At 40.6% G+C, this 1,108,897-nt stretch overlaps 4 protein-coding genes and 3 long non-coding RNA genes across 9 annotated transcripts; 3 read left to right on the top strand and 4 right to left on the bottom strand.

The window, feature by feature from the left end:
• The first annotated feature begins 139,431 nt into the window (after positions 1-139,431).
• Positions 139,432-139,879, top strand: LOC138765318 (mediator of RNA polymerase II transcription subunit 10-like). Its single transcript, XM_069942363.1, has 2 exons — positions 139,432-139,563; positions 139,643-139,879. The coding sequence occupies exons 1-2, from the start codon at positions 139,432-139,434 to the stop codon at positions 139,877-139,879; spliced, it is 369 nt and encodes a 122-aa protein (XP_069798464.1).
• Positions 139,880-144,394: 4,515 nt separating this feature from the next.
• LOC138763752 (prostaglandin E2 receptor EP3 subtype-like) lies at positions 144,395-150,190 on the bottom strand. Its single transcript, XM_069938453.1, is given in 3 exon segments — positions 144,395-145,785; positions 145,787-145,990; positions 149,004-150,190. Coding segments are annotated over 3 exon segments (1,083 nt in total). The 5' UTR covers positions 149,793-150,190; the 3' UTR covers positions 144,395-145,695.
• Positions 150,191-172,974: 22,784 nt separating this feature from the next.
• Positions 172,975-191,438, top strand: LOC138763754 (uncharacterized). The gene is made up of 4 exons (XR_011357767.1): positions 172,975-173,169; positions 182,160-182,292; positions 189,281-189,356; positions 189,571-191,438. It is a non-coding gene; the product is annotated as an uncharacterized lncRNA (long non-coding RNA).
• On the bottom strand, positions 187,058-223,680 carry zranb2 (zinc finger, RAN-binding domain containing 2). Its single transcript, XM_069938454.1, has 10 exons — positions 223,380-223,680; positions 217,888-217,940; positions 209,986-210,094; positions 209,161-209,243; positions 207,877-207,953; positions 204,738-204,869; positions 203,524-203,678; positions 201,751-201,837; positions 189,581-189,748; positions 187,058-189,330 (listed from the first exon to the last, which is right to left on the bottom strand). The coding sequence occupies exons 1-10, from the start codon at positions 223,448-223,450 to the stop codon at positions 189,267-189,269; spliced, it is 999 nt and encodes a 332-aa protein (XP_069794555.1). The 5' UTR covers positions 223,451-223,680; the 3' UTR covers positions 187,058-189,266.
• Positions 223,681-350,119: 126,439 nt separating this feature from the next.
• Positions 350,120-880,583, bottom strand: negr1 (neuronal growth regulator 1). Of its 3 annotated transcripts, XM_069938455.1 has the most exons (9): positions 880,148-880,570; positions 534,826-535,058; positions 493,266-493,391; positions 459,851-459,985; positions 435,472-435,527; positions 431,920-431,935; positions 379,688-379,808; positions 374,641-374,792; positions 350,120-351,648 (listed from the first exon to the last, which is right to left on the bottom strand). In XM_069938455.1, exons 1-9 carry the CDS (start codon positions 880,351-880,353, stop codon positions 351,548-351,550), a joined length of 1,146 nt encoding a protein of 381 aa, XP_069794556.1. In that variant the 5' UTR covers positions 880,354-880,570; the 3' UTR covers positions 350,120-351,547. The 3 variants fall into 3 exon arrangements, with proteins under 3 accessions (XP_069794556.1, XP_069794557.1, XP_069794558.1); XM_069938456.1 differs by lacking the exons at positions 431,920-431,935; positions 435,472-435,527 and having other exon boundaries at positions 880,148-880,569; XM_069938457.1 differs by lacking the exons at positions 350,120-351,648; positions 374,641-374,792; positions 379,688-379,808; positions 431,920-431,935; positions 435,472-435,527 and adding exons at positions 451,203-451,530; positions 451,958-452,095 and having other exon boundaries at positions 880,148-880,583.
• Positions 880,584-902,510: 21,927 nt separating this feature from the next.
• On the bottom strand, positions 902,511-914,436 carry LOC138762751 (uncharacterized). Its single transcript, XR_011357116.1, has 3 exons — positions 914,163-914,436; positions 904,585-904,683; positions 902,511-903,148 (listed from the first exon to the last, which is right to left on the bottom strand). It is a non-coding gene; the product is annotated as an uncharacterized lncRNA (long non-coding RNA).
• A 125,509-nt stretch (positions 914,437-1,039,945) lies between these two features.
• Positions 1,039,946-1,047,982, top strand: LOC138762752 (uncharacterized). The gene is made up of 3 exons (XR_011357117.1): positions 1,039,946-1,040,024; positions 1,046,055-1,046,200; positions 1,047,843-1,047,982. It is a non-coding gene; the product is annotated as an uncharacterized lncRNA (long non-coding RNA).
• The last annotated feature ends 60,915 nt before the right edge of the window (positions 1,047,983-1,108,897 follow it).

Consider the following 1,108,897-nt stretch of genomic DNA (forward strand, 5'->3'; position numbering starts at 1 on the left):
ATTTCCAAATTTGGAAAATGATGTTGCCCATTTAAAAAAAAAAAAATTGCACAATATCACTTAAAACTAGTCTTGGTTTTGGAAAGCAATAGCCCTTTATATCATACAATGGAACACCCTTGGGAAAACATCACTGAGCTTCATCTAACAATGCAGCAAACTGGCATTACCTGAGGATTGCTGGTGTTAAAGTGCCAAAATCCTATCACAAATGTGACTCACTCTCGAGAGTGAATTCTTAGAATAAGCCAGAACAATCAGAAAATTATGTTATAGTGTATCATTCCAGGAAAATTTGATTTTCATTTGTGTAACAGTGGAAGAAAATAACAGCAATGTGTCTCCAAACTGGACTATAATTGTACATTATATTCCTTGCTACGCAAATCAAAATGTATATGGTTTATTTGTTTTCTCTTAGATTGTGTCTGTAGAGACTCTGAAAGGCAATCTGATGCAAGTATATTTAAACATTAGAAGTATAGATAGGGTAGTTAGTCTTCTTACCAGGATGAAAATCTTAAAAGTAGAGAACAAAAGTTTATGGTGAGATGGAGAAGATGTTGGAGGCAAGTTAAAAACAAGAGTGTCTGCAATACTCTGCCAGGGAGATGGTAGAAGCAGATATGAGAGCAATGTTTAAGAATTTAGACACATTAGCAGGCAGGGATAGAGTGATGCAGACTGCATGTAGGTAGATGGGATTGGCATCATGGTTAATGCTGATGTGGGCCAAAGAGTTGTAAGGCCTGGTTCTCACTTCCCTACTACTGATGCTGGGCTTTTCCTTACTACCCTTCTTGAACAAGGGACCTGCATTTACTGGCCTCCATCTCTCTAACACCTCACTTATACCAGCAAAGAATTAAAAATCTTTGCCAGACATAGTCACCTATTGGTTCCCTGTAGTAGCTAGAGACAAATCCCATCATACCCTGAGGATGTCTCCACATTTAAATTAGCTAAGACATCAAGTATTTCTTCTTTGATCAAAGCACGTAACAACTTTGATTTCAAATTGGCAAGATCAGAACTGCAGGCATTGATGTCAGAGTCCCCACTGCAGTAAAAAAAAAACTAGAGAACTGATAATTTTTGTTTTTGCTGGGACTGATTATTTAAATTTTATATTATGATGAGCAAGAATTCAAACTCAATTCCCAAATTTCCTCAGGCATACAGGTGTCATCAAATAATGGGAGCCAGAGCAAGTGCTTAATTAATTTTATAAAGTACAAGGGGTGTTTGCTAACTTGCCACAAGGATTAATGACCCTACACAAGAGTTAGAAGGTTAAGTCAACACTACTTTTTGTGACATATTCCAGGGATTGGCTGAAAAAGAGCATGCCTCTTTCCATCATGCCTTGAGCAATCAGAGCACAAGCTCAGGGTCCAGTCTGTGAGGTGCAAGGTACAGAACAGCTGGTTAACAGTAAGGATGCTACAAGTGTAGCAAAATGACAAACAGGGTGTCTGAACATGCAAAGATTGAGGTAGCACAGTATAATAAAAGAGCTATCTCATGATTAACTTTAGCCCTAAAAACCTTTAGACATATTGACATGGAGGAGTTGGCATCTACAAAGGCATGGTTTTAACTTGTATTCTGCTGTTGAATCAAGAACACATCTTTCAAGCCTGCCTTAGTTCCTCCTGCACTGGGATTGTCTGATCTCTGAAGCTAAGCAGGCACAGGACTGGTCAGTACTTGGAGGGGAGGCCACCTAGGAATACCAGGAGCTGTAGGTTTCTGTGAGGGGTGCTGAACAAAGTGGCAACTCTGTCTGCCTATGGTAGACAAAAGTGAAATTTCATGTAATACTACATTTAGAATGTAACATACATGACAATGGAACCTTCGCTTTTTAAAAAAATCTTTACCATCTCTCCATTCCTCTCGATTTTTCAACCAGTAAAATATTTGTACACCTCTTCTTTAAATCTTCTAATGATCCAGCTTCCACCACCTGCCCCCCCCCCCACCTCCCCCAGGACTGAGAATTCCAACGATTCACCACCCTCTCTGAGAAATGTCAACATGTCTCACCTTTATATGAGTGGCCCCCACATCTCTTATCTGGGAAGATTTTATTTCTTCACCCAAAATATGTTACTGTAAATATTGAAATTGTATTTGAATACAATTTAAAATCATCTTTCAAAATTGAATCAAACAGCTAACACAGACACCAGGTAGCGAACAAAGCTCATGTATTGTTGAAGACCAAGAGGGAAGAAGAAAATGTGAAAAAAGCCAAAGGAAAAACTGCTGCTATTTCCACAGTTTCTGAGCTTTTGCCTCAAAAGTGGCCTCTCTTCAGCCATCTACTGCAATCAAGAGCAAACTAGCCACTCCCCAAAGACAACTTCATGTGCACCATCCAGGGGCTGCTGAATTTCCAAATGGCGTGTCAAGTACAAACTTGCCACAAAAAAAGTGGTTATTTGGAAATGTTTCCCCGTCCCCTTTCACTAACATTCCTTTGGCGTTGTTAGTGGGACACCCTGAGGCAGATTGGTGGAAGTCAGAAACAAGTTATAAACAAGACTACAACGTCTTCAATGCTTTGGCCATGGATTCTATGGACTTGAGAGAAATATCTGGAGCTCCAAATATGAAGTTTCACAATTCCCTGCAAATGATTTGACTGGTTTCCTTTACCCTCTCTTCTACTATAGAGAGGGTACTTAACTTATCAGAACTGAATTGACCTGATAATGTGCTTCATTCATCCTGCAGTTCATGTGGATAGATTTGGGAGAGGATTGTGCCCTACACCCTTGCAAACTCACCACCACTGCCATTGTCAACTGTGCTGGAGCTCAGTCATGAAGAATGATTCACCAGGTTGAAGCCCAACTGCAAACATGGAAGAAGAAATACATTGTCAGTCTTTGGAAGATACCAGGAATTGTCTTTATGGATAGCTTGAAACATTTCCTCAATATCTAAAAACAAGAAATAAAATTTAGTTGTAGCTCTGAATTAGTCTTGACAGTTACTACATATCAGTCCCCCTGACATTCAATCATTGATGAAATGAAGGTATCACAAGACTAGGAAAATTAAACCAATGCAGATTTTATAAATGAAAACAAAAAAAAAAGCTGGTCATGGAGCTGTGTAAAGAGAAACAGTCAATGCTCTGTGTCTGCGGTTTTCAGTCATGTGTAAGAATTTTGCCATCACCAACCAATTCCATCTGTACCCAGCAAAGAAGCTAGATGGATCATTTATCTTCAGGGCATCCTCTCCATCAATAAAGTAGACTACTTTGGTGGGCAACCTTCAATGCTTTTGCTCTTTTACTGTTACTTCACCTTTAAGAGTGACAAATCAGATTTGTGAATTGATGAGTGAAGAAGATAGTCAAAATGTTGCATTTGAACCAGAGGTGATGGATGGGGAGTGATGAAATGCAAAGAAATTAAGGCCTGGCACTGATGAATCATGAATGGATCTGCAAAGTTACAAAATGGGTAACACCAAAAGCTCTGAACAGAGTGTGTGATCATACCATCTTCTAAATTTCATCCATGACCCATGATATATGGCTCAAGAGTGTTTGATGCTCAGATCCTCTTGAATGAGGTGCATGCAAATGTATAAATTAAATATACAAAACAATTAATTTAATATTTTACTATATTTACTTCATATAAAACATCTTTATTCTCCTAACTACTTACTGTAGTTCCTGAACGATGCATTGTCCCTTCTGGTTTGGGGTTATGTTTTCTTTGACAACGTTGTATTGAGACAGAATCCAATTTCGTACAAATTATAAGTATTCATGGTTTCAACCTCTCAAAAGGTGAGAAAGACAACTGGGCAATAATCAGGTGGCTCACGGATCACATTACCATATTTCCACCTCTAATCCTGGAGCATTGCTGGCTGACGGACTCCATATCATAGATATTTGCTCCTTGCAGCCTACATGGCTCTCCTCAGCATAATCTAAGAGGAATTGGGCTCAAATGGATCAGGGTGTGAGCAGGAGTGGAAAAGGAAGCTTGCCACTGCACCTGCAGAAGAGAGATTTTCAAATGATGTATATTTGCTCCCACAGGAGGGCAATTTCCTTGCATGTAACATCACCTGCTCTGTTGATGCTGAACAGCAAGAACTGCACATACAACATCTTTGTGCTTCTTCAGAACAGAGCTGATTTGTAGCCATCCTGTCTCCATTGCGATCAGCAATCTGCTTGCAATAACAGTTCACCCCTTCCCGCTGTCAGATCAGTTTCTTTAACCATTTAAACTGCTGCCGACTGGCAATGACCAAGCATCTATCTCATTTATATTCAGACTGCACAGGTATAGCCACACACTGGGAAGGAGGGTGGTGGTGGTGGGTGAGTAAGTGGGGAGATCTCTGTTTACTTCCACAGCAGCTTTCACTCGTCCAGTTGCTGCTTTGTAACTGATTGTCACAGAATGCCAGCAAAGAAATGTACTTGACATTCAGAGTGGAAGTCGTGGCCTCCTGGCCTTACACAAGCTCCTTTGAGAGCATGTCTCATTAGTTGCAGGAGAAACTTGTGTAGCTCCGTCAGCAATGTCATGAAACATCCCAATAATGCCCTCTATCCCAGTATTCTTGGCAGTACATATATGCAAATCATTCCTTTGGAGACCTCACACACCTGATTCCCAAGTTTGATGTCTGCTAGTGCCTGGCATATTCCACTGTGACACATGTTACTTAAATCTCATCTGCTCATTTCGGTGCAAGTTGTCAGGTGAAAGGATGCAATCCTCTTTATCACCACCTTCTACACTTAAGAGTTCCCTCCTGCTGCTTCTGCTCAGTGTCCATCTCTCCTGGGGACAGAGAAATACTCAGCCAATTCCAACACCCTGCAAAGATAAAACAGAAGATGGCCACAACTTACATGCATCTAAACACCTTTATGGCGCTGCAACATAAATAATAATGAGGGTATATCTACTGGTGAGCAAGTCAAAGGGGATATACAAATCATAACTAAACATTGTTGATTAGTGTACCTTGCAAAATTGAATTCACTTTTGATAATTTGGAGCTTTATGGCATCTGTCTACAGGATACTGCACCCGAGTCCCCTCACATGTGGATGCCTCCCTTCCATTCCTTACTACCTTTGCATCAGTGGCAATTATAAAATGCATCAGTATCCTTGTCATTGAAATTGCTTTGTAGATTCTAGGGGTAGACAATCAGTAATTTCTACTGTTTCACCAGTTTCTGCACCAGTAGAAAGACGTGGAATCAAACTCTCTTCCTCCATTCGATACCTCACCCCCACCCCTCACATCCCTCCTGCAGTATGGTGGCCATTGAGGAGAGAGCCTGAGGACCACCACACTTCAGCAGTTGCAACAAGCTGAATGTGCTCCCTCCATATTCAGTCCTCACTTCCCTGCTTTCATTCTGGCTGTAAGCCATTATATCCTTTGACTTTTTAAAGCCAAGTTCACAGTTACTTGCATCTGACACAAAGCCTCCATCTGCACAAGGGCTAAGGACTTGCTGGTGAAAATTCTGAAGAACAAAAGCCTGACGAACAAGATCCGTGAGCAAAAGAAAACATACTATTAATGGATATAGAATTGGCTACTGAAGCAACATGTGCAAACATCAAGCAGCACAGGTTGAGGTTCCATAAATACGCTTCAGATACTGAAGACCATATAGATGGAGAAAGTGTTATTTGACTTGGCAACCATTGAAAACATCTCAAAGCTACTAAATTGGAATATGTGATCAGAACATGGTTTGAATTTGGAGGATTTGGTGAAACATGGTCCCTCTATAAATTGCCTAAAAATGTTGCAAAATTACAGACCAGCAAATTAAAAGGTTTAGATACTTCTGAGCTTGTCTTTGCCTCAAATGTGGAGCATTCCTGTTGAAATGGAGATGGCAGAGTCAATGGCAGAGTCAGAAGACTGAGTCAATGTTCAAAACTCAAGGATAGAAGATACAGAAATGCTATCATCCTCATTAGAACCTAGTTATGTATGTGCAAAGGACAATCATGACAGGAAACCCATAAATCACATTGACTTGCAAATTTGTTCTTTATCACTGAACATCATATTCTTCTCAAGACAGACCATTAGCAAAGAGGAGGACTTAATTCAATTCAGGTGTTGTTCATTCTGAAGTAGGCAATGAGACCAACATGGAAACCATGGACTTCCACAGATGTGGCAGACAGAGTAGACGTGTAGGTGGTTTTAAGATGGCTGCTCATTCTACTTATACAGGAGTTTGATCTGCTCCTTTTGCATGCCCTCAAGCGCCTCCAACATGAAGCTGAATGTTCCTTCTCCACTTTAAACAGTCATGGACCCAGGGATTCCCAGTGTTCAAAGGGGACAAAGCATTTCTTCAAAGAGGCTTTGAGGACATCTTTCATTTTCTTTGTCTGCCTGGCAATCTTTTGCTGTGGCCTAGCTTATAAAGTAGTGTGCGTTTCCTGAGTCTAGAATCAAGGACATGAACAAAGTTGCATACCTCACACAGCTGACTAACTCGGGCCTCAACACTAGGGTATTAGCATGGGAGAGGTCCCTGAAATTGGTTTGCTTATCCTTTGTATGAATTTTTACTTATCAGAATCTGTAATGTGTGTTTGGAAAGCAAATCATATCCCTGTCCTTTTGGGCTAAAATGTTTTGCAACTTCATGTTAACTTGCGCACACAAGGCTGGGTTAACATCCACATAAATAAATATTAACAAGTCAAAAACTTCAGATGAAGAGGGTCAAAATAAAAAAAATTTCAAAGCAGGAAGGCATGTTTAGGATACAAACAAGAATGTTGACTTGCAATTGGGAGAAGGATCACATTTTTGGTCAATTGAAAAAAAAAGTCAATATTCTGATACCACGGCAAACGTTTCTGACTCAAAGGAACTGGATGCCAAGGATATTTCCAGAAAAAAAACATGCTGTTATTGTTCAGAGGAAAGAATAACAAATTAATCTGTAAAGATATTCAAAGAAGAAAAAGCCAAATAATCAACATCTTGAAGTCAGTAATCCAATTTATGTTAAAGGTCACCATCATATGAAAAGACATTTACAAAAAACAGTAAGCCACATGTAATGCATTTATTGGCCTGATCTCATGTTTCAAGACAAATATCACATTGAAAATGTGAAGCATTTTGGTTTATACTTGATTCTCTGTTGATTTCTATTTTTTTCTTTCCCGGAAAGTAGCTGCCATTTACTAGCAATGGTGCGTGCATTCACTCAGTTCCTCACTCCTGTGATTTCAAAACAACTCGAGAAGATGTGACCTTTTAGAGCTGCATATTAATTTGTTGGATTTAATCGAATGTGTAATACAAGCTTATGTTGCAAAGAGAGCACAGAGTGAAGTTACTAAAGGCAAGTAATAGAGAAAAATAAAGGCAGGGAGGGGAAAAAAAAAACAAACGAAGAAGCCATCTAGTCCTTGGCCATGAAAATCCTGCCAATCAGGATGCTCTTTATCAACTACAGTGCAGCATTCAACAGCATCATCCCTTCAAAACTGATCAATAAACTCCAAGACCTGGAACTCAACACCACCATGTAATTGGATCTTGGATTTCCTCACCTCCAGACCACAATCTGAGGAACAGTCGGAACATCTCTTCACAATCTCCATCAGTACCCGAGCACCCCACCCCCTTGCTCTTATTCGCTTTACACCTATGACTGTTTGGCTTGCTATGACAATAACACTATCTACAAATTTGCTAATTTGCCATGGGTTGTACAAAAAGGAGCAATGAGTCTGCATACAGGAAGGAGGAAGATAGAAAACTTGGATGAATGGTGCACCGACAACAACCTCACACTCAATGTCACCAAAAACAAGGAGCTTATTGTGGACCTCAGAAAGGGAAAAAAGACTTCAGAGGTATACGATCCAGTGATCAGTGGAGGATCAGAGGTGGAGCGGGTGAGCAAATTCACATTCTTGGGAGACACTAACTTGGAGGATATTTCCTGGAACCAACACATTAAATGGCATTGTGAAGAAAGCATGTCAGAACTACTTCTTCAGGAATGTGCAGAGAGAGGTTTGGTATGACATCAGAAATCCTGCAAATATCGACAGATGTGTGGTGGAAAGTGTACTGACTCGTTGCTTCATAGTCTGGTATGGAGACCCTGCAAAAGATAGTGGACACAACCCAAGATATCACAGGCAAAACATCGATAGGGAACGCTGCCGTTAGAGAGCAGCAGCAATCATTTAAGGATCCACACCACCTAGCACATGCTCTGTTCTCAGGGCTACCATCAGAAGACTCACACCACCAGGTTCAGGAACAGCTGCTACTCCTCCACAATAAACTCAATCAGGGACTCATTTAGGACTCAAACTGTATTGATTTTTTTTTCTCTGTATTGCAGTTTGTTGAGAACAGTTTTTTTTGCACTACCAATAAGTGGTAATTCTGCCTCACCCGCAGGAAAAAGTATCTCAAGGTTGTATGTGATGTCATGTATGTATTCGGACAATAAATCTGAAATGTATTATACCATTTTAATCTCCCCCACCCATTCCAAAACATCCTGTCTGTTCTTTGCTTCATCCATTGTCAGGCTGAGGCCAAATGTATACCTGAGGAACCACATCATATTCCATCTGGACAGCCTTAAACCTAATGCCATGAACATTGATTTTTCACATTTTGTGTAACCCATACTCTCTTCTGATTCTACTCTTTCCATCACCTCCTCTTGTTCTTGCAATTTTCCCATCTCTCCAAACTCTTCCCACACCTCCACTTCTGAATGGTTTTTCCCTTTACTTCTCTCTCCTCCAGTCACAGCTTCTGTTGTATAACCTCTGGGCCACTTCCCTTCCTTCTCTCCCCCGTAATATCATCCTCTTCCCTCTCGATTTGATCAAGGGTCCAAATTTGAAAAGTTTCTACTCATGGATGCTGCAAGACCTGCTGCTTTTCTCCAACAATTCTTTGCCCGCTTAAAGGAAAAATGTTTAGTTTCTGGAAAAGGCAAACCACAGATTTACCATGAAATTACCTGACAAGATGAAACAGTTATCCTGAGTTTGACAATAAGACTGTTTTCTGCAGTTCAGAACCTTCTAAAGAAAATGCGAAAGATCTGAACAGAGTTGAGAGTTAGAAATTGTGTCAACATTAAAAAAATTTGGAATCCTTAAAGGAATGAAAGTAAATAGAAGCAGGATAAATGTGCTTAGACATTAAATTTAGATATACAGCACAGAAATAGGCCATTTTTGGCCCACGAGTCCATGCCGCCCAATTTACACCCATATGTGGTCAGATGAAATGGCTGCTTCCCAGTTGTAATCTCCATTTTTTGGGCCTTTTTTGAGACAGCTCTGCTGACAACGACAAGTTGGTTTGACTGAACTGAAATAGAGTCTGCAAAGATCTGACAATCAATCATACAACCATGACACAATTTGAGTATACCAGGTACTACATACTTGCACAATCCTGGCTAAAATCAGGCAAGGTTAGCAGCAAAAATGAACAAGATCGGTTGTTTTTTAAAAATGTCTTTCTCCTTGCAAAAGAAAGTTCAAATAAAAGTGAAGGAGAAGGCAGATCCTCAATTCTAAAATGAAAAACAAACTGCTGGTCAAACTCAGCAGGCTGAGCATCATCTATGGGGTGAAGTTCTGTGAGGGAAGGGGAGGGCAGGGGGAAGAGGCAAAATGCTTTTGGTCAGACCCTGCATCATAACTGGATGGAGATAATGGAGGGAGAGGAGAGACAGGGGCCAGAAGTAAGGTGGACTGAGGGGTAAAAGATAACAGGCCAGAATGTGGAGGAGGAAGGGATGGAGTTAGGAGACAGAGGCAGGTGAGAGGTGGGTGGAAGCAGGGCTGGTTTTAAGCCTATTTGACCAATTTGATCAAATTGGGCCCCGCGCCTCAAGGAGGCCCCGCACACATGTTTGAGCCCAGGCTTTGAGCAGAGAACACTGTGACAGAATTCGTTTAAACTGGTAAGAAAATAATAATACTATAGGCCTTATAAACTGAGGGATTTGTCAGTGAACTCGTGAAGTTATTGCCCTTAATTGATCGTATTATCTCAGTGAAATATTTTTAGGAAATACGTCTTTGATTAAACTACTGGCTATAGGCCTCCTTTTTCTCCCTAGCCAAAAATTTCATGTTTTGTATTCATTTGACCCAGTAAGATAGATGTATTCTGATGGGCAATGATCCACTAACACCAGCATTGTATAGACCAATATCTCTACTTAACTCAGATTACAAGATAATAGCAAAACTATTAGCAAACAGATTGGCCGACTGTGTACCAAAAATAGTAAAACTAGATCAAACTGGATTTATTAAGAAAAGACGAACAACGGACAATATCTGTAAGTTCATTAACTTAATCCATGCAGTACAAGGAAATAAGACGGCAACAGTGGCAGATGCTTTAGACGCAGAGAAAGTCTTTGACAGGGTAGAATGGAATTATTTATTCAAAGTTCTACAGAGGTTCAACCTACCAGAGAAATATATTAATTGGATTAAAGCATTATATAAGGGACCATTGGCGAAGGTGACAGTAAATGGATATATATCGAACCAATTTAGATTAAGCAGGTCAGCTAGGCAGGGATGTCCACTATCTCCCTCACTGTTCGTGTTAGCCATAGAACTCTTGGCAGAACTGATAAGAACAGAAAATAAAATAAAAGGGATAAAAATAAAAGAGAAGGAATATAAAATCAGTCTATTTGCAGATGACATCATAGTATACTTAACAGAACCAGAATTATCAATAAAAGAATTACACAAGAAATTGAAGGAATATGGAGAAGTATCGGGGTACAAGATCAACGCAAATAAAAGTGAAGTGATGCCAATGAATAATGCGGATTTCACAAAGTTTAAGAAAGAATCACCATTTAAATGACAAACACAAGCAATCCGATACCTAGGTATTCGACTAGATAATAATCTAGGCCATCTATACAAATTAAATTATCAGCCATTAATGAAGAAATTACAAAATGACTTAGAACATTGGAAAGATTTACCACTAACACTGATAGGAAGGGTAAATTGCATTAAAATGAATATCTTCCCAAGGATACAATAGCTATTTCAATCATTACCAATTCCTTTAACAGAGAATTTCTTCAATGAGCTAAATAATAAGGGAATTCTTATGGAAAGGGGGGAAACTGAGGATAGCGCTAGATAAATTAACAGAATAGTATAAACAAAGGGGCTTACAGCTACCAAACTTTAAGAATTATTATAGAGCAGCAGAATTAAGATATCTATCAGATTTTTAATCAAACAAGGGAAAAACCAGATTGGACCAGATTAGAGCTAGATAAAATAGGGGAGAAGGTACCAGAATATATACTATATAAGTGGGATGAAAAGCTGGTGCAACATAGAAGTTCACCAGTACTGCACCATCTGCTCAACATTTGGAAGAAGATTCACATAGAAAGGAAAAAAAACAAATTACCAACTACCAAAATTATTATTGATGCAAAATCAACTAATCCCTTTCACAATAGATACCCTTTCCTTAAGAGAATGGGAGAGAAAAGGGATCAAAAGAATAGAAAATTGTTTTTTGGGAAATAATTTGTTATCTTTTGTACAAATATGGTATAACTCACGGTACAATGTTTGCATACCACCAACTGAAAACCTACTTGAAAGACAAATTGAGAAGCAGGCTGAGGTTACCAGAAGGAAGCAGCTTTGAATATGTGATTACAGACACAATGATAATTAAAAGATTTATAACAAACATTTACATCAAGCTGCAAGAGAAGAGAATGATGAACTGGCCAAGGCTAAGGTAGCTGAAAATGAAAAACATAGAGGTGCTATCACAAAAGTGGGAACAAGATCTAAACATAAAGATGAAAAATGAAAAATGGGAAAAGCTATGCTCCGGAACTATGAGAAATACAATAAACACGAGGTTACGCATGATACAATATAGTTGGTTACACAGGCTATACACCACACCCCAAAAGTTAAATAAATGGGACCCAACAGTATCAGATAGGTGTTTTCGCTGTAAGAAGGAAACGGGAACAACAGTACATGCAATTTGGGCATGTGAGAAAGTGGAAAAGTTTTGGGAAGATCTAAATCAAATATTAAATAAAATCACAAAAAGCAACATACCAAAAAATCCAGAGATCTTTCTTCTAAGTAATACAAGAAGTAAAGAACTAGGCCTTGATTTGGATGAAGCACAAAAAAAGATTTATTATGATAGCCTTAGCTGTAGCAAAAAAATGTATGTCAACCTGGAAATCAGAAGAGAGCCTGAGAGTACAGCAATGATACATAGAAATGAAGAAATGTATTCCACTGGAAAAAATAACATTTAAGAAATAACATCACAGTACTCGAACAAATTTTGGAACCGTACATGGAACACAACAGAGAGGGGCTGCCACGGACCTCCACCCCTTAAAATGACAGAATGAGAAGACGACGAAATGAACTGACCCAGTGTGTAAAAATAGATGTCACAAATTTCTTGTTTATTTTCATTGTGTGATGAAATTGTTTAATGGGTTTAATATATTGTATATGTTGAATGTTTAGTGGGTGGGAAGGGGGGTGGGATGGAAGGGAAGGGGAAAAAAGGGGAGAAAATGACACTGTGTATATTCAAGAGGGAAATGTTTGTGTGTATTTTGGTTAATATGGTTCACAGTGTGAAAAAAAGATAGATGTATTCTGGAGCTGATGATGCATCAAAACAGGATATAGGCTAATCAATAAGAGAACATACTTTAATATGAGATTGAGATAGCGTCATGCTAGCCTAGGGCCTAGCCTATAGCCTAGGCTTAAGCAGTTAGCCTGAACGCAAATAGCTTAGGCCTAAGCGTAGAATTTCTGACAACGTTAGCAATCATAGATGGAATTGGTTAGGATATTCGGATCTTGTAAAGATGAATAACCCCGAAGTTAGGTTAGTTTAAGTTGATCTTTACTAGGCTAGGTCGCTGTGGGGGTTATAGCCTACATCTTTACGAGCTGGTTTACAAGATTATTCTGCTATAGGGGTATGTACTGTACATCTCGGGGTTATTCATCTTTACAAGATCCAGATATTCTTAGCAAGGCTGCCTCTGTCGTTGTTTCATAATTTTGCAGTGGTTTGATTTAGTATCAAAATAGTACTAGGCTACTGTTACTAAATATGCTATTGCACTGCCAGGGCTTAATATAGCCTATTTCATGTTTTTGGTGATTTGGAACAGGTGCAGTTTAACTTGACCATGCTGAAATTGTTTTCTTCGGGGGCGAATTTCATCTGTTACATGCATCAGTTTTTCTGCTGAATTTCTAGCAACAAACTAGTGCTAGACATTTGACTAGAAAATCAGATTTAAAACAAAATGGCAAAATTAAAGTGCATTCCCCCCCACCATTCTGGAATGTAACCTTAACTATCTTAACCTAACTATTGCTAAAGAAAGACGATTCTTACCTTATTTGAAGTTGTCATCATTCAACAAATCCAGAATCGGTCACTTGTTTTGCTGTTCGGTGGCATTCACAAGTTGAGAGTTGGGTGCATTGTTCCAATGTCAGCAGCTGACATTGGAATAACGTAAAGCTAATGAGCAAAATGACGTGGGATTGACATTGGTTTCTCTGTTGTACCAATGACGATGACAACATTGCTCCACTGTTGGAACGTAGACATGTTATCAGGGATGTTGAGCCCAATTTTATAACAAATTGCTAACGTCAAATTTTTTGTGTAATTTTAAGTCTAAACATTTTAAAATATACTTATTTTACCTTTTTTACCTTAAAAATATAGCCCAGAGAATTAGCAGCTTAAAATTTATGAAAAACATAGAGGTGTTACCACAAAATTCCTTGTCACTCCATCTTTGAAACACCCATGTACTGAGGATGAAGAAAACAAAACAATTCAGAAAATGACAATACAGCCTTGAGTGCAATTACAGTTGATTAATACAATGATGAAATTGATAACAAGTTAGAAAAGGATGACACAGCTGTGAATCAAATTGAAGACGATCTCATTACACTCCAAGACAGTGCCAAAGCGGAAAGTCCACTTATAGCTGAAAAAGACCAAGCCCAAACATCACGCAATGATGGATCATCCATGAGTACAGTTGTAATTAACATTTATAATGATCCAGTCAACTGCCCAGCATACATAAGTCAAAATGTAAGAGATTGTTTAACAATGAAAGGTCCTCCTATTCCAGTGAACAACTTTCCACAAAATGAAAAGGGATTGTGTTTTTCAAAGTTTCACTGTAAGAGAAAACTTTCAAATGAGGAGTGTGTTGAAAGTCCTTGGATTATATACTCTCAATCTGCTGATAGAATTATTGCTTTTATAGTAAACTTTTTAGTAAGAACACAACCAGTGCATTATCAACAAGTGGATTCAACAACTGGTCTAATCTTCACACAAGGTTGTGAGAGCATGAAAATTCTAAAAAAAACCATTTGGAAGCCACATGGAGTTTTTGGGACTTATACCAAATACTTTGTAGTGGACAAACAATTGACAAAGAACTTGAAATAATTGTCAATGAACATGCAAAGCACTGGCAACAAGTATTCAAAAGGCTAGTAGCAATAGCACAGTTTCTTGCTGAGAGAAATCTAGCATTTATGGGAACAGAGGAAAAAGTTGGTAATGAGAGAGTACACAATGGAAACTTTTTAGGTCTTGTTGAGCTGTTTGGAAAGTTTGACCCTGTTCTTTAAAAACATCTGCGAAAAGTCAAAACCTACGAAATTCATAATCACTATTTAGGAAAAGATACTCAGAATGAACTACTAGACATTATGGCTACAGCTGTTTTGAATGAGATACTGAAATGTGTAAAAGCTGCTAAGTACTATGCCATAATTTTAGACTGCACACCTGAATTGAGTCACCAAGAGCAAATGTCTCTAACGATCAGGTATGTGTCTGATGGTAACTTGGCTCCTTCAGGTGTTCATGAACATTTCATAAAGTTTATGCAGGTTGAAAGTAGCACAGGAGAAGATTTATACAAAACATTATTAAACACGCTGAAGGAATTAAATTTAGAGGTGAAAGACATTCGAGGCCAAGGCTATGACAATGGTAGCAACATGAAAGGTCACACATCTGGAGTACAAGCACGACTGTTGAAGAGCTTTCTTTGTACCCTGTGCATGTCATAATTATAACCTTTTACTCAGAGATGTAGCAAAGTGTTGTCCAGATGCTATAACATTTTTTGGGATCTTGCAAAGGATCTACATATTGTTCTCTGCATCAACTAAGAGGTGGACAGTTTTTAAACAAACATGTACCCTGGTTATCAGTAAAACCCTTGAGCAACACAAGGTGGGAGTGTCGGCTTGATAGTGTTAAAGCTATTCGTTATCAGGTTGGAGAAATATATGATGCACTTGTGGAAATATCACAGATAACAGATGAGCCCAAGGTAAAAGCAGAAGCTGAATCTTTAGCAAACCAGCCAGAAGACTACAAATTTTTAGTTTCTTTGATATTTTGCCATGAAGTACTTTTTAAAGTTAACTATGTAAGCAAGGAGCTACAAGGTGAAACAAAGGTCATTGATGAAGGCATGGAGTCATTTGAAAAACTATTATCATGGCTAAGAATTTATAGAGAGGGCAGTTATTATGATGTCCTAATAGGCACAATTGGCTGAAGCTGTTGAATTAACATAACATAACATAATTACCATTGGAGTTTAGACAATTTCAAGAAAAAAAACTAAGTAGAAGGAAGAGAATGTTTTCTTGTGAGGCAAAAGACCAAGCTTTCGATGATCCAAAAGAAGCATACAGAGTTCAGTGATTCAGCTTAGTGCTAGACAAAGCTATTCAATCTTTAGAGTCTAGATTTAAGCAGCTTAAAAGCCATGTAAAATTATTTGGATTTTTAAATAACTTTCAGAGCTTACAAAAGGCAGAAGTAAGGAAACACACAACAGACCTTGAAGCAGCTTTAACTGACACCATGCTAAAACAAAGCACTGATGGAGGGGTAGTTACTGAAACAACTAAAGACGTGGATGGTTATCTGTTGGCCGAAGAACTTGAAGCTCTGAAAACTTTTCTTCCCTTCAATGTCGTTAAGCCTCAAGCTCTGTTTGAATACCTGGTAGTAAACAATCAATTCATAGCATTTCCTAATGTTTTTATTGCTTTGTGGATTTACTTAACAATACCCTTAACAGTCGCATTGAGCGAAAAAAGTTTTTCAAAACTAAAACTGATTAAAACATATTTATGGTCAACAATTTCACAAGAGAGACTAAACAATTTGGAGATGCTATCTATAGAAAATGACATTACTAAATTCATTGACTTTGAAATTATTTTGAAAGATTTTGCAAATAAAGAGTGTTTCTAAAAGACCTGCATAAACAGTAGGTCTGTAATTGTCTTAACTTGTATTAAAAATTAAAACTTTCATATTGTCTTTCAATATTTAGTATATCAAGCATTTAATGTTTTTTGGCTAAGACTGGCATACTACACCAAATATAAAACATCTGTTTTGATTTTTGTAGAGGCCCCACTATCAATTTTCTAATTGGACCCCACAATTCCTAGCACCGGCCCTGGGTGGAAGGATACAAAGAAAATGCTGTACATGTCGGTCTTTGAATCTTAAGAAGGTCACCCCAAAACCAGGGGTGATTTTATACATCAAGTATAAAATCTGAATCTTAACAGCGAAGTCTCAGCATTCCTCTGTGCCAAGTATTAAATCCGAATCGTAACAGTGAATCTCAGTGTCCTCTCCCGCAGGGAGCATCTGCCCAGTCCGACTGTTGTTGGTTCTGTTCAGGCATTAAATGGCCTGTTAAAGGAGCTGATGGTGGTTTATTTTAAAATATGCTAATAAAATGTAAACCTTCCTGGGTAAATTGTGACAGAATCACTCCACTGATCAGAGGGATGGTTGGTAAAGACTATTGGGGCAGTAAGACGTGGGGGTAACCTTATACAGTAAGTATAGCTCAAAACCTACATTTTAAGTGGAAAATCTGGGGGTCATCTTACACAGCAGTCATCTAATATGCCGACCTATGTGATTCAAAGGGCAGATAGAGCAAGTGGGAGTGGATGGATGGGGGAGACAATTGCTGAAGGGAGATCAATGGGAACACGAACACTACTGGAACGTAGTAAGGAAGGTGTTTATGGTAACCATTAGGAGAGAGGTGAAGGATAAACAGCATGCATCTTTGTGGGTAATGGATAGAATGGACTAGAGGTGGATCAAAAGTAGAGACTGAAGAATATTAGAAAGTAGGACACAAACCCCACGGGTCCAGAGTCCATAGTGAATACTGGTTGAATACGCCTGGGCATTCTAGAGAATAACTCGTGATTATGCAAAGGGTAATTTTGTCATCATCAGTGTAAAAGCTGAATAATTACACTGCAAGAGATTTTGGAAATTAGAATTCTTTCAAATACCACAATGATTAATTTGGAAAGACTAAACTCAAATAATAGGTATGGCCTGGAGAACAATAAAGACACAAAATTAGTCTGACCACTCGGGATCCAGCTTGCATTCTGGACTTTTATTCTTCTTTCCACCCCCCCCCCCCCCAACTATCTCCTGATATTTGTGTGGATGGAAAGGCCCAAACAAGCTGACCCCTCCTGTGAGATATCTGGCAAGGAGAAACTGGGTCCCAGTTCTGAGGTGATCCCAGGCATCTTTCCAATTTAATAGAAAAAAATATCATGGATAGCCAAAGATATTGAAAGCTACTTATATATGTCAAAATAAATATTTGAAGGCACTTTAAAAAAATATTAACACAAATTATAGATTGTCATGGAGTCAGCTGAAAAGGATTTTCTTCGCTAACATCGTCATCACTGACCATCAAGCACTAATTCACAACTAAACCCATTTTAATATCCCGACAATCTCATCAACTGCCCTCAACTCCAACTGTTCTCCTGAATTGTGAACATGTTACAGTGGCTAACTAATCTTTGACTTTGCAGTTTTAATTTAGAGGTACAACACAGTAACAGGCCTTTCCAGCCCACAAGCCCTTGCTGCCCAAATACACCCATGTGACCAATTAACCAACTAGCCCCATATGTGGAATGTGGGATGAAACCAGAGCAGCTGGAGGAAACTCACAGGAACATGGAAATGATGTACAAACTCCTTACAAAGAGCAATGGGTTCTAAGCCACTGTAATTGTGTTGTGCTCACTGTGACACTACAATCTTGGAGAAGTGGGAGGAAAGCAGAGCAGCAGAAGGTATTCACATGGTCACAAGAAGAGCATGCAAACTTCAGTAGTGGAGAACAAGATTCAACCTGGTCACTGGAGCAGTGAAACAATAACATCATGATGGTGCCCAAAATCAAAATAAAGCAAAGGAGAAATAATGTGATCTTCAAAATTCACAAAGCAAGCATTTCAATGGCAGTAACTAAAGTCAAGTGGACCTCGAGCAATGATGTGGTACAAGAATTATTACAAGAACAAATATCCTCAGCCAGCATCAGACAACCCACTTCCTAACATAACTGACTCTTTAAAAACTTAAATCCATTATTTTGGACTTAACACATCTGTCTTAAATGTGAAAGATTATGGTAACCATTAGGAGAGAGGTGAAGGATAAACAGCATGCATCTTTGTGGGTAATGGATAGAATGGACTAGAGGTGGATCAAAAGTAGAGACTGAAGAATATTAGAAAGTAGGACACAAACCCCATGGGTCCAGAGTCCATAGTGAATACTGGTTGAATACGCCTGGGCATTCTAGAGAATAACGTGATTATGCAAAGGGTAAACATCTGTCTTAAATGTGAAAGATTATCAGATTAACCCCAATTAACTACATAATAATATTCTAATACAATCCTTTCCCAATTACTTCCTTGATTAAAACAGTCAGGCTGCATTTGCAGGATAAACATTTTGAGCCAGACCTTTCAATAGAACTTAGGAAGACAGATGTTTTGTGTTTCATGTGGCAGAGAGGGATGGTTAACAGAAAGCTATTACAGTACCAGCAACCCACATTCTAATCTGGAGCTGTCTGCAAGGACTTTGTACACTCTCCCCATGTCTACACAAGTTCCTTCCAGGTGCACCGGTATTGTCCCATGTTCCAAATATGTATAGGATAGTCAATTAATTGGTCCCATTTTGGTATTTGGTGACATGGGCTGGAACAGCCTGTTATTATGCTGTATTTCTAAAAAACAACTGAGTGGAGCTAGGAATTGTCATAGCGATAAGTAGGTAATGAAGTTAGAGATAGAGAAAGGATGTGTAAAGTCTGTGAAATGCAAGTCATACTTTTATGAACTAGTGCAGTATCAGTTAAAATCATTAAATAATATAAGCAAAAAAATTTCTGTTTGCAATCAGAAAGTGAAATATTAGAAGGGACAGTACAAGTATGCAGGAGGTGGAATGAGTGAAATTAGAGGAAATAGAGAGGAGGGTGGGTATGTGGGGGAAAGGCAAGAATTAGTGTTGACGTTTGTACTCCTTCCCCATCAGAATTTTCATTTAGTTCCTTGATGTATTTGTGGTGAATGTCTGCCAAGCTGCCTGTCTCCCCTCTGGCGAGCCTTGCTGTACTAACATTGGCTGTACATTATCTCTACTATTAAGGACACTCCCCTTGGGTATAACTGTGTATGCATCTATTGTCTTTCATTATTGTACCATGAGTTTCTGCTAATAAAAACCATGATTATTGTTCGACCACATCGTCTTTGTCTACTTCATCAATTGGCACTTCAGTATTGTTCTAGAAAACTTTTCAAAATGATTCTTAAAAACTTATAATTTGAGATACATTTGCAAATTTCGTTAGTCTTGTCTACAAGATTAAAGCCCCATGCAGTTACTGCATTAACCTTGTTATTTAATCCTTTATCAATCTAATGTTGGAGAAAATAGAAAACAGGGCATTAGAGTGCCCATAAATTACATCCACTAATGATTTCTGTCCTTTGTCATTTCATAATGCCATCAACAATGATCCAACATCTCAATATTCCAAGGTCCTAATTTCATAATATGCCATATTTTCCATTTTCTAAATATCAAGCACCTAGAAACATTTGATTCCTAAAAGTGATTATCCTGTAACCAGAGCTTAGTAATGGGAATTTAATCAAGCATATTTCTGCTCTCAGTGCCATTCTTGATATGTACTTTCCATTTACTCCACCTTCCCCCCCCCCCTACTCCACCACCACTATTTGAAGGGTATTTATACCTTTGTGCCTTGATTTTAAAAAATTATTTTTCACACTGTGAACGATATCAACCAAAATATATACAAACTTTGCTCATTAAATATACACAGTGGCATTTTCTCCCTTTTTTCACCCCCTACCCTTCCCACCCCCCTCCAAAACCAATAAATATTCAACATATACAATACAATAAAACCATTAAACAATGTCATCACACAATGAAAAATAAACAAGAAAATGTGTCATCTACTTTTACACACTGGATCAAGTTGTTTTGTCTTCTTATCATTTTAGGCGGTGGCGGTCTGAGGCAATGTTATGTTCCACGTATGGCTCCCAAATTTGTTCAAATAATGTGACTTTATTTTTTTAAATGATTTGTTATTTTTTTCCAATGGAATACATACATTTATTCATGTCCATGTACTGTATTCTCAGGGTCTCTTCCATTTTCCAAGTTGACATTATACATTTTTTTGCTACTGCTAAGGCTATCATAATAAATCTTTTTTGCGTTTTATCCAATTTGAGGCCTAATTCCTTACTTCTTATATTACTTAGAAGAAAGATCTCTGGATTTTTCGGTATGTTATTTTTTGTGATTTTATCTAATATCTGATTTAGATCTTCCCAAAACATTTTCATTTTCTTACATGCCCAAATTGCATATACTGTTGTTCCTCATTTCCTTCTTACAGCGAAAACATCTATCTGATACTGTTGGATCCCATTCTTTTAAACTTTTGAGACATGATATATAACCTGTACAACAAATTATACTGTATCATGCATAACCTTGTGTTTATTGTATTCTTCATAGTTCCAGAACATAACTTTTCCCATGTTTCATTTTTTATTTTTATGTTTAAATCCTTTTCCCACTTTTGTTTAGGTTTATAGCTTATTTCATCATATTCAAAGCTGCTTCCTTCTGGTAATCTCAGTCTGTTTCCCAATTTATCCTTTAAATAAGCTTTCAGTTGATGGTATGCAAACATTGTACCATGGGTTATTCTACACTTGTACTTCATTTGTTCAAATGTTAATAAATTATTTCCCAAAAAACAATTTACTATTCTTTTAATTCCTTTTCTCTCCCATTCTCTAAAGGAAAGGTTATCTATTGTAAAAGGGATTAGCTGATTTTGCGTCAATAATAATTTTGGTATTTGGTCATTTGTTTTGTTCCTTTCTAAGTGGATCTTCTTCCATATATTAAGTAAATGATGCAATACTGGTGAGCTTTTATATTGCACCAGCTTTTCATCCCATTTATAAAGTATACGTTCCGGTACCTTCTCCCCTATTTTATCTAGTTCTATCTTAGACCAGTCTGGTTTTTCCCTTGTCTGGTAAAAATCTGATAAATACCTTAATTGTGTGGCTCTATAATAATTTCTAAAGTCTCTAAACCAGACGGGTTGAACTCAGTGAGCAGACTAGTTTATTAAAGGCTGCACATGTACTCCCAGCCTGGCCCTGGCTGAGAACCATGCTGGAGGGCGCTGACGTCATCCAGGCATCACGTGGTCCCCAAGCGCGGGTTTCTGAGCCCTGAGCTGGAAGGAAGGGAAACCCCCGAGGGCGCCATTTTGGCAGGCTGCCCCGCCGCGTGGCTTACAAGTGGGGCTAGTTCGCCTGCCTTGTGGTGAGCTGCCACACAGCCACCCGCCAGAACTGGCACCAATATCCTTTTTTTGCCGGGCGGCCTCGCTTCTTGGGCTGGACAACGACCATGGGCTTAGCGGTATCGAGGTGGGCTGGCTTCAGCCTGTCCATGGTAAACAGCTCATGCCCGCTGCCCAAGTCCAGCGGAACGTCGAGCCGGAACACCGTATACCCCCGTACGGCCCCTCGTATGGTTGCTGCAGAGGTGTCTCGGTCAGGCCCCGCTGAACGAAAACTTACTCCGCAGAAAGTAGCTCACCAGGAATGTGAGTCGGGTGGGTGCCGTGACTGGGTGGCGGTGGGGATTTGAAGGAGTCCAAGCATGCCGAGGTGAGGAAGTAGTTCATGCGGCGACTGCTGGGGATTGTGAGGTGCATTGATAAACTCACCCGGTAGTGCCAGCAGCACACTGTAGACCAGCTCAGCTGATGACGCCTTCAGATCTTCCTTGGGAGTAGACCGGATATCCAGGAGCATCCAAGGCAGTTCGTCCACCCAGGTGGCACCGGTGAGGCGGTCCATAAGTACCGACTTAAGGTGGTGGTGCAATCACTCGACTAGCCCATTGGCCTATGGGTGATAGGCTGTGGTGTGATGTAGCTCGATCCCCAACCTGTTGGCAAGCTGTGTCCAGAGTGCAGATGTGAACTGGGCGCCCCGATCGCTAGTGAAGTGAGCCGGGACGTCAAACCAGGCGACCCAACCATACAACAGGGCTCAGAATCAGGAATCGATGAAGGTGTCTGGCATCGGGATCGCCTCGGCCCAGTGAGTGGTGTGGTCCACCACTGTAAACAGGTAACGGTTGCTCCGGGAAACGGGTATGGGCCCGATGATGTCCACGTGAATGTGGCTGAACCGTTCCCGGGCGTGGTCAAACTCCTGTATGGGTGTCCTGGTGTGCCTGTGCACCTTGGACGTCTGGCAATGGGTTCATGTTCCGGCCCAGCCCACAATCTGCTTCCGCAGCCCATGCCATACAAACCGTTCTGCCACCATCTGGACCGTGGACCTTATGGATGGATGTGAAAGGTCATGGATGTGACAGAAGACCTGCCTGTGCCACTGCTGCAGAACCACTGGCCGCCGGGTGCCCAAGGAGATATTGCACAGGATGATACCTTCGCCGCTTAGAGTCGGGAGGTCTCGGAACCGCAGGCCGGTCATGGCAGTCTTGAAGGCCCTCGTCTCCTCATCAGCTTCCTGGTCCCGGGGGAGCTGGTCGAAGTCGAGGCCGGGTGTCAGCACGCAGATGGCCAGTCGCGAGAGTGTATCGGCAACCACATTGTCCTTCCCCGCCTTGTGCCAAATGTCCGTGGTAAACTCCGACATGAAGGAGCGGTGTTGCTGCTGGCGGGCTGACCAGAGTTCCTTTGCCATCGCGAGCGCCTGGGTGAGGGGTTTCTGGTCGGTGAAGATGGTAAAAGTCCTCCCCTCCAAAAAAGTGGAAATGCCGTACTGCCAGGTACATGCCCAGTAACTCATGGTCGAAGGCACTATACATGTGTTCCGGCGGGCGGAGCAGGCGGCTGAAGAATGCCAGCGGCTTCCTATGTCCATTCACCCGCTGCTCCAAGACGGTACCGATGGCTATGGCAGAGTCATCGACAGAGAGTGCCATATGCAGGTAGGTGTGCGGGTGGGCGAGCATGGCGGCCTTCGTGAAGGCATCCTTGGTGACCTCGAGTGCGGTGCAGGCTTCTGGGTTCCAAGTGAGCGTCTTGTGCTTGGCTGCATAATGCATGCAGCTCCCGGGATGAAGCAGTTGTAAAAGTTGACCATACCTGCGAACTCCTGCAGCCCCTTGAGGCTGTTCGGGCATGGGAACTCCCTGATTGTGGCAACCTTCGCAGCGGCAGGCATGGCTCCTTCGGCCGTGATGTTATGGCCCAGGAACTGAATGGACTCTTTCCGAACTGGCACTTGGCGGGTTTGATGGTAAGGCCGAAGTTGGCCAGCCAGAAGAAAAGGGCACGTAGGTGGGCCTTGTGTTGTGCCTGGTCCTTGCTGGTGACAATGATGTCGTCCAAATAAATAAAGATGAAATCCAAGTCCCTGCCCACAGAGTCCATGAGGTGCTGGAAGGTCTGAGCAGCGTTCTTGAGCACGAACGGCATGCGTAGGAATTCGAACAGGCCAAAGTAGGTGATGATGGCCGTCTTGGGTATGTCCTCAGGGTGCACCGGGATCTGGTGATATCCACGCACCAGGTCAACCTTGGAGAAGACCCTCGCGCCGTGCAGGTTGGCCGTAAAGTTCTGGATGTTAGGGATGGGGTAACGGTCAGGAATGGTTGCCTCGTTGAGTCGTCGATACTCTCTGCAGGGATGCCAGCCACCTGAGGCTTTCGGGTCCAGGTGGGGCAACAAGGCCCATGGGCTGTCGGACCACCGAATGATCCCCAGCTCTAACATGTGCGAAAATTCCTCCTTTGCTACCTGGAGCTTGTCAGGCAGGAACTGGCGTGCCTTGGCGTGAACTGGCAGGCCCTGGGTAGGGATGTGGTGGAACACCCCGTGGCGAGGCGAGGCTGCAGAGAACTGTGGCTTGATGAGTGTCAGGAACCTGTCCAGGATCTGCTGGAACTCATCTCTAGGCGTGCTGAACGTGGCCATCTGCAATTGCTCCGAGTGAGAGGCGTCGAGGCAAATGGTCTGGAAGGTACAGGTGTTCACCAGGTGCCTACCTCGAATGTCCACCAGAAGCCCATGTGTGAGGAGGAAGTCTGCACCCAGGATGGCAAATTCTGTTGGCCGATCTGGAAATGAACCGTCTTGTCTCCAAACGTCCAGATTGCCATCACGTTTTTTCGCACAGAGGGGAGGTCCACAAGGTCAGTTCCTAGATTCGATGGCCGTGGCCAGTATGATGCTGATTTGGGCTCCAGTGTTAATGAGGAACCACCAGCCGCTGACTGAGTCCCACAGGTAGAGAAGGCTGTGTCCTTGGCCAGCCGCCGCAGCCATTAACAGCAGGCAGCCTGGTCATTTCCCTGGAACGAGCAGGGCTGATGACACTTCCGAGCCTTGGCTCCCCAGTGTTGGTGGTAGAAGCAGAGGCCTGAAGTGGATGCTGTGGCATTGGTTATGCTCTTGGGGCCCCTGCAGGGGCCGTGTGCTCTACCGCAGCACTAGGGGTGTGCTTGGCATAGTCGTGCCCATGCCTCATGATCTGCTGGACCACTGAGTCATCTGAGAATCGTGCGAGCCATAGCTGTTGGGTCTTCTGGGCGACCTTCCTCGGGTCAGTGAAGCTCACCTGAACCAGCAGTGGGTGGATGTCCCTGGGCATATGTTTGAGAAAGATGCGTTTGAAAAGTGGGCAGCTGGTGTGCTCACCCATGAGCGTGAGCATCCCGTCCATCAGTGCCATTGGACACCTGTCCCCCAGGGCGTTGAGGTGCAGCACCCGATTGGCACGCTGGTGATAGTCCAAGGGACCCGGTAAGCATTCGCTTGATGGTCTCGTACTTGTCCTTGGAGGGTGGGTGCTGAACAAGGCGCAACACGCGTCTGGCAGAGGCCTGGTCCAGGGCAGCGACCACATGGTAGAATTTGGTTACGTTGGACGAAATCTGGCGGAGGTGAAAATGGGCCTCCACGTGGACGAACCAGGTCTCTGGTTCCAGAACCCTGAATTTAGGCAGTTTCACAGCTATAGCGCTGATCCCAGGCTTGCTCATGATGGGTTCAAAGATGTTTGAACCAGTTGGGGTCACCAATTGTAGCGACGGATACACTGCTCCTGCAATAACACATGCAACCAGACATGTTGAGTTCAGTGAGCAGACTAGTTTATTGCAGGCTGCTGGGCTGCATTTATACTCCCAGCCTGGAACTAGCTGAGAACCGCGCTGGAGGGCTCTGACGTCATCCAGGTGTCACGTGGTCCCCAAACGCGGGTTTCTGAGTCCCGAGCTGGAAGGAAGGTAAACCCCCGAGGGTGCCATTTTGGCCAGCTGCCCCACCGAGTGGCTTACAAGTGGGGCCGGTTCGCCTGCCTTGTGGTGAGCCGCCACACCTTCTCCTTTACTTTTATGCCTTTTATTTTATTTTCTGTTCTTATCAGTTCTGCGAATGGTTCTATTGCTAAAGTGAACAATGAGGGGGATAATGGACATCCCTGTCTAACTGACCTACTTAATTTAAATTTGTTCAATACATATCCATTTACTGTTACCTTCGCCAATGGTCCATTATATAAAGCTTTAATCCAATTAATATATTTTTCTGGTAGATTGAACCTCTGTAGTACTTTAAATAAATAATTCCATTCTACTCTGTCAAAGGGTTTTTCTGCGTCTAAAACAACAGCCACTGTTGGCTTCCTATTTCCTTGAACTGCATGAATTAGATTAATAAGTTTACAGACATTATCCGCTGTTCATCTTATTTTAATAAATCCAGTTTGATCTTGTTTTACTATTTTTGGTACACACTTGGCCAATCTGTATGCTAATAATTTCGCTATTATCTTATAATCTGAATTAAGTAGAAATATTAGTTTATATGATGCTGGTGTTAATGGATCCTTCCCCGTCTTTGGTATTACTTTAATTATTGCTGTCTTACACACTTCAACGCTCGCGTCGGCAAAGACTCAGAAACCTGGCCAGGAACCCTGGGCAAGCATGGTGTCGGCAAGTGCAATGACAACGGGCGTCTCCTATTGGAACTCTGCGCAGAACAGCAGCTTGTCATTACTAACACCTTTTTCCAGCAGAGACAGCCTGAAGACTACCTGGATGCATCCCCGATCCAAACACTGGCACCTTCCAGACTACGTTCTGGTGCAAGGAAGAGACAAACGAGATGTGCTCCACACCAGGGTCGTGCCCAGCGCGGAATGCCATACTGACCACTGGCTTGTTCGTTGCAAGCTCAACCTTCACTTCAAGCCAAAGTTCAAGAACAGTGGAACCCCCAGAAAGAGGTTCAATGTTGGAAACTTGCAGTCAGACGTAGTGAGAGGAAACTTCCAAGCAAAGCTCGAGGATGCAAACTGCCTCACGGACAAGTCTCCTGAAACCCTCTGGGATCAGCTGAAAACAGCCATACTGCAATCCACTGAAGAGGTACTGGGCTTCTCCTCCAGGAAAAACAAGGACTGGTTTGACGAAAACAACCAGGAAATCCAGGAGCTGCTGGCAAAGAAGCGATCTGCCCACCAAACTCACCTTGCAAAGCCTTCCTGGCCAGAGAAAAAATGAGCCTTCCGTCTCGCATGCAGCTATCTTCAGCGCAAATTCCGGGAGATCCAAAATGAGTGGTGGACTAGCCTCGCCAAACAAACCCAGCCTAGCGCCGACATTGGCGACTTCAGGGGTTTTTAATGAGACACTAAAGGCGGTGTACGGCCCCTCACCCCAAGTTCAAAGCCATCTGCGCAGCTCAGACGGTGAAGTCCTCCTTAGCGACAAGATCTCCATCTCAATCGATGGTCAGAACACTTCCAATCCCTTTTCAGTGTCAACCGCTCAGACCAAGAATCCACCCTGCTCCAGCTCCCTCAATAACCCTTGAGTCTAGAGCTGGATGAGGTCCTTACCTGGGAAGAGACATACAAGGCAATTGAACAACTGAAAAATGGCAAAGCAGCAGGTATGGATGGAATCCCCCTAGAGATCTGGAAGGCTGGCAGCAAAACTCTGAATACCAAACTGCATGAGTTTTTCATGCTCTGCTGGGACCAAGGAAAGCTGCCTCAGGACCTTCGTGATGCCATCATCATCACCCTGTACAAAAACAAAGGCGAGAAATCAGACTGCTCAAACTACAGGGGAATCACGCTGCTCTCCATTGCAGGCAAAGTCTTCACTAAGATTCTCCTTAATAGACTAATACCTAGTGTCGCCGAAAATGTCCTCCCAGAATCACAGTGTGGCTTTCGCGCAAACAGAGGAACTACTGACATGGTCTTTGCCCTCAGACAGCTCCAAGAAAAGTGCAGAGAACTAAACAAAGGACTCTACATCACCTTTGTTGGCCTCACCAAAGCCTTCGACACCGTGAGCAGGAAAGGGCTTTGGCAAATACTAGAGCGCCTCGGATGCCCCCCAAGTTCCTCAACATTGTTATCCAACTGCACAAAAACCAACAAGGTTGGGTCAGATACAGAAATGAGCTCTCTGAACCGTTCTCTGTTGACAACAGCGTGAAGCAAGGCTGCGTCCTTGCACCAACCCTCTTTACTATCTTCTTCAGCATGATGCTGAAACAAGCCACGAAAGACCTCAACAATGAAGACGCTGTTTACATCCGGTACCGCACGGATGGCAGTGTCTTCAATCTGAGGCGCCTGCAAGCTCACACCAAGACACAAGAGCAACTTGTCCGTGAACTACTCTTTGCAGACGATGCCGCTTTAGTTGCCCATTCAGAGCCAGCTCTCCAGCGCATGACGTCTTGTTTTGCGGAAACTGTCAAAATGTTTGGCCTGGAAGTCACCCTGAAGAAAACTGAGGTCCTCCATCAGCCAGCTCCCCACCATGACTACCAGCCCTCCCACATCTCCATCGGGCACACAGAACTCAAAACAGTCAACCAGTTTACCTACCTCGGCTGCACCATTTCATCTGATGCAAGGATCGACAAAGAGTTAGACAACAGACTCGCCAAGACAAATAGCGCCTTTGGAAGACTACACAAAAGAGTCTGGAAAAACAACCACCTGAAGAAATACACAAAGATCAGTGTGTACAGAGCTGTTGTCATACCCATGCTCCTGTTCGGCTCCGAATCATGGGTCCTCTACCGGCATCACCTACGGCTCCTAGAACGCTTCCATCAGCACTGTCTCTGCTCCATCCTCAACATTCATTGGAATGACTTCATCAACAACATTGAAGTATTCGAGATGGCAGAACAGAGTCCGCAAGCATCGAATCCATGCTGCTGAACACCCAACTGCGCTGGGTGGGTCACATCTCCAGAATGGAGGACCATCGCCTTCCCAAGATCGTGTTATATGGCGAGCTCTCCACTGGCCACTGAGACAGAGGTACACCAAAGATGAGGTACAAGGACTGCTTAAAGAAATCTCTTGGTGCCTGCCACATTGACCACCACCAGTGGGCTGATATCGCCTCCAACCGTGCATCTTGGGGCCTCACAGTTCGGCGAGCAGCAACCTCCTTTGAAGAAGACCACAGAGTCCACCTCACTGACAAAAGAGGAAAAACCCAACACCCAACCCCAACCAACCAATTATCCCTTGCAACCACTGCAACCGTGCCTGTCTGTCCCTCATCGGACTTGTCAGTCACCAACGAGCCTGCAGCAGACGTGGACATACCCCTCCATAAATCTTCATCTGCGAAGCCAAGCCAAAGAAGAACATGAATCTAGCAAGTTTTGTGTTTCTTCTATCTGGTTCATTACTTCCAGGAGAAGAGGAATTAACAACTCTTTAAAAGTTTTATAGAATTCTATTGGGAATCCACCCTCTCCAGGCATTTTATTGTTCGGCAGCTTTTTTTAATATATCCTGTACTTCCTCTATTTCAAATGGTTTTATCAATTTGTTTTGCTCCTCTTCTTGCAATTTCGGCAGTTCAATTTTAGCTAAAAATTCTTCTATTTGTCATCTTTCCCCTCGTTCCCAGTTTGGTATAATTGTTCATAAAATTTCTTAAAGTTCTCATTATTCTCCATTGGGTTACATGTAATTTGTTTGTCCTTTTTCCTTGATGCCAATACAGTTCTTTTAGCTTGTTCTGTTCTAAGTTCCCAGGCTAATATTTTACGTGTTTTTTTCTCCCAGTTCGTAATACTTTTGTTTTATTTTTGTTATGTTCTTCTCCACCTTGTACGTTTGTAATGTTTTGTATTTTATTTTTTTTGTCTGCCAATTCTCTCCTTTTCATTATATCATCCTTTTTACTAGTTCCTTTTCTATACTTGCTATCTCCTTTTCCAACTGATCGATTTCCCGATTGTAGTCCTTTTTGATATTAGTTACATAACATTATCTGCCCTCTAATGAAGGCTTTCATTGCGTCCCAGAATATAAATCAGTCTTTCACTGATTCCATATTTATTTCAAAATATGTTTTGATTTGGTATTCAATAAACTCTCTAAATTCCTGCCTTTTAAGTAGCATGGAGTTTAACCTCCATCTATATGTTCTTGGTGGGATGTCCTCCAGTTGTATTGCTAATAACAGGGGTGGAATGATCAGATAGTAATCTAGCTTTATATTCAGTTTTCCTAACTCTCCCTTGAATATGGGCCGACAACAAAAACATATCAATCCTTGAGTATGTTTTAAGCCTACTCGAATAATATGAGTATTTCTTCTCTCTTGGGTGCTGTCTCCTCCATATATCCATAAGTTTCATTTCCTGAATTGATTTAACCATAAATTTGGCCACTTTATTCTTTTTACTTGTCTTTTGTCCAGTTTTATCCAACATTGGATCCAAATTAAGGTTAACATCCCCTCCTATCAATATATTTCCTTGTGTATCTACAATATTCAAAAAAATTTATTGTATAAACCTTTGATCCTCCTCATTAGGTGCATATATATTGAGCAAATTCCAAAATTCTGAATATATCTGAGACTTTATCATTACATACCTCCCTGCTGGATCTATTATTTCCTCCTCTATTTTGATTGGTACATTTTTGTTAGTTAATATGGCTACACCTCTAGCTTTTGAATTATATGATGCTGCCACTACGTGCACTACCCAGTCTCTCTTTAATTTGTTATGTTCCACTTCAGTTAGATGTGTTTCCAGTACAAATGTTATATCTATTTTTACTTTTTTCAATACATTTAGTAGCCTCTTTCTTTTAATTTGGTTATGTATTCCATTAATGTGTATAGTCATATAGTTCAATGTGGCAATCTCGTATCCTGTTTACACCTCATTTCCGCTTCCTCACCACCACATTTTCCCCATTTTCATCTCTAAGTTTTCCCTTTTTAAACTCAATGTATGACAACACATTTAAAACATAAAATACTCCAACAACTCCCACATCCAATATTACCTTAACCACAAATACCACCCCCCCCCCACCGAAGTTGCCCCTTATCCTTTACCGGGCAACCACAACTCCCCTTTCTATTTGGATTGCCATCCTTCTCACAAGCGTCAACTGATTTCGCAGTGACAGTTTTTCTCTCCCCCCCCAAAGAAAACTTAAAAAAAAACACATTATAACTAGGTTCTCCCTTTTTTCCCCCTTACTTCCTTCCTTCCCTTCTCTTTTCCTTCTTTAGTTCTTTACATATACATTATTTTTACATCTTTATATATATTTTGACATCGTTCTTCATTCTTATTACATCTCTTCATCTCTCCTCTGTCCTGCAAGCGTTCTGGAAATTCTTGTGCTTCCTCCGGATCCGAGAACAATCTGTTTTGCTTTCCGGGATAAATATTTTAAGCACAGCTGGATGTCTTAACATGAATTTATAACCTTTTTTTCGAAGGGATTGATTTTGCTCTATTAAACTCCTTCCTCTTCTTTAAGAGTTCAAAACTTATGTCTGGGTAAAAAAAATATTTTTTGACCCTTGTATTCCAATGGTTTATTGTCTTCTCTAATTGTATTCCTTGCCCCCAGTATATTTTCTCTTATTGTATATCTCAAAAATTTTACTAAAATGGATCTTGGTTTTTGATGTATCTGTGGTTTTGGGGCCCTTTCTATTTCCATTTCTTCCCGCATTTCTGCCATTCCCAGGACCTTCGGGATCCATTCTTTTATAAATTCCTTCATATCTGTGCCTTCTTCATCTTCCTTCAGGCCCACTATTTTTATGTTGTTTCGCCTACTATAATTTTCCAACATATCAATTTTCTGAGCTAACAACTCTTGTGTCTCTAATTTTTTAAAATCACTTTCTTCCTCTTAAGTCGTTTACTTCCATTTCTACAGCTTTTTCTCATTCTTCCACATTTTCTACTCTTTTCCCTATTTCTGTCATGACCAGTTCTAATCTTTGCATTTCATCTTCTGTTCTTTTCATTTTTCTTTTAATTGCACTAAATTCTAATGACAACCATTCTTTTAATGCTCTCATTTGTTCTTCAAAAAAAAAAGCTTTATCTATATTCTGTCCATCTGTTTTATCTTCTTTTATCTTCTATCTCTATGTAAAGATCTTGGTCTTCTTCTTCCTCTTCTTCCATGTCTGTACCTGTGTTTGTGTCTTTTTCTTCTCTTCTTTGTATCTGTGTCTCTTCTGATTTTTCTGATGAGTTGCTTGTCTCACTTTATCGAGTTTCTTCTTGCTTGGCCTCTTGCTGTTGGTCCTCTCCTTCTGAGCTGCTCATCTGTTGAGCCTCCTGCTGCTGCTCCTCTTGCCGTTTACCCTGTCGACTTTCTTTCTCACCTGCTACTTCACTCCCTCTTCTGCCGCTTTCCTAATCTTCCAGCTGAGAGCCCTGGTGTCGGGCGTCCCTCAGCTGGTCGTGCTGTGGTTGCCCACTCCTCGGCAGAGACCCCCTCCCATCGGTGTTTTCCTTTACCTTAGGTTGTGCACTGCTCATGTGCGACTCCTCGCACATGCACAGTTGCGCACTTTTGTTTGGCTCAGAGAGCCATTTTTGCAGTCCACCATTCAGGGGGGTCATGACTCCGTATGGCCGACACCAGCCTCTGAGATCGGGCGCTCTTCGCCACCACGGCTCCCTGTTCCTTCATGCAGGTAAGGCCTGCTCCTTTCATTTCCGGTGTCTTTTCTTTTTTTCCTCATTGTTTTTACTTTTTCCTTCTTAGGTGCCATCTTCTTTCTCTTCTCTGCAACTTTATCTTTTATATTTTATATTTGTTGAACTTTGTCTTTTCTTGACTTGTTTTCTTCTTTTCTGGAGAGGGCTGGTTTTACCCTACCGACCACTACTCCATCATGTGACTCCTCCTCTTTGTGCCTTGATTGAACTACCAATTTCCTCTGTAGTTTTTGTTCTAGGTGGCTAGGGTTTCTATCCAGTTTGATAAAGGCCAAGGCTCCTCCAAACGTGGTTAAAACTGCAACTTACTGAAATGCTGGATTCAATTAGATCTGCTTTGATGCAGCCTTCTTATATAACCATATAGCAATTACAGTACAGAAACAGGACATCACGGCCCCTCTAGTCCGCACCAATTTAAGTGAAGTCCACTAGTCCCACCTACCTGCTCCCTAACCTGCTCCATAACCCTCCAATCCCTTCACATCCATGTACGCATCCAACCTTCTCTTAAATGACAAAATTAACCCTGCTGCAACCACCTCTTCCGGAAGGTCATTCCATTCAGCCACCGCTCTCTGAGTGAAGAAGCTACCTCTTATGTCACTTCTAATGTTTTGCCCCCTAACCCTTAACTTATCACTCCTCGTTCCAATCTCACCTACCTTCAAGGGGAAGACCCTATTCACATCTACTCTATCTATCCCCCTCAATTTTATATACCTCTATCAAATCCCCCCTCAACCTTCTATGCTCCAATAAAGACGCAGTCTACTCAATCTTTCTTTGTATTCTAGATACTGCAATCCAGGCAATAATTTAGTAAATCTTCTCTGCACCCTCTCTACCTTATTGATATCCTTTGGGGATCAGAACTGCTCACAATATCCCAAATATGGCCTCACCAATGCCTTGAACAGTCTCAACATCACCTCCCAGCTCCAATATTCTATGCTATGATTTATAAAGGCCAGCACACCAAAAGCCTTCTTCACCATCCTATCTATAAGAGAATCCAATTAAAAAAAATTGGGTATGCATCTCTCACTGGTTTTATATATAAAAAGCTACTTAATGATTTCCATCAAAAGCAATTAGAAGTAGAATGTGGTCAGATTCACAATAAATAACATTAGTAATGGCCAAATCTAGAGCTTAAAGTTAGCAGTACACAAACGTTCTGGAGAAACTTGGCATGTTACACAACATCCCTAGGAAGTAAAGAGTAACTCTTTGTCATGCGAGGATATAAATAGTGACAACCTTGGAAGAAAGAGGCACTGCCAGATCTTTTATAATTAAACTTATGGTTACTAGTTAAATTTGGCAACAACCCATAGATTCACAACATGACATTTGTATTATTGGGTCATTACACCCAGTATCTGCTTGGAACATATTGCAGATTGATTTGTGTAAAGTTAGGCAAGGGCACCTTTTCTAGATGGTCAACTTAGGAGAGCTATTTTTTGGCTAATATTAAGCATATGGTAAAATTCCAAAATGTTTCAATAGTTCAGATTTATCAAACATAACATAGGAACATAGGAAGTAGGAACAGGAGTAGGCCAAAAATGGCCCATCGAGCCTGCTCCGCCATTCAATACGATCATGGCTGATCTATCTGCAAGGGAAAGAGATACACAGTTCACTGGTTTACTGCAAGGGCCTTCATGGTTGGATTTCATTCACTCTTCAGCATACAGCTAAAGAATGGAATTCTAGTTAAGAATATGCCAACTATTACCTTTGAGCACATCACAAGAGTTTTCTTAAAAGAATATATGACTGCTACTCCTGCACGTCTTGTCTTGATTAATTTTACAACCAACAATGAGATATTTGGCTAAGAGCTTTTTCCACTTTCTCTGGTAGAAATCAGTTAATGATAAACCAAGCAAGGGGGAGAAACTTACTAAAGTATTACTTTATAAATTTTAAATAAATATTTTAATTATTCTTATCTGTTTAGTTCTTTCAACTCAGCACTGATTGTCCAATCAACTTAAAGCTCTACTGAATGTTATTTTAGGTTGTTTTTGCAAAATAGACTGCATATAAAAATAACTAGGCATGTCTTTCACCATTCTCCACTTTTCTCAACCACACGAATTAGAAGCATGTCATAGAGCGGGATTTTAGCTGATGTCATCTGAGGGCAGGCAGTATCAGGTGACTCACTGAGATTGCTTATCTCCCCTATGAGTACTCAAAAGTAGTTTTATTTTTGACTTAATCTGCTATTGTAAATGTGTTTAATCACATCTTTACCTACGTTTTGCCAAGTCATTTATGACATTGTCTAAAATTCAAACTTAATCACATCTCCACTGGAGTTAATCCGAGGAGCTTCATTCCATTGGCAAGTACAGCAGAGATTCCTTTGAAGAGTAGAAGCCTTGCCATTGCTACTTCTGGTGAGCTTCCCTTAATATGCAGAGTTCTGTGAGCTATGGAAGCAAGATGACTCAACATTATCAGGTAGTTAACTAGATGTCTGGGTTGAAGATCTTCTGAAACTTGACTGCTCTCTTACTGCTGTTCTTAACTTATTCTTTAACAACTTGCATTCAGGTGATGCCCATCATGAAAATATTCAAAGAACTTCACAACAGCATTAGGAAATTAATCATGTTGCATGTGGAGATGTCAGACAGGGTGAGTGAACAAGGGATAGATTTCAAATAACATCTTAAACGAAGAAGGATAGGTGAAATGTTTGTAGCCATGCACTGCTTGAAAGGACACACACACACACACACACACACACACACACACACACACACACACACACACACACACACACACACACACACACACAGAGTGTAGTCAGGTTAAGCTCAGTTTTATTAGGGCTCAGGCCCAACTTTTATACTTCCACTATTCCCCGCTGTGGCCCCCTTGCATAATAAAGTTCGGTTTCCCACGCGCGGGTACTTCCTGCATAACAATGCCTTTCTTCCCCATGCGCTGTCCCTGTCTGTTGGCTGCGCAGCAAGGCCAGTGCCATTTTGGGGTTGCTGGCTGTGATAGTACAGATTCTATCACCAATGTGTAGATGTACATATGTACAAATTGTAGTGTAGGATGACTGTGATTGGCTGAGAGTGTAGCCACACCTACTGGCAGGTCTTAAAGGATTGCTCCTAGCCAGACCAGGTCATTCTGGACTGATCAACCTACTTGTGATATGCTCCAGTCTTTTAGTTAAAAAAAGCCTTGGTTTGGATCAACAAGTCTTTGGTTCTTTCGACGTGCACTACACTGACCTTTAAGTTGCCCTTGCCATTCACCTGCTGGTTCTCTTGCGCAGGTTGCTGGCCTTTGGATGTGCTCACCACCTGAAGCGCCGGATCAATCGCTGCAGCGGTGGGCCGCCACATGTTCATTAAAGGAATGGCAGAATTTTTTTTCCAGATAACTGAACACACGCCAATGATAGCGTGTAAAAAAAATTCAGACATAATTGAAGGGACGAGAAGATTTCAGGCAAGAGGAACTTGTAGTAACAAGCAAAGATTTAAATACAATTCAGTGATCATGACAAGTACAGATAATAGGACTTGAGTTGGTATATGGGTGACAGGGTTTTGAATAAGCTGGTTTATTGAGAGTAGCAATAATTATAGAACCATAGAACATTACTGTACAAAAAAACGGGCCCTTCTATTCTGTGCCAGACTATTTATCTGCCTAGTCCCAGTGACCTGCATCCAGTCCATAACCCACCACAATCCTTCCAATCCATGCACCTATCCAATTTTTAAAATATATGTTAAAATGGAGCCTGCATTCACCAGCTGGCAGCTCGTTTCATGCTCCCACCACTCTGTGTGAAGTTCCCCCCAAATTATTCCCCTTTCACACTTAATCCATAGAACATTATAGCATAGAAACAGGCCCTTCATCTCTTCTAGTCTGTGCCAAACTTGCCCCACTGACATGCACCCAGTCCATACCCTTCCCAGATGCAGCTGTCCAAATTTTTCTTAAATGTTAAAATTGAGCCCACATTCACCACTTCAGCTGGCAGCTCATTCCACACTCCAATCAATCTCTGAAGAAGTTCCCCGAATGTTCCCTAAACTTTTCCCCTTAGCCTATGTCATCTGGTTTGTATTTCACCAAACTTCAGTGGAAAAAGCTTACTTGCCTTTACTCTGTCTATACCCCTCATGATTTTGTATACCTTTGTCAAATCTCCCCCTCCTTAAATTGTTAAATATAAATTTGCTATTTAAATTTAGACATACAGCACTATAACAGGCCATTTTGGCCCTCGAGTCTATGCCACTCAATTAACCTACACCCCCAAACGGTGGGAGGAAACCGGAGTCCCCAGGGAAAATCCACACAGACACGGCGAGAACATACAAACTCCTTACAGACAGCGAGGGATTGGAACCCTAGTCTCGATCGCTGGTGCTATAAAGGTGTGGCGCTAACCGCACCACCCCACATTCATCTATGCTCCAGGAAATAAAGTCCTAATCTGTTTAATCATGCCCTGTAACTCAGTTCCTGATGTCCCGGCAACATCCTAGAAAATCTGTGCATTCTCTCAAACTTATTGATATCTTTCCTATAGTTAAGTGACCAAAACTGCACAATACTCCAAATGTGACCTCACTAATTTCTTATACAACTTTATCCAACTCCTAAACAATAATTTCATTTATGAAGGTTAATAAGCCATCAGCTCTCTTTTCAACCCTATCTACCTGTGGTGCCACTTTCAGGGAATTATGTATCTGTATTCCCAGTTACCTTTGTTCTACTGTACTCCTCAGTGCCCAACTATTTACCGGGTATGTCCTACATTGGATTGTCCTTCCAAAATGTAATACCTAACACTTGTCTGCATTGAATTCCATCTGCCATTTTTCAGCCCATTTTACAGTTGGTCTAGATCCCTCTGCAAGCTTTGAAAGCCTTCCTCACTGCCCACAGCACCTCAAATCTTTGTCTCATCTGCAAACTTGTTGATCTAGTTTCCCACATCATCATCCAGATCATTGATATAGATGACAAACAACAATGGTTCCATCACTGATCCACAAGGCACACCACTAGTCACGGGCCTCCAGTCTGAGAATCAATCACCCACTACTTCTCTAGCTTCTCTTGTGTAGTCAATATAAAATCTAGTTTACTACCTCACCATGAATACTGAGAGTCTGAACTTTCCTGAGTAACCTCCCATGTGGGACCTTATCAAAGGCCTTACTAAAGTCCATGTAGACAACATTCACAGCCTTTCCTTCATTAACTTTGCTGGTAACATCCCTTGAAAATGTCTTATTAGATTGGTTAAGCATGACCTACCACACAAAGCCATGTTGACTATCCCTAATCAGTCCCTGGCTATCCAAATACTTGTATATCCAATCTTTTAGGACACCTTCTAATAATGTACCTACTACTGATGTTAGGCTCATGAGCTTTTAATTTCCAGGGTTACTTTTGGAGCCTTTTTAAACAGGACATGAGCTACTCTCCAATCCTCCAGCATCACACCCGTGGCTAAGGACATTTTAAATATTTGTCAGGGCCCCTGCAATTTCTGTGCTAGCCTTCCTCAAGGTCCAAGAAAATAACTTGTCAGGCTCTATGGATTTATCCACCCTTATTTGCTTTAAGACAGCAAGCGCTTACTCATCTTTAATCTGTATAGGTTCCATGACCTCACTGCTTGTTTTCCTTACTTCCTACAACTGTGCCCATTTCCTAAGTGAATACTGATGGAAGAAATACATTTAAAATCTCCCTCTTTTGGCTCCACAGAAAACCGACCACTCTGATCTTCAAGGGACCAAGTTAGCCCCTTATTATCCTTTTGCTCTTAATATACTTGTATAAACCCTTAGGATTATCCTTCACCTTGTCTGCCAAAGCAATTTCATGTTTTCTTTTAGCCTTCCTGATTTCCTTAAGCTTTTTCTTACATTTTTATACTCCACAAGAACCTCATTTGTACCATGTTACCTAAACCTGCTATTGACTTCTCTTTTCTTCCAAACCAGATCCCCAATATCATTCAAAAATCAAGGTTAACTTTGCCTTTAATCCTGACAGGAATATACAAGCTTTTTATCTCAAACTTTCTCCTTTGAACCACTTACTTCACACATCCTTGCCTATCCATGTAGTCTAGATCATTTCTCATTTTAAAAATTAGCCTTTTCTCCAATTTAGAATCTCAACACGAGGCCAAAACCTATCTTTATTCCACAATTAACAAAGCTAATGGCATTATGATCACCGGATCTAAAATGTTCCCCTACACGAATGTCTGTCACCTGTCCTGCCTTGCTCTGTAATAGGAGATCTGGTATTGCACTCTCTCCAGTTGGTACCTCTATATGTTGATTTAGAAAACTTTCCTGAACACATCTGACAAATTCCAAGCCATCCAACTATTTTGCATATGGGAGTCCCAATCTCCTACTTTTGCAACTTTGTTTCCTGCAGTTGTCTGCTATCTCTTTACAGATTTGCTCCTCCAATTCTCACTGATTATTGAGCAGTCTGTAATACAATCCCATCAGAATGGTCATAACTTTCCTGTTCCTCAGCTCCACCCATATAGCCTCAGTAACGAGCCCTCTGGTCTGTCCTGTCTGAGCTCAGCTGTGATACTTTCCCTGATGAACAATGCCACTGCTCCTGCTCTATTGCGTCTGAAACAATGGAAGCTCGGAACATCAAGTGCCACTCCAGCCCCTGTGTAACTAAGATTCACTAATGGCGACAATGTCACATGCAAATCCACGCTCTAAGCTTGTCTGCCTTTCCTAATACTCCTTGCATTGAAATAGCTGCACCTGAGAACATTTCGACCACATAACAACCCTTTGATTTCTGACTTTACACGTTTTCCCTTTTCCACTCGCCAATTGTTCTGGTACTCTGGTTCTCATCCACCTGCAAATCTAGTTTAAACACCTCCTACCCCCACCCCACCCTGGAGCAGAACTAGTAAATCTTCCCGCAGGGATATTAGCTCCCCTCCAGTTCAGATGCAAACAGACTTTTTGGAGTAGGTCCCACCTTCCCTGAAAGGGATCCCATTGATCTAGAAACCTGGAAATTTCTCTTCTGCACCATGACTTTAGCCACATGCTAAACTGCATTATTATCTAATTTCTAACTGGTAGCTGGCACTGGTAGCAATCCTGAGATTACAACCCTGGAAATCCTATCCTTCAACATAGCTCCTAACTCCCTGATCTCTCCTTGCAGGACCTCAATACCCTTCCTACCCACATCATTGGCCTCTATGTGGACCATGACATCTGTTGCTCACCCTCCCTCCCGAGAATGCAGTGAACTCGATCCGAGATATCTCAGACGCTGGGACAAGGAAAACAACATACCATCCAGGATACTAGGTCTCTTCCACAGAACCTCTTATCTGTTCCTGCATGCTAAGTGTGATAGCGTCGCTGAACCTTTTTTCTCTCACCACCTCTGCCTCCTGAATGATCCAGGGTTCATCCAACTCCAGCTCCAATTCTCTCTCTCAGTTTGTAAAGAGCTGCAGCTGGATGCATTTCTTGCAGATGAAGTCGTCAAGGATATTGTCGACTACCTACATTCTACAAGAGGAGCATTTCCCCGCCCTGGCTGCCATTCCCAATATCCATGAAATAATACAAAAAGTTAGAAAAACCTGTCCTTACCTTGCTTCTTTTTAGCCTTTGCTCAACAAAGCTTCACAAACCAAAACCTCAAATTCCCACACCTACACTGGCCACTCCCACAATGGCCTCTCCGCTCAGTCCCTTCTTTGTCTTAATTTACTACTGCTCCCGTGTAACTTTCTCGCTCTACAACCTGATTGGTCCACTGCTAATCATAAACATCACAGAAAATGATCCCTTTCAACCCACTTTGTCCATTACCAAGAACATACCCCCTGCTAATCCTATCTGGGCCATCTGTACTGAACAAACATTGTAAATATATCACTACCACCCCTTCAGATCCAATTTAAATTTCTCCTTCTCACTTCAAACCTTTGCCTTCTAGTTCTAGATTCTCCTTGATCCCATTTATTCACCAACTTTGCTGTTTTTCTCTTTGGATTTCCTTTTTTTTAAAAAAAAATGTAAGCATAGCATAATTCAACATCCTGCTCCTTTTGTTTGCATTGCATGTTCCAGATATATTCTGTTTGAATATTGTGGCCTCAAGTGAATATGTATGCTCTATTTCTCCCAATGTGCATGATTGCTTCTTTCTGAAGCTGGGATTTTGAGTAATCTTCTTTAATACCACAATCTTGCTGAACCTGGGATTTTGAGTAATCTTCTTTAACACCAAAATGTGCATGTGACCATTTCTTCCAATAGTTCTTTCATAAAATCTAATCTTTATTACCATGAAAATAAAATATTCTTAATATTGTTGTTACAGTAAAATCTTCACATTTCATTAATCAGGTTAAGCCTGACATTGACATCTGCCTTTTGCTTTGGTGTATTTCTCATTTCCATATATTCTAATCTCAAGGACAATGAAGCTTTCTTTCTGCAAACTTCACCCCGACATTATTGACTTCAAGTTCTTCTAACATTCAAAATGAGACGACATTTACATCCTTGTTTAAAGTACAGACCATCACTCACAACATCTCCTTTTCCATTTGCAATAGATTTTCAATTGTAAAAAATTACTGGTCCAGTCCATGGTCTCAAAGCAGTCTTGCAGTGCTGCTGTTGTCCTCACCACCAACCCACCCTCCCATCCCCCGCCACATCTTCATCTCTCTGCAAACTGACTTGGTCTGTATGCTGGGGGTTAGCAGGACGGATATGTGATCCAAGTAACCAAGATGGGTGCTCCAGGGACATTGGTGTAGCCCGATCCAGGGTGTTCTCTCCTCTGGTGGCAAAGTTCACCTGTGGTTGAAACTGTGGTAAGACCATTTTCAGGTTAACTTGATTGAAATTACCAGCAACAATCATGGTACTGTCAGAATGGGAGCCTGCATTTTGCTGATAGCACCGTAAAGCTCCTTCACGACTTCATCCTCATTAGCCGAAGGCAGGATGTAGATTATGGCAATAAGTTTAACTTAGAATTCCCTGGGCAAGGAGAAGGGTCTGCATTTCACCAGGAGGTTCTCCATCTCTGCTGAGTAGAAGGTCATCACAATAGAGACATTGGTTCTCCAGTTCTCATTGGTGTAAATGCACAAAATCCCTCAGAATCTTGGCAGATGCAGCAGGGTCTCTATCGGCCCTGAAGGAGATAAGAGCCATGTTTCTGTAATCACCAGAGCACAGCAGCCCTGCAGTTCTCTCTGGTTCAGATGCAGCCTCAGGTAATCAATTTTCTTCTCCTGCAATATTACATTTAACAGCAAGGTCGTTGGGATCTGCCATTTTGATAGTCCGGTTCATGTTTTGCATTTGGATGAGTGTATCCCAATTATGGACACAACTTAATGGGCTGGGGATTGCACCGTTGTGAGGAACCAAAGTGGCCGCTGCAAACTCATGCACCACCATCTTGGAAGAGCTTTTCACTTTATCAATATCTCTCCAGCCTCCCCTTCACCTACTTTACTCCAGACAAATCCACCAACTTGAAACATCTAACCTCATAAATCATTCCCTGTAAACCAGGGGGCAAAAGGGGTTAGAGGGATATCTATGAAGTGCGAGTAGATGAGTTTTAGTTTGATTTGCCATCATGTCAGCACAGACACCTGGGACAATGGGCCTGTCTACTGTCCCCTGTTCTAAGGTCTTGAAATGCCAAGATATCTTTTTCCATTTTGATAGATAATAGAGGCTCTTTGTCTCCAATCTTAGAATGAGATCAGGAATTTAGATCAGATCACCATTTCACCTCTTAACACATAAAACATGGTCGTTGTCACAAAGAACTACCTTTTATAATATGGTGGTAATACAGAGATATTTTGGATGTCTGGGATTTGTTCTCAGAAGATTGTAGAATATTGATGCTGGAATAAAAGGTGTTTTCTGGTACTGTTACATAATCTGTGGTCTAACTGTTAATGTATAATTTGTTCACAGCCAAAATATTGATCTAAACTATGCACCTGTAACTATTGAGATTGTACTGTACCTATACTTGAAAAGTTTCTTTTTCATTAAAAAAGGGGAAAAAACCAAATGCATTTTGCAAGATTCTTTCACCTGGTCTACCATGTATTGTTGAAACTGAATAAAGAACTTATGTTACAACTACAGCTCCAGACATTTTGACCTATGGCTGTTGGAATATAGTATCTAAGCCTCAGTGCTGCTAACTAATTGAGGAAAAAATAAATATATAATGCAGGAGAACCTCCTTAATGTACCAAATATAAAATATATAACCGATATTTCTGGCTTGAGCCCTTCATCAAGGAATGGGAAAATGTTGGCAGGCATCCAAATAAAAAAAGGTAAGGGGAGGAATAGGGGAGAAGCATGGTAGCAAAGGCAGGATGTAATAGGTGGAGAAGGGAGGGAGGGCACTGCAGTAAGCAAAGGGAGAAGGGATGTCTAGGTGAATAGAGAGGGCAAGAAGACAGGGGGAAGTGAAGGAAGGGGTGAAAAGGAGAGCAGGTTAACAGAAACTGGAAAAGTTGAAGTTAACGCTATCCAGTTGAGAGCACCCTGACAGAAAATCAGTTATTATATCTCCAATAGATATAGAAGATAGCACATGAGGTCATGGTCAGACATGCGAGTATGGGAGTGTGTCCCTATCACTGTTGCGGACAGAGTGAAGGTGCTCAGCAAAGTGATCTCCCAGACTGCACCCAGTGTCTCTGATGTAGAGAAGGCCACAAGGGAGTACCAGATGCAGCAAATCAATCCTTTGGACACACAAGTGAAGTTGTGGTGCGCTATCAAACAAAGCAAACACACAAAACATAGTCTGTTCAATAAACTTTATTCGACTTAAACTTCCACCAAGCTAGCTGTGAGGAATGCTTTTGCAAGCTCTGAGACCGTCTTCGAAGGGCCAGCTTTAGCTTATATCCCGGTGGGTAATTGACAGCCGACCAGATGGTGCTTGGTCCATTCTGGTCAGCTGATTGACAGCTGGCCAGGTGTTGCCTTGTCCCTTGTTCTCGTGCTCTTCCGCAGGTACAGAGGTCACCCCTGCAGTAGGCCGGTGGTGTACCACCACATTCACCCCTTCTTTAAAATTGTCCCGGGGGTGGGGGGGTTGGGGGGGGGGGAAAGACTGCAGTCCGTGGTCTACCCAGAGCCTCAAAACATATACACATTATTCACAGACCGAGATGGTCCGGCAGCCGTTGGAGTCTCTGCGACCGTTGCAAGACTGGCTCCTGGTCAGTGAGAGTATGCGAGGGCTGGGGGTGGAGGCCAGAGGAGCTGACATGGTGCAGCACGGAGGGGTGGCTGGAGGAGCTGGGATTGAGGTGTGTGTGTGTCACATTGGATGGGTGGGGGTGGGCCAGGTTCATCCCCCATGGTTGTAGTGAGTCCTCGGTGCCTAAGGGGCTCATGAGTGTCCCATAGCTGTCCGGGGTCGGGGGGTTGTGTCAGGCCGACGTGGTCCTGGGCTGGAGGGTTCTGTGCTGTGGTGGGTGCTCCTGCTGGTGCCAGGTCCCTGGTTAAGACGGTGTCCTCCCTGCCGCTGCTGAACCTAACATAGGTGTAGTTGTGGTTTGCGTGTAGGAGGAACACCTGCTCGACCAGGGGTTCGGTCTTGTGTGCCCGCATGTATCTACAAAGGAGCACCGGTCCCGGGGATGCAAACCATACTGGGAGAGATGTTCCTGTCGCCGATTTCCTGGGAAACGAAAACAGGTGATCGTGAGGGGTCTCATTGGTAGCATAGGAGTGACTAATGGCATGGAGTGTCTTGGGAAGGGTGTCCTGCCAATATTGTACAGACCATCCCTTTGATTTAAGGGCCAGGAGAACTGCCTTCCAGAACACCCTATTTTAGTTTTCAGCTTGTCCATTACCTCTCGGGTTGTAACTAGTTGTGCGACTAGTCACGATGCCCCTTGCTGTCAGGTATTGGCATAGTTCCTCACTCATTTATCACTGTGGATAAATGCAGGGTAGCCGAACATGGTGAAAATTTGTGTCAGTACCCTGATGACGGTGGCCGTGGAAGTGTCTGGGCAAGAGATAGTGAAAGGGAAATAGGGGTATTCGTCTATGACCATGAGGAAATAGGCATTCTGATTTGTGGAAGGCAAGGGGCCCCTTGAAGTCCATGCTGAGGTGTTCGAAGGGTCAAATGGCCTTTATGACATGAGCCTGGGGTGGGCGGAAGAAGCGAGGTTTACATTCAGTGCAGACCCGGCACACCTCTGTCACGGTCCTGGGGATTGACAGCTGACCAGGTGGGGCTTGGTACATTCAGGTTGGTTGATTGACAACCGGCCAGGTGTTGTCTCATCCCCATACTCTTCTATAGGTACAGAGGTCTCCCCTTGCAGTAGGCCAGTGGTGTATCACCGCAGAAGTGTTGCTTCAATTGAAAGGCCTGGACTGCAGTGAGGGAAGAGGTGTGGGGGCAAATGTGGATCCTCCTGTGGCCACAGGGGAAGGCTCTGGGGGGGGGGGGGGGGGGAGGATTGGTGGGAAGGGGTGAGTGCATGAGAGAGTGGTTCCTACAGAAGGCAGAGAGGGGAGGAGAAGATGTGTCTGGTAGTGCGATCCTAATGTAAGTGCCAGAAATTCTGGAGGATAACATGCTGGATTCGGAGGATGGTGGGGTGGTAGGTGTTTGATGTGTCTTGGGCAAGAGGGGGCCAGGGCAGATGAGAAGGAAATGGAGGAGATGCAGGAGAGGGCTGAGTTGATGGTGGTGGAGGGGAAGCAATGTTTGTGAAAGAAGGCAGACATTTCAGAAGATCTGGATTGGAAGACAGATGACCAGGCAGGAGAAAGAGCTGTTCAACAGGAGTACAGTACAAATGACATTGCATAACAGGCTTACGGGCACTATAATTAAATGCACGTCGCATCAGAAACAAAGTAGATGGCCTGGTTGCTCAGATTCAACTAAAAAGGTATGACATTGTGGCCATTACTGAAACATGGCTCAATGAGGTGTGCGATTGGGAGCTCAATATCCGAGGATACACAGTCTATAGGAAAGATAGGCAGGAGGGTAGAGGTGGAAGGGTGGCTCTAATAATAATTAATGACATTCAATTAATAGAAAGAAGGGACCTAGGGTCTAAAGTGGTAGAATCAGTATAGATTGAATTAAGAAATGCCAAGGGTAAAATGATTATATTAGCAGTTATATACAGGCCTCCTAAACAATAGCCAGGAAGTGGACTATAAGATACAGTCAGAAATACAAAGGGCATGTCGCAAAGATAATATCAAAATAATTATGGGAGATTTTAACATGGCAGGGAATTGGGAAAGACAGGAATTTATTGGATCACAGGAAAGCGAGTTTGTAGAAAACCTAAGTGATGGATTTTTTTTTTTTTAAACAGCTTGTTGAGAAGCCATCAGGGGATCAGCAGTTCTCGATGGGGTCATATGCAATGAACCTGTGATCGTTAGAGAGTTAAAGGTCTTAGAACCTCTCGGAAGCAGTAATCATAACATGGTCAAATTCAATTTCAAATATGAAAAGGTAAAAATGTTATCAGATGTATCAATTTTTCAGTGGAATCAAGGAAATTATGGTGGCATCAGAAAGGAACTGGCTCAGGTGGACTGGAAAAGCAAAGTAGTCGGGGGAACAGAACAGGATTGGAGGATATTTTTGCAAATAATAAAAGCCATGCAGGACAGATATATTCCAAGGAAAAGGAAATTAGTCAAAGGAAAGAAGATACCAATGTGGCTTACAAAAGAAGTTCTCTTTTCTTTGGCTTGGCTTCGCGGACGAAGATTTATGGAGGGGGTAAAAAGTCCACGTCAGCTGCAGGCTCGTTTGTGGCTGACAAGTCCGATGCGGGACAGGCAGACACGATTGCAGCGGTTGCAAGGGAAAATTGGTTGGTTGGTGTTGGGCCAAGATAAAAGCAAAAGGGAAGGGCTAAAACTAGTAGGAATCAGAGGTCTGGGATTCCTTTAGAAACTTACAGAAATAAATAAAGAAAATCATAAGGAAAGAAATAATGAATTATGAAAGGAGGTTGGCAAACAATAAAAAAACTAAGAGGTTTTAAAAAAATATATAATAATAAAAGAGACACTTGTTGACATAGGACTGATAGAAAACAATGCTGGAGAAATTATAATGGGTTACAAAGATATGGCAGAAGAATTAAATCAATATTTTACATCTGTATTCACTGTGGAAGACAATAGTAATATCCCTGATAGACAGAGGCTTCAGGGAGTAGAGTTGGATACTGTTAAGATTACTAGAGAAATTGTGGTAAGTAAATTGAATGGATTAAAGATAAATTTCCCAGACCGGATGAGGTACATCCATGGGTTTTGAAAGAGGTGGATTTGAAGATTATAGATCTATTGGTGACAATATTCCAGAAATCAATAGTCTCTGGTGTGGTTCCAGGGGTTTGGAAGGTTGCAAATGTGGTTCCTCTGTTCAAGAAAAGTGGGTAACAGGAAAAAGGAAACTATAGAGCTGCAAGTCTGACATTGGGGATTGGGAAGATATTAGAGTCATTCCTCAAGGATGAAATTAAGAAATACCTGGAAATGCATGGCAGGATAGATGCTAGTCAGCATTGTTTTTTTTTTTAAAAAGGGTAGATCATGCCTCGTCTCACTAACCTATTAGTTTTTTGAAGAAATTTCAGGTAGGATGGACAAAGGGGAGGCTGTGGATATTATATATTTGGATTTTCAAAAGGATTTCGATAAGGTACTACATGTTAGGCTGCTAAATAAGATGAGGGCCCATGGGATTACAGGGACACTATTATAATGGATAGAAAATTAGCTGATAGGTAGAAAGCAAAGTGTTGAAATTACAGGATCCCATTCAGGATGGCTGCCTGTAACAAGTGGTGTTCTGTAGGGGTCGGTCTTGGGGCCTATGCTGCTTACAATTTATATTAATGATTGGATTTGAGGCCAAATTTGCAGACGACACCAAGATAGGTGGCGGAGCAGGAACTGTTGAAGAAACTGTAAAATTGCAGAGGGATACAGACAGATTGGGAGGATGGACAAAAATATGGCAGGTGAAGTACAATGTTGAGAAGTCTTCGGTTCTATATTTTGGCAGTGGAAATAAACAGGCAGAGAACTAGCTGGATGGGGAGAAAATTCAATCCTCGGAGGTTCAAAGAGACCTGGGCGTCCTCATGCAGATAAATCTAAATGTTAATGCCCAGGTGGAATTGGTAATGAAGAAGGAGAATGCTGTGCTAGCATTCATTTCAAGAGGAATAGTGTAAAAGAGTAGAGAGGTGTTAATGAGACTCTATGGGGCACTGATGAGACCCCATTTAAAGTAATGTGTACAGATTTGGGACCCCTATCTTAGAAAAGATGTGATGTTGTTGGAGAGGGTGCAGAGGAGATTTACTAGAGTGATTCCTAGAATGCAGGGGCTGACATTTGGAAAGTGTTTGACAACTCTTGGGTTGTATTTGTAGGAGTATAGGAGAATGAAGGGGGAATCTCAGACATTTCAAAAATTAAAAGGTTTTGACAGAGTGAATCCAGATAAGATGTTTCCCTTGATGGGTGAATTGCAGACAAGGGGTCATAGTCTTAAAATTAGAAGTTATCCAATTAAAACAGAGAGGAAGAAGAACTTCTTTAGTCAGAGGGTCATGGATCTGTGGAACTCACTGCCACGCAAAGTAGTGGAGGCCAGATCACTGGGAGTATTTAAACAGGAAATGAATAAGCATCTCATTAGTAAGGTTATCAAGGGATATGGGAAAAGGCTGGAAATTGGAACTAGGTGTGAGCATAGTTTAGCTTAGTGCAGAGACATGCAACAGAATTGATGGGCCTAATGGCCTGCTTCTGTTCCTTTATCTTGTGATCTTGGGAACAGAGGCAGCTGAGACTGAGAAATTGCAAGAATGGAATAGAATCCTCGCAGGCGACAGGGTGTGAGCAAGTGTAGTTGAGGTAGTTGTGGGAGTTGGTGGGTTTGTAATACACGTCGATGGAAAGCTCATCTCCAGAGATGAAGACAGAAAGATCCAGGAAGGGGAGAGTGTTGTTAGAAATGGACAAAGTGAGTTTGAGATCAGGATGGAATTTGGCTGCGAAGTAAATGAAGTTGACGAACTGATCGCAGGTGCATGAGGCAGCCCTGATGTAGTCATCAATATAATGAAAGAAGAGTTGAGGGGTCTTGCCTGTGAGGCTTGCAGTATGGATTGTTTCACAAAGCCCACAAACAGGCAGGCACAGCTGGGACCCATGCAGGTACCCATGGCTACTCTTTTGATTTGGAGTAAGTGGAATGAGTTAAAGGAGAAGTTGTTTAAAGTGAGGACAAGTTCTGCCAGATGGAGGTTGTCGAGTGTGTTGGTCAGGTCTCTGGTCTAGAATGATGCAAAGTGCTTTAAGGCCTTCTGTATGGGGAATGGAGGTATAAAGGAATTGGACATCCATTGTGAAAATTAGATGGTCCAATTCAGGGAATCTGAAGTAATTGAAGAGATGGAGGGAATACAAGGTATCGCAAATGTAGTTGGGGAGCAATTGGGCCATGGAGAAAAGATAGAGCCAAGGCAGGATAACACTAGTTCAATGGGGCAGGAGCAGGCAGAAACAATGAGTCTACCCAGATGGTTGGGTCTGTACATCTTGGGTAAAAGTAGAAACGGGCAGTGTAGGGATGGGAGACAATGATGTTGGAGGTGACCAGAGGTGATGAAGTTGGAGATGGTGTTGGAGTCGGTGGCTTGATGAGCAGTGGAGGAGACCTGTGCAAGGGATAATTAGGAGGAGGTGTCTGAGAGCTGTTGTCTGGCCTCAGCAAGGTAGAGGTCAGTGTGCTAGACCACAGCAGCACCATCCTTGTCTGCGGGTATGATGATGAGGTTGAGATTGATGCGGTAAGAGTGGAGGGCAGAGAGTTCGGAGGAGGTAAGATTAGAGTAAGAGTGAAGTTGAGACAGTTGATTTCTCAGCAACAATTGGAGAGAAGAAATCCTTAATTCTAACTGAGAATTTCTGCAACATTTGTTCCATCTTTAATCTGTCAGCATAATTATTGACACCAAGTGTGCAGAGTGGACAGTATTTGCGTGATCACACCTTTGTTCAATGTTAACTTTGAGAACCCAGAATATTCATCCAACAGAGTTCAGAGAATGGACACTACCATGGCAACAAGGTTCAGAGCATGCACGCTTTTCACATTACCGCAGCATCTGCAGACTAAGCAAATACAGAGGTAGATCTACATACAGAACATCAGAGCCTGACATGACGTTTCACACACATTACAGTTACTCCCACTACCCTCGTTCCCCTTAAGTTGTACAAATCACTACTAACGTAAATAATTAACTATATGGTTAATTATTTATACCAATATACTGTTCCAAGTTTAACCAGCTACAAATTCACTCAATCATTCACTGAAGTACATTGAATTCCTCAGTACAAATTACACTTCAAAGATTCTACTCTGAGCACTGATAATTTAATGGTTTACTTCTTCAGAAAGGCCCAAGACATATTTGGTACCACATTTTACTGCAGTTGTTTCACATGCTTGTACATGCTTTTGTCAGTGTAGTGTCAGTACACAAACTATCAACATCAAATGTGACAGTGGTAATCCAGTAATGATCTACCACCACCATGGATAAAATGATATACTCTATTGTATTTGCTCGTTATTGAAAATCATCAATTTCATAGGAACAATCTATTCTTTGGTTGCTTCTAAGGGGTCGGTACCTGAACGCCACAGTCTGGAAGGCTGTCAAACTGGCCCTGAGGTCAAAAATCCTCCCAGACTCACGTTGGCAGGGCATCTTCCCCATCCTGCTTCAGTCCATCCAGTCGCTACTATGTACCGTGACCAACGCTACTCCTCACAAGCTCCTATTCAATTTCAAAAGAAGGTCGGCATCGAGAACTACACTGCTCCTGGTCCAGTCCTTCTCTGGAAGCACACAAGGAGAAGCAAGACTGACCCACCCCCTGAAACTGCTCCATGCCAATCCAACGAAAGCCTATGTGGAGTACCCGGATGGCAGGGAGGACACCGTCTCCATCATGGACCTGGTGCCTGCCAGAACAGAGGGCCCGTTGTCTCAAGTGTCCTGTGAGACACAGAGTTCATTCTCACCACCTTCAGCCAGGGCCTCAGGGGATCTGGTTCAGGAAGAAAGTACATCCCCCTCCACCTTTGAGCTGGAGACCCAGCCTGCCTCTTCTCCCTCACAAGGGGATCAGGAGACCCCAGTGCTAAAGCGCTCCACCAGGATCTCCAGATCCCCAAACCGCTTAAATCTGTAAATAACTGTATATTTTACAACTTTTTTTCTGAACTCATGTTCAGTGTCTTCATTCACAGACCCTAAATTCTACAGGAAGGGGTGAATGCAGTGAACTGGATGTGTTGTGGTGATGGCTGGCCCTTCTGCTTACCTATAACCCTGGTTTCCCACCTAAATCCAGAACCTTTCTGAAGACTACTGTGAGACCCCACCCATGGTTATAAGCCAATAAAGGCGTTTGTTCTCCCTCCAGTTGTGAGAGCTTTTATTTGCACTATAACATTTTACTGTAATCCCTCTCATAAATACTCCTATTTTCTTCTGGATCACCTATAAGGTTATCAACTGTTTCTAGATGTCATGGCATGGCAGCAGCCACAGACAGCATTGTGTATGTAAACCTTCAAGAGTCTGTATAACCATGCCATCAGCAGAATTCACAATTGTGAGTAATTCATGCTCATCTGCATCATCGTGGGCAGTAACTCTTCCATTCCAATTATTTCAAGATCAGCACCCATGGTTCTAGAAATGTGAGTAGGTCTAAATGCAAATTAAGTACACATTCAATAGATTTGCACCAATTTTTGTTGAGTTGTAACATTGAACAAGGAGCATAATATTGGGTCCTCTGTTTAGGATCACAGCTTTGGAACCCTTTTAAGTTTTTGAAAATTTTACTGCACCAAACAGGACATTGAAATGCAGATCTGTGTGAAATGGAACAAAATGATCTTATTTTAAAAATTGTGAGAAATATTAGAAACAAACAATGCCAGTGGAAGGTCACTCTGGAATGTGAAGTTGAGACTACAATCTGCCACAACCATTGAATGGTGGGGAAGGCTCAAGAGGTAAATGGCTCAAATTTAAACCATATTCAAAGATTTACATATTTATCTTCTGTGTTAGAGCTGAACTAGAGTCTGTGTGGCTGCAGAAGCAAATCCATGGACACTTGGGGTCTCTGAAGAGACACTCTTCTGCTTTTCCTATTGTCAGGGCCATCAGACAATGCTCTTATGGCAGACCAAAGCTGAAGTACATCATATATATTACATTTTTAATGTATAGGAAGTCCCTGGGTTAAAAACATCTGATTTACTAACAATTCATACTTAAGAGCCAACAAGCCGGCTGGAAGTAGAATACTGCCAACTAATGGTTTGAGCGTGGTTGAGTCAGTATTGCTAGAGAGTATGCTGTACAATACACTTTGACCCGCAGTTTTAAATTTGCAGCTTTAAAGTTTTATTGTTGTTGCTATTTAAGCTATCTCATAATACTCGGCAAGACTAGTTTAAAATATTTGAAATATAGCAACTGAGCTGTGGAATAGAGAGTTAAGTGACTATGTTGAAAGTTATTGCTGTCCTCATTGTGATCGGGCTCCATGCACTATCCCACAGCACGCTGTCTCTGCTCTGATGTGGCAGACCAATGAGTTTCCAAACCACTGAACAAAGCCAGTTTGTATGGGTGGGGGGAACCCCAGGGTTAGGGTTAGACCAGCAACCAATGCATTAAGGTTAGGGGTAAACTACATTAGACAAATGTTTTCCTAAATAAACGATATTCACTTATTGCCACTAAAGATCTATTGCCGAGTTTTATATATCCCATTTATAGGACTGGAACGAATTTTGTTGAAGTATACTGTAATAATGCTTTGAACATTGCTGTTTTCCAGAGCACTGAACTTGCTTGGAACACATTAACCGCATTGTACTCTTATTTCATCTGGTTTACAAGTGACCCTTCTTGGGTAAAAGGCAGCTGGAAATGAACAGATGCTTCTTTGCAGCTGATTCCACCTCCAGGTTTCATGTAGCAAAAATCAAACCTGGACTCTCCAGGACCAGGTCCATCCTCTCCAACAGTAACCATCTCTCCATCAAATTCTCCTACATCATCCAATTATGTACTGTATTATTATGTTTAAGAAGTTGTAGTGTATTTGGAAGTGTTTCTTAAATGTTTTACATGCATAGAAAAATATCTTTTGGCTTGGCTTCGCGGACGAAGATTTATGGAGGGGGTAAAAAAGTCCACGTCAGCTGCAGGCTCGTTTGTGGCTGACCAGTCCGATGCGGGACAGGCAGACACGATTGCAGCGGTTGCAAGGGAAAATTGGTTGGTTGGGGTTGGGTGTTGGGTTTTTCCTCCTTTGCCTTTTGTCAGTGAGGTGGGCTCTGCGGTCTTCTTCAAAGGAGGCTGCTGCCCGCCAAACTGTGAGGCGCCAAGATGCACGGTTTGAGGCGTTATCAGCCCACTGGCGGTGGTCAATGTGGCAGGCACCAAGAGATTTCTTTAGGCAGTCCTTGTACCTTTTCTTTGGTGCACCTCTGTCACGGTGGCCAGTGGAGAGCTCGCCATATAATACGATCTTGGGAAGGCGATGGTCCTCCATTCTGGAGACGTGACCCATCCAGCGCAGCTGGATCTTCAGCAGCGTGGACTCGATGCTGTCGACCTCTGCCATCTCGAGTACCTCGACGTTAGGGGTGTGAGCGCTCCAATGGATGTTGAGGATGGAGCGGAGACAACGCTGGTGGAAGCGTTCTAGGAGCTGTAGGTGGTGCCGGTAGAGGACCCATGATTCGGAGCCGAACAGGAGTGTGGGTATGACAACGGCTCTGTATACGCTTATCTTTGTGAGGTTTTTCAGTTGGTTGTTTTTCCAGACTCTTTTGTGTAGTCTTCCAAAGGCGCTATTTGCCTTGGCGAGTCTGTTGTCTATCTCATTGTCGATCCTTGCATCTGATGAAATGGTGCAGCCGAGATAGGTAAACTGGTTGACCGTTTTGAGTTTTGTGTGCCCGATGGAGATGTGGGGGGGCTGGTAGTCATGGTGGGGAGCTGGCTGATGGAGGACCTCAGTTTTCTTCAGGCTGACTTCCAGGCCAAACATTTTGGCAGTTTCCGCAAAGCAGGACGTCAACTGCACGAAAACCAACAAGGTCGGGTCAGATACAGCAATGAGCTCTCTGAACCCTTCTCCATTAACAATGGCGTGAAGCAAGGCTGTGTTCTCGCACCAACCCTCTTTTCAATCTTCTTCAGCATGATGCTGAACCAAGCCATGAAAGACCCCAACAATGAAGACGCTGTTTACATCCGGTACCGCACGGATGGCAGTCTCTTCAATCTGAGGCGCCTGCAAGCTCACACCAAGACACAAGAGAAACTTGTCCGTGAACTACTCTTTGCAGATGATGCCGCTTTAGTTGCCCATTCAGAGCCAGCTCTTCAGCGCTTGACGTCCTGATAGAAAAATATATACTAATGCTATGTAATGAAGATAAACATTTGACTAACTGACACTAAATAAGGACTTATTCCAACTTAAACACAAATTTGAGTTAAAGCCAGACCTAGGTAATAGAACTAGTTTTTAACTCCAGACTGCCTGTATTATTAAGTGACAATAAAAGAAACTTTGAACCTTTAAATATTTCAGTACGTTTTAAGTGAAATTAGCAATACATGCATTATTCCTTCAGGTGGCGCTTCTGATCAGCAAGGAACAGAAACAAGAGTATACTGTTAGCCCCTTTCACACTTGCAAGTGATCCCAGGAATCAAATGCCAATCAGCTTTTAAGGTGGCAAGTGTGAAAGTAAAATCAGCTGAACGCCAGCATCAGATGAAGCCATCTCACACTGGGGATTGACAGCCTTGACCCAAAGGCGTCTGCAGATCCCGGCGTTGCAATCAGGTAAGTGTGAAACTTGTAAATGCATTGTGGGATTGGAATGACCCAAGTGTTTGTGTGAGTGCAGATACATAAAGGAAGATTAAAATGAAGGTATAAACTTTGCTTTGGGAAAGTCGCAGAGGGAGAGGAAATAAATAGCAATAGCAGACAATTTTTAAACAGCGTGGGAAAGTTGGTAGTGCTACAGCACACAATTTATAAAAGACCATGGGGAAAAAAAAAGGAATGGCAGACTTGACTTCCAAGAATGCCGTGCGGTAGAAAAACCCATCTATGAGTGCTCCATGTATGCAGCCGGGCATACAGCCCTTTCTCTGCTGCATGGAATTCTGGGAGGGCAGGTCCGCCATCACTTTTTCCCACCGTATTTATAAATTATACACAATAGTGCTACCAACTTTCCCAGCCGGTTTAAAAATTGTCCACTATTGCTATTTATTGCTTGGACTTTCCCTTATAAAGGTTTATATAGGTCAGCATAACAACAGGTGCTGAAGGGCTCATACTGTACATAAAGCTTAATTATGTTATAATTAGGTATGATTAATTTTGTTAATTAAGAATTTAAAAAGGTAAGGACAGCTTACCCTAACCCCAACCCAATTTAGTGGGACACGTGTGAAAGGGGGTAATGACTGATCTATTAAGGGTACTTACAAGAGATATAATTTAGGATTAATGGCATTCTAACCTATTAATCTGTAAAAATACTCTTCCTTGTCATTTGTTCCAATAGAATCTAATTCCAAAACTTTGACATTAAAGATTGAAAATTTGAGAAGAAATGTCAACAATGAGGCAGCAGGGGTAAAGTAGTAGAAGGAAACACAAAAGTCTGCAGACCCTATGATTGTAGTAAAAGCATAGAAATGCTGGAGGAACTCAGCAGGTCTCACAACGTCCATCGGAGGCCAAGATATATTACTGACCTTATGGCCCTGAGTGCTTCTTCAAGGTAGTGGAAGGAACACTTGTATTGTCCCTTTCAGAAAGGGTTTTCTAACCAATCTGATATTGTCGGTTTAGTACAGGTAATTAGCAGTGAAAAGGATCAAACCAAGCACCCTCAAGTAACTACAATAATCGCAAGATCAGTTTGAATGATAGTAAATATTGCTCAGGATACCAATGACATCATGTGTATGAAGCAGTAAAATGGATTCCATTCCAAAGTCCTGGTAGTACAAACCACCTTGGCTACAAATGTGAGACTGCATCGAATATGTGCACGTGGCTCCAAAGTGGAACGAGCAAGCCATTCAATTCAAGTAAGGCAGTTATCAGGGATTAATAAAGGCAGTGTTTCAGGTTATATAGGCAGTCCCCCTGCCAGTCAGCATACTTCCCACCACACATCTGTGGAAATTTGCCAGGGCTCCTGGTGTCATATCAAACCTTCACAAACTCCTGAGGAAGTAGAGGTGCTAACATGCTTTCTTCATGAAGCTTTTTGTGTTGGAGCCAGGAAAGATCCTCTGAGATAGTGACTTACCCTCTCCCCCTCTGATCTCCCAATGATCACTGGATTGTACATGTCTGGTTTTCCCTTCCTGAAGGCAACCATCAGCTCCTTAGTTTTGGTGACGTTGAGTGCAAGGTTGTTGTTATTGCACTACTCAGCCAAATTTTCAATCTGCCTCCTGTATGCAGACTCATCACCCCTATTTATATAACCCACTACAGTGGCATTTGTCAGCAAAACTGTAAATGGTGTTGTTGCCATACCAGATTTTAAAGTCGTAGGTGTATAGCAAGTAGAGCAAGGAAAAAGTGTGGGGTGGGAGGGTGGGTCCCTTTGATTTTACGTATTTATCTTTTCTTTTTATATTTCTGCTTCAGTGGCAGAAACTTCTATTGGATCATTGAGCACTTTTCTAAAACATTCTCAAAGTTAACACAATTTCTCAGAAGAGTTTTGCTTCATTTACAATTTTTGTAGAAAGTGAATGAACATTTGGGAGTTCAACTTTTCTGGGGTGGGGCTCTCGTAACATATTTGTATCAGATACTCAAGAGGTTTTGAGGAGTAGTCCTGTATACACAAGTTCAAATTACACCCAATCTCTCTGGTTATACCACCATCTTGCGCTGGCCATCTGAAAGGGACAGCTACACGGGAGGCACTTCAGAGAACACTCCGGCTCCTGACCCTTCTGGCTGTCAGGGTTGGGGTGGCCAACACAGGCTGTCAGCACTGGGGCGGGATGCAGGGGTGGTCAGCACAGGCCTTCAGCCAAGCACAGAGGAACTCAGTGAGACAAACAGGGCAGATGGAAAAAAAATGTTTGATATTTTGGGCCAAAGCCCTTAATCGTGACTGATAAAGTATTTCAGCCCAAAATATCATCCATTATTTTTCTCCCTCTGAAGTTGATTTACCCACTACCGTTCCTCCAGCAGGCTGTGTTTGTCTTCAGATTCCAGTATCATTAGTCACCTGGATGTCACTTTTGGCTTAGCCTTAATTATTCTCTAGCTCTTTCATGACCAACACTCCTCAACACTTTTACCAAATCCCTTAATATATTCTCATTTTTGTAGTCTTTACACATACCAGTATTCTCCACTGGAAAGCTTCAAAATTCATCCACAGTCTTTCCTTATAGCTTTTTTTCATTTCACACTTCTTTTCTTCTCTGTTAATCTGGGCAAAAAGTTAATTAAACTCTGAAAACACCTGGAAACAGTGATCACTGATTCAGCCACTCACTGTGCAATGCTTCTTCTCTTTAACTTTAATCCAAGACCATTAAGCTAACTGCCACAAAAAGGAAAAACTATACATAGATAATTAAGTTTAATTCTAAGCAATTAACTCAATGCAGCTTTGCACAAGTTTTGCTTCTTACATCCATGTACCTAGCTTGGTTGATACAACACATGATTTCTTAATGCTTAAAAAAGTAAATATAGAATCAGAATTTGTCATGAACATATGTCACAAAATTTGTTTTGTAGTAGCATTATTACATTCCATTGTTACAAACCATGCATAACAAGCTGCAATAGACAATGAACCAGACATCGTTTAATTTTAAAACACTAATTTTATTTCCAACTTTTAAACTATAGTCTTAACTTTTAAACAATCCTTAACACTAGATCTATCTCCAGCTATGCACAGCTGTCTAGAATCTAGTAAGTTTCTTCATAGATGAGTATTTTAAATTCAGTGTTGAAGCTCAGGCCTTTGAAATTTGATGCCCAGAATTAATGATGAACTGATGGAAAGACTTGAGTTGAAGCTACTACAGACTCACGATTTCTTTTTGCGTTGCCTTTGAAGAAATATCCATCCACATGAGCTGTGGTCTCTTCAAGTGACCTCTACTGTTAGGCGCAATCAAAATGAAGCACTTTGCTTCCCAAAAAGACCCTCCTGGCTCACACTGAAAAGGGCCAGTCATTCACAGAGCATGCTTTGCTCTGAATGCCACATAAATGGCTGCTTTCAAAAGTTCTGTTCTCTTTAGTAGTCAGAATGGTTCTCCCCTTGCAAAATTACAATGGCTTTGTAAATGTATCGAATTCTAGAACAGACTGTGACAAACCCAATGTATCAATTTATCGCTGAGCTGTGAATTGTGTTTGTGTGAATGTTAAATGTTAACTGTGACCATTCATTCCATACTATCCCTTAAAGTGATAATCCAATTTTACTAAAACAGGAGCTCATAATACCATAAATACATTATTTTAAAAAAAAAATTAGTGCAAATGAAGTAGTTTCTGTGCTTCACTATCCATTCAGAAAGTGTTGACCATTTTGTTCTCTCATTGATAATGCTCAGCCTGCTGAGTTCCTCCAGCAGATGGGCAGTTCCTGATTCTTACAGGGGTGCTGAATTTGATTGCCATTCTCAACAGGGGCTTCATGGCTCTACACACCTCCCCCACCCCCACCCCCTTCCCAGGGGCCACAGCACGGACTGATATTATAAAATACTTTTAATGGAATCGGTGGGAGAGAATTATAGAAGAAACAACTAAATGACTGCTTCACAGGGAAGGAGCCCATAAACTTTGAACAGAGTCCTAAAGGGGCCCAAGCCAAAAAAAAAGTTGAGAATGGCTATTTTAAAATCAGGCATTTCACAGGATCATATTCAAAGATATTCAAATACGATGATGCTTGGATTAAATTTCATACTTGCTTCATTTTTTTTACCCTTTTGCTCTCTGGATTAAATTCTCTTTTTAATTTTTTAAAAAATTTGCTACTGTTGGTTATTCAGTGATTGGAATCAATATTGACCTTGTTATGCCAATTAGTAGGCCAAAATGTAACCCCTATTACTGAATCAATAATCTTATCTGAATAAATTTCCTGTCTTTTTCATCTCAGTCAAATGAAAGGGAGATTAGAATTAATAAAGAAAGATTTTCCCACAGATATTCTAAGTACAGTTTGTTTATTCATGCCTAATGCAAGTAGCAAATTTCCCTTTATCTCTTTGCATTGTCTCTGATGGTGTTATTTCAGGTCTAAAGAGCAGGGATAGTGGTATTTTTATTCCATCCCCATATATCACGAGCTTTCCAAATACTTATAATCCTCTTGGCACGGAATCACAAAAAAGCTACTGAGTTTTTCTTCTTATATGAATGATTATATAAGCAAACCTTCTACACAGAAAGTAAATACAGAATAAGTTCATTAATCTGAATGTAGTTTTAAATTAGTTAATACAAATACAGTAACTATGACAAACGAAGGCTGTAGGGAAAATTGATAACTTTCTGATCAATCACAATTATCTTAAGTATATTTTGCTTTGATGATGGCAACTACTTTATCCGATAGAAAATATTCAGTCTATGCAGAGAAAAGGTTCAATCTGCTCAATCATTCTATAAGACAAATTTGCCATGACCTGCTGTGTTTCTCCCACGCATTTGTTTATTACCCCAGCACCTGCAGATTTGTTAAACTCCATTTGATGAATATATTTGGTGAACTTACATTGTGCTCCCTTTTTCACATATGTATCCTTTATGTAGGGAGGCCAGACTTGTCCACTATATTCCCAACCTAGACTAACCTTGGATGCATATAATTGGAGTAATGTTCCTCCATTCTTGTATTCTAATCCTCTAACACTCATTACAAATTTATGGTTCAAAGTACTGTATATTTTTCATAGTCCCATCAAGTGAAGCACTATTTATGTGATCAAACCTTCCATGTCCTTTCTTGCTGATGAGCACCGCATAAATGTAAATAATTTAATATTTTAACAATTGGCTGCCTGGCTTCCTTCAAGAAATGTTATGTAGGTAGTTGGTAAGTGTTTGGTTTGGTTTTTCAGTGGAGGTTGTGTAGTGCATAGAAAATGAGTAAAAATAAATGGGTCATTTTTTGATAGGAAGCTATGAGATACCAAGAGATGTTTTCTGTACAGCTTTCCACTTGTTATAGTTACTGTATTTAATATTTAACTAATTTAAAACTACATTCAGATCAATTTCTTGATTGTCTTTGTAATTGCTTGATAAACTTTTAATGATTTGTATGCAATGATAACAGGTTTCTCTGAATGCTAACACCTTTTAAGTAAAACTATTATTGCCTATATTTCTTGTTGTGCGTGGCTCTTAATGTTTACGATGTTATACCTCCTCTGCAATTTCATTTAGCCTGTTGATGTCTGGCTTAAACCTTGCCATCCAGTTTCATATCATAGGCAAACCTGGATATATTACATGTGATCCTTCATCCAGATTGCTGATATAGATTGTGAACATCCAGAGCTTCAGCACAGATCTCTGTGGCATCTCACAGGCTATCCTAACCCTCTTTTCTCTGCATTATATAATCTCCAAGATATATCAGAATATTACTGTCAATGCCATGTATTCTAAGTTAAAGAACTGCTTGTCTGACACCTTATTGATGCACTTCTGAAAGTCTAAATAAACAACGCTTATTGCCTCACCTTGACCTTCTCTTGAATCATACCAGCACTTGGTCCAAGTGTTCTCTCACATCAGATGCTACAACTTGGCTTATTGGGATGAGAAAACAACTTCTAACAAAAGTAATGGCTAAAGGTGTCTGCAAAAGGTCTAATTCCTTAATAATGGATCAAAGATGACCGGTGAGCTCACCCCAGGCCCTTTAACATTTACTTCATCATGGGTCCTGTAATATTGTAAAGCACTGGATAGATTAGAGATTTGTTTAATATTGCAAAGTATAAGGACATGAGGAAGAAGGTGGTCATCATTGAGAAAGCACTGTTTTCACATAATCCCACCTTTGTAACCCAGTGTTGACATTCTACAACACCTTTGTTACCAAGTCTTACCCACATGAAATCTTTGGACAAGTGAGCATCATTGACCAAGGCTCCTCAACACCATCTCCAGATGGTTCTTGTTGGCTCTACTGTTGCCACCAATGCTGATCATGTTGCTGAGTTCATGAGAAGCAGCAAGTCATCCATTGATCACACTCCACCAACCTCCCTCTCCATTCAGAGAGCTATCCCCTCCCCCAATCACTACTCGGCTTTTTTTCTTCTGTGCCCTTCCACACATATCCACCTCTTGCATGTGGGCCTGAGCTCCTCCCACTGCTCCTGGCTCCACTATTTTATTCAAGCACCTGTCTGCTTTTTGCTCATGCCTTGTCAAAGGGCTCAGGCTGAAAATCTTGCTTTATGTGGCTTTATCTTTGCTACATAAAGGACGCTGCATTTTTCGAGCATTTTTGTGTAAATTACAATCACAATGTCTGCAGACTTTCTAGTTTAAACCCATGACTTTGGTGTTTTACAAAATTGGGCTGGAGGACACAAACTATTACATAAAGAGGATTCCTTTTAGTTCATTTGAAACTCTATTACACACTTTTGAAACAGGACTGACCTCCACCAAATGTACTAGAGACATCATTTTCTTTCCAGTGTCGTGCATAAAGTTGTTTGAATATATTGAAAAGGAAGGCTGCCAGATGTGGAAGTATTAAACCGTGTTTATTTGCCATTCATCAGGTTTAATGACATAAATAAATTAGCATTTGTTTAATGACATAAATAGGCTTTGGCTTGATGAGATCCTGAAGGCCCTGCTGTATTTTGAATCACAGATCTCTGAGGATTGAAGATATCAAGGAAAGAATCTGCTGCTTAGATTCGGAGAAATGTCATTGTGTGGATGAACACTGCCAGATCTCAAAGAACCCAGTGGTGTATAAACCATGCTGTGTAATAAACATCTATGCCATGCGTAATGCCAGCTTTTATTATTACCTGAAAGGAGTTCAAATAACACGTCTATGATTCACTTAATTTCCTCCTAAGGCCTCCATAGATACTAACCAATTCAGATGGTATATATATATATATATATATATATATATATATATATAAATCTAGTCACAGAATCAATTTCAAAGTAAAATAAGCATAAGAAAACAGGAACAGGAGTAGATCATTCGATCTCTCAAGTCTGCTCTGCTATTCAACATAATGGTTGAAGTGCCGAGGGGCATCAACGTCTCTTCTATGGCAGTTCCCCAATCAGTTCTAGTCAATCATCTTTTAAAAACCGTGGAGCCTTAGATTTAAAACAGAGCTCGAGAGGTTATTCATTAATAGGTGCTTCACAGATTATGGTAGAAGGAAACAAAACGGGGTTTAAGGGAAAAGTCAGGCATGATTCAAATGGCCAAGCAATTGCGAAGGGGTTGAATGGCCTACTTCTCCTCCCACCTCTTATGGTCTCAAAAGTTGATCTGGCTCCTCTGTCACCTTTAGTGATCTGGAATCCACAACCTCCAGGGTAGAGAATTCCAGAAATTCAGCAGAGAAGGTATTTAAATAACAATGTCTTCTTCTTTCTTTGGCTTGGCTTCGCGGACGAAGATTTATGGAGGGGGTAAAAGTCCACGTCAGCTGCAGGCTCGTTTGTGGCTGACAAGTCCGATGCGGGACAGGCAGACACGGTTGCAGCGGCTGCAGGGGAAAATTGGTTGGTTGGGGTTGGGTGTTGGGTTTTTCCTCCTTTGCCTTTTGTCAGTGAGGTGGGCTCTGCGGTCTTCTTCAAAGGAGGTTGCTGCCCGCCAAACTGTGAGGCGCCAAGATGCACGGTTTGAGGCGATATCAGCCCACTGGCGGTGGTCAATGTGGCAGGCACCAAGAGATTTCTTTAGGCAGTCCTTGTACCTTTTCTTTGGTGCACCTCTGTCACGGTGGCCAGTGGAGAGCTCGCCATATAACACGATCTTGGGAAGGCGATGGTCCTCCATTCTGGAGATGTGACCCACCCAGCGCAGCTGGATCTTCAGCAGCGTGGACTCGATGCTGTCGACCTCTGCCATCTCGAGTACTTCGACGTTAGGGATGAAAGCGCTCCAATGGATGTTGAGGATGGAGCGGAGACAACGCTGGTGGAAGCGTTCTAGGAGCCGTAGGTGATGCCGGTAGAGGACCCATGATTCGGAGCCGAACAGGAGTGTGGGTATGACAACGGCTCTGTATACGCTCATCTTTGTGAGGTTTTTCAGTTGGTTGTTTTTCCAGACTCTTTTGTGTAGTCTTCCAAAGGCGCTATTTGCCTTGGCGAGTCTGTTGTCTATCTCATTGTCGATCCTTGCATGTACACTGTACACTGGCACTAGTGGGCAAACAAGAAATCTGCAAATCCTGGAATCTAGTGCAGTACACAAAAGTGTTGGAGAAACTCGGCAGATCACGCAGTGTCCATGGAAGTAAAAGGCAATTGACGGTTTGGGTCTGAGCCATCTTCAGATGCCCGAATACAAAGGCTGGGGGGAGGGGGGGGGGAAGAAGGGGAAGGAACACAAGCTACATCTCTTTATTTGTGACTCTTCCACATATTGAAAGCATTTCAACATCTATCTTGTTAGTCATGATCTTTAAATCTTATGTTTTGATAAAATTATCTTTTATCTTTTAAATTCCAAAGAATACAGATCTAACATTTTTAACCATTTGAGATGGACCCATTTTGTCATCCCAGGAGTGAACTTTAATGAATTTCTTCCAAATTACCCCCTCTACTTGCTTCTGCTTTCTTACAAATTGGGACCGAAACTGCATGCAGTATTTGAGATGTGGCTTCACCTCACACACTCTACAATTGTAAAAATAGTTCCCTATTTTTAAACACCACCCCACTGCTCAGAGCAGTGAAATTGGCTGCCACCACTGGATTAGGACGTTTCCCTAGTGCTTTAGTGCAGCCATTCTCAACATTTTCTTGGCTTTGGCCTCTTTGGGACTTTGATCAAAGTATATGGACCCCCTTCCCTGTGAAGCAGTCGTTTAAATTTTTACATTTAAATTTGGACGTACAGCATAGTAACAGGTCATTTCGGCCCACGAGTCCATGATACCCAATTAGCCTACAATACGTTTTGAACAGTGGGAGGAAACCAGAGCCCCCAGGGAAAACTTTGGTTTCTTCTGGTTAGTTGGTTTCTTCTGTACTTCTCTCCTACCAACCACATAAAAAAACACACAAAGCAAGGCTTTTACTCTGAGCCTAACAACTGTAGCGTGTGGTTCCAGAACAAACAGACAAATAGGAAATCATTCTTATTGAACATGCAGGAGAGAGGAAAACATGAACATACATATTACAAAAAGATTGAGGCTTCTTTGCCAGACAATGTGAAGGAAAATCCTAAGGATTTCTACAAGTATATTGAGTACTTAAGGATAGTAAAGGTCAGAGTGGTCGGCTTTGTGTGGAGCCAAAAGAGAAGGGGGAGATTTTAAAATGATTTTTTTCATCAGTATTCTCTCAGGAAACAGACACAAAGTCGTGGGAAGTAAGGAAAACAGGCAATGAGGTCATGTGACCTATGCAGATTAAAGAGGAGGAGATGCTTGCTGTCTTACAGCAAATAAGGGTGGATAAATCCCCAGAGTCTGACAAGATATTCCCTCGGACCTTGAGGGAGGCTAGTGTAGAAATTGCAGCAGCTCTGACAGAAATATTAAAAATGTCCTTGGCTGTGGGTGTGGTGCTGATGGATTGGAGGGTAGTTCACATTTTTCTGTTGTTTAAAAAAAGCTCCAATAGTAACCCAAGTAATTATAGGCCAGTGAGCCTGACGTCAGTAGTAGGTAGATTATTGGAAGGTGTTCTAATAGATCAGATATACAATTATTTGGATAGCCAAGAACTGGTTAGGGATAGTCAAGATGGCTTTGTGCGTGGTAGGTCATGCTTAATCAATCTTATACATTTTTCAAGAAGTTTACCAGGAAGAAAATGCTGTGGAGGTTAATCAGGAAGGTTCAGACAGTCTGTATTCATGGTAAACTGGATTCAACAATGGCTGGATGGGTGAAGCCAGAGAGTAGTGGTGGATGATTGCTTCTCAGATTGCTTCTATGATTAGTGTGTGCCTCAGGGATCGGTGCTGGGACCATTGTTATTTGTAGTTTATGTCAATGATCTGGATGATAATGTGGGAAATTGGATCAGCAAGTTTGCTGAGAACACTAAGATTGGAGGTGTTGTGGACAGTGAGGAAGGCTTTCAAAGCTTGCAGAGGGATGTGGAAAAATGGGACAGAAGATGGCAGATGGAATTTAATGCAGATAAGTGTCAGATATTGCATTTTGGAAGGACAAACCAAGATAGGACACACACGGTGAATGGTAGAACACAGAGTAGTGTGGTAGAACAGAGGGATCTGGGGATAGAGATATATAATTCCCTGAAAGTGTCATCAAAGGTGGATAGGGTTGTAAAGAGAGCTTTTGGTATATTGGCCTTCATAAGTATTGAGTATAGCAGTTGGGATGTTATAGTAAAGTTGTACCAGACATTGGTGAGGCCAAATTTGGAGTATTGTGTGCAGTTTTGGTCACCTAACTACAGGAAAGAAGGAAAGATATCAATAAGATAGAAAGAATGCAGAAAATATTTAATAGGATGTTGCCCAGGCTTCAGGAACTGAGTTACAAGGAAAGGTTAAACAGTTTATGACTTTATTTCCTGGAACCTAGAAGAATGAGGGAGATTTAAAATTATAAAGGGTCTAGACAGGTATACAGGTAGGCATTTTCTACTAAGGATAGATAAGATACACACCAGAGGAAATGGGTTAAGAGTGAAAGGGGAAAAGTATAGAGGGAACATGAGGGGGAAACCTCTTCACTCAGAGAGTGGTGGAAGTGTGAAATGAGTTAGCAGCTGAAGTGGTGACTGCAGACTCAGTTTTAACATTTAAGTTGAATTTGGACAGGTACAAGAATGGGAGAGGTATGGAGGGCTATGGACTGGGGTCTGGTCAGTGGGACTAGGCAGAAAAATGGTTTGACGCAGACTAGAAAAGCCAAAGGCTCTATTTCTTTGCTGTTCTATGTTCTATGAATGAAATGGTTTGTACATAATGAGTTATTAGGGAACTTGAGGATGTGAAAAAAACAATAAAAATTTTAAAACTTTTTTTATAAAATGAAAATGTTAGTGAGATCCTTGAGCTTGATGCTCCTGTGCAAGTTTTTTGATATCAAGTTCCAAAGTGGATAGTGGATAGTGATCACCTCTTGTGATTTCAAGTCTGTTCCTGGATTTTGTTAAGGAAACTACCTTGTTGAAGGGAAGGCAATAAGAAATAATTTGGCCTCCTCCCATAGTTTTGGAAATCTATTTGGCAGATCACTCTTAGCCCAGAAATCTTTTTAAATTGATTGAACTTACAAGAGGGGAATTATTAATGTATTAACATGGGTGGGTTGTTCCTCAAATGCATCTAATATCCAATGTGGAATATTGAGGTTTAGCTGGTTATTAATGTTTTTTTTCTGAAGATCTGTGTGTTCTTGCTTTAGGTGTCATCGCCCTTCAGTGCCTCTGCATTCGTGTTTGGATTTGGAAGTTGTAAAAATGCTCGGTCTGATATTGCTCCAATAGACTTCAAGGTTTTTAAGGAAAGAAACAATGGGTTCCAACTGAGTTTGTCGAAGATACCTACCAGATAAAATATGTCTACCCTTGCATTAACGTGTTCTTCTACGTGCTTGTTATGAGAAAGAAAGGAAACAATTGTGTTCCAAAGTGCAACAAAATAATGAAGAAAATCTTTCTTTGGAAAGCTACCTCACAGTGGTATCCAACAACAGCATTTGGAAATGTTGGGCATTTTCTTCACACAGCTGCCAGAATAAATAGTTTTGAAGAGGACTTGATTTTAGAAATTTTACAGTCTATGAAAATTGAATAACTTAAAAATCCTCCAAAAGTTTATAGCCACTATGTACTCCCTATGAATAATGCAACGAACAGAAAAGACAGAAGCTATAGCATTTTTCAGGGGTGTGATGAACTCTCTGGATCATTCAACCATTGAAATGGCACCATCAGTTGCACAGGGAACGATGTTCTTGAATGGAATACTGTTTTCATTTTTGCAATTCTTAACTTCTTCGAAAATAGACAGTTGCTTAGTATATGCTTTAATCCTTCTGGCAAACACATCGTGACCATCGGCTCATTTCCATTCCAGAATCTGGCATAAGCCATGAGAAGAGCATTGTTCTCTTGCAGAGTGAATTTGTAAAGAGAATTTCTTTGATTGTAATGAAATGACTAATTGTTTTTTTATTTCCCTTGCCATCCCATCAATTCTTCTAGAAATAGTGGAATTACTCAAAGGAATTGCCTAAATAGTTTCTTTGGCATTTAAATTCATGATGTCATGGACTCTGACAGCAAAATAAGTGATTCAGTGACTTTATGAGCATTTCCACATTTAGCATTCAATCCATTTATCTTGCATAATACAAGAAAATTTTTTTTCTATTTTTTTTGTGATGTTTCAGTAATCATCTTTTGAACATTAACCTCTTGAAATTATCTTGAAGTGTTCTGAAGTAATCCAAGGTTTATCTTTCTTTTTCTTATGTTCAGTTTCTAAATGTTGTTTCAATTTGGTTTACTTCATGCTTTCATTTAAAATGTGTTCAAACAAATCAAACACATGGGCAGAGAGTGGTTTCACGGAGATGTAATGAAACCGCACAATAGGTTCTCTGAATACTGTCAACACTTCTTCTTTGCTGAGGAACTCGTAGGTAAAACTATTTCTGAATGTAAGAAAAATTAACTATTACAAAACAATAGCAGATATTCCAAGGGTTAGCTCAAATGTTGGCTTTTTTTAAAAATGGAAAATAGTGATCAATAAATGCATTCTTCAATTAAAACTTGTAGAAGGAATGCTCAAAATATCGAGCAAAACTCTTCAATCTGCACATTTATTTCCTGGAAGTGAAGGCAATAGAACAAAGAGGAAAACTACATAGAAAGAAATTTATAACCAAAGCTAGTTCCATGTAACTCAAACAAAACCATGTCGAAGCAAGGAACTCCCTGAAAACATTGTTAATTTTCCACATTCATTTAGGCCATTCTAGGCTGTCTTCAAATGGCTTCAGCCTTGAAAAAGATCTCATGTTCCTTTGGAAATATACAGCAAAACTAAGCAGAAAAGTCTTTTCCTTTCTCCATAAATATTTAATCCATTTAGTTTCCATGCTTCCTTTATACATCTATACCCGCCCCCCCATTAAGGATTTCAGTCAGTGCCCCCCCCTTAAATATGACATGGCTCCTGGACCAGGGTGGTGGTGGGGGGGGGGGGGTAGTGCATATAGCTCCTGTTGAGAATGGCTGCTTTAGTGCACAATGTAGACACAGCTGTAGATAAACCTCAGCAGCTCAGGAAGGATACAGTGTTTTCATCTCCTGAGATCACCATGACAGGAGAATGAGAACAGTCATGTTCTGAGCACGTTAATCAAATGAGAATTATCATTACAATAAGAAATTTCATTTTACTTTCATTGATAATTTATCAGAATCCCAAATTCCTTAAACAAGGCTAAATATCATGGACAAGCAGACAGCACTGATTCAAAAAAGAGGTGGACCAATTTACAGGAAAATTATAGCACACTATTGAAGAAAAAAGTGCAAAAATATTGAAAAAATTTCAATTGGGTTGGTTAATTATTCCTTGATTATTCTTTTGTTAGTGGTGATCAAGGCAAACTGAAAATTGTCAATGGCTTGGTCTCATGTTCTATGGAGAGTGTAATGTATCCTCTCCCAACTTCTGGGGAAAAGAAAGGTTTTTTTTGAGATCCCACCCTTAGCTTCTTTTTTTAAAAAACTTTATTTTTTAATAATACATACAAAAAATTTACAAAAAATACACTAAAATACTACTGATATGTTTTAACCCTCGTTTCCCCCCCCCCCCCCCGACTCGCACCCCCCCATTACCTCCCATAATTCCCAAATACAGATCTTTATATATCTAATGAGCCAGAAAAAATATACAAAGTTGTGGCAGATGTAAATTGTGGACAAATGCCATCAAGTTGAAATAAGATGAATAACGAGACCACTGTGGTGGTACGTTATTACACCACTAGGTTGCCAGGGGCCACCACCTGGAGACCTTGTATATATAAACCAGTTGCTGCTCATTCTCCTTCATTCTGGCCTAGGCTTGCACAGAGCCAAGGCCTAGCTGCATATATTAGCCTATTAAAACTAGTGTTTTACTTGCACTCAGTCTCGTGTGGTTGATGGTAGTCGCCATCAATTTAATAGGCTAATATATATCCAGAATGGATGTTGCTTCTGCCCTCGCCCATGCTCCCAACTCTGCTGAGGCCCGGCTCAGGGACCTAGAAACGTGGATGGATCCAGCACATGTGCTGCTGAGTACGGACTGGACAAAAAGGACGGAGAGCTGCGGGATTGAAATTGCGGGAGAGAGAGGGTCTCACCCACTGGTCGTAGTGGACTACGAGAGGGACAAAAGTATCACGGAGCAGGTAAAGAGAGGCCAAGGGCTCCGCCTGTTAGCTAATTCACCGGGTCCGGGACTGGCCATGCAACCCAATGGGTTCCTGGTTTATAACCAAGGATCACATCAAGCGCGAGTGGAGGGCGTACAGCAAGTCGCCCTCCTGATCACGATTTATCATCAGGAATGCAGGGACAGATTACTACCCCCGAGACTCCCCCAACTATCCCCGATTCCCCAGAGGGGGCCCACGTTTCCGCAGGATCAGGCCCGGTACGCGCCCCACCCCACCCCCAGCCACTGAATCAGAGGCTCAGGTTTAGCCAAGTGCTGGGGCCCGGCAGACTGGAGCTGGATCTCAGAACCTCCAGGACAAGCACGCACTTCAGCCGATGGCAGAGATGTTTTTTAAATTACGCGGGGGTTGAAGGGTTGAAGGACCGTCAGAAGAGGAGATGCTAATGCTACTGTTAGCTCAGCTAGGGGATCGCCCATACTCACTTATACAAGATGCTAAATCATACCAAGAGGCGATGAACAGCCTACAGAGGCACTATAACAGAGGGCACAGTGAGCTATACTCTAGGCACCAGCTTATGAACAGGACCCAGCAAGCAGGGGAGTCTGTTAGAGATTTTATACTGACGCTAAAAGACTTAGTAAGGGTCTGTACTTTTAAAACAGTTTCAACCCACGAGTAAGGGACAGGATCGTGGCCAGCGTCAGATCATCAGAAATCAGACAAAGGCTGCTGGAAAAGGGGATGGTTAAACTGGAAGAGGCAGAGACTATTGCAGAGGCTCTGGAGGACTCTAGGAGAGAACTAGAAGAGTACTCTGTGCTGCACTTGGTAGCCCCTCACAGGGAGAGGAATATGAGTGATTAAGGGAAGCATATAGCAGCTGCAGCCCCACTAGAGCGCTCCAAGTGCCCTTTTTGCAAACAGCCCAAGCACCCCAGATCTCACTCTGGCGAGGGAAAAGGACTGTTCAAAATGTGGAAAGAGAGGACATTGTGCGAAAGTCGGTAGAAGCCTCAAGGCTCCCGCCAAAGCCCTTTCTCATGCAAATGAGAGGTGAGAAAGCTCTTCTTCTTCCTCCTCAGGCAGACAGAAGCAGAGTGCCATGTGCTGTTGGCCATCTTGGGCAAAGGATGCTGGACAGAGGACATCATTATTAGGGGATGACTACGATACAGAGTACTACTACGACCAGGATGCCGAGTACTACCAGAACGGAGGATGTGCCATGCTGGCCTCTCTGCGTTTGAATCAGGCGAGTCCACACAATTTATCAGACGCTACTTTTAGTATTAAAGTTAATGGGTCGACAGTAAATTGCTTGATGGATAGTGGGAGTATGGAAAGTTTCATAGACCAGGGGCTGGTAGAACGGCTTGCTCAAAACACATACCCGAGTGACCACCAGATTTTATTAGCGACTAACAGACACGTAGCTAAGGTAAAACATTTCTGCAGGGTCACACTGGAAATACAAGGGCACAGAGTATAAATAGTTTAAGTTGCTAGTTCTACCACGTCTCTGTGCTCCCGTCCTACTGGGGCTGGACTTCCAGTGCCAGTTGAAAAGCATCATGATAGTATATAATGGGCCGCTTCCCCCACTGCTCCTTGAGAATAGGCAAAACTGTAGCCTGAGGGCCCTGAATATAGAACCACCCCCCCCCACTATTCATGCACCTCACTCCCAACTGCACCCCAGTAGCCACCAAGAGCAGAAGGTATAGCCTGAGGGACAGAGAGTTCATTAGAGCAGAAGTCTGTAGACTCCTACATGAGGGCATTATAGAGAAGAGCTCCAGCCCCTGGAGAGCACAGGTCGTTGTAGTGAAATCAGGGGAGAAGCGGCGCATGGTGGTGGATTACAGTCAGACGATCAACAAATTTGTACCGCTGGATGTCTACCCACTACCATGTATCGCAGACATAGTAAATAGCATTGGTCAGTATAAAGTGTTCTCTACCATAGACCTCAAGACAGCGTACCACCAGTTGCCCATTAGAGAGAGCGACCGCATATAAATGGCGTTTGAGGAAGATGGCAGGCTGTATCAGTTCCTCCGCCTCCCCTTTGGCATCACCAATGGGGTATCCCTGTTCCAGAGGGAGATAGACCGCATAGTAGACGAGTACCAACTTCAGGCGGTGTTCCTATACTTGGACAATGTTACGATTTGCAGCCACTCGCAAGCTGACCATGACACTAACCTTCAACGTTTTTTCAGGCAACAAAGGAACACAATCTAACATATAATAGGGATAAATGTGTCAGCACTAGGAAACTGGCCATCCTGGACTATGTGGTGTAGAACGGGGAAATCAGTCCAGACCCCGCCCGCATGCACCCGCTGTGATAGTACAGATCTATCACCAATGTATATAGTGTATATAGTTACTGTATCTAGACTGTGCTTACAGCGATTGGCTGAGAGCTAAGCCACGCCTACTGTCTGGGCCTTAAAGGGTTGTGTCCCTAGCCAGGTCAGATCATTCCGGACTGGTCGGCCACCTGTGAAGAGCTCCTGTCTTTTGCTAATAAAAGCCTTGGTTTGGATCAACAAGTCTTTGGTTCTTTCGAGGAGCTCTACAATTTTATTAGCAAAATAATTTTTTTTGAAAGGGATGGAGCGTTTAACTCGGCCAGAAAAACTTGATATCGACCCACAGTCAGCTACAGCCTTCAAAGCCTTTAAGTTCTGGCTGCTGAACTTTGAAAACTTCCTGAGATTCATTGAGGTGGAGGAGGATAACTAGCGTCTAACAGCATTGCTGTATATGGTGTCCTTGAGAGTCTACGAGAACATCCAGGATGAGACCACTTACACCGCAGCCATAAAGGTACTGAAAGAACTATATGATCAACCGGTGAACAGAGTTCATGCCTGGCTCGTGCTTGCATCGAGGAAGCAACAGCCCGGCGAGTCCAGCAGGGCATATTTACAAGTATTAAAGGCGTTGGGCAAGGACTGTAACTGTGTGGACAAAACTGCTGTCGAGATTACAAACGATCTCGTCCGGGATGCCTATGTGGCCAGGCTCCAATCGAATGAAGTGAGGCTGCGCTTGCTCGAGCAAGGGGTAGAAAAACTAGAGGACGTGGCCTGGATTGCAATCACAATGGAGGATGCAGCCTTAGAGTCCACCGAGTTCTCTAGGGACTGGTCCCCATGTTCTGATGTGAGTAGAGTGCCCTTCTACCCTACCACTCCCCGAGATACTGACGGCCTGTCGGCTGCTGCTACCCTGCTCCGTGCGAACCCAAAAAGTTATTTCTGCGGGAGGGACAAGAACAGCAGGTCCCAGTGCCCAGCAAGAAAAGCCAGGTGCCAGAAGTGCCTTAAAAAGGGTCACTTTGCTGCAGTCTGTAGGTCTAAAATGGCCGCCGGTGAACACAGTGCCTCGTGTGAAGCCCAATCTACACTATCCTATTCAAACTCTTCTTCCCCAGAGCTCTCGTCCAATGAGAGCGAGAGCTCCCCTGCATGGCAACGCCTGACGTCACGGAGACGCCGAACCCGGTAGGGGCAGCCCACCCTCGCCACCATGGTGTTGGCCCGCCTCTTGCCCCCATGCGGAACACTCGACGCTACCGCTGCTGCTGCCGCCCCCACAGACATCGCCGGGGCCGACGCTGCCTCCGCCACAGCCACCCCCGCGGCAAACGCTACTACTGCTGCTGCCCGCTCCCCGTCGGCCGCTGCCTACGGCGCCACCAATGTGGCCACCACGACCGACTGGGGACCCGCCGTGGCCAACCAGGTACTCACCCTAGCGTCCATCGCTGACAACCGCTGGGGCCCGACCGCTGCGACCGACGACCTACCAACCGCCAACCACGAGCAACTACAAACTCCACTACTTACCTTTCATCCGCCGACGCCGCCACAACAGCACTTCCAGGAGGTTCTCCAACCTGCTCCAGCGTTGACTACGTCTATTACGTCATCCCGTTGCGTGACGTCATCCCATTGCGTGACATCATCACGCGAAACTCCCCTGTCAACTGCTTCAATAACACTAAACCAGCAATGCTCTCATCCCTTCACCAGAGCAATGGAACTGATTAAAGTGCATGGACACTACACCAATTGCTTATTTGACTCTGGGTTAACTGACAGTTTTATCCAGCCTGATCTGGCCCTCCATTGGGGACTTGACATTGTCCCCACTACCCAGAGGATCTCATTAGCGACGAGGTCGCATTCGACCGGGATAAAGGGGTATTGCATCGCCACGCTGGAAGTAGAGGGCGAAACGGTCACCCACTTCAAATTATTCGTCCTTCCCCAACTGTGCGCCCCAGTGTTGCTGGGATTAGACTTTCAGTGTCAGTTCCGAACGATGTCCCTACACTTTGGGGGACCCCACGCCACCCTCTCAGTCTACCATCGCCCCACCCCTGAAGCACCCGAGCAACCTGCCCCCGTGACCCGGGGCCAATCCTGCGGCCTTTCCACACTCCGGATTGCCCCGCCAGCACTCTTTGCAAACCTCACCCCTGGCTGGAAGCCTGTGGCCACCAAAAGTCGGCAATATAGTTACAAAAACAGACAATTCATTAGGAGTGAGGTGCATAGATTGCTGGATGAGGGCATCATCGAACCCAGTTCAAGTCCCTGGAGAGCCCAGGTGGTGGTTGTCAAGAACGGGGAAAAACTACGGATGGTGGTCGACTATAGCCAGACCATTAACCGCTTCACGCTCCTAGATGCGTACCCCCTGCCATGCATCACGGATGTGGTGAACCAGATCGCCCAATACCGCATATTCTCCACCACTGACCTACGTCCGGCCTACCACCAGCTCCCGATCCGCTGTGAGGACCGACCATTTACGGCCTTTGAAGCGAATGGGCGGCTATATCAATTTCTCAGGGTACCATTCGGGGTCACGAATGGTGTTGCGGTCTTCCAGCGGGAAATGGACCGGATGGTGGACCAGAACGGGCTAACCGCTACCTTCCCGTATCTGGACAATATCACCATCTGCGGCCACGACACGCAGGACCACGACGCCAACCTAGACAAATTTCTTCAAACTGCCTGTCGGCTGAACCTGAGTTACAATTTGGACAAGTGTGTCTTCCGGACCACACGACTCGCTATTCTAGGTTGCGTGGTGGAGAATGGGATAGTCATGCCAGATCTTGACTGCATGCGTCCCCTAATGGACTTACACCCCCCACCATACCCAGAAAGCGCTCAAACGCTGCCTGGGCCTTTTCTCGTATTACGTCCAATGGGTTCCACACTACGCCGACAAGGCGCGTCCTCTTATCAAGACCACCTCCTTTCCCCTCTCGACCGAAGCCAGAGCGGCTTTCGATCGAATCAAATCCGACATCGTCGCTGCGACACTGCACGTGATCGATGAGTCTGTCCCGTTTCAAGTTGAGTGCGATGCATCCGACTTCGCCTTGGCAGCCACCTTGAACCAGGCCGGTCAGCCTGTAGCCTTCTTCTCCAGAACCCTCCAGGGTCCAGAGAGTAGACACTCCTCGATCGAGAAGGAGGCCCAGGCCATAGTTGAAGCGGTGCGTCGTTGGAGACATTACCTCGCTGGAAGGCGCTTTACACTGTTGACTGATCAACGCGCAGTCTCCTTCATGTTCAGCAACACCCAGCGTGGTAAGATAAAAAAAACGACAAAATCGCCAGATGGAGAATCGAACTCTCCACCTTTAACTATGACATCCTGTACCGGCCTGGTAAGCTCAATGACCCGCCTGACGCGCTCTCCAGGGGGACGTGCGCCAGCATACAGATGGACAGACTACAGAAACTCCATGAGGTGCTCTGTCATCCAGGGGTCACTAGGTTTGCCCACTTTGTGAAGGCACACAACCTACCTTACACAGTCGAGGAGATCCGCTCCATGACCCGAGCCTGTTCGGTGTGCGCTGAATGCAAGCCTCACTTCTTCCGTCCGGATAACTCCCACGTTATCAAAGCCACCCGCCCCTTCGAGCGTCTTAGCGTAGACTTTAAGGGGCCCCTACCGTCAACCAACCATAATAACTACATCCTTACGGCCATCGACGAGTACTCCCGCTTCCCGTTCGCTGTGCCCTGCCCAGACACCACTGCCACCTCAGTGATACAGGCCCTTCACAGTATTTTCGCCATTTTTGGGTACCTCAATTCCATCCACAGTGATAGGGGGTCCTCATTCATGAGCGCAGAGCTGCAACAGTACCTTCTGGAGTGTGGTATCGCTTCAAGCAGGACCACGAGCTATAACCCACACGGTAACGGCCAGGTCGAGAGGGAGAATGCCACCATATGGAGAGCGGTTACACTGGCTCTCCGGTCTAAAGGTTTCCCCACCTCTCACTGGCAGGAGGTTCTCACTAGTGCCTTACACTCCAGCCGCTTCCTCCTATGTACCGCAACAAATGCCACCCCCCACGAAAGGATGTTCCTTTTCCCGAGGAAATCTGAATCAGGAACTATTGTACCGGCATGGATCACCATCCCTGGCCCTGTCCTTTTGCAACGCCACATCCGACACTCAAAGAACGACCCCTTGGTCGACTGAGTGACTCTACTCCATGCGAACCCACATTACGCCTATGTTGAGTTCCCAGACGGGCGGGAGGACACTGTTTCAGTGCGGGACCTAGCTCAGGACGCGGTAGACCCAGCAAACCCCCCAACCCAACCTTCCCCAACTCTTTATTCCCCAGGCCCCGTGCCGCAACAGAAGGACCAACAGCACCCCAACGACCCGGGCTACCCTGCCGACAACACGACTGGGGAATTGAGCGAAGGAGCGGTCACACCTGACGAGCCCACTGGCGACACCACTCCAGCGACCCCAATCCCAGCACCACGGCGGTCACACTGGATGGTCAGACCCCCTGACCGCTACAGTCCTTAACCTACCCCTTCCTTTCATTCTCTCCCTCATTTTTTTTTCCCCAGGGTCAGTTCTCCAAGAAGGGGTGAATGTGATAGTACAGATCTATCACCAATGTATATAGTGTATATAGTTACAGTATCTAGATTGTGCTTAAAGCGATTGGCTGAGAGCTAAGCCACACCTACTGTCTGGGCCTTAAAGGGTTGTGTCCCTAGCCAGGTCGGATCATTCCGGACTGGTCGGCCACCTGTGAAGAGCTCCTGTCTTTTGCTAATAAAAGCCTTGGTTTGGATCAACAAGTCTGGTTCTTTCGACGAGCTCTACACCCGCTTCTAGACCTCGTGGTCCCACAGTCACAGAAAACCTTAAAAAAATGTTTGGGACTTTTTGGATATTATACACAGTGGGTCCCCAACTACGCTGATAGGGCCCGCCCACTCATAAAAGCCGCAGCTTTTCCTCTCAGCCCAGCAGCTATCAAAGCCTTTACGGAGATTAGGGATCTGATTGCAAAAGCAACCCTACGGTCCATAGATGAGATGATTCCTTTTCAGATAGAGACCAATGCCTCAGACGTAGCATTGGCTGCCACTCTGAACCAGGAGGGGCGACCAGTAGCCTTTTTCTCACGGACCTAACAGGGGTCCGAGGTAAGACACTCAGCAGTGGAGAAGGAGACTCAACCCATTGTGGAAGCGGTAAGGCACTGAAGACATTATCTGCCCTGTAAATGCTTCACCCTTGTCACGGACCAATGATCCGTGGCTTTTATGTTCAATAACATAACAGGGGGAAGATAAAAAATGATAAAATCCTGTGCTGGAGGATAGAACTGACTATGTATAGTTATGACATTCTATACCGTCCAGAGAGGCTCAACAAGCCCCCAGATGTACTGTCCAGGGGCACCTGTGCGGCACTTAATCACATGTCCCAGCTGCAGAGTTTGCACAATGAGCTGGGCCACCCGGGAGTCGCTAGACTGTTCCACTTCATAAGGACCCAAAATCTTCCATTCTTGGTAGAGGAGGTACGGATGGTAAGCAGGGGCTGCCCCATTTGTGCGGATTGCAAAATGCAGTTTCACTGACCAGATAAAGTCACGCTAATAAAAGCTTCAAGACCTTTTGAGTGCCTCAGCCTCGACTTTAAAGGCCTGCTCCCTTCCTACGACAGGAACATCTATTTCCTTAATCCCATAGACGAATATTCACGTTTCCCTTTTGCTATTCTGTGTCCTGATGTATCCACAGCTACGGTTTAAAGTGCCTGCAATCCATTTTCAGCATGTGTGGGTACCCCAGCTATATACACACAGATAGGGGTGCTGCCTTTATGAGTGGTGAGGTCCAGCGGTACCTGAGAGATAGAGGCATAGCCACCAGTCACACCACAAGCTATAACCCCAGAGGTAATGGGCAGGTAGAGAGGGAAAATGCCACTATCTGGAAAATGGTCCTACTGACCTTAAAGGCAAAAGGCCTACCAGTGACAAGGTGACAAGATGCGTTCCCGGAGGCCTTGCACTCCATATGCTTGCTGTGTTTACCGCCACTAACACGACACTTCATGACCGTATGTTTTCTTTCTCGAGGAAAGCCACAACAGGCATGGTGCTGCCTAGATGGTTAATGACACCGGGACCGGCGCACCTCCGGAAACACTACAGGCCCCACAAAACGGACCCTCTCGTGGAGCCAGTGGAAGTGAGGCATGTGAACACCCACTACGCATCCGTCGCATTCAGGGATGGACGGAAAGACTCGGTGGCCAACAGGGACCTCGCACTGGCTGGATATGTGGACGACGCAGGAGAGCCGTCCCCTACAGATCAGCAGGAAGGGACAGTGGATGACGCAGGAGAGCGGCGAACCCCTACAGATCAGTGGGAAGGAATTGTGGAAGACGCGGGAGGGTCATGGGCCCCTAAGGACCAGTGCGAAGAACGACGGACACCAGGATGGACGATTGTCACGCTACCCCATGTGGCCCTGCCAAACAACACACCCCCAACAACCAGTACCCTGAGGGGAAGCCCTACACCCCTCAGCATATTCCCACCCAATGTCAGGACCCTCGACCCTTAATACCCTCCATCCCCCCACCCCAGTACCCCAAAGGTCCAGGAGGAAAAAAAAACCTCACCAGATACTGGACTTATGAACGCATGAAAAAGAGAAGGGGGGGGGAGGGAGGCCAAAAATATTTTAGGGGGGTGGTGAATGTGGTGGTATGTTATTACACCACTAGGTCACCAGGGGCCACCACCTGGTGATCTTGTATAAATAAACCGGTTGCAACTTATTCTCATTCATTCTGGCCTAGGCATGCACAGTGGGAAGGCCTAGCTGTATATATTCGCCTATTAAAACTAGCATTTTATTTGCATTCTGTCTTGTGTGGTTGATGCTAGTCGCCATCAACCACACCTCAGGTTTCAGCCAGAAAAGGGTAAAAGAGTAATTTATTGACGTGCTGTCAGGCAAACAATAGGTGACCTGGCGTCATGACATTTGGAGTATGTACTACCTCATGACATTCACATTGAATAGGCCAGGGCTTCTCAGCAGACCTACAGGTGATGTTGAGTCACGATGCTGTAGTGGCAAGTTGCCAGCCTGTTGTGTCTCGCTATCCTGAGTTTGGAGCTGGTTCTGTCCATTCCACCTTCCCCTCCCCTCCCCCCCACCAGCGTACTGCTACAAAGTTTATAAATACTGCTGTGGTGAGTATTACATCTTTAACAGCGATAATTTAAAAAATCATAAAAGAAAATCATTTAAGAAAACTATTTTTGAGCTATGTTTAACCCCATACATTTCAGATAGGGAGTCCACATTTTAATTTTAAAAATAATAATTATTATGTAAATTATGGTTTTTTTTCTAAATGAATACAAGATCTTAATTCAGAATGCCATCTTTGAATATTCAATTCCACTTATTCTTCCAGGTAATTGCAATGCATTTCCAGGGTTCTGCCAAGGCTAACCGAATAAATGCCAATTGAGATTTCTCAAGTCTTAAACCAGTTGTTAAGGTTGTAAAATACCCCAATAAAAAGAGTAATGGATCCAGAGTCAATTTAAGTTTAAATAAACCTTCCAAAAACTCCATAATTCTCTGCCAAAAAGGTTTAACTTTTTGACATGACCAAACTGAATGTAAAAATGTACCAACTTGCTTTCCACAATGAAAACACAAATCTGATGAACTAAATCCATATCTTTTTAATTTTTCAGGAGTAAAATATAACTGGTGTAAAAAGTTATAATTTACTAAACTACATCTCACATTAATTAATTTAGTTACACTATCTTCACACATAGTCATCCATTCTTCCGAAGATAACAATATAGATAAATCCTCTTCCCACTTATTTTTCATTTTATATAAATCTGATTTAATCATTTTTTCTTCTAATAAAGCATACATTTCCAAAATAAAACCTTTTCTCGGTCTATGGAGAGTAATGAATCCACTCCTAACTCCTGGGAAAAAGAAAGTTTGATTACTTTCAGAAGTTTATTCCTAGTGTTTCTGACACTTGAGAGAATGTGCAAGTAGACTCAATGTTTTCATTCAATGGCCCCTTTGAACTAAATATAACATAAAAGTAACAATATAATATAGGGGAAGTGTTCTGGTGAGGGGAATTTAGAGTTACATAGGAAGTATAAAGTGATACTGCCAGGTTGTAAAAAGGATCTAAAAAGCATGGATATATCTGTTAATTTGAATTTTTTTTGGATAAGAGCAGGTTATTTTAGATTTTGTTTAAAAGGTTCATTGAGAGGGATTTTAGGGAACAACTATCATAAAATTATAGAATTTTATTTAAAAAATCAAAGTGATTTGGTTCATGCTAAAATATTTAAATCTAAATAAGGGCTACAAGGGCATGAGGTTTGATTGTTAAGATATATTGTGCTACAGTAGGGGAGTATGACCAACATTTAAAGAACTAATTTACTGTGGTCGGTGTGCTGTGCAGTGAATGAAAGAAAAAAAAGACACACAGAAGCTGTGAGTGAGTTGAACTAACCAACTGACTTTACTGGAACTCTGAGAGTGTATCAGCATGACTCTCACGATCCTTTTTGGCTCTTCCCACTGGGACCATTGTGATATCAGCCCAGTGCGAGCCTACACCTCCGTGACCCGATTCACGTGTGGATCAGTGCAGCCCACTACATTACTGCCAAAAACAAATATATTTCTCTTTAAGGCACTAAAGCCTGACAGAGAAAATGTCTGACCAAGGCTAACAAGAGAAGTTGGAGATAATATTACATTTAAAAAATGGATGCTGATGTCAATAACAGTAGTAATCTGGGGATAGAGAAATTTTCAGGGAGACTCTCAGCTGGCGACTGCCATGAGATAAGTAGCAGAGCTCTTGATCATTGCTCTTGATCATTTTTAAAATATCCCTCATTCAATCATTTTTAATTTTTAACCAATGTGGTTTAACTTTGCTTCCTTAACATTTAGTATCATTACTTTTCGAAATAATGGCGACTGGAGCTGCATTGAAAGGGGTAAATGGAAATGAAGAAACAGCTCCTTTGTCTGTAGAAAACATGGTAGAAATGCTTAAAAAAAACCACAGGAATCAATCTGCAAAATCACTTCCACAGTGAAGGAGTGTCAACGAGAACGCAAATTATCCTGGAAAAAGTTCTACAATCAATTTCAGCTGTCAAAGATTGGATGTTGCTGAAGGAAGTTTGCTGACTGTTAATGATCTTATTGATAAGTTGGAAAGTCATTTTGATACAATGGCTGTCAGTAACTCCAAGTTAGCTTCTAAGGTGCTTGAATTGGAGAGCAAGAGCAAATGTCAGAATATCCGGATTTAAACGAAAATACAGAAAATGGCAAGTTAACTGATTTGTACTGAGGCTTGCTGATGGAGGTGTTTTGAAGAGGCTTCTTTACTACTAAACCTGAGCTCGACAGAGCACATTGGTCATTAGCTGTTAAACCAATCTTGGATCATTGCTCTTGTTCAGTAATTCTTTGTTTTCATCATTACAAAGAAAAGGATTGGGTTATTCTTGAAGCTTGTTGGAAGAGAAATTTGATCTATCAGGGTCAAAAAATAAGATTCACTGAAGATTTTTGCCCTGAAGTCATGACCATATGAATAGGATATAGAGGAGTGATGTCTGAACTTTACAAGAAGGGTCTGAAATCTGCTTTGTTGTATCCTGCTCATCTGCGATCATTTTTGCAAGTGGCCAAAAGACATTATTGAATTTGATGAATTCAATAATGCCACCTTTGAATATTCAAAGATGAATATTGGAGGATTCTTCAACTTCAAGCTTGATATGAACTAATTTCTCGGAGTCAGAAATCGATTTCTTTTTATTCTGAAGGGTGTTTTTTTTTCCAATTGAGGGAAGTTTGGTTGTTTTTTCCTTTTACTGTTGGAGGGGTTAATTGATTTAATCAAGTGGTTTTATTTTAATTTACTTTTTTTCAGTTCACTTTGGTTTTCTTTTTCATATTATAGAATTAACTAGATTGTATTCATTTTATTTTATTAATATAGACAGCATTAGGCCTATTTTGATTATTCATTTATTAAAACCACTAATGATATAATGCAGATAAGGCATATTAATCGACCATGGGAAAGTGGGTTTGTGCAGATAATTTATTATATAATCATATGAAAATGTGCTCAGCATTGAAACAATGTACATGTGCTTAATCTATTTTAGGTTTGGGAATAATTGCATTTTATTCATATAAGTCATAGCGTTTGTCATAGAACTTGAATAGTTAAAAAAGTGGATTTTTTTTATAGTTCAAAGAGCCCCCTTATTTAAAATTTACTCAGGATTTATTGACTGTTTTAAATTCTTCGGACTCAATGGTTTTGACGATGTTGACACAGCTGTGCATATTTTCTTTAATCTGTTAGATGGCAGGAATGAATTATTTGTCTTAATCAAGAGATTTTATTTTAATTTAGTTCATTCAGTTTATTTTGGGTTTTTTATGTTAAAGATTTATATAGTTTGCATTAATTTGATTTGATTAAGGTAGTCAGTTGTTGCCTAATTTTGATCAATCATTTATTAATACTGCTAGCAATATAATGCATGTATTTTATTAACTGACTGTGGGAAAATTGGCTTGTGCAGTTGGGTTTTTTTATACAACCGTAGGAAAACGCAGTCAGCATTGAAATAATGACTATGTGCTTTGGATCATGAAGTTACTGTACACGTGTTAATATTGTTTATCCTTAATGTACCATTGTATTTTTCACTTTGGCTAAATTTACTTTCTTTTTGTTGGGGGGATGAAATTTATTGATATATTATGGCGGTGTGGCACGCTATGTAGGCACGACACTACAATATATATTATTTTAATATTTGGAGCTATATTAACATTTACAGTAAAAATGTGTAGGGTTACAATTTTTTATCAGATTTCCAATTGCCTAGGAAATCTTCAGAGTTGGGAGGTTTTTGGGGGAGGGGGAAGGTTTTTGTTTGGCTTTTTAGTAGGTTGCAAGGTTACTTTGATTTCATGGCCTATATAGTGTGGTGTCAAAGTGCCAGCTCTTGGAAGGATGACTGATGCAGCTGGATTATTTTTACAATATTAATTAAGTTGAGGCGGGATCATTGGTTACATTTAAGGATAGACTGGATAGTTACATGGAGAGGAGAGGACTGGAGGGGTATGGACCGGGTGCTGGTCAGTGGGACTAGGAGGGTGGGAATTTGTTACGGCATGGACTAGTAGGGCCGAACTGGCCTGTTCTGTGCTGTAAGTGGTTATATGGTTATAAGAATTATGATTAGCACAGTTAGATTTATTTTGTGGAATATTAAAGGGATGAATAGTCTAGTTAAATGTTCTATGATATTTTCCAATGTTAGACACATGAAGGTTGAGATTGTCTTTCTTCAAGAAACCCATATTAGAAATTTTGATAAGGATAGAAACATGATAAAATGGAAAGGACAACATTTTTATTCCTGTTCTGATGCTAAGATTACGGGAGTGTCCATTTTAATTAATCAGAATATCTCATTTGTTCTTCATAACACTTTATCTGATAAACAGGGCTGTTATATTATTTAAATGGTGAAAAACTGCAGCATGTTGTAGTGCAGAAGGACTAGGGAATGCTTGTGCATGAATCATAAAAAGTTGGGTTGCAGGTACAGCAGGTTATTAAGAAGGCAAATGGAATGTTGGCTTTCATCGCTAGAGGAATTGAATTCAAGAGCAGGGAGGTCATGCTGCCATTGTACAAGATACTTGTGAGGCTGCACCTGGAATACTGTATGCAGTTCTGGTCTCCATACTTGAGGAAGCTTATACTGGCCTTGGAGACAGTCCAGCAGTGGTTCACCAAATTGATCCCAGAGATGAGGGGGTTGACCTACAAGGAGAGACTAAATCATCTGGGATTATACTCATTCAAATTCAGAAGAATGAAAGGAGATCTTTTAGAAACATAAAACTAAAAATGGGATAGATAAGATAGAGTAAGGAAATTGTTTTCACTGATAGTCCAAAACTGTGAGTCCAAAACTATGGGACACAGCCTCAAGATTCAGGGGAGTAGATTTAAGATGGATATGAGGTAAACCTGTGGAATTCTCTGCCCAGGGAAGCAGTTGAGGCTACTTCTTTAAACATATTTAAGGTTCAGTTAGATAATTTTTTACATAAAAAAAGGAAATAAAGGATATGGGGAAAAGGCAAGTAGGTGGAGTTGAGTCAATGATCAGATCAGCCATGATCTTTTTGAATGGCGGAGCAGGCTCGACAGGCTGGATGGTCTACTCCTGCACCTAGGTCTTATGTATATTATTCTTACTGGTAAATTATATAACAAAAGAATTGTTCTTGCCAATGTTTATGTCCCAAAATCGGAATTTTTAAAAAGATTTTTTTCAGCCCTACCTGATATAAGTCATTACTCATTAGCATTGAAGGGACTTTAATTGTTGGACAAATACTGTCCTAGAGCATTCTTCTTCAGGGAAATGACCAGACCGGCCGTTGTTAATAGCTGTGGCGGCTGGCCAAGGACACAACCTCCTCTACTTGTGGAACTCAGTCAGCAGCCGGCAGTTCCTCGTTGACACTGGAGTCCACATCAGCTTCATCCCGCCATGGCCGTCGAGTCCAGGAACTGCTCATGGTGACTTTGTTTCCCTTCAGAGATATTGAGCTCCATGGATTTGCCTGCATTCTCTTGCACAGACTCCAGTTCAAACCATCAGCAAACCAAGCTCCAGATGCAAACCTCTGATACAATCAGGAAGCCTTCAGCATCCAAGGCCCTTCTTGCCCTTAGCACCCACTCGAATCTCAGTTCTAATACCTTATTCCCATGAGCCAATCTCCAGCAGCCCGCACACAGCCTATTGCAAGTTGCTCACAGTCCGCAGCCTGTGCAAAGCCTTCAGCTGCTGAGCCCTTTGCTGGTCTGCTGCCATAATCACCGTGCTGTAGGTTATCTCACATGCTTCTCCTTCTCAACAGGGGGTATTTTCCCTGTTTCTGTTGCCCTGGAGTTTACAAGCCTAGCTCAGGCACTGCCATCTTGGGCACAGACACCAAGTTTGCAGTATTTTAAAATAAAAACACCATCAGCTCCTTTAACTGGCCATTAAAAGCTTGTATGGAGCCATCAGCTAGGACCAAGTGGTAGGACCTTGCAGAGCAGTGCTGTGCCTCTGATCCCTGCTCTCCAGGACCACAACAGCAGCAGTACAATATGATAGGATACTTTTAATGTCATTTAAGACCAGACTGTAAAACAGTACACAGTAATAAACAAAATAGCATTCCTCCAAATCATAATGCTACCTACACATCAAGAGATTACATAAAAATGATGTAGACAAAGCAAGACTATATCCTTCCTTCACCAGACAAAACAAAAGAAAAAAATCTACGTGACTAGAACACACCAACACAGTGAATAACAAAAAAACAGTGCAAACAATACAACAAAAGATGAAAAAAAACTAGGCTATAGTCACAATGGAGACAAGTTACATTTTCATAGAATTAGATTCTATGAAGGGAAGAACTGCCACACAGTTCAGATATCTATATGGACTCGCAAGCTTCGGCACCATAGCGATACAGAGACCAAACTACCTCCTCACCGACCCCGCCATCCACTGCCGGACCCCGCTCCCAAGACGGCACAGCCTCCAGAACATCTGGGCCAGACACTCGACATGGCCACTCTGGGCTCCCTGACACTTCCCCCACAGAACACACAGACCTCCAGGTCCTTCCAGCCATGCACATGACACAGCCCGCTCCAGCACACCTCCGCAAAACCTGCCACATCGTCTTCTCCTCGGCCACTGGCGATCACCATAGCAGACCAGGCTGCGCAATCCCGCAACTTTCTTCTGAAGATCTGTACCTTACTTCACAGTTCACACATTTCCATTGCTCCACATCTCCACAGCGCTCTACTGTCCGATGTTCATCAATTAGGAACTGTTGCATGGCACCTTACTTCACCATTGCGGTTAAGTAAGCAATACAGCAGTTCCAGATGCACTGCCATTTTCTGAGCAGGGCTCAGATGGGTCCAGGCCCAGAATGTCAACTACCTTTTGCTTTCCATGGATAAATTTATATTTTATTAGTTTAGACAATCAACACAGTAACAGGTCCCTTCAGCCCACAAGCAATTACACCCAATTGACCTATATTTCAAGCACATTTTTGAATGGTTCGAGAAAGCAGAGCACCCAGAGAAAACCAGCACAGACATGGGGTCAACGTACAAACTCCTTATAGACACCGCCGGATTCGAACCCTGGTCACTGGCACTGTAGCAGTGTTGAACTCACCATTCTGCCTCTATGAAAACCACGCCTTCATCTGAGCAGTCACAGAAATTTTTAAGAAGCTATAGCTCACGTTGATGTGTCAAGGCAGAATAAATTATTCACCTTTGCTTCCAAAAAAAACACCTTTGATTAATTATTTCTGAGGAAACTTATTGAGGTACCCAACTAAATAAGATGAGCAAATTCTTTAGTAGCAAAGTTGAGGAGGTTGGAGTGGATGATAGGTGCCCCTGTTGGGGAGTCAGTGAATAGGGAAAGCTCGGTTAAAAAAAAATTATATGAAATTGTTAGAGCAGGGCAGTTGCATGATCGTAACTAAGCTGATGAATGACAAAGTACATTCAACATTGATGTTGGATATTTGGAAACAAAATTAGGACATGGATAATGAAGAATTCAACAATATGAAGGTGGAAAGACTTCAAGACATGCTTATTGCAAAAATCCATATCAAAATTAATGCAGTTAAATACTAATTTCTAAGATATTAAAAGTTTCCTCATAGAATATATTCAGGTTTAAATAAGCTTTAAGCCAAAAAGAGATATTAAGAAAATGCAAGTGATACATCAAGATGCTGCTATGGTGAGAAATCACTTGATTTACAATTGTCAGAAGACAGGTTATGCTCTAAAAAGCACAGATCAGGCTATATCGAGAGCACTGAATGTATTGCTCTTGTAGGCTTGTTAAAAGGAGCCTTCCAGGTCCTGGAGGCAGCTTAAGCTGGAGCAATGAAGTTGATTCTTGAGGTTCAAAGAGAAGAGCTATAATATCCTGGAATCTCCTTGTAGTCATGAACCATACATGGTCCCTGTTAATCTCCTTGTTCAATCAACTCTTGTGGGATTCCTGCACCAAGTATTTCCTTGCAATATATATTTAAGGAATCCTGCAGAGGACAACTGGTTAAACCCTGACAAGCACTAATTAGGAAATGCAAGATTTCAACATTTGCACATGCTCACATGAAAATCCCAAGTCCTGCCAACTGAAGAGGAAATGCTAGCAATTTTCTCCATCCTAAACCTCAGGAGAATGCTTTCATAACCAAGAATTTTTACCCAGAGCTATGATGTAGGAGTTCTTATTAATGATACAAAAGGTTAAAGACCGAAGGCTTCAAAAGAAAATATAGGATGTTCAGAACATCGTATATTTTTATTACCTGCTTGTAATGCGTGTCGAAAGAACCAAAGACTTGTTGATCCAAACCAAGGCTTTTATTAACTAAAAGACTGGAGCATATCACAAGTAAGTCGACCAGTCCAGAATGACCTGGTCTGGCTAGGAGCAATCCTTTAAGACCTGCCAGTAGGTGTGGCTACACTCTCAGCCAATCACAGTCATCCTACACTACCATCTGTACATATGTACAGATACACATTGGTGATAGATTCTGTACTATCACATTCACCCCTTCTTTGAGAACCAATCCCAGGGTAAATGGAGGTTAAGGGTTGTACCAGTCAGGGGGTCTGACCATCTGACGTGACCGCCGTGGCGCCGGGATTGGGGTCGCCAGAGTCGTGTCGCCGGCAGGCCCGTAGGGTGGGGCCACTGCTTCACTCAATTCTCCAACGGCGTTGTCGACAGTCTGGCCTGAGCTGGCGGGGTGGTGCTGGTACCTCTGTTCATGCACATGACCTGGGGGAGAAGGAGTAGGGGGAGGTTGGGTTAAAGGCACTGCTGCGCCTGATCCGGCTTGGGCTAGGTCCCTTACCGAGTCTGTGTCCTCCTGCCCGTCCGGGTACTCAACATAGGCATAATGCGGGTTCGCATGGAGCAGGTCAACCAAGGGGTCATTCTTAGAGTACCGGACATGGCATCTTAAAAGGACTGGACCGGGAACCATGATCCATTCCCGTATGGTCGTACCCGACTCGGATTTCCTCGGGAAAGAGAACATCCTTTCATGGGGGGTGGCAATGGTCGCGGTGCATTGGATGGAGCGGATGGAGTGTAGGGCACTCGTGAGCACATCCTGCCAGCGAGAGGTGGGGAGACCTTTGGACCGGTGGGATTCTCTCTTTCGACTTGCCCATTACCTCTGTTCATGCACATGACCTGGGGGAGAAGGAGTAGGGGGAGGTTGGGTCCTGCTTGAAGCACTACCATGCTCCAGAAGGTACTGCTGCAGCTCCGCGCTCATAAATGAGGACCCCCTGTCACTGTGGATGTAACTGAGGTACCCGAAGATGCTGTGCAGGGCCTCTATAACTGAGAAGGCAGTCATGTCCAAGCAGGACACAGCGAACGGAAAGTGGGAGTACTCGTCAATGGCCGTAAGGATGTGGGTGTTACGGTTGGTCGATGGTAGGGGCCCCTTGAAGTCTACGTTGAGGCGCTCAAAGGGGCGGGTGGCTTTGATGATGTGCATGTTCTCTGGATGGAAGAAGTGGGGCTTGCACTCAGCGCACACCGGGCAGACTCGGGTCATAGAGCGAATCTTCTCGACTATGTAGGGCAGGTTGTGAAATTTGACAAAGAGCACAAACCTAGTGACCCCTGGATGACAGAGCTCCTCGTGGAGTTTCTGCAGCCTGTCCAGTTGCATGTTGGCCCAAGTCCCCCTGGACAGCGCATCTGGTGTGTTGTTGAGTTTACCAGGCCGATACAGTATGTCATAATTAAAGGTGGAGAGTTCGATTCTCCACCTGGTGATTTTGTCATTCTTGATCTTACCTTGTTGGGTATTGCTAAACATGAAGGAGACCATGCGTTAGTCGGTCAGCAGTGTAAAGCACTTGCCAGTGAGGTAGTGTTTCCAATGACATACTGCTTCGACTATGGCCTGGGCCTCCTTCTCGACAGAGGAGTGTCGAATCTCAGGAACCTGGAGGGTTCTGGAGAAGAATGCTACCGGCCGGCCGGCCTGGTTCAAAGTGGCTGCCAGTGCAAAGTCAGATACATCGCTTTCGACTTGGAACGGAAGGGACTCATTGATGGTGTGCAGCGTTGCAGCAGTGATGTCTGATTTGATGCGGTTGAAGGCTGCTCTGGTTTCAGTTGACAGGGGGAAGGAGGTGGTCTTGATGACTTGTCGGCATAGCGTGGAATCCATTGGGCATAGTAAGAGAAAAAACGCAGGCAGTGTTTGAGTGCCTTCTGGGTGTTGGGGGGGGGGCAAGTCCATGAGGGGACGCATGCAGTCAGGGTCCGGCATGACCACCCCTTTCTCCACCACGCAACCTAGAATTGCGAGCCGAGTGGTCCGGAAGACACACTTGTCGAAATTGTAGGACAAGTTCAGCCGAATCGCAGTCTGAAAAAATTTCTCAAGGTTGGCATCATGATCCTCCGTGTCATGGCCACAGATGGTGACATTGTCCAGATACGGGAAAGTAGCTGTTAGCCTGTTCTGGTCCACCATCCGGTCCATTTCCCACTGGAAGACCGCAACGCCATTTGTGACCCCAAAGAGTACCCTGAGGAATTGATACAGCCACCCATTCACTTCGAAAGCCATGAAAGGTCGGTCTTCTCGGCAGATCGGGAGCTGATGATAGGCCGAATGTAAGTCAATGGTGGAAAATATACGGTATTGGGTGATCTGATTCACCACATCCATGATCCGTGGAAGGGGGTACGCATCCAGGAGTGTGAAGTGGTTGATTGTCTGGCTGTAGTCAACCACCATCCGTGGCTTCTCCCCGTTTTTAACAACCACTACCTGGGCCCTCCATGGACTCGAGCTAGGTTCGATAATGCCCTCATCCAGCAGTCTGCGCACCTCGTTTGTGATAAATTTTCTGTGTTCAGAACTATATTGCCGGCTTTTGGTGGCCACAGGCTTCCAGCCAGGGGTGAGATTTGCGAAAAGTGCTGGAGGAGCAACTCAGAGGGTTGAGGCCCCGGGGCGCGGGGGCGGGTGGCTCGGGCTGCTGCTGGCAGGAGGTTCCCGGGGTGGAGTGGTTACAGACAGAGAGCGGAGCGTGAGGCCCCCCAAAGTGCAGGGAAATGGTTTGAAATCAGCACTGAGAATCCAGTCCCAACAGAGCAGGGGCGCACAATTGGGGAAGGACTAATAGTTTGAAGTCTGTGAACGTGATGCCCTGGACTTTCAGGGTTGCCACGCAGTACGCCTTTACCCCAGTTGAGAGCGATCTGGTCGCCAGTGAAATTCTCTGTGCAGTGGGGAGAATAGCTAGTCCGCAATGGTGGGCCAGGTCTGGGTGGATAAAACTGTCAGTTGACCCAGAGTCAAATAAGCAAGTGGTATAGTGTCCATGCACTTTAATCAGTTCCATTGCTTTTGTGAGGGGTTGAGGGAAGTCCTGGTCAAGGGAAGTCCTGGTCGAGGGTTACTGATGCAGAGATTTGTAATGGGGACAGTGGAGTCCTGCGTGATAACATCACGCAAACAGTGGGGCCTGAAAAAACAGTGTCGGGGAGGTGGTGTTGCTGCCTGCAGCCAAAGGTAAGTGTTGGGGGTTGCTGCTTGCTGTCAGCGGCAGGGCGGTCAGCGGGGAAGGTGGTCAGCGGTGGCAAGTCCCTGGACAGCAGCGTTGGCTCCCCGGTCTGCAGCGTCAGCGGATACTGGGTCGGCAGCGTCGGCGTGTCCATGGTCGGCAGTGGCAGCGGGTCACCGGTTGGCTGCGGGTCCCTGGTCGGCGGCAGCGGCAGCAGGTCCCTGGTCGGCGGCAGTGGCGGCAGCGGGTCCCTGGTCAGCGGTGACGGTGGGCGTTGAGGTCGTGGCTGGAGCCTGGTCGAAAGTTAGGGTGAATGTCATTGTGGCGAGGGTGGGTTGTACCTTCCCCACTTGGCGTCTTCCCCGTGACGTCAGGTGCTGCCGTGCGGTGGAGTCCTCGCTCTCATTGGACGAGAGCTCTGAGGAAGAAGTGTTTGAAATGGAGAATGGCGATTTGGCTTCACACGAGGCACTGTGTTTGACGTCAGCCATTTTGGGGTGATAGATTGCAGCAAAGTGGTCGTTTTTAAGGCACTTCTGGCACCTGGCTTTTCTTGCCGGGCACTGGGACCTGCTGTGCTTGTTCTTCCCGGAAAAATAACACTTTGGTGTTGCATCGGGCAGCATAGCGGCAGTAGAAGAGTAGAGGGAGGGCATCCTACTCACATCAAAGTCTGGGTCCAGCCCCGAGAGTACAGCATCTCTGCGATCCGGATCACATCCTCTAGGTTTTCTCTCCCATGCTCTCACAAGCGCTGCCTCACCTCATTCGATCGAACCCCGGCCACATAGACATCCCGAATGAGATCGTCTGTGGTCTCCACAGCAGTTCTGTCTGTGCAAGCACAGTCCCAGCCCATTGCCCTTTGTGCCTGAATATAAGCTTTACAGGACTCACCGGGCTGTTGCCTCCTTGTAGTAAGTCTGTACCGAGCATAGACCCTGTTCACTGGTCACTCGTAGAGCCCTTCCAGCACCTTCATGGCTGCGGCATAAGTGGTCGCGTCCTGGACACTCTGGTAGACTCTTGGGGACACCATAGTCATCAATATTAGTAGTCGATGGCTGTCCTCTATCACGGCAGGATCAGAGAGCTGTAAGTATGTTTTGAATCATCTCACCCAGTGCTTAAAGTCATTCGAAGCTGTAGCTGACTGTGGGTCGATGTTGAGGTGTTCCAGTTGTAGCATATGCTCCATCCCTTCAAAATTTATTTTAGTTAATAAAATTGTAATGCGCATCGTAAGAACCAAAGACTTGTTGATCCAAACCAAGGCTTTGATTAACTAAAAGACTGGAGCATATCACAAGTAGGTCGACCAGTCCAGAATGACCTGGTCTGGCTAGGAGCAATCCTTTAAGACCTGCCAGTAGGTGTGGCTACGCTCTCAGTCAATCACAGTCATCCTACACGACAATCTGTACATATACACATTGGTGATAGAATCTGTACTATCACACTACTGTACCGAAAATGTGTTACTGATATATTTGGATCCCTTCTCACTATCATAATCCCTGAGAATTTTCCAATTTTACAGTCTCTGGTAATTTATTTAGAATAAGATTTTATGATTGCAGCAATTTTATGCAGTGTAATACTTATTGATGTCTTTTATTGGATATAACAAAAAATAATCCTATTTGATATTTGTTACATGCAATTTTCAAAACCATGAACATAGAACATATCAGCTTAGTACAGGCATTTCAGCCCTCCATTTTGGGCTGACCTATATATTCATACCAAAAAAATAGCTCGTAACCCTCTGCTTTTTTTCATCCATAAGAGTCTCTTAAATGCCTGTGAAGATTCAGCCTCTATCACCTCTATCACCACCAAGGCATTCCAGGCACCCACATTTTTCTGTGTAAAAAAAATACCCCGATATCTCCTCTAAACTCCCCTCCCTTCAGCTTATACTGATAACCTCTGGTGTTTGCCATGCCTGCTCTGGGAAAAAGGCGCTGGCTGACCACCCTATCTATGCCTCTCAGAACCTTGTAGATCTCTATTAAGTCACCTCACACCCTTCTTTGCTGCAAAGAGAAAAGCCCCAGCTCTCCTAACCTTGCTTCATAAAACTTGCTTTGGGACCAGAGAAGGAGTCACCCAGTACTAAGGAGTAACAGGATGCAGGTGTGACCTTGTATGCTCAAGATAAGCTTGGCACTAACAAGCTGATGAGCAGCAGACTAACAGTGAAGGGTAGCAACAGCTTATTCATTGGACAAAGTAACGGTATGATAATTTACTAAGTACGTGTCCTGAGGTATAAAAAAACACCACTTGCTGATATCAGAGGAATGCGCCTTCTCCAACTAACACAGTTAGTTGTAAGTGTTACAATCCGGTAATAAGGAACTTTGATTTCGACTCAGACTGGTGTCTGACTCACTCATTCTCGAACAAAGCAGACCTAACAATTTGGTGACCCCGACGTGATGGGTGAGTGGACACTAGACGACGGTTTCTGTTTTTCTTGATAATCATCTCAGCCGGCTGACAAAAAGGTCCAGAGAAGCCTGTTTTAACAAAATTCTCTCTCTTAAAATCTTTATGATTGTCAGTAAGAACTGGAGATCGGACAAATTAGACGATCATAATTGAAGGTCGTCACCTGCCAGGATTGTAACACGTAAGTGTTTACAGACAAAACTATAAAAGTCCTTAAGGTGTTTTAGTGACATTTGATAAGTGCTTCGCCGACAAACTACTAGAGTTTAAAAAGTCTTTATTATGACGTTGCAAAGTCAAATAGAGTGAGAAGGTGGTCTAAGAACAATTGGGGACCTGAGTTTTCTGCCCTAAACCGGTTATTAAGAGGAGAAATCTCCCACGTGAAGGTTGGGCTTTGAAAGAAAACGAAGGTTCAGGCTTATTGGTCTCAATTGTATAAGACTCGCTTATAAATGTCCGGTAGGTATGATAATGTCTGTACACTTGAAAACTTAAGAATTTATTTCCCAAATTCGCCGTGGAGGAATACCACAGCGGACATTAGAGTCCTTGAGACGACAAAAAGAGTACTCAGAGATGCCTGCCTGGTGAACAAGGGCGATGACCAAAGACTGCAAAAGCTGTGCCCGGATCAGGTAGGAGATATCAATGAAAAAGTTGACAGAATCTTAAGAGACACACGGTTTATTCGAAATATTTTTGACAAGTTAAATGAAGGTATTCCCAGCATCACCAAGGAGATAAAGTTACGTAAATTCATAGATTGGTACAGGGAAACTGGGCAAAAATATAGCCCAAAAACTTGGTTTCCTAGTTGTAACCTAACTTTCAGACCTCTTTGGGAAAACAGAGAGTGGAAGACGAGCAATCAGAGTATACAGGACAGTCTGAGGTCCACCGGAGGATCAGACTTGGAGACTGTTTCACTAAAAAACTTTTGTCATCCGGCCTGCAAGGAGACATTTTTAAAGGCGATTTTTGTTAACATAGATCCTCTAAACGGACAAGAACATAAATTAAGAGAGGCATTAGGAAGCGACCCCGCAGTAATGGCTGCACAGTTGCCTGCTAAGACCTTTGACCAAGTTATTAGGGAAATTAATCAGGAATTAGAGAAGCGAAATACCAGTAAAGAGGCATTGGAGAAACAAAGAATTCTCTGAAAATGTGTAGATCGCTGGAGGAAGATGGGGTGGTTACCCGGGAGCGCCGAGATGTTCCTGACAGGTGAGGGAAACAAAATTCTAAAGGGTCTTAGACAAGCTGGAAGAAACAAAACACAGAAGGGAAAGGAAAAGTGCCTGTTTCCGGTTTCCAGCCACGAAGTGTCCGGGTTTGCTCTCTCCCTCCCTCCTTTCCCCCTCCCCCCTCTCTCTTCTCTCCCCCTCTCTTTCTTCTTCCCCCCCTCCTCTCTCACCCACTCCCCCTCCCAATCCCAATCTGTGGCGGTGCTGCCCTGAAATCCCCAGGTGGGGCAGGGCAGAGAAATACAATTTGGTTTTAATTTTGTGCCCACAATTCCAGCTCCGCATCAAATGGGATCCTGTTTTATCCTCTCTCCCTCCCTCTTTCCCGCACCCCCACCATTGTGGGATCAGTGCAGACGTTGTGGGCTGACGTGTAGCTCACTCGAGGTGGGAGGGAAGGAAGGAGTGGTGGTTCCCAGTGGTGGGAGACCCAATCTGATCCAGACCAGTGATCACAGGATGAGAACCTTTTAAAGATGTAACCATGAAACGGAAGTGTTAATCTAAAGACTTTTCTCCCAGTGGGGCCAGTGCAAGGCATTTTCTCTCTCTATCTCTCGTGCTCTGTGTATCTGCCTCTCTATCTCTTTCTTTCGCTATGCTCTCTCTCTCTCTCTCTCTCGCTCTCTCTCTCTCGCTCTCTCTCTCTCTCTCTCTCTCTCTCTCTCTCTTGCTCTCTCTCAGTCTCTGGATGTATGTGATGTCATGTATGTACTCTGACAATAAATCTCTCTGACATGATCTGGTTTTACGGAGACTTGTCAGGGCAGTCATGCTTCCCCGGGCTCTAAGCCTAATTAAGGTGGCAGGCCATTCCCTACAAAACACAAAGGAAGGGAAAGGAAACATGGCGGCTGACAGAGCAGCCAAACAGGTTACTGGATATCAAGAACCTATACAGGGGATGATTCTGAGGTCCCATGGCAAAAAAGAGGAATTAGAGACAAGAGAAAATAGTAGTAAGTTGAGTGACCAAAAGGAGAAGGAGGGAGAGGGACCCCCACCAAATATTGAACACCTGATAGAAATACAGGAAAAAGCTAGCCCAAGTGAGAAAGAGGAATGGATGAGACGCGGTGCTACATGACAAGAGATCATCTATGACAATCGGACAGTACATGTCTGGCGCTCCCCGATAGATACGATAGTTGCCCCCCGCCAATTACTTCCGCTATTATTTGAAGAAGCACATGGGCCGACTCACATTAGCGCCACCAAAACTTATAATACGCTTAAAGAACATTGGTGGAATCCCCACTTACGCGAGCACATTGACAATTTTAGAGCTGAATGTACTATCTGCAATGGGCATAACCAAAGGATCACCTTACCCCACCCGCTTTTACGATTTCCAGTACCGACAGCCCCATGGAAAGAGATCTATATTGACTATACAGATATAGGTACTGACCTTAGGACAAAGGAAGGATACCGACATCTCTTAGTGGCGGTAGATAGGTTCTCACGGTGGGTGGAGGCTATCCCAACGAAGAGGGAGGATGCGGATAGTGTAATAGGCTAGCTGACGCGAGAGTTGATACCCTACTACGGAGTCCCCAGCAGAATATGCTCTGATAATGGGTCCCACTTTAAGAATGAGCTGATCCGACAGGTTGAAGAATACTTAGGGATCAAACACCGTTTCGGTAGTGTCTGTAGGCCTGAGAGCCAGGGGCTAGTAGAAAGGGCAAACAGGACGATAAAAAATCCAAATTAGGAAAGGTTTTGGGTGTGACCAGGTTGAATTGGGTCGAGGCATTGCCATTAGTACTGATGTCTATGTGACAAGAGAAGGCCAAAGATACCTTCCTGTCACCACACGAGATTCTAACGGGTCGACGCATGCCCGGTCCAAAGACTGATCCAGCCTGGGTAAAGAATTGGGAAGAAAGGGAAGTGGAACTGGACCATTATATGCAGATGCTGGGTAATATGGTTGCTTTAGTTTCACAACAGGTGGTGAATGCAAATGAGGAGAACCCGGACACTGAAGGAGTTCCAGTGAAGGAGGGAGACCTGGTGTATATCCGTAAACCAGGGAAGGTACATTGGACTGAAATTAGATGGACTGGACCATACACTGTTACCGCCGTGACAGATAGGTCGGTAAGAATTGACAAACCAGGGGATAATAATTGGCATCATTTTGCCTTTTGCTCCAAGGCAAAACAACAAGTAGCGAGTATTGGAAAATATGATGAGACTCATGTGGACAATGCCGAGGGCCCTATGGGCATTCCTGCTGATGAGTTGCCAAACAAGCCAACAGAGTAGTTCGGATCCATGCGGGGCCAAAGTTATTCTGAAGATAAATAAAGACAAGGATAGCACCTTCCAGTTTGATCTATGCTGCACTTCTATCTCTAATAACACAGGGCCAGATGGGTCACTCACTAAGGGGCTGACAAAACTTAAGGCATTGGCGAAGGAATTGAAAGCCCAATCTGGAGTCTCTAACCCTGTTTTGTCCTGGTTACATGGAGTGTTTGGGAAATGGGGCACAATGTTGGGGCAACTTTTCCTAGGATTGTTCATTTCTGTATCCATTTTTATCACTTGTGGCTGTTGTTGTATTCCATGCATTCGAACGCTGGTCACGAGGACCATTGAGAGAGCCTTTGCCAACCGCGATGAGCTGCCTCCAAAATATCAAGCTCTACAAGCTACGGAGCGGGACTATCTCACGTCACAGGAGGCATCAAAAAATGCTGAGATCGATCCGGAGTCTGATGGAGAATGTGCCGGGGAGGAGGGATTATAAAATAGATTGTAGAACAAATATTATAAAATAGATTGTAGCACAAATGTTAACTTTTATCTTAACTAATTACAAATGCTTAGAAGGGATAGCCAGTTATTTGCTTGGGGGCAAACGGGAAGGAAACTTGTAAATGGGCAATGGGATCGGGGAAATGGATGGGGGGTATACGCTAAAGAGGGTTGGGGGGGCCCTCGCCCACCAGCCGAAAAACCCTGTGAACAGAACCCGTATAGAGCTTGGCAATAATAGGCAAACTAATGTAACGCAGTGGTAGCATAGTCAGGGCAAGATTGTCCTCTAAAGAGGACAAAGGAGGGATTGTAAGGTAAAAACATCATGAGTTGGGACCAGAGAAGGAGTCACCCAGTACTAAGGAGTAACAGGATGCAGGTGTGACCTTGTACGCTCAAGATAAGTTTGGCACTAACAAGCTGATGAGCAGCAGACTAACAGTGAAGGGTAGCAACAGCTTATTCATTGGACAAAGTAATGGTATGATAATTTACTAAGTACGTGTCCTGAGATATAAAAAAACACCACTTGCTGATATCAGAGGAATGCGCCTTCTCCAACTAACACAGTTAGTTGTAAGTGTTACAATCCGGTAATAAAGAACCTTGATTTTGACTCAGTCTGGTGTCTGACTCACTCATTCTCGAACAAAGCAGACCTAACACCAGGCAACATCCTTGTAAATCTCCCTGCACACTCTCCATAGCTTCCACATTCTTCCTATAATGAGGTGACTAGAAATAAACACAATTCTCAAAGTGTGGTCTCACCAGAGATTTGTAGAGTTGCAACATGACCTCTTGGCTCATGAACTCAAACCCCAATGAATGAATCCCAGCATTCCTTAGGCCTTCTTAACTATCCAAGCAACCTGTGTGGCAACCTTGAGAGATGTAAGGATTTGGACCCCAAGGTCTCTCTGTTTTTCCACACCGTTAAAAATCGGATCATTAACCCTGAACTCAGCTTTCTGGTTTGACTTTCCAAAGTGCATCACCTTACACTTACACAGACTGAACTCCATTTGCCACTCTGCTACCCAACTCTGAATCCTGTCTATATTGTTTTGTAAGCTACGACAACCTTCTTCGAGAACCTCGTGCTTCTGTTTCCAGAGGCTAAACCAGCTAAAGAGTGAACTGAAGTGGTGCCAGCATAATTCTGACCCTGTAATTAGTTTCTATTTTTGCACCAGCCTGAAAAATACTTTGAGAGCTGGCAACAGAAGGCAGGTCAAATGTGGGATGATTGCTGAAATTGATAGTTGTATCAATATGGTTTCATAGTTAAATGAAATTCTCACAGAGAATCCAGCCAAAAGAGGATTGTCCAGCTTTCCTCTTTCCTCTTCTTCTCCTTCTGCCCCACAACTCCTTACCAAATGTCTGGAGGCATTGCTGACCCTTAGATTGAGCAGCAGCATATGTTAGACCACCACAAATCTTGACACCCATTCTATCACCTTGACTCTTCCAAGGTGGTCAAGACACAGAAACCAATATTTAGGCATACACACAACCTGCTTCTACCATCTTTTGTGGTAGCATGGCCATTATCCAATATATTTTTCTCAAATCTATAGGTTTGGTACCAAAGTCAAGAGCCATGCTCAAAATGGATTTCTTTTCTCATGCACTAATTATTCTTCACTGTGTCATCATTCAGATCCAAAAAGGACAGTGGACTGCACAGAATGAAGACATTATAACTTCTGTCAAGGTATTAAATATTGAGAATGTGAAATTCATTTCATTTATCACATGCCAGTGGTTTGTAACATGGCATGAGAAAAGCTGTGTGTGTGCTGTCCATACATCCTGAATCACCTGCCTTCTCTGAATGACCTGCTCCTCATGAAGCCATATGTTCACTCTACCTGCTTCTCTTTGGCAGAAAGGATTGAAATGTAGTAAACTGGGTTGGTGTCTGAGATGTCCTTTTATACTGCATTGGCAAGAACAGCAGATAGCTCCAATTTTATCTTGCAAAGAACCTGTTAAAGTAAACTTACTAATGGTCCAAGGTAATGGAGTTCTCATTCTTCTCTGATTTAAATCAATTGTTTGGAACCGTTGGACATCTGGCACTGTCAGAAGCTGATAACTGCTAAGATTCAGGATAGACAATTTGTGTGTTGGGATCATTGGGGAGGCGTGGTACAAAGAAATTAAGGACTTGAACAGCAGAGGGTTAGAGGATTGGGGAAGTCAACACTATTCTGAGTTTGAAGGTCAATGTTTTATTTGTAAGAGGGTTATGACTGTAAGAGGGTTTGTCAATAAAATGAAGAGGTTGGGATCAAAGAGTTTAACTCATGGAAATCTCAGTATATCAGTGCAATTAGGAAACTCAATTTTCTGGGCATGTCCAATAATGGTTGCCTCTGGATTTCTGACAAAGTTTTGAGGACAGCAAAATGGGGAGAATTTTGTCACCTTTAGCTTGACTGATACAGAATAATGTCAGGTGCACAAAATGTTTCTTGAATGAAGTGAAATGATCCAGAAATAGTCATATCATAACTGTTTTTTATTCTGGCTAAAATCATTTTTCTCTCACTTCTTACTGAAAAAGCAGTATTAGGTAGTTTCATTTCCAAGATGTTCTCTGAGCTTACATTGAGCTTTTGTTGAGTTGTGTGGCGGATCAAGTTCAGAGACTTCACATCGGAGAGGAATGGGAAATTAAAATGACATTAAATTTCCTTTTAGCTGAATCAATATGAGCAAATGTGGAAACAGTCTAAGATTCAATGCTTCCTGCTAAGTCATGGGAAATTGCTGGAAATGTTACTTCCACTCTGTAAAATTTGTAATCACAATAAATTTAATAAGTTCACTGTAATCTCACACTATTATAATCATATTACAATGTCACATTTTTTTCCACATTTTTTGGTCTCATATTTGCATGATTTATTACTCTTTAGATGGCCTTAACTTCATCTAGTTCTCTCTCTCTCTCCAAGTTTCTTCACTTAGTCAATTTCTCTTGCAGCTTTCATCACTCAAAATTTTAATTTACATCAAAGAAATTTAATTTTTTGAGTTTTCTTTATTAAGTTAAATTTATTTTTGTAAAAACCAGATTTACAGGGAAAGGTTAAACAAGTTAGGACTTTATTCCCAGGAGTGAAGAAGAATGAGGGAAGATTTGACAGAGGTATTTAAAATGAGTGGTCTCGACGGAGTAAAGGTAGGTAGATTTTTTCCACTGAAGGTGGGTGAGATAAAAAAAGAGAAAGGACATGGTTTAAGAGTGAAAGAGGAAAAGTTTAGGGGAACATTGGGGGGGAACTTCCTCACACAGCGAGTGATGGGAGTGTGGCATGAAGTGCCAGATGAAGTTTTGAATGCGGGCTCAATTTTAACATTTAAGAAGAATTTGGACAAGTACATGGATGGAAGAGGTATGGAGGGCTTGGGACAGGGTGATGGTCAGTGTGACTAGGAAGAAAAATAGTTCAGCACAGACTAGAAAGGATAAAGAGCCTGTTTCTGTTCTGTAATGATCTATGGATCTATCGTTTTAAAATGTTGGTTTTTAATTAACTGGCATCATTGCATTTCCTAATTTTAAGCCATCGGTTTTAAATCTGAAGTTTTGTCATTATATTGTTGAGCCATGAAAATTGTTAATAAGTTACAAAATGAGACATGTGAATGGCATGGAATTATTTTGGTCCCTTAGAAGTGTGATTTTGATTTTAACTGAGTTTGGACGTGTGAGTATTCATTCATCATCAATATTCAATTTTATGAGCTTTTAGAACTATCTTATGAATCAGGAGTAGACAACAGAAACCATAGTTTTAGAAATTCAATATGTGCAGTAGATAATATGACAATCTGTGAAGATTTGTTAATGAATAAAAAATGAATGCATTTTATACTCTAATAATTGACATGATAGTATTCTCAAATTTGATTAGGCTGTGACTAAGCATTTTGTGCATGTTAAGTTATCCTTCTTGGAGAGAATACATGTTATTAGCTTGTGACGATGCACATTCTTGTAGTGGCGAATCGGCCCCGCTTGTCATGCACGGTTGGCGGGGCAGCCGCGGCCAGGATAGCGTCGTGGGGCTGTCTCTTCCGGTCCAGGCCAGAAGATCGTGTATGTGCTTCCGTCATTGGAACGCAGGGGGCAGAGCGAGATGGGGCTGAAAGGTTGCAGCGCGAGATTCAAATTGGAGCAGTTGTGATACCAGAGCTCACAGCCTGTTGTCTCAGTCTCCTCGCTGCGCTCGCTCACAACATTGGTGACCCTGATGAGTCTCCATGTCCTGAAGACTCGACACAATGGTACAAGCAGCTGTAGTTGCCATTGCATTGAAGCTGCCGAATTTCTGGATGAACAGGTTTGGCCAAGCAGAGGCCCAGTTCCAGATCAAACAGATAACTTCCGATTCGACAAGACAGCGCGGGATTCGATCCCTGGTGCTGATTGCTGGTGCTGTAAATGCATTGCGCTAAACACTATGTCAACCATGCCATCCATCTCTTTAAACTCACCCAATTCACAGGAACGTTTGTCATACTTTTGTGTAAAAGTTCAAAAAAATGATATTAATAGAAGTTAAAGTTAGTTGTCTAGAAAATTTGCCAGTTAATGGCAAAAGTCCTGAGGTGCTGGATTTTTGGAGTGTTCACAGGTAAAACAAAATCTCTGTAGGGAGAAAGTTTCATGTCCGTGACCTATGATCAGAAATATTATGGGTGCAACAGGCCGTAAGATGGACCAAGGAGATGATTGTAGAGTTCAGGAGGATGTCAGGGGAATACAACCCAATCCTCATCAAGGGCTCAGTAATGGAGAGTGTCAAGCACTTCCAATTCCAGGGTGTCAACATCTCCAAGGATCTGTCCTGGAGTCTCTATGTTGTTGCGATCACAAAGAAGGCTTACCAGCGACTATACTTTGGGAGGTGTCTGAGGAGATTTGGTATGTCACCGAAGCCTCTTCTAAACTTCTACAGGTGCACCGTGGAAAGCATTCTGGCTGGTTGCATCACTGCTTGATATGGAGGCGCCAACTCTCAGGACAAGAATAAGCTTCAGAGGGTCGTTAACGTGGCCTGCAACATCACAGGCACCGGACTTCACGACATCAAAGACACCTACATGAGGCAGTATCTGAAAAAAAGTAGCCTCTATCCTCAAAGGCCCACACCACCCAGGCCATGCCTTCTTCACTCTGCCACCATCACGGAAAAGGAACAGGAGCCTAAAGACAAGCACTCAATGGCACAAGGACAGCTTCTTCCCGCTGTCCTCAGATCCCTGAATAATCAATGAACCAACAACACCGTAAGATGGTGATAATGTGAACGTTTGCTCTATGACGCTGCTGGAAACACCGAACGTCATGACTTGTTCATAACAATAAATCCTGATTCTGATTCAGGTAAGTGAGCACCTGGGAAATAAAGAAGAGGGAAGAACAGGAGATAAGGTCTATGTTGAGGTCATCAAATGAACAGAAGAATCAGTGACACAGTCGCAAATTTTTGCTTACTGTGTGAAGTCAGACAACACTCATTTTACCCGACTGACCAAAAAAGATAATTTGCATTCTACCTATGGTTGCTGTTGCAGTGAAGACATGATCGATGGAACAGACAAAATTCTAATAGCCATTTCCTGCATATATCCAATCCCCTATATCTAGGCCATGTTAGACAAACAAATGCCGAATCACATAGGCTGAGCGGTACAATTCAAAACCAAAATACCGTGGATGTCTAAAACAAAAACAGAATTTAAAAAAAATAATCAATCAATTAAGTAGTATCCATGAAGACAGAAAAAAAGCTAAAGTTTCAGAACTTTTTTAACAGAATTAAATAGAAATCAAATCAGTGGCATCCAATTACATAGAAATTGTTCGTTTTGAGTACTTCTGCAAGAGGTATTTGTGTCCCTGTTAGGATGAATAGTTATCGGCTTGACATGTTATCTGTCATGAATCAGTCACCAAGGATGGTGCCTGGCATACTGAGTGCTTCCAGGATTTTTGTTTATTATAGTAGTTATGATCTTTCAATTAAGAATGCTTATGCATTTTTGGGTGATTGGAAACATGTACGTTTTTTCTAATTAAATGCATTTGTTTTTTTTTACCTTTCTTTATCTTTAAATTAGTAACCTTTCTGTTTTCAAAATATACCTCATATCAATTATCTTCAATGTAATTCAAAGGCTTGCACAAAGGAACTGCATAAAAACATTATATGTAACTCCAGAAGCTCAAAATTGATTGACATGACTGTCCTCAGTAGTAGTTTGCTTTCTCCACATCCCATGATTAAATTTAAAAATATCAATCCATCATCACAGATCCAATAACTCTGTTCAAAAAAATCTCTCTTAATTCAGACTTGTATTTTCTTGGAGCTGAGATAGAGCTGTCCCCAATAAACTCAGTATTTATTACCCAAAAGCAATTTTATTCAGCAGTGAGAACATTAGCTGATACAATGCAATTTACTAAATGCATCTTTGAATAGCTTTCTATTGAACTCTGTGTTGTAAGCATTGTGCAAAGAGAAACGTGATGTATCAACTATACTGCTTTTATAATTAGCATGACATGATTTAACCTCATTATTTTCAGGTAGCACTTTGACCTGGGTATGTTATAAGCCAAAAACCTGTTGAAATACATGATGCTCTGTGAGGACAGATGTTAACTAATTAATTTGCATGCATTGCCAATATCAAGGGACCTTTCACACCAACTTGCATAAGGAAACCTTCGACCTTCTGAAAATCCCATCAGTGAATCCACAACGGTTAAAAAACTTTTAACATTCTATCAAGCACTTAAATACTATTTCCTTAATGCATAAATGTTATTCATGTGTTAATTGATTTTAATCTCTGCCTCAATTTGATATTAAAAATATGTAAAACTTGAAGAGATGTGAAATTAGCCTGTAGCTTCAGAATTTACTTTTATATCAGCAACTTTTTTCTGTTTTCCTTTTTGTGAGGAATGCATATAACCATATAACCATTTACAGAGTGGAAACAGGCCATGTCGGCCTTTCGAGTCCACACCGGTTCACTAGAACAACTCCACTAGCTCAAACCTTCCGCTCTCCGCCAATAACCCGGAGGCAGACCTTTCTGGCCAATAAGCCAGTGCTGCCCAATACCCCAATTAACTTACAGCCCCTGTATGTTTTGAAGGGTGGGAGGAAACCCACGCAGACACAGGGAGAACGACAAACTCTTTTCAGAGAGCGAGGGCTTCAAATCTGGATTGTGGAGCTGTAATCGCCTCTCATTTAGAGAGCCTGTGCTGGGTGCTGGGCGATATATGTAAAAGTTAGATGAGGACCTCATTCTCCCCTGGAATCAATCAGACTGTTTGATCCTTATCATACATGATGTTCATGTTAAGGATTGCTTCCTCCAGGGAATCCTGACAGTCATCCATACTTTCATAAAGAATTGAGAAGAAAATGGAAAATAAAACAACTTTTTAACCTGGTGACTTTTTTTTTGTTTTGGTTGAGACAATGACCTTTTATGCTCTTCTGTTTTGATAATCAAACTCAAAATATCACCTAGACCTAGGATTTCTGCAAACAAATGATTGCTTTACCAAACTGCAAACTTCAAAATAAGATGAGTTTTCTGACCAGATAAGATCATTGAACTAACATTTACCTTGAAAGAGCATTGATCTAATGAGTTGTACACTGAACGCAGGTCATGCAACAAGAAAAATTCAAATCGGAGACTTCAAGCACAAATAAGAGCACGCATTGAGGAGCTCAGAACCTTCAATGACATGTGAAGCCAACAATTTAAGGAAAAGATAGATGTGCACAGTTTGACCTTTAGGTCCTTATAGGAGCAGATTAGACAGAACCTATTGCAAATGTTAAAGAAAATGGAATAATATGAAACAAAAGGACACAAGGCAAGAACAAACTGCAGGATTAGTTTCTGTACCCTGTACAGAAAATAGATCATACAATTTTTTTTGCTGCTGTTAACTTCTTGATTTCCAATCATATTTTTAAACTTTTTGTCCTGATTGTCTAATTTGGGATTTGGAGAGATAATCAGTATGATTATCATCTCATTTTTCTTGGGGACATGGGAGAAATCAAATCCTTCACAATTTTCAAAAAAGTTGAAGGCATTAAATAGTTTACCTGGTCTTTTATCCATTCCTTAAGAATGAGTTCAGTAGGTCAGAGCTAATTTCCTCACAGTGGAAGACTATGTCACAACCTTGCATGAGCTGCATATTTTCTAGCAAAGTTTATTGTACTGTGACCTAGAGCAGGAGCTGTAGTTCTTGGCCTCATGATATTGAGACTAATTAACATGCTCTCACTCTCTCCAACCAAGATATAGGAGCATCAAATAGAGGCATGGAGTCATACAGCACAGAAACGGGCCCTCTGGCTTTGTCAAGTTCACCATCTAACTAAATGTGTAATTTGATTGGAACAGTAGTTTATTCCTGCATATTTTAGTTCATGGAGGAGACTTATGATCTAAATAGATGATAATTATTAAGAAATAAGAGAAAAGCAGAACTATAAGATACAGAATTAGGTCATTCAGGCCATCAGGTCTACTTGGCCATTCGATCATGATTGATATATATTCCCTCTCAAATCCATTCTCCTTCCTTCTGTCATACCTTTGACAACCATACTAATCAATAACCTATCAACCACCTCTTTAAATACTGTATCCCTGTTATGTACTAGATCAGCAGCAATAGAAATACGCCAAGACAATGGTATCCTCAAAACAATCATTTTTATTAATAACATAACACTTCCTGCTTCACTCTGAACTTAGCCCCACTATGTGCGCACGTGTGCGTGTGTGTATAAACCAAAACCATTATAGTTCAGGCCTAACTCTGAAGCGATGATTTTAAAGTTCAGTCAGTTTTGTTTGAAACTCAGATTCTTTAAATTGTTGCTCAAAAGCAATTATGGAGTAGGGATCAGACTTCTCAAAATTCACAAATTTCATGTAGAGTAGTTTTCAGAGAATTCTTTCTTCATACGAATGATTTCACCTTCTTGTGTGAAGGTTTTAATACTTGTTTTCTTTCCACAATGATTTCACAAACCCAGGCAGGGGTTAAATGAAGTAACCATTTAAAAAAGATTAATTTTGCTTTCTTAATCAAAAATGACTATTTCAATGGACACAATGAGACTGTCCTCTCTCTTTTAAAGAGACAGTCGGAAGTGACTATTTTCTTCCAAACCATTTTTGGTGTTCCTCCTTTTCATAAGGAGAACACAAGCAGACTTTTGTTACTGCATTTCAATACTGTATGACTTACAGGATGGTCAAGCACCTTCTTCAATCCTGTGTTATCTATAGGATAGCCAAGTGTCTTCTGGTATCAGTTTGAAATTAGTTCCTTAATATTCAAAAATGCTTTCTGTCTTGAAGTGTCTTTGCCACATGACATGACATCATTCCTTTCTTTGAAATTTAAATTCCAAAAGTTTATGAATGTATTGTGACTTTGGATTGTTTTCTGACCAGCCAGCAGAATGGCTTCCTTGTATTACACAGTTGCCATCTGAATTTTCATTCTAACAACATAGGTAAACAAACAAAGAGTCTTTTGTTTAATTAGATGTCCTCCTTGAGCAACCCCATTGTTCTAGATATTCTGTATACTGTGCTTGTGAGTGATGGGTGCTGAAGAAGTTTAACCCTCATTTCTGGATATACTATGCCTGTGGATGGTGGCTGCTGAACAACTTACCCTCGTTTTTTGATATACCGTGCCTGTGAGATGTGTATATTAGTCTGTCAGTGTGTGTCCTTTTGTGAATTCCCGCATCGGACTTGTCAGCCACAAACGAGCCTGCAGCTGACGTGGACTTTTTACCCCCTCCATAAATCTTCGTCCGCGAAGCCAAGCCAAAGAAGAAGAAATAACACATGTTCAACCTTGATTCTTTTTGAACCTGTTGAGCCTGTTCTTGAACTCAACACAAGGTTATCATCTTGTAATGTTCATCATATTTCCTCTACCTGCAGATTTGGGCTGACCTATTAGCTATTTCCAGTATTTCCTTCAATTTCATGCTTCCAGCAGATGATGTGCACCTCACCTCATAGTTCTAGCATTGGCTTCTCACTATCTCAGCTTACGGTTCCTCCCCCTTCATTTTTACCTGCTCCAAACAGAAAAGCTGCTATTAACAAACCTCTCTCAGCCAGCTACAAGCATGTAATTTGGTCTTTCTTGATCACCCCATATCACAGACATTATCTCTCCATTTCACCCCTCCCTTTGTCAATTAACACATCTATTTTCTAATATTGTCTCATTCTCTTGAAAAGTTATTGACCTCTTCATTTTCTTGCTATCTTCACAGAAGCTGCCAGATCTGATCAGTATTTCCAGAATATTCCATTCTAATAATGACATCAGAGCTATACTTTGGGAAAATCTCAGGGAAAAGTCTAGTGAGGATATATGGGTGGAACTTAAGAATAGGTGATCACTTTGATTTGATTGTGCTGACTGATCACATATTGACTGGTCAGTGACAGGCTTTTAAGAAATGATTGATGGGATACACAAATATCCAATATCCTTTACCTTAGCACAGGGGTGTCAAACTCAAATTCACGGAGGGCCAAAATTAAAAACTTGGACTAAGTCGAGGGCCGAACTAAATATTTATTGAAAATTTTCAACATCTGCATGTTTTCTCTTCTTTCAACATATGTAATGTTAAACTTTAGGATATAACTTTAGGAGGATAATGTTACAGGTCAGAAGTAGGTAGCTCAAGTTCACCCTTTGCTTGACCTGAGGGAAACCTATTTGGTCCCTGTGGAGATGTAGTCAGCATTCACAGGCTGTGTCCATTTTGGCCTGCATCAGGACTCAGCATTTCCTGCTCACTCCTCAGGCGCTAGGCCTCTATTCACCCTTGACCCACCATCCCTCTACCTGACCAGTCCTTTACCCAACCTCTACTCACCCCTCATTCCACTCACTCTGCCTCTACCCACCCCATCCTATACACACCCCTCTACTGCCTCTCCCCTCAACCTGTTCCTCCCTCTACCCGTCTCTCACCCTCTAATCACCCCTCCCCTACTTGCCCTGCCCCTCCCCTTTTACCTCTTCCCTATCCACCCCTCCTTCTACTCATCCCTCCCTCTAACTGCCCCTCGCACCACCATAACTTCCCCTGCCCATTACTCCTCACCTACACCCTCTGCCCACCCCTGCTTACCCACCCACTCAGGCCCAGCGCGCTGCCGATCAGCCTTTGCGGACAGCCACCATCTCTCTCTTCATGTGCAGGGCCGAACCAGCCGTCCCTGGGGTCTGCGCGGGTGCAAGCGCTGAAGGCCGTGGCGACCGGGAGAAGTGCGCTCGCACTGTGGAAGGGCCATCCGGTGCCAGTTGCGTGGGGCTCGCGCTGCCCGGGGGCCATGTGCAGCCTGCCATGCCTGTCGCGCCGACAGGAAATCACAGGCGCTCGCCAATCCGCCGCACAGCTCGACAGGTGGGAGAAGTGACTGGTTGTGCGGGGAGCCTTCCAACCGGCTTGCCGGCTGATGACATCGACAGACTTCTCATGTTACAATTTCTCGTGTTACAATGAGGAAGGATGTGCAATGAAGGGGGAAGATGGTGGGGGTGACATTACCAAAAAACAGCATCGGCGGGCCACCTCTAATACATTTTTGAAATGATCTTGCGGGCCAAATATAATTGGCCCGCGGGCCAGAGTTTGACATGTGTGCCTTAGCACAACAGAAGATAGGGAACAAAGCACTTCCCCAATTGCCCCATTGTTATGTTAATAATTGCATTTGTCTGTGTCTGAGACTACCATTGTGTTCAAGGATTAGTGTGTCTAGGACAGTTTTCTTATGTAGCATGTAAATAGTCCTGCTGGAGAAAGGGCAACACTCAACCTCCTCCTGAAAAATGTCAATGGAGGAGCGTTTTACAGATCAGCCATGATCTGTAAAATGGCGGTGCTGGCTCGACGGGCCGAAGGGCCTACTCCAGCTCCTATTGTCTATTGTCCATTGTCTATTGTCACTTTGGGACAAGTGACCATAACTTCATTAATTTAAAAATAATTATAGAAAGAGTTAGGACTGGACCTCAAGTTAATGTCGTAAAATAAGGCAAGGATCATTTTGATGTCAATAAACAGGTAGACAGGGACTTGCAGAGGTTGATTGGGAGAGGACATTTGCAGAAAGGGAAGCTTGGTTTCTTCCTTTATTTTTAAGCAAGGAGCTTTAAAAGAGAGATAGGGTGAGTTCAGACTAGTGTTCCTTTCAGAGTGAAGGGCAAGTCTGTCAGGATTTTAAATTAGACTGACAGAGAAGGCCCGGATAGCATACCTGGCAGGGTTACTGAAAGCCTGTGCCAAATAACTAGCCAATGTTCACAGACATTTTCAACCTCTCATTACAACATTCGGAGGTCCTAACCTGCTTAAAAAGGGCATCAATCATCTCGGTGCTGAAGATGAGCAGTATGACCTGTCTCAATGACGACCACCCAGTAGCATTAACTTCTACAGTGATTAAATGCTTTGAGAGGCTGGTCATGGCCAGAATTAACACATACCTAAGCAAAGATCTTGACCCATTGCAGTTCGCCCATCATCACCATCACTCCACAGCAGATGCAATATCATTGACTCTCTACTCAGCTCTGGACCACCTCAAAAACAATATGTACGGATGCTCTTTATCAACTACAGCTTGGCCTTCAGTATCATTACTCCCTCAGTGCTGGTCAAGAAGCTACAAACTCTTGGCCTCTGTACCCCACTCTGCAACTGGATCCTTGACTTTCTCATCAAAAGACCACAGTCAGTACGAATTGGAAACAACATCTCCTCTTCACTGATTATTAACACAGGCGTACCCCAAGGATGCATGCTCAGCCCACTTCTCTACTCATTATATGCCCATGACTGTGTGGCCAGGCACAATTCCAATATCATCTACAAGTTTGCTGACAAACACTACAGTTGTTGGCAGAATCACAAACGGCAATGAGGAAGAATACAGGAGGGAGATAAATCAGCTCGTTGAATGGTGCAATGGTAACAACCTTGCACTCAACGACAGCAAAACCAAGGAATTGCTTGTGGACTTCAGAAGGAAGGCAGGGGAAAATGATCCAGTCCTCATTGAGGGCTTAGTAGTTGAGAGGGTCAAGCGCTTCAAATTTCTGGGTGTCAACATCTCCAACGATCTGTCCTAGAGTCATCAAGTTGAAGCAATCACAAAGAAGGCTCACCAGCGGCTATATTTTGTTAGATGTCTGATGAGATATGGTATGTCACCGGAAACTCTTGTACACTTCAACAAGTGTTTCATGGAGAGTATTCTGACCGGTTGCATCACAGCTTGGTATGGAGGCGCCAACTCTCAAGATAAGAATAAACTGCAGAGGGTTGTTAACTCGGCATGTGACATCTCAGGCACCAGACATTACTCCATCGAGGACACCTACATGAAGAGGCGTCCTTCTATCCTTAAAGACCCTCCCCACCCAGGCCATGCCCTCTTCACTCTGCTACCATCAGGCAAAAGGTACAGGAGCCTAAAGGTGAGGACTCAGTGGCACAAGGACAACTTCTTCTCCACTGCTATCGGATTTCTAACTAATCAATAGTTTTATGAACCCAAAGACACCATCTTACTTCTCATGCACTATTATTACAATAATAATTATTTATTTTTTTCCTTAGAGTGATGTAGTAAGATGGTATAAAATGAATGTACAACTGTGGGGCTGAGAATAAATTCTGATTCAGATTCTAAAGCCTAAAGTGAACAAGGAGCTCTACAATTTTGAAGCAATGATTAAATGCAGGAGCAAGAAAAAGTAAATTATTTTCTCAGGATTGTTTCACAGGTACTCATATGCTTTCTGAAGAGTATTTACTTAATTTTGCAGCCTACCATCTCCCACAAACAAGAAGACAATTATGTCCAGGTAATCAGATTTTTGTACTGTTGTTGAGGGATAAATATTAACCAAGACACATACATAATTGTTTGGAATTGGTTCCATGACTCATTGGGCTTAACTTAAGATTTTGTTCAATAAAAATTCATGTCTCTGCACGAAGAACAAAAAAGTGCTTCAAAAACTCACAATGTCATGCAGCATTCTCTGGAACTGAACTTGAATTGCCAGCCTTCTTGCTCAGATGAATATGCAGCATCGAAGATGGTTCAGTGAATGCTGCAGCGGCAAAGGGGAAGGATGAAAGCTGCAATGAAAAAAGTCTCAGAGCTACAAATCTAAATGATCTACCTGCCCTTCGTAATGAGCTTAATTCAATTTATAAAACATGTAACAAAGATTAAGAAACATTTAGAACGCTCTCCATAATGGACTCTCCCATTAATTACGCAAGGATCAATCAGGCCATTAATCACTTCTCGAAGTATTGGTGCATTAATTAGGATCGCACTATCTAAACCAAATGGAAGTTAAGTAATAAGAAGACATTGTTTAATATGACATGAAATAGAAGCAGTTATTGATGGGCATCAGTTCGAAAGTAATCAGTTATGTTGTATTATCTCTAACATCTCATTCTTCTCCACTTATACTCTGATCTCATTTAAAGGAGTCTTTTCGTTTATGTTGTGGAATGATTCTTTTGAGAGCTAATTGTTTTTTTCTCACTCTAATAAATGGGTCAGTTCCTATAGAGATAAATCAGGTTATTGGACAAATTGTACGTCAATCTGATGTATTCCTGGCTGACAAAGGAACTTTTTCTCTGAAGTTGGAAGCTGCATTTGATTAATGAGTATCCAGTTTCTATAGCAACCTGTTCCTTACTGTTGGCACTGGATTTTAAAAGCTGACGTATCACTGATTAATTCCAGAAACGTAAATTAAATTTACTAAATGCAGTGCCTCTGTACAGTTAAATTATGGTGCTTCTGTGCAGTTAAATAATGAGCAAGATGGAATAGCCTTTCCTTGGCTGAACGCTAATATGATAAAGTTTGGCACAGCAAGTCAATTACTCATCAGAGATAGGCTGGCCCTGTCTGCTGGGATTTTCTGGGATCAATCCCATTAATCTGCACAGTTAATGATCTTCAGACTGGGACTTGTGAAATGTGGGCGATAGCAACAGCTGCACTTACTTTTAAAATTAATAGCCAGCAGTTCAACAAAATTCAGAGAAAAGTTAACTTCATTGTTAGGAAACATACAAGATACTGTTACGAGGCCAAAGGATCCCAAAACCCAGCAGCAATAGATATTCACTATGATAAACGGTTACTTAAAAGTTGTTTTCAATTATCTTTAAACATGAAAACAGAATCAAACTTTAACTTATCACTATTAACTTAACTAACCTAACTTAACTCCCTTCTAATTCTAAGCACACGTGTATGTAATGTGTGTGTAAATTTAAGAGAGTTCTTTGGTTTACTGTCCAATCTCACTTCTCATTCTTCTAAGTTTTCTGGTTGTAGGCAATTCTTATACTGTGCACAGAATTTAACATTTATAAAGTTCACCAGGCTTTGCTGCTCAAAATGTAAATGGTTACCACTCAGGAAGGTTCTTGTAGGTTTGCAGAGAGAGATGTGTGGTTCCAGGATTTTCACAACTGAGATACTACCATTAGTCACCTCAATGTCTTGCCGATGAAACTTGCCCCATCAGGGTTCTCCAGATGATAACCCTCTTTCTTTCAGGCTACCACAGAGTTCCTTTCTGTTCCGCTTATTCCAAGAGAAACATCAGACAGATAGCACTTCCAGCCATCCACCACTCTGGAGCTTCTCTTTCAGTCCCAACAAGCTTCTCCTGGCTGACACTGTTCAGGCTCTCTCTCTCTCTCTCTCTCTCTCTCTCCATCTGAGATTCCAACTCCAGCCACATGTCCTTCTCTCTCTCACTTGCAAAACCCCTGACCTTCTCCAGCAAACAATAGGAGTTCGTCTTTTGGTTGTTTTAAGTAAACATAACCTCTCAATGATCTTTCTGTAAAGAGGTATTAGGAGACAGCCTGTTTCTTGCTGTGGCTTTAAAGACAATAGTCCATTCATTCACTTCAATTAACAGCCACTTGTGAAATCTCAATAGCAACCTCCATAGTTTCTGTAAAGTCACTGAATATGAATTCTTCAGTATTTCAAATAAGATTTGTTTTAAAGTTTGTGTATGTATGTAATCTACTCTAATTTTCCCAATTTTTCTCCCAAAAACATTCCCAAATATCCATCACAATACACACATTCAATTGTGATTCATAATTGGTTTATTCTCATAGAATTGTTAGTTTTATTTTCTTTTAATTTGTAAATAACTTGTGTATATTGTATGGCAAATCAAAATAATAAAGTTCAAAGTTTAGATTTATTATCATGACACAACCACTGGACTGTTGGTGACTGCCTGTACCTGTCCACACTCCTGCACTGCCTACTGCAGGGGACAACCTATTGCAGGGAGGTAACTTCGGAAACTGGCTCCACCTACTCCCTGCCAATCACCGGTCCCACATAAAAGCTCACACTGCCCCCTGGGCAGGAGTAGAGCATACGGAGCAAGGAAGGATATTGAACCTGGTGTGCAGGTTTTAAACTAATTAAAGCCTGTAATACAGCCTTTTATTGTTTGTGCCTGTTTGTTCGCACTGCAGCGCACCACACACATACAAGTCTGAGCTACTTTTTCTTGCAAGCAAGGCAGAATTATTGGTAGTGCAGAAACCTGTACTCAAAAAGATACATAAACAGAGCAAACATCAGAGGATATATGTACAAAGTTAAAGGAGGGAAATTTAGGGGGGACGTCAGGGGCAAGTTTTATTTACACAGAGAATTGTGGGTGCCTGGAATGCCTTGCCAGGGATGGTGGTGGAGGCTAAAACATTGGGCGCATTTAAGAGACTCTTAGACACATGGTTGAAAGAAAAATAGAAGGTTATGGGGTCAGAAGGGTTTAGTACTTTGTTTTTAAGAAGGAATATGTAGATTAGCACAACATCAAGGGCCAAAGGGCCTGTACTGTGCTGTATTGTTCTAAGTTCTACATAAATAAATAAAGAAATGAAAATAAACTGACTGCAATGCAGAAATAAAAAAACCAATAAAATGCAAAAGCGAGAGTCCTTAAATAAGTCCCTGATTGAGCTTGTTGTTGACGAGACTGATGGTGGAGGGGTAGCAGCTGTTCCTGAACCTGGTGGTATGCGCCTTCGTTTCTAGAATACTGCAGAGTATGAATGACATTGAAGGATGGGTGATATGTTGTTGGCAAGGAATAAAGGCTTCAAGGGCAAGAGAAAGGCCTGAATCACAAATAAATCGACGAGGAAAGATCTATCAGGGAACTTATAAATATTCTTTAGTGAATGGCTGTAAGTGACTAGAGTCATATAAAGATCTTAATCCTTTGAAATTTCTGTGAGACAGAGAAGGAGAGGGAGAGTAAAGGAGTCTTGTTATGAAATTCATTCCCAGTCAATAGTGCAAAACATTTTACAAAGAACTCTCAGCTTTGTTCTCTATCTCTGAAATCATTCCATTTATCTTAATGGAATGAAGTCCAGAGAATGAATTTTATACCCTAATGCTGCTATACTTTCCAGTGAGTTCTATCAATCAGGAAAGGTTTCTTGAGTATGTTCATAAACCCAGCATGAAACTGAACAATAGCAATACTTTCGCTATACAAAAAGTTTCCTGATGAATTATTTGTGGTCAATGACTGATGTTTAGAAAGATCCCATACTCTGATTACATCTGATCAACTGAGTTAATGCAGGAACTGAACTGAATGATAGTAGCTGTGTTTAATAATGTTAAAATCTTTTCATAAGAATATTTCATCTGAAAGCTTTTCATATCTTTTATGATATATCAATTTCATCAAAGTATTATACAAATTATCCATTTAGATCATAATGTATTTTTGATGTCTGCATTGCAAGTATGGAAAAAAAAGTCTTCTTAAGGTTTGCATTAAGCCCATACTGCAGCAGATTATTTTATCTATTGACATTTGGGCATTCACTTGCACTTTTTTACACCCATACATATTAGTGCAACAGTTCTGGAGCCTGACTGAATTGTTAGTAGGATCTTATAATACCACATGAATGCTATTAATGATGTGTTAGATTTTGCATGGCCTTGCTATCCAATGTTAAATGTTACTAATAATATTATTTATCCTGAAATATGATTCACCTGTCTTTCTCTGCAGGATCAATGATGGCTCTTGAAATGGGTTAGAACTTTAGCAGGAAAATTAAATTTCTAATCACATTTCTTGAGTTAACATTGCCTCACGTAATATCAGGCTAAACTGGATATCACTAATAATCCCATCACTGATGAGTTTTCCAAATTTGCAAAGCTGGTTGTGAGCAAAGCACCAGTAGTGGTGGTTAAGAGTTTTATTTTTAAATAGGTTGTGATGTGGTTATAATACATCTAATACATTTTGTAATATATGATTGGAAGGTTTTATGGTATGGAATAATTTTCTCTCCTTGTGACCTTCAGTCTGCAAAGTTGGTTTATTTGACACGGCTATTCGTCACACTGTTTCCATCCTTCAGGTAAATAATGTGTCCAGGAGAGTATCTTAATTTGTTCCACTGTGTTTGCTCTCAAATCAATATTGAGGTGGTCAGTTCTCAGTGCATGTCTGTGGATTATAATAATAGGGAGGGATGATACCTGCCATTCAGTATTCTAAATCAGGCATTATTTTATGCCTTCAAATTTGTATCACTCAGGACATCTGGCACTATATTTCATTATCTCTCTGTAAGATGATGGAAAATAGTTGCCAATTCAAATTAACATCACAGGTATTTTATTAAATAAAGGAAAAGCTTACTGTACTCAAAATAGCATTTCTTACTACAGTATTTCCAGAGAATTACTCAGAGCTTTTGTGTATTACTACACCATGTAATATTGCAACAATATTCAGAGCAATTAGTTGTGTGATATAATTTCTTTAAATAATGCCAGTCAAAATGACTGACTCATTTATGGCATTAAATTTCATTATTTCAAACCATATGAAAGAATTAGAGCTAAACAACTGAATTTCTGGCCTGTTAATTAGGAATGAGTGCATGTCTCGGAGAATGAGAGAGATTAAAAATATTTTGTGAAGATAATCTAGAACGAGGGGACGTGGCTTCAAGGTTCAATGGAGTAAGTTGATGGTGGAAGTGAGGCAGAACTGGTTTTCCCAAAGCGTGGTAAATCTGTGGAATTTTCTAACCAGGGAAGCAGTGGAGGCTATAATCATTGAATATATTTAAAATGCAGATAGATTTGCAAAATGGAGGAATTAAGTAGCATGGTGAAAAGACAGGTTGATGAAGCTGAGTCCACAAAATCAACCATCATCTTATTAAATTGTGGACCAAGCTTGACAGATCAAATAGCCAACTCCTACTCCTATTTCTTATGTTCGTATCTCATGGATAAAATATGAAGTACACAAGGACCATTTGATTTAGCGGATCAATCAATTCGTGAGGAGAGAGGGTTACGCACAGGTTGGGGAGAAGTGCTTAAAAAGAAGCATCCATTCATTCATGCCATTCGGTGTGGGTGATCATGACTTTCCATCCGTCATGATCTCTGACACTCTGAATTATAGTTGTTGCCTCCCCTATTTTTCTTCAGTGAAGGCTCGATCTTTGAACTGAGACCGTTGTCGATGTTGAGTTCATGATTATACAAGGGAAAATACTGAAGTGGCTACCTGTTCCTGTAATGATCGCGATCATGTTTGCATAGCCATTAGCAAGGCCTTGATTATAGTTACTGTTTGATTAGACTTGACTGCCAGCAGGGGGCTGAACACACAGAGCAGGAGTCTGCAGCATGTAAGATCTGCAATGGAGGCTTGCAGCCTCATGGCATGCCTCATGTGCTGTTTACAACAACTTTACAACAAAACAGAAGCAAAACATGTGAATTTCCTTCATCTATGTGTTGTCCAAGAACTCACACATATGAATACAAGATGAAACATGGTGTCAAAATTGGGATGAAGGAAATTAGAAAGAAATACTTTAAAAGGAAAATCTAAAGTCAGCAACTGATCAGTGAAGAAAAGCTAACAAAGTGAAAAATGGAAGGATTACATCCAGCAGCTAAACTTCAGCTGACAGCTAATGTGGCTTAAAATTGGAACAGATTTAAATAGCATTTTGGATTCTATTTAGTGGCAGTCGGAGCTGATGATAAAAGTGATAAAGTGAAAGCATCAAATTTCTTACAATAGGTGATGAAGCCCTCGAGGGGTATACTAACTTCACATTTGCTACTGAAGGAGACAAAATGAAATTGGAAAAAATAATGGAACAGTTTGAGGCATACTGCATACCTAAACATAACGTGACATTTGAGAGGCATAGATTTTTCACGTGTACAGAAAATGGAAGGAAGTATTGATCAGTATGTGACTGAATTGCAAAACAGAAGCAAAACATGTGAATTTGGTGGACTGATCGACTCGCTGATAAAAGACAGACTTGTGTGTGGTATTCCAGATAATAATCTAAGGGAAAGACTGCTACGAGAGCAAAATCTAGACCTGGAAAAAGCAATAGCACTCTGTAGAGCTATAGAAACTGTAAAAACACAGGGAAAAGAGCTGTTCAGTGAAACTAACTGCAACGTGATGTTGTGAGCAAGAACGGATATAAACCATTTAACAAAAAGCATGCCAAAGTGGAAAGAGAGGCGTGGAGAGCGAACAAAAATGAAAGGGTCAATCAAAAGGTGTGTTGTCGATGTGGTGCACAACACCTACCAAAAAAGTGTCCAGCATATGGTAAAATGTGCTATATGTGCAACAAAAGCAATCATTATGCCCATTGCTGTAGGAGCCAAGTGCAACATGCAGTAAATGAAAGGGAGATAGAGGAATTCTATGTAGATGTGACTGAAAACAAGAAAGAAAATGGAGACTGGATGTTGAGATTAAAAGAGAATGACATATACATTTCAGTTAAATTGTATACTGGAGCACAAATAAATGTAATATCAGAAACTGATTTTAAAAAGATTAGACCCAGACAAAGATGTATGAAACAAAAGTGAAGTTGACAGGATATTCAGAAACTGATATACCAGTGCAAGGAGAATGCATAGTCAAAGTGAAACACAAGGACAAAGAGCATATGCTAGCATTCATCATGATACCAAAGGATGTACAGGCCATACTAGGTTTAACAGCCTGTGAGAAAATGAACCTGGTAAAAAGAGTCCTCATGGTGGAAAACGAAGGAGAGACAGTCTATGACGAACTCATCAAAGACCTATTTCAGGGTCCAGGCTGCCTTCCAGGAAAACACATGATCAGAGTGGAGAAACTTGTGCCACCGATAATACAACCATGCAGAAAAGTTGCATTTACACTTCAAAAGCAACTAAAGAAGAGTTGGACAGGATGAAAAGCCTGAACGTGATTCAGAAGATAGATGAGCCAATGAAATGGGTGAGTTCACTCATCGTGTGAACAAAAAGAGTGGAAAGCTTAGAATTTGCTTGGATCCGAGATATCTAAACAGAGCAATAAAGAGAGAACACTTTAAGCTTCTGATGCACGAAGAAATCATGTCGCAGTTTGCAAATGCAAAGTGTTTCAGCAAGTTAGATGCATCTTCAGGATTTTGGCAGTTGAAATTGGATGAAGCAAGTTCAAGACTGTGAGCGTTCAATAGTCCATTTGGCAGATACAGATTCCTAAGATTACCATTCGGAATTGCCTCAGCTCCTGAAGTGTATCACAAAACTAATCATATGGTCTATGAGCACCTGGACAGAGTTGATACCTCAGTGGATGACATCATAGTATGGGGAACCATGAGAATGAAGAGAGCATGAAGCGAGACTAAGGAAAGTCCTGGAAGCAACAAGGAAACCAAACCTGAAGCTGAATAGAGAGAAATGTCAGCTCAGGGTGACAGAACTAACATTTGTAGGAGATATTATTGGCAGTGAGGGCACCAGACCAGATCCCAGAAAGGTGTCCGCCATTGGGAACATCCCAAGGCCACAATGGAAAAAGGATGTACAGAGGTTTAATGGAATGGTCAACTATATGGGTAAATTCATATCCAACCTCCCAGAAAAGATGGCTCAATTGAGAAGACTAACAGAAAAGAACATTGAATGGGAGTGGGATCATGAGCATGAAAAGTCATGGAGTGAACTAAAGAAACTGCTCAAAGAGGAACCAATTCTGAGGTTTTACAACCCAGCGAGACCCATCAAGATATCATCAGACGCATCACATAATGGGCTCGGCGCAGTTCTTCGGCAAAAATATGATGACTGGCAACACAATGTGTATGCATCATGCCTAATGACAGATGTGGAGACGCGATACGCTCAAATTGAAAAGGAGCTGCTCAGCATCACATACACCTGTGAAAGTGTGTCAGGACAAGCAATCAGTGTAGAGACTGACCATAAGCCCTTGATTGCATTGTTCCAAAAGCCATCAAAAGAATGTCCACTTAGAAAACAAAGTATGATGATTAGGCTGCAATGCTATACACTGAATGTAGCGTATACTCCGGGTAAGCTAATGTGCACAGCAGACACACTGTCTAGAGCTGTTGCCATGAGAAAGCCCACAAACACCAAAATGGATGAAGACATGAACGCTTTCATGGACATGATCACAAGTGCACTGCCCAAATCAGATGCAAAAATGTAGCTCATAAAGTCAGACAAACAAAGATGAAACACTGAGACAATTGAGAAAAAACATCTTGGATGGATGGCCCCACTTGAAGCAGGATTGGTCACCTGACGTTGCAGAGTACTGGAACTGTAAGGCAGAACTATCAGTGGTTGAAGACATCATCTACAAAGGAAGTAAAATCCTATGCCAAAGAGTCTGAGAAAAGAGATGCTAAAAAGGATCCGTGGATGACATCTCGGAATTGAAAAGTGTAAGAAAAGAGCACGAGAGGTGATGTACTGGTCAAGAATCATCAATGATATAACAAATGAAGTGTCAAACTGTACAATATGCTGGAAATATCAAGCAAGTAGTCCTGCAGAACCACTAAAGCCACACCCAGCCCCACACAGACCTTACCAGAAGGTAAGCGCTGACCTATTCAAATGTCAAGGGAAGGACTATCTTATAGACACAGACTATTATTTCATGCATCCAGAGGTGTGTAAATTGAACACCACCACTGCAGATGCTGTAATAACAGTAAGGCTAAAAGACAAAATGAAATTATGGACTCAGAAGTGAACTGTTCTTAGTGAAGTTCTACCAAGATCATACACCATTCAGACAGATGAAGGTGCTGTTCTGCGAAGAAATCATCAAGATCTTCAAATGGGACCAGCCACAGTTGATAGAAGATGGATATTGTTGAACAACCTGAAGACATTGTCTGAGGCAATAACTCAGGTTCAAGGACAATCGATCAGGAGATCATCAAGACACATGAATCCTCCCAAGAGACTCATTGAGCAAATTTAAAGACTCCTGTTATAAAATGAAGTAGTGCTATCTTATTCGCTCTTCAAGTTTTAGTGTATGAAAATATGAACACACAAAACAAGTTTAAAAAATGTTAACAATGTTGATAATAATAAAAATGTAAGTTCTTGGTGTTAAAGTTAAAATTGCAGAGTTATACAAAGAAAACATATTAGTTAAAGGAAAGCTACTTTTGTTTTAAGAAAGGGAGATGTAATGATAGTGATCATGTTTGCATGGCCACTAGCAAGGCCTTGATTATAGTTACTGTTTGATTAGTCTTGGCTGCCAGCAGGGGACTGAGCAGGAGACAGCATGCAAGATTTATAATGGAGGCTTGCAGCCTCATACCATGCCTCATGTGCTGCTCTTCACAACAACTTTAAATAACCTTTTCCTTCATCCATGTGTTGTCTAATAACTTACACATACGAATAGAAGATGATACAATTGCTTCTTCAGTTGCAGTGTCCATACTGGATGAGTAACCCTGGCCATTGATCAGCAGATTCATCTGCCCAGCGTTTTTATTGTTATGACCATAAATTCCATTTTAGCAGACCAATTGAATTATGATTTATTAGCAGGAACAAGTAAAAGTAAAGCAGGCACAAGCAGAGTGGCCATTGTGTGATTGGGCCAATGTAGGAGTGGGAGTTCTGGGCTTTGGTTTAAGGGGCTTCAGCGAGCAGAGGCTGAGGATGTACTACAAATAAGGTCAGATGAGATATTTTTATAATAACTGGAAAGTAAGTAGTGGAGATGGCAGCCAGGACAGTTGCTCCAATTGCAGCATGTGGGAAATATGGGACAGCACACCTGCAAGAAGCGCATTGGTTCTTACAGACCGTGTTAGGAAACTGGAGCTAGAGCTGGATGAAGAGGGGGAGGGAGAGGGGGGTGATAGACAGAAGCTATAAGGAGACAGTCACACCTAAGAGTCAAGAGGAAGGAAACTGTGTGACTGTCAGGAGAGGGTAGGCGAATAGACAGTCACTGCAGAGCATCCCGCTGGCCATTCTGCTCAACAATGTACACTGTTTTGAACAATATACCAGGCACAAGTTGTAATGGTCAAGTCACTGGCACAGAGTATGTCCCTTCAGCTCAGATAGGAAGTGGGGAGAAGAGGAGAGCTGCAGTGATGGGGGAATTAAATCATTAGGGAAACAGACTGGAGGTTTGTGTGAATAAAATTGGGGTCCCAGATGGTATGTTATCTCCCAGGTGCCAGGGTCAGGGATGTCTCAGATTGAATCCACAGCATTCTCAAGCGGGAGGCTGAGGACCCAAATGTTGGGGTCCACAATGGTACAAATGACATACAGTAGATATGAAAAAGGATGAGGTCCTGAAGGTGGAATATAGGGAGTTAGGAAAGAAGCTCAAAATCCCCAAGAGTGATAATCTCTGGATTGCTGCCTCTGCTATGTGCTGGTGAAGGCAGAAATAAGAAGTTATGGCAGATGAATGTGTGGCTGAAGTGTTGGTGCAGGAGCTGGGGTTCAGATTCATGAATCATTGGGATGTCTTATGGGGAAAAGGAATCACCTGTACAAAAAAGGACACTTTGCATGAGAACAGGAGGAGGACAAATATCCTAGTGGGAGGTTTGGTAGCACTGTTGTGAAAGGTTTAAACAAGTTGGGCAAGTGGATGGAGGCTAGATTGAGAGATGGTGAACAGGGCAGAAGATGCACAAGTAGATGCTCTGTGTATCGAGATTGTGAGGAAGGGTGGGCAGTCAATAGGGGAAAATTACAAGCATAAGATTAAGAATTTAACTTGGTGCACTTTGGAAACAAAATGGAAAAGGGTGATGAATACAGCACTGAATGTCTTGTATTTAAATGCCCGCAGTATAAGAAATAAGGTTTATGATTAGTAGTGCAACTGGAAGTTGGCATATATAATATTGTGGCCATCACTGAGTCATATTTGAAAGATCACAGCTGGGAACAAAATATCCATGGTTACACAGTGTATTAAAAGGTCAGGAAGATAGGCAGAGAGAGTGGGATGGTTCTGCTGGTTAAAAATGGAATGAAATTTTTTGAGAGAGGAGACATTGGATCAGAAGATATAGAATTACTGTGGGTAGAATTAAGAAATGGGAATTGTGTACAAGCCCCCAAGTAGTAGGAAGTGATGTGCTAACTACAAAGGCTACAAAGGGAGGGAGGGGAGTGAGAGAGAGAGAGAGAGAGAGGGAGGGAGGGAGGGAGGGAGGGAGGGAGGGAGGGAGGGAGGGAGGGAGGGAGGGAGGGAGAGAGAGAGAGAGAGAGAGAGAGAGAGAGAGAGAGGGGAGGGCATGCAAAAAGGGCAATGTTACAATAGCTCTGGGGGATTTCAATTTATTGGTTGTTTGGCAAACCAGGTTGATGCTGGATACCAAGATAAGGAATTTATAGAATGCCTTCAGAGTGGCTTCTTCGAGCAGCTTGTTGCTGAGCTGACCAGGGAAATGGCAATTCTGGAATGGGTATTGTTAAATGAATCATGAATTGATAAGGGAGCTGAAAGTAAGGAACCTTTGGGAGGCAGTGATCATAAAATGATTGTGGTGGTGCACCACTGGCCTACTGCAGGGGACAACCTCTGTATCTGCAGAAGAGCATAGGGACAAGACAACACCTGGCCGGCTGTTAATCAGCCAACCTGAATGGACTAAGCCCCACCTATTTGGGTGTCAATCATCCTCCGGGATATAAGCCTGCGCTGGCCCTTCGAGGTCACACTCTCAGAGCTCACAGCAAACAGCAGCACATTCTCGCAGCTGGCTCTGTGGAGTTTTACATTGAATAAAGCCTGTTGCACAGTCTTTTGGTTTTGTGTGTTTGCTTCCGACCGACAGCTCACCAAAATGATAGAATTTTCTCTGCAGTTTGAGAGAGGAATTGGCAAAAGTTGTGTGGAAAGGCATACTAGTGTGGACAACAGCAGAATGGGAAAATGACACAAGTGTGGATGACAAAATAAGTCAAACCAAAGTAAAAGCATAGTAAGGGCATACGAGGAAGCCAAAAATAATGGGAAGCTTTTAAAAGTGAATAGAGGAAACTAAGAAGGCTATTAGGAAGAAAAATATGAACTTTGAAAGGAAGCAACCAAATAATATCAAAAGGGATAATATAAGCTTTTTTAAATATTAGGAGTAAAAAAAGAGGCAAGAGTAGATATAGGACTGATAGAAAATGACACTGGAGAAATTGTCATGGGAGACAAGTAGATGATGGAGAACTACATGAATATTTTGCATCAGTCCTCATACATTAGCAGTATCCCAGAAGGATGTGAGGGAAGAGAGGTGAGTGCAGACACGATCACCAGAGAGTGTGTTTGGAAAAGTTGAAAGATCTAAGAGTAGATGCCTCCCATACCTGGAAGTTCGTGACAAGATAAGCCAAAGGGAAAATCTTGCCTGACAAACCTGCTGCAATCTTTCGAGGAAACCATAAGGAGGCTGGACAAAGGAGATGCAATTGATGTTGTACATTTGGATTTTCAAAAGGACTTCGAAAAGGTGCTGCACATGAGGCTGATTAACAAGATGAGAGCCCATGGAATTACACAAAATATACCAGCAGGGTTAGAGCTTTGGCTGATCAGCAGCGAACAGAGAGTGGGAATAAAGTTATCCTATTCTGGCTGGCTACCAGGATCCAATGGGTCAGCTTTGGGGCCTTTTCTTTTTACAGTGTATGTTAATGATTTAGATTTCAGAATAAATGGCTTTGTGGCTATGTTTACAGATGATACTAAGATTGGTGGAGGGACAGGTAGTGATGAGGAAATGGAGGGGCTGCAATAAAGCTTAAATAGGTTAGGAAAATGGGAAAAGAAGTGGAAATGTTGGAAAGTATATAGTCATGCATTTTAGTAGAAGGAATAAAAGGGGAGCCTATTATCCTGATGGGGAGAAAATTCAAATTTGGAGGTGCAAAGGGATGGGAGCCCTCATCCAGGATAGCCTACAGGTAACCGTATATACGTGTAATTGTTGAACCCATGTAATAGTCAACCTCCCCAATTTTTGGCACAAAAATTGCGCGTTTTCTGTGACTCATGTAAAAGTCGCACTCCCTATTTTTGGCCCTGACTGCTAGCCCATCCGAACTCCTGACACCCCAACCATGGATCCTCACTCTGGCTGTCCACCCACTGGAGCTCTTGACACCCTGACCACAGATCCTCAGCCTGGCCATCTGCCAAATTTGAGCTCCTATTGTCCCAACTACAAAACCTGCGCCTTGGACACCCACCCCCTCCAAAACTCCCTACATCCCAACCATGGTTCCTCATCCTGGCTGCACGCCAACCAGAGCTCCCGAATGTGGATTTACCACCTGGTCCCAGCGGGTGGTAAATCCGAGCTCCCATTGCCTTGAATGATGCAGCTACTTACTGCAGTCAAAAGGATGACCCATGTAAAAGTTGACTGCCCCCCCCAAATTTAACCCCAAAAATTAGTCCAATAAACTTGACTATTACATGAGTATATACGGTAATCTCTAGGTTGAGATGGTGGTGATGAAGGCAAATGCAATGTTGGCATTCATATCTAGAGGAATAAGATATAAGAGTAGGGATGTGATGTTCAGGGTTTATAAGGCACTGGTGAGGCCACACCAGTATGGAGAACAGTTTTGGACTCCTTATTTAAGAACAGATGTGCTGGCATTGGAGAAATTTCAGAGAAGATTCACAGAAATGTTACCTGGAATAAAGGGATTAGCATATGAGAAACATTTGACAGTTCTTGGATAGTATGCTTTGGAGTTCAGAAGGATGATGGAGCATTTCAAATGTTGAATGGCCTGGACAGAACAAATGTGGCAAAGATTTTTTTTTCCACAGTAGGGGAATCTAGGACAAGAGGGCACATTTCAGGATTGAAGGGTCACCATTTAAGACATATGTGGAGGAGAGGTTGAGGCCAAATTGTTGGTGCATTTAAGGCAGATATTAACATCTAAATCATCCTGGCATAAAGGGTGATGTGGAAAAGGCAGAGGAGTGGTGCTCAGTGGGAGAATGGTTCAGGTCATGATAGAATGGTGGAGCAGACTCAATGGGCCAAATGGCCTACTTCTGCTCCTATATCTTATGGTCTATGATTTAAGAACACTGAGAACCTTGTATTTTTAACTCAAGAGTGCTGAGCAAGGAAATTCATACAAGGCCACATCTTTTGGATTAAAGAGGAATTCAAATATGACAAAATTATAATGGGCACCGTTCTTCAGTTAAATTAAATAAACAAAAAAATTGAGAAAGAAACAATCTTGTGAGGGAACAAAAAAAATCTATATACTGGCTTTTTTTTTGTATAGTATCTGACTTGGAAGAGCAAAAGAAGTTGTGTAAAATGAGTAGGTTTATTTTTCAGCCCTATAATCATGTCTTCCCATCCAACAGTAGGGTCAAATATGCAGTCAACTGAATTTATTTAAAAAAAACCTTTCAGTTTTGCAATGCAATAAGTAAACATGTATCCATAAAAGAGAGAATAAAAAGATAGCAATCTCACATGATACAAATTCAGCAAACGAATAAGTTGATTGATAAGGTTCTTACATGGAAAATAATTGGTGAATCTATTGCATCCAGAATAAAAAATTATCTAGGGATATTTTTTAACACTGTAATCTACTCTGTTTTGATGAAGTTATACATCATCCATATGCTTCTATATGTCAGCTGAATCACAAGGTGTATTATATTTTTGAAAGTACAGACACAACTGCTATTCCTTATGTAACAATAAATATGATTATAAATGTGACCCTTCTTTCAAATGTACCAGATGGCACTTTTTTGACTGTACCTTTCTTCCATCTGCAGTATATCAGCATCACTAAACCAGATGGTTATTTCAATTCGGCGGCTAATTTTAGCTCTGGGTATCTATCGTATATTTTGGTGGATAAGACAACACTTGAAGCACCCAAAAAACACCCCAAAAAACAGGTTGTCTTATAGGCCGGATACAAAAACAATGACCTTAAAATTCTACTCAAAATACCACTTGATTGGTTCCATAACGCACCTAAACCCCACCCTACAACAAATTTTTAAGCTACCGGTGTAGCGGCTGCTACACACAGAAAACACCACTGAACTCAATGGGGTTTCCAGTAGATCTGTTTATTTGAATTTCGCACATTGGTGACGTTATCATGTGGCCCGGGGTGAGAGCTGTGGCCCAAGCCATGAGGCAATGAGCAAATCCTGATGCCGCCATCTTCTGCAGCTGTCCCACCAGTGCGGCAGTACAAACGGGGCTGGTTTGCTCACAGAGATGTGCACCACCACACAACACCCCCCCCCCCCCCCCACAGCACCAGCTTACAAGTCCCGCCTCTTGGGCGGCCAGCCCCTCCGTCTAGGTTTTTCCATCTGCATGGGCTGGTTTAATGCCGGCTTTAGCTGGTCAACTATGAAAAGTTATTCCCTGCCCCCAATATCCAGAGTAAAGGCTTTTCCTGATCACTGGAGGACTTTGTACGGGTTCTCATATGGGTGCTGCAGGGGGGCCAGGTGTGGGCCACACTGGACAAGCACGGACTCTGCTGAGTCCAGCTCTTTGTGGATGTTCATCGGGTGCTTGCCGTGGTGGGTAGGTGGTGGGGGTGTTAACGAGGTGAGCTTGCTGTCGGGGTCTCACTTCCAGGCTCAGTGTCTGCTCCGAGAAACTCCCCTGATAGCGACAGCGGTGCACCATAGACGAGTTCCGTGGACGAAACTTGGAGGTCTTCTTTTGGAGCCGTTCAAATGCCAAGCAGGACCCATGGCAGCTTGTGACCAGTTGGGTCCTTTCAGCCGCGCCATGAGAGCCAGCTTGAGGTGCCAGAGGAAACGTTCTACGAGTCCATTCGCTTGGGGATGATAGGCCATGGTGTGATGGAGCTTGATCCCCAAGCAGTTCGCCGGATGTCCCCAAAGGGTGGAGGTGAATTGGGTGCCCCTGTCACTGGTCATATGGGCTAGTCACCGAAACATGTGACCCAGCTTGCAAGCAGGGCTCAGGCGCAGGACTCAACAGAAGTGTCCCTGAGGGGGATGGCTTTTGGCCAGATCATCGTACAGTCAACCACGGTCAGGAGGTAGTAAGCATCCCTGGACACCAGTAGGGAGCCCACTACGTTGACATGGATATGGTCAAACCTCCTGGCTGGCAGATCGAAGTACCATATCGGGGTTCTAACATGGCCCTTAACTTTGGATGCTTGGGAATGTGTGCAGTTCCTCACCATCTGGCCCACTTGTTTCTTTAACTCATGCTAGATGAAACTTTTCGCCACCATGCTCACTGTTGTCTTGACTGAAGAGTGAGCCAGGTTGTAGATCGCCTGGAATGCTTCCTGCCTCAACTGTGAGGGGACTATCGGTCACGGCGAGCCTGTCGAGACATCCCACAGGACTGTGTCATGACTGCCTGACAGCTTCAGGTCCTCTAGGCGCAGCTGGTGATGGCAGTTCAGAAGGCCTGCATCTCTTCAATGTCCCTCTGGGCCTGAGCTAATTGGGTGTAATTCAGGCCAGGGGACAAGTTGCGGATGGTCGGTCTGGAAAGTGCGTCGGCAACGACATTGTCCTTATTTGTCTGGTGTCAGTTGTTGGTGGTGAACTCCAAGATGTAGGAAAGATGTCGTTGCTGGTGAGCCGACCAGGGGTCTTTAGTCATGACGAGGGCCTGAGCGAGCAGCTTCTGGTCTGTGAAGGCGGTGAATGGTCTGCCCTCCAGGAAGAAGTGCAAGTGCCTGATCGCAAGGTACAAGGCCAGGAGTTCTTGGTCGAATGCACTGTACTTCAACTCGGGTGGTCAGAAGTGCCGGCTGAAGAACACCACTGCCCATTGACCTCTTGCTCCAGGATGCCCCCAATGGCCGTTTGTGGATGCATCCACAGAGAGTGCTGTGTGGGTGTCAGGTTAGGGGTTGGCCAGTAGGGTGTTCACTCATGGCTTTGGTTTGGGTAAAGGCTGTCTCGGTCTCTTTTGACTGACCAAGTGTCTTTTGTTTAGAGGAGATCAGGGTGAACAGTGGACGCATTATGCATGCGGCCCCCAGGATGGAATGGTGGTATAAGTTGACCATCCCGTGAACTCTTGCAGGCCTTTGAGGGTGTCCGGCCTGGGGAACTGTTATATGGCCCTGATTTTGTCTTGCGACAGTGCTGCCCCATCTGTAGTGATGATATGGCCCAAAAACTGTAGCGACTCCTTCCTGAACTGACATTTGGCCACATTGACGGTGAGGCTGAATTCAGCCAGGCAGGCAAACAGTGTGCGGAGGTGGGTCTTGTGCTCATTGTGATCTCGACTGGCAATGAGGATGTCATCGAGATAGATGAACACGAATCCAAGTCTCTGCCCACTGCATCCATGAGCCGCTGGAAGGTTTGGGCTGCATTCTTCAGGCCAAAAGGCATCTGAAGGAATTTGAAAAGGCCGAACGGGGTGATAATGGCGGTCTTGCTAATGCTATTGGGGTGTACGGGGATCTGGTGATAGCCCCTGACTAAGTTGACCTTGGGGAAAACCTTGGCGCTGTGCAAGTTGGCCGTGAAGTCCTGGATGTGGGGGATGGGGTATCGATCAGGCGCTATCCCTGGGCATGTCCCTGGGCATGCAGGCAGTTGCTATCTCCGGCCTGTGCCCATTGGACGGCTCAAGACAGAGGGTCTGGAAAGTACGGGCGTACACGAGCCCCTTGTCCTTCAAGTCTACCAGCTGGCTGTGCGCACGAAGGAAGTTGGCTCCTAACAGTGCAGTGCACCGTGGCCAGTAGGAATTCCAACAGTATTTATCCTGCCCGAGGTGTACCTGAACAGTCCATGCACTGAAGGACTTTATATCGGTGCCATTCACTGCCCGCAGGGTCAGGCCTCATGCTTTTGAGCGTGTCTCAAGGGCAGTCGGGAGCAGCATGCTCAACTCTGCTCTGTGTCCACCAGGAAATGCCGTATATTGGTCTTGTCCATCATGTGTAAGAGGCTGTTCATGTGGCCAGATGTTGCAGCGATCAGTGGTGGCTGGCCTGGTTGTTTCCCTGGTATGAGCAGGGTTGGCGGCATATGCAGGCTTGTTCTCCCCAGCCTTGGTGACAGAAGAACCAGGACAACTGATACTCCTCTGTCTTCTGTCTGGGAGCGGGCTGTGGTCGGGTGGGCGTAGGGCAGGTGATCTGATTCATGGTGGCCTCATTCTCTCGCTTCATCCACCACAACACGTCGGCGTGGGCTGCGACCTTCCTGGGGTCTGAGAAGACATCGTCTGCTAGCAGGAGTTGGATGTCCTCCAGTGTTTATTCCAGGAAGTCTTGCTCAAACATCAGGTAGGGTTTGTGACCTTCTGCCAGTGCGAGCATCTCATCCATCAAGGCGGATGTGGCTCTATCCCCCAGGCCATCAAGATGCATCAGCCTGGCTGCGCACTGCCGACAGGAGAGTCCAAAGATGCTGAGGAGGAGGGTGAATCCTCAGGAGGATCATGGATCAGGTCGCCCACTCTGGCCGCTGTTTCTTCATCAAGGTCACTCACCACATGGTAGAACATGGTGGAGTCCAAGGTGATCTGCCGGAGTCGAAACTGCGCCTCCGCCTGCCCGAACCACATGCAGGTCCGATGGGTCCAAAAGTGGGGGGGGGGGGGGAATGTTTCACAGAGACAACACTGATTGCCGATGGATCCATGTTTTGAGACCAGATATCGTCGGCACTCTGCGGGGTCACCAATGTAGCGGCCGCCACACACATAAAACACACCATTGAACTCGGTGGAGTTTCCAGTAGAACTGTTTATTTGAATCTCGTGTGCACCCCTTTAAGGCCAACGGGAATTCCGACCCGTGCAGGGGTGACATCATCACATGGCCCAGGGCGTGAGCTGTGGCCCAAGCCACGAGGCAATGAGTAAGCCCTGACGGTGCCATCTTCTGCAGCTGCCCCGCCAGCACGACGGTACAAATGGAGCCAGTTCACTCACAGAGATGTGCACCGCCACACCAGTATTTTTTAAAAAAATGCTGTAGTGTACATAATTTTTATTTTGCATTAAAATCCATTACCAATGTGGTGTTAAACCAATAAAAGTACTGTAAATTTAAAAAAAAAAATCACACACATTTAAAATCCTTGACAATCACTAGTTTCATTGTCTGAGGCAAAGAACTCGGCAAGCACATTCGGAGTCTCAGTGTTTACACTGTCATTATATGGGTCCCATTCTGAATCTGTTGAGTCGGCTTCGTCATCAGTGTCCCACAATACATCATCCTCTGTACCATCCATTACACTAGAGATACCACACTTTTTGAAAGATTTTATAACAGTCTCTACTTTCACTTTATCCCATGCTTTGATCACAAAATTACACAGCACATCAAGTGATGCAGCATCATTTAACCAGATAACAATTACAGTATGGAAACAGATCATATCGGCCCTTCTAGTCCCCACTGATTTACGTGAAACTCCAACTAATTCCACCTACCTACTCCCTACCCATAACCCTCCAACCCTCTCACATCTTTGTACTCATCTAACCTCTTCTTAAATGACAGAATTGACCCTGCTGCAACTAACCCCACCTTTTGTAAAGTATTTTTCAGCATTCATCATCTTTCTAAATACTTGCTTCATTTTGCTGGTGGGTCCATGATAACAATTTGATAACAAATTTTAAACTGGTTTAGAAAGAAGCTAGCGACAGACTGAACGACAAATCACTTTGTAACAGTGCTTCACCCACCTACTGCCCACACCCACCAACTCAGTCAACACGACACTAGCTCAGTCAACACATGTATGGTCAAATTATACCATTGATAGGAGATAAAACCATGAAATTCATCTGAAATCAGGGTCCCATCTTATCTGAAGGTCACCTTATCTACCGAAATATACAGAATTTGAATTTGGTTGGTGTGCTGGCTTGCACTCTGCTCATTCAGTGGGGTGGAAAACTAACCTTCGATTGTCTCATGTTTGGGGATCTACTACAGAGGTCAATAACATCCCACGAAGACCACCTGTAAATTGAATGAACAACACCTGATTTTCTGTCTGGGCACTTCTCAGCCGGATGCTAACCTACTTTCCTTTCTCCCTCACTTTCCTTCCCCCGTCTTCTTTCCATTAGCTCTTCACCCCCTTACCTCTCATTTCACCTATCCATCCCTCCTCTTCCTGTTTGCTGCTGTGCCTCCCTCCCGCCCTTACCTTTTTGTTTGGACACCCAGTGACATTTTTCCATTCCTTAATGAGGGGCTCAAGCCAAAAACATCAGTTATGTATCTTTACCTCTGCTAGAGGTCGGCAGCATCGAGTCCACGCTGCTGAAGATCCAGCTGCGCTGGGTGGGTCACGTCTCCAGAATGGAGGACCATCGCCTTCCCAAGATCGTGTTATATGGCGAGCTCTCCACTGGCCACCGTGACAGAGGTGCACCAAAGAAAATGTACAAGGACTGCCTAAAGAAATCTCTTGGTGCCTGCCACATTGACCACCGCCAGTGGGCTGATATCGCCTCAAACCGTGCATCTTGGTGCCTCACAGTTCGGCGGGCAGCAACCTCCTTTGAAGAAGACTGCAGAGCCCACCTCACTGACAAAAGGCAAAGGAGGAAAAACCCAACACCCAACCCCAACCAACCAATTTTCCCCTGCAACCGCTGCAACCGTGTCTGCCTGTCCCGCATCGGACTTGTCAGCCACAAACGAGCCTGCAGCTGACGTGGACATTTACCCCCTCCATAAATCTTCGTTCGCGAAGCCAAGCCAAAGAAGATATTAAGTACACAATTTGATCTGCTGAGTTTCTCCAGCATTGTTTTTTTTTTACTATTGGTATTAACTGCAGTACAAATAACCTTTTCTTTACTTTTGGAAACTTGATGCTTCATTTCCTACATTGACACCTTCTAGATCCCTCTGTGCCAGTGTCCCAGTTTCTTACTGCCCTGCTACAGTCCCTTATGTCTCCCCCCACCCTTTCCCCAGCCCAACCATCTTTGGCGAATGCCTACAAATACCCTCTCTTCTTATTGCTTTTACTAAATGGCTGATAAGTGGCAAGGGATAGGTGCAACACCCATATGCCAGCGAATGATCATCTCAAAATCTTCAATAAAAAAGTGCCCGATCATCTGTCACTTAATGGAGTCATTGATGTAGAGTCACCTATCATCAATATTCCAAGATCAATATTTAATCAGAAAATTTAAGTGGACGGGGCAGTAAATTTCTATAGCATAAGATCAGGTCCAAAGCTGAGTATCCTGCAATGAATCAGTCATCCCTAATTTTCAAAGCATATATATAACTCCTTCATGGGTGCCAAATATACCTTGTCATTGAGAGTGGTGATGTCATCAAACGCCTGGGCCAGATGATCTTGTCCGGATGGATGCTGCTCAGCAGGAAGCTCACTACAACCTTGGAACAAAATCTTCACTGCACTTACTCGCTTACTGCATGAACAGTGACTGTAGTGCATGTCCAATCTTACAAAACACCACAATTCAATTCCATGATATTTACTACCCAAACAAAAGGCACGGTTTCATGGAAGTTCATATCCAAGGCACACACTATGCTGACTGGGAAATACTTTATATCACAGTTCTATCTTCGCTGCTGCATTAAAATCCTGGAATTCCATCCCTAAATGTACCTGGGAGTAACCTTCGCCAACCCCACCTTCCTTCGCACAACATGTGACTCACCTTGCAGGTATCTTTTAGCTTTGATGTCCACTGCCTTTAGTTTCACCAGGACGGACTGATGCCACATTGGCTCAAATGCTATCAAGGGTATTCACTCTTAGTGTGCCTCTAGAAGTCACCAAATGCCTAGAATTCATCTGTTGGTCTAAGATTGAACTTCCAGTCATTACCTTTTCAATTCCCCTCAACACTCCCGTACAGACATGTCTGTCCCCAGCCTCATCCATTGCAAGGGGGAGGCCAAATGTAAACTCAAGGAGCAACACATCTGTCCCTACGCTGACCTTCTGATGGAAGGAAGGCCATTGATGAAGCAGTTTAAGATAATCGAGCTCAAGAAAGTCCTGCAGTGAGATGGTGTGCAATTGGATCCATCATCCTTGTCTTACTAACTTAGTCTTACTTACCTAGTACAATAACTAACTCTATCTGCTAGCATCTTTTTGTCCTTGCTTGTATATTATTAGTAACTTGATAGCACGTTTTATTTCAATCTTTTTATTAACATTTCATAGTGTACACAGCATAAGGAGAATAGAAATAACGCAATTAAAATAGTATGTCCAAGTCTACATAGAATAAGTATCATATATAAATTCCGAAGGGTGAAAAAGTGACACATTAGAAATAATTCTCTGAACAAAGAAAACAGAGATAAATAAATAATAATATTTAAATTTAAAAAAATCTACTAAAATAATAAAATTTTTAAAAACTGAGCGGCCTGTTGAGGATCCACACCTACGGATTACAAAATTGGCAAGAATTATATTACGTTGAACGTTTTAATGTCTTAAGTGCTTTTTTTCTTTTCTTCTTTTCCTTTGGTTATCTAAGTGTTAAGTATTTGAGGTCAAGGGAATGGGGTGGGGGGGAGGGAGAAAGGGGAAGCTCTTGGACTCGACAGAGAATTTGCATAGACAGGATTAAAATAATTTGTAATTGACACAGATTTGAAAAAAAACTTGAGTTCAATTTTGAAAACTATAAATAAAATATTTTTAAAAAGACATATTACATTTAGAAAGGAAGAGTATAATGTAGGAGAATCAGTCTTTCCATTTAAGTAAAATGGCTCTTCTAGCTAATTGTGCAGAAAAAGTTATACTCAGGTAAACAACCTACATCTGTAATTCCAAAAAGAGCAATTATACAAATATCTTTCCAAAATTTTTCTAACACAGGACATGACTAAAACATATGAGTCAATGAAGCCACATCAGAATTGCATCTATCACAAGTAGAGCTCGTAGTAGGAAAGATGCGAGCTAATTTATCTTTATACATATATATAAGCTCTATGAACTATTTTAAACTGTATTAAAGAATGAAGTGCACAAAGTGAAGAAGTCCTGTAATTCTTCCCCATGTTTCAGGAGATAAATTTAGTTGAAGTTCCGATTTCCATGTTTGTTGAATCTTATCCATGGAGACTGATCTCAAATTTAATGCAAGATTATAAATAGTACCAATTAAACCAAAAGATCAAACTGGATTCATGAAACAGCGATACTTGCACTTTAATGTTTGAAGGCTAATGAATATCATTTATTCTGCTTCATCTAAGATTTCAGAATGTGTAGTATCATTAGATGCAGAAAAAGCTTTTGATAGAGTTGAATAGAGATACTTGTTTGAAATTTTGGAAAGGTTCAGTTTTGGTTGTGGATTTAATACCTGGATTAACTTACTTTAAACCAACTGCAGTAATTATTACTAATAATCAAAAATCTTCCCCACTCAAATTGTTTTGAGGTACTAGACAAGGTTGTCCCCTCAGCCCTTTAGGTTTTAATCTGGTGTTAGAACCCCTTGCAATTACACTCCGTAATTCAAATGAGATTCAAGGTATTAATAGAGGAGATGAAGTACCTAAAGTCTTTCTATAGGCAGATGACATTTTAGTCTATATTTCAGATTCTGCTCATTCTATTCCTGCAATGCTCTATTTACTGTTCGATTCTGTGTGTTTTTCTGGATATAAACTAAATTTTCATAAAAGTGAATTATTCCCAATAAACTCACATGATCCTATTTTAGATAATATGTCATTTAAGATTGTTAAAGAGTATTTTACTTATTTATGTTTTAAAAATCACTGGGAAATTTAAAGATTTGTTTAAATTTTAAAAATTCTCTGTTATTAGATTTTGTTAAACAATCTTTCACTAGATGGTCCCCATTGACTGTCTTTGGTTAGTTGTATTAATGCTGTTAAGATGAAACTATTACCTAAATTTTTATACTTATTTCAAGCTGTCCAAATCCAAATTTTTATTCCAAATTCTTATTCTGATTCTAAGATTTCATCTTATATTTATGGGGGGGGGGGGGGCAGACTGAATAAGCATCCCTTACAGAAACCCAAGAAGGATGGTGGTATGGCCTTCCCAAATTTGAGATGTTACTATGGGGAAGTTAATATTCATTCTATTTTTTGGGGGATTTATTACTTTGATAAATTTCTTTGTCCATTCTGGGTGGATTTGGAATTGAAGTCTGTCCAGAATTATTCCTTAGCTTCTTTTTTTAGGACCAGCATGACCTTTTAGACTATCCAAGATCAGTAAGTATATTTCCAATCCATTTATTAAATATTAATTATGTATTTGTTTCAATTTCAAAGGTTTTTTGACTACATTTTTTTGTCTTGGCTAATATATTTCTTAATTATTATTTTTTTTTAAACACACCATCTACTCTTGATGGAACCTTCCTTATTTGGAAGATTAAAGGAATTATCTCTTTTGTAGATTTATTTGCTGATGGTGGTTTAGTGTCTTTTGAACAAGTTTCTACCAAATATAATTTACCATACACATTTTTTAAGGATATCTACAGTTTAGAAATTTCCTGAACATGGTAATATATAAATATCTAACATTACAACAACCAGCTGTTCCAGTTAAACCCCTTTCAGAAGGGTTTAATTGATAGCACCTTCTAATACTTTGTTAATTATTGAGAGTAGACTGACTGGGTGGCAATTAGCTGCATTTGTCCTGTTTCTCTTTGGTGTACAGAACAAAATCGGTCCATTTTCCATGTGTTTGGACAAATGCCATGTTAGCTAGAGATGCCTTTGCTACAGGAATATTTAACATTAATAATCAATTAAAAGTCAAGACCATCATTTGAAAGTTAAAAAGCTTTTATGTGCAAGACACACTGTTTATTTTTCCTATGGCATAAATTCAGTCTGACTAACATTTTTTTCATATCGAATTCCATTAACAGAATATGTGACTTTGGAGCTGAGTTAAGGTCAATGGCCTTACAATTATATTATTAAATATAGCTCAATGGCTTTATTGAAGCAGTTATTTTATCACAAAGAACACACAGAATTTTTTCTACAGTAAATAACAAATTGATAATCTTGCAAAAAAAATTCTCCAGAAGAACCCTTATAATAAATGTGGAAGGGTTAATTTAATGGACGCAGCTCAATAAAAGCAAATACATACCAAATACTGAAATAGAATATTCATCAACCAAGGGAAACAACAGACATGGCAGTATTCCTTCACTATGCAATAATTCGTTGTTCTGCTTGAAATAAGACAAACTAATCATTGCTCTGGATGTGTCCTGTTGTGAATGGATGTTTGCTGACAGAATGGCATATGATTTAGCCTTCTGCCCAAACTCAGCCCCTGCCCTCTTCTCCACCTCTGTTAATCAATGTATAATGATTTGATGTTCTTTGATCCTAGACTGGGTCTTAAATGGTGATTAAACCTTAAACCTCTGAGGAACTACTGAGGCTTTCCACTATGAATGCCCTGACATCCCTGCATAGTAGGGCATTTAACAACTCTTCCTTTTTAATAAAAAGATGAAGGAGATTGATCCGTGCTGTAAATTGTTATGTTATGTTTATTAATTAAAATTTTTTAAAGTAGGCAAAAAAAACATTTCATCCTAATCTCCAGACCAGCCATGCTATTCTGACCCAACACCAGGTTTGGTTAGAGTCCTGTCAGGGAGCTGAGTGGCAAAATGTACTGGCACCTTCCTGCGAACGGCTGAACATCACCACATCTCTTCAAAACCGCTGGCTACACCAGCTCCTTGTGGCCCCCAAAGTTATCAAGCATTTTCTTCATGCAATTTGAAAGAAATTAATGGTTACAGATGATAGTATAACAATCGAATAATTTTATGAACTCCATGGCTAAGACTGGCTTTTAACTCAAGGTTGATTGAATTACTTGAATTTGCATTTCCCAGCTGACATGATGGAATTTGAACTTATGCCTCTAGATCAGTTTTCAAACTGCCCCCCTAAACACATTCCACCTTGAGCAATCCCTATGCCATAGGTGCTCTGTGATTAGTAAATGATTTTTAAACTAGTTCATCAACTGGTTTAGAAGATGAAATTTGGTGATTTTTCTCCTTGACCTTACAAATGAATCAAGTAAACCTACTGCTACACTGCTGTCTACATAATGCAATATTAATCAGCTACATACCACATCCATACATCCAACATATCCTTTTGTCTGGTGCCAAAATGCTCTCCAAATTATTTCATCAGCCTGAAGTTTTCAAAGTTCAAATCTATTTAAAAATTTTCATTCATATGGCTTTAATCTGCTTGGAAAAAAATAGACTCCTTTCAAAATCAGATCAATAAGCTTGTCGTTTCATCCATGAGTTATGAACTGATATACTGATTTTGCCATTCCTGGTCCAATGGCAGTTCTGGAGCCAGTAAGTGTGAAAACTATTTGCACTAAGCCAGCTTTAGTTGGGACAACTAGTAAAAATAATAGGTAGACAATACATTGCATAACATTTACTGTAATTTCATTTTTTAATTTTCAAACACTTATCTGACTATAAATGCAAAAGGAAAATATTTTTAGTAGGTAGAGTTAAGCACTAACAACCCTTTTAATTATGTTTGGGACTAAAGGGTTTTTGTTAGCACTAACACAGGAATAGCAAAGGAAAATTCACCAATGGCAAATTCAAAACGAGTCTTTATTAAACCATTAATAACATAACATTTCTTACTTAATTCTAAACTTAACCCCTGTGTGTGTGTGTGAGAGAGAGAGAGAGAGAGAGAGAGAGAGAGAGATTCAAAGTCTGCTTCTTTCTGCTGCTGTATCTCAGAAGCTTTTAAAACACTTTGTCCAGTATTTTCATTCACTAGCAAGATTTTTAAACTTTAAATCAGTTTGTTCAACAATCTCGCTGGCAACAGTATCCCTTTCAGCTTCAACCTTAATTTGATACTTTATTGCAGAGACAACCTTATCTCCTGATACAGAAGATTCAAATTCCTTCCTAACTTTACCAGCAATTCCTTTTCCACTTCCCTGTATCTCACCTCTTTTAATACCAGCATCTGGTACTATTTCTTGTTCTCTCTTTCTCTTCAAGAAAAAAAAAACAATCAGCTACCACATGTCCAGGTTTCTGACAATAATTACAAATGAACCAAAAGGTTTACCCCATTTATTTTCTACCTTACTTTCTACTTCATGTTACCATGTATTTTAGGAAAATTGTGATAATTGTCTGCAAATATAGCAGAATTTTGTTCCTTTTGAAAAATTTCACTTGTCTTTAATTTAAGATCTGCATTTAACACCAGCTGTAACTTTAACTGAATTTTTTTTTTCAAAATCTCAGTCTCTCTCAAATTCCTTTTTATTTCCCCTGGATTCCTCAGCTCTAGGTTTCTCTAACTTTACCTCAAGCTGCCTCTGCCTTTCAGCTTCCTCTTATCTAAGTTTTTCCATCTCTCTCTCTGTTTCTCTCTCTCTCCCCCTCCAACTTCCGTTTATCTCTCTCTTCATACAACCTCCATTTCTCTCTCTATAGCTCAAGCTCCATCGGCTGTAACTGCCGTTCAAGAGATCTACTCTCAAAAAATTGTTTTAACTCTCTCTTCAAAAACACCCTCTTTGGCGCTCGGGCGGAAGTGTCCAAATGGTGGCCTGAATGTTAGGTACTGTGGCTCTGTGAGGCTGGTGCCATGGCGGAAAAGTTCGGCAGCCTGGAGGAGCATCTGGAAAAATTTATCGAGAATATTCGGCAGCTCGGCATCATCGTCAGCGACTTCCAGCCCAGCAGCCAGGCGGGCCTGAATCAGAAACTACAGGGACTGGTGAAAGGGAATCATGAAAAGGGGGAAAGTAAACTCAATGATTTAGGGATAACAAAATGTTGACAAATGCCACCAACAGCTGCATGATATTAATGTACCACTGGAAGTATTTGAGTACATTGATCAAGGTCGAAATCCTCAACTTTATACCAAAGAATGCCTGGAGAGAGCTTTGGCTAAAAATGAGCAAGTTAAAGGGAAAATTGATACCTTGAAGAAATTCAAGGGTCTTCTGATTCACAAACTGAGCAAGGTTTTTCCTGAAGAAATGTCCAAGTACCGAGCTATCCGATGTGAAGATCATCTACCCACGTAGCTAGATCCAAAATGTTTTATTTTGTGGAACTATACTGTTTCCTTTATCCTGGGAACCAACCTAATTGTGGCTAGCTTTTTGTAGCCTGAGAGATTATTCTTGACTGCTTTAAAGGAATACATCGTTTGTTTCCAAAATATGAAATACACCAGAATATCACTGAGAAAGAAGCAAATGCCTTTTTACATTCTGGATGCATTTGTCCTTGTATTGAATGGAGTTAGTTGATATATGTGATATAAGGATAACAAATGTATGGGTAGATGAATTTAGTTAAAACTGATTTTGAGATACTTTTGTACCAGTACACATGATGAATTCATTTTCTATATTGCTGATCTATGCAGCAAGTTTTGTAACAAAAAAGTTATTTGCTACCAGAAAAAAACCCCTCTTTTACATAGTTAGTCAGCCATAATTTTCGGAGTCATTAATTTTCATCAACACTTTTATCTCTGTAAGTTGCAGCTTCTTTAGCAATAAAGCAACAACTCATCCTTTTTCACCTTTTCCATACTGAAAACGTTTGGTGATTCTAAAAACTTTTAAATATCCAATTTGACAATTTCACTTAGCCCACACTTAAGTTTTGATTCAAAAACACACTCATCTGTACTTTTTTTTTTACAGAATCTGACCAATTCTTAGTTTTGGGGTTTAAAGTCAAAAGTTGCGTTTATTTGTCATTTATACCATAAACCTTGCAGTGTACCGTGAAATCGAAATAGCATTTCTCCGGACCATGGAGCTGGTTATTTACGTGGATAAATTACCTCAGAAACATTTTTATAAATAATATATCCCATTCTGAAAAGTCAATCTTTAAAATATCAACATCATTTTAGTCTTGCTTGAACGTCTTAAGTTCTTAGTTCAAAATAATTATAAAGCACTTTTAAACATGTATCTTCAGGCCTCTTTTACTCATAATGTGGTTTTCCACACAGAGAATCTGTGCTATTTTCTTCCACAATGAATTCACAAACCCAGACAAGGGTTAAACAAAGTGACAAAACACAAAAATAGACCCAGTAGAAATCTGTCCGCTTTTCCAAAGAGACAGTGAAGTAGTCTTCATTAATTCAGTAGCCATTGATTCTGTGTTCCCCTTCTTCCAGGAGTAACACACAACAAACAGTACCAAATCTGATTACCGTAACTCAAACCTGTCTTTCACAAGGTTTCAACCCCTGCATGTCACAGGCTGAACTGTTTCAAAACTGAACCAAAATGTCTGAATTTGGTAATATATTTCTCCAAGTCTTGTGACCATTACATCATGGATGAGGTGAGTCCAAATTCTTGGAAACCACATGACCAAATTTCTACCAAAATTCTGTTCCTTTTTCAAAACTATTTCATATCCATAACAACCTCTGTTCTCATCTCTGTTCAAGAGACTTAAGTGGTTTTGATTAAAAACAGATGGTTTCCTCAGCAGTTCTTGAATAATTAAGACCCACTTGAAATGCATTAGCTCTGTCTGTCCAAGGTGCTGTGACCCAAGAATGGACACTCTTCTCAGAAAACAATAGTTCCCTATAAATGTGCTGTGACCTGTGTGTGACCCTGTACCAACCCACAGCTAACCTACTAAGAATACAGATACAATATTTGAACTCTATAATTTAGTTTACTATGGTATTTTTATAAATGAAATATAGTTTAACATTAAAGATTCACATTTATTAATCTGTTGCAGATTAATCTGTTTCATCTGTCTTAACAGATGTAGCTATATTGATAAGAGACTAAATCTGTGAAATGGGAATTATTCTATCATTTCTATAGTACATATATGAAAAACTGTTAAGATCATCAAGCAAAATATAGATCTTTATCATGCAAGTAAATGTTTCACAATTTGTGGCAAACGTGATATCGTCACTGAAATGACACTTAAGCATTCCTCAAATAAATTATAACTTCCGGCAGCAAATCTCATATGTTTTCCAAATTTGTTTTTTTTCTTCACTATTTACTCATTGGGGTTTACCAGGGCTCCTCTTTGTTAAATGGGGAAACCCAAGTGATAGATCCAAGGGCAACAATTAAACTGCAGCCGTCAAGCCTGAACAGGATGCAAAGAAGTTACACAAAACAGCAGTGACTGCATCAGAAAACATGGGTTAACACAGACAACCTCCAGAGCTAAAGCATCCTACACTTTGAAGTACTGGAAGAGGGTCGGTGATTGGCATAATTTGATTTTGATATCTAGGAGTCATAACAAGGGGTGAAAGATGATTGGCTGCTCAAATGAATAACAATCAAAGCCAAGAAGAAACAATACAGTAAAAAGGCAGATCAGTATATTTAAAAATATACTGTACATAATACAAATCAGCCTATCTGAAAACGTGCAACAATGTCAATATTGACCAAATAGCACAACATCTCACAAATGTGAGAGATTATATTTGTTTGCATTGTATATAGATATGTTTTTGGGAGATAAATTGGGACAGGTTTTTTTTTAAGTGTAGGCCACATACAAACACTTCAAAATAGATCTCATTTAAAATATTGGAGCAGACAGGGCGGCTCCTGCAGGCCTTTGCAAAAAATTTGGGGAGTGCCCAAGAGAGTTCAATAATGGATTGTTGTTTTGAAAAGCAACAGATGAAAGAGATCAGAGGAGTAGTTCGGAGAGTGCTGCTTGCTGTTCTAAGAGGGTCATGTGGTTTTGCAAGCAGAGGGAATCAAACAGGCTGTTTCTCAGAGAGAGAGCTGGGACTGGAACAGAACAAGCTAGAAAGCTTGTAGAAAAACCCCATTTGGAAGATGGGTTGTGAGTGCTTAATTCAGCCTGGTCAAAGCCCTTGTGGTTCATGCAAGAGGAGAGGACTGGCTGTCTAATGTTTCACTTGAAAGAAGAGAAATAAAAGGAACTCTGTGGTGACCTGAAAGAAAGAGGTTATCATCTGGAAAACCCTGATGGGGCATGTTTCTTCGGCAAGACACTGACGTGGCTGATTAAAAGGGATCAGTCTGTGTCCAGGAACAACAAATCTCTCTCTCTGAAAACCAACAAGAACCTTCCTGAGCAGTAACCATTTACCTTTCAAGCACCAAAGCCTGGTGAACTTCATAGATGTTAAATTCTGTTCACAGTATAGGAATTGCCTGCAACCAGTAAACTTGGAGGAATGAGAAATGAGATTGGACTGTGAATCAAAGAACTTTTCTGAACTTACACACACACATTACACACACGTACACTTAGAATTAGAAGGAGGTTAAGTTAGGTTAGTTATATTAATAGTGATAAGTTAAAGTGTGATTCTGTTTTCATGTTTAAAGATAATTAAAAGCAACTTTTGTTTAAGTAACCGTTTGTCTTGGTGAATATCTATTGCTGCTGGGTTTTGGGGTCCTCTGGGCTCATAACACAGAATTATTTTATGCTGAATCTTTAGTTTTCTATTTAATCTAATTCCCCCATCATTTCCTCCAAAACTGGGTAAATCAATTACAATACTCACTATATATTTTGGCATACAAGCCGACCGACAGATAGGTTGACCCCATTTTTTTTAAAGTACAAAATAATTAATACTCATTCAAAGCAGTCCACAGTACTTGTGTGAGGAATTTATGTAGGAAGACCCTATACAACTCCACAGGACCAATTTAGCACATTTCACTTCAAGGCACAATACCAATGACACTTGTATGGAATGCTGCATTTCCAAATATATATGCAATGCAATTGATTCTCTAAAGATTACAGTGACAATAACAATTCTTCATATTTAAAATTTTCCTTTTATGATCACCATATGACCCTTTCCAAATTTATTTTCAGATGTGCATTATATAAATCCTTGCTAAATTTGCAATTAATGAAAGGTCACTAATTTCTGAATTGCATCAGAGGAAATTAATTGTTACACTAGTTATATCATCATATGTACAAACAGGTAATATTGTCTTTAACTTGTACAGTGTCATATTGCTAGATATGGGCATTTTATGAAGAGAATATTCTTTAAATAATTATGAATCAGTTACTTTGTATTAATGTATTAGATGCAAAGCATTTCACCATTCTTTTTCTATGTTTATATCACTGCCTTGTCATCCATGTACCATATTCCTATTTCACATTTGCTGGTTTCACAGAAGACAGGGGTTCTCTGCTACATCCCTGGGTGCCAACTGAACTTGCTGTCACATAGGAAATGATTTGGAAGACTATTTAATAACACAGAAATGGGAAAAGGAAAAATATCTTCACTGGTTGAATCAGGACTAGATTGCCAGGCTCATTGCCCAGTATACTTGAGCTAAATATAAAGTTCCTACCTCGTGTACGTATAATTCAGTATATTCAGCACAAACTGGTGATCAGAACCCTTGGACTCTCGCAATCATTTATTCATTGTCATACTTTCTCATTTGTTTACCTTTCTAGTGATTTATTTCAATGTTTCTGTTAAGATTTAAATGGGCATAAAATCACACAGAACAGAATAGTTTTCTTTAGTTTTCTATTTAGTCTAATTCCCCTATCATTTCCTCCAAAATTGCATAAATCAATTACAGTACTCACCATATATTTTGGTGTACAAGTCGACCAACGAATAGTTGGCTTTTTTTTAAGCCTTATTTTAATGCTCTTAGGTTATATCCAGAATACAAGTTAATTTCCATTTTTCGGGCTATCCGGGCCTCCCAGGAACAAACCAAAAAATTTTGAAACACCCCAATCGCAAGTAACAAAGCTGTAAATTAAGTAAGTTAAAAAAAAAACATCGTCCTACCAAGCCCAAGAGCTGGAATTTCGACATCATACTCCTGGCGGGAGGAGGAACCTCAGACCTCAGCGGGAGTGGTGACGGCGACCTCAGGATCCCAGGTAGGAGCAGTTACAGTGGTGCCTAGCAGTGGGGAGATGTCAGGTGGAGGTGCTTACAGCATCTACTTATACACCGAATCGACAGCAATCTGCTTTTCTTTTGGTAAATTTAAGGTCTCAAAAGTATATCTGCCATATAAGTCGACCCCACCCTTTAGAGAATTTTTTTTTAGGGTTTCATGACTTGACTGTATGCCAAAATATATGGTAACTCATTCTTTTTATGGAAGTTGCTATCAATTCTGTTGCCACCACTTTTTCTTCTAATCCAGATTATTACTTTTTGCCAAAAATATCCCATCTCCTCTCTGGACCATTTGCAAATGTTCTTATTTTATGGGTCAGTTGCCTCGAGATTCCATCCAAAAAAAAAAGGTGCACCCTAGTTAGTGATGTCACAAGATATATTGCAAATGCCTTTTCTTTCTGATGACATATTTCAGAATAAATTTAACATTTGTCTATCTGAATTTCTTTCACAGGGAAAATGCTTCATAGCATCAATTTTTCTTCAATTGACTGTGTCCTACTTTCAAATTGTTTCATGTGATCTATCCACTGAATACTTCAAAGTTTAGTGGGTAAGGTAGAAGTTAAAGATTGTGGCCTTGACATGGGTTAGAAGTTTGTGAGAAACAGACCAGCAGGCAACGCACTCTTGGCACGCATACTCTGACTACCTACCAGCATGCATACTGTTGCAAATGGACCCCCAACCGCCTAATTCCCATTTTATGTAGTTTCATCTCCGGCCATCAAAAGCAGTGTGAATTAAGCAATTTCAAAGGAATATTTAAAGCTTTTAGACTTGCAGCAGCTCAGATAAAACTAATGAAAATAATTTTCAACATTTATACGAGTTGCTTTACATGCACATTCTACAGCTTAAAGGCAACCACAGGTTAAAATGTTCCACATCATGCATTTGATCAGACAACAAGTTATTGATTTAAACCTATTCTGGCAAATGAACAGTTGCTTCTGCTGTTGCAGGAATCTCTTTGAACCCCTTTAAGAAGCAATTGTTGACAGCATCGGCCACCTGACATGGCCTTCTTCAATAGAATTGCTCGGAGAAGCAAGTAAACCCAGGGATCAAGGATCTGATTCAGCGATGCTAGTCTAATGGCTGTAAGGAAATAATTGCAATCACCTTGCAGCTTAGTGTCAGAGGTTAAAGGCATGTCTGAAAGACAGGTGAAGCGGTGATCAGGTGAACTTTCAGTGTAGGTCATTTTCAGCATCAATACCTGAGGAAGATATGATTAAAAGATGCATTAATGAATAAATCAATCAAAACATTTGGCGATGGAGAACAGCATTTACAGATCTGCAGTTTACATCATTCTCTGAAGGGGGTGACTCACGAAGGTATCTGTTTTAGGACATCGCCCTATGAACCGCACACTTGCTTCAACCTCCTGGCCCCGTATTTCAGGAAAGAAAGAACAAAGTACATGAAAAGAAGGATCTTCAAAGTAGCTTCTGCTCATCTCAATAAAAATATGATTTTCAGAAGAGATTAAACAAAACTTGTTACCCTATTTGAGGTGGGATCAAGTGGAACAGCAGAAGCTATCCTTTATAACAAGCAGAGAAACTAATGATTACAGACTTCTTGCTCTGCTGCTTTCACATGATTACCCATCACTCTGCTCCCTGCTTATTCATGCCCTGGCCCTCCATTTCAAGCACCAACTACTGATTGTGTAAAAAACTTTCCCCAGACTTTTCGATTAAACTTTACTGCACTCAACTTAAACACATGCCCTCTATCTAGTCTGTCACATTTTCACTCTGGGGAAAAAGATTCTGACTCTCTACTTCAGAACTGTCAAATAATTTTATAAACTTCTAACTGGTCTCCCCTCAGCCTCTGACATTCCAGAGGAAACAATCCAAGTTTGTCCATCACCTCCTTATAGCTCATATCAGTAAGCAGAACCTTTGCACCCGTTTCAAACCTCCACATCCTTCCAGTAATGGTGCGATCAGACTTGCACATAGTATTCAAGTGCAGTCTGACCAAAGTTTGATGTCGCGGCGACAGGCTCTAACTGATCTAACATCAACAGGAAGATACAGTAAGTGTGATTCCTAATCAGACCATAATTCATCAGAGGTCAGAAGTAACCTATACATTCCCAATTAAACGGTTGTGTTTGTTCTTTATTTCTCTGATTTGTTTTCTTCTTTGAGGCTAAAATCCTCCAGGCTCAGAGAGCTAACTCTATGAGGATTAACTGGGATCTACATTTATATAATAGCATTTACAACCTTAAAGATATTGCAAAGAACTTTGCAGCTTTTGAATATTTTGGTCATAATTGGTTTGAATGAAGAAATAGAGAGCTGATTACAAGCAGATGACATGAAGGAGGCACAGAAAATTGGTAATGAAATTAGGACAATTTACAAAGAGACAATGGCATACTAAATCTGTGGCCTAACCAATGGATTTCATTATGGGGGGGGGGGGGTAGAATTAAAAAAAAATCTGATTGAAGGAAGCTCATTTAGAATCATTTGATTCAAGTTACACATTAGTGAGCATGTCAAAGTAATGGAATTTATATGTTCCTGCTCAACAATCGCTAAAAAAATAAACAAAGGTATTCAAGAATCGAATGGAATGTTAACTTTTATTTCGCGGAGGATGGGATTCAGAAGTGAGGGCTGATTCAAGTCTTGCAACCTAAAGCAAAGTTGCATTTAGTTTAGGTTCAGGATTTTAGGAAAGAAATTCTGCTCTTATTTCCTGGAGGATGATTATAACAAATAGTGAAAAAAAATATTGGTTTGTTTTACCTTGAATTTAGAAGGTTGGGAGGTGATCTAATTGAGCAATTTAGAATGGAGAAGAAGTGAGCTATTTTCAGCATCTCAATTTTAAAATTTCTTATTGGATTAACTGCCAATAAAATAACACCAAAAACGACAAATGGTCTCTGCCAACATGTATGTTCCATGCGATTAACGCACAGAACCTTTGACTTCCGACTAATTTCGCCTTCAGTGCATTTTATTCGAGTTGTGGTTTTATACTACCTGGCGTCTGACTGAATGGTGCACCAACAACAGCTCAATGTCACTAAAACCAAGGAGCTGGTTGTTGACTTCAAGAAAGTAAAGCCAGAGGTGGACAATCCAGTGATCACTGGGGGATCAGAGGTGGAGAGGGTGAGCAAATTAGGTTCTTGGGAGTCACTATCTCAGAAGATCTTTCCTGGAACCAACACACCAATGGCATCACGAAGAAAGCCTCTACTTCTTCAGGAGTTTGCGGAGGAGCTAGAGGAGTTGTTCAAGTGAACCGGTACGGACTTGAAGGGCCGACATGGCCTGTTTCCATGCTGTAAACGGTGATATGGTTATGGTAAGCAATCTTTGTACGCCATTCTTTGTAGGAGATTCTAGGTTCAAGATTTTCACCACAAACTCCCTTTCATGTTTTTCTTCAAATAATAAAAACAATCTCAATTTTTAAAAAAAATTAATTCTTTTACAATCGTAACATCTGGTTGTTCACGACTCTCCTTCCACTTTTAAAGAGTGGCAAAGCAACCTGTTCAGACTTTACAGAAGTTCCAGTAACTTCTGCTCCAACTGATGGACGTTCATTCAAAGGGGAAACTGCATCAAAGTGCTCCATCATGAAAATGCCCCACTCGCGTGTTGGCTTGACATGAACGAGATGTCACCCCACTCCAGCAACATTCTACATGTTCTGTCTAACTTCAGCTCCCTTAAAAGCGCAGATGGGGCAAAATGTCCATCCGATACTATATCGCGTCCAGGAGAAATGAAGTGCAAACTTTGTTGATTAATATTTTAATTACAGGGAAATAACCAACCAGTTAAACTATTTGGAAAGCTCACTATACCAAATGGAAAACAAAACTGGTTGAGGATACTGAGTCATTCGGAAGCTCATGATGTTAAAACAAAGTTTGCATCTTAAATCCCATAGTTAATGAAGTTGGTCATGAAGAGACCCCGTTACTATTCAAACCATCTGGGTGACCGGTCGAAACCCTCCGCCTGAAGGGGTCGGCAGTGGCCGGGTACTCGACGCCTAGTCAATACCGGACGGAGTCCACCTGCCACTGGCAGCGTTGGAAGGCGGGAGACTGGAAGTGGGCAGCGCACCGCTGGCCTTCAAAGACCTCATCCTGACCACTGAGATGGCCTTCTGATCCGCGGCCAACCGCTGGTTGGCTACATTTCTGAGCCCTTCCACGTCGGCGGTGTCCGTTCACTTACCAGCAGAGGGGACCAGCACACGCAGAGCACGCACAGGATTCCCGTGAGCTGAGCGAGCGTTTCCACCGCGATCCTCTCGCATGGTTTGCGGGCCGACACCTTCCTGCGGCGATTTAACAGACCTCGGATCGTGGCGACGTTGCAGCCGAGAGTGACCAGCAGGGAAGCCAGGCCCAAGGCGGTGAAAGTGGACGCAAAAATGATGTTGCCCGTGATCTGGGCTCCAGTCCTGATGAAGCACCAAGTCCCCGGCCACTGCAAAGAGTACTGGCCAACGCCGACCACCGGCAACAGGGCGAAGATCGGCACGCAGAGCCAGATGGAAAGCACCACCCGTTGGGTGAGCCTGGGTGACACATATTTGGAGTAGTAGTGTGGAGTGTAGATGGCCAGTGTCCTCTCAATCGCCATGGCATTAGCTAAGAATAAGGGGCAGAGCCCAAACGTGGTCATGCAGGCCCCAAAGAAATAGCACAGGCGACCGGAGGGATCCACGCTGCTCCACTGGCGGTTGGTCAGGTAGACTGAGATGACCACGGGGCTGATGAGAAGTTGGCCCGTCAGGTCGGTCAGAGCCAGGGCTCCAATGATCAGCAGGAAGGATTTCTTCTTCTTGTTCTCCTTCTGACTGCACGCCCTGGACGCCAAGAGCAAGGCCAGCGTGTTCCCCACCAGGCCGGTGACCATCATACTGGCCGGGAAGACGACCGACACTGACAGGCATCGCGCGGCGCTGACCGAGGAGTTGTGGCTGGGCTCCCCGGAGCTGCTGTTGGCACCGCCCAGCATTCTGACCCCACCAGAATGTTGGCTGGGTCGAGGCGAGGGAGAGAAGGAGCCGAGAGCCTCACCGCCTGGGAAAGGCTCAGTGCCGGAGACATTGGCCGCTTGTCTCGTCGAAATCCGGCGCTTCCTCGGTCAGCGAAGCCCCTCGCTTTCAGGGGCGTGTTCTCCGACCGTACCTGGGTCAGGGCTGGAGGAGAAGCGCATGGAACTGCGCGGATTGGGATGCCCTGCAATCGCGGAACGTGCAGACAAAATGCAAGTGACTTCATTCAATGCATTTACCAGTTGGCGACCAGACTAACTAGAATCAGACAAATAGCTGGGCTGGTCGGTTGCAACCATGATTGGAGAGCTGCAATGAACGGATTCAACCACTTTTTTAAAAAAAACCTCACGGATAAAAGATCTTTGCGGAACTTCGCTTGTTGAATGTTGTCCAATGCAGCTGGAGGGTTGAAGATTTCACATGTTTGGAAGGTGTAGCTTGAATTCCAGGAAGGAGAATTAATGCAGTTCTCCGAAGGGTTCTGAGTTGAGGCTGGAAACCAAGGTTGATAATGTCAGCAGATGGGGGCGGAGCTGAGAGGCGGGGCCAACCATTAGCACAACACACTCCCAGTGAATCCCAGTTCACGGCATTCACCCCTTCCTGCAGAATTCAGGGTCTGCGAATGAAAGACAGAGAACATGGGTTCAGAAAAAAAAGTTGAAAATGTACAGTTATTTACAGATTTAAGCAGTCTGGGGTTCTGGAGATCCTGGTGGAGCACCTTAGCACCGGGGATCTTGGATTCCTTGGATCTCCTGGTCCCCTTGTGAGGGAGGAGAGGTGGGCTGGGTCTCTGGTTCAAAGGTGAAGGGGGTGCACTTTCCTCCTGAACCGGATCCCCAGATGTCCTGACTGGGGATGGCGAGAATGAGCTCAGGGTCTCGCAGGGCACTCGAGGCAACGAGCCCTCTGTTCTGGCAGGTGCCATATCCCTGATGGAGATGGTGTCCTCTCTGCCATAGGTGGGATTGGCATGGAGCAGTTTCACCCTTTTCACCAGGGGGTCGGTCTTGCTTCTCCTCACGTGCTTCCTGAGAAGGACTGGACCAGAAGTGGTGAGCCAGGTTGGGAGTGTAGATCCCGATCTTCTTTTGAAATTGAATAGGAGCTCGTGAGGAGGAGTGTTGGTCACGGTACATAGTAGCGACCGGATGAAATGGAGTGCCATAGGGATGACTTCCTGCCAGTGTGAGTCTGGATGGCCTTTTGATTTCAAGGCTAGTTTGACAGCCTTCCAGTCCGTGGTGTTCTCCAGTTCAACTTCTCCCTTCCCCTGGGAGTTGTAGCTACTAGTCCTGGTGGATGCGATGCCCCTTGACAGCAGGTACTAACATAGGTCGTCACTCATAAAAAATGAGCCCCGGTCGTTATGAATATAGCTGGGATACCAAAACGGGGTGAAAATGGAATCTAGGACTTTTATGACTGATGAAGTGGACATGTCTGGACATGGGATGGTGAACAGGAAGCAGGATTACTCATCAATGATAGAGAGGAAGGAGGGTTCATGGAGGGGAAAGGTCCCTTAAAATCAACACTGAGCCATTTGAAGGGCCTGGATCAGGTGTGGTAGAAGTGCGGCTTGCACTCCGCGCAGACCTGGCAAGATCTGGTCATTTCACTGACGTCTTCCATGGAGTAGGGCAGATTGCGCTCCTTGATAAAATGAGCCATGCGGGTAACCCCTGGATGGCAGAGCTCATTATGCAGAGACTGCAGTTGACCGGTGTGTGCAGAGACACAGCTTCCTCTGGATAAGGCATCTGGAGGGTCATTAAGAGCTCTTGGCCAATAGACAATGTCATAATTGTAGGTGGAGAGCACAATCTTCCACCTAGCAATCTTGTCATTTTTGATTTTTCCCCTCTTGATATTATTAAATATGAATGTGACAGAGCACTGGTCAGTGAGGAGCTTAAATTCCTACTAGCCAGGTAGTGTCTCCAGTGCCTCATAGCTTCCACAATGGCTTGAGCCTCCTTTTCCACAGATGGGTTCTGTAGCTCGTGGCCTTGTAATGTCCGAGAAGAAAGTGCAACCGGCCTGCCGCCTGGTTGAGGGTAGCGACTAGAGGGTCCCAGATCTGTTCTTCTTCACGAATGTGGCCCATAGCTGCTTCGTACCTGCACTTCTTGGCAAGAGTCCACAGATCCAGCAGGTATTCATCGATGGACTCTCCTGACCGTTGGTGACGTAGAGTGAGTTGAAGCCTCACTAGGACCTCGTTTTGCAACTTCAGGTTCTGAGCCTTCAAAGCCTTGATGGCAGCATCATATGTAGTGCAGTCCCTGATGTCTCGCTACTCTCGAAATGAGTGTGGACCTCCTGAGTTCATTGGTGTGGAAGATGTCTCTGGTTGCATTCAGGTAGTCCTGGAGCAGTCTAGACAGTATGTGAACTCCTCAGCTGCGTTGGGGGACAGATGGCCTATCAGCATCATACCTGGCTTGAGTAGCGCTTCCATCGTATAGGGAATAAGCTAATAAAATTGTGGTGTGAATAAAAGCTCTCACGTCGGGAGGGAGAACGAATGCTTTTATTAGCTTATAACTATGGGTAGGGTCTCACTGCAGTCCTCAGAAGGGTTCTGGGCCTAGGCAGGAAACCAGGGTTATATGTGAGCAGATGGGGGTAGAGCACAACACACTACCAGTGAGTCCCAGTTCACTGCAGAGCGGAAAGGTTAACATTGGTCCAAATGGCGTGTGTGTTCGTTCTTTGCTTGTACTGAAGGAAATAGGAGCTGGAGCAGGCCATTCGGCCCGTGAAGCCTACTCTGCCATTTAATGAGATCTGGCCATGGGCTCACCTCCCCCTTTTTCTCACAACCCTTAATTCCCTGACTTTGCAAAAGTATACCTATCTGTGTTTTAAATATATTCAAATATAGCCTCCACTGGGCAGAGAATTCCACCAATTCACTATTCTCTTGGTATTCACAGGTGCTCCTCTTGTCTGTCCTAAACCTATTCCCTGAAATGGTGAAGCTCCATCCCCGGTTCAAATCTCATCTAATAGTGGAAACACTCTTTGTGCTTCTGTAGCGGTAGCTATGGAGGAGCGAAAGAATGAGACTACACACTGTGAGTCAGTTTCACTTCCACCGGTTTAATTTGAAAAGCCCAAGCTGCACCTTATAAGGCGGCTGGAAAGTCCCACCTCTGCATTGGCAGTGACGTAATGATGCAGCCAAGTTCGTGTGTGCTACCCCTCTGACCACGAGGGAAGCAAAATCCGGCAGCCCCATCTTGACGCAGCTGCTCCGCTGCCATGGCTGTGACAAACGTGAAGCCAGTTTGCCTGCATCACGATGTGCACTGCCACACTCCTATCTTATATTTGCCTTTCAGACTTTAATGTTTCCAGGAGATCCCATCTCATTCTTCTGAATTCCAGCCAATATAGTCCCAGGTGACACAGTCTCTCCTTATGGTTAACTCCCTCATTTCTGGAATCAATCTGGCAGATGGAATTTAATGCAGACAAGAATGATGTGTTGCATTTTGGAAGAAAGGACACATACGGACCTCCTGAGTTCATTGGTGTGGAAGATGTCTCTGAAGAGTGCAGTAGAGCAGAGGGATCTGGGAATACTGATACATAATTTCCTGAAATTGGCGTCACAGGTGGATAGGGTTGTCGAGAGCTTTTGACATATTGGCCTTCAGAAATCAAAGTATTGAGTAATGGAAATGGGATGTTATGGTAAAATTGGTGAGGCCAAATTTGGAGCAGATTTGGTCACCTAACTACAAGAAAGATATCAATAAGATATAAGGAATGGAGAGAAGATTTACTGGGATGTTGCCCAGACTTCAGGAGCTGAGTTACAGGGAAAAGTTAAACAGGTTAGGACTTTATTCCTTGGGGAAAAGAAGAATGAGGGGAGATTCAATATAAGTTTTCAAAATGTTGAGAGGTATAGTCAAAGTGGATGTGAATAGGCTTTTTCCACTTAGACTTGGGGGAGAGGTCCTAGTTTTAAGCTGAAAGGGGAAAAGTTTAAGGGGAAATTTAGGGGAGAGTTTCTTCACTCAGAGAGTTGTTTTTTTTTTATTTAATTTTTTATTTTTCACACCATAAATCACATTAGCCAAGATACACACTTTTTCTTTTTCACACATATACAGTGACTTTTTCTCCCCCCCCCCCTCCTCCCAAGCCACCCCCCCCACCCCCCCCCTCCCATCCATTTTAGGTATACAATCTAGGTTACATTAAACTAGTCAGACAATGTTGTCATTCAACAAAAATACACCAGAAATTCTACTGAGTCCATTCTTTTCTTTCCTTCTCCTTCCATCAACTTTGGTAATGATTGTCCCCGGTAGGTTTTCGCTATTGTATTTAATGTAAGGCTCCCATATTTGTTCGAATATTTCAATATTATTTCTTAAACTATATGTAATTTTTTCTAATGAATACATTTATTCATTTCTATATACCATTGTTGTATTTTCAAATTATCTTCCAATTTCCAGGTTGACATAATACATTTTTTGGCTACGGCTAGAGCTATCTTAACAAATCTTTTTTGTGCATCCTCCAAATCAATTCCAAATTCTTTGTTTTTTATGTCACTTAGGAGAAAGATCTCTGGATTCTTTGGTATATTGTTTTCTGTTATTTTATTTAATATCTGATTGAGATCTTCCCAAAATTTTTCTACTTTCTCACATGTCCAGATTGCATGAATTGTTGTTCCCATTTCTTTTTTTACATCGAAAACATCTATCAGATACTGTTGGGTCCCATTTATTGAACTTTTGAGGTGTAATGTATAGTCTGTGTAACCAGTTATATTGTATCATACGTAGCCTCGTATTTATTGTATTTCTCATCGTTCAAGAACATAATTTCTCCCATGTTTCCTTTTTTATCTTTATATTTAAATCTTGTTCCCATTTTTGTTAATTTTACCATTTGTTTCCTCATTCTCCTTTTCTTGCAGTTTAATATACATATTTGTTATAAATCTTTTGATTAACATTGTATCTGTAATCACATATTCAAGGTTACTTTCCTCTGGCAAACTCAAACTGCTTCCTAATTTATCCTTCAAGTAGGATCTCAATTGGTAATATGCCAGCGCTGTATCTCCAGTTATATTGTACTTATCTCTCATTTGTTCAAAGGATAAGAATCTACTTCCTGAAAAACAATTTTCTATTCTTTTAATCCCTTTTTTTTCCCATTCTCTAAAGGAAAGGTTATCTATTGTAAAAGGGAGCAACTTATTTTGCGTCAATATTAGTTTTGGTAATTGATAATTTGTTTTATTTCTTTCTACATGAATCTTCTTCCAAATATTGAGGAGATGATGTAATACTGGAGAAGTTCTATGTTGTACCAATTTTTCATCCCATTTATATAATATGTGTTCAGGTATCTTTTCCCCTATTTTATCTAATTCTAATCTCGTCCAGTCTGGTTTTTCCCTTGTTTGATAAAAATCTGATAGGTATCTTAATTGTGCGGCTCTATAATAATTTTTAAAGTTTGGCAATTGTAAGCCTCCTTGTTTATACCATTCTGTTAATTTATCTAGTGCTATCCTCGGTTTCCCCCCCTCCATAAAAATTTCCTTATTATTTTCTTTAACCCTTTGAAGAATTTTTCTGTCAGTTGTATTGGCAATGCCTGAAATAAGTATAATATCCTTGGAAAAATGTTCATTTTAATACAGTTTATCCTTCCTATTAGTGTTAGTGGTAAATCTTTCCAATGCTCTAAATCATCCTGTAATTTTTTCATTAGTGGATAATAATTGAGTTTATATAATTGGCCGAGATTTTTGTTTATTTGTACACCTAGGTATCTTATTGCCTGCATTTGCCATCTAAATGGAGATTCCTTCTTAAATTTTGAGAAATCCGCATTATTCATAGGCATTGCTTCACTTTTATTTTACGTTTATCTTGTAACCCGACACTTCTCCATATTCCTTCAATTTCTTATATAATTCTTTTATTGATAGTTCTGGTTCTGTTAAGTACACTATAACATCATCCGCAAATAGACTGATTTTATATTCCTTGTCTTTTATTTTTATTCCTTTTATATTATTATCTATTCTTATCAATTCTGCTAGTGGTTCTATAGCTAATGCAAACAATAAAGGTGATAGTGGGCATCCCTGCCGCGTTGACCTGCTTAAGTTAAATTGCTTTGATACATGTCCATTTACTGTCACTTTCGCTAACGGTCCCTTATATAATGCTTTAATCCAATTAATATACTTCTCCGGTAAACTGAATTTTTGCAATACTTTGAACAAATAATTCCATTCTACTCTGTCGAAGGCCTTCTCTGCGTCTAAAGCAACTGCTACTGCAGGTGCTTTATTTCCTTCTACTGCATGAATTAAGTTAATAAATTTACAAATATTGTCTGTTGTGCATCTTTTTTTGATAAATCCAGTTTGGTCTAAATTTACCATTTTCGGTACCTGCTCTGCTAATCTGTTTGCTAATAGTTTAGCTATTATCTTATAATCTGTGTTTAGTAAAGATATTGGTCTATATGACGCTGGTGAGAGTGGATCTTTCACTTGTTTTAGTATTACTGTAATTATTGCTGTTTTACATGAATCTGGTAAGTTTTGTGTTTCATCAATCTGGTTGATTAGATCCAGGAGGGGCGGAATTAATAAGCCTTTAAATGTTTTGTAGAATTCTATTGGAAATCCATCCTCTCCTGGTGTCTTATTATTTGGTAATTTTTTTATTATCTCTTGTATTTCTACTGTTCCAAATGGTTCTGTTAATTTATTTTGTTCCTCTATTTGTAGTTTTGGTAGTTCAATTTTAGTCAAAAATTCATCTATTTTCCCTTCTTTCCCTTCGTTTTCAGTTCGGTATAATTGTTCATAGAATTCTCTAAAGTTTTCCTTAATTTCTTTTGGATTATATGTAATTTGTTTGTCTTTTTTCCTTGATGCCAATACCATTTTCTTAGCTTGTTCTGTCTTAAGCTGCCATGCTAGAATTTTGTGCGTTTTTTCACCCAGTTCATAATATTTCTGTTTTGTCTTCATTATATTCTTCTCTACCTTATATGTTTGTAATGTTTCATATTTTATTTTTTTATCCGCCAATTCTCTTCCTTCATTACTAATTTTTTTTCTATATTTACTATTTCCCTTTCCAACTGCTCTGTTTCCTGATTATAGTCCTTCTTCATCTTGGTTACATAACTTATTATTTGCCCTCTAATGAATGCTTTCATTGCATCCCATAGTATAAACTTATCTTCCACTGATTCTGTATTTATTTCAAAATACATTTTTAATTGTTTTTCAATAAATTCTCTAAAATCCTGCCTTTTAAGTAGCATGGGGTTTAATCTCCATCTATACATTCTTGGAGGGATGTCCTCTAGCTTTACTGTCAATATTAAGGGTGAATGGTCCGATAGTATTCTAGCTTTATATTCTGTTTTTCTTACTCTATCTTGCATACTAGCTGATAACAAAAATAGGTCTATTCTTGAGTATGTTTTATGTCTAGCTGAGTAATATGAATATTCCTTTTCTTTTGGGTTTTGTTTCCTCCATATATCCAAAAGTTGCATTTCTTGCATTGATTTAATTATAAATTTGGTTACTTTGTTCTTTCTGTTAATTTTTTTCCCAGTTTTATCCATATTTGAATCCAAATTCAGGTTGAAATCCCCTCCTATTAGTATGTTCCCTTGCGTATTAGCTACCTTCAAAAAGATATCTTGCATAAACTTTTGATCTTCTTCGTTAGGTGAATATACATTGAGTAGATTCCAAAACTCCGAATATATCTGACATTTTATCATTACATATCTCCCTGCTGGATCTATTATTTCCTCTTCTATTTTAAATGGCACATTTTTACTAATTAATATAGCCACTCCTCTTGCTTTTGAATTATACGATGCTGCTGTTACATGTCCTACCCAATCTCTCTTTAATTTCTTGTGCTCCAATTCAGTTAAGTGTGTTTCTTGGACAAATGCTATATCAATTTTTTCTTTTTTCAGTAAATTTAGCAGTTTCTTCCTTTTAATTTGGTTATGTATTCCATTAATATTTAGAGTCATATAGTTCAACGTAGCCATTTTATACTTTGTTTATCTTCCCTTTCCGTTTTTCCATCATTACCTTTCCTCCTTTTCCATTTCTGTTTTCTTATTTTAAACCCTTTATAAGACAACATTCCTAAAACATCAAACATTTTCCTTATTCTCCTATTTATAACTTCTTTAGCCCCAATCTCCCCTTCCCCTCCTGAGTTGTCCTTTATCCCTTGTCGGACAACCACATCTCCCCTCTCCATTTGGGTTTGCGAATTCACTCGCAAGCGTCAACTGATTTTGCAGTGACCGCAACTCCCCCCCCCCACCCAGCCCCCCCCAGAAAAGATTTCACTTTTCATATGTAACAAAGGTCACTCTTTTAATTCCCTCCTTATTCTCTCTATTCCATTACCTTCCCTTATTAATTCTTGTCTATACTATCTATATTTTCCTCTAAATACAGATACATTCACGTATGCACATTATACCTATACACTCTTATACCTCTTTACCCACATACATATCAATCGTGATCATTTTTACTCTCATTACACGTCTTCATCCCTCAGTCTATTTTGTAATTGTTCTGCAAATTTTCGTGCTTCTTCTGGATCCGAGAATAGTCTGTTTTGTTGTCCTGGAATAAATATTTTCAATACCGCTGGATGCTTTAGTATAAATTTATACCCTTTCTTCCATAAAATCGCCTTTGCTGTATTGAACTCCTTTCTCTTCTTTAGGAGTTCAAAACTTATATCTGGATAAATGAAGATTTTTTTGCCCTTTATACTCCAGTGGCTTGTTGCCCTCTCTTACTTTTTCCATTGTCTTCTCCAGTACCTTTTCTCTTGTAGTATATCTTAGGAATTTTACTAAAATAGATCTTGGTTTTTGTTGTGGTTGTGGTTTAAAGGCCAATGCTCTATGTGCCCTTTCTATTTCCATTTCTTGCTGTAGTTCTGGACATCCTAGGATCCTAGGGATCCAATCTTTTATAAACTCTCTCATATTCTTGCCTTCTTCATCTTCCTTAAGGCCCACTATCTTTATGTTATTTCTTCTGTTATAATTTTCCATTATATCTATTTTCTGAGCTAACAGTTCTTGTGTCTCTATAGCTTTTTTATTAGGTTCCTCTAATTTCTTTTTTAAGTCCTCTACCTCCATTTCTGCTGCTACTGCCCACTCTTCCATCTTGTCCATTTTCTTTCCCATTTCTGTTAAGGTCATATCTATTTTATTCATTTTCTCTTCTGTGTTGTTTATTCTTCTTCTTAAATCATTAAATTCCTGTGTTTGCCATTCTTTAAATGACTCCATGTATTCTTTAATAAGAGAAAGTAAATCCTTTATCTTGCCTTTCCCTTCTTCTTCTATTTCACTGTACTCTTCCTCTTCTTCTTCCTCTGGGTTGGCCATCTGTTGTTTCTTTGTTGCCCTTTTCTTGTCTTCTTTCTTGTTTCCATTGTCTTCTGTGTTCTCTTCTTGCTGCAGGTGTTCTGCAGCTGTCATTGCCGGCTGTGGAGATCGACTCCCCAGCTGGTCACCCCTCCCGTCGTTGTGTTTTTTTTCATGCGCGGTTGCGCACTTTTACTCGGCTCAGCGAGCCATTTTTGTAGTCCAATTTCTACCGACCTGAGGGAGCGGGTTTCTCTCTCCACCGCGGGCCTCTTCGAACAGGTAAGGCCTTCTCCTTCTTCCTCTGATGTCTTCTCTTCCTCTCTTCTTACTGTTGATTTCGATTTTTCTTTTTTTTGTCGCCATCTTCTTTCCACCTTTATACTCACTTTTCTTTAACTTTTATTTCTGTGCCTTTGTGTTTTCCTTTGTTTTTTCCGACTTTTCTGGAAAGGGCTGGAGTTCCCCGTCCGTCCACTACTCCATCACGTGACTCCTCCCACTCAGAGAGTTGTTGAGAGTAGAATTAACAGCCATCTGATGTGTTGAATGTGGGCTCAATCATGAGCTTTAAGAATAAATTGGATGGGAGAGGCCTGTTGGTTTATGGAATGGGAGCAGATCAGTGGGACTAGGGAGAAGATGGTTGGCACATTCTGTAGGGGCTGAATGGCCTGTTTTCTGAGCTGTGGCATTCTATAGTTCTATGGAAAGGTTAAACAGTTAGGACTTTATTCCCTGGAGTGGATAAGAATGAGGGGAGATCTGATATTTAACATTATGAGGGGATAGGCAGAGTAAATGCTTTTTCCACTGAGGGTGGGTGAGATACAAACCAGAGGACATCGCTTTAGAGTGAGAGGGGAAAGGTTTAGGGTGAACGTGAGGGGGGAGCTTCTTCACACAGAGAGCGGTGGGAGTGTGGAATGTGGTGCCAGCTCAAGTGGTGAATGTGAGCTCAATTTTAACATTTAAGAAGAATTTGGGCAGGTAAATGGATAAGAGTGGTATGGAGGGCTACGGACTGAGTTCAGGTCAGAGTGACTAGGCAAATAAAAGTAGTTCAGCACCGTCTAGAAGGGCCAAAGGGTCCTGTTTCTGTGCTGTATTGTTCTATCTTTCTATGGTTCTATCAATGCATATCATGAACAGTTGTGGTCTGAGAACCAACCTCTATGGCACTCTGTTCATCGCTGATCAACAATCAGAGAAAATCCATTTTTCCCAACTCTCTACCTTTCGTCGGTTAACCAATTTTTTCTCCATGTTAAATCATTATCACCAACTCTATGCATCCTTACCTTATGGATTTGCTTTCTTTTTTGTGTGACATCTTATTGAACGCTTTCTGTAAATCCAAGTACACAACATGAACCTGTTACCCACTGTTATATCCTCAAAGAACTTCAGTAAGTTTGTAAATTAAAAATCTGCTGATGCTAAATTCTGAAATAAAAGTACAAAGTGCTCAAAATACTCCTCAGATGAGTAGCATCTGTGGAGAAAGAAAATGAATAAACGTATTAGGACAATGATCCCAGGTCAGAACTGGGAAAGTGAGAAAACAGGTATTTTTAAATTGCAGAGAAGGGAAACGGTAGAGATAACAAATCAATGCAATCTGGTTTATGTATTCATGGGTATATCTTCAACATCTCACATCAATGGAGTGTGATACCTACCTGTTTCAAACAGGCCTCAATCATGCCAGTGACCAATAAATGTGAGGTAAATCAGAGACACTCACATCCACAGTGAGGAGGTGTTTTGAGAGGCTGGTGTTGAATCATATCAGCTCCTGTTTGTGTGGCAATATGGATCCATTCCAATTTGCCTACCCCAGCAACAGGTGTATGGCAGATGCCATCTCACTGGCCTTGGAACACCTAGACAGCAACAATGCATATACATCAGGATGCTCTTTATTGACCATAGTTCAGTATTCAACACCATTACCTCCTCAAAACTAATCAGCAAACTCCAAGACCCCACTGTGTAATTGGACCCTGGATTTCCTCACCTCCAGACGCTAATCAGTATGGATTGGCAAGAACATCTCCTCCACAACCTCCATCAGCATTGGAGCAGTTCAGGACTGTGTAAATAGTCCCCTACTCTACTCTCTTTACACCTATGACCATGACTCAGTAGGACAACAACATCATTTACAAACTTGATGACGATACCATGACAGTGGGCTATATAAAAACAGGCAACGTTAGCATACAGAAGGGAGATTGAAAACTTGGCTGAATGGTGTGCTAACAACAACCTTTCACTCAAATTCAACAAAACCATCAGAGAATCATTCAACATTTGTTAGGAGTTAAACATAGTTCAGTCAATGGTCTGTTGAGCCAATAATCTTACATCAGAACTGGAAGCAAGTGTGTTTTCTGTTGCAAGAGGAGAGGTTAAGAGAACAGAGGAATTGTGCGTAATAAGGTTGGTTAGGTGACACTATGTTTCTAATGTCTTCCTCAAACATGAACTAAAACCTAGTAGCATCTCTTGTTTACAGACAAACAAATTTTGAGTATTTACCTACATCAATATGAAGGAAAATAAAACATTAAGAGACATTGCCCAATCCTGGAACATAATTAAATAGAAAGTAAGAACTCTTACTTCGTATATTATTTATGACTGAATTTTTTTCTGTATTGCACAGTCTATTAACTTTTCTTTAGTTGTTTACATACCCCTCTTTTGTATATGTGTCTTTTTACTTGAGAACAGTTTACAGTTACTGATAAGTAGAAATTCTGCCTGGCTCGCAGGTAAAAGAATCTCAGGGTTGTATGTTATGCCATGTATGTACTCTGACAATAAATTAGAACTTTTTTTAGGGTAGACACCAACATGGACCAGTAACTGCCCTCATTCAAGGTTCCTTCAAATTCATGTAGGTAAATATTCAAAATTTGTTTGTCTGTAAGGCACACAAACTGGCTCCATGGGACATAAAGAGATGCTATTAGGTTTTAATTCATGTTTGGGGAAGGCATTAGTCATAAATAATATACGAAGTAAGAGTTCTTACTTTCTATTTAATTATGTTCCAGGATTGGGCAATGTCTCTTAATGTTTTATTTTCCTTCATATTGATGTAGGTAAATACTCAAAATTTGTTTGTCTGTAAACAAGAGATGCTACTAGGTTTTAGTTCATGTTTGAGGAAGACATTAGAAACATAATGTCACCTAACCAATCTTATTACACACAATTCTTCTGTTCTCTTAAGCTTTCCTCATGCAAAAGAAAACACACTTGCTTCCAGTTCTGATGTAAGATTATTGGCTCCACAGACCATTGGCTAAACTTTGTTTAATTTCATACAAATGTTGAATATTTTAAATGCTTTCTGTAGGTATTTAAATATATTTCAATCTGTGTCAGTATATTATCCCTAACTCCATATGCCAATCTGTCAAAGGCATGTTTAGTCCTCTTCTTTGATTCCTATCTCTTAATCTAATATTCAATATTCACAATTCCACTCCTCCAACATTGTTGACAACTTCCTATATGGGACCTATCAAAAACCTTCTGAAAATCTAAATGTATCGTATTCACTGGTTCTCCATTCTACATTTTACTGGCCACAACCGAAGAATTCTAATGGATTAGACAAGCATGATTTATCTTTCATAAATCCATGTTGACTGCACATTTCCATATTTTTCTAGGCATTCTGTAATTTTTTTTTTTTTTTTTTTCAAGTTTATTATCATTTTATTGTATAAGTACATTCTCCCTTCCACATGCAGACACACAACGCACATACAAATACATAAACAGGATAAGTATTCATCTATATAATAAATAAATAGATAGATAGATTAATAAATTAATAGATCATTTAATGATGGTTCGTGTGAGCAGTTCCTTTGGTCGTTCAGCATTCTCACTACCCGTGGGAAGCTGTTCCTTGGCCTGGTGGTGCTGGCTCTGATACTCCTGTATCTCTTTCCTGACGGGAGCAGCTGAAAAATGCTGCATGCAGTATGGAAGGATCCTTAATGATTTTGTGCACCCTCTTCAGGCAACGATCCTTTTTTTTTTTTTTTTTTTTAATTTTTTTATTTTTCACACCATAAATCACATTAGCCATGATATACACTATTTCTTTTCACACATATACAGTGACTTTTTCTCCCCCCCCCCCTTTCCTCCCAAACCACCCCCCCACCCCCCCCTCTCATCCATTTTAGGTATACAATCTAGGTTGCATTAATCCAGTCAGACAATGTTGTCATTCAACAAAATTACACCAGAAATTTTACTGAGTCCATTCTTTTCTTTCCTTCTCCTTCCATCAACTTAGGTAATGTTTGTCCCCGGTAGGTTTTCGCTATTGTATTTAATGTAAGGCTCCTATACTTGTTCGAATATTTCAATATTATTTCTTAACCAATATGTTATTTTTTTCTAATGGAATACATTTATTCATTTAAATTTGGTAGTTTCTTCCTTTTAATTTGGTTATGTATTCCATTAATATTTAAAGACATATAGTTCAGCGTAGCCCTTTTATATTTTGTTTATCTTCTCTTTCCGTTTTTCCATCATTACCTTTCCTCCTTTTCCATTTCTGTTTTCTTATTTTCAACTCTTCATAAGACAACATTCCTACAACATCTAACATTTTCCTTATTCTCCTATTTCTATCTTATTTATCCCCAATCTCCCCTTCACCTCCTGAGTTGTCCTTTATCCCTTGTCGGACAACCACATCTCCCCTCTCCATTTGGATTTGCGAATCCACTCGCAAGCGTCAACTGATTGTGCAGTGACCACTATTTCCCCCCACCCCGCCTCCCCCAGAAAAGATTTCACTTTTCATATGTCACAAAGGTCCCTCTTTTAATTCCCTCCTTATTCTCTCTATTCCATTACCTTCCCTTATTAATTCTTGTCTATACTATCTATATTTTCCTCTAAGTACAGATACATTCATGTATGCTCATTGTCTCTATTCACTCTTATACCTCTTTACCTGCATACATATCAATCGTGATCATTTTTACTCTCATTACCCGTCTTCATCCCTCAGTCTATTTTTGTCTTTACCCACATACATATCAGTCGTGATCATTTTAACTCTCATTACCCGTCTTCCTCCCTCAGTCTATTTTTGTAATTGTTCTGCAAATTTTCGTGCTTCTTCTGGATCCGAGAATAGTCTGTTTTGCTGTCCTGGAATAAATATTTTCAATACCGCTGGATGCTTTAGTATAAATTTATACCCTTTCTTCCATAAAATCGCCTTTGCTGTATTGAACTCTTTTCTCTTCTTTAGGAGTTCAAAACTTATATCTGGATAAATGAAGATTTTTTGCCCTTTATACTCCAGTGGTTTGTTGCCCTCTCTTACTTTTTCCATTGTCTTCTCCAGTACCTTTTCTCTTGTAGTATATCTTAGGAATTTTACTACAATAGATCTTGGTTTTTGTTGTGGTTGTGGTTTAGAGGCCAATACTCTATGTGCCCTTTCTATTTCCATTTCATGCTGTAGTTCTGGACATCCTAGGGTCTTAGGGATCCACTCTTTTATAAACTCCCTCATATTCTTGCCTTCTTCATCTTCCTTAAGGCCCACTATCTTTATGTTATTTCTTCTGTTATGGTTTTCCATTGTATCTATTTTTTGAGCTAGTAGTTCTTGTGTCTCTTTAGTTTTTTTATTAGATTTCTCCAATTTCTTTTTTAAGTCTTCTACCTCCATTTCTGCTGCTACTGCCCGCTCTTCCATCTTGTCCATTTTTTTTCCCATTTCTGTTAAGGTCATCTCCATTTTAATTATTTTCTCCTCTGTGTTGTTTATTCTTTTTCTTAAATCCTTAAATTCCTGTGTTTGCCATTCTTTAAATGATTCCATGTATCCTCTAATAAGAGCAAGTATATCCTTTACCTTGCCTCTCTTTTCTTCTTCTATTTCACCATACTCTTCCTCTTCTTCTTCCTCTGGGTTGACCATCTGTTGTTTCTTTGGTGCCCTTTCCTCCTCTTCTATCTTGTTTCTATTGTCTTCTGTGGTCTCTTCTTGCTGCAGGTGTTCTGCAGCTGTCGTTGCCGGCTGTGGAGATCGACTCCCCAGCTGGTCCCCCCTCCCGTCGGTGTGTTTTTTTTCATTCGCATCGCGCATGCGCGAAACTTCGCGCATGCGCGGTTGCGCACTTTTGTTCGGCTCTGCGAGCCATTTTTGTAGTCCATTATTTACCGACCTGAGGGAGCGGGTTTCTCTCTCCGCAGCGGGCCTCTTCGGACAGGTAAGGCCTTCACCTTTTTCCTCCTTTGTCTTCTCTTCCTCTCTTCTTACCGTTGCTTTCGACTTTTCTTTTTTTGTCGCCATCTTCTTTCCACCTTTATACTCACTTTTCTGTAACTTTTATTTCTGTGCCTTTGTGTTTTCTCTTGTTTTTCCCGACTTTTCTGGAGAGGGCTGGAGTTCACCGTCCGGCCACTACTCCATCACGTGACTCCTCTAGGCATTCTGTAATTAAATAGTTCATTATAAATTTCAGCATTTTCTTTTCTACTGAGATTAGTTTACCAGATTATCCCTGGCAACATCCTCGTGAATCTCATCCATATCTTCTCCAGTACAATCACGTCTTTCCTACAGTGTGCAACCAGAACTAGACATTGTACTCCAGCTGTGCCCTAACCAACATTCATTGCACTCGTATATTTTCTATTCCTTGGCTGAGGAAGGTTATAGATTTTCTTTATCTCCTTTGTCTACTTGTGCTGCCACCTTCAGGAACTCTCAGACTTGTATTCTCATTCAGGCCCAACCATTCATTGCAATTGTTTTTTTTTTGAAATTTTTCTTTCATTTGTATCAATACAAAGTATAAATTCAATAATACAGTAACTTAACAAACCATGCAAAATGATACAATGATTTTTAAATTTTCTCCCAAACCACCAAAAGAAAGAAGAGAAAAAAGAAAGAAAAGAAAGAACACCTAATTCTACATATAATTATTACTAACATATCTAATATTAATTGACTGTTTTTTTAAAATTGCTAACTGAGAGGGGTGGGCAAAGTGAAGGATGTGGATGGAAATTGGGCAGAAATTTGAAAAAATATTTATTCATGAATATGTTGTATGCCGAAAAGAAAAAAAGAATAATCTCTTTCACTTGGGTGAATATATCCACTATATCTTTCATTAAATCTATTCCTATTTTAGCTACTTTATTTTTCAACATTTTATCACCTGATTTATCCAGTTTAGGGTCAAAAGTAAAATTAAAATCTCCACCTAATATAGTTTTTCTCTTAGCATTTATTAATCGCATAAAAATATCTTGTATAAATTTATCATCATCCACATTAGGTGCATATACATTCATTATTCTGAATAAATCTGACAATTTACCATAACATCTTCATGCTGTACCTACAATTGTGTTCTGTATTTTCACCGGTAAATTTTTATTTACCTCCAGCTTTTGAATTAAATGAAGATGCTATTACGGTTCCTACCCAATCTCTTTTTAATTTTTCATCTTCTTTTTCTGTCAAATTTGTTTCTTGTAAAAAGGCAATGTCTATTTTTGCTTTTTTCATATGCACTAATAACTTTTTCTGCTTTATTTGATTTGTTATCCCGTCACTATTAATACTAATAAAATTCAGTTTTTAACAGCCATCAGATCTCTTTACTAAATTTACTAACCATCCATCTTTCCACTCCCATCCCTCTCATTTTTACAACACTAATAATATATTTCTTAATGTTCTTTTTTTTTTTGAAACTTTATTTATTAATTTTAACATATAAAGAAAGTCAGTAATTCACATACAAAAAAAACCAAAACGAAGTAATACAAATACAAAGTAACATAATTAATTCAATACCAATCTCAAAATCTCCCCCTGACAACTAAAAACTAAGACTAAAAGAAAATAAACTATTTTTAACCCCTAAACCCCCCCCACCCCCACAATAAAGAATGAAGAATTAATAGTTAGTACAATAAGAGAAAAAAAAATTAAAAAATATCTTAAAAAGAAAATCAATATATATATTAAAAAAATATTAATTAAGTATTAATTATTAGTCCACAAAATTTTTATTATATAAAACTATATATATAAAAAAACAAAAACAAACAAAAAAAAACTTAAAATGAAAAAAAGCCAACTAATAAAAAAAACTTAAAAAAAGAAAGAAAAAAACCATATATATAGAAAAAATATATATATATAAATGAAAAGTTTTTTTAAAAAAAAGAAAGAAAAAAAATGAAAAAATAATTAATTCAAACTTATTTAAATTGTATATAATCAATAAATGGAGTCCACTTTAACTCATAAAAAGACATCTTATCTTGTATAGAAAATGATATTTTTTCCATGACCAAACAAAACTTCATCTCTGAATACCACCTATCTAAAGACAATACATTTCTATTCTTCCAAGTAATCGCTATACATTTCTTATTCACTGCCAACGCTAAATAAATAAAAGAAATCTGGTAATTATCTAATTCTAAATCAATCAACGGTTGCATATTCCCTAATAAAAATATATCAGGGTCTAATACAATATGAAGATTATATAGATTATTAAATACAGATTGAATACCTTTCCAAAATTGTTGGAACCGATCACACAACCAAACAGCATGTAAAAAAGTACCAGAAACCTGATCACAATGAAAACAAAGATCTGACTTACTAAAACCAAATTTTTTAAATTTTTCGGGTGTTAAATATAATTGATGTATAAAACTATAATTGATCATCGCCAATCTAGCATTGATCAATTTTCGAACACTGTTACAACAAATTTCAGACCAATCTTCTTCAGTTATTGTTAAGCTTAAATCTTTTTCCCATTTCATTTTATATTTATCCCAATCTATTTTACTTTCACATTCCAACAAAATACGATACAAGCCTGATATATAACCCTTTTTTGGAAATGAGAGCACGTATTTCTCAAAATCAGTTTCAGACAATAAATTCATTTGACGACCGCATACCTGTTTTACAAAAGATCTTAACTGATAATACACAAATATAGAATAACCACTTATATCAAATCTCTTTTGCAATTCTACAAAAGAACAAAAATGACCTTCTAAAAAACAGTCAGATAAATTATGTATTTCTTTCTCCTCCCATTGTTTCAAAATAGTATTAGATACCCTGAAAGGAACAAGCTGATTATTAAATAATGGTAATCTTCCCGACCACTTATTTTTCAATCCCATTTTATGTAATTTACTTGTCCATAAATTCATTAAATGTTTCAATATTGGTACATCATAAGTTCGTAACAAATTTTTATTCCATCGAAATAAAAATTCATTCGAAAATTTTTCAGAAATAACTGCCAATTCTATCTGTGCCCAACTAGGTGTTTCTTGTGTGGCCATTAATACGCTAAGAAATCTAAATTGAGCTGCTTCATAATAAAATTGAAAATTAGGTAGTCGTAACCCTCCAAATTGAAAATCCCACATCAATTTTTTCAACGCCACCCTAGGGAATTTTCCTTTCCACAAAAAATCCCTAATTACCTTATATAAGTCCTTAAAAATTCTTTTTTGTAAACAACAGAGAATTGATTGGAATAAATATTGTATACGAGGAAAAATATTCGTTTTTATAGTATTAATTCTTCCTAATAAACCCAAAGGTAAATCTTTCCATTTAACTAAATCTGCCTTAATCTTCTTCATTAAAGGAAGATAACTAAGTGAATATAAATTTTGGTAATCAGTATTAACATTAATTCCCAAATATTTAATTTGTTTCATCCACTTCAAATTCGTAATATTTCTAAACAATGAGTAATCATCTTTACTAATTGATAAAATTTCACTTTTAGTCCAATTAACCTTATAACCAGATAATTGACCATAAATCTCTAAAGAATCTTGAAGTGCTGGCAGAGAAACATCAGGATCCACCAAATACAGCAAAACGTCATCCGCAAATAAATTTATTTTATAATCTTCATTCAAAACTCTCATACCTTTGATACTTTCATTCTGATGTATTAATTGTGATAAAGGTTCAATAACTAAAGCAAACAAAGCGGGTGATAATGGACATCCTTGTCTAGTAGATTTTGTTAAATTAAAAGATTCTGAAAGCAAACCATTAGTAACAACTCTAGCTTTCGGGCCATTATACAAAGCCCTAATCATACCAATAAATGAGGGACCAAACGAAAACTTCTCAAGTACTTTAAATAAAAACTTCCACTCTACTCTATCAAATGCCTTTTCTACATCCAATGAAACCACCATTGGATAATTCTTCTGAGATTTAGATCTATTTATTAAAGTAATTAATCATAAAATATTATCCAAAGCATACCTATTTTTAATAAAACCTGTTTGATCACGATGTATTATCTTTGGTAAATACTGAGCTAACCTATTAGCCATAACTTTAGCCATTATTTTATAATCTACATTTAACAATGATATAGGACGGTAAGAAGCTACCTGTAAAGGGTCTTTATCTTTTTTTGGTATAACTGTAATTATAGCATTAGAACAGGACTCAGGTAAATGAAAAGTATCATAAAGTTGTTGTATTACATTCTTAAATAAGGAAGATATATCAACATAAAAAGTCTTATAGAACTCAATAGGAAAACCATCTCCACCGGGCGCTTTTCTATTTGGCATATCTTTTATAGCCATTTCAATTTCATTATCCATAAAAGGCTTATCTAACTCCTGTCTATCTTCTTGAGTTAACTGTGGTAAATTAATATTTTTCAAAAAAGAGTCTATTTTATCTCTTTACATTCAGTCAAATAAAGTTTTTTATAAAAATTACAAAATTCATCATTAATTTCTTTTTGACTAAAAGTAATACCCGATTGATTTCTAATAGCTGATATAATCCTAGATAACTGTTCTTTTTTTAATTGCCAAGCTAATAGTTTATGAGCTTTCTCACCCCATTCATAAAATTTATTTCTTGAACGATTCAACAGACATTCAAATCGATATGACTGTAACTTATTATACTTCAACTTTAAATTAGTTAATTGGATCTTTTGAAATTCAGTAGCTTTCTTTTGAAATTCTTTTTCACAGATTGTTATTTTCTTCTCCAAATCCTCAGTTTCTCTAACTCTCTCTTTCTTCAATTTAGATGCATAACTGATAATTTGACCTCGTAAAAAAGCTTTCATTGCATCCCACAAAACAAACTGATCAGAAACAGAATGAACATTATTAGCAATGAAATCCTCAATTTGTTTTTTCAAATAAACAATAAATTCTGGCTTTTGTAGTAACATAGTATTAAATCTCCATCTTAAAGTATGTTGTGTAACTTGAGAACTTTGATATTCCAATAATAACAATGAATGATCCGAGACTAACCTTGCCTTATAATCCACAGATATAACTTTATCCTGTAAATGTGCCGAAATTAAAAAATAATCAAGTCTTGAAAAAGAATTATGTCGAGAAGAATAAAAAGAAAAGTCTTTCTGTGTAGGATTAAATCTACGCCAAATATCAACTAAATTCAAATCTTTCATCATATTAGCCATATGTATCGCCATCTTTGATTTCTTAATTACCTTTGGATACTTATCCAATAACGGTTCTAATACCATATTTAAATCCCCCCCAATCATCACATTGGAATTAGCTTGTCCCAATAATAAAGATATTTCTGTAATAAAAGCAGAGTCTTCAACATTTGGGGCATAAACATCAATCAAAGTCCAAGCTTCATTAGAAATCATACAGTTCAACTTAAGTAGTCTTCCTCCATTTTTCTCCTCGTCTTGCAATTGAAACGGTAAATTCTTATGTACCAAAACCGCAACTCCTTTTGCCTTTGAATTAAATGAAGAATAGAAGACTTGTCCAACCCAATCCCGCTTAAGTTTCAAATCTTCTTTATCTGTCAAATGAGTATCCTGTAAAAAGGCCACAACTACTTTAAATTTTTTAAAATAAGCAAGTACTTTCTTACGCTTTATAGGATTATTCAAACCCTGAACATTAAGAGAAGCAAACTTAAATTTCAACATATCTTTCAACAATTAGAAAAAAACCCCAACTCTTACCCCTTTACCCTCTCTTAATACAATCAAAAAAAAAGAAAAAAAGGAAAAAAAATTTTTTTTTATTAAACAAAAAAAAAACCCCTTCACTCTTTAATCTGGTAATACAAAAAAAAAAGAAAAGAAAAACCGGGTAGGAGGTTAAAAATACCTCCTCCCGTCTAAACCGCACAGTGCGGTAACTCCCCCCCCCAAAAAAATGGGTGTGAGATAACTCACACGTAGCTGATGACTGCTGGAAAATACTGCCCATCCAGCCCCCTCTCCCAACCCCCATATCATATTAACATAATCATTATCTAAAACCATCTCCAGAATTTTCTTTTAATCAATTTAATCTCTACAGCCACCCTTATCTCCATCTCTTCTTGAGGATCATTTCCCTTCTTCCATCTCCAAATTTTTCTGAACAATTTTATCTCTCTTATCTCCCTTATCTCCATTTCTTCTTGAAAATCGACTCCCTTCTTCTGTCTCCACTCTCTTTGGAGACCGTGGTGGACTACGTCTTTCTTGAAATTGCATAATTGACAAAGATTGAACAAAATCCATAGCCTCCTTAGGATTATCAAAAAATTTGGGTTGATAACCATCTTGAAAAATCTTCAATACTGCTGGATATCTAAATGTTGCTTTATATCCTTTTCTCCATAACACTTCTTTCACAGGATTAAATTCACGCCGTTGAAACATAACTTCTTGACTCAAATCCGGATAAAAGAAAACACGATTATTTTCAACCATCAAGGGGGATCTTCTTTGTTGTGCATTTCTTATAGCCGTGCGCAAAATTGTCTCTCTATCGCAATAATTTAAACAACGAACCAAAACTGATCTTGGATTTTGTCCTGAAAAAGACTTTCTTCTTAAAGCTCTATGGGCACGTTCCAAAATTAAACCGTCCGGGAACTTATCCCGTCCTAACACCTGCGGGATCCATTCAGTAAAAAATTTTCTTGGATCCGGTCCTTCCATACCTTCTGGTAAACCAACAATTTTTATATTATTCCGTCTAGATTGATTTTCTAAATAATCAACCTTTTTCATCAGATTCTTATTCTGAATTTGTAAATCTTCAATTGTTTTATTTATTTCTTGCATTTGTTCCTGTACGATATCCATTTCATGATCAACATCTTCAAATTTTTCTTTCACTTCAAGCTTGAAAGCTCCATAATCAGCCATCTGTTTAGTGATAGTTTCCGTCAAAACCTTAAGCTCAGTATTAGTTTGAACTACAACTCTGGATAATTGCGTCATTGTAAGATATATCTTGGTTTCAAAATTCTGAAAATACATATCCATTTGAGTAGATTCAACTACAATAGGCTCCTGCTGTTTCTGTTTCACTGAAGGATCTTCTATTTCTTCCCTCATTTTAACTTTAGCAGTTTTTCTTATAGTTTGGCTGCGTATAGAAACCCCTGCCACAGCCTCCTCAGCAGTATCTGGAGGTCTGTGGCTAGGGATATTCTTACCCCATATTTTATCAAATACTTCTTGTAAATCGGGTTTTAGTAAAGTCTCCTTTGTTAATAGTACATCTTGCAGCACTGGTGCTTTATCCAAGGTTAAATCTCCACTCCCTGTCAGATTTTCAGCAGACAGCGTCTCAGCTGGTTGTAGGAGTAAAGGTTCATTCATATTTACAGCTAGTGCTGATTCTCACACATGCGCCCGGCTAGCCCTTTGTTCTAAGGGCTGCCGGGCGCCATCTTCAAAGAGTCCTACCGACAAAGAACTGGACTCCGCTGCCGAACTTCGGATCTCCTCCCCTGGGTCCATCTCGCACTGTAGTCTGGCTTCCCGTGTGCAGGTAGGCTTGGAATCTTTAAGTCCTGGAAAATGTAGTTTCTTGACAATCTGTTGCCGTTTTTTTTTTACTTTTCTTCAACAACTGTACCATCAGGGATTAGCCTAACACCTCTAACTATTTTTAAACTTTTAAAAAGTTTTAACGGGCATTTCTAGACAAAACAATAACAAAGAGTCGGGAGAGGACTGGAAGGCACGTCTGATCCTTATGCCATCTTGCCACGCCCCCCATTTCTTAATGTTCTTCATATATTTAGGTGTATTGAGAAAAAAAGAAAGAAAACTAGAAAACGATTCCCCCCACCCCACCCCCGCCGCAAGCACTCATGATTCCGTAGAAGTTAGTCCTTTAATCCCAGCTAACTCTCTCGAATTATTGTACTGTCTCTTGTTGTGTTACATCTATATAATCTTCCCAGCTGGAACAAAAACTTTCAATACTGCCGGATACCTTAGGACAAAGGCATAGCCTTTCTTCTATAACACATTTTTAACAGCATTGAATTATTTTCTCTTTTTCAACAAATCTAAACTTATATCAGGGTAAAAGAAGATCTTATTTCCATTGAAACTTAATGGTGATTGTCTTTCTTTTGTTTGTTTTTCCACCAGTTTCAAGATATTTTCTCTCACTTCGTAACGAAGCAGTTTAACCAATATCGGATGTGGACTTTGATCTGGTTGTAGCTTCGGCCGTAATGTTTTGTGAGCTCTTTCAATTTCAATATCTCCTTGAAATTCAGTTACCCCCAAGGATTGTGGAATCCAATCCTGCAAAAACATCTTCATTTCTTGACCTTCATCACCTTCTTTAAGTCCAACAAGTTTTATATTATTTCTTATACTAAAGTTTTCTAAAATGTCAATTTTTTGAGTTAGTTGATCTTTTGTTGCTGCTGCTTCAGTGTGGATTTTTTTTCATCTGTTCTTTAACATTCTGAATTTCAAATTCATTTCCTTTAACTTTTTCTTCCACAACTTCAAATTTCTTATCAACTTGCTGCATCATTCTTTCCACCTTCTTTGTAAAATTCTTATTTTCAACTATACTCTCACTACACTTTTTAACTTCTGTTAGTTGCACCAAAGATTGTTGGAAGTTTTCCATATAGTTTTCCATTTCAGGTGTAAACATTCAAGTCTCTCTCATTTTTTTCTATCTTTTTAGTCATAGCTCCTTGTTCTAGACATAATTCCCGTTCTTCTTGGTCTTTGTTCTGATCACTGGAGCTGGAAGCTTTTTGTTTTTTTTAAAAAAATTACCTCAATTTGTTCTGTGCCCTGCGCATGCATGAGAAGTCATGCATGCACAGAGTCACTTCTTCTCGTAACGGACGGCCATTGTCGGGGGAGACCTTGTACAGCAATGTCCAAGGTCTCCCCAGCTCCAGGCTTATCTCCACAGACTCCTACCTTCCGGACAGCTCCAGGACCCTTCTTCAAGGTAGGTCTCACTTCCTTATCTGTCTCTTTTTCTTGTTCAGTTTCTTGTGTAGTTACAGCTGTTTTTTCTTTCTTTGGTGACACCTTGTGTTATTTTTTTTTGATCTTCTGACAACTTTTCATTTTTTTTTAACTTCTTCAACCTTTATTAACTCTTTTTAAAAACTTTTTCACAGAGAGAAGGGATTCACAGTCTAACCCCACATCATCACATGGCACGCACCCCCCACCCCCACCATTGCAATTGTTCTACCCTCATTAGTTTCTCCCAAAATAAAGTGAATCACTTCATATTTATCAGGATTAAATTCTACCTGTCATTGCTCTGCTCTTCTCACCAACTGATCAATACTATCCTGTAGTCTATGATTATCATCCCATCAACAACTCTACTGATTTTTATGTCATTGGTAAACATGCCTCACATGCTTGTATTGACATTGTTAATGTATATAACAAACATTAAGGACCTCATCCTAGTTACTTGGTACATCACTAGGTCATGTCATCATCTGGAAAACCCTGATGGGGCAGGTTTCTTTGGCAAGACACTAAAATGGCTGATCTAAAGGAATCAGTTGTGGGTTTCCAATGAGCAACAAATCTCTATCTGAAAACCAACAAGTAACCATTTACCTTTCAAGTACCAAAGCCTCGTGAAATTCATAAATGGTTTATTTCTGCAGCTGTTGACATTCTTTGACCACTGTTTCAGATAGTCTCAACCAACCACAGCGACGTTACCGGGGCATCAGAGGGAGAGGTTGCATTTACGACTGCAAAAGAAGCATTGGCCAAAGCAGCAATGCTCCCCCATCCCAACCCTGAGGCTACGTTGGGAATTAGCACTGACGCCTCGAGTTCGGCCGTGGGTGCGGTTCTTGAGCAGTACATCAATGGCCATTATGAACCCCTTGCTTTCTTCAGCAGACATTTAAGGCCAGCGGAAGTGAAATATAGTACGTTTGATCAGGAGCTGTTGGCATTGTACCTAGCCACATGGCACTTACAATAAATTTTGGAAGGTTGCCATTTCACTGTGTTTACAGATCATAAGCCACTCATTTTTGCCTACAGCAAAATAACGGATCCATGTTCGGCAAAACAGCAGCGTCACTTATCATACGTTTCAGAATTCGTGCCGGATGTGCACCATGTTTCAGGAAAAGACAATCTCATCACAGATATGCTGTCCAGACCGACTGTATATCATATTCATGGTGGAATCGATATTTCTAAATTGGCCAGTGCACAACCCATAGTCCCAGATGTTCCGGCATAGAGTTCGGCCATTACTAACCTGGACATTCAATGGGTGGCACCACAACAGGGCAGCCCAACCCTTCTTTGTGACTTGTCTTTGGGGTACCCTAGACCGTTGATTCCGTCATCATGGACGCAATGCCTTTTTGACCAGATACACGGCTGGACTCATCCATCCATCAGAACATCAGTCAAGCTCATGTCAAATAAATACGTATGGCATGAACTAAAAAAATACGTCACTTAATTGGCACATACATGTACCTCCTGGCAGACAGCCAAAATTCAGCGGCACACCAAGGCACCTCTTCAGCCTTTCCCAGCAGTACACAGGAGGTTTGAACACATGCATGTGGACCTGGTCAGACCATTGCCGGTATCTCAAAACATGAGATGAATTCTAACAGTGGTGGACGATTTCTCTCACTGGGTAGAGGCCATCCCGTTGCCTTCCAGTGACACTGAAATGTGCTAGGGCATTCATCATCAATTGGATCGCTAGATTTGGTCTCCCAACACACATAACTTCAGACCACGGAGCACAATTTACCTCTGCATTATGGTCTGCCTTTGCGTGCTTTTGTGGCACACACCTGCACCACACCACTGCATACCATCCACAGTCCAACGGCCTTGTTGAATGTTTCCACCAGCAACTAAAGTCCACACTTAAGGCCCGACTCACCGGTCCCAATTTGGGTCAATACATTGCCATGGATTCTACTGGGAGTTCGCACAGCCCCAAAGGATTTGTCTGTATCATCTGCAGAATTGGTTTATGGTACGGTCCTTACAGTTCCAGGGGACATTCATTTCATCTGACCTGAACATCCTTCAGCAGCTTCAACATGGTATCATTAGCAGCAAACCTGTTCCTACCAACTGGCATGGAACCCCTAAACAACATGTGCCCACAGAGCTCCTGGACGCTGATTTTGTTTTTGTACACAGACAGGTCCCAGGAGCACCATTACAACCATCATATGAGGGCCCTTTCCGCATGATTAAGAGGAATGGGGTTGTGTTTACTCTGGACATTGGGGGACATTTGCAGCTGTTTAGTGTAGGCAGACTCAAGCCTGCCCATGTGGATCCCACTGCACCCGTTCAATTCCCCCAGCGCAGATGTCATGGGCATCCACCTAAGGCACATGCAACTGGTGTTTTAGTTTCTGGCGACGATTCTGGCAGGGGGGGGTGATGTAGTGGCCATGTAGCGGGCTGAGCGGGTGCACAGCGCGGTATCATGAACTGTTGTTGGTGCAGTTCTGTGGGCGTGCGGAACCATAATATAGACAGCTGAATACTCACCTAATGAACCACACGCGAGAGATTCTGATCTACACCATTTAATCTTTGGGACATACTATTGCTATGTCCCAAAGATAATCATGCCCTGAAATGAGGAAAGATGTAGAAAAAGTGCTGTAATTTCTACATGATCAAACCAAAATATGGAGTTGAGTTAATAATCAGATCAGCCATGATTTTATTGAATGGCAGAGCAGGCTCAATGGGCCAGATGGCCTACTCCTGTTCCTATTTCTTATGTTCCAAAAAGATAGATGTTTGGGTTAAAATGTATTTCTTACAAGCCGATTATATCTATTGTTTTCTAGAAGATTGTTTTCATAATCTTTGAGTGTCTCCATAGTTAGCAATCTTCAAGCCAAGGTTACAGTTGGGTTTTCGGCTATCTTAGAGTTTTTTTAGTTTTGAATTTGCTTTTATGTTGGTTAGAACCAGGAGAGAATGAAGACAGTCCAGATAATTCTTCTGACCATTTATTTGTATGTATTAACATTTTATTATCTGTTTTAAATATAGTTTAATTGTTTTATCAAAGTTCTTAATGCATAAAGTTTTAATAAACAGTGAAAAACTCAATGGTTCTTTAGAACAGACTTTTCATTTAACGAGTTAAAACAACAGCATCTCCATGCTATCTGAGTGATTATAAAGGAAGAGAGTCGGAATAGCAGATGCATGAAATATAAAACAATGTCATTCAGTTGGCCAGCAGCAGGCAGTTCATGTCAAAAGAGAAACAAATTAGAAAAAGAAAACAAGTGGTTTCAAATTATAGAGACTGTGAGGGGATAAATATATCTGATAGTCACAAGGAGAAGCTGTTGATTAACTTATCTCATTGATAGGTTAATGGAGAAGATTAGGGAGACAGATTGTGAGCAAAATAATAGACATATGAGAAATGGGAGAGCAAGAACACATTGCTACTTTAAAAAAAAATCTTCTGGAGCGTAACTGCTGGGCCTTTTTTTCATGTTCTCTGACCTAATGAGTGTTTCTATGCAATGAATGTCACCTGCTACCATTGAGTCCACCCACTTTATCTGACCATATCCCATACGTATATAAAGAGCTGAATACTCACCTAATGAACCACACGCGAGAGATTCTGATCTACACCATTTAATCTTTGGGACATACTATTGCTATGTCCCAAAGATAATCATGCCCTGAAATGAGGAAAGATGTAGAAAAAGTGCTGTAATTTCTACATGATCAAACCAAAATATGGAGTTGAGTTAACACAAAACTCAAAACGGTCAACCAGTTTACCTATCTCGGCTGCACCATTTCATCAGATGCAAGGATCGACAATGAGATAGACAACAGACTCGCCAAGGCAAATAGCGCCTTTGGAAGACTACACAAAAGAGTCTGGAAAAACAACCAACTGAAAAACCTCACAAAGATAAGCGTATACAGAGCCGTTGTCATACCCACACTCCTGTTCGGCTCCGAATCATGGGTCCTCTACCGGCACCACCTACGGCTCCTAGAACGCTTCCACCAGCGTTGTCTCCGCTCCATCCTCAACATCCATTGGAGCGCTCACACCCCTAACGTCGAGGTACTCGAGATGGCAGAGGTCGACAGCATCGAGTCCACGCTGCTGAAGATCCAGCTGCGCTGGATGGGTCACGTCTCCAGAATGGAGGACCATCGCCTTCCCAAGATCGTATTATATGGCGAGCTCTCCACTGGCCACCGTGACAGAGGTGCACCAAAGAAAAGGTACAAGGACTGCCTAAAGAAATCTCTTGGTGCCTGCCACATTGACCACCGCCAGTGGGCTGATAACGCCTCAAACCGTGCATCTTGGCGCCTCACAGTTTGGCGGGCAGCAGCCTCCTTTGAAGAAGACCGCAGAGCCCACCTCACTGACAAAAGGCAAAGGAGGAAAAACCCAACACCCAACCCCAACCAACCAATTTTCCCTTGCAACCGCTGCAATCGTGTCTGCCTGTCCCGCATTGGACTGGTCAGCCACAAACGAGCCTGCAGCTGACGTGGACTTTTTACCCCCTCCATAAATCTTCGTCCGCGAAGCCAAGCCAAAGAAGAATAAAGAGTTCATATACAATCATTCAAGGTCATTTTTCCAATTTAGCTTTGTATCATTAACAAATATAAATTGAAGTTTGTGTCTCACCATCAGCAAATTCAGGCTTCTAAATACTCAAAGTACAAACTTCTAATTTTATTGTCAGAGTACATACAACCCTGAGATTCTTTTTTCCTGCAGGCCAGGCAGAATTTTAACTTATGGGTAATTTTAACTGTACACTAGAAGAAAGATGTAAACAAAAGGGAAATGTAAGCAAAGAAATATACTGTAAACATTTTGACTATGCAAATAGAGAAAAAATATTCAGTAATAAATAATATGCAAAGTTTTTTTTTGCTCTTTTTCACCAATTGTACCATCAGAAGTTAAATTAACAGCACTGAAGTTATCTAAACTTTTAAAGAATTTTAATGGGCATTTCTAGACAAAACTAGTAAGTGTCCATAAAATAAATCTGAGTCCATTGTTTACAGCTCTGATAGTTGAGGTGTAGCAACAGTCCTTGAACCTGGTGGTACAAGTCTTTTGGCATTATACCTCTTTCCTGATGGCAGCAGGGAGAACAGAACACGTCCTGGGTGGTGTGGATCCTTGTTGATTGCTGCTGCTCTCCCACTGGGATGTGGCCTCTACATTTTGCAGGGCTTTAAATTCAGAGGTATTGGTGCGCCCATACCAGGCTGTGATGCAGCTGGTCAGCACACTTTCCAAGACACATTTGTAGAAGTTTGCCAAGGATTCAGATGGCATGCCAAACCTCTGCATACTCCTGAGGGAGTAGAGGAGTTGACATGCTTTATTCACAATGGCATTAGAATGTTGGGTCCAGGAAATGTCCTGGACTCCTAGGAATTTAGCACAGGTTTTCAGTACTCAGCAGGGTTCTCTGTCCAGACTGGATGATCTCTTTGCATTCACTTTCTTGAAGGCACCCACATGCCATCAGGGGATGTGGTCGTGCGCAGTGGTTTTCTCATTCTGGTGGTCATATTGGGTGAAGAAGGCATTAAGCTCATCTGGGAATGAAGCTTTACTGTCTCCTATTGCACTGGATTTGGTTTAGTAGCAGTATTTGGTTAGGCCCAGCCACAACAGTCGGGTAGCTTTCATTGTTTCCATCGTTGTCCAGAATCTTCACTTTGCCTAGGAGATGGTTTTCTGTATACTAGCATAATAATTAAACCACAAAGCTACTTTGAGAGTCTGAGATAATATGGGATATCTTACCAAGTAATGACATTTTATTTGTTGAGATAATGGAACGATAGAACACTACAGCACAGAAAACAGGCCATTCAGCCTTCCTTGTCTGTGCTGAAACATCTTACCACTAGTCCCACTGACCAACATCCATTCCATAACCCTCCAGACTTCTCCCTTCCATGTATCTATCCAATTTATTCTTAAAACTTAAGAATGAGCCTGCATTTATCACATCAGATGGCAGCTCATTTCAGACTCCCACCACTCTGAGTGAAGTTCCCACTAAACCTTTCCCCTTTCATCCTAAAGCCATGTCTTCGCTCCTAATCTAAAAGAAAATAGCCTACTTACATTTACTCCGTCTATACCCCTCAATTTTGTAAACCTCTATCAAGTCACCCCTCATTCTTCTATGCACCAAGGAAAAAAATGTCCTCACCCATTTAATCTTTCCCTGTAACTCAACTCCTGAAGGCCCAGCAACATCCTAGAAAATCTTTTCTGCACTTTCAATCTTACTGATATCCTTCCTGTAGTTTGGTGACCATAACTGCACACAATACTCCCAAGTTTGCCTCACCTAATGTCTTAAACAACTTCAGCATAACATCCAAACTCCTATACTCAATACTTTGCTTTATGAAGGCCAAGGTGCCAAAAGCTTTCTTTACAACCCTGTCTAACTGCAACACCACTTTTAGGGAATTATGTATCTGTATTCTCAGATCCCTTTGTTCCTCCACATTCCTCATTGCCCTATTTACTGTGTATATCCTTCCTTGGTTTGTCCTTCCAAAATGCAACACCTCACACTTGTCTGCATTAAATTCCATCTGCCATTTTCTGTCCCATTTTTCCAAATCCCTCTGCAAGCTTTGAAAGCCTTCCTCACTGTCCACAACACCTCCAATCTTAGTGTTATCAGCAAACTTGCTGATCCAATTTTCCACATATCATCCAGATCATTGATATAGACTACAAATAACAATGGTCCCAGCACCGATCCCAGAGGCACACCACTAATCATAGACCTCCAATCTGTGAAGCAATCATCCACTATCACTCTGTTTTATCCCATTTAGCCAATTTTGAATCAAGCTTATAAACCCTCCATGGATACCTAGTGTCTGAACCTTCCTGACTAACCTCCCATGTGGGACCTTGTCAAGCCCTTACTGAAGTCCATGTAGACAACATTGACTTTCTTGGTAACCTCAAAAAACTGCAAGGTTCATTAAACACGGCCTGGCACACACAAAACTATCCTATCCTTAATCAGCCCTTGACTGTCCAAATACTTGTATATACGTTCTCTTAGAATACCCTCCAATAATTTAACTACTACTGATGTCAGGCTCACCAGCCTGTAATTTCCTGGTTTACTTTTGGAGCCTTTTTTAGTGCCTTTTGGGGTGTCATGAGGAAAGTGACTAATTAATCCAACCTCTAACTGCTCTTGTAGCTCCAGTACTTAATCTTAAGTGATTCAGCTACCCAAGATTTTGATCAAATGTGGCTTTCAGGACATTGATTATTGGGGGTGGAGGGGGTTCAATGATGGAAATATGATTGATATCAAGCATCTTTGCTTGTGATTGTTAGGGCTCTTGCTAACTATCAATGTCTGAATGTTGTGTGGAGACCTGGACTGTTTCATTGATGAGGTTGCAGATAGAATTGAACATTGTCCATTTATCTGCCAACAGTTTAATGGAAGGTCTTTGACAAAGCAGCTGATGATGGTTTGGCCTGGGATACATCTTAAGGACCTCCTGAACTAATGTCCTTGGGGTGGTCTAATTGAACTTTAACAACCACAGCCATAGCTCAGTGTACGAGGTAAGATTCCAACTGGGCGAGTTTTCTTCCTTAATGACCATTCACATTAATTTTGCCAGAGTGCTTTAATGGCACTCTGATGCTGCAGTGATGACAAGGGACGTTTCTCCCAATTTGCCTTTGGCATTTAGCTCCTTGGTTCACTAGACTAATGCTATGATAAGGTCTGGGGCTGAGTGGCCTGGGAAACCCCAAACTAGGTGAGACCCACCTTTGGAACTAAACTGCAATAAATTGTGCATGGCTATTTCTGGAGCTTAGATCTTCACAACAAGAACATTTAGTCATTGTTGCAGCCAGCATTCTGATTTGTTTCTAAGGATCACATAGAATAAATTGAATTACATGTACACAATCCTTTATCTGGAGCTCTTAGGGGACAGTGGGTTCCGAATTTTGGATTTTTCCACATTTTGGAAAGCCAGATTAAGCCCATCCAAATTGTGCTGCCGTATCCACCCCCACCCCCTTCCAGTGGCGCTGCCGGTCTCCCACCCTCACTCGCCCGACTCGCACTGCCGGCCTCTCCCCACTTGCCGGATTTTGGAGCTTTCCAGATTTTAAATGCCTGGATAAAAGATTGTGTACCTGTAGTTGAATATTGGCTTCTGCAATGTTAGGAATTTCTTGAGTAGGCCAAAATCAATTATTTATTTAGTACTTCTGGTAGAGAACCAAGGACCTAGTGTCTGATGAAAATAACTAATACATAAAAGAAAGATCAAAATAAGAAAATATTGTTCTGGATTGCACTGAGGAAAGGTTCGTATACAGGTATCATAGGGTTTATATGTTTGTCACTTTAAAGGAATGATCCCTTTATACTAACAGCTGCCAGTTTAAGTTCAGGGTTGCACGGGCTACAATTGTAGCTAGGACAGCCAAAGGGGAACCACTTGTTGTTTCCCCTCCTTCCAAGATTGGCTGTAGCCCATGGTGCAGACCCTGCAACAAGAATGCTTTCTTTTCCATTCCTCCAGTTCAACTGAAGAGCAATTTGCAGTTACTTGATTTATTTCCTCACTCACAATACACATTGAGCTCTATCTGGCTGAAGCCACACAACTCTCATACTTATCCCTTCAACAGGACTGCACCAAATTGAAGTCCATTGTATCACAATATCTTTGAACTTATCACTTCCAATCAACTTCCTCACATGGCCTCAAATTGTTTCCCAACCCCACACTCCCCAGTTCTACCTCATTCCCAAGATCCACAACCCCAATTATCCTGAGTGACTCATCATTTTTTTCCAATTCTCCTGCCCCACTGAATTGGTATTCTCTTTCCTTGCTTCCAGTTCCCTGAACTCTATTGCGTCATCTTTACCATGAACATCCAATCATTATACCCACCCATCCCCCATACCAAAGGTCTCCAAGCCCTTTTTTCTTGACACAGACGTAACTTCCTAACAAAATTTGTCCTCACCCTCAGCAACTTCTCCTTTGTCTCATCTCACTTTCTCCAAGTCATGGGTAAACCATGGGTATTTGCCTTTACATTGATGCCATTGAGCAATCCATGCTACAAGCCTACACATGCCTGAACAGTTTGTTACATTGACCCTGTCAACTTTATTCACTTTGCTGTCAGGTTCCACCCAGACTTCAGATTAATTTGCTGAATCTCGAGCAACACTCTCCCTCTTTCTCAATCTCAACACACATACATACAGGCAAGTAATACGTATGCTGATTAAGTTTGGTTGTCTGCATGCTTTTGCACGGAGAACCAGAGAACACTGTTTGATTGGGTTGTACTTGTATGATCAGATGACAAGACTCGACTCCATCTCAGGAGACAAACTTTTGACAGACATCATCTACCAACCCACCAACTTCCAAAGCTACCTCGATTAGCTTGTTACCCTGTTCCCTGTAAGGATCCAATTCGTTGGATTTCCTCCCAGGTCAAGGTCTTCCATGCCAGATCAGATGTTTTCCTTCTTCCAAAAAAAAACTTCCCCACTACTAAACCAACTCAGTCCGTACCCACATCCCCTCCATTATCAGTACATCTACCCTGGCCCTCTGCCCCCATGTGTGCACAAGGGCAGAATTCCCCTTGTTCTCACCTACCACCCTAACCGCCTCCATGTCCAACATATCCTCTTTCCACAACCTACTAAATGATCCTACCACCATACAGATCTTCCCTTCTCTTCCCCTCCTCCCCTAATGTGCGCTCCCTCCCCACCAATTTTCCCCATGGTATGCACCTGTCATCACAGGAGGTGCTCTACTTGCACCAGTAGTTTTCCCAACTGCCCACTAAACTCGCATTCCATCTTAAGCAATCCCTGCCATAAGTACTCTGATTAGTAATGGATTGCTTAAGGTGGTGTGTGCATAAAGAAAAAGGTTTGAAAACCATTGTTTTAATTGGACCCAATACTCTGATAGCTCAATGGTTAGGGTGACTCTTCATTTTGGTAGACTAAGAATTTCATGCATGTCACATTTTTAATGTGGTATTAAGTGATAATAATGGAACCTTTACCTTTAATTGACTCATTATGTGCACAGTTTCATAAATCTAAAGGAAATGGGCCAATGACAATTTTTCCTCAAGCAAAATATTTCAGTAACAATTGGGTCTAGACCAGTGATTCTCAACCTTCCATTCACATACCACCTTATGCAATCCCTTACCAATCGCAGATCACTTATAGCATAGTGATTGCTTAAGGTGGTATGTGAGTTTAGGAGGGCAGTTTGAAAAGCTCCGACATACTCATACTTCCTCCCTCACCACCCATTTTATTGCTCATCACTTGTGATTCTGCTGATGTCATCTAGTACTTCCAGTACTCCTGGTGTGGCAGACTCTACATAGGAGAGAATGAAAGATCTCCCATTGGCCATCCATTTCAATTCCTCATCCTATTCTCTTGCAAACATCTGTCCATGGTCTGAAGCACTGCTAGAATGATTATCACCTGCAATATTTCTTCTGAGCACAATCCAACTAGATGGCATTAACAGACATCTCCAGTCTGTTAACCTCGCATCTCTATCTTTCCCCAGCTATGCATTCCCAGAGTCAAAAACATCCTCCTCCCAACCTCACCTTTCCTCTCTCCTATACAGTATTGCATAGGAAGACCTTATAGAGCCCTAATGTCTGAACTGGTCACACCCAACCCCAACTTTCACCCTGGCCCAAGCCACCATCAGGAACAAGCCTTCAATGCACTCTCACCCAGGCCTCAGTGGCCTACAGGACTGAGCCTTCTGTTTGTACATTTCCCCCTGCCAATTCTTCCTTTCTCCCCAGCCTTTTAATTAAGGTGCCTGCCAGCTTTTTATTCATACACAAAATCTGCCTCCTATGGACTGAGTTCCTTCAGTCCTTGTTTTTACTCAATTAAAACTTTGCTGATACCAAGACAATCCCTTTACCTACATACTCATGTCTACTAAAAAATCAAGTGATTCTGTATGTTTCCACCACCACTCTTACTACTGCATAAAAATAACTCATACACACACCTCCTTTCTTCCCCCCTCCCCCCACCAATTCCTTTGGAGGTAGACAATTTCAAAAGAGTGATGGAAGTTCACATCTCCCTCATTGAGCCTTCCAAGTTACATTCTTTGGATTTAGAAAAAGAAAAGCCTTGCATCCTCTGGTTAAAGTGTGGTGTCCAGAATTCAACTTTTACAACCGAGCCAAGGCCTAGATTTCACCCAATTTCAACTTAACAATTGATAGTCAGAAAGTGATTGGACAAGAGTTTTAGAAATAAAGGTGATGTGAAACCCCAGGTAAACCACTTTTGATAATGCACTAATGCCTCACAATTTTCCTTCCAAAATGTAGGATTTGGCATTTCTTTGCAATAAGAACATAATATTGCCATTTTTCTTGAGTCAATTACCATCTTCCTCATGCTCATCTTTTGAGAAATTCAAAATTATGTTCTGAATACCTATCTTGATGAAGAGCTCTGATCCAAATACCTACAGCCGGTAGAAAAACTGCAAATTCCCATTGGTTTGATTAATGTTTAACCACTCTGCTTCCTGTTTGGGTCAATGTTAAGGTCACTCCACCACTGCCCCTGTAATTTCATATTTCTTCCAGTCTGCTTAATCTCCTGTAGTAGAAGGAAATGGTGCACTTGCTAGAGAGTGACCAGACTTGCTAGACCAGCTTTATTATGCCAGAATTACCACACAAAATTAAGTGGACAGAAATTAATGTTCTCAAGCATTTAGAAAAACAAAAGATCTCAAAGTTTACAAAATTCTGAAAGGGCAGACGCAGAGGCTTCCCCCTGACCATGGAGTCTAGGACAAAGCACAATTTTAGAAATTGTTTGTTCAGAACGGAGATGAAAACTTTCTTCAAACAGGGAGAAATTTCTGGAATTCTCTAACCTGCAACTGTCACATTCTTTCAAAACCCAGACTGATAAATTTCTGAACATTATTCCCATTCCCTTTCCTTTTTGCTGATCCAAGGCCTTCAATGACATTACTAAACAGCACATTAGAGTCAAGGGGGTCAGAAGGCATTCTTCAGCTCATTTCTTCTGTTCTTCCTTTATCTGCAGTTCAAATATACAGATCAACTTTATCAACCTACTTAAGGCAAGGAATAGAATTTATCACAAAAATATTTCAAATGGCAAAATAGAGATATTATACAATATGTTCTAAGTTTATCCAAGACAGGGAGCTCTGACCTTGCTTCAACCAAGAATCAACTCTTTTACATTAAATTATTTCACTGAAAACAAAGGAAGTCAGCCAAATTTAGTTCAAACAACTTATTTCTTTTTATTGGTGCTTGAACAAGACTCAATAAAGTACCATTGGAAGTATTTACATACAAGGTCTACAAAGTGTGTTCATTTCCAATGAAACTATTACATACGACTAGATGAACAAGCTGATGACCTTAAGCAAATTCATTGTCACTTTTACCATTTACAATAGTCAGAACTTATGACTAACTAGTTGTCAAAACACTACCCAGATATCAGCAATCAAGTGGCCTTGGCTATTTTTTCCTAAATGGAGGAATAGACCATTTTAGGTGCTGAAAGTTAGAATGCAGAATTCCAAATTCTGAGTTTAACTGGTTTTCATAAAACTAGTCTTGAAAAAGCAATGAAAGTCATTTGATCAATTTACTCTCCTTACTTGTAATCCTGTAAACTACTTTGCACATTAAATGTCACTCAAGATCTTGATGCTCATGAAAGTCACTGCAAAAGCCTACATTCAAAGGAATTCTGCAAAAATCAGATCTTCAAATGTTTGCAGAGCTGAATCCCAAAACACTGCAATAGATATTGGCCACCTGTTCAAGTTGACTAAGACGAACTACAAAAAAGACAGACGTGTAGACCTGCTGGTTCTGAAAAAAGGCGTTAAAGAGATTAAAGCTGTAAATCTTATGAAACTAGAACAAAATGCAATAAGGTGATTTGCTCTGAAATAACCTTATTTGCCTAACATGTCTGGTGCCTGTAAGATAACAAAACAAGGAAGGGGGAAAATATCAATAAAAGCCATTGTCCACAATTACACCAGATACACATTTACTTGGTGAACCAGGCATCTCTTACAAGTCTCTCCCCCCCCCCCCCCAGTATACTTACCTGTTTCTACCACTTTACAATGCTGAAACCACATTTGGAGTTCTGAAAGAACACAACTACTGCCAAATGGTGGATACACCATTTTTTGCAACCAGGTGAAGTTATATTAAGCCATAATTTATCAAGAACCAAGGTAAATTATTGTGAAGAATACATTTCACATCTTGACCTCAACATTTTCAAAACATTTAAATAATTCTACGCGTTAGTAGTGCATCCAAAATGAAAATAAGATAGTTTAATGTTCAGGTGAAACTTTAATGACTGCCTTTCCCTGCAAGATATGTAAAATTTTGGTTATTCCTCTACTCTTCCCCAAACATGGATCCAAAATGGTCTTGGGACCATTTTGACAGTATCATGGCATTATCAACATGCCTTACATTGCTATAGTTTTCACGAATGACTAAAAACAACTGCTTAACCTTTGACACCCATATTCAAGTTCTGAATGGAGTGAAAAACATTTCTTGAATCCAAAGATCTCTAAATAAGAACCATTCAATGCTGTTGCATAATTAAAGCCGGAATCTAGATTTCCTTTGAAGATGATTGATTGAACACAAACTGAAAAGATTTTCCAAGGCCATAGATCAGGTTTTTCCCTCCATCCTTTCGAAGTAAAGAAAGGGCAGTTTTTTTGTAATCTGCAGGAGGCACATAAAACTGATGGGCTGGAAATGTTGGAAAAGATCAACTTGGTGAAGGAAGGATCAATTAAAAACACCTCCATATTGCTGAGCAATCTTGATGGTTCCATTAACAGCTGACACAATGAAGAGAGGTGCAGTATTCCAAAAAACTTAGGAAGCAATTTGCCCTAAAAGCATGATTCTACAAACCTGGCATGTGATTGGGAGCTACATAAGAAATCGGAAAAGTAACTAAATCAGCTTTGAGATTAAAAAAATGACTCATGAACAACCACCTTAGATTTTCCTATCCTTTAAACTTTTAAAAAAAAAACGACCACCTGCACTTCCATCATTTGTTACTGGTGGATTGAAGTGTGAACAGACATACTGCACCATAACTGGAACACAGACTGTTCAATAACTACATGCCTTAATAGCCTTGTAAAGAGAATATATCAAAATCAGATATAATCCTTCAAATACACTTATGGCTTAATATATTAATTACCTGCACCTGGGTACAATTTCTAACACTTCTTAAAGCAACAAAAAGGTTTAAGATTACATCAGCAAGAATTCATCAGGACATATGCCCAGTTTTTTTTTTAAATGCTTCACAACATATCAGGTTAATTTGCTCAAGACACTAATAACCTTAAAATAAGTTTTCATGCATTTTCCAGAAATTACTGAATTTAAAAAAAACTGTAGATGGTAAAACATTATTTCTGTTTAGAACTTGAACGGGAGCCTGAGTGAGAGGATCCAGAGGACGATCCACTGCGCCTGCAAAAGACAAAAACATCAACGAGGTGTGCAAATCGGAGTTTAATAAAACTGGAGATACATCTTACAAGTAACCCAGCTAAAAAAAAGCATTGCTTATATTATATAGCTCAAAACCTGTGTAAAGAAGCATCCTAAGATTTTAATTCTATTTATTGCATTAATAAAACACCTTAAACATGATAGCTTCTGTATTCCTAATAAAATCTATTAACCCTGTATGCTAATCTTATTCTACAGATGCCCAAACCTTTCTGCAGACCAAGATCTCGAGTCAGAACGTCTAGTTTTTTTGCGGCCACTGGAGGACGATGATCTGGAGCGGCTTCGTTTTTTGCCTCTTTCAGAGGAAGCTGATGACCGAGAAGTTGAGCGTGACCTCTTCCTTGGAGATGAAGACCCCCGGCGTGATCTGGAGCTGGATTTTGATTGATTGGGATAAAGTTAGATTTGTGACAATTAATGTTCCAAAAGATTAACAAGGATACATGGCTTTTTTTGATTTAATTTTACTGGATACTTCATTGCAAACGTTACACCATTGTAATAACCCAAATCACAAACACTGGTAATTAAAGGGTGGACAAAAAGGAAACAAAATATTTATAGATATTCTTCCAAAGAAAAATTCAGCAGTTGAGAAATAACAACTGACCAAGTGCAGTTAAGTATAATGATGTTACTGATGCAGACATATTCAAAAGCAGAAGAGTAAAGACCTGGGTTCCACATAGTTTTCTAATCCTGGAATATCCAACCTGTTCCTCAGTAATCCAAGCATTTAAGGCAGTGTATCAATCTTATTTGTGATAATCTCCTCCTCCTTCTCTCCCCCTCCCCCATTTGATTCCCTGTTTTGCACAAGCTCTGATTTGCTGTTTTTAACATTACATACTCATTGATGAAGAAATGTTTCAACCACTGAATGCACTGCTGTGCACCACAAGGAACTTGGATTTTAATCCCAATTTTATATGTATATAATGCTGCTCTAATCCACAATCATACATAATACAATTAACATTTAGATATTTTGGGTCTTCTGATAAAGCATGCTGGTATATTGAAATATTGTAAACTACCCAATTAAGGCAGTAGTCACGACAGAAACTTCAAGGACGGGGATTGGATATTTTATTAAAAACACTAGACAGAAGTCTTTTTACTGCTTTGAAAATGTAATGAATAAAGTTGAATGATGTAGCAAAGTCCAGAAAGCAAATATGGAATAGATTCCAGCCAAGTACAGCAGAGCCACCTACTGAATTTAAAATGAAGTAGCAAGGGAAACAAACACTGCGAGCTCAAACCCTGTATAGTTAAACTACATTTCAATACATTATGGTTGATTTTGGTCTTTTTGTTCAGTTATATGAAAAAGGATTACTGAATATAGTGCTCAATGTCAATTTGAACAATCAACTTCAAAAAGGAGAAACTATTTTTTCTGGAAAAAAATTCAATATTGACTTTGAAATATACAGAAAAAACTAATAGTCTGTACATGATGAAGGAACCTTGAATGTTAACTCTTTCCTCATTCTACCCTCTGTTGTTGTAGGAAAGCACCAAATAGAATCCTGAGTACTCAATAACAGAATATTAAATCACCTAAAAACTACTGAGGTGCAATGATAGACTATGAAGCAACATTGAAAATAAACCATGTCAGATATTATTTCATACTTCATTAGATTTTAGGAAACATCTGATAAATTTCAAAACAACTGAAATGGATTCATTACACTTAATTGTTCACTTCTGAGACACTTGTCAATTCTAGTTGACACTGCTCTCCAATGAGCAGCTCACGTTTCACACTCATACCTAATCTCCCAAACTGCATTCACAGTAACTCATCTTTCCCACCCCACAATGTTCTCTCTTCAAGAACTGCAGATGCTGGAATTTTACGCAAAGAATAAGGTAGAAGGATTAGCATATCTGGCAATATCCATATGCAGAAATGGTCAATTAATGTTTTAAAAATTGAAACCCCTTAGCAAGACAAGGATAGGAGAAAAGGAGAAGGAGAAAAGGAGAAGGTGGCCTAAGGGATAATTAGATGTTTGGAAAAAAGGTTGGCATGCAATGTGGAGAGAGACAGATGAGGGGGGGGGGGGGGGGGCGGGGTTGGGAAAGAAGAGATCCAAGGGATATGGGGAAATATTGAGAGAAAAAGTACAAGGATAGGTGGAAAGTGGAATCCGATATATGGGGTACGTGAAATTTATGTTCTTGCTGTTGGGTTTTAAGCTACTCCAGGCAGAATACATGATGTTCCTCAAGTTTATGTTCAGTTTTACCCCTGCAATGGATGAGCAGCAGACAGGTCAATGTGCCCTCAGTGTGGCTTCCTCTATAGTGGTGATACCAACTTGACAAGCAATTGCTCTGTCTGAATGGGCCAGCTGGAACTCTTGGTTGTCAAACATTTTTAATATTTCTTTGATTGGCTTATTCTTGTTCTCAAAAAAAAAGGTCTCAACCCAAAACAGGACTGTCCATTTCTCTCTATGGATGCTGCCTGACCTGCCAAGTCACTCCAGCTTCTCATGGTTTTCACATCCCACCCCCAATCAAATTTCCATTTCATGGGTCAATGCCCGATCAATTATATACTTAAAAAAAATTAGACACAACACAGCAACAGGCTCTTATTAAAAGGCAGATTTAAAAATATGGCTGAAGAAATTAATAGACATCATACATTTAAAAAATGACCAGTCGGTTGAAAATTATGGACACAGTATCTTGGTAACTGATGACCAAGGCCTTTATTCACCAAAACTTGAAAATAGCAAACAGCTTACCTGCCCAAAAGAGAAACTTGGTTCCTAATACTATAAATAAAGTTGAATGTTATTTTTCTACCCTGTACTTTTAATAATTTTCCCTCAATCATTTCACCTACTCTTGAACAACCTCACCTGTGCTATCTAAACTAGCTCAAAATTTATGGTACAAAATTTAGCAAGGGACAGTGTGTTCCTCCTCAAATGTTAAGAAGTCAATGCCAAACAGTTTCTTAGGCCACTCATGCTTTCCAGCTCAGTCTGCAGTCTTCACCCAAGTGATCAGGCTTTCTAAAACAACTGATTTTACTGTATGTGTGTAAAAAAAAACTAAATTTTGATCTTGAGAAAACACTATCACTTGTTATTAATATTCAATTTCTGAAAAATCAGCATAGAATCCACACATTCTACATTTTGACTCGTAACTGCAAAAATTGGGCAAGATCAGAATGTAACATGCGCACAGCAAAGTATGCAAAATTAGAATAAATAACTAAGATGCAAGAATGGATGATGTCTTGCAGAAGCAAAATCATGAAATGAATAGAGAAAACAAAAACCAGTAAGATTACAAGAATGGAAGGGGACATGCCCTCAGATTCAGATAAATCGGTTTAGGATGAAGAGGAGTAAGAAATGCTTTTTGTAGAGATTGGGGAATCTGTGGAATTCTCTGCCCAAGGAACAAATAGAGGGTGCCTCATTAAATGCATTGAAGACACAGCCAGCTAGATTTGTGCATAGTACAAGAATTATGGAGAAAATAGCAGGTAGGTGGAACAGAGAGAGACCAGAGCAAGATCAGTGATGAATTTAATTGGTTGATCAAGTTTGACAGGTCAAATGGCGTACTCTTGCTCCTCTTTCTGATGTCTATGTTCTTATTCTTTAAATGCAATGAGTATTTCAGTCAGCAATGCCTAGATTTCCATTACTCTTAGAGAATAAAAATATCCTCACTGCACTTGAATCAGCAAAACAACTCCAATTGTTTGCACAACAAAAATCAAAGTCGCTGGCAGATTATTCCCACCACAAGGTCAAGACATATCCATGCCTGATCAGTATTGGAACCACAATGATAGACCATTTGTTACATGCAGATCAGTTTCTATTCCGGTGAGGCTCAATGAAAAACCTGGCTCCGGCTTCTGAAGGGGTCAGAGCAACAAGTTGAGCATTTGTTGCATTGGATTGACACATGGGATCATGACATTATTGCTATTAGTGAGACTTGGTTGCAGGAGGGGCAGGACTGGCATCTTAACGTTCCAGGGTTCTGTTGCTTCAGACATGATAGAGGGGGAGGGATGAAAGTGGGAGGAGTGGCATCAGGGAAAGTATCTTAGCTGTGCAAAATTAGGACACCCAGGAGGGTTTGTCAACAGAGGCCACATTGGTGGAGTTGAGGAACGGGAAAGGTGTGACCACATTAATATAGGGTTATATTATAGACCGCCCAATGGTCAGAGAGAATTGGAGGAGCAAATCTGCAGAGAGATAGCAGAAAGTTGTGATAGTAGATTTTAACTTTTCAAATATTGATTGGACTCCAATACTGTGAAAAGGCTGGATGGCTTAGAGTTTATGAAATGTGTTCAAGAAAATTTTCTAACATATAGAGGTACCAATGAGCGATGATGCAGAACTTAATCTCCTCTTGGGAACAAGACAGGTCAGGCGACAGATGTATGCGTAGGTGAACATTTTGGGTCCCGTGACCATAATGTCATTAGCTTCAAGTTAATTATGGAAAAGGACAAGTCAGGTCCTCCTGTTGGGATTCTAAATTGGAGGAAGGCAAATTTTGTGGAAATGAAAAAGGATCTAGGAAGAGTGGATTGGGATATGTTGTTTTCTGGCAAGGGTGTGTTAACTAAGTGGATGCCAAAATTTTGAGAGTGCAGAGTTTGCACGTTCCAGTTAGGATTAAAAGCAAATTTAACAGGCATAGGGAACCCTGGTTTAAGGGATATTGGCAATCTGGTTAAGAAAAAGAGGGAGGTGCATAGCAAGTATAGGCAACAAGGGGCTAATGAAGCACTTGAAGAGTACAGAAAATACTCAAGGAAATCAGGAAGGCAAAAAGACACAAGGTTGCTTTGGCAGATAATGTGAAAGTAAACCCGAAGGGTTTCTACAAGTATATTATAAGTAAAAAGGATAGCAAGGGACAAAATTGTCCCCCTAGAGGATCAGAGTGATCATCTATGTGTGGAGCCTTGAGATGGGAGATCTTAAGCAGTTATTTTGCATCAATATTTACTCAGGAACTGGCAAAGTGCACAAGGAAGGAAAACAAACAAATGTCATGGAACATATGGAGGTTATGGAGGAAGAGGTACTTGCTGCCTTACAGCAAATAAAGGTAGATAAATCCCCTGGGCTGGATATGATATTCCCTCAGACCTTGAGGGAGATTTGTGTAGAAATTGCGGGGCCCTGGCAGATATATTCAAGATGTCCTTAGCCAGGGGTGAAGTGCCAGAGGATTGTCCTGTTGTTTAAAAAGGCTCCAAAAATAAACTGGAGGCAATTATAGGCCTGAGAGCCAAACGTCAGTAGTAGGTGAAGTATTGGAAGGAGTTCTGAGAGATAGGATATTTAGGTATTTGGACAGCCACGGGATGATTAAGGCTTTGTGCACAGTAAGTCGAATTTAACAAATAGTGTAAAGATTCGCAGAAGTTACCAAGAAGGGAGATGAAGGAAAGGGTGTGGATGTTGTCTACATGGACTTTAAAGCCTCTGACAAGATCCCACATGGGAGGTTAGTTCAGAAGGTTAAGACCCTAGGTATCCAGAGAGAGATGCTGTAAACTGGATTTGAAATTGGCTGTGTGGGAGAAAACAGAGTGGCAGTGGATGGTTACTTCTCAGACTGGAAGCCTGTGACTAGTGGATCTGTGTTGGGATCATTGTTGTTTGTTGTCCATATCAGTGATCTGGATGATATAGTGGTAAAGTGGATCAGCAAGTTTGCTGATGACAAAAATAGAAGGCGCTGTGGCAGTGAGGAAGATTTTCAAAGCTTGCAGATGGAACTGGACCAACTGGAAGAATGGACTGATAAATGACAGATGGAGTTTAATGCAGACAAGTGTGAGACAAGTTACATTTTGGAAGCGAAAGCCAAGGTAGGGCACACACAGTAAATGGTAGGGCCCTGAGGAGTGTGGAGGAGCAAGGATATCTGGGAATACAAACAATTCCCTCAAGTTCCCAAAATAATTACCAAAATATTCTGTATGGAATTTAAACTGAAGGTGGGTTGAGGAGATCTGGAGGGTTATGGAATGGGAGCAGGTCAATGGGACTAGTAGAATGATGGTCAGCCCAGTCTAGAAGGGCTGAATGGCTTCTGTTTTCTGTTCTCTCTCTTTCCATGGTTCTATAAAGTCAAATGGTGTAGAACTCCCTCCCCGCATCCCCCTATTCCAGAATGTTGTATTGCATGAAATGAGTCCTAAAAATATTTACCCCCAAAAGTCTCATGCAATAGCCTTAAAGGTCCATGTCAATTTGAGTGTATTCTTTAAGGGTAAGATTGAAAATCAACTACTGTATTTAAAAAGGCTCTTCAATTGTAGCATATGTTTTGATTTAAATGTTCTATACACAATTCAATGCAACTGGAATCATTTGCTTGGCCAATTATATGCTGAAGTATGAAATGCACAAATCAAAACAATTCCCCACAACTTGTTTGATTAAATGATCAAAATGAAATGGTCATTTGCAGCGTTTGGACAGAGGTTAGTTTGCTCACAAAAAAATGCTGAATCACATGAAACAAAATGGATCAAATAAATGATGGAATATGTAAAGTTATGTAAAACCACTAGTTTGCACTGATGTTTAATGTTGTTTATAATAAATGATAAGCAAAGAATGAATGACAATCAGGAATTAACAGCTCATGTAGATACAAACTGTTGATTGCTTCTTCATGTAAATAAGTACAGGAGTTTTTTGTTAAGCAAATACATTTTTGAATGAACTTTTGCTCAATTTCATCAATTGTTACAATACAAAAATCAATTCAACTGCATTAATTCTACTGCTATCATGTCCGGGCATTATTTTCCCCCACCGCATACATTGAATGATGTTCAATTAAAAAAAATTAAACAAATAAAAAGTCTGAGGCTTTGTAGTTAATAGCCTCCAAGTCTATGGAATGTTGATCAAAAATAAATGAACCGCAAAACAAAATTAAATGCCAAAGTCAGAGGAAAATTGGCAAAATACGAGCTTCCACTGCAATCAGAATGTTAACAACCTTTGAAAAGATGGTGTGAAATCTTACTTTGGACACACACTCCAAAAAAAAACACAATGAAAAGAAAAATTGGAAGCTGGGAGATTAAACATTGTTTGTGGGTCACCAAAAATGCATTATTCTTAGAAATTTTTTTAATCTAAAAGCAATTGGAAAATTAGTTTTCATACCACAAAAATGCAGAACAAATGAGTGACGTTTTGCCACAACAAAGTCCATATTACCCATTTCTAGGCATTGCACATTAGAAAAGATACTGGTGCTCAAGAATGAACTTTCCATAGAACATTAGCAAGGTGCAAGGGTTAAATTATGAACAGGGATATAAACTAGTATCATTTATGATATTTCTAAGAATTTGAGAGTATTTACATGGGAAAGATGAAACTTTTCTGCTAATGACAAATTCAAGATGCACAAGTCTCTTGGAAAACTCTCAAGACCCACAGGTGATGGAAAGAGGAAAAACTAGCACAAAAACCTAAGCACATGTTGCTTTACTTCATAATTTTAAAACTTTACAAAATGAAAATCAGATTCAGCAAATTCCTTTCAACTGGGACTCTTTTTGTGCACTACTTGCATGCAACCATTTGCCGTTCACTGCATTTTGCTGGAGAAGTTGCCCTGCTTTTGATAGTACAGTGGAAGCCCAAAAATCAGGACCACCCGAGAATCCAAACTTTTTGACAATTCTGTATTTTGATGGCTTTTGTACATGTGTGCGCACAAGCGCCACAGATGCAAGCGCCACAGATGCAAGCGCCACAGATGCAAGCGCCACAGATGCAAGCGCCACAGATGCAAGCGCCACAGATGCAAGCGCCACAGATGCAAGCGCCACAGATGCAAGCGCCACAGATGCAAGCGCCACAGATGCAAGCGCCACAGATGCAAGCGCCACAGATGCAAGCGCCACAGATGCAAGCGCCACAGATGCAAGCGCCACAGATGCAAGCGCCACAGATGCAAGCGCCACAGATGCAAGCGCCACAGATGCAAGCGCCACAGATGCAAGCGCCACAGATGCAAGCGCCACAGATGCAAGCGCCACAGATGCAAGCGCCACAGATGCAAGCGCCACAGATGCAAGCGCCACAGATGCAAGCGCCACAGATGCAAGCGCCACAGATGCAAGCGCCACAGATGCAAGCGCCACAGATGCAAGCGCCACAGATGCAAGCGCCACAGATGCAAGCGCCACAGATGCAAGCGCCACAGATGCAAGCGCCACAGATGCAAGCGCCACAGATGCAAGCGCCACAGATGCAAGCGCCACAGATGCAAGCGCCACAGATGCAAGCGCCACAGATGCAAGCGCCACAGATGCAAGCGCCACAGATGCAAGCGCCACAGATGCAAGCGCCACAGATGCAAGCGCCACAGATGCAAGCGCCACAGATGCAAGCGCCACAGATGCAAGCGCCACAGATGCAAGCGCCACAGATGCAAGCGCCACAGATGCAAGCGCCACAGATGCAAGCGCCACAGATGCAAGCGCCACAGATGCAAGCGCCACAGATGCAAGCGCCACAGATGCAAGCGCCACAGATGCAAGCGCCACAGATGCAAGCGCCACAGATGCAAGCGCCACAGATGCAAGCGCCAAAAACTGCCTGTTTTGATAAATGAAGCATAACTGTATTTGCTAATGAACAACTTACTTACATTTAATTGTTCATCTTTTTATTCCTCCTATTTGAATTTTAAAAGTACAGGTTGAACTTCTATTATCAAGTGCTGTGGTCTGACAACTTTTTGAATCTGCTGCTGTTAGTACAAATTCTTTATCATCGGCACAGGATTCAAACCCTGGTCCTGATTGCTGGTGCTGCAAGGTGCTGCACTAACCAGGATTTGATTTGCGATATTTGATTCTTTTAGCTCAGAAAATGGGTTGATCAAGGCACCTACTGCACCCTTCACAGCCATTTTCTGTGGTCCAGCAATGGCCTGGTCCCAATCTCACCAGACTAAAGAGGTTCAACCTGTACTGCCTGAGTATCTGGAAAATCCAGACTGAGCTGTCTGGGTTTTTGAATTTATACTGTAGCAGTTTTAATTTGCAAAGTATAAACTGTTTCCTCAGAACAAATTGTTGCTATAGGTAGACACTATCAACTTAATGGTTGACACATTAATATACATTCTGTAATTATTGGTTGAGGAATATGGAATACAAAAACATCTGCCATCTCTCACTCAGTAGAGGGAGAAGTGTTGTGCTAACTGATCCACCTCAATCTGTGATTCCATTAAGGTTTATATCTAAAGTCATTAACCACCCCAATTGTTAAGGTACAAACAATAGATATTCAAATTTTTTTTAAGCGTTTTGAGAGTTAGCAATAATCCATCAGCATCAGTGGTAAATTGGAGTTTTAAAAAAAATCTTAACCCCCTTTCACAATGGCACTATATCCTAATTAACGGCAAATATAAATCGGTTAAAGGGCCAGTGTGAATGCTCGCGAATCGGCATGCAGGCATCAAATGAACCTGGGGATGGACCACCTACATAGGGGTTATTATCCCTGGGGTTATCTGATGCCAGCACGCTGATTAGCCCAGCGTGAAATGGACATGAACTATCCAGGGACAAAGTAGTGATGCATTGAAGTTTTTCCATGTGTAGGAAACAGAAGATTAAAAATGTATAAACGTTGTATTCAATTTACTAAATCCTGATCAATATATTAGGATCTTGTATTTAAACAAAAAAATCATGCCTAATTATAATATAATTAAGTATTATGTACCACACAGTACAAGTCCTTCATCCCCTGTTATGCTGACTTTATATAACTTTTATAAATTTATAAAGGACATGGCAAAGTGGTAGCAGCAATAAAACACAGGCACACAATTTATGAAGACTGGAAAGTTGCAGAGAGTGCGCAAGACTTGCCCTCCCAGAATTCTGTGCAGCAGAGAAGAGGCTGTACGAACAGAGCACTCAGAGGGGTTTCTCTGCTGCACACAGAATTCTGGGAGGGCAGGTCAACCATCGCTCAATGCATCATCGGAGGAGAATAGGTGCCCCTCTCCCCAGGGATGCCTGGTGGTGAGAGTGAAAGGACGCAGCGAGCCGGTTAACGGTGGTCTAGTGTGAACAGCAAAAATGACTTCTTTAACCAGTTCATTGGCTAACCTGCAAATTGGCCATTCAATGTGAAAAGGGATAGATATCCATCAAATCTAAAAACAGTGATTTAAGCATTTCAAATTAGCTGCCGCAGAATAAGACAAACTCTCATTGCACTTTCTGCAATTAGAAAGCACTGATCAAAAACCATTCTGTTTGATGACAGACACCAATAGTTGGCAAGCTCTATAAAGCACAAGTTCCTTTCACTCAATACCAAATTCTGAATATTAAAGTTAGCTATATGCCAAACATTTAAAGTATTTGGTTCTTTTGACATTTTGACAGAGGTGAGAGAAGATGCCATTCATTCACAATGTAATTCTATAACTTGGTTTGAATCTTCTTATCAAAGTTACTCCCTTATACAGGTCAATTACCCCTGATCTGAAAATACAAAACCCTTTGAGCGGTGACGTGACGCCACAAGTGAAAAATACCTCACCTGGCCTCACTTGTCCATGTGGGGCTCTGATGCTCTGTTGGCACCAGTTTGTTATCAACCATTGTCACTGTCACATGGGTGCATTACTCAATGAGTCTGGAGGAAACATTTAAAAATGTCATCCAGCAGAATTTCTCGTATTTGGTCCTGCATTTATCTTTTTTAAGCAGAAGTTTTTTTTTCCTAAGTACAAAAGATTATTTTCATGTGAAATCTGTAATTTATCGCCAACTAAAATACCATGTTTGAGCGTAACATGATCAGCAACATTATTACAGTAAAGAATAAAATAGTGTACTGTAATCTTTTGATCAAAACATAGCATCATAGTTGGAGACTGAAAGCCTGCCATTGCTTGTTGTTGTTTAACAGCCGATACAGGCATTCTGCTAATGCTACTGGGCTGCTTAGTGACCCTAAGCCACTATTCCAAAATGTGCAACACTTTGGTCCCATTCATTTCAGATAAGGGGTATACGACCTGTACAGATACTCCCGGACTTGTGTCCATCCACACATACAACTGAATTTTATAAAAATATATATGTTTAAAATTTATGGGGTTTATGTTGTATTTGACAAACTAACAGGGACACAGGACATGCAAGAGCCAAGATGTCAGCATCCCAAGGTCCTTTGGTTGGGCGCAGCTATCCTGATTCCTGTGCACATGTGTGTTCTTGGTTGGTGCATGTGCGACGGGTTTGCGTGCTGGAGTTCAGGGCGCAAATTCACTATCGTTAGGGCGCTGAACTCTCGTGCACGGCCCAACTGAACGCCAATACGCAAACCCATCGTGCATGCGCAGAGGACACACATATGCACAGGAATTAAGATGGCCACACTCATGACGGCGACTAACAAGCCAAGTATGCATGCCCTGTATCCCTGTTATAGTTTGTAAAATACACCATTTAATTAAAAAGTTTGCATCAAGACTTTGGTACTTCAGGTGCGTGGGCAAAATTTCGGCCTGCATCTATTTTGAGATATGACTGCTCCTTTGATTCCAATCACAGTCGTACGTCAGGAGTACCTGTACTACAATTCAGTTACTCTGGCTATTTGTTCAAAATTTTTCTATTGCTTCAATTCAGAGTTTGAATGTGAAGAGGAAGGATAGTGTAGTCCATGTACTAACCTTTAAAAAAATCCTGGGAAGCAGAATCATTGCAAGTTAGAAACATGGTTCATTTCTTTGCCTAAACTTAGGTGACCAAGAGAAATTAATATCACTGCCACAAGCAAGTTCAGCTAAAACTATGGGAAATTGATCAAACCAAGAATTGTCTTGCATAATTCAGTTTAAAGGGAGATAATACACTTGCCTATTAACCACAACTTTATCAAAACTATGCTTTCTCTGTTCACTGGAAATGATTAATAAACTTAATGGGCAACAGTTTCATTCTTGCATTCTGCAAGCCATAATATCACATTTAAAATGGATGAGGGTAGGAAAAAAAAAAAATCACATTGTTGATTGCAGAAGCAGAATTATTTTTAAATCTTAACTGGGATTGAGACATCAATTTATACAGAAAGTTAAAGTAGTGGCATAGTACATGGACTCCTGCAGGTTATAAAAATATTCTCAGATTGATGCAGATCCAGTGAATGCAAATGTAGTCTTAATTGAGTGAAAACATTAAGAGTCATGAAATGAACACGTTAAACGGAGCAGAGGTGCTTTTCCCCCAAGAAGTACTTTCTAAACTCTCCTCGAAGGAGAGAACGTTACCCCATTCACCTTGACTTTGACTGGGGTGATCTAGATTGACCTCTGGAGCTGGAACGTGACCGGGATCTGGAAGTAGAAGAACTTCTGGTCCGGGACCTGCAATAAAATGGCAATAATTTCCAATGCAAGTTTAAAATGCAAACAGCGTTTAAAAACTGGAATCAGAAGTACTTTTCAATTTCACAAAATTTCTTTAAAAAAAATATCACATTGTTGCATTTAACCATTACTGTCAAAGCAAAAATTAGCAAGCCGCTTAGCCAACCTGAAATGGCAAAGCAATTTAACTTTCAGTGGCTCTGTGCATAACTGGACATTGACATTCAAACTCAAGGCTTTTATGGTATACTAAATGAACAACTATAATTTACTACACAAGTAACTTTAGACTGTTTATTAAAAAATTTGAGCAAAAAATACCACTTTATATTAAGCAGGAATAGTACTGAAAATTCAAATCAATTTTTTTTCACCTCCAAAACTATTTGGGAATACACGATTAAGCAGTCTTATTTTAGATATTTACAAAATACCATGAGCAAGAAACAGTATAGGATTGCCCTTGATGTCTTCAGTTACTTTGGCACCATGACCAGTTATTAGATGTAAACTTCCATTAGTGAATTACTTAAAATTATCACTCATTTGTTCAAATGACAATGGCCTTGTAACGGAGTCAGCTTTCGAGATAATGATGCTCATTATATTCAAAACTAATATCTTCTCAAAATAAATTCAAAGTGGACAAATAATAGTATATTAGCAGCCTCAGTTATAGAAAACCAAATTATCGCATTACTGCCTTGCTTTCTTGTCAAAATGAAAACTCAAACATTAATGAGTCTTATGAATGAAAAACAATGCATTTGCTGCATTTTCAAATAATTTGGATACCAGGTATCAGATATAATTTAATTTGGAAAATACAGAGCATGGGAGCCAGGTGCCAAAATATTTAACAAATTTGTGAATGATCCGTCACAAGGCAAGAACTAGAAATAAATTTTTAAAACCCTCCAATTTGCATTAACAACAGAAAAAGCAACAAGTAAAATGCACATGTAACTAAATATTCATAAAATCTTACACATAGAAATCAGTTTTAAGATGCAATTAATATAGTTTTGACCTGAGACTAACCTGATAATTCCACCAAAAATTTAAGTTATAACAGTAAAAAATAGTTCGGCCCCATGAAGACAAAGCAGCCTCAGAGATAATCTTTGAAGTTTAGTGACTATTGAAGTTTTAAAACAACTAGCTCTGTCAAGAGTTCAATAAAATGAGCCGATTAAAAAAAAAATTAACAAGTTACAGAACATGACTATGGATTCAAAAGATCAATGGATGACACTTGGATGCTTTCTCCATTTTACTATCAATTTAAAAATGTTTTTGAAAAAACAAAGTGAAGTGAATCTTGCTTCTTCACGTGAAGGTGGAAAAACAAAAATGGGGTTGTGGTTAATTGAGTACATACTCTACTGGGGCTGTAAAGAGGAAGGTAAATCTTAAAGCTAGATCTGAGAATTTTAGAAATTTATACAAAAAAGCTTACATTGCATTTAATCTTTTACCCTTGTACATTGTATAAAATACATTTGATACTGTAAATTTCAAATAATCCAACAAAAGCCATCTAAAAGTCATTTCCTAAAGAAAGGAATGTAACTTTAGATGCAAGACTTCAAAAAAATGTTACATGAACAAACATATAAAAGAAAGAAGTTAAACTGATACTGACATTTTGCCCGGTGTCACCCTTGACCTGTACCCGTTTACCTGGACCTTGAACTGGAATGAGCAGTGGAAGATGATGAAGAGCGGGAGGAGTGCGACTTGGAACGACTCCTGCTCTTTGGGGGTTTCTTTTCATCTTCACTTGCATCCAGATTGTACTTTGAAAGATCACCATCTTCTTCTTCTTCTTCATCATCCTAGTAAATAGTCAATTCTTGTTAACATTTGTGTCAAAATGCAAAAAAAAAAGCAGCTTCACAAATACATTACCTTGAGACAGCCTTCTAGTTATTAGTCAAGGCAAAGATCCATACAGAAAATTTGACTAGTTAACAAGACACTTACAAAATTCACAATTCAAGATGAAGGGATCATTTGAAACAAACAAAATGTTGCAGAAGTTCAATTGTTTTGATCCAACTATAGACAACCAAAACGCCACCAGAGTTTAAAAACTTTTGGTTTACTCTAAAACAAAATTCTTACGAGAACTTGGAATGCAAAAGTGAGTACAAAGTAACAGCAAGCATGCTACTTATTTTTAAATAAAGAACTGCACAGAAGATGAACATTTAGCATCTTTCACCCTCAGGAGTTATTTTTATTAAAGATCTACAACTCTCATCAGACAGGTGGCTGAAAGAACATTTAGTCTGGCATCAAATGTCCACCTTCTAAAATATGCCAAGAATGAAAAAGTGATTTTGGAGCCATCTTCCAAACTTCAATGGGAAGGAAAGATTTAAAATTTCAGTTTACAAATAAGGCAAGTGAAATTATTAACCTGCCAAATATTCTTCAGACCCAAGGATAAACATATTCTTTGTAAAATTGTGCATAGCAATAGATTCCACTGTAGCAGCGGCTACACTGTTAACTGAAGGATCGCACAACCAGACGGGTTGAGTTCAGTGGACAAAACTGATTTATTGCAGGCTGCCTGGTTGGTCTTGTACTCCCAGCCCGGACCTGGCTGAGAACCGCACTGGGGGGCCCCGACATTACCGAGGCATCACGTGGATCGCCAAGCGTGGGCTTCTGAGTCCGGTGCCAAGGTCGGGAGGAAACCCGTCAGTGCCATTTTGAATGGCTGCCCCGCCGTGTGCATGACAAGCGGGACTGGTTCGCCTGCCTAATGGCGTGCCGCCACACCACACACATTTCCAAGATTAAGTTTCCAGCTTTTATACTGACATTGCAAAGGCAAAGAGTTATTTCCAACTGAAATAATAAAGTGAAAAGAGAACAGTACTCACATCTAGTTTATATTTGGAGAGATCCCCATCCTCATCATCTTCATCGTCATCTTTCTCACTTTCAATTTCTTCCTGTAATATAGTTTTGGGTCCAACTGGCTTTCCACGAAATTTTTTCTTTTTCCTTCCAAACTAATTTTGAACAAATATTTTAATACTTCTGTATTAAATTTTGGATTTTATAATACTTTATAAAACAATTAAATTAAATCTGGGGTTGATTCTGTAGTCAAAAGAAAAGTAACTAACCCGTTAAGAGAATTGCAATTTCAACAATTTCAATACTCAATCTCTATTAAATTCATGATGTCCTTTCTTATCCAAATTTTAAAAATGAATTTCTACTAAATCAAGGCAGGAATGAAAGCACAGGCTAAGCTTGTGTAGAGAAGGAACTGCTGTTAGCTAGTAAGATGAAAGGAAGTACATAGAGATTTGAATAAAATAGGAAAATGAAAGATCACTTTCTGTTCAAAGTAGGAGGAAATCCTAATCAGCAGTCACCAATAGGATAGGAAGCTTTTCGAAGTCAAGAATGACTTCTTGCTCTTTTTAATTGTTGACAAGAAGAAGAGTGAAGGGATGCGCTTTGGAAAGTAAAATATGAAGGTAGAGGATGTGGTTAATAGCAGGATTCTTAACAGTGTGGAAAAGTAAAGGGATTTTGGGGTTCAAGTCCGAGATTGCCACACTTTTTAAAAAAAAAACTTTATTTTGAAGTTTTCACACATGTAACATATAGAGTCTATATATCCATCATTTTGATACAGATTAATACAGACTACAAAAAAAAAATCAATCATTACTTATACATGTTATTATACAACACTTAAAGAAGAAAAAAAGAGAAAAAATCAGGCTACTGGATTGTACTGAAGCAGGCCAGGGAACACCGACCAAGGACTTAACTATCAAGTACTTCTCTGTTCTATCTGGTGAAGTAGTAGGAAATAGCGATTAGTAAAGGATAAAACTAACCCACGATACCCATCTTATATACATATGGGCTCCATATTTGTAAATGTGTTTTATATTTCTCAAATTATATGAAATTTTTTTTTCAATGGAATTGAGTTTTGTATTTCTGCATGCAATCTATGCCCAAATAAGAATCTAACTTTCAAGTGACTGCAGCACATTTTCTTGTCACTGCCAATACAATTTTCACAAACTTTTGTTGATTTGATGAAAGGACATTCCCTCAATGTTCCCTACCAAAAATAAAATTGCCACACAAGTTGATAAGGTAGTGAAGAAGCCATATGGAGTGCTGGTCTTCATTATTCAGAAAAATGAGTTCCAAGAGCCGCAAGATAACGTTGCAGCTCTACAAAACTCCAGTTTGAACACCGTATATAGTGTTTAGTTCTAGTCACCTCATTGCAGGATGTAGAAACTTAGGGAGGATGCAATGGAAGTTTACTAGGATATTGCCTGGATTGGACAGTCTTATGAGGAAAGGTTGAGTAAGCTAAGGCTTTTCCCTTTGGAATGACAGGATGAGAGGTGACTTAGAGGCATTATAAGTGGCATAGACAGGTGGATAGTCAGCATGTTTTTCATTGGGCAACAATAGCCGAGAACACCTGCTTAAAGCAAGAATTTAAGAGATGGCAGAAAATGTTTTTTTAAAAAAAAAGTGGTGGGTGCCTGAAATGAATTGACAGGGATGGTGGAAGAGATTTTATAATAGGGTCATTTAAGAGATTCTTAAATCAGCAGGCCATCATTTAGGCCCTGCCACAGCTGTGGGGTATCCTTCGTTGTCTCCATCCTTAGAAATTGCCACTTTGCCCAGCACGTGGCTTTTCATAGGTTGTACCTGTTTCTTGTATGGAGTTCTGGATCTCTGGACTTAAATGCCTGTGATCTGGCTCCCAGCAGGTTCCAGATTTAATTGTTCACCCAGGGCTTCTGGTTGGGGGAAAGCCCTGAACAATGTGATGGGGACACACTTGTTCGCAGCTGTTCTGATAAAGTCTGTAACAGTTCTGGTTCAATCCTCAGCCAACTTCTTGAAAGCCACCCAGGGTAGTGACTCAAGGCAGTCCTATAATCATTTATCAGCCTCCCACGACACCTGGTTGTCCAGATTTCTGGAGCCACTCTTTTTAGAGTGCTGTCTATATGCAGGAAGGAACACCATTGAATGGTAGGACTTCCTTACCTTAGTGTAGCAGTGATCAAGTATGCAGGTTACATGTTGGTAGTAATTGGACAGGGTTTTCTTGAGAAAGAACTGATGAAATGCACTAACTATGAATTGTAGTGCGGCGGTGTGGGATGTCTTGTTTACTGGCCACATCATGCAATTCCACAAGTGCCTGTTTAAAAATGGCATTGGGAGGCATACAATCTCCAGTGAGAATCACTGATTTATGCATCCAAGACTCCAAACAGAGGCTCACCCATGACCCTCTAGGAAGAGATCCTTGCTCCTATACACCAAATTTCTTGCAATACAGGTCTATAAAATGAACTCTGACTGCTTGCTGCCCTTGTACATTTGCCACTAACACCAAAATGTTCCACTCCCTGCAGCAATGACATACTGTGGCTGCAGAAGCTGCAGTTTAGTAGTCAAAATCTTTCAGACAGCACCTATAATGAATTTTCTTTTCCAAGGACAGCAAGCTCACGGAAACACTACAACTTCCAAGTTACATCCCACAGAAATGGAATTAGATTGTTACCTCTTATTAACTGTCATTTAAAGTACTGTAGTGGCACCCAACTATTAGTATGGGAGTAACATTAGCAAATGCAAAGCAGCAACTCAAATGGCACCCCACATCTTCTCGGGGCAAATACATATCAGTAAGAAATATCCTTTTCATTGAAATCCACACCCCACAAAGACAAAAGAATGTCAAAAACAGGGAGCAGTTGGCCTGTTAACAGCTATGGCAGAAGAACAGGTTAAGAATTAATGAGTACATAGTCGACAATCTTTTAAGTATAATAAAGTTAGAAAATGAGGGGATTTGTAGAAAGACTGACAATGGATCAAAAAGCTAGAGACTGAAACATTGGTGCTGGTCATGAAGAAAGTAGTTATACCAAAGAGGTGTAAGGGGGAAGGGAGCACTGGGCCATAACTCTGCTGCAAAAGAAAAACACCCAACTGAGATGGCCTTACCTCATCGTATTCATCATCAGACTCTTCACGCTCTATGTATTCCACATTTTCTCTTTCATTAAATCCACCTCCATATCCTGGAGGAAAATGAAGCAATACAAAAGCATTTAAAAATTCTAATTAAAAAATAATATTCAAGTTCAAATCCCTTCTTAGATATATTGGCTTCATTGCTTAGAAAATATACTAAACATTTAAGCAACTGTATATGGGATAACAAACTTACAAATTTTAAATGCAAGATCATGTGACAAATGCAGAGCAAGCCACAAGCTTACAATGGTTACAAAATTCATTTCCATTTTATTTAAGTTCTATTTACAACTGTAGGAATGGTATGCAAAGTACATGTACGGCTGCAAGTCAAACACAATATATGACCAAGAAATTCAAGCAAACCGTAATTTTTTATTTGGAAGTTTACTTCTCTAGAAAGTAGTTGATATCTAATGTTCTAATTAGTTACATGAAGACATACATCCAAAGTTTAGACCCCCTCGATCAGAAAAATGTCATTTCTACAGTGTTTTCAATGCAAAAATCACATAGAGGGTTAATAATGTGCATCTTAAGAAGCACGTATTACAAGTAATGAGGGAAGGCTTGGACAAAGATGTGGATTTTAAACAGGAAATTAAGACTTCAGAATTCAACATCATTTAATGAAACATGCAGATGAAAAATCCAATTTGTAAGTTGTACCCAGAACCACAATCTTCTTTTATTTAAAAAAAAAGTCCACATCAGGTTAGATTCAATTACAATTAGAAGCAAATAAAATGGTACAGCCAAATAAGAGTTCACAAAAATCAAGCCATCAGATTTTAAAAAATGACCCAATACATTTAGTTTTGAACATCTTTCCAAGAATTCCATGAGATGTTTTTACTAATGGTGCAATTTGCAAATTCCCAAGAATGGAATAGGCAATCTAGCCTGCTGAGCCTTTTCTTCTACTTAATCGGATGATCATCAATCTGGCTGTGCTACTTGCCTTTTTCCTGTAACCCTTAATTCTCCTAATATTAAAAAAAAATCTATCTAGTTGCATCTTAAATATATCTAATGAATCAGCCTCGATTGCTTTCTTGGATAGAGAATAACTTAGATTCACTCCTCTCTGGGAAGAGCAGCTCCTCTTGATTACCACCTAAATCTACTCCCCAAATCTTGAGGCTAGGTCCCCTAGTTCAGGTCTCATCTACTAGTGGAAGCAGCTTCCTTGTTTATCCTATTCATAATTTTATATTTCTACAAGACATCCTCCCATTCTTGCAATCTTACCAGTTCTTTCTTCTAATTTTGCATACTTTGGTGTGTTGCACATGTTACACTCTGATCTTCTTGCCCAATTCACATTTCCACAGCTAAAAAAGTAAATTTCTATAATCAGTAACTATGTCAAAATATAGAATGAGTTGATGCCATGCTGATTTTCAAACATGTGATATTGAATAGATACTCCCCGACATACGCCTGAGTTCCATTGTGATCGTCTAGTCATATCTCCAAATGGACTCAGAAATTCACTGTATCAGTTTTATCGTTCATCCATTGGGAGTAGGGCGGTGGGATCGGTGTGGGGACCAACAGTGGGCCACCGGGACCAGTGCAAGGACTGACAGCAGGCTGCTCAGAGAGTCTACCAACAGCTCCCTACATTGATCCCACTGCCCACTTCCCCCCCCCCCCGCCACCCCCCAACAATAGATAACGGTGATGCTAATTTATACAGTTTTTTTGGGGTTGTATGTACAGAGAGGCTGTATTAAAAACAGCATGAAATTCCCCCCTCCCCCGAAATAGAATTTAGTTGTCAGCCATCTTGCACATTGAAGAGTTTAAACAAGCCTGACAAAGGTCTTTCCCCTGCTGGCTCTCAACATATTTGGATGAAACTTGGATAACAGGGAACAGACAAAAAGAACTGCTGATTGACCTGTTGAATTCTTACAGCAATTCTCTGTCAGTTCAAGATTCCGGCATAGGCAGCTTGAGTTTCTCACAATTCCTGGGATCCTGTTTATTTGAATATTTAGCATACATACTAATCGACAATAAAATATCACAGTATTTCCAATGTGATGCATTACCCCGATTAAACCTTACGTTTTACATTGCCAGTCATTAGCACTGAAAAGGCCACGGCTCTTTTCTGCCAGAGTCTTTCCGATTTCCGTTCCTCCAGCCTTCATTAGCTTAGCTTCACATGTTCTTTCTTTAAAAAAAAAAAGCACAAAAATGGAGAATTAAAATTTCCAAAGGTGAAATGAAGTTAGTTAATTTTAAAATATTACAAGGATTAACGTTGCATTGCCATATGCTGTGGAAATTAATGTGGGAAGATAAGGATCTGCCAATTAGAGCAATAAACCGATTTCATCCAAACCAAGGTGCATAAAGATTGATAAAATTATTTGCATTGGTATTCATGTACAATAACTTAAGGACCCAGACAAGGCACCCAAATCTGCATTTTCAGTACTAGGACGTTACTGCCACTGATGCTCATTCTCATGAATTAATTTTTAATGTTTACTTTTGAATACAGTTCATAATACAAATAAACAGCAAGTTAATATGATAGCTGTTGTTTACACAGAAACAAAGCAATATCCCTCATTATGGGCAAGTCACAGCAGCATTTAAATCACCACTGAAACTAAGTTACTAGCTGTTCCACAGTAAAAATAAAATGGCAGTGTTGTTGTAATGGAAATGCTGCTGAAGAACTAGGAGAGCAGGGAGTGGAGACCGCACTGCTCCAAAGGGTTCAACTGCCCAGTCCAAATGCCGGTAGCACTGTTCATGCTATCAATGTTAAAAGAGCAGGGTTGTAAAATCCTGCAACCATTGTGGTCTCTGCCCAAGATGGCAGAACCTGTGTTCAGCAGCAGTTATGAAGGGTTGCTGCAGACTAGCATAAGGTACCAGAAACAGGGAGAACACCCCCCCTCCCCCCGACATTGAGAAGGGGAAGCAGAGGGCCAGGTCAGTGACCATGGTTGCAGACCAGCGAGGGGCTCAGCAGTGGAGGGACCCACACAGGCTGCAGAAAATTTAGTAAGGAATCCACATAGGCTGCTGGAGACTGGCTCATGGGAACCAGATATCAGAACTAGGATTTAAGAGGGAGCTGAGGGCAAGAACAACTCCCAAAGGGTCTTGGGCACTGAAAACTTCCTGATTGTATTGGAGGTTTGGATCTGGAGCTTGGATTGCCTATGTACTGATCTGAAGTCTATGCAGCTGTAGAAACACTGGAGGCAAATCCCTAGACACTCTTTTGCTTCTTTTGCTCTGGTTCTGCAAGGGGCACCAGGCAACACTAATGGCGACTGTTTGTCTGCCTTGAAGCAGGCAGAAGGCAATTTGTGTACTTGTTCTGTACTTTACATGACAATAAAAGAATCTTGAAAGCTCTCCAGAAAACAACATTTAATCTGTACACTCAGCTGCCTCAGAAAATTGACTCAGTAAATTGTCAAATAACTTTGAATGAGGATCCCAATCTCATTGGATTGTCTAGTTCTTGGGCCCTAGGAAATTAAGGCAAACTTAGAAACAAACATGGTCTTTAATATTGAGCAGAGAATTGGTATGCAGTTGCAGACAAAACTCCTCTTGCAGTCTAATCAAAAATGAATAGAAGAATAAAATCCTGGATAAGCATTAAAAAAAAGTCCTTGAGCTGGAACATCTCAAGTGATTCGGAGGTTGAGAAGTCTTTCAGTACAGTTCAGAGAGGCCAAGGCTCCCAAGAGTTCCTACACTTTGCATCAGGAGATCAAAGAGCCCAGTGAGTAGAGAAAGGAGCATATTGCTCAACTATCTATACACCTCTATCCCATTGTCGAAGCTGCAGTTTCCACACTGACCCTTGGCACTTAAGAACTCAAAACCAGAGTTGGCCATTTCGAATTCCAAAACACTAGCTAAGAACAATCAGATTTCAGATTTATTGTTCAAGTACATACACGACATCACATACAACCCTGTGCGCGAAAACAGAATTACCACTTATTGGGAGTGCAAAAACTTCACAAAGTACCCATGTAAACAAATAAAGAATTGTAAACAGATAACAAATGTAAACAAACTGAGCAATACAGAGAATAATTTTAAAAATATCAGTAGAGTGCACAAGAATTCTTAAATGAGTCCCTGATTGAGTGTGTTGTTGGAGTCTGATGGTGGAGGGAGAGCAGCTGTTCTTGAACCAGATGGTGCGAGTCTTGTGGCACCTATACCTCTCCTGATGGCAGCAGCAAGAACAGAGTGGTGCGGATCCTTGATGATTGCTGCCACTCTCCAACTGAACTGTTCCATGAAGATGCTCTCGATGATGGAGAAAGCTTTGCCTGTGATTTTGGGGGTGTGGGGGGGGGGGAAGCTTTGCCCATGATTTACTAAGCTACGTTCACTACAATTTGCAGGGCCTTCCGCCTAGAGTATTGATGCCACATACCACGCTGTGATGCAGCTGGTCAGCATACTTTCCACTACACAGATGTAGAAACTATCTCAACACACATCCTCCTGTTCTTGTCTCACCTAACCACAGGGTAAATATAGAGAGACTTTTTTCCCTAATATCTCTCATTTCATACAACTCTATCAAATCTCCCTCATTAAGGAATAAAGTATTAATCTATTCAACCTTTCCTCACAATTCAACTCTTTCAACTTTACTGTGATATACTTCCTGCATGTAGGTGACCAAAACTGCACATTATACTCCAAATATGGCCGCACTAATGCAGTCTAAAACATAACATTTCAACTCCTGTACTCCATTCTTTGATGTATAATGGCCAATGTGCCAAAAGCTATCTTTACAACCTAATCTAATCAGTGATGCCACTTTCAAGGAATTACACATCTGTATTCTCAGACCCCTCTGATTTGCTACACTCTGTAGTTCCCTATTGTTTACTGTGCAAGTCCTATCCTGGTTTGTCCTCCCACAGGTCAACACCTCACAATTGTCTGCATTAAATCCCATTTGTTATTCTTCAGCCCATTTTTCCAATTGACCCTGAAAACTTTGAAAGCTTTCCTTGTTGTCCACTACACCAAACTTTTTGAATTCTCTGCAAATTTACTGATCCAATTTAAATCATCCAGATCATTGATATACATGATAAATAACAATGGACCCAGCACCGATCCCTGCGTCACACCACTAATCACAGTTCTCTTGTTAGAGGCAACCCTCATTGGCTTCTCCCCAAAGCAAATGTCTTATTCAATTTCCTATTTCATCCTGGATGCCAAGAGACAAAACGTTTTTGAGAAACCTCCCACACGGGACCTTTTCAAAGCCCTCACTAAACATATAGACAAAACCCCATTGCCTTTCATGAACTTTCCTGCCAACTTCCTTGAAAGACTCCACCACATTGGTTAGACAGGACCTCCCACGCACAAAGCTATGTTGACTATCCTTCTTGTATATCTAGTCTATAGACAATAGGTGCAGGAGTAGGCCATTCAGCCCTTTGAACCAGCACCACCATTCACTGTGATCATGCACAATCATCATACAACAATTGTCATTACTTTCAATAACCTACCAACCCATGTCAAGATCACCAGCATTTAATTTTCTTGATTATTCCGAGAACTTTCTTATCTCAACTCAATTTTTTTCCCCTTGGTCCAGTCCTCCCTACCTATATCTGTGATACCTCTTATGCCCTCCATCACTTTCAATTTCCCCCAAACACAACCAACTCATATTTACTATGGTCATCCAATCTCTATGCACCTTTGTCCCCCATACCGAAGTTCTCAAAGCCCCATGTTTCTTTTTCAACAGAACCAACCAGTCCCCCTCCACCACCAGCCTCCTCCACCTGGCAGAACTTGTTCTCACACTCATCTACTCCTTTGACTCATCATCTTTCTCCAAGTCAAAGGGGTATCCAGGAGTACTCACATGAATCCACGCTATGTCTGTCCTTTTGTTGGATACATGCTTGCTACAAGCCTATACAGGCAAGGCTCCTTAACTCTTCCTCTGCAAAAATGACGACTACATTGGTGCTGCCTCATGCACCCCTGATGAGCTTGTCAACTTTATCCACTTTGGTGGTAACTTCACCTCGCCCTCCAATTCACTTGGTTCATCTCTGGCAACCCTCTCCCATTTCTTGATCACTCAGTCTCCATCTCAGGAGACTCTCTAGAGATTTTCCACTAACTCACCAACTCCCACAGTTACCTCACGACAGCTCTTCACACTCTGTTCCCTGCAAGGATTCCACTTCTTTCTCTCAATTCCACTGTTTCTATTGTATTTGATCCCAGGGCAAGGACTTCCACTGCACAACATCAGAGATGCCCTCCTTAAAAAAAAAGGCTTCTCCTCTACCACCATCAACTCAGGTTTTAAATCACATTTCCTCTATTTCCAACACATCTGCATTAGCTCTCTCCACTCCTAAATGTGACAAAGATAGGAATCCCCTCATACCACCTCACCAGCCTCCACATCAAACATTATCCTCTACAATTTCTGCCACCTTCAATGTGATCCAACCAAGATACATTTCCCCCTCAACTCCTTTTGTACCCTTTCCAACTCTCTTGGCCTTTCATCCCTTCCATTAATCACCCCCTAGGTCGCAAGCAGTCCATCCAAGTGAAGTCACACTTAACTTGTGAATCTGCCAGGGTTATCTACTGCATTTGGTACATTGGAGAAATTGGACGTAGAATGGGAAATAATTTCATTGAGTTCTGTCTGCTCCCAGTGGTTACCCAATTCATTCCACCCTCTCCTCCCATTCTGTCTAGGATCTCAGGCACTGATAAACAGAGGCCACCTGCAAACTGGAGGAACACCTAGTATTTAGCCGAGGCATTCTCCAACCAGGTGGCATCGACTTGTTGAGAAGCATTAATAGAAGGCCTTTTCACATTGGCAACCCACTAAATTGGCATATGAGCAACCGATTTTGAAATACTGGTAGGGCTATTCACACTGGAACAAGAGAAACCAGCTCCATGCATCCTTTCACATAACCAACCTTGTATGGCTGAGCTAAGTGGAGCCCAACCTCCAGCAGTGATATCCTGAGTGATAATATTATGTAGTCGCAGGCAGTGATTGCTTTGTTCTATAGATTCCCTAAACCTCCCTCCAGCCCCTCACTCTCTGGGTGGATGTGGATATGAATATATATATATATATATATATATATATATATATAAAAATAAATGTGAGAGAGAGAGAGAGAGAGAGAGAAATAGATGGAATGCAGTTTTGTAGTAAATTATTTTATTTACAAAAGATGGGTATGGGAAAACTGTAATGGGGATAACGCACGTGTACAGTTTATAGCAAGAGTGAGAAAGTAGCAGCAGGAATTAAACACATACAAGCATGGGAAATGCTAACCCTAGATTTGACACTAGGTCTGCCGGGTTTGCCCTAATTTTGAACAGTCTGAAGCTCAATGACCCGCTCCCCCACCAACAGCCCACAACGATATTTAAGGATTACTTAAGGTAGTGGGTGGAAAGAAAAAGTTTGAAATCCACTTTCATAGATTAATACCTGCAGTAGATTTTCCCCATGCTCTTTTATACATTGTGCACACAAGTCTTGCTAAATTGTGCATGTATTTTCCCACACTCCTTTATATACTTTGCATGCAGGTCTTGTTAAGTTGTGCAAATTGTGCATGTATTTTCCCACACTCCTTTATATACTTTGCATGCAGGTCTTGTTAAATTGTGCACATTTTTCCCATGTTCTTTTGTACACTGAGTGTGTACGTGCTTTATTCCCACTCTGATTTTCCCCACGCTCTTCTATTAATTATTGTTAATAAAAATAACACTCGATAGCAAACCCTTGTGTTCAGACTCATCTCTCACGGACCTGACACTTTCTTAACACAATGACCAGTGTGGGGATTGACGGAGCTACTGTCAGCACTACTCACCATTATCACCCCGATTTCAACCTGGCATACAAGACCAGGGGAATATTTTAAAGCCTTTTTTTTTGAAAAACAAGTCAGTCTAACATGCCTTCAAATATGGCTAACTGTGTAAAAAGTCACTGATCTGGAAAAATGCTGGCTTTGTTCATTTCAGTGTGAATGATATCAGAAGCCAGGATATCAGAAGCTCTTCGTAACAGAAAACTCATGCGAATGCTTTGTAAAAGAAAAAAACTTTTTTTTCTCTTTCCATTCCCTGCCTCAAAGAACCTCCCACGCATGCAAGAATATCACCAGTGTGTCACTAATGGGACACAGCATACCGGGTTGCTTGTTTGCATTGGGCGACCCTGTATGACATTTTGAAAACGCATCAGCTTTGATACTACCTCCCTAGGTGGTTAATTACCAGGTCAATTTGGATCCCCCAACTGGGGTGGGAGCGTTCTCACTGACAGGTGACCAGGTAAATTAGTAAGGGGCTATAGTTTCTATTACGTCCCTTCCCTGTCTTTCTCCCTTTCCCCATCCCCAGTTTCTCATCTCCAGCTTCCAACCCCCTTACCTCTCCATTCAGAGCCACACCCCACCCCAAAATCACCTCAGCTTTTTTCTCTTCTGGCCTAGGACCAGGACCTCTTGCCTGTGGGCCTATGCTGCTTCCCTTGCTTCTCCCTCCACAACTTTATTCAGGCACCTGCCTGCTTTTTTGCTCATACTTTGATGAATGGCTCAGGCTAGAAATGTTGGTTATTTATTTTTGCTACATAAAGGACGCTGCGTGACCTGCTTAGTTTCTCTAGCAGGTGTGTATTGAACTACCATTATAATCTTGTGTTTCTTGCAAAATATGTTATTTCTCTGCAGATTTGCTCTTAATTCATGCTGACTATTGGGTGGTCTACAATATAATCTCATTAATCTGGTTATCCCGTTCTTATTCCTCAATTCCATCCATTCAGTTTCAGTCAATGCACCCTCTAGTCTGTCTCTTTCCTGTCTGAGTACTGTCATGTCATTTGAAATATATCAGGGGTATAAATTGGGAAGCATGAACTTGTGGGCTGAAATGGACTGTTACCATGCTGATTTAAAAAAAATTAAAATTTAATTTTCCCTGACTAGTAATGCCACCCTTCCCCCTACATTCCCTCCTCTCTATCTCATCGAATACAACAGTACTCCAGTTTTAGTTGCACCTACTACAACCAAGTCTCGCTATGGTTACAATGTTACAACTACATGTGCTGATCAACGCTCGAAGCTCAACCTTCACTGAAATAGAAGCAACTCAGAATATTATTCAAATCATGCCCAACCTTTCAATTTCTGCTTTTGTTTACACACCTAACATCTTTTTCCACTACCACTATCATCTCGTCTGTTTCCTTCCTCCCCCCCTCCCCTCCCCCCAATGTAGCCACAAAATTAATTAGAGAAATAAAACAGTTGAAGCACAAAACCTACTTACTTTGGACTTAGAACACCATTGGAAAATCCCAAATCTCCACTTTTGGTCTCAGAATCCCCCCTCCTCCCCAGTAAACTATGTCATCCTTCTCCATCTTAATCTTGATAAAGAGTCCCAGCCCAAAACACTGACTGATCCTTGAATGCTGCCTGGCACAAGTCCCTCCAGCTTTTCTTTGCTCACACTAGAAAATCCATCAAATTATGAGGCAGAATTCTACTTTTTGTAGAAAGTTGGAGGTTTTGTATAATTTTTCCATTTACCCTGGCCAAGAGAGCAGAAAAAAAGTTTCTTTACTAGTTAAAAAACCACAAAGTTAGTTCCTCAGTTGAGAGAAAAAATGTTCATAATTAAACTGAATTGGCAAATAAAGAAAAAAGACATATCCAGACAGGAAAGCAAGTCAGAATAATACCTAGCTGGATGATTGACCCAGTCAATCAATATTTAAGTCTATCAAGTCAAAACTGCACATCTTCAGTTATGGAAATTTAAAAAAAATTCTGTAAACCCATCTAAACAGATATACAAAGCATAATGAGGGACAGGAGATATGCAATGTGGATAAAACTTTGCAACATTTACCTTTTCCACATCTGTTGCAGTTTGTTCTTCTTGCAAAATTAACATTTCCACATCTAAAACAAAATGTAAAAAGAGTGAACAAATAGCTGGGCTTTACACACAAAAAAAATTAAGCAGTAATACAAAAACAATATAGACATTTGTCTTTCAATAACATACTTCAATATATCTTAAATTTTGTAATTTAAAAACAATAAACATCTCAATCATCTTTGAATAAAGAATTTCAACCATACCTTAGTGCTATAATTTAAAAGTAATAAATATCTAAATTCTGGCTTAATCTAACTGATCTTGGAATTACACAAATAAAAAATAAAATTTAGGAACTTGGTATTGAACTTTAAAAGGGTCACAATGAAGAATGAGGCAACATTTTGAGTATGGAGGTCATTATAAAACTATGTATTGGAGGAAAAAAAGATGCAGCATTAGTATTACATGCAAAATACAAACTCAAGTCAAATGATTCTAATCAAAAGGTGAAATTAAAAAGTGATGGCCTTCTCAGCTATGATTATCCAGATAAAACATTTAATCTTAACCCACCTATGCCGCCCATTACTCATCCTAGAAATACAAACCAAAAAAAAATCCCCAAATATGTAAGAACACAAGAGGAGCAACAAGCCATCAGGCCTCAAGTGTGCCACACCATTTACTCCTCTTCTGCAATAGTTACTCAAAACTTCCCATTCCTTACATCTCAACCTTAAAAATGCCTGATGCCCTGTCCCCCACCATTCTCAAGGACATGGACCCTGTAGAACTCACGAGGGAATAAGATCACCCCTAGTTCTTCTAAACTAGAAGGAATACAAACCCAAAGTATTCAGTCTCTCTTGATAGAACCCTTTTAATCACAGGAATTAGCCTGGTGCATCTCCTTTGGAGTGCCTCCTATGTTACTACATTGAAACCTCATTAGAATGCGATCGATTCGTTAATCCGCGTAATTGCTTATAGCCCGGGTGCCTGTGGACCCCAAGCTTTGCAAATAAGTTGATTAAAATTCAGAATACCAATATTAAAAGAATGAGCTTGCTTTCTTTCATTGAAATTGTTAATTATAGATAGCGGATCCTTCGAAAACAAGTAACATTTGGGTTTGATTATCTGACATACATGCATCTGTTCCGTGACTGGGTTATAACGCAGTATGAAATCTTGGACCCTAACTACCGCATTCTAACGAGGTTTTACTGTATATCCTTTTCTCACGCAAGGGCACTCAAACATGCATACTAGTATATTCCAGGTGTAGCCTCACCAATACTCAACAATTCTAAAACCTCCCTATTCTTAATCTTCAACACCGTTGCACTAAAGGACAACACGCTGTTTACTTTCATAATTACTTACTGGACCTGTCTTCTAATTTTTCCATAACTGGAACACCTCGATCCCCCTGAACCTCACTCGTTCCATTCTGTTTAGATATTCAGTCTTCTGATTCCTCTCAAAGTGCATGACCTCACTTCTTCACACAAAATTCCATTTGCCAGATTTTTCCTCCCCACTCAAATTTATATCAGATTGCAGAATTAGAATGATCTCAACAAAACATGTATTTCTACTCATTTTTATATCAATCTTTGAAGTGTTATACTTCACTTCTTCCTCTAGGATATTAATGTAAATAGTAATTGACAACCAAAAAAGTGCCTGTGGTACTCCAGTAGCTATATCTCATCAGCCGAAAAATTTGCACTAATTTCAACTTCCCTTTGACAACCATTTTTCAATCCATGCAAACATACTTATCCAACACCTTGGGCTCTTAATTACTGCACCAGCCTCTTGTGGCACATTGTTACCATAAAGAATTGGAGAATTGGTCACATATGATCAACCTGACATAAAACTATACAGACTAGGTTTGATTCGATCCTATTTTCCAAAAAGATTGGTTATTTCTTCTGATTTTGACCTTGTACCTTGATAACAATGGATGTTAAAATAACAGGCCTATATTTCACTCTTTGAACAAGGGAGAAACATTGTCTTTTTTCCTAGCTCTGGAACCACCTTAGAATTTAGTGAGGTTTGAAGTTTCAACTCATGGGTCCACTATTGCTCCCACCTCATTCAAAAAAACTATTGGGAGCAAGCCAATGAATCCTGGTGATAAATTGACCTCGAGCCCCAGGAAATACTTTAATATTGCATCCCTTGTGTGATTTTAAAATTAGACTGCCTTTTAGTAATATTTGCCGTATTTCCTACAATGAAGATGCAAGCAAAAAAAAAAGATTTAACAAGTCAGCCATTTCGTTGTTTCCCATTATTACTTAGTTCTATAGAGGTCCTACACTTAACTGAGCCATCTTCTTTCTATTTATATCCACAGAAACCATCACAGTTTTGATATTACTCGCAATTATCTAAAAATTAACTTTCAACCAGAAGATTTCTTCTAATTGCTCACAACAAGATCTAAAGTAGCCTCTTCTTGTGCCTGTAACATACTGTTCCAAGCAGCAATCCATGATGCACTCCGCAAATTCTTCTTCAATTCCTCTGTAGATTAATATCATTCACGACAACTGGAGGAGGAGAGGGGGGGGGGGGTGAAACTGTAGATGACTCCCACCTTTATCATCTTTCCCACTATTTATAATTTCAATCCAAACCATTTCTATACTACTAGCTACTGTTTGAGTAGTCACAGCACAACATCCCCGAAACCTTCCTTGATTAACAATACCTCCTTTCCTTTTTGGAACAACGTATAACCAGTAATACTGAAGCCTTGGTTACCCTTGATCAACATAGTCAATGATCACACATATCTGCTGTCTGTGCTGTCAATTCATCCATCTTACTGCAAATACTATGCGCTTTAAAAACTAATTTTCTTTAAATTTTCTTATTTTAAGCATTTTTTTTTTAAAAAAAACTACAACTCCAGATTTACTACATCCAGATTAAACACTCAAGCCAGTCAGCTGCCTAACATCTGTGGAGAGGAAAAAAAAGTTGATTTTTAAGTCAATGACGAGAGATGGCAGGAAGAAAAAAAAACATTACAGCCTTTCCTTTGGTTGCAAGTGGTGAGAATTGGATGATTCAAGGCAAGGTAGGACAGTAATAAAACAAGAAATAAATGATGGGTTAGGGAGATGTTAATATTAGTCCAGCAGAACCAATATTCAAAATTGTTGGCCTCAACACTGGATCAAAATATTGGTAATAAGGAATAAAATATTGTTCAAGCATTTTTGGAATCAGGTCAGGATGTCAGCTTTTGGACAGTCACTCATTTTGCATTTGCTTTCCTAAAGCTAACTGACTGAAGAATTGAGTAGTTTCTATTTAATGACTTTAGCAAGACAAGTTAATGGGGAATTCAATGTTAATTTGATGCTTCAGGTGAATCAGGAGAAATATGCGACAATCCATTCAGGCTCCATGTTTAAAAAGTTGCACACTTAAAAAGAAAGTGATGAGTAATATGGATGGATAGATTCAGGGAAATACTTTCTGTATGGAATGGGTGAGAGGTTCATTATCAGATTAATATGGTGATACAAGCTCCAACTTGTTTAGAGGACAAAGAAGAATAAAATTCAGAGCCTATCATATGGTTAGTAGGAGGTTTAATTTCTTCACAATAAACTAATAAACAATAGTTGAGTTTACAAATTGTCAGTATCAAACTATAATCAGTTACAGAAATATACTATGAAATTCAGAACTACTTTCATGCCAGCTTTTGTTATTACATTCCAATGACAAGTTAAAAAAATTACCTTCAAAACACAACATTTTATTTAAGAATCCCAGTGACATTGTTGTCAGCAAGTGCAGGTGATGGGATTCTTCTCACATTGGAAAAACATTGTGCACTTCGCTATTTCACTGTACAAGGCAATTAGGCAAAAGAAAACTGGGCAATGTTTGAGACAGAATGCTGAAAAATAGGGAACGTAGCAGATAGGAACGAAAAATGTTATTTTGAAGAGTAGAATTCAAACCAGCTTCGTTGAAAGTAGGAGAGAGAACAATAAGTCTATTGGGATAGTGAAGGCTTGATTATGACAGTTGATCTGTTCAGACATACAAGTAAAAAACCTAAAGAATAAAGAGGGGAGAGAGAAAAAATAATAATGCTGGAACTGAGTTACACTGAGAAATCTGAACCTGCAAGTGCAATAAACTTGGAAAGCTCAACTATTTCTTTATCCATAGCAGCAACCTATTTTTGCAGAAAGCAAAGGGGTTAATGTTACAGGCTAGTTTTCCTTTATCACAGAGGTTCTCAATCTTTCTTTCCACTCACATACCACTATGCCATTGGTGCACTGATTAGTAAGGAATTGCTTAAGATGGTATGCAAATGGGAAGGGAAGGTTGCAAATCACTGCTCTAGACCCAACTGTTACTGAAATAGTTTGCTTGAAAAAATGTCATTGGCCCATTTCCTTTGGAGTTATGAAACGGTGCAATTAGGAATGATTAAAACTTTTTTTCTTTCCATCCACATACCACCATAAGCAATCCCTTACTCATCACAGAACTCCTAAGGCATAGGAATATTTAAAGAGGTATGCAAGTGAAAAGTTGAGAGCCACGACTTTATCAAAACTGGCTAGTGATGATATAAAATAATAAAGATGGTTTCAATAATTTCAGATGAAGGTCAACACAGAAGCCAGAATAGCATCTTTATTGGAGGGTTTGTTATATCCAGTTCCTGCTATCAGGCAGAAGGAATCACCAAGGTGAAAGACAGCTTGTGATGTTGGAAACTCAGGAAGCCCCCAGAATGCACGTTGAAGGGACTTTGATGACTGGAAGATAATTTCCGCAGGTCAATCACCCAAAATGTGACAACATCTTCCAGAAACTTGATTTGCAATAGTAAACTGGAATTTGGACGTGCCGACAATAACAAGCAACACAATCTAAGTTACTGTTAGCTCTTTTGGGGCGCTATTTATTCCAATTAATTGGTTAAAACAAAAAAGGAGTGAAGATATTTACTTTTCCTGCTCTCATTTGTAAAACGGAATAATGCCGCGTTATTCATTTCAGTAGGTTTTTGTACGAATTAGTGCAGCAACTCGAGTTTGCACAACAGCCGAGCTCAAATTTGAAGACGACACAAAAGTCCTGAATTAAAAAAAAAACCCACTGTCGAGGTAAATGCACCACTGCACTCGCAAAGAATCCTGGAAAATGTAAAGTGGAACCTAATAAAAGTGAGAATTGTCTTTAAACAGAGGGTGCCATCATCGTTATCACCCAATATTGCGTCAAATCCCCCCCCCCCCCCCCCCCCAATCTGCTGCCAAACGTTTGAGAGGGGATTCGCAGGGTGGACGGTTGGCGTCCAGTGACCACAGCGGACGGGCCCAGAATACAGGCCCAATTGGCGTGGGATACCACCCATCACTGAGCCTTGCCCGCACGCCCGTCCCCAAACCTCGCCTGCCCCCGGCTCATTTTCCAGACCAACCCATTACCCTTCCGCCCTTCGCATTCCTTACTTTTTATCGGGGCAGATCCAGTCGCCGTCGCTGACGCGAAAGCTCTTGGCCGACATCTTTTCCGCGTCCATTGAAGAGGCGGGGATCCGCGTGCAGCGGGCGACTTGGTCGAGGCTGAAGGAAACTTGTACCGGACGCACCGACCCCCAATGCCCAGCCTCCCGCCTCGCTAATGCTCCCGCAAGTTCATCGCTCTCCTCCTGAATGCGGGGTGTGATCTGGTTCCGCTGCCAATTTTCAGCGACTCCCAGTCAGCTCAGTGAAGAAGGACGTAATGTTGCCATCGCAAAGCTTCCCGGGATAGAGGAGGACCTCAGTTCCCGGCACTGGATTGGCTGAATCGCCCATAACGGGCTCCAGCAGTACCTTCAATAGGTGGCTAGCTCAGGTTGAAAGGTACAAAGTTTAAGAAATTCGAAGTTCACGTTCATCTGTTTAAAAAAATATATATGTGTGTAATTAGCAGTATGGCTTTTCTAAAGAATATACATTTGTTTTTCTGGTAGCTGATTTAAAAGAAAACACATGCTTTCTTTGTACATGTGAATTGTAGACAGGTGGCAAGTGTCGAGATGCAAAGGAATGATACAGATCAGAAGGCAATGCAGAAACATTGCAGGACTATTTTATAAACAAGTAAAATTGCTTCTCTGTTCAAGTGTGATCGGAGATGGACCATGAACGCCTGTGTTGTCAGTAAGATTTAATAAAAATGCTAATTTTATATGAATAAATCAGAAATTGGCTGTTGTGATAGTACAGATCTATCACCAGTGTATATAGTTACTGTATCTAGACTGTGCTTACAGCGATTGGCTGAGAGCTAAGCCATGCCTATTGTCTGGGCCTTAAAGGATTGTGTCATTCCGGACTGGTCGGCCACCTGTGAAGAGCTCCTGTCTTTTGCTAATAAAAGCCTTGGTTTGGATCAACAAGTCTTTGGTTCTTTCGACGAGCTCTACAGCTGTCTATTCCAATATCCACAAATGATGCCTATTTCTCTAATCATCACGTCGCATGTTATATATAGAGAATTTAGGTTAAAATGACTTAAGTTAAAATGTGATGATTAATCATAAAAAGGGAAGCCAGAACGGACAGGGAGCTTACTAGCAGCCAAGGACAAAAGGTTCAGCTGGATATGTTTTTTTAAAAACATATATTTTCATGGTCATAGTGAGAGACATGCAGGAGACAAAAGATTGATAAGAAGGGTGAGAAACAGAATTTAGTGTATGTAGAGTTCGCAGCGTACGTAACGAACGTGATAATTAAAAATGCAGTTATACTCAGAATGCTTTTGCAATACTAACCAATTAAAACAGTATTAATAAGAAGGGGAAGGGCAAACAATAAGGATATAAAAATCAATGCACTGTATGTATCGGGGCTTAACTGGTGAGAAGCCAGTTGAGTCCAACTCTGCAGACTTGTAAATAAAGCTTGTCGTGTCATCAGTTTTAAAGAGACTCATGTGTGAGAAGTTTTATTTCTGACAAATGGGGGCTCGTCCGGGATCTACACTCCGGCCGTGAGGGGAGGCGAGAAGAGGGACATCGGAGGTGGTGCACCCCGCTGAGTTCAGCGGCTCCTAGTCCCTTGCTCGTCGCTTCGGGCGGCTTGAGCGAGTGGTATCCGGACAAGGTGACACGACAAGACGGAGAGGAGAAGGGTGACGGTTCAATCCCCGGGAAGACACCGGTAAGTGACGACTTACGATTGTGGTGTGGGGATTGGGTAACAAGTGTAACGGGATACACCTGTTTGGATAAAAAAACCTAACGTAATAGATCAGGTATAGAGCTTTTGTAGTGGCGTGAGGACCCTGTCGTGGGACTCTAGGATAGACCCCAGGGAAACCTCGGCGGTAACCGAAGGAGGGACAGCACCTCCGACGAAGTGCCGAGAAGAGAGGGGTCAACCCCAGGGAAACCTCAGCGATAACCGAAGGAGGGACAGTACCTCCGACGAGGTGTCTGAGAAGAAGGGAGTAGGGTCCAGAACGAGAGGGTCCTCAGCAACGATAAACAGATCTAGGTGGGAAAATGGGAGGATCAAAATCTAAGGGCTCGTCTGAAAATTCAGGACAATTCCTGGGAGTTCCCCTTGACAGCCCTTTGGGGAGAATGTTTGAAAATTGGGATAGTAAAAGATATCGAAACAAAAACAAGAAAAAGATGGTTCAATATTGTCTCCTTTGCTCGAAACAACCTATTAAAGGATCCTCGGTCTGGTGGCCGAAATTTGGATCTGATGAGGATTGGGTTAGACAAGCATTAAACATATATGTAAATTCGAGACCAAAGCATATGCATTTTGTTGGGTTCCCTGGCCAGGATCCTTAACAAAATGTTTTAAATTGAGGGTAGCGGGAGAAAAGAAGTGGGAACCTCTGGACGACCTTCCCCCTCCTTATATTCCCCCGGTGCCTACTGCGCCCGAGGAAAGCTCATTACCGGAGGGGAAAGGTGATGAATCTGATTGCCCCGAAAGGGGCCGGGAAAAAAAGAATGAATTAAGGGAGTCGGACCCTAAACTTCCACCGGTAAACCGACCCTGGACAAGATCCCAGACTAGTCCAGGACCATCAAAGTTTTCAATAAGCCTAAATCCCCTGAGGGAAGTTCCTATGGGAGGACCGGGAGGGGGAACGGGATATGTGAATGTTCCCCTAACTAGTACAGAGGTGCGGGGATTTAAGAAAGAAATGAAAAAGTTATTGGAAGATCCTATAGGACTGGCTGAACAGCTCGACCAATTCCTGGGACCAAACACATATACGTGGGAAGAGATGCAGGCAATAATGGGGACATTATTCTCACCCCAGGAGAGGCAGATGATTCGACGGGCTGCCCTCCTCATGTGGGAATATGAACAACCTGGGGACCCCAGACCCCATGAACAAAAATATCCCTTAAATGAACCCAGGTGGGACAAATGAACACCCGAGGGATTGGCAAGTATGAGACAATATAGAGAGTGGACAATTAAAGGGATACGGGAGGCTGTGCCAAAGGGTCACAATTTTACCAAGGCATTTGGGAACCACCAGGGGAAAGACGAGTCCCCTACTGATTTTTTGGAGAGGGTGAGAAAGAATGTTCAACAGTATGCTGGCGCGGACCCTAGTACACCAATGGGTGAACAGCTTATTCGAATTGAATTTGTTTCCAAATCATGGCAGGACATTAGAAAGAAACTAGAAAAGGAGGAGGACTGGAGCGAAAAACCCCTAAGTGACCTGTTAAAAAAGGCGCAAAAAGTATATGTGCAGAGAGAAGAAGAAGATCAAAAGAGGGCGACAAAGGTTATGGTACAGACTATCCGACAGATGAATGCCGAATCCAGAGGGGAAAGAAAACAAAACCTTCCTCTAAACAATCCAAGATATCCAAGAGAGGGAAGACCCCGGAGGTTCGTTAAGTGCTATTACTGCAATGAGGAAGGACACTTTAAGAGGGAATGCCCCCGATACAAGAGGGAATTGCGTGCCCTCGAACTTATGGAAGAAGATTAGGGGGGTCAGGGGTTCCAAATGTTAGGGACCAAGTATAAGAGGGAACCCCTGGTAAAACTAAAAATTGGTCCCAAGGGAGAAGAGGTGGTGTTTATGGTGGACACAGGAGCGGAACGAAGTAGTGTAATAAATGTGCCAATCGGAACTGAGCTTGTAAAAAGTAATTTGACAATTTCTGGGATAGAAGGGGCTCCCAGAATGGTATCAATAATTCCCCAAGTAACAGTGAAACTGGAAGAAAGAGAAGGGGTACAAGACCTCTTGTTGTTACCGTCGGCTGGATTTAACCTCCTAGGAAGGGACTTACAGGCTCTCCTAGGTTTGGGTGCTCTCCCTGTGGACGGAGAAGTGCGAGTCCACCTCTGTGCTCTAAAGGAAGAGGATGAACGGCAGATTGACGAGAGAGTCTGGTATAAGGAGGGAAATCGAGGAGGTCTGGACATCCCACCTTTACATATCACATTAATACCAGGTCATCAGCCGGTAAGGAAACGTCAGTATCCTATTTCTTTGGAAGGGAGAAAAGGGCTACAGCCGATAATTGAGACTCTAATACGAGACGGACTATTAGAAGAATGCATGTCACCTTATAACACCCCTATATTCCCAGTGAAAAAGTCAGATGGATCCTATCGCCTAGTTCAGGATCTAAGAAGTTTGAATGCTATTGTTCAGACCCGCCACCCAGTGGTGCCTAATCCCTATACTATTATGAGTCGGATTCCCCCAGACCATGAGTGGTTTAGTGTTATCGACTTGAAGGATGCCTTCTGGACGTGTCCATTAGAAGAGGAAAGTAGAGATATGTTCGCGTTTGAATGGGAAAATCCATGGACAGGTAGACGGAGACAGCTTCGGTGGACTGTATTGCCCCAAGGGTTCACTGAATCTCTGAACCTGTTTGGACAAATGCTAGAACAAATCCTGGCGGACTATCCACAATCTGATGATTCCCAACTAATGCAGTATGTGGACGATTTACTATTATCAGGACCCAAGGAACAAGAAATGAGGGGAGATACAATTAGACTCTTGAATTATCTGGGGAAAAAGGGTCTACGGGTGTCCAGGAACAAGTTACAGTTCGTTGAGAGAACTGTGGTATATCTGGGACACCAGATAAGTAAAGGACAGAAACTGATTACCCCTGAACGGATTGCGGGAATCACTAGAATGCCGTTACCCCGTAATAAGAAGGAAATAAGACAATTCCTGGGACTCTTAGGTTACTGTAGGTTATGGATAGAGGACTACTCAGCTTTGGTGAAGTTTATGTATGAAAAGCTGACAAATGAAAATGAATATCCATTGAAATGGACCCAGGAGGAGGAGGGATGGTTTGAGGACTTGAAGCATCACCTGACACGAGCCCCAGTACTCACTCTGCCCTCTTTAAAACAGCCCTTCCAGCTATTTGTCACTCATAACCAAGGAACAGCTGTGGGAGTTTTAACACAGGAAAAAGGCAGTTAGCGACACCCAGTGGCTTTCCTTTCCAAAATGATGGACCCAGTGTCTCGCGGATGGCCGACGTGTATCCAGGGAGTAGCAGCTGCTGCTCTGTTGGTAGAGGAAGCACGTAAACTTACTTTTGGAGGAAAGATGACTGTGTACACCTCCCATTCTGTGAGTGTTTTATTAACACAAACTGCCCATCGATGGCTGACTGATTCTCGCATATTAAAGTATGAAACCATTTTAATGGTCGGAGAAGATCTACAGTTTGCAAAGATTAATAGCTGCAACCCAGCTCAGTTTTTATACGGCAGTGAAACAGAGAGAGAGGTGGAGCACGACTGTGTCGAGTTGACAGATCTTCAGACCAAGACCCGAGAAGACCTTTGCGATACTCCGCTGGGAGAAGGATATGAATTCTACATTGACGGCTCCGCCAGATGTGTTGACGGAATGAGAAGAAGTGGATATGCTATAATAGAAGGAAATACTTGGAAAGTAGTAGAATCCACGAGACTACCCGGAAGCTGGTCAGCACAATCCTGTGAATTATATGCCTTACAGAGAGCCCTCAGAATACTGGCAAAGAAAATTGGAACGATTTACACTGATTTACACGGGGTAGTGCATACCTTTGGTAAGATCTGGAAAGAGCGTGGTCTAATTACATCAAGAGGAAAGGAATTGGCACACGAACAGATGATTACTCTGACTTTAGAAGCCTTGACATTACCCCAGGAAATAGCAGTGGTCTACATACCAAGCCATCAGAGGGGAGATACCCCGACAGCAATTGGAAACAGACTGGCTGATGAAGAAGCCAAAAGGGCAGCCATGCAACAAGAAGTCCGTTTGCTGACCTTAATCCCAATAAGGCAAGGCATAAAGAAGGCTCCCATTTTCACTGCTAAGGAAGAAAAGGACATGGCTCAGCTGGGCGCAAGCCAGCTGCCTGATGGAACATGGAAGACACCAGATGGAAGAATGGTTCTAAATAAAGAAATAACTCGCAATATTTTAAAACACCTGCATCATCAGAGCCACTGGGGCACCCAAGCATTATGTGACACAGTGCTTCGAGAATATGTGTGTAAGGGAATCTACACCTTGGCCCAACAGGAGGTGCAGAATTGTCACCTATGCACAAAAATTAATAAGAAGGTAATGAGGACAGGGACCATGGGAGGTCAACCATTAGCCATACGCCCTTTTCAACGTATCCAGATCGACTTCACAGAGTTACCTCAAGTCCAAAGATGGAAATATCTGTTGGTGATAATAGATCACTTTACCCGATGGGTGGAAGCCTTCCCAACAGTAAATGCTACAGCCTCTACAGTAGCTCGCCTCCTCCTAGAGCAGATAATCCCCAGATATGGTATAATGGATTCTATAGACTCAGACAGGGGTCCACATTTTTCTTCAAAAATCCAGCAATTGATTTGTAATGCATTACAGGTCTCTTGGAAATTGCATACCCCTTGGCATCCACAAAGCTCAGGGAGGGTTGAACGTATGAATGGAACCCTAAAAATGCAATTGACAAAATTAATGGTGGAAACTAAAATGCCTTGGATAAAGTGTCTGCCCCTGGCTTTATTGAGAATTCGTACTGCCCCACGAAAAGATGTAGGGTTGTCCCCTTATGAAATGATGTTTGGACTTCCCTTCTGGAGTACAGTTGAGGGGTGTCCCACCTTGGGGGAAGGGGATATATTTGTTAGGAACTATTTACAGGCACTGTCACGCTCTCTTGCAGATTTACGAAAGAGAGGACTATTGGCACAAACACCGCCTCTAGACTTTTCTTTACACAAAGTGGAACCAGGAGATTGGATTCTCATCAAGACCTGGAAAACTGAAAAACTCCAGCCCCAGTGGGAAGGTCCATACCAAGTTCTCTTAACTACAGAGGCTGCAGCACGAACAAGAGAGAAGGGGTGGACGCACGCATCCAGATTTAAGGGACCTGTAGAGGCGCCTCAGGACCCTGATACGAACTCAGATTGGACTTGTGTTCCTGGAGAAAAACCTCTTACCTTGCGATTTCGCAGAAAGACTTGATTCACAATGTTATTGTTATGTTCTTTGATTTTTCTTAGTTTGCCTATGTCTTTATCAGGTGTGAAATGTAAGAAATGCAGAGACACAGTGGTCCTGTTTCAGGACCACATTTGGGGAAGAAAGGAGGGTAATTTTATTTCCCATACCTCAGTTCCTGAGAAATGCTGGGCAGAAAATACCACCCAACATCCATATACCCCTTGTGTGGAAAAAGAAGGAAATAATATGGGTCATTATATACAGATTCCTAATACCACTCCTTTCCCTCTTAACGGTTGGAAGGGTGACTCAGGCCCACCATGCCCTGATGGACTCTGGTTTTGCATACACCAGCGTACTGTTCCAATGAAAAGTTCCACTCCACACTCGAAAGTGCCTGCCCCTTTAAGACAGCCGGACTTAGTTCGAGTCCATCCAAATAACCATGAAAGTTTCGGTAATACAGTTGGGGGAGATAACCTTTTTGTAGATCTTGCAACTAAAATTGCAGGAACTTTTAATGTAACCAATTGTTGGGTCTGCGGGGGTCCACGGATGTCAGAGCAATGGCCTTGGTGGGGGGAGTCCCTCAATTCATTGACCATGATTTCCCGAATTTGGACAACTAACCGAACGAGATCAAGAGAAACTTGGTCTCTCTCTAACGTCCCCTCTGGTTTTTATTGTCTCTCACGAACCGGCAAATACCCAGTAGGAAAAAGTCCCTGCAAGGCTGTATGGATTCGCATTTCGCCTGGTATTTTCACTTGGTTTCCTAAACCCCTGACTTGGTTCTTATCCACTGTTTTTAAAACTAATTGCCTACCCCTGTCTAATAGCAGTATTCAGTTTTGGAATTGTACCAGTTCCACCATCACAGGACCATACCAATCAAACCCCGTTCTTAAAAGAGTTTGGGAAAGGGGGTATGGAGTATCCCCAAATGGATTATTCTGGGTATGTGGTAATAAAGCTTATACTCGTCTTCCCTCACAGTGGAGTGGAACTTGTTTCCTAGGAATAATCCGCCCAGAATTTTTCCTCCTACCCCACGATCACGGTCATAAATTAGGAGTGAAGGTTTTTGATACATTACACCGTCAGCCCCGCTCTAGCACGGTACATTTGGGACAATGGGGAGTTGATTGGCCTCCAGAACGCATAATTCAATATTATGGTCCCGCTACATGGGCTCAAGATGGATCCTGGGGTTATCGTACTCCTATTTATATGTTAAATCGTATTATTCGCTTGCAAGCAGTCCTTGAAATTGTTACAAATCAAACAGCTCTAGCCCTGCAATTACTTGCATCCCAGCAAGGTCAAATGCGCTCTGCTATATATCAGAACCGTCTGGCCCTAGACTATCTCCTAGCCACGGAAGGAGGTGTATGTGGAAAGCTTAATTTGACTAATTGCTGCTTACAGATTGATGATAATGGCCAAGCCATTCGAAAAATCGCTGATAATATTCGTACTTTGTCCCATGTACCTGTTCAAACCTGGCATCCTTTTGCAAAATTAAATTGGATGGACAAATGGTTTGGAGGAACCTGGTGGCGTACCTTATTGTGGATCATCGGAGGTATTTTATTCCTCCTACTTATTTTACCCTGTATTATTCCCTGTCTACGCAGCCTGGTAATTTCCATGGTCCAACAGGCTATGCAACCAGGGGGACTGGGAGACCCCGTTAGAATTTTACTTCAGCACGAGATTAATTTATCATGAAACATTTCTCTTCCCCGAGTTAAAATCCCCATTCATATATATATAATACACACATTTTAAAGAGAGAAAGGGGTGGATTGTTATATATAGAGAATTTAGGTTAAAATGACTTAAGTTAAAATGTGATGATTAATCATAAAAAGGGAAGCCAGAATGGACAGGGAGCTTACTAGCAGCCAAGGACAAAAGGTTCAGCTGGATATGTTTTTTTAAAAACATATATTTTCATGGTCATAGTGAGAGACATGCAGGAGACAAAAGATTGATAAGAAGGGTGAGAAACAGAATTTAGTGTATGTAGAGTTCGCAGCGTACGTAACGAACGTGATAATTAAAAATGCAGTTATACTCAGAATGCTTTTGCAATACTAACCAATTAAAACAGTATTAATAAGAAGGGGAAGGGCAAACAATAAGGGTATAAAAATCAATGCACTGTATGTATCGGGGCTTAACTGGTGAGAAGCCAGTAGAGTCCAACTCTGCAGACTTGTAAATAAAGCTTGTCGTGTCATCAGTTTTAAAGAGACTCATGTGTGAGAAGTTTTATTTCTGACATCGCAGGCCAGGAATGAAACATTAGTAAGAATTATGGTCATTATTGAGTGGAAAGGGAGGTGGGGAAATGAGGAGTGGTGGGAGAACTGGCTCAGGATTTTGTGATAAGTGGCTTGAAGTATGTTTGAATACTAACCAAATGAAAACAGAAAATGCGGTCACAACTCAGGTTAACACTTGTGGAGCGAGAAAAAGAGTTGACCTTTTTTTGGTTGATGATGTTTCATCAGTCTGAGATAAAGGTATAAAACCAGTACAGGTATGAATATTCAATGGGTTATAATGGATTTTCTCTTTTGTGGAAATTGCCTTCAATAGTAGTCAATCGGACTGAGCTTTACAAATTTTCAGTTTACGAATAGTTTCTCAGGAAGTTCTACCTTTGTAAAGCGGGGTATACCTGTATGTTTTAAATTGCAGAGAAGAGAGGGGTGGAGAGAACCAATGAATGTTTGTTTTGAACTTCCAGGAATTTTTGGAGGGTTATCCTATCAAGGCAAAGCAACCTCAGCCTACAATCAAATTCTACCATAACCAATTTGAAATACAACATTTGCAATTTTATGAGATACTTGGGTAGGATAAACCTTAATTAAACAACACATACAAATCGGAGTGGCTGCTCTTAATGTAGAAAAATATTAAGTCCAGATGGGTTTGAATTTATTTAATCTTTTTTGAATTAGAAGCAGATTAACAACAGAAAGCAGACAAGGATTTATGAAATGAAGCATTAAAAAAAAATACTGCAGATGATAAAAACACTGAAATAAAATACTAGAAGTGCAGGCGGCCAGATTGCATCCTTGGAGAGAGGACAGAGCTAATATTTCTTGTCAACAAGCTTTCATCAAATTAGTGAAGTTTCTGAAAAGTTTGAGAGGAATTTGAAAAAAAAAGTTCAAATGATTAGTGGTCAAACAGTGAGAACAAAGGAAACAGATCAGGGAGACCAGCCAAAGAATCAAAGATGATATGTTATGTTCATCCAGTCAGTGGTAATGTAGTATTTTTTGTTTGCTAGATAAATGTTTCAAAAAGGAATCAGATCATTACTTGAGGGGAAAATGCTAGGTTGTGGTGAAAGAATGAGAAACAAGATGGATTTGATTGTGCTTATAAAAGCTAGCACTGGTTCAAAGAATAGACCAACCTCCAAGATACTATAATGTTTTATGATTCTGGTTTTGAGACAACAGATTGATATATCCCAGTTGTAAGTTCACTACAAGTTAGTAACCAAATATTTTCCTGTTTATTTCCTATATTTCTAAGCTTGTAACATATTTTCTAACGATTACAATCTGTTAAAATGTTGTCATTCAAAGAGTTCAGGACATTACTTTGGTAGACAGTCAGACAGAAGGTAGCTGCCTCTCTGCTCCAGAGATGTAGATTTGATGCTGATCTCTGGTGCTGTCTGTATGGAGTTTGCATACCAGGAAGTGTGAAAAGTTAAAATCAGTTACTGTAAATTCAAATCTTTGTGGGCTATCCCTCGTAAACGAGGATGATGGCCTTTGTTCCGTTGATTCACAGAGCGAAGATGCCTGTGCATGTATTTGTTTAATGTGTACTTGATGTTGCACTCCAAATCAACAAACTAATTCCAATGACATGATAACCATGTCATTTGGAGCTGATGGATTTGTTACAACCTTCGTCCACCTTCACAGCAGTTGAGTTCAGAGTTACGTCGTTCACCTGTTCCACTGCTGAGGACTTGGTTGGATTGTTCTTTGTCAGGGACTTCACTCTCGACCTTACCACTATGGGAGACCCTACCAGGAGCATAGCTCCAGACAGCATTACTCTTGGCATCACAGAACCACACAAGCTTCTCCACCATGACAAGGTGACAATCCACGGAGAAGATTGTCCGAGTATATACATGACATCAACCATGAGATTCTTTTTCTTACAGGTCAGGCAGAATTACCACTTATTGGTAGCACAAAGAAAACTGTACACATTGTATATATGTAAACAAATAAACAAATGTAAACAACTGACTGTGCAATGCAGAGATGAAAAAAAAGCAAACAATTACGTGCAAAAGTAAGAGTCCTTAAATAAGTCCCTGATTAAGTTTGTTGTTGAAGAGTCTGATAATAGGGGGGGGGGGTAGCAGTTGTTCCTGAACTTGGCCATGCTAATCTTATGGCACCTATACCTCTTTCCTGATGGCAACAGTGAGAAGAGAGCATGTGCTGGGTGGTGTGGATCCTTGATGATTGCTGTTGCTTTCTGATGGCAGAATCCCTCATGGATGTTCTTGATGGTGGGAAGGGGTTTTCATGTGATGCCCTGGCTGTGTCCACTACTCTTTGCAGGGCTTTACACTCAGTGGTATTGGTGTGACTGTGATGTAGCTGGTCAGCACCCTTTCCACCACACATCTGTAGAAATTTGCCAGGGTTTTAGGAGTTGTACCAAACCTCTGCAAACTCCTGAGGAAGTAGAGGCACTGATGTACTTTCTTCACAATGCCATTAGTGTGTTGGCTCCAGAAAAGATCCTCCAAGAGAATGACTCCCAAGAACTTAAATTTGCTCACCTTTGATTCCCCTATGCTCACTGGATCACAGACATCTGGTTTTCCCTTCCTGAAGTCAACAATCAGCTCCTAGGTTTGGTGACATTGAGTGCAAGGTTATTGTTGATGCATCATTTGGCCAAGTTTTCAATCTCCCTTCTGTATGCTGACTCATCACCCCATTTCATACAAATCTCTATCGTGGAATTGTCATCAAATTTGTAGATGGTATTATTGTTGTACTGAGGGGCCACGCAGACATAGGTGTAAAGTGAGTAGAGCAGGGGGCTAAGAATGCAGCTCTCTGGCGTTCTGGTACTGATGGAGATTGTGGAGGAGATGTTCACTGATTGTGGTCTGGAGTTGAGGAAATCAAGGACCCAACAACACAGTGGGGTTTTGAGTCCTAGGTCTGATCAGTTTTGAGGGGATAATGATGTTAAATTCCAAACTGTAGTCGATAAAGAGCATCTTATTTTATGTATCTTTGCTGTCAAAGTGTTCCAGGGCTTTGTGTAGAGTCAGTGAGATGGCATCCACCGTAGACCCGTTGCTACGATAGGCAAATTGGAATAGATCCATGTTCTCGCGCAGACAGCAGCTGATATGCTTCAACATCAGCCTTTCAAAACACTGTTGATGTGAGTACCACTGGTAGATACTCATTTAGGCAGGTTACCACACTCTTCTTGGACACCAGTATGATTGACGTTTATTTGAAACAGGTGGGTACCATGCCCTCCTGGAGTGAGATTTTGAAGATATCCATGAATACATCGGTAAATTGGTCAGCATAGATTTTTAATATTTGGCCGGGTACTCCGTCCAAATCTAATGTCAGTGATTCAGAAAAGGGTTGAAGGTCATGAGGGAGAGAACAGGTTAGAGGGAAATAAATTAGAATTGGATTGGTAGGATAATTCTGAGAGCTGGCATAGTCATGATAGGTTGAATGACTTCATTCTGTGCTTTACGAAAATATGACAATGTGGAACAAACTCCTCAACAAACTCCTATAGCATACCTACAAAAGTGACTCATCTTCTCCACATTCTTTCACAAAAGCTGATGTTTATTTACACACCATGTGATTTTGTTTACAAGCATCCAATTAAATGTCTTATTTAAACATTTCCAGAGAATTCTTAAATAAATGACCCCACTGTGATTGAGCCTAAACTAATTGAAATCCGTTGATGAGTAATCCAATTTTCACAAGACTTATCAAGCTCCTTCCTATTGTTCCACATAATTAAAAGCTGAAAAAGCCATAAAGTGTACAGATGAAGTGCAGGAAGTTATTTGTAAAGAAATAAGATATGTAAATAGAGGGGTATTGCTGAATAAAATTAGGAATAAGGAAGGTGTGGCGTGATGGCGTAGGGTGAAGACGTGGAAAAACACCTCCAACTGGCAGAACTACTCAAAACCTGTTTTACAACTTTTAAAAAAAATTTCTGAAACTGTTAAAAATACTGATGAAGACTTTTACTCTGCAGTTATGAGGAAGATTAAAGCACAAATGGTGAAAAAAAAGCAGCAATTAAACAGCTTGGAAGTATGGAAGAAACTTGGCTTACCGGACAAATGGAGACTCCAGTGTCGATTTCAGCTCCACCCCGGCCCCAGTGATCATCTGTGAGTAAAACGCATACAGCGCTGGCACCTTGTGTGTCGCTACGCAAGATGGCGCCGGTGATCGACAGCGATCCTCCCCAGAACAAGAGGACTTACCAAGCTGCGGGGGGACCTGACCTCCACCAGCCTAGTGATTCTGGGGGGAGTGGGGGAGTTCGCACCCGCAATTGGACGTCCCCGATCTCCGAGACAATGGAGGAGGAGGAGGAAGAAGAGGAGATCGCTGGATTAGCTGAAGAGGAGGAACAACTTCTGGAGGAGGCAGAAAGTTTGTCTGAGGGTAAGCCTGAAAACAGAATGACTTTTAAGTTTAAATCAGATCCAGTATATACTCACCCTGCTTTGTCTGATATATCTAAATAAATGAAGAATTTGGCAATGCAAATGAGCCAGGGATTTGCAGTGGTCAAGGAGCAATTTAATGAGATGAAGGGTGCAATGTCATATATGAGGGGTGAAATATTCACTATAAAAATGGATGGAAACCAGTGTTTGAGAGCTGAGGACAAGGTCCAAGATAATTTTAAAAAGATCAAAGAGGCATTTCTTGATTGTAAAGATGAAGTGGAGCAATAAAAAAAAAGAATGGATCAGATATGTACTGACAATAATCACACCAGCAGTGTGAGTATAAGATAGCTTTAATAAACTAATATGTACACTAAGAGGTCTTATCTCTCTGCAAGACAAACCTGGAAGGCTAGCTCTGGACTGCTTTATATACAAGGTCACCGGGCTGACCCCTGGTGATCTAGTGGTGTAATTACATATCACCACAAGATAGAAGATTTGTTTACAGGTTTGGAGATTCAGAAGACAGATTTGTTGAAGAAGATTGATGTTCTGGAGAATCAGAGTTGGAGAAATAATGTTAAGATTGAGGGCCTTCTGGAAAATTTTGAAGGTTCAGATCCAGTTCTATTTTTTTGAAAATGGATTCCTGATGTCTTGGGAGCAAGCTCCTTTCCTGATGGCTTGGAACTAGATAGAGCTCATTGGGCGATTAGAAGGAAGCCGCTTCTGGGTCAAGCGCCACGATCGTTATCAGAATTGAGAGACGATTTTGAGACTTGCAGTATGTAATCAAGGCCCTTTGATTGTTAAGAATAACAGAGTATTTTTCTATGTTGATTTAAATCAAGCTGTTTTTAGACATTGTAAAGAATTTAATTCAACCAAAGCGGTTTTGTGGAAAAAAGGTTATAAGTTTGCTTTCCGTTATCCCGCTGTGTTAAAGGTTTTCTATGGGGATTATCAGACTCAGTTTTTTGGTAATGATAATGATGCTCTTACCTTTGCTAATTCCTTACCCGTTAATAAGCAGGGTCAAGATCAGTTTCCTCAACAATCTGTGGTGGTTTTGAGAGGGAAGAATGGGAAAAAAGAGGTGGAGATGCAACAGTTGATCAACATTGAGGATGATGAAAGCGGCTTGCCATACTTGATTTAATTGTATTATTTTTTGCTGTTTTTTCTGTTTGGGGAGGTGGTTCAACTGCCAATTCTTCCGAAGTCATCGGCCACTTTGTGGCACTGGCCACGTGTAATTGAGGGGTTTCTGCTCTTATATTGTTGTAGTTTTTTTATTTCTATGGGGGTTTTTCTGTTCTTTTCTTTTTTGAGGAGCTTTTTGTTTGTTATGAGCCGTGGGAGGTGCTTTGCCATGATGGGGGTAATATATAATTTGTTATGGCTAATTTAAATTTTGCTACTTTTAATGTTAACGGGCTTAATAACCTGATTAAAAGAAAAGGGGTATTAGCGTATATAAAAAAATCTGATAATTAATATTGCATTCTTGCAAGAGACTAATTTAACTGAAAAAGAACAGCAAAAGTTGAAAAAGAGATTGTGTTGGGCATGTTGTAGCATCCTCGTTTAATTCTAAAGCGAGGGATGTTGCTATTTTAATTAATAAAAAGTTATCCTTTACATTGGATTCAGTTTTTGAAGCTGTTGGTAGGTTGTTGATAGTTAATTGTTGAATTTTTTCAGAAGCTTGGACCTTAATGAATGTTTATGCTCCTAATATAGATGTGTGATAGTACAGACCTATCACCAATGTATATAGTTACAGTATCTAAAGTATGTAATGACTGTGCTTACAGCGATTGGCTGAGAGCTTAGCCACACCTACTGTCTGGGCCTTAAAGGGTTGTGTCCCTAGCCAGGTCGGATCATTCCAGACTGGTCGGCCACCTGTGAAGAGCTCCTGTCTTTTGCTAATAAAAGCCTTGGTTTGGATCAACGAGTCTTTGGTTCTTTCGACGAGCTCTACAAGATGATAAATGTTTTATGGCAGATGCCTTTTTGAATTTAAATCAGGCTTATGATAAAGTATTAGTTTGTGGTGATTTTAATTGTTGTTTGGATCCGTTGTTAGATAAATCTCCAAAATCGGTAGTTAAATCGAAGATGGCCAAACAGTTGATGATGGTAATGAAGGATTTGAATTTGGTAGAGATTTGAAGAAAGTTGAATTTGACTAAAATACTTCTTTTTATTCAGATATGATTCTTATTCTGAAATAGATTTATTTTTAGTATCAGTGCAATTGCAAGGAGTCTGAATATAAAAGTAGGATTTTGTCTGATCATTCTTTATTATTAATTACTTGTACTGGTTCTGAGAGGGTGTCGAATGTGTTTCAGTGGAGATTTAATACGTTGTTGAAAAATGCTGAGTTTATTTTGAGAGATCATATACAGTCTTTTTTGAAAATAAATGAGGGTTTGGTTAATAGTAAATTCATTTTGTGGGATGCATTGAAAGCTTACTTGAGGGGACAAATTATTAGTTATACAGATAGAATTTAAAAATAACAGCATTTGGTTGAGGTCAATGATTTAGAGAAAGAAATATAAAGTTTCGAAAAAGAGATGCGACGGAAATGAAAAAAGCTAATTGAACTAAATTGAAGTTACGATATAATACCCTACAAACTTATAAATTTGAAAAGTTATTACAGAGAACTAAACAATGTTATTATGAGTTAGGTGAACATGCCATAAAATATCGACGTGGCAAATGACGACTGAGCAGGTTTCCAAGACAATAAATGCTATCAGACGGAATGCGTTGATTACTTTTAAACCTCAGGAGATTAATGACACCTTTCATTTATTTTATGAGAAGTTGCATACTTCTGAAATATCGGAAGATGATGTTAAAATCAACACATTTTTGTCTGATTTAGCTTTAACGGCTCTAAAGGATGCAGAGGTTAAAGATTTAGATGCCTTTTTACAGTTGTGGAGGTTGGGAAAACACCAGGTGAGGATGGTTTTACTTCAGAATTTAATAAAAAAATTCAGGATTTGTTACTTCCTTTATTGATGGATGTTTTGAAACAGGCTACCAAGAGTGGTTATTTTCCAGATTCTTTCTCTAAATCACTGATTATGGCTATTCCTAAGAAGGATGGAGACCCATTAAAAGTGGGGTCTTATAGACCGATTTATTTTATTGAATATAGACTATAAGATTGTTGCTAAGGTTCTGGATAATAGATTGGCTAAATATTTACCAGATTTGATTCTTGTAGACTAAGCTGGTTTTATTAAAAACTGGTATTCTGTGGATAATATTATAAAGTTGATTTCTCTAATGTTTCTCGGGGGCAACCCGGCCAGCCTATGATAGTTGCTTTAGATGCTGAGAAGGCCTTTGATAGAGTGGAATGGGTTTTTTTGTTTAAAGTATTGGAAAAATTTGAATTAGGGCCACTTTTTATTGGCTGGGTGAAGGACTTATATAAGAATCCATTGGCTAGGGTGGTGACAAATGGGCAAGTATCTTATTCGTTTGTGCTATCTAGATCGACTAGAGAAGGGTCAGCTCTATTTGTGTTGGTTATTGAATCGTTGGTTCAAATGATTAGACAAGATGGTAATATTAAAGGTATTAAGGTGAATGCAGACGAGTATAAAATAAATTTATTTATTTGCAGATGACGTTTTGATATATCTAACTCAGCCTATGCAATCGTTGGGGAGCCTTCATACGAGACTGGAACAATATGGTGCATTGTCAGGTTATAAAGTTAATTGGGATGAGTGAAATAATGCCTTTAACAGCTGTAGATTACTCATCTTGTAAGCAGATTGCAACTTCCTCATTTTGAACAATATTACAAAGTGGCACAATTAAAATTTGTTAATAGAATGTTTGAAGTGGACAAATCTTTGGTTTGGGCCAAGATTGAAATGGCTCAGATTAATGAACAAAGAATGGAGCATTTTCTTTATAAATGGAATTCTCAGCTTCTGAAGAGGTATATTTATATATTTATAAAATAAACCCCTTTGTTGGGGTTGCACCAAACATAGCGACTGGTTGATTGTTATATGTATTGAACTTCTCACCTTTTTCTCTTTTTTTGGGGGGTAGTTAGTGGGGGGTGGGGGGTGGGAGGTGGGGAGGTGGGGGGATTATAGGAGAGAAAAACATGTATATTTGTATTTTATTTTTGATTGTATGTCTTATTTTGAATAATAAATAAAATAAATTTAAAAAATAGTGATAAGGTAATACTTGGTGCTCACATGTAGTATCTACACTGTGAAATGGAAGTATTGAGTCAAATTGTTTCCTAGGCAGAGAAGCATGAAATGCATCATTATGAGGTCTGGTTGCACTGAAGATTCCCAACAACAGTTGCAAAGAATTAACACAAATCAATTTACCAATGAACTGGTCTTATATGTTTACTTGTTTTTCTCAGTCAACATTTGGTTCTTAGACTTTCAGACAGATAGCAATAGCTTTAGTAAAAGCACAAGTATCTTGTGCACAAGCTTCTCAAGGCTAATTTGTAATTCAATAAAATCATGACTTATTCTCTCTACCTTGACACTTGAACCTCAAATACTTCAATTCCCTAGTTGCCCAATTGTAATCTGTAATCCACTCAATAATTGAGCATTCACTGCCACTTGGGTTAATTAAAGCAATGTGAGCAATTTGAGTAAAGACCTTTCATTTCATCTTGATCATGAAATAACTTGCCTCTTTTCTTTAGATATTGTTCCCCATTTCTGAGTTCTGCACTCTGGGGGAACAACCTTTTTGCATTTAATCCTTGTCACTTCCAGAAAATTGTGTTTATAAATGAGGTCATCTGTGCCATCTCTTTGGTCCTTTGGTCAAAACTCTCATATTACTGAACTCTTGCAGCTTTCTTCAAATATTTAGCCAGTGCCCTTTTACAATAATAGCTCCCTTCCTATTTCGGACTTCCACCCACACTGACTCAGTAAACACTCCCTCAACATCCTCCCTTTCTACAGCCGTGATACTATCCATGACCACCAATGCTATTTCGCACCTCCTCCCCCCACTCCCTCCACCCCCAATTCTCTTTTACCTTCCATCCTATTCCTTTTAAAACACCTAAACCCCGGTATCTGCATCAGCCAAAGCTGTCCTTCCACCTGCTAAGTCGCTGGCTATAACATCATAATTCCACATACTCTCAGTTTATTTCCCTTGTTCCTGATGCTCCTTGCATTGAAATAGGCATATGTCCAAACCTCCAACTGACTACGTTTATGCTTTCTCCCCTGCCTCTCCTTCCTCACAAACTCACAACACATTGCATCCTGCTTTTCTCCTTCTGCCCTATTGTTTACAAACACATTCTGCTCCCATCACCCTGCCAAACTAGTTTAAACCTGCCTGCCAGGATATTGGTCCCTCTCCAGTTCAGGAGTAGCCTGTCCTTTTTGTACATATCAGACATTCTCCAGAAGAGATCTCAATGATCCACAAATCTGAACCCCTTCCCCAATTGTTACACCTCAAACTAGCAACAACGGAAGACGCAATTCAAAAGGGTTAAATTTTAGCTCTAAATTTATTAAGACTATTAGCAATATATGTCTTAACCCAATTAGCAACGTTATAAGTATCCATAACAAATATATAGATATCATATAGATATGATATAGATATATAGATATCATATAGATATGATATATATATATCATAAACAGTGTGATTGTAAAAAATAACCCAGTGTAGCAGCTCTATGGCAGCACTACAACTCCCAGAAGGCTTTGAACCAGCCATGTGACATCAGCGTGGGTCTAGCGCGTGATTCGTGGTTTAAAAAAGTTGCGAGGGTGATGAAGAGTAAATCAGTTTGATTCATTCTGAAACTGGATTGTGTGGTTATTTTGTTGTATCCACTGCGATTCTAGAGGCCACAATTGGTGACTCTGATGAGTCCAAAAGCATATTTTGGACAAATATGGTCTCTGCACCCATTGTTGTGAAGCCACCACCTTTCTGGCAGCTGAGCCTGAACTGCGGTTCCAACAGGCTGAAGCACAATTTCACCTTCACAAAGTCGAATTGGACACCACTCGTTATTGCCATCTCATCAGTGCCCTGGACCAGGCTGTCGCTAAGAGGGCTAGTGACTTCCTGCAGGATCCACCATTTACCAGCAAGTATGACACTTTAAAAGCTCTTTTATTACGTATGTATGGTATGTCCCAAAGGAAAGGGCAGCCAAGCTACTATATCCCAATGGGTTGGGAGACCACGCCCCTTCAGAACTAATGGATGAAATGCTGTTCCTGGCAGCTGGTGAAAGGCCCAATATGTTATTCGAGCAGCTCTTCTTAGAGTGTATGCTTGATGATATTAGGCTCTTGTTACCCAAGTGTTCATTTGAAGACCCAAGGACTGTAGCGGCAGAGGCAGAAATTCTGTGGCTGGCTAAAAGGCACAGCGAGGAAAGTCAAGTCTGCACAACCAACCCTCCAATATTGACCCCATGTCACACTCTAGTGCTCTTAGCACATCACTCCCTACAAGCAGGCAACACGCCAAGACAAGCAAGTTGCCTGTGGATACCTCGTCTTGGTGTTATTACCACAGGCGTTGGGGCGTAAATGCCCACAAGTGCCTTCCACCCTGCTCGTTTGCGGGAAACACCCAAGCCAACTGCCAGTAAGGGCTGTGGCAGTTTGCGAGAAACCTGCAAACCTACTGTATGTATGGGACCAGTTGTCTCAGTGAAAATTTCTGGTGGACACAGGTTCAGAAGTTAGTGTATTTCCACCCGTCGGTTTTGACACATGCCATCGTACCCCAGACCTGCAACTACAGGCAGTTAACAGTTCCAATATTTCAACCTTTGCCAACTTGGACCATAATAGCTGGCTGCTCACTCTCCTGCTTGAGAATGTTGTGGACTTAATTAGAGATGTCCCTGAATCTGGCACCTGGGAGGCAACATAACAACTGGGAGCCTTGATCTCATTCACAAAATCTCCTTTCGTTTTGCCTAACTAGCAAATAGCTAATCCTATTGCTCTTTTCTTCTTTCCAGTTTTCTTCTGAGCCAAAGGGCCAAACTCTGTGCCAGAGACATGACTTTTTCCTAGTAGATTGTCTCCCCCTAACAGTATCAAAAAAGGTATACATTGTTGAGAGGAAGGGCCACAGGGAGGCTCTGTTCTCTCCACCTATTTGCCTTTCATCTCCTAACACTCACCCAGCTACCTGCCTCCGGACCTTTCTTCCTGAAGCTCCTGTCTATCACTCCCTCTTCATCCCAAATGATCTGGAGTTCATCCAGTTCCAGCTCCTGTTCTTTAACTTGGTCTGTTATGGGCTGCAGCTGGATGTAACCCTTGCAGATTTAGTCATCAAGGACAATTGTGCTCTCCCAGAATTTCTACATCCTCCATTCAGAACATTTTGCTGCCATTTCCATTCCCGATTCTTTGTTATTATGCAAAGATCTTACCTGCTTCCTAGTTTCAGCTGACTCTTATACTATCTCCTGAAGTGGCCCCAAAGTCAGGTGATTCCATCTCCTCCAATCACCTGCCCTGTTTACTGAAACTGACTCTTCTCTTCTGAAGAGGCCCCAAGATCACATGATTGCAGCTCCTCCAATTTCCTGCTTGCTAGCAGCAACTGACTCTTATGCTCTCTCCTGAAGAGGCACCAAGATCACATTGTTGCAGCTTCTCCAGTCACCTGCTTGTTAGCTGCAATTGACTCTTAAACCTTCTCCTACATCTATCATAAGGATGATGTGTAGCATGGATAGAAGATTGGTTAACCAATAGAAAGCAAAGAGTTGGGATACAGGGATGTTTTTCTGGTTGGCAGTCAGTGGTAAGTTGGGTGCCAGAGTGATCGGTAAGTGGCCCACAAGCATTCACGATACACAGTAATGATCTGAAAGAGTGGACAGAGTGTAGTGTATCTATGTTTGCTGATGACACTAAGTTGTGTGGAAAAGCAAATTGTGCAGAGGATGTGGAGAGTCTGCAGAGAGATATAGATAGGTTAAGTGAGTGGGCAAGGGTCTGGCAGATGGAGTAGAGTGTTGGTAAATGTGAGGTTATCCACTTTGGAAAATGGAACATCAGATTATTATTTAAATGGAATTCGATTGCAACATGCTGCCGTAACAAAGGACTGGGGAGTGCTTGTGCATGAATCACACAAGATTGGTTTGCAGGTGCAGCAGGCTATCAAGAACTCAAATGCATTGTTGGCCTTCATTGCTAGAGAGGCCAAATTTAGGAGCTGGGAGGTTGTGCTGCAACTATACAACACACTGGTGAGGCTGGATCTGGAGTATTACGTGCAGTTCTGGTCTCCTTAGTTGAGGAGGGATATACTAGCTTTGGAGAAAACCTAGAGGAGGTTCACCTGATCGAATCCAGAGATGAGGAGTTTAGCCTATGAACAGAGATTGAGTCATCTGGGGCTGTACTCACTTGAGTTTAAAAAATGAGAGGAGGATCTTATTGAAATGTATAAAATTATGAAAGGCATAAATGAGATAGGTGGGGGAGACTAGACTACAGGATATAACCTCAAGATTCAGGGTAGTAGTTTTAGGACACAGTTGAGGAGGAATTGCTTTTCCAAGAGGGTAGTGAATCTATGGAATTCACTGCCCATTGAAGCAGTGGAAGCTACCTCAGTAAATATATTTAAGAAAAGGTTGGATAGATTTTCACAAAGTAGGGGTATTAAGAGATATGGAGAAAAGGCAGGTAGGTGGAGATGAGCAATAATCTCACTGAATGCCAGAGTAGGCTCGATGGGTCTTTCCCCTAATTCTTATGTTAATTCCTCTGTCTCAAGAAGAGGTCTTCCAGCCCAGCTCATCTAAAATGTCTTCCTTGTTCCAAAAATGTAGCTTCCCTACTATATACTCAGCCTTTACCCACATCTCCTCCATTTCCTGTTCATCTGGCCTGGCCCCCTCTGCTGTCAGATGCAACAAAAACTGGACTGCTCTTGTCCTCATCTACCACCCCACTTGCCTCTGCATTCAACACATTATCCTCCATAATTACCTTCACCTACAACATGATTTCACATCTTTCCCTCTCCTCCCCTCTTCACCTTCTGTAGGCCTTCCGTAGGGACCACTCCCTCTGTGACTCCCTCGTCCACTCATCCCTTCCTATTAATTGCCCCCTTGGCATTCTTCTCTCTCACCACTATTTGGGGCCCCAACAGTCCTTCCAAATGAAGCAACATTTGTGTACCTGCAGGAGTCATCTACTGCATCCATTGCACGTGTTGTGGCCTTCTCTACATTGGAGAGACTGGACACAGAATGGGAGATTGTTTTGCTCTGTTCGTATCAGTGACGGAGATCTCCCAGTAGCCAACCATTTCAATTCTGTGCCCTATTCCCACCCTGATGTGTCTGTCCACAGCCTCATGTACTGCCTAACCAAAAAACACCTGCGAATTGGAGCAACACCTAATTTTCCATCTGGGCACTCTCCAAACAGATGGTATTAACTTTGACTTCTCCAGTTTCTGCTAGCTACTCCCCATTCTGTCTTCCCCATCTCTCAGACTTCTTTCTTCCAGTTCTCCTCCACCATTTCCTCTCCATTCACTGAACCATACCCCCTCCCCTTGTTGGCTTATCCACCTATTACCTCCTGCCTGTGGGACTCTGCTCCTCCCCCTGCACCCCCCCCCCCAATATTTTGTTTGGGTGCACATTTTTCTCATATCTTGATGAAGGGCTCAAGCCCAAAATATTTGTTATGTATTTTTATCTTTGCTGCATAAAGTAGTGTTTGACCTGCTGAGTTTCGACAGCCTTGTGTTTTAACTATTTAACTATGTGCTTGGTTAAAATCCAGTGATTTCAGTTTGAAACTCAATTTAATATCAAATGCTTTGAATGAAATTACAAACTCAAATTACTAATTTGTTTACTAAGCTTAAAATCAATAGGTTTTGAATTCAGATAATGCCCTACTAGTTTGAGAATATTAATTAATTTTAAAACAGAACTTGACAGTGCATTTCAGGCCCTTCAGTCCATGATGTTGTGCTGACCTATGAACCAAATAATAACAGGTTGATAACAATCAAAATAACCATGAAGTTTATGGAAAGTGGCAAAAACTCCACCTGGTTCACCAATGCACGTTAGGAATTGAATCCTGCCATTGTTATTTTGTCTTCACAAAATCTTTTTAATTTAGACATACAGCGTGGTAACAGGCCCTTTCGGCCCTTGCGCCCATGCTGCCCATTTGACCTACAGCTCCAGTATGTTATGAACAGTCTATAATCTTGACACTTCATGCATATTACAGCCAGTAAAATAGTACAAAAGTGCAGTTACAGAATCAGTTGATACAAAGTAACATTATTTTACTATTGTGAAAAACAGAAATGCTGAAGGAACTCAGCAGGTCTCGCAGTACCTGTAGCAGGTAAAGATATACGACTGATGTTTTGGGCCTAATCCCTTCTTCATTCAGGAGTCTGATAACAGCAGTAAAAAAAAAACTACCTTGAAAATGGTGGTGCATGATCTCACATTCTGAATCTTCTTCCTGATGAGAGTGTGGCTGGGGTGGAATGAGTCTTTTAAAAGGTTTGCAGCTTTTCCAAGGTAGTGAAAAGTATAGATGGAGACGATGGAGGTGATGGGGTTTGTATGCTGGACTGAGTCATGTTCCCTCCAGTTTTTTGTGGTCTTGGGTCGAGCATTTCCTGTTCTACACAGTATTGCACTTTGGCAGGATACATTCAATGGTGCATTGTAGAAATTGTTAAAGGATGCAGGTGATATGCTAAATTTCCTCAAGCTTCTAACAAAATAAAGACACTGGTGTTCTTGCTTTGCCATTCTGTCACATGGTGGACCTGAACAGGTCACTGGAGGTGTTTATCCTGAGGAACTTAAAGCTGCCTATTATCTTCAGCTCAGCACCATTGATGTGAACAGGGAGTGAGCTTCTGAACATCGTGGTCTTGCTAATATAGAAGGCGAAATGGTTGTCTCAGTACCAAATCACAGATCTATATCTCCCCTCTATCTTTCGACTCGTCATTGTTAGAGGGTTCTGTCTACAACAGTAGTGTCATTCTTGAATTTTTAGATGGAGTTGGAGCTTTGTTTGGCTTCGTTGTCATTGATGTATAGGGACTATAGTAGGGGACTAAGTACACAGCGTTGTGGTTCTCTGGTGTTAAAAATGAACTTGGAGGTTCTGTCACCAATCCTCACAGACTGGGAATAGGATAGGAAATCGTGATCCAACTACACAGTAGTTGCAGAGGCTAAGGTCCTGGAATTTGGGGATGAGTTTGTTTGGTACGAATGTGATATCAATGAATATTTATCTGATGGAGGTGTTCCAGAGTAGGAATATAGAGCCAGGGGAATGGCATTTGCCATAGACTTGTGCAGTGGTAGGTGAATCAGAATGGTTTGGAGATAATGTGAACCATGACCAATCTCTCAAAGTAAAAAGTTCCAGAAAACATCATTGAAGTAATTATCAACTAGAATTCGACACAAAATCACTTGAAGATGATATCTAAAATCTTAGTCAAATATCTACCTTTTATGGAGTTCTGTAAAGGAAGAAAGGATTGCAGGCATTAAAAAGGCATGGGCAGGGCATGGCCATGTAACATTTTAAAATCAAGATATTTCTCAAATGCAGTGCCAAGAGCGATGGGTGAATAGGACTAATATAATTTGGGAGAAGGGTGCTGGATTATTTGATAACCCTAAATTTATGGTATGTGGTAGATTAATAGTGGTTCAGTAGGAGTTAACTTATTCACATAGTCAGAACACTGCACCATTCATTGAAAATAACAGGCCAAAATAATAAATAGCATCAAGAAAATTTAAATTCAGTCTGAAAGGAGATTTTCTTTCTCCGTGTTATGCGTTGAGAAATCAGTTTATGTCACGTAAATATTTTTCTTGGGTATAACATGTTGCTGCACAGGATATTCTAATTTGCTCATATTTCTATGAAGTCATTCAAGAAAAATTGCTACTTAACGATCTTCAAACTGTCTTAATAAAATCCTTTCAGTAACTACAGGAACATTCTGTTACTCGTTCCACCCAGTCCTTGCCTCTTGCATTACCCTAATCTACTTGTCATAATTGAGGTGGGCATAGAATCTCTGCTTTAGTCAGCATTTTCTGTGTAGTTCCAAATAGCAGATTTTTAAATTGCTTTTATAGTTCAAATTTATTTGCATAAAATTGTCTGTGAAATAGCACAATCAAGTGGCATTTTAGAATGTAACTTTATTTCCAGCTTGGAACGTATATATTTTATGTTTAAAATGAGTGGCCTAGCATATTTTACTGTGACAGTTGAAAGCTGTCACTTTAGAAAGTGATCACTTTGGAAAGTATTTTTGTTATATACTCAAATCCACGAAAAACTTCACTTTAAGTGATTGAAAGGGACTTTACGAAACTATAGAATGAATTACTCATTTTTTTACAATGATAAACATTTAGCAAATGACATATTCTCCAAAGCTAGTGATTTTTAAAATGTTCTCTTCAAACTCTTCCACTTAAATACAGAAAAAGGAGTTAAACAAGACATCTGAAGATCCTGCAGTCTGGTGCAGTGCACAAAAGAGCTGAAGAAATTCAGCTGGCCATGCAGCATCCATGGAGAGTAAAAGGCAGTGGATGATTCTATCCTGAGCCCTTCTTCAGGTATGCTGAAAATCAGGCAGATGTCCAAATAAGAAGAGGGTGGGTGGAGGGGAAGGGAGAGGACCACAGGCTAGCAGGTGATAGGTAGATATATGCTTGGATAAGGGCTAATTTTTTTTATCAGATGTATAATAGACAGGATTTAATTCAACAATTTCAAATAATGATTTTGAGCTACTCATTTAGTCCTTAAGACCCATCATTTGTTTCTTTGTTCCATCTCTGCCCATTGTCCCCATTTATATTTAAGTCATTTTCAATCCATTCTTTCACAAACCTCCCCTCTAATTCTTGCCTTCCATCCCCTAACATTTTCCAATTTAATGAAAGACGATCACCCTGTAAAGGTAAGTGTGATTCTCACTGCACACACATATTGCTTGTCCTGTTGAGTATTTTGTTAATATTTTCAGTTATTTTTTTCCATTTCCAGCATCCTCAAAAAGTTCACAACTTTGTTATTAATTTCTTTATTATTAAGATAATTAATTTCTTCTGACAGGTTGATGACTTTGCCAGTTTTGTGCACCCTTTGTGTAATTTACACTTGAAATTACTCAATCTTTTGTAGTGATTTTACTGATGTTGGGCAAATTGGGCAATATAACAGAAACTTTGTCCTCTGATACATTTGTGAATCTTGCAAAATGGTAATTTGTGAAATATTTCACATTCCTTGGTTTAGCTTTTGAGGCCAATCAATTTAGCCATAGGACATCACTGTAGGAGCTCCTTCGTACATGCTGCAGACCAAATAGCTTTAAACAGTTCAATTGCTTTTGCTGATGTTTGCACAGGACTCAGCCTTCAGACATTGAAGAATCCACATCTGCACACAGAAAGGCCTGTACAATATAATAGGTTGACAAGAGGTATCATTCACATCACGTTGCCAGGCAATGAACATGTCAAACAAGGAAGCACCTTTCTCTCTCTCATTTAGATTTATGAATGCTGTTGCCATTAAAACCTAATCATTGAAAAAAAATACTGAAACAATTAGTGAAGAGACATTAGCTCTGTTTTTCTTTTCATAGATGCTGTCTGTCCTGCTGAACATCTCTGTAACTTTTTCTGCTTTTATTTCATATGTTCAGCATCTGCCTTCTTTTTGATTTGTATTCCTACCATTAATACCCTGGACCAGAAGTTCAACATATGCACAAAATAAAATGACCATAAGAGCACGTCAGAGGTCCATTATCTCTAAAGTTCATGCTAGGAATTGAACACACTGATCTCCATTTACCTGACGAGAGCAATAGCTCAGAAAGAACTCCTTTAAATAGATCTGAATGCTAGTTCTGTATGAGTGGCTTGAACCATCAATGAGATGTCTAAGTTGAGATAAAATCTCTGAAAATATACATGTGTATTATAAGTCAGATATATGGAGCACTTGATGAGACAAACCACTGACTTCCTGCAATTTCCCATAAGCCCTTATTTTTAAATTTGACTGAAGTTTAATCATTGAGTTCTTGAAGTGTGGCCCAACCCAATCCTGTTTCTCACTAACTGTATCAAACAAATGTTAACTACTGCTATGAGGTTCCTTAATGTCTTTGAAGTACTAGACAACATACATTTGCATTTTGGGACCTACTGATTCTTTGCATAATATTTGGGATTGAACATTTTCAGTGCACAAACATGACTGTTACATCATTACCAAGTCTACCTCAGAAAGATCATTGCTAAATTTCTTGGCTGAGCTTATAATATTAGAAGTGAAGGCCCTGCAGTTATTTATACTTGCTGAATTTTGGGAAAGAAGGCATTTTCTCATTTTTGGCACTCGGTGGCAATACAACTGAACCTTGCTGAAGATTTTAAAAATTGATTGGTTTGAAATTGGCCCTTCAAAATTTCTTTTTATTAAACTGCAATGCAAAAGAGCAAGCAGCAGATGGTGCAATAAGTTTAGATTTCGATGGAAGAGAGTAAAGTTAATTTACACATTAGAAATTCATGCAGCAACTGTCGTGTTTGCGTTAAATGAGACATTGCAACAGGGTGAGGGAGGATTCAAATTAGAAATGTACTGCAATTGGAAGGGATTCCATTCTCTTATCCTACTTCTGCTATATATCCTCATACAGTATTTTATTTTAGTGTCCTGACAGAGGTTATACAATAGTCTGCCCTGCAATGTGAATTTGAGACTCCTCAACAAGTGAAAGGGTCGCTACATGGTAACATGCTGATAATAAGGGTCTTGAAATTTGTGCATAATTTACAGATTTGAGCCTAAATATCACAAATACCATACTGCCAGAAGCAATCTGATACCGCAAACCCTCAGCGTGCTTGAAGTTTGATTCTACTGCTGCCTGTGCTGCTATGAATAAGCTTCACTGTAGATTGTGGGGCAAGTGTCAGGATTTGTAGTGGTCTGCACCATGAGGGACTGATCATTGCTACTAGCTACATGGCAAGTAGCTACACCCTCCATCACGCTGATCAAACACTGACGTCTGGAAAAACCAGGGGAGGCAGCATTTGTGTCATCAACAATTCATTGTGGTGCACAGATGGTATGGTCATGTCCCAGTCCTGCTCCACTGACCCGGAACATCTGGTGATCAAGTATCGTCCATTTTACCTGCCGAGGGAGTTCACTGCCATCATCCTGGTTGCAGTGTACATTCTGCCCCAGGTTAATGTCAGGCTGGCACTGGAGGGACTGAGCACTGTGATGAACAGCCATGAGACAGCACATCCGGATGCCTTCCCAATCATTGTGGGGGACTTCAATCAGGCCAACCTGAAGAAGTCTCAGACAAACTACCACCAACACGTCACATGCGAGATCAGGGGAACCAACACACTCAACCACTGCTACACCACCAGGAGGAACACATACCGAGACGTACCACAATCACACTTCGGCAGTCTGATCACCTGGCCGTACTTCTACTCCTGGTGTACAAGCAGAGACTGAAGACCATGGCACCAGTGGTGAAGACGGCAAAGGTATAGTTGAGGGAGGCAGAGGTGCATCTGTAGGACTGGAACATATTCAAGAACGCATCCATAGACTTGAATGAAATGCAACAGGTGTCACCGACATCATCAAGACCTGCGTGGATGAGTGTGTGCCCACATGCACATGCAGGGTGTTCCCCAATCAGAAGCCTTGGATGAATCAAAGAATCTGCAACTTGGTGAGGGCGAGAACTAGGGTGTTTAAGGTCAGGGATTGAGATCTCTACAAGACTCTAGGTATGGCCTGCGGAAGGCCATCTCTGAAGCAAAGTGGCGATTCTGGAGGAAGCTGGAGACAGAGACAGATACACACCAGCTATGACAGGGAGTGCAGGACATTACAGCCAACAAAGCGAAGGCGACCATTACATATGGCTGAGATGCTTCACTACCTGATGAGCTGAACACCTTCTATGCCCACTTTAAGAAGAAGAACCAAACAATGCCTACTAGAGTTCCTGAAAAGGCTAAGGAACCTGTGATATCTGTCTCTGAGGGCATTGTCAGAACATCATTCAAAAGGGTGGACCCTGACAAGGTGTCAGGCCCTGACAGCGTACCTGGCAGGATACTGAAAATCTGCATCAACCAACTAAACGGAGTGTTCACGGACATTTTCAACATCTCATTGTGGCAGTTGGAGATTCCCATCAACTTCAAAAAGGCATCAATCTTCCCAAGAAGAGTAGTATGGGCTACTTCAAGAATCTCCACCCAGTAGCACTAACTTCTACTGCGATGAAATGCTTTGAGGTGCTGGTCACGGCCAGAATTAACATGTACCTAAGTCAAGATCTGGACCCACTGCAATTTACTTGTCGTCACAATGGCTCCACGGCAGACGCAATATTGTTGGCTCTCCACTCAGCTCTGGATCACCTCGAAAACAGCAATTCATACATACGGTTGCTCTTCATAGACAGCTTGGCCTTCTATACCATTATTTCCTCAGTACTAGTCAAGAAGTTACAAACTCTATGCCTCTGTACCCCACTCTGCAGCTGGATCCTTGACTTTCTTATTGGAAGACCACAGTCAATACAAATTGGAAACAATGTCTCCTCCTCACTGATCATCAACAGTACACCCCAAGCATGCATGCTCTACTCACCCCAAGCATGCATGCTCTACTCACCCCAAGTATGCATGCTCTACTCATTATACATTCATGATTGTGTGGCCACATACAATTCCAATGGCATCTACAAGTTTGCCGATGACACCACAGTTATTGACAGAATCACAAATGCAATGAGGAAGTGGACAGGAGGGAGATAGATCAGCTAGTCGAGTGGTGTAACAACAACAACCTTGCACTCAATGTCAGCAAAACCAAAGAGATGATTATGGACTTCAGGAGGAAGTCAGGAAAACACGACCCAGTCCTCATCGAGGGCTCAGTAGCAGAGAGGGTCAAGAACTTGAAATTCTTTCCACTTGAGAAAATTACATAATTTAAGAGATAAATATCATACATTTTGAGAAATATTGAGCCCATATTTACAAACTGTTGGTAGTAAAATTTAAATGAATCTCAAACATACCCTTTCTCTTATAGGTCTCTACAAATATTTATATGTTTAAAAGTATCAGAAAGTGAAATACTCCTGTTGTGGCTTTCTTGTCCTTTTTTTTTCTTTTTTAATTTGTAGGGGGGTGGGGGGGATTTAAAGGAGGTTTTTCTTTCTTTTGTATTTCTTTACTTGCTTTTTTATTAAATACCATATGTATTTGGATTAAGTTTGAAATATTGTGATGTGTTTACAATGTGGTTTTGTATTAAATTACACACACACACACACACACACACACACACACACACACACACACACACACACACACACACACACACACACACACACACACACACACACACACACACACACACACACACACACACACACACAGCTTCAAATTCCCGGTGTCAACATCTTTGATGATCTGTCCTGGAGCCTCCACGTTGATGCAATCACAAAGAAGGCTTACCAGTAGCTATACTTTGTGAGGTGTCTGAGGAGATTCAGTGTGTCATTGAAGACTCTCATAAATCTCTACAGGTGTACCATGGAGAACATCCTGGCTGGTTGGATCGCTGCCTGATATGTAAGTGCCAACTCTCAGAAAAAGAATTAACTTCAGTGTTGTAACTCGGCCTGTGACATCACAGGCACCAGACTTCACTCCATCGAGGATATCTACATGAGGCTGAATCTTAAAAAAGCAGCTGGGAAATTGGGCCAGTAAATGGCTGATGGAATTTAATGCAGATAAGTGTGAGGTGTTACACTTTGGAAGAGCGAATCAGGATAGGGTGTACACAGTAAATGGTAGGCCATTGAGGAGTGTGGAAGAGCAAAAGATTTGGGAATACATATACATTGTTCCCTGAAGGTGGTGTTGCATGTGGACAGGGTTGCTTTTTAGCATCTTAGCCTTTATAAATCAAAGTATTGAGAATAGAAGCTGGGACGTTATGTTGAAGTTATTCAAGTCATTAGTGAGGCCACACTTAGAATATCGTGTTCAATTCTGGTCGCCCAGCAGCAGGAAAGATACCAATAAGATTGAAAGTATGCCGAGAAGATTTACTAAGATGTTGCTGGGTCTTCAGGAGTTGAGCTACTGGGAATGATTAAACAGGTTAGGACTATACACTTTGGAACGAAGAATAATGAGTGGAGACTTGATAGAGGTTTATAAAATTATGAGGGGTATGGACAGAGTAGATATGAATAGGATGTTTTTACTTCAATTGGGGGAGATAAATACAACATAGAGTTAGTCTGAAAGGGGAGAGGTATAATGGGAATATTAGGGGGAAAATTTTTCACTCAGTGAGTGGTATGAGTGTGGAATTAGCTTCCATCTGTGGTAGTGCAGATTCAATCTTGAGTTTTAAAAATAAATTCGATAAATACATGGTTAGGAGAGGTCTGGATGGTTATGGAATGAGATTAGGTCAGTGGAACTAGCTAGTTTTATTGGTTGGCACAGACTGGAAGGGTCGAATGGCCTGTTTCTCTGTGCTGTAACCTTTTATGGTTCTATATCAAATTCCACTCTTACTCCATTGAGCAAATACCAATTTTTTTAAAGTGTCATTTCAACAATCCTTTTAATGAATGATAGGACTTCTCCACCTTATTGGTCCTTTTGAAAACTAGTATTAATTTGAGTTTGAGCTTACATGGCCGAAGTCTGGAGAGCCCAGGTATAAGATGGGTTTTGCTTGTGCTGCATTAAAAGTGAGGCATCCGCCACCAGACATTATTCAAAAGCTGTGTCCAACAATTGAACTTGTGTTGTTGTCCTTCACTATCTTCCAAACCTTGCACAAAGCTTTGTGCAAAATTGGCACTGCACTTCCTCATCTATTTGATTATGCATTCAAACATTTGGCAGGCCCACCAATCCAGTATTTTATTCTGCACTCTCCATTTTGTTCTGAATTCACCATACTTCAAGCTAAAGTCGATAACAAAGAATGTGATAATGTCATTCTTAGAAAATGTCAAAGGAGTTTGAGGAAATTAACATGGATTCATGAGAGAAAAGTAGTATTTGATAAACCCAGTAGAGTTTTCTCAAGATGTAACCATAGTCAAGGAGGAATGAGTGGATATGACACATTTGGATTTTCAGAAGGCCTTTATTAAAAGTCCCACATAAAATTGGTTCTGTGCAAAATACTGGGTAGGATAGCAAATGGATTTTTTTTTTTTGGCTTGCCAGGTGTGGTGTACCATATGGACTGGTGTTGAGCCAATGTTATTCACAATATTTGCCAATAATTTAGATCAGGAAACTGAAAGTAGTATTTCTAAATTTTTCAATGACGTGCTCAGGGCATTTAAAGAGATGCAGTGAACTCCAGATAGTTGAATGAGTGGACAAATACTCAGCAGATATAATAAAATGTGGATCAATGCAATGTTATCCACTTTGATAGGAAAAGCAGCAGGGCAAAATGCTATTTAAATTGTGATATATTTAGGACATACCAAGGAACTTGGGTGTCCTTGTGCTTCAGTCACATTAAGCAAACATGGAGTTAAGAAGGCAAATGGTTTGTTGGCCATCACTGCAAGAGGTATTAAGTATTAGTGCACACTGCTGAGAAGCTAAGACAATCAATAGAATATTTATAGTAGGCTGCATACTGGAAACCTTTCAAGTAACCAAGGACACAGATTTGATGCACTGGCTGCACTGTGTTGAACAGATAAGGGTTAATTGTGCATAGAGATCCCAGTCCTGTTTAAGGGTACAATTTAATTTAGTTTCCTTTTGTGCTCTTCAGATCCTTCCAGTTATTCAGTTAAGATGTTGATTGTTATTGTAACACAACTGTTCAAAGTAATTGCTTAAAATGTCTCAGATGATTTTGCTCAGGGACTGCATGGACATTTCCATATTCAATTAAAAGCAATATACCAGACATTGCAGTGGGATTCATCTGCAGTGCTCACATAGGTTCATTATAATCTATACATGTTTATACTTTAACAAGCACAAGGAAATGGCTTACAGAATGAATTATTTGGATTATAACTGATAAAACTGAGGAAATGTCATAATTGCCAAACCTAATAATAAATTGTGTTAGAATGCTAAGAGGAATTATTAGAATGTTCTCATATATTAGGACAGAGAACAATAAAGCACAGGAACAGATCATTCATCCCACATGTATGCACCAAAAATGATAATCAAATTTGATTAAAACTCTGTTGCTTTTACATGATACATGTCCCTCTATTCCTGCATTGTATAACTTTCCACCAAATAACAAGGTATCTGGAGTGACTTCATCCAGTTGGATTACATTATATTCGATCTCTGATTGAAAAGTTATCCATTAGTGCTGTAAGGACCAACATACTTCCTGCAGAATAAGGGTAATTTTATTCTTGGGGTTAGTCATAAAAAAAACTTTCTGAGACTTGGCTTGTTGGAAAATTTCCAGAATTTATTTAGTAAAAAACTGTCAACTTTTTTGTAGGCAAAATAGCATCTGATTTGCACCTGCTGAATTCCTACAAACAGATCAAATAAACTACCAAATTACTTGCTTTTCCATAGCATTACAGTTATCATGGTGTGTTCAAAGTTGTCTTTAGGAGCACAGAGAAGAGTCAAGAATTTTACCAGTGCAAAGACAAGTAGACCTCCTCTGCCCCCGCTGACTCTCACTTTCTCTACAACCTCATTTGTATCCGGCTGTTACCTAATGGATATGATGAGGCATCTCTGACTATGGGGAGCTGAAACACATTTCTTGGTCTATCCCAGGGGCCTCTGCATCTGGTACAAATCCCAAAATTTGTAGTCTAGCCAAAAAGACAGCAAGTAGAATTCACCACATGCAGAGCTAAGCTTACAAATTCAATGCAAATCAAGTGATGGCTCCATTGAAGGAAAGAATGAGATGATTGTTTTTTTGTTGGAAATATTATTCTGTGCATGAAGGAGGCAAGTAGAGCAAAATTACAAGAGCATTATGAAAACTCATGAAGAAAATTGGTTCACGTCACTTCAGCTTGATGTTGACAGGAGAGCATGTCATCAAACTTTTCAAACTTCAATTTAGTCATTTTAATGCCAGCAAAAAGTTGTCTGGTTGATTGGATTATTGCTAGGAATAACAAATTAACAAATTAGTATGAAAAAAGCAACTTTGGAGCATTTCTTAGAATTGATTGATAGTATTTCACTGATGATTTATTCTTGCATATTACTGGAACAAAACATACTGTAAATTGAGCTTGAAATTTATAAATCGTTGTATATCCTCTTCATAGAGAATTTATCTTAAGGATATCTTCACTGAATTTGTAATGAAGGCAGGAAATGATAATATTGTCCTTTGTGGAAACTAGTTTAGTCCTCACAGAAAGTGGATATTTTGATTTATCACTTATGCATTGTGGGCATGTAGCCATGCTCTATTTGGATTCTGTTTCGAACCATCAATGGATCTCAAGAAACCTTGTGTTGGGCACTACCAGTTGCCCCAATAATCACCAGGACAAAGACTGAGGGGAATGATAGGCTTTATTGTACATAAGACTTGAGCTGGCCCAGATCCAAGCTAGGGAAGTGCAGAGAAGGGAGAAGTGGCTCAACCTTTATGGCCTAGGTCACGGGGAGGAATCCAGGGGAGTGTGTCATCAGGGGGTGGGCCAGCCCGAGCCTTTACCGGACAACGAGTACATATGATCCATGCCATTACATTCACCCCCTCTTTTAAAACAGACCCCTCCCTCTTTTGACACAAGAGAGAAGAGAATTTTTAAAAATCTAACTAGAGGTTTAGCCATGCCAGCCACATCCTCCTTCTGTTGGACCGCTGTGTCTGTGCTCTGCTGTTTGGGAGGGGAAGTGGTCCTGGGGAGGTCAGGGGAGGGAACAGTCTAGGTCGGGGTGATGATTGTGGGGTCCTGGGAGGAAGGGGGATTTGATGTCTCCCGGAGGACCGACTCCTGGAGAGGGGAGTCAGGTGGTTTGGCCTCTAGTATTGCACTTCCATGCAGGGTGGTCCGCTCTGTGGGATGGATGGTGGCAGGCACGGCAGTTTCGGGATCTCCAGCCCTCGCCAGGTCTTGGATAGGCACAGTTTCCTTGTGGCCAAACGTGTATTGAGGGTTGACATGTATGAGGTGACTCGCTTCCACCAGTGGATCCGTCTTATGGCCCATCAAATGTTTCCGTAGCAGGACCGGCCCTGGGGTTGCCAGCCAAGGAGGAATGGAGGCACCATTTGCCGATCTCCTAGGGAAAGCAAACAAGCATTCACACGGGGTGGTGTTAGTCGTGGTGCACAGGAGTGATAGGGTGGCGTGGAGCGCTTCAGGCAAAATGTCCTGCCAGTGGGACACCTAAGGGCCAGGAGCATCGCCTTCCAGATGGTGGTGTTCTCCCTTTCCACCTGGCCATTACACCTGGGGTTATAGTTGGTGGTCCTGCTGCTGGCTATGCCTCTGGCCAGGAAGTGCTGTAGCAGTTCCTCACTCATGAATGAGGACCCCCAGATCACTGTGGATGTACTCAGTGTACCCGAACAGCGTGAAGATACTACGCAACGCCTTGATTACTGTCGCCGAGGTCATATCCGGGCAGGGAATAGCAAAGGGGAACCTGGAGAACTCGTCCACCACCATCAGGAAGTAGGCATTCCTATTTGTAATGGGTAGGGGGCCCTTGAAATCAATACTGAGCCGTTCAAAATGGTGTGTAGTCTTAATGAGATGTGCCTTTTCTGGCCGGTAGAACTGCGGCTTACATTTAGTGCAGATCTGGCAGCGTCTGGTCATGGACCAGACGTCCTCAACGGAGTACAGAAGGTTCGAAGTCTTGATGAAGTGGTATAACCTTGTGACTCCTGGGTGGCACAGACTGTCAAGGAGGGTCCGGAGGCAGTCAAGATGCGTGCTGGCGCATTTCCCCTGGGATAGGGAGTCTGGGGGATCGTTGAGTTTACCTGGTCGGTACAAGATGTCGTAATTATAGGTGGAGAGCTTGATCCTCCACCTAAGAATCTTGTCAGACTTGATTTTACCCTTCTGTTTAGTATTAAACATGAAGGCCATGGCCCTCTGGTCTGTCAGCAGGGTAAACTGTTTACCGGCCAGGTAATGTCGCCAGTGGCGCACCGCCTCAATGATTGCTTGGCTTTCTTCTCGACCGAGGAGTGACATACCTCAGGACCATGCAGGGTGAGGGAGAAAAAAGCTACTGGCTTGCCTGCCTGGTTAAGAGTGGCGGCCAGTTTGAAATCGGAGGCATCACTCTCCACCTGAAAAGGGATGGACTCGTCCACGGCATGCATCGTAGCCTTTGCGATCTCTCTTCGGATCTGGTAGAATGCAGCTTGGGCTTCCGCCAATAACGGGAAAGTTGTGGACTTAATCAGGGGGTGGGTTTTATTAGCGTAATTGGGCACTCGTTGTGCATAATAGGAAAACAGCCCCAGGCACCTCTTCAGTGCCTTTAGGGTGTTTGGGACTGGGAGCTCCATAAGGGGTCACATGCAGACGGGGTCTGGGGTAATAACACCATGTGCCACGAAGCAAACGAGAAGGGCCAGGCGGTCTGTGTTGAACACACACTTGTCCTTATTGTACATCAAGGTGAGAGACTTGGCCGTACATAAGATCTTTGTGAGGTTCGCGTCGTGGTCCTGCTGGTCATGGCCGTAGATGGTGACAGTGTCAAGATATGGGAACGTCACCATCAGCTTGTGCTCCTCCACCATCCGATCCTTAACCCTCTGAAAGCAGAGACACTGTTAGTAACACTGAAAGGCACCCACAGGAAATGAAAAAGTCTGCCATCGACCTCAAAACCAATGTAGAGCCGGTCGCTCGGGTGAAGGGGAAGGTGATGATAGGCCGATTTGAGGTCAATGGTCGAGATGACTCTGTATTGTGCGACCTTGTTGATCAAGTTGTCTATCCAGGGTAGAGGGTACGCATCCAACTGGGTGAAGCGGTTGACGGTTTGACTATAATCAATCACCATCCAGTACTTGCCTGCCTCTTTGACCATGAGGACCTGTGCCCTCCAGGGGCTGGAGCTAGGAGCTATGATCCCCTCTGCCAAGAGTCGCTGAACCTTGGCCCAGATGAACACCATATGCTCTGTGCTGTAGCACCTGCTCTTGGTGGTGAATAGTTTACAGTCTGGGGTAAGGTTCGCAAATAATGATGGAGTGGCCACCCACAGTGTGGTGAGGCTTCAGGTCGATGTTGGGGCCCCCCGAACGCCATCGTCATGCTCCTGAACTGACTCTCTAAATCGAGGCCCAGTAGGATTGGCACGCAGAGCTGGGGCATAACCAACAACAAAAAGTTATCATAACACTTCCTACCCCCCCCTCCCCCCGTCAAAGACGCCACACAATACCCCCAGATACAAGTTTGCTGGTCTTTCGCCGCCATCGACATGGATCCAGTCATCGGCCAAATGGGTATCGAGAGTCTACGGGGCACCTCGGGGTGGATAAAACATTCGGTACTGCCACTATCAAAGAGGCAGTTCGATTCGTGCCCATTCACCTCGATCTGCATCATGGAGTTTGTGATCAGGTGACGGCTGGCTTGGTCCAAGGTGATCAATGACAGGATGGGTGCGTCGTCTTTTTCATTGGTGGGGAAGCCCGATGTCCAAGATGACGGCCTCCATGTTGACCACGCTGCCAACGCTGGTGAAGAAGATGAAAGTGACGTTGTTGGGGCCGGAAGTGATGTCGTTGGTGAGAGTTGCCGCTGCGTAGAAGATGGAGGTGGGAGCGGGTAAATTGGCAATTGCCTTACCGTGCATGCGGCCGGCACCGGAAGCTCCTCGGCCATACATGTCATGCTGCTTTGGATGGGGTTCTGGACCTGCAGACATGTTGATTGTGGCCCTTTTTCCCGCAGTCCGAGCAGGTAGCTCCTTTCACGGGGCAGAGACTTGGTGGATGTCTTGCCTGCCTGCAGAAGTTGCACCTCGACGATCCCAGTGCTACTGCAGCCACAATTGGGTTGGCCGTCCCTGACGCTGACTCCCAGGATGGTGGTATTCATGGTGGCGTGTACTGGATAGGCCTGCTTCTGCCCGTGATTGACTCCGCGTGCACTGGGCTGAGTCTAAGGTCCTGGCCAGTTGGATCACCCATTTCAATGGGTTTGATTCTCCTCGAGGAGACATTGTCAGATATAGTCTGATCTCAACCCCGACATGCAAGCATCCTGGACCAAGTCCTCCACACACTGGGCCCCCGGCACAGGGAGCGTGGGGTTCCCCAAACAGTCCCAGTGTGATCAGGGCTTGGACAAACTCTTTTACCTACTCATCAGGTTGCTGTTTTCTGGACGCCAGGAGGTAACGGGAGTAGACCTCATTGATCTTGGGCTTGTATAGCGCCTGTAGCTCAGCCATCGCCTCGGTGTAGGTCGTGCAGCTTCTGATGGCCTGGAAAGCCCTTTGGCCAACTCTTGCCCATAGGACTTTCAGCCTCTTCTCATCCGAATCGACCACTCCAGCAACAGCCTCCAGAAAGTTGTTCAAGCAATTGATCCACTGCTCGAAGAGTTCTGATGCACCTGGGACTTGGGGATCTACTTCTAGCCATATAATCTATGGCTTGTCATCAAGTTTTGAATGTATTCATTATTTTGAACAGTGTTTTGTGCTCCAAATTTTATTCCATTCGATATCACTGTTAAGATTGGTGAAACAGGTTTGCGGGATTCAGAGGGGCTTTTTGAAAACGTGCAGTGAATTTGGAAGGGGGGATAGTCTTTTTTTTCTTTGGCTTGGCTTCGCGGACGAAGATTTATGGAGGGGGTAAAAAGTCCACGTCAGCTGCAGGCTCGTTTGTGGCTGACCAGTCCGATGCGGGACAGGCAGACACGATTGCAGCGGTTGCAAGGGAAAATTGGTTGGTTGGGGTTGGGTGTTGGGTTTTTCCTCCTTTGCCTTTTGTCAGTGAGGTGGGCTCTGCGGTCTTCTTCAAAGGAGGCTGCTGCCCGCCAAACTGTGAGGCGCCAAGATGCACGGTTTGAGGTGTTAACAGCCCACTGGCGGTGGTCAATGTGGCAGGCACCAAGAGATTTCTTTAGGCAGTCCTTGTACCTTTTCTTTGGTGCACCTCTGTCACGGTGGCCAGTGGAGAGCTCGCCATATAATACGATCTTGGGAAGGCGATGGTCCTCCATTCTGGAGACGTGACCCATCCAGCGCAGCTGGATCTTCAGCAGCGTGGACTCGATGCTGTCGACCTCTGCCATCTCGAGTACCTCGACGTTAGGGGTGTGAGCGCTCCAATGGATGTTGAGGATGGAGCGGAGACAACGCTGGTGGAAGCGTTCTAGGAGCCGTAGGTGGTGCCGGTAGAGGACCCATGATTCGGAGCCGAACAGGAGTGTGGGTATGACAACGGCTCTGTATACGCTTATCTTTGTGAGGTTTTTCAGTTGGTTGTTTTTCCAGACTCTTTTGTGTAGTCTTCCAAAGGCGCTATTTGCCTTGGCGAGTCTGTTGTCTATCTCATTGTCGATCCTTGCATCTGATGATAGTAGACAACGATGATTGATCATTGCGGTTATTTGGTGATTATCAAAATTCTTTGAGTTGTCACATCTCAATATATATAATGAATATTCAACTGCACTTAGCTATTTGTTGTTTAGATGGCCATGTCAGGAAAATCACACTGGGTGCCTTTTTAGATTGAAAGTACCTGAGTGCAACAGTCCCGGTGGTTGGACATGCAGTAGAGTGGATCACAATCAACAAATTTTTCCAGTTCAAATTACACTGCAGGCTTCCTTCAAAAAGTTGTAGGGGTCCTCCAGGATAAATTATGGTACAGGAGTTGATTTAATATTCCTGCACATTCCTTTTTAGGCTCCCATGTAGTAGCAAAATTCATTAATTGTGCCATTACATGCCCGCAGTCTAAAAGCCATAATAGAATTGGGGTCAGATTTAAAGTGCTGGTGACTGTCCTCAGAGCCTAGTTCAGCTATGTGGTGTAGATGCTTGCATATTGATGGTAGAGAACAGGTCTATAATATCCTACCATTGACACACAAGGTAATCCCTGAGAGCATATGATTAATGTTATTCCACATTTTATGGAGAAAGATGACAGATTTCTTGCAGCCCATCTGTTTGAGGCCCACAACAAATGGAGAGCAGCCTTTGAACATTATTTAATTATACCTGCTCATGGCATAATAGCTCAGAATATTTAGCTCCATAACTCACATTATTGTGTCATAGAGGTTGCCCAATTGATTATCTTATGCACATAAACTCACATTTATAGTGCAAATTATGGAGACTGTTATTATTGTAAAGACATCAATATGTACATATACATAGCTCCAACCTCCATCATGAAGGTTGTAAAGCCCTCTGCTTCTTTCTGCAATAAAGATACAATCAGTTTTCCTTCACCAATGGTCTCACCTACCTTGCTGAATTTTTTCTACATGTTCTCAACCTGAACAATTTATCTTTTGACTCCTCACACTTTCTATCATGAGAGGTGCTGTGGGCACTACATGGGTCCAGCCATGCCTTTCTTTTTGTCGGCTATGTGGGACAGTCCTTGTTCTTAACCTCCCAACTCTTGTTTCATCAATGACTGCTATTGAGCCACATCTTGCAGAACTTGTCAATTTTATCACCTTCGCTACCAACTTCCATACCACTCTTAAATGTACTCAGGCTATTTCTCTCCCTTTTCTGTATCTCTCTCTCACCATTTCAGGAACCAAACTATCTACTAACGTTGACTATAAACCCACTGACTCCCACAGGTATCTAAATTCTCATCCTGTGTTTTGTTAGGATGCCATCCTCTGAGTTTGTTTTTACCTCTGCCCCATTTGGTCTCATAATCATCTTTCTTATCCAGGCTATTTTTGATAGTGGGGTAATGAGCAAGCCCCGATGGCGCCATCATCTCCAGCTGCCCCACCAGCATGGCGGTACAAGCAGGGCTGGTTCACTCAGAGATGTGCAACACCACACAACCACCCCCAGAACTGGCTTACGCATCCCTCTACTATGGTTCATTGGTTGATAAAGCCCTCTTTCTGTTTCTTGGAGGTCTGCTCTAACCACTTCACCTTCCAAACAGAAAGGGATAGAATAACCCTCATCCCCACCTTTACGCAACAAACTTCTGCAACCAGCACATCATCTTTTGCCGGCTGCAGAAAAATCACATAACCAGCTACACAATACCCTCCCCATTCCACCTTCCGAGGGGCCACTCCCTCTGTGACTTCCTTAGTCTGCTCATCCCTTCCTATCCTCTCCTTTGTCACTCTTGGCACTTCCACTGTAACTACAGAAGGTGCAAAATTTGCTCTTACACCTCCTTCTTCCTCACCATCCAAACTTAAGCAGCTCTTTCAGGTGAGGGAAAGATTTACATGCACTTCCTCCAACCTCATCAACTGCATTTGGTGCTCTGGATGTAAACTCTTCTACACTGGTGATATCCAACACAGACGCTGACCATTTTGCAGAGCATTGGCACTCTGACCACACTGGCCATTCTGAACTCCTGGTTGTTTGCCATTTCATCTCCCTTTCCCATACCCATGCTGACCTATCTATCCCCTGCCTTCTCCACTGCCAATGTGAGTCCACTCCATCAACCCCATCTACACTTAGAAAAGCTGCCAATGTAGCGGCTGCTACAACACAGAAACACACCACTGGGCTCGGTGGGGTTTCCAGTAGAACTGTTTATTTGAATTTTGCATGCGCCCCTTTAAGGTCAACGGGAATTCTGCCCCGAGCAGCGGTGATGTCATCACGTTGCCCGAATGCGAGCTGTGGCCTAAGCAACGGGGTAATGAGCAAGCCCCGATGGCGCCATCATCTCCAGCTGCCCCACCAGCATGGCGGTACAAGCAGGGCTGGTTCACTCAGAGATGTGCAACACCACACAACCACCCCCAGAACTGGCTTACGCATCCCGCTGCTTGGGCGGCTAACCCCTCCATTTAGGTTGGGCTGTCTGCATGGATTGGTCTAAGTCCATATGTGCTGATTTCAGTTGGTCGACCGTGAATAGTTCCTCCCTCCCCCCAATGTCCAGAGTGAAAGTCTTTCCCGATCGGTGGAGGACCTTGTATGGGCCCTTGTACGGGTGCTGCAGGGGGATCGGGTGCGGGCCATGCTGGACAAACACTAACTCCGTTGAGGCCAGCTCTTTGGGGTTGTTCACTGGGTGTTTGCTGTGGTGTGTCGGTGGTGGTGGTGCCAGGGAGGCGAGTCTGTTGTGGAGGTCCATGAGCAGGGTTGGGATCTCACCTCCGGATTCTGCGCCCACTCCAAAAAACTCCCCTGGTAGCGACAGCAGTGCACTGTAGACGAGTTCCACGGATGAAGCCTGGAGGTCCTCTTTTGGAGCCATTCGATTGCCAAGCAGGACCCATGGCAGCTCGTCTGTCCAGTTGGGTCCTTTTAACCGTGTCATGAGATCCGTCTTGAGGTGCTGGGGGAAGCGCTCTATGAGTCTATTCGCTTGGGGATGATATGCCATGGTGTGATGGAGCTTGATTCCCAAGCAGTTGGCCAGTTGCGCCCAGAGGGCGGAAGTGTCCCTGATAAGGAGGGCTTCTGGCCGCCTCATTGTCCAGTCGACCACAATCAGGAGATAGCGGGCATCCCTGGACACCGGTAGGGGGCCCACTATATTGATGTGGATATGGTCAAACCTCCTGGCTGGCGGGTCGAAATGTTGTATTGGGGCTCTGTCATGGTGCTGGACTTTGGAGGCTTGGCAATGAATGCAATTCCTTGCCATTTGGGCCACTTGTTTTTTCAATCCGTGCCAGATGAAATGTTCTGCCACCATGCGCACCAATGTCTTGACTGAGAGGTGGGCCAAGTCATGAATTGTCCGGAACGCCTCTGGGGGTCTACCGGTCGCAGCAAGCTGGTTGAGACATTGCACAAGACCATGTCGTGGCTGCCCGGCAGCTTCAGGTCATTGAGGCGCAGGCTGGTGATGGCGATTCGGAGGTCCTGAGTCTCTTCATCCTCCCTCTGGGCTTGAGATAATTAGGTGTAGTTCAGGCCAGGGAACAAGTTGTGGATGGTCGGTCTGGAAAGCGCGTCGGCAACGACATTTTCCTTACCTGCCTGGTATCGGATATCAGTGGTGAACTTTGAGATGTAAGAAAGGTGTCACTGCTGGTACACCAACCAGGGATCCTTAGCCATGGTGAGAGCCTGAGTGAGTGGCTTGTGGTCCGTGAAGGCGGTAACGGTCTGCCCTCCAGGAAGTAATGTAAGTGCCTGATCGAGAGCTCCCTGTTGAATGCACTGTACTTCAGCTCGGATGGTCGGAGGTGCCGGCTGTAGAATGCCAGCGGGCGCCACTGCCCATTGACTTCTTGCTTAAGGACGCCCCTGATGGCCATGGCAGATTCATCCACAGAGAGTGCTGTGTGGTTTTCGGGCCATGGGTGGGCCAGTAGGGTGGCGCTAGCTAGGGCGGCCTTGGTCTGTGCAAAGGCTGTCTCGGCATTTTTTGACCAAGTGTGTTTTGTTTGGCTGAGATCAGGACAGAGAGTGGGCATATTATGCGTGCAGCCCCGGGATGAAGTGGAGGTAGAATTTAACCATCCCAGTGAACTCCTACAGGCCTTTGAGTGTGTCTGGTCTGGGGAACTGTTGTATGGCATTAACTTTGTCTTTTGATGGTGCTGCCCCATCTGCAGTGATAGTGTGACCCAGGAACTGTAGCGACTCCTTCCTGAACTGACATTTGGCCACATTGATGCTGAAGTCAAATTCAGCCAGGCGGGTGAACAGTGTGCGGAGATGGGACTGTGCTCATTGTGATCTCAACTGTCGATGAGGATGTCATCAAGATAGATGAACATGAAGTCCAAGTCTCTACCCACTGCGTCCACGAGCCGCTGGAAGGTTTGGGCTGCATTCTTCAGGCCAAAGGGCATCGGAAGGAATTCAAAAAGGCTGAATGGGGTGATGATGGCGGTTTTGCCAATGTCATCTGGGTGTATGGGGATCTGATGGTAGGCCCTCACCAAGTTGACCTTGGAGAAAACTTTGGCACCATGTAAGTTGGCCGTGAAGTCCTGAATGTGGGGGATGGGGTATCGGTTAGGTGTGGTTGCATCGTTGAGCCGGCAGTAGTCCCCACATGGGCGCCAACCCCCAGAGGCCTTTGGGACCATCTGCAGGAGAGAAGTCCAGGGGCTGTCCAACCTGCGTACTATGCCGTGCTCCTGGAGGCAGGAGAACTCCTCTTTTGCTAGCTGCAGCTTCTCTGGTGGCAGTTGTCTGGTCTTGGCGTGGAGTGGAGGGCCTTGTGTGGTGATGTGGTGGCGGACGCCATGCTGAGGTATAGTGGCAATGAACTGTGGCCATAAAATGGCGGGGAACTCGTCTAGGATGTGGGAGTACTCGTTCCTGAGCGTGCAGATGGTCGTTATCCCCAGGCTGTGGACGCTGGATGGCTTGAGTTGGAGGGTCTGGAAGGTATGGGCATACACAAACCTCTTGGCCATCAGATTGACCAGCAGGTTGTGTGCTCTGAGGAAGTCGGCTTCTAACAGAGCAGTTCTCACGGTGGCCAGTAGGAACTTCAAGTGGTATTTGTCTGGCCTGAGGTGTACCTGAATGGTCTGTGTGCCAAAGGTCTTTATGTCGGTGCCATTCAATGCCTGTATGGTGGGGCCTCATGCTCTCATGCGGGATTCGAGGGCGATCAGGGGCAGCATGCTCAACTCTGCTCCGGTGTTCACCAGGAAATGCCGTGCATTGGTCTTGTCCACCACATGTAAGAGGCTGTTCGTATGGCCGGCCATCAGCAGTAGCTGTCCCGGTCATTTCCCTAGTACAAGCAGGGTTTGTGGCACTTGCGGGCTTGGGCTCCCCAGCTTTGGTGGTAGAAACATGAGGTCCATGATGAGAGCCTGGTGGATTGGTGCTCCTCCGTCCTCTGTCTGGGGGTGGGCTGTGGTCGGCTGGGTTCAGGGCGGGTGACCTGGTTCATGGCAGTCTCATTCTCTTGTTTAGATCACCACAGCAGGTCGGTGCAGGCTGCGACCTTCCAGGGGTCTGAGAAGTCCTTGTCCACTAGTAGGAGCTGGATGTCTTCCAGCATTTGTTCAAGGAAGGTTTGCACAAACATCAGGCAGGGTTTATGACTTTCTGCCAGTGCGAGCATTTCATCCATTAAGGCGGACTGGGCTCTCTCCCCCAAGCCATCAAGGTGCATCAGCCTGGCTGCGTGCTGCCGACAGGAGAGACCGAAGGAGGGCTTTGAGGGCAACATACTTGCCTTCCTCTGGAGGATCATGGATCAGGTCATTCACTCTGGTCGCAGTTTCTTCATCAAGGGCACTCAATACATGGTAGAATTTGGTGGAGTCCAAGGTGATCTGCCTAAGATGAAACTGGGTCTCAGCCTGCCTGAACCACGCGTGGGGCCGATGGGTCCAAAAGGGGGGAGTTTCACAGAGACAGCGCTGATCGCCAATGATAGAAACACACCACTGAAGTTGATGGGGGTTTCAGTTGAATTTTGCACGCGCCCCTTTAAGGCCAATGGGAGTTCTGCCCTGCGCAGCGGTGATATCATCACGTTGCCTGGGGCACAAGCTGTGGCCTAAGCCACGAGGCAAGAGCAAGCCCCGACGGCGCCATCTTCTGGAGCTACCCCACCAGCGCGGGTGTACAAGTGGGGCCGGTTCGCTCACAGAAATGTCTGCCGCCACACCAACATATTAAAGGATCCATCTCACCCTGTTCATATTCTCTTCTTTCTCCTTCCATCAGGCAGAAGATACTTGAGCTTGAAAACATAAATGTTCAGATTTTGGGATTGTACCTTTCCAGTTGTTGTCAGGCTCATGAATGGACTTGATGGTTAAAAAAAAAATGCCTTACACTGCTTTAACTGTATTTTTCTTATATCCTTCACTTTGTCTTTGAACATTAATTACACTGTGGACCTTTTGACTTTCTGTAACATTACACCCTGCAGATTTGGTTTATTATTGCACAATTTGCTGTATTTAAGTATGGGTTCACTTACCTGTAAAACACACAAATAAAAGCTTTTCACTGTATCTCAGTACATGTGACAATAAACAATTAAATCAATTCAATGGCTGAAGAGTTTGGACTCAAGACTATGACAATGCCACCCCCCACCAACCTTCCCATACTGCACGACCCACTGATTTGTTAGCTTCCATTTCCAGCATCTGTTCTGTGCCTTGATTTTGCACTTGTATTTTCTCAGTTACAAAGAATAATCCATGAAAGAAATCTCTTATTAAGAGCTCAGATGTAAGGAATGTGGAGTTGAAATCTTCCAGCCATCAAGTGACAAAAGGCATAATGGTTTGTCAGTGATGAATGACCTTGTTCTTGCCTCATATATTCACAGGAGGCACCAAGTGAAACCACATCCATTGATCTACTTGAGCTTCAGGTCTATCATTACATATTTTCACCTTCCTCTCTTGAGCTTCCCTGTTCATATCAAAGTTCATTCTCTATCTCCTAATATGTCGTTCCTCACAAGTACCTTATTGTAGAACTCTCTGCCTCCCTCAAGTCCTCATTCAAGTTTTGTTTCTTTGTACATTGAACATTATTATATCAGTTTAATTTCAACTTCCTAATTTAACTTTTAATTCAGAGAATTTAATTCACTATCTTCTTAATGTCTTTTATCACCAGATACAATTATTTAATATGACTAGCAAAAATGAAAATAATTAAGCCATAACAATACATTTCATGCCCATGCTTTAATCTTTTATCTTACTTTGGTGATGAGTCAGAATACATGAGAACCTGGTTGGGTGGTGTCAGAACAAAAATCTTGCTCTCAATGTCAGAAGGAGCTCATTATTAATTTTGCTAAGGAGGGGCCAAGGGACCATGCATGCGTGTGTGTGTGTGTGTGTGTGTGTGTGTGTGTGTGTGTGTGTGTGTGTGTGTGTGTGTGTGTGTGTGTGTGTGTGTGTGTGTGTGTGTGTGTGTGTATAGGTAATAAATATTCAAGTTCAAAAATAGAGCAGTCTGTTACAAAGTGAGGGAGTTTCAAGAACCTAATAGCTGTTGGAAAGAAACTATTCTTTAAACATAGAGATGCTGCTTTTCAGGCTTCTATAACTTCTGTCCAAAGGTAGGTATGAGAGGAAGTTGTGACCAAGGTTTTGGGGGAGCATTTATGATGTTGGCTGTATTCTTGAGGCAGCACCTCAGATAGATATCTGCAAAGGATGGAAAGTCCAAGCCTGTGACAGACCTGGCTGTGTTTGCTACCTTCTGAAACCTTCTGCATTCCTGGCACTTATATTGCCAAAGCAGTATACTGTCTATAATGCACTTAGAGAAGTTTGATAGTGTATCTGATGACATGCCAAATTTCTTCAGACTCCTTTTTAAAATTTAATTAAGTTTACTATTATAAACTTCTATTATAAAAATCTGGTTGGCTGTAGCATGTAAGGATTTCAGTGCCTATGAAAATTGTACAATCTATATGACGATAAATTCACCATTATAAATGTAAGGGTAAAGGTTCCATTATTGCCACGTAATACTACATTTAGAATGTAACATGAAATTCTTTAACTTTTGTTGACTGTATTATTATGATTCTCAATTTACGCCAAGATGAATGATTGAGAAATCCTATAAGTGGTATTCCTGTTGTAACATCAACAAAATATTAAAGTTCTGCTCATCTAGTTCTGATTTCGGTTGGGAAAATTATAACATTTTGTGGAGGAATATGGTTGAAGCTTTAATTTATTTGCATGCTGTGATATTCTCAATTTGTAGCCTTTTGATGATATTGATATTTACTGAACTTCATTTTTTTTGATCCATGTTAAAGATTCTAATTTTATTCTTGTGGCCTAAATCTATATTTAGTTATTTTACTTACAAATGGTTAATGATAATGATTCTGAAGCCACATGGAGATGATAACTGATTCCCTAGGACACTCAGGGAGGCTAGTGGACAGTTAGTGGGGCCATTAACAGAGATATTTAGGATGTCACTGGCCACGGGGGTGGTGCCAAAGGATTGGAGGGTGGCGCATGTGGTTCCTCTGTTTAAGAAAGGGTCCAAATGCAAACCTGGGAATTATAGGCCTGTAAGTCTGACGTCTGTGGTGGGCAAGTTGATGGAAAGTGTTCTGAGAGATGCTATTTACAAATTTTTGGAGGTACAGGGATTGATAGGGAGTAATCAGCATGGTTTTGTCAGGGGTAGATCATGCTTGACAAATCTGATTGAGTTCTTCGAGGGGGTTACAAAAAAGGTTGATGAAGGGAAAGCTGTGGATGTTGTCTATTTGGACTCTAGTAAAGCTTTTGACAAAGTTCCCCACAGGAGGTTAGGAAAAAAGGTGGAGGCATTAGGTAAAAAAAAAGAGGTAGTGAAATGGATTCAGCAGTGGTTGGATGGGAGGTGTCAGAGAGTAGTGGTAGAAAATTGTTTGTCCAATTGGAGGCCGGTGACTAGTGGAGTTCCTCAGGGTTCGGTTCTGGGTCCACTATTATTTGTTATATATATATTAACGCTTCCACCAGCGTTGTCTCCGCTCCATCCTCAACATCCATTGGAGCGCTTTCATCCCTAACGTCGAAGTACTCGAGATGGCAGAGGTCGACAGCATCGAGTCCACGCTGCTGAAGATCCAGCTGCGCTGGATGGGTCACGTCTCCAGAATGGAGGACCATCGCCTTCCCAAGATCGTGTTATATGGCGAGCTCTCCACTGGCCACCGTGACAGAGGTGCACCAAAGAAAAGGTACAAGGACTGCCTAAAGAAATCTCTTGGTGCCTGCCACATTGACCACCGCCAGTGGGCTGATATCGCCTCAAACCGTGCATCTTGGCGCCTCACAGTTTGGCGGGCAGCAACCTCCTTTGAAGAAGACCGCAGAGCCAACCTCACTGACAAAAGGCAAAGGAGGAAAAACCCAACACCCAACCCCAACCAACCAATTTTCCCCTGCAGCCGCTGCAACCGTGTCTGCCTGTCCCGCATCGGACTTGTCAGCCACAAACGAGCCTGCAGCTGACGTGGACTTTTACCCCCTCCATAAATCTTCGTCCGCGAAGCCAAGCCAAAGACAAGACATATATTAACGATCTGGATGTAGGGGTGGAGAATTGGATAAGCAAGTTTGCGGATGACACAAAGATTGGTGGTGTTGTGGACAGTGAGGTAGATTACCGTAGATTAAAAGGTGATTTAGGAAGGCTGGAGGTGTGGGCTGAGAAATGGCTGATGGAATTTAATACAGATAAATGTGAGGTGCTACATTTTGGAAAGGCAAATTTAAATAGGTCATATACATTGAATGGTAGACAATTGAGGAGTGCAGAGCAACAAAGGGATTTAGGAGTTATGGTAAATAGTACCCTCAAGGCTGATACTCAGGTAGATGGTGTGGTGAAGAAGGCATTTGGAATGTTGGCCTTCATAAATCGGAGTATTGAATTCAAGAGTAGGGAGGTTATGATGAAATTGTACAAGGCATTGGTGAGGCCAAATTTGGAGTACTGTGTACAGTTTTGGTCACCAAATTATAGGAAAGATATAAACAAAATAGAGAGAGTGCAGAGAAGGTTCACGAGAATGTTGACAGGATTTCAGGGTCTGAGTTACAGGGAAAGGTTGTGCAGACTGGGGCTTTTTTCTCTGGAGCATAGAAGATTGAGAGGGGACTTGATAGAGATGTTTAAGATTTTAAAAGGGACAGACAGAGTAAATGTGGATAGGCTTTTTCAATTAAGAGTGGGGGAGATTCAAACTAGAGGACATGGTTTAAGATTGAAGGGGGAAAATTATAAGGGGAACATGAGGGGAAATTTCTTTACGCAGAGGGTGGTAGGGATGTGGAATGAGTTTCCGGCAGACGTGGTTGAGGCAGGATCATTGGTTACATTTAAGGAAAGACTGGATCGTTACATGGATAGGAGGGGACTAGAGGGGTATGGACCGGGTGCTGGTCAGTGGGACGAGGAGGGTGGGGATTTGCTACGGCATGGACTAGTAGGGCCGAACTGGCCTGTTCTGTGCTGTAAGTGGTTATATGGTTATATGGAAACATTTTGTTAATCTTCTATCCTGATCTTTTTGCTTGTCTCGATCTGATCCCAGTAAAATTCTGTTCCGAATTATCTACTGATTAGTTCGAGAGGTTTAAACAGTGATTTGTTAACAACACTTCATTCTTTTTTTAAAATTAAAAAAAAAATTTCACACTATGAACCATATTAATCAAAATACACACAAACATTTCCCTCTTGAATATACATAGTGTCATTTTCTCCCCTTTTTCCCCCTCCCTTCCTCCCTTCTTCTCAACCCTCTTCCCACCCACTAAACATTCAACATATACAATATATTAAACCCATTAAACAATGTCACCACACAATGAAAATAAACAAGAAAATTGTGACATCTATTTTTACACACTGGGTCAGTTCATTTTGTCTTCTTCTCATTCTGTCATTTTAGGGTGTGGAGGTCCGCGGTAGCCCCTCTCTGTTGTGTTCCATGTATGGTTCTAAAATTTGTTCGAATACTGTGACGTTATTTCTTAAATTATATGTTATTTTTTCCAATGGAATACATTTCTTCATTTCTATGTATCATTGCTCTACTCTCAGGCTCTCTTCTGATTTCCAGGTTGACATTATACATTTTTTTGCTACAGCTAAGGCTATCATAATAAATCTTTTTTGCGCTTCATCCAGTTTAAGGTCTAATTCTTTATTTCTTATATTACTTAGAAAGATCTCTGGATTTTTTGGTATGTTGCTTTTTGTGATTTTATTTAATATTTGATTTAGATCTTCCCAAAATTTTTTCACTTTCTCACATGCCCAAATTGCATGTACTGTTGTTTCTGTTTCCTTCTTACAGCGAAAACATCTATCTGATACTGTTGGATACCATTTATTTAACTTTTGGGGCGTGATATATAGCCTTTGTTACCAATTGTATTGTATCATGCATAACCTCGTATTTATTATATTTCTCATAGTTCTGGAGCATAGCTTTTCCCATATTTCATTTTTTATGTTTATGTTTAGATCTTGTTCCCACTTTTGTTTGGGTTTATAGCTTACTTGATCACTTTCTTTCTCTTGCAGCTTGATGTACATGTTAATTATAAATCTTTTAACTATTACTGTGTCTGTAATCTCATATTCAAAGCTGCTTCCTTCTTGTAATCTCAGCCTGCTTCCCAATTTGTCCTTTAAGTAGGTTTTCAGTTGGTGGCATGCAAACATTGTACCATGAGTTATTCCATATTTTTACTTCATTTGTTCAAATGATAATAAATTATTTTCCAAAAAACAATTTTCTATTCTTTTAATTCCTTTTCTCTCCAATTCACTAAAGGAAAGGTTATCTATTGTGAAAGGGATTAGTTGATTTTGCATCAATAATAATTTTGGTAATTGGTAATTTGTTTTTTCCTTTTTACGTGAATCTTCTTCCAAATGTTGAGCAGATGGTGCAGTACTGGTGAACTTCTATATTGCACCAGTTTTTCATCACACTTATAAAGTGTATGTTCTGGTACCTTCTCCCCTATTTTATCTAAATCTATCTTAGTCCGATCTGATTTTTCCCTTGTTTGATAAAAATCTGATAGATATCTTAATTGTGCTGCTCTATAATAATTCTTAAAGTTTGGTAGCTGCAAACCACCTTGTTTGTACGATTCTGTTAATTTATCTAGTGCTATACTCGGTTTCCCCACTTTCCATAAGAATTTCCTTATTATTCTCGTTAGTTCATTGAAGAATTTCTCTGTTAAGGGAATTGGTAACAATTGAAATAGATATTGTATCCTTGGGAAGATATTAATTTTAATGCAATTTACCCTTCCTATCAGTGTGAATGGTAAATCTTTCCAATATTCTAAGTCATCTTGTAATTTCTTCATTAATGGCTGATCATTTAATTTGTATAGATGGCTTAGATTTTTCTTTCTTTGGCTTGGCTTCGCGGACGAAGATTTATGGAGGGGTAATGTCCACGTCAACTGCAGGCTCGTTTGTGGCTGACAAGTCCGATGCGGGACAGGCAGACACGGTTGCAGCGGTTGCAAGGGAAAATTGGTTGGTTGGGGTTGGGTGTTGGGTTTTTTCTCCTTTGTCTTTTGTCATTGAGGTGGGCTCTGCAGTCTTCTTCAAAGGAGGTTGCTGCCCGCCGAACTGTGAGGCGCCAAGATGCACGGTTTGAGGCGATATCAGCCCACTGGCGGTGGTCAATGTGGCAGGCACCAAGAGATTTCTTTAGGCAGTCCTTGTACCTCTTCTTTGGTGCACCTCTGTCACGGTGGCCAGTGGAGAGCTCGCCATATAACACGATCTTGGGAAGGCGATGGTCCTCCATTCTGGAGACATGACCTACCCAGCGCAGTTGGATCTTCAGCAGCGTGGACTCGATGCTGTCGACCTCTGCCATCTCGAGTACTTCGATGTTAGGGATGAAGTCGCTCCAATGAATGTTGAGGATGGAGCGGAGACAACGCTGGTAGAAGGATTCTAGGAGCCATAGATGATGCCGGTAGAGGACCCATGATTCGGAACCAAACAGGAGTGTGTATGACAACGGCTCTGTATATGCTAATCTTTGTGAGGTTTTTCAGTTGGTTGTTTTTCCAGACTCTTTTGTGTTGTCTTCCAAAGGCGCTATTTGCCTTGGCGAGTCTGTTGTCTATCTCGTTGTCGATCCTTGCATCCGATGAAATGGTGCAGCCAAGATAGGTAAACTGGTTGACCGTTTTGAGTTTTGTGTGCACGATGGAGATGTGAGGCCCTCCATCAGCCAGCTCCCCACCATGACTACCAGGCCTAGATTATTATCTTGTCTAATACCTAATTGTCTAATTGCTTGTGTTTGCCATTTAAATTGTGATTATTTTTTAAACTTTGTGTAATCCGCATTATTCATTGGCAACGCTTCACTTTTATTTGCGTTGATCTTGTACCCTGATATTTCTCCATATTCCTTCAATTTCTTATGTAATTCTTTTATTGATAATTCTGGTTCTGTTAAGTATACTATGATGTCATCTGTAAATAGACTGATTTTATATTCCTTCTCTTTTATTTTTATCCCTTTTATTTTATTTTCTGTTCTTATCAGTTCTGTCAAGGGTTCTATAACTAACATAAACAGTGAGGGAGATAGTGGACATCCCTGCCGAGCTGACCTGCTTAATTTATATTGGTTCGATATATATCCATTTACTGTCACCTTCGCCAATGGTCGCTTACATAATGCTTTAATCCAATTAATCTATTTCTCTGGTAGGTTGAACCTCTGTAATACTTTGAATAAATAATTCTATTCTACCCTGTCAAAGGCTTTCTCTGTGTCTAAAGCAACTGCCACTGTTGGTGTCTTATTTCCTTGTACTGCATGAATTAAGTTAATGAACTTACAGACATTGTCCGTTGTTCATGTTTTCTTAATAAATCCAGTTTGATCTAGTTTTACTATTCTTGGTACACAGTTGGCCAATCTGTTTGCTAATAGTTTTGCTATTATCTTATAATCTGAATTAAGTAGAGATATTGATCTATACGATGCTGGTGTTAGTGGATCTTTCCCCGTCTTTGATATTACTGTAATTATTGCTGTTTTACATGAATCTGGCAAATTTTGTGTTTCTTCTATCTGGTTCATTACTTCCAGGAGAGGAGGAGTTAATAACTCTTTAAATGTTTTATAGATTTCTATTGGGAGTCCTTCCTCTCCAGGCATTATATTGTTTGGTAGTTTTTTAAAATATATCCTGTATTTCCTCTATTTCAAATTGTTTTATCAATTTGTTTTGCTCCTCTTCTTGCAATTTCGGCAGTTCAATTTTAGCTAGAAACTCATCTATTTTGTCTTCATTCCCTTCGTTCTCAGTTTGGTATAATTGCTCGTAGAATTCCTTGAAGTTTTCATTGATCTCTGTTGGGCTATATGTAATTTGTTTGTCCTTTTTTTTGATGCCAATACTGTTCTTTTAGCTTTTCCTGTTTTAAGCTGCGAAGCTAGTATTTTGTGGGTTTTTTTCTCCTATCTCATAATACTTCTGCTTTATTTTCATTATGTTCTTCTCCACCTTATGCATTTGTAGTGTTTCGTATTTTATTTTTTTGTCTGCCAATTCTCTTAACCATATAACCATATAACCACTTATAGCACAGAACAGGCCAGTTCGGCCCTATTGTCCATGCCGTAACAAATCCCCACCCTCCTAGTCCCACTGACCAGCACCCGGTCCATACCCCTCCAGTCCTCTCCTCTCCATGTAACTATCCAGTCTATCCTTAAATGTAACCAATGATCCCGTCTCAACCACGTCTGCCGGAAACTCATTCCACATCCATACCATCCTTTGCGTAAAGAAATTTCCCCTCATGTTCCCCTTATAATTTTCCCCCTTCAATCTTAAACCATGCCCTCTAGTTTGAATCTCCCCCACTCTTAATTGAAAAAGCCTATCCATATTTACTCTGTCCCTTTTAAAATCTTAAACACCTCTATCAAGTCCCCCCTCAATCTTCTACGCTCCAGAGAAAAAAGCCCCAGTCTGCACAACCTTTCCCTGTAATTCAAACCTTGAAATCCTGTCAACATTCTCGTGAACCTTCTCTGTACTCTCTCTATTTTGTTTATATCTTTCCTATAATTTGGTGACCAAAACTGTACACAGTACTCCAAATTTGGCCTCACCAATGCCTTGTACAATTTCATCATAACCTCCCTACTCTTGAATTCAATACTCCGATTTATGAAGGCCAACATTCCAAATGCCTTATATCTTCCCTTGTTTCTAGTTCTTTTTCTGTACTTACTATTTCTCTTTCCAGCTATTCTATTTCCTGATTTTAGTCCTTTTTCATCTTAGTTACATAACTTATTATCTGCCCTCTGATGAAGGCTTTCATTGCATCCCATAATATAAATTTGTCTTTCACTGATTCCGTATTTATTTCAAAGTACATTTTAATTTGGCACTCAATAAATTCTCTAAATTCCTGTCTTTTAAGTAGCATGGAGTTTCATCTCCATGTCTATGTTCTTGGTTGGATGTCCTCCAGTTCTATTGCTAATAACAGGAGTCAGTGATCAGATAACAATCTAGCTTTATATTCCGTTTTCCTAACTCTCCCTTGGATATGGGCTGACAACAGGAACAGGTCAATCCTTGAGTATGTTTTATGTCTACTCAAATAATATGAGTATTCTTTCTCCTTTGGGTGTTGTCTCCTCCATATATCCAAAAGTTGCATTTCCTGCATTGATTTAATCATAAATTTGGCTACTTTGTTCTTTTTGCTAGTCTTTTGTCCAGTTTTATCCATCTTTGAATTTAAATTAAGGTTAAAGTCCCCTCCTATCAATATATTCCCCTGCGTATCTACAATCTTGAAAAAAATATCTTGCATAAACTTTTGATCCTCTTCATTAGGAGCATATATATTGACCAAATTCTAGAATTCTGAATATATCTGACACTTTATCATTACATATCTCCCTGCTTAATCTATTATTTCCTCCTCTATTTTGATTGGTACATTTTTATTGTTAATATAGTTACATCTCTGGCTTTTGAATTATATGATGCTGCCGTTATGTACCCTACCCAGTCTTTCCTTAATTTATTGTGTTCCACTTCAGTTAGATGCGTTTCCTGCACGAATGCTATTCTGTTTTTTATTTTTTCAGTAAATGAAATAGCCTCTTCCTTTTGATTTGGTTATGTATACCATTAATATTTATAATCATATTGTTTAACATGGCTATCTCATACTCTGTTTACATCTCATTTCTGCTTCCTCACCACCACCACCTTTTCCCCATTTTCATTTCTCAGTTTTCCTTTTTTGAATGCACTGTATGACAACACTTTTAAAACATAAAATACTTCAACCACTCCCACATCTAAAATTCCCTTAACCCCAAGTGTCACCCCTCTCTGAGTCATCCCTTGTCCCTTGCCGGGCAACCACAACTTCCCTCTCCATTTGGACTGCGAACCCATTGGCAAGTGTCAACTGATTTTGTAGTGACTGTTATTCTCTCCCACCCAACCTCTTCCAGAAAAAACTTTTATTTTCACATTAAAACAAAGCTCCCCTCTTATCTTCTTTTTTTAAACCCCTCCTCTTTCCCCCCTCTTACTTCCCTCCTTTAGTTCTTACTTATACCTTATTTTTAAATCTTTATATGTAGTTTGTCGTTGTTCTTCATTCTTGTTACATCTCTTCATCTCTCTTTCTGTCTTGCAGTCATTCTGCAAATTCTCGTGCTTTCTCCAGATCCGAGAACAGTCTGTTTTGCTCCCCCAGGATAACTATTTTAAGCACCACTGGATATCTTAATATAAATTTATAGCCTTTTTTTCCATAGGATCGATTTTGCTGCGTTAAACTCCTTCCTCTTCTTTAGGAGCTCAAAACTTATGTCTGGGGAGAAATTTTTTTTTAACCTTTGTACTCCAGTGGTTTTTTGTCTTCTCTAATTTTATTCATTGCCTTCTCCAATATATTTTCTCTTGTCGTGTATCTCAGAAATTTTACTAAAACGGATTTTGGTTTTTGTTGTGACTGTGGTTTCAGGGCTAATGTTCTGTGTGCCTTATCTATTTCCATTCCTTCCTGCATTTACGGCATTCCCAGGACTTTTGGGATCCATTCTTTTATAAATTCTTTCATATCTTTGCATTCTTCATCTTCCTTAAGGCCCACTATCTTTATATTGTTTCGCCTACTATAGTTTTCCATTATATCCATTTTCTGAGCTAACAACTCTTGTGTTTCTTTAACTTTTTTGTCACTTTCTTCCAATGATCTTTTTAAGTCATTCACTTCCATTTCTACCGCCATTACATGGTCTTCCACATTTTCTAATCCTTTCCCTACATCTGTTATGACCAGCTCTATTCTACTCACTTTTTCTTCTGTACTTTTCATTTTTATTTTCATTTCACTAACTTCTAGTGTCAACCATTCTTTTAATACTTTCATTTGTTGTTGTAATTTTTAAAATCTATATACTGTCCATTCATTTTACCTTCTATTCCTCCTCCTCCTCCTCCTCTTCGTCTCTGTGTCTCTTCTGACTTTCTTGTTGAGCTGCTTGTCTCCTGCTTCTGTTTTTCTTTCTCATCCCTCCATTTCCCATTGCTTTCTTTTTCTTCCAGCTGGGAGCCCTGTTGTCGGGCATCTCTCAGCTGTTCGTGCTGTGTAGTTTCACTCCACAGCTAGTCCTCCCTCCCGTCGGTGTTCTCCTTGTTGTGCACCTCTGTTTGGCTCAGTGAGCCATTTTTGCAGTCCCGCGGTCAGTAGGTTGTGACCCTGCGGGGTCTCCACTAACTTCAGGGAGCGGGCTCCTCTTTCCATGGCGGGTCCCTGCTTTATCGTGCAGGTAAGGCCTTCTCCTTTCTCTACCGGCGTCTTTCCTTTTTTTCCCGTTGTTTTTGGTTTTTATTTCTTGGATGCCATTTTCTCCACATCTTTATCTTTTATTTGTTATGTTCTGTGTATCTGGGGCTTTGCTTTTTCTTCACTTTTTTTCTTCTTTTCTGGAGAGGGCTGGTATTTTCCTACCGGCCATTATTCCATCATGTGACTTCTCCCAACACTTCATTCTTGAAGGAGGTCAGCACTTGGGCTGTGATATGGTGCATCATATAGTCTATACATACAGTACATGTTAGAGCTGATGTGTCATATTTGGTTTTTAAAAAACAACTTTCCAGTTTAATACTCAGTTGCTATGGAAATATTTTAACAAAATTATTTACAGCACTGCCTTTTGATCTGATATTCACATAGAACATCACAGAGTTCACATGAAGAGGTTGTATTTGTCACAAAGAAAAGAATATAACATTACTAGAATATAAAATGTTGAATAAATGGACATAAACACAAACAAGAAAATACAAGGATGCAGGCGTGCGCGCGCGCACACACACACACACACACACACACACACACACACACACACACACACACACACACACACACACACACACACACACACACACACACACACACACATTTGCTTCATGAGAAATTATATTCCTATGTTGCCATTGAAGATAAGATTTTGAAGATACCTCATTGTTTGATAGTAATAAAGTTGATTATTCTATGATATAAGAGAATTCTTATTTTTGCGTCCAATCTCCACTTCCCCCCACCCCCCCCCCCCCCTTTCCCTAATGTTTACTAATTGATCATTTTCTGATCTCTACCATTATTTGGTTACTTATCTGACTTGTATTCATTTGTCTCCACACTTGATGATTGCCTGTGCCTGGTGGTTTTTGCATCTGACTGGCTAAAGATCCTGACTCTCTTTGATTAACTTTGCCCATGCAATTGTTCAGTCATACTACCATCCATCAGGACAAAGATATTCTGGGAAAAACACGAAAATGACAACAGCAACTGGCATTATATTTCGTTTGAATTTTTTTCAAATTGTTGGAGCTAAAAAGTCCAGTGTTATTTCTAAACCATGTTCTTTATTGGAGTACATGTGGGTATGGGAATACTTTATGAGGTAATGGGGCAGATGTTACATTTCCTGCTGTTGCTTGGGAAGGTTCCATGGACACAAATATCTCTTGCAATTGAAGTTGTGATTTACTTGCTTTTTTTTCCAATTTAGTATATTGCAATTCATACTCACAAAATGGTCTCTTTTGGATTTGAGTAACCAAATGCAGATTGGATGATTGCTTTGCGGAATACCTCTTAGTCTACAAGAGTGACCCTGAGCTACCGGTTGTCTTCTACTCTAACTCTGCATTCCATCTGATTCTACCTTCTCTGTCTGTTTCTAAAGACTGTTTCAATGAAGCCCAACATAATCTTAAGGAGCACCATCTCATTCATATGGCTTGATCTAACCCTCAGGATTCTATTGACTTCTACAATTTCAGATATTCAGCTATTACAGTTTGTATCAGAACTGACCAGCTCTGATGAAAGGTCATCTATCTGTAAAATTAACTCCATTTTCCTCTTTCCACAGATTTTTCCTGATCTGCCAAGTATGCCCGAAGTTCTGTTTTTTTTTATAGTAGACTCCCAGGAACTGCATTGTTTTATTTCTCCCCTTTCCTCCATTGACTACTTTTCCCTGTTCACTCTTCTCTTCAAATCCATCTATTAATATCTCTACCAGACTGATCAGCTCCAATTCACAAGCATTCATGACCCTTTTCATGGATTCCACTCTGTCACAGATATTCTTTTTGTCCTGTACCCAAACTCTGCTTTTCAACGAATGAAAACAAATTTGATTTCTAACTTTTCCCTGTGTTGATGAAAGGTAATTGAAACAAACTAAGTCATTCTCTCCTCTGAGACTCCCTTTCTGGTATTTTCTGAGGATTTCCAGCGCAATTAACAAAGCCTTCTCTATCTCAGCCAGTTCCTCTCTCCACAAAAAGAGCTGACCTGCTGAGTACTTCTATCATTTTCGGTTTCAATTTTAATCGGGCGTTCAAAGGCATGTCAGTGAAGGTCTGGCAGCATGTGTTGCAGCCAAAACTCACCAGTGAGTGGGAGGAAGAGATCATGTTGGAGGGTCTAGCTTATATCAAGTGACATCATTTTCACAGTCTCAACTCTGAATGCATTATAAGTTTTCATTCTTTTAAAAAAAATTATTTTTCACACTGTGAATCATATCAACCAAAATATATACAAATGTTTCTCATTAAATATACACAGTGGCATTTTCTCCCTTTTTTTCCCCCTACCCTCCCTCCCCCCTTCCCACCCCTCCCAAACCAATAAACATTCAACATATACAATACAATAAACCCATTAAACAACGTCATTACACAATGAAAAATAAACAAGAAAAATGTGTCATCTACTTTTACACACAGGATCAAGTTGTTTTCTCTTCTTATCATTTTAGTGGGTGGCGGTCCGAGGAAAGCCCTCTCTTTTATGTTCTATGTATGGTTCCCAAATTTGTTCAAATAATGTGACTTTATTTTTTAAATTATATGTTATTTTTTTCCAATGGAATACATACATTTATTCATGTACCATTGCTGTATTCTCAGGCTCTCTTCCATTTTCCAAGTTGACATTATACATTTTTTTGCTACTGCTAAGGCTATCATAATAAATCTTTTTTGCACATTATCCAATTTGAGGCCTAATTCCTTACTCCTTATATTATTTAGAAGAAAGTTCTCTGGATTTTTCGGTATGTAATTTTTTGTGATTTTATTTAATATCTGATTTACATCTTCCCAAAACATTTTCACTTTCTTACATGCCCAAATTGCATGTACTGTTGTTCCCATTTCCTTCTGTAATGGAAGATTCTAAGATATTTTTTAACCTGTTTTTTCTTAATTTCCAACTCTTGCTTCTGCAGAGCTAAGAACCTTTTTTTTAAACTTGCAGCTTTGGGTTCTGCAAGGCTGAGAACCTAATTGTTTTTAGAATCAGCAGACATAAGCAAAATTCCACCGAGGGGCCAGATATGCTGTTATCTGAAGAAAGGACATCTGTGTACCAAGAACATTTAATTTTCCTGCTTGTTTTGGTCACAGACTGTCAGAGGCCTAGCCTTGATGCGAAATAAACCATTGTATTCAAAGTGATAAGCTGAAAATTATGTTATTCGTTAATAGCCTAGCATGCTAGCTTGCTTGTTTATCTTTCTTGCTGTGCTGGAAATAGGTGCTTGGGTAAGCAGTTTTTGGGTAATATAAGCGATGGACCCGCTAGTGAAGTTTGAGACTCTCCGAGAGGTGGCAACATCTCTCAGCAAGAAGAAGAACTTCTGGAGTCCAGCCAACGTCCCGGTCAGGGGAGGTGGAGAAGCTGCTACCGGCACCCTGACAACCTGCTACAAGTGTGCAGTCGTTGTCTCCGAGTTGGGAGTTGGGACCAGTCCAAGTGTTGATAAGTATAGTTGGGAAGGGCTTGCATATTGTAGTGTGAAATCAGCTTTTGAATTTGTAATAAACATTTGTATAATCTGAACTGCTCTCGGTGCGTGTCTATTTTCTTTCGGTAGCTCAAACACTGTGACCAATCTAAAATGAACAAAGTGAGAGGTACAAGTTTACCCAAGACACATAGAAACATAGAAGATAGGAGCAGGAGTAGGTCATTCGACCCTTTGAGCCTGCTCCGCATTGAACGAGATCATGGCTGATCTTAAAGTTCAGTACCCCGTCCCCGCCTTCTCTCCGTAACCTTTAATACCCTTATACTGAAGAAATATATCTAATTCCCTCTTAAATGTATTTAATGAACCTGCCTTTACTGCCCTCTGTGGCAATGAATTCCACAGATTCACCACCCTCTGGGTATAGAAATTCCTCCTCATCTCGGTCCTAAATGGTTTGCCTATTATCCTCAAACCATGGCCCCGGGTTCTGGATTTTCCCATCATTGGAAACATCCCATCTGCATCCACTCTGTCCAGTCCTGCCAGAATTTTATATGTCTCTATGAGATCCCCTCTCAATCTTCTAAACTCCAGCGAGTACAATCCCAATTTGCGCAATGTTTCCTCATAAGTCATTCCTGCCATTCCAGGTATCAGCCTGGTGAATCGCCTCTGCACTCCCTCCATTGCAAGAACATCCTTCCTTAGATAAGGTGACCAAAACTGCACACAATACTCCAGGTGTGGTCTCACCAAGGCCCTGTACAGATGCAGTAAGGTATCCTTGTTCCTATACTCAAACCCTCTTGATATGAAGGCCAACATACCATTTGCCTTTTTAACCGCCTGCTGTACCTGCATGCTCGCCTTCAGAGACTGATGTACAAGTACCCCTAGGTCTCTCTGCACTTCCCCATCTCTTAATCTATTGCCATTCAAATAGTAATCTGCCCTCCGGTTTGTATTACCAAAGTGGATAACCTCACATTTATCCACATTGTAGTGCATTTGCCATGTATCTGCCCAGTCGCTCAATTTATCCAAATCACACTGGAGCTTCCTGACCCCCTCTTCCGTGCACACAACCCCTCCTAGCTTAGTGTCATCTGCAAATTTGGAGATATTACATCCAATCCCCTCATCCAGATCATTAATGTAAATTGTGAACAGCTGGGGTCCCAGTACAGATCCCTGTGGTACCCCATTGGTCACCGCCTGCCACTCAGAAAATGAGCCATTTATGCCAACTCTCTGTCTTCTACCTGCCAGCCAGTTCTCAATCCACATCAATACTTTGCTCCCAATACCATGAGCCTTGATTTTGGAAGCCAGTCGTTTATGCGGGATCTTATCGAAGGCCTTTTGGAAGTCCAGGTACACCACATCCACTGGCTCTCCCCCATCTATTTTACCTGTCACCATCTCAAAGAATTCCAATAGATTTGTCAAGCACAATTTACCTTTTGTAAATCCATGTTGACTCCGTCCGATCCCTTCTCTGCTAGTCATATGCTCCGCTATTACATCCTTAATAATGGATTCCATCATTTTGCCCACTACTGATGTAAGGCTCACCGGCCGATAATTCCCCGCTTTTTCTCTACCCCCCTTTTTAAATAGTGGGGTAACATTAGCTACCCTCCAATCCATGGATACTGATCCTGAGTCTATCGAGTTCTGGAAAATAATTCTTAAAGCATCTGCTATCTGAATGGCCACTTCCTTAAGTACCCTAGGATATAGATTATCAGGCCCTTGGGATTTATCTGCCTTCAATCCCATCAATTTCCCCAAGACCATGTTCTTAGAGATACTGATTTCTTTCAGTTCCTCCCTTGCATTAGTCTCTATGTTTCCCAACATCCTTGGGAGGTTATTTGTATCCTCTCTTGTAAAAACAGAACTAAAGTAAGAATTTAATTGGTCTGCCATTTCCTTATTCCCCATTATATATTCCCCTGATTCCGACTGCAAAGGACCTACTCTGGATTTCACCAATCTTTTCCTCTTGACATATTTATAAAAGCTTTTGCAGTCGTTTTTATATTTGCCGCAAGCTTACTTTCATAATTTATTTTTGCTCTCTTGATTAATCCCTTTGTCCTCCTTTGCTGCATCTTGAACTGCTCCCAGTCTTTGGTTGCGGTACTTTTTTTGGCCAATTGATATGCTCTCTCTTTGGACCCAATGCTGTCTCTAATTTCCCTTGTTATCCATGGTTGAGTCACCTTTTTTGGTTTATTTTTATGCCAAACCGGTATAAAAGATTTTTGCAATTTCTCCATTAGATTTGTGAATGCTTTCCATTGTCTATCCACAGTCAACTCCCCCATAAACACCACCCAATCAATCTTACTCAACTCCCGTCTCATACCATCATAATTCCCTTTATTTAAATTCAGGACCTTAGTGTCGGTTTTAATTTCATCACTCTCCATGTCGAGTGAGAATTCGATCATATTGTGATCGCTCCTACCCACCCTGTACAGGGCCTTCTTACAGTTAAAACATCTATCTGTTAATGTTGGATTCCATTCTTTTAACTTTTGAGGCGTGAGGTGTGTAATCAATTATACTGTATCATGCGCAACCTTGTGTTTATTATATTCTTCGTAGTTCCAGAACGTAACGTTTCCCATGTTTCATTTTTTATCTTTATGTTTAAATCCTTTTCCCACTTTTGTTTAGGTTTATAGCTTATTTCATCATTTTCCTTATCTTGCTGCTTAATCTAAATGTTCGTTATAAATCTTTTAATTATCATTGTGTCTGTAATCACATATTCAAAGCTGCTTCCTTCTGGTAATCTCAGTCTGTTTCCCAATTTATCCTTTAAATAAGCTTTCAGTTGATGATATGCAAACATTGTACCATGAGTTATTCAGTATTTGTACTTCAACTGGTCAAATGTCAATAAATTATTTCTCAAAAAACAATTTTCTATTCTTTTGATTCCTTTTCTCTCCCATTCTCTAAAGGAAAGGTTATATATTGTAAAAGGGATTAGTAGATTTTGTGCCAAAAACAATTTTGGTATTTGGTCATTTGTTTTTTTCCTTTCTAAGTGGATCTTCTTCCATATATTAAGTAAATGATGCAATACTGGTGAGCTTTTGTATTGCACTAGCTTTTAATCCTACTTATAAAGTATATGTTCCAGTATCTTCTCCCCTATTTTATCTAGCTTTATCTTAGTCCAATCTGGTTTTTCCCTTGTCTGGTAAAAATTGGATAAATATCTTAATTGTGCTGCTCTATAATAATTTTTAAAATTTGGTTACTGCAAATCACCTTGGTTGTATCTCTCTGTTAATTTATCTAACGCTATCCTCAGTTACCCCCTTTCCACAAGAATTTCCTTATTATCCCTTTAGTTCATTAAAGAATTTCTCTGTTAAGGGAATTGGCAAAGATTGAAATATGCATTGTATCCTTGGGAAGGCATTCATTTTATTGCAATTTACCCTCCCTATCAATGTTAGCGGTAATTCTTTCCAATGTTCTAAGTCTTCCTGCAATTTCTTTATTAGTCGTTGATAATTTAATTTGTACAGGTGGCTTAAGTTAGTATCTAACCTAATACCTAGGTATTGGATTGCTTGAGTTTGCTATTTAAATGGTGATTCTTTTTTAAATTCTGTATAATCCGCATTACTCATTGGCATCACTTCACTTTTATTTGCGTTGATCTTGTACCCCAATATTTCTCCATACTCCTTCAATTTCTTATGTAATTCTTTTATTGATATTTCTGGTTCTGTTAAGTATACGATGATGTCATCTGCAAATAGACTGATTTTATATTCCTTCTCCTTTATTTTTATCCCTTTCATTTTATTTTCTGTTCTTATCAGTTCTGCCAATGGTTCTATTGCTAAAGTGAACAGTGAGGGAGATAGTGGACATCCCTGCCTAGTTGACCTGCTTAATTTAAATTGGTTCGATACATATCAATTTATTGTTACCTTCGCCAATGGTCCATTATATAATGCTTTAATCCAATTAATATATTTTTCTGGTAGATTGAACCTCTGTAATACTTTAAATAAATAGTTCCATTCTACTCTGTCAAAGGGTTTTACTGCGTCTAAAGCAACAGCCACTGTTGGCTTCTTATTTCCTTGAACTGCATGAATTAGATTAATAAGTTTATAGACATTATCTGCTGTTTGTCTTTTCTTAATAAATCCAGTTTGATCTTGTTTTACTATTTTTGGTACACAATTGGCCAATCTGTATGCTAATAATTTTGCTATTATCTATTAATCTAAATTAAGTAGAAATATTAGTTTATATGATGCTGGTGTTAATGGATCCTTCCCCGTATTTGGTATCACTGTAATTATTGCTGTCTTACATGAAAAACCTCAACAATGAAGACGGTGTTTACATCCAGTACTGCACAGATGGCAGTCTCTTCAATCTGAGGCGCCTGCAAGCTCACACCAAGACACAAGAGCAACTTGTCCGTGAACTACTCTTTGCAGATGATGCCGCTTTAGTTGCCCATTCAGAGCCAGCTCTCCAGCGCATGACGTCCTGTTTTGCGGAACCTGCCAAAATGTTTGGCCTGGAAGTCAGCCTGAAGAAAACTGAGGTCCTCCATCAGCCAGCTCCCCACCATGACCACCAGCACCCCCACATCTCCATCGGACACACAGAACTCAAAACGGTCAACCAGTTTACCTACCTCGGCTGCACCATTTCATCTGATGCAAGGATCAACAAAGAGATAGACAACAGACTCGTCAAGGCAAATAGCGCCTTTGGAAGACTACACAAAAGAGTATGGAAAAACAACCACCTGAAGAAACACACAAAGATCAGCGGGTACAGAGCTGTTGTCATACCCACGCTCCTGTTCGGCTCCGAATCATGGGTCCTCTACCAGCATCACCTACGGCTCCTAGAACTGTCAGCACTGTCTCCACTCCATCCTCAACATTCATTGGAATGACTTCATCACCAACATCGAAGTACTCGAGCTGGCAGAGTCCACAAGCATCGAATCCATGCTGCTGAAGTCCCAACTGCGCTGGGTGGCTCACATCTCCAGAATGGAGGACCATCGCCTTCCCAAGATCGTGTTATATGGCGAGCTCTCCACTGGCCACTGAGACAGAGGTGCACCAAAGAAGAGGTACAAGGACTGCTTAAAGAAATCTCTTGGTGCCTGCCACATTGACCACCGCCAGCGGGCTGATCTCACCTCCAACCGTGCATCTTGGCACCTCACAGTTCGGCGGGCAGCAACCTCCTTTGAAGAAGACTGCAGAACCCACCTCACTGACAAAAGACAAAGGAGGAAAACCCAACAGCCAAACCCAACCAACCAATTTTCCCTTGCAACGGCTGCAACCGTGCCTGCCTGTCCCGCATCGGACTTGTCAGTCACCAACGAGCCTGCAGCAGATGTGAACATATCCCTCCATAAATCTTCGTCTGTGAAGCCAAGCCAAAGTGAAGAAAGAAGCAAAAGAGAAGACATGAATCTGGCGAGTTTTGTGTTTCTTCTATCTGGTTCATTACTTCCAGGAGAGGAGGAATTAATAACTCTTTAAATGTTTTATAGAATTCTATTGGGAATCCATTCTCTCCAGGCGTTTTATTGTTTGGCAGCTTTTTTAATATATCCTGTACTTCCTCTATTTAAATGGTTTTATCAATTTGTTTTGCTCCTCTTCTTGCAATTTCGGCAGTTCAATTTTAGTTAAAAACTCTTCTATTTTATCATCTTTCCCCTCATTCTCAGTTTGGTATAATTGTTCATAAAATTCCTTAAAGTTCTCATTAATCGCTATTGGGTTATATGTAATTTGTTTGTCCTTTTTCCTTGATGCCAATACAGTTCTTTTAGTTTGTTGTGTTTTAAGTTGCCATGCTAATATTTTATTTGTTTTTTCTCCCAGTTCGTAATACTTTTGGTTTATTTTTGTTATGTTCTTCTCCACCTTGTATGTTTGTAATGTTTTGTATTTTTTTTTGTCCCACCAATTCTCTCCTTTTCGTTATATCATCCCTTTATACTAGTTCCTTTTCTATACTTACTATCTCCCTTTCCAACTGCTCTGTTTCCCGATTATAGTCCTTTTTCATCTTAGTTACATAACTTATTATTTGCCCTCTAATGAAGGCTTTCATTGCTTCCCATAATATAAATTTGTCTTTCACTGGTTCCGTATTTATTTCAAAATATCTTTTAATTTGGCTTTCCACGAACTCTAAATTCCTGCCTTTTAAGTAGCATGGAGTTTAACATGTTTTTGGTGGGATGTCCTCCAGTTCTGTTGCTAATAACGGGGATGAATGATCAAATAGTAATCTAGCTTTATATTCCATTTTTCTAACTCTCCCTTGAATATGGGCCGGCAACAAAAACATATCAATCCTTGAGTATGTTTTATGCCTACTCGAATAATATTAGTATTCCTTCTCTCTTGGGTGCTATCTCCTCCATCTATCCATAAGTTTCATTTCCTGCATTGATTTAACCATCAATTTGGCCACTTTATTCTTTTTACTAGTCTTTTGTCCAGTTTTATCCAACATTGGATCCAAATTAAGGTTAACATCCCCTCCTATCAATATATTTCCTTGTGTATCTTCAAAAAAATTTCCTGCATAAACTTTTGATCCTCCTCATTAGGTGCATATATATTGAGCAAATTCCAAAATTCTGAATGTATCTGACACTTTATCATTACATACCTCCCTGCTTAATTTATTATTTCCTCCTCTATTTTGATTGGTACATTTTTGTTAACTAATATGGCTACACCCCTAGCTTTTGAATTATATGATGCTGCTGTTACCTGTCCTACCCAGACTCTCTTTAATTTGTTATGTTCCACTTCAGTTAGATGCGTTTCCTGCACAAATGCTTTATTTTTTATTTTTTCAGTAAATTTAATAGCCTCATGCTTTTAATTTGGTTATGTATTCCATTAATGTTTATAGACATATAGTTCAATGTGGCCATCTCTTAACCTATTTACACCTCATTTCCACTTCTTCACCACTACCTTTCCCCCATTTTCATTTCTCAGTTTTCCCTTTCTAAACTCAATGTATGACAACGCATTTGAAACATAAAATACTCCCACAACTCCCACATCCAATATTACCTTAACCCCTAAAACCTCTCTGAGTTGCCCCTTATCCCTTGCCAGTCAACCACAACTCCCCTTTCCAGTTGGATTGCAATCCTGCTTGCAAGCGTAAACTGATTTTGCAGTGATGGTTATTCTCTCCCCCCCCAACCCCCCCCCAAAACACTTTTTTTACCCATATTACAAAATTCTCCCCTTTTTTTCCCCTTACTTCCTTCCTTCCCTTCTTTACATATACATTGATTTTACATCTTTATATATATTTTATCGCCGTTCTTCATTCTTATTACATATCTTCATCTCTCCTTCTGTCCTGGAAGTGTTCTGCAAATTCTTGTGCCTCCTCAGGATCCGAGAACAGTCTGCTTTGCTCCTTGGTGATAAATATTTTAAGCACAGCTGGATGTCTTAACATGAATTTATAACCTTTTTTTCCATAGGATCGATTTTGCTGTATTAAACTCCTTCCTCTTCTTTAAGAGTTTGAAACTTATGTCTGGGTAAAAAAATATTTTTTGACCCTTGTATTCCAATATTTTATTGTCTTCTCTAATTTTATTCCAGTATATTTTCTCTTGTCGTATATCTCAAAAATTTTACTAAAATGGATCTTGGTTTTTGATGTATCAGTGGTTTCGGAGCTAGTGTTCTATGTGCCTTTCCTATTTCCATTCCTTCCTGCATTTCTGTCATTCCCAGGACCTTCAGGATCCATTGTTTTATAAATTCCTTCATATCTGTGGCTTCTTCACCTTCCTTTAGGTCCACTATTTTTATGTTGTTTCGCCTACTATAATTTTCCAACATATCAATTTTCTGAGCTAACAACTCTTGTGTCTCTTTAATTTTTTTTATCGCTTTCTTCCAATTTTCCTCTTAAGTCGTTTACTTCCATTTCTACAGCCATTTCTCATTCTTCTCATTCTTTTCTACTCTTTTCCCTATTTCTGTCATGACTAGTTCTAATCTTTGCATTTTATCCTTTGTTCTTTTCATTTTTCTTTTAATTGCACTAAATTCTAATGACAACCATTCTTTTAATGCTCTAATTTGTTCTTCAAAAGAAGCTTTATCTATATTCTGTCCATCTGTTTTACCTTCTATCTCTCTGTGAAGATCTTGGTCTTCTTCCTCTTCTGTGTCTGTACCTGTGTTTGTGTCTTCTTTTTCTCTTCTTTGTCTCTTCTGAATTTTCTGATGAGTTGCTTGCTCACTTTGTTGGGCCTCTTCTTGCTTGGCCTCTTGCTGTTGGTCCTCTCCTTCTGAGCTGCTCATCTCTCGAGCTTCGTGCTGCTGCTTCTCTTGTCGTTCACCCCATCGACTTTCTTTCTCACCTGATACTTTACTCCCTCTCCTGCCGCTTTCCTCATCTTCCAGCTGAGAACCCTGATGTCGGGTGTCCTTCAGCTGGTCGCATCGTGGTTGCCCGCTCCTTGGCTGAGCCCCCTACTGTCAGTGTTTTCCTTTACTTTAGATTGCGCACTCCTAATGCACGACTCCTCGCGCATGCACAGTTGCACGCTTTTGGTTGGCTCAGAGAGCCATTTTTGCAGTCCACCAGTCGGGGGGGATCGTGACTCCACAGAGCTGACACCAACCTTGGAGATTGGTTGTTCTTCTCCACCATGACTCCCTGTTCCTTCATGCAGGTAAGGCCTTCTCCTTTCTTTTCTTTTTTTCCCATTGTATTTACCTTTTCCTTCTTAGGTGCCATCTTCTTTCTCTTCTCTGCATCTTTATCTTTTATTTCTTATATTTTATATTTATTGAACTTTTTCTTTTCTTTTTTTCTTCTTTTCTTTCCTTTGCTTATTTTTCCTTCATTGATATTTTTTCATAATTCTTGTTCCTCAAAAACATTAGTTCAGTACAGAACTTAAGACCTTCACCAAGCTTTGATGAAAAATTAATTGAAAGATTACGGATAATTTTCATGCAAAACAATCTAAAGTTTCTTTCTGCGCCTTTAAGTTATAAAGTTATAAAGTGGCTTTATCCTTCCGGCCACTACACCATCACGCGACTCTTCCATAAGTTTTCATTCTTGAATACCTTATTTTTAAAAAGAACAATGAAAGCCCAGTGTTGTTTGTATCTCGTTAGGTTTATATGACTCAGTTAATTTGGTTTTGACAAGGGACCAGTGACTCCAGTGTTTCTTGGTGCTTTTAATTGACAGAAAGCAGCTAATTTAATGTCGAGGACAACAAAACTCACACAAAATAAGACTAAAGATGGATGATGGAAGCATTTGGAAGTGAGAATGTTTCTGATATGTTATGGCTGATATCAAAGTGAAAATTCAATTTGATGGAATGGAGTTTCACAACATTTATAAGCTCAGATATGATAATGGAGCACGTGCACACTTAATGTACTCCACTGTGATATTTTTAGGGTTATTATTTAATTTTGAAAGCAGTAAAATGGAACAAAGGGATGTAGACCTATAATTATATTCAAACAAGGATTCATTTTTTTAAATGATCAAGCTCCAAATAATAATTCAATAGATTTGAATTTGAAGGAGGGTGGACAATGTGCAGCTGTTGATATAGAACATAGGACGGAGTAGTGTCCATTTTGCACTTGAGACCAAAGAGAAATTTCTATCCAGTTTCTGCTTTTCTCATTCTGTTTTCAAATGCTGGGTCTATTCATAGCAAGTACATTGTGGCTGAAATTTCAAATGTTAGATTTTATTTCAAGACTAGAGAAATTTTATTGAATTTCATTCATTCACACAAAAACTTTTACATGTATTTTATCATCATTTTCAAAATGTAACAAGATAAAAGTTATGGATTTAGGTTACACAATGCAAATTTTCATTATACATATTACTAGAAAGGAATTATTTAATTTATGACTGTAATGGAGGATTTAGACCCTGCTTTTGCTTATGCAAGGCTGAGTATCAGTAACCTACTTTGAGAATAATGTAGGAATCAGCAGGCATAAACTAAATTCCACCGTGGGGTCCAGAGATGCCGTTGTCTGACAAAAAGACATCTGGTACCAAGAACGGTTAATCTTCCTGCTTGTTAGCCGGTTGCTGTTTGAGATTGAAGGGATTGTTGGTCGCAGACTGTCAGGCGAGACCTTGAAGCTAAGTAAATCATTGTATTCAAAGTGAGAAGCTAGAAAGTTGTGGTATTTGATAGAAGCCTAGGCGTGCTCGGTTATCTTTTTTTTTTGCGCAGGGAATAGGTGCTTGAGTAAGCAATTTTTGGGTAATATAAGCCATGGTCCCACTGCTGAAGTGGCAGACTCTCTGAGGGGTGGAAACGTCTCTCAGCAAGAAGAACTTCTACAGTCCAACCAACGTCCCGGTCGGGAAAGGTGGAGAAGCTGCTACCGGCGCCCCGGGAACCTACTACAAGTGCGCTTCCTTTGATATATTTCAATCTTATATTTCATTTTTTCAGTTTCTTTTTTCCTCTTCATCTTTGTCATTTTAATTTTTTAAATCTTTTCCCTTTTCCTTTGCTTATTTTTCCTTCATTGATATTTTTTCATAATTCTTGTTCCTCAAAAACATTAGTTCAGTACAGAACTTAAGACCTTCACCAAGCTTTGATGAAAAATTAATTGAAAGATTACGGATAATTTTCATGCAAAACAATCTAAAGTTTCTTTCTGCGCCTTTAAGTTATAAAGTTATAAAGTGGCTTTATCCTTCCGGCCACTACACCATCACGCGACTCTTCCATAAGTTTTCATTCTTGAATACCTTATTTTTAAAAAGAACAATGAAAGCCCAGTGTTGTTTGTATCTCGTTAGGTTTATATGACTCAGTTAATTTGGTTTTGACAAGGGACCAGTGACTCCAGTGTTTCTTGGTGCTTTTAATTGACAGAAAGCAGCTAATTTAATGTCGAGGACAACAAAACACACACAAAATAAGACTAAAGATGGATGATGGAAGCATTTGGAAGTGAGAATGTTTCTGATATGTTATGGCTGATATCAAAGTGAAAATTCAATTTGATGGAATGGAGTTTCACAACATTTATAAGCTCAGATATGATAATGGAGCACGTGCACACTTAATGTACTCCACTGTGATATTTTTAGGGTTATTATTTAATTTTGAAAGCAGTAAAATGGAACAAAGGGATGTAGACCTATAATTATATTCAAACAAGGATTCATTTTTTTAAATGATCAAGCTCCAAATAATAATTCAATAGATTTGAATTTGAAGGAGGGTGGACAATGTGCAGCTGTTGATATAGAACATAGGACGGAGTAGTGTCCATTTTGCACTTGAGACCAAAGAGAAATTTCTATCCAGTTTCTGCTTTTCTCATTCTGTTTTCAAATGCTGGGTCTATTCATAGCAAGTACATTGTGGCTGAAATTTCAAATGTTAGATTTTATTTCAAGACTAGAGAAATTTTATTGAATTTCATTCATTCACACAAAAACTTTTACATGTATTTTATCATCATTTTCAAAATGTAACAAGATAAAAGTTATGGATTTAGGTTACACAATGCAAATTTTCATTATACATATTACTAGAAAGGAATTATTTAATTTATGACTGTAATGGAGGATTTAGACCCTGCTTTTGCTTATGCAAGGCTGAGTATCAGTAACCTACTTTGAGAATAATGTAGGAATCAGCAGGCATAAACTAAATTCCACCGTGGGGTCCAGAGATGCCGTTGTCTGACAAAAAGACATCTGGTACCAAGAACGGTTAATCTTCCTGCTTGTTAGCCGGTTGCTGTTTGAGATTGAAGGGATTGTTGGTCGCAGACTGTCAGGCGAGACCTTGAAGCTAAGTAAATCATTGTATTCAAAGTGAGAAGCTAGAAAGTTGTGGTATTTGATAGAAGCCTAGGCGTGCTCGGTTATCTTTTTTTTTTGCGCAGGGAATAGGTGCTTGAGTAAGCAATTTTTGGGTAATATAAGCCATGGTCCCACTGCTGAAGTGGCAGACTCTCTGAGGGGTGGAAACGTCTCTCAGCAAGAAGAACTTCTACAGTCCAACCAACGTCCCGGTCGGGAAAGGTGGAGAAGCTGCTACCGGCGCCCCGGGAACCTACTACAAGTGCGCTTCCTTTGATATATTTCAATCTTATATTTCATTTTTTCAGTTTCTTTTTTCCTCTTCATCTTTGTCATTTTAATTTTTTAAATCTTTTCCCTTTTCCTTTGCTTATTTTTCCTTCATTGATATTTTTTCATAATTCTTGTTCCTCAAAAACATTAGTTCAGTACAGAACTTAAGACCTTCACCAAGCTTTGATGAAAAATTAATTGAAAGATTACGGATAATTTTCATGCAAAACAATCTAAAGTTTCTTTCTGCGCCTTTAAGTTATAAAGTGATAACGTTTGCAATCATGTTATCACTAATATTCTATTTTATTTCTTTACATTGGCACTTCGTGACTGATAATAATTTAGATTTAGATGCTAATAAAGTTCCTCAGTGCATCATTACACCTCTGCCAGTATGGTTAGAGAGCCAGAGCCAGGGGTGCAGACTGGGAGATAGTTTTGTTCAGGACCTTTGCTCTGTCTGCTCCAATAGTGGGGAACTCTCAGTGGCCAACTATTTCAATTCCGCACCCTACTTCCATGCCGACATGTCTGTCCATGTCCTCGTGCACTGCCAAACTGAAGCCATCTGCAAATATGAGGAGCAGCACCTAATATTCCATCTGGGCCCTCTCCAGCCACACAACATTAACATCAACTTCTCTGGTTTCTGTTAGGCCTCTCCTCTGTCTATCTCTGTCTTCCCCATCTCACTATCTCCTTTCCTACAGATCTTTACCCCATTCCCTCGACATTCAGAGAGCTATCCCCTCCTCCATAACTTCTCAGCTTTTGTTTTCATGCCCTCTCACCCATATCCACCTATGACCTCTTTCCTTTTCCCCTGTCCCTCAGGCCAAAAATGTGATTATATATTTTTATCTTTGCTTCTTAACACTGTGAACCTGCTGAGTTACTCCAGCATTTTTGTGTAAACTACTATTATCACAGTGTCTGCAGACTTTTTGTTTAAGTGCAGATAATTCATTGCAGTTTTAAAGGCATGCATTTTTCTGTTTTATGTTCTAGTTTAGTTTTGCATTAAACAGCAATATTTCAGGTGAAATTAAAAGATGAGGAATAGATTTGGAGTCTTCCCTTTGCTCAGGCTAAGAAGCTGAGAGCTGCAAATTTGAAGCATAACATGACTTACACTAGTAATTGGGCCTAATAACCAGGCAGTGGCTTGGGTAGGTAGCTTTTGTTTTAAGATGAGCCTAGAATGAGCATGTGGTGCGCTGTCAGTCAGAAGCAAACACACAAAACCAAAAGACTGTACGACAGACTTTATTCATCGTAAACCTCCACAGAGCCAGCTGAAAGGTGAGCTGCTGTAGACTCTGAGAGTGACTTCAAAGGGCCGGCTCAGGCTTATATCCCGGAGGGTGATTGACACCTGACCGGGTGGGGCTTGGTCCATTCAGGTCAGCTGATTGAGACCCGGCCAGGTGTGGTCCCCATGCTCTTCTGCAGGCACAGAGGTTGTCCCCTGCTGTAGGCCAGTGGTGTACCACCACAGGGCAAATGACAAAATCTAGTTATTAGATGGAGAGAAGTTGGGGTGTTGGTATAACCCCTCTTCTGGATAATAAATCTGCAGATATTGATGATCGTACATGAGAAATGGCTTAGACTGAAAATTGGCAGGGTATTCTGTGGTACAGAGCTGAGTTCCCAACTTGACACTAGGAGAGCTCCAGTTCAATTCTTCTATTGAATAATCCAATAATAAACAAGGATTAAAGATATATTTCACTGGAAGGGCTGCCATTTATGTAGGGCTTTCTCAAAATAATTCATTCTTGATTTTACAGCCTGATTTTGGTTTGAAACATCCATGCTTGAATCAAATAACAGCATACCTCCCACCTCTAGATTGTAGCTTCTTTATATTCTCTACATTTTATAGCTAACAGCAAACATTTGTCCTTTCACACAGGAGAATTACATTATGAGTGGCAGTAGTCCTTGACAAATGGGTTATATATGGTAAAACAGATTGCAGCTCCCTGGGTAAAATAACAGTTTTCTTTGCATGTTTGCGAATGTGGGATTAATTACTTGAAAACATGCAGCTTTATTCCTTGAAGACTTAGTTTGACATATTGTTGACAGTGAATGTTTAAAGCTTGGCATGATACATTGCTTTATATCAGATACGTTTTCCTATCTAAAATTGATATAAAAATGAACTTACTCAACTCCTGCACTCCCTCCCCATGCTGCACCTGCTCAAGACACAGGTGCTGGCCTATGTTGTATATGGTACTCAAGTGTCTTTCCCAAAAAAACATTGCTTTTGTCTTATCAGTGAGTTTTAATAGATTATTCATGTATGAAGAACCAGATATACTGTGCTGACCCGAGGGGTCATGATTTGAGGAAATAGAGTTAAGACTGAGATGAGCAGGAACTGCTTCTTCCAGAGAGAAGGGATCTATGGAAGTCCATCATATTGAAATAGTAAAAGATGCCTCATTAAATGTACTTGAGAAACAAGTGGATTTTTGCGTAATAGGGAAATTGAGAGTTAGGGGAACAGGCAGGTAAATGGAACTGAGTCCACATCTAGATCAACCATGACCTTACTGTATGTTGGAGCAGGCTCGACAGGCTAGAAGGAATATTCGTGCTCCTATTTAATATATTTTTATGTCCATATTCAGTCTTCATCATTGGAACTTTCCATGATAAGCCATAATCACAAACCTTAATTTATTGTTCCTCACCTGTGCAGAGGTAGTGAAAATTTCCATAGAATCCATCAGGCAGGAGGAATAAATGACAAATTGTCATAATTATGAAGAATAAGATTAATGGAAAATTTGAATATTAATTGAGCACTGTTTATGCTTTAATACAATCAATATCAAGCAACTGGTAAAATAGCCTTTGTGTAGATTTCCTGTGGGTATGACATGAACAGGAAATAATGTAATATGAGGAATATAAAGGATGTAGGAGGGAAAGTAGGAGGGCAAAGGGAGGACAGGGAGTAGCTTTGACAGACAAAGTAAAAGAAATGGGCGGCACGGTTAGTGCATTGCTATTATGGCACCAGTGGCACAGGTTTGAATCCATCGCTGTCCGTAAGAAGTTTGTGCATCCTCCCTGTGACCTGTGTGAGTTATCCCCAAGTGCTCCAGTTTCCTTTCATCCTCCAAAATGTACGGGGCTGGTAGGCTAATTGGGTACAATTGGGTGGCAAGGGTTTCATGGGCTGGAAGGACCTTCTGTTGTGCTGCAATTAAAAAAAAAATAGAATTTTAAAATATCCATAATGAGAATTATGGTGAGAGAATTGGGTTCCTTAAGGATCAACGTGGCCATCTATGTTTGGAGCCAATGAATGAGATAGAGATTGGGAGGGATGGAGTTGGGCTGACAGATCCAGTTGAGGGACAGGGAAGGATAGTTGGGAGACAGAGGCAGGTGGGTGATAGATGGAAACAAGGAAATAAAAGACAGATGGAGCCAGATGTGGGGTGGGGGGGGGGGGTGGAGGTAAAGGTGGAAATAACTGCTGGAGTGTGATAAGTGGCGACACAAAGGCTGCCAGTGTTGGAAGCTGATAAGTAAGGGTGATGAAATGAGAACCATTAAGCAACAGAGAAAGAGAAAGTGGATTCAGATGGGGAGAGGTTCTGTCTCTCAACTCTCTCCCCATCCTCACTCACCTGTTTCTGTCTGCCCTTTATTGTTCACCCCTCCATGGTTCAGCTTTCACCTACTGGCCCTTGTCTCACCCTTCCACCTCACTTCTTGATACTTGCCAACTTCACTCTCAGACCTGATGCAGGGTCTTGTCCTGATGCAGGATCTTGACCTGAAATGTAGGCTATTCCTTTCCTCCCAATGATGAGGATTGACCAAGTTTCTCCAGAACTTGTGCTCTTTGGGTTTACTGAAAGATATGAAAAATGGGACAAAATGGAAGGACCACAGGTGGAAGAGGACAGAGGGGAGCACTGAGGTAAGGCTTATGTGCATCAAAATGATCTGCCATTCCTTCAATTTTGCTTTCTCTTTCTTGTGAAAAAAAATCAAGGTAGCTACCACATATTTGGGGCTAGGTTTGATCATTACTTTGTGCCAAGTTAAATTGTCTCCTTTGAATGGCAATGGGTCATTACAATTTTTCATCATGCCTCTGGAGTAAAATACAAATAAATGGGGACATGCTCTATCAGATAGTTCATTGGATGAGACTTGATGCTAGTATTTGTAACACTGAATAGAGGTCTTGCACTTACTTTCTACACATTCATTTAAAAAATGGCCACTATAAGTGGGAAACTAGAGAGGCCAGAGACCAGAGAGTTAAAAATGTAAACTCATATGAAAGTCCTCCAAAGGGTAATACTATTCTGCTCATCACACAGGGTTAAAGCTTTCACAAGTTCAGTAAACAAGTGACTAGAATTAATCAAACAGATTTGTTTCCTTTCATTCTGTAGCTATCAGAATTGAGTTCCAAGTTTTTGTATGTCTAGTGTCAAATCCAGCCATCTGATATTGTGTAGGGGATATGTCCATTTTCTTTGGTGATAAGAGGCAATTGCAAAGTTCTGAATTTTGATGTCAAATGTTTACCATTTCCACAATAATCAAATACAATAGATTTCCAATTATCCAAAATGCTTGGGACCTATCTCGGTTAAGCAGATTTTTTTGATATTTGGGAATTTTCTCTAAGCAGACCAATAACGTCAGGAGAATACTTGTATCGGCTGTCACCAATCCCCAACACCTCCCCACCGCTGTCGCCAATCCTGCCTGGGAGCCTGAGGTCTCACCACACCAGTAACTGGTAGGAGATTGCACAAGGATTATCCTCAAGCAGAATTTCAGCAACCCCGCTGAAAGGATATTTGACAGACGGAGCAGCTGGGTGAAGGGGGAATGAGTGTGGCTCTGGCGTGCAAGCGTGGAGAAAGGGTGGCTTGGGCAGGTGAGTGGGGAGAGAATTCTGAGAATGCCACAATACAATCTATCACAAAGTTGCAGTAACCCATGGCAAAAAAAATGAGAATTTCTAAATAAGTATTAAGTGCTATCCTTTCCTTCAATGTGTAACCTGTGAACTAATGTCTCCTTTGTAAATCCGATTCCCTGTAGCCCCACTTGAGCCCCATTGTGACGTCGTGTCTCACTCAAAAAAACTTTCAGTTAATTGGAATTTTGATGGATCGATTTTTGGTTAATTGGAAACATACTGTATTTCTTTTAATAAAATCTATTGGACTGAAATATAATGTAATATATTATTTATTGTGAGAGGAAGGAATATAATTTTATTTTATCAAATATCACCATTAAGTTGTGCCATGTGGAACTGATGCATTGCACTCATTTCATGTGATACATACTGTATCCATGGTGTCAGTCTTAGACTCGCAGGACTTAAAATAAACACAAGGCTGACAGGGAAGAAATAGAATGTGTTAGAGTTGCCACAAGCAATTACTGGATTGTCTGTTATCTGAACACAAATGAAAGGATGTATTTTCAATATGATGTGGTCAGAATGAAGATTGCAACTTTAGAATCTGATGTACCTCATTGACTGGATAATGCTGTGATAACTATCATGTAGCACTGATTTGTAATGTATTTTTGCTTTAATTATTGTTCTATGCTTGGTATCAGTATGACTCCAAAGGTTCTCAAAATAAAGTATTTGCAAAGTATAATTAATTCTATGACTGTTGGGATGTACTGATTTTGAATGAAAAGCTTCACTGATGGCGAGGTAGGTACATTCATTGCTCAAGGAATAGTGAGTTCCGAATGACCAAGATAGCTTCAGCTTCTCCCCTGGGTTTGTGCTAAGCCAGCACAGTGGCAGATGGGTGTGAAAATTAGCCTTCGAAACCTGCCTCGAGAAGAGACAAAAACATCCACTAATGTCACCCTGATGACCATGCTAAGACCATCACTGAGTAGTAGTTTAATGGGTATTATGGGAGGAGAAAAAAAGGGACAGGATTATGTTGCATCTGCAGTTCTACTTTGGTGGAACTGTTGCCTTAACATTACATTTACTCACTTTGTTCTATGGCTTTTCTTGATTGACAATCAAAAAAATAAGAGCAGGACAAGGCTATCAAGACCTTCAAGCATGTCCCATTATTTAATATGATCATGGTTGATCTATGTTGGCCTCCATTTCTCTTCTTCACCATTTCTTTACACTTCTCTGTACTTTGATGTCAACTATTTATTCTCCCCAATTTTAAATATTTCGAATGATTCTGCTTCCACCACTTCTGAGGCAGATAATTCCAGTGATTTACTGCCCTCTGTGAGAAGGAATTTCCATGTAAGCAGGTGGAAAGAATCGTCTTCCCGCAAGCGGAGCATGTGGCACTTTGGGCTGGGCAGCTCATCTGGAGATGCTTCCCATGCCCACAAAAGTAGCACTTCTGGTGCCCAATGGTGGCGGCAATGACATGGGACCCTGCATCCCAAGATGGTGGTGCCTGCACTGCCTGAAGAGAATGCTTCGTCGCTTCATTGCGCTGTGATTTAGCCAAGTCCACTACTTCCTTCAGGCTCTGTTTGCCCTTTTCCAGGAGTCTCTGATGTAGTCAGAGCTGAAACCGGCCATGCATGCATCCCGTATTAAGCCTTCGAAGTGGATAGCTGCAGAGGCTTCTCGGCGGTTGCAGGCCCTCCCTAGCTGCCACAGTGCCTGCATATACTTGTCAATCAACTCACCCGGTGCATGTTTTCAGCTGCCCAGGAGGAATCGTGCGTATATGACGTTTGTTGTGGCCCGATATTGCTTCTGCAGGAACTCCATCACTTCAGAATAAGAGGCAAAGTCTCTTTTCACTTGGAAAATCCAGTGGCCGACTCAAGCAAAGAGCACTTCCCTCTTGTCTTCTTTACTCCGCACATTGTTGCGTCTCATGAATGCATTGAGGCAGTGCACCCACTGGTCAAATTTAGTCGAGGCCTCCAGATCCTTAGGGTCGGTGTCCAATTTATCCACCAGTGTTTCTTTGTCCATGGTCTAAAATTAAGGTGATTAAATTATACTACCAATCAACCACAATCAGACAGAGAATCGTGATTAAATAGGCTTTAATCGCCTTAAAATGTCAGCACTACTTGCATGTTGCTGGCCCGGTTCTAAGGCAGGTACTGGGGGAGGGGTTTGGGCATAACAGCCTTTATGGGGATAACTGGGAGGAAGGAACCACAGGTTCAGGAGGTGAGCCAGCCCATACATACATCTATACACAATAGTGGTAGCATCACAGTAATTTAACATTCACAGCAAGGGGAATATAATTGATTATCTCTGGCATTTTGAAATGCGCTGTAGGTTTTTACCTCAACCATTCCTTTCAACAGTAAGCTCCAGACACCCAGAGTAAAAAGGATTTTCCTTATCTTCATTCGAATTCTTCTACCAATTATGGTAGACCTGTCTGTGCTACCTGAATTTTGACCCCTCATCAAAAGTGAATCGTCCATATTTATACAACCTACACCTCTCATAATTTCATACACCTAAATTAAGCATCCTCTGAAATTTCTCTGTTTGAAAGAAAGCAACCCAAGGTTAAGCAACAAACAATCTGCTGGTGGAGCAGCATCAGTCGGAGAAAAAAAAAACTGTCAATGTTTTGAGCTGGAACTATTCATTGAGACAAAAGATCCATTTTTCTCTGACTGATGCTGCTCCACCTGCAGAGCTCCTCCAGCCGATTGTTTGTTGCTCCAGATCCTAGAACATGCTCCGGATGGAATGTGTATCAGTTAACTACATTTTTCTGAAAGTGAGGAAAAGCTTTAAGTAGCCCAGTAGCATCAGCAGAATACCTGTATTGGCCATCGCTGATACCTGACGCTTCCCCACCACCATTGCCAATCCCTGACCCCCAGCACCTCCCACTGCTGTTGCTGACCCTGCCCTGGAGCCTGAGCTCCCCACTCCAATCCCCGATACCTCCCCACCAGCATCGCCGAACCTCCCCAAGAGCCTGAGGTCCCCACTCCTGCCATCGTCGCCAATCCCCACCACATCCCCATTACTGTTGGTGAACCTGCCTGTGAACCCGAGGACCCCACTCCAATCTCCACCCCCCCACCCTCCCAGGTCCAATGCTGCTGCCACCAACCCTCCCCCCACCACCAGGTCCGACGCCAATGAAAAATCAGTGCCACCCCTGCGTGGTTACCCTAATGCCCCCTGATTAGATTTGTTCAGATGCCGACTCTGGGGGCAGTGGAGAACCAAGTATAGTGTAGGGTAAAGAAGAAATGAAAAGAGAGAGGGGAGAGAGTTACCTGAAGCGAGGACAATCTCCATGGGCTGTCTGACCCACTGACACTCTCCGGTCGCTCACTGATGTTACCAAACTGGTGCAAACAGTGCATCAGAGTCACCTATGTGCATGTCGGGTGAATTTGTTTCCAATTTGTGATGTCATACTGCTGCAGAAATTTTTTTTGGATAACTGAGAATTTTGGTTAAGTGGTTTTCGGATAATCGGAAAAGTACTGTATCTGTAATCTCCTGTGCTTCTCCAAGCTCTGGTATTCTTTCCTCATAAAAAATACTGCAGCCTACTTTGGCTGCATTCTTTCTACACCTGGTTCAGTGCAATCATCTCTTTTCAATAATGTGATGACTAGAACAGTTCTGAAATTCAAACTGTGGTTTAATAGGCATTGCATGTCTTTCTAATCATTACCTATATGCCAATGTAACACTGGCATCTGTGAATCAATTCACATTCCATGCATTCTGGTCTACAACGTCAAGAATGACAAGGTGATATCTTCAGGCCTTAATCAACTAGCCTGAATGCCAAAACAGACATTTTAAATCACATGGATTACTTATGTTGGAAAATCTCAAAGGTGAGAGTAATCAAGAAGTGCCTTTGGTCACTGCCTCCTCCGGATTTGTTGGCAACTTGGTAAAATAGAATTAGAAGATTCAGCTTCTAATGTTGGAATTCACAAACGAGAAACAGTGACTTGAAGAATTTACTAGAACTTGCCAATATGTTGTAAATTCGACACCATGTCTGAATGCCTCCTGTGAAGGGGATCGATGTAAGACATACTTTGAAAATGAAACTAAAGCTAATGAATTTGTACCTTCTCCCAGTGTCTGCATGGGTTTCCTCTGGGTGCTCCAGTTTCTTCCAACTGAAGGGTTGGAAGAAACAATCACAAGGAATTATAAAGTTTAATTTCAGGCACAAGGTATTTGTTTAGTTCAACGAAGCCTATCATTTCTCCTTCTGGAGTTCATAAAATAATGGCCACCTACAGCCTCTTAGTATTGTCTGTGCCCTTTTCTGCATCATCCTCAGTACAGTACCTGGAATTTATTAATTAGACATATTTTCTTTGTTTTCTTTAAAAAAAACTTTATTGACAATCTTCTCGAGCTTCTCATTTATTCCTTTTTTCATTTTCAAGGGTATATTTTACTGTCACCAGCTTGGTGAGTTAGGGAGTCTCAGGTACATGGATCATGATTGTTGCGCGACTGAGAGCACTTAAGACCAGAGAGAGTACAACACACTTCTATTCAGTAAGAACGACACACAATGATCTTTGGGCTGAACTGGCATTTTGGCGGGGATCCAGGGTTTATATCTGGATACCCGTGGGAGGAGTTGGGGGAGGATCCAGTCCTTAGAACATCACAACAATAGTGAATTTCCAGTTCACTACATTCACCCTTCCTTCAGGTGAAACAGAGAACATAGAATAGTCAAAAAAAATTTTTTTAACAATATTTACAAATTCAACCTGTCAGGAGGTCTGGAGATGTAGGTAGAGTGCTGTAGAGTAGGCGGGCACTTGCTGATCTTCCTGTGGTTCCTGGACTTTGGGCCGTGGGTGATCCGGCTCTGGTTGAGGGGTGGCTGGAGCCACCTTCTGAGACGTTTCACCTGAGTCCCTTGGTATTCCCCAGGGAATCCTGGGTAGGTCCTGCCACCCTTGGGGTGATGGACCCTCAGTTCTGGCGGGTGCCAGGTCCTTGATCGAGACTGTCCTCCCTGCTATCGGGGTGTGCCACTTAGACGTAAGGGGGGTTGGCATGGTGTAGGTGCGCTTTCTTGAGTTTTGCTCCTCCTTATGTGCTTTCAGAGTAGCACTGGTCCTGGTGCTGTAAGCCAAGCTGGGAGGATGATCCCTGATGTTGACTTTCTCTCGAAAGAAAACATCAGCTCATGAGGAGTAGCATTGGTTCCAGTGCAGAGTAGTGACCTAATGGAGTGGAGCGCCATGGGTAGGATATCCTGCCAGCATGAGTCTGGAAGTCCTTTGAACTGGAGGACCAATTTTACAGCCTTTCAAACTATAGCATTCTCTTTCTCAACCTGTCCATTCACCCAGAGGTTATAGCTGGTCATCCTGCTGGATGCAATGCCCCTTACCAGCAGGAACTGATGTAGCTCCTCGCTCATAAATGATGAGCCCCGGTCACTATGGATATAGCCAGGATACCCAAACAGGGTGAAAATGGAGTTTAGGGCCCTAATTACAGACGGCGTGGATGTGTCTTGGCAGGGATTGGCAAATGAATAATGAGAGTATTCGTCAATGACTGTGAGAAAGTACACATTCCTGTTCGTGAAGGGGAGGGGTCCCTTAATCAGTAGATTATATCGTAGTTGTAGGTGGAGAGTTCAATCCTCCACTGAGTGATTTTATCATTTTTAATTTTACCACATCTTGTGTCGTTGAACATAAAATTGAGGAGTGTGAATTTCCTGCCCACCAGGTGGTGCCTGCAGTGCCCGATGGTCTCCACAATGGCTTGGGCCTCTTTCTCCATGGATGGATTCCGAAGCTCGTGACCTTGTAGGGTCCTGGAAAAAAATGCAACCGGCCTACTGCCTAATTTAAAGTCGCAGCCAAGGCTACGTCTGAGGCGTCACTTTCCACCTGGAAAGGTACATTCTTGACCATCACATGCATGTGGCCTTCACAATGTGGCTTCTTATGTAGTTGAAAGCAGTTTGAGCTTCAGCTGTCAGTGGGAAGAAAGTGTTTTTTTTTAAGAGGGGATGAACCTTGTCAGTATATTGAGTGACTCACTGGGCATAATATGAGAAGAAGCCCAGACACCTCAAAACTTTCATGTTCCTTGGGATTGGGAGTTCCAACAGGGGGCGTATCCTGTCAGGGTCGGGGTCAATGACGCCATTCTCCACCACATTGCCCAAGATGGCTAGGCGTTTAGCTCTGAACATGCACTTACTGGTGTTGTAAGATTCCGAGATTCAGCTGAGTGGAGGAAATTTGGAGGTTGGCATCATAGTCCTCAAGAGAGGGCTGCAAATGGTAACATTGTCGAGGTAGGGAAAGATGGCCTTCAACTTAAATTCATCCACCATTCAGTCCATCTGCCTCTGGAAGATTGAGACCTCATTTGTGATACCAAAATGAACCCTCTGGAACTGAGAGTCTTCCATTAGCCTTAAAAGCGGTGTAGGGACAGTCCTTGGAATGAATTGGCAACTGGTGGTAAGCAGCTTTAAGGCCAATGGTCGAATAAATCTTACACTATGCAATTTCGTTCACTATGTCTGAAATACTAGGGAGGGGGTATGCGTCCAGGAGTGTAAAGCGATTAATAGATTGGCTGTAATCAATTACTAGCCTGGACTTTTCTTCTTCGTTTAGAACAACCACCTGTGCTCTCCATGGGGTGGTACTGTGCTTGATAATGTTCTCATCAAATAGTCGCTGTGTCTCAGCCTTGATGAATGTCTGGCTTTTTGTAGCAGTTAGTCTGTAATCAGTGCTCAGATTGGGTAACAGAGGAGGTGGATCTATATTCAGTGTGGAGAGACAGCAAATGGCATCAGAGTTTTGGGACCTTCCATCCAAACTGTAATGGGAGGGAGAGGACCAGAATACTCCAGGGTCGCGTTTTAAAGTGACACAAGAAGTCAAGACCCAGCAAAACCAGATCAAATAAATTCTCAAGTATATACATTCTGAACTTAAAGAATTCCCCCTCCTGTAAAGATAAATGAACCATAAAATGTTCTTGAATGTTTACAGATTGTATAAGGGATGCTAAATAAATATGATGATTCAAGGGATACATTTGAAGATTAAGTTTTTGGACTGTCTCTGAGTCTATGAAGGTCAAGTCAGAGTCAATTAAACACTTCAGTTTATGCCCATTAACCCACACCTTCATTATGGAATTGTTCAGTTGGTGCGGTATCTCCTGGTCCAACACCATCGCTGCCAGGATTCCGGAGATGCTGCCGTTCCCCTCACTGGAGTCGCTCTCCCCTTTCAGATCCTTGTGCAGATAAGATGGCGGGGCCACGAGGTGTGGGAAGATGGCTGCCCTCCTCCATCTTCTGTTGCAGATGGCGCTGATTTTGAAAACCGGAAAGATGGCGGAGACCACGCAGTGTGGCAAGATGGCCCCCCTCCCTCCTCGTCTGCTGAAGATGGCGCCAGTTTTGAAATGGGGTAGGAATGACACTCGGGTTTCCTGCGTCGCTGCTCTCGCCACATGGCCCCTCAGGAAGATTATGGCATGCAACACTGGCACTGGGAGGCTATGGGTTTGGGTTTTGGGCTTGCCTTGGTCAGCCAATCGGGGGTCGCGAATGCATTGGACCTCTCAGCGCTCTCTCTTGCCCCTTCTTACCACCACTGGAGCAGATAGAGTCTTTTGCAGGACATCGAGTTCTTGGGTGCTGCTGCCGACCACAGAAGAAGCATCCCTTAGCGCCAGAGGCTGCTGCCATCGGGGCTGATGCAGTGTGTGGAGCTGCTCTGTGAACCAGATCCTCCTAGAGGGTGCTGCTACCGCCTTCCAAGTTATCAGCTCCTGGTTGGACCATCTCCAGTGACTTGACAGTGACTTGACGTTGTCAGACAGCGCCGCGCTACCTTGCTCCAGCAACCGTTGCCTTATGTTCTTGGACCACACGCCAGCAACAAGAGCATCCTGGATCTGCTCTTCTTCCCATTCTCAGCCCATGCCGTCCTCGTACCTGCAGTTCCTCGCGAGTTTTCATAGGATGAGGACAAAACCTTCAATGGACTCACTAGGCCGCTGCTTCCATTGTGAGAGCTGATGCCTCGCTAGGACGATATTCTGGGGCCTCATGTAGTGAGCCTTCAGCCTTTCGACTGCCAATGCCTAAGTTGTACAGTCCCTGATGATCGGGAATCCTTTAGGCCCGACGCGAAAGAGGAGTGCCGACCTCTTGAACTCATCTGTTAAGTAGACCATTTGTGTGGCTGTCAGGTAATTTGGAAGCACTCTAGCCAGTATGCGAACTCTTCCATGGCCTCTGGGGACAGAGGGTCGATTAGGAGCATCACAGGCTTCAAAAGAGCTTCCATCCTTTTCTTTACTGAATAAAATAGTAGCGTGACTGAGAATACTCAAGACCAGAGGGAGTACAACATGCTTTTATTCAGTAAGAATAACGCACAACAGTCTTTGGACTGAACTGGGGTTTTGACAGGGATCCAAGGTTGATATTGGGATATGTGGGGGCGAAGTCGGGGGAGGAGCCAGTCCTGAGAACATCACACCAATAGTGAATTCCCAATTTATTTCAATGATTGCTTGTTAAGACCTTACCTGCAGCACAGAACTAAAGTTTGTTAGAAACACCTTCCCATCCTAGCTGCGACATTACTGATAAAGTTTATGACCTCATTAGCTTATTCATGTTGCTCCTTACTTTTTTGATGAGGAAAAGATGAAGCTAGAATGTTCCTGGATACAGATCAATGTGTGTGTTTATACCAAGGACACCACGCATCACCTCGCTTCACCTCGCATTACCTCGCATCACCGCGCTTTTCCCAGCTCAGTAGAAACACCCCCAATGACTGTTCATCTCACAAATTTGATTGTACTGTTGATTATGGTTTCTCTGCATCTTTCTAGTGTTTGTTTTGTGCTCCATGAGTATATCTTCTGCTGATAGGGCAACACAGTTGGTGTAGCAGTTAGTACAGTACAATGCCTTTACAGCGCCAGCAGCAGGGACCAGGATTCAAATCCCTCACTGTTTGTGAGGAATTTGTACATTCTCCCTGTGTCTGCGTGGGTTTTCCACGGGGGCTCTGGTTTCCTCCCACCATTCAAAACGTACCAGGGGTGTATGTTAATTGTGTGTATGGGCATGGGCTCGTCGGCCGAAATGACTCGTTACCATGCTTTATTTTAAATTTTAAAAATAATAATTTGATGTATCTGTCAGTTCATTGCTCAGCTTGTCAATAATATGGGGATATTCAGTATCCTATACAAATAGCAAAAGAACTATGAGTACCTCCTTTAAACATATCATTCCGCCTTTCAAGTTCTTTGATGACCTGATCTATGTCTCTCTCACACACACACACACACACACACACACACACACACACACACACACACACACACACACACACACACACACACACACACACACACACACACACACACACACACACCCCTATTTGATATAGTCTCTCTCTTTCTCTCTCATTTAGCTGCGTTTATCTTTGGCCCTACTTTGTCCTCTTAGAAGTTTAACTGAATTAGACTCAACTATGTTCTGAATCTGGAGATTATTAATATCTCCACTGGTATTAGAGTAGGGAGTAGATATGTGGACCAACACGCTGACATCCACTTAGTGGTGCACAGTTATATCATGTGCAATCCATGAAATGCTTCTATAGGACTTCCAATGTAATACAGATGAGCCTTTCTGTCCTGCTCTTCAATGTGGAATTATGCCTCTTGTGGTTTGAATTTCTAGAAATAAGTCAACTGAAATTGTGAATTATTGTTGGAGACAAGTTCCTCTGTTGGGTGATGTGTGTTAAAGACAGACAAATTGTAAAAACACAAAATGCTGGAGAAGCTCAGCAGGCCAAACAGTGGCCTTTATGTAGCAAAGTTAAGGTACTTTTGCTTGAGCCTTTCATCAAAATATGAGAAAATACTGGCAGGCGTCCAAACAAAACAGGGGGAGGGGAAAGGGGGTGGCAAAGGCAGGAGATGAAAGATGGAGAAAGGAAAGAGGGGACAGCAGCACTGAGGGGGAGGAAGGATGCTGGGTAGGTGGAAGAACTGGAAAGATGGGAAAAGGAGAGGGTAAAGAAAAGTCGAGCACTTTTAGTGAAAAGGAGGAAAGTCAATGTTAATGCCATCTGGCTGGAGAGTACCCAGGCAGAAAATAAGGTGTTGTTCCTCCAATTTTCAGGTGGTCTGGGTGTGATAGTAAACAAGGCATGTGAGCATAGGAGTGACAGACAGATGATCAAGTAAACATTCCTCAGTAGAGCAAAATCTATTGGGTCAGAATTCAAGCCTGTTGTTGCATGATCCATGAGAATGAGGGAATTAAGATGTTAATTACCTATGTGAGTATGCTGCACTGGTCTTGCAGGCAAGTACCATGTCTGAACTGGTGCTTTAGGAAGCTGAGCTCAGCAATTTTAACAGGTTGGGCCTGTACTAACCAGGTCTTCAATGTCTGATCAGTGATGAGCCAGTACCCTAACCCATGAGTCACAGACAATTAATCTGGTATTTTAACAAATGCTGAGCAACTTTGAAATGCATAACCCAGTATCCACACATCATACACATTTCTGCTGTGCATCATGAAAAGTGCCTCTACTTCCTCAGGAGTTTGCGGAGGAGCTAGTGGAGTTGTTCAAGTGAACCGGTACGGACTTGAAGGGCCGACATGGCCTGTTTCCGTGCTGTAAACGATGATATAGTTATATGGTTATTGGTTGAAGGGTGAAGGAGCATCAGTGTCGTAGTCATAATTGGAAAGAATGTGAATTAGCTCTAAAGCATGCCCAGAAAATATCTTAAGTCAGTGGCATTCTTTCGTCTCCTAACATTTTCTTATTGGTGAAACTTTCTGAGACCTCAATCCTTTTTAGGGATAGTGTGTTGGTCCACATATCTACTCCCTACTCTAATACCAGTGGAGATATTAATAATCTCCAGATTCAGAACATAGTTGAGTCTAATTCAGTTAAACTTCTAAGAGGACAAAGTAGGGCCAAAGATAAACGCAGCTAAATGAGAGAGAAAGAGAGAGACTATATCAAATAGGGGTGTGTGTGTGTGTGTGTGTGTGTGTGTGTGTGTGTGTGTGTGTGTGTGTGTGTGTGTGTGTGTGTGTGTGTGTGTGTGTGTGTGTGTGTGTGTGTGTGTGTGTGAGAGAGAGAGACATAGATCAAGTCATCAAAGAACTTGAAAGGCGGAATTATATGTTTAAAGGAGGTACTCATAGTTCTTATAATTGGCCTTTTCAGGCCAAGATGTACAACTTTCCTCTACACAGGAGAACACTTGGTCAGCTTCTAGAGAATCTCCTTCAATTCCAACATGTGCTTGTGCAAAGACAACTTGGGACTCCTTGTAATATTTTGTCAATCACTTGGAAAGATTTTCATGCTGACTCTTCCTTATGTCGGCAGCCTGTTGCAGGCTTCAGATCCTTCATATTAATTTTTGGATTATGCTTAGGTGAACTTCAAACATCATGGCGTTCGAAGTTGACCTAAGAGTCTCTGGACAGGTATGCAAGTTTTCTGAGAGCCCCTTAGTTACACAATTTTTTTGTTATGCATTGAGCTGGAGAGACACAAACAAATTAGAGTAGGTGGCCATAAATATAATTAGTCATCATTTAAATTTTGACTATCATGAAGGTCTGTGATCTTCTCCACTGTCTTGAATGCTTTGCCTGAGAACTTTGGTTCTTTCAGTCCATGGGCTTTCACCAAGCTGCTGTCTGTATGCATTCCTCCCTGGGACTGAAGAAACCATGCATCTGTTTATGTATATTTTAGAACTATGCTTCTTCCCTCACATCATGGTTCTGAATCCTGGATATTGCCAGGATTGGTGAAAAAAATACTTTTTGAAAGGTATTTGCAAACCCTAACCATTTCCATATAGTGTGCCTTGCCTTTCTTAGTATCTTAGGAAGAATTGTTGCTTTCAATTACGATGTGACATGTCTGTTTTTAAAGCCAAATGCCTCTCTTCATCTTACTGGAAGCTGTGAACCCCTTTGAATGAACATAGTGGTGCTGGATATTGGCGCAGCAACAGTAACATGGTGCTTCCTGCTAAGATCTCTCTTTACACTCATGTTAGTTATGCTAGGCAAAGAGGGCTCTACTTTTTTGGACTATTAAGATCAGCATAGTGGTTTTGCTTTCATTTGGCTGCACATGATCTACCTGGAATTAAGGAAGTATGGAGAATGTACGTTCTCCTCGTGTCTGCATGGGTTTCCTCCGGGTGCTCTGGTTTTCTCCCACCGTTCAAAAATGAATGGGGGTTGTCAGTTATTGGTTTATTTGAGGAATGAGCTCGTGGCCTAGAAGAGCCTGTTACCAAGCTGAACATCTAAGTGTATATTCCCTTATTTTTGGAAGCTAATTCCGTGCTGCTGATATAATTGTACTCTTTGTTGAATGTGTGCTTTGAGGTATTGATTAACATTGTCCTGATGTACTCACAGTAAGACTACATACAGAATTTTTTCTTTTGGTGAAGTTTTAAAATCCCAGATACATTGCTCTTGAAAGTTTCTAAGGGTACTGGGCAATACGACTTTGCAACCGATTAATAATTTTGCTAAATGAAAGTTGAGTGGTTTTGATTGGTCCAATTATTACTTAATGAGGTATAAACTAGCTCAGGCAATAGGATGGTTTTCTTTTGCTTGTGAATTCCTTTATTTGATTTATGATAAACAGCTCCCAGTGGATCCTTTATATTACCTGTATTTGCATGAGCACATTAAGCCAAAACAATTCCTGCATTGTGCCTCCTAAGATGGGCACCCAGCCTCTAAATTAGCCATTCTCAATGATGGTTCTATGCCTTCCCCTGGGGGCCTCAGCATATTTAAGTAAAAGCCTTGTTTTCTTTTCAAGTACCATAAACTTTGAGCAGACTCCTAAGGGGGTAATACCCAAAAAAAAAGTTTGAGAATGGCTGCTCCGAGTGATGTGTTTTAATTTTCAACCTCATTTTTATTTTCGGAGAGCTATTGCTTGCTAGATTTCATGATTCTGACTGACATCAATCTCACATTCTGTGGTGTGGGCTTTTGCAGTATTCATTATTAGCTGTTATTACTCCACAGGCGAGCAGCAACCCTACTTTGTCCTGGTGAAATTCCCGAATTCAGGACCTTCCGGGCCTTTCACACTGTGTTTCAAATTCCCAGGAATTTGCCCTCCCCTGCAATTAAGTGGGGGGGGGGGGTGTCCCCACCCCTAACTGATGATGCGTTATGCAAGTTCACTTCACGCCCATCGCTTGTCGCTGCCCACCCCTCTATCCTTCCCTCCCCCCTCCCCGGCTGGCCATCACCCATTGCCCACCCTCCCACCCCGTGCCTTGACCTCCCCGTGCTTTGGCTTGTCACGATGGCGGCACAATGCGGGACGAATGGTTGAGTTTGTTGCCCATTATCCCTCACACAGTTGGAAACACTCTGGGAAATCCAGCTGCATGAGGGATTATGGTTAACGAGGATGGTCATTCATCATGCATTGTGCTACTATTACAACGTACTGAAGCAACTCGCTGTTGTCAAGAGGTAAGTATATTTTAATTTTAATTACCTACGCGACGCAGCATGCAAGCACTGACATACGAGGCTTCCCCTGATCAGCCATTTGGCTCTTCACATCGCAGGGAGACGGTGATCCGGGAAAATTTCCCATGGCTGTAGCCCTACCTACGAGGTTAGGCTGTGGACCTGTTTAAAATTCCCGGGCTGACTTTTTCACACCGCAGGTTCATGGGAAAATTTCCAGGAATTTCCATCTTACAATGTGGTATGAAAAGGATCAGAGCACAGTGACTGCAGCTGCATTGGATGATTCAGGTGAGCTTTGCTGGCCTCAATTACTTAAACAGAACATGGTTGTTTATTTTGGTCTCCAGTGAAGCACAGAAAGAAAGGTTGCCTTCAATAAGTTCTACAAAATGTGCTCTCATCCAGAATGTAACATAGTGAAAGACTGTAATACATTGCGTACCCTTGATGCCCCACATTTAATGTGGGTGTGGAAATGGCAAGTGATTTTAAAAGGTCATTCCATCTATTCAACAACTGATGTTTTGCAATTATAATACCAATCGCTACTGTTTTTTCTTTCTTCTCTTAATGGAGCAGCTCATTTGTGTACACACAAGTGCCAGTAGCTCCAATGCATCATCAAACTGGCCATTTTTCATGTGAAGAACTTAGACAGTCAGCAAATAATTCTCACAGGCTCTAACCAATATACCTGATTCAGGCCTTAATCATTGTCCAGAGTCCACAAAGTAGGTTTTCCAATCCCCTAACATAATGCTATAGAGCCAGAATTAGAACCATAAAGTTCTTCTATGGCTCTGCCCAACTTTAGATCTTATTATTGAGCAGTCAAAATGCAATGTCTTACATTTTGGTCTTTTTTTCATAATCATTCTGTCTGGCCAATATGGGTAAAAATGGAGCTGAGATCCCCCCTCCCCCCCCCCCTGAATTTTTCCAATTTAGTGCTTTTCGGCTCTTCATTTCCATTTTCAACTAAGTTAATAGATACCAGGGTAATCCTATTAAACATTCTGTGAGAATTTGGGTACAGTTTAGAAAACATATTGCATTTCATGATTTCTTATAGTACCTAATCAGTACCTAATCAGTTTTCTCCAACCTTCTTTGTTTGATGCTATTTTTCAGAAATGGCATAGAGAAAGTATTCAAAGTTTTAACGATCTGTTCATTGGTGAATATTTTGCATCATTTGAGCAGCTTTCTTCTAAATTTAACCTGCCCAAATTTCAATTTTTTTTAATATTTGCAAATCCGACTTTTTTTTTATATTTGCAAATCCGACTTTTTTTTTGAAACACAGCTCGAAGAGAGTCTGAATCAAATTTTGTAGATGAGTTTTTTAGTTTAATGCCTTAATGTAAAGGCATAATATCTACTATTTATGAGAAATTATTATGTTTAAAACAGACTTCACTAATTAAAATTAAAAATGGTTGGGAACAGGATTTAAATATGAGTATATCAGATGTGGATGGGGACATAATTCTTAAGTTGGTTAATAGCTCTTCGTTATGTCTTCATCATTGTTTATTACAATTTAGGGTGGTACACAGAGCACATATGTCTCAGGTTAAATTGCCTCGTTTCTACTCTGATATGAGTCCCTGTTATGACAGTTGTAAGAGTGGAGAAGTGTCATTAATTCATATGTTCTGGACTTGTCCTAGTCTAGAAAAAATACTGGAAAAAGGTTTTCCACACTTTGTCTACAAATTTTAATATAGATTTGACACTGAATCTTCGGTTCAATGGGAAGGAATAATTTTTCTTTGTCTCTGGTTCAGAGTCGTGCTATCTCTTTTGCCTCTTGTTTGGCGAGATGTGTGTTTTTACTTAAATGGAAGGAAGGTGTCCTGCCTACTCATGATCAGTGGTTGTGTGACATCATGTCTTGTTTGAATATGGAAAAGATTTGTTATTCAATTAATAATTCAGATATAAGATTTCAGGCATGGTGGGGGTCATTTATGACTCACTTTCTTATTTTATAATTTTACTATAATGTAACTGAATTGTCTGACAAGTATCTTTTCCATGGTCTTTTCCACATTTTTTCTCTCCATTTTTCCTTTAATGTTAATCATTTAAAAAAATATATTATTTGGTCTATGAATTATGGATATGTTTTACAATTTATGTTTGCTTTTGATATACTGATTGTTTTATTAATTACATGTAACTATTCATATTATTTTATTGTATTGTATTAGTATTATAAGCTCTTTATTAAAATTAATTAAAATATTAAAAAAAAGAACCATAACCGATGATTCACCGAACCATCCTGGGGCTATTGACACTGGGAATGATAAATGATTTGAGAATTTCTGCCAATTTTTCCCGTAGTTGTAGAATTTCAATTCAACAGATTTCTGATGCTACACAAAAACTGATATTATTTGATAACAATGACAAAAGAATTTTAATGTACATGATTGGTACAAATACAGCAGAACCAAAGGTATCACAGATTCAATTACATTAATGTACATGATTGGTACAAATACAGCAGAACCAAAGGTATCACAGATTCAATTACATTAGAAACTGTTGTAGACAGGAACATAATTTGGCAATTTTTGCAAACAAAAACCTGCTGAAATTTTTTTCTTTAGCATAAAATATACAAAATCTTTTCACCAACATAATGTACAGAAGTACAGCTTTCAAAGGGTACATTTCACAAAGAATGCACTGCACCAGTTATCTCAGAGTTTTAACTATACAAAAATATTCAATAGGAGCATGAAAAAATGAATATTACACAGTGCAATAGTGTTATAACCTCATATGCTTGAGGCCATTGGATTTCTACACTATGACATGCTTCTAGTGTCGTGCACAATCAAATGTAATACACTGTCGTAAGTTTCTACAGCACTCTCAGCTCATTCGGGTTTATGACCAGATTTACACTGGTTCCCCACTTATTCAGCAACAAAGGCAATATGACTCTGCACACATTCTATAAATTGCAATCTCAAAAACATTTAACTGTAATTCTAAAATTCACTATACAACAAAATTTGCTGCTGTAACATTGCAAAACAGTGCAACCCTACAATTGATTCAAACTGTACATTAATAGGGCATTTTACATTTATCAACATCAACTTACATTAAAGCAATAATGAACTCCAAATGTATGTATTAATGGGATCTAAGGCAGAGCAGAATATAATCTATTTGTGTTGGTGTACTGGTATTCATAAGACAGCTGAACCTATTTGCAGCCTACTTCCTCTTTACCCATTCTTTTTTAGCAAATCTGCTGCTCCATTTGCCTTTAGATCTCTGTTTACAGCCTGCCTTGACATGGAATGTCTCTTGTTTTCATGCACTCTGGCAAAAGAAGGTAAGCAGCTGCTTTTGGAGGGCAGTGCTATCTCAGATTTCATACAACAAGCACCCAATTAAATACAATTTTAGTAATCTTGCTCTCTTCTTTGAGAAAGTATCTTCCTACCGCTTGGCAACCACTCACTGAGGCACGATTAAAATCAGAAACCCACTGTGTAAGGAATTACATGCGGAGATGCGTGTAACCCTTCACATCATGAGGAGTGGTAAGCAAGCGAATGGTTGGATTTGAGGCTCTCACCCAGTTATTGACACTGCATTGGAGTTATCCTATTAGCTCAACTCAGACTCACACTTGACACTTAAATTGAACTTGATTCCTATACAACACAATTGTTGAACATTGTAAGGAATGAACTGCACAACACACCCCAAAATAAATCTTTCCACCATGACATCAAGATTTATGTTTAATGAAATGTTACCGAACATGAACATGGATCATCAATATAGCCATTGAGCAACTGGTTTTCAAAAATCACATTTTTTTCACTTTAATTTCTACAGGTAAGTTTATTAAGACAACTAAATGATCCTAAAAATAATGCTGTTAAAGTTTAAAAATCACAGTTTTGACCATAGTGTTTTTGGGTGGTGTATAGTTTGTCCTTCTGCTTTAATGTGATGAAACTAAAACTTGTCCAACTATTTTTTTTCTTATGAGATTTCATGAATTTAATCACCTCATTTTGCTTCCATCAACAACACATTTAGTCTGCAGCATCAATTTATTTCAACTTGATGTTATACAACTTGAATTTTATTTTCCAAGTTTGAGGGACATATTTTTCATATTATCTAAATACATTTCTCATTTCCACTTTTGTGCCCTATTGAAACTATAGCAGCAAAGTAAATTCCAATCAACTTTTATTCCTTCTATAACATCCCATGCCTTTATAACCTGGTTAATTGCAATGAAATAATAATCTGGTTTTGCAAAACAGCAAACTGCTCACTTACAGCAATATTAAAGAGCATAACAAATAATGCATTAACTTGTTGCACTGCAGATACATACCCCTGCAACACTTTTTTATGTTTAATGTGATAATGAAATCTTTATTTTATCTTCACTTACCAACATTGTGCTGTAATGTACTTCCATTCACCAGTGAGTTAAAGCTTTGCATTGTGCGATCTTTTCATCTCAATTTCACCCTTTTTGGCTATTATTCTATTACCTTATTTCTCAAGTCCTCTGCAATTATAATCTCATTTTGAGATGTAAAGCCTGAGTTTCAGTCTGTGTGATAACCATAGAGTGATTCCCATGCAGAATTATTGTTATAGACGACGGGGAAAAATAAAATGACCATTTATACCTACATTTTTCTGTGAACAGTATTCTTTTGTAGGCTTATTTCCTTTCTATCTGTCCAGAAAATAGTTCAAATAGGATTCTTCACACATCAGTACAATAGACTGACTATTATCCATGGTTTCACATTCACATGCAAACACTTTACAACAGGGTCTGTAGATATAAATTAAGAATTGGAGCCTTGGCCACTTTTACAGTCTTTATCTATGGACATTAGAAATAATTGTACATCCCTTTGTTGAGACAAACTAATGTACTTCAGACGGTGTAGGCTTGGTTTACATATTTCACTGCCACATCACTTGGTATGTTTATCTGGTAAAGCAACTGGGGAACTGCCTTTATTCTGAATACTTGAAAAATATGTCACTCAATTAAAATATAAAACACCCTGAGATTAGATACACAAGACACCAGGCTTAGGACACGTCAGTTGCAATGTGTTTTACATTTTAATGGATAAATATGCACATATTTTACAAATGTTGCTATTAAGTAGAATAAATTATAGTGACAGCATCTTTCAAAGAAGCTACGAATTACCCTTCATTCTTGCATTTCTTTTTAATGCCGTCCCCAGCCATTACCTTTGTCATTGGTGAAATGCTTTGCATATACATAGTCTGGTTATCAATTTGATGTGGTTTCACTGGTGCTCTCATACACACTCCATTTATCATATCCTGGCACATCAAAATGTTGAAACTGTCTTGTACTTTTCTGCGTTATGAAAATTTAACAAATGAGAATGATGTTCAGAACATTCTTTTCCAGCTACATACCAAGATTCTGTACTTCTACATGTCTGATTTATGGAGTACATGCTAAGTAATGGTCATTCTACAAGCAGAATTTCAGAAGTAGGATGCTAATATATTCAAGCAATAGAGTTTCATACCATTCTATAAGACCTCTAAAATCATGATTATATTTGCATATGAGTTTTATGGTTTTAGTTATAATTTGAGTTTGTGTTTGTGCAGAAAATAAGTATAAGCTGGTGTAAAACTTGAGAAGAGTGGTGGCAAAGGATTTGTTTGGTGATGGTGGGGGGTGTGCGGTGGGGGGGGACGTTTGGTGGAACAGAGTTGGATGTTTAAAACTGTCTTTATTAATTTCTGAATCTGCTTATGGAAAGTTCAGCTGAAATAAAATACCATTCACTAAGAGAGAAGAGTACGTAAATTTCCAGGTGTATTCAAATTTAAACAAATTCAATCACTCAAAGCTGAGACCTCACTGAGAGCTGGCCCAAGCAGCAACCATCTTCATCTGTGTTGTCAATAACCTTACCTCCATAAAATATCAGATCACAGGCACAGTTAATTACTTAGTCCCTTAACAGCAACATCTTGGGAGGTCATCATTCACTTGACTGGGAAAGCTGCATACAAGGTATCATTAATAGAGCAAGTTAAAGGTTGGAATTCTGTGATGAATGATTCATCTCCTGACTTTCCAAACCCTTTGTAAAGGGGAAACTCACTCTTGGAAAGCAGTTCCAGAAAAATTCAAGAATCTTGATTCCAACCAGGTCAAAACAGCTTCCCAACTAACACAACATATGACTAACAACCTTAACCACATCAAGTGCAGAGAGTCATGGAAGCAGCTGACTATCATGGGACTGGTGGAGCTTGAAAACATATGTTGGGGAGGGTTGTTGTTGCACTTTGTGAATTTCCTATGGGGAAAAAAGACTGTAAGCATTCATTTTATCCATGTTCCTGATAAATATCTATAACATCATCCCTGTGTTACCTACATTGTAAGGAATAAAGGTCCAGGCTATCCAATCTTTTCCTATAACTCAAGCCCTCTTGCCCCAGCAACATCTTGGTGAATCTCCTCTGCACCTCTTTCAGTTTATTGATGTCCTTCCTATAGCTGGGTGATTAGAATGGCACATGGTATTTTAAGTGTGGTCTCACCAATCCCTTGTACAGCTGAATCCTGAGGTTCTAGCTTTTGTAGTCAACATCCCATCCAATGAAGACACACATACCAAATGTCTTCTTCATCACCTTATCCTCCTGAGTTGCCATTTTCAAGGAACTATGTACTTACATCCTTAAATATTTCCAGGGTCCCACCATTCACTATGTAAGTCCTACCCTGGTTTGACTTATCAAATTGCAACACCTCACATTTGTCAGAGTTAAATTCCATTTGCTATTCCTTAGCTCAGCATCCTAACTGATCTAGATCCAATTATAAACTTAAATATCCTTCCTCACTGTCCACAACACCATCAATTTTGTTGTCATCTGCACATTTACTAATCATGTTAACTACATTAGCATCCAAATCATTAAGGTAGATAATAGCCAACAATGAACTCAGTACCAAACCCTGCAGCACACCACTATCAGTGAAACAACATTCTTCCTCTAAGCAAATTTTGAATCCAACTGGATTTCCAGTGATCTAACCTCCCTGACTAACCTGCCATGTGGGTCATTAGAACATCAAAGTTCCTGAGTCTTATGGTCTTGTTAAAGACCTTTCTAAACTCCAGAAATACAACATTCCCTGCCCTGCCCTCATCATTCCTCTTTGTCATCTCTTCAAAAAAAGTCTGTCAGATTTGAGAAATGATTGGCCATGCAGGGAGACATGCTGACGGCCTCCAATCAGTTACCTGCTATCCAAATACTGAAATATCCTAATAACCTGTCCCTCAGAGAACCCACCAAAAATTTTCCGACCATTGACATCAAGCTCACTGTCCTGTAGTTGCCTGGTTTGTCCATCCTGATTAGAGCTTCTATATCCTACATCAACTAGAGTTCCTTAAGCTTGCCAGCTTTCATTGCATGCAATGCCTGAACTCTTAACATCTCATCTTTCTTTTCAATATTTTTATTGAAATTGAAATTCACATTAAAAAAACAGTGTACATAAGAATACATATTAAAAGTCAAAAAATGGAAAAGTACAGAATACACTGCACTCAAAATTTCATCTTTGGTACCCTGCATTCTTAATCAAATAGTTTATATTAAGGTAATACTTTATTAGAAAAAGAAAATCTAATTCCATTACCAAAACCAAAGCTGTTTACAAAGAAAATTCCCTGTTGCAGTAATAAATTAAATCTCTGCATTAATACCAAAGATTTTGAAAGTAATTCAAAAAAGGGTCCCACAATGTTTGAAATTTAAATTCAAATCGGATATTGACCATCTCATCTTTAATATTCCCCACATTCTAGCCACTCCCTTACATCTTCTCTCAACTAACTTCTACAAAGTTCCTGTCAAATTACTCTAATTTTGAACTTTAACTTGTGGATTAGTCCATTATAATTTTTTTAATACTAATGGAGTTATGATCACTGGTCCCAAAATTTTCCTCCACTGTCACTTCAGTCACTTGCCCTCTCTTGTTCCCTCAGAGAATGTCTAGTGTTCTAGTAGGAGCCTCAATATACTGATTGAGGAAACTCTTAGATACACTTAGCAAATTCCATCCCACCCAAGCCCTTTGTAATATGGGTGCCCAGTCAATACTGGGGAAGTTAAAGTCTTCCATTAATACTACCCTATTATTCTTAGTTAATTGGATTTCATTAATATCTGCTTTTTCAATTCCTGTATCTGAAAAACAATTGTGGTATCTATATTAGGCAGGTACATAAATGGAGGCTATCCAGCCTTATGACTCTGCTCTGAGTTTCAATATAATCATGGCTCATTAATCTCAATTCTATATTCCCGTTCTCTCTCCATGGACCTTGATGTCAATTGGCTGCAAACATCTATATATCTCTTTTAAAAACATTCAACAATAAGGCCTCTACAGCCCTCTGTGGTAAGGAATTCTATAGATCCACAATCCTCTTGCTGAAAGAAATTTCTCCTCATTTCAGTACTACATCTTGTTATATCGCAGACCAGCAGCAAAAGAAATTCACCAAGACAGTGTTATTTTTAAAGCAATATATTTATTAATCTTTGGCTTGGCTTCGTGGACGAAGATTTATGGAGGGGGTAAAAAGTCCACGTCAGCTGCAGGCTCGTTTGTGGCTGACCAGTCCGATGCGGGACAGGCAGACACGATTGCAGCGGTTGCAAGGGAAAATTGGTTGGTTGGGGTTGGGTGTTGGGTTTTTCCTCCTTTGCCTTTTGTCAGTGAGGTGGGCTCTGCGGTCTTCTTCAAAGGAGGCTGCTGCCCGCCAAACTGTGAGGCGCCAAGATGCACGGTTTGAGGCGTTATCAGCCCACTGGCGGTGGTCAATGTGGCAGGCACCAAGAGATTTCTTTAGGCAGTCCTTGTACCTTTTCTTTGGTGCACCTCTGTCACGGTGGCCAGTGGAGAGCTCGCCATATAATACGATCTTGGGAAGGCGATGGTCCTCCATTCTGGAGACGTGACCCATCCAGCGCAGCTGGATCTTCAGCAGCGTGGACTCGATGCTGTCGACCTCTGCCATCTCGAGTACCTCGACGTTAGGGGTGTGAGCGCTCCAATGGATGTTGAGGATGGAGCGGAGACAACGCTGGTGGAAGCGTTCTAGGAGCCGTAGGTGGTGCCGGTAGAGGACCCATGATTCGGAGCCGAACAGGAGTGTGGGTATGACAACGGCTCTGTAAACGCTTATCTTTGTGAGGTTTTTCAGTTGGTTGTTTTTCCAGACTCTTTTGTGTAGTCTTCCAAAGGCGCTATTTGCCTTGGCGAGTCTGTTGTCTATCTCATTGTCGATCCTTGCATCTGATGAAATGGTGCAGCCGAGATAGGTAAACTGGTTGACCGTTTTGAGTTTTGTGTGCCCGATGGAGATGTGGGGGGGCTGGTAGTCATGGTGGGGAGCTGGCTGATGGAGGACCTCAGTTTTCTTCAGGCTGACTTCCAGGCCAAACATTTTGGCAGTTTCCGCAAAGCAGGACGTCAAGCGCTGAAGAGCTGGCTCTGAATGGGCAACTAATAATATAACATCTTACTTAAATCTACACCAACTATGTGCGAATATACGTGTGTGTGTGTGTGTGTGTGTGTGTGTGTGTGTGTGTGTGTGTGTGTGTGTTTTACCCAAATTATTACAGCTTAAGCACAATTCTGGAAAGTGAATTCAAAGTTCAGTCTTAGAAATCCTGTGTTGAAAGTCAGACTTTTAAACTGATGCTCAGAAATAATTATGAAGGAGGTGTGAGACTGAGTGATCGGACTACTGACAACATACAAATCCTTGTTGAATTGCTTCTGGAAAAATGTCCTTTCATATGAATGGGTGTCACAATTCCCTCTTTCCTTGCGTAGGGGAAAACAAATGTGTGACTTCCACAATGCTTCCAAAACCAAGGCATGGGTCAGACGAAATGACTATCAAAATGGTCACGATCCAAATACAGGCATGATCTTGCTTCCTTTACCCAGATATGGGGCAATCAAAATGACTATTACAATGGTCACAGTGGTTCAATAACTTTTCCTGACAAGGAAAATCACCAAAATTGTCCATTTCATACAAAGCCACTCCAACTTTATGTTTATCAGATGACTGCCTGATAAATAATGAAACCTGTTTCTTTAAGTGTCCAAAACACATGACTTATGATCAAATGTCTCTTAAAGTATCCCATCTCTTAAATAAACAACTATTGTTCTTTTATTTTCTTTCAGAGCATTGACTTTAGGCATTTACAAACTGGGGCTGCTTGGGACCCATCTATCCTACCCATGTAGCAGGCCAATTTAATGGCACTCCTGCCCCTTCGATGATGCGATAAATGATGTGTCATGCACTCATCATGTCACCGGAGGCCCCGCAGGGAATCCCTTGTTCCCTGTGTTGGCCTCCAAAAGGTAAGTATCTGGGGCAGACGCAGAATCAGGGCAGGGAGGTGCTTTTGCGGCTGGGGTGAGCACGAAGTCGGAATGCTGTCGAGGCTGGGGGAGAATGTTGTCAGGGCCAGGGGAGAACATTGTCGGGCTGGCAGCTGAACATTGTCAGGCCAGTGGGGAGTTGAATGGACTGTCACGGGAGCGAAGTGAGCCAACGGGAAGTTGAGTGGGCCAGCGGGGAGTGGAGTGGGCTGTCAGGGGAGCAGAGTGGGCCAGCGGGGAGCAGAGTTGGGGCAGGAGCAATGGTTGTCCTTCTTATCCATAATCCCCTATGCTGCTGGAACCCATTGTACGCAACCACTGATGTAATTTTCTACCCAGGCAGCCATCGATCGCTTACATATTGACCAGCAGCAGCTACACGGTGTGTGTACATGGGTAGACAATCCACCTCTGACATGGTTTTCATACCTGTCCAATTGGCCTGTACACGTGTAGATAACCTGCCATATTGGCAGGTTAAACTCATATTACAATCCAATTTGTAAACCCCTTTTGTTTTTATTTAGTTTTGTTTTAATTATCACTTAATAGTGTCTCTGAGTCTATGAGCTATGAATGGTTTTCAGCCTGTTTTAACCCTTAAAGTGAAACAGGAGCTTGTAATAATCTCTTGACCTATGTTCTGAAATTAAGACGTTTCATTCTGGACATCCCAGCCAAAAAATAAAATTCTCCCCACATCCGGCCTACCCATCTTAACTTTTGATTATGTCTCTTCATTCTTTCAAGCTCAAGTTAATCCAAATCAAATCATCGTAATCAGTCTTTGTACAGCAGCTCCACCAGCCAAAGAATAGGCCTAGTGGAACTTTACTGCGAGGTGAGAATATTTTTTAGGAACAAAGACCAAACCTGCACTTACCTATAAGACATCCTGGCGGTTTTTATTAGCTCCTACTCTGAAATATCAGACTAGGATTTCACAAAATCACAGCTCAGAGGAGACATTCAGCTGAATCAATGCATGTTGATGAAAAAAGTATAATTCCTGATCTTCAGCAGCTTCAGGTGTGTTTAATCATGAGCTGTGGCTTGAGGAATATTTCGCAACTCAAACTTGAATTTGTAGCTTAAGGTACATGAGGTGCATGTCCATATCTATGTGTGGATTTCTGCTTCTTGCACAATGTAAACAAACATAAGGAATGGATTCAGGAGTGAGCCACATGTTTCCTGAGGATGCTCTGCCATCACATATCATGCAGCTGGATACTGGCCTATATGGATTTCATTACATGTAAGTGTGTCTGCTACTTGCAGAACTCAGGAGGAAAATTATGGAATTTGTTCAGCTTACAGTAAACATGTGATTTTATTTTCCCTAAATTTAGTTTTCATTCAAACAAATCATTCAGCTCAAAATAATATGGCCCTGCACAATCTGACAGCTGGGTAAATGTTCTCTGAGATGTACCCAAGAGCATCAGACAGGTGATTAATTTTCTTAAAATTACTGCACTCAAGCTCTTTGGCAGGTACACATGTACTTAACAAGAACTGTGGCTTGAATTATATTTCATTCCTGTTGCCTGCTGCTTATTCTACAAAGGTTCAAAGTGAGGTCAGCAACTTCTTGGAAAATACAAAGTCTAAGGAAAACATATGGGATGAAATTCCTCTTTGGCTGCTGGGACTAAATACATGTATTATTAATAGTTACCAGTTGATTTCACTCCACACAACCAGTTCCATTGCTGTCAATATACAGAGTCTAGTACAGCCATTCCTAATGTACATGAAATGCAAGTTTCACAATGTAACAGAACAAATATGTTTGAACAAATACAGTTCACATGTTCTCTAAAGGCAAAGCAACAGAATGTATAAAAACAGTTGTGATATCTTACTGTTGATGGATATACAAGAAAATACTGCCAGTATTCACCAGTGTACTTATATTGATACATGGTACAAGATGCAGTTTCAAGAGTTCAGCTATAGGTGTTTATGATATGCGTTCTTCTATTTTCTCTATGAGGTCTAATCTTTTTCTCCCTTAATCTAATCCTCTGTCCACTTTTCTTTATTCCCTTCCTGTCTGACTTGGTGTACTTGTACTGTCTCTGAACCTTTATATATGAGGTCGTACCACATTTAAGAGGTGGAAAATCTCATGAAATGGTATCAGAGTAACAACCTCAATGTGGACAAGACGAAGGAGATAATCATATACTTCAGGACCAGGAATGACCACCTTCGACCTCACATCAATAATTCTGTACTAGACTGAGTGGAGAGCACCAAGTTCATTGGAGTTCACTTCACTCGTGGCCTATCGTGGACCCTCATCATCTCCTCATTTGTCAGGAAGGCACAACAACAACTGTAATTCCTGAGAAGACTGAAATAGACAAGGCTACCGGCCACCATTATGTTAACCTTCTATAGGTGATCTATCGAGAGTGTCCTGGCGGGCTGCATCACAGTGTGGTATGGTTGCTGCAGAATAATGGATTGAAGGTCAATCCACAGGACCATAAGTGTGGCAGAGAGGATCATTGGAGTCTCCCTCTCCCCCCCCCCCCCCCACTCCCCCATTGGCGTAATCTACTGGGATTGTTGTCTGAAGATGGCACACAAAATCCACCCTTCCACTCTGCACACAGCATTCTTTGGCTGGGGAAGAGAACGAGCACCACCAGGCTGAGGAATAGCTTCTTTCCGGGGCAGTGAGAAAGCTGAACAAGAAAAGGAACTGTTCACACTAACCATCTAAGATTCTCATATTCATGAAACAATTGTTATTTATTTATTTGTTTAGATGAAATACTTGTCCTGCATATGTATTGTTTGTCTGGTTGTATGTCTGTGTGTTTTGCACTGAGAACTGGAGAATGCTGTTTTGTTGGGCTGTACTTGTACAGTAAGATGGCAATAAATTTGATTTGACATCTAGAACCAGGGGAAACCGTGGTCAGACCACAACCTCCCATCAGGTATATAGGCAAGCACACTACTAGCCAGGAGGAGAATTGGGAAGAGTACTGAATTTTTCACGAATTTTCCCTGAAATTCCCACAACTGAAGTAGTTTTCATAAATCACTTGAAAATCTGTGTTTAATTAGGTGAGTCTCTGGACATGAGTATTTTGAAATGTTAGCATCTGACCCCATGTTTACTGGTATCAGATGGGACTTACAAATAAACAGTTATCACCAAAATATTTATAAAGAGAAACATAGATGGTGGCAGCACTTTTTTGCACTCATTTAACAGACTAAAATGGACAATTGGAATGCAATGAAAATAATTTAAAATCATGAGCACAGATCTAATTTTAATTCCGAATAGGCAGAAATGAGTCTGGTAAACAAGCGCTCAGCTCCTACATTGGAAATAATGACTTACTTTCATTCGGTAGCTTGATTTAAATCTTGTTGGAGTGAATTTCTACTTGGAGCAGTTGAGGGGTAGGTCAAGATGGGGGTAAGGGAAAACAAAGTTCAATGGAGAGAAGGGAAAAATTACTATATATCCAAGGCCACCAACATTATCTTGTGTGGGCAACGGGAATGGAATGACAAAATCTGTCCTAGGTTTGCTGCCTGGCCTGGACGAATCCTCAGCTCCAGTGCTGAAAGTGAAAGCCAAATGGCTAAGGTTATTGACTAACATTGTGGTCTACACAAGTGGGCTAATCTAAACTTACATGTATGCATAAAGGAGGATGCCAGGATTTTCATATAGGTTTTTGCTACCTATTCAATGCATAGTTTGTTAACATTCTAAACACTTGGGCTGCTGGTAGTGTTCTGGTGAGTAATTAACATGACTGGAGTCAATTGTCCATGTATTTAAGTGAGTTAGAAGAAAATCCACCCAATTTCAAGGTCTAGGATTACCCAATGTACTTGTTCACTGTTAAGAAAGATGTTTGCAAATTATAGCATAAAACAATGTTAAATGTGGGAAAATTAATCTGCAGTGTCATAAAGTTGCTAGAGAGTGAAAACAATGGATTACCTATGCCATGCTACCAATTACTTATTTCATTTTGTTCATTGGAGAGAACTTGCACAGTCACAATGTTTTAGTGTTGAAATCCCACAGCTCAGATTGGTGTTAAAACTAATCAGTTTAGTTCACCTTTGAGCAGACACTGTGGATTGCTTTTCACAGACTCATGATGCACAATTAACGGGACAAGGTGACTTGGAAAGCTTAATGAATCAAACCTCTGAAACTTAGATCTGGTAGGACAAAATACTGAAGAGAAATTATTATTCTTGACAAGACCAGATGAAAAGCTTCTCATGATCTTGTTTTAACAGCCTTTAATCCATTGTAATTGCTGACATGCTTAGCTGGTTTCTAAGTTTGAATGGTGTGATATGACTAGTTGAAATAATTTTTTCTTCACTCAAAATCATAGGTCATCTGCTTTTCATAGAATGATTTACAATAATGCCCCCCAAAATAAAGAATGTATATATAATGGTGAAAAGATTGTAGTTGGGTAGTCATTATTGAGATGATTAGGATGACGCTCACCATTAAAGTGAAAGAAAGATCTGAGCTGAAAAGAAAAGCTATTGTAACATCATTTTTTTACACGAATTTCAGCAGTGAACATTTATCCATATTTTTATATTTGTGTCTTTTTTATCTTTCATGTGGTTATTTAATTTATACTACATTGTTCCTCGTTACATTTTATGTATCAGCACAAACAAGAAGAATTTCAGCATGTTTATACATTGTGCTTATGTGTATGACAATAAACTCTCTTCTCATCATCCCAAAAAGATCTAACTACTTTAGTAACTATAGCTGGGCAGCTGTGGAATCTACCAGGGGGATGTGCAAGTGAGAGGGATCTTGTGGCACTTATGAAGAATTTATTTATTTCTGACTGACTCCAAATTATAATGTTCTAGAGTTACACTTTGCTTTTTACCGTTCAGATGAAAAGATCCATTATTCTATTTTTCATACCAGAGAATGGCTGTTGAATAATAATGTAATTTGTGTCTTTGTTGCTGGCAGGGAGTCTTGCTGGATGTGAATGTGGAGCTAAAAATTGTCTTCAGATTCTGATCATGAAGAAAGCAGATTAAACAAAGGATATTATTTGCTAGTTAAACCTCTGTATTTATTAATTAAATCAAAATTTGTTTTTAGTAAGAAATCATAATAATCATCTTAATTTTAGCAATAGAAAATACCAGGTAACTCTGAAGAATTGGAAAGAAGAAAGTGGGAGGAAACTCCCGAGCTATGATCAGAAGCTGAAATATACTAAAGAAACACATGCAGCTAAAAGTCCCAATACACATAGGGGGTGCTGCAGAATTACCTTAACTAGTTATTTATGTGGCTACACAGTAGTGATGCTTTGACCCTTACTGCATACAAGGCAGCATGATCCCTGGCACTTCAACACAGTTGCAACTGTAGGCAATTTCAAGAGTCTTGAGTACAGCATAAATCTGCAAGTGCAATATTGCTGCCTGACCATGAGCTCTGAAATTGGCAGATCTTATCAAGGATGATGGTTTCATGTTGGGCTGAACATTGCAACTCTAGTGGGATACTCAAACTAATCAGCCTTCTGTGTTCCTGGTGACTAGAATTACCACACCAGGCTGTGATGCAACCAACCAGTATACACAGTGAACCTATAGAAGTTTGATAGAGTATTCAATGTCATGGCAAATCTCCTTAGAAACTCCTTCACAGTTGCCTCATTATGCTGCCTCCAGGGGAGGTCTTCTGATCTATGGACTTTCTCCACCTCCATTCTATCAATGTAGACAGGTGCATGGTCCATCACCCTTCCCTTCCTTAAAATCAACAATAAGTTTCTTGGTCTTGGTGGTACTGAGAACAACTTTATTGTTCTGGATCCACCCATCCAGATTCTCAATCTCCATCTATATTCTGACACATCATTTCCAATTATTCAGGCAACAACAATTTTATAGATTGCTTTTTAGCCGAACCTGGCCATGCAGTTCTTAGTATATAGGGAATAGAGCACGGGACAAAGCACTCAGCCTTGGAGTGCCCCTGTGTTGATGACAGTGAGAAGGAGGTAATATTGCTGATCTTCACTGATAGGAGTTTGCCAAGAAGGATGCAGTTTCAAGGATATGAACAGAGTCCCAGATCCCTTAGTTTGGTCATAACATTTACTGGTATGATGGTGCTGCACATTGAGCTGTAGTTAATGAACAACAGTTTGACATATTTCTGTGGTCTAGGTGGTGTAACACAGAGTGGTGGGCCAGCAAGATGGCATCAACTGTTTTCCTGATGTGAAGATAGGCAAATTGAAGTTGATCCAGATCCTTTCTAAGACAGGTTAATCTGCTCCATAACCAGTCTCTCAAAGCACTTCATCACTTCACTGTGTGGCAGGTCACCTTACTCTTCTTGGACACCAGTACGATGTCTGAACATGCTAGCAAGTGGTTGTAGTTGTCTGCAATAATTCCATCCAGTTAGTTTGCACAGGTTTTAAGGTCACGGCCATCGACACCACCTTTTTGATGATTCACCCTCCCGAAGGCTCTGTATGTTTTCACAAGAACTGGGAACATGGAAAGATGGGATGTGGGAACTTACAAAAGTGATTCATTGTTTCCCCTTTCAAAGTGAGCACAGAAGGCATTGAGTTGCTGGAAAAGATGTATCACAGATAATATTACCTTGTTTTGCCTTATAGGATGTGATGGCATTCAAGCCCTGCCACAGCTGTCAAGCTTCGATCTAAGACTTCAGTTTAGTCTGAATTATCTTTTTGCTTTGGTCATGGCCTTCTGGAGGTCGTGCCTTGTCTTTCTGTACATTTTTGAATCTCTTGATCTGAATGCTTCAGATCTGATCTTCAACATTCTTGTGCAGGAGTGACACTCTTACAGGGCTCTGAGATTTGATTTCACATTATATTCTGAAATTATGATTTACCACCACAAACCAATCAATTACCTGTGCCTAAAAAGATTGAGCTACTCAGTAGAATAAAGGTTGCAGCAAAAGAGAGGAATGGATTTCAGAAGTAACAACAAAATTGCATTTTGGATTACAAACTTTACTTTTTAATTAATCACTTCAAGTGAGCAAGAATAGTTTTTGAAGAGCCTCCCTAATGAATAAAAATTGGTTTAATTTCAATCCTCCAGCTCAGTGTTAATCAAGATGTATGATCTTTGAGATCACTTTCAGGAACCCGGTATCAGCTTTCAGTCCTCCATGAGCTAATGGCAGAGATAGAGGTTCTCTTTGAACTCTCTCATTAATGTGCCTGAAACCCAGATCACTTTCAGGAACCCTGTATCAGCATTCAGTCCTCCCTGAGCTAATGGCAGAGATAGAGGTTCTCTTTGAACTCTCTCATTAATGTGCCTGAAACCCAGATCACTTTCAGGAACCCTGTATCAGCATTCAGTCCTCCCTGAGCTAATGGCAGAATAGAGGTTCTCTTTGAACTCTCTCATTAATGTGCCTGAAACCCAGATCACTTTCAGGAACCCTGTATCAGCATTCAGTCCTCCCTGAGCTAATGGCAGAGATAGAGGTTCTCTTTGAACTCTCTCATTAATGTGCCTGAAACCCTGAACAGCATCCTTCACAGCCATCCCATAGCTTCTCTGAGTGATAAAGAGCCAACATTGCACAATATTCTCAAACTTTCCAGGAACTAGTTTGAGATTGTTCAAAGAACTATGCTTCCAGCAGATGAAGGAGACTTTCATCCCACCAGTCACTGGAAAATATACAGTATATCAGCCTTTTGTTATCTGGAAAGTTCTACAAATATAAGCCCATATTGAAAATATCTGCAAAATACTTAGTTCAACCAATGAAGCAAGCATTCTTCTGCAGTAATAAATGGTATTAAAGACTTTAACATGATTAACTTCGATAAAGCAAAACACTAGACAAATTTGCAATTGAGAAAATTTATTTGTCCTGCACATGCTGTAAATCAGGCTTTCTCCTACCTCAGCACGCTCTGTCTGATGAATGGATTCCTTCAAATGCTGATTAATCCGTTGTGTCTTTCAAGCAGACTCTGGTTTTATTTGCAACCTTCGGCTTTTCATAACAGTGTCATTGCAGAGTACAATGAAAAGTAGATGATTCACATTACACAACTATAAATTTCTAATGTGTTATTATCTGAAGAGTCAACCTCGTAATGCTCACTTTGGTCTGGTGATACGATGCAGCATTACTTAATTTAGCTCCTGATGCCAAATAGTTCCAGCAAAAGGACGAGATCTGATCAAATAATGAGTTCATTTTCGTATTTCTGGCAGTGTGTATTTATGTAATTACTAATCTGAAAATGATCATATAAGCAGTATTAAAAAAAAAGTCTAGAAGAGTTGACTTGGGATTTTAAATGATTGGAGGTAAAAAAAATCTAAGATTTAGACACACTGACTTAATGTTTTTTTTAAAATGATGATGGTCTATTCAGCTTTACATTATATATCAGGTGGAAGTAGTTCCTGGGAGAACTAAATTTTGTGTAATCAAACAGCAATCAGACATGAAGAGGCAGATATGATCACAGCTTCAATCTGCATCATGTCACAAACCTTGTCTTAATGGAAAGCTTGGACATCTTTATGCTGATACAGACAATACAATTATAATGGATGATTTTAATTTGCATATTGATTAGATTAATCAAAAGGTAAGGGTACTGTGAAAAAGAAATGTGGTGATTGTTTTTTAGATTTGGTTATATCCAATGAGATAGGATTAATAGAATATTAGTTAAGGATCCTCTGGAGAGTAATCACCTTAACCTGATGGAATTCTAGATGGAGTTTGTAGAGGAAATTCTTGGGTCTAAAACCGAGTCCTGAACATTAAAAAGGGGCCAATACAAAAGTATGAAGATAACAGACAGAGTTGACTGGGAAAATAGGCTGAATGAAAGATCAGTAGATGAGCACTGACAGGAATTTAAAGCAGCTATTTTAGAATGCTCAGCAAATATATATCCCGTTTAGAAAAGTCAAGCATCTGCGATTAAAAAGGTCAAGCAAAATATTAAATCAAAAACTGAAGGCTGAAATATACTGAAGAAGATATGCACCAGCATTTGAGACAATCCATAAGAAAATACAAGGTTAATTTCTGGAATGAAAAGTTTGTCCTTCCATGATATGCCAAAAAAATTCAACATATTGGTTTTTGGAGTTTTGAAGAATGATCTTATTGAAACAAATGATTCTAAAGGAGCATGACAGGATATTGAGATTTGAGATGTTTCCACTGATGGGAACATTTTGAATGAGGGATCACATTTACAAGATAAGAAGGTGGTTATTTACTTGAGGGATACAAGAATATTTTCTCACCAAGAACACCAAGTATCTGGAATTTTCTACCCCTGGGGATTGGACAGGCTAGATTACTGGAGGTATTTAAAGATGAGGTAGATAAATTTGTGAAAGATCATGGAATTAAGGGCTATGTAGAAATGGTCTGGAAGATGAGTTGAAACCTGTGATCGTATTGATTGCTGGGAAGGAGAGGGGAACAAGATGATCTAATCCTGCCTCTATTGTTTGAGGGTATTTTAATTCCAAAGCCTTGACTCCAATTTAATCTGTCATTAGCCATTTATAGAGGACTGAGGGACCTCGCAGAACTGTCAAGCACTAATACAGTGCATCTCTCACTACCTTGCCTATTTGACACAGCAAGTGGTCACATTGGCTTTGATGACCTTGACTACATTTAATTTAATGGAATTGTCGATGGGTCAAATACAAAGAGACTGAGAGTAAGACAACAGAGTGATAAAAGACAGACAGACTAGGATTATTTCAAGAAGAAATGTTGCAGCGGGGGAAATAGAGGAGAAGGGGGTGGGGGAACTGTAAAGTTTTTAAATAAAGAGCCAATGTAGCTAAGATGGGATCCTTTAATTCTGCAGCATTATAACTCTCAATATTTAAGCTCTTGCTCTACCTTTTACAAATTGATATGTGAGCCTGAGGTCTTCTTTAGCACATACATTGAGCTATTTTTCTGCAAAGTAGATGGTAAGTGCTCTGAAGAGCAGGAGACCAAATAGAAAAAAGCTGGAATAATAAATGTTGATTGCAGGCAGAGAAAGGCTATTATGTTGAAACATCGGTGGGATTTTTATTAAGGATTAAAATAAGCCTATACCACTGGGCAAAAGATAACAGCCATCATTCTCTCCTAAAATAATTCAGTCAGGAAACCCAACGGAGGAGCTGCTATTTATTTTGTCGAACGTAGACTTCATTTTTATATATAATTTTAACAAGAATTAAAATATATATTTTTTAGTTCTGCATAGTTAGATGTGTTGTTGAGAACCATTTTAAAACTAACATTGTTATCAATCTCTTTGGTTTCAAGAAAACAGGATGTTTGGTAAACCAATTTAAAATAAGTAGGATTCTTCCACCTCAATAAATGTCTCCCTAAAATTTTGTGCAAGTGATTTATTACTGAGTAACCTTTCTCCAACTCTCACACTGCTATTAAGTTCCCTATTATCCTAAAATTGCTCAATAATAAAATGGTTTAAATTAATCTGCGTGGAACATTCAACAAAAGACCTTTTTGCAAAAATATTCACGAAGAGCAGAATATGGAGAAAATCCATCCTAGCTTGTGGGAAGAAATAGGGACTAAATCAACTAACAGGAAAGGGTATTTGGAGGCTCTTTAAGCCAATGGTTAATTCACCTCAAAACCAAACAACTAAGGAAAATTTCTGAAACATGTAGGTTTTCTACCAAGATTAGATCAGATCTGATGGAGTGTCTTTAACCTGGAATATTAACAGTTTCTATTTTCACAGATGATTCTTGACCTGCTGAGTATCTTCGGCTTGTACTTGTATGGTAGTGACAGCATGCAGAATGTTCCAGACTTTCACACCTGTGCCTCCAACACAAATTTATAGAAGATACTGGACATTGTCTGTCCTTGGTTAGTGGCATTCATAGTGACCAGGGTCAAATGGCTGGATACATTTCATGTCTGGCTCCTTGATCTTAAATCAGTCAAAATATGATCATCTTATATGTGGCACCAAGCATCATTAGAAAGGAAGGTCAAGGTATGTTTTACATTGTAAATGTTTTTGATTAATGTTCACATTTTAATTAATTGATAATATTAATTGTGTTTTAAAATTAATTTAATTTTTAATATTTATTTATAAATTTGATATTTTTTTGAACTGTTTCATGTCAGGTGAGCACTGTATACAGTACTTTTAATATAAAATATGAACTTGTATAGTAGTGTTAATAAAGATTTTTTTAAAATTTGGTCATAGATGTGGGTAGACATAACTCGCATAGGTTGGAAGTTGAGGACTACCTGTCTATGGAAGTTTTAGGAAAGCTTTCAACAATTTTTCACCCTTAACCCATGTCCTTGTCTCACCTTCTCAGACGTGTGTGAGTTGGGCTCTGGTTTGATTGGTCTGGTAGATCAAGTCACGGAAACTTTGCATTCTAGTGAACCGGTGCGGACTCGAAAGGTCAACTTGGGCTGTTTCCGCTCCTTAAATGGTTACATGGTTATATGGTTAATGCCCTCTGATGATCAGAAACATTTGGAAGTAATGAAATTGTCTTCAGGAAGTACAAGATGTCAGAGGGTCAATGCGGTAGTCCATGGGCAGGTCTTAGTTGCAATGCCAGACGCTTTTTTGCCACTCACAATGCAGAGTGCTTTAGAGTTGTTGGGTCCCATGTGGTTAATGTGACCATGGGGATGGTAGGGGGTGTAACCACAGGGAGGGTGCATCCAGAGCAATCTGCAAACTCTTCATTGTGATGCATCCAGTAATAATCCTTACACAGTTAAGATTTTAAGACTGTAATTTCAATCAAGGAAGTACATTTCTGATCTGATTTGACTCTTTAAACCCCCAAGGGGAAGCAATAGTGTCTTAAAGTTAATGCTGTGTTTTTACTTGTACTCTCTCTCTTCCTCTCTAACATTTAATATTTTAAACTGTTTTGCAGACCAAAGAAGATTCACATGCCATAACCAGTTAAATCTAATAAACATTATTTTGTGAACATTGTTGACATAGGTATCATTTCATGTCCAGGTATCAGCTGAAAATTTTACATAAAAGTCTCCATATGTTGCTCTTATGTTCTTTTCAAAATCAAACAAATGGGGTTTCATTTTAATGTTATTTCTTTCAAGTCTTTTGGGTTTCTCAATCTCAAACACTGTGCTTGAGGATATAATGTTAACAGTGACTTAATTGATTTAGTATGAAATTTCTCATGTAATGCAAGATTAAATTACCTTGGATATTAAATGCTTCAAAGAAATGCTGCTTTCTAACCTAGTTTTAAGGATGATTCAATTTTTGACAAGTTACTTCAGTAAAAATTGAAATACAATCATATATTTGGCATCATTTTATCCTTGGCTGTTTTAACTGATGTTTATGTTGTACGTTTTATATTTTTGTTCAAATTACCTACCATTGGCTTATTCAGATACTTAGAATTCTTGTAAGCAGAATTAATCATTTATTGATGAGTTTTGACAGTGAATGCAGATAATACCTGTGTACAGGAATACAAGAAGTAGGTCTCTTGGACCCACTTCACTTTTCAGTGAGATCATAATTAACCTGATCTTGGGTGGAGATAGACTTTTATTCTTTGCTCCCTTTGCAATATTCCATTTCTCTTCCTACTTGTACCTCCCTAACTTCCTGTATTTCATGTACGAGGACATATGATTCCGAAACTGGAACACTTGGTAGCCTGTCTTCATGTAAACAATATTCTGCTTTTCTATTCATTGCGCATCTCATATTTCCCACATTCTACTCAATTTCTCCATTTTTTTGTGCACTTGCTTAATCTTTCCATATTTATTCCCAAACATTTTTCATTCCATCATTTAATTGTTAGTTTGCAAATAGTCAGCTCAATGATGCTCTCAATGCCAAACTGTTAATTACAGTTAATTACCTAAAAATGGATTCTTTATTTCCATTCCATTTTCTATTATTTTGCTAATCCTCCCTCGATGCTGATGGATTTACTGTTGATCCTACTCCAATTTGTTACCTGCATGAATTTATGCAACTTTCCACATACACTAATTGCTCTGAAAACATGAAATTAAATGTATGTTGCATGGCTGGAATTATGTGTAATACAGATTGTGTTGTAGTGATCATTTTTAATTCTGGAGAACAACCGCGAGTTGGCTGGTATTTTGTATAATAATGCTGCTCAAATTCAATCTTACAAGACCAGAATCCGCCATTCAAATCATGACATGTATTTTTCACCTCAAGCCCATTCTCCTGCCTTCTCCCCATAACCTTTGACACCCTTACTAATCAAGAACCTCATCTCTGATTTAAATATACCCAATGACTTGACCTCCACAGCCTTATGTGGCAACAAATGTCACGGATTCACCACCCTCTTGCTGAAGAAAGTTCTCCTTATGTCTGTTCTCTGATCCTAGACTCTTCCATGACTGGAAACATCTCCACATCCATTCTATCCATTCTTCCAATATCCAGTAGGTTTCAATGAGACCTCACCACCCACTCCTTCTAAGCTACAGGCCCAGAACCATAAAGCATTCTTCATACGTTAACTCTCTCATCTCCAGGAGCATCCTTGTAAACCTCCTTTGGACTTCTCCAACACCAGCATACCCTTCCTTAGATATGGGACCCAAAACTGCTCACAATATTTCAAATGTGGTCTGACCAATGCTTTACAAAGCCTCAGTATTGCATCCTTGCTTTTTATTTTGTAATTCTATTGAAATGAATGCTAACATTCCATTTGCCTGCTTTCCTACTGACTCATGTTAATCTTCAGGGATCCATACTAGGGCTCCCAAGTCTCTTTGGACCTTTGCTCTCAAAATTCACTTTCCATTTAGGACATTATCTATTTCCTTATTCCTTCAGCCAAAGTATTGACCATACACTTCCCTCGGCTGTATTCCATCTGCCACTTTGCCCATTCTCCTATCCTGTACAAGTCCTTCTGTAGACTCTTTGCTTCCTCAACACTAACCTCTCCTCCACTGATCTTTGTATCATCTGCAATCTTGGCACAGTGACATGTGAATTCCTAATAATCACAGCATCAAACAAATTAACACAGAAGATTGAATCTGGGCCTTTCTGATCAGTATTTCTCAACGCTGATTGAGCCATCGGGAGCTTCTGTCAAGCTGTTCTTTCTTGATTAATTGGAAGAAACAGATGAAAAGGGCACTGAATAACTCATAAATTCAACAATTTCATATACCTTTCTTACCATTTTTGTTGTTAACCAGCGGTCAATTTCTCTGTCATATTGCTCAAGTAACTCATCATCTGCTGACCTGGCTTCAAGGAGTCTGAGAGAGTGGGCTTAACAAGGATAAAAACACAGTCATTGAATCAAGGATGCTTTAGCCTCCACTGTTTGTACTTATTGAACTCACCCACACTATAGTTAACCTACAAGTACTCACGATATTCCACATTTCCAACTCAAACAGAAGTATCCATAACACTGAATAATTTATAGGATATTCCTTAACCTAGTTTCGAGGAGCAAGACCAATCCCAGGTTCAAAAGAATAGGAATGAAGATGAAGAAGAAATTAGCAATGAGGTGACCTAAATTTTTTTTCTGATTAAAACTAGTGGCAATACAAAAGTGGAAGAGGCCTTAAAAATGAATTCGATTGTGAACATGAAAAACGTTCATTTGATTTTTAACAGGAATTCATTTGAACTTATTATTCCAATAAGTTTGTACTTGAGCTTCAAAATGTTGCTAAGAAAATGTCAATGGCCACCTATTCCCTGTCAACCTTGCACATTCAGTTCATTTGCAGCACTCCTTAATACATCTTAAACCAAACTAAAACACGAAAGTCTGCAGATACCATGGTTGAAGCAAAAACACAGTGCTGAAGAAACTCAGCAGGTCAAACAGTGTAGTTTATGTAGCAAAGATAGATATATAACCAATGTTTCAGGCTTGAGCCCTTCATCAATTTCGGGCTCAAACAAATTAACACAGAAGATTGAGCTACGCAAAGTTTGACTGGCTGAGTTTCTCCAGCATTGTTTTTTTTAAACCAACTATGTCTGTACTCTCTCTTCTTCATGCTCCCAACTGTACAGTTAGACCTCTTCAATGATCAAAATAGCAGCTAAAACAAAACATTTGAAGAATGCTTCACTTTTTTCACATAAAACGTAATTTTACATCATATCAGTGGATATGAAAAAAAGGATAAAACCAGAAATGGAAAGCTACCACATAGTGATGTTGACATCAATATAATGCAAGCCAGCACAGCAGGACAATGATAACTTGAGTTTCTACAGTATGACACCAAGATATCATAGCAACAGCTTGTTGAAATATACTGTAATTCAAAATGTCTGATTATTGAATATATGAAAGACATTCTATATGAAACACAATTTAATAAACTCTTTCATTTGTTTTTATTCCTATAAACATCCTTTTTATCGTGTTAAATGTTCCTTTTTATCCACAAACACCACACAAAAATAAATGAAACAATACTGAGGCAGACAATTATATGAAATTATCTGTGCATGCAATTACTTACAAAGTCCTGAACTTAAATGAGGAAAGATAAACAAAACTGGTATCTCATGCTGCACTTCTAGATGAGAAGTACATCTTTAATTACTGGCTTGGAGTGTTCCGTGTTGTACTGAAATGATCTTTGAACTTGTAACATCTTGACTGATTCATTAGGATTGACAGCACCTCTGGAAATAGACAAAAGCTAGAAATCTTCTTTCAGGCCTTTTGTGAGTGAAGACTGACTATGCACAAGTCATCTGACAGTATTATGAATGACAGAAAATGCTGGAAATATCCAGCAGCTCAGGCAGTATCTGTGGAAAGGCAAAAGAGCTCATGTTTCAGACTGAAGACCCTTCATTTCTGTTTTCCCACAGATATTGTCTGGCCTGCTAAGCTTTACCAGCATTTCATTTTTTTCCAGATTTCCACCATCCACAGGTTTTTGATTGTCATCTTATGTTAATTTCTGTAATAGTTCTTTTGTGGAGATAACTAGAGGCTTTAAAGTCTTTTTGCATAATACCTCAATTACTATACTTATTTTGTTTGCTTCATCTCAAGGTCATTGATGAAAAACAAAGCAAGTGAATTTCTGTAATCCTTTCTTCATATTAACACACAAGGGGGTGAGGTCCTGAAAGTATTTCCTTCAGTACTCATAAAAGCAAGAGAATTTGGAAAAAAAAAGAGATCAATTCCTAGACTGCTAGACTGAAGCTTCAATATTTTTTGTATTTTTATTGCTGTTGAAGCTGAGTTGCTCAAAAGCTGTAAATTACCTAATTACAAGTTATCACAGTTATTTTCATTCCACGTGGCAACAAAAAAAGAGCAGCAGAATCAGATTTGCATCACTATTGATTATATTGAGATAGTTCTTCTCAGATTACTTGAGAGCTTCACCAGGATAGTACAAAGGTACTGCGAAACTATGCTACAATGTAAAAATTGCTCAATGCATTGAGGAAACTATTTTCTGGAACATCTGCATTAAAATAGTGGCATGGATCTTAGATGCACCATTAGTATGGATTGTTTCTGCAAATTCTGGCCTCTGATACATAATTACAATTAGTCACACAAAGGTTTATCGATGATCTAACTTCTCAAATTCTAGATTCCAAAGTTCCATTTGATCCCAATTCACTTTGTTCAATATTGACAGTGAGTGATCTCAGATTATCTGATCATTCAGATCACTGCAGTTGTTGCTGATATATATATATATATATATATCTGATATATGCTCCACTCACTTTGGTTTCTTGTAGTGGGATTGTTGAATCGTGGTCTAGAGCAGAAACTCTGAGAGTTTATTTTGTTTCTATCTTAGGAGTTTTGTGGCATTACTGGCAAGCCCAGTTTTTAGTTCTGTCTTCTTGATTTGCAGCAGTTGATGAGGTAAAAGGGTCCCATTGTGTTGATATATTGGTGGATATAGGATTTAACCAAGTGATGATGAGGATTTTCTCTTTTACAGACGAAAAAGAGAAGGATAATGGTCTTGTTGACAGCTCAATTTAGTTATTGTACCCATACTGAAATAAGCAGTACACAAGCTTAGCTGGATGGCTAGAGGGGAGCAGGTGGAAAATTTACAGAAGAATTACTCTTCTTTACGCTGAACAAATGTAATAGTATCTTCCATATCAGCCTGAGGTTTTTAAGTAAATGACTACCATTGACAAATCTCATGTTTTTTCTCATGGTAGACATGCCAGATTTTCTGCATGTACAAAATAGTTACCCTAATGCTGAATGATATTTTTATGCAAATAAGTCATGTGTGTTGAGACGACACATGAGGTAATAACTAATAGCCTGAAGTAACACCTTCAGTCTAGAGCCATAGAAAGATACAGCATGGAAAAAAGGCCCTTTGACAATTGAGTCTGTACTGACCATCAACCACCTGCTGTATTTTACACTCATCTTACCTTTTTTCCATTAAAAAAAAAATTCTTCCTGTATTCTTTCTGATCCCGCCAGATTCTACCAGTCAACCAGACACTGGGGGAAGGGATCTTATTTTTCGCAACCTGCACATCTTTGGAATGTGAAACCAGAACAGTGAAGGAAGAACACATAATCACAGGGAGAATGTACAATTGCCAATGCACTGAGGTCAGGATTGAATTCAGGTCTCTGGCGCTCTGAGGTAGTAGCTCCACAAGCTACACCACTCCTAAACAGTGTAAGAGGGAGGACTAACCAAGAATAAAAGTGACTCAAAGATTTATTGTCAATGTAGCCATCCTATTAAGCTTTAAATGACACTGGGCCATTTATTTTTTTTTCATGATGATGGAAGGAAATCAAATAATTTATTTTAATTTTACTCCATTTCAAAACAAACACCAATCATTGAAGTCAACACTTTTTTGGAACCAGAAAACAGCTGATAAAACAACAATAAGTTCAATTTAATTTGCCTTCCATCATTCAAGTAGCTGCAACATTAGGAAAACATTCATAAACCTGCTGCAGCTGTACACAGTGTTTAACAGTATTCATTGGATTGCAGAGTCTTTTAAATCAACAATTTGAAAGAGATTTATCATATTGTTACAGAGTTCTGTGTTGTGTATTGGTCTATGTGTTGTGTGGTTTTATGTTAAAAAGTGACAGTTTGCCTTAGAGAGCCAAGGTGAAGGCGGACTGCTGAGAGGGTGGGAGATGGACTGAGCATGTGCAGAAAATGATCCAAAAATTTCTGGACTTGGAGGACAAATCACCACTGGGTGGTGCTGTGGAGTGGAAGAAGGCCCAGAGCATGAGTCATGGTCTGGAGGACAGCTTAGAATGTTGGGATTTCAAAAAGGATGAGCATTCCGAGGGCAGCCAGAAGGATCCAGACCAAACCAGTACAAGAAGACAACTTTGAATTTTGTGTTCTCTCTCTCTCAAAGACCTTTTGGCTTCAGTTTACCACAAAGAAACTGAATTTTATGAATTTTGCTTTGGTTGAAATCGAAGTTTAGTGAGTCTTGTGTGTTTTGTGTCTAAGTTTTTCTGTGGGCTGGCTGGAAATATAACTTAGACTTTAATTACTTATGTTATATTTAGGCTGGGGAATTTATTAATTTTACACTGTTATAGGGATTTGCATAGTAACCAGTGGGCATTGTTATAAAAGAGGGGATTTTGAATTAAAGTTTGAAGGTGAATTTTTTTGTTAATAAAGTCATTGTTCATCTTTACCCCTGTGTGATATGCCTTCTTTGTGGTTGCTGGTTTGATCTTGTAACATAATTTTGGGGAATCGTCCAGGATCAAACCAATTTAGAAGCTTTAGGGGGTGGTAGACTTGTGGTTAGTTATCAGTTGTCTGAGTTTGACTCAATCTCCATCTTGAAATTAAAAATAAACAGTGAGTGTATAAATCACCAGTAGAAAAACCGGCAACTATGAATATTGACCAGTTCATAGCAAACCCTTCAGTGGTTAATTTAAAAATGGCTAAAAAGTCAGAACTGATGGTTATAGTTGGCAAGTTAAAACTTCTTTCAGTAAGAACTGGGATGAAAAAAAAGAAAATCGCCTAAAAGATTGTTAAGCACTATTTAGGAAAGGGGGTATTTGAAGAAACTGCATTAGAACAGTTTCCAAAGGAGAAAACTTCAGAGGAAGTAAAGTTGGCTTTGAGGAAACTAGAGTTAGAGGAAAAAAGAGAGACAGAAAGGAAAGCTGAATGGGAAGCAGTAAGGCAGGCAGAAAGGGACATCTAAAATCCGGAAAGCTCCAAAATCTGATAAGTGGGAAGAGAGACAGCCGGGTGGCTGGCAGTTGGGGGAAGCACCTGGGGGACCGGCACTTGGGGAGACAGCCGAGTAGTCGAGGGACCGTCGGTTGGGGGAGACGGCCGGGTGGATACGGCAGCACAATTCGGGTGGGGTTTCCGAAATCTGGAAAAATCCGAAATTCGGAACACATTGTCCCCCAAGGGTTCTGGATAAAGGATCGTGTACCTCTATTCCTGATGAGGCCACTCCAATGCACAATTTAACCTTCCTACTTCTATATTCAATTTTCCAAGCAATAAATGTTAGTTTTCCAAATTACTTGGAGCTCCAGACATTGTCAGATGGTCGAAACAATACTAAAGAAAACAGATTTTGTCTGAAACAGTAACTGATTGGTCCAGATGTCATAGTCTAAATATAGTTAAACATTGTCTTGAGGATGTCAATGAATTATTATTTTTGATTTATAAAATATTCATAACAGACATACTGAAATTAAAAACACAGGAAATAGTAATAACATATTTGTCCCTCCAATTCTGGATTGGGTTTTGACAGAACATTTTGTGCTTTATCATACTAAGGTGTTGTGGTGGCCCTTCGCAGCTCCCCCACGGGTCCTCACAAAATGAAGGACAAAAGTGATGATCCAGCAGGCTGCACAAGGCCCGCAGTGCTGCCCTCCAATTGGCTACAACCAAAAGAGCTTAATTGGCCTATCAGGGAAAGCGGATTACAAACACACCAATCAGTGCTGAGAGAGTTTTGACCACATCCATCAGCTTGAGAATAAAAGCAGGCCAATAAAGCACAGTGTTTACTACACTCAACTGGGGTTCGTGTTGTTCATTCTGGGAACAGCATGCTCTTTCTGAAGTAACTTGCATACAGCCATAACCTCTCCTGCATTATAGGTTCCACAACACCATAGCTAAGAGATTACAGATATGTGTAACTTGATGGAAGCAATTTGTGATACTTCATCTTCAGTTGCAATTGGTTTCACAGGTTTGGCAAAATTATATTTTTTTAGTGCTTGAACAATACTTTTAAAACTTTCAATTCCTCATTATTTCTCTGGCCTATTTCTGTTTTGTTTCAAGCCACATTTCAGATTTGTTTAGAAGTATTTATTGAGTGATTCATCTACTGTTGCCTTAATGGTTTCAGATTGTATAAGGCACAAAGCAGGGGTGTGATAGAATATTCTCCACTTTTGTGAATAAATACAATTCCATTAACACTTAACAAGCTCTCTAACATTTAAACAGAATTCTCTACCTGACTAGCACCTTATTCACTATTTTAAATGTTAATTCCCTCCACTATTGACACAACCATGTAGTTTACACTATGAATAAAATGCACAGAAAGGTTGTCAACAGGTGCATGGGAACATCACTGACATCAATAGTTCCCCTCTAGGTTACACTCTATGTTGTGCTTGAAACATGGCATTGTTTCCTCTTGGTGCAAGTTCTATGACCTGGAACTCCTCACAAACATTGTAGAATGACCTGCACCAGAAGGAATATGACAGACATTCTCAACTTTTCTTTAGCTATGCCCCCCACTACACCCCTCCCACCCCCCACCCCCCCCAGACTATCCTCAAAGTTATTGGGCCTCCTTCTCAGTGAAGCAGTCAAATTTTGAATTATTCTGTACCCCTCTTCTACTGACTACATAAAAAACAGAAAAAAAAATTGTTATGTGGGTTGAAAAGAAAATGTAAGGTAAAGCTTTTACTGAAATGTGCAGTGGCCCCCAGGGGTGCCCATTGGAACCCTGCTGAGAATGACTGCTTTAAAAGCTGGCTTAACACCACCTCCTTAAAATGAATTAGCTGGGGTCAATAAATCCTGGCCTTGCACATGACAACAACATCCCAAAACATAAATAAGAAAAAATAAACAATTTTATCATTTTCATGAGCCTGATGTTGAATATTTCAAACCCTTGTGTCAATGCTGGATCAACAAGCATTCTGCTGGAGGAACTCAGCAGGCCGAGCAGCATCTGTGGGGAGGAAAGAAGCTGTTGATATTTTGGGTCGAGATGCTGAATCCTGATTGATTACCAATTTTTCCTCCCTTCCAAAGGTGCAGCTTGACTCACTGAGTTACTCTGGAAGAAATTGCACCAGCATTTGCAATTTCTTAATTTTAATTTAGACATACAGCATGGTAACAGGCTCTTTCGAACTCATGTTGCCCAATTGCACCCAATTGACCTACAACTCCCGGTATGTGATGGGAGGAAACCTGACCCCCTGGGAAAAGCCCACACAAAGACAGGGAGAACGTGCAAACTCCTTACAGACAGTGCAGGATTCTAACCCAGTCACGCTATAACAGCATTGCGCCAACCACTACGCTAACTGTGCAGCCCTTGTATCATGCAATACTGAACATCTTTTAAAATTTTGAAATAGTTGCCATATATAGGATGAATGGAGGTTTTGACAGACAATTAACTTATTTGATCCACTGCACACCTCAATCATAGGGCAGTTTTAAATATATTTTTTAATTATTTGTCATTCAATCCAATAAATGAGCTTCATCTTGAAAAATATTTGTTGCAAAGATGAAATTATAAAATAAATGATGAAATGTATTGCTCTTTGTACTTGAAGTCACCATAATTGTAAATGCTCTATAACTATTTGGCTTCATTTCCTACTGAACTGAAGATTTTCCAAATATTCATCCATAATAAAGCAAAACTGAAGGAGTTCAAATCATGAAGTGAGGATCTGGGTCGACTGTTTGGCAGAGGAGAATATATTCTTCATAGTGTCATTTGAAACAAGTGAACCAAATTAAACAAATACTACTGCATTGAATTGTGGGGGGGGGGGGAAGAGATGGGTGAAGTCTTGGCCTGATGTCCTGCTCACCCAGGAAAAGTGCACGCTTGTACATCGCCTCTCCTTTCTCGGTGTAGTGATTGCCACATGGCCACTGCCTGGCTTGCCAGGCAGAAGATCACTGCAATTGGCCTCTCCTACATTACTGTGTCTGCAGCAACACCTTTTCGTCGTTGTCCCCCATTACACTGAGTTTGCTATGTCATGGCGAGGCTGAGTGTCTGGCGGTATAACTGGATGGGTAGCTGGGCTCATTAGCCTTAGTTGGCAGCCAGCCCAAAGAAGGAAAACTCTGATTTCAAACCCGGGCAGAAGGGGCTCATTAGTCTTGTCTGGCCATCCATCTAGGAGAAGGACATTGTGACGTAACACCTACGACTCAAGGACATGGCTGTCACCATCCCAACTTGTTAGACCATGGCAGATAAATCCCGGGTGAAAAGGGTGGGGCCAGTACTGCACACACTGCACACACTGCACTCCACTTAAAAAATCCATTGTACAGGATCAAAGGACTTGCCTATGTCTACGATCTTTCCTAAATCTTTATCCACGAAGCCAAGCCATGATGATGACTGCATCACCAAGGGAATCAAATTAAGCAAGTTTTAAATATTTGAATAAAGACCATTCCATTTTAATAAATTAAAATGATAATGAGAGAATATTTATAGTAGTTCCCTCATTGAGCACCACTTTGTTTTCCTAACTAATTTTCATCTAAATCTTGCAAATCATTGATTTTGTAATTACTGGTTATTTTTGTTCTTCAGTAAAGGAAACATCTGGTATACCAGGTGTTTCATGTTTTTGGAAATGAATTAACAATTAATTAAAAATTTGCCAATTTCAATGCTGAAAACATTTTAGAAAACAGATTCTTCCAAGGGCATTGTTACTATTTAAATTATGCCATAAATGAGTAGAAGGACTTGGTGCAGATTCTTTTTTTTGAAGTCCTGGGACCTAGACATAGTTTTGATTTGTCCCACTGGACTTGTAACTTGGTCAAACTTGGTCACCATTGCAAACTTTTTTTCTAGCTCCGGAATGAGCTAAAATTTGAAAAATACTTGTTAACTTTCATGTGTGAAGGCATGTTGATTTTGTGTGTTACAACTTCATACAAATCTCAACCTGTGGATTTAAATGTGACAGAGAAAGTAAACTCAATGGGTACTAAAGCCACAAATTCACTCAAGCAAGTAGACTTCATCTGCTTCTAAACTGGGAGCATAAGCAAATTCTCAAATATAAAACAAGAGTGGAACAAATATTTAGTATTATGCCATTTATTCTACAACAAGAAAAAAAAGTAAATTGTTACCAACAGCCAGAAAAGAAAAGGCTGATATTTGAATTATGATTTTCCATCAGTTAATTCTGATGGAGGGTCTCACCTAAAATGTTAATCTAATTTCTCTGTTACCTATTTCCAAACAAAATGTGTTACAATTTCACAATTCCAGTTTTTTCAAGTTTTTATGTTATCTTATCCTATTATGCTGGTTGGTAGGTGACGGATGGAGAGACATAATCGCCCACGCAAGACACCTGAACCAACCAAGGGTAACTGGGCACTTTAAATTACCTCTGGTGTAGCCAGTTAGTAGGAGGATCAGGAGGCAGATAATGAGCATGTGAAAGGAAACAGATTGATGGGAAGACTCTGAGAGCTGCCTTAAGGATGACTTGATGGCTGTAAGGAAGTATGAACTATTCTGAAATCACAATGGAATTAGACAGGACAAGAACTCTGAACAAGTCAACACAAAGGGAGAAATTAGAAAGGGTACCTTGAGATAGACAACATCTCCATATTTCCTGCACTTTCCTTACAGTGTTCAAGACCTTTCAGCTATCAAGTTCATGCTGGCTCTCCAAGCAATTCCATCAGTCGCATACCCATTGAAATCTCCCTACCCACCTCCATTGGGACAATTTACAGTATCCAATTCAATCAATCTGTCTGTTTCTGATATTGGAGGAAACCAGTTCATGGAAGCTACGAGGTTACACACTACAACTGTTGTATTGCACCATCCTCATTCTTTCTCATTTTCTTCAGTTAAAATATTCTTCAATAACATGGAATCTTAGAAGAAATCCAGAATAATTTGAAGAGAATTTCATATAGTTTCTCAAACACTTGACTAATGGTTAATTGAAATGGATGCCTTCCTTGTTGCCAGTCTGGACAAATCTGCAAAAACTTTGGAACTGTACATGCACAAGGCCTGTTTTCATTAACTGCTCGGTGATGTGACGATAAAATTATGACTACGAAATCAGATCATAAGTATAATATCTCATGCATGCCATATCTTTCTTGCATGTAACCAGCACCTTGAAGGGAAGGTGGAAGGGTAACTAATGTAATTTGTGAAAGCATTGCAGCTTATATGCAAGATAATACATTATATGTTTTCAAAGAGTAACTCCACAGCCTACAAAGCTTGATTGAGGACAATGAGTTGAATGGTGAAACTTAATGATAACCTGAAAAGAATAGAATTTAGACATTTACATGATCAGTAATTATAGGACAGTTTCACATCCCTGTGTTTGTACTGCTGATTGATTCTCACACTTTTCCGTGAACGAACTGTACCAGATTGTTTTCAGTTCCCAGCACTTGGAAGTGACTCGACCTTCTTCATGCTTTCTCACTCATGTACATTGTGGTTGGCAAATTTCCACTCTGCTAGTATGTGCTGACCAGGCAGGATAGTGCCATCACCAGGAACCACCAGGATAAGATAACTTCAGCACCACCACCGATTCCATATTGTTCTTTGGATGGCACTGTAAAAATAAGAAATATCATTCCTCACTGCACAGTTTCTTGTCAAGAACAATCATTTGAAACAAATTGGTTAAAGATACTGCTTCTTCACATTAGCTGCTAGTCACGTCAAGGAGTGAGACTAAAGTTGTAATCAAATTATACTCCAGATACAAGAGAAAATAGATTATGAATCAGCTACAGCTTTCCATGAGAAAATATTCAGTGACTTTTCTGATCACAACAAGGATTCCAACTGAGAATACTTTCGTAGCTGTCGTTCCCCCAGTCACTCTGCCTCTGCAAGTACCTCACTTCAGCGACCAGTACTGAAAAGTGAACTCAAGCAGTAAATGTTGATAGGCTTTTCAAATTCAGTAATTATGGCCAAGCCCAGTATCAACTTTTGCTGATTTTTCATAAATTTTGAGGTCTTATGACATCTATAGAAGGAACCATTTCAAAAATATCATGAGCAGAAACTCTGCGAAAGGAAAGCACAGTTAGAGCAACACAATTACAGGGCCAATGACCTGGGTTCAAATCTGGCGCTGTCTGTAAGGTGTTCAACCCATGACTGTGTTGGTTTCCTCTGGGGGCTCCCATTTCTTTCCACCCTTCAAAAAAGTATGGAGATCCTAGATTAATTGGTGTATTTGAAGGGCAAGGGCTCATGGATTGTTATCGTGCTGGAAGTCTAAATTTAAAATTTAACAAATAAACAGAATGCAGGACAAATACAGTGTTTCAAGCAGCATCTGGATAGGGAATGTTTTGGTTTGATTCTCTGTATCAGGCTTGAGAGGATCAAGAAAAGATTGCTCATTTAGCACTTGAGGGTGGAAGATTGTAATTACATTGAGGCTGGTAGGTGATAGATGGAATCAGGTGGGGGGGAAAAGGGATGCAAGGCAAACAAAGAATCAAGAAAACTAGATGGATGGGTGAGTGTGTCTTGGAGGAGATATTTGTGGATGTGGGTCACTGAAATTGGAAAATTCAAAATTCATATTATTGGTTTTTAAGCTGTCCAAGATATTGTTCTACCAATTTGTAACAGCAAACAAAGACAGTCTGGTGGGTGTGGTAGAAGAAAGAGAGTTGCAATAACAGTTATGGTGCTCTGAAAATTCTATACTTGGTTTCACCAACATAGACAAGACCACATCTTGAATACCAAATACAAGTACAATCAACCAGGTTGGAAGAGGTCCAGGTGAATCTTAGCCTCACTTAAAATGGCTTCTTAAGTCTCTGGATAGGGCTGAGGGTGGAAATGAAGCAACAGGAGTAGGTGGAGAGGGATGAGTGGTCAGGAATTGGAGATTGCAGAGAAGATAGAAGATAATATATTGGATACAGAGTTTGTTGAGCTGAAAGGCGAGAAGCAAGAACTCTACTGCTGTTCTGCCTGGGAAGAAGGGAGGTGGGGGTCTGATCAGACATATAAGAATTGGAGGAAATGTGTGAGGACTCCATCACCTATGACAGAGGAGAAGTGACATTTTTAGAAGGAGAATATTTCAGAAGTCCAAAAATGGAAGCCTCATATTGAGGACAGATGCAGTGAAGACCGAGAAATTGAGAAAGACATGAGGACCCTACTGAAGGCAGGGTGCAAGGAGGTATAGCAAAAGAAGTTGATGGTTTTATAGAGATGTCAATGGCAAGTCTTTCCTGTGATGGATACCGTATTTGATTCTCACATCACATATAATAAATTCAGTAGCATCTAGAATGGACAAACATAAATCAGTGATCAAACTGTAGCACACTGATCTAACAGATTCTATAATTATTCACGGAGTAAATGGAAGAACTAAATTAAATATTGGTAATGTGGGGTCAACCAGTCATAAGGGAACTATTTAAGTTCAATTACATTTTTGGGAATACAGAAAGTAAGTTTTCATTCATTGTTAAATATTTGCTGACATCCCATTTGACAAAAGTAATCTAGAACAGATTGAACTCAAATTATTTGTCAGGCTAATTCATAAAGGTTAACAATATTTTAACAGTTTCACTTACACTGGTACATGACTATATTGCCCACAACAAACTGCTAATTTTAAAACAGTGCAAGAATATTTTAAAAAGCTGGACAATATAAAATCATAATTAAATAGAGTTGATTTTCTGAGGTTGTAACTTGATGTGATTTTAAAATGGCTTCCCAATGATAACGACTTGAGATAAGGAAATGTAATTTAAAATGAGAAAAGAAAAATAGGAGCATTTTTACTGAAAAACTTGTGATACAAATGATCTGGACACTTCTTTGTGGTGGACAATATGAATAAATGGATTTTATTAACCGTTTGTAATATGTTGCAATATTGGTAATTTGGGGTCAAACCAGTCGTAAGGGAACTATTTAAGTTCAATTACATTTTTGGGAATATAAAAAGTAAGTTTTCATTCACATGACATCCCATTTGACAAAAGTAATCTAGAACAGATTGAACTCAAATTATTTGTCAGGCTAATTCAAAGTATCAGACCAAACATTAAAACAGTTCATATGATATGTGATTTGAAAAGAACCGCATAATTTAATTGGAATCATGAGGGGCAAATGGAAGGTATAAGAAAATTAATTGCTGCTAATTTTATTTCTCTTAGGCTTTAAACTCACCACTTAGAGGCAAAAGAAAGCAACAGACTCAATTCAGCACAACAAAACTGGTGTGATTTTACATTGTAAGATAACATAAATGTTTTAGAATTGCTTGAGAGCCAACTTCAAATGACTCTCTCAAAATCACATAAGGGAGATCTTACATGTTCAACTGCAAGTGAATTATAAGTTCTTAATTAATTATTTTGAATAGACTATTAATTTTTCTGCACCTTCTTTGATAAAACACAGAACACATGTAAATTACTGCTTCAATTCACTATGCAATAATGATACACAAGGACATGAGGCCTTGAAATTCAGATATGTAGTTGACTTCTGAAGAGAAATGCAAAAACTGTACAATAATTTCTAGGTCAAATTGCTACACACTGGAAGTTCAATAGACAATAGGTACTGGAGTGGCCAATTGGCCCTTCGAGCCAGCACCACCATTTATTGGATCATGGCTGATCTTTACCTTTCAATAACCAATCACAGCCTTATTCCCATAGCCCTTAACTCTCCTGCCCACAAGAGCCTTATCCAACTCTTTCTTAAATCTATCCAATAAATCCACCCCCACTACCCTCTGTGGCAATGTATTCTACAGACCCACAACTCTCTGGGTAAAAACATTTCTCCTCATTTCTGTCTTAAATGGCCTTCCCTGTATTCTTAAACTATGTCCTCTTGTCCTAGTCTCACCCATCAATGGGAATATGTGCTCTGATTCCACCCTGTCAAGCCCTTTGATAATCCTAAATACCTCAATCATGTCTCCCCTCATCCTTCTAAACTCTATCGCATATAGTCCAAGTCTTTCTAACCTATCCGCATATGACATTCCTGACATCCCTGGAACTAACCTTGTAAACCTGCGCTACACTCCCTCTATAGCAAGTATGTCTTTTCTTGAATATGGGGAATCAGAACTGGATGCAATACTCCAGGTGAGGTCTCACCAGGGCCCTGTACAACTGCAGGAGGGCTTCTCTACTCCTATACTCCAATCCTCCAAATCCAACATACCATTTGCCTTCTTCACCGCTTGCTGAACCTGCATACTAGTTTTCAATGACTGGTGAACAAGTATGCCCGGATCCCTTTGCATTACCCCACTCCCTAGCTTAACTCCATTTAAATAATACTCTGCTCTCTTGTTTCTGCCTCCAAAATGGACAACCTCGCATTTACTCACATTAAACTTCATCTGCCATCTTTCTGCCCACTCCCCTAAACTATCCAAGTCCCCTTACAATTTCCTGACATCCTCCTCACTCTTTACACTACCACCCAATTTAGTGTGATCTGCCAGCCAGTTTTTGAAGTCTTTCAAAAATGACATACCATTTGCACATATAGAACATTACAGCACAGAAACAGGTCCCTTTGGACCTTCTAGTTTGTGCCAAACCATTTTATTTTGACTAGTCCCACTGACCTGCACCCAATCCATAGACCTCCATACTTCACCCATCCATGTATTTGTCCAAATTCTTCTTAAATGTTAAAATAGAGTTTGTAAACACCATCTCAGCTCATTCCACCCTTCCCCTTTCTCTCTTAACCCATGTCCTCTGCTTTGTATCTCACCTGCCCTCAGTAGAAAAAGCCTACCTAAACCTACTCTACCTAATGACATAATTCCATGTAAATGATTGGTGAACTTACATCAGGTGTTTACTAGTTATTGGGTACTCGTAAAAACAAAATCACTTTTAAGTATTCTACTATCTCTGCAGGAGCACAATTTAAAATTAAATTCAAGAAAGTCTCAACTAGGAGCTTATTGTAGGTGACTCCTTTTCATTAATTTTTATTTTTAATTTAGTTAGATTTCCAGCATGTGAACAGGCTGTCCCAGCCCATGAACTCAAGCCACCCAAATACACCGTGCGACTAATTAACCTATGGACCCTGTACATTTGTTGAATATGGGAGGAAACTATAACCCCCAAAACACCTTGTACATTTTTTTGGGAGGGTGGGAGGAAAGCAGAACACCTGAAGGAAACCCACACAGACAAAGGGAGAAAGTACAAACTCCCTCCAGGCAATGCAGAATTCAAGTCTGATTCACCTTGTGCTAATAGCTACACTAACTATGTTGTCCAAGTAGCACACTTCGTTGTGATCTTAACCCCATTTTTGGAGACCTTCACCCCCAAACTTATATTGGCTGGCCTTTCCCCATCCAACATTCTCTTAATTGCACTCTCACTGATCATTCACTAATGTCCTGACTATCCACAGCCACCAATCGCAGACCTCAAATTCTCCATTCCTAATGCACGATAGCTTTCAAGACCTTCAGGATCTGATCCATTACTTGAGCACCAACCATCGTATTTGAAGAAACAATCCCAATGATGCACTGAATGAATGCATGTTCAAGCACAGCATGCGAAATGGAATGCTTTAGCATCTTTGATGGATGGCTTGGAGTCATCGAGTCACAGAGATCCTGGAAACAAGTCCCTTGGTCCCCCACTTGTGCTGACTCATTTACGTCAATCCCAATTTTTAATTGTGGTGCTGAAATGTTCTGTGTTAAGTCCACAACCAAAATGGTCATTGATGCAGCAGGTACTAATCGATTGATAAGCCTGTACAGTAACAGATTGATTTCCAGGAACATGTATGGAATGCAGAAATAGCATTCAACTCACTAAACCCATTATTCTGAAGAAATGCACTATTGTTTACCCAATCCCATTACTTTCTTTAAAAATTCTTATTGTTTCCCCAAAGGAAAATCAAAGGAACACATGTACATTGTGGCAAATGATATTTTCACCATTTTTGAGACATGACCCAAAAACATGATTTTTCTGTCACTGTTCAATTTTCCATGTGTCCTGTTTCCCTCAAAAGGTGGTGGCCTCCATTTACAGTTTCAGAGATGGTGCATGATGACCTTTAACACACAAGTTGCTACTTGCTGTTTGTATGCCTGATGACGAAGTAAAAGTCTGTCATATAACAATTTGAGACAAAGATGGCACATCAAGTGAGATGATGCAGTTCAAATAAAGCAAAAAAAAAATGTAAGCACCTCTAACAAAGAGGAAGCAGAAAATAAGTCTTGGAAATTAATTGTACTTTGAATATCTGCGAACTTGGTGTTGGAATAAAGATCAAATAAGGGTCATTAAACAGGGTATATTTCTTGAAAATGCACATTGGAGTCTAAATTAGTTTGTGAGCCTCAAATAGGTCTCAGTTTTAAAAGCTATTACATTAACTAAGCTTTATTGTGCTACATATCAAATACCTCTTTAGCAGTGATATCCTAGGAGCTACATTAAAATTTTTCTTTATGTTTAATTGCGAAACAATAATTGCTTATTCATCTTTTAATTTTTTTGAAGCACTTAAATGCTACTTAAGTCCTCTTGGAGCTTTTGGACAAATTGAGTTTTTTTAGTTGAAAATGCAGGTCAGTAATCTGGAATAATAGCATCTCTGATTCACCAGCAAGGTGCCATATAAATGTGGGTGTTCCAAATGAAGTGATCATGAAGTAGGCTCTGTGGCAAGCAGGCACATAATTTGCAGATAATAGTGAGAATTAATTAGGCGACAAAAAAGATGATTAGAAGAGTGAACACATCATGAGTAAGCTTCAGAATTTCATTAACCTGTTAAGGATTAAAATTCCCTTCCTACTCATTCTTAAATGCAACAGTTAATTGAAGCTGACGAAGGAGTAACATTCTTTAAAAAAATAAGATGAGAAATGACAAGCCAAAACATAAAAATCAAATTGAGTTTCCAACTTTTCTCTCAATTCATAAAGTAAAAAGTATCAAAAGGATCTGGCTAAATGCATGCGGGCATACTGACCTGTGATTAGGGGAGGACTAGGATGTCTAGTAAAACTAGTAGGCTCAATTAGTTCTACAAAAAGGGGAGAGGAAGAAAAACAGAAATGACATATATCTTCCATCAGTTCAGGAAAGGTAATGCAGCAAACAATTACTGACAGAAAGATGATAACAGACAAACACAAGTTTTGGGTGTTATTGTCAAAGTAGCAAAGTCCTTAAAAGCATATTGAATTTGCATCTTTAACTCTCAAGCGTGTGCCAACTGAACTCCATCATGCGAACCTACTGTGCACATGCCAACTGAAGACTTGTGCACAGGTATCAAGAAGACCGTGCCCAGCCTATGGACCCTGGAATGCTGACGAGCAAAGTAAGTACACACATTTTGGCTCTTACATGCCCTGTTATAGTTTGTGAAATACAACATTAACAGTGTAAATTTTATATATTTTTTAAAATTCAGTCGTTTGTGTGGACGGACGTAAGTCGCACAGATCACAAATCGGAGAGTACTTGATTTTCTGTCATGCAATTGTTAAATAACATGGAAGATTTTGGAAAGCAATTTACACACAGCAAAGCAGCTGGTATCACATTCTAGTATTAATATTCAGACTGCAACACGTTAGATGGTTTTGAGGTGTCCAACATCAGAAGCAATTAGCAGGAAACAATTTCCCCCACTGCCTAATGTACAAGTGCTTAACACAGCAGTGCCAAAAATTGGACTCGGACATCCAGAGCATTGTACTTCATCAAAATCTACTTTGGAAAATCAATCTTATTGCTAAGAATTTTCATGTGGTTATTTCCACACACACGATTCTCGAATTAGAGGGCATTGGTTTAAGGTGAGCGGTGAAAGGTTTAAGAGGGACCTGAAGAGCAGTTCTCTCTCAAATTAGTTTTCAAGATGGCAGCACACAAGGTTGCAGCAGACACTTTGGCTCCGCACAATGGCGAATTCCCCAACCCACTTGACTTGAGCAGCCTAGAAATACTGGAGGAATTCAACAGGTCTCGCAGTTTCCATGGGAGCTAAGAATATATAGCCGACGTTTTAGGCCTGAGTTTTTCTGTCTTTTTACTACTGTCTTTCACTGAGGAACAACATTTTTACTCAGAGGGTGGTCCATGTCTGGAATAAGCTGCGGGCACAATTCTGGCATGCCAATGACATTTGGACAGATTTATGCACAGGGCTTAGAAGGATATGGACTAAATGCAGGCAAAACGGAGTGCCACCTTGATCAGGTTGGACAAGGTGGGTCTGAGGACCTGTTCCATGCTCTATGACTCGATGATATCAAGTTAACATAACAGGTGGGGCCGCAGCAATATGACTGGATTAAGATGTCAATTCAGAATTAATCCTTGTATCTAAATTTTCAAAAGCAAATATCACGTTATTTTGTACAACTGAATCAAATTCTTTGAGAGTATTAACTAATTAAAATGATGATTAAGCAGAAGAAAGCCTTTGAAGCACAGGCATTAAGAAAATCTAAAAAGCACAATCTTGATAGAAGGTAGCAGGAAATCAAGCCTTCAGCTCAACATAGTTTTAGGAATGTGGAAAATTTGTCCTCAAGAAGTGGATATGGCAGAGTTGAAATTGGCGAGAAGATGTTTGTTGAAATTAATGACTCTCCTTTTCTCTGCTGTTTGACATTTGAATTTATTGTGTATCATATGAACAAGGTACTTCGCAAAACAATTACTGTGAAAAACTGAACACTGAATTTTGCTAGAAAATGATTTCTACAATTTTAAAAAAAATGTTTGGTGTGTACCCTGAAGTAGGGCTGATTTTATTTTTGTTATGCACCAGTGAAAGACAACTTCAAAATAGTTTATGTCGAAATCTAACAAAAAATAGACAAAGGCACCGCACACCTTTGGAGAGTGAAATGAGGAGCTTGACAGAGGAGGTGGAAGCCCAAACTTAATTATGACTGGAGAATAGAGGAGAAAATATGAAGCAGGATTGTGCTGACATGTAAGAGACAAATGATGGAATGAGGTTTCACACAGGTGAGATAGAATTGGAAAGTTAAAGTAGTAAAGTAGGAAGACCCGAGACACAAAAAATGCCATAGATCCACCCGCAGTTGCTGACCACCATGTCCCCAATGCAAATAGGCAATCCAATTCACTACTTGATGCGAATCTTTCCCATAATGTAGCTTGAGAGAAGTAAATATTTGGGAAAATCTATGATCATAAATGATGAATAAGTTCACAGTAATATTCTGTAAATATACTATCAACACAGAAACATTAAATAATCACTTACATTGTAGCTGGACTAATCTACAATATTGTCTTTCTTTTCTGTATTTCCTCTATACATCCATTTTTAATGATGTCATTGCCTTCTAAAATATCAGCCTGTCCCAGATGGTACAATATTTAAGAACACAACCAAAGCCTATTTTTGGCAAGCTTCCCACATTATTATTTAAAGACTAATTTACTGTTTGTTAGGAGAAATAACTAAATTTGAAAGTTAAAACAATTTTTTTTGGATTGCTTACTTGGATTAATATAGATCAATAAATAAAATATAGAATATTGTGGTCGGTGCACTGTGCAGCAAACAAAAGAAAAAAACCACACAGAAGCTGTGAGAGAGATGAACCAACCAAATGACTTTACTGGAACTCTCCGAGAGCTTATCAGCACCAATCCCATGATCCTTTGTGGACCCTCACCACCGGGACCATTGTGATATCAGTCCAGTGCAAGCCTGCACCTCTGTGACCCGGTTTGCTTGCAGATCAGTGCAGCCACTTCATGACCCCCCCCCCCCACCCCCACCCCCAGAATCGGCATTCAGAGGTGCCGAGTCCACAGTTCGTAAACATACATTTGGGAGGCCGATCTCTCCACCACGGGGGCCGGAACAGTTACTGGTTGGTTGAGGTGAAGATGTGCTGGTTTGAGGTGGTAGACAGTGAATGTTTCCTGCCTACCCCCAATGTCCAAAAGGCACGTAGTCCCATCGTGTCGTATCACTTTGTATGGACCCTTGTATGGGCACTGAAGGGGCATCCAGTGAACGTCTCTCCTTATGAAGATGTCTTCAAGATCATTTGGGACATAGGATGGAGCTGGACCGTGGCATTAAGTTGGGACTGGGACCAGGGTACCCACCTTCTCACGAAGTCACGTTAGCAGCTCCATAGGTGTTTCCTCCTGGCCTCAAGCCACTGGCATAAACCCTTCCAGGATTCAGCGGGGCCCCATAGACAAGCTCAGTGGAGGATGTGGCGAAATCCCTTCGGCGCTGTGTGGATGCCAAGAAGCACCCAGGGCAGCTTGTCCATCTAATCAGAGCCATGCCATGAGGGCCATCTTCAAATGCTAACTGGGTGATAGGCCATGGTGTGATGTAACTGGATCTCTAGGAGCTGTGCCAGTGCTACCTTTAGGCCAGACGTGAACTGTGCCCCCCTGTCCAATGTGATACTGAAAGGAAGACTGAAATAGGCTATCCAGTTGGCGAATAGGGCCCTGGCACAGGATGTCATGGAAGTGTCTGAGAACGGGACAGCTTCCAGCCATCTAGTAAACCTGTGCACCATCGTAAACAGGTATGTGGCACCTCTGGAAACCAGCAGTGGTCCGACGATGTCCATGTGGATGTGATCAAATCATCTGTGTTGGCAGAAAGGACAGAAGAGGGGCTTTCATGTGCCCTTAAACCTTGACTGTCTGACAGTGCAGGCAAGTTCTGGCCCAATGGCCATCCTGTTTACATCCATGCTACATGAATCTGCCTGCGACCAATTGAGTTGTTACCCGGATGAATGGGTGGGCTAACCCATGTAGTGTTTTGAAGATGCAACACCTCGATGCAATGGGAACGATGGGCCTTGGTCGGCTGTTGGATATGTCACAGAGAAGTGTGGCTTTGGATGGCCTGATATACACATCTTCCAGCTGTAGCCCTGATACTGCAGTGCGGTAGGCTGGTATCTCACCATCCTGCAAGCGCTACAGGGAGTGCACAGACAAGATGGACATATAGGACAGAACATCAGTCACAAATTTGTTCTTGCCAGGAATGTGCTTGATAGCCATTGTGTACTCTGAGATATAAGAGAGATGACACTGCTGCCTTTCCCACCATGGGTATAACATCTTGATGAAGGCAAAAGTGAGAGGCTTGTGATCAGTGAAGACCGTGAAATCCCGTCCTTCGAGGAAATAGCTGAAATGGCATACGGTGAGGTAGAGGGCTAGTAACTCCCTGTTGAATGCACTATACTTCTGCTCTGGAGGCTGCAGGTGACTGCTGAAGAAATCAAGTGGTCTCCAATGTCCATCAAACAGCTGCTCCAGGACACCACCAACAGTTGTGTTGGATACGTCGACTGTGAGGGCGGTGGGTACATCAACGCGCCAATACATTAGAAGGGTAGCATTGGCCAGAGCGTCTTTGGCCTGGTCAAAAGCTGCCATAGACTCTGCATCTCATTTGAGTTCTTTGGTCTGACTGGACAGCAGCTTGAAAAGAGGTTGTCTGATCCTGGCGGTTGACGCCAGGAACCGATGGTAGAAGTTGACCATTCAAATGAACTCCTGCAAATCTTTGACCGTAGTTGACTTAGCGAGCTTACGAATGGCTTCAACCTTTGACGGAAGAGCAACTGCCCCGTGTTGATTGACGTGTGCCCAAAGAAATCGATGGCTGTCAGGCCAAACTGACGTTTCGCTGGGTTGATGGCAAGGCTGTAGTCGCTCAGTCACTAGCAGAGCAGCTGCATGCGTGTTAGTTGATCCTGTCGTGAAGCAAAATCCAGGCCACGTCCCATTGAGTCCATGAGTCTCTGGAAAGTCATTGCTATGTTTTTGAGCCTGAATAGCATGTGGAGGAACTTAAAGGGCAAACGGAGTGATGAGAGCTGTCTTCAGAATGTTTCTGGGGTGCTCAGAGATCTGGTGGTACTCCTCGCTCCTTGTAGATTGGCCGTGAAGTCCTGGATGTGAGGAACTGGGTACCGGTCAACTGTCATGGAATCATTGAGCCTGCGGTAGTCCCCACAAGGTATCCATCCTCCAGCAGAGAGGCCCATGGGGAGTCTGAGTGCCAAACAATTGCCATCTACTTCATCCTCCTGAATTTTTCCTTGGCGAGCAGCAGTTTGTCAGGAAAAAGCCTGCGTGCCCGTGTGTGTAGCGGCGGTCTCTGTGTGAGGATGTAGTGCTGGACGCCATGTTTCTGGACTGTGGTGGAGAACTCTGGTGTGATAATGGCAAGAATCCTGCTAGGCCTGATAAGGTTATCAAGTTGAGATGGGGGCTTGGAACTTGGCTTCTCAAAGGGTGGTCTGCACCATGTGCGTGCATATGCTGATATTGGTGGTGGTGAGGGACAGTATCGATTTCCTGGCATGGATGTCGTGGTTTGAGGGGGACAAGAAGCTGGCCCCTGTCCTTGTGTCCATGAGTCCCATGGAGGCTGTCTCAGTGGCCAACCATCGTAGCGTTTCCTGGATGGGAACAAGGTGGACAGCAGCGTCAGGATCCAGAACCCCACTTTTGATGGTAAAAACACCACCACTCCAAGTTTGAATCTCTACCTGCTGTGGCTGTCACCAGCCTCCTTGGTGGAGTAGGAAAGAGGCAAGTCACTGGGTGTGATGCAGCAACGGATGCCCCGCCACATTGCTTGGCATTCCACGGGACATCCGCATGGGCTGTTAACCTGCATAGGTCGCTGAAGTTGTCATCCGCGAGGAGTAGGTGGATGTCTTCTGGCTTTTGTTTGAGAAATATCTGCTCAACTAGTAAGCAGGGCCCGTGGCTGTCCATTAACGCCAGCGTATTGTTCATAAGGGTGGATGGCGTGCGGTCACTCAGGTCATCCATGTGGAGTAGCTGTGCTGCTCATTTGTGATGGGAAAGGCTGAAGATGTGGATAAGGAGTGCCTTAATTGCCTCATACTTGTCTGGTGGCTGATGTAAGAAGTCTATGATTCGTCCAGCAGTCTCCTGGTTGAGTGAACTGACCAGGTAGTAATATTTTGTGGAGTCTGCAGTGATCTGCCTGACATGAAACTGGGCCTTAGCCTATTTGAACCAAACTAGCAGCTATGAGGCCCAAAAGGTTGGTAGCTTTAGCAAAACTACATTCTGTGTGCTCGTGTCATTCATTGTGGGGTTCAAAATGCCATTTTGGACCATTGGGGGTCACCGCTGTGATCGGTGTGCTGTGCAGAGAATGAAAGAAAAAAAACCCCACAGAAGCTGTGAATGTGTTGAACCAACCAATTGGCTTTACTGGAACTTTCCGAGAGCTTATCAGTACAACTCCCATGATCCCTTCCACCCCCCCACCCATCAGGGTTATTGCGCTGTCAGCCCAGTGTGAGGCTGCACCTCCGTGACCCGGTTTCTTGCAGCCTGCTACAATATAACCCATAAACCTGCTGCTTAATGTAAACATAAACCATAATTCTATGTGAACATTTTGCTTAGCATTAGATGTTTCAACAATCAAGATTTTTATTCAATGGGGCAGTTACTGAGACTGTTTTTTTCATGAACAAGTGAATGATACATTATCCGTAGCACTTCATGGCATTTCTCAACATGCCATCAGCCTGAGATGCTAACAATTAAGCTAACTGTATTTGATAAGACTATTTATTTATTCATGATAGTCTCAAATGGTGTTTGCTCAAATTTGTAGCACTAATAACACAAAGCAGTGTTATTAAACAATGATTTTTGGTGTTTGTACATGTTCAGTTATGCATAAAAATTTGAAAGTTTTATTCACACTGATATTCTGCTCTTCTGTCAGCTCCTGTTTCAGTCTTTGGTGACAGAATCTATAAAGATTAAACACTGTAGGCCACTGGTTCACCAATTTCATTTGAAAGATAGATCCATAAGGTAGAGCTTTTGAGGATAGCCAATTTACTTTATTTATTACAATATGGTAGAAGAATAGCATCGCGCTCATCATATTTAATAATGCAATAAAATATATATCGCTGGTATATCTCTCTGGAAGTTTCATTTTACAGAGGTGAACTTTCACTCCTTCAATAAGAAGTTCTAGAGCCATTCAGCATTGAAACATGTCCCTCAGCAACTACATCGTACTCATCCATATTAATTCCATTTCGAGGTACCTGGTCTGCAGCTATCTAAGCCTTGACAATTCAATTGTGCATGCAGATACTGTGAAGTCTATAAGAGGACCTGCCTCCACCACCTTCTCAGGTAGTGTGTCCCAGATTGTGCCATCCTCTGGGCGAAAACACTTTCCTCAGATCCATTACTTTTCTTCTTAAACCTCTGCCATTTGGTTTTAGACATCTTCATTCTGGGGAAAAGTTTCCAACTCCCTACCTTGCCTATGCTATTAATGAATTTGTATATACCTTTATCAAGTCACCTTGGTATCCTCTGCTCCATGGAAAACAAACCAACCTATCCAGTCTTCCTTCATAACCGAAATATTCTATGCCAGCCAATATCATGGTGAAAGTTTTTTGTACCCTATCCAGGACAATCGTGTACTGTAAACAATGTGGAGACCAGAACTTAACACAGTAATCCAGCTGTGGCCTTACATCCTGTGCCCCAGTTTAATGAAGGTCAGCATCAAATAAACCTTTTTCAACATCTTATCTGCCTCCCAGCATGCATAACCTTGTACTTGCTGAAATTAAATCACGTCTCCAATTGCTCCACCAACTTATCAGCTGATCAGTATTCTTCTGCGTCCTAAGACGACCCTCCTTTGCAAACTTACTAATCATTTTTCCCACATTCACATCCAAGTTGATAATGTATATAAAATAAAGTCAGGTCTACTGCACTGATCCCTGTGGTCCACTGCTGGTCACAGGGTCACTGCTGGTCACTGATCCCTGTGGTCCACTGCTGGTCACAGGCTTCCAGTTGCAAGAATGTCCCTCCATCATCATCCTTTGTGTCAATGTCCATGTGAAGTGATTGTCATGTACATCAGTACCAAAATTCCTATTTGCTGCAACCACACAGGTACTTAAGATAAACCAATGGCCACAATAAAATTTTACATTACCACAAATCCCAAGATGGCAAAAGTGATTATGAATATCAAGGATAGTTTAATATATATTCACAGTTGCAGTTAATGCAAGAAAAAAAAAGTGATGTTTTAGTAGTGCAGGGAGATCTTTTGGTAGTCCCAGAGTAGTTTATGGTTAGGGCTTGGGTAGTATGGGAAGGTTCAAGAGCCTGATATAAACTGTTTTTGAACCTGAAGGTGCTGGTCTTTAGGTTTCTGTAACTTCTGCTTGAAGTTACCCATGAGAAGAGATTGTGACCAGGGTGATGGGGTTCCTTTATTATTGTTGACTACCCTCTTGAGGTAGCGCATCATATAGATGCTTTCAGTGGACAGGAGACTGGTCGTCTAGGTTTGCTATTTTCTGCAGCCTCCAGTATTCCTGGGTACTCATGTTTACAAATCAGCTAATGAGGCAACCAGTCAACGTACACGCTGCAGTCAACCTTTAAACATTTGATAGTGTATTTGACAGCAGGCCAAATCTACTCAGATGGCTTAGAAAGTGGAGGCCTAGTTGTGCTTCCTTTATGGTTGCCTCTGTTCTAGCTCCAGGAAAGGTCTTCTACATGAAGGGATTTTATAAATTCTTTGGTCTTACTGATGTTGAGAGCAAAATTGTTGCTCTGACACCACACAACCAGATTTTCAATCTCCATCCCATATTCTGACTCATCAATTCCCGTTATTCAGCCAACAACGACAGTGTTATCAGCAAATTTGTAGATTGCATCGGAGACAAACCTGGCTATGCAGTTCTTAGTATACAGGGAATAGAGCAGGAGATAGAGCACACAGCCTTGGAGTGCTCCTATGTTCCTGTTCAGCAAGGAGGAGTTAATGTTGCTAATCCACACTGATAGGTGTCTGACACTGAAGAAGTCAACAATCTAGTTGCAGAGGGATTAACAGAGATGCATATTCATGAGTTTGATTATTACTTTTGTTGGTATGATGGTGTTGAATTAATAACAGCCTGATGCAGCTGTTCTTGTGGTCCAGGTGATCTAATTCAGAGTGGAAGGTCAGTGAGATGCCATCCTCTGTTGACCTGTTGCGAAGATAGGCAAATTGAAGTGTATTCAGGTCCTTCCTTAAAAAGGAGTTGATTTGCTCCAATAAAAAAGATCTCTCAATGCACTTCATCACCGTAGATGAAAATCTCACTAGGCCAATATCTCACTCGGCCACTTCATAACCATAGATGAAAATCTCACTAGGTCAAACATCTCACTAGGCCACTTAATCACCGTAGATGAAAATCTCACTAGGCCAATATCTCACTAGGCCACCTCATCACTGAAGATGAAAATCTCACTAGGCCAAACATCTCACTAGGCCACTTAATCACCGTAGATGAAAATCTCACTAGGCTATTATCTCACTAGGCCACTTCATCACCGTAGATGAAATTCTCACTAGGCCAATATCTCACTAGGCCACTTCATCACCATAGATGAAATTCTCACTAGGCAAATATCTCATTAGCCCACTTCATCACCGTAGATGAAAATCTCACTTGGTCAAACATCTCACTAGGCCACTTAATCACCGTAGATGAAATTCTCACTAGGCCAATATCTCACTAGGCCACTTCATCACCATAGATGAAATTCTCACTAGGCCAATATCTCATTAGCCCACTTCATCACCATAGATGAAAATCTCACTTGGTCAAACATCTCACTAGGCCACTTAATCACCGTAGATGAAAATCTCACTAGGCCAATATCTCACTAGGCCACTTCATCACCGTAGATGAAAATCTCACTAGGTCAAATATCTCACTAGGCCACTTAATCACCGTAGATGAAAATCTCACTAGGCCATTATTTCACTTGGCCACTTCATCACCGTAGATGAAAATCTCACTAGGCCCAATATCTCACTAGGCCACTTCAACATCGTAGATGAAAATCTCACTAGGCCAATATCTCACTAGGCCACTTCATCACCGTAGATGAAAATCTCACTAGGCCAATATCTCACTAGGCCACTGCATCACCATAGATAAAAATCTCACTAGGCCAATAGATCTAAAGGCAGATCATCTTGCTCTTCTTGTGAATTGATAGAATGGATGTCCTTTTGAAACAAGTGAGCACCTCAGACCATAACAATGGGAAGTTGAAATGTCTGCAGAAACTCCAGCCAGTGCTCTGTTCAGACTTTAAGAACACCACCATCATCATCAGGGCTGTCTGGTTCTGAGGGAATTATTGCCAAGCCATCTTCAAGTTAAGTCAAGTTTATTGTCAGCTGATTGAACAAGGACAACCTGACAAAAAAGCGTTGTCCAGTCCTCAGTATACAACTTGACATACATAACACACACACAGACAAATAATAGATATGCAGGACAAGTATTTTATCTAAAAATATAAATAAATAAATATTGTTCTGTACAAATGAGATTTTCTTATGGTGTAATAACCCAATCAGATGCTGTTGATGCTCAGCAGGCCAAATAATATCTGTGGGAGGAGAAGCAAATTCAATGTTTCAAGTCAACAACTCTTCCTTTGGGAAAGAGATACAGGTATATCAGTGCCAGCTCCAGCAGGTTGAGGAACAGCTTCTTCCCATGGGCAGTGAGAATGCTGAACAACCAAAGGAACTGCTCACCCTAACCATCTGAGACTCTAATATTTTCTAAATAATATCGACTTATTTATTTATTTATATGTATATTTGTCCTGAGTATGTATTGTTTCCTGGTTCGACTTCATGCTAACACTGGGTGAATCAAGCTGACTCACCAATAATTTTTAAGGGAACTTTTTGCTTTTAACTACTTGGAGGTAAGTACTTTAGGTTCTCAGATTACATGGAAAAACATGAAAGCTCCCTGCCTCTCCATGGATTCAAGTTACATCAACCACTGCCTAGGAAAAGCAACCAAAATACTGAAGGGCCTGCCATATTATGGACTCACTTGTTTCTCAAATAATGCACCAGCAGATTAAAGTCAGTTTCTTTCCTGTAGCCTCTTTTTGTTTGGAAAGTTTTACAAAATAAAGATATACAATATTCTCAACTAAAAAAGCAACTGCCCTCCTCTCATCCCCCACCTAACCCACCTCCAACAACCCACCCCCAACAACCCACCCCCCTTTGGTGCTTATTTAAAAAAAAAACAATTATATCGGGTTTTAACAGGTTGCTGTTTGGTGTGCCATCTTTTGTTATAAAAAAACTTTTATTTAATATCCAAACCGATACACTCCAAACACAAACTCCACATTTTAACAAAAAAAGACTAATTATTCTGCAAATTATAAGTTATCTTTTCCAAATAAATACATGATTGAATTTCATTGTGTCATCTTTGTATTCTCAATTCAAAATAATTTTTCCACTTGACAGCTATACATTTTCTAGCTACTGCCAGCCCCAAATGTATAAATGCAATTTGAGGTTTCTCCAGTCGCAGACCTGTTGTTAATGTATTCATATATCCCAATAAACATACCCATGGATCAATATATAGATCTATCTTGAATAAATCTCACAAAAATTTAATATTTTTTTCCCAAAAATTCCCATACTGAATGTAAAAAAGTACCTGTCCACCACACTGAAAACACAAATCTGATGAACTGAATCCATATTTTTTCAATTTTTCAGGGGTTAAGTATAACTTATGCAAAAAAAATTATAATTAACCAAACTATATCGTACATTAATGAACTTCATAACACTGTTCACACACATAACAGACCACTGTAGTCTCTTGAATTAACCCCACAACAGTGTTTTCATGCTATCTTTGAATTAATTGAACTTATTTTACATTGAAAAACTATATAATTGTACTCTTATTCTCCTAGCAGTATGAGAATTAGAGTTGACCTATTAACCTGCTCGTAAAATGCCTCACATTGCACCAGGTATAATACTGTACTTATTTTTATCTACATTTTACTTAATTTACTGTTTTCATTATTTATTTTGATTTAATAATGCATTTCATATTATAAAGATATACAATATACTCAACTTGTTTTAAAATTATTTGCAGCAATTATAATGGTTTTTTAAAATCGATAAAGCCCTTTGAGTCCATGCCAACCAGCAAGCACCTACTTAGACTAATCCAACTCTGTTCTCCCCACATTCCCACCACATGCGATCACAGAAAGAATGTACAAACTCCACACAGGCATAGGGACATGCAGCACAGGTGTAGGTCCTTTGGACCACTGAGTCCTTGATGACAATCAACCTCCCACTTGCATCAAAGTCAGTGTTATACCTGGGCCACTGGAGCTGTGAGGCAGCAGTTCTACTAGCTGTGCCACTGTGCCACCCATCTCTGTGTATCTGTGATACTTAACATCTATTTTGAAAGCTCACAAGCTTTGGCAAGAGGAGTTCTCTATTTCCCACCAGGGATTCTAGTGACAGGGCCACAGCAAAATGCTAGCTGAAACCTACACGAGACCATCTCACTCTTGGATCATGGGGCAATTGGACCCATGCAGCCATATGAAGTTAATTTGGGCCAGGTTTTGAGGATGGATGGTCGGCCAACTTATCAATGATTCAGCCCATCTTGCTGGTGTATTATCTCTTGGGTTTGGCAGATCCAAGATGTTTAGCATCAATGAGAGGCTCTGACTACTTATCGCTCTACCAAAACTCAATTGGACGGGTGAGCCTGCAGCAAAATCAAAAGGTTGCCTTAGTTCATTCAATGCCTTTCACTTGGGATGCAACACTGGGCATGATACAAAATCAATGATCTGAAACATTATTTTCTGTCCACAGTTAAAGACTCACAGCTGAGAATCCAACATTTTCTTCTTTTGCATCAGATTTCCAGCACACCCAGTACTTTACTTTAGTAATTTAATTTGCCTCATACATCGGTGCTTGTTTAGAATGGAAATAATGTTGTCAGAACCTCTACCCAGTTGATGAGCTTGGCAACCAATCTTCATTTGTAGAAGAATGCAACCTAAAGTCCTGCTGATTATATTGACATCATCAGACAGAATATTTATCCTGCAGGGTCTGATTATCAAAGACAGTCTTGTAGGTTAAACTGAAGAGTGAAATATATTTGTAGGGTTGGATTTTGTTATTTTAAATGATGCAGAAAGTAAGAATCTTGATGTGATAGAGAACCATGTAACTATATGTTAGTGGAACATGGGATCTATGGTGACCCTGGCTAACTAGACACAAAATTGAATTGATGATAAGAGGCAGAGGGTGAGGTGATTGGCAGGATTCTGGGAGAGATATTGAACTCAGTGAGATCTTTGGTCACTAGTACATAGTTCCTTGAAAGTGGTACACAGATAGATGGAGTGATGATGAAGGTGTAAGGAATGCTTGCCTTCATCAACTAAGGTATGACCTCTTGGGAAGTCATGCTACAGTTGTTCAATTGTTGATCAGGCCCCATTTGGAATATGGTATGCAGATGTGGTTGCCATACTATAGGAATGATGTCAGTAGCCAATGAGGGTGCAGAAAAGGTTCACAGAAATATTTCCTGGACTGGTGGGTTTGAGTTATAGGAAGAAAATAAATAGGTTAGGATTATTTTCAATGAAATGAAGGAGGCTGAGATGTGACCTTATAGTGCTTTATAAAATCATAAAGGGCCTAGAGAGGTGAATGATGGCTGTCTTACTCCTAGGGTAGGAAGTAAAAGAGGTGGAGGCATAGGATTGCTAATCAGGGAGACTGTTAAAACTGCACTCTGAGAGAAGATAATGATGGACTCAACTACAGAGGCAGTGGTAGGGTGACACTGCCAGCCTTGCAATAGCCACTGTAAGGTGGAAGAACAGTTATGTAGACAGATGTAGATGGAAAGGTGAAAAAGCAACAGGGTTGTCATAACAGAAGACTTTAATTTCACTAATATTGACTTGGATGTCCTTAGTGCCAAAGGATTAGATGGGGCAGAATTTGTCAAGTGTGTCCAGAAGAGTTTCTTGAAGCAGCATTTCAATAGCCCAACCAAGAATTGGGCCATAAAGGACAAAAGACAGATGATCAGAGTTTCAGTGGGGGAACATTTGGGAATAGTGATACTCTTTCTTAACTTTCAAGATAGTTATGGGCAAGGATAAGCTTGACCTTGTACAAAAGTACTAAATTGGGGGGAGGAAAAATTATGACATGATTAGTCAGGAGTAAGGGGAAGCTGATTGGGGGAAGCTGTTACCAGGCAAGCCCACAAATGGCATGTAACAAATTTTTAAAGGACCAATTTAATGGGTGGCATGGTTTACGTAATGGTTAGTGCAATGCCTTTACAGCGCCAGTGATTAGGACCGGGGTTTGAATCCCGTGCTGTCTGTAAGGAGTTTGTATGTTCTCCCCGTGCCTACATGGGTTTTCCCAAGGGGCTCTGGTTTCCTTCCACTGTTTGAAACGTACTGGGGGTGTCGGTTAATTGGGTGTAATTGGGCAGCACGGACTCATGGGCCAAAATGGCCTGTTACTGTGCCATATATCTAATTTAAAATTTAAATTTTAAAACTATGGTCCAGTACTGGTGTATTTCAATGTGAAGAAAGGATAAGGATGGCAAGGTAATAAAAGTTGGATGGTGAGAGAGGCCATGAAATTAGCCAAGAAGGAATGAGATAGGGCCCTGGAGGATATAAAAATGTAGGAAAGAGTTCAAGCAAGGCATTAGGAAGACCAAAGAGAGCCATGAGATATCCTTGGTGAGCTGGATTGCTATATTCATTAGACACAAAAGGATGGCTAGGGAGAGGATAGGAATTTATGGTTGGAGTCAGAGGAAGTGGAAAAGGTACTAAATGAATACTTTGCATTGGTATTTACAAAGGAGAAGGACATAGACAGCAATAGGGAGCATAATGTGGAGAATGTTCATGTATTAGGTGATTCTGAGATCACAAAAGAGGTGATATTGTGTCTATTGAGGAGCATTAAGGTGGATATGTCCCCTCAGCCTGATGGAAAATATCCCCAATTATTGAAAGAGGCAAATGAATAGATTGCTGTGGCCTTGACAAAGATCTTTGTATCCTCACTAATGATAGGAGAGATCCCAGAAGAATGGAGATTAGAGATTGTTCAAGAAAGAAAAAACATAATCCAGGAAATTAAAGCATCACATCAGTGGTAGGGAAATTATTGGAAAGGATTATTGGTGATAGGATTTATTCACATTTGGAAAAGTCATGGTCAGATTATGGTTTAGACTATGACTTTGTGAGGGGCATATCATGTCTTACCAATTTGATTGAGTTTTTGAAGAGGTGACAAACTCAGTTGATGAAGGTAGGGCAGTGGATGTTGTCTTCATGGACTTAAATAAGGCATTTGCCAAGGTCCCTTGTGGTTGACTAATTCAGAAATTATGGATGCATGAGATCAAAAGTGTCAATAATTTTGATACAAAATCATAAGGGTTTATGGGTAAATTGATGTGTTTGGGGGAATGGAAGCACGTGACAGAAGGGCCCATTAATGTGCTGTATCTCTACATTTAAAAAAAAGTTTGGAGGAGTCGTGGACAGTGCAGAGGCTTATCAAAAAATACAACAGGATTTGCAACAGTGTTCGATATGGGCAGAGAAATAGCAGATGGAGTTTAATCCATACAGTGTAAGGTGTTGTACTTTGATTTTTTTGTTGGTTAATTGTAAGGGGAATGTATACAATTAATGGTAAGGCTCTTAAAAGTATTGATGTTCTGAGTGATTGCGGGGGCCAGGTCCATATCTCATTCAAAGTGGACACGCAAGGAGATAGAGTGGTAGGCGTATTGCAAGCTTTGTTTCATTGGGCAGGGGATTGAGTATAAATGTAAGGAGTTCATGTTACAGCTATACAAAACTTTAGTTTGGCTGCATTTGGAATACTGTGCACAATTCTGTATCGGCTCATTCCAGGAAGGATGTGGAGACTTTGGAAAGGATACAGAAGAGGTTCACCAGGTTGCTGCCTGATTTAGGTGGTGTAAGTTTTGGGAAAGAGATTGGACAAGCTTGAGCTATTTTCTCTGGACCATAGGAGGTTGAGGAATGACCTGATAGAAGTTTATAAAATCAAGACTGGCATTGATAGGGCAGACAGGCAGAATCTTTTCCCATGAGCAGAAGTATCTAACATGAGAGGATAAGCATTTAAGATGAGGGAGAGGAAGGTTAATAGAGCTGTGCAAGGCAAATGTTTTACACAGAAGTGGTTAACGCCTGGAATGGGCTGCAGAGGTAGTGGTGGAGGCAGATACAATAATAGCACTTAAGAAGCTTCAAGACAGCACATGAATATGAAGGGAATGGAGGGATATCTATCAGGTGCAAACAGCAGAGTTTTAGTTTAATCTAGACATATTGTTCCACACAGTCACGTGGGCTGAAGGGCTTGTTCCTGTTCTGTATATGAAATAACACTTTAAGTTTATAAATTCAGCTCACTTAAATCCATTTCATTGTCACATTTCCTTTGAAATACAATAAATGAGGGAATCTTTCACAACACTTACTGTGTAGAAAATGACTGGCACTACTTGTTCCTAGCTTATTTGCAGCCACACATGTGTAGTTGCCATAGTGATCCTCTGTAATGTTGGTAACAGTGAGGATAGATCTGGTGTTGAAGTTCTTGATATGAATCCCTTGCCTGCCAGAGGCCAACCTGATGGATTAATAAAAATAAATCATTAGGAAACAATGATCTTCACTGTGTGATGGAAATCACTCTTTACTTCTTAAATTGTACTGTGTGATTCTGAAATAAACCCCCATTATTTCTGTAAAGAAAAATGATTTCAACAGCATGGGGAAAGCAATATATCATAAGATATATCATACTGCATAGATGAAATGGTGCAATAACAATCAGCATCAATAATAAGCTGAATACATGTTTGTTGGCATATGAATAGGAAGGCACTAGCAAACACCTGCTCACTGTTCAAATTGTTCCTGCTTCTTTGTTTGTCTGCTGGAAGATGGAAGTCTGTGATGGACAGGAGGATAGCCCATTTGATCGGGACGGAGTCTGCCAATGAAGCACAGATGGACTGAGGAGAGGGGCCAGGTGCAGTGTGTACCTTTAAATGGAGTTGGTTACCATGTAAAATATAGTATTGAAATAGACTTATTTGACTTTAATTTTAATGCACTTTGTCATTATCATTTTAAAAATGGCTTTAATCAGATCTATTGTTTAAGCTTGTAATTTTCCCCCTTTAACCATCAGAGAAATAAACAAAAAAAACTGTTGCAAAAACCTTTGGCATCAATAAAGGCCATCAATAAGTAAAGGTGATAGACCTCAGGATATGATGCTTAGCCAGGTGCCAAGTCAGATGTAATTAGTTTGGAATTTGACAACAGGACCAGGAGGAACTAGTTCATGAAACCATTGGTTCACTGAAAGCATAACGCATTGAACAATTGGTTTCCACATTAATAATGGCAATAGGTTTACACTCCCAGGAAATACAGTTTGAAAAATTACATTTATCTTGCTTACTCTTGAGTTTCCTTTTCTGGATTACCTGTCCAATTTTGTTTCACCAAATAATTTCAACAAATGGAACTTATTTTTACAACACATGTTGTCTTTTTTTTGCTACTTTAAAGGTATCTACTTTAAAATCAACTAGAAATTCTGAAGGACCTAGATGAGATTTGCACTCAAATGGCCTATGTTATCACTTCAATAATGTCTATGTTATTACTTGAGTAACATAACTAATGCATGACCATTGTTGGTGTTTGGTCCAATCACTGTGACAGCCATTTAAAGTAGCATACAGTCATCAACTTCCTCTTTAATGCTCATCAACTTTCAACTGAAATCTTTATTTTCTCACGCCCCATCACAACAATGAAAACAGGCAAGTGAAGATGAGGAAATTGAGGATAATTAGGGTGAGAATAAACATTTCCTTCTTTCCACCTGATGACAATAATAAAGGTCCAAGAGACTCCTTCGAATTTGGGGCTGCTGTGTATATATTTGATTCAACTTGCTCTAGAGCAGTGGTTTTCAAACTTTTTCTTTCCACTCACATACCACTTTAAGTATTCCCTATGCCATAGATGCCCTGTGATTAGTAAAGGATTGCTTAAGGTGGTATGTGAATGGAAAGAAAAAACTACTGTTTAAATCATATCTCATTGACTCATTATGTGCACGGATTCATAACTCCAAAGGAAATGGACCAATGACAATTTTTCTCAAGCAAAATATTTCAGTAACAATTGGGTCTAGAGGAGTGGTTCTCAACCTTTTCCCCACTCACATACCATCTTAAGCAAACACCTCCCAGTACAGGCAAACAATGAGGAATTTAGTGGGCGATGTATATAGTGTAAGTAAGGATTTGAGCTGAAAAATTAGAATTGGTGAAAAAATGCCATCCTTCCAATAAAGCCTGTGCAGAAAGTTGACCTTCAATACTAGATTGGCCAAACTAAAAATCATGGGTTCTTGTTTGATGTCAGGACACCTTTAAGTTACAGTACAACTCAAATTATCTGAAATGGTCGGGACCGGGATAAACGTTTTTTTCTGAGAACCGGTCATGTTTTAAAAACAGCCCAGTAGCAACAGCAAATCACTTGTAACAGTGTTTAAAAAAACAACCAACAACAAGGTAAGGCTTTTTAAGCATTAAAATAATGCTTAATTCTCACCCAAAAAACTGCTGGCCACCGCTGATCACCGACACCTCCCCACCAAGGCCTGAGGGTCCCGCTCCTGCCTGGGAGCTTGAGGTTCCCGCTGCTGACGGGAGCCCAAGGTCCGCTGCTGCTGGTACCGGGAGCCTGAGGTCAACTGTTGCAGCTCTGAAAAACTTTCGGATAAATGAGGATTTCAGATATTTTTTTAAATTAATGTAACCACTCTGGAGCTAATATCCTTAATCCTTCAGCGGCCCCAGTGTTTAATTGAGGTCTAACCACTCTGGAGCTAATATGAAACAGAGTCTTAGAAACAAATTATAACATTTTTCTGGTTGGCAATCAGTGGGTTGTGGACACTGAAGGGATTGATACTGGGCATATAACTGTTCACAATATACATAAACAATTTGGAGGAAGAGACCACATGTAGCACTTCTAAGTTTGCTGAAGACACTATAATTTGAGTGGAAAAGCAAATTGTGTCAAGGACAAGAAGAGTCTGCCGTGAGTTATGTAAGTGGCAAAGATCTGGCAGATGAAATACATCACAAAATGGGTGGCCGTCGATTTTTGAAAGAAGAGTAGTAGATTAGACAGTTATTTAAATTGGCTACAGGGCAGGTGCCAGAGGATTGGAGAAAGGCAAATAAGGTCCCCTTGTTTAAAAAAGGTAATAGGGGGAATCCTGGGAATTATTGATTGCTGAGTCTTACATCAGTGATGTGCAAACTATTGGAGAGGATTCTTAAGGAAAGGATCTATGAGTATTTGGAGAAGTACAGCCTATTCAAGAAAAGTCAGCATGGCTTTGTGAAGGGAAGGTTGTGCCTCACGAGTCTAATTGAGTTTTTTTGAGGAGGTAAAAAAAAATTGATGAAGGTAGAGCAGTAGATAGAGTCTATATAGATTTTAGTCAGGCATCTGACAAGGTCACCCATGAGAGATTCAGAACATCATGAGGCATGGGATCAGTGGAACCTTAGTTGTGTGGATAAAAAAATTGGCTTGCAGATAGAAAGAAGATAGTAGTAGTGGAAGGGAAGTATTCTTCTTTGAGGTCAGTGATTAGTGGAATTCCACAAGGATCTGTTTTGGGACCCCTGCTCTTTGTGATCTTTATAATTGACCTAGTTGAAGAAGCAGAGGATGGGGCAGTAGGTTGGTGGTTGATATGAAGGGTGGAGGAATCGTGGATGGTGTTGAATGTTGTTGTAGGTTACAAAAGGATGTAGACAGGATACAGAATTGGGCAGAAAGTGGCAGATGGAGTTCAATCTGATAAGTGTGAGGTGATGCATTTTGGAAGGACAAACCAGAGGCTGAGGCAGGGTTAATGGTCAGATATTTAACAGTGTGGATGAACAGAGGGAACTTGGGGTCCATATATCCCTCAAGATAACCATGCAGGTTGATAGGATAGTTAAGGACCATAGGATGTGGGGCTTCATTAATGGGGGTTTGAGTTCAAGAGTCAAGAGTTCATGTTGCAACTTTATGAATCTCTCATGAGACAACATTTAGAGTATTGTGTTCAGTTCTGGTCACCTCATTATAGGAAGGATGTGAATGCAATGGAGAGGGTGCAGAGGAGATTTACCAGAATGTTATCTGGATTGGGAAACAAGTCTTTTGAGGCAAGATTAGCAGAGTTCGGACTTTTCTGTTTAGACCATAGAAAAATGGGAGGAGACTTGATTAAAGTCTACAAGATTATAAGGGGCATGGATAGTGTGGACAGCTAGTGCCTTTTTGCTATGGCAGGAATAGCAAACACTAGAGGACATAAGTACAAAGTGAAGGGAGGGAAGTTCAGGGGAGACATCAGGGGTAAGTTTTTTTATAGAGTTGTGGGTGCCTGGAATATCTTGCCAGGGATGGTGGTGGAGGCTGAAACATTAGGGGAATGTAAGATACTCTTAGACTGGCACATGGATGGGAGTAAAATAGAGGGTTATGGGTAGGGAGGGTTTAGTTTTTTTTTAAAGAAATAAATTGGTCAGCACAACATTGAGGCCAAAGGACTTTTACTGTGCTGTAGTGTTCTATGTTCTATTATTTAGTACAATATTTTTTTGCGATAAGAGGTAAGGAAATGGTGAGCGAATATGCTTAAGGAAATCATAAAAATTAAATTAAAATATCTGTTAAGGCAGACCATAGAAAAAAAATAAAGTCATCAGAAGATGAAATTAGGAGGTAGGGGTTAGTGCAATGCTGTTACAGTGAATCCCGCGCTGTCCATAAGGAGTTTATATGTTCTCCACATGCGTTTCCTCCAGGTTCTCCAGTTTCCTCCTACCTTTCAAAATATACAGGGATTGTAGGTTAATCGGGGTACTGTATTTGGGTGGCACCGCCTTGTAGGCTGGAAGGGCATGTTACTGTGCTGTAGGTCTAAAAAAATACATTCTACTCATACTTTCTTGAGCTATGCCTGACTAACCAGCTTCTTTCTCAATGATTTTGACAAGCATTTTCCTACCTAATCTATTCCAGTGTTCCTTGAATGTGGGACTAAACACTATGTTTAATATTTTAAAATTTATAACATCTTTACTAGTCCATCATGCCCAGGAGGACTTGCTTCCCCTCTCTCCTTTCTTCATTTGACCTTATTAGGATTATAACAACTGACTGTGGTTATCTTCAAGTTAAAAACCTTGTCTTTTCTATTCAATTGCTGATCAATGTTTTTGTATTAATTTCTACATGTACAATATGAGCTATGGTGTTTTTAGTTTTGAGAAGTAATCTTTAGCATTCAATAACAGCCCAATTTTTGGCTATGCGCATATTTACTACAGTTGACAATGTTGTTTAACATTTGGCATGAAAGTTAAAAGCAATTCAAGAGAAAGCTGAATTGGGACTTCCTTCCATGTTTGGACTTACCTTTTGTCTCCTTTGTACCATTCAAAAGCTGCTGCGGGAACTGCAAAGGCCTCACATCGCAATAGCCCAACTTTACCAAGAACCATCCCAGGACTTTTAATTTCCTTTATTGCAGGAGGGTCTAGAGCAGATAGTGAAATATGTTAGCACACCACTCAGAAACAGCACATTAAAGGCACAAGAAGCATATAAAGTTAGATTAATTACTTTTCATTTTCAGAAGTCTGCAGGTTGTTCATGCTTTGTGTTATGCAGTTAATGTCAATCATAATTTCATGTTAATATTGAGATAACCACTGTATATATGTTTGGATGTGCGCTATATAGGTTTGGATGTGTTAGGACACGCTCCTTGCTGATTGTGCCTGAGGCTCCTCCCACTGATCCCTGAATAAAGCCGACTGTGCCACAGCACCCTCCTCAGTACAGGACAGTTGACCATTCTGTTGTGAATAAAAGCCTATTAGTTTCTCTACAACTTATTGAAGTTATTGATGGTGCATCAAATTTGTTCATAACAGGGTTTTTTGATAATGGAGCAGATCCTGAAGCCAGAAAAGCTGAACTTTGACCCACAATTGTCTGATGCATCCAACAGCTTCGAACTTTGGCTGTGTTGTTTCAAAGCATTCCTGCAGGCCTCCTCGCTATTGTTGGATCAGAGGATGACAGGCTGCAAGTACTGTATTCCCAGATTGGGCCCCTGGTATACTTAATGATCAGGGATGTTGAGTTGTACACAGCAGCAATGGACATACAGAAAAGCCAGTACTGGAGGAAGGTAAGATCTATGCAAGGTATCTCCTGGCAATCGAGCACCGAGTACCTTCACGCCCTGCAAGCTCTTGGACAGGCTTGTGACTGCAAGGCTGTGACAGCCAGGGTGAACATAGAGGACGCGATCAGAGATGCCTATGTTGCAGGCATAAGATCCATCTACATCCAGCAGAGACCGTTAGAGCAGGGCGAGTTCAATTTACAGAAGGCAGTTGAACTAGTGGACATGCTAGATGTGGCCTTTCAAAACATGGATGCGTACTCAGTCGAAAATGCAGCCACTTCGTGGTTATCGCAGGCACCACCATTTCGAAGTGGGAGTGCCGCAAGCCTGCAGAAAACTGCCACATCCTGCAAACAAGCCAACCATAGCCACTTTACTCCACGAGCACCCAAACTGCTACTTCTGTGGCCTGCTCAAACACCCTAGAAAACGTTGCCTGACAAAAGATGCAGTTTGTACTAACTGTGGGAAAAAAGGACACTCTGCTAAGATGTGTAAATCTGGGTCACCCTCTAAACCCAGCAGCGCCGTGTGTAGGCCATGGGGGATGCCATCTTGGATGACACCATCTTCCCAACTCAGCAGTGCCACATGTGAGCCATGGGAGCTGCCATCTTGGAACCAAACACCTGAAAACTCCTCCATATCTACAGAGCTGAATAGCAACTCAACCTTCCTTGACACTAGACCAAGGGAGTCCTCACTAACTCACCAGAACAATGATGGACATCGGGGTAAACAGTCACGTGATGAGCGGCGTGTTTGATCATGGGAGCACGGAGAACTTCATCCACCTTGACATGGTGCAGCACTACTCCCTCACTGTAAGGTCAGCAAATGGCAGAGCCTGTTTGGCCTCAAAGTCCCAAACGGCAGATGTCCATGGCTACTGCATAATGACTCTGACCATATGGGGCACAGACTACAAAGAGCTTAAGCTCCTCATGATGCTGCAGCTTTGTGCTGATGGGCTGGACTTTCAATGCCACCTTAAGAGTGTCACCATGGAGCACGATGGGCCCCATCCCCCCCTCACTGTCTGTAACCAGCAGTTTTTAAACAGCCTACTGTGCTCCACCCACGGAAAGCCCTCCCCGGTCTCTCCTCCCATAGTTTCCAGCCAGCATTGTCGTGTGACCTGCGACCTTTCAACCCTCAAGATCACTCTTCCACTGCTCTTTGCTAACCTCACCCCCAAATGTAAATCCATTTCCATCAAAAGTAGGCGATACCATGCGGGGGACAGGGCCTTTATTATATCAGAGATATAGCAGCTTCTGAATGAGGAGATCATTGAAGCCAACACCAGCCCCTGGAGAGCCCAAGTGGTGGTAGTAAAGAATGGGCGAAACACAGAATGGTCATTGAATACAGTCAGAACATTAATAGATATACGCAGTTGGACACGTAACCTCTTCCCCGCTTATCCGCCTGGAGGACTGCCAACACACTGCCTTTGAGGCAGATGGCCACCTCTACCCTTACCTGAGAGTTCCCTTTGGAGTCACCAATGGGGTCTTGGTCTTCCAGTGGGAGATGTATACATGGTAAATCAGTATGAGCTGCAGGCTACATTCCTGTATCTGGACCACATCACAAATTGCAACCTGACATGACATGATACCAATTTCCAAAAGTTTCTCCAGACCTCCAAACTCCGTAACCTTATATATAATAAGGATAAATATGTTTCACACAATTTGCCTTGCTATCCTTGGCTGCATCGTAGAGAACCTGATCCCGCCCGTATGTGCCCTTTTGGAACTCTCCCTTCCCACAGCCTAAAGGCTCTGAAAAAGTGCCAGGATTTCTTATCATACTATGCCCTGTGGGTCCCCAATTATGCGGACAAAGCCTGGTGCTTCGTCAAATCCACCTCTTTTCCCCTGACATCAGAGGCCCATACAGCCTTTAGCTGCATCAAGGCCTCGATGCATACAGGGGATGAATCCAACCATTCCAAGTGGAGAGCGATGTGTCCGACTTCGCCCTGGCTGCCACCTTTAACCAGGCAGGCAGTCCCATAGTCTTTTTCTTCCGCACCCTCCAGGGCCCTAAAATTTGACACTCCTTTGTCTAGAAAGAGGCCCAGGCCATTGTTGTGGTGGTTCGGCATTGGAGACATTATCTCACTGGAAAACAATTTGCCTTGCTGACTGACCAATGTGCAGTTGCTTTCATGTTCAACAATCAGCAGTGAGGTAAAATCAAATATGACAAGATATTGAGGTGAAGAACTGAACTTTCCACCTATAATATCTTGTACCAGCCCGGGAAACTCAATGAACCTCCAGATGACCTTTTCTGCAGAACATGTGCGAGCGCACAAATAGACTGGTTATAAGCCCTCCTCAACAACCTCTGCCACCACTTTATCAAAGCCTGCAACTTACCTAACTCCATTGAGGAGATCAGGACCATGACCAGAAATTGGCAGGTCTGCACGGAATGTAAATCGCACTTCTATCATCCAGACAGAATGCATCTGATAAAGGTCGCCCATCCCTTTGAATTCCTGAGTGTTAATTTCAAGGGGCCCCTCCCTTCCTCTGACTGCAATGTGTACTTTCTCAACATCATTGACGAATATTCACATTTCCCATTCACCATCCCTTGGCCAGACATGTCCAATGCCTTAGTCATCAAGGCCCTCCACAATCTCTTCACCCTATTTGGGTACCCCTGCTATATTTTTAGCGACTGGAGGTCCTCTTTTATGAGTGATGAGCTGTGTCAGTACATAATAGCCAGAGGCATCGCCACAAACATGACCACCAGCTACAATCCCCAAGAAAATGGGCAGGTGGAAAGGGAGAACACTACCGTATGGAAGGCCATCTTCCTAGCCTGAGGTCTAGATGCCTTCCAACATCCTGCTGGCAAGATGTCCTTCCCAATGTGCTTCACTCAATACTATGTACCTCCACCAATGCCACTCCACATGAAAGGATGTTTTCCTTTCATGTGTTGCTGTCCTGGTTGACGTCCCCAGGACTATCTTACTCTGGAAGTACCTGTGGAGCCATAAGTCTGACCCAATGGTCGAAAGGGTCCATCTCCTCCAAGCCAACCTTCAATATGCCTATGTGGTGTGATGGGCACGAGGACATGGTCTCTGTTTGGAACCTGGTGCCCTCAGGAGTCCCCGAGACCATTACCAACTACTCAGCACCCTCTTCATCTACTGCTATCCATGATGCACCAGTGGATGGCGTGTCAGATCCAGTGCCACGCATACACAAAGCCCATGCCGACGGCAACATACAGACCAACCAAGATTCAAAATCTGCATCACAGTCGGCACTATGGCGGTCACAGTTGTAGACCAGGCTACTTGAAAGACTTAATTTGTAAGAACTTTTAATTCACTTCACCCCGTTGGACACTTTATAAAAACAATGAGTGAACGTATTTCGATGTGCTGTATATAGGTTTGGATGTGCTAGGACATGCCCCTTTGCTGACTGTGCCTAAGGCTCCTCCCTCTGATCCCTGAATAAAGGCGACTGTGCTACAGGCCCCTCCTCAGTCCAGGACAATCAACCAGCATGGACGTCCTCCATTCTGTTGTGAATAAAAGCCTATTTGTTTCTCTACAACTTCTAGTCTTTGAAGTTATTGATGGTGCATTACGGGGCATCTTATTTTTCCAAATATGACATTCCCCATAGAAATTTTAAATGTTACATCTTTCCACCACACACAATTAATATCTCATGTTCACCTTAGCCTTTATCCAGTGGCTCTGCCTAGGACTACCAGTAGCAAATTTAACTCCCTGCAGTTGACTTTCAACCTTGTTGCTGAACTTACCACTGAATTCAATCGTGGAGCACTGATGCACTTAGTTGAGGGACCAGTTGCTGTTCCCATCTGGCCCTTTCTTATGTCAAAGATGGCAGGCTAAATATAAAAAGAGTAAAACACAAAAGTCTGCAGAGACACTGCGATTGAAGAAAAACCACAATGCTGGAGAAACTCAGCAAGTCAAACAAAGGTAAAGATACATGTCCAACGTTTCAGGCTTGAGCCCTTCTTCAAGGTCTGGACATTTTGTTCATACCATGCTGAAGGGCTCAAGCCTGTAACATTGGTTATGTAACTTTATCTTTGCTATATAGAGTTTCCTGTTTGAATTGCTGAGCTTCTCCAGCATTGTGTTTTTAATAGACTAAAAAGGTAATGGGATTCTGCCAATCTTGTGAAGACAGCAAAGCCTTTTTTTTGTTGCTTTCCCCATGAATAGCTTTTTAAATAATCTCCTTATTATCCCACAAAATCCGGGATCTAAAATTATTTTGTTTTCTGCATTTCAAAAGGTTTCAGTTTGCTTTTTTATATACTGTACATTTCATATTTTTGTCTCTGCATGCAGTATTTTTTGTTATTAGAAAGGTTTAAGACAGGCAAGCTAAAATGAATCACTCTTGAAGATGAAGAAGGTATTCTGGTACATGAAGATAACCTGAAATTGCCTGTTCTGCTTTGTTGATGGGTGTAGGCAAATTACTTCAACAGGCTTTAGATCTAATCTACAGATACACACATGTAACAGTGAAGAAAACTTCCAACCTAATAAATACACAAAAGTGCTGGAGAAACTCAGCAGGTAATGCAGCAAATCAAAGGAACCAAGATAGATAATCAACATTTCAGGCTTAAGCTGTCAAAGTGTGAACAAAAAGCCAGGCAGGCGGGAAATAAAACAGTGGGGGAGGAGAAAAGAAGGGGCAGGGAGGAGTACAGGCCAACAGCAAGAAGTTATAGGTGGATATGGGTGGAGGGCAGAAGAGAAAAAAGCTAAGAAGTGATAGTTTGGTGAATAGTGAGTGAAGGGTGTGGGGAACTGAAGGAAATGAGTCAGAGTGATAGAGAAAAAGTGAGAGAGACAGGGAAACTGAAGAAGTCAATGTTAACGCTATCAGGTTGGAGAGTGCCCAGAATGAATATTAGGTATTGTTCCTCCACTTAAGGCCATCCGGAATCAAAGTGTGCGCGTTACCAGCGCATTCACATTCATTTCCTGGACAGCAAGGACATGTAACACATCTGGAAGGGCATCCGAGGCATCACCAACCACAAGACTGCACCATCTGCCTTTGCTGGTAATGGCTCCCTCCCATACACACTGACAACTTCTACAAGCGCTTTGAGGCGAAAAACGACATTGCAGTGAAGAAGACCACCTCTCCTCCAAATTACTAGGTGCTGTACCTTGCAGTGGCCGATGTGAAGAGAGAGCTAGGCTAGGACAAGCCGTGGAAAGCTCCTGGACTGGATAACATTCAAAGCAGAGTGCTCAGAGGATGTGCTGCTCAGCTAGCAGATGTTCTCACAGACATCTTTAACATCTCCCTGAAAATCAGCGTGGTCCTAATGTGCTTCAAAGCCACCAGCATTGTCCTCATGCCAAAGAAGTCATCGGTATCCTGCCTCAATAACTACCACCCTGTCGCCCTCACGCCCATCATAACGAAGTGCTTCTAGAAGCACATCATGGCGCACATCAAGCTCCTGCTGCCCCTGTCATTAGACCCCCTGCAGTTTGCATACAGATCCAATTGCTCTACAAACTATGCCATTGCCACTTTCCTCCATCTAACCCTCACCCACCTGGAAAACAATGACGTTTATTGATTTTAGCTTGGCATCCAACACAATCATATCACAGTACCTGATAAAGAAATTAACCTTGCTGGGTCTGAACACCTCCCTCTGCAATTGGATTCTCAACTTCCTGTTGGGGAGACCTCAGGCTGTCTGGATCGGTAACAGCACCTCCAAAACCATCACACTGAGCCTGCCCTCAGGGCTGTGTGTTTAGTCCACTGCTGTTCACTCTACTGACCCACAACTGTACAATTAAACACAGCTCGAACCACATCATCAAGTTCACTGATGAAGCAACCGTGGTGAACCTGATCGGTAAGAATGACGAGTCAGCACACGGAGATGAGGTGCAGTAATTAACGAACTGGTGCAGAACCAGCAACCTGTATCAGAACATTAAAAAAACAAAAGAGATGGTTGTTGACTTCAGGAGGGCACGGGGGAACCAGGCTCTGCTGACCATTGTCAGCTCCACCATTGAAGTCGTCAAGAGTATCAAGTTGTTTGGGTGCACTTGGCGGAGAATCTCACCTGGTCTCTTAGCATCGGCTCCTTAGCCAAGAAAGCCCAGCAGCACCTCCACTTCCTGCAAAGGCTGAGAAAAGTTAATCTCCAACCTCCATTCTCACTACATTCTACAGAGGATGTATTGAGATCATCCTGTGCAACTACATCACTGCCTTGTTTGAAAGCTCCTCAGACTACAAGACCCTGCAGAGGATAGTGAAATCAGCAGAAAATATCATTGGGGCTCTCTTCCTACCTTGAAGGACATCTACAACACTCGATGCAGGCGAAAGGAAATAAACATTGTGAAGGACTCCACACACACCTCACATAAACTCTTCTCCCTTCTGCCATCTGGCAGGAGATATCATAGCACTCAGGTTGTTACATCCAGTTTGGGCAAGATTTTTCCCCCAAGCCATCAGGCTCCTGAATTCCCAGAACATATGTGGATAATGTACCATGGATTTTTACTTTAAAAATTTTAATATTTCAATGTGTTTAACTTCTATTCTAACTCATATTTACATAAATATGCTCTGTGGTCCTGGAAAAATGCTATTTCAGTTTTACTATGCGAGCATGGTATGAACAATAAATAAGGGTGATTTGATTTGACTTTGTGGGTGGCCTTAGTATGGCAATGCATGAGTCCATGGACAGACATGTCAGTGTAAGAATGGGGGCAGAGTTGAAATGGTTGGGCACTGGGAGGTCCTGCCATTGCTGTGGACAGAGCAAAGGTGCTCAATGAAATGATCTCCTAGTCTGTGTCCAGTCTCTCCGATGTGGAAGAGATCACAATGGAGCACCAGATGCAGTAGATGATCCCTGCAGACTAACAAGTGAAGTGTTGCTTTGCTTGGAAGAATTGCTTAGGGCTCCGAATGGTGGTGAGGGAGGAGTTGTGGGTGCAAGTATCGCATTTCCTGTGATTACAGAGGTAGGACCCAACGGGGCAATTAGAGGGAAGGGAGGAGTGAACGAGGAAGCCATGGATGGAGTACTACCTGTGAAAGGTGGAGTGGGGAGGAGAGGGGAAATTGGGGGGTATAATATGTTGGATGCGGGGTCCAATGGCATGGTATGCGATAGGAAATCCTGACCTTGTTATATATATGTGGGTGGAAAGAACCAGGCCAGATGTGTGGGAAATGGAGGATATGCGGGTAAGGGCCTCATTGATGGTGGTGGAGGGAAAGCCATGCTTTATTGAAGAAGGGGGACATCTCAGATGATCTGGAATGGAAGACCTTATCCTGATAGTAAACGTGACAGAGACATAGGAATTGAGATGAAGGAATAGAATCCTTGCAGATGGTGTTTGTAGAAAATATCTGTAGTGAGCTTGTCTCCTGAGATGGAGACAGAGGGATGGAGAAAGGGGAGAGTGTTGCTAAAGATGGACCAAGTGAATTTAAGATCAGGGTAAAAATTAGCAGCAAAGTGGATAAAGTTGACGAGCTCATCATGGGTACATGAGGCAGCATCAAAGTAGTCAATGATGTAGTGGAGGAAGAGTTGAGGGGCCTTGCCTGTGTAGGCCTGGTAGCATGGATTGTTCCATGTAGCCAACAAAAAAGGCATGCATAACTGAGACCCATGTGGGTAAGCATGGCTACCCCTTTGATTTGGAGAAATTTGAATGAGTCAAAGGATAAGTTATTGAAGTTGAGGACAAGTTTTGCAGGGAGTGGAAGAGGACCAGTTGGGTCCATGTGATAGTACAGATCTATCACCAATGTGATATATAGTTACTGTTTCTAGACTGTGCTTACAGCGATTGGCTGAGAGCTAAGCCACACCTATTGTCTGGGCCTTAAAGGGTTGTGTCCCTAGCCAGATCGGATCATTCCGGACTGGTCGGCCACCTGTGAAGAGCTCCGGTCCTCTTCCACTGCCTGCAAAACTTGTCCTCAACCTCAATAACTTATCCTTTGACTCATTCAAATTTCTCCAAATCAAAGGGGTAGCCATGCTTACCCACATGGGTCTCAGTTATGCATGCCTTTTTTTTCTTTGAAATCGTTGGTGTGGAGATGGAGATTGGTCACTATGGTGAAAATGAGTTGATTGAGTTCAGGGAATAGGAGGTTGTGAAAGTGATGGATGGCATGTGAGATATCAGGAGGGACTTAACCAGGGGAACAATATGGAAGTAAGGCAAGATGTTAGCAGTTGAAGTAGGAGTATGCAGAAACAATGTGTCAACTGGCACAATTGAGCTTGTGGATCTTAAGTTGAAGGTAGAACAAAGCAGTGCAGTGTTAGAAACAATGAGCATGGAGGCCAAGGGATGGAGATGACTGGAAGTGATGAGGTCCGATATGGTGTGGGAGACGGTGGCTTTGTTTCTTTGGTGGTATCCTTTTGGAGAGGTATGTAAGAGGAGGTGTCTGCAAATTGTCATCTGGCCTTGGAAAGATAGAGGTCAGTACATCATACCACAACAGAAACACCCTTATCTGCAGGTTTGATAGTGAGGTGAAGATTGGTGTAGAGAGAGTAGCGGCCAGAGTGTTCCAAGGGAGTGAGATTAGAATATGATGGGAATGGTGATGTTGAGATGGTTGATGTCCCAGCAGCATCTCTTACTCGCCACTCCTCCATTTCCTGCACCTCTACCCTAGCCCTCTCTTGTAGCTGAGATGCTACAAGGACAGGATTCCCCTTAACCTCATCTCGCACCACACCAGCATCTGCATCCAAGATATTTTCCACAATTTCCACCACCTACAATATAATCCTACCACCAGGTACATTTTCCCCTCTCCACTCTCTAGAGCAGTGGTTCCCAACCTTTTTCTTCCAACTCACATACCACTTTAAGTATTCTCTATGTCATTGGTGCTCTGTGATTAGTAAGGGATTGCTTAAGGTGGTATGTGAGTGGGAAGGGATGATTGAGAATCACTGCTCAAGACCCAATTGTTACTGAAATATTTTGCTTGGGAAAAATTGTGATTGGCCCATTTCCTTTGGAGTTATGAAACCATGCACATAATAAGTCAATTATGCATGATTAAAACAGTGGTTTTCAAATGTATTTCTTTCCACCACATCCCATCTTAAGCAATCCTTTACTAATCACAAAGCACCTATGGCATAGGAATACTTAAAGTGGTATGTGAGTTGGAAGAAAAAGGTTGAGAACCACTGCTCTAGAGGGACCTCTCCCTCTGTGACTCCCTCTGTCACTTATCCCTCTTCACCAATGACCCCTTGATACCTAGTGCTGTGATCTCAGGAAATGCTACACTTGGTTCCACACCTCCTCCCTCACCATTATTCATGGTACGTGAAGCAGCACTTCACTTGTGAATCTGCAGGGGTCATCTGGTGGTCTCGTAGTGGCCTCCTCTACATCAGAGACACTAGACACCAACTAGGAGATCATTCCATTGAGCACCTTCGTTCTGTCCACTGCAATAGCAGGGATCTCCAGTGCCCAACCATTTCTATACCAACATATCTGCAATGGCCTCTTGCAATGTCAAACTGAGGCCACCTGCAAATTGGAAGAACAACACTTAATATTCTATCTGGGCACTCTTCAACCAGATGGCATTAAAATAAACTTCTCCAGTTTCCATTAGGCCCATTCTTGTCTCTCTCACTCTTTCTCTATCCCTCTATCCCCTTTCCTCCATCTCCTCACCCTTTCCCTCAAAGGAGAGCTCTCCTCTCCCCATCTTTTTTCAGCTTTTTTCTCTTCACCTAGGACCTCTTGCCTATTGGCCTGTGCTCCTGCTCTGCCCTCTTTTCCCCCTCCTCCCACCTTTTACTTCAGGCACCTGCCTGCTTTTACCTTAATGAAGGGCTCAGACTTGCGATGTTGGATATACTATATATCTTTGCTTCCTGTGAATGCTGTGTGACCTGCTGAGTTTCTCCAGTACTTTTATGTATTAAACTACAATCATTGTATCTGCAGGCTTTCTTGTTTAGCCTCAAATAAATGATCACAGATTCAGTAATCCTTAAAGAGAACATGCTATAAGTTTAACGAATTCAAAGCCATGAAATTTCCAGTTATTACAGTGTGAAACTAGACAGTGTACTCAAATATATTTGCCTCAGCTAATTAGGTTGTTATTCTGCTGCTTGTAATCTGTATTCTTGTCAGACCTATGTCCCAACGAACTGGTGGTTCAAAGGCAGCACTGCTTAGTATAATTTTACCTTTTGGAAGTGTTAAATCATCTATTGCATTGCTCTGCTTAACACAGGAATTGTTTTTTCCTTCAGCACATTCTTAAAATCAACCATCAATTTTACTGCTACAGTTAGATGAGGAAAACTTGGCTAACTGGAATGCTGGCTTGCAAAACAAAATGAGATTTATTGATTTTTTTGTGATTTTAGTTGAATATTTAATTAAATGCAACAGACAGAAAATATTTAGAAAAACCCATGAAAAATCTTTGGTTAAGTGCTTAAGTATTGCTAGTTCTGAGCTTCCTCTGAACCAGCAGTTGGCACATCGATCTGACAGGAATGCTGATTGCAAGCAGCATAGAGTAACAACCTAATTAGCTGAAAGATGATACCAAATGAATCGGCGTCTCTCAGAATGAAAGAATAGCACAAATCTAAAAGATGCATCAAAGAGGAACAGAGGTAATAGAAGTGTGATAAGTGAGTGTAAAATGAGGGAATTGCTTGCATGCAAGTTAGAGTCATAAGAATTTTGCAGCATAGAAAAGGCCATTTGACCCAACTTGTCCATGCTGGCTACTCAAGCTCATTCCATTTTCCTCTGTTTGGCCCATATCCATCGACACCAATCCTTCCCAATGTCCCTGTATAAATGTCTTTTAAAATTGTACCCACCTCCACCACTTTCTTTGGCAGTTCACTCCAAAAGAACCCCTCAAGTCCCTTTTAAATGTTTCACCTCTCCCCTTGTGTGCAGTGAGTTGTCAAGAATTCTGAAAGGACTTTGGCATGCATACTCACAAAAATGGTGGGGCTGCAACCATGCAGCCTCCAGACTTGCTCTTTGAAATACCTCAAAATCAAGCTTTTGATTTAAGAGATTTTTTTTCAAGGTAGCAGAAAGAATCTGATGTATCTCATCTTTGTATACACAAATAATCCAAATGGCTCTGCAAAAAACTAGTTGTGAGAAATCTTCACCAACGAAATAAATTCTACATGAGTCAAGTGGGAGAAAACTGGTTCTGATATTTCTTATTCTTTGACATCGTAAGGTCTTTTAGTGTTCTATAATTGTGTCTGCAGAATACCATGAACACTTCTGACATGAAGGGTTTAGCACATACGAGGAAAAACCCAACACCCAACCCCAACCAACCAATTTTCCCCTGCAACCGCTGCAACCGTGTCTGCCTGTCCCGCATCGGACTTGTCAGCCACAAACGAGCCTGCAGCTGACGTGGACTTTTTACCCCCTCCATAAATCTTCGTCCGCGAAGCCAAGCCAAAGAGAAAAGGTGTATTGGAAGTATGCAGAGCAGGTCATTGCTGATTTAACTTTAGCACTGCTGTGTTGGACCTTCACTGCTTTATCTGAAGATATTTCTTTATCTTACAGAGTTGAACACAATGTTAAGTGGGCTGAAGACTCCAAATTATGCTATTTCATGGGTTCAATGATGCATAGAAGAATGAGTGGAAATTTGATAGAGGTTTTTAAAATTATGAGGGGGAAGACAGAGTGAATGTAGATAGAATTTTTCCACTGAGGGCAGGTGAGATACAACCAGAGGGTGTGGGTTAAGGGTGAAAGGGGAAAAGTTTAGCAGGAGCTTCTTCACACAGAGAGTGGTGGGAGTGGTGAATGTGGGTTCAATTTTAATATTTAAGAAGAATTTGAACAGGTACATGGAAGGAAGAGGGCTATGGAGTGAATGCAGGTCAGTGGGGCTAGGCAAAACAAAATGGTTCGGCACTGACTAGAGGGGCCGAGACAGCCTGTTTCTGTGCTGTAATTGTTCTATGGTTCTACTTATTCATTTGGTCTGGCTGTTACTACAATTAAAAGGGGACTGTAGGGGGAAGTTTTTCATTCAGAGGCTGGTGGGTACAGGAACCAAGTTGCCAGAGGAAGTGATGGAGGCAGGTTAAATTACAAAGGTTAAATGGCATTTGGATAGATACACGGATAGCAAAGGCTTAAAGGGATCTGGATCTAATGCAGAAAGAAAGGACTAGAACAGAGAAGCACCTTGGCCAGCATGGATGAGTGCACTGTAGGATGGCTTTCCATGCTGAATGACTATATGATAATATTAAATTGGGTGCTTACATTAGTTGTCTCACTGCCAACCATAGATAAGGAATGAAATGGCTTAAGTATTTTTTGTAGATTTCAAGGCATCTCCCAAACCAGTTGCTCTCACCCATATGTGGATTTCCTCTGAGAATGCAGCATGAATAGGGTGCATTCAATATAGTCAGTGAGAGTATTGTAGCTCTCCTTCAATGAGGAGCCCAACAATTCAGAAATGTCTCTCAGGTAAAGACATTTTTTCATCTTTATGCTAAAGAGCCAACATTTTGAACACTGATCCCTGACTCACACTCACAGGACATGTCATCACTGCGGTCTGTCAAGTCCTGTAAGAATTTTGTAGGTTTCAATAACATTTTAAAAGAACAGGATTGGCGGCTTCTGTACGAGCCTTGGATTCCATGTCACCTACAGTAAGCAGCTGAAACAGCACTCGGAAGACTTCATTACTAGATTTCTGGCTCAACCTCCATCTCCAAAGGCAGAAAGTAATTTATTTCAAACAAAAAAAAGTAATAAAATTAACAATAAAATTGATAATTTTTTCCATGTTATGTTTTGCTTTGCTTGACAACATAATGTGTAGCTTTCTGCATGTTGTTGCAGTGCCAAACACTATATCCAAATTAAACTAAAAATCTGCTGCTTGCACCTGATAGATCTCTCTCCATTCCCATCAAAGAAAGCGTCTACTTCCTCAGGAGTTTGCGGAGGAGCTAGTGGAGTTGTTCAAATGAACCGGTACGGACTTGAAGGGCAGACATGGCCTGTTTCTGTGCTGTAAATGGTTATATGGTTATTCTTTCTTTTCTTTTTCTTTGGCTTGGCTTCGCGGATGAAGATTTATGGAGGGGTAATGTCCACGTCAGCTGCAGGCTCGTTTGTGGCTGACAAGTCCGATGCGGGACAGGCAGACATGGTTGCAGCGGTTGCAAGGGAAAATTGGTTGGTTGGGGTTGGGTGTTGGGTTTTTCCTCCTTTGTCTTTTGTCAGTGAGGTGGGCTTTGTGGTCTTCTTCAAAGGAGGTTGCTGCCCGTCGAACTGTGAGGCGCCAAGATGCACAGTTTGAGGCGATATCAGCCCACTGGCGGTGGTCAATGTGGCAGGCCACATAATGTTATATGCCAAGGCTGAAAGAGGAAGAGGGAGAAGATAGGGTTGGAGGAGAGAAGGGGTCTCAGCTAGGTTACACACAGAGTCACAGGATAACACACCATGGAACAGGTGAAATTAGTAAAAGAATTAGGAGGATTCTATGTGGTGCAGGGTACCATTGACTAAACGTATGTTGCTTTGTGGCTGACTCAGACTAATTCTGCAAGGTACAGGAATGAAATGAGATTTTTTTTCCCCTTAAGCTATGGATGGTGTATAGTCAAGGGAAGCAATTAATTGAGGTCAATGCAGTTCTTTAGTATATGCGCCATCATTGTAATTTACCAATTTCACCAGCTGTAACCCTAACCTCAAAGAAGGCCGAGGATATATTGCAACATCTTGCAGTAGCCACCAAATATGAAAGCAAAATTGTGGAACAATCCTCTGTGCTCAGTGACAAGGCCATTCACATGCCTTATGTTTCTGGTTTGGTAATCACACCAATGTGCAAAATACCCATATAATATGAGCTGTGTTGCCACAAAGAACTCATATGGAACTGACCACTGGGGTGCTAAAATACTGCCTGCATTTCAGTGGATTTCTTATGGTTCCGCTGAATGGGCCTCAACAATTTTCGTCGTGTACTGGATGCTGCTCAATTTTGCAATTATGCGGGAACAATCCTTTCCAACATTTGGGTGAGAAGCAGGCAGGGAGGAGTTCAAGGATGATGAGGAGGAACAGGTAGAATTCCTACTAAACGATAGACCTTTCTGTCTGGGATAAATATTCAGAACCAATTCAAATGCTTCACCAGAAACCTGAATCCCATATTCCATTCCTGACCATCATCCTGATAGATGATGGGAGATTTGTATTATGTGGACCACTGACACTCTCCACAAAGAATATCAGTACTAATAACGTATGGGGGACACAAATGAACAGTAAAGCCCCTTTAAGCTTTGGCAACCAGAGTTGTTGTGGCAGGAATTAATGGACCTGAAATATCATTTTTGCTTCTCTCTATGTTGGACTGGTTTACTGAATCGGCCCAGTAATTGTTTTGTTTTTATTTCTGACAGAAATGTTTTCCAATGAATAAAGGACTGGTTACTGCTTCTGAAATAATGTTATGATCAGAAATAATAATGTTAATAGATGTCCATGTGTTTATAATGTTACTTCCCCAGTCTGTCTGATATAAATAAAATGATATAAAAACTCCATTTTGCTAGCATCCTACAGTTTTGACACACTGGTCTTGTCCTTCAGCATGCTCTCAGTAATTGCTTGACTAACATCCATGCTCTGAAGTAGAGGAACAGAAGACTTGTGGCCTCATCACCATGGTAACATGCTTGTCTCCATGTCAAAGGAAGCAATATTCAAGCTGTTCTGATTTGAGTGTAATCACTCAGTGATTTCAAAATTGAACTGGATTAGAATGTTCAGAGTGGAGTGCGTCACTGGCCCAATGCAGCAGCTTTAATGCTCAGCACAGAGGTTAAGGCCCTTAATCATTTTACTTATATGTTGGAAGAATGAAAAATAATTTTGTTCTGGAAGAAAATATCTCCAGCTTTCTGCAGGATGATTACAGAGAGTTATTGCACCTTCACTTTCTTTAGCAGCTGCATGGTAACAAAATCCTCCTTGGCTCTATGAACAACATTCTATGAACAACATTCTGCTGCTATTTCCTCTCCTACATCTTTTATATGGCTAAGAAGCAATCCCAGCAGACTCTCCAGCATTGGCAGTCTCTTGTGAGATATTCCATCTAGTGTGATGTGGTATAAGCAGGAGAAATTGAAATGTAAAGACTGGTCTCCAGATGAATTTATCACTAGTCACACTTTGGTATTAATGCTGTTACTAAGAGCAGCGGCCAGAGGGCCTGAGGTAGGGAAGAAACTATTGAAAGGACAATTTGTCATTGTTCTCCACAAGATTCTGGTTTGGAGCAAGATTTAATTTTGTTGGGTGATCTCCCCTATGTGAAGGAATATGGGCAGAAAATTAGCAGATTGGTAAAAATCAATCTGCCTGCCTTTACCTTTGCCTTGGCATGCACCTACCTTCCTAATTAATGTACCAAGTTGGACAGAGGATTGAACCATGGTCACCTCAAGACAAGAGAACGATTCATTCCTGGATGCTATTATTAAGTAAGAGATAGAGCAGCACAGTGAGTATAGCAGTTAGCTTGACACCGTTACGGTGGCATTGACACATTTTGAATCCAACACTGTATGTGGGGAGTTCGTATGTTTTCCCTGTGTCTGCATGGGTTTTCGTCAGGTTCCTCCCCCCCATCTAAAACCTGTGGCATTGTAGGCTCATTTGCGTGTAATTGAGTGGCAGGATTTAAATAGCTGGAATCGGCTTCTACCATACTGTAAATTTTTAAAAATTGAAAAGTGTAACATGATTAACACGCGTCTATATGGTTTCCTGGCTTGTATTAATGTAATAGATACAAGAACAAACTACAATTGCCTGGAAATTGAAGACAGGAAAGAGTTGAGGGTCATCTCTGGGGGAATGGTTTGAAGGAGCACGAGGGATTTTTAAAAACATTTAATGAGGACATAGCTGAGGCATGTATCCTTTCTCAACTCTCCACAGGAGTAAGAAAAGAAGGAAGGAAATGGCAGGCTTCATAAGGAGCATGAAGACTGTTATGGACCCTAGACTGACCTATTGGATATTGGACTGTCATCATAAAGGATGGAATTCTGCTGGGAACTCTGTGTGACTTGTGGTCTGGATCAAGCTGTGCAGACAGCGAGAGACTGGAATGTTCAGAACGGTAGTAGAAACGGCAGTTGGAGCAGCAGAACTGCACTTGGAATGGTGGAAACCAACTGGAGAGCTGTGTGAAAGGCACATGTCTCATAAGTTAATGAAGGGTTAAAAATCACAATTTAAGAACCGAGGGAAATCATCTAAGGGTGCCTTGAAATATAATTCATAAACTTCTGGCAACACAACATCAGTCATTCCTCGAACATTCAATATGATGTCTTTTTGTTATTCAGTTGGGGGAACTGATTTTGGACAATTGAGCTTTGGGATTGAGTTCTGTGGACTGTGTTTTTGGACTTACTTACAGGACTGACTGACCAGTGGTTTTTGGGGATTTTTCTCTTTTTTTAATATTGGGCATAAACAATGTTTATGAAGTTATGATATTTGTATATTTGTTATAGGATACTTATAGTGGAATTAATTGGGTTAAGACATATTTTCAATAGTCATTAATAAATATAGTTAAAATTTAACCCTTTTGAATTGTGTCTTCTGTTGCGACTGGTTTGAGGTGTAACAAGACTTGTGTCTGCAGAGAGGGCCATGCACCCAGCCAAGTAAATTACCATGAGTGTCCATATCATGGAGTGTCTTAGATACCATTCACAGATGCAGGAAAGGACATGCATGAAGAATGCAAATGTGCAGAATTCACAGGGTCTACAATTTTTTTTAGTATTACATTCTTTTTATTGAAACTGCGATTGTGAAAGATACAAAAATGTTAAGCAAATCAGATTCGAGACAACCAAGTTCATTAATGGTATTAAAATAAGTGGAAAAGTTAAGTTTTGAGAAGGATGGATATGGAAATGTTAGGTGATTAAATTGAAAGGTGGCAGAGGAAGTATAGCATTTGTTTCATGATGGCATATATGCCATGATCCCAACTAAAGCTTTCATGACCGACCCTATGTCATGCAGGCTGGTGGCAAGCAAGCTGCATCATTATCTTTGATACTTTTTTCCATTTTCTTCTCCTCAGTGTCACAACTTGCCTCCGACAAGCTTCCTGCAGGAGTACATCTAATCTCGAGGACAAAGAGAAATTGTTCACCCATGTTCCTTCCATTTCAGAACTAAGATCACATCAACCTTAGTCATAGAGCTGTAATGTGCAGATAATGCTTATGTATGAGCCAAGTTCAAGTCATGGTTGACTCATTTATTGAATTATAGAAGAAAGAGAACTTATTTTTACCATAAACAAAATCCCCTATTAAGCTGCCTCCACTGAAAAACAATGCCAAAGGTCCGTAATGAGATCCTGAAAAACATGGACTATTTCACTTATCTCTAGAGCAAACTCTGTGAAGGGTCAATGATGAGATTCATGATTGCCTTCAATGCATTAGCACAGGTTGTTTGAGGAAAATAAGGTTAGAAGATCAAGAGCTTCTGGTAATTCTGCTTCGCCGCAGGAAAAAAAATATCAAGGTTGCATGTGATGACTTTATTCTGACAATAAATCTGAACTTTGAACTTGGAATTTATGAACTTCAACTAGACACAAAACTCAGGGTTATCAGGCAGCAGTGATCTCTGTCCCCCTGTAAATTTCTAAATCTAGGCTACCTCAAAACACTAGAGAGACACTACTAATGATACTTCTGCAAAATCTTCTAAACCTATGGCAGGATAAGCAAACCTCTCACATGGCAATAACCATAGTTTGAGGCCTTAGCCACATCTGCTCTGTGGGTTTTTGCAACAAGCACTCTGGTCTGAGTTCTATTACAACAGGACAGTCAGGTGGAGCCAGCCTCCATGAAAATGCATAATGTTTCCTTCCATGATCACTCAAAATAGAGGAGGGAAATTCAGGATGGTACTGAAACCTTAAGTCAAAGGATCTGGCGCACAAAGAAACCCAGTGCAAGCAGCAGATGAAATGCACTATCACGCAAATTGCCCACTTATCACTCAGGCAAGAACTTTCTGTGGCAATGTCTGGGTTTTTCCACATTGGCTTCATTGATTACCTTGGAGTTGACAGAACTGTTGTGCAATTTAGTCATTTTTGAGGAACTGCCTCAGAGAAGGTAGAGAGATTATGATGTGGGCAAATGTTCACTTTGTAAAGTAGGTAAAAAAAAACCCTAAATAGAGAGTGATGATTAAGATTAGTATTCTGGTTGGGCAAACAATCTAGAAAATAAATAATCTTATTTAAGATGCTAGAGTGCAAGAATAAAAATATAATGGTGAAATTGTATACAGCTTTGATGAAGCTACATCTTAAATATTGTATATAGTTTGGTTCCCTAAACTCAAGAAGGATTTATTCCCTTGTATGTATTGCAACTTGAATAATTCCTGGGTGTGATGATATGCATATACTGTTCTGTGTATAAGTGGCTGGCCCCGCCCACATGACTCGATCCCCTGCAACCCTTCCCCTTGTGACCTGGTCATAAAGGTTGACATCCCTACCTCCTACCATTCATTTGAGCACATGGATTTGGGCCAGCTAAAATCTAATGTGTGCTAAAGCCTATTGTTCTTCACTCAGCCTTTGGAGTCAATGCTAGTTCGTATCACTGGGATGAAACTTGTTTGATCTTTTTGAACCATGTAAGATTTCTGAATTGGCTTGACAAAATGAATGCTAAGAGGTTGCTTCTCTTGGCTGGACAGCCTAGAACTAGACAACATAATATCAGTTTAAGGGCTGAGGAAGAGGAATTTCAGAGGAAATTCACAGGGCAGCAGGTGACTAGTTGTTAAGTATTACAAAAGAAACTGATAGATTTGTGGAAATCAGGATAACCAGGAGGTACGGGGATATGCATCAAAATACTGAGGCGGAAGGTTCATTGGAATCTTGTTGAATAACCTTGAGTTCCAACCTGTTCTTTTTTCTTATATTTGTATTGAAAGCCTGCTGATAGAATGATCTAATTTCCTTCTACATGGATAATGGATTTTGTAATTAGAAGTTGAAAGCCACTGACAGGTTCGATTGATATGTAGGGTTGAAAATGATGTTAACATGTTGCTATTTGCATTGAAATGGGGGTGGAGGGTAGGGAGTGAAAGTATTGAAAAGGACAAAATTCTTAGACAGTAGATATGAAATCATTTGTCTATCAATGTGTAAAGATTTTTGCATTGACAATAATTGGCATCAACTGTTATAAAGGTACAAGTACAATGAATAGTCTTTCTCTTAATTCACCATTCTGTCACATGAAATAAAATTTTCTATGGCGTTCAATACTACGTTTTGCAATTCAGTGTTTAGTGGTACAAAAGGCGACTTTTCGGCAGCTGATATGTCATGTGTCTGATAGCAGTTTCCTGCATCGTCCCTCATTTATGCCATAGTTCAGCTCGACATCATATTTAGTGCAATGCAATTTCGCTAAGATTCAAGGGCTCACAAATTACCGTTGACAGCATTAGCAGCCAAAAGCATAATGGATCTCAATGACATTCTCCATCCACTGTATTTGTTTTATTTCAAACCTCCACAAACTTAAAGCACTAACTTGCAGTGTCCTCTGCATTTTTTGGCTTTCTGTCAATCTGCAACACCAGTAATTTCAGAATGTTTCATCAATCAGACAAATGGTACTTTAAAGTGGTTTGTTGATAGTTATGATATCATCACAGCCTGAGCCTCTTCCAGCTGGGTCAGTATGGAAAAGAGTGGGTTACTGATGCCAAATATGCATTGAAACAAACATTGTAGAGTGATCACATTTTTACACGTCTACAATAAGTGAGTGACATAGCCAAATATTTAGATCAGGATATGACAATACATTCCTGACAGCAGAGTTTCCTCAGATGAAATTCAATGCTGATAAACAGTACAGCATTGGAACAGGCCTTTCAGCCCACCATTTCTGTACTGACCATGATGCCAATCTAATAATCAGATTTCACTGCATCTGGTCTAAACCCCCCCCCCCCCCCATGTCTGCATGATACAAGTCTGTGACTAAATGACTCTGAAATTATTATTAGATCTCCTTCCACTTTCCTGATAATATGTTTCAGGTGCCCACGACTGTATAAAAAAATCTTCCACGTAAATCTCCTTTAAACTTTCCCCCTCTCATGTTAAAGCTATGACCTCTAAAACTTGATATTGCCACCTTGGGAACCTGCACTCTTAGTGGGGCATGGCAAGATGCAGTAGAGTCTAGACGTGTAATCTCGACCTCTCTGGCCAGACTTTTAAGAACCCGTTTTTAACTCTTTGTTTTCAGGTTTAAATTTTTTTTAATTCAGTTTAAAGTATCAAGGAATTGTTATGGCTATTAATGGTAAAAAGATTAAACCTCAAGTACAGAAGAAACTACATTTTCGGAGGTTTGAAGACTTAGAGCCTAAACAGCCTGCTATAACTTCAGGTTTGCTTTCTTTCAAGCCTAAACCACAGAGATTGGCTGTGGGAGCTGAAAAAATGACTACTGCTCACCAGGAGAAGGACATCGCTGGAATTACCCATTCTCAGGAGGAAGGTGCATGTGTCTCTGATGTGGATCCCGATTCTCCAACTTTAATGGAGGGGGCACGCATGAAGATGACTCCATTGCTTGAAATGCCCCAGGAAGTGTTCCAACCTGAATATCTTGATCTTTTCCATGAGTTTTTGAAGCAACAACGGGTTGTGGGGGGAGAACAGTGTCGACCCCCTGAGGAAGTCGAGGTGCCGTCGCTGGGAGTCCAGACCCGCAGTAACACTGTTAAACTGCCTCTTGTTGAGATGCAGCAGGAGCTGCAGTTATCTGGTTCTGCCACTACGCAAGAGAAAGCAGGGCTGAGCTTTTCTGAATTACAATGTAAACAGCTGAGCCTTATCATTCACCCTATGCTGAATGAAATGTCTCAGAGGCTCAGTTTGGAACTGGATACAGTTAAAATACGTGTGGAAGCATCTTGTGAGGATTTTAAACAATTTCAGGCTGATTTTTTGAAATATCAACAACAAGTGGCTTCTAATACAGAAAAAGTGTTGGACGTGGAAAAATCCATTAAAGAATTGTGAGAACGTGAGAGGGAGTTAGAGAGGAAAGTAGATTATTTGGAGAATCAAAGTAGAAGGAATAATGTGAAGATTGTTGGTTTGCCAGAAGGTATGGAAGAGCAAGATCCTCTTTGTTTTTTTACCGAATGGATTCCACAAATACTGGGGCAGGAACTTTTCTCTGGAGGTCTGGTATTGGAAAGAGCCTTAAGAAGAAGACCTCTGCCTGGTCAACCACCGAGACCCGTGATAATTCGATGTTTGAATTATTTGGACAGAGAAACGATACTTCGTTCAGCAGTGCAAAATGCGAGACAATGACAAGCCCCGTTAATGATTCAGAATAGTAGAGTTTTTTTCTATCCTGATTTGAGTCAAGAGGTTATTCAGCGTCGGCGTCGATTTAATCCAGTTAAAGAAGTTTTGTGGCGTAAAGGTTATAAGTCTACTTTTCACTATCCGGCAGTGTTTAAGGTGTTTTGTGGAGACTTTCGATCTCGGTTTTTTGAGAATGAGTGTGAAGTAATGAGTTTTGCTGACTCGTTGCCAGATGTAAGAGGACAAAGACGTAGCCCACCATTGTCTCCTAAAGAAAAATCTGGTTGTTCTGGAAATGGAAGAAACGGCAGGAATGGGAGAAATGGGAATGGAAAGAGTCCATTTCCTTGAAATGGGGTCACCGAGTCTGGAATTTCTTGGATGAATAGAAGAACTTTCTTATTTTTATTTTCTTTTTATGTCATTATGATATCTTGTTGTTATTCTTTGTTTGGCTGGGGAGGGAGAAATTTGCTCTATGTTCTACTAGTCATCAGCCACTGGTGGATGATCCACACCCAACTTTTGTTTAGGGATTACTACCTTTTGCTAGTTTTTGGGTTTTTTTTCTTTTTATCTTTTTTTTAATTTTTATTTTATTTAGACTTTAATTTGTGGTTTCTTTTTCTCCTATTGGAGGGCCTATTTACATTGATCTGAGTCTTTATATATTGATATTATTAGTTATTAGTAATATTAGTGGATATGTCAAAGTTGAAGTTTGCTACTTTTAATGTTCGGGGTTTAAACAATCCGATTAAGCGTAAGCATATTTTTATCAAGTTCAATCTTTGGCAAAACATGTGTTTGGTAGAGATATGATTTTACCTGAAATGATTAAATTTGAGAGTTTTGGCATAATGAGATGAAATATTGTTTAATAATGGAAAAAAATACATATGTTTCGCAGATAACTATAGTTTTTTTATTAATAGGTGGTTGTTATATTCAGAATATTTACATTTTGATTTATATTGACTAGATTTTAATATGTATGCTTTGCTTTTCTTTATTTTTTTTCTTTTTTCTTTATGGCTCTCCTTAGGAGAGTTGGCTGAAAGAGGGGGTGGGGGGGGTTTCTTTCCTTTTTTTCTTTCTTTTTTTTAATATATATAAAATATAACATTCATGCTTTGTTTATTGTTATATATGTTACATATTATCTGTATTTTGAATGAATAAATAAAGTTTTTAAAAAAACGTGCACTCTTAGCCCCCTGCTCTACTCACTATACATCTATGAGTGTGTGGTTCAGTACGAAAACTCCATCTACAAACTTGCTGATGATACTACGGTAGTGGGTTGGATAAAAAGGGACAATGAGTCTGCAGACAGGAGGGAGATGGAAAACATGGCTGAATAGTGCACCAACAATAACCTCACACTCCATGTCACCAAAACTGAGGAGCTGATTGTTGACTTCAGGAAGGGAAAACCAAAGGTGTACGATCCAATGATCATTGGGGGATCAGAGGTGGAGAGGGTGAGAAAATTCATGTTTTTGGAAATCACTACCTTGGAGGATATTTCTGGGATCCAACACACTAATAGCATATGAAGAAAGCACACCAGCGCCTCTACTTCCTCAGTAGTTTGATATGACACTGGAAACTCTGGCAACTTTCTACAGATGTGTGATGGAAAGTGTGCTGCTCGGATCCATCATGGGACACCAATAGCCCTGAGGGTAAAGCCCTGCAAAAAGTAGTGGACACAACCCAGAACATCACAAAAATCTCTCTCCACCACTGAGGCAATCTATAGGTAATGCTGCTGTTGGAGAGCAGCAGCAATCATCAAGGATCCACATCACCCAGCATACGCTCTGTTCTTGCTGCTGTCATAAGGAAAAAGGAATAAGTGCCACAAGACTCGTACCACCAGGTTCATGAACAGCTGCTACCCCTCCAACATCAGACTCCTCAATGACAAACTCATTCAGGGACTTATTTAAGGACTCCTATTTTTTCACTTCATTGATTTTTTTCTTCTTCTTTCTATTGCACAGTAGTAGTTTTTTTGCCCTACCAAAAAGTGGTAATTCTGCCATGCCAGCAGGAAAAAGAATCTCAGGACTGTATGTGATGTCATGTATATACCCTGACAATAAATCTGAAATCTGAATCTTGAATAACTATCTATCATATCTATGCCTATCTAATTATATATATTTTGTTCTGGTTGCTCTCAAATTATTTTTCCAGAATTATCCCAGTATTTTTCTTGTTCATTGTTTAAGAAAGTGGGAAATTGTCAAGCTATCAACTAAAGTAACTTTTGAGTGAAGTCACGCTCCCATACTCACAGTCTGGCAAGTCTGGGACAGTACAGTCTTATGTACTGTCCCACCCTGACCACCTGCAGATTGGAGGAACAACACTTTATTTTTCATTTGGGTATCTCCACCCAGATTGCATTAACATCAACTTTCTATTAACCTGCTCCCTTTTCCTATTTTTCCAGTTCTCCTTCCTCCCTTCCTCCTCCACCCACCCAGCCATCCCTCCTAGTGATTTACTTCTAACTTTTAAGTGAGAACACTTGCAGAGGCAGGCAGTATTCTTGTTGGGGCTTTCCTCCAAACAGACTGCCTCTTGAACTTTCTACACAGATTGGTGCAGCCCGGGGATCTGTAGTTACATGACATGATCATTAAAAGAGTGGCAGCTTAAAAGCAATAATTATTATCTACAAACACAATCACATGTGACTCATATTATAGTAGGATCTTGCCTATTAAAAGGAAATGTGGCCGATACGTTTCTTTTCTTGACATGATCAAGTTTCCTTTCAGAGATTCCATTTGGTGACCAAACTTAGATTCAATTATCAATTGCAGAAGACAGGAGGGCATTGCTATGGATTCAGAAATGCCACAAAACTGTACAGCTCTTAAAATTCACTGCCAACACAAAGCTCAAAGCACAACATAAAGCAATCCCATATGTGGAATCAAAAGGAAGACATAAACAGAAATCTGAAAGGAATGAAGTCAATGAAGAAACTTGTTGTTGAAATTAGACAGGGAGAGGGAAATGGGATCAGTAAATGGCAAAAGAACAAATCTTTTGTCAATTCAGAGCAGAGTTCCAATGCAGGATGAGCGCTACACCATTGCTCTGCGTTTTATCTATATTTTGCACATTTCAGCTTGAATTGTCACAATATTATTATTGAAAGACATTGGGATTAAATGAGATAAATTGAGAAACAGTTATTCACTTGCATTGTTTGAAAATTAAAGTATATAGAAATTGACGTTTGGTTGTGAATGCTCAGTATACATTGCTTTTCAGCTATCTGTCCTACCACTGTATCCCACAATATTTGTCTCATTGGAACAGAAGGATACAATGGTAGGGTGGAATGGGAACATTATATACTTTGTTCTGGACCAGGAAACAAAGAAGTGTTTCTTTCTACCCTACAGAGATGAAGTAGAAAAGAGAAGAGGGAAGCAAAGTACTAAAAAATACATAAGTAATATTGTTGATATTAATGTAGCAAAGATATGATGAATAAGCAGATTGAACAGGGAAATGTGAAATTTATTGGAGCAAGAGACATTTTTAGTCTCATTCTGGCAATTTCACATAGCGTTAATTTTTCAGTCTGGATCATATTAATTTTATCTAATTTCTTCCCTATATTTTCAATTGGAAGCTTTTCTTTAGCTTTTCAAAAGCATCATCCAATAGAACTTGATCTCATTCAATCAAGTGCCCTTCTGTTTCTTTTTTCCCCTCATGTTCTTTGTCTTGTCTTTGTCTTTACCTCAGCCACTCCATATGCACAGCAAACTATGATTCTATCATGCTCTGAGTAAAGAAGTTTCTTCTAAATTCATTTTTAGATTTATCAGTGACAATCACAATAAGATTCCAGGTCATCGCCACAATACCTCAATCTGTATCATCTCACAGATTCAGCCAGTCTGGTGGCTTTTCCCGCCGCTATGATCACTGCAGCACCAGTGGTGTCATCATTGGGTCCTGCGAAGCGGTGACCTGTCTGGGGGGCTGAATGTCCGGGGGCTGAGCTGTGGCAGTGTGAACTGGTTCCAAGGGGGGTGGGAGCATCAGTTGTCCAGCTGGAGGTTGCAGCGGTGTAGGGGTCATGGTGGTGGTGAAGGTAAGAGATCATTTACCAAGATGATACTTGGGACTGGTTGGTTGCTGACAAGGGCTTCTGGGTGCACCTCCCGTGCTGGGGCCCCTGCTCGAGCCAGGTCCCAGATGGACACTGTGTCTTCCCACCCGTCCAGGTACTGTATGCAGCCTATAGGGGGTTTGCATGCAAGAGGTGCACTTCCTTGACCAGCAGGTCTGCCTTGTGGGTCCTAATTTGTCTGCAGAGAAGCACTGGCCCAGGGGTCATCAGGCAGACCGATAGCGTGATTCCTGACACCGACCTCCTAGGGAAGGAGAACATTTTCTCATGTGGGGAGGCGTTTGTGGCCAGTGTAGGGACTTGGTGGCATGTAGAACTTCCAGAAAGTCCTCTTGTCACTGGAAGATGGACATCCTTATGATCTTGTCATTTTTGATTTTCCCCCACTATTTATTGTTAAACTTAAAAGCAACGGCTCGCTGGTCTATCAGCAGGGTGAAGGGACTGCCGGCCAAATAGTGCCTCCAGTGGTGCATGGCCTCCACTATATAACCATATAACAGTTTATGGCATGAAAACAGGCCATCTCAGCCCTATTGGGTCAAGAGGATTGTCCTCCAGATCGTGCTGTTCTCTTTTTCCACCTGGCTGTTCCCACGGGGGTTGTAGCTAGTAGTTCTGCTTGTGGCTATGCCCTTGGACAGGAAGCACTGGCGCAACTCCTCACTCATGAATGAGGATACCCGGTCACTGTGAATGTAACTGGGATATCTGAACAAGGTAAAGAGGTTGCGGAGGCCCTTTAATGACTGTGGGCATGGTCATATCTGGCAGGGGAGTGCAAATGGAAATCGTGAGTACTCATCCATGATAATCAGGATGTTCAGATTCCTATTTATAGATGTTCGAAGGAGCAAGTGGCCTTGATCAGATGTGCTCTCTCTGGCTGGTAGAAGTGCAGCTTGCACCCTGTGAAGACTGAGCAGTTACGAGTCAGCTCCTTGATCTCCTCCACTGAATAGGGGAGGTTGTGGGCTCTCACAAACTGGTAGAGCCTGGTGACCCTGCGGTGGCAGAAGCAATCGTAGAGGGCATGGACGTGATCTACTTGTGCCTTGGCACAGGTTCCCCTGGACAGAGCTTCGGATTGGTCATTGAGCTTCCCCGGCCAAATCAAGATCTTGTAATTGAAGATGGAGAGCTCAATTCTCCACCTTATGATCTTGTCATTTTTGATTTTCCCCCACTATTTATTGTTAAACTTAAAAGCAACAGCTTGCTGGTCTATCAGCAGGGTGAAAGGACTGCCGGCCAAATAGTGCCTCCAGTGGTGCATGGCCTCCACTATATAACCATATAACAGTTTATGGCATGGAAACAGGCCATCTCAGCCCTACAAGCCCATGCCACTTTACTCAAACAACTCCGCTAACTCCTCCCACCTATTCTCCATGCATAACCCTCTAACCCCCTCTTCTCCATGTATATATCCAGTCTCCTTTTAAATGAAAGAATTGACTTTGCCTCAATTATTTCCTCCAGAAGATTATTCCATTTAGCCACCACTCTCTGAGTGAAGAAGCATCCTCTATTGTTTCTCCTAAAAATTTTCCCCTTTACCCTCAACTTATGTCCTCTTGTTTCAACTTCACCTGCTCTCAGGGGGAAGAATCTACTTGCATCTAGTCTATCTATTCCCTTCATAATTTTAAACACCTCTATCAAATCCCCTCTCAACCGTCTATGTTCCAAGGAATAAAGTCCTAACCTCTTCAGTCTTTCTCTGTACTCTATGTATTTTAAGCCAGGCAACATCCTTGTAAGTCTTCTCTGCACCCTTTCCACCTTATCTATAACCTTCCTATAAATTGGAGACCAGAACTGAACACAATACTCCAAACTAGGCCTCACCAACGTCTTAAACAGTTGCAACATCACTTCTCAGCTCCTATACTCTATGCTGTGATTTATGAAGACCAGCATACCAAATGCCTTCTGTCAACATGAGAATCCACCTTCAAGGAACTCTGCACCATAACTCCAAGATCTCTTTGTACTTGTGCAATCCCCAATGTCCTCCCCTTTACTACATATGTTCTATTTTGATTATTTTTACCGAAATAAAGCACCTCACACTTCTCTACATTAAATTCCATCTGCCGTCTTTCAGCCCAACTTTCCAGACAAACCAAATCCCTTTGTAATCCCTGAAAACCTTCCTCGCTATCCACCACTCCCCCTATTTTCGTATTGTCTGTGAATTTACTTACCCAGTTAACCACCCCATCATCCAAATCATTAATATAAATTATGAACAACAGGGGGCCTAGCACCGATCCTTGAGTTCCATCGCTCGTTACAGGCTTCCATCCTGACAGACAGTTGTCCACCATGACCCTCTGCTGTCTCTCCTACAGCCACCTCTGGACCCATCTTACTATTTTACTATTAATCCCTAGTGACTGAATCTTCCTTACTTACCTTTCATGTGGAACCTTATCAAAAGCTTTGCTAAAATCCAGATAGACTACATCAACTGCTTTACCTTCATCTACCTTTCTTGTCACTTCTTCAAAAAACTCAACAAGGTTCGTCAAACATAACTCCCCTTCACAAACCCATGCTGGGTACTCCTGACCAATCCCTGCTTATCTAGATATTCATACACACCATCTCTAAGAATACCTTCCATAATTTTCCCTACCACTAAAGTCATGCCTACAGGCTTATAATTACTTGGTCGACACCTCGTGCCTTTTTTAAACAATGGAACTACATTAGCAACCCTCCAATCTCACAGTACCACACCCTCCTCCAGTGATCGTTGAAAAATCACTGACAGTGCCTCCGCTATTTGCTCCCTGACCTCCCTTAACGTCCTGTGAAAAATCCCATTAGGACCAGGAGACTTACCCACTCTTACTGGAAGCTCCAAAACCCTCTCTTTATTAATCCCTATCTTTTCCATAACTAAGCCATTTGCCTCTCTTATCTCATGTAGTCCAATGTCCTTTTCCTTCGTGAACACAGATGAGAAAAAAATCGTTCAATATCTCTCCCATTTGATACGGTTCCTCACACAGTTCACCGCTCCCATTTTACAGAGGTCCTATTCTATTCTTAACCCTCCTTTTACTATTCACATATCTGTAAAAACCCTTTGGATTCACTTTTACCTTATCAGCTATTGACACCTCATACCTTCTTTTTGCCTTTCTAATTTCCTTCTTCAGGTTTTTTCTGCAATCTATGTAAATAATTATACATCTTATCTATTTTTTGCTTCTTAAATTTAGTAAATGCCCTCCTCTTATCCTGAACCAACTTCCTTAATTTTCTAGAAAACCATGGCTCCCTTAGACTTTTGGCCTTGCCTTTCGATCTGACTGGCACAAAAGATCCTATACTCTCAATATCTCTTCTTTAAATACCCTCCAAATCTCCTCTACATCCTTTCCAGAAAAAAGATCAGCCCATATAATTTTCTGCAAATCCCTTCTCATTTCTTAAAATCTAGCCTTCCCCCACTCGAAGACCTTCAACCTTGGACCTGACCTATTCCTTTCCATATTTAACTTGAAGCTAATGGACCCATAATCACTGAATCCAAAATTCTCACCAACGCACACTTCCGTCACCTGCCCTATTCCGTTCCCTAACAATAGATCTAACACTGCCTCCCCTCTTCTAGTAGGAACTTTAACATACTGCTGTAAAAAGTAATCCTGCACACATTGTACAAAGACTAAGCCATCCTGCCCTCTCACTGATTGTGTTTCCCAATCAATGTTAGGAAAATTGAAATTCCCAACTATCACAACCCTGTTTCTACTACACATCTCAGCTATTTCCCTGCATATTTGCTCTTCCAGTTCCCTATCCTATTTTGGCGGCCTATAATATACCCCAATATTTCAACCCGCAGAGCCTTGCACGATGAGTCCTCCAGTCTATCTTGCCTCAGCATTGCTGTAATATCTTCCCTGACAAATAACGCCAGACCTCCCCCTTGTACCCCGCCAATTCTGTCATGTCTAAAGCAGTGAAATCCTGGAATATTTAGCTGCCAGTCACAACCTTCCTTCAACCATGTCTCACTAATTGCTATCACATCATAATGCCACGTGTCAATCCATCACCATTAGTTCATCCACCTTGTTTACCACATTCCTTGCACTGTAATAAATGCATCTCAGAGATCTTCCACCTTTAACTTTCTGCCTCTCACCGTCTCTACAATTGTTACTATGGCCACTATTTAATACCTTCTGCTGTTCCACCACCAGATTGTGTGAAAAAGCCTTTTTTTTTTGCTTATAGACTCTGTTCTTGCTCTCCTCCCTTATATGAACCCTTGTCCCCAACCTTACTATTTTAAAGCCCTAGCAAACGCCCCTGCCAGGAGACTGGTACCTCTGGGATTTAGATGTAACCCATCCTTACAGTATAGGTCCCATCTCCCCCAGAAATGGTCCTAGTGGTCCAAGAACTTGAAACCCTGTCTTTTACTCCAACCCTTCAGCCACACATTCAGTCTCCACCTGACTCTATTTTTTCCCTCACTATTGTGTGGCACAGGAAGTAATACAGAGATTACACCCTTAGTGGTCCTTCTTCTGAGCTCCCTGTCTAATTCCTTATATTCATTTTGTAGGACCATTTCTTCCTTCCTACTAATGTCGTTGATACCGACATGGACCACGACCTCAGGCTCTTTCCCTTCCCCTTTTAGGATGTTCTGGACTCATGTAGCCACATCCCAGACCCTGGCACCAGGGAGGCAAACCACCATCTGGTTTTCTTTATCTCTTTCACAAAAACCTCTGTCCGTCTGCCTCACCAACGAGTCCCCTATAACTATTACCCTATTCTTCCCATTACTTCCTTTCTTGGCTATGGAGGCTGACCCTACACCTCTGCCTACCTTAGCCTGACTATCCCCTTCCTCAGTACTCAAGGAGGAGTACCTATTTCTGAGGATCTCAGGCTCAGATGCTCTCTCTGGTGCCCGACCTTTCTCTTTATTCTTCCTAACAGTAACCCACTCCCCTTCCTCCCTTGGGCCAGGGGTGTCCACCTGACTATAACTCCTAACTATGACCGCCTCACTCTCCCTGACCAAGACGAGGTCATTGAGCTGCAGCTCAAGGTCCCTGACTTGGTCCCTTAGACACTGCAGCTCAGCACACTTAATACATATGTGGACATCTGGGAGGCTAGAAGACTCCATGACTTCCCACATGTGACTATAGCCTGTGCCTCCTTCTCAATGGCCGAGTGTCTGAGTTCAGGGCCGTGGAGGGTTCATGGAAAGAATGCCATGAGCCTGCCTGCTTGGTTCAGTGTGGTTAAGGGAGATCCCAAAGATGGCTGCCCCCATGAATTGCATGTAGCAGGGTCTGGAAAAGACACCAAATGTGACGTCATCCGTGTTGTCTTCCTCCCGTTCCCGCTGTTCGGTTCTCAGCTACTGGAAGAGGGTCATCCCAAGATGGTGACACGGGTCAGCTGGAGGAGGGTTTAGAGTGGCATATCTTAGCGTAGTGGCTCTTCCTCTGCTAGCTCAAACATGTCGCACTCCAGGCTGGACAGTACTTTCTTAGGAGTTTGGTTTGGCCGCAGTAGTTGCACTTCAGGTGCTCAGTGGCTGCAAGATCAGTCAGGGTCCCCAAGTCCCAAGATGGCGGTGCCCCGTGCTCCCCATCTGGCGGCCGCGTTGTTTGTTGAATAGGCCTCAGCATTCTTTTGGGCTGTCTCCAATGATCAAGCCAGCTGTATGACTTCGTAGGAGGTCCAATTGCCCTTCTCCAGGAGTTGCTTGTGAATGTAGTTGGAACGGAAAGCGGCCACTAACCTGTCACGGGTGAGTTCTTCTTGATAGGCTGCTGTTGTTATATCCTTGCACCCACAGGCTCATCCCAATTCTCTCATTGCCCTCACAAACTCATTAACAGACTCACTAGGGCCCTGGCATCAGGTGCCCAGTAAATAATGGGCATACATCAAGTTCAAGGGGGCCCAATATTGCTGCCACAGGAATAATCCCGTATTATTTAGTCGGCTCGATGGCCCACTGATGAAAAAAGCTGATCATACTTATCGCCATTGGCTGAGATCTCATGGCGCCTTTAGACATGTGTAGCCACATCTCAAATTTAACAGAGGTCTCTGGTTCCCTGGATCAGTCTCCTGCTTATCCATTCGGATCACCTTGCCCATGGCAAAAGATTCAGGATATTAAACTGTTGCGCATTCAATAACCACAAGCAGACACAAAGCAAGTGATTAAAGGCTTTAATATCCTGAATCATCCAGCACAGTGGTTCTCAACCTTTTTCTTTCCATGCACATACCACTTTCATTAATCCCTATGCAATCGGTGCCGTGATTAGTAAGGGACTGCTTAAGGTGGTATGTGAATGGGTAGGGAAGGTTGAGAATCACGGCTCCAGACCTAATTGTTACTGAAATATTTTGCTTGAGAAAAACTGTCATTGGCCCATTTCCTTTAGAGTTATGAAACCGTGCACATAATGAGTCAATTAGGTATAATTTAAACATTGGTTTTCAAACTTTTTCTTTCCACCCACATACCACCTTAAGCAATCCCTTACTAATCACAGAGCACCTATGGCATAGGGAATACTTAAAGTGGTAAGTGAGTGGAATGTAAAAGGTTGAGAACCACTGATCCAGCACATAACTACATGTTTCTGGCCCGGATCTAAGGCTGGTATTGAGAGAGGAGACTAGTTCTATCAGCCTTTATTGGGAAACTATGGGGAGGTGTTACCAGGTCAGAGGTGGGCCAACCTGAGCAGTCCAGTGAGGTCCCCACCTGCATTACCATATTCTACCACAATGCTGTAGGATTTTATTCCAGATGAAATAACCTTCCAAAGAGTGATGGAGCAGTATCACACAGAAGTGGGCATTTTGGTCAATCACATCCTTGTTGCATTTTGCCCAGCTACACTAATCCCATTTGCCTACATTTTAGCCATACCTCCTATGTCTTGTCAATTTAAGTGACTCTCTAAATGCCTCTTGAATTTTGTAATTGAATCTGACACCAGCATATATCCTGGTTGCATGCTCCAGATTTCAAGCACTCTCTGTGTAAAAAATTTGAACTCTTGATGCCTTTTGAATCTCCGACTTCTCCCATTACAACTATGCCCTCTTGTTTTGATACCAAAGGAAAAAAAGATTGTATCTACCACTCATGTACTTCTATCAGGTCATTCCTCAGCCTCCAGTACTTCAGGAATACAAGTCCCACTCTTGGAAAATCAAGTTCTTTATAGAATTATAGCATCAAGAAATCCTTACAACCTAGAAGAATATTGTTTGGTCTGTGCTGGTTATTTATAAAGCCTTCCAGTTCATTTCATTTCTGGCCTGATCATTTAATCCTGTGAATTATTATCGCTTCTGGGTCGATCTAATCTTGTTTTGAAAGCCCTGACTATTTCTATCATCCCCCAGGCTATGAATTCCAAAGCACTGTTTATAGCCATAGATTCCTGTTTTTTTCTTGTCACTTAGTTCTTCAGCCAACTGCTACAGAAACACATCATGATCTTCCACACCCACTTAATTATTGGTCAGGACTATTGATAATCACATACAAATGATGCAAAATAGTCCTTGCTACAATTTCAACACTTTATAAGGCTAATAATGCAACAACAGAAGATCAGTGGGATGAAACACAACTTGTTCTGACTTCTGAAATATCCAGCATAGAGGTTCAAGGTATCGAGTGCTCCAATACATCTGGTGCAATTCACACATGTGAAGATCATCATGGAAATCAGAGACTTCCTCAAAATAGAAGTGAAGAAACTGAGCAATGCTCCAGTCACTAAAATGGTTTTAGTGTAGCTTAATTTAAACATCCTTTGATCACCCTTTCTTCTGCCCATAATTATTTTCTTACCCTTTTCCAGACAATTAAAAGGGAAACTTAGATTTCTGCAGGTGGAATTGACAAATGAATAGTCACGAGAGATATATTTGTTGTTTATGGTGCCCAGTCATATGTCCTATTACCTTCGCTGTGTGCAACAGTTGGACGACTTCACTGAAATATGAATTTTTGAATGTATTGCTCGTGTGTTGATGAAGTAATTTAGATCGACACTAATCATGAAAGCAAATCAGGAAAAGTTATAATCCAACAAAATCTGTGTGGTTTATTTTAATCCATGATGTGCTTGTGGGTGTTGGTGGGGGGGGGGGGGGAGTGGGGAGGTGGGGTTAGTGATCTGGTTCTTAATGCAAAAAGGTGAATGTTATTGATTCATTAAATTCATTAAATTGAAATGACCATAACTTTTAATGAATTTCAGAACAAGGAGTATGCTCAACTGAACTCTACACTTTTGTGTTAAAAGTTAAATCTGGTATTTGTTTCAAATGAACATTTCTCTAATGGAAAGAAAGTTTTTTGATGTAATATTCATATGTAATTTTAACACATCCATTAATGCTTCCTCTCCTTCTAGTCACCTTCCTTTAGGACTGAAGAAAAATATGAATAATCTCCAATAGAAATAATGCTGTGTTGAGACTGCATCAAACACTAATATTGCCTAATTGCTCGTTATAATACTAATAAACATTTACATAAATCATTGTGCATAATTTAATAATCTTGTGCATAAATTTAATTATTCAGTACAAGTATGAATACTATTGCTTTTGTTAAATTTCCTAATGATTAAACACAACTTAATTCTGGTATTCTTTATTTTAGGTAGAGTTAAGAGTTGCCTTTCAATCATTTTAAGTAGTGGTTAGATAAGGTTACATATAGGCCAGGAAAATTCTTTTTTTTAATTGCATTTGTTTCATTTATATTCAAAGGCCTTCATGCATTTTATAGAGTAGAAAAATTAGTTGGTGCATAAGCACTACAGAATTTTATTGATGAGGCATAATCAATTCAATGACTTGCCAGACACAACTCTATCTTTCACTAACTGGTGATCATGCCTCCAGTAGACTCTGAAGAAAAGCTGGCTAGGTTAATATTTCAAAATTCTAGGATCCAGGTTTGATTTTTTTTTCCAACACGCCTTGAATAGAGATGTAACTGGAAAGGCCAACATTTATTGTTTTTTCCCAATGGCATGTCAAAAAGCTGGCTTCTTGAATGATGGCATTTGGTGGGGTGAAAGTATTTCACATTGCTTCTGGGTAAGGAGTGTCACTATATTAATCCAGCAACAACTGAAAATGAGGATATACTAAGGACATCTCTCATTTGGACGGTAAGTTCAAGGTGGTGAAGATCCAACAGTCCTGCTGTTCTACACAAGAGAAGGAGAAGGTACGACCTATGGAAAGCCATTTCCTGGATGAAAATAAAAATAATAAAGGATACCTGATGGCAATGGCAAGGCTTAAAGGACATAACCTGCTACAAAGCCAAATCCAGTGTTTTAGGAAGCAGCAAAGCTTGATTCCCAGATGAACTTAATGCCTTCTACCTTTGATTTGACCACAAGAACAAAGAAGAACCATCACATGTCCTTATCTGAGGATCTGCGGGGTGCCTTCAGGAGAGTGAATCCGAGGAAAGTATCTTGTCTAGATGGAGTACCCGGCTGAGTAATAAAAACATGGGCTGACCAAATTGCCAGTGTATTCACAGATATCTTCAACATCTCACTTTGGCAGGGTGTGGTACCCACCTGTTTCAAACAGACCTCAATCTTACCAGTGCCCAAGAAGAGTGTGGTAACCTGTCTAAATGACAATGGACACGTGGAATTCCTATCCACTTTGATGAAGTGTTTTGAGAAACTGGTGTTGAAGTATATCAGATCCTGTCTGAGTGGCAACATGTGTCCATTCCAATTTGCCTACAGTACCAACAAGACTCTGATGCCATCTAACTGGCTCTACACAAAACCCTGAAACACTTGGGCAGGAAAGATACATACATCAGGATGCTCTTTATTGACTACAGTTTGGCATTTAACACCATCATCCCCTCAGAATTGATCAGCAATCTCAGGATAGTTCAAACATTAATGGATGTGTTAAAGTTACATATGAATATTACATCAAAAAACTTTCTTTCCATTAGAGGAATGTTCATTTGAAACAAATACCAGATTTCACTTTTAACACAAAAGTGTAGAGTTCAGTTGAGCATACTCCTTGTTCTGAAATTCATTAAAAGTTATGGTAATTTCAATTTAATGAATCAATAACATTCACCTTTTTAAGAATCAGATCACTAACCCCACCTCCCCCCCCCCACCCCCACCAACACCCACAAGCACATCATGGATTAAAATAAACCACACAGATTTCATTGGATTATAACCTTTCCTGATGAAAAAGCAGATTTCCTTATTTCCAGACCCAAATCTGTGAGAATTGGTAAGGACATCTCCTCTACAATCTCCATCAGTACAGGAACACCATAGGACTGCGGTCTTAGCCCCTGCTCTACTCGCCATACACCTATGACTGTGTGGCTTGGTACATCAATAACTTCATTTACAAATTCACTGACGATACCACGATAGTGGGTTGTCTAAAAAGAGGTATTGAGTCAGCATACAGGAGAGAGATTGAAAACATAGCTGGATGGTGCACCAACAACAACCTCGCTCTCAATGTCACCAAAACCAAGGAGCTGATTATCAATTTCAGGAAGACAAAATTAGAGATGTGTGGAAAATCAGAGGTGGAGAAGGTGAGCAAATTTGTCATTATCTCAGGATAGTTCAAGAACCCAACATACTAATGTCATTAAGAAGAAAGCATACTAATGTCATTAAGAAGCGCCTCTACTTCCTCTGGAGTTTGCGGAGGTTTAGTATAACATTGGAAACCCTGGCTAATTTTGTGATGGAAATTGTGCTGACTAGCTGCATCATAGTCTGATATGGGGATATTAATATCCCTGAGCGTAAAGCCCTGCAAAAGGTAGTGGACACAGCCCAAGACATCACAGGAAAAACCCTTTCCCACCATTGAGAACATCTACAATGAATGCTGCTGTTGGAGAGTTGCAGCAATCATCAAGGATCCACATCACCCAGCACATGCTCTGTTCTCGCTGCTACTTCAAGAAAGAGGTATAGGTGCCACAAGACTCGCACCTCCAGGTTCAGGATCAGCTGGTACCCCTCCACCATCAGACTCCTCAACAACAAACTCAATCAGAGACTCATTTAAGGACTCTTACTTTTGCATTTGTTTACATGTAAAAACGGCTCGTTGTCATACCCACACTCCTGTTCGGCTCCGAATCATGGGTCCTCTACCGGCATCACCTACGGCTCCTAGAACGCTTCCACCAGCGTTGTCTCCGCTCCATCCTCAACATCCATTGGAGTGCTTTCATCCCTAACGTTGAAGTACTCGAGATGGCAGAGGTCGACAGCATCGAGTCCACGCTGCTGAAGATCCAGCTGCGCTGGGTGGGTCACGTCTCCAGAATGGAGGACCATCGCCTTCCCAAGATCGTGTTATATGGCGAGCTCTCCACTGGCCACCGTGACAGAGATGCACCAAAGAAAAGGTACAAGGACTGCCTAAAGAAATCTCTTGGTGCCTGCCACATTGACCACCGCCAGTGGGCTGATATCACCTAAAACCGTGCATCTTGGCGCCTCACAGTTTGGCGGGCAGCAACCTCCTTTGAAGAAGACCGCAGAGCCCACCTCACTGACAAAAGGCAAAGGAGGAAAAACCCAACACCCAACCCCAACCAACCATTTTTCCCCTGCAGCCGCTGCAACTGTGTCTGCCTGTCCCGCATCGGACTTGTCAGCCACAAACGAGCCTGCAGCTGACGTGGACTTTTACCCCCTCCATAAATCTTCGTCCGCGAAGCCAAGCCAAAGAAGACATGTAAAAAACATATCTTGTTGTGTACAGTTTTTATGCACTACCAATAAGTGGCAATTCTAGTTCACCCGCAGGGAAAAGATTCTTGGGCTTGCATGTGTTGTTATGTACGGTATGTACTCTGACAATAAATCTGAACTTTGAACTTTGTTTTGTTTTTCTTGATGGAGATGTTAGAGAATAAAATCTCTGTTAAAATAGCTTTGATGTGTTTTTTCAATACAGGTGGATTTGACTTTGCTGGAGTCCGCATCAGTATGTTTGCCTAACTGGATTTAACTGGCTGGATGGAAAGGGCTAATCTTGTTGGCTTTCCATGCTTTGAATGAGGCAGTATGGGTTCCATATTGAATACTTTGGATATGGTATTGGCCATAGAAGACAGAGGAAAGTGGTGGAATGGTGTTAATTTGGCTGCAGGTCCATGATTGAAAAAGTAGATAGATGAGTTAGCACTAGATGACTCAAAGATTGGAGGAATTGTGGATGGTGTAGTATGGAAGAATACGTATAGATCAATTGCAGATATGGGCAGAGAAATAGCAGGTAGCAGTAAATCTGGACTAGTATGAGGGTCAAATGTAACGAGTAATTATGGCAGGACCCTTAAATGCCCAGAGGGATCTGGGCGTCCAAGTCCATTGCTGCTTGAAAATGATGATGCAAGCATATAGAATGGTAAAGAAGTCATACAGAATGCTCAGTTTCATTGGTCAGGACATTGGGTATGAGGAAGTCATATTGAACCTTTATAAAGCTTTGGTTGGGCCATACTTGGAGTATTGTGAGCAATTCTGGTCATCCCATTTTGGAAGGATATGGTGGCTTTGGAAAGGGTACAGAAGAGATTCATCTGGATGTTGCCTGGACTAGATATTATGAGTTATAACTTGAGGTTGCACAATCTTGAGTAGTTTTTTTTCTGAAAAGTATGAGACTGAGGGGAGACCTGATAGAATTTTATAAATAGATACATTAGGATAGAGTCTTTTTCTCATGGTAAAAAGACATCAAGGCCTCGAGGACATATACTTAAGGGAGGAGGGGAAAAGTTTAAATGTTTAAGGGGGCAAGTTTTTTTCAGACAGTGGTAGGTGCCTGGACAGGCTGCTAGGATTGGTGGTGGAAGCAAATATGATGATAGCTTTTAAGAAGATAGATGCATGAATATGCAGGAATTGGAGGGATAGGGTATAATATGCAGGCAGAACTGATTGAGCTTAATTTGGTAATGTGCTCAATGCAGACATCATGGGCCAAAGGACCTGTTCCTGTGCCGTACTGTTCAATGTTCTATATTACTTGAATTTGTAAATGAGGTGAAAGGTCATGCATCTTTATAATGTAAACCACTAGATCCATCATTTAAACAGTTCAAGAAATAAATTGAGAATATAAAGTTGACAAAGAAAATAGAAAATATTGCTACCTGACCTTTTTGTGTAATGTGGTAATTTTGTATATGTTAATTAACGGGGCTTAATTGGTAATTAGAATCTGAAACAGCACTTTGTAATTCAGGGAAAAGTCAATCAATGTTTTTTTAAAGGTCAGGGATGTGACATGTATATTGAAATGATATCATAAATGATTGGTTTCGTTGTATGGTAAGAATATGATAAATAATGTTTACGGACATTTTTTCACAATCCAATGCGATGATAAGCCCACGGAGATTCAATCCTTACCACAATTATACTGTTTGGTTAAGTTATATTAATACTTTTGTAATGCCGTGGAAAAGATGCAATAAAAGTATTACTGATGAGGTAATTTTTCTCTCATTTCTTCTTGCCAATCTTTCTGGAGTTATGTTCCAGTCGTGTGAAATACAAAGTGTGACCTGCTTCCTCTGGTTGTGTTTTTGCTTTATATCCCTTTTAAGTCAGAAATCTAAAGTTGCTGAGTGACTACAGATCTTAAAACTGACGTAATTGGTTTCTGCCCCTGTTATTTCCTTCTTCTCACATTTTGCTAACTGAAACTTGGTTTAATCTAGCTTAATAAATTTATTGCACAACAAACCTCAGTTTAATGGTGTTCTGCAGAATCAAATCTAGTCTTTCAGCTAGCTTTAAAAAAAATTAAAATTTGTCATGCTGCATGTTTATGCGGTGAATATGAGCCAAACACATTCACTCAGTGCTAGAATATGCGAAGACACACACACACACCGATACCCCTGAGCATAAAGCCCTCAAGAAGGGAGTAGACACAGCTCAGGACATTACAGGCAAAGCCCTTCCCACTATTGAGTACATCCACAGGGAACGTTGCCATCAGGGAGCAGCAGCAATCATCAAAGACCCATAATACCATCCAGCATATGCCCTGTTCTTGCTGCTGCCATCAGGGAAGAGGTATAGGTGCCATAAGACTCGCACCACCAGTTCAGGAACAGCTGCTACTCCTCTACCATCAGACTTCTCAATGACAAACTTAATCAGAGACTCATTTAAGGACTCTGAATTGTGCACTTTATAGATTTTCTTTTTGTTCTCCCTGTATTGCACAGTCATTTTGTTTACATTTGTTTTCTGTTTACAGTTCTTTGTTTGTTTACATGTTTACGCTGTGTACAGTTTTTTTGCATTACCAATTAGTGGTAATTTTGCCACGTCCACAGGATAAAAGGAATCTTAGGATTTTAAGTGATGCTATGTATGTACTCTGACAATAAATCTGAAATGTGAGACATAAAGTGAACAATTTATTAATGCCTGTGACAAGTAAATTATTCCTGAAAGCAAATCAATTAAATTGTTATATTCTGAAATCCTAAACAGCTTGAAGACTCACACAGGGGCACAGCTTTAAAATAATAGCCCTGACTGCACTGTGGGCAACAAACTCACACGTAAAATAATGCTGTCCTCTGAGTCTCAGTTAGATGATGCTCCTGAACACAAAATGATAACATAATTGATAATAATTGAGGCATTAATAAATTTTCCACTTTATGTCCCACATTTCAGATTTCAAATTTATTGCCAGAGTACATACATGACATCACATATAACCCTGAGATTCCTTTTTCCTGCTGGCATGGCAGAATTACCATTCCTTTATACATATGAACTTGGAAAGCTAAACTGTGAAGTTTAATTCTTTGTCACAAGGATAGAGCTTGTCTCAGTTTCAAGTTTATCAGAGAGAATAGATGGAGCTATGTAATTTCATAATCGCTCCAGTCAGTTCATCCTCATGTGATCTCATCTATTAACATAGAAATTTGTATGAATGAACACAGCACATTTTATATCCACGTAATGAGTAAAGTGTCTGTATTTACATACTTTGAAATTAGATCACATGCCATTATATTTCTGTTCACTATTCGAATGAAAGATCACTTGCAATAACAATCCACAGATAGAGGCACTACCAGGTCTTCCATTTTCATTTTGGGTTCCCACTACATGTGATAAGCTAAGACATGAAGGAGCCTCATACTGTAAGATGATATTAGGGCAGAGGGCCTTAAAATTTGGGTATTGATATACATTTTTAAAGAGAAACAAGATACAGGAAGATTGGGAGGTTTAAAGAGGAAATCACATCATTGGAGTAAAAGCAACAGCGAATAATGATGGAGCAATTACAATGGAGTCATTCAAGTGACTTAAAGCATAGGATACACAGGAATTGTGTGAAATAGTATGGCTACAATAGAAGTGGCTACAATCTTAAACCCATCACCTAAAAGAGTTGTAGTAATGGAGTCAATCAAGCCTCAAAACCAGTCTGAATAAGCAGAAAGAAAAGTAATTTGCCTGGCCTGGGGGGCAACAAGTGGGTCATGGGAACCAATTAAGTTGATCATCAAAGAGCCAGCACAGAGTCAACAAGTTTAATATGCTCTTCCATGTCATAATGAACGTTATTTTCAACAACTGAGTTTCACAGTTAGGGTAGAGTTGATGGGGACAAAACACAGCCTTAATCCGACATAGTCCACAACTCAGCTTGAGGTCAAATACAATAACATGGAGCCATACGCCCTGCTTAGGTTTCTGACAGGTATTTTGATAATGGTGGAGCTGCTGCCTCGGGAACGGGGCTTGTCAAGGACTGACCACAAGGTCCTTATCCTTCCCTGATCTACAGTTGCAGGAAAGTTCTGCCCATCCAGTGCTGTGTGCCACACAAGCAGATTGAACAGTAGTTATGCAGGAAGGGCTGAGGAACGTTTTAGATGCGATCAAGCTGGATGACCTCTGCATAAAATAAATTTAGAGATACAGCATAACAGATCCTCTAGCCCAGTGGTTCTCAACCTTTTTCTTTCCACTCACATACCACTTTAAGTAATCCCTATGCCATTGGTGCTCTGTGATTAGTAAGGGATTGCTTAAGGTGGTATGTGAGTAGGAAGGGAAGGTTGAGAATCACTGCTCTAGACCCAATTGTTACTGAAATATTTTGCTTGAGAAAAATTGTCATTGGCCCATTTCCTTTGGAGTTCTGAAATGGTGCACATCATAAGTCAATTAGGTACAATTAAAACAGTGGTTTTCAAACTTTTTCTTTCCACCTACATCCCACCTTAAGCAATCCCTTACTAATCACAGAGCACCTATGGCATAGGGAATACCTAAACGTATATGAGTGGAAAAAAAAGGTTGAGAACGACTGATCTAGCCCAAGAACCTGCACCATCCAAATACACCCATGTGACCAATATAACCCTGTACATGTGTAGAATGTGGGAGGAAACTGGAGCACCTAGAGGAAATCTGTATGGATACAGGGAGAATGCACAAATTCCTTTCAGGCACTGCCAGATTTGAACTCAGGTTACTGGTGCTGTAATAGTGTTGTGCCAATTACTACATGTGAATACCGGTACACAATCCTTTATCCAGACATCTAAAATCTGGAGGAGGGAGAGAGAGAGAGAGAGAGAGAGAGAGAGGAGAGAGAGAGAGTGACGGCAGCACGACTTGAGTGGGCGAGGGGGAGAGAGAGACGGCAGCACTTGGGTGGGCAAGGGGGAGAGAGAGACGGCAGCACGACTTGGGTGGGCGAGGGGGGAGAGAGAGAGCAGCGCGACTCGGGTGCGCGAGGAAGAGAGAGACACCAGTGTGACTAGAAGGGGATGGATACGGCAGCACAATTCGGGTGGGTTTAAATCTTTTGTTCTGAAATCCGGAAAAATCTGAAATTTGAAACACACTGTCCCCCAAGGGTTCCAGATAAAAGATTGTGTACCTGTACACATTAAAATGTATACAATGGTTGGAAATTATATGAAAGATGTAGACTTTGGAATACAAAGCATAATTTCTAAATTAGTAAATTAGTAAATTAGTAAAGTGCATCAAATTACTGGCAATAGCCAACGATGGATAGGATACAACAAATTACAACAAGGCACTAATATACTCTGTCAGAATGGCCATGTAAATGTCAAATAGATTTCAGCATTGAACAGTGGGAAATATTAAATGTTGAGAAAAATTAAGTTGTCACATATTATTTGGAAAATGAGAAACAAATTTGAGTCGAAAAATAAAGGAGGCTCATAATACAGATACACAAATCATTTAAGAAGGTAAGTGTCTAGTTAAAAAAAACCTAAATATCATGGTTTATTGCTGGAGGAATATAATTAAAAAGTAGAGAAGTTATGTTAGATTTATACCAACATTGATATACTACCCAAGGAATTTAGTTTTAACTGGCATGTTTTAAAAATGATTTAGAAATGCTGGAAGATGTTAAAAAATGATTTGCAAAGATTCTAATTTGACATGAAAGCTTACACAAAACATCAATGTGTGAAACGAGAAAACAGTGACGATTGAGCTAATGCACAGATTTAAAATCATGAAATGTATTGATGAAGTAGACAAGATAGGATAAAAGAAATAATCTGAAAGTTGTTCATTGGAGTTAGACACCAAGAAATTATTTTACCTCGAGAACCATAAGAATGTGAAACTTAGTGTGGTATAAATTCATTTAAGAGGTGGTGGACAAGCAAGTGAAGAAAGAAGGATGAGGGGGCTATGCATTGACATGTACATGCCAGCACCAATATTTAAAGGTCTGAGGTTTAGAGGTGACTGTATATAATCAAAGAGCAGGGATAGAGGCCACTCAGCCCAACCTGTCCATGCTGGCCACATTGCTCATGTAAGCTGATCTTATTTGCTTTTGCTTGTGGCCTTTATCATTCTAACTCTTTCATATTAATTTATCTGTTCAAATTTTTTTTAAATGCCATAATTGTATCTACCTCTGGCAGCTCAGCCCATACCTGCTCCAATTTCTGAGTGAAAAAGTTATCTCTTAGGACCTCTTTAAATCACCTTGCCCCCTCACCTTAAGCCTATGCCCTCTAGTTTCAGATTCTTTTACCCTGAAGAGAAGATTGTGGCCTCTGCATCTCATGATTTTGTATGGATTTACTCAGAGAGTGAAACATTCTATGCTTTTACCAAGAGAGTGGTTATGTATTTCTGATATTTACACTTAATTTGTATTCAAGGCTGGATGTCATGATACTGTTTGAAATAGACATGCATTCTCAGGCAGAGAAAGGTTTGATTTGCCACCTGTGAATTAAGTATCAAATACAGTAATTCATTCCCCTTCAGATGCTTTTTTGGAGCTTCCCTTGTTTTTCAGGCTGTCATTTGGGTTTTGAATGGTGTTTTCAGCTCAAATTTAACAGCGTTAAATTTAAAAAGGTGATAGAAGCAGGACCAGAAAAGGCTCCCTGAAACTGTCCATTGAGTTGCAGGCTTAGAGATATCTGGATGGATTGGCAGTGCAGTTTACTGAGAGTTTGGATAGTCACACAGTGCTTATGGAATGAGATACCAATGGAATTAGACAAAGTCAATAAAGAGTTATGAAAGTGAAATTCTATGTTTCAAACCTAATGGAGTTTTTTGAAAATGTTTCTGGTAGAATTGTTAAGGGAGAACCAGTGGATATAGTGAGTTGGAATTTTCAGAAGTTCCACATAAAAATTTAGCATACAAGATGAAAGCAAATGAGATGGGAGATAATATATATAGACATGAATTGAAAATTGGCAACAGGAAGCAGAGAGCCGAAGTTCATGGTTTTCTTTTGGAGTGGCAGACAGTGACGGTGGCAATGATGATCGATAAATACTTGGGTACGAGCATTTCAAAATATGTATCAATGATTTTGATGAGGATACTAAATGTAATATTTCTAATTTTGTTGACAGCACAAGACTTGGTGGAATTGTGTTCAGGAGGGTGTAAGGAAGCTTTGAGGGAATTTAGACAAATTGAGTGAGTGGACAAAAAAATGGCAGATGTGAAGTCTTGATAGGTAAAACAGAAAGGCAGTGCATTATTTGAATAGTGATAATATTGGGAAATATTGCTGTACAGAGGGATCATACAGCATAGAAATGAGCCCTTCAGCCCAACTCGTCCAGACTGACTGTGATATCTATCTAAACTAATTCTATTTGTCCGCATTAAACCCATATGCCTTTCTGCTTTTCTTAACCAAATATCTGTCCAAATGCCTTTTAAACATTTTAATTGTATCTCTCTCTACCACTTCCTCTGGTATCTTGTTCCATATAACTACCACCATCTGTTGGGGAAAAATGTTTCCCCACTCACTTTAAACCTATGGCCTCTCCCACCCAAGGATAAAGAATCTATCTCTGTACCTACTCCTCAAATAATTTTATAAACCTCTACAATGTTACCTCTCTGCCTTCTTCATTCAAGTGAGAATAAACTCAACCTATCTTTTCTCTCCTTATAAAGAGCTTAATTCCTAGAAAAACTCTAATGAATCTCTTCAGCATTCTTTCTGAAGTGTAGCGACCAGAACTCCAAATGTGGGTTGACCAATGTTTTTTTCACAGCCACAGCATGACATCCAAACTCTTACACTCAGTGCCTTGGCCTATGAAGGCAAGCCTGCTGAATGCCTTCTTCAATAACTTACACCCAAAGTCTCTCTGTACGTCAATTTTGCTGATGACCCTGTACATGTCCTTTTAGTATTTGATGTTTAATTTTAAATTTACATTTAGACATACAGCATGGAAAGAGGCCATTTCGGCCCATGAGTCCATGGCGGCCAATTTACACCAAATGGCGAGAGGAAACCGGAGCCCCAGGGGATAACCCACGCAGACACGGGGAGAATATATAAATTCCCTGCAGACAGAATGGGATTTGAACCTGGGTTCCGATCGCTGATGCTGTAAAGGTGTTTTGCTAACTGCTACGCCAACCATGCTGCTCCTTGTTGCACTGAAAGACATTGAAATCAAACATGCAGATGCAGCATACAATGAATAATGGAAATTTCGTGTTGATCTTTATTGCAAGAAATTTTGAGCAAGGATGTCTCACTACAACTATTCCGTCCCTTTCTGAGACCACACCAAGAGTATTGAATTCAATTTTCCTATCTTTACTTTGGAAAGCATGTATTAGTCATCGAAGGATGGTAAAACTGTCATATGAGGAGAGATTAGTTCAATTAGGCCTGAATTCATTAGTTCGGAAGAATGAGGAGCCATCTCTTCAAAATGCTTGAATTCTGACAGGATGAGATATACAGCATGCTGGGAGGGTAAGTTCCCTGACTGTGAGTCCAGAACCAGGAGTCACATGATTGGGATAAGGCATTTAAAACTGAGATAAGAGGAATTGTTTTCATTTAGTTAAGAGGTGAAACTGGAATTCTCCACTGCATAAATCAATAGAGGCTAAGTCACTGAATATATTCAAGCAGGAAATAGATTTCCACTAGAGAACAATGTTTTTCAAATGATTTGCTTCCTAATTTTTTTTTTTGATTATTATACAGAACTTCAAGCTGAACGCAAAGATAAATTCAGATTTGCTTAGGACGTTGGAGAAACATTAAATTAATTTTTATTTAATTTATCATGTTTAATTGCATAATGATGCTGACACAAGCTCTCAGGTCGACTGTAAGTCAAGTTTATTGACTTCTGGTTGTATAAGTACAACTCAACAAAATAGCGTTCTCCGGTCCTTGGTACAAAAAAATGCAGACCCACAACCAGACTGTTGGGCACTACCAGTTGCCCTAATAATTACAAAGACAAAGACTGAGGGGAACGATAGACTTTATTACATTCAAGTCTTGCTGGCCCAGATCCAAGCTAGGGAAGTGCAGGGAAGGAAGAGGTGACTCAACCTTTATGGCATGGACCACAGGGGAGGATTACAAGGAGGAGTCTAGGAGAGGATGTCATCAGGAGGACAGGCCAGTCTGTGCCTGTACTGGCTAGTACATACAATAAACCATATCATTACACAGACATAATGCATATACAGACAAACAATACATATGCAGGACAAATAAGCAGATTATAAAAATAAATAAATAAATATTGCTTCATAAAAATTAGAGTCTTGGATGGTTAGTGTGCACAGGTCCTTTGGACATTCAGCATTCTCACTGCTCATGGGAAGAAGCTGTTTCTCAGCCTGGTGGTGCTGGCTCTGATGCTCCTCTATCTCTTCCCCGATGGGAGCAGCTGAAAGATGCTGTGTGCAGGATTTTGCATGCCCTCTCCAGACAATAATCCTGGTAGATCATGTGGATGGAGGTGGGGGGAGGGGGAGTGGGAGATTTCAGAGATCCTCTCTGCCATTCTTATGCTCCTGTGGATTGATTTCTGATCTATTTCTCTTCAGCAACCATACCACACTGTGATGCAGCCAGCCAGGATGCTCTCGATTGTGCTCCTATAGAATATTGGTGGCCAGTAGCCGTTCCTGCTTCAATCTTCTCAGGAAGTGCCTTCCTGACAAGTGAACAGATGTTGAGTGTCCATGATAGGTCACTAGTTAAGTGAACTTCAAGGAACTTTGTGCTCTCTACTCTCTCTACTACAGAGATGTTGATGTGTAGAGGAGGGTGGTCATTCTGGCCCTCCTGAAGTCCACAATCATCTTCTTTGACTTGTCTATGTTGAGACTTAGGTTGCTATTCTCACACCATTTCACTAGATTTTTCACCCCTTCCCTGTAGTGTGACTCATGGTTGATGCTGATGAGGTCATTACTGTTGCGTCATCTGCAAACTTGGTGATTCTCTTGTAGCTGAATCTGGCATTGCAGTTGTGGGTCAGTAGCATTAACAGGAGCAGGCTGAGCACATAGCCCTGAGGTATGCCAGTGCTCAGTGTGATGGTGCTCGATATTCTGCTACCAACCCAGACAGACTATGGTCTTTCTTTTAGGAAATCCAGGATCCAGTTACAGAGTGGGGTGTTGAATCCCATCAAGGACAGATTCTCCACCAGCTTCTGGGGAATGATTGTATAAAATGCCGAGCTGAAGCCAATGAATAGCAGCTTGGCATATTAGGCATAGTTCTCCAGGTGAGGCAGGACAGAGTTAAGCGGCAAGGCTATGGAATCGTCTGTGGAATGGTTTCTTCCAATGACAAATTGAAATGGGTCCAGTGTCTCTGGCAGGTGTGCTTTGATGCGTTCCATCACCAGAGGCTCAAAGCATTTCATAACGGTGGTAAGTGCCACAGGGTGGTAGTCATTGAGGCCTTTATTTGGCACCCTCTAGGGCAGGGGTGTCAAACTCAAATTCACGGAGGGCCAAAATTAAAAACTTGGACTAAGTCGAGGGCCGAACTAAATATTTATTGAAAATTTTCAACAACATCTGCATGTTTTCTCTTCTTTCAACATATGTAATGTTAAACTTTTTCTTATTAAAATAAATGTTTAATAATAGTTTTGGATAAACTCTTTCCAGAAGCATTAACAAATGAGAAATAAAATATTCAATAAATAATATTTCTCTATAGAGGATTTGTCAAATGTTGCTAGTGTGCTGTCGAATAGTAAAATCTGAGGGCTATTGAGAATGTGGGAGAATAACATGATTCCTGAAACAATCAAATGGGTGACTGATTGTGGGCATGAACTCTAGCAGGGTTATTTGCCATGCCCTTTTTCCATTGGTACAGATATCCTTTGATTTACACACTTTTCAGGTTTTATGCCTAATGAGCTTGTATCCAGGTGCATGACCATTTTTAACCAGGAATAAATTTATCACTGTGACGTGAAACTATTGGAAGATCGTATTATCCTGAGATTAAAGTTCATAATCCTTACTCAGGCCTGTGTGCGGGAAGGCGGGGTTTGCAGGCGATCGGGTTGGACAACGACAGTGCGGGGGCATCAATTCTCGCTGCAGGGCGGCATCTCGGTGGATCAGCGGCCCCGTCACTGTGAGTCGCGGGTCAGCCTGCGGCAGGGAGGGGGAGTGGGCAACGGTCATGGCGAGGTCAGGCCCCCCCTGAGTTTCTGCCGGACCCCCCTTGACCTGCTGAGTTTCTCCCGGACCCCCCTTGACCTGCTGACTTTCTCCCGGACCTCCCTTGACCTGCTGAGTGTCTCCCAGACCTCCCTTGACCTGCTGAGTTTCTCCCGGATCCCCCTTTGACCTGCTGAGTTTCTCCCGGACCCCCCTTGACCTGCTGAGATTCTCCCGGACCTCCCTTGACCTGCTGAGTTTCTCCCGGCCCCCCCTTGACCTGCTGAGTTTCTCCCAGACCCCCTCCCCTTGATCTGCTGAGTTTCTCTCGGACCCCCCTTTGACCTGCTGAGTTTCTCCCGGATCCCCCTTTGACCTGCTGAGTTTCTCCCGGATCCCCCTTTGACCTGCTGAGTTTCTGCTGGACCCCCCTTGACCTGCTGAGTTTCTCCCGGACCCCCCTTGACCTGCTGAGTTTCTCCCGGACCTCCCTTGACCTGCTGAGTTTCTCCCGAACCTCCCTTGACCTGCTGAGTTTCTCCCAGATCCCCCTTTGACCTGCTGAGTTTCTCCTGGACCCCCTTTTCTTTCCGTGCCAGTGTCCCAGGACCTTTCCAGGGCAGTCTCCGCACTCAGGACCGCGCTGGGATCCCGGTCAGCGGTGGAGGAGCAGGTGAGCGCAGCTAATCCCGATCAAGCCCACACCACTCCCGAGATTGACGGGGGATTCCACCCTACCTGCCCGACCAGCCTCGCTCTCCACGTGTACTCCGGGCACCCGCCGCTGGTCCGGTGGAAAGGCGCAGGGTGGCCGGCGGCCGGCGCCCCCATCGCCCGGCGGGGAGCCCCAATCTTCCCTCCGGCGTCCCGACTCCATCTGCAGCTCCAAGAAACGCTGTGCCACTGGGGTTACGGGTGCTGGGAAGCAGCCTTGGCTTCCCCAGACACCGGCCAGGCCGCGCTGCGGTGGGGGGGTGGGCGGGGGGACACGACAGCGTTTTTATAAAACCACCCACCACTACTTTTCAAGGACCAGGATTTTTCTCTTTCTCTCTCACCCTGGGACACAGCGGTTACTGTGCATGCGCTATACTGGCGCGGCGGCCAGCGGGCCACCTCTAATACATTTTTGATATGATCTTGCGGGCCAAATATAATTATATTGCGGGCCAAATCTGGCCCGCGGGCCAGAGTTTGACATGTGTGCTCTAGGGTACCGGGATGATGGTGGCTGTGTTGAACCCTGCAGGAACAATGGACTGCTGCAGTGAGGTATTGAAGATATCCATGAAAACCTCCACCAGTCCTTCAGTACTTGACAAGGTCTGGTCTTGCCACCTGTGTGAATTCACCTTGGATAGGCTTCTCCTCACCTCAGCCATGGCTATGGGGTGGGGGGTGTGCTGCTCATCAGCGGGACACAAAGCTTTCTTTGGTATCATCCTGTTCTTCTCATCAAACCATCCATAAAAGGTGTTCTGTTTGTCCAGAAAGGGGGCATAATTGTCCTTCATTCACAATATTACACAACAAATGCAAGGAGCCCAGAGTTTGGCTTAGTCACCAATTTTACAACCAAAGTAGAGCTCATAGGCTTTCATAGTAAGTGGAGTCAATGCTGCATCTTTGAACCTTAAGCCTACACTCACCACAAATGTAACAGAATGCATTCAGCTGTTACGACATTGATGAGATATTTCTGCTGTACTGAATCTTCCTGAAGACAATAAATGCTGTTGTTAAGTGCACTCACTATGGCATTATCTGGAGAACAAGTGCACTAACAGCATTCAATCTATAATCATTGTAATGCACAGCATCTGTTTATGTGAGCTGCTTTTATATCCTGTCTGCATCTATCCTGACTAAGCATGTTCAGATCCAAGACAACATTTGCATAGCACCTGCACTGGGTGTAACCCAGGAATATTTGGACTAATCAAACTAGCTTGCTTTGTGGGAAATATAATAGTAGTTTTAAAATATGACAGCAATTCACAAAAATAGGTTATATGTAAAAAAAGGATACTTGATAAGGTGATTTTTTTTGTGATCAGTAGCCTTAAATTAATAAAATACACCCAAAAGTGTTCAGGTAGCAAAATCTTCATTGACAATGTGTTTTCAGGCACAAAGTTTGGGGAAAGAGCAGGAATATGATCTTAAAGTGGAGGTTGAGCACTGAAAGTAGCTGGAGAGAAAGAATGAATGGCTCCTTCCTGGTCTTACTTTTCTATGATTTGATGGTAGATGAGGCACAAGTGGAGAATATACAGATAGGGTTGAATGACCTATTTCATTGATGTAAATCTTTGTATTATGGCCTGATATTCAACATAATATATCATTGATCAAGTTTATTAATTAGCATGACATTTCTAGTTTCAGCAGTAGAGAAATAGCCATGTCCTCGCTGTCTGCATGAATTACATTAAATTTACACTGAATCATGCTAAATTTAATTTAAATGCAGAAAAGGACCATAAAATAAAGGTTCAGAAGTTCATGAATGAAAGTAATTCTATGCGACTTTAATTGCCAATTTAATAATATTCCATACTATTTTAATGCAGTATTTACAAACATGAAATACAATAGAGAAATCCTACCATGAACCTCCACCACCTAAAATGACAGAAGGAGAAGACAACAAAATGAACTGACTCAGTATATAAAAGTAAAAGATAAAAATTACTTGTTTATTGTATTCAGTGACGACATTGTTTAACGGATTTAATGTATCTTATAGATTGAACTTTGAATAAATGGGAAGGGGGGAGAGGGAGGGAGGGAAGGGAGGGGGGGAAAAAGGGGAGAAAATGACACTGTATATATTCAAGAGAAAAATATCTGTATGTATTTTGGTCAATATGGTTTATTGTGTTAAAAAATGCAAGGTGGTACATTTTGCTAAGTAAAACCACAACAGGGCTTATACAGTGAAAGGTAGGGCCCTGGAGAATGTTGTGGAACAAAAAGGACTTGGGGTACAGGTCCACAATTCCTGAGAGTTACAGAGTAGTGAAGAAGTCATTGGGCATGCTTACCTTCATTGGTCAAGGCATTTAGTACAGTAATTAGGAACTTAGGTTAGTTATACAAAACATTAGTGATACAAGACCAATTCTGATCACCAATTGCCTCATGTGTCTGTGCTGAATGTGATATCCAAATCAAACTAAAGCTCCATCCCCTTTGTGTTCACGTCTCTCATATCCACTCAGCTATAAGAAAGATGCTGGAAAGGATGTCGAAAAGATTCACAGGGAACTGGATACTTTAAGTGAGAAGGCGAGTCTGGATAGGCTAGGATTTTTTAATGTGGAGCATTGAAGGCTGAGAGGCAACCTTATAGAGATATGTACAATCATAAGGGGCATGGATAAGACCTATTTCTTAAGATAGTTAAGATTAAAACTGGAAAGGACAGATTTAAGGTGAGAGGAAATGTTTTACAATGGAGCTAAAATGAGTGGCAACTTGTTTCCACAAAGAGTGATAAGTATGTGGAAGTGGCAGAGACATTTTTTACAAAAACATTTAGACAGTTATATGGACAGCTTAAAGGGAATGGGCAAATGCAACTCACTCAAATATACAAATTGGTCGAAAGGTCCTGTATCCATGCTCAATGACTCTATTGGTCTTCTAAAAAGGATATGGACAGACATGTTAAACCTTGGAAATAGAGATGAGGAAGGTTGAAAAGAAGGGGGTTTAGACAAATTGTGGAAAGGAGTGAAGTGGAGAGGTGAGGGACATAATGATCTTCATCAAGCTATAATACAACAGCTGAAGAATATCCCACCAATAATTACAAGAACATAGGATTGAGGACCAGGAGCAGGCTAGCCTGCCTCTCAGGCCTGCTCTTGTGTTCAATAAGATCAGAAAGCCCAATAAAGCTAATTGCGATCAAAATAATATTTTATTGTCATGAAATATCTCAGATATACAGACATTTAAAGGCGGTATAAAATTATTTAAATAATCTAATAATTAGAATAGTTAAAAAATAAAATTAAAACAAACATTTAGCTAAAATATATTAAACTGTAGCAAATGAATAAGATAAAAATAAAGTGAAATTAGAAATAACAAAAACTATTTAAATAACTAAGGCCATTGTACGCAAAGATTAATACAGTGGTGAAGCAGTCAGGAAGGCACATCAGCGTCTGCACTTCCTGAGAAGACAAAACTGGCAAGGCTACCATCCACCATCATGTCAAATTTCTACAGGAGCTCTACTGAGAGGTGCCTGGCCTACTGCATCACAGTGCGATATGATTGATAGAGAGAATAGGTTCAGAGATCAATCCACAGGACCATAAGAGTGGCAGTGAGGATCACTGGGGTCTCTAACCCATCCATTGATGTGATGTACCAGGATTGTAGCCTGAAAACGGTAGGCAAAATCATTGAGGACCCCTACCTCCCCGCACACAACATCTTTCAACTACTCCTGTCGGGAAAGAGATTCAGGAGTATCAGAGCCAGCACCATCAGCTGAGAGACAGCTTCTTCCCACGGGCAGTCAGAATGCAGAAGGACCAAAGGAATGGCTCCATTCAAGATTTTGATTTTTATAAAACAATATTTATTTATTTGTCCTGCATATGTATTGTTTGTCTGTATGGTTGCACCAAGGACTATTTTGCACCAAGGACTATTTCCTTGGGTTGTACTTGGCCAATCGGATGATAATAAATTTGAACTTAGAACTTGGAACTTAGAGTGCTAACACTCATTCCTGACCTCTATCATCTTTCTGACCTCCCCATTGTATCATACAGAAGCAGAAGTCAAAAACCATGTTGAACATCATGGATGGACTGTCATCAGAGTGCCACCAAATTTATGCTTAATGGAAATCCATTCTTTTTCTCTGACTCAAAAACTGAGCAATTTAAACCATGACATTGTGCAATTAAAGATTTTAAGAATATCAAAGCATTTTAAGTTTCTTCTTAGCTTGTGTTTCTGCCTCTCTTTTCTCTCTCCAAATTAATTCTCTTCACTTTGTGTGCAAGATGTGCTGATAGTTCATCAATTTTCCATCTTTGTTGTTCTCCTACCATTTTCTCAATGCTTGCATCTCATTGCTTTGGAGTGTGGCAAGAAGAGCAGAGCATAGACCCTTGAGCCCATTCAACCAAAATGATTTGGGCTGATTTGTTGCATAATTCACGTTGCCTGATACCTCTCAATTATTTTTAGTTAAGAAGAATCTTTCAAACTCAAATTTAAAACTTATAGTTGCCAGGGCTTTCTTGCTCTTATTCAAAGTAGATCCATGAGATTTTTTCTAATTTCACCTGAAAAAGCAGGCAAGGTCTTGATTTATGATCTCAGAGGATGCAACAGTTCTCACTATTAACCTGGAAATAACTGTCTTGGTTTTCATGTTAAGTGGGATTTGAACTTGAAATTTACTGACTCAGGTATGAAAATGTTACCAAATGAGCCACAATGAGGACATACATGAATGCTCCCTCCAAGACCAATACTTCTTTCCAAATGTGTGATGGCCAGAACTGTATACTATTTTCTAACTGTGGTCAAACTAGGTCATTGCACTGCTATGCAATTTAAAAAAAAATCTTTTATCTTTTCAATAAAATAGCAAGCATCATTTTGGCTATTTTGGTTATTTTCTATACCCATCCATGACAATTACACTGGACAATGAAGATTTTGCTTCCTGAATATTGTTGGGTGTATTTTATAGATTTTGGACTGCTGATCACAAAAATCATTTTAAAATTTTCCATCACATTGTTTTTTAAACATAACCTATTTAGTTCAATCACACAATGCTACGAAGTGCAACATGTCATTGAAAATTCATTTTCCGCATGCGCACTTGGACTTCATCCCTGTTAATCTTGGTGCAGTCAGTGATGAACATGGTGAAAGATTTCACCAGGACATTGTGACCATGGAAAAGCGGTATCAGGGCAACTGGAATCTCTCAATGGTGGATGACTATAGTTGGACACTGACATGAGTAGAAATTAAAATCAGCGGCCAAACGTTTCTAGTTCAGTTCAACTAATGCAATGTATCAGCATCATTATGCGATAAAACATGCTAAATTTAATAAAAGTTAATTTAATGATTCTCCAACATCCTATGTGATATAGCAAACCTGAAATTACCTTTGTGTTCAGCTTGAAGTTGTCTATTATAATCCCATTTTTTTCATGAAGAAAACCTTTTGGAAAAAATAATTGTTGTCCTGTTGTTATTGATCCATCTGCATTGTACACTTGCACCTAGCTTTTTATAATTCAGAAAGTAGTACAGACTCCGTATGTTACAAGCTTGCTGACTTCTAAAAAATCTTACTTTACATAAGGTCTCCCATAAATTTTTGAAGTATTTTTCAAGTTAGTAATGACAATAATAAAGTATTTAATTATGGATTGCATTAAAGTGATTTTGAAAGGATTATAGCAAGAATGATAGGGATATGGTTTACGACAGAAAATAGACTTTTTTTTATCTTACAGAGAAAATGGCTAACAGAAAACTTTAATATATTTAGTGGTTGATCTTATGGGGCTTTCTAATTGATAATCTATGTCAATCAAACATACAGTGAATATTTGCACACCAATCCAGATGACCCAACCCTAGATCCTTGCTGGAAACCATTTGCCACATCCTGCTATTTTGAGCCTCTGTTCATTAGTTTTGCTTTCCAGTTTTAGGTTAAGGCATTCAATGGAGCTTGATGCCTTTTGCCCTCACCATCCAGGTGCACCCTGCAGATTATAGCATGGAACATTACTGAAATGAAGGTTTCAAAGAGAAGTTTAAGAAATGGGGGCATGGAAGAACTGATGTTTATGGCTTCCCCAGAAAAGCCCCAGTTTCTGAATGGAACCTATGCTGCTCACATCAACAACAGCTTACCAGTCAACCTTAACCCACTTCAACAGATCTACAGCAGATGATATCTTCCTAGATCTCCATCCAGCTCCAGTGCATCGGAATGCCAACAACATCTATGTGGGACTACTGTGCATATACCACAGCTCTGCATTCAATACACAGCAAACTCAATCCCAAACTTCAGGATCTGGACCTCAGCACTCCCCTCCACATCTGGATCATTGATTTCTTGCCTTTTGAACCACAATCAGCGAAGATGGGTAATGGCAACTTCTCCAAGATCATTCTCAAGGATGTTTACTCAGTCCGTTATTAATTTTGAAAGAAGAATGACACGTTGCACAATAATATCTCCAGGTGCACCATCAAATGTATGCTTGCTAGACGTATCACAGTGAAGTACGGGTGCTGCTCTGCACAGATCAGAAGAAGTTACAAAAGATGGTGAATGTAGCTCAGAACTTTCCTCTGCTCTGTGAACTCCTTCTGCATTTCTTGCTGACTAGGAAGGACCCATCACATTCTGGATCCACTCTGTTCCCGCTCCTCCCATTAGGGAGAAGACTAAAGAGTGTAATAGTATGCACCAACAGGCTTAAAGACAGTTTCTTCCCTGCAGTCATCAGGCTCCTGAATGAATCCCATAACAAGGCTGTCAGTGCTTTGTGCTAATTGATCTTCCTTTTCAGTGTAATCCTATACTCTATAAATTGTGTTCTCTACAGGTTGTATGAAATGTTAGAGATAGCCTGTTGGTCTGTTTGCAATAGAACCGTTCTCACTCTATTAGGTATTTTGTGACAAACAACTAAACTTAAATAGTTTGCTTAAGTTCTTGGGCTTCTGCTCAGCAACTTGATGCTCGGACACTAAAGTGGACAAAGGACATCCAGAACAATTCAAACAACATGTTCAAATATTTAACTGCTTAGATATGAATAAAACAAGACTGTGATCCATATCCAACATTGATTCAAAAGGGTCAGCTCCAGATACACTGATAAATCCAAAACTTGAAGAAGCAACATTCAAATTATCTAACTATTTGAAAAGTTGACTAAAACTGGAAAAAGTTAATCTCAAAGTCTGATGATCCAGAAATGAAGCTGAGTATTTATGAAGGAGACAAAAAGTGCCCAGCAACATGCAAGCACCGGCGTCATTAGGAAGGTGCGGGGGGTGCAGATCGCACTGGGTAACACCATCAGAGGGGGTGACTGTCTATAAAATCAGCAGAAATTTATTATTTTTTATAAAAATATCCCTGTAATTAGTTATAACAACAAAAACATTTTTGTAAGCCCACCTTACATGTATCAATATACCTACAAGGCTAAATCTCTATGCTAATTTACTTTTTGAACCTTCTAATGCACTCTGGTCAGAGCTGTCATTATTACCCAATTACAATAACGCTTCGAATCACATGGTTTCAAAAGCACGTGCTTTTGTTTTTCTTGCTGGTGTTTTTATTGTTGCTGCTTTTGTCAAATTTTCTGGTGTTTTAGCTACAATATTGTGATAATTAGTATTCATGACACTATATCAATAACTTTTTTGAGAATGAAATAGCAATTAAAGGAAATAAAGGAGAAAAATCAAAAAAAGCTTCTCCTGAGTTACTCAGTTTTGCAGGATATCCATGGTGATACCATGAGCGTGGTTGGGGGGGGGGGGGGGGGCTGGGAGGAGGTGGTGAGACTATGAATTACCATACTGGGTGACACCAACCCTAGTGATGCCATTGCAATGCAAGCTTATTTCTCAAACTTATGTCATTTAATTTTCTCATCTTCTCAGGTCAAGTTTGACAATGGAAGATGACCAACATATTGATGAATATAGATAGTAAGATTCTTTCTGAAATGGATTAAAGGACATTTGACTCAAACTTTATAACAGGAAGAAGATTCACAGATTCAAGGACTGTCTCTTCCTGTCATTATTAGACTCCTGGAACAGGCTAACTGCTACCTTCCCGTATCTGGACAATGTCACCATCTGCGGCCACGACGCGCAGGACCACGACGCCGACCTAGACAAATTTCTTCAAACTGCCAGTCGGCTGAACCTGATCTACAATCTTGACAAGTGTGTCTTCCGGACCACACGACTCGCTATTCTAGGTTGCGTGGTGGAGAATGGGGTAGTGGTGTCAGATCCTGACTGGACTTACCCCCACGCCCATACCCAGAAAGCGCTCAAATGCTGCCTGGGCTTTTTCTCATATTACGCCCAATGGGTTCCACACTACGCCGACAAGGCACGTCCTCTTATCAAGACCACCTCCTTTCCCCTTTCGACCGAAGCCAGAGCGGCTTTTGATCGAATCAAATCCGACATCGCCGCTGCAACATTGCACGCGATCGATGAGTCTGTCCCGTTTCAAGTCGAGAACGATGCATCCGACTTCGCCCTGGCAGCCACCTTGAACCAGCCTGGTCGGCCTGTAGCCTTCTTCTCCAGAACCCTCCGGGGTCCAGAGAGTAGACACTCCTCGGTCGAGAAGGAGGCCCAGGCCATAGTTGAAGCGGTGCGTCGTTGGAGACATTACGTCTCTGGGAGGCGCTTTACACTGTTGACTGATCAACGCGCGGTCTCCTTCATGTTCAGCAACACCCAGCGAGGTAAGATAAAAAAACGACAAAATCGCCAGATGGAGAATCGAACTCTCCACCTTTAACTATGACATTCTGTACCGGCCTGGTAAGCTCAACGACCCGCCTGACGCGCTCTCCAGGGGGACGTGTGCAAGCGTACAGATGGATAGACTACAGAAATGCTATGAGATGCTCTGTCATCCAGGGGTCACTAGGTTTGCCCACTTTGTGAAGGCGTGCAACCTACCCTACACAGTCGAAGAGATTCGCTCCATGACCCGAGCCTGTTCGGTGTGCGCTGAATCCAAGCCCCACTTCTTCCATCCCGGGAACTCCCACGTTATCAAAGCCACCCGCCCCTTCAAGCGTCTTAGCATAGACTTTAAGGGGCCCCTACAGTCGACCAACCATAATAACTACATCCTTACGGCCATCGACGACTACTCCCACTTCCCGTTCGCTGTGCCCTGCCCAGACACCACCGCCACCTCAGTGATACAGGCCCTTCACAGTATCTTCGCCATTTTTGGGTATCCCAATTCCATCCACAGTGATAGGGGGTCCTCATTCATGAGCGCAGAGCTGCAACAGTACCTTCTGGAGTGTGGTATCGCTTCAAGCAGGACCACCAGCTATAACCCACACAGTAACGGCCAGGTTGAGAGGTAGTATGCCACCATCTGGAGAGCGGTTACACTGGCTCTCCGGTCTAAAAGTCTCCCCACCTTTCACTGGCAGGAGGTTCTCACTAGTACCTTACACTCCATCGGCTCCCTCCTAAGTACCGCAACAAATGCCACCCCCCACGAAAGGATGTTCCTTTTCCCGAGGAAATCCGAATCAGGAACCATTGTATCGGCATGGCTCACCGTCCCTGGCCCCGTCCTTTTGCGACGCCACGTCCGGCACTCAAAAAACGACCCCTTGTTCGACCGAGTGACTCTACTCCACGCGAACCCGCATTACACCTATGTTGAGTTCCCAGATGGGCAGGAGGACACTGTTTCGGTGCGGGACCTAGCTCAGGATGCAGTAGGCCCAACAACCCTCCCAACTCAACCCCCAACTCTTTATTCCCCAGGCCCCGTGCCAGAACAGAATGACCAACAGCACCCCAACAACCCAGGCTACCCTGCCGACAACACAGCTGGGGAACTGAGCGAAGGAGCGGTCGCACCCGACGAGTCCGCTGGCGACACCACTCCAGCGACCCCAATCCTGGCACAACGGCGGTCACGCCGGATGGTCAGTCCCCCTGACCGCTACAGTCCTTAACCTACCCCTTCCTTCCCTTCTCCCTCTTCAGCCCTTCCACCCCAGGGTCAGTTCTCCAAGAAGGGGTGAATGTGATAGTGGCGGTTGGGCTTCACATGAGGCACTGATTTTGCTGGTGGCCATTTTAGACCTACAGACTGCAGCAAAATGGCCGTTTTTAAGGCACTTCTGGCACCTGGCTTTTCTTGCTGGCCACTGGGACCTGCTGTGCTTGTCCCTCCCGCAGAAATAACATTTTGGGTTCGCAGGGGGCAGTGTAGCAGCAGCCGACAGGCTGTCAGTATATTGAGGGGTGGTAAGGTAGAAGGGCACTCTACTCACATCAGAACGTGGGGTCCAGTCCCTAGAGAGCTTGTTTGACTTTAAGGCTGCATCCTCTATTGTGATTGCAATCCGGCCACGTCCTCTAGTTTTTCTACCCCTTGTTTGAGCAAGCGCAGCCTCACTTCGTTCGATCGGAGCCCGGCCACAAAGGCATCCCGGACGAGATCGTTTGTGATCTCGGCAGCAGTTTTGTCCACACAGTTACAGTCCTTGCCCAATGCCTTGACTACTTGTAAATATGCCTTGCTGGACTTGCCGGGCTGTTGCTTCCTCGACGCAAGCACGAGCCGGGCATGAACTCTGTTCATTGATTGATCATACAGTTCTTTCAGTACCTTTATGGCTGCGGTGTAAGTGGTCTCATCCTGGATGTTCTCGTAGACACTCAAGGACACCATAGACAGCAATGCTGTTAGACGCTGGTTATCCTCCTCCACCTCAATGACCCTTAGGAAGTTTTCAAAGTTCATCAGCCAGAACTTAAAGGCTTTGAAGGCTGTAGCTGACTGTGGGTAGATGTCAAATTTTTCTGGCCGAGTCAGACGCTCCATCCCTTTTTAAAAAAATTCTTTTTGCTAATATGATGCTGAACCAAGCCATGAAAGACCTCAACAATGAAGATGCTGTTTACATCCGGTACCGCACGGATGGCAGTCTCTTCAATCTGAGGCGCCTGCAAGCTCACACCAAGACACAAGAGCAACTTGTCCATGAACTACTCTTTGCAGACGATACCGCTTTAGTTGCCCATTCAGAGCCAGCACTTCAGTGCTTGACGTCCTGTTTTGCGGAAACTGCCAAAATGTTTGGCCTGGAAGTCAGCCTGAAGAAAACTGAGGTCCTCCATCTGCCAGCTCCCCACCATGACTACCAGCCCCCCCACATCTTCATCGGGCACACAGAACTCAAAATGGTCAACCAGTTTACCTATCTCGGGTGCACCATTTCATCGGATGCAAGGATCGACAACGAGATAGACAACAGACTCGCCAAGGCAAATAGCGCCTTTGGAAGACTACACAAAAGAGTCTGGAAAAACAACCAACTGAAAAACCTCACAAAGATTAGCGTATACAGAGCCATGGTCATACCCACACTCCTGTTCAGCTCCGAATCATGGGTCCTCTACCGGCATCACCTACGGCTCCTAGAACGCTTCCAACAGCGTTGTCTCTGCTCCATCCTCATCATTCATTGGAGCGACTTCACCACCAACATCGAAGTACTCGAGATGGCAGAGGCCGACAGCATCGAATCTACGTTGCTGAAGATCCAACTGCGCTGGGTAGGTCACGTCTCCAGAATGGAGGACCATCACCTTCCCAAGATCGTGTTATACGGCGAGCTCTCCACTGGCTACCGAGACAGAGGTGCACCAAAGAAGAGGTACAAGGACTGCCTAAATAAATCTCTTGGTGCCTGCCACATTGACCACAGCCAGTGGGCTGATGTCGCCTTAAACCGTACATCTTGGCGCCTCACAGTTCGGCGGGCAGCAACCTCCTTTGAAGAAGACCGCAGAGCCCACCTCACTGACAAAAGACAAAGGAGGAAAAACCCAACACCCAACCCCAACCAACCAATTTTCCCTTGCAACCACTGCAACCGTGTCTGCCTGTCCCACATCAGACTTGTCAGCCACAAACGAGCCTGCAGCTGACGTGCACATTACCCCTCCATAAAACTTCGTCCGCGAAGCCAAGCCAAAGATGCTAGAGCTGTCTACTGGTATGCTCACAAAATAACCTCCAGCATGCAATTTTGAAACATGAGCCAATAAAAGTGAACTTGATCTTGAACTACTGTTAAGAGAATACAGCTGCAGATGAGATATTGCAAGGCATTGAAATTGTTGTGCTTTGTAATTTTGACATTAATGATTGATATTAGGTGTTAGTATAAGAACACCTGTAATCTAATTCCCTGCTGCCATTGGCAATAACTACATGAATAGGGCAATGGATAAATTAAAGCGAGGTTGGTTAATAGATCTTTTGTGCCCAATACCTTCAGCAAGTAAAAGTTCAGATACATTATATTCATTGATATATATATACAGACTTGACTTGTTTAGAAATCACTATTTTTCAGACTGGAGTGTTTTGGATAATTCATTTGAGGCAATTTAGGCACATTATGAAACTCAAGACCAGGAAATGGCAATTCTAACCAAAATTTCAATGTTAAAAAGTTCAAAGTCTGTCCAATACTATGAGAGGCTTTACAAGATGGTGTAGACAGCCATTCTCAATGAGGCCATAATTGGCATGGTTCTACATTAATGGACTGTCTTGAAAAATGTAGATTATTGATATTCAAAGGTAAATTATTGAGAAATTAGCTGGTACTTTTTGATGTTTTGCTGGTGCAAATTAAATTTAATGGCTGTACATTTCATGCTTTTTAGTATGTGAAATGGCTCTGTTAATGAGCAAACAACTATGTGACCTCCACCAGTAGCCGACACTTGCCTTTTTGATATATAAAGTCAAAAGATTCAACTTGCAGTCAAAATAAAATAACAGGAAGGAGTGGCCTGAAACTCAGCCACCAAGCATGGTTAATTAGGGACCACATAAAGATATTGCCAATGAAGAGATGCTTGTAGGTTGTGTGGAAACATTATTAACTGGAATTCATTGAAATAAATTTATCCCAAATAATTCCCTGTGGATACATATTTACAAATATAAATTGGAAGAATGCAAATGGAAGACACTTGATTGTTTTATTAAACAGGCAAGGTGTATATGCTAATCATATAATGCCATATGACTTGCCCTCCAGATGCTGAGTAATGTAATATAGACAAGTGTGAGGTAGTGGATTGTGGAATGTCAAAAATTAACAGGCCATATACATATACAGTAAATAGCAGGGATCTCTGAGGGTTAATGTTCAAGGATACCTTGGGTGCAACTAAATAGCTCTCTGAAAATGGTAATAGAGTGAAGGGCTGGGTCGTGAAGGAGGCATTTGCTAGGCTTGACTTCATAGGCCAAGGCATTGAGTAGATAATTTGGGTTGCAACTCTCTGCTCGCATTTGGGGTACTATGAAGAGTTCTGGTCACCACGCTCCAGGAAGGATCTGGTAGAAGTGTGGGAGAAAGAATGAAGAAGAGATTCATCTGGATGTTGCTTAGAATGAAAGATTTTACTTATAATTAGAGATTAGACAGGTGGACTTTATTCTCACAGGAATATAGGAGGCCAAGGAGTGACCTTTTAGAGGTTTATAAATGGGGTAGATAATCAGAATAATTTTCATAGTGTGGGTGAGTCTAAAACTAGAGTCCATAGCTTTAAGGTGGGAACTTTAATGGAGATTTCAGGGGAATGTTTTCCACACATAGGATGGTGGTTATATGGAATGAGGTGCCAAAAGGAATAATAAAAGTGGGTTAAACTACAATGCTTAAATGGCATTTGGACAAGTACCTGAATAGGAATAAGCAGAGGGTTATGACCTTAATGCAGGAAATGGAATTAACATAGATGAGCATCACTGTTGGCAGAGACAAGTTGGGCCAAATGGCCCACTGTACAACTGCATGACTAATTTCACTGGCACTGTTACCATCACTGTCAACATACTCCTCAAAGGTGAAGCAGAAGTGAGTGAAATTGGATCCATATTGCTCCTAAATTTTTGTTTTGCTGCTGGGAGGAGTACTTTCTGCCATTCTTCACTTATAAGGAATTTTAAGGTCATTATGTTAGATACAGCTGTAACTATTCCAAACTCCAATGAACTGATCACCAGGTTCACCCTTCACATGCACAGATTTGAATTGGCGTTCCACTCTCAGTAATCGGATTTTAATTTTCAAGAATTTGGTTCAAACATGAGCACTAAAAGTTAGCTGCTTACAATTCAGCAGTTGCCATATACCTGGGGAAATCAGATACAAGGGATCACAACCAGATATTTGCTCCCTTTCCTTCACTAGAGGGGCCGAAATGGCCTGTTTCCATTCTGTAATTGTTATACGGTTATATGAAAAAAAGCAAGTAAAATAACCTCACACTTTTCTATATTAAATTGGTCAGCCTCAGGTGGGCAAGTTGTATGACATTACATGATTAGTGTGCACAATTTGCCTGTTTAATAAAACAAACAGGCATCTTCCATTTGCGCTCTTCCAGTCTAGTATACTGCATCCAGTGTTCACAATGTGGTTTTTTAATGCCATAGAATTAGCTTCTGCACTTAAGAAACCAGACACAGATTGGGTGATCACTTTGTGGACCATGTGTTTAGTCTGCAGCAGAGACCTTTAGTTGCCTGTCATATTAATTCCACATCCCACTACCCCTCTGACTTTTCTATTCATGGCCTTCTTCACTGTTACAATGAGGTCCTGTAAACTTGAGAAGCAGCACTTCTCCTTCCATTTGGGTACATTGTAGATTCCTGGATTTAATATGGAATTGTCCAACATTAAGTAACTCACTCTTTCTTTTTGTCTGTATCAGAATTGACTCATCTTTTCTTATTTTAATTTTATATTAAGGCACACTGGGCATATTAGCGACACATTATTCAGATAAAGAAGCATAATGTGCTCGTTACTACTTGATTGACACATTTTGTTTCATACTCTTCTTCCATCTTTGCTGTGACTGAGAACTAACATTTTCCCCTCTTTATCAATTCTGAGGAAGGGACTTGCAAATGAAACATGAACAGCTTCTCTTTCCACAGATGCTGTTCATCTCAGTTTTCTCGGTCTGTTTTTTTAAGACTTATTTTCATTTACTATTGAAAGTTGTCCATTAGGACTAATTTCTTGGCTGTGCAAGTAGGACCAGACTGAAGCCGAAAATAAACAGACATATAGAGTAATACTGAAAAGATTTGCAATATCAAGACCCATCTCGTCACTGATGCTGCAGAACTTAATTTCCCAATTTCTTGATAATGTCTTCTCTGGGAAAGACATTTTAATTCTAAGATCTGTCATCTAAAGTATAATTGGTATGCAGTAAAGCTATGAGTGAATGTGTTGTCAGACACAAGAGTTTATGCATTGTCTTCAAAGTATGAGAAAAAACATCTGGCGTAGTTATATTCGAAGAACCTATGCTCTGAATTAGGTCTGGCACAATGTGAAAGGGAGGCAGCAAACATTTTGCAGAAAGGTTAATAATGTGGCCTATCCACAGATAATATGACAATGTTTACTATAGTTAATACATGCTTTGATTTTTCATGTTATTTCTATTTTAAATTGGCCTGAAAGCAGATGTGGAGATGGCCAAGGATGGAAGATATAGTTTGGCACTTGCTTAATGCCTTAGAATTAGCTTCCACTATAGCCTGAAGCATTTGTTGAGGGAACACTGTATGAGGCATAAATTTTGCTCTCCCTAGAAAATACATATTTGAAACAGCTCTAAATGTGTGGATTCTACAATGGAGAAATATCTATGAAGGGAAATAATGCTAAGAAGTATCCTTACAGAATATTATTCCTCATATTAAAAAAATCAATCTTGTACGCCTCTCTCCTCTCACTCTAACCTTTTGCTTGTTCATGACCTGAATCTCTCTAGGATTCTTTCTCAATTCTCACTCTCTTTTATACAATTTCTATGTCTTATTTTTTCTCTCTTTCACTCCAAGCCAATTATCCTGTTCCAAATAGCCTCAGTGCAGTGTCCATTATCTCCTCCATGTTGCTGTGACCCAATAGAGCTGTCACCATAACATCTGTTGTTGAAGATAATCAACCCTTTATTAACTACAGTGACTGATAAAACAATGCTTTAAAAGCAATTTGCAGTTCTTAAAGTATACGTTCTGTTACAAGCTTATGTTATTTATTTTATCTTTAATTTTATATTATATTTTAGAGAGTTACTGTGAGGGTTTGGAACAGATATAGATAATAACATTCTGGAAACAGCTTGTCTGATACTTCTCAGAAAATAAACAGCTTGTTTATTGTTCAATTGAAATATTGAAATGATGGAATGTTTGCAAAGGAAGAACACCTGTTCAAACAAAAGGCCATCTGCTTGTTGACTGGTGCTTTTGGGAAATTGAAACTAGAAAAACCAGTATTTGATCAAGGCAAGTCATGTGATTAAGACACTTCAGAAACCAGCAATTTAGTTCATCAGAAAATCATCTGAAGGAACAGGATTAAAGTGACTTCAGAGGAAGATAGTCACTTCAACTACTTCTCTTTAGTCAGGAGAGAGCTGTCTATAGTCACTGTGGCTATTGTAATGGGTCATTTTTGACTGACTCATATTTGGATGAAGAAAGCAAGATCATGCTTGCATTTGGATCGTGATCATTTTAATGGTCATTTTGTTTAACCCTTGCCTGCATTTCTTACCCTTGTAAGCATCACATCACGAAAGTCACAAGTTTCATAACCTCTATGCAAGAAAGGGAGGAATTGTGATAAATCATTCATATGAAAATAACTTGTCAAAAATTCATGAGTTTTGAGAAGTCTCATAACTTGGTGTCTCTCCTACGACATTATTACTTCTGAACATTGTTTAGAGATTCTGAGTTTCAACACAAAATTTCTAAGATTGAACTTGGAATTTGACTTTTCACAATTGTGCCTAAGCTGTAATGGTTTGGATGATCCACACACACACACACACACACACACACACATATATATATATATATATATATACAGATCCATTTATGCATAGTACGGATTAAGTTTAGAGTTAAGTAAGATATATTATTAATAGTTATTAATCAAAATTATTGATTTAAGATACCATTATCTTGGGGAACTTCTATTGCTGCTGGTCAATGACATAACAAATTGTAGGCTTATCCACGATCTAACCAGAATTGGAGCTTATTGATCAATTGATTCTTGATTTGTTGCTTAAATTCTTTTTTGAAAGACAATTAAAAGGCTTGTTTGTCATAGCAATGGATATAATGATTTTTGGAATCCCTAATCTTTGCAGATTTGCAGGGGGAAGATAAAGCATGAGTTGTTGAATATCGCCCAAAAGTTGGAACTTGTGATAGTAAAACAGTCGATTGAAGAAAAGAGATTCAGAAAGTTATAGGTTAATATTATGTCATAAAAGGGAAGTTTGGAGAGGAGCAGTTAAAACAATTTTTCCAGGATAAATCCAATGAGCAGCAGTTGGAACAGTTTAAGTTCGAAAAACTTAGATTTGAGAGAGAGAGAGCACAAAGGAGATTTGAGGTGGAGGAAGCCGGGAAACAAGTTTGAGCTATATGCACCTAGAGGTGAAGGAAGCAGTAAGGCAAATGGATGAAGCAGAAAGGCAAAGGCGAGAGAGAACAAAAACAGGCTGAGCTAGAGATAGAAAAACTTAAATCTGAGTAAGTGTAAAAAAGAAAAATTGAATAGGAGAGAAGAAAGAGATTCATTTTCTGGTCCTCGGGAGAATTTTATGACTAGTAGGGAGGTGAAGCTCGTTCCTCAATTTAATGAGGCTGACATTGACAAATAATTTCAGCATTTTGAGAAAGTTGCTGAAAGTTTGAAATAGCCATAATGCAGAGTGCAATTAAAGGGAAGGGCTTAACAGGTTTACTCTGCCCTTACAATTCAACAAGCTGCTAATTATGATAAATAAACCATGTTTAAGGCCTATGAATTGGTTCCAGAAGCTTACAGACAAAAATGCAGGAATTTGAGAAAATCGGTGAACCAGTTGTATATAGATTTTGCATGTGATAAACCTGTGTGCTTTGACCGATGGTGCACATCAAAGAGATAAATATAACAGACTAAAAGAGTTGTGGAAATTAAAAGATGCATTCTTCATGACATAAAAATATATTTAGATGAGAAGGGAGTGGAAACTTGGCAAGAGTTAATGAAATTAGTGGATAAGTGTGTTTTAACCCACAAGGTTAAATTTGTATCAGGTAAAACTTTCCAAAAGTGTAATGTGGAATATCCAAGTAAGTTAGAAAATAAATGCAAAATTAGTGCTAGGACTAAAGAAGAAGAAGGAAAGGAAAAGCTTCAGTCCACTTTGCCACTATGGTAAGAAACCTGGTCACATATAGAAAATTTTCTTGCGCTAAGGAAAAGAAAGAAAGTGAGGCAGCACCAGATGCCTGTATTCAAAGAGATGAAACAAAAGCAAATAAAAAGATTCCAGATCTTCTGGTAAAATTAGGAAGGAATTCAAATATTTGTGTCAGAGGGTTTGGTTTCAATAGAGAGAAGGGTCACCACAGGTGACAGTAAAAATCCTTTGAGATGCTGGGGCCACCAGTCACTCATGTTAGGCAGTCTTTTGGAGTTTAGTCATAAGACTGCCATGGGTGGCATAAATTTGAATGAAGGTTTGGTGCATGTTTCAGAGATGATACCTCTGCACCAGATAACGTTGGAATCAGAATTAGTTAATAGAGCTGTTAAAATAGGGGATCAGATCAAGTTTACCAGTGGATGGGGTTTTCTAGTTTCTACGAAATGATTTTCCAACAGCATTGCTGTTGATAGATAAGCCAGTAACTGATGAGACAAAAGCAGATTCTGACATATATCCAGCTTGTTCAGTAACATGGGCTATGGCCAGGAAGCTTGCCAGTGAAGACAGTGCTTTACAGACTGATTTAGAAGGGACAGAAGTCTGTGATAATGCACAACAGCACTCAGGTTGTAATGACCTGTCAAAGGATTTGACATTATCCTGAAAGGAATTTATAGAGAGGCAGAACAGAGATCCTGACCTTACTGAAATGAGAGATAAGGCTCTCTCTACTGATGAAGTTAAGAAATTGCCAGTTGAATATTATTTCAAGCAAGATGTGTTGATGAGGAAGTGGAGATTACTTGATATCCCTGTCAATGAAGAATGAGCAGTTGTTCACCAGGTTGTAGTTTGTAAAGCTTATAGGGATGATATTTTAACTTTTGGCCCATAACACATGCTTAGGTGGTCATCTTGGTGTAAAAAAAAAACAATCTATAAGATTATGAAACAATTTTATTGGTCTAGTCTGAGAAAATATGTTGGGATATTTGTCAGACCTGACATACTTGTCAGGTTGTGGGCAAATCTTATCAGGGTCCAACAGTGGCTCCTTTAAAACCCATTCCTGTTTTTGGAGAACCCTTTTCTAAAGTTATTTTGAATTGTGTTTGGCCCATTGCCCAGGATAAAAGCTGGGAATCAGCATTTGTTAACTGTCATGTGTATAGCCTTCAGGTTTCCAATGGCAACACCACTTAAAAATATTAAAGCTAAAATTGTGTCAAGAGCTCTTGAGAAATTTATCACTTTAGTTGGTTTGCCTAAAGAGATACAATCAGACCAGGGAAGTAATTTTATATCGGGACTATTTCAGCAGATATTTTAGAATTTTAGAACTAAAAATCATTCATATGAAAATAATTTGTCAAAATTTCGTGAGTTTTGAGAAGTTGGATAACTCAGTGTTTCTCCTACTGCATTATTACTTCTGAACATTGTTTAAAGATTCTGAGTTTCAACATAAAATTTCTAAGACTGAACTTTGAATTTGACTTTTCTCAATTGTGCCTACACTGTAATGGTTTGGGTGATCCACACACATATACAGATATATTTGCGCATAGAAGGGGTTAAGTATATTGTTAATAGTTATTAATAAAAATCATTGTTTTAAGACACCATTGTCTTGGTGAATTTCTATTGCTGTTGGTCTATGATGTAACAATTTTCAGATATATGCTACACTGGTTCTTAGAAACAAACCTATGCAAATTATCAACTATTTGAAATTATACCCATATGTGAAATTACATTTGTTACTATTTATCAACAAAGACTTATGGCCTCTCAATTCAACTTAACATTTCCACAGTATCTGTACCCAATATACACAATTTCAATCAATCACTATCCAAAGTTTCACACATGACTGATCTCACATCCCATACCACAGCTGTTACCTTAACAATCTATAATTATAAACACATTGTGTAACATATCTTCTCAATATTATTTGTAACATTTACCTTTTATGCATAATAAATATGCTGAAGCTTAACAGTGTTTATCAAAATTCATTGTTTTCAATGTATTGTAAAATTTTTCGAACCTAATGTTAGTTGGCTGTATAAAAAGAGGAGATGAAACTGCATCCAAGAGGGAGGCTGAAAATTTGGCAAAATGGAGTGCTCACAATAACCTCACACTCAATGTCACTAAAATTCAAGGAGCTGATTATGGACTTTAGGAAGGGGAAATTAGTGGTGTACAATCCAGTGAACATGTGGGATTAGAGGTGGAGAATGTGAGCAAATTTAAATTCCTGGGAGTCAGTATCTCAAACCTTTCCAACATATTAATGTCATCATGAAGAAAGCATGAGTGCCTCTACTTCCTCAGGAGTTTCCAGAGGATTGGTATGACACTGGAAACCTTAGCAAACATCTACAGGTGTGTAGCAGACAATGGGCTGACTAGCTGTATTATAGCTGGTATGGGACATCAATACCTCTGACCAGAAAAGCCCTGCAAAAGGTTATGGACACAGGCCAGTAAATTACAGGCAAAACTCTCTCACAGAAGTGAACTGGAATTCACTGACTGTGCATTGTTCAGATGGCTGGCTCCTCCCTTGTCTCCACCCTCACCTACCCAAATACAAACCTTGGTTTTCCTACCTTACCTCAGATTCAACTGAGGACCATTGTATCTACCAGCCATTGATTGTAAGTTATTAAAAGCGTGCTGTACTCCTCACTTGTCTCTGAGTGTAATCAGTCATGTTACAATTTTAATAGGTTAACTTTGAAGCAAGATGGAAGCCATGTTGAAGCCAGGCATGTTTCAGGTCAACCCTCTGTCCCCGGATAAATTTGCCTACTGGCTAGAGTGCTTCCAGTCCTACCTGACGGCCACACAAGACGCCTTCAACTCCGATTATCTCTGGAAATCTGCCCTTCTCTCTTGAGTCGATTCGCTGTCATCAGGGATGGTGCAATATACGTGTTTGTCATAGAAGGCTTGAAGGCCCGCTACATGAGGCCTCAGAACGATGTGCTGGTGAAACATTGGTTCTCTCAACCTCGACAGTGTCCGGATGAGTCGCTGGACAATTATGTCTTTGAACTATGGGCCCTGACTAGGAAATGCATCTACGAAGCGGTAACAGCCTGGATGAGAGAGGAAGAACAAATCTGGTACACTCTCGTGGCAGGAGTGAGGTCGAGGTACATGAGGCAGCAACTGCTAGAGTTGGGTAACAAAGACTTGGCCAGCACCCTGGAGCTGGCGAAAGCACTCAAACAGGCCCAAATAGGAGCTGACGACCTCACGAGTGAAAGCGGCGCTCTTTCAGAGGACCAGGTCATTGGGGCGCCAGCGACCCCTGCAGCACTAGCTCCAACTGCTGCAGCCACGTGTGACCGGGGATGCTATTTCTGTGGACAGGTACAGCATCCCCGTGCCCGATGCCCTGCGAAAAACGCTGTGTGCTCAGGATGTGATAAGCAAGAGCACTGGGTGAAGGTCTGCAAGGCTAAGGGGAACCCAAAGAGGGCGACCACATGTGGGACCCCTGAATCGATGTTCGACCCATACCTGAGTCTTGAAGTGCCGGCCTCAGCCTCTCCATACTGCTCATCACCAGCATCTTGCTGCACCTCATGGCAAGAAGTAAAGCATCACGGGAAGCAATGGTGGCCATCTTTCTGTGCCTTGTGGTCGACGTCATCTTGTCTGCCCATGGAGAGAGTCAACATTGATGGGGAGCAATGGGATTTCTGTAGCATTGGCATCAGTCATCCTAGATCAGGCAATACCTCACCAATTGAATAACTCAACGATGGAGGTGAGGCTAAATGGACACTTGACTGATAGCTTGGTAGACACTGACTCGACTGAGAGCTATATAAACTCTGCGACTGCTCTGCGGTACAACATACAAGTGTTCCCAATCGACTATCGTATTTTCTCAGCTTCGCACTCACACTCTGTGACAATCCAGGGGTATTGTATAGAACATCTAACTGTAAAAGGTGGGGGGAGGGGATTTTATAAGTTCCAATTGCATATATTGAAGGATTTGTGTGCTTCTGTGTGCTGGGCCTAGACTTTCTGTGTCACCTTAAAAGTGTGACCACGGGGAACTCTGGCCCACATCCTCCAATCGCAGTGCGGAATGGAGGGCCGCAAAAGCCGGGCGCCACATGCGGTCTCTCCACCCTAAATATTGAGCTGCCCGCCCACTGTTTCCAAACATGAATCCCTATTGCAAACCAATAGCCACAAAGAGCAGGCGACATAGTGCGGGGGATTGGGAAGTTATTAGATCCGAGACACAATGGCTGCTCAAAGAAAATATAATTGAGCTAAGCAACAGCCCATGGAGAGCTATGGTGGTAGTCATAAAAGGGGAAGAAAAGTCCAGGCTAGTGATTGACTATAGTCAAACAATTAATCGTTTCACATTCCTGGATGCACAGCTCCTCACTTGAATTTTGAACATGGTAAACAAAATTGTGCAGTATCAGTTCTTTTCGACCATTGACCTGAAAGCTGCATACCATCGGTTACTGATCCATTCTGAGGACTGCCCCTACACAGTATTTGAGGCAGATGGATGGCTTTATCACTAATGGGGTCTTGGTCTTCCAGAGACAGATGGACAAAATGGTCAATGAATATGGGTGGAAGGCCACCTTCCCTTATCTTGACAACATCATCATTTGTGAATACTCTCTGGAAGACCACGACTCCAACCTCCAGAAGTTTCTCCACACAGCCAAAGCCCTGAATCTCACGTACAACTCCAGTAAGTGTATGTTCTGGACTAAATATCTGGTGATTCTGGGCTATGTGATGGAGAATGGTATCATTGGTCTTGACCCTGATTGAATGCCCCCCTGTTATACCTCCTGATCCCAAAGACCATGAAGGTGTTAAGGAGATTCCTGGGCTTCTTTTTTTTTTACTACGCCCAGTGGGTCCCTCACTATGCAGATAAAATCCACCCCGACTTATCAGCTGAAGACCAGGTGGCTTTCAACTACGTTAGGAGCTGCATCACACAGGCCACCATGCATTCAGTGGATGAGAATGCACCTTTCCAGGTGGAAAGTGATGCCTCTGACGAAGCTTTGGCTGCTACTTTTAGCCAGGTGGGCAGGCCAGTTGCCTTTTTTCCCTGCACCCCACAAGGCCACGAGCTTCGGAACCCATCAGTGGAGAAAGAGGCTCAAGCCATTGTGGAGGCCATCGGGCACTGGAGGAGTCACCTGGTTGGCAGAAAATTTACACTATTCACCGACCAGCAATTGGTGGCATTCATGTTTAATGATGCAAAAAGTGGTAAAATAAAGAATGATAAGATCGCTAGGTAGAGGATCGAACTCTCCACCTATAATTATGACATAGCATACAGGCCAGATACTCTCAATCAATCTCCAGATACCCTGTCAAGAGGAAGCTGTGCCACTGCACACACTGGCCATTTGTGGTCACTGCACGATGAGCTTTGCCACCCGGACATCACCCACATGGCTCATTTCATCAAGGCACGCAACCTGCCCTAAACCATTGGGGGTATCAGGTATATGACCAGGTCCTGCCAGGTCTGTGCTGAGTGCAAACTGCACTTCTACCGCCCCGACAAAGCACACCTGATTAAGGCATCCCACACCTTCGAACAACTCAGTGTCAATTTCAAGTCCTACTCATGGCGCTCCATTCCATAGAGTTGCTTCTCTGCACTGCGACCAATGCAACTCCTTATGAGCTAATGTTCACTTTCCAGAGGAAATCCATATTTGGGACCACTTTCCCAGCTTGACTGAGAAAGTAGGTGAGGAGAAGTAAGACAGACCCCCTGATCGAGAAGGTGCATCTGCTGCATGCCAACCCAACGTATGCCTATGTGGCATACCCTGAGGGCAGAGAGACCTGGCACCCGCCAGAACTGAGGATCTGATGCCTCAAACAAGCCAGGAACCACCAAGTACCCCACTCAAGGTTCTGGACGACTCTACTTGGGAAGTGGGTCAATCCACTCAGCAACCAGAGCTGGAGCCCTCGAGACCCAGTAACCCTGTACTGCAGGGGGTCCAGGAAGTGAAAAGTCCACCAGTACTGAGGCGCTCAACCAGAATAACCAGACCTCCTGACAGACTTAACTTGTAAATATTTGTAAACTATTAGGTTGTTTTGAATGAATGGCCTCTGTTTTTTCACACACAGGTTCTATTTTGAAGGAAGGGGTGATTGCAGTGAACTGGAATTCACTGTCTGTGTAGTGTGGCTCCTCTCTTGGCTCAACCCACCCCAATATAAACACTGGTTTTCTCATCTTATCTCAGATTCACCTGAGGACTATTGTATCTACCGGCCATTGATTGTAAGCTATTAAAAGCGTGTTTGTACTCCTCACTGGTCTCTGAGTGCAAACCACCATGTTACACCCACCTTCAAGAAAATCTCTATGGAATGTTGCTGTCGAAGTGCAGCAGCAATTTGTGGTGAACGTCTGCCAAGCTGCCTGTCTCCCCTCTGGCGAGCCTTGCTGTACTAACATTGGCTGTGCATTATCTCTACCATTAAGGACACTCCCCTTGGATATAACTGTAGATGCACCTATTGTCTTTCATTATTGTACCATGAGTTTCTGCTAATAAAACCCTTGACTATTGTCTGACCGCATCATCTTTGTCTACTTCATCAACTGACACTTCATAATTACCAAGGATCCACATCACCTAGAGCATGTTCTGTTCTTGCTGCTGCTAACGGGAAGGAGGTATAGGTGCCACATGACTCATATCACCAGATTCAGGAATAATTGTTACTCCTCCACCATCAGACTCCAAAATAATATATTCAATCAGAGATTCATTTAAGGACTCTTACTCTGTGCAGTATTTATTCCCAAATATACATGTATTTATTTTTTTCTGTATTGTGCAGTCAGTTTGCTTACATTTCTTCCTTTGATTTCTCTTCTTTGTATATGTATCTTTCTTTGAGGATAGTTTACAGATGCTGATAAATAGAAATTCTGCCTGGCCCACAGGGAAAAGAATCATGTATATATGTGATATCATGTGTATACTTTGACAATACATTTGAACTTAAACTTGATTTCTTCTGAAGGTTGTACATCCAATCCCTTTTATTGAAGGTAGTCAACACTCAACCAACAGTTGAGGCTGGTATAACACTCTATCAAATGCATTACAAAGAGTACATCCAATTTTCTAAAGTACATGCACATATCGATCAAGGTTAGGGAGCTGTGATGAATGGTGCAAGACAGGGCAGGAGACAGATAAAAGAAATCTGTAAACTATTGATAAAAGGGAAATGTTTCTAAATTGACTGTTTAGGACATTGCCATGAGGGCAAGAAAGAAAGACCCCAATGGAAACACAGAAAACATAGGATGGCACAGTTGGCGTAGCGATTAGCACACCACTTTTTCATCACCAGAGATCAGGGCCAGACCTGGCTTCGAATCTTGCACTGTGTGTAAGGAATTTGTACATTCTTCCCATGTCTGTGTGGGTTTTCTCTGGGGTCTTTGATTTCCTAGGTTAATGGGGTGTAAATTGGGCGGCACAGATTCGTGGGGCTGAATTGGCCTGTTACCGTGCTCTATGTCTAAATTTAAGTGAGAAATAAGAGCATAAATGTGTCATCCAATCCTTTAAGCCTGCTCTGCAAGTTAGTAGGATCATGTCTGATCATGCACGTTTAGTAATCTATTCCAGTTTTCTCTTCATTTTCCTGGATCATGCTTGCCTGAAGAAAAGTATTTAACTCTTTTTTTATATTTAATGATTTGGCTCCAAATGCTTTCTCTGGTGGAGAATTGCATGAGCTTCCCATTCTGGGCAAAGAAATTTCTCCATATCTCAGATCCTTAGTCCCCAGTTCAAGCATCAATTCTGCATTTAATCTTCTAGTTCTGCTGCAATTTTGTAGTTTCCTATGAGCTCTTCTCTTAATTCTTCTAAACTCTTGCGAATATAAGCTTAATTGACCCAGTATGTTTCCATTCATCAATCTTGCCATCCCAAAAAGAAAATCCTTACTCAGGCAAGGAGAGCAAATTTGCACACACAACTCAGGAAGGAGTCTATTACAGTTACATTAGCTGCTAACTGATTCATTTGAACTGTTCCAAAGTCTACAGTAGGTTGAAAAATTAGCATCAAATTTCTAGGGCCACTTTCAAATGTCCTTTAAGATGGAGGGAATGAGAAAAAGAAGAGAAGGAAGAAAGGAATGTTGAAGGAGAGGAATGATAGGGAATTAAGTCAATACATGATGAGGCTGACAAACAGATTGGAAAATAAGTGGAAAAGGGATAAAAGATATTGAGGAAGAAAGAATGGAGTCAGCAAGAGGAGCAAAAGGAAAGGTAGAATTTGTGCAGGGAGGTACAAAACAGTTTTGGCAAGGAGAAGTAAGGATGTGAAAGGGTAGGAGACTGAAGGTGCTAAAGCTGTAAACAGTGAGATTGCTAATGATGGTTGTTAAAAAAGGGAAGGTGGAATGCTGGGAAACATGTTAAGGGAGAAAATGAGGGGGCAGTGGACCTGCTGTGGGAGAGAAAAGAATTTGAGAGGAAATTAACTATATTGAGAAGAGAAGAGTGGAGAGAAGAGGAGGGAAAGTTGGAAAAAGGGAGAAATATTGGAGTGGAGATGGAAGGAGCTAAAATACACATTGGAGGAATTAAGTCACTGTTGTCGGTGGAAGAGAAATACAAGGAACTGATGACCTCACTCCTTGGCATTCAAATGGTTATTGGTAGCAGATAGGATGGGTAAGGGGGTCTGATTTCCACATTCAAAAGACAAACCTTTCAGGCTGGAAAATGAGGCCAATTTTTAAAATAATCAAAAAAAGCTGTTTCCTTCTCCAAGACCTAAATGTGTAAGAACATTGCACCAGAGATATAACATCAACGTTAAAGGTTTGAAGTTCAAGCAAGATTTTATTTTTTAATATATTCTTTCTTTGAATATTTATGCTTATAAGGTTATAATATACTTAACAGAACCAGAAATATCAATAAAAGAATTACATAAGAAATTGAAGGAATATGGAGAAGTATCGGGATACAAGATCAATGGAAATAAAAGTGAAGCAATGCCAATGAATAATGCGGATTTCACAAAGTTTAAGAAAGAATCACCATTTAGATGGCAAACACAAGCAATTTGATACCTAGGTATACAACTAAATAATAATCTCAGCCATTTATATAAACTAAATTATCAGCCATTAATGAAAAAATTACAAGACGACTTAGAGCACTGGAAAGACTTACCACTAACACTGATAGGAAGGATAAACTGTATTAAAATGAACATCTTCCCAAGGATACAATACCTATTTCAATCATTACCAATTCCCTTAACAGAGAAATTCTTCAAGGAGCTAAAGAAAATAATAAGGAAATTCTTATGGAAAGGGGGGAAACCGAGGATAGCACTAGATAAATGAGCAGAATGGTACAAACAAGGAGGCTTACAACTACCAAACTTTAAGAATTATTATAGAGCAGCACAATTAAGATACCTATCAGATTTTTATCAAACAAGGGAAAAACCAGATTGGATCAGATTAGCGCCAGATAAAATAGGGGAGAAGATACCTGAACATATACTATATAAGTGGGATGAAAAATTGGTGCAACGTAGGAATTTACCAGTATTGCACCATTTGCTCAACACATTTGGAAGAAGATTCACGTAGAAAGGAATAAAATAAATTATCAACTACCAAAATTAATACTGACACAAAATCAACTAACCCCTTTCACAATAAATAACCTTTCCTTCAGAGAATGGGAGAGAAAAGGGATCAAAAGAATAGAAAATTGTTTTTTGGGAAATAAATTATTATCTTTTGAATATTTATGCTTAAAACAATTTCAATGATATCCCTCTATGGCAGTGCTTCCCAACCTTTTACTTTCCACTCACATACCACTTTAAATATTCTCTATGCCATGAGTGTTCTGTGATTAATAAGGGATTGCTTAAGGTGGTATGTGGGTGGAAAGAAAAAGGTTGGGAACCACTGTTTTAATCATTCCAAATTGATTTGTTATGTGCAGTTTCATAACTCCAAAGGAAATGGGCCAATTACAGTTTTTCTCAAGCAAAATATTTCAGTAATAATTGGGTCTAGAGCAGTGATTCTCAATCTTCCCTTCCTACTCACATACAACCTTAAGCAATCACTTACTAATCACAGAAAACTTATGGCATAGGGAATACTTAAAGTGGTATGTGAGTGGAAAGTAATAGGTTGGGAACCACTGCTCTATGGGGACGTCATGGTTGGCATAGCAGTTAGCGCAACACCTTTACATTGCCAGTAATTGAGACCAGGGTTTGAATCTAGTGCTGTCTTCAAGGAGATTGTACATTCTCCCTGTGTCTGCGAGGGCTTTCCAAGGGGCTCTGGTTTCCTCCCACCATTCGAAACGTACTGGCGGTGTACGTTAATTTGGCGGCATGGTCTCATGGGCTGAAATGGCCTGTTATTGTGCTGTATGTCTAAATTTTTTTTTTAATGAAAAAATCTTGCTAACATTGCTGGTGCACTGATGGAGGAAAATAACATGGACAGGTTGTGGAAGACTATCGACCTATTTTATACCTCCAAACATGGGATGTCTGATGCACCCCTTCTATCTTGCACCCTCTCTTACACTTGAGCATACACATTTTACCTCTTTCCAAGACATATTTGTGCTACTCACTTATATTTAAGAGCATCAACGAGACTGCTCCCCACCTGCCTCCACTCCCAACTCATTTTGGCATTTGAAGTGTTAACAAATGGGCAGAATTTTACATAAACAATTAACAAGGCTGGTTAATTAACCAGCAATTAATCAACTATTGCATAGTTAACATTATAATATTTCAAGGAGCTTCAAAGGACCATTAAAAAAATAAAATGAATGCAAGCAATATAAGGAGATATTTGGGTTTAAATGGGAAGTTTTGAAGACAGTTGAAGAAAAAAAGGAAGAGAGATTTAAGGAAGGAATTTCAAATTATGCATTAATATTGAATCTTCAAATAATTTTTGATTATTTCTGATTGAGCTGTCATCCTCAAAGCTCTCGAAATGGCACTGAAGCAAAAACAATGGTTTTAATATAAATATGCCATAGTCTAATTTGGAGTAGAAAGGATTAAAACATGAAAGCAAAGGATTTAAAATTTGCAACAAATGAGAAATAAATACAAAAAAAATCATTTTTGAACGATACAAGGCAAATAATAGAGGCAAAGCTAGGCTTGTCCCCATTTTAAATGAATTATTTGGATGCACGAGTTCCAAATTTCACTGAAGGTTTCTATTTTTCAGATTTTGATCTTCTACGAGTTTCCACTATCTTCTGTTTTCAGTAAGAACATTTAATTACAAAGGCTGACATTCCAAGCAAAATACACATTTTAAAAAGCAACTTACAATTGACTGTAATGCGAACTGTCCGCATATCTGAAGTTGACACGTCATTGTTGGCGATACATTCATAGAATCCAGCTTGGTTCCGAGTAATGCCAGAAATCTCGAGGTATTCACCTTCACTGATAAAATCTTTTGCTGAAATGTAAAAACAATGTTAAAAGATCAAAACATGTTGACGACATTGTTCATAATGTGAGATTAATACTATGTGTGGTGCATTTTGATAGAATAATTAAAATTGCTCATGTCATGCATCGACCAAAGCCAGACAAGTGACCTTTTAAAGGAAAAAAACAAGTACATTAATGTCACAGTGAAGGCTGGTATAAACATGATCCCTGTAACTGTTCCCTGAACGTATTTTTGAAATCTTGCATACATTGACTGGACGTCAACTCTTTCTGCAACTAAGATTAATTCCACCTTCAGAAATTTTTACATCAGGTAATCTGAGTTAAATGAAATGCACTGACAGCAAAATAGATTTTTTTTCAGGAATGCTAACATTACATGGTTTTGTTTACTCTGTACACAGAGACACTGGAAGTCGTGTACTATTACCTTTTTAAGCTTCTTAATCAGTGTCCAAAATATAATAAAGGGACAATTTTAATTTCTCAAATGCAACTATACAAGTTCTCAGCTTTAATTGCCTGCTAATGCAAACTTATTTGACCTAGCCATTGGTTCAAGAAGTCCTACTAATATTTTGGCCTTCGTTCCAGATCTTATTGGAACTGGAAAGCTATTGGCATTTGATGCAGATGATAAATTATACTACACTTCGTGGCTACATGAAGTAGGTTGCAGATCAAAAAAAAAATGTTTTCCTTTAATCAGTGAATGCCAGAACTTTAGGCGAGGTCAACGTTAAAATTCCATGATCAAGAATCAGCCTTAATGCCAGAAAATGTTTATTTTTTGTTTTTCTATTCTAGGGTAAACTTAACAAAAGCTATGGTGGATGCACCACAGTTTTTCAACAGGAAAGTAAACAGGTGAGCAAAGAGAGTATGTCCATTCATCAAATTTGACCTGGAGGATCTGCATTTTTCCCCATGCATTGACCACAATGGAAGATGATCATAAATATTTAAAAATGAGACATGACGAGAGATGGGGATACACCACAGACACTCAACCTCAGCAAAAGTAAATTTGAAGTAAACATAATAAATGCTAGAAATACTCAGCAGGTCAGGCAGCATCATTAGAAAGAGTTAATGATTCAAAGGTAATCAACATTTCTTGGAAGCAGTGCTTGCTGCTTCCCTACGTGCCATGTCAACACTTCTATGGGGCAGCAATGTAAGCCTCAGGATTACTCACAAAGACTAATTGACCTTTTCAGTATCATGTCACCCACAGAATGGACTATCAAGTGGCTGGGCACATATCCACTAGTTTTTAGATCGACAACAAAAGTGAATGTTCCTGAATGTCTTTGACATCTACTAAAATACAAAAGAATTTCAACACAATGATGCTATGTTAAAATCAAAAGCACAGAGACACTAGAGATCAATACAATATATTGAATTTAAGATAATTCAAGTTATTGAGATTTGCTGTGACTCTCCTCTTACCTTCTCCACTGTTTCTCCTCATTAATTGCTGGAAGGCAGCACTCAGCTTCTGGATTCCATGAGGGAGAACAATGGCAGTAGGAATGATCAAGCAAAGATCAGAACTTCCATATTCAAACACAACTGCTGGCATTTTTAGTAATGTTTGCTTTCATGTACCTGCCCCTAACATTAGCTGATTGAATAAGGCACTGTCATCCAAAAGTAATTGTTGAGTAGACACGTGCTATGGGTTCATTGCATTGACCGTAATTTTAATTTCTCCATCTTCTTCAGCAATCTGTCCAGAACAAATATGACTTACTTTAGTTCCAGTGCTATTGAGACCTTTGTGACACCTACAGATGCTGCCAGTGTTGGGAGATGCTTGAGAGGGTGAGTGGGTAGGTAATTTTGGAGTTGATGCACTACTTCCACTAAGAAAACAATGGACTAGAGGTTTTAAAAGCCAATCTGAGCGGTTATGCATCAGGAATTCCCAGGAATTACTGAGGAAGATGCATTTCCCTTTCACCCTGGTTATCTTTTGCCTTGATGAAGCTTGGAATAAAGCATCAGATTTTGGAGACTGGTGTCAGGTATTCAAATAATTTGAGTCTTACCAATTTTTGTAGACACACCAAAGGACATATTTTGTCCAGCTGCACCACAGCTTGCTGAAGGAACTGCTCTGCCCAGACTGCAATACATTGCAGAGAATAGTGAATATAGCCCAAGCCATCACACAAATCACCATTCCCTCCATTGATTCTGTCTACATCTCCCGCTGCCAAAGGATCCATCCCTCCCTAACCAAACTTTCTTCTCCTCTCTCCTATCAGGAAGATGATACAAGAGTTTGAAAACAGGTACCATTGGATTCAAGAACACATTTTTATCCTGATGTTATCAGACTCCTGAATGGACATTTTGTGGCAGCGCACATTCACATGGCGAACTGGCCCCGCTTGTATCACCATGTGGTGGGGCACCCATGGGGAAATGGCGTCATCAGAGGTTTCTCTCTGACTCCAGCATCCCTTCCAGCGCCCACCCTGGGCAGCGATTATGACGTCACAATGCACCAGGTGACTGAGCTCATGCTGCCCTTAAAGGGGCGTGCTGAATTTGAATAAAAACAGTCATTAACGACCCTCAACATGGTGGCTGTGTTTCTTCCACTGCTCACACCGCCACAGTGGTGACCCCGATGAGCTCAGATGTTTGTCTGGACTCAAAACACCATGGATTCAGCAGAGGTTTACACTATCTCCATCAAGCTTCCCCTCTTTTGGACCCACCAACCGAGAATGTGGTTCAGGCAGGCGGAAGCACCATTTCAACTCTGCAACATCTCCTCAGACGCCACGATGTTCTATCATGTCGTGAGTGTTCTGGACCAAAATATGGCAGTGAGGGTGGACGACATCATCCACCACCCCCCGCTACGGGCAAGTACACTGCCCTCAATGACCTGCTGCTTGGAACTTTTGGGCTAACTCCCCAGCAATGGGCTTCCAGGCTCCTTCACCTAGATGGGCTTGGGGACCGTAGTCCGTCGGTGCTGATGGATGAAATGCTGGCCCTGGCAGAAGACCACAAGCCTTGTTTTCTCTTCCGCCTGATATTCCTGGAACAGATACATGAGGACATCCAGCTGCTCCTCACAGATGAAGACTTTTCAAACCCGAGGAGAGCAGAAGCCCTTGTGGATGCCCTCTGGCGCACGAAGATGGAGAACGAGGCAGCCGTCAACCAGGTGGCACGACCAGGAGCCAGCCGACTGCAAGCTGCTCCCAAGACCAAGCCAGAGGAGGGCCAGTTGACTTGGTGTTTCTACCACCAATGCTGGAGAGCGCAAGCCTGTAAGTGCTGCCAGTCCTGCGGGTTTCAGGGAAATGACCAGGCCAGCCGCCATTGATGGCTGCGATGGCTGGCCACACAAACAGCCTCCTTTGTGTGATGGTCAGATCCACCAGCCGCAGATTCCTGGTAGACACGGGCTGAGCTCAGCCCCCCACAGCCCCCCACAGCATTAGAGACTCGCACCCATCTCAAGGTCCAACCCTGTGGGCAGCCAACGGCTCCACCATCAGGACCTAAGGCACTCGCAGGGCACAGATCCAGATCGGGAAGGAGAAGTTCCACTGGAGATTCGTCCTAGCCTCTGTGGGCACCGCGCTGTTAGGGGCCGACTTCCTCAGAGCTCATGGCCTACTGGTTGACATGAAGGACAAAAGGCTGGTCAACACCTGAACGTTCTGCTCCACCCGACTGGACATAGCAGAAGCCGAAATTGCCATTGTAGTTGCCGCCAGGGACGAGTTTGATGAGATCCTCCATGAATTCCCCGCCATCTTAGAGCCACGGTTCAACGCCACCCTGCCCCATCATGGGGTCTTCCACCACATCGCTACACAGGGCCCCCCCTGCTGCATGCTAGACCCAGATGGGTGCTGCCCAAGAAGCTCTAGCAGGCAAATGAGGAGTTCTCCAGGCTCCAGGAACTGGGAGTCGTCCAGTGCTCGGACAGCACCTGGGCATCGCTGCTACATATGGTCTTGAAATCATCCAGGGGCTGGAGACCATGCGGGGACTACCATCAGTTGAATGATGCAACCGCCCCCAACAGGTACCCATGCCCCACATAAAGGACTTCTCCGTGAACCTCCATGGCACACGGGTCTTCTCCAAAGTCGATCTCATGCAGGGATACCATCAGATCCCGGTGCATCCAGACGACATGGGTAAGACAGCCATTATCACCCCTTTCAGCCTCTTAGAGTTCCTGCGAATGCCCTTCAATCTAAAGTATGCAGCCCAAACATTCCAGCACCTCATGGATGTGGTGGGAAAAGACCTGGACTTTGTATTCATTTACCTGGATGATATTCTCATTGCCAGTCGCAATCGTGACGAACACAAAGTCCACCTCCGCATACTCTTTGCCCGGCTGGCGGACTTTGGCCTCACGGTCAATGCAGCTAAATGCCAGTTTGGCAAGGAGTCCTGGGGCACACCATTTCAGCGGCTGGGGCCATGCCGATGCCAGAGAAGGTAATGGCCGTTCAATAATTCCCCAAATCCTCCACACTGAAAGGCCTCCAAGAGTTTGCGGGGATGATGAACTTTTACCATCTTTTCACCCCTGGAGCCGCGCGCACCATGAACCCATTGTTTGCGCTCATGGCCACCAAAGAAAAGACTTTATCGTGGTCAGAGGAGGCGGACAGGGCTTTCTTCAAGACAAAGGAGGCTCTAGCCAGTGTCACGCTGCTGGTGCACCCATGGCTGGAGGTGCACACAGCACTCTTCGTGGATGCCTCAGCTATAGTGGGGGGGTGGTGGTTCTGGAACAGTGGCTCGATGGACAATGGCACCCGCTGGCCTTTTTCAGCAAGCAGCTGTGCCTTTGGCAGTCTTTGACTGGGAGCTCCTGGCGCTGTATTTGGCCATCCACCATTTTCACTACTTCCTCGAGGGCAGGCCATTCACAGCCTTTACAGATCACAAGCCTCTCACTCAAGCACTGGCAATGGCCAAGGATCTGTGGTCCGCCAGATAGCAGCGCCACCTCTCGTATGTGTCTGAGTTCACAACTGACATCCGACAGGGCTGGCAAGGACAATGTAGTGGCGGATCTGCTCTCCCGTCCAGCCATCAACACTCTCGCGCCCGTCCTGGATTATGAGCAACTGGCTCAGGCACAGAGGAACGATCCGGAGATGCAGGCCTTGTGGACCACCATCTCGGGCCTCAAACTCAAGGATGTCCGGGTGCCCAGCAGCCCGGACACATTGCTCTGCAACGTCTCAATAGGCACGCCACGCCCGGTGGTCCTGCACACTGGAGGGCGAAGGTTTTCAGTCTGATCCAAGACCTCGCTCACAATAATAAAGACAACTGTGTGGATGGTTGCGGAGTGGTTTGTGTGGCACGGGCTGAAGAAGGAGATGGCAGAACTGGCCAAGAACTGTACCAGATGCCAGAGCTCCAAGGTCCAGAGACACATTGGAACTTTGACCCAGCGGTTCACAGATCCCAACACATCCATGTTGATGTGGTCGGGCCCCTGCCAGTGTCCAAGGAAGCTCGTTACCTCCACACGGTGGTGGATCAGGCCACAAGGTGGCCGGAGGCCATCCCGATTAAGGAGGCCTCCGCAGAGACGTGCGCCAGGACTCTGGTCAGCCAATGGATCACATTTTTCAGAGTCCCGGCGCACATCACTAGTGACAGAGGGGCGCAGTTCGTGTCTGCCCTGTGAACTCAGATGGTGAAGCTCCTGGGGGTCAAGGTCCACCACATCACAGCATACCATCCACAGTCTAATGGGTTGGTGGATAGGTTCCACAAGCACCTGAAGGCATCGCTTATGGCCAGGCTCTCTGGACCAGTCTGGGTGGACGAACTACCCTGGGTCCTCCTCAGGATTAGGATGACACCCAAGGAGGACCTGCAGGCTTTAGCAGCAAAGATGATCTAAGGCACACTGCTTTCCCTGCTGGGTGAGTTTTTTGGCCCAGACCCTGACACCATGGCTACCGACAAAAACCTGCTGGCAGACCTATGCAGGCGACTGGCCTCCCTAGCTCCCCCACCCCCGGCACACCATGGCACCCGGCCGTTTCATCTCGCCAAAGAGCTCGACTCAGCCCAATTCATTTTCGTGCGGAGGGGACCACAAGGTGCACCGCTACAGCGACCGTACGAGGGGCCATACAAAGTCTTGCAACGGTCTGGCGGAACCTTCACCCTGGACGTTGGGGGAGAGAGGAACTTTTTACGGTGGACTTATCACATGCGGTGCAAACGGCCATGCCCAAGCGCCGGGGCTGGCTGCCAAAGTGATAGGACGCGTAGCCATTTCGGGGGGGGGGAGTTGCATGGCGGCACACATACTCATGGCGAACCGGCCCCACTTGTATTGCCACATGGTGGGGCAGCCATGGGGAAATGGTGTCATCAGAGGCTTCTCTCTGACTCCAGCATCCCTTCCAGTACACACCTTGGGCAGCGATTATGACGTCACAATGCACCAGGTAACTGAGCTCATGCTGCCCTTAAAGGGGCACGCTGAATTTGAATAAAAACAGTCGTTAACGACCCTAAACATGGTGGCTGAGTTCCTCTGCTCTCACACCATCACAATCTCATAAATTAAATACAGTTCAATGCAGTCCTTACCCTTTTTTATTTGTACTATCACACAATATTATGAAATTGTTTTTGCACTACCTCTTGTATAGGTGGATTTGCCTGGATGGCATACAAATAAAGTTTTTCTAGTACAAGTGACAATAGTTAACAATTCAATTCAAATCAAACTAACTACTATGGCAGATCTTGATGACAATGAACATTTTGCACCATTCACTTAAGACTCATTATGTAGGTAATTTCTCTTGTTAATGCTCATCACTGGAACTCTGCCAGATTACTTGTATTTTAAAGAAGGTTTTACTTAATTAGAATAATTACCATGATAAAGGATTGAAGTCAATTTTAAGTAAATTGTATGGTTCACGTTAATTTCTAATTAAGCAAGAAAAAGCCTTACGTGATAGTAAATACTTCATTTCCACTCTCAGAAGCAAGTTAGAACAATGTGTAAAAGTTAAGGAGAACATATTTTCTAATGTAAAGCCAGGGCCAAACATGAACGCAACAAAAGTAGCCATGGTAGAAAATTTACTTCATATCATGTGGCAAGGAAAATAATCTTCAATATACATATTTTAACAGTTGCCCAGGGCAAATATTCAGTTTATTAGTGTGGATGTGATGAACCACTATTTCAAGTTTGAGTTCAAGTTCAAGTTTATTGTTACATATCTCAAGATGCCGTGATAGAGGTTGTTTTGAGAACAGACCAGTAGAAATCTCATATATAGTATAACCAGTAAGATTCAGTGCAAAAGTAGAGAGTTACAGAGAGAGAGAGAGAGAGAGAGAGAGAGATTGGGAAGGGTTGAAGAGAGTTTGACCAGGGTGGGATGAGTCTTTCAATAAATTGGCTGCTTTACACCACAGTGAATGTTACAGGTGGAGTTGATGGAAGGGAGGAGGGTATGTGTGATGGCCTGAGCTATGTTCTCATCCCTTTGCAGTTTTTGGTTTTGAGTGGAATAATTCCTGTACCATAAAGTGATGCACTCTGATTAGATGCTTTCTCTGGTGTACCTGTAGAGGTTGTTAAGGGATGGTGGTGACAGGTTAGATTTTTTCATTCTTCTGAGGAAGTAGAGGTTCAGGTGCATTCTTTTGGCATTGATGTGAGTGAACCAGGAGAAGCCACTGAGAAAGATTATCCCAAGGAAATTAAAGCTGTCTGTTATGCTTGTTCTTTCAAGAAGAACAACTTTACATGAGTTTAACAGTTAACCAACTTTATTTTCATTGTGTTGCTTCCACTGTTTCCAACGACTTCTCACAGTCTTCAACTGACAATAACTGACAATGCTCATGACTCCCCTCATATACATCACTTCTGGTTTCTGGCCAAATATACACATTGCATGCTGGGAAATGTAGTTCTTATTTACATACATAATAACATATATTTTCCCTTTACAAAAAAACAAAAACACGATACTATTTCTACATAACAAGCATATTACAGAGTATGTAACACAAAAATACAGAGTATGTACAAGATACATTAAACAACTATTGCCCGTCTGCATTGATTTTGCAACAATCACAAAATATATTTTCATTTAACAGGCAAGGCCTTTCTTAAAGTGGTACTGCTTTTCTTTTTGACAGGATGGATTTCACACCAGCAAAATGTCAGCATGTGACACAAACACTGAACAATATAAATGTTGGAGCAGAACTTTTCCTTTTTTTAAAAATCTAATTCTCCTGCCTGAGGTCAATGTTCTTGCTCAGAAGATGAGGAAGTTATTTTCTGTTCTGTTCACTGGATATTTCAAGTCTACTCCAGCAAGTTGACTGTTTTTAGAATATTCTGACTGGGAGCTCCTGGCGCTGGAATATGTTTACTTTTGCACTGCTGCATTTACTGTTTGAGTTTACCACTTTGCTTTGTTGTTGCTCTGGGAAATTGCTGGTGTTCTGCTTATCTGCTTTCATCATATGCACAGCTGTGTCTATCCTGTGCAGCTCGTGTGGTCTCTGCTGCCCTACACATATTCACAGCCTTTTCCAGTGTCAAATCTTTCCCTCGCATCTTTCTGTAAGTCTGGGATGCTGCAAACTATTCTGTCTTTAATGAGTGAATTTTTCACATTTCCAAATTCACAAGACTTACTCAGTATGTGAAACTCAGCTAAGTATTGCTTAAAGGTCATACCTCATTTCTGGAAACAGGAGAAAAATTTGAATCTCTCATACATTATGTTTTTACTTGGGACAAAATACTCCTCAAATCTTATCATCAGATGTTCAATGTGAAAGATGCCTCATTAATTAGAAAACTCTAATAGATGTCCAAGATATCTTCACTCATCATGTGCAAACATAGAGACAATTTCCATTTTCCATCAGTCTCTCCCGCTCCACCAGCTTCTAAGTAAATGTTGAATCATCATTTGAAGCATTTCCAGTTATCGGCTAGATTGCTGCTAAATTGCATAGGTGTGGGAGGACTTAATAATCCATGCTTATGAACTATTGTCTTCTCTTCCTCCTCAGACATTTTTGACACCATGTTATATTTGTTCTTTCAGGAAGAACACCCTTATGTGACTTTATTTTCCTTGTGTTGCTTCCACCACCTTCAATGACTTCCAAATGCTTTCAACTAACAATAACTGTCAATGCTCGTGACTCCCCTCATATACACTACTTTTGTTTTCTGCCCAATCATACGCAATGGATGCTGGGAAATGTAGTTCTTATTATATGCATAATAACACACTGTCCACCATCTCCACCTCAGCACTGTTGATGCTGATAGGGGAATGAGCTCTGCCCCTCCTCTATTAGTCATTAACCAGCTCTTTGGTCTTGCTGACATTGAGTGAGAGGTTCTTGTCCTGGCAACTAAGTCTCTCTGCCTCTTCTGTGTTCTGCATATTTAAGCATATTGAGATACAAAAATAATACAATAACAAAGTTCAGGCCAATGCTTTTTCCTAACAGAAAGGAGACCGACTGGATATGACAGATGTACATTTTTTGTTCTCTATCCCTCAAACTAAACTCCTCTTCTTCCCACCTTGACCACCTGACTTCCCTTATTCATTCCAAATTCCTCTCTCCTATTTCCCATCCCATATCTCATACAGTCTCTTCTCCACTTCCATTTGATCACTTGTCTGCAACTCCTCCACTTCCTACACTGTCTGATCTGAACCCCGGTCTTCCAACAAATGCAATCTCTTAGCATGCAATCTCCAATGTATTAGCATGCAAGAAGTAAACAGAAAATAGCAACCTAGAGGAAACATTCTTCAGGAGCATGTTTCCTCCATGTGCCATTTACTATGCATGATAGACGATGTTTAGGTTCCTCAGATGTTTAGGTTCATATAGAAGGACATTGCCTGTCAGCAACATTCACAGGAAGCAGATATCCCATAAAACAGAAGACTGCTTGGTAAACAATTACTGCTCAGAGAATGGAGACAAATGACCACACAATTAATGCTAAATCACAAACATCTTTTCTCATTGAATGATTATTACATGCAATAGCTCAACAGAGTAAATTACAGAACATGCAAGTCTGATGTAATATTTGGGAATGTTTTTTTGGGAGATAAATTGATAAAATTAGAGTAGGTTACATACATACACACACTTTAAAACAGATCTTATTTGAAATACTGAAGAATTAATATTCAGTGACTTTACAGGAACTATGGAGAATGCTATGCACATTTCACAAATAGGTGCTAATTGAAATGATGTCAAAATAAATAGACCATTGTCTTAGACTGGAGTCAGGTCGTCTGTGTTGGACATTTCTGACATCTCTGCAAAGTGCTCACTCAAAGGTCAATGAAAGGTTTATTTACCTAAAAACAACAGATTGATCAAGAAGACTAACTCCTATTGTTTGCTGGAGAAGGAGGGGGTTTTGCAAGGGAAGAAAGAAGGACATGTAGCTGGCAGTTTGAATCTCAGATGAAGAGAGTGAGAGAAAGAGAGAGAGAGAGAGAGAGAGAGAGAGAGAGCGAGAGAGCTGAAACAGTGTCAGCCAGGAGAAGTTTGTTGGAACTGAAACAAAAGCTCCAGAGTGGTAGATGGCTGGAAGTGCTATCTGTCTGATGTTTCTCTTGGAATAAAAGGAACAGAAAGGAACTCTGTGGTGGCCTGAATGAAAGAGGTTATCATCTGGAGAACCCTGATGGGGCAAGTTTCATCAGCAAGACATTGAAGTGACTAATGGTGGTATGGAAATTCTGGAATAACAAATCTCTCTCTGCAAACTTACAAGAACCTTTCTGAGTGGTAAACATTTACCTTTCGAGCACCAAAGCCTGGTGAACTTTATACATGTTAAATTCTGTGCACAGTATAAGAATTGCCTGCAACCAGAGAACTTGGAAGAATGAGAAGTGAGATTGAACTGTGAACCAAAGAACCTTCCTAAATTTACACACACATCGCATACACGTGCACTTAGAATTAGAAGGGGGTTAAGTTGGGTAGATAAGTTAATAGAGATAAGTTAAATTTTGAATCTATTTTTATGTTTAAAAATCATTAAGAGCATCTTTTGTTTAAGTAACTACTTGATTTGGGGTCCTTTGGGCTCATAACACAAGAAACTCAATAATAACTTGTGAGGAGCAAATGCACAATTCCATACAATAATTATTGTATGTACTGTGGTGGCATGCCACTAGGCAGGTGAACTGGCCCTGCTTGTAATCCACACAGCGTGGTAGCTGGCCAAAATGGCGCCATCAGGGGTTTCCCCTTCTTTTCAGCACCGGGCTCAGAAGCCCGCGCTGGGGGAATCACGTAATGCCCGAGTGACATTGGCACTCTGCAGTGCGGTTCTCAGCCAGGTCTGGGCTGGGAGTATAAGTCCAGCCTGGCAGCCAGCAATAAACCAGTTTTCTGCTCGCTGAGCTCAACCCGTCTGGTTGTGTGTTCTTTCAGTAGCAGTGCAGCTGCCGCTATAGTACAACAGTAAAAAAAAATCACATGAACTATTGTTGCCACCTTAAATTATGTTCTGCATCAGGGCAACTTTCATTTATTTATATGTGTAAATGAATATTTTACTGTTTTGATTAAATATGGTAATATACAAGAATGGTCCAAACTTGCATCTTATCTCAAACTACATTTATTACTTTTGTTTTATTAATTATTGTTTTAGTTTGTTTATCTGGTGATAATTATAATACATATTGCTGTCTTGTATTCTTGCTTTCTGCTTTAAAGCTGTTAAAACTCCCATGTTTGTTATTACTATTTGTTTCTCTTGGTGTGATTAATTTTATGAAGAAGAAAGCAGTGTCCCATGCAGGAAATCCAGATACAAACTGCTCAAGGCCATAGGAAATATCAAGAGGCAATACTGAACAAGATTTGAGACCCAGATGAACCACACAGACACCTGATGCTTATGTCAGAGCATACGTGCCATTGCAGACTATAAAACAAACTGAACAAAATGGCAAACAGTGCATTTCTCCAGGACAAGCTCAACACATTCTACACTCACTTCAAGCACAATGCTTATAAGATAATGAGGGGCACAGATAGAGTGATCAGTGGGCATATTTTTTTCCCAGGGTAGCAATGGGCAATACCAGAGGGCATCTGTTTAAAGGTGAGTTGGGGAGGGATGGGGAGATGTTTGATTTAGTTTTTTTTGCAGAGAGTGACAGGTGCCTGGAATGCATTGCCGGGTGTAGAAATTGAGGCTGATACAATAGAAACAAATAAAAAAATCTTAGATAAGCACGTGAATGTAAAAACAATAGGGAGTTATAGGCCGTGAGAGGGTAGGGTTAAGGTGATCGTGGAGTATGTTTAAAAAGGTCGGCACAACATAGTGGGCCAAAGACCCTGCATTGTTCTATGTTCCATTCTGCAGGCTCCAATAAATCAGGATTGCTGACATCACTTCTTCCATGATCGTCCTCAACATTAGAGACACCCAAGGCTGTGTATTCAGCCACCAACTCTACTGCCTGTACGTTGCAACAGTGAAGCCAAACACTGCTCCAATTCCATTGATTAATTTGTTGATGATACCATTGTCATATGCAGTATCTCTCACAAAAGTGAGTCAGCGTTTAGAAGGGAGACAAAGGGACAAGTAGCTTGGTGACAGGGCAACAACCTCACCCTCAATGTCAGGACAAGACAAAGGAGCTGATTGTGGATTTGCGGAAGAGTTGCCAGAAACACTCCCTTGTCTGTATCAACAAAGATATGATGAAAATAGTAGACAGCTTTAAGTTCCTCAGAGATAACCTTTCTCGTGACTTTTTAAGGTCCACCCACGTTGATGTGATGGGAAAGAAAGCTCACCACTGCCTCTGTTTCCTCAGAAGCTGGAAGAAATCTGGCATTTCACCTATGTACCTCAATAATTTCTACTGGTGTATAATTGAAAGTATCTCTCAAGATGCATCACTGCCTAGTACAGGAAATGCTTCCCCAAGACTGCATGATACTACAGAGGATTGATAACGTGCCTTAGGCATCACACATACCCCCTTCTACTCTAGTGACTCCATCTGTAACTCCTTAACTTGGACAAGCACCCTAAGTACTAAAAGACTCATTCTACCCTGGCCATGCTCTCTTCACCATCCTCCTGTTGTGAAGATTCATGAGTCTGAGATCACACACTGCAAGATTCAGGGACAGCTTCTCTCCTGAATGAACTCCAAATTAGTCAAATTATTTTGCCTTTTCTCAGAACCAACTGATCTCTCTGTGCGATTCTGCATTTCTGTACTGTGTCTTACTTGGTGTATTATGCATGAGATATCCATCTGGACATCATCACAAAACAAACTTTATCACCACATCTTGCTACATGTGACTAAAACTTGAATTAACAAAGAACAGGCAGACCAGCAAAAGCCTGAAAGGAGTGCAGTGATGAAAAGTGGTAGGAAGGAGGAGTAGTATCTAGACAAATGCTGAGATGGCCTGAAATGATGAGAAGGAATGGACAAGAAACAGAGGCGATACAGTCAAACCCCTGTTAACTGGAATTCAAGCAACTGGCAGCCTCAAGCAATTGGCAAAAAAATTGCAGGAAATAAATAGGTTGTGGTGGACTGTACTACTACTTACCTCACCAGAACTTCGAGGTTGCAGGTCTCCGTGGGCCTGGGAATTCCCCAGGGCCTAATGATGCTAAGGCTTCTGGTAGCCACATCAATTCCAGGAGCTCTTGACGTGAGAGCACATGAACCTCAGCTATTAAAACAACTGTAAGTATGCCATTAAACCAGTCAGCTCATCAGCTCATAGATTCTTTTGTGTTCTTTGTTGCTTCACCCCTCACTACAGTGGTGACCTGCCACATTGGTGAACCCGACAATCCAAATGACATTTGTACCTCGTTATGGATGCCACTGTGCTCAAAATTCCAGTATTTTGGATCTCGCATCCACAGGTCTGGTTTGAGCAGGATGAAGCCCAGTTCCACCTGCATCAGATTACCGTGGATGCAATAAAATATTTCTATGTTATTGAATCACTGGACCAAGACATTGCGGGGCTTGTTGTTGATTTCTTATGCCAGCCTCCAGCCAATGTTATGCATGAAGCAATCAAAGACCTGCTCATACGTACTTTCAGCCATTCCCAACGCAACAGGGCAGCACAATTTCTCCTTGTGGACAGCCTGGGTGACCGCACTCCTTCCGAACTAATGAACAAGATGCTGGCACTCATGGACAGACACAGGGCCTGTCTGCTTTTTGAGCAGTTTTTTCCTTGAGCAAATGCCAGAAGACATTTGTTTGCTGCTTGCAGATGACAACTTTAGTGATCCCCTTTGTCTGGTAGCCTGTGCCGATGAGTTGTGGCATGCCAAGCAGCATGGAGGACTTTAGGTTGGGTGCGTAGTGGTGCCTTGGCAAAGGGCACGAACTCTGCCCACTCCAAATAGTAGAACGGCATCAGACTTGGCTGGACACAGCACAGACAGAGACCACTAGTACTATTATCATCAGAGAAGGGAGCTGCAGCCTGCCACTGCCGTCTGCCCTGCACATATCTGGGAAACACCGAGGCCGGCCATCGTTAGTGGCCATGACAGCTGGCCACAAGGACAACCTCTTTTTCCTTTGGGATCGACAATCAGGCAATCAGTTCTTGGTCAACACTGGGTGGAGGTTATTGTGCTTCCCCCCCTCCGGCCCAGATACACGTTCAGGAAAGAGGAGGACTCCCCTCATGGCCGCCAACAACAGCAGCATCCGAACGTATGGGTCACGGACAGTTCCACTCAATTTCAGCTCATTATGGTTCACTTGGTCCTTCACCTTTGCTAATGTATCACAGCCACTCCTGGGAGCATATCTTTTGTGAGCACACTCCTTTCTAGTAGATCTCAAAGGTTACTGCTGAGTTAATTCAAAGACTTTCGAGTCCCTCACCCTGCACCCTATGACATTGCCCGCACCTCACCTCGACTTGGTGATGCTCTTGGACAATGAATACGCCAGAATTCTAGTGGAATTCCCCAGCATTATTACTCCACAGTTCATGATGGCCCAACTGAAATATGGAGTACTGCTGTACGCCCCCGCAAGCATGAATGTGCACGCTGTCTCTGGATAAACTACAGTTGGCTAAAGAATTCCAACACATGGAGGAAATCAGGATTGTTTTCCACTCCGACAGCCCTTGGGCATTACCGCTGCATATGGTACCTAAGGCTTCTGGAGGGTGCAGACTATTGGCATCTGAACGAAATCACTATGGCAGTTTGGTACCTGGTTCCCCATGTACAGGATTTCCCTGCGATCCTTCTCGACGCTAGGATTTTCTCTAAAATCAACCTGGTACGTGGGTACCATCAGATCCCAGTTCACCCGGATGACATTCCTAAGACTGCCTTGGTTACCCCTTTTGGTCTATTTGAAATCCTTTGTATGCCCTTTAGTTTAAAAAGCACGGTCCAGACATTTCAATGCTTAATGGACACAGTGATCCGGGGCCTGGATTTCATGTTCATTTATTTGGGCAACATCCTTATTGCCCGCCACTTGTGGCAGCAGCACGGGGCCCATCTCCGTCACCTATCTCAGCAGCTAGGTGACCATGGGTTAACAATCAACATGGCCAAATGCCAGTTTGGCCTCACATCCATCAATTTCCTCAGCCACCATGTTGATCAGCATGGAACAGTTCCACTACCTTCCAAGTTTGAGGCCATCTGAAAATTTCCAAGACCCTCTAGCATCAAGGGCTTGCAAGAGTTTGTTGGCGTGATTAACTTTTACCACTGTTTACCAAAGTCATGCAGCTGCTTTTGAAACTCTTGTCCGAGCATCCCAAGGAACTGAAATGAGTTATCGAGGCAGAAGTTAGATTCGAGACTGCCAAAGGAGCACTAACGAGAGCCACTATGCTTGTGCACCTGCGGGTTGCGTGCCAATGTCTCTGATGGTGGATGCATCAGACACTATAATAGGCGGGATTCTGGAGCAGCTCATCAATGGCACCTGGAAACCCCTGACTTTCTTTAGTCATCATTTGAGACCACCAGAGCAGAAGTACAGTGCTGTCGACAGGGAGCTCCTTGCCCTCTACTTGGCCATACGACATTTTTGCTATTTCCTAGAGGGCAGAGTCCACAGTCTACACACATCACAAGGCGTTGACATTCATCTTCGCCAAGATGTCAGATTTGTGGTCAGGATAACAACAAAGAAAATTCTCCGACGTTTCAGAATTTAGAACTATGATAAAACGCATCTAGTCGCCGACACACTAACCTGCACTGCCATCACTTCCCTCCATTCACCTGCTCCTGGTACAGACTACACAGCTTTGGCATCAGATCGGCAGGAAGATGAAGAGATGGCCGCATATCACACTGTCACATCGGGACTGAAATTGGAGGACATACACTTTGGTCCAACAAATGCCTCCCTACTTTGTGATGTACCCACTGGCCAACTGAGGCCCATTGTACTTGCTGTGTGGCGATGTCGGGTGTTTGACGCCATACACAATTTGGCTTACCCTTCAATTAGGATGACAAGAAGGCTCGTGGCAGACAAATTCACCTGGCACAGCCTATGCAAGCAAGTTGGTGCTTGGGCAAGGACATGCATCCAGTACAAGTTCAGCACCACACCAAAGCCCCACTACAGGTTTTTGCACCCATGCAGCGCAGCTTTGATCACATTCCATTAGATATCGTCAGCACGTTATTCCCATCGAAGGGCGCTACTCACCTCTTCATGATAGTAGACAGGTTCACTAGATGGCCAGAAGTTGTCCTGCTCTCCGTCACCTCCACCTCAGCTTGTGCGAGAGCCCTCATCGTCAATTGGATAGCACTTTTTGGACTACCCATGCATATCTCTTATGACAGAGGAACTCAGTTTACATCCGGGTTATAGTCCACAATCGCACAGTTGCTGGGCACACAGCTACATTGGTCGACGGCCTATCATCCCCAGTCTAATGTCTTAGTGGAACGTTTTCACTGTCATATGAAAATGGCTCTCATGGCACGTCTTAAAGGACCAGATTGGATAGATGAACTGCCTTGAGTACTCTTAGGTATCCATAACCACACTGGAGGAGGATCTGGCTACATCCTTCACAGAATTGGTGTATGGAGCAATTGCCCAAGGAGATTTAATTCTGGCAGCACTTGGGCAGCAGGTATCTCCCACTTCAGTACTCACATGGTTGAGGAAGAAGATGGATACATTGGTGCCTGTCCCGACCACCTGACATGGCTCTATGACTTCATACATTCCACCTGAACTTAAGGACTGCCTTTATATATTTCTGCACAGGGATGCGCACAGGACACCATTGCAACGGCCATATGAAGGACCTTTCAAGGTGGTACTGAATGATGGCTCCATATTTGTTATAGACATTGGTGACAGGTAAGAAACAGTTTTGGTAGATCGCCTTAGGCCGGCACAGGGGCACCTACTGGTCAATGTACTCATGATAACAGGATTGGAGCATCAGCGCCTCACTCCGGTTCTGGGGAGGGGAGGGGGGATAGTGGGGTCATCACCTCACTGGAGCTTCAGTGTTGCGGGTCTCCGTGGGCCTGGGAGTTGCCAGGAGTTTTCCGGGGACTAATAATGCTAAGGCTTCTGGGAGCTGCATGATTTCGGGGAGTCACGAGATATGGGAGCCCACAAATCTTGGATATTAAACCAATTGTAAGAATGCCATTAAACCAGGCAGCTCATCAGCTCATAGCGTCTTGTGTTCTTTGTTGCTTCACCACTCGCTGCAGTGGTGACTCACTACAAGGTAAAAAAAAACGGGTTTAAAATTGGGATGCCTCATCGTATTTCTCCAATCGTGCAACATGCAGTCTTAAGCAACTGGAAAATTCACTTATCTGGCATCTACCACTCCCCATAGTTGCCAGATACTAGGGGTTTTGCTGTGTAATGATCAACTCCAGAAGCGAGGGAACTGACAATCTGGTAGAAAATGAGTATTTTTCAGATCAAGCTTTATCAGAATAAAAGAACTTAGAAAACTGGGAAAATATGAAAACTGGAACAGTAGTTGCCTTTTGCCTTAGCAGATGGCAAAGAAAAAAGATGCCAGCTTGAACTGGGCATCTTGCCATAGCAGCACCAGTCTGGAGAGAGAGAAGAGCAATTGTTATCACTGAAGCATGTACAGGCGTCAATGATGTGATCAAAACCAAACCATCCTCAAGATTTCAATATTACAGTAGTCACTCTCCCATGAGAATTAAGAATCAAGAGCAATTTGGCTGTTTTCTTTAATTGAAATTGGGGAGATAATTATACAAAGCACATAGGTGAAATTCTACAATTTATAGTCATACATTTTGTTTTTAATTTAATGTTTCTATTGCAGATTCATATCAGCAAAATGAATTGAAAATAACCCCTCCAGCACAGCACCAACATTAGCAAGCAGTTTACAGGTAGTCCCTGCATTATGTTGAGGATGTATCTGAATTGCTATCTTCTGCAAGGCAAACCTTCTTTTGCAATTAACTCTCACATTATAAGTGGTGATGCATTCCCACAGGACATTTCTGTCATATAAATCCATTTTGTCAGTGATGACAGTGACCCACTGTCATATTTAACAGCTGAAGGCAACATTTGACTCAGGAGGTGATCTAGGCCAGGGTTTAGAAAGTGAAGTTATCAGGGAAAGGGGCCCTACATCTCCTCTGGTGGCCACAGCACATTTAATTAAAAGCCTTGTTTTCTTTTCACCTCATGTAACATAATTTTTTAAATTATATTTCTGATGTAGTTGGTAGGAGAGAAGTAAGGAAGAAACCAAAATTTGACTGCTTCACAGGGAAGGGGGCCTATAAACATTAACCAGAGCCCTAAGGGGGTCATAGCCAAGAAAAGGATGACAATGGCTGGTCTAGTCTCATGCAAAAAAAAACCAACAAATTCTATCATCTTACAATTTTAGTCACTCAGTACAATAGGACAACAAGATTTGGACACGATGTCACAGCCAAGTCTTCCCTTTGCCATGGCCTCTCTTGTCCAAGAACAAGTGAACAGACATCGCAGCACCACTGCACTGTTCATCTGCAAGGCATCTTCTCTGACACGCAAGACCAATGGATTAGAAAAGGGTTTAAGAAGTGAAGATATCAGGGAAAGGGTACAGATTCATGAGAAAATGTAGAGATTCGGAAGGATATTGAGTTAAAGTGCAACAATTTTGTGGAAACAGCATACTGCAGTTCCCCATAATGCAGTGCATCATAGATTATGCCACACAGACAAACAATGTGGCAGTGCTGCACTCTGTTCTTGTCTTCCGAGTGGAGGGAATGTGACAAAGGCAAGGATCTACTTGTGACTGCTAGCCCAATCAACGCTGTGGCATCATATCCAAATCTTATTTTTAGTGACGACAAATGAAAATTGACAAAGTGTTTCAGTTTGTATTTATTTATTTATCTATTTATTTACTTATTTTATTCCTATATAAATTCTATAAGAGCAAATTCTTTCTGCATCTCATTTACACGCAGTGATTTGAGTATTCTTCAAGAGTGCCCAAGTCTCCTGTACTTATTAGATGGAAAATTTTGTTTGGAGTGCTTCTGTTATAAATATGATTATGTACTTGAAAGTGCCAGGATATCATGAGATAGAGGTTAATAAAGTGTATAAGACACTAAACTTAGATATGCCTTAACAGTAGCAAAGGCTTTGGTGTGGGTCCAGAATGTTTCAAGGAAGAGGGATTTCAGCAACAAGGAGAGTGTCCTCCTCAGAGGAAAAGTAGTTGGAAGGAGATTGGATCCAAGTGTACGAGGATTATGATGAATAGCAACTGGAAGTAGTCCATATTTACCAAGATTTTCTTTGCGCAACTTGGTTTTAGAGATGAATGTTGTAAAGCATTTGCCAATGGTTGCTTAGAGAATTGGACCATCTTTTTATATGCTTCACTGATGGAGTCAATGCTGGTAGAACTTTGTCTTTGAATCTGCAACGGTCAATATAATAGTTGAGCTATTGTATTGGGTTTATGCAGAAATCCCTAACCCTCCAATTGCTGAGAGATGGAGGTATTTGAGGTGGTACTGAGTTCCTTGAGTCCAGACAGCAGGAGCACACAGAACGAGTGTACATAGCAGAAGAAATGAACTAGCTTCAAAACTACCCATCAGCCTGGTCCCTCAAAGTAGAAGGGTAGCCCCGAAGAACTGGCAGAGTGGAATTAAAAAGGTAATGTAGGCACTTTTTTTTTTTTTTTTAATTTTTTTATTTTTCACACCATAAATCACATTAGCCATGATATACACTATTTCTTTTCACACATATACAGTGACTTTTTCTCCCCCCCCCCTTTCCTCCCAAACCACCCCCCACCCCCCCCCCTCTCATCCATTTTAGGTATACAATCTAGGTTGCATTAAGCCAGTCAGACAATGTTGTCATTCAACAAAATTACACCAGAAATTCTACTGAGTCCATTCTTTTCTTTCCTTCTCCTTCCATCAACTTAGGTAATGTTTGTCCCCGGTAGGTTTTCGCTATTGTATTTAATGTAAGGCTCCTATACTTGTTCGAATATTTCAATATTATTTCTTAACCAATATGTTATTTTTTCTAATGGAATACATTTATTCATTTAAATTTGGTAGTTTCTTCCTTTTAATTTGGTTATGTATTCCATTAATATTTAAAGACATATAGTTCAGCGTAGCCCTTTTATATTTTGTTTATCTTCTCTTTCCGTTTTTCCATCATTACCTTTCCTCCTTTTCCATTTCTGTTTTCTTATTTTCAACTCTTTATAAGACAACATTCCTACAACATCTAACATTTTCCTTATTCTCCTATTTCTATCTTATTTATCCCCAATCTCCCCTTGGCACTTTGATGAAAATAATTTATAAGATTGCTGGGAAAAGACTGAATACATTGTTTTGAAAGGACATGGTATTGACTTGAATAGCCAAATGACATCCATCAATACTGTAATGACTCAAAATTATACTCCTGGAAAGCTGATATGAAATGCTTAGAAACACAAAACTTACAAAAGGTATTTTAGCAGAAAATTTTCTAAATTAAATATTCCTTTACCATCTCAAGATCAATAGATTTCTTTGCAACTGAATCATGAATATTGTGAGGCAACTCATGATTGTCCCCTGTACATTATCAGAAGATCTGTGGAGAATGATGTAACTGGTAAACAAGAATGGCACTGAGATGGGGTTTTTGAGGCCAAAATTGCATCACCCAAACAGGGATTGTGGCAAGTTGGGTGAAGACTATCAAGATCTAGAGCCCATCTTTGAGAGAAGGGGAGGGATCAGGTGAATAATGAGGTCGAATAGAGGATGGGAAGGGTGGGGGAGAGGTGAGACTCTGTTAGACAGAATCAGACACACACAAGGTAAAGACTGTATAACAGGCTTTAATCCACAAAGACTTCCACAGAGCCAGGCTGGCTGTAGCTGCAGTAACTCTGAGAGAGATTTCGGAGGCTGGTGCAGGCTTATATCCCGGGTGGGGCTTGATCCATTTATGTTGACTGATTGACAACTGGCCAGGTGTAGTCCTGTCCCCCTTACTCTCCTGTAGGTACAGAGGTTTCCCCCTGCAGTAGGCTGGCGATACACTCCTGCAGGTACAGAAGTTGCCCCCTGCAGTATTGTACCACCACAGACTCCAAAATGTGTTGGGAGAAAAAAAATCAAGAGAGGTACCAGACAGCCTGGGAGTCATGAGGATGTGTTGGTCAGTAGCCTCTTGTGGGATCAGGAAAGTAGGGAATGTGGCAGACAATTGAGGAGAGTGGGGAGACTGACAATGTACTGGGAAATGGTAACCAATGAGAAGTGTGGTGAGGCTAGGGGGTCACAAATTGTGAGTACACAGGGTGGACTAAAGATCCGGGATCAAGGGAGTTCGGCTTGGGATTTGTGGTGATATGGGATTGGATGTGGAGATCCCAATAATGTAGGGAAATACTTCATTAACTTGCAGACCTCCCAGTATTTCAATGTTAAAGAGAAATTAACCCCAATCATCAGCCCAAAATAACTGTAGCCATGTTCAGTGGACATTCTATCAGCGTACTGGAGTAATTCAAGAGCTGAAATGCATGATCAAAATTCACCAAGTGCCATGGTGATCTCAATTACTGTCTTTTGCTCTGGGGAAAAAAGTTTCAATTTTCAATTGCATAACTGTGAAAAACACAGCATCGTGTGAATGAATGGTATGCAATTAACTGAGTACATTATTCAAGATAGAATATTCTCCCTGTACAGAACTGTAATATGTGGCACGTTACTTCTCCAGCCACCTCTATAAATTGTCATTTCTCAAAAATCAAAGGGATAACTTAGAGTTGACATCTTCATATCAAAGTTAGCACTTTATACCCTGTGCAAATTTGCAATTTATTTGTTCCAACAGTGAACCAAAGTCCACTTCACCGTGTGATTACTTTTAAAGGATTTAAGGTGAGAATGATGTAATAATTTAACGACCTTCTAAAATATTGATTATGTTTGGGATATAACATTGATTAGTGAATCAAGTGTATGACTTAATTCTTGCTAATTATTAATTATCTACTAATTAATAGAAAGTAGCGAGTATTCCAGTCTTGTGCAATATGAATCCCTTTTTAATTATACAATGAAGATAGTAAATAAGATTACACATATCACTTATTACCAAGGCAAAATGTTTCCTTTGTTTAATGTATCATAGCATTGTCTGTAAATAAAGGAAAGGATTAACAAATAGGCACTGCTGGATATAATTTGATGTGTTGGCCACTGCATGAATTATAGAAAAGTGTTTCTGTCGATTTGTGAGAATGATAAGGGGAAATGGAAGAAATGTGACTAGAGATATGCCTGTGTCATTCACTTGGACAGAAAAGGTAAGTGAGTTTAAAAGAAACATTAAAAAATATGAAAAGGTTATGGGGAGAATTACTACATTGACAAATTATTTCCATTGTGAGTGAATCAGCAACAAGGGAAATAAATTTAGAAGATCAAAATAACTTTAGTCATGCAATAACATCTATGATAGAACTTGATAAGCATTTAAAGAAGAAAAAAATATTGAAGTACAGGGAGAAGGCAGGTTAAATGGATATGTGGAGTGATACAGACATCAAGAGAAATATTTGGCTAAATTATAATTTGAGGAAACATTTAAAAATCACTATTGACAATATTAGCTTATAAAAACTGCACTTATCTGACATTTTTCTCTCTGCTTATCTTAGTTGCAGTGTTATTCTACATTAAAATAGGCAACAGTATCTGGGTTATTAATCCTCAAAGATTAAGATTCTATCGTAGGTAATTCTGAACATCTTGGGCACTCTTGAAAAGATTTCAAGAATTTGTTTATTTTTATTTGTAAATCCTTTTCCAATTTGTCATGAAAATTTTGACCTTTTCTGGGCTGGATTCCTATGGTCCCTCATCTCAGAAGTCAATCATTGTGGGAGCCCAGGCAGTAAGTGTAACAGGCATTTTAATCATGAAGAATATCAAAGCTGAACCTGATGTTGTTTTTGCCAATCTTCACAGCTGTCTAGTTTCCAGCAATCAAGACCATTTCTACCCCTCTCTGCCTTAAGAAGCAAATTGCTTGTCACACTCCAAATCCAAGGCATGCATAGAAATTTATATCTGACCACATTTCAAGGGGCACATTTATGGACATCACATATACACACTCAACTCCAGCATACGTATCTCTCTTGGAACCATCCTTTGTATGCTCCTGCCAAATCTGTTCCAACTTAAGTTAGTTAAGATTGCAATCATTAGAATTGTGGGTGCAGGGGTGGGATGTTCAGGTCCTGATGCCTGGATTTGGTTAGATTAGAGTCACATATTCTTCAATTTCATTCACTTGCTTTTGTTCTTTTTCCCAGAATAAGTACAAACCCTGACTAAGAATTGGTCTGACACAAAACAGTGACTTCAAAATAATTCAATAACTTTACATTCTAAGATAATTGCACAATATTATGCATTAAGCATACAATATAGAAATCCATGGCAAGTAAACAAGAGTGAGAGATCGCTGTAAACTCTGCAAATGAGAGGGAAACATTAAAAAGGGATATGGAGAGGTTGACCAGAGGGCACAAAGAATTGTGGCAGATGTGGCTCATTCAGAGGAAGAATGAGAATGGCCCTCTGCATTCTACAAATTACAACTAGAATATTCCCTTAATTTTGAGAGGCCAAGAGCTGTGGATGAGCAAAGGGATTTGCAGTGTCTTTCGACACAAACCACTTAAAGCTGATCATTTAGTACAAAAGAGCAATTATAAATTTAATGGAACTAATGGAATGTTGGCCTTCAGCAAAAAAAGGATGGAATAAAAAATGTAAAGAACTTGTTCATAGAATTCTAAAGCACGGAAACTGGAGTTTCAGCCCAACACATACATGCTGTTCAAATTAGTCCCATTTGCTTGTGTTCGCCTGATATTCTTCTAAATTTTCTTCTCTTGGTACCTTACTTATTGTCTTTTAAACATTACAATGATCTCTCTGGCAGCTATTCCATATACCTACTACCCTCTGTGTGAAGAAGGTGATCTGCAGATCCCTTTTAAATCCATTCCCTCTCTCCTTAAACCAGTGCCCTCTAGTTTTAGATTCCTTGACCTGGGAAAAAGACTGTGATCTTATTTAATTTTTAGATTTATAATTAAAAAAAAATTAATTTAAGATTTATTTTAAAATAAGTATCTTTTTAATCATTTATTTCAATGTGAATAGTTTTTAAATGTAAAATTACATTTGGGGAAGCACAGTTAGCACAGCGGTTAGCACCATGCTATTGCAGCGTCAGTGACCCAGGTTTGAATCCAGCGCTGTCTGCAAGGAGTTGATATGTTCACTCCATGTCTATATGGGTTTCCTCCAGGTGCTCCGGTTTCCTCCTACCTTCAAAAACATATGGGGGTTGTTCGATAATTGATGTATTTGGAGGGCACAGGCTCAAAGGTCGGAAGGGCCTTTTACTGTGGTATATGTCTAAGTTAAATTTTAAAATATTAAATGCTCTTGCAAATTTGATAGGCAGCAGAGCTGCAGGTAGGGCTTTGCCAGATGAGGCACTTTTCAGGGGCCTTTCAGAGGCAGACCCTTTCTCTGCCTTAGGTCTTGTGTTTGGAGTCCGATACACTTTGGTGTTGATTCTGTGCATGAATTCCTGGTCAGACCATTGAGATATAACCTATTGCTTCGGGTCAACAAGGACCTGATGAAGAGCTGCCATCCAATGAGGCTGTGACCCAAATGGAATCCTGTAACTGGAGATATAGCAAGTTGTTCAAATATTTGAAACATTGCCTCATCTTTTGGTACATTGTAGAAGATGAACGTTAAGGTATCCACTGTCCTCTTCATTCGGAGTTGTGGCTTCAAGCCCCACTCTGGAGTCTTAAGGACAACAATCGAGGCAACAGATTCTTGTTTTCTAATTAGTCAACCTAAATTGCTTTCTACTTAACCTGATATCACTTCCACACATAAGCATCACGTAAAGGCATATTTCAGTAGGCAATGTTAAATCTGGCACCATGGGAGTAAACCAAGGCCTTTTCTGCTCTCTCTTTGAATGTAAACCGTTGTTATTTACTTATACTTCTTGTTTCACTTGCCATGAAGTTGTAGAATTGCACAGCATAGAAACAAGCCCTTCACCCCATTTCACCCCTGTGGACAAACATGCCTATCTAAACTAATCCCACTTGCCTGTATTAATTGCATACCCTTCCCTCCCTTGCTTATTCAAGTATCTGTCCAGATGCCTTTATAATGTTCCCTGCACCACTTCTGGTAGCTCATAATAACAGTTCTTCATATGAAAGAAGTAGAGCCCTTAGATTCCATTGAAATCTCCTCCCACCATGAGAAACAGACTCTGGCTATCTATCCTTTCTATGCCCCTTTTTATTTCATATCCCTCTATTAGGCCCCCTCTCTGCCTCCTGTACTTCAGGGAAAGCAGACCCAGCCTATCCAATGTTTCCTTATAAATCAAATCCCACAATTCAGACACATCCTTGTGATTTTTTTGCATGTTCTCCTGCTTAATCATGCATTTCCTGCAGTTTCGTGAGCAGAATTGTACACAATACTCCAAATATGATCTAATCAACATTTTATACAACTGCAACATGATATTCCAATTCTTGTATTCAGTGCTTTGGCTGATAAAGGCAAGCTTGTCACGTGCATTCTTCAAGATTAAAAATTATTTTATTGTCATATAATAAAACATAAAATGTAATATTACATGAAATGTTCTTTCATCCACTGTAAGGCAGACAAAGATTCACCATCAGCAGAAATTGCCTGGAGACCCTTACAGTCCAAGAAATGGAAGCTAAAGAGTCCCCCAGAGTCACTGAATGTCCATGGATTCATCTCCAGTGCTCCCACAGCCTCTTAAGCCACATAGCCTTCAGTCCAAACTATTGGCAACCCGAGCTCCAGATCTTAAACTTCAATGCAACCAGGACACCATCAGCATTCTTGGCACCCTATTCCATCCCAGTTCCGATACCTGGTTCCCCTTCAACTAATCTCCTGTCAGTCTCCAGCAATCCACAGCTTGGTTCAAGTCCCTTTACTGTGGTTGCCTGCAGCCTGCATGGGTTCCTCACCTCGGGTCACCAACAGCCTGCCACCTGTGTGTTCTTCAGTCTCACAGCCCCTTGTGGGTCTGCTGCCAAAGTCACCATCCTGTTATGTCTCTGAGTTACTTGGGAGGCTTCTTAAATAACTTAGAGAGGCAAGATTCAAATAATAGAAGAGACTTTACTTACTGATGCCTTCCACCATCTCAGGAAAACTGTTCACACACACATACGCACCACAGTGGTGCACCACAGTTACTAAAGAGAGCAGGGTGTATTCTTATGCCGTTATAAAATAGTTCACATTATCCTGACTATATTACATCCCTCCTTCTCAAGATAAAGTTAGTGTTCTTTATTACTTTCTTTCCAGTGCAACTTAATTAACTGAACTTGTACTCTAGTTTATTTACACAATTATTCTTAAATAGTTCTTATCGATATTGCACTGTTGGCAGTGTTGCTTCGCCATCTTGTGGATTTGGCTGCAACCGTTTGACTCTTTGTGGCTGGTACATGTGTAGGTGATGTAGCTTGTTGTGCTTCACATGACAACTACTGTGTTGATGTTTCAGTATTAGTGGTTGTGGTCTCTTCACTTGATACCTCACCTGATATTGGTGTTGCAGGCTTTGCTGGTATGAAAGCTTTCTGCTTCATCACATCTTGTGTCAGCCGAAAGTGAATTCTGAGCTTCCTCAGCTGATGGCCAGAGTCTGTTTTGAGGCCTGGTAGGTATTTCTGTGGAAATCATTTTCTCTTTTTGTTGTGTGTTTCTGTTGATCCTTTTGGATAACTTCTTCATCTGGATCTCATAATTTACAGAGATCAATGGCAATTCCTGGCAGCTATCCAGACCTAGAATTGCAGGTCTGTCTGCATCTACCATGGATAACATACAGAGGATGTTATTTCCCTTTTGGCAGCCATTGATCTTAGCTTTCCCTAGCTGCTTGATCATGGGTCCACCATAGGCCGTTAATGTGGCATTTGCTGTTTCCAATGCACCATCTTTTGGATATCCTTTATTATGTTCTCTGGGAACATCTGGCAGTAGAGTTTAAGTGGAAGGACATTGCTTTGTGATCCAGTATCCAGCTTCACCTTTAGTTTAAATATTGTGTTCTGAATTGTCCTCTGTATTTGGATCCTTATGTACAATTCACTTCCTTCATTCATCTCACCTGACATCTTGTGAAGGTGTATGGATTCTATGTCCAGTATCTGGGTGTTGGAGTCCTCATTGTTGTTTCCTTTTATGTGGTGGATCTTCTTCTTGTCTTTTTTCTTCACTGATATTACTGCTTTTTTCATACCAGACTTGCACATCTTCACCCAGTGGTTTGCTTTACTACAGGCTCTACGTTCAGAACCGTATGTGGGGCATTTGTTTCAGTCATTGAAGGGGAGTTGTCTGCCACACTTCCTGCAGGTCCTGGGGTTTGCATTTTTCTGATTGTGTTCTTTATAGCATCAACCCTTCCTTCTCTTTGCTGTGGGTGGGTCTGCATAGAGAGGGATTTCATTTACATCCTTGTGGCTTCTATAGCTTTGGCCAGCTTCAAGCTATCCTTCCCTATGAGACTTTTATACTTTGGGATGGGCACTCCCCCATATTATTTGATCAACTAATCTTTCCTTTATATCCTTAAATCTGCATTTTGTAGCAACAATTTTGAGTCTAGTGAGGAAGTTATTAACAGTTTCATCAGTCTCTGACATTGAGCTTTGAAACTCATAGCTTTTAATTCTATGATTAGACTTGGGTTTATGGTGAGAAGCAATCTTTACAAATATCTGCTCTGGATCATTTTTCTCCACCTCTATAAGCTCCCAACTATTAAATAAGTCAAGGCCTCGCTCCTCTGTCCAGAGAAATATATAACTGACCTTTGCAGTTGCATTTTTAAAATAGCTTTTGAATGCTAAATTCCACTTCTGCTGAAACTTTTTAAATGATTCAACAATGTCTTCAACCTCCCAGTCCATCACTGGGTGAACTGCTGTTGCTCCAGCCATTTTGTTTCAGTAAAGTTTTTTTCTCTTCTTCCTCTTTGAATTTCAGTGATTTACAATCAAATGTATGGCTTTATTCCTATTGTCTTATACCACTGCCACCATTGCTTCTCTACTTGACATTCCAAACCATTTGTTTGATGTCATTTGAAATTTCAAGCACTGTTATTTGAATCTAGCACCTCTAAGTTATTTAAGAAGCCTCCCAAGTAACCCAAGAGACATAACATATCCCAAGGATCATCTCTTCTGCTTCTCCTTCTCAAACAGAGTGTGGTCTTTCTGTTTACTGGTGCCCTGTGCCAGTCTTCTGATTCCCTGGAACCCTTTGAAGCTGCTGTCAAATATAGGTGCTGCCAACTTGGGCCTGGACCCTGGAGTCACAGGATTTTAAAATAATCCACTATTGGCTCCTTAGCAGGCCATTTAAAGCCTGCACAGAGCCAATGTCAGTTGTACTGGGCAGTTGGACCCTGAGGGGGAGCGTTGTGTCCACACTAGAGGCAGCACTGCTGTTATAGCACCTCCGGCAGCATCACTATCTCAGAAAGAATAAGAATAAGATGGTCTTGGAAGAGACAGAAAGTTAAGTGATCTAATTATACTATAGGTTTATTGCATCACTTTGAATACAGAATAATGAAGTATGATCTAATCCAGATTTCCGAAAGTTGGAAAGAATTTAACAGGATTAATCTGTCATAATTACATCCTCTTGAATCTAGAAAAGGAAACCATTATTTTAATTTAAATTTAAAATTAAAATTAAAATTAGGCCATTCAATACTGAGATCACATAAACAACATGGGAGGTCTGAAACTCTTTCTTCTGAAGGCTGTGGATGCTGTATCAATTTGAATTTCCAAGAAGGTTACTGCTGATCTTTCTGTTCAGCTTTACTCAAGGGATATGGAGCAAAGGCAGGTAAATGGGGCTTTGATTCAGATCAAACATGATCTAATTGAAAACCAGAACAGGTTCAAGGAGCTGAATGACCTACTTTTGTACATATGCTCCTAAATTTATTCAGTCAACATTTTCCAGTTATTTCTTTGTATTTCAAAATACTTTTTAAAACAATTTCGAACTTGAAAAAAAAACATTTTGAGCTGCTTAAAAGCAGTCTAAAGTTTTAGCCCTTAGTATTAATTTTCTGTTTAATGGCAGTCTTTTTTTTAATGTAATATCATGAACCACTATTATATTGAATGGAAGAGTGGGCTTGAGTTGAATGGTCTTCCCCACTTCTTTTTCTTCTGTCCCTATCGTGACAGAGCATATAGATATGTTTTTGGGAGATAAATTGGGAAAGGTTTGTTAGAGTAGGTTTACATACAAACACTTTAAAACAGATCTTATTTGAAATACTGGAGCTCTGCCCCATGCTAGACATTTCTGGGCCAACAGCTTTTGCAAGAGCTTTGGAGAGTGCTCAAGAGACTTCACTAATGGACTGTTCTTTACAAAAGACAACAGATGAAAGATCTTGTTGGAGCCACAGATTGTCTGGAAGAGAACTTGTTGTTCTAAGAGGGTCATGTGGTTTTGCAAGCAGAGAGAGAGAAACAGGCTTTCTCTCACAGAGAGAGAGAGAGAGAAACAGGCTTTCTCTCACAGAGAGAGAGAGAGAGAGAGAGAGAGAGAGAGAGAGAGAGAGAGAGAGAGAGAGTGAGAGAGGGGGGGAGGGGACACAGATTACTTGTACAATGTTACAACCAGCAGAAGCATCTGGGACTGGAACAAGACAAGCTGGCAAGCTTATGGAAAGCCCCATTTTGGAAGACATCCTGGTCAAAGCCCCTGTGAAAGAGGAGAGGATTGGCTGTCTAATGTTTCACTTGGAATAAGTGAAACTAAAAGGAACCCTCTGTGGTGACCTGAAAGAAAGAGGTTATCATCTGGAGAACCCTGAAGGAGCAAGTTTTGTTAGCAAGACACTGAAGTGGCTGATGGAAGTACATCAGTTGTGGATGTCCTGGAACAACACATCTCTCTCTGAAAACCATCAGGAACCTTCCTGAGCAGTAACCATTTACCTTTCAAGCACCAAAGCCTAGTGAACTTTATAAATGTTAAATTCTGTGCACAGTATAAGAATTGCCTGCAACCAGTGAACTTGGAGGAATAAGAAGTGAGATTGGACTGTGAACCAAAGAACTTTTCTGAATTTACACACATATGCACTTAGAATTAGAAGGGGGTTAAGTTAGGTTAAGTAAGTCAATAGTGATAAGTTAAAGTTTGATTCTGATTTCATGTTTAAAGATAATTAAAAACAACTTTTGTTTAAGTAACCATTTGTCTTGGTGAATATCTATTGCTGCTGGGTTTATGGGTCCTCTGGGCTTGTAACACTATGTATTTAGCCAATCACTTCTTTTAGTGTTCATTTGGCATAGGCATTGCTATCAAATTTTCTTGAAGGGTGTTCAGAGTTTAAGCATTAAAAATGCCATAGAAACCATGTAAAATTAGTTTAAAATCAACAATATGTTTAAAGTAACATTATTGACAAAAATCCTTTGATCACCTTAGCATGCAGTGTTAGTGAAAGGATGATAAACTGTGACTGGAATATTTATGATAACATTAGCTTAAGGGTCCCATCATGTCAGCCTTCTCTTGAGTGCACTAATCTTCTGCCAAGGGGTGATACCTTCACCCTACATTTAAAATACTTTAAAGTTTGCCCCTCTTCCGAGCATCTCAGATATGTGCAGAGTCAAAAGTTAGCTGGCATGGGCCTGCAAGAAAGTGTCTTTCAGTATCAGTGCAAAGAATCAGTATGAGCAATATAAATGTATTGAAGAGAAATTAAAGTTACTTTCACTGCTGGATGTAAGCAAAGACTAGCATAAATGCTAGAATTTAACAAAAGGAAGATGAGTGCTTATGAAAATGTTGGGAACCCCAATATTGTCAGAATTTTCATGAGCATCTTGGAGGAAAGAATATTAAAAAATGCTGGGATGAATATTTTTATCCCCATCCCTGCAATAATTATTCAAAATCATAAAAGTTTTAATAAATGTTGCCATGCAAGCAACCCCATATCTCAGAAGTCAATGTAAAAAAACATCTGTCCTTTTTAAGGCAGGGGTTTCAAAAGAGAGCAAGAAATTGCCTATCGCAATATAGTGGGCCATAATGTGTCATTACACATTTTGAGAGCATTTATTTTTAATGAGGTTCCCTCCATTATTTTTGAAGATTATGCCATATCAGTTATAGAATTTAGGTTAGTTAATAAACAATTTCAACTTTTAAAATTCAGATTTCAGAACCTGGGCATTAATGGCAAAGCCAGAATATATTGATCATCCCTGACTGCCATTCAGAAGGTCACCTTCTCGAATCAGTACAACTCTTCCAACAGATACTCCACTGTGCTGTGGGATTGAGAGTTCCAGAATTTAGATGAAGTGATGATGAAGGAATATGTTTCCAAGCCAGGATTTTATGCGACTTGGAGTAAACTTGCAGCTGATGATGTTTTCACGTGGCTGAAGCCCTTGATGCCTTGTTCTTTATGGTGGCAGTGGTTCCAGGTTTGGAAGATATTGTTGGTGTTCCTGTGTGAGTAATTGCTGCACATTTTGTAGATGCCCTTCTGCAGTTGTACAGGGCCCTGGTGAGACCCCACCTGGAGTATTGCGTCCAGTTCTGGTCTCCAATTTTGAGGAAGGACATACTAGCTATAGAGGGTGTGCAGCGTAGATTTACAAGGTTAGTTCCAGGGATGGCGGGGTTGACATATGCTGAAAGGCTAGAAAAACTGGACTTGTATCCGATGGAGTTTAGAAGGATGAGGGGGGACATGATTGAGGTATACAAAATGATCAGGGGGATAGACAGGGTGAAGTCGGATTACTTGTTCCCAATGATGGGGGAGACGAGGACTAGAGGGCATAGTTTAAGAATACAGGGTAGGCCCTTTAGGACGGAGATGAGAAAACATTTTTTTACCCAGAGAAGTGTGAATCTGTGGAATGCTCTGCCACAGAGGGTGGTAGAGGCAGATTCGCTGATTATGTTCAAAAAAGAGTTAGATAAGACTCTAGTGGGCAAAGGAGTTAAGGGTTATGGGGATAAGGCTGGAAAGGGGTACTGATGGTAGTGATCAGCCATGATCTGTAAAATGGCGGTGCTGGCTCGACAGGCCGAAGGGCCTACTCCAGCTCCTATTGTCTATTGTCTTATTGAATCGATGTTTACATTGTGAGGGTGGATTGGGTGCCAATTATTGGCTACTTTTTTCCTGGATTCTTAAATATGGACATCTCCAGTATAAATTGAAGTAGGTTCAATATTAAATCTCTAACAAGCAGATTGTTTAAGCCTAAAATTTAACGGATTATGAAAATTTGATCTCAGAAAGGAAACAGTTTCATCATTTGCTTCTGCAGACTCATCAGAAGTTAACTTCTAATTTTTCAAACCAGTATCTCCTATTTGGGTCTAATCGCATTCAATAAAACATGTTCAATAAAAAGCAGAGCATTAACTAAAGGAATGGGTGTAACTGTGCCATGCACTACTTTCCTCTTACCTGATGGTGATATATGCTTCCAAGTTATCGTGGGCTCTGGTTTTCCAGATGCCTGGCAAAGAAGAGTGACATTGCTGAATTCATTCACAACGGAGCTAGCAGAGATGGTAAATATCTTTGGAGGAACTAAAAAAAACAAAGAGGGAAGACAGATAACAATTACTGGGTTATATACATTTATCAAAACATGTAATTGATCTACGACATCAGACATGTTGACAATAATTGAAATCCATTAGATGTAGATCTATGCAGCTAATAAATATATACCTTTTATCCACAAAGTGAATATCGAATAACCTAATAGACCCCATTCACTTACCACTTATTGGAACTAAATTCACACATTGGCAGACTTTTCACAAACAGTAATTAAATGAACGTATTCAACTACTCAAGCCACATCTGCAGAGTAAAATAAAACTAATATTTCAGGTCAAACAACTTTTATCAAAATAGGCTTCATCAAAATATTGAGGCAAAGTCTCTGACCTGAAATGTTAACATTGCTTCTCTACTTGACATTCCAAACCATTTGTTTGATGTCATTTGAAATTTCAAGCACTGTCGACATTTTATTTTTATTCAACAAAGACTATTCAGATTTCAGATTTATTGTCAGAGTACATACATGATATCATATACAACCCTGAGATTCTTTATCCTGCACCAATTAATTGGAGTACCTGCTCAGCTGAAGAGAGTAAGAATATTGAATCATATGCATATTGTTCAATGTATATGACAATAAACATTATTGTTATCACTTAATATTTTACTGCTTAATTTAATTGAAATTTTTTTTTGATTTTTTTCCTTATTGTACTGACTTTTTCCTGTTATATATAGTTTCATGATTATTGGGCAGAAATAATTTATGTTCCAATTGAAACATGTTAATGTGTGTGCAAAACACCCCCACTGGACACACATTCACACACAGACCCACACACACACACACACACACACACACACACAGACACACACACACACACACACACACACACACAAGCACACACACACAAACACACACACAAACACAGACACAAGCACACACACACAAACACACACACACAAACACACAGACATACACACACAAACATACACACACACACACGCAAACACACACACACACACACACACACACACACACACACACACGCACACACACACACACAAAATGAAAATCAGAAAGAACCTCAGCTAATATTTCTCAACTTATCATAGAAATCACCAATCCAATTGATACAGATTTTTTTGCCAAAACAGATTAAATTATAACTTACATGTCCAATCTGACAAATCTGTTAGAACCTTTTACACCATTTTAGCCTCAAAAAATTAATTTCTCCACTGCTATGATGATATTTTTCAAACTGTCACTGCTTGTTAAATATTCAATTATAAAAATCTGTAGACTCCTTACACAGAACACCAAGAGGCAAACAGCATCCTATATCTGGCATTCAATTTAACCTATTGAGTTGGAAATAAATGTTAAATGTCACCAGGCAATTTTTAAAAATACCTGACTCATCATTTATGTCAGCATACCGGTACATGTATATTAATTGGTGTGACTGCATTGATAATATCCACTGAGAAACTATCTTTAAACCCAACGATCTGTTTAAAGGCAATTTTTCATCCAATTTACTTAATTCTTACTCTTCTTCCTTGATCTCCTGTGCAGAACCTTGTGAATGATTTTTTTTCAAGTCTACATGCAGAATCCCAACTACATCACGTGTGTGACCATAGAACTCTATTGGGTTTACAAAAAGTATTCTTCCTATAAATTTGTGTCACAACTTATAATTATTTTCTCTTTATCAAGGTATTTAGTAATTTCAAGAAGACACAAGAAACTGCAAATGCAGGAATTGGGAGCAAATTAAAAGTAATTACATGCTTTATTAAAGGTTTCATAATTTTCTTTATTGCAGATATTAAACTACCTTCCCTATAATTATCTCAGCCAGTTTCATCTTTTATCGGAAGATGGTATTACATGGTATACACTCCAAAAGAGAGAGCGCTCACCTATTTCCCATGACCAACATCTTTAAAGTGCAGCTGATACTTGCTTGCAGCCTGCAAGTTTCTGGCAATATTTAAATAAACCTCAGAGTTTAAATTGGCTCATCCCACAGAATGATGATGACTGAGACTTAAAACTTCCTAATTTTGTTTTTATTCCGAGTATACTGAATCTGCAAAATCTTGATCTCACCACTTCCTGAGGAAGCATATAACATTACGGATTTTCAGACCATAATTTTACTATTGTCTTGCCAAGAAGTCTCTTATTCTGGATTCATCTGCAAGAGGGAGCTTATGCCAGTGCTCCTCACCTGTCCAAATGAGTCATATCATCTTACACCTGGCATCTCACAAGGGGACTTTCTTGACTAACCTCCCTTTGTTCTTAGTTCTCTTTTCTTGAGTTTGCTGATGGAAGTAATGATTGGGAACATGGTCGTTCAGCAAGTGATTCTGATTGTAACAGCCTGATGCCTGTACCACCACAGTGAAATCTCAAATTCAGTTATAGGTTTGAAACGCTGATCTGCAGGTCAGATCACTTCTCTACAGGAGACAACATGGAATCTAATGGTGGAGCCCAGTCACACCAGGCACAAGATCTGAGACCCCATTGTTTGCAGTAAATTAATGGCAAATGGGTAATTTGATTTTTTCTTGCACTGTTATTTTGTTTTACTTCGATGTTTTTCACTATCTTAGTTGACATTAAATTTTTTAAACACCATTGCGTCTTATACGTCAAATTTAGTGCATTTAAAATGAGTTTGATTGTCAGTCATTTTAAATCTAGAAAAATTAATTCCACCCTTAACAGTCACCAAAATTCCACCCAGATCCTAGTTAGATGTCAAAGACATTTTTGAAGATGGGACCTCCTCACAACTTTGCTGGATGCCTTATCGGAGGTTGGAACTAGACTCAGGGATGCAGAGGTGAGCCTTCCAATTGCGCTGTAGTTAAGTGCTTGCATGAGTGGTACATGTGATTCTCCCAACACAATTCAAAAGTGATGATAAAAAAAGAAAGATGCCTTAATTTGTGTGAATTTAAATTATTTCCAAGAATAGAGGAAACTTTTTGAATGAAAGTCACAAAACAAGTAAATAAGGATGTAGCCAGAATATGGAATTCTTAATATATGATTTAGAAGTAAAGAATGCAAGAAAAAAATAATATTGGCAAAATATGAGGTGGCATTTGCATCTATTAGGTGCAACTTTACAAATCTAGGATACAAATGCAGTGAATCAAGTGCTAGTAATTAGAGGTTGAAACTGTTAACTAAAATTTGAGAAGTTGTGATAGAGATTACATGCTGATGGAACATGATAGAAGTCTCCTGGATTACAAATGAATTTTTTTTATTAGGTAAAATGTAATAAATTATTTCTGCAAACTAGTAAGATAATGACGAGAGGGCACATGTATGCTCAACAAAGAAGATGAAGAGATCTCAATCTAAATTTATAGCACCTTTTCTTGAGGGAGGGGATGTTCCTGATTGGACTCAAATTGGTTGACACATGGTGGGTGATAAGATAGCGGAAGATTTCATTTACAAATGGAATTATTGTCTGGAAAGACAGATAACCCCATTCTAAAACACATAATCTGGATATGGCAACATATTAATAAATGCATAGATCTAAAAGTGGGGTTATCTTCAAAAAACACCCTTGTTTCAAAATGACTTAATACCAATTACATTAGGAAATAAAATGCTGGATGTTTGGCACCTTAAAGGGATCAAGTTTATCGATAATTGTTCTGAATAAGGACAGCTAAAAAATAGATATGATTTGTCAAATAGAATTTACTTCTGCTATCTTCAATTAAGATCTTTTTTAGGACCAACCATGACCCTATCAATATGTAGTTTAGGACCAGCCATGACCCTGCTGATGTGTAGTTTAGGACCAGCCATGACCCTGCTAATGTGTAGTTTAGGACCAGCCATGACCCTGCCAATGTGTAGTTTAGGACCAGCCATGACCCTGCCAATATGTAGTTTAGGACCAGCCATGACCCTGCTAATGTGTGGTTTAGGACCAGCTATGACCCTGCTAATGTGGTGTTTAGGACAAGCCATGACCCTGCCAATGTGTAGTTTAGGACCAGCCACGACCGTGCTAATGTGTAGTTTAGGACCAGCCATAACCCTGTCAATGTGTAGTTTAGGACCAGCCATGACCCTGCCAATGTGTAGTTTAGGACCAGCCATAACCCTGTCAATGTGGTGTTTAGGACCAGCCATGATCCTGCCAATGTGTTGTGACATTGAGGCTCTTCTTCAAAAGGGGATGACAAGTAAATTTATATCTTAGATGTATTTCCTATTGCAGAATAATAGCTTGAAACCAGGCTTGCACAAATCTTGGAGGAGAGGTGGGAAATGGACTTGGGGAAAAGGATTCAAGAAAATATTGGTCAAAGTTGTGCTCTGATAATATACAGCACCATTTATTAATGTCAGATGGTACAATGCAATGTTATGCATCAATTATACTTTACATTGCAAAAATTACATGGTTTAAAATCTGAAATTCCGGACTCCTGTTTTAGGTGTGGTATAGAGGTGGGAAAATTCAACCTGGCTATGCGTGAAGGTAAGATCCTTCTGGTATAATTGGCAGAAATTTTGACAAAAATTATAGGTGGATTTTCCATTGGAACCAGAACTGAATTTATAGAGCATCTTATGGTTATTGGTACAAAACTATCAAAATATCAAATACAATTCGCGAGGATTTCACTAGCAGTAGCCAGGAAATGCATAGCTGTTACATGGAAATTCAAATCCACCCTACTTATTATTCACTGGGATATAGAAATGCAAAGTTGAGCCCCCCTGGAAAAGATAACTTATAATCTTAGAAAGAAATATGACATGTTTTTAAATATGGCAACCTTATTTGAATCATACTGGCTTAAGGATATAATTAACTTACCTGAAAAGGTTTAAATAATATAGTTAGGTTAATAGCACTGAATTCTTGAAGATCAAGGGAGGGAATAATTAATGAAGGCAACTCAAGCATCCCTTCTTTTTTTGGTGAATTTTTTAAATGTTAGCAGTTGGGGGGTGGGGAGGTGAGATTTGGACAATAATTTCTGTAATTTTGAAATACTAATCCAAAAGAGTTCTACAAATATGTTAATGGTAAGAGGAAAGCCAGAGACAAAATTGGTCCCTTAGAAAATCAGAGTGGAAAACTGTGTGTGGAACCTAGAGAAATGGGGGAGATATTGAACAGTTTCTTTTCTTCGGTATTCACTAAGGAGAAGGATATTGGGAGATGTGGGATAAAAAAAGCAAATTGGGTAAATATGGGGAATATAGAGATTACAAAAGGTGTAGTTTTAAGGCTTTTGAAGAATATAAAGGTGGATAAGTCTCCGGGACCAGACGGGATCTTCCCCAGGACATTGAGAGAAGTGAAGGAGGAAATAGCAGAGGCTCTGGCGGTAATTTTTCAAATCTCATTAGATATGGGGATAGTGCCGGAGGATTGGCGCATTGCGCATGTGGTTCTGTTATTTAAAAAGGGTTCAAGGAGGAAGCCTGGCAACTATCGGCCTGTAAGTTTGACGTCTGTGGTAGGTAAATTAATGGAGAAAATTCTTAGAGATAGTACTTATAAACATCTGGATAGACAGGGTCTGATCAGGAGCACTCAACATGGATTTGTGGGAGGAAGGTCATGTTTGACCAATCTGATTGAATTTTTTGAAGAGGTGACTAGGAATGTGGATGAGGGTAGCGCAGTGGATGTTGTCTATATGGACTTCAGTAAGGCCTTCGATAAGGTACCACATGGAAGGTTAGTTAGGAAGGTGCAGTCTTTAGGTATAAATTTTGAGATAGTCAAATGGATTGAACATTGGCTGAAAGGGAGAGGCCAGAGAGTGGTAGTGGATAATTGTCTGTCAGGTTGGAGGCCGGTGACCAGTGGTGTGCCTCAAGGATCTGTATTGGGCCCATTGTTGTTCGTTATATACATTAATGATCTAGATGATGGGGTGGCGAATTGGATTAGTAAATATGCAGACGATACTAAGATAGGTGGAATAGTGGATAATGAAGAAGGTTTTCAAGGATTGCAGAGGGATTTGGGCTGCTTAGAAAAGTGGGCTGAAAAATGGCAGATGGAATTTAATGCTGATAAGTGTGAGGTGCTTCATTTTGGTAAGAAGAATCAGAATAGGACATATGTGGTAAATGGGAGAGCATTGAGGAATACAGAAGAGCAGAAAGATTTAGGAGTAACGGTACATCGTTCCCTGAAGGTAGAAACTCACGTGAATAGGGTGGTGAAGAAGGCTTTTAGTATGCTGGCCTTTATCAATCATTGCATGGAATATAGGAGTTGGGAGGTGATGTTGAGATTGTATAAGACGTTGGTGCGGCCTAATTTGGAGTTCTGTGTGCAGTTCTGGTCGCCTAATTATAGGAAGGATATAAACAGAGTGGAGAGAGTGCAGAGAAGGTTTACCAGAATGTTGCCTGGGTTTAAGCATCTGGAGTATGGGGAGAGATTGGACAGATTGGGTCTTTATTCTTTGGAGCGAAGAAGGTTGAGAGGGGATTTGATAGAAGTATTTAAGATTATGAAAGGGATAGACAGAATGGATGTGGATAGACTATTTCCGTTAAGAGGAGGAAAGTTTAAAACAAGAGGACATGAGTTAAGAATTAAGGGGCAGAGGTTTAGAGGTAACATGAGGGGGAACTTCTTTACTCAGAGAGTGGTAGCTGTGTGGAATGATCTTCCGGGAGAAATAGTGGCGGCGGAGTCAATTGTATTATTTAAGAAAAGGTTGGACAGGTATATGGATGAGAAGAAGATGGAGGGTTATGGGCATTGTGCAGGGAGGTGGGACTAGAAAGGGGTGTTTGGTTCGGTGCGGACTAGAAGGGCCTAATGGCCTGTTTCCGTGCTGTAATTGTTATGATATGTTGTTATTATGCTCTCTTAAAAAGTTATATTCAAATAATTTCTGTTGGCAAGTCTCTACCTTTTCAATTTCTTTCCCATATCCTGGTGAGGTGCCGATTCCAAGTCACAAGCTCTGAGATTTATTTTTTGCTTGAAATTATATCAAGTTATAAGAAGGCAAGTTTTTAGTCATACAAAACCAGAAAAAACTGGAAATACTTAGCAGGCCAGGTGTTTCTGTGGAGAGAGAAGTGATTGATCTGAAATGTTAACTATTTCAGTTTTTGATATGTGTCAAATGTCTGCTGTCTATTTCCAGCATTTTCATCTTTTCTTGTAGACTTCCAGCATCTTTGTTTTTTAAGCTCCTATGCATTTTTTCTCTAGAAATCCATCATTTAATCTAGTTGTTCAATGGCACAATAAAAATGGATAGCAAGCTCTTTAAACATCTGCCTGAGAGGCCAATAATCAGCTCAGTCCAAACAGTTTTGCCCTTTGTTAGCCAAGCCACTGGTCTGTTATGATAAACTGAGTTAGGACACTTGCTTTAGTCTTGACTACTCATTTCAGTTGCCAAAGAGTTTATGAAGCCAGGCTGCAGCACCCTTTCTCTTTCTGGCATTACAATGACTGTACAGTGTCCATCAATCATCAGAAAAATAATTTTCTCTTTGCAACATCTGCTTGTTACAGCTAATTGGCTCTCACATTGTCATTCTCAATGGGCATAAATTAGCTCCATTCATCAGGACAATGCTTTCAGATACAACTCTCTCCGCATTTCTTGATTACTTACTGAAAATAATTTGTGTAAGGAACTGTCAGAATAAAACCAGAACATACTTAAAAAAAAGGGATAATGATTCAGAAAATATATATGGCAATTTAAAGGCTTTCTTAATTAATCATAAACCGGCCTATTTACAAAATGTTAATTTATAAATGCTATACGAAAATCATGCCTTGTGCATTAGAAATATTAGCAAAACTATAAATAAGATTAAAATATAATAAGTAAGGCAGGTTTACAGAATTTTCCAACAAATTAATGCTGCATGCAATGCCCACAGCTCCTGAGTACAGATACAAGTTAAAGAACCAATAAACTATGACTAAAAAGTAACATACATTTTCCTAAACATTTTTATTAGTTTTCTGTTAAAGATTAGTAGCATAAATCGTAGGAAGTTGACATTGATTCACTTTTTTGATATTGCACATTCAACTCTTTTTCCTGCCATCATTCAAGGAAATAGAGGAGTGGATGAGCAGCCATGACTAGACTTAATAACAAGTATACAACGATGGATATTGCTGAGGGGGATGATCTATCTGGACAATACCGCAGCTAAACTAATAACACTGTAGTTGGCTCTGAGCCTCAGAAGAGAAGGGTGAAGTCAGGTGGAGCAATAGTCATGGGGGATCTGGATAGGTGAACAGATAGGAGATTCTACGGCCACAAAAGAGACTCAATAATAGTATGTTGCCTCCCTGGTGCTTGGGTCCAGGGTGTCTCTGAGTGGTTGCAGAATGTTCTTAGACAGGAGGGTGAACCGCCAGAGGTCATGGTATATATTGGAACCAATGACATAGGCAGGACTGAGATAGAGGTCCTGCAAATTAAATTTAGGGATTGAAAGGGGAACAGTTTAGGGGGAACATTAGGGGAAAGTTCTTTACTCAGAGAGTGGTGGGAGTGTGGAATGGGCTGCCATCTGATGTGGAGAATGTGGGCTCAATCTGAGTTTTAAGAATCGATTGGATAGATACAAGGATGGGAGAGGTCTGGAGGGTAATAGAATGGGAGCAAGGTCAGTGGGACTCGGGGATGGTGGTAATCACAAACTAGAAGGGCTGAATGGCCTGTTTTCTGTGCTGTCGCATTCTATGGTTCTATGGGTGCAGGTTAAAGGGGTGTAAATTGGTCAGCACTGACTCATGGGCCAAAATGGCCTGTTACCATGCTGTATGTCTAAATTTAAAATTCAAATTTAAGATATAAAATCAATGTGGATCGAGCTAAAAATGGCAAGGGTAAAAAGACACTGTTGGCATTCAGATGCAGATCTCCAAACAGTGGCCAGGGTGTGGACAACAAATTACAATGTGTGGTGGAACACGGTAAAGCAGGTGGGGACTTCACTGGACTCCTTAGGCTGGCGCACCTCAGACCTGGTAACTCCTCCCCGTACTTTCCCAGTAAAGGCTGAGAGCCCTAGTCTCCTCCCTCAATACCAGCCTTGGATCCAGGCCAGAAGCATGTAGCTATGTGCTGGATGTTTCAAGATATTAAAGCCTTTAATCACTTGCTTTGTATCTGCTTGTGGTTATTGACTGTGCTACAATTTCATATCCTGATTACTTTGTTATGGACAAGGCAATATGAGTCGAGAACCAGAGGCCTCCATTAAATTTAGCATGTGGCTACACTGTCTAAAGATCTTTATGAGGTGCCATGAGATCTCACTGACGACCATAACATGATCTGCTTTTTTCATCAGTGGGCCACCGAGCCTACCAAATAACATAGGACCATGAGAACTATGACAACACGATGGCCCTTCTGCAACAGCAATATGGGGGCCCCTATGAACTCAATGTATGCTCACTATTTACTGGGCACCCAATGCCAGGGCCCTGGTGAGTCTGTTGATGAGTTTGTGAGGGCCATGAGAGAGTTGGGATGAGCCTGGGATGAGGTTGCAAGGATGTAACAGCAGCAGCCTATCAAGAAGAACTCATCCATGACAGGTTAGTGGCCGGTTTCTGTTGCAACAACATCCGTGAGCAACTCCTAGAGAAGGGCGATCGGACTTTCTGGGAAGTCATACAGCTGGCTCGATCATTACAAACAACCCAAAAGAATGCTGAGGCCTATTCAGCAAACCATGTGGCCACCCAGATGCGGAGCATGGGCACTGCCATCTTGGGACATGGGAACCCTGACAGTCGTTTCAGCCATTGAGCATATGAAGTACAACTACTGCGGCCAAACCATACACCTGAGGAAGTGCTGCCTGTAGCACGATCTGTAGAACATCTGGTGGAAGGGGCACTACACTAAGGTATGCCACTCTAAGCCGCTTCCAGCTGTGCCATGAGCAGGCCGTGCCCCCTGTTGCCACCTTGGGTCGACCTTCTTCTGGCATCACTTCTGGTAGCTGAGAGCTGAATGGCGGGAATGGGAGGCCAACAATACAGGATGACATCACTTCTGGCATCTCCTCCGGACCACACTGCGTGCGATCCATGGGGGCAGCCATATTCGAGATCCCTAGGAGACCATATTGGCAGCAGCCAACCTAGCGTCACAGCAACAGTGACTCTGACAATGAGTTGACGTTGGCCTCCATCGTGTAAGTCCAGAACAGTCCTCACAAACTGATCGATGATGGACATCAAGGTAAATGGCCACACCACTAGCTGCCAATTTGACATGGTGAGTACTTAGAGCTATTCCCTTGTTGTGCCCCTGCTAAGTGTAGGGTAGCGTTAGCTCTGCGGCAATCTGTGGGTGCTGCACATTGACCCAAAACATTAGGGGCAAGAAGTATAAAAAACTTCAAACTGCTAGAAATGCCCCATCTCTGTGCACCACTCATACTGGGGCTAGATTTCCAGTGTCAGCTTAAGAGTGTGCTGAAGCAGTTTGACGGGCCCCATCCCCCACTCACGGTCAGAAATAACCAATTCCGGTCAGAAATAACCAATTCCTGGAGGGCCCACCCTCCTTTGCAAATGCGGCCAATCATACATTGGAACGCCATCCAGGTACACTGACTGGCCAACCTTCAGGTTCCTCTGCCCCCACCTGTTCCAGAATCTTACCCTTGACTGCAAACCTGTTGCCACAAAAAGCAGGCGATACAGCTCTGAGGACAGGAAGTTCATAAAAACTGAAGTATGGCGTCTGCTAGTGGAGAGTGTCATAGAACCCAGTAACAGCTCCTAGAAGGCACAGGTGGTGGTAGTTAAAAGTGGGAAGAAGCACCAGATAGTCATTGATTATAGTCAGACCTTCAATACGTTCACCTTATTGGACACCTACCCCCTCCTCCGCATAGCTGTCATGGTGAATGAGATTGCCCACTTCCACCATAGACCTCAAGTTGACGTACCACCAGATCCCGATCCCGCAGAGGACCATCTATACATGGCGTTTGAGACCAATGGCCTTCTCTACCATTTTCTATGGGTCCTTTTCGGCCACACGAATGGAGTGTCAGTGTTCCAAAGGGAAATGTACCACATGGTGGACCACAATAAGTTAAAAGCCATATTTCCATATTTAGATAATGTCACCATCTGCGGTTGTACCCAAGAGGAATACGATGAGAATTTCCCTGAACTTAATATACAATCAGAAAAAGTGTGTGTACAGTATCATGCAGTTGGCAATACTGAGGTATGTGGTGGAGCATGGTGTCATTGCCCCCGACCCCAAGTGCAGGCGTCCCCTGCTGGAACTCCCACTCCCCCAACATCTCAAGGCTTTAAAAAGGTGCCTGAGGTACTTCTTAGTATAATATACTTCTTAGTATATGCCCTGTGGATCCCCAATTACATGGACAAAGCCCACCCCCTGGTGAAAACCACCACCTTTCCCCCATTGACAGAGGCCCGGAAGGCCTTTGAGGGCTTTAAGGGTGAGATTGCCAAGGTGATGATGCACACCATTGATGAATCCATCCTTTTCCAACGATATCTCTGACTTTGCCCTGGCCATCATACTGAACCAAGCAGGCAGGCCCATGGCATTCTCTTCACGAACCTGCCAGTGCCCTGAACTCAGGCACTCAGCCATTGAGAAGGAGGCACAGGCTATAGTGGAGGCAGTGTGCCCCCGGAGGCACTATTTGGCGGGCAGACCCTTCACCCTGCTGACGGACCAGAGAGCTGTTGGTTTTATGTTTAACAATAAACTGTGCGGAAAGATTAAAAATGACAAGATAATGAGGTGGAGAATTGAGCTGTCCATCTTCAATTATGAGATCTTGTATCAGCCGTGGAAGCTCAATGAGCCACCCAATGCTTTGTGCAGGGGAAGCTGTGCCAGAGCACAAGTAGATCGCTTCAAGCCTCCATGATAGCCTCTGCCACTATGGGATCACCAGGCTCTACCACTTCGTTTGGGCCCGCAACCTCCCCTATTCGGTAGAGATCAAGGAGCTGACCTGTAACTGCTCTTTGTGTGGAGTGCAATCCGCACCTACCAGCTGGAGAGAGCTCAGCTGATCAAGGCCACTCGCCCCTTTGAATGGCTCAGTATGGAGTTTAAGAGCCCTCTCCAGTCCACAACAGGAACATGTACTTCTTCAATATCGTGGATGAAAACTCACGTTTTCCATTTGCACTCCCCTGCCCAGACTTGACCACACCCATGGTCATTAAAGGCCTCCACAACCTCTTTACTTTGTTCAGATACCCCAGTTACATTCACAGTGACAGGGGGTCCCCATTCATGAGTAAGAAGTTACTGCTGATCTGGCTGATGACCCCTGGGCCAGTGTCTCTCTGCAGACACGTTAGGACCCACAAGGCAGACCTGCTGGTCGAGGAAGTGCACCTCTTGGATGCAAACCCCCAGTATGCCCATGTACAGTACCTGGACAGGCAGGAATACACAGTATCCATCCAGGACCTGGCTCGAGCAGGGGCCCCAACACAGAAGGTGCACTCAGAAGCCCTTGTCAATGATCAGCCTGTCACAGGTATTGTCCAGGTAAATTATCTCTTACCACCACCACCACCACCACACCTCAGGCCCCTGCCCCCGCCACCTCTGCAACCTCCAGTGGAACAACCGATATTCCCACCCCTCTCGGAACCAGTTCACACTGCCACAGTTCAGCCCCTGGACATTTAGCCCGCCAGGCAGGTCACCACATCGCAGGAGCCAATGACGACACCACCAATAATGCGACAATCACAGAGGTGGATAAAGCCACTGGACTGGCTGAATCTGTGAACTGGTATAATGTATAATCTGGTATAATCTGTGAACTGGTATGACTGGTATAATCTGTGAACTGGTATGACTGGAGATAATGGACATTGTCCCACTTCACCCCGCAGGACTTTATCCAAAAGGAAGGGGTGAATGTGATGGAACATGATAATGCATGTGGGGACTTCACTGGACTGCTCAGGTTGATTGGCCAGCCTTAGACCTGGTAACTCTTCCCCGTACTTTCCCAATAAAGGCTAAAAGTCCTAGTCTCCTCCCTCAATACCAGCCTTGGATCCGGACCAGAAGCATGTAGTTATGTACTGTATGTTTCAGGATATTAAAGCCTTTGACCACATGCTTCATTTCTGCTTGTGGTTATTGATCATGCTACACAATGGCAAATAGAAAAGGTGTGTCAGAAGGGCAATATTATGGTAATCATGGGGGATTTTAATATGCAAGTAGAGAGGAAAAACTAGGTTGAGACTGGATCTCTAAGAGAGAGAATTTGAAGAATGCCTATGAAATGGCTTTTTTAGAGCAGCTTATTGATGAACCAAACAGGAGAGTGGCTGCACTGGAATGGTAATGTACCAGAGGTGGTAAAGAAGTTAAAATAAAGGAACCATTAAGCTGTAGTGATCACAATATGTTTGAGTTCAATTTGAGATTTAATGAGAAACTAAAGTCAGAAGTGTCGGTATTTTAGTGGAGTAAAGGGAATTACGGTGGCATGAGAGAGGAAGTGGCCAAAGTAGATTGAAGGGGGCTCTAGTAGGGACGATGGCAGAGCAGAAATGGGTGTAATTGCTGAAAGAAATGATGAAGATGCTGGATAACTACATACCAAAAGAGAGAAATATTCAAATGGGAAAATGTCACAACTGTGGCTGTCAAAGCCAATGTACAAGGAAAGGAGAGGGCAAACAAGGAAGAAAAAATGAGTGGGAAGGTAATGGATTGGAAAATTTTAAAATGACTTGTGCATTAAAATACTAAAATACTCATAAGGTGGGAAAGATGAAGTACGAACGTAGGAAGCAAATAATATCAAAAAGGATGCAAAAATCTTCTTAAGTATGTAAAGTGTAAAATAAAAGTGAGAGTAGATGTAGGACCACTAGAAAATGACACTGGAGAAATAATAATGGATGACAAGAAGATGGCAGAGGAGCTAAATGAGTATTTTCCATCAGTCTTGACTGTGGAGGCAATAGCCATGTGGCAGAGAGTATGGTGAAAGGGTGGATAAATCTCCCAGACCAGATGGATTACACCCTCTCTCTTAGAGATCCAGTCTCAACCTAGTTTTTCCTCTCTACTTGCATATTAAAATCCCCCATGATTACCATAATATTGCCCTTCTGACACACCTTTTCTATTTGCCATTGTGTAGCATGATCAATAACCACAGAAGTAATGGCAGAGATTGTGGAGGCATTGGTAATGATCTTTCAGGAATCAATAGATTCTGGTATGCTCCCAGAGGACTGAAAAATTGCAAATGTCACCCCACTATTCAAGAAGGGAGGGAGGAAGCAGAAAGGAAATTATAGATTGGTTAGCCAGACATCAGTGGTTGGGAAGGTGTTGAAGTTGATTGTTAAGGATAAGGTTATGGAGTACTTCGAGACACATGACTAGATAGGATAGTTTCCTTGAGAGAAAATCTTGCTTGACAAACATATTGATTTTTTTGAAGAAGTGACAAGCATGCTGGATAAAAGAGATGCAATCTATATTGTGTATTTGGATTTTCAGAAGGCTTTTGACAAGTTGTCACACATGAGGCTACCTAATAAGATAAGAGACCATGGCTGATTGGCAGGAAAGCAGAGTTGGATACAGGAATCATATTGTGGTTGGCTGTTAGTGATGTTTCACAGGGGTAGGTTTTGGGGCCACTTCTTTTTGTGTTGTATATTAATGATTTAGATTATGAAATGAATGGCTTTGTGGTCATGTTGGCAGATGATATGAAGGTAAGTGGAGGAGCAGGTAGTGTTGAGGAAACAGGGAGGCTGCAAAAGGATTTAGAGAGATTAGGAGAATGGGCAGAGAAGTAGTAAATGAAATACAATGTCGGTAAGTGTTTGGACATGCACTTTGATATAAAAAAATGAATGAGCAGACTATTGAAAAGACCCAGATGCAAACAGGCCTGGGAGTCCTTGCCCTGGATAGCCTGAAGATAAACGCATGTTGAATTGGTGTTGAAGAAGGCAAATGTAATGCAATAATTTCAAGAGGAATAGAATATAAGAGCAGGGATGTGATGATGAGCTTTTGTGCACTGGTGAGACCTCACTTGCAGCATTGTGAGTTGTTTATAGCTCCTCATTTAAGAAAGAATGTGCTGACATTGACGAGTAGAGCTCCCAAAGGGCCTCAGTTGTTAACAGTTTCAAAGGTTAGGAACCAGGACCTTGGGTTCATTGCTGGACCAAAGAGGAGGGTGTGAGGCTGCAGAGGTTATGGTAGTGTAGGAGGGTGAATCTGTGGACATGATGTCTCCGAAGGAACCCTTTTGCTTAGTGGTGTCTCTTTTTGTGCTTTAACAGCAAACAAAAGTTAACAAATTTTGAACATTATTTATATGACATAAAGGAATCGCGAATCTTGAAGAAATATTACTTCAATAAAGGATAAGAAGCATAAAGAATAGAATGTAGAAAGGGCAGTTCTTCATTCACGTATGAATGTATCTGAGCTACTTATGGAGTGAAATTTTTGTCTGGCCTTTTTCAGAATGTGCCAGAGATGGAGGAAGGTAATAAAATGCAGCAATGTGTCACTGGTTATCAATTTCCAGGTATTTCTGAGCTGAAGTAAGAACGCAACATACTCCTCAATGTTTTTGAACAGTGTTCCATTCCATTTTAATGAATAGCATCGGTGATGTGATAATGTCATTCTTGTCATCCTGTGAACTATGTCTGATATTTGGTATTCAGCGTAAAAGATCAATGTTGGTTTGGATGTCAAAAGGTTTTTTTCTTTGGCTTACTTTATTTTAACTGTAACAACCACATTGTTATCAGTTGTTTTTTTTTCGCTCTAGTTCTGCACTTATTCCTAGAACAAATAGATAATACTTCAGACATACATTCACATTATTTCCTTTGTAATATTGAAGCTATCCCTAATTTTTTTTTCCACAGATATCCAACAATAAATTCTATACAAGCATTTCACAAAGGGAAACTCACTAACCCAACATTTATCATTAATTTAGTGCCTTGCAGGGCTGCAGTGCTGCAGGAGATCACTGAAGTGCCACTCAAACACCACATCGATCTGCTTTGGCACCTTACAGGTGGTGGTGCATAAGGCGATTTCCACCCCCTCCCCCACCCCCGCAATGGAAGATTCTAACTGTGTTGTTTTTTTACTTTTGCAGCCTTAGCTTCTGCAAAGCTGAGAACCTGCTTGTGTTTTAGAATCAGCAGACATAAGCTAAATTCCACCCAGGGGCCAGAGATGCAGCTATCTAACGAAAGGACATCTGTGTACCAAGAACATTTAATCTTCCTGCTTGTTTTGGTCACAGACTGTCAGAGGCCTAGCCTTGATGCAAAATAAACCATTGTATTCAAAGTGATAAGCTGAAAATTATGTTATTCGATAGAAGCCTAGCATGCTAGCTTGCTCACTTATCTTTCTTGCTGTGCTGGGAATAGGTACTTGGGTAAGCAGGTTTTGGGTAATATAAGCCATGGTCCTCTCCAAGAGGTGGCAACATCTTTCAGCAAGAAGAAGAACTTCTAGAGTCCAGCCAACGTCCCAGTTGGGGGAGGTGGAGAAGCTGCTACCGGTGCCCTGACAACCTACTACAAGTGTGCAGTCATTGCCTCGCTTTGGCAGTTGGGACCAGTCCAGGCGTTGATAAGTATAGTTGGGAAGGGCTTGCATGTTGTAGTTTGAAATCAGCTTTTGAATTTGTAATAAAGATTTGTATAAACTGAACTGCTCTCAGTGTGTGTGTCTATTTTCTTTTGGTAGCTCAAACACTGTCTGTGTCCAATCTAAAACGAACAAAATGAGAGGTATAAGTTTACCCAAGACAATTGGCGCTCCGAGCAGGGTTGGTCTCAAGATGTTTCGCCGAAAGAAAGAGGTGAGCCCTGAGCAGTTCTTGATTTCAGGATGGACTTCCAAAGACGATGGGTTTGGCATGTTGGCCAATACCCTGTCTTTGTTAGGAGCACCCATTAGTTGGGATGAGAAGTTAGACCCATCAAGTGCACCTCTGGGAGAGTGGGTTGCCACTCTACTTCGAGAAAGTAAATTTCTTGGTAAAAAGGGGATGCTGATGGATGGTTTTTGGCTGCTGGCCACAGCCTTATGCCACTCCATTCAGTGTGAAGCCGAATCAGTTCAAAGAGAAGTAGAATCTCAGCGCAAGAGAAAGCAATTAGAGGAGGAGCTAGAAGCCATGCGACAACGCTGTTCCATGATGAGCGAGATTGTTTGCACCAGTCAGGACTGAGTCAAAGAATGGGAAGATAAGCATGTCCAAATGATCTGCCATAATATTAAACTCCGGCATCAGCTCTGTGCAGATAAGGAAAGGCATGGAGTAGAACCCGATCCATATCGTATTCGTGCCATGATAAGGAATGGCGACATCCTGATGTAATAGATGATTGGGATGGAAATATCTGGAATGACAATGGTAATAATGCAGATACTCCTCAGCATGTGCCTAACATACTGCCCTCTCCACCTGCTGTTCACGCCTGCCCTATAAGGCAGCAGATTTCCCAAACAGACGGAAGGGGGGATGATGTAAGGGTACAGATTGAAGGGATAGATACCCCAATCTCCCAAGAGGACCCAGGGGAAAATACCCAAACCCCTGCTTATGCTCTATGGCCTACTCCCTCTATGGGATGGCCTCGACCTCCTCCCCTAGACTGGGTGGAGAGCCCTGTGGGCCAAAGTGGGAACAGGGGTCGGAAGCCGTCAATGATCCGTGACTTCTCTGTAAAAGACCTGGCTGCCATTGGAGATCGATTTAGGCAAAAGGCAGGAGGAACTCTGGCAGCCTGGCTCCTGCGTGTCTGGGAACAAGTGGGAGGGGGTTGGGGGGGGAGAAAAATGTACCTTTAACCCCTGATAAATTGTTGGGATTAGGAACATTGACTACTGATATCCGGGTCACTGCTGAGCTGCGGGGTAGAGGGAGAGAGGTGGATTACTTACTTACTACTCTAGGGGATGCCCTGCTATGAGTATACCCATCACCAGTAGATTGGGATTTACATTTGCAGAACAATTGGAGAACCCCAGAGGAAGGTATAGCAGTAATTCGTCATCAGGCCCTGGCCTCTGCCTTGTATGCAGGGCGTTTGAGGCTGTGGGTACATGGGGGGAGCCCTGATGATTCAGGGATGCATATCAGATTGGTTCGTTCTGCCCAACCCACTACACGGGGACTGGTTCTGTCCGTAACTAGTCCGCTAATTGGGCACCCTGTGTCTGAGGCAGTGCACGCCTTATCTGGGTTTCGAGAATTAGAGTTGGGAGGTAAAATCCACTCACGTACAACCCAGGTTAAATCAGACAAGCAGGATGAAAAGAGAGGGTCTGCTGCTAATAACGGACCGACAAGAAAGGACCTTTTTCTAACCTTGTTAAAGTTAGACGTACCTAAAAGTGATATTGATGGGAAACCTACCGCGGTCCTTTATGCCCTTTATAAGAGGAAGGCAGGGGAACATCATCCCCAGCTGCTGAGTCCTCCTGACCCAGCTGTGCCTTCTGCTCCCTCTGCTGCTTCTATTGAGCAGGCTTCTCCTGCTCCAGTTACCCGTGATGAGGTAAAACAAATGGTTAACAAGGCTCTTATGGATAATAGTGGCATGTGGGCCTGGAAGCCCCCGAACCCTACTAAAGCATGAAGGTGTGGGCAGGGATCCCGTGTCTACTCCATTAAGATACGGCAGATACACGGGGACCCACGGCCCTACATACCGTTAACAATCCATTGGGGTGGAGGTAATGACCGCCAATATTTGGCCTTGGTCGATACTGGTGCGAAGCACTCGGTAATTCCGGGTAACCCCGACCTCTGGACTGGACCAACATTTCAAATAAAGGGGTTGGGAGGAGCAGTCACCCTGGCAAAGGAAATAAAAGTCCATGCCACGGTGGGTGATAGCCCTTCCCCTGTATGGTTACATGCCCTGGTGGCTGCCACTGACGAGTGTATCCTGGGTATTAATATGTTGGCCGGTACGGCCCTTAATACTAGCCAAGGGGGATTTGCATTTGGAATTCGAACTATTACAAAAAGACTAGTAGTGGGTCAGGCTAAGTGGGATCCTGTGATGGTGCCACCCCCCATGAAACCAGTGTGCATTCCACAATATCGCCTCCCTAGGGGGCAGGAAGAGATTACTGCCACCATCGATGCTTTGCAAGAAGAAGGGATAGTGAGGCCCGCAACATCGCCCTTTAATAGCCCTGTTTGGCCGGTCCAGAAGCTGGACAGCTCCTGGAGAATGACAGTTGATTATCGTTCTTTGAACAAACATGCACCACCACTTGCTTCGGCAGTTCCAGACATTGTTACCCTTATTGAAAACATTGCTACTGGGAACTCAGGAACATGGTATGCTGTCATTGATCTCGCTAACGCCTTCTTCAGTATTCTTATAGCTGAGGACTCACAGGATCAGTTCGCCTTTACCTGGAAGGGGCGCCAGTATACTTTCACCCGCCTCCCTCAGGGTTATGTACACTCTCCCACTATTTGCAATAGCCTAATTGCCCGTGATTTGGAGACGGTGCCAATATCGCCTTCTCTCTCAATTCACCATTATATTGATGATGTGATGATCCAAGGGGCCATGGAAGAGATGGTACAGAAAGCAGAACAAGAGGATGCCTGGTTTACTGATGGTAGCAGCTGGTGGGTGCAAGGAAATCAAAAGTGGAAGGCGGTGGCTTACCATCCCAAGTCAGGAACTCACTTATCGGAGGAGGGGGATGGTGGCTCCAGTCAGTATGCTGAGTTGAAGGCATTCACTTTACCACTAGATCCTCATGATCACCCTCTTCACCTGTTTACTGATTGCTGGGCTGTGGCTAATGGACTTGTGGTATGGATGCCTGATTGGCAAAAGAACGACTGGCTGATACCAGACCACCCAGTATGGGGCAAGCAGTTGTGGCAACTGTCGTGGGATGCTTCCAACCACCGTGAGATAACTGTATATCACGTTGATGCCCATACTAATGTGGCGACTAACATGGCACAACACAATGCAGTAGCAGATCAGCTTGCCACTATCAGCTGCGCCGATACCGTCCCCCTGGCTCGATGGGCACATGAACAGAGTGGTCATTTGCGGGAGAAGGGATCAGCTATGTGGGCCCATACACATGCTTTACCTGTCCATCAGGATGATGTCCGCATGGTCGTGCGTATATGCCCAGCATGTCAGCTTGTGAAGTCCCGTACCGTTCCTCCTGGTCCGCAGGGCCGAATAAAACGGGGTGCTCGCTAAGCTGCGGTTTGACAAATTGATTACATGGGCCCCATGCCAGACTGTATGGGTAAACGTTACGTCCTAGTAATGGTTGACACCTTTTCGGGCCTGGTTTTTGCTTTTCCCACCAAGACTGCTGACCAAGCTAGCACTATCCAAGGACTAAACCATTTAATTTCTCGTTGTGATGTTCCAGAGGAGATTCAGTCTGATAATGGCTCGCACTTCTCCAGGAAGGCAATCTGTGATTGGCCAAATGACAACAGTATCTTATGGGTTCACCATATTCCTTATTATCTGCAGACTGCTGGGTTAGTTGAACGAATGAACGGGCTTACTGAAGGAACAAATCTGTTTGTTAACACCACTGGGGGCCCTGATGGGGTGGTGTCATGTGCTGCAGCAGGCAGTCGACAATTTGAATCATCGCCCTTTAAAAGGAGGTACACCTTTCCACCGACTTCTTCAAGCTTCTGAATTACAGCCTATTCCAGAGGAAAAACAGTAATTGCCCCCCACTCCCGAACTAGAGAATGCCAGACAAAAGGTATGGGTGGCACCACCAGGTAGTGGCCCTCCTGTAAAAGGGGAAATAGTGACACATGCCCAGGGTAACACTCCGTGGGTACCTATTGAGGGACAGGATGATTTAGTTTGTTTAAACACTGAACTCTTACAGTATTGTGAGTGACATGAGTCAGGCTTCTTTGTTCCAGGTTCTCCGTCTTACGCTCCTGGTGATCTGGCTTAACAGCTGCTTTGGTGCCAACAGTTGGATTTGTAATGACGAGGACGTTCCGAGGAAGTTGCTCGTGGGGGACACGGTCCGATGCATTACATCAAGGAAGTCTTCGGTCACCCGCCTCAAGTGCAGCTTATATAAATATGTTATTGCCAGTCTTTGTCCCTATATTTTGTTTATGGATTGAGCCACAATATTCTCCGTTGGTTGCTCGCATTATTGCTTGTTTTTGCGATTATTGTAGTTTTGATTTTTCTTTTACGCTCTTTTTGAACTCTTATGCTTGTTAAGTCTCGTGTCTGACAGCCTGTGACCAAAGGGTGGAGTGTAATGGAAGATTCTAACTGTGTTTTTTACTTTTACAGCCTTTGCTTCTGCAAGGCTGAGAACCTGCTTGTTTTTAAAATCAGCAGACATAAGATAAATTCCACCCAGGGGCCAGAGATGCTGTTATCTGACGAAAGGACATCTGTGTACCAAGAACATTTAATCTTCCTGCTTGTTTTGGTCACAGACTGTCAGAGGCCTAACCTTGATGCAAAATAAACCATTGTATTCAAAGTGATAAGCTGAAAATTATGTTATTCGATAGAAGCCTAGCATGCTAGCTTGCTCACTTATCTTTCTTGCTGTGCTGGGAATAGGTACTTGGGTAAGCAGGTTTTGCGTAATATAAGCCATGGTCCCGCTGCTGAAGTTTGAGACTCTCCGAGAGATGGCAACATCTCTCAGCAAGAAGAAGAACTTCTAGAGTCCAGCCAACGTCCTGGTCGGGGGAGGTGGAGAAGTTGCTACCAGCGCCCTGACAACCTACTACAAGTGTGCAGTTGTTGCCTCGCTTCGGCAGTTGGGACCAGTCCAGGTGTTGATAAGTATAGTTGGGAAGGGCTTGCATATTGTAGTTTGAAATCAGCTTTTGAATTTGTAATAAAGATTTGTATAAACTGAACTGCTCTCGGTGGGTGTGTCTATTTTCTTTCGGTAGCTCAAACACTGTGACCAATCTAAAATGAACAAAATGAGAGGTATAAGTTTACCCAAGACACCCCCCCCCCCCCACCCCCCCACAGCTGAGTGCTATTTCCTTACCTGGACATTCTGTTTCTTTCCTGATCAGTCATCCTACTTTGTAGAGTCCTGCCAATTATGCAATGCCAAATACAACATAGCAGCCACCAAGGCCACCTAGACCTCCTTGTCACCGCTTTTGGTGAGCTCCGCTACCTAAAAAATTTGCACTGTACCCCTGGAACATTCCAAAATATTCTTTCAAAGAGGAAGAATGAAAGTAACAAGACTGCTGAGCTGCTGTTATGACAGCGCTGCTTCTGGTTTGGACCTGGGAGAGCAGGGTATGGAGACAAATGCTGCTGCAGAGGGTCCTACCACCTGGTCCTAATTCCAATGGCTCCAATTAGGTTTTAAATAGCCTGTTAAAGGAACCAATGGTGTTTTTTTTAAATGCAGCAATCATGGGGTCTGTGCCCAAGATGGCAGGACCTGCGCTGGGCAGGGTACCACAAGGGGCTGCAGCCTCTGGAGGAGCAGCAGACCAGATAGAACACCCCCTGTTGAGAAGGAGAAGAATATGTGACCATGGACAGTGACCACAGCAGTGGACCAACAAGGAACTCAGCAGCTGAGCAGGCTGCTGAACACTGGTTTATGGGAAGCAAGTATCAGAAATGGGATTCGAGAGGGAGCTGAGGACAAGAAGAGCTCCAGAAGAGCTTGGGTGCTGAAAGCTTCCTGATCATATCAAAGGTTTAGATCTAAAGCTCTGGATCTGGAGGCCAGGTCGCCAATGGTTTGAACAGGGGTTTGGGTGGCTGCAGAGGCTGCGGGAATGCTGGAGGCGACTCTGAAGGGACTCCATTCTGGTTCCCTTTCTCCTGTTGTGATGGGCACCAAGTAATGCTCATGGTGACTCTTTTTTCTGCCCTACAGCAGACAAAAGCTGAACTATGTCATGCATGTTACATTTTTAATATATTATTCTGTGACAATAAAAGGAATGCGTGAAACCAAACATATTACAGCACTTAGATTCGAGAGACTATAGTTTCTAAGATTCTATGATGAGAATATCAAGTTTGAAATTGAAATTGGCAACTAATTTGTAAAAAAAAAAGTTGTTGAAGTTGCAGGTAGGAGGATGGGTGGTAGGCTAGAGGAATATGTGGAATAAAAGCTGATAGATATTAGTCATGGCTAATTTCCTGATCTAAAGACATCACAATTCATGACATTGAGAACATCATCACCTGGAACTGTATGCCCAATGCATTTTCTCAAAGAAACCTGGCATGCTGGATATCTTACTGGATAGATCCTTCCCTCTTTGTTTCCCTATCATTTCAATTGGGATTGCATAGTCTAAAATGGTCAATAACCATACTGGTACATGACAGGTTGTTGATTTGGATGACATCTTCAAAGTAGGTGGCAAATATCCAGATGAGACTCAAGGAGAAAAATCTTGGAAAGAAACATCATTGACTTGAAATGGTAACTGATTTTCACTCTGTAGATACTACCTCACCTACTGAATATTCACTGGATTGTCTATTTTTAAAAAAATTCAGATGAGTTTTACTACTGATTATATGTCATTCTCCTCTCAAATCAAAGAATAGTGATATGGGCTATTTTATTGGGAGTTTGGCAAAACAAACACAAAGAAAATCATTAATTTCAGGAATAATACGTAAAATGTCAAATTCATTTAAAAGAAGCAAAAATGATTAATGCTACCTTCTTATTAACAACTTTTAAAGGGTAAACCCATTTTTAATGATTGCATGTGGTAAGGTTTTGCGTGGCCTAGTAATATCTGTAAATGGAGAGATAATTATATATACTCTCTGCTGACACAATGTTAATGGCCACTGGGGGATGACATGTTGCCAATTTTTCAAGACCCCACCAGCACTTCTTGGTATTTTCTTTCCTAAAGGTCTTCTTAATCTCTATGGGGAGTCAATTTTGTGCATGTTGCAGAATGTGGAATGTACTTCCGATGACCATTTTGCAAACCTTCATGTTTTATTCCTCTCTATTTAACTTGAATTGGCTATTGGCAATATTAAAACTGCCCAGAGCTAGTTACTTGTGGCATACTTGGATAAAATAAGTATGTATACAAGTTAACAAGTTAAGAAAATAAGTCACAATGGTGGTAGAGATGTGGTGATAAGTGATTACATGTTCTGTATGGAGTTTGACATTGAGACAGGAAGTAGGAACACAAATGCCAGCTGATGGAGGGGAAATGACAATTGGACAACAAAATCATATAGGATGAATACCTCAAACCTAATGACCCTGAGCTGAATAGTTTGTTATTTCAGAAAGCAGTTAAAAATTGCCAGTATACAGACATATGTGGGTGAAATTTGGCAGAGGTTGTTCCCTCAAGAATTACAGTGAATCCTGTGGATGTTTACAGACCCCATTATAAATGCAGTTTTTTATTTCTGAATTATTTAATTGCTGAGTTTAATTCCTCTTCTGCTGTGTCTCCAGATTAACTGTCCATGCAGAATGTAGTTCTGTGCTTTAATCATTATTCTACCATGTACAATAGAGAAGAATGGAAAATTTGAATTATACAAATATATGGTAAACTATATCCCATTCTTTGGAGTCTGGCAATTATCATTTGCAATAGAAAAAAGAACTCTGAACACACTGTTACATTAATCCACTACCTGTGTTAACATGTTTGATGAAATTTTGAACAGGTGATTAATTGCACAAACTTCTTAATTAATATTTTAGTTATCTGGACCAACTGGAAAATTGGGATGCAAAATGGCAGATGGAATTTAATGCAGACAAATGTGAGGTATGGCATTTTTGAAGAAATGGCAGGGCACTATCACCAGAAATAACACCCAAATTGTTAAATATATATGACTTTGGAACCTATGCTTCTTATTTTCTTCATCTCAATTAGCAGATTTTGCTGTCAACCTTTGTTTGACACCAAGCATTACAATCATGGCTGGGATTGAGAATGATGCATTTTTATTTTCCTCTCCTTCACTAATGCAACACCAACAAATCGAATTTGGAAACAATTTCTTAAAAATTAAAATGATTACAGGAAGAATATAAAGTACTATCAAAGGATCAAGATCATGTGCTGTATTGTATTACCAAATACAGTCGTAGATGTCTTTCGTGAAGGGAGGGGGTTGATGGATGTAGAGAGATAGAGACATTATACACAAGTAGATGCCAAGGGCATGAAGAGGAGGTTTTCTAGAGCATAGCAACAGATGAAGTTGGAGGATCCAGGACTGCAGAGGTGAATATATTCTAAATTATATTCGCAAGAGATGAAAAACACACGAGTTCTAGTGGGGCAAAGAGAGTGGTGAAGGGAAAGGATAATACCAGGTCTTCCAAGGGAATCAATATTTAAAATGACATCACCCTGATTACCTGTACATCCATTAAATAAAAGGTATGATATGGCTTGTATTGAGAATGGGGATTTACAAATGTACCATTTTTTGAGGCTGACTGCTACAAAGAAACACACACACAGAATGTGGCAGGTTAAGCTCACTCCTTTATTAGGACTGGAAAGGCTGCTTTTTTACTGTTCAAGTTCCAGCAGTTTTTGCTGATTGACTGAGTCAACCATATGAATAACAATAGCGGGCAGGAACATCCATGCATATGAAGGCCCTTCTTCCTCAGCCTGTTTCTGCTGAGTTAGCTGGGCAGCTTGACCAATGCAATTTTAGGTCTGTTGGTCTGATGCTGCCCCAGCTTCTACTCCTGCCGGTTCGTTGTCCTGGGAGTCGCTTTAGCGATCTCTATCTGCGTCTGCTGCCGCGCAATGTGCCAACCCGATCTCCGCAATTGCGAGCTGCCACATGACCTCCCCCAGAACCGGCATTACAGTCTTAAGTGTCCATAGGTATAGTCCCCCAAGTCTTTTCTGGTCTCCCTCTGTGTCAAGGTGTTGGTGTCTCCATGGGTTCTGCTGGGTCTGTGTGGGCAGGCTTGAGTCTATCTGTAGTGAAGACCTTTGATTTACAATCGATGTCCAGCTCGAAGGTGGCTTCGTTGTTCCGGATGACTTGAAAGGGACCTTCGTATGACTTCTGCAGTGGTGAACGGTGGGGTCCTCTGTGTACAAACACATACTCACAGTCCTTGGGTTCTTTGGGGATGTTGGACTTAGCTTGTCCGTGTCTGGAGAGTGAGATCGGAGCCAAGTTACCAACCTTTTCGTGCAGCCAGTCCAGGAAGGTGGTTGTCTCTTCCTTCTGTCCTCTAGCCTGTGGAACGAAATCCCTGGGAACCGTGAGTGGGGCTCCGTAGACGTGTTCAGCGGAGAATGTGTGGAGGTCTTCTTTCGTCGCTGTTCGGATGCCCAGTAATGCCCATGGTAGCTCGTCCACCCAGTTGGGGCCCTTGAGTCTGGTCATGAGGGTGGTCTTGAGGTGCCCGTGGAAATGTTCCACCATGCCGTTGGTTTACAGGTGGTATGCCATCGTATGGCACAGGTTGGCAATGTCGGTCCACAAACTGGAGGTGAACTGTGCGCCTCGGTCAGAAGTGATGTGCTGTGGCAGTCCGAATCTTGCAATCCAGGACGAGAGGAGTGCTTTGGCACAGGACCTGGTGGATGTGTCGGCCAGGGGGATTGCTTCTGGCTTCTGGGTGAAGCGGTCAACCACTGTGAACAGGTAGCAGAAACCTTGAGAGACTGGCAAGGGTCCCACTATGTCCATGTGAATGTGGTCAAATCTGCATTCTGTTTGCTCGAAAGGCTGTGGGGGGACCTTGGTGTGTCGCTGCACTTTGTCTGTTTGAACCTGCGTATATGGTTTGGCCCATCCCCAGATGTGTTTCTGCAATCCATGCACACATACTTGCTGGCCACCAGCTGGACGGTAGTCCTGATAGATGGGTGTACAAGCTCGTGGATGGAATCAAAAACTCGTCACCTTCATACCGTTGGGACAATAAGTCGAACCTGCCTGGTGGCCACGTCGCACAGGCAGGTGGTAGTACTTGTGCTGACTGGAACATCTTGAAGCCGAAGGCCTGTGACAGCAGTCCTGTACTGTGGGATCTCATCGTCCTGCTGCTGTGCTTCTGCCAGTACTGCAAAGTTCAGACCGTTGACCATTGCTGTGTCTTGACAAGGCACCTGCGACCAAGTTGTCTTTGCCCGAGATGTGCTTGGCATTGGTGGTGTACTCCGAGATGTAAGAAAAGTGTCTCTGTTTGTGGGCTGACCAGCGATCGGAGATTTTAGCCAGGGTGAAAGTCAATGGTTAGTGGTCTGTGAAAGCCATGAAAGCCCTTCCCTCAAGAAAGTACCGGAAGTGACAGATGGCTAAGCACAGCACCAGCAACACTCTATTGAAAGCACTGTACTTTAGTTCAGGGGGCCGCAGATGTTTGATGAAGAAAGCTAATGGGTACCAACTTCCTTCTATCTGCTGCTCCAGGACTCCACCAATCGCTATTCCTGAGGCATCGACTGTGAGGGCCATGGGTGCATCTGGGCTGGGGTGGGTCAGGAATGCAGCTTTGGCCAGGGCTTCTTTGGTTTCCACAAACGCACGTGCGGATTCGTCGTCCCAGGTCAGGTCCTTCTCCTTGCTGGACATCAGGATGAACAGAGGCCACATCACTCAAGCAGCTGCTGGGATAAATCTGCGATAAAAGTTTATCATCCCCATGAACTCCTGCGGATCTTTGGTTGTACTGGCCTTTGGGAACCTGTGGATGGCCTCTACCTTATCGGGCAGAGGTGTGGCCCCGACCTTTGTAATCCTGTGGCCCAGGAAGTCGATGGTGTTCAGGCCAAACTGGCATTTGGCCAGGTTGATGGTGAGGCCAAACTCATGCAGACGACTACAGAGATTTTGGAGGTGCTGAAGGTGTCCCTGTCGGGTTCTACTTGCCACAACGATATCGTCAAAGTAGACGAAAATGCCGTCTAGGTCTCGGCCCACTGTGTCCCTCAGTCATTGGAAAGTTTGTGCCGCATTTTTGAGCCCGAATTGCATCCTCAGGAACTCAAACAGCCCAAATGGAGTGACGATGTCCGTCTTAGGGATGTCATCAGGGTGCACTGCGATCTGGTGATATCCTCGCACGAGGTCAACTTTTGAGAATATTGTTGCCCCGTGCAGGTTTTCCGCAAAATCCTGGATGTGTGGCACGGGGTGACGACCCAGGGTGGTGGCTTTGTTGAGCTGGCGATAGTCACCACATAGTCTCCAGCCCCCAGTTGCTTTAGGGAACATGTGCAGGAGCAAGGCCCATGGGCTGTCTGACCGTCGAACAACACCCAACTCTTCGAGCTTGCGGAACTCCTCCTTGGCCAGTCAGAGCTTCTCCGGGGGAAGTTGTCTCACCCTTGTGTGGAGAGGTGGGCCCTTGGTCAGGATGTGATGTCCGATGCCGTGTCGAGGCATCTCCTCTGTGAACTGAGGGGAATGGATTGACGGGAATCCAACTAGCCCCTTGGTGAACATCCTCCGAGCTGTGGATGGAGTCCAAGTGCATTCCCAGAAACCTAGCGCTCCTCAGTGTGATGGTCTGGTAGGTCTCAGTGTGGATGAGTCGCTTATCCTTAAGGTCCACTAGGGGGCTGTGGGCTCACAGGAAATCCACTCCGAGGAGTGGTTGTTCCACTGTGGCCAGCGTGAACTCCCACGAGAAGTGACGCCCTCCCTCCAAACTGCAGCTCGGCCCCACGAGTGCCATAGGTCCGTATACTGCTGTTGTTGGCAGCCCTCAACGTGGGTCCCATTAGCCTGAGCTTAGTGTCCAACCCTGTCAGGGGTATCACGCTGACCTCTGCTCCTATATCCACCAGGAAGCATCTGCCGGACAGGCAGTCCCAGATGTACAGGAGGCTCTCTTGGTGGCCAGCTGTTGTGGCCATCAGTGACGTTTTCCTGGAACTCATAGGGGGACTGGCATCTGTGGGCCTCGATGTCCCATCTCTGGTGTTAGAAGCACCATCTGTCCTGCCTCTCATTTGCTGTTCCTTGCTTGGGACTGCTCTGGTCAGATTGTGGGACTTCTTTATGAGCCCCACGGTAGCCGAGCACTTCTGTTTCTCTTTCCACAGAATGTCTGCACATGCTGCGAATTTCTGGGGTTGGTGAAATCTGCATCAGCCAGGAGCAGTGGATGTCTTCATACATCTGTTCCAGGAACGCCTGTTCGAACATGATGCCAGGCTGCTCATTTCCCAGGAGGGCCAGCATCTCGTTGATGAGTGCCGACGGGATCTGTCTTCAAGCCCATCCAGGTGGAGCAAACGTGCTCCTCGCTTTCGCTCCGAGAGTCCGAACGTCTTGGTTAATAACCCTTTGAAGGCAGTGTAAGTGCCTTCTGATGGTGGCCTGTGGATAAAGTTGGCCACTCTGTCTACAGTTTGCGGAACCAGGGCACTGACCACATGGTAGTACCAGGTGGTCTCTGCTGTGATGCCCCGGATCTGGAATTGATTCTCCGTCTGGTTGAACCACACGCCGGGTCGAACTGTCCAGAAGGTCAGGAGCTTCAGACCGACTGCACTGTCTGCTGCTTCGTTCTCCATCACTAGGTTTAGATTCCTTCTAAACCGTCGGGGTCACCAATGGTAGCCGACTGCTACAAAGAAACGCACAAACACAGTGTGGCAGGTTAAGCTCACTCCTTTATTCGGGCTGGAAAGACTGCTTTTATACTGTTCAAGTTCCCGCTGTTTTTGCTGATTGACCGAGTCAGCCATATGAATAACAATAGCGACCGGGAACATGCGAATGCCCTTCTTCCCCAGCCTGTTTCTGCTGAGTTAGCTGGGCAGCTTGACCAACACCACTTCTACCCCCGCTGGTTCGTTGTCCTGGGAGTCGCTTTAGTGATCTCTGTCCACTTCTGCTGCTGCGCAATGTGCCGGCCCGATCTCCACAATTGCGGGCCGCCACACCATGTTGAATATTATTGTATTTTTGGGGGAAAGAATTTGGGCTTTTTAGCAGGATTCAGAAATGATCACGCAATTTTCACTGAATCTCCAGAAAAACATCAGTTTTTAATCATTCTTTAAAACATTTAGAAACATTGAATGTAGAATGTAAAGTTAAAACGATGCAGATTTCAAGTATAATTCTCATGGGCAATACTCATCTCTGCCTTGCAAAGTCTTTCATAAACATATCAATTTAAATTCAGTACTTCAGAATCAATTTTGCAAGAGGCAATGCATGCGGATATACTCTGACCCTGGACTTATAATGATAAGGTATAAATGTGGAAATATAAAAATTACAACACCTTACTTTAATCTATTTTTGATTGTGGTACATTCTACACACTATTTTTTAGATTGACTAGTGGCAGTAATGAGGATCAAAAGGGTCAATGTAATTAATGAAATTAAAGCCCTTTAAAGTTCCAAGGTCGAAGAAGTAAAGCACATAATACGTAATGTCACAAATATCCAACAGATCCACAAATTTGTCACCAGCACTTTGGATTAAATTTGCCAGATTACAAGCTTTGTGTATGTTTAGGTCAGAGTGTCACTCTACTAAGACAACACCAGTTGAGAACCTGATGCATTTCTGATCACTGTTTTTGGATTGAAACAAATTATTTTCAACAGACTAAGAATCAAAATAAATCATGTTGCTGGATTGTAAAAGTAAATGATCTGATTAAAGTAATTTCAGTGTATATTTTGAAATCTCATCTATATAGCGCAATACATCATCTTTCAAATAACAACTTATGGTATTTTTCTGTACTTGAAGAAATACTGTGGATTGCACAAAGCAATTGATCATTTCATACCTCCTTCTGATATAAAGGCCATTTGGTCCATCAAATCTGTCCTGGCTCGCAGAGCAATCCTGTAATTACATTAACTTTCCCTGTAACCTATCTTTCACATTTCCAGATGTGATTTTCGATTCCCAGGGCCAGTAGCGAGCATACCCAGATCAGCATAGATGATCTTGATTGTGCTTGGAGGAAATGTAACGGTAAGCATTATTATATCTCTGCTGTCTAAAATGTTCTTAGGACAACACTTTGAAAGTAACATATATCATAATAGATCTCAATTTTAAATCAGTTGCGAAGACTCTTCACTTTGATTCAGAAGATCCTAGGTTCAAGAAATTTGAACAAATATCTAGGATGATATTCTGTGCCTTGCTGGTGAGTTCTACATAGTTGAAGGTGACCAGATAGTAAAACTAGATTTGGACTGCCTTTGCAAGTGGAAATAAAAATCCTAGGGCACATTGTTGAAGAGGCAAGTTATTGTCTTTATACTTAAAATATTCCAAAAAAAAAGATTAGCTGCTTAATACACTGGACAACAGATTTTGCTTCCTGAATATTATTGGACTTGCTGATTGTGAAAATCACCATCAGTGGTGTGTAAACTAATGGACAGGATTAGTCAACTTGGCTTGTGAAGTGAAGGTTGTGCCTCATGAGTCTAATCGAGTTTTTTGAGGAGGTAACAAAAGAAATTGATGAGGGTAGGGTGGTAGACGTGGTCTACGTGGGTTTTAGCAAGGCATTTGACAAGAGACTCATCCAGAATGTTATGAATCACAGGATCAGTGGAAAATTAGCTGTGTGAATAAAAAGTTGGCTAATAGGAAGAAAGCAGAGAATAGTGGTTTGTCCACCCGAACAGCAAAAGGAAAGTATTCTTTCTTGAGGTCAGTGACTAGTAGAATCTGTTCTGGGACCCCTGGTCTTTGTGATTTTTATAAATGACCTGGATGAAGAGGCAAATGGATGGGTCAGTATGTTTGCGGATGACTTGAAGGTTGGACGAACTGTGGATGGAGGTGAAAGTTGTCGAAGGTTAAAAGATGATATAGACAGGATGCAGATTTGGGCAGAAAAGTGACAGATGGATTTCAATCTAGATAAGTGGGAGGTGATGCATTTTTGAAGGTCTAACCAGAAGGCAGAGTAAATGGTTGGTTATTTAAGAATGTGGATGAAAACAGCGACCTTGGGTGGCAAATCCCTCAAGGTTGCAAGGCCTTTGGGATGCTGGGGGTTTAATTCAGGAGTAGACAGGTCATATTGCAACTCTACAAATCTCTGGTAAGACCACACTTAGAGTATTGTGTTCAGTTGTGGTCACCTCATTATAGGAAGGATGGGGAAGCTATGGAGAGGGTTCAGAGGAGATTTACCAGGATGTTGCCTGGATTGGAAAACAAATCTTATGAAATAAGGTTAGCAGAATTGTGACTTTTCACTTTGGAGCGAAGAAAGATGAGAAAAGACTTTATGGAGGGCTACAAGATAATGAGAAGCATAGATAGGGTGGACAGCCAGAACCTGTTTCCCAAGGCAGGATCAGCAAACACCAGAGGATACATGTACAGAGTTAAGGGAGGAAAGTTTAGGGAAGTTATAAATGTTTTTACACAGAGTTGTGGGTGCCTGGAATGCTTTGCTGGGGATGGTGGTGGAAGCTGAAACAATGGGGGCTCTTAGACAGACACATGGATGAAAGAAAAATAGAGGGATATAGGTAGGGAGGGTTTAGTACTTTTTTTTTGGAAGGAATAAATGGGTTGGCACAACATGAGCATTGCATGGCCTATACTGTGCTGTATTGTTCTATATTTCCTATCACATACTGTCTTTAATGTACAACCTATTTCTGTGATTTTCTGTCATATTTGAAGTCTACTGCAAGCATACAAAATCACCAAGTGAACCATGGCCTGGAAAATTAATTTTGTGCATTTGCACTTGGACTTCTTCCCTGCTGGTCTTGCTGCAGTCAGTAACTGTTACATTGGCAGAATACTATGAACTATTTTGTAACTGCATAAGAATATACCCTTCTCATTGTAGTAACTGTAGTGCACCACTGTGGGGTGTATGTGTGTGTGAACAGTTTCCTGTGATGGTGGAAGACATCAGTAAGTAAAATCTCTTCTGTTATTTGAATCTTGCATCTCTAAGTTATTTAAGAAGCCTCCCAAGTAACACAGAGTCATAACATGGTGGCAGCAGTATAAGAGAACAAGAATAAACCCATACAATTGATTGTAAGTCACTGAAATACGAAGGGGAAGAAGAGAAAAAAACATTACTGAAAAAATGGCTGGAGCAACAGCAGTTCATCCACTGATGGACTGGAAAGCTGAAGACATTGTTGACTCGTTAAAAAGTTTCAGCAGAAGTGTTGAATTTAGCATTCAAAGGCTATTTTAAAAAAGCAACTACAAAGGAGAAGGTCAGTTATATACTTCTCTGGGCAGGGGAGCGAGGCCTTGACTTATCTAATAGTTGGGAACTTACAGAGGTCGAGAAAAATAATCCAGAGCTGATATTTGCAAAGTTTGCTTCTCACCTTTAACCCAAGTCTAATCATAGAATTAAACGCTATGAATTTCAAGGCTTAATGAAAAAGACTGATGAAACTGTTGATAACTTCCTCACTAAAAATGATGGCTGCAAAATGCAGATTTAAGGATATAGAGGACAGATTAGTTGATCAACTAATATGGGGAGGTGCCCATCCCAAAGTGCAAAAGTCTCTTATAGGGAAGGTTGACAACCAGCCAAGAGGAGTCAGCCCCTTAAGTTGTCTTCCTGCAGGTACAGAGATCATCCCCTGCAGTAGGCTGGAGGTCGTATCATCACAAAGGGTATCCAAAAGACGGTGCATTGGAAACAGCGAATGTCACATTAACGGCCTATGGTGGACCCATGATCAAGCAGCTAGGAAGAGTTAAGATCAATGGCTGCCATAAGGGAAAGAACATCCTCTGTACATTCAACATGGTAGATGAAGACAGACCAGCAATTCTAGGTCTGGATATCTGGTGGGAGTTGCAGTTGATCTCTGTCAATTATGAGATCCAGACAAAGAAGATATCCAAAAGGATCAACTGAAACACACATCAAAAAGAGGAAATAATTTCCACAGAATTACCTGCCAGGCCATGGCACACAGTGGGAGCAGACTTGTTCACCAAGAATCAAGAGTGGTCTTTAATAGTAGCCTGTTACTACTCTAAGTTTCCATTCGTCAAAAGGGTGAAAAACCTGAAAGCGTCAACTATCATCTCAGAAATGAGAGTGCTCCTTACTGAACAAGGAATACTAGAACAAGTAATATGTGACAATGGAACACAGTTCACATCACAATTATTCAGAAGGCTGGCTGCAGAGGATGGGTTTATTATCATTACATTCCCATAATACCCCAAATGTCATGGGTTCATTGAAAGACAAGTGCACACTGTGAAATGCACACTAGTTAAGTGTTGCAAAACAAAAGAAGGCCCATACCTAGCTCTTCTATTATTATGAGTGTGGTGATATGTATATACTATTCTGTGCTGCTCTGCATATAAGTGGCTAGCCCACCTACTTATTACTCGATGCCCTGTAACCCCTCCCACTGCGTCCTGGCCATAAAGGTCGACCTTCTTCCGCCCTTCCATTCAGTCGAGCACATAGAGTTGGACCAGCTAAAATCTAAATTAAAGCCTATCGTTCCTCACTCAGTCTTTGGAGTCATTAATAATGCATATCAATGACCTTTAAGGGCTGACATGAAGTCCCCGGCAGAACTTATAAATGGCAGGAGATATAAAACAACTCTGCCCAGCAAAATACACCCTCCAGGAGGAAACCAGAAGAAGACTGGCTGAAACACAAGAAGGACACCAGCATTATAACAAACATTGCCAGAATGCTTCAGAGGGCAGCATGTGCATATTCAAGAGCCAATGATGAAAACATGGACCACAGCAAAGGTTGTCAGAGAAGCTGAGACACCAAGATCATCACATCCTCTAGATCCAATCCAAGCCTTGCCTGCTGGCACCATTGCACTTCTTGCTGATTGTCCAAAGTAAATTTCATCTTGCTAACATGAATTCCACTTCTTTCTAAGACTCCCAAAGCTTGACTCCTGACATTAACCGCCACAAGCACCTGCAACCCTTTGTGCATTTTTCTGAAAGATCTTCTGCCCCCTGCAGATTTAGGGCAACTCTCTCAGTTTCCATCTCATCCACCAGTATAGCATTGGAAAACCTTAGCCCTCATTTCTTTACATAGTCTCTTTTTCATTGTTTCTTTGCTCATATTCCTTCATCTCAGATCTTACCACATTGCTTTCTTTCATCAGAGAGGAGCCACTGAGATAATGCTGACTCTCAAAGAAATATCATTGATCCCATTCCCCACATTTCTCTTCTGCATTTAAACTCCTCCTTGATTCTCCTCCCACCCTACAGTAAGGGGAATTTACAATTCTAAATCAAGCTGCCAACTGGCATATCTTTGCAACGTGAGAGGGGAAAAGGAGCCTTCAGAGTGAGAAAAAGTAACCAGAGGTCAGGATGGACTCCACCAATATCAATGCCACCAAAATCAATTGTAAAGTCACAATCGTTCAAACACATTCAGAGGTGCAGATTAGCTTTAAGACGTGATAGATTTAAGAAGCACTGTGATTTTGGACCGACTGCACTATCTATTCATGTGATATCAAGGCCACTGTTCATTAATTCATAATTCAAATATTTTGGTTTGCTGCTTGTATTTCAATGAAGAGGAATGGGTTCATCATATATCTCATAATGTGCGTCCATTTACAAGAGCTAACTCCCTCACCTAAAAATATTGATGGAAAGTCATCTCTTTTGGCTCACCCAGAATACATTATACTCACAAATCTACAGTTTCTACCAACTACAGCACAAGCAGTACAGGACTGGGGACATTGGCATCTATATTTTCTCCTCTATAATTTTACACACTGGTGCACACAAGGGTTTCCAATCTTTTTTCTAGATCATCCCTTCATTGGACATGTGGTTCCAATTTTGTGCTAACTCAAATGTTTCTTATATTGAAAGCTAACCTTGCACTGATTGTTAGATGTGAAGACATGCTCTATCTTCCACCAATTGGTAAAGGCTGAGCCAGAACTTTGATTTTGTCTTCTCCTCATGTGCTTCCGTGAGTTGTCATCTGTGGACTACAGCTCTCATAGTTCTGTTCAATCAGAACTAATGTCAGCCTCCTCTGCTCTAAAGACAACAAAACCAACCAGTCTGATCTCTCCTCTTTGTCAAAGCTCTCCAACCCAAAATAAAGTTTACAAAAATAAGCCAACAGTTAAAATTATTCAAATATTTCAAGATAATTCTGAAAATTAAATAATAAACTCTACTTAAAGGATTTTAACATTCAGGCAAGTAACAGTTTTCTGACCTAAAATTGTGTCTCACCAATGTAATTTAGATTTAAAGAAGCTGAAATAAGTGAACCGAAACAATGTCACAGCCTGCAGAATATATTTTCTTATTGGATAGAAAATTGTCAATGTAGGGTTTAAGCAGCTCATGTCATATTAATAAGCACCGACATCCATCATCAGCTTTGTCCAAATTTTTGTAGAAATGCCTAACTACTTCTTTCTGCGAATACCCTTAATTGGAGGGATGTATAACACAGCTTATGACATTAAATTATGTAGTTGAGTAAATAATGCATGAAAGAGCAGAAAACTGAGAAATGACATTGACTGATTAAGTGAGTGGACAAAACTGGCAGTTGGAGAGTGAAATCGCTTGGCACTTAAATATAAGCAGAAGTAAAGAATTTGGCCAAGCAGAGAGAGCACAAGCACAGCCATGATGGGTTGAATGGCCATCTTTTTTATCATAAATTTTGATAATTGCATGATTTATGTAATGATCACTCATAGCTAGTAGAGAGAGGCAAAAATTATTACCCAAAGCTAGTGGAATGTTGGGCTTTATCTCTAAAGGTGTGATGCACAATAGTTGTGGATGTTTTGCAGAATTTAGTTAGAGTAAAACTCTAGTTAAATTCTAGCTGAAGTTCTGGATCATTTCTTCATTTCATAGCATTTTATAAAAGATAAATTTTAAAAATTGTCAAAACACTCCTAATCCCTAGATCAACAATTTTTCAAAACAGGATGAATTTCTTTTTATCCATGTCATCTAACAAATAAAACAAATACATCTTTTCGCTGCTCAGATAGTGCTATAAATACAGTCTCCTCGATTCAGACTGTAAAATCATAATGAGTATTGGTAAGAAGTGGGTGCACCTGGTTATTTTATCATTCTATTGACATGCCTTCTCGCCCAATAATGAAATTGGTGAGAAGAGGAAGGAATATGAAGGAACAACATCAAGATCCAAAGGGCCTATACTATGCTGTAATGTTCGATGCTCTATGTACAAATTATGCTGAATGCTACCCACCAAACATTAAATATGATTATTATATTTACTCAAGTTGCTGAGCATATTTTTCCTGCATCATAATTATGGATGACTACAAATTTCCAATCTATGCCAAAAATGCAAATTATATCTGATGTGAATATGTTCTGATTTGTTTTTTGCTTGGTACAATTGCAATTTCAGTAATTGGGACTATTATCCCAATGAAAACTACTGCCATCCATTGTTTAAATAACATGTTCAACTTGAGTTCCCATGTTTGCCAGACCTCCAATTAATTCAGTGTTGGTAATAACTGAGGCCTTACAAAGAGGAAGGCCAAGAGTTTTCCATGCAAATAAACATTGTTTTTCTTGCCATCCAACACAGTAAAATCTTGCATTAAAAGATAGCGGAGGAGCAAAAATTATGGTAACAGTAAAATGCCAACGTATAATCCATGCTTAACTTTCTCTCTCTGAACAAAAATAGGGGTGCACATGTGAACAGGAAAAGGAAACGAGAACAATAGATGCATTTGATTGCAATCTATAGAAGCAACTCCCGGGAAAAAAAATCAACATCAAACCAACACCACAGGAAGACACAGAAGGAAAATCAAATCTTCAAATGTACCCATGTCAGCATCCTTGAGCAATTTTGGCACTTCTATACTCATATAAGCAACAGGTGGTTGATTTCTTGTCTTAAGCTCAATACTAATGATAGATAGCTAACTATTATTCTGTCTCAGTGCATTATTGCTCAAATTCATTGCAAAATCTCTTACTCCAACTGATTATCTTTGAAGGACTCAAAAATGTTGAATAACTTTTTCAATCAGTGACCCTTTTCTCCAAAAGCCTTGTGCTTTTAAACTCATACTAGGGAGTCATGAAGTCTTTCCTTGATTTTGATCATTTTCTTTCTGATTATTTTACAATTTGTAACAGCATTTCGAAACCCATGCCAAATTGTTAATAATTGAAACTCCCTGGCCCTGCTCCAGTCCCTCTGGCAAACTTCAATGGACTTTTTTCACCTTCATTGAAGCAGTGAATTACAAATTCAAAACATTAGGGTATATCTTTCTATTTATGGCCCCTCTGGTTCTTATTTCATCCACATTAAATCAGTGTTATCTGCTGTTCATTCATTAATAACTATAAATTCATTATTTTTAATCAGTACCTTAAAACTTGTGATATTGAACAATTCCATAAATTCACCTCTCAATTATCAACCTCTCTATTTATACAACTGAAGGCTTTCATCCCCAGAACTATTCTGGGAAATCTCTCTGCAGCCCTCAAACTGCCTTTAAATTCTTCTTAACAAAATATTCCAATTAGCACAATGGCTTTACTGGGGTTCAAATCCTGCACTGTCGGTAAGGAATTTGTATGTTCTCGCCATGTCTGCGTGGGTTTTCCCCGGGGCCTCTAGTTTACTCCCACTGTTCAAAACATATCAGGGGTTGTAGGTTAATTAGGTGTAAATTGGGTGGCGCACCTATAAATTTGACTTCAGACATTTTTTTGTGTGATAATTGCACGGTTCTAATGCCAAATTCAAAGTCACAAAAGATATTGAAGTTTGGATGTTTATGGTTTAAAAATCATTATTCTGCTTCGCTCCCTCTTAAGAATGATCTATATGCTTCACAGATGGCAGTTGCTTTCTAGATAGGCAACTGCCTTGCTGACTCAGATGCAATTGGTTACTGCTTTTGATGGCTGCAAGCACTCATTTATTTTAAAAAATAAGTAACAGAGCATGTATTTTAAAATACAAAGCAATGTTCTGAGAGCTCCATTTTATTCATACATACAAACAGATAATGGTGGAAATTCTTGACAGGCCATGCAGCAACTGTGGAAATCGAAGCATGGGCTATTCTTCGGTTAGTGAGCATTTCCTGCATTTTTGTTTCTACTTCATATCTTCAGCATCTGCAGCCTTTTATCATTTGATTAATTCACATGCAGTTTATGACTTTCTCTGCAACATACAGGTGACCCCCTGCTTTACAACTGCTTGAGTTCCAAAAAAATTACCTGCAGAATTCACAAAGCAGTATCCAAAAGATCTTAGATTCTGGGTAAAATTTTCTCTCACGGAATTCATGTGAATAAAAGGAAACAAACAATATTTTCCAACTGGAGTTTTCTGACTCATGCACAAATGTCATGACTTCTATTATGGAAAATTGCGATACAGACCATTTTCTAAGAATGGTTACGGTTAGCATAGCACTTAGCGTAAAGCTACCCATGTTCAAATCCGGAACTGTCTGTTAAGAGTTTGTATGTTCTCCCCATGTCTGCGTGGGTTTCCTCCAGGTGCACCAGTTTCCTCCCACCTTTCAAAACATGTGGGGGCTGTAGGTTAATTGGAGTGTTTGGGTGGCAAAGGCTCATTTGGCCGGAAGGGCATGTAATCATGCGGTCTGTCTAAATTTAAATTTAAAAAAATAACATTTAATTTAAATTTAAACAAACTTCCCTCCTCATAATTCAGGTTCATCATCACTCTATATTTTATGTTAGTTATTTTAATGGGTCAAATGTCGTAATACTTCGGTTCAATTATTGCGATAAGGTCATTAAAACAGCCCCAGAAGTTGATGGCGTTACCACTCACAATAGTTAAATAAAACTTATGATAGGAAAATGAAGCTTGAAATGCCAATTTATTGGAGGACATATTTTGAACAGGATATGAGCTCAAATATTTCAACACAGGAGAAAAATTGATCCAACATTACTGAATTAAAGTATAAATATGTCTTATTTATGGGCAAATGTCTCCACTTGTGAAGCTCAGGATCTCATGCGACTTTTGAGCCACAATTTCATGATCGTTACAGATCATCTAATGCATGCTGTCAACAAGTCAATCTCATGCACCTGCTCTTTCCTGCACATTTTGCCTTACTTGATGGAAATTAAGTTGCTTGGATAGTCTCTGTGATTAGATTTATTGTGTTTGAAATGCAGAAGGAACAGGATTGATAACTGATGACTATTTTCATAAACTGTTTTCCTTCGTTGAAGCAAACCAAGATTTGGTTCACACTGTCCCTAAATAGTTACTACTGTGCAAAAGCAATAATAGCTAGGAGATAAAATAAAGCAAACTCTTGCAGAGCCAATTAATCTGAAAACATCAATATTAGGTATCAGATTGGAACTTCCTTGAGCACATCTATGCTTAATGAATTTTAACTCCAATTCTACCACATTTTGTTGATCTTTCTGTGCAGTATTTGTCTAACTTCTAGTGCACAGATGTCTGCCTAAATAACAGCAGTGACCACATGTTAAGCAGTACTTATTACTTCTTTACCCACTTGGGATCTTTCAAGGATATATTAAAGTATGAGATAAATGTAAGTTAGTCTTTCTACCACCTTTAAGATATGCTATTTTGATGTAATTTTGGAGCACTTTAATTGTTACTTTAAAGAGTTTACATTGGTCCAATGTCTCACCTATACAAGACTGCTCAGCGAAAATCTTTAATTAAAAAAAAATAACAATACAGCATTGTTGAAGCTCCTTCTGGCCCACGAAACCAATGCCACCTAATTACACCCAATTAATCTCCCAACCCCGCAAGTTTTTGGAGCACCTGGAGAAAACCCATGCAGGTCATGGGAAGAATGTACAAACATCTTACAGACAACGCCATATTCAAAATCAGGTGCTAACCGCTATGCTTACCTTGTTTTGTTTGTACAGTTATTAGTTTGTGCTAATTGGTTAGTGTTAATTGGAGCAGCAGTCAGGGAGTTAGAGCTGGCCACAATGTAAGGGAGAGAAAAAATCCCCCAGGTTTTGATTATCTGATCTTTGCCCTAATAACCATCATTGTAGATTTAAATGAGGGTGAAACAACCCTTAATTGTTATATTTTACAACATTTAAATCAAAGAAAGAAGGTTCTTGCTTACATTGGCACCAGAAATCAATGGATTATTTCCTCAGTGCATCAGGATTTGAAGAGGAGAGAACACTCAGTGAAAAAAAAGATGCATTTTTTATTCCTGAATTAATAAATTCCACACCCTTTCTTCTCTGATTTCTGATGGAATACTACTCTGCTACATCCCTCACAATGTTTTCACATGGCTTACCTTGCACAATCAAATGCATTTGTAATGTCTTGGGATTGTATTGGGTCTGGACTGAACAGGTATATGGGCCATCATCAGTGATTTCAACCTTCTGAATCTGGAGACTGTACTCTCGTTTAATGGTTGATATGATCGAAACCCGTGGGTCCACAGACCATTTGTCGTTCCCCGCAAAGATGATGCTGGACCGGTTCAACCACGCTCCCTTTGAAGCAGATTCTTCAAGATAGCATCTATAAATAATGAGAGAAATCAACACATTTAATTTTTCCATAAATGCAAATTGCTTGCCTTTTTAAAAAGTCTCAGTGTTACATTTTGAACACTGAAAAACTACATTTTCAACACTTTCTTCCAGAAACATTATGATAAGGTGCGAGTAATGTTTGCAACGTTTCCTCCATTTCAGTAGAATAGCAAGTCTTAAATATTGTGTCAAACGCTACCTATTGCCAGTTATTGGTGTACTTGGCACAGGTTGGTATGTTGGAGTCAGGAAAGAACACTTGATACTATGAAAACCCAGTTTTTCACAGACAAGCATATACTGAAGTCATTTATTTGAATTGTTTGCTTACCATTTGAAATTGGCAAGGATGAAATTTAATTTTGAGTCTAGCTCAAAACAGACCGTTGTGAATGAGCTGATATTCCCAGAGAAAACTCAGCAATTGTGTGAAAACAAGCATTATCCACTGAGTATCAGTAACCTCACTTAAACGGCAAGTAAAAGTGAGTTAGTGATCACAATACGTCTCATTGCAGTGAAGCAGGAAAGTCTACAGACAATGTGATTGTAGTAAAAACACAAAACTGCTGGAGGAACTCAGCATGTCCTGCAGTGTCCATAGGAAGTAATAGGAAGCTAAGATAAATAACCAACATTTCGGGCTTCAGCCTTTCTTCAAAGCATGAGCAAATAGCAAGCAGGTGCCTGAATAAAAAGGCTGGGGGAGGAAGGGAGCAAAGGCAGGGGGAGGTACACAGGCCAAAGGCAAAAGGCCGTATTTGGACATGGATAGGGGGTCAGAAGAGGAAAAGTGAATTGATCGAGGAAGGGGATGGATCAATGAATATAGAGCAGGCTGAAATGAGACAGGGAAAGGTGATATATATTGAGAGAAAGAGAGAGGGAGGGAGGGAGGAAAGGGAACATTGCATTGAATTTATGTGCTTGATATACTGAACATAGTCAGCCCACACTATCTTGCCATGTTCCTCCCCACAGAAACGAGATCAAAACTAGGACCATTAGGAAATAAATTTACCTTGACCCTTAAGGAATCATTTACAACTGTCTACAAAGGCCTTTAATATTATTTTAATTTCATTTTAGTCCACAATAGAACATAGTGTATCTGATCTTGTTTCCTTATAATTAAAGCAGGAAACGGTAATTAATATTCTGCTGCTTGTAAATTTTAATGAAATAAAGTGGTACATGATAGAGGGCCATGAAGAATTAGAATGTTTGTGAACTTCTGAATTCATGGAACATTCTCACTTGGGAAGACAGTCAGTCAAGGGGTCATAATCTAGAAGATATTGTTCAGAAGCTTTGCTCAGTTTAGTTTGGCAAACAGGGTGAGACCTGTCTTCAAAAGGTGGATTAGTTGGATAAGGTGCAGAATGGAAGAATTATAAAGAAATTGAATTAATGGAATATTTCATGTTTTAATTAATTTCTGAAAAATTAATTAAAACAGACAGATGAGCTGAGTTTACAGATGCACAATTTCCTGAGCAGTGAAATCTGTGAACATTTCTTCCAGCAGTAGGCATTGGACAGTGAATCATGGCATCTTGTGTTCCTAAAGTCTCATTAAAAAAATACATCTTCCAAACATAAATGGTGCAAAAGTAAACCCTAAAGCAAAAAATAACAATGTTATTCTTCTAAGTTCAATTTTACACAGTTCTACTAACAGTGGAGAATGAATTTCTTGATAATAGGTTTGGTGATATTGGTTGAACAAGCAATATGAACTGAGAATCCAATTAAATGTATCAATGTGTGGGTTTTGATATGGGAATATTTTATTCATCTAAGCAAGGAGAGGAGATCTAACAATGGAGCTCTTCATCAGCTTGACGCAACTTGCATTAGTCAAGTCAAGTTTATTGTCATCTGATTGTACAAGTACATCCCGATGAAACAGCATTCTGCTGTCCTCAGTACAAAATGTGCAGACACACAACTAGACATAACTAATTTGTAGACAGATAATACATATGCAGGACTAGTTTTCATGTATACAAATAAATATTGTTTCATTTTTATATGAGAGTCTCAAATGGTTAGTGTGAGCAATTCCTTTGGTCATTCAGCATTCTCACTGTTCCTCTCCCTAGTGATGCTGGCTCAATACTCCTGGTATCTCTTTCCCGACGGTAGCAGCTGAAAGATGGTGTGTTGAGAGTGGAAGGAGTGCTCAATGATTTTGTGTGTCCTCTTCAGACAACGATCCTAGGAGATGACATCGATGGGTGGGAGGGAGACCCTGATGATCCTCTTCTTATGGTCCTGTGGATTGACCTCCAATCTAATCCTCTACAGCAACCATACCACATGTGATGCAGCCAGCCAGCATGCTCTCAATAGAGTTCTTGTAGAAGATTGACATAATAATGGCTGGTAGCCTTGCCCGCTTAAGTTTTCTCAGGAATTGCAGTTGCTGTGGTGCCTTCCTGAAAAGTGAGGAGATGTTGAGTGTCCACAATAGGTCACTATTAAGTGAACTCCAGGGTACTTGGTGCTCTCCACTCTCTCCACTACAGAGTTGTTGATGTGTAATGGAAAGTGATTGTTTCTAGTTTTATTGAAGTCCACAATCATCTTCTTCATCTTGTCCAAGTTTGCACCATGCCACGAGATTTTACACTTCTGTAATGTGACTCATTGTGGTTGCTGATGAGGCCAACTACTGTTGTGTCATCTGAAAACTTGATGATGTTGTTGGAGCTGGATCTGGTGATGCAGTCATGGGTCAGTAGTATGAACAGGAGTGCGCTGAACACATAGCCCGGAGGTGTGCCATTGCTCAATGTGACAGAGCCCGATATTCTGCTACCAAACATGCCAGGCTGTCTTTTTTCCGTTAGGAAATCCAGAATCCAGTTAGAGAGAGGGGTGTTGAGTCCCAGTAAGGATAACTTCTTCTCTAGCCTCTGGGGAATGATCACATTAAATGCCAAGCTGAAATCAATGAACATCAGTCTAATGTATGGGGCATTGTGCCAGGTGAGAGTGAAAGGACAAGGCTATAGCATTGTCTGTTGGACAGTTTCTTCTATAGGTGAATTGAAATGGGTCCAGTGTCTCTGGGAGGTGTGCTTTGATGAGTTCCATCACCAGGAGCTCGAAGCATTTTATAATGGTAGAGGTCAGTGTCACAGGCAGTAGCCATCGAGGCCTGTTATTCTTGCCCTCTTGGGTACTGGGATGATGGTGGCTGTCTTGAAACTTCTGCAGTGAGGAGTTGAAGATGTCTGTGAAGCTCTCCGTCAATTGATCTGCGCAGCCACTCAGTACCCAACCAAATATGCTGTCTGGTCCCGCTGCTTTGTGTGGATTCTCCTTGCATAGCATTCTCTTCACCTTGGCTGCCGCTATGCACCTGTTCATCAGGGGGCCTGTTCATCAGGGGGCCATTGAGTTTTCTTCAGCTTTATCCTGTTCTTCTCATCAAACCTATGGTAGAAGGTCTGTCCGAAAGGGAGACATCATTGTCATAAACTTGCAAGGTTGATTCATGAACTGTTAAAGTCTTGATTCCTTGCCACATGAGTCCTTAGCCACATCCTGTAAAGATTCCATTATTCCTATTCAATATACAAGTGCTGAAGCCAACAGAACCCTACCAAAGCAAAAATAAATGATGATGCCACAACATTCAATTGTATAATGCTGTTCTTTTATCATTATCATATGCTACATTATTTTATTTCTATGATTAAATATGATAACTGCCTTGCTTCACATCACTCTGGATTTTTGAATGGACACTTTCCAATCAAAATCATTGATTTAGATCAGTGTCTTCCCCACTCCACATGACCCAGTCTGAATATCCTCTATCTCCCACCTCCTCATCTAATGCATCAAACTTTCCTCCCTCCTCAAATCCAATGCAAGTTCAAACATTTCCCAACTTTGCTTGCTGACACAAGGAAATCATTGGTTTGAACTTGTTCTTTCCAAGACCCAGGACACCAATCTTTTTAATTACCCAACACCCCCCTCTCTCACCCACCTGGTTGACTCCAGCCATGGATCAGTCCAAATGATCCACCCACACCTTCTCTCAGACTAAACATCGGCCACAATCACCCCAACCACACCAACAAGGCGAACCCCAAGATGGATGTATGCTGCTATTTCTCATTTTCTTCCTTTGAGTCCCCTCCCTTGGACCCCTGGAACAAATTGTAATCACTGACAGAGAAGGATGCAGTATTGAAATGATAGTCACTTGCTTCATTCAAGTGCTTTCATCTGGACTAGCAAGCTTTCAGCTTTGTGTTAATGTATGGACCATGGGGTTAGAATCGTTGACCATCTCTTCCATGTTATTACCCAAGAGGTCTTTGAGGTAGCAGTGAACTTGCAGCCAAAATAGGAACTGATAGGAACTCCTGACCAATTTTTAATGCACTTCCCTAACAGGGAGATTGGTTCCAGATTAGCATAATTTTGGTGAAAATTAGGAGGGCCAGCTCACTCCTCTTTTACCACTTCGTGATCAGTCATTTCTACCTTGACACTCAAAGTTTGTTGAAAGTTCAAAAGTCAATTTTTACAGATCACATCAGTGATTTTGAAATCTTGGTAAAATATGAGGACTGAGCCCCCTGATTTTCAATGCTTGGAGCTTTCTGATTCAATGTAAATTACAAACAAAATTTTAAATTTTGACACTATCAATCTGGCCACATTGGACAGTTGTAAAAATAATGAAAGTAAGGAAATATAAATATATTTCATATGGCATGAAATTCTCTACAAGTTGCTGGTGAGGCTACTGGCTGTAATTTTCCATCTATTAATGCAGAAAGATATGGGCAGAACACTCAGGACAGTTAAATATTTCATACAAGAACCTACCAATGGCAGGTTTAAATTTAGACATATTGCACAATAACAAACCATTTCGGCCCATGAATCCGTGCTGCCCAATTACACGCAATTAACCTACACCCCCCCCCCCCGGTACGTTTCGAAAGGTGGGAGGAAACCAAAGACCCTGGGGAAACCTATGCAGATATGGGGAGAATGTACAAACTCCTTACAGACAGTGCAGGATTCAAACTCTAGTCCCAATCGCTGGCACCGTAAAGGCGTTATGCTAACTGCTAATAATGTTGCACCATATAAACTTGTAGCTTATATTGTGTAGATGTGTAAATATGTCCACAGTTGCTCTTGCCATCTTATATGTGTTCAGAAAATAATCCATCAAGAGTTTTTTTGTTGACATGTAATAGTACAAAAGTGGCCCCTTGCCTGCCTCTACCTTGTGAGGATGCTGCAAGACTGGATGCGTTCCTCCAGCATCTCTGTGTTTTTCCTATTGCCATTAGTGTCGCCCAACACTCCTTACAGTAAGGGAAAAAGAGAAGCAAAAGAGAGTCTCTCATTTAAAGGTACTGAGTGTCCATGGATTTATCTCCTGCGCTCCCGCAGCCTCTGCAGCTGCACAGACTCCTGTTCGATCCATCAGCAACCTGAGCCCCAGATCCAAACCTCCTTTCTTTTTCAATCTTTTTATTAAACATATTGTAGAAAACAATACATGAGGAGAATGGAATACGGTTGAATAGTAAAACCAGAAACATCAATATATTGCAATACATAATACAACGTATAACATTATAACATATTGAACAATATTACCCCTTTCTTCTCAATTTTGAATATTCCAAAAATATATATTTTTAAATTAAAACCCCATCCAACCTACCAAAATAAACAAAAAGGATACAACAACAGCAAAAGAAAAAAAAATGGCTGGGCAGCCTAAACTGAGATTTCACTACAACAAATCAATACGAACTATTTATCTGGTCCTTGCCAATAATTAAAAAAAAAACAACAGAAATCCAAAACAGTCTGGAAGGTGAAGTCAAAATACAGATTAACTCATACAAAAATAGTTTATAAAATGATGCCATGTATCTTCAAACGTATCAAAAATGCAACATCTAATTTTTTCTAAACTTAAGCATGACATAACTTGCATCAAAGTAGGTGAATTTGGATCTTTCCATTTAGATAGAAAAGGTCTTCTGGCCAACAATATAGTAAAGGCTACGGCCTGATGTGGAAAAGTAGGAACTCGGCACCCCCCCCCCCACCCCCACCCTGGAACTATAATTCCAAAATAGCTGTTAATGGATCAGGTTGCAATCTAATACCCAGTATAAATGATAATGTCTTGATAATGTCTGTCCAATATTTCCCCAATATAGAGCAAGATCAAAACATATGCGTTAGTGTGGCCACTTGTAATTTAAATCTATCACACAAAAGACTAACATTAGGAAAGATGTGGGCCAATTTATCAAAGCTATACACTAATTAATTGCTCTCACTCTCTCCCCACCAATAGAAGGTCATCTGATTTACACATTTAAATTGCAGGTTAGGACAATGAACCCAATGTACCACTTTAAACTTAATCAATGCATGTTGGGCACATAATGAAGAGGTATTAACCATTCCAAAAATCTTTTTCCAAAGTTCCTCTGCAAGAAGTGACTGAAGTTCCAATTTCCAAGCACCAAACCTCCGATACAATCAGGAAGCTTTCAGCACTGGAGGCCCATTGGTAGTATTCTAGCCCTCAGCATCCTCTCAAATCCTGGCTCTGATACCTGGTTCCAATGAGCCAGACTCCAGCAGCCCACATTCTGTGTGATTCCCTCAACCATGAGTTGCTCACAGCCTGTGTGGGTCCCTCAGCTGCTGAACTCCTTGCTTGTTTGTTGCCATGGTCATCTTCCCTGTAGGGTTGCCTCATCTTCTTCTTTTCAATGGGGGAAGGGGATGTTCTCCCCATTTCTGGTCCCCTGCATCGGTCCGTTCCTCCTCCTCGCAGACTACAACACTTCGTGGCCGCTGCTGAGCATGGGCATTGCCGCCTTGGACACAAACCTCCGTGGTTGTAGGATTTTATTGACAAACACAGTCAGCTCCTTTGGAGCCTGTATGGAGGCACTGGCATTAGCATCAGGTGGTTGAACCCTTTGGAGCAGCTCTGTGTCTTCACTCTCCTCTCTCCCAGGACCACACCAGTGGCAATGCTGCCCTTAAGTGCCACCATCAGTTTGATGACTTAGAAAATGCTTGGTTGCTAAAGGAATAACAATAAAGGAACTGGTGTTTCTGGAGGAGAACCTCACATGCCTGGGTTGCTTTTAGAAAGTCTGCCTTAACTGCAATGCCTCTTGTTTAAAAGTTTAATGATGTCACAGGCAAATAAGGTGCAAAATAAAAAAAATACTCCACAGATATTCAGCATGTTGGATCCTGATGGCAATGCTGCCAGTACTCGATATCACTGCAGTGCAAAGTTAGCATCACCTTCTGAATTTTATGCATCCCTGATCAAGCACAAAAATATGGAAAATGTTGTCAATAATATCCTGCTCCTTCACATTAAACAGGTGGCTTTCATCTTGAGATCACTGAAGTGAAGAGAGTTTCAATTTTATCCACCCTTCTCAATGAAACCATTGCTTTAAAGGTTAAATGGTGCAGATTGAGTTACAACTGCTTTAAATGGTGTTCTAAGCAATATAATTATGACTAAACATTCTGAGTAGTGGAAAACTTAATTTTATGCATGTGGTCCAATTCACTTGGGATACTGTAATTCTTTCAAAATTCATATTAAGTTAGATAGTTATTGCATGTATGCCAACATTTTTATTTTACTCTTTGTAAAATGTCAAAACACTAATTAAAAACTGGATCTTTTTTGCTCCTTTTTTTGATGGAGAACACCAATATAATTTGTTGTTGATCCTGCTTAATGTCATCATTGTTTCCAGAGATCCCAAATTAATATCAGGAAAGGGGTAAACCACAGTAATCCATAGATCTTTGAGGGCTGCTTTCTTTCAGGTGAGTGTCCAAGTGCTTTCAATTCACTGCTAATGCAAAATCCAGCCAATAGATATTTGGAGCCATAATTCAAACAATGGAAGAAATGATTATTTCCTTGGAGCATTCTTTGTGTTCTATAACACTCAACTACAAAACAATCTCAAAGGATATTTAACTTTGAGAAAAGTTATGAGTGTTATGCTCCAAAAGAATACATATATTTGATGGTTGCATACATTAAAATTGCTGAAAATTTTGTCTAAGTATTAACTTATTTTAAGTGAACTCTGTAATTTGTAAAATAGTTTTCTGATGAGAGAGTGAAGTAGATTAACCCTGGAAATTTCATGTTTAAAAAAAAACCTGGAGGTCAAAGCAATTTTAAGCATGTGACATGTGTCATAACACAGACTGTGAATAATACACACACACTTTGACATATTCAATTACAGAATGCAATTTATTTCTGATTTTTAGAATAACCGCAGTCCATCAAAGAGAACCAAGGATTATATATAGAGCAACTGCAAGTGCTATAAATCACGCCTATCACTTTTCATAACCACAAAAATTTCAGATAATTAACACCCTGCAGTTAAGTAATAACACAATTCAAAAGATAGCTACTCTCATACAATATTCACAATTTTATATCTAGTAAGCATAATGGCCAAGTACATTTCCAAAACCACATCACAAACACTGGGCTGACAAAACTGTTGCGCTGTTTTAATGGCCCTCGTTAGTGCTAAGGTTTATCTGTGTATGTAGAAACATCTTATTTTTCTTTAATTTGTAAAAACAAGTAGCCCTCAAACAGAAACTCTTCAGACTGTGATACAAATGTACACTGCAAGATTAAATTAGCTTTTTCTCTCATACAAATCTTTACTGATATGCAACATACATACTAAGTTTGGAATTTTTAATTTTAATTTTGCTGCATTATTCACAGTATTGTTCAAGGGAATTGTTCAATTTCAATTTTCACAAAGCTATACACTAATTAACTTCTCTCGCTCTCTCCCCACCAATAGAAGGTCATCTGATTTACACATTTAAATTGCAGGTTAGGACAATGATAAAAGTAGGATTCCCACCAATGAATTGACATGGAACAACCATCTCACGATGAAATAAAAACCAAACTTATGATCAGTCTGGTACTTAATATTCAATTCTACACCACGATACATCCACCATGTAGTTTGAATGCATGATGGAAGATTTCATAGAAATGAAACATGCCATTTTAAAAACATACTGGGTAACTGAGTGTGGTGCTTCAAGGTACAGGCTATCAGAACCAGTAAATCCGCTCCATCGTTCATCAAGATCGCAATTGAACCTCTCCCTCAGACTGCTTTTCTGTCCATTTCTCATAACCCTTAATTGACTGAGTCCAAAACATCATCAATCTTTCCCCTTAATATACCTAATGACTGAATACCTGCAGCCCTCTGGAGTAGAGAAATTTTCCTCTTAACAAAGTCTAGTGTTGCCACCTCATCCTGAAACCATGTTGCGTAGTTCTGGACTCAGAGGGCTGAGTAAACTGCCTCTTAGCATCTATCTTGTCAATTCTTCTTTGAGATTTATATGGTGCAACTCTCCTATCTTTCTAATATCTGGTGAAACTAATTCATTCTACTCAATCTAATGTGACAACTTCTTAACTCAGGAACTTTTTCTACATCCCCACCAAAGCAAGGATATTTAAGATTCCTTTATTGTCATGTAATAAAGCAGGAAATGTAATATTACACAAATTTCCTTTAGTCTGCCATCAGAGAGAAAAAGAGTTGCCATTAGCATGGCCTCTGACCCTAAGAGAAAGAGAAGCAAAAGTAGAGTCTGTTCAGAGTCATTTAGTGTCCATGGATTCTGGCCTCTCAAAGCATTTCATCATAGTAGATGAAAGTGCTACTGGGTGATAGTCATTGAGGTTAGCTCACTCAGCTCTTCTTGGGCAGATTGATGTCTTTTTGAAACAGGTGAGAACATCCAAATGCACCATTTTGTATGACACGTTATCCAGTTTCCTCTGAAAATCCACATATACTATGTTAATTGATCCTTACTTATCTATCCTGTATCTGAATAATTTTAAGAAGGAGAAATAAGTGTAAGGGAGGTCCAAGCTTTGGGTTTTGGAAGTAAAACTCAAATGTCTGCAGATACCGTGGCTGAAGTAAAAACACAGTGCTAGAGAAACTCAACAGATCAAACAGTGTCTATTATCTTCTTCTTTGGCTTGGCTTCGCGGACGAAGATTTATGGAGGGGGTAAATGTCCACGTCAGCTGCAGGCTCGTTTGTGGCTGACAAGTCCGATGCAGGACAGGCAGACACGGTTGCAGCGGTTGCAGGGGAAAATTGGTTGGTTGGGGTTGGGTGTTGGGTTTTTCCTCCTTTGCCTTTTGTCAGTGAGGTGGGCTCTGCGGTCTTCTTCAAAGGAGGTTGCTGCCCGCCAAACTGTGAGGCGCCAAGATGCACGGTTTGAGGCGATATCAGCCCACTGGCGGTGGTCAATGTGGCAGTATTATATAGCAAAGATAAAGATACATATCCAATGTTTTTGGTTTGAGCCCTTCATCAAGGTATGGAAAATGTCAGCAGGCATTCAAATAAAAGGGTAAGGGGGGAGATGATCGGTGGAGAAGGGAGGGAGAGAAAAGAGGGAGGGCACAGCAGCAACTAAGGGGAGGAGGGATTGTAGGTGAATAGAGAGGGGAGGGCTGAGGGAAATAAGACAGGGGGAAGGGAAGGGAGAGGAAAAGGAGAGCGGGTTAGCCAAAACCAAAAAAATCTATGTTCCTTCAAAACTCAAAATATTTTGTGACACTTTGTTGTCCTATCAGCCCATTGATTCAGAATTCATCAAATAATGCAGTAAATAATGAAAAGGTCACAATAATTCTTATGAATTCAAGTGCACATTTACTTTCCAGCACCCTTATTTGAGCATTGAGCAATGACTAGATGTGAGCATGACTAGTTAATACAAATCGATTTATCAATGTGGTGATAAACTGTGAATAATCCACACTGTTATCCTAGACTAACTCAGGAAGTTAATGCAATCACATTTTCATACAGTATTTCTAACAGTGACGGTTCTCAAACGTTTTCTTTTAATAAAAAGCTATGCTCAAATCTTAATGACAACGCATTCTATATAATCTCAAGGGCTTGTAGTAAGTTTTCTGACATGCAATAGAGTTTTAGCTTGTGCAGATTATATTTAAAATTGTGCAACTTATCACAGAGCTGCTTATCGGATAAGTGAGCATTAATGCAGCACCTGAGCAAAATCAAAGCTGCAACAAAGTAAGATATTGCACTATCTCTAAACACAAAAACAGAAATACTTTATGGAAGCAGTGTACTCTCATGATGTCCCATTTATACGACAAGATATACACAAAGTCTGCAAATAGCTCGTAATTCCTACCTCATCCAACACCCACATATAAAACCTGCTATAACCATTAGGGTATGCGATTGAAGGCTATCACAGGATTGTGAAAACTAAACAATCCAGAAAGAGAATGGTTAAACACAAAATTAACACGTGTCTGCTGCACTGAGCAACTATAATATGATATCAAAATATAGATTTTGGAATTACCCAAAGATGAATATTAGTTCTGATTTTGCAGATCTACATCTCAACATCTACTTGTAATTGGGGATGGCTGTAATATATTCTCCAATTTTTGAAATTTCAGTCACACCCAACTCATGATGCCTCAATAATGAAGGGAAGTAGGAAGAATTATGTGAAAGGTAAAGGAAGTCACCTGTGCTCTTCATGCTGAAAGATATAGACAGAAGCAAGAACTTTTACAAAACTGGAAAACAACGTTGCCTTTAGCCATGGGAGTATCCACAATTACATCATTTGTGCACAACCAATACACATGCCCCCATGACAATGACAAAGTGGAAGAAAAAGATCAAATATAAAGAATCACATGAAATTTAGTTCCACATCCTAACAACCTGCAGAAACCCTTCTTGTAAAATCTAATTACACAGGCAATGAACCAACTTCAGTGATTTGAAATGACCTCTTCTAAAGGAACCATGAACATTTCAAATGAAATCCACAATTCTTCCAAGTGCTCAGAACAATGTAGAAGGCAAATCAGAAATAGACAATCTCAAGAAAAAGAGTAACAAGGTCTCTCACCCACAAAATGCTCTTCATCAGTGAAACAAAATCTGTGAAAGCCAAGCCATTTTAATTAAAAAGAGAGAATAAGTATTATTCAGTTGCACTATTGTTAACCTATAACAATGCACTTGCTTTATAGAAACACAATGTGAATGTCTTCTTGAAATATGTACAGATCAATTACAGATTTAACCATGTTTTTATGTTTCACGTAATCTAATTAAAAAAATATATTTTATAATTATCTGCAAAGTTAAATCTAGCTCACTTGGGCATTTGACTCTTTAGTACAGAGGAGATTTGTATGTTCACAACTGAATTTAGCAACTCATAATGCATGTAATAAGCTTCTGTAATTTTCAATCACACATGCTGAGACCACCCCTACACAAGTGAGATTCCAGTGCACCTGTGAAACTTGGTTCTGAACATCCCTAAATTGGTCCCAGTACTGGTACCCCAACAAGGTAGGTGTCTTTGAAGGCAAGGATTTCACTAGCTCTCCTTTGGGTTCCATCCCAATTCTGAGACAACTAAATCAACCACTTCCACCAGCTAATCTGCAGATCTGGCTAACCACATAAATGGAACATCCCTAACCACTGATACTCACTATCAGTGACTCCAAAGGCTGAGTGAGGAATGATAGGCTTTAATGCACATTAGATTTCAGCTGGCCCAACTCCATGTGCTCGAATGAATGGAAGGGGGTAGGGAGGTCAACCTTTATGGCCAGGTCACAGGGGGAGGTGTTACAGGGAATCAAGTCATAAATGGGCAGGCCCAGCCACTTGTACAGAGAACAACAAAGAGAAGTATATACATATCATTAGCTTCCATATTGCTAAATGCACCCACTCTAGTTCCAAACTACCAAGGCAACCATATTAACAACTGCAAACCTTAATACTGATCCTAGCACCCAGGTCTCTGTGGCCAACATTCAACTTAACCTCTTCAACTCTTCCATTGATTAACATGCCATTCATTGATTTGAGCCCCCGAACTATCGATTTTGGACACAAAGGCCAAAAATATAAAATTAGGTTCAGCCTCCATCCAGACAGAATAAGTGGGTACAAAAAACAGGAGACGTGATTCTGAAATTAGTCATGAAACAGCAACAAAACACTTAGGTGGAAAGGTCCATCTGGTTTCTTTTTACTGTTTCCTGATATTTAAATACTTCACCAATACAACTCTTTTAATGCATACAACCCAATATTAAACTGTTTCACAATTCATGTTCTTCTCATCAGTTTCATGTCTTCACTCTTCATCAAATAAACTGATCTGCTTTTAGATGCTAACATTGTATGCTTTAATGTAACCACAGGCTATGTTACAGGCATAGTCTGTCGAATATCTTTGTTTTGGATTTCCAACATCTGCAGCTTTTTGCTCCAATCATATTGCTGTTATAGGCTTTACAGCTTTCTTGATAGATGAAACTATTGGTGTTCTTGGTAATATTAATCATTTTTAGGCAGAGTGATATAACTTTCTACTATTCATCCAGTCGGAACACTCTTCTCACATTCAGTTTGGAAACATGCCACTAAAATTGTGCATTGCTCATTATTGGTACATTAGATCTTCTTTCTACATAATTATTTTTCAATACTTGAAAATATGGTGTATCATTACTGTTCTTTGGCTTGGATTCGCGGACGAAGATTTATGGAGGGGGTAAAAAGTCCACGTCAGCTGCAGGCTCGTTTGTGGCTGACAAGTCCGATGCGGGACAGGCAGACACGATTGCAGCGGTTGCAGGGGAAAATTGGTTGGTTGGGGTTGGGTGTTGGGTTTTTCCTCCTTTGCCTTTTGTCAGTGAGGTGGGCTCTGCGGTCTTCTTCAAAGGAGGTTGCTGCCCGCCAAACTGTGAGGTGCCAAGATGCACGGTTTGAGGCGTTATCAGCCCACTGGCGGTGGTCAATGTGGCAGGCACCAAGAGATTTCTTTAGGCAGTCCTTGTACCTTTTCTTTGGTGCACCTCTGTCACGGTGGCCAGTGGAGAGCTCGCCATATAACACGATCTTGGGAAGGCGATGGTCCTCCATTCTGGAGACGTGACCCATCCAGCGCAGCTGGATCTTCAGCAGCGTGGACTCGATGCTGTCGACCTCTGCCATCTCGAGTACTTCGACGTTAGGGATGTAAGCGCTCCAATGGATGTTGAGGATGGAGCGGAGACAATGCTGGTGGAAGCGTTCTAGGAGCCGTAGGTGGTGCCGGTAGAGGACCCATGATTCGGAGCCGAACAGGAGTGTGGGTATGACAACGGCTCTGTATACGCTTATCTTTGTGAGGTTTTTCAGTTGGTTGTTTTTCCAGACTCTTTTGTGTAGTCTTCCAAAGGCGCTATTTGCCTTGGCGAGTCTGTTGTCTATCTCATTGTCGATCCTTGCATCTGATGAAATGGTGCAGCCGAGATAGGTAAACTGGTTGACCGTTTTGAGTTTTGTGTGCCTGATGGAGATGTGGGGGGGCTGGTAATCATGGTGGGGAGCTGGCTGATGGAGGACCTCAGTTTTCTTCAGGCTGACTTCCAGGCCAAACATTTTGGCAGTTTCCGCAAAGCAGGACGTCAAGCGCTGAAGAGCTGGCTCTGAATGGGCAACTAAAGCGGCATCGTCTGCAAAGAGTAGTTCACGGACAAGTTTCTCTTGTGTCTTGGTGTGAGCTTGCAGGCGCCTCAGATTGAAGAGACTGCCATCTGTGCGGTACCGGATGTAAACAGCGTCTTCATTGTTGGGGTCTTTCATGGCTTGGTTCAGCATCATGCTGAAGAAGATTGAAAAGAGGGTTGGTGCGAGAACACAGCCTTGCTTCATGCCATTGTTAATGGAGAAGGGTTTAGAGAGCTCATTGCTGTATCTGACCCGACCTTGTTGGTTTTCGTGCAGTTGGATAATCATGTTGAGGAACTTTGGGGGACATCCGATGCGCTCTAGTATTTGCCAAAGCCCTTTCCTGCTCACGGTGTCGAAGGCTTTGGTGAGGTCAACAAAGGTGATGTAGAGTCCTTTGTTTTGTTCTCTGCACTTTTCTTGGAGCTGTCTGAGGGCAAAGACCATGTCAGTAGTTCCTCTGTTTGCGCGAAAGCCGCACTGTGATTCTGGGAGAATATTCTCGGCGACACTAGGTATTATTCTATTTAGTAGAATCCTAGCGAAGATTTTGCCTGCAATGGAGAGCAACGTGATTCCCCTGTAGTTTGAGCAGTCTGATTTCTCGCCTTTGTTTTTGTACAGGGTGATGATGGTGGCATCACGAAGATCCTGAGGCAGTTTACCTTGGTCCCAACAAAGCTTGAAAAACTCATGCAGTTTGGCATGCAGAGTTTTGCATGTTCTACATAATTATTTTTCAATACTTGAAAATATGGTGTATCATTACTGTACAACTGAATAATTTGGCTATTTGCTGTTAAATATTATCAATGAATGTTTTGTGAATAAGGTTCAATAAGTTGTTCTCATTATCTTGTTTTCCTTTTCCACTTTTCCCATTTTTCACACTCACAAGTCTAAAGGAGTCCTTTTTCTGCTCCAATTCCAGTAAGTTCTTTCTTTGCTGAGCACTTATCTGATTTGTTTCCATTGAGCAATATAGGAGGTATGGACTACATTTTGAGTAGCATGCTATTTTTTTTAGCAGTTTAAATTATTTTGATTTATTTTTGGTCATTTTACAATTGCATGACCACTTCTGATAAAAAATGGTAGATGGCAGTTGAAAAAGAGTTTGAAATTTATGTGTGTACCCTTCATGCTTTTTGATGTAAATAGACTTTTGCTAATAATAAACTTCAAGACTAGAGTTATTTTGAACAAAATACATCATCATGAATTAGTACATCAATGCACTCTCACATACTCCCACATACTTAGACATAAATTTCCTGAATACCACCAGTATCAACTCACATTTACATTGTATCTTAAACAGAAACAAAATATGCAAAAAATGCTTTGTGGAGGCTAAATGCTAAACCAAGAAAAATCCTAAAATAACTGAGAGGCAGCAGTATTTAAGGTGGGTATTTTGAAGCCTAAATAGAAGACACATTTGCAAACAATATCATGAGTATAATGAGTATTCATGAATACGAGATGGAATATAATATGAATATTGAGTGAGCTGAAGTTAGAAGGTCTCCCATAACAGTAAAAAGTTAACTTTGTATGGAAATGAGAGAGAAATGAGGGAGGATTTCAGATTAGGAACAAGCCTTTAAGGTGGAATGAATATCAGACTGAAAAAGTAACTCAGGTTCAAATAGGACAATTAATCCTTGAGTTCAGGATGAGACAGTGATTGAATTATCAGCCAAAGTTTGAGGCTGGTGGAAGGGACTTAAGAGGATGATTTTTTTTCTCTCTTTTCAAACTGTTACAAGAAGAATGTCTTGATTATTCTGATCAGAGAAAGTGTGCTTCAGTTGTAGACTAAATGAAATATTGCAAGGCTAGGATTAACCTTCCACAAAAGCTCTATCAGTTAATAAAATCTTTTACAGTAAAATTCTTCCAGTTAAAATGACATTGATTTATGTTGATAAATTTATCTCTGAAGGCTCTTTCAAGTTCATTGGAAAAGGAGGCAGAATCTACAGTCACTTGATGTCTGCAAAGGGATTGTCTTTTGCTTCTCTTTTTTTGGTCTGAATAGTGGTGCAAGATTAGTAGAAGCTCTTTGTGTGTCTTTACAGGGAAAAAAAAGGAAAATAACTTTTGTATATGAAAACAAATGGATTCTTGAAGTTTCCACAATGATATTAATTTACATTGGGCCTTTAACATAGCAAAAATATTCCAAAAAGATTAATAGGAAAATTATATTTAAAAAAATCTGGCCATGTGATAAGGAGGCTAAGCAACTTGTCGCCCTTTGGACAGAAAAGGATCATAGTTCGAAAGGATGGAAGAACTAACCATATTTCTCGGAGTAAACATAAGTGTTGATGGCAGTTTGAAGGAAACGAGGAGGGGTCTGAGGAGAGAGAATGTTCAATGATAGCAGCTAACAACTTTAATACATTCATCAAGGCACAAAATATCTTCACTGTTCCTAAGGCAAAAAGGCATAATTCACAATCCTAGCAAGTGATGAGATTAAGCATAATCTTCCATTTAAACTCAGGGCAGAAATGGGACGTGAATGTTGAAAATTGAAGAAAATAAGCTCAACGATATTTGACTCTCATAATAATTTATAGAAATTTATCCATTGTGGATCTGTATTAGATAGATGAGCAGTGAATACTTTCTGCTTTGACCATACTGCAGTATGGAGGATTATGCTGTTAGATTATATCAGATTCTATTTTATAGAGTTTGAATATCACTTTTTCAATTTTTAATGATAATGATTTTATTGTCATATAAATCATAAAGTATACATATCAATGAAAATCTTACTGCTGCAGCTCAATAGGTCCTTCCTTAAAAATAACAACTAAAATAGCATACATTATATTAAATTAAAAAGTGATAATAAATACAAAAGGTAGATAATAAATATTCGCAAGAAAGAAGTAAGATGTTACAGTAGGTGCAAGTCATCCTTTTGTGGTGTCAGGGCAGCCCATGATTAACGTAATAAGGGTTTGGTTGTAGTTGTTGGAAAGAAACTGTTCTTGAACCTAGAGTTGCTGAGTTACCTGAATCTAGCAGAGAGAAGATGTTGTGACCAGTGTGATGGGCCTTTATGATTTTGGCTGCCTTTTTGAGGTTGCAATTTTCAATAAGATGTCTGAAATGGATGGAAGGTCAGAGACTGTAATGTTTACTACTTTCTGAGTTCCTGGAACTTGATTTAGCAACCAGGCTGTGATGCAACCCATTAGTATACTTTCCACAGTGTATCCATAGAAGTTTGATAGAGTAGACAATGACATGCAAAATATCCTCAGATTTTTGTAAAAGCATAGGTGTCTCTTCTTCAAAGTTACCTCCTAGTGTGCTGGTTCCCGGAGCGGTCTTCTGATGTTTGGAATTCAAGCGACTAACCAACTCTGTCATTCAGGTTACCACCAACTCTGTCATTCAGTTAACCCCACCTCCATCAGTCAGGTAACCCCACTTCCGTCATTCAGGTGACCACCACCTCCTTTGCTCTCCTCTCTTTCTTATTCGGGCCCTCCATTCCTCCTTTTTTGTCCCCTTTCTCACAATTCCCCACCTCTGGAGTCCCAGCCATTTTCATCCACCTAGCCCTCTCCCCCCTCCCCCCACCCCAAATTTCATCCAGTGCTACTCACACACTTTACCCACTGGCTCTCCTTCCCTTTCTGGTCTCATATGATCCCACCTGTGCTACATCTCCCTTGATAGATCCCATGATCACCATTGCCACCTCATCTATTCATTGGATTCTAGCTTTGGCAGCCTTTGTTTCTGCTTAATCACCCTCGACCAGCTGTCTCTTCCTTCATTCTCCCTTGGCTCATTTTGCTTGCACTCTCAATCACTTGCCTCTGGCTCCCAACTCCAATCCTCACCGTCATCCCCCAGTTCCAGCTCTCCATCATTCTACATAAATCCCCTACTTGCCCCTGTCTCACTCTTCCAACCCTCTCCTTCTCATTCTGGCTTTCTTCCCTCCATGATTAGTCTTGATTAAGGGTTTCAACACAAAAAGTCAATTCCTTTACCCACCAATGATGCTGATCGACTCACTGAGTTCCTTTGGCAGATTTTTAATTTCTCCAGCATCTGCAGGCTCTTGGGTCTTCAAAATATTAAAGTGGCTTATAAGAAATATAAACCATTCTAATTTTACAGTTGAAATTCACATAGAAACCGATCCAGTGCCAGTAGTGCTGTGAATCTCATCACAATGGGCATAAAGACCAGGAAGTACAAAATCCTTCTTGTTTGCAGCTTTGCAAAACATGACCTGGAATCACCTTTGGCACCTGGAACTCCAGGCACCTGTCTTCATGTAGTTTAAATTAATTAGCTATTTGTGTCCTTTGGGGATTTTTCTCTTCATGCAATTCTGTAGGAACAGATGATTCAGTCAAGACATGGTTGACAAATGATTTTGTTTCTCAATACTTCACTATAAAAATCTAGATTGGCACTCCCAAAAGAATACAGAAGATGTGCTTTATCATTAAAGATGTCACCTTTCAGGAAAGATTTTTAATTAAGGCTCTATGTGCTCACTCAGACATAACAGCTCCCCTGTGCTACTTCGCAGAAAACCAGGGGAATTATCCCCAGGCAAAGCCTCACAGCTCCAGTGAATGAGGTTCAATCCTGAAGACTAGCACTACATGAATGAATTTTATGCATTCTATGTCCCAAAGGAATGTGGGCTAATAGGTGATTGGATATTATGAAAGTGTGTAAATGAGTGGCAAAATATGGTAGGGTGGGGGTGCGGGGTTTCCGGGTAAGTGGGAAGAATAAAATCATATTAGTGTAGAGTTATAAAGTTATGCAGAGCAGATACAAGCCCTGAATCCAACTCATCCATGTAACCATGTTGCTGGCCAGTCTCACTTGCTTGCATTTCACCCATTTAATATTTGAATTTTTAAAAAATGTTTTAATTATACCTGCCTCTACCACTTTCTGTGGCAGCATACAGTACCTAAAAGATTTCCCTCAGAACTTTTTTAGATGTTTTACCTCTTACGTTAAATTCATGCCCTCTATTTTCAGACTCTCTTACACTGAGGAAAAGACTGTGACCATTCACCTTATCTATTCCCCTCATGATTTCTACAAACCTCATCTCTTAACCTCCTACACTCCATTCTTTTACAACTCAAGTGATCCAGTCATTCAAAAAACTTCAATTCAATTTATGAGGCATGTTGGGTGTCCATAATCAGTCATTGTCTTTCCAAATCCTTGTAAGTCCTATCTCTTGGAAACTCCTTCAGTAACTTACCTACCAATGATGTTAAATTTATTGGTCCATAGTTTACAGGCTTTTTCTTGCAGCCATTTTTAATTAAATAAACAATATTAGCCAGCCTTCCAGTAGCTCACCCATGGCTAATGATCATAAAAATTACTCTGCCAGAAATGTCTTCCTAAACTTCCTTGGATACACTTGGTAAGATTACCAGCACTTCCACTTCATTTATGATTTCATTCATCTCCTGTAGTTCCACACACAAATTACCACGTTGATCCTTAAAGGGCCCCACTCTCTTCCAAGTTACCCTTTCACTTTTGATATATTTATAAAATCTGTTAGGATTACCCCAAACCTTTTCTTCCTTTAGTTTCAATTAAATGTCCTTTTTGAGAAGAGGAAAAGAGGAATTGTGTAAATGGATGACGAATAGACAACATGGGTTCAGTGAGCCAATAAGCCTGATTTTATGTTATATGTCTCCAATCCTGATGAAAATTATCAATTCAACATCCCCATAAACAGAATACTTGGATGATTTTGTCTCATCTCCTGGTTTTCTGTGCAAAATGTGTTTCGTAAGCAATGAGCACACTGTTTGGCTGTGCCGATGAATCCATTGATTTCTTTTGAAAAGTGGAGTCTTGCTGGAAAAAGCTCACAAATTCTGTTTGGCTGTATAGTCCTCTGTTTTCAGGCCACCATAGAAGCCTCTTCCTCCACTAGATCTCCTTCATGGACTAAAAAGTTCCACCACTTTGTTAATGTCCATCTGGATCTAAAGCTTGCGCACAAAATCCAGCCTTCTGGACAGAAGAATAGCTAGAGAATCAGGTCTGCTGTACTTGGCGCCTGAGGTGCTTGAATTACCACTTAGAAACTGTGACACATTTCAGTGAGTGAAAAATGCAATGAACACCAGACTTAACATAGATTATTTGAAAAAGCACAAAGGTATGTTGCCAACTGCACAATGATTTTGAATGACTAATAGGGAGCATTAAATCATATCTGAGTATTGCTGACCTTTCCACACAATTGATGGTCATTAAAAGTCTTGTTAGCTGTGTGCTTTTAAAAAATAAAGAAGAAAAATCATGAAACTCTGAGTCTGAATAAGGTCATTATATTTTTCCTAAACTTCAAATCGACATATTTTAAAAGATACCGAAAATAAAATCCATGCCTGAAAGGTGCATAAAGCTGCCGGCTCAAGTTTGATGCCAGGGAGGTGAAATATGGTATGCACACTATAATGGGCCTTGCATCTTTCACATGAAGACATTACAGTCATTTAAAAATTGAGTAGGTCACAGATTGCACACATGGAGAATGGTGGAGGGAGGTTTGGGGTTGGAAAGCAGCTTGGTAATTTGGAACCCTGAGGATTTCTTTGAAGGAACCACAAAGGTAGAGAATGACTGGCAGATTATAGAATTTCAAGGGTCATGTTCTCACTGAGGGGTTCAAGAGATGATGGATTAAACAGCAGAGCAAGACTGCACAAGAAAAGGAACAACAAATGATGATTATTAGTAGTTATTACAACATGGCAACGATGTAAGCATTGCTGAACGTTATGGTAGCCTCATGTGATAGATAAAATAAATCAAAAATATGATTCACCTGCACATGAATGGTTATGTGTTGGCTTTATAAGACTTTGAATATGAGCTGCTTTTGGGATTTACGTGAAATCTCGGCAAAATAATTAAAAAACCAACAGAAAATGAAAAACAGTTCAAAACAGCTACTTCTTTGGATGTAATACTGTGGTTATCTAAATCTAAGGGACATGCTTGCATTAAGTATAAATGAGATCAGTGAGAAAATATTCCCTCAGAGCTGGTCAAGAAGTACAAATTCTAGGCATCTGCACCCTCCTCTGCAACTGGATCCTTGACTTTTTCATCAGAAGACTACAGTCAGTACAAATTGGAAACAACGTCTCCTCCTCACTGATTATCAACACAGGCGCACTCCAAGGATGTGTGCTTTAGCCCACTGCTCTACTCATTATACCCATGACTGTGCAGCCAGCCACAATGTCAATCCTATCTACAAATTTGCTGATGACATGATAGTTGTCAGCAGAATCAGAAACGGCAATGAGGAAGCGTTACAGGAAGTAGATAGATCAGCTCTTTGAATGGTTGTAATGAACTGGAATTCATTGTCTATGTATAGATTAGACGGCTGACCCCTCCTCTTGGCTCCACCCCTGCCAGTCCTGATATACACCCTGTTTTTCTGCCTTACCTCAAATTTACCTGAAGACTATTGTAAATACCAGCCATTAGTTGTAAGCTAATAAAAGGTGTTTGCGCTCCTCACAAGTCCCCGAGTACTATCGATCACATCATAATTTTATTAACTTAATTTTGAAGATGGGATGGAAGCCCTCTTGAAGCCAGGCATGCTCCAGGTCAACCCTCGGTCCCCAGAGGCCCTGGAGGAATACGCCTACTGCTTGGAGTGCTTCCAGTCCTACAAAGCGGCCACCCAAGAAGTCTTCCACTCCGGAGATCGGCCCTCCTCTCTTGAGTCAGCCCCAAGGGATAAGCGATCATCAGGGACTGCACGACATTCGAGACGGCCATTGAAGATGTTTGTTGATGCATCGAATATCCAGACAACACAAAACAACAAACTCTGGTGAATGCTTTACTGTTAAATTCCACAAATACAATATATAACAGGAGCCCCTAGAAATGGTGGCTGGCACCAACCAAGCTCCGTCTCTTTTTTTCAACTAGCTTGCTTCGTGGGGACCCCCGCATGCGCAATAGCATCATAGCAAGTACAGTGGCTGTCCACATCCCCTTTCATGGGCAATCCCTTTCACATACCACAATCCATGTGGATATCACATTACAATAATTACAGTTCAGCAGTGAACAGTCAGCCCAGTTTAATCCCGATATTTTGGCTTGGGTTTACAAGTGTTGCCGAAGTGTGCTATATAGTAGCCACTGGTGGAAGTGGAAGCTTGAGGTGCTTCAGCTTGAAAGGATGTGCCATCCGTGGTCTCGGGGTTGCGGCCATTTGATTCATGGGTTTTTATTGAGGAAGTTCTGCCTGTCCCGGGTTCATGTTCCAGATTCTGGTTTATAATCTCATCAGGAATGGTTCGGGATGGGGGTGGTTCCCTTTCGGGTATGATGTGTCGACGGTTTATCCGATACACCCTTCCTTCTGATTTTACCATGTATGACCTGGGCTCCTGGCAGCTCCTTTCAACTATGCCCATATAGACTTAGCCCTGTGGAGTCTGCATCCTTATGACATGCCCTTCTGCTAATGGCACGAGCAGCCGGCTGTTTCTGTCATAGCACCTTTTCTGTATTAGCTTCCTGTTCGGCAGTTTGGATTTAATTTCTTGTGGGTTCTTTAGCTTAGGCTCCAAGAGTTTCCTTGCCACAGGCAGAGTCATCTGTGGTCTGCCTGAACATGAGTAATTGCGCCAGAGAACCCAATATGGGATTGCCGGAGATGTTCCTTAGGTTCAGCAGTTTAGGAACACATCTGTATTTTCCCTGTGGGACTTCTCTATGATTGCTTCGCGCTCCTCACGGCTCTTTCAGCCAACCCATTTGACTGTGGGTATTCCAGGCTGCTAGTGATGTGGTTGAAATCCCATGTTGTTGCAAAATGTTTGAATTTCTCACTGGTGAACTGGGTGCATTGTTCAACAGCAGCGTGTAGTGTGTCCCATGCACTGAAAAGTGTCTTTTTAACTTAATAATGTCTGCCGATGAGGTGACGTTGGGTAAAAGGTCGATCTCAAACCATCCAGAGTATGAATCAACATGAACCAAATACTGTTGATCTTCCATTCAAGGATATATGTTGCCACAGTTGACCAAGGGAGGTCCGGCACCGCGTGAAGCTGCAGCGGCTCTTTCTGTTCATTTGGTCTGGTGCTGTTGCACACCGAGCAAGCTTGTACCTGCTGGTCTATGTTCTCGGTCATCCCTGGCCAAAAAATCGATGTCTCTAGCCCAGCGTTTGGTTGCTTCTGCCCCTGGGTGCCTTCTGTGCAGGATGTTGACATAAATGTTTTGCCATGAACTCAGGACTGCTGCTCTCAGGCCTTTCATTATGATTCCATCATCAATGAGTAATTTGTCCTGGAATGGGAAGTAGGGTGGCATTTCAGGAGGTAGGCTGCGTGGCTTGTCAGGCTAGCCGCCCTTGATAAAAGTGCTCAGGGTCCTCAAGTTGTATCTTCAGCCGTGTGATATCTCAGTTCATCCAACCAGGAGGAGGAGATGTGCATTTTATCAAATGAGTCCTCTTCATCAGCTTACTGGATCATGCTTTTTCTGGGAGCACGAGATAGCACATCGGTTAAATGCATTTCTTTTTCACACTTGTAAATTAAAATCACGTTATAGTTCTGAAGCCTGAGCATCATTCTTTGTAATCACGCAGTGGCTGCATGGATTGGCTTTTTCAGAATTGTGACCAGAGGTAAGTGTAGTCGTTAAATTTCGAGCAGGCGAAAACTACTCCCAACAACTTCTTCTCTATTTGGACATATCTGGTCTCATGGTGGTGAGTGACCTGGATGCGTCAGTCACTGGTTTCCCATCCTGCAAGCATGCTGCACCCAGACTATATTGAGATGCATCACAGGTTAGCATGACTGGCCTACACACGTCGTAGTACAATAGAACAGGTGGGGATGACATATGCCTTTTTAATGCATGGAATGCATGTTGTTGTTGCTCCTGCCAGGACCATCGGCTTGTCTTTCTTTTTTTTTTTCGAAACTTTATTTATTAATTTTAACATATGAAGAAAGTAAGTAATTCACGTACAGAAAAATTACAAAATAAAGTAATTCAAGTACAAAGTAACATAGTTAATACAATACCAATCTCGGCATCTCCCCCAGCAACTAAAAACTAAGACTAAAAAAAAACTATTTTTAACCCCTAAACCCCCCCTCCCCACCCCACGATAAAGAGTGAAGAATTAATACTATTAGTATAATAAAAAAAATAAAAAAAATATATCTTAAAAAAAGAACAATATATATATAAAAAAAATTAATTAAGTATTAATTATTAATTATTATTTTTTAATTATATAAGAATATATATGAAAAAACAATAACAAAAAGAACTTAAATTTAAAAAAAATAATAAAAAAACTGAAAAAAAGAAAGAAAAAAGAAAACATATATATAGAAAATATATATAATAAAAAAAGTTTTTTTTTAAAGAAAAAGAAATGATTAATTCAAACTTATTTAAATTGTATATAATCAATAAATGGGGTCCACTTTCTCATAAAAAGACATCTTATCTTGTATAGAAAAAGATATTCTTTCCATAACCAAACAAAACTTCATCTCTGAATACCACCTATCTAAAGACAATACATTTCTATTCTTCCAAGTAATCGCTATACATTTCTTGGCCACTGCCAGCGCTAAGTAAATAAAAGAGATCTGGTAATTATCTAATTCTAAATCAATCAACGGTTGCATATTCCCTAATAAAAATATATCAGGGTCTAATACAATATGAAGATTATATAGATTATTAAATACAGATTGAATACCTTTCCAAAATTGTTGTAACCGATCACACAACCAAACAGCATGTAAAAAAGTACCAGAAACCTGATCACAATGAAAACAAAGATCTGACTTACTAAAACCAAATTTTTTAAATTTTTCGGGTGTTAAATATAATTGATGTATAAAACTATAATTAATCATCGCCAATCTAGCATTAATCAATTTTTGAACACTATTACGGCAGATTTCAGATCAATCTTCTTCAGTTATTGTTTAACTTAAATCTTTTTCCCATTTCATTTTATCTTTATCCCAATCTATTTTACTTTCCCTTTCCAACAAAATATGATACAAACCTGATATATAACCCTTTTTTGGAAATGAGAGCACATATTTCTCAAAATCAGTTTCAGACAGTAAATTCATTTGACAACCGCATACCTGTTTTACAAAAGATCTTAACTGATAATACACAAATATAGAATAACCACTTATATCAAATCTGTTTTGCAATTCTACAAAAGAACAAAAATGACCTTCTAAAAAACAGTCAGATAAATTATGTATTCCTTTCTCCTCCCATTGTTTCAAAATAGTATTAGATACCGTGAAAGGAACAAGTTGATTATTATATAATGGTAATCTTCCCGACCACTTATTTTTCAATCCCATTTTATGTAATTTACTTGTCCATAAATTCATTAAATGTTTCAATATTGGTACATCATAAGTTCGTAACAAATTTTTATTCCATCGAAATAAAAATTCATTCGAAAATTTTTCATAATAAATAACTGCCAATTCTATCTGTGCCCAACTAGGCGTATCTTGTGTGGCCATTAATGCGCTAAGAAATCTAAATTGAGCTGCTTCATAATAAAGTTGAAAGTTAAGTAGCCGTAACCCTCCAAATTGAAAATCCCACATCAATTTTTTCAACGCCACCCTAGGAAATATTCCTTTCCACAAAAAATCCCTAATTACTTTATATAAATCCTTAAAAAATCTTTTTTGTAAACAACAAGGAATTGATTGAAATAAATATTGTATACGAGGAAAAATATTCATTTTTATAGTATTAATTCTTCCTAATAAACCCAAAGGTAAATCTTTCCATTTATCTAAATCTGCCTTAATCTTCTTCATTAAAGGAAGATAATTAAGTGAATATAAATTTTGGTAGTCAGTATTAACATTAATTCCCAAAAATTTAATTTGTTTTGTCGGCTTGGCTTTCTAAGAAGGCGCCACTTTCATTAGCGGGTGCAGACAGCCAATAGAAGTAGCTGTCTACAGAAAACCTGAAGGCCCACTACATGAGGCCCCAGAATGATGTGCTGGCGAGACACCAACTCTCACAACGACTACGTTCTGAAACTATGGACGTTGACGAGAAAGTGCTACTACAAGGTGGTCTCAGCCCGGGTGAGGGAAGAAGATCATGGCTGGAGTGAGTTCGTGAAGCAGTTGGAGTTGGGGAAGAAGGACCTTGCCAGTACCCTCGATCTAGCAAAATCCCTCAAACAGGCTCAACTGGGAGCAGACCACTTCACTAATGAAAGTGGCGCCTTCTTAGAAAGCCAAGCCTATGGAGCACAGCTGTCCCAGGTACCGACTACCGCAGCCACATGTGACTGGCAGTGCTACTTCTGCGGACAGGCCAAACACCCCCACATGAGATCCCCCACAAAACACTCTATGTGTTCAGGATGCGATAAGAGGAGACACTGGGTGAAAGTTTGTTGGGCAAAGGTGAACCCCAGGAAGGCTACCACATGTGCGGCCCCTAAACAGTCATACACCCTGTGCCCAAGCCCAGAGGTGCGGGACCCCACGTCCCATGCTGCCCGTCACCGCCATCTTGCTGTACCTTGCGGCGGGAACTACTACCGGAAGAGAAACAACAGCGGGAACAACGGCTGTCACCATTACCAGAAGAGAAGCAATGGTGGGAACGGTCACCATCTTGTCGCTCCTCGTAGTCAATGCCAAACCCCACCAACTGAGTAACTCAATGATGGAGGTAAGGGTAAACAGACATCTGACGGACTGTTTAATAGACACTTGCTCAACAGAGAGCTTTATAAACTCTACAACCATTTGGAGGTACAAATTAAAGTTTTGCCCTCGGACTACCATATCTATCTAGCGTCACAATCGTATTCGGTGACTATTCAGGGATATTGTACTGTGCACTTAACTGTAAAGGGGGAGGGGGGATTTTGCACGTTCCGATTGTATGTTTTGAAAGGTTTGTGTGCTTCTGTGTCATTGGGCCTTGACTTCCTGTGACACCTTAAAAGCGTGACCAAGGAGTACTCAGGCCCACTTCCCCCAATCATGGTGTGGAATGGAGGGTCCCAAAACCCAGGCACTACATGCGGTCTCTCTGTGCTGAATATTGAACCCCAACCAACCCCCCCCCCCCATTTCAGAACCTAACCCCTGACTGTAAGCCGATAATCATCAAGAGCAGGTGATACAGTGGAGGGGACAGAGAATTTATTAGAGCCGAAATGCAGTGGCTGCTTAAAAAAAAAATAATTGAACCCAGCAACAGCCCATGGAGAGCCCAGGTAGTAGTAGTCATGAGAAGGGGAGAAAAGCCCAGGCTAATGATTGACTATAGCCCATCAATTAATCATTTCACACTCCTGGACGCTAACCCCCTCCCCCGAATTGCAGACGCGGTGAATGAAATTGCTCAATACCGGTCTATTCGACTGTCAACCTGAAAGCTGCACATCACCAGTTACTGATCCATTCCGAGGACTATCCCTACACAGCATTTGAAGCAGATGGATGGCTTTATCAGTTCCTGAGGGTCCCTTTCAGTACTATGAACTGGGTATCGGTCTTCCAGAGGCAGATGGACAACATGGTAGACAAGTATGGGCTAAGGGCTACATTCCTCTATCTCGACAATGTCACCATTTGCGGACACAACCTGGAGGACTATGACGCCAATCTCCAGAAATTTCTCCACACAGGCAAATCCCTGAACCTCATGTACAATGCCAGTAAGTGCATATTCAGGACCAAACACCTAGCTATCCTGGGCAATGTGGTGGAGAACGGCATCATTGCCCCAGACCCCAACTGTATGTGCCCCCTCTTAGACTCCCTATCCCGCAGACCATGAAAGCGCTAATGAAATGCTTGGGCTTCTTCTCATGCTACGCCGTGGGTACGTCATTACGCTGACGAGGTCTGCTCCCTCTTAAAATCCACCTCCTTCCCATTGTCGGCCAAAACCCAGGCGACTTTTAATTATGACAGGAGCTACATTGCCAAAGCCACCATGCATGCAGTGGATGAAAATGCCCCATTCCAAGTGGAGAGCGATGCCTCCGACATTGTTTTGGTTGTGACCCTTAACCAGGTCAGCAGGCTGGTAGCTTGCTTTTCCCACACCATGCAAGGCCATGAGCTCCAAACCCATCTGTGGAGAAGGAGGCTCAAGCCATTGTGGAGGCCATCAGGCACTGGAGGTACTACCTGGCTGACAGGAAATACACTCTGCTCTCTGATCAGCGATCTGCAGCATTCATGTTCAATAATATGAACAGGGGAAAAATCAAGAATGACAAGATCACGAGGTGGAGGATCGAACTCTATAACTATGAGATAGTGTATAGGCCAGGTACACTCAATGAGCCTCCAAATGTTCTATCCCAAGGAAGCTGTGCTACTGCACAGTCAGTTGCAGTCACTTCACGACGAACTCTGCCACCTCGGCATCACCCGCATGGCCCACTTTGTCAAGGCATTCAACCTGCCCATCTCTATTGAAGACATCAGGGAAATGACCGGGTCATGCCAGGTCTGCACTGAGTGCAAACCGCACTTTTACTGCCCCGACAAAGTGCACCTGATAAAGGCTTCCCGACCCTTTGAATGATTCAGCATTGATTTCAAGGGGCCCCTTCCTTCCACCAACAGAAACGTGTACTTTCTTAATGTTATCAATGAGTACTCACGTAATCTGTTCGCTATTCTCTGTCCAGATCCCTCCACCGCCATAATCATCAGAGCTCTGCACTCCATTTTCACTATGTTTGGGTATCCCATTTATCCATAGCGACCTGGGCTCATTGTTTATGAGTGAAGAGCTACACCAGTACCTACTCGTAAGAGGCATCGCCTCAAGTAGGATGACTAGCTACAACCCTTGGGGGAACAGAGAAGTTGAAAAGGAGAATGTAATGGTTTGTAAGGCTGTAAAACGCACTCCGAACTGGCCTTCCAGACTCACACTGGCATGTGATTCTGCCCACTGCGGTCCACTCCATAAGTCGCTTCTTTGAACCATGACAATGCAGCTCCTCGCAAACTAATGTTTGTATTCCTGAGGAAATTCACGTCGGGGGTCACTCTTCCAGCATGGCTAACAACACCAGGACCAGTCCTGCTTAAAAAAGCACGTGAGGAGAAGCAAAACGGACCCACTGGTTAAGAAAGTGCACCTACTGCACGCAAACATGATGTATGCCTACCTGGCATACCTGGATGGCAGTGAGGATACGGTCTTGATCAGAGATCTGGCACCTTCAGGAACTGAGGTCCCAGCATCCACAATAGGCCTGGAACCTCCAAATACTCTGTGCAGGGTTCCGGATGAAATGGTGCCAATGGAGCTACCATCAGATCTGGGACCCCAGAGTCCTCCTTTGAGTCCCACTATCCAAGAGCCTCAGGAGGCACAGGAAGTTCTGGAAGAGCAAAGTCCACCAGTAACTAAGGAGCTAGACCAGAATAACCAGGCTCCCTGACAGACTCAACTTGTAAATAATTGTAAAAGTTTTGTGTTGCTAAACGTGGTCTCTGTTTTTGCTCGTAGGTTCTTTTCTGAAGGAAGAGGTGATTGCAGTTAACTGGAATTTCCTGTCTATGTATAGATGGCTGGCCCCTCCTTTTGGCTCTATCCCCCTTGGTCCTGATAGAAACCCTGTTTTCCCCCCCTACCTCAGATTTACCTGAAGACTATTGTAAATAGCAGTCGTTAGTTATAAGCTTGTTTGTGATCCTCACAAGTCTCTGACTACTATCAATAATGTTACAGGGGTGTCACACCAACAACCTTGTGCTCAATGTTAGCAAAACCAAAGAGATGATTGTGGACTTCAGGAGGAAGTCAGGGGAACACAATCGAGTCTTCATCGAGGGCTCAGTGGCGGAGAGGGTCAAGAAATTCAAATTCCTGAGTGTCAACATCTCTGACGATCTGTCCTGGAGCCTCCGTGTTGATGGAATCATGAAGAAGGCTCGACAGCAGCTATACTTTGTGAGGTGTTTGAGGAGATTCGGCATGTCACTGAAGATTCTCGTAAATTTCTACAAGTGTACCATGGAGAGCATTCTGGCTGGTTGCATCACTGTCTGGTATAGAGGCGCCAAATCTTAGGACAAGAAAAAAACTGTGGTGGGTTGTTAACTTGGCCTGTGACATCACATGTACCAGATTTCACTCCATTGAGGACATCAACATGAGGTGGTGTCTTAAAAAAGCAAACTCTATTCTCAAAGTCCCCCACCACTCAGGCCATGCTCTCTTCACTCTGCTACCATTGGGGAAAAGGTACAAAAGCCTAAAGACGTGCACTCAACAGCACAAGGACAGCTTTTTTCCTGCTGCCATCAGATTCCTGAATGAACTTTGTTGTTAGAAGATGGTGATAATATGAATGTTTGCTTTATGATGCTATTGGAAAACATCGAATTTCATGACTTGTTCATGACAATAAATTCTGATTCTGATATCATAGAAAACTTAAAGAAATACACATTAACATTCAACAAACAAAACAAAAATCTATCAAAAAAAGCGCAAATACAATGAGGCCTTGGCTAACAAGAACAGACACAGTTAGTGCAGTATATCTTCAGAATTGTTATCTTATTTTAGACTAATGCAATCAGAGACCTTTAAATGTCCTGATCAAAAGAGACATATGACATAATCATATATACAAGATATACCACTTTATTTTTTTTACATGCAGCCATATGTCTGATGAATATGATTCAATTTTTCCCCTTTTCATTAACTTGCAATTTATATTTTTGATTGTTCATTAAATGCTAAGTCCCTCCCACATTGATAGTCACTTCTAATAATGGATTGTATATTTTAAAATATTACATGGAAAAAATATTTTATCAACTTTCCATTTAGAAGAAATTGTAGGTTACAACAGTATCTAGATAGGATGCAGATTTGGGGTGGGGGAAGAGAAGGGACAGATGGAGTTCAATTTGGAAAAGTGTGAAGTTATACACTTTGGAATTGGAACTAGAAAGTAGAGTACAAGGTTAATGGCAAGATGCTTTGTGGAGTGGAGGAACAGAGGGATCTTAGAGTCCAAGTCCATTGATCCATCAAGATTGGCGCACAAGTTTATAGGGATATGTATGTTATGTTGACCTTCATTATTCAGGGGATTGATTTCAAAAGCCTCAAGGTAATGTTGAAGCTCTATAAAACTCTGGTTTGACTACGCTTAAAGTATTGTGTTCAGTTCTAGTCACCTCATTATGAGAAGGATGTGGAAGGTTTAGAGAGGGCGCAAAGGAGATTTAGAAGGATGCCGCCTGGATTGAAGAAAATATCTTTTAAGTAGAAGTTGAGCAAGCAAGGCTTTTTCTCTTTGGAGCTGCGGAGGATGGGAGAAGACTTAGTAGAGATGTACAAGTGGACAGCCAGCACCTTTTCCCAGAGTGACAATGACTAACACTTGAGAACATCAGAGAGGAGGAAACCTTAGGGGAGATGACAGAGGAAGGTTTATTACTCAAATAGTGGTGAGTGTCTGGAATGCCTTGCTGGAGTAATGGAGGAGGCTGGTATGACAGGGATAATTAAAACACTCTTAGAGAGGTACATGGATATGAGAAAAGTAGTGTGTGTGTGTGTGTGTGTGTGTGTGTGTGTGTGTGTGTGTGTGTGTGTGTGTGTGTGGGGTGGGGGTGGTTGGGGTGGTGTTACACATGATGAGGGAGGGAAGGATTAAATTTATATGGAATAGGTTTACATAGGTATGTAAACCTACATTGTGGGCTGAAGGGTCTGTACGGTGATGCACTGTTCTATGTTCTAATTGAAATACATTTAAAAATTTTATCTTCTAAAACCTTTTCTTCATTGTATGCTTCTATTACATTACCTCTAAATTTCTCTGTTCCACAAAATCCTGTTGTTTTTGTATCTTCACAAGAAGCATCTCATCTCTTAAATCAAACTCTATTGTGGCCCAATCTATACTCTGTATGGATTCATCATCAGAACCTTGTTTTTATATTTAACACCCCAAATCTCTTTATTTAAAGAAACTACAGTTTCTAAAGTCCTGTACCTCTAACCACCTGGAAGTTGTCTCCTTTACATTAGGAGACTTAGCACTAATTAGATTACAAAACCTCTCTACTGAGCTCACAATTGTCATTCCGTGCTTCCAATTTATCTGTTACTTTAATTCATTCTTCCACTCGTACTCTGGATTCTGTCTTCTGCCACCCACACAACTCTATCAACGCTCAAAATATGTTCAAGGATCAGCAACCTAGCTTTTGATGAAGTGTATGTCAGCTTCTCGGCACAACACTGATTTCAACAATTTTCAGTCAAAGAGCATTTCTAATATGTTTGCGTTTATTTGTGATACCCAGCTTCTACAATATTTTCCCTCTGCAATTTCAGATAATTATTGTGTTCCTTCAATTTCCATTTTCTTCCAACTGAGCTTTTCCTTCTTTATTTATCTCAACCAACAGCCCAGCAAAGGAAGACAAGGGAATTGATAGATTAAGACCAGATAGAATACGAGAAAAGACTGTTGAGGAACTGAAAAATAGACAGTCACAATGCTCCCCATAATACACCTTCAAATAGGACTGGTTTGTCTTCTCCTGGATTTCCCCTCCACAAATAGCTCCTTGGTTTTGCTAACACTGAGTGCAAGGTTGTTGTGACACCATTCAACTTGCTGATCTATCTCACTCCTGTCCGTTTGTGATTCTGCTGACGACCATGGTGCCATCCGCAAATTTGTAGACGGCATTTGAATTGTCCTTCGCTACAGAATCGTGAGTGTATAGTGAGTCAAGCAATGGAGCTAAGCATGCATCCTAGGGATGTGCCTGTGTTGATCATCAGTGAGGAGGAGAAGTTGCTTCTGATTCATACTGACTGTGGACTTCTGATGAGGGGGATGCAGAGGCCCAGGCTTTGGAGTTTGTTGACCAGCACTGAGGATCTGATGATCTGTAGTTGATGAAGCCTGCTGTTTATGTTGTTGTGGTCAAAGCTGAGTGGAGGGCCGATGTGGAGCGATTATGACAGTGGTTGAATGGCAGTGGGTCGAGATCTTTTCTTAAGTATGAGTTAATTCTGGCCGTGACCAACCTCTCAAAGCATTTCATCACAGGTACTACTTGAAGGGGGAAGCCATTGTCCTCGCGTCATCCACCCAATATTGAACTCCCGAGCTGACACCAAATGCTGATCCTTGCCTTTCGCCTCGTGCTTTTCGCCCGCTGACCCGACTGCTGATCCTGCCCTCGCTGCAGTGCTGCCCGAGTAAGCCTGACATCTAAATCCCAAGCCGATTGTGATGCCTGAACACCTCACTGATCCTATCCCCGGCCATCCGTCGCACCCACCCACCAGTGATGGATGCAGAGCATTGGTTTGAATTGTTTACCAGGTTTCAATGAAGACCAGAAATACCAGTTGTTTGCATTGTCAGTGAAGACGCCTGGTGAGTGACACAATGTGTCACAATAAGTGCCCTGATAACGGCACAGTGAAAACCACCATGAAATGTAGAGTTTAGTTGATGGTGGGGTTAACTTTTTCCTCAATAACTGCTTTCAAAACAACGTACTGGTGTGAAGGGACCCAGTAAGTTCCCAAACCGAACTGCAGCAAAGGCATGAAATTAAACTGTATCAACTTTAACGGCAATGGAGTGGCAATGGCTCCTGTTCTACCCTGGTCCATTATAGCTGGGATAGCGGAGACTACAGGTTTTCTTTCACTATTTCCACATGGGAATTTGGTATTCTTGTGACGAAAACATAAATGGTGTCAATGAGTGTCTTTTATCGTGTTTCTTTGGTGAGTTAGCGTTAGCCGGGTTCCGCGACAGTCACCTCCTCAACAAACTCACGGTTTTATTTCCAATCAGAAATAAGGTGCAGTCAAAGCCAGAGAAGCGCTTTTCCACGTTGATATGCAGCTGTCCTCTTTTGTTCGGGCATTTTGTGCACTGCTGGTCTTGGATGTTTGCTAAGTAATCACAGAATCTACAGTGGAGCTAGCAAAGTAGGAGCTTGTGTTCAATCTCTGATACTAGTTGGTCCCAGTAAATCTCAGTGATGCCACAAAGAAAGAGATGGACCAGATCACAGTGACAAGGCCACACCTTGATGAAGTCCCTTCAAATGCCCAAACTACAAAGTCGTGGTGAATTTGGAGCACTGGGTGATTTGAAAACATTAGCCCTTAATATTTGCACTTGACACCTTGATTCTGTGAAACCAACTATTTCTATTATAATTGTTAAATGCTGATTCACTACTTCCTTATAATTGATTCATTCAATTTTCTTGCCTTCCTTAACATTTTCATTGAATAAAGTACATCTGATTTGTGTTTAAAGTGAGGGATGGTTGCCGAGTGAAAGGTTGAATTAAGTTTTAACAGGAGGCGCAATTTCAGTGTTTGCTATTTTCCCTAGGAATGCTTCTGTCAATACATGATAAAATTCCAAATGCAGTTTGAGGGTGAACAGGATCAAAACGATTGTCTTCAACTAAATAAGGGCAATTCTCATAAGTTGTCAAAGGTGTACGAGGGAAAATAAGTCAAGGCACAAGACAATGGATGAATGTTGCCAGGTATTCAAAACATGGCCCACAACACTCAGCAGGATCAAGGATAATGTTGATTTAAAGAGTAGAGCATGCAAGGCGGTCGGGGTTGATGGTAGGCCAGAGGCAATATTTTAAGCATTTTGCAGTGAAAGACTAAAACAATGATAAGAAGAGAGTAAATTAAGTTTCAGAGAAAACTTGTTTACAATATCAAAACAAGAGTAAGAATTTCAAGATGCAAAAGGACCTGGGAGTCCTCATGCAGGATAGGCTGAAGATAAACTTGCATGACGAGCCAGGGGTGAAGAAAAGCAAATATAATGCTGCCATTCATTTCAAGAGGAATAGAATATAAAAGCAGGGATGTTGATATTTTATAAGGCCCTGGTGAGGCCTCATTTGGAGTATTATGAGGAGTTTTGAGATCCTCATTTAAGAAAGGATGTGCTGGCTGTTGTGCTTGCACTCACACAATTAAGACTCAGAGACATGATGCTTTCTCATCCTTTACTTTTATTAGACTAACCTGGCTACTGACACATAGGGTTATATTATATGGATGGGTGGGGAATAAAAATCTCTCCACACTCATCCACACTCATCATGACATGAATGTGGAGAGTGTTCGGGGGAGGTTCACAGGATGATTTTGGGAATGAAAAGGTTATAATATAAGGAGCATTTCACAGCTCTTGGCCTGTACTCGTTGAAATGTGTCTCAATAAAGACTGAGCAAGAAAGGCCATTCTTCTGTTTCTCTTTAAGTCTATTGAGATGCCTGCCTGATTTTTGCTCAGAGGCTCATGCAAGAAACGTTAGTAATATATCTTTACCTCTGATGGATGCTGTGAGACCGAATGAGTTTCTCCAGTATTTACTGTGTGTTGTTGTGGTGAGAGAGTCCAGGACAAGAGGGTACATCCTTAGGATTGAAGGGCAACTGATTAGAATTGAGATGTGGAGGAATTTCTTCAGCCAGTGGATGGTAAATCTGTGGAATTTGTTGCCACAGGCAGTTGTGAAAGCCAGGTCATTGGGTGCATCTCTGGAACAGGGTGATAGGGTCTTGATTAATCAGGGCATCAAAGGTTATGGGGAGAAGACCACGCAGAGGGAGGGGATGAGTGGGAAAACGGATCGGGCCATGATTAAATGGTGAGGCAGGCTCAAAGGTCTGAAAAGCCTATTTCTGCTCCTGTCTTATCATCTTATTTCTATGTATCAATATTAGGCAGAAGGTAGATACCTATAAAGTGTAGGATCTCTAGATAATGAGTTCAGAAAATTAACAACAGGATGCAATGATATGGCGGACACGTCAAATCAATTTTTTTTTGCATATCTTCACCATGGAAGACACTAGAAATATTACAGAGATTACAGGTGTGCTAATTTCAAACAACATGACAAAAATTGCCAAAATTCCTGACCCAAGTGGATAGATGTAGTCATTTTAAATGTCCAAAAGGCATTTGATCATGTGTCACACAAGAAGATGCAGCCAAAGAGCCCAAGCTATTGGAGCCAGGGTTTTTGCATGGATTGAAAATCGGCTGTCACACAGAAAATAAAAAGTTGGAATAAGTTGGTCCTTTTCAGGATGGAGCAATTTAAACATGGCATTTGCAAGGATTCACTTTTGCCCCTTAATTGTTTCATATCTATATTAATGACCTGCAGGAAGGAACAAAACTTAAGCTTTTGAAATTTGTTTTAACACAGTTGCTGAGGAGTAGATTGGATACCAGATGAACTAACCAGAATACAGAATTATTGCCTCATTCATTGGAGCCCCAAGGGGAAGCTCATGCTTCATGAGCCTAATTGAGCTTTTTGAGGAGGTCAAAAAACAAATTGATGAAATTAGGGCAGTAGATATGGTGTATGTGTATTTTAAAAACATAGAAAATAGGTGTAGGAGGAGGCCATTGGCCCTTCAAGCCTACACCGTCATTCATTTTGATCATGCTCGATCATCTACTCAGTTACCCAGTACCTGATTTCTCCCCATTCCCCCTGTTCCCCTTAGCCACAAGGGCCAAATCTAACTCCTCTTAAATATGGATAAGTAAGCTTCATCTACTTCCTGTAGCAAATAATTCAACAGATTTACCATTCTCTGAGAGATTTTTTTCTCTCACCTTAGTCCTAGAAGACTTCCCCCTTATCCTTAAACTGTGACACCTGGTTCTGGTTTTCCTCAACATCAGGAACAACCTTCCTGCATCTAGCCTGTCCAATCCCATAAAAAATGTATGTGTTTCTATAAGATCCCCCCTCAATCTTCTAAATTCCAGCGAGTATAAGCCTAGTCGATCCAGCCTTTCTTTATATGCCATCCTTGGTATCAATCTAGTGAACCATCTTTGCACTCCCTCTATGGCAAGGATGTCTTTCCTCAGTTAAGGAGACCAAAAATGTACACAATACTCTAGGTGAGGTCTCACCAAGGCCCTGTACAGCTGCAGTAGAAGCTCCCTGTTCCTGTACTCAGATCCTCTTGCAATGAATGCCAACATACCATTCACTTTCCTCAGTGACTGCTGTACCTGCATGTCCACTTTCAAAGATTGGTGCACAGCGACACATAGGTCTTGTTGCCTCTCTCATTTTCCTAATTGAACACCATTTAGAAAATAATCTTCTCTCCTGTTCTTGCCTCCAAAGTGGATAATCTCATATTTATCTACATTATATTGCATCTGCCATGCCTTGGCCCACTAACCTAACTTGTCCAAGTCACCCTGCATCCTCTTAGCACCCTCTACATAGCTAACCCTGCCACCCAGCTTCATGTCGTCTACAAACTTGGAGATGCTTCTTTCTATCCTCTCATCTAAGTCATTGATATATATTGTAAATAGCTGTGGCCCCAGCACGGAACCGTGCATTATCTCACTAGTCACTGCCTGCTATTCTGAAAATAACTCCTTTATTTCTACTCTTTGCTTCCTGTCTGTCAATCAATTCTCTATCCACCTCAAACCATACCTCCTATACTGTGTGCTTTAAGTTTATACACCAATCTCCTGTGCGGGACCTTATCAAAAGCCTTCTGAAAGTCCAGATATACCACATCCACTGGTTCTCCCTTATCCACTCTACTAGTTACATTCTCAAAATATTCTATCAGATTTATCAGACATGATTTTCCCTTCATAAAACCATGCTGACTCTATCCAATTATATCACTACTTTCCAAATGTGCTGCAATCGCATCTTTAATAACTGACTCTAGAATTTTCCCACTACTGATGTCAGGCTAACTGGTCTATAGTTTCTCATTTTCTATCTCCCTCCCTTTTTAAAAAGTGAGGTTATATTTGCCACCCTCCAATCCTCAGGAACTCATCTAGAATCTAAAGAGTTTTGAAAAATTATCACTATTGCATCCACTATTTCTTGGGCTACTTCCTTAAGCACTCTTGGATGCAATCTATCTGGCCCTGTGGATTTATCTGCCTTTAATCCCTTCAATTTACCTAACACACCTCTCGGCTTACATTTATTTCCTTCAGTCCTTCCTTCACAATAGATCTTCAGACCCCTACTATATTCTGAATTCTATTTATGTTTTCCTTAGTAAAGGCATTTGACAAGGTCCTCCATGAAATACTCAGTCAGAAAGTGTTTAGGCATGGGATTCATTTAACCTTACCTGTGTGGATTCAGAAATGGCTTGCCTGTATAAAGGGTAGCAGTAGACGGAAACTAATCTGCCTGGAGTCAGTGACTTGTGGAATTCTGCAGGGATTTGTTCTGGAACTCCTGCTCTTTGTGATTTTTATAAATGACCTGGATGAAAATGTAGAAGGATGGGTCAGTAAGTTTGCAAATGAAATAAAGATTGAAGTGTTGTGGATAATGTTGAAAGTTGTCATAGGTTACAAGAGGATATAGAAAGGATGCAGAGTTGGGTGGAAAAGTGGCAGATGGAGTTCAAACAAGATAAGTGTAAGGTGATGCATTTTGGAAGGTCAAGTTTGAAAGCTATCTATATGGTTAATCTTTCTTTGGCTTGGCTTCGCGGACGAAGATTTATGGAGGGGGTAAAAAGTCCACGTCAGCTGCAGGCTCGTTTGTGGCTGACAAGTCCGATGCGGGACAGGCAGACACGATTGCAGCGGTTGCAAGGGACAATTGGTTGGTTGGGGTTGGGTGTTGGGTTTTTCCTCCTTTGCCTTTTGTCAGTGAGGTGGGCTCTGCGGTCTTCTTCAAAGGAGGTTGCTGCCCGCCAAACTGTGAGGCGCCAAGATGCACGGTTTGAGGCGTTATCAGCCCACTGGCGGTGGTCAATGTGGCAGGCACCAAGAGATTTCTTTAGGCAGTCCTTGTACCTTTTCTTTGGTGCACCTCTGTCACGGTGGCCAGTGGAGAGCTCGCCATATATTACGATCTTGGGAAGGCGATGGTCCTCCATTCTGGAGACGTGACCCATCCAGCGCAGCTGGATCTTCATAAGCGTGGACTCGATGCTGTCGACCTCTGTCCTCTCGAGTACTTCGACGTTAGGGGTGTAAGCGCTCCAATGGATGTTGAGGATGGAGCGGAGACAACGCTGGTGGAAGCGTTCTAGGAGCCGTAGGTGGTGCCGGTAGAGGACCCATGATTCGGAGCCGAACAGGAGTGTGGGTATGACAACGGCTCTGTATACGCTTATCTTTGTGAGGTTTTTCCGTTGGTTGTTTTTCCAGACTCTTTTGTGTAGTCTTCCAAAGGCGCTATTTGCCTTGGCGAGTCTGTTGTCTATCTCATTGTCGATCCTTGCATCTGATGAAATGGTGCAGCCGAGATAGGTAAACTGGTTGACCGTTTTGAGTTTTGTGTGCCCGATGGAGATGTGGGGGGGCTGGTAATCATGGTGGGGAGCTGGCTGATGGAGGACCTCAGTTTTCTTCAGGCTGACTTCCAGGCCAAACATTTTGGCAGTTTCCGCAAAGCAGGACGTCAAGCGCTGAAGAGCTGGCTCTGAATGGGCAACTAAAGCGGCATCATCTGCAAAGAGTAGTTCACGGACAAGTTTCTCTTGTGTCTTGGTGTGAGCTTGCAGGCGCCTCAGATTGAAGAGACTGCCATCCGTGCGGTACCGGATGTAAACAGCATCTTCATTGTTGGGGTCTTTCATGGCTTGGTTCAGCATCATGCTGAAGAAGATTGAAAAGAGGGTTGGTGCCAGAACACAGCCTTGCTTCACGCCATTGTTAATGGAGAAGGGTTCAGAGAGCTCATTGCTGTATCTGACCCGACCTTGTTGGTTTTCGTGCAGTTGGATAATCATGTTGAGGAACTTTGGGGGACATCCGATGCGCTCTAGTATTTGCCAAAGCCCTTTCCTGCTCACGGTGTCAAAGGCTTTGGTGAGGTCAACAAAGGTGATGTAGAGTCCTTTGTTTTGTTCTCTGCACTTTTCTTGGAGCTGTCTGAGGGCAAAGACCATGTCAGTGGTTCCTCTGTTTGCGCGAAAGCCGCACTGTGATTCTGGGAGAATATTCTCGGCGACACTAGGTATTATTCTATTTAGTAGAATCCTAGCGAAGATTTTGCCTGCAATGGAGAGCAACGTGATTCCCCTGTAGTTTGAGCAGTCTGGTTTCTCGCCTTTGTTTTTGTACAGGGTGATGATGGTGGCATCACGAAGATCCTGAGGCAGTTTACCTTGGTCCCAACAAAGCTTAAAAAACTCATGCAGTTTGGCATGCAGAGTTTTGCCGCCAGCCTTCCAGACTTCTGGGGGGATTCCATCCATACCTGCTGCTTTGCCACTTTTCAGTTGTTCGATTGCCTTATATGTCTCATCCAGGGTGGGAACCTCATCCAGCTCTAGCCTTAGGGGCTGTTGAGGGAGCTGGAGCTGGTAAGGAAGTAAATCACAAAATTCTGCAGACTTCGGTTGAAGTAAAAACACAAAATGCTGGAGAAGCTCAGCAGGTCAAACAGTGGCCTTTATATAGTAAACGTAAAGATACATAATTGATGTTTCAGCCTTGAGCTCTTCATCAAAGAAACCATGTTTTGACATGGTTAATGGTAGGATACTTAATAGTATGGAAGAACAGAGGGACCAAATTCATTGGTCTCTCATGGTTGTCAAGCAGGTTGATAGGATAGTTAAGAAGACCTATGGCATGCTGGGTTTCATTAGTAAGGGGATTGAGTTCAGGAGTCGTGAGGTAATGTTAAAATTTTTTCATTTAGACATACAGCATGGTTACAGGCCATTTTGGCCCATGAGTCCATGCCGCCCAATTTACACCTAATTAACCTATATGCCCGGTATGTTTCAAATGGTAGGAGAAAACCAAAGCCCTCAAGGAAAGCCCACACAGATACAGGTAGAACATACAAACTCTTTACAGACAGCGCAGAATTCGAACTGTAGTCACAATTTCTGGCACTGTAAAGGCATTGCACTAACTGCTACACCAACCGTGTTGTAGCTCTATACATCTCTGGTGAGACCACACTTTGAATATTATGTTCAGTTCTGGTCATCTCGTTACAAAAATGATGTGGAAGCTATGTAGTGAAGGGAGAAGAGATTTACCGGGATGTTGCCTGAATTGGAAAACATGTATAATGAAGCAAAGTTAGCAGAGCAAAGGCTTTTCTCTTCGGAGCAAAGAAAGATGAGAGTTGACTTAATAGAGGTCTATAAGTTTATGAAGGGCATAGATAAGGTAGAAAGCCAGCACATTTTTCCCAGGGAGGGTGCAGCAAACACTAGAGGGGGGAAAGTTTAAGGGAGACAACAAGGGTATGTTTTTACACAGAGTTGCAGATGCTTGTAGTGCATTCCCTGGGGTGGTGGTGGAGGCTGGAACAATAAGAGACATTTAGATAGGATGTGAATGAAAGAAAAAAATAGAGGGTTAAGAGGTAGAGAGTGTTTAGTTTTTTTTGGTAGGTATATGTAGGTTGGCACAACATCATGGGCCGAAGGGCCTGTTCTGTGCTGTAATATTCTATGGTCTATGTTCTATGTTCAAAGATGAATAGGCCTTTTTCTGAATGGCAGGCAGTGACATACCACAGGGATTAATGTTTGGGCCACAGCTTTTTTCACAATACATTAGGATGAGTTCATAAAAAAGTAACATCTCTTAAGTTTCCACAATGAGGCAAACTGCTGAACTGCTGTATTCCTGATTACCTGGTTCCGCATTGTTCTGTGACTGTACCTGTGGCCCATCCCTTTTTTGACCTTGTATAAAGCCTCTAACATCTTAAACCTTCCCCAGAAAGCCCAGGTCATCGCACAGGATGGGGTCCCTGTAGTAGCCTGTAAATCAGTGACTCAGTCTCAGCCTCTCAAGTTATTTACTACATGTCACAGATAATACAAAGCTGGAAGCTGTAGGGGCAGGAGGGAGGCAATGGGTGGTGGGAATGGCATCTGTGAGCTGTGAGGAGGATGCAAAGAGAATCCAATACAATCCAGAAAAGTTGGGTAAATGGGGAAAAAGAAACATGGTGGTTTCCATTTAGGGTGAATAAGTATTCAGTTGATTCTAAAAACAGAAAGACAGATTATTATCAGACTGTTGTGTAAAGGGAAGGTCCAACAAGAATTGAGTATCATTGAGAGAAACATTCAGGTGCAGTGAGAATTTGGTGTGTTGGTCTTGGAGCTAAAAGATCCTGATGTAGCAGGATCAACAGGACGAAAGGTGCCTATATTCACTGGGGTGTAAAAAAGTGAGAGGGGATCTTATAGAAACCCATAATATTAAAGCAGAACTGGACTTATTGGATACATTGGATCCACAGGTTTCATGATATTTTGTCTTCCAAGAGCTAGTAAACTTGTGGTGTTATTCACCAAACAAAACAGCAGAGATCAATACACAAGCAAACTGCTGGAGGAACGCCAGCCATTTGTAATATGCTCTTGACTCTAAGTTGAGTGTCTTCAGTTGTTTAAATTTGATTTTTTGCTTTCAAGACCAGCATTTGGACACTTTTATCTCTCCATCAAGGCATCAAATATATTCAAGAAGGGGCAACATAGAGTTATTAATGTCAAGGAAATACAGGGCTCTGGAGAGAAGGGAGAGACAGGGTGTTGAAATGGATGATTCTCCATGATCAAGTTGAATAGCAGAGCAGGCCTAAGGGTCAAAAGGCCAACTCCTGATCCTATTTGCTGTGTTTCTAGACTTTCCATTCACTCTTCAACTGCCTTCTTGAGCTGTAAAACACAGAACCCAGAACTGTTTACACGACTATCCAGAACTATTTCAGTATGTGGCACAGATAGGTTGCCTGTCAAAAGGGGCATACATTAGAAGAAAGCAAAGAAAATTATGAATATATCTTGATTTCTATTCCTAAGATGACAATAAAGCAAATTCTCCCTTTTCTACTCTATTTAGATGACAGTAAACTCAAAATAACGGATTTATTTCAGATTAGAATTAGCAGAATTTCAGTGAAATATGCATTTCATGAGGAGTTTCCCAGCATTTGTTGGAGCAGATGGGTGGGTGGAGGACCATGCTTGAGGTAGCACATGGTCTACTTTTGCTTCCATTTATTTTCAGTCTCTAGCAGGAAATAGATAATAAATAATGAGGCTGCCTTAATTGTCTGCAAAGACTTGCTTACTTGCAATATAGAAGGTTTGTAAGGGCAAGTGCTAGCCACTAAAATTCTTTGCAACCTCATTACTGAATTATATCAAGTAATTCAAGTGGGAATCAGTCCCTTATCATACTACCCATTGCTGCTTCTAGTACAACCTTCAGCTCCTCTTGTTGAACCACAGCTTGGGGTTCAAGAGCTCATCTTGACCACTCCAAAGGCTCTTCAGTGAAGCACCCATCAAAAATCATTCATCTGTAAAGTGAAAACTGATATTACAGAAAGAACAAGTACACTCACAATAAATTGAATGGACTAATATTAAGCTTGTCCTGCAAACTATAGTCAAGCAAGTTCAGACTCCAAGATGTTTCATTAGCTTCTTTCAGGTGTATTCTCCGCCAAGAATGCACCTGGAGAAGTGAATGCAGATCTGTGGAATGGTCGTTCAGGTGGCAGCCCTGAAAGCGCTGCACTGTCCACCTGAAAGGGACAACTGCAGGAGAGGCGCCTTGGAGCGCACTCCGGCTCCTTCGGGACTACAGGGCAGGGGCTGCCGGCACGGGATGTCAGGGCTGGGGCGGCGGGGAGGGGGGCTGTCAAGTGCGGGGATTTAGGTCGCCGGCTGATTGTCAGTCCGCCCCTTGGCAGCTGCATTCAGGTGCCTAGGGGAACTTCAGTGCTCCGGCAATTATCCCTCTCAGATGAGGGTTAGAAAGTGTGCCTCAGAGGCACTTGCTGTTCTTTTAGGTGGCTTTCCAACAGCTGCATAGGGGTAGAATATACAGCTTTACATCAGGTTATTCTGGCCACCTGAAAGAGCCTATTGAGATGATGATTTGTGATATCGGAGTTACACATTTTGGTAAGGCAATCCAATCTACTTCATAGAAGAGTAATAAAAAAATTGTATCCTGTCACATGCTCTTTTTTTTAGGCATTTATTTAAAGTATGTAGCATTACTGGTAGGCTTGCCATTTTATTTTTCATTCATAAATACTCTTAAATGAACTGTGTTGTGAGAACATTTCAGGGGGAAGTTAGTAGTCAATCCCATTTCAGTGTTTTGAACCATATTCTGGATAACAGGATAGGTATAGCAGACATACATTAAGAAAAATTACTGAACCATAAACTTATTTAATTGTCTAAATACTCCCATTACCACTTCATCACTATAATGACTGTATTCTGGTTCCACACCATCAACAAAGCAGAAAATTGGCATCTCATTCCTAATACAAGGAGTATTAAAAATCTGTGCTGATCAACTTACCAATGCATTCATGGATATCTTCAATAGGCCTTTTTACACCTCAGGCGAGTGGTGACCGTACTTGGACCCGGGTGAAATTCCCAGGAAGGCAGGACCTCCCGGGCTTTTTATTCCGCAGTCCGAATTCCCTGTAATTTGCCCTCCCTGGCAATTTAGGGGGTGCTTCCCCCAGCGATGACGCATTACACACTTACAGAAGTAAGAAGTTACTCTAACCAGTGTTCTCAGGATCTCGGAATTGGAACTTTATGTCGTTCCCCACTGTTCATTCAAACTGACCCTCACTGGATACGGGGTGTTTATTTCATCATCACGTAAACATATGTCATTAAAGCATTTCTTTACCCAATCCTCCAATCATAGTTGAATGACATTCAGATATGGTGAACGTTTAATGAGACCCCCCCCCCCAACCTCCAGGTGCCTGTTGCGACCCTCCCCTCTGTCGCGCTCCACCCTGCTTTGGGGCCACTTCAGCATGTCTCAAAGGCGGCACAATGTGGGATTAATCGCTGACTTTGTTACCCATAATCCCTCACGCAGCTGGAATCACTCAGAGGGTAATGAGGATGGCCATTGATCCTGCATTGTGCCGTCGCCATGGGGAGTCAGAGCGGCCCCAAAATGGCCCGCTGTTGTCAGAATTTCTGTGGTATGATTCTTTATTTCAATCACCTATGTTACATAGCACCCAAGAGCTGATGTCATGATGCTTCCCCTGCTTGGCCATTTTCCAATTCACACTGGGAGAGGTTGACTCAGGGAAATTATCTGGGTCCGCGCACCTGGACCAGGATAATTTTCTCGGGCCAACATTTTCACACCACTGGTTCACAGGAGGGTTCTTGGGAAAATTTCCTGGGAATCCCCAATTTACACAGTGGTGTGTAAAGGCCTAGTATCTCATTTCAGCAGGGTGTGGTACCCACCTGTTTCAAACAGACGTCAATTATATTGGTGCCCAAGAAGAGTGTAGTAACCCGTCCTAATAACTATCAACCAGTAGCACTTACATCAACAGTGACAACGTGTTTTGAGTGGTGTCATGGATATATTCCAATTCATCTATTAAAGCAATAGGTCTGATGCTGATGCCATCTCACTGGTGCTACACAAAGCCCTGGAACACTTGGACAGTAAAGATGCCTTCATCAGGATGCACTTTATTGACTACAGTTCAGCATTTAACACCATCATCCCCTCAGAACTGATCAACAGACTCCAAGACCTGGCACTCAACACCCCACTGTGTGATTGGATCATGGATTTCCTCACCTCCAGTCCATGATAGTGAGTATTGGTAAGAACATCTCCTCCACAATTTCCATCACTACTGGAGCACCACAGGACTGAATTCTTAGCCCACTGCTCTACTCACTTTACACATGACTGTGTGGGTCAGTACACCAATAACAATAACACCATATATGAATTAGCCGATGATACCACAGTAATGGGTTGTATAAAGAAAGGTGATGAGTCAGATTGAAAACTTGGCCAGATGGTCACCAACAACAACCTTGCACTCAATGGCACCTAAACTAAGGAGCTGATTGTTGACTTCAGGAAGGGAAAACCGGAAGTATTCAATCCAGTGATCATTGAGGTATTGCAAAAATGTGTGTGTGTGTGTATGTGTGTGTGTGTGTGTGTGTGTGTGTGTGTGTGTGTGTGTGTGTGTGTGTGTGTGTGGGGTAACCCACCCCCCCGGGAGGTGATAAAACTGTGGAGTTATTCACCAAATTAGACAGCTGAGATCAAGATATCAGATTGATTGAAGAAGAAGCAAGATATATTTTGTGATTCCAAACAGCTCAAGGGCAATGGAGAGAAGGCAGGGTCAAGGTTTTAAAATGAATGATCATGTTGGATCCCAGAGCAGGCTTGAAGAACCAAATGGCAAACTGCTCATCCCCTTTACTCTGTTATTCAACTTTTCATTCACTCTTCAACTGCCTTCTTTAGGTGTAAAACACGGTTTTTTTGTAAATTTTATTTATCACTTCTATCAATACCAAACAATTATTCAATTATATATAGATAATACAATATTATTTAATACAAGATGATACCAAAAAAATATATTGTTGATTGAACTATTATTTAGAACAGCTCTACAAATAAAAAGAAAGGATAAAAGCTTCCATGTAAAAGGAGAATAAATTAAAAGGCTGCACAGAAAATTACTAATCTATATTTGTTTCTGTTTCTCAATAAGGCAAATTCTCCCTTTACTATGTGGAGCATATTACACTCAACATAATTGATTCCTTTCAGTTTATATTCAGTAGATTACAGTGGGATATGCATTTCATTTAGAATTTCAGAGTATTAAATTAACTGTGCATGAATCCTTCTGCTTTGTACTCACTTACTATAAATTTGTTCAATACAAAATGGGCCCAATTGAACATATGTAGCTTCATTTGTGGTGATATGATTCCTTCAACCCTGCACCAACCCTTCTTAAATTGCAGCTAGATGAAATGTGCACTTACCTCTGCTTAACAGTGCAATTATTGCAGTAATTAAAATAGACATGGTGATATCAAATGCACTACAGTATGGATGCGTTCCTACGTGGATATTACAATGCATATTAGATCACCAACGTGATTCCCCTGTAGTTTGAGCAGTCTGATTTCTCGCCTTTGTTTTTGTACAGGGTGATGATGGTGGCATCACGAAGATCCTGAGGCAGTTTACCTTGGTCCCAACAAAGCTTGAAAAACTCATGCAGTTTGGCATGCAGAGTTTTGCCGCCAGCCTTCCAGACTTCTGGGGGGATTCCATCCATACCTGCTGCTTTGCCACTTTTCAGTTGTTCGATTGCCTTATATGTCTCATCCAGGGTGGGAACCTCATCCAGCTCTAGCCTTAGGGGCTGTTGAGGGAGCTGGAGCAGGGCGGAATCTTGGACTGAGCGGTTGGTACTGAAAAGAGATTGGAAGTGTTCTGACCATCGGTTGAGGATGGAGATCTTGTCGCTGAGGAGGACTTTGCCGTCTGAGCTGCGCAGCGGGCTTTGGACTTGGGGTGAGGGGCCGTACACAGCCTTTAGAGCCTCGTAGAAACCCCTGAAGTCGCCAATGTCCGCGCTGAGCTGTGTTCGTTTGGCGAGGCTAGTCCACCACTCATTTTGGATCTCCCGGAGTTTGCGCTGAAGATGGCTGCATGCGCGACGGAAGGCTTGTTTCTTCTCTGGACAGGACGGCTTTGTAAGGTGAGCCTGGTGGGCAGCTCGCTTCTTTGCCAGCAGCTCCTGGATTTCCTGGCTGTTTTCGTCAAACCAGTCCTTGTTTTTCCTGGAGGAGAAGCCCAGTACCTCTTCAGTGGATTGCAGTATGGTAGCCTTCAACTGATCCCAGAGGAATTCAGGGGACGGGTCCGTGAGGCGGGTTGCAACGTCGAGCTCTCCATTGCAGGCAAAATCTTCGCTAGGATTCTACTAAATAGAATAATACCTAGTGTCGCTGAGAATATTCTCCCAGAATCACAGTGCGGCTTTCGCGCAAACAGAGGAACCACTGACATGGTCTTTGCCCTCAGACAGCTCCAAGAAAAGTGCAGAGAACAAAACAAAGGACTCTACATCACCTTTGTTGACCTCACCAAAGCCTTCGACACCGTGAGCAGGAAAGGGCTTTGGCAAATACTAGAGCGCATCGGATGTCCCCCAAAGTTCCTCAACATGATTATCCAACTGCACGAAAACCAACAAGGTCGGGTCAGATACAGCAATGAGCTCTCTGAACCCTTCTCCATTAACAATGGCGTGAAGCAAGGCTGTGTTCTCGCACCAACCCTCTTTTCAATCTTCTTCAGCATGATGCTGAACCAAGCCATGAAAGACCCCAACAATGAAGACGCTGTTTACATCCGGTACCGCACGGATGGCAGTCTCTTCAATCTGAGGCGCCTGCAAGCTCACACCAAGACACAAGAGAAACTTGTCCGTGAACTACTCTTTGCAGATGATGCCGCTTTAGTTGCCCATTCAGAGCCAGCTCTTCAGCGCTTGACGTCCTGCTTTGCGGAAACTGCCAAAATGTTTGGCCTGGAAGTCAGCCTGAAGAAAACTGAGGTCCTCCATCAGCCAGCTCCCCACCATGACTACCAGCCCCCCCACATCTCCATCGGGCACACAAAACTCAAAACGGTCAACCAGTTTACCTATCTCGGCTGCACCATTTCATCAGATGCAAGGATCGACAATGAGATAGACAACAGACTCGCCAAGGCAAATAGCGCCTTTGGAAGACTACACAAAAGAGTCTGGAAAAACAACCAACGGAAAAACCTCACAAAGATAAGCGTATACAGAGCCGTTGTCATACCCACACTCCTGTTCGGCTCCGAATCATGGGTCCTCTACCGGCACCACCTACGGCTCCTAGAACGCTTCCACCAGCGTTGTCTCCGCTCCATCCTCAACATCCATTGGAGCGCTCACACCCCTAACGTCGAGGTACTCGAGATGGCAGAGGTCGACAGCATCGAGTCCACGCTGCTGAAGATCCAGCTGCGCTGGATGGGTCACGTCTCCAGAATGGAGGACCATCGCCTTCCCAAGATCGTATTATATGGCGAGCTCTCCACTGGCCACCGTGACAGAGGTGCACCAAAGAAAAGGTACAAGGACTGCCTAAAGAAATCTCTTGGTGCCTGCCACATTGACCACCGCCAGTGGGCTGATTAACGCCTCAAACCGTGCATCTTGGCGCCTCACAGTTTGGCGGGCAGCAGCCTCCTTTGAAGAAGACCGCAGAGCCCACCTCACTGACAAAAGGCAAAGGAGGAAAAACCCAACACCCAACCCCAACCAACCAATTTTCCCTTGCAACCGCTGCAATCGTGTCTGCCTGTCCCGCATCGGACTGGTCAGCCACAAACGAGCCTGCAGCTGACGTGGACTTTTTTACCCCCTCCATAAATCTTCGTCCGCGAAGCCAAGCCAAAGAAAGAAGAATTAGATCACCGCTGTCTCTTGTCAGTAATCTCTTAATTTTTCATTATTTTATACATACTTTTCTGAACCGCATTTAGCAACCAATAAGTTTTCACTTAGCCTGTTTTGTTGAAATTTCTTTCTCTCTATATTGCAGATTTCATTTTCATCAAATAATAAATGAATGAATGAAATGCTTTGAGAGATTGATCATGGCCAGAATTAACATATCTAAATAAAGACCTGGAACCACAAGAATTCACCCAGTACCACTATGGTTCCGCAGCAGATGTAATCTCACTGGCTCTCCAAAAAGCCCTGGATCACCTGGACAACAGCAACATGTACATCAGGCTGCTTTTCATTGATTACAGCTTATCTTACAACACCATCATACCCTCAGTACTGGTCAGCAAGCTTCAAAATCTAGGCTTCTGCACTCCCCTCGAAAACTGTATCCTTGACTTCGACATTGAAAGCCACAGTCAATATGGATAGGTAACAAAGTCTCCTCTTCATTGATAAAGACCACAGGCAAACCTCAAGGATGTTTGCTTAGCCCACTGCTCTACTCTCTCTACACTCATTGTGGCTAGGCACAATTAAAATGCCATCTACAAATTTGCCAATGACACCACGACTGTCGGCAGAATCACAGACAACAGTAAGCTACTGTACAAGAGTGAGATTGGTCAGCTAGTTGAGTGATGTAACAACAATAACCTTGCACTCAACATTAGCAAAACTAAGGAACTGATAGTGGACTCAGGAAGAGGAACCCAGGAGAACACAAACCTGTTGTAATGTGAGTTGTTTTGAAAGTAAGGCTGGTTCTGGAGTAAGGGAGGGGTTTTCATTCGTCTTCTTTTTACTTCCAGTGTGTCTTGTATATAGCTTCGAGACCATGCCGTGGGTTGCAGAGGAAAAACAACAGAGGAAGAAAACAAGCCTCTGTGGTTTTGCTATCCCAGATAAAACTTATTTTGAGCTTGAAGTTGTTGAGTGGTCCTTTTTCAAATAAGTTATCAGATATTTAAGAAACTGATTGTGGACTTCAGGAAGGGGAAACCAGGAGAACACAAACCAGTCCTCATTGAGGGGTCAGCAGTGGAGAGCATAAAGAACTTCAAATTCCTGGGTCTCAGCATCCCTGAAGATCTATCCAGGGGCTTTCATGTCAATGCAATCATGAAGCAGAATTGCCAGTGGCTATATTTCGTGAGGAGTTTGAGGAGATCTGTTATGTCATCAAAAACTCTTGCAAATTTCCACAGGTGTACCGTGGAGAGTATTCTGACCGGTTTGCTCTGGGTGTGCCAAGGCACAGGATAGGAAAAGGCTTGAACTGGGCTAGCTCCATCATGGGCATTGGAATTCACTCTATTAAGGACATCTACAAGAGGTCCTTAAGAAAGCAGCCACTATCATCAAGGACCCTCAGCATGCGGGCCATGCCCTCTTCTCCCTGCTTATCACTTCAGGAAAGAGGTACAGGAGCCTGAAGACAAACACTCTACATTACAAAAACTGCCTCTTCCCCTCCACCATCAGATTTCTGAATGGACAACGAACCACAGACATGACCTCACTTCTTTTGCAGTAATATTTTTTTAAAATAGTGTATTTATGGAAATGTAATTTATGTCAATTTTTGCACCTATATTGCACCTCTAATGCTGCTCCAAAACAACAAATTTCATGAGACATGTTCAGGACAATAAACCTGTTTCTGACTGTGTAAAAAGTTGATTGTCACATACACAAATCCAATGCACATACTCAATGTAATGAAAGTCCGATTTTCTGTAGTTATTGAAGACACAATTATTTAAAACTACATGTATCTTCAATATTTGAAGACCATGTTTTTTTTTCCACAGAAGTATATTTCAATCTCATCTCCTAACAGGATTATTAGATAAGCACGTTAGTTGATCTAGAACGATGTGATTGTATCCTGGAGAACAGAAGGTTTTATCTCTGGTCTGCATTCTATTATCAGATTTCAGATGGAATAATTGCTGCAGTGTGACAATTTGTCTCAGGTCCTTTGGATGATTGAAATGGAGGATGAATGATTTAGGTTTCTGCTCCAGATTACTATCTGTATGAAAGTAGACATGTTGGATTAGGCATTGCATGTGTCGCCTGCTAGTTGAATAAATTGCCAAAACTCATTGGGGTGAGTTGAGACATAAAAATAGATGATTGGATAAGGTGCAAAAGGGCTTGGGAAATTTCAAACCAGCTCGACGCCATGCCCTCAAGAAAGAAAAGAAGAAAAATTACATGCGGTGGGTGTGTGAACTGAAGCACAACAGTGAACTCAGGTATGCATGGAAAGAAATTTCCTCCTTGCCTTCCTGAGGTATTTATTTCTGCTGCTTTGGCTAAAATTGAATCAGTCTTTGTGTGTGACAGCCTGAATATATTTCCCAATTCTATTTGATGCAAACTGTGAGCTGTCTATTTATTAAACACGCTGCTGATTCATGGTTCTGTTCTGGATTTAGAAATCTTTAAAAGTTTTTATTTAAAATGGAATCTCAGTGGAAAGCAAGTCATTGTCTGCCCATGAATTAAATTTTATATTTTCACTTCACTCAGCGATGACTGAAAATATGAACACTATTTGAATGCAACTCAGATCCAGAGGAAACTGATAGATAACGATTGGTGTACCAATGAGATAAATTCTTACAACTGAAAACTTTTGTTAGAAAATGAGATCATTGCATTGTGGGTGAAATGTGGAGCACAGAGCTTAAGTTTCGTTTTATTAGCTGTCTTCAAAAAGATGAGGTGCTTTGAGTACACAGGGTCAGCTCTGGCTAGTAAGATTCTCATCCGAGAATCACATAGACCAGGGGTGTCAAACTCAAATTCACAGAGGGCCAAAATTAAAAACTTGGACTAAGTTGTGGACCAAACTAAATATTTATTGAAAATTTTCAACAACATCTGCATGTTTTCTCTTCTTTCAACATATGTAATGTTAAACTTTTTCTTATTAAAATAAATGTTTAACAATAGCTTTGGTTAAACTCTTTCCAGAAGAAGCATTAACAAATGAGAAATAAAATATTCAATAAATAATATTTCTCTATTGCCTTTAAGCTCCTTTTAAATGTATTTTTTTTCACAAGCCAACAAGTCAAAAAAATAACAACTTGCTTCAATGACAAACAGGTTTGTCTTTTAAAATGATGAACATATCGTCTGCCTCCCACCTGTCTTGAAAGGTCCTGTTTTCTGTCTTTGGTTTGGCCATTTTTCGTAAGGGGTTTATTACATGTGAGTTAGGCGACAGGTCGCAGATGGTAATGAAAGTAAAGAGAGGAGGTGGGGGCGATTAGCGGGCTGACGGGTCGGTGCCAATGCATTTGCAAAGCATTTGGGGATTTGTAGTATTAGCTGTGCATGCGTTATACTGGCACGGCGGCCAGCGGGCCAGCTCTAATACATATTTGATATGATCTTGCAGGCCAAATATAATTATATCACGGGCCAAATTTGGCCCGCGGGCCTGAGTTTGACATGTGTGACATCCACCATAGAATATAACACAATACAGCACAGTACAGGCCTTTTGGCCCTTGATGTTGCTGTGACCCATATATTCCTTCCAAAAAATAGTTATAAACCCTCCCTACCCCATAACCCTCTATTTTCTTTTTATCCATGTGACTGTCTAAGAGTTTCTTAAATGCCCCCAATGTTTCAGCTTCCACCATCTCCAGCAAGGCACTCCAGGCACCCACAACTCTCAGTGTAAAAAACTTACCCCTGATATCTCCCCTAAACTTCTCTCCCTTAACTTTGTGCATGTATCCTCTGGTGTTTGTTGATCCTGTCTTGAGAAACAGGTGCTGGCTGTCCACCTTATCTATGTCTCTCATTATCTTGTAGACCTCCATCAAATCACAGAGCACCGATAGCATAGGGATTACTTAAAGTGGTATGTGAGTGGAAAGAAAAAGGTTGAGAGCCAGTGAGTGTAGAGCCAGTGAGATGGCATCTGCCATAGACTTGTTGCTATGATAAGTGAACTGGAACGTATCCATGTCTTCAGTCAGACAGGAGCTGATATACTTCAACACCAGGCTTTCAAAGCCTATCATTACTTTTGATATAAGTGCTACTGGTCAATAGTCATTAAGCCAGGTTACTATGCTCTTCTTGGGGACCAGTATGATTGACACCTGTTTGAAACAGGTGAGTACCAGACCATGCTGGAGTGAGACGTTGAAAGCATTCGTGAATACTTTGCTAAGTTGTTCAACACCAATTTTCAATACTCGGCCAGGTACTCAGTCAGGGCCAGTTGCTTTTCTCGGATTCACTCTCCTGAGAGCAGCACACACATCATCCACAGATACGGACAGGATAGGATCATCAGGGGAAGAAGGGGTATGGAGAGATGGTGAAATCAGGCATAGAAGGCATTGAGTTCCTCTAAGAGTGAAGCTTTGCCACCTTCTACTGCACCGGATTTGGTTTTGTAGCAGATTATGGCATTTAGGTGGTGCCACAGCTGTCAGGTGTCCTTTGTTGTTTCCAGAATCTCCACTTCACCAAGGAGATAGCTGGTCGCAGGTCATACCTGGTCCTTCTCTATTGATTTGGATCTCCAGACTTAAATGCCTGTGATCTGGCTCTCAGTTGATTCCAGATTTCATGTGGGGGATTCCTAAAAAAAAAATAGGAGGGCATAGAAGAGCCACAAAATACTATATAGATAAAATTAAGGAAAATCCCAAGAAATCCCAAGACCCCTCAGGGCTGTGTGCTCAGATCAAACTCCAACAGTGTCATCAAATTTGAAGCTGACACAACAGTCGTTGATCTCATCAGCAACAATGAGTCACACTACAGAGAAGAGGTGGAAAATCTCATGATTATGGTGCAAAAGTAATAACCTGAGTCTCAATGTGGACAAGGTGAAAGAGATGATCGTGGACTTCAGGAAGACCAGGAACATCTACTCTCCACTACACATCAACAACTTTGTAGTGGAGAGAGTGGAGAGCACCAAGTACCTTGGAGTTTACTTAACTAGCAACCTATTATGGACACACAACATCTCCTCATCTGTCAGGAAGGCACAACAGTGACTGCACTTCCTGAGAAGAGTGAAGAGGGCAAGCCTATATCAAATTTCTACAAGAGCTCTGTTGAGAGCATCCTGGCTGGGTGCATCACATTGTGGTATAGTTGCTGCAGAGAAATGGATTGGAAGTCAATCCATGGTATCATCAGAGTGGCAGAAAGGATCAGTGGAGTCTCCCTCCACCTCCTTTGACATGATTGACTGGGATCATTGTCTGGAGATGGCATGCAAAATCATTAAGGACCCCTTCCACCCTGCACACAGCATCTTTCAGCTGCTCCCATCGGGGAAGAGATGCAGGAGTATCAGAGCCAGCACCACCAGGCTGAGAAACAGCTTTTTCGCATGGGCAGTGAGAATGCTGAACAACCAAAGGAATCACTTACACTAACCATCTGAGCCTCTCACATTCACAAAACAATATTTATTTATTTATTTTTATATATGTATAATTGTATTTTTTTCTGTATGTGTATGTCTTGTTGTGGTCTGCAAGTTTTGCACTAAAGACTGGAGAATAGTTTATTGTTGCATTGTACTTGTGCAACCAGGTGTCATTAAACTTGCGCTTCCTAGAGACCAATATCATTAATGAATGCATATTCTAAAATTATTTCCAAGATTTTAACTAATAGATTGTAAAATATTCTTCCTCAGATTATCTTTATAGACCAAACAGGATTGATAAAGAATTGATATTCACATTTTAATATTCATAGATTAAATGAATATAATTGATTTCCCATTGCCTCACACTGCAGAATGGGTAGTGTCGTTAGATGCAGAAAAGGCTTTTGATCGTGTGGAATGGAAATATCGTTTGAAGTTGATTTCAAACAGATTTAATTTCAGCCATGGTTCAATCTCTTGGATTAACTTGATTTATCGAGCTCCAGCCGCTGCTGTAATTACAAATAATCAAAAATCTTCACTTTTTAGGTTATTTCGAGCAACTAGACATGGTTGTCCTCTTAGCAATTTATTATTTAACTTAGCTTTAGAACCCCCAACAATAGCACTTCAGAATTCCAGTGACATTCGGGGATTTAATAGAGGAGATGGAATTTGCAAAGTATCTTTATATGCAGATGATCTTTTAGTATATATTTCAGATCCTAAGCAATTTATTCTTCCAATGTTGTCATTCCTTTTCCAATTTGGTCGTTTCTCTGGATATAAATTGAATCTTTATTAGAGCAAATTATTCCCAATAAACATGCACATACCTGTTTATAATCAGGTTAAAGTGGTTTAACCTTTTAGAGTGGTTAAAGATAATTTTACCTATATTAGGGTTAAAATTACCAAAACATTTAAAGATCTATATAAATTTAACTTTCTTCTTTTGATAGATTATGTGAAACAATCTCTTTCTAAATGGTCTCCATTGGCTTTAACTTTGGTCAAATTGTCAAGTCAAATCACCTTTATTTATCGTTCATACCATGCGAGCATGGTAAAGACGAGATAGCATTTCTCCAGGACCACAGAGCATATTTACATAAATATAAATTAGAATAGAAGTTAAACACATTGAAATATTAAGATGTATACAGTAAAAGTATACAGTACATTATTCACATATATTTTGGGAATTCAGGAGCCTGATGGCTTGGTGATAGATAAAAAAAAGCTTGGTAATAGATAAAAAAAGTTCTTGCCCAATCTGGACATAAGGGCCTGAGTGCTACAGTACCTCCTACCAGATGCAGAAGGGAGAACAAGTTTTTTTGTTTTTTTTCTTAGATTAAGTGGGTTTTATATAATCATTTTTGAAGATTTCAGTTTGAGGAGATGAGAATATATTAGTTAATTTTACTTTATGTGAGATATGATGTCATATAGTGATTTTTTTTCTTTCTTGATTATGTATTCCTATTCTCCTCATGTATTGTTTACCTATAATATGATTAATAAAAGTATTGAAAACAAAAATACAGCAAACTTGAACTGACTTGATTTCATAAGTAGGTGAAGAGCAAAATAGTAATCAAAGAAAGAGAAGAGAACAAAGTGGCAATCTATACATGAACCAGTTGGTATGGGTAAAGTCTTAAGTGAAGTGAAAAATGCAAGTCTGTAGATGCTGTGATTGTAGTAAAAACACAAAAATGCTGGAGGAACTCAACAGGTCATTTAAATGAATACTTTTCATCTGCATTCATCAAGGAGAAAAACGCTGTTGGAGTTATATTTTGAAATGGTCAATTGCTGGAGCAAAAAAAAAGATAAAAAATGTAGAATAAAAGGTCACGTTAGAATTCTTAGAAGGCAAAATTAATTCCCAATACTTGATGACGTATGAACCAAACTGCTAAGGGGTGCAAAGAAAAAGATTGCTCGGACATGATGCAGTTATTTAAATCGTCCCTGACTCTAAGTGAAGTGCCCAATGAATGGAAGACATCAAATGTGCTACATTTATTCAAGAAGGACAGCAGAGATAAGTCAGGTCATTACAGGCTTATGGGTCTAATGATAATGGTGAGAATTAATCGATACTGGATTTTCTTGCCTATAGATGACTGAAGATAATGGTGGAAGGGTTCTATTCTGGCTGCAGTTGGTATTCTGCAGGGAATCGTTGTTGGGACTCCTGTTGTTTGTGAGATATATAAATGACATGGATGAAAAAAAACAGATGGGTCGATTGTTAAGTTTGCAAACGACATAAATATTGGTGGAACAGTTGTCAGTGTTGAGGGCTATCAAATAATTTCAAATAATACAGATCAGTTGGAGACAATGGCAGTGAAATTGGAGTTTAATCCAGACAATGTGAAGAGGTCAAATGAAAGCAGAAAGTAGACAATTAATGCGAGGACTCTTCAAAGAACATATGTACTTAAGGATTTGGGGGGGGAGGGGTTCAGGTCCACAGATCTTTGCAAGTGATCACGGAAGTACATAGGATAGTAAAGAAAGCAGATGGTATGGTTGAATTCAATGGTCTGGGCATTGAGTATAAAAGTAAGGAAGCCATGTTGCAGCATAATATAAAACTTTGCTTGGGTGCACTTCTATGTGATTCTGGTCACCCCTTTCAAGATGGAATTAAATTCTTTAGAAGAGATTCGAAAGAGATTTACCAGAATGCTATCTAGATTAAAGGTTATGAGCCACTAAGAGTGGTTGCACAATCTTGAGTTGTTTTCTTTGGAATATCAGAGATTGAGGGGACGCCTGATATAAGATATGAGAGCCATAGATAAGACAGATAGAATCCTTTTCCTAGTCAAAATATCACATGCATGACAATATGAATTTCAGTTGAGGGGGAAGGGAGAAATTGAAAAGAAATATGTGGGCAAGTTTTTTTTACACAGAGATGCAGTATGACTGAAACTGGCTGCCAAGATTAGTGGTGAAAGCAGATATGATGACAACATTTAAGGGACTGCGAGCTATCAATATGCAGGGAATAGAGGTGCATCACACGCAAGCAGCAGCGTCTCATCTTAATTTGGTTTTATGTTTGGCACTGACATCGTGGGACAAAGGAGTTGTTCCTGTTCAATGTTCTAATTCAATGGGTATCTCCCCAAATCATGAGGCCACCATGGGGCAAGTCTGGTCTGATAAGTGGTGACTAACATTTCAATCACACAGCGTTAGTCATGATCATTTCCAACAGGAAAGAGTCTAATTTGCTGACTCCTGTTTCTCCACAGTCATATCTTTGGCAAATCTGTTTTATTTGAATATTTTATTTTAAAAGACTCCAGCAAATATATACAAACAATATAATAGAGAGTCCAGCATTTTCCCCCTTCCCTGGATATTAAATAAACTATAAAAGGCAAAGGAAAAAAAAAACTAAAAATTAAAACTAAAAACTGAAACACACGTCATCAGTACCACAACCTTAATTCAGTCTCTTCTTTATTTATCTGTCAGAATGGTTTATATCTCAAATAATTTCATAAAGGGGTGGAGTTATAGATCATATCTGCACACATATGTGCCTCAGATTTGGCTGCCACACTCAATAGAGGTGTCATACTTCCTTCTCAAGTTATAAGTAATCTTCTCCAGGGGAATGCAACTTTGTATTTCTGTGTAATATTCTGTAGAGAGTCGGACTTCCTTGCAACTGGCTGCTGAGTGCAATGTTAATGTGAATGAATGGCTGTATCCACACTGAAGCCACAAAAGCAGTTAGAGGCTGGGAATTTAGCAAGGAGTATGAAGACAAACAACACAGGAAACAACCTTTGGCAATGTTAACAGAAGCATCTCGATAGTTTCTGTAAATTTGCAGGACTTCATTTATGTGTATTAATGATATTTTTGCATTCATGTTCAGCAAAATACAGAATATTTTGAAGCAATGAACAGAAAGTATTGACAGCAAGGGAGAGGAAGAGTTGCAATCTCAATGCACAGGTATACAAATCAAATAAGAGTCAACTGTGATGGACATTCATTGTCAAATGTACATCACTATCTCATTCAGTTATAATGGCCACAGCAGGTCTGTGTTAAAGATGTTGCTGCACTGAAACTATAATCTCCAATTGTTTTGCAAAAGAAAACCTGTTGTTAAGGATGATGCCAGTGACCTGAAATATGAAGTAAAGATCATTGCAGACTTTATAAATTAAAAAGAATTAGACATATAGCAACAGGCCCTTTCAGCTAATGAGCCCATGCCGCCCAATTACACCCAATTAACCCACAATCCCGGAATGTTTTTTGGAGCGTGGGAGGAATCTGGAGGCTCCGGGGGAAACCCATGCAGGCACAAGTAGAACATACAAACTCTTTACAGACAGCACTGGATTTGAATCCCAGCCCTGATCGCTGGCGATGTAACAGTGATACACTAACTAACTGTATTGCTCTTGCGTTTTTCAGTTCTATTCTGCAACAATTTCCTTGCATCCCTAAGTCTTTCTTTATTTATTTGAAATCTGTGAAAATTGGTACAATTATTTAAAATATGATGTTTTTTTTCTGGTAGTGTACAAGTTAACAAACTCATCAGTTAGATGTTCTCCTATTTTGGCAATTAGGATCATTAGTATTTTGAGGAAGCAATAATAATGAATTAGCTCTGGAGGGACCAGTGTCACTCTTGTTACTTCACATCCTGCTGACAGTACTCTCATGTGGCACATATTGAACAATAAACAGTCTTCAATAAATTGTGCCTAACAAGCTTACAGAGTGATGAGAGCTTACTGCTCATTATGGTTTGCTTTCAGTCCATTTTTCTTTCTCTTAAACACTATCATTTTGACTGTTTTATTGCATATAGTTGCCTTGGTCAGGACATGGCTTGAACTTTTAAAAAAACTGTTAGTAAATTATTGCAAGATGGCCCCATTTGTCAGAGACTATGGGGTCAGCAAGCTGAGGTGTGAGACTGAAACTAGAGCCTGGTAAAACCTAAAAACCTAAACTAGAGATTGATGAGCCGTCAATTAGAGAGTAAGCACTGGTTGCTATAAGTGTTAACAATGCTTTGCTTTGCTGAAGACTGAAGCCGTTTTCAGGTGGCCAGAATACCCCAACATAAAGCCACCTAAAATACCCAAATGTGGCTGTTGGGAGTGTGGTGATATGTAATGACAGCACTAAGTCACCAGGGGCCATCCCGGTGACCTTGTATATAAAGCAGTCCAGAGCTACAGTCTAGCCTTCCAGGATCATCTTGCAGAGAGACAAGACCTCTTAGTGTACATATTAGTTTATTAGAGCTGTCTTACACTCACACTGCTGTTGTGGTTATTGTCAGTACAGGGAGGCCACCTGAAAGTGGAGAACCCTGACTCGAGGAGTACTTATCCAATCCTCCTCGGGTAGGTGTATTCTCCGCTTCCGAGTGCTTCCCATAGGCACCCAAAAGTGGGTGGACTACGGCCACAGTTGACAGGAGCCAGCATTTGCTCTGCGGTGCCTCTCCCCTCTGTGGACCTTTCAGGTGCCAGAACAGCGCCTTCAGCGCTGCCACCCGAAATGTCGCTTCGCACACATCCTCAGCCGGCTCCGGAGCCGCATTCTCTCAGTTATTCCACCTGAAAGCGGCTTGAGAAAACTATAACCCCTTTTACACAGAGCTTGAAAACTGGGTTTTATCTGCCTTTGGAGCGCCATGTGAAAGAATCGCAAGGTGGATGAGTGGATCTAGACTTACCTGTCTTCGATCCACCTAGGTAGGTAGTTTCAGCAGTGGAGCATATTTAGCCCCTGTTATACTGCAAAGCCACGGTATAGCATAACCTGTCTTAGGAAGCCAGCTTGCATATTCACACAGAACCAAAAAAAACTGGCTCTGTGATTCAGATACACACCACCTACCTAGGTGGATCAAAGACAGGTAAGTCTAGACCCCCTCATCCACCTTCCGATTCTTTCACACAACACTTGAAAGGCGGATAAAACACAGTATCATGCTCTGTATAAAAGGGGCTTTTGTCTCACGGAGCTGGCTTTTTTTGGTTCTGTGTGAATACGCAAGCTGTCTTCCTAAGGTGGGTCATGTCTATGGGAATACTGCAGCTTTGTAGTATAAAAGGGCTACTGAATGGATGTTATATCTGAGTAAATTTTGACATCAGGATGTCAGTGTTTTAACTGTACTGGAACAGCTTGGCTATGGATGTAGCTGGTGTTGAAGGTTACATCTGGTTTATTGTCATGAACATGTATCACAAAGTTTGTTGTTTTGCAGCAGCAGTATTGCGCATCACAGGTGCCAGATTGCTATAAATTAAAATTCTGTAAATACAAAATTTTAAAAATAAATGATTAGTGCAAAAAGAAAAAAAATGTGGTCGTGTAAATTCAGAAATCTGATATCAGAGGGAAGAAACTGTTTTTGTAATGTTGCTGAGCTTCCTTCCTGATGGTAGTAGTGAGAAAGGGGCATGACCTGGGTGGTGGGTGTCCTTGATGATAGAAGCTGTTTTCTTGAGACACTGCCTCTTAAAGATGTCCTTAATGGAGTGAAGACTATTGCCCATGATGGCGCTGGCCAAGTTTACACCCTCTGTAGCCATTTCCTGTCCTATGCATTGGCACCTTAATACCAGATAGTAATGCAACCAGTCACAATGTGCCCCACAGTACACCTGTAGAAATTTGCAAGAGTATTTGATGATCTCAAACTCCAAAGAAAATATAGCCACTGATATGTCTTCAGTATGACAGCTGGATGTTGTCTGGATTTGTAGTCTTTGCTCTATTTATTGATCTCAGCTGTTTCCTCACATAAATTGAATTGGTTAAAGAAAGGATGAGGGACCTTTAGTGGAGATTGAGAAGAATAATCGGCAACACTTCTGAATGAACCTGATGACTGTTTGAGCCTTGTCTTTAGGACTCACATGCTGGACCCCATGTTCATTATTGATGGTAATGTTTGTGATCTCCACCCCCCTTTACTTGTTTAACCGACCACCAACTTTTACAACTAGATATAGCATAGCAGAACTTTGATGTCTTGACAGTAGAATTGCTGAGCTGTCAATTGCTTACTGATTTGTCTGTTTTACTTTCACACAGTCCAAAGTTTAGCTTCACCAGGGTGGCACCACATATTTAGGCATGATTGGTACTGCTTCCAACATAGCTTTCTGCACCTCTCATTGAACTAATGTTGATTGTTTGGTTTGAATGGTTAAAGTGATGGGCATATTACATCAGGAGTTTACAGACTGTACATTTTTTCTGCTGCCAGTGATCTGCTGTGATATGTGGATGGGCCCTGTTTTGACCAGCCAGACTTGTTCTGAGATTACTCACTCTGATTTAACGTGAATTCGGAGAGAGCGCAATGAGTTATTGGATCTTTTTTTTGCTCTTTCTGGAACTGAAAAGTGCTTTGGTGAGTTAGATCAAAATGGAACAAACTGCTAGAAAAATATCTTTTTTCTGTTTAAGATAAGCTTCACGCACTTGATGCGATTAAGACCAAAAGCCAAACTAAAGTTGCATGAGACCTCGGGATACAGGAATCAACACTTCCTGGCTAGAAATCTCAAGAAGAAAAGTTATGGGTGTCGCTTTGCAAAGTTGAAGAAGAAACAGGACTAAAAGCCAAATGCCTGAAGACAACCAAAGATGACAGCCTCGATGACTCCCTGTGCGAGTGGTTCATTCAAGCTCACTCAGAAGGTTTTCCAACTTCCAGCCCTATTTTCAAAGCTCAAGCCAAGAAGTTTGACAAGCAAATCAACGTAGAAACCTCACAGTTGTAAGCTAGCAATGGATGGCTAGAACAGTTTAAACACCGTCACAAGTCTCAAGTGTTACGTTCAGGAGTATTTCGCTCAGCCGACAGTGCCGCCATCAGCTACGTTCAAGCAAGGAACACTCGATCACTTTTTAAGGAAATAAACTGTAAATGATGATTGCTAATATTCTTGAATGTTTTATTTGTTTTGTTTATTAAAAAGCTTTACTAAAAATTAATTTGTGTTTTAATTTCTACAGTAACAACAATAATTTATTCATGGAATTCTTTAATTCAAAGGTAATTTACTTGCCAGAAGGTAAACATGCAAAAAATGGGTCAAATAGGATGAAAATAGGGGTGTTTTAGGATGTTAGGTCAACGTTGGGTCAGTTTAAATGTTAATTTTCTTGAACCCCAATTTAGCGCTACCCCGCTTTGTTCACAATTACATTTTATGGACCCCAAATGATCATGGTAAAACAGGGCCACACTGTACTTTAATGCCATACATGATGGAAAATGCCATTGGTGCGAAGCAAGAACTTTGTCTCTATTAGGACTGTATGGTGGTCAGTTCATCTGCTGCTGTCAAGCAGCAATGTGGATTGGGTGAGATGAGGTCAATAGACTTAGCTTTCATGTTACTTTGTTAAAAAAACCTGCTGCAGACCTGTTTAAACAATTATGTTGTTTGGATTCAGACAGATTGACCAGTGATGAGGCTACTACATCATCCTTGGTGAATACTGAACTTGTCCATCCACATTACATTCTGTGACCATGTTATTTTCAGTGCTGTTGAATATGAAAAATGGAAGGGGGATGTAGTTTTTAGCTGGTTCATGTACTCATCCTGGGATGGAGGAGAAGATGCTCCAACACCCTTCTGGTTGCAAAGCCCTATATTATGGTACCATGAGGAATGAATGCAAGGCAGATCATTATGCTCCAGCCTGCATATTTCTTTAAACATGCACCTTCTCATAACCCCACTGAACAATAAAAAAACTGAAAATTGAGTTGTTTATGAAGATTAGAAATGCTTTATTGTCCTCATTTGGAATATACTAATGGTTATTGAAATTTGTCCTTGAGAGTTAACAGAAGTTACCACAAATATGCAAATTGTATTCTTAGTTCAGAGTGTAGCGGATATGTCCTTTGATTGGTATTGAAGCTTAAAGTCAGTTACTGGAAATGTTTTAGAATCCATAATTCAAGGTAAATTGGAGAGCATTTAGAAATGCAAGAATGAATCAAGAACAGTCAACATGAATTAGTTAAAGGGAAATCATATTTGACAAAAGTAATTTTTTTTGTGGAAGTAATCGACTGGATAGATAATGGAGATCAATCAACATAGTACATATCGGAAAGCATTCAGAGTATCTCACAAAATAATTGTTTCAAAGATGGAGGCTAGGAAATACAGAAGCAAGAATGGAAAGTTAGTTTACAGAAAACAAGGACTTGAAGAAAATGGATATTGTTGTATTGGGGAAGAATTGGAAATGATGTTCTCAAGTGGGTTATATTTGTAGATTTATACTTAAAGAGAAGCTCAAATATAATAACAATGCAAAGGCAAGGAAACATTGATGGAATGAGAAATTTATATGCAAGTTATTGTGTGTATTTTCTTAATAAATTGATGTGGTGATACAACCATTAGACTGTTTGTGACTGCCTGCGCCTGTCCGCACTCCTGTACTGACTACTGCAGGGAAGTAACCTGGGAGACTGACTCCACCTACTCCCTGCCAATCACCGGCCCCATATAAAAGTTCACGGCAGCCCTTGGGCAGGAGCAGAGCACACAGAACCAGAAGGGATACGGAACCTTTTGTGCAAGTTTTAAGCCTGTAGTACAGCCTTTTGTTGTTTGTGTTTGTTTTGTTTGCACTGCAACGCACCACAAGACATAAGGAGTTACAAAATAACAAATACATACAAATCACTAAGAGCTAGTACATAGTTGCATAAGCTAATGAAAAACTTGAATAAAATATTGAGCTTTGTCTACCAGAAAAGTGCTGTCATTTGGGCACAAGTATTGAAGCTCTGCTTCATAAGGTCTGGGTCTCAGGAAAGCAATATTGACATGGAAGGGATGGGATGCATATTTACTGACTCACTACTTGATTTGATTTTAAAGCAATAAATTATAAATACAGGTTGTATAAGTTTGACTAATATATCTTTAAGTTTACCAGGCTTGTGTATCTAACTGAGATGCCTAAAATCACAATGAGTTCAATAAAGAAAATACAGAGAAATTATTTCTTCTGGTAAGACCTAGTAGAACTGGGCACGTAATTTTAAAATTACAGATCCCCAATTAGGGATGAAATTTAAGTGGACATTTTCACAAGTAGTATGGTAGAAACTTGGAATTCAATTAGATCATTTGATTGAGGTGTCTGGATAAAATAAAATTATGAATGCATAGATTAATAGACATTAGACAACAATGTTAAGCATTCAAAAGGGTACTGGAATTGAACACATTTCAGCTAATCATCTCAGGCAATAAAGAGATCAATGTAGGGAGCAAAAATGTACAATATCTTTCTGTCAACAGTTAATGTTGCCTGACATGCTGAATATTTCTGTTTTATATTACAATCACAGCGTCTGTAGAAATTCATGTTTTACTGTGTGCTGAGTATTTCCACCATTTTCCATTTAAAATTGTTGGCAACTTTTGCCTTTGTATTTTTGCATATGCTTTTTACAGCTTTCACATTTAAATGTCGTTTTTCAGCTCCTCCACTCCATGTTCATAGCAGGCATTACTCCTTTCTTTCGTCCATACAAATTTTCCACAAAAATATCTGAGGAGGTTGAATAGATTTTTAAATTGAAAGATTTTGATGGACAGAAGAGAGAGTGTGAGAGAGGGAATGGCCTAAAAATTTCCTTGCAGAATTGTTTTCAATACTTTACATCTAATTGAATCACACCATCTGAAAATCTATCCATGCGGGAATGCATGCACAAATAAAGTGTGCCTAAATAAATCAAAGTATAATTGATTAAAATTTCCAAAGACCTAAACAAAAACAAACAAACTTTAGAAATTGTTATTTGATCTTAAACTTAAATGTCAGCATTGAATGTTTATGAATCTGATATTTGTTTGAATTAATTAAAACTGTGCATTAGAAGAACTAATTATGGTTCTAGGAGATAGTTCAAACTCTATATTAAATAAATAGGAACCATGAATTACTGCCAGTCTTAATGTTCCTGCATCTGCTTTGGTGACTTCGACCATTCAATTGTTCTATTGAAGCAGAAGAATCCTCTAATCTTGTGATAAATAGAAAACACAATTTTTCAATTTGAACCCAGTAAGCAAAAAAGGAACTTCCAGCACTTCTGTACTTTGGGTGATGTTAAATGGTTGCCTGGGCTTCCTGTTGACAACGTATAGACTAAGGCTGACTAGTGGCAAGCAGCATTGATGCCACACATTGCTATCCAATGACCATTGTACAACCATCCACCATATGAACCATGAACACCAAGAACATCCTGGGGTTATTAATAACCAGAAAGTCAACTGGATTAACCACATATATATTGTATCCGAAAGAGCAGGTCAAAAGGTCGGTATTCTGTGGCAAGTAATTTGTCCCTAAGACATCCTTGCATCTACAAGGCATCTATCAGAAATGTATTAGAATTCTCCTCACTTCATAATTTACAAATAATATAGATGAAACTCAATATCAATTATGTAGTCTGCATCATTGCTACCATATCTGGCACTTTAGACATTTATTCCCACCACCACATAGCCATGGTCCACTGCAAAATACACTCCAATTACCAAAGTTAACTTATCAGCACCTCCCATATCTTCCACCAAAGACAAAGGAGCGGGCTTGTGGGAACATAACCATCAATATATTCTTCTCCAACTTGTACATAATCTTGATCTGGAAATATTTGTTCTTCCATTATGGTTGGGTCTATATCCTGAAAGCCCCTCCCTCATAGAAATCTGGGTCCATCTTCACCAGCATTTTCTCAAAGGCAATTGGAAAATGAATAAATAAAAATTATTCACTTAACCAAAATTGAATCCAAATACTTTAATGATTTTACAATTATTGATGCCAAACAAATATGAGGATTCAGCTTAAATGTCTCTTACTCTCTCGATTTCCAAAATGGAGAGGTGTCAAGTGTGTTTAATAGATATTCTTGCTGTTTTCAGTCTAATGTAACCTGTTGTACAAGTATCTAGTAATTAGGCTTGTTAGATTGTATGTACCTATGTAGCACTATCAGTCGGAACAATTTTCAGCTGTATATCAGTCAAGTGGAACAGTCACCATGAAAATGGCTCAGGGGATTCTTGGTTTGTTGAACAAAATTAATGGTTAACCATTAATTAAATCTCAGCTGAAGAACTGTGTTTTATTCTGGGCAATAGATATGCCAGAAAAAAATTTGCCAGACTGCATCTTGGGATGAGGGAAAGACTGGAAAACCAGAAGTTGTGTTTTCTTAAGCCAGAAAAGTCTAAGATAAATGTATTCCAATTGTGTCTTGATTGGCAGAAGTGTCAGGACCAAGAGACATAAGATGATTGGCAAAGGAAGCCAAGCAGGTTGGAAATGCTGCAAAGTCAATTAAGCAAAAAATAGGAAGAAGAGAAGTTCATTTCCTGCACTGAAAGGTGCAACAAATAATAGAACCCTGGCCAAATAATCCATTTGTGAATATTATTTGTAGGATAAATATTTGCCTCATACATTCAGCCACAGAGCCTTAGCTTTTTAAAAACATTTTTTGTTTTCTTTGAGGATGATCATTTATGACAGTTACAAAGTTGTTATTGTTGCAGGGAGAATCAATGGGAATTGAATTTATTGAGATTTTGGTAACAAATGTTTTTAATGTAACTAGAGAAAAAATATAGGCATGTTGGGTGGTTTCAGGCCACACCTGGCTATAAAGCACATTCTTTGCACAAACAGAATTACTACGCCTTACTCAAGAAAGTGACCACAAACTGGAATATGTGTAAATAAGATAAACAGTTGGGTTGTAGGTAACTACAATATTTCCATGATATAGAGCAATTTTCAATTGCAATATGCATCATACTTGTACACATAAACAAGGGTTTTCTGTGGCGTATTTGCAGGCAAATTCTACTCCCTCCATAAATCTTCGTCCGCGAAGCCAAGCCAAAGAAGAAGAATTTGCAGGCAAGAGCAGGAATTATTGAAAGGGAAATAGGACCAGCATTATTTTACACAGATTTGATCAACTGAAGTCTCATATCTAATCTAGTTACATAGAGGTAGCTTCCTGTCACAGGGAAAAAGTTTTCAATTTCCTAATCACCCATCTACAAAAAGCCATTTTTTTCTTGTAGATCTAAGGAGAACGGTAATCAGGTTATAGTGATCACAATTTTAAATAAGTACAAGAAGAGTGAAAATGCAATAAAAACCATATAATGGATTTATTGAGATGTTAAAAATCTATGGAATGTGGGAAAAAGCTACCAATCTACTTTTTTGCAAAAGACTAACCTGAACATAAGAAATAGCTTTGCATTAATACCCAACTTATTTAAGTAGCTCTTCTGTCAGAAAATTGAGCAAATTACATTCAATTAACCAGGATATTTATATTGCCAATATGAACATAGAACAGTACAGCACAAGCTCTATAGCCCACAATGTATGTGCCAACCACAATGCCAGATGAAACAAATCTAATCTGCCTTGGTTTACATCCCTCCATTCCCTACATTTTCATGTACCTGACTAAATGGCCCCAGAATATTGCTCTTATTTCTGCTTCCACCTCCTCTCTTGGCACTCCATGGACTTATTATGTAAATAATATCCTCACACATCTCCTTTAAACTTCACCATCTCATCTTAAATTTATGCTCTCTCAAATTTGAGATTTCTACTGCTGGAAAGAAGACTAACTATTTATATTATGAATGCCTCCTATAGTCTAGGGAGTTTGGTATAGAGTTAAAAAGCAGTACCTCTAAAGTTTTCATCTCTGACTTATCCCGATGCCAGAGTTGAAGAGAGTACAGTTGAATGCATAGCTGAGGAGCTGGTGTATGAGGGAGAGCTTCATATACCTTGATCACTGGGAGCTCTTCCAGGGCACCTGTAACTGGAGATGAACGATGAATTGCATCGATTTACTAGGCACCAATATACTTACAGGAACATTTAAACATGGGCAGCAGGGGCTGGGAACCACATGTCAACAGGTGGAGGGAATGAGGAGAAGTACATGTTAGTCAACTGAAGCTATATGGGTGGAAATTAGGAAAGGGAAAGATATATTCACACTCATGGGGTTGTATTATAGACCGCCCAATAGTCAGGGAGAATTAGAGGAGTAAATCTGTAGAGAGATAGCAGACAGCTGCAGTAAACTTAAGTTTGTGATAGTAGAAGATTTTAACTTTCCACATATTGACTGGGACTCCCATACTGTAAAACAAGTAGATGCCTTGGAATTCATCAAATATGTTCAAGAAAGTTTTCTAAATCAATATATAGAGGTACCAACTAGAGAGTGTGAAATAGTGGATCTCCTATTAGGGAATGAGACAGGACAGGAGATAGAAGTATGTGCCACGGGGAACATTTTGGGTCCAGTGATCATACAGTGTAATGCCATTAGTTTCAAGTTAATTATGGAGAAGGATGGATCTGGGCCTTAGTTTGAGATTCTAAATTGGATAAAGGCCAATTTTGAGGAAATGAGAAAGAATCTAAGAAGAATGGACTGGGATATGTTGTTTTCTGCCAAGGGTGTGTTAAGTAAGTGGAGTACCTTCAAAAGTGAAATGTTGATAGTACAGCATTTGTACATTAAAGGCAAGGTTAGAAGGCATAGGGAACCTTAGTTTTTGAGGGACATTGGAAGAAGAAATAAGTACATGCAGATAGACCCCTACTTATGATGTCCCAACATACGATATTCCAAAGTTACTATGGTTCTGTTCTCGTGTTTTTTCAGTGAAAACTCATGTTTTATTCATTTTTTTGGTGTAATCTCACATTCTTTTGGCAAATTTCACATTTTTTGGCAAACCTTGTGCTTTTTCAGCAAATCTCATCTTTTTGCATGATTTCAAGTTACACTAATTTTGATTTACAATGCGAGTCCTGGAACCGAACCCCATTGTAAGTTGGGTTCTACCTGTAACAGTTATCAAAATAAGGATCAGAATTTATTGTCATGAACAAGTCACAAAATTCGGTGCTTTTTCAAAATTATAGCCAACATGGAGTAAATGAGGCACTTGAGGAGTATAAAAAATGCAAGAAAAACCTCAAGAAGAAATCAGGAGGGCTAAAAGAAGACATGAGATTGCTTTGGCAGGTAATGTGAAGGAAAATCCTATGGGTTTCTACAGATAATACTAAAAGCAAAAAGATATTAAGGGACAAAACTGGTCCTCTTAAAGATTAGAGAGGTCGGCTTTGTATTGAGCCAGAAGAGATGGGTGAGGTCTTAAATGTTTTTATTTCATCAGTATTCACTCAGAAAAAGGGCATAGAGTTGTGGGAAGTAAGGAAAACAAGCAGAAGTGTCATGGAACCTGTACAGACTAAACAGGAGAAAGTGCTTGCTATCTCATAGCAAATAAGGGTGGATAAATCCACAGGATCTGACAAGATATTCCTTTGGACCTTGAGTAAGGCTAGTGTATGAATTGCAGGGGCTCTGGTAGAAACATTTAAAATGTCCTTAGTCATGGATGTGATGCCAGAGGATTGGATGGTAGCTCATGTTGCTTTGTTATTGAAAAAAGGCTCCAAAATAACCCTGGAAATTATAGGCTAGTGAGCCTGATGTCAGTAGTAGGTAAATTATTGAAAAGGATTCTAAGATATTGCATATACAATTATTCAGAAAGCCAGAAACTGATTAGGGATAGTCAATAGTGCTTAGTGCGTGGTACCTCATGTTTAATCAATCTTATAGTGTTTTTCGAGGATGATTGCTTCTTAGATTGGAGACCTGTAACTAATTGTGTGCATCAGGAATTGGTACTGGGACCATTGTTGTTTGTCATCTATATCAATAATCTGGATGATAATGTGGTAAATTGGATTAGGAATTTTGCATATGACACAAAGACTGGAGGTGTGGTGGACAGCGAAGAAGGTTTTAAGAGCTTGCAGAGGGATCTAGACCAGCTGGAAAAATGGGCTGAAATATACCAAATGGAATTTAATGCAGACAAGTGTCAGGTGTTGCATTTTGGAAGGACAAACCAAGAAAAGTAAATGATGGGGCACTGAGGAGTGCGGTAGAACAGAGGAATCTGGGAATACAGATACATAATTCCCTGAAAGTGGCATCACAGGTGGATAGGGTTGTAAAGAGACCTTTTGGCATATTGCCCAAGATGGTGGTGCTGCCGGAGCTGCCATAGCAGCAGTGTTGCTGTTGATGAGGGCCCGCAGGGAATGAAGCCGCGGAGATGCAGGACTCCTGCAGGGTCCAGCCACCCATTCGACTGCCATCAGCATGGCACAGGCTTTGAACGGTCTATTGAGGGAGCTGACGGTGGTTTTATTTGAAATCCTGCATCCATGGGTTTGTGCCCAAGATGCGATGCCCATTAATCGGCAGTATCCATGAGGGATTGCAGACTCTGGGGAAGCAGAGGACTGGAGCAGAGCACCAGAGGATAGGAAGACCACCAACCCCTCCCCGCCTGAGAAGCAGAGGTGGAAGGGACATCCCACAGAATGGTGACCATGGCAACGGACCATTGACAGGGTTCTGCGGCTAAGGGACCAATGCGTGCAGCGGGCTGCTGGCAACTTGAGGAGAGGAACCCACGGAAGCTGTGGGCTGCTGGAGTCTGGCTCAAATGGGCTTGAGGGGTACTGGGTATCAGAACTGTGATGCAAAAAAGTGCCGAGGGTGCTGGAGGGTCCCTGATCATCTGGGAGGCTCAGATCTGGAGCTCAGGTTGCCAATAGTTTGGACTGGACTCTGTGTAGCTGTGGGGGCTGCAGAAGTGCTGAAGGTGAATCTACAGACACTTGGTGATTCTGGGTGGACTTTCCTTTGCTACTCTCTCTCATTGTAAGGCAGACTGTAAGAGACACTTAGGCAATTCCTGCTGGTGGCAAATCTTTCTGCCTTGCAGCAGGTAAAAATAAATTTCATGTATTATGACACTGTTTTATTACTATGATAATAAATTGAATTGAATAAATCAAAGTATTGAGTACAGGATTTGGGGTGTTATATTAAAATTCTATAAGACATTGGTAAGGCTAAATTTTGAGTACTTTGTGCAGTTTTGGTCACATTTCTACAGGAAAGATATCAATAAGATAGAGAATGCAGTGAAGATTTACTAGGATGTTGCCTGGATTTCAGGAACTGAGTTACAGGGAAAGGTTAAACAGGTTAGGACTTTATTTTCATAGTGCAGAAGAACGAGAGAAAATTTGATAGAAATATTTAACATGAGGGGGATAGACAGAGTAAATGTAGATGTGCTTTTTCACTGTGGGTAGGTGAGATACAAACCAGAGGACATGGGTTAAGAATGAAAGGGGAAAAATTTAGGGTGAGAATGTGGGGGAACTTCTTCACACAGAGAATGGTGGGAGTATGGAAACAACTTCCAACTGACGTGATGAATACGGTCTCAAATTTAACATTTATGATGAATTTGGACAGTTACATGGATGGGTGAGGTATGGAGGACTGTAGACTTGTGCAGGTCAGTGGGACTAGGCAAAAAAAATGGTTTGGTACAGACTAGAAGGGCTGAAGAGGTCTGTTTCTGTGTTGTAATGTTCCATCGTTCTAAGTAAGTCTAGTAGGAAGAACAGACAGACCAGGTAATGAACACAGCAGAACAGATGATCTGATGTGCATTGATTTTAATGCAAGGAATATAACAGGGAAAGCTGATGAGCTTAAAACCCGGATTACCAAAAGGAACTACAATAACGTAGCAACTACAGAAAATTGGTTGTGTTAGGGACAGAACTGGCAGTGCAGTGTTCCAGATTACAACTGTTTCAGAAACCTTAGTAAGGGACATAAAAGAAGCACTGAGTTGCCTTACTAATTAAGGAAATTGTTACCACTTTACTTACAGAGAACATCTTTGAGGGCTCATACAGTGAAGACATATTGATAGAGCTCTGGAATAAGAAAGATCTAAGCACTACTATATTATTGGCATCCCCATGGCCAATAGGGAACAGAGATACAGATATGCAGGCAGATCATAGAAAGATGTAAAAAACAGAAGATGATTTTAACTTCCTCAATATTGACTCGAACTCCCTTGGTTCCAGGGGCTTAGGAGAGGCAGAATTTGTTAGGAACATTCAGGAGGTGTTATTGAAACAATATGTGGTCAGTTCAACCAGGAAGGTTGCCATTCTATTTTCCCCACTTCCTTCTAATACTGTTGTAATTACCCTTCCCCCAACTTAGAGAGACACAACATGGAAACAGGCCCTTCAGTTAGCTGACTATCAACAATCCATTTCCAACATTAATTCTATTTTATTCTCTAACATTCTCAAAAATCCTCCCAGATTCTATCACTCACTTCAATTTACAGTGAACAAATTGATGTACTCACTTGGGTATTTACAGTGACCAATAAACCTTCGAATCTGCATGTCTTTGGAACATGGAAAAAATTGCTGCACCCAATGGAAACCATCTCAGACACAGAGAGAGCAAGTAAACTCAACAGAAATCAAGATTGAACCTGGACCTCTGGTGCAGTGAAGCAGTAGCTATACCAGCACCACAATTCAGGGTGCAAGTTCATGGGAAAAGGGGACAATTATCTGTTGTAAAAACACATAAATGTTGGAGGAACTCACAAGGCATCACACTGTCCATAGAAGGTGTAAAAATAGGCTTGAGCCCTTCATCCAGTAATGAGCAAAGAGCAGGAAGATACCTGAAGAAAAAGCCAGGGGAGGAGGGAAGAAAGAGCAAGGAGAGGAGTTCAGGCTCACAGGCAAAAAGAGATAAATGGGCATGACTAGGAAAGTTGAGAATTGATCAGGGGAGGGGATTGTCACTATGACAGAGAGAGAGAGAAAAGAGAGGGAGAGAGAGAGAAAGCAGGAGAGAAGAGGATGGGGCATTGGTGGGGGGGGGGGGGAAGGTGGACTGATAAAAGCAGAGAGATGGATGATAATGGGACCAGGTTAGAGGATGCCCAGACAGAAGAGATGTTATGTTCCTCTGATTTACGTGTGGTCCTAATTTAGCGATGCATGAGACCATGGACAGACATCTCAGAATGGGAATGGGCAGGGTCAGTGCCAGATCTTACGTTAGAGGGGAGCATTAGTGATTTAGAGGGTAGTTTGTTCAGTGGGGGTGGGGGTTGCTAGCAGGGACCTATCTGTCATTAACCATCTGCCCCTCCAACGTGGGGCATGAGGACACTCTTTTTATTGCGTCTAGTGTCTCTTGATGCTTCACGTGATGGAGAGTTGCTAGCGTGCATCAACCTAGATGCTGATGTGGGAGTGAGTGGGTCGGATCTGATGGCCAGGGATAGCCGTGACCATATGGGGGGGACACAGCACCTTGTTTGGGGGGGGAAATTCCCGCAGATGCCCCCTTGGCACTGACCCTGGGAATGGGTCAGAGAATTGAAATGGGTGGCCACTGGAAGATCTCTGCTATTGCAGTGGACAGAGTAAATGAGCACAATGAAGCGATTTCCCAGTTTGCGTCCAGTCTTTCCAAAAAAAGAGTACAAAAAAAGCACCAGAATCAATAGATCACCCTTGCTGTGTCCGCTGCAATAGCAGGGATCTCCCAGTGACAACCCATTTCAATTTTAAATTCTCCATCCCATTCCCTTGCTGACAGTCTGTCCATGGTCTCATGCACTGCCAGACTGAGACCACCTGCAAACTGAAGGAACAAAACATCATATTTCGTCTAGGTACTGTCCAAACAGATGGCATCAACATCAACTTCTGCAGTTTTAATTAGCCCCTCCATATCCCTCTTTCCCAACATCTCTTCTCCCTCTCTTTGTTTCAGACTCTCTCTCTCTCTCTCCCCCCTTTCATTTTTCCTCTGTCTCCTTTCATCAGGCTGAATATTCACAGAACCATCCCCCTCCTTTCTTCTCCTGGCTTTCTAATCTTTTTGCCTGTTGGCCTGTATTCCTCCCCCTGGCCTTTCCTCCTCTCCCCCAGCCACTTAATGTAGACACTACCCTGCTTTTTGCTCATACTTTGATGAAGATCTCAGGCCTGAAGCATATCTTTACCTCATGGATGCTGTGAGACCTGCTGAGTTCCTCCAGTATTTTGTGTTTTTACTACACAGTTTCTGCAAACTTTTGTGTTTCATTACCCATCTGTAGAGATTCTTAGTTAATAATTATCAAATAGGTTTATTCCATACACTTCACTGCTCCACAACAGACTATAGTTGAATTTGAATTGGAGTTAGTGGCTGGTACAATCTGAGGGATTAATCATATCCTTCCAAAGTTAGCGATATCCCTTGAGCAAAGATGTTGGTCATGTAAAACATCTGATTATGAAGAAATCCACTTACATTTCCAAACAATGGAAGAACCCCAAATCCATAATCACCAATTCACAACTGCCTCAGAATCACATTCTTTTAATTGGCTGAATCATTATGCAACTAAATCCACACTTCAGGCAATAGCCAAGTGAATTTGGCCAAGCTCTGGTCAGGATGGATGATTTCTTCTTATTAAAACTAGCTAGTCATCCAATCCCTGAAGTACAATGTCCCTTTTCATGTTCATGTGCAGAATTTCCTCTCTCCTCCCTGCCCCCCACTCCCACTGAATCATTAAAACATATGACAGAAGTCTCTATGTTAAATACAGATTAACTCATCCACTGCCGGTGAAGTGTCAGGATAACCAGTTGATGCCTTGGTGAATCCTCAAGAAGCTAATGTTATGATATGGGCCATCACCAGCTAGATATACATATTGATTGCAGTCATTTATCTGTGAGTGTTGTGCAGTAGCTTCCTACCATGTCCAATCATCATTGCGAGGACTTGCCCAAAATTAGCAGCTATTGATATAATAGTGGACTGATGACATTGGCGTGCTTGTGGACAGAAAGGAATCATTCAGGCAGTGCAGCTGACACAACAAATTTATTGATCAGCCTGTAATGCACCATTTTCAGAAATTTAAAAATGCTGTGTGACTTGTTTAAGAAGTTAACATAAGTTTTGTTCACAGATAGCTTGGCTGCTACTATTGACAAAATTGGTAAGAGTGCTTGCTTCTTATGTACTTGGCACTGTCAAACCTTTCTAGAATGACAGCAAGAAGCAATTAGCCAACAGCATTCCTAGTCATTGTCACTTTGCACTAGAGAATATTCCCTCATCATATCAGCTCCTAACATTGCCATAGCAACAGCAGACAAAAATCAAAGAGTTTTTCTCTATGCTTACTATGTTTTTAAAATTGTTTCCCATTTACACATCTGTTCATTTCCAAAAGGAGGAAAATGTCAGGATTTTTCTAATCTGCAGTTTCCTTGATACAGTATGTACAAATACTGGTGCTGGTTTTCTTCACAGCATCCATCTTAGCCTCATTTATGCCCAACCAGTGTTAGGGAAAGCATCCGAGTTATGAAAGAAAATTGATAAACAGATCGTTGTTAAGAATAGCCATCGAGATTGTGGGCTTTATATTCTTTTACTTCATACTGCTTTCCTTTGGACGATGACATGCATTCTGTATTATCATAAATCAAGTTAGTAACACATTTTATTGAATACAGTTATGCTGCACCTATCCATGGTTCTTTCTGGCTTACTTGAACATATTCTCTTATTTTACAACAACCTTTAATATCGTAAAATATTCCACGATGGTTCGTGGAAGCAAAAATTTGTCTTGGAGAAAATACAGAAAAGAATAATTACTGTAACCTTCAATCAAACAATAACTGTCCTAATTGAACCAGCCTGGAGGTGGATTAAGAAATTTGATGTACACTTGGCATCATGTGGAAGGATAGAGTTTGGAAATGTGTTCATCTGGTAAGGAGCAGTGATCTTATGAATACATTCTTTATTCACCTGAAGTATATAGTGAGTGTTCAGGTGTAATGGATTGGACACTCAGTCGTTTGGCTTAACAGGATGTCTGATACATTGATGTTATTGAAAATTCCCATTGGATTGCTAATTAGTGTGGCTGAATTTCCAATCATGAACTACTACTTAAAGTTTAAATCTACATTCCAGTTAATTTTTTTATTCCTCAAACCGCTGAAACTAACATATTGGTGTTTTTATTTAGGACATCCTTAACATTGAAATACAATGATTTTTCTCTCATCTGTAAACATTACCTGTTTTATAGTCAACAATGAACAGTTAACGTAGTGATTAGCAAAATGCTACTAAAGCAGCAACAACTTGAGTTTGAATCCACTGCTGTCTGTAAGGAGTTTGTATGTTGTCTCTGTGACCATGTGGGTTTCCTCTATGTGCTCCGGTTTCTTTCAACATTCCAAACACATACAGGTTAGGTTAATTGGTCACATGGGTGTTATTGGTTGACACATGATCATGAGCCTGAAGTACCATGCTGAATCTCTAATAAAATAAAAAAAGTATTCTTGTTGCAGTAATGAGAGGAATTTATTTTCAATAGCACTGTGCAGGTCGGCAAGCATGCACTATAATTAAATTGTATCTTATTCTTCTTCTAACATCAATATCACAATGTAATTTAACATTTCAGTAAAGAATCTGAAATTTGGACAGGGAAGACTTTCATCACAAGAACTGAGATGTCATGTTCCAACTGAGCAAGACATAGGTGAGATCACACTTACAATATTGATTCTGGTTGCTTAACTACAGGAAAGATGTCTTTAATCTGGAAAGGGAGCAGAAAAGACTCACAAGGATATCACCAGGAGAGACTGGAGAGGTGGGTCTTTCTTTTCTGGAGACTTAAAGGCTGAGTGATGACCTTATAATCAAGAGGACATAAATATAGTAAATGGTAACAGCCATTTCTCAGGGTAAAGGAGTTTAGAATGAGAGTATTCAGGTTTAAGGCAAGGAACCTGACAGGCAACTTTTGCATAGAAAAGTGGAATGGTCTATCAAAGAAAGTGGTAGAGGCAGATATATCCACAATGCTTAAAAGACATTTGGGCAGGTGTACGGATTGGAAAGATTTAGAAAAGTATGCGCCAAATATAGGACAAGCTCTGGTAGGCATAGACGAGTTAGGCTGAAGAGCCTGTTTCCATGCTAAATAACTCCTTCCAGGACAGAGGAAGCAGAATCTGTGACTATTTGTAAGGCAGAAGTAGATACATTTTTGATATATTAGAATGTGAAGGGTTTACTGGAGATACAGTAGGTTGCAATATGGAGTTGAAGTTACATTCAGATCAGCCTCAAACCTATGAATGGCACCAAAAGTTCTATGGGCTGGCAATTCCAGCCAGCTGCGATATGGTGAAGATGCAACTATCAGGCGCTCCAGTCTACTCTCTTCCTTTCACGTCTTATATGTTTTGCATATTTCCCTTTGTTTACTCTTATTTGCCTCAAAATGATTTTAAAAAGTGGAAAATCTGGGAAAAATGAGAAAATGAAGAGGTGACTGCTCGCTTAACAATAGAGGCTATTTCTGTCCCACTGGATTGACAGAGACAGGTGCTGGCTGTTGACTTTAAAGCTTCTTTCAGCTTGTTAGAAGTTAAAGTAGATCAAATCCAATCACTAGTAGAGGAGCATGGCCAGCATTTGTCATCTCTGGAGCTCGCTTTGGAAGACCTGAGCCAGTGTGTAAGAGAATATATCTGCTCCAACCTATGTGAAAGTAACTCGAAGTTTAACGGCTAAAGTTGTTGACTTGGAGAGCCAGAGCAGATGGCAAAATCTGTGTATCTTGGGCTTGGCAGAATCTACTAAAGGAGAGCACCCTATAAAATTCTTCTCTGACTTGTTATGTGAGGTTTTTGGGAAGGAGATGCTCCCATCCCTGCTGGAGATCAAAAGAGTTCACAACTTAGTACCTAAATGGGTCTGGGACAGAGATCGCGCTTGGTTATCATTCACTTACATTGTTATCAAATAAAGGATACTCTGATCCGAAAGGCCCAGCGGAGAGGGAAACTAGAATATTGTGGTCAACAGATCCGAGTGGTGGAAGATTATACTCCTGAAGTTATGAATCAGGGAACTGAGTACAGGGAAGTAATGCTGGAATTACACAACCAAGGATTTAAGTCCTCCCTGCTATATCCTGTGCAAATCCATATCATACTCCCCAGCGGACACAAGAAGTGGCTGCATTCAGTTGTTGAGGCATGGAGTTAAATAGATGGTCTCCATGCCATATTACACGCATTGTAAATATCTGCTTGGGGACTGAGGCTGTTTGATTAATATTTTGAAGCTTTATAGCTTCTGTCATACTGTATTCAGGTTGCGAGGACCATCTGGTCCTTTCTGTTTTGCTAGCACTTTAAGGGGTAATATACCCATTTGGGCTGTTGTTTTGTGAGTATTTTCTTCTGGTTTAAATTCTGGAATTTATTCAGTTCTTTTTGTGGGAAGAATATTGCGAAAGTTTATACTTAGTTTTTTATAGTAGGTTTATACTTCTATTTCATAATATACTTTTTAGAATTGTAAAATAAATTCAAAAAGTAGTTGTCTTTTTTATATAAGGTTGTATTTCTATCCAAGTTACAATTTTTTTTATGGAGAGTAGAGTTTAGTTTTTATAACAATATTGCAGACGAGATGTCATTCCATGGAACCGTGGAACAGGAAGGTTTGTTTGCTTGAAAAATATTTATTTTGATGTGCTTCCTGCTGGGGTCTTTGACAGCTGTCTGGTTTTGGGGTGGGATGGAGGGTGGGATGGAGGGTGGTGGGAGGGTGGGAGTGGGTCTTTTCAATGTTGTTATTGTGTTAGGAGGCTACACAGATGTTGACCTTGTACATTTTTAAAATTTTAATATCTGTTACATGTTCTGTTCTTGTTTCAAGGCTGGCACCTGGAATTTTGACAATATGATGCCTTTCAACCTATTTCTCTAACATAGATAATGGGTAGCTCTTTAAATTTTGTTTGTTAAAATGTTAAAGGTTTGAACTATCCTGTTAAAAGAAGGAAAGTCCTTTCTCATCTTAAACAATTTAAAGTCGCAATTATTATTTTTACAAGAAACCCATATTTATAGCTCTGATAGTTCTCGCTTCATGGGAAGCATTTTCACTCCATTTTTCAGGAAAAAGCCAGGGGGGGCTCAATTCCTATTGACCAAAATATATTTTTTTCATCACAATGTAGTATCAGATACTACTGGTCATTATATTATTGTTTCAGGAACTACTCTCAAGACTCAGAATTGTTTCTTCTGGGGAATTTGACAGTTATAAATGTTAACTTCTTCAGAAGTAAATCTAAATTTATTAAAATTGTGTTGTCAATAGCCAGGAAATGTATAGCAATAACATGAAAATCGATCCCCTACCTTATATCGCAAAGCTGTATTTCCCTTGGGAGGATTAGTTATAGTCTTAGGAATAGATATAGTATAGGGTTAGGGTTAGGCAACCTTAATTTGGCAACCTTATTTAGATTACTTAAGTGCCCAGATTGTATAATTAATTTTGATATTTGTCAATTAGTATACTCCTTACTAGAAATTTAATACTTTTAAAATGATGTGACTCTGAGATGTCGAACCATGCTCCTGTTGCTTTTGCTTTTCTATTTTCTTTCTTTTCATCTCCCTCTATTTCCTGCTGCCTCTCCCCTTTTCTTTCAAATCTGGGGAGGGGGAGTTAGGAGAAGAGGGACTCTCCTTTTCACTATTTTTTTTGGACCTTATGAATGTTTTTCTATGATTTTATATTCACCGCATTATTGTTATATTAATTGAGTACTATATTCTGTATTTTCTTAAAACTTAAATAAAATATTTGAAAAACATTATTGTTTCAGGGAAATTGTGTAATAAATTGGTGCCCCTTGCTTACATTTATGCCCAATGTGGATGATATGTGGCTCTTTTGAATTTTTTTTTTCTTTCTTACTTGATTCTCTTGTGCTTGGTGGAGATTTAAATTGTTGGTTCAATCCTGTGTTGGATTCATCTTCTTCCACCCCTGCAATAGTGAGTAAGTCCACCTCATTTACTCAATCCTTCCTATCAGATTATGGTATGTCTGACCTATGTCATTTTCTTTATCCAAATAAGAGAGAGTATTCTTTCTTTTCATACGTTCATCATACTTTTTCTAGGATCTATTATTTTCTTATAGCTAATCAATTAATTCCTCTGACTTGCTCTTGTGATTAGAAGAGTATACTGATATCAGATCATGCTTCTATTGTACTATCGATTACCCTTCCTGACCTTCCTAAAATAAATAGACACTGGTGTTTCAATTCAACTTTACTATCTGATATTGATTTCATTAAATTTCTGGAGGAGCAGATAACCTTTTTCTTTAGTACAAATACTTTTTCAGAGACCTATAGCCTGATTGTCTAGGATGCTTTGAAAGTCTACCTTAGGGGGAAAATTATCTCTTATACCATGAATATGAAAAAAGGCTATGAAAGAACATTTGGAATTAATCAAATTAAAGAAATAGATCATCAATATACGCAAGTTAGAAATCCAGAACTATATAAAAAGTAAGTGGAACGTCAAACTAAATTTGATCTCCTTTCAACACATCCAATTAAGTGCCTGCCAACTTTTGAAAAAGTTGGAGTGTTGGCATCCTCCGTGTGTGGAGCGACACAAGATGGTGCCGGCACTACCTTGTCTGTTCTATATCCATGGTGATAAATCTGGTAAGTTGTTAGCTAATCAATTGAGAGGATTTGAAACAAGAAGGCAAATTACAAAAATTAAAATGGAGGATGGTAATGTTACTTCCGATCACTCCAAGATTAATGACACATCCAGGAACCTTTATTCCTGACTCAACACTTCTGAATTTCAAAATGACAATAGTTTGATGGAGAATTTTTAAAATCGTTTAAACATTCCCACAGTTTCTCCAGATAAGGGGACTTGAGTATGGGACCAAATATGTCCTTCTGCAGTTGTACAGGGCCCTTGTGAGACCACACCTGGAGTATTGTGTGCAGTTTTGGTTTCCACGTTTGAGGAAGGACATTCTTGCTATTGAGGGAGTGCAGCACAGGTTCACTAAATTGGTTCCCAGGATGGTGGGACTGTCATATGTTGAAAGATAGCAGCAATTTGGCTTGCACACTCTGGAATTTAGAAGAATGAGAGGGGATCTGATTGAAACACAAAAGATTATTAAGGGATTGGACACAATACAGGTAGGAAACATGTTCCTGATGTTGGGTGAGTCCAGAACCAGAGATCACATTTTAAGAATAAGGGGTAGGCCATTTAGAATGGAGTTTAGGGAAACCCTTTTCACCCAGAGGGTTGTGAATCTGTGGAATGCTCTGCCTCAGAAAGCAGTGGAAGCCAATTCTCTTAATGCTTTCAATAAAGCAGAATCAAGGGATATGGGGAGAAGGCAGGAACAGGTTATTGATTGTGGATGATCAGCCATAGTCACGTTGAATGACGGTGTTGGCTCAAAGGCCATTGGCCTACTTCTGCACCTATTGTGCATTGTCAATTGAGATTAGATGAACCTATTTCACAAGTAGAGATAACTGGAGCTATCTCTTCTTTGCAATCTGGAAAGTCGTCGGGTCCCAACGGGTTTCCTGTGGAATTTTTAAAACATTTTCTTCTTTGCTCTCACCTTATTTAAGTTCTGTGTTTTCTGATTTGTTTAAGGAAGGTAAACTTCCAGGATCATTTAATGAAGCTGGTAATTACTCTTATTGAAAAGAAAGGTAAATATCCTATAGAGTGCTAAAATTTTAGCCCAGAGCTTGGAGAATATTTTACCATCAATTATATCTGAGGATGAAACCGTCTTATTAAAATTCGGTACTCTTATTTCAATATATGTTGCTTATTTGACATTTTATGCTCACCCTTTGGGTAAGGTTCCTGTATGTGTCCTTTCACATGACCAAATGGGAGGTATTTATTTGCAATTTTTAAAAAATATAATTTTGGTCCAAGTTTTATTAAATGGATAAGATTACTGTACTTACTACTTCAATTTTCACCAACTTTCAACATTCACAACCTTTTAATCTCCAATGAGGAAACCATCAAAGGCATCCTCTAAGTCCATTACTTTTTGATCTGGCTATAGAGCGATAGCAGTTGTATTTCCAAGCTGCGAGAACATCTTAGCGATCTGGAGGAAGGGAGTGCAACATAAAGTTTCCCTTTATGCAGATGATCTTTTGCTTTTCATATCAAGCCCTGATACCTCTCCACCTTCTATGTTGTTGTTACTTACTCAATCTAAATTTGCATAAAAATGAACTTTTCCCTGTGAATATATTTGCATTAGTGCATATTAACTTTCCTTTTAAGGTTGTGAAAGATCAATTTACTTATTTAGGTATTACAGTTACAAGAAAACAAGCGTTTTTTTAAAGAAAATTTCCTTGCCCTGTTAAAATGTGAAACAGCAATTAATGCAGAGGTCACTCTTGTCTGCATCTTTGGTCAGCCGAATTAACTATCAAAATGAATATTTTGCCTAAATTCTTCTATCTTTTTCAGACCATACTAACTTTCATTGCTAAATCTTTTTTTGACTCATTAGATTCTGTTATATCATCCTCTATATGGAAGAATGAGTGACCTCAATGAAATAAAGTTCATCTTCAGAAATATAAAATAAATGGAGATACAGTGCTGCCCAATTTCCGAATTTATTACTGGGTGATCAATATAGGCAACCTTATGTTCTTGATACTCTTTCATAAATGACGATTGCCCATTGTGGGTAGCAATGGAGTTATGTACAGCTAAAAATCTTAATTCCAGCTTTTCTTGGATCACACTTTCCTTTTTCTTTAGATAAATCTATTGATAATCCAGTTGTTAGACACATTCTAAGGATATGGGCCCAGTTCAGAAAATGTTTTAGATGTTATGATTTCTCTCTTTCTAGTCCTATTCTATCCAATAATTTCTTTCAACCTTCCTTACGTGATTCTGCATTTCAAAAATGGCACAGACTGGGTAATAAGTTTTTTTTAAATTTTACTTATAATATATAAAATACAAGAATATATATATAAGAAAAGCCCCTCTTTGTTAATAAAATCCAAAGTAATGAATTAGAAAATTAGTATACTATCCCTCCCCCACCCAACCACCCCACTAAAAAAAAATGAATCTACCCCTATCTCTACCTAAAAAACTGAGCCTTTTACATTATATATATACATATATATATAAAAAAAAATAATTAACATTTACTCAGACCCATACTTCTCAAATATGGTTCCCAAATTTTAGTTAAAAATAGTTATTATATAAACTATATGTTATTTTTTTTTTATAAATAAATACACGATTTCAATTCATTATGCCATCTTTGAATACTTATCTCTACATCCTTCTTCCATGTTACCGCTATAAATTTTCTTGCCACAGCGAGAACCAAGTGAATAAATGCAATTTGAAATTTATCCAATTTTAATCCCTTTTTAAATCAGTCATATCCCAATAGGAATAATAAAGGATTAGCTAAAAACTGAATATGATATAAACATTCTAAAAATTCTCTAATTTTCACTGAAAAATTTTGCACCTTTTCACATGACCAAACAGAATGCAAAAAAGTCCCTTTTTGTATTCCACATCCAAAACATAGATCTGAATCCCTAAAGCCATATCTTTTCAACTTTTCTGGTGGGAAATATAACTGATGTAAAAAAATTATAATTAACTTAACTATATTAACCAACCTAGTTACAGCATCTTCAGCCAATCTTCCTCCAATGTAACAAGTTGTAAATCAACTTAAATAAGTTAAATCAACAATAAATCCCATTTATTTTTTATTTTATTCATCTTTTCTTGTAATAAAGAATATGTTTCTGATATAAAACCTTTTTTCAAGGATTCAGTAATTAACTTTTCAAACCTAGTCAAATTAGGAAGTTTAAGTTTCTGTCCAAATTTTTCTTTTAAGAAAGCTCACATTTGATAATAAGCAAATATTGAATTCAATGATATCTCAAAATTTTCTTGTAATTGAACAAAAGAAAGAAAAACAGCCTTCTGAAAACAATCTTCCACCCTACAAATACCTTTCAAATCCCACTCTTTTAAGTATTGACTATCCATTGAAAATGGCATAATCATATTTCTATATATAGGGGCCTGACCAGTAATTTTACCCTTAGATCCAATCATATAATCTCTCTTATACCAAATTTCCAATAAATGTGTAAGTACAGGCACATTATAAGTATTTTTAAAAATTGGTCTCCATTTATATATAAAATGATTTGCATTATTCTCTGAAAGTTGTGTTAATTCAACTCTAGCCCATGTTGGAATTTGTTCTGTATCTAACATTCGGTTAATAAAAAAAAGGGGGCTGTGGCAAGATGGCATAGGATGAAGACATCTCCCTAACTGGACTGCTTAAACCCAAAAATATTGGACTGATTAATATACTAAATAATTGAGTAAAATTCTTTAACTTCTGAGGATGAAAGAGATGAAAAAAGGAAAAATACAAAAATCAAAAAAACTACATTTTAAAGCACTGGTAAAAATGGAAGAATCTGGGCCTAATGGACAATTGAAGCCTCAACATCAATTTTTGATGGATCCAAAGTCTCAATGCATCTCTCCGGCAAGGTTTGGAGGAGTGTTGCCGTCCTCCATGTGTGGAGCGATGCAAGATGGTGCCAGCACTACCTTGCTGGCGTCACTCCAGGACGTCCACGGGAGTGCTGTGATATGTGCGGCCAGTAGCGTGGCTGAGTGCGGGGGGGCCAAGGGACATGAGCTTGAGGATGTTAGAACGTCTTTGGGCAAGCTGGTGCATAGTGACACACTGTCTTCAAAGGCTCGCTCTGTACAGGCGGCGCTGTCTGCACACGTGGTAACACATGCATGCGCAAAGTTTTGGAGTGGGTCTGGGCTGCGGGGGGGGCCTGCTCAGTACCGCGCTGACGATGTCAGCCCGGTGTGGAGGGGGTCCAGACCCGCAGCCAAGCCACCAGGGAAGAGATATTGATTCCTGAAGATGAAGAAGAACAGGTTGATTATTTGGATGAAGAAGACTAAGAATTGCTAATAGCTGCTGTGATTGAAGATAGGCCTGGAACATTAAAGGCAGCTTCACCATATAAATCACCAATGTTAATGAGTCCTTCACCAGGCCCCAATGTGGTAACAATGTAGTTAAAATGTCTAACTTGAATTTTGCAACTTTTAATGTTAAGGGTTTGAATAATATGATAAAAAGAAAGCGGGTATTGGCTTATATTGAGAAAATGAAAGTGGATATAGGTTTTTTACAAGAAACTCATTTGACTGAAAAAGAACATTTAAAATTAAAAAGGGATTGGGTTGGATAAGTGGTTACATCTTCTTTTAATTCTTTCTTTCTTTTTTCTTTGGCTTGGCTTCGCGGACGAAGATTTATGGAGGGGGTAAATGTCCACGTCAGATGCAGGCTTGTTTGTGGCTGACAAGTCCGATGCGGGACAGGCAGACACGGTTGCAGCGGTTGCAGGGGAAAATTGGTTGGTTGGGGTTGGGTGTTGGGTTTTTCCTCCTTTGCCCTTTGTCAGTGAGGTGGGCTCTGCAGTCTTCTTCAAAGGAGGTTGCTGCCCACCAAACTGTGAGGCGCCAAGATGCACGGTTTGAGGCGATATCAGCCCACTGCATGTGGAATGGCAATTTTAATTCATAAAAATTTGCCTTTCACACTGGAATTAGTTTCGGAGAAGAAGGGCAGGGTATTGATTGTTAATTGTAAGATTTCTTTCTGAAGCATGGACATTGTTAAGTGTTTATGCTCCTAATATAGATGATGAAAAGTTTTTACTGCAGCTTTTATGGGATTGAATCAAGCAAATTATAATATATTGATGGGAGGAGACTTTAATTGCTGTTTGGAACCTTTGTTTGATAAATTTCCAATGTTAGTAAGAAAATCAAAGATGGCAAAATGATTAGTTGAGGTTATGAAATATTTAATTTGGTGGAAATTTGGAGAATATTAAATCCAACAGAGAAAGATTTTTCATTTTATTCGGTAAGACACGAGTCCTTCTCTGGAATTGATTTTTAAAAAAATATCTGCCCAGTTACAAGGGAGAGTAATTAATGCAGAGTATAAAAGTCAAATTTTGTTGGATTATTCACTTTTATTAATGTCATGTACAAGTTCTAATATGGTACAAACTAGTTATACATGGAGATTTAATATAACATTGTTAAAACAAACTGAATTTGTTACTTTTATTAGAGATCAAATTAATTTGTTTGTACAACTGAATGAGAATTCAGTACAAAGTAAATTTATATTATGGGATGCTATGAAAACATATTTAAGAGGTCAAATTATTAGTTAGCTTAAGAAGAAATATTTGGCAGATAGTAATAGATTTCAGGAGGAGATTAAAGAATTGGAGAAAGACTTGCAGAGAAATGTGACAGAAGATAAAAAGATATGACTATCTAATTTGAAAATGTGTTGTAATACCTTTCAGACATATTGCTATCAGAAATTAATTCAAAGATCTAAGCAACGGTATTATGAGCTGGGAGAAAGAGCTCATAAAATATTAGCTTCGCAGTTGAAAGCAGAACAAGTTTCCTGGACTATAAATGCGGTAAAATGAGGTACAAGAGTTACTTATAAACCTCAGGAAATTAATGATGAATTTTGTTCTTTTTATCAGGATTTATATAAGTCAGAGATTGTACAGGATACTGATAGAGTTGAATCTTTTTTGGCTGGGTTAGATCTTCAGTGTTTAAATGATTTAAAAGTTCAGGAGTTAGATTCTTCATTTACTGATTTGGTCATAAAAGGGGTATTACAAACTATGCCAAATGGAAAATCACCTGGAGAAGATGGATTTATGTTAGAATTTTATGATTTATTACTTCCGATATTTTAAGAGGTATTAATACAGGCATCTGAAACATCTTCTCTTCCGGAATCTTTTTCCAGAGCTTTGATTACATTATTCAAAAAAAAGATAGAGTTCCATTTAAAGTAGTGTCATATAGACCAATTTCTTTGTTAAATGTAGATTATAAAAATGTGGCTAAAGTGTTGGCAAATAGGATAGCGAAATATTTACCAAAGTTGATTCATGTAGACCAAGCAGGTTTTATTAAAAATCATTATTCATCTGATAATATTGTTAAATTAATTACATTAATGAATGCATCTTAAAATCAACGTAATTTACTGTTAATAGCGGCTCTAGATGCTGAAAAGGCTTTTGACTGAGTTGAGTGGTACTTTTTGTTTAAGGTATTGGAACATTTTATGTTTGGTCCACTTTTCATTGGTTGGGTAAATGCTTTATATAATAATTCTTCAGCTAGAGTAGTAAAAAATGTATTAATTTAATCTTCATTTAATCTATGGACAGGGTTGCACATTATCTCCAGCTTTATTTGCTTTGGTGATTGAACCTTTGGCTCAATCTATTATACAGAATATTAACATTAGGGGTATAAGAGTAGGAGAATTGGAATATAAAACTAATTTATTTGCTGATGATGTGTTAATATATTTAACAAACCCTAAAGAATCTTTGGTATGTTTGCAGAAATGTTTAGAACAATATGGAAAATTGTATGGGTATAAAATTAATTGGGGTGAAAAATTAATTGGGGTGAAAAATTAATTGGGATAAGAGTGTATTATTAGTTTCAAATGAAGATTACTCAGATTGTAAACAGATTATTCAGTTTCGTTGGTCTAAGATAAAGTATTTGGGAGTGATAGTAAATGTGGAATATTGACAGTTGTATCAATTGAATTATATACCCTTATTGAAAAAAGTTAAGGCAGATTTGAAGACCTACCTTTAACCTTAATAGGAAGGGTGAATTGAATTAAAATGAATGTGTTTCCTCATATACAGTATCTTTTTCAATCTATTCCTTTCTTTTTACCAAAGAATTTTTAATAAGTTTTTTAAAAAGATTTTTTGTTGATAACTGCTTTGAATCTTTTGAACAACTTTCTGAAAAGTTCAACCTACCAAATATTTCAGATATTTGCAAAACAAACATTTCTCCATTCTCAGATACCTAACATTCCTGGTGTACCTGTTATGAACATTGTTGATGTTTTTTTTAAAATTACAACCCACTCATAAAGTTTAATATCCATTATTTCTGATAAGATGGCAGGTTTAAGAACACCCTCAACAAAGTTGACCTTGAAAAACTATATGTAACTAAAAGCATCTCCGAATATAGATCAACAAATGAGCCTACTATTTCAAGGCGATTAAATCAGTTAAATTCTTTTTGTATGTTGGGTTTTAGATTGTTATTAGTGTCTAGGTTTGTGTGTGTCCAATGGGCTTGCATTAAATATATGAAAAGAAATATGGTAGTTACAATGAAACTTAAACATATCATCTTCATTTTAACATATTTAGGAATGAAATAGATTTTATAATATGTGAAATAAATCTAAAAAAACTGAAAATACAAATGTGTAAACTTGCAGCTTGCTGTCATCTCTCTTATTGAATCTATGTTGAAATGTGTTTCTTGGCAATTTTTCGCTGCTTGTATGCTGATTTGACTACTGAAAAAAAATCATGCTTTTCTTTCCTTAAATGTTAGAACAACAAACATGGGGGAAGGAGAGGAGAATCGGGAAAAGGAGAATATAGAAAAGAAGAAAAAGAAATGATAGAGAGCAAGCGGATGGGAAGAATGAAATGCATGAAAGTTCCAGAATAGAAAGTGCAAAACCAGAGCTGTAGGAGTCAACAGAAAGATGGGAGTCAGACTTGGATATAGTAATCTCAGATAAAGCTGTGATTGGTGTAAGGACAGCATGACATCCAATATAAATGCAAGATATGAACTGGTTCAATATTATTTTTTACACCAATTATATCTAACCCCATAAAAGTTACACAAATCAAAAGCTGAAATTTCAGAGATGTTTCAGATGTGGGACTGAGACAGGAACTTTTTTACATGCCATGTAATCATGCATGAAAGTGAGGCCATTTTGGCAAGAAATCACAGAATAATTAACCAGGATAACAGGAGTGATCTGGAGTTATATCTACTAGGTAATTTCATGGAAATAAACAACAAATTGACCAAATATCAAATCTCATTTATAAAAAGAGCACTGGTGGTAGTGAAAAAAGTATCATGATCACTTGGAAGTCCAGCTCCCCTCTATTTATAGCATGATGGACTGTGGAAATGAACAACTGTATAGTAATGGGAACAAAAAATCATATTTAACTTAAAAGAACAAATATGATACTTTTGTAAAGGTCTGGCAGTCAAACCTGGACCACACAGGGACCAAGACATAGTAATAAAAAGGAACAAAACAAGAAGAGTATAAAAGTAATTATTATATTTGTAAAAATATAGTTTCCCCAATTGTACTCTATATACTTAAAATATATGTAAGCTCTGACAGTGAATGGATCTATATGTTTGGAAGGTGGAAGGTTGGAGGAGGGAGGGAGGGAGAGACTGCTGTGTTTTTGTTTGTTGTGTTTGTCAGAAAAAGTTTAATACATTGTATATTTAAAATGTCACTGAGTATAATTTTTGAAAAAAAAACAAAATATAAAAAAAGAAAGTTCCATCATAATAGGTAGTTTGAAAATGAACAGCATTTAAGCTTTAATTTAACCAAGACAAAATTTGTTTGAGATCTGTAATGATAATTTAAATAGACCCAACTGTTTTGGGTTATATTATATTTTATATTACATATAGATTTGTCTTTAAAAGAGATAGATTGTGGGGGTTCAGTGTCGGTCACTTCACAGAGTATCAAAACATATCTCATTTAAAATGCAAGAGCTTTGCTGAAGCCAGACATTCAGACACCAGTGGTTTTTGCAAGACAATGGAACAGCTTTGGAAAGAATTTCAAAAGCAGGTGCAAATGAAAAGTCTGGGCTTAAGTGCTGGATTAGGTTTGGAGCCTTGGGTGGAGGTTTGGTTTGTACAAGCAGAGAGAAGACAGGAGAGAGAGAGAGAGAGAGAGAGAGAGAGAGAGAGAGAGAGAGAGAGAGAGAGAGAGAGTTCTGCAGTAGCTTTTGAGGCTACAACATGGCAAGCTGGCAGGCTTGTTGAAAACCCCATTTTGAAAATGAGTTCAGAGTTCAGCCTGTTGAAAATCCTTGAGGAAATGGCTGGCTAGAGTGTTTCTCCTGAAACAAGGGAAATAAGAGGACTCTGTGATGACCTGGAAGAGGTTATCAGTTGGAAAACCTATGATGGGGTAAGTTTCTTCGGTAAGATACTGAAGTGAGGAAATCAGTTTGTGTGTGTCCAATGAGCAACAAATCTCTCTTTTAAACCAACTAGAACCTTCCTGAGCAGTAACCATTTAACTTTAAGAACCAGAGCCTGATGAAAATTCATAAATGTTAAATTCTGAGCACAGTGTAAGAATCGCCTGATACTGGTGAAGATGGAGAAATGAGAAGTGAATGACTAGACTATTAAAGCAAAGAACTTTCCTGAACATTTACACATTACATACACATGTGTTTAAAATTAGAAGGGGGTTAAGTTAATAGTTTAAAGTCAACTTTTGTTTAAGTAACTATTTGTCTTGGTGAATTTCTATTGCTGCTGAGTTTTGAGGTTCTCTGGGCTTGTAAGATAACATTCATTTGCTTTATGGTAGACAGAGTACCAGAGCTTTAAAATGGAAATATACTCTCTCTAAAACTGCCTTCTTTTTGTCAAGTCAAGTTTATTGTCATCTGATTGCACAAGTACAACATGACAAAATAGCATTCTCCGCTCCTTGGTGCAAAACATAGACACACAGAACACACAGAACACACAACCACACAGAGCACACAACCACACAGAACACACAACCACACAGAACACACAGAACACACAGAATACACAACCACACAGAACACACAACCACACAGAACACACAACCACACAGAACACACAACCACACAGAACACACAACCACACAGAACACACAACCACACAGAACACACAGAACACACAGAACACACAACCACACAGAACACACAGAACACACAACCACACAGAGCACACAACCACATAGAACACACAACCACACAGAACACACAACTACACAGAACACACAACCACACAGAACACACAGAACACACAACCACAGAGCACACAACCACACAGAACACACATACAAACAATATATATGCAGGTCAAATATCCATATATAGAAATAAATAATAAAAATTTTATGAATATGAGAATCTCTGATGATTATTGTGAGCATTTTGGATGTTGAGCCTTCTCACTGTCCATGGTAAAACGTTGTTCCTCATCCTGCTGGTGCTGTCTTTGATACTCCTGTATCTCTTTAAAAAAAAAATGCTGTCTGCAGGGTAGAAGGGATCCTCAATGATTTACTGCCCCCTCTTCAATGATCCTGCTAGATCATTTCGATGTGGGGGGGGGGTAGGGGGTGGGAAACCCCAGTGATCTCTCTACCACTCTTATGTTCCTGTGGATTGACCTCCGATCCATTTCTTTGCTGTATCTGGACCACACTATGATGTAGCCAACCAGGACTCTCTCGAAAGAGCTCCTGTAGGAGGTTAACATAATGGTGGCTGGGAGTCTTGCCTGCTTCAGTCTTCTCAGGAAATACAGTCATTTTTGCACCTTCCTGACAAGTGACGAGTTGTTGAGTGTCCACAATAGGTCACCAGTTAAGTTAACTCCAGAGATTTGGTGCTCTCCACTACCGAAATGTTGATGTGTAGTGGAGTGATCATTGCTAGTCCTCTTGAAGTCTTATCTTATCCACATTGAACGGATCTGTATGTTTGGAAGTGGGGAGGTTGGAGGAGGGAGGGAGGGAGGGACTGCTGTGTTTTTGTTTGTTGTGTTTGTCAGAAAAAGTTTAATACATTGTATATTTAAAATGTCACTGAGTATAATTTTTGAAAAAAAAAAACAAAATATAAAAAAAGAAAGTTCCATCATAATAGGTAGTTTGAAAATGGACAGCATTTAAGCTTTAATTTAACCAAGACAAAAATTGTTTGAGATCTGTAATGAAAATTTAAATAGACCCAACTGTTTTGGGTTATACAAGATTTTCCACCTCTTCTCTATAGTGCAACTCATCATTGTTGTGGATGAGGCCTCTACTGTTGTGTCATCTGCAAATGTGATGACACTGTTGGAACTAGATCTGGCGATGCAGTTCTGGGTCAGTAGTGTGAACAGGAGTGGGCTGAGCACACAACCCTGAGGTGCACCAGTGCTCACCATGATGGTGCTTGACATTCTGCTATGGACCCGGACAGACTGTGTTCTTTCCATTGGGAATTCCAGTATCCAGTTACAGAGAGGGATGTTGAGTCCCAGCAAGGACAGTTTTTCAATCAGCCTCTGTAAAATCATCGTATTAAACACCAAACTGAAGTTGATGAACAGCAGCCTGGCTTAAGAGGCGTCATTTCCCAGCTGGGTCAGGATGGAGTGAAAGGATAAGCATTGTCTGTGGAATGATTTCTTCTATAGGTGTATTGAAATGTGTTCAGTGTCTCTGGGAGGTGTGCTTTAATGCTTTCTATCACCAGATGCTCAAAACATTTCAATATGGTGGAGGTCAAAGTTACTGGGCAGCAGTCATCATCTTCTTAGGCACCAGGATGATGGTGGCTGTCTGGAACCCTGTGGTTACGATGGACTGCTGCAGTGAGGTGTTGAAGATATCTGTGAAGACCTCTGTCAATTGGTCTGCGCAGTCCTTCAGTACCCAACCAGGTATGTTGTCTGGTCCTGCCACCTTGTGTGAGTTCACCTTGAATAGGGTTCTCCTCACCTTGACATTGACTATGCAGGGGTCCCATTTATCAGGGGGGGGTCATGAAGATATCCTCGATATTGTTCTGTTCTTCTCACTGAACCATTCATAGAAGATGTTCAGCTTGTCTGGAAGGGATGTGTCATTTTCCTTAACTCGCATGGTTGACCTGTGATCTGTTATAGTCTTGATCCCTTGCCACATGTGCCTCAAGTCGCCGGTCTCGCACAGGTGTCTGTGGATCTTCGGTGTGTATCCCTGTTGTGCCTGGTCTTCTTTAAGAGACAACTTAAAGCCCATAAGATTGATATTCTTTTACTGAATATAATGTTAGTAAGTGCTACTCGATAACATTAAAGTTAAAGCTTGACCTCCGAAACTGCTACTGTTAGTTCATTCATGGCCATCCCTATGAATGCTGGTTGGGTGTGAGTGATGTACAAAAGGCAATAACCTTGCTATTGTTTGAAAATTACAAATATGAACTGTGTGGGCCTCCACAATGTACAAGCAGGCCTTTAAATAATACATGAGTGGGCCTCGCCCCTCTAGTAAAGGTTTCACTGCTTGGGACAAGGACTCTACTAGAATGGGTTTCCTTCCCTGCACAAACCTTGCTTCCATCCCGACTGATCTCTCCTTTCCAACCTTCACTACTTTAAGCATTCCTATCATGTCAAGGGACCGCAGACCTAAGATCACAGAGTCCACTAAGTCATTTGTGAACTCCCATGTTTTGCTCTCTTTCGCTACACTTTAGTTTGTGTTTTAGGCTTACCTGCTTTTTTTTTGTGTCAGTTAAACTCCTGGAAGCACTTTGAGATATTTTACTTTGTTAAATGGTGCTAGTTTAATAAGTCATTTGAATGGATGAGGTCAAGAGGCATTCACAATACTTTAAATTACACCAGTTATGGAAGGGCTTATTGGACATACATACAGACGTATAGAGATACAGCACAGTAACAAGCCCTTCTGACCCACGATCCCATGCCGCCCAAATACATCTAATTAACCTACAACTCCTGTATGTTTTGAAATGTGTGAGGAAACCAAAGCACACGGAAGAAAACCACACCCACACAGGGAGAACGTACAGTGCCAGATTATTAAACACATATATACATATATCTCAACATTTTTTCTTTATTGCTAGTTCTTAATCTGTTGCCAGTTGCTTCAAGTTTTTAATGGATAATTCACAGTTCCCCATAGTGAACTCCATTTGCCATAGTTTTACCTGCTCATTTATTATGCTGGTATCCCTTTGGAGGCTATTAATTTTACAGTTACTTTTTTATCTGTGAATCTGGATATACAGTTGTCAAATGGAGGATAGCAGGGATAGGATAGGAATGTAAGATAGAGAACAGATATATGTTCTGGCTGCAAATTCTCACATTAGGTTGCAGACAGGGGTTTTTTTTGAGATCCATTTGTTGTTTCCAATGTCCAGTGGTCAATTGCTTGCATGGCATGTGGTAAAGAAGTAGCTACCATTCTCTCCAGCTGAGACATTCCTGGGTTCTAATTTTGCACGCTGAAAATTTTCCCCCACTCCAGCAGGGTAAACATTATAATCAATGGAGAGAGGTCATACAGTATGAAAACAAACGAGTTCCTACTGTGCCCATCAAGACATTCATGTTCTCTCTTGCTTCTCAGAATATTTATCAACTTATTTCTTATTTGTGGTATCAAATCAGCTGAAAAATCTTGATCTTGATCTTTTCAGATAAGTGGAGGGGGGGAGAGGCAATGTGGTTATAATGTAATATAATACAAGGATCTAACAGCTATTTTCTGCAACTGGTATGAATGAGAAACAAAGGGGTTCTGTGAAATTAGCACTGTTTGTCTATGCACATTGAGAACAGCCATTTCACTGCAGAACTGGTATAAATTTGAGTCAGTTTTACATTCCAAATACAGTTCAATGATACTAATTGTACCCTTGTATATTTATAATGTTGATAGAAAATCAATTATTTTAAAATATGAACTATATTCAGCCATTTTATACCAAGATATTAAAGCAGAAACAGTGAAAAACCTAACAAAAGATGTACAAAATATGGTCAGAATAGTGACACAGCTAATAGAGCTGATGTCTCCCAGCTCCAGCCCCTAGTGATCGTTCAATCCTGGTCTCTAGTGTCGTCTGTGTACTGTTCGTACGTTCTCCCAGTAATTGTGTGGGTTTCCTCCGGGTGCTTCTGTTTCCTCCTTTATCCTAATCATGTTCAGGTTGTTGGGTTAATTGGCCATTGTAAATTGCTCCTAGAGTGTAGGAAAATGGTAGAACCTTGAGCAAGCTGTGGAGAATAAAATGCTAATGTAGAATTAGTGTAATTAGGTGCTTGCTGGTCAATACAGACTCAACGAGCTTTAGGACATGTTTCCATGCTGTATAACTCAATGAATATGTCTCTATAATGCAATAGGTCAACATGTATACAGGTGCCATAGCCAAATGAGATAAAAGTAATCTGTGTATACTAACAATGTCATTAATTTAATGATATTATAAATATATAATTAAATTACTGGGTTTTTAATGCTCAAAGCAGGATCATAAATAACACGAAAGCAACTTGCTTTTGATTGATACTACAGAGGCACACTATTCGAGGATTAGGTTAGCATTTGAAATTCCTGTTGAGCTGTTAATATCACAGGCATGCACCATATGCTTGTTGGGATGGATGCATCACTGTACCACAGCCAAAAAAATGTAGTTCTTCTCTATTTTTACAGTATTATCAGGTGAGTAAGCCAAGGGTAATAGGTGCACTTCAATGCTCAGGTTCAAAAAGTGGATTAAAAATAAACACCACATGAGAGGTTGATTTTGGTAATAATAACTTTAGCTGCTCTGAATTTCTATATTACTATAATTATATAACCAATGATGGTCCATGATAATTTCTCGCTCAATGGAGTTGCTCATAATGGAAGAAAATAGTATGCGAACATAGCTTGAATATCACATGCCCACATTACAGTTTCACTTGTGGCTTTCTGAAGCCAATGTGAAGATAAAATCTACACAGCAGCTCTGGAAACAGTAGGATTAGCTCGTCTCTGATCTACATTTGAAACTATTATAAGAAGTCTGTGAGCCTGTGTACAGAATCACCTGATCTTTATGTGCACAGCATAGGCAAAAGAAGCCATCAGAAAAGACACAACATTTGATGTCAATGTTGTTAAAGCATAGTTTTGGAGCAATTTATTAATATTTGTATTTCCTGTGCATTTATTCAGGCATAATTTGTACAATAAACACAAACCTTTCCTTTCTGAAGTTATTCTCACTGAGAGAAATATGTCTCATCATACCATAAGAATAACAGGAATGGGGTCACTTTTAACATGTTTTGCTGAAAATTCGTTTGACAACGATTGTCTCAAAGTGGGTTTAGAAACTGTATGATAAACTCCTTTGGCAGCTTCATACAGGCAACCAGATCAAAAGGTCTTGCACTGATAACCTTTTAAGATAATATTGCTACAGCTCAATGCCCTCTCATATCACAAACTCCAAACACTTCAATGCCACCAATCTATTGTCCATACATCTAAAAAGACCTCAATTAATCCAAAAAATCAATATCAGTGGAGAACAAAGGCAACTTTTAGTATTTTCAACAGTTTGTCACAACTGTCTGCACTGCCAATACAGTACTACAGAAAGATGCATAGATTTTATTTAGTTGGTGGTTCTTAAGTGCTATATTCATTTTTTTTCTGTCAGCTGTTCAGGGAATAAAAATACCGAATGCATTTTAACTTCCCAATCTCAATAGAATGTCATTGAGATGACTTTTACCTGATTAGAATGTCAATCCAAAGAATAGGATGCTAGGCTGCCCCAGGTAGGTTATAAAATGGGGAATAATTGGGGTATTTATCTTGCAATGTCTTTACAGAAACTGATGAATTATTTCTGCTCTTTCTGACCCCAGAAGAATACAAGGGTTAAGATTTATAAACTTATCTTAACAGTCATATTCTGCTTTATTCCTGGAGAGTAAATGGCACATCCCAGGAATGAGTAAATGAGCCAAATTTGTTTGCAAAATATCCATGAGCTGCAGATGTCTGGAATAATGTGCAATTGTTTCAGCTACTTGTACGAGAGAAGTGACAGAGCAAATCACTACAAGATGATGGCAAATCTCAAGAAAAACAGAAATTTAACATTTACTTTCCCATTTCTCGCAAAATTGTTTCCATTTGTGTCCAAAAACTACCTCTTTGCTGAAAGTCAGGATAGTACTTCACAATACAAGAATACCTTTTAATGACTAGCTTTATGTCCCTGCATTGTCATTCTGCTTCTCCCTGGTGAACCAGATGAAAATGTGAAGTATTGTTATTGGGGGTAAATTGCTTTTACATTTTCTTCTTTTCAAATCTGCTATTTTCCTCTCTTACTTTATCCAATCCTTCTTTTTTCTTTATTTATTTCCCAGTATGTTTCTAACATGACTCTCACTCATCTCATTTTCTTGTCAGGAATTCAATCTGCAACCTTTCTCTATATTTAAATCTGAGTGATGATGGAGGTGGTGTGCTGACACTATTGTTCACGATGGCTCTAGGTACCTTGCTGTCATCCCTCCGTTTCATCAACTAAATGGACAAAATTCACACTGCTCCCTGTGAAAGACTCCACCACAGCAAATTCCATGCCAGTTGTACAGTTGAATCCCAGCTACAAAATCAGGACTTGACACAACAATACTTAAAAAGAATACCTGCTGAGGAAAAATTGTTAATACATAAACTTAGCAGCTTCACACAACTTCAGTGTGGCAGCAACCTGGGAATTTTAAATTTCTACCTGTCTTTCTTATTGGTATTCAGTTTCACAATCTTTTACCCATATTTCTATCATTTGCATTCATTTTCATTTTCATGAATCTTTCTTCTCTCATTCACAGTTTATTTGAATCTCTTTTATGCTTTCATCTTATTTGTTCTAAATTGGTTCTTTCAAACCTTGCTTGTTCTAATTAAGCATGATAAAAGGTAATATATGAAAATATAGGAAGGCATAGCAGCCTGCTTTCTCTGTTATAAATTTCAAAAGACCGTGATTAAAGCTCATGCTTGCATTAACTAAATGGTGGCTTGGTAAAAGCAAAGAATTAGATGATGGAGAGTGAAGCAGTCACTTTATCAACTCCTGAAATTCAATGAATAATCCAGAGGGTAACACATGGTCCCACGTTTGCTGGAAGCTCATTCCACATCCATACCACCCTTTGCGTAAAGAAATTTCCCCTCATGTTCCCCTTATAATTTTCCCCCTTCAATCTTAAACCATGCCCTCTAGTTTGAATCTCCCCCACTCTTAATTGAAAAAGCCTATCCACATTTACTCTGTCTGTCCCTTTTAAAATCTTAAACAACTCTATCAAGTCCCCCCTCAATCTTCTATCCTCCAGAGAAAAAAGCCCTAGTCTGCACAAACTTTCCCTGTAACTCAAACCTTGAAATCCTGTCAACATTCTCGTGAACCTTCTCTGCACTCTCTCTATTTTGTTTATATCTTTCCTATAATTTGGTGACCAAAACTGTACACAGTACTCCAAATTTGGCCTCACCAATACCTTGTACAATTTCATCATAACCTCCCTACTCTTGAATTCAATACTCCGATTTATGAAAGCCAACATTCCAAATGCCTTCTTCACCACACCATCTACCTGAGTATCAGCCTTGAGGGTACTATTTACCATCACTCCTAAATCCCTTTGTTGCTCTGCACATCTCAATAGCCTACCATTTAATGCATATGACCTATTTAGATTTGCCTTTCCAAAATGTAACACCTCACACTTATCTGTATTAAATTCCATCAGCCATTTCTCAGCCCACACCTCCAGCCTTCCTAAATCACCTTTTAATTTACGGTAATCTTCCTCACTGTCCACAACACCACCAATCTTTGTGTCATCCGCAAACTTGCTTATCCAATTCTCCTCCCCTACATCCAGATCGTTAATATATATAACAAATAATAGTGGACCCAGGACCAAACCCTGAGGAACTCCACTAGTCACCGGCCTCCAATTGGACAAACAATTTTCTACCACTACTCTCTGACACCTCCCATCCAACCACTGCTGAATCCATTTCACTACCTCTTTATTTACACCCCTATTAGCACCCTCATGCCTCTTTCACCCCTCAATTCCACCCAAACAGCCTCACTGGACAATCCCTCCAGACCATTCTGCCACCTCACAGCAGTAATGTCCTCCTTAACAAGCAGAGCAACTCCTCCCCCTTTTTTACCCCCTGATCTATCACATCTAAAACAAATGTATGCTGGAATATTAAGTTGCCAGTCCTGCCCCTCCTGTAGCTAGGTCTCACTAATTGCCACAAGATCATGACCCCAAGTATCTGTCCATGCTCTAAGCTCATCTACCTTGTTCACTATGCTTCTTGCATTAAAATATATGCATTTCAGATAATGACCCTCACATATATTCGCTTTTCTACCTTTTACCCTAATCTCCATCCTACCTCTGTTATCGTTATTATTCCTATCTAGGTGGCCTTGCTCTCTTGACACTGCTCTCACACTCTGTTCCCCACCCCCCTGCCAAACTAGTTTAAACCTTCCCCCACAGTTCTAGGAAATCTGCTTGCCAGCACATTGGTCCCCCTCCAGTTGAAGTGGAGTCCGTCCCTTTTGTACAGATCTGACCTTCCCCAGAAGAGATCCCAATGATCCAGAAATCTTATCCCTTGCCCCCTGCACCATCTCTTTAGCCACTCATTCATCCTCCTATTTCTACCCTCAATAGCGCGTGGCACCGGCAGCAATCCAGAGATTACTACCTTGGAGGTCCTGTTTTTTAACTTCCTACCTTATTCCACATAATCTCTATTTTAGGACCTCATCTCCACTTCTAAGTCATTAAAAGGGATGAGTACTGGATCTATAACTGGTTTTCAGAGTGCATCTTGGGACTTATTCTGGCCTGGGTGACATTGAAGAATGTCATGACACTGCAGCAGTCAGTGGGAACTTTACAATCTTCCATCATTGCTTGGGAGGCCTCGGAAGAAGAGAATCAATGTGTGTGATAGTACATCTATCACCAATGTACATAGTGTATATAGTTACTGTATCTACACTGTGCTTACAGCGATTGGCTGAGAGCTAAGCCACACCTATTGTCTGGGCCTTAAAGGGTTGTGTCCCTAGCCAGGTCGGATCATTCCGGACTGGTCGGCCACCTGTGAAGAGCTCCGGTCTTTTGCTAATAAAAGCCTTGGTTTGGATCAACAAGTCTTTGGTTCTTTCGACGAGCTCTACAATGTGTCCTATTAACAAAGGACTAATTGCCTTGTAGTAAAACATTGGGAGTACATAGAACACTACAGCACAGAGTACAGGCCCTTCAGCCCTCAATGTTTTGCCAACCCATATATTTCTTTACTAAACCCACCCTACCCTGTAACCCTCTACTTTTCTTCCATTCATGTGCCTGTCTAAAAGTCTTTCAAATGTCCCTAATGTTTCAGCCTCCACCACCATCCCTGGCAATGCATTCCAGGAACCCACAACTCTCTGTGTAAAAACCTACTCCTGATGACTCCCCTAAATTTCCCTCCCTTCACTTTGTCCTCTGGTGTTTGCTATTCCTGCCCTGGGAAACAAGTGTTGGGTGTCCACCTTATCTATGTCTCTCATAATCTCGGAGACCTTTACCAAGTGTCCTCTCATCCAAAGAGAAAAGTCCCAACTCTGCTAACCTTGCCTCATAAGACTTGTTTTCCAATCCAGGCAACATCCTAGTAAATCTCTTCTGCACCCCCTCCATAGCTTCCACATTCTTTCTATAATGTGACCAGAACTGAATGCAATACTCTAAGTGTGATCATACCAGAGATTTGTAGAGTTGCAACATGACCTCCCTTCTCCTGAACTCAATCCCCCTATTAATGAAGCCCAGCTTCTTAATTATCCTATCAACCTGGGCAGTGACCTTGAAGGATGTATGGATTTGAACCCCAAGGTCCCACTGTTCATCCACATACTTAAATAACTGACCATTAACCCTATACTCACCCTTCTGGTTTGTCCTTCCAAAATTCTTCACCTCCCACTTATGTGGATTGAACTCCAACTGCCACTTTTGTCCCCAACTCTGCAAACTGTCTATATCCTCTTGTAACCTTCAACAACCCTCAGTTCCATCCACAACTCCTCGAACCTTCATGTCATGCAGAAACTTACTCACCCATCCTTCTGTCTCTTCTTTCAAGACATTTATTTTTTTAAAAATCACAGAGCAAGGATTCCATTTCAGATCCTTGCAGTACTCCACTAGTTATCGGCCTCCAGGCAGAATATTTCCCTTCCACTACTACTTTCTTCTTTCTTCCTGCAAGCCAATTATTTATCCACACAGCTAAAGTTCCAATGATCCCATGCCTCATGACTTTCTGGACGAGTCTCTCATCAAATGCCTTGATAAAATCCATGTAGACCACATCTGCCGCCCTACCCTCATCAATTTCTTTTGTTACCTCCTCAAAAAAACTCATTTAGACTCTGAGACACAACCTTTCCTTCACAAAGCCATGCTGACTATCATTGAGAAGACTGCATTCTATCCTTTAGAATCTTCTCCAATAATTTGCACACTTACTGGTCTATAATTCCCAGGACTCTCCCAATTACCTTTTTTAAACAAGGGGACCACATTTGCCATTCTCCAATCCTCTGGCACTTCCCCTGCAGCCAAAGAGGATTCAAAGATCATAGATACTCCTCCAGCTATCTCTTCCATCACTTCCCACAGCAACCTGGGGTATATCGTGTACGGCCCCTTAGCACACTTTAGTAGGAGGCGTCTATACAAGAAGTCAATACTGGAACATGCAGACTGCATGAAGATCTGACAAATGTGATTGAGGTCATTGATTACATCTTCAAATACCATTCCCTACAAATGAAACATTGCCTTGCAAACTACGAACACACCATTATCTCATAATTCAAAATATGCCATCAACAATATTGTGATGATCTTTACTAAGATTTCGATAAGATCACTTCTTATTCTATTATACCTCAATGAATGTACACCCAAGCTGTTTAATCTTTTCTCATCATACCTTCATATCAGAAATTAATCTAATGGACATTCTCTAATATACTTTTATTTCATACACAGGAAAACCAAAACTATATGAATACCTCAGGTGAAATCTCACCAACCACCTTAGAGCTATAGCAAGTCTTCCCTTCATGTATATTTCGTCCTGTTTGCAGTAAAGTTTAACATTGCATTTGCCTTCTTAATTATGTTCCTCCTGTGTTATGTCTAAGGGCAGTGACATCCCTCATTTTGTGGCCTTTCTCCATTCAAACAAAACTTGGTTTTTCTATTCTTCTGACCAAAGTGGATAACCACACAATACCACAATCTGCTGTTATTTTTATATCACGTACACAATCTCTATATCCTCATAATTTACTTTCCCATCTATCCTTGTGTCATCAGCAAATGTGGTCCTTTCATACCAATAGACTGTAAAAAGCAGAAGTCCCATGACTATGATTGAATTCTGAGACACCCAATTGTTGCAATCTTAAAAATTTGAATCATTCATTCCTTTTAGTTGCCTTCTGTCTGTTTGTGATGGGGAAGAGTATTAATATTATTCCAAAGTAACTTTGTTACTGAATGTATTTCTGAAATGCAAATGAAGTAAATTTTCTGGCCATTCTTTTTCTAATAATTACATTGACAAAGAAGTCTAAATTGTTCCCTTTCAGTTAACCATGTTAGCTCTGCTAATCATGTTATTTATTTTAAGGGCTGCTTTATCACTTTCTTAATGATGGATTTCAGTGTTCTCCTTACTAATGTTAAGCTTAGTAGTCGATAGCAATGTTATATTGATTGCTTTCACAGTTCTTGATTAAAAATACTTTTGTTGAGTTATGGAATACTTTGAATATCTGCTACTGCTTATTCACTATTTAAACACATTTTCCAATTTAAACAACTATATATTGATATAATTTAATATTGGTTTCATACTCAAGTTTGTCACTCTCCAGGTGAGTGCAATATTATGTATTCTAATCACTTTTCCTCATAATAATTTACTGTGAGCTCATTAATTAATACCAATTATACATAACCACATTTAAAATAACCTGTTCCTTGTTTGAACCTTGGGGTTCAAATCCGTACATCCCTCAAGGTCACTGTCCGGGTTGATAGGATAATTAAGAAGCTGGGCTTCATTAATAGGGGGATTGAGTTCAGGAGAAGGGAGGTCATGTTGCAACTCTACAAATCTCTGGTATGATCACACTTAGTATTGCATTCAGTTCTGGTCACATTATAGAAAGAATGTGGAAGCTATGGAGGGGGTGCAGAAAAGATTTACTAGGATGTTGCCTGGATTGGAAAACAAGTCTTATGAGGCAAGGTTAGCAGAGCTGGGACTTTTCTCTTTGGATGAGAGGAGACTTGGTAAAGGTCTCCGAGATTATGAGAGACATAGATAAGGTGGACACCCAACACTTGTTTCCCAGGCCAGGAATAGCAATATATTGATCTAGGAAGCCTGTCTCAAATGAATTGGTCTTTAAGAATACCTTTGCCAATTTCATTTGCCCTCTCCTTTTCAAATTAAGCTTTCCATCATAATTGCATTATATATGCTACAAAATTAATTGCTTCTCAACTGGCATTTTGTCTAAAAGGTATAACAACAATCAAGGGAGTACTGCACTATCCCAATTTTTCTGTCCCTTACTATTCATAACTCCATCTTCTTTCATCATCCACCACTGAAAATATTTCCATGAAGCATCATTTGCAATATGCCAACGAACATGATGCAGGCAGGTCATACACCAGAAACTATTTCAGAATCAACAAGATAACAGATTATGGAGCTCAATATAATAGAAATACATACAAGATCCAAAATGCATGATCAAGAACAGATTGTGCTGCTTTCACCCTCAACACAAGCAGATTCTCATCAAATTTAGATGCACTTGTTCATATCTACCTCTAATCACATTCCATCTTTGACATAGCCATCACATCTTTAATGAGATATATCTTTTATATGTAGCTCAACAAACTGTGCCAGATCCTTCAAATTTTTTGAAGAAATGTTTCTCGATCTAACCTGGTATCTATTTAATCTTGTATTTCTATACCCTCTTACACCACAACCCAAACCTTCTTGATCTCTCAACTTCTAACAGACTTTTCCTGCCTTCTGGGTGATAACCTGTCATAAATATGGGCAGTTCGAATGGAAAAATAAATAACATCAAACATTTTTTTTCCTTCACACTTGTATTTTCTCATAATTTCTGCAAAGTGATACTTTGGAGAATTATTTCAAATTATTACACCGCATTGATTTACTGCTTCTGAATGGCATCTTTTCTATATTTTTATTAAATGAAATTTCACATCCAAAAAATACAGAGTACATATAGGTACGTTAAAATTCAAAAGGATACATTAGACTTAAATCATATCATTTCATCCATCTACTCCCTATTTTAATCAAACAGATGATATTGTATTGATATTATATTCTTCTTTGGCTTGGCTTTGCGGACGAAGATTTATGGAGGGGGTAAAAGTCCACGTCAGCTGCAGGCTCGTTGGTGGCTGACAAGTCCGATGCGGGACAGGCAGACACAGTTGCAGCGGCTGCAGGGGAACATTGGTTGGTTGGGGTTGGGTGTTGGGTTTTTCCTCCTTTGCCTTTTGTCAGTGAGGTGGGCTCTGCGGTCTTCTTCAAAGGAGGTTGCTGCCCGCCGAACTGTGAGGCGCCAAGATGCACGGTTTGAGGTGATATCAGCCCACTGGCGGTGGTATTGATATTATATTACTTTATAATAAAAGGACAATCTAAACCCACTACCAAGAAATAAGTTGTTTGGCCAAAAAAATGGAACGATAGACAGAATTCTTATCAGAGTGATAAATTACCTCATTAGTCGACATTTCTACCTTCAGACACAAAGAAATAAAGATTATAAAAGTAATTAAAAAAGGGTCCTCACAGCATTTGAAATTTTACATTCAAATTGGAAACTGAGCATCTAATCTCTAAGTTTAAACATGACATGACGTGAATGGTGTCGAAATAACATTTTGTGTGTCATCTAAAAGCAATTTGTCAAAGTCATTAAAAACATGAAAATCCTGGATATGAGCTCGGGTATGCTGTTGAAGTTCCAGATTCAATACCATATGCCTTTTTAAAAAAATAAAGTCTCCTGTGATGCACCATGTAGCATGCAGCTACCTCTGCTTCAAGAATCAGCGATAATGGTTTCAAGTTCTCAAGACAATATGGATGTTCGAGCTAAACATGGGCAAACTTTGCTTCAAGTTCACTTACTGATCCTACCTTCAGATTGGTAGATATATACCTGTCAATAGTAATTAATCTAAACACAAAATAAAAAAAAACTGTGAACTGAGAAAATGGAAAATGTTGAAAGTAGGATGTCAGTGAGAGATGGAAAACAAGTAAGATTTTCAGATCAATTACCTTTAAACAGACGGGTGAGAGGTTATGAAAAGTATTGAAAAAGGAGAGAAGGATAATGAAAACAAAAAGAAAGTCTGTGATGGATTGGAGGCTAGGAGAATGTTATAAATTGTGTTGCTACTGGCTGATAAAGAGAGGGAAACACTTAGTGAGTAATAAAGATAAGTCTGGAGAAGGTATAAATCGAGGAGGAGACAAATGAAATCTGAAATTATGAGAAGATAAGGAAAATAAATTTTGGAATAGCTGATTATCCATTGAAGACCTCTATGTGAGGCACTGTCTCAGGAAGGCAGCCAACGTCAGGACACCCATCACTCTGGCCACAACCTCTTCTCTCTAGTACCTTTAGGCAGAAGGTGCAGAAGCTTGAAAACCAATACTTCTGGATACAGGAAGAATTCTTTTCCAACAGCTCTCAGACTCTTGAACCTTTCCTTGTAACACTAATTATGGACTGCTCTGGCACCACAAAGAACAGTCAGCACTATTGCAAAGTCTTTTTTTTTGCACTGCACACTGTAAATATTTAGTATCTATTTATTGTCTAGAATCATCTACCTGAGAATAACTTTGTGAGCATTAACTTTATTCATGCCTCTAATGTTTTGACAAACCAATGTAAGATCACCCCTCAGCCCCCTAGACCCTCTCATTTCTCCCTATAATTCAACCCCCTCAGTCTTGGCAACATGCTAATGAATCTCCTCTGCACCCCTTCCAAGTTACTGGTGTTCTTCCTGTAGCTAATTGACCAGCACTGTCCACAGTGCTCTCAGCCTGGTCTCATCAATGCCTTGTATGAATTAATTATGAGGTCCCATCTGTTAAAGATAAGCATGCTAAGTGCCTTTTTCACCCCCTTGACCACCAAAGTTGCCACTTTCAAGGAACTATGTACCTGTATTCCTCTCTGTTAAGCAGTGAAGAAAAAAATGTAAGGATCTGATAAAAGAGCTGGAGGCTGGAATTAAGTGGGTTTATTTCGAGAAAACTGAATAGGCTGAAAGGGTTCCTTCTGTATCTTGTCTGTAAGCATTTTACAAATTGTTAGTGTATCAGGAAAGGTAGGGGAGAACACAAGGCAGGGAGGTGCCAGCAGCTCTCCACTGATCTCTGATGTATGGTGGTAGATGGCTTTCCCTCTACTACCATACATCAGAACACATCTGGCCTGGTCCTCTCTGCAACCACACACAACAAGGACAGGATTTCTCTTGTTCTCATGTACCACCCCACCCACCTCCGCATCCAACACATCCTCCTCTACCATTTCTGCCACCTACTACATGATCCCTCCACTATACACATATTCTTCTCTTCTCCCCTCTCCATCATCTGCAGGGACCACTCCCTCCATGACGTCCTTGTCCACTCTTCCCTCTCCACCAATCATCCCCTTGGGATCTACCCCTGTGACCGCAGGAGATGCTCCACTAGCACCCACACGTCTTCCCTCAGCACCATTCATGGCCCTAAACAGTCCTCTCAAATGAAGCAACATTTCACTTGTGAATCTGAAGGGGTCATCTACTGCATCCGGTGCATTCATTGTGGTCTCCTCTACATCCGAAAGATCAGATGCAGTCTGGGAGATTGCTTTGTTGACTCTGTCTGCCACAATAGCGTGGATCTCCCAGTGGCCACCCATTTCAATTCCCCATCCTATTTTCTTGGTGACATGTCTGTCCATGGTCCTGTGCACTGCCAGACTGAAACCACCAACACCTTGCCTTCCAATTGGGCACCCTCCAAACGGATGGCATTAATATTGACATCTCCACCTTTTGTTAACCCAACCCCCCCTCACCTCTTCCTCCATCACCTTCCCCCAGATCTCTCTCTCTCTCTCTCTCTCTCTCTCTCTTCCCTGTCTCCTTTCTCACAATAAATTCTTACCTCATCCTTTACTATATCTAATTAACACTTTTTTTTTGTTGGTCTGGATTCCTCCCCCAGCCGGCACTGTCTGAATTCTGAGATTTCCTGCTTCTGACTCATTCTGTTTATTCCTTGAAGGAGGGCTCAGGCCAGAAATATAGGGAAAAAAACATATATCTTTGCTTTTTATGGACGCTGAAAAGACCAGCTGAGTTCCTCCAGCATTTTGGTGTTTTTACTACAATCATAGTGTCTGCAGACTTTATGTTTCACTCTGCTTCAGAAAAATGAACAGGAGGATTACATGGGCATCCTTCCTTCATTGAACCATATCATCCCACTTAATTAGAACCAAAGTTACTGTAGGCACTAAACATAAAGTTTTTAAACAGCTGTCTTTTATACACAGCTCAAATTAATGCTGTTTTCTCAACCTCAAAGTAACCCAAAAATAGCTTTAGGGTGAGAGGGGAAAGATTTTACAGGGAATGAAAAGGGAACTTTTCCACTCAGAGGTGGTCTATATCTGGAACAAGCTGTTAGAAGAAACTGTAGAAGTGGGAACAATGACAGTTTTCAATAGACATTTAGACTTATTTATGGCCTATAAAAGGATATGGACCAAATACAGGCAAATAGGACTAACGTGGTTGATGTGGATGAGTTGGGCCAAGGGGCCTGTTCTATGCTGTATGTTTCTTTTGCAGTGATAGAGTGCTACCACCAGGAGGAGTCGGAGACAGAGTGTGTCGCATTTGGGAATGTTGCATCTTGCGAATGTTGCATCTTTAGTAGATTCAAGATGGGTGCCTTTCCATGAGGTCTGCGTGTGTGTGTTCTGTTTTTAGTGCCGATTAATAAATTAGTTGTTTTAAAAAGAACCCAAGCTTATTAATTTTAATAAAAGAAACATCACATCATTGACTGCTCATCAAATTTGTTTTTGAAAGCCACAGTGTTATTTGAATTCAGGATCATAACTACCTGAGGCATGACATTTCTTTATTACACCATCATTTTTTGACAACATATTAAAATTGCATTTGTCCCTTTCTGATCCTCCCACAATTTCTCCTTACTCATTTAATCCACAACCTTAATCATCTTGAACAGTTCCATCAAATCACCTCTATACCTAATCTGCCAAAGCATAACAATCCTAGCTTCTCCATTCCATCCACAAATTCCATCATTTTCATTGCATGGTTAAAAGGACTAAAACAATAGGAGACTTACAAATTTCTTTAGGGTTTATTGGTGCTGTTCATTCAAATGTTGACACATCACTTGGTTCATTTCCCAATAATAAAATTAACTGACATTAAAACAAATTGTTGTTTGTTTGAAAAGTTACATATATTTCAAACAAGAAAATATAATAGTTCTCTAAACCTCAGTAAATCATACAACTATGTTCCATGAGTTGGGATTTAAACCCCAATTATTCCCACAAGGAAAATTTTATATTCATAAATGGACAAATAAATGTGGTAGCTTTCCACATATTTATAAAAGATAATGTAAGAATACATAAGAAATTTGTCCTGGGACCTTATTATCACAATTAGAGATGGGGAGAGGGAGAGAGAGAGAGAAAGAGAGAGAGAGAGAGAGAGAGAGAGAGAGAGAGAGAGAGAGAGAGAGAGAGAAGCCAGTTTTAATTGCCCTGTGGCTGACAATCCTCAGTTTCTGGAAGAATGTTGGACTCAGCCAGCAACAATCAAATCAAAACCTTCAGGAAATAGCACTCAAAGCTATTTTCCAGATCAGATATGGCTCATCAAAGAAGGAACAAGACCCCTTTTCTCTGAAGCAGCTCATTGACAAGGTGGAAAGGAAGACAGATGTGCTCTATTCGCAGCTGAACACAAAAAAACCTTTGAAGTACAAGGTCAAATGCAAGTGGCAGAAAGCCACAATGAATGTCCATACCAGGGATCAATACTGGAGGACATGAAACAATGGTGGAGGGAGCTTAATGATCTCATCCAAGTACACAAGGTTAGTATTACATATTTGCTTCCCTCTCTTCCAAATGGACAATGAACTCCCATATTAAGCTAAATCAGTTAATACATATCATACTGATAAGGTATGCCAAACAGAACTCCAATCTATTTTACATATTGTCTATCACCACCCCCCGCCCCACACATTACATTTAAACCAATGTCACAGATTACATACACTGTCATCTCTTCATCTCTTCCACCATAACAGACACATCAGCACATTTGTGTGATAGGCACACTTTGCTGTTTTACACAATCATCAATAAGCAAAACAAACTGGCAGGGCTAAACCCACCTCTATCATCTTACTCCAAACAATGATAGAAGTGGTAACTGCAGAGGCCATTGCAAAAGGCAACACTGAGACCAGGGAGGATAACGTGGCTAATCTGCCTTCTCACCTTCCACCTCATCCTCATCACGCAATCTCTTTTGAATCACAAATTAGTGAAGTTTAAACAAGAAACAGTTCTCGTTAACTTAATCCTGGTGTCTTTCTCCAACAAAGCAAGTGGATATGGAAAACAAGCACGAACTGAAATTAGAAGAGGGATTTGCTAATGTTGTTTCAGTTGACACTTGTTTGGCTTTTCTGCATTTTCCTGAGGCACATCATTCACCTCAGGAGAAAAGCAAAACAGCTATTCCCAAGGTATTCAACATGAACAAGCAAGTGAATGCACAGAGCTGCATATTAATCGAGCGGAACCCTTTCAAATTGATGATGATGTCTCGCATGATGTGGATGAAATCAATTGCTCGGCAAAAAATTGGGAAGTCTGAATTCCTGTTAAAGCCTGTGCACAGGCTACTTGCTCCTCTCTTTGAAGGATGAAGACAGAAAGAATCTGTGACAAAGAAATTCAGATCCTGTACCATAACTGCAAATGTGCCTACAGTATGCGACAGACGTCTGTGACCATCTCCTACATGGAATGCCCAAGGCATTGTTTCTCAATGAAGCACACAGAAGGAACTGTTTCTAAACATTGTGAATAGGACCTTCAGTAAGGATCATCTCCATCTGCCTCTCCTTCTTTTCCTCTCTTAGCACATTGCTCTTTTTGGTGAGCCTTCTCATTCTCTCTATCCAGACTTATAATGAGTTGCATGACCACCACAGGTCACTTGCCAATTATCCACAAAGTATAACTAAAATGTCCAGCAAATTCAATATCGACTTAATCCTCAATAAGACTTTGTACTTGAGGGCCCCCTTAAATAGCGTAAGTTTTGGTCAAGGAAGTTGAAGGGAGGGGACAGTTGCTCTTAAATACCAGGTTTCCGGTGTGCGCTTAATACTGGGTCGAAGTCGAATTAACAGAACCTAATCTGGTATTAACCAAAAATGTGGAAACAGCAGTGCAAGGGTTACTCCACATACTGTATGCTTGGAGAGCCAGTCACATCTAAGCATGGCAAAATTCCTGAAGTAAGGATCCATCAATATCCCTCAAAATTGGTGCTGTTGTGGCCATTGCATTGTTGGAAAAATGGCATCTTTACTGTTATAATTCACTTCACTAACACAGGTGATGGGGATCTACTAATAAATAAACGATGGGCAAGCAGCATGAACCATCAAATCTATCCTAAGTCTAAAACAGAGTGGGCATAAGTTTGCTTCCAGGTGTCCAGAATCCTGCTTCTTGTAAGTATGCATGGCTATAGTTAAGACAGATTTTAGTTTTGAAATGGTTGACCACCAGTCCCCCACATCTCCATCGGGCACACTGAACTCAAAACGGTCAACAAGTTTACCAACCTCGGCTGCACCATTTCATCTGATGTAAGGATCAACAAAGAGATAGACAACAGACTCGCCAAGGCAAATAGGCAAATAGTCTTTGGAAGACTACACAAAAGAGTCTGGAAAAACAACCACCTGAAGAAACACACAAAGATCAGCGTTCACAGAGCCATTGTCATACCCACGCTCCTGTTCGGCTCTGAATCACTGGTCCTCTACCGGCATCACCTACGGCTCCTAGAACGCTTCCATCAGCGCTGTCTCCGCTCCATCCTCAACATTCATTGGAATGACTTCATCACCAACATCGAAGTACTCGAGCTGGCAGAGTCCGCAAGTATCGAATCCATGCTGCTGAAGACCCAACTGCGCTGGGTGGGTCACGTCTCCAGAATGGAGGACCATCGCCTTCCCAAGATCGTGTTCTATGGCGAGCTTTCCACTGGCCACCGAGACAGAGGTGCACCAAAGAAGAGGTGCAAGGACTGCTTAAAGAAATCTCTTGGTGTCTGCCACATTGACCACTACCAGTGGGCTGATCTTCCCTCCAACCGTGCACCTTGGCGCCTCACAGTTTGGCGGGCAGCAACCTCCTTTGAAGAAGACGGCAGAGCCCACCTCACTGACAAAAGACAAAGGAGGAAAAACCCAACACCCAACCCCAACCAACCAATTTTCCCTTGCAACCGCTGCAACCGTGCCTGCCTGACCCACATCGGACTTGTCAGTCACCAATGATCCTGCAGCAGACGTGGACATACCCCTCCATAAATCTTTGTCCGCGAAGCCAAGCCAAAGAAAAAGAAAGTTTTGAAATGCTGACAAGTAAGAATGTGGAATTCTGTTTGTTTGAATAAAATACATAACGGCAATGATTGAAAAAGCTGTAGGTGTAAGGAAAAGATTTCACGAGGTTTTTTTTTTAAGCTATCGCTAGTGATGCACCATCAATAATCACTGTGGTGGAACACAATAATGCAGATGATGGACTTCACTGGACTGTTCAGGCTGGCCCGCCTCTGGCTCTGACCTGGTAACTCATCTCCCGTAGTTTCCCAATAATGGCTGATAGCCCTAGTCTCCTCCCTCAATACCAGCCTTGGATCCTGGCCAGAAGCACATAGATAAGAGCTGGCTGATTCAGGATATTAAAGCCTTTAATCACTTGCTTTGTATCTGCTTGTGATTATTGATTGCGCTACAATTTAATATCCTGATCTTTTGCCATGGACAAGTGAATCCGAGTGGAGAAGCTGGAGACAGATACCAGGGATCAGAGACCTCCATTAAATTTGACATGTGGCTACACATGTCTAAAGGCCTTTATGAGGCACCATGAGATCTCAGCCAACGGCGATAAGTATGATCTGGTTTCATCGGTGGGCCATTGAGCCTACCAAATAATAAGGGATTGTGAGGAGTACAACGACATGATGGCTCTCCTGTGGAAGCAATATGGGGCCCTCATGAACTTGATTTATGCCCCCTATTTACTGGGCCCCCGATGCCAGGGCACTGGTGAGTCTGTCGATTATGTTGTGAGGGTCATGAAGGAGTTGGAACAAACCTGTGGGTGCAAGGATATAAGGGCGACAGCCAATCAAGAAGAATTCATCTGTGAAAAGATAGTGGCCGGCTTCTGTTCCAACTACATCCATGAGCAACTCCTGGAGAAGGGCGATTGGACCCTCCAGTAAGTCATACAGCTGGGACAATTGTTAGACCCAAAAGAACGCTGAGACTTATTTGGCAAACCACACAGCCACCAGATGGGGAGCACGGGTGCCGCTGTCTTGGGACTCAGGCCTCTGACTGTCGTTGTAGCCGCTGAGAACAAGAAACGCAACTATTGCGGCCAAACCAAACACCCTGGCCTGTAGCACGATCTATTTGAACTGCTGAAGGAAGGGGAGCTACTAAGGCATGCTGCTCTAAGTCCCCTTTCACCAGTGTCGTGTGCAGGCCACGCCCCATGCCGCCATCTTGAGTCGACCCTCTTCCGTCATCACTTCCAGAAGCTGAGAACTGAATGGCGGGAATGGATGGAAGATGTCACAGAATGACATCAGGTCCAGTGTCTCTTCTGGACCCTGCCACATGCGATATGTGGGGGCAGCCATCCTCAGGATCTTCAGAACTGCCATCTTAGAAGCATCCATGCCAACGATACAGCAGCAGTGACTCCGATAATGAGTTGACTCTGGCCTCTATCGTGCTGGATCAGAACAGGCCACACCAACTGCAAGATCGATGATGGGCATCGCAGTAAATGGTCACACCATGGGCTGCTATTCAACATGAGGCATATTGAGAGTTCTATATACCTGGGCATGGTCAACGCTAGGCCCCGCCAGTGTCCCCTGCCAAGTGCAAGGTAGCATTAGCGTCCAAGTCTCACTGCATGATAATCCATGGATGCTGTACCATGACCCTGACCATTAAGGGTATGAAGTATAAAAATTCAAACTGATAGTAATGCCCCATCTCTGCACACCAGTCATACTGGGGCTAGATTTCCAGTGTCAGCTTAAGATCATGCTGATGGAGTTTGACGGGTCCCATCCTCCCCTCACGCTCAATTGCTGGAGGGCCTGCCCTTCTTTCTGAACGCGGCCAATCACACTCTGGAATGCCATCTGGGGCAACCGACCTGCGGGCTGGCCAACCTCCGGGTCCCTCCGCACCCCCTGCACCCCATTCCAGAACCTTACCTCCGACTGCAAACCTGTAGCCATGAAAAGCAGGTGATACAGCCCCAGGGATGGGGAGTTCATAAAAGCCCAAGTGGATCGGTTACTAGCAAAGGGCATCATAGAACTTAGTAACAGCCCTTTGAGGGAACAGGTGGTGGTAGTTAAGAGTGGGGAGAAGCATCAGATGGTCATTGATTATAACCAGACCATCAATAGATTCACCTTATTGGACGCCTCCCCCTTCCCCCGCATAGCCGACATTGTGAACGAAATTGCCCAGTTCTGGGTCTTCTCCACAATAGATCTCAAGTTAGCATACCACCAGATCCCCATTCAGCCTCACGAATAGAGTGTCAGTGTTCCAAAGGCAAATGGACCACATAGTGGATGAGAATAAATTAAAAGCCATGTATCCCTATTGGGATAATATCACATCTGTGGCCATACCCAAGAGAGACATGATGCCACCGCCAAAACACTGAACTTATCATAGAATTAGAAAAAGTATATATTCAGTACCACACAGTTGGCTATACTGGGGAAAGTGGTGGAGCATGGTGTCATTGCTCCTGTCCCCGAGTGCATGTGCTCTCTACTGGAACTCCACTGCCCAAGAATCCCAAGGCTTTAAAAAAGTTCTTCTCATACTATGCACAGTAGATCCCTAATTACACAGACAAAGCCCACCCTCTGGTGAAAACCACCACCTTTCCCCCATTGTCGGAGCCTCAGAAGGCTTTCGAGGGCATTAAGGGTGATATTGCCAAGGCAGCGATGCACGCTATTGATTAATCCATCCTGTTCCAAGTGGAGAGTGATTCCTCTGATTTCGCCCTGGTCGCCACACTGAACCAAGCAGGCAGGCCCACAGCATTCTTTTCCTGAACCCTCCAGGGCCCCAAACTCAGGCACTCAGCCAATGAGGCACAGGCTATAGTGGAGGCTGTGAACCATTGGGGGTACTATTTGGCTGGCAAACCCTTCATTCTGCTGACAGGCCAGAGAGTCATCGTTTTTATGTTTAACAATAAACAGCAGGGGAAAATAAAAATGACAAGGTCTTGATGTGGGGAATTGAGCTGTCCACCTTCAATTATGAGATCTTGTATTGGTCTGTGAAGCTCAATGAGCCACCCGATGCTCTGTCCAGAGGAACCTGCTCCAGGGCACAAGTAGACCGCGTCCAAGCCCACCTCCCTTAATGGTGGAGGAGATCAGGGGTATCTTCTGTTTGCATTGCCACAGTTCAGCCCCCGGACACTCAGCCTGCCAGACAGGTCACCACCTTGCAGAAGCTGATGATGACACCACCGGTTTGGTGGCAATCACAGCAGTGGATAAAGCCTCTGGACCAGCTGAATCTGTGAACTGGTATACCCTGCATGACCAGAGATGATGAACACTATCCAACTTCACCCCACCAGACTTTGTTCTAAAACAAAGGGGTGAATGTGGTGAAACACAGTTGTGCATGTGGGACCTCAATGGACTGCTCATGCTGGCCCACCTCCAACCTGGTAACTCCTCCCCGTAGTTTCCCAATAAAGGTCGAGAGCCCTAGTCTCCTCTCTCAATAGCAGCCTTGGACCCAGGCCAGAAGAGTGTAGTTATGTGCTGGATGATATTCAGGATATGAAAGCCTTCAATTGCTTGCTTTGTGTCTGCTTGTGATCATTGATCACGTCACATTCACAAAAGACGGAAGTTGTGAAACTGATAGGCTTTTATTAACTATAGACCGGAACAGTCGTCAACCTCATTGACTGATCAAGGCAGAGTGAAATAGGGAGCAAAGTAAGGGCTATGGGTAGGATCGGTCTCAGGAGGCGTGTCCAGCTGGCAGCAGCCAATCATAGCAAAATAGTGGTTTACCACAGGTAGCTTTTGGTATCTTGTCTTTGGTATCAATACTCTCCTGATTGTCTTTCCCGTGTCAGTGAAAAAGGCAAAGACCAAGTCTCAAATACAGAAGTCCTTTGGAAAACTCCAATATTTTTAATGTTCTATGTCTTTACTGTCCTGGCCCTTCAGTTATGGGTATACCTTCATTTTAGAAATACTGTACCTTATTAAGTTTTACAAAGCCTACATTTTTCTTCAATTCATTGCCAATGTAGATTGCTTCTATTGTATCTTTTAATGACAAAAAAGTTGATGTCCCTCACCTCATTCATTCATCTCATTTGCTAATTGTGCCCACAGATGTGATATTATCCCAATAGGGATACATGGCTTTTAATTTATGTCTGAATGCACAGCCATGGCAACTACCCCTGAAAATAACCATTTTACTATAAATTGTCTGAACTATCCTGACAACACAAAAAATGATCTTTTAAAACAAATTCTATATTTCTTTTGTACTAACTTTCTGCCTTTTGTCAATATGTAAATATTTAGCAGAAGTATTAAAGGAGCACATTTCAGGAAACCTGAAATAAAAGTAGAAAATGGACAGAAGAGGAATATGTTAATATTTTGAGTGCATTTAATTACAATTCTTATTTCAGATGAATGCTCACACATGAACATCAGCCCATCTTTCATCTTGCATTTAACATCTTTATCCCTTTTTGGAATAGTATGCCGAATAGATCTGACCTTTGGAGTTTGAGGAGCTGCATTGCATGGAGCTTAGACAGGCGATGCACATTCCAACAGAATCCTTTCTCTGTCTATCTGTGACACAAAACTCATTTTTTTAAAAAATCATTTACCTTGTCACATTCACAACACTTTCTGCAATCTATTGGTAGAAGAATGAGATTCACAAAACTAGCAATCTCTCACATTGGAAATCTAACAGAAATAAAAAAATACAGGACATTTCTACCACCTTGATTAATTTCAATAAGATTAACAAGTGAAATTATTCTTAAGCCAATCATGTAATCTGGTTGCCAATATGCTATCCGCTTACTTTGACCTGATGCCATTGAAAATTTCACTTCCATGTCCATCAGAACATATAAAGTTTTGATCCTGCATTAGATCTCATATTCTTCAAACTACTCAGCATTCTGACATACTCAGCTTAATTTGTAATTATTAAGATGGTTGTTGTAAGGGTTTGTATGGATCCCACAGGTTAAGAGCCAGACCAAAGTTGGGCTACAAAGCACACATTTATTTTGGGGATGCAAACGGGGCAACAGGGTTGAAATGCTATATAAACCTATATTCATATACACAATCTTCTTCTTTTCTTTCTTCTTTGGCTTGGCTTCGCGGACCAAGATTTATGGAGGGGTAATGTCCACGTCAGCTGCAGGCTCGTTTGTGGCTGACAAGTCCGATGCGGGACAGGCAGATACGGTTACGCAAGGGGTAAATATACACTTTGGATAACGAGGGAGAAACTGAGATAAACTGGGGAAATTGCTTAAATACATACAAACAACAGTCAGAATCAAGGTGATACTACGTGCCCCCACCCCTTGACTGGCTCTAGCTACCTAACCTTGGGACTCACCCTAACCCAATGCGAAAGGTGATACTTACATGCCACAAGAGGTCAGAAGAGGCAGAACAAAGGGGAACATGACACTTTATAGCTCTGCAGGCAGTATTGGGAGGCCAATCACTCGGGGTAGGTTGGGGCTTGTTGGCTGTTGTGGCCAATGGCTCGAAGCCAAGTGTAGGGGTCAGCTGAGTTGATTCACCTGGGCCAATTTGGGTGAAGGTCAGGGCTGAGTCCAGACAGGCTGTCTGGACTGCAGCACCTGGTGATTTAGGAGGGCCAATCGCAAGGGTCATCTTGATGGCTTGGGGTGAGTCTTGACCTTGATTGACATGCAATGTGTCCTCCAAATAGGAGCACAGAAGCGCCACCCTGTGGTGGCTGCAGCCTCTCTATTACAATAGCTTAAATGAATATTGAGAGGGTTTGCAGCTCAGTGAGCTGCCACCTCATTGGAGATCAACAGCATGGAAGCTTGGCTGATTTTGATGGTTGGGTTTATTTGCAGTCCATTGGTAATTTCTGACTAACTTGGCAAGGAACCATTAAGACCACTGCTGGCCAACTTTGAGATGTGGTTGTGGAGGGTATGAAGGCAAAATGAGTGGTTGTTGGGGTTTGGTATCCAAAAGGTTTTTGGTTGAGAGAATGAAACCTGGGAATATACATCACAATTAAAATTAATTTTATGTCTATTGATGTACTGCTGTTTGGTGGTTCTCCATTTATTTCTTAATAGCATTAGCTGATTCCCAAGCAGAAACCAGATAACTGCCTGGGATCGATTTAAATTGGTACAGATCCTTCCCTGGATTGGCGCAGTTGAGTCGACCCAGAAAGGGAAAAAGTGGGTAGTTTCCATTTTAATTGCTCACCTGTCATCAATTTTAAAATTCCTTTCTAGATTCTACAACAGTAAGAAGAATAGAGACAACACTCCCACTTAATGATAAGGTACACCAGCATCATTACTGATTGTTGGAATCACACAATAAAGGACTAAAAAGCCTATTCTGAGAACTAGCCTTGTGCTGGTTTTGGAATCAGTCATTGTAACAAGAATTTTATCACATTAATTTGGGTTTTTATGGAAAGCAGTCAGGGAGACAGATTGCTTCTTCAAGCCATCATTTTTATTCAACTGGTGTTCTTTATCTCCTCTACGCAGATACACAAATGTCTCCGCCTGAAATCCAGTCGAAAGCGCTGTCTACAGTTACTAAAGGCAGGAGCTGCAGAACTAGCATTGATTTTAACATTCAGACTGGCCAGAAATAGTCTTTTACCATTGTTTGTCATATTAAAGCATTTGTTTCAGCATTCGAAATCCCCACACATGAAACATTGAGTGCAAAGACCCTCCCCATTCTCAGGTGACTGCTCACCTGTCATACCTGTGTCTTTCTAAGTCTGCGAGGGACAGCTTGACTGATCTCTCTTCATTTTCAGATACTTTGCAGCATTTGTGAATTGAACCCTTTAAAGGTTTGTTACTAAAGTGTGAGCTTAGTATTTTCTCATAACATTTTCAGAACTAATAGTCCTTTTTATATCATTCTTGATAGCAATTTTATTCAAATTCCTGATCAAACAGCAAGCTCAATTAAAATGTTTCCCAGCAACCAGAGCAAAACTATAAATAGAATCTACACTATCGAGGAGTTTCTTTTCTCTTTTTGGTATTTTTTTTTCTCAGCGAGCAAAGGCGTTGGCTCCATCTGGATAGTGATCTATAGCCACGGGCTATAAGTGCCTTATCTAACTGAACACTATTCTTGTGTTGTGCCATAGTCACCTGATTTTTTTCATAGCTGCATCTGATTTCTCCTCATCTGATGATACATAAGTGTGCAAGAAACCCCTGAATAATTTACATTACTCGGTGCATGGACACTAAACGTATCAGTGTGGCTCAGTTGGTAACGCTTGCTCTCAGTCAAAATACTCTAGGTGAAAATCCCACTTCAAATAGGCGGCAGGGTTAGCATTACAGCTAGCACACAGTCATTACAGTGGCAACGACTCAGCTTTGTATCAACCACTGCTTATAAGGAGTTTGTATGCTCACACCATGGGTTTTCTCCACGTGCAAAGTTTCCTCCCATGTTCCAAAGATGTCTGGGGCTTGTAGGTGAATTAGTCACATAGCTGACATGGACATTTACCCCTCCATAAATCTTCGTCCGCGAAGCCAAGCCAAAGAAGAAGAAGGTGTAATTGGATTGTCCAGGTTCATGGGCCTGAAGGATACCATACTGTATCTCTAAATTTAAAAAAAATAAAAGTTTAGATTGGAATCCTGCTGCAGGACTGAAGGAACATTGAATTAATCCAATGTCCAGTTACAAGATAATGGGGCAGTCATTTAAAATAGAGTTGCACAGGAATTTCTTTTAACAAGTTAAATTCTATGTTAATGAGTTAAGGAATTGGAGCTGGATTTGATTCAATCCAGGATTATTCTGAAGGCTAGGTTACAGGGATGCTTTCATACCAAGGAGGCAGTTGTAGGGTAGCTGGGTGATAATCACAAGAAGAAAAAGGAACAGGCAGGCAGGACAGGCCCCTTCCCCTCAATAACAAGTATACCATTTTGGATATTGTTGGTGGTGGGGGGGGGGGGGGGGAGTTCTGTGGAAAAGATCAAAAATCCTGAATGGTATGTGGACTCCCTGGTGCCAGGGTCAGGAGGGAAGGTGAACGGCCAGATGATGTGGTCCATGTAGGGACCATTGACATGGGTAGGAAGGGTAATAAGATCATGCAAAGAGAGTTAACATATCTAGGCATAGAGATGAAGGTCAGGACTTCAAGGGTTATGATCTCAGTATTGCTATCCATTCCACGTGCTAGGTTAAAAATAGGATAATGCAGCTTAGCACGTGGCTAAAGACATGGTACAGGAGGGAGGACTTCAGGTTTCTGGATCATTGGACTCTCTTGTAGAGAAGGTGCAACTTGTTCCGATGAGATTGTTTGTATATGAACTAGGCAGACTTGGCAGACCAATATCCTCACAAGAAAGTTTGTTAGTTCTGCTCCGGGGGCTTTAAACTAGATTTGCAGGGGGATAGAAACTACAGTACCAGAGTAGATAGGGAAGTGGTGGAGGGAAAAAATTATGTGAAAGATGCATATAATGTTAAAAGTCAACGAGTTGTATGTGGTTGAAATTTTGTCAGGTGCATCTATTTCAATACATGAAGTATAGTAGCAAAGGCAGACAAGCTTAGAGCATGAATTGGCAGACCACCCAATAGTCAGTGAGAATTGGAGGAGTAACTCTGTAGCGAGATAGCAGACAGCTGCAGGAAAAATAAGGTTATGATAGTTGGAGATTTTAACTTTCCACATATTGACTGGGACTCCCATACTGTAAAAGGGCTGAATGGCTGGAGTTTGTCAAATGTATTTAGGAAAGTTTTCTAAACCAATATATAGAGGTACCAACTAGAGAGAATGCAATACTGGATCTCCTATTACAGAATAAGGCAGGACAGGTGACAGACGTATGTGTAGGGGGACATTTTGGGTCCAGTGATCATAATGCCATTAGTTTTAATTATGGAGAAGGATAGGTCTGGGCCTCAGGTTGAGGTTCCCAATTGCTGAAGGCCAATTTTGAGGAAATGAGAAAGGATCTAGAATGCGTGGATTGGGATAAATTGTTTTTTGACAAAGATGTGTGAGGTAAGTGGAAAAACTTCAAAGGTGAAATATTGAGAGTACAGAGTTGGTACATTCCTGTCAGAATTAAAGGCAAGGTTAGAGGCATAGGGAACCTTGGTTTTTGCAGGATATTGGGGATCTGGTTTGGAAGAAGAGAGGTGTACAATCGATATAGGCAACAGAGCAAATGAAGCACTTGATGAGTATATAATGTAAGAAAAACCTTAAGAAAGAAATCAGGAAGGCTAAAAGAAGGCATGAGGTTGCTTTGGCAGCCAATGTGAAGGAAAATTCTAAGGGTTTCTATAAGAGCAAAAGGATAGTACAGGACAAAATTGATCCCCTTGAAGATCAGAGTGGTCGTTTATATATGAAGCAAAAAGACATGGGGAGATCATAATTTTTTTCATCAGTATTTGCTCAGGAAATGGGCACAGATTCTAAGGAAGTTAATGAAACAACCAGTGAGGTCGTGGAACCAATACAGTTTAAAGACAAGGAGGTGTTGACTGTCTTAAAGCAAATAAGGATGGATAAATCCCAAGGGCCTGACAAGATATTACCTCATACCTTGAGCTAGGCTAGTGTGGAAGTTACGAGGTTCTGACAGTAATATTTTAAATGTAAATAGTCACGAGTGTGGTGCTGTAGGATTGGTAGGTAGCTCATGTTATTCTGTTATTTAAAACAGGCTCCAAACATAACACTGAAAATTATAGGCTGGCAAGCCTGACGTCAGTAGCGAAATTATTAAAAGGTGTTTTAAGAGATCAGATATACAAGTATTTGGATAGCTGAGGACTGATTAGGGATAGTGAATATTGCTTTATGTGTGATAGGTCATGCTTAATCAATTTGATATAGTTTTTGAGGAAGTTATCAGGAAAGTTGATGAAAGAATTGGTGTGGATGTGGTCTACGTGGATTTTAGTAATACCTTTGACAGGTACCATATTGGATATTAGTCAGGAAGATTCATGGTGATGCAGTAAATTGGATTCTATGTCGGCTATAGCAGAGAAACCGGAGAGTGGTGGTGGATGATTGCTTCTCAGACTGGAGACCTATAACTTGTAGTGTGCCTCAAGGATCAGTGCTGGGACCCTTGTTGTTTGTCATCTATATCAATGATCTGAATGATATTATGGTAAATTGGATCACAGATTGGATTTGCTGCCGCTAATCCATTGGGGACTGTTGAATTGGCTTGTGTTGTGTGTGCTTGTGTTGTGTGTGCTTGGAGGACAGTGGAACATGATGAGTAAAATTACCACAGCTCCTGTTGACATTGCTGCTGTGGAGCAATGTATTGAAATCTGGAAAAAGGTAGATCTTAAGAAAGAAATGTTTCAACAGGGGTTAGATACAACAGGCAACAAAAGTGCTCTCATCACTAGTCTGAAGCTGGCAATTAAAGAAGAAGAGGATGAAAGGGAAGGGGATGTATGATTCAAGTTTGAAGGGGAGTTAGATTTCTGGGCAGCAAATGAAATACCAGAGATAAATCCAGAAGACAGTGTGTCAAATGTTGGAAGCAGGAGAAGCCAAAGAGGTTCCAAGGTGGGCTCTGGTATAGACGGCATTTTCCACATTCTAGTATTTCTCAATTTCAACATGTGTAATCATCAAAGAAACGTAAGCATCGATATTCTGAATTAGTATCTTATTAATTCAATAAATCAAACTTCGTAGTTGTAGCTGTAAGTAGCTTTAATTTGTTGATATTACAAATAAACATTTTGCATAGCTTTGTATTGAGATTTTCATAATGATGAGTAAACAAAGCATACCGTGTAACGATATAAAAGAAAGAAGCAAAATAAGATGAAATTAAGATGAATTCAAAGAAAAGTGTCTCGAGCTTACATCTCTCTCATGATTCTTTGAAGAATGGAAGCAAGCTTCCGGTCTGCTTGGATATTATGATATATGATGTCATAGTAACTATGGTAACACTACAAACAATATTTTTTTTCTTAAAGGGATAGTCATAAAATTAACAAAAATCAAAAACACAAGGTTTTAACCTTTACATCTGGGGCTTCCTATGCTTCAAGTATTTCATCTGAACTTATAAAGGCTCAGGCCAAGTTGGTCACTCTTCAATCACAACAAGATGTGTTTGATGAGAAATATGTGGAAGAGGAGCAGCTAAAAAGACAGCAAATAAAACAACAAATGGAACAGGAGGAGGAGCAAATGAAGCAACAATTGGAACTTTTAAAAAAATGGAACAATTGGATCTGAGATCAAGACTTATCTTTCATTTTCAATCCTTTTATTAATCTTATTATAGATAAACAATACATGAAGTACAATAGGAGTACATAATCAAGAAGGAAAAATATCACTATATGAAAGTGTTTCTCGACCTTTTTCTTTCCACTCACTTTAAGTAATCCCTATGCCATCGGTGCTCTGTGATTAGTAAGGGATTGCTTAAGGTGGTATGTGAGTGGGAAGGGAAGGTTGAGAATCACTGCTCTAGACCCAATTATTACTGAAATATTTTGCTTGAGAAAAATTGTCATTGGCCCATTTCTTTTGGAGTTATGAAACGGTGCACATAACGAGTCAATTATGGAATGATTAAAACAATGGTTTTCAACCATTTTCTTTCCTCCCACATGCCTCCTTAAGCACAAATGGCTTAGGGATTACTTAAAGTGCTATGTGAGTGAAAAGAAAAAAGTCGGGAACCACTGCTATATCATATCATATGATATAACATATTGCATTACACCACAATTAACACATATGTTGTCAACCCCTCAAATTGAAATCTTTAAAAAAATTATTATATAAAATCCCACCTATTCTAAGAAAAAAACAAACAAACAAAACAAAGGCTGGACAATCTATCCTGAGAATTTATTAATAAAAATGAATAGTCTGGTCTTCACCAACAAAGAGAAAAGAAATAAAAGTAAATATAGTCCGGTAGGGAAAACAATTATACTAGTCATGTGGAAGTAATTTATAAAAGGTCACCAAGTCTCTTCAAATTTAACAGAAGTATCAAATGTACAGCTCCTAACTTTCTTTAAACTTAAACATGACATAATTTGAGGGAACCATTGAGTCAAAGTAGGTGAATTAGAATATTTCCATTTAAATAAAAATGCTCTTCTAGCCAACAATGTAGAAAAGGCTACAACCTGATGTGTGGAAGTGGGAACTCGTATCATTCCAAAAAGAGCAGTTAATGGATTAGGTTGCAAACTAATATCCAACATAGCTGACAAAATCTTTAATATCTACCCAATACCTCTCCAACCTAGGGCATGACCAAAACATACAAGTTAGAGAAGCCACTTCTGATTTACAGCTATCACAATAGGATTAACATTAGAAAAAATACAGGCCAATTTGTCTTTTGACATATGAACCCGATGTACAAATTTAAATTGAATCAATGAATGACAAACACATATTGAAGAGGTATTAACCAATCCAAAAATCTTCTCCCATGATTTCTCTGGAAGATGTAACTGAAGTTCCTCTTCCCAGGCCCTTTTAATTTTGTCATTAGAATTTGATTGCATAGATCAAGACTTACTGCTGAAAAAGCTGGTGAAGGTACTAACAAGTTAGAAAGGGTCCATTGTTCGAAACAACCTATCTAGGAGATCTAATGGTGGGAAGTCGCTACATGAAATTAGAGTATTTGATCTTAAGGCAGAGCTTTTTGTACCACAGTCACAATGGATGAATATACATGGACAAACCCTCCCCAAGCATGGTGTTATTGGGGCTCAAACATCGCTAATTACCACCTTAGACAGAGATATGAGTGGATTTTAATCTATCCAGTCAGAATTCTATTCACCAACATCAGGACATAAAAATCAGGGTGAGCAAGGACATGTGACATTTTCAGCTACAGAACTGGCTTTAAGCCACAGTGAACAAAAGAATATATTGTCAATCATGGCAAAACAAAATGAAAATTACTGCTTTATTGGTGTAGCAACAAGGCCTCTATTCCTTACCCAAGAAGGAGATTTGTCTTTAATGGAAATCCACTTCAGTATCAAGCATTGATTAAATCTTTTGAAAGTAATATCGCAAGTAAGAATAAAAACGCCAGAAATTGTCTTTATTAGCTGGAGCAGTAAACTGGAGAACAGCCAAAGGAATTGGTGAGGAGTTGCCTGCATATGGATCCAGAAAGGGGATTCGCTAAGGCGAAGGCATTACTACAAGTTCATTTTGGCACTGAGCATAAAATTGCAAGGGCCTATATAGATAAGATTCTTTCATGGTCATCAGTAAAATTGGAGGATGCAAAGGCTTTATAAACATACACCCTCTTATTAAGAGGATGTTGTAATACCATGAAAGATGCATATGTGAGCTTGGCTTATTTTAAAATGTATTAATCATTACAAGCAAGCGGAAGGATTCATGAAGAACAAGGGTTTGCAAACTTCAGTCAAAATATAGAAAGGATGCTACCTTTGATGGTATTGTGGAGTACCTTGAATAGCATGTGTGGATTGCAACTCTGGCAGTATTTGGAAATATCAAGGACACTCCAACAGTGAGCAAAAGCGTAAAGAAGTCCATGTCACAGCATAGCCCAAAATTCAAAAGGAGTACCTTTGCCACTATTGTGTCAGTTGTAAATAAGGGAAAGGATAAAATAACTAAAGAAAAGGAGAGTTTTCCTGCTGAGAAGAGGTGTTTATTCTGTGAAGGTGGACATGCTTTGGGAATGTGTTCACAATTGGAAAAGAAGGAACATAATGAGAAGATCACTTTCTTAAAGAAAAACAGAGTATGTTCTGGCTGTATGTGTAAAGGGCACATCAGTAAAAATTGCAAGAAGCAACTTATTTGTAACATATGCAATTTGAATCATCCTAGAATGTTGAATATTCACCAAATATTCAAGGAACTGGAAAAGGAGCAAACAGAAACAAAGGCAACAGCAAAGAACAGTGTTGTAGCCTCGGTTCAGGCAAGTACTCTAATTGGAGCCAGTAAGGATAACAGCAAATTCTCAATAGTGTCTGTACAATTCAAGACCAAGAATGGGTATGCAGTGGTATGTACACATGCATTTCTTGACTCAGGAAGCACTGTGCCATTTTTCACTGTGGGGCATATGAAAAGGCTTAATCTTGAAGGAAAAAATACCATAATTTTATTGGAAACCCTGGGACAAAAAAGGGTAATTGAAACTAACATGGTTTCAGGGTTAGAGGTTGTTGGAATACACAGCGATGATGTTTGTAATCTCTGTGCATAAAAGAAACATCCCATATCGAGATGCTGTGGGTCAGTGGTCATATCTGAGGAAAGTTTATATAGCAGAAGATAGTTCTGAAATGGAGATGCTAATTGGTTTAGATATGCCAAAGGCTCTGGAACCAATAGAAGTAAGACCAAGTGAAAGAGATGGACCTTAAGGTATTAGAACTATGCTTGGATGGACAATCAATGTATCATTCGAAAGAAAGAATGATATTGCTCAGGAAAAGTTAGTGACAAGTGTCAACAGAATTTCAGTTGTGAAACTTAACGAGTTACGGGAACAGCAAAAGACTGTAAATAAGAAATTCACTTCTGAAAAAAAGAAACAGATCAATGTGAAAATAAATCAAAGGCATCTAAACCAACACTGAAGAAGTACTTTTATCAACAGTAGCCAAAAATGAGGTAATTAGAAGATGTTGCAAATACTGCTGGTGATTATTCCTGTGTACATGAATCTGAGGCATGAACCAAAGCAAATGGAAGAGAACAAATCTGAAAGTCGCTTCTGTAGCCCAGAGGAATAAAGGAGCATGTGACTGACATTGTGACGCAACTTCCTTCAGAGAATGAAATATTGAAAGAGGACTTGGAAATGCAGGTATTAGATAATCATAAAAACAGTGATCAGAAATATTTTACCTTTGTATTTGAAAACAAAACTGGATTTCAAAAGGATAAGAATGAATCCAATGATTCTTCAGCTTTGAAAGTGACCAAGGGAAAGGACCAGGGAGTGGTTGACAAGAATAGAGATTTAATTGTAGATAGAATTTGTAAAGCCATGGAAGTAACAAAATCAGATCTGGAATTGCAGGAAAAGGTATTAGAAGCCAGAGTTGTTGAAAAGACTACATTTCAAGTTAAAGAAATTTGTAGGAGCCAAAAGCGGAACCAGTTTACTTCTTTACAGAAGGATTCTACACATGCTGTGGGTGCTGAGAAGTTTGAAGAACTAATGTCGTTTGAATCTTACCAAATGCGGAAAAGAAAGAAAAAGATGATCAAACCCATTGCAGAGAAGGTTAAAGAGACTCATTTATTAAAATCAAGATGATCAGATAAATCTTCAAAATCTGGATCTAAAAGGAAGAAGAGTTTGAAGAAAGAAGCCAAACGTCATGTGAAAACAATCTTTTGCACAAAGCTGACCAATTTCAATTATTTACTTTTCCTTTGTTTGCATCTTGTTTATTATATTAATATATAATTATAGCCATAGTGTATAATTAGGAGCCAGTGTAAGAGCCAAAGTCTCACTCCTTATCTGTGGTTGGGTGGCGTCTTGTTGGTCCCCATGGGTGTGGATGGCATCCCATAGGTTAGGTGGGCATACATAGCCATGTTTATTACTGCGCGCTTGCGTGAATGCCGGCAGCATGTGCACAAAGGAGCATGTATGAATGGGAGTTTAAATATAGGTTCCGCCGCACAAGTTCTCAGTTGGAGATCTGAGGAGGGTGAGTTAAGTGTCGATAGTTTCTGTTGACCGTAGAAGCAACGTTGAACATAGATGAAAATAGTTGAACACGTTTAAACATTTAAAACATGGGGGCGTGGCAAGATGGCATAGAGTCTAGACGTGTAATCTCTACCTCTCTGGCCAGACTTTTAAAAACCCATTTTTAACTCTTTGTTTTCAGGTTTAAATTTTTTAAAACTTAGTTTAAAGTATCAAGCAATTGTTATGGCTATTAATGGTAAAAAGATTAAACCTCAAGTACAGAAGAAACTACATTTTCGGAGGTTTGAAGATTTAGAGCCTAAACAGTCTGCTACAACTTCAGGTTTGCTTTCTTTCAAGCCTAAACCACAGAGATTGCCTGTGGGAGCTGAAAAAATGACTACTACTCACCAGGAGAAGGACATCACTGGAATTACTCGTTCTCAGGAGGAAGGTGCGTGTGCCCCCGATGTAGATCCTGATTCTGGCAGCCTGCCAACTTTAACGGAGGGGGCACACAAGAAGATGACTCCATTGCTTGAAATACCCCAGGATATACTCCAATCTGAATATTTTAGTCTTTTTTTGTGAATTTTTGAAGCAACAACGGGTTGTGGGGGGGAGAACAGCGTCGGCCCCCTGAGGAAGTCGGGGTGCCGTCGCTGGGAGTCCAGACCCGCAGTAAAACTGTTAAACTGCCTGTTGTTGAGATGCAACAGGAGCTGCAGTTACCTGGTTCTGCCACTACGTTAGAGAAAGCAGGGCTGAGCTTTACTGAATTCACCCTATGCTGAATGAAATGTCTCAAAGGCTCAGTTTGGAACTGGATACAGTTAAAATACATGTGGAAGCATCTTGTGAGAATTTTAAACAATTTCAGGCTGCTTCTTTGAAATGTCAACAACAAGTGGCTTCTAATACAGAAAAAGTGTTGGAGGTGGAAAAATCCATTAAAGAATTGCGAGAACGTGAGAGGGAGTTAGAGAGGAAAGTAGATTATTTGGAGAATCAAAGTAGAAGGAATAATGTGAAGATTGTTGGTTTGCCAGAAGGTAAGGAAGAACAAGATCCTCTTTGTTTTTTTACCAAATGGATTCCACAAATACTGGGGCAGGATTTTTTCTCTGGAGGTCTGGTATTGGAAAGAGCTCATAGAGCCTTAAGAAGAAGACCTCTGCCTGGTCAACCACCGAGACCCGTGATAATTCGATGTTTGAATTATTTGGACAGAGAAACGATACTTCGTTTAGCAGTGCAAAACGCAAGACAACGACAAGCTCCGTTAATGATTCAGAATAGTAGAGTTTTTTTCTATCCTGATTTGAGTCAAGAGGTTATTCACCGTCGCCGTCAATTTAATCCAGTTAAAGAAGTTTTGTGGCGTAAAGGTTATAACTCTACTTTTCGCTATCTTGCAGTGTTGAAGGTGTTTTGTGGAGACTTTCAATTTCGGTTTTTTGAGAATGAGCGTGAAGCAATGAGTTTTACTGACTCATTGCCAGATGTAAGAGGACAAAGACGTAGCCCACCACTGTCTCCTAAAGAAAAATCTGGTTGTTCTGGAAATGGAAGAAACGACAGAAATGGGAGAAATGGGAATGGAAAGAGTCCGTTTCCTTGAAATGGGGTCGCCGAGTCTGGAATTTCTTGGATGAATAGAAGAACTTTTTATTTTTTTAAATTTTTCTTTTTATGTCATTATGATATCTTGTTTTTATTCTTTGTTTGGCTAGGGAGGGAGAAATTTGCTCTATGTTCTACTAGTCATCAGCCACTGGTGGGTGATCCACACCCAACATTTGTTTAGGGATTACTACCTTTTGGTAGTTTTTTTGTTTTTTTTTTTCTTTTTATCTTTTTTTAAAATTTTCATTTTATTTAGTCTTCAATTTGTGGTTTCTTTTTCTCCTATTGGAGGGCCTATTTACATTGATCTGAGTCTTTACATATTGATATTATTAGTTTTTAGTAATATTAGTGACAAAAAGACAAAGGAGGAAAAACCCAACACCCAACCCACCAATTTTCCCTTGCAACTGCTGCTACCATATCTGCCTGTCCCGCATCGGACTTGTTAGCCACAAACGAGCCTGCAGCTGACGTGGACGTTAACCCTCCATTAATCTTCGTCCGCGAAGCCAAGCCAAAAAATATTAGTGGATATGTCAAAGTTGAAGTTTGCTACTTTTAATGTTCGGGGTTTGAACAGTCCGATTAAGTGTAAGCGTATTTTTATCAAGTTCGATCTTTGGTAAAACGTGCTCGGTAGAGATATGATTTTACCTGAAATGATTAAATTTGAGACTTTTGGCATAATGAGATGAAATATTGTTTAATAATGGAAAAAAAACATATGTTTTGCAGATAACTATAGGTTTTTTTATTAATAGGTGGTTGTTACATTCAGAATATTTACATTTTGATTTATATTGACTTGATTTTAATATGTATTCTTTACTTTTCTTTATTTTTTTATTTTTTCTTTATGGCTCTCCTTAGGAGAGTTGGCTGAAAGAGGGGGAGGGGTTTCTTTCCTTTTTTTTCTTTCTTTTTTTATATATATAAAATATAACATTCATACTTTGTTTATTGTTATATATGTTACTTATTATCTGTATTTTGAACAAATAAATAAATAAAAAAAACATTTAAAACATGTTAAGCCACATTAACTTTAATACAAATATTTTGTTATTAAGAATCAACCAGATAGAATGTTACTTCAAAACTTTTCATAGAACATTAAAGAAGATGGTTACAGGTTTTGTGTGTTAAAAATGTAAGATTTAAATACAACTGAAGTTTTATTGGAGATCATTGGAACAAAGTCGCTACAAAGTAAATGTAGATAGGCTTTTTCCACTGAGGATAGATGAGATACAAAGCAGAGGGCATGAGTTAAGGGTGAAAGCGGAAAAGTTTAGGGGGAACTTCTTCACATAGAGAGTGGGAGGAGTTGGAACGTGATGTCAACTGATGTGGTGAATGTGGGCTCAATTTTAATATTTAAGAAGAATTTGGACAGGTTCATGGATAGGAGGGGTTTGAAAGTCTATTGAATGGGAGCAGGTCAGTGGGACTAGTAGAAAAATAGTTCAGCTCAGAGTAGAAGGGCTGAAGCCTTGTTTCTGTGCTGTAATGTGCAATGGCTCTAAGGAGGGTAACCAGTTAATAATTCCCATATAATCCTTAATTTTAAAATTCCTTCCCAATCCAATGAGTGCCAGAAGAAAAGAGGCAATGTTTAATGACATCATTACTGATGTGGAATCACAACCATTCCAACCACCTGGAATTCTCTTACATGGAGGCTATGGAAGCTGGTTCACTGGAGATATTTAAAGAAGAGTTGGAGAAATTTTTGAAAACTTATGAAAAATTTGCCCTTCAGGTGCCAAATAAATTACTCCTTTATCACCTGAAAACTATGCTCTCTACTTCTAGAATTGTCTACCTTTGGAAAAAGACTGTGAATATTCAGTTTATCATGTCTCGCATGATGCTATAAACCTTTATATGATCATCCATCAGCTTCCCACATTCTGGGGAATAATTACCCAGTTATCCAACCTCTCCCTTTCAGTCAAGTATTCCAGTTCTAGCAACATCCTGGTGAATCTTCTCTGCATCCTGTTCAACATTCGTAATGTTTGGAAACCAGAACTGCACACATTAGTGATATCATGGTGTATCATGGTGGTCCCAATTTTTGTACCTATTTTCCCACCCAATTGAGGCAAATGCGCCAAATGCCTTCTTTACCTCCTTGTTCACCTGAGTTGCCACTTTCAAAAACTATGCACTTCTACCTCAAAGTACAGTATCTCTCTTCCGCAATACTCTCCAGGGTCCTGTCATTCACCATGCGAGCCTTATTCTGGTTTAGCTTATTCAGTTCTGAATTCTGATAGATGAAATGGGTAGCTCATTTCTTAAGGGAAGGGGGAGAAAGCTCAGATGAGTGGTAGTTATTGTAACTTCATTTATGAGGGAAACAGATGGGTGTCTCTGCAGCTTCTGACCAGGATGATATTTTGCCTCCCTCATTCTAGGGTCAAGGATATCACCAAGTCGCTCTAGAAAATTCTGGAGGGATGAAGAACTACCAGAGTCATGATTAGTAACTACAGAATGATATAGTTAGAACAAAAGGTATGAGTTCCTGCGGGTAAATTTTGTTTCAGAGAGATTTAAAAAAAGGTCATGAAAGGCTTTCTAGATTTTGTTAGTCCAAACTACATGTGACTCCAGATCCATCAATGTAGTTAACTCTTAACTTATTTAATTTATATTTATGTTCATACATCTATCCTTTTATATTGCTTTTTCTGTCTTGGCATATTCCAACCATTTTATGTAGATTGTGTGTCTTGCTGTTTGGCTCCAGCAAGTAAGAATTTCTGTGCAACTGTAAATTGTACATATGAAATGACAATAAACCCTCATCACGTCTCTATCTGCAATGGCCCAGGGTTCAGTTAGAGGTGGACAATAATTGATGGTCCTGCCTGAAATGCCTATATACTGTGCATAAATAACAAAGGAGTTGTATTTACAACTTTAGAAATAGGAGCAGGATTTGATATTTCAATCATGCTCTGCCATTCAATAAGACTATGGCTGATCTAGCAGTGGACAGCTTCACTTACTTGCCTGTCTGTAGAGCTCGTCGAAAGAACCAGACTTGTTGATCCAAACCAAGGCTTTTATTAGCAAAAGACAGGAGCTCTTCACAGGTGGCCGACCAGTCCGGAATGATCCGACCTGGCTAGGGACACAACCCTTTAAGGCCCAGACAATAGGCGTGGCTTAGCTCTCAGCCAATCGCTGTAAGCACAGTCTAGATACAGTAACTATATACACTATGTACATTGGTGATAGATCTGTACTATCACATTCACCCCTTCTTGGAGAACTGACCATGGAAAAAAAAACAAAAAAAAAAACGAGGGAGTGAATGAAAGGAAGGGGTAAGTCAAGGACTGTAGCGGTCAGGGGGTCTGACCATCCGGCGTGACCGCCGTGGTACCGGGATTGGGGTCGCTGGGATGATGTTGCCAGCGGGTTTGTCGGGTGCGACTGCTCCGTCGCTCAATTCCCCAGTAGTGTTGTCGGCAGGGTGGCCCGGGTCGTTGGTGTGCTGTTGGTCCTTCTGTTGTGCTCGGGGCCTGGGGAATAAAGAGTTGGGGAAGGTTGGGTTGGGGGGTTTGCTGGGTCTACCGCATGTTGAGCTAGGTCCCGCACCAAAACAGTGTCCTCCCGCCCGTCTGGGAACTCAACGTAGGCGTAATGTGGGTTCGCGTGGTGTAGAGTCACTCTGTCAACCAAGAGGTCATTCTTTGAGTGCCGGACGTGGCGTCGCAAAAGGACGGGGCCAGGGACGGTGAGCCATGCCGGTAGAATGGTTCCTGATTCGGATTTCCTTGAGAAAAGGAATATCCTTTCGTGGGGGGTGGCATTCGTTGCAGTACATAGGAGGGAGCGGATGGAGTGTAAGGCACTAGTGAGAACCTCCTGCCAGTGAGAGGTGGGGAGACCTTTAGACCGGAGAGCCAGTGTAACCGCTCTCCATATGGTGGCATTCTCCCTCTCGACCTGGCCGTTACCGCGTGGGTTATAGCTCGTGGTCCTGCTTGAAGTGATACCACACTCCAGAAGGTACTGTTGCAGCTCCGCGCTCATGAATGAGGACCCCCTGTCACCGTGGATGGAATTGGGGTATCCGAAAATGGCGAAAATACTGTGAAGGGCCTGTATCACTGAGGTGGCAGTGGTGTCTGGGCAGGGCAGAGCTAACGGGAAGCGGCAGTACTCGTCAATGGCTGTAAGGATGTAGGTATTACAGTTGGTCGACGGTAAGGGCCCCTTAAAGTCTATGCTAAGACGCTCGAAGGGGCGGGTGGCTTTGATAACGTGGGAGTTATCCGGACGGAAGAAGTGGGGCTTGCATTCAGCGCACACTGAACAGGCTCGGGTCATGGAGTGGATCTCCTCGACTGTGAAGGGTAGGTTGCGCGCCTTGACAAAGTGGGCAAACCTAGTGACCCCTGGATGACAGAGCGCCTCATGGAGTTTCTGTAGTCTGTCCATCTGTATGCTGGCGCACGTCCCCCTGGAGAGCGCGTCAGGCGGGTCGTTGAGCTTACCAGGCTGGTACAGGATGCCATAGTTAAAGGTGGAGAGTTCGATTCTCCATCTGGCGATTTTGTCTTTTTTAGCTTACCACGCTGGATGTTGCTGAACATGAAGGAGACCGCACGTTGATCAGTCAACAGTGTAAAGCGCCTCCCAGTGAGGTAATGTCTCCAATGACGCACCGCTTCAACTATAGCCTGGGCCTCCTTCTCGATCGAGGAGTGTCTACTCTCTGGACCCTGGAGGGTTCTGGAGAAGAAGGCTACAGGCCGACCGGCCTGGTTCAAGGTGGCTGCCAGGGCGAAGTCGGATGCATCGCTCTCGACTTGAAACGGGACAGACTCATCGATCGCGTGCAGCGTCACAGCGGTGATGTTGGATTTGATTCGATCGAAAGCCGCTGTGGCTTCAGTCGAGAGGGGAAAGGACGTGGTCTTGATAAGAGGACGCGCCTTGTCGGCATAGTGTGGAACCCATTGGGCATAATACGAGAAAAGGCCCAGGCAGCATTTGAGAGCTTTCTGGGTATGGGGGGAGGGGGGTAAGTCCATTAGGGGACGCATGCAGTCAGGATCTGGCATGACTATCCCGTTCTCCACCACGCAACCTAGAATAGCGAGTCGTGTGGTCCGGAAGACACACTTGTCCAAATTGTAAGTCAGGTTCAGCCGACGGGCAGTTTGAAGAAATTTGTCTAGGTTGGCGTCGTGGTCCTGCGTGTCGTGGCCGCAGATGGTGATATTGTCCAGATACGGGAAGGTAGCGGTTAGCCTGTTCTGGTCCACCATCCTGTCCATTTCCCGCTGGAAGACCGCGACATCATTCGTGACCCTGAATGGTACCCTGAGAAATTGATATAGCTGCCCATTCGCTTCAAAGACCGTGAATGGTCGGTCCTCGCAGCGGATCGGGAGCTGGTGGTAGTCCGAACTTAGGTCAATGGTGGAGAAAATGCGGTATTGGGTGATCTGGTTCACCACATCCGTGATGCGTGGCAGGGGGTACGCATCCAGGAGCGTGAAGCGGTTAATGGTCTGGCTATAGTCGACCACCATCCGTAGTTTTTCCCCGTTCTTGACAACCACCACCTGGGCTCTCCAGGGGCTTGAACTGGGTTCGATGATGCCCTCATCCAGCAATCTACGCACCTCACTCCTAATGAATTGCCTGTTTTCGTAACTATATTGCCGACTTTTGGTGGCCACAGGCTTCCAGCCAGGGGTGAGGTGTAGGAAGAGTGCTGGCGGGGCAATCCGGAGTGTGGAAAGGCCGCAGGATTGGCCCCGGGGCACGGGGGCTGGTTGCTCGGGTGCTTCGGGGGTGGGGCGATGGCAGACCGAGAGGGGGGCGTGGGGTCCCCAAAAGTGTAGGGACACCGTTCGGAACTGACACTGGAAGTCTAATCCCAGCAACACTGGGGCGCACAATTGGGGAAGGATGAATAATTTGAAGTGGGTGACCGTTACACCCTGTACTTCCAGCATGGCGATGCAATACCCCTTTATCCCAGTCGAGTGCGACCTCGTTGCTAATGAGATTCTCTGGGTAGTGGGGATAATGTCAAGTCCCCAACGGAGGGCCAGATCAGGCTGGATAAAACTGTCAGTTGACCCAGAGTCAAATAAGCAATTGGTGTAGTGTCCATGCATTTTAATCAGTTCCATTGCTCTGGTGAGGGGATGAGAGCATTGCTGGTTTAGTGTTATTGAATCAGTTGACAGGGGAGTTTTGCGCGATGACGTCACGCAACGGGATGACATCACGCAACGGGATGACGTAGTCAACGCTCCAGGAGCAGGTTGGAGGACCTCCCGGAAGTGCTGTTGTGGCGGCATCTGTGGGTGAATGGTAAGTAGTGGGGTTTGTAGTTGCTCACGATTGGCGGTGGGTAGGTCGTTGGTCACGGCGGTCAGGCCCTGGCGGTCGTCGGCGATGGACGCTAGGGTGAGTACTGGGTTGGCCGTGGGGGTGGCTGTGGCGGCGGTAGCAGCAGCTGTAGCGTCAGCCCCGGGGGTGTCTGTGGCGGCGGCAGCAGCGGCGGTAGTGTCGGCCCTGGGGGTGCCTGTAACGGCGGCAGCAGCGGCGGTAGCGTCGAGTGTTCCACACGGGGGCGAGAGGCGGGCCAACACCATGGTTGCGAGGGTGGGCTGCCCCTTCCGGATTCGGTGTCTCCGTGACGTCAGGCGTTGCCGTGCAGGGGAGCCCTCGCTCTCATTGGACGAGAGCTCTGGGGAAGAAGAGTTTGAATGCGATAGTGGCTGTTGGGCTTCATACGAGGCACTGTGTTTGCCGGTGGCCATTTTAGACCTACAGACTGCAGCAAAGTGGCCCTTTTTAAGGCACTTCTGGCACCTGGCTTTTCTTGCTGGGCACTGGGACCTGCTGTGTTTGTCCCTCCCGCAGAAATAACATTTTGGGTTCGCAGGGGGCAGGGTAGCAGCAGCCGACAGGCCGTCAGTGGTAGGGTAGAAGGGCACTCTACTCACATCAGAACGTGGGGTCCAGTCCCTAGAGAACTCAGTGGACTTTAAGGCTGCATCCTCCATTGTGATTGCAATCCGGGCCACGTCCTCTAGTTTTTCTACCCTTTGCTCGAGCAAGCGCAGCCTCACTTCGTTCGATCGGAGCCCGGCCACATAGGCATCCCGGACGAGATCATTTGTGATCTCGGCAGCAGTTTTGTCCACACAGTTACAGTCCTTGTCCAATGCCTTTAATACTTGTAAATATGCCCTGCTGGACTCGCCAGGCTGTTGCTTCCTCGAAGCAAGCACAAGCCAGGCATGAACTCTGTTCACCGGTTGATTATACAGTTCTTTCAGTACCTTTATGGCTGCGGTCTAAGTGGTCTCATCCTGGATGTTCTCGTAGACTCTCAAGGACACCATAGACAGCAATGCTGTTAGACGCTGGTTATCCTCCTCCACCTCAATGAATCTCAGGAAGTTTTCAAAGTTCAGCAGCCAGAACTTAAAGGCTTTGAAGGCTGTAGCTGACTTTGGGTCGATATCAAGTTTTTCTGGCCGAGTTAAACGCTCCATCCCTTTCAAAAAAAATTTTTTTTGCTAATAAAATTGTAGAGCTCGTCGAAAGAACCAAAGACTTGTTGATCCAAACCAAGGCTTTTATTAGCAAAAGACAGGAGCTCTTCACAGGTGGCCGACCAGTCCGGAATGATCTGACCTGGCTAGGGACACAACCCTTTAAGGCCCAGACAATAGGCGTGGCTTAGCTCTCAGCTGTAAGCACAGTCTAGATACAGTAACTATATACACTATGTACATTGGTGATAGATCTGTACTTACTATCACACTGTCCCTATAACCTTTATTTCTCCCCTTCTTCAAAAATCAATCTATGTGCCTTAAATACATTCAATGAGGCAGCCTCTCCTGCTTGGGCAGAGAATTCCACACTTCCTCATTTCTATCAAATCTATGTCCCTTGCTCTTGTTTCACCTGCCAGTTGAAACAACCTCTCTATTTTTCTTATCAGTTCCTTTTATAATGTTATATAAGATTTTTCTCTCATCTTTTTAATGAATATAGTCCCTAGTGTCACAATCTTTCTTTCTTTCTTTCCTTTCAATCATATTATCTTCACCATTGTTCTCTTAGATCCACACTGACTAGGCAGTGAAGACAAAAGTTTTCTGGTAAATATTTCTCAGATATCCATTGGAAAATGACATTGAGACATGAGCAAAGTTATAGAGGAAATGAGATGTCCTTTTTTTATATTTTTCCCTTCATATGTTTTAGAAATAAATTGTTTTTAACCATGTGCATCATGAGAAGTTCTAACTTCTAAACTGTGGATAAGTCGAGAAAGGATCCAATCTCGACATTACACCCTGCTATTTACTGACATCTAGGCCATATATGTTTGCCATCTGACAGAACAGATCTCCAGCAGGCTACCTGTCATTTTAAAAATATGGAACACATTTAAATTAGGATGAAAAATAATACAATGGACTAGAAACAAATGGCCTGAACCTGCTTTCTCCCTTGATATTATTCAATCCTCATGTGAATGGAATTCAAGATCCTCCTTCTCACTATTTCTATTCATTTTCTGTTCATGATTAAAATTCTTGATGAGACCAAGAGTTCGTACATTTATTTCAGAGAAGGATATGAACAAACACTGTTTTTAACTCAAATAGAAGTAAACATTATACATCTACATTAAAGAGAGAAGCACAAAAGTCTGCACATGCTGTGATTGTAGTAAAAACACAGGAATGCTGGAGGATCTCAGCAGGTCTTGCATACCTTGAAAAAGGGCTAAGACCCACAACATTGCTATATATGTTTACCACCTATGGAAGTTGCAAGACCTGCTGAGTTTCTCCAGCATTTCTGTGTTTTTACTACATCTATATTATTTACCAATGTGGACATGCTGTTTGCTACTCTGAGGAAATATTTTTCATCCCTTAGCTATTGGCAGTAGTAATAGTTGCCCTTAGCAAACCACCAAAATCATTCAACCTGTCACTGTGTATTTTCTATTTGACACACTGCCAGCTCCTTTTCGTATATACAGACTCTGAATTTTAATAGTACTCTGGCAAAGCAATAACTTGATCTTATCGCAATCTAACTGAAACACTGTATTTGGGTCATTGGGGTACAAATCAGGTACTGCTAAAAATATCAGAACAAAAGGATGCGCTACTGACTGCAAATGAAAGATGGGCCTAAACCAGTGGTTCTCGTCCTTTTTTTTTCATTAACATACCATCTTAAGTAATCCCTTATTAACCACAGTGCACCAATGGCATCCTATGCCATAGGTGCACTGTGGTTAGCATGCGATTACTCAGGGTAGTACGTGAGTGGGAAAAAAAGGTCGAGAACCACTGGCCGAAACAAATTCCAGGGTCAGTTTGAATTGGATCACACGTGAAGCTGATCGCACATCCAAACTAGTCAGACATAAAGTCAGAAGAGTAGCAATAAAGCAAAGCTTGAGTGATTTAGCAGGATGAGAAGAAAATAATTAATAGAAATTATTTTAAAAAGCATTAACATAATATTTAAATGTTGAAATGTTGGTAGAGTTACAATTAGCCTGGACAACTATCAGCAGCCTTGTTTCTTTTGTAATACAATTCTGGGATTGTTTTTTGTACGGACAAACAAAGTGACAGTGACCAGTTCACAATTTGGTGTATAAATGCCAATGGGATAAGTTTGTAAAAAATTCAATACAGGTATACCCTGCTTTACGAATACTCACTTTATGCAAATTCGCTTTTAAGAAGAAACGGGTTCGCTTTTACAGAAGCATCTTCACTTTTACGAAAGCAGCGAGCTGTGATAAAGGCTGTGTATGCGTCCCCAGCAGCTCTTCCTCTCTCGTCTGCATCCCTGTCCCACCCCAACCTCCAAAGACTCAGCCTAACTACACTGTACATACATTATTCCTACTTTATAGCTGTGTATTTATCACACCATTCCTGCTTTTAAAATTGCTTCTTTGCTTTACGCTTTTTACAGTTTACAAAAGGTTCTGTAGGAACGTTCTAGTTTTGTAAAGCACGGCATACCATTATAGCTTTATCCACAGCAGACATGTATATTATGTACTAAAGCGGTTGAACTGGCTTACTTATGCTACTTATTTATTTGTTATTTTCTCTGAGGGCTACGTTCTGGTGAATAGTAATATGCCACGCTTCATCTATGCTGGACTGTAGATTGTAAAGGTCTAACATGCCTTAGGGTTACAGTTACTCTTTCTCCTACTAGATACAGCCAAAATTTAGTCTCATCCATTGGGCTGGGATATTTTAGCTCTGTCCTAAACTGTGCTGCAGTCATTCTTCACCATGCAATCCATCTCAGTTTTAGGAGGGTCCACTTACCTTAATCTTCTATGCTTCTTTCTGAAGCAGTTTTGAGGAGCTGGATCTATTTTAAATAAAAACCACATTGGCACCTAGCTATGTCATGCAATAGAATGGAGAGTTTCTTCAGTTTATATTTGAATTCTTGAAAAATGACATGCTCACTTTTGCCAATACTGTGCTAGGTAGATGATCTGTGATAAGGGTGGGGTTGTATAGGTTTCTATCCAATCACCACCTGCAAGAACTTGTGGATTGACAAACTCGTTCTATAATGGTAATGCCAAACCACTTGATCAAAAAAAGGCTCTTGTCTCAGGGTCAGCACCAGAACAAGTCTTAGTGGGGGGCATTAGGATAACTGTGGAGGGGTGGGGGGGAGGAGAGTGACTACCTGTCTACCTCCTCTGTCCCTTTGATGTAGCAGACAAATGTTGCTTGGAGAGTCTCTAGTGTCACTCGACGCTAGTGATGCTTGACGCATGATAGTGATACGAGTACTGCAAGAGAGGGCAAGGGTGGGACTGACCATGGTCAGGGGGAACGAACAGGTCTGACAGTGGTCTGGGGTCACGGGGAGGGGTTACAATACTTGATTTGGGGGACGGGGGCAATACCCACGGATGTCCCCCCAGGCGTCGATCCTGTCATGGTCTTTTCTCCTTGATTGCTCTCTACTTTTCTTTTGGGGGATTGCAGTTTCAGGTCAAAATATGGCGAGGACTAATGAGTAAGTTGGAATCTAATGAAGAAGTTGGAATTACCACCCAGAGTATTTAAGTGTTTAAATATTTAAGTATTTAAGTGCCCTTTTGCACCATATTTCTCCAAATAATCTTCAATATGAAGCCATCCTGATTCATCAGCAGGGAGGGCCTATAAATGACGATCAGCAGAAGATAAACTTGCCATTGCTTGTGTTATTATGATAAATAGATGGTTCTCAATGGGAGAAGACACAATGCTTTTTAAATGCTGAAGAAATACATAATTTTCATCCCAACAGGCTATCTAATTTGGACTGTGAACAGAGGATGCAAGGATAAAATTAATGAGTTGAGACAGATTCAGTTCTCCCCACATAGGAAAGGTTTGTGGGTTGGTCTCCCTGCTAAAGCAATTAGATATGATTTATAAGTTGGATAAATAACTGCTTCAGAACAGTACTGAGCCAGAGATTGTGAAGTAATTATTATTTGGATGATTTATTTGATGTGTGGAACATAATGGTTCTTGAGCATCTAGGTGAAAGAAATGTCATGCCACAGAGCATGACTGTATGGAAATGAAGAATATAAATAATGCCACTACTAATGGCTCAATTTCAAAGATCAGTACAGGCATTCAACCTGTTAATCTGACCTATAAGCTTCCCTCATACAGGATCTAAAGTCAGATGTTCTGCTAATTACTGCATTTATGCAACCTATATAATAGTACAGAATACACCTGAGAATGACTTTATTAGGCAAAATCCAGCTCAGGGGGCAAGTTCAGGAAAGCAGTTTCATTTTACAATTGCCCTTTACTTATTTTTGAAGGAATGGGCAGAAACTTACAAACCTTTTAATGCCTTTTTATAGCTGTGATAGGGCCTTTATGACTTTTATACATTTATTTTGTTATTACAAGGGAAAAAGAATGACATAAATCTGTGTACTTTACTAAAGTGAGAGTTTGGGATTTGTATACTTAGGCATGATGGTTAGTTACAGTGGGCCAAAAGGCACGATTCTGTATAATACTACTCTGTGACTCTATGACCGACTCTGGAGAGTGTAGACTTCCTGTATAATGAAAGTCTTGTCATTGTAGCAAAACAATCACGTGTTCATTTCAAAGCTGCTTGCATTCATCCCATATCCCCATAAACTTTTCTTACCCATGTAGATGTCTAAACGTTACAATTGTATCCATCTCCACAACGTCTTCTCACAGATTTTTCCATACACTCATCACCCTGTGGGATTGAAGTGCTCCTCAGGTTCCTTTTAAATTGTTTCCTCTCTAAGGCCTCTGGTTTTAGTGCCACTCATCTACTTTGTGAAATAGACATTGACTTTACCTGTGGTTTCCAGAAAGTTATAAACCATTTTGAGGTCCATCCTTAGCTTCCTACGCTACAGAAAGGAAAAGTCCCAGCCTATCCTGCCTTTTCTCTTAATTCAAATTTGGCAATCCTGGTCAATCTGTGAATCTTCTCTGCGCCTTTTCCAGTTTGATGAAATCTTTCCTGCAGGTGGGCGATCAAAAATGTGCACTCACAAATTTTTGTTCAGCTGTTACATAGTATCTATCCCCTATGCTTAATCCCCTGACTAATGTCAAATGCTTTGTTCAACCCTCTATTTACCTGTGTTGTCAGTTTCATGGAACTATGAACCTGTACCCCCTTCATCTCTCTGTTCTAACACACTCACCAGGGCCCCTACATTTACTCTGTAGTCCTGTCCTGATGTAACATACCAAAGGTCAACATCTTGCCCTTGTCTGAATTAATTCCATAACCCTCTTTCCCAGTTCATCTAGTTCAAAATACTTGGTGCAGCTGCTTGCTCTAAGTACGGTACAGAAATAGTGACTAGAGTCAATGATAAGACCAGCTTTGTAACAATTAAAGATAAATAATGATTACGGAATAAAAATAGAAATTGTTAACAAAAACAAAAGGAAAGAGAAATTAATGTAAGGTGGAAAAATAGGAAAAAAAAATATATTTAAAAAATGACAGTGTAGCGGCTACTAAAGAAATACAAACACATGCCAGAGTAGTGAACTCAAGACTGATTTATTCAGGGTTTACAGGCTTCTTTAATATACTGTGTACCTCGGGCTCCACAGGACAAGGTGGGATGTCACTATCAGATTGCTGCTGATCCATGGGACTGGCAAGTGTCCCGCGCCTTCTGGCAGGAGACTCAATAGCTCAGTGCCTTTCCTCGGCACTCAGTATACCTCACGTGCGGTCCATTAGGTGAGTAGGCAGACATCCATATTAGGGTTCCCCACGCCCACAGAACCGTGCCGGAGACAGTTCGTGTTGCAGCGCCGTGCGCCCGCTTGGCCCGCTACACGGCTGCTACATCACTTCAATAATCTTATATTCTTTCTTTGGCTTGGCTTCGCGGACGAAGATTTATGGAGGGGGTAAAATGTCCACGTCAGCTGCAGGCTCGTTTGTGGCTGACAAGTCCGATGCGGGACAGGCAGACACGGTTGCAGCGGTTGCAGGGGAAAATTGGTTGGTTGGGGTTGGGTTTTTCCTCCTTTGTCTTTTGTCAGTGAGGTGGGCTCTGCGGTCTTCTTCAAAGGAGGTTGCTGCCCGCTGAACTGTGAGGCCCTGCTCCAGCTCCCTCAACAGCCCCTAAGGCTAGAGCTAGATGAGGTCCTCACCCGGGAAGAGACATATAAGGCAATTGAACAACTGAAAAGTGGCAAAGCAGCAGGTATGGATGGAATCCCCCCCAGAGGTCTGGAAGGCTGGCGGCAAAACTCTGCATTTCAAACTGCATGAGTTTCTCAAGCTTTGTTGGGACCAAGGAAAACTGCCTCAGGACCTTTGTGATGCCATCATCATCACCCTGTACAAAAACAAAGGCGAGAAATCAGACTGCTCAAACTACAGGGGAATCACGCTGCTCTCCATTGCAGGCAAAATCTTCGCTAGGATTCTCCTAAATAGATTAATACCTAGTGTCGCCGAGAATGTTCTCCCAGAATCACAGTGCGGCTTTCGCGCAAACAGAGGAACTACTGACATGGTCTTTGCCCTCAGACAGCTCCAAGAAAAGTGCAGAGAACAAAACAAAGGACTCTACATCACTTTTGTTGACCTCACCAAAGCCTTCGACACCGTGAGCAGGAAAGGGCTTTGGCAAATACTAGAGCGCATCGGATGCCCCCCAAAGTTCCTCAACATGGTTATGCAACTGCACGAAAACCAACAAGGTCGGGTCAGACATGAAGCAAGGCTGCGTTCTCGCACCAACCCCCTTTTCAATCTTCTTCAGCATGATGCTGAACCAAGCCATGAAAGACCTCAACAATGAAGACGCTGTTTTCATCCGGTACCGCACGGATGGCAGTCTCTTCAATCTGAGGCGCCTGCAAGCTCACACCAAGACACAAGAGCAACTTGTCCGTGAACTACTCTTTGCAGATGATGCCGCTTTAGTTGCCCATTCAGAGCCAGCTCTTCAGCGCTGGACGTCCTGTTTTGCAGAAACTGCCAAAATGTTTGGCTTGGAAGTCAGCCTGAATCTCATATTAATTCACAAACTAATGGTATGAGACCAGAATTTTAACTCAGTTTTTGGATTGAATAGGTTAATTGGCATTATATCAATAACCATCACACAGTCAAAAAATATATTTATATAATAGGATAGTTATGCTGTTTATTATCTCAGTGATGAGTTTAATGGGACATAGTTGATCCAATTTAACAAGCTTTTATACCTGGCAGGTGCAAATGAATGCCACTCACTGAATAGCATGTGAAGATGCTGCAGGTCCTAATCTCTTGAATTTGTTAACTGATGCAAACATTAATAACAGCTTTCATCATTAACATGCTTCTGATCTCTGCAGTAAGGCCCCTATCAAATTTAGAAAGCAAAATTTGAGTAAAACGAAAAACATGAATTGAGAACTTCACTTACTTACTTATCAAGGACAAGAACATCTTAGATTTGGAATATTCTATTCTTTACAGGTTTGTTAAGCCTTATCTACAATAGGAAAAGAACTGCAGAGACTGACTTTAGGGCCCTGCACCAGCAAAGAGACAAATTCTTGGACTTGCTGTTGCACATGTGGGTCTTCGATGAAGACAGACTGTAGTTCACTGATCATGGTCTCGAAGGATATGTTGGTAGTTTTATTTCCTGTTCATATGAACAGCATAACCAGCATTATTTTGAAAGGGGCACTGTTAGTGGTACAAATTACTCTTCTGTTTCATACAAAAGGCATATCTCAAAATGGAGTTCCTGCTATCTCCATTTGTTGCTCTGAGACTTGTCAAAGTGTGCCCCATGCATCAATTGATCATTTACAAAGGGAATCAAACTCAAAAGGCACAGCTCGACTATATTTGATAAACCCTTTGTGGGACTTGGAGGAGTGCAATTACTCCTTTGAATCCCACAAATGTAGTGTGGTTTACGAGCTCTTTATTTTCCCTGCTGTTAACCTATTTTCTCTCCCATCATGGTTACAAGCAGCACAATATGAGGTCCACCAGCATTAATGTCCTTTGGCTTCACACAGCTCTCCAGCCTGGTGTGCATGAGACTGGTCCTATCTCCACCACAGCTCTGCTGGCTCATTGCCTTAAGGTGAAACTGAGTTTCACTGTTCTAGAATCTACCATAAAAAAAATGTTTCAGAGCTAGGGAAAATATTGCAACTTGACAAGCAGCATCCATGGAGAGAAGAGATATAAGTTGATGCCTTGGCCGGAAACATCCAGTTATACCTTTAGGTTACATAGATCCTGCTTGACCTGCTGATTTCTTCTAGTGTTTTCTTTTATGTTCTGGATTCCAGCAGCTGCAGTTGCTTTTGCCTTTTGCCTTAATTTCACAGCTTGGTTTGGTGCCTTCAGGACAGTTGAAAATTTGTAGAAATTTAGAACAAGTCATAAATTATGCTGTGTGATATCATCATATGGAATACTTAATTTATTTTCATTAATAAGGAAGGTTCAAATTCCAGAGTTTGTTTTAAGAGAGCAGTACTTACTAAAAAGTAATGACATTTTCTGAAAGAATCTGTTTCATTTCAGATTCATGATATTCTGTTTCTTATCAGGATTGGAAATATTAAAAAGTACACACAAGTTTCATTAAAATGTCAAGTGGTCTGCATGTCTAATGCATCACAAATAACACCACTGTTCAGGAAGTAATGAAATTATACTGATTTAATAACTTCAAAATGAGTCTGCATTTGAAGTGATCCTTTATCATAAGCCATTTGTTATTTCTTGGACAGTTTTCATAATGTCCTTTTTGCAAAATAATCTCATGAATTTGCACTTCATTTGATTAAAGTGGCTTGTCATACCTTTCTAATCATGAATTTTGTTTACTGTGGTTTGAAACAGCTGCGCTAATAAGCACAGTATTTCTGAGGTAATATTATACAATAATCTGAGTTAGAGAAGTGATAACTTAGGTGTCCATCAGCTAAAAGAGAGGTACCTGTGGTCATTCAGTTGATCACAACACGACCAGTGACATGACCTTAGGTTTAATGATTCCTACTCCAATTCTACAATGTTTAATAATGTAGTATTTGAAGTTACACGTTTTGAAAGACATATTTAACAGTCATATAACTCATGATAAAAATATCTAAATTTTATTTATTTGAAATGAAAAATACATATAGGTCCAGTGACCAGGAGAAGAAAATTGATAATTTATTTAAAAGACCGTGAGACGTGCTGTGCCTGCTTACATTATTATTAGAATAATCTGCATGATCACATCCTGAACAATTAAACAATATCATTTAAACTCTAAGCTTACATTAAAAGTTTCTTGAAGTTGTGATATTTGGATTCTTAATAACCAATATATTAACTTGGTGCTGAAAGAAATAACAGTTATAATTTCTTTTCTATTTGCATTTGTGCAACACAATTCAGAAAACTCTAATTTGACCATACAAAAAATTTAAACCCTGCTTTGGAAATATTTGGTACTATTGTACACTGCAGTAGCATTCCTGGCAAAGGTTGAAGAGGACCATGTGGTCAGTCTGGGAAATTATTATAGACTTTTCTACCTCATTTTGCCCTCCCTGCATAATTCAAGCCAGTTAGATCATTTAGATCCTCAAATTACAAAATTTAGCAAAATTCCTAAAAATCTGTGAGACTACACATTTTGTTTTTAATGACAAGTGCAAATGCTCTACCTCTCTATTAAAATTAGTAGAACATAAGAGATAGGAGTAGATATAGACCTTAACTTAAGATCCTTCATGTGTGTTCTAACTGCGCTTTCTTGCCTATTTCTGACTTCCACAAGAATCTATTTCTTCAGTCTTAAATATTTTTAATGGCAAAGCATCCATAATTTTCTGGTGTAGAAAATTACAAAGATACAGAACTCTCTGAGAGAAAAATCTCTTATTCTCAATCTTAAATGGCAGATCTTTCATCCTGAGACTATGCCCTTAGTTTTAGAATAATTACACAGTTTTTAGGGGATTGAGACAAAATGAGGAAATAACACAGTCAGACCCTCTAAAATTATTTTTACTCAGATTGAAAAAGACAAAATGATTTCTATTTTCTAGCTACATGGATGTACAAAAGCCTGAATTCATTAATCTTTACCGTACAAGTCGGCTTTATTTTTAAAAATTGGTTTTGGAACACAACTGCATTAACATTTGCCATTTTTTTTGTTAACAGGTATAAGGTTATCCCTTGAGGCAGAAATTCACAATTATGGTTATTCCACTCTCATCTCACATGGGAATGAAAAGAACAATATTATTAGAACTTGGATGTTAAACTATTTATTTGCTCATTTCAGTGAGATGTCTTACATTTATCTTTAATCTCTTATAATTTCCATCCATTGAGTGTAGTATGGATTGTGGTGGGTCATGTGGTGTCTCTGTCTGGAGCCTGGTGAGAATATGGATTGTGGAGAGTTGTGTGGCCTCTCTGGCTGGAGCCTAGTTGGAAGTCTCCTCACCTGCCAGTCAAGGGTTAGATCTGCCCATAGATGAGGCTGATGCATGTTTGGTCCTTGTAGGTCACATAGACAGGTCTTGTATTCAAAAAGCTGAGCACGTGCAGTCCCTGGTCTCTCTTTGCTGCTGCTACATGGAAACCATCACTGAACTTTAGGCTGCAGGTCACAGGCATCTCTGGAGGGCCTAATGCAATGGGCCCATTTCAGATCCCGAGCTGTAGGCAATGCTGAAGACCAGGGTCATTTGATTTACTTGTTAGTTGTAATTAATTTATTGTTTGTTAGTGTTCTGTGCCTGCTAGAGATAGAAAGAGTTGAGGTACTGTATGTTTCACCCTCACATTCCCAATCGGGAGATGAGGATATTTAATAGTAATTTATTTGCATCGGTGTGTAGTTATTTGTTTATTAGTCCTGGTTGATCAGTGTGACTATATGCTCTTTTGTGAATTCCCCTGTGCATAAATAAAGCCCACTGTTTGTTGATAACACAACATTTGATCCTGAGTTGCGGCCTGCAGCCTGGAGTTCAGTGATGGTCTCTATGCAGCAGCAGAAAACAAAGAGAGAGAGAGAGAGCAGTGTTGCCAGGTGCCCAATTATTTTAAGGCCCAACCAGGTGCAAAAGCCAGCCCAAACCCACACACACCCCCCCCCCCCCAAAGTCCGTGTGCAGGCCCACCATGCATACGCCAACCAACCCCAGTAAAAATAACCCACCCACATGCACCTGCCGGCACTCGCACATGCGCGGAAGAAATATGGCCTTGCATGGCCTAAGGACCCCAGGATGCAGCATTCGACACACCTTCCCTTGCCCTTTCTGCAGATTCTGTCCTTAATTTGACCTTTATTTGGGAGTGTAGGGCCTACACACCCAAATGGAGGATAAATTATTATCTGGCTCAAGGAGGCACCAGATGGAGGTCAGAGTCCTTAAAAGCTGGACTGTCCAGCCTAAAATCGGATGTCTGGCCGCTCTATACTATTTATGTGTGATTTTAGTCAATGATGAGGGTCCTCTGAGTCTGCCACTGCACCTCTCTGCCCAGTCCTGAGCATCTTGCTCTGGCTGAGCCACTTTTACTGCGACAATTGTTCTGTTTCATTGTTCCTCCCTTTTGCTCCACAACATAAAACTTCAGTGCAAAAAAAATGCAAACATTCTTAAAAGGGGCCCAAAAAACCACAGCCCTCAAACATTCAAATTTTCCTGTGGCTGATCTCCAAAAGAACCCCAATTAGGTGGGAAAACAGCCCATCTGGCAAACTACGTGAGGGCAGTGACTGTATATGCTTGACTTTTTTAATGCAAGACCTGCAAGGACTAATCATGCTTCAGCTTCACCCATGAGCAGATCTAACCCTTGATTAGCAGGTGAGGTGACTTCTGACTAGGATCCAGCCAGAGATGTCACATGACTCTCCGCAATTAATATTCCCACCAGATTCCAGACAGAGGTGCCACATTATCCTCACAGCCCACACTCCCACCAGGTTCCAGATGGAGAGGCCGCATGAGCCTCCACAATCCACACTACATTGAGAAAGACACACTTTCCCAACAAAGAAAGTAGCTCCATTTAGGTGAAATTGGGTAAGAAATGTGCCAAATTCTTGCTCCATTTCCCAGCTGAGAGGAAACAATGTACAGACTTTTCCATCAAGGAACCAACCAGCCTGTGGCAGATGGAAGTAACTGATATTTAAAGTATGATGGTAGTTCAATAAACAGAAGTGCAGGAGAAATTCAGCAAGTCACGAAGCATTCCTTCTGTAGCAAAGATATGTAACCAATGCTTCAGGCCTGAGCCCTTCATCAAAGTTTGAACAAAAGGTAGGCAGGCGCCTGAATAAATAAAATAAAGTTATTGGGGACCCCCCCTCCTCCCTCCCAAGAAGATCCTGGGATTCATGATTGCAGGACAGGTTTCAGTAATAGGAAAATTGGCACTCGTCATCTCAAAACGTACCTCAGTCAATAATGAATGATTGGAAAGCAGGGAAAGGGTCCTACCAGGCAGGTGTCAGATCAGGGGTATAACCTCACAGAGCAGAATTCAGATTCGGGATAGTACAAGAGGGCATGGACAACAGGAATGGCAAGTGAGAATGGGGAGGATACAGCCACTATTTATTGAGTGAAAAGCCACTTCCTTCTGGTTCATAATGAACGCAGGCCCTTTCTGCAATCAGTTGTTCCCGTCTACAATATCCTTCCAGGTAATGCTTCCAAATTAAAGCAAAGTCCTGCAACAAAGTCATTTCTCTGTATTTTAAACCAACTATTTTAAAATGGGCATATCCACTTAACAACAATTACAACAGTCAACACAGTATCACTAGCCAAAACCTGCACCATTTGAATGGTAATTCCAATTTCCCAGTTTTTCAGTGATAAAAGAATTTCATCATTGCTGGACTATTCCAATTTATATAATGAAATAAATTCATTATCAAAACATTAAGCTATTATTTTAATCCAGCTTTTGTTCTAAAAGATTGCTGTTTTATTCAAAAGAGGCATTTGAATTTATTTTAATTTTTTTTAAAATGTAGACAGGTTGCACTGTAACAGGCCCTTCCAGCTCACGAGGCCTAATTGCCTCCAATTGTCCTACAACCGCCAGTACATTTTGAATCTTTTAAGACTTGAGAGCATCCCAAGGTACTTCACTACAAAATGTTACCAGGGATCAGAGATTCAAAATCAGGACTAAGATGAGAAGATATGTCTTCATTGAAAGGGAAGTAAATCCTTATAATCTCTACCCAGGAGGATTGTGATAGCTCTATCATGCGAGCATATTCAAAATAGCGATCAATAGATTTTCAAGAATAAATCAAGGGATAATTGAAAGTGGTACTGAGGTGAAAGTGATGCAAGCACGAGGTGCCAAGTGGCATACTCTTCCTTCTAATTCTTATGTCTTTATACAAGTAACTATGGTAACATAACTATGTGCAAAAATATCCCACAAAGATGGATAAATGGCTAACTATGCTTTTATACAGACACCAAGAAACAAAATGAAAAATATTTTTTTTTTGTGAGGGCAAATCGAGGCTCTGATTTAATACTAAATTTGACCATGTAGCATTCCTCCAATCTGTTAAAAACTTAAATCTTGTTTAAAGTTTAACTTGCCTTGTATTGATAACAATAGTTCAAAATTTTTGTAATAGAATGCCTCTATTGTCAAACACATTCAAGCTGAGCAAGAGAAATGCAACTAGTTTGGCCTGAAAGTAGCATAATATTGGCAAAAAATACACCACTTTATTCTTTGGCTTGGCTTCGCGGACGAAGATTTAAGGAGGGGTAATGTCCACGTCAGCTGCAGGCTCGTTTGTGGCTGACAAGTCCGATGCGGGACAGACAGACACGGTTGCAACCATTTTATTAATGTGAAGGGAAAAGCTGGTGCACTGTTAGATTTTTCTGCTTTAAAAGAAAACATGAGGTCTGCAATCCAGTCCTAGTTTTTGAACCTTAATTTTCTGAAGTGTTTTGGCAAATGAATTGTTTCTTTGTTTTCTCACTTCTTTTATGTACTTATGCAGGAGGGAGTTTGCTCTGATTTAGATAATTAGTCAGCATAATTGCCCAGATTGTAAATTCTATCCATATGCATCAGGTTCCCTTTAAACCATTACATAATAAAGAGCAACGCTGTTGTTCATTTGTAAATACCACACATTCATCACAAGCAGTAATATTTTACTGGAATTTTCATTAGTCATTTATAATGAATTCCATTGTTGAATGGATTATGACTTTATTTTTTGTTGTTTGTTGTGAGGGTTAGTGTTTACAGTCTTCGTGTTGACAGTTCCCAACAAATTTTCATGGGTGTTTTGGCAGCAATTTATGGTTCTCAGAGATTACTAGCAGAGTTTTTGAATGTGTTTCCTTATGTGAAAATAGGAATATTCTGTACCTTCCTCTGTGAATTCCCACAATGGAAGGAAACAAGCAATGGAAAAGCACTTCAAAGATTAATTCCTGCCTTATTCTGTTAGAGTTGTATCACCTCACTGTTGTATCTTCAATGAAAAAAAATCAAGACCACAATATTTAAGTAAGTGTAAAAAGCAGATTGAATTAATAGATGTGTGAAATGTTCTCAGCCAAAATATTCCAGGCACTAACAATGTGCTTCTGCAGTTGGCATGAATTTAGAGCACAAAACTGTCCATAATTTGATGCTAATTAGGAGTATGATGGCAGCCTCATTTGGAGATGACAGAAGTAAGATTAGAGAAAGAAATCTAAATGATGCACACCAGAAAAGCTTTTACATTGGTGTTTGTGCCATGCCATTGGTGCAGTTTAAACAACTAAATGCCTGCATAGAGTCATAGAGTTCTACAGCACAGAAATAGGCCCTTTGCCCCACCAAACTGGTCCATGCCCAGCAAATGAGTTCCATTTATCTGTGTTCGGCTTACATCATCCAAACCTTTCCTATTCATCGACATTTATAAATGTCTTCTGAAGTTACAAATGTCCCTACCTCTACCACTTCCTCTGGCAGATCGTTCTTTGCACCTACCATCCTGCGTGAGAAAAGAAAGTGCTCCTCTGATCCTTTCTTCAATCACCTTAAATCTATGCCCTCTAGTTTTTGATTCCCCTACTCTGGGGTTGGGGGGGGGGCGGGGGGGGGGGGGAGAATGATGACTATCCACCTAACCTTGGACCACTATGAATTTATAAACTTCTTTATAAGGACCCCTTTAGCCTCCCTATACTCCAGGGAGAACAGTCCTAGGCTATCCAGCCTCTTATAATTCAAGCCTACCAGGCCCTGTTACACACTCAAATATTTTCTGAATTTTTTTCAGTGTAATGATATCTTTCCTATAGCTGTGTGACAAAGCTGCGAACAGTACTCCAAGTGTGGTCTCACCAACCTCTTGTACATTTGAATATGTTGTCCCTGTTCCATATTCAATTTGAAGTAAAACATGAAAATCTGCAGACACCGTGGTTGAAGTAAAAGCACAATGCTGGAGAAACTCAGCAGGTCGAAGCAGTGTCCTTTATATAGCAACGGTAAAAATAACGTAAATGATGTTTCGGGCTTGAGCCTTTCATCAAATGTTGGCATGCATCCAAACAAAAGAGTAAGGGGGCTGGTGCCTTTCCTTCATCAACCTTCCTGGTAACCTCCTTGAAAAACTCTAAGATTGGTTAACATGTCCTACCTTGCACAAACTATGTTGACTATAGCTAATCAGTTTCTGGCTATATAAATAATTGTATATCTGATTTCTTAGGACACCTTCAAATAATTTACCTACTATTGATGTCAGCCTTACCAGCCTATAATTTCCAGGGTTACTTTAGGAGCCTTTTTTCAACAATGGAATAATGTGAGCTACCCTCCAATCCTCTGGCACCTCAACAATGGCAAAAGACATTTTAAATATTTCTGCCAGAGCCCCTGTAATTTCAACATTAGCCTCCCTCAAGGCCTAAGGGAATATTTTCTCAGGCCCTGGGGATTTATTAACCCTCATTTGCTTTAAGGCAGCAAGCACTTCCTCCTCTTTAATTTGTACAGGTTCCATGACCTCACTGCTTGTTTTCCTTACTTCCCATGACTCTATGCTCTTTCCTGAGTGAATACTGATGAAAAAAAACATTTAAGATTTCCACCTTCCCTTTTGGCTCCATACAAAGCTGACCACTCTGATCTTCAAGAGGTCTTCCAAAGCAACTACATGTCTTATTTTAGCCTTTCTGATTTCTTTCATGGTTTATCTTGCTCTTTTTATACTCCTCATGTATCTTACGTTGCCTATACCTGCTATTCACCTCTCTCTTCTTCCGAACCAGATCACCAATATCCCTTGAAAACCAAGGTATCCTATATTTGCTAACCTTGCCTTTCATCCTGACAAGAACATACAAACTATGTACTCTCAATATTTCACCTTTGAAGTTCTTCCACTTACCTTGCACATCTTTGCCAGAAAACAATTTATCCCAATCCACGCATTCTAGATCCTTTCTCATTTCCTCAAATGAGGCCTTCTCCGATTTAGAATCTCAACCCTAGGCCCAGACCTATCCTTCTGCATAATTGAAACTAACAACAAAATGATTTGTGGATACAAAATGTTCCTCTACGCATATGTCTGTCACCTGTCCTGTCTTATTCTGTAATAGAAAATCCAGTATTGTATTCTCTCTCATTGGAACCTCTATATATTGATTTAGAAAACTTTCCTGAACACATTTGACAAACACCAAGCCACCCAGCCCTTTTACAGTACGGGAGTCCCAGTCAATATGTGGAAAGTTAATATCTCCAGCTATTACAACCTTATGTTTTGGGAGCTGTCTGCTATCTCTCTGCAGATTTGCTCCTCCAATTCTCACTGACTATTGGGCAGTCTTTATTAGAACCCCATTAATGTGGTTATGCCTTTCCTGTTCCAGAGCTCCACCCATGTAGCCTTATAGTCAAGCCCTCTGGTCTGTCCTGTCTGAGCACAGACATGTTATTTTCCCTGATGAATAATACAACTCCTCCCCTTTTATTCCTCCCACTCTCTCATGTCTGATGCAATAGAACCCCAGAACATAGAGCTGCCAGTCCTAGCCTTCCTGCAACTAAGTTTCACTATTGGCCACAACGTCATAATTCCATATGCCAATTCATGCTCTAAGCTCGTCTGCCTTTGCTACAATACTCCATGTATTGAAATAGATTAACCTGACAAAATTTCAACCACATATAACTCGTTGACTTCTAACGTTACATGCAATTTTCACATTACCTTTTCCCTCCACTACTTCCCTATCTACTCTCGTACTGTGGTTCCCAACCCCCTGCAAATCTAGTTTAAAGCCCCCAGAGCAGTACTAACAAACCTTCTCGCAAGGATATTGATCTGCCTCTAGTTCAGAAACAAACGATCTCATTGCAACAAGTCCCACCTTCCCTGCAGGACAGCCCGATGATCCAGAAACCTGAAGTCTTCCCTCCTGTACCATGTCTTTAGCCACGCGTTATGTTGCAATATCCTCCTATATTTAACTTAGCACATGGCATGAGTGGAAATCCTGAGATCACAACCCTTGAGGTCCTGACCTTCAACTCTGTGCCAAACTTTGTCTTTTCCCCAGAACTTCTCATCTTTCCCCCTAACTGTGGAATCTCTTCTCACTACAGCTCACCTCTTCCCATCACTTCCCTTCTAAGCCACAGGACCAGACTCCATGTCAGAGACCTGATCACTATGTCTTGCTCCTTGAAGGTTCCCCCTCCCCAAAAGTATCCAAAATGGTATACTTGTTATTGAGGGGAATGGCCACAGGGGTGCCCTGTACTGCCCTGCCTGTTTCCTTTTCCTCAGTGACTGTCACCCATCTACCTCCTCCCATCTCCTAGTGTCCCTATGACTCCTATCACACCCTCTGCCTCCCAAATGATCTGAAGTTCATCCAACTCCAGCTCCATTTCCTTAACTTGTCCAAGTTAAATTCCACCTACCGTTCCTTGGCTCACTTTCCCAGTTCATCTAGATTCTGCTGCTCTTTTAGATAACCTTCTTCACTGTCCACTATACTAACAATTTTGGTGTCATTGCTAATCATGCGAACTATATTGTATTTCAAGTTGTTAAAATAGATGACTAACCATAGTAGATTCAGTAGACACCATTGGATACAAGCCTCCAATCTAAGTAACAACTCTCCACTACTACCTTCTGACTCCTACCATCAAGCTAATTCTATATCCAATTGGCCATCTCACCCTGGACACCATGCAGCATGTACAAAAGCCTGGTCTAGCACCACCAGATTCAAAAAAGCTTTCATCCAATAGTAATCAGACTCTTAAACCTCCTCGTATGACTCTAACCTGAAGCATAAACTACCCCAGGACCATCAAAAGATCATTCTACATTATTGAAATGTCACTCATTTCTAGATTTCTTAATCTAATATTAATAATACAACTTCTATTGTAAATGATGCCAAGTGATGAATGGATGTCTTATTCAAAAGTGTTACTTCTTATTATATTTAAAACCAATCTCTCATTTCAAAAAGGAAGTTAAAAATACAAATATTGCTCCAAAATTAACTAAGTACTGGGAAGGGAAAGTGATGCTTCTTTTGTGGTGATAACATTAGTTTCCATTGCTTAACATGGTTTGTTCATGAGGCGCCAATAAAAGTTTATCCGGTTCACGTGAAAAACCAAATAGGACAATTAAAGGATATGGATCTGATCTAATCTTAAAAATCATTGATAAAGACTGAAAAATATTCTGTGAACCTAATTTAGGACATTGATCCACCTTTGAATTTTTCTTGTAACCTTGATTAGAGGGAGATGTTAAATTAGTATTAGCTTTAAGGTTTTTTCTTTTTCTTTTTGATGTGGATTTATGGGTTTAATTAAGATTATCCTCGATGATATCTCTTTTTTTTTTAAAGAGACTATTTTAAGGTATAATGAGGTTTGTTACGATATTATTTAACTGACTTTTATGTATAATCATTTTAACAAACAATCACATTTAACAATTAGCGTTGAAATTTAAAATTTGTTGTATTGTGCATTTGCTTTAACTATATTCTATGTATATGTTATATTGCTTCACTTGTATATGGATTATTATGTTAAACACAATAAAATATTTTTAAAAGAAAAAAACTTTGCTTATTCATAGCAGAGGCATCTGACTGTCCAACTGAAGGTCAAGGCTTTGACACGGAACAGATTTCAAATTTCAGATTTATTGTCAGAGTACATACAGGACATCAAATACATCCCCGAGATTCTTTTTCCTGTGGGCAAGGCAGAATTACCACTTATTGGTCATGCAAAAAAAACTATACACAACGTACACATGTAAACAAATAAAGAAATGTAAACCAGTAAAGAAATGTTAACCAGTAAAGAAATGTAAACCAGTAAAGAAATGTTAACCAGTAAAGAAATGTTAACCAGTAAAGAAATGTTAACCAGTAAAGAAATGTTAACCAGTAAAGAAATGTTAACCAGTAAAGAAATGTTAACCAGTAAAGAAATGTTAACCAGTAAAGAAATGTTAACCAGTAAAGAAATGTTAACCAGTAAAGAAATGTTAACCAGTAAAGAAATGTTAACCAGTAAAGAAATGTTAACCAATAAAGAAATGTTAACCAATAAAGAAATGGAAACAAACTGACTGTGCAATACAGAGCAAATAAAATAATCAATAAAGTGCAAAAGTAAGGGTCCTTTAATGAGTCCCTGATTGAGTTTGTCATTGAGGAGTCTGATGGTGGAGGGGTAGCAGCTGTTCCTGAACCTGGTAGTGTGAGTTTTGTGACACCTATACCTCTTTCCTGATGGGTGCAGCAAGAACAGACCATGTGCGGGTGTGGTGGATCCTTGATGATTGCTGCTGCTCTCCGACGGCAGTGTTCCCTGTAGACGTTCTTGATGGTTGGGAGGATTTTGCCTTTGATGCCCTGGGCTGTGTTCACTACCTTTTGGAAGTCTTTACGCTCAGGTGTATTGATGTCCCCATACCAGAACATAATGCATCCAGTTAGCACACACTCCGCCATACATCTGTTGAAATTTGCCAGGATTTCTGCTATCATAACAAACCTCTGCAAACTTCTGAGGAAGTAGATGCACTTTCTTCATGAAGCCATTAGTGTGTTGGGTCCAGGAAAGATCCTCCAAGATAGTGACTCCCAAGAACTTAAATTTGCTCATCCTCTCCATCTCTGATCCCCCAGTGATCACTGGATTGTCCACCTCTGGCTTTACTTTCTTGAAGTCAACAATCATCTCCTTGGTTTTGATGACATTGAGTACCAGGTTGTTGTCAGTGCTCCATTCTGCCAAGTTTTCAATCTCCCTCCTGTATGCTGACTCATTGCCTTTCTTTTATACAACCCACTACCGTAGTATCGTCAGCAAATTTGCATATAGCGTTATTGTCTTACCGAGCCAAACAGTCATTGGTGTATAGAGAGTAGAGCAAGGGGCTAAGAATACAGCTCTGTGGTGGTTCTGTACTGATGGATATTGTGGAGGAGATGTTCTTACCTATCCTCACGGATTGAGGTCTGGAGATGAGGAAACCTAAGATTCAATTAAGTTCCAGGTCTTCGAGTTTGCTGATCAATTTTGAAGGGATAATGGTGTTAAATGCCAAACTGTAGTTGATAAAGAGAATCCTGATGAATGCATCTTTGCTGTCCAGGTGTTCTAGGGCTTTGTGTAGAGCCAGTGAGATGGCATCTGCCATAGACCTGTTGCTAAGATAGGTGAATTGAAATGAATCCATGCTTCCACATCAGTCTTTAAAAATCATCACTTTTGATGCAAGTGTTACTGATCAATAGTCATTTAGGTTCTTCTTGGGAACTGGTAGGATTAATGCCTGTTTGAAACAGGTGGGCATCACACCCTGCCAGAGTGCAATGTTGAAGATATCTGCAAATACAATGGTAAGCTTGACAGCTGGATACTCTATCTGGACTGGACTGGATTCTTTCCTCAGATTCCCTCTCCTGAAGGCAGCCCACATGTCATTGTCGGATATGGATAGGAAATGTGGGGTGTCGGGTGCAGAGAGGTGGCCAATCAGGTGTAGAAGGCGTGAAGTTACTCTGGCATTAAAGCTTTGCCATCTGCTACTGCACCAGATTTGCTTTTGTAGCAGGTAATATCATTTATTCCCTGCCACAGCTGTCAAGAAGGAGCAGGTGAGAGATCATGGGTTGGGATTGCAGATGGATTCAGATCTCAGGGCCATGAAGGTTCAGAATCAGTTTACCGAAGGTGCGGCATTGAAAACTGGATTTGAGAAGGTAAAGGATATTTTGGGAGGTTTGTGATGAGGGGATGGTAGTGAGGTGGATAATGTCAAAGGAGAGATGAAACAGAAAAGCTGGCATGGGTGGAGACTCCCATCAAATGAGTCTAGCTTAACAGACATCGGTTCTGCCTTATTTCCTGTAATGCGTGGAACCTGACCCTTTAATCACTTTAAAAATTACTCTTCAAACATTATCACATGAAGAATTATTGGAAATGCTCTAAGAACAAGCTTGACTCAACCTGTATTCTTAAAAAATCTTTAGCTGCCTTATTATTAAATGATACGCTATTTAGATACAAAGCTTCAGTATGAACTGGCAGCTTGCATAAAGAGGTCTTTTACATCTGTTAACCGAATGTGATCAGATATTCTATCTGCTGCAAATGTAGACTCTAAAGCCAGAATGATACAAGGTAAGAAATTCAAATTAATATATCATAATTGTTGATCCTTCCAGCAGAAGAGAAGCTGCAAACTGAAGAAACAGAAATCTTAAAGAATAGATAAAGATGAACTGTTTACAAAAACTTCAAAGCACTAACTAATTATGCAGTTGATTGAAAATTGCTGCATTTAAAGCACATGATATTCCAGTACTGGACAGCATTTCAAAATATGGATGAGAATGGAATTTATTGCACTGCTTCTTGCACAGATTGCTTCAGCATTTGTCTGGCAAGTGCAATTTGTTAAAAAAAAATTATACAGACTGTAATTGCAAAGATGCTTAGTTTCTTGAATACAATTGATTATAATAGCTCAGAAACAGAAACAGAAAATGCTGGAGATTCTCAACTGGTCTCGTTGTGTCTGTGGTGAGAGATAGAGCATTAATGCTTTAGGTCAATAAGGTTTCATCGGAACTGGAAAACAAATGTGTTTTAAGTTTCAGAGTAGAGAAGGGTTAGGAGGAACAAAGGGAATCTCCGTAATAAGGAGGAGAACAAAATTGTCCAGGTATAATGCTTTAAGAGCAGTCTGAATGTATTAATGCAAGAATGGGGACAATAAGATGGAGAAGAAAAAAAAACACAAGAACACACTAGAACTGTTAGATGTGAAGTGCAGCAGTTGGTGAAATCTGAAATGAAACTGAATGCTGGAAGTACCCAGCAAAGCAGGCAACATCTGTGGAATTAGAAAAACTGAGTACACGTTAGCATTTTTCGATTTTATGGCTGAACTGGCTACATACACATAAGGCTGGTTTCCTGAAATTGTTAAATTTAATATGACGTTCCAAGGGTTACAACTTGCCTGCTTTTATGATGAGGAACCATTTCCCAAGATAATATTGGGTTTTGTTGGAATAGTGTAGGAGGCCAAATACAGAGAGGCTGGAGTAAGAATGGGATAATGAAATGAAGTCTGGAAGATCAGAATAGCCTTTGCTCTGCAAAGCAATCATTCAATCCGTATTTGGTTTCTGCCATCTAGAGAAAACTATATTGTGAGCCTCAAATGTGCAACATTAGATTGTCAGGTGAAAGTGAATTGCTGCTTCCCTGGATGATTGGAAGACAGGTTTTACAACTCCTGCAATTGTACAGAAAAATGCAGTGAGTATGGGAGAAAGAGAGATGAAAAAGCAGATGGTTCTTTTGGAATGCTGAAAAAGTAAGAAATAGGAAGGTGTGTCCAGGAGTGGAACCTTGTTGAATATTTGCTGGGTATTTCTAGCATTCTCTTTGTCTTGTATTTTTAGCACCTACTCCATCATTTTTTATAAGTATCTATCGATTTATTTATTTCCATTTATGAATACTTGTCCTGCATATGCATTGTTTGTCTGACTGCGCTTTTGCACTGAGGACCAAAGCATGCTCTTTCGTTGGGTTGCACTTGTGCAATCAGATGACAATTAACTTGACTTGATTTGTTCTACATCTCACCACTCCAGAATGTTCAATTTTCCCCCTCTGTTCCCTCAACGGCTCAAAAAGCCAAGCCCTCAATTCTGATCTCCGCACCTTCATTAACATTTCCTTTGTTTTTCCACTCTCTGCAATTTAAAAGGTGCTTGTCCTCTCAATTTTTCAGTTCTGATGAAGGTCACTGACTTTGAACATTAACTCTGTTTCTCTACTTGCAGGTATGCCAGAGCTGCTGAATACAGAGTAGGAGGAACAAAGTCGATGTCCATGATAGGGAGCAAACAAATATATATTTAGGTACGATGCTTTCAGTCAATAAACGTTTGTGGATAATTAGACCAAGAATTAAAAACATAAATAAATAAATAGGAAGATTAATAAATAGATAGATAAATAAATAAATATAACTATATCCTATATTTTTTACTTTTAGCATTTGCAGGATATTTTCAACATACAGAGCCTTTAAAGGGGGTTGGCTTTGGAAATTTCTCATTATAAGGTACTTCATTTCTGAAGTACATAGTGACATTTTATTAATAGAAATAAGATGCTTTGCAAATAGAGAATGATAATGACAATTGCAGAGGTCAAGAAATCACAAATGTAATCCTAGAAGGCACACAGAAATTGATGGATTTAAACCAAGTTCAAGTTTATTTGTCATCTGATTGTACCAGTACAACCCAATGAAACAGTGTTCTCCAGTTCCCAGTGCAGAACAGTGCAAAACATAGGTAGGCATAACACATGTATTGACAAATGATACTTATACACGGTACAAACTGTACATATATTAAAATAAATTCTCTTAATAAATAGTAGATTCACGATGAGTTGATTTATCAGTCATTCAGTGGGCTCACTGTCCGAGGAAAGAAGTTTTTCCTCAGCCTGGTCGTTCTGCCTCTGATACTCTGTGTCTTTGTTTTGATGGGAGTAGATCGAAGGTGTGTGTAGGGTGGTAGGTCTCCTCCCAGATTTTAATGATCTTAGTAAATACCACTGACCAGGTCAAATTTTCACGTTTAACCTCAAGAGACTTAACAATTTATTCATATTTTATGCATCATTTCATAGACAAGAGCACTGAACAAACTTTTGTCCAATTCTTTATTACTGGTGTACTGAAATGCAAGTTGGGGTGGCAGGATAGGATATAATTGGGCAGGAGATTGTTGTAAATGATAAATTGGCAAATCAAGCAGAACAAATGAGGACAAAGGAGAAACTGTCCTGAGAATTGGCCCCAATGATAAATATTTTACTGCAGACATGGTGGAACCCAAAATTTCACTAAAGCAGCCACAAAACAAGCCAAGAACTGCTTGATGTGCCAAGAACACAATGTTGGTAAAGGGACACCATGTCTGCAGGATCCTTTTTCTTGTTTACAGTATGTGCACTGCTATAAATATTATTTGGTGATGTTTTTAGTCAGTGGATTGAGCACCAACAATACTGCTTTATTAAAATTTTGTTAAAGGCAATTATTCCCCACTATGGACTGCCTGAAGTATCAAGCTCAGATAATAGTCCTCATTTTTCAGCTAAGATAAATGAAGAATTATGTAAGGAATTGGGGATCCAGCAGCAGTTCCACTGCTCCCATCACCCCCAGGCAGCAGAAAGAGTGGAACATTAAAAACCAAGCCGGCAAAATTGACTGAGGAAACAGGGCTGAATTGGCTGAAAGTTCTACCCCTAGCATTGTTTAATATGCAGGTAACACGGCAGGCTAACCTGAGCTATCTGCTGCAGAGATAATCTACTGATGGCTAATGCGGACACCCTCGGGATCAAAGGCCACACCACCAGTGGGGATGGATTTATTTTCATTGGGGAATGTCATGAACAAATATTTGAGTATTCTAACTAAAACTTTGAGCTGTGCATTCACAAACCCACCAAAATGAAGGTGGCCCAATGGATCATAGTGGTGAATATCCTAACGTCGAGCCTGGAGATTACATCTTTGCAAAGAATTGGGATCAGAAGAAATTGGGACCTCAATGGAAAGGGCATTCCAGGTCCTGTTAACAACACTAATGGCAGTAAAGCTTCAGTGGATATACTGAAGCGACTAAAAAAATTGGCCCACATAAAACATTAAAACTTTATTTTATGCCTTTCTGACACCTTGATATTTGAAATAAATACCAGAGTTGTGAATGAAAAGAAGAATTTTGGGAGGCTACATAATACCTTTTTTACATCTACTTTTCTTATATGCTAATAAGACAAATGCTTCTAACCATATTCCAACCCACTCAATGGGAGGTTTCCCCTTTTTTAAGACCCAGCCCCTACCCATACAGGAAGTGACAGAATAGATTTTGACACAGAACCGATCACAGTGGGGATATAAACATGTGGAGGTCAGCAGAATATAATATGACCTCTTTTATTAAATGGTGCCTGCCATTATCTAACCATACCATGTTACCACCTTTTTTTTTAAACTGTTCTCTGTGAAGGAATCCAGGGTTCCCTGTGTTTGAATAAGAAGGAGCAGGGGCAGCAAATGAGAGAAGGCTTATGTAAAACAACTGCTGTGAGGCAGTTTCTGGGAGCATACCTGTCAGACAAAGGGATGTTTAATTTGGACTGGACAAAAGTACACAATATTACCTCTAACAATTACTAGTCCAGAGAGTCTTTCAGGCCCTGGATCATGATGGCTAATAATTCAACTGCATTCAACGGAACTTATTTGTGGACACGAGGCATATCCAGCGTTCCCTGCTAATCGGACGGGGTCCTGTAGTTCCCTTTATATATCATGTACAGAAGCTAGATCAACACCCTGATTAGCCAGATATAGCCAGATACTTCTACGATGGAGAGATTTTTATAATTCTGTTCCCCTTTTACAGTACAGGAAAGTCAACCAAAGAGCTGATTCACCCAGCCTCAGCATTGGAGCTATTGGCTAATGACATGGCCAAGGAGCTCCATGAAGCTAGGGAGGCTGTTTCTCATTATCAGTGGAGATGTTTTCAATCCGTGCTGTGGTGACGCAGAACTAAATGGCCCTTGACTTTATTCTGGTTAATCATGGGGGGGGGGGGGTGGGGGGGAGGGATGCACTGGGTGTATCCAGAGGGTGGAAAAAGGTTTTATTATACCCCTAGTTTTCCTTGTAACTGTGGTGCTTTTATGTTGTCTTTGTAAATGTTTCAATAAGTGGGGCTACAGGAACTGATCACACATTATGAATGGAACCATTGAATTTCACAATTAAAACAATGGTTGACAAACAACTGGACAGATGGGCAGGTGTGTGACAAACTGCTTGAGAGGCAATTTCAGGTCAGAGATCATAGGGAGGTAAGACGTTTGAACTGGACATTCTTTATGGTGGGGCCATTCTGATAAACAAGGACTGTGGGACAGGATAGCTGACTTCACACCTTTGATTAATTGTTTAATTGCCAGTTTTATATATTAAAAATGTTGTTGTATGATAATATGACAAGGAAGCCAGCCTGTATAAATATCCATGTCTTGAAGTCCCAGGTGGACTTTTTTGTAGTAAAACTCCATTGTTAGTTGCAATGACTTTGCTTATAAGAATGCTCAAATTACTTTATGAAGGAATAAAATAGTGTTGAACTATTGCTATGGGGTCTGTTGTTTTATTGTGTCCTCAACACGGAATTTACTTAAGCGCCAGGGCATATCAGGTATTTTAGAACTCAATGTTCATGTAAGGGACATTGATTTCACTGGTCTGTCGTTTCCATTTCTCCTCTCCCTCAATTTTGTTTCCTCCTCCTTTCTCTCAATTCTGTTTTCTATTGTTATCAGTCGCTTCACATTCTTCTCTTCTAATTCTTCACTCTTATTTCACTATTCTCTTTCATCCCCTTTTCCTTTAACTTATTTTAACATTGCTTCAATTTCATGTCTCTTTCAAGAAACCTCTCTGGCTCCCATACCACAGCATGGGAGATGGTGGGAAATGTGAAAAATGGGAGAATGAAATAAGGAATGAATTGAGTGATTGGAGAAGTAAGGGGAACAGAATACTGAATGGTTACAGGACAGAGAAAATAATAGGTTAGTTAAGCAACCCCAAGTTGTGAGTGAGGATGGGGAATAAACTACATGAATTTAAAATGTGGAATTGCAGCAAAGGGAAAGAGTACTGACATGAATAGGAAGGAGGAAAACATTGCCATGACTGAATTTAGATTTTAAATTTAGACACAGCATAATTAGGCCCTTCCGGCCCATAAGCCTGTGCTGCTCATTTACACCCAATTGACCTATAACCCCTCTACATTTTGAAGGGTGGGAGGAAACCAGAGCCCCCAGAGGAAACCCACTCAGACATAGGGAGAACGTATAAACTCCTTACAGACAGTGCCAGGTTTGAACACGAATCACTGTCACTGCAAGTGTTGCACTGCACCGACTGTACTGCCCTGAATGAATGAAACAGCTCTAGAAATTCTGAACAACCAACTATAGCCAAGACAGGGCCCCAGCATAAGAACCTACAACACAACTCCAGAACCACATTATCTCTTGCCATATTCCAATTGAACCCTCACCAGTGGGCATACACAAAGTGTAAACACCATTCACAGAGAGGAAGATTGAATGGAATTTGTCAAAACAGAGCAGCATTGGCTTCTTTACATTCATGGGATGCAGATGTTGCTGACAAGTCATCGTCTATTGTGAATTCTCAGAACTGAGGTCATGTAAAGGAAAACCAAATTAGGAAGGCACATTACTTTCCCTGAAGGTTATTAGTGAACCAGATAGTTCTCTATGGGAATCCAACAGTTTCATGGTTATCATCAGTGAGATTAGCTAAATTCTAGATTTTTTAAGTACTTGAATTTAAAATTCACCAGCTGCCCTGATACAATTCAAATCCATGGTTCTCAATTGATAGTCCAGTACTTCAGCTGTTCTTCCAGTAGCTGAACTACCATGCTTCCAAATTCATACCTGAGATAACCACAATGCGACTGAGATTTTTAATGAAAATCATTTATTATAGAATATACCTTGCTGCAGTGGATTAGGGAATTTCCCATCAAATTTCCAAACCAGGCCAGACTGATGGGGTGAAGGTTTCTTCTGTTCATTTACAGTAAGAGTGCTAACATACCATATCATATATTAGACGATCTTACTACAGTTCAAGTGGCCCAATGTACAAATATCAGATATCACAGAATGCTAAATGATAAAGATATTGAGGTTGAGACAACATTGACTCAGCTTGTGATTTTGCATCCGGTTACCATCTAAGAAAACCTGATGCTTAGACTGAGTTCCAAAAATGAGCTGTGTCCAGCAACAGTAGTCTTCCTTCCAATGGGCTCAATAGTTACATAAAAAATAATTTTTAAATTTTAATTTTAGAGATTCTACACAGTAACAGACCTTTCCAGCCCTTGAGACCGTACCTCTCAAATACTACAATTAACCTACAAATCCAGAAAAATTTTGAAAGGTGGGAGGAAACCGGAGCACCTAAAAGAAACTCACGCACACAAGGGATGAATGTTAAAAACTTCTTACAGACAGTGCCAGATTTGAACCTGGGTTGCAGATGCTGTAATAGCGTTGCGCGAACCACGACTTTAATTTTAAAAACAAATTTCTCAAAGGCATATTATTTTGGTTAAAAGTGTTCTTTATGAAATACATCTACTACAGTAAAACAATTTTGTAGCTCACAAGCCTGTAGGTGGAAAATTTATCAAACTACTAAAATATATATCTTTGGTGAACCTGACCCTTCTACTGCACAAATGCAATTATAGCTAAAGCAAGATTTCCAGATCTAACAAATTGTATCATCATTGATTAGTTTTAGAAAGCAGTATAAAGATATACTATGTCATAAATACTCTTATTATATTTATAACTGAAATTCTATCCAGTCGTTATACACCACTATGAACAAATTACTCATTTGGATCTAAATTACGGTGACCTGGGGTGAATTCCCAGAGGAATTTTCAGTTCAAAAAAGATATTGGAGTGCAAAGAAAAATGTAAACAGGATGCAAAAAGCTTTACTAAAACTGTGTTGAAGCTTTGGATTTCATTATAATGTAATATATTCTTTTAATATAACTGTTGGGACAATCAGTCAGCAGGTTATTATTTAAGAAGTCGGAGACCAACTCAGCCACAGCACACAGAAACCTCATGATGAATAGAAGTAAAACCACGATTGTTTTGAACGATAATTGGTATTCCAGGCAGCCTAAACTAGCTTCACCTCAGGCTCTGTGGGCTTATGCTGAATGCAAACTGCAACCTTGGGAAATCACACTTAGGGGAAAGTAATGCCAATTCGTTAGAACAATTATGCCTGGAAATTGTATTTCACCTTTCTTTGTTTAATCAACATGGTCTTTGTGTGGTATTAACGTGCTAATGTGTTCCCTCCAAAATATTGTGAAGCTGGCCAGAATTGTGTTTGAAACAGTGCTGAGGAAGCTTACACCCAGAATTATGGGCTGGGGCAACATGAAGAGCTTCAAACTACTCTGTCCTCACCACATTGAACCTGAAACAATAGAAATAAAACAGGAATGAATTTAACAGTGTACTTTATATAGCAAAGATAAAGATGCATAACCAACATTTCAGGCTTTGTCGTACCTTGATGATGGGCTCAAGCCCAAGAAATTGGGGATTTTTTATCTTTGCTACATAAAGTACACTATTTGATCAGCTGAGTTTCTCCAGCATTGTGTTTTTACTTTAACCATGGTGTCTGCAGACATTTGTGTTTTACTACAGGAGTGGATTATTTGGTCCCCTGGGGCTCATCTGTAATTCAGTATGATCATCTCCTTCTGCAACTCTTACCTACATAACTAAAAATTGAATGGTTTCATTTTTGAATTTAAAGCAATTGTGCTCCCTTTTCCAAGGTTCACTGTCCTCTGGATCAAGAAATCACTCTCTCCATCCTGAAAGTCAATCTTTTATTTTGAGATTGTGATCTGGATTCTAGTATCCCAGAAAGGAGAAACTTCAACTCAACACATGCTGTGAGGATCCTTTGAAATGTTGTTTGCATCAATGAGATCACTGCTTATATTTTTTAATTCAAGAGAGTGATCTCAAGAAGAGTGGGGTAAACTGCCTAAATGTCTACCGACCAGTGACACTCACATCCAGAGGGATTAAGCGTTTGAGAGTTTGGGATTGAAGATATCAGCTCCTGTTTGAATAGTGACATGGATCGGCTTCAATTTACAACAGGTAGGCAATCTCACTGGCCATGAAACACCAGGACAGCAAAGACATCAGGATGCTTTATCGTGACTGCAGTATGGCTTTCAACTCCATCATGCCCACAAAATTGATATACAAACGTGAGCCTCAATACTGTGCATTTGAATCCTCCAGACCCAGTCTGTATAGATTGGCAAGAACATCTCCTCCACAATCTCCATCAGTACCTGAACACCACAGGGTTGCATTCAAGAATTTTCCTGTTAAATGTTTATAAGAATAATAGTATATTAAAAATTAATCAATATTTGGATACTATATTATTTTCCAAGTTATACCCATTAATATTGCTTTCTCAAAAGCACCCTGAAACTCCTAACAATAATCTAAAGCAAAGATTATTTTTCTTCCACCCAGGGTCACCTGGAAGATACAATTTAATGCAGACAAGTTTGAAGCGATACATTTTAGTCACATCAGTTATGAAAGGTAATAAAAGGAAATTATACAATTTCAGTGATACAAGAGAAGATTCAGAGGTGCTTGTACAGGTAAAGTAAAGAAAGCTTCTGCAGAAGCATATGGGTTATTTAGCTTTGTAAGTGGAGTAAGTGAATAATGCTAACATTGATTAGGTGTCAAGAGTGTTGTCTTCATTTCTCAGGAGTCACGATGGGTATAGGGAAGTTGCAAAGGAGATTTACTAGAATTGTGCCAGAGGGAAGAGATTGCAATTTTATGGAGAGAATGGTAAAGATGCTTCTCCCTCGAGCAGTGAAATTTCGGAGGCGAGTGTTCATGAATGATTTTGATGGAATAAATAGTAATAAACTATTATCATTGAATGAAAGGTAGTAATCAAAAGACACAGATAAAAGATGATAGACAAAACAACTGCAGGTTAAAAAAAAAGGAAATACTATTTTACAGTAATTTTGATCCGAAAAGACTGTGGATATTAATTCTTTAGCAAGATTCAAAAGAAAATAGGAAAAAATTATTGACAGGGTAAACATTACTAACTTACAGGAAAAGATCAAGAGAGTGATTCTACCAGAATACTGAAGTGATAGGGTGAAAGGCTGTGTTCCATATCGACATGCCTACAGCCTGATCACTTAGTAATACACTTCCAGACATCATCCTACCCCTCAGTGAAATATTTACTTCCTATGGATGCTGCGCAATTTCTTTAGCACGTTTGTGCATTGCTCTCGATGCCGGCATTGGCAGACTTTCTTGTTTAAATCCTGTCACTTGGTGTTTTTAAAAATATTTAATTCACCTTTATGCACCCTGGCATCTGAATGCCCTCTTCCAGTGAATCAGATGGTGTGGGTTCAAGCTCCACCATAGAGGAGATCCAGGTAGCACTAAAGCATTGCTACGTCATTAAAGCTGCTGCCTTTTGTCAAGGGACCATTTATCAGGCCACTGTCCACAGAGAGGTAGAGGCGATTTCCTAATGACTTACATTTATCTCTCAAACAACACCAACAAAGCAGATTAAGAAGCTATTATTGATTTTGTTTTCTTTCCAGAGCCCCCAGTTTGGACCCAGCCAGGATCTCAGCTACATATATTCAGTTCCTTATTTCTTTCTGTGTCCCCGGTTCTGCCATCTCCGCTATGTGTTTGCATTTCCTGACCTTTTCTCCCCCACAACTCTGAGCCTCACCTTCCCAGTATGTCGGGGACAACAATTTTACTTCGTCCTCTACCAGGTAAATTCTTTCAACCAGCAGTTCCCAGGCTCAACAAAGGATCAGAAACTCTCCAACTTCATGCTTCGAATGATCTATTGGAGTTTCTTGCTCTTCTGCCTTACTCCAGTCTCCTGAAGCCCCATAAGTACAACCTTGCTCTCTGCCCAGCTCCAAACTCCCGAACCCCACTGGGTCTTTCCCCTCTTTCTCCACCTGCCACTCTCATCAAGATTCCACCCCCCCCACCATTCTTTGACCTCCAATCCCACCCCCAACACCACACTTTGCCATTCCTCCTCCCCACTCTCCACTGAGCTCCCCAATCCCTCGGTCCCCTTTCCCATTACCTTTCTTGTCCTTTTCGCCCTTCTGAGCCCATACCTTGCCCCAAATCCAACCCAGCCTGCTGTTCACCTTGCCCCATACCCCTGATAATTCTGATGCTGAGTGGTCATTTCAAACCTTGCCCCATCTCCTCTGAGTTCCAGGACTATTGTAAAGCTGAGTTCTTCTTTCATTGCCTCTGCCTCTGTGCCTAGTTTTTTAGCAAGAGATCCTTTCCTTACCCTGATTATCCCTTCTCATTCCCCAACACTCCTCTTCCTCTTGGACACCCCCTTCATGCCTTTTACCATTTCTTGACCTTTCCATTTTCAACTGCTATTGTAATATTATCCACCTTGATTTCTCCAACCCCTCCGCACCCCCCCCCCACCCACTCCAGCCTTATGTACGAATGCACAGCATTAACCCCAACCTACTCATCAAACCCATAGACAAAAGTGATGCCAATGTGGCCTGATCAACAAAACCTTGACAACAGCTCTCAGGTGGATCCTCATACTTATCCCTGGATATAGCCCCATCGACAGCAAGCCACTGTCTCCAACACAGTCATAAATCTCAACTCATCAGAAAATTTCCCCTTTACAGCCTTGTTGATGGAGCCAAGGTTGATAGTGCCAAGGTCAAATATCTATCCAGTTTCCTCCACCAATGTTCTCATTCTGCCTTGCAGAACTTGTTCTTATTCTAAACAACTTATCTTTTGACTCCCCTCACTTCCTGCAAATCAAATGTTTTTGACATTAGCACTCACATGGGCCCCAGCTTCACCTGCCTCTTCCCTGCCTACATGAAGCAATATTTCTTCCATACCTTCTCTGGTACCACTGCCCAACTCATTCTCCCTTGACTCAATAACTGCATTGGTGCTGCTTCCAGCTCCCATGCAAAAACATCAACTTTATCACCTTCAATACTAACTTCCATCCCATTTTCAATTTTACTTGCACCAGTTCTGACAATTCTCTCCCTTTTCAGGATGTCTCTGTCACAAGATAAACTATCTATTGATATTTCAGAATCAGAATTTATGGTCATGAATATGTCACGAAGTGTTGTTCTGAGGCAGCATCAATAGTGCAATCATGTATATAAACCACTTTACAAAATAAATAAAAATAGAGTAAGAGAAAGAAAAAGACAAAGTAAGGCAATGTCTATGATTCATTGTTTATTTAGGAATCTGATGGCAGCGGGGAAGAAGCTGTGCTTGTGCCACTGAGTGCTCGTCTTTAGGCTCCTGTATCGTTTTCCTGATGGTTGCAGAGTGACGAGGACATGGCCTGGGTGGTGGGGGTCCTTGAGGATAGAGGTGGCTTTTTTAAGACACTGCCTTTTGTAGATATCCTCAATGGTGTCCGTGATGCTGCAAGCCGAGTTAACAACATTGTGGAGCTTTTTCTTGTCTTGACCATTGGCACTTTCATACCAGGCAGTGATGCAACCAGCTAGAATGCTCTCCATGGTACATACCAAATGTCCTCAAACTCCTTACAAAGTATAGCAATTGGCAAGCCTTTTTCATGAAATTTATCATTAACCCCCAACCAAGACTACAGCTTCTCCCACCCTTGCTCTTGAAAGGAAACATACAAGAGAATGCAGATGCTAAATCATCTTCCACCTTTCCTCTTCCCTTTGTCTCTCATTGGCTAGCACCTCTGCCTGTAATCCTTCAACCCTCCTAAATCAACAATCCCCCCTTGGCCCCTCTCCAACCCCTCCCACCTTGTGCACACTACACCAGCTTTATCTCCTCCACTCTTGGTCCTGATGAAGGTCTCAGGCCTATAACATTGTAATTCTTGGTCTCCCCTTGATGCTGTTCAACTCACTGTGGCCCTCCTCCAGATTGTTATTTGTCATCGTGTTCTACCAGTTTCTCTGTCTTCTCCATATCTGCTATCAAGATGAAGCTTTCCATTCAAGGACAACTGAATTATCTTTCATTTTCAGTAAACATGACTTCCCTCCATGGTTGATGGAGCCTTTTTTCACATTTCCTCCATTTCTCAGACATGAACACAGCTCAGAACACAGTCAGAGTTCCCATCATCCTTGCCTTTCATCCTGCTATCCATCACATGCAGCATATCATTCATCATAATTTCTGGCCAACTACAATTATATCCCATCATCACCCTTTTCTGCTTTCCGCGGGGCCGCTCTCTCTGTCTCTCTGGTCAGCACATCCCTCGCCACCCACCCTTTGTTGACCCTTGGAATCTCCTTGCTACCATAGGATGTGCAACACTGTTCTTGTACCTCCACACTCAGCACCATCCAGGGATCTAATCAGCCTTGGAGATACATGGAAGACTAGAGGCTGTTCCTCAGCTGAGGAACACAGCAGGTCAAGCCAGTAGCAGTGGGAGAAAAAGAATGGTCGATACGTCTCGTTACAAGCCTTCATCAAGTCCTGCTTGAAGTGTTATGGTCTGCTTGAGCTCCTTATATTTTCCAGGATGAGGAGAGGATCAGAAGGTCTGATGGTTTGGGAAGGAGATTAAGCATTTGAGATCATTCTGTCCAAAATAATATAATAGCAATGTCCAACTTATAGTATTTTTCTTTAAAATGAAAAATGGACATGCTGTCAGAGTAAATTCAGCAAAATTATGCCTTTGCGGCTAACATCCTTCGACAGGAGTGTGGGTTAGAGATTTGTGGCAACATTGCAAAATTAATTCTTTCATCTCCAATCACTTTTTGCAAGTTAGGGTATTGGGTGTGCAGTCGCTGTGAATTGGTTCTGTAATTTGAAATGCTGCTTACATTCTCCTATTACTTTCTAATAAAAACCCTGTTCAACTTATTCAATCAACATATGTCAATGTCCAAGGTAATATATATGTTGCCTGGCAAAGAACTGCTTTATCTTCCAAATGATTAAGAGGAATGTTCCAGGAGATTTGATAGTACACACATATATCATGTGCATATCAGAGAGAGAGACAGGGAGAGTGAAATTCACGACAGAGCTTATCCAAGTTCAAATGCTTGCTGATGCCAAGCCTAATACTCAATCCTGGAATGGAAACTCAATAATCTGCTGTCAGAACTAGGCCACCATCTGCACACAAAACTAAAGAATGCTCTCCAATCATTTACATATCTAGCATGAATAAACTAACTTTACAAGCTGGTTTTACTGTTGAAAATAATAGTTTTTATGCCTCAGTGTGAGAAAAGCAAATGCTGCAGAATATCTCCCTTCTCTTAAGTCATCATTAATTGAGAAGAAGGCATGAAAAGTACTCGAGTAGAATTTCTGCAGGTTTCCTCCATTCTCCTTGGAGAGCAACATTGAGCCATTTACTCCGCTTTGCTCAGCTTTCTATCAATAGCCCCCTTTATACAGAGCTTTAAAGCTGGGTTTTATCCGCCTTTCGGGCTTTGTGTGTAAATAAAATCAAAGGCGTATTGGGTGGATCAGTCTTACCCATCTTTGATTCTCCAAGGGTGGGTAGTCTCAGTGGTGGAGCGTATTTAACTCATGGAGCCAGCTTTTTTCAGTTCTGTGTGAGCACGTGTCTTGGGTAAACTTATACCTCTCATTTTGTTCGTTTTAGATTGGTCACAGTGTTTGAGCTACCGAAAGAAAATAGACACACACACCGAGAGCAGTTCAGTTTATACAAATCTTTATTACAAATTCAAAAGCTGATTTCAAACTACAACATGCAAGCCCTTCCCAACTATACTTATCAATGCCTGGACTGGTCCCAACTGCCGAAGCGAGGCAACGACTGCACACTTGTAGTAGGTTGTCAGGGCGCCGGTAGCAGCTTCTCCACCTCCCTCGACCGGGACGTTGGCTGGACTATAGAAGTTCTTCTTCTTGCTGAGAGATGTTGCCACCTCTCGGAGAGTCTCAAACTTCAGCAGCCGAACCATGGCTTATATTACCCAAAAACTGCTTACCCAAGCACCTATTCCCAGCACAGTAAGAAAGATAAGCGAGCAAGCTAGCATGCCTAGGCTTCTATCGAATAACACAATTTTCAGCTTATCACTTTAAATACAATAGTTTATTTTGCATCAAGGCTAGGCCTCTGACAGTCTGTGACCAAAACAAGCAGGAAGAATAAATGTTCTTGGTACACAGATGTCCTTTCTTCAGATAACTGCATCTCTGGCCCCTGGGTGGAATTTAGCTTATGTCTGCTGATTCTAAAACACAAGCAGGTTCTCAGCCTTGCAGAAGCAAAGGCTGCAAAAGTAAAAAAACACGGTTTAAATCTTCCATTACAGCACGCAAGCTGGCTTCCTAAGACGGGTCAGTCATGTCTATGGGAATATTGCAGCTTTGCAGTATAAAAGGAGCTAATGACAGTGAGAAATTGGTGAAACCCTGTGAAAGTCAATTTTTCACTGTATATTTGCAGAATAATCTGATCAAGCAAGGACATTTGAAAATTTAAATATGAACAAGGGTGAATTTAGAACTACAGAATAGCCTCACACTTGCCTGTGCAAAAGATTTTTAAAAATTAATAACTATTTTCTCCTTCAATAATCAAAATGTTATTAGGCTTTTGGCTTCAAGTATAAATAGATGATCACTGCAGTACATCATCTGCATAGGACAGGAGAGGAATCACCCTCTCCCCTGATCAACTCTCACCATTCCTCCCATCCGTATCTATCGCCTTTTGTCAGTTGGCTTGTGCTACCCCCTTTCCCCTCCCCTTCTTTTCCCCTAACATTTTTATTCAGGTGCCTGCCTGCTTTTTGCTCATACCTTGCAGAAAGGTTCAGACCAGAAATGTCGGTTATATATGCGAGACCTGCTGAGCTTCTTCAGCATTTCTGTGTTTTTCCTACATTCACAGCATCTGCAGACTGTCCTGTTTCAGCTAAGTGAGTGCTGGCAAGCAGTACTGTAGCCATTGAGTTGAGAGCAGTTCTTATGAGATCTGGCTCAAATCTCAGATAATTCTGCAGGTGGAACAATATTGAAGCAAATAGAGGCAACATAAAAATATAATTTGTGGGCTATGTAGAAAATGTATTGATAAATGTTGACCATTTAAAATTCATAGCAATGTCTGCACTCAGAAGAGTTTATAATAAAAAAATCTGCATAGACTCCGTGTTGTTAATAATAAATAAGAATGATCCAATCTGCAAAGAAAATAATTTTTAAAATATGATTGTGTGGCAAATACCTGCATTGTTCATTAGAAATTCAGAACATGCTCTCAAATGTATAATAATTTATCTGTTTTCAACTTTGTAATTTATTAATGGGAAGGGGCATGGACAACTAAACAATCAATTATAATTGTGTTTCATTTCTACAGAGTAATGGATAATTTAAACTTTGCCAGCAATATAATTAGAGACTAGGTTTTTTTTTTCCTTGGGTTCATGTTTTGTCCAAGAGAATGATGAAGGGAGGATGTTAAAGAAACTTGCAAATGTACAAAAGTTCCCAAGATAGCTGACAGGGCAGAGGTGAGATTTAGACTGCAGGAAGAAGAATTTAATAGAAGGATGTTTTCTGGAATGTAGAATTTTATTTTTAAGTTAGCAATTGTGGAATTTATTTCAACACAATTCATTTACATGTACCTCAATGTCTCCATTATATGTAGAAATGGACTCCACACGCTGTCAAGATTTACCAAACAATGCACATCAAATTAGAAGGGATGGGATTTTCTTCAACTTCAAAAAAATCTTGCTCTTACATAAAGTCATGGGTTTTGAACATTATCTCTGCTTAGCTTCTACAGATGCTGACTGGATTGTTGAATATTTGCTTTTTTTTTTAAAAAAAAATCAGATTTCCAGCATCTATTTTTATTTTGCTCTCAAGTTATTTTGATCTTAACAATGTTAAGATTCTTGATTGTTGTTGAAATGACATGCATTCAGGCAAATGAGAGTTTCCATAACAAAAAGAAAGAATGCTGGAAATACCCAATAGATCATGCAGCATCTCTGGGAAGAAAAACAGAGAGTGCTTCATGTCAGAGACATTTTGTAGAATATCAGATTTAAACAAGTATTTATAGTTTTCAGATCTTGGAAAGGTGCCGAGGAATGAATAACTGAATTACTCAAACCCTCTCTTGTCTTGTGATCAAAATATTCATTTGAGTAATCCAGTTAATGCTATGGTCAGTATTGACACACCTCTTTTCATCTCTTTATTGACTACTCTTCAGCATTCAACACCATCATCCCCTGAAAACTGGGCCTCATTACCCCAGTGTGTAATTAGATCCTCACCTTCAGACCTCAGAGTGCAGATTAATAAGAACATTTCCTCCACAATTTCCACCAGTATCCGAGCACCACAGAGCTGTTGGAGAGAATAGGCTCTACTTGCTTTACACCTATGGCTGTATGGTTCAGTAAGACAACAACACCATCTACAAATTTGCTGACAATACCATAGTAATTGGTTTTATAAAAAGGGGCAATGAGTCAGCATGCAAGAGAGAGATTGAAAATCTAGATAAATAGTGTATTAACAATGGCCTCGGAGTTGATTGTGGACTTTAGGAGGAGAAAACCAAGTGATCACTGGGAGAATCAGAGGTGGAGAGGATGAGCAAATTTAAATTCCGGGGGATCATTATCTCGAAGGACCTTTCCTGGAACCAACACACAAATGCTTTTGTGAAGAAAGCATATCAGCACCTCTACTTCCTCAGGAGTTTGCGGAAGTTCAATATGAGATTAAAAACATTGACAAACTTCAGCAGATGTGTCATGAAAATTCTGTTGACTGACTTCATCATGGCCTATTATGGGGGCATCAATACTTCTGAGAAGAAAGCCCTGCAAAAGATAGTGGGCAGAGCCCAGCACATCACAGCCAAAACTCTCCCCGCCATCAAGAAAATCTACATGGAATACTGCTTCTGGAGAACAGCAGTTATCATCAAGGATAACCCACCCAGGACATGCTCTGTTCTTGTTGCTTCCATCAGAAAAGAGGTATAGGACCCATAAGGCTCATATCACCAGGATTAGGACAGACGCTGCCCCTCTTCCATCAGATTCCTAAACAACAAACTCAATCCAAGACTCATTTAAGGACTCTTACTTTGTACATTATTTATTATTGAATATTTATTTACCATATTGTACAGTGTACATTTCTTTCTTGCTTATATTTCATATATTTTCTTGAGTAATGCTTTATGCACTATAGATAAGTAGAAATTCTGCCAGGCCCACAGGAAAAATAATGTTAGGGCTTATTGTACTCTAACAATAAATTTGAACTTTGATCCCCTCATACATTACTGTCTTGCCACCTCCCTTATCGGGGAATTGATGGTAGGAGATTCAAAATTTCTGTTTAACATCTATTATACAGACAAGTTTGAATGTCAGTGATGTCTGCACAAGTAAAGATGAAGGGAAACACAGAGACAGATTGATGTATGCACATGCAAGGTGATTTTGACTGAAATAAAGTTAAGATAATAAAATAACAAATTTCAGAAGGAAGAAGACAAGACATATTTGTACTATGAAGATCATTCAATAATTTCAGCATTGAATACAGGAGCTTGGGGACCACAATTCCTCTTTTGACTGCTGCAGCCATGTCTAGACATTGCAGTTGCTGCAAACTTCGTCCCTTAGGAAGATGATTTCCCCGAGTTTCCATAAACCCCAGCCTCAATATTTTAGCCAATCCTGAAATAGATTTAAACAAAATGCTGTCCCATTCTGCATTATTTTTCTGCTGCATTTTCTTTATGACAGTTGCAAATACTTTGAGTGTACAGGATTTCTTATTTGCTGCAGCTGAACAGATACCATGTAAAAAAAAAACCCCACAAAAACTGCTAAAAACAACAGCAATTGTATACTTAAAAAAGACAACAGATATAATAAAGTAGATAGATAATAAATATTCACAATTATCCTAGTCCAAAAAAAATAAGCCAGGGCTCCTTAGAATTACAAGGTAGCCAGGAAGGAACTTAAGAAGGGATTTAGCAGAGCTAGAAGGGAACACTAGAAGGCCCTAGCAAATAGGATTAAGGAAACCCTCCCCACCACCACAGACACAAGAATGACTAGACTAATGGTAGGACTGCTCAGGGATAAAGATGGAAACATGTCTAAAGGTGGAAGAGATAGGGGAAGTCCTTAGTAAATAATTTGCTTAAGCGGTCATGAGGGAGAGGGATCTTGATGAGGTCTCTGTAGAACAGTCAAATGTGCTGTAGCATTTTGAGGTGAAGAAAGAGGTAGTTTTTGAACTGCTGAAGAAACATTTGGATAAATAAGTATTCAGGGCCAGGCAAGATATACCCTAGGTTACTACGAGGAGCCAGGGAAGGGACTGCTGGGTAGTCAATTATAAGTTATGCATCCTCCATGGCCACAGGAATGCTACCAGAGAATTTAAGGATGACAAATATTGATGATAACAGAACTGAGTTGCCCAAAGACAAGGATTCTGTAAATGGAACATATTCTGCATGGAGGTTGGTGATGAGTGGCATTGCATAGCAACCTGTTCTAGGACCCCTGCTCTTTGTGATTTTTATAAATGGCTTGGATGAGGAAGTGAAAGAGTGGGTAAGTAAGTTTGGACATGACATGAAGGTTGGAGGTGCTGTGGGCAGTGTGGAAAGTTGTTGTAGCTTATGTAGGGATGCAGACAAGATAGAGTTAAGTGAAAAAGTGGCAAATGCACTTCAATCTGGAAAAGTGTGAAGTGATATACTTGAGAAGATTGAACCTGAAGGCAGAGTGCAAGGATTCTTAGCATGGAGGAATGGAGAGATGTTTGGGTACAAGTCTATAGATCCCTCAAGGTTACTATCCACATTGATAGGGTGGTTGAGAAGGTATATGGTGTGCTGGCCTTCATTAGTTTGGAAATTGAGTTCAAGAAGTGTGAGGTAATATTGCAAGGCCAATAACAGAGGGCATCCCTTTACAGTGAGTGGAGGAATATTTAGGGTCAGAAGTAGACTTTTTTTAGTGGTAATCACCTGGAATGCACAGTGATGGTGGAGGCTGGACAACAGGTACATTTAAAAGACATTTAGATAGCCATATGGATGGAAGGAAAGTGGAAGGCTGAGAGGGAGGAAAGGGTGAAATTAATTATAGAGGGGATGTACTGTGCTGTACTGCTCTATTTTCTAATCAAGCAAATTTCACAAAACTTGCTGCAATGCTGTATTGTGTGGAAAGGGTTCGTTTTTGGTTACAGCAGGCAAGTGAGACCGGACACATTGCGATGCAACAAAACATGTGCTTTATTAAAACAGTGCACAGTAAAAAGGCTCTGAGGCAGTCCTAGAGCAAACACAGTTAATCGACAACACCTGCACACAGGCTAAGCTAAACAAGTTCAAATACAAGCAGCTTCACACACTCCCATACACACACAGACAGGTAGGGGTTCCTGGCTTGTACCCAACCTTGGAATCCCGATTGAGGGAAGGGGCTAAGTGACCAAGGAGTGTGCAGGAACCCTCACTTAGCTCAGGAGTAACGACCCATGGGCAGGGGGTTTTGACTCCTGATGAGGTGCCCTAACTGGCTACCTACGGGGAAGAAACACAGCCTCTAACCCCAAGTAAACAGAGGACTGTGGCTACAATGCCGGTATCTACTGGGTTGCCGGTGATACCCTGATTGGCCTAAGGTTTGCTAGCCCCTTACCTGAATTCTTCTCCGGATGGCATTCACCATGGCAACAATGACCTAGAACGAGTGCAGGACTTGACCACATGACAAAGAGAAGGAATGGTTTAAATATCCCACTCTGCTGTGCAGGAGCTGTGATATATGGGGCCAGCCAATGATAGCGTGTGCTCTGACTGGTGGGCGGGCACATACCTGATTGGCAGACTGGAGAGGCTGGGCGGTGCTGAAGGGATGATGGACAGTTCTGTGTGGCTTCCGATATCAGAGGTATGTTACCTTGCCAACATAACAAATGCCTTCTTTCAATTTGAAAGTTTATATTCATAAGTTAAAAAAATTGAAGATTAAATATCATCAAGAATACAAGCCAAATAAAAATCTCATCAATGAGAAATAAAACATTCAACATATAAAAATGATACTAAGAAGGAAGGGCAAACAAAACAGAATTTATTGGGGCAAGTTGCTTAGTAATGCAACTTGCCCCATTGAATTTATACCATTCACTGGAAAATTCCAATTAAATTTCCCATGCTCCAATCATATATTGAGACATGAGTACTCTTGAGCCATTCTGGGAATGCTACAAAGCTCAGCTGCATGTCCATCAGGTTCTGTCAGTTCAAATGTGATCAGCTGCTGTTGGCATGTGAGTCTGTCAGTAGAGACCATGAAAGACAGGAGCTGTGCCAGATGATTACATTTGGGACAGGCCTTTATTTAGTAATAAAGACAGTGGGTGAACAACTTGGCTGTTTGGCTGAATATATTACTTCCACATAATTTCTCAAACCATCAGTTGGATCTTATAGATGCTATTGCTTCCACCAAAAAATCCTTTTAAAAGTTTATTTCAAACTCAAGAAACAGGATCACTTCTGCCCATTTTTGAAAAATGACACTGAAATCATCTAAATAATATTACTTGTAGATCTCATAGAGGACTAAATATCTTCTTTTTTTGACTCCACTGGGAGTTTAAACACAAAATGAAATTATATTAAAATAATTCAACTACTGATAATGTCACGTAACTAAGATCTAAAAAAAAATTTCAACTGAACATTTATTAGTAGGATCAATTTTACTGGAATGATGGAGAACAGGAGCAAATTAGATTTTAAAGGTTATCTGATTTCCTGTAATTCTCTAGGGCTATATCAAATATTTTTTTGTATAAGTTGATGGAAAAAAAAATCACGCCTTCATTTTGCTTGATATGTATTAAGTATGCTCACGAACAATAGAAAAATATACTGTCAAAATGTGAAATTTATTAAAAATTTATTTCATCCCTTGGCATAAAATTATTTTATTAATTCAGTTTGCCGAATAATAAGTTTAGTATTAACAAAGGCAGGCACTAATACAGTAGATTAACTGTGAATCAGTAACATGACTCACTGTGAAAGAGAGGCAAATATAATAGAAGACTAATTGTAAATTCACACACCTATAAAAAAAATAGGGCAGCCTGTCTGCGATTGCCTTCCACCGTCCTAGCTTGCTGATCCTCAACAAATTGGAATCCACTAGCATGACTTTGTTGACAACTGGACCTCAGATGGTGAAATGCCAAAAACTCCTGACACTGACAAACCTTGGTCAGGGCTATAAATTTTCACAGACAATTCAAAGCTATTAATCGTGAAATAAATAATTAAACATTCACAAACACAAAATATAATTAAACAAATAGAACATGAAACTTATTAAATATAATTTAATATGTAACAGCTTCCCATTTTCTTCCTAATTATTTCCTTGCAATTGAATTTCAATTGGATCCCCGATCTTGTGTGAGGATCTCAAAGATTCCACGACATAATCCTGAGGAACACCAGCAAAACAGAGGTCTGGTCTTGGACTTCCTATGGAATACAACTGCCAAATAAACTGACAAGACTGGGCTTCACAGAGGTAAGTGAGGCACAGGCCATCTCGATGTAAAAATTAACAGTGATCGTATTTTTGATGGCAGATGTCAGAAGGAGAGGAGTTTAGAAATTGATTTTAATAAAATATTAAAGGATGCAACAAAAACAGTTAAGGCTATAAACAAGAAAGTGTAATGATAGTGATCATATTTGCATGGCAACTAGCAATGCCTTATTGTTTGATTAAACTTGGCTGCCAGCTGGGGGCTGACACACGGTATGTAAGATCTGTAAAGGAGGCTTGCAGCCTCATGGCATGCCTCATGGTGCTGTTTACCACAACTTTAAAGTAAGAAGCATTTTCCTTCATCCATGTGTTGTTTAAGAAGTCACACATACCAATACAAGATGAAACATGGTGTTGGAAGTGGGATGAAGGAAATTAGAAGGAAATACCTTAAAAGGTAAAATCTAAAGTCAGCAACTGATCAATGAAGAGAAACTAACAATGAGAAAAATGGATGGATTACATCCACCAGCAAAGCTTCAGCTGACAGGTAATGTGGCTGAAAATTGGAACAGATTTAAACACATTTTGATTATATTTAGTCACAGTTGGAACTGACAGGTAATGTGATAAAGTGGAAGTGTCAGTTTTCTTACATGTCATGGGTGATAAAGCCTTGGAGGTGTATAATAACTTCACATTTGCTGCTGAAGGAGACAAAGTGAAACTGTAAAAAATAATGGAACAGTTTGAGGCATACTGCATACCTAAACATAACTTGATGTTTGAGATGCACAGATTTTTCACATGTATACAGAAAATGGAAGAAAGTATTGATCAGTATGTGACTGAATTGAGAAACAGAAGCAAAATGAGTGAATTTGGTGGACCAACCGATTAACTGATAAAGGACAGACTTGTGTGTTGTATTCCAGATAATAGTCTAAGGGAAAGTCTGCTAAGAGAGCAAAATCTAGACCTGGAAAAAGCCATAACACTCTGTAGAGCTACAGAAACTGTAAAAACACAGGCAAAAGAGCTGTTCAATGAAACTATCTTCAACGTGGATGTAGTGAGCAAGAACAGTCATAAACCATTTAACAAAAAGCGTGCCAAATTGGAAAGAGAGGCATGGCAAGTGAACAAAAATGAAAGGGACAATCGAAAGCCATGTTGTTGATGCGGTACATAATACCTACCAAAAAAAGTGTCTAGCATATGGAAAAAAATTCAATATCTGCAATAAAAGCAACCATTATTCCCATTGTTATAGGAACAAGTGCAACAAAGCAAGGTTTATGCAGTAGATGAAAGGGAAATAGATGCTGTGACTGAAAACAAGAAAGAAAAACAGAGACTAGATGGTGAGATTAAAAGTAAATGACATATACATTGCAATTAAATTGGTTGCTGGAGCACAAATTAATGTAATATCAGAGACTGATTTTAAGAAGATTAGACCCAGACCAAAGATGTAGGGAACAAAAGAGAAGGTGACAGAATATTCAGGTACTGATATACCAGAGCTAGATAATGCATGGTCAAAGTGAAACACAAGGACAAAGAGCACATGCTAGCATTTATCATGGTACCAAAGGATGTACAGGCCATACTAAGTTTAACAGCCTGTGAGAAAATGAACCTGGTAAAAAGAGTCCTCGTGGTGGAAAGTGAAGGAGAGACAGTCTATGATGAATTCATGAAAGAGTACAATGACCTATTTCAGGGTCTAGGCTGCCTTCTAGGAGAACACAAGATCAGAGTGGATAAACGTGTGCCACTGATAATACATCCATGCAGAAAAGTTCCATTTGTGTTTCAAAAGCAACTAAAGGCAGACATGATGGAAACCCTGAACATGATTCAGAAGATAGATGAGCCAACGGAGTAGGTGAGTTCACTTGTCATTGTGGAAAAAAGAATGGAAAGCTTAGAATTTGCTTGGATCCAAGAGATCTAAACAGAGCAATAAAGAGAGAACACTTTAAGCTTCCGGCACGTGAAGGAAATGCAAAGTTTTTCAGCAGGTTAGATTCATCATCAGGATTTTGGCAGTTGAAATTGGATGAAGCCAATTGGATGAAGCCAGTTCAAGACTGTGCATGTTCAACAGTCCATCTGGCAGATACAGATTTGTAAGGTTACCATTCAGAATTGCCTCAGTTCATGAAATGTATCACAAAACTATCCATATGGTCTATGAGCATCTGGACAGAGTTGATACCTCAATGGGAACAATGAAAATGGAGCATGTTAAGAGACTAAGGAAAATGCTGGAAGCAACAAGGAAAGCAAACCTGAAGATGAATAGAGAGAAATGTCAGCTCAGGGAAACAGAGCTAATATTTGTAGGAGATATTATTGGCAGTGAGGGCACCAGACCAGATCCCAGAAAGGTGTCTGCCATTGGGAACATGCCAAGGCCACAATGCAAAAAGGACATATAGAGATTTAAAGGAATGGTCAACTATATGGGTAAATTCATATCCAACCTCTCAGGAAAGATGGCTCCATTGAGAAGACTAACAGAAAAGAACTTTGAATGGGAGTGGAATCATGAGCATGAAAAGTCATGGATCGAACTAAAGAAACTGCTCACAGAGGAACCAGTTCTGAGGTTTACGACCCAGCAGGACCCATCAAGATATCATCAAATACATGATATAGTGGACTCGGTGCAGTTCTTCTGCAAAAATATGATGACTGGCAACCCACTGTGCATGCATCACATTCAATGACAGATGTGGAGACGCGATACGCTCAAATTGAAAAGGAGCTGCTCAGCATCACATACACCAGTGAAAAATTTAATTAGTTTATGTCAGGACAAGCAATCAGTGTAGAGACTGACCATAAGCCCTTGATGGTATTGTTCCAAAAGCCATTAAATGAATGTACACTTAGAATACAAAGAATGATGATTAGGCTGCAATGCTATACACTGAATGTAGCGTATATGCCGGGTAAGCTAATGTGCAGAGCAGACACACTGTCTAGAGCTGTTGACATGAGAGAGCCCACAAACACCAAAATGGATGAAGACGTGAACACCTTCATGGAAATTATCACAAGTGCACTGCCCATATCAGATGCAAAAATGTAGCTCATAAAGTCAGAGACAAAAAAGATGAAACACTGAGACAACTGAGAAAAACATCTTGGATGGATGGCCCAACATGAAGCAGGACTGCTCATCTGACATTTCTGGAACTGCAGAGCAGAACTATCAGTGGTTGAAGACATCATCTACAAAGGAAGTAAAATCCTTATCTCATAGAGTCTGAGAAAAGAGATGCTAAAAAGGATCCATGGAGGACATTTCAGAATCGAAAATTGTAAGAAAAGAGCATGAGAGGTGATGTACTGAAAAGAATCATCAATGATATAACAAATGAAGTGTCAAACTGTGCAATATGACAAAAATACCAAGCAAGTAATCCTGCAGAACCTCAAAAGCCACACCCAACACCCTACAGACCTTACCAAAAGGTAAGTGCTGACCCATTTGAATGTCAAGGAAAGGTCTATCTTATAGACACAGACTATTACTCCCTGTATCCAGAGGTGTGTAGACTGAACACCACCACTGCAGATGCTGTAATAACAGGTATGAAAGCCATATTCTCCAGACATGTCATGGTAAGCAAGGTCTTCACAGACAATGGTCTCCAGTTTTGCAATTTAAAGTTCCAACAGTTTGCCAAAGAGTGGGACTTTGTACACATCACACCAAGTCCTCATTTTCCATAGACCAATGGTCTAGTGGAAAAATAGGTACAGACAATGAAAAGACTGATGTACAAAGCAAAAGAGAGAGGAACAAGTATACCACACATCACCGCTCAAGTGTGGTATGTCACAGCAGAACTCCTTATGGGATGTTATCTAAGATCAAGCCTACCCATTCTGGAGAACCTCCTAAAAACAAAAGAGGGGGAGAAAGTGAGGAAGTTCAAAGAACAATAGAAAGAAAAACAAAAGTATTACTTTGACAGGGGAACAAAAAACCTACCAGAACTCTGCACTGGTGATCAAGTAAGGATAAAAGACAAAACAAACTTATGGATTCAGAAGGGAATTGTCCTTAGTGAGGTCCAGCCAAGATCATACACCATTCAGGTGCTGTTCTGCAAATAAATCTTCGAGATCTTCAAGTGGGACCAGCCACAGGAGATGGAAAGACAGATACTGTTGAACAACCTGAAAGCACATCTGAGAAGACATCATCTGTGGCAACAACTGAGATACAAGGACTGTCAATCAGGAGATCGTCAAGACATGTTAATCCTCCTAAGAGACTCATTGAGCAAATTTAAAGACTTCTGCTATAGAAAGAAGTAGTGCTATCTTATTCGCTCTTCAGGTTTTATTGTATGTAAATGTGAACACACAAAACAAGGTTAAAAAATGTTAACAATGTTGATAATAATGAAAATGTAAGTTCTTGGTGTTAAAGTTAAAATTGCAGTTATACAAATAAAACATATTAGTTAAAAGTAAGCTATTTTTGTTTTAAGAAAGGGTGTTGTAATGATAGTGATCATGTTTTCATGGCAACTAGCAATGTCCTACTGTTTGATTAGATGTGGCTGCCAGCAGGGGACTCACACACAGTAAGTGAGATCTGTAATGGGGGCTTGCAGCCTTATGGCATGCCTCATGGTGCTGTTTACAAGAACTTTAAAGTAAAGAACCTTTTCCTTCATCCATGTGTTTTATAAGAACTCACACATAAGATGAAATGGAAAGGAATGTAGATTTTAATGGCAGAGAATACAAATTTCACAATTTTGTTTTAATCCATTCATAGAATGTGAATGTTGCAGGCAAAACCAACTTTTATCCTTGATTGCTCTTGAACATTTTTTGCAGATATGAGGTATGATTAAAAATCAAGGTAAAATATAATGGAACGCCCACTCATGCAAGGATTTTTCAGCATTATGCTGTAGAATTCATGCCAATGTACGTTGTCACCATATTGGAAACCTAATTCGTTTGTATGGGGATTCTTAACTTGGAGATTAAGAGGAAAAAATATGTTTGCCAAGCATATTTTAGTTATTTTATTTTAACATTTACAGTATATATTAATGTTTAACATGTTTTTTACATGTTTACCTTTTGGCTATATGTATTTAATAAAATAATAAATGTTTTTGTTGTCTCGAAAGCAGTGGTTCTCCACCTTTTTCCTTCCACTCACATACTACTCTAAGCAATCCCTATGGCATAAGTGCTCTGTGATTAGTAAGAGATTGCTTAAGGTGGTATGTGGGTGGAAAGAAAAGTTTGATAACCATTGTTTTAATCGTATCTAACTGACTCACTATTAGACAGTTTCATATCTCCAAAGGAAGTGGGCCAATGACAATTTTTCTCAAGAAAAATATTTGAGTAACAATTGAGTCTGAAGCCGTAATTCTCAACCTTCCCTTCTCACTCACGTACCACCTTAAGCAATCCTTTACTAATCACAGAGCACTGATGGCACAGGGATTGCTTAAAGTGGTATGTGAGTGGTAGGAAAAAAGTTGAGAACCATTACTCTAAAACCATTACAAAATCTTGACAACTTTGACAAGGGTGATACCCTTCTCCAAGCTATGCTTCCTGTTAAAGACCTTAGCTGCATGCTGTATCTAACCAAGTCACTTCACCAAATCTTTGTGGATGAGGAGCCAGTTGAATAAAACAGTACTCACAACACAAAAGTTGGTAATTCTGTCCAACTGATCCATGTGACTGTTTATGCTCCATTTAAGCATCTTCCAATCTTTCTTCATCTAACCTTGTCTTCACGTTCCTGGGTGTCAACATCTCTGAGGATCTGACCTGCAGCCTCCATGTTAATGAAATCAGAAAGATGGCTTGCCAGCATCCATACTTAGTGAGGTGTCAGAAGAGATTCTGTATGTCACTGAAAACTCTTGAAAACCTCTACAGGTGTACCATGGAGAGCATTCTGGCTGGTTGCATCACTGCCTGGTATGGAGGCGCCAAGTCTCAGGACAAGAATAAACTCTAGAGGGTTGTTAACTCACCCTGCATCATCACAGGTACAAGATTTCACTCCTTTGAAGACATCTACATGAGCCAGTGTCTTAAAAAAAGCAGCCTCTATCCTCAAAGACCCCCCACCACCCAGGCCACACCCTCTTCACTCTGCTACCAATGGGGAAAAGGTACAGGAGCCTAAAGAGGAGCACTCAACGCCACAAGGACAGCTTCTTCCCCGCTGCCGTCAGATTCCTGAATAATCAAGGAGTCAACAACACTGCCTTACTTTTCAAGCACTATTTTTTTATTTATAGTAATGTCATAAGATGGTTATAATATGAACATTTACATTATGACGCTGCTGCAAAACACTGGATTTCATAACTTGTTCATGACAATAAATTCTGATCCTGATTCTGATTTCCTCCATTCATTTCACCACATATGCTATCCGGATTGTGCTTAAAAATATTGTTACGGGGATATTAAAATGGTTATGGATAAATATGTCTTTTAAGGTGATAGATTGTGGGGGTTTAGTGTAGGTCTCTTCACAAACAGAGTAACACTTCACAAAGGACAATCATTTAAAATGCAAGAACTTTGCTGAAGCGAGACGTTGAGGCTCTGGTTAGCTTTGCTAAAGCAATGAAGAATGCTGATCTTTTGTGTAGGGGCAATAAAGTCGAGGCTCAGAAGTACTGATAAAATCTTTCAAAGATTGGTTTGGAGCCTTGGGAGAGGTTTTTGGTTTTTTACAAGCAGAGAGAGGAAAAAAACAAACAGGATTTTTCTCTGACAGCGAGAGAGAGGGAGAGAGAGAGAGAGAGAGAGAGAGAGAGAGAGAGAGAGAGAGAGAGAGAGAGAGAGAGAAATAAATCAGTTGAGGCTGCAAAATGGCAAGCTGGCAGGCTTGTTGAAAGACCCCATTTTGATGACAGGTTGTGAGCTCTGAGTTGAGCCTGTTGAAAACCCTTGTTGTCCTTACAAGAGAAATGGCTGGCTAGAGGTTTATCCTGAAATAAGGGAAAGAAGAGGAACTCTGTGGTGACCTGGGTTATCATTTGGAAAACCCATGATGGGGAAAATTTCTTCGGCTGATGGAAGTAAATTAATTTTTTTTGTGTCCAACGAGCAACAAATATCTCTCTGAAACCAACAAGAATCTTTCTGAGTGGGAACCATTTAACTTTAAGCACCAGAACCTGGTGAAGATTCATAAATGTTAAATTCTGTATATAAGAATTGCCTGATACCAGTGAAGTTGGAGAAGTGAGAAGTGAATGATTGGACTGTGAAACAAAGAACTTTCCTGAACATATACGCATTACATACACATGTGCTTAGAATTAGAAGGGGGTTAAGTTAATAGTAATAAGTTTGATCTTGTTATCATGTTTAAAGAAAATTAAAAGCAACTCTTGTTTAAGTAACCATTAAGTTGGTGAATTTCTATTGCTGCTGGGTTTTTGAGTCCTCTGGGCTCGTAACAAGATCAAGATGTTTACTACATGCTCTCTATTTGGAGGGAATTCAGAATTATTAACCCATATTTTCAGGGTCTGACACATTGCAAATTCTGAACAATAGACTTGGTTCTGAACAAGCATTGAAATCAACAAAGTGAAACATTTAAACCTGCAGTCAGGTGCAGTCACTTTTATACAAAATGATTAAAAATCACAAATGTTAATTCTTGTATAGAAAATAAACTCCTGTAAAGTGTGAGTCTAAATCAGGTAATATTTGTAATGTAGGATTCTAATTCAATTAACATTCAATAATTTAGGGCTTTATTCCTTGGACTACAAGAGGATCGGTGGGGGGGGGGGGGTGTGTGATCTGATAGTGGTATACAAAATCAAGAGAGGAATAGATTGGGAGAACACTGAGATACTTTTACCCAGAGTAAAGGAATCAGTAATCAAAGGAAATTGCTGAGGAAAAGGAGAGATGTAACAGGAACCTGAGGGATACGTTTTTACACAGAGAGTGGTGTGTGTATGAAATGGGTTGCTGGAGGAGGTGGATGTCCAAGAAAAAAAAGACTGATACATGGATTCTTTGGCTTGGCTTCGCGGATGAAGATTTATGGAGGGGTAATGTCCACGTCAGCTGCAGGTTCGTATATGGCTGACAAGTCCGATGCGGGACAGGCAGACACGGTTGCAGCGGTTGCAAGGGAAAATTGGTGGGTTGGGGTTGGGTGTTGGGTTTTTCCTCCTTTGTCTTTTGTCAGTGAGGTGGGCTCTGTGGTCTTCTTCAAAGGAGGTTGCTGCCCGCTGAACTGTGAGGTGTCAAGATGCTTGGTTTGAGGCGATATCAGCCCACTGGTGGTGGTCAATGTGGCAGGCACCAAGAGATTTCTTTAGGCAGTCCTTGTACCTCTTCTTTGGTGCACCTCTGTCTCGGTGGCCAATGGAGAGCTCGCCATATAACACGATCTTGGGAAGGCGATGGTCCTCCATTCTGGAGATGTGGCCTACCCAGTGCAGTTGGATCTTCAGCAGCGTGGATTCGATGCTATCGGCCTCTGCCATCTCGAGTACTTTGATGTTGGAGATGAAGTCACTCCAATGAATGTTGAGGATGGAGCGGAGACCACGCTGGTGGAAGCGTTCTAGGAGCCGTAGATCTTTGCAGATGATGCGTTTTAGTTGCCCATTCAGAGCCAGCTCTTCAGCGCTTGACGTCCTGTTTTGCGGAAACTGCCAAAATGTTTGGCCTGGAAGTCAGCCTGAAGAAAACTGAGGTCCTCCATCAGCCAGCTCCCCACCATGACTACCAACCCCCCCACGTCTCCATCGGGCACACAAAACTCAAAACGGTCAACCAGTTTACCTATCTCGGTTGCACCATTTCATCGGATGCAAGGATTGACAACGAGATAGACATCAGACTCGCCAAGGCAAATAGCGCCTTTGGAAGACTACACAAAAGAGTCTGGAAAAACAACCAACTGAAAAACCTCACAAAGATTAGCGTATACAGAGCCGTTGTCATACCCACACTCCTGTTCGGCTCCGAATCATGGGTCCTCTACCGGCATCACCTACGGCTCCTAGAACGCTTCCACCAGCTTTGTCTCCGCTCCATCCTCAACATTCATTGGAGCGACTTCATCCCTAACATCGAAGTACTCGAGATGGCAGAGGCCGACAGCATCGAATCCATGCTGCTGAAGATCCAACTGCGCTGGGTAGGTCACATCTCCAGAATGGAGGACCATCGCCTTCCCAAGATCGTGTTATATGGCGAGCTCTCCACTGGCCACTGTGACAGAGGTGCACCAAAGAAGAGGTACAAGGACTGCCTAAAGAAATCTCTTGGTGCCTGCCACATTGACCACCGCCAGTGGGCTGATATCGCCTCAAACCGTGCATCTTGGCGCCTCACCGTTCGGCGGGCAGCAACCTCCTTTAAAGAAGACCGCAGAGCCCACCTCACTGATAAAAGAAAAAGGAGGAAAAATCCAACACCCAACCCCAACCAACCAATTTTCCCTTGCAACCGCTGCAACCGTGTCTGCCTGTCCCACATCGGACTTGTCAGCCACAAACGAGCCTGCAGCTGACGTGGACATTACCCCTCCATAAATCTTCATCCGCGAAGCCAAGCCAAAGAGAAGAAGAGTTGGCCTCATCAATAACAACTCATTGCATTACAGAAAAGGGGTGGAAAATCTCATGATATAGTGTGAGAGAAGCAACCTGAGTTTCAACGTGGACAAGAAGGAGATGATTGTGGATTTCAGGAGGACCATCTGCCACTGCACATCAATAACTCTGAAGTGGGGAGAGATGAGAGCATCAAGTTCCTTGGAGTCTACTTAAATAATGACCTATGGTGAACGTACAACATCTCCTCACTTGTCAGGAAGGCACAATAGCAACTGCACTTCCTGAGAAGACAGAAGCAGGCAAGGCTACCAGTCACCATTATGTCAACTTCTACAGGAGATCCATCGAGAGCATCCTGGCTGGCTGCATCACAATGTTGTATGCTTTCTGCAGAGAAATGGATTGGAAGCCAAACCAGAGGAGCATAAGAGTGGCAGGGAGGATCACTGGAGACTCCCTCCTTCATATCGACATGACCTACCAGGATCATTGTCCAAAGAGGGCATGCAAAATCATTGAGAACCCCTCCTACCCCGCACACATCATCTTACAGCCACTCTTGTTGGGAAAGAGATAAAGGAATATCAGAGCCAGCACCGCCAGGCTGAGAAACAGCTTCTTCCCATGGGCAGTGAGAATGCTGAACAAACAAAGGAATTGCTCACACTAACCATCCGAGACTCTCATATTTAGGAAACAACATTTATTTACATATTTATATGTATGAATACTTTTCCTGCATGTGTATTTTTTATTGAAATATGTGTTTTGCCTGGTTGTGTGTCTGGAAGTTTTGCACTGAGGTCATGAGAACACTGTTTCATCAGGTTGTACTTGTGTAATCAGATAATAATAGATTTAACTTTATTTCACGAATTCTATCCCTCATTGGGTGTGCCTTGTGAGCTCTTAGATGTGGTAGATGCCAACGGGCCCTTGTTAATTACCCTTTAGTGCAGGGTAATGGTAAAAATAATCAAAAGGTGGTTACGGGAATATCTGTCAAAGAATAGGTTGCAGGATTACAGGAAACAGATTTAGGTTTTAGATTTATTATCAGAGAACATGCATGACATCACATACAACCATAAGATTCTTTTCCTTGCAGGTGAGGCAGAATTATCACTTATTAGCAATGCAAAAAACATTGACTAAACATACAAATGCAAACAAATAAAAAAAGTAAACAAACTGATTGTGTAATACAGAGAGAGAGAGAGAAAAAATCAATAAATGGTAAAAGAGTCCTTAAATAAGTCCCTGATTTAGTTTATTGTTGAGGAGTCTGAAGTGGAGGGATAGCAGCTGTTCCTGAACCTGGTGATGTGAGCTTTGTGACACCTATACCTCTTTACTGATGGTAGCAGCAAGAACAGAGCATGTGCTGGGTAGTGTGGATTCTTGATGATTGCTGCTGCTCTCCAACAGCAGTGTTCCATGTAGATGTTCTTGAAGGATTTTATCCATGATTTCCTGGGCTATGTCCACTACATTTTGCAGGGCTTTAGGCTCAGGTGCATTGGAGTCCCTATATCAGACCATGATGCAGCCAGTCAGCGCACTTTCCACCACACATCTGTAGAAATGTTTCAGGGTTTATAATGTCATACAAAACCTCCATAATCTCCTAAGGAACTAGAGGTGCTGATGTGCTTTCTTCACAATGCCATATTTGTTGGGTCCAGGAAAGATCCTCTGAGTTAGTGACTCCCAAGAACTTAAATTTTCTTACTCTTTCCCCCAATGATCAATGGATCAAACACCCCTGGTTTTCACTTCCCGAATTCAACATGAGTTGTGGCATTGAGTGCAAGGTTGTTGTAGGAGCACCATTCACCCAAGTTTTCAATCTCCCCACATCCCTCTTTTTTATACAACCCATCACTGTGGTATCATCAGTGATTTTTTTAGATAGTGTTGTTGTCGTACTCAGCCACACAATCTTTGGTAAATAGCGAGAAGAGCAAGAGGCTAAGAACACAACCTTGTGGATCTTTGGTGCTGATGGGGATTGTGGAGTAGATGTTCTTACCAATCCTTACAGATTGTGGTCTGGAGGTAAAGAAATCCAGAATCTAATCACAAAGTGGGATGTTGAATTCAAGGTCTTGGAGTTTGCTGATAAATTTTTAGGGGATCTTGGTGTTAAATGCCAAACTGTTGTCAATAAAGAGCATCCTGATGCATGCATCTTTGCTGTCCAAGTGTTCCAGGGCTTTGCTATGATACAGGAATTGGAATGGATCCGTGTCACCGCTCAGACAGGAGATGATATGAATCAATATCAGCCTTTCATAACACTTCATCACTGTTGATGTGAGTGCCACTTGTCAATAGTCATTTAGGCAGGTTACCACACTCCTCTTGGGGATGGGAAGAGAAAGAAATGAATTAATTGGATTGTTCTCCTAGGAGTTGGCATGGACCTGATGGGCTGAATGGACAGCATCTGTGTCATTATAAGTAGAGATGAGAAAATGAAATTGTTAAAATATGCTGAAATAAGCTTCAGTTCTGTGACTGCATGGGATTCCTCCTGGTGCTCTGGTTTCCTCCCACATTCTACAGACGTTAGTAGGGTTAAAGGAAAAGGAGATTAAATGGTCACATGGATTATTTGGACAGTGTGGACTTGTGGGCCAGAAGGTCCTGTTACTGTGCTGTATCTCTAAATAAAATAAAACTGCTGAAGTGGTGCAGTTTCAAGTCAAATTCAAAAATATGCTTCTCTGTATGATTGTTAAAAAAAAGAAATCTAAAATCAGAAGCAAAGAGATTTGTCCCTGATCCTGGATGATAACAAATGCTACTATTATGTATAATATTCAGCCAATCCCATAATGCTTTTTGACATATTATATGCTGTAAATAGCAATTGCTGTGTGAAACTGAACACTCAGATTTTAAGAATTTACATCTAGAATCATGTATCATTCAGCTCAACTTGTTCATGCCCATCGGAATGACCTACCAGGATCATTGCTTGTATTTGGTCCATACCCTCTTTTTTTAAGACACAGCATGGTAACAGGCCATTACGGCCCACAAGTCCATGCCGCCCAATTTACACCCAATTAATTAATACCTCTGGTATGTTTCGAACAGTGGAAGGAAACAGGAGCCTCTGGGGAAAACTCGTGCAGGCACAGAGAGAACGTACAAACTCCTTATAGACAGCGTGGGACTCGAACCTAGGTCCTGATCACTGACACTGTAAAGGCGTTGTGCTAACTGCTATGCCAACTGTGTCTCCCAAACCCTTTTTATCCATATATTTGTCCAAACATCTTCTGAATATCAAACTCATACCAACGTCTATAGTTTCCTCTGGCAGCTAGTTCCAGATATGGACTACCCTCTGAGTAAAAATGTTTCCCCTTAGGACCCTCTTACATCACTGCCCTCTCACTTTAAACCAATGCCTTGATCTACAATCATATACCAAAAGAAATAGATTGAGCATTCACTTTATCCATGCCCGTCATGGTTTTCCAAAACTCTCTAATCTCATTCCTCAGCCTCCTGTGGTTCAGGGAATAAAAACCCCTGCTGATAACGCAAGCCCTCTAGTCCTGGCAATATCCAGATGAATCTCCTATGCTGTCCTTTCAACTTACTGATATCCTTTTTAGGTGGGTGACCATAATTCCAAGTCTGGTCTCACCATTGCCTTGTGGGGAGTGAAACACGAAAATCAGCAGATGCTGGAGGAACTCATCAGGTCTTGAATATACCTTGAAGGACTCAGGCCTGAAGCGCTGGTTATACATTAAGTCAAGTCAAGTTTATTGCACAAGTACAACCCGACAAAACAACGTTCTACAGTCCTCAGTGCAAAACACGCAGACAGACAGCCAGACATAACACATATACAGACAAACAATACAGATGCAGGACAAGTAGTCTTATATATAAATAAATAAAATTTGTTTTGCGAATATGAAAGTCTCGGGTGGTTAATGTGAGCAGTTCTTTTGGTCGTTCAGCATTCTCACTGCCCATGGGAAGACACTGTTCCTCCGCCTGGTGGTGCTGGTTCTGATACTCCTGTATCTCTTTTCCAACAGGAGCAGCTGGGGTGGAAGGAGACCTCAATGATTTTGCACGTCCTGTTCAGACAAGGATCCCAGTAGATCACATCAATGGGGGGTGGGGGGGTGGGAGAGGGGGTGGTGAGGGAGACTCCTTTGATCATCTCTGCTGCTCTTATGGTCTTGTGCATTGACCTCCAAACTATTTCTCTGCAGCAATTTTTACATCCTATGGTTGCTGGAGACCTGTTGGATTCCTCCAGCATTTCTGTGTTTTCACTATTGCCTAGAGCAAGATATTTTAACTTTAGTATTCAATACCCCATCCAATGAAAGCAAGCCTGACAAATGGCTTCTTCTCAACCCTATTCACCTGAGTTGCCATTTTCAGGAACTATGCACTTGTATGCCAAGTCTCCATGTTTTACAACATTCTCCAGGGCTTTGCCCTTCACCCTAAATGGAACATCTTGTACCTGAACTCTTGCTATCTCATATTTCAAAGCCTACTTTCCAGCTGTCTCGTTTCCCAATCATCTTTTGTAAATTTCTCCCTAATTGCCCCAACTTAGGACCTGAACTTCTGAACCTGTCCTCCATAACTATCTTAACTTAAATGGAGTTAGTTCAATTTTATTGTCTCATGCATGAAGATGCAGTGATTTTTTTTGAGAGCAGGCTAATACATATCTCAGAGACAATGCAACAATAAGACACCATGCAAAGGTGCAGAGTTGAAGAGAGAGATCAGTTGGTATGGACTAAGGCAACATAGCCTTGCGGACAGGTTTACAAGAATAGTTGGAGCAAGTTTGGCAGGAGGATGGAAACCAGAGTGATAGCTCAAAGGATGGAGTCATAGATGCCATTTGTAGTGAGACTATGAGGAAGGTTCTCAAGGACTCAAAGTCAATACCAGCTCAATAATATTTGAAATTATAATGAAATCCCTATTTAAAGATGTCATTACAATTATATCTTGGAAGCTCATAGCATCCTGTAACAAAATTAAAGTGGATACTGTATCTCTTGCTGGGCTACATCTTGACATACTCAAATTACATGTTCCAATATCTAAATTAGTCATATCCTGGCACTTTTTCTGGAATTTATTGTGAAGGATTTTGCTAGCACAACTGGCTGTGGCTATAAAATGCCTCTGTTGCATTTAGTTCTGTGGGTGATGTTGGATAGCATGTCCGGTTTTGTTATTTTGTGATTTTGATGAGGCCTGAATCAGCAGACTGGTTCACTTCATCAATTCAGAAGGCAGTGAGAGCCCATCCCATCATAGTGGTTTTAAAGACAGACTGCATAGTTATGACAAATATCTGTTCCTTCATGATATTAGAACAAGATATGTTTTTACAATATTTAGGTACATCTCTCATGCTGCCTTTGCTCTGTACTAATTGATCGTTAATATTGCAACTATGTAATTGTGCTCTTGCTTATGTATTTTATGCAGCTATATGCATGTAAGAAGTGATGTGCTAGATTGCTCACAGATGAACCCTTATAACTGTACCAGATACAATATGACAATAAACTTGAATTGAACTATCATGTGAGTTTCTAATAGCACCCCTTTTTTCTCTACAATTTTTAAAATTTACTGCATTTATGCTTCCCGGTTGCAGGATAAGATTTAAACATATTTCAGGATCATTAAACCAGCAACTGGAATTACTAGTTCAATAACATAACCATTAAGCTTTGGAACTAAATACTGATTTCAACCACTGAACACATTGATATCCAGAAGAACTAAAATATTTTCTTTGATCCTAGCCTGATTGCACAATTACTGAAGTGAGGGCTACAAATTGGAAGTTCTTAATTCATTTCGCTGAGTAATTTCCACCAAACTCAGCACTGCATTATTAGGTTGCCTTTAATACATAATGTTGCAGCAGCTATTACATCATAGGTGAAATCTAGTGAGACTTTCTTTGTTGTTTTCAGTGTTTCTGCAGGTCTGACTGACAACTGGAGTCATCTGATCCCAATTCATCTCTGATATATATTATTCTCTAGTTCGATGACTGACTCCATTAATGGGCCAATGAGCTCATCAAGTAGTCTATGAGATGAGACTGCTGCTCTCATAGTCTACTCCAAATGAAGGATATGCCCATGAAAGCAGAATTTCAGGGTGAGGAGGTTTCAATGGGATCTGAGCCAGAGGATGGTTGGAATCAAGAGTGCATTACCTATCAGTCTCTCACAATGTTTGAGTAGTATTTGAATCACCAAGTTTTAAAAAATTGAATTAGTTTGCATAGCTGCTTGATGATTGGCATGGATCAGGTGGACCAAAGGACTTGTTTTTCTGCTAGTGATTCCATTATTCTGAATGCAGTGCCACCTAAAGTATATGGTAAATAGTGCCTTTGTTTCAAGTATTGTCACCTCTCTTTTAAGCAGGAGGAACTCAGCAGGTCAGGCAGCATCCATGGAGAGAAATGATCTGCATTTCCAGTTAGGACCGTTTCTCAAGATCAGCTCTTGCGTTTTAAATTTTTATTTATCTGACTCATTTTGCTTACTTTGGTTTTGCTGGTTAGGAAATGTTTTAGCTGTCATTCTCTCAAACCTTTGATGAAGGGCTCAAGCCAGAAACATTGGTCATGTATTTCCACCTGGACATTTATTTGATTTGCTGAGTTTCTCCAGCATTTTGTGTGTTTTTTTACTTCAACCACGGCGTCTACAGATTTTATTGATTTACAAATGTTTTGGCCATTTTGGCAACAGGATAGGATATCGTGGTCACGTTCAAGACTAGCTGATGGAATTGAGCAAATGGAAACAAATCTGATCATGAATCAAATGATAACTAGATCCTGCAAGATCGCTAAAATGAACCCTCAAGCGACCAGAAAAATATCAGTTATAGAAGGAGTCCTGCAGTTACCAAAGTCCAAATTTTCAAAGAATCTGCTTTCAGGTATAATTCTTAAATCTTTTCACCAGGAAATAATGCAAAGATCATCCAGAGAAAAACCCAAAGCCTTCTCATAATTCTCCTTCAGGTAAGATCAAATGTTACGAACCCTGAGCCACTTCTCATTAGCCTACAGTTTCTTTAGGAATGCAGAAAATCCTGCTGATCTTCAAATAAGAAGGTGGGGGGGTGGGAATGGAAGGGGAAGGGGGTTGGAGCACAGGCTAGTAGGTAATAGATGGATACAGATAGGAGGGAAAGAAGAGAAAGGAGTAAGGAGGTGATAGGAAGAGAAGGAAGATGGCTGAGATATAGCTCTCTGATATGTGAGAAGAAGGAAGAGCAAGATACAGCGATGAGGGCAAGAGAAAGACTGGGGAGGGAATTAGTAGAAACTGGGGCTCAATATTTGTCACAGATTACTGGTAACAACTCCTATCCCCCATGTTGACCTTCCCCAGTCCATTCATTGCAAATTAGTTTCCTCAGGTTGGTGAGGCTGAAGATTTTGCATGATGTTTTTGAGGAAAATGGATCATTGGAGAAAATTCACCCTCTGAACAGTCTGCAAGACTGGAACCATCGATGCACTATACAATCTGTGTAATAGACTGTGGCTTTCCATCAATTTAAAGAGTTCTAGAGCATAGAAACAGATCCTTTGTCCTAACGTTCACGCTGACCAAGCTAGTTCCATTTCCATGTGTTCAGTCCATATCCCTCTAAACATTTTCTATCCATCTACCTGACCTGTCTAAATGTCTTTTGAACATTACAATTGTCCTCTCTGCCACCACTTCTTCTGGCAGCTTATTCCACTGCCCATCACCCTTTGTGTGAAGACAGTGCCTCTCAGATTCCTTTTAAATCTTTCCACTTCACCTCAAGTGTTATATGCCCTCAAGTGTTAGATTCACCTATTCTGGGAAAGAGATAATGGCTCCTTACTTTATGTATGCCTGTCAATTTTATAAACCTCCAAATGGTCCCCTTTAGCTTCCTACACTCCAGGGAGAAAGCCCCAGCCTCTCCTGCCACATCAAGGCCAGCAGTTCCAGCAACTGCTTCATGAATCTTCCTTGCACAATTTCAAGCTTAACAATATAATTTTTATGGCTGGGTGACCAAAACTGCACACAATATATCATGTGTGATCTCATCAGCATCTTGTACAATTGTAATATCACACCACTGCTCCTGTACAATATACCCTAAATGAGAATGCAAGTGTGCCAGGTGCCTTCTTTACCACCCTGTCCATTGGCATTGTCATTTTCTTGGAATTATGCACCTGTACTCCCAAGACTCTTTGTTCTACAATATTCCCCAGGGCCCCACCATTCACTATGCAAGTTCTGCCCTGTTTAATCTACCAAAGTGCAACACTTCCTACTTGTCTGAAGTAAATTTGTGTAACCAAAGCTGCTTCTATTCATCAGTATTAACTTACCATGCTTTTCAGGCAGAAGATGGTGAGTTTTTTTTCACATCTGGCTGGTTTCAAGAAACTGAATCAAATTTAAAATTAAAACATAATAATATTTATAATAATTATAATAATATTTTTAATGCCACAATTTAATTCATTCAAATGTACTAAACCATTGTTAGTAATCCCATGTGTCTGCTTTTGGCATAGCCCAGCACATCTGCTGACCACGTACTGCAGTGCCTGATAATCATATCTGAATACAAAGCAATTCTTACAATATGGCAGCAATAAAGTATGAATACACACTACTATAAATCATAATTTATAATGTTACCAATTTTTTTTTGATTTGCTGCTAAGTTTATTTTATAAGTTGTGAACATTATCAGGTAATTAATAATTGCAGTTCCCCAAATGAAATATCCAATTTTACAAGCTGTGAGATACAATTAACTTATCAGAATATCCAAGCTTAATTTGGTGAAGTTGGTTGAAGCACTTGGGATGAGACTGAACAATCATTAACACAAAAAGTGGTTGGATTCTGAGCCACACAAACCAGAGACTTTGTCATGTTTGTTGATCCTACCTAAGAACTGCCTGATAGTTTCTTTGTTCCTCCTATTAATCTCCTTCCAGCCAGCTCCTGAGTTATGAACACCTCACTTATTGACCTGTATATACAAACGAACTCCCATAAACAAGTACCAGTCATAAAAAAAATCTGTTTGCATGTAACTTTCCTGCAATAATCAATAATCATACACCATTGTCCCTTAAAAATCCTATGGGAAGTAACTTCAGAGATTTGCTCTGGAAATTGACAAGGAAATTGATATTTGTAAAATCCATTGGTATTTCAAGGCCTTCAAAACCCACCACTGGCTATGGAACATATAGATTCTGTACCAAAGAGAAGACAATAATTTTCTATTAATACTTCATGTAAAAATTTCCCACACATGTAGTAATGATAATTAATGTAATAATACAAATTTCAAAAGAACCAAAATAAAGTTACATACATGATGGTTTTCACCCCATCCCACAAACCCTGTCCCACCCCACCTCCCTCCTTAATATTATAAATCAATAAGTATAAAAAGAAAAAAGAAAGAATATTTGGATTGCATAGAGAAGCATTGTCTGGCATATATCTCCAAATTCTTCGTAATCACTTAGAGAAGAATCTCATAGGTCTAGGTGCATAGGAAGGATATCATTACAAATTTAATCCCATTATTTGGGTTTACGGGTGACAATAAATAAATGTTCATGTTAATTGACACTTATTAAAATCCCCCATGATTTGATCAGGGTAGGCATTAAGTGGCCCCATCCTGTATTAAAATATTGTTAAAGACATAACAATGGCATTAAATATACAGTTCAGGACACATTTTTGTCAGTTAATACTGTATATACTCGAGTAATTAACGAATTTTTTGGATTATTTTTTCAGGCCTAAAAAGAGTGGGGGGGTGGGGGTGGATGTTGACTTCTACAAGGGGCTAAAATTCACACAAGAATCCAAAAGTATTGGGAGTGTCTTGAATGTTGTGTTTAACTGTGGTTAGTTAAGGGTTAAGTGTTAAACGTTGAGGGTGGGGGGGGGGGGGGGTGAGGGGGAGAGGGGAGGGAGGGAGTGGGACGAAAAATGCTTGAAGTCTGCAGATAACTTTGTACATAATTGATCACTGTAAAGTGTAGCCAATGTTTGATACTTTGAAACTGATAATGTTGATAACTTTGAGTTTAGGTTTGGAAAATCATAAATAAAATATTCAAAGGAGAAGTATCCTAAAGTACCATATCTGTAGCAGAGTCCAAATAATCTCTAAATAAATAAAGAACTAAAACACAACTAATGCCTGTAATAAAGAATTTGTGCATCGGAACTACCACAATACTCTGCCGAGCTTGCATCACAAAACCACAATTTCATATTTGGGACTACAGTATCATTTACTTTAATGCATTTTTGTTTTTAATCATTTAATGCATCTTAAGCCACACATTTTCTTAATAAATAATGACAAAAGAAATAAAAATAATTATCGGTAGTAAGTTTTTATTCACGATATGGATGGAAAACATTGAAGTAAACGTTTACTGTAATAAGGCTTTCAAACACCAAAGTTCATTTAACATCTTCAAGCAGGTTGAATTATATCATCGTACAGATTCTCTTCATCTTCTTCATTAATGCTGTTCGTAGTCTGCGAGTCTTCATCATACCAATCATTCCATAATCATCTTCTGTACCAAACTTCCTTATTTCGTGAATGATTTGACAATAATGTCAGTTTTAATTTCCTTCCATGAATCAATGATCCACTCATAGATCTGATACAGTGATGGAGCTCGCATACTGCCTCCTTTTCTGTATATTTTTTTTCTCCTTCACACATCCAGTTACTCCACCTCATTCTCATCATTTTCTTAAATGGCTTTATGATACTAACATTCATTAGTTTTGAAACACTTGTAAGTCCACCAGGAATGACAGCCATGTGAGTGTTTTCTAATCAGAGTTTATCAACAACATTCTTCACTAGATGTGTGCTAAATTGATCCAAGAGGAGTGCAAACTCTTTTTCTTGAATGGGCCACTAGGTCACAATTTCCAAACTTCCTTTATCCATTTTCTACATCCACCTTCATCTATCCAGCCTTGTAGATGTACAATGGTGGCAATTCCTTTTGGCAATTTCTCCTTTGGCAGAGTTTTTCTCTTAAAAACAACCATTGCCCATACAACAAAAAACTAAAGTAAACCTACTTCTCTCATGACCACTGGTTTTCTCCAATACTGTTTTTCTCCATTTTTGTTCCCTGTTTAAGTGTAATTGGTCTTTCATCAGTTCCCCTTGCATGATAACTTGTAGCCTTCCTTCTTCTGATCTCTGATTACAAACCAGTGAAACTGCAGTATTTTATCATCCAGATTGGCGGGCAGCTTTTGTGAAATCTTAGTTCTCTGCTGAAGTGTGAAGTCATACCGCCTCATGAACATTGTGCATTTCCTGTAAAATCCACAATTCTTTCATCCTTGCTTGATTCAAATAGCACCACGAGTAACACATCCTCCATCTCGTTGATTTGCAATTACCCACTCAGCAACTTCTTTTTCCAAATATGGCCACTTGCTGGCTTTACCTCCATTAGCACACTTTCTTTTCACATTGTCTGAAGTTTGTTTGCTGTCCTTATCCAGTCCCTCACAAATTTCTCTGATACATGCATTTTTAACAACCTGCAGTTTAAATGCTGCTGTATATTTGTTGTATTTTCTGGCAGGTATTTTGAAACAAAATGGAGGTAAAGATCTGAAACCACAACCCTTCCTCACACTGATGCATTTTAACATATTTTTACATGCGGTATCTAGAAAACACATGATTTTTGCACCAAAAAAGGGTGGGGTCGACCATTGCATGCGTCATACAAAACAAAAGATTTTGGGGCCAGAAAAAATGGTCAACTATTGCACAGTTGCAACAATACCACAAGTATACATGGTATTCTTTTTGATTTGGATATCCAAGGAGCTATCCCTCAACACTAACAAAAGAGATCTGTGGTTTTCTGGGTGAGTACTGTATTTTCACTCATATAACCTGCACACGCATAAAACATGCTGAATATCTTAAACTATGTAAAACTATTCTCGTATAGTGCACGCACGCATATACTGCACGGGTGTAGTATTCTACATTTCAACTCACAAGAGCAATCTGCATTTACTTGGGACAGGAGTCAAAACACATTCCATAGTCCCACTATCTGCCACAGTTAATCTCCTGTGATTTACAACCTGTTCAACTTCCTCAAGAGGTACCAATTACCCATTATATAGATGATATCCTCCTGCAACACATTAACAAACTTTAGAGGAAAAAGGTGCAGTAGTTATTTGCAAGGATAGAAGGAATTAATTAAATAGCAGGATTCTAATTCTGTCATAATTTAAAAAGCCTTTCTTTAAAAGAAACTTTATCTTGTTAAAAATAGTGTGCAAATGAGAGATTTATGGTTTAATTTGATGAAATGCAGATGATTAAACTGATGCCATAGGGCAGATTCATCCTAATGTTGTCTCAGAGGCATTTGATATGCCAGTCTCCTCCTTCAGGGGATGGGTCTAACATTAGGTCTTTTTATAATGAAAAATAAGCAAATGTAAAGGTGGATATTCTCTGTCTTTAAATTGCTTCACTTACCCTCATAAAAGCTCTGAGGGCGGATTCAGCAGACAAATTCTGATCCAACTAGAGGGTACACTCAGAGGTGGAGCGAAGTTGCTCCACCTCTTCCATAAAGTGAATGCTGGTGAAAGGGCTGATGGTGTCATGATAACGCCATCAGCCGGTGACCCAGGAGCCAACATCCAGGGCTCCCATGGTGATTGGTGCTGAGGATGGCTCGGGGTACTACAGCCCATTGTGCTGCAGATTATGGAGGGGCTGAGGGCCATCAAATGTGTGTGTCCCACAGAAGAGCTCAGCTTTAGTTCCAGTGTTGGCCATGTTTTATTAAGATACCTAAAAGCACATTAGATACCACAAACAGCAGAAAATCAGATTGATTACAAAAGTGAAATGAATTCTAATTTCAAGTAACATACTTAAAGAACATTCTAATTGTGATAAGAATGCTGTTATCCAAGAATAAATGGCACTCTGGAGAGTTGATCTATTTTTCCTTGTATTCACTTGTTTCTGAAAATTGGTCAGTCTTAATTTAACAGGATGTTGCTGTTAAAGCTTTAGCACCTGAGGGGTTTCCAGTTGTTTTTCCCCCAGAAAATGCCTCTAGCTCCCTCCTTTCACCCAGAAATGTCCTCTTCCCATTCCCCCTCCACCCCTAGCTCTTTCACCAAGGACATTGAGACCGAGGAGCAGGAGGACAGTGAGGAACAAGAGAGAGCAGGGATGGATGTGCAAGTTGAGGGAGAGTGGAGGGAGTCCAGTCCAAAGAGCATGGAGACCCAGCAGGGGAAAGGAGAGTCAGAGCTCACTGAGTCACCATGTCCAAAGGATGAAGGGACCCAGGTGCTGAGCTCCATAGCCCGAGAGGAAGGAGGAGAGAAGCGAGCCAGAGTTGAGGAGGTGGTGCTGGAGGGAGAGAAGCTGAGGAGATACCAGGGAGTTACCGAGCCTGACCAGCAGCAAGAGCCAGACCCGAGGGAGAGCAGGTGATGGGAAGCCCCCTGGGCCAAAGGACCAGGTAATGGGAACCCCCAAGAAGCTGAGCTGGTACACAGGGACCGAGTGATAAAAAGCCCCCGGTAGCTGAACCAGTGCAGAGGTACCAGATGATGGGGAAACAGCCTATCAGGACCCAGCAACCATGAAGGGAAGCAGCCAGGCTGAAAGGATGCAGACAAGGGCGCAGCAGAGCCAGAGAGGTAAACCTCGGGCTGCTGAGGAGTGGTCACAGAGAAGCAGAGATAGGGAGTCCGTTGAATGAAAAAAGGGAGCAAAGAACCAGGCTCGACATGCTGGATGCGCAGCACCAGGCAGAAGATCTGGAAGAAGGCGGCTCAGGTTTTATAACCTTTTTTTTAAATGAAGTATCAATGGCCATCTGGGTTACCCATAATTCCCCATGCAGCTACAACTGCCCTGTGTTTCCCTGGCATTGGCGCTGGCACTGACAGACCAGTTTCAGCTGCATGGGGGATTATGGGTAAAAAAATTAGCCATTGCTCTTGCATTGAGCCACCACTGCCATGAGGTGCTGGATTGGCCCTAAAGTGGCCTGATGAGGTGCAGGAGTGGCCCAGTGAGGTGCCAGAGTGGCGCTCCAGTGAGCTCCAGCAGCACCTCTGGAAGTAAATAAGTTTTAACAGGGGTGGGGAGTACAACTTCAGTGTTTGTCATAGGCCGCTTTCCCTTTTCAGCACTTATGTTTGACGTCATGGTGGCGGGTGGCACTACTGCACCATTCACCCTGAATCCTTCAGCTCTGGAACCTGGCTCTCAACTTAGCTCTGCATAAAGGGACTACAGGATCTGCTTTATAGGTCATCACCATAAAAGGTAAAATCACCTTTTGCTTTAACTTGAGTTGGCTCTAATACTGGGTTTCACCATAAAAAGGCCTATTGATAAGGTATAGTGCCCTAGCCAGAATGTCCAGTTTCTTGGAATATCCTGGCACTCAGGCCAAAGAAACTTTCCCATGACTGCCAAGATAAAGATTTTGAATTTTGCTATTTTGTATGTATCCAATTCCCACGTCCGTCTGTAAATTCATTGTCACTACTACCCTCCCATGCCTGCTATAAATTGTGCGTGATGTTTTATTTATCAACAAAGTGGACTTATAAGCATCTATAAAAATGGAACCCATTAATTTCCTGAGGTTGGTTTGTACTGTCTATATTTGCGAGCATTCCTTGGCTCAATTTTTACAGCATTAAACAAACTAAAGCAATATTTTTATATCAGAGTTATTTCCTTGTTCTCTGGTCACCATCTACAGCCACCAAGCAACTAATCATCAGCTACATTTGTGATCTTGGTTCATACCCAAAGTACATCTTTACAATGGGAAGTGGGGTCTATCAGAAACAATGAACACCATATAGTGTGCGTCAAAAGAACCAAAGACTTGTTGATCCAAACCAAGGCTTTTATTAACTAAAAGACTGGGGCATATCACAAGTAGGTCCAGAATGACCTGGTCTGGCTAGGAGCAATCCTTTAAGACCTGCCAGTAGGTGTGGCTACACTCTCAGCCAATCACAGTCATCCTACACTGCCGTCTGTACATATGTACATTAATGATAAAATCACACACCATGAATGTTATTTCATGTTATCAAGGTCACCCAGTCAGTATTGGCTTCAATGGCAGAATCAGCTGAATGCAGTGCACTAACTTTATCCTTGAAGTGAAATGAGGTCCACTGTTGGTGTGTTATTCTGATGGCTGGCTCTGCCTCCCAGTTCTGCCTCCATCTACCCATATATATCCCTGGTTTCTCACCTAAACCCTGAACCCTTCTGAAGACCACTGTAAGACCCTACCCTCAGTTATAAGCCAATAAAATCATATGTTCTCATTCCAGTCGTGAGAGCTTTTAATCACACTCAATCCTGTTCACATACAACTCATCAATTAGATGTGATGATCAGTAGAATCTGCAGCAAAATTGTATGATTTCATTTCCACAGAACAAGGAAATAACCATGATGTAAAAAATATTGCTTCAGTTTGTCTAGATTGATTTTTAAAGAGCTTAGTTAGTTAGTTTCAGGACATCGAGATGTTTCTGCCATTAGGTCTGTGATATGTACTGCACATCTCTGACATTAAAAAAAAAATGCTACTTGATAAAGCAATAATCCTGGTGGAATTATTTTACCTTTTGCATGGTAATTTAGGAGGAAAAACATAAAATTCAAGAAAAATTTAAATGGAAACTCTTTCAGAAACTTGATGACATTCAGTGATTTGCCTTTGTAGTGGTATTCTGGTCATTTTTGTGCATGTGCATCTAGCTAAAGAAAAAGTAATTTGAAATTCTTTAACTGAAGATAACAGTCCTGTCTGATGAGCTAATATTATTGTTGGTTACGAGACAAATGATGTTTTCTGCATTATTTAAACAAAACACAAAATATCAAAAGCATGAGAAACAAATGCAAAATTTACATATGTTACTAAGTTCAAAAGTTAAAAGAAGGAAAACCAGAATGAAAACCAATTACCACTTGAAGAATTGTGAAATCCTCCCTGACAAATTACTGCTTGAGTAATGCTGACAATCATTTATTCCCATTCACCAACATTAGGCATTGTGGTTTGAAAGGGGAGAATTAAAACTCCTATCAGAGACATTTAGTTGTGGTAAATTATTTGAATCCATAATGCCTTTCCCATCATTTTCAGATCAGATTTCAGATTTATTGTCAGAGTACATACCTGAGATTCCTTTTTCCTGCAGGCATGGCAGAATTACCACTAATTGGTAGTGCAAAAAATAAAATGTACACAGTGTAAACATGTAAACAAATAAAAGGTCTGTAAACAGATAACAAATGTAAACAAACTGACTGTGCAATACAGAGAACAAAGTAAATCAATAAAGTGCACAAGTAAGAGTCCTTAAATTAATTTCCGATTTATCAAGATCTTGGTTAATTCAGTGAAAATCCATGGAAATATTTACAAGGTGATCTTTGCTTCTTAGAGATGACCTTTTCATTTTATTTTCCTTTTCCCTATCAATACCATGGTTCTCCTTTGATGAATTTAGATATTTTCCCACTCCTCAGTATTTACTACTTTTATTTTAGAAACATTCTTTAAACAAGTATTCGCTCTGACATCCCTTTCCAATTTTGACAGTAACACTTCACTTTTAGAATTGTTTGCTTTAAAGAGATCAAAAAAAAGATTGAAAATGATGCATTAGTTCTTTTAAAGCCAGCCATTGGTTGTTAACTTTCAAATGTTTTGATGCAGTTCCCCAACCCCCACAATCAATTCAGCTCTTAGGGCTTTGTGATTTGCTTTAATCTGATTTACGATCGTAGTTTTAGATTGAATTAAGAATATTTCATCCACTTTAAACACTCACTTGACGAGCAGTGATTTAAATTTGTTGCCAAGCTTTTATTTTACTGGACTTCTGCTGTCTAAAATTCTAGATATCTGATGCAATCATTTATGAATTTTGTTCCTATTTGTGAAGAGATTAAGAGAATTTCAAATCTTTTGGTAGAAAGAAAATAGTTAAAGAGAATCTGCAATGAGGAATATAAACGATGAAATGACATCGATGAGATCAGACCAGATTATTGCTGCAAATAACAGCAAGACTATATAAATAGAAAATAATTAGAAAAAAGCATTAGAATAAAATCTTCTTTACTCTAAAGGGCCCTGTTTGTCATTCCCCAGCAACAGCAGATTCAAATCCACGTCCAATTTTATCCTTGATGGTTCAAGGAATACAACGGAGTACAATGGCATGGATTCATTTACATATGTAAATTATTGCGAGAAAGATGAATTTTAATCTTTATGAAAACATCATCGAAAGAATGAGCATTGCTCTTCAAATCACATCAGGTGCAGGGATCTATTTTTATCGAGTAGACTTCTTCATGGCAGCTGGATAGTTTCTGTTGGAATTTAAATGCAATTTAAAAAAGAAATGAGGATAGGCATTGAGGGTTATTTTGCCTCCATCGCCGCAACATTGAAGACAATAATTTTCTCTGCAGTTGAATGCTGTGAGCATTTTAAGCAATGCAAATCATCAAGTCAATAATTTTATGCATTAATTAAACAAAATACTGGTTCATCAAAAGCATGAGGAACAAATGCAATATGTTTTATGTTAATACCTCCAAAAGCCATACAGTAACCAAATGGCTAATAACTCAGCCCAGCTCTGTTCAAGCTGGGTTTGCGTTCATTGCACAGCACGAATGTTGCCTTGCCACTTGGCATCAGGGAGGGCTTGTAACAATCTGTGGCAAAAACAAAATGTTGTAGACCAGCCATTCTCAACCTCTTTTAGGCTATGGCCCTCTTAAGCCTCTGCTCAAAGTTTATGGGCCCCCTTTCCTGAGAAGCAGTTTAGTTTAGTTGGTTTTGTCTATACCTCTCTCCCATTGACTAAATAATTTTTTTTTAATGATTTCAGTCCATGGTCCTTCCTTAAATGTGCTCCAGCCACCAGGTGGGCTGATCATGAGAATGGCTGCTGTTGACGCTGGAAAACTGAAATAAAAAAGGAAATGGCTGAAAAGATTCAACAATTTGGGTCACACCTGCAAAGTGTTAATGTTTCAGTTTGATGATCCTCCATTGAAACTGGGGAAAAGTGAGAGATCTGCAAGTTCTAATGTGCAGGAAAAGAGGGGAGGAGGAAAGATGAAATGAAAGGTCTGTGATTATGATAAAGAAATTAGAAATTAAAGTTACAAGGGATTGTTGTTTGGTGAAAGGTGAAGAATGCCAATGAAGAACCAGAAGATCAGTGCGCGTCGCCCAGTTTACACCTTTCTAAACTGATCTTTACTTAACCCTTTTGCCATGATCTATCATTTACTTAACCCTTTTGATCTTTACTTAACCCTTTGCCATGATCTATCATTTCTTCTGATATTTTATTTCTCCTGCTTTTTGTTCTAGTACGAGCCTTCCATTTTATTTTTATCTTCTTCCTCTGCAACATAAAGCCTGTTATTTCAGCATTAAGAGATGTTAAATGACCCACAAAGTTAATTGCGTTTCCATGGATTCTGGCTGAGGTTCTTGAGTATTTAAAGCATTTTCTATTTTTGTACTTTTCTGATGTCATTCCTTGATTTCCAGACTCAGATAACATTTAAGGAAAATAAGGGCTTATGAAAAAATAGTAGTAAATTCTCCCTTTGATGAGGAGGATAAATGTGATGACTTGCTATATTTTCTGCTCACTTGGCCAAAGGTGAACTTGTATGAGGTCTCTAGTATGTTTATAATGAGCAGCTAAACTATTAAACTTGGATTCTCTAACCAACATTTGGACTTTGTATCTTGAGTTGGCTCAAGGATATTTCAGAATGTATCTGTTCTGGAAGTAAGTGTCATTGGAAGAGTGTTCTGTATTCTATCCTAACTTATAAATAAAGTTTTGTCTCTAACAAATGTCTAAGAAAACGAACAGGTGTTCATTTAGTTATTTTGTTCTTATTCAGCCAGATTTCAATCATAAATGTGCTAAGTGAATAACAAACTTCATCTGAAAACAATCTATAATAAATTATTTTTAAAGGATGATGTTCATTGCACAACGTACAATAAAAACTAAATTGAATCTTCCTGTCAATGTGTGATTTCAGATGACATATATTAAATTGTGTTCTTACCAGCAAACACAAAGAAGTATCTTGCTTTAATTTAGGACAGCAAGTTATTTTCTTTCTTCTTGAATGATGATGACACTGTTCTATGAAGTTACCAACAGGAAGTTGCCCAGCAATTGGATAAGGATATTTCAAAGCTTATTTATTGGGTTACACCCATACTTTATATGGCAGGTTGGAAATGATAAAGACCAAAAAACAGACACATGATACCCATGTCTGAAGCAGGTTCTTGAAGACACAATATTTTTCTGAAGTAGCTGGCATTGTTTTAGTTCAGAAAAGCAGGCTAAATCCTTCCTATTCACATTCAATGGTTATCAGATGTGATGACATACCTGACTTTGGACAAAATTAGATGTTCTACTACTGAAATGAAACTTTGTAAGTTTATGGGGTCCTTTTCTTAATTATTTTCATAATTTATAAGATTATTTAGATCTCATTTTGTGGGTAGGCTTTTTACCTCTTAAAATATTGTAACATGCATGTTCAACCAATAACGTCACAAGGGAGGGTTTAGATTATTGATACAATTTTTACATGTTATGTCTTTTTTTTGGTCTTTTTCAATGTATCATAGGTTATTTGTAGCCTAATGTCCCGCATCGGACTTGTCAGCCACAAACGAGCCTGCAGCTGACGTGGACATTTACCCCCTCCATAAATCTTCGTCCGCGAAGCCAAGCCAAAGAACAGTATCTACTTTGTTGGATATTATTACCTTTGTACAATTTTCTTACAAAATTCAATAAAAATATTGAAAAAAAGAAAGAAAAGCAGGCTAATATATTATCATGTCTTGACTGGATAGATACCAACCCACTCAGGAAGACAATGGAGTACAGGTTCTGGATGACATTGGTGAGAGGAACCACAGCAATGAGAAGGGCCAGCAGGCTGCTAGCACAGTTGCATCACATAGCATATAGAACTGATCAGGCCTGTTTCATTGTTTCTTTTTCCCCATGAACAAATGTTTAAATTCCTCCAAGTAGAATACTGGCTGGTCAAATTCAAATGCATCTCCATGGGAAAGATGTGCTGAGTTATGGGAAGTAAAAATATTTTAAGATATCGGCTGTGGAACACTCTACCGCACTCTAATTTCTGAGCCAAATCATTGAGAACTCAAGTCCTACTTCAGAGAATAGTGCGCACAATCCAGGTCGATATTCTCCCCTTGTCTTGAGTGAAGCACTAGCACTTAAGTTGATATCAATGACTTGTCCTGACTGATGTCAACTGAAGAAAATTCTCATCACACAGAATAAAGCAAATTGCTTGATTGACACCCTAAACATTAATCCCTTCCATTACAAACACATAATTGCTGCACTATGTATACACAATTTACAAAATGTACTGCAGTTATTCATCTCATCTACCATGACAATACCTCTCAACATTGTGAGCTTCACCACCAAAAAGTACAAGAACATGGATGAGTGGCTCAGTGGCACAACTAGCGGTTTCTGCCTCATGTGCCAACAACCTGGGTTTAATCCTGACCTCTAAGGCTATTTGTCTGTAAATTCTGGTCTTTGGTTCAACATTTATCTGCTCCTGAGTTTGATTAATGAATTGCCCACTCATTTTTAGTTTATGACCTCTCTGGTTCTTCCTGTGAGTGCGCAGTTTTCCTTTCAAATCTCAAAGATGTACTGTTTGCTGTAGATTAGTTCTAGACCTCAGGTAACTAGTAGAAACTGGGGGAAGTTGACAGGAAGGTGGAGAGAACAGGTTATGTGAAATTAGTAGGGGAAATGAGCCTCAATGGCCAAAAAAACCTCCTTCAAAGTGGTAAAGAAATATAGATGTGTGGAATTAGTCATATGATAACAAAATCACCTGCTACTTCCTCTCTGTGTAGAATTTGGAAAAGTGGTTGGAGAAGACATCTCACTATATTTTACCAAGAACAGTCAGTTGGGTGAATTCTGAAATCAAGTGGGAAACTGCAAAGTTTGTTTTTTATCAAATTAGAAACAAATTTCCCCTCCCTCACTCACCTGCAGCTTTCTCATGATTCATTTTCTGTTTTGACCAAGGTTGTCTGACCTGAAACAGACTCCGTTTTTCTTTCCACAGATAGTCTGACATACTGACTCCTTCCAAGGCTAAGAGGTGATTTGATATATTTATAAAGGAATTGTTTGCATTTGTACAAGTGTCTGTAACTAAAGGACATAAATGTAAGTTCATTTGCATAACAACCAAAGAAGGGATAAAGAAATAGCATTCACTTTGGGAATTGGCATGATCTGAAATGAATTACATAAAATAGTCATGGAAGAAATTAGAAAAAAGAAATTACTTTTCTATTTGATCTACAGTGAGGAAAAAGCAGGAATGAGAGGATTGTTCTTTCAAGGAACTCAATGGACCAAAGGGTGTTGTTATTCTGTTATTATGCTGCCTTGTTCATCAGTTTAGCATAATTTTCTTAGTAATGCTTTTTTAGATGCTTAATTACCTTTGTTTACAATAGAGCACTAAATCGATGATATTTTTTGTCTTTCCAAAGTTACTGACAGTTTAGAATTAACCTTTCTAACTAATGCCTGGAATGATTAGATGCACAGCTTTATAATACTTTGCCGTATATTGCAATAAAACAGTCTGTCGTACATTAAACTGTTCAAAAATAGCTCATTGGAACATTTTCTCATTTACTAGTTCCAAGAACTGTTCCATTTAATTTATGAGATGTGAAGAACATTCGATGACATTAGAAAATACACTCTGAGAAGGCGATGGGAATAAATAATCACAAAAAAAAACATTTTAAGTAACATCAAGAGCCATTATCTCAAAGGTCAAAAGCATACAAGTCAATGTTAACATACTTCTTTCACCTTTGTTGATGACTGATTCATTTATTAATGTTGCAGGCTGTTGCTAAGTTCTTGCTTAATTGCCCAATAGCAAAGTAGGGGTTTTAAAGAAGCAAATGCCGAAATGTATAGTGGCCAGAATGGGATGATGATCAGTTTGTTTCGATGATGTGTTAAACCTGGGTGACACAGCACTCGATGTACAGGCTAAAATCACCAATTGCAGATGTCAACAAAGTATAATTCCAAATAAAAAGTTTGTGTGTGTGAGTGTGTTCCTTTTCATTTTAGTTCTTAAAACTACGCAGAATTTAAAACCATTTAAACAGAATATTGGCTGACCATGCCATTTGCTTGAGGAAGTCAGCAAGTCAAGCAACATCCGTGGGTAAGAAATAGACAACATTTCAAGTCAAACTCCTTTTTGTCTTAAGAAAGGTAAACCTACAAAATTAAAGGGGGAAAGGAATTGGGAGAAGGATGCAGAGGGATCCAGAGGTGAAAGGTTAGAAGGCGAGAGAGATGAGATATAAAATGGGTGTATTTGGGCGGCGAAGCGGAAGGGCCTGTTTCTCTGCTTTTTTGACAAGTTAAAATAAAATTAACCATTGGGGAGGGGGAAGAAAAGTTAGAGAAAAAAAATATGTGGTACATGATTAGGTGAGGAAGAGATGGAAACAGTGGAATCAGATTAGGGTGGTGGAATTTATCTAAAATTAGAAAACCCAATGCTTATGCCATTACATTCAAGACTGTCCACGAGTTTATGCTTTGCTTCACCGTGACAATGGATGAGGCTGAGGACAGACATGTCATTGCAGCAATAGTTGAGGGTGCTAAAATGGTGGGCTCCAGGAAGCTTACAAAGAGAGCACAGGTGTGGGAAAAGCGGTCACCCAATCTGCACTAGGTCTTACCAGTGTGAAGGAGTTTGAGAGGCAATACACACATTGTCAGGACAAAATGGAATGATCCAATAACCCTGTATATTAAACAATAATAAAACAGTAAACTGAGCAAGTTGCAAAAAAAGAATAATAAGATATTATTGTTGAATGGTTTTATTTTAAGCCATTTATTTGCCTTTTTTTGATTATTTTACACCTTTTAGGATATTACTTTGCAACAAATGAAGATTTTAAATTTTAATTAAATTTATTTGCAGCATGGTCAAAGTAAATTCTGCCCATTTAAATCCATGTATTATATTCAAATAAAGATGAACATATAATTAGAAATAATAATTTGTAGAGTTAATGTAACAAATAACAAAAATATCACCAGCACCCTAATTAAGCTAACTAAATAAAAATTATGACAGCTATGCTTGACTCTGTTGCAATTTGCTTTTACTTTTCTGCTTCATTGTGAATAGAGAATTGCAACACGAATCACATCAACTATTACACTGGCAAAAGCAGAGAATGTCTCATCCCATTATGATTTGGTTCTAATGTGCTACATGAAGCCTGTACACATGTTTGTAGCATGTCTTTGTATTAGTAAGGGCAGTAGCATTTACAGCATATCAGAACCATTCAGAGTAGATAGACTGTCATGTCAATGCTTGTGCAATACTAGTTTTAACACTATAAGTGTAGACCTAGATAAGTTTCCATCTGTATATCACATGGAGAAGGCATTCAGAAACATTTAAAATAAGGCCTCACCACAATTTCTGTAGGACTGGTGACTGATATTCTCCAGCAAGCATACTTTTTAAAAAAATGAAGAAAGAGCTAAAGCAGTAGGGCAACTCGTCAGCAAAGGGAAGATGAAAAGAGGGAATGAAGCCCATCAACATGATAATTTATCACAAAGAATTTTGTGGAAAACATTTTCCTATGAGCTTCTTAGTAAAGAATAACATTTGAAGTGATGTCAAGGAATAAAGGCAAATTAAAGGAATAAAATTGTTTTGAAGAGGGTAAACTTTTATCATTTAATCAACTTAAAGAGAAATTTGGAATTTCAGTGAATTCTTTGTTTTGTTTATTATCAAATTAGAGCATTAGTGAAAGATAATTTTGGGAGAGAAATGAAAATTCCTAGGTTAACAAAATTTGAGTTTGCGATTTTTCATTTTTCAAATAAGGGTTTTATTTCTGAGATGTATGCATTGTTACAAGACACTATGGATAAAATAAATTCAGATAAATCTAGGATTAAATGGGAACATGATTTAATTTGTGACATTAATCAGGCCGATTGGGAGACAATGTGTTTGGATGGTGTGACTAAATTGTTTAATGCAAGATATGGTATGATTAATTATAAATTTTTGCATCAGTTATATCTAACCCCTGAGAAATTGAAAAAATATAGATTTAGTAATTCAGAGTTGTGTTTTAGATGTGGATTATGTGTAGGAACATTTTTACATTCAGTTTGGCTTTGTGATAAAGTTCAATCATTTTGGCATAAAATTAGGGAATATCTTCAAAATTTGTTAAGATCCAATTTTTGTTAGATCCAAAAAAAATTTTTGTTGAGTTATACTGCTCCATTTATGGATTTGGGGTTAGGTAAGTTTCAGGCAGCATTTTTTCATTTAGCATTGGCTGTAGCATGTAAATGTGTTGCAATTTCTTGGAAAGACGAAGTTGAGATAAATGTAAATCGTTAGCACAATGAGTTGAGGTCCTGTATTTATCTGGAGAAAATAACATATAATTTGCATGATAATTATGACTTTTTTGTTAAGATGTGGTCAACTTATTTGAAAACCCAACACCCAACCCTAACCCACCAATTTTCCCCTGCAACCGCTGCAACCGTGTCTGCCTGTCCCGCATCGGACTTGTCAGCCACAAACGAGCCTGCAGCTGATGTGGTCTTTTTACCCCCTCCATAAATCTTCGTCCGCGAAGCCAAGCCAAAGAAGAATTTGAAATCTATGAATTTAGTAATATCTTAAACTGCTGTATGTATTTTTAAAATTTTCTTAATGCTTCCCTTGTGGAGTTTGCTGAGGGTGGGTGGAAGGGGGTGGGATAATTGTAGTTTTCATTTTTATATTACGGACTTTGTAAAAGTTTTGTTTTGAAAATATTAAATAGAGTATGTTGCAAAAAAAATGAATAAATTCTGAAACAATTAAAACATTCAAAAATGAAACAAAACTTGCAGCTGCTTCACTCCACTTCACTCCAGTGAACAGAGGTGCATTTATCCATGTTCAGATTGGACAAACAGATTCTCCACCCAAAGCAGGGGAAAACTGCTGTAACTCTGTCCTTTGAACTTGAACTCCCTGAGCAGTACAACATTTCCAAAATTGGCAAAATATCTGATACAAATGGCAAAGGTAGTATGATTGAATGCAGTCATATGAATCAAGACAACAAGTTTGCAATTCAACCAACAAATTTAAAAAGAGATAGAAAATTCTTACCAAAAATGTTTGAGAAAGAAATTTAAACTAATATAGTATACTGCTAAGGAAACTCAATCCCGAGAATAGGAAACTTGTTTATATTTTTGAGTTTCTTTGCACATATCAGGAAATCCAACCAGTGGGATTTTCATTCTTCATGCCATTTTTTCTTCTGATGTGAAACTTACATTAACAATGTCAATAGGAATGCAAAACACAAAATTTGTCTCCAATGAAATTTTCATCTTGACTGCTCTGAAAAATGACAGTTGTTATTTAAACACTCAACACCCAGGTTTTACTTGCCCTCATTTCCATTAAACATTTCAACTGCAAGGGAGTTTTAGGATATGGGGATAGAGCAGGAAAATTATAATTTTATTGAATGGTGCAGCGATCAAGCCGGCGCTCCAGGCGGCGAGCGCAACCAAAGGCCAGCAGCCCGTGCAGCAGCACTGGCCCCAACAAGCTAACTGGCGAGTGAATGGCAAGGGCAGCTTAAAGGCCAGTGAGCCTAAACTGGCGCCGGACTTGCTGCGCAGCCAACAGACAGAGACGACGGGTGGGGAAGAAGGACATTGTAATGCAGGAAAGTACCCATATGTGGAAACCTACTTTTGTTATGCATGTTGTGACATCAGCCAAGGGGGGCCATGGTGGGAACAGTGTAAGTATAAAAGTCAGGCCTGAGCCCTAATAAAATGCAGAACTTAACCTGACTACGTGTGTGTTTTCTTTCTCGTAGCATGCGGCTACAGAACAATCTCAAGGTTAGTTGACATACTCATGGATCTTATGTTCTTATATCACATCCCTGTGAGGTATTTTTCATTGTATTGTAGTGTGTTCTTTTAAGACTGTGCTGCAAAGATTGTATCTTCAGTTCTACAAGCTGAAAACCACCAAAACTTGCAATGCATTAATTGGCAGTACTGTTCTGAAACTAATAGTATTGGACTCCTGAGAAGGTGCAATGCATCAAAAGAAGGAATGCATGTGGTTTTTCTTTTATTAAGTTGGAAAGCTTGTTTTGGAAAATGATCAGTGCTCAAGCTCCAATTTGCTACAGCTTATTAGTCTGACTCTATGGGGACAGTCTACAGGAGTCCCTTTCATCCATTAAACTATGAAATATTTTGAAGCCACCCCTAGCACTACAGGATACATTTTCTGCAATGAAGTGCAAGTTGCGACAAGAAAAAAAAGAGTTAACATTAAGGTTAATGATATTTCATCAACATTTCGGCGGAAAAGTCACCATCCTGAAAAGTTAGCATTGTTTCTCTCCTTAGATTTGTGGCTGATCTGCTGAGTATTTACAGCGTTTTCTATTTTGTTTCAGCTAATATTTGTCTCCATCACTTGGTTTCTGACAACCAGTTATTGTAATAGCTATCCCTAACAATATTTTTCTTACATCCCTAACCATTCAAAAATTTAATTCATTTATTACTTGGATTGTCATCCAATATGCTAATATTCTTATGAGAAATGTCTAAATATCCAGAAGGATATTGGTCAATTGTAAATCCATTGCAGATACAGTTTCTGTCTTTAGCAATAAACATGAATGCTTACAGGTTTTAATTCTTGCATATCATCTGTTTATAACTAAAATTCCTCTAGTTTAACTGATTGGTTAATCCTAAAATAATTGTTTTTACCAAGGTCACAATATCCTGCTGCCTCTCAATTTAAGTTTCATATCACAAACTTTGGGGTGTTTATGATATTAAGTTCAAATGGAAAGCTGGCTATGGTGGGACTCTGAATCATAAAGTCATATAATCAAACCTGTTCCAGAGATTTAAATATACAATCCAAGCTAAAATTTGTTCTGAGGAAGAATTGTTGGGGAATTTGCCTTTTGAATGAGATGCTGTTGATCTCATTTGGTCTGTTCCAAGACCAGCAGTAGTCATTTGTTGTCTTGAACAATATTTATCTATCTACTCATATTAGCAAGACTGGTCACTTATATTACTATTGTATAGAATATTTTGCTATGTGCAAATTACTTGCCATATCCCTACATTACGATGTTGACTATATTTCAAATATATTTCATTTTGTTTAAATTGTATTTTGATCAGGTTTGCTCCACATTCAACGTTATGAAATCTTTAACATCCTAACTAACAGTAATAATCCTAGAATGAATTATGCAAAAAGTTCACAATGAGTGTTTATCTTTTAAAAATGAGTTTCATAATATTTATATTATATCTGCCATCATAATACAAGGAAGTTAATGCAGCATTATGAGTTTCGAAGAATGGATCTTGCTGGTAATATCTACTGAAAAAAGATAGTAGATAAAAGGATCAGGGAGTGAACTGATGGGCTTTAAAATTCAGTGAAGCCTGGGTGGCACGGTTAGCCTCGAGGTTAACACAATGCCTTTACAGCATCAATGAAAGGGATCTGGGTTTGAATGCAACATTGCTTATAAGGAGATTGTACATTTTCCCCATGTCTGTGTGGATTTTCCCTGGGGGCTCTGGTTTCCTCCCACTGTTTGAAACGTACTGGGGATGTAGGTAAATTGGTCACCATGAACTCGTGGACTGAAATGGCCTAAATTAAAAAAATATAAATACATAAATGAAATTTATAAAACATTTGAAGTGAAAATATTAACCAAATAAATTTAGAGACAGCAGATGATATTCCTGTTTAGCAATGGGAACAAAATACAATTTCTCAGTTACAAATTATGAATAGGTGAGAACTTACAGACTGTGAATATCAAATTCATTGTTAATTTAATGAATTGAATATTAGACTGGCAAAGTAAATTTGGACATTGCAACCACAGCCCTAAGAGATTACATAAAAACAATTAAATATGCTCATTTTTCCATGCATTGTATCTTTTTGAAATTAATTGTACATAGGAAACCCTTTCTTTTAAGACTAAGATACATTAATGCAGATTATGGGTATTCAATGTGATCCTTAAACCCATCAAATATTAATGCAAAATTATGAATCTTTGTGTATCAACAGGTACACAGGGGAATAATAAATTATTGTTTGCTTACAGAATAGAAAAATAGGTTTGCTGAAATGTGGAATATTGGAATCATTCTGCATTTTGTCCATATTTTGAGTGTGGTATGAAGAAATTCCTAATATTCCTAATTTAAATTCCTTAAATTTCTTAAGAAAATGAAAATAACAAAATTAGAGAAAAGCAGTATTTTCCACTTGGCATCAAGGAAAAATAATGTTTTTATATTTTAAAACTTGAAAAATGATGCATACAGGGACACTTGGTCAATTTAATGACATTTGCACCAATAGTTCTGTTTGCTTATTTGAAACAGACACCACAGTTTATAAATTTGAAGAATAAATACCATTTTTCTATAGAGCCATTTAGAAAGGTCTAAATCACTTTATTTGCATTTTCCATTGGGTATTTTTGAGGAACTTTCTGACCATTTTATCAGAGCAGGTTGTATTGCACCAATTTTTCATCCCAGTTATAAAGTATATGTTCTGGGATATTTTCTCCCAATTTGTCTAATTCTATCTTAGTCCAGTCTGGCTATTCTCCTCTCTGATAAAAATCTGTAAGTACCTTAACTGTGCTGCCCTGTAGTAATTTTTGAAGTTTGGTAGCTGTAGCCCCACTTGTTTGTATCTCTATGTTAATTTTTCTAGCGCTATTCTTGATTTCTTACCTTTCCATAAAATTTTCCTTATTATTTTCTTCAGTTTTGCAAAAAAAAATTTCTGTCAGGGGAATTGGTAACATTTGGAATAGATATTGCACTTGTGGGAACACATTCATCTTAATACAGTTTACTCTTCCGATTAAAGTTAATGGTAGTTCTTTCCAACTCTCAATCTTCCTGTATTTTTTAATTAATAGTCCATAGTTTAATTTGTATAGATGTTTTAGGTTGTTATCTATTCTGATACCAAGGTAACCTATTGCCTGTGATTGCCATTTAAAAGGGGTTTCTTTTTTGAATTCTGAATAATCAACTTTGTTCATCGGTGTTAATCTTGTACCCCAATATCTCTCCATATTCTTCCAGTTTCGTATGTAGTTTTTAAAATTGACCTATCTGGTTCTGTTAAATATACTATGATGTTGTCTGCAAATAAGATGATTTTATATTCTTTCTCTTTTATTTTTATTCCTTTTATCAAAGTTTCCTTTCTTATCAACTGTGCCACTAGTTCAATAACCAAAGCAAATAGTCAGGGGGATAATGGGCATCCCTGGCTTGTTGACCTGCTTAATTTAAAGTTTTCAGATACATATCCATTTATTACTACCTTTGCTAATGGTCCATTATATAATGCCCTAATCCAGTTAATAAATTTTTCTGGTAGTTTAAATTTCTATAATACTTTAAACAAATAATTCCACCCTACCCTGTTGAAGGCTTTCTCTGTATCTAACTTAACAGCTACCATTGGCGTTTTATTTATTTGTGCTGCATGAATTAAATTGATAAGTTTACAAACATTATCAGTTGCCCGTCTTTTTTTAACAAATCCAGTTTGGTCTTGCCTTACTAGTTTCAGTACACAGTCATTCAGCCTGTTTGTTAGTAATTTTGCTATTAATTTATAATCTGTATTCAATAATGATATTGGTCTGTATGACATTAGCAATAACGGGTCTTTTCCCTCTTTCAGAATTACTGTGAATATTGCTGCTTTACATGATTCTGGTAGGTTTTGGGTCTCTTCCACCTGATTCATTACTTCTAGGAGGGGAGGGATTAATAGATTCCTAAAAACTTTATAAAACTCTATAGGGAATCCATCTTCACCTGGTGTTTTATTGTTTGGTAGTTTCATTAATATATCTTGTATTTTTTCAGTCTTAAAAGGTTCTGTCAATTTATTTTGTTCTTCTATTTGTAGATGTGGTAGTTTAATATTAGATAAAAAATCATAAATTTTGTCATTTTTTCCTTTATTTTCAGTTTGGTATAATTGTTTATAGAATTTTAAAAAATTTTCATTAATCTCCAATGGATTATATGTGATCTGTGTATCATCTTTTCTTGCCGTTAGAATGGTTATTTTAGCTTGTTCTGTTTTAAATTACCAGGCCAATATTTTGTGGGTTTTCTCTCCCAGTTCATAATATTTTTGATTTGTTTTCATTATATTTTTTTCTACTTTATACATTTGTAATGCTTCATATTTTAATTTTTTCTCTACCAGTTCTCTATTTTTCTCTGTATCTTCTTTTTCCGTGAATTCTTTTTCTATGATTGTTATCTCTTATTCCAATTGTTCTACTTCCCGATTACTCCTTTTTAATTTTTATCGTATAGCTAATTATTTGTCCTCTAATAAAGGGCTTCATTTTGTCCCATAAAATGAATTTATCTTTTACTGACTCCACATTTATTTCAAAGTATATTTTAATTTGCTGTTCAAGATATTCTTTGAAATCTTGTCTTTTTAACAGTGTAGGGTTTAGTCTCCATCTTTGGTGGGACATCCTCTAATTTGATTGTTAATAACAAGTGATCAGATAATAATCTTGCTTTATATTCCATTTTTAAAACTTTCCCTTGGATCTGTGCCAATAACAAAAAAACATGTCTATTCTTGAGTAGATCTTATGTCTATTCGAGTAGTATGAATATTCTCTCTCTTTTGGGTGTTGCTTCCTCCAAATATCAATTAGTTTCATATCCTGCATTGCTTTTAGTGTAAATTTAGTTACTTTATTCTTATTGTTAATTCTCTTCCCAGTTTTGTCGATCATTGAGTCCAGGATGAAGTTGAAATCCCCTCCTAGCAAGATATGTCCATGTGTATCTGCTAGGAAGATGTTTTGCATAAATTCCTGATCTTCTTTGTTAGGTGCATAGATATTTAGTAAATTCTAAAATTCTGAATAAATTTGGTACTTTGTCATTACATATCTGCCTGCTGGATCTGTTATTATTTCCTTTATATTGATTGGCAAATTTTTGTTAACTAATATAGCTACTCGCCTGGATTTTGAATTGTATAATGATGCCACTACATGGCCTACCCAGTCTCTCTTCAATTTACTATGTTCTCTCTCAGATAAGTGTCTTTCTTGTACAAATGCTATGTCAATTTTCTCTTTTTTTAGTAATGTCAGTAACCTCTTCCTTTTAATTTGGTTGTGTATTCCATTAATATTTACAGTCATGAAATTTAATGTACCCATCTTATACCTCCTTTTTCAATTCTCTCTCATCTCCTCAACTCTTCCATCTCTTTTTTTTCAATATTTTTTAAAAATGATTTTTGCACATCTCAATATATGATGACACGATTAAAAAACAAATGATCCTAGAAACCCCTACTAAAATTAACACATAAAATATTTCAACCCAAAATAATGATAATCCCCCCTGTATTGGGTTGTCTTTGACTCCTTGCCAGACAACCACAACTTCCTTATCTATTTAGGTTGTGGTAATAACCGCAGCGTCAACACATTTTGCAGTAGCAGTTCTTCTTCCCTCCCCAGCCACCCCCAGAGAAACACTATACATTTTCCAAAAATATAACAAAGCTCTTTTTTTCTTATGTTTTTACCCCTTATCTTTTTAAAACTTAAACTTTATATTTACATGATTATCTTGACAACTTACTTCTATACATTGTTTTGGTAGTCTTTATTTTTAGTACTTCTCGTTTCGTTGTCTGTTCGGCATTTGTTCTGCAAAGTGTTGGGCATCTTTCAGGTCTGAGAACAGTCTATTTTTTTCCCCAGGAATGAATACTTTTATACTGCTTGATGTCGTAGTATAAAATTATAGCCTTTCTCCCACAATGTCTGTTTTGTCAAGTTAAACTCTTTCCGTTTCTTTAAGAGCTTGAAACTGATGTCTGGATAGAAAAATATTTTTTGTCCTTTATATTCCAGTGGTTGTTTATTTTCTTTTACTTTATCCTTTGCCCGGTCTAATATTTTTTCTCTTGTTGTGTGTCTTAGTAACATCATTATTATTACTTAAATTATGGAAAAGAATACACCTGGAAGAAATAAAGATAACTTATCAAATACCAAAAATATTATTTACACAAAACCCATTAATCCCCTTTACAACAGATAATATATTTTTCAAGCAATGGGACAGAAAAGGAATCAAGAAAATAGAAGATTGCTTTTTGGGAAATAATTTATTAACATTTGAGCCATTAAAAGATAAATATGGAATAACACATGGCACAATGTTTACATATTACCGATTGAAAACTAATTTAAAAGATAAACTGGGAAATAGCTTGAGATTACCAGAAAGTAACAACTATGAATATTTCATCACAGACACAATGATAATTTTTAAAAAAATTATTACCAACATGTACATCAAATTGCAATATAAAGAAGAGGATGAAACAAAGTATAAACTGAAACAAAGTTGGGAAAAAGATTTAAACATAGAGATAAAGAATGAAAAATGGGAGGAGTTATGTCTAGGAACAATGAGGAAGACAATAAATACTAGATTATGTATGATGCAATATAACTGGCTACATAGATTATACATTACTCCTCAGAAATTAGAAGAGTGGTACCCAACAGCATCGGATAGATATAAACAAGAGACTGGAACAACATCACATGTAATTTGGACATGTTCAAAATTAAAAACTTATGAAAACCTGGAAAATGGAAACAAGCCTTAAAATACAACAGTGGTATACAGAAATGAACAAGTGTATTCCATTCGAAAAAAAATTACATACAGTCTGAAAGACAAGTGTACATTATTCGAACAAATTTGGGAACCATACATAAAATATGTCATAGAATGCCGACCACAAACCTCCATCTCTTAAAACGACATGATTATGAGCACAATAAGATTTAAACATGTGAAAGTGGACGATACGACTTCTTTGGTTTTTTTTTGTTATTTCTTTGTTTTATGTGTTTTATTATTTATTGAAGGGGGTGAAGATGGGGAGAGGGATGAAAGGGGGGAAAGGGGGATGGAAAAAAGAGGAAATGTCACTGTGTATATATTAGTGATGATCATTTGTAAATGTTGTTATGATTCATAGTGCAAGAAATTAAAAAAAACTGTTATTTCAACAGTTTGAACTGCTATAACAACCAAAATGAGAATTGTTAGATGTCCTCAGGGTAATTTTAGATTATGCAGTGGAATATAGAGGTGTGACAGTTGCTCATACATACCATTGAACCTGGTAGGACAATCCTGTTTGAACAAGAGGCTTGAAGCACAAATTGGAGAATCTTAACAGCACCTATTTCATGAAACCAGTAAACAATGATATAATGCTTTCTAGTTTATCATGCCTATATGCATAGGAATTGTCTCAATTTTTATTTCCATTTCTCCTCATATTGGAATCATAGAGTTTTACAGCAGGGAAACAGGCCCTTTGACCCAACCTGCTAAGTTGTCTACCAATGCTAGTCCCATTGTCTGTGCTCTGCCCATATGTCTCAATTCATTTCCTATCCACATACCTGTCTAAATGTCTTTTAAATGCTATGATGGTCGTCGCCTCTACAGCTCTTCTGGTGGTTGTTTCCTATACCCATCATGCTCAGCGTGAAAAAGATGCACCCAGCTCCTTTTTAAATTTTTTCCCTCTCACATTAAAACTATGTGGTTCCATTTTTGGTTCCCCTGGAAAAATATTATGATGATTTTATTTCCTTCATAATTCTATAAACCTCTTAGCTTCCTAAGCTCCATAGAGAAACTTCTCAGCCTCCACCAACCAGTTCTGGTAATATTTGTATGAACAATTTCATCATCCTTTCCAGATGGGTGACCAGAACTATGCACAATTCTCCATGTGCGGTCTTACTAACATCTTATACAGTTGCAAAAGAGAGTTGCTGCTCCTCTGCCCAATGCCTGGCTTAACATTATGCTTGAACCACCTTTAAAAAACTTGACAAATATTTAGAATCTAATTTTTCAGCCTTTAAATGACTGCAACAATATACCCTCCCACCATATATTCTTAAATAGCCATATACCTTTTAACTTGAGCAGTAACAGGTTAGTTACTAACTACACCAAACTCTATGCTGATATTTTGAGCAAATTATACAAATGGCTTGCACTTGGCATTGCATGCAGTCATCTCAATACAGATTGAGTTATTCTTGGTGAAGTTGTTATTGGCCATTGATATAATTTTTAAGAGGGCAATTTTTCATACATATTTCAATGAATTACGATGTGAAAGAATAAATTTGAAGCTTATCTGTGTTTGTAAAAAAAAAAGTAATTGACAGTTAAATTCAAACCATTTTGGTTGTGGTAATAAGTGGGGAGACTATTTTCAAAAGTGTAATTACATTACCATGTTCCAAATAATTCAAAGAGCACTAATTCAAATTTCAATAATCATGTGGGTGTTAAACTATATTCAAACCTACTTATTTTCCAAATGAAATATGACCCACAGGTTGAATCTATCCTAAATCCTTTACCTTGTCTTTATGCAGTGCTCATTCTGTCACAAATAAATTTCAGAATTTAGACATAGAGCACAGTAATAGGCCCTTCTGGCCCACGAGCCCATGCCGCTCAATTACACCAAATTGACCTACAACCCCTAGTACATTTTGAAGGGTGGGAGGAAACAAAAGCACCCAGAGGAAACACATGCAGACATGGGGAGAGCGTATAAACTCCTTATAGACAGTGCCGGATTTAAACCTGGGTCACTGGCACTGTAACAAGCGTTGTGCTATCCGCTACACTAAAAGACAACTGAGATTGGAAGTTTAGTAGAAGTTGTTTTTGGTTTTTTAACGTGGGTAATTTAAAGATCCATTCCAAATGTGTACAGATATTGGAGAAGGCCTGCAGCTGATGACTGGCAACTGTACCACCATAGTGTGTTGCCTTCTTTCAATGGGAACAGTGATCCAGCAGATTACAATTGCAGTATAGAGCTCTCTATATTAAGGTCATTATACATTTATCTCCTATTGTTCAGAATGCATGTGTGTGACAAATAACAAATAGGACCAACTCTGTGTTTCTTGTAATCTCAGAAGCACCTTGGTAGTAAAGAGGAGGCTTGAACTGACCTGCTTTCTGCAGACTGGAAGGACATGGAAAAACCCACTTGATCTCATCTATTCCTTTCCTTGAACTTAATTCAAAAAAGAATTGTAGCCTTTACTTCTTTGATAGCCAGACGAGCAATTTTGATGAAGTGGAAAGATATTATATACAACATTAAAAAGAGTTCATGATTGAATTTGACAAGATATGGGGCCCACATATGAACTATTATCATAATTTGAATACATAGGCGTGGATACTCTGGGAGTTTCCTGTCTGTTGTCTGGGAGTTGTAACTTGATTCTTTACATATTATTCGCTGGTGACCGTGTTTTATGGGAGGGTTAGGATTAGAATGGAGGGGGGGAAGGGTTTCTCTTTTTTTCTTCTAGAAAAGATTACTCTAATTAGATAATTTACCATGAATGCATTGTAATATTAGAATATGAAGTGAAGTTTTCCTGAGGAAATTTTCATTCTATCCGAGCATAAAAGCATATTTTAATTTCAGTGTGCTCACAATACAGTTTTTCTAGCGTTAGAGAGACCACACGCAGATTGAGTGAGCACCTTGTGGAGTACCAGCCTATCATGTTAATTCAGTATCATTCTCTCCAAGGCCTCCTACATTGTCCAAGAGAAAGTCTACCTAAATTTGACAACAAGCATTTCTCCTTTCATTTGGGTTATTTATACACTTTTCAACTCCACCTTGGGATTTAGTGAAGTCTGTTGTGATTTTTATTTCAAAATTCAAAAATTATTCTATTGTTGGTTCCCTCACCACTTGTAGCAGGCACAATCGTTTTGCACTTGCCCAGCTTGATTGACAGTGGTCCCATCAAATGGCTTTTGTTAGTTCAGATGAAGTCCCTTACCTTCCTTCTTCACCTTTGTCACTCTTAGAGCCTCCTCCAACTGGTGTTCAACATAGTGTAGTATTGATTTATCAGTTGAAGGGGACAGGGAGAGTAGATGATAATCAGCAGAAATTTAACCAGATGCCATGTGATTTCATGGGTTGGAAACAATCCTGAGAGCTCTCAGGGCAATTCCCTCTGGACTGCATATCATTGTGCTGTTACCACTGCTCAATCAGTCAAGCCAGTGGGACATTACATACCCAGTGATGGAGGGTGGTGGTTTCTGGGACATTGACTACAAGGTATGAATCCATAAGGATGATTATATCAAGTTGCCTCTTGCCTAGTCTGTCAGACAACTCTCTTGACTTTGGCACCAGGTCTCAGATATTGATAAGGAGGACGTAGCAAGGTTAACAGGTCAATTTTGGCCATTGCTGTTTATGGTGCCAAAGTCTAATCCTGAGTTCCTCATTTGTTTCTTTGTGGCTTACTAGGCCATTTCGGAGGGCAGTTAAGAGACAACCACATTGCTGTGGGTCTGGAGCCAGACCAGGTAAGTTACAGATGTTCTCCCTTACAGGACATTAGTGAATCAGATGGGTTTTTGCAACAATCGACTATTATTTTTATAGCCATCATTACATCAATTCAGGATCCCAAGATTTTTCATGAGGTTACATAGATTCATAATCTAGTGATAACACTACTCAAGTGTCTCCTAAATTACTTGTGGACCTGTGATCTTCTTAAGTAATTGAGAGACCAACTCACTCAAAGGAAAGGCATTGTAAATAACAGAAAATTCAATGAACACTTTTTCATTCAATGTTTCATTTTTATTTACACAGATGGATGTCTGTACTTAAGAATGTAATATTTACTGCTTTCAAACAAGCCATTATTGGGATTTAACACTTAATTTCTGCATTGTTAGTGCAGCAATGACCTCAATACCTCAATTTTAATTAAGAGTTTGTGCAAACTTTTTACTATTGATTTTTGTTAACACAATGTAATGTCATTGTGTTAACTGTGTTTTAATGGCATATTTGAAGGACTTTTTATTGTGTAATTTATTCCATTTGATGAACAGATTGTGACTTTTTTGCTAGAGATTTCTTTTGTTGTATAGTTGCAATAATTTGAGCTTTCTTTCTCTTGGTTTTGCTGGCAAAGGATACATAATTTTAGTCTTTTTCTCAAAACTGAAATTTCAGGGTCTTTTCCTGTGTTCCTAACAATTGTAGAGTGAAGATACAACACATGGACTTTTGTGTGTGCCTCCAGCTAGCATTGCCAGGAGTTTGAGGCTGCAGATGGTTTGCTTCTTCTAGTTACTAGATTGAATATGGCCATGTTCTCCTTAGAACTGAAGGGAAAGAGGTTATGGTGTGATGTTTGTTTACATTTTTAGCTGTTTAATTCGCCCACAAAAGTCAAGATTTGTCGAGAAGTCTAGAAGGATGAGAGCCATGGATTTGCAATCATGTATTTGAATTTTCTGCTATTCACAATGCCTTTCCTAGTTCTCCTAATTACTTGACAAGTTCATCAGGCACACATTAAAGCTAACATGTTGCTATTATTCAATTATTTCATCTTAGCTTTTTGACATAATGGGTTATACTTTCCTCTTGGTCAGTTCCAATTGATGTGTTTGGCTCATATCTCTCTGAACTTTTCCTATCATGTACTTGAGCAAACGTCCTTCCTTGCTCCTTGCTATACTCTTGCCTGTCCTATCCAGTAAACAATCTCTTTGACTTCTGTATTTGACTCAGCTTTCTCATGCAATATATTGCTGCTTTGGAACCCACCCCCTTGCCAGACTAGTTTAATCTTTTCCAAGTATAACTAGTAAATCTTCCTGCCAGGTCAGTGATCCCCTTTCAGTTCAGGTACAAAACATAATATCCAGACTGCTTGGGGAATGAGTCAGTCCAGATACATCTGTGGCAATGTATGCATGCACACCCACCAAAGTCAAGAGTTGTTGAAAAGTCCAGATGTCCAGATGGTCTGGATTTCAGCCAAGAGTTTTCAAGAAGTCCGGATTCTCAGGTGGTCCAGATTTCTGGGCATTTACAGTACAGCCCATCCCTCTTGTATAAGCCTCCACTGCCTCAAATTAGATCCCAATGGTGCAAGAATCTGAACCCCTTCTACCTGCATTAATCTGACATTAGTTGTGAAGACAATGCAACATAATCTATGTTAGTCTTTCTTATTCAAATCTGGGTTGCCTTGTTTCTTTGTCACTAAACACACAAAGGTATTCCTTTTAGAATTAGATAATTGTTAAACTGAATTCCCAGGTCATAATCTTACTTTTGTAACCATTGCTTCATTCCAAGGAGCTTTCAGGGAAATTTTTTAAATGTTTTATTTTTACATTTAGGTATACAACTCAGTAACAGGCCATTTTGCCCCACAAGTCCATGCTTCCCAATTTACACCCAATTAACCTACACCCCGGGTATTTTTCTAATGGTGGAAGGAAACCAGAGTCCCCAGGAAAATCCCATGCAGACACGGGGAGAACATACCAACTCCTCACAGACAGCGTGGGATTCGAATCCTGGTCCCGATCGCTGGCATTGTAAAGGCATTGTGTTAACCACTTCGCTAACTGTGCCGTTTCACCTTGGATTCAGAATTCCTTAGTGGTTTTGAAGCATATAAATATATTTTTGATCTTGCTCTCTTGTGGGAACAAAAAAATACCAATTTTATGATAAAATTTTCTGCTTCATCAGTAATGTGGAGACCTCGGGTTCTCAAAAACAATCTGAGGTGGAAATTTTCCAACTTGCATGTGTTTACCATACTTGTAAAAGGCGAGAGGAAATGCTTGTCCCTCTGTGCACAAAGGGAATTGAAATCCTTTGTACTCTTTGCTGCAGCATTTACTCAATTCACAGACGTTTCGTACTCTGAATATTTAGATGCGCCAGGGTGCCTGCGGAAGCAACAAAACAATTGCATGGTTCCTGAAGTGAATGGAGGGCCCTGTTTGTCACCCACCAACAGGAGGGACTGAATTGAATTGCATATGTAATGATCGTATTCAGAATTTAGGATTTCTCCTCAGGCTCTTGGAGTAATTTATTCACTTTCTTTTAGCCTGAAAATAGTTTAGCTGAACTGAAAGCAAATATAATCAAAGATAAACTATTTTAAGTCACAAAAACTTCTCAAACGCACAGGGTCCAAAAACCTAAGAGTCAATTTTGCATTCTGGAACTGCCTCATGTTTTCAATCTTCTTCACTGTACCTCACATTCTGACACAATTCTTGACCAATTGTCGAATTGTGTCTGCTGGAAATTCTTCAGGCTGCTTAACTGGTTTTGCACAAAGAAGTACAGGATGCCGTGGAATGGGGAGGGGTTGGATGGAATTGAACCTGCAATGCTCTTGCACACTTTATTCGATACTCAATCCGGGTTAGGGTAAATAAAAGAATGGGCTTCGAAAGAATGCACAAAGACCTTTTTACCAGAGCCAGCAGAGAAAATCAGGTAAGCTATAGATCATGAGTAGAGGGTTGAAAGAGGTTTGGGTAGAGAAAAAGAAGGGGTAGTCAGGCGAAATAGAACTGGAAGCTTTGATGTGTTGGGATCAAGGACATCGGGAGTCAAAAACACCTTCAGGTTAGTTTTTGGGGCTGGACATCGAAGGTGAGGGCTTGATTAAGGGCCAGAAGACATCAGCAGAGTTTAGGTGGCAGGGACTCTGCTAAGCATTGGAGTAAATACTTTTTTTAAATTTTTTTTAATTTTTTTACACTATGAACCATACTGACCAAAATATACACAAACATTTCCCTCTTGAATATACACAGTGTCATGTTCTCCCCTTTTGTCCCCTCCCTTCCCTCCCTCCTTCACCCCCCCCTCCCCACCCAATCAACATTCAACATATATGATGCATAAAAACCCATTAAACAATGTCATCACGCAATGAAAATAAACAAGAAATTTGTGTCTTCTACTTTTACATACTGGGTTAGTTCATTTCGTCTTCTTCTCCTTCTGTCATTTTAGGGGATGGAGGTCTGCGGTAGGACTTCTCTGTTGTGTTCCATGTACAGTTCTCAAATTTTTTTGAATACTGTGATGTTATTTCTTAAATTATATGTTATTTTTTCTAATGGAATACATTTATTAATTTCTATGTACCATTGCTGTATTCTCAGGCTATCTTCTAATTTCCAGGTTGACATAATACATTTTTTTGCTGCAGCTAAGGCTATCGTAATAAATATTTTTTGTGCTCCATCCAAATCAAGTCTAAGTTCTTTACTTCCTACATTACTTAGAAGAAAGATCTCTGGATTTTTTGGTATGTTGCTTTTTGTGATTTTATTTAACACCTGATTTAGATCTTCCCAGAACTTTTCCACTTTCTCACTGTTGTTCTCATTTCCTTCTTACAGCGAAAACATCTGTCTGATACTGTTGGGTCCCATTTATTTAACTTTTGGGGCGTGGTGTATAGCCTGTGTAACCAATTATATTGTATCATGCGTAACCTCGTGTTTATTGTATTTCTCATAGTTACGGAGCGTAGCTTTTCCCATGTTTCATTCTTTATCTTTATGTTTAGATCTTGTTCCCATTTTTGTTTGGGTTTACAGCTTGTTTCCTCTTGCAGTTTGATGTACATGTTTGTTATAAATCTTTTAATTATCATTGTGTCTGCAATCACATATTCAAAATTGCTTCCTTCTGGTAACCTCAGCCTGCTTCCCAATTTATCCTTCAAGTAGGTTTTCAGTTGGTGGTATGCAAACATTGTACCGTGAGTTATACCATATTTGTACTTCATTTGTTCAAAAGATAATAATTTATTTCCCAAAAAATTATTTTCTATTCTTTTGATCCCTTTTCTCTCCAATTCTCTAAAGGAAAGGTTATCTATTGTGAAAGGGATTAGTTGATTTTGCATCAATATTAATTTTGGTAGTTGATAATTTGTTTTATTCCTTTCTACGTGTTGAGCAGATGGTGCAGTACTGGTGAATTCCTATGTTGCACCAGCTTTTCATTCCACTTATATAGTATATGTTCAGGTACCTTCTCCCCTATTTTATCTAGCTCTAATCTGGTCCAATCTGGTTTTTCCCTTGTTTGATAAAAATCTGATAGGTATCTTAATTGTGCTGCTCTATAATAATTCTTAAAGTTTGGTAGCTGTAAGCCCCCTTGTTTGTACCATTCGGTTAATTTATCTAGCGCTATCCTCGGTTTACCCCCTTTCCATAGAATTTCCTTATTATTTTCTTTAACTCCTTGAATAATTTCTCTATTAGGTGAATTGGTAACGATTGGAATAGGTATTGTATCCTTGGGAAGATATTCATTTTAATGCAATTTACCCTTCCTATCAGTGTTAGTGGTAAATCTTTCCAATGTTCTAAGTCATCTTGTAATTTCTTCATTAATGCCTGATAATTTAGTTTGTATAGATGGCCTAGATTATTATCTAGTTGGTACACCTAGGTATCGGATTACTTGTGTTTGTCATCTAAATGGTGATTCTTTCTTAAACTTTGTGAAATCCGCATTATTCATTGGCATTGCTTCACTTTTATTTGTGTTGATTTTGTACCCTGATACTTCTCCATATTCCTTCAATTTCTTATGTAATTCTTTTATTGATATTTCTGGTTCTTTTAAGTATACTATGACATCATCTGCAAATAGACTGATTTTATATTCTTTCTCTTTTATTTTTATCCCTCTTTTATTTTATTTTCTGTTCTTATCAGTTCTGCCAGTGGTTCTATAGCTAACACGAACAGTGAGGGAGATAGTGGATATCCCTGCCTAGTTGACCTGCTTAATTTAAATTGGTTTGATATATATCCATTTACTGTCACCTTCACCAATGGTCCCTTATATAATGCTTTAATCCAATTAATATATTTCTCTGGTAGGTTGAACCTCTGTAGTACTTTGAATAAATAATTCCATTCTACCCTGTCAAAGGCTTTCTCTGCGTCTAAGGCAACTGCCACTGTTGGTGTCTTGTTTCCTTGTACTGTATGGATTAAGTTAATGAACTTACAGATATTGTCCATTGTTCGTCTTTTCTTAATAAATCCAGTTTGATCTAGTTTTACTATTTTTGGTACACAGTCGTCCAATCTTTTTGCTAATAGTTTTGCTATTATCTTATAATCTGTGTTAAGTAGAGATATTGGTCTATACGATGCTGGTGTTAGTGGATCTTTCCCCATCTTTGGTATTACTGTAATTATTGCTGTTTTGCATGAATTTGGGATGTTTTGTGTTTCTTCAATCTGGTTCATTACTTCCAGGAGAGGAGGAATTAATAAGTCTTTAAATGTTTTATATAATTCTATTGGGAGTCCATCCTCTCCCGGCGTTTTATTGTTCGGTAGACCGAGAACGTATAGATGGAGATTAAACTCCATGCTACTTAAAAGATAGGATTTTAGAGAATTAATTGAGCACCAAATTAAAATGTACTTTGAAATAAATACGGAATCAGTGAAAGATAAATTTATACTATGGGATGCAATGAAAGCATTCATCAGAGGGCAGATAATAAGTTATGTAACTAAGATGAAGAAGGACTACAATCAGGAATTAGAACAGCTGGAAAGGGAAATAGCAAGTACAGAAAAAGAATTAGCAACAAGGGAAGATGCAACAAAAATAAGAGAATTGGTGGACAAAAAAATAAAATATGAAACACTACAAACATACAAGGTGGAGAAGAACATAATGAAGACAAAGCAGAAGTATTATGAGCTAGGAGAAAAAACACACAAAATACTAGCTTGGCAGCTTAAGACAGAACAAACTAAAAGAACGGTATTGGCATCAAGGAAAAAGGACAAACAAATTACATATAACCCAACGGAGCTCAATGAAAACTTCAAGGAATTCTACGAGCAACTATATTGAACTGAGAACGAAGGGAAAGAAGACAAAATAGATGAGTTTCTAGCTAAAATTGAACTACCGAAAATGCAAGAAGATGAGCGAAATAAATTAATAAAATTATTTCAAATAGAGGAAATACAGGATATATTAAAAAAACTACCGAACAATAAAGCATACTTCTTAAAGAGGATCCATTTCCACTTGATAAAGAGCTCCTTGGCAGCAGATCAGTTTATGCTGGTTCACTCTAACTAAAATAGAATGGACCTTAACTTTTCCTAGTTAAGACATGTATGGCTGGTGCAATTTGCAGCCCTTAATTGAGAATATGAATCAATTGTGTAAGTGATGTCAAAATGTGTGGTGCACAGCATTTTAAGTCACAATGCATGCTTAGCAGATCTTGCCACAAGTGTGGAAGTACTGTAATGATGTTTAAAACCAGGGCAAATAGATTTCAATAATCGAAAAAAAAAATGATATTGACAAATAACTATTTATTTATAACATCTTAAACTACTGGAATGAAACAATGAAAAAATCCAGTAAAATAACCAAACCACTAGTTTGTAAGGCCAGTCGTTCCATGCAAATGACTGGGGCCAGTCATCCTGCCCCTCAATTAATTTCGTTGCTGGGCTCTGTGATCAAGTTCATGTGAAAAAATACACAAACACTGGAGAAACTCAGCAGGTCAAACAGTGCCTTTATGTAGCAAAGGTAAAGATACATCATCAACATTTAGGGCTTGAGCCCTTCATCAAGGTGTGGGGGAACATGAAAAATGTCTGACCAAAAGGGGGAAGGGGGAAGGGGGGTGGTGATGGTGGGAAATGATAGATGGAGGGGGGTGTGGTGATACACCACTAGTCTACTGCAGGGGGCAACCTGTGTACCTGAAGGAAGAGCACTGGAGGACAAGGCAACACCTGGCCGGCTGTCAATCAGCCGAACTGAATGGACCAAGCCCCACCCGGTTGGCTGCCAATCACCCTCTGGGATGTAAGCTACATCCGGCCCTTCGAGGTCAGTCTCAGAGCTAGCATAGCTACTCTCACAGCCAGCTCTGTGGAAGTTTGTGTGGACGCACATGCATGGTTCAAAATCTGGAAGCACACAGTCGAAACAATTATTGAGGCACGTGCTGATGACAATTTAGACTCCGATAGAAAAAGGCTCGTCCCACTCCACTTGAAGCTGGGTCCCCGAGCTTTCCAGGCCCTCAAAGACTGCTCCGAGTACTCTGAAGCAATGAACATCCTATAAACCATGTACAAATCTCCCTCAAACGTGGTCTGCTCGAGGTACCTTCTGTGTATTCGTGCCCAGCAGCCCGGAGAAATGGCCGAGTCCTACCTGGGAGCCCTATATAAGTTAGCCCGATCGTGCCTGGCAGAACCCGGGGTGAACAAAAGGGAGGTCGAAAGGTTGATCAGGGACGCCTGCATCCAGGGTCTACGCTCGATAGCCATCAGACAGAAGGTGCTGGAGGACAATATCTACTCCCTGGCCAAAACAGTGGAGGTAGTCCGAGCCCTGGAGGCAGCAGTCCTGCACACAGAAGTCTTCGACTCAGGCTTCCCCAGGTCTCCACGTGGAGACAGCAGCTATGGCCCAAAACTAGATGAGAACAATGCTGCTGCGGGTGCCCCATGCCCTTGTAAGTACTGTGGGTCCCAGTGTAGGTCAGATCGATGATCGCACCAAAACTGCCCGACCAGAAATTAGTACTACTCAAAATGTGGCAAGAAAGGCCATTTCGATAAGTATGCCTTTCAAAGCCTGCTGGCAGCTCAGCGGCCCTCTACGACCAACTACCCTCCCACCTGGTCCCGGCCATGTGCGAATGCTAGGTGACGTCATTGCCCCCGCAGTAATTTCCAGCGTCCCCGAACTTGGCAGCCCTACTTCCGGCCTTGCCGGCAATGATTGCCACGTGCACGCCATGTGCCTGGACCAGCCCTCGACCATGCCAGCACCACCCTGCTAAGACGCTACTTCCGTGGACTACTATGACGTCACCTCTGGTCTATGAAGTGATGTCACTTCTTCCACCCACGATGACGTCACCAATCCCAATGGCCGATGTTGTCACTTCCCCTGGCGTAACTAGTGCAGCCAGGGAGGAAGGCCAGTCATGCCACCACCACACACCCTCACATGGTGCCGCCATCTTGTGTCAGGCAGGCGCAGGCTCCACCTGGGCCCTTCCAGGCCTACAACATGCACAGCACTGATGACGATGACAACATGGTCAACACAGGCACTGACCAGGCTGCCCTACCAACGCAACCCACGCCTGCAAAGGACGCCGCTGGCCGCAACTCACCTCCACCGTCAGGGAATGATGACTCTGACCCCAAGATGGTCCTAGCAGCCACCACACTGACCAGAGACATCCCTCACAGCCTTGGGCGCTCCATGATGGATGTCAAAATCAATGGGCAGGTAACGAAGGGCCTAATTGACAGTGGCATCACTGAGAGCTTTATTCACCCGAGTGTGACCTGCTCCCTAAAACTCAAAATCCACCCCATCACCTTCTCTATTGCCTTCGCCGCCCAGGACCGAAATATTATTATCCTCGGGCATTGCTCTGTTGATCTGACTGTGGGAGGGGAAGACATAAACCAGGTTCAGACTCCTGGTCATGCCCAAACACTGTGTCCCAGTCCTTTAGGGCTTTGACTTCCAATATTACCTGCAGAGTGTCACCCTTGGCTTCAGGGGACCCCTACACCAACTCACGCTCCACAGCGCACTGTCCTACCAGCCCCAGCCAACCTGCAACCTCTCCATGCTGTGCATCGCCCCTCTTGCCCTCTTCTCACACCTTACGGCAGACTGCAAGCCAATAGCTGCCAGAAGTAGGCACTATTGCGCCACAGACAGAGACTTCATCAGGGCAGAGGTGTAGCGGCTTCTGGCGGAAGGTGTCATAGAGCCTAGCAACAGCCCATGGAGAGCCCAAGACCTGGGGTCAAAGGGGGTTGCAAGCCGAGGATGGTCATGGATTACAGCCAGACCATCAACCGGTACACCCAGCTGGACACTTACCCCTTACCAAGGATACTCAACATGGTCAACGAGATAGCCTGCTACCGGGTCTTCTCCACGATTCACCTGAAGTCGGCCTATCACCAACTCCATATCTACCCGTGGGACAAGCCTTACACTGCCTTCAAGGTGGACAGGTGCCTCTTCCAGTTCCGCTGAGTTCCATTTGGGGTCACAAACAGGGTCTCCGTCTTCCAGCGGGAGATGGATCACATGGTATTCCAGCACAAGTTAAGGGTGACTTTCCCATACCTGGATAATGTCACCATCTGCGGCCCTGACCAGCAGGACCATGATGGAAACGTGGAGAAATTTCTCCAGATGGCCGAGGAGCTGAACCTCACTTACAATAAATAGAAGTGCGTGTTCAGCACCACCCGCCTCACCATCCTGGGGTACATTGTGGCAAATGGTGTTATCGGCCTGGATCCAGAATGGATGTGCCCATTAATGGAGCTTCCCCTTCCCCACATGCTCAAGGCCCTCTACAGGTGCCTTGGCCTTTTCTCTTATTACTCACAGTGGGTTCTTCGCTTCTCAGACAAAGTCCGCCCACTGGCCCAGGCCACAACTTTTCCTCTCCCACCCGAGGCGCAGGCAGCCTTCACGCGCATCAAGCAGGATATCACAGAAGCCACGATGCATGCCGTGGATGAGAACACCCCCTTCCAGGTGGAGAGCGATGCCTCCGATGTGGCCCTCACTGCTACCCTTAACCAGGAGGGGTGCCCTGTTGCCTTTTTCTTCAGGACTCTCCACGGTTCTGAGCTAGGGCACTCCGCCATTGAAAAGGAGGCTCAGGCGATCGTGGAAGCGGATTGCCACTGGCGCCACTACCTGTTTGCAGGAGATTCACCCTCCTCACTGATCAGCGCGCAGTGGCGTTCATGTTCAACACCACCCACAAAGGCAAGATCAAGAACGATAAGATCTGGTCACGTACAGCTACGGCATCCAGTACCGACTGGGGAAGTTTAACGACTCCCCCGACGTCCTCTCCCGGACCTGTACCTCACTCCATAATGACCAGCTGCAGGTCCTGCATGAGTCCCTCTTCCACCTGGGCGTCACCTGCTTATATCACTTTATCAAGTCCTGAAACCTCCCGTACACCATCAGGGATGTCAGGACCATGACTGAGGCGTGCCGAGTCTACACGGAATGCAAGCCCCACTTCTTCTGCCTGCCCCAGGCCCATGTCATAAAGGCCACTCGGCACTTCGAGTGCCTCAGCATAGACTTCAAGGGCCCCCTGCCTTCCTTGAATCAGAATGTCTATTTCCTTGCAGCCATAGATGAGTACTCCCGCTTCCCTTTCCCCATTTCATGTCCAGACACCTCCATGGATACTGTCATTAGGACACTGATGCAGATCTTCACCATGTTCAGCTACCCCATGTTCATCCACAGTGACTGGGGATCTAGCTTCATGAGTGAGGAACTGCACCAGTACCTGACAGCAAGGGGCATCGCAACTAGTCGCACAAGGGGTAATGGACAGGTGGAGCGTGAAAACGGGGTAATCTGGAAAGCAGTCCTTTTGGCCCTTAAGTCTAAGAGGTGGTCCATAGAGTACTGGCAGGACGCCCTCCCCAAGGTCACTCCTGTGCACGGCTACCAATGAGACCCCTCACGAGCACCTGTTTTCATTCCCCAAGAAATCTGCACGGGGAACGTCACACCCAGCATGGCTCACGTCCCCGGGACTGATGCTCCTGCGTAAACACTTGTGGGCCCACAAGGCCAAACCCCTGGTCAAGCAGGTGATCCTCCTACATGCAAACCATAACTACGCCGACGTTAGGTTCAGCAGTGGCAGGGAGGACACCGTCTCAACCAAGGAACTGGCACCAGCGGGAGCACCCACCACAGCACAACAGTCTTCATTCCAGGACCATGCCGGCCTGACGCAATCCCCTGACCCCGGACATCTGTGGAACACCTAAGACCAAACTGGCCTGCTGCACCTTTCCCATCCCAGGCACCCCGGACCCGCTCTAACCATGGGGGATGAACTGGCTCTCCTCCACCCATCCAACACCTCACACATACTTCAACTCCAGCTGTCCCCATCCCCCCGACTAATCCCCGCTTACCCTCACCGACCTTTGACCAGGAGCCAACCCTGCGACGGTTGCAGAGACTCCGATGGCCGCCAGACTATCTAAACTAGCAAATAATGTACATAGGTTTGGGGCTTTGTAGAACATGGAATGTAACCTCTGCCCCCGCACCCCCCCCCAACCCCAGGACAATTTTAAAGAAGGGGGTGAATGTGGTGATACACCAGGAGCTTACTGCAGGGGACAACCTGTATACCTGCAGGAAGATCACCGGAGGACAAGGCAACACCTGGCCAACTGTCAATCAGCTGACCTGAATGGACCAAGCCCCACCCGGTCACCTGCCAATCTCCCTCGAGATTCAAGCTACATCTGGCCCCTCAAGGTCAGTTTTAGAGCCAGCACAGCTACTCTCACAGCCAGTTCTGTGGAAATTTGCCTGTTCAACAGATTTTATGTTTTTGATTCTGCTTTTCTGCTTGATACCGCATCACGGAGTGGGGGGGGGGCGTGGTGGGGTAAGGACGGCAGGAAGGGGTGGGGGAAGGAGTGAGGTTTGGTGGAGAGAGAAAGGAAGTAGAAACTGGAATGACTAGCTAAAGGGGTGGTGGGGGGGGGAGGTTGGGGGTGAAGGCATTGATAAGTGGAATGCAGCTTATGGGGTTGGAGAATACCCAGACAAAAAATGTGTTCCTCCAATCTGCAGGTGGTCATGGTGGGGTAGTGTGAAAGGCCATGGACAGACAGGTGATCTTCAGAATGTGACTCATAATGGAAATGGTTGGCTACAGGTTGCTTTTGGTTGGCTACAGGTTGCGGATGGAGAGGAGGTGCTGGGCAAAGTGATCTTCTAATCTGTGACCAATCTCTCTGATGTAGAGAAGGCCACAGAGGGTGCACCGGATGCAGTAAATGAGTTCTTTGGAGGTACAGGTGAAGTGTTTCACCTGAAAGATCTGTTTGGGACCTCGGACCCTGGTGAGGGAGGAGGTGTGGGTGCAGGTATTACTCCTCCTACAACCATAGTGGAAGGTGCCAGGGGGGCAATGGGTGGGGATGGAAGAGTGCACAAGAGAGTCATGGAGGGAGCAGTCCCTACGGAAGGCTGAGAGGGGAGGAGGAAAAATGTGTCTGGTTGTGGGGTCCTGTAGTAAGTACCAGAAATTCCAGCAGATTATGTGTTGGATGTGGAGGTAGGTGAAGACAAGGGGGATTCTGTGTTTATTTTTTTCTAGGGGCCGGGGGCTAGGGCAGATGAGTGGGGAATGGAGGAGATGTGGGTGAGGGCTGAGTGGTGGAGGGGAAGCCACATTTTTGGAAGAAGGCAGACATTTCACAGGCTCTGGACTGGAAGACCTCATTTTGGGAGCAGATACGGTGGAGACGGAGAAATTGAGAGAAGGAGATGGAGTCCTTGCAGAGGACAGAGTGTGAGGACGTGTAGACCAGGTAGTTGTGGGAGTTGGAGGGTTTGTAATGAATGTCAGTGGAGAGTCTGTCTCCTGAGATGGACCAGGTGAGTTTGAGGTCAGGGTGGAAATTGGCCGTGAAATTGATGAAATTGATAAGCACATCATGAGTGCCTGAGGTCACCCCGATGTAATTGTCACTGTACTGGAGGCAGAGTTGGGGGGGGGGGGGGTCCTGCCTGTGTAGGCTTGTAGCAAAAACCCACAAAACCCACAAACAGGCAGGCATAGCTGGGACCCATGGAGTATGCATGGCTCCTCCTTTAATTTGGAGGTAGTGGGATGAGTTAAAGGAAAAATTGTTAAGGGTGAGGACAAGTTCTGCCAGGTGGAAAAGGGTGGTGGTAGAAGGTGACTGCTCAGGTCTGAGATCCAGGAAAAAGCGAAGTGCTTTTAGGCCTTCTCTGTGGGGAATGGAAGTGCAAAGGGATTGAAGATGAGGTGGTCCAGTTTGGGGAATCTGAAGTCTTGGAGGAGATGGAGGGTGGAAGTTCAGGTTCAAGTTTATTATCATTCAAATGTATCAGTACAATCTGACACAACAGCATTCTCTAGACCTCATTGCAAAAACATGCAAACATACTACCAGACATAACACACATACATCAAGCAATACATGTGCAGTACATAATCTATATAAATAAATAAATAATGTTTAATTAACAAGTAGAGTCTCAGAGGGTTGGGAAGAGAAGTTTATTCAGTTGTCCTGCAACCTGTGGGAAGAAGCTGTTTCTCAGCTTGGTTTTTCACTGTGCTGAGTCCACCAGTGAAGTCGCTGATCAGAAACACTGTGATCTAACCTGCAATTCCTTTGCAGAAAACACATTGTTTTATTTAGTAAGCAAATAGCATGAGTGGAATAATAAACAGTATTAGACCACAGATCTTAGGCTGGAAGTCCAATTGGCAAACAGTGTTCTGGAAAACAAGCAACATGGTTGGTGCAGTGGTTAGTGCAGTGTCTTTACAGCGCCAGCGATCAGGACCGGGATTCAAATTCCATTTTCCGTGCTGTCTGTAAGGAGCTTGTACGTTCATGGGTTTTCCCCGGGAGCTCTGGTTTCCTCCCACCGTTTGAAAATGTACCAGGGGTTGTAGGTCAATTGGGTATAAAGTGGGCGGCATGGACTCGTGGGCCAAAATGGCCTGTTACCCTGCTGTATGTCTAAATTTTAAAATTAAAAAAAATTAAATTGATAGACTACACATGTAAACTTGAAGAATAAAACATCTTACCATCGGAGCTCACTTTCCAGTTTTAATCTGAGGAAAACTATCACTGCATTTTTCTGCATTACACTTAAACAGTAGAGTATTAGATTCAGCTGGCTCTGGAAACATGTTGATTCATATCACGCATCACTCCTGTTAAAGTCAACAATTATTTTTATACAGCACTTATAATACAGTAAATACATTAACAGACTTCATAGGAATGTTACCAAATAAAATTTGATGCAAAACTATTGGCATCAGAACTAGTTTTATGCTAAATGTCTCAAATTTTATTCACACAGTTTGGTCTGATGAGCATCTTATAAGGAAGAAGGAAAATAGAAAGGCAGGGAGGAAAATTCAGAGATTACACAGGACAATAAATCTTCTCAAAAGGCTTATTTCTTGTAAAAAAAAAATTGGGGATTAGGAGAGACAACTTCAAGCTGAATACAAAGATAATTTCAGATTTGCTGTATCAGATAGAAAGTTGGAGAGACATTAAATTAACTTTTATTTAATTTAGCATGTTTTATTGCATAATGATGGTGACAAATTGTATTAGTTCAACTGACTTTGCCACTGATTTTCATTTGTACTCAGCATCTGATGTTTCTTGTGTCAGCGTCCACCAATAGTCGGCCAGCATCGATGGATTTCAGTTGCCCTGCTCACAACGTCCTGGTGAAATCTTTCACCATGTTTATCACTGACTGCACCAAGATCAGCAGGGAAGAAGCCTAAGTGCAAATGCGGAAAATTAATCTTCAATGACATGTTGCACTTCATGGCTTTGTATGCTTGAATAGACAAAATAAGATGGGGAAAAAAAAAAAATCACAAAAATAGGTACTATCTATAAAACAGTATGTGATATGAAAGTTTTAGGGTGATTTTCATGATCAGCAGCCCAAAATCGTATAAAATACACCCCTAAGTGTTCAAGAAGTAAAATCTTCATTGTTCAGTCTTAGAGAACACCCAGCTAAAATCCAATGGTATGTCTGTCAAAGGTGGGGATACCCCAGCATCCGAAGTAACCGGAATTGGAGGGTAACAGAGACGAAAGATACTGTAGGTAAAGATGAAGGCATGGAGGTATCTAAAAATAAGATTGTAGATTTTAATTTGAAAGTGTGGTTCCATCAGGAATCAATAAAGGTCAGTGAGAGAACATGATAAGTCATTTAAAAGAAAATATTTTTGTTAAATCCAAGAATATGCATAATAGAAGATGCAAGGCTTACTAGGAGAACAGCAAAATTGTCAAGTCTAAAGATAACAAAAGCATAGCTAAAGGCTCCACCTGTAAATGAGTCAGAGTGGCTGCTTTGCCAAACGGAAGTCGAACTCGTCATTGTTGCAAATGGAGCAGAGGTTCATCTCAGTGTCAAAAGCTGTAAATGACCTGGTTCAGTTTTATACAATTGCTAGTGAGAGTGATGAGAATCCTTTTTTTTCCTGTTTGTTTATTTTCCTAATGATTAATAATGTTAATGTAAGAGCCGCTGTCATACCCACACTCCTGTTCGGCTCCGAATCATGGGTCCTCTACCGGCATCACCTACGGCTCCTAGAACGCTTCCACCAGCGTTGTCTCCGCTCCATCCTCAACATCCATTGGAGCGCTTTCATCCCTAACGTCGAAGTACTCGAGATGGCAGAGGTCGACAGCATCGAGTCCACGCTGCTGAAGATCCAGCTGCGCTGGGTGGGTCACGTCTCCAGAATGGAGGACCATCGCCTTCCCAAGATCGTGTTATATGGCGAGCTCTCCACTGGCCACCGTGACAGAGGTGCACCAAAGAAAAGGTACAAGGACTGCCTAAAGAAATCTCTTGGTGCCTGCCACATTGACCACCGCCAGTGGGCTGATATCGCCTCAAACTGTGCATCTTGGCGCCTCACAGTTTGGCGGGCAGCAACCTCCTTTGAAGAAGACCGCAGAGCCCACCTCACTGACAAAAGGCAAAGGAGGAAAAACCCAACACCCAACCCCAACCAACCAATTTTCCCCTGCAGCCGCTGCAACCGTGTCTGCCTGTCCCGCATCGGACTTGTCAGCCACAAACGAGCCTGCAGCTGACGTGGACTTTTACCCCCTCCATAAATCTTCGTCCGCGAAGCCAAGCCAAAGAAAGAAATGTTATCAAATGTTAATTAACAATATACAATACAACCTCAATATAACCTGGATATTGTGGAACAGATTTAAAAACTTTATAAACTACCTTTTTATAAATGAAACTAACAATCATCCAATTTCCATCCCAGGTGTCATGGTAATTAATATCTATGATAAATCTGAAATAGCGATTTAATGAGACACATTATATTGAGATTATGCAGCACATGGACATACATTTTGGTGATAGAGAGCTACAAGACTTGCATTTCTTGCTCATTTTTTTGCTTGTATTGGTTCTTGCAGAATGTTGTTGAAACGTTACATGAAACGCAGAAGATGTAGAGCTAATGAAAAGGTTTTTATTTTGCTAAGCATGAATTAAGTAACATCCTATCTGAACTAAAAGCCAATTTTGAATTGTACTGAAGCAGATAACTGCAAATGGGACCCAAATCAACCCAGTTTCTGGACACAGGGCTGGAAGTGCAGTTTTCTTTATGGACTAAAACCTTCAAATAAATTGTTAAAATATCAAAGATGTCATAGGTATTCAGAATAAAGATTCATTAGGATTAACCTCATATAACAGGCCAGAAGTTTGGACAAAATAGGACAAGGGAAAGGTTTTAAGGCCAGAATATATTCCAGTGTACATGTCTAATTGGTAAATGAACAATATAAGGCTCAGTTTAAAGTACTGATTAATTTTAAAGAATTTCACAGTTTTAGGATTAAAATAAGTGCATGAAGAAATCCTAAGAGGAAGTATGGAGGACTTGGGTAGAATATAGTGGTTCTCAACCTTTTTCTTTCCACATACCACTTTAAGTAATCCCTATGCCATCGGTGCTCTGTGATTAGTAAGGGGTTATTTAAGGTGGTATGTGAGTGGGAAGGAAATGTTGACAATCACTGCTCTAGACTCAATTGTTACTGAAACATTTTGCTTGAGAAAAAAATTGTCATTGGCCCATTTCCTTTGGAGTTATGAAACCGTGCACATAATGAGTCAATGAGGTCCAATTAAAACAGTGGTTTTCAAACTTTTTCTTTCCACCTACATACCACCTTAAGTAATCCTTTACTAACCACAGAACACCTATGGCATAGGGAATACTTAAAGGTTGAAAACCACTGGGGTACTCAAAACAGACAAGCGAAGTAAGGGTCAGAAGAAATAAACTCTGGATTTTTGCAATGCACCTAAATTTCCATACAACTCTGAAAATTACTACTCAGACATTGGAATATATCAAATTGTACATACACTGAATAAAGATGAACCTTATCATTGATATGAATGATTAATAAATAATAAGGACTATATGACATAGGAGCAGAAATAGACGATTCAGCCCATTGAGTCTACACTACCTTTCAAACATGAACTGAACCTTCAGCTCCACTGCCTGGTCTTCTCCCTTTAAACTTTAATGCCCTGCATCTGTGTTCCAAGTAAACACCCTCCAATCCAGAAGTTGTGCTGTCTTGTCCTTGTCTCACTCACCATGGGCAACAACTTTTCTATAGCTACTCTGTCCATGCTTTTCATCTTTGGAAATGTTTTCATGAGATACCTCCACATTCTCCTAAATTCTAATGAGAACAGGCCAAGAGCCATCAAATAGTCCTCATATGATATTCCTTTCATTCCTATAATCATACTTGTAAATGTTCTCAGAAACTTCTCCAACATTAGCACACCTTTTCTTAAAAGAGGAGTAAATACTGAGGAGTTAATTGGCAAAGGCTTATCAAAAGGGAAGGTGTTGACAGTTGCAAACCAAGTTTCAAGTCAGGGTTGAAGGCAAAGACTTTGGTATTATTCCTAATGGTTAATTGGAGAATATTTCTGTTAACCCAATAATGGATGTAAAAAAACTAACATGACAAATTCTTTGGCTTGGCTTCGCGGACGAAGATTTATGGAGGGGGTAAATGTCCACGTCAGCTGCAGGCTCGTTTGTGGCTGACAAGTCCGATGCGGGACAGGCAGACATGGTTGCAGCGGTTGCAGGGGAAAATTGGTTGGTTGGGGTTGGGTGTTGGGTTTTTCCTCCTTTGCCTTTTGTCAGTGAGGTGGGCTCTGCGGTCTTCTTCAAAGGAGGTTGACAATGGAAATGTCAAGAGTATGATGGTGCATAGACTCAGGAGTCCTCTGAAAGCACCTGAAAGCTAATGCTGAATTTATGGATGATGACATCTGACTGTCAATCAGGTGTGAAATAGACAGGGATTCCGAATAGATACTTGGGGTTACAATAGAAAGAGAAACCATGTTGGGATTCCCTGGCTTACAATTAGAAAAAATAATATAAATGTAATTAGGCAAAACCACTACGAGCCAGTTGGATGATGAAAGAGCACAGAAACAATCTGCTAGAGGAACCCACTGGGTCAAGCAGCATTAGTGAGAGAAAAACAATGGTCAGCATTTCTATCCAGAAATGTTTATCAATGAACCATTCTTTTTTTCCCCCTCACTGATGCTGCTTGACCTGCTGAGTTCCTCCAGTAGATAGTTTTTGCTCCAAATTCCATCATGCATAGTCTCTCAAGTGTCCTCTGGATGATAAAGGAATATACTATTCGCCATACCAGAGAGAGAGCCTGATTAACCAGGATGAAGAGAGTTTATCGTGATAAGCTATCGAATGCTGAGAATGATGAGGTTCCGCAGAACTATCAGGTGGAAATGGGCTTTGCAACTATTTTATGACTGTCATTGACACTATTGGTTTAATGGCTACATCTCTACAATATATCTTATTTGATTATATGTCCATGGCAGCATCGCTAACCTAATGGGAGAGCCACAAATATGGAATTCAAGATGGCATTGATGAGGACCCGAGGAAAATAGATAATGTTAAACAATTTAATTATCTTTTATATTTTACAGAAAAATTATCTAGATTGTGAAAAATCATTCAGAAAATGACAGTCATACTGAAATATTATGAAATTTAAAAAATACCAGTTAAATTGAAGGCCTAGATCCTATTTAATTATTCAAGGCTTTTCAGAAGTTACTTTTTTTTAGTTATTTGACTTTTTAAGTTGTTATCAACTTCCTGAAGCATTGGTTTCTCAGAATTCTGTAAGTTGCAAATGATAAAAGATTCACAATACTATTCAATAAAAGTAGTTTTTTGAGTAATAAAATACTTTGTGATTGTGGTTTGACATATAGAGGAGATGTACACAATTTTCACTGAATTATGTATATTCTGTTCATCTACAGGAGTTCAGAATGAGCAACATAAAAGTTGCAGTGCAATTCTGCATTGAAGGAAGCACTCAGAGTCCAAGGCATTAAAAAGAAAATGGTGCCCTTCATCATTGCAATTGTTCTTCCTGATTAATGAGGACAACCTGTGAAAAAATAGATGAACAACTACTCAATAGATGAGTTAAATACATTCTGCCAAGTGTGTAGCAAAAATAAATATGGATTTCCTGCCAGTTAGTTAACTTCTCACATCCTCCCAGGGGTTTTATTTGGAAACTGTTACTCCACAAATTTAAATCAAATTGAGAAGCAATGAAAGGCAGAGTTTCTATCATTATTTCAAACAGATTGAAATCCAGATCCTTGGATCCAGTACCAATCCAGCATGCCAAATTGCAATTAGTCATAATGGAAGTAAATATATGGTTGTGTTTTATGTAGCTTTAAATTGTCTAGGACAAACATTCACAAATATGGCTTACATCGCCATTATAAATGATGCAACTGGCTTAGATCTCAATTTAACTGGAACACAATGCATCCTGCAGCAACAGTGAGGTGCCCTTTATCTGAACAATTAGCTTTTAATGCTGCAGAATGGACATCACATTGATTTGGGGATGTATTGATTCTTATTATACAAATTTAATAACATGGACTGTAGTAAAACACAGAATATTTTGTTTACCCTGGTTATTTCAAGCAATAGGCAATTAGCAGGGTTATAATGAACATTTCAACCCAAATCTTAGTAGTTTAAAAGCCATACTGAAATAAACTGAGATCATTTCAGGGCAAATACGAGTAACATGAGATCACTAGAAAAAAGTTATATCATTTCAATATTGTGCTTATACAAGGATAAACACAAATGCCATACGTGATTGCATGAGATATAGCAAAATGTGGAAAGCATTCAAATCTTGTCTTTAATCTTTTTAATATCATCAAACCACCAACTGCAGTTTCAGCATTGTGCTAAAACTGAATGGGCTTTTTAGATATTTTTGAACATCTGCAACTGCCTGTGTTGCTGAGCAATTGAATGGGCAAACAAGGTAGTAATTTAGCCTTCCAGTATACTTTTCCCAGTAGAAATTTGATCAATTATTTGGTGACATCCCAAATCTCCTTAGACTTCTTAGAATTTAGAGTCATTGGTGTGCTTTCTTCACTGTTGCTTCGATGTATTGACTCCAGGAGGTCTTCTGACGCACAGGCACCCAGGAACAAAGGTTCTAAACCTCTCCATCTCTATTGCATGAATGGAGAAAGGTGTGTGATCCCGAAGCTTCTCCTCCTGAAATCAACAATCAGCTCCTTGATCTTGGTGACATTGAGAGCAACATTGTTGTTCTGACATCATCCAATGTTTCTCAATTTGTATCCTATATTCTGACATCATTTCCAGTTATCCAGGCTTTTGAAGATGTTTAAGAACAACTGCTTGCATGTTTACTGCTGTCTCTGCTATATTCTATACCATCAGCAATGTAGATCAATTCTGATGCTTTAATGCAGAGAGCATCGTCAAATCAGGATTAATGACATAACATTTTCAAAGATATTGACAACTACATCTAATTTTTGCTTGTAGGAGAATTGGAGTGTTAATCATGTAATGCATGTTTTGATCAATTTGATTATAAGATTGTAGGCAGGAAGGCATGTATTTAATTGCTGATTGACCAACATTGATCAAAATTGACTGAAATGATTCCCAGCTTGCCATGTGAGAAATTTTGAAGCAACTTTAAAAAAAGACTTGAAAAATACCCATTTGAGAGTCAATTTCTTTCATTAATAAGATGCCTGAACAATTCAATCACATTATCTGTTTACTGTACAGTCTGTGTGGAATTTCAGTTGAATTAAAACTTCACAGGGTGCAAATAAAGCTAGAGTTCCTCACCAGCCCAAGAAAACAACACAAAATTTAATGACAAGACCAGACTGGGTTAAGATGTATTGCATAGTCCCCCGCTTATTCCCCATACACTCATGATTGCATACCTAAGTTTGGCTTCAAAGGAATCTACAAACTCTATGACTACCCCTCTGTTGTTGGCTGGATAACTGGAAATGATGTCAGAATATAGGATACAAATTGAGAAACATTGGATGATGTCAGAACAACAATGTTGCTCTCAATGTCACCAAGACCAAGGAGCTGATTGTTGATTTCAGGAGGAAAAGCCTCGGGATCACACATCTTTCTCCATTCATGCAATAGAGATGGAGAGGTTTATAACCATTGTTCCTGGGTGCCTGTGCATCAGAAGACCTCCTGGAATCAATACATCGAAGCAACAGTGAAGAAAGCACACCAATGACTCTTGATTCTAAGAATTCTAAGGAGATTTGGGATGTCACCAAATAATTGATCAAATTTCTACTGGGAAAAGTATACTGGAAGGCTAAATTACTACCTTGTTTGCCCATTCAATTGCTCAGCAACACAGGCAGTTGCAGTAGGTAGCAGACCACCAAATCCATCACAGACTTTGACTGCCTATCCATTGCAGACATCCATGTGAGGCACTACCTCAACAAGGCAGACAAAATCATAAAGGACCCCAACACCCTGGTTACAATCTCTTCTCACTGCTGCCTTCAGGAAGAAGATACAGAAGACTGAAGACCAGCACATGTGGGTTCAAAAATAGTTTCTTTCCAACAATTATCAGACTTTTGAACCTTTCCTTACCACATTCATTATAAACCGCTCCTACACCACTTTCTGCACTATTGTAAAGTAATTTTATTTTTGCACTACGCAAACTGTGAAAATTTATTAACTCTATCATGTTTATCTCTTTTTAATTTAATTTAATGTATACTATTGCAGTTGCTTTTCTGACAAATTATCTGCTTCATTCCCTTGTGTAAGAATTTTGAAGTATATGTACATTGCAAAATTTATATTATAATAATCTCATGAACATGATAAAGAATAAATTGGCTGGAAGGAACAACATAAAGGGAGAGGTTTGCATAAGTGAAATTACATAATTGCAAAAAAACTATAGCAGGTTGGTCTAATCTGTACAAAGGCCAACAATTAAGGTAACTTGCATTCATGTCCTGTTTAGATTGGACCCTCCACCTTGAGACTGGCAACAGAATTGAGTTGAAAAGTATACACTCACCTTTCAGGTGGCAGCCCTAAAAGGCTGATCCAGCATTACATGGTCCACCTGAAAGGGTAGAGGTGCTGCGTAGCATCCTCCGGAGTCCCTGGAGGATGGCCGGCTGGAGTCATAGGTCCGTCTGCCGATGTGAAATCATTGAAGTGTGCCACAGCTGATGACAGCGGTTTGAAGTAACACTTGGGTCCCATGATGCACAGGCATGCAGCGCGTAGACCAGTGTGTACCCAGATTGGTGAGCTAACTACATATCTGCATTTACGTGACCACAGGTATCCCAAAATGTTAATTGAGTTGAGGTCCCAGCACATCTGGTTGGCGACGCTCCCATGTCTTGGGCTGATGATGTCACTGCAACATCATCAGCCTGCCCCCAAGCAGTTACAGAGGCTACACATTCAGGTGCGTGGGCAGAGCCTAGCACTCCGCTGATTATCCCTCCCTGAGGAGGGTTGGCATCGGTGCCTCGGAGGTGCTTTGGCGCATTCAGATAAGTAGGTATTCAGCCAAAAGGGGGGGGGGATAATGTACGGCTTTACACAGGCGGGGATTTGAGTAACCTGAAAGGGCCCATGGTTAAGTGGTAAAAGCCTCATAACAGCAAAGCACAAAGTCTGCAGCAGTGCATGATATTTTGTAATAGTTTACAATGTTTATTGCCTTATATGTCTCATCCAGGGTGGGACCCTCATCCAGCTCTAGCCTTAGGGGCTGTTGAGGGAACTGGAGCAGGGCGGAATCTTGGACTGAGCGGTTGGTACTGAAAAGAGATTGGAAGTGTTCTGACCATCGGTTGAGGATGGAGATCTTGTCGCTGAGGAGGACTTTGCCGTCTGAGCTGCGCAGCGGGCTTTGGACTTGGGGTGAGGGGCCGTACACAGCCTTTAGAGCCTCGTAGAAACCCCTGAAGTCGCCAATGTCCGCGCTGAGCTGTGTTCGTTTGGCGAGGCTAGTCCACAACTCATTTTGGATCTCCCGGAGTTTGCGCTGAAGATGGCTGCATGCGCGACGGAAGGCTTGTTTCTTCTCTGGACAGGACGGCTTTGTAAGGTGAGCCTGGTGGGCAGCTCGCTTCTTTGCCAGCAGCTCCTGGATTTCCTGGCTGTTTTCGTCAAACCAGTCCTTGTTTTTCCTGGAGGAGAAGCCCAGTACCTCTTCAGTGGATTGCAGTATGATAGTCTTCAACTGATCCCAGAGGGTTTCAGGGGACGGGTCCGTGAGGCGGGTTGCAACGTCGAGCTTTGCTTTGAGGTTTGCCTGGAAGTTTCCTCTCGCTTCGTCTGACTGCAGTTTTCCAACATTGAACCTCTTTCTGGGGGCTTTATTGTTCCTGGGCTTTGGCTTGAAGTGAAGGTTGAGCTTGCAGCGAACCAGCCGGTGGTCAGTGTGGCATTCCGCGCTAGGCATGACCCTGGTGTGGAGCACATCTTGTTTGTCACTTTCTCGCACCAGGATGTAGTCCAGGAGGTGCCAGTGTTTGGATCGGGGATGCATCCAGGTGGTCTTAAGGCTGTCCCTCTGCTGAAAAAGGGTGTTTGTAATGACAAGCCGCTGTTCTGCGCAGAGCTCCAACAGGAGGCGCCCATTGTCGTTGCACTTGCCGACGCCATGCTTGCCCAGGATTCCTGGCCAGGTTTCTGAGTCTTTGCCGACACGAGCGTTGAAGTCGCCCAGGATGACAACCTTGTCGGCTGTAGGGGTACGTTGGATGAGGTTGCGCAGGTCGGTGTAGAACTTGTTCTTTTCTGCTGGTTCCGCCTGGAGGGTTGGAGCATAGACACTGATGAGGGTGATGTGACGCTTGTTTTGAAGTGGGAGTCGCATGGACATGATTCGGTCCGAGAGGCCTGTCGGAAGGTTTTCGAGTTTGGAGGCAATGAAGCTCTTGACCATGAAGCCTACACCAGATAGGCGTCGTTCATCCGAAGGCTTGCCAGACCAGTAGAGTGTGTAGCCCGCGCCGCGTTCTTGGAGGCTGAATCCCCCCAGAAGTCTGGAAGGCTGGCGGCAAAACTCTGCATGCCAAACTGCATGAGTTTTTCAAGCTTTGTTGGGACCAAGGTAAACTGCCTCAGGATCTTCGTGATGCCACCATCATCACCCTGTACAAAAACAAAGGCGAGAAATCAGACTGCTCAAACTACAGGGGAATCACGTTGCTCTCCATTGCAGGCAAAATCTTCGCTAGGATTCTACTAAATAGAATAATACCTAGTGTCGCCGAGAATATTCTCCCAGAATCACAGTGCGGCTTTCGCGCAAACAGAGGAACCACTGACATGGTCTTTGCCCTCAGACAGCTCCAAGAAAAGTGCAGAGAACAAAACAAAGGACTCTACATCACCTTTGTTGACCTCACCAAAGCCTTCGACACCGTGAGCAGGAAAGGGCTTTGGCAAATACTAGAGCGCATCGGATGTCCCCCAAAGTTCCTCAACATGATTATCCAACTGCACGAAAACCAACAAGGTCGGGTCAGATACAGCAATGAGCTCTCTGAACCCTTCTCCATTAACAATGGCGTGAAGCAAGGCTGTGTTCTCGCACCAACCCTCTTTTCAATCTTCTTCAGCATGATGCTGAACCAAGCCATGAAAGACCCCAACAATGAAGACGCTGTTTACATCCGGTACCGCACGGATGGCAGTCTCTTCAATCTAAGGCGCCTGCAAGCTCACACCAAGACACAAGAGAAACTTGTCCGTGAACTACTCTTTGCAGATGATGCCGCTTTAGTTGCCCATTCAGAGCCAGCTCTTCAGCGCTTGACGTCCTGCTTTGCGGAAACTGCCAAAATGTTTGGCCTGGAAGTCAGCCTGAAGAAAACTGAGGTCCTCCATCAGCCAGCTCCCCACCATGACTACCAGCCCCCCCACATCTCCATCGGGCACACAAAACTCAAAACGGTCAACCAGTTTACCTATCTCGGCTGCACCATTTCATCAGATGCAAGGATCGACAATGAGATAGACAACAGACTCGCCAAGGCAAATAGCGCCTTTGGAAGACTACACAAAAGAGTCTGGAAAAACAACCAACTGAAAAACCTCACAAAGATAAGCGTATACAGAGCCGTTGTCATACCCACACTCCTGTTCGGCTCCGAATCATGGGTCCTCTACCGGCACCACCTACGGCTCCTAGAACGCTTCCACCAGCGTTGTCTCCGCTCCATCCTCAACATCCATTGGAGCGCTCACACCCCTAACGTCGAGGTACTCGAGATGGCAGAGGTCGACAGCATCGAGTCCACGCTGCTGAAGATCCAGCTGCGCTGGATGGGTCACGTCTCCAGAATGGAGGACCATCGCCTTCCCAAGATCGTATTATATGGCGAGCTCTCCACTGGCCACCGTGACAGAGGTGCACCAAAGAAAAGGTACAAGGACTGCCTAAAGAAATCTCTTGGTGCCTGCCACATTGACCACCGCCAGTGGGCTGATAACGCCTCAAACCGTGCATCTTGGCGCCTCACAGTTTGGCGGGCAGCAGCCTCCTTTGAAGAAGACCGCAGAGCCCACCTCACTGACAAAAGGCAAAGGAGGAAAAACCCAACACCCAACCCCAACCAACCAATTTTCCCTTGCAACCGCTGCAATCGTGTCTGCCTTTCCGCATCGGACTGATCAGCCACAAACGAGCCTGCAGCTGACGTGGACTTTTTACCCCCTCCATAAATCTTCGTCCGCGAAGCCAAGCCAAAGAAAGACAATGTTTATTATTAATTAATACTAAATTTTGTAGTTTCTTGTGTAATGGCCTATATTATGTAATTTGTAATGCTTAACATTATATTAGTAGGTGGTAATAGCTCTGGGAGATAGTAATGCTGGGAAATGTTAATTAGTTTCAAGTATTTTTTATAGAAATGTGTTACTCTTTGTCTTGGTGAGCTTTACCCTACATGGATAGTTCAGGGCTGGTCAAAGACAATAGGTGTTAGGGCACAACATATTTTTGTCATGTCAGTGTAAAATTCAGTTACTTATACTAATCTTTGGTTTTGCTGCTGCACCGGAATATAATTTCACTTTCAACAAATTTGAATGAGTGTAGATTTACCATGGCTTTGAAGAAGCGGGTGCCCATTGCTAACAGTAGATGTAATTAAATCTCAACATGGAATAAAAAAAGAATTATTTTCAACATAATGTCATGTAAACCTGGTTGGTTTTTAAACCATTTATAGGTGAGTAATAATTGACAGTATTGACCATGGTACTGCCATCCTTTTATGCAAACCTTTTATCAATAGCTTCCACCATTAGAGCTCAATAGGAGTGTGACAATTAATATGCCAAACAGTACTTGCTATGTTTATGTTGCAATTTCACGATGTAAAAACTCCCAGGTGTAATCATATCAATAGTAAGAATACGATCGTGAAGATTAGAAGTAGGAAGGGGAGAAAACTGTCTTTATTTAAATGAATCTTTTGCTATTCAGCAATTCCTTTGAGATCTTCTGAGTGAAAATAGCCAACAAGCCTTATTCTTTTATGAAATATTAAATGATTCTGTGCCAAAGCACAGTCTTGAAGTTGCAGCTCAAAAGGACAGTGAAAAATAGTATAGATACTTAACACATTTTATATGTTTATCAGATGCATGGTCACATACACCCTCAATGCAGGTATCAATGAATAATAATGAATAAATACAGTGCAACATTTATATTGTTGGGCATGGTGGTTAGCACAATGCCATTACATCACTAGTGACTGGGGTTTCAATCCAACGCTGTAAGGAGTATGTACATTCTCTCTGTGTCTGCATGGGTTTCCTCTGGGTGCTCCAGTTTCTTCCCAACCTTCAAAAATGTATGGGGATTGTAGGATAATTGGATTTGGGTGGGGGGCACAGAAAGATTTGTGTGTTTAAATTTTAAATGGCCAGCATGATCAGAGTGTATTATATAATTTGGTGTGGTTAGGACTTTGGTGCTGCCACATTAGCAGATATTTGAGACTTTTGAATGCCATTTATTATTAAAATGAAAACTCTTCTAATTCACTTTTTTCACTATTACACAGTTTAATAATAAATTTATATCTGAATGAGATTCAGGTGGGTGGAAACAAAGCAGAGAAAATGGATCTCAGATATGCTGTGGGAAGTCCATGAACCAGCCCAAGTCAGAGGGCTACTGGAACCAGGGTCTTGGGAGTGTAAGAGAGAACATGGAACTGGGACCTGGGTGGGTGGAAAAGGAAACAGCACCCTACTATCTTGGAGAATTTGGGACCAGGGGGGTTGAGGGGAGTGGAAAGAGAAAGCAGAATATTATCTTCTGAGACTCATGCCAGTACATGGGCAAGTTGGGCATCAGGAACCTTACAAATATTTGCCAATAAAATGGATGGATTTTTACATCAAGAGAAATCATCTGTAATTTAGCTCACAGTACAGCTCTAGGAGACACCTAACTGTCCTTTATTTAACAATTTAGGCAGAGAAACAACATTTACAGATTGCTATAAAGACTCCAGCATTTCTGACTCTCATCAAAACTGGATAGACTTATAAGCTGTTGTCATCTTTGTGAAAGATGTGTGCTGCTTATGGAAGCATGGTAGGTATCTGGTCATTTTCTGTATTAAGCAAATGAAATCTGGGGTCAGTTTTTCAGTGTTTGTGATGGTGTGCATTTGTTATTGTTGTCCCATTAATTACAGAGAAGTCAGTAGTTCTTAAATAAGAACACAGCTACAACCCTTTCTCTGCTCCATAACCTCAGTACAAAGTGCTGTATGTCATGCCAAGCTTGGGATATTTCCTCTCTCTGACAGATGCAATGCAATTCAGGCATGGTCAATCCTTTCAGCACACAGTAGAAAATGCAAAGCAAATCTACTCTGGGAGAAAATGTTACATTATGAAATCATAGATGAAAGAATTGAGCTATAAAAAATAGAACAGACAATTTTAGGTCACTTTCTTCAAATTAAAAAATAATCTTAAAACAATGAATGAGACTGACCTATCAGAAAGGAATTGAGTCATAAAATCAGAATCAGAATTTATTGTCATGAATGTCACAAGAATCACTGTTTTGAGGCTGCATTACAGATGCAACTATTGCTATAAATTACATTTAAAAATAAATCAATTAGTGCAAAATAAGAGAAAACGAGGTAGTGTCTGTGGTTGATTGTCCATTCAGAAATTTGATGGCAGAGGGGAAGCTGTCCTTTTACTGCTGGATGTTTGTCTTCAGGCCTCCTTCCTGATGGTAGCAGTGTGAAGAGGGCATGGCCTGGATGGTGAGGGTCCTTGTGGGTAAAGATTGCTTTTTTAAGACACCACCTCCTGTAGATGTCCTCAATGGAATAAAAACTGATGGCACTGGCTGAGTTCTGTGTAAACAGGCCTTTAGGCCCAATTTGCTCATGCTGACCAAAATGTCCCATGCCACTTACCTTTGGTCCATATCCCTCAAAACCTAGTCTATCCATATATCTGGTCAAGTTTTTTTAATAAAAACTTTGCAATAGTACCTGCCTCAACTACCTCCTTTGGCAGCCCGTTCCTTACACTCACCAGCTTCTGTGTATAAAAAGCTTCCCCTCACCTTCAACTGCTTGTTAGCAATTCCCCTACTCTAAGCAAAGACTCTCTGTGTTCACTCAATCTATTCCAATCTATTTTATACCTCTATGAGATCAACCCTCATCTTCCTATGCTTTAAGGATAAAGTCCTAGACTGATCAACCATTCCTTAAAGCTCAGATCGCTAAGTCCTGGCATAAATCTTCTCTGCACTCTGTCCAACTTGAAAACTTATTTCCTGTAACACAGTGGACAAAAATGAATATAATACTCCAAATGGGGCCTACTGATGTATTATACAATGACAACATGCGCACCCAACTTTTATACTCAATACTCTGACTAATGAAGGCTAAAGTGCCAAAATCTTTTTTAACAAGCCTATCTATCTGTGATGCCACATTCAAATTATTATGTACCTCTACACCTAGATCCCATATTGAAGTAGACTTTGTGACAATATAAAAGATGAGATTCAGACTGGTACCGTCAATCCCTACTAAATCCATCAGATGCCTAGACACACATAATAGAGGGGGGATATATTTTAATCTGGAATACCTCAGAGTTAAACATGGAGGGAAATCCCTTGCTGATTTCAAATGCATCTAAAATCCTTGCCGCAAGGTTGCCAATCTATCTTATTTTGCTTTCATATAAAATTTATGGCACCTTCATTGACAATATTGATCTCTTCATGTTATTAAGCTACATGTGGAATAATGAAAAGTAAAGAAAGAAATGGAAAAAAAGGCAAATTGATTAGATTAACATGGCAGTGCCAAATCAGCTATTATCCCACCAACTGCAACAACCTGTACTCGAAGCTGCAGGTGTTCCTGTTGTACCGGTAGTCCCCGACTTACGACCTGTATCACCATCTGCACATACGACCGAATTTTGAAAAGTATATACATAAAAAATATTAAGTTTATGTGGTATTTCACAAACTATTAAGGGATACAGGGCATGTAAGAGCCACAATATGCGTACTTACCTCGTTAGTTGGTGTTCCAGAGTCCTGGGGCTGGGCACGGCCATCTTGATTCCTGTGTGGATCTTATGTAAGCGCATGCAGAGTGGGTTCATGTATTTGAGTTTGGTTAGTGCATGCATGAGAGATAAGGATCACATGATCACAAGATAAAAGAACAGAAGTAGGCCATGTGGCCTATTGAGTTTGTTCCACAAATCCATCCTGAGCTAAACCGTTCTCACTTCTAGGCTGACTGATACATGGCTGTGGGGAGAGAGTGGGGCAGTGAGATCAGTGTGGGGATGTCCTGCACATGCTGCCCCAGCTTTGACAGCCTGCGCCAGCCGCCCCAGTGCTGACGGCCCGCGTCGGCTGTCCATGCCCTGACCTCCCACGCCGGGGGGGGGGGGCAAGGGTAGCTGGGAAGGGGGCTGTCAGGCCCTCGCCAGCTGATTGTCATCCCTTAGAAGCCGCCTGCATATCTTTGGGGTGTGAAAGGAAAATGAAGCACCCAGAGGAAGCCTACAGAGTCACAGGCAGAACATGCAAGCATCCAAGAACAAGACTGAACCTGGTACTGTGAGGTTATATATCTACTTGTGGAGCCACTCCAACTGATTATAAAAAGTATTTTTTATAATTTCTGTTTCATTTTCTTACAACATACAACTTATATCATATATCACTGCACTTCATGAGAAGACTGAAGTGGACAAGGCTACTATCCAACATTATGTCAACCTTTTACAGAAACTCTATCAAGAGCATCCTGGTCAACTGAATCACAGTGTGGTACAGTTATTCCACAGAAATGGATTGAAAGTCAATCACAGGACCATAAAAGTGGCTGAGAAAATCACTGGAGTCTCCTTCCCTCCCATCAACGCTATCTACATGTTTGCCGATGACACCACAGTTGTTGGCAGAATCACAAATGGCAATAAAGAAGTGTGCAGAAGCTCACTGAATGGTGTCACATCAACAACCTTACGCTCAAAGTTAGCAAAACCAAAGAGAGGATTATGAACTTCACGAGGGAGTCAGGGGAACATGATCCAATCTTCATCAAGGGCTCAGTAGTGGAGAGGGTCAAGAACATCAAATTCCTTGGTGTCAACATCTCAGAGGATCTATCCCGGAGCTTCCATGTTGATTCAATCATTAAGGACTGTGAGCAGCTATACTTTATGAGATATTTGAAGAGATTTGGTATGTCACCAAAGACTCTTGAAAACCTCTACAGGTGTACCGTGGAGAGAACTCTGGCTGGTTACATCACTTTCTGGTGCAGAGGCACCAAATCTCAGGATAAGAAAAAAAAACCACTGGTGGTTTGTTAATTCAGCCTGCGACATCACATCTACATGAGGCAGTGTCTTAATAAAGCAGCCTCTATCCTCAAAATCACCCACCACCCAGACCATGCCTTCCTTACTCTGCTACCACTGGGAAGGAGGTAAAGGAGCCTAAAGATGAACACTCAAAGGCACAGGGACAGGTTCTTCCCTGCTACCATCAGATTCCTTAATAGTCAATGAACCAAAGACACTGCCTTACTTTTCATGCACTATTATTTTTATTTATGTATTTATATATTATTGTTGTAAAATGGTTCATAATATGAATGTTTGCCGCAAAACACCAAATTTTGTGACTTGTTCATGTCAATAAATTCTGATCTACTGGGATCGTTGTCTTAAGAGGGCATGAAAAATAATTGAGGACCTCTTCCACTCTGCACACAGCACCTTCCCACTGCATAGGGAAAGAGATACAGGATGATCAGAGCCAGCACCACCAAGTTGAGGACCAACTTCTTCCCACAGGCAGTAAGAATGCTGAATGACCAAAGGAACTGCTCACACTGACTATCCAAGACTCTCATAGTCATGCAACAATATTTATTTATTTATTTGTATAAATACTTGCCCTGAATTGTTTATCTGTAGGTGTGTAATGTCTGGTTGTAATGATGACATGGTTTGCACAAAGGACCAGAGAACGCTGTACCAGTGCAGTCAGATGACAATAAACTTGACTTATTTTTTTAAACTGATAAAATGTTGTGATAATTCATGCAGAGTATGTTCAGTGAGGTAATTTAGTTTCCACTGTTGTACATGAAACCCAACTGCAAAGGCACAAAGACATCATAAATATTCTTCTTTGGATGCTAAGATGTCAGCTATTACATTAGCCTTTGGAGAGTTATCTGTAAAGACAAATTAATTTGACACAAGCGTCTGAAGATCTGATAGTTACCATTCAGTCTGCAAAACAGGAAGTCTTACAAACCACCAATTGTATGAATAATATTGAAGAAAAGTTTTCATATGATTTCATCAACTTACACAGGCTGAAACATGCCTTCCAGCTGACCCCTTCAGATGTCTTCTTTTTGTAGCATCAGAGACACAGCAGAATCATTGTTCTTCACATAGGTAGAACATAACCCATTGGCACTAGGGAATGCTTGGTGGAGAAAAAAATGCTAAGATAATAGCAACCAAAGTATTCCTGGTTTCCATTAATTTCTGGTGATAATTCTAGCTGACAATAGTTTTCCACCTCCAAATTTTTCAGTGAGCTGGTAATTATGTTGACTGATAGATAGAAACCAATTTCTGGTAAATTGCTGCTGAGGATGCCCACTTCATTAAATCAAGCAAAAATGAAACCACTGTAACTACAAATGTGATGCTTTACATCTCTACACCATCACTCCTTTACCTGAAGACTTGTGATGGGCTTTCAAACCCAAACATCAACTCTAGTAGAATACTGGTTTTGAAAATGTATAGGTGAACATCTACAACAACATGCCCCAGCTCATCTTTCATTCCTATTTGATTCAGAAATTCTTAAAAATGCTCAATTTGTGCTTAAAGGTCTTCTCCAGTCTACGACATGTGCACTTTAGCTTGCCTTTAAAAAGGATGATAGAGAGGAGCCAAATTTTAATCTGTCATACTTAAGATCTCAATTCAGGCACCATATTGTAAAGACAAGCAAGTATATTTAAATATATATATTATCTTTTGAATTATTGGAGTCACAGTTAATTAAATGTGTGCAGTTTAAAAGTGGTTGAATTCAGTAAGTGCCAGTGAGGATCAAAGAAAAAGAAAGACATTGCTGAATGTCATTAATCTTGTACTAACCAATCGCACAGAACTAATAATTTAATTCCAATATATTTTTGAAATTGCTATGAGGTGTTTTAGAATGTTTAGCTCCATAAAGAATACAAATATTAAAAATAAGCTTCATAGCATCGAGGAACCATTGTTTCCTTTCATTATTTGAACATGCATTTACCTTAGAGTCTATAATCAAAAGTTATCTAAATTATTAAACAGCATACTTCTGATTCCAAATGCAAACAATTTAAGCACATGAAAAGGGGAAGTTTATTGAAAGGAAACAAACTGGTTAGTCATTATTCATGACTTCTAACTTGAATTTTTCCAATGACATTAGAGTCCCATGAAAAGAAACTAATTTGATTACCATTCGTAGTCCACATTTACAGGAGAACAGCCTGTTCATGTTGTCGTCCTATCTGGCCCAAATGTCATGTGATGTGTCTGCAGTCTTTGGAGCACGCATGTCGTTCGTGTATTGCCTCACAAATTAATCATTATCTTTTCCATCTCAATACATTAATGAAAACATGACTCTTTGCAGTTTCAAAACAAATATGACCACAAAGCAGGTACTCTAGCCAATAGAACCAATAATTTTTTAATTAAAAAAATTAAAAATTAGGTAACAGGCCCTTTGGGCGTACGAGCCAGTGCTGCCCAAATATCCCAATTAACTTACAACCACCACAAAGGGTGGGAGGAAACAAGAGCATCCAAAGGAAATTCATGCAGATACAGGAAGAACATACAAACTCCTTACAGACAGCGCCAGATTCAAACCTCGGTCACTGGTGCTACAACAGCTTTGGACTAACCACTACGCTAACCATACAGGCCTCTTCAACTGTGCCACAGATTTCTTGAGAGGAATTAGCTAATATGTAGAACAGTTCTGCTTTCAGTTTCATGTGATTTTTGTTTTGTTTTGTTTTAAAACTTTATCAGCTGCACCCAATCCTGAAAACTTTGAGAAGGAACTTCAAAAGGAAATGTTAGAACATCAGGATATATTCATGGGTTTGCACACAAGCTTTAGATCATGATGACTAAAGGGGTGAGATGTGCACATGTTTGGGGCCCCAAAGGTGACTCAATATTTTGGGCATAGCCTTGGCAAACTGATCATTTTGGACCCTTTTACATTTTCTGCCAATAACAATTCCTACCATTCTATTCATTCATAAATAAAATTACATTACTAATAAAAGATGTTCCTTATTTACACATCCATTGGGCCATCTGAACTGACCTCTGATGGTGGTTCACAGTCTTGTGAAAGTTCAGTGAAGATCAAAAATAAAACTGCAGATGATGGAAAGCTAAGGTTAAAACAGAAAATTCAGAAAATAGTCAGTAGGCTAGGCTGCATTTGTGGGAAGAAAATTAAACTGAAAAATAAATGTATAAAAAATTCAGTAGCCCAAAACTTAGATCGCAAGGTACTTGGCATTGCATACCTTCATGTTGAAAGATGTGCTACCTGATTCTCCCCTTGTGAAGTTAGGTTTGGGAGATGGCCACATCACATAAAGCTGATGGGTGGTACCTTTGGATTTACGCTGTTCATTTCATTTTTAATAGCAATGGCAAAGATGATCAGTCACATCATGTGATTGTCAGGGAAGAGATCAGAGAGACTTCCTCTGCTGAACATGGGAAGAGGGGAATGAATGGCCCAATCTCTCTTTCGATGTTGTGGCAGGATTGGGAGAGAGATGATTTCAGATTTATTGCCAGAGAACAGACATTAGTTAAAACTCCGTTTTTCTGAGAGAGAGGCAGAATTACCACTCATTGGTAGTACATGTAAACAAATAAAGAACTGTAAATGGGATAATGAATGTAAACAAACTGGCTGTGCAATACAGAAAGAATTTAAAAAATCAAGAAAGTGCACAAGAGTCCTTAAATGAGTCCCTGATTGAGTTTGTGGTTGAGGAGTCTGATGGTGGAGGGGTAGCAGCTGTTCCTGCAAATCTTGTGGACCTGTACCTCTTTTCTGATGGCAGCAGCAAGCACACTGGGCGGTGTGAATCTTTGATGATCGTTGCTGCTTTCCAAACAGCAGCGTCCCTATAGACGTTCTCAATAGTGGGGAGGGCTTTGCCTGTGATGTCTTGAGCTGTGCCCACTACATTTGCAGGGCTTTAATGCTAAGGGGTATTGGTGTTCCCTTACCAGACTGTGATGCAGCCAGTCAGCACACTTTCCATCATACATCTGTAGAAATTTGCCTGGGTTTCTGGTGTCATAGCAAACCTCTGTAATCTCCTGAGGAAGTAGAGGTGCTTACTTGCTCTCTTCATGATGCCTCCTGTGTGTTCGGTCCAGGAAAGATCTTCCAAGATAGTGACTCCCAAGAACTTAAATTTGCTCACCTCTCCACCTCTGATCCCCCAATGATCAGTTGGCAGAGAGGTATGGGAAGGAATAGAGACAAATCTTTTGAATGTGAGGGAAAGATGATCGAAGTGTCATTGGGAATGATTGGGGAATGGTGGACAAAAATACTTTGCAATTTATACCAGCTGAAGGAACTGAGATAAGGGCAGTAGGAACAGAGATTTAGGAGCAATAGCAAAGATGGGACATTTACCGAGGTAAGGAAAAGCTCAGGTGATGATGAGGAGAGGCTGCAGATCTGAGGATGGAGTTAAATATTTCACTTAGCTGAGGTCCACCAAAATGGTGCATGCTTTGAAAACCACATTGTTTCAGCAGCTATCCTACGATTAACACCAAGCATTCCAAGAAGACATTGTCCAAGTTTCCTTGCAATGATCCAAATAGAAGTGTGAATGAGCAACCACATGATCTCAGACATAACTGATATGGAAATGACATCAGGGTCATAAGTGTGACTCATGATAATGATTACCAAGTCAAATCTCATAACTGGCACAATTTAATCTGGAAATAGTCGCAAAACCCATTTGACCTGTACTAAATTGATTGTCAATCCCTTAATACAAAACAGACTGCTATTTGGTCCAATTCTTAGGCAATAATATTTTCTAGTCCCCATTTGCTCTCCATCTTTGCCCAATTAAGGAAATATATAACTGAAATGAAAAGTTCCAAAAATAGGTAACATGGATAATAAGATTAATTACAGACAGCAATGAAGAAGTATACAGGAGGGAGATGGATCAGCTAGTTGAGTGGTGTTGCAATAATAACCTTGCACTCAGCATTAGCAAAACCAAGGGATGACTGTGGACTTCGGGAGGAAATCAGGAGAACCAGTTCTCATCAAGGGGTCAGCAATGGAAAGGATCAAGAACTTCAAATTCCTGGATGTCAGCATTTCTGTGGGTCTGTCGTGGGCCCTCCACGTCGATGCAATCATGAAGAAGGCTTGTCAGCGGCTATGATTTGTGACGTGTTTGAGGAGATTTGGTACGTCACCAAAGAGTCCCGAAAACTTCTACAGGTGTAGTGTGGAGAGCATTCTGGCATGTTGCATCATTGTCTGGTACGGAGGTGCCAATGTTCAGGACCAGAAAAAATTCCAGAGGCTTGCTAACTCTTCCTGCGACATCACAGGTGCCAGACTTCATTTCATTGAGAACATCTACAAGAGACGGTGTCTCAAGAAAGCAGCTTCTATCCTCAAAGACCTCCACTATGCAGGTCATTCTGCTACCATTGGGAAATAGGTACAAGAGCTTGAAGGTGACCACTCAGTGACAAAGCACATATTCTTCCCCACTGCCATCAGATTCCTGAATATTTACACTGTGACTCCGCTGCAAAACTACTAATTTTGTGACATATTTATGACAATAAATTCTGATTCTGAAACACCCATTAATATACATGGAACTATGCCTTTACCCTCCCTACCTTTCTCAGCACCTCTCTATCTTTTCCACAACCATCCCCTCTATATCCACTCTCCTTGTGCCTTCCATCATTCTTTACCAATTGCCTATTAGTACTGTCATCTCCCTAACCTTTCTCCCTTTTGTTTCCATTCCTCTAACCTCTGCACTCATCCCATCATCATTTTCCCACATTATCCTTCTCCTCCCTTTCTTTCACTTATCTCTTGTCATTTTTACTCTACCACATTTAAATTTCCTGGGCTTAATCTTGTATCTTTCGCACCCAGCCTCTTCAATTCACATCAAAATTTCTGTCTGGCATTTTGTTACTCTCTTGTGGGGCTTTCAATAAATTCCAGGCCTCCATTTATACAGTGCCCTCTATGATGTTTGGGACAAAGACACATTATTTTCCTTTATTTGCTGTTGTGCACCATAGATTTAAATTTGTTATCAAACAATTCACATGAGATTAAAGTGTATATTCCAGATTTTATTAAAGGATATTTGTGTACATTTTAGTTTGACCATGTAGTACTTACAGCACTTTTTATACATAGTCCCCTCATTTCAGGACACCATAATATTTGGGACAAAGCAATGGTATGTATGTTAAAGGAGTCATGCTTAGTACTTTGTTTCATATCCATTGTATGCAATGACTGCTTGAAGTCAGCGTAGAGCGCGTTGAAAGAACCAAAGACTTGTTGATCCAAACCAAAGCGTTTATTAACTAAAAGACTGGAGCATATCACACGTAGGTCGACCAGTCCAGAATGACCTGGTCTGGCTAGGAACAATCCTTTAAGACCTGCCAGTAGGTGTGGCTACGCTCTCAGTCAATCACAGTCATCCTACACGACAATCTGTACATATACACGTTGGTGATAGAATCTGTACTATCACAGTCAGTGATTCATAGACATCACCAGGTGCTAAGTATCTCTCTGTCTCCAAATCTTGTTCTTGCCATCACTCTGATACAGGTTAATCTTGGTCTCATCTGTCCACAGGACCTTTTTCCAGATTTCTGCAGGCTCTTTCAAATAATTCTTGGTGAACAGTAATCAGCCCTTCCTGTTTCTGTGGCTAACTATTGGTTGGCATCTTGCAGCGTAACCTCTGTATTTCTGTTCATTAATTTTTCTGCACTCAGTAGTCATCGACACATCCACACCTGCCTCATAAAGAGTATTTCTGATCTATCAGACAGGCATTTGGGAATTTTTCTTCATTATAATGAGAACTTTTCTGTCATCAGCAGTGGAGGTCTTCCTTGGCCGACCAATTTCTTTGTGATTACTGAGCTAACCAGGACACGCTTTCATTTTAATGATGTTCCAAACTGTTGATTTTGGTAATCTTAATGTTTGGGCAATGTCTCTTACAGTTTTATTTTTATTTTTCAGCCTCATAATGGGTTCTTTGACTTTCATTGGCACAAATCTGGTTAGCGTGAACAGTGTGAGCCACAGGACCTGTTTCTATGCTGTATGGCTATGAAAGGTGATGTTCTTGCCATGCTGATAGACAATTACATGGATGCACAAGAATGAGTATGGATCTTCTGGAGCTGAACTGAATAAGCCTGAACTAAATAAAATAACTTCCTCCAATATCAAACCAAAATGCATAAAATAACCTTCATTAAAATCTGGTTTGAGCACTTTAATTACATGAAATTTTGGTTACAAATTTAGAATGATAGAGCACAGGGGCAATTAAAGGAAAAATGTATCTTTATCCCAAACATTATGGAGAGCAGTATATCTCTTAACTCAGTCATTCCCATCCAGTTAACCCTGATCTCTTCTTCAAGCCTTTAAGAATTCAATGCTCTACTGTGTTCAACAGCCAACTTCACGACCTGAATATTTCTCCATCACAGGAAATTGATGAGTTGGAAAAAAATATATAAAAAAACTTCATGCATTGACGTCAATATTAATACAATACTTCATAAAGACAAGCCCGTAATTTGCATTAATCACTCAAAAATCTTTTGACTGATGGTTCAACAATACTCCACGAGATCAGCACATTATGACATTATTTGCTGTAACTGTTCCTTAGCAACAAATATCACTTCTAGGAAAAAAAAATCAGCCACATTCGAAGCACCATGGTATCATATTAACATGCAAGATCTTTACAAATTAGGACTCTGACATTTTGCGTTTGATCTGTGATTTGAGAAGATCAAAAAGACAATCCTGCAAATTTTCACATATGCATTTGTATTATACTGTGTTATTAGATCAAACCCAACACCCAACCCCAACCCACCAATTTTCCCCTGCAGCCGCTGCAACCGTGTCTGCCTGTCCCGCATCGGACTTGTCAGCCACAAACGAGCCTGCAGCTGACGTGGACTTTTACCCCCTCCATAAATCTTCGTCCGCGAAGCCAAGCCAAAGAAAGAGATCATATTACAATTATAAATTCTGAAGATTATAAAGAGATTACCAGCACTTACCCTTTACAATATTTTTATATTGTGCAATCTGAATCAATTGTACCTTAATGCATACTGTTAAAGAGCTCTGTAAACATTATCCTTAACAGCACACTCTGAAAGAAGTTTGATATTGGGAGAAGTTAATTTTTTAGTTTAGGCTTTTTCAGTTCAGCTCCATACTCATTCCTATGGATCCTTGTAATTGTCCATCAACATGGCAAGAACATCACCTTTCATTCAGTCATAGCCATACAGCAAGAAACAAATCCTGTGCCCCACACTGTTCATGCCAACTATCAAGTACCCATGTTGACGCAATGGTTTAGTCAGTAGAGTCACTGACTTCTCCGTGCCAAAAGACACCTGGGTTCAATCCTGACCTCTAGTGCTGATGATGTGGAATTCATATGTTCTCTCTGTGATACTGTGGGTTTCCTCACACATCCCAAAGTGAGTGGATTGGCTGTTAAAAATTGCTCCCAATATGTATGTGAGTGGCAGAATCTGGAAGGTGATGAGAATAGGGAAGAATAAAAAAAAGGGATTAGTATGGTTTTTGGCTGCTATCAGGCCTATTTACTCCTTGACTTTATATCAAATTTATTCTGCCACACTAATGGAAAGTTCCCAAAATATAGTGGACTCAGAAAAGCTAAGATTCTTTCCCAGCCATTATAGCTCAGGGTTCCACAATAAGCCTTTCACACACCATCTGCAGAGGCATCACCTGGTTTTCCATGGCTCCACAGATGCCAGTCAGCCAGCTAAAGATTGGCTCATCTTGGCCCATGGTGGCTCTTGGTCATCCGTCACAGCCAGCCACAAATTCCTCCACCAAAAGAACAGTTATCACATAGCTCAGCAGCAAATAATAAAGGAGAATTTCATGGGAACTGGAGGACAAGAAAACAAGCCAACTTTGCTCTTGTGTTTTGAGGTTAGAAAATCACCTGCAATTTTGAATTTTTGGTTATGGTTTTGCTTCTTTTTTCACATAGAAACTAAGAGAATCTGTTAAAAAAAAGTAAGTGGAACTTTGAAATGATGTCCCTATGGGTATTTGAGTTTTTCTCTTGTTTGCATATTCCCTAGATTGGTGAATGCCATGGAGTCAATCAGGACAACCTTTATGACCAGCAGCACTCGGGCGAATGAAATGTAACATTGGTTTATTGGAAATAGATACAACAAAACAGTGTATGATATCACAGGAAAGAGAGGATATATTTCCAAGTGAGAAAATGGTATGACTGAGAGTTCAAGTTGCCTGTGTTAATTCTGTCAAGTGACAGCCACCCTGGCCTTTCTGGGTCATAAAAGTCAAGACTTCCCTAGTTGTTATTCAGCTATGGAATGGTACACCTTCAGCAGATAAATGAAAGCTCAGGGTGGTACTAATAACAGATGTGCAACAGACTATTTCTTGCTGAATGAAGTACAGCATTTTCCTCAGGTGAATGAAAAGGTTACAAGGTATGCCCTGAAAACATGTCCAGAGAAGCTTTCTTCATGTCTGCCTTCCTCCTCTTCTTCTGCTGCACAATGAACAAGAGCTGTACCTTTATGACATCCAAATCAGAAGAGAGGTAATAGATGATGACAAACATGAGACACCCTTGAGATACCACTGCAGAACTTCTCCTGTGAGCTTAATCAACAGAATCTCATCTCAAGCTTCACTTGTGGCCTGGTGGCTGTGATTGAAATTCCACTATCCAGCATGAGTGAGCAGTCGAGGGAAGAGGACTCAGTCTTCCAATTTCCCTCCCCCTCAAGGTACCATCTGCTTGCCTGGCATAGGGACTGAAATAGACTGCCTTACAATGCAAATTTCATGTGCATTCCTTAAATATATAGCAAAGATTAAAATGATTTTTGGTTGTTGGTGACACATCATCTGTAAATCCCTGAAGTGATAGCTTGTGATTCATGAGTTCAAAGATATGTGGGAGGTAAATTAATTGGCCACTGTACATTATCTCTAGTTGTATGTGAATGATAGAATTTAAGGGAGGTTGTAGTGAATAAAAATGGAATTAACATAGCATTACTGTAAAGTAGACAGTTGACAGACTATTTGGCTGAAGAGCCAGATTCTGTGCTGTATTTCTCTATGATATCTAGCTTGGACATCAATAACTTATTGATACCACTATTTTCCAGCACTGAGCCAGTAACTTTATATGCCAAGAATTTCAAAGTGAACATCTCACAATGTCATAAATATTACAGGAATACTTGTTTTCCATCACTCGAATAGATCCAGATTCCATCCACTATCTGGGTTTAAAAAAATTCTTCCTCAATCCCCTTCTAAATTACCAAGCCTTTAAAAGCTAAACTTTTATGAAAAATCATAAAAATATTAACAAAATTTGTTCTCATAAACAATCAAAATACTAATTGCTCTAGCTGTGTGAGAAAATGAAAGCAATTGTAATAAAGAAAATAAAAGCTTATTGAAGTTGACCTGAAATCACAGAGAAAGGACAATAATGAAGATTTTTTTCTGACCCTTCTGTCATGCATTTAGTTTTGAGCTCTTTATGCTATAATTTGAATATCATTTCACAGAACAAGAAATTGAATGACTGCAGAAAAGTAAGCCATATAACTGTATAATTTACATCCTAGCAATATGCTTAATATCTAAATCTTAAAACTTCCAATTAGCAGGCTTAATCCTATTTGCTGGTAGTTTTAGTTCATGCATATTTACAAGGAATTTTGTATTTCAAAATTTGCACACTCAGGAGATTATGAAAACAGTACACTTCTTAAAAAAACATCTAAAATTTTGCTAAATTTCAGTTACCATCAATTATCTACTAGCAAAGGCAATCCACTTTGAATGAATGGATGAATTCTTTTTCAATGTTTCTCAATCAACAGGGTGAATACATTTTCAGCTCAGATGTCAATGTGGATTCTACTAATTCTGCAGCAAATGTGGCCAAAATTTCTTGTCACATTTCTCAGTCTCTAACTGTTGCTGCTACAAATAGATCCCTGATTCAGTAAGTCAATACTACCACAAATTACGGTGCCCAGCTAGACAGAGCAGCAATGTCCTATATATTAGGGCGGTGTGGTTAGCATAGCGATTAGTGCAACACTATTACAGATTCAGCGATGCAGATTCGAATTCAGCGCTGTCTGTACATTCTCCCCATGTCTGCATGGGTTTCCTCCATCTTTGAAAATGTACTGGTTTTGTAGGTTAATTGGGGTATTTGGGAGACAAGCTAGTGAGCTGGAAGGGCCTGTTACTGTGTCTAAATTTTAGAATAATGGAACTTTGCAGTCCTCAATTAACAGATATCAGCCAGATTTGCATGAGGAAAATTACAGTATGCCCTGGCCAAAACTTTGTTTATGGCATTAAAAAGAAAATCAGCCAAAGATCTAAAACCCTGTCCAGTGTCATTGCTCGAATGCACGTATGGACAAAGGTGCTGACAGAATCCATTCCAGTGGTAATGATACTTGAACACGACATATCAAGGGTCACATAACTAAATGTAACTCATTAACTTATTGAAAAAAGTGCTTGGAACTATCACATTTGGAATTATACTAAAAAAGAAGGGAGGAATGCAAAGCAAAATAATTTAAAGTAGAATAACAGAACACCTGAATGCAATTGACTAAAAATATATGCCAAACTTGGGCTTTGTGTTTACATTTTGCCCCAAGAATGCTCAGATGATGTTGTTACCCTCAACATGGAAAGCAGATGCTTTAGTTATACATACTTTGTTTAATGACGTTCTCTAAACTGAGAAAACAATGGCTGGAAGATTGAATGTTGAAGATTCACCTGTTGTCATTTAAAAAAAAACCCAAAAATTATAAGTTAAAATCAAACCAAATCATTAACTAATAATAAATGAGAAATTGTACAATTACTTTGAGTTCAGACAAATCAGGATGTTTTGACTTAGCACAAAATTAATCATTGCTATGTGAGATCTAAAGATAATCGAACACTTTCTGATTCATTCTTAGTTAATGGTTGAATTTGCTTTGGTTTATAAATCTTCTAATTGGTTTTTAAGGTGATTACATGATCCTAAACCCTAGATAAACATATTTTAAGATCTGTATCACATTACATAATAACATGTTTTAAATAGCCTAGTTATAATAGTATTCCTTGATCACCTGACATCATGCAACTGCCACAGCTCCAGTATGGAAGAATGAAAAGCTCAGAGCTTAGTTAAACCATTCATCTTCTCTAAGAAATTTTAAATATCAAGTCAGCAAGAACATAATTTGACATGTTACTTCTTTCCTTCCATGTGACCTCTCCCTCCAAAATAGTTACTTTTTTCCATTCTTGAATCTGCTTGCAGGCAGTCAGTCTTTGATCAGATTATTTGATAATATCTATTCATGTACTACTATTATGTCCATAATGTCATATCTCTCTCCTTCCAATGCGCATTGCAACCTTTCCTGGTTTGACAATCTGCTTCACAATCTTGGAAACGACGTATAATCTCCTATTGGGAGGGCTAAAGCCACCTTCTTTGCTTTTGTTGCAAAAAAAAATAAACTTGTTATTCTCTCGCTCTTACAATCAGTCTTTCTTTCGGGTTTACTGAAGAAGTTCAGAGCTTCAACATTCTGTTTGACCTGAAGTTGAACTTTGATGTCAGATGCTACCACCACAAAGATCATAATTTCGACTCTTCCTGCAGCAGAAAACCTCATTCATATCTTTGTCACCTAAAGACTTAATTACTTCAATGATATCCTGCCTGTCCTTCTAACTTCCTCATTTCGTTTGTCACCTCATCCAAACATCCTGTCTATAAATAATCACCAAATCTTTACTTCTCTATTCGTGCTCATTGCCCTGGATGGGCAACCAAAAGCTGAATATCCCTCATCTGATTTCTTCAAACAGAAATTCAAATATATTATTCACCACTTCTTCTCTTCATCCATATGAACTTGTTCCTCAAATTCATTAAAATTCTCATTCTGGCTTCTTTTCATTTAATTTAGAAGCTGCACCTTCTGTTCTTTTTAAACATTCAAGGGAATTACTATCTAAAAATATCTCCATCTCTCACTAACTCTCTCCCTTTTCCCCATACAAGCATTTTTTCCAGAACATTCCAGTTGTTCACTTCCAAAACACTTTTCCCACGTCACTGCTATTGTTTTAATCCTTCACGAATTCCTTCTAAGGCTACCAAGGAATCTATATCTATTATTCATCCAAACCCACTCACTGTATTAAATTATTTTCTTCTTCATATCATTTTTGATTCATTGCCCATCAGCTTATGTGCACACTGTTATTACCTATTATAGCACTTCTAACATTGATGTTGTTCAGATCAGTAAGACAACACAGATTGGTCAGTAGGTTCTTGATGGACTTGGACAAGAGATGTGGTGAAGGTATGTAGAAGAATAAGAAGTCATGAGCATAAATGGATCTGGTGGTTCAAGAATTCAGATTTTCAGGTGACAGGCAATAAAAAATGTTAGGAAAGACTTTTTTGAAAAAGCAACAAGCAGTAAACGTCTGGAATGTTTTGCCTCACAAGGCGAAGAGGACCAATTCAATTGTTTCAAAAGGTAATTGAATTAGTATGTGAAAGGAAAATGTATTGCAGGACGAAGAGGAAAGAGTGAAGAATGAGTCCAACTCCAGAGCTATTGCAAAGGGCCTATGCAATTCAAAGGGGTGGGGAATGAATTTGACTTCAGCATTACTGCAGAAGATCAGAGCAGATTCAGAAAGTCTTCGGTACTTTAATCATTCTGATTTTAGCCACTGCATCAGCCAAATAAACAATTGAATCAATGGAATTATAGATTCGTGCTGCACTGGAGGAAGCTATTTGTCCCTTTTGTTATCCAATTAAGCCCATCTACTTGGTCTTTCTCTACACACCAGTGAATCTTTGGCTTCCAAGTATTTATCCAATTCTCTTTTGAATATTTCTCTTGAATCTACTTCAATCAAGATTTCAGGGAATGCATTCGTGAGCATAGCATGTACTCTAACAAAAAGCTCCCTTATGTCACTTCATGTTTGTGATAGTACAGATTCTATCACCCATGTTTATGTGTACAGATGGTAGTGTAGGATGACTGTGATTGGCTGAGAGCATAGCCACGCCTACTGGCTGGTCTTAAAGGGTTGCTCCTAGCCAGACCAGGTCATTCTGGACTGGTCAACCTACATGTGATAGGCTCCAGTCTTCTAGTTAATAAAAGCCTTGGTTTGGATCAACAAGACTTTGATTCTTTTGATGCACTCTCCATTGTTCCTTTGCCAATTATCTTAAATCTGTGCCTTTAGTTCCTGACCCTTCTGCAACTAGAAATAGTTTCTCCTTATTACTGTGACAAAACTATTTATGATTCTGAACAACTCTATCATACCTCCTTTTCACCTTCTCTTTTCAAGTAGGCAACCATATTCTTCGTGGGAGAAAGATCAAAAGAAGGGTTGTCCTATGCACTGAATTATTTCCCAAGGATTTTCAAAGTTAAAATTCAGAAACATGTCAGCAATTTATATCTTGACCAAAAAGTGAAAAAGTCTTAGTACATGTTGCTGCTTGTTCTTTCAGCGCTCCAGGTTTCAATATCAGTTTTTCAAAGCCTAATTTAAACATTTACCGTTGATAGCATGAGAGGAAACATGTTTGAGATGTAGCAGAGTCACCTCTTGGCCTAATTACTTTAAAAAACTGAAATCCACGATCAAATGGTCTGAGCTGCCTGGCACCTCAAAGAAAAAGAGGTAATTTGATTCTTGAGGTGAACACACAAAAGTCTGGAGATGTTGTGATTGCTGAAAGGCTAGAGGAACTCAGCAGCTCTCGCAGCATCCATAGAAGGTAAAGATATCTAACTGACGTTTCAGACCTAAGCCCTTATTCAAGGTACCTCCTATGGACTCCGAAAGACCTGCTGAGTTCCTCCAGCATTTCTGTATTTTTAATTTGATCCTTGAAGGTTGAACAGATAATTGGGCCCAAGACCCCTCAGGTGATTATCCTGCCAAACTCCAAAGCAAAGAGCAGGGTTGTTCTATGCACATTGTTCATGATCATGGTTTACCAGACCCTACTCCAGTTGTAAGTATGCATTCTGCAACCAACATCCTGTATCATGTTATGCTCCTAATAAATAATGTTTTACTTCTGACGGAATAAATCAGCTTTTAATATCTCGTGATGCAGGTATCAAGCCCATTTGTAAGGTTGAGGCTGTTTGGTAACTTGCAGGTTGTACTTTTGCCAGGCCCCGTGTATCTGTCTGCCAATTGCTCCATCCCTTTTGTACATAATGCAACCTAAGAGAGACAAGCCTGTCCAAGAGTAGACAGCCAGAAACAAGAAGTGCAGGATGGTCTTGGTCATAACCCATTACTAGCCTCTTCCATCACAATTCCAATAGTGATTTAGAATGAAAGCACCATAATGGCCTGCTAATCCTTATAGATGTCTTAGAATTTAACCATTCGACCATTGACAGCTTTGTCTTTAATGCTGATTTCCAAGCCTTGCTACTTTTTGAACTTTCTCTACTTTTAAAATGCATTTCCAAAAGCCAACTCCAATAAACACACTTTTGGTAATCCATCCTAATATCTCATGTATCTTACTCCAAATTTTGATGAATTCTTATGAATTGCCTTGTTATAATTTGGAACGTTAAGGGATATGTTAAGGATTTTTAAGAAAGGAAGACATGCTTTTATACCAAATTCCAAATAAAATTTCTCAAGAGGAGGAGTGTCTAATAGTTTCTGAACTTCAGAGAGAAACACAAAATACATGAAGAAATGATCATCAATTGTTTTCATAGAATTTTAGGAATTTGGTGTTTGACATCATGCAACTCCAATGATAAATTTAAAGATTAAGTTGTCATAATTTTTATTTTAAACATAATATACCTCCTGTTAAAGGTTTATAAAGTCATGAGAGGAATTGACAGGGTGGATTGTTATATTTTCTTCAGCGTAAAAGCAGCATACTTTAGAGGACATGTGTTTAAGGTGAAGGGAAATATGCTTAAGGCAGAGAAAGTTTAAGGAGATATGCAAGGCATTTTTTTTTAGTACACAGAGAAGGGTGAGTGCCTGGAGTGGGCTGCCAGGAGTAGTGGTGAGAACAGATTCTATTGTAGTGTTTAAGAGACTTCTAGATAGACACGCAAATATGAAGGGGATAGAGGCATATCTGTCAAATACAAGCATCAGAATTTCGTTTTGATTTGGACATCATGTTCGGCACAGACACGTGGGCCAAATGTTCTGTTCATGTGCTGTTTTACATTGTATGACCGACTGTTCATTTAATGTACTTTAGTGATTTCATCTCAAAAGTGCTGAATTTTCTTTTACCATTTTATTAACACAGCATGAAATTATTCCCTTTGACCAACCATGACTAATCAGGATTTTTTATTCCACCCTACAGTGATAATGTTTGATTATTTTATAAGTGATCGTTTTCCACATCAGTTACCAACACATGTATTAGGTCATACCTCTCTGCAGAGGCATTTTGTAGCTTTGTATGATTTAAGATATTTATTCTGTCATTAAATTTCATTAAATAACAGGAATTTCCAATTTGCTCAATTACTGTCAAGCTGTGTACATCCATTGATGTTTCAGTATATCTTCCAAAACTATGTTTCAAAAGCATAGCACTCTTCCCTTGAAAGTCTAGCTATTAGTTAATTAATTGGCTCATGAATGATGGGAAATGCTGACCTTGTTTCTTCTTTACTCCCTATATCGAAGATGACTTGCTTGCAACGTGATTCTATAGGTCAAGAGGTGACCAATGAGAACAATGTGGGACTTGAAGACTCTACCCAATGGAGTCATCTGTGTGCAAGAATGGCCTGAATGCTGGAAATGTTGGCTTAGGAGAAGATACTGACCTTTGTTCACTGATCAATGAATTTAAAGAACTTTATATGGACAGTTATAAATGAAGTGTCAGCTGTATGTAGTTCCATGACTCAGAAACATAGAGATCAAAGATCACTGCTGCCTATGACTTTTGAACCAGGTTTGATCATCAATATATGCCTTAACTGAAAGGTATACATTCTGTCAGATTTCTCACTAAATATCATCAGAGGTCCGTGTTGTAGAGTGGGAGAAGGTTTGTGTCAGTCCCATCTTCTTGCGGGTGAATCGTTTGATAAAATCTTGGAACTTAGTGACTAAACATGCGTAAGGAAAGATTTGGTCTGTATACGGAGGTTTCAATGACCCTGGTACTGAAGAACAGGTACTGTAGTTTGAACATTTTACCATTAGCCCTATAGATTAGCTCTACTCAAGGGAGAAGCTTGAGAAGAATAAGAAGAAAGTTGATAAAGTTTCAGGGTAACTTTGCAGCATTGCTTGACATTGTTCTTCACTGTTGTAGATTAAATGATGAGGATTGAGGTATGCATGCTGATATTAAGTCAAGATCAAAAATAAAGATGAAGGTAAATTTCTGCTCTCAAGCAAGTTTGAGAAGGCTGACCCACATTACCTCCTACTTGATGGAGTCAAAGATTCAGATATGCAATGTATAATGTTTGGTCTTGCATCCTGTATTTCTCTTCAAGTTCTTCCACAGTAAAGATGATGTTTACACTGCCTCTATAATTACAGAATACATATTGCTGTTCAGGAATCAGCTGTTCCATCACTGGAGGAGATTGCTGGAGAAGCTCCTCACCATGACTTTCTGAACAACAGGTATCAGACATACACCTCACCTTATCAGGATAGGATTTGTGCAACAATAATCGATTGAATGAAACGATTTCCTCCCTAGATGGCATCACCCTTCTCCTTTGTCCAGCCTCACTCACTGCTGTGTCCAAAATATAGGTGGGACTAAATTTTATCATTTTTTACATTGATTTCAAATATAAATTCAGGCTCATTTAAGTTATCTGAACATTGTTGATTTATTATCCTGACAGCCTGTTCCTGCCTTTGAATAACCGTGATGTTCATATTTCTAATGTTTTCAGATTGCAATTTTTAGGACAGTCATTTAGCAAAACAGTTTTAATAATTTTGAAATAACCAGAAAGTAGCAGGCAAGCAGGAAATACTTAACGCACAATAACCAATCGGATTGAGTTCATAATTTATTACTGTGATCACAATATAATCAATGGCGAGCCATAGAATCAATGCACCGTAAACATTACTCTGACTATAAACAGTTGGAGAACTGACTTAGTTTCTCATACTTACAAAAAAGAAAATGAGCTATATCACACTGTCAATAAGCACTACTTCAGGCTTACTATTTTATTACAACACTTGAATCAATATTTTTAACAAATAATAGTTCTCTGAAATTTATGCCAATACTCTTAATAACCAAGACTTATCCACTTAAAACAAATAAACACCTTGACAGATATTCCCAACAAAAGTAGAGTGCATTGTAATAAATTATTTCAAACAATGAAATTTAACTATGAAGAATACCAGGACTTCCTTAAAACAAGACCAGAAACATAAAATCAATACCAGATTTGTGAAAGAAGCTTATTGGTCTATTTCTTTTTTGTTTCTCTGCTTAATGTAGTGAATCATACTGAAATTTATTTCCACATGTCTTCTCAAATATAAAGAATAGAAATTTATGTCAAACCTCAGCTGCTTTTGCTTTGCTTTGGCAGATAATGTGAAGGTAAACTTGAAGGGTTTCTTCAAGTAGATTAAGAGTAAAACAATAGAAAGGGGTAAAATTGGTCACCTAGAGGATCAGAGTGGTCAACTATCTGTGGAGCTTCAAGTAATGGGGGAGATCTTAAACAACTTTTTTGCATCACTATTCAAAAGGTAAAGCTAATGGTTCCATTATTGTCACAAAATACTACATTTGGAATGTAACATACATAAAATTCTTTAATTTTTGTCTACTGTAAGGCAGAGAGTCACCACTTTGTCTAGTGCCCATCACAGAAACCTTCAGCACCTGGTGTTCATAAGCAGTCTCCCCTCCAAATCCTGACCAGCCCTGAGCCTGCTTAACTTTTAAGCAGGCCATGTTCAGGCTGTTAGGTGCTTACTCAGGAATCTGGCATAGTGCATAAGGAAGGAAGAAAAACAAACAGTTGTGTTTCTGCCTTATAGTGAATAGAGCTAGATATATCCCCTGGGCCAGATATATATACACATATATATATACATACATACATATATACATATATATATATATACATACACACATATATATACATATATACATACATACATATATATACATATATACATACATATATACATATACATACACACATATATACATATATATATACATACACACACACATATATATATATATATACATATATATACACACATATATATACATACATATATACATATATATACACACATATATATACATACATATATATATACATACATACATGTATATATATACATACATATATATATATTTTTAAACTTTATTTATTCGATCAAGAAACAAATAATATGACATATGCAGCAATTAAACATGAACATTTTTATATATATATATATATAAAAGAACAAAAAAGAAAAAAGAACCCCCCCCCCCAATCAGCCAACTCTCCTAAGGAGAGCCATAAAAAAAGAAGAAAGAAAGAATATTAAAGAAAAAGTTAAATATACAAATTAAAATCTAATCAATATAAATTGAAATGTAAATATTCTGAGTATAACAGCCATTTATTAATTAAAAAATTATAATTATCATGCAAAACATACATAATTTTTTCCATTATTCAACAATATTTCATCTCATTATGCCATCTATTAATATCAATCATATTTGTATCTTTCCATGTACTAGCAATGCATTTTTTCGCTGTGGATAAAAGCAAGCTGCAATTTATCTAATCCCAAACCTTTCAGAGGTTGCAAACTACCCAATAAAAATACTGTTGAATCTAAAACTATTTTAATCTTATACAGGTATTCTAAAAATGATTGAATTTTCTTCCAAAAAGATTGTATATGTATACATAACCAAACAGCATGAAAAAAAGTTCCAACTGTATCACCACATCTAAAACACAAATTTGATTCATTAAAACCATATTTTTTTAATTTTTCAGGTGTCAAATATAATTAATGTAAAAAATTGTAATTAATCATTGCATAGTGTGCATTTATCAATCTAGTTACACTATCATAACAGATATCTAACCAATCATCTTCGGAAAAAGTAAAACCAATATCCACTTCCCATTTCATTTTAGATCTATCCCAACCCTTTTTATCCATACCATCCTGTAATATTTGATACATAGATGAAATATAACCCTTCTCTGGTACCTTCATAAGAAAAGTCTCAAATTTAGCAATTTTAGGTAAAATCATATCTCTACCAAACATACATTTTACCAAAGATCGAATTTGATAATAAAGAAATAGAGTTCTTATCAATACCAAAATCTTCCCTCATCTGATTAAAAGATAAAAACTTACCCTCTTTAAAAAAAATCTCCCAAATTTTTCACACCTTTAAATCTCCAATGCAATAAACTTTGATTATGTATTGAAAAAGAAATAAGTTGATAATTATACAACGGAGTCAAAGCCAATAATTTACCCTTAGAGCCTATCATTTTATTTTTCTTTATCCATAACTTCATTAAATGTTTTAGTATAGGCACATTATATTGTTGTAACAAATTTATATTCCACCTAAACAAAAATTGATGTATTTCAAATTCAGAAATACTTGCCATCTCAATTTTAGCCCAATTAGGGCTCTATATAGTAAACCGGTAGCTGGAGTATTGATGAATGGTTTGATTTCGAAATCTTTTAAGTTAACTCGATCAACTCGTCAAGGTTGTCCTTTATCACCAGCATTGTTTGCGTTAGTGATTGAACCTTTAGCACAGTTGATAAGACAAAATACACAGATACAAGGTATGAAAGTTTTAGACGAGGAGTATAAAATTATTTGTTGATGATGTACTGCTGTATTTAACAAATCCATCTCAGTCACTTTTGCATTTGAAGGAGTGTTTAATACAATATGGATGTCTTTCTGGAAATAAAGTTAATTGGGACAAAAGTGAAATATTACCGGTAAGTGAAGGAGATTATTCAGTTTATAAGAATATTATTAATTTGAAGTGAACTGATCGAATTAAATATCTGGGTATAATTTTGAATGTTAATTATCAATCTTTATATAAATTAAATTATGCTCCATTAGTGAAAAAAATTAAAACTGATTTGATTAAATGGAAAGATTTACCTATTAATTTAATGGGAAGGATAAATACAATTAAGATGAATATCTTTCCACGTATACAATATTTGTTTCAATCTATTCCGTATTTACTTGATAAATTTTTTTTTCGAGATTTGAATAAAATGGTTAGGGAGTTTTTATGGAGGGATAAATTTTCGAGAGTAGCTTTGAATAAATTAACTTGGAAATATGAGTTAGGGGGACTACATTTACCACATTTTCAGAATTATTATGAGGCAGCTCAACTTAAATTTATTAGTTTATTGATGAATTTGGTATGGCCCTCGGCCAGATATGATATTCCCTCAGACCTTGAGGGAGATTAGTGTAGAAATTTCAGAGGTCCTGGCAGATATATTCAAAATGTCCTTAGTCATGGGTGAGATGCCAGAGGATTGGAGGGTAGCTCGTTTGTCCTGTTTTTAATGAAGTCTCCAAAAATAAACCAGGTAATTATAGGCCAGTGAGCCTGATGTCAATAGAGGGTAAATTATTGGAAGGAGTGCTGAGAGATAGGATACATAGGCATTTGGACAGCCATTAGCTGATTAAGGACAGTCAGCATGGTTTTCTGAATCTTGTAGAGTTTTCTTTTGAGGAGGTTACCAAGAAGGTAGATGAATGAAAGTCTGTGGATGTTGTCAACACTGACTTGAGTAAAGCCTTTCACAAGGTCCCACATGGGAGATTTGTTCAAAAGGTTAAGATACTAGGTATCCATGGAGCTGTTGTAAACTGGATTTGAAATTGGCTGTGTGGGAGAAACAGAGAGTGATAGTTGATGATTGCTTCTCAGACTGGAGGCCTACGATTAGTGATGTGCCTCAGTGCTGGGACCATTGTTGTTTATTGTCTATATCAATTATTTGGACGATACTGTGGTAAATTGGATCAGCATGTTTGCTGATGACACAAAGATAGGAGGCATTGTGGACAGTGAGGAAGATTTTAAAAGCTTTCAGAGGGATCTGAACCAACTAGGAGAATGAGCCAAAAAAATGGCAAATGCAGTTCAATGTAGACAAGTGTGAGGTGATGCATTTTGAAAGGCCAAACCAAGACAGGACATACACAGTAAATGGTAGGGCACTAAGGAGTGCAGTTGAGCAAAGAGATCTGGGAATACAGATACACTGAGCCTTAAGGTGGTTTCGCGGTAGACAGAATTGTAAAGAAAACTTTTGGCATCTTAGCCTTTATAAAACAAAGTTTTGAGTACAGGAGTTGGGATGTTAAGTTGAAGTTGGGTCTATTGTGTTCAGTTCAGGGTGCCTAACTACAGGAAGAACATCAAAAGATTGAGAGAGTACAGAGAAGATTTACAGGGATCTTTCCTGGTCTTCAGGAGTTGAGTTACAGGGAAATATTAAACAGGTTAGGACTTCATTCTTTGGAGAAAATAAAAATGAGGGGAGATTTGATGGAAGTTTACAAAATTATGAGAGGTGCAGATAGAGTGGATGCGAATAGGCATATATTGGGGGAGATAAATATGAAGGATCATAGTTTTAAGCTGAAAGGGGAAAGGCTTTGGGGGAACAATAGGTGAAAGTTCTTCATTCAGAAATTGGTGGGAGTGTGGAATGTGCTGCCATCTGATGTGGTGATTGTAGGCTCAATTTTGAGTTTTAAAAATATATCTGATAGATACAAGAATGGGAGAGATCTGGAGAGTTATGGAGTGGGAGCAGGTCAGTGCAACTAGCAAAATATTGGTTGGCACAGATTAGAAGGGCCAAATGGCCTGTTTTCTGTGCTGTAGCATTCTATGGTCTATATCTTGTGTATATTTCAGAAAATTGGATAATCCCACATGCAATCAATGGATAATGAGCAACATTAAGAACATTCATCGAGTGTCCCCTACTTCAGTCCACAGATGTACCTGCTGTTTATCAGTCAGGAGAGACGTAATTCAGCACTGACTGAATTTACGTTACTCTTCATGTATTTGCCTCTAAACTATATTTTGCAATGCAATAGCCAATAATAAATGCCTGACTGAATCATATTGGAAATGGCAGCCAGGACAAGGACATGCTCCTCTTGCACAATGTGACTATTCAGAGAAGCCAACACTATCCCTGACTACTTCATCAGCGAGAAATACACCCAATTACAACTCATGATAGACCAAATTAAGGAATTGGAGCTGGAGTAAGATGAACTCCGGATCATTTGGGAGGCTGAGGGTGCGACAGACAGGAGTTACAGGGATGTAAACACACCCAGAAGATAGGAAGAAATAACTGGGTATCATTCAGGAGAGGAGAAGGCTGCAGGCAGGCAGTGCAGTGTTCCCCTCAGAAACATGTGCACCATTTTGGATACTACTGGGAGGGATAACCAATCTGTGCCAGGCAGCAGCAGCCCAACCTCTGAGCCTCAAAAGGGAAGGGTGAACTCAGGTAGACATGATAGTCAGGGGAACAGATAGGAAATTTTGCAGCCAGAAAAGAGACTCTAGGTTATTGTGTTGACCCCTGGGTGCTCAAGACCAGGATGTCTCTAAGTGGGTGCAGAATATTCTTGTTTTTTAAACTTTTTATTTTTCACACCATAAACCACATTGATCAAGATACATACATTTCCCTTTTCAAATATATACAGTGTCATTTTCTCCCCCCCCTTTCCCATCCCATCCTCCCTACCTCCCCTCCCATTCATTTAAAGTACAGAATCTAAGATACATTAAACCAGTCAAACAATGTTGTCACTCAATAAAAATAAACAAGAAATTCCACTGAGTCAATTCTTTTCATTTCCTTCTCCTTCTGTCATTTTAGGTGGCAGATGTCCCCGGTAGGTCTTCTCTATTGTGTTTTATGTATGGCTCCCATATTTGTTCAAATATTGCAATATTATTACTTAAATTATATGTTATTTTTTCTAATGGAATACATTTATTCATTTCTATATACCATTGTCGTATTCTCAAGTTATCTTCTAATTTCCAGGCTGACATAATACATTTTTTTGCTATGGCTAGGGCTATCCTAACAAATCTTTTTTGTGCACCATCCAAATCAATTCCAAATTCTTTGTTTTTTATGTTACTTAGGAGGAAGATCTCTGGGTTTTTTGGTATATTGCTTTCTGCAATTTTATTTAATATCTGGTTTAGATCTTCCCAAAATTTTTTCACTTTCTCACACATCCAGATTGCATGAATTGTTGTTCCCATTTCTTTTTTTACAACGAAAATATCTGTCAGATACTGTTGGGTCCCATTTATTTAACTTTTGAGGTGTAATGTATAGCCTGTGTATCCAGTTATATTGTATCATACGTAACCTCGTGTTTATTGTATTTCTCATCGTTCCAGAGCATAACTTCTCCCATGTTTCCTTCTTTATCTTTATGTTTAAATCTTGTTCCCATTTTCGTTTAGTTTTACCATTTGTTTCCTCATTCTCCTTTTCTTGCAGTTTAATATACATATTTGTTATAAATTTTTTGATTATCATTGTATCTGTAATCACATATTCAAAATTACTTCCCTCTGGTAACCTCAGACTGCTTCCCAATTTGTCCTTCAAGTAGGATTTCAGTTGGTAGTATGCCAACACTGTATCTTGAGTTATATTATATTTATTCTTCATTTGTTCAAAGGATAGTAATTTATTTCCTGAAAAACAATTTTCTATTCTTTTGATCCCTTTTTTCTCCCATTGTCTAAAGGAAAGGTTATCTATTGTAAAATGGATTAACTGATTTTGTGTCAGTAATAGTTTTGGTAATTGGTAATTTGTTTTATTCCTTTCTACATGAATTTTCTTCCAAATATTGAGCAGATGATGTAATACTGGAGAATTCCTATGTTGTACCAATTTTTCATCCCATTTATATAATATATGTTCAGGTATCTTCTCCCCTATTTTATCTAGTTCTAATCTAGTCCAATCTGGCTTTTCCCTTGTTTGATAAAAATCTGATAGGTATTTTAATTGTGCGGCTCTATAATAATTTTTAAAGTTTGGCAGTTGTAAGCTTCCTTGTTTATACCATTCTGTTAATTTATCTAGTGCTATCCTCGGTTTCCCTCCTTTCCATAAAAATTTCCTTATTATTTTCTTTAACTCCTTGAAGAATTTCTCCGTCAAGTGTATTGGCAATGCCTGAAATAGGTATTGTATCCTTGGGGAAATGTTCATTTTAATACAGTTTATCCTTCCTATTAGTGTTAGTGGTAAGTCTTTCCAATGCTCTAAGTCGTCCTGTAATTTTTTCATTAGTGGATAATAATTGAGTTTATATAGATGGCCGAGGTTTTTATTTATTTGTATACCTAGGTATCGTATTGCTTGCATTTGCCATCTAAATGGTAATTCTTTCTTAAATTTTGAGAAATCCGCATTATTCATTGGCATTGCTTCACTTTTATTTGCGTTAATCTTGTAACCCAACACTTCTCCATATTCCTTCAATTTCTTATGTAATTCTTTTATTGATAATTCTGGTTCTGTTAAGTATACTATAACGTCATCTGCAAATAAACTGATTTTATATTCCTTGTCTTTTATTTTTATCCCTTTTATTTTATTTTCTGTTCTTATCAATTCTTCTAGTGGTTCTATAGCTAACGCGAACAATAAGGGTGATAGTGGGCATCCCTGCCTTGTTGATCTGCTCAAGTTAAATTGCTTTGATATATATCCATTTACTGTCACTTTCGCCAATGGCCCCTTATATAATGCTTTAATCCAATTAATATACTTCTCTGGTAAACTGAATTTTTGTAATACTTTGAATAAATAACTCCATTCTACCCTGTCAAAGGCCTTCTCTGCGTCTAAAGCCACTGCTACTGTTGGAGCTTTATTCCCTTCTACTGCATGAATTAAGTTAATAAATTTACAAATATTGTCTGTTGTTCGTCTTTTTTTAATAAATCCAGTTTGGTTTAGATTTACTATTTTAGGTACATAGTCAGCTAATCTGTTTGCTAATAGTTTAGCTATCATCTTATAATCTGTGTTAAGTAAAGATATTGGTCTATATGACGCTGGTGCGAGTGGATCTTTCCCTGTCTTTGGTATTACTGTAATTATTGCTGTTTTGCATGAATCTGGTAAGCTTTGTGTTTTATCAATCTGGTTGATTACTTCCAGGAGGGGAGGAATTAATAAATCTTTAAATGTTTTATAGAATTCTATTGGGAATCCATCCTCTCCTGATGTTTTATTATTCGGTAGTTTTTTTTATTATCTCTTGTATTTCTACTATTTCAAATGGCTCTGTTAATTTATTTTGTTCCTCTATTTGTAATTTTGGTAGTTCAATTTTAGTTAAAAATTCATCTATTTTGTCTTCTTTCCCTTCGTTTTCAGTTTGCTATAATTGTTCGTAGAATTCTCTTAAGTTTTCATTAATCTCCATTGGATTATATGTGATTTGTTTGTCTTTTTTCCTTGATGCCAATACCATTTTTAAGGGGGAGGATGATCAGTCAGAGATTGTGGCACATATTGGTACCAATGACATAGGCAGGAGTGGGATAGAGGTCCTGCAAAGTAAATTTAGGAATTTAGGAATGAGGCTGAAGAACAGGACCTCCACAGATTACTCCCAGTGCCACGCGTTAGGGAAGGTCAGAACAGGAAGATAGTGCAGACAAACATGTGGCTGAGGAGATGGTGCAGGGGACAGGGTTTCAAGTTTTCGGATTGTTGGAACCTTTTCTGGGGAATAGGTGACTTGTACAAGTGGGATGGGTTGAGTTGCACCTGAAATGGCAGGGAGGTTTGCTCATACTCTTGGAGATGGGGGTGTGGTGGGGGGGGGGGGGGGCGGAGGGATGTGGAGGTTAAACTAGATTTTCAGGAGGGTGGAAGCTAAAATAAAGAAGCAGAGGAAGATGTGGTTGGAGCACAAGTAGCGACAGCTGGTAGGAAGTTTGTGTGGAAGGAGGGCAGGCAGGTAGGGCAAAATTGCAGCCATGTAGATGTGTTGCAGGACAACTGAGACAAAGTCAAACGTAAGGGTTAAAGGTTTTCTATTTTAATGCACACAGCAGATAAAATAAAGTACTACAAGGATGACCTTGTAGTACATTATGATGTAGTAGACATCATGGAGTTGGGGCTAAAGGATGGATAGTATTGGGAGCTGAATATTCCAAGATACACATAGGCAGGCAAGCAGAGGTTATGGTGTGGCTCTGCTGGTAAAGAAAGGATTAAACAGGTGGCATAAGATATAGAATCATTATGGGTTGAGTTTAAAAAAATGGTAAGGGTAAAACGACACTGTTGGCTGCTATTTACAGACCTCTAAATAGTAGCCAGGATGTGAACACCAGTTTGCAACAGCAGAAGGGCAATGTTACAGTGGTCATGGTTGATTTTAATATGCAAGTATATTGGGAAAATCACATTGGGATTGGACCTCGAGAGCAACTTTGAAGAAAGCCTATGAAATGTATTTTTAGTGCAGGTTGTTGCGTAATCCACCTAAGTTGATGAGAGATCTTAGGGTAAAGGAACTGTTAGGGGGCAGTGATCACAATATGATTGAGTTCCATTTCAGATTTAACAAGGAGACAATAGAGGAGGAGTCACGTGATGGAGTAGTGGCTGGTCGAGTAAAACCAGCCCTCTCCAGAAAAAAAGTCAGGAAAAGACAAAGCTCAACAAATATAAAATACAAGAAATAGAAGATAAAGTTACAGAGAAGAGAAAGAAGATGACACCCAAGAAGGAGAAAGTAAAAACAACCAGAAAAAAAGAAGTCACTGGAGAAGAAAGAAGAAGGCCTTACCTGAACAATGGAACAGGGAGCTGTGATGGTGAAGAGCGCCTGATCTCCGAGGTTGGTGCCTATCCTGCAGAGTCGCGACCTCCCAATCAGTGGACTTCAAAAAAGGCTCCCGGAGCCAAATAAAAGTGTGCAATCAAAGGAAAAAGAAAACACCGATGGGAGGGGGCTCAGCCGAGGAGCGGGCAGCCACAGCGCGACCAGCTGAGGGATGCCCGACACCCGGGCGCTCAGCTGGAGGATGAGGATGGCAGCAGGGGAGGGAGTGAGGAACCAGGCAAGGGAGAAAGATGGCAGGGTGACCGACAAGAGGATCAACAGTAGGAGGCCCAACAGATGGGCAGCCCAGGAGGGGAGGACCAAAAGCAAGAGGCCCAACAAGAGGATGCCCAACAAAGAGATATAAGCAACTCATCAGGAAAACAGAAGAGACACTGACACAAAGAAGAGAAGACACAAACACAGGTATAGAAACAGAAGAGGAAGAAGAAGACCGAGTGAGATCTTCACAGAGAAATAGAAGGTAAAACAGATGGACAGAATATAGATAAAGCCTTTTCTCAAGAACAAATGAGATCATTAAAAGAATGGTTATCATTAGAATTTAGTGCAATTAAAAGAAAAATGAAAAGAGCAGAAGATAAAATGCAAAGTTTAGAACTGGTCATAACAGAATTAGGGAAAAAAATAGAAAATGTGGAAGAGCGGGAAACTGCTGAAAGTAAATGACAAGAGAAAAATTGGAAGAAAGTGAGAAAAAATTAAAGAGACACAAGAGCTGTTATCTTAGAAAATTGTTATGATGGAAAATTGTAGTAGGCGAAACAACATAAAAATAGTGGGCCTGAAGGAGGGTGAAGAAGGCACAGACATGAAGGAATTTATAAAAGGATGGATCCCGAATGTCCTGGGAATGACAGAAATGCAGGAAGGAAGGGAAATAGAAAGGGCACACAGAGCACTAGCTCCGAAACCGCAGACACATCAAAAACCAAATTCATCTTAGTAAAATTTTTGAGATATACGACAAGAGAAAATATACTGGAGTGGGCAAGGAATAAAGTTAGAGAAGATAATAAGCCATTGGAAATACAAGTGTCAAAAAATATTTTTTTACCCAGACGTAAGTTTTGAACTCTTAAAGAGGAGGAAGGAGTTTAATACAGCAAAAACGATTTCATGGAAAAAAGGTTATAAATTCATGTTAAGATATCCAGCCGTGCTTAAAATATTTATACCCGGGAGCAAAACAGACTGTTCTCGGATCTGGAGGAAGCACAAGAAATTGCAGATCATTTGCAGGCAGAAGGAGAGATGAAGAGATGTAACAAGAATGAAAGAAGGGTGATAAAGTATATATAAAGATGTAAAAACAATGTATATGTAAAGACCTAAAGAGGGAAAAGAGAAGGAAAGGAAGGAATTAAGGGGGGAAAAAAAGAGAGAGCTTTGTTATATGTGTGTAAAAAAAAGTGTTTTCTGGGGGAAAGAGAGAATAACCGTCACTGCAAAATCAGTTGATGCTTGCGAGCAAGATCGCAATCCAAATGGAAAGGGGAGTTGTGGTTGCCCAGCAAGGGATAAGGGGCAACTCAGAGAGGGGGGGAGCATTTGGGGTTAAGGTATTATTGGGTGTGGGAATTGTTGGAGTATTTCATGCTTTAAATGCGTTGTCATACATTGAGTTTAAAAAGAGAAAACTAAGATGAAAATGGGAAAAAGGGGGATGGAGGTGGTGAGGAAGCAGAAAAGAGGTGTAAGCAAGATATAAGATGGCCACGTTAAACTATATGACTATAAACATTAATGGAATACACAACTAAATTAAAAGGAAGAGGCTACTAAATTTACTGAAGAAAGAAAGAAATAGATATAGCATTTGTGCAGGAAACGCATCTAACTGAAGTGGAACACAACAAATTAAAGAGAGACTGGGTAGGACACGAAGTGACAGCATCATATAATTCAAAAGCCAGAGGTGTAGCCATATTAATTAACAAAAATGTACTAATCAAAATAGAGGAGAAAATAATTGATCCAGCAGGGACGTATGTAATGATAAAGTGTCAGATATACTCAGAATTTTGGAATTTGCTCAATATATATGCACCTAATGAGGAGGATCAAAAATTTATGCAGGATTTTTTTTGAAGATTGCAGACACACAAGGAAATATATTGATAGGAGGGATTTTAACCTTGGATTCAATGTTGGATAAAACTGGACAAAAGACTAGCAAAAAGAATAAAGTGGCCAAATTTATGGTTAAATCAATGCAGGAAATGAAATTTATGGATATATGGAGGAGGCAACGCACAAGAGAGAAGGAATATTCATATTATTCGAGTAGGCATAAAACTTACTCAAGGATTGATATGTTTTTGTTGTCGGCCCATATTCAAGGGAGAGTTAGGTTCACCCCTGTTATTACCAATAGAACTGGAGGACATTCCACCAAGAACATATAGATGGAGGTTAAACTCCATGCTACTTAAAAGGCAGGAATTTAGAGAGTTTATTGAACGCCAAATCAAAACATATTTTGAAATAAACACAGAATCAGTGAAAGACAAATTTATATTATGGGACGTAATGAAAGCCTTCATTAGAGGACAGATAATAAGTTATATAACTAAGATGAAAAAGGACTACAATCGGGAACTAGAGCAGTTGGAAAAGGAGATAGTAAGTACAGAAAAGCAACTAGTAAAAAGGGATGATATAACAAAAAAGAGAGAATTGGCAGACAAAAAAATAAAATACAAAACATTACAAACGTACAAGGTGGAGAGAACATAATGAAAACAAAGCAAAAGTATTACGAACTGGGAGAAAAACACATAAAATATTAGCCTGGCAACTTAAAACAGAACAAGCTAAAAGAACTGTATTGGCATCAAGGAAAAAGGACGAACAAATTACATATAACCCAACAGAGATTAATGAAAACTTTAAGGAATTTTATGAACAATATACCAAACTGAGAACGAGGGGAAAGATGATGAAATATAAGAGTTTTTAGATAAATTGAACTGCCAAAATTGCAAGAAGAGGAACAAAACAAACTAATAAAACCATTTGAAATAGAGGAAGTACAGGATATATTAAAAAAGCTGCCGAACAATAAAATGCCAGGAGAAGATGGATTTCCAATAGAATTTTATAAAACATTTAAAGGGTTATTAATTCTTCCTCTCCTGGAAGTAATGAACCAGGCAGAAGAAACACAAAACTTGCCATATTCATGCAAGACAGCAATAATTACAGTAATACCAAAGTCAAGGAAGGATCCATTAACACCAGCATCATATAGACCAATATCTCTACTTAACTCAGATTATAAGTTAATAGCGAAATTATTAGCAAACAGATTGGCCAATTGTGCACCAAAAATAGTAAAACAAAATTAAACTGGATTTATGAAGAAAAGACAAACAACGTTATTAATCTAATTCATGCAGTTCAAGGAAATAAGAAACCAACAGTGGCTGTAGCTTTAGACATAGAAAAAGCTTTCGACAGAGTAGAGTGGAACTACTTATTTAAAGTATTACAGAAGTTCAATCTACCAGAAAAATATATTAATTGGATTAAAGCATTGTACAATGGACCATTGGTGAAGGTAACAGTAAATGGATATGTATCGAACCAATTTAAATTAAGTAGGTCAACTAGACAGGGATGTCAATTATCCCCCTCATTGTTCACCTTAGCAATAGAAGTATTGGCAGAACTGATAAGAATAGAAAATAAAAGGGACAAAAATAAAGGAGAAGGAGTATAAAATCACTTATTTGCAGATGACATCATAGTATACCTAACAGAACAGAGATATCAATAAAAGAAATTGAAGGAATATGGAGAAATATCGGGATACAAGATCAACGCAAAGAAAAGTGAAGTGATGCCAATGAGTAATGCGAATTATACAGAATTTTAAAAAGAATCACAATTTAAATGGCAAGCACAAGCAATCTGATACCTAGGGATCAGGTTAGATAATAATTTAAGCCACTTGTACAAACTAAATATCATCCACTAATAAAGAAATTGCAGGAAGACTTAGAACATTGGAAAGAATTAACACTAACGTTGATAGGGAGGGTAAACTACATTAAAAAGAATGCATTCCCAAGGATACAATACTTATTTCAAACGTTACCAATTCCCTTAACAGAAAAATTCTTTAATGAACTAAAGAGAATAATAATGAAATTCTTGTGGAAAGGGAGGAAATTGAGGGTAGCGTTAGATAAATTAACAGAGAGGTATAACCAAGGTGATTTGCAGTTACCAAACTTTAGAAATTATTATAGAGCCGCACAATTAAGGTATTTATCAAATTTTTACCAGACAAGGGAAAAACCAGACTGGACTAAGATAGAACTAGATAAAATAGGGGAGAAGGTACCGGAACTTATACTGTATAAGTGGGATGAAAAGTTGGTGCAATATTAAAGCTCCCAGTATTGCACCATTTACTTAATATATGGAAGAAGATCCACTTAGAAAGGAAAAAAATGAATGACCAAATACCAAAATTATTATTGACGCAAAATCCACTAATCCCTTTTACAAACAGATAATCTTTCCTTTAGAAAATGGGAGAGAAAAGGAATCAAAAGAATAGAAAATTGTTTTTTGAGAAATAATTTATTAACATTTGAACAGTTGAAGTACAAATATTGGAATAACTCATGGTACAATGTTTGCATGTCATCAACTGAAAGCTTATATAAAGGATAAATTGGGAAACAGATTGAGATTACCAGAAGGAATATGTGATTACAGATTTATAAAAGATTATATAACGAACATGTACATTAAGATGCTAGATTAGGAAAATGATGAAATAAGCTATAAACCTAAACAAAAGTGGGGAAAGGAGTTAAACATAAAGATAAAAAATGAAGCATGGGAAAAGTTATGTTCTGGAACTATGAAGAATACAATAGGCACAAGGTTACACATGATACAGTATAATTGGTTACACAGGGTATATATCACTTCTCAAAAATTAAAAGAATGGGATCCAACATTATCAGATCGATGTTTTTGCTGTAAGAAGGAAATGGGAACAACAATACATGCAATTTGGGCATGTACAAAAGTGAATACGTTTTGGGAAGAACTAAATCAGATATTAAATAAAATCACAAAAAAATAACATACCAAAAATTCCAGACATCTTTCTTTTCAGTTACACAAGAAGTAAAGAATTAGTCTCAAATTGGATAAAGCGCAAAAAAGATTCATTATGATTGCTTTAGCAGTAGCAAAAAAATGTATAATGTCAACTTGGAAAATGGAAGAGAGCCTGAGCATACAGCAATGGTACATGGAAATTAATAAATGTATTCCATTGGAAAAAAATAATATAATTTTAAAAATACAGTCACATTGTTTGAACAAATTTGGGAACCATACACGGAACATTACAGAGAGAGCTTGCCTCGGACCTCCAGCCCCTAAAATGATAAGAAGAGAAAACGACTTGATTAAGTGTGTAAGAATAGATGACACATTTTTCTTGTTTATTTTCCTTTGTGTGAAGATATTGTTTTATTTTATTGTATATGTTGAATATTTATGGGTTTTGGAGAGGGGTAGGAAGAGGGGAGGGAGGGAAAGGGGAAAAAAGGGAGAAAATGCCACTGTGTATATTTAATGAGAAACGTTTGTACATATTTTGGTTGATATGGTTCACAGTGTGAAAAATAAAAAAATATTTAAAAACGAGACAAAGTCTGATGTGTCGGTATTGTAGTGGAGAAAAGGAAATTACATGAGAGAGGAAATGGCCAAAGTAGATTGGAAGGCAGCACTAGTTGGGAAGACTGTAGAGCAACAATGGATGGAGTTTCTGCAAGAAATGGGAAAGGTGCAAGATAAATACATACCTAAAAAGAGGAAATATTCAAATGGAAAAATATAACAACTGTGGCTGTCAAGGGAAATCAAAGCCAACGTGAAAACAAAAGAGAGGGCATACAAGAAAGCAAAAATAGAGGATAGGGAAGTTCTTGAAAATTGTAGAAGGCGACTAAATAAAAACTAATAAGAAGGGAAAAGAAGAAGTATGAAATGAGGCTAAAAATAATATGAAATGGGATACAAAAAGCTTCTTCAAGTATACAAATAATAAGAGAGGAAGAGAGGTGAGAGTAGATATAGAACCACTAGAAAATGATGCTGGAGAAATAATAATGGGAGATAGGAGATGGCAGAGGAACTAAATGAGTATTTTGCATCAATCTTGACTGTGGAAGACACCAGTAATGTGTCACATACCAAAGGGAAAAACAACCAACTGAAAAACCTCACAAAGATTGGCGTATACAGAGCCGTTGTCATACCCACACTCCTGTTCGTCTCCAAATCATGGGTCCTCTACCGGCATCACCTACGGCTCCTAGAACGCTTCCACCAGCATTGTCTCCGCTCCATCCTCAATATTCATTGGAGCGCTTTCATCCCTAACGTCGAAGTACTCGAGATGGCAGAGGTCGACAGCATCGAGTCCACGCTGCTGAAGATCCAGCTGCGCTGGATGGGTCACGTCTCCAGAATGGAGGACCATCGCCTTCCCAAGATCGTGTTATATGGCGAGCTCTCCACTGGCCACCGTGACAGAGGTGCACCAAAGAAAAGGTACAAGGACTGCCTAAAGAAATCTCTTGGTGCCTGCCACATTGACCACCGCCAGTGGGCTGATATCGCCTCAAACCGTGCATCTTGGCGCCTCACAGTTTGGCGGGCAGCAACCTCCTTTGAAGAAGACCGCAGAGCCCACCTCACTGACAAAAGGCAAAGGAGGAAAAACCCAACACCCAACCCCAACCAACCAATTTTCCCCTGCAGCCGCTGCAACCGTGTCTGCCTGTCCCGCATCGGACTTGTCAGCCACAAACGAGCCTGCAGCTGACGTGGACTTTTACCCCCTCCATAAATCTTCGTCCGCGAAGCCAAGCCAAAGAAGACACTGGTAAGTCTCAATTGGAGTATTATAATTAGTTTTGGGTCTTCATTTAAAAAAAAAATCTACTGACGTTGGAAAGGGTTCAAAAGAGGTTCATTAGGATTATGTGGGATTGAAAGGGTTATCATATAAGGAGCCTTTGACATTTGTTGTCCAGGATTCATTGAAATTTAGGAGAATGATGGGGGACACTTTAAAACATTTCAAATGTCGAAAGACATGGGCGAGTAGGTGTAGAAAGGTAGTTTCCATGGCAGGAGAGTCAAGGACAAGAGGGCAAAACTTCAGGATTGAAGAGAACAAAATGTGTAGGAATTGCTTCAGTCTGAACCTAGTAATCTGTGCAATTTGTTGCCACAGGAAGTTGAGGAGGCAAGGTCATTGGGTTTTTGATTAACCAAGGCATCAGAAGTTATGGGAAGAAGGCTCAGCAGAGGAGCTGAGTGGGAAAATGGATAAGTTCATGATTAAATGTTATGGCAGGCTTGATGGGCAGAATAGATCATTTCTGCTCCTATGTCTTGTGGTCTTATGGATCGTCAACATGGAAGCTCATGTTTAACAAATCTTGTAGAGTTTTTCAGGGAGGTTCCCAGGAATGCTGATGAAAGAAAGGCTGTGGATGTTGTCTACATGGACTTTTGTAAGGCCTTTGATAAAGTCCCACATGGTAGGTTAGTCAGAAACATTCTGTATTCATGGTGAGGTATTAAACTTGATTCAACATTGGCTTTAGAACATATAACATAGAACACCAAAGCACAATACAGGCCTTTTGGCCCTCAATGATGTGCCAACCCATATATTCCTTAAAAAAGTACTAAACCCACTCTACCCCATAACCCTTCATTTTCCTTTCATCCATATGCCTCTCTAAGAGTCTATTAAATGCCACTAATGTTTCAGCTTCCACCACCATCTCTGGCAAGGCATTCCAGGCACACACAACTCTCTTTGTGTAAAAACATATCCTTCTTCCTCTTGACTAGTTGCCTCATCTATTTTGTTAGCCACAGTTTCCTTTTCCTACCATCTTTTCCTTGTTCCAGTGGGACACACCTATCCTGAATCCAGCAAAAGTGGTCCCTAAACTTCCACCACATTATTTCTGTGCTTTCACCCTTGGACATCTGTTTTCAATTTACTCTCACTAGTTCCTGCCTCATCCCTTCATAATTAGCTCTTCCCCAGTTAAGCACTTTCCCATTTTGTCTGTTTTTATCCTTTTCCAATCCCATGATGAAGCTAAGGGAGTTGTGGTCACTCTCATCTAAAATGCTCCCCCACCTGACCAGATTCATTACCCAGAACTAGATCCGGTATGGCCTCCACTCTCGTCAGCAGGTCGAGCCCCATCCATTCCTATTGCAGTAATGAGGTACCAGTCAATATTAGGGAAAATGAAGGGACCCATAAGTACAACTCTGCATTTGCCGCACCAATCCAAAATCTGCCTGCTTATCTGCTCCTTGATGTTCCGAGAGCTATTTGGGATCCTGCATACTACTCCCAGCACAGTGATAGCTCGCTTCCTATTTTTTTATAGACCAGTGAGTCTTATGACTCAATGGACACTCCCTCTGCAGAGTCCTCCCTTTCTTTAGCCATGATACTATCTCTGACCAGCAATGCTACTCCTCCTCCCATCCCCCTTTTCTACCTCCCATCCTATTCCTTTTCAAACACTTAAACCCTCATACCTGCATCAGCCAATCATGTCCTTTCTTCAGCCAAGTTTCAGTAATGACCACAACATCATAGTTCCACAGACTAATCCATGCTCATCCCCTTTATTTCCTAGCATTGAAATAACTGGCTACCTTTATGTTTTTTATGTTTTTTTCCTTGCCTGTCCTTTCTCATCAACTCAGAACACAGCATTCTGATTCCCATGTCCCTGCCAATCTCATTTAAACCCATCCCAACAGCTTTAGCAAACCTGCCCATGAGGATATTGGTCCCTTTCCATTTCAGGTGCAGTCTGTTCTTTCTGTACAGGTCAGACCTTCCCCAGAAAAGATCCCAATGATCCAGAAATCTAAACGCCTACCCCCTGCACCAACTCTTCAGTCACACATTCATCTGCCATAACTTCCTGATCCTACCTTCTCTGGTGTGTGGCACAGGTAGAAATCCTGAGATTACCACCCTTGAGGTCCTGGTTTTTAACTTCTTTCCTAACTCCCTATATTACCTCTTCAGAACCTCATCCCTACTTATATCTATGTCATTGGTCCCCTCATGGACCACAAAATCTGTCTGCTTACCCTCTCCTTACAGAATGCTATGAACTCAATCAGAGACATCCCTAACCCTGGCACCTGGGAGTCAACATACCATCCAGGACCCTTGATCTCATTCACCAAACCTCCCATCTGTTCTCCTACCCAGGGGTGCAGTGCTGCCAGAGGTCACCAAAGCACCACTCTGGTACCTCATGGGGTCACTCTTGGCCCACTCAGGAATCTCATCACTCCAGACAGCACCTCATCACTCTGGTTGATGAGCACTATTCTGGACATACAAGGTACCCGTTTCTTCCACGACTGGTCGTCTTCTTTTCTCATCCTACTGTTCACTCTCAATTATTCAATGTCAAATACAACATGGAAACCACAAAGCCCAGGTCTCGTGAGACCTCCTCGTCGCTGTATTTGGTGAGCTCCGGTACCTAAACAAAATTGCACTGCACTCCAGTCCTAACCAAAGAATCCCCAATATCCATAGCTCTCCTCTTCTCCTCCCTTCTCTTCTGAGCCAAGGGGCCAATCTCTTCATCAGAGACGTGACCACCAAAACGAGTCTCTGGTAGATTGTTTACCCCCTCCAACATTATCCAAGAGAGTATACTTGTTGTTGAGGGGAATGGCCACAGGGATACTCTGCACTGCCTGCCACTTACCCTTTCCTCTCCTATCAGTCACCCTAAAGTCTCCTGACTTTTAGTGATGACTGTCTTCCTGAAGCACTTCTCTATTACTGCCTCTGCCTCCTGAATGATCCCAAGTTCTTCCAACTTCAGTTCCTTATCACAGTCTCCCAGGTACTGCAGCTGGATGCACCTCTTGCAGGGGTAGTCATCAGCATCAATTGTGCTGTCCCAGATTTTCTACATCCTGCAATCGAGCATTTGACTCCTGACTCCATTAATTCTTCCTAACTAAATTCACAGATCTTATCTTACTGGAATCAAGTTGTCCGAAGCCTCATGAGCCAAAGCCTCCAAGTCCCACTCCTTCACTGGGTCACTGACACACTGGCTGCTCTGCTTGAGCTACCCCTCTTTTTATTTGTCACTACTTAATGGCTTTATGGGAGAAGCCAGAGAGTGGTAGTGGATGATTGCCTCTCTAGTTGAAGCCTTGTGATTGGTTGTGTGCCTTGAGGATCGGTGTTGTTTCCTTTGTTATTTGTGATCGAAATCAATGATTTTGATGACAAAATGGTAAATTGTATCAGCAAGTTTGAAGATGACACAAAGATTGTAGGTGTAGTGGACAAGGAGGAATGCTTTCAAAGCTTGCCGAGGCTTTGGAACCAGCTGGAAAAATGGGCTACAAAATGGCAGATGGCATTTAATGCACACAAGTGTGTGATGTTGCATTTTGGAAGGACAAACCATGGTAGCTCATAAACGGTAAATGGTAGAGTACTGTGGACTGTGGAAGAATAGATGGATCTGGGAATACAGATGCATAATTCCCTAAAAGTAGCATCACATGTAAATAGGGTCATAAAGAGGTGGCAAACTGCGCTTCATAAATCAAAGCATTGAGCTTAAGAGTTGCGATGTTATGATAAAGTTTTATTTCACTGGTGTGGACAAATGTATAGTACAGGTACACAATCCTTTATCTGGACATCTAAAATCCAGAAAGCTCCAAAATCCGGCAAGTGGGGAGAGAGATGGCAGTGTGAGTTGGGCGGGCAAGAGATGAAATCTGGAAAAATCCGAAATTCGGATTTTACCTCACACAGTCCCCAAGGGTTCCGTATAAAGTATTGTGTACCTGTATTGTTTGTAGTTTGGACACCTAACTACAGGAAACAAATCAATAAAATTGAAAGATTGCAAAGATTTACTGCGATGTTGCTTGGATTTGAGGAACTAAGTTACATGGAAAAGTTAAACAGGTTCGGACTTTATTCCCTGGACCATAAAAGGATGAGGGGAGATTTGATAAAGATATACAAAATTATGTTGGTATAGATAGAGTAAATGCAAGTTGGCTTTTTTCCACTGAGGTTAGATGAGATACAAACCAGAGGACATGGGTAAAGTGTGAAAGGGGAAAAGTTTAGGGGGAACATTAGGAAGAATTTCTTCACATAGAAAGTTGGTGGGTGGGGTATGGAACAAGCTGCCAGCTGAAGTGGTAAATGTGGACAGTGAGTCAAGGCAGAATAACAGTTCAGCACATACTATTGTGACCGAATGGCCTGCTTTCTGTGCTGTAATGTTCTATGGCTTTATGGTTCTAATCATAGAAATGCTCAGTACAGAATCAGGCTAAATGTGATGCCTATCAATGCTCATTCTAAGTGCCTACATTATACCAATAATCTCTATGTCTTTTTCATATCTTTCTTACGCTAAACACCTATGACTGAGTGGCTTGGTATGACAACACACTCATACAAATTAGCTGATGATAATGGTAGTTGATTGGATAAAAAGGGGCGATGAGTCAGCATACTTGGCTGAATGGTCACCAACAACAACCTCACATTCAAAGTCAACAAAACTAAGGAGCTGATTATTGACTTCAGAAAACCATAGGTGTACGATCCGGGATCATTAGGGGATCAGAGGTGGAGAGGGTGAGCAAATTTAAGTTCTTGGACCTTTCCTGGACCCAACACACTAATGGCATCATAAAATAAAAACTCATCAGCGCCTCTACTTCATCAGGAGTTTGTGGAGATTTGGTATTATATTGGAAAGCCTGGCAAATTTTTACAGATATGTGGTTGAAAATGTGCTGACCAGCAGCATCTCTGTCTGGTATTGGGAAGGAATACCCAAGAGGATAGTCCTTCAAAAAGTAGTGGACACAGCCCAGGACATCACAGGCAAAAGCATCCCCACCATTAAGAAAATCTACAGTGAATACTGATGTCGGAGAGCAGCAGCAATCATTAAGGATCCACAGCACCCAGCACACGCTTTGTCCTCGCTACTCTTTGTCTTTGGCTTGGCTTCGCGGACGAAGATTTATGGAGGGGGTAAATGTCCACGTCAGCTGCAGGCTCGTTTGTGGCTGACAAGTCCGATGCGGGACAGGCAGACACGGTTGCAGCGGTTGCAGGGGAAAATTGGTTGGTTGGGGTTGGGTGTTGGGTTTTTCCTCCTTTGCCTTTTGTCAGTGAGGTGGGCTCTGCGGTCTTCTTCAAAGGAGGTTGCTGCCCGCCAAACTGTGAGGCGCCAAGATGCACGGTTTGAGGTGATATCAGCCCACTGGCGGTGGTCAATGTGGCAGGCACCAAGAGATTTCTTTAGGCAGTCCTTGTACCTTTTTTTTGGTGCACCTCTGTCACGGTGGCCAGTGGAGAGCTCACCATATAACACGATCTTGGGAAAGCGATGGTCCTCCATTCTGGAGATGTGACCCACCCAGCGCAGCTGGATCTTCAGCAGCGTGGACTCGATGCTGTCGACCTCTGCCATCTCGAGTACTTCGACGTTAGGGATGAAAGCGCTCCAATGAATATTGAGGATGGAGCGGAGACAATGCTGGTGGAAGCGTTCTAGGAGCCATAGGTGATGCCGGTAGAGGACCCATGATTTGGAGACGAACAGGAGTGTGGGTATGACAACGGCTCTGTATACGCTTATCTTTGTGAAGTTTTTCAGTTGGTTGTTTTTCCAGACTCTTTTGTGTAGTCTTCCAAAGGCACTATTTGCCTTGGCGAGTCTGTTATCTATCTCGTTGTCGATCCTTGCATCTGATGAAATGGTGCAGCCGAGATAGGTAAACTGGTTGACCGTTTTGAGTTTTGTGTGCCCGATGGAGATGTGGGGGGGGCTGGTAGTCATGGTGGGGAGCTGGCTGATGGAGGACCTCAGTTTTCTTCAGGCTGACTTCCAGGCCAAACATTTTGGCAGTTTCCGCAAAACAGGACGTCAAGCGCTGAAGAGCTGGCTCTGAATGGGCAACTAAACTATTTCCGTTAAGAGGAGGAAAGATTAAAACAAGAGGACATGAGTTAAGAATTAAGGGGCAGAGGTTTAGAGGTAACATGAGGGGGAACTTCTTTACTCAGAGAGTGGTAGCCATGTGGAATGAGCTTCCGGGAGAAATAGTGGCGGCGGAGTCAATTGTATTATTTAAGAAAAGGTTGGACAGGTATATGGATGAGAAGAAGATGGAGGGTTATGGGCATTGTGCAGGGAGGTGGGACTAGAAAGGGGTGTTTGTTTCGGTGCGGACTAGAAGGGCCTAATGGCCTGTTTCCGTGCTGTAATTGTTATGTTAAAGCGGCATCGTCTGCAAGGAGTAGTTCACGGACAAGTTGCTCTTGTGTCTTGGTGTGAGCTTGCAGGCGCCTCAGATTGAAGAGACTGCCATCCGTGCGGTACCGGATGTAAACAGCGTCTTCATTGTTGGGGTCTTTCATGGCTTGGTTCAGCATCATGCTGAAGAAGATTGAAAAGAGGATTGGTGCGAGAACACAGCCTTGCTTCACGCCATTGTTAATGGAGAAGGGTTCAGAGAGCTCATTGCTGTATCTGACCCGACCTTGTTGGTTTTCGTGCAGTTGGATAATCATTTTGAGGAACTTTGGGGGGCATCCGATGCGCTCTAGTATTTGCCAAAGCCCTTTCCTGCTCACGCTACTACCACCAGGAAAGAAGCATAGGTGCAACAAGACTCATACCATCAGGAACAGCTGCTATCGCGCAGGCAATAACCGCCACCCAAACTGTGCTGCTCTTTAATTTATAGTGATTAATATAATTTTATAAATATAATTGGAAGGCATGTGTTAATTTTAGAATTGAAAAAAAAAATCAGGAGGTAAATATTAAATTTATTTAAAACTAAGCACTTTACTACAGCAATTATCCAAATTTAGAGGAGGTTGCCACAATCTTTAGATTTTAAAGTAACTTTTCACTCTAAGTGATGTACTTGATTCATAAGTTCCAGTGATTCTGTGTCTCTGCTACTTACAAGTAACCCACTCAATGCAGTTATTTTCCATATGTGCACCTGGATAGCAAATATTAGAGGTGTAATTGACCATGTATAATATTACAGCTGAGCCCAACTCCATTTATGATTCTATGCACTGGATAGTGAACATTTTATTTTTGCCAGTGTTGTCTCTAGTTCAGAGATGGTAATTAAATTGAAGTCAAGAGCTTGAAAGGCTATTCCGCTATTAAAGGTCACCAATTTCATATACAGTACACAATAATGTCCAATGTTATTTGGAACAAACTAAACAGGCAACATTTAACAATCATTATCACTTTGAGTAAAAGGGGTGATTGTCAATCATGGGAAGCCTGTACATTATCTGAAGACTGAATAATTAACAGCTGAAAACTGGGCCTGCGAGGGAGGTATTTTAAAGAGAAAATATCAGAAATGTTAGCCAAAGTCTGTGTAATGTAATTTCAAATACTTTTATATGATCAAACAATAGCAAACAGGTAGTAGGCAATTTAAAACCTCCTCCATGCTGACCATGAACATAGGAGCTCCCCAAGGCTGTATGCTTTGTCCTCTGCTCTATTCACAACTGCAGTTTCTTTCCAATACCTATCAGACTCTTGAACCTCTCCTTGATACACTAATCATAGACTTTCTGCACTATTTTTGGTTACTGTAAATATGTATAATCCATCTTATGTATTTATTGAATCTTTTAATTTAATTAGTTTACTATTTTAGTTTTCTTTTATAAGAATCTGTTTGGCTGCTACAAGAATTTAAAACATATGTACATTGTACAGTATGTATGGCAATAAACTCATTATCATTAATTACACAAAATGAATACAATGCCATTTGTAGATTCCCAATAATGTTTTAGGTCTAAATTAAAGGAATTTGTGAATGTAATTTAGTCTAATTGTCTGAAGTACCGAGTGGTCCAAACTGTTCACTGGTCCTTGTAACTTTTTCCAGAAACAATTGATTTTGTTTGAAAGTGTCATTGGGATTAGAGATGTCCATTCAGAACTAGCTATTCTCTAATCCCTAAAACCAGTAAAAAACTTGAATTTACCTTTTTATGGAGAATGCCTACAATTATTGTCTTCTGGAGTGGAGGGAGGCGGGGTGAGTGATGCAGTAGCTTCACCTGTAACTATGACATTATCCATATGCATCAGCAAGTGAAAATTTAATATAGACATTCCCTCCCACCCAAAAGAACTCAAACCTTTAGCCATCACTAATATTAACAGTAATTAGGTGATTGATTTGAGTAATCTTTGGCTTGGCTTCGCGGACGAAGATTTATGGAGGGGGTAAAAAGTCCACGTCAGCTGCAGTGTGATGGATATATTATATTTTATGTTGTATATAAAGGAGACTCTCCTTTACTGTTTTTAAAGGAGATTGATTGTGGGGGTTTAGAGTGTAGGTCACTTCACACAAACACTTCACAAAACAGATTTCATTTGAAATGCAGGAGCTTGGCTGAAGCTAGTCATGCAGGCACTGAGAGCCTTTGCAAAGACAATAAAACAATGAGAATGCTTTGCTTAAGAATTAAAAAAAACAGGTGTAAGTGGATTATTGTTTTGAAAGCAACAGATGAACAAGCTCAGATTTGGTTCAGTTCCGCAATCTGTTTGGTTTCAGTTTGCTGATCTAAGAAGGTCATGTGGTTTGGCAAGGAGAATGAGAGAGAGAGAGAGGGAAGGAGGGAAGGAGAGAAGGAGGGAAGGAGGGAAGGAGGGAAGGAGGGAAGGAGGGAAGGAGGGAAGGAGGGAAGGAGGGAAGGAGGGAAGGAGGGAAGGAGGGAAGGAGGGAAGGAGGGAAGGGAGGGAAGGGAGGGAAGGGAGGGAGGGAAGGAAGGATGGTAGGCGGGAGGGAGGGAGGGAGGGATCTGCAGTGGTTTTTGGAAGCTGGGAGCTTGTTTAAACCCCATTTTGAAAACGGGTTGTGAATTCTGATTTCAGCCTGTTGAAAACCCTTGTGGAGGAAATGTCTGGCTAGAGTGTTTCACCTGAAATAAGGGAAACAAGAGGAACTATGTGATGACCTGGAAGAAGAGGTTATCATTTGGAAAACACTGATGGGCCAAGTTTCTTCAGCAAGACACTGAAGTGACTGATCGAGGTAAATCAATCTGTGTGTGTCCAATGAGCAATGCATCTCTCTCTGAAATTGATAAGGACCTTCCTGAGCGGTAACCATTTAAGCACCAACGCTTAGTCAAAATTCATAAATGTTAAATTCTATGCTCAGTATAAGAAATGCCTGATACTGGTGAACTTGGAGGAGTAAGAAGTGAGATTGGACTGTGAATCAAATAACTTTTCTGAATTTATACATAATTACATACAAGTGCGCTTAGAATTAGAAGGGGTTATGTTAGGTTAAGTTCATTGTAATAAGTTAAAGTTTGATCTTGTTTAATGTTTAAAGAAAATTAAAAGTAATTTTTGTTTAAGTAACCATTTGTCTTGGTGAATTTCCATTGCTGCTGGGTTTTGAAGTCATCTAGGCCTGTAACAAAAGTATCGAGTCGATCCACCTCTGAGAGTACCCCTCTAGATGGATCAGAGTTCACCTGTTGAATCTGCCCTCAGAGCTTTCATGAAGGTAAGTGAAGCAATGTAAAGATGGAGAATATCCACCTTTACATTCGCTTTTTTTTCCAGTATAAAAAGGCCTAGAGAAACTTGCAGTGCAGAAGGGCTAAAGGTCCATCATTTACATGCTGGTCCGAAATGGAAATAACTCTTCAGCCCTTTGTCATCTCCAGATTTATACCCTACATTAACCTCAGTCCTCTAAATGTTTCAGTTTCAATTCTCAATCTTTCATTTAAATCTCATGATCTCCCTTTTTTTTTAAAATAAAATATTCCAAGAATTGTGCTCATCCAATTTTGGCTTTTTGCACAACTTCATCAGTTATCTTAGCCCTATGCTCTGGATACCTGTCTAAATCAATACTAACCTTTCACCTCTCCCCCTTATGATTCCTCTTGAAATTTCTGATTGAGCTTTTAGCCCACCCTGAAGGGAGTTTGAACTTTTGTTGGAGAAACTGCTTACTTTCATGAGCATTACCTGACTATACTGAGAGCAACAAGCTGGATGCCTTATCTCTTTCAGGGTAGACAGAGTTGTTGTTGTTTCTGGCAAGGTTCAAGGAGGAGGACTGTGCATTTACATCAACAAGACCTTCTGCTCAGCAGAGAGAGTGAGATCCTCCTGGTGAAATGCCCAGGGAATTCTCGGCCACGCTGATGGCTGCAGTCAATTTTCTGCCTTTGGCTAATGAGGGTGAAGCCATGAAGGAGCATTATGGTGTCATCTGCTAAGCTCAAACATCCCACCCAGACAGTGCCATGATTGTTGCTGCCAACTTCAATCATGCCAACCTGAAAACTTTCTTACCACAGTTGCAACAACATGTCAATTTCACCACCAGGTGTATTCCAACGTCTCTGCTGAGAACAAGGCTGCACCTCACCTCAAGACAGCCACCATGATCCTGGTACCCAAGAGGGTGACAATAACAGGCCTCAATGATTATCATCCTGTGGCACTGACTTCCACCATTATGAAATACTTCGATGGAACATCAAAGCTCACCTCCCAGAGACACTGGACCCACTTCAAATTACCTGTAGAAATCATTCCACAGGTGATACTATAGCCATGTCCCTTCACACCATCCTGACCCACCTGGAGAATGATGCATCAAAGGTCAGGCTACTATTCATTAACTTCAGCTTGATGCTTAATATGATCATTTCCCATAGGATGGTAGAGAAGCTGTCTTCGCTGGAACTCAACAATCCTCTCTGTGACTGGATTCTGAACATACAGAAAAACACAGCACCCTCACACTGAGCCTTGGCATACCTCAGAGCTCTGTGCTCATACTACAACCATAAAACATTACAGCACAGAAACAGGACCCTTTGGCCCTTCTAGTCTGTGCTGAACCATTTTTTTGCCTAGTTCCAACTGACCTGAACCCAGTCCATAGCCCTCCACACCTCTCCCATCCATATATTTGTCCAAATTCTTCTTAACTGTTAAAATTGAACCCTCATTCACCACTTCAGCTAGCAACTTGTTCCACACTCCCACCACTCACTATGTTAAGATGTTCACCCTCATATCCCCCTAAACCTTTTCCCTTTCACCCTTAACCCATGCCCTCTTGCTTGTATCTCAGAGGAAAAAGCCTATCCTCATTTACTCTAATCCCCTCATAATTTTAAATGTGTCTACCAAATCTCTCCTCATTCTTCTAAGCTCCAGGGAATAAAGTCCTAACCTGTTTAACCTTACACTGTAACTCAGTTCCTGAAGTCCAGACAACATCCTAGTAAATCTTTTCTGCACTCTTTCTATTTTATATCCTTTCCTGCAGTTAGGTGACCAAAACTGCATACAATATTTCAAATATGGCCTCACCAATGTCTTATACAACTTTACCATAACATTCTAACTCCTGAACTCATATTTTGATTTATGAAGGTCAATGTGCCAAAAGATCTTTTTACAACCCTATCCACCTGTGATGTCACTTCAGTGAATTATTTATTTGTAATCCCAGATCCCTCTGTGTTCTACTGCACTCCTCAGTTCCCTACCAGTTATTGTGCAAGTCCCATCTTGGTTTGTATTTCCAATATGCAACACCTCACACGTCTGCATTAAATGTCATCTGTCATTTTCCAGCCCATTTTTCCAGCTGGACCAGATCCTTCTGCAAGCTTTGAAAACCTTCTTTGCTGTCCACAACACCTCCAATTTTAGTGCCATCTGCAAACTTCCTGATCCAATTTACCACATTATTATCCAGATGATTGATATAGATGACACTAGGCCACGACTGCATCACCAAATCCAGTTTCAACGGAGTATCTAGTTTGGAGATGACACATTACCAACAACGATGAGTCTCTTGACAGAGAAGAGGTGGAAAATCTTGTGAAATGGTGCAAGAGTAACAACTTGAGTCTCAATGTGGACAATACGAAGGAGATAATCATGCACCTCAGGAGTACCAGGAATGACCACCTTCCACCTCACATCAACAATTCTGTACTAGAGCGAGTGGACAGCACCACGTTCATTAGAGTTCACTTAACTAGTCACCTATCATTGATACTCAACATCTCCTCACTCACTTGTCAGGAAGGCGCAATTACAGTTGCACTTCCTGAGAAGACTGAAGTGGTAAGGCTACCAGCCACCATTATGTCAATCTTCTATAGGAGCTCTATGAAGAGCCTCCTGGTGGCTGCATCACTGTATTCTGCGGTTGCTGCAGAGAATGAATCATAAATCAATCCACAGGCAATGGCAGAGAGGATCACTGGAGACTCCCCTCCCCCCATTAATGTGATCTACTGTGATCCTTGACTGAAGAGGGTATGAAAATCATTAAGAACCCCTTCCACCCTACATGCAGCATCTTTCAGCTGCTCCCATTGGGAAAGAGATACAGGAGTATTGGAGCCAGCAACACCAGGCTGAGGAACAACTTCTTCCCATGGGCAATGAGAATGCTGAACAACCAAAGTTACTGCTCGCACTAACCATCTGAGACTCTCATATTCATGAAACAATATTTATTTACTTATTTGTATAGGTGAAATACTTGTCCCATGTAGGTATTATTTGTTTGTATGTGTGCTATGTTTAGTTGTATGTCTGTGGAGGACCGGAGAATGCTGGTTGGACACCGGTCAACTCAGTGAGCACTGAGGACCGGAGAATGCTGTTCATTGGGTTGTAATTGTATAATCAGATGACAATAAATTTGGCTTGACTTTCAGGATTTCAAACACAAAATTCTAAAAATTAATGTTATTAATTTCCCCCGCAGCTGGCAGATTGCAATCTGACATTGGACTTAACATGGTGTTCAGTGAGGAAATGAGATCTTAATTCATGAGCAAAATGAGCAGATTGGAAAATTCCACAAAACAACTTATTGAAAGTAAAAGGTATATATTGAAAGCAAAACAGTAATACTATTAGAAGGAAATAAAAAATAATCATGTCAATATTATTTAATTTGTTCAGCTTTCAGATGAGTTTATGAACTGAAAATAGTTTTTGAAATTTCTAATGACTAATTTAAACTGAAAAGATTTTTGAAATCTTCGTTTTATCATATTTTAAGCTTTTTTTTTAATAGTTTCTTGATGTTTTGAAAGCCTCAGAAAGATAGTGACTGGTATTTGGAGAAGGAGGAAGCTATACTGTTTATAGCTATACTGTTCTCCCTAATCCAACAAATGTTTTCTCACTCTGTTCCCATCTTTAGATATTTTAATGCCAAAATGATAGGTTGTAGTAATTTCCAGGACTTTTTGATTGTCTACCACTATTCACTTGCCAAGGAGGTAGAGAATTTGCAATGAATTTAAAAAAAATGTCTTAGGTCTATTTGATAGTCAGCATTTTGTACTTTGCTTCTGAATTCATTCTACGCATTTAGTCATTTCAAGATGAATTGTGGTGATACCACTGTGATGCTGTTACACCATTAGTACTGTATCTCTGTATGGCTGGCCTGTCTCCTCCCTGTAACTCCTCCCCTTGGAATTCCCCAATAAAGGAGATTATGCCTGAGTCCCTCCCTCAGTTCGAGTCCTCGAATTGGGCCAGCAACAGGAGCATGTGTTCATCTTATGGTAATTGTTACCGGTTATATTATATATAAATATGTTTTTAAAAGAGATAGATTGTGGGGGGGGGGGGAGTTTAGTGTAGGTCACCATGAACAGAGTAACTCTTCACAACTCATTTAAAATGCAAGAGATTGGCTGAAGCCAGTCATGCAGGTACCAGTGGCTTTGCAAAAGATAATGAAGTGCTTGAAAGGAATTTTCAAAAGCAGGTGCTAATAGAGGAGTCCTGGGGCTCAAGTGCTGATAAGATCTTTCAAAGATTGGGTTTTGAGCCCAGCAAGGAATTCTTGTTTTGCAAGTAGAGAAAGAGAGAGAAAAAATCAAATGGGATTACTCTTTTGGAGAGAGAGAGAGAGAACTGAGTACTGCAGTGGCTTTTGGAACATGACAAGTTGGCAGCTTGTGGAAGACCCTATTTTAAAGACGGGTTGTGAGCTCCGAGTTCAGCCTGTTGAAAATCCTTGTAGTCCTTACAAGAGGAAATGGTTGGCCAGAGTGTTTCTCTTGAAATAAAGGAAACAAGAGGAACTCTGTGGTGACATGGAAGATGAGGTTATCAGCTGGGAAACCCATGATGGGGAAAGTTTCTTCAGCAAGACACTTAAGTACTGATCATGGGAGATCAGTTTGTTTGTGTCCAATGAGCAACAAATCTCTCTCTGAAACTAACAAGAACCTTCCTGAGCAGTGACCAATTACCTTTAAGCACCAGAGCTTGGTGAAAATTCATAAATGTTAAATTCTGTGCACAGTGTAAGAATTGCCTGATACCGGTGAACTTGGAAGAGAGAGAAGTGAGATTGGACTGTGAATCAAAGTATTTTCCTGAACATATACACATTATATACACATGCACTTAGAATTAAAAGGGGGTTAAGTTAATAGTAATATGTGAAAGTTTGATCCTGTTTTTACGTTTAAAGAAAATTAAAACTAACCTTTGTTTAAGTAACCATTTGTCTTGGTGTATTTCTATTGCTGCGGAGTTTTGGGGTCCTCTTGGCTTGTAACAGTAATAAAAGCCTGTCATCTTGTAACTCCAGTCTTTCAGTGTTATTGATAGCGTATCATGAATGTATGGGTTTTGTGATTTTCTGTTACGATCGAGTGTGTCAACCTGAAACCACCCCTTTGGCTCCACTCATGCTGCCTGAGCTGATGTGTTCCTCCATAAGTTTGGTTTTTGTTTGCATTTTTCTAATGACTTCTCTGCTTTTGCAATTATTTGGGACCTATTTGAAGTTTTGATGCAAGTTCATTATCCCAAATGGTGTTCAGCCAACAGATTTTGCCTGACTGATGTATTTACTCTGCTTACATTAGAATTTTAGTACCTGTAGTATTTTGATTTTGAACAGAAAATTCACAAATACAAGTAATAAATGCATAGCAGAACAAAAAAAAGAGCTCGAGAAACTCTGCAGGTCACCCAGCATCCATCGAAAGTTAAAAGGCAGTCGACATTTCAGGCTGAAAGCTTCATTAGGAGTATTGAAAATCAGGCAGTTGTTGAATAAAAGGTTGGAGGTGGGGGGAGAGGGGGCAGAGCACAAGCCAACAGGTAAGAGGTAATAGATGAAAGCAGGTGGGAGGATAGAAGAGAAAGAAACTGAAAAGTGACAAATGCACGAGTCCATTGTGGTCACTGATCTGGGGATTTCCAATTAGGGAGAGATGATACATTTTTCACTGATTAATGATAAATTCTAGAAAGCATTGTATTTTCAATGACATTCCTAAGGTTTAGTTAATGCTTCTTAGGCCAACTTTCATTGCCTCGCCCTCATTTGAAATTTTCCAAGGGTCTGAAACCACATATAGTCTTGATGATTTTAATGAGCTAGAGCGATTTTCATAAAAGTTTCATTGGCATTGTTTCCGACTCTATCTTTGTATTCAAAAAATTAAGTTCCCTAAATATCACTGTGGAATTTGAACTCATACAAGTATCTGGGTTTCTTGTCCAACAGCAAAATGATTATGCTGGAGAAATATCTTATTCTGTACAAATATAGGGTTACCCCAATTGTAATTTTCATTATTTTAAAATTTAGACATATAGCATGGTTACAGGCCCTTTTGGCCTGAGTCTATGCCACACAATTGAACTACAACCCCCATAGGTTATTGAAGGAAACCAGAGGAGCCGGAGGAAACTCACAGACATGGGGAGAACATACAAACTTTTTATAGACAGAGCCAGATTCGAACCCCGGTCACCGGTGCTGCAAGAGCTTTGTACTAACTGCTATGCTTACCACGCCACCCATTCTTCTGTTCCACTGTATTTCTATTAAATGAAGGGGGGAATCCCATGTGACCAAATTGCACATGACTGGAAATCATTTCAAACTTTCATCTCTGTTAATTTACAATAAAAGTTGTCAACCCAGAAATTAACAATGTTTTCAGGATATTTGCCAGCTGGGGCTCAGTTGGTGGCACCCTTGCCACACAGTTAAAGTGGATTAGTTATTTCCCACTTCAGAAACAATCATTTTGTCTGAATTTTACTGATGTACTGAGGAATTTCTGCATTGTTGGAACCAAAGTCTTTTGGTCAAGATTTTAAACTGAGATCTCATTTTCTTTCTTAAGTGAGCATCAAGGGCATTAGCTTCAAGATCATTGGCGGTCTTGTACCACCTGTTAATGCTTCACAGTCAATTAACGTCACTATCTCAGTTTATCTCATTCTGATTGCACTCTTATTTGTATAAAATTGCACAAGAATTCTTCGGTTTCCTTCATTGCAAGAGTGCTATTTGAGGCTAAAGATAAAAATACAGCTTTTAAAGTCATGATAATGATGTGCATTTTATATTATTATCCATTTCAACAGCTACATAATTACCTTGAGTCATGTAAGTATTATTCAAAATTACTTCCATGTCAGTGAGCTCTGTAAGGTTAAATGATGAATGATACCAACATTGGAGAAGTATTCATGGTAATACGTTACACTGAGAAAGAACATCCATAGTTGGAAAACAACTCATTTTTGTCCAGATTAAATTTTGGCTCTATTCATTGTTTAGCAATCTGCATGAATGGGAGAAATATGTTATCTTGATAAAATTTAATTCATCTGTGCTCCACACAAAAAGCAGATCATCACCTGGATTTCCCACACTTCTCTAGATATTTTACCACATCTGAAAGTAATCAAAAGATAGTGTGTATGTGCAGCAGACGTGGATATACCCCTCCATAAATCTTCGTCCGCGAAGCCAAGCCAAAGATAATGAAGAACTACATTTCACAGTAGGCAATGCACGCAGTTGATGGGGGAACAAAATGGAGACAACAACAGAAGTCGAATGCGTCGTTGGTTCAAGCAGCTCGAAAAATAAAGTTGTTTAAGTGCTGTGGTAAACCACTGTTATGCCATGATTGGATGCTGCTGGCTGGACACACTTCCTGAGATTAATCCTACCCATAACCCCTTGCATGTTCCCCTTTCTCTTTGTTTCGATCATCCAAAGAGGTTGATGGTTGTTCCAGTCTTTAGTTAATAAAAGCCTGATAGTTTCTCAACATCACCCTCTTGTGATAACCGATGGTACATAAATGTAACTAAAAGTTTCAAAAAAAGCATTGAACAATACCTAAAACCTGAGAAGCTTGACATTGACCACCGGACGCCCAAACATGTTCGAACTTTGGCTACGCTGCTTTCAAAACTTCCTGGAGGAGGCCGGGGATGCCATCACTAAGGATGCTAACCGACTGAGACTACTCCTCTCACATGTCGTGCCCCAAGTGTTCCCGATGATTGGCGATGCCAGCTTGTACCAAGCAGCTATGGAGATCCTCAAGGCCCAGTATCGCAGGAAGGTTAACGACATGTATGCCAGGAATCACCTGGCCACCAGAAAACAATGGCCTGTTGAGTCTAGAGCCAAGTATCTGCAGGCCCTCTGGATCCAGTGTAGAGCGTGTGACTGTAAAGCCACGTCAACCACCCAGAATGCAGAGGACCTCAGTAGAGACACGTACGTGGTTGTGATGAAGAATGGGGATAAGAATAGGATGGTCAAGGACTATAGCCAGACCATCAACCGGTATACACTGCTCGATGCTTATCTCCTTCCCTGCATATATATGGTCAACCTGATTGCACAATATCAGGTATTCTCCATGATTGACCTGAAGTTGGAATCTCACCAGCTCCTGATCCACCAGTATATGGCGTTCGAGGTGTCACAATGGAGTCTCCATCTTCAAGCAGGAGATGGACCGCATGTGGACTGCTACAATCTTCAGGCACCTTCCCATATCTAGCTAACGTTACTATCTGCGGTCATGACCTGAAGGATCATAATGAAAACCTCTGCAAGTTCCTCGGGGCAGCAAGATGCATGAATCTTACTTAATAACGAGGACAAATGTGTGTTATGAACAGGACAGTTAGTCATACTTGGCTGTGTGGTTGAGAATGGCATCATTGGCCCCGACTCAGAGCCGCTGATGGAGCTACTTCTCCCACATACCCTCAAAGCACTGAAAAGATGCCTCGAGTTCTTTTCATAAGACGCTCGATAGGTCCCCAACAATGTAGACGAGATTCACCCATTGGTCAAAGCTAACACATTTCGCCTGCCAGCAGAAATTTGCCTCTTTCAACAGTATCAAAGACAACATTGCCAAGGCAACCATACAAGCCATACACACTTTTCCAAATGAACAGTGATGATTCTGACTTTGCCCTGGCTGCCACATTCAATCAAGTGAGCAGACCCATCATCTACATCTCATGAACCCTCCAAGGTCCTGAAATTCGCCACTCAGCCATCGTGGAGGCTGTACAACATTGGAAGCACTATCTCACAGGAAAAAGGTTCACACTCCTCACAGACCAGTGAGCAGTAGCATTCATGTTTAATAATATAGCGTTTAAAATTTGTTAAATAAAATACAAGAGAAAGTTAAATAGAAACTATATTATGATAAGATTGCGAAAAGCCTATCAGTCCTGAAACCTGGATTTCAAGTGTGAATCCAAGATCATAATTCTGGTCCATGCAAGGATGTGTGCAAGATTAAATAGATCCATATTCCTACCAGATCCAGACAGAGGGATGGACATCTCTGAGAAGAAACTGCACAGATCTACAACCACAAGATCCAACTCATACTCATGACCCGTCACTTGTCAGTATGCAAAAGGGTCCAGCACAGAGAGAAAAGTAACGTGTTTCAGAGTACATAGAAAGACACAAATACTAATGCAGCAAATGCAAGAAATACTCCAGTGGAAACACATACCAGGCCAAAAAGGACTGTTAAACCACCTCAGAGACTGACTGAATGAGCTGAGTAGAAAGAGACTGGCCTTTTTGGCAATGTAGATACCCTTTGTAAGGTAGGTATAGTATTGGTTCTTTTTAAAAAAGGGGAAGGAAAGATGTGTTATTATGCATGTATAATAAAGAATTACATTTCCCAGTAGGCAATATGTGTGATTGGCACCTGAACAAAATGGAGAACATGACAAAAGTTGAGTGCGTGGTTGGTTCAAGCAGCTCAAAAACTAAAGTTATTTAAGCATTAAATCATGCAAGGTTGTTCTTTATAAGGAACAAACATAACAGATAGATAATGGGATGATGTGCCTTTAGGCTGGATACCTGGACCATCAAATCCTTCACCGAGGGTGGGCTAGTTTCAACAAAACAAAAGACATGTACCATAATTGTTGCAGGAACTTTCTGTGCATGATCTGCAACCTCACAGAAGCGCCTGAACAAGCATGTCACATCAATCAGAAAAACATTCTCCTTAGGTGAAACTTAAACAAAATGCAACTGCACAAACAAGTTTTCTGAGAGAAGAACCTTGGAGAGGTAAGGTAGTTAAGCATCTTATTTGGCATCTGACAAATATGTGCCTTTTTTTCAAAAAAAATCTTTTGCTTCCAATCTCCTAGGAATCATTCATCCATTTATTCTGTTTAACCTAATCACCAATTATCTGCTCATCACCCACTTCTGTTAGTTCACCTGATCACACCTCTCCTGGAGCAACCCTTTCTTTGGCTTGGCTTCGCGGACGAAGATTTATGGAGGGGGTAAAAAGTCCACGTCAGCTGCAGGCTCGTTTGTGGCTGACCAGTCCGATGCGGGACAGGCAGACACGATTGCAGCGGTTGCAAGGGAAAATTGGTTGGTTGGGGTTGGGTGTTGGGTTTTTCCTCCTTTGCCTTTTGTCAGTGAGATGGGCTCTGCGGTCTTCTTCAAAGGAGGCTGCTGCCCGCCAAACTGTGAGGCGCCAAGATGCACGGTTTGAGGCGTTATCAGCCCACTGGCGGTGGTCAATGTGGCAGGCACCAAGAGATTTCTTTAGGCAGTCCTTGTACCTTTTCTTTGGTGCACCTCTGTCACGGTGGCCAGTGGAGAGCTCGCCATATAATACGATCTTGGGAAGGCGATGGTCCTCCATTCTGGAGACGTGACCCATCCAGCGCAGCTGGATCTTCAGCAGCGTGGACTCGATGCTGTCGACCTCTGCCATCTCGAGTACCTCGACGTTAGGGGTGTGAGCGCTCCAATGGATGTTGAGGATGGAGCGGAGACAACGCTGGTGGAAGCGTTCTAGGAGCCGTAGGTGGTGCCGGTAGAGGACCCATGATTCGGAGCCGAACAGGAGTGTGGGTATGACAACGGCTCTGTATACGCTTATCTTTGTGAGGTTTTTCAGTTGGTTGTTTTTCCAGACTCTTTTGTGTAGTCTTCCAAAGGCGCTATTTGCCTTGGCGAGTCTGTTGTCTATCTCATTGTCGATCCTTGCATCTGATGAAATGGTGCAGCCGAGATAGGTAAACTGGTTGACCGTTTTGAGTTTTGTGTGCCCGATGGAGATGTGGGGGGGCTGGTAGTCATGGTGGGGAGCTGGCTGATGGAGGACCTCAGTTTTCTTCAGGCTGACTTCCAGGCCAAACATTTTGGCAGTTTCCGCAAAGCAGGACGTCAAGCGCTGAAGAGCTGGCTCTGAATGGGCAACTAAAGCGGCATCATCTGCAAAGAGTAGTTCACGGACAAGTTTCTCTTGTGTCTTGGTGTGAGCTTGCAGGCGCCTCAGATTGAAGAGACTGCCATCCGTGCGGTACCGGATGTAAACAGCGTCTTCATTGTTGGGGTCTTTCATGGCTTGGTTCAGCATCATGCTGAAGAAGATTGAAAAGAGGGTTGGTGCGAGAACACATCCTTGCTTCACGCCATTGTTAATGGAGAAGGGTTCAGAGAGCTCATTGCTGTATCTGACCCGACCTTGTTGGTTTTCGTGCAGTTGGATAATCATGTTGAGGAACTTTGGGGGACATCCGATGCGCTCTAGTATTTGCCAAAGCCCTTTCCTGCTCACGGTGTCGAAGGCTTTGGTGAGGTCAACAAAGGTGATGTAGAGTCCTTTGTTTTGTTCTCTACACTTTTCTTGGAGCTGTCTGAGGGCAAAGACCATGTCAGTGGTTCCTCTGTTAGCGCGAAAGCCGCACTGTGATTCTGGGAGAATATTCTCAGCGACACTAGGTATTATTCTATTTAGTAGAATCCTAGCGAAGATTTTGCCTGCAATGGAGAGCAACGTGATTCCCCTGTAGTTTGAGCAGTCTGATTTCTCGCCTTTGTTTTTGTACAGGGTGATGATGGTGGCATCACGAAGATCCTGAGGCAGTTTACCTTGGTCCCAACAAAGCTTGAAAAACTCATGCAGTTTGGCATGCAGAGTTTTGCCGCCAGCCTTCCAGACTTCTGGGGGGATTCCATCCATACCTGCTGCTTTGCCACTTTTCAGTTGTTCGATTGCCTTATATGTCTCATCCAGGGTGGGAACCTCATCCAGCTCTAGCCTTAGGGGCTGTTGAGGGAGCTGGAGCAGGGCGGAATCTTGGACTGAGCGGTTGGTACTGAAAAGAGATTGGAAGTGTTCTGACCATCGGTTGAGGATGGAGATCTTGTCGCTGAGGAGGACTTTGCCGTCTGAGCTGCGCAGCGGGCTTTGGACTTGGGGTGAGGGGCCGTACACAGCCTTTAGAGCCTCGTAGAAACCCCTGAAGTCGCCAATGTCCGCGCTGAGCTGTGTTCGTTTGGCGAGGCTAGTCCACCACTCATTTTGGATCTCCCGGAGTTTGCGCTGAAGATGGCTGCATGCGCGACGGAAGGCTTGTTTCTTCTCTGGACAGGACGGCTTTGTAAGGTGAGCCTGGTGGGCAGCTCGCTTCTTTGCCAGCAGCTCCTGGATTTCCTGGCTGTTTTCGTCAAACCAGTCCTTGTTTTTCCTGGAGGAGAAGCCCAGTACCTCTTCAGTGGATTGCAGTATGGTAGTCTTCAACTGATCCCAGAGGGTTTCAGGGGACGGGTCCGTGAGGCGGGTTGCAACGTCGAGCTTTGCTTTGAGGTTTGCCTGGAAGTTTCCTCTCGCTTCGTCTGACTGCAGTTTTCCAACATTGAACCTCTTTCTGGGGGCTTTATTGTTCCTGGGCTTTGGCTTGAAGTGAAGGTTGAGCTTGCAGCGAACCAGCCGGTGGTCAGTGTGGCATTCCGCGCTAGGCATGACCCTGGTGTGGAGCACATCTTGTTTGTCACTTTCTCGCACCAGGATGTAGTCCAGGAGGTGCCAGTGTTTGGATCGGGGATGCATCCAGGTGGTCTTAAGGCTGTCCCTCTGCTGAAAAAGGGTGTTTGTAATGACAAGCCGCTGTTCTGCGCAGAGCTCCAACAGGAGGCGCCCATTGTCGTTGCACTTGCCGACGCCATGCTTGCCCAGGATTCCTGGCCAGGTTTCTGAGTCTTTGCCGACACGAGCGTTGAAGTCGCCCAGGATGACAACCTTGTCGGCTGTAGGGGTACGTTACTCAACATATTACCTCCATGATCTTTAAATTGGATGGAAAATCCAGAGATATTTCTACCATGAATTGCCTATTTTCATAAGCCAAGACTAGTAAAACTAAATTTAGATTTCCATGGTCTTTTTTTTAATTAATTTCACATTAACTAAAATCAATGGTAATTGATTGGTAATTAATGGTAACTATTGGTAATTCCAGTAGTTACTATCTATTCCTAATAGCCCCATTAACCATGTAAAGGGTCTCAATTTACATAGGAGTCAACATGACAAACATCTTCTTTGAAGGGCAGTAGAGAATCAAATAGAGTTTAATGATAATCTGGTGATTACATATTTAATTGTTATTTTTAAATCCAGATTTATTTAATTTATTCAATTTAAATTCCACATTTGGTATGTGGGACTTCCAGTCAAAGTTTTGATTCAATGCTCCAAAACTATCACTACTGTCTTAATAACTTAACTATTATACTCAATGGCCTAAAGGTGGAGGAAATACGATATTAGCCCTTTAGAATGGAGATGTCTTGGCTAAGATGGTTGTAAATCTTTGGAATTTATGTAACTGAATATTGACTGAGACTTTTAGACATTGAGTGAATGAAGGTAAAGGTACCATTATTGTCACATATTACATTTAGAATGTAATGTACATGAAATTTTTTAACTTTTGTCTACTGTAAGGCAGAGAGTCACCACCTTGTCTAGTGTCTCTCAGAGAAACCTACAGTACCTGGTGTTCCTAGGCAGTCTCCCCTCCAAGTACTAACCAGGCCTGTGTCTGCTGAAGTTTATCAGATCAGAAAATTCCAGGCCTATTCAGGCTATAGGTGCTGTTGTGATATAGGGAATGAGCTGGAAAGTAGATAAAGCAGCAATCAGCCATGATGTTGTTGAATAGTGGGCTCAAGTAACACAGATCCTATCTTCAACTTGTGAACTCCAGCTTCACTCATAGCTATTTACTTCATATTTGCAGTCACAGAATATTGTAACTCATTTGCTTTAGCTCTAGAGCAATTCAAAAGTTCTAATGATTGCTCAAGGAGGTGAACCTAGACAAAAAATCCAGTTCAGGATTCCAATTTTCCTGACGTAAATGTCCCCAAGAGTTTTAGAAAACAAGCATTAATGTCCATTCAATAAGACAGATTAGCAGATTAATTGCTGCCAACTCCGATTCCCTTCTGACCTTTATACAAATGAGAGACTCATTTGACTTCTGATTAATCAATGACTGCATGCAGAATTATTTCTAACCATTATCAACCTAAAATATACACTTACCATAATCATAAAACAACTATTCTAACATAATTCATTAAGCAGGATCTAAAAGCTATTTCTGTGCATTATACTGTAAAATTTCAATCATTCTGAAAAGCTTTTGCTTATTTTCATATAAAAGCATTCTTCGATACACAGTATCACAACTTCAGCTGATGAAGAGCAATATATATCGTCTTCAAATAAATTTTAGTCTTATCAGTTCACTTTTGTTCTTATTCATTATCAAATCAAATTTCCATGGTAATGATGGTGGTGATGAGGGTTTATTGATGAAATTATCTTTTTTCTCATGCCACATAAACATAATCATAACTGAATGTTTAACTCAGTATGCATAATAGACATTTTCAATGTTTCCATATTTGACTCAGACATAGCACAATGATATGGGAGTCAACCTCAACCCCTTCATTGCATTATTTGTAATTGGATTCAACTCCAACCCTACAATGCTTTATCATACTAGAAGTGTTTTTTGGTTCCCACATTAAGCTTCCTCTGGACATTCAGAGAGAGTTTGCTAATTTGGTTTGAATTATGGACAACCTTGTGTTACACACATTTGGCTTGTATTGATCTAAACTCATGGATATTTTGTGATCAAGATCAACATGCTGGCCCATTTTCCATTTAGCTTTCTGTCCAGATATTTAGACAAAGCCATTGTTCCCTTAAGCAGCCATCTATTTCTTTTTAAATGGTTGGCTCATACTGACTTTTTTTCCTGCATATTAACAAGATCTAGAAGCTTAACAATAAAACTCCCATTAGATCCTCAGTGACTCTATACAATCTGTCTGCAAGTTAACTGAGTTAACATTAAGTGAGATATTATGTGGTTCAATTTGAAAGCTACCTTGTGCCGCTGTGGATAAATGATAGAGGAACAGAATGTGATAAGAGTTGCTTAGTAATTCAGAACACTCATGTTCATGATTTGATAAGAAAATAAATATATAAACACTTGCCTAAAGCCACCATCATCACAGTGTCTGGCTCCTTACTCTCGAGATCTGATTTTGAAAAGCCTCTTTCTTAGTATTACATAGAGATCTGAAAAGTCCCGATGTCAAGGTACAAAGTGAAATTCTGAACTGCTAGGAATTACTAATCAATAGAACGTTCTTTAGATCTCAGCGAAGTTGCCAATCATTCATTCTAACATTGTAATTACTATTTGTGCTTGCCAAACACAGCTCTATATTGGAGCCATCTTGGGAACATTTTTTTTTAATCTCTTTTCAATATTTTTATTAGTTTCATCAGGTAAATGTTACAAAGGAAAAACAAAAACCCACTCTACTAATTATCAATCCCCCCCTCCCTTCAGAAGATACTGGCTAAACACCAACAGTCCACTACCATAATATAAAAAAGGTAATCAATGGGGTCAAAAAAAACAAAAGTTAACTAACCTTACAAAAATTGAAAAACCCCATTAAAAAACAAAATTAAGATTCATTTCAATAGTGAAGCATTTAATTTTTTCCAAAGTCAAATATGACATTATATCAGACAACCATTGAGTGTGAGTGGGAGGGACAGCATCTTTCCGTCTCATTAACATGGCCCTTTGAGTGATAAGGGAGGTAAAGGCAACTACATGGGATTGTGAAGCAGTCAATATCAGACCCGTTGGCTCATTTATTCCAAAAAGAGCAAGGAAAGGATTCATCATAAAGAACATCTAGGTGATTTAAGATGGATTGACTTTGAAACTAAATCTACTAAAAAGTATTCTCTTCTCTTGATACTTGGAGCACCTTTGCCTTTTTTGGCTCCAAAATTAACTGATAATTTTGTTGTCAGACATTAAATTTAGGAAGCATTTTGGGTACCACAGATTCTTATTAATTAGTCCAATTTTAGCCAATTCCTTTTTTTTTTACCTTTAGTTACCATCAAAAGTCAAATTTAGGTATCAAATCCTTTTTAGATTCTTTTGAACAATTATCCACCAAATAAACATAACTTTTTTCATTATTTACAAGTTAGGAGCTTCTTGAATTCTTTAATTTTGAGGCCCCCTCAAGACCTAGAACCTAATATGGTAGGGAAGATTTATAATTTAAGCCTGATTGCAAAGGTTGTTATCAGTTCTTTATGAGCTATTTTTAAGATCTAGGGTTAGTTCCCTGGACAGGGAAAAAACTAAGGGAACAAGATTTTCAACAGTTAATTTCTGACTCTATTTTGAAATGAGTGTATTCATCTTTCTCTGAGACATCGGGCCCACTTTTCCAAAGTCCAATTGGCTATATTCTATTCTAATTTTTCTTTAAGTGTGATGAATGTCTAACTGGAGAAGGTATACTGTATCATATATCCTGGTTATGTCCTTTTTCCAATTTTTGGGAAGATGCATTTCGTACCTTACCCTTAGTTCTCAACATTACTTAGACTCCAGATCTTTTTCTTACTCTTTTTGGAATAAGTGGGATCATTATTTTTTAAGCAAGCTTTTATTAAAAAAGAACCTTACACAAGCCAAGATCAAGTCCTTTTTTGTGTAAAAATTGTGGAAGAGTCATAAATCAGGGAGGAAGAGAATATTTTCACACCAACTAAAATATTTTCCTCTTTACAAATTTATTTATTTTTGTATAATTTTGGGTAGAAATGAATATTTGTTCATTTAGAACTGGACTTTCAAAGTCCTAGTAGTTTAGCATTTGATTCTCCCATTGATTTGCTCCACCACATTCTCACAATGTTGATGTCTGTTTCTTTAAAAACATCATTACATTTCACATTAACTGTACAATCCCTGTCCTTCCCCCAACCATCATCTCTGCTACACATCCTAAACCACAGGGACATGGGCCCAGATAAATGTTTAACCATTCACAGTAAGGGCTAGCTCAACTGCATAAAGTCCCATCAGATTTTACACCAATCTGCCAAAATCAATTGTAACCCCGAGGATTATTCTGCAATGCAGAGATATATAATGGCTATTGGCCACAATTAACATCATAAAAGTTAAAAAGAATAAAAAAGCCATAGCTTCTGTAACAACAGTGCTTTCACTGGTGCGGACCTGAGCTGCTAAGGAGTGTCCGACTGCCTGGCACTCATGTCAATGGCTCTGAACAGGCTGACACAGCTGGTGAAAGGAGCCAGCAGTATTTGTAATTAAAAATCCTGCTACTGCATCGTCTGTGCCCAAGATGGCAGTGCCAGTACTGGCCAGTGGCCACAAGGGGTGGCAGACTCTGGAGGAGCAGCAGACTGGAGTAGGGCACCAGAAACAGGGAAAACCCCTCACCCATTGAGAAGGGGACATGTAGGGGATGACTGTACAGGGTGGTGACCACAGCAGTGGACCAGTGAAGGGTTCAGCGGCTGAAGGACCTACACATGCTGCAAGCTGTTGGAAACTAGCTCATGTGAACCAGGTATCAGAGATTTGAGAGGGTGCTGAGGGCAAGAAGGGTTGCTGAATGGTTTCAGGCATTAAAAGCTTCCTGATCATATCAGAGGTTTGGATCTGGATCTTGGGTTGCCGATGGATCAAACTGTCTGACTGCAGATGCTGCGGGAGTGCTGGACGCAAATCCACAGACACTCAATTCCTTGAAGGGACTCTCGTTTGCTTCTCTTTCTCTTACTGTAAGGGGCACTGGGCAATACTAATGCCAACTCTTTGTCTTACTGATGGCAGGTGAAAGAAAATTTCATGCAATATCCCATCTTCTGTATTATTACGTGACAATAAAAAAATCTTGAAAATTCAAAAACACTACAAAGATTAAAAAATACAACTGTTATTTATCATATATTTTTGATTTGCTGGTGATAGTTCCACCTTTTTCTAAGGGTGTATTCAAACTGCATTTTCTGGAGCAACAATACTTGTGGTAACAAGTTGTCTGTTAAGAATATTAACAGCTCGGGAGAATAAATCATTGAAAGAAAAATACACTTTGACCCACTAAACAGGAATTCTATGACAGCTCAGAATGGGTAATAGTGCAGTGGTTGTAATGCAAGTTCACCAACAATGGACCTGTCAGCAAAAGATCAAGAGTGGAAGTGAAAAAGAAAGGAAGTATAAGTGAGGACTGATTATTCATAGCTGTAAATACATAAAAGAAATAGCCTGCTGACCCTTCTCACAAAAATAAATTATTCACTTTGAATTGGAAGTGACATGATAAAAAGTTAAAATTCACACCAGTAAGATGATACTTTCGACCAAATGAAAACCACCATTATCATAGATGTGGCAACCCTCCAATTTGCATTTCAGGAATACAAAAGTCATCACCCAATTGTAAACATATAAATAACCTTTCTAGTTCCTTTTCATTCAAGTCTACTCAAATTACTTTTATTTATTTCCAGTTCAAAACATACACAAAATATTGTACTCTCATAGAGAAGCTTTCTTGTCCAGCCATCCAACTTACTTTCCAAAAGATGTTTTGCAATATCCTGGAAAATTAAAATGCCTAAGGAAATTTGGCTTGTCCCCAGTGACCCTTCCCAATTTTTATAGACTCACCATAGAAAACATCCTGTCCAGATAGATTACATCTTGAAATGGAAACTGTTCTGCCCAAGACCACATTAAACAGCAGAGTTGTGAATAACGCTCAAGCCATCACACAAATCACTCTCCCCTCCCTCAATTCTGTCTGAAAACTGCCATCAGATTAAAAGACCAATCCCACCTGGTCCCACTCTTCTTCTGCTTCCCATTAAGCAGAAGATTAATAAGTTTGAAAATACACACCTCTAGATTAAAGGATAGATTAATTCCTCCTATTATGAGACCATTGAGTGAATTTCTCATCAGCAAAATATATCTTTAATGTGATCTCCTGCACTTTTGTCTGATGTGACACTATCCCTGCACTTTTGTCTTTATTCTTGTATTACCTGTGGTACTATATATAGGTAGATTTTCCTGGAACAAAACAAAGCTTTTCACTGTATCTTGGTTTCCTGATTTTCCCAACTTTACTTTAGTTGGCTATTTGTTTTCATTTCTTCTCTTAGATCAAAGCAATGTCAGATATATCAAACATATAGTGTTTAGAACAGTGGTTCTCAACCTTTTCTTTCTACTCACATACCACTTTAAGTTTTCCCTGTGCCATCAGTGCTCTGTGATTAGTAAGGGATTGCTTAAGGTGGTATATGGGTGGAAAGAAAATGACTTTCACAGTAAGGCTTCCACTATTTGACTCGTTATGTGCACAGTTTCATAACTCCAAAGGAATTGGGCCAATGACAATTTTTCTCAAGCAAAATATTTCAGTAACAATTGGGTCAAGAGCAGTGATTCTCAACCTTCCTTTCCAACTCACATACCACCTTAAGCAATCCTTTGCTGATCACAGAGCATCGATGGTATAGGGATTACTTATAGTCATATGTGAGTGGAAAGAAAAAGGCTGAGAACCACTGGTTTAGAATGTTCCTGAACTCAAGAAATTACCCTATTTATAGCCAGGCCAATGCACAATTTTCTTTCAGTGCATTTAATGTACAGGTTGGTGTATGCAATAACATCTATAGATAATTGAAACAAAATACTTAATCAAAAAATTCATATTGAGAGAATTAAGAAAATTTATAAATCATAGTTGCTATAGCAATAATTAGTCAAAAAGTCTGTTGACTCAAGCAATAGACCTTTACAACTGCTTGAGGGGCTGTGGGTGAATGCACTGTGTCCATAGTTGAGCTCTTTAATTTTCAGGCTCTGTGTGCTAAATCAACTGATTTCTTTTGGACAATTACAATTTAGTACTTGGAGACTGAGTAAAGAGAGAAAAGATTATCCATGGCATTAGCTTCACATCACTATCCAGTGACCTCTGCTGCAATGTATTATTGTGAGTATTTGTTGAAGTCAGAATTGAGCTCAGCTGTTACGGTGTTCATGATTAAATAGCCCAATGATAGTAAATGTCCAGACATAAATGAAAAATCCACAAGTATCTGTATTAGAGAAAGGTCAACATTTGTGGAAAGATACCAAAGTAAAAATAGACACCATGATGAAATTAGAACATTGTAAGATAAATGATATCAGCACATTTTTGTTATGCATTACTCTGCAAAAATCATTTTATCATGATCTTAAACATTAACTCATTTATTAACTGTTATCCCTCAGGTATAAATTACCCTTTGATATCTCATCATGTCAATTACAGAGTCTACATGATAAGACATTTTTACTGAGTCATTTAACTTTAATTACCTAAGTAAAAATGTTTTCATCTGACATTCAAGCACTTGTATAGATTGCCTTAAAGTTGTCAGGTGCAGGAATAGAGCTTGGATTTCCCAGAACCAGGGAGAGTGAACCTAAATAATGAATTCCAATAATCAACCATCAGAGTTTAGCAAACTTTGCATAAACTGTGAAATGAGCCTAAGTAATTCTAAGTTAGCCACTGAACTCATTACTTTAAACTTGCCCATACTGAAGAAAGATGTGCAGGAGGAGCAAGAAACAGGAGACAGAAGATCGAGACCAGCTCGAAGCAACAGAAACATCAAGTGAAAACTCACTCGACGCTGGTGACCTGCAGGCTCCAGCACTACCAGTGAGGCCTAGCGTGGAGGCATGAGGACGAAGCCTACAACGTCAGGCTTGCCCGACCAAGAAGTTCTTGCAACAGTGCGGTCACTGGTGACCTGGAACAAAACTGAACACCAGACTAAAAGTGGTCTCAGAGGGCCTGCTCAACATGCAAATCCAGGACAGACAAGAAAGATTGGAAAATACAGCCAATGTGGAGGTCGCCAAAAAAAACCCCCAGCTGATAGATAAGTTGAGTACACGAAGCTGTCCCCGGCAACCCTAAAAATCATTCTACCTGTGTAAAAATCATTCTACCTGTGAAATACTTCAAGGAACCACAGGATTCTATGATATGGACCCAGGAGCTACCAGAAAGTATGTAAGCCTGCAAAAATACAGACTGAATCAAACCCCCTGAAGAAGCCATGGACAGAATTCCTGAGAAACTATGAGACAAAGGGCAGGGGGAGGGGTCATTACAGTTCTACAATTATTGACACAAAAACAACTAAGACAATTGAGGATATTGGTGGACAAAGTAGCCAGGGAATGGAGGGTTATTTTTTTTCTTGTTTTTTTTTAAACGTGTAAATGGGGAAAATAATGGGAGCTCGAGGTGGAACAGGCTACGTGAGGCTGCAGTGCAGACTGGGCAAGAAAGAAGATGGTACACGAGGAGACTCGAAATAGGAGGGGAAATGGCGCAGGAGCAAAGAGGAGAAATGCCAAAACAAAGATGGGAATATTTTACTTGTTAACTTTGACTTATTGGGTTTTTTAAGGCTTACTTTATTTCATCTAGGGGAGAGGAGGAAGGGGAATTTTGATTTTCTCATGTTTATCTTTATTCTTCTTTCTCTCTTTGTGGTTGGTGTGGGCGTCGGCATGGAGAGGCCATGAACGACAGAAGGGTGTGATGAGGGTACCATTCAAGATAAATAAACAAGGGTGCTGTGAAGGTGAAAATATAAGATAGAGAAACACAAATGAATAAAACTATTAAATTTATTTATTTTAATGTGAGTGGCTAAAACAGCCCAATAAAAAGGAAGTGGGTCCTGGCACACCTTAAAAAATTGAAAGTAGATACAATACTCTTACAGGAAATGCACTTGACGAAAAGGGAACATGATGAACTCAAAAGGGACTGGGCGGGGCAGGTATTCTCCTCCTCCTTCAGTTCCAAGGATAGGGGACAGACATTTTAATTCACAAAATGGTCCTGGTGAAGCTATAGACCTGGCTGGGAGATTTGTAATAGAACACTGCCCACTATATTCAGAACCTCTATGTGCCAAACAAGCAGTTCATGCAAAATGCTTTCCTAAGGGCTGCAGAGGGTAAACAAAACATATTAATTTGAGGAGATCTAAACTTCTGCCTGGATCCTATTCTGGATAAGAAAAATTAATTGACGAGGTCCAAAGTGGCGAAAAGAACTCTGGTCTTTATGAAAATATTAAATTAGATAAACATATGGAGACAGAGGAACCCACAGGCGAGGGACTCCTTTTACTTGAAAACACACGACACTCACACCAGAAGTAATTACTTTTTGATGTCTGCTAGGTTGGAAAGCAGAGTGCTTGAGTCAGAATATATAGCAAGGCTAGTATCAGATCATTCACTGCTGACCTTGCAGATAACAATGCCTGAAAAACAGGCCAATGCACATAGATGGCTTTTATTAGGAGAAGCTCATGGTACAATAATGAAAGACACAAGGTGCATAGGGCAAGAGCCTTAATGCTACGCTGTTGAGAAACCCAGACTTCTGCATCATTCCAAGGGGTCAAATTGCTCTGTTTCGTGAAACAGATTTTCCTCAACTAATAATAAATTCTTAATCTGGGACACACTTAAGTCGCAAATAATTTTGTACACCAAAAGAACTGGAGATCACAAAATTAGAAAAAGAATATCAAAATCTGGGATCAAATGAGAAATATTGGGTGTTAAATACAACACTCTGCAAACATACAGAGTGGAAAAAATGCTCTTGTGATCCAAGCAAAGATATTGTGAATTAGGCAAAAAAGCACATAAAATACAGGCATGGCAATTAAGAGCAGAGGAAACTTTAAGGATGATTCATGTGGTTCATTCTGGGCCAGACTCGATAACACAACGATCCAAGAGAAATTAATGATACCTTTAAAACTTATTATAAATCTGAGGCATGAATAAAATTGAGGAGTGCTTGGCAAGTATTGAACTACTGAGATTGGCCCAGGAGGACCAGATGGAATTAGATGCCCCACTTTCCAATGCGAAAATCGAATGGGCCTTGGGAACCTTACAAACAAACAAAGTCTCCGGGAGAGGATGGCTTTTCCCCTGAGTTCTATAAGAAACTCAAAGACTTATTAATACCATTGTTAATGGGGGTAGTGAACCAGGCAGCAGAGATACAGACTCTCCTGGAATCTTTTTCAACAGCTAGTGAGAATACCTAAAAAAACCCCAGGGACTCAATGAAGTCATCCTCAAACAGACCTATCTCACTATTAAATACAGACTACAAAATAATAGCTAAACTGATAGATCCAGACTGAGTGGGCTTCATCGAGAAAGGGCACTCTATCAACAACTTATGACTAATATTATACATTTTTCACAGGCAAAGCATGTTTGATAATAGTCTTGCTCGATGCAGAAAAGGCCTTCACTTTAAAGTTCTGGAAAAATTTGGAATGGGACAAACATTTGTTAACTGGATAAAAACATTACATGACAAACCATGCGTAAAAGTAAATATGAATGGGCAAACATTCCCCCTTAGTAGGTCCAGCAGGCAGGGCTGTCCTCTGTCTCCAGGGTTGTTCATCTTAGCAATTGAACCATTGGCAGAGGCCATCAGGAAAGATCAAGTGATAAAGGGATTCAAAGTGGGTCAGTCCAAGAACAAGATAAATCTAATGGCAGATGGTGTGTTGCTGTACCTAACAGACCCTGCCGGGTCTTTGCCAAAGTTGCTCACCATACTGGAGAACTATGGTAAAATACCAGGCTACAAAGCCAACAGAGATAAAAGCAATATCATGCCACTAAATAAATTTGACACATGAAGAATACTAAAGAAACTGCAACTTCAGTTGGCAGGCAGGAGCTACAAAATACCTAGGAATCAAGATTGATAGTAACCCCCTGGAAAATATACAAACTCAACTATGCCCTATACTTGAGAAGATTGAAGGCAACTTAATGAGATGGAGGTATCTGCCCATCACCTTAATGGGAAGGGTCAACTGAAAAAAGATGAAGGTGTGTGGTGAATGTCTGCCAAACTGCCTGTCTCCCCTCTGGCGAGCCTTGCTGTACTAACATTGGCTGTGCATTATCTCTACTGTTAAGGACACTGCCCTTGCCCTATGCACCTTGTGTCTTTCATTATTGTACCATGAGCTTCTCCTAATAAAAGCCATGATTACTGTTTGACCACATCGTCTTTGTCTACTTCTTCAACTGGCACTTCAATTTTATTAGCAGAAATGGATGCAGCACTCAAGCCAGAGCGGCTGATAATCGACCAGACTGCCCCGAGGGCCAGAGAAATTTTCAACCACTGGATTGCCTGTTTCAATTGCTACATGGCTCAAAACAACGTGGTTGATGAGGCGATACAGTGTGACATCAATTATCAACTCTAGGTACAGACTGGCTCAATACAACTTTCTGCACCAGCTCTACCTCACACCACAAAAAGTCCACTTGAACTCTCTGCTGGGTGAGGTCCCTTTCACCATAATGCAAGGAGCTACCACTCTAGCTATAGCCTGGGAAAGTCTGACTGCTTACTATGGAGTGCCACAGAATGTGGTGCTTCTTGACACCAGTTGCTGATTAGATGCTAGAAACCCGGGGAAACTAGCCCTTGACTCGCTGGCAAACGAATGTGATGTCAGAGCAGTCAATGTGCAACAACACCGCAATGCCTTGAAGTTGGATGCTTTTGTCAACGGGATTGACTCCAGTTACATCCGACAGAGGCTGCTGGAGATGGAGCCCTTAATCTATGACCAGGCAGTCACTCTAGCCAAAACAGTGAGAAGTGCCATGCGGTCCAGTGAAATGGTAGAAACCGAAAAAGAAACATCCAGGTGTGCTGGAACCCCAAAGGAAAGAAAAGGGAAATCTCCTGAAAAATGTTACTTCTGTTTTAAGAGCTGGCACCCCAGACAGAAGTGCCCGGCTTGATTTGCTATCTGCAGCTATTGTGGGAAACTCGGCTACTTCGCTTAAGCGTGTAAGGTGAAAAGTACTCCCACTGATAAGAAGAAGAAGAGAAGCACCAAAAAAATGCGTCCTGGAGCTGCAAGAATGGAAGACAACGGTGAAAATGGGGAATCTTGAGACGAGCAGGCTGAATCGACTTCAAGTGACAGCGAGGTGAGATCCCCTGTGATAGGTCAATTGACTGTAAAGCTTGGGGGGATGGAATGGTCGACTATGAATGGGGATGTGAATGGTGAGACTCTTGATTATCTAATAGACTCAGGGAGTACTGACAGCTACATCCACGAGAGAGTTGCCAGAGCTTTAAATTTGCGGAGATATCCAGCGAACCGAAAGATATCGATGGCTTGTAGTGAACTTACAAAAACTGTATGGGACAAGTGTAAAGTTACTTTAAATTTGCAGGGACATTGCCTTGCTGATGTGTGGCTCTTTATTATGCTGGAGCTCTGCGCCCCTGTGTTACTGAGGTTAGATATTCAATCTCAGATGAGCAGTGTAGTGTTAAATTTCGGTGGGCCACTACACACACTTACCAGCCCCTGCGTTAGTTACTGCGGTCTGTCCACATTAAAGATCAAAGCTCCTTCCCTTTTCAGTGATTTATCCTCTGAGTGTCAGCCGATTGCCACTAAGAGCCATTCTTAGCAAAGAGGATCAGGAGTTTATCAAAGCGGAGACCCAGAGACTGCTGAAAGAGGAAGTAATTGAATCTAGTAAGAGTCCGTGGTGGGCCCGAGTGGTAGTCGTGAAAAATCACACTAAGAGATGACTGGCTATTGACTACAGCCAGACAATCAACCGTTACACGAACCTGGATGCCTAGCCCCTGCCACGCATCAATGAAATGATTAATCAGATAGCGCAATACAAAGTGTACTCCACTATCGACCTCAAAGCAGCTTATCACCAAATCCCCATTAAGAAAAGGGAATGGCCCTATACAGCTTTTGAGGCTGATGGTGGGGGGGGGGGGGGGGGTATACCAGTTTAAAAGGATACCTTTTGGGGTCACTAATGGTGTGTCCATGTTTCAGAGGGAAATGGATAAGATTGTTAGGATGTATGAGTTACAGGGTGCGTTTCCCTATCTGGATAATGTCACTATCTGTGGGAAAACACAGGCTGAGCAGGACAACAACTTAAAGAAATTTTTAGCAACAGCTAAAGAACTCAACCTTACATTTAACAAGGGCAAATGTGTGTTCAACGCGACAGAGCTAGCCATTCTGGGCTACATTTTCCGCAAGGGCGAAATCCGCCTCGACCTGGAAAGAATGGCCCCCATTAAGAAGTTACCACCCCCAGACTCAGCAAAAGCCCTTAAAAGGTGTATTGGATTCTTTTCCTACTACTGCAAATGTGTTCAGGACTACGCCATGAAGGCACGCCCTCTGTTTGACACTGAATCTTTTCCTCTCTCTCCAATGGCCTTGAAGGCTTTCGAGTGAATTAAAGATGGTATTGCCAAACCTGCACTCTTGTCCATTGACAAGGATGTCCCATTCCAAGTGGAAACTGATGCCTCAGATGGTCCCTTGGCAGGAACCCTTAATCAAAAGGGCAGACCTGTGACATTCTTCTCCCGCACATTACGCGGACCTGAACTTACACATCGTGCCATTGAAAAAGAAGCCCAGGCTATTATTGAAGCTGTGCGCTACTGGAGAAACTTTCTAGCTGGCAGAAAATTTACTCTTGTCACTGATCAGAAACCTATAGCCTACATGTTCAGTAAACACAAAAGTAAAATCAAGAACGATAAGATGGCACTCTGGCGAATAGAACTCTCAATTGATAATTATGAGATCCAGTACAGACCGGGCAGGTTAAATGATCCCTCTGGCGCATTGTCATGATCTGCTGCTGGTGCTCAGGTGGAAGGGCTAAAAGAGATCCATAACAGACTGTGCCACCCAGGAGTCACGAGATTCTTCCACTACATAAGGGCTATTAACCTTCCTTACTCTCTGGAAGAAGTCAAGAAACTGACTAAACCTGTCCCGTTTGTGCAGAATGCAATACTTCAAAGCTCTGGAGGCCACTCTCATTAAGGCAACTCGACCTTTAGATTTTAAAGGACCGTTACCTTCCAACAACAAAAATGTATATTTCCTTACTGTAATTGACGAATATTCCAGGTTTTCCTTTGTGATACCCTGCCCTGACATCTTGTCAGCGTCTGTCATTAAGTCACTTGACAGAATTTTCAGCATTTTTGGTTTTCCCAATTACATTCATACCGATAAGGGCTCAGCATTCATGAGCACTGAACTGCAGCGAGCCCTGCTATGGAAGGGGATTGCCACCAGCCGTACCACAACCCACAGGGCAATGGGCAGGTTGAAAGGGCTAATGCTACAGTCTGGAAGACTGTTAATCTTGCTCTAAAAATACATGTTTACCCTGTTACCTGGTGGCAGGAGGTACTGCCTGAGGCGCTACATTCTATTCGGTCATTATTGTGTACTGCAACAAATCAAACACCTCATGAACGTTTGTTTGCCTTTCCTAGGAAATCTGGAACTGTGATGGACTGTCCAGCCTGTTTATCTGAATATGGAACCGTGCTGCTGAAGAGTCATGCTCGGGCACGTAAAACAGACCCTCTAGTCCATCCAGTTCAGCTACTGAATACCAACCCCAACTACACTCATGTTAAATTCCCAGATGGGAGTACTGACACTGTACCCCTAAGAGATCTGGCCTTGCCTGGTTTGCCTTCCTCACACCCCTACTCAAAGTGAGCCTAAGAGATTGGGTTCACCCCACCCCCCAGCCTGTGACCCCTAGTAAGCTTTTAGATGGCCATGCTGAGGCTCCACTGCCTCATGTTGGCGATTCTGGAGCGGGTCCAGAAGTCAGTCCTCCCCACACAACAGACCCAGGAACTGTACCAGTTCCAAAGGAGCCACCTGTTTTGAAAAGAACCACCAGAATTCGTAAGCAACCTGATAGGCTGACATATTCATAAAACATCTCATTATATTCCAAAGCTTGCTAGATATGGGCATATTTTGACTGTTAGAGTATTCTCAATGCCAAACATGGTATCCATGTATCGCTTCCTTCAGTCTTTCCTAGCAGCTGTCCTTTTGATTTTAACCCTTCTTCTGCCAGGGGGAGACAGTGGTGAATGTCTGCCAAGCTGCCTGTCTCCCCTCTGGTGAGCCTTGCTGAACTAACATTGGCTGTGCATTATCTCTACTGTTAAGGACACTCCCCTTGGGTATAACTGTATATGCACCTATTGTCTTTCATTATTGTACCATGAGTTTCTGCTAATAAAAGCCATGATTATTTTTGACCACATCGTCTTTGTCTACTTCATCAACTGGCACTTCAAGGTGATGCCAGGACTCCAATACCTCTTTTAATTTTTGCCAATTCCATTGCCAAAATCTTTTTTAAGGTGCTGAATGGCAACATAAGGAAATTTATTTGGAAAGTACCCAGAATAGCCTTCAAAAAACTGACAAGGGTCTACAGCTCTGAGGGGCCAAGGTTGCCTGATTTTAAGAAATATTATCTAGCAGTTCAGTTGCAGTTCCTTGCATCCTTCTTTGAGGAGGGGAAACCACCCATGGGTGCAAATGGGATTGCACGCAATGGGGGAAGAGGATGGCGAAGGATTTCATATGCAAATGGGATGCCAAAAATAATAGCAAAAAAACGTATAGCCCCCATACTGAAACATCTGATTAAAATCTGGCATAAGATCACTGAATGTATTGGAAAGAAAGTGGAAATATTGTCTAAGGCACCACTGATTCAAAATGAATTGATGCCCATGTACAAGGGCAATAAAATCTTGGAGATTTGGCACCAGCAGGAGATCTGAATATTGAAGACTGCTATGAAGGGAGACAGGTTATTTACCCCTTAGCTGCTCGAAAGGCATATGATTAGTCTTATGGGATCTTTCACTGTTTCCTCCAATTAAGATCATTCCTAAGGGACAGGTGGGGCCCAACAATGACCCCACCTACACCTAATGAGGTTGAGGGGTTACTTAGACTGGGAAATGAACCCAGATTTATATCAAGAATGTATTTGGTACTCTAAGATGAAAGCCCAAAACAAGGGCTATACAGATCAAAGGAAAGATGGGAGTTGGACCTGGGTATTATAATTGACGAAAGATGTTGGTCAGATTGGTGTAAAAAAAGTGTGACATCAATTATCAACTCTAGGTACAGACTGGTTCAATACAACTTTCTGCACCAGCTCTACCTCACACCACAAAAAGTCCACAAGGCAAAACCAGAGGTGCCAGAAATGTGCTTTAGATGTGGAGAGGAGCAAGGAACATTCATTCATGCAACCTAGTCCTGCACAAATGTAGTCCCATTTTGGCAGGATATGGCTGATATACTAACTAAAATAATGAAGGTAACCTTCCCGCTCGACCCTATGTTGTATCTACTGGGGAACCTCATTGACATACGCTATAAATTAACCAAATTCCAAATTTAATTCATTTTTATATCTTTGGTCATAGCAAAAAAATGCATAACGATGACCTGGAAGTCTGACTCCCCTCTTCACGTCAACAAATGGATTACTGAGATGCATAGCTATATTTCATGGAAAAAAAATTACATATAATCTTAGAAACCAACATAGCACCTTTGCTAAAATATGGCAGCCATATCTGAAGTACATAGGAGCACAACTGTAGCCTCATCCTAACAAAAAGACTTATAGAGATTCACCAACAGATGGATCAAGAAAAGTAGCTCTACAGGGGGTGGCTCCACAGCTTCTATGGATACACACTGGAAGCACTAACGCCACACACAGCCTCTCTTTCTTTTCCTTTCTCTCATGTTATCTCAACGTTTCCTTCTCTCTCCAGGGGTTGGGCGGGGGGGGTGGGGGGTGGGAATGTGGGAGGGAGAAACATCATATATACGTAGATTGCTGGAAGATATTGATAAGCTCTGTAATAGTTAATGATGTGTTCTCCTGGTTTAATAATGGAAAATATAAAATTTTATCAGTATTGGTACAAGCAGATCAAATTAAGAAGAAATAGATATTATATTGACCATTAAATGGGAGAGGAACTTAAGCAGCATCTATGGGAAGGAATAGATAGTCGATGTTTTAGGATAAAACTCTTCATCGGGAATAAAGGGTTATAGCCTGAAAACTTGATAATCTATTGCCTTCCATGGAAGCTGCCTGACCAACTGAGTTCCTCCGGCATTTTGTACATTTTCACAATTTTTCTTGATTACTGAGATAGATTATACTCCAAATTTGGAGTACTGTGTACAGTTTTGGTCACCAAATTATAGGAAAGATATAAACAAAATAGAGAGAGTGCAGAGAAGGTTCACGAGAATGTTGACAGGATTTCAGGGTCTGAGTTACAGGGAAAGGTTGTGCAGACTGGGGCTTTTTTCTCTGGAGCGTAGAAGATTGAGAGGGGACTTGATAGAGGTGTTTAAGATTTTAAAAGGGACTGACAGACTAAATGTGGATAGGCTTTTTCAATTAAGAAAGGAGGAGATTCAAACTAGAGGACATGGTTTAAGATTGAAGGGGGGAAAATTATAAGGGGAACATGAGGGGAAATTTCTTTACGCAGAGGGTGGTGGGGATGTGGAATGAGCTTCCGGCAGACGTGGTCAAGGCGGGATCATTGGTTACATTTAAGGAAAGACTGGATCATTACATGGATAGGAGGGGACTAGAGGGGTATGGACCGGGTGCTGGTCAGTGGGACTAGGAGGGTGGGGATTTGCTACAGCATGGACTAGTAGGGCTGAACTGGCCTGTTCTGTGCTGTAAGTGGTTATATGGTTATATGATTATATATGATTGTTTCTTCAGTTTTCTAGAGCACTTTGGATTTTTTTAAATCCTGAAATGATGGGAGACATTTTCTAACACAATTGCTATTGTCTGAGTCAAACTAAATATAAAATAAAAGCAATAGTACCATTTGATTAAATGGAGTTCTACTTATTCAATATTAATCACAATAGATGTTACATGTGACAAGAAGGAGAAAATCTAAAAGTGAACAGGTTCCTTCCGACACAAGTCAAGAATTACAGTTAAAATGAAATGATGCCAAAGTAATGAAACTTTGATCAAGCCTGCAAAGGACATCACATGTATCAATAAGCACAATTCTGAACTCAATATTTTTAACATTCACTTGAAATTATAGTTTTGTCTTCAGCAGTAAAATAGCTCCTTTACTACTCTATTGCTATGGATTTCCTCTAAGTTCCAAAGACTATAATCATCATCCAAATTGCCATTTCTGACTTTCCCTAGAGGAAGTGCAAGACCAATTTCTTTTCCATGACAAGGTCTTTGACAGCAACATGAAAAAAAAATGTTAGTTCAGCTTTAGTCATTGATTGAAGAATGAACGTTGACCAAGGCAATTTCCTGCTTTACTATTTGCTGGGATATTCTCTATCCATCTGAGACAGCAGACAAGAGACGCAATGCAACATCTTAACCAAATATAATACCCACAGCAGTACAGTGCTCCCTCACTACTGTAGTGAACTGCAACTCAAGATAATAATTCTCATGACAAAAAGAAACACACATCTGGAAGCACAAATTAAATGGTCAATTCTATCTTCATTGCTCTGTCAAGTAATTGTATACAAAACCTAACACTGTGGAGATTTTAAAATTTTTTCTAAGTTAGGCCCAGCAGAATAATGTTTCAATGAATTTTCCAAATGAGGCAGGAAAGGTATACATATCCACACAAACACATAGAACAACCAAAAACATGAGAGAAATAGATTTAGCAGCTGCTGATCTGAAATATATTTTCTTCTAATTAGAGAAAAATATCTGTTGTAGTTTTTTCAGTTCTCCAAAACCTTACATTCTTGCTGAATCCAAACAATTACGCATCTTATTACAACATTCTTATCGAAAGATTCTAAGGATGTCATCCATTAATGACTCAAGTTAATAAGACGAGATTAATTAAAATATGAAGGAGCATTTGACATTGAGCTAGAAATTTAGGCTCAAAATGAATCACCAAGCTCACACATGGTGGGAAAAAGCATTCCATTTGTCCTTTGGAAAAATACCATGTAGAACCACATAGCAAGCATTTTAGCTGATTCAATTGTATTGGGTCATCTGTGCATTTTCTGGGGTTTTTTTTTAAATGCACCATGTGTCATTTGCATCTCAACAACATATTGTGGTACCCTATTGGGAAGACTTCTGTACATTGAAGCCAATGGGGAATTTGGTGCTCTGGTTTCCCTAACATCCTGAAGGTGTGTTGGTAGGTTACTTGTCACTGTCAGTTATCCCTGTAGGTAGGGAGCAAATTAATTGGGGGGGGGGGGGGAGGTTGACGAATATGCTGAAGACGGTAAATTTCAGACATAGAGGAAAATAAGAGTGGAGAGTGGGACTGCAATGATTACCATTTTGAGACTCAGCATGAACTCCAGGTGGGCTCTTTGTGTATCATTGAATTATAGAACACAAGAGCACAGAAAAAGGCCCTTTGGCCGTTGAAGTCTATGCTAAACTATTTTTATGTCTAGTCCCACTGACCTGCACCCAGATGATATCCCTCCATACCTCTCCCATCCATGGACCTGTCCAAATTTTGTTAATGTCAAATTGAGCCTGTATTTACCAAATTCAGCTGCCAGCTCGTTCCATAGTCTCACCACTCTCTGCATGAAGTCTTCCCTAATGATTCCTTTAATCCCTTTCACTCTTAACCCATGCCAACTAGTTTTGTCTCACCTAATCTCACATAAAATCTCATAGTAAGTGAATAATGATGGAAGTGGGGTGTTAAAAATGAGTATAATATCATAATTGGTCTATCAACATTAGTTTCCCGTCATGTATTGTAACCATTTAAGCACTATTTCCACAGAAGCTTTTACAAACAAAAGTACATCAAGGTGCATTGGGGGAAATGGAAGTTACAGAGCTTTTAATTGAGAGTAACTAACTATACTGCTGCATGATTCAGCTTATGTGGAATCAATACATTTCTTAATTCTTTGCCATAATTAAATAAATAAAATAAAACTTCTGTGTCAGAGTGTAGGAGTTTAGAAACAGTTACTTTTTGATTATTGTAGGAGTTTAGAAACAGTTATAGAAGGTAGAAAAAGCAAGGAAATAGCTAAAATGTTCTTTGTGTAAAATGGTGCATGAAAAAGTAGACAAGATAACAGAAGAATTTAAGGAGATATAGAAATATGCACATACACACAAAGGGCTTGTTTAATAGGGGGGTGGGGAAAGGAGATGTGAGTACGGGATAGGAGAAAGTCGGAGTCAGTCAAGAGTCAGGCGAATAGGGAAAAGTGCCAAACCAATCCAAGAAGGACAAACATAAGAAAAATGTAAGGGGAGGTGAATTGAAAAATGTATAAAAACAAAGAAGCTTCCAGCCCTCGGTGTACTTTCACTAGGTAGGGGGAGAGTACCCAACCTTGCAATGTTGTAAATGTAAATAAATGTTCTTTGTTCTCAATTTTTGTCTCGAGCATATTTTGTGAACGTGAAGGAACTTCTCACAAGAGCAAGTATATGTTGCTTATTGTAAAACCTTATGACCTTCTTGTAATATTTCTACTTCAACTTAGAATGAAAATATGCAAATATTAAAAGAGGTAGGTGATCTCATTTTATGGCTGGGTACAGGAGACAAGAAAATGAATCCTTTACCACCTGAGGCAAACAAGAAAGTTGGTAAGATGCTGGAAAACTGGAGTAACACCAAAAAAAATGCTGGAGGAACTCGGCAAGTCAGGCACCATTCCTAGAAGGCCCAGAACATTGCCTTCCTGAAGCATTTTGTGTGTTGCTCCATTGACTCCGGCTTTTTCTGCACAAATCATGGATGAAAACGATTTAACCGAGGTTAGAGAGCACGAGCAAGTCATTCCCCAGTGACCACCCGCTCATTGTACACAATTCACCTTAGTGCAGCCTCCGTCACGCAGCTAATGATGCCACAGGCGCAAAATGTACATTCCTCCCTAACAAGGATAAAGGTGAACATTTTAATGCACTTTACAGCTTTATTAAACAGTCGCAGGAGGAAAAAAAAAATCCAAGTGCGTTGTGATAAAATGGCCAAGTAAACGGCAATGAAAGGATTCAGACATTGGCGGTGCCAGACGTACCACATTTGCCAGGGCTCGGGATCTTTAAAACCTCAGGCATCACACGCTCAGCTGTGAAATGCACACTTTATATAGAGTGTATATTTCATATCTACAAGCTGTTATTGTAGAGAGTAACAGTGAGGACGTGAGCAGGGCAAACATCGCCGTTCCCTCCACGCCCTCTCCCTCTCACCGCGCTTTCTTTCAACTCCACAACTGTCTTTGGGGCAAATGTTCTGCCAAAGCGATGAAAAATACTCCCGTGATCTACATTGCAAAATAACGGCAGCTCGCAGTTTGCAACAAAGTTCGCAACGGGAATCGGGCTTCGGTGCATGAGTTCATGTGTAAATCACTGCAGCGCAGATTTAACGTATTTTTAGGGGACTCAATTAGGTGTTGGTGCTCCAGGCAATACATGACTAATTCATCGTTTTTTTAAAAAAAAGAACCATTCAGATTTTATCTCAGTGTTTTGCTGGGTTCCCTCATTCGCAGTTCCGGGGTGGTTCAAACTTGCCGAGAGCAAGGTGATCGGGTCCCTCAGCAGCCTTTCATTTACCGATTTCTGCTCATGGCCACCCCGCCGCCGCCGGGAATTGTCGTCCCGGCCTCTGTCAATGGGTGGCCCCCGCTTTGAATGATCCAGTCTTCGCCGGGGTTTTCAGCCGACCTGGATCCGGATCCGTGAATCCCGAGAAGCCGCTGTGTGAAAAGGGTCTCCGGCTTATTATAGGATGAAGAAGGTTGGACGGGGGTCAGAGCTCGTCACGGCTGAGCTTTGTAAGTCGCGCAGTCGACAAGCTTTTGGTTTCTCCCAGATGACGGGAGCTTTGATTAGCGCCGCCCGTTCACTTCCAAACAAGGACGTAACCGAGATACCTGGAGGACCGGCAATTGTACGTCAACAGCGTGCATGGGAGTCCCGGAGTTATTCCCTCCACCACCCCCCCTCCCCTTCGACCACCACCCCCCCCTCCCCTTCGACCACCACCCCCCCCTCCCCTTCGACCACCACCCCCCCTCCCCTTCGACCACCACCCCCCCTCCCCTTCGACCACCACCCCCCCTCCCCTTCGACCACCACCCCCCCTCCCCTTCGACCACCACCCCCCCTCCCCTTCGACCACCACCCCCCCTCCCCTTCGACCACCCCTCTCCCCTTCGACCACCACCCCCCCCCTCCCCTTCGACCACCACACACACGATAGGTGGGCAGGGCATTGGCCAAAAGCGCAATGCGTTGAACCAGTGCCGAGTTAGAAGACGGACAGCGCTCTCTGCAAACTGCACACTTGGAGGCGGGCATCTAATGAGCGATCTGCCTAACATCAAAGGTTGAAATCAACTATGATGCCAAGGAAGCTGTGATACAACGACCTTTATGAAATGTAAAAGAACTTGCTTTAGTACTTGTTCTAAGGTTACTAATATACATTACACAAGCCTAACATTTTTTTGGAAAGAGTCAAAAATTTTCAAAGATCAGATTGGAAAAGCAGGAAAATGAAGAGTATATTGGCAGTAGAGAAATTAATTTCTTACAGGAGCATTCCTACATCATCGAAAAACACCAAAGGGATGATTAACAGAGACATCTTGGGCCAGGGAATGGCGATGCTCAGCTTACTTACATGAATAATCCTTGAAGAAAGGAAAGGTTCCAGACAGAGTACACAGGCTGTCCTCTTAAATTCCTAGATTTTGGACTACAACCCTTTAATGAGAGCAGGAGTTTCAATGGATAAAATAGTATAATGGCATATTCAACTTTAAATTACACTTCCCTATAATCTATGTGTCTTTGCATTACTATGTTTAACTTTGAAAAAAAAACAATATTAATTAATGAAGAGATGAACACATTCCTCTCTGCTGTTATCTAATATTTGCTGGAGCTGAATGGACATAAATGTTCTCAAATAGCAAGTAAAAATATGTATGGCTTGTCAAGTATTACCTTGATGTGGGGGAAAAACAAAAACAGCATGCTAATTAAAAAAAACTCAGTGGATCAAGCAGCATCTGTGGAGGCAAGATGAGCCAGTTGATATTTTGGATCCAGGCACTGAGAGCAGAGGAAAGATTACCAATGTTTTCCAGTATGGTGGTCAGGGTGGGGCATGTTGCTTGGGATAACTATTAAAACTACAGAAGCCTTGCTCAATATTTATCACATCAGATCAGAAATATCATTTGATTAATAGTAGCCTGTTTTTTTCTTCGTTAATTAAAAATTTCCTCATTATTTGAGCTTGTCATTCACTTGTTTTGGTGAGTAATAATTGAGCAACTCCTTGTCATAAGATTCACTCAGTCTGGCCTATGTAGGATTAGCCTTATACTGTAAATGAGGTTTTCTTTGAAGATCAAATCCATAAAATGATGCTTTCAGCACCAAAGATCAGACAAGTCAAATGTTTTTTTTTAGAAGGGTTGACTCTCAGGAAGATACAAAAGTTCAAAGAAAGTTAGATTGAGAGAATAGGACATCAACAGATAGAAATTATTTCTGCTGTCATCTTGGGAAGAAGCAAAAGCATTCAGGAGGGAGGCTTTTAAACAAGCATAGCTGACTCAGTGACTGTTATATAAACTCATAAGATCTTTGCTAAAAGTAAATCAATAATGAGGTAAACCATCTCAGAAGGCCAGTAATTCAAAGCTGCTATCTCATCGGCTGGGCACAAAGCACAGTCCAAACTTCGGACATGCTTCAGACATTCAACATGGTGCTCAGTTAACATGATATGCTTGAGCTCCCTCAGGTAATTCTTTCAGTTAATAATTTCTCAATACCTTCTATTGACTTGTTGTTTGACATTAAAATGCTACAAAACAATGCAAATAATCAAAAGAAATGAGGACACAGTTTTTTTTTGTGTGAAAGAGGAGGTGAAATTATGTACCCAACTATTTGTAGGTATTCCAATGAGAATTGATTGGAGAAACATAAATAAATATATTATACACACACGCATACAGTGTGGTTGATGGATAGAGGCATTGAGCAATACTTCTTTTGAACAAGAATTGCAAGCAAACAATTACTGTGGTGACCCATTGAGGGTCAGGTTTAAAATACAAAGATCTGGAATTTATCTGATGATGTCAATCTATTTTATTATACTAAATCCGCTGACAATACAAAAACAACAAAGGGAAAGAAGATAATCATGAGTTGATAGTTGATCATGACAGTGTTATAAAGTGCACATGTATATTTTAGGTGAGGAGGCTCCTCCAGATGAATGACTCACTGATCAGGCTAACAAATGATAAACAAACAGAACCAGAAGGCAGCCACAGAACCATGAGCACAAAATAGCATCGGCAGGACAGGAAAGGGGAAACAATGAAGGCAAAAATCAGTTTCATTTTTAATTTTTAACATTTTTTTAGACCTACAGCACAGTAACAGGCCATTTCAGCCCACAAGCCCAGCAACCCAATTTACACCCCATTAACTTACAACCCCCAGTACATTTTTGAAGGGTGGGAGGAAACTGGAGCCCCCCAGAGAAAACTGATGAAAACACAGGGAGAACGTATAAACTCCTCACAGACAACGTGGGGTTTGAATCCAAGTCCCAATATATTATTTGAAGTAACAGTAGTCCATGGGGATTAAAAAACGATACTGTGTCAACCTACTGTGGCTGCGGAACACTGGAGGCGAATCTGCGGACACTGGGCAACTCTGAAGGGACTCTTTTTGCTTCTCTTTCTCTCTTACTGGAAGGGGTGATTCTTTGCTGCCTCGGGGCAAGCAGAAGGCAATTTCATGTAATAGTGTACTATTAGATGATGGTAAAGGAATCTTGAATTTGAAACTATTGTTTCAGCATCCACTTTTCTCCTTATACTTGCAATGCATCTGAGAATTTATTTTCTCTAAATGAAAGTTGCCACATAAACACAACTGTAGAGGTGGGAGAATACAATGGGATTAATATAGGATTAATGTAAATTAATGCATAATGCTGGTGCAGACTCAATGGGCCAGAGTCTGTTTTTATGATTTATGATTCTATAACACTATTAATACTCATTTTTGTTCACAACACCAGTAACACAGATCCACATAAATTGTATACTCATTACCGAATGCAATAGTACCTCAAAACTCGTTCCCTTTAATGTCCATTTTCTTGAATTGTTTTTAACTGTGGAATAGAGGGCTCCGGTAATAAATATGCTGTGTTTTACTGCATTAACCCAGCCACTATCATTTCACAGTAGGATGTGACCACGAGAAACACAGAATAACAACACATTCAAAAGAATCTTCATGAAGGAAAGGCACACGACCAATACAGATTGCAATTACATTTTGGAATGGCAGTGAAGTTTGCATTTTAAGTAAAATTAAGAAATAACTAAGCAAGAGCTCATAATGAGTTCTTGTTACTTTGGACATCAGAATGAGTGAATGCTGTTTCACAGCATTGCTTTATTTACCCCTTCATTTGAGGCGAGATCATCTGGAAATAGAAAGACAGCAATGCCACCTCTCTGATTGGCCAAGAGGAGGTGCACTACTCCATTTTCCATCTGGTCCCACCAATTATTCTTCCCCCAGGATTTATATTCTTGTGTGCTCATTTTAACACCCAAACAAAAGTTTATCCCATTTTAATCGCTGAACATTTGGAAATTCAACAAGGAACCTTACTCAGTGCTTAGAACTCACATTTCTGCTGGTGATAATTACACAGCCTACATGACCAAAAATAACACCTCGTCCCATGATTTTATTATGAAGTTATATCATTTTAAAAACTATCATAGATGTTGATATTGATCGATCTTCGTACATTGTCAGATCCAATGAGTTTTGAGATACGGAAAAATGCAGAATAATGCTTCACGTCTGAAGCTGTCAACATTGCATTGCGTATTCAGAAGAAAATAACAAATTTTCTTAATTGTACCATGAAGACAAAATGATGGGCAATGTACGCCTTAATAACTTAACATCTGTTCTTGTTTCTTTTTGGGCTGTGGGTAGGATGGCAAATACCATATTCAAGTCTGGTAAATTCAAATACAACTCCTACAGGTTAACCTTTAATGTTTTCTTACTGTTGCAGTAAACGAGTGCCAGGACGTATCCGCGGATTCTATTGTTGATGTTATTTGTTTTTCAGTTTCCATTCAAAAAAAAACTGTACAACTCATGAGTGGCAAGAGCTCGGATAAATTGCGATGGATTCCATTCTTCCCGGGAAATATTGGGCACGAAGGGTGCAACGTCAAGCTGAGGTGCAAGATCGCTGCACAATGCAGTGCAAAGCTTGGCACAGACCGTTCCCCAGTGAAGGTATAGACTTTTTCTGTACCCACCCCATTCCACCCCCCACTATATCCTCTGGGAACTATTAGAACACACAGAAAATACACTATTGGTCAACTATGAGCAACATCCTCTCTCCGCCACATTCACAACACAGATGCGTATTTAAGAGAGGCATAACGCGGCCAAAGTGTGTAAATATTTTGCCCCCCCCCCCCCCCAGCCGACAGAATGACTGTCACAGGTTGCGACTGCATCCTTACCTGAGGACCGCCGTGTCTCCCTGCCGCACCACGACGTTGTCCTCAGATGGCCAGGGGAAATCCACGTTCTGAGCTGCTGCCGGGAGGCATGAGGGCAACAAGCAGCACAGACTCAGCAGCAGAGCCGCCAGCCACTGGCCGGTGGCGCAGGGGGAACCATCCTGCAGGCTGTCCATTGCTTCTGTTCCCCAACCCCCTTGTCTCATCCAAAATAGATCAAAACCCTCTTCGCTCTGGCTTTATTTGGGTCTTCCCCTTCTCGCTCTCTCCACTCTCTCTCGCTCGAGCGAAGGAAGGGAGTTTTGCGCTGGAGCTGCTGCCTGACTCTAAAGTGCGAGCTCTTTATTCTCCAGCGGCTTCCACATCATCTACGGACGAACTGCTGTAAAATGCGTGTCTGTCTGTGTGTGGGAGAGAGCTAGAAAGAGAGAGCGAGTGTGTGTGTGAGTGAGAGAGAGAGGGGGGGGGGGGGGGAGAGAAAGACAGCAGCCAGCCCCAGGCGCTGATCCAGTTGCCATGGCCGTTGCCCAGGCAACATGTCCGACTGACTGGGAGCATCGAGCATTTGAGGTGTTGTTGTATTTCACCCATTAACATCGGCATGACAAGTAAACGCGGCAAATAAGATTAAAATAAATATAATGGCATATAATGCACAAAGCTTTAGACCAACGTCGCAACAATGTTCAAATCATTGTGGAAAAGATCATTGTTTTGGTCAATTGATGATTCCAAATTCCATTTCATTCTAACTTTTTTTAATGCATCTTGTTCATTCCACAAAGGTTTTTAAACTCTTCGACATATCTCAAGGCTTCTATCTTGCAACTTTTCAAGGCACCAAAACCACTTGGGAATGTGGTTTCCTTTCCCCCTCCCGGGGGGAAAAAAACCTCAAGTGAAACAAAATAAACTGTGCACAATGTGAGTCAAAAATGAAAGAAAAGAAGAAACAACTCGTGACACCTTGAGAACGACACAGTTGAACTGAAGAAGTGCTAAGGATGTTCACCAGGATGTTCCCTGTGTGAACTCTTTCAGTTTTGAGAAGACTGGATAGACAAGGGTTGTTTTCCTTGGACCAGAGGACACTTGGGGGGGGGGGGGGGGGGGGACCTGATAGAAGTTTAGAGAAGTATAAATATTTTTCCCTGTTCAGACGTGTGTAAAACCAGAGGTAAGATTTAGAGCGGATCTGAGGAAGATGTTTTTCTCTGGGGGGGGGGGGGGAGGAGAGGGTGTAATTTCAATCTGGATAATGGTAGACGCAGACATTCTCACAGCATTTAAGAAGCTCAGGTACATGGAGGTCAAGCCAAATATCTAAGGAATTACTCACTAGGACCTATTGAAAATTCATTCGAGTTTGTCCACATTGGCTGATCTAAGTCCTGACCATCTGTGAAATCTTCAAAACCTTCCAATTCATCACTTGTCTCAGAAATACTGGACTAAAGCAGGGTCCCTTTCAGTTGAAGTAATAAAAATTCCAAGCCACCCGTTACGTCATGGTGAAATAACCATGAATCAGGCGCAGGAGGAAATGACAAATTCTCTCAGTTATTTCTCCCACTGCTCAAGGGCCCATCTCCTACCGCATGGCGCCATTTGTTCAGTCTGGTCACAATTAGTTGAGTATTGCTGAGGCATTTATCCATCCATATTCTACAGGTATAAAACCAATTGTCAACATCACTGAAAACAGTCTACAATTATCCAATAATGGACTCCCTATTGTGTACATATCACTAGTTTTAATCTTTGCTGAAATAACTCAACATATACTCTGGGAAGACTGACAAAGAGTGTTGTGGTCCACATAATAAAGTAATCATTATTGTCTCCCAGTGAAAACATATCAAGCTCATTAAATCCACAATCTTCCCAAAGGCAGATCAAGCCTCTAGCAGGGATTCATCTCCGTATGGCTTTATACTGATAAATGAGATCGTCAGGAACTCTGCTTGAAAGGTCAGCATGGAAGTACCCCTTTGCCAAATAAACCACTCCATTTGCAGTGATAATGACGCTGTACGATGCCCATAACACAAGGTTATAGGTAGAATCCTGGAAACGGTAGGCCAGGCTGCCCACCGAACTGCGGGCTGTGAGACCATCTGCCTCCAAGCACGGACCTCCCCTCTCGTCTCCACGCCCACAACTATCTCCCCTCAACAATACTGTAGATACAGAGCTCTGGAACACACTTAACTCACGGACTTCCGATATCAATGGGATAGTATTTGTGCCGAGCATATCCACGTTTGCGGTCATTTCTGCCCCCGACACTGCGCGTCCAGCAAGGGAACGCTTCCGAACTGCGGGTGACCTGCCATGGGTCGCCGTTCCTCGACAGCATGGTTCATATGCCCCTGCCTGAACAATGGCCAGAGACCGTGCCCCGTGCATCACTCAAGCCTGCATTCAATAATATTCCCAGCGGCCAATTTAGAGAATAAATCTTCTGTTTTTAGTGCTTAAGAGGGGCAGTAACATAAATACTGATTGGAATCGTTATCCTGCTGTCTCCCTCCGTGAGAAAGCAGTGGGTGCGTTGCCAATACTGCAGCTCAATGCCACCCCAGGATTTTGGTGCACTTTGAAACTTGTGTGCCTGTGCTGACCGAAATGGCCATCAGAAGAGGTGAATTACCTCGGCCACGAATGGGGAGTTACCTGGGGAATCATTTGCATATAACACAGGCAAACTCACATATACCATATGAACGGTCCCATCCACATGCACTGTGTGGTGGTACACCACTGGCAACTTCTGTACCTGCAGGAGTGTAAGGGGACAGGACAACACCTGGCCGGCTGTCAATCAGTCGGCCTGAATGGATCAAGCCCCACCCTGTCAGGTGTCAATCACCCTCCGGGATTATAAACCTGGGCCGCCCGCCTGAGGCCTCACTCAGAGTTGCTGCAGCCACAGCCAGCCTGGCTCTGTGGAAGGGTTTGTGGATTAAAGCCTTTATCTTTGTGTGTGTCTGATTCTGGCTAACAGCGCACCACAATTTAATCCACAAAATTTTCCCACGGCGGCTATGGAAAAACTCCTGTGCACAGGGAGCCTCGAGGTCGACCCATGCCATCCAGAAGCCCAGACACGCTTCAAGATTTGGCAGTCGAGGCAATCATCGAGGCACACGAGGGCGACATCCTGGACTCCGATCGGAACAGGTTGGTCCTACTCCAGTCAAATTTGGGTCTCCGCGCCTTCCAGGTAACCAAAGTCTGCTCCATCTACAAGAGCACAATGGACACTCTCGAGAACTTGTACAAGCCCTCCATGAATGTGATCTGTGCAGGTACCTCCTCAACACCTGAGCCCAGCAACCCGGGGAGATGGCTAAGTCTTACCTGCCAGAAGTAGGTGCTATTGCGCTGCAGACAGGGACTTCATCAAGGCAGAGGTGCGGCGACTCCTGGTGGAAGGAGTTATAGAGCCCAGTAACAGCCCTTGGAGAGCCCAAGTCCTGGTGGTCAAAGGAGGATGGTCACGAATTACAGCCGGACCATTAATCAGTACACCCAGCTGGATGCCTATCCCCTGCCGAGGATCGCCGACATGGTCAATTAGATAGCTCCCTACCGGGTTTTCTCCACGATTGACCTGAAGTTGGCATATCATCAAATCCCTATCCACCTGAAGGACAAGCCCTATGCTGCCTTTGAGGCGGACGGACTCCTGTACCAGTTCCGCCGGGTTCATTTTGGGGTCACGAATGGGGTCTACATCTTCCAGTGGGAGATGGATCACATGGTAGACCGGCACAAGCTGAAGGTGACGTTCCCATATCTGGATAACATCACTATCAGCGGCCGTGACCAGCAGAACCATGATGCTAACCTGGAAAAATTCCTCCGGATGGCCGCTGAGCTGAACCTCACTTACAACAAGGAGAAGTGTGTGTTCAGCACCACCCGCCTTGCCATCCTGGGGTACATTGTGGCCCATGGAGTCATCGGCTCAGATGCGCCCATTAATGGAGTTGCCCCTCCCCCCGCCTCCCCTAAGCTAAAGGCCCTCCGCATGTTCCTGAGCTTGTTTTCTTATTACTCTCAGTGTGTCCCTCGCTTCTCGGACAAGGTCTGCCCATTGGCCTAAGCCACAACTTTTCCCCTCCCACCTGAGACGCAGGCAGCCTTCACCCGCATCAGGCAAGACATCGCGAATGCCGTGGATGAGGACTCCCCCTTCCAGGTGGAGAGTTATGCCTCTGAGGTGGCTATCGCTGCTACCCTCAACCAAGGGGGTCGCCCCATCACCTTCTTCTCCAGGACCCTCCACGGCTCCGAGCTAGGGCACTCTGCCATTGAAAAGGAGGCCCAGGCGATTGTGGAAGCGGTCTGCCACTGGCGCCACTACCTGGCCGGCAGGAGATTCACACTCCTCACAGACCAGCGGGCCGTGGCTTTCATGTTTAACACTACCCACAAGATAAAGAATGACAAGATCCTGCACTGGAGAGTCAAGCTGGGAACCTACAGCTACGACATCCAGTACCTCCCCGGGAAGTTTAATGACTCCCCTGATGCCCTCTCTCGCACCTGCACATCTATGCATGGTGACTGGTTGCAGGTATTGCATGAGTCCCTCTGCCATCCAGGCATCACCCAGTTGTAGCATTTCGTTAAGACCCAAAATTTGCTGTACACCATCAGGGGCGTCAGGGACATGTACACCACCTTCCTACTGCAGGGGGCAACCTCTGTACCTGCAGGAGTGTAAGGGGACAGGACAACACCTGGCCGGCTTTCAATCACCCTCCGGGATATAATCCTTTGCCGGCCTCCCGAGGCCTCACTCAGAGTTGCTGCAGTCACATCCAGCATGGCTCTGTGGAAGTTTTTGTGGATTAAAGACTGTTGTTCAGTCTTTATTGTTGTGTGTGTCTGATTCTGGCTAACAGTGCACCACACTCTGTGATAAAGCAGGTCTTCAAATTCACGCCATGTGCCCTTGGAGAGCGTTGCGGGCATTGAGATGTGCACGCCTCCTTTCAAATTGCACATTCTCCGTTTCAGACCTCTGGCCTGACTCCATTGGGTTGCATCGCTTGACATCGGACCTTCCCTCTCAGACCCTTATTTCCACTGCCGCCCTGTTTCTTTCTGTTATTCTTGAGTCTGCCTGGGGGCGAAGCAGAAACCCACCTACCTACCTGCCACCCACCTGGAAGACTGTATGGTGCTGCCCTCAGATTTAATTGACTGGGCTACAATTGCCCCAGCAGGCGAAAAGCAGAGGGGATGAAATGAGAGGACAGAGAGAAAGCCGTGGAAAAGTGACAGGGGAGAAGAAGGAGCAGAGAGAGAAAAAATAAAAATAAATCTATCTCTGCCTCCTCTTCTCTCCTTTTTCCATAATTCCATTCCCTTTTCTTTTGCTCTCCCTCTCTCTCTTCACCCCCCCCCCCCCCATGCTCTCCCTTTTCTCCGCCCTCTCACATTCCAATGCTTAAACCAGACCCTGACCCAGTCTGGCTGCTCTCCTCTCCTATGAAATCCTCAAATCCACACATGCTAGAAATTGGAAATAAAAATATAACATTCTAAAAACGTTCATATAACTTTTGTGGGGAGGTCATCAGATGTAATGTTTGAGGTCAAAACTGAGAAAGGATCTTTGTTTTGAAATGTTAATCTGTTTCTCTCTGACCTGCTGAGTACATTTTTGATTTTTATTCTGTCTCCTTTCCCTTTGCTTCCCATTCCTCTGGGCTTACACAAATCACACTCAAAACATTTACTAACTATACATATAATTAAGTTATTTAATCTAAGTTATTTAATATCTTTAAGGAGACTGGGGTCATGTAAGAGGCCAGAATTGAGAAGTCAGAGAATTTCCCACAGCATCGTTTATATGTCAATATGGACTCGTTCTTGGCAAGCTCCTTCTTCATGCATCTGCATTTCTGTCTAGCTATCTCTGCTGGCATCCATTCTGCAACAAGTCCTCCCTGCATCTCTCCAACACAGTTATGGAGTCATAGACCGATATAGCACAGAACAGGCCCTTTGGCCCAACTTGTCATGCTGGCCAATTTGGCATTCAGGGCTAGTCTATTTGCCAGCATTTGGTCCATATCTTCTAAACGCTTCCTATCCACATATATATCCTGATGTTATTTAAGGTTCAAAAATTTATGCTCATCTTTAGCTTCCTCTGACACCTCCTTTCAGACATGGGCTGAATGAAAAGGTTGCCCCTCGGATCTCTCTTAAATCTCTCCACTCTGATCTTAAACATGTCCTCTAGTTCTAGAATCATCCTGGAAAAAGACAGTAAGCATTCACTTTATGTCCTCATGATTTTTTAACCTCTGTAAGGCTACTCTTCAGACTCCTCCAGTCTGTAAATATTAAGCCTATGCAGCCTCTCCCTATAACTGAAGTTCTTAAGTCCTGGAAGCATCCTGGTAAATCTTCATCTCTTATACTTTTTGGTGTTGTTTGTATCATTAATCTATGCTTTGTTGAGCATACCCTGAGGGATAACAAATTAGAATAACTTCCAGTTTTGTTGTTCTTGGTTAAGTACTCTATAGTAACTAACACCAAATGCCTTGGTGGCAGTTAGTGCAGGATGCATTTCACAGGTGTTCAGTGTCCATTTACTAATAAATGTTTGCATCACAGAAAAAGGCAAAAGAAAATGTGATGAGCACTGTAAACATTGATGAAATAAACATGTTATTTGAGAAATGCTGCAATAGCAAAATTAGCCAAGTATGTAAAAATTCATAACCCTATGATTTTATGAAGACCATAAACCACAAGAAACAGAATGGACCCTAAAATATTGAAGTCCTATGTTTGACCTTCATAAATATTTGTTTAAACTTTGCACTCAGAGCAATGTCTTATTTCTGCCATTTATCACAGCTCTGCTAAGTTTTAGCTATTATAACCTTTGAAAAAATGAAAAGGGCAATTCTAACTTGCTCTTTCCCAGGAGTTAAAAAGGACATAGCAGACATTTTGATACATAAAAACACGCCTGTCATTTTAACTCGGGTTTTATGCTGGGTGTCCAGGTTCTCTCCAGCAATAATGACAAATCTTCATTAATCTTTGTAAATTAGAGTCCATGATGAAAAATGTGTGTTATTTAGAAACACTTCTTCTGGACGGTTGCCCAGTAAAAGATGAACAGGAGGAAGAGGTCCCAAAAGTAAGCGTATTTATAGAAAATTTGTATTTATAAGATCAGAAGGTCCAAGAGCTTTTAAATGGACTCCTCAATAATAAAATGACTGCTTGCTCCTGGTCCACTCTTGCTCTTGGTTCATCGTCCTCTCTCACTAGCTTGACTGCCCAGTCAGTTTCAGGTGTTGTGGGGATTACTAATGAAGCCGAGCACTTAAATGGAGCACAGCATTTAAATATATGAATTGAAAACTGAAAATAACATTTATCAGATTCTGGAAATCTGAAATTAAATAAAAAACCAAAAAACTGAAAAATTGGGAATACTAAGTAGGTGAGGCAACATCTGTGGGAAGAGAAACGAGATTAACATTTCATCCCTGAGTACATACTCAGACTGGGCATTCATTAGCTAAACTCAAATAAGTCTATTTTAATTCAAACCAGAACACTCCTATTTCAAAAAGTGATTAGGAAAATGTGGCAGAATTCTGACCCATGCAGACCAGAGATATTTTATTTAATTGCTTGCCTATGATAGAATGAAACTGCAGACCTTGATATAATTAGGAATTACAGCTAACCCTTGGATTTCTGTGCATTGATTCCTTCTGCAACTTATGTGTGTATCAGCAACATGTAAAGGCATGTTCAGGCTTAGCTGTGGTGCTCCCTATGATAAAATAGCCTGCCAACACTCACTGACTCGGTTTACCTATGAAGGATGACCACTTTGTGGAGGCTCCAGAGGGCTGACAGCACCTATGAAGTTGTAGGCCAATGAAAATTCACAACTTCAAGAAAGGAAGAGGATAAAATGACAAAATATAAATCACTACAGTAATCAGCATACATATCAGGAAAGGCGTTTACTTGGATTACATCCAACCCATTTCGCCTCCTAAACAAAGCCTGCATGCTTTTCTTCCACAGAGGTAAACTGAGTGAAACTGAAAACAAGTATCTAACCCAGCATCTTTCCCTATCTATCCTTGGATTGCTGTCTTCCTCTGAATCATATTTCCATGTTGCAAAAATTAACTACAAGAACAAAATGAATACCTTACATCCCAATTCCAGTAACAATCATATACTATTAGTCTACTTTGGAGCCAATGTTGAAGAATTACTGTCAAAACAATTTATCAGGACAGGGTTAATGACCTGTAGCCTTAATACACTCTCTGTTGTTACCTCTACACTTAGCATGTCATTATAAATTAACCTCAGAAGTTTTTCACTGCTTCTTTGCTTGTGTTGTTCTATTCTTTAAATAATTTTTTAATCAATAATGAATGCACTGTATTTTTAATCCTTCAAATCATTTCATTTTTGCCCATGCTGGGCATTTGACCTCTTTATTACTGAATGTTCTATATTTTCACTTTTCTCAAACATTTATGATCAGACACTTTTATGGACCTCTCATTGGTAAAAGATGATATTGTTGCACTGTTCTAACTGTACATCTCTCTATATCCTTCACTCTGTTTTTGAAGTAAAATACCCTGCACTCTTTAACCTACTGTAACACTACACCCTCCACTTCGGTTTTATTATTGCTCTGCCTTGTTGTACTCAAGTTTGATTTGACTTTCAGTGGATAGCACGCAAAACAAAGCTTTTCACTGTTGCCCGGTATATGTGATAGTAAATAATTCTATTCAATTGCTTTGATTGTATTATATTTTTTCCAAAAAAAATATTTGTAATCTATCACAATAGTTTTGAAACTTTATGTTAATGGTGTCCATTATTTTGAATATATACGTGAAGTACTTGTGAAGTTTTGTGAGTGATATTGCTTTGGAAAAGAAGACAATTATTTGTTTAGCCTGCCTGGCAGAACTCTTAATATATGTTCTCACATAATTCTCATCTTCATTCTAATGTGGAAGTTCTCACAGGTTATGTGAGAAGGTGGAAGTTCTTATTTTTCTGTTTGTTTCTCTGAAACGATGAGAGTCAGATGGATGCTAAAAATATACATCAGAAATTTTCCAGCCAAAAATAAAACCAACAAGACAGGGAAATCAAAATGAAATGGGATAATTTAAATTTGTAATGGGATAATGCTCTCAGATGATGGGCTTCTGCTTGCTGGGGTGTATAATTCCCTGAACACCGTGGCATGCATAATTTGGGTGACCACTGAGCATTAGAATAATTTCTGATTGATACAAGTGGGCTGCACCACTTGAGGATGAATTTTTAAGGAATGGTCATTTAAGTAATTTATAACATAACATAACATAACAATTACAGCACGGAAACAGGCCATTAGGCCCTTCTAGTCCGCACCGAACCAAACACCCCTTTCTAGTCCCACCTCCCTGCACAATGCCCATAACCCTCCATCTTCTTCTCATCCATATACCTGTCCAACCTTTTCTTAAATAATACAATTGACTCCGCCGCCACTATTTCTCCCGGAAGATCATTCCACATGGCTACCACTCTCTGAGTTCTCATGTTCTCTTCTTATTTCCAATAGCACAATTGCAGACTCATCTTTGAAAGAACTTTAGCCATGTTCACATTCCTCTAAAAGCTCAAGTTATAATCTATTTTTGAATTCTAAGGATGTACCAAATTACTTACCATTATTTGTGCACTTTAATAACTGCACTAATTAAGCCCTGTTCCAGATAATTAACAATCAAAAGACAAGGAATAAAAGAGATGTTCATCACAATTCTCTACAAATGTGGCTTTTGAATGCAGGATTGAATATTGCTTGAATAGAATACCCACCTCTTCAGAAATCTAATTGTCCACATTTGGAGCCCAATATGGGTATCACTTACGATTCTCTGAATTTTGGTGAAGGCCGTAAGATGACGACAGCACTGTACAGCAGGTACATAAAAGTCTGCCACATAAGTTTACATTCCCAAGTTCTCCTGACATTTCTAAAGCTACAGTCAGAGCAGTGTCCGTTACGGCTTAAAAGGAACCAAAGGAGTAAAGTTGAGATCTGATGACAAAGTCGTCAGTGTCATATTCCTAATGAACTTCATTCTAAGATCTTAGAAAGAAGTGGCTAGCAGACAAATTGCTTTCACTTCTTCAAATTTCCTAGATTCAGGGATAATCCATTAGATTGAAAAGTAATAATTTTAATTCCTTTATTGAAAAAGAGAGGGAGATAGAAAATAATACTTTTTCCTTTTGATTATTAAGACAAATAAGTAAAGGGGGGGGGAGAGTTTAACTACAGATCATATCACAGAACAACATGATCACATCAGAGAAGTATAAATTATCTTATCTAAGGGAATTTTACGTGTATTATTTGAATAATTTTTGTATTCTATATTATTTTTGGACATAGTACAATTTATGATTTAATTGTTTAATTATTATAATGATAAAATTTGACATCTTGAATGAGATAAGTATGTAATAATTGTGATTAATGCTTCTAATTTACAATTTATATGTGATATGTATATGATTTGATTTGTTTTCATTAGTTTACCTTGTGTAAAGGATTTTTGTTAAACTCAATAAAAATATTTTTAATAAATGAAGAAATAAAACATAAGGTACCATCTGAAATGGGAAATTGTTAGAAAATATTATTAAATGTGTTATCAGAGAAAAATTCAAGGTATTCAGGAAAAATCAACATAGGTTTTTGAAAGGAAACTCATGTTTAGCCAATTGTCCATTTTGACACAAATGTAAAAACATATATTTTATGTAAATAGTAAACGATTGAAGAGTTTGGAGAAACAGAGGGACCTCAGTATGTTATTTCGTGATTCACAAAAAGCTAGCATACAAGAGGTAGAACAAGTAACTGGGAAAACTAACACACTCTGTATACAGCAGGTGGGAATTGAATAAAAAGACAAGACTAAAAGGTGAGATTATACCTGGAATACTATATGGATAATAGTCCTATTACACTAGACAACTAAAATTTTGCATCATGAACTCTCTGAGTTCTTTGGCTTGGCTTCGCGGACGAAGATTTATGGAGGGGGTAAAAAGTCCACGTCAGCTGCAGGCTCGTTTGTGGCTGACAAGTCCGATGCGGGACAGGCAGACACAATTGCAGCGGTTGCAAGGGAAAATTGGTTGGTTGGGGTTGGGTGTTGGGTTTTTCCTCCTTTGCCTTTTATCAGTGAGGTGGGCTCTGCGGTCTTCTTCAAAGGAGGTTGCTGCCCGCCAAACTGTGAGGCGCCAAGATGCACGGTTTGAGGCGTTATCAGCCCACTGGTGGTGGTCAATGTGGCAGGCACCAAGAGATTTCTTTAGGCAGTCCTTGTACCTTTTCTTTGGTGCACCTCTGTCACGGTGGCCAGTGGAGAGCTCGCATATAACAGGATCTTGGGAAGGCGATGGTCCTCCATTCTGGAGACGTGACCCATCCAGCGCAGCTGGATCTTCAGCAGCGTGGACTCGATGCTGTCGACCTCTGCCATCTCGAGTACTTCGACGTTAGGGGTGTAAGCGCTCCAATGGATGTTGAGGATGGAGCGGAGACAACGCTGGTGGAAGCGTTCTAGGAGCCGTAGGTGGTGCCGGTAGATGACCCATGATTCGGAGCCGAACAGGAGTGTGGGTATGACAACGGCTCTGTATACGCTTATCTTTGTGAGGTTTTTCAGTTGGTTGTTTTTCCAGACTCTTTTGTGTAGTCTTCCAAAGGCGATATTTGCCTTGGCGAGTCTGTTGTCTATCTCATTGTCGATCCTTGCAAGCTCACACCAAGACACAAGAGAAACTTGTCCGTGAACTACTCTTTGCAGATGATGCCGCTTTAGTTGCCCATTCAGAGCCAGCTCTTCAGCGCTTGACGTCCTGCTTTGCGGAAACTGCCAAAATGTTTGGCCTGGAAGTCAGCCTGAAGAAAACTGAGGTCCTGCATCAGCCAGCTCCCCACCATGACTACCAGCCCCCCCACATCTCCATCGGGCACACAAAACTCAAAACGGTCAACCAGTTTACCTATCTCTCTGAGTGTATTCTATGGATTTTTGGCTTCTGATCATGAAAATCACATTAAAATTTTCCTATCACACACCATTTTTTAGATTTCCTGTCATATTTTAAGTTTATTAGTATATTGCTCACAAGGTGTGCCATTTTGGTCAATCCAAGAATGCTTGGTCATGCACACAGTGCAGGTGCTATGCAAATGTTATCTTGGGCCTGATCATGCTTAGTCAGGATAGACGCAGACAGGCTATAAAAACAGCTATAATGCTGGGCATTACATTGATATCGATTGAATGCACGTTGGTGCACAGGTTCTTCAGGCAATAGCATAGTGAGTGTACTTAACAATTGCATTTATTGTCTTCAGGAAGATTCAATGCTGCAGAAATGTCTTGTCAACATGCAAAATTCAATAAAAAAATTATTTAATATTTCTCCAACTTCCTACATGATACAGAAAATCTGAAATTATTTTTGTTCAGCCTCAAGTTGTCTATCATAATCTCCAATTTTTGTTCAGGAACCTTTTGAAAAAAATTGTTGTCCAGTGTTATTTAAGGCAAAATGTAATATCTGTAGCATTAGAAACAGTTCACAGAAGGATTAATACTACAAATATTGATAATAATAAACTCAAACCTGGAATGTGTCGGTTGTCTTATCAGGAAAGATTGGACTGGGAAGGCTTGCATATGGTGGAATTTAGAAGAGTGAAGGAGAACTTAATTTAAATACAGAAGATTTAGAAGAATCTTGTGAGAGTGATTGTAGGAAGAATATTTCCTCTCCTGGGAGTCACTGTTTAAACACTAGAAGGCAAGTGGTGAAAATTTCTCTTACAGGGTTGCGTCTTCCTTAATGGAAATTAATATTGTCAAAATTGAAGGAGGTTGATGCTTCAAAAGAAAGGAATGAAAGAATATCATGAGATAGACATGAACGCTGCTTCTTGAAAGGCTAATTGACCTACTTCTGCTTCTTCTCCAAATGTTCCTATGGTTTGGACTACATTATCACCCACAAGGTGCAGATGCCATCTTTATTAAGTTTGTCAAAGGACCAACAGGACATCACATATTCAAGGTTCATAGATACATTGTCTGGGATATTTTGATGACATCCTTCCCTTTTCTTTTGTTACTCTAATGCTCCATATACTTCTGAGTGATTCTATTTCTCAACAGTATCTCTCATTTATGACATGGCTGAACAGTCAATGTAATTGATTTGTGCTAATTTTTAGTTATAAAATATATATTTCTTCATAAAATTAGTTTGTTGGCTGGATACAGGGTCACATACAAGTCACATCACATTTACAGAGACTCTGAGAAGGTTCATTTCAGAGTTGCCAAGTCTGGAAGGACAAGACCCTAATGTAACTTAAGTAGGTCTTAATTGATTCAGGATAATGGGTGTGTACACAGTATTATGATGGAAGCTGTGCAATTAAGAAAGTTTTTCCTACAGTGATTTATGCTCAGACTTTATGGACACCTTGAACCTTTTGGTCAGATGTTCTTATGGATGCAAAATGATCATTTGAAGGAACGCAAAAGGTCATCTCATATAAGTTGTGTTTAGCAGAAATGAAACTGAAATAGTGGTGATGTCATATCACATGATCTCATAGAAACATAAATGAAGGCAGAGAGAGATATTTTGAAATGAGACTGAAGAAATTGATCATCCTGTGAAAGAAATTGATGAAAAAGTAGTCTGGAGAGAGAAGGCAATGATGTTCTGTATTGTATTATCCTTATCATAGGAGATACTCAAAATTAGTGGGTTTAAAGTAAGGAAGACCATTTCACTCTTAATTAAAAAATAAATAATTGTAGAAAACAGACTCCGTAAATCTTAGGCAAGACAAGAGGGAATTTGTGAAATCACTCATATGAACAAATATTTCAATGAAAGACATCTCAACAAAAGATACATGTGTTTAAAGAGATTTGAAAACATGATGTTTAAAATGCTTCATAATTACTTCTGAACCATGATTTAAAAATCAAGCAAAAAAATGTTTGATACTGAAGTTTAAAATTGACTTTTCAGACAACCTCAAAGTTTAGATTTTAACACACACGCATATTTACATTTGGTCATTAATGGGAATTAAGTTAGAGTTAAGTTTATAGATAAGAAATAAATATTATGTTATTAATAGTTTAATAAAAACTATTAATTTGAATTTTCCATTATCTGGTGAATTTTCCAATGGTTTTCCTTTGTTGGTACTAATAAGGTTTTATTAGTTTGTAACATTAGCAATTCAAATAAGCTCGATTCATCTTATACTCATTTTGAACAGATGGATGATGAAATGAAGTCAACTGCCCTGACAGTCTCAAGTGTACTTAAATCCATGGTAAGTGTTGCAGACACAAGATCTGCTTTCCTGAGAGTAAATCCATGGAAATTGATTAGCGCAAATGGTGTCTCAGTTTCTTAGAAACTGTGGAGAACCACTGGTGGAAGTATTCACAAATATCTTAAACCTCTTCCTATTTCCATCTGAGTTTTAAAAACACTATTATCATCTTAGTGCCAAAGAAAATCAAAATAATATGCCTTAACAACTACCACCTGATAGCTCTGAACTCCATTATCATAAATGCTTCCAGAGGCTGGTCTGGACCACATCAACTCCAGCCTCCCAGACAGCCCTGATCCAACACAATATGTTTACCTCTGCAACAGGCCCATTAGCTGACACCATCTCCCTGACTCTATACTCATCCTTGGAACATCTGGATAACAAGAACATTTTCAGTCAGTCTCCTATTTATTAAGTCTTCTCCTTCTGGCTCTCTATCCCATAGGATGATGATGATTCCTTTCAGTCAGTTTGTGGGGTTTGATATGAGGATACCCCACTCTTCCGAAAGGTACAGCATAGGTGTGAATTGATTTAGGTAAGTAGTGGGTTGCACAGGTCCAGGCCCACCCTCTTGACATCCTCTCCCAGATCCAGTGACATGGTGAGGTTCAAGATGGCTGGGGGAAGTTCTGTTGCAGTGAATGGCCAGAGCAAGCTTCAATGCAAGAGTCCCTTTCTGCACTTCATGACATGTGTTTGCTAGATGTCCGTTGTTACGAGATCAAACCAGCAACCATAAAGAAGGCATATCACACAGGGGTAAAGATGAACAATTACTTTATTAACAAAAAATTCACCTTCAAACTTTAATTCTAAATCCCCCCTTTTATAACAATGCCCACTGGTTACTATGCAAATTTCTAGAACAGTGTAAAACTAATAAATTCCCAGCCCACATATAACATATGTAATTAAAGTTGAAGTTATATTTACAGCCAGCCCACCAAAATATTTAGACACTTAAACACAAAACACACAAGACTCACAAAACTTCGATCTCAACCAAAGCAAAGATCATAAACAAAATTCAGTTTGTTTGGTAAACTGAAGCCAAAAGATCTTTGAGAGAGAGAGAGCACAAAATTCAAAGTTGTCTTCTTGTGTTGCTTGCAGAGAGGAACAATTGGCTTGGTCCGAATCCTTTTGGCTGCCTTCGGAATGTTCATCCTTTTTGAAATTCCAACAATCTAAACTGTCCTCCAGACCATGACTCATGCTCTGGGCCTCCTTCCACTCCACAGCACCACCCAGTGGTAGTTTATCGTCCAAGTCCAGAAATTTTTAGATCATTTTCTGCACATGCTCATTCCGTCTCCCACTCTCTCAGCAGTCCACCTTCACCTTGGCTCTCTAAGGCAAACTGTCACTTTTTAACCTAAAACCACACAACAAATAGGCCAATACACAACACAGAATTCTGTAACACCATTGAACCTACAAGAGGGTTTGTCCATCCTTTGCAGGTCTTGCTTTTCATCATGCAGGGTGCCTAGCTGCTCTCTGCACCAGGCAAGCCTGGTGGGGAAGCCAGTTTAGTCACTGACCACCCGACCACGTGACAGGTAGTACTGGGTTACATGGTACCAACAGCACTTAGACGAGTGACCTGACCCTTATTTATTGACTATAGCTCTGCTTTCTGCACCATAGTTTCAGCCAAACTCATCTCCAACTCCTGGACCTCAGCGCCTTCCTTTACAAGTGAATCCTTGATTTCCTGACCTGCAGACTACAATTAATGGGAATTGGTGACAAAATCTCCTCCATGATAACCTGAACATTTAGTGCCCTGCAGGGCTGTCAACTCAGACCTTTTACTATACTACTTATATACTTATAACAGTCAGAAAATTTTCCTCTAATTCCATTTACAAATCTGCAGAAATCTTCATTGTATACAATATCTCAAACAACAATAAGTGGAGTACAGGAAGAAGATAGATTAATTAGTGGCTTGGAGTCAGGACAGCAACTTCTCCCTAAACATCAGCAAAAGGTCTTAGTCTTTCACTTCAGGAAGTAGGTGGAGGACACACCCCTATCTGTATCAATGGTGCTGAGGTGGAGATAGTTAGTCAAGCTTTAAGTTCCTAAGCATAAATATCACTTCCAATCTGTCGCCACCTTGATATTACAGCAAAGAAAGTTACTTCTTCAGAAGGCTAAGGAAATTTGGCATGCTCCCATAACTTTAACAATTTTTTAAAATCAATGCACCTTAACTTATCCAAATGCATCATGGCTTGGAACAGGAATTACTCATTCGAAAACCACAAGAAATTGCAGAGTTGTGAATACAGTTCAGCCCATTGCACAAAACCAACCTCCCTTCCATTGACTCTGTCAACAGTTCCCACTGCCTCAGGAAAGCAACGTATAATCGAAAAGACCCATCCACACTCTCCTCTCCTATGAGGCAGAAGATACAAGAGTTTGAAAACACATACCAAAAGATTTAAGTACAGCTTCTTTCCTGCTGTTGTCACATTTCCAAACAGACTTCTCGAGTAAAAGATAATTTCTTTATCATCACAGCCTTACAAGGTTTTAACTGCACTTATCCCTGTAACACTATATCCTACACTTTCACTACCTGTCTGAATAGCACACAAAGCAACATTTTTCACTATATCTTGGTATGGGCAATAATAATAAATTATTCAATTCATTTCTCTGTGCATCCTGTCTGTATTACTTGCTCCAGGTGATGCATTTTACCTTCTCATTTGGTGGTTCTTTCAATCCCCTGCATGAATGATTGAGATTGGAATATTTCTTGTCATGCTAACTATATAACCATGTAACAATTACAGCACAGAATCAGGCCAATTCTGCCCTTTTAGTCTATGCCAGACATCTTCTCCCATCTAGTCGCATTGAGCCGCACCTGGCTCATAAACCTCCACTCCTCTCTTGTCCACACACCTATCCAACCTTTCCTTAAATATTAAAATCAAACTTGCATCTACCACATCAGCTGAAAGCTCATTCCACACTTCTACCACCTTCTGAGTGAAGAAATTACCCCTCATTTCCCCTAAACTTTTCCCCCTCAATCTCAATCCATGTCCTCTTGTTTGAATCTCCACCACTCTCAATGGAAAAAGCCTGTCTACATTGGATTCTATCCGTCCCCCTCATAATTTTAAGTACTCTATTCTTCTTGTAAATCTCTGGAATCTCTATTCTGTTTATATCCTTCCTATAATTTGGTGACCAAAACTAAACCCAATATTTTAAATTTGGCCTCACCAATTGTAAAGGTTAAAACCTTGTGTTTTGATTCATGGTTAATTTTGTGCCTATCTCTTGAAGAAAAAGTATTGTTTGTTGTGCTACCATAGTGACTATGATGTCATATGTCATAATATCCAAACAAACCAAGAGCTTGCTTCTCATTCTTCGAAGAATTATGCTTGAGATACTTTCCTTTGAATTCATCTTAATTTGTCTTATTTTATCTATTATATCTGTTTAATATTAAATATCATTATACAGTATACTTTGTTTATTCATCATTATGAAAATCTTAACACGAAGTTATGCAAAATGTTTATCAGTTTTATCAATGAATTAAAGCTACCTTAAGCTGCATCTACAAAGTTTGGTTTATTGGATTTATAAGACAGTAATTTGGAGTATCGTTGCTCATGTCTCTTTGAAGATGATGTTTTGAAATTGGGAAATACTATAACTTGGAATGTGTCATCTATACCAATGCATTATACAACTTCAACATGACATCCCAACTCCTGTATTCAATAATCCAATTTATGAAGGCCAGCTTGCCAAAAGCTTCAGTGTTCTTGGTTCCTCATATTCAAATTCATAGACACATTGTGTAGAGTATTTTGATGACATATTTCCCTTTATTATTCTTAGTAAATATGTCTTTGATGTCAGTTAAATTCACATCTTTGCTGAGGTCTTAGCAATACACAAATTCTTAGCATACACAAATTCTCAAGTATGCTCTGCATCTTTTTAAGTGTTCTATGGAGTGATCAAACAGCAATGACCTCAGATAGCTTGTGTCCATTAACAGTTCTCCATGTGCAATGATTGAAATTCTCTTTTGCAAAATCACAGCAAATACCTCCTTTTCAATTTTTGCTTAATATGTTCTTAGTTTGTTAGAATTTTAGTTACATACACTACTGGCTAACTCTCCTTCAAAGTTGTCTCTCCAATGTGCTTTATTGTAGCATCTGCTATGGTGTCAACCCCTTATCATCAACAGAATATCATAACTCAGGGTTAGTGTGATTGAACATATGGCACCAAACACCCAACCATTACCATTTCACATCCTATTTTCTCAGCTATCCACATGGCCCACAAACCTCACTCAATTAAGGCTAGAATTTGCTCACATAGTTTTTAAGTCAACAGAAAACAATTTACTCTTGTAACATCTTTCGGACAGAACTCCTCCACTACCTTGAAGGAGTTTTTCAGATCCATTGGAGATCAAGTTCCCCACTATGGAGACTGCTTTTAGTTTGAGCTTTAGTTTGCCTGTTCCATTTCGATTGCTGATCCCATTAAAGCACTCAGCTTTCAGTTATAATTTGTCTCTTCTACCATTTTTTTCTTCTCCAAAGTCCTATTTAATTCTCTTAACCCACAGAGACATTCAAGTGCTTCATCTTATCTTTGGTGGAGTATCTCTTTTTCTGTGCTGATTCCAAATGCTTTTCTTCACTGATGAACTTACTTCATCAAGCTCTATCATCCAGCATACAGAAAATATCTGTTTTTTTCCAAATCTAGCAAATTATTCACAACCATCTTCATTAGATAATGCCTCCGCTTCAGAAATCCATGACTATTTTCTGCATCTGACATGGTTTTATTTTGCTGATTAATTTTTCAACATACACCATGGTTGAATATCCAGGTGATAAGCAGATCTGCTTGGGCTGGTGACTTACTCTTAGTCTTTCCCTTGGCCATTGGAACATGGCTTCAAGAAGGTCCACCTGAATGCTTGCTCCACAATTTGGTTTCATTCTTTTCATGAAAGTCACCTGAAGTTTCACCTGTGCCTTGCAGAAAAGATTGCACTGAAGCAACCTTGATGATACTTTCATCAGTACAATCTGGCCATCTCTCTGCTTCCAAATATATAGGCAACATCTTGATGCTCTTCTATAATGAAATCTTCGTCATTGCTTCTTTGAGTTCGCCACCTTCACAGAGCATCTCCCAGGAGGCTAAAGTGTACTGTCGACTTTTTGCACAGCTACTGCACTTGACACATTGCTGTGGTTTGATTCACTATGACATTGTAAGTATTTGTATTGTCTGTTAATTTGGGGATCTGGGAATGGTTGGCAAGCCCGACTGTTATTGCAAATCTCTGCTCGCCCTTGAGAAGGCGGTACCAACAAGCTGTCTTCTTGATCCCCTGCAATCCTTCCCATGATCTTACTCTCACAGTGTCCCTGACTGGAGAATTCCAGGAATTAGAGGATAAATGTAATCCTAAATCAATGTGTGGAATTTAAAGGAGAAATCTGATGATTGTGGTGTTTTAGATGCTTTCAGTTTGAAAGATGTTGTCAGAATAAATTAGGCAGGTGACTACAGTCCATTTTGTAGATTACACACATTGCATCATGCCCTGGAGAAGTAGGTGGTGAAGGGAATGCCAATCAAGGTGGTTGCTTTGTACTTAATGATTCTAGGCTTCTTGAAAATGATTGGAACTGCACTTATCCAGGTAAGTAGAAAGTATTCCATCAGGTCACAATACCTGCAATGTTTAAGCAGAATCAGAGTGCTTTAACAATGCTCCTATTGTCTTGTGTTTCAATATCTGAACTCAACTGTACTCCTGCTGATGCTCTCCAATATTTCTAACCTGACTGCAGGCCTCTGCTTTTTCTCTACGGACCTTTCCAGTGTTAACCATATCATATAATAGCTACTTCTTAAGGCTGACTTCCATTATCCACAAATTATCTGATGGCTGGTAAGTAAGTCTCATGAATCTGTGGAAATGTAATAGTAGTTTTAGCTCCATCAAGAAAGTATCAAATGTTTCTCTCAGCAACTGGCTATGTGCAAAGAACCAGAACTGTCAACTTTTACATATTTAGGTGGGTAACAAGGTGCTTGCAATGCTTCATAAGTTTTCTCAAACGTCCTGTTAAAGGGTTTTATAGTATTATAAATTTTTCACCTCTTGTGGCCAATGAAAAGCAATAACATTGCTACTTTTCTTCCTCTGGTTTATCAGTCATATCCAATTCAATATACAATTTATATGCTTCCTGTCATTGTCTCCATTCTCTTGATAACTTACTTGCCTGGAAATCCAACAACTCAGATATCTTTATTTGATCTGCAATGTATATTCTCAATTAAAGCTGCCACTTGGCACATGTCCATGTAGTATCTCTATTCAGATGAATCAGGTCCAACATTCAATATTTTGATTCTCATTGTATCACATTTTCATCAATGAGTACCATTGATTTTATTTTTTAGTCTCATTTTCTTTCACACTCTGAGGACCAAGGGTCTGGTCAGTAACATAAAGCTAACAAATAATAGTAAACCTTATTACCAGGCAGTGATCTGAGTGCAATTTCTTCCACAGAGGCAATAAATTTTGAAATCTACAATGCTACACATTCTGCAATAACTCAGAACTGTTAGTCATATCCTTAAGGTGCTGGTGCCTTAAAGCAGCTGTAATTGTTTCTTACCAATGTTACTGAAACCACTCCTGCACTACACTGTCGCTTCCCTTACTGTGGTCAAGACCATCTTGCTGATGCTAAAAGTGACCCCAATATTGGTACTTTGAAATGAGATCTAAACTAAATTAAATTCTTGGAATTTGCAGTGAAATCTGAGACATGGCCATCTGATTTTTTCCAGAGAGAAAATAAAGGACTCCTTCTCTGCCTTCTGTTTGAAGATGAGAGTGATGTCATGCTGCCTGTCAGGAGCATAGCATAGCATACGTTCAGAAGGTCCGGGCCTACCCAGTCCCACAGAGCTGTGTACAACTACAAGCTGGTAAACTGAAGCTTCTGGGAGTCTGACTCAACCCAAAGGAATGGATGTAGTCTGTCAGCTCCCCCTGGGTAATTGGCTGGCCTAGACTCTCCCACTTGCTGACAGTAAAAACCTCCACAATAGTGGACAAGGTTCTCTAACCTTCGTGTCATACAGTCGGACATAAAAGGACCTGCTAATCTTGTGTATGCCTGTCTGCGAGGATGTGGCTGAGCCATTCTCTTCCTTAAGGATCATAGAGCTCCATCAGTGAACCTTTTGGAAGAAGAAGCATAAGCACATCTCATCTTCACTGTGCAGACTGTGGATCAGAAGATGATCTTGGTGGACTCTGAGGTGAATGGAGTTGCTTGCTGGCTCTTCACCTCTCGGAGACTGCAGAAGAAGGAGTTGCTGCAGGTCAGTATGAAGTTGGCTGTTACCTTTGCCTCGGTCTTCCTTTGAATCTATCGCTTGATGTTCTCCTTGGTCACTTCCTCCCAGTTCACTGGGGAGCCAAAGAAGAGTTTCAGTTTTGAACCAGTGTACTCCTTCTTTATTTCCTCTATGTTCTTTGGTGATAGCAACTTCACTTTCAGCTTCCATATTCTCCTACCTGTCTTCTGGTCCTTCTGTAGTTGACAGGAACCATGAAGGAGGCAATGGTCAGAGAACACCAGTGTAACATTAGTGCTTCTGACACAAAGACAAAATCTATCCGAGACCTAGATGAGCATTCCGATCTTGACTAGGTTGCTGAAGACATTTGATACACTCCATCAATAACTCCCAAGACAGTGAGTGAGGAACAATAGGCTTTAATACACCTTAGATTGTAGCTGGCCCAATTCCATGTGCTCGAATGAAGGATGGGAAGGGAAGTCAACCTATATGGCCAGGTCACAAGGGGAGGAGTTACTAGGGAGCAAGTAGTCTGTGAGTGGGCCAGCTACCCATACACAGTCTTATATACATATCACCACATTCACCCCTTCTTTTAGAATAAAACCTTACCAGGTTAAAATTCTAGAGGCAGAGCCAGTCAGATGGTCTCCTCTGCTTCTGTGACCTGCGCAGTTCTGCTGGTGGTGTACTGGTTGGTTCCATTGCCAGTTATGTGTCTTGAGGATGGGGAGGGAGGACAGTCTCTGTAGGAGGTGGGGCTTGGTTGTACGTGGGGGCAGTCGTGATGGTCCGGGACGTGTGGCATGGAGGTCCGGTGTGTGTCGCTAGCCTGCACCAGGTCCCCGAGGGGGCGATGGGGGTGTAGGTAGGATGGGGTAGGGAGTGCGTAGGGGGTCTCTGGTATGCACCAGGCCCCGGACAGGGACTGTGTCCTCGTGGCTGTCAGGGTACATGAGGCATATTGAGGGTTGGCGTGCAGGAGCTGCACCTCTTCAACCAACAGATCAGTCTTATGACCTCTCGCGTGTTTCCGCAGCAGGATGGGTCCTGGAGATGAGAGCCAGGGAGACAGTGTGGTTCCAGTCGCCGACTTCCTGGGGAAGGAAAACATGTGTTCATGTTGGGTCATATTGGTAGCAGTGCGTAGGAGGGATCAGATGGCATGGAGCGCTTCCGGGAGGACTGCCAGGCCTTTTGATTTGAGGGCCAGGAGGGCTGCCTTCTAAATGGTGGCGTTTTCTCTCTCTACCTGGCTGTTCCCCCTGGAGATGTAACTTGTGGTCTTACAAGTGATGGCTCTAGCCAACAGGTACTGCCACGGCTTGTCACTCATGAAAAAGGATCCCCAATCACTATGGATATAGTTCGGGAACCCAAAGAGGGTGAATATGCTGCAGAATGGGTTGATAACCATGGCTGAGGTCATGTCAGGATAGGGATGGCAAAAGGGAACCTGGAATACTCAGCAATGACGTTGAGGAAATAGACATTCCTGTTTGATGAGGACAGGGGCCCCTGGAAATCGATACCCTTGACACCATATGCCAACACACATCCGAGGAGGGCCAGGCGAGTTGTGCTAAACACACACACTATCCTTATTGTAAGTCAAATTGAGGGATTTAGCAAAGGGGAGTATAGTTTTGACGAGGTGCAACTTGTTGGGCTGGAAGAACTGCAGTTTATATTCTGCACAGACTTGACAGTGTCTGGTCAGAGACCTGACATCCTCGATGGAATTCGGGAGGTTCCAAGCTTTTATGAAGTGGAACAGTCTCATAACTCTGGGGTGGCAGAGGTTGTCGTGGAGGGAATGGGGGCAGCCAAGATGCGTGCTGGCACATGTCCCCCAGGAAAGAACATTTTGGTGTGGGGGGGGTGGGTGGTCATTGAATTTGCCTGGCCAGTATAGGATATTGTAGTTATAGATGAAGAGCTCAATTCTCCATCTCAGGATTTTGTTGTTCTTGATTTTATCCTGCAAATTGGTGTTGAACACAAAGGCCACAGCCTGTCAGTCCATTAGCAGGGTAAATCTTTTCCTAGCCAGGTGATGATGTCAGTGGCATACTGCCTCAACGATCGCTTGTGCCTCCTTCTCTACAGAGGAGTGCCCGTGTCTCAGGGCCATGAAGGGTGTGGGGAAAAAAATGCCACTGGCTTGCCCACCTGGTTGAGACTGGCGGCCAACGTGAAGTCCAAGGCATTGCTTTCCACCTGGAATGGGGTGGATTCATCCATAGCATGTATCATGGCTTTGGTGGTCTCCTTTGATTTGGGTGAATGGAAATTCTATTCTGCTGAATAGGGGAGGGTTGTGGATCTTAATGGGGATAGACTTTAGCAGCATAGTTGGACACCCATTGGGCATAGTAGGAAAAGAACGCCAGGCACCTTTTTAGTGTCTTGAGGTTGTGCGGGTTCGGGAGCTCCATGAGGGGATACATACAGTTGGGATCAGGGGCAATGACATCATGTGCCAACATGCATCCAAGGGGGGCCAGGTGAGTTGTACTAAACACACACTTACCCTTATTGTAAGTCAAATTGAGGGATTTAGCTGTGTGGAGGAATTTCGCAAGGTTCGCGTCGTGGTCCTGCTGGTTGTGGCTGCAGATGGTGACATTGTCTAGATAGGGGAACGAGGCCGTCAGTTTGTGTCTGTCTACCATCTGATCCATTTCCCTTTGGAACACAGAGACACCATTAGGGATTCCAAAGGGTACCCAGAGTAAGTGGAAGAGCCTACCATCCACTTTGAATGCAGTATACCGGCAGTCTCCTGGGTGGTACACCGACTTCAGGTCAGTGGTGGAGAACACCCTCATTCTTATTGACCATGTCGTCGATCCAGGGGAGGGGGTAAGCTTCCAGCTGTGTGAAGCGTATGATTGTCTAGCTGTAGTCAATCACAAGACAGGGTTTACTCCCACTATGACCTGGGATCTCCATGGGCTGGAACTGTTGGCTATGACCCCCCTCTGCCTGGAGTCACTGCACCCTGTCCTCAGCGCTATAGCATTAGCTCTTTGTCTCAATGGGGGCTTGCAGTCCAGGGTCAGGTTCTCAAATATGATGGAGGGTGTATGCTGGTGGGGGTGAGGGGTGGTGAAGTCCATAAGATGTGGGTTGTATACCATTATGGGCAGATGTGATCCTCTGAACACCATTATCACACTCCTGAGAGGTCCAGGATGTAAATTAAAATTATCATGATGTTCGCCCTCCCCCCATCCATTAATGATGTCATACAATACCCGTGGATCTCAACAGATTGGTCTTTTGCGGCCATTGAGATCATGAGAGGGAGAAAGAGGGAGGGAGAGGGAGAGAGAGAAAGGGAGAGAGGGAGAGGGAGAGAGGGAGAGAGGGAGAGAGAGAGAGAGAGAGAGGGAGAGGGAGAGAGAAAGAGAGAGAGAGAGAGAGAAAGAGAGAGAGAGAGAGAGGAGAGGGAGAGAGAGAGAGAGAGAGAGAAGAGAGAGAGAGAGAGAGAGAGAGTGAGAGAGTGTGTTTGGATGGATGAATTTCTGTGTGTTCCCACTGTCAAATAGGCAGTTAGTTCTTTTCCTGTTTACTTCAATCTCCACCATCATCAAATGGGCGATCAAGTAAGGGCTGCCTTGATTCAGTATGATGGATGCCAAAACTGGATCATCGTTGCTGTTGGACGGGGGCAGTGACATCGGGGTATATGGCCTGCCCCTGGGAGTACTCGATCAGGAGGGTTTGGATTTACAAAATTGCTGATAATGTCCTCTCTTCCTGCACTCTGAGCAGATGACTTCCTTCACTGGGCAGAGTTATCGGGGGTGCTTCAACTGGCTGTAGAAATAGCACTTCAGGTACTCTATCGTGGCGGCGGTGGGGTCGGGGGCTCCTTGCATGAAGCAGTCTGTGGCGCCAAATCCCAAAATGGTGGCACCCACGGCACGCATGTGGAGGACCCATTTTTACTGTAGCGATCGACTCAGCATGGCGTTGGGCTGCATCGAGTGTTTTAGCAAGCTGGATGGCTCTCTTCAGAGGCAGCCTGTCCTCTTCAAGCAGTTGCTGACAGATGTGTTTGGGCCTCATCCCAGACACACAGGCATCCCGAATCAACTCCTCCATACACTGGTCTGCAGAGACCGGGGTCGAAATATTGCCCCTGCAGTCTCTCTGCAGGTCATGCAGAGCTCGAAAGAACTGGTCCATGGACTCACCAGGCAGTTGTTTCCTTGAGGCCAAGAGGTATCGTAAATAAACTTTATTCACCCAGGGTCAGTAGAAGTTGCTGAGTTCAGTCACTGGAGCTGGGTAGGTCATGTAGCTTCTGATCGTCTGGTATGCTTGGCAGCCGACTCTCGCTCACAGGAACTTGAACCTCTTCTCATCAGAGTTCACAAGGTCTACTGCGACTTCCACTGGTCATACTGTTCAGCATCTGTGGATCAATGTCTGGCCTGTTGGGTTGCAGCAGTTTGTCCATCCATGTAGAAATCAAAGTGTATTAAATTGATACGCTCTATCAATAACTCCAAAGTCAATGAATGAGAAACGATAGGGTTTAATACACTTTAGATTGTAGCTGTCCCAATTCCATGTGCTCAAATGAATGATGGGGGTGGAAGGTCGATCTTTATGGCTGGGTCACAAGGGGAAGAGTTAATAGGGAGCAAGTCATCAGTGGGCGGGTCAACTACCCATACACAATCATACATACATATTACCACAATGTTACACAGCTGTGCATCCTTTCCCTTCTCCATCAGGAGTCTTGACCAAGTGTCCAGTCTGCTGCCCATACTGCCAGATTGTCCAGCCTTATTGATGATGCAGTTGAAGTCATTGGTCAGAAAGACCAGCCTGGACATCAGCAGCAATGGTGGGTACGAGGCATACACATTGATCAGTTGAAGCAATTTCTAAGGTGAGCCAGTCCACGTACTCCTGTAGGAAAGTTGCATCTACCTTGAGTTTGGAAAGATATTGCAAGGCATTTACATATTGCATGGTGCATTTGACACTATGCACATTGAAGGTTGCTATTTTAATCTCCATTGTTGTTTATAGGACACTTCAGCTTGCAATCTTTACAGTTCAATGTTAATCAGGCTGAGCCTGCATGCCTACTGCTTTGATGAACTGCAACATTGATTCAGGCTCAGGAATAGGGGATGATCTTCTGCTGGGAGTGGGGTCTCCTCGGGCCAAGCTGGTGGTGCCACTAGGGGTAGATATGGCTGTACATCCTGCTCCTCAATCTCCTATCTGGCCTGCATTTTCCTCCTTCCAAAAAGAGTTAAGGGGTGCCTGTCTTTGTACTGCTTCTGGTATCCCAGAGCTGAAGGGCAACAGTCTTGGTACAGCTTCCGGTCTCCTGGAGCTGGGGGGTCAGTGGGGGGGGTGATGGCCTTCTGGTCTCCCGGAGCTGGGGTGGGGGGGGTCACTGGGTGCTTTATCTCCCACTGCCAGGCTTACTTATAACTCATTTTCCTCCTTTTTTTCCCCTCTGAATGTGCGCTTTTTCTGCCTTTGTCTGATGCTCATGCTGCTTTTATCATTGGACAATGAGAGGTCATTGGTTTCTGATGCCCTCTTATTGCCTGTGCATAGGTGGGAACACGTTTTGGCAGGTTGTGTAGAGGAAGCATACTTCCTTCCAGAAGCTGCACCACTAACTCTCTGAATACTCAAGTGTTTGGTGGCCTTCTTGCTTGTAGTTCTTACAAAAGATTGCAGTGCATTGGGGCACTACATGTCCAGGTTTATTTCAGTTATTCAACACCCTGGGCTGACTAGCATAGACCAGGTACCCACAATTCTTTTCATTGGCAAACACCAAGATGGGGTGAATGATGGCCCCTTTGCTGGTCCAGCTTCCAAACGTATCTTTGACATCCACGCAGGTCTCTGTCCCCTCAACTTAATGGCCCAGGAAGGTGAGCACATCTACTACTGGCACATGTGGGTTGAATATGTGCACTGCTATCACTTGTTTCTTCTGTGCTGGAAGTGTGAAGAGTTTCCGTACCTTGAATAACGAGAGTGAAACCATGTTCCCCTTCTCCTGGAAGTCCCAAAGAATCCTCTGCCATCCCACCAAGTTTTTGTATGTCACATAAAAGTGACTGTTATTCAATGCCCTGAAGGCAGTAGATGTTCTGCTGTCCATCAAGACATTCTGGATGAAGAGATACTGGGAAAATATGGAACCTTCACTCAGGTCCTTCACCACCAACCTGACACTGTTCCTGATTCTTTGTCGTCCTGAGGAGTTTGCCGCCATGGACGTCCTCGTGAGAGTAGTGGAGGTGGGCTTACTGCTGGAAAGATGTATCCACCCCTGCGTGACCAGACCAGCTCACACCAGATAATCTCTTCAGCTCCAATGGTCCTTTTCCCCCTTCCTTCTTGATGCTACAGCTTATCGTAGATCCAGTTCATCAGCTCACAGTAGATTATCTACACTTGATCATAGCCAAAAGGTGAGAAGCATTGTTACAATTCTCACCTGAAATACTACGTGCAGTTTTCACCCCCTTACCCAAGAGAAAGGCACAGTAGCATGGAGCAAAGATTAACCAGCGGCCATCAGGCAGTTGTCAGAACGGAACATCCTGCAGAAACTGAGCAATGAGGACTCGATGGATCCTGTGGGATCCAGTGGGATGGTTCCCTGAGCAGACCATCCAGGTCATCCTGTGGAATGCCTCATCACCAGGGCTCATAAATAAGCACCAGCATTTGGCATGGCTGGCAGTGAGAGGAGCCCTCCCAGTCAGATAACTTCTTGTACAATCAGAACATCACTGTCCACACACATTGTCCTCAAGACAGCTAAGGTGGAGTGGAGTCTGTAGCCCACCTCTTTGCTGAATGCAGATTCACAGAGTGTATGGAGAAGCACGTAGGGGCTGTTGTCATAGTTCATCATGATTGAGGGCTTTTTGATCTATGGACTGTTCCAGGGAACACACTGAGTTGACATCTGGAACTGGTGAAAGATGCCCTCTGATCTGCCTCAAACCTATTTGACTTGTGTATTCCTGCACAGAGGCTTAGTGCAGCCAATGCGAGGGTGTTGTGAGGAAGGACCGCAGTCTAGAGTCTTTGCATTACCAGGCAAGGGGCTGATACTGAAGGGAAGCTCCTCAACTAACAGGGATGGTAGGGGTGGAGGTGGAAACAACAAGGTGCCATAGTCTATTAAGAGAAGAATGTAAAATGTACAATGATGTGTATGTATGTATTATATGATTGATCGAATGATACAATGAATGCAAAATGTCTTGAACAGTTTTCTTGTATTGTCAATAATTTATTTATTATGAATAAACTTTTTTTGGGAAAAAAATTAACCTGATGGAGGAACAGCAGATCAGGCAATCTCCATAGGTAGAAATACTCAGTTAATGTTTCAAATTAGAACCTTTTTATCAAGACTAAACTGGGAAGGAGTGATATCAAAGGGTGGAAAAAGTTGGGAAGGGGTTAAGAAGGATAAGGATAAGGTATAGAATAGAAGGTGTAAGACGTGGAAAGATACAGAGAGGAAGAGACCACAGGGAGGGGACAAATTTGTTCAAACATTGTGACTTTATTTTTAAAATTATATGTTATTTTTTTCCAGTGGAGTATATTTATTCATTTCCATGTACCATTGCTGTATACTCCTGCTCTCTTCCATTTTCCAAGTTGACATTATACATTTTTTTTGCTATCGCTAAGGCTATCATAATGAATTTATTTTGCAATAAGTTTCATTTCCTGCATTGATTTATCCATAAATTTGGCTACTTTATTCTTTTTACTTGTCTTTTGTCCAGTTTTATCTAACATTGGGTCCAAATTAAGGTTAAAATCCCTTCCTATCAATATATTTCCTTGTGTGTCCGCAATCTTAAAAAAAATATCCTGCATAAACTTTTGATCCTCCTCGCTAGGTGCGTATATATTGAGCAAATTCCAAAATTCTGAGTATATCTGACACTTTATCATTGCATACCTCTCTGCCGGACCTATCATCTCCTCCTCTATTTTGATTGGTACATTTTTGTTAACTAGTATGGCTACACCTCTAGCTTTTGAATTATAGGATGCTGCCTTTACGTGTCCTACCCAGTCTCTCTTTAGTTTGGTATGTTCAACTTCTGTTAGATGCATTTCCTGCACAAATGCTATATCTAATTTTTCCTTCTTCAATAAATTTAGGAGCCTCTTCCTTTTAATTTGGTTATGTATTCCATTAATGTTTATAGTCATATAGTTCAACATGGCCATCTTATATCTTGCATACATCTCTTTTCCACTTCTTTGCCACTTCCATCCCCCTCTTCATCGCTTAGTTTTCTCTTATTACACTTCATATACGACAACACATTTAAGTCATAAAAGTACCCCTGCAGTTCCCACATCCACTAATACCTTAACCCCAAAGGTTCCCCCCCTCTCTGAGTTGCCCCATACCCCTTGCCGGGCAACAACAACTCCTCTTTTCATTTGGGATGTGATCTTGTTCACAGCGTCAACTGATTTTGCAGTGACGGTTATTCCCCCTTCACCCTGCCCTCTCCAGAAAACACTTTTGTTTTAACACATATAACAAAGCTTTTTCTCTTCTTTCTTTCCCCTCTTACTCCCTTCCTTCCCTTCTCTTTTACCTCTTTAGTTCTTTATATATACATTGTTTTTACATCTTTATATATACTTTATCGCCTTTCTTCATTCTTGTTACATCTCTTCATCTCTTCTCCTGTCGTGCAAACGTTCTGCAAATTCTTGCGTTTTCTCTGGATCTGAGAACCGTCTGTTTTGCTCCCTGGGTATAAATATATTATAAGCACGGCTGGATGTCTTAATATGAATTTGTAACCTTTTTTCCATAAAGTTGATTTTGCTGTATTAAATTCCTTCCTCCTCTTTAAGAGTTCACAACTTATGTCTGGGTGAAAAAATATTTTTTGACCCTTGTATTCCAATGGTTTATTATCATCTCTAATTTTATTTGTTGCTTGTTCCAGTATATTTTCTCTTGTCATATATCTCAAAAATTTTACTAAGATGGATCTTGGTTTTTGATGTGTCTGTGGTTTCGGAGCTAATGCTCTGTGTGCCCTTTCTATTTCCATTTCTACCTGCATTTCTGTCATTCCCAGGAACTTCGGGATCCATCCTTTTATAAATTCCTTCATATTTGTGCCTTCTTCACCCTCCTTCAGGCCCACTATTTTTATGTTGTTTCGCCTACCATAATTTTCCAACATATCAATTTTCTGAGATAACAACTCTTGTGTCTCTTTAATTTTTTTGTCACATTCTTCCAATTTTTCTCTTAAGTCATTCACTTCCATTTCTACAGCCATTTCCCGCTCTTCCACACTCTCTACTTCCCTATTTCTGTCATTACTAGTTCTAACCTTTGCATTTTATCTTCTGCTCCTTTCATTTTCCTTTTAATTACATTAAACTCTAATGACAACCATTCTTTTAGTGATCTCATTTGTTCTTCAAGAAAGACTTTATCTATATTCTGTTCATCAGTTTACCTTTTATTTCCCTTTGTCCATCAGTTTTACCTTCTATTTCTCTGTGAAGATCTTGGTCTTCTTCTTCCTCTTCTTCTGTGTCTGTATCTGTGTTTGTGTCTTCTTCTTCTCTTCTTTGTGTCTGTATCTCTTCTGTTTTTCCTGATGAGCTGCTTATATCTCTTTGTCAGGCCTCTTCTTGCTGGGCCTCTTGTTGCTGGTCCTCCCTTCTTGGGCTGCTCGTCTGTTGTGCTTCTCGACGTCGATTTTCCCTCCGTCTGTCTTTCATGTCTGTTTTGTCGCACCCTCTTCTGCTGTCTTCCTTATCCTCCAGCTGAGAGCCCTGGTGTCGGGCGTCTCTCAGCTGCTCGGTCTGTGACAGCCCGCTCCTCTGCTGAGCCCCCCTCCCCTTTCTCCTCTGATTGCGCACTGCGCATGCACGACTCCTCACGGATGTGCCGTTGCGCACTTTTGTTTGGTTCCGAGAGCCATTTTTGTAGTGTACCAGCTGGTGGGTCTCAACTCTGCAGAGCAGGTACTGACCTCGAGGGTCAGGCACTCCTCATCACCACAGCATCCTGTTCCTTCCTCAAGGTAAGGCCTTCTTCCTTCTTCTCCAGTGACTTTTTTACTTCTTTTTTTCCAACTGTTCTTACTTTCTCCTTCTTGGAAGCCATCTTCTTTCTCTTCTCTGTATCTTTATCTTCTATTTCTTGTACTTTATTTCTGTTATGCTTTGCTTTGTCCTGACTTTTTTTTCTATTTTCCTGGAGAGGGCTGGTTTTCCCGACCGGCCACTACTCCAGCACGTGACTCCCTCACTGATACCTTTAATTGTTGACTAGTGAATCTAACTCCCTCCAGTATAAAGTTTAATGATGATCTAATGGCCTCTGTGTCCACCAGAAAAACGACATCCTCTTTGTTGGAAATTTATCAAAGGTTCCCGGTGGGTCCTGGGAGGAAGAAACCCCTGATCCCACTAATCCTCCCCAAAAGTCATCAGAGAGATAGCATCCTTTTCCCTCTTTAATTTGGGACATTCCTGTTTGAAATGTCCCACTTTCCCACAATAGTAACATCTTGCCTGCTGGGGTTACCCAAAACTCAAGTATATCAACATAACAACGACCGGAACATTTCCATCTCTCAATTTCTCTATCAGCGGCGTCCCTCTGGTGGAGTCTAATCTCCTGGATGGCTCATTGAGGAGGACTCATGTTGAACTAAATCTTTGGGGTCCCAATCTTGATAACTCTTTAGATACTTCAGCTACTTTATCTGCTGCCTCATTAAGTTAAGAAATCACATCTTTATCATGGGTAAGTCCTCAACTTTAAACTGCAAACAAATTGGTATCTTGCGTGGCCCCTTTAAGAGTATTCCTGGCTGCCTTAGTTCTGTGTTCTGTCGTATTCTGCACAAACTGACTGCGTTATCTCTTCTTCTGGGCTTCCTGCCAATTTGCCTGGCTGGTAGAGCGGTATCTTATGTTTTTCTGCTGAGTTCTCTCTGTTCTCACTGAGAACAGCTTAATTTTTAAACTGTGCAAATGCAGACAAACGTATTTTAACAAAAGTTTCTAGAATTTTCCACACTTTATTTAAATCTTAACTTCTTTGTTACAGGGGCCGGATGATTTATCATGGCTCTGGGTTCGAGCACTAACAGGATCCAAAAATACTTTGGGTATTACTGGCACAGAGGGGACCGCTGCTAGGGGTCTAGATACAGGCAGATGATATGCTAGTGGTGGTCCTTAGGGGGTCCCCGAGGAGTACTTGGGGTCACTCGTCTCTCCCTCCTCCATCAGCCTTAGGACTTCCATTTGACTGCGTAGTCTTTGTTTATCCTCCTGTGCAGGAGGCTTCTCCTGCCTACCCTTTGCTTTTTTTTCCCTTTCTCGATTTTTCCTGTCCCACTCCTTTCTATGTGCACATTCTTTCTGGAGGACATCCATAGGTTTACTTTCCCCCTTTCTGCCAGTTTTACGGTTTTAGATTGGAAACCTACAAACCTATCTCTTTTTTGTGCTAACAGGCGCCACTTTCCAATTACCTCTTTAATGAATTCATCATCCCAAGTACCCCCACAATGGCCAGCCTTCTCTCCCTAGTCTTTTATTTAATGTCTCAGAAACTTTTCGAATTATATTTTCATCCTCCAGATAGTTGTATCTACACAATTCCCCATTGTACCTCAGGTTCCCAAAACCTGAGCTCCCTGAGCACACACCTACACACAAACACACTAACGGTCCCTGACCAGACTAGTTCCCTGAACTCTTAACTGAGCTCCCTGAGCTCTTATTCAACCACGGTCCTGGACTCCGAGATCCCAGAAATCTCCCTTGAGACATTCCTTGGTCTCTGACCCAACCCTTTTACAGGTCTGTTCCTGACCCTTTCATGGGTCTGTTCCCTAACATCTGCCCCAATGGACTATCCGGCGGTATGTCAGTTCTGGAACCCTCATTTCGGGGTCCCTTCTTCTCCCGGGACTCATCAGTTCTGGTACACTGATAAACCCATTTTTCTACCTGTCAGATCACAAACCCCTGACAGACTATCCCGGTTGCCCGAGTAATACTCAATTTTCTTACCCGGGTCTCGTGCACGAGAGTCTCCCGACCGAACCACTCTTCCTATCGGAGTTCCCCTTTGTTCTCCAGAGTCTCCTGTCCGGATATCACTCGCTCAAACTGGTGACGCCAAGCAAGGAAATCTGAGACCTCTGAAATCAGTGGGGTGCACCTTCTTGTCCTTCGATAGCCAGTCGCCAAGCGGTGGGAGTTGTGATCCTGGACGAGCTCCCAAGCTTGTGAAATATAAAGTGTTTACAGTCACTACTCTGGAGACAAAGTCTTGGAGAACAAGTTCAGCTTTTATTTTGGATCTGCAGAACCAGGTGTCTCTTAGTCCCAAGACACACCAGAGGTCCAGAATCATCACCCTTTTGAACAGTCCCGTGCTCAACATCAACACACCTTCATTTCGTCTCTTCCAATCGGAATTTCAATACCTTACAACCTTCCCCTTTTCCCTTCCATCCCTGCAGATACCATACAGTCCCTCCCTCATCATACATCGCACGTTATGTTAATTAGGCAATCTCATCATTGGGGGTGTATAAATTAATATTCATGTCTTTATTAAGCAAGCGCAATGGTGCCAGTCTGAACCAGATTCCTTCAACCTTGAGGTTTCTGATAAGAAAGGGGCCCACTAGTTAGTGCTATCTATTTTCAAGCTCTAATCTACATATTTTGCATTCCATCACCCTTCGCAGAGTGGTGCTAGTTTTCAGTCATTTTTCACATGATCTACCTGGTTCATTGTCTGAAGATGGCTTTCAAAATTGTTAAGGACCCCTACAACCCTACACATTGCACCTTCCAGTTACTTCTTTCGGGCAAGAGAAGGCCTTGGCACATAGGATTAAAGAGAACCACAATGCATTCTAGGCATATGTAAAGAACAGAAAGATGATGAAGGATAAAGAAGGCACATGTGCCTGGAGGTGGAGGAGGTTGGGAAGTCCTAAATGAATACTTCTGAATTCACAAGGGAAAAGGATCTGATTCAGATTGAGGTCAGAATAGAACAGGCTTGTGAGCTGGACAATGTTCAGATTAAGGAAGAGGAAGAGATGGATCTTCTAGAATCATAGAATGCTATAGCACAGAAAACAGGCCATTCAGCCCCTCTAGTCTGTGCCAACCATTATCTCCTTAGTCCACTGACCTGCTCCCATTTCATAACCCTCCAAGCCTCTCCCATCCATGTACCTATCCAATTTATTCTAAAACACACGATCAAGCCTGCATTAACTACATCAGATTGTAGATAATTCCACACTCCCACTACTTTCTGAGTGAAGAACTTCTCCCTAATGTTTCCCCTAAACCTTTAACCGTTCATCTTAAAACTATATCCTCTCGTATTTATCTCCCCCAATCTAAGTGGAAAAAGCCTACTTGCATCCACTCTGTCTATACCACTCAAAATCTTGTAAACCTCAATCAAATTTCCTCTCATTCTTCTTCGCTCAAAGTCATAACCTGTTTAACCTTCCCTTGTAATTCAACTCCTGAATAGCCGGCAACACCCTAATAAATCTTTTCTGCACTCTTTCAATCTTATTGATATCCTTAGCCAACCAGAACTGCATACAATATTCCAAATTGGCCTTACCAATGTTTTAAACAACTTCAACATATCATCCCCAACGGGGGCGTGGCAAGATGGCGTAGAGTCTAGATGTGCAATCTCGACCTCTCTGGCCAGACCTTTAAATACCCGTTTTTTAACCCATTGTTTTCAAGTTTAAACTTTTTAAATTTTAGTTTAAAGTAATAAGGAATTATTATGGCCACTAATGGTAAAAAGACTAAACCTCAAGTTCAAAAGAAGTTACATTTTCGAAGTGCTGAAGATTTGAGGCCTAGACGACTTGATATAGCCCCAGTCTCAATCTCTTCATTGTCTAAACCCCAAAGGTCGCCTGTGGGGGCTGAAAAAAAAATCTATTGCTCACCAAATGAAGGATGGCGCTGGAATTACCTGTTCTCTGGAAGAAGGTGCGTGTTCCCAAGAAATGGACCCCGATTTGGAAAGCCTTTCGATTTCAACGGAGGGAGCACGCAGGAAGACGACTCCATTGTTGGAAATGCATCAGGTAGCATTTCAATCTGAAGAAATCGTTTTTCTTCATGAATTGATGAAAAAACGAGATGCGGGGGGAGACCAGCAGCGACCCCCTGAGGAAGTTGGGGTGCTTTCGCTGGGAGTCCAGACCCGCAGTAAAACTTTTAAAATGCCTTTTGTTGAGTTGCAGCAGGAGCTGCAGTTACTTTGTTCTGCCACTATGTCAGAGAGAGCAGAGCTGAGCTTTACTGACTTACAGTGTATGCAATTTAATCCAATTGTTCAAGCTGTTATAAAACCTTTGTTGACATCTCAAACGAATGAAATGGTTCAAACAAATGCTAGTATAAGTTCAGAATTAAATATGGTTAAGACACTTGTGGATGCATCTTATGAAGAATTTTTTTTAAATTCAGGCTGCTTTTTTGGACTGTAAACAACAAGTGACTTCTAACACAGAAAAAGTGTTGAAAGTGGAAAAATCAGTCATAGAATTAGGAGAATGTGGGAAGGAGCTAGAAAGAAAAATAGATTATTTGGAGAATCAAAGCAGAAGGAATAATGTGAAAATTGTTGGTTTGCCAGAAGGTATAGAAGGACAAGATCCTCTTTGTTTCTTTAAAGACTGGATCCCACAAATATTAGGGCAAGAATTTTTCTCTGGGGGAATGACACTGGAAAGAGCCCATAGAGGTTTAAGAAGAACACCCTCAGCTGGTCAGCCACCGAGACCGGTAATAATTCGATGTTTGAGTTATATGGATAGAGAAGCAATACTTCGACTTGCAGTACAAAATGCAAGACAATGACAAACCCCATTATTGATTCAGAATAGCAGAGTATTTTTTTATCCTGATCTGAGTCAAGATGTCATTCAATGTCGATGTCAATTCTATCCAGTTAAAGAAGTTTTGTGGTGTAAAGATTATAAGTCTACTTTTCATTACCCTGCAATGTTGAAGGTGTTTTATGGAGACTATCAATTTCGATTTTTTTGAAATTGATTGTGAAGCAATGATTTTTACTGATTCATTGCCAGATATAAGAGGACAAAGACGTAGTCCACCATTATCTCCTAAAGAAAAATCTGGTTGCTCTGGAAACAGAAGAAATGGCAGAAATGGGAAAAACGGGAATGGAAAGAGTCTACCTCCTTCCGAAATGGGATCTTCGAGATTGGAATCTTCTGAATGAAAAGAAGAATTTTCTTATTCTATTTTTTCTTTTGTTATTATGATATTTTGATGTTACTGACTGTTTGGCTGGAGAGGGAGAGATTTGCACTAAGTTCTTTACTCGCCAATTTTTGTTTAGGGGATTACTACCTTTTGGTAGTTTTTTTGGGGGGTGGAATTTTCTTTTTTTTCCTTATTTTTTAATATTTATGTTTAGTTTTTAATTTGTGATTTTTTATTTGGAGGACCTATATACGTTGATTTGAGTTTCTATATAAAGATATTATTGCTATTTAGTAATAATAGTAGATATGTCAAAGTTGAGGTTTGATAATTTTAATGTTCGAGGATTAAATAGTCTGATTAAATGTAAGGGAGTCTTGGCGTATATTAAGAAAATGAAAATTGATATTGCCTTTTTACAAGAAACACATTTGAATGTGAAGGAAAGTGTGAAATTAAAAAGGGACTGGGTTGGGCATGTATATTCTTCTTCATTTAATTCTAGAGCTAAAGGTGTAGCAATTTTGATACATAAAAATTTATCTTTTGAATTACAATCAATGGAGGAAAAGGCAGGATGTATTCTTAAATTGAATTGTAAGATTTTTAGTGAATTTTGGACTTTACTTAATATTTATGCTCCAAATGCAGATGATGAAGTATTTATTTCAGATGCATTTTTATGTTTGGGTCAGGCTAATGATAATATTTTGGTTGGTGGTGATTTTAATTGTGTTTTGGAACCTTTATTAGATAAATCTCCGAAGAAAGTTTAAAAAATCCAAGATGGCAATTCAGGTCCAAGCAGTGATGAAAGATTTTAATTTAGTAGATATTTGGAGATGTCTTAATCCGATAGAGAAAGATTTTTCCTTTTATTCATCTAGACATGAATCGTTTTCAAGGATTGACTTTTTTAGTATCGGCACATTTACAAGGGAAAATACAACAAGCAGAATATAAAAGTAGGGTGATTTCAGATCATTCTTTGTTATATTTTACATATGAGACTTCTGAGAAAATTCAAATAGCTTATCGTTGGAGATTTAATACAATGTTGTTAAAAAAATATGGAATTTATTGATTTTTTGAAAAAACAAATTAATTTTTTTTGAAAGAAAATTCTAATTCTGTTCAAAGTAAGTTTGAATTATGGGATACTATGAAAGCCTATTTGAGAGGACAAATAATTAGTTATACTTCTAAAATAAAAAAGAATCAATTAAATCAGAGTCTTGAATTAGAGAAACAGATCGATGAGTTAGAAAAGGAATTTCAGAAAGATGCTACAGAAGAGCAGAAAATAGAATTATCTAGGCTGAAATTGAAATATAATACTTTGCAATCTTATCAATTTGAATGTGTGATTAATAGGACTAAATAATGGCATTACAAATGGGGAGAGAAAGCACATAAGGTATTGACATAGCAATTAAAGAAAGAACAGATATCGAGAACTATTAATGCTGTTAGACGAATTCTCTTATTATTTATAAACCTTGTGAGATTAATGATGAGTTTTATTCATTTTATAAAAAGTTATATACATCTGAAGGAAAACAGGAAACTGGATCGATTGATTTTTGTAAAAATTACAGTTGAATCTACCGATATTAGAGGATGGAGATATACAGGAGTTAGAAGAACCATTTACTGATTCGGAAATTAAAATGGCTATGCTGGAAATGCTGAAAGGTAAATTGCCTGGTAATGATGGATTTTCGGTTGAATTTTATAAATTTTTTTATGATGATTTATCTACAGTGTTTGGGGATGTATTACGTCAAGTTGGAGAACATTATGAATTACCTGAGTCTTGTTCTAGTGCTTTAATTACAGTAATCCCAAAAAAAGATAGAGAACCTTTGAAAGTATCTTCATATAGTCCAATTTCATTGTTAAATGTAGATTATAAAATAATAGCTAAAATATTAGCATATAAATTGGCTAATTTTTTACCAAATTGATTCATATTGATCAGACAGGTTTTATAAAGAATAGATATGCTTCAGATAACATTTTGCGTGTGTTAGATCATCCTATGGTGATATCCTTAGATGCAGAAAAAGTATTTGATAGAGTTGAATGGAATTTTTTTTGTTTAAAGGTTTGGAGAAATTTAAGTTTGGTCCTTGTTTGGATTAGGGCTCTATATAGTAAACTGGTAGCTGGAGTATTGACAGATGGTTTGATTTCAGAATCTTTTAAGTTAACTCGATCAACTCGTTAAGGTTGCCCTTTATCACCAGTATTGTTTGCGTTAGTGATTGAACCTTTAGCACAGTTGATAAGACAAAATACACAGATATAAGGTATGAAAGTTTTAGATAAGGAGTATAAAATTAATTTATTTGCTGATGATGTATTTGTGTATTTAATAAACCCAGCTCAGTCACTTTTGCATTTGAAGAAATGTTTAATACAATATGGATGTCTTTCTGGATATAAAGTTAATTGGGAAAAAAGTGAAATATTACTGGTAAGTGAAGGAGATTATTCAGTTTATAAGAATATTATTAATTTGAAATGGACTGATCGAATTAAATATCTGAGTATAATTTTGAATGTTAATTATCAATCTTTATATAAATTAAATTATGCTCCATTAATAAAAAAAATTAAAACTGATTTGATTAAATGGAAAGATTTACCTATTAATTTAATGGGAAGGATAAATACAATTAAGATGAATATCTTTCCGCGTATACAATATTTGTTTCAATCTATTCTGCATTTACTTGATAAAATTTTTTTTTGAGGTTTAAATAAAATGGTTAGGGAGTTTTTATGGAGGGGTAAATTTTCGAGAATAGCTTTGAATAAATTAACTTGGAAATATGAGTTAGGGGGACTATGTTTACCACATTTTCAAAATTATTATGAGGCAGCTCAACCTAAATTTATTAGTTCATTGATGGAGTTGGTACGGCCTCCTAGTTGGGCTAAAATTGAGGTGGCAAGTATTTCTGAATTTGAAATACATCAATTTTTGTTTAGATGGAATATAAATTTGTTACAACAATATAATGTGCCTATACTAAAACATTTAATGAAGTTATGGATAAATAAAAATAAAATGATAGGCTCTTGGGGTAAATTATTGGCTTTGACTCCATTGTATAATTATAAACTTATTTCTTTTTCAATACATAATCAAAGTTTATTGCATTGGAGATTTAAAAGTGTGAAAAATTTGGGAGATTGTTTTAAAAAGGGTAAGTTTTTGTCTTTTAATCAGATGAGTGATGATTTTGGTATTGATAAGAATTCTTTATTTCTTTATTATCAAATTCGATCTTTGGTAAAATGTATATTTGGTAGAGATATGATTTTACCTCAAATGACTAAATTTGAGACTTTTCTTATGAAGGTACCAGAGAAGGGTTATATTTCATTTATGTATCAAATATTGCAGGATGGTATGGATAAAAAGGGTTGGGATAGATCTAAAATTAAATGGGAAGCGGATATTGGTTTTATTTTTTCTGAAGATGATTGGTTAGATATCTGTTATGATAGTGTAACTAGATTGATAAATGCACATTATGCAATGATTAATTACAATTTTTTACATCAATTATTTCTGACACCTGAAAAATTTAAAAAAAAAATGGTTTTAATGAATCAGATTTGTGTTTTAGATGTGGTGATACGGTTGGAACTTTTTCATGCTGTTTGGTCATGTATACATATACAATCTTTTGGAAGAAATTCAATCATTTTTAGAATATCTGTACAAGATTAAAATAGTTTTAGATCCAACAGTATTTTTATTGGGTAGTTTGCAACCTCTGAAAGGCTTGGGATTAGATAAATTCCATCTTGCTTTTGTATATTTAGCTTTATCTGTAGCGGAAAAAATGCATTGCTAGTACGTGGAAAGATACAAATATGATTGATATTAATAGATGGCATAATGAGATGAAATATTGTTTAATAATGGAAAAAATACGTATGTTTTGCATGATAATTATAATTTTTTTATTAATAAGTGGCTGTTATACTCAGAATATTTACATTTCAATTTATATTGATTAGATTTTATTATGTATATTTAACTCTTTTTTTAATATTCTTTCTTTTTTCTTTTTTTAGGCTCTCCTTAAGAGAGTTGGATGAAGGGGGGGTGTTTCTTTTCTTTTCTTTTTTATATTTATATACATAAACGTTCATGTTCATGTTTAATTGCTATATATGTCAGATATTTGTTTTTTGAACGAATAAATAAAGTTTAAAAAAAACATATTATCCCAACTCCTATACTCAATAATTTGATTTATAAAGGCTAAGATACTAAAAGCTTTCTTTACAATCCTGTCCACCTGCAATGCCATTTATAGGAATAATTTATTTGTAGTCCCAGATCTCTCTGCTTCTCCTCACTCCTCAGTGCCCTATCATTAACTGTACATCTCCTACTTTGGTTTTCTCTTCCAAAATGCAGCACCTCACACTTGTCTGCATTAAACATCATCTGCCATTTTTGGTCCATTCTCATAGCTGGTCCAGATCCCTCTGCAACCTTTGAAAATATTTCTCGCTGTCCACAACACCTCCTATCTTTGTGTCATCAGCCAACTTGGTGATCCAATTCATCACGTTATCATCCAGATCAGAGATATATTCAACAAACTACAATGGCCCCAACATGAATCCCTGAGGCACATCACTACTCACAGGCCATTCATCTGAGAAGCAACCACCCACTACTACCCTCTGTCTTCTTCCACACAGCCAATTTTGAATCCAATTTACAACCTCTCCTTGAAGGCCCAGTGTCTGAACCTTCTGAACTAACCTCCAACATGGCCTGTTTCCGCTCCGTAAATGGTTATATGGTTATATGTGGGACCTTGTCAAGGCTTTACTAAAGTCTATGCAGACAACATCCACAGCACTTCCCTCATCTATTTTCCTTGTAACCTACTCGAAAAACTCTACAAGATTCATTAAACATGACCTATCACACACAAAGCCACACTGACTGTCCTTAATCAGCCCATGACTGTCCAAATACCTATATATTCTGTCTCTCAGAACTCACTCTAACATTTTACTCACCAGTGACATCAGGTTCACAGGCCTATAATTACTTGATTTTTTTTTTTGAGCCCTTTTTAAACAATGGGACAACATAAGCTACCCTCCAATCCTCTGGCACCTCACCTGTGGCCAAGGACATTTTGAATATGTCATCTGAGGCCCCTGAAATTTCAACACTAGTCTCCCACAAAGTCCGAGGGCATATCATATCCAGGTCCGGTGATTTACTACCTTTATTCACTGTAAGGGAGCAAGCACCTCTTCCTCCTTAATCTTAAACTGTTCCATGACTCTTGTTTGTTTCTATTTTTTCCTTATGCACAATGCCTGTTTACTGAGTAAATACTGATGCCAAAATTAAGATCTCCCCCACTGATCCTTTAGGGGAACAATTTTGTCCCTTACTCTCCTTTTACTCTGGATATACTTATAGAACCCCTTCAGGTTTACCTTCATATTATCTGCCAGAGCAATCTTATGTCTTTTTTTTTTGCCTTCCTGATTTCTTTCTTGACTATTTTCTTGCCTTTTTTTGTTCTCTTCAAGTACCTCATTAGCTCCTTGTTGCCTATACTAACTATAAATCTAGCTCTTTTTCTTAACCAGATCCACAATATCCCTTGAAAATCAGGATTCCCCATGCCTGGTAACTTTGCCTTTGTGATCCTAACAAGAACATGCAAATTCTGCCCTCTCAAGATTTCTCACTTGAAGGCCATCCACTTACCTATCACCCTCTTGCCATAAAGCAACATATCCCAGTCCATTTTTCCTAGATACTTTCTTATTTCTACAAACAAATGGCTTCCTCCAGTTTAGAATCCCAATATGAGGACCAGACTTATCCTTTTCCATAAATAACTTGAGGCCAATGATAGTCATTGGTCCCAAAATGTTCACATACATTTGTCACCTGACCTGTCTTGTTCCCTAATAGTAGATCAAGTTCTGCATCCTCTCTCATTGGTACCTCTTTGTGTTGATTTAGAAAACTTTCCTGCACACATTTCACAAACTCCAAGCTGTCCAGCCTTTTTACAGTATAGAAGTCCTAGTCAATATTTGGGAAGTTAAAATCTCCCACTCTTACATCAGTCTGCTATCTCTACAGATTTGCTCCTCCAATTCTCTCTATTGGGAGGTCTATAATACAACCCTATTAATGTGCTCACACCTTTCCTGTTCCTCAACTCCACCATATGGCTTCTGTAGACAAGGCTTCCTGGCTGTCCTGACTTGGCACAGCTGAGATGTTTTCCATCACTAGCAATGCCACTCCTCTCCATTTCATCCCTCCTCTTCTATCTTGTCTGAAGCCACTGAACCCCAGAGCATTAATATGTCAGTCCTGCCCAAATATACAAAGATATATAAAAAATATTAAGATTGAAAAGTGCCCGGGGCTAGACACAATACACCCCAGGTTACCGTGAGAAGTGAGGGAAGAGATTTCTGGGCAGTGGCTATAATCTTTGTCCTCTTTGGCCACACTGGAAGTTTTGGAGGATTGGAGAATGGCAAATGTGGTCCCCTTGTTTCAAAAAGGAAATAGGGAGAATCCTGGGAATTATAGACTGTTGAGTCGTAGGTCAGTGGTGAGCAAGTTATTGGAGAAGGTTCTTAAGTATAGGATCTGTGAACATTTGGCAAAGAACAGTCTATTCAAGGAAAGTCAGAATGACTTTGTGAAGGGAAGATCATGCCTCACTAGTCTAATTGAGTTTTTTTTTAAGGAGGTTACAAAGGAAATTGGAGGGTGGCACAGTAGATGTGGTTTATATGGAAGACATTTGACAAGGCTCAGAATGTCATGAGGCATGGAATCCATGGAACCTTGGCTGTGTGGATAAAAGAAAAAATCAGCTTGCATGTCGAAAGCAGAGAGTAGTAGTGGAAGGCAAGTATTCTACCTGGAGGTTACTGACTAGTGGAGTGCCGCGTGGATGTGTTCTGGGGCCACTTTTCTTTGTGATCTTAATAAATGGCCTGGATGAAGAGGCAGAAGGATCAAAAGTAAAAAAAAAACATGGAAGTTATCCAGTGCAAAATGTAGACCTTTTTTAATAGAAATGGAAGTATAGGGATTATTAAAAACAAGTAAATATTAACTATAATAATGTTGCAAAATAAGAAGAACCCAAATTATGGAGTTGGTATTGTTCTTACATATTTCGTAACTGAATTTGAAATTGGAGGAATAGGTCAAAAATAAGGTTGGACAGTCTCAGGGATAAATTTCACTGAAATTATAGCCTTAGAAGAACTCGGAATCACATATCAGCAATCAATGTATAATTCAATACACATTGATGATTTCTGCACTGAAATTACAATACAGGATCATAATAACTGCAAAATATTAAAGACTAAGGTCCACACTGTATGTACATTGTCTGCCTTCATGATAATCATTTAATACAAAATGGTTGAAATGTTGAATAATCATTAGTATTCAATCATTCACAATTAATCTACCAGAGATCCAGACATAAGACATAAATGGAACTGTGGTAAGATATATGGATCGAAGTCAGCAGTTCCTGCCAAAAGTGCTAGAGTTATCATGTCCTGTCTCAAATTACTCCTACACTGAATCTCTAAGTGTTAATTCAGAGAGAAATATTTGACAAATCTATATAAAGTGCATTTAAATGAATCAATACCATCTCGTTCCTGTCTCTCCCGAGATTGACCCATTTGCTCTCTGAATTGAATTTACCCCTTCAACCTCCCACATACTTTCAATTGTCCATCATGCACTCATTTAAACATTCAAAACAAGAGGAGATTACCTATCTGCATTATTTATATTATCTACACTACGTAATTGAGATTTGCAGGATAATCTAAAGGACATGCTCAAAATTCCTACTCTTCAGCTCTTGTACTTAATATTAAAATCGTCAAACATGTAATGTTTATTATGTTATTAATGTTAGTTTTTAAAAAAAACCTGTGCCTCCATATTACCTTTCTCGAGAGAACATCCCAATTTACATTCAGAATTCTCATTATTTAATCTCTTTACTTAAAGTTTAATATTACTTACCCAGACTAAATTTCAGCTAATTTAGATGTCTCATTAAACATAAATGTGAATAAGAGTAAAACTGATTTTTTTTTGTGTACACAGCAAAAGTATTCACCAAATGCTCTCCAATTAATTTATACCATTTAATATTCATGCATTTTTCATTGGGAAGCTCAAAAAGGTCTCCCTCAATGGAAGAAGTGGCGTTGAGTTCACCTTTTGAATAAGCAATTGATAAAGAGGCACTAAACTGAAAAAGGTACAAAACAATCTGACGTGTATGCTGCACATTGAAAAGATAAGCTGTGGATTGGTTACTCCAATTCATAACCAATACATCAACTCAAAACTTTGCAGATGCATTACATCTGGCCAGAAAAGAGAGGACACAATTAATAAACCGACAAAAGAAGGCAGTTCCGTTAGCATTACCATCCTCCTTGACTGTAGCCAGCATGTAAGTATAATTAATACCTCCACAACACCAGTTTCTGCCCAACAATGTGGAAAATTACTCATGTATAGCCTGTTCACAATCTATTGGGTATATTTGCTCTGGCCAATTACTATTCCATCTACTTACATTAAATCATTGGTAAAGTAATTGAAAGAAACATTGACTCTGCTAACAGCTGGCACTTACAGATGTTCTGCTTGGATTTCACCAGGACTACAGTACAACCTAGGTTCCTGCATAAACACAAGGGCTTCGTTCTTACAACGGTAATGATGGCTGTTTGCTGACAATACTTCATGAAATTGACAACAGCTTTCGGGATTTCGTTGCATGCATAGTTTAATAAGAAAATCACAAAATTGCTGTTGGTTATTCATCATTCCTGCATGTTGTCTTCTTCACCACAATCAACCTTGATCATTTGAACTGAAATTAAACATGTTTTTTTTATATAAATGAGTTCTGCTGCAAAATCCCTTGAAAATCTTGCATGAGATCCAAATGGATTTTTACTGGGGCTTAGCAAGCAGTCTAGTCCTAACAAATTAATTTATGTACAATAACTATTACTCCCTCACAAATATTTCCATCAGTAAGATAATAAATAAAACAAATTTAAAATATTTATGTTATTTCCATAATCACATTCCATTCGCCATACCTATCTTGGCTGCACCATTTCATCTGATGCAAGGATCGACAAAGAGATAGACAACAGACTCGCCAAGGCAAATAGCGCCTTTCGAAGACTACACAAAAGAGTCTGGAAAAACAATCACCTGAAGAAACACACAAAGATCAGCGTGTACAGAGTCGTTGTCATACCTACGCTCCTGTTCGGCTCCGAATCATGGGTCCTCTACTGGCATCACCTATGGCTCCTAGAATGCTTCCATCAGCGCTGTCTCTGCTCCATCCTCAACATTCATTGGAATGACTTCATCACCAACATCGAAGTACTCGAGTTGGCAGAGTCCGCAAGCATCAAATCCACGCTGCTAAAGACCCAACAGCACAGTTGGGTTACGTCTCTAGAATGGAGGACCATCGCCTTCCCAAGATCGTGTTATATGGCGAGTTCTCCATTGGCCATCGAGATAGAGGTGCACCATAGAAGAGGTACAAGACAAGGACTGCTTAAAGAAATCTCTTGGTGCCTGCCACATTGACCACCGCCAGTGGGCTGATATCGCCTCCAACCGTGCATCTTGGCGCCTCACAGTTTGGCGGGCAGCAACCTCCTTTGAAGAAGACCACAGAGCCCACCTCACTGACAAAAGACAAAGGAGGAAAACTCAACACCCAACCCCAACTAACCAATTTTCCCTTGCAACCGCTGCAACCGTGCCTGCCTGTCCCGCATTGGACTTGTCAGTCACCAATGAGCCTGCAGCAGACGTGGACATACCCCTCCATCATCTTCGTCCGCGAAGCCAAGCCAAAGAAAAAAGAAAAGGATTATATTAATATAAATTCTTCCCTTATAGAGAAAATATTTTATGATTTCAAATGCAAATTTACAAAATGATTCATCAGGAATATGAAAAAAATTATATTAAATTCAAAGAACAGAGGAACACTTAACCACTGCACAATTTTATATAATATTATGGCCTTCTTTAATTAGCAGAAGTTTTACAAAGAAAATTATTTGTGCAGCTATTAAAATATTTTATATTATTTGATGGGTTGGTCCATATATGTCCTTAACCTCTGTCTTCTAAGTGTAATTATATATTATCATTTTATACAGCATGTTTCCGATTATCCGAAGTGATCGGGACTGGACGTTTATCAGTTTAAATGGCGGAACGCTGATATCAACTGTCACCAATCCCAACACCTCCCCACCGCCGTCACTGATCCTGCTCGGATCCCCGACACCTCCCCACGGCCATTGCGGAACCTGCCCGGGAAACTCCAGCCCTGGCCCCGGCCGCTGACTCACCAGAGCTCCCGACGACCAGCCCGGCGACACAAACATTGGCCCCAGCCGCCCACTCACCGGAGCTCCCTACGACAAGGCCGGCAACACGAACATTGGCCCCAGCTGCCCTCCAGGGAGCCCGAGGTCCCCGCTCTGATCCCAGGCCAGTAGCAACAGTATCAGCACTTAAAACAACAGCAAAGAACAAGGGGAGGTTCTTCAAGCATGAAATAACGTTTAATTCTTACCTTGAGTACATGAGAGCCCCGTTAGGTTATACTGACTGCCCACTTGAGCTTGGCAGCGAAAAAAAATAAACTTTTTTTCCAACTTGTGAAGTGACGTCGCTGCCGAAAATGTTTGTGGAAAACTGGTAATTTCGGTAAAAGGTCTGTTGGATAATTGGAAAGGTACTGTATCAATTATTTGATAGCTCCTCATGGCACACTGAAATTAAATTATGATATACTTAAACATTTAATGACCATTTGTAATGGATAACAAGGAAAGAGAAGGGAAAGTATTGTTTTGGGATGATTGAGGTCTGACACCTACCTGCAGTTTCTATGAGTTATGGGTCCATCATGGTTATGAAAGACATGTTAATTTATCAAAACTATTGAGATTACTTCTATGCAACCTATAAGTTTCCAGAATTATGGTGGGAAGAAGTTGACCATTGAATTTAATTTAATAATATTGAATATGCATCTTCCATTTAGTCAAATAATTTTTCTGATTTTAAACGTAAAATTTTCCATCTGAAGAGGCAGTATATGCTGAATATGAAAATGAAATTATGGTAAATCACCTTTAAATTAGGGTTTGAAAAGATGAACTATAATGTTATTCATTTTAACAAGACCAATTCCTTCTCTTCTAAGAATGCTTCCTTGGATTCCTTTGAAGTACATTGGATGTATCATAGCTAAGATCAGGTCCCTTCTGTTTATTGGAAGATAGTCATTCAAAATATCTTTTCTGAATTTTAGATGTAATAGACCTTATAAGAGTTACAATCACCAGTGTTTCTGATTACCTGTCAAATAATGAGCAAATAAAAATGTGCTTATGTGAAGGAAATACAGTAGTTTTTCAAGGTATGAAAACCTTCTGTTTATATAGTGTACAGATAATAAATGGTTCCTGCCTGATTATACACAAAACATTGAAGATTATCTCTTTAATCAAAGCACAAGAATTATTTATTACTAAAAATATTTTGGTTATTTTCTTTCTATTCCTAATTTGGCCTGGAAATGATAGCTCCTGGTAAATCACAATTCCAGAGATGCCGGCAGAAAACCAGTTTATATGTGTGAACCCATAAAATTAGATCTTGAAGATGTGCAAGGGCATTTACACTTCTCTATTTATTTGCAGGATGTGGGCATAACCATCTTTTATTGCCGATACTTTTATTCCCTTGGGGCTGGCTGTCATACTAATCTATTTCACCACATTGGTATGTGTCTGGAATCACATTAGTCAAACTTAGTAATCCAAGTAGAATTTCTTTTCCAAAGATCATTGATAAACCACATTGGTTTTCACGTTATTTAGGAACTTATGAAAAATCTTAGAAAGAATGACATTTTCAGTAACAGTTTAACAGATGGCTGGTGTTGTGTTCAAGAATAAGTTCAATGGGTTGAAAGAGAATCAAGGCTGGACCTGTGTTATCAACAAATAGTGAGCTTTATTAATGCACAGGGGAATTCACCAAAGAGCATACGCTTACACAGATCAAACTGGAATAATACACAAATGAATAAATCACCACTAAACATTCTCAACTCCTAATTGGGAACACAATGGTTAAACACACAGTCCCATCAAATCTCTGTATCTCTAGGAGGCACAGCGCACTAACCAACAGTAAATTAATTATAACTAACAAGTATATCAAAGGACCCTGGTCTCCAGCATTGCCCATGGCTCTGGATCCAGAATGGGCCCATTGCATTCGGCCCTCTGGAGCTACCCATGGCCTGTGGCCTGGAGTTCATTGGTGGTCTCCATGCAGCAACAGCAAACAGAGAGAGAGAGAGAGCAGAGGCTGCACATGATTGTCTTTTTCAATGCAAGGCCTGTCTGTGTGACCTGTGATAACCAATTGTTTGTCAGCCTTACCTGTGGGCAGATCTAATCTTTAACTGGCAGCTGAGGGACTTCCGACTAGGCTCATGACTTTCCACAATCTCACCAGATTCCAGTCAGACAGGCCATATTATCCTCACAATCCACACTTGCACCAAGTTCCAGATGGAGAGGCCACATGACCCTCCACAATCCACACTACAGCAGATAAGTGGAAAGCATATTTTCCAGATGAGAAGCTCTTGACCATTGAAAGCTTATGGAAATCTTAACTCACATTTTTAATTGGAGATACTGAAAGAGGTACTCAAAGAAAAGGAGCAAGACATCAGAAGGAGGCAGCTTGTTAAATTAGCGAGCCCTTAAATGATCTTTTTTTTCCTTGAGGTTAAGCAAGGCATGAAAAATTGTGGTGTATTCATGGGAGGAAGCTGCAGAATGTGTTTAGCTTTATTGTGGCCACGGTTCTCTTTCCACTTTTGCGCTCTTTTTGTTAAATGTTTTATGTCTGTTCTTGCTCACTGCATCCACGTCTTCCCCTCTAAGATTTTTAGAGGTAGCAATGTAATCCTTTCACTTCAAACTACAGAGCCTGCTGAAAATAATTCATTGGCCTGACAAAAGCAGGAGATATAGTACAACAAGGCACTCCTAATTTCCCTGGGCAAAGCACAACATATGGTTCAAAACATTTTTGCGTAAATCACTTCTTTGCACAATGATTAAAGACTTCACTAACTTATGATATTAAAAGATCTATATTGCCATCACCAACAACAGCAATTATCTCCTCTAACACCCCTTCTCCATTTTATTATGATAATATCAGCAGATATATTCTATTTGAGAGAAACCTAGTTGAAATGCGATTACTCAATTTCACATGGAACTCCCTGAAGTGGCACGTTTCTCTTTGCTATAGCTGCTTTGATATCACCTCCAGCACTGGAAATGTCCCCATGGCTGAATTAGTGTAAGTTAGGATATGTTGCTGGGTGATTCATGGAGCTGGAGAACTGATGGAGCACATTTCTAAGCAGTTCTCAGATTGATCTTCGAGAATGTGCAATAACTGATAGCTGTGATTTTGCCATTTCCAATGTTATTTCTAACATATTATGGGGTACATTTTCAGTTGACAGGGATCAGAGAAACATTTTGTCACTTCATTAGGACTGGTGTCAGCTCCCAAAAGCAAAAAGTGGTTTAACCCAACTCTGCAGCAGCACAGATCAGCGTTGGCAACAAGGAGGGGCTAATTCATGGGAATCACCCCCCCCCAACCAAGGTCTTGTGCCCATCTCCAACCATGCAATGGTGATACCCCCACTCGCAGGCCAAGCCTTTAGCACAAAACGTTTTTCATTAAAATATATTTTTAATATTAAAATGTACTTGTACTCCAAATGAATTAAAATGAAATACAAAGAGAAATAGGAAAGGGAAAATACTTACGCTCGTGGTATCAGAAGGGAAGTTGTGTTGTAATGCTTGTAACGTGCATGCATGTGACATAATACTGCGGCACCATATTTAACAGGGGCAGTGGGAGTGCGACAACGGCAGCATGCAGAGGCAGGGAGGTAACCCCCTCCCCCCACCCTGAGCAAGTTTTAAAGCAGAAGACAGTGCATCCATGCGATTACCCAATGTGATGATAGTGATCATGTTTGCATTGCTACTAGCAATGTCTTGAGGATCATAGTTCCTGTTTGATTATACTTGTCTGCCAGCAGGGGGCTCACACAGATGGAGAGACTGCAGTATGAGAGATCTGTAATGGAGATTGGTAGGCCTTATGCTTGCTGCTTACAACAACTTTAAAGTAAAGAATATTTTCCTCTATCCATATGTCTTAAGAACTCACACATACGAATACAAGATGAAACATGGAATCAGAAGTGGGATAAATGAAATTAAAAGGAAATACATTAAAAAGAAAAATCTGAAGTTAGCAACTGATCAGTGAAAGTAGCTCTCCACAAATTAACAAGAAAAAAAGAAGCTAACAAAGTGAAAAATTGAAGGACTACACCCACCAGTAAAACTTCATTTGACAGGTAATGTGGCTGGGAATTGGGACATATTCAAACATAATTTTGGGTTGTATTTAGCAGGAGTCTGAGCTGATGGGAAAAGTGATAAAGTGAAAGTGTCAGTTTTCTTACATGTCATGGGTGATGAAGCCCTGGAGGTGTATAATAACTTCATATTTGCTGCTGAAGGAGACAAAGTGAAATTGGAAAAAATAATGGAATAGTTTGAGGCATAATGCATACCTAAACAGATTTTTCACGTGTATAGACAATGGAAGAAAGTATTGATCAGTACGTGACTGAATTGAGATACAGAAGCAAAATGTGTGAATTTGGTGGACTGACCAACTCATTGATAAAAGACAGACTTGTGTGTGGTATTCCAGATAATAGTCTAAGGGAAGGTCTGCTATGAAAGCAAAACCTAGACCTGGAAAAAGCCATCGCACTCTGTAGGGCTACATAAACTGTAAAAGTGCAGGAAAAAGAGCTGTTCAGTGAAACTAGCTGCAATCTGGATGCAGTGAGCAAGAACAGACATAAAACATTTAACAAAAAGAATGCAAAAGTGGAAAGAGAACCGTGGCCAGCAAAAAAAAATGAAAGGAATAATCAAAAGCCATGTCGTCGATGTGGTACACAACACCTACCAAAAAGTGTCCAGCATATGGTAAAATATGCTATATGTGCAACAAAAGCAACCATTATGCCTGTTGCTGTAGGAACTGAGTGCAACAAAGGAAGGTTCATGTAGTAGATGAAAGGGAGAGAAAGGAATTCTATGTAGACATTGTGACAGAAAACCAGAAAGAAAACAGACACTGGATGCTGAAATTAAAAGTGAATGACATATCTATTTCAATTAAATTGGATACTGGAGTACAAATTAATGTAATATCAAAGACTGATTTTAAGACAATTAGACCCAGGCAAAAGTGAAGGTGACAGGATATTCAGGTACTGATATACTGTTGAAAGAGAATGCATGGTCAAGTGAAACACAAGGACAAAGAACACATGCTGGTATTCATTTTGGTACCAAAAGATGTACAGGCCACACTAAGTGAGAAACTGAACCTGGTTAAAAAAAAGAGATCTGGTGGTGGAAAGTGAAGAAGAGATAGTCTGTGATGAACTCATGAAAGAATACAATGACTTATTTCAGGGTATTGGCTGCTTTCCAGGAGAACAGATGATCAGAGTGGATAAACATGTGCCACTGATAATACATCCATGCAGAAAAGTTCCATTTACACTTCAAAAGCAACTAAAGGCAGAGTTGGATTGGATGGAAAGCCTGAACATGATTCAGAAGATAGATGAGCCAACGGTGTGGGTGAGTTCACTCTTCGTTGTGGAAAAAAAGGATGGAAAGCTTAGAATTTGCCTGAATCCAAGATATCTAAACAGAGCAATAAAGAGAGAACACTAAGCTTCTGACGCGTGAAGAAATCATGTCACAGTTTGCAAGTGCAAAGTTTTTCAGCAAGTTAGATGCATCATCAGGATTTTGGCTGTTGAAATTGGATGGAGCAAGTTCAAGACTTTGCATGTTCAATAGTCCATTTTGCAGATACAGATTCCTAAGGTTACCATTCGGAATTGCCTTAGCTCCTGAAGTGTATCACAATACTATCCATATGGTCTAGGAGCACCTGGATGGAGTTGATACCTCAGTGGATGACATCATATTATGGGGAACCATGAGAATCGAGAATGATGAAAGACTAAGGAAAGTGCTGGAAGCAACAAGGAAAGCAAACCTGAAGCTGAATAGAGAGAAATGCCAGCTCGGGGTGACAGAACTAACATTTGTAGGGTATATTCTTGGCAGTGAGGGCATCAGACTAGACCCCAGAAGGGTGTCCGCTATTGGGAACATGCCAAGGCCACAATGCAAAAAGGATATACAGAGGTTTAATGGAATGGTCAACTATATGGGTAAATTTATATCCAACCTCTCAGAAAAGATGGCTCTATTGAAAAGACAAACAGAAAAGAACATTGAATGGGAGTGGAATCATGAGTATGAAAATTCATGGAGTGAACTAAAGAAACTGCTCACAGAGGAACCAGTTCTGAGGTTTTACGACCAAGTGAGACCCATCAAGATATCATCAGATGCATCATATAGTGGGCTTGGTGCAGTCTTCAGCAAAAATGATGACTGGCAACCCATATGCATCACACCAATGACAGACGCAGAGATGTAATACGCTCAAATTGGAAAGGTGCTGCTCAGCATCATATCACTTTGTATCAGGAGAAGCAATCAGTGTAGAGACTAACCATAAGCCCTTGATTGGATAGTTCCAAAAGCCATTAAATGAATGTCTATTTAGAATACAAAGAATGATGATTAGGCTGCAAAGCTATATACTGAATGTGGCGTAAACTCTGGGTAAACTAATGTACACAGCAGACACATTGGCTAGAACTCTTGACACGAGAGAGCCCTCTAACACCAAAATGGATGAAGACATGAACACCTTTGTGGACTTGATCACAAGTGCACTGCCCATATCAGATGCAAAAATGGAGCTCATAAAGTCAGAGACAAACAAAGATGAAACTCTGAGACAACTGAGAAAAACATCTTGGATGGATGGCCCAATATGAAGCAGGACTGCACACCTGACATTGCAGAATACTGGAACTGCAGGACAGAACTATCAGAGGTTGAAGACATCTTCTATAAAGGAAGCAAAATCTTTATCCCAAAGAGTCTGAGAAAGGAGATGATGAAAAATATTGATGATATTGCCATGTGATTGATAGTGTATACAAAAGTTTTACCCTGCAGAAAGATGTGGACAATCTGGTCAGTAGGGCAGAAAAATGGCAGAGAGGAAAAGGTAATGCAATTGGGAAAATGCCATGGGAAATGGTAGTAAATGACAGTGGTGTAAAATTAATAGAAGGTCTCCTCATCCCCTTTAGACAACACTCCTTTCCACGAAGCTCAAGTTGATTATACATCAAATTAGGATGTCCATTCTTGAGTTATTTAGAAGTCTTGGACCAGATGCCTGTAATCAGCAGAGATTAAGAGGGTAACTTCAACATCTACTGTTCCAGAAACAATTGCTCAACAAGAACAAATAAGTCACAGTTCATTTTCTCACAGATCTATTGTGGTTTTCATTATGTGCCAATACTAAATTTGCATTGCAACTACTTTAGCAAATATATTTATACTTACATTTCATATAGTGTTTGTTTTACACCAGCTACAAATTTAACTGAAAGCAATTTAAAGTAGAAAATAAATAACTATATTTACAAAAAATCTTTTCAAATCTATCAAAAGAATTCCAAAGAATTTCATATGTATAGTGGCTGTTCGATAGACAAGGATACAGTTAATTGGAGTAGAGGAAGAGATATTTTAGATGAAAAAAGGCCAATCAGCCCATTGGAACTCTTCCATCTGGATGGATCTTACATTTCTCATTTTGTTCTGTGCTATTGTATTTTGGTTTGTACGTCAAGTATTGAAACCCTAAAAAAAGCATTTCTATGCCAGATACAAAAATGAGACTTATAATTCAACTCAAAAAAAGAAGGAACTCGACATAGATTCGGCCTATAGGACGACCCTACCAAAAATGAATCCAATCTACAACAAATTTTCAAGCTACCAGTATATTAGACAGAAATTTTTATTGAAATTTTTTAAAATCCTACCAAAATCACTATCGATATCATCGTCTGAGGCAAAGACCTTGGCAAGTATATCCAGAGTCTCACAATTTATACTGTCATCACACAGGCCCCAGTATGAGTCTGGTGAGTCAGCTTCCACTTTATTGTCAGTGTCCCACAATAAATCATTCTCCATACCATCCTTTGTATTAGAGATACTGCAGCAGCTCAGTCAATGTGAATTGGGTGGGGGGGGGGGGGTCAATATTTGGTAAAACCATGAAAATGAGGCTGAAAATGTCAACTTGTATGCTAAAATGAATGGTAATTCTAAAATATTTCCATCCATTGCTTTATTTGTTTTCCATTCAAAAAGCATAATTGTACAGTACAGAAGGAGGCATTTCAATCTTTCAAATTGTTGATCATCTCTTTAAAAGCGCAATCCCCTTATCCAGTCCTTTTTTTTGTATTTATTAAATTCTCCTTTGAAAGTGACAATTGAATTAATTTTCTCCGCACTATCAAAACATGCATTCCAAATCCTTCTAATTTTATAAGAAAGCATTGACCACTTCTCGTAGATGTCACTTTTTCAATCCAAAAAGCACATTGGTGTGAAATTTGGATTGACAGCTCCCACTGTTTCTTTTTTTTTAAACTTTATTTAAGATTTTATAACATGAATAACATATAGGATTACATTAAAAAAAAATTAAGAATAAAATAATAAAATTACAATACAGTATCAGTAATCTAAATAAACTATACCCTCCCCAATAATTATTACACATTAATAACCCAACTCAAATTAGTCCAAACCCCCTTTCCCCCCAAAATAAAGAGTGAAGAATTAATAAAGTTAATAATATATGTGAGAAAAAAAAACCTACTTACAAAAAAAAACAAAAACATAACCGATTAAAATGCTAACAAAAAGAAAAGTAATTAATACTAAGATATCAGACTTAAAAAACATATTTAAATCAAACTTAAATGCATATATTTAACAAACGGAGTTAAGATGAAACATATATTTAACTCAAACTTAATATAAAAAATTAGTAAAGATAGTAAAATTATCTATCAAAAATTCTTAAACAATAATCAATTCTTTAAAAAAAATTGTAGCATGAAAAAAAGGATGAAAAAAAACTTTCTCTATAGAGATAAACCTTCACCAAATATCAACTAACCTTCACCTAATATCAACTGACTAAAACCTGTCTTTTAGGTACAGTGCAACATGTTAGAAAGGAAAAATAAATGTACAATTAAAGGAAATCCGAAATGAAAACAAAACATTGGAAATGCTAATTATCCAGGCATCATTGTGGAGAGTGAAACAGAGTTAATATCATTAGCTAATGATCTTTATTAAAACTAGTGTTATGAGCTCAGAGGACTCCAAAACCCAGCAGCAATAGATATTCACCAAGACAAATGATTACTTAAACAAAAGTTGCTTTTAATTATCCTTAAACATGAAAACAGAATTACACTTTAATCTATCACTATTAACTTACCTTACCTAACTTATCCCCATTCTAATTCTAAGCGCACATGTATGTAAGTTCAGAAAAGTTATTTGGTTCACAGTCCAATCTCACTTTTCATTCCTCAAGTTCACTGGTGGCAGGCAATTCTTATACTGTGCACAGAATTTAACATGTATAAAGTTCACCAGGCTTTGGTGCTTGAAAGGTAAATGGTTACCGCTCAGGAAGGTTCTTGATGGGTTTCAGAGAGAGATGTGTTGTTCCAGGACATCCACAACTGATGTTCTTCCATCAGTCACCTCAGTGTTTTGCTGACAAAACCTGCCCCATCCGGGTTCTCCAGATGATAACCTCTTTCTTTCAGGTCACCAGAGTTCCTTTTTGTTTCTCTTATTCCAAGTGAATCATTAGACAGCCAGTCCTCTCCTCTTGCATGAACCATAAGGGCTTCGACCAGGCTGTCTTCCAAAAGCTTGCCAGCTTGTCCTGTTTCACTCCCAGCAACTTCTGCTGACTGACTCTGTCAAGATCTTTGCTGCTCTTTCTCTCTCACACACACACTGTGAGACTGAGAGAAAGCCTGTTTGACTCTCTCTGCTTGCAAAACCACATGACCCTCTTACAACAGCAAAACTCTCCTGCAGACAATAGCAAACTCAGCCTGCTCTTTCATCTGTTGCTTTGATAAACAATAATCCAATAGTGGCGTCTCTGGAGCACTCTTCAAAGCTCTTGCAAAAAGGTGTGAGAAGCCACTGTTTCCAGTATTTCAAATAAGATCTATTTTGAAGTGTTTGCATGTGATGTACTCTAACAAACCTTTCCCAATTTAGTTCCCAAAATCATTTCTATATACTCTGTCACACTAGGAAAATTAGAGAACAATCATGAGATGGAAGAGGTGTGTAGAGAACAAAGGAAACTAAATTACTTTAATGTCAGAGATTCCAACCACCCACTTTAAATATGACATTCAAAGGCACTCACATTGCTGTTTCCAATTTTCTTGGGAGCTTCATTAACCAGAAAATAAAATGAAAAACCACACAAATACAATGGCTGGGTATTTTGTGATGTGAATCACCTTCAGACATCCCAAGCTCTTTCCATCATCTAAGTCAGGAGTGTGTGGAATATTCTTTACTTACCTATATATATGAATCTCCAACAACACTCAGTATAATTCTTGCAATGTGTACCATCTGTGGTAAACCACTGTAATGTATAATTATCTGATCAATCATACCTATTGGCTGGTTGTACCCGTGACACCTCCCCACAGGCTCCTGTATAAAGGTGGCTGTTCCACAGCCCCCTGCAACTCCTTGCAGGACAACCGAACAGTAGGGATATGCTATGTTCTCAAGTGAATTAAAGCTTATTAATTTCTCCACAAGAGTCTACTGAGTGATTGATGGTGCATCACCACCTACAACATGTGCTGCACATTCTGCACCAAGGAAGACAGAGGCAGCAAGACCATGGGAACACCACCACCTATAGGTTACCTTCCAAGTTGCATATCATCCTAACTTGGAAATACCTTTCGCGTTTATTTTAAAAAAAATATTTTCTCATGATTAAATTACAGGCTATTTGGCCCATCATCTCTAAACCAGCTCTCACAATAGTACCTTTGTTTTTTTTCCCTCTTCATCCAATTCAATTTCAGTGACATATTGATATATCTTCGTCATTGCTGGGCCTAATTCCTGAACAACAGCAGTGATTCAAGAAGGCAGCTTGCCATTGCCTTCCCAAAGGCAATTACAGATGGCCAACAATTGCTGGTCCTACCAGTGATTAGAAATCCTCCAAGAATCATTACATTAAAAAAAATCTGCAGATAGGTGGCAGTCACAAGTTTATATTTCCAGGGGAACAGATATATGGATATTAAAGGTCCATTGTCATTATAATGGTCTCTTTTCACTTTAGAGAGAATGAGAATCACTTCCTTTCACCTTCAGGAGTCAACTATTGTAAACAACATTCGATCCAGGCTGTTAATCAGCTTTCCTGAGGGAGACACCTAAAGTACTGTAATGAGATGAGAGAACTTTTATGGTTCTCACTGCCTTTATGCTTCATTAAATACAGTACATAGCTATTCCACTGATTTTTCCCTCTGCCTCTGAGGAGCAGAAAAGCAAATAAGATGTTGTCAATCCTCTTAGTATGCAGTTAAATTGGGTAATAAAAGAGAAAAAGAGAAACATGAAATTAGGGCCCAAACAATATATCTACCAGAGACATAAAAAAGATAAAAGATTTACAAGAAGCCCATAGAATATTATTTATGCCTGATTAATAGATAATAAAAAAATGAGATATGATATTTGTGGAATGATGCATTCATATGAAGACAGCAACCTCTGCTCCCTGCATGGAAATCTGTTGGAGTGTGGGTGGGGGCAGGGAGAGTGGGGTGGGGAAGGAAAACAAAGATGTCCATGAAATTATTTTCACCAAGAATAAGCTAGGCTGGTATCTTATTGAATCCCCTCATTGGATTACAGAACAGTTTATGACCCTCTAGCTGACACTATTGTGGAAAGATAAGCATATACAGAGCCGTTGTCATACCCACACTCCTGTTCAGCTCCGAATCATGGGTCCTCTACCGGCATCACCTACGGCTCCTAGAACGCTTCCACCAGCGTTGTCTCCGCTCCATCCTCAACATTCATTGGACTGCTTTCATCCCTAACGTCGAAGTACTCGAGATGGCAGAGGTCGACAGCATCGAGTCCATGCTGCTGAAGATCCAGCTGCGCTGGGTGGGTCACGTCTCCAGAATGGAGGACCATCGCCTTCCCAAGATCGTGTTATATGGCGAGCTCTCCACTGGCCACGGTGACAGAGGTGCACCAAAGAAAAGGTACAAGGACTGCCTAAAGAAACCTCTTGGTGCCTGCCACATTGACCATCGCCAGTGGGCTGATATTTCCTCAAACCGTGCATCTTGGCGCCTCACAGTTCGGCGGGCAGCAACCTCCTTTGAAGAAGACCGCAGAGCCCACCTCACTGACAAAAGGCAAAGGAGGAAAAACCCAACACCCAACCCCAACCAACCAATTTTCCCCTGCAACCGCTGCAACCGTGTCTGCCTGTCCCGCATCGGACTTGTCAGCCACAAACGAGCCTGCAGCTGACGTGGACATTTACCCCCTCCATAAATCTTCGTCCGCAAAGCCAAGCCAAAGAAGAAGAATTGTCAGTGCATATTTTCCATCGCTGGAAGCTATGGTTGAGGCCAAGGAAAACTTTCCATTCTTACCTTCGATAACCCTTGGCATGTGTTCCATTGGGGGACAAGCTGAGGTTTCAGAAAAAAAAGCATGATCCTCTTGAAAGTTGTGATTGCAAGAAAGGAGTCAAGAAGATATGCTTCCAAACAGAGAGAGATTTCTCTCAAAGAAATGGTTATTACATAATTTTATCTAAAACAAAACCATGTTTGGTCAAATAGACTATTGTGGAGACCTTATAGCAATACATCCCAGTCCAAACAGAGGAGAAGACCTCCTCAACCATGATGGTGTTCACTCCACACTATCTGGGGTAATCTTGACACCAAGCAGTCCTCTTTAGTAGATATAATCCCCTTTGAAGCATTAAAATACAGAAAAGAAATACTTCTGACATGAATTTATGACTTCACTGTCTGAATCTGGATAAAAATGAGCACACTAGAGGAATTCAGAGATTCCATAACCATGACCATTTTTTTTTTTAAATGGAGACCTAGCCTGGATTCTCAACCATGCTTCTCAGTGGCTGAACAGGTCCTCTCAGATACAATGTGGATTTGTTCCAGGAAGATATAACTATGGCATGATTTTAATGTGCTACAAATTCATAAAGGTGTAGGGTGTAGCACAGCTGATAAGTACTCACAAAAATTATCATCTTAGCTCCCTGCTGTACTCACTTTACACCTGTGTAATTTGGTACGACAATAACACCACATACAAATTTGCTGATGTTTTATACCATTGTAGGCTGTATTGGAGCGCTCACACCCCTAACGTCGAGGTACTCGAGATGGCAGAGGTCGACAGCATCGAGTCCACGCTGCTGAAGATCCAGCTGCGCTGGATGGGTCACGTCTCCAGAATGGAGGACCATCGCCTTCCCAAGATCGTATTATATGGCGAGCTCTCCACTGGCCACCGTGACAGAGGTGCACCAAAGAAAAGGTACAAGGACTGCCTAAAGAAATCTCTTGGTGCCTGCCACATTGACCACCGCCAGTGGGCTGATAACGCCTCAAACCGTGCATCTTGGCGCCTCACAGTTTGGCGGGCAGCAGCCTCCTTTGAAGAAGACCGCAGAGCCCACCTCACTGACAAAAGGCAAAGGAGGAAAAACCCAACACCCAACCCCAACCCACCAATTTTCCCTTGCAACCGCTGCAATCGTGTCTGCCTGTCCCGCATCGGACTGGTCAGCCACAAACGAGCCTGCAGCTGACGTGGACTTTTTTACCCCCTCCATAAATCTTCGTCCGCGAAGCCAAGCCAAAGAAAAAGGCTGTACAAAAAGAGGTGATGAGTCATCCATACAGGAGAGAGATTGAAAACTTTCCTGAAATGTGTACTAACAGCAAATTTTCACTAAAGTCACCAAGACTTTTGTAAATGAAAACTGGATGTGTACGATCCAGTGATCAATGGGGGATCAAAGGTGGAGAGGGTGAGCAAATTTAAATTCCCAGGAGTCGTTATTTCCAAGGTCCTGTCTTGGACCCAACATACAAATGGTATCGTGAAGAAAATGCATCAACACCTCCAGTTTCTCAGGTTTAGTAAGACATCGAAAATCTTGGCAAACTTCTGCAGATGTGTAGTGGAATGTGTATTCTCCAGCTGCATCACAGCCTGGTTTGGGGGCACTAATACCTCTGACCTGAAAGCCCTGCAAAAGGTAGTGGACACAGTCCAGTACATCACAGGCAAAACTCTCCCCACCATTTAAAAAATCTAGATAGAACACTGCTGTCGGAGAGCAGCAGCAATCATCAAGGATCTACACCATCCAGGACATGCTCTGATTTTGCTACTCCCAGAGGATAGAGATACATAAGTCACAAGACCTCTACCTCCAGGTTCAGGAATGGCTACTAACCCTCACTCTTCAGACTCCTGAACAACAGACTCGTTCAAAGACTCATTTAAGGTTTCGTACTTTTCTCATTATTTATTACTAAATATTTATTTTCTGTATTTGCACAGTCAGTTGTTTCCATTTATTTCTTTTGTACACACTTCTTTCTTCTTGAATATAGTTTACAGTTACCAGTAATTAGAAATTCTGCCTGGCTCACAGGAAAATGAATCATAAGGTTGTATGTGATATTACGTATGTAGTTTGACAATAAATTTGATATTTGAACATCATCTGTCAAAATCAATCATGAAGAATCCTTCTCAAATTTGGTTCTCCTCAAACATTCAAGGCCTTTCTATGTCTGCTATATGGTGATCTACAAGACATGAGTCTCACTAATCCTCCACAGAGGCCAAGCAAGGCTGCGTCATTTCACCATCCTTCTTTGCAATCTTTCTTGCTGCAAACTACACCTCACTTCCATTAATTTTCCCCAGAATAGAGTTTATTTAAAGGATGAAAGGATAATTGGTCAACCTTTGCCATCTCTAGTCCATAACCTTAGATATCAAACTATGGTTATTATGCAAGACTTGTACATAAGACGGAGAAGACATCATGGACTGTTCACTGTTGAATGTGAACATTTGATCCTTACTTTAAACATCTAAAAGGAAAAGACTAACATGCATGAGTACGCCATTTCCCCTCCCTCATAATCTAGATGAATGATAAGACTCTGGAAAATATAGATCATTTTCCACATGTCAGGAATTACCTATCAGTGATGAACCAAAGGTCAAATACCAACACCTCAAACAGAGTATCAAGATCATGTTCTCCATTCTTCTCCATAACCTATATATACGAGACACTTCCATTTAAAGCTGCTCATTATCATTGTTTCTCAGTGCTTTATTCAGTGACAACCTTTCTGACTCACTGTCTGTTTTTCCCTGAGTGAATCTAACCATGCTCCATTTCAGACGTACAGTATGAGATGGTATGCTGTGTTGCTGTGGAAATGGAAATATGATTTAACATCAAAGACAAACAATAGATTTTGACCTCAAAAATTTCAAGCTGTGATTCTGGCCCTTAATCTGGGATCACCATAATGATGTTGCTAATTTACAATGAAGGCAACTCAAGCCACTGACCCAAAGTTTGCACTTCCACATTTGTGTTAAGACCTGCTGGTCAATAATCAGAAAGCCAACAAGGTATATTTTCTTTAACAAAGAAATTAAAGCCAATACCATTGTTCCTACTGAATAGAATGAGGATTGATCCTCAGGTCTCTACAGTCAAAACATAAGAATAATTCACCAGATAAATATTGAAATAAAAGCAGAAATAGGGTGTTCAGCCCATCAAATCTGCTCCATCATCCAATCATGAATGAATCCATTCTCCCACTCAGCCCCACTGCCCGGAGTCATAGGGGAACATCAAAAATATTCATATCAGGATTTATTTTTTTCCATTTTATGATCTGCAAAGTAACAACAAGAAGCTTTATGGAGAAAAATCAATGACAATATAAGATTTTTAATAATAAAAGGCTTTTCATTTTTTTTAGCTTTCCCAACAAGTGCATGCTTGCTCCACTAACCATAACCATAACCATATAACCATTTACGGAGCGGAAACAGGCCATGTTGGCCTTTCGAGTCCGCACCGGTCACTGATTTTGTGTGCCCTCTTCAGGCATTGGTCCTGGTAGATCTTCATTCAGTGCAGGTGGAATCAGTTGTAGAAATGTTTGTGAAACATGCAGTTCAATACTTCATAGCTACTCTGAATATTTACAAAAAGCTTTTACAAATTTATCTTTTCTTTTTATTTTCACTTGAATTTATCAAGAAAATTACCAAAGATCAATACAACAATCCACCCAAGCAGCAAGACCAAGGAACTTATTGCGGAATTTAGGAAGGGACAATCGATGGCCATGCAGCAATCTTCACTGATGTGACAACGGTGCAGAGGGTTAATTTCTTCAGGTTCCTGGACTTCTAGGACTCCAAGGAAAGCACACTTTCTAAGAAATGCAAGGAGATTTGGCATGTTGTTAAATACTCTATCAATACTGTGAAAAGTATACTTGACTGTTGTATCACAGCCTGGTTTGATAATTCCAGTGCCCAGGAATGCAGAAGGCTGCAGAAAATTCAACCTACCAAGCACATCACAGGCACTGACCTCCCATTCATTAAAGACATGTATATGAGATGCTGCTTTAAAGAGGCAGCCAACATCATCAAGGACCTCTATTACTCTGGACATACACAAGCTCTTCTTGCTACTTCCTTCAGGCAGAAGATACAAAAGCCTGAAGACCATCACTTCTCGGCTTATGAATTCTAAATTTTCCTTGTGTTGCACATATTTTCAAAAATACAAATTATTTATTTATGTCCAGAAAGCCTTGATAATCCAATAATGAATAATCTAAATGATCTTCAAGCCAGATCAATTGTAAATTTTAGTGTGAATATGCAAAAATCAGCAAAATGCAAATCTTTTCAGTCTTGTAAGTCAGTTCTAAAGTCCCTTGTTTTCATGATAAATCTGCTTTAAAAAAAAAACAGATCTGCAGAAGTCCACAGAGACCCTTAACTTGTCAAGATTAATTTTGTGTAACTAGAAAAACTCTTTGGTTTTGGAAGGAGAAGTAACCAGTTCAACAGGACAGTTTGTGTCATTGCAGGTGAGAAGTGCATCCAACTGTTTTATATATAAAAAAAACAGATGTTCCAGTCTTTTATGTGATTAAAATTCTTCATTAACTCAGTCTCAATTCACCACTATAGGACATCAGGGTTAAAGAAGAATTTGATCTCATTAATGTACCATCAGCATTTGGCATTTATTGTGGTTTTGATTGGATTTATGATGGATTTAACATGTACTGCACACACAGCGTCCAGTTTAGCTTATTGTGAATGTTATTTGAAAAATCAAAATGATATCTTATCATTAATTCTAGCAGTGAAGAACATGTATTATTAGCTCTGTCATTTTCTCACTTAACTGGGTGAGTAGAGGCTGGATGATGTGTGAGATTGAGGCATTCGGACCATCCAAGTCTGAGGTTTGATGCTTGGTGCTACTGAATTAGATGGTGTCAGTAAATAAGCATCTGGTTTATTACAAGTCACCAACACACCAGAAAAATAAACAAAACCTGCTAAAAGGTGAGAGAACAATGAACCTTTAGAGTGGCAAATCATTCATGCAAGCAGAATTCTGAGGATGTGAAGCCTTGTTGTTCTTTCTTTCTATTTTATTTTGCCTCCTTGCACACCCAATGGTTGCTAGATTGGCACTTAAAACTTTCTGGATCAGTGATTCTACCAAACTTTTTTTTATGTCAATCAGTTATACTGTTCATAAAGCATTCCCAAACACCTCATAACACCTGAAAAATAAGGTTTTTTTAAATCCCTCATCTTAATTCATAATTTAGATAATTCCTTTCATCTTTTTCATTTTTGCCTCTGGTCTCCTTCTTTCAGAAGACTGATGCAAGACACTGTTTAAAATTTTATCTTTGGGATTATATATTATTCTTTGAAAATACTGTGATGTCTCCCCTTGATCTAAATGCTGTTTAACTCATCAAGCTGTGCCAGTGGATTTGCTGATATAATTTTCCTGGCAAAAGTATATTACTCTTCCTTCTGTGAGATCTGGTTACATCACTTGATTGAGTAATGCTAGCCGATGTGCCATTTTTCATAATAATCACACCTTAAAGCAGATTTTCATCGTTGCCTGGGTGACAATTCAGGGAACAGATCAGCTGCACTTTATACAAATGACAGATTTTGATTTTACTGAAGCATTTGGAAGGAAAAAGTCAGTCTGTTCTCCAAAGGACATGATATCAGCACAAGCAAATTAGCTCTCCAATGTTAATTGTGAACATCTAGACATCAGATTTTCTGCAGACCAGTTTTAGATTTGGGAACTAATGACCTGCCAGACAAGGGTTAAATTAAACGGTTAGATTTATACCAAACCCACCCAGCAAGAGACCCTTTAACAGTGAAAAAAAGTGATTATAAAGACAGATATTCTGTGTCTTTAAATCACTTCATTTACCTCTATAAGAGGTCCGAACGAAAATTGACTGGTCGAACTCATTCCATCTTCCATCTGCCTGGGGAGGTTGTCTCAGAGATGGCGTGAAGTCACTCCATCTCCTCCGTAAAAGGAATGCTGCTGAATGTGGCTTCAAAGGGGAGGGCTGATGATGTTGTGATGACGCTGTCAGCCCGCGACCCAGGAGCGCAAATTTTAAAAAACCCATATGATTAATAGAGGCTATTACATTGTGCAGGAAATCTGCCCGAGTCCCAAGACTACTTACACCGATCTCTGCTAGTGCTCTTATCTGATCTTCCGTCACCATTTTTGAGTATAGGCTGCTTTCACTTCTTGGCGTATATGTTTAATGTCATGGTGGCAGGCAGTACTACTGCGCCACACACCCCGCCTCCTTCAGCTCTGGAAGCCAGCTCCCGACTCAGCTCTTGCATAAAGGCACCGTGGGATCCGCATTGTAGGTCGTCACCACGAAAGGTAAATTCACCTTTTTTTACAAAAAACTTGAGCTGACCATAATGCGGGGCTTCAGCATAAAAAGGACTAAGATGACTTCAGAAATCATAAAATTTCCCTAGGTATCTTGTTCCTGCTAAAAAAAACCTTCCTCGACCCAAAATTTAACTCCACAGTAGACATGACAATATGCAATAACATTGGGTAGAATTTGCTCATAATTCCCTGCCAGTACCAAACCTTCCCCACCTCCTAAAACAACATCTTCTTCCCCATGATATCCGTTTGAATGTTGATTAAAGGTGGGTGCAAGTGCTAAATATTTACTGACGCAAACCAAAAGTCAGTAAATGGGAAATGACACCGCTTAACACTTGATCTTACCTTAACAGAAAATGATATCCCATCTGGATGGGACCTGAACCATCAGTAATGACAGGATTGCATGACAACTATAAGTGCTTAATTCTTTTATTTCTTAATAGGCTTTTAAAGAACTACCTGGAACAGAAATGAAGAATTGTCACCATTGTTGTCACAATCAAAGTTCTATTCATTACTGTCATTTATGCATCCAACACTAAAAGCTCCTCTGCTGTCAATGTTACACAAAAGTTGTCATTGCCACCATGCCAAAGCTCGCTGCATGGTGAAAAGTAAATGAGTGACTCATATACAGTATATTAACATTATACTTTGCATTAATTCACCAGCTGCTAAAAGAAAGCACTTAGGGAGTTGTTAACTCATAGAATACCATGAGATTGTACAGATCTGACAAGCTGAACAAAGATGATCTTACATCACAATTTGAGAATATAAAAATGCAATTAATGGAAGCAAGAGTAGGCTATTTGGCCATTTGAATCTGCTCTACCATTTATCAGGGACAAAATGAATCTTCTACCTAAACTCATGGAAACATACAGCATGGCTGAGTGAGAGGACTGAGGAAATGGGGGAAGTTTTGAATGATTTCTTTGCCTCGGTATTCACTAGGGAAAAAAATGTTGAACCAGTTGAAGAAAAGAAAAATAGTGGGGAGGTCATGAAGCATATAAGGATAACCGAGGAGGTAGTGATGGCTGTGTTAAAAAAGATAAAGGTGGATAAATCTCCTGGACCGGACAAAATATTCCCTAGGACACTCAGGGAGGCTAGTGGACAGTTAGTGGGGCCATTAACAGAGATATTTAGGATGTCACTGGCCACGGGGGTGGTGCCAAAGGATTGGACGGTGGCGCATGTGGTTCCTCTGTTTAAGAAAGGGTCCAAATGCAAACCTGGGAATTATAGGCCTGTAAGTCTGACGTCTGTGGTGGGCAAGTTGATGGAAAGTGTTCTGAGGGATGCTATTTACAAATTTTTGGAGGTACAGGGATTGATAGGGAGTAATCAGCATGGTTTTGTCAGGGGTAGATCATGCTTGACAAACCTGATTGAGTTCTTCGAGGGGGTTACAAAAAAAGTTGATGAAGGGAAAGCTGTGGATGTTGTCTATTTGGACTTTAGTAAACCTTTTGACAAAGTTCCCCACAGGAGGTTAGGAAAAAAGGTGGAGGCATTAGGTATAAATAAAGAGGTAGTGAAATGGATTCAGCAGTGGTTGGATAGGAGGTGCCAGAGAGTAGTGGTAGAAAATTGTTTGTCCAATTGGAGGCCGGTGACTAGTGGAGTTCCTCAGGGTTCGGTCCTGGGTCCATTATTATTTGTTATATATATTAACGATCTGGATGTAGGGGTGGAGAATTGGATAAGCAAGTTTGCGGATGACACAAAGATTGGTGGTGTTGTGGACAGTGAGGTAGATTACCGTAGATTAAAAGGTGATTTAGGAAGGCTGGAGGTGTGGGCTGAGAAATGGCTGATGGAATTTAATACAGATAAATGTGAGGTGCTATATTTTGGAAAGGCAAATTTAAATAGGTCATATACATTGAATGGTAGACAATTGAGGAGTTCAGAGCAACAAAGGGATTTAGGAGTGATGGTAAATAGTACCCTCAAGGCTGATACTCAGGTAGATGGTGTGGTGAAGAAGGCATTTGGAATGTTGGCCTTCATAAATTGGACTATTGAATTCAAGAGTAGGGAGGATATGATGAAATTGTATAAGGCATTGGTGAGGCCAAATTTGGAGTACTGTGTACAGTTTTGGTCACCAAATTATAGGAAAGATATAAACAAAATAGAGAGAGTGCAGAGAAGGTTCACGAGAATGTTGACAGGATTTCAGGGTCTGAGTTACAGGGAAAGGTTGTGCAGACTGGGGCTTTTTTCTCTGGAGCGTAGAAGATTGAGAGGGGACTTAATAGAGGTGTTTAAGATTTTAAAAGGGACAGACAGAGTAAATGTGGATAGGCTTTTTCAATTAAGGAAGGGGGAGATTCAAACTAGAGGACATAGTTTAAGATTGAAGGGGGAAAATTATAAGGGGAACATGAGGGGAAATTTCTTTACGCAGAGGGTGGTGGGGATGTGGAATGAGCTTCCGGCAGACGTGGTTGAGGCGGGATCATTGGTTACATTTAAGGAAAGACTGGATCATTACATGGATAGGAGGGGACTAGAGGGGAATGGACCGGGTGCTGGTCAGTGCGACTAGGAGGGTGGGGATTTGCTACGGCATGGACTAGTAGGGCCGAACTGGCCTGTTCTGTGCTGCAAGTGGTTATATGGTTATATGGTTATATGAAACAAGCTCTTCAACCCCACTTGTCCATGCCGACCAAGTGGACATTCGGGGCTAGTCACATTTGGTCCATATCCTTCCAAGTCCTTCCTATCCTTAGGTTTCACTATGTTAAAAGGTCAATTGAAGTAGAACAACATGGATTCAAGTGTAAACCAGCTCAAGGAACGTAGTCAGTAAATTTAAAGAAAGGACACATTCTTTATATTGTGCAATATCACAGAGGACAAAAGAGAAGCTGTGAATAAAGCAGCCCTCCCGATGGAGATTGACCTGAAAGCATATGGAGCACACACTGAAATATCACTACTCGCCAGGGCAAAAGATGTTTTGTTTAAAAATGCTTCATGAGAAACCAGAAAGTTATTTTAGTCCAAGGATCTAAAGATGAAAACTTTGAACAAGGAGCCCGAGTTCATCAAACAACTTAATCTTCCAAAGCAATCTTTGTGTCATTTTAGGTTTGCAAAAAAAAATGCTGGAGAAACTCAACAAGTCACACGATTCTCTATGCAGCAAAGATAAAGATACAATACCAACATTTTGGGCCTGAGCACTTTACCAAGGCATGAGCAAAATGCAGGCAGGTGCCTGGATAAAATGATGGGGGAGGGACAGGGGGAGGATCACAGGCAAGAGGTCATAGGTGGATATTGGTGGGAGGGTGCAAGAGAAAAATGCTGATAAATAATAGGGGGAGGAAATAGCTCTCTGAGTGGGGAAGGATGAGGGCAGAAAGTTGGAGGAAAAGAGACAGAGAGATGGGAAGAGAGGGAGACAGCGGAGGGACCAAAGAGAAACCAGAGAAGTTGATGTTAATTCTATTCATTTTATTTTTTTTAAATTTAGACATACAGCATGGCAAAAGGCTATTTTGGCCCATGAGTCTGTGCTGGCCAATTTACTCCCAATAGACCTACACCCCTGGTACGTTTCAAACAGTGGGAGGAAACCAGATACCCCAGGGAAAACCCACACAGACATAGAGAGAACATACAAACTCCTTACAGTCAGCGTGGGATTTGAACCCAGGTCCGGTCCAGAGTACTGGCACCCAAACCTGCAGTGCTAACCACTACGCCAACTGTACCACATAAAGTTATGTCCTATGCAAAAAATTGTGTACAAACTCATTATTGAAGTAATTCAGTCAAAATTAAATGTAGACCCTTCTATCTACCATTTTCATCAGTGCTTCTCACCTGAGTTTATATCCTTCCCATTGCCGATTACAAAGAGCACTTGTGGAACTGCATGATGTAGTCAGAAAACAAGAAACAACCCACCCCAAAACTTTACAAATCTTAGTCGGTGACTTCAACCAGGCCTGTGCAAGAAAATCCTGCCCAACTACTAACAGCTTGTAGCCTGCTGGACCAGAGGTCTCAGCACATTCGATTGCAACTACACCAAGATAAGAAAGGCACTATACATTACACCTCAAAAGTTAAATAAATGGGACCCAACAGTATCTGATAGATGTTTTCGATGTAAAAAAGAAATGGGAACAACAATTCATGCAATCTGGACATGTGAGAAAGTAGAAAAATTTTGGGAAGATCTCAACCAGATATTAAATAAAATAACAGAAAACAATATACCAAAGAATCCAGAGATCTTTCTCCTAAGTAACATAAAAAACAAAGAATTTGGAATTGATTTGGAGGATGCACAAAAAAGATTTTGCAGTAGCAAAAAAATGTATTATGTCAACCTGGAAATTGGAAGATAATTTGAAAATACAACAATGGTATATAGAAATGAATAAATGTATTCCATTAGAAAAAATAACATATAGTTTAAGAAATAATATTGAAATATTTGAACAAATATGGGAGCCTTACATTAAATACAATAGCGAAAACCTACCGGGGACAATCATTACCTAAGTTGATGGAAGGAGAAGGAAAGAAAAGAATGGACTCAGTAGAATTTCTGGTGTTTTTTTTTTGTTGAGTGACAACATTGTCTGACTGGTTTAATGTATCCTAGATTGTATACCTTAAATGGATGGGAGGGGGGGGTGGGGGGGTGGGTTGGGAGGAGGGAGGGGGGGGGGAAGAAAATGTCACTGTATATGTGTGAATAGGAAAAAGTGTGTATCATGGCTAATGTGATTTATGGTGTGAAAAATAAATTTAAAAATAAAAAAATTAAAAAAAAAAGATAAGAAAGGCCGACTGTTCTTTCCAGAGACTGAATTCTGGTAAGTTGGATTACCTGGCTGTGCTCCTTCTGCCTTCAGACAGACGGAGCCTAAAAAGAGAGGCTCTGGAGATCTGGACAGCTAGAAGGTGGTCACAGGAGGCTGAAGAACAGTTGCAGGACTTCCTCAAGTCAACAGATTTGGTGGTGTTCAATGACTCTGCTGAGAATCTGAATTATTGCACCAGGGCTGTCACAGACTTTATCAAAACAGCTGTGGATGAGTGCATCTTCACCAAATTGTTCAGGGTTTCCCCAACCAGAAGCCCTGGATGAACAATGAAATCTGGAACCTGCTGAGCGTCAGATCACGGGCATTTAAGTCCAGAGGTCCAGATCAATACAGAAAGAGCAGGTATGACCTACAAAAAGCTATCTTTCAGGCAAAGTGGACATTCCATTTGAAAATGGAAACCAGGGGCACCCAACAGTTGTGGCAAGCCTAAATGCCATAACCTGCAACTAAACCAAACCTGGTGAAATAGCAAACAGCAAACCTTTGCTCCCAGAGGAACACAATGCCTTCTTACCCAATTTGACGACAGTAACAGTGAAAAGCCACCCCTCCACTGCTATGTCTTTTGAGATACTTGGGAGGCTTCTAAAATAAATGCATGATTCAAAATGATCCCATCCTATCTTTCTGAGGATTGCAGGCATGTGACCTTTAGGAGAGTAAATCTGAGGAAAACATTCGGCTCAGATGGAGTACCTGGCTAAGTAGTGTTAGGTCTGCTTTGTTCATGAATGAGTGAGTCAGACACCAGACTGAGTCGAAATCAAGGTTCTTTATTACCGGATTGTAACACTTGCAACTAACAGTGTTAGTTGGAGAAGGCGCATTCTCCCGATATCAGCAAGTGGTGTTTTTTTATACCCCAGGACACGCACTTAGTAAATTATCATACCATTACATTGTCCAATGAATTAGCTGTTGCTACCCTTCACTGTTAGTCTGCTGCTCATCAGCTTGTTAGTGCCAAGCTTATCTTGAGTGTACAAGGTCACATCTGCATTCTGTTACTCCTTAGTACTGGGTGACTCCTTCTCCAGTCCCATCTCATAATGTTTTTACCTTACAGTAGTAAAAATCTATGCTGACCAACTAGGCAATGTATTCATGGATATCTTCAATATCTCACTCCAGCAGAGTGTGGTACCCACCTGTTTCAAAAAGGAGTCAATCATACTGATGCCCAAGAGGAGTGTAGTAATCTTAATGACCAGGGGTGCAGTGCTAATTTTTTAGGTGCCGGAGCTGACAAGATGCCTGCCATTTCCTATATCCTCTCTCTATATATGTCACACCCAATTTGTGTACTTGCTTATTACATGAATGGGGCAAGGAAGTTGCCCAGGACATGAAATGAGTAGGTACACAAATTGAGTGTAGCATTTGTAGATGTGAATAGGGCTTCTTATAATGTTAAGCACTAAACCAAAATGAAAGAAATATATGAATTCCACAACTCCACAGAAATATAGTGATAGTTAAGACATTAACAAGATTATAGCCTTGTTAACAGCAGCATCATATAATTCAAAAGCCAGAGGAGTAGCTATATTAATCAATAAAAATTTACCAATCAAAATAAAAGAGGAAATAATAGATCCAGCAGGGAGATATGTAATGATAAAATGTCAGATATATTCAGAATTTTGGAATTTACTCAATGTATATGCACCTAATGAAGAAGATCAAATATTTATACAAGATATCTTTTTGAAGATCGCAGATACACAAGGGAATATACTAATAGGAGGGGATTTTAACCTTAATTTGGACTCAAACATGGATAAAACTGGAAAAAAGACTAACAGAAAGAACAAAGTAACCAAATTTATAATTAAATCGATGCAGGAAATCCAACTTTTGGATATAAGGAGGAAACAACACCCAAAGGAGAAGGAATACTCATATTATTCGGGTAGACATAAAACATTCTCAAGGATAGACCTATTCCTGTTATCAGCTCACATTCAAGGAAGAGTTAAGAAAATGGAATATAAAGCTAGATTGTTATCAGATCACTCACCCCTGTTATTGGCAATAGAGCTGGAGGACATCCCACCAAGAATGTATAGATGGAGATTAAACGCTATGCTACTTAAAAGACAGGAGTTTAGAGAATTCACTGAGCGACAAATTAAAATACACTTTGAAATAAATACGGAATCAGTGAAAAATAAATTTATACTATGGGACACAATGAAAGCATTCATCAGAGGACAGATAATAAGTTATGTAACTAAGATGAAGAAGGTCTACAATCGAGAAATAGAACAATTGGAAAGGGAAATAACAAATACAGAAAAAGAATTAGCAATAAAGGAAGATAAAACTAAAAGAAGAGAATTGACAGACAAGAAAATAAAATATGAAACACTACAAACATATAAGGTGGAGAAGAACATAATGAAGACAAAACAGAAGTATTATGAGCTAGGAGAAAAATGCACAAAATACTAGCGTGGCAGCTTAAAACAGAACAAACTAAAAGAATGGTATTGGCATCAAGGAAAAAGGACAAACAAATTACATATAACCCAACGGAGATCGATGAACACTTCAGGGAATTCTACGAAAAACTATATCAAACTGAAAACGAAGGGAAAGAAGACAAAATAGATGAATTTCTAACTAAAATTGAACTAGCAAAATTGCAAAAAGGAGCAAAATAAATTAATAAAACCATTTGAAATAGAAGAAATACAGGAGATATTAAAAAAACTACCGAACAATAAAACACCGGGAGAGTATGGACTCCCAATAGAATTCTATAAAACATTTAAAGACTTATTAATTCCTCCTTTCCTGGAAGTAATGAACCAGATTGAAAAAAACACAAAACATACCAGATTAATGCAAAACAGCAATAATTACAGTAATACCAAAGATGGGGAAAGATCCACTAACACCAGCATCGTATAGACCAATATCTCTAATTAACACAGATTATAAGATAATAGCTAAACTATTAGCAAACAGATTGGCCGACTGTGTAGCAAAAATAGTAAAATTAGGCCAAACTGGATTTATTTAAAAAAGACGAACAACGGACAATATCTGTAAATTCATTAACTTAATCCATGCAGTACAAGTAAACAAACTCCAACAGTAGCGATTGCTTTAGACACAGAGAAAGCCTTTGACTGAGTAGAATGGAAATATTTATTCAAAGTACTACAGATGTTCAACCTACCAGAGAAATATATTAATTGGATTAAAGCATTATATAAAGGACCATTGGCAAAAGTGACAGTAAATGGACATATATATCAAACCAATTTAAATTAAACAGATCAACAAGGCAGGGATGTCCACTATCTCCCTCACTGTTCGCGTTAGCTATAGAACTGATAAGAACAGAAAATAAATTGAGGGATAAAAATAAATAAGAAGGAATATAAAATCAGTCTATTTGCAGATGACGTTATAATATACTTAACAGAACCAGAAATATCAATAAAAGAATTACATAAGAAATTGAAGGATTATGGAGAAGTATCGGGGTACAAGATCAACTCAAATAAAAGTGAAGCAATGCCAATGAATAATGCAGATTTCACAAAGTTTAAGAAATAATCACCATTTAGATGGCAAACGCAAGCAATTCGATACCTAGGTATACAACTAAATAATAATTTCGGCCATCTATATAAACTAAATTATCAGCCATTAATGAAAAAATTACAAGACGACTTAGAGCACTGGAAAGATTTACCACTAATACTGATAGGAAGGATAAACTGTATTAAAATGAACATCTTCCCAAGTATACAATACCTATTTCAATCATTACCAATTCACCTAACAGAGAAATTCTTCAAGGAGCTAAAGAAAATAATAAGGAAATTCTTATGGAAAGGGGGGAAACCGAGATTAGCACTAGATAAATTAACAGAATGGTACAAACAAGGAGGCTTACAACTACCAAACTTTAAAATTATTATAGAGCAGCACAATCAGATTTTTATCAAACAAGGGAAAAACCAGATTGGACCAGATTAGAGCTAGATAAAATAGGGGAGAAGATACCTGAACATATACTATATAAGTGGGATGAAAAATTGGTGCAACATAGGAATTCACCAGTATTGCACCATCTTCTAAACATTTAGAAGAAGATTCATGTAGAAAGGAATAAGATAAATTATCAACTACCAAAATTAATATTGACACAAAATCAACTAATCCCTTTCACAATAAATAACCTTTCCTTCAGAGAATGGGAGAGAAAAGGGATCAAAAGAATAGAAAATTGTTTTTCGGGAAATAAATTATTATCTTTTGAACAAATGAAGGATAAATGTAATATAACTCATGATACAATGTTTCCATACCACCAACTGAAAACCTACTTGAAGGACAAATTGGGAAACAGTCTGAGGTTACCAGAAGGAAGCAATTTTGAATATGTTATTACAGACACAATGATAATTTAAAAATTTATAACAAACATGTACATCAAACTGCAAGAAAATGAGAATGAGGAAACAAACTGTAAACCTAAATAAAAATGGGAACAAGATCTAAACATAAAGATAAAGAATGAAACATGGGAAAAGCTATGCTCCGGAACTATGAGAAATACAATAAACACGTGGTTATGCATGATACAATATAATTGGTTACACAGGCTATACATCGCACCCCAAAAGTTAAATAAATGGGACCCATTTTTGCTGTAAAAAGGAAACGGGAACAACAATACATGCAATTTGGGCTTGTTAGAAAGTGAAAAAATTTTGGGAAGATCTAAACCAGATATTAAATAAAATCACAAAAAGCAATATAACAAAAAACCCAGAGATCTCCCTTCTAAGTAATATAAGAAATAAAGAATTTGGACTCGATTTGGATGGAGCACAAAAAAGATTTATTATGATAGCCCTAGCTGTAGCAAAAAAATGTATTATGTCAACCTGGAAATTAGAAGACAACTTGAGAATACAACAATGGTACGTAGAAATAAATAAATGTATTCCATGAGAAAAAATAACATATAATTTAAGAAATAACATCACAACATTCAAACAAATATGGGAATCATACATGAAACACAATAGAGAAATCCTACCATGGACCTCCACCACCTAAAATGACAGAAGGAGAAGACAAGGAAATGAACTGACTCAGTATATAAAAGTAAAAGACAAAAATTTCTTGTTTATTTTTATTAAGTGATTACATTGTTTCATGGGTTTTATGTATCTTATAGATTGAACTTTGAATAAATGGGAAGGGGGTGAGGGAGGGAGGGGGAAAAAGGGGAGAAAATGACACTATATATTCAAGAGAAAAACGTCTGTATATATTTTGGTCAGTATGGTTTATAGCTTGAAAAATAATTAAAAAAAAACCCAAGATTATAGCCTATCACTACATTTCAGTGTATAACTGGTACAATAAAACATATAATACCTAGTTTAATATTATTCTACAGTTGCACTCACTAATTATCTCCTGAGGTCTGGTAGATTAATTCCAATGAGGAAAGGATTGTCTAACCCCCAAAATGTGTCATGCCTCTGATCTCTCCCTTGTTTCTCTCTTTAAAATGCCTTCTCTCTTCCTGTACACACTTTGAGTTTGTCCTGTCTCTCCACATGATAAGTTTTTGCCTGTCTGTCTGGGTCATTCTTTCTCTCTGTGTGAATTGCCTCTTGGAACTCTGTTTCATTTTGTTCCCTCCTATTGGTTTCATGGACCTTCTTTCTTCCTCCATCTGAACCCTCAGGTCACAAGCCTCATTTTTCCTATTCAATATCCCTCATTTTCATTCCTGAAATGAGAAGTTCCTAGTGGGACTCAGACCTTCTTATTTCATTTGTAGTCAAGTTGGAGATGGGGTGAGTACCAGTGATTTAGAAGGTTTAAAAAGGGAGCAGAGGGCAAAGAGTTAAGCCATTAAGAGTTGATTTGTTGGAGTGAGTAATTGGATAATTTAGTTAATTGGCAGGGACCATTAAAAGGAGGTATAGCTAAAGGAGCAGCCAGTGTTTCATGGCTATAGAGTGAGTGGCTCAGTGTAGGAGTAGAGCTTTGAGGCTTTGGCTCAAGAGGCTTCGGTGAGCAGAGGCTGAGAAAGAGCTAGCTTGCTTGCTACAAGAGAGGCAAGGTGAGGTAGTTTAATCCTTTAATTAAAGTTATATAATGGAGTCAGCTAGGGCAGTGGGCTGTTCTGGTTGTGGGATGTAGGAAATCTGGGACAGTGTACTTGTCCCTGATGACTACACCTGGAGAAGGTACATCCAGCTGCAGCTCCTTACAACCTGAGTTAGGGAACTGGAGCAGGAGTTAGATGAACTGGATCTTGAGGGAGGCAGAGGCAGAAGTATTGACAGACAGGAGTGTCAGGGAGGTAGACACCCCTATAATTGAGGAGGCAGGTAGCTGAGTGAATATTAGGAGAGGAAAGGTAAAGATGCAGACAGTGCAGATAACCCCTGTGGCTGTTTCCATCAACAACTGGTGTACTGTTGATGGAGGAACTACAGGTTGAGGTGGTCATGTCTCTGCTGTAGAAGCTGGCCCCCTGGCTTAGAAGGGTAGGGAAGGGGGAGAAGAAGAGAGCGATTAATCACTGGATTAATCGAGGCTCCCAGTTGGCTTGTTGCCTCACAGTTACCAGAGTCTGGGACGTCTCTGATCGAGTACACAACATTCTAGAAGGTGAGGGTGAGAAACCTGATGTCATGGTCAGCGTGGAGACCAATCACTTAGATAGAAGTGGGAATGAGCTCCTGAAGGAAAAATATAGGGAGTTAGGGAAGAAGTTAAAAAGGAGGACCTCAAGGGTGGTAATCTTGGGATTGCTGCCTGTGCCATGTGCTAGAGAGGGTAGGATAGGAAGATGTAATGGATGAATGTGTGGCTGAAGAGTTGGTGCAGAGGGCAGGGGTTCAGATTTGTGGATCATTGGGATCTCTTCTGGGGAAGGTCTGACCTCTAAAAAAAGGATGGGGTGTACCTGAATTGGAGGGGGACCAATATCCTGGTGGGCAGGTTTGCTAGATCTGTTAGGAAGGATTAAAAATAAAATGGGGTGAAAATCAGAATGAGAACATGGAGATTAGGGTAGAAGGACAACTAGATTTGAAGGAAGAGAGGGACCAGAATGTTAAAGTTAATGAAAGGGGCTGGGTGGGGGGAAGTAATAGTAAATGGTAATCAAGGGAGTGATGTGGGGGACATTCTGTCGTGTATATATTTCAATGCAAGGAGCATTGTAAGAAAGATGAATGAGCTTGGAGCATGATTGACACCTAGGAATATGATATTGTAACCATCAGTGAAATGTAGTTGCAGGAGGGGTATGCCAGGATTCGGTTGCGATAGAATGGTAGGTGGGGGGGGGGGGGAAGAGGTAAAAGGTGGAGGAGTCGCATTGCTTGTTAAAGAAAATAGTACAGCGGTGCTATGGCAGGATATATTGGAGGGCTCAACCAGTGAGGCTATTTGTGTGGAATTGAGCAATGGGAAAGGCATGAAAACACTAATGGAAGTGTATTATAGACCACCTAATGGACAGAGGGAATTAGAGGAGCAAATTTATAAGGAGATAACAAATGTGTGTAGTAAACATAAGATGGGGTTATAGGAGATATTGACTTTCCACACATTGACTGGAACTCCCATACAGTAAAAGGGCTGGATGGGTTAGAGTCTGTCAAATATGTTCAGGAAAGAACCGACCAGAGAAAGGGCAGTATTGGATTTTCTATGAGGGAATGAGATAGGTCAGATGACAGAGGTTTGTGTTAGGGAACCCTTTGGGTTTAGTGATCATAATACTATTAGTTTTGGATTAATTATGGAGAAGGATACGGCTGGACCTAAGGTTGAGATTGACTAATTTTGAGGAGATGCAAAAGGATTCAAAATGTGTGGATTGGGATCATTTATTTTCTGGGAAGGATGCAACAGATAAATGGAAAATATTCAAGGGGGAAATTTTGAGGGTACAGAGTTCATATGTCTTTGAGAGGATTAAAGAAATGTTTAAAAAAAATAGGGAACCTTGGTTTTCAAGGGATATTGGGAATTTGGTACAGAGAAGGAGGGATATGTACAACAGGTATAGACAGTAGGGAATAAATGAGATGCTTGAGGAATATAAAGAGTGCAAAAAAAATCTTAAGAAAGAAATTAGAAAGGCTAAAAGGAGATATGAGGCTGCTTTGGCAGGCAAGGTAAAAATAAATGCAAAGGGTTTTTTACAGGTACATTAAAAGTAAAAGAACAGTGAGGGATAAAATTGGGCCCCTTAAGGATCAGAGGGGTAGACTATGTGAGGAGTCAGAAGAGATGGGGAAATTAAATTTTTTATTCTTCATTATTCTCTAACGAAAGTAGTATTGAGTCAGGTGAAGTAAGGAAAACTAGTAGTGAGGTCATGGAAAATGTACAGATTAGTGAAGAGGTAGTACTGGCTATTTTAAAAGTGAATAAAGGTGGATAAATCTCCAGCCCTGACAAGAAATTCCTTAGGATCTTGGAGGTTCATGTACAAATAGTGCAGGGTAGGTGCCAGAGGATCGGAGGGTAGCTCATGTTGTTCCGTGCTTTAAAAAGGTTTAAAAAGTAAACCAGGTAATTCTTTGGCTTGGCTTTACAGATGAAGATTAATGGAGGGGTAATGTCCACGTCAGCTGCAGGCTCATTTGTGGCTGACAAGTCCGATGCGGGACAGGCAGACATGGTTGCAGCGGTTGCAAGGGAAAATTGGTTGGTTGGGGTTGGGTGTTGGGTTTTTCCTCCTTTGTCTTTTGTCAGTGAGGTTGGCTCTGCAGTCTTCTTCAAAGGAGGTTGCTGCCCACCGAACTGTGAGGCGCCAAGATACACGGTTTGAGGCGATATCAGCCCACTAGTGGTGGTCAATGTGGCAGGCACCAAGAGATTTCTTTAGGCAGTCCTTGTACCTCTTCTTTGCTGGTGGCCAGTGGAGAGCTCGCCATACAACACGATCTTGGGAAGGCGATGGTCTTCCATTCTGGAGACGTGACTTACCCAGCACAGTTGGATCTTCAGCAGCATGGATTCGATGCTGTAGGCCTCTGCCATCTCAAGTACTTCAATGTTGGTGATGAAGTCGCTCCAATGAATGTTGAGGATGGAGCGGAGACAACGCTGGTGGAAGCATTCTAGGAGCCATAGGTGATGCCGGTAGAGAACCCATGATTCGGAGCCGAACAGGAGTGTGGGTATGACAACGGCTCTGTATACGCTAATCTTTGTGAGGTTTTTCAGTTGGTTGTTTTTCCAGACCTTTTGTGTAGTCTTCCAAATGCGCTATTTGCCTTGGCGAGTCTGTTGTCTATCTCGTTGTCGATCCTTGCATCTGATGAAATGGTGCAGCCGAGATAGGTAAACTGGTTGACCGTTTTGAGTTTTGTGTGCCCGATGGAGATGTGGGGGGGGCTGGTAGTCATGGTGGGGAGCTGGCTGACTTTCTTCAGGCTGACTTCCAGGCCAAACATTTTGGCAGTTTCCGCAAAACAAGACGTCAAGCGCTGAAGAGCTGGCTCTGAATGGGCAACTAAAGCGGCATCGTCTGCAAAGAGTAGTTCACGGACAAGTTGCTCTTGTGTCTTGGTGTGAGCTTGCAGGCGCCTCAGATTGAAGAGGCTGCCATCCGCGTGGTACCGGATGTAAACAGCATCTTCATTGTTGAGGTCTTTCATGGCTTGTTTCAGCATCATGCTGAAGAAGATTGAAAAGAGGGTTGGTGCGAGAACACAGCCTTGCTTCACGCCATTGTTAATGGAGAAGGGTTCAGAGAGCTCATTGCTGTATCTGACCCGACCTTGTTGGTTTTCGTGCAGTTGGATAACCATGTTGTGGACCTTTGGAGGGGAGGGGGCATCCGAGGCGCTCTAGTATTTGCCAAAGCCCTTTCCTACTCACGGTGTCGAAGGCTTTGGTGAGGTCAACAAAGGTGATGTAGAGTCCTTTGTTTTGTTCTCTGCACTTTTCTTGGAGCTGTCTGAGTGCAAAGACCATGTCAGTAGTTCCTCTGTTTGTGCGAAGGCCACACTGTGATTCTGGGAGGACATTTTCGGTGACACTAGGTATTAGTCTATTAAGGAGAATCCTAGCGAAGATTTTGCCTGCAGTGGAGAGCAGCGTAATTCCCCTGTGGTTTGAGCAGTCTGATTTCGCGCCTTTGTTTTTGTACAGGGTGATGATGATGACATCACGAAGGTCCGGAGGCAGCTTTCCTTGGTCCCAGCAGAGCTTGAAAAGCTCATGCAGTTTGGCATGCAGAGTTTTGCTGCCAGCCTTCTAGACCTCTGGGGGGATTCCATCCATTCCTGCTGCTTTGCCACTTTTCAGTTATTCAATTGCCTTTTATGTCTCTTCCTGGGTGAGGACCTCATCCAGCTCTAGCCTTAAGGGCTTTTGAGGGAACTGGAGCAGGGCGGATTCTTGGACTGAGCGGTTGGCACTGAAAAGAGATTGGAAGTGTTCTGACCATCGGTTGAGGATGGAGATCTTGTCGCTGAGGAGGACTTTGCCGTCTGAGCTGCGCTGCGGGCTTTGGACTTGGGATGAGGGGCCGTACACAGCCTTTAGAGCCTTGTAAAAACCCCTGAAGTCGCCAATGTCTGCGCTGAGCTGGGTTCATTTGGCGAGGTTAGTCTACCACTCATTTTGGATCTCCCGGAGTTTGCACTGAAGATGGCTGCATGTGCGATGGAAGGCTCGTTTCTTCTCTGACCATAACGGCTTTGCAAGGTTAGCCTGGTGGGCAGCTCGCTTCTTTGCCAGCAGCTCCTTGATTTGCTGGTTGTTTTCGTCGAACCAGTCCTTGGTTTCTCCTGGAGGAGAAGCCCAGTACCACTTCAGTGGATTGCAGTATGGCTGTCTTCAGCTCATCCCAGAGGGTTTCAGGGGACGAGTCCGTGAGGCAGATTGCATCCTCGAGCTTTGCTTTGAGGTTTGCCTGGAAGTTTCCTCTCACTTCATCTGACTGCAAGTTTCCAACATTGAACCACTTTCTGGGGGCTTTACTGTTCCTGGACTTTGGCTTGAAGTGAAGGTTGAGCTTGCAGCGAACAAGCTGGTGGTCAGTGTGGCATTCCGCGCTGGGCATGACCCTGGTGTGAAGCACATCTCGTTTGTCTCTTTCTCGTACCAGGACGTAGTCCTAGAGGTGCCAGTGTTTGAATCGGGGATGCATCCAGGTAGTCTTCAAGCTGTCCCTCTGCTGAAAAAGGGTGTTTGTAATGACAAGCCGCTGTTCTGCGCAGAGCTCCAACAGGAGGCACCCGTTGTCATTGCACTTGCCGACGCCATGCTTGCCCAGGATTCCTGGCCAGGTTTCTGAGTCTTTGCCGACGCGAGCGTTGAAGTCGCCAAGGATGACAACCTTGTCGGCTGTAGGGGTGCGTTGAATGAGGTTGCGCAGATCAGTGTAGAACTTGTCCTTTTCTGCTGGTTCCGCCTGGAGAGTTGGAGCTTAGACACTGATGAGGGTGATGCGACGCTTGTTTTGAAGGGGGAGTCGCATGGACATGATCCAGTCCGAGTGGCCTGTCGGGAGGTTTTCGCGTTTGGAGGCAATGGAGTTCTTGACCATGAAGCCTACACCAGATAGGCATTGTTCATCCATAGGCTTGCCAGACCAGTAGAGTGTGTAGCCCACGCCGCGTACTTGGAGGCTGCCTACATCTGCAAGGCAGACTTCGCTGAGAGCGGCTATGTTGATGTCAAGCCTGAGGAGTTCATGGGCGATGAGGGCAGACCGATGTTCAGGTCAGTGGCTGTCAGCCTTGTCTAGCATGGATCTGATGTTCCAGCATGCTAGCTTGAGTTTGTGAGCATCTTTTGAGGGGAGGACATGGAGGGGGAGGACATGGAGGGGGAGGACATGGAGGGGGAGGACATGGAGGGGGAGGACATGGAGGGGGAGGACATGGAGGAGGAGGACATGGAGGGGGAGGACATGGAGGGGGAGCTTGTGGACATGTCCTCGGGCCTGCGCAAAGGAGCTTTTAGGTGGAGTGCAGTGTGCGCAGTACTGGCCCCACCCTTTACACCCATGGTTCATGTGCCGTGGCCAAGCAAGCTGGGATGTGGCAGCGAGGTCCTTGGGTCGTAGGTTTTAGATCGGAGTGGCCTTCTCCTATGCAGGTATCTTACCCGGGCTGGAGTGGCCTGCCTCAAAGGTAAATGGTTACCACTCAGGAAGGTTCTTGTCAGTTTTCAGAGAGAGATTTGTTGTTCGCTGGACACAAACTGATCCCTTCTAATCAGCCACATCTGTGTCTTGCTGAAGAAACTTGCCCTCTCAGGGTTTTCCAGATATGATAACCTCTTTCTTTCAGGTCACCACAGAGTTCTTTTTTTTCTTATTTCAAGGGAACCATTGGACAGCCAGTCCGCTCCTCTTGTATGGACCACAATTGCTTTGACCAGGCTGAACTCAGCACTCTCAACCCATCTTCCAAATGGGGTTTTCCACAAGCTTGCCAGCTTATCCTGTTTCAGTTCCAGCTGCTGCTGCTGAACTGTGAAACCACAGAACTGAATTCTCTGTCTGTCTCTGTCAAAAGCCTGTTTTTTTTTTCTCTCTCTGCTTGCAAAACCACATGACCCTCCTAGGCTCTCAGACAGCCTATGGCTCAGAACCCAATCCTGAGTTCGTACATCTGTTGCTTTTCAAAACAACAATCCATTAGTGAAGTCTCTATAGGCACTCCCCACAGCTTTTGCAAAGGAATTTGGAGCTGGCCGATCTGTTTTGAAGTGTTTGTATGTGACCTACATTGAAAAAAACCTGCCACAATTTATTTCCCCAAAACATATCTATATACAATATGAAACACAATATTATCTGTCACTGTAGTCAACATGGTTTTGCGTGTGATAGATCATGTTTAACAAATCTTATAGAATATTTTGAGGAGGTTACTAAGAAGGTTAATGAAGGGAAGGGGGTGGACGTTGTCTATATTGACTTTAGTCTGGCCTTTGACAAGGTTCTGCATAAAAGGTTAGTTAGGAAGTTTCAAGCATTAGGAAGTAGTGAAATGGATTCAAAAATGGTTAGATGAGGGGCATGGCAAGATGGCGTAGGGAACAGACGTGTCTTCCAGACCTCTCCTGACTCTGATTTATTGTTTTGTCTTTAAGTGCCTGTTAAAATTCTTTTAAAAGTTTATAAATAATAAGAGGTGTTGGATTAGTTGGTTTATATGCAAAAAAAAGGTAAAAGAAAACATCAACGGACTGTTAAAAAACTACATTTTCCGAAATTGTCTGAGCCTACTTGTTTACAAGAAGCCAGGACTCAGCGTAGAATGGATCCAGAGGAAGACGTACAGAGTTCGGCATTGAAACTCTGTTTTAAGCCGGTGAGGCTCTCTGAAGGTCGCACTCAACAGCTTTCAGAACAAAGGACTGGACGGGTGCCAGTATTTCACACAACGGCCAATGTGAGTGCTGTTACTGAGACTTTGACAGTTGAATCAGCTGGGGCGCTACCAGCTGGAGAGTTAAAGAGCTGTCATTCGACTGCTACAGTGGTGGCGCTGCAAAATGCATCTTCAATTACAACGGTTTTTCCAGACACTGATTCAGTGAAGATGATTAAAGAGATTTGGCTTAAAGATAACCCTGATCTTCAGTCCCCTGGCTTTGCTGGGGGGACTTTGAGAGGGATTTTTATACGAAGTCAAACTGCTAGAAAAGATACTAAATTAAGGGAAGGCACAGAAGATCCCGTGGTCTCTAAGGAACAGCAAGACCCCATTATGCCTGAATCTACTTCTGTTGAAATGTCTGTTAAGGATCTTGAAGATAAGATATATTCTGTATCGAGTCACTTAGCTAATTTTGTGAACCTGTTTATTTCCAAGATTAATGCGATGGCGGAAGTCATTAATGGAGCTTTTAAGCTTGAAACCATTGAAAGATTTGAAATGTGTGATCAAGGTTTAGTTGATGCACAGGATCAACTGCAAGATGAAAATAGAATAATTGAAACATTGCAGATCCAAAATAAAAATTTAGCAAAAAAGGTTGATTATTTGGAGAATCAATCTAGACGGAACAACGTGAAAATTGTTGGTTTGCCAGAAGGCATAGAAGGACCAGATCCAAGAAAATTTTTTACTGAATGGATTCCACGAGTGTTAGGACAAGATAAATTCCCTAAAGGTTTAATACTGGAACGTGCTTATAGAGTTTTAAGAAGAAAATCTTTTTCAGGACAGAATCCAAGATCTGTTTTGATCCGTTGTTTAAACTATTGTGACAGAGAGACAATTTTACATATGGCTATTAGAAATGCCCAGCAAAATAGATCTCCTTTGATGGTTCAGAATAATTCTGTTTTCTTCTATCAAGATTTGAGTCAAGAAATTATGTTTCAATGACACAAATTTAATTCTGTGAAAGAACAGTTGTGGAAAAAATGACATAAGGGAACATTCAGGTATTCTGCGGTACTGAAGATTTTTTAGGATGGAAATTAGCCAAAGTTCTTTGACAATCCTAAAGAGGTTATGGACTTTGCTCAGTCTCTACCAATCATGCAGTTTCAGGAATGATGTAGTCCTTCAAGGTCTCCAAAGAGAGTAGAGATGTAAGGTGGGATCATGTTTTTTAAAAGAAATGGAAGCAATGGTGACCAAAGTGGTAACGTTGATTTAAAAAAAATAAATCTTTTATCTTTTTTTTTGAGAAGAGTTTAAATAGTTTAAATAATGATGATAGTTTAATGAAATGGGAGTTGGGAGAGGGAACTGGGTGGGCACTAGTTTCCAGAAGTCATCAGCTACCTGTGAGTTATCTCACACCCAATATTTTGGGGAGTTACTGCTTTGGGCGGTTTAAACAGGAGGAGGTAATTGTGACCTCTGACCTGTTTTTTTTTCTTTTTAATTTTTGGGTTAAGAAGTGAAGGTTTTTTTTAATTATTTTTTTTAAATAAATAAATTTTTTTAACTCTTTTTGTTTTCTGACTGTAACTGAGAGGGAATTAGGAGGTTTTTTTTCTCTTTTTTTGGGGAGGTTTTCTCTTTTTTCTTTCTTTTTTAAGAGGATGATGTCACAGAAGAAAATAAGTCAAAAATTGAGGATGTTGAATTAGATGAAGAGGAAGATGAGGGGAAAGGTGATAAGAAGAAAAAGAAGAAAATTAAGTACAAATATATTGAGGGAGAAGAGTTTAATAAAATTAAGTTAATTTCGATAGAGAATTTTGAAGATGTTATAAATGAAGAATATGGAGAATTTTATAAGAGTTTGAACTTTTTTTTCTTTTTTTTCTTTTTTTTATATAAGGGGAGGGGAAGGGAATAAAAAGTTTATCTGATTGTTTTTCTAAGGGATGTTTTTGTTCTCTCGATGAATTATAAAGGAAACTTGATATTAATGGAAATTCTGTATTTATGTATTATTAATTATGATTTTTTGTATAACAGATATGTGGTTGATATATGATTTTAATATTTGAACTTAGTTTTAAAGTGGATTTCATTTGTTAAATACATTTATTATGTTTGATTTAAATATATGTTTAAGGGTATTATTTTAGTATTGATTATTTTGTTGTTAAGTTTTATCCTTTTTTTTGTAAGTGGGGTTTTTTCTATTTTATTTACAACATTGTTAATTAATTCTTCACTCTTTATTTTGGGGGGGAGGGTTGGACTAATTTTAAATTAGATGATTAATGTTGTGTTATAATTATTGGGGGGGTTAATTTGTGTAGTTTAATGATGTAGTATTCTAATTTTTATTATCTTAATTTTTATTATTTCTTTAAATGTAATGTTTATTTTATTCATGTCATAAAATTTTAAATAAAGTTTAAAAAAAATGGTTAGATGAAAGATGCTAGACAGTAGTGGTGGAAAATTGTCAAATTGGAGGCCGGTGACTAGTGTAGTGCCTCAGGGATCAGTACTGGGTTCTTTGTTGTTTGTCATATATATTAATGATCTAGATCACACATGTCAAACTCAGGCCCGCGGGGCAAATTTGGCCCGTGATATAATTATATTTGGCACGCAAGATCATATCAAATATGTATTAGAGCTGGCCCGCTGGCCGCTGCGCCAGTATAGCGCATGCACAGCTAATACTACAAATCCCAGAATGCTTTGCAAATGCATTGGCGTCAGCCCGCTAATAGCCCCCACCTCCTCTCTTTATTTTCATTAGCATCTGCGACCTGTCGCCCAACTCACATGTAATAAACCCATTACGAAAAATGGCCAAACGAAAGACAGAAAACAGGACCTTTCAAGACAGGTGGGAGGCAAACTCTGACCCCAGAGTTTGATGAACTTGCATCTAAGAAGAGATGCCAAGTATCTGGTTTAGACCCAGGTGCATCAGAGTAAATCACAGTGTAGCAAGCGAAGCTTGGATTCATATTTTCTTTGGTTAACTTTGGACTCTTCATAGTTGAAAAATTGGATTTTCATTGAAGCAAGTTGTTATTTTTTTGACTTGTTGGCTTGTGAAAAAAATACATTTAAAAGGAGCTTAAAGGCTATAGAGAAATATTATTTATTGAATATTTTATTTCTCATTTGTTAATGCTTCTTCTGGAAAGAGTTTAACCAAAACTATTATTAAACATTTATTTTAATAAGAAAAAGTTTAACATTACATATGTGGAAAGAAGAGAAAACATGCAGATGTTGTTGAAAATTTTCAATAAATATTTAGTTTGGTCCACGACTTAGTCCAAGTTTTTAATTTTGGCCCTCTGTGAATTTGAGTTCGACACCCCTGATCTAGATGATAGGGTGGTAAATTGGATTAGTAAGTATGCAGATGATACTAAGATTGTTTGGTGTTGTGGACAGTGAGGAAGTTTTTCAAAGGTTGCAGTGGGCCAGTTAGAAGAGTGGGCTGAAAGATGGCAGATGGAGTTTAATACTGATTAGTGTGAGGTGCTTCATTTTGGTAGGAATAATCAGCGAAGGTCATACATGTTAAATGGTCGACAGTTGAGGAGTGCAGTAGTACAAAGTGATTTTGGAATTCTGGTACATAATTTCCTAAAAGTAGAGTCAAATGTAGATAGGGTGGTGAAGAAAGCTTTTGGTATGTTGGCCTTCATAAATCGGAGCATCGAAAGCAGGAGTTAGATATCATGTCAAAGTTGTATAAAGCATTGGTAAAGCCAAATTTGGAATATTGTGTGCAGTTTTGGTCACCGAATTATAGGAAGGATATCAACAGAATAGAGAGAGTGCAGAGAAGATTTACAAGAATGTTGCATGGGTTTCAGGGTTTGAGTTACAGGGCAAGGTTAAACAGGTTAGGACTTTATTCCCTGTAGCATAAAAGATAGAGAGTTGATTTGATAGAGATATTTAAAATTGAGGGGGACAGATAGAGTAAATGTGGACAGGCTTTTTCTATTGAGAGTGGGGAAGATTCAAACAAGAGGACATAGATTGAGATTGAAGGGGGAGCAGTTTAGGGAAAACATGAGGAGGATTTTCTTCACTCAGAGGGTGGTGGGAGTGTGGAATAAGCTTCTGGCCAAAGTGGTAGATGTGGGCTTGACTTTATTATTTAAGGAAAAGTTGGATAGCTATATGGATGAGAGGGATATGAAAGGTTATGGGCTGAATGCGGATCAATGGGAGTCGGTGGGAGAAAGTTTTTGGCATGGACTTGAAGGACCAAACTGGCCTCTTTCTGTGTGGTCTTTGTTATTTTAAAAAATATTTTGCATCTGTGTAGCCAAGGTCTCCCTCAATCCTGGATTTGTTCCCCTCTTTCACACTATGAAATCCCTTTGTTATTTCTTCTCCCCTCCACCCCACCCCCCCCCCACATCCCCATTTCACCACCTGATTTGACTCTCTCTAAAAATATCCCACTCCCTATTTATCCAAGGTCCCTCCCTCTCTTTCTTGTCCCAAAGCTCACTCTATCCATATCCTGGGTCCCATTCCATCCCATATATCTTCCTCTCTGATTTTCTTTCCTCTATCCCAAGTCTTAAATATTCAAGGACAGTTGATCTACCTCTCCAGTTTCCCTTTATCTCAGGACTCTCTCTCCACCTCATAATTCTCTCTCCTGGGGTTCCTCACTCTGTCCTGCATCACACTATCCCAAGTCTCCTCTCTCACTGTCCCTATCCTCCTTGTCGATTTATCTTTGTCACTTTCCCAGGTGTCTCTTTCTCTCCTGGGTCTCCTTATCAGTCAGTACTTTCTCTCCCAGGCTTCTTTCTATCTCTCACTCTCAATCTTGGGTCTATCTCCTAGGTTTCTCTCCCCCCCCCCCACCCCACACACACACACACACACACACACACACACACACACACACACACACACACACACACACACACACACACACACACACACACACACACACACACACACACACACACACACTTTTGACTCTGTTATTCCGAGTCTCTATCTCACTATCCCTCGCTTCTCTCTTCCCCTCTCTATCCAGTGCCTTTCTTCCCCCCCCATCCCATATCTCTCCTTTTTTTCCCCCAAGGTCTTTCTCTCTCTAAACTCACCAGTACAAATTTGACCCCAGTCAAAGGCCCCTCTTCTCCAACAACAGCTGAGAAATAAAATATATCACTTCTACTTGAGGGATAATTTTGAATGGAATACTGTTATCAATTTAATCCATTCTGTAAGTTGATAGAGACAGATGAAACATGGGTGAGATGGGATATTGGAACCTCCCCTGTCAGGACGTTACCGTGTGGCCTCAACCAGAAGGCGACATCCCTCTCTGTGTAAATATCGCAAAATTTATCACTACCAAACATTCCCTCAACTTGCAGTCTGGACTTGCCACCATTTCTGATTCATTATTGCCTGTGTGCCAAATGGAAAGTTGGGGAGCAGACAGTATTCTGACTTCAATTCTGAAACTTGCTGGCAGATGAATATTCTCTCATATCCCCAATCACATCACCCTCATTCGTGGAGAAGTTGATTGTTTTAAATTACAGAGGTGCCAGAACAGCACTGCACCCCTGTTAATAACTATCGACCAATAGCACTTACATCAACAGTTCTGAAAGGCTGGTGTGAATGGTGACATGGATTCGTTCCACATCGCCTATTGTAACAACAGGTGTGTAGTGGATGCCATCTCACTAGGTCTACACAAAGCCCTGGAGCACCTAGACAGTGAAGATGCATTCATCAGGATGCATTTTATCAGCTACAGTTTGGCATTTAACACCATCATCCCCTCAAAACTGACTAGCAAACTCCAAGTTCTGGGGCTCAACACCCTACTATGAAATTGGATTTATTCACCTCCAGACCACAATCAGTGAGGATTGGCAAGAACATCTCCTCCACAATCTCTATCAGTCCTGGATCGCCACAGGGCTGTTTTCTTAATCTCCTGCTCTTCACTTCACACGTACGACTGTGTGACATGGAACGGCAATAGCGCCATCTACAAATTTGCTGATGATACCACGATAGTGGATTGTATAAAGAGAGGGGATGAGTCAGCAGACAGGAGCGACATTGCAAACTTGGCTGAATGGTGCTCCGACAACAACTTTGCGCTCAGTAGGACTTTTCACACTGCTGTGAACAAGTGAGTTAAACAAATAATTTACCTACCCTGGAATCGCACTGTGTGAAAAGGTCAGACTAGTCAGGGGCAGAAAAATTGACTGGGCTCCAAGACCTGGGTGAGAGGGGTACTGGGTGGGAGGGGTACTTTCAGAGCCTGCCTGAGTTCACCTGCCAATCCCCTTCTGGCATTATGAAGCAACAAAGGCTTACCGGGAAGGCTTCGTGACATCAGTGCCCGTGTGCATCTGTCACATAGGTAATCTGCCTCTTTGAAGATTTTGTAACTTTGGCTTTTCATGCAAAAAGCATAATTTATGAAACAAACTATTACTTTTACTATTCAATTCCCTGGTGTTTTAAGTTGACATTAAAACTTCTCTCTCTTCTCTTTGGCTTGGCTTCGCGGACGAAGATTTATGGAGGGGTAAATGTCCACGTCAGTTGCAGACTCGTTGGTGGCTGACAAGTCCGATGCGGGACAGGCAGACACGGTTGCAGCGGTTGCAAGGGAAAATTGGTGGGTTGGGGTTGGGTGTTGGGTTTTTCCTCCTTTGTCTTTTGTCAGTGAGGTGGGCTCTGCGGTCTTCTTCAAAGGAGGTTGCTGCCCGCCGAACTGTGAGGTGCCAAGATGCATGGTTTGAGGCGATATCAGCCCACTGGTGGTGGACAATGTGGCAGGCACCAAGAGATTTCTTTAGGCAGTCCTTGTACCTCTTCTTTGGTGCACCTCTGTCTTGGTGGCCAGTGAAGAGCTCGCCATACAACACGATCTTGGGAAGGCGATGGTCCTCCATTCTGGAGACGTGAACTACCCAGCACAGTTGGATCTTCAGCAGCATGGATTCATTGCTGTCGGCCTCTGCCATCTCGAGTACTTCAATGTTGGAAATGAAGTTGCTCCAATGAATGTTGAGGATGGAGCGGAGACAACGCTGGTAGAAGCGTTCTAGGAGCTGTAGGTGATGCCGGAAGAGGACCCATGATTCGGAGCCGAACAGGAGTGTGGGTATGACAACGGCTCTGTATACGCCAATCTTTGTGAGGTTTTTCAGTTGGTTGTTTTTCCAGACTCTTTTGTGTAGTCTTCCAAAGGCGCTATTTGCCTTGGCGAGTCTGTTGTCTATCTCGTTGTCGATCCTTGCATCCGATTAAATGGTGCAGCCGAGATAGGTAAACTGGTTGACCATTTTGAGTTTTGTGTGCCCGATGGAGATGTGGGGGGGAATTTATGTATAAATAGCCAAGTCTACAAAAAGCAGGAAGAAAAAAATGCTACTGACGGTTCTGGGAGTGCACATTAGGCCCATTGAGCATCTGTAGACTGAAGAAAGGTTAACATTATGCAAGGCAGAGCGCTCAGCTGTCTGTTCTGTTTATTAATTCTATAACAAGTTCCCTATGCAGCCAGAAATAATTAAAAGGAGAACTTGTTGCTCCATTTGTTAATAAGAAGCCAGTTGAGATTTTCCATCACTCTGTCATATCCCGCCAACCAGTAACTTCATCTTGTAACGTTCTTTCAATTCTCCTCAGTGCCTTAACTGTACAAGATATTTGCAAGTAAGTTTTTGCAGGTGACAGTCTATTTTAGTTTAAAAGTGTTAAATAAGTAATTTTAAGTAATTAATATTTAAAAGTCCCATAACAACAAAGCCTGACATTCACAGAATGACGTGTGGCAACTCTAGAATTCTTATGGCCCCTGTGGATGCCGTTATGTGCCCAGAGGACCTCAAAGCCCAGCAGCAATAGAAATTCACTAAGACAAATGATTATTTAAACAAAAGTTGCTTTTAATTACCTTTAAACATGAAAACAGGATCAAACTTTAACTTATTCCTATTAACTTAACCCCCCTTCTGATTCTAAATGCACTAGTATGTGTAAGTTCAGAAAAGTTCTTTAATTTACAGTCTAATCTCACTTCAATTAGAGGTTAAAAATTGAGATGGAGGGAGGAAAGAGAATTGAGGCTGTAGCTCCTGAGGAGAGGTTTTTGGCAAGTAGAGAGGCAAATCTAGTGCCTCCTTTTGATGAGGGAGATATAGATACATATTTTCAGCTTTTTGAAAAGGTTACTGAGAGTTCAAGATGCCCAAAAGAAAAATGGCCTCTTGTGCTCCAAAGTGTATAGAAGGGAAAAGCACAAATTGCATACTCTAGTTTGACTATAGAGCAAGTGGCAAATTATTATACTATTAAACAAGCAGTATTGAAAGCTTATGAGTTTGTTCCAGAAGCATATAGCCAAAAATATAGGAGTTTGGTGAAGACGTGGAACTAATCGTATGGATTTTGCTCTGAGAAAATGTGTATGTCTTGACCATAGGTGCACCTCAAAGGGAATAAATAATTTTGACAGATTGAGAAAATTTATATTAATTGAGGAAATTAAAAGGTGTGTTCCAAATGAGATTAAATTATATTTGGATGAGTGAGAAATGGGGGCTTGGCAGCAAATGGCAAGGTTAGCTGATGAATATGCCTTGATTCATGAAAAAAAAACAAATTTCAGAATAGTGAGCCTTTTCAAAGGGTTAATGTGGAACAGATTATAAACCTGTTCAGAAGGTTAATGTGGAGCAGACTATTAAGCCTGAAATTAAGTCTGGGGAGAATGTTAATAGAAAAAATGAAGGTAAGGTGGGAAATGACAGAATTTCTGGATTTATAGGTCATTTTTGTAAGAAACCTGGTCATGTTATTGTAAATTGCTTAGTGTTGAAAAAGAGGTGAAAAAAGGAGGTTTTACCAGAAGCATGTAATCAGACAGTTGAATTTAAGGAGAGCGGATGTTCCAAAACTGGTAAGGGTGTTATGGATATTTTCAAACCTTTTGTGTCAGAGGGCTTGATTTCAGTGCAGGAGGGAGAATCACAGGTTCCAGTTAAAATTCTTAGAGATACTGGAGCTGCCCAGTCACTGTTGTTGGAGAATGTTTGATCAAAAGACTGACACAGGAGAGACGACTTTGATTAGAGGAGTTGGAGGTGAGATGGAGTCAATATCTCTTCACAACATCGTGCTGAATTCAGAATTAGTTAAAGGAACTGTTGTAGTAGGAGTTATTTCAAATTTACCCATGCAGGGAGTCTCATTGTTATTAGGGAATGATTTGGCAGAGGATAAAGTTGGATCAGTTTTGAGATTAACAAATCAGCCTAGTAAGGAAGAAATTGAAGAAGATTGTGAGATATATCCTGCATCTCTGTGTAAGAAAATGATAAGAGCAGAAGAAAATCCAGTTGATAGAAACTTTCCAAGTACTTCTGAAACAGTCTTGAAAGAGCAGGTTAATTGTGAGAGTCAGGATTTCTCTTTGTCAAGGAAAGAGTTAATTCAACAACAGAGAATAGATACAGATCTTTTTGACTTAAGGGACAAAGCAGTAAGTGACTGAAGATTAAAGAAATGGCCTGAGGATATTACTTGAAGGGTAAATTGTTAATGAAACCTGATTTAGAGGACAAGGGTAGTGGAGAACAGTCTGTACCAGAGGTGTGACCGGTTTGAGGAAGTTATTGATCATAAGATTATGGAAACAGAATCTTGTGAGGGTAATCTTAAAGAAACCAAAAAGGACATTAATGATTTATCATGATGTGGATGTGAGAGAGGCCAGTCCCATAAAACAACACCCATATAGAATACACATTCAGAAGAGTAAAATCATGGATCAGGAGGTGGAATATTGGTTGAGAAATGATATTATTAGACCTTTGAACTTAGATTGGAGTTCTCCTTGTGTTCTGTTACCTGAACCAGATGGAACTGTTAGATTCTGTACAGATTACAGGAAGGTTAATTCAGTAACTAAAAAAGATGCTTATCCTATTCCAAGAATACATGACTATTGTCAAAGTTGGGAAAGCTTGGGAAAGATAAATTTTTTACGAAATTGGATTTGTTGAAGGGTTACTGGTGTGTGCCTCTAACTGAGAGAGGAAAGAAAATCTTGGCTTCTGTAACTCCATCTAGTTTATCTGAGTATAATGTGTTACCTTTTGGCATGAAAAATGCCCCTGCAACATTCCAAAGGATGATTAATTTGGTAACCCAAGGGTTAACACATACAGATGCTTATATTGATGACTTAGTCACAAAAAGTAACACATGGGAAGAACATCTGAGGCAAATGGACAAATTGTTTGCAAGATTATCCAAAGAAAACTTAACTCTTAATTTAGCAAAAAGTCATTTTGGACATGCTACTGTCACATATTTAGGTCATGTAGTTAGTTGGTCATGGCAAAGTTGTACCTATTCAAGTTAAGGTGAATACAATTTCTAAATTTCCTATTCCCAATGGCAAGAAAGCAGTGAGAAGGTTAGGAATGGTAGGATATTATCACAAATTTTGCTGAGGTTGGTCTTCCTTTAATCAATCTTTTGATTGAAAAAAGGGGAGAAATTTGTGTGGACTAAAGTGTGTCAGACAGCTTTTGAAAATTTAAAGGAGATGTTATGCCATTACCCTGTTTTAAAATCTCCTGATTTTGACAGACTATTTTCATTGACAGTGGATGCCAGTGAGGGGGTAGCAGGTGCAGTTTTGTTACAAAAGCATAATGAAATTGACCATCCAGTTGCCTACTTTTCAAAAAAATGTAATGTTCATCAAAGGAACTATTCCACTATTGAGAAGGAACTGTTGTCTAGAATACTTGCTTTGCAGAATTTTGATGTATATCTCAACAATCTTCTGGTGTTTTTGAATATAAACAGAAGATTGTTAAACTGGAGTTAAATATTGCTAGCATATAATCTGGAAATTAATCATATCAGAGGTACAAATAATATGGTAGCAGATTGTCAAAATGTTAAAATTATTCATATATAGATATATATGCTCTCAACATTGGATAACATTGTTATTACATGTTATATATTGTATTTTGTAATCATTTTAGTATTGTAAATCAATTTAGTTATAACTGAATTTTAACTTGAGTTAAAATTCCTTAGTAGAGGGAAATGTGACAGATTATGTTATATTTTATACTGTACATAGATATGTCTTAAAAGGAGATAACTTGTGGTAGGTTTTTTTTTAGTGTAGGTCACGGACAGACACTTCAAAACAGATATTTAAAATGCCAGAGCTCTGCTCAAGACCGACAGTCCAGGCTCCGGCTCTGGGTGTGTTTGCAGAAACTTTGAAGAATGCCTATAAGGACTTCACATGCAGGTGTTAATTGGACATGCAACAGATGAATGAAGTCCAATTCCAATTCAACAGATCTATCCTCTGGAAATTTTTCTACATCTTTATCAACATATTTTACCTCACCTATATAATATTTCACTATAATCCTGTGTATTTGTATTTTCCTCATCCAATGCTTGACTTCAGTCAGCTTTAATGCCTTAGAAATAGCCATTAGTTCCTCTTTTCTCTGGCTCTTGTCAGACTCTGGCTTTTACCTTACTCTTAATTTAGTCTATGTGTGGTCTGAGACCAGCGTGTTCTTTGAATGAAGTGATAGGAGAAGGTATTCGGTTCAACAGTCAATTTATTACACAGCACAAGAATAAAACTTAACAGAGCTCTGGGTCAGTCGTTAGTTCATAGGTCACCTGCACAGTGAGCTATTCCCCAAGACTGACCCCTATTGTCCAGTTGGCTCAGTTTATATAGATCAACCTTATCATACAGAACAAAAGTTGTCTTCCTTTGCTAGATCTTTTTGCATAAGGGTTATCACAAGTCATCTCCTGTTTTGCAGATATCTGGGGTGTAGCGCTCCCATCTTAATCCTCCAGGCCAGACTATCCTGTTGTTTTGATCAGAAATGAATTCATCCCCAGATATTTCTAATCACCATTCTGTTCTTGTCTGGCCAATTTCTGCTGTTCTCTTTAACACCTCCTCCTGCCTTAATCTTCCTCCTAGACTGGTTTTCCATTCCCTTTGTTTCTTGCAGGCCATTCTTTGTTCTGGTCTGGCCTGTGTCTCCTGTGCTACTCACCACCTCCTTTAGTTTGAGCATTCCTCCTAAATCGTTTTATGCATTTCATCTCCCTGTATTTTGGAGCAGACAATTTTGCTCAGCCAACTTTGCTCCATGCTGTGATTGCCACTTAATCACATTCCTCTTTTCCCCTGAACCATGCAGTAAATATACACTTATTAATTAATCATTTATTTCATAATGTTTTAACCCCTAGATTCCAACATCAACCACATCAGTGTCTTGCTGAAGAAACTTGCCCCATCAGGATTTTCCAGATGATATCCTTTTACAGGTCACCACAGAGTTCCTTTTCTGTTTCCCTTATTTCAAGTGAAACATTATACAGCCAGCCATCTCCTTTTGTATAGACCACAAGGGCTTTGACCAGGCTGAACTAAGAACTCACAACCCATCTTCAAAATGTGGTTTTTCCACAAGCTTGTCATATTCCAGTCCCAGCTGCTGCTGATCTCTCCCTTTCCCTGTCCCTCTCCTGAAAACAATAGGAGTTAGTCTTCTGCTCCCATTTGTTGTTTTTAGGTAAACAAGAACCCAGGAGTGACCTTTGAGTGACCACTTTGCAGAAAGGTCAGAAGTCTTGTAAAAATGTTCAACACAGATGACCTGTCTCCACTCCATTCATTTCATGACATCATTTCAATTAGCACCTGTTTGTGAAATGTGAAAGCATTCTCCATAGTTTCTATAAAGTCACTGAATATGACTCCTTCAGTATTTCAAATAAGATCTGTTTTAAAATGTGTGTGCATGTAACCTACTCTAATTTTACAAATTCATCTCCCAAATACATCTCCAAACATTCTATCACACCATATAGTTCTTTCAAAACTAATCAGTTAGCCCCTGGTTGGTGACAAAAGTCAAACCAAGTTTCTGAGCCTTAACTACAGCCTCAAAGTGTAAACTGCGGCTCTGGAGACTTTATGAAACCATCTCTTTACCTTCAACTTGTTACTATATTATATAAAACAGGTTTGCTCCACCCCTACCATAAACCCTTCATCATCACCCTTGGTTACATCAAGGACGGGGCAGGCATTTGCTGCAGCATTTGCCTAGTTTGTTGTAAGAAACATTGAACATCATGCATGTTCGATCTACCAATAGCAGGACCAATAACGCAAACATCTGACAGAGGAATAAATAATTGACCTTTTGTATATTAGTTGGAACCTGCTGATTCTGTTGCACATTTTCAACCTTATAGTGTGTGAAAGTGCTTTTCAGCATTAGATTAACGCAGGCGGGTTCAGGCAGGATTTCCTGTAAGTGCGTAATGCGTCACTCACGAAATCATCACTGGGGGTGGGGACCCCCCCCCCCTAAAATGCCTGGTTGCTGATTTTCCAGGTAAGTAAGGTTCCAGTGTGAAAGTCTTGGGAAGTGCAGCCTTCCCGGAATCTTCACCCGGGTCCCAGGAGGGTCGCCAACAGTTGGCAGTGTTAAAAGGCCTAATGTCACCAAAACTAAGGAGTTGATTGTTGACTTCAGGAAGGGAAAAACAAGATGTATACAATCCAATGATCTTTGGGGGATTAGAGGTGGAGAGAGTAAGAAAATTTAAGTTCTTGGCAGTCACTATTTCAGAGGATCTTTCCTGGACCCAACACACCAATGGCATCATGAAGAAAGCTTGACAGTGTCTCTACTTCTTTAGGAGATTGCAGAGCTCTAAACCTTGGAAAATATGGGACAGCTATACCCCTGAGCGTAAAGCCCTGCAAAAGGTAGTGGACACAGCCCAAAACATCACAGGAAAAACCCTTTCCCACCATTGAGAACATCTACAGTGAACACTGCTGTTGGAGAGTTGCAGCAATCATCAAGGATCCACATCATCCAGCACACGCTCTGTGCTCACTGCTACATCAAGAAAGAGGTATAAGTGCCACAAGACTTGCACCACCAGATTCTGAAAAAGCTGCTACCCCTCCACCATCAGACTCCTCATCAACAAACTTAATCTGGGACTCATTTAATGACTCTTATTTGTGCACTTTGTGATTTAAAAAAAAATTATCTGTTTGTTTACATTCGTTATCTGTTCACAGTTCATTTGTGTACGTGCATATGTTGAGTGCAATCTTTTTGCACTACCAATAATTGGTGATTCTGCTTTTCCCACAGGAAAAAGAATCTCAGGGTTATATGTGTCGTCATATCTGTACTCTGACAATAAATCTGAAATCTGTAAAGTGTTGAGCACACAAAACCTGATATTTGAATTTGTACCTAACATTGCTCAGACAATGGAAACTGCATCCGAATGGTAGAAAATTTCATCCAACTCAAATAACTGGAATAACTTCAGTCCAGTCTGAGTGCTATAGAAAAGTCCACGGTTTGGAAACAATAGGCCCTTTCAAGCAAGGAAAATGCCCAACTATAAAGGCAGAGGTTCTCCACCCTTAAGTCTAGAGACTTACCTTTCTGAATGTGCCGTGGACGACTCAGAGGCTCTGAATTCAACCCTTCTCAAGCAAGGATAATCGATGGAAAGCTGCGCTCCGCCCCCTGGCTTGAATGTACAGCCGTTGCAAGCAGCTGGTTAGAGGTGGGCTGATGATACCCATTCTGTGACCCATCTCCCTACTCTCCCCTCTCCCTCCATGACCCTGCTCAAGGCGGGACCTGTCAGGGCGGGGCGGCTGTTGGGGGCTGTCAGACAACAGGGACAGTCAGGGGGCAGTGTTGTGGGCTGTGACAGCCTCACCGGGCAGCTTCAGCTTTCAGTGACGCTATCTGCTGCTCAAAATGTGGCAGAGCAATGACAGTCTTCCCTACACCCCCACACCAATGGAATTGTTCTGGGAAACCGAACGATTGCTCTGCTGTGTATTTATGACGGGTGATGCTACAGCACCAGTCGCCCCCACCCCCCCCCTCCATCGGATCTGTAAGGCCTTATGAGGCGCTGCTCAATATAAATGCAACACAGAAGTAGCCTTTTAGGGCTGCTGTATGAAAAGTAAGTTTTAAATTTTCTCTCTGCGCTTGTAACCAGCCCCCAGGCGGAGGCCTGGCATGAAATGGCCTAATGTCTGAAATACACATGTGAGATTATTTCAGGCAATGGCCCTTGTTACAATGACCATCATTCCCCTTAGTCTTGTCAGCTTAAAACAGTCAAATATTTCAATTGGCAAAAGAAAGGGCATTTCTGACAGCCTGCAGATCTAAGGCATCAGAACCAATTTCAGTTGCAATTTAAAATGCCACAGAAATGAAACTTCAGAGACTGGAATTTCATTCAAATAATGAGGAACTGGGAGTTTAAACATCTATGATGATAGCAAACAACTAGATTTTTTGCAGGTGGGAAATGTTATTTAATTATTTGTATCATTAATGTTTTATTTTTTTTCTGTAATCAAATATCCATATACAATGATACAAAAGAATTTCTTTATTTTTTTCCCTAACCCTTCTCCCACCCAAAAATAAGAAAAACAAAGAAAAGAAGAAAATACCTACCATTTAATATACAATAACTAGCATATGCAATCATTAATTATTATTAAAATTTCTGATTAAGAGGGCAGATAAGGTGGATGGATAAATATTCATAAAATCCATATATGGTTTCCAAATACTATAAAAAATTTCAACTCAATTCCTTAAACTATATGTAATTTTTTTTCCAAAGGTATACAATTTTGCATCTCACTAGACCATCTATTTAATAACTCTTCCTTATCTTCTTTCCACAATATCGCTATACATCTCTTTTTAGTTCCTATTGCAATCCTTAATTTTTTTTCTTAATATTTATCCACTTTCAATTTTGTATCCTTTTCATAAATATCCCCAAGTAAAAATATTCTTGGATCCTTTTGCATCTTTATCTTCAAAATTTGTCCTAATAATAAACTCAGTTCATTTCAAAACCTTTCCAATTTTTCGCAAGACCACACTGAATGGAAAAAAAGTACCTATTTCTTTCATACACTAAAATCACTTATTTGAGTAATTAGAATTGAGTCCATTTAACTTATATGGAGTATAATATAATTGATGAAGAAAATCATATTAAACCATTTGTTATCTAACATTTACTGTATTCATAACACTTCCTGGACATAATTTTGGCCAAATCTGCTCCTGAATTTGTATATTTAAATCTTTTCCCCATCGTATTTTTGATTTATATAAATCTTTTTTCTTTCCAGTTTCTTGTAATTTTATATACATGCTTGACGTCCTGTTTTGCGGAAACTGCCAAAATGATTGGCCTGGAAGTCAGCCTGAAGAAAACTGAGGTCCTCCATCAGCCAGCTCCCCACCATGACTACCAGCCCCCCCACATCTCCATCGGTCACACAAAACTCAAAACGGTCAACCAGTTTACCTATCTCAGCTGCACCATTTCATCAGATGCAAGGATCGACAACGAGATAGACAACAGACTCGCCAAGGCAAATAGCGCCTTTGGAAGACTACACAAAAGGGTCTGGAAAAACAACCAACTGAAAAATCTCAGAAAGATAAGCGTATACAGAGCCGTTGTCATACCCACACACCTGTTCGGCTCCGAATCATGGGTCCTCTACTGGCATCACCTACGGCTCCTAGAACGCTTCCACCAGTGTTGTCTCCGCTCCATCCTCAACATTCATTGGAGCGACTTCATCCCTAACATCGAAGTACTCGAGATGGCAGAGGCCGACAGCATCGAATCCACGCTGTTGAAGATCCAACTGCGCTGGGTAGGTCATGTCTCCAGAATGGAGGACCATCGCCTTCCCAAGATCGTGTTATATGGTGAGCTCTCCACTGGCCATCGTGTCAGAGGTGCACCAAAGAAGAGGTACAAGGACTGCCTAAAGAAATCTCTTGGTGCCTGCCACATTGACCACCGCCAGTGGGCTGATATCGCCTCAAACCGTGCATCTTGGCGCCTCACAGTTCGGCGGGCAGCAACCTCCTTTGAAGAAGACCACAGAGCCCAGCTCACTGACAAAAGACAAGGAGGAAAAACCTAACACCCAACCCCAACAACAAATTTTCTCCTGCAACCGCTGCAACCGTGTCTGCCTGTCCCGCATTGGACTTGTCAGCCACACACAAGCCTGCAGCTGACGTGGACATTTACCCCTCCATAAATCTTCATCCGCGAAGCCAAGCCAAAGAAGAAGATATACATGCTAGTAATAAATTTCTTAACAACAGATGTATCTATTATATCGTCAAATTTACTTTATTTAGGGAGACTCAAATCTGCTCCCAATCTCCTTTTCAAATGATAATATGCCAAAATTGTATTATTATGTATATTATATGTATCTTTTAATTTACCAAAAGTTTAAAAAATCCTAGAAGAAACAATATTTTATTCTCTGTATACATATACTATACTACACTAATTGTCAAATAAAGAAATAGTCAAAAAGGAAGAAGTTGATTTTGTTTCAATTACATTTTTGATAATTGATAATTTTTAATTCCTCTCTCAATATGAATCCTGTTCCATATTTTTAATAGATGCTTTAATACTGATAAATCTTTAGTTCCATTTATACAAAATTTGCTCTGGAATAGTTTCACCAATTTTATTCATTTCTATTTGAACCCAAGCTGATTTTTCACCCCTTTGATAAAAGAAGGACAAAAATCTGCTTTAAAATAATGCTTAAATTTGGTAGTTTTAATTCATCCTGATCAAATTTCCACATTAATTTTTCTAAACCAATTCTCGACATCTTACCTTTCCAAAGAAACACCCATACTATTTTATTCAAACTTTGAAAAAGTGATTCTGGTACTTGAATGATTGAAATGAATATTGTATTCTTGGAAAAATATTCATTTTAATACAATTCAGTTGTCCTATTAACATTATTGGTAAGTCTTTCCATATTTTCAAATCCGCTTCCAATTTTTTTAACAATGGCAAATAATTTAACTTAAACAAATTATTTATATTTCTATTAATTTTAATTCCTAAATATGAGATTGCTTCATTTTTCCATTTAAATTTTGTCAATCTTTTACATTGAGACTAATCCATGGGCATCACTTCACTTTCATCAACATTAATTTTATAACCAGATAATAATCCATATTCTTTTAATCTCTCATTCAACTTATTTAAAAATATTTATGATCTCATTAAATATACTTTAATGTCATCAGCAAATAATCTAATGTTATGTTCCTTGTTACCTATTTCAAATCCTTTAATTTCATTGTAATTTCTCCTTACTTCTGCCAATGGCTCAATCGCTAATGCAAATAAAAAGGGTGATAATGGACAACCTTGTCAAGAAGACCTTCCTAGCAAAAAAGGTTGTGAGATTTGTTTATTCATAATCACTTTTGATTGATCATATAATGCCTTTAACCAACTTATAAAAGTATTTGGATTCCCAAATGCATTAAGTGTCTCAAATAAAAAATCCCTTTCCAATCATTCAAATGCTTTCTCTGTACCTAATGCTACTGCAACCGTGGGAATCTTTCTATTTTGCGCTATATTTATCAAACTTAAAAAATTAACTATTTTTTGCAGCTTTTCTATTTTTAATAAAATTAGTTTGATCTAACTTTATTAATTTTGGCAAAAATTCAACTAATCTATTAGCTAATAATTTTTACACATGTTTATAGTCTGTATTCAATAATGATTTAGATCTATTTGAAGGTTCCCTTTTTTCAAAATTCCAGTTATTAATGCTGTTTTAAAAGAGTCTGATAAATTATGAACCTCTTTCATTTGATCTAATACCTCCATTAATAACTCATTATACACTTTATAAAATTCTGGTGGAAAATCATCTTCACCTGACACCTTATTTTCCTTTAAAGACATTAGGGTCTCATAAACTATTTCTGAAAAGTTGTCAGACTGTCTTAACTTTTCATCCTCCTTTAACACCGGTAATTTAACTTGTCTCAAATAATCTCTTATTTTATTATTACCTTTCATAGATTCTGAATGATAAAGTCTAGCATAAAATTCTTTTAAAATATCAATTATTTCCTGCATTTTATGTTATCTGTCCTGATGATTTCTTAGTTGCAATTGTTCTAGAAATATATTCCATTTTTAATTGCCATGCTAAAACTTTGAGTCCTTTCACCCAACTCATAATATTTTTGTCATGATCTCATTATGTCTCTCTCCACTCTATAAGTCTGCACAGTATTGTCTTAATTTCTTCAACTCTAACAATGTTCTCTTCTCCTCATCTTTATGTACTTGAATTTCCTTCTCCAATTTCATTATCTCTTTATCTAATTGAATTATTTCTTTCATATATTCTTTCCTTAGTTTTGAAGTATAACTTAATATTTGACCTCTCACATATGCCTTCATAGAATCCCATAATTATAAACTTACTCACAAATGAATCTTTATTAGTATCTAAAAAAAATCTGTTGCTTCATATAATCACAAAATTCCCTTTCCTTCAACTAAATTGTATTTAACCTCCATCTATAACCTACCTTTTGTTCTTCTTCCAATGAAATAGACAAAATTAAAGGTGAATGATCTGATAAAACCTATGCTTGATATTCCACTCTTCATACCCTGTATTGAAATTGTGCAGAAATTACAAACATATCTATCCGTGAATATGTTTTAAATTGAAAAGAATAAAAGGAATAATCTCTTTCATTTGGATGGATTATTCTCCAAATATCCACTAAATCCATATCTTTCATAAAATCCATTACCATTTTTGCTACCTTATTTTTCCACTCTTCTGTCTCCCGATCTATCTAAGTTATGGTCCAAAGCAAAATTAAAATCCCCTCCCAATATAACTTTCCCTTTGGCATTTGATAAATTCATAAAAACATCTTGCATAAATTTACCATCATCTATATTTGGTGCATATACATTCATTAAGGTCTATTGTTCCGAATAAATTTGGATATTTATCTTAACGTATCTTCTCGCTACATCTATACTAATATCCAATATTTTAACTGGTAATTTTTTATTAATATTACTGTCTCTCTAGCCTTACAATTAAAAGATGATGCTATTACTGTCCCTACCCCATCTCTTTTTAATATTTGATATTCCTTTTCTGTCAAATGTGTTTCTTTTTAATAAAAAGCTATATCTGTTTAAATTTTTTTGATAAAAACTAATAATTTTTTCTGCTTTATTTGATTCTGAATCCCATTAATATTAATAATAATAAAATTCAATTTAACAGGCATCTAATCTTTCATAAAATCCAGTAACCATCCAAATTTCCACCTCCATTTCTCTTGCATCCAAAATACTAACTAAATGTTTCATAATATAATAGTTAAATTCTGATGCATTAAAGAGAAAAAAGAAAATAAACAAAGAAAAGGACAGAAACCCTACCATGCCCCCTCCCCCCACAACAAGGCATATATTGTTAACAATTCATCTTTACACCTCTGATCTATAGGAGTTGTGATCAAAAACCACATCCGCTCACTAGATTAGGTAGAGGCCAGGCTCATAGTCCCACCTAACCCCCCCCAAAATAATATACTGTATCATATGCCTCAAATCTACTCATTCTCACAGTTAGCAATTCATTTTTTCCACAAATCTATTGGGTAAAAACTGTCCTCCCTGATATTCTCTCTCCTCCTAAACTTGTATCTTTTCATTATATATCCTCAACTGCAATCTTTCAGCTTCTCTCTCTTTTCAGATATCTCCCAGCTCTCATCTCTTTTTCTCAGGCAACAAATCTACAAACACTTTTGCTTCATTGGCTTTCATAAAATATCTGTTTTTGCCCTCAGGAACAAAAACCTTTAACACTGCTGGGTACCTTAAAACAAAAGTGTAACCTTTTTTCATAGCACATTTTTAACAGCATTGAATTATTTTCTTTTTTTCAACAAATTAAAACTTATATCAGGGTAAAAGAAAATCTTATCATTATAATTCAGTGGTGATTGTCTCTCCTTCACTTGCTTCGCAGCCAGCTCCAAGATCTTCTCCCTCACTTCATAACGAAGCAGCTTGACCAGAATCGAACGTGGCTTTTGATCTGGCTGGAGTTTAGGTCGTAATTCCTGATGAGTGCTTTCAATCTCAATATCTCCTTGAAATTAAGTTACCCCCAAAGTTTGTGGAATCCAACATTGTAAAAAAGCTCTTTATATGTTGTCCTTCGTCACCTTCTTTAAGTCTAACAATTTTTATATTATTTCTTCTACTTAAATTTTTCTAACATAACAATTTTTTTAGTTAATTGGTCTTTAGATGTGGTCACTTCAGCTTGAATTTTCTTCATTTGCTCTAACATGTTGAATTTCAAATTCATTTCCTTTAATTTTTTTCATCCATCACTTCAAATTTTTGTTCCATTTGTGACAGCATTCTCTCCACCTTCTTTGTAGAACCTTTATTTTCAATTATACCCTCATTGAATTTTTTTAACTTCCATTGTTAACTGTAGCAAAGTTTGCTGGAAAGTATCCATACAACTTCTTCATTTCAGTTGTAGATCTATAAGACTCTTGTTTTCTCCTGCCTTTTGGTCAAAACTCTCTTTTCAACATTCATTTCTTCTTCCTGCTCCTCTTCCTGATCACTGGAGCTGGAGGCTTCTTGAGCTTTTTTTAAAATTGCCTCCATTTTTTTCTGTGCCTTAATTTGGTCTCAAGTTGCTCACAGATTATCATCCACTCCTGATTCCATGTCTTTGATTTTTGTTATATTTCATAGCCATAGGCATAATGCAATTTCATAGGATGTGCAAATTTCAACAGCATGAGGTTTGTGATCTTAGTCAGACTTTGGAGCCAGATTGTACAATACAATAGCTGTGATCCACACTTCATTATTAGAAAGTACTGCTAACATAAGCACGATGCATTGCACTGTTTGTTGGCATAGACAAATACAGGACACGCAGAAAATAATAAGTGCCAGAAGGCATCTCACATAACTCGAAACCGTCAGAGTTGGGTTTTCTTCTCCAGGTGAAAATGTTCAAGGTGTTACTTGGAATAATTTCTCTACTTTTCCCTAGCTAGAAAAGATGTTGTTGCACCTACTGGGTTGTTTCACAATTGAAAAGCTTCTTAAATGGGTGCTGTTCCATGTTTTCCTTTTTTTGTGATTAGTATGATTTTTCAAATAAAGCAAAATTTGTTTTCCACTCAGCTCTGTTTTGCAATGTCAGTTCTTTCCTATGCAAGATAACATGGGTATTTGCAGAAATAAGAGCAAAAGAAACAGAAGCAAGGGTAGGCCAGTCAGTTCCTCAAGCCTCTTCAGCCATTTGATAAGATCATGGCCTAACACCTCTTTCCTATGATCTTCCCATAGAACTTGACTCCATTGTAGTTTAAATGTCTGTCTCTCTCTCAGCATTGTGTTTTTCAATGCTTCCACCTCCACTGCTCTCTGCATTTTTCTTCATCACTTGAAATTAACAATTCTGAATGTATGGCTTTGGTTTTGGATATCTCCAGAAGTGGAAACATCTCTTCTGTATCCAATTAGTCAATTCCCTTTTGGAATCTCATGTTTCAATAAGATTATTTCTCATTCTTCCTCATGCCAATTAGAATATGCTGAACCAATTCAATCAATCTCCATATATCAACCCTTCCCCTTAGTCATGATAGACAAAAACATTACTAATAGCTGTTAATTGGTCTCTAACTTTTTACAAATAATTAATGGAATGGTTTTGTAATCAATAACATCCCATTAACAAACTATGTGATTGATTAAATTTTTATATCTACTGGTTGAGGACAAAATGGTTGTTAAGAATCTGGAAGGACCTACCTTTGGTAGGTGAAGAGATAGCTGAAGAATTCTTATATAAGAGGGATACCAAATTACTCTCAAAACAAATGTATAGCCCCATCCGAAAGCATGTACTCCAGACATGAAAAAGAGTAAAACAATGTATTAGGTGGAAGTTGGGGATATCCCCCAAAATGCCCTTGACCCAGAATAATTTAATAGCCTTAACTCTGGGTAATAAAATCCTGGACACCTGGTGCTAGAAAGGGATCAGGTGTATTGAGGATTGTTACAAAAGGGGGCACTTATGTCATTTGAGCAGTTGAGAACCGAATACGATTTGTCTAACAGAACATTCTTCTGCTATCTGCAAATAAGATTGGGACCACCTATGACCCTACCTGAATGTAGCAACATGGAGATTCTAATTTGAAAGGGGAATGTGTGTAAGTTTATTTCTCAAATGTTATACATATTCCAAAGCTGGGCTTACTCTGGTTGAGGGAGAGATAGGGGTCAAAATTGGGCTCAACAATCAAGTCCTATGTCTGAACAATGTGACGGGGGTTGTCAACACCAGAACAGGTTGGTGCAGTACAATTTCTTGCACCAGTTGTACTTCACACCTCAAAAATTACACAAATCAAAGCCTGAAATTTCAGAAATGTGCTTTGTGTGCTTTGGAGGTTGGAACATTTGTCCACTCCACCTGGCTGTGAGACATTCTGGGAAGCCCTGGGGGGATATTCTGAAAAAAATTACAAAAGTGGATTTTCCACAGGATCCGGAATTGTACCTTCTGGGAGACACTGGCGATGTGAATTTTAGACTGTCCAAACACCAAATTTAATTCATGAAAGTCACCTTGCAGTAGCCAGGAAGTGTATATTGGTTTTGTGGAAGTCCAACTCCCCATTAAGTACCACACGATGGAGAATGGAAATACAGAGTTGCATTCCACTGGAGAAAATCACATACAATCTAAGGAAGAAACATGACACATTCATTAAGGTGTGGCAACCTTACTTGAAATATATTGGCACACAGATGATTTGCACCTCTCCCCCTTTCAAAATAGGGGTACAAATAGCAATGCATCCTAGCAGGGAAACAAAAGTGGGACCTGGTGCAGGTGACTTGCTTTTTTTTTAGTTTAATTTTGGGTTTTTTTTCCTTTTAATTTTTTTTATAGCCTTTGTTATTTAGCCATCCTCGTTGTTTTTTTTCCCTAGATTTCTGTAGGGGTCTGTGACCCCACTGGAATTTGCCTCTGTCCAATTTAATTAAATGACTTCTCAGTAGGATAGGGGAGGCAGGGGTGGGGAGGTAGGGACAGGAGGATAAACAAATACTCTGAATATTGCACGAATGTTGAAAGATTATACTGTTTGATTGAATTTTACGAGTCTATTAAAATCTAAATAAAATATTCCAAAAAAAAAGAATCTGGAAGGGCCTCAGTTGGCAGTTGAAATGGAGTCTTGAAGTAATATTTTCATCCAAAGAACAGCAACTTTAACCGCATAGCCATCTTTCACCATGGGAAACTATTTGGAATAAATGCTGTAATCCTGCACCAAATTCACCAAAAGTAACATAAGAAAAAGAATAGGAGCAGATGCCCTTGTGGCCCCTCAAAGCTTCTTTGGCATTTATATTCTAAAGACTTCCACCATTCTGGTGAACAAAATCCTCTAGTTACAGACCAAAATGTCATGAAAAGGCAGTCCATGCCTTCATCTTCAACAATCCAGTAAATTGAATTTCAATGTGATAATTGTTATTCTTCTAAACCTATGGTTTTCAAACAACCTCTAAACTCACATTCCACCTTAAGTAATCCCTATGCCATAAGTGATCTGTGATTAGTAAGGTGGTATGTGGATGGAAAGAAAAAGTTTGAAAACCACTGTTTTAATTGTACTTAATTGACTCATTATGTGCACTGTTTCATAACTTCAAAGGAAATGGGCCAATGACAATTTTTCTCAAGCAAAATATTTCAGTAAAATTTGGGTCTAGATCAGTGGTTCTCAATTTATTTTTCCTACTCGCATACCACTTTAAGCAATCCCTTACCAATCACAGAGCATTTATGTCGTAGGAATTGCTTAAGGTGGAATATGAGTTTGGAGGAGCTGTTTGCCAACCACTGTTCTAAACTTTGGGAAACAAAAGATAATTCTGCTTAGTTTTTATTCACTGCCCTCTCCTTCCTGGAAACAATTTGGCAATCCTTTGTTGGACTGCCTCCAAGACAACATATCTTTCGTAAGATAAAGAGACCAGAACAGTACTCCAGCTGGAGCGTCACTAGACCTGTCATTCATTCAGGTGCTTTGCAGTTTGGCATAGGCAATCATGTCTCTCCATCCGTCATGATCTCTAACCCTCTGAATTGTAGTTGTTGCCTCTTCTCCTTTGGTGAAGGCTCCATCTTTGAGCTGAGATCATAGTTGACGTTGAGTTCATGTTCATACATGGGAAAAATACTGAAGTGGTTTCCTGTTGCCTTCTTCAGTTGCAGTGTCCACACTGGATGGGTAACCCTGGCCATTGATCAGCAAATTCATCTGCCAAGCATTTTTATAAATTCCAATTTGTAGAATCTGCTTGTAAAAACTATCTACCATCTGCAATCCATAGCTTCATGTGACCCTGACTAGGAGACTAAACAGGTACTACATCTTGCCCAAGGGGGACCTGTAGGCTATCAGACTGAAGGACCACCTCACACCTCCTTTTGCTGAGCAATTGACCAGCACCGACTGGATCCCGTAGACTTGCAATAAAAGCTGGCATTCTATTTGCCTTCCTGATTGCTTGTGAAATCTGCATGTTTATTTTCAGTAAGACATGTACCAGGCTACCATGTTTCTCTGAACATCAATATTCATTACCTGTTGTCCATTAAAAAAAAATCTTTTCCTCTTTACTTTCCACCAAAGTGAATAATTTCAATTTCCATATTTTATAGCCCATGTAACTTTGTGGCACAATCCCTAAACGTATTTAAATCTTTTGCAAACTCTTTCTCTCCATTCTCTTGTGTTGTACTTATCCATCAATGTTATTATCGTAAAATTTGGTCACAGTCATCCTTCATCAAAGACATTCCTGTACATGGCAAATAGTGACTCTCAGATATAGCAGACTTGGCCTGCAGTATCCAGAGGTGATAAACAGAGGAGTGAAAGTGTGAAATCCCAGTACCATGGGAAGGAAGAAAGTGTAAGAGAGTGTAGCACAACATTCTCTCTGAATGCCAGCATGTCTTCTTTCTCTCCAGCTACCTCAATCAATCAATACCAACTGCGGAGCCATAAAGCCACACGATGTTTTTCACTCTGAAAATAACCCCCTCAGAATATAATCTCCACAGTGACATCTCTTCCCTTGATTGCTAGCTTCTTAGTTTTACAGATTTTCAGCCTATTATGTGTGGAATTCATTGATACAGAGCTTGGATGAAGTTACAATGCTTTATTTAATGTAGAATCAGGGAAAGAGAGATTGACAGTGTAGAGGGAATATTTCTGATTTTATTTTCAGGCAACATAACATAACATAACATAACAATTACAGCATGGAAACAGGCCATTAGGCCCTTCTAGTCCACACCGAACCAAACACCCCTTTCTAGTCCCACCTCCCTGCACAATGCCCATCACCCTCCATCTTCTTCTCATCCATATACCTGTCCAACCTTTTCTTAAATAATACAATTGACTCCGCCGCCACTATTTCTCCTGGAAGATCATTCCACACGGCTACCACTCTCTGAGTAAAGAAGTTCCCCCTCATGTTACCTCTAAACCTCTGCCCCTTAATTCTTAACTCATCTCCTCTTGTTTTAATCTTTCCTCCTCTTAGCCATGGTGTGGAAGAGGTAATCCATGTGTCTATTTATCATATTCTCACATTCAAGGGCAGATAACAATATGGAGAAATCAATTAATGTCATAGAATGAAGGCTACATGTAAACTATCTAAACTGGAGCAGGTGTGGTTATCCTTCTGTACAATCGTTCGTCAATTGAATATTAATGGTCCCTTCCTGCTCCTATAAGTGCTTGCTCATATTCTGATCTCTGATGTTTGTATAAGAACAGATCATGGTCCCCTCTCAACAGGGAACCCACACCCTACTGAAAAGCACACAGCTCTCTCATTTTCTTTCAAATTTCAGTGTCCAGGTAGCCCTCCTGGGACCTGGGTGATTACTGGGTTGTGTGTGCCTCCTACACCTTTCAAATTGCAGCCTAATCTATCTGTCAGATTGCCAACCCAGTAATTTAAGGGGATCATGCCCCTGCATTGATGTGGTGAGTGACACTTCACATGGCCAAGGGAATCACCTGTTCCCCATGTTCTTTCTGCTTAAAGCTCTAGAGCAGGGGTGTCAAACTCAAATTCACGGAGGGCCAAAATTAAAAACTTGGACTAAGTTGAGGGCCGAACTAAATATTTATTGAAAATTTTCAACAACATCTGCAAGTTTTCTCTTCTTTCAACATATGTAATGTTAAACTTTAGGATATAACTTTAGGAGGATAATGTTACAGGTCAGGAGTAGGTAGCTCAAGTTCACCCTTTGCTTGACCTGAGGGAAACCTATTTGGTCCCTGTGGAGATGTAGTCAGCATTCACAGGCTGTGTCCATTTTGGCCTGCATCGGGACTCAGCATTTCCTGCTCACTCCTCAGGCTCTAGGCCTCTATTCACCCTCGACCCACCATCCCTCTACCTGACCAGTCCTTTACCCAACCTCTACTCACCCCTCACTCCACTCGCTCTGCCTCTACCCACCCCATCCTATACACGCCCCTCTACTGCCTCTCCCCTCGACCTGTTCCTCCCTCTACCCATCTCTCACCCTCTAATCACCCCTCCCCTACTTGCTCTGCCCCTCCCCTTTTACCTCTTCCCTATCCACCCCTCCTTCTACTCATCCCTCCCTCTAACTGTCCCTCGCACCACCATAACTTCCCCTGCCCATTACTCCTCACCCACACCCTCTGCCCACCACTGCTTACCCACCCACTCAGGCCCAGTGCGCTGCCGATCAGCCTTTGCGGACAGCCACCATCTCTCTCTTCACATGCAGGGCCGAACCACCCGTCCCTGGGGTCCGCGCGGGTGCAAGCGCTGAAGGCCGTGGCGACCGGGAAAAGTGCGCTCGCGCTGTGGAAGGGCCGTCCGGTGCCAGTCGCGCGGGGCTCACACTGCCCGGGAGCCATGCGCAGCCTGCCATGTCCGTCGCACCGACAGGAAATCACAGGCGCTCGCCAATCTGCCGCACCGCTCGACAGGTGGGAGAAATGACTGGTTGTGCGGGTAGCCTTCCAACTGGCTTGCCGGCTGATGACATCGACAGACTTCTTGTGCTACAATTTCTCGTGTTACAATGAGGAAGGATGTGCAATGAAGGGGGAGGATGGTGGGGGTGACATTACCAAAAAACAGCATCGGCTCTCGCTGCAGGGCGGGCCACCTCTAATACATTTTTGAAATGATCTTGCGGGCCAAATATAATTATATCGCGGGCCAAATTTGGCCTGCGGGCCAGAGTTTGACATGTGTGCTCTAGAGTAACCAGGTGAGCCATTTCCCTTTGCAAATAGATGGAGGAGGACACCTGGGTAAGTTCTACTGGGTTCCCTGACTACCTCTGAGGTAGGTCTGGGACTCAGGTAGACTTTGACCATGTTTTCGCAGTTTAGCCCTTTTAATTATCCCTGTACCAATGTCTTCAACCTGGTAAATTGCCCAGTTAACCCTATTTTACAAGGCAATTTAAAAGTGCCAAATTTAGACACTGGTAACTGGATTAATGTTCGCTGAAGGCAAAGAGATGCAAGTTGCAATCACATTGTCTCTCCCCACCTTATACCAACCTGCTATATTTGAGATTTCTTGAAATAGTTTGTGAAGCTGCAAATAAAGCAGTTGAATAATCATTATGTTGAAGGAGAGCTTCACCTGCAAATCTTTTCCTGCACTTTTCACTTGCACTTCCTCCACATCCATTTCACATTTTTTTTTCAACAATTAATGCAATAGTGTGAGCATCCACACAAGATTTGAAGAGGAGTGAAACCCTGGGCTGTGTATCATTTTCATTTTTAATACATTGGTAATGGCCTCTACTTTTTCTTTCCTTAAGTACATGAGAGACTGCAGATGCAGGAATCTGGAGCAAAAAATAACCTACAGGAGGAGGTCAGCAGGTCAAACAGTCTTGACCGATAAAGAGTTACAACCTGAAATGTTGACCACTATTTTCTCCTACTGATGCTGCTCGCTCTGCAGATGTCCAGAAGATATTTTTGCTCTACTTTTTCCTTCACTCTTTGTTGACCATTGGCATCAAACCTATAACCAAAGTACACCACCTAACCCCTCCAATGACCACCCCCCCTCCCACCCTGCCATTGGGAACCCAGTTTACTTTACTCCAACTTCATGTTGTACTTGTATAATCTCTTGAATACTCCTCCAAAAACAGAGTTTCACCTGTGTGCATGGCAATATTAAGAACATTTTGGCTGCATAACAATTAGTACCTTTTCAATATTTTTCAATATTTTAACAACCTTGGGCTGATGAACCTTGGATGATGACATAAGTCCACAGGTTAACCTTTCCATTGAATATCATTTTTGTCAAATACAGCCTTCTATCTTTGTTGGCATTTGGTTATGTGTAGGCATGGAAAATGATCCTGATTGGTCCTGTTTATATTTCATATCATATTTCATAGTTATATTTCATATCAGTCTTGTAAAATGGATAATTGATGTTGTTTGCTGTCCATGGCTTGAAGATTATGACTCGTACCGAAGCCCATATGGTTTTCTCTGCACCATTGGTACAATCGTACAACCACTGCACCATTGGCACAACCAGACTGAAAAGTTGCCGAAGGATACAGACAGCTTAGGGGACTGGGCAAAAAAAATGGCAGATGAGATACAATGTTGAGAAGTGTTTGGTTCTACATTTTGGCATTGAAAATAAACAAGCAGAGTACTATTTGGATGGGGAGAAAATTCAAACCTCAGAAGTGTGAAGGGACCTGGGCGTCCTCATGCAGGGAAACCTAAAAGTTAATGACCAGGTGGGATTGGTAGTGAAGAAAGTGAATTCTATGTTGGCATTCATTTCAAGAGGAATAGTGTACAAGAGTAAAGAGATGGTGATGAGGCTCCATGGGGCACTGGTGAGACCTCATTTGGAGTACTGTGTGCAGTTTTGGCCCCCATATCTTAGAAAGGATGTGATGTTGCTGGAGAAAGTATGAGGAACATTTGGCAACTCTTGGATTGTATTCATTGGAGTAAAGATGAATAAAATGGGAACTTGTGTCCACTGGAGTCACATTGGACATGATGATATAACCACATAAGGCATTTTTAGAGCGAATCAAACAGATTTACTCTTCATCACCCACGCAACCTTTTATAAGCCCATATCACTTGCTCGACACACGCTGACATCATCAGGCACTAATGTAACATGGCTGGTTCAGTGCCTCCTGGGAGTTGTAGGGCCACCATAACGCCGCTACATGGTTCCCCCCTCCCCCCACCACTCCCCCAGAATTGGCAGAAAGGTTTGTTGTTGACCTCTGGAACAGCCTGTTAGCTGCTGCAGTCCACATGAGCTGCGACCTAGTTTGTCTGAGTCACCTATAAAGTCCTACGTAGGTTGTCTCTAAAGGTTGACCAAATGTTCCCCTTCGGACGAAGACATATTCATAGTTTTTGAGGTCTTCAGGCACAAAGGAAGAGTATTTTCCATGTGACAATGGTGGTATTGGTGTCAATTTTCCGATGGTCTCCCTTAGCCTGCTCACCAGTTCCTGAGGATCATTGCTGGAGCTGGAATGGTCGGGGACGAACTCCGCTAGAACAACCAATGGTGCATCATACACAAGCTCCGCAGATGAAGTTTGGAGGTCCTCCTTTGGAGTTGTTCTAATGCCCAGTAATACCCAAGGTAGCTCATCAGCCAAATTTGAGCCCTTTAACTGAGCCAATAAGGCTGACTTGAAAGGTTGATGAAATCTTTCCACCATTCCATTAGCCTGGGGATGATAAGCATTCATATGATGAATTGTTGTAATGAGCAACCAAGACAAGGACATCCACAGCGAGGAAGTAAACTGTGGTCCTCTATCTGAAGTAACATGCACCAGTAAATCAAAACAAAGCACCCAGGAACTGAGGAACACCCAAGCACGGCCTCAGGCCACCTCATAAACCTGTCTATTACTGTAAAAAGATAATGGTATCCTCTTGTAACAGGAAGCAGACCAATGATGTCAACTTGGACATGAGCAAAATGATGAGTAACTGCCGGTAAGGACTGTAGTGGTGCCTTAGTATGCCGCTGAACTTTTGCTTTTGGCTGGCAATGTAGGACCTTGCCATTTATGTAACATTTTTTTTAAGACTGTGCCACATGAACCTGTCGGAAACCATGTGAACTTTCGATCTAATCGATAGGTGTGAGAGATTGTGCACAGAGTCGAATACTCAACATTTCCATGTCGCTGGAACTACTGGGCGTGGGTGTTCCGCTGATATATCGCAGAGGAGTACTTTGCCATTAACTCCAAACTGGACATCTTTCAATTCCAGGTTTGTGATTGCAGTCCAATAAGCATTCGTCTCATTGCCATGTTCTTGGGCCACGGCCAAAGCTGGGTAGTCAATACCTTGATCTACAGACAAAATCTCGTGTGGAGCAGAGGAGGAAAGTGCATGTCTTTTCTGGAAATATTTAATATTTTTGTGGAGAATTGTGAAATGAATGATAATTGCTGATGTGGTCATGCTGACCAGGGCTCTGCGACCTTGGAAAATGCAAATGTTAAGGGCCTGTGGTCGGTGTACATAGTAAGATCTCTCCCCTCCAAAAAATAACGGAAGTGTCGAATAAACAAGTAAATGGCCAAAAGGTCCTTACCAAAAGCACTGTATTTCTTCTCTGCTTCATGAAGATGGCGGCTGAAGAAAGCTAACTGTTTCCATAGCCCATTGACAGATTGATGAAGTGCACCTCCTACAGCCATACTGGAAGTGTCTGTAAAAAGGGCAGTGGCTGCATTTAAAATTGGGTAGCTGAGCATCGTGGCATGAGTCAGCAAATCTTTCATCTTCAAGAAGGTATTGGTTCCCTCTTCAGTCCAATCGATCATTCTCCTGTTTCCGGACAGTAAATCGAAAAGGCTTCATGATATGAGCTGCTCCCAGAAGAAATTAATGGTAAAAATTTACCATTCCCAAGAATTTCTGCAGTCTTTTGACCATAGCAAGTCTTGAGTATTTGGTAATGGCCTCAACTTTGGATGGCAGTCAAGTCATGCCTTCCTGAGTAATCCTATGCCCCAAGAAATCAAACATTTCTTATCCAAAAATACACTTATCCAGATTGATGGTCAGTCCAAACTTTTGAAGATGAATAAAAAGTGTACGAAGATGTTCCAAATGTTCTTCCTTTGTCCACTGGCTACTAAAATGTCATAAAGGTAAATGAAGACATTGATTATACCACATCTATCACCGTCCGATATTGCACCTAAAGCATCTATCACCCGTTGAAATGATTGAGTGGCATTCTTTAATCTGAATGGCATTGGTAAAAATTCTAACAGCCCAAACAGGTAATTATTGCTGTTTTTTGAGATTACTTCTGACTCTACAGGTACTCACCAAGTCTAGCTTGGAGAAGATATTCAGTCCATGCGAATTAACCGAGAAATCCTGAATATGAGGTATTGGATAACGATTCGGAATGGTGGTGTCGCTAAGCTGTCTTTAATCTCCACATGGTCACCAACCTCCATTGTGTTTCAGGAACATATGTTATGGAGATGCTCAGAGACTGTCGGACCTACGAATTATGCCTAGTTCCTCCATCTTGGCAAACTTTTACTTAGCTAAGCACAGCTTCTTTGGAGGTAAATGGTGTGTTTCAGCATGGATAGGAGAGCCATTAGTACAAATGCAGTGAGTAACACCGTGCCTTTCAGTGGAGGAAAAAAATTGTAGAGTAGTAATTGCAGGGAAATCTTCCAACAGCTTAGAGAATTCATCTACTGGTTTACTTAATGTTTGAAGGTGCAGGGCAGAGGTATAGGTGTCTGCCAGATGAATAGTCTGAAAAGTAGTTCCATCTATCAGATGACTCCCTTTTAAGTTAACTAGGAATGAATGAGCCTGAAGAAAATTTACAGCAAGCAAAGGTCGGGATACTGCTGCTATAATAAATGGTCACGTGTAGAGATGATCCTTGAACTTGATATTCATTTTCCTGGTGCCAAAGGTTGGAATGGTGGAACTGTTAACTGCTCATAGTTGCAGGTCTGGGGTAAGATGACATGTGTCAAAACCGGTGGGTGGAAATACACTAACTTCTGAACCAGTGTCCACCAGAAATTTTCACTGGGATACTGGTCCAATACATACAGTAGGCTTGCAAGTTTCTCGGCAACTGCCACAGCCTTTACTGGCGGTTGGCCTAGGCGTTTCCCGCCAACAGGCAGGGTGGAAGGCACTTGTGGTCATTTACTCCCCAACGTCTGTGGTAATAATACCAAGATGAGGTGTCCACAGGCTGCTTGCTTGTCTTGGGGCATTGCCTGCTTGTAGGAAGTGATGTTCTAAGAGCGCTAGAGTGTGACATGGGGTCAATATCGGATGGTTGGTTGTGCAGACTTGTTTTTCCTCACTGTGCTTTTTAGCCAGACTTAGAATGTCTTCCTCCGCCGCTACAGCCCTTTGGTTTCAAATGAACACTTGGGTAACAAGAGCCTAATATCATTTGGCATACACTCTAAGAAGAGCTCCTCGAATAACATATTAGGCCTTTCGCCAGCTGCCAGGAACTGCATTTCATCCATTAGTTCTGAAGGGGCATGATCTCCCATCCCATCGAGATGTAATAGTTTGGCTGCCCTTTCCCAATGGGACAGACGGGATCCACCACATAGCAGCATGACCACATAGCAAGTATGACCCGTAGGAAATTACCGACCCTCTTAGCGATGCCCTAGTCCAGGGCACTGACAAGCTGGTAATAGAATTCGACTTTCTGAAGATGAAACTGTCCTTCAGCTGTCCAGAAAGGTGGCAGCTTCAGAGCAACGGCTGCAGAGTCCATGTTTGTCCAAAAATACGCTTTTGGACTCATTGGTGTCACCAATTGTGGCCACTCTAATTACAGTGCACACGATGAAATAACCACACAAAGCATTTCTGGAGTGAATCAAACTGATTTACTCTTCATCTCCCGTGCATCCTTTTAAAAGCCCTAATCATGCACTCAACACACGTTGATGTCATCATGCACTGACATCACATGGCTGGTTTGATGCCTCTTGGGAGTTATAGTGCCACCCTAGTACCTCTACAATCTCATAGAAACATTTTGAAAGTTTTTTTTACATAGTGGATGTAGATAAGATGTTTCCCTTGGTGGGTGAATCAAGGACAAAAGGGGACAGACTTAAAATTAGGAGTTATCTATTTAAACCAGAGATGAGAAAAAATCTTCTTTGGTCAGAGGGTCGTGGATTTGTGGAACTCATTGCCGCAAATAGTGGTGGAAGCCCGATCACTGGGAGAGCTTAAGCAGGAAATTGATGTATCTAATTGGTCGGGGCATCAAGGGATAGGAGGAAAGGGCTGGCAATTGTAACTAGGTGTGAGTATAGTTCAGCTTAGGGTAGAGTCACAGAACAGACTCAATGGGCCATGTGGCCTATTTCTATTCCTTTAACTTGTGATCTTGTGGCATAAGGACACGAAATGCTGGGAATACTCAGTAATCAGACAGCATTGGTGGAAAGAGACTACGAGACCTGCAGAGCATTCCTAGCTTTTTCTATTTCAGACTTCCAATGTCTGCGGGCTTGTAATTTTTTGTTATTATTGGCCTTGCCCACTCAAGCTGGTCACTTTTCACAATCTCACCATTTTTGTTTTCACCTATCCATATCCTTCGTAACTTGATTCTTAAGAGCAGGTGGAGTTGGTCCTTGCTTGCAATTGACAGGCTTTGCATCAGATCTTATGTATATGTGCAGTTTTACCCTGTTATATCAGTGTAGGAATGTTCAAAGACATCTGCTCACCTTTCCAGCAATGTATCATCGTGTGTGTTTGAAGCAGCAATGGGAAAAGATTCTTAAGTCTAGTTTGAGTTTATTTCAGCTAGTCTTTCCCCAATTGTCAGTCTACAATGGCCATCCTGAACTTCAGATTGCATGTCAGTTCCACTCCACTTTCCATTCTCACAGTGACCTGTCTGTACACATCCATCTCCTCTGTCATAGTGAAATTAAGCACAAACTAGAAGAACCCTCACCACCCCACCTCCCTCGGAATGAACAGAGATAGTTCTCTTGGTCCTTATCTTTCATCCAGTATATCGTCATTTGTCATTTCTACCAGAAGTAATGTAATCACTCTTCTTCCTTCCCCTCCCCTTTCTGCTATCCACAAGGAACATTTCTCCTTGTCTGCTCATCCCTTCCATCCCATCCCATGCTCTGGGACTTTCCCCTGCAACTGTAGAATTTAAAACACTCAACATTACCTTTGTCGCTACTACTGAATGACCTAATCAGCTCTACCATGGTGGCGGTGATTTACGTGCACCTTCTCCAACTTTGTCTATAGCATTAGTGCTGTCAATGTGGCCTCCTCTACATCAGCAAGGCAAAGCACAGACTGTGTGACTGTATTGTTCAGCACATGTATTCTATATAAAGCTGCCTTCTTGAGCCTTGGGTTGTATGTTACTTCAACTCCTTTTCCAAATCCCACACCAACCTGTCTGTTGTCAACTTTTTCCACTGCCATATAGTAAGGCCAGATGCTAATTGGAAGAATATTCTACTTCAGTAGCTGACAACGCAAACGTATGAAAATTGAACTCTCCAATTTCAAGTAACCTATACCCTGTTTTCCTTTACCACTTCTACATGTCCACTTATATTCTCTCTCACCTTTCACATCTTCACCTGTTCATCATCCATCTACCTATCCACCTGAGTTTCTTCTCTCTTGGCCTACCCTCTCTATCCCCTCCGTCTGGTTTTATCTGACCATTGTGGCTCCTTTATGTGATTCCACACCGCTTTCCAGACTCTGGTGCCTTTTTATACAGGGATATTTGTAGCTTTTTTGTGTTACACCTTCTGTGTAAAAGGCACTAACATGGAATAAGGTTGGGAGGGGGGTGGTGGAGCATTTCAGTCCAGGCTTTTTTCTGGCAACACTGGTAGTTACAATCCCAGATCGCTGTCTGTGTAAAACGAACGATCCGGCATTCTGCGACCATAACAGGAAATGATATGCATGTGTACCATTTTTTTTAGTGTATTTACAGGTAAGCATTTAAAACTTGGACATAACATACAAGTAGGACAACAGGAAAAATCTTTTTAATAATAATACTGCTGTCCTGCTCTCTCCTGATGGCCTGCTGCCTGAAATCTCCCAGTAGCCTACTGTCTGTACTTTCCCAGTGGCCTGCTGCCTGCACTCTCCTGGAAGCCTACTGATCCGCTCTCTCTCAGTGGCCCACTATCCCACTCTCTCCTGGTGGCCCGCTGCCTGTAGATCAGTGGTTCTCGATATTTTCCTTTCCACTCACATACCACTTTAATCCCTATGCCATCGATGCTCTGTGATTAGTAAGGGATTATTTAAGGTGGTATGTGAGTGGGAAGGGAAGGTTGAGAATCACTGCTAGAATCACTAATTGTTACTGAAATATTTTGCTTGAGAAAAATTGTCATTGGCCCATTTCTTTTGGAGTTATGAAACTGTGCACATAACAAGTCATTTAGGTATGATTAAAACAGTTGTTTTCAAACTTTTTCTTTCCACTGACATACCACCTTAAGCAATTCCTAACAGCACCTATGGCATAGGGATTACTTAAAGTGGTATGTGAGTGGAAAGAAAAAGTTTGAGAACCACTGCTGTAGATTAAATGGCTAGAGCTGGAGATGAAATAAGATGGTGGTGAAATGGTGATGCATCCTTTACTAGACTCATCATTTTGTTAGTTGGGTGAAGCACTGATGTGTTGTCGGGAGGAGAATGAGAGATGATTTAATTCATCAGTTGGTTATGGCAGGACAGATATTGGCTGACTGTTGGTCTTTCAAAATGGGGCTTGATCATTCATGAATAAAGTAAAAATATGTATCTGGAACTCCTCAGAAGGAGGTTGTGAATTGACAGTTACTGAATGTATTCAAGACAGTCACTACCGACAGACCTTCAGATATTAAGGGAGAGGAGATTAGTGTTAGGGAATGATATTGTGATGAAGGAGCAGTCCACACAGTGATCCTACCGCCCCACTCTCAGCTGTACCCAGGTGTCTCTAGTCATCTTGTGCTGTGAGCAAGCTGGTCTGTGGGTTTGTCCTCAGCTTGAACAGACTGAAACCCACCGCTCTGCTCCACCCAGACAGCTTTTCACCAGCCCCCAACAATAGATAGCAGTGATTAGTAAGGGATTATTTAAGATGATATGTGAGTGGAAAGAAATGTTTGAAAACCACTGTTTTAATCATACCTAATTGACTCCTTATTACAACACTTTCCTTATTCTAATATATCCTAATTTCAAAGTATCACCTTCCAAAGCGTGAGCTATGATATTATGAATTTATATTCTTTAATCCAATAAATCAAACTCCATGGCTGTTACTTTATGTAGTTTTAATTCATTGATAAAACAGATAAACATTTTGCATAGCTTTGCATGAAGACTTTCATAACAATGAAAGGTTGTTGTCATGACACCATTCAACAAGCTCATCTATCTCCCTTCTGCACCCTTCCTCATTGTCATTTATGATTCTTCCAACAACTGTGGTGTCATCAGCAAACTATTCGATGGCATTGGAATTGTGCTTAGCCACACAGTCATGGGTGGGTAGAATAGTGGGCTAACCACATGTTCTTGGGGTGCGCTGGTGTTGATAATCAGTGAGGAATGACTGGGGTCTTCCAATGAAAAAGAAGGATCCAGTTGCAGAGGGGGATGTAGATGCTGAGAGTTTCTAGCTTCTTGACCAGCATTGAGGGAATAATGGTCCCGAGCTGCAGTCTATGAAGAGATGCAGTTACTGTATGATAGAGATATAACATGTATATAGAGATAATCAAACTTTAAAGAGATACATTATGATATTTAAAGAGATACACAAAAAATCAAATAAAAATTTCTCATGCTCATGCTTCCTTCATAATTGGTTAATAATGGGCAAGTCATTAGTCTGGGTGGATATTTCAACATACCACATCATAGTCACTATGGTAACACTACAAACAATAGTTATCTTAAAGAGACAAGCACAAAATTAACTAGAGTCAAAAGACAAGGTTTTAACCTTTACATTATGTGTATGGTTTTATTACTCTAAAGGAAATAGCCAATGACAATTTTACACAAGCAAAATATTTCAGTGACAATTGGGTCTCGAGCAGTGGTTCTCAATCTTCCCATCCCACTCACCTATCACCTATTACCACTAATCACAGAGCACCTACAGCATAGGAATTCCTTAAGATGGTATGTGAGTGGAAAAATTTGAAATACAGAACAATAGATCAATACTTGCAGTAGATTTCCCCACACTCTTTTATAAATTGTCCGTGTATGTTTTATTAAATTGTGTGTGAATTTCCCATGCTCTTTTATAAATTGTGCACCTGTGTGTTTTATTTCCACTATGGTTTTCCCACGCTCTTCTATTAATTGTTGTGTATTAATAAAAGTAATGTTTGATTGCAAACCCTTGTGTCCAGATTCGTCTCTCTCAAGCCTGACATTTTCTCAACACAACAATCACCAGTGCGGGGACCAATAGTGGGCTGCCAGGAGTGTCTCCTGCCAGCCTGCCAGCAGCCCCCAATAATAAATAGCAGTGGTGTACTTGCTGTCCATTATTTTACACTGTGGCCTTCATTTGTCCTAATGTGTAAAACCAGATTGAATTAGGTTTTGGGTCAATGGTGTTTTGGGTCAATGGTATATGGCTGAAATTGCTGTGTAATTGCTTCAGTCTTGTTGCACAGCATGTGACAGCATCTATTTGCATGTCACTGCACTGGTTGTTAATTAACACCTTTACTCAATGATCTAGCTGTTTGCGGCGTGCCACGTGATGACATGGGGCTAGACTTGAATTCTCTACTCTCTCTGAAATGTATTTTAAAAAAGAGTCAAAAAGCCTGAACTGATTGAAAGAAAATAGAAGAGGAAGCTATCAGAAGGCCTTTAGAACAATATACAATGCCACCTAAGAAAGATAAAAAGATTGTAACTTTTCAAGAACTTGAACAAGAAAAAGAAGCTGATAAAGAAGAGAGGCCTACCTTGAAGGAGGATCCTGGAGCTCTCCGGAGGGTAGGTGCTCATGGGGATAAGCCTGGAGCTGGGGAGACCTTGGACGTCGCTGTGCAAGGTCTCCCCCAACAATGGTCATCTGCAACGGGTGAAGAAGTGACTCTGTGCATGCCTGACTCCTCGCATGTGCGCAGGGCAATCTTTGCAGCAGTAGGATTCGACTCACCACAGGATGTTGCCTCATGTTGAAATGTTGGAGAAGAATTGGAGTATCCTGTGCCATGTATCATGATCAATGAACATAAATAGACATCACTCCACATCTGCGGCACCTACACCCTACGTAGTGATAGTCAGCAATGAGGCCCTCAAATCTCTCCTGGTAAGTGACAGAGGAGTTCCATAGTCTGCTGGGTCTGTCAATTTAGACAGGAACAAGTTTAAGTTTTTTTTTGTCACATTAGAACTGGTAAAATATGAAGGATTTGTCTATATAGTCAAACAGAAAACTCAGCAAACACACAGTAAAATAGAAAGGCAAGAGCACAGTAACATAGTTTAAAGTTTCAGTGGAGAAAATAGAACAAATAAGAGCAGACAGTTAGAAAATTATTTGCTATCAACTTAACTGATCTTGAGCACTTTAATTAAATTAAGTTGTTTTCAAAAAGTATTTTCTGCTACATCTGCTGTGATAACAGCTGTGCATTGTGTACAAGCAAAGATGATGAAATACTGCACTTGAAATAACAGGCCTCATTCTCAATGTGGGGTAATATAACTTAGTTATCATGGTATTTATTTAGCAACCTACGGTCAAGAGTACATATTTCATAGTAGCACATTGTGAAACCTAATATGTTAAATCTGGTAAATTGTGGGCCGACACCAATTATATGACAGTGAAAGCTAATAGATAGCGGTAAAACACAATTGGTTCAATAATATCCTCAGGGCTTCCTGTGATCTGTCATCCACATCATGAGAACAAATAAAGAAATGTGAAGGGATGATGATTCGTATAACAGCAGTGTGATAAATCTGTGATCTACATGACATCTCCCACAATGTACACAATGCCCTAAAGAGAAAGAGAGTGAGGTTTGAGAGGTTTCTGCAGCAAAACAGTTGCAAGATACAATAAGTTTTTAAGTGTTTGAGGGCTAGATGAAATTTATATTTCTGCTTTATGTTAAGAACAAGACAATGTCTGAGATACTGGAGGCATGACTTGGAACAGAAGAGAGACAGCGATCTCTCTGTTTCACTTTAATCATCTTGTATTAGTTCCAGCACAAAGTTCTAAATTGTGCCCTTCTTTTCCGTGGCTTCCAGCTGCCCTGTTCGAAATCCAGCTGCCTGTGTCCTGCCTTCTTTGTTCTGAGAATGAAAGCAATTAGCCTTTCCAACCATGGAGGAACTCAGCAGTTCAGGCAGCACCCATGGGTAGAAATGGCCAGTCAACATTTTGGGTCGAGATCCTTAAAAGGTGACATTAAACTTATGAAGAGGCTCTGAGATGATAGGATAAAAGGTGCGAGATGTGAAGAGACAGGTAGGGGAACAGATCACGAAGAGGGATGGCGGGGGAGGGAAAAAGAAAAGTTAGAGAGAGGTGAAAAAGTAAGTTCATGAGTAGATAAAGAAATGATGAAAACAGAGGAACCAGATAGGGATGGAGGTTACTGTTGTGTATTGTAAGGTAAAACATCATGAGATGGGAATGTGTAGGGAGTTACCCCGTACAGGGCTGTAACAAGAAGGGGAGGTGTCCTTGTACTCCTGTTAGGTAAAACATCATGAGATGGGAATGTACAGGGCTGTAACAAGATGTGAATGCATCCTTGTACTTACAAGATAAGAGAGACATTGATGGATTGAGAGGCAGGAAGCTAGCAGGGAAAGGATAGCAACAGTTTTAGTCATTGGACAAGTAATGATATGATGATGTTCTAAGCACATATCCAAGGGTATAAAAAATCACCATTTTGCTGATAACGGCAGAATGCATTCTCCGACTAACATGGTTAGTCACAAGTGTTACAATCCGGTAATAAAGAACAAAGAACCCTGATTTCGACTCAGTCTGGTGTTTGTCTCACTCATTCATGAACAAAGCAGACCTAACAGTATGCACTCACAGAGTTGTGATGCTTTCTCATCCATTACTTCTATTAGACTAACCTGGCTACTGACATACAGGGTTATACATATAGAAGGGTGGCATCATAACATAGGCGTCATGATGTCCAGCAGCAGGCGGGCTTATACCCAACACTCTTCCCCCACCTTATGCAATAAATGCTGACTGGGCCCCTTCGAACTAATAAGATTACATCGGGCCCAGGACTACAAGTGAGAATTAGAATACATCTCATGAGTAATTATAATTATAAAAGGGGAAGTATTTAATAATGAACAGGGCACATGGTCCTTAAAGCATTCAGGTGGTCTTCTTTCTCTTTTGGACTGCCTCAGTGTGATTTTCTGTGCCAGTCTTCACTGTCCTCCTGGCTGCATGTCTCAGTTACTGGACTCCTCACTGGACTGCTCGGTTCTGCGACCGTCTCTGTTCCACCCCCCCACCATCCCCACTCGGTCTGAGGGGTGGGATGGTCGGGGCAGGCCACAGCAGGTCTGATTCCACCTCCTCCAATTCATGAGGCAGTCATGAACCTTAGAGTCAATCAATCCTCATAATTGGCCAATGTGTCGCTTCCACAATCTGTCCCCCACTAGAACAGAGTATAAGCAGGAACTCAATTTTTGTAAAATTACTCCTATCACACATAGGTATTTATATTGTCTATAATCTTCTACCAGATCTCTCTCGCCCACTTCCTATGTTCTAGGTGAGGTCTGTGGCGGTGGTGTTTTTTGAAATCAGAGACCCAGATCTGAATGAACTATGGACAGCCTAGTCTGCAGGTTGCGGACAAACATTAGTTCAGTTGGGGTGCATTTTGTGGCAGAATGTGGTGTGTTTCTGTATCCCAATAGGAAATCGTGATTTTGTGTGTCCAAGAGGCATTTAGAAGTTTTATGGTTTTCATTGATTTTTTGAATGTTTGTACAAAACATTCTGCCTCCCCATTAGTGCTTGGGTAGAAACATAGAAACATAGAAGATAGGAGCAGGAGTAGGTCATTCGACCCTTCGAGCCTGCTCCGCCATTCAACGAGATCATGACTGATCTTAAAGTTCAGTACCCTATCCCCACCTTCTCTCCGTAACCTTTAATACTCTTATACTGAAGAAATATATCTAATTCCCTCTTAAATATATTTAATGAACCTGCCTCTACTGCCCTCTGTGGCAATGAATTCCACAGATTCACCACCCTCTGGGTAAAGAAATTCCTCCTCATCTCGGTCCTAAATGGTTTGCCTATTATCCTCAAACCATGGCCCCGGGTTCTGGATTTTCCCATCATTGGAAACATCCCATCTGCATCCACTCTGTCCAGTCCTGCCAGAATTTTACATGTCTCTATGAGATCCCCTCTCAATCTTCTAAACTCCAGGGAGTACAATCCCAATTTGTGCAATCTTTCCTCATAAGTCATTCCTGCCATTCCAGGTATCAGCCTGGTGAATCTCCTCTGCACTCCCTCCATTGCAAGAACATCCTTCCTTAGATAAGGTGACCAAAACTGCACACAATACTCCAGGTGTGGTCTCACCAAGGCCCTATACAGCTGCAGTAAGGTATCCTTGTTCCTATACTCAAACCCTCTTGATATGAAGGCCAACATACCATTTGCTTTTTTAACCACCTGCTGTACCTGCATGCTCGCCTTCAGAGACTGATGTACAAGTACCCCTAGGTCTCTCTGCACTTCCCCATCTCTTAATCTATTGCCATTCAAGTAGTAATCTGCCCTCTGGTTTGTATTACCAAAGTGGATAACCTCACATTTATCCACATTGTAGTGCATTTGCCATGTATCTGCCCAGTCCCTCAATTTATCCAAATCACACTGGAGCTTCCTGACCCCCTCTTCCGTGCACACAACCCCTCCTAGCTTAGTGTCATCTGCAAATTTGGAGATATTACATCCAATCCCCTCATCCAGATCATTAATGTAAATTGTGAACAGCTGGGGTCCCAGTACAGATCCCTGTGGTACCCCACTGGTCACCGCCTGCCACTCAGAAAATGAGCCATTTATCCCAACTCTCTGTCTTCTACCTGTCAGCCAGTTCTCAATCCACATCAATAGATTACCCCCAATCCCATGAGCCTTGATTTTGGAAGCCAGCCGTTTATGCAGGACCTTATCGAAGGCCTTTTGGAAGTCCAGGTACACCACTTCCACTGGCTCTCCCCCATCTATTTTACCTGTCACCATCTCAAAGAATTCTAATAGATTTGTCAAGCATGATTTACCTTTTGTAAATCCATGTTGACTCCGTCTGATCCCTTCTCTGCTAGTCATATGCTCCGCTATTACATCCTTAATAATGGATTCCATCATTTTGCCCACTACTGATGTAAGGCTCACCGGCCGATAATTCCCCGCTTTTTCTCTACCCCCCTTTTTAAATAGTGGGGTAACATTAGCTACCCTCCAATCCATGGGTACTGATCCTGAGTCTATCGAGTTCTGAAAAATAATTCTTAAAGCATCTGCTATCTGAATGGCCACTTCCTTGAGTACCCTAAGATGTAGATTATCAGGCCCTTGGGATTTATCTGCCTTCAATCCCATCAATTTCCCCAAGACCATGTCCTTAGAGATACTGATTTCTTTCAGTTCCTCCCTTTCATTAGTCTCTATGTTTCCCAACATCCTTGGGAGGTTATTTGTATCCTCTCTTGTAAAAACAGAACTAAAGTAAGAATTTAATTGGTCTGCCATTTCCTTATTCCCCATTATATATTCCCCTGATTCCGACTGCAAAGGACCTACTCTGGATTTCACCAATCTTTTCCTCTTGACATATTTATAAAAGCTTTTGCAGTCGGTTTTTATATTTGCCGCAAGCTTACTTTCGTAATTTATTTTTGCTCTCTTGATTAATCCCTTTGTCCTCCTTTGCTGCATCTTGAACTGTTCCCAGTCTTCGGTTGCGGTACTTTTTTTGGCAAATTGATATGCTCTCTCTTTGGACCCAATGCTGTCTCTAATTTCCCTTGTTATCCACGGTTGAGTCACCTTTTTTGGTTTATTTTTATGCCAAACCGGTATAAACGATTTTTGCAATTTCTCCATTAGATCTGTGAATGCTTTCCATTGTCTATCCACAGTCAACTCCCCCATAAACACCGCCCAATCAATCTTACTCAACTCCCGTCTCATACCATCATAATTCCCATTATTTAAATTCAGGACCTTAGTCTCGGTTTTAATTTCATCACTCTCCATGTTGAGTGAGAATTCGATCATATTGTGATCGCTCCTACCCAAAGGGCCTCGCACAAGATTGTTGATTAGCCCCTTATCATTGCATAATACCCAATCTAAAATGGCCTGCTCCCGAGTTGGTTCCTCGACATATTGGTCTAGATAACCATCCCGTAAACATTCAAGGAATTCCTCCTCCTCTGTATTTTTACCAATTTGACTAGTCCAATCTATATGCAAATTAAAGTCTCCCATGATGACAGCTGTTCCCTTATTGCACGCTTTTCTAATTTCTCTTTTAATGCCTTCCCTCACCTCACCTCTACACTACTATTTGGAGGCCACCCCCACTAACGTTTTCCGCCCCTTGCTATTCCTCAGTTCTACCCATATAGATTCCGCATCTTCTGAGTTAGTATCCTTCCTGTCAATCGTGTCGGTCCCTTCTCTCACCATCAATACTACCCCACCCCCTTTTCTTTCTTGCCGATCCCTCCAAAATATCGTATACCCCGGGATGTTAAGTTCCCAGGCTTGCCCACCCTGCAACCATGTTTCTGTAATCCCAATCAAATCATATTTGTTTATCTACCTTGTTCCGAATGCTTCTTGCATTAAGATATAAAGCCTTCATATTTGCTTTTTTCACCCTCCTTGCTCTTTCTGATTTTTTACTTTCGCTGCCTAACCTAACTTTTCCTGTTTTATCTTTTCTGTCCTTTGCCCTATCATACAGGTTCCCACCCCCCCCTGCCAAATTAGTTTAAACCGCACCCGACGGCTGTTCCAAACCTAGCTGCCAATATATTGACCCCTTTTGGATTTCGGTGTAACTCATCTTTCTTGTAGAGGTCATGCCTTCCCCAAAAGAGATCCCAATGATCCAAGAAGCCAAAACCCTGTCCTTTACACCAGCCCCTCAGCCACACATTCATTTTTTTAACCTTCCATTTTTGTCCTCAGTTGCACTTGGCACAGGTAGCAAACCAGAGATCACCACCCTGGCTGTCCTATTTCTTAGTTTCTGTCCTAGCTCTTTGTAATCCTTTTTCAGTACTTCCTCCTTTTTATCTATGTCATTGGTACCCACATGTACCAAGACATCAGGCTGTTCGCCTTCCCCTTTTTAGAATACCCTGGACCCGATTTGAAAAATGTTTTGATGTAAATTGAGGCCCATTGTCCATAACTAATTCATGGGGAAATCCGATAGTGGCAAAGATAGCTCGTAGACAGTCAATCGTGGGATCTGCTTTGGTATTTTTCAGCTGTGAAACTACTGGCCATTTGGAGTGTGCATTCACAGCTGTTAGGAAAGTCTCACCTATGAATTGTCCAGCGAAGTCTACATGAATCTGATGCCAGGGTTTAGATGGCCATTTCCACGGGTTAGCTTCAGCTTGCAGCATTTTTGGCTGCATTGACTGACATACTTTGCATTCCCTTACTGTTGTTTCAATTTCTGTCTATGGAGGGCCTCCAGACATGCAAGCAGGCCAGTGCCTTCATTCGCACCATTCCTGGATGGCTGTGGTTTAGTTCTGACAACATGATAGTTTGCCATTTGGCTGGAATAATTGTATAGGTACCCTATAACAAACATCCTTCTTCGACTGATAGTTCATAGCAGTGTGTGTGGCAAGTTTTTAGATCTTCTGGAATGGCTTCAGGTTCGGCCCACCCATTAAGGGTGAAGTATAGGATCTTGCTTAATGTTGCCTCTTTTTGGGTTTCCTTTCTGATCATCTGGGCTGCAATGGGCAGTTGTTGAAGTTGTTCCTGCTGCCTTTACTATCCATTTAATAATTTCTTCTCATTGTTCTGTCTCGGGTAGTGGAATGTGTGATAAGGTATCTGCGTGCTGTTGAGTGTTCCTGGTTTATGTTTTATATCATAGTTATACGTCGCCAGTACCATGGCCAATCTTTGAATTCTGGCTGCAGCTAACACTGGTATATCTTTGTGTGGCCCCAGGATTAAACGAAGAGACTTGTTGTCTGTGATCAGAGTGAATTTTTTTCCATAAATATATTGGTGGAATTTTTTTTACAACAAAAATTATTGCCAATCCTTTTTCTAGTTGGGTGTAATTGCGTTCACTTGTGGTTAATGTTCATGAAGCATACGCTACTGATTGCTCACCTTTTTCTGTGATTTGGGATAGTACCGCTCCTAGTCCCACTGGTGAAGCATCCATGGCTGGTGTAACTTCTTTACTAGGGTCATAGTGGATCAGCTCCTTATTTATTGTCGTTAGTATTTTGTTTAGTTGATCGACTGTGTTTTTAGTTTCTGTGTCCAAATACCATGTTTGATCTATCTTGAGTAATTGGTTCGGTGGGCTGCATAGTGTAGACATATTAGGGATATGTTTTCAGTAGTGATTAACAAGTCCTAGGAAGGACTGTAATTCTGATTTGTTGGCTGGGTATGGGGCCTTGCAAACGGCTTCTGCTCCTGTTGGATTCATTCGCACCCCATCGTTGTCCATTTTAAACCCAAGGTATGTTACTGAGGGGAGCATGAAGACACATTTGTTCTTTTATAATCGTATATTAGCTTGTTGTGGTCTGGTTAACATCTTTCCAAGGTTTTGTAAGTGTTCACTGTTGTTTCGGCCTGTGATGATGACATCATCTAGGTAACATATAGTAATTTGTCCATCTTTGCTTGAAAAATCGCAGGTGTTGCTGAAATTCCATAAGGCAGGTGCGTGTTCAGGTGAATAGTCCCAGATGGGTATTGATTGTTACATATTCTCTTGATTTTTTTTTTGTCCAATTGAATCTGTTGATATGTTTGTGCCAAATCTGTGGGCGTGGCAAGATGGCGTAGAGTCTAGACGTGTAATCTCGACCTCTCTGGCCGGACTTTTAAGTACCCGTTTTTTAACTCTTTGTTTTCAAGTTTAAACTCTTTAAATTTTAGCTTAAAGTATTGAGGAACTATTATGGTCACTAATGGTAAAAAGATTAAACCTCAAGTGAAGAAGAAGTTACATTTTCAAAGTGCTGAAGATTTGGGGCCTAAACGACTTGTTACAGCTTCAGGTTTAATTTCTTCAATGTCTAAACCTCAAAGACTGCCTGTGGGAGTTGAAAAAAAAATGTCTACTACTCACCAAGTGAAGGATGGCGCTGGAATTACCCGTTCTCTGGAAGAAGGTGCGTGTTCCCAAGAAGTGGATCCCGATTCTGGAAGCCTTTCAATTTTAATGGAGGGAGCATGCAGGAAGACGACTCCATTGTTTGAAATGCATCAGGAAGCATTTCAACCTGAAGATATCGCTTTCCTCCATGATTTTGCGCAAAAACAACGAGCTGCAGGGGGAGACCAGCGTCGACCCCCTGAGGAAGTCGGGGTGCCATCACTGGGAGTCCAGACCTGCAGTAAAACCTCTAAAATGCCTTTTGTTGAGTTGCAGCAGGAGCTGCAGTTACCTGGTTCTGCCACTACATCAGAGAAAGCAGGGCTGAGCTTTTCTGAGTTACAATGTTTGCAGTTAAATGCTGTCATTCAACCTTTAATGAATGAGATGGCTCAAATGAATGCTAGTATAAGTTCAGAAATGAATACAGTTAAAGCACGTGTGGAAGCATCTTGTGAAGATTTTTTTTAAATTCAGTCTGCTTTTTTGGAATGTAAACAGCAAGTGGTTTCTAACACAGAAAAAGTGTTGAAGGTTGAAAAATCAGTTATAGAATTGCGAGAACGTGAAAAGGAGATAGAGAGGAAAATAGACTACTTGGAGAATCAAAGCAGAAGGAATAATGTGAAAATCGTTGGTTCACCAGAAGGTATGGAAGGACAAGATCCTCTTCGTTTTTTTTAAAGACTAGATCCCACAAGTACTAGGGCAAGAATTTTTTTTCTGGAGGCTTGGTACTGGAAAGAGCTCATAGAGCTTTAAGAAGAACACCTTTACCTGGTCAACCACTGAGACCGGTAATAATTCAATGTTTGAATTATTTGGACAGAGAAGCAATACTTCGTTTAGCAGTGCAAAATGCGAGATAACGACAAACTCCGTTATTGATTCAGAATAGCAGAGTTTTTTTTATCCTGATTTGAGTCAAGAGGTCATTCAACGTCGACGCCGATTTAACCCAGTTAAAGAAGTTTTGTGGTGTAAAGGTTATAAGTCTACTTTTCGCTACCCGGCAGTGTTAACGGTGTTTTATAGACACTATCAATTTCGGTTTTTTGAGAATGACCGTGAAACAGTGATTTTTGCTGATTCATTGCCAGAGGACAAAGACGTAGTCCACCATTGTCTCCGAAAGAAAAATCTGGTTGTTCTGGAAATGGAAGAAATGGCAGAAATGGGAAAAATGGGAATGGAAAGAGTCCAACTTCTTCTGAAATGGGATCTCCGAGTTTGGAATCTCTTGGATGAATAGAAGAATTTTCTTATTCTTATTTTACTTTTTATGTAATTATGATATTTTGATGTTATTCATTGTTCAGCTGGGGAGGGAGAGATTTGCTCTAAGTTCTTTACTAGTCATCAGCCACTGGTGGGTGACCCACACTCAATTTTTGTTTAGGGATTACTACCTTTTGGAAGTTTATTTTGGGGGGGATTTTTTTAATTTTCATTTTAGTTAGCTTTTAATTTGTGATTTTTTGTTCTCCTATTGGAGGGCCTATATACGTTGATTTGAATTTTCATGTAAAAATATTATTGGTATTTAGTAATAATAGTAGATATGTCAAAGTTGAGGTTTGCTATTTTAAATGTTTGAGATTTAAACAGTCCAATCAAGCATAAGGAGTCTTGGCGTATATTAATAAAATGAAAATTGATGTTGCTTTTTTACAAGAAACACATTTGAATGTCAAAGAAAGTATGAAATTAAAGAGGGACTGGGTTGGGCATGTATATTCTTCTTCATTTAATTCCAGGGCTAAAGGTGTAGCAATTTTGATACATAAAAATTTATCTTTTGATTTACAATCAATGGAGGAAAAGGCAGGATGTATTCTTAAATTAAATTGTAAGATTTTTAGTGAATTTTGGACTTTACTTAATATTTATGCCCGAAATGTAAATGATGAAATATTTATTTTAGATGCAATTTATATTTGGGTCAGGCTAATGATAATATTTTAGTTGGTGGTGAATTTAATTGTGTTTTGGAACCTTTATTAGATAAATCTCCAAAGAAAGTTAAGAAATCTAAAATGGCAGTTCAGGTTCAAGCATTGATGAAAGATGTTAATTTAGTGGATATTTGGAGACGTCTTAATCCAACAGAGAAAGATTTCTCCTTTTATTCATGAATCATTTTCAAGGATTGACTTTTTTTTAGTATCGGCACATTTACAAGGGAAAATACAAGCGGAATATAAAAGTAGGGTGATTTCAGATCATTCTTTGTTATACTTTACATATGCAACTTCTGAGAAAATTCAAGTGGCCTATCGTTGGAGGTTTAATACAATGTGGTTTAAAAATATGGAATTTATTGATTTTTTGAAAAAACAAATTAATTTTTTTTGAAAGAAAATTCTAATTCTGTTCAAAGTAAGTTTGTATTATGGGATGCTATGAAAGCTTATTTGAGAGGACAAATAATTAGTTATACTTCTAAAATAAAAAAGAATCGATTAGATCAGAGTCTTGAATTAGAGAAACAGATTGATGAGTTAGAAAAGGAATTTCAGAAAGATGCTACAGAAGATCAGAAAATAGAATTATCTAGGTGAAATTGGAATATAATACTTTGCAATCTTATCAATTTGAATGTGTGATTAATAGGACTAAACAACGGTATTATGAATGGGGAGAGAAAGCACATAAGGTATTGGCGTGGCAATTAAAGAAAGAACAGGTTTTGAGGACTATTAATGCTGTTAGACGGAATTCTCTTATCACATAAACCTCATGAGATTAATGATGAATTTTGTTCATTTTATAAAAAGTTATATACATCTGAAGAAAAACAAGAAACTAGATCGATTGATCTTTTTTTATTACAGTTGAATTTACTGATATTATAGGATGCAGACATACAGGAGTTGGAAGAACCATTTATTGATTCGGAAATTAAAACGGCTATGATAGAAATGCCGAATGGTAAATCGCCTGGTGATGATGGATTTTCAGTTGAATTTTATAAAATCTTTTATGATGATTTTTCTATAGTGTTTGGGGATGTATTACGTCAAGTTGGAGAACATTATGAATTACCTGAGTCTTGTTCTAGTGCTTTAATTACAGTAATCCCAAAAAAAGATAGAAATCCTTTGAAAGTATCTTCATATAGACCAATTTCATTGTTAAATGTAGATTATAAAATAATAGCTAAAATATTAGCGAATTGATTGGCTAAATTTTTACCTAAGTTGATTCATATGGATCAAACAGGTTTTATAAATAATAGATATGCTTCAGATAATATTCTGCACGTGATTAGTTTGATTAATAGATTTCGACAATCTTTAGATCACCCGATGGTGATATCTTTAGATGCAGAAAAAGCATTTGATAGAATTGAGTGGAATTTTTTGTTTAAAGTTCTGGAGAAATTTAAGTTTGGTCCTTTCTTTATTGATTAGATTAAGGCTTTATATAGTAAACCGGTAGCTAGAGTATTGATGAATGGCATGATTTCAGAACTTTTTAAATTGACTCGATCAACTCATCAATGTTGTCCTTTATCAGCAGCTTTGTTTGAGTTAGGGGGATTACATTTACCACATTTTCAAAATTATTATGAGGCAGCCCAACTTAAATTTATTAGTTCATTGATGGATTTGGAATGGCCTCCTAGTTGGGCCAAAATTGAGATGGCAAATATTTCTGAATTTGAAATACATCAATTTTTGTTTAGATGGAATATAAATTTGTTACAGCAACATAATGTGCCTATACCAAAACATTTAATGAAATTATGGATAAAGAAAAATAAAATGATAGGCTCTAAGGGTCAATTATTGGCTTTGACTCCGTTGTATAATAATCAACTTATTTCTTTTTCAATACACAATCGAAGTTTATTGCATTGGAGATTTAAAGGTGTGGAAAACTTGGGAGATTGTTTTAAAGAGGGTAAATTTTTATCTTTTAATCAGATGAGGGACAGTTTTGGTATTGATAAGAACTCTTTGTTTCTTTATTATCAAATTCAATCTTTGGTAGAACATACATTTGGTAGAGATACGATTTTACCTGAAATGACTAAATTTGAGACTTTTCTTATGAAGATACCAGAGAAGGGTTATATTTCATCTATGTATCAAATATTGCAGGATGGTATGGATGAAAAGGGTTGGGATAGATCTAAAAGTAAATGGGAAGCGGATATTGGTTTTATTTTTTCTGAGGATTATTGGTTAGATATCTGTTATGATAGTGTAACTAGATTGATAAATGCATGTTATGCAATGATTAACTATAATTTTCTACATCAATTATACTTAACACCTGAAAAATTTAAAAATTTAAAAAGTATGGTTTTCATGAATCAGATTTGTGTTTTAGATGTGGTAATTCTGTTGGAACTTTTTTTCATGCTGTTTGGTCATGTATACATATACAATCTTTTTGGAAGAAAATTCAATTGTTTTTAGAATACCAGTATAAGATTAAAATACCTTTAGATCCGACAGTATTTTTATTGGGTAGTTTGCAACCTCTGAAAGATTTGGGATTAGATAAATTTCAACTTGCTTTTGTATATTTAGTTTTATCTGTAGCGAATTGCTAGTACGTGGAAAGATACAAATATGATTGATATTAATAGATGGCATAATGAGATGAAATATTGTTTAATAATGGAAAAAAATTACATATGTTTCATGTGATAATTATAGTTTTTTTATTAATAAGTCATTTTTATACTCAGAATATTTACATTTCAATTTATGTTGATTGGATCTTAATATGTATGTTTAATTTTTTTAAAATATTTTTTCTTTTTTCTTTCTTTATGGCTCTCCTGAGGAGAGTTGGCTGAAGTGGGGGGGGGGGGTCTTTTCTTTTTTTCTATATATTAAAAATAACGTTCATGTTTATGGGTATATGTTATGTACTATTTTTTTTTGAACGAATAATTAAAGTTTAAAAAAAAATGTTTGTGCCAAATCTAGCTTTTGTGAATTTTTGTCGTCCATTTAGTGCTTGGAACAATTCTTCTGCCTTGGGTATGGGGTGTTTGGATATTTTGAGTGATGGATTGATGATGATTTTGTAATTGCCGCAAATGCGAATTTCACCGTATGCTTTTCGTACGGGTACGATGGGCGCTGCCCAATTGCTGTATTGCATTGGTTCTAATATGCCTTCATGTTTTAGTCTGTTTAATTCAGCCTCAATTTTTCCTTTCATAGCAAATGGGACTGTTCTGTCTTTGAAGAATTTTGTTCCTGCATTATTTTTTAATTGCAGTTTGGCTTGAACACCTTTGATTTTTCCCCAATTCTTGTTGGAAAACCACTGCGTGGTTGTTGAGGATTTGGTCGAGTTCTGGCTGGGAGGTATCAGTGTGGTTTACATTTAGTATTGAACCGATTTCCAGCCAGTCTAAGGGAATGTTTTGTAGCCAGTTTCTTCTGAGAAGTTCTGGTCCCTGGGTATCTACGAGAGTTTTTTTGGTTGCTGATGTTTGTATTGTACTTGGAGTGTAGATTTTCCAAACACTTTGATTCTATCTCCTGCTGCAGATGTTAGAGTTATTTCAGTTGTTTTTTTTTACCAGGAGGCGTGGTAGCAAGCATTCCTTTACATGTAACGGCATTAGGGACACCTCTGCCCCTGTGTCTAACTCCATCTTCAGGGGGTGTCTGTTTATTTTTAGCTATATAAAGATTGCTGTGTTTCTTCTGTTTATTCTTCATATGCGTAATGTCTCAGGAGCTTAAAGGTCAGCCATTGGGCTGTTATAATCATTGTTGCTAGGTTGCCTCTCTCTCTCTCTCTCTCTCTCCCTCTCTCTCTCTCTCTCTCTCTCTCTCTCTCTCCCTCCCTCTCTCTCTCTCTCTCTCTTTCTCTTTCTCTCTCTTTCTCTGCAGTTGTTTTGACTTTATCTGCCTGTTTATTTGCAGGCCACCTGCACTTTAGAAGTGGACATTTAGTTTTGATATGTCCCTCTGTTTTGCAATGGTTGCATTTAGAATTTTTGAAGAAATAGTTTTCTGGTTGGTGGTTGTATTTCCCACAATGGAAGCATTGTTGGCGGGAAGACATCCCCACCAGTAAGTTTGGTTGACCCACATCCAAGTTTTTATCTGCCATTTCAGAACTGCAGGAATTTCTGTATGCAATAAGTAATGTAGCGTATTGATGCATTCCTAATAATTTTTGCCTTGCTTGGCAATTTGCCAGCCCCATCACTAATCTGTCTCACAGTGCTTGATTTAGAAACTACTTGAAATGAACGTGCTCCAGCAGTTTGCGCAACGATGCCAGGTATTTAATTACTGTTTCTCCTGGTCCTTGTCTCCTTTCATAGGATCGTTGCCTTTCTGTCATAACTGGTGGTTTGGGACTTAAATGGTTCCTGAGAGCTGTGCATAATTCATTGAATGTCTTCGTCCCTGGAACCTCCGGGGACAGCAAGGTCTGCTGCCCATTGTACTGAGGAAGAGGGCACATTTGCGGTTTACTGGACCTTCCACAATATTGGGGGCTAAGCAGTAGTGGTTAAACCATTCTACGTAGTTATCCCAACTTTCTTCTACTTCATTGAATTCCGTAAACTTTGCCTCCGCCGTCTTGGCATACTTTCACCTTGATCTTTTGGCGGGAACTTGTTGGGGTTGTTAGGTAGTTGTATTATACCTTTCTTCTGTTGTTTTCTTTTTCACGGTTGATACATGGTGTTTGTGTAGGGTTGGTTTTATTCCTTGTCGCCACTGTTGTGTATGCACTCACACAATTAAGACTCGGAGATGTGATGCTTTCTCATCCTTTACTTCTATTAGACTAACCTGGCAACTGACACACAGGGCGATATCATGAAATCAGAGGGCAGGCTTATACCCAACAGTTACCAAAAATTCGAAAAATCAGTTTTCATGCAGTTAGATTTAAGGCTGGCCAGGAGGAATGTGATGTTTTGCTCTGCAAGTTTGGCCTTATCCTGTTAATGGATGTGGCCAAGGACAGAGAAATCAGTGTAGATAGTTGAAGATGTTGAAATGATTGACTAGAGGTAGCTCAAGTTTAGAACTATCCCAATATGTTTTAATTGTTTCCATTTTGCCTTTATCTTCTGTTGTATTTACTATATATTTCCTCTCTCGATCTTTTCTTCCCTCCGTGCATCACCCTCCCCCAACTTCTAATTGTCACTACCTGTCTCTCTACCTCCCACATCTCCTCACCTCTATCCAATCACCTCTGGAACCCTGTCCCAGCTTCTTTCTCCCTTTATATTTGTAATTTAATCTTCGTTTTAATAATGTGTCCTAACCTGAAACAATGACTGATCATTTCTACACATGAATGCTGCCTGACATGCTGAGTGGCTAGCATTTCTTTCTTTGCTGAAGGTTCCATTATCTTTAGCCTTCCTAACCTTAACCATCATGCAGCATTCCAATTCCTCCAATCCCCATCTTTGGAACTTGGAAAAAGAGATACTGTAGTATTGCTCAACTTATTTTCCACAGGGGTTGAAAATACTGTTGTAAATTTTGAATTGAAAGTAAGTGAATAAATGAATAAAATATTTTGCCATATACACAGGTGTTAAAGTGGACCTACGGCTCCTAAAACGCTTCCATCACCGCTGTCTCCGCTCCATCCTCAACATTCATTGGAATGACTTCATCACCAACATCGAAGTACTCGAGCTAGCAGAGTCCGCAAGCATCGAATCCATGCTGCTGAAGACCCAGCTGAGCTGGGTGGGTCACGTCTCCAGAATGGAGGACCATCGCCTTCCCAAGATCATGTTATATGGTGAGCTCTCCACTGGCCACCGAGACAGAGGTGCACCAAAGAAGAGGTACAAGGACTGCTTAAAGAAATCTCTTGGTGCCTGCCACATTGACCACCGCCATTGGGCTGATATTGCCTCAAACCATGCATCTTGGCGCCTCACAGTTTGGCGGGCAGCAATCTCCTTTGAAGAAGACCGCAGAGCCCACCTCACTGACAAAAGGCAAAGGAGGAAAAACCCAACACCCAACCCCAACCAACCAATTTTCCCCTGCAACCGCTGCAACCGTGCCTGCCTGTCCCGCATCGGACTTGTCAGTCAACAACGAGCCTGCAGCAGACGTGGACATTTACCCCCTCCGTAAATCTTCGTCCGCGAAGCCAAGCCAAGAATAGTCTTTTACTGTCTTGCCAAATATGGAGATGTTCTTCTTCACAATCAGCTTTAACCTTGCTGAATCATCACGTGGAATGGAATGTCCTCTGCTTTTCTACTTTTTTCACTACTTTAAGACTCACATTCTCACAAGTATAATGTACAGATACAATCATTTTTTTTATTTGCTGCAGCTTCCCAATTTAGTAAAACACACGCACATTCTTCTTCTTTGGCTTGGCTTCGCGGACGAAGATTTATGGAGGGGGTAAATGTCCACGTCAGCTGCAGGCTCGATTGTGGCTGACAAGTCCGATGCGGGACAGGCAGACACGGTTGCAGCGGTTGCAGGGGAAAATTGGTTTGTTCCATAAAGAGAAAAAATATATTGAAATATTATTGTGGTTAGTCTAACACTATTACAGCATCAACAACTCAGGTTTGAATCTGACACTGTCTGTAAGGAGTTTATACGTTCTCATTTCTACATGGGTTCCCTCTGGCTGGTCCGGTTTTGACCCACCCTTCAAAATGGAGGGGTTGCAGGTTAATTGGGGTATTTGGGCAGCACAGACTCAGGGCAGTGCCTGACACTGTGCTGAATGTCTAAATTAAAAATTAAATTAAAAAATGATGTGTTAGGGCTGTTTCTTTTAATGTTGTATAGCAATAATTTACAATTATATCAATGATTTAGATTAGCCATTCTCAGCAGAGGGCATATGGCTCCCCTGGGAACCAAAACACATTTAAGGGGGATGCAGACTAAAATTCTTAAAAAGGGGGGCCCCAAAGTGTATGGGGGGCATGGAAACAATGGACTAAATGATTTTTGGGGAATAGGCTTTGCTGTACAGTTGCCAAGCAACACAAGATTTTTTTCAAGGTTGGAGGCATTTGGAGATAGTCTAAAATGACCTTGATAAATGTGGAAAGTTAATAAAGCTTTTAGCAAATCATTGCTTCGACATGATTGTGCTTCACTGACATGGAACCAGCTTTGGCTATGAATTGTCTTCCACATAATTTTCCTCTTTTGTTCTATCACTTTCAATTCCAGGAAATAATCATTCACTCCAAAAAATTTTGATCCATATTTTTCGTGTCCGCAAGCACCCTCAGTTTGCTTTGAGTTTTCATAATGGGTAGTGAATGTATGTCACATTCTGCTAGCTTTTATTGAATGTATGTATTGTTCATTATTTTCAAATGCTTGGAAGATTTGCTTTCATTATATAACAGTTAACTTTTGTTACTTTCAGAAATAATTTTACACATTAGCTTTTCGCAAAAAAATATACCAGCAGTATTCAGAGAAACATTTACGGTATGTTTTCATTACATCTCATTAAAACACTTTTCTGCCCATGCTTTCAAATGAAAGCACAAAGCCAAGAAAGAGACTGTACATAAAGAGAAGATAAACCCTCAGATTACTTTAAATCCTTTTAAGATAATTTTTTTGAGAAGGCCAATGCTCAAACAGATTATTACGGAAACATCACAGAAATTTAAAAAAGGTATTTTTGCATCATGCAAGATCATGGTATTGATTGATAGAAGTGGAAATGCTCATAATGTCTGATTTTTCCTTCAATGTCAATAATAATATCTGACACCATGAACTTAAATACCAAAAATCTATTCAGTCAATTGCTTTGAATAATTCCACTGTTTCTAAAAAAAAATGATGAGATATCAAGGGACTTTGAAAAACATTGAGTCATTTCATTGCAATCCAAGAAATTCTCTTTACAATTAGAGAAATCCACTCTGCAATAGAATAAAGGTCTTCTCATGGCTCATGTCAGATTCTGAAATGGAAATGAGCTGATGGAAGAGATGTTGTTTACCTGAAGATTAAAGCAAATACTAAAAAACTGATGAACTTCTGGTTGGGTGTGATATGGAGTAGTCATCTCTATCACAGCTCTATACTTTCAGTATTCTTTTTTCCCATGTTTACCTTTTTAAAACTTTCAAATGGGTGTCAAATTTCATATTTCGTGTTTTTATCTAAATTGAAATGGATATAAGGAGTGTCAAGGTCAGAAAAAATGGAAAGAAGCATGAAACTCCGACTAATTCACTGGCAAACCTGACAACTGAGGGCTTCTTTGAACCACTTGAACAGATCAAAGCGTTGATCGCTGAAGAATTTAAGTTCTAAATGCTAGGTTTTTGGCATTGAAAAATCAACTTGCACTGTTCATTCGTTTTTTTTGAGACTTTCACAGGATAGATAGTCGATTTAATTTGGAGTGGTTGAAGGGAAAGAAATCGACACAATTTGATTGTATTTATTGTTAACATTTTTCTATCAATATACGATACTTTTTTAAAAATCCTGCAATAGATTTTTTCAAACTTTATGAGAAGTCTTCAAACTTTTGTGGTGTGTACTGTGATTTAGCCTAAACATATCTTTTTTTTGATCTGGTATGAAGAGCTGCAAGGGTAGGTAATGTTTATTATTTTGCTTTTTAGTGGGTTTCTAAATTTATTATTTAGTGCACTGTTGGTCTATTCAGCAGCCTTAGTGAGGTAGGACGAGAGGTAGTTTCTTGAGTGTTTTTATTTTGCATTGCCATGGTGTTTCATTGTTACAGGTTTTGGATTTGCACTTTCTGGTCTAATAGGGCCATGTGCAGACCGGAGGTTGTTGTGTATGTTGCATGAACTCAGCTCTGAACATGCACAATGGAATTAGTATTACTGTTAGTATTTGTTTTATAACTGAGTGATCATGGCTAATGCTATTAATTTCCTTAGTTGGAATGCAAAAGGCCTGAATCATCAAGAAAAATGGAGGGAAGTGGCCTCACATTTAAAACAACTTAAACCTGTGATTATATTTTTACAGGTAACACATATTTATGGCAGAGATGTTTCGCACCTGTTGTTGTGGTGGAAGGGGCAGTACTATTATGCTTCCTTTCAAGCTAAATCTAGAGGGATATCGATCTTTATTAATCAAAATATACCCTTTTGTATGCATAATATTGTTTTGGATTCTAATGGTCATTTTGTTATATTGCTTCAGGGAAATCACATGATAAAATGGTGGCTTTTGCAAATGTTTATGTTCCTAATGTTGATGATCTCATTTTTAATTTTTTTTAAACTTCTTTGCTGGATTTAAGTTTATAATCACTTATTCTAGACAGGATTTCATCTGCTGGTTGGACCCTATCCTAGATCATTCATCTTTTAACCCTGCCACATTAAACAAATCTGTCTTTTAATACATTCTTTTTATCAGAATATGGGATTTCAGATGTCTGGCATTTTTTAAAAATCCAACTAATAGAGTATTCTTTCTTTTCTCATGTTGATCACACTTATTCGTGTATTGATTCTTTTCTTATTGATAATCAATTAATTCCATTAACTCATTCTTGTGAATACCACAGTATTGTAATATCTTATCATGTCCCTGTTATATTATCATTGACTCTTCCTAATTTTCTTCAAGACACTAGTGCTTTATTTCAGTATTATTATCAGATAAGGATTTGTTAAATATAAGGAAGAACAAATAGTTTTCTGTATTGATACTAAAGTCTCTTTGGAACCTTTTCCTTAGTTATATGGTGTGGTGGATCACACCACTTAGTTCTCGAACCGTCATTTGGAGGTTCAAGCTCTCCCTAGTGCAGGAGCCCAGGACTCGAGCAGCAAACTGGCAGCGCAAGACTGGGCGGTTTCTTTTCCTCTCTTTGAGTTGGCAGGTTGGCTCGAATTTCAACTGTGGATAACAACATCTGAATTGAACTGTTGAATTATTAAACTTAATGTTTGGACCAAATTGTCTTTGGTCTTAGTCTTTTTAAATAATTAAACTTAGTGTTTGTACAACTCACAAACAACTACAGAGGTGACCTCAATGATCCAAAACTGCTTTTATTGGATTGCAAAATGCTGGAAGGAGACAATTCAGATCTACAGAATGCAGTTTCACTCAAACTGCCCACCTTCTGGACATCACAACCGCAAGTATGGTTTGAACAAGTCAAAGCCCAATTTCACATACACCAGATAACTGCCAATGCCACCAAGTACTACTATGTGGTCAGTGTGCTGGATCAGGAAACTGCTGGGTGCATCATCGATTACCTTTACCATCCACCAGCTGACAACAAGTGCAAAGGGATCAAAATACTCAAGCATACATTCAGTCTCTCCTGCCACAAAACTGCTGTACGTGATGGCCTAGGTGACTGCAAACTGTCCATGCTCATGAACGAAATGCTCACCCTAATGGATGGACACAGGACCTGCCTCCTCTTAGAACAGGTTTTCCTTGAGAAAATGCCTGAGGACATCTGGCTGCTCCTCTTGGATGATGATTTCACCAACCCCTGATGGGTGGCAGCTTGTGCGGATGTACTATGGCAAACCAAACAGCAAGGGGAAGCAACCATCAACCAGGTGGCAGCTGTGCCTCTCCAGGTGATACGGATGGCCCCAGCATCCATAGAAAGGGCATAGCAATGTCAGCCTCGAACAGCAGCAGTAAAGACAAGTGGTGCTACTACCACCAAAGATGAGGTTCCACAGCCCACCAATGCTGACCATCCTGCACACACCAAGGAATTGCCATGGCTGGCCATCATAGAGGCAACAGTGGCCAGCCAAAAAGATTGACTCTTCTACATATGGGATCATCATTCGGGGTGTCGTTTTCTGGTTGACACAGGAACGGAGGTCAGCGTTTTATCCCCCTTGAGCATTGACACACAACAGTAGCAGCATCAGGACACATGGGGTCTGCCGATTCCATTCCACTTCAACTCCTGCCATTTCAAGTGGACCTTTACTATTGCCGATGCCTCACAACTGCTGCTGCTCATCGACTTATTCTGGGTGCAAGCCCTGTTGGTCAATTTGAAAGGACAACATCTTATAAATTACAAGATGTTCAAATTGGTCACCTTGCGCCATGCCAGATTGACTGCACCCCACCTCAGCTTGGTGACCTTCTCTGACACCAAGTATGCCAGGATACTAGTTGATTTCCCAGACATCATAATTCCCCAGTTCAAAACAGCCAGCCCCAAACCTGGGATGCAACACATATCCCCACCGCTGGACTGCCACTCCATGCATGTGCACTCAGGCTGCCCCCTGACAAGCTTGAACTGCCCAAAGATGACTTTCACAAGTTGGAGGAAATGGGCAGAGTGCACTTCTCAGACAGCCCATGGGCATCCCCACTTCACATGGTCCCCAAAATGTCTGAGGGCTGGAGACCTTGTGGGGACTACCACCATCACAATGAGGTCACAACAGATGACCAGTACCCTTTCCCTCACATCCAGGACATCACAGCAAACCTGGATAGTGCCAAGGTATTTTTCAAGATCGACTAGGTACATGGCTACCATCAGATTCGAGTCCACCCGAACAACATCCTCAAGATGGCTCCCAGTGTTCCATTCGGGGTCCTTGAGTTCCTGCGCATGCCTTTTGGCTTAAGAATGCTGCCCAAGCTTTCCAAGGGCTTATGGACATGGTAAGCCTTGGGCTCGACTTTGTGTTCATCTACCTGACGACATCCTCATCACAAGCTGTTCTTGCCAAAAAGGCCGCGCACACCTATGACAGTTCTGCCAGAGGCTCAATGAGCGTGGCCTGGTGATCAACCTTGCCAAGTGTCAGTTTGACCTCACTTCCATCAACTTCCTCGGCTACCACATCAACCAGCATGGAGCAGTCCCACTCCCCTCCAAGGTCAAGGCCATTCGCAAGTTTCCCAAACCCTTCACTGTGAAGGAATTCCAAGAGTTTGTCGGCACGGTCAACGTCTATCACCGATCCGTGCCAGCAGCAGCCAGGATAATGCAAGCACTTTTCAAGGTCCTGGCCAACAAGCTGAAGGAGCTCATTTGGGACAATGCGGCCATGACTGCATTTTAGAATGCCAAGGAAGCGCTGGCAAAGGCAACAATACTGATACATCCACGGACCAATGCACCGACCACTGTCATGGTCAAAGTACCTGACACAGCTGTGGGCAGAGTGCAGGAGCTACTGATCAATGGTAGCTGGAAGCCCCTCACCTTTTTCAGTTGCCACCTGAGACTCCCTGAGCAGAAATACAGCACCGTCGACCAGGAGTTCCTTGCTCTCTACCTTTCCATTTGGGATTTCCGCTTCTTTCTCGAGGGAAAGGATTTCATGGCTTTCACTGACCACAAACTTTTTCCTTTGCCAATGTGGCTGATCCTTGGTCAGCCCGACAGCAGTGCCACCTGACCTACATCTTGGAATACACGACTTCCGTTCAGCACAATGCAGGCAAGAGCAACCAGGTCACAGATGTGTTATCCCACACAGCCATCAATGACATTCATGTTTTGGCCCCAGGTGTTGACTACATATGGCAGCTGCCCGGTGAGAGGATGAAGAGATGCTCACCTACCGTACTGCCATCTCAGACCTAAAGTTAGAGGATATGGTTTTGGGCCTGCTGACACACACTCCTCTGTAATATGTCTACAGGACAGCCAAGACCCTTCATCCCCGCTGCCTGGCGACGCCGGATCTTTGGTATGGTTCACGGCCAAGATCACCCTTCCATTTGGGCAACAAAGAAACTTATTTCAGCCAAGTTCATGTCGCATGGGTTGTGCAAACAGGTCAGTAACTGGGCCTGAGCATACATCCCCTGTCAAACCTTCAAGGTTCAGTGACACATCGAGGTGCCACTGCAGAACTTTGCCCTAACACACTGATGTTTTGACCACACCCACGTCAACATTGTGGGACTGGTGCACCCATCCAGAGATGTCACCCACCTTTTCATCATCATGGACAGATTCATGAGATGACCATCCCACTCTTGAACACCTCCACTGTGATCTATGCATGTGTCCTCACCGCCCATTGGATCGCCTGCTTTGGCTTTCTGACCGACATCTCCTCTGACAGAGGTGCGCAGTTCACCTCTGGGCTGTGGTCACCAATAGCCCGACTGCTTGGCACTAAACTGCACCACACAACAGCCTACTATCCAGCAAGCAAATGTCATCATAGTGGAACGTTTTCACCGGCACATAAAGGCCCAGGCTGGATGGACGAATTGCCGTGGGTCATGCTGGCAGATACATTGCCCGAAGAGAGGACCTGGCAACTTCCTCAGCCGAGCTGGTGTATGGCGCCTCTGCTTATGGTCCCAAGGGACTTCATCCCAGCAATGCATGGACATCAAGAACTGCCCACAACCATGCTGATGCGCCTCCGTGAGAAGGTGGGCACGCTTTCTCCAGTCCCAATGTCTTGACACAGTCGCACAACCACCTATGTCCCTCCTGACCTCCAGGACTCCCAGTACATTTTCTTTCACTGAGATTCTCACTATATACCTCTGCAAAAGCTATGCAAGAGGCCCTTCAGAGTAATGCGAAATGATACCATGGTTTTCATCTTCGACATGGATGGCAGACATGAAACTGTCTCCGTGGATTGTCTCAAGCCGGCACAGTTGGACATTTACCAACCATGTAGGTGGCACCACCCCACTGTAGAGGGTGTCCACCGTTACTACCAAACCCACCCTCACCTTGACAACCTAACCACCTCCAATACTCTGGTTCCGGGGGGTGGGGGTCATGTGGCGGATTGCGCCACTTTGTTCTCAAACTGTTGATCGGAGCTTTGGTCTCTCGCAAGAGTAGGAGCCTGGGACATGATGGGGTCCAAGCAGCAGATTGACAGTACATGGCTGAGCGGTTTCTTTTCCTCTCTCTGAATCGACAGGTCAGCTCGCATTTCCGACTGTAGATAATAACATCTAAACTGAACTGTCGAATTTTTAAATTTAATGTTTGGATTGAATTGTTAAGCAATTAAACTTGGTGTTTATGTGACTTACAAACAACTTCAATGGGATACTTTGAAGGCCTTTGTTAGGGGTCAAATCATTTAGTATACTGTTAATTAAACAAATTAAAGTTAGATCAACAATACGCTTAAACTAAAAATTCAGATGTATACAAAAAAATGGATTGAACTTAAAACTAAATTTGATATTCTCTCAACATATCCAGTCAAATGCCAACATTTGAAGTCTAAAAGTCAATTTTACCTTTATGGTGATAAATCTGGTAAGTTTTTGGCTAACCAGTTGAGAAGAATTGGTGCTAAGCAGTATATTACAAAGGTTTGTAAAGATAATAGTATAATGACCAGATCATTCTGAGATAAACAATACATTTAAAAGATTCTATTTCAAACTGAATGATGGTAAATCCCTAAGATTTCTTTAAATAGTCAAATTAGACTGGATGAATCTATATCACAAGAGGAAATAATGGTTGCTGTTACTTCATTACAATCTGGAAAGGCCCCTGGACCTGATGGGTTTCCTATGGAATTTTTCAAATTATTTTCTCAATTGCTCACACCTTACTTTGCAGATTCATTTAAACATGGTAAACTTCCAGATTCATTTAGTGAGGCTTGCATATCTATAATTGCAAAGAAAGGTAAAAACACAACCAAATGTTCCTCCTATAGACCAATTTTTTAATTGAACGTTGATACTAAAATGTTAGCCAATAGGCTGGAAACATTCTACTGTAGTGGCCTGTGGCCAATGCCTCAGGCTGACACAGGAAATGGCCATTGTGCAGCTTAATTGCCTGTTTCAATAGACATCTAGCAGAGCAGTGAAACTGTCCAATCATTGCAGGTGGATTGTGGGGTCCCCATTTGGACCCGGGCATCCAAGTTAACCAATCAGCAACTGGCCTGCTCAAGCCATGCCCCGGTGGTGACGTGGACGAACTGACTATAAAAGGCAGAACTGCCACTGAATAATAGAGTTGGATACACTCTACTGGTGTGTGTGTCTCTTTTCTCCTGCAGAATCAAGCAACAGCTTAGGGCTATAACTGAGAGCTATAAACTTGCTGTAGCTGTAGCGACCTTGCTACACTACCATCAGTTATTTCTGAACCGATACTCCTTTTTTAATATATCACTTAATGAATATTAAGTATTTGCTCTCAGGGAAAACTCCTTGGGATATTCTTTCATTGGATGCAGAAAAAGCTTTTGATCAGATAGAATGGGCATATCTGTTCATGAATCTTGAAAAATTTATTTTTGTTCTGATTTTATTACCCTATCTTGGTTTTACAATTACAAAGAATCATAAATATCTTTTTAAGGAGAATTATCTTGCTATGTTAAAACAAATTACTCATTGGTCACCTTTGTCTACATCCTTAGTTGGCTGTATAAATTCAATTAAAATGAATATCTCACCTAAATATTTATATCTTTTTCAATCTGTTCCAATTTTGTTCCTAAATCATTTTTTGACTTCCTTGATTTGGCTTTATCATGGAAAGGAAAGCATCCTTGCCTAAATAAAGTTTTTCTACAGAGATCAAAGAAAGATGGTGGTATGGCTCTGTCTAACTTTAGGTTTTATTATTGAGCAGTCAATATACAATGTCTTACATTTTGGTCTTTTTTTCATAATCAGTCTGACCGCCCATTATGGGTATCAATGGAGCTGAATTCCACCCCCCCCCCCACATTTTTCCAATTTAGCGCTTCTTGGCTCTTGACTACCACTTTCAACTAAGCTAATAGATAATTTGATTGTTAAACATTCTGTGAGAATTAGGAAACATTTTGCATTTTATAATTTCTTTCTTTCAAGCTCTATCATATCTAATCACTTTTTCCAACCTTCTTTGCATGATGCTATTTTTTAGAAATGGTATAGAGAAGGTATTCAAAGTTTTAAGAATCTGTTAATTGATGAACATTTTGAATCATTTGAACAGCTTTCTGAAAAATTTAATCTCCCCACGCCTCAATTTTTTAGATATTTGTAAATCTAGCATTTTCTTGAATCACAGTTTTCTTATTTTCCAAGAGGGGCTGAATCAAATTCTGTAAATAGGTTTTTTAATTTAATGCCTTCATGTCAAGGTTTAATAATTATTATTATTTACAAGAAATTGTTATGTTTAAAACAGACTTCACTAGTTAAAATTAAAAATGCTTGGATTTAAATGTGACTATATCAGATGTGGATTGGTACACAATTCTTAAGTTGGTTAATACCTCTTCATTACGGACTCATCATTGTTTATTACAATTTAAGGTGGTACACAGAGCACATTATGCCTAAAGTTTAAATATCTCGCTTTTATTCTGATATGAGTCCCTGTTATGACAGGTGTAAGAGTGGAGAAGTGTCATTAATTCATATGTTCTGGACTTGTCTTAGTCTAGAAAAATACTGGAGAGAGGCTTTCCGCACTTTGTCTACAATTTTTAATAATGATTTGGTGGCCCTCTTCAGTACAATGGGAGGGAATGATTGTTTCTGGTTCAGAGTCGTTCTATCTCTTTTGTCTCTCTTTTGGCAAGTCGTGCAATTTTACTTAAATGGAGGGATGCTGCCCTGACTACTCATGATCAATGGTTGCGTGACATCATGTATCTTGTTTGAATATGGAAAAGATTCATTATTCAGTTAATAATTCAGATATAAGAAATATTATAAATCCACACAAATGAGATTTCTGCTTTTTTTGGAAATAAATCAGCATGGAAAAGATAGGAGAGAAGACACCAAAAGATTTCATATATAAATGGGAACCAAGATTAATATCTCGAGACAGGGATGTACCACTGTTGAAGCATATGGAATAAAGTTAATAATAAAGTGGGAATAAGGAATTTTGGGTTAATTAAAATGCCTTTGATTCAAAATGGACTTGTACCATTTCCTATGAATAACCGACTCTTTGATATTGGTTCGCTAGATTGTTGTGAAGGACAAAATTTAATGTCAATTTGATCAATTAAAAATAAATACAGGATACAAAATAATACAATATTTTGTTATTACCAATTAAAAACATATTTATGAGGTAAATTGGGTCCAACAATATTATTGCCTGAAAGAAGTGAAATAGAAACTTTGATTTGCAATAGATTTATTAAGAAATTTATATCTGTTTATATATACTATTTCTTAATATATATATATATATATATATATATACACTATTTCTTAATATATATATATATATATATATACACTATTTCTTAATATATATATATATATATATATATATATATATATATATATACTATTGCAAAAGGAAAATTTGAAGCAGAGATCTCGTCAGAGATGGGAAACAGATTTAAATATAAGTATTGAGGAGGAAAATTTGCAGGAATTATGTTATGATAGCATTACAAATTCAATAAATGTAAGATATAGATTGGTTCAATATGATTTTTACATCAATTATATCTTACTCCACAAAAATTAAATAGATTAAAATCAGATTTATCAGATAAATGTTTTAGGTGTAGTCAAAAGGTACCTTTTACATGGTCATGTTCAAAATTGAGACAATTTTGGAATGAATTAGGACATTTTCTAAAACAAGTTACAGGAGTTAAATTTCCATAAGATCCAATGCATATAAAGGTAATATTTTGGTGATAAGACCAAAATTGAAATTAAAATATTTTCAAAAAGAATTTATGAAAATTGTATTATCGGTTACAAGAAAATGTATAGCGGTGACATGGAAATTAGATTTCCGTTTAGTAATGGAAAGATGGCATGCAGAAATACACAGTTGAATACCCCTTGAGTAATGATATATAATTTAAGGAATAAGTATGATACTTTTTTCTGAATATTTTATTTGTAGTTTTCCAAATTTGAATAGTTTACAACTTTATCATTATCAGTAGTTACAAATCTATACCAATTGCAACTTATTCTTATCCAAGTTTTTTCTATTGAGTCCAAGCCTAACATCCTCCATTTCTGTCTCTTCCCCCCCACCTAATGCACCCAACATCCAACGCTTGACACACAACCAATCAAAGAAGAACATTTAAGACCCTAGAAACATTTACATCAAGGGAGTAAAGAATATTGAGGAGTTATAGGCCTGGACTGGCCCAGCGGCCTGGGATTGGGCCGATTTTTTTTCCCTGACTTTTCCTGGCTGGAATAAGATGGAGTCCTCATTCCTTCCCCCTCCACCACCAGAATTGGAGCAGACCAGGCTCCAAGGCAAAATTATCTTCTTCATAACTGTGCTCCTATGTGGTTCAGTTATGGTTGCCAAACTTTTTGGACAGTGCTGTGCCTTCCCCTTAAGTTATAGGTGATTTTCTCGAGGGGAACACAGGCTTGCATTTCCTTGCTCCACTGCGCAATACTCTTACAAGAGTCAGACTTCCAGGTAACTGCTATGTACCTCCTGGCCAACACCAATATGAAATTACAAATAAAATTTAGAATTTGGACAGCTTCATTTTAAGTCTTATGTCCATTATGTTACCCAATAGGAACAACTCGGGGTCCTGTGGGAATTCCTTACCTATAATTTTCCCTAGGACTTTGCCTAGCTCCAAACAGAAGTGCCTCACCTTGGTTCATGTCCAGGTAGCATGCACAAAGGTTCCTGTCTCAATGTTGCATCTAAAATATTGATCTGGCAGTTCTGGCTTAGATCTGTTAATCAGGTACAGCTGGTGCAAAAAATAATATTGCACCAGCCTGCACCTCGCATTGATGACCACAGTCATGCCAGTCTGACACAGGTCAGACCACCACTGCTCATCAATCATTATTCCCAAGTCTGACTTCCTTGTTTAAGTCCTTATATTTGGAGCAAAAATACATTGCAGAAATAAATTTCATGTAATTCACCTTCGATTCATGGTCTCTATGACACTGCACTTCAGTAGGACCATAGATGAACCTAATTTGTCCTGTAGAAAAGATCCTATCTGAAGGTAGCAGTAAAATGTCTTATTTGATATATCATATTTCTGCCTAAGCTGTTTGAATGACATTAATTGACCCTGCTCGTAACAGTCCTCTGTGCACCTGATGCCATTCCGATGCCAGGTGTCCAGGATCTTGTTATCTACCATAAAAGGTATTAGTCATTTTGGAGTCAGGGGCATTTTTGGGGACAGCCCCAGTTTTACTGATTAATGTTATTCTATATATGAATAATTTATTTTCATATGGGGCTGTCTATTTTTCCAGATAGCAATTTGGCATCCCATTTATAAATAAAGTCCTCTGCTACCTTCTGATCCACCAAATACAAGCTAATTTGTGCCCAGATGGTACCTTTCACCCCCCCCACCCATCAAAGAGTGAGGAAATGTACCTCGACTGGGCAGAAAGTCTGGCATTCGCAATCTGCCCAAACTGTAATCCCAGGTCAATTTTGAAAAAATCCCCTGGGCAACGCCACAGGCAATGTCTGAAAAGGATACTGGAGTTTTGGGAACACATTCATTTCACACAGTTGGCCCTGCCCATCATCTGTTTAGGTCCTCCTCAATTTTTCCCAGCAAGTGGGTATAATTTAATTTGTACAAATTGTTTAGATTATTATCTATTTTGACTCCTAGGTATTTAATCCCATTTTGCAGCCATTTTAGATAACTATTTTTTTGACATTGTTATAATCCCCTCCCGTAAGTGGCATAATCTTGCTCTTGTCCCAATTGATCTTGTACCCGGAGATCTTCCTATTGTCTTCCAAAGTAGAGCACAGTTTGGACAACTAGTTTACTGGGTCATTAAAATATATCAGTACACCATCAGCAAATAAGCTGATCTTATGTTCTTTCTGGATGACTTGAAACCCCTCAATGTCTGGATCCTGGCGAATGGCGAATATACAGTATGAACAGAGCTGGAGATAGTGGGCATCCCTGTCTACTTGATCTTGTTAGTGGGAAGGCTAAAAAAATTTGCCTGTTAGTCACACCTTTCTCCTTGGGCACATGATGTAACACCCTTATCCAATTAATAAAAGTTGGCCTTAACCCTATTTTTTCCAGCACTTTAAATAAAAAGTCCCACTCTAATCTATCAAATGGCCTTTCTGCATTGAGAGCCACAGCAAGACACCTCTCATTTCGGGTTTGCGCCAAATGTATTATACTTAGTAGTCTGCAAATGTTATCCGCCACCATTTTGTTAACAAAGCCCATTTGATCTTTATTGATTATTTCTGGAAAGTCACCAATCTATTTGCCAGAGCTTTGGCTATTGTCTTAGAGTCCATATTTAATAGTGAGATAGGTCTATAAAAAGATGGTGAGATAGGTCTATAAGAAGACGGCTTTAATGCATCTTTATCTTTTTTCAAGATCATCGTAATGATTCTCGTAATTATTGCTGTCGAAAAAGATTCCGGGAGTCAGTCTATGCATCTCAGTTGCCTGATCTATCACCTCCATATAAAGAGGTATCAACAGATCTTTGAATTCCTTGTAGATCTCAGATGGAAACCCATCCTCCCCTGGAGACTTTTTGGTTTGCGCTCACTATTTCTCCTTCCATGAAGGGACAGTCTAAACCTTCCTGTCCTCCTGGATCCAAGTGTGGCAACTCTATCTTAGACAGGAGCTCACCAATTTTACCTGACCTCCCTACCAATTCTGATTTATATAACCCTTCATAGAATTTCCTTTGGTTTGTAAGAGATCCTGCCATCTCCTATTTGTATTGCATTGATAATTCTTGAGGCCTGTTCTGTTCTCAACTGGTATTCCAGAACCCTATGGGCTCTTTCCCCCAATTCATAGTATTTTTGCTTAGACCATATTATGGTCTTTTCCATGCTGTACATTTGAAGTGCGTTGTATTTCAACTTCTTGCTTGTTAAAACCCTACACTGATCTTCTGAGCCCCATTTTGGAAGTCCTTTTCTAAATCAGTGATTTCTTGTTCCAATTTGCCCTCCTCCCTCTCATATTCTTTCTTTATTGTTTTAGTATATCCGATTATTTGACCGCTCAAATATGCTTTGAGGGCATTTCATAAAAAGAATTTATCTGGAGTGGAGGTATAGTTGGCCTCGCAAAACATATCTATCTGTGTTCCGATAAAACATCATAACTCTGGTTTCCTTAACAGCAATGCATTTAGACGCCAACTGTATAACAACTCCTGCTTATCCAGCCTCTCAATCTTGACTAATAAAGGTGAATGAGCTGAGAGAAGTCTTGCCGTGTACTCAGTCTCCATGATCCTCCCATCTATATGGGCTGAAGCCAGGAAAAAAAAAATCAATTCTAGGATTAGGAGTCATGTTGCCTTGAATAGAAGGAATAGTCCCTCTCCCTCGGATGCTTTCACCTCCATGTCTCTTGAATTCAGCTCTTTCATACCATCAATTGTGGAGCATGCTGCCCATGTTTTCACTATTTTTTTGTTGATTTATCTAAAATGGTCCAGACAAAAGTTAAACTCTCCCCACATTATAATATTCTCTTTTCCCTCTGCCAATCTCAGGAAAATGTCCTCCATATATTTTTCATCGTCTATATTGGGGGTGTATAAATCTATTAGGGTCCAGGATTCTGAGTATATTTGACAGTGCACCATTATAAATATACCAGTTTTATCTGTAATCACATCCTGCATTTGAACTGAATGAGGAGGCTAATACTTGGCCCATCCATCCTCTTTTTAACTTTTGGTGCTCTTGTTCCATTAAATGGGTTTCTTGAAGGAGAGCCAGGTCCACTCCCATTTTCTTAATGTGTGCCAAGACTCTTTTTCTCTTGATCGATCCATTCAGACCGTTAATATTGAAGCTTACAAAATTTATACTTTTAACCATTGCCCCAGAAGTTATCATAGTTATATTTCTTTTGTATCTCTACCATCCTGAGTCCCCTCCTTATCCAGCCCATTATCATCAGCCATCTGCCCCTGACAGCTTGAGCTATGTCAGATTTTGGGAAAGAAAGACAAAATCTTAAATACCTAACCAAAAAGAGATGAAGAAGAAAAACGCATACATGAACTAAGGCAACATATTTAGTTAATTTCAAATGATTTTCCCAACACGGTCCTTGTCCCGCATTGGATCTTCTCCTCCTCCCTTGGTGACTACTTCCTTTAAGTCATCTCCATCCCCCACCATGACAGGTTTATGAGTCTTGCACCCCCTCTCCTCCATCCGCCTCCCATGGATTCCCAGGAAAATTACCCTTATCACCACTTCCATTTACTATAGACACAATATTTACACCTTTTTATACCAGAATACTTTTTGATAAATAATATAATATACATCATTATGGGTTAGTCCCCAACTTAGCTTTAACTCTTCTTTTTACCCCCCTAGCATGGGTAAATCTTCAGCAATTTGCTGTTCCCTTTCAAGATCAGTAATAAATTACCTTCCCCCCACTACCACCCCCCCCCCCCACCCATAGTACCACTTTCAGCGTGGCCAGGTGTCTCAACACACATTTGTACCCCTTCTGCTTTATCAGCCTTTTGATTGGCTCAAACACCTTTCAGACCTTCAAAAGTGCCACACTAATATCTGGTTAAAAGAAAATTTTATTCCCCTCTATTTTCATGGAACACCCTCTTTTTTTTGCACCATCTGTTGCTGCCCCCAATAGTTTTTCCCTGTCCTTGTTGCATAATAGTTTCACCAGAACAGAAAGTGGTTTCTGCCCAGGTCGCATCTTGGGAAGAGGGATCTAAGTGCCCACCCTATTTCTACCCTTTCCCCTAATATGCCTTGGTCCAGCTCCTCAGGGATCCAGCTCTGAAAAAATCTCACCAGATTTTGTCCTTCGTTCCCTTCTTTTAGCCCCACTATTTTAATGTTATTTCTCCTGCTATAATTTTTGAGGGCATCTAACTTCACCCATATACGGTCCCTTTCCTTCATCAGTATGTCCAACTTATTCCCCATACTTTGTATGGTATCTTCATTTATCCCCACTCATTCTTCTACTTCTGACATCCTTCCCATCAGTCCTGAGCAGGTACCCGGCATTGCCTTTTAGAGTCCATCCTCCATAAGGCCCAGTGCCTCTATCATATCTTGCAGGAAGGGCTCCAAGCCCCCCTGCATGCTTTGCCTTGATAAGTTTTGTCCCCACTTACATACTGTAGGTATCAAGAATGGCCCCATGGAGCCTTCCTACATCACTCTCTGGGTCCTTCTCACAGATCCTGGACCCCTTGCTCCCACTGCTGGTCCCTGCCACCTCCTCCAATCCATCATTGGACCCACTGCTGGAGCTCATCCCCATGCCTGGCTCGACGCTGCCTGTTTCTTTGCAGCCCGTTGCACCATACGGTCTGACACAGGACCTGCTGCTGGAACTGAGGTAAGTCACATCGCTCACACTAACGTTGGAGCCAATGCCAGCTCCTCCCAGCTTTGTAGATTTTTGGCCCGGCCCACTCTCCCCGCTCACTGGCCCCTCTGCCCTGTGACCGCTACAGATTCCAGCTTCAATGTGGGCATCGCGCATGTCATGAGGACGTCCGACCTTGCATTCTTGCTGCGGGAGGGGGATTTCAAGCTTCTCCCTCTCCCCAAGGGCTTCTGTGGGGCTTTCAGCCACTACTAGCCAGTTTGCAGTGCTGTCTTCTCTCGGGTCCCATCTTCCCAGCTGGTTGGGCTATTTGGTTGGAGCTTCGACTCCTTCATCGGGTCTCGAAGTGGCCCCATTATTTTTCCTCACCACGAGACACATTATGCTGGGTCTCTTGTTTCAACGCTGATTCCTTCGTGTTTTTACTTGTAACTTTGCTCTTTTTCGTCATTAGTTTATCCTAGACATCTTCCTATGTCCCTTATTGGTATTCTGGCAGTTCGTTTGAAGTTTTTTCTCAGTTTATTTTCTTAGGATCCTGGATGCTCTGGGATTCTACCTTCTCCTACTATCCCCGCATCAGTTATCTCCTCAATATGATACTTTATTGAAAATTTTGTCCCCACTTACATACTGTAGGTATCAATTTATAAAGGGGTTTCCCTGAATCTCATAAAACCTTGCTGACTCCTTGGGATAAATAAATGATGATACTGAGAAGGCACGATTGTTTGAATGGTGGTGATATTTTGCTAACCTGATTTGTTTTAATGTTTTAAAAACTTTTCTGTATTCTTATTATTTTTTCCTCCCTTTTTCATCTTTTTTTGGGGATTATTTGTGGGGGGTGGTGGTGGGATTTATTGAGGTGTAATATATATAGCATGTAAAAATGATTTGAAATATATGATTGTAATTTTCTGTATTTGAATGTTAATACATGTATGCAAATTTAAATAAAATGTTCAAAAAAATCATATATAGGATTTGAGACACTTTGGGGGTTATTTATGACTCACTTTCTTACTTTATAATTTCACTTCAATATAATTGAATTGTCTGACTTGTGTCGTTTCCATGTTCTTTTTCAAATTTTGTTCTTTTTTCATTTTTCTTTTACTGCTAATCATATATAGGATCTGGCAACACTGTTAAGGAAGGGGACTGAGTTTTTCTTTTTGTTTTGTTTCTCCTTTTTTTATTATTTTCCTCTTTTTTCTTCTATCTTTTCCTTTTTTTTACAATTAATTCCTTTTGGTTCAAAAAATACTATCTGGAGTACGAATTATGGATATGTTTTGCAATTTATGTTTGTTTTTGTAATACTGATTGGTTAATTGATTATGTCATATCATCTCATTGTATTTTATTATTATTACAATCTCTATTAAAATCAATAACAATATTTTTAAAAGAAATTAAAAGAAACGGACTATTTTCAAAGAAGTTAGGAATTAGATAAAGTTAGGAATTAGAGAAGATAGTTGCTTTGCAATAGGTGATGTCACTTCAATATCTGGACAATAAATAGGGTTCATCTCACACTTGAAAAATATAGCACCTTCTGTCTTTACTTTTCATTGCATCATTCTTTGGGAACACCCAAAAGCTAAAATCTTAGAAGGATGTTTAAATGCTTCACTTTCCATCATCATAAAGACCATAAACGTTACAAAATAACATTCTCTTCAAGACTGGCTATTCCAGCAGATATGAGAAGAAAATGACAAACAATTCCAGATGCTTCAGCTGCCTACTAATCTGAGGTGGATGTCCAAAGGAAATTGTCTTTGTCATTTTGTTGCATTCTGGGACACGATTGTTTCCTTTGTTTCTCATAATGAGTATTGGAGAAAAACTTGATGCAAAGGCAGACACATTTTATGTGGCAGATATATTTGACAAACTCAGTTTAATAAACAAGACCTCACAGGGTAAGTAAAATAGTGTCACTGATAGTAAGGAAACCATGACTTCTTTCCTTAAAAAACTGGGTCTATTGGAACAATATCAGACGTTGGGAATTTTTACAAGTTCTAAATCTGAACACAATCATAGAGGAACTGGAGGATGGTGACATTATTATTGATGTGAAGCAGCTAAAACATATTCACAGAGATCTGCAGGAAAGATTTAATGACCTGTTAAAACTTAATATTCTAAATTTAATATTAGATCTATTTGAGGAATAACCCACCGATGTTGATGCAAAAATTCAAGAGAGCTTGATTGATCTTCAGAGTGATATAATTATACACCGTATGTTCAATCAATTTAAAAATGATTTTGGGTTGAGAATCATCTGCACCTTGGGTTAGGTTTCGTATCTCACTATACATGAAAAAATCTTTTTTTACTTGATGTAATTTTGATTTATGGTTGTATTATATGTGTTTTATGAGTTATCTAATTTGTCATATATCATTAATACTACGCATACTATTATTGATTGTTGTCTACATGCTTTTTGTTAATCTTTTATTTTGAGAATTTTCAATCAACATGCAGTCAAAATGAAGAATAATAAAAAAAATTAACATCAATATCAATAATATTAACAAAATATTAACAAAATCCATCCACTATCAATATTAAAGTAAGTGAGAAAAAAGAAGCCAACATTAGATTCAATTATTATAAAGAAAAATTACAATAATACTACAAAAATGCAAATTAATTGTCCATATTGAACTAAAGGGAGTAAAAGATAATAGAGGGAAAGAAGAACAAAATAAGAGGGATCCTCTCCCCCCTCCCCCAAGGAACAAGAAGAAAGAAGAAAAAGTAAGAAAAAAGAAAGAATAAGAAAAAGAAAAGATTGGCTTCACCTAGGATAAACCCCACTCCCATCAACAAATAACCTGACTTATCTAGAGTCCTCAGCGCTGCGAGGACCAGGGGGAAGAGACAGGAGGGGGAATCATTAAAGATTTACCCTGATGTACCTTAGGTATGAATTCCATTTTCTTGAAAATACATCATCCCTGTTTCTGAGGTTATAGGTGATCTACTCCAGGGGAACAGACATCTGGACAGATTTCTTTCACCAGAGGATGGTCAATTTCTGGAATTTGTTGCCATACGAATTGTGGATACCAAGTTATTGGGCATATTTAAGGCAGAGTTTGAAAGGTACTTAATTAGTAGCCAAGGCATCAAAGGATATGGGGAGAAGGCTGGGGAGTATGGCTGAGGGGGAGAATGGATTAGTTCATGATTGAATTGCAGGGCAGACATGATGGGCTGAATAGCCTCTTTCTGATCCTCTGCCTAATGGTCAGTCTTATGGTTCATGGAAAGGTCATGTATTATGTGTCCTTGATCTTTAATCATTCAAATATCTATCTAGCCCATGAACCAAAATGGTTTTGCTTCTAATTTAACACGACACACTAGAAAATCATAATAATCGGCTGGAGAGAGTGAAATTCAGAGTCATACAGCACAGAACAGGCAAATGGGATGCTCCCAGAATGTCAAATAGTTTGCATACGCAAGTGGGGTTAAAATGTCTATTCTGTGCTGTATGACTCTCCAATTTTATTTGAAAAAATATGATTTGGCAGTGTCCGTATTAGTACCAACGATGTAGCTACAATAAGTTGTATTACAGGTATTTATGTGGCCACTAACTAAAACCAAAATGTTATAATCTTTGAATTGCTACTAGAGACACATATGTGGCACTGGGTGGATAAGATAAAGGAATTAAATAAATGGTTTAAAGACTGGTGTGGAATAAGTGGGTTTGAATTCATGGGACTTTGGCAACTGATTGAGGAAGGAGGGAGCTATTTCAATGAGACAAATTCCACGTGAACCATGCTGGGACCAGTCCTGGTGAATCATACTACATATACTGTGGACAGGGTTTTAAACTGAGTACAAGGGGGTGTATTCAAGGTATTGATAAACCAAAAGGAAAGGAAAGCACAGGAGTGGTTACTTAAGTCTCCAGAGTTTTTTAAAAATATGACGGCAAGTTTAGAGAGGGATAAGAAATTAATTTGAGTCAGTATAGAGAAAACTGTTAGGAGTGTGGTGGTACACCTCTTGCCTACTGCAGGGGGCAACCTCTGTACCTGCAGGAGTGTAAGGGGACAGGACAACACCTGGCCAACTGTCAATCAGTTGGCCTGAATGGATCAAACCCCACCCGGTCGGGTGTCAATCACCCTCCGGGATATAAGCCTGCACTGGCCTCCCAAGGCCTCACTCAGAGTTGCTGCAGCCACAGCCAGCCTGGCTCTGTGGAAGTCTTTGTGGATTAAAGCCTGTTGTACAGTCTTTACCTTGTGTGTGTCTGATTCTGTCTAACAGAGCACCACAAGGAGGATGGTGAATACAGGACTGAAGGTGTTATATTTAATGTATACAATGTGCAAAACAAGGTAGATGAGCTTAAAATGCATTTAGAAATTGGCAAGTATGATTTTGAGGGCATAACAGAGTCATGGCTGAAGGAGAATCACGGCTGGGAGCTGAACATCCAAGGACACACATCCAATTGAAATGACGAGCAGGAGGGCAGGAGGGGTGGGGTGGCTCTGCTGGCAAAAAGTGAAATTAAACTTTTGGCAAGAATGGACATCAATTCAGAAGATGTCGAATCTTTGTGCGGTAGAGTTGAGAAACTGCAAGGATAAACATCTTTAACATGAGTTATATACGGGCCTCAAAAAATAGCAGCCAGAATGTCGGGTATAAATTTCAAAAGAAGGCTTTTTTAAAAGGTGATCTTTAATCTGCAGGTCAACTGGGAAATTTAGGTTGGTGTTGGATCCCAAGAGAACGACTTTGTAGAATGCTATGAAATGGCTTGTGGTTGAGCACATGAGATAAAAGGCAATTCTGGATTTGGTATTGGGCAATGAACCAGATTTGATTTGAGATCTTAAGGCAAAGGAGTCCTTTGGAGGCAGTGAATCACACTACACTGTAGATTGTGAATGAAAGACTAAAATCAAATGTATCAAAGGTAACTAAAGAGGCATGAGAGAGGAGCTGGCCAAAGTCAATTAGAATGATGGGGAAGCAAGCAATGGTTGGCGTTTCTAAAAGTAATTCAGAAAATACAGGATAATTTCATTCCAAGGAAGAAGCTTTCTAAAGTGAGGTTGGGGCAAATCTTGGCTGACAAGGGAACTCAAAGACAGAATAAAAGCAAAAGAGAGAGCGTACAATATTGCCCAAAATAAGTGGGAAATTAGAGGATTGGGGAGTCTTTAGACAACAGAAAAATCAATGAGGGAGAAAAGATTATATTTGAAGGTAAGCCAGCCATTGATATAAAAGGCGATACTAAACATTTTTTCAGATATTTAAAGAGTACAGGAGAGGCAAGTGTGGACATTGGACCACTGAAACATGATGCTGGTGAAGTGATAATAGGGAAAAAGAAATAGTGGATGCACTGAAAAGATATTTTGTGTCAGTCTTCACTATGGAAGATATCAGCAACATGCCAGAAATTTGAGAGATTCAGGGAACAGAAGTGAATGTGGTCACCATTACAAAAAGAAGCTGAAGGGTCTGAAGGTAGATAATTCACCTGAACCAGACACACTGTACCCCAGGGTTCTGAAAGAGGTTGGTGAAGAGATTGTGCAGGCATAGTAGTGATTTCTCAAGAATTACTGGAGTCAGGAATAGTTTTAGAGGAATGGAAAGTCACAAATGTCACTTGGTCTCTAAAAAGGTAAAAGATAGTAAATGATATACCACTAAACTTTACTTCAGTACTTGGTAAAGTTGTAGAGTTCATTATTAAAGATAAGGTTTAAGGGTGATGCACCATCAATCACTCAGGAGACTATTGTGGAAAAACCAATTGGCTTTAATTCACTTGAGAACATAGCATATCCCTACTGTTCAGTTGTCCTGCACTAAGTTCTAGGGGGCAGTGGAACAGTCACCTTTATACAGGGGCCTGTGGGGGAGGGGAGCACAGGTATAACCGGCCAATAGGCATGCTTGACCAGATAATTATACATTATAGCGGTTTACCACAAAGAGTAGCACATGATAAAGCTAGCATGGTTTCCTTCAGGCGAGATCTTTCATGACAAATCTTTTGGAATTTTTTTTGAGGAAGTAAAAGCAGGACAGATAAATTTGCTGTTTCCAAGGATTTCACCTTTGACAAGGTGCCGAACATGAGGCTATTAAACAAGATAGAAGTCCATCGTATTATATGAAAAGTACTGGCATGGATAGAAGATTGGCAAGAAGGCAAAGAGTGTGATTAGGGTGCCTTTTCTGGCTGGTTGCCAGTAACCAATGGTGTTCCACGGGTGTCAGTGTTGGATATGCTATTTTTCATGTTATTTGTTAATGATTTAGATGATGGAATTGATGGTTTTGTGGCCAATTTTCCAGATGATACAAAGCAAGTTGGAGGGGCAGGTAATGTTAGGGACACAGAGGGACTTCGATAGGTTGGGAGAATGGGCATAGAAGTGTCATATGGGATACAGCGCAGGGAAGTGAATGGTCATGCCTTTTGGTAGAAGGAATAAAGGAAAATATTATTTTTTTAAATGGGGAGAGAATTCAGAAGGCAGAGGTCCAAAGGATCTCGGGAGTCCAAGTGCAGATACCCTAAAGATCAACTTGCAGGTTAAGTTGGTAGTAAGGAGGGGTAATGCAATATTAGCATTCATTTTGAGAAGACTAAAATATAAAAGCAAGGATGTTACACTAAGGCTTATACACCATTAGGGTGACCACATTTAGAGTATTTTGAGCAGTTTTGGGTCTCATATCTAAGGAAGGAAATGTAACATTGGAGAAGATCCAGAGGATGTTTACGAGAATGATCCTGGGTTTGAGACAATTAATGTATGAGGAACATTTGATGGCCCTGTATTTACTGGCATTTAGAAAGATCAGGGAAACCTACTGAATATTTAAAGACTGGGATAGAGTGGATATGAGAAGATATTTCCAGTAGTTGGGGAGTCTAGAACCAGAGGGCACAGCCTCAGAATTGAAGGATGTCCATTTAGAATGGAGATGAGGAGAAATTTCTTCAACCAGATGGTAGTAAATCTGTGAGATTTGTTGCCATGATCAGCTGTGGAGGACAATTCACAGGATGTATTTCAAGCAGAGGTTGCTAGGTCCTTGATTAGTAAGGGTGTCAAAGATTATGGGTAGAAGGCAGGAGAATAAAAAAAAATCAGCCATGATTCCAATGGCAAAGCAAACTTGATGGGCCAAATGGCCTAATTCTGCTCCTGCATCTAATGGTCTTACCTGTTGCTTTTATAGACATCTAAATTCAAAATATTCCATCCTCCAACATGCTTCATATTAATAAATATAATATTTTGGCAAAAAAGGAGGAAGGTGAAGTGTGCCTCCAAAAAAATAAATAAAATTATGTGCTTTGGCCTGATGTAATTTGTTTTCCTATGATAAGAAAACTTGGCAGAGGGTTCCAAATTCCTTTAATGAGAATTGTTGACAATTCATGGATTTATTCTTCCACATCTCATTTCTATGTAGCTCTATAAATTTGGGATGAAGATATATTCAAACCTAAAATAGCTGCAAAGGTTAAATGTTAATATATTTTGATGTACAGAACAGTGCCATCTGGTGTCTGTACAAGCAAACAAAATGTAAGTGATCTCTGTAACCAGTTCACTAGTTACATTGGATTGAAACTCAAGAGCTTACACATTGCAGTACCTAAGAATTTAGGTACAGCAGAGTTAAAATCAGTGACCATGTGTGAGACTTGTTTTTTCAGTATTGGAAAGGAGGCTTTGTGCTTGAAATTGTTAAACATTATATTGGTGAGGATTGGATTTAACTCTGGGTTAAGTTCATTTGCCCAAGCTATAGAACTGGATGCAGGAGATTAGATTGAATGGACGTTGGCTTAGTATGGTCTCATCTCTTGTCTATTTATTCACTGCATTTCCTTTCAATATGTGTGATCTATTTGTAATCCTTAGGATGCAGTAAATTGTGAAGAGTGAAAAGAGTAGGACAGAATCTGAAATAAGTCGATGGCTGCTGGTAAGATGATGTGAGACTGCAGATTGCATTAAGGGATCACAAAGTAAAACAAGGGATTGCACAGGATTGAAGATATGGAGAGGTAGGTGAAGTATTAACATAGAAAATAGTGCAATTAGTTCTGATATCATTGCAGAGTTTTTGGGAAAAATGGTACATTTATGCCTTTGGAAAAACATTCAAAAGAACCGAGACCAAAATGGAAAGTTGCCTGAGCGCAGATAGAAAGGCTTGGAAAGGAGAGAGGTGAAAGGTTATGGGTGAAGAATCATTTTTCAGACAACTTTTTCTAGCACCAGATGCATGCTGACAATAGATAAAATGATGATAGATTTTCAATCTGCTGGAGCATCACCGATTCTTTCAGAACATGATTAATATTTATACAGTTATTCCTTTGAACAGATCAGTATCAGGAAATAAAACTGAGCTGGTAAAGGGTAATGCAAAGATAGCCTAGCCACTGTGATTTTAAAAATAATTGTTGGGTGACACGTGTTATTTAATGTCTTCTTGACCATGCCAAAGATCTTTCAGCAAAAGGTAAAAATGATATTTGGGTGTGATTATGAAGAGGAAGATCGGCAACCTATATATGAATCTAAATTGAAACAACTATTGATTGAAATATGATAGGGCATCAAGATAAAGTAGAAAATCTAATGATGATCTATCATACTTTTCTCAAAAGTCTTTTATTGCTTTTTTTTTGCAGAATAGAATAAATGTCTGAAGGGTTTTGACATTTTGCTGACAATAAGTTTTATCAGAACCCAAGAATCAAAACCAGAAGTTAGTATCCAGTTACTAAAAACTTCACTATCCTTGCAATAAAAATAGAACATGCGAGACATACTCAGCAGGTCAGGCTTCATTCTGTGGAGTGGGTTCAATGTTAGTACTTTAGGTTAATAGCCCTCATCAGAACTAGATCAGTGAGAAAACAAGTGTGTTTTAAGTTGTAGAGAGAGGAAGGGAACAGATGGGATGTCTATAATAGGGACCACTCTAATATTATCCAGGTAATACAATTCAGAGCAATTTTGGCTGTTAATAAATGAATGGTGCATTTTGGCACCATTCATTTATTAAAAAATTTACTGGAACTGTGATGAATAAAACACAGCAGTTGCAGAAATCTGAAATCAAAGTGAATAATGGAAATGCCTCAACATTAACATCTGATGAATCATCAATAACACAGGACAACAAAGATTTTGCTTCCAAAACACTTTTGGTGTATTTTATGGATTTTGGGCTGCTGATCTCAAAAGTCATCTTAACATTTTTCTATCATGTACAAATTTTTAGATATAACCTATTTTTTGTGATTTCCTGTCACATTTTAAGTCTATTCAAGCATGCAAAGCCATAAAGTGCAATATGTCACTGAAAATTCTTTTTCTGCATTTGCACTTGGACTTCATCCCTGCTGATCTTGCAGCCAGTGGAAAAGCAATATCAAGGCACCTGGAATCCATCATTGCTGGTCAACTATTGTTGGACACTGACACAAGAGGCATCAGATGCTGAGTGCAAATTAAAATCAGCGGCAAACATTTTTAGGTCAGTTGAACTAATGCAATGTGTCAGCATCATTATGCGATAAAACATGCTAAATTCAATAAAAGTTAATTTCATGTTTCTCCAACTTCCTACGAGATGCCAAAATCTGAAATTATTTTTGTGTTCAGCTTGAAGTTGTCTATCATGTTCTTTTTCAGAAAGAAAACCTTTTGAATAAATTTGTTGTCCAGTATATCAGATACTGATGTGGGCCAGAATCTGAATTAGAGATGTGTGCAACTTCAAACACTGGAATCTGGAGCGAAAAGACAAGTTGGATGGCTTAGATGGTGAAGCCAAGAAGGCAAGTTGGTAGCGGGGTGGGGAGCAGGGGAGAGCCAGGGGGACAGGAATCATTCTTGTGACAAGATGGTGGTGCACGAGGTTGCAATGGCCATTTTGGCTCCTCACAACGGTGAAATCCCCAACCTGCTACGTTGTGTCTATGATCGGGAAACTTTCATTAAAATACAAAGCACAAACTGGGTGAAATTAGCAGAACCAATCAAAAATTCTGTGTGGTTTAAATTTACTGGAGCTGGGAACTCAGACTGCCAAACACTGCAGAGCAGATCACAGGAGAGGCAAGGGAGGCCATTGGAAGCACTGCTGAAGAAGGCAGAAGCATGGAAAATGGGTTGGTATCAGGATAGACAAAGAGTTAACTCCTTCAGACACGCACTCCCAATGATCCCACTCTCAAATGTAAGATTGCTGGAGAAGAAAATGAATTACAGTATCTGAGACTGCATCTGAACCAGAAGGAACTGAAGGGTTGCTGCGCTCTGATGAGTGCAGAAATGTGGCTCTAAGATGCATTCCAGACTTAGCATTCCAGCTGGATGGCCTTATTTCCTTCAGGGCACATAGAAACACTGCTGCTTCTGGCAACACTCAAGGAGGGGGACTGTGCATTTGCATCAATGAGAACTAGAGCACCAATGTCTCTGTTGTGAGACTTTCTGCTCAGCAGAGATAGAGAACCTCCTGGTGAAATGCAAACCTTTCTATTCTCCCAGGGAATTCTCAGCCACACTGATTGCTATAGTCTCCATTCCACCTTCAAACCCATGAACGAGCTTTATGATGCATTCTATGAAACCCAGAATTCCCACCCTGATGATACCTTGATTGCTGCTGGCAACTTCATTACCATGGTTTTATAGGACGCAAACTTTTCCACCTGGATCGGTTGTACATTAATGTCCCAGGTGCGGACACCTCACCCCCCCCCCCCCTCCATCTTGGTTACTCAGATCACATATCTGTCCTGCTAACCCCAGCATGCTGACTGCTGGAAAAGCAAATTAAGTCAGTTCGCAGGGAGATCAGGACATGGCTGGAGGGTAGGGTGCACAGCAGCGTTGTAAGACTGCTTTGAAACCATGGTCTAGAGGTGTTTCAGGGAGGTGGCCATCTACATAGAGGAGTACACAAGCTCAGTGACTAGCTCCATTAGCAAGTGCATTAAGGATATCACTGACATCAAATGCTTCACAACCAGGGCTAACCAGAAACCATGGTTGGATGTTGAGGTCCATGCCCTTCTCAGACCTCATGACGCTGCCTTCAGGACAGGGTGTAGGATAGCACTAAGATCAGCCAGGGCTGAACTCTCCAGTGCAATCCGGAATGCAAAGCATGGGTATTCACAGAAAATCCTTAGGCAGCTGTGTGACATCACTTTACTCATCAGAAAGGTGCAACAGCGACTACATTTCCTGTGAATTCAGAGGCGGGCAAGACTACCAGCCACCATTATGTCAACCTTCTTCAGGATCTTTATCGAGAGCATTCTGGTTGGCTGCTTCACAGTCTGTGGTATGGTTGCTGCAGAATAATGGATTGGAGATTAATCCTCAGCACCATAAAAGTGGAAGAGAGGATCATTGGACTCATCTCCCACCTATCAATGTGATCCATCAGGATCATTGCCTGAAAAGGACGAACAAAATCATTGAGGACCTCTTCCACCCTGCACACAGCATCTTTCAGCTGGTCCCATCGGGGAAGAGATACAGGAATATCAGAGCCAGCACCACCAGGCTGAGGAATAGCTTCTTCTTCCAGGCAGTGAGAATGCTGAATGACCAAAGGAACTGCTCATACTAACCATCCGAACTTCTCATTTGTATAAAATAATATATATATTTTTAATGGATAAAATACTTGTACTGTATATGTATTATTTGTGTGTTATGTCTGGTGTGTGTCTGTATGTTTTGCAACGAGGACCAGAGAATCACGTTGTACTTGTTCAATCAGATGACAATAAACTTTGACTTATTTCAGGTTGAAACACATAAACAAGACTCTTTTGCCTATAACAGCAATGAGTGGATCTACAGTACATTTTGCAATGAAGGATTTAATTTTGGAAAGTGTTTCCAGTATCTACAAAGCATGTCAACATTATAAAACAGTGTCCTCGACTTAGCTTATTCAGTGCAGCTCCAGACACATTACAGAAGCTTGAATTCATCTTGGACAAAACAGCCCTTTTGATGAAAAGCCCAAACCTTTACAGGTCATCATTACCACTGTAATGTGAAAAACTGCAGTGTGGCATCTTCAAAGTGTATGGAAAAGAAACAGACAAAACAGCAGAAGGAAAAGCAATAATTACAATATTTTAAATGGATTAGGTCAGCAATCATTTGGATCCTGCTACACCTGCAAACTGGCCTCCAAGTTGCATTCTATCCTATCTTGGAAATTTATTGTATTTGTTCTGCAATTGTTGGGTTTGCAATTCTGGCACCTTCACCTAACCATACAGCTATTTCTTATTACACCTTCAAGGATAATGAGAGCCCATTTCTTGCAGGTCTGCAGGCAATGCCTGTACACCATAAATGAATAATAAAGAGGAGCTCAAACTCTCTACTGGCACAGTCCCCATGTTGTCACCACTGTTATTCATATTGATGTTTAGCTGAGTACAAATGGAGAAACAAGAATCAAGCATACCAATATGATAAATGATATCCTTGTACATTCAATATCAGAACTCAAGAAATAGGAGCAGTACTCAGCACTTGAACTGCTCTGCCAATCCAGAAAAAAAATGGGCCAGCATAGTTTTGTGTAGCGCCAGTGATGCGAGTTCGAATCCAGCACTGTCTGTAAGGAGACTGTACATTTCCCCTTTGACCTGTATGAGTTATCCCTGGGTGCTCCAGTTTTCTCCCTCCCTCCAAAACATATGGGGTTGTAGGTTAAATGGGGAGAACTGATTTGAATGGCTGGAATTGGCTTCTGCTGTGTTGCAAATAAAATGTAAATATTAAAAGTAATTAATTTTTTTAAAAAGATCATGGCTGTTCTTCTAGTCTACATTTTCCTGCTTCTCCCCATCACTCATTTCCTCAATTGTCTAAAAATGTATTGATCACTATTTTGATTGAACATTGGGACTGAGCCTCTATAAGTCTTCAGAGTAGGGAATTCCAACATTTCACCCATGTTGAGTAATGAAATTTCTCCTTATTTCTATTCTAAATAAACTCATCTTTATTTTGAAAGTGTCCTATTGTTCTAGAATCAGGCCATTCAGCTGAACCCATCTGTGACAACACTGTTGCCTAACTGAGTTAGTCCCATTTTCCCAAACTTAGCCCATATCCCTAAAAATCATTCCCATCAATGTACTGGTCTAAATGTCTTTTAAATGTTGTAAATGTACCTGCACTCCTCAGTTCCTCTGGCGACTTGTTCCACATACTCATCTCCCTTTATTTGAAAAACCTGCCACTCAGGTTCCCTATAAATCTTTGCTCTCTTACCTTAAATTATATCCACTGTGGAAAAAAAACTTTTAACCTTCACCTTATCAATGCCACTTATAATCTGACATAGCTCTATAATTTACCCCTTAGCCTCTTACACTGCAAGGGAAAACATCCCAGCCTATCCAATCTCTCCTTATAACTCAAGCCTCCAGTCTCAGTGAACCTTTTCTGCACACTTTCCAGCTTAATGATGCCCTTCTTGTAGCTAGGTAACCAGAACTGCACACAATACTCCAAGTGCAGTCTCACCAATGTCTTGTACAGTTGTAACATGACATCCTGGCTCTTTTTCTCATCTTTGCCCTCACTAATGAAGGCAAGTATAGCAAATGCTTTCTTCACTGTCCTAAATGTTGCCATTTTCAGAGAACCATCCACTTTTAGCCCTACATCTTTCTGTTCCTGCTCCAGTGCCCTGTCACTTACTCTTGTATGAACTGCTAAACCCTCACCACACAAATAAAGAGGATTCACGCTAATCAGCCCATCAAACAAGCTTGCATCATTTATTCTGTTTTCAACCATATGCTCAAAATTTCCTGCCTGCCCTTCTCTACCACACCCTCATTCGGCCTGATTTGCTCCTTCCCCACAGGTGACTGCAACACTGCCCTTGCTCCCATTGTCAGCCCACACATGCGCATTTGCATACTTGAGTGTTGCCTCCATTGCTTCACCAGTGGCAACCAGCCATAGGCAAAGCCTACATAGGCATAAGGCCATGACACTCTGCTAGTCCTCCCTGGTATATGACTTGTAAAAGTTATATTCTATCAGCTATTCCTTGGCCCACTTTCCCAGTTGGTCTCAATCCCCATTGTAATTTTAGATAACTTTTGAGACTGCTCATTATGCCACCAAATTTTTTTCTCAAACAAATCATTAATACAGATGATGAACAGCAGTAAAACCAGCATCAATCCCTGCAGCACACCACAGGTCACAGGCCTCCAATCTGAAAAACCATCCCCTCCCCCCTCACCCTCCGACTCCTAGCACCAAGCTAATTTTGCATCCAAATGGCCATTTCACTCTGCATTCCCTGTGATCTCATATTCCAGACCAGTCTACCTTGCTAAAGTTCTCCCCATCCCTGGCCACCTTTTCAAAAATATCTTGCTTAAAAGCCCTTATTCCCTATCTCCTTGTCTTCTCACCTGACCTATTATTTAAATGCAGCATTCCCAGTAACTGCAGTCATTGCGGCAAATCTGTGCTTACCAGTTCAGGAGCCTGCATTTGCTCATGAAGGTCCTGCTTCGAACTGCATTGTCTCACTTTGAATGACAACACTGCTTGAGCTAAGGCTTTTGTTGGGGTCCTGAATGCTATCAGCCTGAGAAAGGACAATAGATTGTACATCACAAAGTTGTTGTCTTAATACACCTACCAATGTATTAGCAACCAAATAATCTGATAGAGAATATACTCAGAGCTCCTAAAATCCATAATCTCTCCAGGCGTGCTTGGCACGTCTGAAATTTCCCTGTAGCTCTCATCCACTAACTGGCTTCAGCAATGGAAGCAGTGACCACAGCTAGCATATGGTACCTTAGACATGGAGGTAGCTTTCATGATGAAATTGCCAGGCTTCAGACTCCATGCTCCTTGGCATTTTAGGAGGATCTCCACCCTGGTGTTATTTGCAGGCAGACCTGTCAATAACCAAGCATCTTGTCTGGATCCTCATCAATATTTTCTGCAGATTACCCATTTAAGATCTTGTCTCTGCTGGATCTGAACTTGTGTGCAACCTTAATTATTTGGATGCAATCATATAAACTTCAATTTTCCAATACCACCTGAGCTGGGAAGCTTTTCCAGCATCTTTTTTATTTTTATGTTTGATTTTTTAAATTTTGATTCACTTACTACAAGGTCTGGTTATAGTCCATTTCCACTTATCACAAGCATTCCAAATCTCTATCAAATGTCAACATGTGAGCTGGCAGCCAAAAGCATCATATTAAGTGTGAGAAAGCATCTTCTTCAGTGATAGTGTTTGGACAGCTCAGAAATTTTGGCATACCTAAAGAAGAATAACAAAAAGGGTTAATAATCTTATTGTAAATAGCCCCAACAATACACTGAACATAATAGAAAATAATTTTACTTTTAGTTCAAAATTGATGTACTGTAGTTTGATCTGAAACTATGGTTTTCTAAACAAGGGAAATAGTGAAGATATAAAGGATGTGGTAGTTGAAAACTACATTAAAGAATCTGACAGCGAACAGGTAAACAATAGTATTTACAGAAATATACATGGTTTGCAACCAATATACATTCTTTTAAGGCACAAACAGATCTCAACATGGAGATCAGGAATAGATACAGGAGAACTTAAGACTTCTTTTTTTTTTCTTTGGCTTGGCTTCGCGGACGAAGATTTATGGAGGGGGTAAAAAGTCCACGTCAGCTGCAGGCTTCTAATATTGGTAATAAAACAATCTCATTGTGTCTGAGAAATTGAAGAGTTTTAGAATTCATCACTGGATAACCAAGAAATAACTAACTAAAAGACAAATAAAATATGAGTGTAATCTAGAGAGAAAACTTGAAACAGGCTGAGAGTTTTATTTTATATATGCCAAAAGAAGAAATCTAGTGAAGGCAAATCTAGGTTCCTTAAAACCAGAGATGGGAGAATTTATAGTGGGAAAGAGGAAGTGGCAGAAGAATTAAACAAGAATATTTCAATTGCCTTCACTACAGAAAATTTTTTTCAGAAATACTGGAAAACGAACTGTCCATTGTAAATGAGGAAGAGGAACAGGTAAATGGAAAAAAAAAATTGTTAGTGAAGTTAATGAGTCGAAAAACAAATAAACGTCAAATTTGATGTCCCACATTCTTGACATATGAAGGAGATGGTTCAAGTCAAGTTTATTGTCATCAGATTGTACTTGTACAGTGTTCTCCATGTAAAACATGCAGACACATAACCAGACAAAACATACATACAAACAAATAATACAAATGCAGGATAAGTATTGTATCTATAAAACTAAATAAATGAATGTTATTTTGTACATATGAGAGCCTCAGATGGTGAGTGTAAGTGGTTCCTTTGGACGTTCAACATTCTCACTGACCATGGGATGAAGCTGTTCCTCAGCCCGGTGGTGCTGGCACTGATCCTCTTATATTTCTTCCCTGAAGGGAGCAGCTGAAAGATGCTGAGTGCAGGGATTTAATGTGAACTCTGATTCTCATCTTCTAAAATTCTGGAGATTCTGAACATTTCTGTAGATTTGGATAGCAAATGTCACAACACAATTGAGGGAGAGTGGAATTATTGAGATGTTAGCTTGACATTAGTAGTTGTAACAATGCTGGCATCTATAATAAAGGATGCAATGTCAATAAACTTACAAAATAATGAATGATTCATCAAAATCTCTATGAAAGAGAAATCTCTGAAATTCTCTGGCATTCTTTGTGGGTGAACTTTGTAGAACTGATAAGAATGATCCAAGGGATATGTTTACGTGGATTTTCCTGAGATTTTCCATGCAGTTTCTCACTGACAGGTAGTGTTGGCGCACAAGGATTTAGAGCAGTGGTTTTCAAGCTGCCCCCAAAACTCACAAGCCACCTTAAGCAATGCTTATGCATTAAGTGCTCCGTGATTGGTAAGAGATTGCTTAAGGTGGCATGTGAGTTTAGGGGAGCAGTTTGAAAACCACTAGATCTTCAGGTGACATCCATTTTATGGATTGACGTGGTTTGTTTCCCCTCTCCTGCTGTTCTTGTGTTTCTGCTGAACTGTTTCAGATGATTCCCATGTTTTCCCACACTTTTCTGACACTACCTCTGAGCTACTAAGTTGCTAACTAATAAAACTTTACTTGTGACCAAACTGTCATTCAGCAGCAGGCTACAGGAAATGTTGCCTTTAAGTGGGGCAGCAGTCTGACCCATATTGATAGTGCCGGCCAAAATTCCAGTTGCTAATGTGGTACCCTTCTGCAGCCCCACACCTGTCCAAAAATGAGTGCCAGGTAAAATCATGTCAACAGAACAGTCCACAGATGCTGTAAACTGGAACAAAAAAAAACTGCCACAGATTAGGATGCATCTGTGGAGGTTCCACAGAGCTGCCTCATACAGATTACTGCCTGACTTGAATTCCTTCAGCAGTTTGTTTTTTGCTCCAAGTAAAATCATTCTTGATTCCTATTACTTCAGACATGGTACTGATACATATTTTTTAAGCACCATAGAGTAAGCTGCTTATCTTTCCATCTATAATCCAAGACAATTTTTCCCTCAGGACTTCATTTTGTTTTTACTCCAACATGGCAATTAGCTGTCCACAATAGACATATTGATCTATATCCTTCCAGTATCTGTGCCATTAGGGTATGAAAGCTACTCCCAAAGGGTGTCATTTTATAATAGTATAAGATCAGAGTACTCAACTCAGTAAGACTTTCATCACCCAGTATGAAATAAAAAGTAGTCTATGTGGGGTTCACTCATTAATTTGACAGCAGAGAAGAGCCGCTGAGAGATGATACTCAGGAGCCACTTGTCTGGGCCATTGTTATTGTGGAGAGCTCTCTGTAATAAGAACACCAGGAAGAAAAGTGGAATGTATTTGTTCAACCTCTATCGTTTGATGATGACTTTGTCATTAGTTCCATGTTAGGCAGCAAGGGGTCAATTTTAAGTTATCGAGATACAGCAGAGAAACAAGGTCTTTGGCTCACTGAATCCAGATCAACTATCAACCACCCACTTGCAATAATGCAACATTAATCCAAGTTAGTGTTAATTGTTGTTCATTGGCATAAAATGAGCTTGGTTGACCTAACCACTCCTCTGCTTCTCCTTTAAATGAGCTTAACCTGTGTTCCAGCCAGTTTTGGACAATAAGCAGTTTTAATGTGCAAATTAGAGACTTGAATTTTAAGCCAACATTGCTTACAATTCAACCAGCATGAATTGCAGTTCTACCAAAGAAGAAATCTAAAAAAATAAGTTGATCTATTTTTTTTAATGAAGGGCCAGAAAATGCAAGATTGGTTGTTACGCCTCCCACTTTTAAAAAAAATGTTATTTATAGTTTTGTATAGAGTACAATATAGAATTATATCCAAACATTATTTACAATTATCAAAATAAAATAAAAAATAAATCACTTTCTGTGATTATTCTCCATCCCAGCTTTATTCCCGTCGTTGGAAAGCAGCATCAATCACCCATCCGGAGTGGACAACTGAACATTTGACCTCAAAATGTTGTCAATAACTCAATGATGTTAATAAAGCTCCATTCTCCATGATAAACTGCATCAGAAATTCAGTTCTAATGCAATCCCATCTTGCATGATTGCACCGAATAAAATTCTGCACCCAGTGTAACTCCAGTCAAAGAGAAAGATTCCGGCAAGGAATGACTTGACATAATTTTAGAAAATTAAATCTGTTTTGAACCAGATAAAACTGAAAACCAAGGACATAGATTTCACATGCCCTGTGCTGCTAAATAAACTCAGTTACATCAAAGCACTGGCAACAAGATTTAGATTCTCATTAAAAAGACAAATTGTTTTTTGTGGAGAAAGATAACTGATGGTTATTTAAGATGAAGGGAAAATTAAACCAGGTAGCCATGAACTGAATAATCTAACTGGTTCTGCTCAACCTCTTGGATTCCATAATTTTCAATAAAATTTGAGTATTTAAGAATATGTGAATTAACTAAAGAGAATCTGCAAGGACTACCTAGAGGCCAATTATTTTTAATGAACTTACTAGAGGTTTTCAGAAGAATTGATAGATAAAGGGAATTTGCTGATGGTTGTGCCATGTGAATGTCAGGAAGATAATTGATTAGGTGTTTCATAACAAGCACATTTAAAATATTCTCACGTGTTCTGAAGAAATGTGGATAAATAAATATAAAATAGTTCGATTAATAAGAATTACATACTTGTGAAAGCAGATATTTTAAAATTCATTTTCACAGCTTGGGCATTGGTGGTAAACCCAACATTCATTGCCCATTTCTTAGACACCATCCATGATTGCCTCGAGAAGGTGGTGATAGAGTCATAGAGTTCTACAACACAGTCCCAACTTGTACATATCGACCAAGCAAGTCTCATTTGCCTCATGTGAGCCCCTTTAAGTCCCTCTTGGAGCTATTTCATACTATGAAGGTACCCCTCAGGACCCTTTAAATTTTTTCCATCTTATCTTAAATCTATGCCCTCTGGTTTTAGATTTTCACATGCTGGAAAAAAAGGACTATGATTATGTTGCGCTATTAATTAGACCTGACAAACCAGAAGTCGAGATTAATAAGCTTTACTCGCTATAAACTTACAGGCTGTTTGGGCCAATTCCAAGGCAGTACTGAGGGTGTGATTAGGCGGAACTGCCTTTATCAGAAATCCTGAAGGGGAGGAGTTACAGTATTAGGGATGGACCAAACAGTGCAATGCCTCTAATGTTGAGAAAATACATGTTCCGTTTCATGGAGGGGAGGTGGCCCTTGAAGTTCAGGCTTAGACATTTGATGAGGCAGGTGGCCTTAATCAGGTGAGCTTTCTCTGGCCATTAGAAGGGCAGCTTGCACTCCGTGCAAACCGGGTAGTTGCAGGTCAGTTCCCTGATGTCATCAACTGAGTATGGGAGGTTGTGGGCTCTCACAAGTGATAGAGCCTGGTGACCACCAGGATGGCAGAGGCTGTTGTGAAGGGCTTGCGCATTGGCACAGGTACCCTGGGGCAGGGCTCATTGAGCTTTCTGGGCCAGTACAAGATCTTTTAGTTGTAGGTGGAAAGTTCACTTCTCTGCCTCAGGATCTTGTCATTCTTAATTTTTCCCTGCTGTTTGTTGTTAAACATAAATGCGATTGCACATTGGTCAGTCAGCAGGGTGAATGGTTTGCTGGCCAAATAATGCCTCCAGTGACACACAGGTTCCACTATGGCCTGGGCCTTTCTCAGTGGCTGAGTACTGGAGGTCAGGTCCCTGGAGGGTACATGAGAAAAATTCCACCAGCCTGCCCATCTGGTTCAGCATGGCAGCCAGGGCAAAGTCAGACGCATTGCTCTCCACCTGGAATGGGATGGATTTATCTACAGCGTACATCACTGCCTTGGCAATGTCATGTTTGATGTGAATGAAACCGCTTGGGCTTCTGCCAACAAGGGAAAGGTGGTCGTTTTTATCTGAGGGAGGCTTTGTCTGCATAATTAGGGTCCCATTGTGAAAAGAACCCCAGGGTCTGTTCAGGACCTTGAGTTTATGGGGGAGTGGGAGTTCCAGCAGTGGGGGGCATATGCTCAGAGTCGGGTCCAATGACTCCATTTGCCACTACGCACCTTAGTATAGCCAGGCATGAAGTGCGAAACACACATTTCTTCTGGTTATATGTGAAATTTAGAGCTTTATCTGTCTGGAAGAATTTTTGCAGGTTAGCATTGTGATCCTGCAGGTCATGGCCACAGATGGTCATGTTGTCCAGGTTGGGAAACATGGATTTCAGTTGGTGGTCATCCGCCATTTGGTCTACCTCCCTCTGGAAGACTGGAAATCCGTTTGTGATTCCAAAGGGGTCCTGAGGAAATGGTAGAGGTGGCCGTCCACCTCAAATGCCATGTATGGGTTGATCTCCGGGAAGATCGGGAGCTGGTGATAGACCAACATGAGGTCGATGGTGGAGAAGATCTGGTATTGGGCAATCTCATTCACTATGTTGGGTATTCGGGGGAGGGGGGGTAGGCATCCAAGAGGGTGAACTGGTTGAAAGCCTGGCTGTAGTCTATGACCATCCTGTGCTTCTCTCCCCTCTTTACCACAACTACTTGCACTCTCCAAGGGCTGGTGCTGGGCTGTCTGATGCCCTCTGACAGGAGTCGCTTAACCACAGTTTTGATAAAGGCTCAGTCCCCGAGACTGCATCGCCTGCTATTGGTTGCCATAGGCTTATAGTTTGGAGTGAGGTTTTCAAACGGGGAGGGGGGGGGTAAGACCTGGAGGGTGGACTGACCACAGGTGGTGTTTGGGTCGCTGATTGGCTGTGTTCGGTGGGGGACAGGCGGGTGGTTTAAAAGTTGGTTATTATGGATCGTGAGGGAGGGATGGGGGCTGATTATATTCTATCAGAACATTTCTAAGTTTCCACTGAAAGTCCAGCCCCAGTATGACTGGTGCACAGAGTTGTGGTATTACAAGCAATTTCAAATTCTTGTACTTGGAGCCACCATGGTTAGTGTTACTGTGCAGCTCCCTCAGATTTCAGTCAATTTTAGAGGCCAACGAGGTTTAACATTCAACCGGAGTCACTGTGAGGGAGCAGCACTGTACAGAGCCTGGATGTATAAAACTTTTAGTGCTTCCCATTGTCGAACAAGCTGTTTGTAATGCGACCATTTACCTCAGTGTCCGTGGTGACCTTGTTAATTGATGTGGTCTACTGTGGTCCAGAATGATGGATGCTAGTGTCATTTCATTGCCTGACTCGCTAATACTTTGTGTGTGTTGGTGAACTTCAAGATGTCCGTCCTGAAGTTGGCTGCCTCCATGGTTCACATGTGGTCACTGCCGGAAGTGAAGCCGGAAGTGACATTGACCCAGGCCGTTGTTCCCGGGTTCCTGCTGTGCTGTTCTACTGGTAATGGAGCTGGAAATTACATGCTCCAAGATGGCGATGGCTGCTGTTTGCACATGGCACTGCAAGGGGAAGGTCAGGATCTCCATACCCTTGTGTAGTGTTCTTTTCTTCTGCAGCTGAAGCAGGTCCACTCCTGGCAGGACAGTCCTTCTGCGTGTGCTTTGTCTGGCCACAGTAGAGCACTTCAGATGCTCAGCAATAATGGCTGCTGTTTTGGATCCTGCGTCCCAAGATGGAAGCATTTGTGCTGCCCACATGGCAGTCGTTTTACCAGAGGAATAAGGCTCTGCACTCTGTTAGGCCATCTCCACTGTCTTGACGAGATTGACCATGTCCTGCATGTTTCAATTGCCCTTCTCCAAGAGCCTTTGTTTGATATGGTTAGAACTGAGACTGGCCACATAAGTCTCCCTGATCAACTCCTCCTGGTAGACCCTGCCGTAGTGTCAGTGTAGCCACAAGCTTGCCCCAGCTCCCGCAAGGCTTGAATGGATTTATCAATGCATTCACCAGGTGGTTGTCGACAGCTGCCCAGGAGGTATCTGGTGTACATTTTTCAGGGCCTGGTTTTGCTTTTGGTGGAGCCCCATAGCGGCTAAGTAAGTATCACAGTCTCTAATCATCTGGAAAATGCAGTGGCCGACCTAAATAAACAGCAAGTCTCTCTTATTGACTTCTTCCTGAATGTCATGCCACCTCATAAAGACATTCAGGCAGGGTAGCCACTGGTTGAATTTAGGGTCAGTGTTCAGTTTCTCCGCTTGTCCATGGCACAAAATTATAGCAATTAAATTGTGGCACTATCAATTAGATCTGACAGACCTGAGTCAAGATTCATAGGCTTTAATCACTGTAAACTTACAGGCATAACTTACATGCTGTTGGCCTGATTCCAAGGCAGTACTGAAAGAGGGGATTGGGCGGAACCGCCTTTATAAGCAATCCTGAAGGGAGAGGTGTTACTGTATCAGGGGCGGGCCAACCAGTACAAGCATGTATTACTGTGTTCCACCACATACCTTCTCTATGCAGCTCAGGATTTTATAAACCTCCATAAGATACCTCTTTATCATCCTACACTCCAGGGAGAAAAATCACAGCCTCTTGTTATAATTCAAGCCTGCCAGCCCTAGTAATATTCTTCCTCCTCACGACATCTCTTCTTTAGCTGGGTGACCCAAACTACGCACAATACTCCGTGCAGCCTCACCAACCTCTTGCACTGTTGTAATGTGGCATTACTGCTCCGCAGTCAATGTCCTGCCCAACGAAAGCAGGCCTTCTTCATCACTCTGACTACCTGCCCCCTTTTGAACTGCTCCAGCTCGTTGAGACAATAACCATGTGCCATGCAATAGGGAGATACAGGACTTAGATCCAATGGCAATGCAGGACCAAGTCAGTTTCTAAATTAGGATGGTATGCATTTTGGAAGGGAACTTGCAGGTGAAGGCATTCCAATGCACCTTTTGCCCTTGTCCTAGATTACAGAGTTTACAGACTATAAAGAATATTCCAAATCTGTTTTGGGATCGATGTGTTCCAAGTATATGCAGTTTGCAACACAATCTCAAATTTTGCTGCTGATATCAAATGAGAAATATACAGACAAGGAGGGGGATAATGGCAAGCTACCAGCTTCTTGGGAAAAGAAGTAATGATAGTTGCTGTGGCCTTAATGAAAGATATTATGTGGGTGATCAAAGAGATGCAGGCCTTCTGATGTATTATTTTCTGAAAGTGAAAGTGGAACAATTTTTTTTTCAAAAAAGTTTATGCAATTTTGTGCTTTACAAATAGATTTACAGTCTATAAAAGATTATTAATGATAAATTCACGTAAGACACCGAGATAACTCACAGATGTGTTTTGCTTCATATCTCTCAAGATGGAAATATGCAAAAATAATTCTTTTTATCACATGAAAGATCAAGGAAAGACTCCGAAAGGTATCATCCTGTTGAAATCATTCAGCACAGCTTAAGCCAGGGAATGGAAGCCATAATTATGAGGTTAAACCTGGAATATAGAGATTGTTCCTGTTGAAGATGAACACGATAGGTGGTGACTTAGAATGTATTTTATATTATCGAGACTTATTACGAAGTGAGTAGTGAAGCTTAATCCAGTGGTGGAGTTAATTAGGGAAGTTCATTAATTTATAATGAATACAAGAGAGTAACTGGAAACATTCTTGAAGCTGTGGAAGGATCTCCCAGAGAATGTGAGACAGTAGGTTAGCATTTGTGACAACCTCGGTGTGGTAGAATTTTGTTTGCGTTGTTATACTGACAAACAATACTATTGTGCTTGGAATAGCAACATCCTGTGTGCGAAAAGCTTTTCAATGATAATAATATTAAATTACAACCATTTCCTCCATTTATCGAAATGAAAGTGTTTTAAGTGAATTTTTTGTAAATAAAGAAAACTGAGCAAAATGGAAATGTTGAAACAATGTGTTCCTCATGCATTCTTCATAATGTAAGTCATTGATATGTCCCCCAAAGAATCAAATGCATTCTAATAAAAATATATAAATAAATTCATAATTAAGCAATACATAAAGATGGCTATGAACATCATTTGGGCACATTTATAATAATTAAGATTTTATGATTTGTACATATGGTTGGATTATGATGGCTTGGTGACAGATTTGGAATGCTCCCGCTGACATAGACTGATGGATGAATGGCTGCCATTTATGTTGTAAAATTATTTTCTTCCATGGTTCTATAAGCTTCTTGCTAACAGATTCCCAGAAATTGCATTCCAATATTTTATTATGATCTAGCAAGCTTACTTGCTGGTTAATAATAAAGAAAGCTGACATTTCTGGGATTTTCATTTTTAAAAAGTATTAGAGTATATTGACAGCAGCTTATAACTGACAGTTGGCTTCAAATGACACCCACCCTGTTGTGCAGGATTTTTTTTATTCTCCAAAGCAGCAAGATAGCTTTTGGTAAATGTCAAGCACTGAAAAATAAAACATAGCAGATGTTTGATATTTTGTGAACTAGAAATGGAACATATTTACGTTCAAATGTAGGTTTTATTGAATGAAAGTAAAATCTTGTGGATAACCTTTAAAGCAGGTTTCAAGATAAAATGAAACAAGGAAATGGCCAACAAGTCAGCATGGGACAAGAAGGCTAGTTTAAGGTATCAAATAGGATGTCAATCACAATATCTGATTATATTTGCTGAGATGTTTTTTTGCTTGCATTTTTAATCTTTTTTCATTCTTTGTGGTTAATGGGTTCAAATCCGTTCATTCTAACCTAGTATTTCACCTGGATCATCAATAATTCCCACAGGATAAGGTCATACAGCACCTCAAATCTGCAATGCCAGCTGAGCTTCCACCTCCACATTCTATTCCCACATCACTTGTTTGCCTTTATACGGTATTTTAAAAAATGATTGATTTCAAATACCTTCCATAGTCCTCTGGTTAAATTATGAAAATTCACAACCTTCTATGTGAGGATCTTTTTTTCCCTTCATTTTATTCTGAAATGGTCAACCCCCTTATCTGAAGGTGGGATTTTTCATTACATATGAGAATAATGGCGGCCATCACTCCTGTGATCCACGCTCTACAGTGGAACAAGATTTTAATAGGTCAGCAGAGAAAAAAAATTCAGTAATGTGCTCAGAGCACTCCTCAAGCAATAGAACATCCCTATGGATTCTTGGGGATCTTTGGACATGATTGATTTCAATGGAGAAGGAGCATTCAAGAAAATATTGATTTAAAGACTTAGGATAATGTATTGCCAGCAATCCGAAACTTTGTGCAGGCAGCAAAAGGAGAGTCCACCTCACAAACTTCCTGCCCATCCACCCCTCCTGCCATAATTTTGGAAGAGTCTGCATTTCCTTCACTGGGCTCATTAGCATGTCAGAACCTATACATTTGTCAGGAATCTTGCAGATAATGTGAATACAGGTACATGATCCTTTATCCGACATCTAAAATCCGGAAACCTCCAAAATCCGCCAAGTAGGGACCGGTGGTCAGGGGAGGCGGCCGATGGACCAGCGGTCGGGGAAGACTGCCGGGCAGCCGAGAGACCAGCGGACAGGGGAGACGGCGGGGTAGACTGCCGGGCGGCCGAGGGACCGGTGGTCGGGGGAGATGGCTGAGGGACCGGTGTTGGGGGAGACGTCCGGGCGGCCGAGGGATTGGTGGTCGGGGGAGATGGCTGAGGGACCGCGGTCGGGGGAGACGTCCAGGCGGCCGGGGGACTGGTGGTCGGGGGAGATGGCTGAGGGACCGTGGTCGGGGGAGATGTCCGGGCAGCCGAGGGACAGTGGTCAGGGGAGATGGCCGAGGGTCCGCGGTTGGGGTAGACTGCCGGGTGGCCAAGGAAGTCCAGAGTTCTCTAAAGGGTGCATATTTTTGAATGTCTCTGCCATAAACCAAAGAAATTCATTTTCACCTTGGTTGTAACTTTTCCTTTTTATCCCCCAAAACTGTTCTTCCTAGCATTACTATCTCCCAAGGGGACCATTCTTATTTTCAGAATGCTAAGTATTTAAATAAGATCATCTTTTATTATTTTAAACAGCAGTCAGTAAAACACCAATATACTCACTCTTTCCTCCCCAGGCATCTCCTCCATCCCAGGAAGAAGAGGTACAAGGACTGCTTAAAGAAATCTCTTGGTGCTTGCCACATTGACCACCGCCAGTGGGTTGATATCGCCTCCAACTGTGCATCTTGGTGCCTCACAGTTCGGCGGGCAGCAACTTCCTTTGAAGAAGACTGCAGAGTCCACCTCACTGACAAAAGACAAAGGAGGAAAAACCCAACTCCCAACCCCAACCCACCAATTTTCCCTTGCAACCGCTCCAACCATGCCTGCCTGTCCCGCATCGGACTTGTCAGTCACCAACGAGCCTGCAGCAGACGTGGACATACCCCTCCATAAATCTTCGTTCGCGAAGCCAAGCCAAAGAAAGAAGAAAGAAACATCCAATGTACTAGATACACTACCTGAAATAGGGTGGACTTCATGCTGTACCTACTACAGGTGATGTCTTACTACACAGCAGAAGCAAGGATTCCCTACTTCTATATTCCATCTCTCTTACCATTAGGATAACATTCTATTTGACTTACTCATTTTTCTGTACCTGAAAGCTAAGTTACTAACTTTAATGTACAAGAGTATACAATTTAAAAAGATACATGTATTCCCAGTATGTATTCCATCATATCTTTTGTGAAAGCTTGCTTTGCCTGGTCCTATTCAAACTAATGATCTACATTAGTGATACATGAAAAAAAATGATGGCTCTTTGCCTAGCATTGATGTCTGCTGAGAGAACTGATCCAGTATTTTCACATTCTGAATTAGAAGAAAGTTTTAGACTTTCAAAAACTATTTCAATTAAGCTTCCACATTATTTGAATAGGGCAGCTGGGTGGTTGACATGGGGAAACATCTTCAGACATATCTAAGTCCTCTGATGTAACCTCTGACATCTTCCTCTAGTAAGCACTGCCTCCATATGTCCTGTGATCAATGGGGAAAGAACTGACTGAGCTATGAAGCCTTGGACCATAGATATCTCAGTCTAATCCTCTACCTTCTTGAAATTGTCACACATTTGGGTTACGGTCTCTTGAAAGCCATGGACTCTTTTTTTTTAAAGTATTCATCAATGAAAAGATATCTGGTTTTAGAATCTTGGTGACTGGATTTTTTTTCTAGATTGGTTTGGTCCGGTATGTTCCAAAAAATTTACAATGCTCGGCTCTCATTGATGTTTCTCTGCACATTTACTGATGTAACATGGCCAGCCAATCATTTTTGGTTTGTGTTTATTATAATCATTTTAAATTGGCACTTCACTGAAATTTAGCTATATTCAACAATAATGAGGCTGCAGGAACCAATTCTATTATTTGGCATGAAGTTTCCCCATGTTGATCACAGGCATAATGACTCCTGTCACATACAAAATAAAAGGAAATTACAAATACTTTGATTTTAAAATTCTTCACGAGCACAAAAGCCAACTGACCAGAGTCAATCCTGTGAACACATGTCCAAGGCTCCCTTCCAGACAGACTGAATATCTTCTATGCACCATTTGTTGAGAAAACAGGATGACGCCAAAGAAAGCTCTGTGTCACCCTAATGAATGGGCCCCCTACATAGCCATGGCAAAGGTGAAGAGAACTCTATTCAAAGCGAGACCAGACAACATACCTGGTCAGGTACTGAAGGACGGCGCAGACCAATTGACAGAGGTTTTTACAGTCATCTTCAACACCTCTCTGCAGCAGTCCATCATTCCTGCAGGGTTCAAGACAACCATCATCCCAGTACCCAAGAAGGTGACAATAACAGGCCTCAATGACTATTACCCTGTGATACTGACCTCCACCATTATAAAATGCTTTGAGCATCTGGTGATGGAATGCATCAAAACACATCTTCCAGAGATACTGGGCCCATTTCAATTTGTCTATAGAATAAACCATTCCACAGCCTTGTCCCTTCACTCTGTCCAGACCCACCTGGAGTATGATGCCTCATATGCCAGGCTGCTGTTCATTGACTTCAGATCGGCATTTAATACGCTCATTCCCAGAGGCTGGTGGAGAAGCTGAAACTGGATTCTTGACTTCCTAATGGAAAAAAACCACAGTCTATCTGGTTTGGTAACAGAATGTTGATGGTCGCACCTCAGTACTGTGTGCCCAGCCCACTCCTGTTCACGCTTTGACCCACAACTGCACTGTCAGATACAGCACCAACAGTGTCATCATGTTTGCAGATGACACAACAGTAGTTGGCCTCATCAGCAACAACAATGAGTCACACTACAGAGAAGAGGTGGAAAATCTTGGGATATGGTGTGAGAGCAACAACTTGAATCTCGTCGCGGACAAGACTGAGATGTTCATGTACCTCAGGAGGACTTGGAATGACCACTCTCTACTACACAGGAACAATTCCATTGTGGAGAATGGAGTGCACCAAGTTCCTTGGAGTTCACTTAACTAGTGACCTCTCATGGGCACACAGTATCTCCTCACTTGTCAGGAAAGCACAACAGTGTTTGCACTTCCTGAGAAGTCTAAAGCGGCCAAGGTTCATGGCCACCATTATGTCAACCTTCTGACCAACTTCATCACAGTGGGGTATGGTTGCTGGGGAACATCTGATTGGAGGTCAATCCACAGGGCCATAAAAAGCGGCGGAGAGGATAACTGGGATCACCCTCTTCCGCCACCCTCCCCCCCATCAGTATGATTTATCAAGATTGTTGTTTGAAGAGGGCTCACAAAATTAGTGAAGACCCTAACATCTTCCAGCTACTCCTGTCGGAGAAAGATATAGAAGTATCAGAGCCAGACACCAGATTGAGGAACAGTTTCTTCCCACTGACAGTGAGAATACAGAAAGACTTTCCATGGCTCTACTATTTATGAAAAGTATCTGTTTATCTGTTTAGGAAAAGGGGAGATGCAGAGAGACTTGGGTGTTGCTGTGCATCAGTCATTGAAAGTGGACATGCAGGTGGAGCAGGCAGTGAGGAAGACAAATGCTATGTTGGCATTCATAGCAAGAGGATTTGCGAACAGGAGTACAGAGATCCTGTTACAGTTGTAACAGGGCCTTGGTAAGACCACATCTGGAGTACTGCATGCAGTTTTGATCTCCTTATCTGAGGAAGGACATCCTCGCCATGGAGGGGGTGCAGAGAAGATTCACTAGACTGATTCTCTGGAATTTAGAAGATTAAGGGGGGGATCTTATAGAAATATATAAAATTCTTAAGTGCTTAGATAGACTCCTTCCCTGTGACCACATGAAGTGCTACACCTGCATCCACCTATACCTCCTACCTCACCATTATTCAAGGCCACAAACAGTCCTTTCAAGACTTCAGATGTGAATCTGTCAGGGTCATTTACTGCATCTGGTGTTCCTGATACAGACTCCTCTACATTGTGAAAATTAGATGCAAATTAGTGGATAGTTTCATTGATCACCTTCATTCTGTCCAATACAACAGCAAGGACCTCCCAACACCCAATCGTTTCAATTCCATACACCGTTTCCACACTAACATATCAGTCCATCATTTCAGGTGGTATATGGGACAGTGAGGAAGGTTGAGGCCACATAAATTGGAGAAACAACATCTTATATGTCAGCTCGGCAGTCTTCAACCAGATAGCACCAATATTGACTTGCCCTATTTTGGATAATTCCCCCTCCCCTAGTTTCTTGCTTTCCATCATCTCTCCTATCCCCTTGCTCCAGTTCTGTACCCCCTTCCATTTGTTCTCCTATCAGAGAGCTATCTATCTTAACCCCCTTCCCCATCCCCCATCAGTTTCAGATCCTTTCTCTTCCCTGTCCCCACATCTGCACCCACCTATCACCTGCTAATCCTTGCTCCTTCTCCATTTCCCTGCCCTTCCACCCACTCCACCTTCTTATTCAAGCATCTGCCTGATTTTCAGAGTCAGAAGATTCATGTCCATCTGGGACTGCTGTGAGCCTGAGGTGGTGTTCTTTATCTTTATCTTCCTCATTGAGTTTACATGTACCTTTCATGTCGATGATCTCTTCATTGTATGCTTTGAGCTGTACAGAATTTGTATGAATGTATGACTTTATCTTCATTGCCTTGACATCTCACACACACACACACACAGATCAAATTGTCCTTTACCCTCTGTCCAGCTTGAAAGGAATATTTGTTCTATTTGTATGCAATGACACAGTCCACTTATCCTGCTGGACTTTGTTCGCACTTGGCTGTACGGTGTCTTTTGATTTTGAATCCTTCTGTGCTACCATGCCCACAAAGAGTGCATCACTGAGACCAGCTTCTTCTACATTGTGTCATAAAATGTCCAGGCTTTTACTTCTGTTTTATTTCCCTTTGGAAAAACATTGCTTTGCATAATGATTCTGCCGATTCCACTTATTACAGACTTTTCCATAGGCTGGGCATTGTTTTGGTGTATTTTGAGTGTCTCTCCATCTTTTTGTTGTTTCCTATGTCTCATTTTTTGTTTATGTGTGTGTACACAGACAGTGGCTACTGGCTTTTGCCTTGTCACTGAACTTTGTCACATGCTGCAGTGATAATTCAATATACATAAACAGCTGTGAGGGGCACTGGACAAAGTGATGACTCTCTGTCTGCCTTTCGGTAGACAAAAGCTAAAACTAATTTCCTGTATGTTACATTCTAAATGTAGTATTTTGAGATAATAATGGAACATTTACCTTTTACCATTACCTAATTCATTAGCGTGGCACATCTTTTCAGCTCCAGCTAAAGTAAGCTCTGTCTCTTGACCAACCTCTCTCTCATTTCTTATCAATAATCCTGAACACAGTTTCATCATGGATCATTGAATCTTGCAGTGATCCAAAATTGCATGTCTTGCTTTTAATTTCAAGTCCATTAAAAAAGTATCAAAACTCTCTTCCTGCAGCTGTGTGCGTGAGCAAAACACGTACCTCTTGAAAGTTTCATTTTTATTTGGTGAACAATGTTCATCAAACATCTTAGTAATCTTGTTGAACTTCCCCTGGTCTTCTGCCACTAGTGCTTGAAGTCCTGCCACATTAAATAGTGCAATCTCCATGCATCAGATTTGCTATCGAGTCCATAGACTTGCAGGTACATCATGAATCTTTGTTTGAACAACCTCCGCTCATGGTTGACATTTCCAGTCCAATTTTCAGTGTCAGGAGCCTTTACACTGCAGTGTATCTTCCATTCCTGGTGTATTTTCCACACCTTATAACATACGATGTTACTTATTATTATAATAAAGTGTTTCCCTAAGGGGGCGGTGAAATGATTCAAGGGGACAGTGAGGAAAAAACGGCTGTCCGAACTTTTCCAGCAAACTCAGCTCTCAATGCTTATCATGTGCTATCCAACCAGGTGAGGAGGGGGTAAGGGTGACTGGCCAGAATGGGACAGCTTGGCACAGGACCACTTGGTACAGCAACAACTCAGGATGGTGACTGTCTGGGATGGTGACCACCCAGGACGGGACTGCGAGTGCTGGGAAGGGATTGCTGAAACAGTGACTGCACAGGACTGTGACTGGCTGGGACAGGACCACTGGACCGGTGAATGGCCAGGTCGGGACGGTGACTGAATAAAAGGGTGACCAAATAGGACAGGATGAGAGCCCTCGGAATGGGACAAGGATGGCGACCACTTTGGATAGTGAGCACTCGAGACAGCAACTGACCAGGACAGTGATGGCCGGGATGGGACTGCTGGAACCATCACTGTCTGATAAAGTGACTGCCCAGGCTGGTTACCAACCATGTTATATCAGGTGAAATGAAAATTTACCTTTTCATATTGCTAAATATATTGGTTTACTTAAAGTTTTATTTGTGAAATACATACGCTTGTTTATAGTGTTAGATTAGTTGTTGTTTAAATTTTGCATTGGAACTAACACCAAGACAGAAGTGTGTGTTCTTTGTATGTGTGGGGTGGGGGGGGGGCACTGGGGGAATGTGGCCTGGGAGCCAAGGGTGCAGCGGCCCAAAAAGGTTTGGGGACCATTGTTTTAAAACAACTATACTTTATTAGCTATAGACTCAAGACTTTGTGATGGTATCCATCTTGAACCCAACCCAAGCTACAACACACTAGTCTCTGACTCCCTCTAGTGCTCAGGAGGATCACTAACACTCTATCACTATAGTCTCCCCATCACCTTTACTAATTCCAAACCATGACGTTTTTAGGAGGTAGAAAAAATGGTTTGTAAGGGCATGGCCTTCTTGAAGTATTCATGGCATTGTGGCATAGCTAACTTGTCAATAAAGTAAAAACAGCTAGTTGAATTTGGCATTACATATCTGATTCAAGAAATATCCAGATGTTGACAGTGAGGTAGAAAGTTATTAACTACAAGAAGATAATACATGAATTGGCCATGAAAAATAGGAAATGGAAGTTAATCCACAGAGTGTGCTACAAAATGCTTGTAGGCACAAACCAGGAAATGACAGGCTGATGAGCCCAACATCAATGGTAGGAAAGCTACTGGAAGGAATTCTAAGAGAGGATCTACATTCATTTGGGATAGTCAGCATCACTTTGTGTGTGGGAAATTAGGATTCACAAACTCAAATGAGCTTTTTGAAGAGGTGGCCAAGAGGATTGAGAAGGGTAAAGCATTAACTATTGTTGATATAGACTTTAGCAAATCCTTTGACAAAGTTCCACGTGGTAGCTTGGGATCTGGAAGGTTAGATCACATGGGATCAAGGGTGACCTAGCCAATGGGATATAAAATTAGCTTTGTGACAAGAGACAGAGGGTGGTAGCAGGGGCTGTTTGTCAAATTTAAGTCCTCTGGCCAGTGGGGTGCTGCAGCGAATAATGTTGGGTACCCTACTGTTTACCGAATGCAGTAACAATTTGGATGAGATTATCAGTGACATGGAAAGTAATTTTGCAGATGCCACTAAAATTTGTGATATAGGAGATAGTGAAGAAGGTTGTCTGAGATTAGAACAGGATATTGATCAACTAGGAAAATGGACTAAGGAATGGCGAATGGAATTTAATTCAGATGAGTGCAAATTGATACAATTTGGGAAGTTAAACCAGACCAGGACATGCACAGTGAATGGCATCACCCTGACGAGTATTGTTGAATAGAGAGATGAGGGATATAAGAACATAATTCCATGAAATGGGCAACACAGATAGAAAAAGGCTTATAGTGTGCTTGCCTTCGTTAGTTGAATCATTGCGTACAGAAGTTGGAACATGGTGCTACAGCTGTAGAAGCTGTTGAAACTGCACTTGGAGTATTGTGTGCAGTTCTGGTTTGCTACACTGTAGGAAAGATGTGGTTAAGATTTACAAGGATGTTGCTGAGACTGGAGACATTGAGTTTTAAGGATTGGCTGAGAAAGTTTTCCTTGGAGTGAGGGAAACTGAGACGTGATCATGAAAGTTTATAAAATCATGAGGAACAGAGATTGGGTAAGTAGTCAAAATGTTTTTCCCAGGGTTGAGTAATCTAATACTATATTTGTTTTAAGATGAGAGGAGAAAGGTTTAAAGGGGATAAAAATAGTAAGTTTTTCAAACAGAGAGTGAAGGGTATATGGGTAGGCTGCTAGGGGACTTGGTTAAGAAGGGTTCAACCAAGACATTTGGACAGGTATATGGGGAAGGAATGGTTAGAATAATTTGTGCCAAATGCTGGCAAATGTACTAACTCTGGAAGGCACCTTGTTTTGGGATGGACAATTTTGACCAAAGGAACCGATTCTATGCTGTATAACCATGAAAATTCAACAGGCAAATAACTTGAGTGATATGGAGGAACAGAGGCAAAATTGAGCATGCATCCATTGATCCTCCAATCTGGGGGCAGTGGGGGGGGGGGGTCTTTTAAAATACTCATGGATAATTTCCTAAATTAGCTGTTGCATAAAATCCAAGCGCAGGAAATTAATGCTGCAAAAGCATTCAATACTTTTTTGACCACAGATGAGTACCATGTAGAATGGCAATCACTGCATTCCAGGAAGGATGTGAATACACTGGAGAGCTTGTAGTGAAAAGTTATGGTAATGTTGCTAAGATTGGAATCAATCTAAAACTTGGGGCATTCATTTAAAGTACTTGTTAAAAGAATTGGAGGGAAGATAAGGAAATGTTCATCCAGAAATAGTAGGGGTTAGGAATTCACTGCCTACAGGGGTAAGAAAGGCAGAAACTGTCATCACATTTAGAGCATTCTTGAATGTATATGAAGAGTTAATATATGTAGAACTATGGTCCAACAACTGGAAGTTGGGTTTGGGTGTTGTGTTCAGAATAGTTTTGATGGGTTCAAAGAGAATCAAGGCTAGACATGTGTTATCAACAAATAATGGTCTTTATTTACCAACAGGGCAATTCACAAAAGAGAGCACACACTGACAGAGCACACAGACATGGGACACTGAGAAATTAGGGTTTAAATTGTTCAGCGCCCACCACTCACAGGCACAGTTTACATGTAACAAATAAGTGACAACATACATATGAACATGGTTTCCAGAATAGACCACAGCTCAGGATCCGGGACAGGCCCATATTGCATTTGGCCGTTCGGAGCTGCCTGCAGCCTGGGCTTTAGGGATGGTTCGAAGGCAGCAGCAAACAAGGAAAAAGAGAGAGAGAAAGTGAGGGGGGGTAAGGGCAGAGACAGCACATGCCACTTTTTCAATGCAGGACCCATCCACGTCAGCTGCTATGGCCATTCATGCATCAGATTCACAGGTGGGAGGATCTAATCCCTGAGTGGCAGGTGAGGTGACTTTCGCTAGGCTTCAGCAAGAGATGTCACATGACCCTCTGCAAACCACATTTCCTTCAGGTTCGAGTAGGAGATGCCACATGACTCTCCAAAATCCACACTATATTGGGCTTGGAGGCTCATTTCTGACTGACACAAACATTATATGGTCTCAAGTTATTTTTGTTTTGCTAATTTCTCTGTATTTTCAGATTGTTTTGCAGCCTTGCTTAATAAACTAAGATCTTACATACTGTGTGTGTGTGTGTGTGTGTGTGTGTCTATCTACCTATCTGTTTATTTGTGTGTAATATATATTTCTTCTTTGGCTTGGCTTCGCGGACGAAGATTTATGGAGGGGGTAAAAAGTCCACGTCAGCTGCAGGCTCGTTTGTGGCTCACAAGTCCGATGCGGGACAGGCAGACACGATTGCAGCGGTTGCAAGGGAAAATTGGTTGGTTGGGGTTGGGTGTTGGGTTTTTCCTCCTTTGCCTTTTGTCAGTGAGGTGGGCTCTGCGGTCTTCTTCAAAGGAGGTTGCTGCCCGCCAAACTGTGAGGCACACATACACTATATATATATATTACACACAAATAAACAGATAGGTAGATAGACACACACACACACACACACACACACACACACACACACACACACACATACACACACACACACACACACACACACACACACACACACACACACACTCACACACACACACACACACACACACACACACACACATTTCTCTTTTAGTTGACGTTTCCAATGCAGTAAGAAACAGTATATTGGGAAACTTGTTATGGCCTCTTAGAAAAAATCCTGTGATGGAGAAGCCAAAAGGCAATATGACCTTGACCTCCATGGAGATGGCAATGTAGACATGTTGAAGATAGTTAAATGGCTCTTGGAATCTTCATTTGCGTGTTTGAAGATCTTCTAGCACCATTTGACATCTTTCTAGGATCAGAACTTTGCAAAATTTAAACATGGCAACATGTACAAAAAAGTGCAAAAGCATCTGAATGAGAGACATTATAAATTCCATGGAGCTGGACTACAGCAATAACAAATTGTTTTTTTCTCATTTCATTTGTTTTCAGAGTCTCTGGGAGCTGTTCCAGGATTCTACACAGACCTTCCTTTAGCCATTCTCCCAGTATGTTTCAATGTAGCAGCATGGAATCTTGTCAAACAGAATATCTAGGGAGAACCAAGTTTGCAATCTAAGCCTCATTCATATTCTCCTTGCTAAATAGTTTTTTCACTAAAAAAATGGCTGTTGATGTGTATGGACACAAAATCCAAGAAGAACGTCAAATAAACCAGACATACCTTTCTTACTTGGATACCCTATGCATGTTACAGGACTGAAAATTCATAAAGTACCGAGCCTATAAGATATTTGTACATCAATGAAGTTGATTAAAAAAAACTGGGATTCATGGATAAATATTGAATTCTTACTTAATGTTTTGTAAATGTTATGGTAGATGTTACAGAGAGGAAAAAACGCAAGCCTCCTGATTGAAACAGTTGAATCTCAATTCCATTCATGTTCTTCATTAAAGAGGGTTGCTTTGTTGTCTGGCTTTATAATGTTCACTTCATCATGAACTAATCACATTTCATTTTTCATTTCTATCTCTATTTTCTGACTGGACACTAAGCAACAGCACAGCTGATGTGTGCCAGGATCAACAGCTTCTTCATGGATGAGCACACTTAATACCCTTCGTTCATCAGTGGTAATGCATTAAAGGGAGCCTTGGAGATGTGGTTTAAAAATTGTTTAGCACAATGCAGATGCTGGATTATTATTTATTTTATGAACAACATGTAGTTGTTATTTGGTTATCTGCCAACAACAGAAAAAATGCATAATTGATGCAAGCTTTTTTTTATAACACCAGCAATTATACAAGCAGCTGATGTGTAACAACTTGCCACACATCACAGCTCAACTAAGAAGAGAAACAGCTAAAAAATGATTGCCACTTATTCTTGTGTTGCCAGTATTATGACTGTATAAATTTAGTAGCATTCATGGTTGTACAGAATTAATCTTCTAGTTTGGTTGGAGAGAGGATTTGTTTCTGACCCTCACTCCAACCAAACTTTTAAAACCAAAATTAAAATTTTGTAGATTTTGCAAAAAATCTAAAAAAAGTCCTTAGATTTCTTGTTAAGTTACTCTCATATTCTATTTTCTCCCCCTTTATCACATTCTTGACCATATGTTATTGATTTTAAGTTCATCCCAGACCTTAAGTAACATTACCAGCTTTTTGTTTTCAGTTCCTTCAAAAGATGTGGAGGTTTGTGGGTAGCAGTAATATTTATTGCCCATTTTTAATTTGCCACAAGGAGCAGTCAAAAGTTAATTGCGTTGTTGTAGTTGCTAAAGCCATAGAAAAGCCAGGCCAAATAAGGAGCACCGATCCTCTTCCCTGGAGGAAGGAGCAAGCCAGTGGGTTTTACAATAATTCCACATTTCAAGATCAACCTGACAGACACACGAATTTTATCCTGGATTTACTTAATGAACTAAATTTGCATTCTTCAACTCTTCCTTATGATTTTTCACTATCATAACTCCAGGTTACTGCATTATTAATCTCGTTGCATATTAAGCACAGCGCAATGCTAGTGACCAGGGTTAAAATCCGGCGCCATCCGTAAGGAGTTTGTTCTCCCCGTATCTATATGGGTTTCCTCCAGGTGCTCCTGTTTCCTCCCACCCTTAAAAATGTATAGGGGTTGTAAGTTCATTGGGCTATATGGGCAGCAAGGGCTCATTAAATTAAATTAAATCATAAACCACATTTCTTATAGATTACAAAAATCTTAACTCTTTTACAATTTTCGAGTGGAGTTTATGTTCTTGAACATTAATTATTCTGGTTTATTGTACTATTTTTTGGCATTGTTTAATTACCGTTATATTTTTCATTCCAATTTCCAAACTGTCTCAGACATGGTGACCCCAATAATCCTCATCGTTGACTTCACTTTCATTTTAGATTGGGGTGATGGAAATTAAAATCAATCTTAATATCGTCGGTCAACTCCCTTGATTAGCAATTCTTTTAATGTTTGATGCTAAGACTGTTCAATAATAAGGACAAAAAGCGTGTTGCATATCATTCATATTAACTTTCCTTAAAAATGCTATTGGTGTCCATTCTAAACAACTATGCCCAGATACTTGCAATCAATAAGCTAGAAAATTCTCTCACCCTAAGACCTTCAGAATCAAAATTTATTGTTATGAACGTCTGTCACAAAATTTGTTGTTTTCCAGCAGCATTATTGTTCATTACAGTTGCACAAATTGCTGTAAATTACATTTTCATAAGTGCATTATTTAAAGATACTAAATTTTTAATTAAGAAGAGAAAAAAAAATGAGGTCATGTCTGTGGTTCACTATCTGTTCCAAAATCTAATGGCAGAGGGGAAGAAGCTGTTTCTGTACCATTAGGTGTTTGTCTTCAGGCTCCTGTACCTCCATCCTTATATTAACAGTGAGAAGAGGGCATGGCCTGGGGTGGTGATGGTCCTTGATGATAGAAGTTGCTTTCATGAGGCACTCCCTCTTAAAGATGTCCTTAATGAAGTGAAGACTAATGCCCTATGATGGCAATGACCAAGTTTACAACCCGCTGTAGGCTATCTCACTCATGTGCATTTCCTCATTACTGTCTATGATTCTGCTAATAGCTGAAGTGATGTCGGCAAATTTGTAGATGGCCTTTGAATTGTGCCACACAATCGTAGGTGTAGAGAGAGTAGAACAGTGGGCTAAGGACACATCCTTGAGTCAAACCTGTATTGATTTTGAGTGAGGAAGTGATGTTATTACTGATCCGCACTGACTTTGGTCTTCTGATGAGAAAGTCATGGTTCTAGTTGCAGTGGGAGGCCCAGGTTTTGAAACTTGCTGACCAGTAATAATGGGATGATAATGTTGAAAGCTTAGCAGCCTGTTTTTACGTATTGCTGTTGTCTAGGTGATCCAGGGCTGAGTGGAGGACCAATGAGATTGAATCTGCTGTGGAGTGATTGTATTAGTAGGCAAATTGCAAAAGGTCCAGATCTTTACTAAGGTACGAGTTAATTCTGATCATGACCGACTTCTCAAAGCATTTCATTATAGTAGATGTGAGTGTTACTGACGATAGGCAATGAAGCAGCTGACTCTACTCTTCTTCGGCACCGGTATAATTAATGCCCTTTTGAAGCAGGTGGAAACCTCTGACTGCAGCAATGAGAGATTGAAAATGTCCATAAGCACCCTGGCTCGTTGGTTGACACAGATTTTCTGTACTCTGCCAGGTACGCCTCAGGACCTGACATGCTGTGAGGGTTAACCTTCTTGAAAGATATTCTGACATTGGCTTCTGAGATGGATATCACTGGGTCACCAGCTTCTGTAGGGATTCTCTGTGCCACTGAATTCTCCTTAAGCATTGTTATCAGCTGCCACGAGACTGCACACCTGGTTAAGTGTGTTGGTTCCTCTGGTTATTCACGTAGTACGTTGGTGAGATTTCTTCAGGTTGGTATGGTTGAATTCTCCCATAATAATGAGGAAGGCATCAAGTGTGCTATCTCACTGCTGCTGATCACAATACTTAACCTCTCCTGTGCCAGCCTAATGTTAGCCTGGGGCAGAATGTCCACAGTAACCAAGATGATGGCAGAGAACTCCCTCAGCATATAGAAAGGATGACACTTGATCGCCAGATGTTCCAAGTTGTGGGAGCAGGGCTGGGGCATAACCGTCATGTTTATCCACCACAATGAATTGATGATGAAGCCAACACCTCTGCCTATGGTCTGCACGATGGAAGGTGAAGCCCTTGGGCTATAGCACTAAGTCCAGAATGTTTTCATTCAGCCATGTCTCAGTGAAGCACACCACACCCCAATTCCTTATGTCCCTCTGCTGTAGTCATCTGGCTCTGAATTCGTCCATTTTCTAATGATTGTCTGTTAGTGTAGCGTGGATTGTGGAGGGTTATATGGTCTCTCTGCCTGGAATCTGGTGGGAATGTGGATTGCGAAGGGTCACATTATCTCTCTGGCTGGACCCTAGTAGGATGTCACCTCACCTGCTATTGAAGGGTTAGGTCTGCCCACTTGTGAAGCTGATGCATGATTGGCCCTGGCAGCTGATGTGTGATTGATCTTTCAAGTCCCAATCAATGGTTAGATCTTCCCACAGATGAGGATGATACATTATTGGTCCTCACAGGTCACATAGACTGGTCTTGCATTGAAAAGGCCGAGCAATCTTTGTCTATTTCTCATTCTTTGATCTTGCTGCTGCATGGAGACCATCACTGAACTTCAGGCTGCAAGCCACGTGCAGCTCCCCAGAGGGCTGAATGCAATGGGCCTATCCTGGATCCTGAGCATGAGCAATGCTGGAGACCAGGTTCATTTGATACTCTTGTTAGTTATAATTCATTTACTGTTTGTTAGTGTGGTGTCTGCTAGTTGATGGGTACTGTGTGTTTAACCCTCACGTTCCCAATTGAGAGTTGAGAGTATTTAGCAATGATTTATTCACACCCGATGTGTAGTTATTTGTGTAGTATTGTTGTGTATGTGTTTGTTAATTGTGACCATTGCTGAACTCCAGGCTGCAAGCCATAGGCAGGTATGGAGGTTCATTTGCAATGGGCCTGTCCTGGATTCTGAGCAGTGGTGACACTAGAGATCAGGTTCATGTGTATGTAGTTGTTTAGTTATGGAGTATACCATGTTTATGGGTGGTGGGTGCTGAAGAAGTTAAACCCTCGTTTCTCAGTTTATCATCTTAAAAAAGTAAATCCCTAATTTCTCGGTATAGTGTGCCTGTGTATGGTGGGTGCTGAAGAAGTTAAACCCTCTTTCTATGTATACAGGACCTGTGCATTACTCTATCAGTATGTGCCTTTTTTGTGAATTCCCCAGTCTGTTAAAAAAAAGTTTGTTCATAACATGTGTCCAGTTCTGATTCTTTTTGAACCCATCAAACTTATTCTGAACACAACAGTTAGCTAGGAGGATGGAAGGGAGTGGGACCTTTTCTGTCTTTCTTTCAGTGTATCCAAAATGATAATTTATTGGTTCCTGCTTCACTTCTTTGTTAATCCAATGGACATCAGGATATAATGAATAATGTAAGCTCCATCAAACTTCTAGTTAAAGGCAATGCATTTTGTAGTGTGCATTTCATAAAATATTCTACCTGATGGGCAAAAAAATACGACCAAAGAAATCAATGGTGATGAATTGATTTATACTACAAACTGAGAGTTTTCCTGATTTCAAATAAATTTGTGTTAATTATAATTTCAAAGCAGATTTCTTGCGGGCATATTAAAAGCAGCTGTGTGCAAAATAGGGAGGTTCAGTATCTTTTAATTCTTTGGTGAAACTACCATTTTTCACATTTGATTCTCAATTTTTTCTCCATACAAATTAAATATTCCTTTAACTCATGTTGACATCCAGATAGTACATAACTGCTTCCCATGTAAATACTGGAATCAGAAGAACAGTGCCAGCATGGATGCTGTGGCATCCTTCAACCCAGTTGCCTGACTCTATTTCTATAAGATTGCTTGTGATGAATGCAGACCTCCCAGCACCAATCACACAATGTAGGAGATCAACATTTTAATGAATGTGCCTTCTCCAATTCAAAATACATTGGTACACCACATATTAACTAGCAGGCTGTCTGCTCTTTAAGAATTTATGCAAGGAAATTTCAAGCAAAACAATCTACAAAATTTTTTACCTGTTATGTTTATCGATTTATCAAATGTGGCAGAGTTAGTGTTGAGGAAGCATGGTTAATGTAGAGGGCAGCATGGTTAGTGTAGCAGTTAGCACAATGGAGTTACAGTGCCAGCGGCTGGGGTTCGAATCTGGCACTATCTGTCAGGAAATTGTACGCTCTCCCCACGTCCATGTGGGTTTCCTCCAGGTGCTCTGGTTTTCTCTCACGCTTCAAAGCGTATGGGGGTTGTAGGTCAATTGGGTGCAATTGGGAACAGAGGCTCATGGGCCGAAAGGGCCTGTTACAGTGCTGTACGTCTATGTTTAAAATTTAAAACATGACAGAGTACTGAATGGGTCCAATGCAGCCATGAGTTCAGATGAAATTTCAAATGAACATCTGAACTGTGCGATTAGACAAATGCTCTGCCACCTGTCCATTAAATCATTGTTTATTTCTGCCAATACAATTGTGCATTGCACATATCAGAACTTTCTGCGGATTTCAAAGGAATACATCACTCCTAAATCAAATTCCTGACCTCCATACCATTTTAATTTCTTGTGGCATATGAAATGAAAATTGACAACAGTCTCTTCACTTTTTTACTCTGAAGATAAATGGGAAAAGGTGGAATCTTGTAGCTCTCTGTCCTTGCTGAGATGTTATTTTTCACGTGCAAGCCTGGTCAGAGGGTGTTGACACCTTCATGATATCTCTCAACTCCCCCTTACCTTCTTCACTTGCTGGAGGCACCTCAGCTATGCTTTTGTCCCTTCTTAATTTGATCAACTGACAGAACATTAGGTCTAGCTTCTCATCATCTTCTCACCTTTATAAACCTTAACTATGTGGCAGTACAAACTGGCCTAATGCAAGGGGGAAAACTCTGTACCTGCAGGAGGGTCAGGGGACAGGACAACACCTGGCCGGCTGTCAATCAGTCGGCCTGAAGGGATCGAGCCCCGCCCGGTCGGGTGTCAATCACCCTCCGGGATATAAGCTGCGCCGGCCTCCCGGGGCCTCACTCAGAGTTGCTGCAGCCACAGCCAGCCTGGCTCTGTGGAAGTCTTTGTGGATTAAAGCCTATTGTACAGTCTTTACCTTGTGTGTGTCTGATTCTGGCTAACAGCGCACCACAAACTATTAACTCTCCGCTGTCTTTGCCTTAACTTTTATTGCCCCTTCTGCCCATCATATTTTTTGCAGGTGGGCTTACATTGTATCATTTATGGCGCTGACCAATTCAAAAATCTTCATGGCTTGTAACATTCTTTAACTTGCTTGCAACTCTGTCATATCCCACTGTATAGCACAGCATGGGAGCTGCTCTGCGCAAGAATGGAAGTAGCTGCAGAAAGTAGTCAGGGCAGCTCAGAACATAACAAGAACTTCCCAGCCCTGTATGGACTTGATTTAAATCTCCCGCTACCTGGGTGTAAACCTCTGCAGTGCAAACAAAACAAGCATAAATGACGAAGGCTCCACTACAGGCTTTAATTAGCTTAAAGTGTGCACACAATGTTCAGAATCCCTTCTGGCTCCATGTGCTCCACTCCTGCCCAAGGGCCGGTGTGAGCCTTTATATGAGGCCAGTGATTGGCAGGGAGTGGGTGGAATCAGCCTCCCAGGTTACCTCCCTGCAGGTACAATGGGATACCACCTGTAGTAGGCAGTGCAGGAGTACAGACAGGTGCAGACAGTCACCAACAGTCCAGTGCTTGTATCACCACACTGGGAAAGGCAACTAACATCCAGAAAGGCCCATCAAATCCCATTCACATTCTCTATTCCCTCCTCCCTTTTGGGAGAAGGGTTAAAGTGTGAAAGCAGGTACCAACAGGCTTAAAAACAGTTTCTTCCCCACAGCCAGCAGGCTCATGGAAGAACCCCAGAACAATGTCATCATGCTGCCCTTTTTTGGTGCTAATTGATTTTCCTTTCATTGTAATTATATACTATGTAAATTGTGCTTTTTACATGGCTGTATGAATGTTAATGATAACTTGTTAAGACTGCTTGCAGAAGAACTCTTCTCACTGTCGTAGGTATTTTGTGACAGACTATCATTTAGAACAGTAGTTCTCATCCTTTTCCTTTCCACTCACATAGCACTTTAAGTAATCCCTATGCCATCGGTGCTCTGTGATTAGTAAGGGATTGCTTAAGGTGCTATGTCAGTGGGAAGAGAAGGCTGAGAATCACTGCTCTAGACCCAAATGTTACTGAAATATTTTGCTTGAGAAAAATTGTCATTGGCCCATTTCTTGTGGAGTTATAAAACTGTGCACATAATGAGTCAATTAGGGACAATTAAAACAGTGGTTCTCAACCTTTTTCTTTCCACCCACATACTACCTTAGGCAATCCCTTATTAATCACAGAGCACCTATTGGCATAGGGAATACTTAAAGTGGTATGTGAGTGGAAAGAAAAAGGTTGAGTACCACAGAGTTAGAACCATAAAACCATAGAATATTACAGCTCAGAAAACAGGCCATTCGACCCTTCCATTCTGCGCTGACCAATAAAACTAGCTAGTTCCACTGACCTGCTCTCATTCCATACCCCTCCAGACCTCTCCTAACAGTGTATTTATCCAATTTATTTTTAAAACTCAAGATTGAATCTGCATTCACTACAACAGATGGCAGCTCATTCCATGCTCCTACCACTCTCTGAGTGAAAAACTTTCCCCCTAATGTTCCCCTTATACCTCTCCCCTTTCAGCCTAATGCTATGACCTCTCGTATTTATTTCCCCCAATCTAAGTGGAAACTTCCTACTCAAATCTACTCTGTCTATACTCCTCATAATCTTATAAACCTCTCTCAAGTCTCCCCTCATTCTTTTTTGTTCCAAGGCATATAGTCCTAACCTGTTTAATCTTTCCCAGTAACTCAACTCATGAAGACCCAGCAGCATATTAGTAAATTCACTTTTTCAATCTTATTGATATCTTTCCTGCTGCTGGGTGACCAGAACTGCACACATATTCTAAATATGGCCTCTCCAATGACTAAATAACTACAACATAACATCCCAACTTCTATACTCAATACTTTGATTTATAAAGGCTAAGATGCCAAAAGCTTTCTTTATAACCCTGTCCAGATTGATGCCACCTTCAGGTATCAATGTTTATGTATTCCCAGATCTCTTTGCTCCTTCACACTCCTCAATGGCCTACCATTTACTATTTACGTCCTACCCTGATTCGCTCTTCCAAAGTGCAACACCTCACACTTATCTGCATTAAATTCCATCAGCCATTTACTGGCCCAATTTCCCAAATTCAAGCTTTAAAAATCTTCCTCACAGTCCATGATGCCTCCTATCTTTGTGTCATCAGCAAACTTGGTGATCCAATTCTTTACTTTATCATCTAGGTCATTTTTATAGATAACAAACAATAATGGTCCCTATACAAATCCCTGAGGCACACCACTTGACACAGAGGCAACCATCCACCACCAAGCCAATTTTGAATCCAGTTTCCTAACCTTCTGAACCAACCTCTCATGTGGAATCTTTTCAAAGACCTTATTAAATTCCATATAGACAACATGCACAGCCTTTCCCTCATCAACCTTCCTGGTAACTTACTCAAACAAGATTTATTAAACACAACTTAACATGCACAAATCCATGGTGACTGTCCTTAATCAGCTGATGATGGTCCAAATAAATATATATCCTATCTGTCAGAAATCCTTCAAATAACTTACTTACTGATATCAGCCTTACTGGCCTACAATTTCCTGGTTTACGTTTGGAACCCTTCATAAACAGTGGGTGATATGTTCTTTCTGTTGGATGTGGGACATCATGGACTGGCTGCAAGATGTGTCCAGGTCCCGCTCCTCTTAGACTGCCAAAATTGGTTGGACTATCTGAGGAGCATACAGGAAGCAGATCAAAAGAAATTCAATTCAAATTCAAATTTATTATCAGAGTACATTTGTTGTGGTTCATGTGGACTCCAATGACATAGGCAGAATGAGGAAAGAGGTTCTGCTAAGGGAATTTGAGGATTTAGGAACCAAATTAAAAATCAAATCCAAAAACATGGTAATCTCTGGATTACTTCCTGAGCCACATGCAAATTGGTACAGGGTCCAGAAGATTAGATAGTTAAATGTGTGACTCAAGGATTGGTGAGGGAGAAGTGGGTTCCAATTCATGAGAAATTGGCACCAATATTGGGGAAGGAAGGAACTATTCAAAAGGGACGGGCTCCATCTGAACTGTGATGGGACCTGGATCCTGGTGAAAAGCATATCTAAAACTGTGGACAGGGCTTTAAACTAATTAGTAGGGGAGTTGGTTCAATAGATTGGAGAGGGAAGGATAAAGTAAAAAAATAGTGTGAATAAAGTAAAAGCAAAATTTTAAAAAGAGAAAAGTAAGAAAATGGGATAAAAGTCAAATGCAAAAGAGGCAAATATTAACCAGATTTTCAAAGCACAATGGGTATAAGGACACTTACCTGAATGCCTGTAGTATTCAAAAAAAAGACAATGAACTTGTGACATAAATCAGAACAAAGGAATATGATTTAGTGGCCATTACAGAAATGAGGTTGCAGGATGGAGAGGATTGGGAATTAAATATCCAAGGATAACAGGTAATAAGGAAGGACAGGCTGGAAGGTAAGGGAGGTGGGATAGCACTCATAGTTAAGGATATGATCATGGCAATAGTGTGAGATGATGTAAAATCTAATGAGAAAAGTGTTGAGTCCATTTGGGTAGAGATTAGGAATAGTAAAGGGAAAAAAAATCACTAGTGGAGTTGACTATAGGCTACCCAATAATAACATTACAGTGGCACAGGCAATAAACCAAGTCATAGCGGAGGCTTGTAATGATTGAACAGCAGTTGTCATGGGGAACTTTAACATGCACATACAGTAAAGCGTTTGATAAGGTGCCGCACAAGAGACTTCTCAGTAAGTTACAGGAAAGTGGAGTCCAGGGAAGTATATTGGCCTGGATTGAAAATTGGTTGTCTGACAGGAGGCAGAGAGTCGGGATAAGTGGGAGTTTTTCAGGTTGGCAGAGAGTGGTAAGTGGGGTGCCACAGGGATTAGTGTTAGGCCCCTAACTGTTCATCATTTACATTGATGACTTGGAGGAGGGGATAAAATGTGGTGTAGCCAAGTTTGCGGATGACACCAAATTGAGTGGAAGAGCAAATTGTAAGGAGGATGTGGAGAGTCTGCAGAGGGATATAGTTAAGCTGGATGAGTGGGCAAAGGTCTGGCAGATGGAGTACAATGTTAGTAAATGTGAGGTTATCCACTTTGACAAGAAAAATAAAAGAGCTGAATATTATTTAAAGGGTGAAAAACTACGGCACGCTGTAGTGCAGAGAGACTTGGGAGTGCTTGTTCATGAATTGCAAAAAGTTAGGTTGCAGGTGCAGCAGGTTATTAAGAAAGCAAATGGAATGTTGGCCTTCATCGCTAGAGGAATTGAATTCAGGAGTAGAGAGGTAATGTTGCAACTGTATAAGGTACTGGTGAGACTGCATCTGGAGTACTGTGTCCAGTTCTGGTCTCCATATTTGAGGAAGGATATACTGGCTTTGGAGACGGTCCAGAGGAGGTTTACTAGGTTGATCCCTAGGATAAAGGGGTTGACTTATGATGAAAGATTAAATCGTCTAGGATTGTATTCGCTCGAGTTCAGAAGAATGAGAGGAAATCTTATAGAAACATATAGGATTATGAAGGGTATGGATAGGATAGATGTAGGAAGGTTTTTTGAGCTGGCCGGGGAAACTAAAACGAGAAGACACAGTCTCAAGATTTGGGAGAGTAGATTTAGAACAGAGATGAGGAAAAATAGTTTTTCCCAGAGAGTAGTGAATGTTTGGAATTCTCTAACCAGAGAAGTGGTTGGGGCTGCCTCATTAAACATATTTAAAATTCGGTTAGATAAATTTTTACATGATAGAGGAATTAGGGGATATGGGGAGAAGGCAGGTAGGTGGAGTTAGGTCATAAATTAGATCAGCCATGATCATATTGAATGGCGGAGCAGGCTCGATGGGCCATTTTTGGCCTACCTCTGTTCCTACTTCCTATGTTCCTATGTAGTACAACTCCAATTATCTGAAATGGTCGGAACCGGGCCTAAGTCGAATAAACATTTTTTTTGGATAACTGGTTGGTAGCAACAGCAAATTATTTGAATCTATATTTAAACAACAAACAGCAAGGGAAGGCTTTATAAGCATTAAAATAATGTTTAATTCTCACTAGAAAAATGCTGGCCGCAATGCTACCGCCGATAACCGAGACCTCCCAACCAACACTGCCAATCCCTGACATGCTCCCATATCAGCTACTGATTCCCGGATAGGCTTTCGGGGCTGGTGAAATACTTACTGGCAAGTTGCTGGGCTTTTCCCAGTCACCTGAGCTCCTGATCCTAAGTACCGAATCTTCCTCTGGGCCTACCATTCACGTACACCAGGGTGTATGGTGTGGTTGTATGGTAGTAGTCTGAGTGGAGGGTTTTGAGTCGGCGTTGGGTGCTTTGGTATGCCGAGGAGGGAGGGAGGGAAGGGGATAGGAGGGAAATGGCGGGGAGGGAATACTACTGAGCTCGAAGTCCCGCTCTTGCCCAGGAGGACACTTTCCTTGATGATCCAGGACAAGGGATTCTTCCAACCGCTTACAATTTGAGAGGGATAGTTAGAGAGAAAAAGGCAAAGGTAAAGAAGAAATGGAAGTGAGAGAGGAGGGAGTTAGCCGAAATGAGAACAAACTTCGTTTTAAAAAAATTTAGATAAATGAGGATTTTGGAGGATCCGATTTCAGATAATTAGAGTTGTACTGTAGTTTGGGGTGAATCATGTTGGTTATGGCAACCTTGAGGTCTTCATAGAATGTATCCATTCTTTCTTGAACAGCAAGGAAACCTACAGGGGTACATGCCATCTTGGATCTGGTCCTGTCCAATGAGTCAGGTAAAATTAGCGACCTTGTACTTAGGGTTGTCTTGGAAGGAGTGATCACAGTATGATTGAGTTTATCATGCAAGTGGACGCTGCAATGTTTGGTCAAAAACAAATGTATAATGCCTAATCAAGGGAAACTACAAGGGGATGAATGAGGAGTTGACTAGGGAAGACTAGGAATGTAGGCTATATGGAGAGATGATTGAGGAACAGTGGAGTGTTTTCAAAGAGATTTTTCATGGTTTTCAGCAAAAGTATATTCTAGTTAAAAGCAAGGGCAGTAAGGATGAAGGCAGCCAGCCTTGGAATCCTAAAAAAATCAAGGAAGACATCAAACTAAAAACTTGTGTGTACAAAGTCACCAAGAGCAATGGGAAACTAGAAGATTGGGAAATCTTTAAGAAGCAACAAAGAACCACGAAAGGATGTAGGCAAAAGGCAGGATACAATGGTCCAGTTAGTTTAACATCTGTACTTAGGAAAATAAAGTAATAAAGAAACTTTTGTTCTTTTAAAATAACTGTACTTTATTAGCTAAAGTACACACAAGACCATGTGGAGGCATCAATCTTGAATCCAGCTGAGCTGCAACAAACTAATTTCTGACTCCTTCTAGTAGTCAGGAGGATCACTAATACTCTATCATTACATCCTCTTTCCTTGAAGTGTTTAATCTAACAACAAGACACACTAATACAGTATTCATTTCAATTTCAAGTTCAACAAAAAAATAAACACCAACATCAACAGCACAAACTTTTTAAGTATGCAGTTCTTTTTCTTTTAGATATTCAGCCTGCCAGGTGCCTTGATAATGCATGTGGATCTTTTCAACACAGGTGCTTGTGTCAGCTCTGTCGGTCCACTACTATCTAGCACTGGTGGTGTTTCCTCTGCTGCTGTGCAGGCTGGATCTTCTGCATTTGTCTGTTTGTGCAGTGTCTCTGGCACTTTCAGCAGGCTCTTTCAATTCTTCCTCAGTATTTGACTGTCCTCTGTTCTGACCGTGTAGGACCTTGGATTTACTTCCTCCAGAACAGTATCCTTCTTGTCCCAGGTGTTGGAATCACTGAGTCTCACTGGGTCAAGTTGTGCCAGTGACACTAAGCTTCTTGCTGACTTGTCATAGTTTGCTTTTTGTCTCTCTTGCAGACACTTTTGTTTCCATTTGACATCTTCAACATCTCTGTCCTTGTTTGGGCCTGCAGAATAGGGAAGTGTAGTGCATAGTCTATGTCCAATCAGAAACTTAGCAGGTGACATGCCATGTTCAAGTGGTAAAGCTAGAAACGGATCTGAGCCACCATCTAGTGCTTTCTTGAGCAACTGTTTAACTATGTGAACTCCTTTCTTTGCTTTAGTGTTGGACTGTAGATACAGAGGACTTGATGTTACATGTCAAAAATCATACTCTGCAAAGTTCTGGAATTCTCTACAGCTGTAGCATGGTCCATTGTTACTGTAGACTGTGACAGATTATAGATATGTTTTTTAGAGATAAATTGGGGCATGTTTTTTAGTGTAGGTCACATACAAACACTTTAAAACATATCTTATTTAAAATACTGGAGCTCTGCTCATGCTAGACATGTTGACCCCAGAGCCTTTCCAAAAGCTTTGGAGAGTGCCCAAGAGACTTCACGAATGGATTGTTGTTTACAAAAAGGCAACAGATGAAAGAACTTGTCAGAGCTGCAGATTGTCTGGAGTGGAACTTTCTGTTCTAGGAGGGTCATGTCATTTTGCAAGCAGAGAGAGTCAAACAGGCTTTCTTTCAAAGAGAGAGAGAGAGAGAGAGAGAGAGAGAGAGAGAGAGAGAGAGAGAGAGAGAGAGAGAGAGAGAGAGAGAGAGCATTTCAAGGTGCCCCTCATGCACCTTTTTCAACATCTCCTGTCGCAGTGATTGAGGAATGAGAATTCTGCTCTGTCTAAGTAGAAGCCCATTGACAGCACTCAGCTCAGCTCTGATGTTGTAGTATGACTGATATTCACCTCTAGGCCATCCTTCATTCAGATTCTTGATGACCTTCTGTAGAACTTTTCTGTTTCCTCTGTGATCTGCTTGGATTTCATGTCAGACACGGGAAGAGATTCAGTGATCAAATTCACATGGAGATTCACATTTGTCTCTGTGGAACTCTTATTGTGTCCTTCACTCTGTATCATTGCCCTGGATAACACATTAGCTAACACAATAGATTTCCTTAGTGAGTACATCCTTTTGACTAGGCTTAAGTTTTCACATGCTCTGTCACCAAGCAGTGATTCATGTCCATCTGGAACTGCTGTGAGCCTGAGGTGGTGCACTTTATCTTTAACTCCCACCTTGAGTTTACATGTACCTTTCATGTCAACAGTTTACAATATACATAAACAATTTGGAAGAGGGGACAGAGTGCAGTGTATCGAATTTTCTGATGACACTAAATTGAGTGGAAATGCAAATTATGCAGAGAATACGGAGAGTCTGCAGAGAGACAAGCAGATTAAGTGAGTGGACAAGGGTCATGTAGATGGAGTACAATGTTGGCAAAATGAGGTTATCCACTTTGGAAGGAAAAATGGAAGACCAGATTATTATTTAAAATGCAAGTGATTGCAGCATGCTGCCATGCAGAAGGAATTGGGAGTTCTTGTGAATGAATCATTAAATGATTTGCAGATGCAGAAGGCTATCAAGGAGCCAAATGGAACGTTGGCCTTCATTGCTAGAGCAAGGAGGTTAGGCTGCAAGTGTACAGGTGATACCGCATCTGAAGGACTGTGTGCAGTTCTGGTCTCCTTACTTGAGGCAGGATATATTGGTTTGAAGATGGTACAGAGGAAGTTCACCATGTTGATTCCAGGAATAAAGGGGTTAGCATATGAGGAGAGATTGAGTCATCTGGGTCCATGCTCACTGAAATTTAGAAGAATGAGAGGGGAAATATAGAAATGTAAAATTATGAAAGACATAGATAAGAATGAGGTAGATATGTTGTTTACATTGGTAGGGGAGACCATTGGAAAGGGACAGAGCTTCAAGATTCAGGGTGGTAGATTTAGGATGGAGATGAGGAGGAAGTGCTTTTCTAGAGGGTGGTGAATCTGTGGAATTTACTTCCCTTTACTAAGTATATTTTAGACAAGGTTGTATAGATTTGTTCATAGTAAGAGAATTAAGTGATATGTGTAAAAGACAGGCAGGTGGAGATGAGCCTATCAACAGATCATTTCCTGTTGAATGTCAAAGAAGTCTTGATGGGCTGGATGGCCTACTCCTGCTCTTATTTCTTATGTACATACACAACATCACATACAGTCCTGAGATTTTTTTTCCTGCAGGGCAGAAAAAAAACTGTACTCAAAACAAGAAAGAAATGTAAACAATGACAAATTCTGAAAAAAAAATTCAATAACATATAAAGTAAGAGTCCTTTAATGAATCTCTGATTGAGTCTGTTGTTGAGGAGTCTGATGGAGAAGGGGTAGCAATTGTTCCTGTACCTGGTGGTACGTGTCTTGTGGCACCTGTCTGTACATCTTTCCTGATGGTAGCAGTGAAAACAGATCATGTTCTTGTGGATCCTTAATGATAGCTGCTGTTTATCAATGGCAGCATTCTGTGTAGATTTTCTTGATGGTGGGGAGAAACATGGAGTTCCTTATTTTTTCCAAATTTTGTGACAGGTGGTGAGCAATCATGGGACCACTTTACATTTTCAGCTTTTCATTCTGAGGGCAGCAGGACAATTAATATTGCACGAAAGTCTAAATCTGTTCTTCACCTCACTTAAAAACTTGTGAGCAGCATGTTCTTGACACTATCCTCAGAATCACATTCAGGAACAAAACTATTTTAAGTGGCATCAAGATCTCAAAGCTCAAATATTCCAAAATGACAACTTTGCTGATGACCTTGAGGGTAAAGAAAAATGGGTAAAAATTATATAGCCCTTTTAAGCTTGCAATTCAATCAATTTTTCTTGTTAATATTCTCAGAAAGTCCTAATGACTCATTTGCTCATTGACTTGTCTGTATTTCCTTGTTACATCTGAAGTTGACACAAAGATAAATTGTTATAATTTCCCAGCTGCTGTCACCATTGTCACCACTTGATGTATTCTTCTGTCCAAAAGTTTGTCAGTAGATTGACTTCAACAGAAGATTACAGAGCTTGTTTTATCAATGGTACTAAATGTTTAAGATACATCCATATCTAATGGCCTCTTCTACAAAACAAGTCTAATTGACTAGTATAGAAACAAAAAGTATTGGGGATTCTTGATGGAGCTGATAGCATCAGTAGAAAGAAAACAAATAAACATTTCTGATCAATAATTCTTCATCAGAACTGAAGCGTCAACTCTATTTCTCTCTCCACAAATGCTGCTTGAACTACTGACTATCCCCAACTATCTAATTCTAATTTACATCTTTCTCGATTGAAATGGAAATGGATTGTAAGATGCTCCTATCGTGATCCCTCAAAGTCTTTTCCTATCCATAATTCTTAAGTATACTTTTTAAAAATTGTTCCTTTCACTCATCTGGAAGTGTACAACTGCTTTAAGGGTCAAGATATTTAACAACATCCAGCATGGAATGAATTTCTTCATGCTTGTTGAAATATCCTGCATTATGGGAACCAGACTTGAATATTAGTTCTGGTGATAAGAACTGGCCCAACTTATGTCAGGATTGAATGTCCAATACCATTAATAAAAGATATAGGTTGGAATAATACAATTTTTTTGCATCAGCTGTAGTTGCATAAATTAAATTCCAATATATCTGATATATGATTTCGATGAGGGGAAGAATCAGGAATCTTTTTACATTCTACCTGGTCCTGCTCTAAAGTGAAACCGTTTTGTGAAAATTTAGAAATTTTATTAGATCAGATTATTGGGAAACAACTGCCACAAAGTCCAGAATTATTTCTCCTTGGAAATATTGTGGACGTAAGACCTAAAATGAGGTTGGTCAAGTAACAATTAGAATTTCTTAAAACTGCATTGGCAGTGGCCAGGAAATGTATTGCAGTTACCTGGAGGTCTGGTTCCCTTCTGGATATAGCCCGATGGAATGTGGAAATGCTTGGCTGTGTTCCCCTGGAGAAAATGACTCACGCTTTAAAGAAGAAGTGTAATATGCTTCTGCGGATATGGCAGCCATATTTGCACAATGCAAGGTTAAATACTTAAGATACTTATTCTGTTCCTGCATTTTATGTTCTTTCCCTTATTTGAGATCCAGGCAAGAAAAAGAATTAGATCTTCTGGAATGGATCCCAGATCCTGACAGTTACTCTTTCTTTCTTTCCTCTTTTCTTGTTTTTCTCTTTCTAACTCTTTTTCTCACTTTCTTTTCTATTTTCAATCCTGGGGTTTTGTTTGGGAGTGGAAGGAGGGATGGGATTGTTTGGAAATATGATTTTCTATTTAGTTCATTTGATGTATTTGCAATGGTTGATTCTTGATTCCAAAAAAAATCCTGCAACATCTAACTGGAGCACATTCTATCACTGCTGTAAACTTATTTCCACAGCATCTTCATAGCACTTGATCATTCACCTTTGGAAGGATGAGAGACACAGCTTCATAGGTATAATATCATCTCTAAATCCTACAACAGGTCGGCTTAAGATCCTGCATGATTGCTGTCCAAACCACTGAGTTTCCTGACTTTCAGTGGTGGTGTTAGTATCAGTTGCACTTTGGAAGCCATGAAGTTTACCAAAACAGATCCAGTTAAACAAGTGGACATGTGCAATTCTCAGCATGTTAATGGTGAGGAAAGTTCGCCATTCAAGACAAACGGGGATGGGGAATAAATATCAGCCTCCTACTACAATCCTCATTAAAAGAACAAATAAATAGAAGATTAAGAAAGCTTAGATGTTAAAATACCACATTTTTTTATGCAGTCTTGTTCAATCTGTTCTTCACTTGCATGTTGTTGCATGCTGTCCAAGGTCTGGAGGAGGTAATGAACATCAGGTTCCGAATGGACGGGTCTGTCTTTGAACTTAGCCGCTTGAACGCACAGACGAAATGTCTGTACACAGTAATTCGAGAAACCCTTTTTGCTGATGTCTGTGATGTCTGTGAGCTCTTGGAGCACAAAGACAGTAAACTACAGTTAATGATGGACAGATTCTCAGACACTACTTCACTCTTTGGCCTGACCATCAACCTGAACAAGACAAGTACTCCATCAGTCCATGCCAAACACCAGCACCATAGAACAAAAAAAATCACTGTTGACGACACCCAACTGACAAATGAAAACAACTTTAAATACTTGGGAAGATTATCTCTGGTGATGGGTCTTTGGACAAATAAATTGACTCCAGGATAAGCAAGACTAGACAGGCTCTGGGGAGGCTGCATACCAGAGTGCTCAATCAACACAACATTCAAATCTCTTCAAAGCTAAAAGTCTACAGAGCTGTGGTCATCTCTTCTTTCCTATATGGATATGAGACCTGGACTCTGTACTAATGTCACATCAAACAACAGGACAAATTCCACATGCGCGCTCTCCGTTCCATCTGTTGACAAGACCGTCTCCAACCTAGAGGTCTTATGTCACGCAAAGTCTCTGATCATCAGAGCCCAGATACAGGTGGTGGGACACAACCTTAGAATGGACTTCCAGTGCCCCTATTGTGCTAGACTCTATGCTTCCAGAGTCACCTTCATGTCCACATATGAAATGCACAACGTGTTTTCTTTGATATGAATTTACAGGAATTTCAGAACTATTCTAACTATTGAACAAAAGTATCTTTAATTTTTTTCAAAAATTTACACATACAACACGGTAATATGAATCCGTGCCACCCAATTTACACCCAATTAACGTACATATTAAGGAACCATTGAGGGAGAATGATATTTTAGATCTAGTATTGTGCCATGAGATAGTCGATGCATTGGTTGTCATTTACCAAAATTCTGGATTCTAGGCAGGTCCCAGCAGATTGGAAGACAGTAAATGTTACACCACTTTTTAAAAGGGGATGCAGGCGGAAGAAGTGTAACTATTGGCCAGTTAGCTTAACGTCTTTAGTTAGGAAAATGCTTGAAGCTGTCATTAAGGATGAAATAGCGAGACATGTAAAACAAAGGGGTTCCATCAGACAGACACAGCATGGATTCAGAAAGGGTAGATCTTGTTTGACAAAGTTGCTGGAATTCTTTGAGAATATAATGGCTGCTTTAGATAGAGGGGAACAGGTTGATGTTGTATATTTGGATTTCCATTAGGCATTTAATAAGATGCCACACAAGAGACTTATCAGAAAGATACAGGTGAATGGAGTCGGGGGAAGTATATTGGCATGGATTGATTGAACTGGTTAACTGAAAGAAGGCAGAGAGTCGGGATAAATGGGTGTTTTTCTGATTGGCAGACAGTGGTAAGTGGGGTGCTGCAGTGGTCGGTGCTGGGCCCACAGCTGTTCACCATTTACATTGATGATTTGGAAGAGGGGACAGTGAGTAGTGTAGCCAAGTTTGTGGATGATACTAAATTGAGTGGAAAAGTAAATTGTACAGAGGATGTGGAGAGGCTGCAGAAGGATATAGTAAAGTTAGGTGAAGTGGCAAAGGTCTGGCAGATGAAGTACAACGTTAGTAAATGTGAGGTTATCCACTTTGGTTGGAAAAATAGAAGAGCAGATTATTATTTAAATTGTGAAAAATTGCAGCATGCTGTAGTGCAGAAGGACTTGCGTGTGTTTGTGCGTGAATTACAAAGAGTTGTGTTGCAGGTACAACAGGTAACCTGTTATTAACCTGAAGGCAAATGGAATGTTGGCCTTCATTGCTAGAGGAATTGAAATCAAGAGCAGGGAGGTCATGCTGCAATTGTTCAAGGTACTGGTGAGGCCGCACCTGGAGTACTGTGTGCATTTCTGGTCTCCATATTTGAGGAAGGATATACTGGCTTTGGAGACGGTCCAGAGGAGGTTTACTAGGTTGATCCCTAGGATAAAGGGGTTGACTTATGATGAAAGATTAAATCGTCTAGGATTGTATTCGCTCGAGTTCAGAAGAATGAGAGGAAATCTTATAGAAACATATAGGATTATGAAGGGTATGGATAGGATAGATGTAGGAAGGTTTTTTGAGCTGGCCGGGGAAACTAAAACGAGAAGACACAGTCTCAAGATTTGGGAGAGTAGATTTAGAACAGAGATGAGGAAAAATAGTTTTTCCCAGAGAGTAGTGAATGTTTGGAATTCTCTAACCAGAGAAGTGGTTGGGGCTGCCTCATTAAACATATTTAAAATTCGGTTAGATAAATTTTTACATGATAGAGGAATTAAGGGAAATTGGGGAAAAGTTGAGTTGAGTCAATGATCAGATCAGCCATGATCTTACTGAATGGTACAGCAGGCTCGATGGGCCGGATGGCCTACTCCTGCACCTAGTTCTTATGTACCCCCTCAGTACATTTTGAATAGTGGGAGGAATCCAGAGCCTCTGAGGAAAACCCACTCAGAAATGAGAACGTACAAACTCCTTACAGACAGCATGAGATCCAAAACCCGGTCCCAATTGCTGGTACTGTAAAGGCATTGTGCTTACCACTACGCCAACTGTGCAGCTCTTTGATGAAGCATAGAATCCGTGTCAACAGTACTTTTTTCTTCTCTTTTATACTTAAGTTCCTTCCATTTCTGAATGCTTCCCCTTTTTCAATGCACTGGCTTAGAAACTGAATGGAACATCTCCATATATTGAGAGAAAATGGGCCCTGAAGCATCTAAAATGGCATGATATTTGTATGCACTAAATCAAAAAGGGCAGGATTCACTGTTCGAATGTTTTCCAAGATTCACACCAAGAATGTGAAGTAAATTTTAAAATAAAAGTCTGGTGTATAATATCCTTCTAAGTTCCTCTTCCTTTTTAGATTACCTTGCAGCTGGTTTCCCCTGCTCAAAATACCTAAACCAGCATTATTGAAAAGAAGCATTGTTGTCTGTCACCTTCTTCTTCACCTTCTTAGGCTGTCCCTCAGGATTCAGGATGATTTGCTTCCACGATGATTTCATGGGGCCTGAGGTGATTGATGAGGCTAATGTGGGAACAGCAATGTCTTGGGGCAGAAGACACCTAATGGGATGGGTTGGTAGTTTGTGACATGGTGCACCCCTTCTGCTGTTTATGTGGGCTTCTGTCTACTCTTGATACTGGACTTGAAGTCCTCAGTAAAACTCCCAATGCTGCCATTGGATTTTCAATAAGTCATCGGGCAGGGATTTCCAAAGAATGTTATGTTTCTACAAGAATTCTTTGAGTACATTCTTGAATCTTTTCCTATGTTTGTCTAGTCAACATTTCTATTGACAAGAGTTAGAATTGAGTATTTGTTTGGATTCTACAAAGACAGACAGATAAAAGAACTGCCAAAGCCCCCTTTTCTCTTTGTTTATTACTTGTTAAATCATCTTTTGTTTCTCTGTAGTTTGAGGATTCTCCAATTCTTCATTATGCAATGTGCTATCATCTGCTCCTACCAAGTTAACACAGACAGTGTTAGGTTGTCAATATGCAGGCAGCAGGATAATCCTCCCTCTTATGTTCACATGTTTCCCCTCCCTGGGGTTCTGTGTCACTCTGAACTGCCACTTTGTTGCTGGCCCATGTTTTAATTACACTGTGTCTGTTCCTAGCCTCTGTTGGCCTCGTATCTTCCCCGGTCGGTTTCTGATTCATTCATTAAAAAGTTTTTACAATTTGTATGGTGCTAGGGTTAGAGTTAGTGTTGGGGTTATTGGTGGTGTTTCTTGGTAAGCTCGGGTCTGTGTTAGGGTGTCCCTGTAATCTGTCATAAGTGTGCTGGCCCATGGAATCTGTTGTGGGGATTGCTGTTGTTGTGGGGCTTCTATATGGGTTGTCTTTGAAAAGGGTTGAGTCTGGGTAAGGGTTAGGGTGTTCATATGTGGACAGCGGGATCATCATCCCCCTAGTGTTCACTTGTTTCCCCTTTCTGGGGTTCTGTGTCACTCTGCATTGCCACATTAGGGTTAGGATCAGGGTTAAGGTTAGGATTAGGGTTAGAATTAGGTTGTAAGCTTGGGTCTATGATAGAGTGTTCCTGTAATTAGTCCTAAGTATTCTGGCCCAGGGAGTCTGTTGTGGGAAATGGTGTTGTTGTGTGGCTTCCATTTGTGTTGTCTTTGAATGGGGTTGAGACTGGGTAAGGGTGTCTTTATTCTCTCTGGTTGTGTCCTGGCTTAGAGAGTCAACATCAGGCAGTGCCTGTTGTAGTTTGCTGTCATGCCTAGTAGGCCCTTGTGGGATTGATTTTGGTTTATTCGGTGCTTAGGATAAGGTGAGGTCTGGGTAAGGTTGCCTCTGTGATTCCGGACTGTGTCTTGACATGAGGGATCTGTCCTAAATAGTGCCTGACAGAGTTGGCTGAATGGACTTAGGGCCCATGTGGGGTTAATTTTGGGTTGTTTGGGGGGGGTTAGGGTTAAGGTTAAGTCTGGGTAAAGGTGCATTTATGCTCTCTGGTTATGTCCCAGCCTAGGGATCCTGCCCTAAGCAGTGCCTGGCAGGTTTAGTTGAATGGACTTAAGGCCCATGTGGGATCAATTTTTGGTTATTTGGGTGGTTATCATTGGGTTAAATCTGGTTAAAAATACCTCTCTGACCTGCAATTGTGTCCTAGACTGGGGAGTCTGCCTTAAGCAGTGTCTGGTGTGACTTTCTATTAGGCCTTAGTGTCCCTGTTAGATTAATCTTTGGTTATTTGGGGGTTCTTTAGGTTAAGGTAAGTCTGGGTAAGGGTGCCATTATGCTCTATGGTTGTGTCCTGGCCTACGGAGCCTGCCTTCAGCAGTTCCTGGTGGTGTTTGCTGCCTGACCTTGAGGCCCCTGTGATGTTCATTTTGGGTTGTTGGGGGTTTAGGATAAGGTGCAGTCTGGGTAAGGGTGCCCTTGTGATTACTATTTGTGTCCTATCATAGGGGTTCTGTCTTAATCCTTGCCTGGCAGAGGTAATCAGATGGACTTAAGGCCCATGTGGGAATATATTGGGTTATTTGGGGGTTTTAGGATTAGGGTTAAGTCTGGGTAAGGGTGCCTTTATGCTCTCTGACTGTGTCCTGGCCTAGAGTCTACATCAGGCAGTGCCTGTTTGCGTTTGCTGTCAGGCTCTAAGGCCCTTGTGGGATTGATTTTGTGTCATTGGGTATTTAGGATAAGGTGAAGACTGGTTCAGGTTGCCTCTGTGATTCATGATTGTGTCCTAGCATGGAATGTCTAAAAATCATTAACTTCAACCAGGTTCCTTAACATCACTCTAACTTCTGTTCTTTGATGACAATTGAGAGATCATATTCATCTTCACCTTATGTGTGTCAGACGATTCCTGTTGAGAAGTGATTGGAGAAGGCCTTCCTGGCATCAGAGAGCTAATATTCCTTCAGTGAAAATGCTATCTATTTTTTTGGGCTGATAAAATGATTTGAATATTGGATTCATCAAATTTGAAGGTAATTTTGTGCTGACAAAGGCATCTAACAGTTGTAGACTTTTAAGCAACAAACCTAGAAAATTCCTCATCTTTCCTTATATCTCATGTGTTTACCCAGTTAATGCTTCTGCCTTCTTTTAAGTACTGTAATTCACAATAATTGGGGATTGGTAGAACTTAGGAGACTGGAGTGGGGGAAGTCAAAAAACAAGGAAGCCATCTCTTTCATTAATACAAGAACAGTGTAAATCAGCATGCCTGACTTTAATTACACACTATCTTCTCTGCCATGACTTGCTTAATATAAATCTTGCTTAAGAAATGCTGGACAAAGAAAACGATCAAGGCCAATCTACTTTGCCCTACAAATTATAACAGATTTCTTTACTAATCATAGAAATCACAGCACCAAAAGTGATCATTTGGCCTGCTGAATCCATGCCAGCTCTTTGCTGCCAAAGTAATTTAGTCCTTCCCATTATCCCAGATTTTTCCCCAGAGCCAAGCAAATTTCTTTTCAACCACTTAGTCAATTCCCTTTTGCTCATCTCATTGACATTTATATTGATTACTCATCTCTGGAAGGGCAGCCTGGATCCCAACCACTCAGTGCATAAAATAGATTTTCCATGCATTATGTTTGGCTGTTTGACCAATTACCCGGTTCTGTTAGTCAACAACAGATTCCAGCAGATGAAATCAATGGTTTAAATCATCTGTTCTTCTGAAACCTGTTTCCCTTTCCACATGTCACATTCTGCACCCTAAAGGAACTAGTTGGTCATTTGATTTCACAGCTGCAGTTCAAATTTCTTTATTTAAGAGAAACTTGTTTGACAGTCAATACTCTCAAGTCCAGGCACAAGTGTCAGTCATTCAAAAATATCTCTTAAATTCTTTATTTGACCAGTTTGGGTGCTTGAGAATCCTATGTCCGAGGAAACCATTTCTCCAACTCCAGCCTATTCAGGCAGACCTGAGACAGAAGACCAACCGTGAAGATCCTACTCCTTTTCTGTTATTATTCTGATGACCTGAATAGGAAAAACTGTTGACAGCTTTGAACTTGTAGTTCACCAACAGTGTGCAACTTTCAAGAGAGGAAACAGAGAAAATGTTGGAGAAATAGAAATGAAATAAATATATTTGGAACAGAAGCTGAAAGAAAAATTTCAATATTGAGAACACCAACTAGTTTACAACTCAGTCTCCCTTTTTTGATGTTGGTTACTCCTTTTCTATTCACCGTTCTCTGGCAATATTTCCTTTTAAACTTTTGGTTTGCTCTTGGTTTCCTCAATTTTTTTGGATGCCATCTATCTTGTATGCTTCAAAATGCCTTTCCCGTTTCATTTGTTTTTATCCCCCATTGGGTTAATTACCCCACTACACTCTTAACTAGTTTCTACTTGTTGTTGAGATTGTTAATCTAGAATTACTTCAGGAATACTCTAGTGCACCCAGCAAATAGTGCAGATAGTGGGGGGTGTGGCCAGGGTACAATGGTGTTGGAGGGAAAGGATGTTGAGTTGACAGGGTTCACTGAAGCGCTGCTCCGGCACCTCCGTTTAAAAAAGAAAGGCAAAATAAACAAGCTGTGGATTTTAACCACAGCTGCATATTAAATACAAGCAAAGCTGGCATCATGGCACCTCCCCCCCCCCTCACCCAACCCCCAGATGAGTGCTCTTCTGGGCATACAAGGAACCTGTTTCTTTCATGACCACTACACTCGCCATTCTTCCTCGTCCTACCATTTGCTCTCAATTATACAATGCCAAATATAACATGGTGGTCACCAAGGCCATGTCCCACAAGACCTCCTTGTCACCGTTTATTTTGATGTATTGGCCACTCCCGCCATAGGCACTATTTTGTGTAGATTTGTTGGTTCCTCCCCATCCCTGAGGTTTCCCTAATGCCCCTCTATAAGATTAGTTCTGACACCAACTCTAAATACAGGGGATTTTACATAAGTGGGTATTGGGTAGGGAATGGGGAGAGCTCGCTACTTTTGTATGGATCAGATCCATCCACTCAGAGACGTTATGCTATTTGAATATGATCCTGACTTCATCAGCTGTAAGAGTGACACAAAAGTTGTCAGCTAAGATATGGAGCTGTTTATGATGTGATGAGTAACGAGAAGTATGATTCACTATGTCCAATTATATAGACACTTCATGAAGTGTTTCTCATCTACAATGCAGCTGCAGCACAAAAATCTTTAATTTTCTAAAAGATCAGTGGAAAAGCATGGTTCAAAATCTCTAACACTGAGTATTGAGAAGGGTCATGGCTGTCACGTGACAACACTGCCCATTATATGTTCAGAAGACATATCACCTGCCAATCAATGTTTGGCCCTGCCCCCTCGCCCTTGGCCAATTTAAATTCCTTTGTAATTGGCCTTGGGCTACTGGACTTTGAAATCAGCTTAACCTTGCTGCTGCTGAGCCATTGTACCCTGTAAATTACCTGGGCTGCACCCTCCAGCTCACCTGTACTTGGCCTTGGGCTATTGGCTGTTGTACTCAAATTAACTTTGCAGGCACTGAGGCATTGGTTTCATGTGAATGACAGGCGCCATAAGAGGCACCATGTATGCTCAGTTCTTCCTCGGGGCCACTCTGCTTCATTCCAGGCTTAGAACCGTGGAACAGCACTGGAGAAATTGTTGGTATTGTGTGTACTCTGATGGGGTTGGAAGCATGTTTATTTAGTGTCCCAAGGAGCTTAGAGCCATGCCTGCACTGAGTCAAGGGGTGGTGGGTATCATATTTCGTGTGTGTGTGTGTGTGTGTGTGTGTGTGTGTGTGTGTGTGTGTGTGTGTGTGCTTTGTTCCCACATGATTTCCCCATGTTAATTATTAATTGTACACATCTGTTTTATTGCTGATCCAACTTTTCCCATGCTCGTTATAAATTGTGCCCGTACATGTTTTATTGCCTCTACTTCTTTCCAATATTCATTATTAATTGTATGCATCTTTCTTTGCCAATCTGACTTTTCCCATGGCTGCTATAAATTGTGCATAAGTGTGTGTTTCCCCTGTTGCCATTTCCCCATGATTTCCTTCTGTAAATAAAATCCTTTATTACCAAAACTGTGTGTTCAGAGTCCTTGCTTTTGAGACCTACCAAATTTGTTTCCTCAATTACAACATACTGCTCTCAACCTTCTTTTCTAACTTATTATCTCTGTAATATTGCAATTTCTGAATCCCCATGAAAGATGTCCTTGTGATTGCCACACAGATGTGAAAAATATTTAAAAAATGAAGAGAATGATAGTTAAATTAATTGCAGTTTCTTATCTTCCAGCAAATTACCCAATTCAAAATAATGTTCACCATCAACAAAGCACAAACTGCTTTCTCACATGCCCAAATTGCATGTACTGTAGTTCCCGTTTCTTTCTTACAGCGAAAACATCTATCTGATACTGTTGGGTGTTTTGGGAAGATCTAAATCAGGTATTAAATAAAATCACAAAAAGCAACATACCAAAAAATCCAGAGATCTTTCTTCTCAGTAATATAAGAAGTCAAGAACTTGGACTCGATTTGGATGGAGCACAAAAAAGATTTATTATGATAGCCTTAGCTGAAGCAAAAAAATGTATTATGTCAACCTCGAAATCAGAAGATAGCCTGAGAATACAGCAATGGTACATAGAAATGAATAAATGTATTCCATTGGAAAAAATAACATATAATTTAAGAAATAACATCACAGTATTCGAACAAATTTGGGAACTGTACATGGAACACAACAGAGAAGTCCTACCACCACCACCTAAAATGACAGAATGAGAAGAAGATGAAATGAACTGACCCTGTATGTAAAAGTAGATGACACAATTTTCTTGTTTATTTTCATTGTGTGATGACATTGTTTAATAGGTTTAATGTATCATATATGTTGAACGTTGAGTGGGTGGGGAGGGGGGTGAAGGAGGGAGGGAAGGGAGGGGGGAAAAGGGGAGAAAATGACACTGTGTATATTCAAGAGGGAAACGTTTATGTGTATTTTGGTCAATATAGTTCATAGTGTGAAAAATTTAAAAACATTAAAAAAACAAAGCACACACTGAATTTAGGATTACAAATGGATGTAAATGAAGCACAAGTATGTTTAACCAAGAAAACTAGTAGTAGATTTAAATCATTTCGTCCTCAGCCATCTAAAGCACAAATTCATCAAAGTGACAGAATAATAACATTGTGGATTTTCATACTAGAGATTAAAACAAAAATGCTATTTAACTGACAAAACATTATTTTATGGGAAAGTCATTCACAAGCATAAATAAAAGAAGTGGAGTAAAAAATGTGGACTGAATAATGGATCACAAGATCATAGTTAAATGTCATTCCATGATTTCCTAATCTGATCTATTAATCCTACACCAAATTTTCCACACATAATCATAAATAATTATCTGGACCAAAATACCAACCAACCAACCAACCAACCAAAATTGTATTTATAATAATTTTGTAACTTTGTGGTAATTGTCAGAGATTGCTTTCCATGACACTGGTTTAGTGTGAAACATTCTCCAAGATTCCAGTTGGAAAGCGTATTGAAAATGTATTTAAAAGGGGGATACAAAAATTAATAGAAGGATATTCTGGTAGCATAAAAAGTGGCACTTTATAACTTTAATTTCAAAAATCTCATGAAGATCATGTCTATGCCAGTAAGATATGATTAGTTGCAAACTGAAAAAAATCAAATGAGCCCTGTCGTAATAAAGTAATTATGAGGTAAATCAACAAGATTAGGACTGCAATTTTATGTAGATTTTGGTTGTATCACATAATTTAGAGATAACTGCAGTTATGCAATGCAATGTATTTGACAGTTTTGACAAGAAAATTGTAATAATTTTAATGTCAAAAGGCAATGATGGGGATGGATTCTGAATTTTGGAAATAAATAGCATTAATATGTGAAATTTTTTGAACAGAAATGAGTTGTAATGTTTGTTGCAAGATATTCTCACCTGATGCATTAAACATAGATACTACCTCTTATCTCATGATATCCTATCGACTAATTAACCCATCTATAATTTAAAATTGCTCTCAAATCTTTCGTTGCTCAATTAGCAATTGAGCAGATTCATTTTGAAGAACAAAGATATTTAACTGAAAAATAGCTGGCACTAGTTTTAAATTGTTCACTAATTAGCACATAAAGGTTAGAATGCCAAAATAGAGCAAATCATTTAACAAAGGAAATAAATGTGGGGTTTTCCATATTAACATAGTTCTTCAATGTATTGAAATGCAATTTTAGAAACAACATTCTGAAATATTCACTATTTAAAATAAAAGCCGTGATCACAGTTTTAATAGCATTTTTAAACAAATGAGAATCTTTCATGGATTATTTGGTTATTTGCATCTTTTATGTGTATTTCAAGAGAATTTGGTTTCTATTATTAATTATAAAGAAATCAAATTGAGGAAATGTTATTAAAAACTGCCTTTAGCAAAGGTTCTAATCATTGTTCCTTTTATTGTACATTTTGTTCCAGACAGCCTGATGTACAATGCAGGTTTAATGATTTTTCAAGAGGCCTTGTGCCCTGTTTCCACCATGTTTTACACATCCCAACAGTAATGATGTGCATAAATGACCCCTAATGCAGAAAAATAATTTTTTTTCATTAAATAGTTTTATTATGAGCTAGAGGAAAAACCCAACACCCAACCCCAACCAACCAATTTTCCCCTGCAGCCGCTGCAACCGTGTCTGCCTGTCCCGCATCGGACTTGTCAGCCACAAACGAGCCTGCAGCTGACGTGGACTTTTACCCCCTCCATAAATCTTCGTCCGCGAAGCCAAGCCAAAGAAAAGAGAAGATAGTGGTGCTGAAAACATGACTAGTTCATGATTTCAGCAAATCTTTTTAAGTCTGTATGTGGCTGCTAAATTCAATGCTTCCTACATACAAACATGTTGGTTTAATTGGCTTTTATCTTGGCTTTCATGTTTTACCCTCAGGGAACCACTTTCACCTTCTTCACGAAGTCTCTCAATACAGTTTCTTCCCCCCATTTGAAATTTATAATCTGTTAAGAGCAATGCCATCAAAGCCTCTTTAAATTGATTCTCCAAAGAAAATTGTCTCGAGTTTTTACATTAATTCTACATAACTTAGGAGTCCCAAAAGGATAACTGTCGATTTTTTTCCCCAGATCCGTTTGAACTTTATAATAATTTTAAAGGCCACATGGGGTAAAGAAAACAGAAATAGTGTAAGGAATTATCAATGAATTTTTCAATAATTGAAGAGCTTTAGTTAATAGTGTTTCCCTTAAGCAATATATATGTATATATGTATATGTATATATATATATATATATATATATATAAATATATAAATATAAATATATATATATTTTTTTTTTCTTTGGCTTGGCTTCGCGGACGAAGATTTATGGAGGGGGTAAAAAGTCCACGTCAGCTGCAGGCTCGTTTGTGGCTGACAAGTCCGATGCGGGACAGGCAGACATGGTTGCAGCGGTTGCAGGGGAAAATTGGTTGGTTGGGGTTGGGTGTTGGGCTTTTCCTCCTTTGCCTTTTGTCAGTGAGGTGGGCTCTGCAGTCTTCTTCAAAGGAGGTTGCTGCCCGCCAAACTGTGAGGCGCCAAGATGCACGGTTTGAGGCGTTATCAGCCCACTGGCGGTGGTCAATGTGGTAGGCACCAAGAGATTTCTTTAGGCAGTCCTTGTTCCTTTTCTTTGGTGCACCTCTGTCACGGTGGCCAGTGGAGAGCTTGCCATATAACACGATCTTGGGAAGGCGATGGTCCTCCATTCTGGAGACGTGACCCATCCAGCGCAGCTGGATCTTCAGCAGCGTGGACTCGATGCTGTCGACCTCTGCCATCTCGAGTACTTCAACGTTAGGGATGAAAGCGCTCCAATGGATGTTGAGGATGGAGCTTAGACAACGCTGGTGGAAGCGTTCTAGGAGCCGTAGGTGGTGCCGGTAGAGGACCCATGATTCGGAGCCGAACAGGAGTGTGGGTATGACAACGGCTCTGTATACGCTTATCTTTGTGAGGTTTTTCAGTTGGTTGTTTTTCCAGACTCTTTTGTGTAGTCTTCCAAAGGCGCTATTTGCCTTGGCGAGTCTGTTGTCTATCTCATTGTCGATCCTTGCATCTGATGAAATGGTGCAGCCGAGATAGGTAAACTGGTTGACCGTTTTGAGTTTTGTGTGCCCGATGGAGATGTGGGGGGGCTGGTAGTCATGGTGGGGAGCTGGCTGATGGAGGACCTCAGTTTTCTTCAGGCTATATATATATATATATATATATATATATATGTATTAATTCATTATCTGCTCCATCTCACTAAAATGCCTACAAGGAAAATCATCGGAGAGTCTTCACAAATAGATACATTCTACAGGGTTAAAATTAAAGCAACAACTATTCACATGTACTCTTAGGAAAAATAAATCTTGCATGAAAAAAACTTGTTTCTCTGCCCAAGATTTTGGAGGAACTAAACTTTATATTCTGTCATCGCAGTTTCCAATTAGATAGCATCAATATTGACCTCCAATTTCTGGTAACCCCCTTTTTTCTTCCCCCCCCACTCACTTTCCCTCCTCCCTGTGATTCTTTTCCCTCTCCTTTGCCTAACTGTCTCCCACACATTCCTTCTTCCAGTTCGCCACCCCCTTCTCGTCCTTCCACAGAGCTTCTTTCTCAGCCATTTGCCTCCTCGCCCTATCACCTGTAAGCCTGTAGCCACCCATTTCCCTGTCTCCCCACCCCCCCAATCTGCTTATTTACCTGATCTTTGACATTCCTGAAGAAAGGCTTAGGCCTGTAATGTCAACAGCTTATTGCTTTCCATGATGCTGGGTGACCTTCTGAGTTCCTCCAGCATTTTTGTGCACCGTGTCCTCTCAGTGCAATTACACCCTTCCTGAAATATAATAATGAGAACTGTAGACATTATCCAAACTACTGCCAATTTACTTCATCAACCCACTGCCTGAAGCCACCTATGCCACAAGGTCCAATGCAAGCTTCAGAAACAAATCTTCATCTTCTGTTTGAGCACCTCACAGCCTTCATGATTCACTATTGAATTCTGCAATTTCAGGTAAATTGCTGTCTCATTCTACGTGAAAACTGGCTATTTCTGCTGCAAGCCATACATCTGTGATAGTTTTCTATCTCCATTAGAGTATATTGACTGTTGGGCACATGCCACAGTCCTGCTGTCATCCAATCACCATGTGGATCAAACCTTTTCATTGCTCCTTCATCATCATTATCCTAACATAACATAACAATTTACAGCACGGAAACAGGCCATTAGGCCCTTCTAGTCCACACCGAACCAAACACCCCTCTCTAGTCCCACCTCCCTGCACAATGCCCATAACCCTCCATCTTCTTCTCATCCATATACCTGTCCAACCTTTTCTTAAATAATACAATTGACTCCGCCGCCACTATTTCTCCACTCTCTGAGTAAAGAAGTTCCCCCTCATGTTACCTCTAAACCTCTGCTCCTTAATTCTTAACTCATGTCCTCTTGTTTTAATCTTTCCTCCTCTTAACGGAAATAGTCTATCCACATCCACTCTGTCTATCCCTTTCATAATCTTAAATACTTCTATCAAATCCCCTCTCAACCTTCTACGCTCCAAAGAATAAAGACCTAATCTGTCCAATCTCTCCCTATACTCTAGATGCTTAAACCCAGGTAATATTCTGGTAAACCTTCTCTGCACTCTCTCCACTCTGTTTATATCCTTCCTATAATTAGGCGACCAGAACTGCACACAGAACTCCAAATTAGGCCGCACCAACGTCTTATACAGTCTCAACATCACCTCCCAACTCCTATATTCCATGCAATGATTGATAAAGGCCAGCATACTAAAAGCCTTCTTCACCACCCTATTCACGTGAGTTTCTACCTTCAAGGAATGATGTACCGTTACTCCTAAATCTTCCTGCTCTTCTGTATTCATCAATGCTCTCCCATTCACCACGTATATCCTGTTCTGATTCTTCTTACCAAAATGAAGCACCTCACACTTATCAGCATTAAATTCCATCTGCCATTTTTCAGCCCACTTTTCTAAGCAGCCCAAATCCCTCTGCAATCCTTGAAAACCTTCTTCATTATCCTTTGCATGTTCCTTTTTATGTTTTGTACTATTTTTAAATACCTAGCAGTGCTGTGATGGTGGTGATAAGTTTTCCTGGGATTTATGGAAGGGGTTAGAATGCAAGAGCTTTGGAACTGTAACTAAAGGGTCACTGGGAAGATGCATTATTGGGAAGAAAGAACAGACTCCTTCTATAGGAGTGAACTACAGGCACTACTGTGAGCATGCTCTCCAGGACCAATGGGAATGTGTTTTACAATGTAGACACTGCCAAAATGAATGGAATGCGATTCACAGCAAGCTCCCACAAACAGTACTATGACACAGGGTAATCTGCTCCCAGATTGAGGATCCTTACCACGCAAAAAAATATTCTGACTATTTACCCCATCTATGCATCTTATAATTTTAGTCCCTCTATCAGATCACCCACCAGCCTCCTTTGCTGCAGGAGAAACAAATTCTGCCTGTCCAATCTCTCTCCGTAACTAAAGTCCCCCAATCCAGGTACATCATGCTGAACCTCCTCTGCATTCTCTCCAGTGCCATTATTAATTCAGGAGTAGAATGACTAGTATCTTGTAAATTTGCAGTATTACATTATTTTAACATTTTTAACTAAATTTAAATTTTAAATTTAGACATACAGCCCTTCCAGCCACAAGCACGAGCTGCCCAATTGCACCCAATTAACCTTCAACTCCCATACATTTTGAAGGATGGGAGGAAACCGGAGCACCCAGAGGAAACCCATTACAGATGATGCCAGTTTCGAATCCCAGTCACTGACACTGTAACAGCACTGCACTAACCATTCTAACTTTCATATTTTAATCCTGATATGAGAAAGCAAGCATGCCATATGCATTCTACACTATCTGATCTACAGTTCTTGTTTAGGCACTTTCAGGGAACATTAAACTTGATAACCAAGTCCTTCTGTTCACAAATATTATTTAGTGCCCTTTTGTTATTATATACGACTTTCCAAACTCTTATCACCCTGAATAATCATGATTAAAGTCCATCAAACAATGTTCCAACCAACTTTTCATCTGATCTACTTCCTGATGCA

Source organism: Narcine bancroftii, chromosome 5, assembly GCF_036971445.1.
Source record: "Narcine bancroftii isolate sNarBan1 chromosome 5, sNarBan1.hap1, whole genome shotgun sequence".
Lineage (NCBI taxonomy): Eukaryota > Metazoa > Chordata > Chondrichthyes > Torpediniformes > Narcinidae > Narcine > Narcine bancroftii.

What these genes read in the sequence shown, in the direction of transcription:
- LOC138765318 (XM_069942363.1), top strand. Translation starts at nt 139,432, where the DNA reads ATGGCGGAAAAGTTCGGCAGCCTGGAGGAGCATCTGGAAAAATTTATC. An exon ending in ATCAGAAACTACAGGGACTG is followed by an intron (nt 139,564 to 139,642) that starts GTGAAAGGGAAT and finishes TGCCACCAACAG; the next exon opens with CTGCATGATATTAATGTACC.
- zranb2 (XM_069938454.1), bottom strand. Translation starts at nt 223,450, where the DNA reads ATGGACGCGGAAAAGATGTCGGCCAAGAGCTTTCGCGTCAGCGACGGC. An exon ending in TCTCCAAATATAAACTAGAT is followed by an intron (nt 203,679 to 204,737) that starts GTGAGTACTGTT and finishes ACTATTTACTAG; the next exon opens with GATGATGAAGAAGAAGAAGA. An exon ending in CATTCCAGTTCAAGGTCCAG is followed by an intron (nt 201,838 to 203,523) that starts GTAAACGGGTAC and finishes ATTTTATTGCAG; the next exon opens with GTCCCGGACCAGAAGTTCTT.
- negr1 (XM_069938455.1), bottom strand. Translation starts at nt 880,353, where the DNA reads ATGAGACAAGGGGGTTGGGGAACAGAAGCAATGGACAGCCTGCAGGAT. An exon ending in AATGCATTTGATTGTGCAAG is followed by an intron (nt 493,392 to 534,825) that starts GTAAGCCATGTG and finishes TGTTTTTTTTAG; the next exon opens with TTCCTCCAAAGATATTTACC. An exon ending in TGGTACAAAGGAGACAAAAG is followed by an intron (nt 374,793 to 379,687) that starts GTAAGTCCAAAC and finishes TTAATCCATCAG; the next exon opens with GTTGGCCTCTGGCAGGCAAG.